General features: G+C 39.9%; 18 protein-coding genes, 1 long non-coding RNA gene and 1 other non-coding gene across 38 annotated transcripts in view; 7 read left to right on the forward strand and 13 right to left on the reverse strand.

The window, feature by feature from the left end:
• Positions 1-37281: 37281 nt before the first annotated feature.
• Positions 37282-56218, reverse strand: LOC126963671 (uncharacterized). Its single transcript, XR_007729178.1, has 4 exons — positions 56056-56218; positions 54953-55036; positions 38339-38528; positions 37282-38146 (listed from the first exon to the last, which is right to left on the reverse strand). It is a non-coding gene; the product is annotated as an uncharacterized LOC126963671 (long non-coding RNA).
• On the forward strand, positions 38394-38530 carry LOC126945350 (small nucleolar RNA SNORA2/SNORA34 family). The gene has a single exon (XR_007722425.1). It is a non-coding gene; the product is annotated as a small nucleolar RNA SNORA2/SNORA34 family (small nucleolar RNA).
• SAMD13 (sterile alpha motif domain containing 13) lies at positions 55276-105538 on the forward strand. Of its 2 annotated transcripts, none has more exons than XM_050806088.1 (4): positions 55276-55471; positions 60083-60167; positions 79920-80031; positions 104374-105538. In XM_050806088.1, the coding sequence occupies exons 1-4, from the start codon at positions 55462-55464 to the stop codon at positions 104515-104517; spliced, it is 351 nt and encodes a 116-aa protein (XP_050662045.1). In that variant the 5' UTR covers positions 55276-55461; the 3' UTR covers positions 104518-105538. The 2 variants fall into 2 exon arrangements, with proteins under 2 accessions (XP_050662045.1, XP_050662056.1); XM_050806099.1 differs by lacking the exon at positions 55276-55471 and adding an exon at positions 58710-59562.
• A 14454-nt stretch (positions 105539-119992) lies between these two features.
• LOC126963640 (uricase) lies at positions 119993-152820 on the reverse strand. 2 transcript variants are annotated; one of them, XM_050806058.1, is made up of 9 exons: positions 152740-152820; positions 143973-144087; positions 139414-139632; positions 136832-136948; positions 136654-136732; positions 126923-127109; positions 124789-124912; positions 122658-122741; positions 119993-120525 (listed from the first exon to the last, which is right to left on the reverse strand). In XM_050806058.1, exons 3-9 carry the CDS (start codon positions 139588-139590, stop codon positions 120451-120453), a joined length of 843 nt encoding a protein of 280 aa, XP_050662015.1. In that variant the 5' UTR covers positions 139591-139632; positions 143973-144087; positions 152740-152820; the 3' UTR covers positions 119993-120450. The 2 variants fall into 2 exon arrangements, with proteins under 2 accessions (XP_050662015.1, XP_050662003.1); XM_050806046.1 differs by lacking the exon at positions 143973-144087 and having other exon boundaries at positions 152740-152814.
• A 495-nt stretch (positions 152821-153315) lies between these two features.
• On the forward strand, positions 153316-170081 carry DNASE2B (deoxyribonuclease 2 beta). 3 transcript variants are annotated; one of them, XM_050805983.1, is made up of 6 exons: positions 153319-153658; positions 157142-157319; positions 163489-163570; positions 165899-166060; positions 167371-167568; positions 169591-170081. In XM_050805983.1, exons 1-6 carry the CDS (start codon positions 153534-153536, stop codon positions 169929-169931), a joined length of 1086 nt encoding a protein of 361 aa, XP_050661940.1. In that variant the 5' UTR covers positions 153319-153533; the 3' UTR covers positions 169932-170081. The 3 variants fall into 3 exon arrangements, with proteins under 3 accessions (XP_050661951.1, XP_050661940.1, XP_050661960.1); XM_050805994.1 differs by lacking the exon at positions 167371-167568 and having other exon boundaries at positions 153316-153658; XM_050806003.1 differs by lacking the exons at positions 153319-153658; positions 157142-157319; positions 163489-163570 and having other exon boundaries at positions 165979-166071.
• A 62216-nt stretch (positions 170082-232297) lies between these two features.
• Positions 232298-250639, forward strand: RPF1 (ribosome production factor 1 homolog). The gene is made up of 9 exons (XM_050806030.1): positions 232298-232576; positions 234014-234070; positions 236290-236370; positions 242628-242723; positions 243301-243454; positions 248381-248463; positions 248884-249065; positions 249246-249372; positions 250386-250639. Exons 1-9 carry the CDS (start codon positions 232349-232351, stop codon positions 250425-250427), a joined length of 1050 nt encoding a protein of 349 aa, XP_050661987.1. The 5' UTR covers positions 232298-232348; the 3' UTR covers positions 250428-250639.
• A 644-nt stretch (positions 250640-251283) lies between these two features.
• On the reverse strand, positions 251284-799042 carry GNG5 (G protein subunit gamma 5). 2 transcript variants are annotated; one of them, XM_050806113.1, is made up of 4 exons: positions 799039-799042; positions 259123-259303; positions 254887-255031; positions 251284-251506 (listed from the first exon to the last, which is right to left on the reverse strand). In XM_050806113.1, the coding sequence occupies exons 2-3, from the start codon at positions 259201-259203 to the stop codon at positions 254906-254908; spliced, it is 207 nt and encodes a 68-aa protein (XP_050662070.1). In that variant the 5' UTR covers positions 259204-259303; positions 799039-799042; the 3' UTR covers positions 251284-251506; positions 254887-254905. The 2 variants fall into 2 exon arrangements, with proteins under 2 accessions (XP_050662070.1, XP_050662079.1); XM_050806122.1 differs by lacking the exon at positions 799039-799042 and adding an exon at positions 338295-338298 and having other exon boundaries at positions 259123-259289.
• SPATA1 (spermatogenesis associated 1) lies at positions 259295-318558 on the forward strand. 3 transcript variants are annotated; one of them, XR_007729172.1, is made up of 15 exons: positions 259295-259529; positions 269556-269726; positions 274040-274146; positions 275946-276063; positions 279288-279341; positions 279437-279668; positions 286797-286911; positions 287648-287705; positions 297804-297906; positions 299186-299311; positions 302420-302598; positions 304078-304176; positions 306666-306754; positions 308956-309025; positions 318460-318547. XR_007729172.1 is itself a non-coding variant. In XM_050805855.1 (14 exons), the coding sequence occupies exons 2-13, from the start codon at positions 269625-269627 to the stop codon at positions 306729-306731; spliced, it is 1359 nt and encodes a 452-aa protein (XP_050661812.1). In that variant the 5' UTR covers positions 259295-259529; positions 269556-269624; the 3' UTR covers positions 306732-306754; positions 318460-318558. The 3 variants fall into 3 exon arrangements, 2 of the variants coding, with proteins under 2 accessions (XP_050661812.1, XP_050661826.1); XM_050805855.1 differs by lacking the exon at positions 308956-309025 and having other exon boundaries at positions 318460-318558; XM_050805869.1 differs by lacking the exon at positions 306666-306754.
• On the reverse strand, positions 307223-327303 carry CTBS (chitobiase). 2 transcript variants are annotated; one of them, XR_007729174.1, is made up of 8 exons: positions 327084-327303; positions 323437-323575; positions 322808-323016; positions 318440-318611; positions 316207-316304; positions 315728-315889; positions 307955-308803; positions 307223-307493 (listed from the first exon to the last, which is right to left on the reverse strand). XR_007729174.1 is itself a non-coding variant. In XM_050805964.1 (7 exons), the coding sequence occupies exons 1-7, from the start codon at positions 327249-327251 to the stop codon at positions 308603-308605; spliced, it is 1149 nt and encodes a 382-aa protein (XP_050661921.1). In that variant the 5' UTR covers positions 327252-327303; the 3' UTR covers positions 307223-308602. The 2 variants fall into 2 exon arrangements, 1 of the variants encoding a protein (XP_050661921.1); XM_050805964.1 differs by having other exon boundaries at positions 307223-308803.
• On the reverse strand, positions 383721-387307 carry LOC126963662 (putative uncharacterized protein encoded by LINC01555). The gene is made up of 2 exons (XM_050806146.1): positions 385761-387307; positions 383721-385038 (listed from the first exon to the last, which is right to left on the reverse strand). Exons 1-2 carry the CDS (start codon positions 385856-385858, stop codon positions 384561-384563), a joined length of 576 nt encoding a protein of 191 aa, XP_050662103.1. The 5' UTR covers positions 385859-387307; the 3' UTR covers positions 383721-384560.
• On the reverse strand, positions 398231-446458 carry SSX2IP (SSX family member 2 interacting protein). Of its 7 annotated transcripts, none has more exons than XR_007729171.1 (15): positions 445944-446097; positions 426961-427092; positions 426422-426591; positions 425453-425665; positions 421911-422021; positions 420218-420353; positions 417936-418011; positions 417679-417856; positions 413742-413892; positions 411435-411571; positions 410918-411091; positions 406763-406877; positions 405251-405416; positions 401703-401941; positions 398231-398773 (listed from the first exon to the last, which is right to left on the reverse strand). XR_007729171.1 is itself a non-coding variant. In XM_050805792.1 (14 exons), exons 2-14 carry the CDS (start codon positions 427001-427003, stop codon positions 401767-401769), a joined length of 1845 nt encoding a protein of 614 aa, XP_050661749.1. In that variant the 5' UTR covers positions 427004-427092; positions 446371-446458; the 3' UTR covers positions 399290-401766. The 7 variants fall into 7 exon arrangements, 5 of the variants coding, with proteins under 5 accessions (XP_050661749.1, XP_050661740.1, XP_050661774.1 ...); XR_007729170.1 differs by lacking the exon at positions 398231-398773 and adding an exon at positions 399290-399523; XM_050805792.1 differs by lacking the exons at positions 398231-398773; positions 445944-446097 and adding an exon at positions 446371-446458 and having other exon boundaries at positions 399290-401941.
• On the reverse strand, positions 568266-651061 carry LPAR3 (lysophosphatidic acid receptor 3). The gene is made up of 3 exons (XM_050806016.1): positions 650803-651061; positions 622339-623095; positions 568266-570788 (listed from the first exon to the last, which is right to left on the reverse strand). Exons 2-3 carry the CDS (start codon positions 623072-623074, stop codon positions 570463-570465), a joined length of 1062 nt encoding a protein of 353 aa, XP_050661973.1. The 5' UTR covers positions 623075-623095; positions 650803-651061; the 3' UTR covers positions 568266-570462.
• On the reverse strand, positions 683055-755764 carry MCOLN2 (mucolipin TRP cation channel 2). Its single transcript, XM_050806133.1, has 14 exons — positions 755448-755764; positions 726538-726697; positions 719820-719993; positions 717406-717559; positions 710003-710087; positions 709802-709898; positions 704322-704421; positions 698319-698431; positions 696994-697143; positions 695423-695524; positions 695193-695315; positions 688817-689023; positions 687030-687151; positions 683055-684199 (listed from the first exon to the last, which is right to left on the reverse strand). The coding sequence occupies exons 1-14, from the start codon at positions 755522-755524 to the stop codon at positions 684163-684165; spliced, it is 1701 nt and encodes a 566-aa protein (XP_050662090.1). The 5' UTR covers positions 755525-755764; the 3' UTR covers positions 683055-684162.
• Positions 755910-898278, forward strand: DNAI3 (dynein axonemal intermediate chain 3). 2 transcript variants are annotated; one of them, XM_050805769.1, is made up of 23 exons: positions 755910-756021; positions 833836-833913; positions 834641-834679; positions 844141-844322; positions 845210-845314; positions 847363-847512; positions 848655-848854; positions 853222-853338; positions 856559-856749; positions 857529-857653; positions 859030-859119; positions 860620-860706; positions 861592-861720; positions 865724-865797; positions 871142-871286; positions 873107-873194; positions 880586-880716; positions 884621-884684; positions 888975-889105; positions 891412-891616; positions 893581-893672; positions 895147-895269; positions 897980-898278. In XM_050805769.1, the coding sequence occupies exons 2-23, from the start codon at positions 833850-833852 to the stop codon at positions 898121-898123; spliced, it is 2676 nt and encodes an 891-aa protein (XP_050661726.1). In that variant the 5' UTR covers positions 755910-756021; positions 833836-833849; the 3' UTR covers positions 898124-898278. The 2 variants fall into 2 exon arrangements, with proteins under 2 accessions (XP_050661726.1, XP_050661725.1); XM_050805768.1 differs by lacking the exon at positions 755910-756021 and adding an exon at positions 823274-823787.
• On the reverse strand, positions 777071-809478 carry MCOLN3 (mucolipin TRP cation channel 3). 2 transcript variants are annotated; one of them, XM_050805830.1, is made up of 13 exons: positions 809183-809478; positions 804872-805101; positions 800357-800524; positions 793140-793293; positions 791937-792021; positions 791761-791857; positions 788496-788595; positions 785153-785265; positions 784920-785069; positions 781272-781373; positions 781043-781165; positions 780048-780254; positions 777071-778233 (listed from the first exon to the last, which is right to left on the reverse strand). In XM_050805830.1, the coding sequence occupies exons 2-13, from the start codon at positions 805097-805099 to the stop codon at positions 778099-778101; spliced, it is 1662 nt and encodes a 553-aa protein (XP_050661787.1). In that variant the 5' UTR covers positions 805100-805101; positions 809183-809478; the 3' UTR covers positions 777071-778098. The 2 variants fall into 2 exon arrangements, with proteins under 2 accessions (XP_050661787.1, XP_050661798.1); XM_050805841.1 differs by lacking the exon at positions 809183-809478 and adding an exon at positions 808125-808300.
• A 24307-nt stretch (positions 898279-922585) lies between the features above and the next one.
• On the reverse strand, positions 922586-963368 carry SYDE2 (synapse defective Rho GTPase homolog 2). The gene is made up of 7 exons (XM_050771360.1): positions 962624-963368; positions 952119-952814; positions 946788-947890; positions 943325-943451; positions 934246-934427; positions 929686-929917; positions 922586-924364 (listed from the first exon to the last, which is right to left on the reverse strand). The coding sequence occupies exons 1-7, from the start codon at positions 963366-963368 to the stop codon at positions 923865-923867; spliced, it is 3585 nt and encodes a 1194-aa protein (XP_050627317.1). The 3' UTR covers positions 922586-923864.
• Positions 963369-1011995: 48627 nt separating this feature from the next.
• On the reverse strand, positions 1011996-1021455 carry C1H1orf52 (chromosome 1 C1orf52 homolog). Its single transcript, XM_050771477.1, has 3 exons — positions 1021112-1021455; positions 1020280-1020478; positions 1011996-1014735 (listed from the first exon to the last, which is right to left on the reverse strand). The coding sequence occupies exons 1-3, from the start codon at positions 1021385-1021387 to the stop codon at positions 1014662-1014664; spliced, it is 549 nt and encodes a 182-aa protein (XP_050627434.1). The 5' UTR covers positions 1021388-1021455; the 3' UTR covers positions 1011996-1014661.
• A 5998-nt stretch (positions 1021456-1027453) lies between these two features.
• Positions 1027454-1038109, reverse strand: BCL10 (BCL10 immune signaling adaptor). Its single transcript, XM_050771824.1, has 3 exons — positions 1038022-1038109; positions 1032294-1032582; positions 1027454-1029647 (listed from the first exon to the last, which is right to left on the reverse strand). The coding sequence occupies exons 1-3, from the start codon at positions 1038076-1038078 to the stop codon at positions 1029292-1029294; spliced, it is 702 nt and encodes a 233-aa protein (XP_050627781.1). The 5' UTR covers positions 1038079-1038109; the 3' UTR covers positions 1027454-1029291.
• LOC126943135 (translation initiation factor IF-2-like) lies at positions 1038090-1039911 on the forward strand. 2 transcript variants are annotated; one of them, XM_050771690.1, is made up of 3 exons: positions 1038090-1038515; positions 1039025-1039157; positions 1039368-1039911. In XM_050771690.1, the coding sequence occupies exons 1-3, from the start codon at positions 1038093-1038095 to the stop codon at positions 1039376-1039378; spliced, it is 567 nt and encodes a 188-aa protein (XP_050627647.1). In that variant the 5' UTR covers positions 1038090-1038092; the 3' UTR covers positions 1039379-1039911. The 2 variants fall into 2 exon arrangements, with proteins under 2 accessions (XP_050627647.1, XP_050627557.1); XM_050771600.1 differs by having other exon boundaries at positions 1039025-1039911.
• Positions 1039912-1080159: 40248 nt separating this feature from the next.
• Positions 1080160-1097950, reverse strand: part of DDAH1 (dimethylarginine dimethylaminohydrolase 1) — a 142768-nt gene continuing 124977 nt past the window's right edge. For both annotated transcript variants that reach the window (XM_050771916.1, XM_050771991.1), the window contains exons 5-6: positions 1086398-1086541; positions 1080160-1083243 (exon numbers count right to left, since the gene is read on the reverse strand). In XM_050771916.1, the coding sequence (XP_050627873.1) occupies positions 1083127-1083243; positions 1086398-1086541 (261 nt within the window). In that variant the 3' untranslated portion in view covers positions 1080160-1083126. The remainder of the gene's footprint in view (positions 1083244-1086397; positions 1086542-1097950) is intronic.

Consider the following 1097950-nt stretch of genomic DNA (forward strand, 5'->3'; position numbering starts at 1 on the left):
TGAACTATTAATTTCTAAATTTTTCTTCAGGAGTGTTTTTGAGCTTCACATTACCTCTTTTCATTTTAGACAGGTTAATTAGTGCGTATTTCCATAGTTGTCTTTTACTTCAAGAAATAATCATTTCTTTAGATAATTATTTTAATGGCTTGCCATTTTGTATGATTGTTCTTGCAAACATTTCTATTTATGCATTTTATAACATGGAGCTTACTATTTTTATGCCAGTGCTTGCTTCATTTTATCATTATCAGGGCTTAATATAAATGCAGTTTTCTCATTTCCTTGTAAAACTAATTACAGAAATCTAGGTATGTCTTTACTGAAGAACTCCCATCATTTGAAATCTATTTAGCTGTAAATTTTCTCTTGTGCACAAATACTGGATATGAAGTTAAGTACTTATTTTCATTTAAGCTTTTCTGAAGATTTTCCGTATGCTTCTTTAACAGCCTTTATGCCTGGTGTAATGGCCTGGATTGTGAACTGTGAACAAAATTCGTATTGAAATTCTAACCACTAGTACCTCAGCATGTGATTGTTTTAGGAGGTGAGGCCTTTAAAGAGGTAATTAAAGTAAAATGAGGTCATATGGGTGGGACTTCATCCGAGATGATTGATGTCCTCATAAGAAGCACACAGACAAAGGGAGGACCACATAAAGACATAGGAAGAAGATGACCATCTATAGGACAAGGACAGAGGCCTCAGAAGCTGACTCTGCCAACATCTTGACTTGGGATTTCTAAATTCCAGAATTGTGAAAAGTAAATTTTTTTTTTTTTTTTTTTTTTTTTTTTTTTTTTTTTTTTGACACGGAGTCTCGCTCTGTCGCCCACGCTGGAGTGCGGTGGCCGGATCTCTGCTCACTGCAAGCTCCGCCTCCCGGGTTTACGTCATTCTCCTGGCTCAGCCTCCCGAGTAGCTGGGACTACAGGCGCCCGCCACCTCGCCCGGCTAGTTTTTTGTACTTTTTAGTAGAGACGGGGTTTCACCGTGTTAGCCAGGATGGTCTCGATCTCCTGACCTCGAGATCCGCCCGTCTCGGCCTTCCAAAGTGCTGGGATTACAGGCTTGAGCCACCGCGCCCAGCCGAAAAATAAATTTCAGTTGTTTAAGCTGCCCAGTCTGTGATACTTCATCATGGCAGCCATAACAAACTGTTAATAATACACCCGCTGAGCTAAGTATTTTCGTGATGAAAGACTTGCATTGATTTCCCTTTGTATGCCTAACACGTGGGCAAAACTGAATTTACCACAGGCAAAAAACAAAAACAAAAAAAAGTCAGTGTGGTCACAAACCTCTGCACCTGCTGTCTTATTTCTATTCTTCCTGGAATATAAGCAGGAAATAGGAAACAGTAGCCACTGAGATACTGAGAGTAAGGGAAAGCATCAGTAACTCAAACCACTACTAACTCCTGGTCAGACTTACCCATGGAAGGATAGCCTTCCTCTTGAAGCCGTGCTAATGTAACATAAAATTAAGCACACCAGATTCATTGAGTTTACAGTCTCTGCTCATCTTTTAGTGGTGATACTAACAAAGAAATGACCAAAAGGAAAGTGGGAGTGCAAATAAATTGTTAATGAGAATACCCCAGCTGGTTCTTCCTCTCCTGATTATTCAGGGGTTAGTAATGCTCACAGCAAATGATGACCTTAATGTATTAGTTTTCTACTGCTGCTCTAAGAAGTCTCCACAAACTTCGTAGCTTAAAACAACATAAATTTCTTTTCTTATAGTTCAGGAGGTCTAACAACCAAAATGAGCCACACTGGGTTAAAATCAGGGTGTTGGTAAGCATGCATTTCTTTCTGGAGGCTCCAGGGAAGAAGCCATTTCCATGTCTCTTCCACCTTTTAGAGGCCACCTGCTTTCCTTGACTCATGATGCCATTCCTCCATCTTCAAAGCCAGAAATATTGAGCCAATTCCTTCTCATGCCTCATCACTATCACTTTCTCTTCTGCCTCCCTGTTTCACTTTAAAGACCCTTGTGATTATATTAGGCCCACCTCAGTAATCCAAGTTAATCTCCCTATTTTATTTATTTATTATTTTTTAAAATTTATTTTTATTTCAATAGGTTTTTGGAGAACAGGTGGTGTTTGGTAACACGAATAAGTTCTTCAGTGGTGATTTCTGAGATTTTGGTGCCCCCATCACCCAAGCAGTGTACACTGTACCCAGTGTGTAATCTTTCATCCCTCACCCCCTTCCCACCTTTTCCCCTGATTCCCCAAAATCTATTGTATCACTCTTATGCCTTTGTGTCCTCATTGCTTAGCTCCCAATTATGAATGAGAACATATGATGTTTGGTTTTCTATTCCTGAGTTACTTCACTTAGAATAATAGTCTCCAATTCCATCCAGGTTGCTGGGAATGCCATTAATTCATTCTTTTTTATGGCTGAGCAGTATTCCATGGTATATATAAACCACATTTTCTTTACTAATTCATCGGTGGGCCTTTGGACTGGTTCTATATTTTTGCGAATTGTGCTGCTATAAACGTGCACGTGCAAGCATCTTTTTCATATGACTTCTTTTCCTCTGGTAGATACCCAGGAATGGGATTGCTGGATCAAATGGTAGATCTACTTTCAGTTCTTTAAGGAATCGCCACACTGTTTTTCATAGTGGTTGTACTAGTTTACATTCCCACTAAGAGTGTAAAAGTGTTCCCCTTTCACCACATCCACGCTAATGTCTGTTTTCGTTTTTGGTTTTTTGTGTTTTTTTGATTATGACCATTCTTGCAGGAGTGAGGTGGTATTGCATTGTGGTTTTCATTTGATTTCCCTGAAAATTAATGATGTTGAGAATTTTTCCATATGCTTGTTGGCCATTTGTACATATTCTTTTGAGAATTGTCTATTCTTGCCCTTAGTCTACTTTTTGGTGGGATTTTGTTTTGTTTTGTTTTGTTTTGTCTTGAGACAGAGTCTTGCTCTGTCTCCCAGGCTAGAATGCAGTGGCATGATCTCGCCTCACTGCAACCTCCACCTTCTAGGTTCAAGTGATTTTTCTGCCTCAGCCTCCCAAGTAGCTGGGATTACAGGCACGCACAAGCATGCCTGGCTAATTTTTGGTAATTTTAGTAGAGACGGGGTTTCACCATATTGGCCAAGCTGGTCTTGAACTCCTGACCTCAAGTGATCCACCCGCCTCAGCCTCCCAGTGCTGGGATTACAGGTGTGAGCCACCATGCCTGGCTGGGATTGTTTGTTTTTCAGTTGCTGATTTGAATTCTTTGTAGATTCTGGATATTAGTCCTTTGTCGGATGTATAGATTGTGAAGATTTTCTCTCACTCTGTGGGTTGCCTGTTAACTCTGCTGATTGTTTCCTTTGCTGCGCAGAAGCTTTTTAGTTTAATTAAGTCCCATCTAATTATCTTCATTTTTGTTACATTTACCTTTGGGTTCTTGGTCATGAAGTCTTTGCCTAAGCCAATGTCTGGAAGAGTTTTACCAATGTAATCTTCTGGAGTCTTTATAGTTTCAAGTCTCAGATTTAAGTCTTTATTCCATCTTGAGTTGATTTTTGTGTAAAGTGAGAGATGAGGATCCAGTTTCATTCTTCTACACGTGGCTTGCCAATTATCCCAGCACCATTTGTTAAATAGGGTGTCCTTTCTTTCACTTTGTTTTTCTTTGCTTTGTCGAAGATCAGTTGGGTGCAAATGCTTGGCTTTATCTCTGGGTTCTCTATTCTCTTCCATTGGTCTATGTGCTTATTTTTATACCATTACCATGTTGGTACTGGTTTTATAAACTTCTTAATAATAATATGACTGGCACTTATTTTTTTATCTGAAGCATATTTGTTTGGCTCTCTATTCATCATTACCTCTGTAACAAAGCTATTCTATTAATACATTTTCTCAGTTGAAATACCAAGAATGGTTTTTATTTTCCTGACTGGACAACGAATTGTCATTTCCATTTTTACCACTCCCTTCTACATTGTACTGAATAATCCTAGGCATCACTCTATGAGAAGGAACAACAATGGTAAAATGAAGACCATTCCAAATAAAAGAGAACATTTTCTACCAATAGATTCTCATTAAGGAATTCCAAAATTCTACTTTAGGAAAACGGAAAATGGTCCCGCAAAGAAGAAACAGCCTCAGGGAAATCTGAAGGAAAGAAATAAAAAGAGAGAAAACCCCCAAATAAACATTATTAGGAATAAGAAGTTAGCTACAGAATAGCTTGTAAAACTTAGAATTCTGGTCAGGTTAAAACTTTAAAGACACAAACCCATCCTTTCCTCCCTCCACTGTCCTTCCCCAAACACGCTAATACAATGACAGAGCAAGTTTTAAAATGTCTTTAATGACATACGTTGCACTCAGAACAAGATAAACCTCTCCAGACACCAGACACAGAATGGAAATGGTGTTAAGTGGTGGCTGAAGTCACAGACACTAATATACAGAAAAGGCTTTTATTATAGTAAGATAATCATAGCAAATGCAAAAGAAAAAGAGATTAAAGAAAATTCAGAGATGGTAATGGATATTGAGAACAAAGATGATCCACAGTTAGTATAAGAAGCTAATAAATAAAATAGAAAAATTATTCCAATATACAGAAAGTTTATCTCCAAAATGAGGGAAGAACTAAACTTACATGCTGAAAGAACACCTGTTTTTCAGGAAAAATTGAAATACAGCTTTCAACACCAAGCCATGTTCTGGTGAAGGTTTTGAATTTTAACAATTAAAATATTATGCATAAAAATCAAGCAACCCCCAAGGCTGGGGGTGGGGTGGGAAGGGAACCAGGCTGGCCTCAGAAGTCTCCACAATAATATTCCATGCCAAAAGATGATTACATAATGGCTATAAAGTTCTAGGGAAAAGAAAGTATGAGCCAAGTGTATTATACCCAGCCAAGTTGCATTTAATTTAAAGGCGCAAAGCAGGCACCTTTAAATATCAAAAAGAAAAATAATAGAAAACCAAATGAAGAACCTAGTAATATAGAAGTAGTGATGTAAAGCTCATGGTAAACACTGAATCTGTCTTAATGTAGTTCTAATTATAAGCAAATATGATGATTACAATCATAGAACTGAATGTTTTAAACCTTGGCAAACTTAGAATAATATAACTAACAAAGTTGGAAGGTAGAGAAAGAAAAAAGTGAGAGAAGATAGGAAACTTCTAACTTCCATACATTTTATAGCAGGATGTCAATTAATGGAATCTAAAATTAGTACATGAAGTTGGTTAAACAAGATAATGATTCTAACCTCTCAATTTTTTCTTTATGGTTTTGTAAATTTTTTGTGAGGAAGGAACATATATAAGCAGTTTTCATTTTCCCTTCAATTTCTTTTTCTTGTGTGAAACATAATTACATTTATTTTCGTTTCAGTTTCTTCTAGTGAATTAGATTTTGTAATATAGGCAAAATTAAACTGAATACTTTATATTAAAAAGTGTAGGTCAGGCGCCAGTGGCTCACGCCCGTAATCCTAGCACTTTGGGAGGCTGAGGCGGGTGGATCACAAGGCCAAGAAATCGAGACCATCCTGGTCAACACTGTGAAACCCGTCTCTACTAAAAATACAAAAATTAGCTGGGCATGGTGGTGTGCACCTGTAGTCCCAGCTACTCAGGAGGCTGAGGCAGGAGAATCACTTGAACCTGGGAGGCGGAGGTTGCAGTGAGCTGAGATCACACCACTGCACTCCAGCTGGGGTGACAGTGTGAGACTCTGTCTCAAAAAAAAAAAAAAAGTATAATACAATTTTATAAAATTAGTGCTATCTAGTTATGTACCTCTCTATCTCTCTACCCTTCTGTCTCAATATGTGCACAGAGAATAGTGTAATAATGTTATCAATGGTATGAGATTTGAGGTTATTTCCTAATTTTTCCCTTATACTTCGTTGAATTGTTTGCATTCTTTGTAATGATAAAGTAACTAATCAAAGATAAAAATAAACATGCCCAATACAGAGCATTGATTTCTTTATTCATTTTTTTAAAATCATCAATCTTGCAAGAGTCCTACTCTTAACAATTAAGCCATTTTCACCAGAGTTCAGTCTTAAGAAACCTTGATTCTTTAATTTGTTTGTTGTTGTTATTTTTGAGACAGAGTCTCGCTCTGTCACCCAGGCTGGAGTGCAGTGGTACAATCTCAGCTCGCTGCAACGTCGTCCTCCTGGGATCAAGTGATTCTCCTGCCTCAGCCTCCCAAGTAGCTGGGATTACAGGCACATGCCACCACACCTGGTTAATTTTTTTTTGTATTTTTAATAGAGATGGGGTTTCACCATGTTGGCCAGGCTGACTTCAAACTCCTGACCTCAGGTGATCCATCCTCCTCAGCCTCCCTAAATGCTAAGATTGCAAGCGTGAGCCACCACACCCAGCGTGATCCTTTAATTTCAGGATGGAAAATGTGATACTATATCATCAATACGCTTTTGTGCAAGCCATCAGATATCACTAAAATGGCTTCTCTAGCATTATTATTGCCATGAAGAAAGCTTTCCTCTTACTCTTCATATCTCAAACTCATGAGAACCCTTTCTTTTAACAGCCAGACCACTGTCATGTGAGGGGGAAAAAAACCCTCTTATCTTCACTGCCAATTTCTTCACCGCAATATGCTAAAAACACATAATCAACACAACCAACTTGTTATTAAAGTTTTTACTATTTTTTAAATAGTGAGTCAAAGTCAGGAAGCACATGGCTGAGTTGGACTGTTTGCTGTCAATAAATCATGTGGTTAATTGAACATCCAAAAAAAAGCCTCTTTTATTCAAGTAGCAATGTCCTTCTTTGTCACTTACTTATCTGTTGATAACCTTATTCCTGTTTATACTGTGGTTCAGAAAATAATCACTAACCAAACAGAAGTTTTCTTCCATGTGATAAAGAAAAAGCTGCTGAGTGTTTTTCCTTCATGTATCACCAACTCCTAAAATCCAATTCAGAATCTACTCATCAGCCATCTTACCCAGGTTTAAGGTAAAAATACATTGCTCTAGATCATATGCCACTGATAAGTTTTTTCTAATTTTGCTTTCCCTCCATAGATATCACTTGTCAGTTATTTGAGACTGGTTTTGCAGATTTCCTAATAATAGTGTGTCTAGTACTAATTTTTGCTAAGGAGATCGGCTTTGAATCTTGCATTTGTACTTCCGGAATTGATAGTGATCAACACCCTCTCCCTAGCAAGTGGCAGACCACACAATGAAAAGTCATTTTTGCAAAAACAGAACAGCAGCTGACTCTCATAACCAGGAAGGCTGAGGGTGGACTTCTGTCCAATAAGATCTAAAAGATCAGAAGATAATAATAAGAACTCTGCCTTTCTCTTTCCACCTCTGGGCCATGCTTTCCTCAGAATTGACTTCATCCTCAATAAGCACTCTCCATGGGGCAGAAAATGAAACCACCAGCCAGCCACTCCAGACTCACACTTTCAGAAGAGTTTTGGTCCCAGTTAAAGGAGAAGGCAAGTCTCCTGCACAGTATCAAGCCCCAAAAGGGACTCTGATTGTCCAGCCCGGGTCGGAGCCTGCTTCTGTGGCTGGAGAAGGAGAAATACATGATTGACAGCCTCATCAGAATTATGTGCACTGGGAGAGGGGTAGTCCTGCAAAGAAAGATGTGCCGGTCAGACAAGAAAATAGCCGATGTTCACTAAAATCTCTTCTTCATCTTTAAAAATAAAACCCAACAATTTTGTATAGAAAATAATTACTTTAAGATAAAATAATTATTTCCTGTTGTTTTGGGAAAACTTTATGGGTTAATAAGAGTGATAGATGTAACATTTCACTGATACCATACCACTTGTTAGAAAATTATCCTAATAAATAACATCATGGATAAGAAGCAAATGATTGCCCAGTCCTACAAAATCTTGCTCTCAAAGATTTGTGGTTTTTTCCTCCTCCTCCCACTTTTATTTTTCTGCCACTTGTGAGAAATCATGAAACTCAATTTGTTTCTCCTAATACATAAATGCAAAATTAATATTCTCAATAGAATCAGCTTCACAATTTAGGATTTAAAAATTATTATGAGTTAAAGTATTAATTTTGTTATATTCATCACCACTTTTATCTTTGAATAAAAATTTTGAAGACTTTTTAACAATAAGACATTTAACAATAACATGTAATTAATGTGAAATGTTATTCAAAACAAACTATACTTTGTTAAGTGAATGTTGTTTTAGGGAAAAATGACTAAACACTTGTGGGACATTATGGCAGTTCTAAACTTGTTTGCAGATTCTTTGACATACCTCCTATTGAGAAGTGGGGACATTCCTCCTATTTTCCCTCCCTTTGAATGTGTGCTTACCTTGTTGACTTACTTCTAACCCATATAGTGCAGGAGAAGCAATAGTGTGTGACTTCTAAAGCTGTGTCATAAAAGAACAATACAGCTTCAACCTTGTTTACTGAGATACTCTAATTCGGAGATCTGAGTCACCATATAAGAAGTTCAACTATCGTGCTTACGTCAGCAGCACATATACTAAAACTGGAAGAAGTTCAACTATCATGAAGTACAATGCTGTGAGAAAGCCCAGGCCAAACACAAAAGCTGTACATAGTATTCACAGCAGTATCTTCATGTGAAATCTGAACCAATAGCCAGCATATGTAAAGATTCCTCCAGATGATACCAGCCCCATCCATTGAGTCACCCCCAGTGGTCAGTGATCCCAGCTGAGGCCTCAGGCATCCTGGGGCAGAGATAAGCCATTTCTGTTGTTACATGTTTAAATGTGTGATCCATTACATTTCTAAACATCAAAAACTGATTGTTTTAAGAGGCCAAATTTTGGAGTAATTTGCTAGGCAGCAATAGATAAATGGAACAGATATACCCAACTGTTAGGCATGTAATGGGTAAAATGACAGTAAAATTCTGTTGTGTACACATCAGCTGGGCAAAAACTGAACAGCTTAATGATATAACTATAGCAAAGATGTGGAGCAATCAAAAAAAGCTCTCATACGCTGCATTGGAAATGTAAATTGGGCAACCATTTTAAAAGGAAAACTTGGCAAAATCTAGTATTAATAACATTGCCTAAGCACATGACCACAGGTTTCACTCATAGGAATATAGCCTAGGAAAACTCATTTGTCTACTAGGAGATATGTATTTAAAATGTTCTTTGCAAAATTATTTGTAGTAGCAAAAAATTGGAAGCAATCTAAGTAGCCATGAAAATGAAAATGAATAAATAACTAGAGGTAAATTTACATGATTGCATTCTATACAGGTTAGAAAACAAATGAATTAGACCTACAAATATCAACATGGATAAACCTCAGAAGTATAATGCTGAGTGGAAAAAAGATAATTGCAGAAAATTTTCTAAATATTATAGTTTGCATAAAGCTTAATTTCTTATAAAATAAGACTATTATTACTTACTATAATATTTAAGGATAAACATTTATGTAGCAGCATAGTGGTTAATTAATTGCAAAGATTATGAAGCCAAACTAACTGGGTTCAAATTGTACACAAACACCAACTGTGTGTCTGTGGAAGAGCTACTTAATCTCTATGGACTGTTCTCACCAGGAAAATGGACCAGCCTGACCAACATGGTGAAACTCCATCTCTACTAAAACTACAAAAATTAGCTGGGGCGGACGCCTGTAATCCCAACTACTCAGGAGGCTGAGACAGGATAATCAGTTGAACCTGGGAGGCGGAGGTTGCAGTAAGCTGAGATCGTGCCATTGCACTCCAGCCTGGGAGATGAGAGTGAACTCCATCTCAAAAAAAAAAAGGAATAATAATAATACCTATCTCATAGAAGATATGAGAATTTAGCATTTTTAAAGCCCTTACAAGAGTGCCTGGAACATTAAAGTGCTCCTTTGGCTAATATTGTAAATTGAAAAATTAAAAGAAGTGCATGGAAATGGTAAACACCCAATGCAGGGTAGTGGTTACCTACAGGGTGGAGAAAAGAAATGGAGATGAAACTCAGGAGCTGGGGGCACAAGAATTACCCTGTGTATTATTCTATCTTATTGTATTATTAGTGTTTCCTTTCTTAACCCAGATGACATCTATATGGATGTTAATTGTATTTGTGTACATTTTCTGTGTGTCTCAAATGTTTCATAATAATTAGCGAAAATAAGGACTATGAGATTTCTGGGAAAATCTTAACCAAATGTACGTATTAAATCTAAAAAATGACACTTCTGGACTGAGACAATGTGGAAATGCTTCTACCAATAACTAAACACACAGAAATCCTGGGCAAAACAGAACAATAGCTCAAATGCTCAGAAATTTTCAAAAGAAAATAAAGAAAATTCCCTGGTGCTGTAAGTGAAAAGGGTGCTCAAAGCCATGGTGCAAGCCAAAGCTGATCCTCTTGTGGTTCATGGAAAGAGTGGGCTAGCTAGAAGCTCTAGGAACTGGCCACTGGAGTTTTATTGCCCACTAGGGTCAAAAGATGTTGCATTAGGCACACACAAAAAGAGTAACGGTAATGAATACTTGTGCATTAAACTTGCAGTCTAAAAACTGAGTATCACTGAAAAGGGTACTAGAAATATCCAACCTGTATCCTCGGCCAATGGCAGGAAAGAAGTTTGTCATTTGGTGGTAAAGGTAGGGAAAAAAAAAAAAGTTTGAGAAATCACATCTCCAAGTCTGGAACTTACACAAATATATGTATTTAATCGCAGAAATTTTTCTAAATATTATACAGTTTATATAAAGTTTAATTTCTTATAAAATAACACTATTATTACTATAATATTTAAGGATATGCATTAATGTATATCCATTTCTTTTCTCCACCTATAGGTAACCGTTACCCTGCATTTGGTGTTTATCATTTCCACGCACTTCTTTTAATCAAATGTACAATGTGAGACTTCAAGCAGAGCAATTGATATAGACACCTGTCTGGCTAGTTAAACCCCTTTGTCAGATACAAATGCAAATTCTTACGATGGTCGTGCTTTGACAACCCAGTGAAAAATAAACCTAAAAACTATGTTAAAAAAATTGCAAATCACATAAAGAAATCAACTCTCATAAAGGAAAGTTGGCAAAAATAACAAAACAGGAAATCAGCACTCCAACAATTTGAGGTAATAAAAAAAAAAAAAAAAGTAATTTATCTTACTAAATTTTTAAAGGATGGAAAGACTGGGAAAAGAACCAAATGGAAATTCTAGAGACAAAACATATAACTATTGGGAGGTAAAACAGAGGACTTGCATAGCTACCTATACACATGAAGACAGATCTTGGAAACTGGAAAGAAATGAATAAACAACTCAAATGCAGCATAGAGAGATTAAAAATGTGTAAAATATAATAGTTTAAGAGACTTGTAGGATAAAATACTTTCTAGACCTGCTGTTATGTTTTCACCTGAATTTCTTGTCCTCAAACTCCTGGTTCAAACCCACTATTTCTTGCATTCTACATCTTTCACATATTTATATTGGTTGTTTTCCTCCAATCTCCAAGAAACTGTGTGAAAAATTACCTCTCTCATTTTTTTACATTGTTTCACCTTCTATTCACTCACCTTTCCTTGATTCAGGTTCCTAATAAGATTTTATTTGCCATTTACATTTTTTCTACTAATGGTTGATGTTCTTTGTTCTAATTTGTGTTTGGGTCATCTTTTGCAAGAGCTATTTTATGTATACTGGAGATTAACTCTTTTAGTACATATTGCAACATTTTTTCCAGAATATTATTTGTTTTTAAAATTTGTTGGTGGAGCATTTTGCTTCATAAATTATAAATTTATGGTTTAAGGCAGGTCTAGTGGTGATGAATTCTTTTAGCTTTTATCTGCAAAAGCCTTTATTTTTCCCTCATTTCTGAAGAACAGTTTGTCAGGTAAAGAATTCTTGGTTGGCAGGGTTTTTACCTCAACATTTTGAATATATCATCTTATTCTCTCCTGGCCTGCAAGATTTCTGCTGAAGAATCCTATGACAGTTGTACTAGGGATCCCTTGTATGTAATATGTTTCTTTTCTCTTGCTGCATTCAGAATTCTTTCTTTGTCTTTGAATTTTGACAGTTTGATTATAACATGTCTTACTGAACTCTTCCTTGAGTTAAATTGATGATATATAAGAAGGATAATTCATTTTTTTCTCAACACTAGAAACATTTTGTTTTGTATTATAAGCAGAATAATGGTTCCTCAAATATGCCCATGTCCTAAATCCTTGAAATCTGTGAATACATTACTTTACATGGCAAAAAGGAATTTGCATATGTGATTAAAGTTAGGAATTTTATTTTATAATTTCAACTTTTATTTTGGATTAGGGAATATGTATGTAGGTTTTTCACATGGCTATATTGTGTAATGTTGAGGTTTAGGGGTGTGAATGATCCCATCACTCAGGTAGTGAGCACAGTACCCAACAGGTAGTTTTTCATCCCTTGCTCTTCTCTTCCTTCTAGTAGTCCCCAGTGTCTATTGTTCCCATATTTATGTCATGTTGACCCAGTGCTTAGCTCCCACTTATAAGTGTGAACATGCCATATTTGGTTTCCTTCTCCTGTCTTAATTCACTTAGGATAATAGCCTGATTATGAAATTTTAGATGGAGAGATTATCCTGGATTTTCCAGGTAGGCCCAATTGAATCCTATGAGTTCTTAATAACAGAGAACCTTTCCAGGCTATGGTCAGAGAGAGATATGATGCTGGAAGAGGATATAGAGAAGTTCGGTGTTTGTTGGTTTTCAAGAAGGAGGAAGGGGACCATAAAACAAAGAGTGCAGGTGGCCTTTAATAGCTTGAAAGGGCAAATAAACGAATTCCTCCCTAGAGCCTCCAAAAAGAACCAGTCCTACTGACACCTTGCTTTTAGCCCAATGAGACCCATAATGAGACCCATGGCAGATTTATGACTTTAAAAACTATAGTAGGCCGGGCGCGGTGGCTCAAGCCTGTAATCCCAGCACTTTGGGAGGCCGAGACGGGCGGATCACGAGGTCAGGAGATCGAAACCATCCTGGCTAACACGGTGAAACCCTGTCTCTATTAAGAAATACAAAAAACTAGCCGGGCGAGGTGGTGGGCGCCTGTAGTCCCAGCTACTCGGGAGGCTGAGGCCGAAGAATGGCGTGAACCCGGGAGGCGGAGCTTGCAGTGAGCTGAGATCCGGCCACTGCGCTCCAGCCTGGGCCACAGAGCGAGACTCCGTCTCAAAAAAAAAAAAAAAAAAAAAAAACTATAGTAGATCTGTGTTGTTTTAGGCCACTAAGTCTGTAGTAGATCTTATAGTAGCAGCTGTGTACTAGCTGAAGTCTGAGAGAAGCAGGAGTCATGATATTGACGTGTAGCCCTAATGTGAAAAAATATTTGTACAAATTGCATAAATTTATTTTTGGTTCTCAACCTTTTAGACTCAACCTACATGTAATGTAAAATAAGACTAAAATATGGTTACAGAACATAAGATAAACATTAATGATCCAAATGACAGAAATTAGAAGGTGGAAGTGGTAGCAGATGGAAGAGTGCCTCTGTCTTACAAAATGAGAGCTCAGCGACATCACTGAACATTAATAGAACAAGAAAGAGATATTTAAGTAGGTATGAAGTTACATAAAGGTATCCATAAAAGATATAAACATATAGGTGTTAACTATTAAAAATAATTAGGATGAAGAAGGAGAGGGGGACATGGGGATATAAGATAATATCTAGAATTTAAAAATCAGCAAATAGCAATATAAATGTAATTGAGTCACAAAGTTTATTTCACATTTCACTCAGGGCAGAGAAAATGTAGCTCCTTTACTTTATCCCTTATCAGTCTGGCTTTTCTCCCAAGCCCCCACCATCTGGCTAAGAGAGGAAATAATTAGTGTTTATACTATTCATTTTCAAGCATAATCCAGTCTGATAAATCAAGCATTTCCTTAGAAAATAGTCTCTCAGAGAGCACCTCTTCCACCTGACTCTTCAACTGAGATGACATGCTTGCAGGTAGGGAGAGGGCAGGGTTTATCTGTGTATTCTCATTGCACTGGGAAAAGGGGGCCTTGCCTTGTGCTGGACTTTGGGAATGACTGGCCAGCATCTGCAGCTCTTTGGCATGAGGCCCATGTATGCCCTGCATTTTTCAGTCCCTTTGTTAAGCTCCTCCACACGCCAGGCACTATGCTGGGCACTGGTCTAAGTCATCACTCTTTCCCATAAGTTATCCCAGTCTGCTTCAGGTCCCTTGAGTTCCCCTTCCTCTCAGCTTACAGCATGTTTTGTCCACACTAGACATTTGGCTGACCCCTGCGGTGATTCTCAGGCACAATGGCTCTGAACACATGAATGTACTGTCATCTATTGTGAGATAGCAGTTGGTATTTGGTTACTAATAACCAAAACACCAAAGATCCTCATTGATTTATTGTGATTTAACATTAGAACAGATTTAAGTAATCACTTTACCAGCATTTTCCTAGTTACTTGCATTCTATTATAACACACTTTCCTGCATGGGCAAAAAAAAGAGTGATAGCTATGGCCCCACAAATACCCAGGGGAGCGCATCACACATGAGATCATCATCATTGTGTGCATGATGGTAGATATGTGTGGAATTGCTGACGTGCTTCTTTAAGACAGCTCCTGTATTATCACACTGCCTTTTCCTTACTGTCTGCATCACACCAGGTAGTGTGAACCTGGCAGGCGGGGGCTGGGTCTTAGGCCTCTTTGGATCAACCTGCAGTTTCTTCACATAATATATGTTGACTGATTGCCCAAATGTTGCCTAAGAATACTCTGAACCCATTGGCCCAATAAGATTATAAGTGAGTGGGTAATATAAGCTGTTGATTCTGGTACACAAACCCCAAAATTTGGTTTTTACAACTATATCAGCTGTGGCAAAAATGGAACAAGCATGGACTTTAAGATAGCATCTCCCTAGAACCATATCTTGGCCCTATCATTTACTGGTTGTGTAAAATTGAGCTAGTGACTTAGCCTCTCTGATCCCCATTCTCCTTATTTGTAAAACGGAGATGAAAAATGCTGATACAATTAAAATACATTTAGAAAGGAAAATCATCTAAAACACGTCTTGGTTCATAGTAGGTATCCAATGGACGTTCATTCTTTTCTGTTTCCCTCAAGGAAGACAGGTAGATAATATGCTCAGGGACACAGGGAAAATAAAACTTCAAACATCAAAAAGGTGGCATCTAGTAACTATGTACATCCAGGAGCTGGTTTTTCTTTTCTGCACCTGGCATCTGCGCTACAGTTAGACAGACTGAGTGACTAGGGGAGCACCCTTGAGGCTGATCTTCAGCCCAGTTCTTCTAGTCAGTCTACAGGCTTTGCTGGCTGGGCTCCCTGTGAAGACAAGTGCCCCTTTGTGCCTGTTCCTTCCATTTTTAGACAGATGACTAATCCTTTCTCTGTCTGAGAGAGTAATGCTGTGTAAATTGTGGTCCTTGCCCGGATCTATGACTGTATTGCAGAATCCTGCAAGGTTCACAGGGTGCTGGCACTTCCTGAGATGGCATCACCATGGGATTAAAACCCTGACCTGGAGTGGCCTTCCCCTGTGCACTCTAAACAGGAGGCTTCATACCTGGACAGGAACACCTGGGAACACTGAGGAAACATGGGGGAAAAAAGCAAAGCCAAATTCCATTCCTGTTAACCCTTTTATCCTTTCTGAAAAATCCCCTTATATGAAACATTAGCCAAGGTTGTTATTTTGTCTGGGTTATGGGGAAAATCATGTTATTCTAGAAAGGAAATGAAGTGGCATTTCTTGGCAGCCAATTTTGAATTCTGCATCTGAAATCATTCAAAGCACTTCTGCAGCTGGTGGAAGATAGCAGCTTGTTCAAAGAGAGGAACGAGAAACTCATCAAAGAATTACACCTCCTTGGGGGTAATTTTGATCATAAACAGGACAGATGCCATCTGTCTAGTATACTTCATTCATTCACTTGTTCATTCAGAAACATTACTAGGCATGTCCATTGTGAGGGCCTTGTGCTAAGTACTCATAATACAAAGATGGGAGACACAAAGATTGGAGACATGCATGTGAACAAAAAATTAAAGTCACATGAGATAAGTGCAATAAAACTGCATAATCAAAACACAATGATAGCCTGAAGAAAGGGCTGTGGAAGTTGCGTCAAGGAAAGAGACGGGGAACAGTTCACAAAGTAAGACCTGGCCTTTGATTTAAGGATGAGTAGGTCTCCATGTGTATCGATGGGGAAGGGCATACCAGTCAGAGAGAACAACAAGTGTTCTCTTATACACTTGAATGGATAGGGAGCTGCAACTAATGTTCTGTAATACTGGAACACCAGATAGCAATGAGAAATAAGAAATTAGGTTGGAGGGTAATGCAGAGTCATATGATAAGAGGTGTGGAATGCCATACTAAGGACTTTGAACTTCATCCTACACGTTGTTGGAAACCACTGAAGGATGTTAAGTAGAGGAGAGGCATGATGTGATCTGAGCTGCCTTTTAGAGATTAGGCTGTGCTGTGAACTGAATTTCTCCCCAGAAATTCATATGTTGAAATTGAATCCCCAAAGTGATGGTATTTGGAGGTGGGTCCTTTGGGAGGTGATCAGGTCATGAGAGTAGAGCCCTCATAAATGGGATCATTGCCCTTATAATAAGGGGCCTGACAGCTAACTGGCTTTCCTTCTGCCATGTGAGAATAGTCATGTCTTCAAGTCTGTAACCTGGAAGAGACCCCTCACCAGAATCTGACAGTGAGGACACTCTGATCTCAGACTTCCAGCCTCTAGAACTGTGAGAAATAAATGTCTTGTTTATAAGCCACCCAGTCTACAGTGTCTTATTATAGCAACTGAAGCTGACTGGCTAAGGCAGGCTGGAATCAGAAAGAAGAATGGATCCTAATAGATGAATCAAAAGAGAGTTTTATAACCCAGTAAAGGGGTAATCAAGGCCCTAGGTAAAGTGCAAAGGAGGGAATGGATTGCAGGACTTGGACCATTGGATTAGCAAGCAAGAGACTCCCAGGTTTTAGGCTTAAGCAGCAGGTTTGTACAGGGAGATAATAAGTCAGTGTGGCTGTCCAGCATGTAGTTGGAGATGTTGTTCTCAGCTTATCATAGAGGTCTGGCTGTACAAGTCATTGTACAGACAACATAATCCTTAGACATAATGTGATCATTTCCAAGGGAAGCATAAAGAGCAGAGGTTACAAATGGACAACCCAAGGCCAAATACAAAGCAGCAGACATGTTTGGTTTGGCTTGCATAATGCCTTGAAATATTTAAATTAATTGCCAACCTTTAAAAGTTGGAGGACATGTTTAAGAGAATCTAAAGTTTTAGCTTTTCCAAAAAAAATCAGATCCGGCAATGCTGGGCCCACATTCTCACATAGCAAAAATGAGCATCCAGTTCAACGCTTGTGTTTCCCTATCCAGCTTCACTTACTTAACACTGCCTATTGGCCCCTGTAGGTCTGAATTTGCAAAGAGAGGGCTAGAGAACAACAATAATAAAGAGGCTTTAGTAATAGAAGGCCCCCCCCCCCCCCACAAAAATGTCCACGGCCAAATCCTCAGAATCTGTGATATGGCAAAGGGAAGAAGGCAGCAGATGAGACTGAGGCTACTCATCAGCTGACCTGAAAACAGGGAGAGTATTCTGGCTTCCCCAGGTAGGCCCAATATCATCACAAAAATCTTTAAGGAGGACTTGGCCCCAATGTTGATGGCTTTGAAGATGGAACAATAGAAGAACCTTAAAGATGAAAGAAGGAGGAAGAAGAGCAGGTAGAGAAAGAGATGTGAGTACGGAGGCACAGTCAGAGCAGTGCGATGCAAGAAAGACTCAGTCAGCCATTATGGGTTTTGAAGATGGAAAGACTCGGCATTACCATGAGCCGAGGACTGTGGGTAGCCTCTAGAAGCCAGAAAAGGGAAGGAAACATTCTCCCCCAGATGTTCTAGAAGGAATGCAGCCCAGTCAACACCTGGATTTTAGCCCAGTCTGCCCTGGGTGAAACTTCTAACCTACCAAATTATAAGATAGCAACTTTGTGTTACTTCAAACCACTAAGTTTGAGGTAGTTTAGCAACCGAATGCATGACTGGTGGGAAAGGAGAAGCCAGGGAAAGAGACTGACAAAAAACCAGAGAGAGAGGAGACAACCAGGAATGCAGTCAGAGAATCAAGACATGGCCCATTTTCAAGAATGAGATATTTCAAATGACACTGAGATGTCAAGTCCAGTTATGAAGGCAAATGATGAACTGTATCAAGATCAAACCTAAGGGCCATCAGAATCACCCGAGGACATTGTCAGAAAGACCAATTCCCAGGTTCCCTGCAGGCTACTGCTCTAGACTCTGATATACAGCCAGTGAGATGGGCTGGTGTTTTATTAGCTAAATGAGCACTTCGTACTGTTGACTTAATGCCCAATGTTAAGGCTCCCTGTGGCCTTTTAACAGAAGAAAACCCATTTAAAATTTAATAGCACATTCTATTAAAGCCATTTATCTGAATTTTTTTTTGTCCTTATGTAGATAATAAATTCCTTGCAGGTTGTAGATGCTTGTTAAATATTTGTTGAATAGATAAATCAATGTAACCATTCGAGAACTCTATTGTTTTCTAAAGCTAGCAGAATGACCAGAGATCATTTCTCTCGTAAGCTCCTATAAATTAAATAATTCAAGTTATTTAATGCACCTTCACTAGTTATATGGGTGAGGTTCTAATTTTCTACTTAAAGACTGCAATCCTCTGCTCCTTACCAGCTCATCACAACCAGCCAGGATTAATTCCCAGAGGAGCTCTTGGACCAGATGACAGAGTACCTCCTTTCACAGTCCCACTGCTGAAATGGTCTTTAATAATAATATGCTAGCCCATACAAAATGAAATCCATCTCTAGCCTAATCCTGGATGTTGCAGAGCATATTCCCAGTTCAACACTTAAAGAGCTAACCTTAGAGACTGGCCTCTGATACTTGCTGAGCTAAAAGAAGCAGTCTTGTGGTCCAGGGGAGAAGGCTGAGGCACAATAGCCATCCTCCTTGGAGGCGTGGCATACTTATAAAGGTTAAAACATGGCATCATTCGGGCCCCGGACATGCTGGATGATGAAAGCCTGATCTACTTTGCCACATGGGACAAGTCGCCAAGGCTAAGGAGAATCTGTGCTGTGCTGCCACAGTCCCGCTGCAAGAGAAGAATTCCAAATAGTCTGTGAATAGAAGGCTAGAATTCCAAGCCACACGTTTACCAAAAGGAAGCCCCATGAACTGAGATCCAGAGGGTACAGTCTGGGAGAATGAGGGACATCCTGCCTTCTATGAGGAAGGGAGTCTCAACGACTGTGTGGATTGAATGAGTGGGTGAAAGGGAGAGCTATGTGCTTTCATTTCAGTGATGTCAGAGAAAACCGTAACAACGGTGAAAGAGTCGGGACAGAAACCAGGTGGCAGTGAGTTAAGAATATGCTTCAGAAAGTCTCAGACAAGATGGGAAAGTAGGTCAGCATGCTAGGAAGAAATGCCATAATGAAGGAAGATCTCTGTTTGTTTGGTTGGTTGAATACTCAGTTTTATTTTTAGGATTAGAGACTTGAGCAAATATATTATCTGAGGAAGGGAGAGTCTTAAAACATAGGAAATAAAACGAAAGCAACAAAGATGAAGGTAAGGTGACGAGATGGGATCAAAACGAGTAACAGATGGGATTAGTCAATAACTAGTTATTGAGCACTTATCGTGTGCCAGACACAGTCCTAAGTCTGGGAATAAACAACACAGACAGACATAGTCGTTTCCTAGTGACATTTACAGTCCAGATAAAGTATATTTCCAGTCCTCTTTAGTTGCAAGTAAAAGAAACTCTACCAACTTAAGAGAAAAAGAGAACTGACCAACCATGTAACTGAAAAAAATTCAGGAAGCGCTGCCTCTGAAGACTCAGCAAAATGTCTTCAGGACGATCTCTTTCCCTCTGTCTCCCTGTCCCTCTCTCTCTTCTCTACATCCTCTCCCTCCTCTTCCTGCTTCTTTCCTCTCTCGCGGCTTCACTTTCCTCTCTACTGACTTTATTCTCAGGCAGTCTGCATCCATGTGGTAGAAGAATGGTGCTATGTCCATCATTATATGGTCCTTAGGGCCCACTGTTTCAGTAAAATAAGTAGCCTGCCTTTCAATGGCTCTGTCAAGACTGGGTGGACTCTGGTTGACCTGGGCTTATGTATGCATCTCTTCTGATCCAAAAACTCTGCCCAGGGCTAAAGAGTATCTTGATTAGCCCTGAATGGTCACACATCCACCTCTGGGGCAGGAGGAGGAGTGGGGTCTATGCCAACTCAACCACATGAGCTGAGAACAGAAGAGGGTGGTTCCAAATGGCAGTTTGGGCTTCTTGGCCAGACAAGGGACACCAGGGAGGCAGAAAGAATATGAGTCTACTACAGAAGGATTGTTCTTGAACTGAAAGAAGTGCCTCTTATCTCCTCAGGCTGGAGGGGAGAAGGGAAGGGCTGGTGCCGGAGTAGACAGCTTTGAAGATGCAGGCATGACAATGAGCCCTAGCACGCTGGGTTTCCCCACAGAAGTGGAGGCCGGTGCATGTGCAGAGAGGGTGGGAGTGGAGGCCAGTTGGGAGACTGGTGGGAAAGGGTTAAGGTTTAGAAAAGCCACAGAGGGAATAGGAGAAGGAGCTGATAGTGACAAAAAGATTGTTAAGAGTTAACTGATTTTGAAAACCATGAATTTGTCATAGCTCTAATCTGCACAATTGTACAATTTTCTCCACAGGCTCAGTCCTGAATGATGATAGCTATGGCCATTTGTGTAGAAAGGGCACAGCGAGGAGCCCAATCTTCCTACCCATTCTGGAGCAATTAGGCTATCAGGCAGATCCCCAGGAGTTGTATTTGTATAAGGGCTCTCAAGCCTCCCAAGAGAAAGGATGAAGAGAAACAGCGGGTGAGCTCTGTGACACAGAGTTGAGGTGACATGACCCACCACATCTCAGGAAACTCCCCACTATAGACAGGAAACTCACTGACTGTCCTCACAGTGCTCAGTGCTGGGACTATTCTGGTCCCTGGCACATTAGAGATGATGATTGTGCAAGCTGCACCTTTGGCTGGCGACTGGCAAATGCTTCAAGGCCCTGTCCCTTGTGCTTTTCTCCCTGCTGTCAACTGTCTTTCGTGATGCTCCTGCTGAATATAGAGCACATTAAATTTGACGTCTCATTTAGCCCTCTCATCACATTGATAAGATGGGTCTTATTAGCCTAATTTTGCAGAAGAGGACATTGAAGCCCACAATGTTGATAAACTTGCCCAAGGTGACACAGCTAGCAAGGAGAGGGGCTGAGGTGTGTGTAAAGACAGGCCTTTGTCTATCACTTGCCCTCCTGTTTCCCATCACTGGAATATCCTAGAACGGTATTCTAGGACGAACAGCATTCCCTAAATTGGGATCCAAATATTCCTGGAGGTCCTCAAAAACATCTTCAAGGTTTGTGAGAATAAGAGCCTGCAGCTGAGTTTCAGAGACCTTAGCCTGGAGGACAGTGTTCGCCTGTGGGGAGATGCCCACGCTCAGCCCTGAGCAGGTATGCACAGGAGTTTCAGGCGTGAGTACTGAGCTTGCTGTGGTGTGGATCACAAAGGACAGGGGCCACCTTGGCTAATGGCAGCATTACCTTTGCCGGGGCGGGCTGGGGAGCGGGGAGAAGCACGCAGACTGCCAAGTGGAGAATGTCAAGGAGAATCATGGTTACGGCAGAAAAAAAAAAAACCATCATTGGCCCTCAAAAGGCAAGATTGAGAGGTCTTAGAATTTCAGTATAATACTCAAGAGGCTCAGACCAAATACCATTACAAGCATTACCCACTCCTCTGCTTGTCCCCAGGACTACGACTACCTGGAAAAATGAGAATTAACGAAGGTTGAGAAAAATATTATGTTGAAAAACAACTTATACTTTTAAAAAATCTCATTTTCTCTTAGCAAAAGCCCCTCTAGAAAGGTATTATTAAGCCTATTTTATGGGGGCAGAAACGGAGCTCAGAGCAGTAAGTTTCCACAGCAATATAGTAGCAGGCACAGAAATCAATCTTAGGACCTCCCCGTTCAGGACGTTATCACTGAGCCCACTCAAAGCACATTTCCCAGCAGAACTGAAGAGATCAGTGTGGCAGTCAGTTGCTGTCTCCTTGAGTTATCTAGTGAATATACTTCCATATCAACGTGCCATTTTCCCCCTCTGTAAACAGAGTGAGTCAACAGATGCCTTACGAAGGAATATCTGCTGGTGAAAAGTTGTCGAGTGGGGCAAATGGCTCAATGTCTCTCATTCAGATGATGGGAAATTTTCTCTGACCGCCCACCACCAGGTGAGGCCCTCCCTTAAGTAAGGCCAAATATGTCATTTGCTTTCATTGCTGAGGTAAACACAGGTCAGGCATATGGACTTTGGCTTTTGTAACAAAGGAGGGAAAATGGGACTTTGGAAAGCACTAAATGTGTTCAGCAGAAGGCCCACAATGCAGGTGCCCATCATTCAGTCCTTCCCACCACGCTTTGTTTTCTGGACAACACTCCTCAGTGCCTCTCTGAGAAAGACGTGGTGAACCAGCAGCCCTTAGGCCAGAGTCATCCGGCTGATATGATTTGTTTGATCTCCGTTGTTGTTGTTGTTGTTCCAACATTTAACACTTGGAAATCTTAATGTCAATATTTAACATCTGGGAAAGATCATTAAAAAATCAGATTTTCTACCCAACATAACAACAAAACAACAACCTGATTTAAAAAATGGGCAAAGAACATGAATAGACATTTCTCCAAAGAAGATATGCCGACAAGCACATGAAAAGATGCTCAACATCACTAATCATTAGGGAAATATTAATCAAAACCACAATGAGATACCACTTTACACCCATGAAAATGGCTACTATATAAAATAAACAAACCAAACAGAAAATAACAAGTATTGCTGAGGACCTGGAGAAACTAGAACCCTTGTACATTGCTGGTGAGAATGTAAAATGGTACAGCCCTTGTGAAAAACAGCATGATATTTCCATCAAAACAATTAAAAATATAATTATATATGAAACAACAATTTCACTTCTGAGTATATACTCAAAATAATTGAAAGCAGAAAATGAAGCAGGTATTTATACACACCGGCTCATAGCAGCATTATTCATAATAGCCAAAAGATGTAAGCAACACAAGTGTCCATTGACGGATAAATGGATAGACAAAATGTGATACAAGCATCCAATGGAATATTATGCAGCCTTAAAAAAGAAGAAAATTCTGATACATGTTACAACATGGATGAACCTTAAAGACATTATACCAAGTGAAATGAGCCAATTATAAGAGGCAAATCTTATGTGATTCGACTTATATGAAGGGAAAATCATAGAGACAGAAAGTGGAATGGTGTTTGCCGTGGGGTAGGAGGGGAGAATGAAGAGTTATTGTTTAGTAGGCATGGAGTTTCAGTTTGGGAAGATGAAAAAGTTCTGGAGGTGGATGGTGGTGATGGTTGCACAATAATGTGAAATGTATACTTAAAAATGGTGAAAATGGTAAATTTTATGTGACATATATTTTATTATAATAAATAAATAATTGAATTTCCTTTTTTTTCTTGAAAAAGATAGAATAGGACTATGCAGTGACATTGGGTTTGACAATGTTGTGCCCATGAAAACGAAAGAGGCATCTGAACAAGGGCTCACATGAGCCCACATCTAAGTAGTAGATTACTGTGTTACCCAAGAATAGATTACAATTCCGTCCACAAGCAGTCAAATCCCAGAAGGATTAAAAGGACCTGTGCAGGCCAGGGACAGTGGCTCATGCCTTTAAAATCCCAGCACTTTGGGAGGCTGAGGTGGGTGGATCACCTGAGCTTAGGAGTTCAACATGGAGAACCCCGTCTCTACTAAAATACAAAAATTAGCTGGGTGTGGTGGCACACGCCTATAATCCCAGCTACTCCGGAGGCTGAGGCAGGAGAATCGCTTGAACCTGGGAGGCGGAGGTTGCCGTAAGCTGAGATCATGCCATTGCACTCCGGCCTGGGTGACAGAGTGAGACTCTGCCAAAAGAGAGAGAGAGAGAGAGAGAGAGGGGGGGGGAAAGAGAGAGAGAGAGAGAGACAGAAAAGAAAAGAAAAGAAAAAAGAAAGGACTTGTGCAGTAAAGAGGGATACACATGACAAAGCTTGAGACTTCAGTGTTATTTCTGGGGATGTGAGCTCCCCACCAAGGCTCAGAGGACTAGTGACTGGCCAGGTGCACATCTGGACCACACCGTATATCCTTGCATCCATGTGGTACATCATAACATCTGGATCACAGGTATAGCACATAGATACAGACAGGTGAGACCTCATATTTTTTGAGCAGGGAACACCCTCCTCCATGGGGGTGCTTTGCTTGGGCCTTGCTGCTCAGGTGGAACTCCACTTATCATACATGTTATGTCTCACTTGGGACCCAGGTCACCTGGAGAGCCAGAAATTCCTCCAACCAGAGCAAGAAACCCAGGAACTGGCTGAGATCTCCCTGAAACACAGGGATGGGCCGCAGAGCAACAGGGCCAGGAGCCCACCCACCGCAGCAGTGCTCCCCGGGGCATATTGCAGGAGTGGACTTGGACTAAGTAGGACACGTCAGTTACCAAGAACGGTGTCTGAAAGAAGCATCAGATAAAAAAAATAGGAGACAAACAGGCATGGAAGAAGGTAAAAGGATAAGGAAGAAGGAGGAAGTCTACTAGTTGGAATAGACTAGTAGACTAAATGGGAAGAGCTAATGAAATGATACATTGGAGGGAGAAGATAAGAGTTAACCTAGAGGAAGTAGAGTCCGAATGAGGTGCTGGGGTTCCTATGGCTGTTTCTATGTGGACCTCAGAGTCACAGAGCACCAGCCTGAGTATCCTGCCATCTGTGGGTGTGGGGTGCTTCCTCTCCCTGGGCCAGAGATGTCCCTAAGAAGGGGGAGAATTCCAGACGCATCACAGATTCCACTCTGAAATACACTTAGGAAATTCAGTTATCTGAAAACCTCTCAGACAATATCCATTTCACTAATATCATAAAATGATTTCTTCACAAGCAAAGTTAAAATTAGTAGAATTAAAAAGACAATTATAGCAAAGTTGGACAAGTTGCGCAAGTAGAAAATTATTCCGAAGGTCTCGTCAAACCGCTATTTGCTAAGGAGCTAATCCTAATGTTCAGTAGGTGAACCTGAAAGGTTTCAGTGATCATGGCAGTGGAAGAATTTGTGAATGTGGCCATTCAGAACCTGAAAGGTTTCAGTGATTATGGCAGTGGAAGAATTTCAAACTGAAGGCTGAATTTGTCCATGAACTGACTTCCTTCTACCCCTGAGCTGATTTCCTCTGGCTGACTAGTAATTAGTAGAATATGTGGTAATAATGTGCTAGCGTGTCACATAAATCTGCATATATTCAGCATTTGACTTTATTATTGTGGGCCTCCTGGGAGGAAGATTAATTTCCAGTTAGAGAGTTTTTCCACAGTCTTTGCTATCCTTAGCCCATTTGCAGGAAGTTATATAATATGTTTTTGTCATGTTACTACCAACAAGTATATTGATAGGCACCTAAGCATCTTATTAATTGTGAGCCTAGACTACAGAAGTTTCATAATTTTCTTTCTTTCATTTAATATGCATTTCACTGAATGGAAAAGTGAAAGAAATAAAAAACATTATGTGTTAAAATTAGCTGAGAAAGAAAACTCAGTTGATGCATTTTTTTAAGTTAACTTTAATGAAGTGCTAATGCCTTGAAACCCAAAGCCAGAACCAGAAATTCTGTTATGGCCCAAAGCCTACATGCAATAGGAAGAGTTGTGTCCGAACAGTTGAATAATGCCTCATCCCAAACTTAGGACTCCCCCCAGTACTGAGCTGCTTCATTTACCTAACCAGTAAATATCTAAGGAAACATTAGATGGTTCCCGGATAAATCAATATAGAAGATATGATTGTATCAGTGAAAGCCAGAAAATGAGTAGTGATTGGGCCAGGTGCGGTGGCTCACACCTATAAAGCAGTTTGGGAGACTGAGGTGGGTGGATCACTCGAGGTCAGGAGTTCGAGACCAGCCTGGCCAACATGGTGAAACCCTGCCTCTACTAAAAATACAAAAGTAGTTGGGCATGGTGGTGCGTGCTTGTAATCCCAGCTACCCAGGAGGAGAACCGCTTGAACCTGGATTCAAGTGAGCCGAGGTCACGCCACTGCACTCCAGCCTGGGCGACAGAGTGAGACTCTGTCTAAAAAAAATAAAAGAAAGAAAGAAAATGAGTACTGATTAGACAGCTAATATGTACAGGGATTCCCAAGGCTCTGAGGATAGTGGGGTGGGGATGAGGAGGAAGGATGGTGGGCAGGAGGAGTGAGTCAGGGTTGGAGCTGACTCCACAATGGACAGAGATGAAGCAAGCAGTTCTCTTGTGTCCAAAGTTATCTGGTGCAGCTAGTGGCTGATCCTACTGTGCTCGTCACTCACGTCCCCACTTCTCTAGTTTTAGGAAGCTCTGTTGCTTGGAAACGCACATAAAATGTGAAGTGGGAGTCTTGCAAACCAACCCACTATGCCCTGTTTTTATTACCTTTACAGCTTTTCAAGGTGAAAGTCTACATTTAGCCTCATCTTTTGCTTTCTCTGGGAAATTCTAGACAACTGCAGAGAAGCTGTGAAGCTGCTCTTGCCTCAGTAGGACCCTGTGCTTTCATACTCTGACCTACAGGAAGTCTGCAGTCCAGAGCCTGCATCTTCTTTAGGACAGTGAATAATCTGGGAGCCATTCATGAAGTGTGCATGACTATTATTCCCTTTATCGCCTCTTAAATTCCACAGTATAACCTCGGATATGGAAACTTTTTTAAGAAATAGAGGGGTGTATATAGATATATATATATATAAAGTAATGACAGGTAGCTATTTCTAGACCAGTCTATCTACTGTTGTGGGAACCTTCCCTAAAAAAAAAAGACAGGATCTGTCTGACATCTTTCATCTCTCCCCTCCCTTTTCTCCCTTCTAATGAAAAATGCTGCTATGGTAAAACTCCATTTGCATCCATCTTAAGCTTCAAAAGCCATGTTGCTAATGCAAGATGCTGGCATTTTTCTGTGACAAGAAAATGAACAATTTGCTATTTTTTTAAGTGAATGAAAGCATTTCCTCACATTTTTTCAGAAATAGCAAAAACAAGAAGAGAGTTTTAGGAAAAAGATTGAAAACATTGCCAATATGTAGACATCTATATTTACCAGGAAGAGGGCATTTGACCCTTTTTTCACACCACTGCATATGTGGATTCATGACCTTGTTCCTGCTTTCTATTTGCTATCTCTCACACATCAGATCATAAACCATCACTCCACCCAAACCATGCTGGAAAGTTTCTCTAATTCTATAAAGCATATGATAGATGTCTGTTCAATTAAAGGAGTAGGGTCTAGGCAGGGGTGTCCAGTCTTTTGACTTCCTTGGGCCACAGTGGAAGAATTGTCTTGGGCCACACATAGAATACACTAACACTAATGATAGCTGATGAACTAAGAAAACAAATTGCAAAAAATATCTCATAACATTTTAAGAAAGTTTACGAATGTGTGTTGGGCCACATTCAAAGCTGTCCTGGGTTGCCTGTGACCCACAGGCTGCAGGTCGGACAAGCTTGGTCTAGAGTAGGAAGATCTAGACCTGAGAGCTGCATACTGATTCCCTGTATAGCCCTGAGCAATGTTATTGACATGAAGTAAGTCTGCTTCCTCATCTGTAAAATGGGGCTAGCAGTAGAACCTTCTTCAGTTTCTTCCCCCGTAAAAAAGAAATAATATTACATGACTCACTGGGTTAGTGGGAAGATGAAATGAAATGAAAGGGCATGCAAGGTGTGAAGCACAGAGTGCGCTATGCAGCAGACAATCAATGGTAGTTACAAGGATGATGAAAACATAAAGATGGTGTCTAGAAAATGCTGTTCAGCTTAGGCTCGGACATCACACTAACACAGTGAGAAGAACTCTTCTCTGGCCCAAGTGCACAGAATCTCTTGACAAATGCTAAGAAGCTCTTGCTGTAGTTAGTCTAAACTAAATTTATTCCACTCAAACTACTCATTAGTTATCTCTACACCTGAATGCCCCATAGGCACAATGTATTCATATGAGGCATCTTAACTTTTGTTCACCTCATGTGGACCTTGCCCTTCTTTCTATATTCATGTAATGTTACCAATCCCTCCTGCAAACGAGCAACTTAAGAGCAGCCCTATGGCTTCCCTAACTCTCCCTCCCGAACCATGAACCATTCCACCTCCTGAATGTGCCCTGAACCCATCATCCTCACCACTCCTTGACCACTACTGCCTTATATCAGGCCTCTTCCTCTCTCTCCTGTGCTATTGCAATAGCTTCTTAGCAGTTCTTTCTCTCTAATCTCTTTGCCTTCTGTGCCACCTCCTTCCATGCACTCTTACTGCAGTGATCATTCTAAAAAGCAACTTGGTCACTCCCGTGACTAAGCCCCTGCAATCCCTCCCTATCAAGAAAATAATTATCTACAAACTCTTGGGCAAGAGTATAGGCTCCACATGCTTTAGCCCTTCCTTCCCATGCCAACCTCACCCCCACCAACCTCACCCCCACCAATCTTTCCAGACTGCCTACATGTCAACAATGGGAAACTGTTTGTAATCCCAAGAATACTGTGGTAGCCAGACTCCAAGATGGCCCTAGTGATCCCTGCTCCCGGAGTTCACCCTTTCTGTGGTCCTCTCCCCTCTCCATATTGCACCAGGGTTGGTCTCTATGACCAACAGCATGGGAGAAGTGAGGATAAGTCAGTTCTGAGATTAGGTTGCAAATAACTGTGGCTTCTGTCTTTGATTCTTTCTCTTCGATTACTCACTCTCTGGGAAGCCAAATGCCATGCTGTGTCCTATAAGCAACTCTATGGAAAGGCCCATGTGGTGAGGCACTGAAGCCTCCTGCAGCAGTCACATGGGCGAGCTTAGATACTGCTTCTTCAGCCCCTTCAGATGACTGCAGCCCCAGCCAACAACTTGGCTACAATCTCATGATTGACCATAGGGCAGGATCAGATAGTTAAGACTGATGACCCTCAGAAATGACCAACTCTTAGACATTTGTTGTTTTAAGCTGCTAAGTTTGGGAGGTAATTTGTGACCCAGCAATAGGTAGTTAATACAAACCTCATCTTCATTTATACTTCATTTTTCTTGTGTATTCCTTTAAGAATGGTACCATTCACTGCACCATGCAAGCCTCAGCTAAGCAGCCACTTGCTCTATAAAACTACCTTGCTTCTCCTCAATGTCTTCTCTGAGCTGTCATTTTTGTTTACATAGCATCTAATATTCACCTCAACTGTAGCGCTTGTCACATTGTCCTGTGATGGAGTAATGCCACCCACCCACCCCTCCACTGAAATGTCCACATCCTCATCCCCACACCTGTGAATGGTAAGTTCCTTTAAGTGACAAAAGGGAATTTGTAGATGTGATTAAGGATCTTGAATTTATTGCACAGCAATGTGGCTATAGTTAATCATCATAAATTGTGTATTTCAAAATTGCTAAAAGAATAGATTTTAAAGTTCTCATTACGCAGTCATCCATACACACAATGTTTCAGCCAACGATGGATGACTGTGGTCCCATAAGATTAGAATACTGTATTTTTACTATACCTTTTCTATGTTTAAATATGTTTAGACATATAAATACCTAGCTTGTGTTACAACTGCCTGCACTATTCAGTACAGTAACCAGCTGAACAGCTTTGTAGCCCAGGAGCAATAGGCCATACCATTTCGCAGAATGTATCCCACTTGTTAAGCAATGCATGATTATGTGTGAAATGATGGATATGTTAATTAGCTTGATACAATCATTCCACAATGTATAAATATATCAAAACATCACATTGTACCTCAGAAATATAGACAATTATTATCTGTCAATTAAAATATATATCATCAAAATATATTAAATATAAATAACTAGAGTAAAATATATATAGCTATATATATTTAAGTCAGAGATCTTGAGTGACCCAGGAGGAGTCAGAGTGAGAGGGGAAGGCCAGTGAGGATGGAAGCAGAGATTGAAGAGATGTCCTTTAATGATGGAGGAAGGGCTGCAAGTCAAGAATACAGGCGGCCTCTAGAAGCTGAAAAGGACAAGGAAACAGATGCTCCCATAATGCTTCCATAAGGGACAGACTCCTGACACCTTGATTCTTAGCTGAATAAGATCCATTTTGGACTTCTAACTTCCAGAACTGTAAGAAAATAAATATGCATTGTTTTAAGCCACTAAGCTTGTGGTAATTTGTCACAGCAACAATAGGAAACTAATGCACCCTGCAATTGTTTGCTTACCCTCCTTCCCCACACATACACACACTAGACTGTTCATTCCTCGGAGACTGGCACATCTCTCTGTTTATTCCCAGCACCTAAAACAATGCCTGGCATATATCAATATGCCAAAGTGCTCAATAAAAATGTGTCTTTTTGTTGAATAAATGAACTATTTAAATCCTCAGGCTGTAGTTTAAATATTTTATTTATTATACAATCAAATGTAATGGCTTCCTTCAAGCAGATTTTTTTCCCTGGTGAAATAATTAGTTTCCTGTGATCCAGACAGACCCAGAATTCCTGCCTAGGGAAAAAAAATGTCAAAAGCATATCCTTGGAGCAAGAAAGAAAGCTGGAGGTCATCCCCTGGGTGTGACTGAGTAGATTATTTCTAGAGTAAGTCTTCCTTAAGTGCAAAGTTTAAAAGAGGCATAAAAAGGTGCACAGAGTCCAGTGAAGAAATTCAAATATAGGTAAAGGGCTGGGTTCTAGATGGTGGCATCTGATCTTACTGAGGGTACATCCACTGTGCCCCTAAACATGCTGTGAGACCCTGGGAAAGCCACTCAGTTCCTTCACCTGTATAATGAAGTGGTTGATTAAGATTCATTCAGTATTTCATTCCACTAAGTTATTGAACATCTACTACATACCAGGTACAGTTCTAGATTTCGGGAGCACGACTTTAAACAAAACTCCCTGCCTGGTGGATTCTACAGGGGAAGTTAGACAATAAATAAAATAAATAAGAAAGATGTACAGTATGTTACATGGTGACAATGCTATGGAGAAAAGTAAGACAGGGAAAGGGATAGTGGATATGAGAGTGGAGGTGGGTGAGGAATCCAGTTTTCAGTAGGCTGTCAGGAAGGTATCATTGAGAAGGTAAAATTTGAATCAAGTCTAGGGAAGATGAAGAAACATCCAGATAACAGGGGGAAGGTTTTCTAGGAGTGGAAATAGCAAGTGCGAAGGCCCTGAGGTAAGAGCGTGTCTCGTGTGCTTGGATGCTCAAGGAATGGCAAGGAGGCCAACGTGGAAAGAACAGAAGTGAGCAGGTGATAAGATCAGAAGAGGTTTTCGGGAGGGATCAGTTACTATAGACCAGCTCCGTCCAATGGAAATATAATTCAAGCCACAAACATGAACCAGATATGTAATTTTTGATTTTCTAGTAGCCATAGTAAAAAAGTAAAAAGAAACAAGTAAAATTGATTTTAATAATATATTTTATTTATCCAATATATCAAAAATGTTATAATATCCATATATAATTACTATGAAAATTATTAATGAGATATTTTACATTCTTACTTATTTTACATTATTTCAAACTAAGTTTTCAAAGTCCAGTGTGTATTTTGCATCACAATTCCAACTGGCCCCATCTCATGTGCTCTATAGCCTCATGTGGCCTGTTGTGACTGCCTTGGACAGCATTACTGTAGAGCTTGATAGGCTTTTGTAAGGCCTTTCAAAGTTTTTACCTTGCAGGAAATACAAAGCAATCAAAGGGTTTTGAGCAGAGGAGCAACACGATCTAACTTGTATTTTAAAAGGACCACGTTGGTTGCTGTGTTGAGATAGACTACAGGGACAAGGGAAGAAGCAAGGAGACAAGATGGGAGGCTCCGGTAGTCATGAAGGCAAGAAGCGGTAGTCGTCCCACCTTCATGGCAACAGTGGAGGTAGGACAACTGGTGGAACCCAGAACACATTTCAAAGGTGGAGCCAACAGGGTCTCCTGACTGATCGAATAGATCATGAGAGGAAGTGGGGTGTTGAGAATGAAGCCAGTGGGAAAAAACATTAAGGAGCGTTTCTCAAGTTTTAATCACTTGGTCACAACACTTAAATTTGCCGAGCCCAAATGTCCTTCCCTGCAAAATACAGACAACAGTGTTTCAGGAAGAGGATTCCCAAGTACAGAAGCCCTGAGGCAAGAACGTGCCAGGTCTGTTCCAGGATGGACAAGGAAGCCAGCATAGTTGCAGAGGAGCAAGCAAGGAGGAAAGTGTTAGGAGATAGGGTCAGAAAGGTGATGGGAAGGTGTTTATAAAGGGATTATGTTGCTCTTTCTACAATTTCAGAGTACACAGGAGATAATGAGTAAACTCACCCACCAATGAAGCCTGTGCCACTGGGCTGTGGTTAAGAACTCAGCCTCAGACTCTTCCGGGGCATGTAAAAGATAAACAAAGTCGGATGTTAGTTAAAACAGTGAAAACTGATTTTGTTCAGTAGCTACTGATAACAAGGGAAAGGGCTGAGCTCCATTCAGATGTGCACAGAGGTGACTGGGTGTTTTTAAAGGAGAATGAGAGAGTAGGAGAGGCGTGAGCGGAGGCTCAGTGGAATCAGGGAAGTGAAAAATTACAAAAGGTTGGTCAATGCAAATGCAATTAAGCCAACTGTGAATGCTTGCTGGCAATTATTGAAGTTAGGCTTCTATCCTCCCACAGAGACTGAGACAGAGGCCCTTTCCTTCCTGAGGATTACATTTCAAAGGAATGGCTTTCAAGTCCTTGAGAAAGACACTCCTGAGTTGCAGGAGATGCATATACATCTGGAAGGGACAGAGGAAAGATTCACAATTGCAAGCCCTTTTTAGTAAAAGCTGTAAGAAAGGGAGGTTAGGGACTGAACTCTTCCAGACAGGAACTCAAAAGGTGTTTGAGTCTTCCCAGAGACAAGGCTCAGGCTGCTAAAAGCCTGGGAATGGCTAAGTCTCTCAAGAGAGGGTGAATAACATGTTTGTGCCCAGAGTTTTTGCAGTTCTCAGCCAAAATGGTCCATTTCTGTGGAGTTTTTTCTCCTTTTTATTTCTAAAAATTCAATTTAACTATATATATTGAAAACGTAGACATTTGTAAAACAGAGTTCTTTTGATTTGCTCCAAAATGAGAAAGTTGTGCAGAGGTAAATCTGCTGTGAAGGTAATGAAGCTTAAGCTTTAGAATTTCTCATTATTACAGACCTCTTCTGAGGGCCTTTGTACTTAGTTTTATATTCATACATTGATTTTTTTTTTTTCTCCTTAAAGAGGCTATGTCCAAGTTACATAAGCCTTAAGACCAACACAACCCCCCACTTAGGAAAAGCTTTCCACCTTAGAGTTAGCCTAGGAATGAGAAAAAACTGACTTGGGTAAAAGTAGGGGAGAGGCTGGGACACACCTGTCTGTTAAGCATTCTTGGCCAGGGCCTGTCATTTACATAGCAGGAAAAGCAGCCAACACCTACCCAGCTGCTGCTCTTTAGAAAGGTGAAGTTAAACAAAGAGGATTATCCAGAAGATTTATATGTTTGCCCTTCCCAACCTGGTTAGTTATAAAATTAGGTGTGCTGCTTTTTTTTTAAAAAAGTAGATTTTATTTTTTTAGAGCAGTTTTAGGTTTGCAACAAAACTGAGCAGAAGGTAGAGATTTCTCATGTATTCCCAGTGCTGACACAGGCATTTTCAACATCCCCCATTTTTAACATCTTCACCATAGTGGTACATTTGTTACAACTGATGAAACTATATTGACATAGTATTATCATTCAAAGTCCATAGTTTGCATCAGGGTTCACTCTGTGTTGTACATTCTTTGAGTTTGAACAAATTCATAATGACCTGTATCCACCATTATAGTATCATATAGAACAGTTTTACTGCTCTAAAAATCTTCTGTGCTCCACCTATTCATCCCCCTTTTCCTCTTAAGCCCTGGCAACCCCTTATCATTTTACTGTCTCAGTAGTTCTACCTTTTTCAGGATCTCAGATAGTTGGAATCCTACAGTATGTAGCCTTTTCAGACTGGCTTCTTTCACTTAATAATATACATGTAAGTTTCCTCCGTGTCTTTTCATCATGTGATAGCTCATTTCTTTTTAGTGCTGAATAATATTCCCTTGTCTGGATGTTCCACAGTTTATTTATCCATTCACCTACCGAAGGACATCTCACTTGCTTCCAAGCGTTGGCAATTTTGAATAAAGCTGCCATAAACATCCATATGCATGTTTATATGTGGACATAATACCAAAAGAGCATGATTGCTGGATTATATAGTAAGAGAATGTTTATTTTGTAAGAAACTACCAAATTGTCTTCCAAAGTGGCTGTATAATTTGCATTCTCACCAGCAATGAATGAGAGTTCCTGTTGCTCCACATCCTCACCACCATTTGGTGGTGTCACTGTTCCAGATTTGGACCGCTCTAATATGTATGTAGTGGTACTTCATTGTTGCTTTAATTTGCATTTCCCTGATGACATATGATATGGAACATCTCTTCATATGCTTATTTGCCATCTGCATATCTTCTTTGGTAAGGTGTCTGTGAAGGTCTTTGGCCCGTTTTGGGTTGTTTGTTTTCTTATTGCTGAGTTTTAAGAGTTTTTTGTTTTTTTTTTTTTAAACAATCCATTATCAGAAGTGTCTTTTACAAATACTTTCTCCCAGTCTTTGGATTATCTTCTCATTATCTTGACACTGTCTTTTGTAAAGCAAAAGGTTTTAATTTTAATGATGTCTGGAAGTCTGGCTTATCAATTATTTCTTTCATGGATATGTCTTTGGTGTTGTATCTAAAGAGTCATCACTATACCCATACTCATCTAGATTTTCTCCTGTGTTATTACATTCTAGGAGTGTTACAGTTTTACATTTTACATTTAGGTCTGTGATCCATTTGGAGTTAATTTCTGTGAAGAAAGTAAGGGTTGTGTCTTACCCCCCCCCTTTTTTTTTTTTTTTTGTATGTGATGTCCAGTTGTTGTGGGATCATTTGTTGAAGACTCTTTGTTCCATTATATTGCCTTTGCTCCTTTGACATACACTATCTGCAGGGTTTATCTCTGAGCTCTCTATTCTGTTCCACTGATCTATTTGTCTATTATTTTACCAATACCACACTGTCTAGATGACTGTAGCTTTATATTAAGTCTTGAAGTCATATAGTGTCAGTTCTCCAACTTTAATCTTCTTCAGTGTTTTGCTGGCGCTTCTGGGTCTTTTGTCTCTGCAGATGAACTTTAGAATCAACCTGTTAATCTCCACAAAGTGGCTTGCTGGGATTTTAATTTTTATTTCATTGAATCTATAGATCAAGTTGGCAAGAGCTGACATCTTGACAATATTGAATCTTCCCATCCATGAATATGTAGTATTTTTCCATTTGTTTGGTGCCTCTTTGACATCTTTCATTAAAGTTTTTCAATGTTTCTCACACGGATCTTGTATATATTTTGGTAGATTTATACCTATTTTATTTTGGGGAAGTACTGGTTTTTTTAATTTTGAATTTCATTTGTTCATTGCTAGTTGTCATGGATTGAATATATCATGGAGAGAAATTTAATCCCCAACGCAACAGTGCTGAGAGGTGGGACCTGTAAGAGGGGATTAGGTCACGAGGGGTTCTGTTCTAATGAATGGATTCAGGCTTATTGTGGGAGAGGGTTCCTAATAAAAGGATGAGTTTGGCTCCCCTCCCCACCTTTTCCCCTCTCCCTTTCCCTCCCCCTCTCTTCTCCTTCCCTACCCCCTGACCTTCCCTTCCTTTTCCTTCTATATACATGCTGTCTTGCTTGCCCTTCTGCCTTCAACCATGGGATGACACAACAGGAAGGACCTCACCAGATGTAAGCCCCTCAACCTTGGACTTCCCAGCCTCCAGAACTGTAAGAAATAAATTTCTGTTCTTTATAAATTACCTAGTCTTCGGTATTCTGTTGTAGAAGCATGAAACAGACTAACACACTTGTGTACTGGAAAACAATTGACTTTTGTATATTCACCTAGTATTCCTCAACCTTCCCATAATTACTTAGCTCCAGGAGACTTTTCTGCCAATTTTTTTCAGATTTTCTTCATAGACAATCACGTCATATGCAAACAAAGACATTATTATTTCCCTCCCAATCTGTGTCTTTTCTTTTTCTTTCTTGCTATATTATCTAGAATTTTTCATCTGCTGTTCAGAAGTAGTGGAGAGAGGAAACATTTTGCTTTGCTCCTGATCTTATGGGAAAGCTTCAAGTTTCTCATCATTAAGTATGATGTTAACTAGGGTGTCTGGGTTTTTTTTTTTTTTTTTTTTTTCAGATATTCTTTATCAAGTCGAGGAAATTTCCCTCTATTCCTAGTTTACTTAGAGTTGGGTGTTTCCCTTCTTCTAGGTCAGTTAGGCATTGGTAAAACCCCTGAAGGTTAGGCTCTGGCTAAGTAGTTCCTCCTAAGGGCAGACCACGTTCAGAAGAACAGAGTGTTCTGGGGTATTTTTAAATAGTTCTTTTCCCCTTCCCCTGGCAGAAGCATGATGAGATTTTTCTCCAATATTCACTGTGGCAGTGTGGTAGAGCTTCTAAAGGTAAAACACAAAAATGTGGGGATCTCCTAATGACTGGGTCTCCCTGGAGTTTTTGACTTGTCCACACTCAGCCTCCAGCAATTCATCAATTACAGTTAAGGTTTTCCTACATGGGTACCGGTTGCTGCAGAGGTTACTACTCATGGTTTCCTGCTCACAGAGTTGTGATTCTCTGTATTCCCCTGTTGGTCTCTTTAATTTGGGGGACAGGAGTTTGCCCTGTAATCTAATCTCTCTTAGAGATCTAAAAAGAGTTGTTGCAGAGTCTTACCCTCTCACCCAGACTGGAGTGCAGTAGCACTATCGTGGCTCACTGTAACTTCCAACTCCTGGCCTCAAGTGATCCTTCCACTTCAGCCTCCCAAGATGCTGCGACTACAGGTGTGTGCCACCATACCAGGCTAATTTTTGTATTTTTTGCAGAGATGGGGTTTCACCATGTTTCCCAGGCGTGTCTTGAACTCCTGGGCTCAAGTGATTGGAACCACCTCAACCTCCCAAAGTGCTGGGACTACAGATGAGAGTCACCACACCTGGCTTATTCAGCTTTTTACTTGTTGTTTGGGCTGAGTGACAACTTCCAAGCTTCTTACATGCCAGACTGGAACTGGAAGTTGGTGTGTTACTTTTTTAAAGTGTAAATTCTGGGCCTTACCCCAGACCTACTGATTTAGTCTCAAGGGGTAGAGCCCAGGATCTTTATCTTAAGAAATCCTCAACAGTGGGCATCCATGTATTATGGCTTCTGAAGCATAATTTTATAAGAATGAAACATAACTCTGGAAACTCCTTTGAGAAGAGTAACCTTGGCCTCAGAAACAAGGTAGAAGGGTTCCTAAGCTGTTCATTATTGAGAGAGACACCCAATCAGGGATTTATAGTTTGGTTAGCTCTTCATCTACTCTCAAAGGTGCACACAATAAAATGAAGGCCTAGCACCAATATCCCAAGACCAGGCACAAGCAAGAGGAGATGGACACCAAGGTGCTGTCCTAGGTTCAAGGATGTGGTTGTTTTCCTCACCCAGGAGGAGGACCTGCATCAGAGCAGTGGCAAACTTTGCTTTCTAGACTTCCAGTTTCCACACCTGGCATGACTCTGGCTGGACCACAAGAAAGAGCTGAAGAGAGAGAGCCCAAGAATACCTGCTTACATGACAGCTGCAGTTTAGAGGAGTGAGGTAATTAGCTCGGGATCATCCAACCAGTAGGTAGGTAGATGTGAGATGATGCAAAAGAAGATACCCGCAGGAGTGACCCTCTGTTCCTACTGCATGAAATAAGTATGCTTTGCTGTAGAAAAGAAGGAAACCAAACAAATCATTAGTACTGATCTGGAAATGGAAAGAAAGGGCATCCCCATGACACCACTGGGTCCCTGAACTGATACCTTCCAAGGCCAACCCCACATCTCTTCCTCCTACTCTTGTGAATCAATAAATTATCTTTTTTGCTTAAAGTAGTATATGAGTTGGGTTGCTATACCTTGAAGGCAGAATGTTCTAGTAAAAAAGTATTCCATAGGTATTAAAAAGAATGGTTGGTCCTGATTCAAGGCCAGCAGTTTGCTGAAGCTGTTGGTTTCAAGCAGGAGACTAAATAATTGTCTTTCTATGGTCTGTTGGCCATCTTATAACTTTGGAAATGTAATGGCGAATTCATTAGAAAGAAACATCTGGAAAAAAAAGAACAATGGACAAATATACTGACATATAGAAAATAATCACAATAATTATTAAATGAAAAAGGTCAAATTACACAATCGTGTTTTTGGTAGTATTCTATTTGTGTATATAATGTGTTTTGTGTGATTTTTATGTTACCTTATTTTATTTCATCTTATTCCATTTTTAGTAAATGACTAGAGAACAACTGGAAGAATACTTAACACACTGTTAGCAGGAGATGGGATTAGGAAATCCCCCAATTCTGAACCATTTACTGATGATGAGCATGTATTACTTTCATAATAAAACACTAAATTGAAAAAAAGAAAAGAGAAGAAAGTTAGTCACTGAATGTACCGATATTTGCCTGCCCCCAACTTCCTGGTTTCCTTGTTAGGGAGAAAATAAAGTTATAGGTAGCAAACAGAATAGGTTCCATGGTTAAGCCAACTAACACTATATTGACTGAGGCAGTAAGTCAGTGAGACATGGACAGACTTAAGTATGTACAACTGAGAGAGTTTGCATCACAGGGAATTAAATGCCCAGAGTCTAACCAATCAATAAAAATACAAAAAGGATTTAAAAAAAAGAGCAGTCATTCATGCTGAACCCTCACTGTCTAGGGGTGGGGGGTCTGGAAGGAGTGCAGAATCCTACTCAAGGTACTGAATGGAGACTTGGGATCAACTGGCTAGAATTTAGAGGGAGGCTTAGCAGGTGCTCAGAACATGCAGCATCACCATTTCTAGTTATGTGGGCTGCAGAAAAGCCCCATTAAACAGTCACTTAAAAGGGAGATATTAAAGGAGAGGAGTGCCTGGAGAGGGAGCAAAGAGGGTGTCAGCAAGTCGACACAAGTCAAGAAGCCTAATCCAGGCCAGGTGCAGTGGCTCACGCCTGTAATCCCAGCACTTTGGGAAGCCAAGGCGGGTGGATCACCTGAGGTCTGGAGTTTGAGACCAGCCTGGCCAACATGGTGAAACCCCATCTCTACTAAAAATACAAAAAATTAGCTGGGTGTGGTGGCAGGTGCTTGTAATCTCAGCTACTTGGGAGGCTGAGGCAGGAGAATCGTTTGAATCCAGGGGGCAGAGGTTGCAGTGAGCCGAAATCATGCCATTGCACTCCAGCCTGGGCAACAAGAGTGAAACTCCATCTCAAAAAAAAAAAAAAAAGAAGGCAGAAGCCCACCCCAAATGGCAATGCAATGGATTCCAAGGGGATGGTTTTGATGAATTCCGTTCTGTTACATTATTTAAAGATTCAGAGTGAAGGATGCCCCAGGACTTTGTAAATCATTAGAGAGGCAACAAGAAAGTGTGTATCTTTCCACTGATTCACATGACACCAACTTTCAGGAATTAATAAAAGAAAGTTTAAATATCTTGGTAATAACTCACAAATTTCACACACAAAAAAAGGCATGTAGCAAACAATCAGAGATCAGTTGATTTTCTTAGACCTAATGTACCAGAGAGAATATGAGGAGAAAGGGACTGAGTCAGAGGCAGAATCAGGTACTATTTTCAGAAAACGGCAGCCTTGGACACAAACCAAAGGGCAGGCAATGTGTATGCAATCAGCACTGAGACCAAGTCCCACATCACACTCTCTGGTAACAGCTGCACACAGATAGCAAATCGTTATCTTGCCATCTAAGGATCTCAGATAAATATTGCATGGCAACATAGCTCTTCCGCAAAGAAAACTTGTACCAACAGGCACCTTGCCTCTGAGTTCAGACTGTCTTTCCATCTTCTCTGTTGATCTGCAGACTGTAGTGCCAAAGTCGTCCCCAACCCAGGCAGCCCGCTTGCCATACTAATCACATCTGGACATGCTCAGCTGTTTGGAAACTCTCCTATCCTAGCAGCTAGAGGTAGAGGCAAAACTTGAGCACGAGTCTTCTTAACCTGACTTCAAATTTGGCCCTTTTTTTTTTTTGTCTTCTAACCTAGGATTTATTTCAACCCAGACCATGCACCCATTCACATCCATCTAACCAGGAAAGTCTCAGGCACTCAGCGTGGTGGTGGAGAGACAGTCAATAAGACATTATAGAACCAGATGCGAGTGTAATGCTGCCATTATAATTATAGGGCCATGGACTTACTGCCTCACTCTCTTAAGCCTCAGTTTCCTCAACTTTAAATTGTAGCTGAAGATAGGTACTTTCGACAGTTGTATTGTGGATTAGAAATAATGTAAGTAAATTCCCTGGAATATTCAATAAGTAACACATTACTATTATGAAAGACTACTAGAAGAGGAGACCTAACTGAAGGTTTTGGTGTAGCGCAATTAGTGCCATGACGTAAGAAAACAAGGAATGTTACAGAAGAAGGGAAGGTTTCTAAATCAATATTGAGGGAAGGTGTAAAATGAAGTTCCAGAATTTGAAGGATGAGTAGGAGTTGGCTAAATGGAGAAGGGAGGAAGAGCATTTCTGGCCAAGAGAAAGCAATGTGTACTAAGGCATGGAGGCATGAAGTGCCATTATATGTGGTTTTGGAAGATCCATACAGATGGAAATAAAGAATGGGTTTAAAGGTTTGGATGGATGTGACACTAGAGGGATGGTGAGAGGCCAGAACATGAAGAGCCTTGTGTGGTAAGCAAATGCCTGTGGCACAGAAGCTTCCTATGTATGCCCCACACCAATCTGTATAGCCTGCCTCCTCGGGCAAGCCACCCTGCTAAATTATGGGTTTGTCCTTCCTTTGCTTTAATTTACATAGTTGCCTAAGAGTTTTTGTTTGTTTGCTTGTTTTAACATGGATAAAAAATAAGTTGTATAGAATAATTTATCTGCAACCATTCATATTAGCATGTGTTTACTCTCTATTAATCTGTAATTTAGTGAATTGTATTCATTTGATTTTCTAAAGTTAGACCATCCTGTGTTCTGAGAGTAAACTCAATTTGTTTATAATACAATAATATAATTATATAATATATAATATTATATATTATATAACATATAATATATAATATAATATATAAGATAATATAAAATATAATATATAATATAATATAAAATATAATATATAATATTTAATATAACTCAATAATAATACATTATTTAAACAAATTGAGTTTGTTTAAATAATACATTATTCAAAATAATAATAATAAATAATACATTATTATAAATAATGTATAAATAATAAAATAATACATTTTATTATAAATAATAAAATAATGATAAAATAATAATAATTAATAATAAAATAAATAATAGTAATAATACATTATTTAATACATTATTTAAATGTATTTAATCATAATATGTTATATTCTGTGCATTGCTGGATTACATTTTTATACTTTTTTGCAGAGTTTTGCTTCTACATCCATGAGTGAAGTTTTTTTTTTCATATTTTATCTCTTGTATCATCCTTATATAGTTTGCTATATAAAATATATATTTTTTCCATGGAATGAGGCCACCAAATTTTTTGGGGGGTGTGTTTTTCCTTGTTTCAAGTTTTTGAAAGTGTGCCTTACACTGGAATTATGTTAGTTAGGTGTTTATTAATATTCACCTATAAAGTCATCTGGGTCAGGTCTTTGTGTAAGATTTTAAAGTTGGTGAACTAATTTCTTTAAGGGCTTTACAATGACTGAATTTCTATTTCTTCCTCAGCTTGTTTTGGTAAGTTCCTTTTTTTTCTAATAATTTGACCATTTTGTCTAAATCTTCAAATGTGACACCAACTTTTTTGTACTAGTTTACTATTTTTTTATATCTCTGAATTTTTTTAATTCCTAACGTTTTTGTTGTCATCTTTCTCTTCTTCTTCCTCATCCTCCTTCCTCTTTCTTCTTTCTTTAGTTCAAACAGGCCAGATCAATTTATCAATTTTAACTCACTTCTTTGAAAACCTTAATTTTGGCATTGCTGATCTTTTTTATTTTATTTGTGTTTTCTATTACATTAATTTCCAGGCTTATTCTTATTATTTTGTTTCTTCTGCTCTCTTTAAATTAATTCTATTTTTAAATAATTTCTCATGATTGCTTAGCTCAGCAATATTCAGCCTTTCTCAGTTTCTAATTTAAGCATTTATGACTTCAAATTCCCTCTAAGCCTCTTTTAACCGTTGTTTTAGTGAAGTTGGTAAAGTGGATTTTATTATTGCTTGATCCTAAACATTTTCTGTTTTGCATTATGATTTTCTCCTTGATTGATGAGTTATTTAAAAGTGTTTCTGGATTTTCTAAATTTTTAAAACATTACCTTTTAGCTAAAGATATCTTTATTAATTGAATTGTGGTCAAAAATATGTGTTTAAGATCAGTTCCTTAAAACTGGTTGAGACTTGATTTATGGGCTAATTCATGATAAATTATTGTAGTGTTTCTTGCATAACCAAAACTAATTTGTATACCTTATTTGGAACGTAGAAATCTATATGTTCAGTAGATCAGCTTTCTGTATTGCTTAAATTAATCATATCGTTAATGCTTTTGGTCCATTTTATCTGTCAATTATTGAGATATATATATTTAACGACTCACAATAGTGGAGAATTCGACAGTGTCTCTTTGTAAGTATGACAAATTCCCCTTTATCTTATTGAAGCTATGTTATCAAGTTTTAAACTTTAGAATTTTTTCCACCCGGGGAGTTAAACCTCTTATCATTATTAAATGATCTCTTTTGTCTATCATAAGGTTTTTTTGCCCTCAAATCTATTTTACATTTTATATAGAGAGATATTCCAACTCTTTTTGCTTAATATTTGCTTAAAATACATTTTTCTATTCTTTTACTTTCAACTATTCTTTCTTAATGTCTTAGGTATGTCTCTTATAAAAAGCACAAACATAGATTTTGTTTCTTTTATCCAATAGATTTTGGTTTTTTAAATCCAATCTCACAACTTCCCTTTCAACTGGGTTTATTTCATTGATATATTTAAATTTACTCCTGTCATCAGTTTTTTAACTTTCTATTTTTTCTGGCTTTTCTGTTTCTTTTTTCTCTTTCTTGCCTCTTTTCAATTGATTAAATTACCTTTTCTTTTCTTTTCTTTTCTTTTTTTTTTTTTTGAGATGGAGTTTCCCTCTTGTCACCTAGGCTAGGGTTCAATGGCATGATCTCAACTCACTGCAACCTCCACCTCCCAGGTTCAAGTGATTCTACTGTTTCAGCCTCCTGAGTAACTGGGACTAGAGGCGCGCCCGCCACCATACCCGGCTAACTGTTTTATATTTTTAGTAGAGATGCAGTTTCACAATGTTGGCCAGGCTGGTCTTGAACTCTTGACCTCAGGTGATCCGCCCGCCTTGGCCTCCCAAAGTGCTGGGACTACAGATGTGAGCCAATCTGCCTGGCGGATTAAATTTCTTAAGTCCCAACTTTCCCCCCTCTAGTTTTGAAGGTATAGGCTTTACTTCTCTTCTGTTGAGTAGTTCCTTTGAAATCAGAACATGAATACTTAAACCTAACAAACTCTACATTTACTATCTTTATAACCTTCCCAAATATGCAAAGAGCTAAGAATGTTTTAACGCCTATCAGCACTTCCACTTTACCAGCTATTATTTTTGAACCCCACAAGTTACACTTCGTTATTTATTTGTATAGTTTTCACCAGCAGTATGTGTTCAGATTTACCCAACAGTTTGTCTTTTACTTTACTGTGTTTTTTGTATCTCAGATTTATTTTTCAGATCACTTTCCTTCTTTTTGAAGACATGCTAAGGAGTTCCATTATTAAGAGTTTTTTGATGTTAAACTTTTTAAGTGTTTATCTAAACAGCCTCTATTTCATCCCCATGTTGAAAAACAGTCGTGGCAGAGAAAGTCAGTGAATATCCATGTGACTCTCTATATTTCCCATTCTCCCTTGCAGTTAGTTTGGGACCTTGTGACTTATTCTGGTCAATGAACTATGACTAGAAGTGATACGTTTCACTACTAGACAAAGGCAGCTGGGACCTGTGCTCCTGCGCATCCCCTTTCCCTTCTGCAGTGATCTCACATGTCCCTATAGCACTGGATGCTGCAGCTACAGAGGGCGGTACTCTCTCAGCCTGTCCCTACTAATGGTGTAAGCAGAGCTCCACACAACCCATACTGGATGTGTAACGTGAGAGGTTTCAGAGTTAATTTTTGACTAACATGAGAGGCCACAGAGGTTTCAGAGTTAATTTTTTACCAAAGCATAATGTAACATATTCTGACCAATAATTTTAATGGGTAAATAATTCTATTTGAGAGTTACCCTCTCAGTACGTTAAAAATATTTTCCCACAATCTTCTGTTTTATGGTTTTTGTTGCTGAGAAGTCAGCTATCTAATTGCCATTCCTTTATTGGTAATTTTATTCTCTCTTCAGCTAATTTTAATGTCATCTCTTTGTCTTTGGCATTCTGAAGTTTTCTAACAATGTGTTTAGGGGTGTGTGAGTGTATGGGGGTGTGTGTGTGTCTCAATTTATCTGTCTTACTAGGGATCTTTCGGGGTTTTGGAATCTGAGGTTATCTTTCATCAGTTCTAAAAATGTCTCATTCATTGTCTCTTCAGTTATTGCCTCATCCTCTCCTCTGTTATCGCCTCTTAAAAACTCTGGTTACAGACGTTGAAGCGTGTCACTCTGTCCTCCAAGTCCCTCAGCCTCTCAGTCATATTTGCCAGCCCATCTCTTCGTGCTGCATTCTTCTGGTCTATAATTCCCACTCGCTAATTCTCTCTTTGGCTGTGGTCTTGTCTACTGTTAATTCTTCCACTGACTTTTTAATTCCAATCTGTTTGTGTTTTTATTTATATAAGTTCTATTTTGTTATTTTTCAGATGTGATAGACATTTTTATGGCCTTTCTCTTCTTCCTTGCATTTATATTTCCATTATATATTTTAGTTTTAAATTTATCCTTGCATTTAAAAGATTTATATATTTTATTACTCATGTTAAGTTCTTTAGAGTAGAAGTCTGCTCTCTATATTTTTACTTGTATTTTTATTATTTCAGATTGTTTATACTTGGGATACAAGGAAAATATCCCTGGGTCCTTCCCTGTCCCTAGATGTCTGATACTGGTTCCCATTAGAATATTCACTATTGTAAGTAAACCAACATCACCTTATATTTGCTGTTTAATATATATTTCTCTTGTCAGTGAGCTTGTCTTCAATTGGTCATCCTTCTACAAAAAACTTCATTATTTTAATTCAGAATGTTTATGATTCTTTCTAATGCTTAGAGACCTATCCCTCTTTCCATATTTCTAGACTGCTACTGTGTTTTGGAGAATGTCCAAAAGTTTGACCTTTGGATAAAGGGATGAGGCTGTGCAAACTTTTGCTTCTTAATGCCATCTGCCTGGGAATAAAAACTTCTAGACAGGAAAAATAAAGGAAGGAAGAAATGAAGACAATTTTTGGAAAAATCTGTAAATGCATCCTTCCCACTAAGAGGACATGAGGGCAGATATCCTGTATTCCAGTAATGACTTTTCAATGACTAGGGGTGGTTTCCACGAAAATTTGGTTTCCTTATCCATACACTGCTATAAATCTTGGCATATCAACTACCTAAAATTATCATGCATTTCTAACTGATTTATAGCTAATAATATATGTCACTCCAATTCTTATAGTAAGTATAGGTATCACCCGTTTTGTAAACTTTCTAGATTAAATCATCTCAGTAATGTTCATTTACTACATATGATAAAACAGATCCCACACTGTGGAAGAAGAAAAGGAAGAATAAGAAGAGGAAGAATAAGAAGAAGAGGAAGAAGGAGAAGAAGGAGGGGGAGGAGGGGGAGGAGAAGAAAGAGGGGAAGGAGGGGAGGGAGAAGAAGGAGAAGAAGAGAAGCAGAAGCAGAAGCAGAAGCAGCAGCAGCAGAAGAACCAATAACCCTGGACTTGTTTTAAAATATGCACTTGGCCCTTCTCCACATCTAGTGTGATGACTAACAGCCTAAGTGTGAACCTCAGGTGTCCCAGTGTTCTCAAGGATGTCAACCTCACCAATATTTGCAGGTTTAAAATTTAAAGCATATGGATCTATCCTCAATATCAGCACATAAACCTACTTCAGTCACTTATCAAACTTTCTACTGTCCAACACATACCAAATCTTGATTGAGAGAGGTAACATTTATAAAACATTGTTGACTGAAATGCAGTTTATCTGTATTAGTTTCGAAAGGCTGCTGTAATAAAGTACCACAAACTGGGTGGCTTAAAACAACAGAAATTTATTCTCTTCCTTAAAAGTAAAATTACATAACATAAATCATAATATTTTGATGACAACAAACTGGAACAAGAATCATATTTGCTCTCCAAACTAAGAGATGGGAAGAGAAAAGAGAGAATTTAAGTAGACTGATTTCATCATTTCATCCTCATTGCATTTCTAAAGTTAATTGAAAAATAAAAATGTAAGCATATTATTTAAAACAGACTTTACAACTCCCCAGTTGCCAGAGTGTGGTAGGTAGCCTTCTTAAATAGCTCCCAATTGGCCCCACTTCCTGGCATTCATGCCCTTGTGTTAGTCTAGACCTAATGACTTGCCCTTACCAAAAAGAATGTGGCAAAAGTGATAGGATTTCCCTTCTGAAGTTGGGCTATAGAAGGCCAGGACTTCTGTCTTGCTTACACTCTTACTCTGACTCTTCCTGCATACCACTTGCTTTGATAAAGTCAGCTGCCATGTTGTGAGCTACCCTGTGGAGAAGCCCATGTGGCAAAAACTGAGACCTTCAGTTGAACAGCCCAGAAGGAACCAAATCCTGCCTCCAACCATATAGGTGAGCCTGAAAGTAGATCCTCCCCAAATCTAGCCTTCAGGAGAGAAGAGCCCTGTCCATTACCTTGACTGCAACCGTGTGAGAGACCCTAAAGCAGAGGATTCAACTAAGCCACACCAGGACTCCTGACCCACAGAAAGTCTGAGATAATAACTGTGTGTTGTTATAAGCTGCTAAGTTTTGGGGTGGTTTGTTACACAGCAATAAATAACTAATGACAAATATTTTCCTTGACCAGACTCTAGCCCTTCTCCTCTAAGCCCTCTTCTTGGTAAGGTATCAATCTTGGCCTATAAAGACTTGTACAAAAACTAATGTACTTTCTAACAATTCAAGGCCACATCCCTAGGTTGACATTAGCTCCTCTTAAAGTGCCTCACTGAGAAAGCTCAAGAATCCCAAAAAATGTACTATCTGTTTGAGCCGACACCTGGCAGTATGCACCTGATCACCCTTTCTTAGACCATTTACTAAAAAGGGCTTGCAATTGTGACTCCTTCCTCTGTCTCTTTGAGATGTACATGTATCTCCTACAACTCAGGAGTGTCTTTCTCATGGACCCAAAAGCCATTTATTTGAAATATAATCATCAAGAAGAATAGGGCCTCTGTCTCCCAGTCTGTAGAAAGATAGAATCCTAATGTTTGTAACTATCACCTACCAGAAACAGCTGGCCCTACCATTTTGTGATGTGCAACCCTTTGTAAAGTTTCACTTCTCTGACTCTCCTGAGCCCTCACTCACTCCCTGTCCTACTCCTATTTTAGTTGGTCATCTCTATATAAATCAGAGTTCAGTTCATGCTGGATGCTTATCTCTATTCTCCAATTACTCTATTGTAGATTGTCTCTATTACTTACTGATTAAAGTCTGTCCTTGCCACTTTAGAGTCCAGCTTTGTTAATCTTTGACACTAAAATATAAAGGAAGATAAAAATAAAACCAAGACAAAACAAAAGCAAAGAAAGCACAGATCGTAAAGCAAAAGAGAAAAAAAGAACAATGTGAATTCAAAAAATAAACACATGATCGAGATAAGGTTAAACATATTTAATTCAAATAATTTCAAGTGGGATAGAAGAAGCTATTAAAAAGCATTACATGGAACAAAGAAAGTCACCTTATAATGGCAAATGACAGAGCTCACAATGAAGAAAATACTAGTATAAATGCCTATGTATCAAACAACACAGCATTAAAATACATAAATCAAAACTTCAAGAAATAAGAGAAAACAACAAGATAAATGTTAGGAGACTTTAACAAATCTCTTTTTATTCTTGAACAATCAAGAAAAATACATATTATATGGAAGATGTGAATAACAATTATCAAAAAGATTGATGCGATAATATCTATTATGTAATAGATGCTCAACAAATTTTTATTTATTATTTAACGTGAGAGCCTGCAAAGAAAAAATACTAATATTTTAGGTACTCACGTGATATGGTTTGGATGTGTTTCCCTGCCCAAATCTCATGTTGAATTGTAATCCTCAATGTTGGAGGTGGGGCCTGGTGAGAGGTAACTGAATCACAGGAGTGGATTTCTCATGAATGGTTTCACATAATCCCACTGTCCTCACAACAGCGAATGAGTCTCGGTGAGATCTGGCTGTTTAAAAGTGTGGCACCCACTCTCTTCTGCTCTGGCCGTGTGAGGTGCCTGCTGCCCCTTCGTCTTCCACTATGATTTTACTTACAGAGGAATCCCCAGATGCCAAGCAGATGCCAGCATCATGCTTTGCTTCCTACAAAGCCTGCAGAACCATGGGCCAATTCAACCTCTTTCCTTCAAAAATTTCTTTACAGCAATGAAAGAATGGATTAATACCTCATGTAACATTTACGAAAAGAAGTCATAAGCACAGGATAAAAATTTAGACAATATATACCATTTAACAGGGATTATTTTAGGAATGGGTTTATTGGGAATTTTCACTTTCTACTTTAAGTTTCTGATTGTTTCAATTTTTTAAATCATACAGTGTATTTTCGCAATAAATTAAAAAATCTTTAAACAACGTTATACCCCCTTTTCTCCTTAGAATTTCCCTCAATATTACTAAATCATTCCATTTGCTTGCTTTCTTTTCTTTTTTTATTTTTTTGAGATGGAGTCTCACTCTCTCACCCAGGCTGGAGTGTAATGGCGCAATCTCAGCTCACTGCAACCTCCACCTCCCTGGTTCAAGTGATTCTCCTGCCTCAGCCTCCTAAGTAGCTAGGATTACAGGTGTCCACCACCACGCCCAGCTAATTTTTATATTTTAGTAGAGACAGGGTTTCAGTATGTTGGCCAGGCTGTTCTCGAACTCCTGGCCTCAAGTAATCTGCCCGCCTCAGTCTCCCAAAGTGCTGAGATTACAGGCATGAGCCACCGCGCCTGGCCTCTTTCTTTTCTTATAGGAAGAAACTGTACCACTTTTCTTCCAAAGATCAAGAATCAATAGTTCCTTCTTCTCTAGGAAAATATTACATCAGTTACACCCTCTGTTCTGAACTTTCACATTTCTGCATCTAGTGGCTTCTTCACTTCAGTGTACAAATATAGTTGTTTCCTATCCCCAATCCTAGAGCATCCTTTCACATTAAGGACCAAACTTTCTCCTGCCCTTCTTTGCCAGAATTCCCCATTTGCCAAATTTCTCAAAATTTCTCCATTTCCAGAATTTTAAATCTACCTCAGTCTATGTTCTAGAATACACTTTATTGAATCATCATTGTTTCTGGGCCTTTGTGCTTAATTACCAGCTCGCCCCAATCCTCAACTGCATCAAAAGGGCTAAGTCCATCAAAAAGGTCAAGAGCAGAGGTAGAGAGGACTGCGCACTCTGAACAAGTCAGCCTACTCCTGGCAGGAGTAATGAATAAGCATTGGCCTGGACTGAGTCCTCCTCTCCCCAGGCCTTCAACATTCCATCAACATGGATCAAGAAACCATAACAAAACAAAAAAAACCCTGCATGATCCAACATGCAACTGCTCAAGCATCCCTAAGCTAAAAGACACAATTAAAGTAGTCAGATAGTTGTTCCACATGCAGAATCACCATGAAAGAGACAGTCACAAAATGAACTGTATTGGTGATACAATTTCCATAAATGATATTGCCATTCAATTTACTTCATTCCAGGAAAATTTGATATAACTTAAAACTGTGTGGAAAACAGTTTATGTTTATGTATAAAATAGATTCTAGGCTCAGATAATTATAAATAGATTTTTCATCTACATAAATGAGCTGAGCAGTGAGACAACTAAGTCACACAGGATGCAGGACAATTCTTTGCTCTGCGTGACTGTCCTAGTGAACGGAGGATGTCTAGAATCTTTGACCCCACCAACTATATTCCAGTAGTGCCCCGCTCCCTCATATGGTTTGGCTCTGTGTCTCCACCCAAATCTCATCTCAAATTATAATCTCCATGTGTCAAGGGAGGCCAGTGATTGGATCATGCAGGCAGTTTCCCCCACGCTGTTCTCATGACAGTGAGTGAGTTCTCACGAGATCTGATGGTTTTATAACTGGAAGTTCCTCCTTCACAGCACTTCTCTCTTTCCTGCAACATTGTGAAGATGGTGCCTACTTCCCCTACCTCCATGACTGTAAGTTTCCTGAGGCCTCCCCAGCCATGTGGAACTGTGAGTCAATTAAATCTTTTTATAAATTACTCAGCCTTGGGTATTTCTTTACAGCAGTGTGAAAATGCACTAATACACTCCCCGATCACTGGGACAAGTAAAATCACTCTGGTAAATTTCCAAAAGAACCCCTGGAAGCAGTTTAATCCCAATAGTTTCTTGATCTATAAATCCAGAGGCCTCTTTTCTGTTGTCATTGGCTACCTCTCTCGAGCATTTGACTTGTTGAGAAGCTGCTCCTCATCTCTCCATCCTCCCTTGCATCCCATGTCACTACACCCCTGAAGCTTTCCTTTCCTCCTTAACCAATTCCTGCCTGCTATTATTATCTGACTTCTCACCTACCCCTGCTCACGCCTGCTGTCCTTTCTTTTTCCTCTCCACATGCTCTTCAACTTTCTCTCCTAAGTAATTGACTCTCAAAGTCTCATTTCTACATGAAAAATCCAAATCCACATTTCCAACTTCCACTTGGCCATTCACTCAGATAAACCCTTAAGTTATGCATGTCCAAAATCAAACTGCAGGCCCCTCAGGAACATTGTGGGCTCAGTTCCAGACCACCACAATAAAACAAATATCACAATAAAGTAAGTCACACACATTTTTTTTTGTTTCCCAGTGCATATAAATGTTATGTTTACACTATATTGTAGTATATTCAGTATGCATTAGCATTAGATCTTCTAAAAAGTGCATATCTTAATTTAAAAATATTTTATTGCTTAAAAATGCTAACGATCTTAAAGTCTTTAGCAAGCTGTAATCTGTTTGCTGGTGGAGGGTCTTGCTTCATTGTTGATGGCTGGTGACTGATCAGGGTAGCCAGTTGCTGATGGTTGGCATGGCTGTGGCAATTTCTTAAGACAACAATAAAGTTTGCCACATCAATTGACTCTTCCCTTAATGAAAGATTTCCCTGTAGCATGTGATGCTATTGAACAGCATTTTAACCACAGTAAAACTTCTTTCAGAATTGAAGTCAATCCTCTAAAACTCTGATGCTGCTTTATCTGCTATGTTTATGAAATATTCTAAATTCTTTGTTGTCATTTGAACAATGTTCATAGCATGTTCACCAGGAATAGTTTCCATCTCAAGAAACCACTTTATTTGCTCAATCATAAGAAGCACCTCCTCATCCATTCAAGTTTGATCACGAGATTGCAGCAATTCAGTCATATCTTCCTGCACCACTTCCAATTCTATTTCTCTTGTTATTTCTATCACATCTGCAGTGACTTCATCCATTGAAGTCTGGAACCCCTCAAAGTTACCCATGAGGCTTGGAATCAGCTTCTTCCAAACTCATGTTAATGTTATATTTTGACCTCCTCTCATGAATCATGAATGTTATTAATGGCATATAAAATGATGAATCCTTTCCAGAAGGCTTTCAATTATGATGCCCAGCTCCATCAGAGGAATCACTATCTGTGGCAGCCATAGCCTTATAAAAAGGATTTCTTAAATAATAAGAATTGAGAGTCAGATTTGCTGCTTGATCCATAGGCTGCAGAAAGGATGTTTTACTAGCTGGCATGAAAACAACATTCATCTTCTTATACATCTCCATCAAAGTTCTTGGCTGAACAGGTGCATTGTCAATGAGCATTAATATTTTGAAAGGAATCTTTTTTTCTGAGTAGTGGTTCTCAACAGTAGGCTTAAAATATTCAGAAGACCATGTTGTAAACAGATATGCTGTCACCCAGGCCTTTTTGTCTCATCTATAAAGCACAAGTAAAGTCAATTTAGCATAATTCTTGAGGGCCCTAGAATTTTTATAATGGTAAATGAAAATTGGCTTCAACTTAAGGTCGCTGGGTGCATTCGCCCCTAATAAGCCTGTCCTTTGAAGCTTTGAAGTCAGGCTTTGCTTTTTCTCTGGCTAGAAAAGTCTTAGATGGCATCTTCCAATAGAAGGCTATTAAGTCTACATTGATAAACTGCTCATTATTGTAGCCACCTCCATCTACCTTAGCTAGATCTTCTGGATAACGTGTTACAGCTTCCCCATCAGCACTCGCTTCTTCATCTTGTACTTCTATGTTATGCTTCTTTTCTTAAACCTCGTTTAAGAAACCAAACTCTGCTAGCTTCAAACTTTTCTACAGTTTCCTTATCTCTCTCAACCTTGAGTTAGGGCCTTGCTCCAGATTAGGCTTTGGCTTAAAGGAATGTTGTGGCTGGTTTGATCCTCTATGCAGACCACTAAAGCTTTCTCCATATCAGGAATAAGACTGTTTCACTTTCTTATCATTCAGGTATGCACTAGAATAGCACTTTTAATTTCCTTCAAGAATTTTTTGTTTGCATTCACAATTTGGCTAACTGTTTGGCACAAGATGCCTAACTTTGGCTTATCTGGATTTCTGACATGCCTTCCTCACTAAGTTTATCATTTCTAGCTTTTGATTTGAAGTGAGAGACATATGACTCTTCCTTTCACTTGAACACATAGAGGCCATTATAAGGATATTAATTGGCCGAATTTCAATATTGTTGTGTCTCAGGGAATAGGGAGGACCAGCAGAGGAAGAGAGGTGGGGAACAGCTGGCAGGTGGAGCACTCAGAATACACACAACATTTATAGATTAATGGGCATGGTCTGTGGCACCCTAAAACAATTACAATTGTAACATCAAAGATCAATGATCACAGATCACCATACCAGGTACAATAAAAATGAAAAAGCTTAAAATATTATGAGAATGCCCAAAACGTGACAGAGACATGAAGTGAGCACATACTGCTGGAAAAATTGCACTAATAGACTTGTTCAACACAGGATTGGCAAAAACCTTCAATTTGTAAAATAAACAAACAAACAAAAAACACATTTTCTGTGAACTGCAATAAAACAAAGCACAATAAAATGAGGAAAGCCAGTGGTCATCTTCCTCCAAAACCCATTTTTCCATCAGTTGTATCTATTTATGAGAATGCCAACATCATCTACTTAATCTAGAAATAACAACCAATTTGATTCTTGTTCTTCCTTCCCCACATCCAGTTGATTGTACTTGCTGTTTTCCCCATCTCATGGCAACATGGATGCCTTTCTGTCAAAGTAGTTCAAGCTATCATTGCCAGTAGCTTAGAGTATTGTCATAGCCACTCCAATTTATTTTTGGTACTTTCACTGGTACTTCCACTCCAATTTATTTTTTGATACTTACACAAAGGGAATTTCTGCAGATAATAATAGTAGACAACATTAATTGCCTATCATATGCCCAGCACTATACTATGTGCTTCCTGTCTCTTTTTAATAGGCACAGCCACATGATAAAGTCAGAACTTTTTTTTTTTTTAATTTTACAGATGAGGCAAAATAGGTTTGGGGAGGTTAAAGAACTTACCTAAGGTCACAGAGATAGCTCAGAAGTGACAACACCAGGAATCCAAGGTTTATCTGGTTTCTAAAAACCTTGTTTGTTTTTTTGCTTTCTTTGCTACTAGCCTGTTTGCAATCTTTAATGTCTATCCCTATCCCATCTGCTTTTCCTTCTCCTTCCCTTCTTCCAACCCATAAGTCCTTCTTTTGGTTTTACTTATTTCCTTAAAGATTTACTTGTTAGTCATTTCAAGGAAGTCTGTCACAGCAGGCTCCTCTTCTTCCACCGTGTCCACACCTGTCCTGAGCCCTCTTTCTCTCCACTCTCTCTTCCCAGCTGCTATGAGAGGCTGGAGAAAGAAATGAATAGACAGGATGACTCCAACCTCTGCAGATGCAGATACACAAAACTCCAAAACTCCCTGCATCAAGCCAAGATCGCGCTACCGCACTCCAGTCTGGGCGACAGAGCAAGACCCCGTCTCAAAAAACCAAACCAAAACAAACAAAACAAAACAAAAAAAACCTCCCTGCATCTTTAGCTTTTCTCTGACTAACTCTCAGGGTTGCTTTACGGTTCTTATATAATGAACCAATCAAGTACACAGTGCTTTGTAAAGAGAGCTATAAAGCACCCTGCACGTGTAAGGTGCAACTAACTACTCACCTTCCTTTTACATGCTCAGGGCTTCAACTGAGATATTCTGTGAGCAAGAATATTCTGTGTGCGTCCAAGCAGAGAATGGCACATCTGTGTTCAAGATAAAGGGAGAATAGAGCCCTAAATAATATGAAGTTGGCCGGGAAAATCTCTACTTAACATTACTGCCAGAGTCCAGCTTAAAACTTCATTGGGGTTGTGATAAGCGAGTAAGACAGGAAGAAAATGGTATTAACCTAAAAAATCCTCACTATAAAAATCTCTCTAGGAGGGTTCCCCTCCCCCTAGGTCCCTGGAAGTTTTAAGTTTTTGCAAACATCCTCCCTTGTCCTGCCCAGGTCTTGTCCCTTCTAGTCCTGGCCTTCCCCATTCCTGGGGGTCCCCGCCCCTCCGACCCCAGCCGACCCGCGGTGGACTACAACTCCCGGCGTGCCGCGCGCGTCCGGCCGGCTGCACCGGGGCTTTGCGCGTGGCGGCCGCCGAGCTCCGCGCGGGGCAAACCTCCCAGCGCGGCCATGCGGGGAGGTAAGTAATCCGCCTGTGCGGCCAGGGCGTGGGAAGGCGACCGCCCTCTACTCTCTCCAGGATGGAAGGAAACGAAGAATGCCGCAATGAAAACCGCTCTGCCCTCCCTCATCTTGGCAGTGTTCGGTGCTCCTGCAGCTCGTTGCACCCACGGACGTGGGCTCTCACCGTGGAGTGGAATGGGGGCAGAACCGTGCCCTGCCCCACGGAGAGCCGGGTCTCGCCTGGGGCTGCTGGCAGTGCTCGGGGAGCGGGATGGGGTGGTGGCACGACTCGGCGGGGTGCCCCGCGAGCGCCACACCTACACCCTCCACTTTCCAAAGACCGGCTTCCCCGGGGAGCCCCCACACTAAACGCCAGCGAACCGTCTCTCCGTGAAAGTCTTAGCCAGAAACTTTCCCCGCTCTGTCCCCAGTGCCACAGAGAGTCGTGTGGCTCAGGGCCGGCGCTGCTGGTCCAAGAGGCAATTGGCGTCTTCTGCCCCTACCGTCCCCTCTCCGGGCCAATTCTCACTTGCCCCTGAGACGCCATTCCCGGCGCGGTGAGGTCTGCCCTGCCCTCGGGCGACTTCAGGCTGGACGCACCTGGGGTCGGATCCCGGGAGGCAGGGCTGGCGGCTCCTTTGGGACCGCGCTGGCTCCCTAGGCGAGTCCTTTCTGCCTGGGGGATGAATGCTGATCTAGAAAAGAAGCCAATCAAAGTCAACAGCTTCCCGCCCTTCCTAACCGCCTCCCCTCTCCCTATCTGAGCCCGTTCCCAAGTGGGTCGAAAGTTCTGTTCCAGAATACTGACACCAAAGTTAATTTCAGCATATAATTTGGAGATTTCAGGATCTCCAAAGTTATTTCAGCATATCCCATAATGTACTGGATCAGAAGGTCTTGTTTGGTTGCCTCTCTCCCTCACCCCCACACACCACATACACACCCACATATGTACCACACCCACACACAAAGTACACCACATAGTACACACATTACACATACATACTTTATGCTACACACTACACACACAACTTTTTATCAGCAGAGGATTGATGTCAAACATTTTGTTGGAGGGAGTGTGTGAGTACTAGTGTGTGTGTATATATATTATATTCACAAGTGTCAGTTTACTACCAAAGTTAGAAACTAGCTGGTAAGTGAAACCTCCTGTTGTCATAATTTAGAGTGTCTTTGTGGCTCACTTTTTATACCACGGGATTAACTTCCTACAACACTTTCTGAAACTTTACTGTTGTGTAACAGGCAAACTTTTGATCACAGCAGGCCAGATGGGAGGGGATGTCCCTTTGTACATGTAGGAAGAGATGCTTGGAAAAACATCACAGAATCCTTTCTCCTGCGGCTGTGTCTAAGGAAGAGCTGGGTGTAACTACAGTCTCTTTGCCTTTTCCCCCTCAAGAGTGGAGAGCTGAACATGCTTTTGTTCTGAGCAGCACTGTCAGGACAACCCCAGCTTCCCAGGACACAGAACTCCCGGTCCAACTCGCTTCCAATTTGGATTTACTGGGAGAATAGTTAAGGAATTTCAGATCAAGTCCAAAAGCATTATGGAATCTGTTAGTGAAAGAGCTCTTTATCTCGGTAAGAGTCCATCATTTTGAGATCAGCACTGGTGAAAGATCCAGATGCCTGACCTGTGCTCAAAAATAGTGCTCAAAAGTATTTAATTGGTTCCTAGATTACTATTGTTTACCTTTTCAAGGGAGCAATGGCAAATATTTGAAATCTTTCTCGGCAGTGATCTTTAAGGAAGTCGAAAATTTCTAATATAATTCCTGGAATAAGTAAAGGACCAATTTTTGACCTTGAAATTCGGGTTCCAAATTTAGATCAAAGTTGATCTTCTAATGTCCTAAAAGATTATTTTTAAAAAGGGAGGCAGGCAACTTTCTCCTCGGATTCTACCTGAATTCTACAGGATATTACAGCAACAGATAACTTTTCCAAGATCTTTCTGGGAAACCTGTGTTCTGTGTCCTGTTTTGAGTGGTTTTGTTGACCATCTTGACCTAAAAGTGTACAAATGTTGATTGATGTTTATTTCAATGAAGAGGCAACCATGCATGTTTTCTGTGTATGTGCAGAACATTTATGGGATGAGATTATTCCCCTGGAAAAGTGGTTTAAGCCAAGCACGGAAACTGTGAGAATGACTAGGGTAATGTAAACAAAAGATCTTGCCCAGCCTCTCTGCTCCACCTCCCAGTTTTCTGATTTGGTATTTAGGATGATGGCGGGAGAGACTATGAATTTTGGGGTGGGCATAATGTCTTTCTACTTATATGCAACTAATACAGTACCGGGTACTCATAGATGGTAAGTGTTGGTTGAATTTCTTGAATTATGCTTTTTGTGCAACTGGGATAAACAGTTAAAATTAAACCTCCCAGAACTAATTGTTTTCATTTTGTAGAATAAGGTTTTGTTTGTTTCAGTCTGAATTTTTGCTGGCTTCATTTGGCAGAATAAATGCCAAAATAAAAGAATGTGGGCGTTTTCAGGAGATCTGGTCATCTATTTTGCATCCTCTCTGAAATATGTTACTTCCTGCATAATGAAGTAAAAGGATTTGCTGCTGGGCAGTGCTTTCCTTATTCTCACAAAGAGATTACTTAAAAGCCAGCCCTGGGAACTTTGTCCACCAATCTCTATTAGGAAAAAAAGAGTAACATGGGACCGCAGCTTCCAAGTGTTCTCTGGTTATAGCCCATAAGCACTGGGTTCTCACTCTTATTTTTCCCTCTGGGGAGAAAACGAAATAGTTTGAAACATGACATTCACGCTCAGAACAACAGCTAAGACCTATCATGCAGCAACAATGAAGGGGAGGGAGAAAATAAGAAGCTATTGAGAGAGCTTGTTTTTCTTTGTACAAGACAGGTGCAGGGAGAATTCTGCAGGTTTTGGACTCCTGGCTCATTCTCTTGCACTAATTGTGCTGAAGATAGTTAGCAAAAGTGAACAGGCACACTGTAGCTTTAAAAAGTCAGCCATGAACCAGAAGGCAGTTGGTGCAGCTTGTGTGTGATTCCTAACGTCATGTTGGCTGAGAGCCAGCCTGGTTTTATTTCACTGTGTCAAATTGTACCTCCTTATTGAATTCCTTTGCCAGCCTACTTTGTGAAAGAAAACATTGGGGTTTCTTTGGCTGTTCTTGATAAGCCTATAAAAAATGATATTTTTTAGTTGCTTATAGGTAGGTTTTCTTTTTACTCTTCCACAAAAAAAGAAAATAATAGTAATAATAATAAGACAATGTAGTGTGATGTTGCAGAGTATCATTGTGAGTGTTTTGTTTTGTTTTGTTTTCTGAGATGCTTAGAAAATGGTGAATGTGTAACAGTTTCCAACTGAAGTGAAATCATATTCTGTTAGCATGGAGCAGCAGCACTATCTTCCTGTCTACTCTATAACGGTGTGTGAATGTATGCTAATATCTATCTATATATTAAATGTTGGATTTCTCTGTCAGTGATCTAAGTGGTTTAGCAACTGGAAGTTTGTGTGTATGTGTGTGTTTCAGGAGTGAAAATTATCCCACACTTACAGTGTTATTTGTTAATCATCTACTTCTCTAACAGTGATAAAATCTTGCGAATATACTAAATGATGCACTTGCCATGTCAGAGTAATCCCTAGAGAAGGAGTGCCGAAGTATAAAGTGATTTGAGTGGAAATGTATTTAATTTATGGCTTCAACTGAATAAGAGCAAACACGTTTCGGGACTGTTGCTTCCGTTTTTTTTTTTTTTTTTTTCTTAAAGCAGTTTTGTTCGTAGCTTTTTCATTTTGCTAATTGCATATTAATTGTGGAAGGCTTTTAATTTTTCACAGCCCTCATCCTACTAAACAAAAAGACAGAATGATGGATGCTACAATATCTCCTTAAATGTTCTGATGATTTTTCATAAATCTAATGAGCTGCCTACTCTTTCTTACACACACACACACACACACACACACACACCCACCCCAGCACCACCTTTCTGTGCTAAGGGCTATCTGGCATTTTTTGTGAGCTTCCTGCTTTACCACAGCATGGCCATCTCACAGACGGGTTTTTGAGGCTTTCGTTGAGAATGTGAGGTAGGGGAATACTTACTGACAAAAGCTTTAAGTGTCCTTCTGCATTGCAATGAAAAAATCTAGGAGCAAGGGGGAGTGGACCAAAAAAAAAAAAAAAAAACAAATGCAATAAGAAAAAACAAATCACAGCCCATAATGGGAGGGGGGAAGGAAAAGGGGGATTGTTTTTCTCTACTTTGACTCATTTATGAGTTGCAGTGTCTTAAGTGAGAGCTAGGCACCCAGGAGAAGCTGTGCCAGTTCACACAGCACTTGTTTTCAACAAGGATTCAATTTCATTTGCAAATGCTTATTGTCAAGGCAGGGAGTGCCAGTACAGATGAAAGCACCCCAATCCGTCTCCTCCAGTTCTTTAGGTTTAATCACATCTCTCCAATCGCCGAGGGAACTGGAGATTTAAACAAACATACGTGAACTGGTGTGAAGCTGTAAAAGGGACCATTATGTTTCCGATTCAGAATATATATTCTTCTCTCACTTTCTAAGAATTAAACACAAGCTTTTCTCCCTTATTGATTAGTTGCTGAAGTAAAGGAACCCTGCAGCCTTCCCATGCTATCTGTTGACATGGAAAACAAGGAAAATGGCTCTGTCGGTGTAAAAAAGTAAGTGAAGCTGGCTTCTGAGTTCTGCTTCTGCAAACAACAGAGGGACTTGGTTTCTATTTTAGTACTTCTTGCTTATCTACTACAATACACAGTTCGGAGGTCGCCTTGGTTTGTCTACATTGGCCAGCAACCTCCCTTCTCCCCCCTACCCCAGTTACCTTTTTCCGTATTCCATTTCTAAGACAGAGATGACTCAGACATCAAAGTATATATGAAAGGTTTGTGTATCAGGCTTTGGAACAAGGATGGTTGAGGATTTCAGCCCTGCATTCTGTATATTGAAACAAAAACTCCAAGCAGAGACTCTTCCGTAGACAACACAGAATGAGGGCAGAAAATTGAGTTCGAATTTTTTTTTTTTTTTTTTTTTTTTTTTTGAGATGCAGTCACCTCTAACTCTGAAAACTAAGAGCTATAGTGCAAGAAGGGAAAAAGCTTCAGTAAGAATATAGAATATAGTTTAACAACTTCTCCGTCCTAATTTTATGAACTGTTTAATGAATGTGAAACATTTCAGTGCATACATGGTGTTTATGTTAATGTCTGTTCTCACATTTGAAACTTGTGTTTCTATGTGTTGTGTAAGAGTTATATACTTGATTCTTTTAAATGGGAACATTCAATTGCATATGTAACATAATATTTTTATATTTATGAGTATATGAAAAAATGTATATTCTCACTTAGGAGTTATAGCAAAGCAATAAGTACTTTGATTACAAGGAGAAAGTAAGTTCCAAGAGCGAGTTATCTGTTTCATTTCTTTCCATATCATTTAGTTTAAAATTGACATCAACTTGAGCTTTGGAGGAAACTAATTAAATATAATCCATAGAAGCTGTGATATCTAAATGAGGAAACTGTGTGCTATATGTTTATGAATAGAAGGTATATTTTGCTCCACAGCAAAGTTACATTAAAACTAACGTAATAAAATCTGTTTTTTAAAGTTCTCGGGTAATTTATATATCAGTGCCATACTGCCTTGCTTATTACCATCCCTAAAGTTTGGGGTAGGTAGGTGGAGGAGAAATGAAAGAAACAGATGCTGTTTTATGTATGAGTTAGATCAGTGTTATCCAACAGTACTTTCAACAATGATGGAAATGTTCTGTATTTGTGCTGAAATGGTAGCCACTAGCCACATGTGGCTACTAAGAACATGAAATGTGACTAGTATAAGAAACTGAACTTTTATTTTTTACTTAATTGTAATTAGTTTTAAAATTAACAGCTTTACTGAAGTATAATCCTTGCATAATAAATTGCATGTATATAAAGTAAGTTTTGATATTTTTATCCCCTCTTGAAACTACTGCCACAATTAAGATAATGAATATTTCCATCACTTCCAAAATTTCCTTATGACCTTTTGTAATCTCTCCCTCCTGTCCTTTTCTGCCCCCATATCCCCTGGCAACCACTGTTACGCTGTCATTATAAATTAGTTTGCTGCTTCTAGAATTTTATATAAATGAATGTGTATACACCCCCCCGCCCACACGCACACATATAGTTTCTGTCACTCAGCATAATTAATTTGGGATTTATCCATGTTATCATGTATATCAATACATCATTACTTTTTAATTACTCAGTAATATTTCATTGTTTGGATCTATAACAATTTGTTTACTACCATCCAAATGATGATAGATGTTTGGTTTGTTTCTATTTCTTAGGTATTATAAATAAAGCTGCTTTGATCATTTGTGTACAGGTCTCTGTGTGGACATATGCTTTCATTTCTCTTTCATAATTACTTAGGAATGGAACTGGCTGGGCTCTGTGGTGGGTGTCTGTTTAACTTTTGAAGAAACTGCCAAACTGTTTTCTAAACTGGTTGTCCCATTTTCATTCTCACCAGCAGTGGGTGTCGTGTTCCAGTTGTTCCACATCCTCGTGAGCTTAGTGTGATCAATCACTTTCATATTAGACATTATATCAGGTGTTTTATGTTTTAATTTTTATTTCCCTAATGACTAATGATGTTGGGCATCTTTTCCTGTGCTTATTTGCCATTCATATAGCTTCCTAGATGAAGTATTGTTCAAATCTTTTGCCCATATTTGTATTGGGCTAGTTTTTTCATATTTATTGTATGGAGAGTTTTTATATATTATGAATGTGTCCTTTATCATATATACTATTTGAAAATATTTTCTTTAAGCATGTGACCTGTCATTTCATTCTCTCCATAGTATCTTTCAAAGTATCAAAGTTTTTAAATTTTAATGAAGTCTAGTTTATCGATTTTTTTCTTTTGTGGATAGTGCTTTTGGTGTCATATTTAAGAATTCTTGGCCTGATGCAAGGTTACAGTTATTTTCTCCTAGGTTTTCTTTTAGAAGTTTCACAATTTTAGGTTTCAGGGTTTAGGACTATGGTTTTTGAGTTAATTTTTGTTTGTGGTGCGAGATAAGGGTTTGAAGTGTTGAAGTGCTTTGTGTGGTGGTGGTAGTGGTGCTATGGATATCCAATCTTCCCACCTCTGTTCAAACACTTCTGCAACTTTGTTGAAAAATTATTGATCATATATGTGCAGGCTTATTTCTGGACTCTGTATTCTATTCCATTGATCTTTTTGCGTATATTTATGCCAATACAACACTGTTTTGATAAATGTAACTTGAAATCAGGTAGTGTTAGCCATCCAACTTTGTTCTTTTTCAAGGGTGTTTTGCCTCTGTACATTTCAATATGAATTTTAGAATTAGCTTGTCAGTTTCCACCAATTTTTTTTTTAATCTGTTGACATTTTGATTGGCATTGCATTGAATTATATATCAATTTGGAGAGAGTTGGTATTTTAACAATATTGTGTCTTCCAACAAATGAACACAGTATTTTTCTCCATTGGCTTAGGTCTTCTTTAATTTCTCTCAGCAATATTGTGTAGATTTCACTGTGAAGATCTTGCACCTTTTTGCCAGATGCATCCCTAACATTTCATGTTTTTGATGCTATTTTAAGTGGTATTGCTTTTCTAATTTGAATTTTCAATTATCTTAACGTATAAAAATACAATTGATTTTTTATATTGATCTTATATGCCACAACCTTACTAAACTCACTTATTACTACTAGTAGCTTTTTAGTAGATTACACCACATTTTGTAACATAGACAATTATGTCTTGTGAATAAAGACAGTTTTACTTCCTCCTTCCCAATCTGAACGCCTTGTATTTCTTTCTCCTACTTTATTACACTGAGTAGAACCTGCAGTGAAAAGCTGAAAAAAGTGGTGAGCTGGGTATGGTGGCTCACACCTGTAATCCCAGTACTTTGGGAGGCCAAAGTGGGCAGATCACACATTCTGAGATGGAAGAGTAAGTGAATCTTATATTTAATTTTATATTCAGGGTCTTCAATAGTAATAACCAATAAATCAGTAAGAAAAGCACAAACAGAAAAATACCAAAGAAAAATGGCCAAAACATGAGCAAACATTTCACAGAAGAGGAAATATATATGGCCAATTAACATATGAAGAAATGTTTAGTATCATTAGTGACCAAAAAATGCAAATTAAGATCATAATGACATACCCATTCACTTGGCGAAAATTTTAAAACGAGGCAATTCTAAACATTAGTGAAGATATGGATAGGATATAATGCTAGTAGGAATATTAACTGATAGGGCAGCTTTGCAGAACAGTTTGGTACTTTTTCTAGTGTTAAACAGTGGAATATTTTATACATTAATAATTCAATTTCTGGATATATGTATCAGTCAGTGCTGTCCAACAGAAATAAAATCTGAGCCCCCATATGTAATTTTCAATTTTCTAGTGGCCATATTTAAATAGGTAAAATACATTTTAATAATATTTTTTATTTAACCCATTATATCACTTTAACATGTAATCAACATGACATTATCAATGAAGTATTTTACATTTTTGCACTAAATTTCCTAAATCTGTTGTGTACTTTACACTTAGAGCAGAGGGGTACAAACTTTTGGCTTCTCTGGGCCACATTGGAAGAAGAATTGTCTTTGGCCACAGGTGAAATACACTACCACTAACAAGAACTGATGAGGACAAAAAAAATCTCATAATGTTTTAAGAAAGTTTGCGAATTTGTGTTGGGCCACTGTCAAAGCCATCCTAGGCCACATGGAACCCGTGGGCCACAGGTTGGACAAGCTTGACTTACAGTGTCTCTCATTTTGGACATAAACATTTCATTGGACATATTTAATCTGCATTTATATTTCCTAAAATTTACAGTTCAAAAGGTAGGATCACATACCCAAATAATTCCAAACATATTTAAAAGTTTTCCAAAAACTGAATTATGAATTATGTGAGAAATTATTTTCTTGCAATATTTACATCCACATTGACACAACTGATTTGTCTTGATTTGACTTTGAAGCAAAAGCATATTGATTTCAAAACTATGTCTGTTCAAGTTAAGTCAATTTATTAACACATGTCAATATTACCAACATCGAATTCAAAGAGGTTTTGCGTAAAATGATAAGCAACAATAATCTTATCAATTTCAATAAATCTGCAGATTTTCTTGAAGTTTATTCATGTTAGAAAATGTACAAAATTATTATTGTATATTGTATTGCACTTTGAAAAGTTGCAATTTTAGCCTAAAATTTTGTTCCTCTTTAGCTAGATCACAAATCAGCTTTTCATTTTCTTGGAACTTCAAATTTAGCTGTTTCATATGCAGTATGATATCAAAGTTACTCAGTCGTTTTTGTCTTTAATTTTTGAATATTTGGCCAGGCGCGGTGGCCCATGCCTGTAATCCCAGCACTTTGGGAGGCCGAGGCAGGCAGATCACTTGAGGTCAGGAGTTCGAGACCAGCCTGGCCAACATGGTGAAGCGCCATCTCTACTAAAAATACAAAAATTAGCCAGGCATGATGGTGGGCATCTGCAATCCCAGCTACTTGGGAGGCTGAGGCAGAATTGCTTGAACCCAGGAGGCGGAGGTTACATTGAGCTGAGATCGTGCCACTGCACTCCAGCCTGGGCAACAGAGCAAGACTGCCTAAAATAATAATAATAATAATAATAATAATAATAATAATTGACAAGCATTCCTTTTGTTTCAGTAAAATCTTGAACAGTAGAGCAAATCTTTGTGAATCTTTTCTATTAGTCAACAAGCATTGGCAAAGAACACAGATTATTACATTCATTGTCTTATGTTTCTTTTAACAGTTCCATTAACTGGCATTGATCCATAGCATTTGCAAATATATGCTGAACAATTCAACAGTAGTATCTGTAACCCTTTTCAAGAGTCTGCTTCAGAAGATGAAACATAGATACCATACAGTGGAATGAAGCAGTAAGAAAACATTGGTCTTTTGTTTTAAAATTACAATAAATTCCAATTTTTAAAATTCAGATTTTTAAAAAAACTAGCATTGCTGAAGCACCATCCATCTGGATAGAATTTAATTTTTGTATATCTAGCTAAAATTCTTTGACAGAGATAAAAGATTCAAAAATATCTAAACCATGAATTTAGTTTTTCAAGTTGTAAATTGACATTTCTTTATAAATTAGGAAGTCTTCTGAGATGCAGCATACCTCAAGTATTAATTAGGCAGTGTCTTTATGTTGTACTTTCATCTAAAACTAAAGTTTTAATGGCTTTTTACATTTTGAATCAGTTGGTCTTAGGTTTTGTTAGAAAGACCTTGTATTCGGAAAATCTTTTACATTTTGTGATATACCTGTTGAGTCTTTTCTGATAATATTCTGGCAAAATTTCTATAACTGAAATAACCATATGTCCATTGAAAAATTGGTTTTTTGTCTATGTAAAGATCCAAGCCATTTATAGCTAAACAAAGTTATAAGCTCAGATTCTGTTTTAAATCATATTATCTTTACTTTTTTTACACAACAAACAGCATTTTCTTTCTCTTGCTATCTTCTAACAAATTGCAATTGCTATTCATCATGAAATTTCCAACATACCTTCTTTCGGTCCCTTTTTTCTTTACTGTATGTTACTAGTTTCTGCATCTCCTCTCAATTCTGCTTTCTTTTTAGATTTTAAAATTTAACTGTGCTTATTTTTAACTAAAAATATTTAATTATATAATAATTAAAATAATAATAAAAATTTCAATTTAATTACCAATCGCAATATAGAAAGGGATCCTCATAACTCCTGCTGTCCATAAGCATTCAGCAAACACATTACAGTGTTACCTGGGTGAATAGGAAAAAATTAATTTGAACTGAATCAATCTCTGACACCAATCAAACGGGGGATGTACTACCAGAGAGGACACATGCACCTGCCATGAGAACTTCAACCATAGTACCCTATAGGATGGAACAGTTCAAATAAAATGTAGGCAAAATGATGGAATTGTGTTTAACATAAACATATTTTGTACCACTTCAAGTTTTTACATTTAAACTAAATTAAATTTAAAACTTAGTTTCTCAATCAAATTTTAAATGCTCAGTAGCCACATGGTACTAGCTGCTACCATATTGAAAAGCACAGGTGTATACCCAAACTAAATTCTTGCATCAGGGGAAAGGTTATATGAACATGAGGTTGAGGGTGATGATTAACTCAGGTGGGGAGAGCATGAATGGGGAGCTCTGAATCATGTAGATAGATATGATTATTATTAAGATTCCAGATTTTATTTTGCCTAGTAGGTCCGTATTTATTTCATTTTTAAAAATAGCTACCTAAATAACTAAGATGGAGCCATCTGAATAGTTGAGATATCCTTTTTGGCAGTTTTTGTACACATACTGTATGTATCCACATGTATACATAATACAAGAATATATACATATATTCCTATGCACTAAGAATGTACACATATATGGCAGCATACACAAAAATGTATACATATATTCAAAACACACATACAAATAGGCTTTTATCGAACAAATGGGATCATCGTATTCTCTATTTGTGGATTTCAGATGCACAGATTAGGGATTAATTATAAACGTTGGTTCATGACACACTCTTATCATTGATCTATGTTTGGCCATGTTAGATTCATGTTAGAATTTTGACTAAAAATTTTTTAATCCATGTATTTAACATGTATGTGCATATCTGTTCAAATCATGAGAATTCAATTTTTTTTCCCATTTGCTTAGTCTTTCTCCCTTTTTCAGATGAAAAATGTCTTTTTCTCCCTTTTTCATTTTATCCTAGGACGGGAGAAGGAATCGATGTTTCCACATGACACATGCATGTAGTAAGTTCCTTTTCAACAGGAAGCAGTTTATTTCCCTACCACCACCGTGCCCCCAAGCCCCTCAGTGGAGAAGACCTGCTGCAGTAGAAAGTTCCCAGTGATGAAGCTTAGCAAGGACTTTCAAAGCAAGCCATTTCTTATTAATGCCACTTCTTTTCTTGCACATGCGTCTTCACCATATTCCTCTGCCTTTGTGTTCAGTGTGTTGTTTCATTTTGAAGCAAAGGCATTTAAAAAAAATTTTGGAACTAACATTCCTGTCATAATTAGTAATATGATGCTTTTTTTTCTTGGTAATGAATGTTGTAAGATTTTGAACTAACTGTGAAATAATTACTTTTGAAATAGCCCTCTCTGAAACCTAACTCTATACCTGTTAAGCTGTGTATTATGTTAAAGAAATAACCATTTTTGCTCATGTGAATTAGAGGATTAGAAAGTGAATGACAGAACTAAAATATTAAGGTAGACTTAGAAACTGCTATGGTATTGCTAGAGTTTCAAAACTCTGACTTCATTGTAGAGTTAAAAGAACTTGTATAAAACATTGTAGAAAAGAGAACTTTTCATATAACAATAATAAAACAACAGCTACTATTAGCGCATTAAAAAAAAGTCCAACCATGCATACATGTACAGCAATCTACAGGTCAGTCAGGTCTGCATCTCCATGGGAAGCAGTCACATCCAGAAACGAATAAAAAACCTCACAGGTCCTTGATTGTTTGCCCGGAAGCCTGGTCTGACTTGTCATGAAAAAAGGAATGGGAAACCCACTGAAGTAGCTATGTGCCTGATCACTGACTTCAGCATTTGTTTATTTACTCCTAAGCCTGTCCTCTTGTAGTATAGAGCATAAATAATTATCAAGCCTCAGATGTATCTTCTTTGAAAGCAGTGAGGGGATTTTATTCAGCTTGCTAGGTAGTTTCTGTGTGATCTCTCCATCAGGCACTTTCGTCTGTTCTGTCCACTCTTCCCAGTCCCCACAACCTCACTGCCCTGACCCTACCTGAATGTGTGATGGTTCCTGGAATGCTCTTCTTCCCAAAAAAACAGCAATGTGGAAAGGGGTGGGGGAGGGGTGGGGGTGCGGCAGTGATCATCATGGTAAGATGTTGTATCCTAAAAGCCAGGGAAAGTATTAACTCCCAAGACATTGTAAGTGGCTAGTTATTAAATATCTCTTAACAGTCTGTCAGAAAATGAAAAGAAAGAAACAAACTGAGCCAATAATTCAAACCTGAAAAGTGACCTTTCTAGCCAGGATCTGATGTTGTAAACCCTTTTCCAGATGCGTATGATAAGATAAGTTAGAGTGTGCTATGGTTCTTCCATCCCTCCCTCCCTCCCTCCCTCCTTCCCTCCCTTCCTTCCTTCCTTCCTTCCATCCTTTCTCTCTCTCTCGCTTTCTTTTTCTTTCCTTCCTTCTTTCTTTTTTTTTCACTTTCTTTTTTAATGTGGTGAGAACATTTACTATGGGGTTCTACACTCTTAACAGATTTTTAAGTGTACAATACAGTATTATTATCTGTAGGCACAATGTTGTACAACAGATCTCTAAAACGTATCCATCTTCCAGGCAGAAGTTTTATACCTGTTGATTATCAACGTCCCCTTTCCCCCTTCCCTGAGCCTCTGCCAATCACCATTCTATTCTTTGCTTCTATGAGTTTATTTTAGATACCTCATATAAGTGAAATCATGCAATATTCTGCCTTCTTTGACTTGGTTATTTCACTTAATGTTCTCAAGGTTCATTCATTTTGTTGAAAATGTAAGGATTTCCTTCTTTTTTAAGGTTAAATAATATGCCATTGTATGTATGTACAGCATTTCTTTTTTGAGGTGGGTCTCCCTATGTTGCTCAGGCTGGTCTCAAATTCCTGATTTAAGGGATCCTCCCATTTCAGCCTCCCAAGTAGTTGGAATTACTGGCATGAGCCACCAAGCCCAACTATTACACTGTGTTTTAAAAATTCATTTATCTGTCAATGGACATTTCAGTTGTTTCCATATCTTGGTGAATAGCGCTGCAGTGAATATGGGAGTGCTAATATCTCTTTGAGTTCCTGATTTCAATTCCTTTGGATAAATACTCTGAAGTGGGTTGCTAGATCACCTAGTAGTTCAATATTTAATTTCTTGAGGAATCTACAGTTCTGTAGCAGCTTCCTCATTCTGCATTTCTACCTTTTCTACCAACAGTATGCAAAGGTTATGATTTATTCACATCCTTGCCAACATTTGTCATTGTTGTTTTGATAATAGTATCCTAAGAGGTGTGAGATGATATCTCATTGTTGCATTGATTTGCATTTCCTTGATGATTGGTGATTTTGAACCTCTTTTCATATATGTACATATTGGCTGTTTGTGTTTCTTCTTTTGAGAGATATCTATTATGACCTTTGACCATTTTTTTAAATTGGGTTATTAGTATTTTTGCTATAAAATTGTAAGAATTCCTTACATATTTTAGAAAGTAACCTCTTATCAGATACATAGTTCGCAAGTATTTTCTCTCATTTCATAGGTTTCCTTTTTACTCTATTATTTCCCTGGCTGTATAGAAGCCTTTTAGTTTTATGTAGCGCTGCTTGTCTATGTTTGCTTTTGTTGCCTATGCTTTTGGTGTCATATCCATGAAACTATTGCCAAAACTAATGTCTTGAAGTTTTCCCCCTGTGTTTTCTTCTAGATATTTTACAGTTTCAAGTCTTACGTTTAAGTCTTTAATCCATCTTGAGTTGATATTTTGTGTATGGTAAAAGATAATCCAATTTTATTCTTTTGCATGTGGATATCCAGTTTCCCCAACACCATTAGTTGAAGAGACTCTTCCTTCCCCATTTTGTATTCTCGGCATTCCAGTCAAAGATCATTTGACCATATATCCATGGATGTATTTCTGGGCTCTCTGTTCTGTTCCATTGATCTATATGTCAGTCTTTACGCCGTTGTCATACTGTTTAAATCACTGTTGCTTTGTAATATATTTTGAAATCAGGAAGTGTGTTGCCTCCAACCTTGTTCTTTTTCAAGATTGTTTTGGCTATTCAAGATCTTTTCTGGTTCAATATGGATGTTAGAATTTTTTTCTATTTCTGTAAAAATATCATTAGGATTTTGATGAGGATTGCATTGAATCTGTGGATTGCTTTGGGTCATACGGAAATTATAATAGTATTAAGTCTTCCATCCATGAACTTGAGATGTCTTTACATTTGTTTATGTCTCCTTTAATTACTTTCATCAATGTCTCATAGTTTTTAGTATGAATGTCTTTCACTTCCTTGGTTAAGAATATTCCTAAGTATGACGTTATTGTAAATGGGATTGTTTTCCTAATTTCCTTTGCAGATAGTTCATTATCATTGTATAGACATGAAACTGATTTTTGTATGTTGATTTTTGTATCCTGCAACTTTGCTGAATTTGTTTATTCATTCTCACAGATTTTTTTTGTGGAGTCTTTAGGGTTTTCTCTATTTAAGATCATATCATCTGTAAATGTAAGGACAGTTTTACTTCTTTCTTTTCAATTTGGTGGCTATTTATTTCTTTGTCTTGCCTAATTGCTCTGGCTAGGATTTCCAGTCCTATGTTGAATAAAAGTGGCAAGAATGGGCAACCTTGCCTAGTTCCTGATCTTAATGGAAAAGTTTTCAGTTTTTCACCTTTGAGTATGATGTTAACTATAGCCTTTTCATAGATAGCCTTTATTAGGTTAAGGTAATCTATCCCTACTTTGTTGAGACTTTTTTTTTATTATGAAAGGATTTTGAATTTTATCAAACACTTTTTTATCTTAAGACGATCGTGTGATTTTTATCCTTCATTCTGTAAATGTGGTATGTCACATTAATTGATTTTCGTATGTTGTGCCATCCTAGGAATAAATCCCACTAGGTCATGGCAAATGATCTTTTTAACGTACTGTTGAATTCTGTTTGCTGGTATTTTGTTGAGGATTTTTACATCTATATTTAATCAGGGATATTGGCCTATAATTTTCTCTTTTTCTGTGTCTTTTTCTGGCTTGGTAGGAAGGTAATACTGGCCTCATAAAAAAAAGTTCAGAAATGTTCCCTCCTCTTCAGTTATTTGGAAAAGTTTGAGAATTGGCATTCATTCTTCCTTAAATATTTACTAAAATTCTCCAATGAAGCCATCTAATCCTGGGCTTTTCTTTTATGGAAGATTTTATACTACTGATTTAATCTCCTTACAGATAGGTCTGCTTGGATTTTCTATTTCTTCATGATTCAGTCTGGTGGGTTGTATGCTTCCAGGGACCTATTTCTTCTAGCTTATCCAGTTTGTAGACCTATAATTGTTTATAGTAGTCTGTATGACCTTTTTCATTTCTGTAGCATCAGTTGTAATGTCTTTTCATTTCTGGTTTTATTTATTTGAGTCTTCACTCTCTTTTCTCTTAGCCTAGCTAAAGGTTTGTCAGTTTTGTTTATCTTTTCAAAAGACCGAGTCTGAGTTGATTTTTTCTTACTGTTTTTCTATTCTCTATTTTACTTCTTTGTCTAATTTCTTTAGGTATAAAGTTAGGTTGTTTGATATCTTTCTTTTTTTAATGTAGGTATTTGTGACTAGAAACTTCCCTCTTAATACTGCTTCTGTTTCATTTCATAAGCTTTGATATGTTGTGTTTTTGTTTTTATTTGTCTCAAGATTATGTTCCAATTTCACTTTTCATTTATTTGACCTATTGGTTATTCAAAAGTGTGTTGTTTAATTTTCATGTATCTGTGAATTTTTCAGTTTTCCTTCTGCCATTGATTTATAGTTTCATTCCATTGCAGTCAAAAAAGATATTTTGTATGATTTCATTAATTATATATTTGTTAAAAATTGTTTTGTAACCTAATATGTGATCTATCCTGGAGAATATTCCGTGTATGCTTGAAAAGAAATGTATATTCTGCAGTTATTGGGTTGAATGTTCTGTATATGTCTGTTAGGGTCACTTGGTCTACAGTGTTGTTCAAATTCACTGTTTCTTTGTTGAATGTTTTCTTGAATATTGATAATATATGGGAATTAATAGTGATACTTGTAAATGGCACTATTTTATTTTTCTTACTGAAGGTAAAATTCATTCCTTGATATGTTATAGTTATCTGTTCATTCTGATATATGGACTCATGATAAATAAGTATTTGATTATTCCCTTCGATTAAATGATAATGGGTTAAGAATTGAGTCTGTTTATTATTTTGAGTTATACTATTTTTTCCATTGTAAATACCTGCCTTGAAGTGTACATTTCAAAAGAGTAAAATGCATAAAACTATAGAGTCAGTTAAGCATATTAAGACATCATATTTTAAATGTGAAAACAAAAGGAGTTTCAATCAATGCCAGCAGAATTCACAGACATTGACTATATGTCTTTTATACATTGTCAGCCCTCAAGGACTGCTATTTTTTATATAGTTTCTGTCTTGCTGCTGAGATCCCTACAGAAGAAAAACCAAGTTTGTCTAAGCAATGAAGCCACACCCAAATCCTTTGGAACAAAGACCATTGTGCTGTGGCTCAGAGCAGGGAGGAAAAGTTCTTCAGGTAGTCTCTAGACTGCTGTGTTTAGTATTAATGATTAGGATATGAAATGTTTATGTTTGTGTTTGGCATGAATTGTATCTGATAGTGAATAAAAATTATTCATTGAGTCTTCTTGAAAGGAGTGTTCTTGGCCAGGTGCAATGGCTCACACCTGTAATCCCAGCACTTTGGGAGGCCAAGGCAGGTGGATCTGAGATCAGGAGATCAAGACCACCCTGGCCAACATGGTGAAACCCTGTCTCTACTAAAAATACAAAAAATTAGCCAGGTGTGGTGGCATGCACCTGTAGTCCCAGCTACTTGGGAGGCTGAGGCAGGAGAATCGCTTGAACCCAGGAGGCAGAGGTTGCAACAAGCTGAGATCCCGCCACTTCACTCCAGCCTGGGTAACAGGGAAAAAAAAAAAAAAAAAAAAAAAAAAAAGGAGTGTTCTTATTTACACTAGGGGATTTTAGTTGTACTAGAATGTACAAATAAAAAGAGGACAAGGAAAAGAGGCTGTTTATAAGATCCTTTGATTTCAGAAAGATGGGTTGGGAAGACATTCCAGGCAGAGGTATGCCAAGGACAGAATGCTGTATGATTTCAGAGGAAAGCCATTAGCCTGAGGGAAGATACCTATACAGAGGAAAGAAATTCTGCAGGAAGATGCTCCATCCATCTGGGGTGCCTGCTCCTAGTCTTACTGGTGACTCAGGGCTCCAAATCCTTTCATCCACACACCTAGCACAGGCTGACTCGCATTGCCATATTTACTATCCATCCTTCTTTCACCCATCTATTTCCCCTGTTCCTTAACCACTTTTTGGAATAGAGCAGGAAACAAACATCATGACCCTCTTCATCCCACAGCTGACCTGAGATTATCCTCTTCATTAGACTATGAGTTTTCAATGCTTATTAAGTGCCTGGCTCATAGTAGGCAGGTTAAAATTAATTAAGGGGAAATTAAACTGGTCTCTTTATAATGAGCAGGACTAATCCCTGGAATTTGAACAGAAAGGGTTTGACTGACATAAGCAAAGCCATGGGTATGGAAAAGTCTAGGATGTTGCCCAGTTAGGTTTGAATCAAGCATCTGAACTCTAAGCTAAAGAATTTGGAATATACAGAAGGTTTGATGAATTATTTGCCTTTTCAATGCTTTCATCGTTTTGACGTGCTGCAGCTAAGTCAGTCAATTCTTATTTATCTGAATATTTAAAAATGAAAAATGTCGGGTCCATAAACTTTCAATCATCCTTTCTCTTTTTGGGCCTGCCATTTAGCCAGATTCCTGCTTGTTAGCATGAAGGGAGAGGGAGAAAGGAATGGAACTAACACTAACGTTCATTTAGTTGCTTCATCCTTAGGTATGTCATAGGCGAAGAGATCAATATTAATTTATTAGAAGCAGAACTAAATTGCTTTTAGCCAGAGGCTGTTTTAAGACATGAGCAAAGAGTAGGTTAATTTCATTTTGAAAATAAGTTATAAATATCTAGGCAGCACAAAGTTAGAGTGCACTGCTGAGTGTAAAAATAAGTAACATTCAGAATCAGCTTTATAAAAAAAGTAATGTGACAAATATATCATCATAATATGTTAACCAGTGTCTAAAGTAACTTGCTCCGAACTTTGAAGTGGAAATACAATTGATGAATATAATGGAGTTGTGATATTACATGTGGATTGCATTTCCCCAGAGTATCCTTTTGGCCTGACCAACTCTCAGCATCCGTAATATCATAAATACCATAAAATGTACATATGCTAGAAAATAGTTTCAACTATTTTCTGCCTGCCTTCTTACAAAGGGAAATGGAGACTTTTGCTGCCAGAACTTAAAATTATGATGTGCCAACATGAAAACCTCATCATAAAGGCTCAATTGATCTGCATATATCTGCCAAATTTGTTATTATTGCATTTCTGTCCCCGTGGTTGTGTCTCTCTAACTCTCATTAAAAACGAGGTGATTGTTTAATTAGGGTATAATCATTTCCTTGTGTGAATTATTCATGCATGATATCATTTTTATCAATACTTGATGGACCTAACCATATGCACAAGGACTAAAAGGTGACTGAGCTAAATGGAAACATTGATAATTTGATTAAGTGCTGAGATTTCTTGCTAATTTTTAATAATAAAGCTGTATATAAAATATATATTTTAAAGATTATGTGCCTGGAAAATACTCATAAATTTATCATATTAACATGTATTATATTCTAAGAAACATTTTGCTATGACGATAGTGAATAATAAATATCAAACGAAAATGGCACTTTTGTATCTGCCATTTCATTTTATCAGCTCAAAATTAGCAGCCACAATGGAACCACCACCTGTCAGGTATTTTAAACAGTGTGACATTTAAATTCCCTCTGGAATTTGACATGCAAAGGTCATAAGAAAAGATGTGGCGAGAATGGACCATTTATAAGGAAACAACTAAAGCTAAGTGTCTCAATTTGGACAAAATATCAGTCCTTGGGGAGACATCTTGTATTCCTAGCAGAGAATGGTGCTGCTTAAATCTATCCTCCAATACCTTCCCACGTCAAATGTTATCTGGTTTTGGCACTCTGGCTCCTGCCCTGCACACCCTTCCACTTGGCCTACCCTTGTTATGTTATTTTTGGATCATCACCAGCTTTCTCCTTAAAACTGTTGCTGAAACCACTGGAAGAGCTCAGTGAAATCACCCATCGTGCATTAACACAAGCAACCTAGAAGTGATGGTGTGTGCCTGCGGAGACATGCCTCTGCAAGCCATCCCCTCTCTGGGGCCCCGCTCAGAGCGTGTTGAGGGCAATAAATGCCTTTTTAAACTGCCATTGAAAATCTTCAAGTGTTCTAGGCAGGCTGAACTAACCAGCCCTCCCTTACATACGTCCTCAACCGCACTTCGTTCACCCCTCGATTCCAGTATTCCTCCGAGCTAGCTGTTTCCACATCTGCTTTCCCTCACCAGATTGCCAGCTCCTTGAGGGCAGGGACTATGCATTCCCTGTCCTTATAACCCTGCATCTAGCACAATACTGAGAAGACAGACTTTCAATAAATATCTGTTGTGTCAATGAATAAGTATAGTGGAAAAAAAGCATAGACTTGGAGTCAAGCACATCTGGAATCCAATCCTAGCTTTATCTACCATGCGATTTGGGGTGCATTTCTTAACCTTTCTGAGCCTTCGTTTCCCAAAAGCAGGTTACAGTAGCCAGTTCACAAAGAGGTGGGAGGCTGATATTGAGTAATGTGTGAAAAACAGATTTTAAATTGTAAGTGCTCTCTGGTTGTTAGTCCATTGTGATATTTTGCTGTGTATCAACTGTGCACCAGTCAGACTGTGCTAGGTGCTGGTGCTACAGAGATGAAGATAGATTTTTCTTCTCAGGATATCAATAGTCTAATGTGATTTTTTTCCACGTTAATTTGGCTTTGGGAGGCTATCAGGCTTTTAAACTTAAGTAGATCAATCATTTGTATTGGTTGGTTTCTAACCCCCTGTTTCTTCTGGGTGAATTCCCTTACCCTCCGAATGAGAGAGTGCCCTGTTCCACGTTGCTTCTATTCATGGTACACTGCCAGCAGTTTTACAACTCTTTCTTCTCTGTGGCATTGTTATACTCAAGAATATTTCAAAATTATGGAAGTCATGATGTTATATCCCAACAGAATAAAAATCAGGAAAGCCTCCCATCTTAAAATTACGATGTAACGTATTTTGTTATTACAATTGAGTATTCTTTTTAAAATGTTTTATTTTAGGTTTGGGGCTACATGTGATGGTCTGATAACTATTTTTGGTGAGGAAAGGCAACTAACTGAAGTCAACCACAGGGAGAGTGAATTCAGATGTTTTCTGGGGGCACTTAAAAGTGTGTTCGATGGCGCTCTGTGTTCACTATCAGAAGTGAGCTAATTAGAAAACTGTAAAGATTTGTTGGAACAATGAACTCCTTTCCAAACATTCTTCAAGGACACCTTAAGAGAGAGGGAAGGAAAATGGTACCTTGAAGAGGGTCCTCAGTGCCAGTTGCTGATTGCTTATGTTGCTAGTGTATGGAAAATTCCAGCACATAGATAATTTTTTAAAAATTTACCATTGATTTAAAAACACATAGTTAATATTTAGCAATGTTAGGATGAAAAATAGTTTTCTTCCTGATGTATATTGCCTGTTAAATGGTAGGAAGATTGTGTGTGTGCATGTGTGCACATGAGTACTTGTGTATACAGGCATGCAGTGGTTATAGATTCACCATCTTTAAGTCCAGGCTGGAGTGCAATGGCCGGATCTCAGCTCACTGCAAGCTCCGCCTCCCGGGTTCACGCCATTCTCCTGCCTCAGCCTCCCGAGTAGCTGGGACTACAGGCGCCCTGGCTTTAAATGTTTTTAAATGAGGTGCTGTTGAGAAATGAACCATCACATGTGCCATTGATCAGTGACTCCCTTTAACTAGTACAGAAGTTGGTTTTGTTTTCTTAAATATTTTAGGTTCCTGCTATGGGCAAAGCATTATGCTGGGGAATGAGGTGGCTGGATCCTTGACTCTTAGACCTTTAAAGATCTTCAGGAATCTCCCTAAATCTAGCCAATTTTGTTTCCATTAAAAGTAACCTGGATCTTTTCAACTTCTACTAAATATTGAACCTCTCAAGCTTAGTTCTAGGCCCAGCTCTCTTCTCCTCCTCTCTCAAGATACCCATTATTGTCTAAATGCCTCTGTCTCCCACAGGTGTATCTAGCCCACTCTTCTGCTTTGCACTCTACACTTATAGCCCACATTAAATCTCCACTTGGATATAGACAGTACCCCAAATTTAGCATGTTCAGCTGGATGGATGTTACCACCATCCATCCAGTTCCATGACACTTCTACTCCCTCCATTCTCTATATCTGGTCTAGCACTAAGTTACACTGATTTTATTCATTAGCTATCTTTTAAATCCACACACTCCTCTCGTTTTTCATAACCATCACCCTAGTCTAAGCATGATCTCTGGCTTGCATGACTGCAATAGACTTCTTGTTGACTGGCTCCTCTCCAGCGTTCTCTTTCTTTTTTTTTTTTTAATTTTTTTAAAATTTTATTTACTTATTTATTTATTTATTTATTATTATTATTATACTTTAAGTTCTAGGGTACATGTGCATAACGTGCAGGTTTGTTACATATGTATACTTGTGCCATGTTGCTGTGCTGCACCCATCAACTCGTCAGCACCCATCAACTCGTCATTTACATCAGGTATAACTCCCAATGCAATCCCTCCCCCCCCTCCCCCCTCCCCATGATAGGCCCCGGTGTGTGATGTTCCCCTTCCCGAGTCCAAGTGATCTCATTGTTCAGTTCCCACCTATGAGTGAGAACATGCGGTGTTTGGTTTTCTGTTCTTGTGATAGTTTGCTAAGAATGATGGTTTCCAGCTGCATCCATGTCCCTACAAAGGACACAAACTCATCCTTTTTTATGGCTGCATAGTATTCCATGGTGTATATGTGCCACATTTTCTTAATCCAGTCTGTCACTGATGGAAATGTGAATCTGATCAGGTCACCCCCTTTACACAGGACCATTCAATTATCCTCATTGCTCTTAACAAATATCCAGAATCCTCAGTGTGGCCTCCAAGACCTGCATGGCTCCCTTGGCTGTATGTGTTTCTGCCACAGGGCCTGGAACATTCTTCATGTGACTTCTTCATACGGTTAATTTCTGACTGCTTTTTAGAGCATACCTGAAAAGAAACTCCCACGGGAAAGCTTCCCCTATTGCTTAAACTATCATAGTACGTGATGCTTGTCCTTCTTAACATTTAGCATAACTTGCAGCTGTATATTTACTTGTATGATTATTGATCAATGTTCACTCCCCACAGGACTGTAAGGCCCATAAGAATAAGGGTGGTGTCTGTTTTGCTCTCTAGTGTATTCCCAGTTGGAGAGGTGAGGAGGGGCTTTGTCCTGAAGGACCTCCAAAGCAAAGTTAGGCTATGTGATTGGATGTACACTCTGGGAAAATCATCTTGGATGAGGTATAGAGAAAGCGAGACAAGTACTCCCAGTGCAGAAATAAGGCAGAGTCCCAGTTAACTGCAGGTCATTACCATTCTTTATTCTACTTCTCCTTTCCCTCCTCTCTAATCCAATGAGGAGCCTTACTCACAGACCCTCTCAGACAAATGCTTGATTGTCATCTGTTTATTTATTTGAACAACATGGATTAAGTTCCTAAGTACACTCTTGATAGTAGGAATAATAAAATGATAAATGGTCTAGGCTCAAATGCATATCTCCAACCTGCATCTCCGACTCTAATGGGAGAGACTGTTCAATAAACAGAGGGTATAATTCAATGTGGAAGGTGCTACAGTGGGAGTTTGAATGAAGTTCTAGAAGTCAAAGGAGGTTATGACTAAAACATGCCCTTGGAAGAGCCAGAAAAATGCCTCAAAGAGGAGGTAGTTTTGTACTGGTAGAAATGGTAGAGTTTTGTCCAATAGAGACAGGTGTGGGGGCATTGTAAGTGGCTGGGACAGAATGTGCAGAGGCTCAGACCTATAAAAGGACTTGGCCTATTGTGGAAGGGCTTTATCCCTAGATGTGTGGGGTTGGGGCTAGGGAAGGTGTTAGGAAGACAGGAAGAGAGAGAGGTATGTTGAGGTCATATTGTAAAAGACCAGGTGTTCTGAACTCAGAAGTATGAATATCATACTCTGGGCTGCCAGTAGTCACCGGACCACTCTCAATGTCTCTGGATTAAAAACCAGAGGAAATAATTTACATTAAATGTCAAATGGTTTATTAGCAGTGACTAAGCCAGTGAGAGTAATCATCATCTGAACCCAAGAAACACGAGAGGCCTGCCCCAGAAGACCCATCTGTGAGCCTGGCTACACCCTTGTGCAGACACTGCCATGACAACTGTCTGGATTTGTGTTTTGCAGTTCCATGGAAAATGGGAGACCACCTGATCCTGCCGACTGGGCCGTGATGGATGTCGTCAATTATTTCAGAACCGTGGGATTTGAGGAGCAAGCTAGTGCTTTTCAGGAACAGGTAACTTGGTCTAGAGAAACACGGGATGAACATGTGATGAACCCATGGTTTCCTCCCTTCCTGACCATAGGCATAAGGGAGTGAGGAGGAAGAGGACCAAACAGCAGGGAGGAATCAGTGAGGCCCTGAGAAACTGAGGGGAAGGCGAATGGATGTTCCAGGTGAATTATCCCTTTGTGCAAGGGGAAAACTCAAAGCCGGAGACAGTGGCAGCTGTGGAGAAGAAGGCTAAAGCTCATTTACATCTGTGTCTTCTGAAAGACTGATCATACTCAGGGATGGAGTGAATCAGCCCTACCTCCAGTGAAAACACACTAGAAAGCAGGAAACAGAAAAGAAAGGAAAAGCAGGGACAAACCTGACCAAGAGACATGCACCACCTTCTACTACTGGCCTCAGCACCCAATGAACTATTAAGCCCTTTGCAATTTGCTTTCTGGGTGCTTAGCAAGGTAGACTGGAAAAAGCATAGGATTGATAGTCGAATCCTGGTTCTTCTATCTCTGTGTGACCCTAGGCACATTACTATGTCTCTCTGAGTCTTGGTTTCACATAACATCAGACTGTCAATAACTCTATAGGGATGTTGTTGTGAGGATTAGCGGCCAATATATGCACAGTGCCTAGGATGGGTTCTGGCATAGTGTTGATGCTCAAAAAATGGGATTTCCTTTCCCTCAGGTCCAGGGTTGCTATCAGAAAGAGGGAGGAAGGGGCAGGAGTCCGTCCCAATTGTCTAGGTGATTCTTAGCTCCATGTTGCAGGCTGCACCAGGTCTGCAGGAGTGGTCCTCAAGGGGCTTTGACCCGAGGAGGCAAGTGGAGGCAACACAGTGTGGTTCACACGAGGCCAGTTCTGTGGGTAAACACAGACTTCCTATTTCTCCATCAATGAAGGCTGCAGTTTTCTAAGCATTACATTTTCTTTTCTAATATAATATTGTAGGGAGAATTAAAAACTGAAAAATCCCTTCAGCCATTGTTTATTCTCTCAAACTGTTAACTGTATGGCCTGAGTTTGGATAAGGTAAACTTTTCTAATATTGCACACTCCAATTTCTAGATTTCCTTCAACCCATATTTACTTGAGACTTGATCTTTGTACATATGTATTTTTTTCCTAATTTGGAAAACTTGCTAAAATAGCAGCTTAAATTACTTCACACCCACCAGAAGAGCTAAAATGAGAAAGGTTGATAACATTAAATGTTCACAAGGATGTGGAGCAACTGGAACTCCTTCATTGTTGGTGACAATGTGAAATAAACATTCAGACATCTATCCCATGATGCAGCAGTTTCACTCCTGGGTATTTACCCAAGGGAAATGAAAACACATGTCTGTAAAAAGATTTGTACAAAATTGTTCTTACTAACTTTATCACAATGGTCAAAAATTTGAAGCCTAGGTGTACATCAATGGGGGAATGAATATACAAACAGTAGTATATTCATATAGTGAAATACTCCACAGTAATAAAAAGGAATGAACTACTGTTATGTACAACCATTTGCCTGAGTCTCAAAAACGTATTACCGATTGAGAGAAACCTTACATAACTGATTTCATACTGAATGGTTCCATTTAGATAAGGTTCCAGAACAGGAACATGAATCAGTAGTAAAAAAACAATCAGAACTGGTTGCCTCTGACTGGGTGGGGATGGAGAATGACTGGGAAGGAGTATGAGGGAACTTTCTGGGTGATGGTAACATTCTGTATCTTGATACAGGCTTGGGTTCAGGTATGCATGGGTCACTGCTTGCTTATACACAGGCATATGCAAATGATTCAGGTTTGTGCATTATAGAACATATAAATTTTACTTCAAAAAGAAAAGAACTATGAAAAACACCTAAACAGTGGTATAAAAACAGAAGTATTTGGGGGAAAGTATACTGATATATACAACTCAATTTAAAATGCATTGAAAATAGGCATTGGCCATTAAATAGAAGGGTGACCATGTGGACATATTTGTGGTAAAGCAAGTACAGAAAATGTTAATTGTAACATCTAGGTGTTCAGAATATGGGTATTTACTATAAAACTCTGATGAGTTTTCTTTATGTTTGAAAAATTTTTATGAATTGTGATGGAAAAATACCACTCAGGTTGGAAAGTGGAAGGCCGCTGATCAGTTGGAACATATTTTATTTTGTTTTTCACTGGTACAATGTCCATTTGTGTCACTGCAATTGAATGGCACTCTTCTAAAATTAAATTTAAGTAGTATTGTAAATGGTTAACAAAAAAAAAATACTTAGCTAAAAGGTCTCTTGGCCAGATTCCCAGCTGACCAAAAGCCCTTTGCACGTTGAGCTTTTGCTCAGACTCCTTGGAGGCAGACATCCCAGACTGGGGGCACACGATGCTCTCTGGACCTTCCAGGTTCTGTGAGGTACCTCAGAAATGGAACTGCCAACTCTGAGCCTGGCCCACGAGCAGGCCCCTTCTCCCATGGATGATCTCATTCTGTCCCCATGGACACTGGGAACCATAACGGGAATAAACTCTTCTAAAGCATTTCATTCAGAAATCCTTCAAGGGAGAAGTGAGCATCGTCTTGCTGCTATGTTCAACCTGCCAACTCGGAAGCCCGAGAAATGAATTCTCAAAGGATCAGAGTTTTGCAAGCATAGTCCAGAAGCTTGAGTTCTCTTCATTCTCATGGAAGGGTGATTGGGTCGGGGAAGAGTCTGCCTTGAATTAGTCTCTGGCAGTGATTCAAATCTCTCATTTCTCCTTTTCCATTAAAGGAGGTGGAGGGCAGGGAGGGAATCACTGGCCAGGCTTAGGCTGGTAAGATAAGTCACTGCTATGATATGCATGAGGACTGAGAATTGGATCCTCTACTATGTTAACCTGCCTCTTTCATCATCACACTACAGAGGCCATCAGCATGGCCTCTGGGGTCTTCCCGGCAATGAACCTAGTCGGTTAGCACCCACTCATCATCCTGATGAGAAGATACAGGCCATCTCCAGCCCAAGCACATGGCCCTTTCAAGACACATGCAGGTACATGCAAGGTCACAGCAGCTGAGAAACAGTTAGAACAGCTGCCTCCTTAAACTCTCCTCAGGAAAGCTTTGCCCTTCCACTTGACAGAAGCAGGGCAGGGATGGAGAGCATCCCCTAAACCACTTTTGAAAAGGGCAGGTCCAGAAAGGGCAGCATGGTTGCCAGTGATGTGGGGAACTTATTGTTTCATGGCTGACTACTATGGGCTGAAAGTTTTATGTCCCCCCAAAACTCTTATGTTGAAAACCTAACCCACAGTGAGGATATTCGGAGGTGGGATCTTTGGGAAGTAATTAGGTTTAGATGAGGTCATGAGGATGGAGCCCCCATGATGAGATCAATGCTCTTATAAGAAGAGGACAAGACACCAGAGAGCTTACTCTTGGGTGTAAGAATACAGCAAGAAGACAGCCTTCTACAAGCCAGGAAGAGAGCCCTCACCAAGAACCCAACCATGTTGGCACCCTGGTCTTGGACCTCCAGCTTCTAGAACTGTGAGAAATATCTGTTGTTTATGCTGCCCAATCTACAGTATTTTGTCCTAGCAGCCTGAACTGACTAAAATACTGATATTGATGGCAAACAAGTCCGCCATCAGATGGCCTGACTTCCAGGAGAGTATCTATCTTTGTGGTATGGTCTCATAGCACAGTATTGGAAACTGTATGGCTGTGGCAACTAGACTCGGATGTGGCTTTCTAGCAGCATGACCTCTTGGAAGATGTAAGACCATTGAGCAAGATTTCTCGGAGGGCAAGATTTGTCCTGTGTTCCTGTGGTATGGAGAAGCAGCTGGATTAAGGTGGTGGTCTTTGCCTAACCTCCTTTTCCCTGTGCAGGCACCCCACTGTCACAGAACAATGATCTCCGTTAAGTTTTCCTCTGCTGCAATTATCTTCATTAAATTTTCTTCTGGCAATCCTCTTTTGAATTTTCTGTGTTAGTCACAATTACAAGTCAAAAGAATCATCAAGAGTTAAGGCCTAAGTCCCTGCCTAGCCCATCATGAATAACCCAGTGTCAACAGCATGTATGTTTTGGACAGCGATGTCGATGTCACTACTCCTTGGGTTGGCATGTGGTCTGTGTCATCAGGGTTGCAGTTGCTCACCATGTAGGGAGTCTGGCCCACTGGACTCATTCAGCTAGCACTCCAAAGGGTTCACTGACCTATGAAAGCAGGAGGCAGTGGGAGCCCTGGAGAAGGCAGTGATTACAGCCTTGTTAGTACCATCTCTCTTTCCCACAGACACTGTGGTATGGTGGCTATTTTCCCAAGTGCCTTCTAGCAGGCAAACATTTTGGGCTGTGGTGAAGGAAATGAATGAAAGTCATGACTTCTGATATGTTTTCTTCCAGTTTACTCATGGTTAGTGGATGGTCCTGGAGAATCTGCCCTTCTAGGACTCAGATTTCTATAAAGTTAATACTGAGTTAAACAAACAGAATACTGTTCAAGCTCCTGCTTTAAGAGTCAAAACATGTAATCTTAAAACTGGTCCTCAAGAAGTGTGCTTTCAGTGCACAACACAGGGCGCAAAACCACTTGAGACACAGTTGAACTTTTGTGAATAGATTTTTTGTTTTTAATGACACTTGTCCATGGGTATGGACTGCTTAGCTTTCCAGAGTCAAAGGCACCTCAAGAATTTTACTTTGATAAGAGCTTTGGTTTTTAAGGGACTATTTTGACTAATCTTGTTCAAAAGCATCCCTCCCTTCCTCACAGAGAACATTTAGGATAAAGTTTGCTTTGTCAAACTCTGAAGGCTAAATTAGCAGTTTTCTCTGTTATAAAGCCAACTATGGGCAGTGCTTTTAGTTGCCATTTAAGGAACTCTGGCAATCTAGTACAGTAACTTCACGACTCAAATTGGACCCTAATGGCAAGTCACAAAGACAGCTCTGCCTGTTGTGGTATAGTCACTTCATTTCTATGTCTTTGTCTGTTTGACTCACATACTTAGAATATATAAGAAGAAGATGGAAGACAGAGATCTGCCAATCAATGTCATACAGTTCATATTTTTCAGATTTCTCAAACTTACAAGCAACATTTGTGATTTTATTTTGAGAACAATATGTATCTCTGAAATAATCATGACAAAGTAATATGCAACTCAAGGTGACAAATTAATTTTACTCTATTATCTCTTCATTTTTCTCAAACCACATGAATAAGAAACTGGTTGCTTAAGTCATTCATTTGAAATGCAAAGATTGACATCTCTTTACAGATGGCTTATTGCTAACTTTTGATACGTTTCTGAAGTTGCTGGCTTAATAAAAAATAAATGAAATTTCTTATGGCTACATATTGCCAAGTAATACTAACTACCTCAAAATGGAATCATAGGGCAGAGAGGCCAATCAGAGCAACCCTGAGCATAGTGTTCTAATCACGGCCAAATTGAATTCAGTTGTAGTGATTCTAGATGGAGATTTCTAATTAGAACAGAGACAAATTCAGGTTTTGTGGAGCCTAAAGTTTATGCAATTCTTTTTTTTTTTTTTTTTTTTTTTTTTTTTTTTTTTTGAGACGGAGTCTTGCTCTGTGCCCCAGGCTGGAGTGCAGTGGCGCGATCTCGGCTCACTGCAAGCTCCGCCTCCCGGGTTCACGCCATTCTCCTGCCTCAGCCTCCCGAGTAGCTGGGACTACAGGCGCCCGCCACCTCGCCCGGCTAATTTTCTTGTATTTTTAGTAGAGACGGGGTTTCACCGTGTTAGCCAGGATGGTCTCGATCTCCTGACCTCGTGATCCGCCCGTCTCGGCCTCCCAAAGTGCTGGGATTACAGGCTTGAGCCACCGCGCCCGGCCAAGTTTATGCAATTCTAACAGCCCTCGGTGAAAAAAAAAAATTACAAAATTGTGGATACAAACTTGTTAAGGTGAAACTTAAACATCATTACCTTTCATAGCAAATCTGGCTTTGAATTAGACCAGTTAAAACCTCACAGATTGAGAATAACTTGATTTACTTCATCAGCATCTAATCATACCAAGTATTGAAAATATTTGAGGTGCTTTGATGCCTGATAATTTTTAACAATTAAAGGCTACTGAAACGCTTAGAATAGTTTATAGCATAATGAACAGGGGAAGTGGCAACTCAATCTCTGCTGATGTGTCCTTTCAGCCCATGAAAATTTAGAAAAGAGGTGAAATCACAAGTAAGTTGGTAATGCTAATAATAAGAAAGTAGCCAAGAAAATTGAAAACTGATAAGGAAAAAACTTGAAGTTTTTAAACTTTTATTTTAGATTCATGGGTACATGTTCAGGTTTGTTATACAGGTAAATTGTGTGTCACAGGGGTTCGGTGTACAGATTATTTCATCACCAAGTAATAACCATAGTATCCAATAGGCAGCTTTTCAGTCTTTACCCTCCTCCCATCCTCCACCCTCAAGTAGGCCCCAGTGTCTATTGTTCCTTTCTTCGTGTCCATATGTGCTTAATGTTTAGCTCCCACTCATGAGAATGTAAGGTATTTGGTTTTCTGTTCCTGCATTAGTTCCTATAGGATAATGACCTCCAGCTCTATCCATGTTGCTGCGCAGCACATGTTCTTATTCTTTTTTAATGGCTATGTAGTATTCCATGGTGTATATGTGCCACATTTTCTTTATCCAGTCTACTGTTGATGGGCACTTAGGTTGGTTTCATATCTTTCCTATTGTAAATAGTGCTGCAGTGAACATACAGGTGCAAGTGTCTTTATGGTAGAACAACTTATATTCTTTTGGGAATATACTCAGTAATGGGATTGCCAGGTTGAATGGTAGTTCTATTTTAAGTTCTTTGAGAAATCGCCAAACTGCTCTCCACAATGTCTGAACTAATTTACATTCCCACCACTACTGCTATATAAGTATTCCCTTTTCTCAGCAACCTCACCAGCATCTGTTTTCATTATTTTTTAATAGTAGCCATTCTGACTAGTGCAAGATGGTGTCTCATTGTTTTGATTTGTATTTCTCTAATGATTAATGATGTTGAGCATTTTTTCATATGCTTATTAGCCATATGTATGACTTCTTTTGAGACATGTCTGTTCATGTCCTTTGCACAATATGTAATGGGTTGTTTTTTTGCTTGTTAATTTGTTTAAGTTTCTTACAGATTCTGGATATTAAACCTTTGTTGGACGCATAGTTTACAAATATTTTCTCCCATTTAGTAGTTTTCTATTTGCCCTGTTGATAGTTCTTTTGCTATGCAGAAACTCTTCAGTTTAATTAGGTCCTATTTGTCAATTTTTGTTTTTGTTGCAATTGCTTTTGGCGTCTATATCATGAAATCTTTGCCAGGGCCTGTGTCCAGAATGGTATTTCCTAGTTTATCTTCCAGGGTTTTTATACTTTTAGGCTTTACATTTAAGTCTGTAAACCATCTTGAATTGATTTTTATATATGGTGTAAGTAATGGGTCCAGTTTCAATCTTCTGCATATGGCTAGCCAGTTATCCCAGCACCATTTGTTGAATAGGAAGTCCTTTCCCCATCGCTTGTTTTTGTCGACTTCATCAAAGCTCAGATGGTTATAGATGTGCAGCTTTATTTCTGTACTCTCTAGTCTGTTACACTGGTCTATGTGTACCATGCTATTTTGGTTACTGTAGCCTTGTAGTACAGTTTGATGTCAGGCAAAGTGATTCCTCCAGATTCTTTTTGCTTAGGATTCCCTTGGCTATTTGGGCTCTTTTTTGGTTCCATATGAATGTTAGAATAGTTTTCTCTGTTCTGTAAAGAATGTCATTGGTGGTTTGATAGAAATAGCATTGAATCTGTAAATTGCTTTGGGCAGTATGGCCATTTTAATGATACTGATCTTTTTATCCAAGAGCATGGAATGTTGTTCCATTTGTTTGTGTCATCTCTGATTTCTTTGAGTAGTGTTTTGTAATTCTCATTATAAAGACCTTTCACCTCCCCAGTTAGCTGTATCTCTAGGTATTTAATTCTTTTTGTGGCAATTGTGAATGGAATTGCATTCCTGATTTGGCTGTCAGTTTAGGTGCTGTTAATGTATGGTTGTTGTTAGGAATGCTACTGATTTTTGCACATTGATTTTGTATACTGAAACTTTGTTGAAGTTGCTTATCAGCTCAAGCAGCTTCTGGTCAGAGACCATGGGGTTTACTAGGTATAGAATCATATCATCTACAAACAAGAATAGTTTGACTTCCTTTCTTCTTATTTGGATGCCTTTTATTTCTTTCTCTTGCCTGATTGTACTGGATAGGACTTCCAGTACAATGTTGGATAGGAGTAGTGAGAGTAGGCATCCTTGTCTTCTTCTGGTTCTCAAGGGGAATGCTTGCAGCTTTTGCCCATTCAGTATAATGCTGACTGTGGGTTTCTCGTGTCAATAATAAGATGGCACTTATTATTTTGAGATATTTACCTTTGATGCCTAGTTTGTTAATGATTTTTAACATGAAGGGACGTTGAATTTTATTGAAAGCCTTCTCTGCATCTATTGAGATGATCTTGTGGTTTGGGGTTTTAGTTCCATTTATGTGATGAATCACATGTATTGATTTGCATATGTTGAATCAACCTTGCTTCCCAGGGATAAAGCCTACTTGATTGTGGTGGATTAGCTTTTTGATATGCTGCTGGATTCATTTGCTAGCATTTTGTTGAGGATGTTTGCACCTATGTTCATCAAGGATATTGGCCTGAAGTTTTCTTTTTTTTGTTGTATCTCTGCCAGCTTCTGGTATCAAAATGATTCTGGCCTCATAGAATGAGTTAAGGAGGAGTCCCTCCTCCTAAATTTTTGGGAATAGTTTCAGTAGGAATGGTACCAACTCTTCTTTATACATCTGGTAGAATTCGGCTATAAATCCATCTGGTACTGTGCTGCTTCTGGTTGGTAGGCTTTTTATTCCTGATTCAATTTCAGAACTCATTATTGGTTTGTTTAGGGCTTCAGTTTCTTCCTTCTTTAATCTTGGGAGGTTGTGTTTCCAGGAATTTATCCATTTCAACTAGATTTTCTAGTTTGTATGCATAAAGGTGTTTGTAATAGTCTCTGAGGGTTTTTTAAAAGATATTTTTATGGGGTTGATAGTAATGTCCTCTTTGTCATTTCTGATCTTATTTATTTGGATATTCATTCCTTTCTTCTTTATTAGTCTAGCTAATGGTCTGTATATGGCATTTATTCTTTCAAAGGACCAACCCCTCGATTTGTTCATCTTTTGTATGGTTTTTCGTGTCTCAATTTCATTCAGTTCAGCTCAGATTTTAGTTATTTCTTGTCTTCTGGTAGCCTTGGGGTTGGTTTACTCTTGTTTTTCTAGTTCCTCTATGTGTACTGTTAGGTTGTTAATTTGAGATCTTTGTAACTTTTTGACATAGGCACTTAGCAGTATAAAATTTCCTCTTAACACTGTTTTAGGTGTGTCCCAGAGATTCCAGTGTGTTGTATTTTTGTTCTCATTAGTTTCAGATAATTTCTTGATTTCTGCTTTAATCTCTTTGTTTAATCAAAACTCATTCAGGAGCAGGTTGTTTAATTTCCTGTACAGTTTTAAGTGACCTTCCTCTTATTGATTTGTATTTTTATTGTGCTGTGGTTTGAGAGTACAGTTGGTATAATTTCCTCTTTTTTGAATTTGCTGAGAATTGTTTTATGGCCAATTGTGTGGTCAGTTTTAGAGTATGTCGCATATGCAGATGAGAAGAATATATATTCTGCCATTTTGGAGGTGGAAAGTTCTGTAGATGTCTTTTAGGTCCATTTAGTCAAGTGTTAAGTTCAAGTCCCGAATATCTTAGTTGTCTGCCTTGATGGTCTGTCTAAACTGGCAGTGGGATGTTGAAGTCTCCCGCTATTATTTTGCAGTCATCCAAGTCTCCTAGGTCTCTAAGAACTCATCTTATGAATCTGGGTGCTCCTGTTTTGGGTGTATATATACTTAGGATAGTTACATCTTCTTGTTGAATTGAGCCCATTACCATCATATAATGCGCTTCTTTGTCATTTTTTTTTAAATCATTGTTGGTTTAAAGTCTATTTTGTCTGAAATTAGAATAGCAACCCCTGCTTTTTTTCTGTTTTTCATTTGTTAGGTAGATTTTTCATCATCCCTTTACTTTGAGCCTGTGTGTGTAATTACGTGTAAGATGGACCTTTTGAAGACAGCATGCAGTTGAGTCTTGCTTCTTTACCCAACTTGCCACTCTGTGCCTTTTAATTGAGACATTTACTCTGTTTCCATTCAAGGTCACTATTGATATGTATGGATTTGATTCTGTTATTGTATTGTTAGCGAGTTATTATGCAGACTTGATTGTGTACTTGATTTATAGTGTCAATGGTCTATGTATTTAAGTGTGTTTTTGTGGCAGTCAGTAATGGTCTTTCCTCTCCTTATTTAGCACTCCCTTAGGGACCTCTTGAAAGGCAGGTCTGGTGGTAACTAATTCCCTTAGCATTTACTTGTCTGAAAATGATCTTATTTCTCCTTCACTTATGAAACTTAGTTTGGCTGTGTATGAAATTCTTAGTTGTAATTTCTTTTCTTTAAGAATGCTGAATGTAGGCCTCCAATATCTTCTGGCTTGTAGGGTTTCTGCTGAAAAGTCTGCTGTTAGCCTGATGGGGTTCCATTTGTATGTGACTTGCCCCTTGTCTTTATCTGCCTTTTACATTTTTAATTTCTTTTCAACCTTGGTGAATCTGATGACTGTGTGTCTAGGGGATGGTCATCTTGTGTAGTATCTCACAAGGGCTCTCTGCATCTCCTGAATTTCACTGTTGCCCTCTCTAACAAGGCTGGGGAAGCTTTCATGGGCAATATCCTCAAATATATTTTCCAAGTTGCTTGCTTTCTCACCCTCTCTTTCAGGGACACCAGTGAGTTGTAGATTTGGTCTCTTTACATAATCCCATATTTCTTAACAGTTTTGTTCATTCTTTTTAAATTTTTTTCTTTATTTTTGTCTGACTGAGTTATTTCAGAGAGCCAGTGTATTAGTCCATTTTCACACTGCTGATAAAGACATATAAATTGCTGAGACTGGGCAGTTTACAAAAGAAAAGGTTTAATTGAACTTACAGTTCCACATGGCTAGGGAGGGAGGCCTCACAATCATGGTGGAAGCCAACCAGGAGCAAGTCACATCTTATGTGGTTGGCAGCAGGCAAAAAGAGAGAGAGCTTGTGAGGGGAACTCCTCTTTTTAAAACCATCAGAACTCCTGCCTCTTTTTAAAACCATCATATCTCCTGAGACTTACTCACTACCATGAGAAAAGCATGAGAAAGACCTGCCCTCATGATTCAATTCCCTCCCACGAGGTGCCTCCAACAACATGTGGGATTTCAAGATGAGATTTGGGTGGGGACACAGCCAAACCATATCACTCCACCCCGGCCCCTCCCAAATCTCACATCCTCACATTTCAAAACCAATCATGCCTTTCCAACAGTCCCCCAAAGTCTTAACTCATTTCAGCATTAACTCAAAAGTCCACAGTCCAAAGTCTCATCTGAGACAAGGCAAGTCTCTTCTACCTATGAGCCTGTAAAATCAAAAGCAGGTTAGATACTTCCTAGATACAGTGGGGGTACAGGCATTAGGTAAATATAGCCATTCCAAATGGGATAAATTGGCCAAAACAAAGGGGCTACAGGCCCCCATGCAAGTTCAAAATCCAGCAGGACAGTCAAATCTTTAAGCTCCACAATGATCTCCTTTGACTCCATGTCTCAAATCCAGGTCATGCTGATGCAAGAGGTGGGTTCCCATGGTCTTGGACAGCTCTGCCCCTGTGGCTATGCAGGGTACAGCCTCCCTCCTGGCTGCTTTCATGGCTAGTATTTTCATGGCTGGTCTGCAGCTTTTCCAGGTGCACAGTGCAAGCTGTCAGTGGATCTACCATTCTGGGGTCTGGAGGATGGTGGCCCTGTTCTCACAGCTCTACTAGGCGGTGCCTCAGTAGGGACTCTGTCTGGGAGCTCCAACCCCACATTTCCCTCCACACTGCCCTAGCAGAGGTTCTCCATGAAAGCCTTGCCCCTGCAGCAAACTTCTGCCTGGACATCCAGGTGTTTCCATACATCTTCTGAAATCTAGGCAGAAATTCCCAAACCTCAATTCTTGACTTCTGTGCATTCGCAGGTTCAACACCACATTGAAGCTGCCAAAGCTTGGAGCTTACACCCTCTGAAGCCATGGCCCAAGCTCTATGTTGGCCCCTTTCAGCCATGGCTGGAGTGGCTGGGACACAGGGCACCAAGTCCCTAGGCTGCACACAGCACGGGGACCCTGGGTCTGGCCTACAAAACCATCCTTTCCTCCTAGGCTCTCCTGTGATGGCAGGAGTTGCCATGAAGACCTCTGACATGCCCTGGAGACATTTCCCCCATTGTCTTAGGGATTAACATTTAGCTGTTCATTACTTATGCAGATTTCTGCAGCTGGCTTGAATCTCTCCTCAGAAAATGGAATTTTCATTTCTATCACATTGTCAGGGTGCAAATTTTCTGAACTTTTTTGCTCTGTTTCCCTTATAAAACTGAATGCCTTTAACAACACCCAAGTCACCTCTTGAATGCTTTGCTACTTAGAAATTTCTTCCACCAGATACCCTAAATCATCTCTCTCAAGTTCAAAGTTCCACAAATCTCTAGGGCAGGGGCAAAATGCCACCAGTCTCTTTGCTAAAATATAACAAGAGTCACCTTTGCTCTAGTTCCCAACAAGTTCCTCATCCCATCTGAGACTACCTCAGCCTGTACCTTATTGTTCATATCACTATCAGCATTTTTGTCAAAGTCATTCAGCAAGTCTCTAGGAAGTTCCAAACTTTCCCACATTTTCCTGTCTTCTTCTGCCCTCCAAACTGTTCCAACCTCTGCCTGTTACCCAGTTCCAAAGTCGCTTCCACATTTTTGTGTATCTTTTCAGCAATGCCCCACTCTACTGGTACCAATTTACTGTATTAGTCCATTTTCACACGGCTGATAAAGACATATCCAAGACTGGGCAATGTACAAAAGAAAGAGGTTTAATTGGACTTACAGTTCCACATGGCTGGGGAGGCCTCACAATTGTGGAGGAAGACAAGGAGGAGCAAATCACATCTTATGTGGATGGGAGCAGGCAAAAAGAGAGAGAGCTTGTGCAGGGGAACTTCTCTTTTTTTTTTTTTTTTTTTTTAAGATGGAGTCTCACTCTATCACCCAGGCTGGAGTGCAATGGCATGATCTCAGCTCACTCCAACCTCTGCCTCCCAGGTTCAAGTGATTCTCCTGCCTCAGCTTCCCAAGTAGCTGGGATTACTTGTGCCTGCCATCACGCCCAACTAATTTTTGTATTCTTAGTAGAGATGGGGTTTCACCATGCTGGCCAGGCTTGTCTCAAACTCCTGACCTCAGGTAATCCACCTGCCTCGGCCTCCCAAAGTGCTGGGATTATAGGCATGAGCCACCATGCCCGGCTGGGAACTCCTCTTTTTAAAACCATTAGATCTCCTGAGATTTATTCACTATCCTGAGAACAGCATGGGAAAGACCTGCCCCCATGATTCAATTACCTCCCACTGGATCCATCCCTCAACATGTGGGAATTCAAGATGAGACTTGGGTGGGAACACAGTCAAACCATATCAGCCAGTCTTCAAGCTCTGAGAATGTTTCCTCAGCTTGATCTATTCTGCTGAGATTGTATTATGAAACCTTGAAGTAAGTTTTTAAGCTCTACCAGATCAGTTTGATTCTTTCTTAAAATGACCATTTCATCTTCAGTTCCCATATATACCGTAGATTCCTTGGACTGTGTTTTAACTTTCTCCTGAAACTTAATGATATTTATGCCTATCTATATTCTGAATTATATGTCTGTCATTTCAGCCATTTCAGTCTGGTTAAGAACAATTATTGGGGAACTAGTACAGTCATTTGGAGGTAAGAAGACACTCTGACTTTTTGAGTTGCCAGAGTTATTGCACTAGGTTTTTTTATATGTTTTGATTTGGTTTTTGTTTTTTGTGTTGTTGTTTTGTTTTGTTTTGTTTCATCTCTATGGGCTCATGCTTCTTCAATCTTTGAAATTGCTGTCCTTTGGATGTGATTTTTTTGCCTTTATTTTCTTTAATGCCCTTAGGGCTTTGATTGTGGTATAAGGTGACTGTCTTCATTTCTGCAAGATGTTAGGGGATAAGGCTCGGCTTGGCACTTCTGGGCTGCATGCTGTAACTCTGGGGGGTTGGTACTGGGTCACAGCTTTATTCTCTGGCCCCTTGTGGTTAGCAACCTCCTTTACTGGAGGGGTCGAGGTATTCTCTGTCTGCTGGCCACAACACTCCGATGGGGGATGCTGGCCACAGAGTTTCAGTGGGCCAGTGGCAATGGGATCTGTGCTTGCTCATGCATGCCAGCAGCCACAGCAGCATGTCAGGGTGCACACATATCAGCTGGGGAGGAACTTTCCTTCCAAGTTGAGGAGTGAGTGGGAGGCAGGCCAGTATGGGAGAAGCAGCAACTAGAGAGTCATGTAGGCAAGAGAGTTCTCTTCTAAGAGAGGAGACATCCAGACTTACTCACATCCAGGAAAGTAGCTAAAAGAATTGGACAGATTAAAATTGAAATAAATTGAGAAAAGTTAAGTGAAGCAAACTCCCTGAGGATATAGAAAGGGATGAGGTCAAAAGAATATGGAGGAGCAAGGATGTGGAGAAATTTCTTTGTACATTGCGGGTAGAACTATAAAATGGTGCATCTGTTCTGGAAAATAATTTGGCAGATACTCGAAAAGTTAAATATAGCTTTACTGTATGACCCAGCAGTTCCACCCAAAAGAATTGAAAAGAGGGAATTAAACAGATACTTGTACTTGTGCAGTGGTTATTACAGCATTGTTGACAATAACCAAAGGTGGAAACATCCCAAGTGTCCATGAACAGATGAACTGATTTTTAAAATGTGCTGTATACATATAATGGAATATTATTCAACCATAAAAAGGAATGAAGTTCTGATATGTGCTACAACATGGATAAACCTTGAAAACATGCTAAACGAAATAAGCCAGACAAATATTGCATAATTCCACTTACATGAAATATCTAAAATAGGCAAATTCATACAGATACAATGTAGATTAGAGGTTACCAGAGGCTGAGGGGAGTAGGGAGTTATTAAGTAATGGGTGGATAATTTCTTTTTGGGATGGAGGAAGTGTTTTTAAAATGGCGGCAATAATTCATAACACTATAAATGTAATCAATGTGACCGTATACTTAAAAATGGTTAAAATGGCATATTTCATGTTATATGAATTTTATCCCAATAAAGTTTTTAAAATGTAATGCCAGTCATAAAATATGTCATGATTCAGTTTGGTCAATAAAATATTCAAGTGTTTTATTTTTAAAAATATTAAGGAATTAGCACCGAGCAAGACAGGGTTCTCTTCCTCTGAGTTGGGGGCATAGGTGAAGTTGTGTACAGATATAAATAAGACTGTCCTTATATGATGGTTAATGTGTCATCTTGATTGGACTAAGAGTTGCCTAAATGGCTGGCAAAACATTATTTCTGGGTGTATCTGTGAGGGTGTTTGTGAAGGAGAGTAGTATTTGAATCAGTAGGCGGGATAAAGAAAATGGCCCTAACTGATGTGGGTGAGCATCACCTAATCCCATCATGGCCCTAATAGAGTAAAAATGTGGAGAAAGGGTAAATCACTCTGTTTGACCTGAGACATCCATCGTCTCCTGCCCTTGGAAATCAGAGCTTCTGGTTCTCAGGCCTTCAGACTCTGACTGGACTTGCATCATCAGCCCCACCTCACCCTCCCATTCTCAGTCCTTCAGACTTGGACTGAATTATACCACTAGCTTTCCTCTTTTCCCAGCATGCAGGTTGGTCATATCTAACCAGTATCTCATTGGTTCTGTTTCTCTGGAGAACCCTGACTAATACACTTTGTCTTCATGGACATTAACAGAGTTCCTTACAGTCTCTATTTCCTTTGCTAAACAAGAGTCAAGCTCCTCTGCTTGGGGTGGATAGGGATTGGTACAAATTTAATAAGGAACTGGAGGAGAGCAGTGAAGGTTAAGAATGGCCACTAAGGGGATGGGAGAGGGAGATGACCAAGGATAACAAAAGAACAGTTGAGGTATTCTACTGGCCAGCTGCAATTGGTACACTGCAAATGTGTGGTGTTTTATCTTCATGGTTTCTTGATTTTTTTCCGCAGCTGCACTAGGTAGAGGAGTTAGAGAAGCTGGATTGCTGGACTCATCCTGGATGGGGGGTTTGTGGGATGGACACTGCAAAAAGCTAATGGCTTAAGAGGGCTATTTTAGAGGGCTAATAAAAGAATGGTTCCCAGGCCAATCATCAGGTTCAGACTTGGTATGAAAAAGGAGTCAGAAAGGGACTGATAACCCTGGAGACAGTGGAGTTGACATGAAAAAGTGGGTTTAATGAGAGTGAGGAGTGAGAGACAGAACAGGATATTGGGCTTTCAACGTTGCAGATATAGGACTCCTTTAGTTGACGACGTGATAAGAAGATGTTGTAAAGGTGAAGGAGAAATTGTAGGAATGTTTGGTGTATTAAAGTAGACCAACAGATATGACAAGTAGTGTATAATGGCTTAATTATAGTAGAATTTTATTTCTTGCTCCTACAAATAGTCCAAGGTAGCTAGTGGGGATTTTCTGCTTCACTGTCATTCAAAGACTCAGGTGAAGGAGGCCTTGTTATCAGTTGAATAGCTTTCAAGATCATCTGGGCATTGACGTAAGTTAGCATAAGGAAAAAGAGCAAGAAGCCTGTGCAGGTAGTTTTATGAGCCTGAAAGAGGCATGCATCATCCCTTCCCATCTCATTGGCCAGAGCTTAGTCACATGGCCACACTAAGTTTCAAAGAAGCCTGGGAAATCTGTAGTTGTGTGTCCTGCAAAAAGAGCAACCAGCAGCTCCCTTTTTAAAAGCATTTGTTGTTTTGATGCTGCTGCTCAGTTTAGTTCTTAAGTCCAGAGATAAATTTTGAAAAGGCTAACAGTGAAAGACCCTTCACAGAATTACAAGAAACTATTTTAAAATTCAGATGGAACAACAATAACAAAAAAGCTCATATAGCCAAGACAATCCTAAGCAAAAAGAACAAAGCTGGAGGCATCATGCTACCAGACTTCAAACTATACTACAAGGCCACAGTAACCAAAACAGCATGATATTGGCATAAAAACAGACACCTAGACCAATGGAACAGAATGGAGAACTCAGAAATAAGACCACACGTCTACAACCATCTGATCTTTGACAAACCTGACAAAAACAAGCAATGGGGAAAGGATTATCTATTTAATAAATGGTGTTGGGAGAACTGGCTAGCCATATGCAGAAAACTGAAACTGGACCCCTTCCTTACACCTTATACAAAATTAACTCAAGATGGATTAAAACCTTAGATGTAAAACCCCAAACTATAAAAACCCTAGAAGAAAATCTAGGCAATACCATTCAGGACATAGGCACGGGCAAAGATTTCATGATGAAAACATCAAAAACAATTGCAACAAAAGCAAAAATTGACAAATGGGATCTAACTAAAGTAAAGAGTTTCTGCACAGCAAAAGAAGCTATCATCAGAGTGAACAGGTAACCTATAGAGTGGGAGAAAATTTTTGAAATCTATCCATCTGACAAAGGTCTAATATTCAGAATCTACAAGGAATTTAAACAAATTTACAAGGGAAAAAAACCATTAAAAAGTGAGCAAAGGACATGAAAAGACACTTCTCAAAAGAAGACATTAGTGCAGTCAACAAACATGAAAAAAGCTCAACGTCACAGATTATTAGAGAAATGCAAATCAAAACCACAGTGAGATACCATCTCACATCAGTCAGAATGGCAATTATTAAAAAGTCAAGAAACAACAGATGCTTACAAGGTTGTGGAGAAGTAGGAATGCTTTTACACTGTTGGTGTGAATGTAAATTAGTTGAACCATTGTGGAAGACAGTGTGGCAATTCCTCAAAGATCTAGAATCAGAAATACTTTGATCCAGCAACCCCATTACTGGGTATATACCCAAAGGAATATAAATCATTCTATCACAAAGATGCATGCACATGTCTGTTCATTGCAGCACTATTCACAATAGCAAATACATGGAATTAACCCAAATGGCCATCAATGATAGACTGGATAAAGAAAATGTGGTACATAGACACCATGGAATGCTGTGAAGCCATGAAAAGGAATGAGATCATGTCGTTTGCAGGGACATGGATGGAGCTGAAAGCCATTATCCTCAGCAAACTAATGCAGGAACAGAAACCAAATACTGCATGTTCTCACTTGTAAGTGGGAGCTGAAGAATGAGAACACATGGACACAGGGAGGGGAACAACACACACTGGGGCCTGTCAGGGGTAGGGTGGGGAGAAGGAGAGCATTAGGAAAAATAGCTAATGCATGCTGGGCTTAATACCTAGGTGATAGTTTGATAGGTGCAACAAACCACCATGGCGCTCATTTACCTATGTAACAAACCTGCACATCCTGCACATGTACTTAAAATAAAATTAAAATTAAAATTAAAAATTTTTTTGATCAGCTGAAGAAGACTTATTTGACAATCTATGGGAGGTTTTCAATTCTAGCTATATTTTGTAAATCTATTATTTTTAAACATCTGCCTAGTTTCATCTCTATGACCCAGTTTTCTCATTTGATAAAATGGGTTTTACTTATTTTCCTTCATCAGAAATGTGTTTAAGGGTTTTTTTGTTTTTTGTTTTTTGTAATACAGACCCTTTATCACTTACTTTGTGCCAGCAGAAAATATTAACTAACACTACGAAATACTCATGAAGTCACTGAAAGCATTAGCCCTTACAGTGAGCCAAAATGGATTTTGTATCCGATTTAAGTGCAAAAGCCATTTTGCTTGTGACTGTTACTTCAACAAATGAAATAAAGACATTTGAGCCACACAAATAGTTTCCCTCTGAATAAGCTGCTCAGTGTTCATTTTTAAATAAGGTGAAACCTCCCCAAAGTGTATATTATCCACTCTAAATTTCCCACCAATAGGAAGGCAAGGCAAGCACAGCCATCAGCTGAGAGTCACTGGCTGGGAATGTTGAGCCCATAGTCACTCCACCCACAAGGAGCTGCTGACAGGGGGTGGGGCGGGGGTGGAGGCATGTGAAAGATCTGTACAACAAAGAGGAACTTCTCTCCAGAAGATACTTTATCCCAAGAGCCATGTGATAGTATTCAGAAGGCCTTGGTGTAAACTTGAATAGTTCACCATCTTCCTTTCCAACCTTATATGGAAATTCTTCCGAAAATAAACCCTGACTTGGTGGGGAAATGCTGTTTAAAGAAACATGGTGAATTACTACAAAGCACTAGGTGTGCCTCAAAATGCTTCCTCCTCTGATATTAAGAAGTCTTATCACCAGTTGGCTCTGCAGGTGCACCCAGACAAGAACCCAGAGAACAAGGAGGCATCTGAGAAGAAATTCAAACAAGTAGCAAGAGGCCTATGAGGTCTTGTCTGATGCCAGGAAATGAGTATGACAAATCCAGAAGGAACCGAACCAAAAGGGAAACAGAGGAGATGGCAGAGACAAAAAACATTTGGAGGAAGAACTATGCATTCTCAGGATTCTCAGGAGATAATTTTTCCATTGGCCTTGTGGGTAAAGCCAGGAGATTCCACTCCTCCATCTTTAATGTGACTCCCATGTTGGACACAGGATTTTCCATTTTCGTATCTCTGGGCTCCAGAGCAAGTACCCCTACCTCTGAGACATTTGAACCCTTTGTAAGCAGCGGAATGAGAAACTTCAGACTGGTCACCACTTGTAGCCAGACAGTAAATGGCAAGAGAGTTGTTACAAAGAAAGTGCTGGAAGATGTGAGGGGAAAGAATGAAGCAGAAAAAGAAAGACTGTTTCATGAGATTCCTCCACATCATTGGTAAGAAGTTGCCACTGTGTTCTTTAACAGGGAGATTTTCATATGAGGCTGGGGTGTTTTGATGCTTATGAAAGACTGAATTGGAATTTGAGAATGTGTTGAACGAGAATGGACAGAGGTCAGCTTAGTTCAAACCTCTCATTTCACAGAGGAGGGGGATAATGTGCCTGATGTTGCATAAGAACCTAGTAAGTAGCGGGGTAGAGCATCCATCCCCGGTCTTCTGATTCTAAATTGAGCCTCCTTTCCCTTATGCACCATCTGGGACAGTAGAGGCCACCACCATAAATATGGCCTTCCCAGTCAGCACAGAGCCCTGCCATCATAAATTCCATTGACTTCTCTTCAACGTTTTTTCCTGCCCTACCTTGTAATTGCCTAGTTGCCTGTATTGATGGCTACTGTTTGTCTCTTCCTAGGCTCTTTTCTCTTTGCTGCTTCTGTTCCTACCTATTCTTTTTTCCTATACATTTCCCATGGACCATATCACAAATAGCTTCAATTCAGTTACCTAGGTATAGATTAATGTTGGCAGAGAGAATGAGTGAAAAGTAAATGGGTTAAGATCTTTATATGCTTTTAAAATTTATACTTTTTTTAATTTTAATTTTTTAGAGATAGGATCTCACTATGTTGCCCAGGCTGGCCTTGAATTCCTGGGCTCAAGCAATCCTCCCACCTCAGCCTCTCAAGTAGCTGGGACTACAGGCATATACCACCAGACCCAGCTTTTATATGCTTTTTTCAATAGCTAACATTTATTGAGTGATCAGTGCATGTCAGGAATTCTACTTCACAAAAGTTATCTCAATAATACTTTCAGCAGTGAAATATGGTAGTTACTTTCCCCCATCACATAGATAAGAAAATGAGGCTTAGAAAAATTCAGTAATGTGCCCTAGGCCCCACTAATAAGCAATAAAGTAGTGTCTTAGTCTAAATCACATGCTTAGCTAGTGAGCTGTAATATCTATGCATCCTACTCATTTATTTTTAAATCTAGATTCTTGCCATCATTGGAAATTTAAACCTATCATCTCTAAACTCTACTTCCATGAATGAGTACTTGCTGGAACTTAATAAGTATGTAAACATTTTTTATTGCCCAACAAAAACCTGAAGGTTACTTTTACATGAAGACACAATCAATGTGAAAGTTTTACTGACACTAACAAATGATTATCAGTTAACACACAATTCCCAAGACATGAAATATCTTTTTGTTTTGGACCTCATCATGATGTACATGCAAAATCTTGGTTTTGTTTTGTTTAGCTGGAGTTGGTCACACTCCAACCCCTTCATTTATGTTAATATACAGACTGGGATCCAGAGGAGTTGTTCCTTATGGAAAGTTAGTGATAGAGTCTGCATTAGAACCTGTCTTCCAGTTTCCAATCCCAAGCTCATTGTAGTACAGCATGCTGTTGGCAGAATTTGGATTTCACTTGCATCCCATGGAAGTTATGTATCAAATTATTAGCTTTCTTAATCAGGGAACTTTCCTGTGTGTACAATTTTTATGAAACGAATGTTTTATGTAGTCTTTGAACTTTTTAATCTCAGTGAATTTTCTGAGCCTAAACAGGAATATGCCTACATCTTTCTGGCAAAGGGGAGCACACTGGCAGAAAGGAAGCAGAAGGTGGATTTGGAATCAGAACACATCCCATTTCTTTCAAAGCCTATCCATTTCCACTTAATAGTCACTGAGAACCTCCTACATGTCAGGCACTGTGGGTGGTGCTTTGCATCCATCATTTCTAATCTCTAAAGTCCTTCATGGGTTTGTTTCCATCTTAAGGTGAGGAAATTGAGGCTCAGGGCAGTTAAGTCCCCTACCCAGGGTCACATAGCAGTTTCTGGAGACAGGATTCAGTTTGCAGCTTGCCTGACCATAAGCTTCACTTTCATTATGCTCTATTCCACTCTCATTCCTTTGAGCTGCTCTAGTCAGGGTTTAAGAGGAATGTTTGGTTGTATGTATGAATTAACTATATTTATTTCAACATTTCTAAAATGAGGATTTCCAGATGGAGCTTTCTTTTACCAACCCTGGTCTGAGGTGAACTGCAGTGTGGCTACTGAACAATGGGAAAATCAGACTGGAGCATGAAACATGATTTTTCCATTTTGTCTTAAGTAAAATCCAAATTTCAGCATTTTTCACAGGCATAGTTGGCTTTTGACAGAAATGCTGAGTTGTCAAAGGACTTTTTGCCAGCAAAGGTTTTTTAAAAATTCACTTTGAGTTAGTCGAGGAAGTTTTCTTGGTGTATAGAAATGAAAGCAGTGTCATCTCTTCCTGATGTCTGTTTAAAACATGTAGTAAGTGAAGTGTGAGCACACGACAGCCGAGGAAAGATAGAGGGCAGGAGGGCTTTGCTGTTCAGTATAACATTCCGAGCCAGTGTGCAAGACACAGCGTGAGCTTTAAGCTCACATCTAATTCGGTCTCTGACCTCACAGTGTCTTCAGCACGGCTACTGTGGTTTCCAGGGGCCAGCGGCTCCTCTGCCAAGTCTCAGACGTGCAGGTTTCACTAATCGGCAATCTCTAGGATTACTACTTGGCTAATAGGAAGAAAAGTACTTTAGGATTATTGAGTCAATTCCTTTGTCCTTAAGGAATTTCCTGCTCTTGTACTATGAATCAGCTGCTTTTTAATGTTACAGTCTCTCACAAATTAATGTGAGACATTTTGTGTTCTGATAGCTGACAGAATAAAGATTTCCCAAACTCAAAACCACCATAGACCAGGGAGAAGTAATTCCTTGTTCTGCTCTGGTTCATATTAGGTGGGTGACAAGTAAAACGAGGATCTGGTCCTGTCGAGAATGATGGAAGGGATAATGACAAGTGATTGTATAACTCATAGCTCAGGGAGCATTTGCAAGAGCAGTTTCTCATAGAATCTTGTCAGAAATCCCACCAAGGAGGAAAGAGAAGAGAAGGGACTTGCCTAAGGTCACAAAGTGGGTGTTTCTTCAGCCGCCTAGCCTGCTGCTATTTCTCCCACACACTCAGGAATTCAAAGCACATCTTCTTCCCAGCCTGGCAAGCAAGGCACATGAGAGTTGGAGGAGCTGCCCTGGGGATGGTGTGGGAGGGAGTCTGTTTTATGTAGTTGCAGCTACACACGGTGTCCCCATGTCTGTCGGTCAGTGGAGGAGGTAGGTACAGAAATATGTGGGTATAACCATGAACAGAAATGTCATGACTCACCGACCGCGCACAGCTGGTTTAACTCTTGAATCCAAGTCACCTAAGAACCAGCTCAGGTTCTTAAGAGACACAAGGTCCCCACAGCAAACAATAACAAAAATAATGTGGCATTCAGCATTCTTCTCAGTGCTTCCTTTCCAAAAGTTTCAAACCACTTTGCATATTTGGGATCCCCATCTCTTTTGTGAGAAGCCTGTTTTTATTTCACCCAAAGTTTTGTAGTCTCTCCAAAATACCTGGAGTGCAGCGTACCTGACTCTGCCTAAGGGTGCAGGGAATGGACTCTGAGCAGAACAGGGAAGGGATTTTCGGCTGGGAGGGCCCGGGCCCTACCCCTCACTGCCTTATTTGGAAGTTTGAGAGGGAGTGTGGTAGAGAAACTCATCTTGGAGAGGTTGATTTTTGGGTTGAGGCAGGATGGTTCCCCCTTTAAAGGGCAGGAAAGTCTCCCAGAGGGTGAGTCATTTTTCTAATGCCCAATGTTGCAATCGTGAAGACTCCAGGAAACCCAAGACTCTAGTCCCCATAGGACCATCTAAAAAACATATATTTAAGTATCAAGAGAAGCAGAGGGGGATTATAAAAAGAACATTGACTTTGGCTGCAGGTATATGAGAGTTCAAATTCTGTGCACCCCTTTCCTAATTTCTTGATCTTAGAGGGTGAACTTCTTGCTTGATCCTTGGCTTGCCTGTAAAATAGATATGATCATCTCTGCCCATTGTAATTTACAGAGTTGTTTTAGAAATTAAGTTCATGGAAAATTCTGCATAAACTTTAATAGATTTTATAAATGGAAAGTGTCATTATTCTTTTCAGAAGCAACATCTTTGATCCTTAAGGGTACATGCAGTAAGCTTGCTATCTGCTTTTTAAGATGTGATGTTTGTGATAGGATCCTGAAAGCAAGATCAGCTATGGATTGTGTTTAATGCCAAAATATAGCTAAAAGATGTAAGATAAAAACAGAGGATTGCATTTTTTCCATTTTGGCACTACTACAAATGTTATATTTTTAGCTTGGGCACAACTGGTACGACTTTTACTTCTGAACTTCCTTTTTTCTTCATTATCCTTGAGCTTTTGGACTCACATGTTGGCTTTACCTTCTGCTTCCGTTATAGGAAATTGATGGAAAATCCCTGCTATTGATGACAAGAAATGATGTGTTGACAGGACTTCAGTTAAAATTGGGGCCTGCTCTGAAAATCTACGAATATCATGTAAAACCTCTGCAGACAAAGCATTTAAAGAACAACTCTTCATAGTACAAATTGGGGTCTTCAACCTCAAAAAATACATAATGACATAAGTTAGTTTCATGTGATGAAACTTTGTAAACAGAATACATACATGTGTATATGTAAAGAATTTCAATCAAATGAAACGTTATCCTATTGGATAGACTAGGCAATTCATCAGCTGACCTGAAATCAGCCAGGAGGAGCAAGGACAAGATGCGCACAGGGTGGTTTTCCTCATGGAGTTTGTCAAATAGAACGATCTTTGACACGATTAGACACTCCTCCCCACAAAGGCTTTGAAATCATAAGGATTTTCCTCATCTCTTTATAGATTGCTTTCCCAAAATCTTTATAAAAGAATTTAATTGAATGACCATCTTTTGGTTACAGATGTAGGATGAGTAAAAACAAGAAAATTGGGCGAGGAGGGAGAAAGACGAAAGGGATTGCTGTCTCCCTTGAATTCCTCTGCTCCTTAGAGCTTGTGTTACTTGGATGGAATTGCCGACACCCTTTTTTATAGAGGGTTCTCCACTTGACCTTATTAAGGTTTTATTGGGATATGCTGCAGTGTTTGAAATGAACATGCATCAGCCCCTTCAGGAGCAGAATCATAGCTCTGAAAAGAGAAGCTCCGTTGTGTACTGAGGATATCCATCCATATTCAGCTAGCTTTCAAATGGGGTAATGATATTTTCTGCATAGATTTTCTTTTAAATTGGTTCTTTGTTTCTGAAGAAAGGATTTTTTTTAACTTCATGGTTTTATTTATAATAATTTGTTTCTGAAGAAGTTTGCTGAGAGTTACAGGTCAAAAAGCCTTGTTACTAGTACAGAATATTTTTTTATATATTCCTTCATGATGGTGTAATTTTTTAAATTGTCCTATGCTTTGTTCAGTTCCTGGGTTAAGTACTTGTTTTTAAGAGCTTGGAAAAAGTGGGCTTGCTACATCTCTGTTCAAAGAGACATTTGTTCAATATCTGTGTGTCAACGCCTTGTTGAATTGGTGCTTTGTGTTTGCAATAAAGCATTGCTTCAGTTTCTTGCCAGTGTATCTTTGATCTTTTCTGTTTGGTTGCTTCTTCAGTTGGGATTAAGGATTAAGGTCTCCTGGAAACCAGGGAAAGAAAATTAAGCATTTTGGGGGGAAAAAACTTTAAGGGTAGAAACTATATAAATCTATGTGTGGATTTATCTTCTTTTTAAAGTGAATCATTCAAGTGGATCTCATTTCTTCTCTCATCCCCAATTTTAGGTATTATTTTAGCCAAAGATTTTTTTTGTTTGCTGTAGGCCAGGGCGGGGTCATGATTTTTTTGAAATTCTAATAAAAGCTACTGACTTTCTCTGCAGACAGAAGCTCACATTTCCACATACAAAACTTGCAGAGAGTTGGTGGACTCATAATTTCCCTCTTCCTCCTCCTCAAGTTAAGAGTTCCTATTTTAGAGAATACCATAATTCAGTCCCCTGTGGAGATAATTTCTTGAAAGAACAGAAAGTCTGAAGATGACAGTGAAAAAAACACAGGAAGTGGTATAGATAGTAGGTGGGTTTAAAAATGCATTCCAAATTAATTCAATTATAGAGCGTACGGAGTATCTGAAATTTAAGTAATGCTTTGTTTTCACTGTAAGTGGGAAAAGTGGTTACAAAAGAGACTTTTTTTTTTATCTCCAAGTTACCACAGTCTACCTAAGACAGAAAACACAAGTAAAAGGCAAAATATATAGTTAAGTGTTGTGAGGAGTGATGGAGACAAAAAGTGAGAACGGCAGCTGCTGGAAACCTGGATAGGAAAGAAGGGATTCCTGGATCAAGCAGAAGGAAGACGGAATGAGGATCTTGATGAAAACCTCTGTGAAGGAGTTTTCTGCAGTAAAATCATGATGATGTTTGACCCGTCTCTACCTCAAAGGGATAGTATGAGGTATTTCTAAGCCTTGCTTTTGTTCACCCACCTGATATGTTCTGTAGTCATTTGGAATAGGTTTGGTTGTGAGTGATGGAAACTGTCTCTCCCACACCCACCAATGAATAAACTAGATAGACACCTACTTCCCTCTCATGTAAATGTCCAGATAGCGGGACCAGAGGTGGTGCGGCCCTACATGATGGTAAGAACACAGTTTCCACCTGTGTTTTTTTTTCCATCATGCATGACATCCATTCCCAGAATCATTTCATAAGTAGATGCTATTTTTGCCATCATCATTTGAATTCCGACCAGTGGGGAGAAGAAAGGGGAAAGGAACAGAACTTCCTTTAAGGATACTTCCAAGAAATTGTACCTACTACTTCCTTTCATATCTTGTGGACTGGAAGTCAATCACATTACTTGAAATATTTCATGTTTTTATTGGAAACCATGAGCCCAGTTAAAATTCAAATTTCCATTATTCTGTAGATAACGGAAAACGGATATTGAAAGACAACTTGCTGTTACCGCTGTCAGTTGACCACTAAACACTCATAGCAAATGACACTAAAAGGGTGTCTTTGGTGGTATTTTTTCTCGAGATTTGAACTTGCGTTCAACTAAGTCAACTAAACCTCAGATTTGGACTCCTCTATGAGTACTTGGGGATGAGGGGAATTGAAAAGCAAACAGAAAAGTATAAAATTATCCTTCAGTCTCTGATGAGAACTTTCAGGCAAAATTAGCAATTTAAAGATAGTCTGCCTTTCCTACACTCAGCATAAAGGCCTAGGAGAGGCAGGCCTGCACACCTTGGCAACAGCTCAAGGTGATTTCATCTCCCTCTATTTAGGGGAGAACCAATGTGATCAAAATAGGCCAAAAAGAGAGGCCGGAAGTACTTGAAATTCAGCAGGTAGGCAGCCTTTCTCTCCAGACAGCTGTAAAAACCAGAGACGTCTGGTTCCTTTTCATATCACACTGGATTTCCGTTCATGTGATCTGGATCTGCAATGAGTAGCAGATACATGTGCTGTGTGGGGAAGCACTTCATGGCTGTGAGTGTGCCCTGATGGCAATATATTTAATGGCAAAGATTTATACGAGAATTGGCAAATGTGGAATTTGATTATTCTCAACCAGAGAAGCAGACAGGATATCAGAATCAGAAGGAATTTGAGAAAGTAATTGCTACTCCCCGCCACCCCCACATTTGAACCTCTGGTTCAGACTCTGCAGAGGAGATTGAATGAATTGATTTAAAGGTGAGGTCACAAACTGGCCACTTTTCAGTGGAATCTAAGCCAACATGTTTTACTTTGGCCAATGTAGTATGTGTGTGTTTTAAAAACCACATTTACCCACTTCTAGTGAGGATGAAAACTCCAATTTGTTACTCTTCCATTCCCTAATATCTTAAAACCAGCAACTTTACACTTACGTTAACGTAACCCCCCGCCAAACACACACCCAACCCGATCTAAACAAAAAAAGCAGAAAAACAGTGAGTTCATTCAGGAATTGAAAATTGCAAGTAGATTCAGCTGAAAAGAAAACAAGCTAGCATATTGCATTGGAATGTGCAGCAGACTTGAGCATCATTTTTTATACCTAGTGGGTATGATGAATATGAGGAAAAAAAGGCCAATTGGTAGCAGTCTTTTCTTTCTGTCCTCAACAAATATCCTACATGAATACAGGGTGGGGTTTTTTGTTGTTGTTGTTGTTGTTGTTGTTTGTTTGTTTGTTTGAGACGGAGTCTCGCTCTGTCGCCTAGGCTGGAGTACACTGGCGTGATCTCAGCTCACTGCAACCTCTGCCTCCCGGGTTCAAGCAATTATCTGAGTCAGCTCCTGAGTAGCTGGGATTACAGGCACCCGCTACCACGCCCGGCTAATTTTTGTATTTTTAGTAGAGACGGGGTTTTACCATCGTGGCTAGGCTGGTCTTGAACTCCTGACCTCGCGATCCACCCGCCTCGGTCTCCCAAAGTGCTGGGATTATAGGTGTGAGCCACCGCACCCGACCGAATACAGGTTTTTGTCTCTCTGAGATTAGCTTCTGCAGTCAGGGGCACACACTGTCCTTCAGTTGCATTAGTGAAATATATCTTTGGGGGAATTTAATTTGCAAAAGTCTAATGACCCACCATTGCCCAGCCACTCCCATATTTGGAAGCCAAATGCAAAAGGAACTTACTGGTGGTGATTCATCTGTCTTTGACAGTCTTTGTAAATGGGATCTGCAGGGGTCAGGTCTGGGCCCAGAGCCACTAAGTGTTTTCTGGAATGATTTGGAAAATGAAGTTAAATGTTCAAAGAGCTGGTTGCTGCAGGACAGATATGCCTCTTAGGAGAAACTTGTTAATTCTGCTTCTAAACCAGGAACAGAAGCCACAGGAAGGAGAGAGCCAGCAATGGATGCATTAATGAACAGCTCGTTAGTTTCATGCTGTAGCTCCGTGGGCAATTAAGGAGTCTGGGTACCATTTCTAGCCAGTCGTGGCAGTACTATAGAGCAAGAAGAAGATTAAAATGATCGCATCCAAGTGATTGGTGAGCGTGGCTGTCTTACGTCTTAGAATCCCTTGGAGGTGGTGAACCCCAAGGAAGAATTGTATCTAGCCTAACACTGGAGCATAATAATGGAGGATCCTGTGGCTAAAGCGAGTTGATATCCCTGCACCTCAGTTAAGTCAGAGTGTTCCTGTCCACAACTGTCTTCAGGGAGAAATCAAGAAAGCTGGGGATGCCAGGCCATTTCCAAATAGAAACTGTGCCCCTCTTCCACAGAGCAAGTACACGAGCCAACCTACCACCTATTTTAAAGAAGTGGGAAAGGGGTAAGTAAAGGTGTAAATAAAACTGAACATACTCGTTACCTGCAGAGGATGCCTGATTCAACCAGATAAAGGGAAATATGCTGCAAAATGGTTGATGCTATTACCCAGGCACCATCCATGGGGCATCTTTGGTCAGAGGGGTTAGAGGCCTTAAGCTTCCAGCAAAGTGAGATAAAGCAACCAAGGAAAGTTTTGCCGTGAGGGCCTCCAGCTCTGTTACTGGATATCTGTGGCAAAGTTTTCCAAATTAAATGTCTTCTTTCTGAATCAAAGGCAGCAGAAGCATTCAGCAAATTGTGTTTCATAGCCTTTTTCAATGATTACATTTTATTTTTATGTGCGGGGGAATATGTGATTTGAGAATAATATGATATATTTCATCAGATTATAAACACATTTTGAGTGCAAGGCAATAAAACTCCAAGCCACCAGCAATTTCTGCCTATAATAATTAGTGTTTGGGATAGTATTCTGTCTGCTATACCTGAACCCAACGACACCAGTTGAGATACACAGTAGGTAGTGGGTGAAGTCACTGAGGTTGCACCAGATAGACCTGAGCTTGAATCCAGTCCTGCCATTTACTTGACGTGGGAACTTGGGTAAGTCATATGGCTCCTCTTAGCCTCAGGAACTTCATCTATTCTCTAGTGCAGATGCGGAAACAGAGCAGAGCAGCACCAGCCTAGCAGTGCCCAATAGAAACAGAATGTGAGCCATTTATATAAATTAAAATTTTCCAGTAATCACATTTGGAAAGGTGACCCAGGAAAAAATAATTTAAATAATATGATTTTAAGCCAATTTATCCAAATATTGTAGTTTTAATATATAGTCAATGTAAAAATTATTGATGATATATTTTGTAAAATCTTTTCATTTGCCTTTGAAATCCAGTGTGTATTTCATGCTTACTGCACATCTCAGTTAGGACAATGTAGCTCAAGTGTATCATTCAGGATTATTTTTAGTTGATAAAAATAACAATGACTTAAGATAGAAATTCTCTATGATGCATATGAGTTGAAGGTAAGCAGTTCAGGGATGGCAGGGCTGCTACATAATGGTTGGGTCTCATTCCTCTTGTGTGGCTCCACCATCCTCAACACATAGTTCCCCATGTAATCCAACGTGGCTGCTTGGGCTTCAGTTATCACAACTGCATTCCAGCCAAGCAAAAGAGGTAAAGAGGGACACCTCGTATGAGAAACTGCGCATAGCACTTTCCCTGACATTCCTTTAACAAGAACTTAGTCATTTGGTGATACCTAGCTGCAGGGGAGGTTGGAACTGTAGTCTTTATTTCAGGAAGCCAAGTATCCAGATAAACAGGGACAGAAGGGTGGATACTTTGGAGAAGCTGGCAATTCTTCTATAGTACCAGTCTCATAAGTTGATGGAGGACTGAAGAGAATACACTGTACAGTTGTTTGTATTACATTAAAAATGCATTAAAAATATGGTTTTATTACTATGATCTCATTCCACTTCAAGCTCAGTACTGTCACAGAATTAATGTATGCTGAACCTAAATACTGCTGATGGGATGCATCCTAATACTGCTAAAATAAAATATTATTATAGGTGGATGAAATGGATATTGGGTGGTTCTAGATGCTTTGTTTTCAAAAGGTCACATAAACAAAAAAAAAAAAAAAAAAGAAACCTTGCATTATTGAAGCTCCTTGAAAAATTGTTATGTCGAGTTAAGGGGAATGTGCTAAGCAAAATGCATATATGTTTTTGTTGGTCCCCAAAGACTTAGAGAAGTTGGTTTGAGGCATTGGTGAATTCCAAATGGATCCTGTACCCAATCCAAAATGAGTGTTCAATGACATTCAAAATGGTTTTGTGAGACTAATGAAAGGGAGGTCTCTGATACTGTTGTGATTTTAATAAAGGTATATGTGGGTCATAAACAAATAGAAAAAAAATTAATAAAATTGAAAAAAATCTGAGTGGAGCTGCATTCATTAATTTGAGCCAATTAGGTTGACACCAGTCTGCTAAATTGCCTATTTGGGCAAATTTCTATTATGAATTTTTAATGCTAAGGTGACTTCTTGCCACCAGAATGTCTGCAAGTTATTGATCAGCCTTCTGTATGGTGCATATACAGAATGCAAAGTAAGTTAACATTGGCCTAATCCACACATGGTTAAAAAGGAAAACTGTGGAGCTATGCATCCATAGTGGTGGATGCAGGGAATCCTGGACTTGGGGTCAGAAGACCTGGGTTCTGGTACCAGATCGGCTGTTAAAATATCCGCAAGACCTTGTACAAGTCTTAACCTCTCTTGCTTCAGTTGCCACTAAAATAAACATGTCCAATTAGAGGTTTATTTCGGCACTCAATTTCTATGATTTTCTAAAAATGCAGTGATCTGAGTTATATGTGTCACTGGCCCCCTCCACCATTCAATTAAAACTCACAGCACTGTCACATTCTACAACGTCATTTCCCTTTCATAAATGTTCTAAAGTTTTGGTCTGATTATGGTTCTTTCTGTGCAGTAAACTGGAACAGCTATTTTATCTTGAGAATTGTCGAGTTGGCTGATTGCATAACCCTATAGCTTTAAGTTTAAATGACTCTCGCTGTGTTCCCTGGTAAAAGTATCCCCCCTAGGAATAGGCCCTCTAGACAATCAGAGCTTAGATTTGAGGGGGTGGGGGAAGCACAGATTTCCCTGGTAGATCACTGGGAGTGATAGCAAGTGGAACCATTCCTATTTCTACGTCTTGGTTACCAGATCCACGTGTTCTACATATTGGGGACATAACACAATATAAGAGCCAAGTATTTAGGGAATGCACTGCATCCTGGAGGGCAGTAGTCCATCATCACAGGGTATTATCTCCAAGCTGACATCTCAGTTGTACCTTTAAGAGATTATTCCATCACTCTCTCAGGCCAGCAGCTTTGGGGTTGTAGAGTATGTGATAGGACTATATGATCACTTACAGCTTGTCACATCTCCTTTACTTTAAAGAGGATCTCTTTGTCCCTTGGTCTGAGTGATGTTATGTTGAATTCTGTAAACCCTTGGATAGTGGTGCTGACTGAGACCCTGTGGGCAGGAAAGACAAAGTCATACCCAAAATATGTATCCATTTTAGTCAGAATTAATCATTGACCTTTTCAAAGTAAAAGGTGCCTAATGTGTTTAACTTGCTGCCAAGTAGGTGCCATATCAAGGTCTCCCTCAATATTGGTCTCTACCGCTGGAAGTTTGGGTGTTTGTTAGCAATAGTTATTATTAGTAATGGAAAGCCAGATCCCTGGCTTTTGGGCCCATTTATGTCCTCTACCCCTGCCACCATGGCTATTCATGAGTTCCTTGTGCCAACGCTGGGATTGCCAATGACAAAGGCCGACTGACATCCACTGGCAAAGTCATTCTGTCTGCTTGATTGTTTAGTGTCTCATCCATGGTTGATGCTCTTCAGTGGACATTAAGATGCAAAGCAAAAATCTTCAGATTTCATGTCCACCCACACAGGCCCATTTACAAGCTTCTTTCCTCTGACCAATCTCCTAATTTTTCTCATTCCAAGTGTCTAACCAACCAACCAAGCCAATTGCCACTGCCCACAAATTTGTATACATTATTACCTAGAAACACATTACACACAAAGTACATGACTCTTTGATGTATTTCCTAAAACTGTATTCATTGGGAGGATTTTCCTTCACCACTGTCATAAGAACCACCCTCTCCTTAATGGCCATAGTGTGAGAGGTGCTGGAGAAACAGCAGTGGGGATCTGGGCCACCTGCTCATGAGCCTTTCTTGTGCCCTCTAGCCCTACCCCTACCTGCTCCTGGATCTCTTATTTCCATCTTGCAATGGATTGCTGCTGGGCCTGCCAGACCCTAATACTTGGTGGGTTTGAGAGAAACCAGCTTATGATGAGCAGCTCTGGCCACAAATTCTGTTGATGTTCCGTGGTCAGACTTCAGTGTTTATAAAACCCAGTAACACACCAGAAGCTATTTTTCAAATGGTGAATGATTCTCTGCTACAGATAGCATAGCCTTGCTCCAGAATCCTGGGAGTTTATGTTGTAATTTTCCCATTGGGTCTTGGCATAGGCCCCTGTGAGAATGTAAAACATATATTTGGTCTTCACTCAATTTCCTGGCATATAACTCCTCAAATCCTTAGAATCTCTAAAGTGATGTATTTTTGTATGCTAATAATTGACTGACAGCAAGCAGTCCCTAGGTAGCTTCAAGATGGGGGCTGGCCACTGGAAAGACCAAAGCTTTATTAGAGGGTTGGGACTTTCAGCCCACTCTCAACCACTGGGAAAGAGAAAGGTACTGAAGGTTAAGATGATCACCAATGGCCAACGATGTAATCAATCAATCCTATGTAATGAGGCCTTCATAAAAACCCAAAAGAGCATGGCTGGAAAAGCTTTCAAATAGCTGAACCCATGGAGGCTCTTAGAGGATGGTGCACCCAGGGGTTGTGGGGAGCATGGAAACTCTGCGCCTCTTCCCCCATACCTAACCATATGCATGTTTTCATCTGAATCCTTTGTAATATCCTTTATAATAGATTGGTGAATGTAAGTAGGTGTTTGCCTGAGTTTCAGGAGCTGCTCTAGCAAATTAATCTAACCCAAGGAGCAGGGTGTGTGTGGGGAGTGTGGGATCCCTGATTTATAGCCAGTTGGTCAGAAGCACAGGTAAAACAACCTGGAGCTTAAGACTGGTGTCGGAAGGCTGCCTGGAGTGGGGCGGTGGTGGCAGTCTTGGGCATTAATTCCTTAAGCTATGGCATCTGATGCTGTCTCCAGGTAGATAGAGTAAGAATAGAACGGAATTAGAGGGCACTCAAAGGGTGCCTGCTGCAGAATTGATTGCTTGCTTGTTGTGGAGAGAAATCCCCAAACATTTGACAGAAGTGTTCTACGTTGATTGTTATTGTTGACTGAGAGAACAAATGCTTGTGTGTTTTAGTTCACTCATGGCCCCACACAGCATCTTCCCCAATCAGAGACATCTCTAATAGCATAGAATTTGCTGATTCACATGGTTCAAGCAGAAGGAATATCTGTACCCCGTTTGGACCTACTCCAGTGCCTTTTACTTCTCTGGGCCCCAAACAAAGCTGGAAGCTTTCCTTGCCACCCAGTAAATGTGTTGGAGAAATATTACCACATGTGGAATATGAGTCTTCCAAAAGAGAATACCAAGCACTGTGATTTCTTCTTAGTGGTATAAAGCTTGAGATGCAATAATGTGTCCTTTATTTTGGAGGGGATGTCCTATAATACCCTCAGCAAACTTTTCCTATAAAGGGTCAAAGGGTAAAAAATTTTAGGCTTCATAGACCAAATAGTCTTTGTTTCAACTATTAACTCTGCCATTATAACATGAAAACAACCATAGGCAATATATAAGCAAATGGGCATGGCTGTGTTCCAATAAAACTTTACTACAAAAACAAGTGGTGGGACAGATTTCACCAATCCTTGTCCTAGACCACCAGACTGCTAAAAACGTCACTAATGTGGTGGGCCTTTGATGGGTTTATCTACCATTCTCCAGAGTATAAGTGTCACTTCTTGGTCATTCAGTCCAATTAACATAGTCTCATGAGTATAATGGACCAATTTGATGTCCTAGGGAATGTCTTGATGATCCTGGTCCCATATACAAAGGCTAGAAAATTTAATGTCATCCTGGGACAACACTATAAACGTATGCAACTGTCCATCCATGTGAATGGAAACTGCTTCTCTTCTTGCTTCTTGATTTGAAAAATGGAGGGGTTTTATCCATCACCCATGTATAATCTTCCAGCTTTTATATCTATTGGCTGGGCCTTTGCCACTCTTTTGGCCTGTGGTCTCCTTCCTTCCTTAGCTAGCCCAGCATGTGTCTAGCTGGTGTACGATGTGACTTATCCTATTTATAGATCTGGTGGTCAGGAGGTGGGGATATATCCCAAGGAGGCATGTGTTTCCTTGTAAGCAGAAGCTTCTGCATTGTCTTCAAGCAAGAGGGGCAGTGCTAGCTTTTAACATGGAGAAATAATCCAGTTCTGCAGGCACAGAGAATTCAGGGAAACCTGACGATTCAAGATTTGAAGTGCATCAATCAGGACTCTGACCTTAGTGTGACAGAGCTGTCAAGGGTGGAGAATTCAATTTTCCTTGGAGCTCTGCTTTTCTAATAATTAAGACCTGGGTCTGATCCTAAGCTTTTTTTGTGCCATCTAGATGTATACTGTCTTCATACATTGCCAAGGAGGCCCTCTTGCTTTCATGGTCTACTTTATATTAGTTATTAATTATCCTCAACTTATCATTGCCTTTCTTAATGTATTAATGGTTCCCAGTGACACCCATTCAAATTCCATAGTGCTTATAATAACCATTTCCCCCACACCTCTCAAGCATTTGAGATTTTGCCCCTGCCAGTCTATTCCTTTCTCCAGTATCTTATCCCAATTCACCTCTGCAGACGGTTTTAACCATTGTGTGATTACAGTATTACAAAGGCTCATTGCTAGTGAGCCAGTGGGTGATCCAGCTCCCAAATCCCATTTTCAAGTCTCCTTCCTGGAACTACTCTTAGTATCACAGGTCAGCTTCCCCATGAAAAATACAGTAAGACCCTGAGATTGTCATGCAGGAGGTACCAGCGCATCTTTAACAGGAGCTTTATCCCCCATTTTGTGGCCATAGAGAAAACATTACCCTATACTGAGGATGGCAGGGCAAAGGGTGGAATGAGCCTGAGTCCTGATGCCATCACTGAATTAGATATTCCATCCTGGGATAGCCTACTTCTTAAACTTCTGAAGCAAGCACGACGTCTCTTCTGTTTAAGACACTCTTAGGTATTCAGTTACTTGCAGCCAAAGGCATTCTAGCTCATGCATGATCTCAGTTAATGCTTGGCTACCCTATGCTGTGAGGTAGGTGTTATTATTGTTCCCATTTCATAAACAAGAGAGCTTAAGCTTAGAGAATACTTGCTCAAGATCACACAGCTAGAAATTGGTGGAGCCCAGTCTAACCTTAGTACTATCTGCATCCAAAGTCCATGCTCTTCACCCTTTTATAAACATCTATGTGACAATTGATCAAATCAGGAGGTGTATGGTACCATCCCCCAGATCTAAAGGGAAGAGTAGCTTGTGTATAGCTAAGATCCACATACACCAGAAGAGCTGCCCTTAAAAAGCTCACTGACCTCTTACTTGGTGTATTGGGTTGAATGGTGGCCCTCAAAATAGAAGACCATGTCTTCATTGTCAGAACCTGCAAACGTGACCTTACGTGGAAAAAAGATCTTTGCAGATGTCATTAAGGATCTTGAGATGAAGAGATCACCCAGGGTTATCCAGGTGGGCCCCAAATCCAGTGACCAGTGTCCTTATAAGAGTCATACAGGGAAGACCTGCCAGACAGAAAGAGGAGGAGGCAATTCAGCCATGGAGGCAGAGACTAGAGTGATGCAGCTGCGAATCGAGGAACCCCCGAAGGCATGAGAGGCTGGAAGAGGCAAAAACAGAATCTCCCCTGGAGTCTTTGGAGTTAGCACACTGCCCACGTCTTGATTTGGGACTCTGGCCTCTAGAACTATGAGGAAATAAATCTCTATTGTTTTACACCACCAAGTTTATGGTAATTTGTTGTGGCAGCCTAAGGAAACTAATACTACGTTTATTTCTTTATTATGTAAAGGTGAGCAGTATACTTTCTAAGTTTGGTTGAATATATTGCTCATGTGGCAGATTTCTATTGGAAGCCTTTACACTTTAAAGATAATGTGTGAACTACTTCCTTAGCAGAGGTAGAGGCACCTGTAGAGACATGAATGAGCGTTTTCCTGGGAAGAAGGTCCATAGCAATCATATTCTCAATAGGGTCTTAATAGGATCCACAAAACTAAGAATTTCTGAGAGGGAGCCTGGGCAAATGGATAAATGACAGGTAGCTAAGCTCTAAGAGAAACAAGTGCTAAGACTGTGAAACATACAGAGAATAAGTTTCAAGTATGTGGAAGCTGGAAGGGTCCTGTGTGTCTGGTTAGAAGGCTTCATCTCTTTGGGCAGAAGCTTTGGCTTCCTCAAGAGTGCAGACAAGAAAGCAGAAGTTGTAAAGGTCTAGCAAAGGCGACTGCAAAGGGCCAACTCCACACACCTCAGAGTCTGGAGGAAAGGAAATGCTCCTTCTGGACAAAGTATAAAGAGGTTAGGAAAAAGTTCAAATTTCTCTAGTTAAAATCTGCAGGTGATTGAAGAAGGTAAATTCTGTTACAATGACAAATCAGTAAAATGCTGTCTCAAAAGACTTATTATGCTTCTATATTGGGGTAGAAAAAAGAGAGGGAAAACATTGGTGTCTAAAAACAAGGAATGGTATGAACTTAAGTCTGACTCTAAAAAGGAAAAGGAAGGATATATATTTTCTGAGTCTGCCACTATGAAAATTATGAGATGAAGTTTAAAGAATATGAAACAAACCTTAGGCAGAATCTTGGCTGCCAAAACCACAAGCCCCACATGACAGCCCGCTCCACTGAATGCCATGGAAACTGCCTCCCCGGCAGCACGTGGGCTTGGAACCACCTGCACGATTCCTCCATGAAAGTACTTAAGATAGGGTTGGGGTGAGCAGAGAGAGAGAGTAAGGAGAGAGGAGAGTGTTGTAAGGGCAACTCTGCTTCCCAGAGAACTGGAACTGAATCCCTGGAGCCTTCCTAGCAAAATCATGAAGTGTTTTTTAAAACAAATTACCTCACAGGTGTTTACAGTTCAGTTCTGCCTGCCCCTCTGCCAAACTGAAAGGAACGGGTGAAACCCAAAGCTGGCTTTCAGCCCCATCGTTCACAGTTCTTTTTTTTTTTTTTTTTTTTTTTTTTGAGACGGAGTCTCGCTCTCTCGCCCAGGCTGGAGTGCAGTGGCCAGATCTCAGCTCACTGCAAGCTCCGCCTCCCGGGTTCATGCCATTCTCCTGCCTCAGCCTCCCGAGTAGCTGGGACCACAGGCGCCGCCACCTCGCCCGGCTAATTTTTTGTGTTTTTAGTAGAGACGGGGTTTCGCCGTGTTAGCCAGGATGGTCTCGATCTCCTGACCTTGTGATCCGCCCGTCTCGGCCTCCCAAAGTGCTGGGATTACAGGCTTGAGCCACCGTGCCCGGCCTCGTTCACAGTTCTAAGAAGGAAACATCTTTCACAAAACAGGAACTTGGTCCTTGAAATTTTCACATACTACAGGCTTTCCTGCCACACACCTGGTATATGACATCCAATAGCTCATTTGCAATCTATCGCAGTAAATGTGCTAAGAGCTCAGGAGAAGCAAAATGCACATATGTATAAATGGGCCACAATTTCTAAGGATTCTGCACTAACATGGGTTTCTTCTGTGAAGCAAATACAGTGTTTCTAAAACTTACAAGAGTAAGGGAACATCAAGTAAGAAAGGCCTAATTAAGTTGAGGGTTTTGTTTTGTTTTGTTTTTTGTTTTTGAAAAGTCATGTTAGACTCTTTCCTCTTGGAACAGAATTAACAAATTAGCAGAGGAATGAAATGTACCAGTCATTTGACCATGTAAGTTACATAATGTAGAAGCACATTTTGTGACATGAGTATTCAATGTAGCACAACCTGTCCTCATCAAATTATCTCATTGTTCTTATCCCACGTTATTTTCCAAACAGGCACTTGCTTGTGAATGGCCTCCAGCATCTTGTAGGGTTTGCTGCTCTCAACACCTCCCATCTGTTGCCTGACCCAGAGGCCAATGATGGCTTTTCTATGTGGGCCTAATAACAAATGAAAAGAAGGCAGGCATTTATTACATTCAACAAACACATATGTAGAAATTTCTGTGTCAGGCCAAATATTACCATAGCACTTTACAAGCATTAACCCATTTAATCCTCAAAAGACCTATGAGGTAGATTCTCTTTTCACCTCCATTTTACAGATGAAGAAACTGGTCTTATACTTACTGAGAGGTGGAGCCAGGATTTAAATGAGTTTGTGCAATTAACCACTATACCATGCAACCTTAAGTAGTAGTATTATAAAGGTGAATGAAGTCTTATTAACATATAATACTAAGGGCTCATATGTACGCAATTCTTAAAAATGAAGATTTGATTTTATCTTTTAAATGAAGATTTTTTTAAATGGAAGAGGTTACCCAGAATGTTCATGTGGACAGGTTTTCATCATGGGTTTCTAAAGTTGTAATTTGTGAAGTTTTATTATATGTATACAATGGTAGTGTTAGTCAATTGATATAATCAGCCTTCAAATCTGTATGCATCTTTAAATCATCAACTATATTTGTTTCTCTGATTATACAAGGAATAATTGTTCATATTTGAAAGATTCAGAAAAGTACATGGTGAAAAATAAAAATCACTCATAATCCCATCATCCAGAAATTGTCATTGCTGATATTTTCACATATATATTCTCTGGTCTTCTTTCTAAATGTACCCATCTGTATATTGTCTTAACATTTATTAAGTGTGACATTTCGTGCATATAACGGATGCATTATTCAAAGAAAAACAATTTATACTCGTTTTCAGTACCCTCATATGTATTAAATATTCTCTAAGGATTGAAAAAGTTTAAAATCAATACCTTAAGATCACAGAAGTACCATCAGAGTGGAAACAAATAATCAATATATATATGCTAGAGCATTCTTAAAATCAAATATTCAGTCAAATGAAGTAACAATGGTGATATTTTTCAATATAATTTTATTTCATTTTCTGCATTACTTAGAAGCATCAGTAAGATGAAAACATTATTTGTTTCTTAAAACTGTGCCCAAATTAATTGATGTGACACACCCATTAATGATTATTTTCTTAATGAATTGATTCTAAAGCTTCTCTAAGATACGAAGGCATAAGACAACCAAAAAGAAATATTGATTTATAACTGTCCTAATACTGCTCAGCATTTTAAAGTAAACTATAGCCATAAAGCATGTTATAATTACTAATAAGGTAATCCACAGAATGCCTTGCTGAGCCAAGTGTAGAAGAAATAAATTGTTTCATATTGGAGGAAAGTGAACACTATAAATCAATATACTAGTGTGAAATTTTACATGGCTACATGCTATCATCTCCAGCATCACAAATGACTGAAGGAATTCCTCAGCTGAGAGTGGACTCCTATGGGTGGCCACAATGTCACAGTCTTGAAGACAACTTCCTCTTGACTGTACCAGTAATTTTTCCATATGGATTGTCTAATGGCAGCAAGACCTGTAGAAAAACCACATGGTAACTTAAGGGACATTAAAATAGCTCTCTCCTCCTTTCTATGACTCAATATTAAAAACAAAAACAACTTACTAAACAGGAAAATGTATATGTCCTCCATTAAAGTTACTTCAAGCATGGTAATGCCTTATTATTCTGGCAATAGTTGAGAGATGAGTCAATTTTCTAGAAAATTTAAAAGCTTTTGAAAAATGTTAATCATTGAGATATAAATGTTTCTAAAAATGCATTCCATATCCCTGCTTTGTAAATGCAGTGTATTGAGCACAATTGACCTTTCCTTGGTGACTCACTTTGACCATGAGTCATTGTCCAATGCTGTAAGATCACCATGCCCTCAGAAATGTCTGAGGTCTGCAGGGTTGTTCACTCAATTCTAAATTATAGAATTCTAAATTCTAAGTGCCTCCAGATAGCAGTGCTTTTAGAGTTCTTCCACCTTCCCACCCTGTCATTTGTCACTTCTCTGCTGGTGTCAATTTGTCCAACTTCCTGTTTCTCATGTGTTATGTTCACTTTGTACATACCTGCTGGGTGAGAGTCCAAGAGTGGCTCCAGCCATCCTCAAAGTTCAGACACAAGGACAGCTTGTTCAGCCACTCAGGTGCCTTTATGTAGAGCCCTGACCCAAAGGAACTCAGGCCTTCCTGACTCCAAGTCCCCAGCTGGGCTCCATGAGGGAGCTGCGAGTCTGACTTCCTAGAGGGAAGAACCCTGTGGGCGCGGCCCCCCAGCAGGCTGGGATTAGTGCAGACCTGAGGTGTCGGGGGACCTCAGGAGGCCTCCTCCCTCTGCCTGGGGTTCTGAGCTAAGCACTGCTCCAGCCATGACACCTGATCCTTTTTTCTATTTAGGGTCCATTTGTTTTGCCTCTGGTGGACTTGGCCAGGATTACTTTCAGGTCCCTCTCCTGCCCTTTAGAAAGCTTTAAAAAGACTTTACATTCTAATGAATGACATTCTGGTAGCCATATCCTTTCCTTCCTCTAAAGTAAATAGTGCTGCCTCTCCTTGTGGCTGGATGTACAACATGTGGGACCAAGGTTGCTCTCCTCAGCAACTCAGAACTCTAGATCACCTATGTGGGCACCTAAGCATGACCTTTGTTTCCAGATGTGACTCCCCCAGCCTCCACCTGCAGCTGATGGTGTTCAAAGCCTGCTAGAGGCCACCCACATTACTCGCAAAACAGAAAGGAGGTACCTGGCCCGAAGGATTGTGAGGCTTCTGGGCCAGCAGGTACAGAATGTGGGACCTTCTGAAGACCCCCTTCATTAGCGCTTATCCACCAAAGGATATAAGTCTACTAGAGCAGAGCCATGCTAATAGATGGCTGCTTCCTTATCTTACTCCCCAACACATACTAAAAGAAGTTACTCAAAATAATGTTTTCTAGATAATAGAAATGTGTGCGAAGCTGCAGCAAATTGAGAAATCTTATTCTGAATGTGGTCCAAGAGGGAAGAATGGTTCTGATCTCCCAAGAACTGACCACACCAGCCCACCAGTCAGGACTTAAGGCTGTCTAATCAGACACACTGAGTGGTTTAACATTCTGCCATGGCTTAAAAAAAAAAGCAGGAGAAATGCTTTTTCCAAGACAAAGGGTTCTTTTCAAAAAATTAATTTCTGCACCTTACCTTCTGTAATTGCAATTAGAAACATAAATACTCTTTCATGTTTTCCTATGTGTATTTTATGCCACTGAACTGACTAGTTAATCAAAAGGTAGGAATGATGGAAGAAAGTGAAAAATAGAATCTTTTTTTCTCCTCATTGCCTCATGATGGAGAATAATGAAGCTGTGTCCTTGTATGGCACTTTTTGGAGAAGCAGATCTCAGAGTTGTTTCCTTGGGCACGCTCTGTTCCTTCTCCGTCTTTCTCTCTTGGACTTCCAACCTTCTATAATTATTCATCCACTTCGAGGGCACTCCAACCTCAGGCATTGAAAGGCCCAGAATTGAAGAGGGCTGTAATCACTGGCAACTATAAATATTCCCCAAAGCAACAGTTGCTAAGAGTTTTATTCGGTGACACTATCATCCCAGGCTTATAAGGAGGCAGAAGGGGATGGGACAGAGATGTGCTTTAAATATATTTAAAGTTCTCTTACCTCTTCCTTGTTGATCAGACCCATTTTGGACATGTCTATATTGAAGTAGTGAATGTTTGGCAGGCTGATTTCCATATCTTCTATCTGGAATCCACAGTGGTATGCATCACATTAGGAGCTGCGAGCCTCCATCTCTGTCACTCCAGCCACCCCCACCTCCCCTACCCTTGCACCCATTAGTCAGGTTCTCTCTCTGACTTGGAGACACCCTCTGATGTACCTCCACTGCCCGACATTGTTCTCTCCTACTAGTTCTGTGATTAGATGGTGGGCCTACTCTTCTGCCCTCAGTGTACCACATCTGTTTCTCTGAAAAGAAGGGGCTCCTCGGGTTAGAAATGTGGGAGACCTCTTCGACATCCAACTGGCCTCCAGGTACTGGCCAGTCAACCTTCTAAATTCCTCCTCATTCCACTCCCACCTTTCAGGCCTGTACCTAACACTTATAGGCCCTGCAGTAAGAGTATAATTGGAGACCCACATACCAAATGTATAAAGATTTTAAAGTTATATTAATCAAGCTAAAATTTTTTGAGTGAAATATGTTCTACTCTTCTAACTTGACAAATATACCCTTCATAACAACCTGGTAGGCCAGGTATTAATTTAAAATTCTCTAACTTCTTGGAGTACCATGCCGGGGCATGGCAGCATGGGAAGAGCCAGCCCCTTGCTCCTGGCCCATCCCACCTTCTCTCTTGGACTCACAGGGGTAGACACTCCAGCTTGCATGTCAAGCACCATCCATACCTCCTGCAAACATCTGCCCCTTTGCCTACTCTCAGGCCTAAGTGTGAACACCAATAGCACGATTCGCCCTCTGGAAGACAGATCTCGAGAAGAGATTTGCCCAGGTTCCAGAAGTAGTCTCACGGCTATTTGGACAGGAAATTCTGGGGAATGCATTGGGCCTCTGCAGGGTATGTTGCTGTGGCCCCACTGATTGTTCACTCAGTGCAGGGAGGCATAGCTAGAGGAAGGCCTTAACGGGGCCTGTAAAATGCTGAGCCATGGCTGGAGTCTCTCTTGTCCAGGTCTAAGGATGGTACTCCTCCTCTCCAGCCCACCATGGCCCAGACTCTCTTTGCAAGATTCTGAAATAGATCCCAACATGTCTCCTTGCCTATGGTCCATCAACCTTTTCATTCATCACACTTCTGTCACAGTGATTTTTCTAGAGTACAAATCTGGCACAAAACATCCTGCTTAAACCCCTTGGTGGCTCCCGGAAGCCTTCAGGATAAGGTACAGACTCTATAAATAAGCCTAAAAAGGCTCTCTTGACTGGCTCCTGTAGTTCCTGCCTCATTTCTATATGGAGTGACTATAATTCATTCATATATATCCATTCACACATGGTAGACCCTCAACAGTAAACAACTGTATCATGCTATTTCTTGTCTCCATACCTACCCTACTCCCTCACCCTTGAGAGTAAACTCAGATAATCTCTAGACTCAAATCAAACACCCTTCCCTCTAGAAAACCTGGCTGAACCCATCTCCTATACCTGAGTTAGCTGCTTTGCTCTGTACTTTCATAATACTCTTTTCTCTATTGAATTGTTAGTTTACTTATTTTGTTTGTTCACTGAATGATGAGCTCTTTGAGGGTAGTGACTATATCTAATTTATCTTTGTATCCTTCATGTGCTGCCAGAGACATAATCACCATTCAATAAATGAATGAATGAATTGGTGGGTGGGGAAGTAGGTAGATGGACAGATGGATGGATGGATGGATGGATGGATGGATGGATGGATGGATGAAATCTCTCTACATCTATCTTTCATTGTCTGGTTTTCCTGAAACACACAACCTTTGTCTAATTTCCCCTCTCCCTCAAGTCATTCAAGTGTCCTGAATATGAGGCTTAAATCAGTGGCAGGCTGAAGGGACTCAAACAATTTTCAACAAAACTCAAGGACTACAACCGTGGCCTGTGTTTTCAGGTTAGACAGATTTTTCCATTTTTGCTCTCTTCTCACTTGCTATAACAAGCTTTTGAACAACAACAGATGTCATTTTTCATGTGTCTTCCACTTTCTTATTTTAACTCTCAACTCTTTCTCAGAGCTGACAGAAGACACACGTTCTCCCAATCCTCAGAATGGCAACTGACAGAACATACCTCAGGAACTCGGCTCAGGGAGAGCACCTGTATATCATAGAGGGTCTTCTGCACAGAGGGCGAGTACTCGCCTTTGTCATAGGGCCCAGCAAATTTCTCCAGGACAAGGTCCCGAATGGTGCCCCTAAAACACAGAGAAGGTCACTGAGGATCCTGAAAGGAATTTTAGGAATGTATTAGGAAGCTAAGAAGCAGTGACCTATCTGTCCCCCAGAAAACAATGTTATTGATGTTTTTAGAAAAGATTAGTATCTTGTAATGCCAAAAACAAAACACCTCACTTCCCATTCCCCTATACACATACACACACACACACACACACACACACACACACACACATCCCATTCAACAAACATATTGAGCATCACTAGACTGTCTTCATAGTTTGGCACCAGGGCCCAGTGGGCATTTTAGGGTAAATTTCCTGTCATGTTCGAAGAACCTAAGAAGAAGACTCCCAAGTATTCTTACCATCTTGCTGCTCTGCTTGGCTGGCTCATTGAATTTTTACATTTGGGGGTTTACTCTGTGCCAGCCTCTGTGTTTTTAGATTAGACAGATTTTTCTGTGCTAAGCATTTTATGTGATGATGTCATTGAATTCTCTCAATATAGCTGAAGTAGGTACTATTATTATCCCCAATTAGAGAAGAAGAACCTGAGCTTAAAAGTTACATGATCTGCTCTAAGTCCCTCTCTTTGGTAGGAGGCCCAGCCTACAGTACTATCCTGCCTCTGGCATGTTCAATTTCATGCTCTTTTCAACATAAATACATCAGGCTGCTGCCCATGGAGAGCACTTGAAGTAAAAAGGAAGGAAGACTGAGGTGACGTTCTCATCATGCATTTAAAAACCTATCACATAATAAAAGAAGCAGAGAAAAACTACACCAGTGGGAGGGAATGCTGTGGGAGTGGGTGATGGGGGAAGGGTATGCATGCGGATTCTAGTTTATGATAGGGTAGAAATTTCTACAGAGCTTTAGCAAAGGAATGAGATACCTAATCAAAAAGCAAGTTCTGAAAGTCGAGAGGTCTAATTACTCCCTGTCAGGGTATAATAATAATCATACCTTTATATTGTGAGTTATCAGAATCAAAATGGAGTCACTTGTGTCAGACGCTAAATAAATAAATAAATAGAGCCAGGAAGCTGAGGGAGGGCCCTCATGCACAGATGCCTGTAAGAACTATTGCAAAGACTCTCTGAAGGGCTCTTATGTACATATGCCTGTAACAAGAATTTTGCCAAGGACTTTTCAAACAGCGGCTCGCGACGTGAGTCACAAGGACAGCTAGCCGGATGTACAAGAACACTTGCCTGACACGGTCTCCACTAATGAGCTGGCGTTAACTCCCATGATAGCCACTGTAACCAGTGTTCTCTTTGTCTCAAAACAAATTACGTACACATTTTCCTTTTGCTTTTAAAAGCTTCCCCTTGCCTCAACCTCTTAGGATACACCTATGTTTCCTGCAGCCAGCCCACAAATTTGCAGATTTCCTGTGTGTTCCTAAATAAATTCATTATCTTTGAGAATCTCTCTCAGTTTGTTATTTCAGTTGACAATATTTTTAAGGCATTTAATGCTTATAAAATGCTTTTGTGAACATCATATCATTTTGAGTTTAGCCTAGATTGACCAATTATCCCAGTTTGCCCAGAACCAAGAGGTTTCCTGAGACATGGGACTTTCCGTGTTAAAACCAGGAAGTCCCTGACAAACTGGAACAAGTGGTCACCCTCGTTTAGCCTTCTCTGCATCACTATGAGGTAGTAAGGCCAGATATTCTCTTCATTTGATGCAGTGTTTCTTCAAGTGTGGTCCCTGGTCCAGTGGCATCTGCATCCCCTGGGAGTTTGCAAGAAATGCATGTTCTTGCACCCCACCTCAGTCCTACAGAATCAGAATCTCTGGGGGTGGGCCCAGCAAGCTTCGTTTTCTGATTCTGTGTGATTCTGATGCACATGCATGTTTAAGAACCACCAATTTAATAAATTGAATAAACAGAAGGGATTTCTGAATAGTGGGAGGTTGAGTTGAATAGCCTCTAAGTTTCTCTTTTACATTCTAAGATTCGATGAAGTCTGGGCCCCTGGGACAAGGGCAGACACGACATGCACATGTTCATACCAGGTAGCCTCGAAGTCCACATCCCTGCACTGGTGGTAGCGCCACTTGCAGTACACTTGGGTGGCAAAGCATCGGTCCTTCACCTCAGGGAGGGTGGTGAATTGGTCCTTGATGAAACCTTCAAATCCAGACTGTGTTGTTTTCAAGACCTTGAGGTCTTTGATTCCAGAATGAATGACGGGGGGTCCTATTTCAAGTAGAAAGTCAGGAGTGGCAGAGGTCATAAACAAACAGTGCCTTGCTGCTGATACCTAGCACAGAGGATCCTGGTCATTAAAACATGACACATTCTGTACAAAAACTACATCACCGCCCATGTTTTCTGTCATCCTACTTCCTCTGAAGTCCCAGTGAAGAGGATAGTGTGCCTTTGCTTCCATCCGGATTCCATGACTCCCTGCCCTGTCTTGCCCTAGAAAATCTGAAGGTCTAAGATTAAACTCCATTGTGTATTGAAGGTCACAGAAATGAATACATTCCTTTCAACTACATGCGGGAGTGTCTTCTTGGCCAACTCACTGCATGTATTTTGAGTTCCATCTCCTCCAACAGGTGATCTTGCTGGAATGTGTTAATAAGGTCCTTAAGAGCCATTCCTCTACCTGCTATTGTGATCCCTTTACTGGGGGTAGTGCTCATGCTGATCAGCTACCGTAGCTGATGATCCCAATCTCCACTAGGCTGTGATGGCATCCCAGTTCCCTTATGGTTATCAGCTCAGCAAAACCAGGCAGCTTCATAAATGGGTAGCAGCGTGGGCCTGGCTGAGCCTAAATAAGACAGGGAAGATGGAGCTGGTGACTCACAAGGGATAGATCTGCCTAAGTTGATATCTATAAAGGCTTTTGTTTTTTCTGCTGAAGGAGAAGGGACAAAGTTGTTTCATGGGTACCTGAGGGAGAGAGGGGGGAGTTGAAAACAATGGAAGGGATGATATGGCTCTCCTTCTGTCTCTACTGCCCCTTCATAAGGTAATGAGGCAGGTGGAAGAGTGACAGGTGTCATCTAAAAAAGAACAGTATTAACATTACTATGACATTATTTGTCTGCACAGGCTGGCAAGAATTGGGGACATTCAGGGAGCACTTGACAAACCCTAATAGCAAAGTGCCATGGCATGATTATTAAAAAAAACCTTTTTTTCAGTCTCTTTGTTAGTTCCGACCAATATCTATTCTTTTTGGTATGTTTAATCTAAAAATCAAGAGCCAAAGGTGTCAGGTATCATTACACACATGGTCTTCGTTGAAGAACAAGAATATAACTCATGATCCTCAATTAAAATCCAAGGAAGTGCTTAAAAATGCAATGTTTTACATCACCTATGTGGTTTCCATTGCTACAGTTAACTCAGGAGCTGTGGAGTTTCAAAAGTAGGTAAATAAAGTCTATATTTCTGTATTTTCCATGCTTCAGTATACACCTATCAGATAAAACATTTAATCAGATATGTCCTGATTAAAGAAGATATTCTGTGCAGAAGGTCCCAGGATAATGCAGTGAAACAGGAAATCATCCTTGTTTAACTTTCTGAAGTACTTACTGGAAGCTACATCTGAAGAAGGAGCAAGAGAAAGATACCAGCAATGCCTTAATGCCTTCAGCTGGCTGAGCTTATCGGATTCTAAATGTATAAAGTCATGATCTCACAAAATCAACATTGTTACATGCAGTGAGTGTGAGCCTCAAACCCAGTAGAACTACAGAAACAATCAATAAGTATCTGTTGAATGAATGAATGAGTTTAGCAAGATTGATTCATGTCAAGGATTAAGTATTGCACAACTTAGTATCTTTCTTTACTAGACAGTTCAGCCCCAGCAAACTTTACCATTTCCCTTCCTGGTCCCCTCCAACTCACACACAGTGTGGCAGGGCGTGAAAGGAAGGGTATTAACCTTGGCTAAGAAACTCCTCTCTGTAGACGTACCTTTGGTTGCTGCAGTTTCAGTCTTTATCTTACTTAGTTCCCAAAACTCTATAAAGCAAGTATTTTAATGTGACTTTTAATCATTTGCCCATAGTCACATGGCTAGAAACTGTCAGAGGTGGAGTTTAAACTCAGCACCACATTATGAGATCCCATGCTTTTCTTCCACTTTTTGGATCACTTCCCATCTATGCAATGGTTCCTCCTTCCTTTGACCCTTTCCCCATTTGTGTTCCATAAGTGGCCTTTCCAGGAGACAAGGTTGCCACCTCCTATCCACAGTGGCTTTAAGGACCTCAGATAGAGCACCCTGCCTGAAAAATACTATCTCCATTGGCCAGAAATTGAGATTGAATAATCACTTTTTAGAGTTGGCTCCTGGGTATCTAAAAACCTTTGTATTCCTTAAACATTTCCTATTGAAATGCAAATAAATATCCCTTAAGGGAGTGACTCATTAAGCCTTTGTAAGGTACTATGATAATCTACTTCCCATGGTAAACCTTTCTAGAAAACAAAATCCTATAGAAATGAAACATGGGTTTGCAGTCAGGAGTGGGGTTAAAATGAAACCCTTGCAGGAGACTAAAAAGAAGGCGAAAAAGAACCAAAGACAACCTTTATCTACATTGTTTTCTTCCTCTTCATCTGGCCTTGACTGCTGGCATCTGTGTGAGCCAGTCAAACTTTGGCTCGTCCAATGGTGTTAACCGTAAAAGGATTCCTGGATGCAATGTTGCATAGTGGTTGAATCGACGGCTTTGAGACTCAGATTCCTAGAACTCAAATCCCAGTGCTCTCCCTGCATCCTCAACCCCCATTTTTATGAGCTCCATGCTCCTGAGGGAATTTTTTTACCCTCTCTCTACCTTGATTTTGTCATCTGTAAAATGGAGACGATAATCATACCTATTTCCTACAGCTGTCACATGTCTAAGAGAATGCACTAAAGTACTTAGTAGAATGGCTGACCTACATAAATGCTCTACAAATGTGATGATGATGATTTTGCCATAATTGACTTTTTCACAGTGACTTCGACAACTTATAAATATTTCCCACGTTTCACAAAGTCTTACTGGGTTCTGAAAACTACTTCTAATGTGCCGTCCTATCCATCTCCAGCCCTAGGATAAGATTTATTGACCTTAAGGGAGTGTCAGTCCTACTAGGCCACTTTGAAATGATCTGCTTTCTCACTGGAATCTAAAAATGGAGAAAGCAGTTGTATTTTTAAAATGTGTTTTGGCATCAGTTTCACACAGAATAAAATGTCTCATGTTCCCCAAGACAATTAACTATTGCCACAGTTTTGGCAGAACACAAACCAGCTACTCTGATGCTCTCATCATTCTATTAACAACAACAACAACAACAAAAATGATTCTCTCTGAATGTTAAAAGAATTTTTCCCTGGCACACATCAGACATGCTGGATGAAATCAGAGAGCTTATTTTATCTTCTCTGTTGGCAGTGCCCCAGCTTGCTGAACATTGGTAAGAACCTGAGGCTTTCAAAATCATGGGCCCATCAACTAAAAATATGATGCCTCACACCCTCTAAAAAAGATTCCCATTTAGACTAACAAGTAGTAATTCAAAAACTGTCCTTTTCTAGGTTACGCCCCATGAAATCACTTAATCAGCTTTTTTGTTTTGTTTTGTTTTTCTGCCATGGTTATGGAGTAATGCAAAAGAAAGATTTTTCACATTTCACTTTGCTAGAACATAATCTTTTCTAGCTTTTAGTGTCCTCCTACACACTTAGCAGATTGTGGCTTATCTCTCAGAGAATCATACATCCTACCCTTTAGCTATCTAAGGGAAAGAAACTCACTGCGAATTAATAGAAAATAAGCCCAATTCCTTACCTACGCATCAGGTGTCACAAAGCACAAAGCTTTATTGAGCCAAGAAAAAGATCTTGTCATAAGAGGATAATTGCTTCCACATTTAACACCTCCAAAAAGGACACAAATAGCTGAAAGGCAGATATTTTAAAACCATATTAAATCATTCTAGTAGAAAATCTCAAACTTGTAAAGTGCTAGAAAAAGTAAAGATCGATTAAATATTTGCCTTGGAGAGTCCATTTACCTCATGCAGGGAGAGTGAAAGCTCCCTCTGTGCAATTCTGGATGGAAAGAGATGACATCATCCAGATGGTAGGAAATTAACTGGGCTTTTGTACAACCAGGTGATGATCAAGAAGATTTTTAAAGACCACAAATCTGCCAAGAATTTTTCTTACAGAGGAACCGAAGAGCACTTTAGTCTTGATATCAGAAGGACATAAACAGACTTCTTGGCAGTAGCCATCTCTGTCCTGGATCGCCCACTTCTCCCATCTCACTTCTTCCATCTGCCCATCTTGTCACCTCTTAAATGTGTTCTCCTCCAGGACGGATTTCATCAGCTGCCTTCCTTACAACCATCCCCCTACCCTCACTACCCTTCATGTCAATAGATATATAGGAAGTATTTTTCACTACCAGAAGACACAGTCTAGTATTTGAGGTCTCTTTTCCATCTTCCATTCCTCTATTTAGGCATGCTTTAGCTGAATTTCATAATTAGCGTCAAATGGGAGAAATTCGGTGCTGAAGAAATTGTGAGTTATAATTCAAATAGTGCAGAGGTTTGGGGGTCAATTTAGTTCAAATTAGTGACTCGATCATACCAATGACTTAAAGCTCCGTTAAGCTTGTAGTTTCTCACTGATAAATGACAGAAAGAGTTCCGAAGATTCGATGCCATATGATACCTAAACCAACAGCTTGCATCATACACCTAGGGCCTAGTTCTCCTCTCAGGGCTTGAGAAGTCACAAACATAACACCAGCCCTCAATCCTCTGGGCAAACAAATTTATTTCTGTCTTCCAGATTCTCCTGTGGAATCAGCAGGCTTTGAAACAACTAAAATACAGCCTAGTGATGGAGCTGTAAAAGATCCACTAGGAAGAAACAGTGTAATGGGAGTTTTAGAGCAATTCCCAGGGCTTAAAGTGGTGCTTGAGGTTCAGTAGGATTTCTAGAAATGTTTGTTCGTTTGCTATGTAAGAATGAATATAGTCCATCGGGAGACACCCAGTCACACCTCCTCCTGGGAAGAGTCCTTTTGGGAGTGGCATGACTGAACATGTGATTAAGCACATGCGTTTGAGGGGGCAGAAGTCTTACCATTCTAGCCAGTCCCCCACCAAAGCACTACTCAGGTGTTTGTAACAACAGCCTTCACCATGTGAATTTGTGAGTGGTGTGTGTATAATATAATTACTATTTTCTTTAGTTAAGCCTTTACAAGGGCATTTCTTAGGATAATGATTGTAACCTTCTCTCACATTACGATTCCTACAGTTTCAGCTCTTGGATAATAAGCAAATAAAGAACTAAACTTTGCTACCAAAAGAGCATACATCCCTACTCTCCGAAGAGGGACAGAGTAGAAATGTCATCTTCATACACACAACACTGAAAGATACACACACCCATATACATGTGTACACACATACCTGTATACACTTAAGGCAACAGATGTCTCTTCCGCTACCCCAATCCCTGCCAGCCCTGCATGAAATCAGAGGGGGAGTTGGGGGCTGGACTCTAGATGAGTCAAGCTGGAGCTTCTGGGAACACTGCCACAATGATCTCAATACCCTGAAGCTTTGTATCTTTCTGCAGAAAGAAAAAGTTTTAACCTGATTATGGTGGCTAGTTTTTCCACTCAGCTACAGCCAGGTGATTAGAATTCAAGCTGATAGCAACTCTTGGTCATTCCTGGAAAGAACAGGATATAAAGAGAAGTCCGTTTTCCTTTTGTGATCAGCAGAGCCCTATACTTGGCCACTTGACTTCCACCTCCACGGCTCTACTAAAAGTATTCTGGGAAGTCACCAGTGACGCCTATTTATTGACAACATAGTTTCTCATCAGTCCTCTCAGAACCCCAACTTCTTAAATCTCCTGTGGCAGAGGCGAAATCTACTTGCTCTTCCTCCTGGCACTCAGCTAGACGACATTTTGCAGTGTCCCTTGCAGTGAGGTGTGACTATGTGACTGAGCTCTCTCCAGTAGAAATGATCCATGCTGTTTCCAGGCCCGGAGCTTATGCTTCAGGGACTTTGCCCCTCCTTTGGCTCCTCCAAGCTCTTTCTTTGGCTGTCTGGTATGGGGGTCTATTCTCAAGATAACATCAAAAAGTAAGGATTAAAAATATAAAGCTGCCACTAACCTGGGTTCCTGAAGAACTTCATGGAGCACAGCATCCACCTGACCCCCTTAACCCCACACACAGACACTGAACTGGACTTCTACAAAAAGAAGTAAACTTCTAGTGCTGAGCCACTGCATATGGGCCTATTTGCTATGCATCTTGGTTCCTCAGTAACTCAGAAATCCCTAATTTCCTGAAATGTCTTTTTCTTCTGCTTCCATGACACTATCATCCCTCATCTTCCTTCTATCTCTCTAAACATTCTTCTGTCTCAGTTTTTAAACTGCCCAACCCTTACAGTGGGGAATTTTTCTCAGGCCATCTCCTCTTTCAAACTCTTCTCACTTTGTATGTTTTTCTGGAACGGTCTCCTTCTTCCCTATGGCTTTACCTACCCCCAATCTGCTGTGGCTTCACCTGCCACCAATCTGCTGATGTGCCCCAAATCTATCTCCATCACATGGTCCCACATTCACCAGCTTCCCACCTGAAAACTTCCCCTGTGTGTAATCTCTTTAGTCAGTTGTCCAGTCCTCCCACATTAGGGTCAATTTTAACTCCTCTTTCTCTCCAATCTTTCATCCCTACTCAACCACTAAGACCAATTGATTACACTTCAAAAATGTCTCACATAATGTTTCCTACAACCTCTCAGTCCCTCCAGCTCTATTTCTACTGCTTTAGTTTAGACCCAATCACTTCATCTTTGCAAGAAGTCTCCAAATGTCTCACTACTGCCTGTTTCTCTAGCCTGTCACCATACCTTGTTCAGAATTTCGGAACAAAAACATGCACATACTAATCTGACCATTAGAGACCTTCTCTGGTTCTCTGTTGTCACTCTGAACAATAACTATAGCTATTATTTAAGGAGATCTTCCGGTGTGCCCAGTACTATGCTAAATGCTTTAATAAAATAAATTTAGCATTTATCTCCTTTGTTTCCCTGGACAGTTGTTGAAGTGGGCACTGGTATCCCTGTTTTACAAATTAAAACCCACCCACCAATGTAGTATAAGTAACCTTGCTCTTAATCACAAAGTTATTAAGTAGTGGAGCTCAAATTCAAATATGATTCATTCTGATCTCAAGGCTTCTTGCTTCACCACTGTGCAAAACTGCCTCCATCTTATACTAAACTTGTGTATAGCACATGAGGCCCTTCAGATTCCAGCCCAAACCACCAACTTATTTATCTTCATCTCCCTTCTTACATTCTAGAAATCAGACCCACTGAACTTGTTACTGTCCCTTAAATGTTTTGCCCTTTCCACAGTTAAATAAATTACTTCCCCTGCATAGTCTTCAGCATGAGGCAAGTGCTCAAAATATTTTACTTCCCCTCTTCCACTCCTCATGGATTATACTCATATGTATCCTGTTTCTTCTGCCTGTAATTCCCTTTCCTCCTTCAATGCGCAGCATATTCTGAATCAGTTTTCAAAAGTCAATTGGAATATTTTTTCCTCCCCTGTCAAGCCTTCCAGACAGACTGCTCTGGAAAGAGTTTCTTCCACGTCTCAGTTCCCATAGCATGCTTTTAATCCCTTCATCATAGTCTTTAGCCTCTCATATTGCAATCAATCTGTCTGACTAGGGTCAAGGAACATCTTATTCCTCTCTTTCTCTACAGCCCTTTGCATACATGATAGGTCCTCAAAGTCTAATTGCTGAATGAATAGTATATGAATGAATGACATAAGCACTTTGCATAAATGCTGTCATTGTTAATTAGCTCTCTTGAGGCCTAATCCTAGCTGCTGTTATGATTTTACATAATTGAAAAATGTAACAAATGTTAAAAAGCATATTCCAAAAGTCACCAAAAAGCAGTTCCAAGCGACGCTGATCTGTACAGTAGCCACTAAGCCACATGTGGCTATTAAGTACTTGAATTATGGCTAGCATAGCTTGAGATAAGCTACAAATATAAAATATAGAATTTTAAAGATAATTTTGTAAAAAGAGTGTAAAGTATTTCATTAGTAATTTTTATACTTATTGCATACTGAAATATTTTTGATGCTATTTAAATAAAATATATTATTAAAATTAATTTCCCTAATTTCTTTTTGCTTTTCTAATGTGGTTATGAAAACAAATTTAAAATTACATATATGGCTTACATTATACTTTAGTTGGGCAGAGCTGATTTCGAGTTTCTAATTTTATGAGGGCAGTTAATGAGGCTTGGGTAGGATAGCACTGAGTCAGGAAACTTCTTTCTCTCTCCTCCAAAGCTGTATATCTAAGACAAGAAGGAAGGAAGAAGAAAAGAAGGAAGAAGGGAGGGAGGAAGAGAAGGGAGAGGGAAAGAAGGAAGGAACCAGAGAGACAGAAAGGAAGGAAGGAAGGGCTAAGGAGAAGAGGGAAGGAAAGAAAGAATTTAGTTCCAATTTAACTTAACAAATAGCTCAGAAAGCTAATATAGCATATGACTACACACCTGGGTGATAAAGATCATCTTTTCCACCAAATACAACAACTATTTAGTCTCTTTTATATAACATTAATTTTATAACTGTTTTTATAACATTAATTTTATAAATATCAAACATTGAGAAGGCCCTAGTTATGTATAGACTTTAATTCAGATAGTGGAAAATATTTAAAAATAGCTAATACACTAGAACTTCCTAAGGAGGGCATTATCCAAAAGAACTCAGAATGAGAAGGGACCTTATATTTTATTAACCTTATAATAAATCTGATACTCATTAGATGCCACTCCAAATTCCTACTTAGGAAGGGAAGAGAACAGCAAAGAAAAAAAAAAGGGAAGAGTAAAGGAAGGGAGGGAAGGAAAATAGAAAAATTTCAGAGTCAACCCTTTCATTTTATAACAACCATTAAAGTTTTTTTTTATTGAGATAAAGACATTATTACCAGCTTTGGCTCCATGGTTCTTAGAGGTCCTCTAATCTAACTCTTAGCCAATTTTTGAACTCTGACAAGCTCAGCAAATCTGTGGAATACAAGCTGTGGAAATTTTAATATTTGCTAAGTTCAATTATCAGTACTAATAATACCTATGTTATAATTGTGTTTCATAATTAATTTTGAAATTTCCTAGCAAATAGAATTATATAATTGCCATTGCTAACTTAAATGAGATGCATTTTATAGGAATTACAGTATTAGTGGTTTTATTACACAAATAAAATTTCAGGAAAACTTGACTATTACTTAGTAAATATTTTCTATGAAGGTTACTATAATTGTGACATGATATGGCACAAAAAATATTGGTCAGAAAATTCAGAGATTTGGGTTCTTTTCAGCCTGGGCCTTTTTAAATTTTGCCTTACCTCAAAATCTGGTAATAAAAATGATCTACCTGACTCAATCCCCAGGGTTGTTGCAAAATGAATTATTTCATTTTTATATTTTAACACAAAAAGTAGATAATTCTTTAATGTAATTCAAAGTCACAATATTCATTTCTATCTCAGATTTAAAAGTCTTAAAAATTCTCTACAGTTTTCCTCCATGTTAATAAACAGCATTGTTTAGAAGGAAGAAAAAAGAAAACAAAACCACCCTGAAGTTGCTACTATAGAATCAAAGCATGAAAAATAGTTTCTTACCACTTCTCAGTTGTTCAACTTCACAGAAGTGTGTTCCAGTGGGAGTGTGAATAAATGCATGGACATGCTTAACTCCATTCTGAAAATTAGGGAAACAAATTATTTCCAGGAAAATTTCAGTACATGCCATAAAGCCAATTTCTTTAATTAAACTGAGAGCACAAATAAGTGAGTTAACCTTTTCAAGACGCTTCCAAGGGATTTCTTCCACGTAGACTTGAGCTCGGATTACATGGTTAAAAGAAGAAAGAAAATACTCACAAATATTCACACCAAAGGCTTCTATGCTTTTGATCTGTAAAAAGAAACAAGATGCTTCAAACCAGAAATAATTGTACCATTTAAAAATAATTTATGAATACTGTTAAATGAAATTATGGGAGGTCATCGCTTTGGACTAAGTTCCTGCATTAGGCCCCAACAGACCAGACCAAAATGGAGTCACTTATGCTAAATGCCACATAATCAAATTGAAGCTTTAAGGAAGCAGATAGATACCAAAACAGACCAGTTTTTCCTGAAAACAGAAGATTCCAGTCTATCTGAGTCAGCATAATAAGGAAGTCCCCTCTGCTTTAACTCTTACCAAAAAAGTAATCTGAAACCTGATGTAAACCAATCAGTTTTTTTTTTCCATTGTTCTGTTTCTTGTTCCCATCTTATAAAACCCAATGTTCTGTTCTTGCCCAGTGAAAGCTCTTACTCTTCTTTGTAGAACAGAAGCTATCCCTAATGGTAAATAGAAACCAATTCAATCTATAACTAAACTTGTTGTAATTTTATCTTTTGATATTGCTCATGATGTTCTGTTTCCTGATGAATTGCGTTTTAGAACTAGACAAGCACAGAATAGAGTCTATCTCAAGAGAAAAAGGTGTTTATCTCAGTTTTTTACCAGAGCTCCCAAATGAAGTTAATAATCACCATCACCAGATGAGACTCTTTTGTTTTTAAAAGAAACCCATTTTGCAGGAGAGGATGTGTCAGCGGATGAGCAAAAAATAACTTAACATTCAGATTCTTCTCACAGTGAGTTCAGTCATCACTTGTACCAACCACAGCACACTATAACACTCTGAACTCTGTGAGCCTTCCCAGTTTCCCAAGGAATGTTATGAAGGGCTACCTCACCTTCCTTACCTTGCATACAGGCCTTCTATTGATCCCAGCTCTCCACCCCCATAATGCAGCTTCCATATTAATCCCTAGTAATATTTTATGGTCTTAGCACAGTCTGCAAATTATTAATGGCTTTGCCTATAATTAAAGTGAAGTATTTGTACAGGCTTCCCCAGTATAGATCTGTTTTATACTTGTAGGCCCAGAATAATTATGAATAGCATCCTATTTTGAGCTCAAAAGTGTCCTGGTTTGGATAAGAGGTTACACAGTCACTCTATCCATAATGAATGACTTTAAGTAGTTTTTAACATTCGGGTCCATTCTTCACTTTTCTGCAAACTCCTACACAATACAGGAAATACAAGAATCTGTTGTACCTTGCCCTTGTCCATATCACAGTACAGGTCTACTTTCAAATGATTTTTTTAAAGAATGCGATTCTTTTTTCCACAGCCCCATCTATGTTTGCTGGGTTATTCTGATCAGCAAGAGAAAGGTTCAGGGTAGAAATAGGAGTTTTAGAAATTACATTGCAATGTTTGTTCATTTAATGAATTATGGGTATGGATTTCATGAAAAAACATGAGAAAAGAAGCTTTCCAGTCTACATTTCTTGTGTTTTTAGACTTCGTGGCAAGTGAAAAAAAAAAAAAAATCACTTTGAATTGCCCAGAAATCTGGGTGACCCAGCACAGCTTCACTCACACTTAAAGAAACCAGAGGTGGGGTCGGGCACTGTGGCTCACACCTGTAATCCCAGCACTTTGGGAGGTCAAGCCAGGCGTATCACGAGGTCAGGAGATGGAGACCATCCTGGCCAATACGGTGAAACCCCGTCTCTACTAAAAATACACATGGGGCATGTGCCTGTAGTCCCAGCTACTTGGGAGGCTGAGGCAGGAGAATCACTTGAACCCGGGAGGTGGAGGTCGCAGTGAACCAAGATCATGCCACTGCACTCTAGCCTAGTGACAGAGTGAGACTCCGTCCCAAAAAAAAAGAAACCAGAGCTGGAAATGCTAAAATATCAGTTCTATCAGATCTAAGTCTCACTTGAAAAGTCCTAATAACCACTGTATATGAATAGTAAGTGGTAATAGAGTTGGGAAAGTTAGAATGGTATTAAAATTTGGAAAACAGATTTCAACAATAAAAATAAATGTATCTCATACTCAAGATATTCTACTGTATTAATAACAAGAAGTGAAATGGTATTTTCTTCTATAAATGCACACCATTCTAAAAAAGAATTAAAAATAAATGGTAAGACTCAAAGAAATGCATGACAAAAATGTGTAAAATTCTATTCTGAAATTCTTTCAGGACCTTGATTTTCCTTTGATTCTAATTAGAGATAACATGTATTTTGTCCAGTAAGATTCTTTGCCTAAAAGATTGCAGTGAGATGAGAGCCAAGGAAACAAAGATATGAGGTTGGTTGGTTTGTTTGTTTTTCAGCAAAGTTTTCTCCAATCCGGAGACATTTATGCTAGAAAACAACCTTTTTTAAAAAAATGGCTTAAATGTAAAAATAGGTTAAAATGCAAAGGGGACTTGAAATAAGCAAGTAACACCTCATGCTGTTTTATAGCAAATTCTGCATCAAGATAGGCAGCATCTAAGAAGAACGACACATACTCCCTTCAACTTTGCCAAGACATGAACTGTGTTCTTGATGGTGTCTGTAGGGATGATATCTGAATTATCTCCATGCAGGTAATCTTTTTTGGAACTCAGAGTAAGTTGCACTGAAGTTGCCACCTCTTTAATGCTGTGATATTTTCCATCTCGCTGAATATGGAGAACTTTTACCATATCCTTCCCATAGCCAGTTCGGACAAACTCCAACTCATCATTCTGCAATGAAAACACAGGCATCTTATTGAAGAAGGCTAAATGAAAGTCAAAAGTTAGGTGAAACTTATTTAAGCCTTCATTTTATCATACAATTGCAAAAGATGAGATTCAGAGTATATATGGAAGCAATATCACATTCTACTTTTGAAGAAGAATGGGAACTTGTATAGAAAAAAGAGAATCCCCAGCAGCAAATGAAAATATATCAGATTGTTCTGAAGACTGACAGGTAGAGGGCTTTTTTGATAATAAATACATTAATAGGACCTCCTGGGTCAAAACTATGCTGTTTTATTTAATCCCCACTAACCTAATCCTTGTAATAGCACCATAAAATCCTTATAATCCCAGTGTAAAATGGGAACTAATATTCCCATTTTATGGAGGGAGAGGGTGAGTTTCAAAGATATTAAGTGATTTGCCCTAATTCATACGGCTAGTAAAGGACAGAGCCAGGATTTGCACTCAAGTCTATTGACCCCTTAAGTTGTAGAATGGCCACTATGCGAACTGCTTTCCTGCTATAAAATGTCTTGACTGTGTTAGCTGGAAATCATTGCATGCCCTTTTTATAGAGAGTGATATTCTGGAGAAAATGCCCTGTGATCAATAGAAACAATTTGAAAATTGCCTTTTCTACTTGCTGCCGGGAAGAAGAGTAATTAGTGACAGGGTCCAGATTACCTTCAGGAGTGCAGAGCCAAGGCTGTCTGGCTGCAGGGAGAGCTATGCTTTTAGTGAAGAGACACTTAATAAAAGCCTGGTGATTGATGCATTGCTACCCTTGTCTGAAGCTGGAGCCTTGGCTAGTGAACACATTCATCTCCACTGGTAGAATCCATAAGATTTGTCCCTGGGCTTTACTGGTGTTTGAGGAAAGAGGCAGGAGGGAGTAGAAGAACAGAAAAATCTTATTTTGTTTAGTACAGAAATTGAACATTAAAATAATGAAAGAAGGTGACAAAAATAAAAGTAAATAGAAAAACAGCATGCAGTAAGAGTCTGGGTAGAGAGACAAAGAAGGAACCTCATCTGCAAATCACACTTAGGATGTTCAGGTGTACCAAGGGCTGCCTAAATATCTATTTGAATAAAAACATCACCAGACTCTCTGAGGGGAATTTAAGAATAATAGCCAAAGTCAGAAAGTACTGCTGTTGTTAAAGTGGGGGGGTGGGAGGCTACCTCCAATCTTGGAGATAGAGCTGGGCAGGGCAGGCTATTGTTGGTCATTGAACATGCCCTCGGGGGTTGAGATGTCTGAATTCAGTTCTTTCTTGTGAGAGGTTAAGGAAAACTCTTGCAGAGGCCTCTGAAAAGCCTCTGGCCCAACATTTGGGGACTCGTGCTGAAGAAAAGGGTCAATAAGAAAACCAAAGGAGCAGACTCAAGGGATCTCAGTAAGAACTACAAGCCTGATGGGGAAAGAGAAACTGTTGTGTGGTAGTGGCTTTGGGATTAAATTAAGTTCAAATTCAACCCTGCCACTTAAAGCTTTGTGGCTTGCAATAAGTAATTTAATGTTTCTGAGCCTCAGTTTCCCCACTTGCACAAATGTAAAGAAGCACCTCTACCTTGTAGGGCTGCTGGTGAATGTCAAAGGCCTGGCTTAGTTCCCAGTAGCTAGTGGTACACTGAGGTTAATCCCAGCAATAAAGGCCGGGTCTGGCTGTGGAAGCAGCAGCAGCAGAAGTAGCAGAGGGGACCTTGATTAAGGGTGCCAGTTTTCAGAGTGGAGATCACTGTGGGCAGTAACAGATGGAAGACTCTGGTGTATCTTGAGCCACAAGGGACTCTACCTGAAGGAGGAAGGCATTTGGCTGGGTCGGGGCCCTTAAATGGTATGGACTGGAGTCTGGAATGAAAGGTCTCCGAGATTATCCATCATCCCCAACACGTACCAGGACTCAACAAATGTTGCACCTTAGCCTCATCCCTGCCCCTATATATTCAAGCAACAGTAGTTTAGTCTATGAAGGCAAGTGGTACCTACGTGGTACATAGAAAGATTAAATGATAGCCGCCCTTCATATCCCCATTCCTGTTCAGCTCACCAGCATAATATCTGGCCACACATCATTGCAAACTCTGCTTTAGCTATGCTGATCTAATCACGGCTGCCCAGGTGTTACATGCTTTTTCTGTCTGTTGGCCCTTCGATTTGCTATTCCTTCTTTCTTGAACACTTTCTCCTCCTTACTACCCAACTACCAACCTCTTTGCCTGCCTAGCTTCTTCTAGACAGCCTTCAGGTCTCAGATGCCACTTCTCCCAGGGTTCACCCCGGCCCTTCAAGTCTGGGGTAGTTGCCCCTTTTAGGTGCTCTCAAAATACTTGTTATTGCCTTATCAGAATATTTATCAAATTGTATTGCAACTGCCTCTTTATGTGTCTGATTCATTCTAAAACAGTAAACTATGAAAGCAGGAACAAGTTTGATCTTGGTCACCATGGCAACCTCAGCACTCAGCACAACGCCTGGAACATAAGTAGGTGCTTAATAAATGTATCATGAACGAATGGATGGTGCCACCACCGCCTCCACTGCTTGTGTGATGACACAGCATAGTTAATGAAAACACACAAAGGATCTCAATACAGGAAGAGCCACTTCAGCTCAGACCCCAATTAGGTAGTCCTTTTCCTGGGAAAGTGGGGCAAGGAATTTATGCCCTCTGATCACCACAGCCTGGAGATCACAGGCACAGCTGGCCAAAGAACAAAAAGCCCAGGAAGGGCAGAATTGATTTTAGAGAGAGTCGGTGAGGCAGCACAAAATGTTCACATTGCTAATAAGACAGCCTTCCAGTGCAGCACAGCCATCCCAGACCAGAGATCATGCAAGACATGTGCAGGACAGGTCAGCACTCCTTAGCAAGACCCTGATTGGGCTAAGCAGAGTTGGCCCTTGAGCAAAGTTTGAGTAATCAAGTTTACTGGCAATGAGTCCGTATGGAGGGAACTAATCACCTGAGCCTGGAGCAGGTGGAAAAAGTCTGGTGTGGGACAACCAAAAGCGTCCCTGCACTCAAAGAGCAGATAATGGCCTGGACCATAACCGAGGCTGTTCTCCCCTAGTTCTCTAATCAGATAAATCAGAAGTAGGTGTCAGAGTCCCATTGTGTAGAACGTAGGGAACGGTGTAGAGATCTCATGCAGGAAAATACAAAGGGTGCTCTCTTCTGGAGAGGGGGCAGGTGGCTGAAAGGACAGGCTTTGGGCTCTGCAGTCAGGCAGCCCAGGCGGAATCCTTGTTCTGCCACGTATTAGCTCTGAATGGAGGCAAATTTCTCCATCTATAAAATGGGAATAATAGTAGTGTCCATCTCTAAGGTTTGATGTGCATGAGAAAAAAATATAAAGGACTTAGAAAAGTGTTTTACCAATAATCAGCACTCAATTAATAAGCACATATTAGCTATAATTATCATTGATAAACAATAATCACTCATCAAATTTTGCATTAAAGGATCTTTCCAGTTATTGACAGAAATAAATACCTAGAGTGCACACCGATGGACAGCTGGAGTGGTCAAATCAAAGGGCTGCTACTATGATAAGGCCTACTTCTGCCTGCCTACCCTCAGGTACATTGGCCTTCTTTAAATGTTCATGATTACTGATACTCATCCCTTTGATTGTCCTTCCTCAGGCTTGTATGGTTTGAGAAGTTATAAAAGTAAATCGATTTCCTAGAATAATACTCTGGAAAAAATATCAGCAGGAATAATTTTTCTTTTTATTTCTTTCCCTTTCTTTCTTTTCTTTCTTTCCCTTTCTTTCTTTCTTTCTTTCTTTTTCTTTCATTCTCTTTCTTTCTTTCTTTCTTTTTTTTTCAGGGTCTTGCTCTATCACCCAAGCCGGAGTGCAGTAGCATAATCACACCTCACTGCAGCCTCAACCTCCTGGATTTGAGTGATCCTCTCACATTAGCCTCCCAAGTAGCTGGAACTACAGGTGTACACCACCATATCTGGCTAACTTTTGTAGTTTTTTTTTTAGAGATGGGATCTCACTATGTTGCTTAGGCTGGTCTCAAACTCCAGGGCTCAAGTGATATTCCCGCCTTGGCCTCCCAAAGTGCTGGAATTATAGGTGTGAGCCACCATGCCCAGCCAGGAATAAATCTTTACCTGGCTCTATACAAGAAAAATCCCCTTTTCTACACATGTCTTAAAATGTAAAGGGATTATTTGTCTGCAAGTAATGTTGGAGACAGCACTCAGGGATTTTAAATGACTCATATATTTTCACTTCTGCAATAAGATAGTAAGTGTTCTATTATTTTCAGGCCATAATGAAAGTGATATAGATGTCACTACAGGTCTAGGGGTTCTTACCTTAGAGTCTTTTAGCTTCTAGAAGCTCAGTGGATGGATTTGGGTTGGAACGGTGTACTCCATGAGGTTGTAACTAAAAGTTTATTTGTTTAGGCGAGGGGAGAGGTGAATCTTTCTGGAAAGAGCATTCGTAGAATTTCATTAGATTCCAAAAGGCCTCATGACTTATAAAAGTTTAAGAACCGTTATTCTGTGTAATTGGTGTCCAAATTATTAGGATCACTTTGATCAAACTGACTTTGCCACGGTCTGACAACTAGTCATGAGGCAGCAGGAGGGAGAAGACTTGGTCATTTTCAGTGTACAACTGCCTGTATGCAATGAAACAGTATTGTAAAGGTGAAGGCTCTAATGTCTGATTGCCTGAGTTTAATTTCTGCCTCCACCACCTGCTAGCTGTATGGCCCTGGGCAAGTTGCTTAATTTTTTTTGTTCCCTCCCCTTTGGATCTGTAAAATAGGGTAATGACAGCAGCTATTTCCTATAATTGTCATGAGGTTGAAAGTGACTAGCACATAGTGTCAGTAAATGTTAGCTATTATTATTATCTGACCTGCCAATTTGACCAAAAAAAAAAAAATATTTCAAATCAGTTCCATCAGTAAGTGATAGGGAGATATCCTTGTTTATCTTTCTTTCTTTTTTTTTTTTTTTTCAGTTTTAAAAACATGATCCCACTATGTTGCCCAGGCTGGAGCATAGTGGTTCTTCACAGGCACGACTCCACCACTGATCAGTACAGGAGTTTCATCTCTTTTTGATAAAGAAGACTGAGGATCCCACACAGGTGCACACTGCTTTGTGCTATAGATGTACAACTAATAAAACAAATCCTTGTCAATACTAATTGTATTTTAAATGAATCCTAGCTGCCTAAACACATTGAGGGCAAATCTTTACATAGAGCTAATATTCTTCTCCACCCATGTGCCATACTTTTTAGCTCTGTGCATATTTATGCATGCTTCCTTTTAATAGTAACACTCAGATATTTGTACTTACATGTACTAGGTACCAAATGAATTTCTCCATTTTCTAGTTAAGCACTGAGGCAGAAAGAAGTACATTTCTCTGGCCACACTACCAAGATTTGACTTCAAGTCTCTGTGATTTTAACCACCAACCAACACTCTTACCCTCAGCCTAGAATGCCCTCTCTCCACAGAGCACAGTTCATCCCACATTGGACCTCCTCCATAAAGCTTTCCCAATGCCCCCACGAGGAAATAACACCTCTGACCTTTGAACTACCGGTGCACTTTAGGCGAAGAGTTCCTAGCAGCTGAGGTCACTCTCTTGGTTATCGTCATGTGTGTACATGTCTTGGTATTCCCAATATCAATGTCTTCAAGGCAAGATCGAATCATTTTTATATTTGCCCATAGCACTTGACAGTGCTTTGAAAATTGTCATCGATTATTTGTCCAAGAAACAAGCTTCCTCATTTTTCAGATTAGTTCAGAAAATTTAGGTCCTTTATATTTTGGCAGAAAAAACATGTGTTTTCAGTTCTAAGTCACTCATCAGTGGAGTTTCAGGTTAATATTTTCAAGTTACAGGATGAGGTAGAGGGATATAAGGAGATTCAGCCTATATCAGGACATATTTTCCTACAAGAACTCTTATAGGGAAAAGAAATAAGGTTGATTTTTGTGGCTTGTGAGCTCAAAATCATTCTCAGAAAATAAAAATCCTTGTGAAACCACCCATGGGCCTCTATATTATTAAATATTAGCAGAAGTAGTAATATTATAACACAGTTTCCAACTACTTAAATTTTTGGCACATACTCGTTTATTTTTTGCACAGAACTGCCTCATTTTAGAAGCTTCTTTTAGCTATAGTCTTATGTTTTTGATTCTAGCATGTCATACTTCAACATCAAATTTCTCTACTCTGCTGGCAAAGACAGATATTTAAGGTTATTGTTGTGTTTAATTTAAGCTTTTTCCAATACTTAAATATGAATTTTTATTTGGTGTATGTGTATGTTCACCAAATGTGTGTTTATGTAAGTAGTTTTAATTAGAGAAAAATGACTGGAAAAATATTAGGAAAGATAAGGGGAAACTTATAAATGTAAATTTTAAAATGACTAGAATTTTCTCTCAAGTCTTAGAAGAGCTTCTAAAGCATCATCTCTCTTCTCCATAATAGAGAGAAATACAAAAATACTAGCTATGTAGGACCCATCACATATAGATAAATAACAATTCAGTTGCAGTGTGCCAGGATAGAAGGAAAAATTAATCATAGCAACAGTCTCTGTTGTCTTTGGAATGTCGTAGAGAAATTCTTTCAATTATTTTCCCAGGTTTCTCCTTTGACTGCTATTTTTTGGGCATTCACGAAAAAAAGACTTCAGAGAAATGCTGAGCTAACATGAGAAAAATGAGCACTCATGTGGACAATCTTAATATCACTTCGGTAGATTTTAACGATACACAATAATGATAAGAACAATAATGGTGGATAATCTTAGTGACAGCTGATTTTTTTTGATTGCCTAGGATCTACTAAATGTTGATGGGAAAATATTGATATCCAGTAGAGAATGGCATGTTGCTTTAACCTGCAGAGTGGCCTATTATTGCTATCATGGGGGAAAACATGTGTTATGTTCAAAGAGTGACTCTAAAGGGATTTGTCAAGCAGATGTTTCAAGAACAGTGTAACAACTCATCTGCATAACTATGGCAGAAACGGTAACCTGTTACCTAATAAAGTCTCCATTTACAGGAGTCTTCTTTTCATTCTTTCACCTATTACCAAGAAAGAGAAACTCATTGCTAATCGCCAGGAGAAACACTAATTTTCTTGCCAACCTTTCAGCACCAACAGGCTTAGGGCAGTGAACCTGTAACAAGGTCCACAGGAGCTTCTAGGATTAGGGGCAGAAGATCCCACAATAAAGAATTGATGGAGACCACCAAAAAGGCAGCTGAAAGAACATTTTGCTGAAATTCACACATTGAAAGATGTCTGTTTCCTAATATATGTCTTGAAAATAAAATAGCAACAACCATTTATTAAGAGTTTCATATGTCAGGAAATTAGCATAGATTATTTCCTCTACTTCTTGACAAGCCCTGTAAAATAGGTATTATTATCCAACTTTGACCAAAAAAGACACTAGGGTTGGGTAATATACTGAGGTTACATAGTTACTAAGTGACAGAGAGAGGATGAGAGCTCAGCCCATGTGCCCCTAGATGACATGCTCTTTCCCACTACATCATAGGCCCTACACCCAAATTGATGGGTGGCCCCTCCATTCATTCGGGAAAGAAAGGAAGCATTTATTCTGATTCCAACAAAGCAGGGAATTGGCCATGCTGCTGTAGAAAGCTGCATTTATACACCACTTTACCATTTTTAAAATTTCCACCCTCTAGGATCCATATTATCTTATCTATTCCTCACAAGCACCTTGTGATTTGGTAGAGAGACTCTATTTAAAAATAAACTAGCCCAGAGAGGCCGGGCGTGGTGGCTCACTCCTGTAATCCCAGCACTTTGGGATGCCAAAGCGGGTGGATCACTTGAGGCCAGGAGACCAGCCTGGCCAAAATGGCAAAACCCCGTCTCTACTAAAAATACAAAAATTAGTCGGGCATGGTGGCACACGCCTGTAGTCCCAGCTACTCGGGAGGCTGAGGCAGGACAATCACTTGAACCCAGGAGCCAGAGGTTGCAGTGGGCCAAGATCGCACCATTGCACTCCAGCCTGGCCACAGAGCGAGACTCTGTCTCAAAAAAATAAATAAATAAAATAAAAGAGAGAAAAATTAGCCAGGTGTGGTGGTACATGCCTGTAATCCCAGCTACTTGGGAGGCTGAGGCAGGAGAATCACTTGAACCCAGGAGGCACATGTCGCAGTGAGCCGAGATAGTGCCATTGCACTCCAGCCTGGCCAACAGAGCGAGGCTCCATCTCCAAAAAAAAGAAAAGAAAAGAAAGAAAGAAACTAGCCCAGAGATATTAAGTGAGCTACCCAAAGTCACACAGAAGACGGGCAGACTGATATAGTGGAAGAAGTCCTGCTGAGCTGGGAAAGACACTGTGCTAGGCAGAACTTACCCCACACCAAGAGCTACCCCTGCACAAACCATCCCTTTTTCTAGCACTTCAGTCATTTTCATTTTTTAATTACAGAGGATTCTGAACTCAGATGAATTCTGTGTTTATGGTGGGAAGGTTTATGCTGTGAAACAGAAGGCAGATCTTAGGGTGGTTGCCCCTTGCGGCAAGATGGAAGTTCAGCTTCACGCTTTCAACAACATGGCACTCGTTTGAGTGGAACACAGACTTTTATCCGATAAACAGCATTGAAAACACAAACAACGTGGGCTTGAGGTCATTTAAAACCTCACCAAAGGACTGATTCCAGTCTATCGGCAAGGAAAAGAAAGTTACTTTGTCATGGAAGAAAAGGACACAAGGTGAGAAGGAACCAGCATGTATGAGAGTCAGCTATGTGACAGGAACTGTGCACACAGCGTCTCACTGAATCCTGAGAGCACCCTATGAAGGCAGAAATCGTAAGCCCCACCCTTAGAAAAGGAAGTTGAAGCTCAGCATAGTTGATCATTTGATGGAAACCACATGGCGAGTGAGAGGCAGAGTCAGCCATGGACCCCAGGTCTGGCTGATTCTTCTTACTATGCTTAGCTGCCTCTCTGACTTATAAACATTATATTAAAATTCTTTCTAATGGGACTCTTACCTACTATATACCCACTTTTATATATTTTCTGATTAAATTCATTCTAAGTTCCATATAACCCCGAAAGAGATGTCTCTGAAAACTTTTTCTTGTTTTTTTCCCCTGACTCAATCACAGCAGGATCTGAAAACTTTTTCATTCAATCTGTATATTCACTTGTATTTATTTAGCTCATTCTAGGTGACAAGCACCGTGATATGTGCTGGAGATGCAACAGTAAACAAGCCAGGCACTGTTCTGCCTTCATAGACTATAACAAACTTCCTCTGTAAAGAATCAAGAAGTTAATTTGTATGCTTTTTAGGCTGTGAGGTCTCTGTTGCAAGTAAACTCTGCCATTGTAGCATAAAAGCATCTATAAGTAATACATAAATGAATGGGTGTGGATGCATTCCAATAAAACTTTACAAAAATAGGCACAGGAGTTTTCTGACCCCTGCTCTCTAGAGGAAGACTCAGAAAGGTAAGCAAGTAATTAGCAACACATCATGATAATTACTCTAATTGATAGTGAGCTCTGAGAATACATTGCAGGGACACCTAAGCCAGATTGGGAGAGATCAAGGATGGCTTCCAGGAAGAATTGGCATCCTCAAAGCAACCTGAAGGATGAGTAGGAATTAGCCAAACATAATATTCTGGTCCTCTTCCACTTATTGTTTTTATGTTTTCCTTTAACTGCATTTCTCAGTAACAAATCTTTTAATCTTTAAATTCTTTAATCTATAAATAATTGAATCATTTGCTTGTCTCATTCCTTTTCATCAAAATAATTCAAGTCCTCTCCCCACCCTCCCACAACAAGTACATCAACTTTTTCCTTCAGTGTGTCAACTTCTAGATTTTACTCAATCCATCGACAGTCTTATAAACATCTGAACACAAATAAGCTGAACTTTAACAGATAAATTTTATAGTGTGTAAATAATACTTCAAAAAGCTATTGGAAATAAATAAATAAAGCCAGCCTCCTGACTCCCATGAGTCCTCAAAGGACAACTGAACTTTGATGAAGCCAGTAGAGACCGGGTTCTTGAGAAACCCAACTTTATCTCAATCCCCAAAAATCCTCACGGAATGTGAACTCATAGCCAAAAATCAAAAGTACACACAATAGCAAGGTATTATAAGAAAGAGCTTCAGAAATAACAAATAGCAAAATCTGATCTGCAAAGACTTCAGGTATTTGAATAAGATACAAAAATATAAAATAATATATTTCATATTTTTACAGAAATAAAAGAGAAGATTAGGTGTATGAGCAAGAAACAAGACCATAAGAAAGACCAAGTGAATTTGAAAAAAAAAATAGAACTTGTAAAAATGCATTAATAAGTGGATTAAGAAGCACATTAAACATAACACAAAAAGAATTAAAATATATATAAGTATAGTTTGTCAATGTACAAATAAAAAAGATTTTTAAAGAAAATATTTTTTAAAAGAATTAGTTATTTGGAAAAGACAGATTAAGTAACAGATTAATGCTGTCAAAGAGAGAATTAGAGAACTGGAAGAGAGGTCTAAATAAATAATCATAAGGATTAATGCAGACATACAAGGAGCTAGAATATATGAACAACACATAAAATGTACTAGAAAGATATAATAAAGAGAATGTGGAAGAGGCACTATTTGAAGAGCTCAAGACTGAGATTTTCCAGAATAATTGGGTGACTACAAAACTTCAATCATGAAATTAAAAGCCCATTACCTAGCAAAGAATTCTTACTTGTACACTGTATAGTACTTGGCCAAGTTACAATGAGGGCATTTTCTACTGTTTTTAGAGGCAATCAGGTTATCAAGGAACTATGGCATTTACATAATATTATACTACTTGGGCTTCAAAAGCAGATAATATTATGAAAAACATTCTGTGCAGTTGGCATTTTCCTCATTCGCCAAATTCATAGGTTTCTTTCCAAATTACTTGGCTGTTTTTAGCAAAAACTGAAACAGACTGGACTCTAGGTTTTAGGTAATGTTGAAATCCCTGGAGATCTTCAATGTCTGGTACAGTGTTAGACACAGTAGTGATTGCGTAAGAAAGGTTGTTGACTGACAACCAGCATGATCAGGTTAGCAACAATGGGAGATAAGGAAGTTTATTGAAAGTGACATCTGAAAGAAACCAACCTAAGAGTGTCTTTCCAGATCTTGAAATAAAATTGGATTTAGTAAATATCATTCTAATACAGACGTCCCCCGACCACCTTACAGGAAAAGCTCAGGTTGTAGTAAGAATAATCTTAGCTAACATTTATGAATCATTTACTATTACCAGGCACTGTGCTAAGTGTGTAATAAGGAGAAGAAAATAGGAATAAGTTTAAATCCTACTCAACAAACTGTCTTTAGCCCTACATAACTGAAAACAATTTGCTTACATTCTCTAAATGCATTAGTGAATCCTACTGGTGCGTATCTGTTATTAGTTGTAATACCAAAAAGACTCACAGATAAATAAATAAGTAAATAAATGAAATTTTTTGGCCAGGTGCAGTGGCTTACACCAGTAATCCCAGCACTTTGGGAAGCTGAGGCGGGTAGATCATCTGCGGTCAGGAATTTGAGACCAGCCTGGCCAATATGGTGAAACCCATCTCTACTAAAAATACAAAAATTAGCCAGGCGTGGTGGTGGGCACCTGTAATCCCAGCTACTGGGGAGGCTGAGGTGGGAGAAATACTTGAACATGGGAGACGGAGGTTGCAGTGAGCTGAGATTGCGCCATTGCACTCCAGCCTGGGCAACGCAGCGAGACTCTGTCTCCTATTTTTACTTTAACAGAGAAGAGAAATCTCTCTCTCTCTGTCTCTCTGTCTCTCTCTCTCTCTCTGTGTCTCTCTCTCTCTCTATATATACACACATACACACACACACACACACACACATATATATATATATATATATTTTTTTTTTTTTTGAGGCAATCTCACTCTGTCTCCCAGGCTGAAGTGCAGTGGTACCATCATGGCTCACTGTAGCCTCAACTTCCTGGGCTCAAGCCATCCTCCCACCTCAGCCTCCTGAGCAGCTGGGACTACAAGCATGTGCCACCATGCTCGGCTAATTTTTGTTTATTGTTTGTAGAGATAAGTTCTTGCTATGTTGCCCAGGTTGGTCTTGAACTTCTGGGCTCAAGCAATCCTCCTGCCTTAACCTCCCAAAGTGTTGGGATTACAGGCATAAGCCACTGCGTCCAGTTGATAATTTAAAAAAGAAATTTTTTTAATTGACAAAAAGGATGGGGTTGTTGAAATCCTTTTTTCTGAACACAGAAAGAAAATATATAAAACGAAATGAGACCGGGCACAGTGGTTCACGCCTGTAATCCCAGCACTTTGGGAGGAAGAGGTGGATGGATTCCAAGGCCAAGGTGGGTACACTCCAGCCTGGGCAACAAGAGCAAAACTTCATCTCAAAATAATAATAATAATAATACCCATGGAGGAATGGGTAAGAAAAATATTTCTTCATTTAGCCAATTTAGTCTGCTCCCTATAGAAAGCTGTGAATCTACCAAATACAGCATAGTCTTGGCCTCAGGACAGTGAGTTTCAAACTTTAGGGTACACCAACTTCACCAATAAGCTGATTAAAAATATAGATTCCTGAGCCCAACTGGAAGAATTCTGATGTAGCAGGTTTGGAATAAGGCCTAGAATTCTGCCTTTTTTTTTGCAGGTACCACAGGCAATTGGGCAGGTGGTACAGTGTCCTCCTCCCAAAACTCTGTCTTACAACAGAGACACAAGCCTTCCCCTTTTCTATGAATCCTGAGAACTGGGAACAGTTCTAGGGCAACCACAGAGGCAATCTGACTTACAAGGGTTCAGTTTGGTCTGGATCCTCTGATCTGGAACTATATAGTTAGCACTGTGATTATCAGAGAGGCAGCAGTATTTCCAGGCATGATGTAAACTGCTATTTATTATAATGGCAGCTTTAATAATTGATGCAAAAGTATGCATTAAAGAAATTATTTTCATATGTCTATCTACTCCTTCCCTGTTTCACAAAGAAATTGCTCTCACCTTTTTATAGTTGTTATGGTAGTCGGCCATTTTCTTCTGGTTTTCTACTTCAGATTCAGCTTTGAGAATGAGAAGGCATAGTTTGGGCAAAATAGATGTTTGTAACATTTTTTATTAACCTGAAGAGTGGGTGATCAATATGTTTACCTATTGCATAGCAGCCAACTGGACACCAAAGCTTCTTTGAAGTGAAGCACCACATTGAGTGGCTAAAACCAGGGAGGTGGGGAGAATATGTAAACATCTTTGGTAAAATACAGTTAAATTTACTGTTACTTTGAAGCAACCCTTTGAAGTACCCCTTAGCAACTGGTTCCTTAAGACAGAGATTATTATAGGTGACAGATCCTAATTATTACGAAGACATAAGGTTTCATCATTTCTGTTTAATGTACGAACCACCTGCATTTGCTCTCATTCATTGAGTCAATCAGGAGGAGAAGACATGAAATATATTTAACATCTACTTATTAAAATGATGTTCCCCTGCCCACTGAATTTTATACAACAATGTTCACTCCAAAGAGTTAACTGTATTTCCCTTTTTTTCTGCAGAACTTTTTGATGACTTTGCAAACCAGTCAACAATTCAGCACAAAGACATCCGGAGTCACGCTGGCATGTTGTGACAGAATCGCACAATTACATGGGATCCATCCCATTCTGAAAATGCCCCGAACAGCAAACAGAACAGGTAAATGGAATCAAACGTCAGAGCCAGCACAGCCTGAGAGCGCCTTGAAACTCAGACTCCACAATCTATGTGGAAAGTGTCCTGCTGTGGCATGAAATAAATGAAACAGAAAATGATGGCAAGACTGCTAAGAACATCCTTTGCTTTGGTCTTCCTTGGCCTCTTTGGGGTGCTGGGGACAGCAACAATTTCATGCAGAAATGAAGAAGGGAAAGCTGTGGACTGGTAGGTAAATGAAATGGAAGGATTGCCGCATGCAAACAGCCTCAGTCTGGGAGTTGGCCTGGCTCGCTGCGAAGTTCCTAAGGGAATATCCATTCTCTTTCCTCCCTTTACAAATAAAGGAAGTTAAAGTGTGCAAATGGGCCACATTCCCAAGCAGGGGTAGGCTTCTGAGTGAGGGAGTTTCCCCCTGAAGAAGAGCTGAGCAGCCCCTCTTGGGCCTGATTCACTGTTCTCAGCAGGGCAAGGCTGGTAGCCACAGAAGTGGGATTGAACTGGCGGCTTCTGGCAGCTGGCAGCTTCTTTTAATTACATCATGGTTTTTCCTAACAGAACATTTCCAACATCCATTTAAAGACTGACAGAGTAAAGAAGCCAGATTATTTTTTTTTCTGAAAATGGAGCATGTGCTTCTCCTTATGAGAAGGAGAAGGGGGATCTGGTCACACACAGCACTCTTTGCCTAACCTCGGTTTGTTTGACAGCAGAGGCAGCTGATGCCATGAGTGGTAGGTAGGTCACCGGCCTGTTGTACAGTGTCAAAGACATTAAATGCTGTTTTATATTATAGTCATGGGTTCTCCTAAAGCTTTAGTTACTTTTTCACTCTTTAATTGGGATATTTAAGTTTGCCATAATGGTTGGTGTCAAGCTTTTTGCGTAAGTTTCAGGCTAGAGAACACAGATATACTCAAGGCAGTAGTCAGTCTTACAGCAGTTACTGAGCTCAACAGAGCTCTGTGTGGAGTGTTGAAACTACAAATATGAACAAAACCTGGTTCCTACCCTCAAGGACCTCACAGTTATGTGGTAAGGGCATAGGTGGAACATAGGGGAACAGAGAGCCCAAAAAGCATCTCTGAGGACGTAGTTTTTGATCTAAGTTTTAAGAACAATTATGAAGTAGCTGGAAAAAGAAGGGATGTGCAAGGGTATCTCAGGCCAATGAAGGAGCAATGAGGAGGTAGAGAAGCAAGAGGCAACATGGAAATTTGGGAGTTGCAAGTAATTTAGTATTGCTGGAACTTCAGGAGAATACAGGAAGATGACCGGAGGTGAGGTTACAGAGGTGGGAACAGCCAGGGGGTCTGTGTGCTGAGCTATAAGGTTTGAACTTGACATTGAAAGGGAGCTACTGGAGGACTTCAAGCAGGGGTATGAACGGTGAGATTTGCACTTCAGGAAGCCCATTGGCAGTACTTTGAGGGCTGGATTGATGGGGAGCAGCCTAGCATCACAGAGACCAGGAGCACTTTTGCAGCATTACCGGTAAGAAGAGGTGTGGACCTGAGTTAAAGAAGTGGTCATGGGACTGGGCGTGGTGGCTTACGCCTGTAATCCCAGCACTTTGGGAGGCCGAGGCGGGTGGATCCCCTGAGGTTGGGAGTTCGAGACCAACCTGACCAACATGGAGAAATCCCACCTCTACTAAAAATACAAAATTAGCTGGGTGTGGTGGCACATGCTTGTGATCCCAGCTACTCGGGAGGCTGAGGAAGGAGAATCGCTTGAACCCCAGAGGCGGAGGTTGTGGTGAGCCGACATTGTGCCATTGCACTCCAGCCTGGGCAACAACAGTGAAACTCTGTCTCAAAAACAAAGAAAAGAAAAAGAAGTGGTCATGGGAATAGAAAGGAGGACATGCTGAGAAGACTTGGTGATGGATGGGCTGCAGCGGGTAGGAGAAAGGGAGATGTTAAGAAACAATTTTAGGTTGGCCAGGCGCGGTGGCTCACGCCTGTAATCCCAGCACCTTGGGAGGCCAAGGCAGGCAGATCACCTGAGGTCAGGAGTTCAAGACCAGCCTGACCAACATGGAGAAACCCCATCTCTATTAAAAATACAAAATTAGCCAGGGGTGGTGGCGCATGCCTGTAATCCCAGCTACTTGGGAAGCTGAGGCTGGAGAATTGCTTGAACCTGGGAGTAGGAGGTTTCAGTGAACCAAGATCATGCCATTGCACTCCAGCCTAGGCAACAAGAGTGGGACTTCATCTCAAAAAATAAATAAATAAATAATTTTAGGTTTCTGCCTCTGTGACTGTGTGGGATGAGCAGATTTGGAGCAAAATATTATAAACTTGGTTTCAAAACTTTGGAGTTGGGGGGTTTCTGGGACATCTTTGTGTTTAGGTTTCTCTGGACCTCAGCAGAAAGGTCTGGGCTAGAAACAGATTGAGGACTCTTGAGTACATAATTAGAAACAGTCACCCAGGAAAAATGTTTAAAAGTACTGGCTCTCAACTGGTGTGCCGCAGCACACTGATAGTTCACAAACCCTTCACTGGTGGGCCACTAAATTGTGATTGATATAGAAAATCATTTTTGCCACAAGTGAATGGACATATTACTTAGCAATGTCTGTTAGAGAGAATATAAGCAACTTGCTGCCAAGCTGCTAACATTTATTGAGACAAGTAAGAAAAGGGACCATCAAGTCAGCACCAAAGAATAATTTCATGTTTCCTGCCACACGTGAGGACCTAACCCTGTAAGAAAGCATAAGCAGGGCAGGAAAGAGTTCACTTAAATAAAGTATAGGACTGAAGGGGACCAAGTGAAGAGTGTGCAGCCTTTATGGGTTTGTGACACTGTTGTATGGTAATAGTGTATATATTATAATGTTTGGTGCACTGTGAGTGTTTAGGGGTTAATGGTGGGGTTCATGCTATTAGAAAGTATTTGGCCAGATCAGTGGCTCTCAACCGAGGGTAATTTTGCCCTCAGAGGACTTTTGATAATGTCTGGAGACAATTTTGATTGTCACAACTTGGCAGTGCTACTGGCATCTAATAGGTAGAGGGCAGGGATCCTACAATGCAGAGGACAGCTCCCACAACAAAGAACGATCTGGCCGAAAACGTGACTAGAGCACATTGAGAAACGCTGAGCTAGGTAATGCAATAATGCCTTAATGCTTCTTGGCTGAGCTACCTCTCCTCCCTGTGAGATATCCAAGGGAGATATACAAATGGAAAACAATAGTAAAGGAAGGAAAGGGCCTACTTAATTGCTTGGTTTTAGCCCTGAATCATCAAGGCAGAGTATTCTGATAAACTGAGCTGAAGAATGCAGTTTAGGACAGGGGCTCAAAGTACCTTCCACCTCTCCTGAAGCCCAAACCCAAATCTCATACCCAGTCAGCCAACTGCATGGTCTGGGCCTTGGCCTTCTCTCCACTGTAGCCACATGGATCACAGAAGCAACAGAAAGGGCCACTCTCAACGTATATGGACTTCCACTTCAGGGACTCCACCCACCAGTATAACCAAGGTCTTAGAACATATCCAATCAGATTTTTATTTTCTTCTCTGGGGAGGAGCAAAGATAAGGGTGAAGAAAGAGACAGAGAGCTGGAGCAAATCCCTTTCCTTAGAGGCCTTCTGTGAAACATAAGCGAGAGATATATTAAAGTGTGTAACACAGTTACTGCCACAGGAAAGCAGTCAATAAATGTTAGTAACTCATAATTATTTTATCTGTTAGGTTTACTTTTTACAAGTTACCTAAAAGACAAAACAAGGAAAGTGGAGAGACTGGGTTAGAGTACCTGTACCTAGACTCTACAACTAGAAGCTGGAGGAAGAGTGAGCAACTAATGAATACCACCAAGAGTGTTTTGGGAAGGACATTACAACAGCTATATGAAGCATATGCCTCTAAGGTATGTTATATAGTTAATTGTTCACTTGAATAATATAAAATGCACAAAACTGAGTCCAAAGCCTTCCAAGAGTTTTCTGTTCACCTACCCAACTCCCAATCCTAGCACCTTGAGGTAAGCTAGCTCAGAACCAGCTCAAGACAACTATCTGAGTCAATCTGACATGAAACATGTCATCGTACTCCACAGCAATGCCAAATTTACATGGCACCATGTCCAGTGGTATCACTAGGCAAGGTGTGAATTGTATACTGAAGTCTTCCTGCTGCCAAAATGTCTGTCAGTTTGCTTATTCATCTAATAGAAATAGGGAGAGGAGCCTCTGCTGCTGCAGGGCAATACAGATCTGTGATTAACATGCTATGAGTTATGGATTGTTTATGTCATGGCGTTATCAGTGGTGGTGAGCTCAGTAAAGGGTTCTACTTGATCTTCCTTTTAATTAATTGTTTTCAAAATGATATGTTGAAAACTAGGACTCTAGTTCAAGGCCCTAGAACTAACTTGCCTGGGTGGAGATTATCCCTGCTGTATCTGGACTTTATCAGGCAATGAGCTAACCAGCCAAAGAGATACAGGTAAATAGACCTGCTGGCTTAATGTGGGCATGCTCCCAATATCCCAGGCACCATCTGTTGCTTAGTTTCAAGATACTACTTTCCAACCCGGGGTGACAAGTAAAATCAAGCCATGATTAACATTCAATTATACTCATGTATGCATTTCCTAACAATAACTTATAGACAAGTAAATACATAACATGACTGTGTTCCTATAATATGCTGGACTGTATGGTGGGCCTTCACATATGTCAAGTAATTTAATGCCCACAATAATACCTTTTTAGCCTCTAGCACTGCACATATGTATCTGAGTATTTACTCAAAATACACAGGGAACTGACATGGTGTGTGGTAATATTCATGTTATTTACCTGCCATTAAGACTAGCCTTCAGAGTCAAGTTACAAAGTTAAAACTTATCTGTAGGCTATTTGAGAACATGTGACGTGCCAAGCACTTTTCTAGATACTTTTCAAAATTATTTTGTCTCAACAACCCTGCTTTGAATAAACAGACGACAGCTGACCCTGAACCATGCTGGGGTAGGGGTGCCGGCCCTCATGTAGTCAACAATTTATGTATAACTTTTGACGTCCTAAAAATTTATCTACTAACAGCTTACTGTTTGACTGGATGCCTTACTGATAACATCAATAGTCGAATAATGTGTATTTTTTATGTTATATATCTTATATACTGTATTCTTAACAATAAAGTAAGCTAGAGAAAGGAAAATGTTATGAAGAAAATCATTAAGGAAGAGAGAATATATTTACTCTTCATTAAGTGGAAATGGATCATCATAAGTGTCTTCATCCTTGTCATCTTCCTGTTGAGTCAGCTAAGCAGAACGAAGAAGGGGAAGGGCTGGTCTTGCTATCTCGGGGGTGGCAGAGACGGAAGAGGTGGGGAAGGTGGAAGGGGAAGCAAGAGAGGCAGGCACACTCAGTGTAACTTTCATATGAAAAAATAAAATGACTTCTATCTATTTGCTTTTTCATTTCTCCAAAAACGTTTCTACGCAGTAGTAATCTTTTTTTCACCGTTTGCTTTAGTTTCAGTGCCTGTATCACAGATGGGTTCATGTTGTAAAAGAAGTTAAAAGCAGTCTTTTTATTTTTTTCTTTTGAGACAGGATCTCCTTTGACCCCCAGGCTGCAGTGCAGTGGCACAGGCTGGTCTCAAATTCCTGGACTCAAGCAATCCACCCACATTGGCCTCCCGAAGTGCTGGGATTATAAGTATGAGACACTGCATCCGGCCTAAAAGTAGTCTTGAATGATCAGAATGCTTCTAACAGATTGTCTAATGTTGATTTGTGTTCTTGCACCACCTCTTCTATGTCTTCTTGCTCATCATCTGGCTCTGGTTCCATTGAGTCATGCTCTGTTAATTTCTCTAGTGTGGTGTCTATTAGCTTTTGAATTTCTCCAAGAATCTTATTTTGAAACCCATCACCCCCAACCTTTCTTGCCATATCCACAATCTCTTTCATGACTTTCTTGATTGACTCTGTCATACATCCTGTGAAGTCATGCACAACATCTGGACACAGTTTTTTCCAGCAGGAATGTATTGGTTTGGGCTTGATGGCTTTCATGGCTTTTCCTATAACAGAAATGGCATCTTCAATGCTGTAATCCTCTCCTATGTTCTGTCATGTGTTCCATAGCACTGACAATCCTTTCCAGAGAGCACCATATGTAATGAGCCTTAAAAGTCCTTATGAACCTGATTTAGAGGCTGAATCAGAGACATTATGTTTGGGGGCAGGTGGACAACTTTGACACCTTTGGTGTTAAACTCATGGGATTTTTAGTGCCCAGTGGCACTATCCAATACCAAAAGAACTTTAAAAGGCAGTTCCTTACTGGCAAGGTACCTTCTGACTTTAGAGACAAAGCATCAATGGAACCAATTCAGTAAAAGGGTTCTTGTTGCCCAGGTCTTCTTCTTGTACAACTGGCAGCTGGTATATATCTTTTCCCTTCAAGGCTCAAGAGTTAGCAGCTTTATAGATAGGTGTAGTCCTGATTATCAACCCAACTGCATTTGCACAAAACAGTAGAGTTAATCTGTCCCTTCCTGCCTTAAATCCTGATGCTTGCTTCTCTTCCTTACCAATAAATGTCCTTTGTGGTACTTTTTTCCAGAAGAAGGAATTTTCATCTGCATTAAAAACCTGCTCAGGAAGAAATTCTTTCTCCTCAATGATGTTATTGATAGCATCTAGGAATTCATCTGCTGCCTCTTGGTCAGTGAAAGCTATTTCTCCTGTTATCTTAATTTTTTTTCAGGCCAAACCTCTTTCTAAAATTGTCAAACCATCCTTTGCTGGCATTAAATTATCCAGCTTTAGATGATCTACCTTCCTCCTGCTTTGTCATATAGTGACTTCACTTTTTCTCAAATCATATTAGAGTCTATGGTATTCCTTTCTTATAGCAATCCTGCACCCATATAAAAGCTGCATTTTAATTTTAAGTATGAGCTATAAAAGTATTTTGTAAAAAGTGCAAGGTTTTCATACCTGCTGGCATAGCTGCAGTGAGGGCTTCACAAATTTCGTTTCCTTTTTTCACAATGGCCCTTATGCTGGATTCACTTATCTTGAAATGGCAGGCAACTGAAGCTGCAGACCTCAATCCGCAGAACTTATCAAGCAATTCAACATATTCTTGTAATGTCATGACTTGTCTTTGCTTTTTAGAAGCATTTCCAGCACCAGTAGTGGCACTCAGTATAGGTCCTATGGTTTTATTCAAGGTTTCTGATATTGTCCCAAACATGATGAAAAATACGCAAGAGCTGTGAGAGATCACTTTTGACTACAGTATGCAATTTACTGGAGAGAACTGCTAGTGTGGAGGTTGTTAGTGTCATGTGGCATTTTCAGCAGATATTCACAAGACTTGAGCTCACCTCAATGGTGACAAGAGGTGGCTATCAAATTATTACAGTAGTACAGTATTACTCCAGTTAATTTAATGCAGTTATGACTTAATACTGCATATTTATGTTTGTTTATATTTCTTGACTGTGAATGGTACCGTGTTTGGTCTGTGTTTGTGTATGTAAATTTTGATAAATTTTAACTTTTTATAATAGATTTGTACATATTTTAGGGCAGCAAATGATAAAATAGACTAGTATCTGCATATATTGTATACATTCATGATGTATCTCCCTGTTTCTTAATTTTTAAAAATATTTCTAGGCTATGTGGTTCATCTGTGAGTTTTTTTTTCAAATTGTCAAAAATCCCCCCTAAATTGTCCAATATATGTTTTTTAAAGCCTACATACAAATAGACCCATGCAGTTCAAACCCAAGGGCCAACCATATTATATAAAATGAAAACTGCCCGCAGCTGCTTCTGCTTTCCAGGTTGGGGATGGGGACCAGGAGCATATCTATTAGTGGGAAAATAATGTCTACATTGTTCCCTTCCCCATCAATGAGACTGCTGCGGGAGGAAGAAGGAAAGAGCAACATTGTAAAGCCTCTGTTATTTGCCTTAGCTGGAGTAGACAGGCCTTCGCTTGGCCAATACAATAATGATCTTTGGAGGTGCAAAGGTAGCCCCACACCCTAGCAGGGAGACACAGTTAAACTGCTCTGCTAAACAAAAAAAGGGATGGAAGGAAGCCAGTGATTAAAAAGCATAAGAAACACGGAGAGAGACTGGGATAAGGCCTTATGGTGATGTAAAACCATTCAATATTTCTTACCCTTAGTAAAACCTGCCACATGCAATGTCTTGAGTGATAGGTTCTGGGGGGAAAATGACAGTAAAGGGACTGATTTCTATGCTTGATTGGCACAGAGCCAAAAGAAGGGAGCAACAGCAGTTTGATATCCAGGTATGACTCAGTGTTCTTTGGAAGCTGGAATTATGTGCCAGAAATGACTGTGAGAATATTACTCCTCCACCCCTTGACCTGGAGTTGAACCTCTGACAGAGCGTGAAATGCAAGATTAGACCAACTGGTTTTAAATCTCAAATGTGAAGGTGACCAAGGCCAATAGCTGGGTTACATTTGGAATTGTTTCCCTTCTCTTGCATTTACAAATAAGAGTCTTCCATGCACCTTCATAAACATTTATCAAACTATATTGCCTATACTTGTCTGACTATATTTTCTGCTAGACAGGGGGCAGAGACTGTACCCCTCTCGTTCAACACTCAATATGACTATTGTTCAAAACAATACAGAACATAGGTGTTAAAGGAATAAAGCTGTTCAAAGGCACACGCCTACATCTACCTACTCTTAAGTCCATGATCTTTTCCCTTTATCAATAGCCTCTCCTCCAACTAAGGCTACAATCCACTTAACTTCAGCTGGTAGTTACACTCAGAATAATAAACTTCATTTATCATAAAGAATAAATTCCTTACTGGATCATCCCAGAATTCCTCCATGTTGTACCCCAAAGGCACACAAATGGCCTCCTTACCACATTCAGTGCAGGCTCATAGAGTAACTAACTCTTCAGAGTTCTCCAGATGATGATATGAATGCCATTCAGTAGCTATGATCAATTATGGAAAATGAAGGTAAGAAAACAGCTTACTTTTCAGGGTATTCCTAAACACAGTAGACAAGAATGCAGCAACAGACTATGTTGTGCATTTTTCAAAAAAAAATTTTTATTACATCAAATAAGCAACTATGAGAGGCTTCTTTATTGACTTCGTTTTCTAAGAAAAAAGCAAGGGCCTTTTTTAAGGACATAGGTTATCCTTTCCTGCTTTTAATTATGTCACTGAGATTTTTTAAAATATTGACATTATTGGCTTCAATAAAAGTCGTATCATCACACAAATTAAATGGAACCACCTAAAACAAATATTAGCAAGTTTCTAAAACATGAAAAATAGATATGATCGAAATAATAGCTTTATTTTGGCTCTAAGATTTGGCTGTTTGAAAATTGACTCATATTTGGCCTTACCAGAGGAAACCCAATATCACACAGTAAATTTCACCACATTTTTAAGCAGGAAAATATCAAGTTGGAAAGGTGAAGTGACACTGAAAAATGGATTGCAGAAAAATCCTCCCATAACAAGAGGAAGGGAGAGCAGATAATGAGGAATCCTGATTAAACACAAAGCTACTACCCAGCAGTGAAGTGAAGCACTAAGTGGGCAGAGGAAATCAGATCCTGACAGCCGGTTCTGCACTGTGCCTATAATATCAATGGAAAAAACCTTAGATGTAATCCTTGGTTGGTTGTTCCTACTTCATTTCCTGAACAAATAATTCAGTACTACTTTATTATACACTGGTTGCTTAATCAGAAATTTGGTTCCAAAACAACCAAGAGAAATAGGAACATTGCCCTCAAACACAGATCACAATGCATAGGGCTCCTGTCACATGAGTAACAATCATGCATAGTTAAAAATGGACTTCCTTTTCCCTGTCTTACATGTCACAGGCTTCATATTGATGGGGAAGCTGCCTATTAGGGGAATAGATGACTTCTCACGTGCATTAATGAAAGCAATGTATTGTAGGCTGGGTAGCTGGTAGAAATGTTGTGAGAGTTTGTAAGTGGAAGATTTACACCATTCTGACCCTAGTATATTCCTGCAGAGTAACAACACAGCCTATCTAATATACAATGATGGAGTCCCTAAATCTGTGAATTACAGCAGGAAGTATGGACACACCAAAGGTATGACAAAGATTCTTGGTTTCTCTTTCCTATTGGAAATCAACATTTTCTTAAATATTTCATCTTGAATATCCTTATATTCATACTAAATAGATAGCTTTTCTTCTTAATAGTTTATTTGAGTTATTGAAATGTATGACTTCTGTATCACTGGTTATAATATAATTATATGATTTGACTTGGCATTCTCATTTTTAGAAATCTCATTTTATTTCTTAATACATTTTAAAATATTTGCTTTGCAGCAGGAATCCAGGCACTGACACTGTGGACACACACACTAGCAATTATATATATATATATATATATATATATGCACATTAATATGTATATATGTATATGTGCATGTAGTATATATGCACAAACACATTTTAGTCAGATTTATTGATATAATTTATATACAGTAAAATGAACTCTTCTTAACATACAGTTCCCTTGGAAATATACATTTTTGAAAAAAGTATTTTAAATAGTTTTTTATATTAATTTTTATCATGTTGTTTACATTATCACATATAGTAATTTTTATTATACTTTTACAATTTTTCTATTTCTAAACTTTGCACACATGTTTGTGAACCACAGAAAAATTCAAAATATAGGTAAACAAAAAAAACTATAATCATAATGCCCATTAGATAAACCATATTTAATCCTTTCTACTTTTTCTAAAATACATATTTTAAAACATTTTTACAAAACTACTGTAATGACTATTTTTCAACCTTTTTTCAATTTAATATCTCATACATAACTTTCTATGGCAACAAGTATTCAGAAGGTTCCAAATTCAAATGCCTTCAGGGAACAGGCAAATGATGTCAGCAAGTGAAAGGAGGAAGTTACCATTCAACTTGCCTGATACGGACACAATTTTCCAGGAGATGTTGAAAATTAATATTTGTGGAAAATCTCCCTAGTTTTTAAATGTTGGCACTAAGTTCAAAGTTTAAAAAATACTCTGCAAGCCCAATAAAATGTATCCATAGGCTGGATTTGGCTCATGGAAGTCAGTTTGCAGCCTCTGATTTAGAATATAGTTTGTAATGCGACAAAGGTCATGAACTTTGAAAGCTTTTTATTTAGCAAAGTAGCTCTCCTGAATGCCCTATTTACTGGGAACCCAACAATTTTCATAACATGCTACATTCTTCAACCTCTCCTCCAACAATCTCCCACACCATTCCTGATCTACCCTGCTAGCTGCCACAAGGGTTTTGTGAAATGGCTGTAAAGGAGTAGGGTGCAACATGAAGTGGAGGGGTTCTCTTAGCCAACAGATACCTTAATATCCTATGGCATTCTGATACTGAGAACACACACACCCACCAGGAGGCTAGGATTCCAGCAAATTGGCACACTCATCTGCACAGAGGAGAACTCTTGAAGGTTATCCAGTTCTGTTACACAACAGAACTTTCAATATTTTCCACCTGGACACAGGTATTGATTCTATTTCCACCCAAAGAACAACAGTACGCTTTCTTAAAATAGGCTCTTTGAAAAGAAAATAACTAGAAGACATTTGGTTTTTAATCTAACAATTAGGCAAACATGAGTGAATCTTATGTTTGCATTGTCATACGCAAACTGGAAAGTCTAGCTATCATACCAAACTTACCCTGATAAATTTCTAAACACAAAAATAGTCAGGCGTCTGTTTTACCAAGTTCATTTTGCCATGTCACAAAGTGATAAAAATCTTTCTATTTTCTTCCTTATTGGCTTTCATGTTATTTATTTTGCTCTAGAGATTTTTACAAACGTAATTAACTAGGATGCTTTAGCACAGCTTCCTTTTTTTCTCTTTGCTTATTTTATTGGGCTTGTAGAAATGGTGACTCTTCTGCTGGGCAGCAGCTTTTTATAACAAATTATTGTGAGTATATTTCTTTATGTGATATTTTCTCTTTCAACTCTGTTTTTCAGTCGGCTTTTGAAAACAGCCTAGCTGCTTAGTAGCGAAGACACTATCTAAATCTTGCTAGGTGACTGTACAGTTTAACAAGGTCAAATTCCAATTTAGCAAATTTGCATTCTGCCAAAACAAATTTTCCATGTGATTTCAACATGAAATTCCTCTTAACTCTTCACAGGATGGCTACCTTGGTTCCCTTTTTGTGGTGGCTTTTTATCAGTAATCAGGCATTGTGGTATGTGCCAGAATTGTATTTGAAATCTTTGAAAAATAAGCATGATCCTTGTGATTATTAGCCTAATAAAACACTACTCTGAAGCATAAATGGGCTTAAATGTTGCCACTGTGAACCCTATTTTAAAAGAAGCTTTGTTTTTCTGATTTATCTTTGTTAAATTTATCTTTGGTAGGTTTACTGCTGTGGAACAGAGTTCAAGGGTTCTGGCTGATTCATTCCATCCCTCAGTTTCCGCCAATTCCAGAAGAAGGCTATGATTATCCACCCACAGGGAGACGAAATGGACAAAGTGGCATCTGCATAACTTTCAAGTACAACCAGTATGAGGCAATAGGTAAAACTAAAGTATGTGAGAAAAAAAAAACAGATAACTATGTTGAAGAAAGGATTTGGAAATATATTCATAAATGTGTCACTTCGTTTATTGATCTATTCATAGACCCTCTGATACCTAGATTCTAATGCTGGCTTTGCCATAGTGAGGTCTTGGGCAGGCTCACTTACTGGGCTTTGGCTCTTAATCTACCAGTGCAGTTGTTGAACTTGATCAGGGCAGTAGTTTCAAATGTATTCAGGGGCCTGGTAGAGAACATATATGAGTGAAACAGACAGATGTTACATGGGAAGTGAGGATAGTGACAAACTGGGGTGCTGACCCTTGTCTAGCTTCCCTTAAAGCCTCAGCTCCATTGTATTGTGGCTCAACAGGAATGCAAGCCTAATGATTACAAATCTTCATATTTCTCATGAAGTACCAGAAACCTAGACGGTGTGTGTGTGTGTGTCAGAGAGAGAGAGAGAAACTGATTTCTAAATATGAGCTCAATCTGAATTTTTTTTTGAAGTTTTCCAGGCCACATGTTCCTTGTAGGCCACCAACATGACACCTCTGAGCCAGATAATCTTCCTTTAAGATTTCAAGCTCAGCCAAAAATACTTAGATTTGGCAAACTGTGGTGGGAAAGGAGAAGTAGGGACAGGTTGGTAGCTAAATAGTAGTGAAAAGCAACTTGCCTATAGATACAGGAAGTTTAGAAAATGTTTCTCATCAAATTTCCATCTTATGGCAAGGATCACTGAGCTCTTCATCCAAGTCAAGCTCTAGTCTTACTAGTTGAAATCATATAATGATGCTGAAAATCACAGAGATTAGGCATGCACACTGAGGAGCTGATTATTCTTAAAGCTGTTTGATTGGTACATGGAATTCTCGACTTTAGTGTATGTATATGTACATTTAGAAGGAAAAATATATGGTCTCCAAGGCCAGATTACCTGGGTTTGAATATCAATTTTATCAATTACAAACTTTATAATCTTGGGCGTGTAATGTAAATTCTCAGTTAATTCATCCATAAAGTAAAGATAATGATAACAACAGAATTTACCTGATAATATGGTTGCTTTGAGGATTAAATGAGTAAACCATGTAAAACTTGTAGGACCATGTCTGGAAACTAGGAAATGCTTAACAGGTGTCAGTTATTTTAACAAAAAGTTATTTGAAGGCTATTGGTTTAAAGAAATAAATGCCTTTGTTTTTGTGTTGTTTTGTTTTTTAATCCACAATAAGATCTATAATATCAGCAAGCATTTCCATTTGTGTCTTAATTCTCAACTTTTCTTTACTGTTTCTTGATTCAGATTCTCAGCTCTTGGTCTGCAACCCAAACATCTATAGCTGTTCCATCCCGGCCACCTTTCACCAGGAGCTCATTCACATGCCCCAGCTGTGCACCAGGGCCAGCTCATCAGAGATTCCTGGCAGGCTCCTCACCACACTTCAGTCAGCCCAGGGACAAAAATTCCTCCATTTTGCAAAGTCTGATTCTTTTCTTGACGGTATGAAAGACCATCATCAAACAACATGCTATATAATTCTGCTGCTAAACTCAGTAGGGATAGCTTAGAGAAATATTCTGAGTATCAGGGAAAGATAGATGAAAAAAGGGAGCAAAGAGAAAAGGAAAAAGGAAAGTCAAGGATCAGTTCAAACAGTAGCCTGCTATACTTGAATAGCCAGGTTGCTGAGTCAACCACAAAAGTATCTCATAGCCATCCAGCCAGGAGCCAGTGAAAACTCAGTCTCCAGCCTCTGCTTGGCATGGGGCCATAGTCATCTCCATTTCTTCTATTCCCTGAGCAGTTATTTTAAGCCTTCCTTACTCTCAAGTCCTTTACACTACTCTGACCCCTCACTCATAGCTTCCTTTTCTCCTTCATCAATAGAACAATGATCGCTAGGGAGAAACCACTTCAATATGGCCCCTCACCCCTCCAACAATCTTATCTGTTCTCCTTCCTTTTTGCAGGGTTTTCCGCCACCCCCAAAGAAGTGATGAACCCCCCATGCTCTGAAACCTATCTCAGCCTCAGCATACCTTGATTTGTCCACCTGATCTGTTCTCTCTGTTCTGTTTCAGCTCTCCCACTCCCCAGGCTCCTTCCTCATAGCATACAAACATGCCTAAAAACCCTCCCTCAATTCTAAAGCATCTATAGGTCTATTTTTCCTTTTCTTTCAGATTTATTTGTTTTAAACTCATCAGGGCCTTCACTTGCTCAATGTTCCTTCACTGCAGTCTTGCTTCTGTCTGTAGACACTCGAATCTTTCCCCAGTCACCAGTGACTGTCTTAGTCTTCCTTGATTAATTGCTCACTGTCTTCCTTGATTAATTGCTTCCTTCTTTTATACATTGAATAAAATGTACTGAAAGACTACTACTAGCCAAGCCCTGTGTTAGGCACTAGAGATCTCAAACTTGACAGGACAGAGATAGTCTCTGCAGAATGTGGCACTGTTGAAATCATTTCCTTTTTGAAACTCTCACCTTCACTGATTTTGGGGAATACGCAGTCCCCTGGTCTTCCTCCCACTTCTAAATTTCTTCTGCTGGGTCCTCTTCCTCTGACTACTCTTTAGGTGACTGGGTTGCCATGTACCCCCCACCCTTCCTTATTTCATTCTACATACCCATGCTGGGCAATTCCAGCAAGCCTGCCAATGATTCTCAAGTCTTGATCTCTACCCCAGACCTCTATACTGTCTGATGTATTTAACAGCAAGTGAGACATTTCTACTTGAAGGTGGTACAGCCACACCAAGTTCAACATGCCAAACTTACTGCATCATCATCCCCTACAAACCTACTTTTTCTTGCATTCTGCACAGTCATCCAGTCACTCCCCATCTCTTCTTCTTCTCACTCCTCTATCAAACTATCAAATTCAGTCAGTTCCAGATCCTTAATAACACTCACATTTATTGTATCTTCCCCAAACTCTTTGCCACTGCCATGGGTCACACCTGTGTTTATTGACACAGTTATTGTGACAGCTTTATGTTTTTCCTTTCTTCTTTCTAACCCGTCCTTCCCAAACCTGCCCATTGCCTCTCAACTGATATTTATGATCATAAACTGATATTTATTATCATAAACCAGTTTCTATTAATTCTTTACTAACATTCCTTTAAAAACTCCCCATTGATTTCAGGAAAATCCAAACATTTTGGCATGATTTACAAAGTTCCCTAGAAACTGGCCCTGATTCCTTCTCTAGTCTAATTTTTTCCAAAGGTTTTTCCAGGACAAAGACATATATTGCTTCATTCGTTTTATAGAACAGAAGATGTTTGCAAACACCAACATCATCATAGTAATGATGATAATAACTTTCATTTACACATCACTTCAGCATTTACAAAATGTTTTCTCATCCACTATCTCAATTATATTGTTATTATTGTGCTTGTGACATCCACATATCAGGGGTGAATGATGATTTCCATTCCAGAGTATATTTTCAGAGACTAATCTAAGTGTAAATACCAACCTCACTATCTTTCTCCTCCTAAACCCTAGACATCTTTGCAGCCTGGATGGCTCAACGGCTGAAGACACACTTGTTAACAGAAACCTGGCAGCGAAAAAGACAAGAGCTTCCCTCAAACTGCTCCCTTCCTTACCATGTCTACAATATCAAAGCAATTAAGTTATCACGACACTCTTATTTCAGTTCTTATCAGGATCATGCCAAGTGGTGTATTTCCCAAAAGGGCACCAAAAATCACTGGACATGTATTGGAGACCTAAATCGGAGTCCACACCAAGCCTTCAGAAGTGGAGGATTCATTTGTACCCAGAACTGGCATATTTACCAAGCATTTCAAGGATTAGTATTATATTATGAAAGCTGTAACTAAACTTGGTGAAAGGACACATGTACTATCATTGAAAACCTTAATAATGGGTCTTCTTCCATTACACCTTCTTTATATTTTAAAAGCCTGTGAATATACTCATAACCTGCATATCACAAAATAAAATACTTTTCTCTCATGTTTACCATTTAATCTTCTATTTCATGGTAATTTATTTACTTTACACTATATATCATAAACTATTATACACAACTGAGAACAGAGGAAATAAAAAGAAAAATATTTTTCCACATTAGTCAACTCCAATTGTTTATAGATTGACTGGCCACCTAGTAGACTAAATTTCATCTCCTTCACAAAGACTTCCCTGACTCTCTTCCCCACCCTTTTTTGAAGAAAAACAAATAACTCTCTCTGCATATTCTTCCATACTATCTGATCATATTGCTCCTAAAGTTCTTTCTCACTGGTTTATGGTTAAGGCTTATTTGTCATTCCTTCAGCTGCTACTTATTAATTGGATGATCTTGAGCCATTCACTTGGATTCTCTGAACTTTGTTTGTTCTCATCTATGAAAGGGAGATAATAGCTAGGTATGTTCAAACATCTAGCCCAGAGCCCGGCACATAGATGACACTTAAAAATACTAGTGGAATTTGAGTTTGCATTCCAGCAAAAAAAAAAAAAAAAAAAAAAAAAAAAAAGACAAAAGAAGTTTCAGAAATGAGTAATATTTTACAAGAAAAATGTTAAAGTCACATTAGGAGAAAAAAACTCCATAGTACAACTCATCAACTTGAGGGAAATAAGGAAGTGTAAAATAATGAAACCAGAATCAAATGCGATAGTCTTTTTTTTTTTTTTTTTTTTAATAATAGAGATAAAGTCTTGCTTTGTTGCCCAGGCTGGTCTTGAACTGGGCTCAAGCAATCCTCCCATGTTGGCTTCCCAAAGTGCTGGGATTACAGGAATCAGCCACTGCACCCAGCCAAATGCAATAATCTTAATTTCAATGTGTTTCTTTTTCTGGCATTCTTATTACTAAATGTAACTAGTATATAAATGGATAATAATAAACTTGTGTTAAGTACTAATTGTTTAATAACATTTGACATATGTGTTGTTCACAATTTCAAGCAGCTTACAACCTAGATAAAGTAATTACAACAATAATTAAAGCTAGCACTTACTGAACACTTACTATGTAATAAGTATTCAACTCATATTAATTCAGGATTAATTACTTTTTTTTATTTTTTCTCTGAGACGGAGTCTCGCTCTGTCGCCCAGGCTGGAGTGCAGTGGCGCGATCTCGGCTCACTGCAAGCTCCACCTCCCGGGTTCATGCCATTCTCCTACCTCAGCCTCCTGAGTAGCTGGGACTACAGGCGCCTGCCACCATGCCCGGCTAGTTTTTTGTATTTTTGGTAGAGACGGGGTTTCACTGTATTAGCCAGGATTCTCTCGATCTCCTGACTTCGTGATCCGCCCGCCTCGGCCTCCCAAAGTGTTGGGATTACAGGCGTAAGCCACCGCACCCGGCCGATTAATTACATTTTTCTTTAATCTTCATAACAATTATATGTAGTAGGAACTGTTATTATCCCCATTTTACTGACAAGGAAACTAAGGCCTACATAGTTTTAGTAACTTGCCTAGTATCATAGAGGTCCATCTTACCTCTGAGGCTATCAATCTTGATATCTCAATACCAATCAAAATTCATGGCACTAGTTCAATGACAAACAGAAAAAACTAACTTTGTTTCCTGTCAGGAGCAAGCATAAACTATGTTGTATGCTATCTAGCTAACTAACATGCTTGCAAATATAAAGAGGCCTGAAAAAAATTATTTGGCCTCTGAGAGAGTATCTGAGGCCAAAAAAGCATAAGTAATCCAAATAACATAAAAGAAAAATTTTAAAGTACAAGATCCTGACTTTAAAAGTAAAGAGGGCCAAAACTCGATCCAATGGTAAAAAGAGAGATTAATGAAAAGGAGAAAAAAAGCAAAAGTGAAGAAATTCTATTGGACTAAAAATACATAATAGGTAGGAGCCTTCTCCCCTGAATCTGAAGGAGAGGAGAAGCAAAATTAGATTCACATAATTAAGAGTGTAGGAATGTAACAAAGAAAAAGAACATGCTGGCCCACTGGAGACACACATTACGGATGTGATTCCTGCTGAAGGGGAAATGGAAAGTGGCCAGACCCTCCTTGAGGAAGAAAAAAATGCTGGAAAGGAATTGAACAGTCCTGGTAGTTCAAGAATACCTAATACTTACCATGGGAGGGGTGTTGGTATATCTTGGTGATGGTAATTCCTTGTTGTAGAACCTAAAGACAACCACAATAAACCAAAGAGGGCTAATCTTTCTCAGGCATATGCCCAGGACTGCTACCCAGTCATGCTGATACTTGCAGGGAGACTGAAGAAGTTATCTTTGGGAATAATATCATTGGAGGGAAACTGATACATTTTAGAAAATAGGGGATAATTTTATTGATTCCCTTTAGGAAAAAGAGGAGAATATGGGAGATATTAATGAATGAAATTTAAGTTCTAAATCATGGTTTTAAATACTGGAATGAAATTAACCAGGCACGGTGGTGAGTGCCTGTAGTCCTAGCTACTCTGGAGGCTGAGGTAGGAGGATCCCTTGAGCCGAGGTGTTTGAGCCTGCAGTGAGCTATGATCACACCACTGCACTCCAGCCTAGGTGACAGAGCAAGACCTTGTCTCATAACAGAAACAAAAACAAACCCCCTCTAAAACTGGAATGACTTATTTCACTTAATGTAATGTCCTCCAGGCTCATACATGCTGTTGCACATGACAGGATCTCATCCCTTTTTATACCTGAATAGTATTCCACTGTGTATATATACCACATTTTCTTTATCCATTCTTCCATTGATGGGCATTTAGGTTGATTCCATATCTTGGCTATTGTGAATAGTACTGCAATCAACACGGGAGTGTAGATGTCTCTTTGACATTCTAATTTCATTTTCTTTGGATGTATACCTAGTAGTGGGATTGCTGAATCATACAGTAGAGCTATTTTTAATTTTTTGTGGAACTTTCATACTGTTTTCCATAATAGCTGTACTGATTTACATTCCCACCAACAGTGTGTAAAAGTTTCCCTTTCTCCACATCCTCACCAGCATTCATTTTGATATAATAATATCCATTTTTTGATAATATCCATTCTAACTGGGGTAAGATGATATCGCCAGGCACGGTGGCTCAAGTCTGTAATCCCAGCACTTTGGGAGGCTGAGGCAGGTAGATCACCTGAGGTCGAGAGTTCGAGACCAGCCTAACCAACATGGAGAAACCCCATCTCTACTAAAAATACAAAATTAGGCAGGCATGGTGGCACACGCCATAATCCTAGCTACTCAGGAGGCTGAGGCAGGAGAATTGCTTGAACCTGGAAGGCAGAGGTTGTGGTGAGCCAAGATTGTGCCATTGCACTCCAGCCTGGGCAACAAGAGCAAAACTCCATCTAAAAAAAAAAAAAAAAAAAAAAAGATGTTATCTCGCTGTGGTTTTGATTTGCATTTTTCTGATGGTTAGTGACTGATACGGTTTGGCTGTGTCCCCACCCAAACCTTAAACTGTAGCTCCCATCATTCCCATGTGTTGTGGGAGGGACCCAGTGGGAGGTAACAGAATCATAAGAATGGGTCTTTCCCATGCTGTTCTCATGATAGTGAATAAGTCTTAAGAGATCTGATGGTTTTATAAATGGGAGTTCCTCTGCACACACTGTCTTGACTGCTGCCAGGTGAGACATGACTTTGCTCTTCCTTTGCCTTCCACCATGATTATGAGGTCTCCCCAGCCAAGTGGAACTGTGAGTCCATTAAACCTCTTTTTCTTTATAAGTTGCCCAGTCTCTGGTATGTCTTTACTAGCAGCATGAGAACAGACTAATACAATGACATTGAGCATTTTTTCATGTACCTCATGGCCCTCTGTATGTCTTCTTTGGAGAAATGTCTACTCAAGTCTTTTGCCCATTTTTAAATCAGATTATGTTTTTACTAATGAGTTGAGTTCCTTACAAATACTGGATATTAATCCCTTGTCAGGTGTATAATTTGCAAATATTTTCTCCTATTCTGCAGGCTGACTGTTCACTTTACTGATTTGTTTCCTTTACTATAAAGAAACTTTTTGGTTTGATGTAGTCCCAATTGTTCATTTTTGCTTTTGTTGCTCACGCTTTTGAGGTCTAGCATAAAAACATCCTTGCCCAGACTGATGTCGTGTAGTGTTTCTCCTGAATTTTCTTCTAGTAGTTTCATAGTTTTGGGTCTTACATTTAAATCTTTATTTTGAGTTGATTTTTGTATAGTAAGAAATGGGGGTCAAATTTCATTCTTTTGCATGTTGATATCCAGTCTTCCAAGTGAAATAAGCTAGGTACATTAAGACAAATACCACACAATCTTACTCATACATGGAATCTAAAAAACTTAATCTCATAGAAGTTAACAGTAGAATAGTAGTTATCAGAGACTGGGGTGAATGTGGGAATGGAGGAGATGGGAAGAAGTTGGTCATTGGGAACAATGTTACAGTTAGGAGGAGTAAGTTCTGGTGTTCTATTTGTGGAGTAGAATGACTATAGCTAATAAAAATGCATTGTATATTTCAAACAACTAGAAGCGAGGATTTTGAATGCTCTCACAGTAAAGAAATGATAAATGTTTAAGGTGATGAATATGCTAATTACCATGATTTGATCATTACACAATGTACACATGTATCAAAACATCACACTGTACCCCATGAATATGTACAATTATTATGTGTCAATTAAATAAATAATTTGATTATATTCACACAAAAAATATATTGTAATGAAAGACATGTCTAAGATGAGAGTGTATCTTACAAAAAAGTATAAGATTGTGTTTGGCTGGAAACTACTTAATGTGATTGTGGAGAAAGTAAAATAAAAACAGAAATAAACAGAGAATGGCAGTTATAATGTGGAAATGCCAAACCATTTCTGCTCTGCCCTCACACCCTTCTTAGAAAAGTAATTTTCCACAGTCTGTTGGTATTCAATGACCCTTTTCTCTCCAGATCCAAATGACTGAATCAACAGTGGGCTTGTGACACCAAAGAAAGTAAGTCATAGGCCAAGCCAAGGCAATCAGATGTGGGAGAGAGTTTAAAGTAGACGTACGAAGACTGAGTTTCTGGGATTGGACACTTGATCTGAAGGTCATGGGCACTAGAGATAAGATGGTTGTTGTCTGCCATATGCATGCCAAAGCAGAAAACGTGGGGCTACAGAAGCTGGAGAATGGTGCAGACACACTGCAAAAAGCCCAGGAGCACAGAAAGAATGAAATCAATCCCCAGCTGTCCAGATGTCAATTGAGTTCCTTGCAGAGCTGAACTAGTCTCTTTGGTTATATAGTCTAAGATACACCCCTGTAGTCTCTCATTAAATGCCCCTATTTTAAGTTCAAGTTAGTCTCAGTAGGTTCCTGTTTTCTGCAAGCAAACAATTCTTGTCTAAGTCATGTAGAAACAAGAATGATATTGTGATTGCAGTTCCAAATCATTTCAATTGAAATAATCATTAAGACACAGGTCATAAACAATTCTCATAGTCTCACAATCTCAGATGTTTTACAGACTGATACAGAACATGAGTTATTAAAAAAAGTAAACTTGCAACTGTAGCATAGGATGGAGAATATACTTTCATAGGAAGCAACAGAAAGAACTTGGTGGGAATGAATAAGAAAGAGCAATGATGGGGCTTCAAATATTCAGACATTTACTAAGGATTTCATTCAGCAAGTATAATTCTTGATTAACTTTTGGCTTCACTGACAATGTCATCTTCCAAAGAGATGAAATAACTAGAGGAACTTTCACTCTGAACTTAAGTCTTACAGACAAGGAGAGGTTTGTTGGTGAAACGAAAATAATGGGTTGGGCACAGTGGCTCACGCCTGTAATTCCAACACTTTGGGAGGCTGAGGCAGGTGGATCATTTGAGCCCAGGAGGTCAAGACCAGCCTGGGAAACACGGCAAAATCTGTGTTTACCAAAAACAAACAAACAAAACAACAAAAATTAGCCAGGCATGGTGGCGTGCACCTGTAGTCCCAGCTACTACAGGGGCTGAGGTGGGAGGATCACCTGAGCCCTGGGAGGTGATCAAGGCTAGAGTGAGCGACACCATTACACTCCAGCCTGAGCAACAGAATGAGACCCTGTTAAAGAAAGAAAGAAAGAAAGAAAGAAAGAAAGAAAGAAAGAAAGAAAGAAAGAAAGAAAGAAAGAAAGAAAGAAAGAGAAAACAAAAAGAAAGAAAAACAAAAAGAAAAAGAAAGAAAGAAAGAAAGAAAAAGAAAGAAAGAAAGAAAGAAAGAAAGAAAGAAAGAAAGAAAGAAAGAAAGAAAGAAAGAAAGAAAGAAAGAAAAAGAAAGAAAGAAAAACAAAAAGAAAGAAAAAATGATGTCCTAGGAGAAAACTGTCCTGGATGATCATCAGGGAAAGGAAAACTGAATACAGTTAAAGTTTTAAAAGTCTGAGATTGAACTACAGAAGAAAATGTGATTTAGTGGCAAAAGACTCTTGAAGGAAATGCAGCTCAAGAGATTAAAATGAAATTCGATGTTATTTCTCCATAAGGAGGAAAGGCAGGAAGAATCTAGAGAAAGCAATGTAACTACATAGCCTACCTTCTCACAAACTCATATATATACAACCTAATAGGTACATATTATGGAAAAAAGAGATCAATGAACAAGGAAAAATAAAAGAAAGGCATCAACTTATACATAGAGTTATATGCAGGCTAACACCTCAATGCTACTGATTGTTTAAAAAAAAAAAAGTACTAAAGTTAAAACAATGGTTTATACTTATGTGTGGATCAGGATTACAATGGAGCTAACAGTAATTTGTGAATACCAAAAAAAAAAAATCTTTGTCTCTTTTATTTCTTTCTTCTCAGTAAAGGTAAATGGTATTTGTCTTGTTTGTGTGTGTGTGTGTGTGTGTGTGTGTGTGTGTGTGTGTGTGTGTGTGTGTGTTGCTATAACAAAATACTTGAGGCTGGATAATTTATAAAGAAAAAAGGTTTGTTTAGCTCATGGTTCTGCAGGCAGGGAAGTTCTAGGGCATAACCCTGGATTCTGGAGATCCAAAGTTAGGAGTGATGATCTAGGGTATCTGGTAGAAGAAATTTCTAAGCAGTAAAGCACTCAAGAAGTGGCAGGGGTATTTTAACAGCTTACATTCAGTTACGGCAGCGAAAGATTGACCTTCAAGTGAAGTTCGTAAGTAAAAGAGAAACAGAGGGTAAAAATTTGGAAAATTTGTTGCCTAGCCATATGTTAGAGAAAGAAAGAGTATTTTCAGGACAGAAGTCTGAGGATGTATCTGAACAACCATTTACTAAAGAGATCAGTATGGCTAAAAGGGAGCTTGTGTTGATCTATTTTCTGCAGATATAACAGAATATCACAGATTGAGTAATTTATGAAGAAAAGATATTTGTTTGGCTCATGATTCTGCAGGCTAGGAAGTCCACAATCTAGGGGCCGCACCGGGTAAGGGCCTTCTTGCCACATCGAAACACGGCAAAAAGCATCACATGATGGGATAGGGCCAGAGAGCACAAGACAGAGAAAAAGAGGGTCAAACTCCTGCAATAACTAAGCTGCTCTTGTGAAAACAACATTAATCCAATTATGAAGGCAGAGCCCTCAGGATGTAATCACCTCTTAAAGGTCCCACTTCTTAATATCATCACAATGACAATTAAATGTCAAGATGAGGTTCGGTGAAGATATTCATACTATAGCAGAGCCCAAGCACTTTTTCCAATTGAATCCATTAAACATACTCTTTACCAGGCATTGTAATGAACAGAAGGAAGAAAGAACGAAACAGTTCCTGCTCTTACAGATCGTATAGTTGACTCTGTCTTCAGCCCTCTTCCAAAAACATTTTAAATGATTTTTGTGTTTGGAAAACACACTTATTAAATTTGTATATGACATGCAGGTAAGAAAAATAACAGATCCAGCAGATGATGAAATTGGCATCCCAAGGGATCTTGAAAGGCTAGCTTATGGATTAAGTCAAATAATATTAAATATAATAAGAATAAATGTTAAGATTCTTCCCTTTAAACAAAACAAAATAAAACAAAACACAATCTTCACCACAGAGATACAGGTTGAAGGGAAGTATAGTTTAGCAACAGACGATGTAGAAAATTATCCAAAGGTTTTGGCAGAAAACTCACCATGACTAAACAGTGTAATTGGCTAAAAAAAGAGAAAAAAATACAATTTTTAATTGTATGAACAAAACATATCCTAGAAAGGGTGAGGAAACAGGCTGACTGTATCCTGTATTCATGGTCTAGGTGCTGCCCTTAGGAGTAATATAGGTGGTGTGTAAAAGAAATTAGCCAGAATGGAGACAGTTCCTGAGATTGCAGAAGGAACAGTAGAAAGAAATGGAATTGTTTATCCCTGAACAGTCTCATTAGGGATAGCATAGTTGTCTTCAAATATATAAGGCTATTCTATGGAAGAGGGTCTATACTAGCTCTATATGATGCCTAGAAGCAGAGCTGAGATAAAGGAATAAAAAATCTAGTGAGCCAGATTCAGCTCAAATTAAGTGCAAACTATATTGTCCAAATCTCTTGCCACGGCCTATGAGCTCCACAGGATCTTCCCTGGGCTCTCTCGTAGCTACATCTCTATTTCTCGCCTACCCACTCGCTACACTTTATCCATTGTCCTTCTTCCTATTCCTCAAACTCACCAAATCCAATCCCACCTCAAAGTCATGCACTTGTTCTCACTGTCTAAAAAACTTTTCTCCCAGATGTGCACAGAGCTGGCCCCTTCTGAGGCCCTCGATATTAAAGAAATTCTTTATGAGAGGACTTTTCTGGTCACCCTATTTAAATTAGCATCTCCAATCACTTTCTAACACAACTCAGTATTTTATTTTATTTTAGCATTTACCACTATATAATATTATCTTTATGAGGGGATATGTATTTTAGAGTCTTGCTCACTATTGCATCTCCAGTCCCTAGTGTAATGCCTGAAACGTAGTTGTTTAGTAAATATTGGTTAAATTAATGAATATAAAAGACAGCAATATCTCCCAAGATGAGTGCAGACTAAAAGCTCATTGGGAGGGTTGCATAGAGGGGATTCATGCATAAATTGAGGACAATCTTAAAGTCCTTTTCAGTACTGAAATCTATAATTAAGTACTAAATTGTGAAACACATAATTATAGTATCAGTTCAGAGAGAGATGATTAATAAAGTCCAGAACAGTCAAATAGTCTTTAATGAAGAGGTGGAAATTGAGGGCTCTTCAAGGATGGGTGGAATTTGGACAGCTGGAATGGGAGGGAAAGGATTTCTAGAAGGAAGGACTGACGTGAGCAAAGTCTCAGAGGCAGACCTAAGTACCATACAAGGAGGAGAAGACTGTAAGGAGCTAGGCTTGACTAAAGGAGAGAATGTGGATTGGAAAATTGAGAAAAATGAGATAGACAGGTAGACTGGGGCTGCAATGCAGGTAGGACCTTAAAACCAAGCAATGAATTAAACTCAGTGAGCTAACTCTGAAAATTCTTGAGGAGATAGATGAACACCATGATTTCATGCCTAAATTAATAATATCTATAGTTATTTCCATAATGAGAACCTAATATATAGTAGGTGCTCAATAAATATTTGCTTATTTACCATAAAATGATCATATTATTGAACATCAGCAGGCTATCTGCAAGCCTGTGTAAGAATGAAAATGAATTTGCATGTACTCTCTCACTCAGATGGCTTTGTCATCAGTGTCCTGCAGGTAACTGGCTCATCGTGGTCAGGTGGAAAAGATGTCCTCTACTGTAAATAGACATCATCTGTGACCTATGACTATGACCCTATTAGAATCACTCTCCATACAGACCAGTTGTTATAACCTGATATATGAGGGAATGCCATATTGAGATTTAAGTGATGTCTTATCCATCTCACCAGCACTTACATAAATGTCATATTTTCCAATTAATCACTTTAAAATTGAATACAGCCAATGAATGTAGTTCTCTGGAATTAATCACTTTAAAAGCCCATACCCTAGTCTCATTTTTTCTGACACTTCTCTTTAGGAAAGGCTTTCAGAAGCCCCATGTTAACCAAACAAGAAAAATGTCTCATCACTCTGTAGACAGTGTGTTGCCATGTAACTCTTGCCATGTAACTCTCTGCCAAACACCCTTTAAAGCATCCACACAACTCCTTGCCTTAAGCAGTGATGGTTAGAGTCCAAGATCCAGGCTTTCCCTAGCCCCACTACACTCTCTCTTCTTTGTTAACTGGTCCCTCTTTTCTTCGCTTTCTACATGCCTGATTTATTTCTAATATTACTTGATTTTTTTCCCATTGTTTCCCCATATTTTCTGCAAAGCTCTTTGAAGGAAATGTTAAATATATTAGTGTTATTTGAATCAATTAAGTATGACATCCCATGAGAACCCAGTTGGATTTGGGTGGTAGCAGAGGACAATATAACAGCTCTGGAATCACACAGCGTGGGTGAAAACCTAGCTTTGTCAACCTTGAGCAATTATGAGCTGTGTGACCTTAAACAAATTACTTAACCTCTCTAAGCCAGTTTCTAAACTGAAAAACAAGAATGTTAATAATAGGCATAAGGCAATCTCTGTAAAACAGTTCAATGCCAGCACATAAAAACTTTACCTTCCATTTTTAACTGGCAGAATAACAACAAATATTAACTATATTAATTAATCATATTAATTCAGAAGTTGAGGGAAAGCAAATGCTCTGTCTGTACCACATTCTAACAACTACTCAATTCCGTGAAGAAATCAGTCTAAGAGATTGGTAGAAATAAAGGAACTGAGAGTGCTATTTATTGGAATTGTTCCCTTTCTCCATGGTGATAGTGTTTTCTCAATAACAGACAAATAGATAAAGACCAATATTTTTCTTACTTTATCTCATACTTGACGAATGAAGAGGAAATAACTAGAAGAAATATTCTCAAGGAAGAGGAAGCTACAAACACAAGCCCAAAAGCCTTATAAACATCCAAGGAGTTCTTTGCAAATGCTGTCAGTGTGAACAAAAGTTCCTGCTATAATATTAACAAGCAGATTAAAGGGTGCTGCTGTAATTATTTACAGAGCAGACATACACGATGCCATGAGAATAGGGTTTTGGAATTTTGAATTACAGTCCTGGCACTTTACAGACTCAGACAATTTTCTTAAATCCTCAAAGCCTTGATTTCCTCACCTGTAAAATGGAGAAAATTAAGAAAAATAATATATATAAGGTTCTTACACAAGATAAACAGGTAGTATATATTGCATCCCTACCCTCTTAGGACAAGGTTCGCTGAATAAAATTGTGTGTTCTGATCAGGGTTTCTGGGCTGCAACATCTGAAGTGTACATGGTGCTTTAGTACAAAGGAAGACTTTGTGTCTGGGTATTAGGCAGTCAAGTGTTCAATAAATATTTGGTCATTTGTTTTGGCTTTAATGGAAGTACTTTGTGTACTCAATAGCTAGTCCAGGATCTTCTTCATTACCTTTGTAGATAGCGAAGCCACCAGTTTGCTAGGTCTGCAGTATCCTAATCTAATCCCAAGATCCTATATCTTCCTTTCACCACTGTTTTTCTTCATTTCCTGTAAGATAAGGAAGTTTCTGGTAGTTTGGCAGGAGAGTTAGCCACAGAAGACAATCTTCTCAATATACTTGGACTGTGTTAAGCTTCCCCTATGTTCGAATTACCACTGTATGGCTGAGAGGTGTTTAAAACAGAATTGAGGGAGGCTGAGGCGGGCGGATCACAAGGTCAGGAGATCGAGACCATCCTGGCTAACACAGTGAAACCCCGTCTCTACTAAAAAATACAAAAAATTAGCCAGACATGGTTGTGGGTGCCTGTAGTCCCAGTTACTCAGAAGGCTGAGGCAGGAGAATGGCGTGAACCCGGGAGGCGGAGTCTGCAGTGAGCCAAGACCGCACCACTGCACTCCAGCCTGGGCAAAAGGGCAAGACTCCATCAAAAAAAAAAAAAACAAAAAAAACAGAATTGAAGGAGAGGTATAATTTAAAATGATTATCCTAAATAATGGATTTATATCAATGCCACATATCTACAACCTTCTGGAAAGGGGACTGCTTCTTTTTGTTTCCATTTTGGGTGAAAAGATTGCTGATTCATGAGCGGGCTGTGAGCTGCTGACTTTGGAGATAGAGCTGGTCTGAGCCACTCTGGATCAGCCAAATGATGAGCGAGAGGTAAGGGGCAAAGGAAGAAAATGGCAATCCCACGCTTTGATGTGTGTGCGAGGGAGGTAGTGCTTCCTCCCAGAGGTGTTAGACAAAGATTTTAACAAGGGGACAATCTGTCTCTGGGGTAGCTGGTTTCTAGAGAGCAGGAAAAGGAGCTATAAAACTCCAGTTACTTTTGCCACAGACAACATAATTTGTCCTCATCATCAGAAAAACAAAAACAAAACACTGGTCAGATTTCATGACTAATTTACTGTAATACCCAGTAGCTCAGGACCATATGCAGATAAGGGTTTAACCAGTCTCCAGATGACTCAGGTCTATCTACACACCTCTGTGAGATGGAGCAGTGTCTGGTGACCAAGGAGAGACTGGTACATGCTGCAAGCCAGTTGTTTCCCTATATCCAAGAAATCAGACTTGCAGCCAACCTCAGCCCATTCCTTGGCCCAGTTGGAGGAATGGAGGCAGGCCAGTCCAACCATCTTTCCATCAGGACTTTGCAAAAAGACCCCCAAGTATCTGAACGAGTTGTCCCTGTGTCTGTGTCTGCACTTTAGGAATGGCTGCAGCCGCTCTTAGGTCCTCACTCAGTAGGTTCATACAGAGTGAAGGCAGCACATAAGAAGCAGGAAGTCTTAGGCCAAGGCGGGAGGATCGTTTGAGCCCAGGAATTCAAGACCAGCCTGGGCAACATAGTGAGACCTTGTCTCCACCAAAAAAAAAAAAAAAAAAAAATTTAAACCAGCTGGGTATGATGGTGCATGCCTATAGTTCCAGTTACTTGGGAGGTTAAGGCAGGACTGAAGTCCAGGTCATTGAGGCTACAGTGAGCCATGATCATGCCACCATACTCCATCTTGGACGACAAAGCACGGTTCTGTCTCAAAAAAAAAAAAAAAAAAAAAAAAAACAGAAAAAGAAAAAGAAGCAGGATGTCTTGGCAAACTGACAAAAGCAGAGAAGTGACAAATGACAGGGTGGAAAGACAGAAGAACTCTAACAGCACAGCTGTCTGGAGCCATTTAGCACTGGGTGAACAGCCCTGTGGACCTTAGTGGCTCCTGAGGGCATGGCAGTATTACAGAATTGAACAATGATTGATGTTCAAAGTGAGTCATCAAGAAAAGGTCAAATTGTGTTCCGAATATTTCATTTAAGAAGGCAAAGTACTACGTAAAACATTTTGGAAAAATCACTTTCTAAAATAAAATTTTAAAATTGGCATTTAAGTTTAGGTTATAATATGTTGACAATTAATAGTACCACTTGATATATTCGATAGACTACATTATTAAAAATCCCCATCCAGAAAGAACTGATTTTTACTTATATGTTCTTATTGATATATAAGTATTTTATACATACATACATACATTCACACATGCGCACATGGTCACACAGTGTGTACTTTTTAATCAAATCTCACCACTGGTTATTTTATTAAATAGATCTCATATCTTCCTACTTCTTCCAGGACTTGACACCATTATTTATATCCTCCCACTTCTTCAGCCACTTGTTCTCTATTAGATCTTTCTCTTTACCATAGAAACATGTTCAAGGCTCTCCCACCTTGTAAACAAAACAAACAAAAAACCTGCCTGGTTTCTATAGCACCACACCGTATCCTAGAACTGACCTATGCCTCTCCTTCCCTTCACAATCAAACTTGTAGGAAAAGCTCTCAATCTTGCGGCTACCTCTCCAATGACTCTTCTCTTGCTAATTTTCAATGCTTTAAAAAAAAAAAAAAAAAAGATTTGTTTATATCCTTTGCCCACTGGCCTGTGCCCCCTTCTTAAGCCACACTCTCTTCCACATCCCTGAGATTCTGCTTTACCTTATTTCATTTCTTCCTCTGACTTACTGGGGTCTCCTTTCAAGTTTCCCTTTCTCTGTCTGAACTCTAAATGTCAATACTTCTCTAGGTTCTATCTTTGTATCTCTTCTCACTTGCAACATCTTCCCTGGGCAATCTTATCCACTATCACTTTGATGGCACCCATATTATATTTCTGACAAAGTTCTCACTTGGGGTGTGTGTGTGTGTGTGTGTGTGTGTGTGTGTCTGCATGCACATGCACGTGGGTGTGAAAAACTGTGTAGTAAACACCTCCACCTGGATGACACTGAAAACATACCATATCTATGACTCCTATCTGCTCATCAGAACACTTCCTCCTTGAGTGTCCCTTTCTGGGAACCATTAATCCAGTAACCCAGCTTTGGAGACATATGGGCTTTTTTTTTTTCCTTCATTCATTCATCTAAACAATCACCACCACCTCTTGATTGTGCCTCGTTAACATTTCAAATCTATTCCCTCCAGCTTGCCTCCTATGTCCTGCTTTATCTGCATTTTATATCAGGAAATGTCTTTAGTCTCCACCTTCATGCATCAGTTCTCTTTGATTCCTGGACGTTTTGCCTCTGCTTCTTTGCTCCTCTTCGGTAGTTGAGACTTGGTTACCCAGCTCTCCCAGTCTGCCTCACCATCCCTCTTCTGGAACTTTAGAAGATTTACTCTCACTCGCAATCTAGGCCACAAGGCTTGGTCCTGGTGTACAGTCCAAGGACTTCTCCATTCTTACCAACTCCCCTCCCTCAATAAGGACAAGAGAAACAGGAAAATTTCTCCCAATTGAGGACAGCCCCCTACAAACCATCGCACAATCATAAATAATTATTATTCTACATTGGAAGTGTTGATTCTTTTGTTGGCCTCTGCCCTATGCTCTAAATTAAAGTTTTTGTCTATTGGCTTTAATATCTAGATCATCTATGAGTCTGCTTCTATTACCTGCCTTTTCTCTTTATTACTGGCCACATTCTATTGCCTTGTCCCATATCTACGAGTTTTTTATTAGGTGTCAGACATGGGGTATAAAAAATGTGAAGATTCCAAATGCTACCTTCTATCAGAGCGGGTTCTCCCTTTCCTCTGTGAGGCAGAGAGGGTAAGGAGTTGGTCATTTTGATCACAGGAGAAGTTGATACAATGAGAAATTGTGCAGAGTGTGAGTGGCATTTTTACTAAGACTTGCTCTACCTCTAATTTGCTCCTGTTCCAGGGTATGTTCCTTCTGGGTTTGTGATTGTGAGCCTTGGAGTCTTCACCTCCTCAGCCCTGAAAGACTGCAGGAGATACAGCTCTGTCCTTCAGAAGTTCCAGCCTAAATCTTTAGCCCTTTGTCCCTCATAGCTTCAATACTTGGCAAGTGTCTTAAGAAAAAAACTGGAGGTGTATATAAGGGAAGGTATCCTGAGGACCTGTTTCCTAAGCCTTACAAGACAATGAGAGATAGATTTCCCTCTTTTAAAAGTTTTTGCCTTAGTTTCATATCCCTCTGTGCAGTACCAGAATTCAGCAAATATGTTATGGGAAAATCAGCCATGTGTTTGAGTTGCCTTCTTCCTATTTGTCACATCATCCCTTTATAACTGTCAAGAATTTTACTGGTTTTTCTTTGTCCCAGCAGCGATTCTCTGTGTAGGCAAATCCTTCAACCCACACTCAGGATCGGCATATATCTGGTGAAAAAATATAAGATAGTGTCAGCTCACTTTGGCAAGGATTCTACTTTATCTGGAATTTTGGTTCATCTAATCCACATGCTTTCACAGAAACTTGATGCCTTTAAAACATAATTTTTTTTTCTTTTTGAGACAGAGTCTCGCTCTGTCGTCCAGGCTGGAGTGCAGTGGTGCGATCTTGGCTCACTGCAAGCTCCACCTCCCGGGTTCACACCATTCTCCTGCCTCAGCTTCCCAAGTAGCTGGGACTACATTTATCCAGGTTACTCTAAGTTGTTGCACTGAGAGTGTTGGTCTTCCATGAACTTCTACATCTTATCCAGAAGTGAAAGTCTCATACTCACACTTTTTAAAAAATCTCTTGTGATTCCTCAATATTTTGTGCATAATACACAATAACTTGTCATGTGAGTTTTTAATTAATGGATAAAGAGATAATTGTAACATTTTACTATGAATTTAATGCTTATTTAATTTAAACAAAATACCTTCAGTTCAAGAAAGAATCTGGGCCGGGCACGGTGGCTCACACCTATAATCCCAGCACTTTGGGAGGCCAAGGTAAGTGGATCACTTGAGGTCAGGAGTTGGCCTGGCCAGCATGGTGAAACCCCGTCTCTACTTAAAATACAAAAAGTGAGCCAGGCGTGGTGGTGCATGCCCGTAATTTCAGCTACTCAGGAGGCTGAGGCAGGAGAATCGCTTGAACCCTGGAGGCAGAGGTTGCAGTGAGCTGAGATCGAGCCACTGCACTCCAGCCTGGATGAGAGGAAGACTCATCTCAAAAAAAATAAAGAAAAAAAAATATGGTCCATATTCAATATTCATTTAATTCTTACAATACCTTTTATGTAGGAGTTTTAATAATGATGAGAAGGCTAGAGATAGCTACTATTTACTAAGTACTTACTATGTGCCAAGCACCATGCTAAGTATATATATAAACTCATTTACATACATTCACATATATTAATTCATTTAAACCCTACAATAAGCTGGGAAATAGGTATTTCTGTCCTCATTTTCATGAGGAAATCAAGGCTGGGAAAGATTAAATGACTTGTCTAAGGGCTCAAAGCTGATAAATGGAAGAGGTGGGATTCAAACACAGTATGTCTAGTTCCCAGTCTAGATATTTTTCACGGTACTTCAGCTTTTTGTCAGGTATGATACCACAGTTGTCCTGTACGATTTAATTAAAATACCTGGAATTCCCCAACTTATACCTTTCCTAACTACTCCAAAAATATAAACTGTAATTATGAAGGAGCTATCCCAAGGTGATACTGAAAACACTTACAAGTGGACAGATGGACTTGGTGGCCTCTTAATGGTAGAAATAGTTTCGCCTTATTTACCTGAAATTACATTGCGTGGTCTCAGATTTGGATAGTGATAATAATTTTTAAGACGGATGATTATTCAGGATTAGGGATATGTCTGTGGCCATAGTATCGAATAACCCTGAACCTCACAGAATTAAACTTATTTCTTTGAATTCATTAGTGCCTCACTCTTAACCTCTGAGTTAACAAGCCACAGATCAAATAGATCAAATTGCACTTTATAATGGAAGAATATATTATTAAAAATGAAAGCTATTCCATTTGTTTATTAAAAATTCATTACTTAAAAAAAGGCTGAACGTCACACGTTAAATTATTTGTTGTCATTTGGAAAAAGAGAAAGATTTACTTAAAAAGAATGAGTCAGCCATTTTAGATACTGAGTGAATAAAATGCATGTTTCTTTGGTCCCAACTAGATTTCCTCTTATTCATCTATTTCTCTTAAAATGCTTGCAGAAATATTTTGATGCAAGGCTTCCATTCAGGGTACAAAGGAGATGAGAGAAAAATACTCTGGCAGAGTATTTAATCAGGTATATTATTAGATAAGGATAGCTTTAGTTAAAGCAGCATCTAGAGATTAGAATTCCTTCTTTATAAAATGTGCGTGGAAAATAAGTGATATAAACTTCTCTTCACCAAATAAGAATTTTAGGAAGTAAAAGATTATCAAATGAGTCCTGGATTCTTTATTATTTCTGCCTGTAAGCTATTATTATTCTGTAAGTGGGGAAATTACTATAAACTGTCATACTTTCAGAAAGAATTGTCTTCACCTAAACACCTCCTTTATGTGTATAATTATAATATCTCTTACATGTGTGTATATATATCTTACATAGATATAAATATATGGATTAAGCTATACACACACGTATATACATATGTACACGTAGGGTATATATGTACTATATATGCCTCTATACCTTATATATGTCTGGATATATATGAGCCAAGCTAGGTCTTTTGTGTAAATTATAATATAGACATTTCTTGATATTTCAAGATGCTTCCAAATCCATTTTGTAATTTCCTCATCATAAAAGTGTGAGATGTTTACAAGAGAAGAAATCATGGTACAAAGAGTTACACGTTCTGTCCAAGATCACCGAGCAGAAGCCAGATGAGAGCCCGGTTGCCCGATGCTTCCTGTTGACGATGCTGCCACCCTCGCTTGATAGGCTTTGCTCCAGCTGAGTCTGAGAAGGACACCATGTCCCCATTTCAATTTCCTTGAATCAATTCACTCAAACAAAAGGTCACTTTAGACAGAAATCCAGTTTGGCTGATTTCTCTCACTGTATTGACTAGTTTAAATAAAATGAGCAAATCAGTGTCTTTATTTCTGTGTCACACAGACATAGCCCAGATACTAACCAGGTGCTGTAACCTCAGCCTCCACAACACATTTAAAACCGTGTCTTCTGGATTAAATACCTTTCTCTCAAATTAGAAAGTGACTAAAAGGCAGGACAGAAAAGATGAAAAGACAGCTGATGACCTCTTCCTAAGCAAACATTTTTCAAATACAAAGGCTAAAAAAAAAGCTGTGTTTAAAAATTGCAACCACCAGGGAGCAAATGTATCGATCGTGTCATTATTTTTTTCCTCCTCGTTGCTAGGATGTGGTCTATATTAAAAGATAGTTGTTGCCTTGGTGAAAATTTTCCCAGAGCAAAGTGATAGTGCTCCCCCTGCTGACCAAGAAGTCCAGGATGTTGTTTTCTTGTTTTGCTTTGTTTTGCTTTTTTTCAGTTTAAAACAAAATGAAAAGGGCAATTAGACATCTTTAGCAAATAACTTTGGGCTTTACCTGCAAAACTGTATTGCAACTATCAGAAACTTACTGAAATGATCCCTGAAACGTTCTTTCCTGCTATATATGAGACAAAAAGCAAAATCTGACCACGTGCCACTGCTTGAGGTTGTCTTTGTTTCTTCTCTCTCTCTTGCTTTTTTTTTTTTTTTTTAGAGTCTCGCTTTGTCGCCCAGGCTGGCATACAGTAGCATGGTAGCATGATCTCAGCTCACTGCAACCTCAATCTCCTAGGTTCAAGCAATTCTCCTGCCTCAGCCTCCCAAGTAGCTGGGACTACAGGTGTGCGCCACCAGGCCCGGCTAATTTTTGTATTTTAGTAGAGGCGAGGTTTCACCACATTGGCCAGACTTGTCTTAAACTCCTCGCCTCAAGTGATCCACCCACCTTAGCCTCCCAAAGTGTTGAGATTACAAGCATGAGCCACCACGCCCCGCCTGTTTCTAACTCAGGGTGGGCCTAGTGACTCAGATCCTTCTCACCTTAATAAAATTATTTTGGGATGCCAATGAATTTTTGTAAAGGCCCAGGACAGGAAATTGCTTATAATATTAACTAGTGACTTTTACTAATCACTAGTCACTTGTAAAGAAGGAAAAGGAAAAAGAGAGAGAATTCCACAGAGGTCTTAAGTGTCTTGCACCACAGGTTTTATTGAATGCGTCTAACATTAAAGGTGAGAAGCGGTAGGAATGGCCTGGTCAGATTGTGGAGGGGCAGGTGAGCCCCAATGAATGTGAGGTGCCTGCAATTTATCCAGTTAGCTATTAGCAGAGGGAGTAGAGTTCAGGAGAAAGATTGGGGCATGGAGTTATCAATTTTAAAATCATCAACCTATATGTTACAGTTGAAATCATGAGTATGGGTGAGATCATTCTAAGAAAGAATGTAGAAAATAAAAAGAGGATTGAGCATGGAAACTTAGGGAACATCACCAAAGTTTAACGAATAGGCAGAAGAGGAACCATTAATGGAAAGTGAAACAGAAAGCTTAGAGATTTTGGAGAAAAACTAAGAGAAATTATTATTGGATTGAAGTCAAAGAAGAAGAAAATTTCAAGAAAGAAGTCAACCGTGTCAAAAACCAAAGACATGCCAAGGATGAGAACTTCACGAAACCATTGGCTTTGTTAAGAGGACCCTGGTGACCCCAAGAGAGTTTCAATACAGTAGTGTGAAAATTGGGTGAAAGCCCAATTTTAGTGGCTGTTTAAATGATAAATGAGAAAGTAAAAGTAATGAGGATAAACAACACAATCAAAAAATTTGGCAATAATCAAGAAAAGCAAGGTAGTACCCTGATGAGAGACTGATTGACTTGAACATGTCTGAAGGTTAATGAGGAAGAGCTGATGAAGAGGGAGAGATAAATAAGAGAAGAAATTATTGGTTCTACCAGGTTCAAGAGAAGCTGGGAAGGAGGAAAGGATCAAGAGCACTAATTGAATTTGGAAAAGAGTAAGAATACATTTTCTTCTTGGACAACTAGGAAGTAGGAAAGGAGGTACACATGACTTTTGAATGATGGAGGATGATTTTAGGAAGACAGCATGGAGATGAGGGCAAAGAGAGGCAGAGATTGCATGCTACAGCAGTTGTTATTGAAGGAAAGGAAGAGCAAACCAACTAAAAATGTGTAAAAGCCTCTCAAGGCAGCATGGAGGGAACAGTAAAACAAGAAATATAAAACCAAAGGAGATGAACATTGGTGTGGTTGAGCAGTGTTCTCCAGCAGCAACAGGTAAGCCAAAGGTGAGAGAAAAAAAAAAAAAACTAGTAACTGGGTGGATTTGGAGTTACAGATTGCCACGGCCAATGGAGCAGACAAAACAGCAGTGTCCTGGTGAGATGGCGGCAGCGAATGTTTGCCTGTGGCATGTAGGAGGAACATGAAAGGAAATAAAGTTGTCACGGAGAGAAAGGATGGGCTGAAGGGGGAAGGGTGGGGTTGACAGTTTTTGACACTGAGATGGGATCCAGAGAACAGAGAGGCTGAAAGGACTGAAATGCTGATTCAATGGGAGAGTGAAAGACAGAGCTGAAGTCTGCAAGGGGTTTTGAGAATTCAGGATGGCTAGGAAGTTTGCTGAAGGGGATGTTCAGGAGCACTCTGAGGCAGAGTGAATTAAGAGCCTGATGCCCTAACCCTTGTAGAATGTGGGGAGATGAACCTAAATATCAGGTTACAATGACTGTAAGAGGGGAATAGGCTTCAACGTTTTTCTTTGTTTGTTTGTTTGTTTGAGACAGAGTCTCGCTCTGTCGCCCAGGCTGAGTGCAGTGGCGCGATCTCTGCTCACTGCAAGCTTCGCCTCCTAGGTTCATGCTATTCTCCTGCCTCAGCTTCCCAAGTAGCTGGGACTACAGGCGCCTACCACCACGCACAGCTAATTTTTTGTATTTTTAGTAGAGACAGGGTTTCACCATGTTATCCAGAATGGTCTCAATCTCCTGACCTTGTGATCCACCCGCCTCTGCCTCCCAAAGTGCTGGGATTACAGGCATGAGCCACCGCGCCCAGCCTAGGCTTCAATTTTTTAAGCCCCTACTATGTACCTGGCATACTGGGGGAGTAATCTGCACATTATCTCATTCAATTCTCATTTATTTGTTGCCCCCATGTGAGAAGTCAGTATTATTCCCATTTTACAGAATATGAAACTGAAGCTCAGAGAGATTAAGTTATTCTTTTCCCAAGGTCACTCAGCTAGTAAATGACAAAGGTAGAATGATAATGTTCCCCAGGCTGTAAGCTCCATACTGTGTAGTTCAGTCTTGTGTCCTTAGCAGCAAACAAGTCCAAGCACATTTAGAAACCTAAAAAAATGTTCAAGAAAGAAAGGAAAGAAGGAAGAAAAATAAATCATAAATTAATGACGAAAAAATGAATAAAGGAAGTAAGGAAGGACTTGACAGCCCACATGCTTTCCTCTATATTCCATTGCCTCCTCAAAATATATGGTCTAACAGGATGGCAAAATTTAATTACCAGCTGTAAAACATGAAGAAGTCCTCCAATTGCTCCCTTCTTCTTCCCCCACCATTCACACAGGATTTTATTTTTAAATCAGAGCCTAAGCTAAATTAAGATTTCTACATCAAGCCTTCCTGGTTATCTTCTATCTGTCCTAAATTGTCATATGGAGCACGTAAATAAAGCAATCTGTTCTTCTCTAACATGGACCTTTCCAGAAACTATCACAACTATCAGTTTCATGCCAATCCTCCCTCCGCTTCCATTAAAGTAATGAAAATGCATCTAGATTCCTCTGAGGACAGAAACAATTGATATGAAAGAAAATTCAGCTGGATTTTGCTGGTCAAAAGCTGAAGTGAGAACAAGAAATGTTTTGTGTCTTTGCAGACTCACAAGGAAGTGCTTACTCACCACAGTCACTGGAAAGGAGAACATTTTCACAAGTCTCTATTTTTGCTAAATATTTTTAAAAGTGTAATGTTATAATAAGAGAAAACTTAGCACTTGTGTACAGGCTCTTGGAATATTTTCAAGGACCCTCATCAATCAAACCCAGCCTCATGACACTCACTGCTGCAAAGTGTTGTTAAGCCTGTGACTACCAAGGAGCTGGTGTGAGACCCTCTAAGTAGGTTGGAGGCAGGCAGACAATAAATAGTCTCCAGTTCATGAGAACAGGGATCAGACCTCCAAGGGGCAGGAGGAAGTACAAAGTGAAACTCTTTGGCAATCTTCATCTAGCAAATCAGGTAGTTTTTGGAGGTCTTCTGTAGAGTAATATGTTGATGGCATGTGGAGGCTGTTCTGGGAATTCAGGGATGAGAAGTTGAAGGACAGTGGGGACCCACTGCCCCTCCATCCAGCACAGCTCTACTCTTACTTGTTTTATAAACTGGACATCCAAATAAGGTTTCTTTTAAGCAAATATCATGCTGATTAAACAACAACAACAACAACAACAACAAACAGATAAGCTCCAAGTTTCTTTCTAGTTCTAAAAATATGCTATGATTATAATTCTATGAAGCAGCTACCCTAAAGGTGGAACGTTGATATTTGCCATGGTTTAAGGAGATCTGTCAGGATCTGTTTGTTCAAAAATCTATCCTGTAAAATTCTAGATGGAGGATTGAAGGAGGAAAGGTGGCTAGGAGAGACCCAGAGTGCTCTTGGGATGAAGGGGGTCTGTCAAGTGATCCTGAGGGAACCTCAAGGAGTCAAAGGGCAGTGTGGGGGCCCTGAGGGCCTGTAAAGGAGAAGGGCCTTGAACAAGACTATGGAGTGCTTAGGAAAATTCCACACTGCAACTAAAAGTGGCCCTAAACCCAGAGTAGGCAAAAAGCTGGGATTCTTTCTATTATCAAGGGAAACATAATTAAGGAAACACAGGTGATAATCCTTCCTAGAACTGACAGAGCTATTCCTCAAGATCTGAATACTGGGTTTGTGTCAAACTAACAAGCTTGGCTAATGAGAGGGAATTAGCATCTATAATAAGACAAGGTGAAATAAATGTTTAAGAACTTTGGAAATGGATGGGAAGTAGAAGGATAAATGAAAATAGATCCTTGTCTATTCTAAGCCTGAGGAAGAGAGAAGATAGTGATACTCAAATCCATGGCCAATAAAGAAAAGGTGATGTTCTACACATATTTATAATATTTTATGTAGCTAGGATTCATTTTTAGTTTATGACTAATAACACCTAAGGACGGTTGCTATTAGCAGAAAAGTATAAATAGGAGGCAATCTATACATTCACTAGGCTATTTCTTTTGACTCTTGAAAATCTTCATCCTCCCACAGCAGCCTACACATAGTAAGCATTCAATAGATGTATGTTGAATGAACAAATAATGAAAGATTTTTGTGAGTATCAAGCCATGGGATAGATCCTCTGGGCAGCGAGTGGTGGGGGAAGGTGGATCCTTGAGAGCTCTCATATCAGTGTTAGTGGAACATCTCCAACACTATTGTAGATTTCAAGACTCAAATTAATGATACCTGTGTGGAAGAGTGCCATAAGGAATCTCTGCAAATTAAAAAAATACGCTAAACCTCTTACTAGCAGTATATATAGAAACCGCAGTCTGCATTCAGGGTCTGGTGTGGGGAGTAATAATGTTAAAGTTTTCCAAGCATTAATTACAAAAAATAAAGTGAATTCAGTATGATAGCAATGCAGTGCAGTCAAGTGCATTTAATGTAATTCTAGGAAAACACAAACAGTACAACACAAATAAAATCTTTTCTGGAAAGTAGGACTGGTGTGAAAGCTGGTGTAAGTTTCACACCAGCTGTGTGACTGGTGTGAGTTTCTATATATAAAAGAAAAGAAAGTATCTCTTAATATTGTTTCTTGTCAGCAGACCTTCCTAGTTGAAATTGTGTGAACCTACATTAATACAGTCAGGAACAAACTGCTCTTTTCCATCTAAATGTCCTAAATTTATTCTACATGTCACAATTTCATAATATGGGATGTTTCTAAAAACACAAAATATTAATTAGAATCATGATTGTATCTCTATTCCCAAATCTGATCACTTGTTTTTTAAATAAAGACCTCCTTGATGACTACTATTCAGCCAGTGGTTCAATGTTCCAGAAAGGATTCCCTACTTTGTGTTCAACTTTTTTATTATATGGTAACTCATTATTAATAACAAACCTTAATCATGACAAATACCCCTGGAAATTAGTAACAAATTCTCAGTTCATGAGGGCATGCATATTCCAGAATAGATGACGGGGTGATTATAAAATCAAAATCCAGGCCAGGCACAGTGGCTCACATTTGTAATCCCAGCACTTTGGGAGGCCAAGGCAGGCAGATTACCTGAGGTCAGGACTTCCAGACTAGCCTGGCCAACATGGGGAAACCCCAGCTCTACTAAAACTACAAAACTTAGCCCCAGGCATAGTGCCAGGCACCTGTAATCCCAGCTACTAAGGAGGCTAAGGCAGGAGAATCACTTGAACCCGGGAGGCAGAGGTTGCAGTGAGCCAAGATTGCGCCACTGCACTCCAGCCTGAGTGACAGAACAAGACTCCATCAAAAAAAAAAAAGAGAAATCAAAATCCAGTCTTCTAGCTATCCACTCTAGTTTCACCCGTGTACTCTTTAGTTCCATTATGAGCACTGCAGACTATTAAAAAAAATCAGAACGTTTCACTTCTTTGCTCAAAACTGCACAATATCTAAAATGCCAAATCCTTATAGAGTCTCTAAGATCCTGTCTGGTCTCATCCTCTATGACTCTACCCCATGTGTACTGCATAGCATAGCTGGAATAGAGTACATATTTTCTACTCAGGATCTTTGCAAGTGCTGTTAACTGCGCATGGAACATTCTTCTTCCATATATCCCCATGGTTTGCTCTCCTACTCCTTAACAATTTCACTCAAATATTTTACCTCTTAGGTAAGGGATTTCCTGCCACCTTATCTAACACAATAGTATTACTCCCCACTGTGGACATTACCTCTCCCCTTTCTCTGTTTTATTTTTTATCCTTAGCACTTATCACCATCTTACATAATAAATATTTTACTTTAGTATCTTTGCCAGTCCTCCCAACTAGAAAATAAGCTGTACGAGGGCAGAGTGTTTCTATTTTGTTCTCCGCAGTAAAAGAGTGCCTGGTACCTAAACAGGTACAAATATTTGTTGAATGAATTGAATGAAGCCAAATAGCACCAACTGCCTGAACCAAAAATAAATAGGAAAAAATGAAAAAATACATAACAAATTCATTAAGCTTTAATACTTTGTACCTGCCTTTTTTTTTTTTTTTTTTTTTTTTTTGACAGGGTCTCTCTCTGTTACCCAGGCAAGAGTGCACTGACACGATCATAGCTCACTGCAGCCTGAATTCCTGGGCTCAAGCGATCCTCTCACTTCAGCCTCCTGAGAAGCTAGGACTACAGGCACATGTCACTGTGCCTTGGTAATATTTTAGTTTTGTAGAGACGAGTTCTCACTATGTTGCCCAGGCTAGTCTCAAACTCCTGGCCTCAAGTGGTCCTCCTGCCTCGGCCTCCCAAAGTGCTAGGAATGCAGGCATGAGCCACCACACGGGGCCAACCAATTGCTTTTGATAAAATTAAAACAATTATATAAATTGCATCCTCTGATTAGTGGATTTTTTCATTTATCCAAAGGTTTCTATCTTCTATCCCACAAAAACTCCCAAAGATGATGTAGTAAATAGCAAAAGTAGTGCTTTGCTTTTCATCCACTGTCTCTATTCCTCACCACAAACTTAAAGGTACAGTAAGAGAGATTAGGAGTAACAGCAAAAAAACATAGATAATATCAAATTGGGCAAACAGTCTCCGGAAAAAAGATGGTTTGTCTTATCAATGGAAATTATCAAGTGTGGGCACCACATGATTTTCTTTAAAGAGACACCCTTCTGGTTTGAGTTGTTGAAGCCACTGAATTACAATAGATATATATATAGATAGATATGTATACATACACACATACACGTATATATACACACTCACGTACTAGACGATAATTCTCATTACACAAGGAGGCAGTGTTGTGCAGAAAAACAAAGGTTCTACTTCCTTAGAGTCAAGACCCATTGGTGTGCTGTATTCAAGAGACCCATCTTATGTGCAAAGACATACGTAGACTCAAAACAAAGGGATGGAGAAATATTAACCAAGCAAATGGAAAGCAAAAAAAAGCAGGGGTTGCAATCCTAGTCTTTGGTAAAAAAGATTTTAAGCCAACAAAGATCAAAAAAGACAAAGAAGGGCATTACATAATGGTAAAGGGATCAACACAACAAGAAGAGCTAAGGATCCTAAATATATAAATATATATATATACACCAAATACAGGAGCACCCATATTCATAAAGCAAGTTCTTAGAGGCCTACAAACAGACTTTGACTCCCACACAATAATAGTGGGAGACTTTAACACTCCACTGTCAATATTAGACAGATCAACAAGGCAGAAAATTAACAAGCGTATTCAGGACTTGAACTCAGCTCTGGACCAAGTGGACTTAATAGACGTCTACAGAACTCTACACTCCAAATCAACAGAATATACATTCTTCTCAGCACTACATCACACATATTCTAAAATTGACCATATAATTAGAAGTAAAACACTCCTCAGCAAATGCAAAAGAATGGAAATCATAACAAACAGTCTCTCACACCACAGTGCAATCAAATTAGCACTCAGGATTCAGAAATTCACTCAAAGCTGCACGACTACATGGAAACTGAACAACGTGCTCCTGAATGACTACTGGGTGAATAACGAAATTAAGGCAGAAATAAATAAGCTTTTTGAAACCAATAGAACAAAGACACAACATACCAGAATCTCTGGGACGCAGCTAAAGTAGTGTTTAGAGGGAAATTTATAGCATTAAATGCCCACAAGAGAAAGCAGGAAAGATCTAAAATCGAAATCCTAACGTCACAATTAAAAGAACTAGAGAAGCAAGAGCAAACAAATTCAAAAGCTAGCAGAAGTCAAGAAATAACTAAGATCAGAACAGAACTGAAGGAGATAGAGACACAAAACCCCTTCAAAGAATCAATGAATCCAGAAGCTGGTTTTTTGAAAAAAGATTAATAAAATAGATAGGCCACTAGCCAGACTAATAAAGAAGAAAAGAGAGAAGAATCAAATAGACACAATAAAAAATGATAAAGGGGAAATCACCACTGATCCCACAGAAATACAAACTACCATCAGAGAATACTATAAACACCTCTATGTAAATAAACCAGAAAATCTAGAAGAAATGGATAAATTCCTGGACACACACACCCTCTCAAGACTAAACCAGGAAGAAGTCAAATCCCTGAATAGACAAACAACAAGTTCTGAAATTGAGGCAGTAATTAATAGCCTACTAACCAAAAAAAGCCCAGGATCAGATGGATTCACAGCCAAATTCTAACAGAGGTAAAAAGAGAAGCTGGTACCATTCCTTCTGAAACTATTCCAAACAACAGAAAAAGATGGAATCCTCCCTAACTCAGTTTATGAGGCTAGCATCATCCTGATACCAAAACCTGGCAGAGACACAACACAAAAAGAAAATTTCAGGCCAATATCCCTGATGAATATCAATGCTAAAATCCTAAATAAAATACGAGCAAACTGAATCCAGCAGCACATCAAAAAGCTTATCCACCATGATCAAGTCAGTTTCATCCCTGGGATACAAGACTGGTTCAACATACACAAATCAATAAACATAATCCATCACATAAACAGAACCAATGACAAAAACCACTTGATTATCTCAATAGTTGCAGAAAAGGTCTTTGATAAAATTCAACACCCCTTCACACTAAAATCTCTCAATAAACTAGGTATTGATTGAACGTATCTCAAAATAATAAGAGCTATTTATGACAAACCCACAGCCAATATCATACCAAATGAGCAAAAGCTGGAAGCAGTCCATTTGAAAACTGGCACGAGACAAGGATGTCCTCTCTCACCACTCCTAGTCAACATAATATTGGAAGTTCTAGCCAGAGCAATCAGGCAAGAGGAAGAAATAGAGGGCATTCAAATAGGAAGAGACAAAGTCAAATTGTCTCTGTTTGCAGATGACATGATTGTATGTTTAGAAAACCCCATTGTCTCAGCCCAAAATCTCCATCAGCTGATAAGCAACTTCACCGAAGTCTCAGATACAAAATCAATGTGCAAAAATCACAAGCATTCCTATACACCAATAATAGACAAACAGAGAGCCAAATCATGAGTGAACTCCCATTCACAATTGCTACAAAGGTAATAAAATACCTAGGAATACAACTCACAAGGGATGTGAAGGACCTTTTCAAGGAGAACTACAAACTACTGCTCAAGCAAATAAGAGAGAACACGAACAAATGGAAAAACATTCCATGCTCATGGATAGGAAGAATCAATATCATGAAAATGGCCATACTGCCCAAAGTAATTTATAGATTCAATGCTATCCTCATCAAGCTACCATTAACTTTCTTCACAGAATTAGAAAAAAAAACTACCTTAAATTTCATATGGAGCCAAAAAAGAGCCCATATAGCAAAAACAATCCTAAGCAAAAAGAACAAAGCTGGAGGCATTACACTACCTGATTTCAAACTATACTACATGTCTACAGTAACCAAAACAGCATGGTACTGGTACCAAAACAGATATATAGACCAATAGAACAGAAGAGAGGCCTCAGAAATAACACCACACATCTACAATCATCTGATCTTTGGCAAACCTGACAAAAACAAGTGATGGGGAAAGGATTCCCTATTTAATAAATGGTGTTGGGAAAACTGGCTAGCCATATGCAGAAAGCTGAAACTGGATCCCTTTCTTACACCTTATACAAAAATTAACTCAATGTGGATTAAAGACTTAAACGTAAGACCTAAAACCATAAAAAGCCTAGAAGAAAACCTAGGCAATACCATTCAGGACACAGGTATGGGCAAAGACTTCATGACTAAAACACCAAAAGCAATGGAAACAAAAGCCAAATTTGACAAATGGGATCTAATTAAACTAAAGAGCTTCTGCACAGCAAAAGAAACAATCATCAGAGCGAACAGGCAACCTACAGAATGGGAGAAAATTTTTGCAATCTATCCATCTGACAAAGGGCTAATATCCAGAATCTACAAAGAACTTAAACACATTTACAAGAAAAAAACAAATAACACCATCAAAAAGTGGGCAAAGGATATGAACAGACACTTCTCAAAAGAAGACATTTATGCATCCAACAAACATGAAAAAAGCTCATCATCACTGGTCATTAGAGAGATGCAAATCAAAGCTGCCATGAGATACCATCTCATGTCAGTTAGAATGGCGGTCATTAAAAAGTCAGGAAACAATAGATGCTGGAGAGGATGTAGAGAAATAGGAACACTTTTACACTGTTGGTGGGAGTGTAAATTAGCTCAACCATTGTGGAAGACAGTGTGGCAATTCCTCAAGGATCTAGAACCAGAAATATTATTTGACCCAGCAATCCCATTACTGGGTATATACCCAAAGGATTATACATTACTATAAAGATGCATGTTTATTGCAGTACTGTTCACGATAGCAAAGACTTGGAACCAACCCAAATACCCACCAATGATAGACTGGATAAAGAAAATGTGGCACATATATACCATTGAATACTATGCAGCCATAAACAAGGATGAGCTCATGTCCTTTGCAGGAACATGGATGAAGCTGGAAACCATCAATCTCAGCAAACACACACAGGAACAGAAAACCAAATACCGCATATTCTCACTCATAAGTGGGAGTTGAACAATGAGAACACATGGACATGGGGAGGGGAACATCACACACCAGGGTCTGTCGGGGGTTGGGGGACTAGGGGAGGGGTAGCATTAGGAGAAATACCTAATGTAGATGACGGGTTGATGGGTGCAGCAAACCACCATGGCACGTGTATACCTTTGTAACAAACCTGCACATTCTGCACATGTATCCCAGAACTTAAAGTAAAACCAAAAAAAGACACATTTACCATATGACCTAGCAGTTTCACTCCTGCCTGTCTACCACAAAGAAATAAAAATGTATGTCTACAAAAACAATCTACAACTTTTGAAATGTTAAACTTGTTTCAGCAGTAATTCAAGTCTTTACTTCATTTAAATGGAATCTCAGGTGTCCAGGGCTTTGCCCATGATGAGTACCATGTATTTTCCTTCTGGAATTCTATCACTATCTGATTAACTCACTCTTAGACATAAAGGTATTGACAAGGTGTGCCAGGGAAATTAGAGTTACAGCTCAACAAACTCAGAAATCAGCTGGAGTAATGAGTTGTGCTTGCAAAATCAACTCTGAATTATTACTATTAGGTATATTTTCTGCATGGAACATTAATAACAAGCTAGCTTTCTTCTGCTATTAGCTTTCTCCCAACGCCATTTACTCTCTTCTCGGGTGGTGGGTGCTCCCCAAAGTAAAGTCATTTTAAATGCCACCTGCCTAAAACAAATCAAAATTAGAAGGGAAAATCTGCTACAGGACAATAATGCAATGCATCCCAAGTCCAAACAAGCTTCTGGTTCAAAGTTTTGAATAATTAGCACCACAGTCCTACTGTTTATGATACCAAAAACTGATTCCTAATAGAATTATATCCTTTTTGAAGATAGATGGTCTCTCTCTTGGTGTACTCCTAAAGCCTAATCCAGGAGCCGGGGTGACCCAGTGAGTTGCATTTTCACAAACTAGTTTCTGGAGAACAGGGGTATGTGCAGAGCTCTCCCCAGACTCTTATAAATATATCCAAAGATCCCTCTTCCAATTGTTACACATCACTTCTTTTTCAATTCTCCCCTCTATATCAAATTAATGTTGACACATATTTGAATTTGATGAAAAGTAGATTGCAGGAAACTTTTCAGATATCAGGGTAACCTGAGCATGCTTTATGATTAAAAGCAGAATTTTTTTAATTGAAAACTCAAGATACTTCAAAATTCATTGAAGTTAGATATAATTTTTTTTCTATTATATGCGAATAAGACAGCTTAACCATATGCTCTTGACTAATGTTGGGGCTCAAAAAAAAAAAAAAAATACCTCAAAGTGAAGGCCTAAGAAGCAGTCTCAGAGCAAAGTCTCTCTCTGACCTTCTCCTGCCCTCCTGTCTCTCACCCCTCCCTCTAGTCAAGCCTAGTCTAGAAACTAGAATCCAGGGCTGGGCATGGTGGCCCATGAGTGTAATCCCAGCACTTCGGGAGGCCGAGGCAGGCGGATCTCTTGATGTCAGGAGTTTGAGACCAGCCTGGCCAACATGGCGAAACCCCATCTCTACTAAAAATACAAAAGTTAGCCAGGCATTGACGGCGGGAGCTTGTAATCCCAGCTATGTGGGAAGCTGAGGAGTAGAATTGTTTGAACCCAGGAGGCCGCGTGTGCAGTGAACCCAGATGGCGCCATTGCTCTCCAGCCTGGGCAACAGAGCAAGACTCCATCTCAAAAAAAAAAAAAAAAAAAAAAAAAAAAAAAAAAAAAACTAGAATCCCTCTCCCCTAAAATGGGTCATAGAAACCAAAGCCAGCCATAAAGTCTAAAACTGTTACTCTAACCTTTCCCACCACCACCTTTCTGTGTAATAGCTGGCCATACAGAAATTAAGACCCTCATTCCAGAGAGGTCCTACCCCATACCCATGAGAACAAATCCTTCGCGGAGAGAGGCCAAGAAAAATCTGAACAGACAGACTTTGCTGAGTTTTCCCACTCAGTCCATTTGCATTAGCTCATGCCCCTTATTCTAATCACAGTTCTACACAGCTGTCCATACTTTGTTGAATCTAAGCACAAAAATGGACAGTTTTTCCTGTATCTTTGGGTTTTCATTCTGAAACCTCTCATGTCGGTAAAATTACGATCAGACACATTTTAAAAGGCAGAGATCCCTTTCTTCAGAATAAATCCCAATTTGAATCCCAATTTTTAAATAGATAGCACAAGGATATCCTGGTTGAAGTGGGAGTGGAGGCTCAGACCCCTTTGACACCCAGCATCACTGCCCCTCAGACCCCAGAAACATCTCTGTCCAACCCTAGAGTTCTGCAGGAACTGGTTTGAACCCACTGCTCAAGACATTCTTAATTTTATTGTGGGATTAAGTCAAACCACCAGAGTGATACACATTTGAATGGTGATTAGGCCCTTGTAGAATTAATTCCCTGAAAGTACTAAATCAAATGTGCTCAAATTGTATTGAGATACCTTATTTTAAAATTAAATGAAACTTAAGAAGTAACCCAAAGACCTGTGCTACCTGGAATCATATGTAGTAAAGTGGCCAAAAGTGCAGACTTCGGAGTTAGGCTGCCTGGGTTTGAATCCCAGCTCTGCCATTTATTAATTGTGTGATCTGATGCAAGTTATTTAACCTGTTGTGCCTTTGCTTCCTTATCTGTAAAAGGGAGATGAAGACAATAATATTACCTACCTCAGAGAATGCTGGGAGAAATTAATGAAATCAAGCGATTACAAGAAAGTTATTTATTATTTATAAAGAGCCATGGAAAATCCTTTCCTTTAGCCCTCAGTGTTAAGAAAATTTGTCGGGCACAGTGGTTCATGCATGTAATCCTAGCATTTTAGGAAGCCAAGGCGGGCAGATTGCTTGAGCTCAGGAGTTCAATACATGGTGAAACCCCGTCTCTACAAAAATACAGAAATTAGCCGGGTGTGGTGGCACGCACGTGTAGTTCCAGCTACTTGAGGGGCTGAGGCAGGAGAATCACTTGAGGAGGTCAAGGCTGCAGTGAACTGGGATTGCACCACTGTACTCCAGCCCGGGTGGGAAAGTGAGACCCTGTCTTAAAAAAACAAACAAACACAAACAAACAAACAAACAAAACAAAGAAAGAAAGAAAAGAAAAGAAAAGAAAATTTATCTATACCCTGAAAACTGAATTATTTTTATTTTGAAAACATTGTAAGTTCTTCTTTTTTGTGGTAAAATGTAAAGATAGGTCTCCACTTCTCTTTCAGGGCCCAACGGAAGCACACTAGTCAATCTTTCCCACTGAAAGCACGCAAAGTCTCAGAATTTTTTGCAACAGATATCTCCAGGTAGTTACTCTTAAGAAATCAAAGTTGGCACATAAGTACAACCTACTATTCTCCCACGGCTAGAAGTACTCCTTCCAGTAATTCACCCTGTATTCTATGTGGGAGAAACAGCAAAACCAAGGAAATAAATACAGAGAAATACCAAGCATATTCATGAAATAGCAGATATTCAAGAAGTCAGTGTAAGTTTTTATTTATCAAACACTAATATTGATAAATATTAATTCTAAACAATTTAAATTTCTTTTAAATTTTAAAACATTTTACTATTCTAAACATTTTAAAATACTATTAATATTAAATAATATGAATTTCACAGTAGCCCTTTGAAGTAGATACTACTATCCTTGTCTTACAGATAAGAAAATGGAGGCAAAGAGAAGTTAAGAAGCTGCTCAAGATCACACAGCTAGTAAATGGTAACCCAGGCAGTCCAACTGCAGAGGCCAACTTTCAACAACCCTGTGACAATGCTTCTCTTTGAGGGTAAGAAAGAGACAATGTCAGAGCCAGACTTTAGGGGCATTAACCTGCTAGGAGGAAGCAGGACGAACTAGGAGGGTGAACAATAATAATTACTATTACGTGTTAAACACTTATTATATGTTAGGCACTGTACTGAGTATTTTACATATGTTCTTTAATTCTCACAATTATTTGAGATCAACACAATTATTATTTCCATTTTAAAGATAAAGTAATTAAGGAACAAAGAGATTAAGCAATGACACCAGATAGTAACTGGCAGAGCTAGGACTCAAACCCAGTTCTACCTGACTCTAAACTCACATTCTTAACTACTCACAAGATATGACTTTAAGTTACATATGTGAAAAATAATAGGAATGAAGAAGTAAAACCAATGCAGGACATATTGTGAAGGAGGAATCCATGAAGTTTAGCAACTGTTTCAGCTGTATCAGAGAAAGGGGAGGAGTCAGAGATTACTAAGGTTTGAAGGGTGAGTAACTTGAAGAAGTGACACTGTTCAAAGAAACAGGGAAGTCAGAAAGAGCCAAGCTTCGGAGAGGAAGATGAGTTCATACTTAGACAACCCTCATTTCTAAGCAGGGAAATACTGTATGGAGAAGAGAGCTACCAATTTCATGTTAGTTTATGCCACTCAGCCATCCAGATTCTCCAAACCCCATACAGAGACTCCTGGTTCTTGTCTGCCTGAACAGATTTTTCTGACCTCCTCTACTATTTGAACAATCAGCCCAATTTTAAAAGTTAAGTCAGAAGGAAAAATTAAAAAGAGTGATTAAAAAAGGGGTCTTTAAAAAAGGGGGGCCTTTTTTCTCCAGGAGTTTCTGGTCTGTGCTTAATTCTAAAGCAACCAACACATGTCTCTGCACAACAGCCAGCAGCATTTTGGCTCAAGATATTCATGGATTATCATAATAGGCAATGCTAACTAACTTAGCAGAAATAAGAATTTAACACTTTTGTGAGAACTACTGCTTACTCTACACCCACCATGATCACCAAAAGTTTTCTCTGAGAAAAAAACTCATGATTTGTGGTTAGAATGTCAGGTTTCTGCCATTAATTAGTTATGTGACCTAAGAAAGTAACTTGATTTTTCTGTGCTCATGTAGTTCCCTCCTCTATTAACTGAGTGGGTTGGCTATATTCAATTTAACTCAGATTTAACTAACATTTACTCAGCCGATGCTAGGATTCTTTCTAACACTTTATATTCCATTTTTCAAAATGGTAGAAAGAGGCAAAAGGTCTTGAGCCTTTGAGAGCTGAAAGCAGTGCTGTAGTTCATTTCATGCAATTCTCTTAGTTTATAAACCAAGAAAGTGAGACCCAGAATCTTGACTTATTGTGGATAAAAAGCTAGTTAGCAACCAAGTCCAATCTAGAACTGAGCCCTGATTTGCCTTCTTGGGCTTTTCCTGCTATACCACAGTGTCCTTTCTACCCTGCTAGTTTAGGAATGTTCGTCTTAGATCAACTCAGAATGAGTTACAAAAGGAAAAAATACAAAGCCTGGCTGATCTGAGACAGATTTATGTGTTGGATTTAAGTTCTTATAAAATAAAATCCCATAACACTTCAACTGCAACATAAAAGTATTAGGCTGTTACATGCTTTTTATAGCACAGTATAATGGCTAAAGCTTAAGGCAGAACTTCTGTTCTTACTGCCATAGACACAGCCTAACTTCCAAAAGTTACTCTGAAGTTGTGAATCCTGAGACAACAAAAGAAAGGTGATGGTGCCCCTACCCACCCCCCGCCAACCTGGGTAGCTCACTTGGCCAAGTCTGCATTTGGTGCCTACTTTTACTTTGCCACTAGAGGAGCAAAGGAGGTAAAAGATGTTCAGAGCCAGGTAGACAGGAAAGAAGGGCAGTGAGGGAGGATGCCAGCCAAGCCCTTCAACAGCATTGCAGATCTCCATCTCTAATTCCCCATCTCTTTACTTCTGGCTCTAAGAAGCATACAAAAATAGGGGAACAACAAACACAAAAGTCAAAAACAGAAATTCTAGTGAGAGTTGGCGTGGCACCTGCCGTAGGCAGAAGTACACACTGCCTACCCCAAGAGCTAGCTCTGCTCACAACTTCCTTGCTGAGCTGTGAGGTTTAATAAGACCACCTGGTCAATGCCTTAGGTTCCTTAGACACAGGCATTAAATGAGCACAGAAAGACTAATAAACAGAACTAATTCATTATTTTTCTAAATAAGAATCTTTCTACCTTATAAACAGGAGTAAAAATGAAAAAGATACATTTAACCACATTCAGCTAGGCACGGTGGCTCACACCTGTAATCCCAGCACTTTGGGAGGCTGAGGTAGGCAGATCACCTGAGGTTGGGAGTTCAAGACCAGCCTAGTTGAAATCTCTCCCTCTTTATTTTCCAAGTGCTTAATTTAATAAATGCTTGTTAGCCCAGGCGCAGTGGCTCATGCCTGTAATCCCAGCACTTTGGGAGGCCGAGGCGGGCAGATCACCTGAGGTTGGGAGTTCGAGACCAACCTGACCAACATGGAGAAACCCTGTCTCTACTAAAAATAAAAAACTAGCTGGGCATGGTGGCATGTGCCTGTAATCCCAGCTACTCGGGAGGCTGACGCAGGAGAATCTCTTGAACCCAGGAGGCGGAGGTTGCGGTAAGCTGAGATCGCGCCACTGCACTCCAGCCTGGGTAACAAGAGTGAAAATCCATCTCAAAAATAAATAAACAAATAAATGCTTGTTGAATGAATAATTAATATTTGGGATAATCTGTGAGAATCAGACAAATTATACATACTGTCTGTGAGCCATATAGAATCTAAGATAAAATGTATGAATTTAATTAATCCTTGAATTTTTACCTCCATTTCCTGTCAAGTCTCTTTTTCACTTCTGCCAGCCTGCTACAAAATAAAATAATTTCCTAGGAAGCTTTCTTCCAAGGCACAGAGTATAAAATATCAACAAGGCCGGTCACAGTGGCTCACGCCTGTAATCCCAGCACTTTGGGAGGCCAAGGCAGGCAGATCACGAGGTCAAGAGTTCAAGACCAGCCTGGCTAACATGGTGAAATCCCGTCTCTACTAAAAACACAAAAATTAGCTGGGCATGATGGTGGGGGCCTGTAATCCCAGTTACTTGGGAGGCTAAGGCAGGAGAATCGTTTGAACCCAGGAAGCAGAGGTTGCAGTGAGCCGAGATCACACCATTGTACTCCAGCCTGGGCAACAGGACAAGACTCCGTCAAAAAAAAAAAAAAAAGAAAAAAGAAAAAGAAAAAAAAAACAACAAAAGAGAAAGAGGCCCTCATAAACAGAAAAGAAGAGGGACGGCCTGGTAGTGATCACCCTCATTCAGTGAAGTCCTACAGTTAGACACCTCGTGCCTCTATGCCAAGCATCAAATGTTTAATGACCCAATGAAGTAGCATTTCAAAAACCAACACTAAACAAATTAATAACCTGGCTGAACACTTACTTCAAGGAGGTTCAGAGTTGGCCCTCTAGAGCATGGCCTTGGGGGTTCCATGTTGGTTTACGTCCATCTGGACCCGGTGCAGTACTGCTGACTTTCAGTCAGTGGCAACTTCATTTTCATAGTGTCCTGGGTGGTACAGCCTGAGGAGGGGCGGGTCAGGCAAACAGGTGTTTCGTAATGCGGTCAGGTACAGAGCAAGTCCTTTGCCTCTGGAAAGTAAAGTTAAAAGGATAAGAGATTATGAGAGAAATCCACTATAGCATCAAGAAATGGTAGCAAATGTGGAAATGTGGACATCAAAGCCTGGGTAATTAGTAAAGCAAATCTCCAAAGAATAAAATGGATGAAGTCATCTTTCACATTCCCCTTCTAAGCTGACTGGATAAAAGAATAAAGGGATTTATTATTTTATCAGGAAATCAAAAAAGAGAGAGGGAAAAAAGAAATATCAGCATGTCACAAGCATTTGCTAGCAAAAATAATGCTAAATTTGTCTCAAGGTAGCTTCCACTTAGAAGGCAAACCTATAATAAAAGGAACGAAATAGGCTTTCTTTGCCATCACTCAAGCAAACTACCATTTATATTACTACCAGCTACATTCATATCCAAAGAAAACAGATGAAGTCAAACACAAGTTTTCAAATACTACCAAGGATACACAGGTAAAAAGAAATCACAGGCCAGGAGCAGTGGCTCGCACCTGTAATCCCAGCACATTGGGAAGCCAAGGTGAGAGGATCGACTTGAATCCAGGAGTTTGAGACCAGCCTGGGTAACACTAGGAAACCTAGTGTTTTAAGGAAAAAAAAATTTAGCCAGGCATGGTGGCATGTGCCTGTAGTCCCATCTACTCAGCAGGACGCTGAGGCAGAAGCATTGCTTGAGCCCAGGGGTCAAGGCTGCAGAAAGCCATTATCAAACTGCTCCACTTCAACCTGGGTGACAGAGTGAGACCTCATCTCAACAAAGAAATCACAGCAAGCAAACTACAAACATGAACAAGAATAGAAAGTGGTTCTGTGGGGTCCAGAACATAAGTTACTTCCATCATGAGGATAGTAGTAAGAGGTGGGTCCAAATCTTGATTCCCATCTTTGGTTATCCTCTCAAGCAGTCCCCTGTAAGAGGGATAACTTCACTATTTAGTAATGACAAAGCAATTTGAAGCAGTTCTCTGTTTAATTAAAGGAATCCAAATACTGTAATAATGAGCAATAGCTCTAAGATGCATATTAAAATAACATTCAAGACCATTGTGACTTTTGTGAAATGGCCTCTAACACAACATGCAGCTGAAACATCATGTATCAGAATGGTTTGGGAACGGGAAATGGATGGGGGAACGGGGGTGCAGGTGTATGAGGAGAGAAGGCATAAGTGCCCCTTTTTTAGTATTTTATTGTCGTTGTTGACTAATTCCAATTGTTTGCTTTTGAATGCTTAAAAATATTTTAAGGGTATTGATTCCACCTTCTCTTTCAAATTTTCAATTCTCTCTCCAACTTCCTTTACTGGCTTTCCCTTCCTTTCAGTGCCTTTATTCTCCCTGTTTGCCTCAATCTTCTCTGTACTGCAAAGTTCCAAGTTTCTGTGGCAGAGAAATAAATTAGGTAAGGAGAGGGAAAGAGAGCGTGATCAGGATTAGAGGAAAACCCATTTTAGCTTCCTTGGTCCCTGATTCTATCAGAACATCTATGTAACCTGGTGAAAATAATTGCAGAGTGTGGCAGTCATGGAAGCTTAGGAAAGAAACTCCACCATTATAAATTCCAGCCAAGAAACATGTTAAAACATTCAGTCATTTATTGCACCCACATACAATCCACCATCTGGATTCACATTACATAAAAGCATACAGAAAGCTTTGCAGGCCAGAAGTTGAAGGTGTGCACGAAAAAGTTGACTAAATCACCCCTAGCCAGTGACTGAAAAGCCAGTGTTGCAGATGAACAGGCTGTGTGATGGGAAGTGTGGCTTCTCATAGCTCTTTCGGATGATTTGAAAAATGCATGAAGATTGTTCATCTTCAGATACAAGCATCATCATTGCTGATATTACAGTGACTAAAAGAGCTACTGTGTACCCAGGAACCCAATACATCAAGTAGTAAATTTATACTCCCCATCTGTGGGTAAAATATAAAACAAAACATAAAAACAAAATGATTATAAAGAATGATAATAAAGATATGTTGAAAGGCACCATCATTTTTATTACTAAGCTACTGAAGTATTGTGAATTGTTAACTTGCTTTACTTTCTTCCTTTGTGCCTTTTCATTTTTGTTCTATCTCCAACCTGCACCTCCCATCCCCCAACATTCAAGCACATAGATAATTATGTGTTTATGGCCTCTGAGTAGCTTTGAGGCAGGATGGGAAGCAGAAGAGGCCTGCAAGTCTTTCTCATTATTCTTCCAAAGTCTTGGGATAACACAGGCGTTTTTGTGAAGGAGATGTTCCTATACTAAACATAAAAAAGTGTCGTGATCAGAAATATAAAGTTAAAAGGACTTTCACAAGTAGAGATTCCTCCTGTTCCAGGTTGGTGACTGAGGGGAGAAGAGAAGGAGAATGAAGAAGGTCTACAGGTTCTGAGAGCAAAGCAAGTGTGAGTCCATTTCTTGCCAGCACACAGGTTCAGCACCAAGGCCCAGAGAGATAAAGTCTGCCTGCTGTGTCTAGGCCGATAGGAGTACAACAACCTTAGTACAAATTTTCCAGCAATTTTCAGCAGATAAAAGTAAGTTGATCATCCTCCCAGGTGATACATAAATTAAGGTTCTTAGCTTAGAAACAAACTGCACCTGACTTGAGCAGAATTTGTTACCTCAAGCAAACATGGAATTTACTGGAACATTATGGGGAAGTTCAGGAAATCAAAGGCAATCTGGGAACACCTAGCTTCAGAAAGTGAAATAACTTCGGTAACCTGGATAACTGAAAGTGCAGCACCATCCCTTTGGGGTGCTGATACCAGATGGATCAAACCTAATCTTGTCCTATCCTTGAGTCACCCCTCACAAAATTTAAATTCCTGAAGGAGTTGGAAGACCCTTGCTTAGATCCCTTGCCCAACCTTCAGCCAAGGAGGGTAAGACACTGTAGGCATTGGGGGTGGGTAAGTCCCCAAAAGAAAATCAGGTGCTATTACAAAAAAAAAAAAAAAAAAAAAAAAGAATGGATGCTGAGTAGGCATAAAAAACATATGCTCACTGCAAATGGCCACTTTAGAGATATAAAAATCTCATATATTTAATTACTTTTTAATACATTGCTTATGTGTGAAAATCAATTGGAAGAAGTTGGAGTTCAATTTGTCTGAACACTAAATTCATTGTGTCATTCCTGCTTCTAACTATTTATTGGCTCACCATTACCTCCAGTAAAGCTCCAAATTCCTTCATATTCTTTTTTTTTTTTTTTTTTTTTTTTTGAGACGGAGTCTCGCTCTGTCGCCCAGGCTGGAGTGCAGTGGCCGGATCTCAGCTCACTGCAAGCTCCACCTCCCGGGTTTACGCCATTCTCCTGCCTCAGCCTCCCGAGCAGCTGGGACTACAGGCGCCCGCCACCTCACCCGGCTAGTTTTTTGTATTCTTTAGTAGAGACGGGGTTTCACCGGGTTGGCCAGGATGGTCTCGATCTCCTGACCTTGTGATCCGCCCATCTCGGCCTCCCAAAGTGCTGGGATTACAGGTTTGAGCCACCGCGCCCAGCCAATTCCTTCATATTCTTCTAGTCTCTCCTACTCAACCCTTCTCAACTTTAATTCTCTTCCTTCCCTGCACCTATGTCCCCATAATATTAAGGGATTTGCATTTCCTTGAACACATTATCCTGTCTCATGTTTATGACTCTTTACACATGCTGCTCTCTCTGTTCAGAATCTCCCTCTCTATTCCTTGTCTTCCTGGAGAACTTACTCAATTCAAACACCTCCTCTTCAGGGAAACTTCTAGGGTACCCTTTTCTCCCTAACACTCTTTCCCCCACCATTTTTTTTTCTTCATCTCAGTTTCCCCACTATATATCTTGCACATGCCTCTAGTTTTTATTTTACTGTGTTATAATCATTTGTTTTTATGTTTGTCTCCCCTACAAGTCTGTGAGCTTTTAGGGACAGGTTCTGAAAAAATGGGTGTTAAATGAGTGAAAGAACTAATGAACTTTCCAATCAGACACTGTCTTAGTCCATTTGAATTACTATAAAGGAATATCTCAGGCTGGCTAATTTATTTTATTTTATTTATTTATTTTTGAGACTGGCCCAGGCTGGAGTGCAGTGGCATGATCTTGGCTCACTGCAACCTCTACCCCCCAGGTTCAAGCCATCTTCCTGCCTCAGCCTCCCGAGTAGCTGGGACTACAGGCACCCACCACCACACTCAGCTAATTTTTGTATTTTTGGTAGAGACAGGGTTTCACCAGTTGGCCAAGCTGGTCTCAAACTCCTGACCTCAAGTCGTCTGCCCACCTCAGCCTCCCAAAGTGTTAGCATTACAGGCATGAGCCATCGCACCTGGCCTGGGTAATTTATTTTAAAAAGAAGTTCATTTGCCTCACGGTTCTGCAGGTTGTACAAGAAGCATGGTGATGGCGTCTCCTTCTGGTGAGGGCTTCAGGCTGTTTCCACTCATAGTAGAAGGTGAAGGGGAGCCAGCTGTGCAGAGATCACATATTGAGAGAAGCAAAAAAGGAAGCAAGAGAGAGGAAAGGGAGAGGCCATGTCCAACAACCAGCTCTCCTGGAAACTAAGAGAGTGAGGACTCATTCATTACCATGAAGATAGCACCAAGCCATTCATAAGGGATCTATCCCCATGACCCAAACACCTCCCAGTAGGCCCCACCTCCAACCCTGAGAATCAAATTTCAACCAGAGGTTTGAAGGAGTCAGATAAACCAAGTTATAGCAGATGCCAACATTCCCCAAGGGCCTGCTTTGCCTGGAATCATGCATAGCAGGTGTAGTAAGGAAGGATGTTTACTAAAGCAGTAGCTCACTACCAGCGGTGTGCAGATCATCAGTGGGGAGGGACACATGGTTTCATTAAAATTTCCAAATATTCACTCTCCTTAATCCCCATGTTCACTTGCAAGCTTAATGTACCAATGTACCATTTTCTGCCTCCCTTATTTGCCCATATTGTTTCTGCAAATTTTTATCTATCTTCATTTCAGATCTGTAGTGGTAAAATCTATACTCCAAAATACTATATGCTTAATTACTAATGAAATACTTGGTTTTATATAATGACTCATTTCATAGCATAGCCCCTAAGAATATGGGCTCAGGAACCAGATGGCCTGGGTGTAGATACTGGCTCTGGTTGCGTGACTCCACAAGACATTTAACCTCTCTGTGCCTCAGATACCTAATCTATAAAAATGAGGCCCCTAATAGTACCCAACCCATTAGACTGGTGAGAGGATTAACTCAGTCACAGATGCAAAGCACACAGAACATTGTTTGATCTTAAAAAGAGCTAAATAAATGCTAGTTGCCATTATTATTCCAATAAAATGTACTCCCTACCATAGTATCACAATGTTTTTAATCACTACAATAATCCAGTAAACGAGAAGTATAATAATAGAATGTACGTAAGCAGGAGTTGTATTTGTTGCCACCATAGTAGGATCCAAGTTCTTTAGTGAAGTAATTTTCAGGACATAAGAAACAATTCAAAACCACTGCAATAGAGAATTACCCTTAAGGAATCAATAAATGAATGAGGGAAATAGGATAAACAGAATACCAACCTACCCAGCAACATTTCAACATACCTTTTCGTGCAAGAGGTTAGTAAGGGGGAAATAATTAAATATGATTCAAAAGAGGTTACCTAATTTGAAGTAGCGAGAGAGGAAGGGAACTGCCCTTTAGGAGGAAAGCAGTAGTTAAAAGAGTCTTGGCTGGGAGCAATGGCTTACGCCTGTCATCCCAGCACGTTGGGACGCTGAGGTGGGCAGCTCTCTTGAACTTGGGAGTTCAAGACCAGCCTGGCCAACACGGCAAAACCCTGTCTCTATGGGGAAAAAAAAATTAGCAGGGCATGGTGGCGTGCACTTGTAGTCCTGTTGTAGTCCTGACTACTCCACTGAGGTGAGAGGATTGCTTGAGCTTGCGAGGTCAAGGCTGCACTGAGCTGAGAACGCACCACTGTACGCCAGCCTGGGCAACAGAGCGAGACTCCATCTTCCCCACCCCCTGAACTTTGTGAAAAACAATTTTGCCCCACCTAGCTTGGGGAATTAGAACTAATTAATGAGTCCACTTACTTCACGAATTAGTATTTACGTTTTCAGTCAGTCTTATTTCTTGGGATCAGAACTACAAGGTTTACTAATCAGATACATGTCAGAGAGTCCCATCTCATTTATAATAGTCCCCCCGCCTTATGCTGGGGATACGTGTCAAGACCCCCAGTGAATGCCTGAAACTGCAGATAGTACCAAACCCTATATATACTGTTTTTTTTAAATTCATACATACCTTTGGTAAAGTTTAATTTATAAATTAGGCACAGTAAGAGATTAACAACAATGACTAATAAAATAGAACAATTATAACAATATACTGTAACAAAAGTAATGAGAATGTGGTCTCCCTCTCTCTCAAAATATCTTATGCTGTATTTACCCATTTTCAGACCATCGTTGACTTCAGGTAAACGAAAGTGCAGAAAGCAAAATCACAGGTAAGAGGAGACTACTGTCCTTAGAAACTGACTTCTGTTAAAGAATATTTAAATAATTTATCCTTTCATCACTAGGTCTGTAAGTCCAGTTGAAATTAGGGCCATACAAAACTGACTGTCCTGATTTTCTAGGCATGCTGGTCACTTTGATGTTTTATAATGAGATATGTTATAGTTGTTCAGGAGTTTCCAACTTTATTTCTATGGGAAGATGCTTAGAAATCCAAACTTTCTTTGTAGTTTTTGCTTATTACAAGTTGACTAAGGACATTGTATTTTATGGCAGTCTTGAAAATAAGCCCTAGCACTAAAGTCTATGGTCAAAGATAAAGTGATCTTAATGAGAACCAAGCCTTTAAACTACTAAGATCACTGAAATCCTTTGCCCTCCTTCCTAACCTCATAGGGTTAGCTTTTGGTCTTGCACTCTCAGCCTCAAGTGATCCTCCTGCCTTGGCCTCCCAAAGTGCTGGAATTGCAGGTGTAAGCCACTGCACCTGGCCTATTTCAGCAAATGTGGAACAATACATGGGGAAAGAGACATGTTACCTTGGAAAATGTCATAGGTAAAATGGAATTTGAAATTTGAAGGCTTTTAAGATGACCATAAAGCAGTAATAGTGAATGCTCTTTGTTAGGATGTGTATTAATGAGTAAACTAATACTCATTAGTTAGGATGTGTATTAATGAGTAAACTAATACTGGCTACAAAAAAAAAACCCTCCTGTTTTAGCACTTAAAATGTTTTAAATCTTCATTTATGTTTAAAACAGGATATTTCTGTGTTGCCCAGGCTGGAGTGCAGTGGTGTGATCATAGCTCACTGCAGCCTCAAACTCAAGCGATCCTCCTGCCTCAATCTCCTGAGTAGCTAGGACTACAGGTGTAAACCACCACACCCAGCTAAAAATTTTTTCTTGGTAGACACAGGGTCTCACTATATTGTGGTAGACACAGCCTCACTTGAGGTTGTGGGCTTTTAAGATGACCATAAAGCAGTAATAGTGAATGCTCTTTGTTTTTAGTATAGCTAAAATCTCTCCCTACAACTTCACCTCTACTATACAAATGGGTCAGAAACTCCCTCAATTTCCACAAACTGAAACCTATACATCTACATAAAATTTTACCAACCCTTTCCTGCTTTCCTTTTTCCCTAAGGCCAGTTTCTCCTGCTGTGCTCCGAATTCCACCCTACCTGCCTTCTCTCTTGCATGTTCAATTCCTGCTCCTCCTGGTCCCCCATACTGGATCCTTCCTATCAGCTTTCAAACATAGTCTGATCCATAAAGATACTCCCTCAACCCCACTTCCTTCTTATGCTATCACCCTATCCCTGTCCTCCCCTCCACAGACAAACATAAAGAATGTGTCTGCTCTCTACACGTTTTTTGTTGTTGTTGTTTTTGTTTCTGTTTTTGTTTTTGTTTTTTGAGACAGCGTCTCGCTCTGTCACCCAGGCTGGAGTGCAGTGGCGCAATCACAGCTCACTGCAATCTCCGCCTTCCAGATTCAAGCAGTTCTCCTGCCTCAGCTTCCTGAGCAGCTGCAATTGCAGGCATGCACCACCACACCCAGCTTATTTTTGTATTTTTAGTAGAGACAGGGTTTCACCATGTTGGCCAGGCTGGTCTCAAACTTCTGACCTCGTGAACCACCCTCCTTGGCCTCCCAAAGTGCTGGGATTACAGGCATGAGCCACCGCGCCTGGCCCACATTTCTTCTTAAACTCACTTTGATCTAACTTACATTTCCACTTGCCCGAACTGACTGTCACTAAGATGCCCACATGGTCTCCAGGTTGTTAAATCCAATGGATATTTAGTCCTCAGCTTACCTGACCCTTTAGCACCCTCCTTGTTTACCTTCTACCATTCTTTCTTAGTTTCTTTTGCCAACTTTTCCTCCTCTATTCAGCCTTTAATTGTTGGAATTCCTTAATACTAGACCTACTGTTCTTCTTACTCTATGCCCTCCTTAGGGAGTTATATACCTATTGATGCCCTTGATTATTATCTATACACCAGTAACTCCCACAGTTATACCTCTAGCTCAGACTTTTTGGAGCTCCAGGCTACATGTCCAAGTGCCTATTTATAATTTTAGTTATATGTTCAAAAAGTACCTCACACTTGAAATGTGCAAAATCAAATTCAGGGCTTCCCTTCTATCCTAACAACTTAATCCTCTTGACTTTTCCCTATCTCACCATCCTTCCATTTTCTCAGTCAGAAATGGGGAATCATCATTGACTCTCTTCTCCCACATTTAATAATTCAGGATGGTAAACTGTTCTTTTCCCGTGTTCTCAGAATTGCCGCCAATGCTCCAAAGCTGAAGACAATAGACATCAAGGAACCCCCATCATTTAAAGAGAATCGGTGAGCTACCGAGAGGCAACAGAACTGGCATTGCTCCTCCAAGCATCAGTCTCCCATCCTTTCCTCCTCCCTACTGCGTTATCTACATATTATGTGTTGTACGTAAACTAGAGGAACATACGGAGTCACTGGGGACAAGTAATGTGGCTCTTCCTCTCCCTCAAAGCCAAGTTAAGGAACCCAGTAAAATTACTTGTAAGGACTAGATATACCCATATGAAGGAGATAAAAGCAACACATTGTTGGGTTGGACATCTATGTAGGCAGTGGAGTTGCTAATCTGCTCTCAGCACTAACCCAAACAGGAGAAAAACAAGTACTGGAGAACAAAAAGAAGTGGCACCAGTTGAGGTGCCACTTGGAATGGAGCAAGATGCTTGGATTTTCCAGAAGACACTGAAGAAGAAAGCCAAGCTTGAAGTTAATTGCTGGTACCTGCCCAAGGGGGCTGTGCACCAAATGATGGGACCCCAACACCAAGAGGCTAGGGAGCACATTGCTAAGGAAGTTATCAGAAGAGGTGGGCCTGTCTCGCATCAGGGAATTGTGCAGAGTCCCTTGTATGGTTTCCTGAAGAATGCCTCATCAGATAGCGGCAGCATGCAGATGCCTTCCAAACCAAGTATATCAACAGCAGCTCACATTAAGTGGGAGACATTTGTGACTTGTCCCCAGTCCTCCACTCAGCTCCACAGGCCAGGGAACAAAGCAAAACCTATAATAGAGAAGAGTAAAAGCACAGACCATCTGCCCACTCCACTTCCAAGGATGTCCCTCAGTCCTTGACACATGATTGGACTGGAAGGACACTGAGGGAAGGGTGAAGGAAAGGTTTAAGTTGGACATATATAACATAGGACTAGATCAGACTGGACTTTTAATAACAGAAAGTAATACAGAAGCTACGATAATCTGCTGAAGATTTTAAGGAATTTGAAGGGAAATATTATCAGCACATTTGAAGACTGTGGTCAGCAACAAAACTAGAATCTTTTTATGTTTAAACTGCACGGAGTTCAGTCCCTTCAATCACTTGGCTACACAACCAATCACAGAGACACCTCTCTAATAGTACTCTTGATCCTCCCCATACTACAGCTAGAGTGCTCTTTCAGACACAGATCTGACCATGTCACGCCCCTACTTAAACCCTTTTAATGGTATACCATTAACATACCTAGGATAAAGATCTCAATCCTTCCACTACCCCAAAGCCCTGCTTACAGACTCATGGATATGCCTCCACTCTCTCTGTACTCCGTCCACATTGGTTTCTCAGGGCCTCGGGCATACCAAATTGAGCCTTCATGTATGCTATTCCACCTGGCAAAACATCCTTCCATACTCCTCCCCTCCTATCCAGTCCATTCGATATCAGCTCATAAATCACTTTCTCAGGAAAGTCTTCCTGAACTAAGCAGGTGTTTCCTTATTATAGACTCTGAAGACAGCACTCTCCTTCATAATACCAATTATAATAATGATATATCTTTATATAATCATTTTTCAGATGTCTGTCATTTCCAGTAGTCTGAAGGAAGACTCCAGGTGTTTTTACCTACCTTTGTATTCCTGGTAAATAGCACAGGAGCCATCATTGAGAATGCATACAAAAAATATTTGATGAATAAATACATAAATGAAATTACATGAGTTTACTCAAAGTTATTGAGTAGGTCTCCAACTGAGGCATCACTGGTCTTCTCTTATCCTGAGTATCAGCAACTAACGAGATAGGGCTTGCCCTCAGCTCAAACATGAGGCAGGTCCACCTTAGTTCTTGTTTTCTTTGGGAAATCTTCTGATTATAATAACAAATACTAACAATTGGAGATATTTAGTGAGAACATATGAGTGCTAGATAGATTATGCTAAGAGCTTTTCCATGCATTTTTTATCTCATCTATTCATCACAACAAACCCATAGGCTAGGTGATTTTATTATCTACTTGTTTACAGAAGAAAGAAACAGGGGCCTAGAGAAGTTAAGGGACTTGCCCAAGATCACACAGCTACCGAGGATGAGCTGGGACTGGAATCCAGATCTGGCTGATTCTAAAACCTGTGTTCTTAACCATTATAAAACACAGCTTCCAAAACACAGGGATCTCTCTTTACTTAAGATCACAGCACTTACTCAGCATTTACTGGTAGAGACTATCTTCTGACACCTACAGCACTGCTCTTTTCCAATGCCATTCAATGCCTGGACTGAGATCTAAGATTTAATGTTTGTATATTTTGGTTCTTCATTAGATGTTAAGTTCTTTGCAGAGAGGGGTCTTTACTGTGCTGTGCATCTTTGGTTTCCTTACAAGGTCCATTTCTGGTTTGAATGCTCAAAAATATTTGTAGTATGAATCAATATATGAGTACCAGAACAATCTCACTTAATAGTTTATATAGATGAAATATGCTATATTCATTAAACACAATTCCAGGTTTAGGGAGATTTCCATTTTTAATGAAGATGCCTGTGGATCAATACCATGACTCCTATTTTAATATGGAATATAATAATACAATGTGCTCCTGGAAAGGATTACACACTATATGTCCTTATCTAGAACAACAAACCTTATGACCTCTTTATGTTAAATGTTGGTTTCACAACAAATGCAGAAATGTTCATGTTAGATTTGAAACAGAATATAAAATAGATGGTACATTTTATCAGATTACATGTAAAGTATGTTAGGTCACATCTTCACTTTGTAGAAGGCTAGAAGACACAGTTTTCTGGCAGTTCAGTGTAATTCAAATCGTAACCTCCTTTTATCAGCTCAAATAGTAAACCTTCCTGTGAATGATTTGAATGTAAAATCTTAAGTATTTGAAAACTATTTTATTCCTGAGAAAGAAACCTGGAAGAAAAATCGATAATTTTTCTGGCCTCTGACCAACAATATCATAATTGTGTCAACCAAATAATTTCCAATGTATTGCTTCCCCACAGGAAATCAAAGATAATTTTCCCACTTTTTATAATTGGAAACCCCTGAGGTAAATCTCCCTAGTTTAATTACAGAAATAGGAAATGATATATCAAATATATAATCTTTTCCTTAAATTCATTTTGCCAAAACTATATCAAGCTCTACTGTCTCTACAATAAAAAATAGAAATCATTAAATGAAAAACAAATATTGCTCTTACATTCACTGCTCCAAACTTCATGCATCTGTCTCTTTTAAAGGATCCATATGGCACAAAGTTCAGCTTTCTTCCTTAATAGAGTTAAGAAAATGAGTTACGTGCACGTGTATGGGTTTGCATTCATTTAATAATTTAAGTAATACAGATCTAAAGATACGCCACATGATTAGTTTAAAAAGTAATAATTAAAAATTACAATTTGTAGTTTAATCTGGGTACTATTTTTAATCTCTTTGAATTTCCATTTTCCCACTGGAAAATGATAATTCCTGCTTTGCATCTGTTTTATAGGAATTTTAGAAAGATTGAGATTATATATTAGAAACATTTTGAGAATCTTTAATGTTAGATGTATCAAATTCTTGGTATCTTTTTTAGTTTTATTTTTCTGTTTTACACAGAACTCAGTCCCAATTCTGGGTATCTTTACGTAGCTTTGGCTTTAGTTCACATAATACTATAGAGGAAGATAAGAGAGATACATGGTCCTTTCTATTACAGCTCTTTGAAGAATTTCTCAAGACATGGCAACAACCACAGCAAGATACATTTATGATTCTTGATTATCATAAAAAACAAAATGAAATAAAATAAAAAGCATGAAAGAAGTAAGACTGGTAACTTTGTGTTCAGCCCAAAATTTATTCTAGAAATGTTAACTTCACCACGAACTATTCACCTTCAGTCTTGAGTGTATTTCACAAGGATGATTTAAATTTTTTATATTCTGGTTTCCACTGACAAACTCTGCATTTTGACAAGTTTTGATGAAGCCTATTCATTCTAGACAATTTATGCACACCTAACTTGAATAGTTGATTTTGACTTTATCCCCTTGAGTTCCTAGACCTGCCCTGATTAAATTTTAAAATATAATTACAGGTAGCACATTGAGTCAGTCAGTTAGTCAGAGAGATCTGAGCTCTGTGAATACCTACTTCCTGCCGCACACTGCATTAAGTGCTCTGGAGGAGGACGGGGGTGGATGGGAACAGTCACCCATAAAATGATTTAAGGATTATTATTAAAACAACATATCACCAAGAACAAAGTATTTGAGTAGAAACTCTATACATGAAAGCATAAGGAATGAAGGGTAAAGAAAGCACCAACCCTGCTTTAATTGCCAGTCCTATATATTTAGCAAATGTGTTCTGTTAATAGGCTTACAAGCACTCCAACAAAACAAATTAAACAACTGTGGGTCTACCTACAAATAGGCAGCCTGAGTTGATGTAAGGCAGTGCTTCAATTTCTTTTACCTGGTAATATGTCAAGGGCTTTGTTAAGTGAAGAATCAGGAAGATACTTTTTTAAATAATTGTTTTATTTTGGAATAATTTTATATTTACAGAAAAGTTGCAAAAATAATACAAAGAGTTCCTATACACTCTTACTCAGTTTCCCCTAATGTTAACATATTATATGGCCAAAGTATATTTTTCAAAACTAAGGATCAACATCAGTACATTACTATTAGATAAACTTTGGACTTTATTCCGATTTCATCCATTTTCTACTGCTGTTTTGTTTTGTTTCTCTCTTCCAGGATTCAATCTAGGATACCACATTGCATTTGGGAGGAAAAGACTCTAATGTCTTATTGCTGAGATTTAAAAATCAGCTATTTCTGGACAATGCAGCTAATCAGTATTAGATATTAATATGAGCAGGAATAAACATGAATAACACGTCCAAGAGCCACCTGGGCAGACCATAGTGTCAGATTTTTAACTAACTTCAGGGAAAAGTAAACATGATTTTGTAATCAGTCATCAATGTCCACTTTATTTAATTAAAGGTGCTGATTATATCAAGCTCTACCACCACTGCTAGAGTAGTGTGAACTAGTGTGAACACCTGGAGTTTCCTACATAAAGACATGAAAAGAGGCTGATTTGGTTATGAAATCTGCCCATTAGGAAAGCTTACCACAGACACCACAGAAACAAAGCCCTAAATGGTCAACTTATGGATATCAGAAGATAATAATGGATCAAGACCATTAAGCATGCATCAAGATCACCTGGAGGCTTTATTAGAATCCAGATTTATAAGTCCCATCCCCAGAGCCTCTGATTCCATAGCGCCCAGGCATCTGCACTTCTAGCAGATTCCCAGGTGATGTGGATGCTAGGGACTACACTTTGAGGATCACTATTCCAGAACTTCCCTAAGTTAATCTTCATGGATAATTGACTGAAAGAAAAGTAAAGCCATTTTTCTGACAAGGTATAATCATAGGTCCCTGAATTGATACATTGCCTACCAGTTAGATAAGGGATCTGTTAAATCTCATTCCAAATCTGTGCAAGGAGTAAATGAGAAAACAAAACAAATATATTAGTTTCTCACAATAGTTTTGCCAGTCTCTCTTCCTTTCAGGTAATGCAATCATATTTTAAATAATAAAATACCATTTTAACAACAATAAAATAACTGTAGTTTAAAATCAATCACAAATGTTTGGACCAAAACAAGGCTTCTGATTGATAAACAGAAATTAGTGGGGATAAGGGATGTAAGACACATCTTCTTCAATAATGCTTCTCAAACTTTAATGTGTTTATGAACCACCTGGGGATCTTTCAGTTGGTCTGGGGGTGAGCCCCAAGATTTTGCATTTCTACTAAAATTCCAGATGATGCCATAACTCTTCCTCCACGGATCATACTTAAAACAGCTCTATAGGGCTTTGGCAAGATTTTAGCAAGTGCAAGATCTTCTAGCACCTAGTGATGTCTGGAACTTTCTACCATGTCTCAGTTATGGGCATTATTTAATGCCTTTGACTAGGGTAGATTTTGGGATATGCTGGTCTCTATCCTGAACTCTAGGCTTTAGAATAAAAAAGGAATAATTTTAGGGAGACTAAATCAACAAAATTTCCCTGGAGTGTATTGGAATATAATAGAAACTTTTAGAACCTAATCACTTACTGAGAAGTCCTTTATATAATCCCTACTTCTTCACTCTAGTGTCAGTCTAGTAACAGTAACATAGGGAAAAAATAGGAAGAGTGTCATCCAATTCTGCATTCTGACAGCATCACTACTGTTAATGCTGATCCCATAAACATCTTTATTTCCTCAGACTGCTCTTCCTCTCCTTACCCTTCCCTTTGCCAAGGAAGCCCTCTTGGCTCTTGTGATGGGAATTCCAAGAAAGCTATTAAATTTCATTATTCCGCCTACATGAAGCTTACCTTTCTTCCAATTTTTTTTGTGGAGTCAAAGATCCACATTGTATAGGACCTTACCACTATTAGAGTATAAAGGGATAAGGGATGAGGAGCCTTTTTTCTTTATTTCATCTGTTTGCCTTACAGGGAAAAAAAAAAAAAACTTCAGAAAAAAATGAAAAAGTTTATTGATTGCCTCAAGGATAAGAGGAGAGTCCTTGAGAAGACATTCTTTTCTACAGTGGGTCAGGAAAAAAGAAAAACCTTGGCCAGAAGCAACAAACGGTATATAAACTTTGACTCTCCCAAGATGCTGCCCTAGGATCCGTCATACGGTGAGATGGTGGCTTCCATCCTGCACAACTGAGTAGAGTGGAAGGACCGCCACAAAGCATCCTCAGATTGCCTCCCTAAACAATCTCCCAGAATATATTAGGCTTTATGTAAGGTTGCTCTTGTTAACTAATGGGTAGTAATGGAAAAGTAAGTATCCCAGTTTTCAGGGATCCACACATGAAAGAAGATAATTGAGAGATGGCCTAGTCTGAAAAATAGCCCTGGAAAGTTTATATCAACAAGAGGCCCTTACCACCCCAAACTCCTCAGTCCCTTAAATTCCTACCTCCACACCCTTGTGCATTGCAGAGAACCACTATTAGTGACCGGGGGCCAAGAAAGCCCTTATTCAAGTGAAAATCTCTAAGCAACCTAGGGATGAAAGTAAGAAAAACTGTATCCATGACTGTGAGCTTGACAATTTACTAGCACTTCCAGACTTCCCCGATAAAATTAGTAGTAATTTTTTTAAATGTGATTTCTTGAAACTATATAATGAATGTGTCAACTTTTAGAAGATATGCAAAACTCTGTGAACAAATATTTTCCAAATAACCAATGAATGCACATTGTTATAAAACTACGCATAGGTAAAAGTCCATTGAAAATGCAAGATAGACCAATAGATTTTAATGTAATAGAACAGGGAAAGCTCGTTGATATTATTTCATATTCCACATTGCAACTAACATCTAAGAAACTTACCACTTCTCACATTTTGATGCAGTATCAAAGAATATTCACAATTATCTGAAAAAGCTTTTAAAAACTCCTCCTTTGTCCTACCACATACTTGTTTGAGGTCAGAGTTTCTTCATATACTTCAACCAAAATGGTATATCACAACAGATCAAATGCAGAGGCAGATATTAATCCAGCTATCTTCTATTAATTATAACATAAAAGAGACTTGAACAGATATTTTTAATGCCATTTTTCTCACTTTTTTATTTTGGAAAATATAGTCATTTTCTTTGTTTACAGAGGGCAGAAAAAAATTGAAAAAGAAAATATAGTAATTTTCACAAAGTATATAAGTTATCATATAACTGTTTTGATTATATTTAAATAAATGCATATTTAATTTTTTCTCAGTTTTAAGTTCTACATGGCAAATATTAACAGATATAACCCACACAAAAAATAGCTCTTTGGGGGTCCTCAATAATTTTTAATAATGTGCAGAGGTTATAAGACAAAAAATTTGAGAACTAATAGACTAAGCTAAGGACTGCGCTTTATTACCTTGTGTTTTAAATATTTGTGTCTCTGGACTGGATGATCTAATCACTATGCATAGGTGAATTTCTATGGAAAATATGTAACTGAACTACCAAAAAGGAACTTACAAATATACCTACTCTGGCTCTTTGAAGAAGGCACTAGAAGGTTGTAATTCCAAATTTGTTCTTGATTATACAACAAGATGGCAGTTAAATAACTTCTTTTTTGCACTTGCTAGTGTACTGGTTCTCTCCTCACTGGAGTTCCTTGGGAGCAGGGAGTGGTGCCTTTTTGACTGCTATAGCCAGAGGACAAGAATGACTGAAATATTTGTTTAATGAATAAATCAATAAAATAAATACTTAGACACCAAAAAGTCATTCCAGACTGATATTTAAATTATATTTATGGTTGCTCTATAGTCCTATAGTCAGAAACACCAGCCAGAGGCACCATATACATTCCAAAGATATAAGTAGAAGCTCCTTTGATGGACTCACACAACCAGAAATTCTTTTAAGAGATGATATTTTAGTGAAACTGCAATTTGATTGTGGCATCGCTCTTTCTCTGATCAGAAATTTGGATCACCTGAGAAGACTTATGTGGGACTATGCACTTTCTGGAAATATTAACAGGCATAAAAATTCACATTTATCTAAATGCCTCACCTTATTGGTAGCAATCAAGCTATCTGGAAAATATTTGGAGGATTCTCCTTGCATCCTTTACCATCATGGCCAAGTTTAGGGTCTCCTGAGAAAAGTAAAACCCCTGAAGGAAATGATTGGAAATTATACCAAAGACATAATCTGAAGACCTGTTGGTTTGCTAATATAATTTTGGTTTCTAAAAAGCCAGCACATGTATTATGTCTGTTTCATAGAATGGAGTATATAGAGATTACTGTATTCAGCATACAATTATTCCCCGGGTTTTCCATATCTGAATAGCACTCCAGTTCAGCTTTGAGTGGGAGGTTGTGTGGCTCTAATGCCTCCTCATAAAATTGTATTAATTCTACTCTTGTTGACTTAACTTTTTTGTTGTTTTTTTTTTCAAGACAGAATCTCACTCTATCAGCCAGGCTGGAGTGCAATGGCACCATCTAGGCTCACTGCAACCTCTGCCTCGTGGGTTCAAGCGATTCTGGTGCCTCAGACTCCTGATTTGCTAATTTTTGTATTTTTAGTAGAGACGGGTTTCACCACGCTGGCCAAGCATGAACTGCCGTGCCCAGTCAACTTCAATTTTTTAAATTGTATATATTGAAGGTTTTATATATACACCTTGATGATTTAATATATATATATATAGTGAAATAACCATCATAATCAAGCTAATTAACATATCCATCACCTCACACAGCTACTTTTTTATCCCCCTACATTAACAATGCTTCTACCTTCTTGGCCAGGCTCAGTGACTCGCGCCTGTAATCCTAGCACTTAGGGAGGCCCAGGTGGGAGGATCAGGTGATGAGGAGTTTGAGACCAGCCTGGCCAACGTGGTGAAACCCCATTTCTACTAAAAAAATACAAAATGAGCCAGACATGGTGGCATATGCCTGTAATCTCAGCTACTAGGGGGGCTGAGGCAGGAGAATCACTTGAACCTGGGAGGCAGAGGTTGTGATGAGCCAAGATCGGGCCATTGCACTCCAGCCTGGGTGACAGAGCGAGACTCCATCTCGGAAAAAAAAAAAAAAAAAAGAGTGCTTCTACCTTCTTAGCCAATTACAAGTTTACAGTACAGCATTTTTAACTATAGTCATCATGCTATAATTAGATCCCTGGAACTTACTCATCTTGTAACGGAGAATCCACATCCTTGCTCAAAATATCCCCATTTTTCTCTCCCCTCAACCTCTACTACTAAACCACCAGTCTACTTTCTGCTCCTATGAGTTTGACTTTTTTAAGTCCACACAGAAGTAAAATCATACAATATTTGTCTTTCTGTATCTGGCTTATTTCACTCAGCATAATGTGCTCCAGGTCCATCCATGTTGTCCCAAAGGGCAGGGTCTCCTTTTTAAGGCTGAATAATGTTCCATTGAATGTATATACCACATTTTGTTTGTCAATTCATTCATTGATGGACACTTAGGTTGTTCTGAAATCTTGGCTATTGTGAATAATGCTGCAATAAATGAGAGTGTGGTTATCTCTTTAAGATCCAGATTTCAATTCCTTTGGATAAATATCCAGAAGTAGAATTACTGGATAATACGGTAGTTTCATTTTTAATTTTCTGAGAAACCTCCATACTGTTTTCCATAATAGCTATACCAGTTTTCATTCCCACCAATGTTCCCTTTTCTTCACATCCTGGCCAATACTTGTTACCTTTTGTTTTAATAATAGCCATCCGTAACAGGTGTAAGGTGATATCTCACTGTGGTTTTGATTGCATTTCCTTAATGATAGTGATGCTGAGCACCTTTTCACGTGCCTGGTGGCCATCTGCATGTCTGTTTGGGGAAAATATCTTTTCAGGTAGTTTACCTGCTTTTTAGTCAGATTATAACAGTCCCCTCTTACCTGAGGGGGATACCTTCCAAGACTTACACTTGATACCTGAAACTGCAGATGGTATTCAATCCTATATACACTATGCCCGTCCATTTAATAACCGAAATGGCTATTTCATCAGGCACGGCAGGATGGCATGATATTTCATCATACAACTCAAAATGGTGCAAATTTTAAAACTTATAAATTGTTTATGGCTGGGCGCAGTGACTCGCGCCTGTAATCCCAGCACTTTGGGAGGCTGAGGTGGGTAGATCACGAAGTCAGGAGTTCAAGACCAGTCTGGCTAACATGGTGAAACCCCACCTCTACTAAATATACAAAAATTAGCCAGGCGTAGTGGCACACACCTGTAATCCCAGCTACTTGGGAGGATGAGGCAGGAGAATCGCTTGAACCTGGGAGGCAGAGGTTGCAGTGAGCTGAGATCATGCCACCGCACTCCAGCCTGGGTAAAAGAGAGAGACTCTGTTTTAAAAAATAAATTGTTTATTTCCAGAATTTCCCATTTAATACTTTTGACTGTAGTTGACTGATGGCAACTTAAGGAAACCGTGGCTAACAGGGGACTACTGTATTTGGTTTTTTGTTATTGAATTATATGAGTTCCTTATATATTTTGGATACGTACCCCTTATCAGATAATATGATTTGCAAATATTTTCTCCCATCCCAGCGGTTGCTTTTTTTGTTGATAGTTTTTCCTTTGCTCTGCAGAAGTTTTTGGTTTGAAATAGTCCCATTTAGTTATTTTTGCTTTTATTACTTGTGCTTTTGGTATCATATCCAGAAAACTATTGTCAAGATCAACGTCAAGGAGCTTTTTCTCTACGTTTTCTTCTGGAGCCTTTATAGTTTCAGGTCTTATGTATTCTGTAATCCATTTTGAGTTCGTTTTTGTTTATTGTGTAAAAAAGGTCCAATTTCATTCTTTTGCATGCGGATTGCCAGTTTTCCCAACACTGTTTATTGAAGAGACTATCTTTTCTCCATTGTGTATTCCTGGCACCCTTGTTGAAGATTAATTGACTCTAGGGTTTCTTTCCGGGCTCTCTGTTCTGTTCTGACAGTCTGTGTGTCTATGTTAAAGGAGAGCTGACATTATGAAAATCTAATTGACACTATGAATCCCTGTAATAACATTTCAACATACTTCCTGGGTCAGTAAACCCTAGGAAACAAACCTTGTTAGTCATTAAGATAACTTAAAAGAATACAATAAACAAAAAAAGAACTCTCAGAACTTATTAGGATAAGTACTTTAAATGCCAACAACAACTCTTGGGTACTAGTGAAGCATCCACAGATGAGAGATTAGTTCTATAATAGTTCTGTTATTCCCACCAGTACAGTGTAGGGCATAATTCAAGTCAGGAAGCTTTAATTTAATTTATGTTTGTCAAAGGGCTATACCACATTGTAAACAAAAAATTTGCCAACCCCCAAACTGGTTATTCCTTATTCTGATGCAATGGATTCATATTTTGCGCCTTTGGAATGGTTTCTGTGATGTAAAGAGGTTAAGTCATATTGTAAAATAATAGGTCAAATTTTCTGAAAAGAATCTTGGTTTGGATCACTGAACTCACCTGGTGCCTAACAGTTGTATTCCAGCATGCCCCAAATGTCAGAATCAAAACAAATAGGCAAAAAATACTTATTAAGTATTAAAAATAAGTGCTTTATTTTAAAATAACATATACTCTATTGAAAGTGGGCCTGGAAAATAATGGGCAATGAAAGAATTGGTGAGAGAAAGCAAATGGTTGAAATGAACCTTGTAAAGCACTCTACAGTGACCTCTATTGTTGTGTTTCATCTTCTAAAATTGTACACTACTTAATGGCAAACATGATATCTTTTTCTTCCACACTAGTTAGAACAGTCTCTGACATCAATAAATGGTAAAAAAAAAAAAAAAAAAAAAAAAAAAAAAAAGGAATGTATCTGGTTATCTGGTTCTTTAATATACATTATCTTTACTCCTCTCTATACTTCCTACGTGGCAGTATAATTAGCCCCAGTTTACAGATAAATTGAGACTCACAGACATTTTATGATTTAACTGAGATTTTATAGCATCTAAGTGATTGAGTCAAGATCTGAACACAACCCACTCCATTTACAGAGCAGCATTTAATACATATTTGTTTAATTAATCAATATTTTTGTGACTTAAGAATAAGGACTTATTCTGATTATAGAAATCCTTTCATTCAACTCATACAATTGTTATTATAAATACGGCATGAAATAAAAAAGGAAGTCTAAGTTAAGGAGTTAATGATCTCATTTGTATGGTGCTTCTAAATAAATTTAACACTGTTATCTAAATCTATTTTGGAATTATTTTGTGTTCTTATGAGAAAAGGAAATATTGTATGTAGGGAGATAAATGTTATGGTTAGAAGAGACTTTCAAAATATATTTTCAGTCTGTGTTTCCAGGATAGAGATTTACTTATCCCCTCCTTCTTCTTCTCCCCTTCCTCTTGCTCTTTTCTTTCTTTATTTTTAAGACAGGGTCCTTCTGTCACCCAGGCTGGAGTGCAGTGATGCAATCACAGCTCACTGCAATCTTGAACTCCTGGGTTTAAGCTATTCTCCCACCTTGGCCCATCAAAGTGTTGGGATTACAGGCATGAACCACAGCCCCAGGCCACCTCTTCCTTTTTGACTGGATTACCTCCCTTTAAGTAAACTGTATATGAAATTTTATGGTTTTGGTTTTTCTCTTTTTTCTTTCTTTTTTTTTTTTTTTTTTTTTTTTTGAGATGGAGTCTCACTCTGTCGCCCAGGCTGGAGTGCAATGGCACCATCTCAACTCACTGCAACCTCCACCTTCCAGGTTCAAGTGATTCTTCTGTCTCAGCCTCCTGAGTAGTTGGGATTACAGGCGCCCACCACCACACCCAGCTAATTTTTGTATTTTTAGTAGAGATGGGTTTTCACCATGTTGGCCAGGCCGGTCTTGAACTCCTGGCCTGAAGTGATCCACCCACCTCAGACTCCCAAAGTGCTGGGATTACAGGCGTGAGCCACCATGTCCAGTGAAATTTTATGATTTACTGCAGCCAAATCTACATGTCAGTGATTTTAAAACTCAACACTATTTTTTTTTTTTGTATTATATAACTTAAATCCAATTTTGGATCTAAACATAATGATTTTAAGTTTTTTAACAACAATTTTCAACTTGTGGTCTAATAGCAGGTTTGGATGGGGCTTGTGTTCTGGAAGACACAGTTTTGATGCTTTTAATAACCTGCTATTGTTAAATAGAATTTGAATGGGTGAAAAATGAAATACAGACAAAAACCTATTGGATTCTCAAAACACTAAATATAGATACTGGTACATAAAATTTGAAATTAAGGCAGATTCTGGAAAACTGACTCTTAGGAGTAAATTGAAAGGGATTTTTTTGTTGCTATTTGGAAAGCATTTCATAAAATTGAAATGAAGAATACAGCAAATTTAACCACTAGGAAAACACTTTCTTCACTTGCCTTCCATGACATTCTACTCTTTTGATTTTCTCTTCTCCTTCTCCTTTGCTGGGTCCTCCTTTTCTTTCCATCTCTTCATGCAGAACTCCTCCAGGGTTCAGTCCTTGATCTTCTTTTTTCAGTTTTCTATCTACACTCATTCTAATGGTTTGAAATACTATCTATGTGCCAGTGACTCCCAAATTTTGATCTTCAACCCACACCTCTCTCTCCTGCTGCAGAATCATAAATTCCAACTAACTAGTTGACAACACCAATCAGATCACTAAAAGGTATCTCAAACTTAACGCTGAGAACTGAAATCTTGATCTTACCTCTCAGATTTGTTCCACCTGAACTTTCCCTCATTTCACCTGATGGTAACTCCACCCTTTGAATCACTCAAGTCAAAAGTCTTGGAGTCACCTTTGACTCTTTCATGTCCTCCATTCAGTTCCATCAGTAAGTTTACCATACAGCAAAATAACTTCTCAACCACCTACACAAGACTTACCCTGGTTCAGGCCACTATCATTTCTTCCCTTCTTCCACACACCCCACCCCTGCATAGGCTCTTCCCAAAAGAAGATTCTGAATGACGCTTTTACTTTACTTTTATTTAGTTTTTTGAGAGGCTCTCGCCCTCTCACCCAGGTTGGAGTGCAGTGGCACCAACACGGCTCGTTGCAACCTAGCCTTCCAGGTTCAATGGCTCCTACTGCCTCAGCCTCCTGAGTAGCCGGGACCACAGATGTACACCATGCCCAAATATATATATATTTGGGGTCTCACAGTGTTGCCCAAGCTGGTCTTGAACTCCTGGGCTCAAGCAATCCTCCTGCCTTGGCCTCCCAAAGTGCTAAAATTACAGGCATGGGCCACTGCAACAGCCTGATTCTTTTAAGATGTTAAGATCATACCATTCTTTACTTCAAAATCCTATAAGAGATCTGCATCTCATATAAAATAAAAGCCAAAGTCCTTAGAAAACTACACCACCTGTCCAATCTCAACCCTTCTTGCCTTTCCTGGCTTGCTACTGACTAGGAGCATTGGAGCTGGCTGTTTGCTTTGCCAGGACAGCTTTTCTCCTTGATAACCAGCTTTTCTCAGATTAACAGCTCTTCCCTCAGATAACTAGTTTATCCCATTACTTCCTTCAAATTTTGGCTCAATATAACATTTTCAACAAAGCCTACTCTGAGAATCCTATTTAAAATTGCAACGTACTTTGGAAGTCCAGGGAGGACCAATCACCTGAAATCAAGAGTACAAGACCAGCCTGGCCAACATGGTGAAACTTCATCTCTGCAAAAACACAAAAATTTGCTGGGCGTGGTGGCACATGTCTGTAGTCCCAGCTACTCAGGAGGAGTTGGCAGTGATCAGAGATCGTGGCCACTGCACTCCAGCCTGGGCGTCAAAGCAAGGCTCCATCGCAAAAAGATGAATGTCTCTTCATCTTCTTTTATCCTGTTCTTTTTTTTTTCCATACCACGTCTTACTCTGTAGCTCACCATAATTTATTTGTGTGCTCATTTTAGGTTTCCCTCACGTAAAACGTAAACTAATCCGGGCATGGTTTTTGTTGTTATCGTTCCATTATTTTGAGGGCTGGGCACATTGATGTGCAAGGAGTGCCCAAACTCATCATCTCACTCTTTATACAGCTGAGCAAACTGCTAAAGTTTCCTCAAGCCTCAGCTTTACTATTTTCTTAAATGGCTAAAACTCACAAAAGCCGTCTACAGTTTTAAATACTTTGCGACCCCGGAAGTAAAAGGTTAAGGAATGGGTTCACAGGAGAACGCTGTTTCCGTTTCCGTACGGAAGCAAAGGAGCCGACACCATGGCGAAAGCCGGAGAAAAGAGCAGCAGCAGCTGGAAGAAAAGTCTGAAACGGAAAGCCGCTGTCGAAGAAATTCAGGAGGCTGCAGGCGCTGGGGATGGGGCGACGGAAAGCGGGGTCCAACCCCCGAAAGCGGCTGCTTTTCCGCCAGGCTTTAGTATTTCGGAGATTAAAAACAAACAGCGGCGACACTTAATGTTCACGCGGTGGAAACAACAGCAGCGGAAGGTACGCGAGGGGCGGGAGCTGCCGGGCGCTTGCGCGATGTTCCTGACGCTTAGGGCGGTCGCGGGGCTCACAGATGTGTATGTCTGCTGGTCTCAAAGTGTACTCTGTGGCTCGGTAGGAAGGATGGTGCCGCGGCCCACGTGTTCTGGTTTCCTCGCCGTGGTTTGGAGACTCTTGGTTCAGCCTTTTGCCTGAGCATCAGGGTGGAAGATTTTCTTGATAGGCTGTTTCCTAGGATGCTGGATTCACAAGGAAAGCTGGAAGGCCTCTTGGCTTAGTAGTGAAAACTACGCCCTCCTGGCCCAGAACGCAAAAGTCTCAGCCCTTTGGCCCTTCTAGGCAGCGTTGGTTAATTTGCAGAATCTGAAATGGAGGCAATACGTAATAAAATCCAAAATATTGCTTCTCTGATTCCTGCAGCAGCTCTTTACCGAAATTAGTACTGTAAAGTTTCTGGTAATTGTATTTGTTCTTTAAGCCTTATCTTTATACGTTTCTGGTAGGTAAACAAACTGAAACGTAAAGGGGTTTAAACGGTTTGCCAAGGTCGCAGTGCCCATTTCTGGTTAAATTGCAGTTGGAAGAAAACGTTTGCTTATTCTTGCACATCATGGAAGTTCACACAATATTCTTATTACGTGTCTGCCTCCTCTTACCGGCCCTTCTGAGGCCCGGGACTGGTTCTTACTCATGTTCAGTGTCAAGGTGCTGTTTGAGTACATACAAGGGGCATTTAACTCATTCTGGTATGCACGTATTGGGGAGGGATGTCCTAGAAGATTTACTGGAGCTATGATTTCTAATCTGAAACCTGGTGGATTGAGGATCAGTAGGTGCTGGAAAAAAAATAATATTTTTTATTTTGTCAACCCTTCTATCTAGAAATCTCCAGGAGAATATATAGATTGACAGTACAAATACAGATAATCCACTTTGCAAGCTCTCACTAAATTTTAAAAGTATATTTTGATGATAAAATATGTAAATAATTGGTGATGGTTTTATGAAAAACAACCTGAAAACTCATCTCCCATTCCTATTTTTAGTGCTTTTCAAGAGAAGCAAGCAGCATAACCGTGGTCGTCTTTAGGATGCAACCAGTTAGGCAAAACACAACGGAGACCACATTTTGTACTTTAATTAATTTGAGACTTTATGGAAAAAGATTAAGCTAGTCAAATTTTAAATGTTCAAACTTGCCAGTTTAGATTTTTTTAAAAGAATCAAGGTCTTTGTTAAAGAAATCTTATTAATTGGCCAGCTCATTTGGCTTACAGTAATTTAGGTAGAAAAATCCATGGCCAGATGCTTATTTCAATAGATTACAAAGATCGCCCAGTTCGAGTATCCATAGCATTAGTAATTTGTAGTTTGAGTATGTGTTTGTGATATAACTGGTTGTTTCTCAATATTGTTCTCTTTTTTTTCACCCTTTAGGAAAAGTTGGCAGCTAAGAAAAAACTTAAAAAAGAAAGAGAGGCTCTTGGTGATAAGGTAAATAAAATTCTTAGCTGTTTGTTTTCTGTCTTATATTAGGGGATCCTTCCTGATATTTAAGTTGAATTACTTTCTTTTAAAATTTATTATTACATATTTCATATGTATGAAGAAATACAAAAGTAATATAATAAACCTCTTTGTATCATTTACCCAGCTTAAGAAATAATGCATTAGCAAAGAATGTTGGAAGCCCCTTGTCGTCGTCTTCATAATTGCTTTTCCCTCCATAGATAACCACTCGTGAAATTTTTGATTATTTTTTCCATGCATTTCTTTTACCTTTACTATGTATGTTTGTGTACCTATACAGTAACACAGTGGTGGTGTTTTGCATGTAACTTTGTGTTTGAGAGGTCAACACAACCTGGGGAAGCTCCTCACGTTAGGCCTGGAGCTTGGCTCTTGTGATGTGAAGCAAAGGTTTTTGGTTAGGCAAGGCTGGGGAAAGGCAGGACAGAGCCTCTTCTGGAGTAGGGTGATAAGGATGTGTTAAGCTTTAGAGCTGGTGCAGAGGATATGAACCTGTGAAAAGTGAGAATGGGGAGTGGGAGGAGGGTGAGGATTATGGCAAAGAAAAGAATGGATAATGCATCAAGAAAGAATTTGGCTATATTTGTGGTACCATAAGAAGTGAAATCTTTATTGAAAAAATTTTTAGACTACTAAATACTCATACATTATTGCATAGCTAAGTTATTTTTATTTTCAGTGTATTTATAATTACTCTAGGTTATGATTTATTTTTGCAAAATTTTGAAAACATTCATGTTTCCCCTCCCATTTCTTAAGATATCAAGTAAGTTACCAAATAAGGGTGTTTGAGAAAGAGAAAAAAATGTAAAGACTGTACACAAACTAAACACTCTACCATTTCATGCATTCTTTGAATAGTATTAGGTTAAACCATAGAAAATTGTCAATAGTAGACTGTTTTGACCTGCAGTATCCTAGTATGTCAAGCATGTTAGTCTCTTTTTAACTCTTTAGTAATCAGTCTATTACAGCAAATTAATGTTATGATCACCATTTGAAAATACCACCATTCTTGCTTTTTGAGATAAAAGATGACTTCTTAAAACTGCTTCCTTTAAAAAAATTATTAAAATGTAATATTTGTTTCTTAGAGTAATAAATGCTAAATAGTTTCAGTTTATGTTTTCTTCATAGCTCTGCTAGTGTATGTATATTTTGAATTAGTTTTAATGTACTCTTACAATTCTGTGCTCTACTTTATAACAGTTCATTTACACCATTTCTTGGTCTAAGCTGAGTATGCATGATTGCTGATCCTAACAGTATTCCATAATGTTGATGTACTATAGTATGTTTAGTCATTACCTTGATGTTGAACATTTGCCCTGTTTGCTGTTTATTTTCATTATAAATAGGGATACTACATATTTTGTATAAATTTTTCCCCCATTTACATTCCTGAACATAAATACCCCAAAATAAAATTACTAGGTCAACGGATAACAACTAGACTTTCATTAAATATTTCTGAGTAGCTTCCCGAAAGTATTGGAACAGTCATGTACAGATGTCATTTGTTATTTTTCTCCCTTTTTTTTTTTTTGTTTGAGGTGGAGTCTTGCGCTGTCGCCCAGGCTGGAGTGCTGGAGTGCAGTGGCATGATCTCGACTCACTGCAAGCTCCGCCTCCCGGGTTCACACCATTCTCCTGCCTCAGCCTCCCGAGTAGCTGGGACCACAGGGGCCCACCCCTACGCCCGGCTAATTTTTTGTATTTTTTAGTAGAGACGGGGTTTCACCGTGTTAGCCAGGATGGTCTCGATCTCCTGACCTCGTGATCCGCCCGCCTCGGCCTCCCAGAAGTGCTGGGATTACAGGCATGAGCCACCATGCCCGGCCTATTTTTTTCTTTTATTTTTCTCCTGTTTGATATGTTTTCCCCTAATAGATAATTATCTCGATCCCTATTTCTTCTCCTTGTTATTTCTGCACAGTTTTAAGCCGTTTCATTTAGTGTTGGCCATTCTTCTAGTATGTGTGTGTCTCTGCCCAGATTGTTAAAAAAAAAAAAAAAAGCCTCTTATTCAATATTGTTATTAGGATTGATGTAACAATAGAAGTGAATTGATCTGAGGAACAGATTGAGTTTGGGATTATTTGTAGCTTTCTGTTGTTTTTCCCCAACTGTAATATAATTAATGTAAAATCCTTCTAAAATGTAATCCTTTCTCTTTTACTTAGGCTCCACCAAAGCCTGTACCCAAGACCATTGACAACCAGCGAGTGTATGATGAAACCACGGTAGACCCTAATGATGAAGAGGTAATGTTAGAAGTCTTAAATTAGTTTGAATGATCACACATAATTGATAAATTATATATTTTTATGTTGATATTTAAAGTGCTGGCTGGCGAAGTTGTGTAATGGACTGGTTCAGCTAAAATGCTGGCATATTATCTTATTATTTGGTGTAGATTTTCTCATAATTGATTTCCCAATAATGCTATAGACAAATTAAGTAAATATTTACTTTCTAGTAATCTATTTTATGTCTAGGTAAACTTTTACATTTGTCATATAATCCCTGACTAGTATTTTGGATGGGTTTTTTTGTTTTTTTATTTTGTTGAGACAGAGTCTTGCTCTGTCACCCACGCTGGAGTGCAGTGGTGTGATCTCGGCTCACTGCACCCTCTGCCTTAACCTCCTGAGTAGATGGGATTACAGGCACCTGCCACCACGCCTGGCTAATTTTTGTATTTTTAGTACAGATGGGGTTTCACCATGTTGGTCAGGCTGGTCTCGAATTCCTGACCACAGGTGATCCGCCCATCTTGACCTCCAAAAGTGCTGGGATTACAGGCGTGAGCCACCGCGCCTGGCGTGGTAGTTTTAAAAGAATTCCTCGTACTATAGACTTCTGCAGTATTTATTAGACATTTTGATACCTAAGAATAACATTTGATGCTATTTTTTGTATTCTCATAAATCTTAGTTTCGAGATAATCTTTAACTTTGCACATTCTCCTTAGATAGTTTGCAACAGTGCAGTAAAAGAAGCAAGATTTTAAAACTGTATTTTTTAAAGTTTCGTAAAGGAAACTTGGTTTGGAATGTCTGTTTGCTTTGCAATAGTGCTGCTATCAACATTCTTTCACATATCTCCTGGTATAGTCATTCACTGATTTCTGTCCTTCTTTCAGCAAATGTTTATGGATTCACCTGCACTGTATTGGGATCTGTTTTAGGGATTTGAGATCCATCAGTACACAGAATACTCACACACACACACACACACACACACACACACAACTTCTACCCACCCAGAGCTTACATTCTAGGAAGGGAGACAAACAGTCAACATAATGAAATAAATAAATTAGACATATGTTAGCCAGTGATAGGTTACTAAAGGAAAACAGGATAAAGAAGATTCAGGACTACCGGAGTAGAGAGGGTTTGCAATTTTATGTAAGTAAGGTGTTTGTGTGTGTATGCATTTTAATTTATTTTGACATTTCAGACTTCATAGAAAAGTAGGAATTTGTACATACCCTTCACCCAGACTTCCTAAATATTCCCTCTTAAATGAGAGTAAGTGGCAGACATGGTGCCCCTTTATTCCTGTGTATCTCATTTTGTTTATTAGCACACTTAGCAAAATCAGACAGTTAACACTGGTATACATTATTATCTGTTCTATAGATCTTACTCAGATGTCACTAGCTGTTCCAATAATGTCCTTTCTAGCAAAAGAAAAGTCCCAGGTCATACGTTCCATTGTAATTACCTTTAATTTCCTTAAATTTAGAACAGTTTCTCAGTCGTTTGCTTTTTTGTGACATTGAGATTTTTTGAATAGTACAGACCAGATATTCTGTAGACTGTACCTTAATGTGAGTTCGCCTGGGGTTTCCTCTGATTATATTCAGTTTATGTACTTTTGACAGAAATACAGGTGGAGTGTCCCTTGCCTGAAATGCTTGGGACCAGAAGTGTTTTTTTATTTTTTTTTCTCCGAGATGGAGATTTCCTCTGTTACCCAGGCTGAAGTGCAGTGGCACGATCTCAGCTCACTGCAACCTCTGTCTCCCAGGTTCAAGCAATTCTCCTGCCTCAGCCTCCCAAATAGCAAGGATTACAGGCACCCAGCTAATTTTTGTATTTTTAGTAGAGACAGGGTTTCACCATATTGGCCAGGCTGGTCTCAAACTCCTAACCTCGTGATCCACCCACCTCAGCCTCCCAAAGTGCTGGGATTACAGGCATGAGCCACCACCCCCGGCCGGACCAGAAGTCTTTTTGGATTTCAGATTTTGGAATATTTGTGATAGATAGTGAGGTATCTTGATGATTGGACCCAAGTCTGAACAGAGCATTTATTTATGTTTTGTATACATCTTATGCACATAGCCTAAAGGTAACTTTTTTTATTTTTGGTGATGGAGTCGCTCTGTTGCCCAGGCTGGAGTGCAGTGGTGCAGTCTCTGCCCACTGCAACCTCTGCCTCCCTAGTTCAAGCAATTCTGCCTCCAGAAAAGCTGGGACTATAGGCTCACGCCACCATGCCCAGCTAATTTTTTGTATTTTAGTAGAGATAGGGTTTCACCATGTTGCCCAGGCTGGTCTTGAACTCCTGAGCTCAGGCGATCCTCCCACCTTGGCCTCCCAAAGTGTTAGGATTACAGGCATGAGCCACCCCGTCCGGCCTAAAGGTAACTTTTATACAATATTTTTAATGATTCTGTGCATGAAACAAACTTTTGACTGTGACCCCATCACATGAGGTCAGGTGTGGAATTCCCCACTTGTGGTGCCATGTTGGTGCTTTATCAAAAAGTTTTGAATTTTGGAATATTTCAGGTTTTGGGTTTTTTAATTAGGGAGGCTCGACCTCTGCCATGAACGTTACGTTAAGTCCTTTTTCAGTACTTCTTATCAAGAGTCACTTGATGATTTTCTCCTACTGATTATGTTTACCTTGATCACTTGGTTAAAGTGGTGCCTGCCAGGTTTCTTCACTCTGAATTTAATGTTTTTCCCTTTGTATGATAATTAATAAGTATTTGGGGAGGAGATACTTGAATGTTACTCCTCAACTTACACTCATTGTAGATCATTTTTTCCAGTTTGATAAGTGAGAAATTGTATATCACTATAGTTTTAATTTGCAGTTCTCATTTTGAATGAGGTTGAACATCTTTTCATATTTTTTCCCCTTTGATCAATTGATTGTGTCTCTTGCCCATTTTTCTACTGTGTAGTGATTTTTTATACAGGATAGTCAGGGTGGGCTTTATTGAGAAATTGACCTTTTAGCAAAGACTTGAAGGATGTGAGGAAATTTAGCCATCCTTGGGCAAAAGGAACCCCAGAGAGAACACCCAGTGCACAAGCTCCAAGGCAGGAGTGTATCGAATATGCTTTTTAAGAATAACAAGAAGGCCATTGTGGCTGAAATTAAGCAAACAAAGGGAGAGGATTGTAGAAGAGGTCCTAGGAAAGTATGATAAAGAGGAAAGACCAGATCAGTGACTTTGTTGGCCAGTATGAGGACTTTGGTTTTATACTTAGTGAAATGAGGAGCCATTGGATGGGTTGAATAGAAGAATGATGTGATCAGACTTAATTTTTAAAAGTAGTTAGCTGCTTTACTGAGAATATAACTGGAGAGGTAAGTAGAATAATTAGGAAGCTACTAAACAAATCCAGGAAAGAAATGATGGGCTTTCATCATGACCTGGGCCAGGGTAGTTACGATGAAAGGGGTGAGAATTGATCTGATTCTAAATATTTTTTCCCCTGGGTATATTTTGAAATCAGAGCTGCTTCAATTTCCTGACAAATTGGATGTGGAATTTCAGAGAAATCGAGGATTCAAAGATGGTATTAAGGTTTTAGACTGAGCAAATTAGAAGGATGAAATGGTCATTGACTAGATGTGGAAGACTGAGTGAAGGAGATTTAAGGGGAAATCAAGAGTTCAGGACTCTTCAGAGTTTTTAGAAGAGATGTCAAGCAGGTAGTTGGGATATGAGCTTGGAATTCAGGGAAGAGGTCTTGACTGGAAATAAATTTGGGGATAACAGGCATATAGAGGGTATGTATACATAAAGGTTTCCCTAGAATATTTACCTACAGTAGGATAATTTTGAGTCATGAGAATGTGTAAATGTTTAACTTTACATGATTATACCAAAATATTTTTCAAAGCAGTGGTTGTACCATTTTATACTTTTGTGGTACAAGAGTAGTAGTGTTCCTGCTCATCCACATTCTAACCAACTCCTGGTATGTTCAGACTAATGATAAAAGGCTGTCTCATTGAGGTTTGAATTTGTATTTCCTTGTTTTCTAATGTTGAGCGTCGTTTAATATAAGTTGTTTTCTTTAGAGATAAAACACGTCTTTTGCCCAGTTTTCTATCATGTAGTGTATTTTGATCATTTGTGGAACTTCTCTATATAATTTGGATACCAATCCTTTATACATATTAAAGGCATCTTCCAATTCATGGATTCTCTTTTTATTTTCTATGGTGTCTTTTGAGGACGAGGACCAGAAGTTCTTGATATAGTTGAATTTTTGAAATTTTTAGCATTTAAAGCTTTTTATGTCATATTTAAGAAACTGTTCTCTTTCCTGTAATCCTAAGTTACTTTTTCTTTCTTTCTAAAACAATTAAAGAGTTGTCTCTCATGTTTATTTACTTAATTGTTAGGAATTGTTTTCTGTTTGGTGTGAGAATGGAAACCAGTTACTTTCCTTCCTGTCTTTCACCCCAGCCTGTCCTTTTGTGCATATATATATATATATATATATATATACACGTATATATATATATATATATATATAGTTTATCCAGTACCATTTTTGGAGTAGTGCAGCCTTTCCACACAATGAATTGTAATGCCAAGTTATATATCAAATATCTATATATGCTTGGTCTTTTTCTGGGCTATTTGCTTGGCCAGTTTGTCACTGCATCATTACTTTCTTAATTAGCTTCATAATAAGTCTTAATATCTGTAAGTGCAAGATGCTTCTTTCACTCCTGCCCGTAAATACCCTCTCTTCAGATATGTTTTGGCTTTTCCTAGGCCTTTGCTCCTCCATATAAATTATAAATGGTACAAAAATCAGATCAATTTAGGGATATATATATCCTCCAAATTGGGGATACATATGTATATATATAATATATATTTCTTAGGTCTTCTTTAAATAGTGAAACGTATTTCATGAATTTCATAGTTCTCTTCATGCAAGTTGACCCATAAATCTTCCTAGAGCTATTCCTGGGTATCTTACGGTTTTTGTTGGTGTAAACTGCATGTCTTTGAAAATTGTTTTGGTTGCCAATTTATAAAAATGCAGTGGATTTTTGAGTAGTGATCTTCTAACCAGTAGCCTACCTAAATTCATTTCTAATTTGTTGGGATATTGTTTTCATTTTTCTGTTTTAGATAATCATTTCTGCAAATGACAGTTTTCTTATTTTGACCTGTTTTTCTCCCACTTTTGTGCCTTCTAGAACTTCTAGCTTAATGTCAAATAAATAGAAAAATCAATAGTGCCATCTTTGCCACATTCCTGATTTTCAAAAGAATATTTCCAATGCATCATCATTAATATTTGTGTCACTAATGATAGATTATTAAGAGTTAAGGGTTAAGTAAATTTTATTCTTAGGCTATTTTTTGTCTTGTTTATCATGAATGAATGTAGAATGTTATTAGATGTTTTCTTTGCAAATATTGAGGTGATTATGTGGCTTTTCTCTTTTATTGCATTAAACATCATAACCAAATTGGGTTTATTCTTTGCTTAGAATTAATTTTATCTGTGTTCATGAGTGAGACTACAATAATGTCCACTTTTCATTCCTCATATTATTTTATTTTGGCTTTTTCTTTTTTAAATCAGTTTTTACCAAGATATCTATTCTCTTAGTCTTTTCTAAGTACTTTCTTCTTGATCCTATTGAATCTTTGTTTTTTGATTCTTTTATATCTCCTTTTATCTTTATTACTTTTTTCTGCTTCCTTTGAGTTGATTCTGTATTTATTTATTTGCTCAATATGTATATTTTCTAATGTGAGCAGGTATAGCCATAAGACTCTTTCAGAGTCTTATACCAAGACCACTTGGGTATATTCCACAAATTTTAAAAGGTACTACTTTCATTATTGTTTAAACCTGAGTGTCTCTTAATGGAAGATTTGTCTTCTCTTAATTTCATTAGTTTTTTTGCTTGGGTTTTTTTTTTTCCTGTGGTTATTATTTTCACCAACCAAGTTGATGACGGAAATGAAAGCAGTTCAAGAGTAAACATATCTCAGTTTCTGCCCTGAAGTGATTTCTGACAGTTTTATTCAGTTTTGTACTTGTATTTTACACAGGAGAAATCCACTCCATCCTCTTCCTGTGTCCATTAATGTCAGTCCTTCCTGGTCTGTCTTTAAATCCCCTATCAGCTAGGTACTCAGTGTTCAGCAGTCCTGCTGAAGCTACTTTTAGAATTCTGGCCCAGTAGAATATTTGTTTGATGTAAAATTATCCTTCTTCTCTGTTCTCAGGTTGCTTATGATGAATCTACAGATGAATTTGCTTCTTACTTCAACAAACAGACTTCTCCCAAGATTCTCATCACAACATCAGATAGACCTCATGGGGTAAACACATTGATTAATTTAGTTCTTGAATTCTTAATTTTCTTATTAGTTCTATTTAAAGTACTCTGTTCAGAAGAGTTAAACCTTTAGTTAACTGCCTTAAAGAATGCCTGTGAATAAGTAAATAAAACGTAGCAGTGGTGATATGATGTAGGTTTACTAAATTTGATTCTTCAGGATAGGATTTCTCAACCTCAGCATTGTTAACATTTTAGCTGGAGAATTCTTTGTTATCGTGAGCCATCCTGTTCATTATAGGATGTTTACCAGCTTCCCTGGCCTCTATGCATTAGGTGCCAGTAGCAACCACACACCACTACCACTACCACCAGTCATAACCATCAAAAATGTCTCCAGATATTGCCAAATGTGTCCCCTGATGGAGCAGAATTGCCCCTAATTGAGAACCACTGCTTTAGGATGATCAGCCTTTGATAAAAGAGGCGACATTATTCCAGTTTCATGCTTTCCTCAGTGTTGCTATTAATCATAATAATTGTTATTTCTTTCCTTATGTATCACATAAGATTTTTATTTTTTCAAAAAGTATTCAAAATTTTGTTATTTTGTTTTGCAGAGAACAGTACGACTCTGTGAACAGCTCTCCACAGTTATACCAAACTCACATGTTTATTACAGAAGAGGACTGGCTCTGAAAAAAATTATTCCTCAGTGCATCGCAAGAGAGTTCACAGACCTGATTGTTATTAATGAAGATCGCAAAACCCCAAGTATCCTTTTTTTTTTAAGGAGGTTTTCCTGTCCTCTCCCTCAACCCCCTTAAAAATATATTTAAAAGAATAAGGAAATATTGCCTATAACTTTCAGAAAATAATTTTTTTATCAGAAAATTATATCTCTTTCCAAGAATCTATAAACTGATTTTTCCTTTGTATTCACCAAACATTTATCAGGCACATGCTATAGCCAAGAGATCATTTTAACCCTTAGTAAAAGATGCAGAGATAAAACGAGACAACCTTCAGGAAATTCATAGGTGGAGTAAATGGATATGTAAACTGACAAAATATAGTGTGGATGGTACAATTAAACAGAGAAATGCAGGAGAGAGTGGGGACCCTGTGATTGGTACAAAGTCTGCCCTGGGAGGAAGGACTTCCTGTAGAAAGAGATGCTGAAGCTGGATCTAGATGGACGAGGGTGAAGCAGGGGAATGAGGCAGAGAAAAGCGCTCAGTGCAGAGGGACAACCATTTGGAAAGAGAGGGAGGAAAGGGCTGACCTAGTTGGGGATCTGCATATGGTTTGTTATGGCTAGATTTTACGTTGCCAGAGGTGGTGTCGCAGGATTCAGTTTTTGAGGTAGAGTCTTGGGCCCATGTTATGTGTTCCAGTCTAAACTTTTCTGTGAGTCTCAGATCTGAGATGAATGTGTCACCTGAACCCAAGGTATTTCTTCCTATTGAGATAAGAGACTTCATAAAGGATATGTAGGTTTGTTGTTATTGTTGCTATTGTTTTATTTACTTATTGAATGATGGCTGTGAGTTCAGTAGCTTTACAGATGACCAATTGAATGAGTCATCTTTATGATTTTTAATTTCATTAAAATTATAAAGAATTTACAAAAAAAAAAAAACAGGGACAAAACTTTCTGTGGTGCCAGAATAACATTTTATTTCTAATATCAGTGAACACTGTTGTTTTTAAATTAGTGGCTTAAAAGGCTGTTTTTTAAAAATCTAACTTTTATGATTTTTATTGTTTTCAATATAACTTACTTTATCCACTTGTTCTAGTAGCTTTCCAGAAACTAAAATAAACTATAACAAGCTTCGTAATGTGTTTTGTTGGCCATATTATAATTTGGTTTATCAGATTAATGTATCAAATATCTGAAATCTCTTGAATACTTAACTACTCCAGAAAAAATTTGTTTTTAAGGTAGTTGCTACCTCTTTTTCTTTTTTTAAACTGCCTCCACAAAGTGGTAAGGTCTGTTTTCCTCTTTTTATTTTTGGCAGTTAAAAAACAACTGTCATCACTTTGAGGCCGCTAGTAACCCTGCTAAGAAGCAGGCATTCATCAGTTCAGTAAATGTTCTATCCTTATTTTATCCAGGGTGTTTTATATGGTCACACAAATTTCACTTATATCATCTATTGCCTTTAAAAAGTTTACATTTTCTGGCTGGGCGTGGTGGCTCACACCTGTAGTCCCAGCACTTTGGGAGGCCTAGGCCAGCAGATTGCTTGAGGTCAGGAGTTTGAGACCAGCCTGGCCAACATGGCAAAATCGCGTCTCTACTAAAAATACGAAAATTAGCTGGGCGTGGTGGCACATGCCTGTAATCCCAGCTACTTGGGAGGCTGAGGCACTAGAATTACTTGAACCCGGGAGGCAAAGGTTGCCATGAGCCAAGGTGGTGCCCACTGCACTCCAGCCTCGGTGACAGGACAAGACTGTCAAAAAAAAAAATAGTGGTGATTCCTGGAGACTTAGCATGGGTTCAGGAATAAAAATCACAACTCCTAATGATGACACATGGCGGAAAAGCTGAAAAAACAGGATTTAGCCTGTGGGAAAGTAGATTCTAGGAACATGGCATCTTTCTAAACACATTGGAGGGGCTACTGTATGAAAGAGTAGTGCTGAATGGTGGAAGTAAAGGGATATACTTTTTTGACTTATTCTAAAATAGAACTTCATCAGCTGTCTAAACTGTAGAAACCTACTAGTGGCTTTGAGTCAGGGCAGCTGTTTTATCAAATACAGATTCCGTTATTTGCTACTTTGGTGATTTTAGTCAAGTTTCTTAGCCACTCAGTTTCCTCATTTTTTAAATGTAGGAAATAATAACTATCTTTAGAGTTCCCACAAGATCACATTAAATGTATTGTTTATAAAGCATAGTGTCTGGTAGTGCCATGTGGTAGTCATTTTAGTAAACGTGGTATAGTGAGAAGCATGTAAGCTTTATCTTTACAGACCTACATCCTGTATTCATTATTTCTACATGGGGAACTACTGGCATTTGAGGTAGGGTAATTATTTGTGCTACACTCTTGGCAGCTTGTAAGATGGTTTGCATTCCTGGCCTTTGGATTCTAAATACCAGTAACACCTCAGTCATCCTGACAAACAAAATGCCTCTGTACATTTCCAAATGTGAGCAGCTGTCAGCCAAGGGCTTAAGCTAGGTGCAGACCCACCCTGGTTGAGATGTGCAGTTGCCTTGGTGTGATTTACTTAGGCTAATTTACTTGACCCTCTTCAGCCTCTTTTCCTCATTACTGAAATAGGCATGATGACTCCTGTTTTGCGTGATTTGTGTTAGGGATTAGCAGTAATGTAAATAAAGCCTCTTGCACAATGCAGGTACACAGGAAAAGAAGTTATTTAGAAACTGGTAAGTTTGGATTTTGTACTTTGCTTTTGACACCACAATTTAGTGGGAATGTTCTAGAAAGGATTTAAGCCTTGATTTGGGGGTTGGAAGAAATGACTTTTATATCTCCTAGACCCCTTAATAAATACTTTTGGCTGTATTTCATGAAGTTTAACCTGTGGTGAATCTTTTAAAATGATAGAATTCAAACGTTTGCTGAAAAATCTGCCTGCAGTCCCAGCACTTCGGGAGGCTAAGGCAGGTGTATCGCTTGAGACCAGCCTGGGCAAGATGGCAAAACCCTGTCTCTACAAAAATTAGCTGGGCATGATGGCATGCCTGTAGTCCCATTTACTCGGGAGGTTGAGGTGGGAAGATTACTCCAGCCCGAGAGGTTGAGGCTGCAGTGACCCATGGTCGTGCCATTGCACTTCAGCCTAGACTGCAGAGTGAGACTGTCTCAAAAAAAAGAAAAAAATTCCCATCCCTACCTAAGTGTTAGCAGATTAGTTGGGAAGAAAGGTGTTTTCCTTACTGTAACTCAAATAAGTGATGAGTGCTGTGGTAGCAGTGAGAACTGAGAAGATTTAGATCTTAATTCTGACTGCATAAAAAGGTGACATTTGAAGTAGACCATAATAGATGAGTAAAATGTTGCAGGTATTCAAATTAGCAGAAGCAAAAAATGCATGCTAGGATTAACATATATAGTACATAAGACTGCGAGTGCCTACCAGTTAGGAAACAGCTTGGTGTGGGCATAAATAGGTTGAAAAGGTAATTTGTGGCCACATTATGAATCTCATACCAATGTCTTCTTTCTGTAGATCAGTCTGTGATGAGAGTAGTATGAGATTAGCTACAGCTGTCAAGACTGTGAAGGTATCTAGTTTGTTTTTCACTTAGCACATGAGAAACTATGGTACAGATATAATGAAACAGCTAAGTCCCATAGCTGGTTACTTATAGAACCAAGGCCTAAGTCCAGACTTGATTTTACAATCTGCATTAGGAGATGTACTTGAGATGGTGAGGAAAAAGGTCAGACCAACCACAATACTACTTTAATAATCTAGGTGGAAAATCTTGAGGACCCCACTACGACAGTAAGGGTAAAGAGGATGCTAAGTGAGGAAATTCTGAAGGTAAAAGCAGTTAAGATTTAGTGGGAGAGGAGAAGTTGAAGATACGATAGCTTCTAATCTGGAGGAATGAGTGTTGATGCCATTGTAAAAAGATGGCAACATCTGCTTTGAAAGATACATATTATATGCAGATAGACTTGAAACCATCTGATTCTGGCCTATTTAAGTTGTTGAATCAGATGAAATGTGTTTGAAAATTTCTTTTAAACTAGAAAAGCATAATACAAAGTGAAAGCCCTGTCCATTGCCATTAATATGTCTGCTTGTAATGCCATTAAGCAATAGCCAAGAATTACTCATGAAAAGTAAAGGTGTTTCAAGTGAAGGTCAGGTTGTGCCACAAAAACTTGAAGAACATTATATAGGTAGCAACCTTAGTTTGCAGCACCCAGGACTTCTAGAGTCCTTGGGCTGCTAGTCCTGCTAGTTGTAGGTAGGTGATCTTACATTTCATTTGTAGTTTAGCGTGTCTACATTTCATTTGTAATGTAGTTGTAGGTAGGTGATCTTACATTTCATTTGTAGTTTAGCGTGTGAGGGCATAATTCTCAATTCTCAATTTATGGGAAATGACAATCAGTGAATGGCTATTAATTGGTTAGTTGATTATAATTTGTGGTACAGTAATCCTAAGTAAGGGCTGATCTCTTGCAAAATACTAATAACCTTAATTTCATAGAGGAAAGTTTAGGAGTCTGGTCTCATGGGATGTTATTCAAAGTTGACAGCATATTCTGACCATACAAATGTGTAAAAGTGACATTTTGGGGTTATACATCTTCAGAACATGGAGGTAAAATACTGTATTTGCAGTGTTACATGATTGTAGAATCCCATCCTATTTTACTCCTAAGAGTAGTGGTCAGTTAAAGAGCTTTTTTTCACCTACTTTAGGGTACCTTAACATACCCTATTGAGGGTGATGATTAACTATTACATTGTAAAAGGAGAAAAAAAGGACTACCCTAGTCTATTTTCTTGGAAGATTTTGACTGATTTTGAGCTTTTGATATGGTAGGAAAATGTCACTTCAGAGGAATATGTACATCTGCCTGTTCACTTGGGTACAGATTTTAGGGACCTTTGGATGTAGAGGACTAGTTATTTAAACAATTAGGTTGAGATTACAGAGTTCAATGTGTTTCTCTTAACTTTTATGAACAGATGGACTTATTTTGAGTCACTTGCCAAATGGCCCAACTGCTCATTTCAAAATGAGCAGTGTTCGTCTTCGTAAAGAAATTAAGGTAAGTTTTATACATTCCTTGATTGGCATTGATCTCTCCACAGTATTTGATTAGTAGATGCTGTATCTTATAGCTCTGAATTTATTTTAATAATGGCATTTTTTCTCCTGATTACAGCAGTTTTTTATCTATCAGTTTTCTTGGGAGACTGTGGTGAAGTTACAGCCAGCAGGCAATAGTCTTCATTACTATGAAGCACATTGATTTTCTAATAAGATTTTTTTGTTGTTGCATTCACTGCATATTAATTTTAGATATGTCTTATTTCATGGGTTTGGTAAGCCATCTGTGATAGTTTGTCACTAAAAAACGATAAATTTTGCAAATTTGTCATGTAAATTTTGATATTTGAAATTGCATTGGGAGGTATTGCCAATTAGCTTAGCTCATGGTGATACTTATTTCTCATTATTTTTCTAGAGAAGAGGCAAGGACCCCACAGAACACATACCTGAAATAATTCTGAATAATTTTACAACACGGCTGGGTCATTCAATTGGACGTATGTTTGCATCTCTCTTCCCTCATAATCCTCAATTTATTGGAAGGCAGGTTGCCACATTCCACAATCAACGGGATTATATATTCTTCAGATTTCACAGGTGAGGAAGGTAAACTTGTTGAACTTTGACTTCAATCATGAAATATATTTTCAACATGAACTAATTTTCCAATATATTGTAGCAAGTATCATACAAGATAAAATGAATTATCTTTTGAACCCTGTCATAATGTTAAACAATAGCTTATTCAGATTAATTTAACTCTTTTTGTCTTTGAAGATACATATTCAGGAGTGAAAAGAAAGTGGGAATTCAGGAACTTGGACCACGTTTTACCTTAAAATTAAGGTCTCTTCAGAAAGGAACCTTTGATTCTAAATATGGAGAGTATGAATGGGTCCATAAGGTATGTGCTTATTGTTTAAAAAAACTAAGTAATTTTTAAAGTATGGGATAAGAGGGTGGGGGAGAGAGCATCAGGAATAGCTAATGGATGCTGGGCTTAATACCTAGGTGATGAAAATGATCTGTGCAGCAAACCACTATGGCACATGTTTACCTGCACATCCTGCACATATACCCCTGAAAAAAAAAAAAACTACAATAACTGTGGTTCATCTGAAGTATAAACATCAGTGGTTCTCAAAGTGGTACCAGCACCATTACCTACGAACCTGTCAGGAATGAAAATTCTTTGGCCTGCAGACCTACTGGATCAGCAACTTAGGGGGTGGGGCCCAGCAGCAATCTGCTTATAAGCCTGTGTTATATGTGACTCTATTACATGTTTCTTGAGAACTACTGAGTTTTCTTAGACGTTTAGAGATCATCATCTTAAATCATAAATGAAAACAATGAAAACTTTCAATGTTTTAAAACCATCCTTTTTTTTTTTTTTGAGATGGAGTCTCAGCTCTGTTGCCCAGGCTGGAGTGCAGGGGTGCCATCTCTGCTCACTGCAACCTCCGCCTCCTGGGTTCAAGCTATTCTCCTGCCTCAGCCTCCCGAGTAGCTGGCATTACAAGCGTGCACCACCACACTGGCTAATTTTTTGTATTTTTAGTAGAGACGGTTTCAGTGTGTTAGCCAGGATGGTCTTGATCTCCTGATCCGCCCGCCTCAGCCTCCCAAAGTGCTGGGATTACAGGTGTAAGCCACCGCACCTGGCCTAAAACATCCTTTTCTATCTAGTATAAGCAGTACTTCACTTAGTAACATTTTATTTTAAAATCACACACACACACAAACTGCCAACATCTTTTATATTAGACTGAAGACTGACTATTCAGGGTCTCACGCAAACCCAGTTTTTCAGTGCGTTACCTATAAACTTCTAGGGACGTTAACTTTTACTATTTTACCTGAATTGTTAATTATATTTTTGTTTTCTTCTTCCACTCCCCTGCTTTCCACTTTCAGCCCCGGGAAATGGATACAAGTAGAAGAAAATTCCATTTATAAAAGTACTGAGAGAATAATATCGGATTTTGCTGAACAGGCCTATCTTGAAGTTGGGTAATTTATTTTTGACAGAATACTCTCTTCAAAATGGCATTTGTTGATTTCATAAGCCTCTCACGTTTGGACAAATTACCAAATGCCATGAATTGCCACTGTGTGTTTATGTAGAAAATACAAATAAAATTTATTTTGATGGCTTAGGTTTTCTTAAATTTAGTTATCTTGTTTTTGCGTAACTGTGAATAATTAAGTTGGAATCAAGATTCAGATTAACTTTCCTATTTGCATAGAACACATGAGAGGAATAAAATGGTTGGTAAATATTGGCTAACCCTTGATTTTTACACCAGATGAATCTTGGATTCCCAGTGTCTGGCACAGTTTTAATAACTTAAATGGAGGCCAGGTTTCTGGATGTTTTAACATTCTCTTAAGCCTTCAGAAGGGTAAAAAATTTAAAGCAAAATGATATACTGGGGTTTAAAGCAAAGTTGCAAATTACTGAAGCTAATCTTTGCTTCCTGATTTTGAGGTTTTTGGTTTTTTGTGGCCAGGTTGAGGGGAGCTCTTTTTTACCTCATTACATGGTGCTATAGTACTCCATTCAGGCACTGAAACAAAGTTAACCCTACAAGTAACTCATGCACGGAAACCTGTAGAACTTAACAGCCTCCTCCTGACCTTACAAGAATAAAGGTGTGCGGTTTACCTTTAATTCCCTAGCAGTCTTGCCAGATGTATGGCATAAAGTCATGTAAGAAGAGCAGGTGGAACAAACTGTACAAACTTAACCCCTTCAGGTGTTCAGAACAGATTAATATACTATGTATTTAATACCAATAATAATGCAAAATATAACTTTCATACTAAGTTTTATTGTATGCTGCCGCCAGTGTATATAAAACAATTACCCTTGTGAAACAGAAATTCATGAAAATTCAGAGAGGTAGATGTTAAGGACTGACAAAAGTAGAAGTTTGTATATTATGGCACATGTGTTACAGGGATAAGCTTTTGTACAGGCTTCAAATGTAGCTCTCTGGAATATTCACTGGATCATAAGGAGTGGTTTGGGAAACCTAAGATAGAAAAAAAAAGGTGAGTTAGGGTAAAGTATCAAAGAATATAGTTTTTAATTTTTTTCATGAATAACCTAAGAGAAACAGGATGGGAAGTGCCTATGGTGCAGTAACCAGTAAAATCTTTCCCTTAATTTTCACAACCACTCTGATGTATAAGTCATTCCTGTTTTATAAACAGACTTACAGATTAACTTGCTAAGATTACTGCCAAAATACATTCTGTATATAATAAAAAAAGGTTAATAAAGCTCTCTTAAATCAAGAAAAATCCAAACATCCTTAGAAAAATGAGCAAAAGTATTTAGCAGGGCAGTTTGGCAGAGTCTAGTGAAGTAGAAGATGCAACCACACTTCTAGTTACCTAGATAAACCCAGACATAGAGAAACATGTACAAGGATATTGACTGTATTAGTATTTTAACCACAAAGAACTGAAACACCTAAGTATAACTCCATAAGAGCATGGATAAACGAAGGTTTCTACATATGATGGAATACAAAGCTATAAGTTATGCCTTATGTTTTCTAACCATAAAATATTTCAGTTAAAAGAGTATCAACTAAAAAATTTTAAAAATGAAAGAATATTAAATTTTAAAAAGTGCACTAAAAAATTAAAACATGAGCATACTAACTTTAGGATTATTGATATGGAAAGGTACAAAAGTGTTAATGAGACATTTTGTAACAAAAATGTTGAAGAGGCATAAACAGAATGCTATGAAAAATGTTTAATCCCACCTAAAATAGTAACAAACAAGACTTAGGGCTCAAGGAAAAAGCATTCTCATGCATTCTCATGTTTCTAGTGGAAGGCCAAAGTATTATATTGGCAGGGGATATCAAGTACAACATTGTAAAAATGTTAAATGTTCACTCCTTGACTAATTTTACTTCTAGAAATTTAATAGAGGTACTAAGTATATATATATATAGTTGTTCACCAAAATCTTCACCTCACTGTAACCTCAAATTTTGGAAACTTAAATATTCAATGAAGTATAATTCAATCACAGTACAACCATTAAAGATCTTGTTTACAAAGAATATTTAATGAAATAAGAAATTCATCATTTAAAAAAGGCAGAATGAAAAACAGCAAATACTGATCCTTAAATTTTTTTAGTTAAAACATTTTCATGGCACCCATAAAATGTTTCATACAAAAACTACCTTAATTTTACATGTGTTTCCTCACTGTCAATAAGCCTGTCGTCTTATCTGCATTTTTTGTGCATGCATGTGCTACTGATTAAGTTTTTAATCCTGTATTATTTCTTCTATTTTGTTGCGTGTAAAGAAGGAAAAATTTTAAAAGCTGGAATCTCAAAAAAAAAAAAAAATTCCTCTTAAAAGGAAATACAGGGCTGGGCACGGTGGCTCACGCCTGTAATCCCAGCATTTTGGGAGGCTGAGGCGGGCGGATCACCTGAGGTCAGGAGTTTGAGACCAGCCTGACCAACATGGAGAAACCTGTCTCTACTAAAAATACAAAAATCAGCTGGGTGTGGTGGTGTGCACCTGTAATCCTAGTTACTCAGGAAGCTGAGGCAGGAGCACTTGAACCCGGGAGGCAGAGGTTGCAGTGAGCTGAGACTGCCCCATTGCACTCCAGCGATAAAACTGTATTTATACACATAACTCCAATGTAGATTCTTTACATTCATGCCACTCAGTGTAGGTCTAGTACTATCAGCATCAGTGTAAGTGGGCAGTTGTAAGAAATGCAAGTTGTAGGGACTCAGTTCAGACCTTCTGAATTCGAATTTGCATTTTAACAAATTGATTTGCATATATTCAAGCTTGAGAAGCAATGCTTTGTTGCCCAATTATTCTTCTCCTAGCCCAAATTGCTTCAGATCTTAATATCCACCAAGCTGTTTTCTTATACTGCTGGGATTAATAGACATTATTTTACCTTCTGGGTTCTTACCCCAGCCATATTTTTAAACTTGAGCCATTCATTTAAACACTTATCTGTAGATTCCTATGAACAAACTAATAAAACTATTAACAGCTGCCCAGTATTTTATTCAAATGAAAATAAACCACTCTGTAAAGTGAATACAAGAACTGAGGTTAAAAGAAATCATTAATAAACCATAAAAATATGAAACTTCCAAAAACTACCATGAAGAATTAAATAGTACAAGAAACAAAGAATATTATAATAAACAGTTAAATATGAAAGTGAATTACTTCTTCATGTGCATTTTTGTGCACATGACACCTGTTTTCAAAGGGCTTTTTTTCCCCCGGTATTTCAAAAAACTTAAAACATCTTAACCAATCACTGTATTTACTGGAAACATGTACTTATACAGACTTCCTGGACACTACCAGGTCTACAAAGCTTAATTAAGGAGGGCACAACTATGTAACAAGGTATTTTAGGAAGCAGCTTCCTGGACTTTGGAGAGTCAGAATGTTAGTAAGGGGTGTGTGCCATATACAAAACCTTTTTTTACAAAGTACTATTAGTTTGCCTCTCATAGGTCAATATTGAGTACATTCCCTAACTAAAGTACTAAGAATTTATAAAATGCAGCACCCTTCAGTTACATTTTAAATGATCCAAAACCTTTTTTGTCACATCTCTTAGACTAACATACATTTGTACACATGGCATTTGATCTGGAAGGCACAAATTAATGTACTGAAGCATGCTTTAATAAAGCCAGCAGGGTCTTTAGTTTTTAATTCTCTGAAATTCAGTCCACTGTCTGTTTGCCACCAAGAACTCATATACTGCATTTCCTTCATGTTTTATCTTTAATCCAACAAATGAGAACAAAACATAAAGCCTGTTCTACCTCAGTCCAAACGCCTTTACCACACTGGCTTACTCAATTACATCTGATTTTCTCTTGCATTTCCAATTCCCAATCTTTGCTATACTGCTCTACAGCTGGGTTTAGTTAGAGCAATAACATCAGAGTTAATCCAAATCAGTTGGTAGTACTTTAAGTTATCCCCATAAACAATGCAGTTTTTTTAAAAACTGTCTATAAATATTTGCTAGGTACACAAAACTAGTACTTGGGGACTCCCAAGATGCATATGCCATTAGGCCAATGCTCTAAAAAGTGACAGATGGCTTGTTACAGCAGTGGGATTTTGTAGTAACTCTCCTATACCCTCTTTATGGTTATTAAATCCTCTATTTAACCTTCTTATAGTAAAATAGAAACGATTAGCCTTCATGACTACTAAGTCAGCAAGTTTCATGAATCCTTACTTTCCTTGCAAAACAGAAAAATACTGGAAATGGAGGGCCAAAGGAAAGGGCATGGGATGATCTTTTAAGTGCTGCAAAGAAAGAGAAGACTAGTTATTCCTACAATGTGGGTTTTTGGTTTTAATTTAAGGAAACTTACCTTTGAAAGATTCATTTTACTACAAAAAGGAACAGACTTTCTGGGGCCTGAAGGGATTTGTACTTGAAGATACTCCAGTCAGCAGAGGGTCATGTTGAGCATTCTGCAGACAGAATTGTTTCAAGTCTGCAGCTGCCTGGGAAACCTATACATAACAAAGAGGGGAGGGAAGCGCCAGATGGTGAGAACATTTTAATGACGGTTTTCTCAATCTTTGGAAATACTGTACTTCCAATAAAACAGTACTTCTCTTCTTCAAAAGAAGATACTATATAATAATTGAAGACTTAAGTCATATAGTGAGCTCTTTTTTTTTTTTTTTTTTTTTTTTTTTTTGAGATGGAGTCTCACTCTGTGGCCAGGCTGGAGTGCAGTGGTGCGATCTTGGCTCACTGCAACCTCCCCCTGCTGGATTCAAGCGATTCTCCTGCCTCAGCCTCCTGAGTAGCTGGGACTACAGGCACCTGCCACCACATCCAGCTAATTTTTGTATTTGTAGTGGAGACGGGGTTTCACCATGTTGGCCAGGATGGTCTCGATCTCTTGACCTTGTGATCTGCCCACATTGGCCTCCCAAAGTGCGAGATTACAGGCGTGAGCCACCGCACCCAGCCTAGTGAGCTCTTAATACTTAAAACCAATGCTTGTAAATAAGACTGATTTAAAGTATGTTTTCTTTTGTTTGGTTACTAGAAGCATCAGATGACTGACTACAAACAGTAGAATTATGTTTATTTTTGCAAAGCACAGCACATCTTATTAATAATAGGCTGTTCAAGTGCAAACCTGAGGGAACTTAACATCTTGTTTCTTAAAAAAAATTAAAGGTTAAACAAAAAGCAATAACATTCTAGCAAACTATTATTTTGTCTTGAAAGCAGTATTACTGGAAAAATGCTACTGTGAATGAACATAATGTGGGATAGCACATAATTTAGAAACGCAAACACTATAAGAATGCATTCAGTATACTGATCCTCAAATTTATCAGACCCTTATACTGTTGCATTTAAACTAAAACAAAAGAGGCATGCATTCTTTCACTTAGACATCTACTATTTCTATATATTCTGCTAAGGTGATGTAGGATATAAACAAAATAACCATAAAGCCATAGAAGTTCCTTAAGTCCTGTTTGGGTGGCTCTGTATATGTATATTAACACTTAAATCATATTTAAGTCAATAGTTTCTTAAAGGCAGGCTGCTCAGAAAAACTGTTAAATTGATGTTTGCTATCAGCCTTTCAGTCACATGACACTGGGCAGAAATCTGTCACTGTCTAGTTTAATAACATTAAAATAGTTGATGGTACACAAATACCAAAACAATGAACTGAACCGTTCAGACGTGGAACATGAATAAAACATGCCCGAAATGCATCTAATATCTGAGGTCTTGAACTGAGATTTAAGAAGTGGGAGAAATACTCATTTATTTTATTCTCAGTTTTTACCGCAAGGAGGCTGGGAGCAGGTGTCCAGTCCATCCAGCTGGATATGTGACCTTAGGGAATTAATAGCATCACAAATGCTCTCTATACCAAGAACCCCTGCAGATTACAGCTGTACCTCCAACCTGATAAAATAATTCATCATCCTAAGATGAATCTAAACGCTTATCGAATCTATTTGTGTGTCTGGCTTATACAACAGTCCAGGGTAATGAGTTCCACAGGTTTAATAGCTCCTATGTAAAAGTATTTTTACAAATGACTAAACCCCCTCATCCCCTCCCTTCCAAAAGAAGTGTAGCTAAAGTAGGGGAACAGTGGTGTCCTTTTTCACCAAATATTGTAACAATGTTTAGTGTTTTCATTCCTATTAACCAGCAGGAAGCATAAAGAGTACCTGTTAATTTTCTATTTAAAGTGTAGGTGGGGTCCAATGTAACTCCCTTTCACAAGTTCCAAGCACCACTATGTGCTGCATATACTTACAGGCACTGAGAATACATAACAGCCAGAGAAAGCCCCGTTGTTAAGGAGCTGACAGTTAAGAGAAAATGACAGACAAGGTGCTCTGTAGTAAAATGAGTAATCGGTTAGATGGTGACTGGGTGCCCACCTAAGGGAAGGTGTCTGAGGTGACATTGAAGCTGAGATCTCAATGACAAGAGATCCAACCAAATAACCATCAGTGAGAAACAGCATTCCAAACAGTGAGGAAAGCTGAGACAAAGACTCTAAAACTGGAACAAGCTGCTAGCCCCCAAGGCACTGTAACAATCACCATCCAGGAGGTTGAAACCCTGTAATCCTGGCCTAATTATTAGTGCCCCTTTTCACTCTCAAAAATGTCCTGACCTACCTATGACACTTTGTCAAGCACTTACGATAAGTTCTATCAACTGTACTCAAACATAAAGGTTAAAAGATTGTACTAGTTTAAAAATCTCACAAAAAATCACGTAGCCCAGTCATTGATAAAACAGATACCCAATGTTAAACCACATTTAGCAACATGTCTAAAGAAAAGCTCATTAAAAAGTCCCAAAGGGGATGCTCCCCTTCTTGCTACAGCCTTAACATCAGGCAGTAACTCCAAAACCAAATCATTTCTGGTGCCTTTAATGATCCCGACCAGAACCAGAAGGCTACTGAAGATTTAGGTAGGATCGGTTTTGGGGGATCAGGGGAGCAGCAGCTAGGGTTTCCAAAGTAAAGTTCTTGGAGTATTTTAGTCTGAAGACCTCATGTCATTTCCTTTGGAGACTAAGTATGTACAATTTATTGCTTTCACTATCCCGCCCCATTTTTTCTTTCTTGGTCCATCCTATCTGTGATAAAGGCATACCTGAATGATATATAATGGTTAATAAATGATTTCGAATTTCAGAGCCAAATCCAGCCAAGACTCACTAGAAACCACTGTGATGAGGTAAGAATTGGGAGAGTAGAGAAATAGATTCCAAACTTCAGTGAGGTCTACAGCACTTCAAGGACTCTAAGTGAGGGGGATCCCACACCAAGACGAATGAGAATTTCTCTTCCCTTCTGAGTTGACCACAACTGAGTAAGCTAGGTCCCTCACATTTCTAGTTAACAAAGCTAAATGGGAGACCCTCTCTCAGGGGGATCCTACAAGAAGACGAATGAGAATTTCCCTTCCCTTTTGAGGTGACCACGACTGAGTAAGCTAGGTCTCTGACATTTCCAGTTAAGAAAGCTTAGAGACCCTACCTCTCTCACTCCACAAAACATTTCAGGAAGTAATAAAGACTAGCCTGGTGAGTATAAAATCAAATCATCTTAGGAACTGGCTGCTTTTAACAGGGCACATGATTTACATTCTTGTTTCTTTTTTTTAACTGCAGAAGTGTTTCACATGTAGCCTGACCTATTGTACCAGAAAGAAGCCAATCCATTCAGGACTGTAAAAATCAGGAAATACTTAGAATAGCACTTGAATGTCAAGTTGTTCTATCAACACAGACAAAACGCTTTTTCTCCCAAAGTACCCCAAGACAAGGCCAATACTAACCAGACGCCAAAATAAGACCAATAATTACCCACAATAATTATTTTCTCGGGCATGCGGACCAGTCGATACCCCCAAGGTCAAATACAAGCAAACTGTGCCATAGGTATGAAATGCACGCTTTGTTCGAGGTTGTACGGGGCACTAACCGGAACTTCACACTCCAGGATCGTGTGGAAAAATGCTTCTTTAATCCATAGTTTAAGTTATGCAATAATTCGCTTAAAAGTATGTGTTCAATGGACAAGAGAAGTTGAAGGTAAGAATTTCATACTAAAGGAAGTAGGTTTGGGAAAGATAAAATGGGGGGAGAAAAGTCGGCTCTGAATCAAAAGTCGGAAAATACCCTGTCCGATGAGAAACAGGAGGCTGGCGAAGTGGGAAAGGAAGGGTGCGGACGGCGCGCGGAGGCGCAGCTGTTGGCGAGACCAGCCGAGAAGGCGGCCAAGGGAGGTAGAGAGGGAGGAGGACCGGAATGTGGGCCACGGTTCAGCCCAGGGGCCAGCCCTCCTCGGAAAGTCCTGGGGCGGAAGGGCGAACTAATCGTCCCCCCAAAACACAGCCTAGACCCACGCGGCGCCTTCTCTAAAGCTGGCCGCTCCCCGATCGCCGCCGCCGAGCGCGCGTCTTCTCCAGGGGAAGCGAGGGCCGGCGCGTGTCCCGCCCGCCCCCGCCAGCTGGGCCGCCGGATCCCACCCGCCGCTGCTGCCGCAGCCGCCGCCGCCTTCCTCCCGCCTCGGCCGCCCGCCCTCGCTCACTTTGACGCGGTTGAGCCCGGCCTCCAGCCGGAGCTGTTGAACCACTTTCTTCATAGCGGCAACGCTGGAGGAGCCAGACATGGTGCACACGACAGCCAGGCCGATTCGTGGGTCGGTGGGTCGTGGGCCGTGGGTCGGAGGGGCCAGACAACTAAGCAGCGCGCGGCGGGGGCGGGGCTCCGAACTTTGTCTCTAAGTTTCCGGTTTTGTGCTCTGCGGCTCCACCCTCGATGCGCATGCGCGCCTTTCCCACCCTCTGTTCCGGCTCCTCACCAGGCCAGGAGCGCGAGCCTGGTGGAGGGGGAGGAGAAGGGGCGGAGCAGTCGGTGGGCGCGTCTGCTCGGGAAGCGAGCGCGATTGGACTCTTAAGTTCCCCTTTCCTCTGCAGAGGGACCGATTAGGGAGAGGTAAGGAGACAGCTCATCGTTAGCCGCTAAGACCTAAGAGGGGGTCTGAAGAGGGCCAGTGAGGGAAGTCAGAGCTGTGGGAGTTTCTAAAAGGTCCGGCGGCGGGTGACCAGGAGGTCTCAGTTTTCCTCCCAGAGTTTGTGGGAGGGGTTGAGGGAAGTGAGGGGAGATGCCCGCCGAAGCGTAGGAGCTACTGTGCACCCGGCGTGAGTCACCCGCACACCCCCGCCCCGTACAGGCGTGTCTCTCTGTGATCCTAGTTTGGCCAACAGGCATTCTCAGTTCCACCCCCAACCCCCAGTCCGGCAGACACGAGGCGGAGGGAAGGCGCGGAGGTCGCTGTCGCCTACCCAGCGGAGCCGGGCGGGCGGGGAACAGGGGCGCTGATTCGCTGGAGAAAGGACCTTCTCGAGGTTTGACTTGACTGGCTTCTTAGCTCTTGAATCGGTTTTTCTGAAGGAGATTGTGAAGAAGCCAAGGTGCTGGCTGAAGATTACACCTGTCTACTCTGTTACCCATTTACTCTGGAGAATTAACACTTATTGTACTTTTTAAAATAAAACGTGTTTTGGTGTTTCCGGAAAGTTTGGTTTTTAGTATTTCCGTTGTAGTTTATTACCTCTTGCTTGAAATTGAGTCCCAAAGGAGTTTTTAGGAGAGAGGGTAGAATCTAACCAAACAAAATAGGCTCAGCCAGCCAGTCAGTACGTCTTTCTTTCATCCATGGAAATGTGTGTGTGATGTCACAGCACTAAGGGCAGATGTTTCCTATTTCTTTTGGGGTAGTCAGTCTCCGAATGCGCTGATGTTTTCCATTAATGTGAATAATTTCATCATTAATAGATTTCAAATTTTTTATTAGAGAAGCATGTGTAATTGTTCTGGTCAACAAAATCTAAATTACTTGCTCAACAGTTTATATCAGTTCGCAAAAATGTACATCGTAAGTTTAGCATCTTTCTTAATTCGTACGGATGTAATTAATGATTGGGGTTAAAACCAGGGTTTGAATTCTGGCTCTGCTACTTATGGTATTCTTGGGCAAGCTACTTAAATTACTGAGGCTTTATTTCCTTATTTCAAAATAAATTATAAAGCTTCGTAGAGTTGTTTTTCAGAATGAAATGACATTATATATAAAAAGAATATGAAAGCTATCAATAAATATTGTCTTTTCCCAAAAGGGATTATAATTATTTTACCTTTGGTGCTTTGTTGATTGTGTAATGCTAAAACGTCATTCACACTTTACAGGTTTGTAAGATTAAACACAAGTATCTTTATTAAAGAATGATCTATTTTACAGTAGTTGTAAAATATATCACTGAACTCTTAGAACCGCGGAATGTTAATGCTGGAAGAGATTTTAGGGAATATATGGTCCAATAATTACTTCTGTGAGGGAGACTGTTGAGGAATAAACAGTATTTTAGGCCGAAACAGTTTCAGAAAAAAAAAAAAATTATTGCTTTTTTATTAACTGCTGCATTGGGAAACCGCAGACTGGACTGCTGTCTCAAACACTAGATATTATTGTTTGTAGCGTGTGTTTAAAGATTCTATTTAGGATACAAAAGAAAAAAAAACCATTGAGGCTGGGTGCGGTGGCTCACGCCTGTAATCCCAGCACTTTAGCAGGCCAAGGCAGGCGGATCACGAGGTGGAGATTGAGACCATCCTGGCCAACGTGGTGAAACCTCGTCTCTACTAAAAACTACTAAAATTAGCCGGGCGTGGTGACACACGCCTGTAGTCCCAGCTACCCAGGAGGCTTGATGCAGGACAATCACTTGAACCTGGGAGGCAGAGGTTGCAGTGAGCTGAGATGGCGCCACTGCACTCCAGCCTGGGGACAGAGCGAGACTCCATCTCAAAAAAAAAAAAAAAAAAAAAAAAAGAAACCGTTGAGATAACTTTAAGTTCCGTTGCATCTGAAGTGATTACCAGTAAATATAGTTTAAGAACTATCTGTATCTCTTAAATTTTTGTTTAGGAAATGTCCTTTGACCTTCCACAATGATCTAAAACATTTCAAACATGTTTCCAACTGTACAGACATAGATGCTCACCCTACAGTTGGTTGAAGACTGGCCTGTTGTAAAAACAATTTGTCACCAAGAGGATTCTTGTAGCAATATATGGCAAGAAAAGACAACCAAGTAATCTGTCACTTTATGTTTTGTCAGCAGAGCACTGTCAATTTAAATTTACCTGAGATCTTCACCTTATTCAATTAATACCCTAAGTTCTTTAGTTCACTAGGTCTAAATTCAGAATTTGAATAAATAAGATTCACATGCCTTACTTTGTAGTTTAACTAAAAACTGAATCTCTTCAAAGGGGGATTTCACAATTCTGACTTCTTTCTCAAAGAATGAGCTTATACTGTTTTTATAATGGCTAAGGAAATTGAAGTTTGGAGAAGAAAATATATACAATAGCTGCAGATAAAATACTTAGGAATTAACCAAGCAAGTTAAAGATCTCTACAATGAAAACCATAAATACTCCGTGTTCATGTATTGGAAGATTCAGTATAGTTAAAATGTCTCTAATACCCAAAGCAATCTGCAGATTCAATGCAATCTCTATCAAAATACCCATGACATTCTTCGCAGAAGTATTTTTAAAAATCCTAAAACTTACACAGAACCATAAAAGACCCAGAGTCACCAAAGTTACCCTGAGCAAAAAATAAAAATGGAGGAATCATGTTACCTGACCTCAAATTATGCAACAGAGCTATAGTAACCAAAACAGCATGGTAACTGGCATAAAAACAGACACACAGACCAGTAGAACAGACTAGAGAACCCAGAAACAAATTCATTCACCTGCAGTGAACTCGTTTTTTACAAAGGTGCCAACATACATTGGAGAAAGGACAGTCCCTTCAATAAATGGTGCTGGGAAAACTGAATATCCATATTAGAAGAATGAAACTGGATCTCTCTCCTCATATACCAAAATCAAATCAAAATGGGTTAAAGACTTAAATCTAAGACCTCAAACTATGAAACTACTATAAGAAAACATTGGGGGTGGGGCATGGTGGCTCACACCTGTAATCCCAGCACTTTGGGAGGCCGAGGCGGGTGGATCACCTGAGGTCAGGAGTTTCAGGCCAGCCTGACCAACATGTAGTGAAACCTTGTCTCTAGTAAGAATACAAAAATTAGCTGGGCATAGTGGCACACACCTGTAGTCGCAGCTACTTGGGAAGCTGAGGCAAGAGAATCACTTGAATCAGGGAGGCAGAGATTGCAGTAAGCTGAGATCATGCCATTGCACTCCAGCCTGGGCAACAGAGTGAGACTCCAGCTCTCAAAAAGGGAAAAGAAAACATTGGAGAAACTTTCCAGTACATTGGATTGGGTAAAGATTTTTTGAATAATGCCCTACAAGCACAGGCAACCAAAGCAAAAATGAACAAATGGGATTACATCAAGTTAAAAACCTGCACAGGACCAGGCATGGTGGCTTACGCTTGTAATCCCAGCACTTTGAGAGGCTGAAACAGGTGGATTGCTTGAACCCAGGAGTTTGATAACAGCCTGGGCAACATGGCAAAGCCAAAACCCCATCTTTACAAAAATACAAAAAGTAGCTGGGCATGGTGGCATGTACCTGTGATCCCAGCTACTTGGTGACCCACAGAGGTCAAGGCTGCAGTGAGCTGTGATCATGCCGCTGCATTCCAGCATGGGCAACAGAGAAGCCCTGTCTCAAAAAAATAAAAAATAAAAATGAAAACCTTCTGCACTACAAAGGAAACAATCAGCAAAGTGAAGAGATAAGTCACAGAATGGGAAGAAATATTTGCAAACTATTCATCTGGTAAAGGATTTATAACAAGAATATATAAGGAGCTCAACTATATAGGAAAAAAAATCTAATAATCCACTTTAAAAATGGGCAAAAATGCTGAATAAACACTTTTTCAAAAGAAGACTTACAAATGGCAAACAGGTATATGAAAAGGTGTTCCAACATCACTGATCATCAGGAGAAATGCAAATCAAAACTACGATGAGATATCATCTCTCCTCAAAGTGGCTTTTAAGCAAAAGATAGACAATAACGAATGCTGGTGAGGATGTGGAGAAAAGGGAACCCTTGTACACTGTTGGTGAGAATGTAAATTAGTACCACCACTATGGAGACCAACTTGAAGGTTTCTCAAAAAAACTAAAAATAGAGCTTCGGTATGTCCCAGGAATCCCACCGCTAACTATAGACCCAAAAGAAAAGAAACCAGTATATCGAGGTATCTGCACTCCCTTGTTTACTGCAGCACTATTCACAATAGCCAAGATTTAAAAGCAGCCTAAGCGTCTATCAACAGATGAATGAGTAAACAAAATGTGGTACAAATAAACAATGGAGTACCATTCTGCCATAAAAAAGAATGAAATTATCTCATTTGCAACCACATGGATAGAACTGGAGGTCATTATGTTAAGTGAAAAAACCAGGTGCAGAAACACAAACTTCACATGTTCTCACTTATTTGGCAGTAAAAAATAAAACAATTGAACTCATGGAGATAGTAGAATGATGGTTACCAGAGGCTGGGAAGAGTAGTAGGGTGGGAACTGGGGATGGTTAATGGGTACAGAAATATTAAGTTAGATAAAGTGAATAAAATCTAGTATTTGATAGCACAAAAGGGTGATTATAGTCAACAATAATTAAACATTTTAAAATAAGAGTATAATTTGATTTTTTGTAGCACAAAGAAAGGATAAATGCTTGAGGTCATGGATACCCTATTTACCCTGATGTGATTTTCACATGTTGTATGCCTGTATCAAAATATTTCATGTACCCATAAATATATACACCTACTACATGCCCACAAAAATTACAAAGTAAAAGAAACCTAACTCTATAATTCCTTTTCCAACATAGATTCTAACCCTATATCATTCTGTTACTCTCTGGGAGACCCTGCCCCACTCTAAAATGTCCTTATATATCCTGAGAAGGTTTCAAATCAAGACAAGTATGCCATTTTGTCTACATTAGGACCTGTCTAGAAAACAAACCTCATTCCTCAGTTGGTTCCACAAGTCTAACTACTATAAATGCTTGTGGATTCTGGAGTGCCCTCAGGCATTTCAGGCTTTTTTTCTTTTTTCTTTTTTTGAGATGGAGTTTTGCTGTTGTTGCCCAGGCTAGAGTGCAATGGCGTGATCTCAGCTCACCGCAACCTCTGCCTCCTGGGTTCAAGCAAGTTTCCTACCTCAGCCTCCCCAGTAGCTGGGATTACAGGCATGCGCCACTATGCCCGACTAATTTTGTGTTTTTACCAGAGACAGAGTTCACCATGTGGGTCAGGCTGGTCTCAAACTCCTGACCTCAGGTGATCCACCCGCGTCAGCCTCCCAAAGTGCTGGGATTATAGGCGTGAGCGACCGCACCCGGCCTCATTTCAGGCATTTTAATCTATTTACCTAAGACAGGTTACCCTTTAAATTGATTAGAATTTTATTTACAGCTTAACCAGGAACCAAATAAAGCAGAACTCCCAGGACATACACATAACCTGAATCTATCCTGATCAGATAGACTTCATGCCTTGGTGATTTAAGAATCAGGTTTTATGTGAAAAAATACTCCCATCATCTGTCATAAAGTTAACTGTATTCTGATTTTTTTATTCCAGAATGTAAGTTTCCCTTTCACTTGTTGCATTCCCTGAGCAATCAAGTAATCAAAACATTTTAGAGCTGCAAAGGATTTTGAAGAGTTCAAGTCACTTACCACTAAGCAACTGACACTTGGACCAGTGAATGGTTTTATAGGTTATAAGGGACCAGAAATCTGCTTTTCTGGCTCCCAATCAATCTGATTACCTTGTGTGAGATTCTACTTTATTGATATATTTAAACATAGCCCATGTCAACATTTAGGATTTTCTAAAGTACATCGAGCAATCTTTGTATGCTGTATTATCAAATCAAACAGGAAATAAAAATTACTAGAATCCTTATTTCTAGAAACTGAATAAGTATCAGAAGTCCTTAAGCTTGATTTTCAGCTCTGCTACTGACACTGAAAATCATTTTGGAAAAGTGCAGAGAAAACATGATGGGTAGATATTTTGAAAGGAGGGACTAGATCAGAGATGGCAGATAGGTTATACATCCACCAAGAGTTACTCCTTCTCAAACCCATAGTTGACTGTGGTAATTCGATTCTGTACTATTTCCTACTGAGATGTAGCCTTGGGATCCTACTTAGTAATTCACTTCTAGATAGTCAGTACCAGTTGATGGGAATTAGCATGCAAGATAAAATTGATTTTCCATTCCTGGCAGTAGAGTTGTAAAGCAAAATTATGCTGTAAATGAAAGATTAGACAGGAACTTAATAGTCACTTTATTTTTGGTTATTGAGATATCAGTCTCATTTGAATTGTTGGCATCGTTTTGTTCATTAGCTAATTAGTAACAGGTAAAAAATGTGAAAATCCCACATATTATATGTTAGGATTTAGTATATGATTTGGTTAGGATCAACTACAAATTCTAAGCATGCCTAAAGTTTTTTTTGTTTTGTTTTTTTGTTACAGAGTTTCGCTCTTGTTGCCCAGGCTAGAGTGCAATGGTGCAATCTCGGCTCACGCAACCTCTGTCTCCCGGGTTCAAGCGATTCTCCTGCCTCAGTTTCTGGAGTAGCTGAGATTACAGACATGCGCCACCACGCTCAGCTAATTTTGTATTTTTAGTAGAGATGGGGTTTCTCCATGTTGGTCAGGCTGGTCTCGAACTCCCGACCACAGGTGATCTGCCTGCCTCGGCCTCCCAAAGTACTGGGATTACAGGCGTGAGCCACCGCGCCAGTCAAGCATGCCTAAAGTTTTAATTAGCCTCTCGTAGTTTCAATAGCAAAGGCTTACTCAAGTTAGCACAAGCAATGAGGAGATTATGGTAAAGATCAACGTAGAGCAGCAGTGGAGGCACATATCCCTTGTAAATCCCAAAACAGAAACTGTCACGCTAATAAGCCAAACTGGAAGTAGATCCAAGGCTAGATACTTCAGCCCTAAGACTTCTTGATTCCTCTCTAGTGCTTAGTTATAAACATGAATCAGCTATGTTACTTCCTCAGTTTGCTTCTCACTACCAGTTAACTTAGTCATTTTTTCTATGCTTTATCTTTTTTTATCTCTTTATAGATAAGTATAGCTTTCCCGTAACATAGGCTTGCCTCATGGCTATGATGCTATGATACTGCCTCATGACTTTTCTGTATTCTTTTTTTTTTTTTTTTTGAGATGGAGTCACTCTGTCCCCCAGGTTAGAGTGCAATAGCACGATCTTGGCTCACTGCAACCTCCCCTGGTTCAAGCAATTCCCCTGCCTCAGCCTCTGGAGTAGGTGGGATTACAGGCGCATGCCACCACACCCAGCTAATTTTTTTTTTTTTTTGTATTTTTAGTAGAGACGGGGTTTCACCATGTTGGCCAGACTGGTCTCAAACTCCTGACCTCAGGCAATCCGCCCCTCTCGGCCTCCCAAAGTGCTGGGATTATAGGCATGAGCCACGGCACCCGGCTCTCTTTTCTATATTCTTGTTAGTAATGTCTACTAACGCTTGAATCTTGAGCTCTTTTCCCAGGTCTAATTCCCAAGGGCTCATCTTTTTACATCAGAACATTTTGTTTGTTTCTGGTCAGCCCAGGATTTGGTCTCTAGCATTGGTCGCATCAGAAATGATAAAGGGAGTTCTTAAAATCCCAAACATGGCTTCTTTGCCGTTACTTTAGAAGGGATACTATAGGTTGAGTATCCCTTATCCAAAACGTTTGGTGTCAGAAATGTTTCAGATTTCAGATTTTTTCAAATTTTGGGGTATTTGCATTATATTGGTTAAACAATCCTAATCCAAAATCCAAAATGCTCCAATGAGCATTTCTTTGGAGCATCATGTCAGCATTCAAAAAGTTTCAGATTTTTGAGCATTCCAGATTTCAGATTTTAAAATTACGGATACTCAACCTGTATAGTGGGGTCCTGTATAGGTTTACCTCAGGACAACAATAAAGCAGGTCTTGACTGATCTATCTTGAGTTTGTTTAATTAAAAATTTGTTCTGGGATGGGCACATTGGTGGCTCATGCCCGTAATCCCAGCACTTCCGGAGGCCGAGACGGGCAGATCACTTGAGGTCAGGAGTTCGAGACCTGCCTGGCCAACATGGTGAAAACCTGTCTCTATTAAAAATACAAAAATTAACTGGAAGTGGTGGCACACGACTGTCATCTCAGCTACTTGGGAGGCTAAGGCAGGAGAATCACTTGAACCTGGGAGGCAGAGGCTGCAGTGAGCCAAGAGTGCACCACTGCACTCCAGCCTGGGTGATAAAGGGAGACTCTGTCTCATAAAAAAAGAAAAAAAAATTGTTCTGAATTAAAATATCAAATTTTAATATGTAACAAATTAAAACTTTTAGCCTACTAACTTGCATACCAATGAATCAATGAATGTCCTTATGCTATAATTATTATAGATTATTAACTAATTATTATCTAATAATGAAGTGACCATATATGTATCTGAGTCATCTTTCACTTAGGTTCATAATAGAGGCTAATATTAATACAGTGGCATACAGAGTTTTTGTACAGATATATAAATACTTTCTTAAAGTACTAATGTGTACTTAAAATAGCGTTTGACATGGTCAAAATGATAAATCACATTCTAAGTTTTAATTATTATAAGAAATATGGAGCCGGGCGCGGTGGCTCAAGCCTGTAATCCCAGCACTTTGGGAGGCCGAGATGGGCGGATCACGAGGTCAGGAGATCGAGACCATCCTGGCTAACACGGTGAAACCCCGTCTCTACTAAAAAATACAAAAAACTAGCCGGGCGAGGTGGCGGGCGCCTGTAGTCCCAGCTACTTGGGAGGCTGAGGCAGGAGAATGGCGTGAACCCGGGAGGCGGAGCTTGCAGTGAGCTGAGATCCGGCCACTGCACTCCAGCCTGGGCGGCAGAGCGAGACTCCGTCTCAAAAAAAAAAAAAAAAAAAAAAAAAAAAAAAAAAAAAAAATTATTATAAGAAATATGGAAAGTAATATGTAAAACTAATTTAAGGAGATGCTATATTTCAGGAGATAATCTTTTAATTTTGATACCATTAAAACAATTAGTGGTACTTGTTAGGGTTTTGTAGAGCTACGATCAGTACCAGATCAGAGGAATTTTAAGTTTTGTTGGAGATAAATCCTTATTTTAACATAAATCGAGGAAGAGCAATGCTTTGAAATCTAGAAAAGCTTCAGCTCTTGTGTTGATATGATTAGTGTATCCTTAAGGATTATCCTGCTTTGATAATTCCTTTTAGAGTAATAATTCAGCTACCTTATTTTTTTTTTTTTCTTATATACATTATATTTTTTTAATTGTATCATATTCTTGTAAACTGCCATAAATCCTGAGGAAAAACACAGGGAATAATACACAAATGAAGCCTGATATATTTAAAGACTGGCATTTTCACCTGGAATGATTGTTCATGTTTTTTATTATATTTTCACCTGGAATGATTGTTCATGTTTTTTATTATTGAGGCATCAAAACCCAGGAAGAAATGTATATGGTAAAACAGTTTTCATCATTCTATAGCCATTTTAACTAGCCCAGAGGCTAATTAAAACTTTAGGCATGCTTAGAATTTGTCATTGATCCTAACCAAGTATCATAAATTCTGTCTTTCTACTTCCAAATGTGTATTTCTACTTCATGTAAAATGCTATCTATTTAACCTTAATTTTTGACCAAGAAAAGATGAATTATTTAGAATCGTAAAGTATGTCCTGGTCACAAGTCCATTATAGTGTAATTTGTCACGTTACTTAGTTGTATAGATTTATACTCATTTCATTGCACAGTCCTATTTACTATTAATATGTCCTTTTGAGTTAGAATAATAAAGATTATATATATTTCTAAGTTTTCATTTTTAGTTTATTTAATGTTTTTGTGTTTTCCTTTTTATTTCTTGAACAAATCAGAGACCAGAAATGAGTGGAATGCTATCTTAAGCCAAAAAACTATTACAATTTTTATTTAATACTACTTAAATGAAGAAAGATAAAAAAAGAAACAAAATTCAAATTGATAATTATCCCATTCAGACGTTAGTAAATATGTCGCTCAATCCAAGTCGACCTTCCTCATCAGAGGTAAGAAAATCTTTTTATACTAAAATATAAGAAAGACCTGCTTATCATTGTTTTTGAAAAGTTTTATAAAAGCAAAAACATAAATTATATAAAGTATTAGATATTGACTCCACCATGATGCCAACTTCATATATCCCATTGCCTGGTTACACTTCTCGTGTCGCTAGCTCACTTCCTCTACCCCAACCATATTGGGATCCCCAATGCATTGATTCTATCACCTTTTTTACTATTTCTCAATTGTATGATTGAAGGTGGTACCCTCCATATCTAGCTTAAGTTCCATAGAGCAGTCATGATCACTCCTTTGCACATACTTTTGACTCCTTGCCCCTCTGTCACTTCATTGTGCTGCTTGGCAAAACAACAAACATGATTAATGCATTTCTCCACCTGTTCTGTACCTACACCTAAGCAGCTGAACATGGCTAGACAAAAAAAATGTATACCATCATAAGTACCATTCTCACTTTAAATTCATGACCATGAATTTCAAATGGAATCTTTTCTGGTGGGCATTCTTGCTGTCTGCGACTCATTAATTCACTCTTTCACTCTTCTGAACAAGTATGTCATACCATCTCAGACCCCCAATACCTTCTCTCTATTTTCTCTTAAACCAAGTGCAATCAAGATTTCATCTCAATTATTCCACCAAAACTGTTCTCATTAAATTCACCCTTTCATTACTAAATCTGTTGGTTAATTCTTATCCTAAACATTCTTGATCTATATGTGCACAATAGCTGACACCATTAATCACTTTCTCTTCCTTGACATAGGCTTCACTAGGCTTCTAGCATACATATTATGTTTGTTTTCTTCTTACCTCCCTGGTTGTTCAATCTCAGTCATCTTTACTGGGTCTTCATCTTCTTCCTGACCTCTTAATTTGTGAATACATCAATACATCAGGGTTCAGCTCTTTTATGTTTGTTTTCTTCTTACCTCCCTGGTTGTTCATTCTCAGTCATCTTTACTGGGCCTTCTTCTTCTTACTGACCTCTTAATTTTGGAATACATCAGGGTTCAGCTCTTTGTTCTCTTCTCTGCCTACACATTCCTTGGTGATCTCATCTAGTCTAATAGATTTAAATACCAATTTTATGCCAAGGATTTCCAAATTTATAGCCTTATCTCAGTCCTCTTTCCCAAATTCCAGATTCACATAGGCCTATATTCAACTGACTAACTGACATCTCCACTTGGATGGCCAATAGATATCTCATCTTAATATGTCTGAAACTGGATTTTTTTTCCCTTCCCTAAAACTTGCACTACCCATGACTTTTGCCATTTCAGATACTGAAAGGTCAAATCTCTCCTTTCAGTATCTGAGGCCAAATGCCTTGGAGTCATACTTGATTCTTCTTGCATACTTGAGTCTTCTACTTGACTCTTCTTTCAAACTCCACTTCCAGTAGATTGACTCTGACTCTTCTACTTGACTCTTAAACTCCACTTCCAATTGATTGACTCTAACTTTTAAATACATACAAAATCTGACTGCTTTTTAATAACCTTTACTGCTAGCACATGAGTCACCATTGTCTCACACTCTAATTATTCCAGTAGCTTCATAACAAGTTCCCTTTTCTTGCCTCTTATAGTCTGTTCTAGCTATGATCCCTATCACTCAACTAATTAAGTAAAGCATTATGTATATCCTGATATAATGCAATATAAAATACAGGACACCACTTATAAAATATTATTGCCCCTGTGTCACTTGAAGGCTGGATAGTTAACTGTTTACAGGAGATAAGAGAGGTTGGAGAAACAAGTTAAATGACACCTTAGAGATAATAAAGTATATTCAGAATGTAGAACATTCTGTAAGACAACTGGCTCAGTATCTTTTAAAAAGTCAATGCCATGTTAAAAATAAAAAGCAAAAAATAGGTTTGGGAGCTCTTCAAGATGAAAGTTTTAAAAGACGTAACAACCAAATGCATTGTGTGATCCTTGTTTGAATTCCAGGTTAAGAAAATATTTCGAGGACAATTGGGAAAATTTAAATATGGACTGGATATTAATTGACATTAAGGAATTTTAATTTTTTAGATGTGAAAATGAAACTGTGATTATGTTACAGAGGTCCTTATTTTTAGAATATGGATACCAAGTAATTTAGGGATACAGTGTCGCGATGTCCGATTTACTTTGAATATTTTATTCGGAGAGAGAGAATTACTCTATTTATATGTATGTTTAAGATCTGACATATATTTTTATTTTATAGGAAAAATTTTAATGTTTCTCTTAAAACCATGCATTAGCTTCCCATTTTATAGGTGAAAATGGCTCAGAAGGCGCTATATGTTTCCCCTCTACCTCCTTATTTTTCTGAACTTATCTTCTACTACTCTCTCCCCTACTCTCTCTGCTTCAATCATACTGATATGCTCTCACCTTAATACCTTTATTTTATCTCTTTCTGAAACTCTTTCCCTCTAGATCTTCACTTGGCTAATTCCTTCTTTTCCCTTAGGTCTTTACTCCGATCTCACCTCTTCCATGAGACCTACCCTGAATATTTAAAACTGAAAACTTCTCCATTCCATATCTTCCCATTCTTCTTTACCCCGCCCTACTTATTTTTCCCTAGTAGCTACCACTTTATAATATCTATATTATCTATTAGTGTTTTGTTTATTGTTTTTTAATTTAAAAAAATTTTTTTTAATTTTACTTCTTAGAAGTCAGTATTTATTGTTTATTGGCTATAGTTCTCACAAAACCAGGACTAGTCTGAGGCAAATGAGGTACTTGCCATAGATGAAAAATTTAAGGGGCTACCAAAAAATTGTTTTAGTAAAATTAATGCAAAAAAATCCATGATGAACAAGATACCAATATTTTAAATAAGAGACAGAATCCAACAGTGCCATCCCTAATCATTTTGAAACCTGGGGCAAAAGAAAAAGTATGTGCCCCCATATATATATGTGTGTATATATATATACCTTGTAATGTATTTTTAAAATAGCTAATGGTTTTAATGAAAATATTATTGATGAGCAGCTTCCATTAAAGCCAGGAAAGTAAGATTATAATAAATCAGGGTGACAGTGTAAATAGAATATTTAACCTTAAAATAATATTGTCAGATTTAATATGTACTTTAAAATTTTTAAATATTTTTTCAACTACTTTATTGTTCTGGAAAAAAACATTAAAATGTATTTTTTAAGAAACATGTATATAAATATTTAGTTCAAGAGAGAGTTTCCCCTGTAAAATATTAATATATTTATATAAAGATAAGTTCATAATTTCTTAAGGTTTTGCAAATATTCAATAGTATAGCGAGGGGATAATCTTTTAAGTGCTCTAGTGTTCAAAATGCAACATACAGAAAACTTCACTATCAGATCTATGCAAACATTTTAAATTTTTAATTAATATTTCATCATCAAAAGCATAGAAGTAATTTTCTTGATTTATAAAAACAACTTGAAGAAAAGCTTATGCTCAAGAACCATTTTTATCTCCTATGAAATTACTAATATTAAGAGTAGGCCATATTCAAACTTTTAAAGGTTTCTCAGATATTTAATATTGCATTCAAGAATATTCATTTAAATGCTTTGACTTTTAATATGCAGGGAGTATCAAACTTCATTTGATTAAGAGATAAGACTATATTTGCAATCGCTCTGTTTCTGTTTTGGTTATATAAATATTTTTCTAAATAGAAGGATTCTAATCAAGGGCATAACAAAACATCAGTGGAAAAGTGGATAGTTACATAGAAGCACAGACACACAGATATGCCTGATGTAAGAACAATCATTCCTTTCTCCTTGGTCAGGAATAGGTTCTTCCTGGAATTCTGGGGAATAAGTACATTCCCCAAACCACAGTATTAAACCTTTTGCAGGTGCTGAGGGCTAGCAATCATCAGAACTGTAATAGGGAGAAAATATACAAAGGATAAAGATTCCACAAGTTCACCCCAGTGGAACTGAGTAGGTGGGGAGTGAGGTGAGGTAAAGGTTGATGTTAAGAAAACTAGTCTTGGTGCCCTAGGATTCTTACTGCAGACCACAGAAAAAACACCATATGCCAAAGATGTTGAGATAATCTCATAGCCACATCTATAACATTGTTGCCAGGGGAAATGTACTCCAAATGCCAAGTGGCCAAATTAAGAACAAATTTTTAGTTCATTTTGTTTTTTGTTTGTTCAGAGGGATGTATGTATTCCATTTTTTTCTGTTGTATTTATTAAACTTAATTCTATAGAACATCAGTTGATTTTTTTTTTACTTTAAAAGTATTTTAACTGATGTTCTTCTCAATTTATTCAGTTGGTGGAACTTCATGTTTTTTATGTCCCTGAAGGATCATGGAACTATAAGCTAAATACCATTTCAACAGAAGTTGTTAACAAATTCATTTCAGCTGGATTTCTAAGGCAAGTGTTGTGTAGTCATGTAACAATATGCCTGAAAGAAGAATCTTTCTTTCTTCAGAGAAAAATGCTTTTTGGAAATTTAAAAAGTATAAGTGAAAAATATTTTGTCCATGTGATAGATCCATTTATCAATATGTAGTGCTATGTAACAATTAAATCAGTTCTGTAAGAATAGCTCACTTGGCCATAATACTACCACCCAGAAAACAGTATATAACCTGTGTATTATTATGGTCATACACAAAGTGAATTAAGAGAGAAGTTATCTAAAATTAAAAATCTGCTAAACTACTCAGGAGGCTAAAGTGGGAGGATTGCTTTGAGGCCCAGAAGTCAAGGCTGCAGTGAGCCATGATTGCACCACTGCACGCCGGTCTGGGCAACAGAGTGAGACTCTGCCAAAACAAAAAAAAAAAAAGAGGGGGGGGAAAGAGAAAGAGGGAAAGAGAAAGAGGAAGGAAGGAAGGAAGGAAGAAAGGAAGGAAGGAAGGAAGGAAGGAAGGAAGGAAGGAAGGAAGGAAGGAAGGAAGGAAGGAAGGAAGGAAGGAAGGAAGGAGGGAGGGAGGGAAGGAGGAGGAGGAAGGAGGAAGGAAGGAAGGAAGGAAGGAAGGAAGGAAGGAAGGAAGGACTGCTGAAGATCTGAGAATAGTAGTTAAAGCAATATATCTACAATGCCTCTTTCTCTGAACTGTTTAAAAATATAAACAAAGAACATGTGTTTATATGTATGTAGATGTGTATTTTCACATTCACAAAAAGACACATAACACTATGTGATCTGACTGCCTGTTGTTACCCCTTTAGCACACCTCTCTTCCTAATCTTCATCATCACTTTCTTCAACCACATCAGCCTCCTTTCTGTTCTGTAACATAGCCCTACCTCAGGACCCTTGTACTTTCTGTTCCTTTTGTCTAGAATGAGTTTTCTGCCCTAACCATATGTTCTCCCATTTCCTTCAGGTCTTTACTCACATATTACCTTTTTGTGTGGATATTCTCTAATCACTATATTTTAAATCATTTGTACAGTCCCTTTCTCCCTTCCCTGCCTTATTTTTCTCTGTAGTACTTAGTAGTGTCTTATGGATTACATTTTTTTACTTATTTACTTCATTAATTTTTCTATCCCACCACTAGATTATAAAGTCCATGAGGGCAGAGATTTTTGTTTTGTTGACTGCCATATTCCCATCCCTTGGAACAATGTCTGACACATAATAGATGCTCAACAAATATATGTTGATTGAATGAATTATCTAATATTTTTCATAAGGTCCTAGAAAAACAAGAGCTCAGATGATAGATAAGTGATGGCTTTAAATTTTAGATATTCAGGAGCAAAGTATCCCTAATAAACAAAGATGTGGAATCTGGCAATGTTAGATTATTTTAAAAAATTTTAAGCACTAGCTACTGCTACCAAACTTCCAAAATAAATATCTGCGGCTAAATCATTCATTAATGTATGTATAAAGGTACATCTATTCCATAGCAAATTTTAACAATAAAATTTGGAAGTAGATTTCTAAGAGACAGTCATTTTCCTTTTCAGTACAAAACATTTATAAACAGTGTTTATTTGCATAATTTTAAAGGCAGACTTCTAATTATTTATTTTAAGAGATATTTATGGAAGACCTACAAAATGCCAGCAGTGTAGAAACATAATATATTAAGCTATATCTGACACATTAAATCAACCTTTGTGTTTGAGATAGCTGACTAAAGTTATTGAATCATTAGTATATCCAAAATCTATTTCATTTTATATTATAAGGCAATTTTATAATATTTCAGAGTATCTCCTCAACTTACTTTACGAGCCCTGAGGGAGCGTCTTGGTGAATTCCTGGGTGAAGATGCTATTGCAGAAAAATTTTTATTTCTGAAATGCATTGGAAATAATTTAGCTGTGGTAAGTTTTCTTTTTTTTTCTTTCTTATTGAGAAAGACCATACCTTCTCAAATTATATTTCTTAAATGCTTATCAACTCAGCTTCTTAAGATATTATTAGATATGTAATGTCAATCAAAACGAAATGGAAATATCATTAAACATACAGATCAACAAAGATAGGTTGCATGGGCATGTTATTGGGCGTGAAAATGATGGGTTTTCTGTGTGTGAATTTCCTTGCAAAGCAGAGAAATACCAGTTTAAAATGTGATCATATAAGTTCTTAAATTTAAATGAAAGTTTTTAAGTGTTTTAAGCAAGTACTTGAGTTCTGGAAAAAAAAAATGGGGTTCTCATTGCTTGCGCCACAACTAGACTCATTTGATGTGAAAATGATATGGCTCCAACATATTTTTTTTGGTGTCAATGGTTTTTTTAATTTATTTTTTATTATTATTATTTTTTTTTAGATGGAGTCTTGCTCTGTTGCCCTGGCTAGAGTGCTGTGGCGCAATCTTGGCTCATTGCAACCTCCACCTCCCAGATTCAAGCAATTCTCCTGCCTCCCGAGTAGCTGGGATTACAGGCATGTGACACCACACCCAGCTAAGTTTTGTATTTTTAGTAGAGACAGAGTTTCACCATGTTGGCCAGGCTGGTCTGGAACTCCTGACTTCAGGTGATCTGCCTGCCTTAGCTTCCCAAAGTGCTGGGATTACAAGTGTGAGCCACCATCCCTGACTAGTGTCAACTATTATTTACTGAACACTCTTATTTGTAGTTTCTATGACGTAGTGGGCAGAATACTCTAAGTAGAAAGTATTCCTACCTTAAGTTTCAAATCTAACAAGCCATCAGATCTCAAAGTTTCTGGTCTCTCATATCTATATAAATTTTATTTCCTTAAGATTTTCTATATTTAAACTCTTTAAAATGCAGCATATTCTTATTTCACTCTCATTAACAGATTATATCATTATTATGTGTTTATGTGAATATTTGCTTAACATCTAACTCTACCATTAGATTATAGTTCCTTGTGGGGAGGGACTTCATTTTATTCACCATTGTATTTATAACCAGTGCCTAACAAGGTGCTTTGCACTAGAGGTGTTTAAATGTTCACTGAACAAATTAAATCATGAATGAGAATGGAAAAAATAGGCATTTTCTTCCAAAGTACTACTATAATTTTCTGTGTGAGATTCTTGGGATCAGTAGCTAAATTTGAAGAGGTTTTGGTCATCAGAATTCTATTTAGTATAACTTTTGGCAAATTAATATTAATTTACTGATCAGTTAGTTAGCCTTCCTCAAACAGGGAAGAAAATTAACAATTCTCATAATTTTTTGTTCTTTTTCATGATATGTATATGTACAAAATATCAATCATAGAATCCCAGATTGGAAGGGACTTTCTAAGTAATTGAGGGTCAATTTCTAAAATCCTTGTACTATTTTATTATTTTAAACAAATATTTATTAATGTTTTTCTATATACAAAACTAGAAAAGAACTAGATATAGATCTTGCCCTCAGAGTGCCCAGTGTAGTGATGAAGATTAAAATACATAAAATAAATAAATAAAATATCATATTTTATATATTCAGAAGAAAAGGAGATTACTTCCAGCAGGGGAAGAGGGGAAGTAGAAAACTTTGAGGAAGAAGCAATATTTCAGTTTGGATCCTAAAAGAAAAATATTTGTTCTTGCAAAGATGAAGGGTGAGAAAAGCTTTCTGAACAGAGAAAACAGGATAAGCACAGAAGTAGAAATGCAGACAACTCAGAAATAATAAATGGTACTGTTTTTAGTGGAGCATTGACTACATGAAAGGAAATAGTGGGATGCAAGTTATAAAGTCATTTGTTGAAGTTCTCAAATGCCAGATTTGTAGTTTGGATTTTTTCTTGAAACCATGGAGTTTTTGACTAAGAGTGACATGATCAGAACCTTCAGGAAAATTAATTGGGCCTCACTGAGAAGGATGGATTGAAGTGAGGAGGCAAGAATTTCAGTAAGAAAGTTGTACAGTGGTTCAGGCAAGAGATAATGAGGGCCTAAGGAACAAGCTGCCTCTCAAATTTCATCTATGACCATTTTCTCCTTGGTTTCATACTTCAGCTATAAAAATCTTCCTTTGGTCCTCAAATATGGCAGACTCATTTCTGATTTTTGGCTCTTGCACTTGCCTAGAAATCATTTCTCCCTGATTTTCAGATAGCTGGCTGTTTCTTTTCATAATTCAGGACTTAGCTCAAGTATTATCTTTTCTGAAAGGCCTTCCCTGACCAACTAGTTTTCAGACATTCTTTCTTCAAGTTACTCTTTATTACATCACTCTATTTTCTTTTCATAAAACACATATCACCATCCTAAATTGGGTTTATTTAGTTATTTAATATCTGCTTTCCGAAGTAGAACATAAGCTCCATGAAAGCAGAAATTTTGCCTTATTTATCATTGTATCCATACCATGTAGAACACTGCCTGACAGATAGTATGCGCTCAATATTTGTGTTTTGTTTTTGAGACAGAGTTTCCCTCTGTTGCCCAGTCTGGAGTGCAGTGGTGCACTCTCAGCTCACTGCAGCCTCCACCTCCCAGGTTCAAGCGATTCTTCTGCCTCAGCTTCCCGAGTAATTGGGGGAGCCAGCACACCTGGCTGATTTTTGTATTTTTAGTAGAGATGGGGTTTCGCCATGTTGTCCAGGCTGGCCTCGAACTCCTGACCTCAAGTGATCTGCCCTCCTTGGCCTCTCAAAGTGCTGGGATTACAGGCGTGAGCCACCACGCCCAGTCCCCCAATATTTGTTAAATAAATAAATAAATAACAAATGAACTCTATGGGTTGAATATGTAGGAAATAAAATAAAGTTTACTAAGTTGGACTCTAGGGTCAGATGACCTGGTTTTGAATCCCAACCTGGAAATTTCCTAGGTATACAATCTTTACTGAGTGTAAAGCACTTAGAATAGTGCCAGGGACATAGTAAGTCCATGTAAGTGATAGGCATAGTTATTATTAATAAATGACATAGAACTTCTATTATGTTTGATACAGTGAATAAAAGTAACATTATATTCTTCATTTCTAGAATCTAGCGGTAGTTACTAGCTTTTAAATTTGATTTTTATATTTGCCACAAATACATGCCTTCTGCAAAAAAAGTAGAGGTAAAAATAATTGGAAAAAAAATGTAGCAACAGTTTTAATTTTTTCTCATTACTTATTTCTAGGTGAAGGAAAAGCAAGAATCAGAACTGAAACTCAAATCATTTGCTCCTCCATATGTATGTAATGTGACATTTTAAACTTATGCTAATTTTTAACTTATAGCACTGCTTTTAATTACAAACTAACTTTTAAAATTTCCTATATGTTTTAGGCTCTTCAACCAGAATTATATTTGCTTCCTATAATGGACCATTTAGGAAATGTTTATTCACCATCATCAACAGTTATTTTAGATGAGCGGCAGACTAATAATGGTGCTAATGAGGCTGATGGAACAATCCACAGACCAATTAGTGTAACTTTGTTCAAGGAGGAACTTGGAAGAGATCCCAGTTTGTTAGAAAACACTTTGAAAGAGCTTCCTAACAAGAATCAGGAAGAAGGTGATTTTAAACTGGAATGGGAAAAAGAAAGAGGCTATTATAGTACATTTTAGCAGTAAGTCTGTAAGCAAACCCTGAGCAAACCTAGCCTTACAAATATAGGCAGTATAAAAAGAAAGCTACAATTCCACTTGGGGATTTCTAAAAAAATAATTTTGCCAGATGGGAGGAAAAGAAAACAATTTAAGTACTATGTTAAAATAAAAACAAAATCAAAATAGTTACAACACTTAAATGAACATTACCACCTTTACTTCTTTTTTAATAAAGTAGTTTTAGATAAAAGTAAAGCTACAGGGAAAGAGAAAGGAAAGATGACTGCATAAAACTTTGATATGACTCAGAGACCAGAAGGGTCAGGAAAACAATATCAAACCAACACAAACAACAACAAAAACAAAACTTTAATGTTGGGGAACATATGTATTTCAAATAATGTTAAAATTTTTATCTTTACACCTATCAATTTACTAATAATTACTAATAATTTGATTCTTCAAAAGTGATAGGGGCCAGGAGTGGTGGCTTATACCTGTAATAAGCACTTTAGGAGGCCAAGGTGGGTGGATCACTTGAGCCCAGGAGTTTGAGACCAGCTTGGGCAACATGGCAAGACCCTGTCTCTATAAAAAAATGCAAAAGTTAGCCAGGTCTGATGGCACATGCCTGTAGTCCCAGTTACTCAGGAGACTGAGGTGGGAGGATTGCTTAAGCCAGGGAGGGGGAGGTTGCAGTGAGCTGAGATCACACTATCAGCCTCCAGCCTGGGTGACAGAAAGAGACCCTGTCTCAAAAAAAAAAAAAAAAAAGGTAATTTAAAATGTTTACATAAAAATTAAACTCAGGCTGGGCGTGGTGGCTCACTCCTGTAATCCCAGCACTTTGGGAGGCCGAGGCGGGCAGATCACGAGGTCAGGAGATCGAGACCATTCTGGGTAACATTGTGAAACCCTGTCTCTACTAAAAATACAAAAAATTTGCCGGGCATGGTGGCAGGTGCCTGTAGTCCCAGCTACTCAGGAGGCTGAGGCAGGAGAATGGCGTGAACCCAGGAGGCGGAGCTTGCAGTGAGCCGAGATAGCGCCACTACACTCTAGCCTGGGCGACAGAGCAAGACTCCATCTCAAAAAAAAAAAAATTAAAATTAAAATTAAACTCACTGAGCATCTAACTGGTGTCAAGTAATAAACAGTAAATATTAAATGCGCCTAAGATGAAAGCAAGTACTAACTTTGGAACATTGTTGGGTTTAGCATAAATTTAGAATACAAGAAATGTAACTGATTAAGAACTACTATATTCTACAGCTTTAATAGATGTCTTTAGTCAACATCTGGGGGATGCATTTCATTTGTAAATGTTTAGTATATCTGCTTTTCCTTCACAGTTTATTTTTTAATGTAATATGGTAAAAAAGTTAAAAGTTAAACTAATTTTTTTCCTATTGATTCTTAGACTATAGTCAACTTTATTTATATGCTTTAAATGAGAGGACAGTGTGTTCAATTTTAAAAGTTCTAGAAACATCAGTAAGTATAAGGAAGAAAATAAGTATAAAGTATACTTTTACTAATAAATGTAAAGAAGAAAATAAAGACTGACAATAATTTTACTACTCAGAGATTACTACTACTTAGAATTCTGATGTATATTCTTCCAGTTATTTTTTAGTTCTTATATATAAATAATATGTTTTTATTTTTCAAAAATGAAGACACATAGACTCTTAAAGCCTCTTTTATTTTAAAATATAAACATTTCATATCAATAAATATAGATCTATGTCATTATAGAATTCCCTATGTCATAATTTACTTCCCCAACCCTTTATTAATGTTTCTGTTATCATGTATAGTGCAATGAGCAACATTTTTTTTTTTCTTTTTGAGATGGAGTCTCGCTCTGTTGCCTAGGCTGGAGTGCAGTGGCACAGTCTCAGCTTGCTGCAACCTCTCACTCCCAGGTTCAAGCAAATCTTCTGCCTTAGCCTCCCTAGTACATGGGACTACAGGTGTGCACCAACATGTCCAGCTAATTTTTGCATTTTTAGTAGAGATGGGGTTTCACCATGTTGGCCAGGGTGGTCTCAAACTCCTGACCTCAGGTAATCCACCCACCTTGGCCTCTCAAAGTGTTAGGATTACAGGCGTGAGCCACCGCTCCAGGCCAGAGCAACACTTTTCTAAATTCAGTTTCGTGCATTTGTCCTATTATTATTTTTAGAAGTTTAACTGCTGTTTCTAAGGTAATGTAGTATTGTTGTCATTGTTCCTAGACCTTCCAACCTTGTTTGTTTTTCTCTGGTCACACTTCTTCCTTCTCCACTAGAGATAACTACTGCTTTGATATTTGTGGTAATCGTTTTCTTGCTTTTCTTTTGCTTTCTGTATTTTGAAGCTCTGTTATTAGGTGCATGCATATTTAGGATTATTATGTCTTCTTGATAAATTGACCCCTATTTCATGTAATGTTTCTCTTTATCTCTGGTGGTAGTACTTATTTTGAATTATTTTCTTAACTTTAATTTGTGGTTTATCTTTTTACACTATGATTCTTTTGATCATAAGAATTCCTTGTAGTTTTACAACTGAGATATATATCCCTTGATAATATAGTTTAGTTATGTCTGTTTTGAATTTTATTTATGTATATCATTTTGAACTTGAGTAAGAGAAACTCAACATTGTAAGAGTCAACCATACCGTCACATGTAACACTATTTCTTTTCATTGTTGTGCTATTCCATTTTATATTCATACAATTTATTTACATTACAATTTATTCATCTATTCTATGGCTGATGGACATTTGGTTTGTTTGCAGCTTGGGACTATTACAAATATCCTGTTATGTACATTTTTGTACACAAGTCCTAAATGTGCATGTGCAAGAGAATTGGCATTGTTTGTTGTTAATGTTCATGTACATGTTCAACTTCACTAAACATCCATGTGTCTTCCAAAGCGATAGTACCCAGCAGCAATGTCTAAAAGTTCCTATTGAACCATAATCTTGCCATTATGTCATATATTTTCTGTCTTCTTGTTTCTCTGCTCCACATTCTGGAAAAAATAAAGAATGAGGGAGTATAGATTTCTTCCAAATGCATTTCCAGTTATCCCAAAATATCATTCATTCCCTCCCCACTGATTTCAAATGGTACCTTTACCACACTATATATATAAATATATATATATATTCATACCTATATTCTTATATATACAAGACCACTTTCAGACTTTATCCATCTTCTGAACTAGTACTGACATTAATATTTTTTATATATCTGGCAGGGTGATTTCCCATTCGATATTATTATTCTTTATTGTGAGGTTCAAAATTGGATATCATATGTAAAACTGCTTTGTATCTGTAAATCGCCACACAAATAAATATAAATAATTTTTTCAATAGTTTTGGTTTGAACTTTTATTTCCTCTGTGGTTTATTTGTCATTTTGTTGGAAAGAAATCCAGTTTTTAAAAATTTTTATAAATATTATAAACTCTTTGAGGACAAGGATTTATTGCTGCTTACTCAGAGTCAAACACAGTGCCTAGACCACAGTCCTGAATAAATATTTGTTGAAAATTAATAACTGTCTTAACATATCAATGAGTAAATATGTAATCAATTACTGTGTTCTTAGACAGTAACTGTAATGGTACAAAAATGATAACAGATGCTATCCCTTCTGAAACATGACATTTTAGAGAAGAAATTTATAATAAATAATAAAGTTTGGGGAGAATGTAGGTAATATGTTTTTGTTTTTGTTTTTGTTTTTGTTTTTAGAGGGAGTCTCGCTCTGTTGCCAAGCTGGAGTGCAGTGGTGCAATCTCAGCTCACTGCAACCTCCGCCTCCCAGGTTCTAGCAATTCTCCTGCCTCAGCCTCCTGATAGCTGGGATTACAGGTGCCTGCCACCACACCCAACTAATTTTTGTATGTTTAGTAGAGACGGGGTTTCTCCATGTTGGCCAGGCTGGTCTCAAACTCCTGACCTCAGGTGATCCGCCCGCCTCGGCCTCCCAAAGTGTTGGGATTACAGGCGTGAGCCACTGCGCCTGACTGAAGCCTAAACTTTTTTTTTTTTTTTTTTTTGGAGATGGAGTCTCGCTCTGTCCCCCCAGCTGGAGTGCAGTGGCACAATCTCACCTCACTGCAACTTCTGCCTCCTGAGTTCAAGCGATTCTCCTGCCTCGGCTTCCTGAGTAGCTGGGACTACAGGCACACGCCACCACGCCCGCCTAATTTTTTTGTATTTTAGTGGAGACGGGGTTTCACCATGTTGACCAGGCCAGTCTTGAACTCCTGAGCTCAGGCAATCCGCTGGCCTGGGACAGGCAGTCCGCCCATCTCGGCCTGCCAAAGTGCTAAGATTACAGGCGTGAGCCACCACGCCTGGCCGAGCCTAACCTGCTTCAGATGGCATAGAGAACTCTTCAAACCCAGGGCTACAGCGTATGGCCATGGAGATTGTTTAGTGCCTATCTCCAGAAGGCCTCCTTCTCATAGATCATGATATGAATGAAGCTTTCAGGATTTACTTAATGTTGGGGTTAGTTCAGTAATTTTTTTCTATTATTATTAGTAGTAATACTACTGTTATAATAGTATGAGATTAGGAAAGGGAGGGAGAGAAGTACTATGAACTGGTACTTCTGGAGAGGTAGGTAGCGACTTGAGCTACAAGAGCCTTGCTTGCAAAGCTAAAGAGTTTAGTAGGTAATGGGAAGCAATCTGAAGTTTTTAACTGAGTGGCATGATTGGATTTTAGTTCTAGAAAAACAACTTAGGTGACAAGATGGAAAATAGACTTAGGGACTAAGAAAATGGCAATGGGATATAAATCAGAACTTAAAGTCAAGAAACTTCTCAGGATTGGACAGTGTGCTAGGTGCTTTACATGCATTATGCCATTTTAGAGATAAGGAAAGAGAAGTTAGAGAAATAACTTACCTAAAGTCATACATGTTATGGCCATGCCAGGGCTTGAGCTCTTGTGTGTCTGACTAAAGCCCATGCTTTATAACACTGTGCTAGAGTCATACTGAACTTTTCATTATGGATAAAAATGCTTCACACATTATTAGTATTCTGCTCCTTGCACATACCGTATTCTTTGCTTAAATTCCTCTTGCTCCCTTCTTTGCCACCAAACAGCTCATAGTTCAAAACTTAGTTTCACAGTTATCACTCCCTTTTCTGTGACTCTATCATATTTTAAACATATATTTGCTGGAGTTCTCAAAACACTGAGGTCTACATTATTGTTTCTTTTTATGGGTGGGTAGGGAGAGTTGTAGTTTACTATTAGCTTTTACACATTTGGTACGTCCATTTTTTATTCATTTTGCATTATATAGATCTTTTCTGTTTTTTTGTTTTGTTTTGTTTTATTTTTTGTTTGAGACAGGGTCTCTTTCCAGCCCAGGCTGGAGAGCAGTGGCACAATCTCAGCTCACTGCAGTGTCTGCTTCCTGGATTCAAGCTATTCTCCTGCCTCCGCCTCCCAAGTAGCTGGGATTACAAGTGCATGCCACCACACCTGGCTAATTTTTGTATTTTTAGTAGAGACAGGGTTTTACCATGTTGGCCAGGCTGATCTTGAACTCCTGACCTCAAGTGATCTACCTACCTCGGCCTCCCAAAGTCCTGGAATTACAGACGTGAGCTGCCACACCCAGCCTCTGTTTGTTGTTCTTAAGTGACAATGTCAATGCCAGGCGGGTAATAAATTGTAGCAGCCAAACAAAAACCAATATGGGCTCCAGGTCGCACAATATTGTGGCAAGTCTTTTTTGTTTGTTTGTTTGTTTTGTTTTTGTTTTTGTTTGAGACAGGATCTTGCTCTGATGCCCAGGTTGGAGAGCAGCGGTGTGATCATGGCTCACTGTAGCCTCAACCTTCCAGGATCAAGACATCCTCCCACCCCAGTCTCCCAAGTAGCTGGGAACACAGGCATGCACCACCATGCCTGGCTAATTTATTTTTGTAGAGGTTTTTAAATTTTTGTAGAGATGTTGCTCAGGCTGGTCTTGAACTACTGGGCTCGAGATACCCTCCTGCCCAGCCTCCCACAGTGCTGGGTTTACAAGCATGAGCCACCATGCCCAGCAACAACCCTTGTAAAATGACTTTCAAATATTAATTTGGCTCACTTATTCTTTTCTGAATTAAAAAAATTGATTTCTCCAAGGGAAAAAAACTGCATTAATACTGCCAGGTTCATGGATCTTTTGTTTATATAGACCATGTAGAACATCAGTGTTAATATTTCAAAGATGGATTGTGTAGTTTTTCTATATTGAGAAATGCTGTTAAAATGAAGGGAGATTTTATCAATGAAAATGTATGTGAAATAAAAATGACATTTTATGTTCTGTATTTATACCAGCATTTTCCAGAGAAGGTTCCTCAAAGCACTGTTTCAAAAACTGCTTTGGCAAATTGTTTGTAAAGACAATTAAGGCCGAACGCAGTGGCTCATGCCTGTAATTTCAGCACTTCGGGAGGCCAAGGTGGGCATATCACCTGAGGTCAGGAGTTCAAGACGAGCCTTGCCAACCTGGTGAAACCCTGTCTATACTAAAAATACAAAAATTCGCTGGGCGTGGTGGCACATGCCTGTAATCCCAGATACTTGGGAGCCTGAGACAGGAGAATCACTCAGACCTGGGAGGCGGAGGCTGCAGTGAACCAAGATTGCACCACTGCACTCCAGCCTGGGTGACAGAGCAAGTCTCTATCTCAAAAAAAAAAAAAAGACAATTAAATTTCAGGAAACCCCCATCTTACCTACTAGCTCTTGCAGACTTAGTTGTACACAGAGACAGACAAACCCTTCAATCGGAGTGAATGTGTGTGTAGGGGATTGTGTTGCTGTTTGATATTGCTTAATTCAACATTTCCCAAGCTGAATTAACCAAATAATTTCCTTTTCACATAAACTAGTATTTCATGAAATTCACTTTGGAAACTGTTGACTTGTATCTATATAGGAAAGTACATGGGGATTCTGAAATCTAGGATAAGATTATAATGTATACATATAAAAACAAAAGTTTATTTTAGTATTTTCTTAACATTCTGAACTTTATTTGCCATGGATGACTATCAACATCAGCTGGGGGAAAAGCCACTGCGGAAAAAAGCCAGATTGCAAAAAATCAAATTAGAAATTCTGAGTTGCCAAGATCATTGGAAGATTCAAATAATGATTGCTTTGGCACCAAAAAAAGGTAATTAGTATAGATGCTGATTCCACATGCCATAATCTAAACAATAAGAAAAAGAGTAACCTATTCAGAGTACTGTTATAAAGACTTTTACTTAAAGATATGAGTGAAATTAGTGATATTTTAATTAAAAGTTCTTGATTCAGATCTTTACTGTTTTTTTGCCAACATTCCTCTCCAAGATAATGAGGGATGATTCATAGCCTAAATTTATTTCTATTGTAATACTTTTATCATTGGGACAACTTGATGACAGAAAAATTTCTTTGTTTCCCTTCATTAGAACTAATTATCCTGCCTCTCCTAAGTTCTTGGTTATATGTAAACTAATCAATATGCTTGATTTTCACACTGGTATCATTTCATTCAAAATTGTAGTAGTTAGACAAGAGTTTTACACAGTCTTTTGAAATTAAGATAAGGGTTTTTATAAAGTTATTCACAAAAGAACAATAAACAAATATGTTTCTAAAATTTCAAGTAATTTTATCTTGCTGTAGATATTGAACTAGAATTTAGTTATAATATAGTAAAATATGATTTTATTACTCATACTAAATTGTAGCTTTACATGGATTACTAATGAATCTGAAAGGACATATGATAATGGTCTCAGGCTGACTTTGAAAATTTTCAACATTTGTGTTTATAGAGCATCAAATAAAATACATAAAATATGAAAAGCTAATATTCATGGGATCATGTTTTAATGACTTTCAAACCTGTCATTTCCTTTAAGTCAGTGTCTTTGGGAAAATGAAGATGATACAGCTATCAGTAGAAGACAGGACAATCAGGTACTATTTTAAATTTTTTGTTTCAATATGGTATTGCAACATTATAATATTTTTACTAAGATTAAACTGAATCTGCAGATTAAAATGTCTAAGTTTTCCAGGAACATACTTCTAATATTATCAATAGTAGTTCAATTTTTCTGTTTTTATAAATAAGGTAACAATATGCCCAAATGAGAAGGGGGAAAAGTTATCCACCAACACCTTTTTGGATTATCTTCTCAAATTTTATTACTAGTTTTAAAGGTACATCAAACTGCACTTAACTAGCAACTTTCATAGCTAATTTGTAATTTAATATATTAATACCTGTACTTGATTAACTTGTCTCTTTAGAACAGAATTATATAGTGTATTAAGAAGCAGTATAGTAGTAAATTGTTTATGTTATAGTTACTAGCTGTGTGATCTTGGGTATGTTACCTAATTTGAATTGCGCTGGGTTAAATGAGTTAATGAACACTATTCACATCACCAGTTTATTCTCAAGAAATGATGGAAAGACTAGGAGAATTTTGCAGATATTTGCAGGATGAATTTAGGACAGTCTTAAGAATAACAATACTAATTTTAATAATAGCTATCAATGAGTATCAACTACCAGGCACTATTCTAAGTATTTTACACATACTGACTCATTTAATCCCCATAAAAGAAACTCCATGAGATAGGTTATAGTTATCATTTCCATTTTGCAGATGAGGAAACTGAGGCACAGAAAGGTTCCGTGGCTTTCCCAGGTCATACATATAGTTAGTAAGTACTAGAGCTGGGCTTAGATCCTAAATAGTGTAGACTGGCTTCAGAGTTCATAGTCTTAACCATTTTAATAATTACCTACCTAAATAATACTACTAATAACATAGCAACAAAAAATTAGATAGCATTTATTGAGCCAATCACTGTTCTAAATGCTTTATGTATGTTAATTCATTTAATTCAACAACTATTTGTGGAGGTACTATTATCCTTATTTTCAGATGAGAAAATTAAAACACAGAAAGTTACATTAATGTTTCCATGGTTATGTCTTTCATACTCATTGGACAAAATTCCAACCATAGTTAATAAACCACAAACTTCAAATGAGTCTTTAATTCTGCCAACAAATATACTACATTTTCTTGGTCCATTACTATTCTTCTAGACACCTCTGTCATACTTTCTCCTCAAACAATCAAGACCTCCTTTCTCTTGAACTCTCAGTGATAATTTTTGTTAAATAGAGGTAATTTGAAGAGAACCACTAATCTCAAAATTTTATATGCAGAATTAGGTTGGGGTTGTGGTTCAGTTGAGATCCTCAGATACCCACTTACTACACCATTTGTTAAGACTTTATTTTTCCTATTGCATTATTCAAAACTCAGTTGACTCTATAAGATCTAGGACAACTTCTAGCCTCCCTTTCTGCTCAATGATTTTTTTTTATCCTTATGCCAATACCACATTATCTTCATTACTGAGGCTTTATAGTAGTTATTGTTATAAGATAGCGTAAGACTTCCAAGTTAATTTTTTTCAAGATCATTTTGGTGATTCTAGATTCTTTGTGTTTTTGTATAAATTTTAGAATCAGCTTGTCAATTTCTTACCACAAGACTACTGGAATTTTGAGTGAAATCACTGTGAATCTGTCAATCAATTTGGGAGGAAAACTTATATCCTAACTATACTGAATCGTCTAATCTATGAACACAGTATATTTCTCTATTTATGTCACTAGTTTCTTTCAGCAGTGTCTGTGGTTTTAGTGTATTGCTCTTAGATCTTTTAATATTACATTTATTTTTAGGTATTTGGTATTTTTGAAGCTTCTATAGAATGGTATTTTACAATTTTTATTTTCTAATTGTTGCTAATTTATAGAAATGTAATTGATTTTTATACATTGAACTTGTCTATTGAGATTTTGCTAAATTCAATTAATTCTATCAGGTTTTTTTTGTAGATTCTTCAGAACTTTCTACATACATATTCATGTCATCTGGAAATAACAACAGTTTTACTCTTTCTTTCTATTTTTGTCATGAATTAAGTGTTTTTTTCCTCCAGCTTTCTGAGTGTGAGAAGCTGTAATGGCAATAACAATGATGGCTTCTTGCTTTCAGCATAGTTCTGGTGATGGCCTCAGCAATGGTAACTTCACTAATGGAAACATCATTTTAGGAGACTACACCTAGAACCTGCTCCTCCAGTGTTTCTGATACACTTGATTTCCTTTATTACATTTCTTCCTACTTAAACCTACACTGAACTGATTCAGTATTTGGTACAGAAAGTGTGATATGGGCCAAAAACTTTTACAAATGAGAATCTCAGACTGATTATTGCAAAAGAACTGCAATATTTTGTTAATCTGTGCTAGCAGAAACTTAGAAAAATATTATTGGGAATAGATTCAGAGCAGGAATGAAAGAATATAACTTTAAATTGGCTCAAGTTTAATAATATGTATACACTTATCAGAGATTCTGGATTTAATGTGCTAGCTCCAGCAACTGTGAGTGGTAAAAAACATTTTGCTAAATTGAGTGAGGCTGACAGAAACCTGGACAATATGGTGGTTCATACTGAGTAAATTTAGAATGCCAGGAATTTCTTGTTAAAAAGTAGAGCAAGAAATCTAAAGACTTTGGGAAATAAAAATGTTAAGAGAAGATTTATATCCACTTACTTCTTTAACCAGACATTGGGGAAATATATTGGAAAGGCAACGCCAGAATTCTTTTAAAAAACCTTATAGTGGCTGTTTTGTGTCACATGGAATGAAGACAGGGCTATACTTGATTTCTTTTGTTTTTGTTTTTGTTTTTGGAGACGGAGTCTCACTCTGTTGCCCAGGCTGGAGTGCAGTGATGCCATCTCAGCTCACTGTAACCTCCGCCACCCAGGTTCAAGAGATTCTCCTGCCTCAGCCTCCCGAGTAGCTGGGATTATAGGCACCTTCTACCGTACCCAGCTAATTTTTGTAGTTTTAGTGGAGGCAGGGTTTCACCATCTTGGCCAGGCTGGTCTTGGACCCCTGACCTCATGATCCACCTGCATCAGCCTCCCAAAGTGCTGAAATTACAGGCATGACCCACCACGCCTGGCCTACTTGATTTCTTTAGAGATGACAGTATCCCTGATAGAAGCCAATTTACAGCATTTTACTATATAAGAGAAAACAGTACCAGAGTGATCATAAGGATGTATGATTAAGAAATCCTTGACAATAGTTAATTGCCAAGGTGTCCCTAAGACTAATCATGATGTCCCTGAGACTGAAGTGGATAAGCGTACCAGTAAGCTATTGGTCTGTATAACCAAAAATTATTTTTAGTCTTCATAAATAGACATCTGCCTTGAATAACCACATGAATATTCACATCCCCTTATTAAATTACTAGACCTTAGCCAGTTTACATACCCAGAACTTATTGAGTGAAGGGGAGGCCAGGTATCCTTGAGGAAAAACCCTGTCACTCAGCCACAACTATGGACTAAATTTCCTTACCTTCCTAAATTTCCTTTACCTTCCTTAAGGAGATGAGAGGTTGTTTACCCAGATGACTACAATGGGGAAAGGGAGGTACCCTTACTTTTCAGGATTCATGGCAATGGCTTTGATGTGATTCTGATCCTTAGGGACCTGAATAACTCTGTGTTCCACCAACAGGGTGGAGGTTTAGAGGGGTCAGATAGTAAGTGAAGTTTTGGCTAAATCAGTATTCTGGTGTGCTGAATGACTTTGCAAATTCTCCCTGTAGTCATTTCCTCAATTCATGAATGCATACTTTGAAGGACTTACTCAGCAAATGTCAGAATCCTCATAATGCCTCCCTGATGCTTGCAGCATGGGCAATAAGGAATGTTATAGTAGAGAGGGCCAAGTGAAATATGATAGAATGGCCTATTCCTTACCAAAATAGTAAACCAAAGCATTACCAACCTCCTGGAGGAACTGTGAGTTTTGTGCCATGATCAAAACTTGAAAATGGCAGAAAAGGTGATTCCTATGATAGCCACATTAAACTCACCTAGTTGGTCTGTGCAGAAGATTAATGGGCCTTAGTGTCAGGTGTAACAATTGTAGCTGCTACTCTTTACATCATCTCTTTATTAGAACAAATTATTACAGACTGATGCGCCTATTATGCCATTCTTAATCTGGAAAATGCGTTTTTCTTCATCCCAATTAGCAGAGAAAACCAAAAGTAACAAATAGGAATAGCAGTAGACCTTCAGTGTTTTGCCTAAGGGCTGTGTCAATTCTGGCTCCTTGTAATAATCTAGTTTATAGGCAACTTGACCATACCATGATCCCCTTGGACCTGATTAACGGGAAATACCAAATAATCTAGATACCTTAGGTAAGACATATGTTTTTTAGGGGGTAGGAGATAAGCTGCAAGAAAATTCAGGAGTCAATCAATTCAGAGAAATTTCTGGGAGCTCTATGATCTGCGACATATTGAGGTATCCCCTTGCCCCAGCTACCATTGAGAATGAGAAAAAGCATTTTATGGACCTTTTTTGGAATTTGTAGAGAGATTTACTGCATTTGGATGTGCCGCTCTATTTTTTTTTTTAAACCAAGAGAATCAGAAGCCTGCCAACTTTTGAGTGGAACCTAAACAAGAGAAGGCTTGTAAGGTGATCCCAGAGGGATTGCAAGCAATGCTGCCACTTGTGGGGTTTTTGGTTTTGGTTTTGTTTTGATACAGGGTCTCATTCTGTCGCCCAGGCTGGAATGCAGTGGAGCGCTCACAGCTCACTGCAGCCTTGACCTCCCAGACTCAATCCATCCTCCCACTTCAGCCTCCTGAGTAGCTGAGACTACAGGCACATGCCACCACACCCAGCTAATTTTTGTATTTTTTGTAGAGTTGGGGTTTCTCCTTATTACCCAGGCTGGTCTCCAACTCCTGGACTCAAGCAATCAGCCCTCCTCAGCCTCCCAAAGTGTTGGGATTACAGGCATGAGCCACTGCACCCAGCCCACTAGTGTTTTAATGTCTGTCCAGATTATCCAATGATGCTTGATATATAGTAGATTGGAATACTGACTGGAGTCTGTACAAGCCCTCGCAAGAGAATCACAGCTCTAAGCCCTTGGATTTGGGAGCAAAGGCATACCATCTTCAGCAAATAATTGTTGTTATATTGTTGCTGGATAATTTTATTGTTTCCAAATTTTACCTATTATAAAGAGCACACACAAACAAGAGAGGAATATATACTTATGTGTAGAATTGCTGGAAAATGCCTATCTGTAACTTAAATAATGCCAAAATATATTCCAAAATGATTATACAAATTTACACTGCCACTAGGAATCCAAGACATTTCCTGTTACTCTACATCCTCAATAATACATACTGTCTTCACATTTTAAAATGTTTTGCACTCTGGTGGATGCTTAATGCTATTTAACTGTGGTTTGAATGTTTTAATTTCCCTGGTTACCCTTACATTTTATGGATCCCATTTTGATAACCATTTTGTGGGGGGGATTACCTGTTTTAAGTATTTCTATTGGGTTGTCTGCCATTTATATCTGGTTAGTAGGAGTTTTTAATATGCTCTGGAAGATAGTCCTTTGATATTTATGTATGTTGCAAATATCTCCCTCTACTTTGTGGCTTGTCTATGATTTACCTTGCTGAATACATTAAGTATTCCATATTCTTAATTTTTTCCACATTCTCTCTGTCTTGGACTGAGAATGGTATGTTAGAATCTCCTTTTATTACTGTGTTACTATTTATGCTTATACCTCCTGTGGTTTCTGCTTTACGTGTTTCTATATGTTATTTGGCACAAAGTTGTTCTTATGTGAATATTATTACTTTTGCATTATGAAGCATCTTTCTTCAGCTCATTTAATGCCTTTTTGGCCTGAATTCTTCCTTACTGCATATCAAAATACTCTGCCTTCTTTTTGTTTGCATTTATTTGATATTCTCCATTCTCGACTCCCCTCGTTTTTATCTGCCTTTCTGAGTCACTTTGTTTTAGATAAATCTCTTATGTACAGCCTAGAGTTGGGTTTTGCTTTGTAAGCTAGTCTGAAAGTCTTTTTTATTTAGTTAGATGAGCTATGTCCATTTATATAATTAATATGACATGTTTAGTCTCAGATTTGTCATTTTATTTTATATTTACTATGTGTCTTCTACTATTTATTTGGGGTTATTTTTTGTCCTCGTATTTAGAAAGATTTGTATTTTTGTTTTAATATTTACCTTTATAGTAATACACTTATGCTAGTATTTTTGGCCCCTCTTTTTTCCTTTTTTAAAAATTGATACTTCTGCTTTTGATTTCGTATCTCTAAAATTATGCTCTGACTCCTCCTTGTTATATTCGAGGCAATCAGAAAACTTGTTCTACTTTCACCTTTTTCCCTCCCTTTTCTTCTCATTTATTTTCAGTTTGTGTTATTTCTACTTTGTCAAGCAATATAACATTTTTGTACTGTTCACTTAGTCCTATCCCCTCACTTTTGTTTTAGTCTCAGAACTATAATTAAATATGTTCAACACTTAACTGCCAATTATTTTGCAGATTTTTCAGTGATTTCTTGGTTGGATGAAACTCAACCTATACTAGGAAAAGACCCTGAGCACAATATTCCCTTAGTTCTTGCACATTTAAAACTTTCTCTAAAGCAAGGATGGGCAAACATGATGGTCTGCATCATGCTTAGTAAGGCCTGTGAGCTAGGAATGTGTTTTATGTTTTTAAAGAGTTGAAAAAAAGAGGAATATATGACAGAAACCATATGTGGCCCACACATATTTATTTCCTCTCTGGCTCTTTACAAAAAAAGTGTGCTAATGCCTGCTCTAGAGCCTTCATACTTTACTACTTGAAGGATAGCTTGAATGGCTATAAAATCCTTGGCTTGTTTCCCTTGAGTTTCTTGTAAATATTGCACTGCTGATGTCTTGCTTTATATGTTACTATTTAGAAGTGTGCCAACTTGATTTTCTTTCTTTGTAAACAGACTTGAGTATTTTTGCCTGGAAGGTCAGAGAATTCCTTTAATGTGTAATAGTTTTAGCAGGCTATATCTCAGTTGAGAATTGTAGGTCAGATTTTTCTAGGTACACAGTGGGCCCTTTCAATATGAAAATCAGAAATCAGACATTGTTTTATTTCAAGGATGTTTTCTAAAATTGTAATTTAAATAGATCTGTTTCATTGTTTTGTTTTGTTTTTCTTTCAGGGGTAACAATTAGTCTTATCTTAGATCTTGTTTACCTTTATATCTGCCACTTTCATTCTGATCCATTTTACTTTTTTCATTATGTTTCACTTTCTTGGCTCCTTTTATTTCTATTCTGTGTTTTTCTTACTATATATTTGGTCATATATGTTCCATCTTGGACACCTGCTAATTTATTCATTTCTGAGACAATTTCTTTTTCTTTATTTCTTGAGTTTGGTCAATTTTCATTTCACACCTTCCTATTGTTTTCCATTTTTATTACAAATTTTAAAATTTCTGTTTTATAGTGTTCATTAATATCTGCAAATGCTTAGTTAATTATTTTTAATCTATGTTGGGAGCATTGTTAAGTTTTTCTCTGCTTCATGGTTGTGTTTGTTTTGATTTACTGCTCAGTTTTGAGGTTTTCTTCATAAGTAACTGCGTGAGTGCTAGATTATTTTACAGATGTTCATGTTTATTTGCATTGGATTTTTCCATTATCAGTAATAACAGGTGTTCTTACAGAGGAACAGGGAGTGAGTGGTGTTTTGGTGGCTTACTGTGTTTCTTAAATCAGGAGCACCCTCTTCTGTTACTGTAGTGAAATGCAGTTATTATTATTTTTTAAATTTTAATTTTAATTTTTTTGAGATGGAGTCTCACTCTCTTGCCCAGGCTAGAGTGCAATGGCACGATCTCAGCTCCCTGCAACCTCTGCCTCCCAGGTTCAAGTGACTCTTCTGCCTCAGCCTCCCGAGTAGCTGGGATTATAGGCACCCACCACCATGCCCGGCTCATTTTTGTATTTTTGTAGAGATAGGGTTTCACCATGTTGGCCAGGCTGGTCTCAAACTCCTGACCTCAGGTGATCCGCCTGCCTTGGCCTCCCTAGAAATGCAGCTATTTGTGTTTCTTTTTTTTTTTTTATGTAAATGGGGCCTTTTGGGGAAATGGGTGTATTTTCTTTGGATTCTTTTCCACTAGCTTAGTTCAGTGGAGCTCTTGTCTTGGCTTTGTCTTGGCTATTTTCTTATTTTTTCTTACCAAACTGGCTCCCAAGGACATATCTCCCTTCCAAAGCATTTTCTTCTCTCCCAGACGCTATGTCTTCCCATGATTACTGCCTCTGACTCCCTGTGTTTTTCAAATCCTTTCTTTTGAATTCCTCATAGAATCTACCAGGTTTTTTTTGTTTTTTGTTTTTTGCTCTATTTTTCCACTTCAGGTAGAGCCCTCTCTTTCCAGACTAATTCGTGATTGGTATTTCCTATTATTTATGTACAGTGCTGACACATAGTCCACATCTGACTCTCTGCTCAGATGTGGGCTCCTGACCACACTCTGATCTAGTAGGCTTTATTTCCTCACTTATATGTAAAGGATTCTGTGCCCAAGTTATGTTGTAGGCATAAATTTGGGTGGTTTTACTTGGCTTCTTTTTATGGTAGTTTGGAAGATTTGTGGAGCAATTCTAATATAGGTGGCTGCCATTATCCTGTGGGATCTCAACTCTATAACATAACAAAATAAATAAGCTAGAAAAATAATGCAGTACTCTGCCCTTTATCTGTCATTCCAAGACCCCCCGTGGATGCCTGAAAACACAGATAGAACTCAACTCTATATATACTATATATACTGTATTTTTCCTTTACATATATACCTATGACAAAGTTTAATTTATAAAGTAGGCCCAGTAAACAGTAACAAAAACAATAACTAATAATAAAATAGAACAATTATAACAATATACTATTATAAAAGTTACGTGACTGTGGTCTCTCTCTCTCTAAAAATATCTTATTGTACTGTACTGTGGGTAACTGAAAGCACAGAAAGTGAAACTACAGATAACAGGGACTAATTGTAAGACAAACAAAATAGAAGTGAGAGCTTGATGAAGATAAAAGTGAAAACTAATGAGGTACAGAAGCATAATTGAAAACAATTCAAGATCAATAAAGTGATAGTGGGACAAACATCAACATGGTAAGGCTTGAGGTAATTTATCAGAAAAGGGTAGATACTGTTCTCGCACTGCTATAAAAAAAAAAACCTGAGACTGGGTAATTTATAAAGAAAAGAGGTCTAATTGGCTCATGGTTCTGCAGGCTATACAGGAAGCATGGCATCATCTGTTTCTGGGGAGGCCTCAGAGAGCTTTCAGTCATGGTGGAAGGCAAAGGGGGAGCAAGGCTGGAGCAGGAGGAAGGGGTGGGGGAGGTGCCACACACTTTGTAAATGATCAGATCTCACGAGAACAAGATCTCACGAGAACAAATTCACTATCAGGAGAACAGTATCAATGGGGAAATCTGCCCCCACGATACAATTACCTACCACCAGGCCCCACTTCCAACAGTTGGGGATTATAATTCAACAGGATATTTGGATGGGTACACAGATCCAAATCATATCAGGTAGAAACACAAAAATTAGGAAAGATGGAGGCAATAGAAACACAAACACAGAGGAGATAAGATATATTAGAATAAAATGTAAAATTATCTGCTAAAATTTGACATGTGACAGAACTACCAATTTTCTAAGCAAATATAATCAAAATTGACTCAAGATGAAAACAGTATCAGTAGCCATCTTAGAAAATATTTAAAGTTATCATAACAGGTAACTGAGACCAGAAATCTTGGAAGGAAATCATGTTTAGAAAGAAAAATAACAGTTTTTTTTTTAATTTTAAGTTTGAAGTACTTGTATGTAATGTCCAAGTAATAGAATACAGAGACTGGAACATGGGAGAGAATCTGTAACTATAAATACAAAATTTGGAGTTCATCACCACTACGTAAAAAGAATGCATTATCAAATACCAATGGGCAAGTGAAAAAAGAATGTGACAGTCTAGCCGATCTTACTCATTTCATGTTTGCTTACAGATAGGTGAAAAAGAGTACATCACCCTACCAGATCACCCTTCACTTCATTGTCAACCTGTTCTTTCTTCAAGAATAATTGATATCTCTTTATTACCAACTGAAAGTAAGTATAGTGCAATCATAAGTACAGATGATTCTGTGAGGTAAAGTAAATAATGTTAATGGGGAGTTATTGTTTAATGGGTATAGAGTTTCAGTTTGAGAAGATAAGTTCTGGAGATGGGGTGGTGGTGGTGATGGTTTCACAACAATGTGAATGTACTTAATGCAGCTGAACTGTAGATTTAAAAATAGTTTAAATGGTAAATTTTGTTATGTAATATGTTCTACTACAATAAAAAAGTTAAATTATAGGAATTTTATTTTTATTTTTATTTTTTTTAGACAGAGTTTGACTGTGTTGCCCAGGCTAGAGTGCAGTGGCGCAATCTTGGCTCACTGCAACTTTCGCCTCCGGGTTCAAGCATTCTCCTGCCTTTGCCTCTGCGGACACTGGGACTACAGGTGCCCACCACCACACCTGGCTAGGCTAATTTTTGTATTTTTAGTAGAGACGGGGTTTCACTATGTTGGCCAGGGTGGTCTCAAACTCCTGGCCTCAAGTGATCCACCGGCCTTGGCCTCCCAAAATGCTGGGATTATAGGCGTGAGCCACAGCACCTGGCCCAGGAATTTTATATTTATTACTACATATGTTTAGTCATTAACATTATTTCATTTTAAAATATATATTCTGGCCGAGCATGGTGGCTCATGCCTATAATCCCAGCACTTTGGGAGGCTGAGATGGGTGGATCACAAGGTCAGGAGTTCGAGACCAGCCTGGCCAACATGGTGAAACCCCATCTCTACTAAAAATATAAAAAAAATTAGGTGTGGTGGCAGGTGCCTGTAGTCCCAGCTACTCAGAAGGCTGAGGCAGGAGAATCGCTTGAACCCAGGAGGTGGAAGTTGGAGTGATATATATATATATATATATATAGATATAGATATAGATATATATATAGATATATATATTTTAAATATACATTTTCTATGTACAATTTAAGTACGATAATTTTGAATCCCGGATACATTTACCAAAAGAGTTAAACCAAAGCATATCAGCATAACTGCTTGAGCTTTACCTGTTTCTACACATATATGAAATGCAGAAAAAAACACACTATTTTATAAATCCCCTTATATATCACTCTCGGAAACTAAAATGACTCCTTTGCATTTTCCACATGGTAAATGCTATACTGTAGCAAGAAAAACAGTTTGGGATAAAATTTATTCTTGCTGCTTTAGACATTTTTAAGTTTTACACTCCATATTTTAGGATATGAGCCATCTTTCAGCTTTGAGACATTGACGAATATGAGTTATAATCTTTTTAGGAGAGAAGATTATCAAACAAATGAAACAAGTAAAGGAAGAAAGAAGGTATCTGGAAAGAAATAGAGAAGAACTAGTAAAAACAGTTGAAAAGCTATTTGAACAAAGCAAATTAAAACGATATCATGGTAAAGTTTATTACATACCTTTTATCACTATAAAGAAAACTTAAGTTTTACAGAATTAATCCTTTTAGAATAAATAAATTTATAATTAATATTTACTGTGTTACTATTTTAGTTTAAGTGGTACATGATTAAGTTCAATATAGAAAACATGAAATTATTATTCAACTCTATACAATAAATGCTTTACATAGGGTTTTAAAATTAAAACATATTTTCATAACTGAAACTCATTTACTTGTTTATTAATTCTTCTATTCATTTATCAAACCCCTGTTGAATCTGGCCACTATTCTAGGGGCTTAGGAAACACTATTAAGACAGACACAATCTTGTCCCTGCCCACATAGATCTTACAGTCCAGTGGGGAAATGATAAGCAAGTTAAGCATTAATGATACATCCTTGCCAGCATAGTGGCTCATGCCTGTAATCCCAGAACTTTGGGAGGCCAAGGCAGGCAGATCATTTGAGGTCAGAAGTTCGAGACCAGCCTGGCCAGCATGGCAAAACTCCGTCTCTACCAAATATACAAAAATTAGCCTAGCCGGGTGTGGTGGTGGGCACCTGTAGTTCCAGTGATTGCAGAGGCTAAAGCAGGAGAATGCTTGAACCCGGAGGCGGAAGTTGCAGTGAGCTGAGATTGTGCCACTGCACTCCAGCCTGGGTGACAGAGCAAGACTCTGCCCCAAAATATATATATATATTTTGTTATGTGATATGTTCTACTACAATAAAAAAGTTAAATTATAGGAATTTTATTTTATTTTATCTGACTCTGTTGTCCAGGCTAGAGTGCAGTGGCGTGATCTCAGCCACTATGATAAAGGAATTACACAGTTCTATGGATAGGAATATAAAGGAAGAACACCTAAATTAGATGGAAGAGATCAAGAGAGTCTTCCAGGAAAAGTGTTGGATATGCTAGGATCTGAAGTATGGTTCTTGGCTCTAGGTCTTTGGGCATGCTTTTCCCTCTGCCATCTACTTCTCCTCTTACCTTGAGGTACCCTCTTCCCAGTTTACCTGCCTATTTCCTATTAGTCATTCAAGAGCACCTTATATATTACTTACTGTAGAAGACTACTTTGAGTCCTTTGCACTCTTCTGTACTTAATTTTTTGACATGTGTATGTGTCTGCCTTGCTTTTAAAAGTCAGTGAATGAGGGAAGTTAAGTAAGTTTTCTTGCAGTACAATTAGAAACAGTGTTGTTAGGACTGGTGGACTGATGAGGCAGGATGAAGACAGTACATGATGGTGGCTTGAGAGTTGCTAAATGATTTGAGAGGCCTCCGTTTTGGGTTGTGTTTGAGGATTGTAAGGATAAAAGGTATCTATGGAATTAAGTGGTTTTAGGATTCTCAATTTACAGCAAAATTGTTTCAACACTAGAACTGACTGAAGGTTATAGACAGTGTCAGGAGATATTTCTCAAGATTCTGCCTTACAATGTGTTATCCTGAAAGTGGTAGCAATGAGTCAGCCTTGTTGTAGTGTTAAACAAGCAATTTTATCAGACAGATTTGAACAATGGACTGAAAATCACAGGACCAGGATTGTAACACCAAATCTGTCTTTTAGACAAGTTATTTCCCCTCTTTGTGCCTCACCTTTTCTGTTTATGAAATGGGAATGGTCCATCACTTCCTATTTCAACAGAAATATTTCAAGATAAAAGGTATGTATTGGCCATAAAATATTTATTGAGCCTACTACATGCCAGGCACTGTTTTAAATGCTGGGGATACAGCAGTGAACAAGACAGACATGGCCATGACCATAAGGAGCTTGCTTCCCTATGGGAAGAGACAGACAATAAACAAATAAGTAAGACAATATTAGCTTTGATCAGAGCTGAGAATTCAATTGAAAAGAGCATAGTAAAGAGTGATGAGGCAGGGAAGAGATGCTTTAGGTAGAATTTTCAGAGAAAGTATCTCTGAGAAGATTAAGATTTGATTAACAGGGAGGCAGGCACAAAGGGAACACTAAATATCAAGGTCAAGAAATAACAATGACCTTGTGGTATATTAAGGGCCTGAAATAAGACCAGTGCTGCTGAAACACTATGTAAGGAGAAATGTAGAGGGGGATGAAATCAGAAAGGTCAGCAAGGAATAGATGGGCCAAATCAAAGATTTTGGATTTTATTGTAAGCAAGGCAGGAAGCCACTAGAGGATTTTGAGCTAGGGATTTATATGATTTTTAAAAACATTTTAGAAAGCTCAGAATGACTGCTGTATAGAATACCCTGTACAGGGGCAAGAATGAAAGCAGACCAGTTAGAAAGAGCATGCAGATTTCTTGGTAAAAGATGATATTGACTAAGGATATAGCATTGAAGAAGGTGGAATGTGCTAGATGCTAGAAGTATTTTGGCAGTAATACTGGTAGAAGTTGCTAAGGGATTGGATAATAGAGCATGAGATAAATAGCCAAAATCTTGAGCTAAAGTTCCATATAGCTATATAATTTTAATTAAATCACCTTATAAAGTAGAATTTTTAAATTTGAAATTTTTGTTTCTATGATAATCTAAAAGAAAGAAACTAAACAGATTCTGGTATACTGGCATATACTTTGTGTTCCTATTAAGTTTGTATTTAGAATCTCATTGGTGTCAATGCAATTTGTTAAACTGATAGTGTTTAATTTCTAATGATTAATTTTGGATTAGTTTTCCATAATCATGGGAAAAAGTAACATATACATATTACTTTTATAGTTATATATGTTATATGTATATATGTTTATATTGTTTTATATATATATATCTGTTGTATATTACTATATATAACAAGTATATATATTGCTTTTATAATATATATTACTATTAAATGTATTACTTTTAGATATATTACTTTTATAGTAATGTATATTACTATTATATATATATATTTTACCATATTTCTACACAAGTTCTCTTATTATCGAAAAAACATTTCTTCCTCAGGTCTAATGACCTCAGTATATAAAGAAAGGAGAAGAGGAGAGAAAGAGAAAAATGGTTTAAATTGACATTAGCTCTAGGGTCCTTTCCAGGATGAAAAGTTGAATCCTTTAATATTCAAATGAAAGCCTTTGCTTTTTTATATATATATATATATAGCCTATGACGGTTGGAAGAAAAAATACTTGGAAACAAAGAAAGTCACAGCATCAGTGGAGGAGGTTTTAACAAAACTTCGAGAAGATTTGGAACTCTACTATAAAAAATTGCTCATGCAACTTGAAGCCAGGGAGATCAAGATGAGACCAAAGAATCTGGCAAACATCACAGACTCCAAGGTATTACTAAATGTGTCCCCCTTCAATTAGAGAAGTTCTGTTCAAAACACATGCTTTATAAGTGCTAGTAATATCACAAGATGCATTGGGCTGACTTTGACTTAAACTTGCTTAAAACAATAAAAAAAAAACTCATGACCTTATGTAATAGGAGGAGGATTGCTGAGGAGATACAGTCAGCAGCTTAATGTTGCCTTTAAGGGGGCCTGATATTTCCTACCTATTATTTTCAGTGTTAATTTCATTGTAAGACTGCTTTTTCCAATGGTAGCAATAGAGTGGTCAATGGCAAGTAGGGCTTTATATCCCCAAACAAGGGAGAAACCTCTCTCTGAATCATGGAATATATAAATCTTTCCCTTTATCCTAGGTAAGGGATCAACTAGGCCTACCCCTGGATGAGAAATAGTTGCCAAGGAATGCTATATGCTTACTGACTTAGACTAATTAGGATTTACCTCTGTATCTGAGACAGGGTTCATTTCCTGACACTATGGGAAAGAGGCGAATACCTGATGAATTAGGGCAGGGGACAAACAGCATCTGCTATAATCCTGTTATTTGGTAGTGGCGGCAGGAGGACTTATAACACACAGGAATTTAAAGAAATTATGAAATTTTGTTCAGTTCTTTTTTTTGAGACAGCCTTGAATCAGAGACATGAAGTTTATTTTATTATTCCACCATATAATTAAACAACAGACAAAAAAATTCAAGAGTGCATTTAACAATTTGATTTGGGTTAGATCAATCCCACTTATCCAAAAGTGATTTTAAAATATGTTAACTATGATTAAAAGTAAGGATTTAACTTTAGACAAGATGAAATATTCAAAGTTTACTATTTTAAATGAATTTAATATAAAATCCAAATAGGCTCAACTAATGGTTTATCCATAGTAGTTGGTACTTTTTTTTAGCATAGCTTATACTTTATCTTACTGTTTTATCAGTTCAATATAAGAATTTTTTCACAAAGCCAGTTTAAAACTCTTAAATAACTTCTTTAGAGAAGACCACTATAACTCATAAACTTTTCTGGACAAAAACCAAAAAGTATTCTTATTATAAATAGGTTTTCTTGTATTAAATGAGTTCTTGCATATAAAATATAGTATCATATTATTAAGTATTTTAAAATAATTCTAATCTGATTCAGCTGATAAAGCATTATGCCAATTTCTAAAGTCTTGCTAATATCTAAGATATTCCTTTCATAGTATTCCTTTCATAGTAATAGTTGTTGGTTTTTATGGTGCTAATTTAATGGTAACTTTAGAGAAAGTGTTCCCTAAAATTCGATAAATCAACAAAAACAAATAGTAATTTCTCCAAAGCAATTTAGTTTACTTTATGGAATAGGTTATTTTCATGATTTACTCTTTTGATATTTATCATTTCATAGTTTATGTTCCCAAGGCAGTTAAAAATAAAAATGTTTATGTGTTATACTAAATAAATGTCTATCTATGCACACAGAATTATCTGATAATCCAGATCACTGAGGTACAGCATGCAATTGACCAACTTAAGAGAAAACTGGATACTGACAAAATGAAACTCACAGTAGAAGTTAAGGTAACTTACATTTTCCTAATCAAATTATTATAACATTTATCTTGAAATAAAATATTTTGGTGTTTTAACTTTGGGTGTCAATAATATAAGGGTAGCAAGGATTGATTGTCTTAAAATCGTTATCTTAACAATAAAGAGCATGGATGAAAAACAATGCAAGAAGTAAAACTAAATCCTGTAAAAAGATGCATGATATAATAAGGCCAAAGTAAAATTTAATAGAATTTTACTAGGAAGAATTAAAGGAAAAAGAACCTGTGAGTCAATATATTCTCAAAAAAAATTTTAAGTAGTTTTCCTGTATTAGAATTATTAAGTCTGATAAACCACTGAGCTCTTCTCTGAACTGACATTTAATTTTTCATGGGTAATCATTTAATTTTTTCTGGTTATTTTCATATGTATTATATTATTTAAATATGAATAATGTGACTTCTACTAGATGTTAAGTTTCCTTCCGGGCAGAAACTATGCCTTAGTTAACTTTGTTTCTCCCATGGGACCTTTTGTGTAACAGATGCTTAGTAGAGGCTTCTGGGCATGCTTTATTTGGTGAGAATTGTGTACAACTAATTACATCATATAAATTATCTGTGAAGTACTGATGTATTAAAAAGCTTTTTGTTGAACAGAAAACAGAAGAAGATTATACATTTTCACACAAGCACCCATAGCAAGGCAGGAAAATAAGAACGATAATTATATGCATGCTCTCATTTCTCTATCAGAAACATCTTTATGACACAGGATAATGACTCTATTCTAGAATTAGCTCTTTTTAAAAAATTTTAAAAGAGAAAAAAGAAAATCAGTACTGTCCTGGGTTTCCAATAAAAATAAAAATAAATAAGATTTAAAAATAAAAAAATAGAATTAGCACTGTCCAATAGCACTTATGTGATGATAGAAATGTGTTCTATGCCTGCACTGTCAGATTGGTAGCCACTAGCCACCTACTGATATTGAGCACTTGAAATGTAGTTTGTGTGACTGAGGAACTGAATTTTAAATTTTATTTACATTTAGTAGTTACATATGGCAACTGGCTTCTACTATACTGGACAGTGCAGTTCTAGATTCTTTTTACAAGCAGCATTCTCGAGGCTAAATAAGCCCTGGTTTGGCACTGAGAAGCTTAAAACTTAAAATAGAAAAGGAAAAGAGCAGAGAATAATTTTTAACAAAATATCAGTTAAATTTGCATTCAAAAAAGTAATTTGTTCAATGAAGGAAAACTGTGTCTATTCCATATATGGAGATAAAGCTAATATGTAAACTTGTACACAAGAATAATTCAGTAGGTAGGAAGGAGTAATAAAATGCCCCCAGAGGCTTGGATTATGACTCCCCTCATGCCATTTTCTTCTGGAAAGCATGTGCATTACTTATAATCTTTGTATATTTTAACATTACAGATGTCACTCATGGTTTGAACCCAAATTAGAATTGTTCATACAAAAACAGTAAAGCCAAGTGGAATAAGAGAAAAAAAAGAGAACAAAGTTTTCAGCTTATAGGCTGGGGGGGAAAATCCTATATTTAACCATAGTGCCTGATTGACACATAGACATCATATAAGAAGTTTTATTGATTTCTGAATGAGCTCCCTAAAACAGCCCTACCTATAAGATTCAGAACTAAGGGACAAAAAAAAAACCTAGCCTGAGTCTCTTGCAACCATATTTATTCAAGATAGTATAGCATAAGTAGTGCTTCTCAAAGTTTAATATGATATCATCTGAAGATCTTGCTTAAAAATGCAGGATCTGACTCAGTAGGTCTGGGTGCAGCCTGAGATTCTTCCTACCTAACAAGCTCCCAACTGATTCTAATGCTGCTGTCCACTGACAACACTTAGAATAGTAAGGGCTCTGGTACCAGGTGGTCTGAGTTTGAATCCTGGCTGTACCCACTTCACTTACTAGTTTTTTATCTTGAGCAAGTTACTTAGCCTCTAAAGGCCTCCATTTCAACTGTAAAATGGGGATAAATACTAATAAGTATCTGATTCTATAAAATTTTTGAAAAAAAAATAGACTAATACACTTAGAATGCGTGCTTGCCACAGAGTAAACAGTATATTTCTTAAATATCTCTTCAGTTCCTAAGGGCTAGAAATTAAGCTTTTTTGTATTTTGTTTTCTTGTTGTTTTCACTATTTTCTTTATACATTGAGAACAACAGGTTTTGAAGTTTAAACAAAACATAAAATTCTTTCTCTATTTTTTAGAACAGTTCAATTGTATTGTCCCTATATATTCATAAACAAGGTTATTTTATAGCATATCTAGTCAGTAGATAGGCATGCTTATTAAACAGCATTCATAATCTACACATTTACTGTAGTAATCCAGTGGAAGTCAAACCACTGAAGCCAAATGAGAGAAGACAGTTAAAGCAGTTACAAAAACCCTATTTACATGACAATTATAATGTACTTTTAGAAGAGTATGATGAAGTTCATTTTTGAAAAGTAATTCTTTTTATAGATGAGAAAACAAGCAGTTTCAGATTTACGAACATTGAAAACTGAACTGGCACAGAAAAAAAAATAATACATCTCTACAATCTCAATTAGGTATGTTAATTTAAAACTTTTATTTATCAAAAAATTTAAATATTTATTTGAACAGATTTGTTTAACCATTATTCTCCTTGGCAATGTTTTATATAAAGCACAAGGTTTCTCTTTCTGCACTTTCCATGTGGGTGTTATAAAATGTTTCAGGAAATATTAGATGCAATATAAAGCGAAATGATGACTGGTTATTTTTAACATTCCAAGTATTTTGCATATTATTTTACAGTGCTAATTTTATAATTTTCATTTTTAATAATCTTAAAAATGTAAAAGCTAATATAACTAAAAATCTATTTGCAAAGAATAAATGTGTATTAATGAATACTAATATATTTGCATGAAAATACAGACTTCATTTAACTTAATTTGTTCACTATATCTTAATTAAAAGAAATCTGGAAATACAAAAGAATAGGGGATATTGAACTTGCATTCTGAGCTATGATAAAGATAAGCATCTAAGAATTTAAATTTTTTAATTCATTTATTTTAGAAATATGAAGACAACAGTGGTCCAACATATAGTATGAAAATGGTTGATTTTACTCTGTCACAAACAATTGTGTAAATAGGAAATGTAATATTCTCATAACAGATGGTTCAATCATCATTTATTCCAATTTACAGGGGGAAAATGTGCAGGGAAGCCAGGATTTATGTAAATCTAGAGTTCAAAGATACAGATTTTTAATCTGTAATTAGGAACTAATAAGGGCAGCACAACGTTGTTAATTCCCTGGAGAAAGAAAACAGACTTTATTACATTTAGAAAAGTTATTTGTATAAAATTGATCTTTTAGAAAGAGAACTAGTTGAGAAGCTAATCATTGTCTTTAGATCATTAAAAATACAATGCAGTTCATGCCTGTAATCCCAGTTCTTTGGGAAGCCAAGGCAGGATGAGTGCTTGAGCCCAGGAGTTGGAGACCCGCCTGGGCAACATAGCAAGACCCTGTCTCTACAAAAAATAAAAATAAAAAAGATACATTGCAGATGTAGAAAGAAAAATTTAACCTTGTAAAGAAAGCTAGCCAAGAAATAAATTATACATGTCCATAAATGAAGGAATATGAATAATTAGAAGTGTGACAGTGAATAGAATCAAGTTCAACTGCAAGTTATTCCTATTATAAAAATTTTACAGATGAACCTCATAAAAATAATGTAGTTGGAAAATATTAGGTAGTTCTAACTTACCAATTCAAAATATTACTGTTATATTCTTGTATTTTGCGAATACATTTAATCTTCTGGATTCTTTTTAATTCTCACTCACTGTCCAAAGGTTTAGTTCAAGTACCTCAGAGAACATAAATACTATATGGAGTCAGGAAGCAGAAAAATTATTTTCATCAGTTTGATGAACCTAAAGAGGAGACACTAAATTGTAGGTTTTAAATTTAAGATTTATTGGAGGGTTGGGGGAAAAGTATAGCACAAACTGCTTTTCAAAGACTAGGTTTTTAAAAACTCTAAGCAAACAATTTCCACTTCAGATTATACATATTTTAAAAATCAGCATTGATTCATAAGCATATATTTTACTATAATGAAGGGAAATATGGCATAATAAAATTCTGAAAGCAATTTTTCCCAATTAAATTATGGTGTTGAAACATCTAATAGAGGAATACTTAACAGGTAAGTTGACTAGTTTCTTGCCTTTATATTCCTGGATACTGATGACATTCGTATGTATTTTTCGAATTCAAACAATCAACATTTCTTTATTCTTTTTTTAGTATACCAATAACAAAAGTATATAGCAACATAACAAAAATGCAAGAAACTAGATCTATTTATACAGATCATTTTTCTAAATCTTAATGGTTTGACAAAAGATGTTCATCTTTGTAACAGCTTTGGCTTTAAGACTTCCCACATTTCTTCAGTTTGCTGTTTGGCTACAGTATCTCCAGAGTAGTCAAGACAGTTTGCATTCCACATGCCGATGCCCCGTAAGCCATAGTTTTGTATATATGTTGCCTTTAAAGAAATACTCTGAGGGTTATCATACCATACTTGATGAAAGTGGCCAGCAGGATCCTATATAAATAAATTAAAATGGAGATTTTAAAGTATTTAATACAATTCAGCACCATAGGAAAGGGAAAAATAAAAGAAGTATACAGTACAATAAGAGGGAAATGCTCTGGTCCTCTACAACCAGCTTATGTGCTTTTTTGTATTCTCTGTAGTTGCTAGAAGTGTGCCTAGCTAGGAGCTCTACAGAAGATTTTGTTTATGATGAATCAGCCAGATCAAAAGGTAATGGAAATGGAGGAGAAAAGTACATCCTTTTCTAGGTCCTAAGGATTCATTCTGAGAGTCTGTTAGGTCTGCCCTTCATCGGTGACTTAACACACACCTGATTATGAGCCATAAATTAGATTCTGGTCTTATGCTCACCTTCCACCCTAAAAAGTCCTGCCCAGAATCAAATACCTATATTTAAGTACTAACACAGTCTCTCTCGGGAGGCACATGAGCTATTGGATAAGAGACAAAGGAAAAGGGAAAGGAGATCTAGGACAAAGTGCAAAGGAAGGTGAAAAAGATAGGAGATAAAAAATAGACCTGTGACTAAAAATAATTTACTTATTTTTATATACATCTAGGAAACTCCTTAAAGACATTTCTGAATTAATGCCAGTAATATTTACAGCATCTCTCCTGGAATTAGAATAGTCTCTTAAGAATATAAAGTATAATAAAAAAAAAAAAAAAAAAGGATGAAAAAGAAGATTACTTTGGGGCCAGGCGCGGTGGCTCACGCCTGTAATACCAGCACTTGGGGAGGCCGAGGCAGGCAGCTCATGAGGTCGAAAGATCGAGACCATCCTGGCCAACATGGTGAAACTCCGTCTCTACTAAAAATACAAAAAAATTAGCCGGGCTTGATGTTGCATGCCTGTAGTCCCAGCTACTCTGGAGGCTGAGGCAGAAGAATTGCTTGAACCCGGGAGACGGAGGTTGCAGTGAGCTGAGAACGTGCCACTGCACTCCAGCCTGGAGACAGAGCAAAAAAAAAAAAAGACCACTTTGAAGGAAAATAATTCACCTAGTAAATGAATACACTGCAGTATATTTAAATATAGTAGACTAACTGTAATCAAGCATATGTCAGTCTATATCTTATATTCCATTCTTTAACATTTTTAGAACTAGACAAAGCCATGCATGCTCTACTAATAGCTGTGATTCATTATTTAAAGGCAACTTGTAGAACTTGTACTTAAATATGACAGATTGTTGAAGATTCAGGGGCAAACACAAAGACATATACCTTTGAATTTTGCCATCATTCTAGCTAGTACTTTGAGACTTTTTGATATTATTAAGAAATTCAAATGTCTCAAAATTGTGAAGGATCAAAGGGCAAAAACTAAGCACATGTAAGACTAATTTATGCATAGTTAAGGCATATTTGCTTTCCAGAATATTGAGTCCAAAATGAGCTGCTATTGCTGAAACAGCCCAATAGAATGATTCTCTTCAAACAAAACAGAAACTTGATTCATCTTGCTATAGAATTTTGCAATTAATAAAAAAGAGAGGCCGGGCGCGGTGGCTCACACCTGTAATCCCAGCCCTTTGGGAGGCCGAGGCGGGCAGATCACGAGGTCAGGAGATCGTGACCATCCTAGCTAACACTGTGAAACCCCATCTCTATTTTAAAAAAAATACAAAAAAATTAGCCGGGCGTGGTGACGGGCTCCTGTAGTCCCAGCTACTTGGGAGGCTGAGGCAGGAGAATGTCGTGAACCTGGGAGGCGGAGCTTGCAGTGAGCCAAGATCAAGCCACAGCACTCCAGTCTGGGCAAGATAGCAAGACTCCATCTCAAAAAAAAAAAAAAAAAAAAAAAAAAGGAAGGAAACAGTTATAACTAGATTTTTTTTCTGAAGTGGCATTAAATGACCTTCAATGCTCACCAAAATGTTTCCTGAATTCTAAGACCTTAAAGAATGTATTTCTTCATGGAAACAGGGTAAAAAGGTGGTACCAGAGGCTGGGGTTGGGAAGAATAGATGTTTCAAAGGACACAAATTTTCAATTAGACAGGAACAATAAATACAAGAGATCTACTGTATCCCATGGTGACTATAGTTAATAACAATGTATTATGTTGAAAATTCCTAAGAGAATGGATTTTAAGTGTTCTCGCCATTTAAAAAATGGTATGTGAGGTAATACAAACGTTAAATAACTTGATTTAGCCATTTCACAATCTATAGATATATCAAAACATCATCTTGTATGCCATAAATATAGATAATTTTTACCTGCCATTTAACTTTTTTTTAATTTAAAAAAAAAAAGAGGCCAAGTGCAGTGGCTCACACCTGTAATCCCAGCATTTTGGGAGGCCAAGTCAGGAGAATCACTTGAGGCCAGGAGTTCAAGACCAGCCTGGGCAATACAAAAAGACCCCGTCTCTACAAAAAGTAAAACAATCAGCCAGGCATGATGGCACATGCCTATGGTCCTAGCTATTTGGTAGGCTGAGGCAGGAGGATTGCTTGAGCCTGGGAAGTCAAGGCTGCAGTGAGCCATGATTGTGCCACTGCACTCCATCCTGGGTGACAGAGCAAAACCTCATCTAAAAAAAAAAAAAGACTGTGTTCCTGCATTTTCACATTCATTAAGGAAAAAACAAGCCACAGATTACTAAGATCAGGATTACAAAGAAACAGTATATAGTAATATATACTGTCCTAAGATTCTATGTTAAATATTTTTAAATTACAGGCATACCTCATTTTATTGTACTTTGTTTTGTTGTGCTTTGCAGATATTAAATTTTTTGCAAATTGAAAGCTTATGGCAACTCTGTTGAACAAGTCTGTTGGTGCCATTTTTCTAACAGCAAGTGCTCATTTTGTGTCTCTGTGTCACATTTTGGCAATTCTTAAAATATTCCAAACTTTTTATTATTATTATATCTGTTATGGTGATCTGCAATCAGTAGTCTTTGATGCTACTATTGTGATTGTTTGTGGGCACCATGAACTGTCCATGTAAGACTTAACAATATTTGGCTGGGCACGATAGCTCACACCTGTAATGCCAACACTTTGGAAGGCCAAGGTGGGAGGAATACTTGAAGTCAGGAGTTTCAGACCAGCCTGGCCAACATGGTGAAACCCCGTCTCTACTAAAAATACAAAAACTTAGCCGGGCCTGGTAGGGCATCCCGATAATCCCAGCTACTTGGGAGGCTGAGGCACAAGAATCGCTTAAACCCGGGAATCAGAGGTTGCAGTGAGCGGAGGTTGCAGTGAGCTGAGATCGTGCCACTGCACTCCAGCCTGGGTGATGGAGCGATACTCCATCTCAAAAAAAGAAAAAAAAAAGAGACTTAATAACGATATTGAAATTAGACTAATAACCTTACAATGGGAATTTTGCAATGAATAAAAAAGAGGAAGAAAACAGTTATAACTAGATTGTTTTCTAAAATGACATTAAATGGCCTTCAAGGCTCACCAAAATGTTTCCTGAATTCTAAGACCTTAAACAATGTGTTAGCCGGGTGCGGTAGCCCATATGTGTAATCCCATGCCTTTGAGAGGTCAAAGCAGGCAGATCACTTGAGGTCAGGAGTTTGAGACCAGCTTGGCCTACATAGTGAAACCCGTCTCTACTAAAAATATAAAAATTAGCCTGGCATGGTGCGGGTACCTGTAATCCCAGCTATGTGGGAAGCTGAGGAGTAGAATTGCTTGAACCCAGGAGGCAGAGGGTGCAGTGAACCCAGATGGTGCCACTGCACTCCAGCCTGGGCGACAAAGCAAGACTCTGTCTCAAAAAAAAAAAACCAAAAAACAAAAAAACAAAAACAAAGAAAAAAAGAAACTAGAATCCCTCTTCCCTAAAATGGGTCAAAGAAACCAGAGCCTCTTTTCCCCAAAGCCAGCCATAAAGTCTAAAACTGTTACTCTAACCTTTCCTACCACCACCTTTCTGTGTACTAGCTGGCCATAAAGAAATTAAGACCCTCATTCCAGAGAGGTCCTACCCCATACCCATGAGAACAAATCCTTCGCAGGGAGAGGCCAAGAAAAATCTGAACAGACAGACCTTGCTGAGTTTTCCCACTCAGTCCATTTGCATTAGCTCATGCCCTTTATTCTGATCACAGTTCTACATAGCTGTCCATACTTCGTTGAACCTACGCACAAAAATGGACAGTTTTTCCTGCATCTTTGGGTTTTCATTCTGAAGACTCTCATGTCATGTAAAATTATGATCAAACACATTTTAAAAGGCAGAGATCTCTTTCTTCAAATAAATCTTATATTGGAAGATGATGATGCCATTTAAGACTTTCCTAGCTAGACAGGGGAAGTCAATACCTGGCTTTAAAGCTCAAAGTACAGGCTGACTCTCTTGTTAGGGACTAATGAGGGTGGTAACTTTAAGTCGAAGCCAGTATTCATTTACCATTCCAAAAATCCTAGGGCATTTAAGAATTATGCTAAATTGACTCTGCCTGTGATCTATGAATGGAATAACACAGCCTGGCTCATAGCACATCTGTTTACTGAATATGCAAGTCTGCTGTTGAGATGTACTACTCAGAAAAAAAAGAGATTTCTTTCAAAATATTACTGCTCATTGACAATGCACTTGGTCACCCAAGAGCTCTGATGGAGAATACAAGATGAATGTTATTTTCATGCCTGCTAACACAACATCCATTCTGCAGCCCATGGAACAAGGAGTAATTTCAACTTTTATTAATTAAGAAATAGATTTTGTAAGACTGTAGCTGCCAAAGACAGTAACTCCTTTCATGGATCTGGCCAAAGTAAACTGAAAGCTTTCTGGAAAGGATTCACCATTCTAGATGCCATTAAGAACATTCATGATTCATGTATGGGAGGAGGTCAAAATATCCATATTAACAGGAGTTTGGAAGAAGTGGGTTATAACCCTCATGGCTGACATTGAGGGGTTCAAGGCTTCAGTGAAGGAAGTAACTGCAGAGGTAATGGAAACAGCAAGAGAGCTAGAATTGGAGGTGAATCCTAAATATGTGACTAAATTACTACAACCTCATGATAAAATTGGAATAGATGAGGAGCTACTTCTTATGAATATGCAAAGAAAGTGGTTTCTTGAGAATAGATTCTATCCTAGTAAAATGCTGTGAACATTGTTCAAATAACAGCAGAGGATTTAGAATATTCCATAAACTTATTAATAAAGCAGCAGCAGGGTTTGATAGGGTTCACTCCAATTTTGAAAGAAGTTCTACTGTGGGTAAAATGCAATCAAATAGCATCACGTTCTACAGAGAAATCTTTCGTGAAAGGAAGAGTCAATTGATATGGCAAACTTCACTGTTGTCTTATTTTAAGAAATTGCCACAGACACCCCAACCTTCAGCAACCACCACCCTGATCAGTCAGCAGCCATCAATGTCAAGGCAAGACGCTCTTCCAGCAAGCAGGTTATAACTTGCTAAAGGCTCAGATGATCATTATCATTTTTTAGCAATAAAGTATTTTTAAATTAAGGTATATATGTTTTTTAGACATAATGCTATTACACGCTTAACAGACTACAGTATAGTGTAAACATAACTTTTACATGCATGGGGAAACTAAACATTCATGTCACTTGCTTTATTGCTATATTTACTTTATTGTGGTGGTCTAGAACTGACCCTGCAGTATCTCTAAGGTATGCCTGTATATGTAATTGGTTACCATAACTTTTAACAAACTATATATCCATGAAACACTGTTTCTAAGAACTGCATGTTTCTAAGAATGCTGTGAAACAAGATTCTACATCAAACAATTAAACTGCCTCATGTATTACAGCACTTCTCAAATCCATTAATATAATGATTGTTATAAATCTCCAAGAGGGGCTTACAGTATATAGTGTTTTTCTAAATATATTTGGCCATGGCACATGTGTGTATATTTTGCACACAGGTGCATCTGTGTGTGTAATATTAACAGTTCCCAGGACAGACTAATATAAATACTGTTTAGGAAAGGTAAGATTACAGTACACTCTAGTTTCACTAATAGGTATATACCTTCAGTTCCAAACTTTAGAAAGCTCTACACTAAAGCTCTCTGTATAGCTGATATACAGGAATACACATGTATGTCAATTATAATTTATGACATGTAGTGTGTTTGCAGTCATTTTTTATAAATGGGTACCAGACCATTAGTTAAGAATATAAATCCTTGCTGAAATTCACTTCTATCATTTTAGTACTCCTTTTAAAGTAACATAATCTGAAATAAATTCAAAGAGGATTTGTACTTAAGATTTTTGAGCCGTGGAAGAGCCTTTATAATGCTAATGGTAAATTATGAAAACTATAACTTTTCTTTGACACTTTGGTATAGCAATTCCTATTAAACACTACTTGACAGAATTGCTAATTATTTGGTGTATTTCTTCAGGTTTCCTTTATGTAATATTTTTGTAATTTTTGACATTGCTTATAATTTAGTTATAAAATAAATTGAAAATGATAGTTTTTCCATTGTAAAGTTGATTATGACACCTCTTCTGTTTTCACTCTCATTCCCCCCTATGTTAAGAGTCTCATCAGAATCTGTAGGCCACTTTGAAATGGAGGCTTTCAGAGATAGTAACCTATTTTGGCCCAAAACCCTTTCAAAATCAACAGTCATCCTAACATAATTGTCAGCTACTACAGAGATCCTGTTTGTGATATGCACATTTTTATGGGATCATCTAAATGACAAGTGGCCCAAGCAGAGTAGATTCACTATTAGCAAAACTCCAGCTGCTCACCAGGGAACTAAAGTTCCTGATTACAGATTCAAAGACAAGTTTACTCATGTAAACAGCAGTCTGCATGTTATACCCTAAAAGAAAACTGACAGATATTCTTGATATCAAACATCTAATTATGAAAATAATTATGAAAACTAACAGAGTAAGTGCTCATAACTTATGAAAAATCTTACTTTATAGTTATAATAAGGAGCCTGCTGATCTTTATCCCATTGGTTTCCAGAAATAGAACTATTTATTTGCTTCATGATCATTTTGTAGGGCACCTGACGTCCTGCAGCATCACTACAAGGAGCCCCCCGGAATGGGACTTTTGCAATGGTACAAACATGATCCTAGAAATGCAAAAGTACTCATGTTACAGATGATCAAGTATGCAATTCTTAAAAGCCAAATCAAAAATATATAAATTATTTAGAAATAAAACATATACCATAAATAAATAACCTGACTATATAGAATAAAGGTTAAAATAAATTCCATTATTAAATGAAAATGTATGATAATCATAAGCTTTCATAGAAGTAAAAATAATTTTTATCTCAAACTATATTTCAGAAATTCTAAAGTTTATATATTTCTAATGAAAACAGAGAGACTCTAAAAAATATAATAGAGAATAAAAATTATGTAACAAATGACCTGTTCCTACCTCAGACAGATTCAGGCAGGTATAATCATAACCATACCAGGGAACACCCATTACAAGTTTCTTAGGATTAATGCTCATCTTGATGTAGTCATTATATCCTAGTCAAGCAGGGAGAGAAAAAGCATATTTGTTTCTCTTCATATGTCAATGTGTTCATACAAGCTATGCAACTTTTCAGAATCTGTTTGTAAAAACAAGCACATTTATAAAAAACACTAATAATGTTTAATATGATGTTATAAAACATCCTTTAACAACCATAAATTGTATATCTTGCTTTCTAAACCATTTCTCTTTGAATAAGAGAAAACATTCAAAACCATTAAGATCATATTGAAATAAAATATTCACAAAATCTAATTCTAGGAATAATGACACATTTCAGGAAAGTATGCTAATTGTATCTATTAATTGCTAAGACATGATATACTTGATACTCTAGATTCTAAAGTTTCAACAAAGTTTTATAAATCTTAACTTTCTAGCAGTGATTGTCTCAGAGTTTCTTAGAAAGTACAAGTGTTCCATGTTTTGCAAATATTCTATAAGTATGAATGATAGCTGGGGATAAGCAATGTGTCATCTATAGTTGGAGGAAACAGAGAAAAATTAACAAATACCTAGAACTATCAGTTCTTTTCTTGCCCAATGCTGCAAAACATGTTTTTTCACCAAGACATGCAAATATTCTATAAGTATGAATGATAGCTGGGGATAAGAAATGTGTCATCTATAGTTGGAGGAAACAAAGAGAAAAATTAACAAATACCTAGAACTATCAGTCCTTTTCTTGCCCAATGCTGCAAAACATGTTTTTTCACCAAGACATATTCACAGATTATCTAGAATGTTGAGGTAAATAACTTTGTTACTTTTTAGAGCCTTTAATGTTATTATATACTATTAAATAACCAAAAATGGGGTGGGGTATGCATCAGTTCCCAAACATATTGGTTTATTTAGTTTGTTCGTTGATTTATTTATGATACAAAGTGATCATAAATGTGATCTTCCTACCTCAGCCTCCCAAGGCTTGAACCTTTTATTGATAGAACATAATTATCATATCTTTCCTGAAACACAGTTTGGGAACCCTCAATTAATAATTACTTCATAATTTTAACAGAATAACTTATTTTTCAACTTTAAATAAATATGTGGCTAGGCACAATGGTTCATGCCTGTAATTGAAGCGCTTTGGGAGGCTGAGGTGGGAGGATCACTTGAGGCCAGCCTGGGCAACAGAGTATGACCCCATCTCCTTAAAAAAATATTTTTTTTAAATTAGCTGGGCATGGTGGTGCATGCCTGTATAGTGAGGCTACTCGGGGGGCTGAGCTTGGGGGGTCACTTGAGCCCAGGAGGTCCAGGTTACAGTGGGCCATCATAGTGCCACTGCACTCCAGCATGGGCAACAAAGTAAGACTCTGTCTCAAAAAAGAGAAAAATGAAAATATTAGCTGGGCATGGTGGCATGCACCCATAGTCCCAGTTACTCAAGAGGCTAAGGCTGAGCTCGGGAGGTTGAGGCTGCAGTGAGCCCTGATCGTGCCACTGCACTCCAGCCTGGGTGATGGAGTGAGACCCTGCGTCAAAAAAATAAAAATAAAAATTAACAAAAGAGCAAGCAATCTTTTATTTAGTTGACTGATGGAATACAAACCAATCCAAACTTTGAAGAGGATAATGCAAAGACTACATCATACGAATGACAGGTCAAAAGTACTCCAATTCTAATAGGAATATAATTTTTAATTTATCACAGATACTAAAAGAAGTTAATGCCTATCCTATTAATCATGAAATGAAGGTACCCAACCATAACTGTCTTTGCTATTATGTAACACTGGTTATTTCAACAAAAATATCCTGTCAAATTCTAGATAAACATGTGATTTCATGACAAGAATATTGGACCAGAAATGAGAATACCTGATTAAGCCCCAACTATATAATACTTAATAGTTATGCAATCATGAGCGGTTAATTCTTTTTATCTCATCTAGAAATATACCTATACCACAAGATTGTTGGAAGAATTAAGTGAAAATCAAAACTTTAAAACTTTTTGTAAACTTTAAAGTTTTCAATTAAGTGATTTTTAAATGTTTGAAGCAAGCTTTACAATTGAAAAACATATACAAATAACTTAGAAATACTGAAAACAACTTAATATTTTAATTTCTAGAATATTACTAATATTATTAATAAATGATCACGTTTAGAGTCTTACCAGTTAATGTCTGATTATAGGGAGCATTGGCTGCTGCAATACATTCTGACCAGATCTGACTTTGTTCATCATAAGACATCACAAAGAGGAAGTCACAAGCATCTGCGATTCCAGTATAATTATAGCATCTTCTGTCTATGTTCTTTGGAGACCAAGCTACATCAAAGGTTACCTGTGGAAAAAAATCTTACTATTTTATGTAACATGATCAAATATGCATATTATGTCAGATTTTTAAACTTATATATATTTTTACCTTATACTACACAAGGAAAAAGCTTACAGTATATGAATGTAGGGTTTGACACACAGAGAACTTGAACCATTCTAAGAAATATTTTTTGCTTACACTTGACTGAGTCAGACATATATTTGGACATACAGGAGCAGGACACTATATAGAAGATGGCCTTCAAACTCAAAATGTCTTCAAACGCGAGGCTGGTACCTCAGCTGATTAAAAGAAGCAGGTATAATGACAACAGGGTATGGTGATGCCCCTGAGCAATTAGAGAGTAAAGGCACACTAAAAGAATTCAAATACAAAAGTTTTTAAAATATTATGCAGGTTAAATATGTCACCTGTTGGCACAACCTGATTGGGTTGCAAGTTTCAGCCTGTGATTCACAATCACCTTATATGGTAGGTTTGGCCCAATATTAGTTAGACAATAATGGTGTCTTATGGCCACAGGTATAGATTAATCAAGTCAAAATGTTGACAAATCATTTAAATTATCTTATTTTATGGAAATATTCAAATAAATGTTGAGTAATATATTATCTTTCTTTTTTTTTCTTTTCTTTTTTGAAATGGAGTCTCGCTGTGTTGCCCAGGGTGGAGTGCAGTGGTGCGATCTCGGCTCACTGCAACCTCTGCCTCCTGGGTTCAAGCAATTCTCCTGCCTCAGCATCCCAAATAGCTGGGATTACAGGCATGTGCCACCACGCCCAGCTGATTTTTTTGTATTTTTAGTAGAGACAGGGTTTTGCCACGTTGCCCAGGCTGGTCTCAAACTCGTGACCTCAGCTGATCTGCCGGCCTCAGTCTCCCAAAGTGCTTACAGGCGTGAGCCACCGCACCCAGCTTTATCTTTCATTTTGAATAGTGAGCCAGCCTTCAACAAGAATATGTCTCTTTATGTTTATTGCCTTAATGAAGTATTAATTAGCCTTATTTTATATGTGTACAAATGTTCTAAAACTTCATTAAAGGTTGTTTTCCCCCCTTAATTAGGCACTCAATAAATACTGATTATTTTAAAATCTGAGATACTTTAGGTAACATTTTTATACTTTGAACAATTTATTCTAGCAAAACTCTTTTTAGGACTTCCTCAAAGTTATCTTTATAATTCCCTGAGTATTAGCACTTTACAATTATAAGCTTTGCTCAATAGTTTTCCAACAAAATAAGTTATGAAGTAAAATTTTTACATATTGGATCCTATTTTATTACTGCCTCCTATTACCAAATGAGAGGTATATTATAGTAATAGAGAAAAATAAATGACTACATCTAAGCAAGTAAATTTCAAATCCATTTTGTAAGAGTATTTTCACCAGCATTTTCTCTCACAGTTAATCTCATATTTTTGAGAAGGTATTATTATTATATTAGACAAGAAAGCAAAAGACTTGGGTGCTAGTGTCAGCTCTGTTATAATTAGGTCTATATCACTGCTAAGTCACTTAAAGCATCTGCATTTTTCCTACCTATAAAAATTTTGGGTATAAAAGAACTCTTCAAGGCATTTATTTCTAGCTCTTTAATTCTGTGACCACAATTCTGTAAACTAAAGTTACTATCTTATCCCCAAAACTAATTCCACCTCTAGATTCTCTAGTCATTTTTTGTTGGTTACCAGTTTAAAAACTCTGGGGCCACTTTCTGATTCTTTCTTCCCTTACTTCCAAAATCTAACCTCATGTCTCCCTTTGGGTGGCCTCTCACAGTTGTTCTGCCCCTTCCTTTCCATTAATTAATTTATTTAATATGTATTTATTGTACACCTGCTGATTTAGGATTATGTCATCATCCAAATCAAACTAAATCCCTTGATATTGTATTGTTCTGTTAGTAGCCCTTACTGGTCTTCCTCCTTCTTCTAGTTTTACATACTCCTACAGAATAATCTTCCCAAACACTATTTTACACACATAACCCATTACACACAGAATAAAATGCACAGTCCTCAGCCTGACATTCTGGATCTTCCACAATCTGGCCTACCTTTGTAACTGTCCCTCCCACTAAGTCACCTAACATGAACTTGACATGTAGCCCAAAATGTTCTCCTCACCTCTCAAGAGATGGAAAGAGATATTCCTACTGCAAGGATTTTGCTCAGTCTCTTCCTCTCTGCTCTTTCACTACAGCTTAATCAGGATTGTCAAATAGGTTGTTTCCCATATATTCCACACATCAATTCTAACCTATTAGTAATGACTATCTAGAGAATGAAGGAAAAGTTTCTGAAGCCAAAATGTGTGAGGAGGAGAAGGGGTATGGTGGCCTGTATGCCAGGCATTTGCTATTCTTAATCTACATTGTACTCTCCTGACAAGTTGAATTCCATACTGACAAATCTTCCCTATTTGCATAAAACCATAGAAATGTCAGTCTTCATATTGCTTATTATTTTACCAGTAATTCTCAAATTATTTTACCTGTAATTCTCAAATTCATGATGACCAACTCTACCAGAATCACCTAGAACACTTTGCAAAAATACAGTTCTCTAAGCTCTATCCCAGACCTACTGAGTCAATCTCAGTGATATGGTTTGGATCTGTGTCCCCGCCCAAACCTCATGTTGAATTGTAATCCCCAGTGTTGGAGTAGGGCCTGGTAGGAGGTGACTGGATTACAGGGGCAGATTTCCCCCTCCAATGCTGTTCACGTGATAGAGTTCTCACAAGATCTGATTGTTTAAAAGTGTGTGGCACCTCCCCACTCTCTCTCTTGCTCCTTCTCTGGCCATTTGAAGTGCTGATCCCACTTTGCCTTCCACCGTGACTGTAACTTTTCCTGAGGCCTCCGAGAAGCCAAGCAGATGTCAGCATTATGCTTCCTGTATAGCCTGCAGAACCGTGAGCCAATTAAACCTACTGTCTTTATAAATTACCCAGTCTCAGGTATTTCTTTTTTTTTTTCTTTTTGAGACGGAGTCTCACTCTGTCACCCAGGCTGGAGTGCAGTGGCGCAATCTCAGCTCACTGCAAACTCTGCCTCCCGGATTCACGCCATTCTCCTGCCTCAGTCTCCCGAGTAGCTGGGACTACAGGTGCCCGCCACCACGCCCAGCTAATTTTTTGTATTTTTTTTTTAGTAGAGACAGGGTTTCACCATGGTCTCGATCTCCTGACCTCGTAATCCGCCCGCCTCGGCCTCCCAAAGTGCTGGGATTAAAGGCGTGAGCCACCGCGCCCAACCTCAGGTATTTCTTTATAGCAATGTGAGAACAAACTAATACACTTAGGATATTTTAAACAAGCACTCTCAGGTAATTCTGAGACAGGAATCACTGGTTTATAATACTCATAATGCTCTATACTGGAACAAATTTTTAAGCATTCTGTTAGATATCAAGGAGCTGCACCCTGTCTTCAAAAAAACTCATTGTCTAGCCTATTACTTCTTAACTATAATCACCAATGAAACTTTTTTAAAACTGTGGACTCTGAGATTACCCAAACCCTTTTGAAAAATCATTTCTGGGAATAAGTTCAAAGTGCGCATGTGTGTGTAAAAGTAAACACGTTTACTTTTTCTTAAGATCTGTGGTTATCTTGATACGTGGCTAGGTTTGAGGATCACTAATGTGGGTTCACATTATCCTCTGTTACCCACCTGTTGTCTGGCAAGATTTCTTGTGTTGTTACCTTCTGGTCTAATCATGTTCATTATGGCAGTGGGGAAGCACACTGCCTATTGTCATAGCTGTCACAGTTCCGTGTAGTTAGTCCTTTAAGCTTTACTGGGCCTTGGGTGCAAGTAATTCAGAGACTGTGGAGCAAGTGATACACTTCTCCAGAATTACCTCTACTCCTGGGTTGTTTCTGTCCTGCACTGGTAAAAGCTGGTTAGGCCCCCCTTGATTTCTGTTCTCCCATTGTCTAACACTTCTAACTGTGTTACAAGGCAAGTAGTGGGGTAATCCCAGTGTTGTATTTTGAGGTAAACAGAGAATAGTGCTTTAAAATTCCTTAAATAAGAACATCAAAGGCTCCAGAAAAATTTTTTAAGAAATAAGTGCTGAAACTCCCATTGCATTACTATAAAACTAAGATTATATTAGTTTTACCCTCATTAGTATATTCTGATATGGAAAAGATGAGATTTCCAAAGAATAAATGAATTTTTACCTGTGATCCCTCAATTTCACGATGGAAAGTGTCTGTAGTTTCTTTGACTAAAGCAGTTAATGCATCATATTCAGGTGATAAACAATTAACTTCTTGCTCTATATCGATATTAATTCCATCCATATATTGTGTTTTGGCCAAATTAACTTTTTGAGCTATCCAGGATGCTCTGGAAGCAGGATCAATGATATCCTTTAAGGATACATCTCCTGTGGAAGAAGTATATATCTTTTGAACATGTATGCAAAAACATTTCATTATTTTGGAAGACTAAGCCCCTAATTGAAGTTTTCCAAATAGAGAAAGAATATACCAAAGTAACAGAAAGCCATTACTCACCAATCTCCAAAATAACCATTATAAATCATTAGTAAAATTGTTCTCAAGTTAGAAGCAGAAATTGTGGTCATCATGCTAATTTGCCAGTTACATTTTGCTCAAAACCATACAGTGGTTTAATTTGTTTTAAAAGATCTGCATTTGTGAAATGAATTACACAGTATCTTAGATTATAGGATCCTAACAAAAACAGATAAACATAAAAGGAAGTTTTTGGAAAGCCGGGACTATAGCAAGTGATACAGATAAATTTCCCAATTGCTGGACACATAGATCTGGTAACAGCGTACCTTTAAGTACTACTCTGGCTCCTTTTGAATGAGCGTAGCACATAAGTTCTGAGTCATATTTTCCAAATGTTGCCACAGTTGTAATCTGTGACCAGTCATAAGATTTCCAAGTTTTCTGTCCAACATCAAACACAAAGACCTGCCAGAACAAGGATAAGCACCATCATTTAAACCAAGAATATTATGCTGACCATCCAAAATACCATTCATCAAACACCACCATACACCAAACACTATGGTGGCAGTGAGAGTACAATTGTGAATAAGACATAAGAGTCCCAATATAATTGGTGGCAGGAGTAATTAGCCAGGCTGGGAAAGAGGGGAAGGATGGGCCAGGAAGGAATAGTGGCAAGCGCCAAGGCCTGGAGGCAGAGACAGCGTGGTGGTTGCGTAACTAAATATTTAGTATGGTCGACGTCTAGAATTTGGGGAGAGAGCATTAGTGAAGGACCAGAGTGGTAGGCACGGGTTAAATCATGAAAGGCTTCATAAGCTCTATTGAGAAGTTAGTACTACCTTGTTTATCCTGAGGTAAAGGGAAAGAATAAAAGCATTTTTAAAAGGAAAAGGTATGCATTTTTGAAAAATATTTTCAGCTGCAGTGGGAAATGGATTAAAGAGAGACCAAAAGTGGAGGCAGAATGTGGAAGCTGTTGGAGGAATCCAAGTAAGAGATGATGGAGACCTCAACTAAAATTGTGGAGCAGTGGAGTTAAGTGAACAGATCTGGAAGATCCTAAGGAGGCAAAATTGACAGGACTTTGTGACTAATCAAATGAGTAATCAAAGGAGAGAAATTTGATAATAGTCAAGTTACTGCGGATGGAGCCATAAATACTACATTTACTGTTTGTTTGGTGAAGCTAGCTTCTTAGAATAGTACTTAGGTCAAATTCTAAGGCAGCTCATGTTGTGTTTCTCTGATATTTTCTTCCCACAATTAATTCAAGAAGCATGAAAGCCTCACGGATTATTTTTATTTTATTCCAAGGTGTGAATTCATTGATTTGACAAGTATTTATTCAATTTCCAATAAGGTACAAGGAGAGTATTTTGCTAGGCTCTAAGGACATAAAGATTAATGAGAGAGACCAGGTCCACTAAGGAGTTAATTACTTAATTACAACGGTATTAAGGACTGTAGAGATTGCAGGGGGCCATGCCAGCATATAAAGGGGACCTGCTAGCCAGATGGAGCAGGAAAACTTTTCTGAGGACTACATGCTTTCGTGGAGGGCTGAAATCAGCAGAATGATGGAAGAGATGTATCTATGGACAAAAGACTGCATTCTCAACTGAGGGAAGAGAAAGCCCAAAGGTCGCCACACCTCAGGAGAATTCTGAGATTCTGGAACTGAAAAAGGTCAGTGTAGGTAGAGCACAGAAATCCTGCAAGTATGGGATACTGGATAAAACCCTTAAGGTCGGTACGGAAAGATTAAGTAGGGCTTCCAAGACCACTGAAGATGTTGTATTTTATCTTGGGATCAGTGGGAATCAATTAGAGTTTTAATTCAGGGGATTTGTATTACAAAAGAGATCACTGGGTCCTTGTGAGGGGAATGAATGAGGGAGAGGCAGTGGGGATAGTAGCTGTAAAAGTTAAACCAGGCATTTCTTAATTTTCTCAACCTCTTTTTTTTTTAAAAACTTTTCAGAATTAACTACACATAACTCATCTTTTCTGCTAAGCAATTTCCCGCTGAAATAATAAAACGTCATAATGTGAAATTAAGTGGCCCATTGTTTTCAGAATCACATTTCTATCAAAACTTCTATTTTAGTTCTGATAACTAGGATTCTATTTGTTTAAAAAATACTAAGAGCCTGTGATATAATAGATATCCTTTAGAAAAAAAAGCTGGGTGAACTAATCGAAAATATAAGGGGAAAATGCCATGTAGTCAAGTTTTTGTGTTTGAAAAACACAGAAAACGCCAGTAAAGACCATTTACCATGAACATACAAATAAGCATAATTTTGCTTCTTTGAATAGTTGGTTTTCAAAGTGCCACAGTTATTGCCTAACCCACTAAGTACTGGGTACTACAATAAATCTTTCAGGTTTTTTTTTTGTTTTTTGTTTTTTTTTTTTGAGACATTATCTTGCTGTCGCCCAGGCTGGAGTGCAGTGGCATGATCTTGGCTCGCTGCAACCTTCCACCTCCTGCTCTGCCTCCCAGGTTCAAACGGATTCTCCTGCTTCAGCCTCCTGAGTAGCTTGGATTACACGTGCCCACCACCACGCCCAGCTAAATTTTGTATTTTTGCTAGAGACGGGGTTTCACCATGTTGGCCAGACTGTTCTCAAATTCCTGACCTCAAGTGATGCACCCACCTTGGCCTCACAAAGTGCTTCTCAATCTCAAAAAGAGATTGAGAAAATTAAGAAAAGTCTGGTTTAACTTTTACAGCTACTGTCCTTACTGCCTCTACCACCGCGCTGGGCCTCAGATTGTTTAAAACATTTTAATTGGGAGGCCATTATGCTGAAACAGCTCCAACTGCCTTGGATTTCCTGCTTAAGCAAACTCCAGCCCAATGTCAATAATGAAAGGAAACTTAAGCTTAACCTATCAGAAACTGCCAACTAACCTCTAACTAGGAATTCTCCACCAAGTCATAGCTAAATAAAGCAAACAGTCATAGCCAACCAAGTAATTATTTTCCTTTGCTTCCCTGTTCAGCCTATAAAAACCCATGCTACTAAAGCAGACCTCTCTGAATCCCTTCTGGTTTAAACCAGATTCATAAGTTGTTCTTCGCTCAAATAAACAAGGTTATCCTACTTTGTCTGAAATCTTTCTTTTAATAAGATGTTAGGTTTCCACACTAGGCAGGTTCTTCGTAAACACTTTCACCATTTTTATTTCTTCTCCTAAGTCATGTCACTTTTTTACTGGCATCTAAGTGTCCCTGCCTCAGGTTAATAGACTAGATTAAGAACTAGGAATCATGCCTACTTCTACAAAAGAATCGTTCTTTGGATTAAACCTTTGGACCTTCCTGATGTCATCCAATTCCTGCTTTCAGTCATCGAAGTGGGCAGTCAGGTGGTTTTAATATTGCTCCAGAAAGTGTTTGATTAAAGTTGCCAGAAGCGTTATAAATTGTTATGCGGATAGAAGGAAAATGTACTGAAAACTATTTTTTACCACTCTTCTTGGGTGGTTTTGCGGTACTTTAAAGGAAAGGGCTAGCAGGTATAGAAAACTAAAGGTAAGCAAAATACTCTGCATTCTAATGTACTGTTGGAGTGCTGAGATTCTTTCAAACGAAATCCTGATTCTCTTGGAAACTGAGAAATGGATTATTCTACCTTGTTTGCTTTTTACAACCAGAGTGCCTCGGCAGAGGCACAGCAGGGGAATGAAAGGAGCTTGCCTTAGGAGACAGAACTGGTTTGAACACTCGCCTGCCTACGCAGGCACTTACAGGCTGTGAGGCCTGTGAGGAGTTACTCAACTTCTCTGAGCCCGAGCTTCCTCATCTATAAATTGAAGGATCCGTAAACAGGAAGGCCCTCATCGAGTGGTCAAAGTTGGTTTCGGCGCCCACGGCACCTCTCCTTAGGGCTCGGTTCTACTCTAACTTCTCTTCGTGCCCTGAGGCCCAGACCTAGAGGAGCAGAAGAAGGCGCTGACCTCGAAATCTGGATGGTGGCGAATCGGACGGCAGAGCTCGGGCTCCGGGCATGGGCAGTCGCTCCCGGCCGCGAGCGACAGCGCCGTCAGCGCCAGCAGCGCTAGACCCCGGATGCCGCGCGGCGGGCTAGAGAGGAGGCGCCAAGGTCGAAGCTGCAGTCGGGACATGGCAGCAGGTCAATGGGGCCGCAGTGTGTTCCTACCGCCTGGGTGGGCGGGGCCTGCTGCGCCTCAGGGCTGGGAGGGGCGGGGAAGGATGGGGAGGGGCGGGGCTCCGGGGCGGGCGTGGGAGGTCGGGCGTCGAGCGTCTCGGGGCGCTGCGGGTGGGTGAAGTTCAGTGGCTGCTGGAGCGTCCCCGGGAACAACCAGTGTCTGCGGCGCCGAGAGGGCTGTTCGTGGACTCAAATGGGTATCAGCCCTACCGTTTATAGTCCTCCCAATAGTCTGCATCTCGTTTTGTCGTGTTGGTCGAGTACTCCTTGTGGAGTCTGAAGGTACAAAGGGATCCCCAAAATGGAGAAGTGGGTGTCTTTTGGAAGGGCCTACTGAGTAACATGGTTGGAGTGGCCAAAAGACTTTTAGTTTTTATTTTGCTACTCAAAAGAAAGCTGGAATACCAAACATTTTTACTTACGGATATCAGGTCTTACTTAAGATAGTGGTTTGAATTCAAGCATCTAATTTTGTCTACTCTCCTGTTAAAAATCAAATAACAACCTAAACACACAAAGACAGAGATAACAGCAACAAAATGTTGGAAGCTGGAGAGCACAAGTATGAGTATGAGAGGTAAATCGGAAAAGGGGGAGATTAGTCGAAGGCTGCTCAAGGACTCTGATCGCTAGATCCTTTTTCCGGCTTCATGTCTCTGGGCAGCTGCCCCTCTTTCCCACCCACGGGCTCCCACCCCGGCTGAATTCCGTGGAGGGGATAAATTATCTGCTGACTGGGTAATCCACCTAAAACAGAGAATAAGTGGCTTTATGCCTACTGAAAACTGAAACCCCTCGCTAGGCTGATCAGAATCTGATTAACCTAAGAGGCTGAGCAAAGATATTGACATCAGGGGGTTTCTGGACAAATCATACACCCAGATCACCCTACAGTGAAATTCAAAGTTAAAAGCACCAGCTATCTACTTGGAGCTTCCTCTCTTTGTACTTTTTAATTTTTACTTTTAATCATGGACAGCAACCAAGAAAATTCAGTAATGTAGAAGAGGAAGGGACCCAAACAACAGACAAAGGAATATGGAGGAAGCAGATGCTGCAGGGAGAATACTTTTAAAAATTCTCATAATAGCCCCAGAAAAATAAGAGAAGATGAAGCCACAACAGGGTGTGATAAAAGGGGTAGGGGATTTTTTTTTAAGTTATTGGAAATAAAAAAGTGAAAAAACTATTGGTAGAAGATAACATTGAAGAACGTAGAGCAAAAACTCTGAAAGATAAGAAAATTGGAAAACACAGTACAGAGGGGATGAAATAAATAATTCTTAAGGGTGCTTGAGAAGCAGCGTAGTACAAATAAGAAGAAATAAGTAATTTGGGCTGGGTGCAGTGGTTCATGCCTGTAATCCCAGCACTTTGGAGGCCAAGGTGGGTGGATCACTTGAGGTCAGGAGTTTGAGACCAGCCTGGCCCACATTGTGAAACCGCGTCTCTACTAAAAATACAAAAATTATCTGGGCATGGTGGCAGGCACCTGTAATCCCAGCTACTTGGGAGGCTGAGGCAGTAGAATCGCTTGAACCTGGGAGGTGAGGGTTGCAGAGATCACACCACTGCACTTTAGCTTTAGCAACAGAGTGAGACTGTCTCAAAAAAAAAAAAAAAAAGAAAAGAAAAAGAAAAGAAAAGAAATAAGTAATTATCAAGGCTCCAGGACTGAAGAACATGCGTTTCAGAATGAAAAGCTGGGCCAGGCACTGTGGCTCACACCTGCAATCGCATAACTTTGGCAGGCCAAGGCAGGAGGATCACTTGAGGGCAGGAGTTTGAGCATGGGGAACATAGACCCCGTCTCTACGAAAAATAAAAAGCAAAAAATTAGCCCTGTGTGCCAGTGTGGTGTAAAAGCTTGTAGTCCCAGCTGCTCGGGAGGCTGAGATGAGAGGATTGCTTGAAGCCAGGAGATTGAGGCTGAAGTGAACTATGATCATGCCACTGCACTCCAACCTGGGTGACAAAACAAGATCCTGTCTCAAAAAAAAAAAAAAAAAAGAGTACAATTGAACCTCCATAACCAGAGGTTCCACATCTATGGTTTTAACCAATGTCAGATAACAATATTTAAAAATAACAAATAATACAGTAATTTAAAAATACAAATAAAAATACAGTAAGAGTACTGTCAACATAGCATTACATCATATTATTATAATTAATCTAGAGATTATTTAAAGTACAGGAGGATGTGCATAGATTATGCCATTTTATGTAAGGGACTTGAGCATCCATGGATTTTGGTATCTGGGAGTCCTGGATCCAGTCCCTTATGATACTGAAATATAACTATGTTTTTAATATGAATGGTTGCACTGAATCAAGTTTTCAAGGAAAACAGCCGCCTTTCTCCCTCATAGAATCAGACTGTATTCTGTGATGCAGAAGGAAACACATATCTACCTGTTGGGGATCCCTAAGATCACCCCCCGGTTCAGTGATGCACTAAAAGAACTCATAGGACTCAGTTGTACTCACAGTTAAGATTTATTACAGCAGAAGAATATGAAGCAAAAGCAGCAGAGGGAAAAGGTGCACAGGAAAAAGACAGGAAGAAGCCAACCACAAGCATCACGTTGTAACAACATTTGTGAAGGGTTGTCTGCCATGGAAGCTCTTTAGAGACTCAGGGAACAGCAGGAACGCTCCCAAATCCACCTACAGGCCAACCTTTAGGAAGCAGGCCTTTCTAAAGATAGCAGTCTTAGGCCTGTTATAGGAACTCTATTCTGCATACTACCCAAATGAGGAATGCCTACATATTTGTATTGAATTCTATATTGGTGCTGTACGTTCGATGGATGTGACAAATGTATAATGATGTATATCCAGCATTATAGTATCATACAGAATAGTTTCACTGCCTTCAAAATTATCTGTGCTCTACCTATTCATTCCTCTCTCCTTGCTAACCACTGGCATCCAGGATTTTTACACTGTCTCCATAGTTTTGCTTTTACCAAAATGTCACATAGTTGGAATCTTACAGTATATAGCTTTTCAGATTGGCTTCCTTCACTTAGTAATATGCATTCATGGTTCCTCCATGTCCCTTCAGGCTTGATCGCTCATTTCTTTTTAGCACTGAATAATACTTTATTGTTTGGGCATACTGCAGTTAATCCATTCCTGCAGCATCTGCTTCCTCCATATTCCTTTGTCTGTTGTCTGGGTCCCTTCCTTCTACATGATGGAATTTTCTTGGTTGCTGTCCATGATTAAAAGTAAAAATTAAAAAGTACAAAGAGAGGAAGCTCCAAGTAGATAGCTGGTGCTTTTAACTTTGAATTTCACTGTAGGGTGATCTGGGCATATGATTTGTCCAGAAAACCCCTGATGTCAACATCCATTCACCTACTGAAGGACATCTTGATTGCTTTCAAGTTTTGATAATTATGAATAAAGCTGCTATAAACATTCATGTGCAAGTTTTGTGTTACCACTTTTTTTTTTCCAGACAGGGTCTCTGTCACCCAGGCTAGAGTGCAGTGACTTGTTCAAGTTCACAGCAGCCTCCATCTCCTGGGGTCCAGCAATACTCACACTTCAGCCTCCTGAGTAGCTAGGACAACAGGCACATGCAACCATGCCTGGCTTTCTTTTCTTTTCTTTTCTGTCCTTTTCTTTTCTTTTCTTTTCTTTCTTTTCTTTTCTTGTAGAGGCGCAGTTTTGCTATGTCGCTCAGGCTGGTCTGGAACTCCTGTGCTCAAGGAGCCCTTCTCTCTTGGCCTCCCAAAGTGCTGAGATTACAGGCATGAGCCACTGTGCCCAACCCTGTGTTATAACATTTTTTTTTTTTTTTTTTTTTTTTTGAGACGGAGTCTCGCTCTGTCGCCCAGGCTGGAGCGCAGTGGCGCAATCTCGGCTCACTGCAAGCTCCGCCTCCCGGGTTCACGCCATTCTCCTGCCTCAGCCTCCCGAGTAGCTGGGCAGAAATGTTTGCTTTTGACAATTTAACCATATCTAATTAAATGTTTTATTAAAACCATTCACGTGGGCTGGACGTGGTGGCTTACGCCTGTAATCCCAGCACTTTGGGAGGCAGAGGTGGGTGGATCACAAAGTCAGGAGTTCGTGACCAGCCTGGCCAATACGGCGAAACCGTCTCTACTAAAAATACAAAAATTAGCTGGGTGTGGTGGTGTATGCCTGTAATCCCAGCTACTCAGGAGGCTGATGCAGGAGAATTGCTTGAACCCGGGAGGTGGAGGTTGCTGTGAGCCGAGATCGTGCCACTGCACTCCAGCCTGGGTGACAAAGCAAGACTCCATCTCAAAAAAAAAAAAAAAAAAAAAATTCACAATTCTAACACTGTATGTCCATCTAGTTGATCCATTGATTCATGGTAGCATGCCATAGAGCAAATAGCAAATTTACAATAGCTACATAAAAGATAAAAAATTTAGGAATAAATATGTGCAAGAATGCAAGACCTGTACATAGAAAAGCATATGTTTTATAAAGTATAAAACATTATTGAAATGTTAGAAGATATAAGCAAATAAAACATGAAATATTTGTTGGAGGAGGAGGGTTGTTGTTTTGTTTTGTTTTTCTTTTTGCTGTTTAGTTTTGGTGGAATTCGACAAGCTGATTCTAAAATTTATAAGAAAATATAAAAATAGTTGTGACACTGCTCAAGAACAAGGTGGGAAGTCTTCTACATGTTCTCAAGACTTAAAAAGATTAAGTAATAAATTCCACTCACTATTCGTGCAAGGATAAACAAATGAACCAATGGCACAGAGTAGAGAACTCACAATAGATCCATGTGTATACATACACTTGATTAGTGACAAAGGAATCACCGCAGAGCAGCAGAAAAAAGATAATGTTGTGACAATTGGATATTAATATGGAAAAAACCTGAAACTTGACCTCTCCCTCTCACCATATACAAACAACTCTAGGTGATTTCTAGACCTAAATGTAAAAGGCAAAGCAACAAAGTTATTAGAAAATAATATAGAGAATATTTTCATGATCTCTAGAGAATAAAACCTTAAATGAAGCCCACAAACTATTAACTACAAAGGGAAAAAAACAATGCATCTGGCTACTCAATATTTAAGAACTATTTATCAAAAAACACGAGAGTAAAAAGCCACAGTAGGGAACAAGGTATTATTTGTAAAATATATAACCAACAATGGACTGGGGTGAAGAATATATAAAGAACTCATATAAATTCAAAGAAAAAGGTAAACAATCTAGAGGAAAATGGCTAGGAAATCAGAACAGACACTTTACAAAAGAGGATATCTGTATGTTCAATAAACATATGAAAAGCTGCTTAATCTTGGTAACCTGGGAAATGTGAACTAAAACCACAATTAGATACCACTACATACTCACTGGAATGGCTAAAATTAAAAAGACTGGTAGTACCAGCTATTGACAAGGATGTGAAACAACAGAAACTTTATACATGGCTGATGGTAGAGTATAAAATAATATAATCATTTTGAAAAATAGTTTGGCATTATTTACTGAACTTCAAGATACACATCCTCTACGAACCAGCAGCTCTGCTTCATGGAAATGAATGAATGTATGTGCTACACATAGAAACATGGTATCCCAAATGCAAAAAAAGCATTAGATAAAATTCAGTATTGGTTCACCAAAAACATTCTTAGTAAATTGGGAATAGAAGGAACAACAGAAAAAGAACTCAAATCATTTTGTAAACATCATACTCAATGGGGATGTCATAATAGCATTCCCCTTAAAATCAAGAACAAGGTGCTCATCATCACCTTGTAATCAGTATTGTACTTACCAGTGAACACAAGTGAAAGAAATAAAAGGCATAAGCATTGAAAAGAAAGAAACAGTTATTATTTCACCAGAGATAAAAATAATTATATAGAAAACCTAAAAGATAAAAGAATCCTTAATAAATTACTAGACATAAGAGTTTAGCAAGGTCACTGTATATTAAGTCAACTTAAATCAATTGCACTACAAACAGAAATAAAATTAATATTAAAAAGATACCATTTATAATAGCTAAATATATATATGGAACTTAGGGACAAATATGACATGTCTATCCGTGCAAATGTTTATGGAGAAAATCCTAAAACTTACTGAAAGACATTAAAGAAGACCTACATATATTTTTAATCATTTATATAATTTTTTAATCTCTTTCTTTTCTGAGAGAAATGGGAAGAAAACCTGTGGAAGGTTTTAAGCAGGGAAGTAGCTTAATCTGATTTACGTTTTTAAAAGATCACTCTGACTGGTGTATGAAAGATGATTATAGAGAGGCTTGTGGAAGAGACCAGATAAGCTATTGGAGTGCAGGTGCAGGGCTAATATTTAGCTGGCAAATACTGGTACTGTTGCCTGGATTCTTTATGGCCAGCATTTGCTGACTGGATGCAGTTGGTTGGCATCATGCTGTGCCATTAGCAGTTGTTAAATATTTTGATTATTTCTCAGTGTTCCCATGAGATTTCAAGGTGGCTCAAACAAGGCTGGCAGCAGTTGTCATCTGGATATGTTGGCTGATAAAGGATATCTTCTGTAGGAACAGCTGGGAAGATTCGCTGATATGGTAGATGTGGGGGTCGGAGGAAAGAATAATCAAGGACAACAATGATGTTGTCTGTCTTCTCCACTAGCCTGTGCACTGCTTGAGAGCAGAGATGATCTCCGTGCAGTTTTATCCCCAGCACCTATCCCTCTACCTGCCACTAAGAGGGTAAGAACATTTCTGCTGAATGAAATTGCTACATGGGGATGTGAGTGCAGAGTGTAGAGGTGTCAGTGTGGTCTAAGAGTGAGCTCTGTAAGATAAGAAAAAACAAGCAAGAATCAAGCCCTTTATATATAGTCTAAATAGTACCAAGATCTCAGATGACCATCCCGGTAGCAGTGGGGTAGAAAGTTAGTGGAATTTTTGTTTTGTTTTGTAGAGGTGGAGGTCTCTATGTTTCCCAGGCTGGTCTCAAATTCCTCCTGGCCTCAAGCAATCCTCCAACCTCATCCTCCCAAAGCACTAGATTGTGAGCCACTGCAACTGGCCAATTAGTGGCATTTGACCAAGGAGAAGTCTAAGGATGAAAAGCACTGGGACCTCAGACAGGAGCTGTGAGAGATTCAGTCCCCTGGGACAGTGGGTTACAGGGGTCAGGAATCCCAACTCCTGAGGAATAATTCAGAAAATTAATTTCAGAAATAACGGCTTAAAGAACGGAAAATAGTACCAGGAATGCTAACAAAGCGGGTCAGAGTGAAAACTGTGGCAATGCTGACCTGATAATGGAGTAGCACCACTGGCTGAATCCTATGCCTAAGTGTTCATGACATCAAGACCTTCTTATGCACGTTGCCTAGGGAAGATTGGTTCCACTGCCTAGGCTAGAACTGAGCATAACACATGAGAGTTAAGGAAGCCCAGCTGCTGGGGTAGAGGCCCAGGGAGTGAGGACAGCCGGGTGGTCTTTTCACCTATCAGCTGTCTCCTCATCCCAGGAGCCTGCAAGAACCCTGACAGTGATTTGTAACCACTTGCTTAGTATCCCCCAGACTCAGCACAGTGCTTGGCACACAATAAGTGCTTAATAAGTTTTTACTTTTTGTAAAATTTAAAGATTTTTGAAATTCAAAATTTATTGGGTTTTGCACATTTAAGGTCATTCTTTTCCAGATCTCAAAATGGGATGTTAAAAAACCATAAAATTGATGGGATGACATTATTTTCACATTACCAAATATCCAGTTAAATATGTTTTGTGATTTTCCAGTAAAAAATAAAATAAATTTAAAGACCAAATAAATTTAAATAAAGACAGCTCAGAGGTCCAAACGCATGAATTACAAATTCATGTGGAGCACTACGTTTTACTTCCGGAACGTGATGTGTGAGCACTGATGTTTCCACCAGATCCTCTGGCTTGTGGATTACTCCATCCATCAACACCAGTGGATCCTAGAAGAAAAGAACATTTTGAAAGTGACTTTATGTCTTTGGGGATGCTCTTATTTAAACATCAGTAGGAATAAACTTTCTCTTTGTGACTATAAAGGAAATTAAACACCACAGACCCCATAAAATAACAATTAAAATACTAATTACAATATGAGTTTACATGTATTTTAATCCCCCTAAACACCAATAAAAATTTAAAATATGTAAATTATCTTCCCAGAACCAATTATCAGAACAAAGATTTCCCTTTAGCTCTCTTAGGAGAAGATAATACTTAAGTTAACTAGAAACAAGAATGAATTAATATATTTCTATTTTTGGTATATTTGAAAAGTGTAGTTTGAAATACAGTTTCTGAGAGAAAACCAGATTTATTTTCCTCATCCTGAAGTCTTCTTTGTGGTTCTTGGTATCACCATTCTTTCATATGCTTAAGCTCAATGCCTAGAGAGGATGGTTTGTTTAACTTTTTCCTCTCCATTACCTGCTATGATGCTAACTCAAATCCTTCTTAGGTGGTAGTAATGGCCATGTAAGACAGGGATGATTCTCAACCCTATTTTGCAGATAATCAAGCTAAGCACATAGGATGACTGCCCAAGAAGCAAGTGACCACAATGGTGAAGCTGGGCCTCCACCCTGCCGTCTGACTGGCTTCAAGGCCTGCACAGGCTCTTATAGCCACATCCTGCTTGCTGCCTTTGCCAAGCTTTCCTGACGGCAGCGTTTTTTCAGTCTCTTTTGATAGAGGAGTTAAGAAGAAATTACTTAGGCAGATAGTGAGGGTATGGAAGTCCTCGGTAAGATTTTCCTTTTAATGAAAAGCAGCCCCAAATCATTTTCCTTTCTAACAAAGAGCAGTCTGTAAAATCAAGCTGCAGACATAGATGCGGGCAGTTGTGCCAGTCATGTTCAGAATGGTAGCTCCCTTCTCCCTTCTCTGCCAGCCATATGGACAGTAAGGAACAGACAAGATGGCAGAGGCCAAGGGGAAAGTTCATTTGCATAATAAGATTAGGGTGGGCCCCACCAGCCTTCCCGTGCACTATGTAAACATCATACCTGATTGAACCTATCTGTGAGCCCTATGTAAATCAGACAATGCCCTCTCAAGCCTGACTATAAAATCCTGCACGTCCACTACCAGCCAGTCTTTCTTCTGGGAAGTCCCCTCTCTCTCACTAGAGAGAGCTGTTTTCCTTTCTCCTTTCTTTTTCTTTTGCATGTTAAACTTCCACTCCTAAACTCCTCATGTGTGTCCCATCCTAAATTTTCTTGGTGCGAAACGATGAACCACAGGTTCTGAATGAAGAATACTCTCAAACCTGAGCATGCATTAGAATCTCCTGAAGGGCTTGCCAAACCCAGATGACTGGGCCCACCCTTACAGTCTCTGATATAGTAGGACCAGAGTGAGGCCACAAAAATTTTCATTTCTAAAAGGTTTCCAGGCAATGCTGATGCAGCTAATCTAGGGACCACCCTTTGAGAACCCCTGCTATAGAACTTAGCATGAAGCTTGCCTCAGTTTAGTTCGAACAGAGTATTTCAGTGGTTTTCCATCCAAAATCTGATTTCTGTTTCAAGGATTGATTATAGACTGCTGGGATGACACCTCATATTTGAATCTAGGTGGAATTCCCACATATTGAAATGGTTTTAGAGGCTGGGTGGTGTAAGTATTCTAATGCAGGTGTCAGCTGGGGGCAGACAGATTAAAAGTACAGTGTAAAATGTGGAGCAGTGGACTCTGTTCCAAATATGTAACATCCTTTTACTGATTTCATTCTCAAAACAACCCATGAGGCAGTTTCCATTATTATCATTTCTAGTTTACAAACGAACAGGCACCAGAGCTTAAATAAAAGAAGATTTCATAGGGGTAGTAAGGTTAAAGCTAGGATTTGAACTGTGGCAATGTAGCACCAAAGTCCATGAATTTGTTTTTGTTTTTTGGTTTTTGGTTTTTTTTTTTGAGACGGAGTTTCACTCTTGTCACCCAGGCTGGAGTGCAATGGCACGATCTTGGCTCACTGCAACCTCTGCATCCCCAGTTCAAGTGATTCTCCTGCCTCAGCCTCCTGAGTAGCTGGGATTACAGGCACCCTCCACCACACCTGGCTAATTTTTGTATTTTTAGTAGAGACAGGGTTTCACTATGTTGGCCAGGCTGGTCTTGAGCTCCTGACCTCAAGTGATCTGCCCACCTTGGCCTCCCACAGTGCTGGGATTACAGGTGTGAGCCATCGCACCCAGCCAAAGTCCATGATCTTAACAGCTGTGCCATACAGTCTCACTTTGCTAGCTGCAAGAGCAAGGCTTAAGCTGCTGAGGTGCCTGGGAGCCCCAGTCCTCCCTGCTTTTGAGCAAGCAACCTGTCTTAGATGGAGGTGCACAGCATCCCAGGGCCATTTTCAGTAACCACAGTAGTTCTCTTTTGGTAGATGGTGATGCAGGATCTTTGCTCCTTAGCTTAGCTAAAACCTGGGTTCTTGTCCCATGACCAGGAAAAATTAGGCATGTGGACACATTAAAAGGTGAGAGAGTGGAATTTATTAAAAGAAAGCTCTCAGCGGCCAGGTGTGGTGGCTCACGCCTATAATCCTAGCACTTTGGAAAGCCGAGGTGGGCAGATCACTTGAGGTCAGGAGTTTGAAACTAGCCTGACCAACATGTTGAAACTCCGTCTCTACTAAAAATACAAAAATTAGTCAGGCATGGTGGCGCACGCCTGTAATCCCAGCTACTCAGGAGGCTGAGGCAGGAGAATCACTTGAACCCAGGAGGCAGAGGTTGCAGTGAGCCGAGATTGTGCCACTGCACTCCAGCCTGAGCAACAGAGTGAGACTCCATCTCAAAAACAAAAAAAAAAAAAAAAAGGAAAGAAAGCTCTCAACAAAAAAGAGGGAGTCCTGCAAACAGGCTCCCACCTCATAGATTGAACACCAGACCACCACACTTGAGCTGAAGAGTCCAGACTCCTCTCCACTGCACAAGGCACACATTCCTGGGAGCTCCACCCCACTCTCCCAGTGCGCAGGTGGGCCCCCAGTCCATTGTGGGCATGCCCAGACAAGGCCCTGGGCAGATTCCCTCATCTGCACAAAAGCATCTGCTATAAACACTTGTGGGGTGGGTTGGAGATTCTCCAGGTACCCTTCCTTAGCTGCCTCCTGCATCTATCAATGGTAATTTAAGTTAGATAACATGCCTATGCCTACAGTCTGTTTTACTAAGATGGAGAAAACAGTTACCATTAGGGTGACTCTGGTAATTACTGCTTCCTCTGAGCTGACATGCCTTAATGCTTTCTGTGCATTAACGTCACCACTCTGACACAGCCTAACACTCTGTCAGCAGCATGAGCCAGGATGGCTTCCAGAATCTCCATGGGCTGTCCTCACCACACCTTTGAATAGCAGCTCTCAAAGTCTCACTTTATATCCACCTTTCCCTCCCTATAAGAAGTACTTTCCAGCTTTTGCTTGGGTCTTCCAGTAAAATAAGCTCACCATGCCACTAAGCAGCCAAGCCTATTTCAAGGGAACTAATAATTACACAAACAGCTTTTTTAACTGGGGCTGGAAATTGTCTACAGTAACTCAAATTGGTCTTGACTCAACCTCTTGGGGACCCCGAGAACAACTATGATCCTCTTTCCACATGGTACTCTTTCTGTATTTGATGATGAACAGCCAATATTGCCTCCTCCTTTGCTTCCCAAATCTTTCCTTTCGCAGGCTACATAAATCAATTTCCATCTGTTGTTCCTGATATAACATACTTTCCTTTTCACCATCCCATCCTCAGCCATCTCACCCACATCCCTTTTAGATGAGTTCTAAGGATCTGGTGCAAAAATAATCTGTACAGTGCAGGTCAGGCATGATCTGGTCAATGCAGCATACAGCAGAATTGCTGCCTCCTATTAGCTGATATGCTTTAATGCTTTCTGTGCATTAATGATTTCTTAGCTTTCTGGGCAGCCATACTCCTGTTGGCTCATTATAAATTCATGATCAATGAAGCCCCTTGCTATGTCTAGTTGACAAGAAATATTGTTCAACCAGATTCATCTTTTACCCATACAGCAAACTTGTTTAAGAAATGACTGTACATCCATCCCTTGAAATTATGTCTTATTTGAACCAGTCCATCCTGAATGCAAAGACTCAGAGACGATGTGTCTTTGTGTACTCCCATTAGAGAAGTTTAGAAAACAAGCTGACAACCTGTAAACATAACACTTCAAAATGGCTTTTGTTGCCATGGATGACCACTGAAAATGTGTCCACTTAGCAGCTGCCAAATAATGGAAACTAACACAGACTGAGACTGCCCTGGCGGCCAGGCCTTCTTGTTGATGCACCAGGATTGGCTGAAGTGAGAAGCCACTGGAAGCCTCTTGATAGGCTATATGTAGCTCATCTTTATGACTTTTTGCCACAGGTCACACACTGGGAGGACAATCACAATATTTCATTTGGTGTCTATATTAGTTTACTAGGACTGCCACAACAAAGTACTACAAACTGGGTGTCTTATAAAACAGAAATGTATTGCCTCACAGTTTTAGAGGCCAGAAATCCAAAATCAAGGTATTGGCAGAGTTGGTTTCTTCTGAGGGCTATGAGAGAGGGATCCATTTCATGCCTCTTCTCTTTGGCTTGTAGGCGGTCATCTTCATGTTCAGTTGGTATCCTCCCTGTATATGTGTCTGTCTCCAAATTTTCCTTCTATAAGGATACCAGTCACATTGGAATAGAGCCCACCCTAATGACTTCATTTTAATTTGATAAAGACCATATCTCCAGCTAGGTGCAGTGGCTCACGCCTGTAATCCCACCACTTTGGGAGGTCAAGGCAGGCGGATCACGAGGTCAGGAGTTCGAGACCAGCCTGGCCAACATGGTGAAATCCTGTCTCTACTAAAAATACAAAAATTAGCTGGGCATGGTGGTGCGTGTCTATAATCCCAGCCACTCAGGAGGCTGATTCAGGAGAATTGCTTGAACCTGGGACGTGGAGGTTGCAGTGAGCCAAGATTACGCCATTGCACTCCAGCCTGGGCAACAAGAGCAAGACTCTATCTCAGAAAAAAAAAAAAAAAAAAAAAAAAGAAGAAAAAGAAGAAAAAAAAAATACTGTATCTCCAAATAAGGTGACATTCTCAGGTACTAGGGGTTAGGACTTCAAGATATGAATTTGGAGGGGAACAGGGGGACCCATAATTCAACCCATAAGAGTATCCATGCACCAGCCACCTTGGAATGAGGTTTTTCTTCCACAGGGCTCAAGACGCTGGGGAGTCAGGAATAGGACTGTCCTGTATTCTGTCATTTTAAAATATTAGAATTGTGCTTTAATTGCCATATAGACTATGATGATAGTGAAGTTGATGGTGATGCTAACTGTGGTGAGGAAAGTCATGGTAGTAGCAATTAAGAACTGCATTTCAGTACTATGCACAAAATAGTATAATGGTGGCCTAAAAGAACTGCCAGGCTTCAATGTGCTCCACATGTTTCCACAGCCAGAAACATACATCCCTATAAGGCAGGGGTTAGGTCAATTAATCAGACTTAATTTTACAGAGAGCTAACATGTCTGCAAATAACATTTCTGGTTCTTACTGTATTGATCTTTATCATCCTACAATTCCATTGGTATTGGTACTGCACTTTCAGTACCTTTAATTTTGGACAGAATCAAAATACTTGAATTATACTCCAGGTCTAAGTCTTTAACAGCTATATGGCCCTAGGAAATTACCTTGCCTCATTGGTTATTGAAAAGAGAAAGATAGAAAGAAGTTGGTGTTCTAGATTATGCATTCATTTCTGGATTCAGTTTGCGTAAGTCAGTCCTTCCAAGGCTCACAACTTGGGGTAACTGAGGAAGTCAACATGATGCAAGGTCAGGTCCAGGGCAGTAGTCATTGCTGTCTTGCCCACTAAGCCCCTACCTGACATTGCACCTAAGTCTCAAGTGGGATTTTTATAGATTGCAAAATCTAAGACAACTTATACACCCATTTCACTACAGGGAGTCCACAGATGTATCTGTTTCCTGTAAACTAGTGGCACACATTCTTCCCTGAACTATTCAGGAGAAATCTTGTCAGCACATGAAATGTGTTTTACAAATTCAGTGATAAACTAGTGAAGGACCCTGCTATATTCATCAAAAGAATGTTGCTGAGGAAAGTTAATTTGCTCTCTTAGCATAAAAGTAGGCATTTGAGATATTGGCAACTCAAGGAACAAGAATCACATTTCCCTTCATATCTGTTGCTATTAATGATATAATAATGATCACAAACAGTATTATTATTAATAATTAAAAATGTCATTTTTTTCATCCATACCAAAGAGATTTTTTGTTATTTGGTTCTCATTAATTAGATATGTAATTTAAATGGGCTCTATTTCCCATCCTCTTTAATCTGTGAATAACCACCATATGGTAAGGTACTTACCTTGCAAGGATGAACAACTGGACTTCATCAAATAAACCTGGGCCAAATGATGCAAATCATGCTGTATATGGTTCCAATACTGGGTTTTGCTCAGTTCCTTTGCTTTCCAAAAGGAGTCTACCTGCCTTCAGAGTTCTTCATGTGATCATTATACTGGAAAAACCCAGGCAGCTGGGGTCTGGAGTGGACCCTCAGCAAAACACAGCAGCCCTACAGAAGTGGCCAGACTGTTAAAAGATAAACAAACAGAAAACAACAACAACAAAACCCCACAAAAACCTCATCCAAAGGTCACCAATCTCAAAGATCGAAGGTAGATAAGCCCACAAAGTTGAGAAAGAATCAATGGAAAAATACTGAAATCTCAAAAAGCCAGAGTGCCCCCTTTCCTCCAAATGACCACAACACCTCTCCAGCAAGGGCTCAGAATTGGGCTGAGGCTGAGATGGAGGAAATGACAGAAGTAAGCTTCAGAAGGTAGGTAATAACAAACTTCACTGAGCTAAAAAGCCATGTAACCCAATGTAAAGAAAGTAAGAATCATGGTAATACATGAGTTGAGAGCCAAAATAGCCAGTTTAGAGAGGAACATAACTGAACTGTTAGAGCTGAAAAAGACTCTAACTTCACAATGCAATCTAATGTATTAATAGCAGAATAGACTAAGCATGTGAAAGAATCTCAGACCTTGAAGCTTATCTTTCTGAAATCAGGCAGACAAGAATAGAGAAAAAAGAATGAAAGGAATGAACAAAACCTTTGAGAAATATGATATTATGTAAAGAGACTGAATTTATGATTGATGGGGGTACCTGAAAGAGATGGGGAGAATAACCAAGTTGGAACACTTAAGGATATTATCCAGAAGAACTTCCTCAACCTACCAAGACAGGCCAACATTCAAGTTCAGGAAATTCAGAGAACCCCAGTAAGATATTCCACAAGAAGATCATCCCCAAGAAAACATAATTACCAGATTCTCCAAGGTCAAAATGAAAGAAAAATATGTTTCAGAGTAGCCAGAGAGAAAGGCTAGGTCACCTACAAACGGAGCCCCATCAGACTAACCATGGACCTCTCAGCAGAAACTCTACAAGCCAGAAGAGATAGGGAACCAATATTCAACATTTTTAAAGAGAAGAATTTCCAACCCAGAATTTCATATCTGGCCAAACTAAGCTTCATAAGCAAAGGAGAATGCTGAGGGAATTTGTTACTACCAGACCTGCCTTGCAAGAGCTCCTGAAGAAAGCAGTAAATATGGAAAGGAAAAACCATTACAACCACCACAAAAACACACTGAAATACACAGACCAGTGACACTATGAAGCAACTACATAAACAAGTCTGCAGAATAGCTAGCATCATGATGACAGAATCAAATCCACACATAGCAATACTGATCTTAAGTGTAAATGGGCTAAATGCCACAATTAAAAGACAGAGTGGCAAGTTGGATAAAGAACCAAGACCCATTGGTATGCTGTCCTCAAGAGACCTATCTCACATGCAAAGACACATATGGGCTCAAAATAAAGAGTTGAAGGGAAATTTACCACGCAAATGGAAATCAGAAGAAGCAGGGGTTGCAATCCTAGTTTCTGACAAAGAGATTTTAAACCAACAAAGATCAAAAAAGACAAAGAAGAGCATCACATAATGGCAAAGAGTTCAATGCAACAAGATGAGCTAATTATCCTAAATATATATGCTTCCTATACAGGAGCATTCAGATTCATAAAGCAGGTTCTTGGAAACCTTCAAAAAGACTTGGATTCCCACACAATAATAGTGGAAAACTTTAACACCCCACTGACAATATTAGACAGACCATTGAGACAGAAAATTAACAAAGACATTCAGGACTTGAACCCAGCTCTGGATCAAGTGGACCTGGTATATATCTACAGCACTCTCCACCCAAAAACAACAGAATATACATTATTCTCATTGCCACACAGCACTTACTCTAAAATTGATCACATAATCAGAAGTAAAACACTCCTCAGCAAATGCAAAAGAATTGAAATCATAATAGTCTCTCTGGTCTGAGAGACTGAGTTCTCACAGTAAAATGAGAACTCAAGATTAAGAAATTCACTCAAAACCACACAACTACATGGAAACTGAACAACCTGCTTCTGAATGACTCTTGGGTAAATAATGAAATTAAGGCAGAAATCAAAACATTCTTTGAAACTAATGAGTACAAAGATACAACATAGCAGAATCTCTGGGATGCAGCTAAAACAGGGTAAAGCAGGAAATTTATTGTACTAAATGCCCATATCAAAAAACTAGACAGATTTCAGCTGAACTCGGTGGCTCACACCTGTAATCTCAGCACTTTGGGAGGCTGAGGCGGACAGATCACAAGGTCAGGAGTTCGAGACCAGCCTGGCCATTATGGTAAAACCCCATCTCTACTAAAAATACAAAAATTAGCCAGGCATGGTGGCAGGTGCCTGTAGTCCCAGCTACTCAGGAGGCTGAGGCAGGAGAATCGCTTGAACCCAGGAGGTGGAGGTTGCAGTGAGCCGAGATTGTGCCACTGCACTCCAGCCTGGGTGACAGAGCAAGACTCTGTCTCAAAAAAAAAACTAGACAGATTTTAAGTTAACAACCTAACATCACAACTAAAAGACCAAAAGCAAACAAACCCCAAAGCTTAACAGAAGACAAGAAATAACAAAGATTAGAGGTGAACTGAAGGAGATAGAGACATGAAAAACCCTTCCAAAACATCCATGAATCCATTAATTTTTGAAAAAAAAATAATGAAATACATAGCTAGACTAGTAAATAAGAAAAAATAGAAGATTCAAATAAACACAATCAGAAATGATAAACGAGATATCACCACTGACCCCACAAAAATACAGCCATCAGAGTTGTTTGTATAAATCCTCTATGCACATAAACTAGAAAATCTAGAAGAAATGAATAAATTGCTGGAGACATACACCCTCCCAAGACTGAATCATGAAGAAATCAAATCCCTGGATAGACCAATAATGAGTTCTGAAATTGAAGCAGTAATAAGTAGCCTATCAGCCCCCAAAAAAGCCCAGGACCAGATGGATTTAAACCTGAATTCTACCAGAGGTACAAAGAAGAGCTGGTGCCATTTCTACTGAAACTATTCCAAAAAAATAGAAAAGAAGGGACTCCTCCCTAACTCATTCTATGAGGCCAGCATCATCCTGATACCAAAATCTGGCAGAGATACAACAAAAAAAGACTTTAGGTCAGTAACCTTGATGAACATCGATGCAATAGTCCTCAATAAAATACTGACAAACCAAATCCAGCAGCACATCAAAAAGCTTAAGCCGGCTGGGTGTGGTGGCTCATCATACCTGTAATCCCAGCACTTTGGGAAGCTGAATCAGGTGGATCATTTGAGGCCAGGAGTTCGAGACCAGCCTGGCCAACACAACAAAACCCTGTCTCTACTAAAACTACAAAAAAAAAAAAAAATAGTTGGGTGTGATGGCATGTGCCTGTAGTCCCAGCTAATCAGAGGGTGAGGCATGAGAATCACTTGCTCCTGGAAGGCAGAGGTAGCAGTGAGCCTAGACTGTGCCACTGCACTCCAGCCTGGGGGATAGAGTGAGACTCTGTCTCAGTGGTGGCATACTCCTGTAATCCCAGCTACTCAGGAGGCTGAGACAGGATAATCATGTGAACCCAGGAGGCAGAGGTTACAGTGAGCCAAGATTGCACCACTGCACTCCAGCCTGGGTGATAGAGTGAGACCCTGTCTTTAAAAAAAAAAAAAAAAAAAAAAAAGCTTAGCCACCACAATCAAGGAGCTTTCATCCTCAGGATGCAAGGTTGGTTCAACATACGCAAATCAATAAATGTGATTTATCAACAGACCTAAAGACAAAACCCACATGATTATCTCAATAGATGCAGAAAAGGCCTTTGATAAAATTCAACATCCCTTCGTGTTAAAAACTCTCAGTAAACTCAGTATTGAAAAAACATACCTCAAAATAATAAGAGCTATAGATGAGAAACCTACAGCCAATATCATACTGAATGGGCAAAAGCTGGAAGTATTCTCCTTGAAAACTGACACAAGACAAGGGTGACCTCTCTTACCACTCTTATTCAACATAGTATTGGAAGTTCTGGCCAGGGCAATCAGGCAAGAGAAAGAAAGAAAGACTATTCAAATAAGGAGAGAGGAAGCCAAACTATCTTTGTTTACAAATGACATGATCCTGTATCTAGAAATCCCCATTTTCTCAGCCCCAAAACTTCTTAAGCTGATAAGCAACTTCAGCAAAGTCTCAGGATGCAAAATCAATGTGCAAAAATTGCTAGCATTCCTATATGCAAACAGCAGGCAAGTGGAGAACCAAATCATCAATGAACTACCATTCACAATTGCCACAAAAAGAATAAAATACCTAGGAATACAGCTAACAAGGAAAGTAAAGGACTCCTTCAAGGAGAAATACAAACCACCGCTCAAAGGAATCAGAGGTAATACAAACCAGTGGGAAAACATTCCATGCTCATGGATAGGAAAAATCAATATTGTGAAAATGCCCATATACTGCCCAAAGCAATTTATATATTCAATGCTAATGGTAGTTTAATTCCCATTAAACATTCTTCACAGAATTAGAAACAACTGTTTTAAAATGTATATGGAACCAAAAAAGAGCCCGAATAGCCAAGACAAGAACAAAGCTGGAGGCATCATACTACGCAACTTCAAACTACACTACAAAGGCTACAGTAGCCAAAAAAGCATGGCACTGGTACAAAAACAGACACAGAGGCCAGTGGAACAGAATAAAGAATCCAGAAATAAGACCACACACCTATAACCATCTGATTTTCAACAAACTTGACAAAAACAAGCAATGGGGAAAGGATTCCCCATTTAATAAATGGTGCTGAAAGAACTGGGTAGCCATATGCAGAAAATTGAAACTAGACTTCTTCTTTACGCCATACACAAAAATCAACTCAAGATGGATTAAAGACTTAAATATAAAACTCCAAACTATAAAAACCTTAGAACAACCCTAGAACAAAATCTAGGCAATACCATTCAGGACATAGGCATGGGCAAAGATTTCATCATGAAGACTCCACAAGCGATTGCAACAAAAGCAAAAATTGACAAATGGGATCCAATTAAACTAAAGAGCTTCTGCACAGCAAAAGAAACTATCATCAAAGTGAACAGACAGCCTACAGAATGAGGGAAAATTTTTGCAATCTATCCATCTGACAAAGGTATACAAGGAACTTAAATTAACAACAACAACAAAAAAAAACATTAAAAAGTGGGCAAGGGACATGAACAGATGCTTCTCAAAAGAAGACATACATGTGCCCAGCAAACATATGAAAAAAAGCTCAACATCACTGATCATTGGAGAAATGCAAATCCAAACCACAATGAGATACCATTTCATACCAGTCAGAATGGCTATTATTAAAAAGTGAAAAAACAACAGATGTTGGCGAGGTTGTGGAAAAAAAGGAATGCTTTTACACTGTTGGTGGGAGTGTAAATTAGTTCAACCATTGTAGGAGACAGTGTGGCGATTCCTCAAAGACCTAGAGGCAGAAATAACATTTGACCCAGCAATCCCATTACTGGGTATATACCCAAAGGAATATCAATCATTCTATTATAAAGACACATGCATGCATATGTTCATTGCAGCACTATTCACAACAGCAGACATGGAATCAACCTGAATGCCCATCAATGATAGACTAGATAAAGAAAATATGGTACATATACACAATGGAGTACTATGCAGCCATAAAAAATGAGATTATGTCCTTTGCAGGGACATGGATAGAGCTGGAAGCCATTATCCTCAGCAAACTAATGCAGGGACAGAAAGCCAAATACCACATGTTCTTACTTATAAGTAAGAGCTGAAGGATGAGAACACATGGACACATTGTGGGAAACACACACTGGGGCCTGTCGGAGGGTGGAGAAGATAAAAGGGAGAATATCAGAAGGAATAGTTAATGAATGCTCGACTTGATACCTAGGTGATCGGATGATCTGTGCAGCAAACCACCATGGCACACGTTTACCTATGTAACAAACCTGCACATGCTGCACATGTACCCCTGAATTTAAAATTAAAAAGAAAAGAAAAAACTCTCCCAAAGATTTGACCTTATATCAAGTAAAACCCAATTATTTTTGAGGAGTGTGTCTTCCTTCAAAATAAGAGATTATACTCTCAAAGCTTTAAAAATAAAACACCCACACTCATACACACAAACTGTCAGAGAAACATTTCCAGACTGTTAGTGGCACTTCTATAAATTCTGTGAAAAGATTTTGTGTCCTATTATATTCTTGAAAATTATTTTGGTTTTTTAGGATTCAAAAAATGAAAGGTTTCAAAAGCAAAGACAGCAGCAAAAGCAGCAGCAGGTCAGTGACACCTCGAGCTCTGACACAGCAGCAGCAGCCACAATAGCAGCCTCCACGGCCACGAACTTGTGTTATGTGAAACATAATTTTCCATATAAAATTATATTTAATTAGAGACATGATAGGGAATATTAGAATCCAATTTTTCTACTTGAATTTTTCTTTTTCATTATAGAGCCCCATGTTCTGGTTGAGCATGAGAAAAATGGTTTCATATTAACAGCCCCTGATTACAGCATTGAACTTTATGATGAAAAACCATGCAAGGTCCTCCTTCCTGTACTACTTTACTCCAAATAACTATCACCTCTCTTTGGGCTGGCTGTAATAGCCCCCTATTTGAACCTCTTATTCCCTCAAAGCAGCCAGAAGTATCTTTCAAAAGCATAAATCAAATCTTACCACTTTCCAGGTGGGTGTGGTTGTGCACCCCTGTAGTCTCAGCTACTGAGGAGTCTGAGGCAGGAGAATCATTTGAACCTTGGAGTTCCAGTCCAGCCTAGGCAACGTAGAGAGACCTCATCTCAAAAAACTGAAACAAATAACAAAAACAAAAAAAAAGAAAAAAAAATCTTACCACTTTCCATCACATTCCAAATTAAATACAAAGTCCTTGCCATGGCCTCTAATGCTCTTGAACTCTGGCAGGTCTGGTGTCTGGTGAGGGTCCAGTTTCTGCTCCCAAATGGCACCTTTGTGCCACATCCTCACATGGCAGAAGACTGAAGGGCAAAGAGGGTTCAAACCATGTGTGAAGGCTCTTCTTTAAGAGCTTTAATCCCATCCATGAGGGAGGAGTCCTCACGACTGGATCACCTCCTAAAGGCCCCACCTCTTAATAGGATTGCATTGGAAATTAAGTTTCAACATGAATCTTGGAGAGGACACTTTCCAGTCATAATGATGAGGAACAACGAATACTTCAGCAACAGTTTCTTTGGGCACAAATCAACCGATTTGACCACGTTTTTCCAATGAAATGACTGATGACCTTAAATTGATCATTTGTGATGTCAGGTAGACTTTTTGGGATATTTATTTCTTGCAATAACCTTTTGATGGAGTTATTATGACTCCCATTTTACAAACAATACAACTGAGGCCTAAAGAGGCAAAATGAGTTGTTCATAGTCACACAGCTAATAGCAGTAGAGCTGAGAATGAAAACCTCCTGATCCTTGATGTTCTACCATCCTGGGTCCTACTTTAATTGGGAAATGGCAACCTCATTCAGCTCATTGAACGCTGGGTCACTTGCTGGGTTACAACTTCAGTGATCAGGGCACTTCAGTGGCTCTTCAGAGTTCATTCATATATAAGTGAAGCTCTCTCTTTTGTAGACTTCTCTCTGTGTAAGTACAAACCAACCAGAGGCATGGCTATTGCTTTCCTATCACTTAGGAATGAAATTAACGACTCCTTTACGTCCCATGCCAGGGAATCATCTCAATAGTTTCTGCAAGCTTAGCTTATCCACACAATATCATATCCACACAATATCAAACAGGCAATCACAGTTCCCACATGATGCCAGGCAAAACCGAACTTTGTTTCTCCTACACAAAAGAGCTCAAAATCACAGGTTTAGAAACCTCTCACGCTCAGTTTCATCTCACTATTATTGTGTTAAACAAGCTTAATGGAAAATCTGGGCTGAGTTCTTTTCTGTTTTCCCACATGAAAGTCACAGGAATGGAAACTCAGTTCCAAATGTTTCCATGTGGAAATTAAGTTGAGAGAAAGCAGTCTCATAAGTATGTGTTAAGTGCCTATGGAAGCAGCACCTCATGTTAGATGCCGTGATTTTCAGGAACAAATCAAAACACATATTCTTGGCCTCCTGAGCTATCATTGTTGTTTGAAGAATGGAGCATTTACCATCTAATAAAAAAGTGAAAGCCTAACATACAAAATCAATTTTAAGACAAAGACTAGGACTTCTCAATTTAGAAGAGGAGATACTTGAATTTGTCTCACACATCATCCGTCACCAGGGCTCCTAAGTAGAACATCTCAGACAATGTAGGACATAGTTTGAAAACTACTGATCAAATCAGTACACCACTGATTAAAGAGTAGGCATTGAGTGCCATGCCCACTGGGTGTTGATCCAGGGAAGAAGCTGGGAGCCCTAGACTGGGAACCCACCTGAGGATAGCCTAGAATGTACATAGTTTCAACCTTCTTTTTTTTTCAAGAGCTGAGGTCCCTGGTCTTGTTCACAATCATCCTGCTGTACTTTTGGTCTTCTTGGATGGCATATCTGGTGGGAAAACTCCAAAACTGCCAACTGCAAACAAGGAGAGAGAACAATCCCTCTGTCATCTGACCATCCTACCCTGTAGCTGAGGGGAGTGTCAGCAAACCTGGAGCACCTCCTACAGTTCACAGACTAGTTATGTTTTCTTGATGGTCACATGCAGCATGTGGAGGATACTACAGAATATGTTGATGATGGTTTTCAACATCTTTTCAGAAGCATAAAGTTTCCAACCTTCCGTGGTACGTTTAAATTTCACAGAGTCAGAGAGGTGGGCGCCACCATAGCGGTTTGGGGGCCAGAAACATTTATATTCATCAATTTGAGGAGATCAAATCTAGAAGCAAGATTTTGGGAAATGCTGACATTTTTCAAACAAAAGCGTTTGAAAGAAAACATGAGAAAACATCCTTAGTGTTTAAGAATTGTATATTTTTAGTTTACTCTAGCAGTCCATTTATTCTTTTATCCTATAAATATGTAGCAAGTATCTGCTTTGTGTTAAGTCCTGTAATGTGCTAAACCTTGGGATCACTTTCAAAGAGCTGGATGAGGTTTCCATGATGTCACACCAACCTGAAGATTTTCCAGACCATTTAAGGCCTTAACTTACTGTAATTTCTCCCCAATTTCCCTCCACTCCATTTCTGAAAAAAATACAAGCCTTTGGGAAATCCACCAGACCTGGGCAGAGGCGTAATTACCCTTTTGGAGACTCCCCAGTGGCTCCAATGGTCCTCATTGTTTTGATCTCAGCCTCCTGACCTGGTTTAAAAGCAAATCTGGTGTTGCGTGGGGTAGCATTCTACCATCTGCAGGTAGAGATCTGGCTAGTTCCTTGCACATGAGAAAAAGAGAACTGAGAGAGCCAATTTCAAATTGAGTTGGCAGAAACCAGTGTGCAGGAAGAACTATTCTGGCAGTTTTTAAATGACTTCCAAAGTATTTTGCATTTGAGAGAGCAACTAAACTGGTAAAATAAACACTTGGATTTTACGGAATTGACTCAAGTGTAAAATAATGTGGCTAATTTTCTCTTTTGATTTGGGATGATTGATGGAGTTGTGTGGAGGAGTGTGAGCAGAGAGACAGCCTCTTCCTCTCCTTTCCCTGCCCTCCCCCAAGTTCCACCTTACCAGACCTCTCTGGGCTCCCTTTAGGAATGCTATACAGGCCTAGCTCTCCCTGCATACTTGGGGGTGAGTTTCCCCCTGTGTTAACTCTGAAAAATTCAAGAGGAGAGCATGAGCATTTAAGACCATAGGCTTTCTGATCTGTGACTCAGATCTGTGTTTAAAAGAGGATTTACTCATTTTAAATAGAAGTCCATAACCCTAGAAGATTCTGATCATGATGGAAGAAGAATTTGTGCTATTCTCACTGATTAGACATGGAAAATCATTAGTTTTGCTTCTAGGGAAGAATTTAAACAATTGAGAAAGCTATGGATTTTGCAGTCACAGCAGGGAGAAAGTGGAGGAAAAACATTTAAACAAGCAAAATTATTGATAAGAAATGGGCCCCTGTCTGGTTTCTGTAATTTAGTTCTTCTGACTCATAGATGTTATAAAAAGCACCCTGCCTGAGTCAGAAATTTATTTTGGAGATATTACAGCTGCTTCTTTACTGTTGAAAGGCACTTGTGAAAAAAACTGTATATGACTAAAGACTTATAGCAGCATTAGAAATGGTCGAGGCCAGGTGTACCCGTTATACCAGCGCTTTGGGAGACCAAGGTGGATCACTTGAGGCCAGGAGTTCAAGACCAGCCTGGGCAACATGGCAAAACCTCATCTCTACAAACACACACCCCCAAAAAGAAAAATTAGCCAGGCATGGTAGCACACACCTGTAGTCTCAGCTGCTCAAGAGTCTGAGGTGAGAAATTCACTTGAGCCCAGGAGGTCAAGGCTGCAGTGAGCCATGATTGTGCCACTGAGTAACAGAGTAAGACCCTGTCTCAAAAAAAAAAAAAAAAAGAAAGAAAGAAAAAGAAAAAGAAAACAAGAAAGAAAGAAATGGTCCAGAAGAAAGGTGAAAGTACAAACAGAAGTGTGGGCCCTCTGGTTATTACTAATACTCAGAAAACGGCCTATTCGAGAATTAGGCCAATTCCTGTTATATATCCAAGAGCTTGAACTATAGTCAATGAATGTTCTATATTTATTTAGAATGATTGGTTGAGTGAGGAATTCTTTAAGAATAAGATTTGTTTATGCTCCCAGGGCTTGACAAGCCCCATTTTTATCTCAGGTCTCTCAAAAAATTTTAAATGTAGACACAAGCAATGGACAATTCATTATAGTATGCTCCATTATAGTACTTGATACGAAGGTAGATAAATCCTGTTTCTAAGGAGCAGACAAACAGACCAGGAAAGTTAAAACATACAGCTCTAGGAATTATACTTTACTTAAGCCTCATTTTAGACAAATTAGACTATGTTAGTTAAGTTAGGAACAATAATATATTCTCGTCACATGTGAGTCTTCTGTAAGCTGTTTTGAAATAGAAGGTTAATAAAAGCTTGGAGGCCTAAACATTCAATTCTGTTCTGATATTTTCAACATTTATTAACTATTTTTACTGGAGCCCTTCATATGGAGTTTTCTTAAGACATTTTGGTGGTAGTAGGGGTGGTGAAATTAAGGTAAAAAAGAAAAACAAGTTGCTATTTCATTATAGGGTTGGTGACAGAATGAGACTGAAGGGGTAGGAACCAAGGGTAAGGAAATGGGGCAGGCAATTGACCACTCATTGAGAAGATTTTGGTTAAAAAAATACCAATAATAGCACACAAATGGAGTAGCTGGGTAGTGTGACTCGTGGAACTCTGTGTGTGTTGAAGGTTTGACTTAAAACTATGCCCTTGGGAGGCTGAGACGGGCAGATCACGAGGTCAGGAGATCGAGACCATCCTGGCTAACACGGTGAAACCCCATCTCTACTAAAAAAATACAAAAAATTAGCCAGGTGTGATGGTGGGCGCCTGTAATCCCAGCTACTCAGGAGGCTGAGGCAGGAGAATGACGTAAACCTGGGAGGCAGAGCTTGCAGTGAACGGAGACAGCGCCACTGCACTCCAGCCAGGGTGACAGAGTGAGACTCTGTCTAAAAAAAAAAAAAAAAAAAAAAAAAAAAACTATGCCTAACAGAAAGAGCATGGGGCTGGGGCAGGGTTGGGGTGTGGGAGGCAGAGGCGTTGTTGGGAAACGCTGAAGGCTGAAGATGTCTGGAAGAGGGTGAGACCCGAGGAAATGAAGTCATGAGATGCAGGGCATGGGTGGAAGCTTTAATCCTGTGATCAGGAAAAAGGAGCAGCTTAGGGGGAAAGGCTTGGTCTTAGAGGCTGGGAACTCAGCACAAGCCTGCACTCTGTGCCCAACAGACCACCCAAAACTCACTTGGACTCAACTCAAGTGTCTTCCCTTCTGAAGCTCTGTGCCCTTAGAATTCAGTTTGGACCAGGTATGGCAGCTCACACCTATAATCCTAACACTTTGGTAGGCAGAGACAAGTAGACTGCTTGAGGCCTGGAGTTCAAGACCAGCCTTGGCAATATGAGGAAACCCCATCTCTACAAAAACTACCAAAAATTAGCCAGGTGTGCTGGCATGTAGTCCCAGCCACTCAGGAGGCTGAGGTGGGAGGATCACCTGAGTCTGGGGCAGTTAAGGCAGCAGTGAGCCATGATCATGCCACTGCACTTCAGCCTGGGTGACAGAGCAAGACCCTATCTCAAAAAACAGTCAATTTATGCCACATAGATCTGATCATATGCTTTTCTCCTTAAATACTTCATTGCTGTTTTTTTTGTTTGTTTGTTTATTTAAGACGGAATCTCACTCTGTCGCCAGGCTGGAGTGCAGTGGCATAATCTCAGCTCACTGCAGCCTCCACCTCCCGGGTTCAAGCAATTCTCCTGCCTCAGCCTCCCAAGTAACTGGGACTAGAGGCGCATGTCACCACATCCAGCTAATTTTTGTATTTTTAGTAGAGACGGGGTTTCACCATGTTAGCCAGGATGGTCTCGATCTGCTGACCTCATGATCCACCCGCCTTGGCCTCCCAAAGTGCTGGGATTATAGGCGTGAGCCACAGTCCCCAGCCCATTGTTTTTAAATTATAAAGTCTAAACCTGTGAGCTAGCATGTGAAGCCCAGTTCTGTTTCTCACCACTTTCCTCTAACCAATTCCACTCACTATGCTCTGGCCTTCCAGTGGTTTCAGAGTGTGGTCCCCGGACCAGCAACATGAGTATCACCTGAGAACTTGTTTAAAATGCAAAGTTTCAGGCCCTACCTTAGATTTAATGAATCAGACACTCTGGAGGAGGGATCCAGCAATCTGCTTCTTAACAAGGCTTCCAGGGCCTTCAGGTGCAGGCTCAAGTTTGAGAACCACTGGGCAGGTTCTGCTGAACCACTGACTCTTCCCTCCACCCCACTGTTTGACATCTCCCTGCCTTTGCGCATGCTGTTCTCTCTGACTAAAAGTCTTTTCTCCCTTCCACTCCTTTTTTTAAAAGTTAAATCAAGGATTATTCCCTCTATACTTCATTTCCTGTTCAGCTCTTTCTTTCCTGATTATGGTGACTGCCACTGTCACCCTTGCATCCATGGAAACCAGTGAAAATGTCTATCATTCATGTGCCATGCTTTGTTGTCCTCATGGTTTATGTGTCTGCCTCCTCAAAAGACAGCAAGCTCCCCAAGGTAGTGACCATATTTGTCCTGGCACAGTGCTGGGACTCAGAAAATGTTCATTGAGTTGACATGTTACTAAAAAGCAAAGTGCAGAGAGGGGAAGGAAGAAAAGGGAAAGTGAAGAGTGTGCAAATGATCAACAACTACCACAATTAGAAAAGCTGTCACTGATTGAGTTCTATCTGTGTGCTGGGTTCTGTGCTAATGCTTCGCAGGGACTGTGTCATTTAATCTTCCCAACAATTCTGTAGGTTTGATTATCCTCAATTAACAAGAGATGGAAATTAAGGCATCGAGAAGTTACAGAATGCACCCAAGTTGCCCCTGGGTGTACATAGTACAGCCAAGATTCACACACATAGTTTTTTCCTCCAGGGTCTATGTTTTTTTGTTGTTGTTGTTGTTTTGTTTTTTGAGGCAGGGTCTCACTCTGTAGCCCAGGCTAGAGCGCACTGGCATGATCATGGTTCACTGCAGCCTTGACCTCCTGAGCTCAAGTGATGCTCTTGCCTCAGTTTCCCAAGCAGGTAGGACCACAGGTGCCACCACGCCTGGCTAATCTTCAAATTATTTGCAGAGATGGGGTCTCACTTTGTTTCTCAGGCTGATCTCAAACTCCTGGCCTCAAGCGATTCTCCTGCCTCTGTCTCCCAAAGTGGCGGTGTTATATGAGATAGAAAGAAATTATTTAGGTAGACAGTTAGGGTAAAGTGAGTCCCAGCAGAAAACTTTCCTTCTAACAAAAAGCAGCTCAGAAATAGCTCCCTTTCTAACCTCATGCAATTCAAAGAAATCACTTCTCTTCTAACAAAGAACAGCTTGAAAGATCAGGCTGTATAAACACAGATAAACAACTCAGGCACAGAAGGAGGTGGGGAGTCTCCTAGGTAATCACCAAACTTCACACTTATAAAATGGACCCCAGTAAAAACAGTGGGCCTTAGTAAGCACATTCCTTTCCTTTTAGGCACACTAAGATAGGGAAACTAAAAGCGGATTATGGGGCGATGCCTGCAGCTGCAGGAAGATGTCTGGGAACAGACACAGAAATTCTCCCTCCCAGATAAGCAAAACAAAGCAGCACAAAGCAGCACAGACTGAGAGTCTGCCTACATGATCGAGGAGTGAGGTGAGAGCTGATAGAAAACTGCTCTGTGCACATAGCACACCTGGTCCCAACCAAATCTTTGGGCCTCAGTAAGATAAGACACCCCCTCCTCACTAGCCCAATTATAAAAACTCTGACATTTTTACTGCAACTTGGCAACCCGCTCAGGATTCCTCTCTGTGAAAGAGCTGTTCTTTCCTTTTGCCTATTAAACTCCTGCTCCAATCCCACTCTGTGTGTGTGTGTCCGCGACTTCAATTTCCTTGGCCATGAGACCAAGAACCTTGGTATTTACCCCAGACAATCAGGCTGCTTCATTTTGGGGGCCCGTCCAGGATTTGAAGGTGAATTTATTGGAACGGTGAGTAAAGGAGTGGACTCTCTACTTTCATTTCCAAGGCTTCTCATCCCCAGTTGTTATTCTCTCAAAGAACTATAAAAAAATGAGGCATCTGTTGGCTAACTAATGAGTCACAAGGGCTAGCTGCCAGTGTTAAAGACTCAGATGTGAAGCTTGCTGGGGAGGACTTAGTCAATCCCCCAGTGCCCTCAGGGTGCTGGGAATGTTGGCTCTGTCCAAACCAGTTTCCTTTCACGGAGAATTTTGCCATCACATGGGGCTGGAATAGGTCCTGGGACAACTGAGGATTTCTGGCCAGGGCTACACCCTGGTGTTGCCCAAAGGCTCCTGGACTGACACCAGCCTCCGACTGCCCGACTGAGTGTCAGCCACAAGATTGCCAAGCTTTCCTATTGCAAATCTCATTTTCCTCCTTTCCTTTCGAGGTCACCATGTCTCCCATCCCCTCTCTGTATGCAATGCTGCGGGAATTTTACAGCCCAGAGAAATAATTCAGTTAGGCAGGCTTAGCAACCACCTTAGCAACCAGAAATGCAGGTCAAGGGATTGCTGTTTTTGTGACTTTGTACTGACAGGGGGATTTCATGATCCAGATCTGAAAGGCTAACTCCTAATGATAGCACTTCCTGGGGTTGGGTAGAAGGTTATCTCCCCACCAGTGAACATCCCTCTCTCCACCTAGGCTGTTTGTTCTCCCATGTGAGGAGCCAGCACTACCCAACTGGACTGGATAGTCCCTCTATGAGGCGAATTAACTTTCTCCTGCTAGGAGGCATGCCATAGGGATAACCTGCCACATGTCAGACTTTCCCTCTCCGTCCCTATGAAGGCCAAGTTACTGCCGGGTATGTCAAAGCTTGCAGCGCCACCTAGTGGAACAGGAATCCTCTCCATTGGCAACCTAGTCTGCCCTTTGCCAAAAGCCTCTAGCTTTCCACTTTTTCTCCCTTTTACATCCCTCTAATAGAGATCAAACCTTATGTCCCTCTGACAGCGGGAGAACTCTGCTTTCAGCAGTGAGGAGAAAAATGTCCTCCAAAACCAAATTTTAGTCTCAATACTCTCTCCATTAGCACGACGGCTGCCATTTGACCCTCATATTCTCTTGAGACACCTATTCTGCTTGCAACTAGTATTTCATCTAAATAGAAAGGGGATTTTCTGTTTGGAACCTAACTGGAACCACCACCTAAAAATAAATTCTCTAGTCCGTTCCATAACAGCAGAGTATAAAGCTCAGTACAGTACACTCCCATTAAGGGGCCTTGCTTAAATGCAACTGTTACATAATCTCTCCCGATACCCATCCATCAAGGAGCCACACAGATCACACAAGTCTGAGAGGTCAAAGGGCAATTATCAGGCAGAGGACTAAGGTCACATGGGTAAGTGTGACTATCCCCATTACTTAGCTACTCTGGGACCATGGTTTGAGGGTCACGCCGGCAACCATGAGGAGGCACACACTGTGCTGGGACCCAGGGACCAAAGAGAGAGAACAGTCAGGGAGACACTTCCACTGTCGTCCCCTCCACCCTGGGTCACACCAAAAAGAACCAGGAGACTGAGGGATGCCTCTCCTCTTGTCTCTTTTCTAGGATGGGTAGCAAGCCATTTTGACTTGCACTCTGCTGGAGTACATTTTGAACTCCTTTGACGCCCAAACTCTGAAGAAAAAGCAACTCATTTTCTTTTGCACAAGGGTGTGGCCTTTTTACCCTCTCAGGAATGAACACACCTGGCCAGCTGAAGGGAACCTTCACTTTAATTTTATCCAGCAATTAGATCTCTTCTGTAGACGGAAGGGCAAATGGTCCAAGGTTCTCTATGTGCAGGCTTCCTTTGCCTTGCAAGACAACCCAGACCTTTGCAAGCATTGCACAACCGAGTCAGCCCTCTTAGCAATCATATCAGACAGGTCTGTGGAGAGTAGTTCCCCTAAGTCAGAAGAGCAAGTTTTGGAGGAGCTATTGGAGGCAGCTTATAAGTGCCCCAGTCCTTCCAGTTCCCTTTATCCAGGGCCCCTTCCAACTGCACCATCAGCTCCTCTAGCTCCACCATCTCCAAAGCTCCCCACTGCCCCAGCTTCACTCCTACCCCTGCAAGAAATGCCAGATGGAAGGGGCACCATTAAGGTACTTGTTCCCTTCTCGTTGCGGGACCTTAGGCAAATAAATGGGCTGATTTCTTGACAACCCTAATAGATATATAGAGGTCTTCCAAAATTTAACTCAAGTGTTTGACCTCACATGGAGGGATGTTATGCTGTTTCTCAGCCAAACCCTCACTGCAGCTGAAAAGCAGACAGCTCTGCAAGCAGGAAAAAAGTCTGGAGATGAACAACATGTTCCCTATAGTAGACCAAAAAGGAAAAGGGGAGATAAGGAAGGTAAGGAAATAACAGAAAAACCATTCTCAATAGGGAGAGACTATACCTCTTGACAATCCTGACTGGAATCCCTGTGACCCCACAGATGAATGGAAAGGGAAACACTTTTAATGTGCATATCAGAAGGCCTAAGAAGGACTAGGACCAAATCTCTTAATTACTCTAAACTGTCCTTGTTGAATCAGAAACCAGATAAAAATCTCCCTACCTTTTTGGAAAGGCTGACAGAAGCTATAATAAAACACACCTCCGTGTCTTCCAATTCAATAAAAAACAGGTTCATTACTCAGGCAGCCTTGATATCAAAAGGAAGTTGCTGAAACAGGCCATGTCTAAAAATCTTTCTAGTTTTCTCACTCTCAAGTTGAAACTTTGCAGTATGTAAATGACACTCTCCTCTGTGCCCCAATCAAGGAAGTCTCAGGAAGGCACTAAGACTCTCCTCAATTTCTTAGCTAAAAGGGAATATAGAATCTAAAAATCTAAAGCTCAGCTCTGTCAAACTTCAGTAAAGTACCTAGGCCTAATCTTATCAGAAGTGTGGGGGATCAGCCAGAGTGGTGACAAAAACTATAGGGAAAGGACACAAACCTTCTGAAAGGTCAGAAGTTTCTGCAGAGAACCAGAGGAGAATGGCTGAAGCCAGCTGTTCTATAACCCAGAGGCAGAGGGCAAGGAGTAGGTACAAGGGAGTGTGGGGGAATTTATCTTAAACAGCTTTGTTTACTTAGGTTGACCAGGAACTGACCTTGGATCATCCCCGCATGTGACATTCTCTGGAAGGGGAACAATAAATGTTAATTACCTGCAGGTTGTGTTGGCTCCAGGTTTTCGGCGTTGTGCCTGCACCGAATAAAAGCAAGCAGCTTCAGCTTCTCAGGGCTGCTGTCTGGCCACTAGAGCCAGGCAGTCACCTAGCTGCTCTTAAATTGCATACCTGTGTCTGAGTACTCATTTCATCCATTGTCCAGGGTCTGTGGGACAGACACGGCACTGAAGGAACCAGAGTACCAGGTGAGGAAAAGATTAACCCCGTTTCCTTTAACAGTTAAGAAAATTCTTGGGCATTACTGAATTTTGCAAAATGTGGGCACCTGGGTATGGCGAACTAGCTCATCCTTTATACCAACTCATAAACTCAAGCAGCTCCCTAACTTGGGATCCTAAAACACAAACACCTTAGACCAGCTAAATCAAGCTTGCTTAAAGCACCAGTTCTCAGTCTTCCTGTAGGGAAAGTATTTAGTCTTTACATATATCAGAAAGGAAGAAAATAGCCCTGGGAGTTTTGACTAAGACTGGAGGTCCAGCTCTACAGCCAATGGGTTAACAATGGGGAATAACTAAAGTGTTTAACTCCACACAATATAACAGGACTACTGTACTCTAAGGAAAGTCTCTGGCTAACAGACAATTGCCTCCTCAAATATCAAGCTTTGCTGCTAAAGGGATCCTGCAGTCCAGTTGAAAACCTGCCCCTGCCTGAGCCCAGCCACTTTCTCCCAGAGAAAACTGGAGAACCTACACATGATTGTGAAAAAGTAGTGGTGCAAACTGGGGGGAAAATGGTAAGAATCACTGTTTATCTTCTCTATAAAGTTTTATTTATGATAAAGGATTTTCCTAAAGAGCGCTCAGCTTAATCGAAAGTAGATATCAAACCTATGGGTATATTTAAAAGGTCTTTATGTTTTTCTCTTTATAGATCTTGTTTTCCTGGAAAAGGGAATTTTTTCTCAGTCAACTGAATTCTTTTTTTCACTGTGTCTTACCACTCTTGGTGCATGCATGAAAGACCCTGGAATGACTTCTGGTGGCCTGGTACTCCTTGGGAAAACAGAAAAGGTGCCACAAATCCCATTTTGGGAAAAATCTGTTTTCCTCATGGAACCCCTAGAATTCAAGGTGAATAAGTAGTTCTCAAAATCTATCTTTGTCTTCCAGCTTTGCTTGTTTATTAGGCCCTGGAAACTGTATTCCTAGCTCTGTTCTTAAAGGGTCTCACCAGGAGGCCAATAATCCATTGGGAAATTAGCAAATGAAAAATTTTATAACCACTGGATCTTTTTCTGTTTGTGTGGTTATATATGTGTTATGTGTGTAATGTCTATTTGAAAAGAGCTATAATTAATTGGCCTAAGAAAAATAATCACTTAAATAAAATATTTTTAAAGAAAAAGTAAAAGCTGTGGTACCTTTCAGTTCACACAATTTTAATCATCAAAAATAAAAACAGTCTTAGAAACTGTTGGTAAAATACAAATGTCTTCAGGGTGTAAAACTGTGATCTAAATTATGCAGGTCAGATACTAGGTTTGATAAATGTTTTAAGGTTGTAACTGCCTTTTTAGCCTTTAAAAATTGCCAACTTGCCTGCTTCACAACTGGTAAGGCCTGGGAACATATGGAAGTAACCATGCCCCTAACTATGCTGAAAGCAGTCAAACTTTATCTTCATCTAGCACATAATTAAAACAACCTACCAGGTTTTACATCAAAGTTAAAAATTGCTAAGAGTTACCATTATGACATGTAATTGAGACTACTGAACATGGATTTGCATGCAAAGTGTGTGAAAAAATAGTAAAAGCTGTTTTTAATTAAAGATAAGAAGGCATGGAAATATACATTTTGCCTAGAAATAAAGGATTATCTTAAATAAAACAAAGCAGAAGGTTTAAGCAAATTGTAAAAAGATTGTGAAAATTAATCTTGCAAAGGAAACTCTGTGTATGAACATATTAACTAATTTCAAAGGGGTATTATATAGTTTTATAAATTAAGGATTAAAATACAAGCACAAGGTTTTCTTAAAATGCTAATCTTTAGCAAAATTTGTAGAGGGTCATAAAAGGTTTGTGTAAATCTCACCTCATGGTCAAACTGATTAAGATTGAATAGGATTGTCTATAAAGTTTCATTTAAAATCAGGGTTAACATTAATAGCAAACGAATGCAAGGGTGAAATTTAACATTCTCTCTTGGATAGAATTTTCACGTAATAGAAAGGGCTGATGAATGGTTTTTGCTTTTTCAAATTTTTGACTCATCATTTTGGCAAAACAAAAAACTTATGGTAATCGAAAATTCTATTTCATAATATCAAGTGTTTTAAATGTTGAACATATTTAACAGGCTTCCCAAAAATCAAACTTTAGTTTCAAGGTTGTCTTTCCTAATCCCTAGGTTCTGGTTCTGCACAGGGCCCCTGGAACATCCGGAAGAGAGGTAAATAGGATTAGTTAACTTGTTTAGGTTCATCGAATTGCCAAAATGATGTCTAATACTCTTCAGGTTATATTTTAGGAAATAATATTAACATATGTTCCAAAACTCTATGGGATGTCTAAGGTTCTAGTGTCTGAATAATACATGCTGTTAATCACAATTAAGGTTGTTATGTTAGGTTATTGTAAGCCACAGAAATAACCAAATTTATCAATCATGTTCTTGACTATAACCACCCTGGACATTTTGTCATTTACAAACAATTGTTGTCTTGTTTGAATCTTCTTCTTAAAAAAAATAGTTTGTAATCGGCTATGGAACTTTAATAGGTGCTCTTAAATGCAGGTTTTTGATAAAAGAAAATGTATAGGACTCATACAAAGCTGAAATGTTTATGAATAACAACCAGACCAAGAGTTAATGGAATGGACTGAACTAATAGAAAACTAAAGCAATATTCTTGATTTATGCTTGTAACACTGGTGATCCTTATTTTGTTTTTCAGAGTCAAAGAAACTTTCTTAAAAGCCTTTAAGAACTAAGTAAACTATACTCCTGTAAACAAGGTTTGGAGCATGTTTGTTTCTCTCTGCCTAGTTCCTCTAAAATTTGGAAATTAGTCATAAGTATTCTTGAATTACAACGATACGGTTATTTGCATCAGTGCAACAAGAATCCATTTTCTTTTGCAACAAAACACAATTGGAAAAACTGGTTGTTTTACCAAGGCTTTCACTGCATAGCTTTGACTTGCAGAGCCAATGAAAGCCTCTTGGGAAAACTGGCTTCATACCTTGTCTACACAGTCTCTGTACAGGATTCCTGACCTGTGGTGAGTAAAGAATGTCACTTCCTAACAGGCCTGGAAACCCCATGCTCCTGGAGCCTCAAGAAGAAAGAAGTTTATCCAATTCACGGGTATTTGAGTGTACAAACCCATGGCTGGGCTTGGCTTCAAAAGGTCCTATCCAAGATTCCTTGTGGAACAGAGTTCTATCAAAGCCAATCAAAAAGGCCTACACAGAGGTAATTATTCTCGCTGCACTTTTTGCAAATAATCAGGCCACGTATAAAACTAAAGTTTATTTTGCAGCCATCTCAGTCCTATCATAAGTTGTTTTTAATAAAAATGAGAACTGGAGAGAGAGAAATTATGTTCCAAACTTATTGTACATCTGTGATATGGTTTGGCTCTGTGTCCCCACCCAAATCTCATCTTGAATTGTACTCCCAGAATTGTGGGAAGGACCCAGTGGAAGGTAATTGAATCATGGGGGCAGTTTCTCCCATACTGTTCTCATGGTAGTAAATAAGTCTCATGAGATCTGATGGTTTGATAAAGGGAAACCTGTTTTGCTTGGCTCTCATTTCTCTCTTGCCACCAACATGTAAGACATGCCTTTTGCGTTCCACCATGATTTTGAGGCCTTCCTAGCCACGTGGAACTGTAAGTCCATTAAACCTCCTTCTTTTGTAAATCGCCCAGTCTCAGGTATGTCTTTATCGGCAGCGTGAAAATGGACTAATACAATCTGTCATTGACTTCTAGTCTCATTTGTTGTTTTTAAATTCTTGTCAATATTTTAAACTAATCATGCTTATTCCTGTAAACCAACCATCAGTCTCCAGCTGTGGCTCAGAGGAGACAGAAAGGAATGGGTAATATAAAAATCTGGAACAGTGTTCTAGTTCTGGGCACTTATCCTACAAATCCCGCTAGGTAACCTATAACCCTGAGGTTTCCTTTTGCGGGGGATGGGGGGGAGTAAGACCAAGGAAACTAAACAAAGGCAAGCCCCAGACACCCACTTAAAACAGCACAACTCATCTAAATGGCTCACAGGTATCAAACAAACTCTGTTGTCATGGTTATGGCCTATAGTGCCTCACTAATAATGGTAGTCTTACATGTATTTGGACCCCATATTCTAAACCTCCTTGTAAAGTCTCTCTTCTCACCTAGAAACCATCAAGCTTCAGATGGTGCTGAAAATGGAGCTGCAAATGGAGCCAAAAATGAAACCACCCTTCTACCAGGGACCATTAGATCAACCCCTATGGTCGGAGCCCTAGCTGCTGTTCCCATACCACGTCCCTCTCCAGCGGGAAGTAGCCAGAAGAAGCTGTTGCCCAATTCGCCCTAACAGCAGCTAGGGATTCCATTCCTGAGGGGGAAATATGTTATATGAGACAGACAGAATGTATTTAGGTAGACAGGGTAAAGCGAGTCCCCAGCAGAAACTTTTCGTCTAACAAAAAGCAGCTCAGAAATAGCTCCCTTTCTAACCTCATGCCGTTCAAAGAAATCACTTCTAACAAAGAACAGCCTGAAAGATAACGCTGTAAAAACAGATAAACAACTTGGGCACAGGAGGAGAGGGGGAGTCCCTGGGTAATCACCAAACTTCACACACCTACAATGGACCCCAGTAAAAACAGTGGGCCTTAATAAGCACATTCCTTCCCCTTTAGGCACACTAAGATAGGGAAACTAAAAGCGGATTATGGGGCGATGCCTGCAGCTGCAGGAAGATGTCTGGGAACAGACACAGAAACTCTCCCTCCCAGATAAGCAAAACAAAGCAGCACAAAGCAGCACAGACTGACTCTGCCTGTGTGATCAAGGAGTGAGGTGAGAGCTGATAGAAAACTCTGCTCTATGCACATAGCACACCTGGTCCCAACTAAATCTTCGGGCCTCAATAAGGTAAGACACCCCTCCTCACTAGCCCATTTATAAAAACCCTAACTTTTGTTTTTTTTAGACAGAGTCTTACTCTGTCGCCAGGCTGGAGCGCAGTGGTGCGATCTTGGCTCACTGCAACCTCTGCCTCCCAGGTTCAAGCAGTTCTCCTGCCTCCACCTTCTGAGTAGCTGGGACTACAGGCGCGTGCCACCGTACCCAGCTAATTTTTGTATTTTTAGTAGACACAGGGTTTCACCATGTTGGCCAGGATGGTCTCAATCTCTTGACCTCGTGATCCACCTGCCTCGGCCTCCCAAAGTGCTAAGATTACAGGTGTGAGCCACTGTGCCCAGCCAGCCCTGACATTTTTACTACAACTTGGCAACCCACTCTTGGACCCCTCTCTGTGACAGAGAGCTGTTCTTTCCTTTTGCCTATTAAACTCCTGCTCCAATCTCACTCTGTGTGTGTGTGTCTGTGACCTCGATTTCCTTGACCGTGAGACCAAGAACCTTGGTATTTACCCCAGACAACAAGGCTCTTTCAGTGAGATTAGAGGCATGAGCCACCACATGGCCAGAGTCTATATACTCTTAACCCTTTGATCTAAGAAAGGAGGCAGCTTTGGAGCCATTATCAATATTCATGAGTTCGACAAACATTGCCTCAGCAACTCCACCTTGCCAGACTGAGAATACAAATAGAAATGCAGAAAGGATCGGATGCAATGACAGCTGCTTATATTCCTGCTCTCAAGGAGGGTACATTTTATCAGGAAAGAGAGATATCAATAAATATGATTCCTCTAAGAATGTTAACCAAAGATTGTTCAAAGTGCTACTCAGAGCCAGCAGCAACCAGGGTGGATTTGCTTTGCTAGGGATGATGTTGGATTTGGATATTGAGAGAGTAGCATAAGCTCACAAAGCAGAGAAAGGAGGGAGGGAGGAAGATAAGATTCAGGGCAGTAGGAAATGCAGAAATGACTTAAAGGAAGCCTTACCATCTTAGGAAGTCTGGCAAAGAATGACTTGTCTCATGAGGCTGGATTGAGGGATGTTTGCCAGACACTCTGGATCGACTCACTCAACATCTGTTCCCAGTGTTTTGCCTGTTCTGCAGATCTAGAAATAAAGCTACATTTCCAGAATTCCTTGAAGCTGTGGTTCTGGATGTGATTCTGCCAAACAGATATACTTTGCAAGGCCTACCAGTCTGTGGTACGCAGTGACAGAACAGTTATTTAAATCATCACTTGCAGACCAGGCATGGTGATTCATGCCTGTAATCCCAGCACTTTGGGAGGCCAAGGAGGGTGGATCACCTGAGGTCAGGAGTTTGAGACCAGCCTAGCCAACATGCCGAAACCCCGTCTCTACTAAAAATACAAAAATTAGTCAGGAGTGGTGGCAGGTGCCTGTAATCCCAGCTATTCAGGAGGCTGAGGCAGGAGAATCGCTTGAACCCAGGAGGCAAAAGTTGCAGTGAGCCAAGATCGCACCATTGCACTCCAGCCTGGGCAAGAAGAGTGAAACTCCATCTCGAAAATAAATAAATTATCACTTGTAGTCACCTGGGAGAAAAAGTATCCATGGAAATCAAAACGTTGGAAGGTCAAGTGGCTATGGTAATAAATCTTCATGGCAAGAGTGAAGAATTCAAAGATTGTGGGGTTGGCTAGCTTCTTGAATTCTTATGAACATAAAGAAAGAAAAAGGTAAGCATGGAGTGACCTGTAGCATCCCAGATCTGATACCAAATTCTTTGTCAATTAGGATTAGGCACAGCAGCAAGGGACAGATACTCAGAATAACAGTGGCCTGACCAAGTTAGAGGTCTTTTTCTTTTATGGAAACACCAGGGGTTCAGTCTAGGTCCTGCCGCACAGAAAGCCAATCACTGAGACAATAAGTATTGCCAAGGAAGAAGGCTTTAATCACATGCTGCAGCCAAGGTATGAGAGCTCAGTCTCAAATCCATCTCCCTGACTGACTAAACCTAGAGGCTTACATAGCAGGGAAGATATGTAACAATGTTTAAGAAAACAGGAACTAGGGAGGGACAAGGAGGCATCTGGTGAGTGTCAGTTCTCTGATACTTTTTTGAGAGGACTGAAGGTCCTTTCCTGAGAAGGGAACTCAGATAAAACAAATGCAAATTTCAAGCTTTAACAGCAGAAGGGGCCATTTCTATGTTTATCCAAAAACAACAGTTTATGGGACTGTTGGGCCCATTTCATTTCTCACAGAAAGTTCCAGAGGTAGGTAGTCAGGCTGTGGCAGTTCTGCTCCATAGCACCTTCCAGCTTGCTGCTTCTCCTTCCCTTGGGTGTGATCCTCATGTTCATAGTCCACGATGGTAGCCATCATGTCTGTATTCCAGGCTATAGGATGGATAAGGGAGCAAACAAAAAGGTAGGGCAAGGACATGTGTCTGCTCCCTCCTGAAAAAGTTCTTGGAAACTCTCACATGATACTTCTGTTTACATTCCACTGTCCAGAACTTTGTCACCTGGCCACATCTAATGGCAAAACAGAGTAGGACATGTACTCAACAATTGTTATTATTTTAATCAGGAAGATGAAGAGAATGTAAAATTGGGGGGCAATCATAGGATGCGTGGTAGAGAGTGTCAGAGGAGGTAGCTGGGATGATGGGCACCAGATGGGGAAGGACTTGACATGACAAGCTAAGGTGTTTGGACTTTATCCTGCTGGCAATGAAGAATCATCAGATAAGTTTAAACAACAGAGAGATATAAACTGAGCTGTTTTACTGCCATCTCTGACAGCTATATGAAAGGGTTCTGGTGCAGTAATACCAAGCCCCAGAGACCCGTTAGAAAGCAGTTACCCCAAAATGACTGTTTCTTCAATAAATGGTGCCGGGGAAGCTGGACATCTACATGCAGAAGAATGAAACTAGACCCCTATTTCTCACCATATACAAAAATCAACCAAAATGGATTGAAGATGTAAATGGAAGACCTAAAACTATAAAACTACTAGAGTAAAACATAGGGGAAATGCTTCATGACATTGATCTGGGCAAGAATTTTTTGGATAGAACCTCTAAAGCACAGGCAACAAAAGCAAAAATAGACAAATGGGATTACATTAAACTGTAAAGCTTCTGCACAGGAAAGGAAACCATCAACAAAGAGGCAACCTACAGAACTGGAAAAAAAAATGTCTGCAAACTATGCACTGGTTTAATGGGTTAATATTCAGAATATGTAAGAAATTCATTCCTAGCACTTTGGGAGGCTGAGGCAGGCAGATCACGAGATCAGGAGTTCGAGACTAGCCTGGCCAACGTGGTGAAACCCCCTCTCTACTAAAAATGCAAAAATTAGCTGGGTGTGGTGGCAGGCACCTGTAATCCCAGCTATTCGGGAGGCTGAGGTAGAAGAATTGCTTGAACCCAGGAGACGGAGGTTGCAGTGAGCTGAGATCGCACCACTGCACTCCAGCCTGGGTGACAAGAGCGAGACTCCATCTCAAAAAAAAAAGAAAAGAAAGAACCAGAATATGTAAGAAACTCAAACAAAAAAAAAAGGCCCATATAATCCAATCAAAAATGGGAATAAGACCTGAATAAACATTTCTCAAAAGAAGACATAGAAATATATATATATATGAAAAAATACTCAACATCAGTAATCATCAGGGAAATGCAAAGGAAAACCACAATGAGATATCACTGCACCCCAGTTAGAATGGCAAAAAAAAAAAGAAAAAGAAAAAATAACAATTACTGTTGAGGATGTGAAGAAAGGAGAACTCATATGCTATTGGTGGGACTGTAAATTAACATAGCCACTGTGGAAAACAATATGGAAGTTCCTTAAAAAGTGAAAAATAGGACTGTCATATGATTCAGCAATTCCACTACCGGATATATATCCAAAGGAATTGAAATCAATAAGTCAAAAGAGATATCGGTACTCCCATGTTCACTGCAGCACTATAGTAAGGGCTTAGCACAATAGCCAAGAGATGAAATCAAGCTAAGTATCAGTGCATGAATGGATAAAGAAAATGTGAGATATATATCGATCGATAGATAGATAGATAGATAGATAGATAGATAGATAGATAGATGGATGCAATACTATTCAGTCATAAAAAAGGACAAAATCCTGTCATTTTCAACAGCGTGGATGAACCTGGAGGACATCATGTTAAGTGAAATAAGCCAAGCACAGAAAGACAAATGATCTCACTCACATGTGGAATCTATAAAAGCTGATCTCATAGAAGCAGAGGGTAGAACAACAGTGACCAAAGGTTCCGGAGGGGATGGGAGTGGGAGGGCAGGGTTAATGGGTACAAAGTTACAGTTAGATAGGAAAACTAATTTGTGGAGTTCTGCTATATAGTAGAGTGACTATAGCTAATTAACAATGCATTGCACATTTCAAGATAGCTAGGAAAGAAGACCTTGAAAGTTATCACAAAAAATGATAAAGGTTTGAGGTGATGGACAACTATTCTGATTTGACCATTACATTATATATATATATATATGTATTGAAACATTACACTGTACCCCACATACATGTATACTTATTATCAATTATAAATAAAAATTTTTAATGGAAAAAAAAAAGCAGTTGCCCCAGTCCAGATGAGAAGTGATGAGAGCCTGAAATAGGGCAGTGACAATGGGATGGAAGCAAGAGAATGGAAGGGTGAGATATGCTAGGGTAGGAGGGGACAGACTTTGCTGACCGTTAGACAATGGAGGTGAAAGAAGAGTGTGGAGTTTAGGCTGACACCAGCGCTTTTGGCTTGAGCAGTTTGGTAAATGACACTGCTACTAACCAAAATAAAGGAATAAGAGAGTGAAGAAGGCTGCCGATAGTGAGCAGAATGTGATTAGTTTGATTTGGAATATGTTGAGTTTAAAGTGCCTGTTGTGTGGAAGATGTTTGGCAAGCAGAAAAATACACGTGTCTGGAGCACTGAAGAGATGTCAGAGCTGGAGGTACCAATTTAGGAGGTGTGCGGCTCTAAGTGACAGCTGCAGCCACAAGTCTGAGATGGCCTGACCTAGAAAAGAATGAGGGAACAAAGTCAAGGATGAAGCCTACGGAAGCACCAATGTCGTGTGAGTCTTCTGCAAAGTCCTTTCTGATGGTAGCTTCTTTGAGAATCGCAGTTCAAGAAATCTGAGGCTGCAAATGCACGCTGTTCCCAGACATCCAGGACCTGGATCAAAGATTTCCATTTCAAGACAATATAAAACTGCTAAAGGGTTTTTCTTTCCCTGGTTGAAATACTTTAACACCAACTAATTTCAAGTTTGGAAAGAAAGTCATATTTAAGGTTGAGGTTGTTATTTCTACTCTGTAATACAGTAGAGCCTGTGCCCAGAAAACCTCCTGCCTGTCTCATCCTCCACGGAGCTTCCTTGTATTTATTCTACCAGGCTTGCGTGCGGGGACAATGTCAGCAGGTTGAGATATGAGCTACGCGTTGCAGGCATTGACAAATCAGGAGAGCTCTCCTACAGACTACATGCCCTTTTTATTGTTTTTAAGGCATGAGAAGATGAATGTTGTCCTAGTATCTGCTTCAGTTCTAGAAAAGGTTAAAAAAATTGTTTGTATATAGTACACCTTTCGTTTCAATTGATTCTTACTGTGCTTCGCCTCAACTCATTTAAGTTGTTGGCTAGTACAACCCACCTTCAAAGCATTGCTTGCTTGAAATTCAATGATTATAATTCGAAAGAGACTTTAGGCCAAAGAATATGATATCAAAATTCTCTGTTCGTTGGGTGGTCACTAGCAGAGCGCCTTCAACAGACAAGAATCCAAGTAAAAAGACCTTCAATTATAATACCTAGAAAGTACTGTACAACTCAACGGAAACAAAAACAATCTCATCTAAATTAAAGTAGTATACTTATCTAAATTCAAAAGTGTGGTTGCAGGATTCGTATAAGATCCCGGAATTAGTATGAAGTCAGTCAAATATCTAACATTTCTCACCTCAATGTTCTTGATACTGTTCAATGATACTCAGTATCATGGCCCTAAAATGTTAAAGACTAGGTCCCATCAAATAAAGATTCAATGATAATCACTGGGCTATAGTGACGAAGTCAGGCAAATGGGCAAAATGCAAGTTGGTAACAACATTTTCATTTTGGAAAAATGGAAAATATGGCAAAATATTCTATAAGGTGAATTTTTCTTTTAAGAGACAGTCCTTTATTCTGAGATCATGTCCATTTCTTGTGGTCAACATGTCTTTCTTTTGTAAAAAGAGTAGTGCCAGTAGATGGCAGGTTCCTAACAATTTCATTTGACAAACTAAAAGCTGGCATTCCATGGCCAATTCCTAAAGTTGTTTTGCAATTTTACTTGTTGGTGAAATGTTAAAGTCTGAGAATGTCCCTGGAGTAATGGCTCCCTGCTGCTGATCATACTGGCTGGTGAAGTAGATACTCTACAGGAACTTACTAGAAATGGTTGATCCACAGGGAATGAAAGGCTTACACAGGGCTCTTGTTTGTTTCCTCCCTCTGTTACCAAAATGTTAAGCATTTAATTTACCTTTAAAATTGTGATTAAAAAATACATGTATTTAAAATAAGTCACTTACGTGTACAAGGTCAAACCAGAACACCCCTGCCCAGCAGCACACCCAACAGGGTAGTCTCTCAGGCTTTGCACACATGCTTCTCACCAACACCCCACTGCAGGCTTTGGTTTAGGGTTCCATGTGCTAAGAATACAGCATCAAAGGCTTTTCTGCTGGGAAGGAAAGGAAGAGACTTGTAATGTCTATATAGCTCCCAAAGACAAAAAGACTCTAGGTTGATTAGAACAAGCTTCAAATCCGAATTTGGGTTTTCTGCCTTCAAAAATCAAAGAAAATTTTCAAAATTTCTTTTGAAGACTCAAAAAGAAACAACGTGGCTGGGCACAGTGGCGCATGCCTGCAATTCCGGCACTTTGGGAGGCTGAGGCGGGCAGATTACTTGAGGTCAGGAGTTTGAGACCAGCCTGTCTAACAGGGCGAAACCCTGTCTCTACTAAAAATACAAACATTAGCTGGGCGTGGTGGTGGGCGCCTGTAGCCCCAGCTGCTTCAGAGGCTGAGGCAGGAGAATCGCTTGAACCCAGGAGGCAGAGTTTTCACCCAGCCCAGATCACAGATCATGCTCCTGCACTGCTGCCTGGGCAACAAAGCAAGACTCCGTCTCAAAAAAACAAAAACAAAAAAACCAAAACAGAAAAAAAAACACAAAAAAACAAAAAACAAGACAAAAAGAAAGAACGCCCCTTTGTAAAGGTTTTTTAATCCACAGAGACTTGATAGCGTCATCATTGTGTTTGTTATTTCCCAGAAGCCAGCAGGGAACGTTCTCTGATTAATCTGCTCCTGGAGGTGGTAAAAATACAGGAAGTAGCCAAGGGCATTATAATCATTAGTCACTGAGATACAAACCTTCAGTTCTGTTACCAGGGGACCTAAAGTGCTGCTTGGTGTGGGTGGGAGATGATGAATCTCTCCATGCACGATAAAAAGACTCTGAGCTGCCACCGTGAGTTAGTCTGTTTATGTAGAATGAGGACAGCCCCAAGAGTAGATGGGATTTAAAAATAGTAACAATTCTTCCCCAACCCCAAATACACCATTTCTGAATGTTGTAGAACATTCAGGAAACAAGAATCATTCATAATTCTACCCCTAGAAGTTACCAATGTTAACATTTTGATTAATACTGTAAACAGAAAAATCAGTCTGTAAAATATCTGAAAGAGAGGTTTAGTCAAGCCAGTATGAGTAACCTCCGCCCCCGGAAAACACAACCCAAGAAGCCTTGAGTAAGTGGTCCCGAGGCAGCCGCATGTGTTTGATTTTATACATTTCAGGAGGGCAGGAGTTACAGGCGAAGATGGAAATCAATACAGGGAAGGTATACATTAGTTCAGCAGAAAAGGCAGGCGATCTTGAAGCAGGGGGCTTAAAGATGGAAGCAGGGGTTTTATAGATTACAGGCAGATTCAGAGATTTTTAAAATTTGCATTAGAGGAGTAAGGCTCTAAAACTTGGAGTCAGCAGAAAGGACTTATTTTTTGTTTTTATTTATTTATTTGAGACGGAGTCTCTGTTGCTAGGCTGGAGTGCAGTGGCGCAATCTCGGCTCACTCCAACCTCCACCTCCCGGGTTCAAGCAATTCTCCTGCCTCAGCCTCCCAAATAGCTGTGACTGCAGGCGCCCACTACCACGCCCAGCTCATTTTTGTGTTTTCAGTACAGACAGGGTTTCGCCATGTTGGCCAGGATGGTCTCGCTCTCTTGACCTCGTGATCCGTCCGCCTCGGCCTCCCAAAGTGCTGGGATTACAGGCGTGAGCCACCGCTCCTGGCCGAAAGGACTGATTTTTTAAATATACACACGTTATTTGGATTTTTCACAACTACATACTATTACGTATTATCTCCCTCCCTCCCTTCCTCCCTCCCTTCCTTCCTTCCTTCCTTCCGTCCTTCCTTCCTTTTTTGCAAAACCAGCGCAGTCACTCTTGGGGTTTTGGGGGCAATGGGATCTTGTCAGGCTTAGCCGCTCCCCTGGGCGCGCGCTGGGTGAACAAGCCGCCTGCGGGCGAGAGTGAAGCTCCAGCGGGGAGGCTCTGAGCGCAGGAGGCTGGCCAAGAGGGGTCCGCGGCAGCCCGGGCCTGCTCCGCGGGCTGTCCTGGGCTACTGGTATCCCACCCCGCGCTCGACGAGGCTGGCCCGCGGCGCCCTCTGCAGGGAAGCAGGTGGCGCACGCCCGCTGGGCGAGCCAGTATTTGTGACGGGGTGCCCTTCTGGTTAGGGTAACAACTGCATCCCCGCTTCACGGCGTACAAGGTGCCTTCCCCTCTGCGCTGGCTCTCCCACGACCCTGGGAGGGCTCATGTCCTCCACTGGAGAGGACGCTGAGAATCGCCCTTCCTGCCGAAGGGCGAGAACGCACCGGCGCCCGGCTCCGTAGCGCCCTCTGCCGGGGCCGAGGTGCGGGGCTCGCGGGCGACCCAGTGAGCCGGCAGGGTGGGCCTCAGATCCGCCTATCCCCGCGGGAGGAGCTGACAACCGGGTCATCCACGCGTGGCTTCCTGAGACTGGATTATGGCTATTTCCCACCTCCTCACCACTCCCTCATTTCCGTCCACCTGTGTGTGTGTGTTTCTAAACCAAAACCAATTATTTTTTTCTATTCTCCAAAGTAATGCTTATTCATTATAAAAATTTTGGGTGGGAAGAAAACACAGAAAGCATAAAAAAGAAAATCAAATACCTTTAATCTCATCATTCAGAGATAAACACATGTTTAGGTATTTTCTCCTAGTGTCTTTTTCTATACACAATTATATATGATGATAAGTATATGTTTAAACCAACTAGGCAATGCTGTTGAGGAGTCAGGCCCGGTGTCAAACTGGCTCCGTTGAAGAGAACACAGAACGTCCAAATGGCAGGGAGTAGGGGCTCCCCGGCCTTAAAAACGGGGCCTTGCTGCTTCTTGGTTTGATAAACTGCTCTGGTTCCCAAGGAAGCTTGTTTTTTCCTCCTCAGCTGGGGTCTCCTAAGCTGCGGTTACCCGTTGGCTGGGGGTAAGTAGGTGGCGGTGGTCAATGGGGCCCAGGAGGAAGAAAACTTGGTCTCAAAGTTCACTTTCATAACTAGAAGGCTCGGGCCGGATGCGGTGGTTCACGCCTGTAATCTCAGCACTTTGGGAAGCCGAGATGGTCGGATCACTGGAGGTCAGTAGTTCAAGACCAGCCTGGCCAACATGGTGAAACCCCGTCTCTACTAAAAATACAAAAAATTAGCTGAACATAATGGCGGGCACCTGTAATCCCAGCTACTCAGGAGGCTGAGGCAGGAGAATCGCTTGAACACAGGAGGCGAAGGTTGCAGTGAGCCGAGATGGTTCCATTGTACTCCAGCCTGGGCAACAAGAGCGAAACAACGTCTCAAAATAAAAATATAAAAAACTAGAAGGCTCAGAGAGAGTATTTCATCATATGATGGAACTTCAGCCCCCATCCCAACCCCTGGAGCCATGCTTCTTCCTGCCGAGTTTCACTGACCATGTGCCTGCCTTCCTAGGCTGTGAGTTCCTGACTGCGGGAACACTCTGGGCCTTTGCACCTTTTTCCTTCACCGGGCAGAGTGCTGAAGCCTCTTTGGTCACTGTCTTTGTCTTTTTTTTCCTCCACACAAACACTCTTTCATATAGTCGTGTTTCTGATTTGCCAATGTCACCCCAGATAAGCACACAAGCTAAATGGAAATGATGTGTTTGCTTTGCACATGCTGTGTCAAAACAAAGCATCCCCATCCCTTCCAGCTAGACTGGGACCCCTAAGTGACACTCTTCCTTATGGAAATTCTGAACCTGCCCCTCTCTGCGGGATGTGGTTAGAGTTTGGATTACAGTCGTTGATTTGGGAGTGGTGTATCTACTTCACTGTTTACATGTAGCATCCTAGGCTCTGCTTCTCTCTGTCTTTCTCTCTCTCTCTCCTTCCTTCCTCCCTCTGTCTGGTCGTCTGCAGCCTGGTGGAGGCTGAGGCAGAGAGAAGAGCCTGTAGGAAAAAACCCATCTGTGGTGGTGATGATGATGTGGTGTGTGGAAGTACAAAGTCAAATTCTCCAATCTTTCTGTCCCCATGAAATGAAGTCTCTAGTGAGATCAACATTGCTCAGCAATGCTTAGTAGAGTATATTTTCCTGTGTGGAAGCATGAGGAAGGGGTACATTCCCCTTCTGCTTGGTAAAAATAAAGGCTTCAGGAAGTATTGGGTTGGTGCAAACGTAATTGCAGTTTTTGTCATTAAAAGTAGTGGCCAAAACCGCAATTAATTTTACACCAACCTAATACAAGCCAGCACCTGGGTGACTCTGGTAAGACTGGTGGACCATGCCTGGTCTGGCCAGTTTGCCTTTTTTATAGAGTCAGCGAGTAGGGTAGAAAGTCTGCAGCATTTGGTTAAAGGCCCAGGTTCTTCTTAGGCTACTTACTAGCTATGTGCTTCTGAGTAAATAACCTAACCTTGCTTAAGCTTAGTTTGCTCATCCCAAAAGGATGTAAAAATATTACCTGACAGTTATGTTTCCTGATTGCTGTGGGATTCAAATGAGCTAGAAGGAGGGAAGTTGTTGTCTTGAAGCTGCATTTGTATATTTTCTAAACTTGATAGCATTACACCTCCTTACATTTGATTCTCCCAAGCCTCCTGGGTAGCTTGATGGAGGAGACGTGACAGAGCCTGACTGCACATAATGGCAGTGACTCACATTTGCCCAGATTTTGAGCTAGAATCGTCCTTATTGCAGTTGAAAAACTAAGCTTAGAGAGTTTGAACAACTTGCCCAAAGGATCACAGCTTGGCCATGAAAGGGCCAGTACCAGAATGTAGCACATTTTAGATGGTTCTTCCAACATCTCCAATAGAATATGGGAAAGGAGTGTTCCTTGAGATTACCCAGGGCATGACCATCCCCTTGCAAGGGACACAGAGAAACGGATGGATGATGTCAGACTCTAAGTGTTCACTAGTGGAGAGGGTGAGCCCATTATTCTCTATGCCCTTAGAATCTTTTTCTCTTTAATAATGTTCTTCACATGCCATAACAAAGCTGAATATGCATTTAGAAGCCTTTTGAAAATTTTGTAGAGTGAAATTTCAAAATAGACAACTTAATAGGCTGCTTTTATGTTAAATGAGTCACTTAAGATACAAGTTCTCTCTACATTTCTCAGAACTGGTGGGATGATTATCTCTCTCAGGGACTGTTTAGACAGAGATACTCTGACCTGAACCTCTGTAACTATTAATTGACCAGTTTGATGCTCAACACTTTCTGGTGCAGCTTTATTTACCAGTTTCGAAGCCTAAATCCTGAGCTGAGTGGGGACACAGAAGCAGTTTTTAAGACGTGGGTACTTATATTTGACCCCATAGAAGATGCTCATCTAATTCTGACCTGGCTGAGCAACCAGTATGAATTTTTCCGTTAAGTCACATAGTTTACATCTTGCCTTATTCTTTTTGTTTGTTTGTTTGTTTGTTTGTTTTTTGAGACAGTTTCCCTCTTGTTGCCCAGGCTGGAGCGCAATGGCACGATCTCGGCTCACCACAACCTCCGCCTCCCAGGTTCAAGCAATTCTCCTGCCTCAGCCTCTTGAGTGGCTGGGATTACAGGCACTCACCACCACACCTGGCTAATTTTTTATTTTTTATTTTATTTTTTTTTTTTTTTGAGACGGAGTCTCGCGCTGTCACCCAGGCTGGAGTGCAGTGGCCGGATCTCAGCTCACTGCAAGCTCCGCCGCCCGGGTTCACGCCATTCTCCTGCCTCCGCCTCCCGAGTAGCTGGGACTACAGGCGTCCGCCACTTCGGCCGGCTAGTTTTTTGTATTTTTTAGTAGAGACGGGGTTTCACCGTGTTAACCAGGATGGTCTCGATCTCCTGACCTCGTGATCCGCCCGTCTCCTGACCTCGTGATCCGCCCGTCTCGGCCTCCCAAAGTGCTGGGATTACAGGCTTGAGCCACCGCGCCCGGCCCTAATTTTTTATTTTTAGTAGAGACAGGGTTTCTCCATGTTGGTCAGGCTGGTCTCACACTCCCAACCTCAGGTGATCTGCTTGCCTCGGCCTCCCAAAGAGCTGGGATTATAGCCGTGAGCCACCGTGCCCGGCCACATCTTGCCTTATTCTTATTTGTGCATTTTTTGGCTGTTTAAAAAGTATACACTCAACCATAGGAGAACTGCATCCCTCCTGTTACCCTAATTTGGCATATTATCCTAAAGGGCGAGGGCAGACTCACCCTTTCTAGGATCAAACTGGATTGCAAGGACACCTATCCTCTGGCCCCGCTACACCCAAGTTTCTCTTGGGATACATATGAGTGAAGAAAGATAGGCCGTCTAAGCTTGAAAATAAGAAGCAGGAACATTTAGAGATGACTTTTGAGGACAGGATAAGGTGAAATAGCTCACCTAAAGTCAGAACTTTCACATTAGGATTTATTCTTCTCTTTCCCCAGGTGCAGAGGATGATAAACAGCTTTCTCACTGCCCGTGCTAAGTGTTCATTGTGTTCAGAGGTGAGTCTTGCAGGCTGTGGCTCCTGTGACTATGAGCACAGATCAAGGACCAGTTTGGACACCCAGCCACCAGGAATAGAGCTCAAGCCACCATGCAGTTAATTGCTGTAGCTGAATCAATGTGTCCAGACAAAATGAACTATCTAAGATGACATTCATGTGCACACATGCTGGCCCTGAGGGATAGCCCTTTTGCTCTAGACTACTTCGAGAACCCCTTTTCCGAGCTCCCTTTCTCACTGCAGTTGGTGACAGTGGGGGAATAAACTTTGTGGGGCACAAGGACATCGTGCGCGTGATTCTGTCCTCAGGGAGAGAAGAAAATGAGGCTCCCAGAACAAGCCTCGCCAAACTGAGCCAATGCTAGCTCCATTTACCCAGATATTAAGTTAAGCCAAATATATGATACAATAATTCATCTTCTGAAAATTCACTCTCAGCCTTGGGGAGCTGCGAATAGGATTTCTGCGAAGGTTATTGTTTAAGGAGAGAGCCTTCCTCTCTCCAGTACATATGAGCAGAGCAAAAGGAAGGTAGGGCCTGGAGGCAGCATTTTCAGAGCTTCTACTATCTCTCCTGCCGTCAGCACTACTGCCCCCATTCCCCTCACTTTCCTTTGTAGTTTATTAGGGAAAAAAGGGGTTTCTCAGAAGGTGGACGTACATGCACAGGCAGCTTCCAGAAAGTAAATACTCAATACAACTCTAGTATCCTGATTTGGGGCACCTCATTTCTGACCACCCTCCCCCAGCCAGGGTCAGGCAGCAATGGGTTTAAGTTAACTATTTTCTGCAGGAATTCCAGGAGGAAAGCTTTAGACAACTCCTTCCAAACCTCAATGAGAAGAATACCCTGTGACTTCAGTGTGGAAGTGATCAACTTCAACCTGCAGGTAAAAAGCTGCTATGGTTTGAATGTGTCCCCTAAAAGTTGTGTGTTGGAAACCTAATCCCTCTGTTCTCATAAATCGATTAATGGTGGCTCCGCTCTCATGAATGAATGGATGTCACCATCATGGGAGTGGTTCATTATTGTGGGAGTGGCTTCGTTGTGAAAGCAAGCTCTCTGTGGCTTTCTTGCCCTCTTGCCATGTCATGCCATCTGCTGTGTTATGATGCAGCAGGAAGGTCCTTACAGATGCCAGCACCATATTCTTGGACTTCCCAGTTTCCAGAACTGTAAGCCAAATACACTTTTTTTTCTTCATAAATTACCCAGTCTGTGGTGTTCTGTTATAGCAACAGAAAATGGACTAAAACGAGAGTCATCCAGTTCTGGAGAAAACCAACACCAGCAATCCATCAGTAGCCTGTGATCCAGGGACATGTGGGATGTAGAGTTACTTCATTGCCATTACCATGGTCTCTGAGGTGGTGAGCTCTGGGCTCCTACAGGACTACTGCGGTGGGTCATTTCTGTTTTTGTTTTGTTTTTATTTAGCGGGTCATTTCTTGATAGCAGTCTTGCATCTCAGGTGAGTAGTTTTTTCCTCCAGTCCTCACCTGGTGATGTTTATGTGCACAGCACACATCCTGCATACTAATAGTTAGACCATACCTGACTCTCTCAAAAAAAAAAAAAAAAAAAAAAAAAAAAAAAAGAATAAACTGTGATTGTGTAGGAACAACAGTAAGGATATGCTTGAATTGGGCCTAAATCATATTAGAAAAATAATTCATTCACAAACATTAATACTGTATTATAGTTAATTTCCTGCCACATAGCTGTGGGTGAGAACCACTGGCCTGGCCCATGGGATTGGGTTTCTGCTCAGATGCTGTGAGGACTAGAACCTGCACATCGCCTGAAGTCCTGACCACTTCCATTGCCAACTCCATCTTCTGGTGGAATGAACCCCTCGCCTTGTATTTCCAAATGCGGGTTGGCATCCTGTACTGTAGATTGGTTGGGCCACATTGCTAATGCACTTTCAGTGATTTGTGACAGACCTCAAAGCAAATGCAATGAAAATTTCATATTTCAAAGTCCATTTAAATTACAATTAAAGAGCTTCACCTAATCTCCACTTGGAAGTGATTAATTTGGAATGTAATAACATACTAAATGACAAATATTAAGCCAAGAACCGAATTCTATAAGCACTTTCCAAACAATAAATATGTTCAATTAAAATGATATGTTCATGGAAAGATGTTGGTATTAGGCAGAACCTATCTGTGTGAAAGGACATTTTTAAGGACAAAATATGTAAAATCTCATTGCAAGTTAACATTAACCAATGAAGATTTGCAATTAATTTTGAAGGTAGAGAAAACTAACTTTAAAACTGAATACTGTTATTTGGTTATGAATTTCATCAATAAGAAAATTGTGGAAATTTGTTTTCTCTCTTATTATGTAAGTAACTACATTAATATTCTCGATTTTACCTCTCGGTTAGCGAAGCTTAAAATATTTATTATCTGGCCCTTGAGAGAAAAAACCTGCTAACCCAACTGTAGTCTAACGTATCCTATGTACCTAGAACTGTGTCTAACATATAGTAGACACTCTGTAAAGATTTATTGATGACTCTGTTCTGAAATAAATAATAAAAGAGACTAAACATTAGGAATAAGAATGCCAGAATGCTTCTTTAACAAATTTAAGCAAATGTTTTTTTGTTTGTTTGTTTGTTTTTTTTTTTTTTTTTTTTTTTTTTGAGACGGAGTCTCGCTCTGTCGCCCAGGCTGGAGTGCAGTGGCTGGATCTCAGCTCACTGCAAGCTCCGCCTCCCGGGTTTACGCCATTCTCCTGCCTCAGCCTCCCCAGTAGCTGGGACTACAGGCGCCCGCCACCTCGCCCAACTAGTTTTTTTGTTTTTTTTTAGTAAAGACGGGGTTTCACCGTGTTAGCCAGGATGGTCTCGATCTCCTGACCTCATGATCCGCCCGTCTCGGCCTCCCAAAGTGCTGAGATTACAGGCTTGAGCCACCGCGCCCGGCCAGCAAATGATATTCTTATTGTAACAATTTTTCAAGAGGTCTAGAGTTGTCAGTGGTACTAGTGTTCATTTTATATCTTTTATTATTATTATTATTACTATTTTCTCACTCTGTCACCCAGGCTGGAGTGCAGTGGCTTGATCTCTGCTCACTGCAAGCTCCGCCCCCCAGATTTGCGCCATTCTGCCTCAGCCTCCCGAGTAGCTGGGACCACAGGCGCCCACCACCACACCCGGCTAAGTTTTTGTATTTTTAGTAGAGATGGGGTTTCACCATGTTAGCCAAGATGGTCTCGATTCCTGACCTTGTGATCAACCCACCTCAGCCTCCCAAAGTGCTGGGATTACAGGTGTGAGCCACCACACCCAGCCTATATATTTTATTATTTTAAGACGTAATCAGCTGGACCTAAATAATAAATAACAGCTTTTCAGAAAAAGAAGCCAAGTATATTTAATGTATACACTGAGCATAAAACATACCCCAGTTCATAAACTTTAAAATGTTAAAATAGTCACACACTTATAAATATATACAGATAAATATTAGTGTGGGTGTGCGTTTATACGTATGTATGCATATACATGAACAAAAAATTAGGAAGTCACATCATATTCTACATGTTCCATGCAGTTTGGGAATAACCTTTAAGTCCAGGTCAAATAACTATCCCGGAGTCATCTAAGGACAGGAGCTGCAGTGCCAGGAGAATAAGAGCTTGTCTTGTCTCTTATCTAAGCCAAGGAAGAGGCTGTATATTCGATGTGATCAGAGTCCCCTCCACTTCCCAGAACTTGGCTGGGGAGGAAGTACTTATTAGTAAATAAGTATATTATATATTATGTTAGAAATGATTATTACAATAGGAAAAAAGATAAAGCAGAGCAAGGTAAAGGGATGTCAGGAATGTCAGGGGTCAAGGGGTTTGTTTGCAATTTGAAGTAGGGTGGTCAGGGAGGCCTCATTGAAAAGTAGTAAAGACTTGAAGGATAAAAAATATAAATGGCTAATGAAAATGGGGAAAAAATTCAAGTTCAGTAGTAAAAGGAAAAAAAAACAAGAAGAACAAGAGAATATTTTATTTATAAAACCAGCAAAGGTAACAACATAAAAAATACCAAATAGTTCTATCCTGTAGTGCTAGTGGAAGTGTGAATTGATAACATTCTTTCTGAGGATCATTTGACAAAACATAACAAAAGCCTTAAAAATATGCATATTTCTTGGTTTAACAATTCCAATTTCAGGAATTTATCTTAATCAAATAAATTAGCAAATACGCAAAGATATATTCTTTAAAAATCTTTATTGTCTAACTAGGAAAAATTAAACAATTACTAACCATTCATGCAGTAGACCACCAAGCAACAACTAATAATGATGTAGATCTATATGTATTGACCTAAAAGATCCCCACTAAACGTGTGTGTGTGTGTGTGTGTGTGTGTGTGTGTGTGTGTGTGTGTGTGTGAAACCCCCTGGAAACTCTCTGGATACTTGCAGGGTGATTCGTCTATATTTTTAGTTTTCTTCATGGAATATGGAAATACCATGGGTTGAAAGCAAATGCTATTTGGGAATAAGACTGTCATGGAAAGGACCTTGGACTTCCTGCAGGAGAGAAGAGGGTCATTGCTAGGAGGCTCCCCTCATGGTGTCCATGAACATGGAGCCCTGACACCATGTAGTTTCTGAGGAATGAGCCAAAGTTGACATGGTCATGGCCCACTGGGTGTTGTTTCACTCTGTTGATAACTTTTAGAAATTACTATAGGTAAATGCCGTGCTTTACAGTTGGTCTTTAATTTTAAACACAAGCTGCCATTGGTTTGCTTTGATTATTCCACAATTTCAATCACTCTCCCAAAAATTCGGCTTCCTTAATTTTCCTGTATGAACCAGATGAAGGTGTTCACAGAGGGAAACTCAGAAGAGTGTATCAACAACAGCTCTCTCTGCAAGTTGGCCATTAGACACATTTATAAGGGATCCTGATGATCCAGGAAATGATCCTGTGCTAACTGATGGGTGCCAAGGGTTCTGGTTTTCACTCTGTCTTCCCGGCCTCTCAGGTTCACAAGTGCTCACAGAACAAATCCTTCAAAAGCCAATCCTTCAAGATGAATCCCAAGTACCTAACTGGGCCAAAATTGTAAAGAGAGCCAAGTGGCCAGGCCATTTGCTGACTAGAGCTCACATACTCGGAGTTTCCCTGGAAACCCCAACCTTAAGTTTAACTGGGGCTTTCGGAGCTCACCTAAAGCAGCCAATCAGAGCTCATCTGAAAGAACCAATTAGGACTCAGTTCTATCTACTAGTCAGAATGCAGCTGCATCAACCAATCAGAACTAAGCAAATTTAAAGCCTTCATTTGCATAAAATGGACCTGATTGGGAACCTGAGCGTGAACTTTTACTATAAAACCAGGACCCTCCCTTTGTTCTCTGGAAAGTAACTGGTTTACACAGAAAGCTTGTGAACTGTTCCTGAATGAAGTCTTTCTTCCAAATTTCTTTTCAGAGAACTTTTGTTCACAGATCCATGCCAGGGCAGCTATGCCTTTTTTTTTTTTTTTTTTTTTTTTTTTTTTTTTTTTTTTTTTTTTTTTGAGACACAGTCTGGCTCTGTCGCCCAGGCTGGAGTGCAATGGCACGATCTCAGCTCACTGTAAGCTCCGCCTCCCGGGTTCACGCCATTCTCCTGCCTCACCCTCCCGAGTAGCTGGGACTATAGGCGCCCGCCACCACGTCCGGCTAATTTTTTGTATTTTTAGTAGAGACGGAGTTTCACCGTGTTAGTCAGGATGGTCTCGATCTCCTGACCTCGTGATCTGCCCGCCTCGGCTTCCCAAAGTGCTGGGATTTACAGGCATGAGCCATCACGCCCGGCCCAGGGCAGCTATGCTTTTATTTGATTCACCCAATGGGGCACACGCCATCTAAATTAGGCCCCTCCCCCGAAATCTAGCCCAAGAGAATGAAATGTGGAGATTAATTTAAAATTAATTATGCAGGGGGCAGGCGTGGTGGCTCACACCTGTAATCTCAGCACTTTGTGGAATCCCAAAGGAGTACGAAGCAAGCGGATCACTTGAGCCCAGGAATTTGAGACCAGCTTGAACAACATAGTGAAACCCCCTCTCTACAAAGAATTTTTAAAAATTAGCTGGGCATGGTGGTTTGCGCCAGTGGTCCCACTGGGGTGGTCCCAGGAAGCTGAGGTGGGAGGATCTCTTGAACCTGGGCTGGTTGAGCTTGCAGTGAGCCGAGATCGCACCACTGCACTACAGCCTGAGTAACAGAATGAGACCATGTCTCAAAAATAAAAATAAAATTAATTATGGGGGTAAAGATATCATCATATCAAAGAGTAAACTCCGTGAAAAGACTGAAATCAACCTGCTACCCTGGCAAACGTCTAAATGACAGGCAGGAATAGTGGTGCGGTTTATATTTTGTGAGCTCTGTCCTTTCTACTTCAAAGAGGATTTCCAATGACAACAGATATGACTTAAAATATCAAAAGGATCAATATTCTAGAAAGCTGGCACATGAAATAGCGAAGGCTGACTTAAGAGGGCTGATTCTCACTCCCTAACTACTCCACACCCTTTGAGTGGGCCAAAAGAATACAGCAAAGGTGATGGAGTGGACGTGGTTACGTATGTGATGGACATGTCCGTGATTGCCTGCACAGGATTGCATACATAAGATGATAGAATGTGTCTTGCTGGAGTCTTTCGTTGCTGGCTTTGGCAAAGCAAGCTGAAATGCGTGGGCCGCCCCTGTGCAGCATAGACAAGTGGCAAGGAATTGTGGGTGACCTCTAGGATCTGAGGGCAGCTCCCTCACCCCGCCCCACCGCATAGCTAGAAATAAACTGAAGCCCTCCATTCTACAGCTGCGAAGAACCAAATTTTGCAAACAACTTAGGTGAGCTTGGAAGCAGGGTCTTTCCCTTGGAGCCTCAGTGGAGACCACAGCCTGGGCTGACATCTTGATTGAAGCCTTGTGAGATCCTCCCGAGCAGTGGACCCAGGTAAGCTGTGTCCAGGCTGCTGACCCACAGGAACTGTGAAATAATAATGTGTTATTTTAAGCCTCCAAGTTTGTGGTAACTTGTTAATGCTGCACTAGAAAAGGAATATAGTGAGCTGTGGGGAAATGAAAGCTCCAGAAAAGGTATAGGTGCATTGAGATAAACAGATGGTTAATTAAGTCAACATCACTATGCTATAGGGAAATGCAGTTTTAATTTTATCTTGGGGTCTTTGATTTTCTTCTCTGTGTTCACATAGCGTTTTTTAACGTGCTACATCTCACATGGTAACTATTGTAGTCTCTGTTTCACCAAATTAAGTTTCTTAATAATAGCAACCTTATCGTGGAAAAGAGGATGGAATTTAATGACAACAAAAAAGGTATTCCTATAAGTACTGCTAGAAAATAAGTTGTTTTTGCTTAATGGAAATAGAGTGTTTTCCCTTTAAATATTCTTTCTGGGTCCACTCGTAGAGCTGTGAAGTCCAATACGAAAGCCTAAGTACCTGCGGTTATTGAGGCCTTGAAAGGTGGCTGGTCTGAACTGAGATGTGCTGTAAGTATAAAATATACACTGGATTTCAAAGATTGAGTATGAAAAAAATGTAAAATCAGTTGGCAATTTTACATTGATTATAGTTTCAAATGATAATAGTTTAGATATATTGGGTTAGATAAAACCTATTACTAAAATGATTTCCACCTGTTTAATTTTACCTTTTTTAACATGGCTCATAAAAAATGGAAACTTACCTATGTTGACAGTGTTGCATGTCTGACAACAGGTGACCTAAATGCTCAGGTCCTGGCTGAACCACAGCTACAGTCACTTGGGCGTTGGGACCCAGCATTTTCCATGGCAGGTCACCATCGTGCCAGAAGAGCTGTTTCTGAAGCAAAGAAGCATCAGTTCAATACAAATCCAGCAACAGCTGTCCATTCAACATCCCAACTTAAGTTTTTCTCTCCCAGCGTTACATATGCTCTACCATGGTTTAGGTGGATACCAGAGTCCTGACCTTTCAGGTGTACTTCTGATCTTAAATATCAGTTTTGCCCTATCAGTCTGATGAAATACACATGTCTGATGAAATTTTTGAATAAGAACATATATGCTTACTTTTCTATGTCATAGAGCATGTTGGGTTTTTAATAATCCATAGATGAGTAAATTCTATTTTTTCTCTCTTTTTAGCTCCAGGCATTTTTTTAAAGTTTTAATTTTAAAAAGGCACAGAGAAACCTAGATTTTGGAGGCCCAATTTATACTGCATTTCTTGCAGAAAGCCTTTTTAGGCTAGTATAACCAGGAGTTATTACACTCAAAGCTGCTATGAACAGTTAACTTCTTGGTGGGTTACACACGACCATTATCACCGTCCTCTAAGAACCAAAATGTCAAAGCCAACAGTGGACTTCGGCTGCCAGCAGAAACTTGTTCTAGATATGACAGGTGCCCAGCACTACTGATTATGAGATGTACCAATCAGAGCGTGGTTACTAAACAACTGGGTACTGCTGGTGATCTCTCCCCAAGCTCTCCAGGGAGCACTACAGGACTTCCCCACAGGCCCACATTCACCTAACATGGCTGTGAGCTGCCGAGGGACACCACCAATGATAGCAGTACAGACTCATCATTAGGAGTTTGCCAGGGGTCGGGTTTTAGTTCTTCTTCCTAGGATAATTCACCCATTATCTAGAACTAATCTGATTAAAATAATGCTAGTGCCTCTGTCCATTTTCTTGATATTAATAACGGTAGGGATGAATAAACCTTCATGTCAATTAAATGTAGAAAACAGAAATGATTTCTTTCTGAGGTCCAGCTTAGTCATGTGTATGACAGTAAAAGATTTGCCTTCTAATAAGGGCAATATATTGAGTCCTACAATGTATCTCAAATCTGAAACTAATTTTCAATGAGGATATACTTTCCACTTTCCTGAAAAGCATGCATATGTCAGAAAGGTTCCCAGTATAAAAGTGTATTTTCCCAGATGGCTCATGATGGACCACATGCTCAGCTTGGAGAGAAAGAGGAAATTTATAAAAGCATAAAACATGGTTCTGTTTTTCTCAGGGACCTTAGTTAAGGCAGAAAAATAAACTCATATAGGAACTGCAAATGAAAGAACTTCATACCCACACACCCAAACACCAGGACTGGTGCATTGGTCTCCTAAGAGCCCTTCTTGCCCCCTGATCTGTTTCCCTTAGGTCATTCTCAGAACTGCCAAGTGAATTATTATTTAAAGTGTGAGTCATCTTTTTACTCCTCTGTATTACATCCTTCAGTGTTTCCAGGAAATGCCTTCAGGATAATGCCCAAGCTTCCCTTGAGGGATCAGATTCCAGACTTTCTTGCTGGCCTGGTGTCTGGTCCCCTGCTTTGCCCTTTATGCTACCCAAAACCCCACTGTGAGTGGTGCCCTGGACATATCCCTCCTGGTTCACTCCTACTTATCCTTTAAGATACAGCTCAGGACATACAACCATCCTCCCACTCTCGCGAGGGACTGAGGAGTTCCCCACCGCTGCACTCTCTCCAGGGAGATACCCACTCAAGATAAAATAAATTACCTGGGAGTCTCCTTTTATACTGAGTTCATGAGGGCTCAGGACACAGCAGGTGCTCAATAAATATTGGTTACATTAGCTTAGGAAATGCAGAGGAACTCTCCTTAAAGTTACTAATGACCACAATACTACCAGTGTTTTTGTATATATTGTTTTCTTTATAACATTTGAACTTCCTTGGAATTCTCTCCTTCGTAAGGGTGCCTTTTTTTTTTTTTTTTTTTTTTTTTTTGAGACAGGGTCTTGCTCTGTCACCCACGTTGGAGTGCAGTGGTGCTATCACGACTCACTGCAGCCTCAACCTGACCTCCTGGGCTCAAGTGATGCCCGCTTCAGCCTTCTGAGTAACTGGGACTACAAGCACACCACCATGCCTAGCTAATTTTTGTATTTTTTATAGAGGGAGGGTTTCACTATGTTGCCCAGGCTTGTCTCAAACTCCTGGGCTCAAGCAATCCGCCTGCCTCAGCCTCCCAAAGTGCTGGGATTACAGACAAGAACCACCATGCCTGGCCTAGATATATTCTTGATATTGACTCTCAACCTTCTGTCTCTTCACTCCATAAAAGGAGCCTTTGCTTCCATATTTGCCTTTTTTCTTTTTCTTTTCTTTTCCTTTCTCTTCTTTCTTTCTCAAGTATAGACAGGGTGTCACTCTGTTGGCCAGGCTGGAGTGCAGTGGTGTGATAATAGTTCACTGCTGAACTCCTGGGCTCAAGCAAACTTTCTGCCACAGTTTCCCAAGTAGCTGGGACTATAGGCACATGCCACCATGCCTGCACATTTGATTTTTGAATGCCAGTGATATCCAAGTCTCCACTTTCTGCTTCTCATTCTACCATCTATCTCTTTTTTGTGACCTCATGTATGCCCCTAGCTTCAATAGCCACTTATGTATTGGCTCTCAGATCTCAATATCTATTCCAGACCTCTCTGTTGAGCTCCAAACTTATATATCCAAATGCCAACAGTCGCAGTCACATGGGTAGGCACTGCTTACCTACCTGATGACCCCTAATAAAAACCCGAGTTCATCCACATGAACTTGAATGGCTCAGAGACCCTTAAATTCAACATGTCCAGAACAATTCATTATCCCTATGTCAGGGGTCCCTAAGATCACCCTTAAGCTTGATGAACTCACATGAACTAGAAGGACTCACAGGACTCAGAAAAGCTGTTATACTTGTGGTCATGATTTATTACTGCAAAAGGATACAGATTAAAATCAGCAAAGGGGCAGGCACCTGAGCAAAGTCTTGGAGAAAGCAAGCACAAACTTTCAGGTATCTTCTCCCAGTGGAGTCACAGCAATATGTGACAATACATGTGAAGTGTTGCCACAGAAGTTCACCAAGACTTGGTGCTCAGGGTTTTTTGTTGTTTTTATCGGGGGTCATCACATAGGTATGCAGTGCCTACCCAAGTGACTGATCTCAGCTACTCAGACTCCAGCCCACAGGCGAAAAAGGCATTCACCATAAATCACATTGTTAGGATAAACTTATCTAGTCACACTGGTACAGCTTGGCCCAAGGCCTCAGGAATGCAAAAGCACTCTTAGTAGGCAGAATGTGTAAGACTTAGAGGTCATTTTCCAGTCTTGAAGACAGACCTTTGCTGGGGTTAACACACAGGCAACCCAGGTCTGCTGACTAGACTATTTTCTGCTCAATCCCTTAAAGCTGTTCTTTGTAAGCCCTTTCATCCACTGCTATCTGAGCCGGAAATCAACCTAGATTATTTTACTTAACCCCGACATCCAATCAGAGTCTACCTGTAGGACCATGCCTTCCTCTCAGTCACTTCTTGCTTGGATTACTGCAACCTGGTCTCATCTCCATTTTGCTTTCTCTTCAGCAATACTCCATTTGGAAATTAGAATTGTGATAAATGCTATGACAGAAGGATATGCAGTTAAGGCATTTGTAATAAATGCTTTAATAGAGGGATACGCACAATGCTGTGACAAGAGAGAGAGGGAACACTCTGGGTCACAGTTGTGCTTGACCAAGCACATCACTAAGCCTTCAGGGTAAATTCAAAACTCCTTGAATCTGAGACCCTTTTAACCCGGCTCCTCTCTACCCCTCCCACTGGTCTCCCACACCCTTCACTTTGTTCATACAGAGCCATTTGTAATTTCCCTGAAGGTCACATGGTTCCACACCTCTGACCTTGTATGTTCTGTTCCCTCTATCTGTACTGTTCACTCTTCAATACTCACCTCAAGCATCCTCTCTGACCTCCTATTCCGCAGGCTAAACATGCTTCTCCCCTTCTTCCCTGCCTCAGAGCCCTCCAAAACTTTTATTGAGCACTTATTCAACTGCTCTAAGTGGCCCATTGGCTTATTTCCTCCAGTAGTTTGTTAGTTTCTGAGGACAATGGCCAAGACACCTTCCATGTTAGAATCCCAGCACCTAGCATAGCAATCCTAATAAGTACTCAATAAACATTTGCCAAATGAATAAAAGAAAGTTCAGTTCTGAGAGCAGAGTTGTGACTGCCTCCCTACAGAGTCAGGAAAAGCTTTACAGTTCTAAGAACCATTTAAGCTGATATTAAAGGAAAATAAAATTTCATCAATTTTTTATTTGTCCGTAACCAAAACTTTATTGAAAAACACCAAAATAGGAGATCACTGCCGTATACCTTACAAAATCAAACACACTTATCTTGGTAGATTAACCAGAATTACTGAATTTATGATAAGGCTTTCTGGGACATAACACAAATTCAGGATGTTGTGTGGATCATTAGTGTTGCTTTCTTCTAAGTGAACACTCTTCTGTGAGCTTAGTGTTTTGTCCTGTAGGCCGGCACAACACTGTTGAATAACCTACACAAAGATCCACTGTCTTGAGTGTAACTGCCAAATTGGTTCATTTTGCCCACTGCCTATATAGAACCAATTTATCAAGACAGAAGCATTGCAACAGAGAAAGAGTTTAATTCACACAGAGCCAGCTGAACAGGATACTGGAGTCTTACTCAAATAGGCATCCCTGAAAATTTGGAGGCTAGGGTTTTTCAAGGATGGTTTGGCAGGCAAGGGAATGGGTACTGCTGATTGGTTGGGGGTGCAATCATAGAGGTGTGCAGAGTTTGCTTCTTGGTGGGGCCACAGGACTGGTTGGCAGGTCCAAGTGGAGCCATGGTAGTCAGAAATATAAAAGTCAGAAAAGACATCTCAAAAGACCAATCTTAAGTTCTACGATAGTAATGTTATCTGCAGGAGTAATTGGGGGAAGTTGCAAATCTTGTGACCTCCAGAAAAATGGCTAGTAATTGTTTAGGTCTACACCTTAGCAGAGTTCATGCTCCTGTCATCCACCTAACCTGGTGGTCTTTCATTTGCTTTACAAAGGTGGTTTAGTTTTGGGGAAGGGCTGTTATCATTTAAACTATAAATTTCTCCCAGAGTTAGCTTGGCCCAAACCCAGGAATGACTAAAGCAGACTGGAGGTTCAAGGCAAGATGGGAGTTGGTTAGATCAGATAGATCCCTTTCACTGTCATTGTTTTTTCATTGTTATTTTTGCAAAGATGATTTCATGGACATGGCTGAAAAACATCATAATCTTGTGGCAACTAGGACAAGTTATATCCACAAAGTAAGAATTTGAACTTTTCACTGGCCATTTCTTTTCCTTTTCCAAGGATGGATGCAGTAAGTCTCTAGCCAAAGGCATGTTGATCCTTTCTCAAGCTCAGCCCATCCAGACCTCTCAGGCAACACCCCTAGTGAGCAGCGTGCAATCAGGCACTTGCTAGTTCATCAGATTCAGTAGAAAATGTGCTATAAAATGATTCCTGGTGTTCACATGCCTTCTTCACCACGTATTAGCTGTGTGGCGCTGGGCAATTTTACCTTTCTTTGCATTAGTTTTCTCATCTATAAAGTGAGTGTAACAATAGCTTCTGCATAGAGAGTTGTTAGGAAAAGTCAAATAAATGGCTTACTAAGGCTTAGTATTGTGCCTGGCACAGCAAGGGCTTGATATATTTTTGATGGTTGTTTTCAATTTTTAAAGTTTCTGTCCCTCAAATAATACTTTGTTACAGATGTGTAGAATCAGGAAAGCTGGCATGGAATTTTGAAAGACTGTCAGCAGTCAGCATATGGTAAGTGGAGGGACAAAAGGCGCTCTTTTTTATCAACTCTACTTTAATACAACACATATGTCCCAAAAAATCATGTTTTGCAGAATTATAGTAAAAATAACAGGACCTATGGGGAAAATGGAGTTAGGTGCACAGCAGTAAAAAATTTCATCAGGGCCGGGCTGGTGGCTCACGCCTGTAATCCCAGCACTCTAGGAGGCCGAGGCGGGTGGATCATGAGGTCAGGAGATCAAGACCATCCTGGCTAACACGGTGAAACCCTGTCTCTACTAAAAATACAAAAAAATAGTCGGGTATGGTGGTGGGAACCTGTAGTCCCAGCTACTCGGGAGGCTGAGGCAGGAGAATGGCATGAACCCAGGAGGCGGAGCTTGCAGTGAGCCAAGATGGTGCCACTGCACTCCAGCCTGAGGGACAGAGCAAGACTGCATCTCAAAAAATAATAATAATAATTCATCACTGACTCATTAAAAAATATGATCCTAATAAAAAATGGTAGCAGAGTTTTATACATGTTAAGTGGTTAAGAAATGCAAAAACAATACCACAAACATGATACTCTACCTTGAAAAAGACTGGAAGTTAGCTTGTGGAAGTAGGGGCTGGAAGGGTTGCAGCTTGTATGTTATGAAGTGGTAGAAGGAGAGTTGTCTAAAATCCCAGGGGAAAATTGTAATGTCAGATAGGCATGAGTATTGTTTTTAATGTACATGGGAAACTGAGATAGATGGTGGTGTTAGTGGTGGTGAATATCCAAATTACTGATGGGCCTGCGGCAACCTAAATTCTTGCTTCCTCAGAAGAAAGAACTCGACAGAGGGGCTTAAGGCAGAAAAAGAGACTGAGGCAAGTTTCAGAGCAGGAGTGGAAGTTTATTAAAAAGCTTTAGAGCAGGAAAGAAAGGAAAGTACGCATGGAAGAGACACAAGCAGGTGACTTGAAGGATAAGTGCGACATCTGACCTTTTGACTTGGGGTTGAACATACTGGCATACTTCCAGGGTCTTGTGTCCCTTTTCCCATAATTCTTCCCTTAGGGTAGGCGCTCGCACGCACAGTGCCCTCCTTGTGCTCGGGAGGTGAGCATGCACAGTGTGTTTAGGAAGTTGTATGCATGCTCACCTGAGGCTTTCTTCCCTCTTCTAGTGAAATGCCCCTGGGAGGCCATACTCTGCCATTTTGTCTCTTAATGCATATGTTAAAGCTCACTCACCTAATTCCTGAGATTTTACTGGAAGCTGATTACCAATTTCAAGTGTTTTTAATCTGGGAAATTGCCTCTCCCTGGTGCCTGCAATCAATTATCACGTTAGTGTGACAATCATGAACCATCAGGAAACTGCCTCTCCTAGGCCTGGCTGCCAATGATCATTTTTGACACAGGCAGTGTGGTAACTGCCATACCATCATCTGATGGTCGCCTGACCTCCTGGTGGGTGGTGGGGGAGCCCTCTCCTGCCCTGCTCATGCCTGACTACCTATCTACTGTAACAGTAGACATTTGAGATGTATATTTGTTTTATGTGTTACTGTTTAGTTTGGATCAGCTGGGCAGTTTTCTGCATTCACTTAGTGTTTCTCACTAACAGAATCACATATAAGCTAAAACAAATTTTGCATTATGCTCAAATTGTTTCCTAATATGTCAACTGCATTGAGACAAACTTGTGCTTTTTTACATGGTGTTTATGAGTGTTATAGGAGAGCTGACTATATATTAGGTTAGACCACAACTTGATTCCATCTTTTAGAAACTATACCTGAGGCATGAATTAAAGGAAGTACCTTTGTAGGGATTAGGGTTTGTGAACCCAAAAATATCTGAGATAGGTCTCAATTTAGAAAGTTTATTTTGCCAAAGGAGAGGCCCATGACATAGCTTCAGGAGGTCCTGGTGACATGTGCCCAAAGTGGTCTGGGTGTGACTTGCTTATACACTTTTTAAGAAGATGTAATATATCAATCAATACCTGTGAGATGTACATTGGTTAAATCTGGAAAGGTGGGAAAACTTGAAGCAGTGGCTTCCAGGTTACAGGTAGATTAAAAATTTTTCTGATTGGCAATTTGTTGAATGAGTTACATTATGTTGTGTTGTTATGTTATGTTATGTTATTTTTCAGATGGAGTCTCCCTCTGTCACCCAGGCTAGAGTGCAATGGAGCGATCTTGGCTCACTGCCTCCTGGGTTCAAGCGATTCTCCTGCCTCAGCCTCGTGAGTAGCTGAGATTATAGGCATGCACCACCACGCCCAGCTAATTTTTGCATTTTTTTTAAGTAGAGATGGGGTTTCACCATGGGTCAGGCTGGTCTCAAACTCCTGATATCATGATCCACCCGCCTCAGCCTCCCAAAGTGCTGGGATTACAGGTGTGAGCAACCCTGCCACCTGAATGAGTTATTATCTAAAGACTTAGAATCAATACAAAGGAATGTATGGGTTATGATGATAAGGGGTTGTGGAAACCAACGTTTTATCATACAGCCTCCAGGTAACAGCCTTCAGGGAGCATAGATTGTAAATGTCTCTTGTAAGACTTAAAGTCTGTGTTGATATTAATGCTGGTTAGCTTTTCCTGAATTCCAAGAGGAAGGAGGGTATAATCAGGCATGTCTGACCCTTCCTTCCCACCATGGCCTGAACTAGTTTTTCAGGTTAACTTTGGAATGCCCTTGGCTGAGAGAAGGGGCCCATTCAAATAGTTGGGGGGGCTTAGGATTTTATTTTTGGTTTACAGGTTCAACAATCAAAACTCAAGTTAGAGTTCTGCTTACTTAGACAGGGCTTCCACTATACACAGGCTGACCATTTGTGCCAGTTTCCACTGTGGTACAGGCCTAATCATGAATAGCTCCCCATTTCAATATCAAAAGTTTCTCATTTAGATAACAATTTATAGTCACTCAAGCTATAATTAGTGAATCCCAGTTGTACAGTACTTGGGGGTCTGCAAAACAGAAGGCCACCAAGTCCAGAGAAAGATTGTTGAGTCAACAGGAATGTGCACCTCCAGATTTTGGGAAACCACACCACAAGCAACTGTGTCTCCGACGTACACCCCCTTCTGGCCCTCACTGCCAAGGCCAGAATTTGCCTCTGAGATTTACCATAGTCTTTTCGTTCCTTGTCAAAGAATTTCAATTAAAAGCATTTATGAGGCCGGGTGCGGCGGCTCATGCCTGTAATCCCAGCACTTTGGGAGGCTGAAGCAGGCACATCACTTGAGGTCAGGACCACTCTGAGACCAGCCTCACCAACATGGAGAAACCCTGTCTCTACTAAAAATACAAAAATTAGCTGGGCATGGTGGTGCATGCATGAAATCCCAGTTACTTGGGAGGCTGAGGCAGAGAATTGCTTGAACACGGGAGGCAGAAGTTGCAGTGAGCTGAGATCACACCACTGCACTCCAGCCTGGGCAACAGAGTGAGACTCTGCCTCAACAACAACGAAAAGCATTTATGAGTTGTTTCCTCAGATCTTTGCCCTTGATAAAAATGAAGACGAGTGCTTTGGAAATAAAAGGGCAATATGATTTTTAAAACTCCAGTTAAAATTTTTCATGGTTTAAGATCAAAACAGTTTCTTTAGAACATATGTGCCAAGGCTTTATGTGTGGCTAGTTGTTGGATTTCTAGTTTTCTTTGGGGCATTAACACAGAATCTCAAAAATTATTTGTTTGGAAAAGTTGAATTTCACTGATATCTAATTTACAGAGATTTTCCTTATTTATTTATTTATTTATTTATTTTTGAGATGAAGTCTCGCTCTTGTCCCCCAGGCTGGAGTGCAATGGCACGATCTCAGCTCACTGCAACCTCCCCCTCCCAGGTTCAAGCAATTCTCCTGCCTCAGTCTCCCGAGTAGCTGTGATTACAGGCACCTGCCACCATGCCCGGCTAATTTTTGTATTTTCAGTAGAGATGGGGTTTCACCATGTTGGCCAGGCTGGTCTCGAACTCCTGACCTTAGGTGATCCACCTGCCTCGGCCTCCCAAAGTGCTGGGATTACCACCGTGAGCCACCGCACTCAGTCTTCCTTATTATTTAATACCTCTTTGCTTAAAAGGAATAACATTACAAAATCAAATCAACTAGTTATCAAGGTAAAAGATTTTCAAGATAAAAGAAACTAAAAGTGGTTAGAAATTAAATTGATATTCCACAAAAGCTTTACACTCTTTTTGAAAATTGCATTTCATTGAGCCTCTTCACTAATTAAAAATGCAAAATACAAGTTTAGTTTGAAATAATTCTGGGCTGAGAATTACAGAAGAAAAAAATCTCAAGGTAGGGTAAATAAATTACAGCATGTTATAGTCAAGTAAAAACTATACTTAGAGGTTAACAAAACCAGCCATAGTCGTCATGGCTAAGCACTAGCAGAGTCTAAACCTAGGGAACTCAGTTGTCTGACCCTATGCCTGGCTGGGATAAACAACTCACCACCTCGGTTTAGACATCATATATAATAGAAAATTGGATCCAAAAAGCCAGAATGGAGGGTTCTTGTTATCAGTTTTAGGGTTCTAGGGAATATGCAAACGTTTACTTTTTTCTAATGAGTACACTGGGCAGGGGTATGCTTTAACAGAGCACTGTCAACAGGAATTAAACTGTCATGACAGACCAGAAACAAGAAAATCGATCTAAATGCAGATGCAACAGGGAAACTAGAAAATATCCAGCTGCCCTACATCAGCTGTATTCCTTCTAAAACTGAGTAAAAATACTCACGTTCTTTAATTCTACTACTATATTTTTCATGAAAAAATGTCTGCAAAAGGTGACTGAACCTTTTGGACAAAATGAGATATTTCTGGTCACTGTGACTGTAGCCACAGTGGGACACGGCACACAAACTGCCAAGAGTGAACAAAATGGCAGGGCAGAAAAATACAGGCTGGCCAGAGGTGGTGGCTCACGTCTGTAATCCCAACCCTTTGGGAGGCCAAGGGGGGCGTGGATCACTTGAGTCTGGGAGTTCAAGGCCAGCCTGTTCAACATGGTGAGACCCCATCTCTATAAAAAAAACATAAAAAACTTGCCAGGCACCACTGGTGGCACACACTTGTAGTCCCAGTTTTGTAGTCCCAGTTACTTGGGAGCCTGTGGTGGGAGGACTGCTTGAGCCCGGCAGAGCAAGGCTGCAGTGAGGCAAGATTGCACCACTGCACTCCAGCCTGGGTGACACTGTCACACACACACACAAATTGCAGGCAATCTAGATGTATCTTCAGATTACTCAATGGCCTTTTGAGTAACATAAACTACTAAAATAGCTATTTCAATGAAATCCTTAATACCTTAATTACAAAAAGGTAGTGGTCCAACCCTGAATAGATTTGCCATGGTAACCAACCACAAAAAAATGAGGCCAAGTCTTGCACATGCACCAAATGATCACTACTTTTGATGTAGATTATAGGTGGCAGCTAATGGGTGAAGAATTTCACTTAGAAAGCCCTCCAAGCAGGCACTGCAGCAGTGTGGGAAAAGGTGGAAATTTAGCAAACCTAAGATATGGGTTAAAGTCTGGTCTTATCACTTAATAGCAGTTATGTGACCTTGGGTTCATTATTTAACACTTGAGTCTGTTATCAACTCTAAAAATAGGAAGGTTAAGATTCCCTGACAGTTGAAAAATAAAAGTGTTCTGCGCACTGTAAGATATTTTAATAACTAAATGAGGAAAACTACCATTTGAACGTTGAGAAACTTGTATTATAAAAAGGCTAGAATGTGTGAGAAGCTTTAAAATACATTCCTTCCAAAAATTAAAAATACTTGCTTTAATAATCAGCACTAAACCCCTTGCAGAGCAATGTGCATGGATGAAATATCTAGCATCAACTACATTCGGTAGCAGACTGTAAGTGCTCACCAAATAGCTACATGTTCTATCTATACCTCCAGTTTCGCTTGCAGTGAGGCTGTAGGTGGAAGGCATGTCTCTTTCAGGTCTGGCCCTTAAAAATATCCTACACCATCTGCTAGTCTGCTTGCTGTCTGATTTGGCAATGTTGGAGACCATGTGTTCCAGATGGCATAGCTAAAAATGGAGGATTGCCCAGTCCACACTGGACATTTCATGAGCATAAATTAAATTTATTAAGCCACACTGACTTAATGTTTAATTGTAGCATAACCTACTCTATCATGATACTCTATATGCAAGGAATTGAGATAGGGTTGGAAATACACATGCATAAGGATTCATGACAAGGTTCCTACCCTCTTGAGAAAGAAGAGTTTTAGGAATATAACCCCAAATTCATAGTCCATTCACTCCAGTAAAGAAATGTGTTGTTTCATCAGTATTTCATATTTCTCATCAATAAATATTCTGTGCTGTTAAGCATTATATACTAGGTACATGTATTTCTGAAGCTCAAAGATATGAATGAGGTGGATCTTTATCAGGAGCTTCATGTTACTGACATTACAGTACTTCCTAAGCTCTCAGCAATCCATTATTTGTAAATGTTCAAAAAAACCTCAATCATTTGATTTTATATAAATCAAATAATTTAATCAATATTCACCCACTCTAATTTATATCCAGCTTGAAAAACACTGTATATTTAGAGAAAGGATTAGAGTGACCAGTTTCATTATCCTTATCTGCATGGGCCAAATCTTTGGGAATGCTTTTTCTACTAGATAATACATGTTCTTGAGGACAGAAAATCCTACGCTGCTTTGCAGGTCAACATTTTGATGGTAGAAAACAAAATCTAGCAAACAATCATCTATTACATAGTACTTCACAAAGGAAATACTGCTAAGACTTATAAATGGAAGCCTAGCCACGTTACTGTTAGGAAACGAATGTGGCCCTGGAGCAGACCCATCAGTCCATGTTTTATGAACAGATTGAATGTGTCATTAGCATCTACCGTTGTTTATTACAATGTAGGTTTAATAGTTGGTCTTCCACTCAGCTCAGATTCTCAATAGCAGGCAGCATGCTTATCTGTCTTCGTATCTCCAAGGACTGGAAAGTAGTTGTAACCCTTGACATACAGTAGGTACTTCATAAATGCTTATCAAAAGACTGAAAAAGGACAAACATAGAGAAAAGTATATTTACTAGACTTCCATAATCCATACTTACTTAAAATCCAATCTAGAAATAACATGACTTATATTAGGCAATATACTTTGAAGACCTGTACAACAGCGTAATCACAGCAGGGTCTTGCTAACTCACAAGTGTGTTCCAGGCATACATGCTGCAAAAACCTCTCTCCTGGGGTCCCAGGGGCTTTCAAATGTTCCACCAGGGGCAGTCAAGACTAGATTAACGGTGCTCTCTTCATCATGCGCACGAAATGTTTTCCCATAACACCATATTATCACAAGTCTATGAACAATTCTAGTTTGCTAAGGTAAGCAATATAGAACTCTTTCCAAATAATAGTATTTCAATTATGCCACGTAAGTAAACAATTTGCTGTGAACTGTCCTGTGTTCTAATCATTTAATACATTGCTTCTATAAGAAAATACTATTTGTTAAATTTTAGTCGTAATTTAATATCATTCTCATTATAGATTGCAGATGCAAATACTTAATAGTGAACAAAATGTTTATCTCAATTTTTCTTTCACATTTTTATGCTTTGAAAATTCAGAATGGATAAAAACAAATGAAGTACAAAATATTTCAGATTTACATAGTGATAAACAAGAAAGCGCTTAAGATTATCAGGAGGACTTACAAATGGAAGTATACTCTAGAACCATCATCTATCATGGCTAAATGTGAGATTAGCACAGCTGTATTATTTGTACATTGCAAACACCTAGAAAGAGATGGGAAACAAAATCTTAGCAGTTTTGCATGTGGAGTCCTGGGTTTTCCAACAGACATCATTCCAACATTCTGAGATTAAAGTGACTGGGGATCGTTTTGGAGTTGGAATGTTTAACAAAAGTGATGTTGTTAGGTAAAATGTCCAACTTCTGGATCTATGCAGACATCAAAGGTGCAATGAGTCTGGCTTTCACTCTGTTTCTTTCACACTTTAGATTTTAAAGTAAGTCTCAAGGAATTTTTCTTTCCAATTTGAGAACTCACTTTAAAATGGAAACACGCAACGAAAAACAGATGCTGCTTTCCAGAACTCCACTGTCATAAAATACAATATTTGCTAAAGAGATTTAAAAATTAGAATGCTTATTTCTTGCAAAGTACACCATGGAAAACCCTGGGGGGGGAAATTCTTGACAAATGTATCCATTAACTGCATTTAAAACTTCTGATTGCCTTTTTTGACCATGTTATTGCTAAACAGCAAAACAAACAAAAAAACAAAAACAAAAACAAAAGCAAAAACAAAAAAAGCCTACATCCCAGCTAGATTTCTTCCTTTAGAATATGGTAGTGTCTTCGATATTTTGTACCATGTGTAGTAGTTTAAATAGTAAAGAAGTGACCATGCATCAAGCTGAAGGTACTGAGTGACTAATGCTCAAGAGCTAGCTCTTTAAAACTATAAATATGGTTACTGTATTATGAGTATATCCACTAATGTCTCATAAGATACTCTTAATGATATCCTATCAGCCCTGAAAAAAATGGCTGCTGCTATGCAACTCCAAAGAGTTACATAGTTATGTATAGTGAATGGATAACACAAATAAGTGGCTTTTTTTGTTTTTGTTTTTGTTTTTAATAATATGAATTTACAATAGCCACAAAGAGGGTGAGTGCATGTAAGTGGCTGAACTGCCAGTACAGGGGAAGGTAAATGGGCCTAAACTACGATACCTAGCAAGGATTGGATCTGTGCAGGCTTCTATGTACAGAGACAAGCAGGGTTAGGCACTTAAAGCTTTTTGATGAAAATCCTGGGAAAGAGCTGAGCCTACATTTATTATTATTACTATCAAAACAACAACATACTTTTCATGAAACATGCAATCAGAAACATTACAGAGACTGAAGAGAGCCTAAGAGTTTTCTGAAAATGAAATGACACATTTTTCCACAGTATCATAATATCTCAATTATAAAATTTGATGGTTTTACATTATCATATTTCTTTAGTGGCAAATACCTCATTAAAAAATTATTAAAAAATTATTAACAATACAAAGCCCTAGTTAGTATACAGATATTACTATACTGGTACCCATCTCGTAAGGAAAATATCACCATCTAGATATCTTAAATATCTTCTATCATCCAATATCTTAAACCAATTTCTTAAATTGTTTTATTCAAAGGTACTTTTGTTGTCTTGCCCCTATTCCTCTATCAATAGTCCTTTTAAAAATTATATCTTACATATACAAAATAAAAATCTAATGTCATAAAAATCTCAAAAATGTACTGTTAGTAGTGTTAATTATCTAAAGAACTCAGCTTCATGGAATAGCTTTCAATCTTTATTGCCCAGATGTATTAAAAAGAATTCTTAAATGTAATGCATCAATGGTCCTAATACATCTGTAAACAGAATACCACTAAAAAAATTTTACTGGCATGAAATACTATACTTATGGTTGTGTGAAACTTTTAAATCTTAAAGCCTCTTAACATAATCATGTATATCTATGTACAAAACATACATAAATTTCACTTTATTTAAAACATATGAAAGAGGTAATTTCAAATCACACTAAACATAATAAATATAGAACTTGCTTTGTTAAAAATCTACAGTATACATTCAAGTAAAGGCTAAACTTCCAATGCCAACTATATTTGAGACAAAATTAAACATTTACAATAATCAGTTTCCTAAAAGTGCTATTTTTAATACCTATAAGAGGAAACTCATTCTAGTGCTTTTGTTTCCATCCAAACATCTATACATTCCTTTATTCACAGAACCAGATGCTTCTGTTACTAAAAATACATATCCAAAGCTTTTATATCCTTTTAAATAGATTTAAGATTTCAATTCTTTGGGGGAAGTCCAAACAAACAACTTAGACCATCTTAAGTTATTAGAGATAATTGACTTTATGACACACCCTGTTTCAACTTAGATGTGAAATTTGATGAACATGTTAATGAAAACAATTCCAGTCCACATGTCTAAGGTAAGTCATCTTTTTCTACATGAGAATTTGTGTAGGTCAAGGAGCATCCACTATAGCAACCTTCCTGTGATCCAGGTCTTGACGCCACACTCCATTTTTGATTTGTACATTCTCCTCCAACCTGATTTGGTTTAATTTCTTCAGGAGTCATATTCAGTACATTGATTGAACTGTTGGGAAAAGAAAGGCAGATCTTAGTGACTACCCTCTCCTTCTTTTATACTGTACACATGCCTGGATGTCTAAGGTCTCATTGCTTCCATGTCTTGTGCTAATTTACGTACATTTGGAGGACACATGATCAAAAACAGTAAAAAGAAGTGTTTCAAAATGGCGTAATTTATCACTTTTATCTTATCTATTTATTTTATTTATCCCTTTAGTCTACTTTGATGCATGCTACCAAGTGAAGTTTAAGGTAGAGAAGCTTAAAGTAGAGCTTAAGGGTTTTGAAAGCTAATATTCCAAATGTCCCCGTTTTTCTGCCACTATTACTTATCTCTTTATATCTTCTTTCTTTACATGTCCACTTGTTAAAGTATGCTTTCATCTATCCATTCAGACAGATACTTAATGAGTGCCTACAGAAGTGGCTAAAAGACCAGACTCTATAGCAAGATGGTTTTGGTTCAGTCAGCCTCAAAACAATAAATCTGGTTAAACAGTAACTTTAAAATCTATGCAGTTCAGCTAATGAATACTTTTTTATCAACTGAACATGTAATTTTTTTCACAAAAACTTTTCTAAATGTACATTTCTTGTGACTTTTAATAATTCAACCTCATAATGTGGCAATCTTAAAAAAAAATTAAGTTCAATTCTAAAAATCTAAGCCAAACATCTAATTTAAAATTTTACTTGGAAAAAAAAAAGAAGGCTGCGAGCAGTGGCTCACACCTATAATCCTAGCACTTTAGGAGGCTGAGGCAGCCAAATTGCTTGAGCCCAGGAATTCAGGACTAGCCTGAGTAACATGGTGAAACCCTGTCTCTACAAAAACTTAGCTAGTAGTGGTGGTGCATGCCTAGTTTAATCATTTGTACAAGGGATTCTGATGACCAAATTACTATAAATTTATTTACCAACAATTACAGTAATTCGGTCATCAGAATCCCTTGCACAAATGATCAAACTAAGTTTTGTAAGTAACTTACGCACAAGTCTCCTTGCCTGGAATCTAAGGCACAGCCTTTATGTAAAATTCCATTCTACAGTGAAAGAACAATGAGGATGTTGTAGAAATTAGCTACAAATACTCCTAATTATTTTGTTGTAATATTAATATAAACCGAGATCCAAAATGCTTCAGGAGCAAGAGAACCAAGTTTAACAAAAATTTAAAATGTGAAGAACCATGTCAGGCTGCACAGCTTCTCTATTAGTCATAAAACTTTTTTCTGTTTGTTTTACTCTTAGAGGCTAGTTAACAATGAATAGTTTAATTCCTTTAAGCTCCAAAATTATTTCTATGCCACTAATGTTGTTCAGTGGAGCACTCAGAAACAAAAAAAGCATGTTTATATTTGTGTACATGTATTTTTATTTTTATGCTCACTAAATGTTTACAATGAACTAGGTACTGCTTTTAAGTACTTTACATATACTAACACTTAACTTGCAACACCCTATGATTTAGGTACTAAATGCTGAACTTTATTAAACATAAAACAAGGTCTTCAAGAGATATTTGTCAAGTATTTCACAACTAAAAACAATGATATAAAAAGCTAAATATGTAAAATATATAAAAACAACTGAGACAACTATGTTATGCTATCTCTTAGATATAAACTGCATTACTTGTCAATGGTGGCTAGAATTTGCATCTGTGTCTATACAGATAGTTCTGATTGGTCAAATTTGGAAGTTTGATTAACATTCTATGTAAGAAAATACTATGAGCTTACACATTATCTTTTGATTGTAAAATAAACAAACTTTCACTTCCCATATTCAATTCATCTACTGGTCTAACTTCAAAATAGGTCCCAAATTCAAGCATTTCTACCTTCACATTATGACCCTAGTCCAAATTACCATTGTCTTTTCGTTCCCACTCCAATAGTGCCTCCTAACTGGATTTCCTGGTTTCTATTAGACTCCTACAATCTGTTTTCGACATTATAAAACAGTACTCTTTTTCACTCTCTTAAAACTAATGTTTTTTCTATTCCCCTTAGAACAACATTTGACCTACAAATGCACACTAAAACATTCTGTAAATAAAATCCCAGATGTGTTGGGGGTGGGGTGGAGAGCGAGCAGAGTGGGATTATGTATAAACAATATTGATCATGAGTTAATAATTGTTGAACCTGCGTCATAGGTACACATGGGTTCATGATTTTATCCTCTCTGTATTTGTGCATATTTGAACTTTTACATCTCTCCATCCTCATCTCACACCTCTAGGTCTTGGTCAGCACTGCAAATGTATGAGGTGTGTCCCACCTCAGGGTCTCTACACTTGCCTAGAGTGCTCTTACCTAGCTCTTTTTCATCCCCTCTAACATTTACTTGGAGTCCTAATCCCCGCACCTCTTAAAAGTCAACTACAACTTATAGTGTGTCCTCCTCTTCCTTTTAAAAGCTTCCCTTCTTGTTTTAAACTCCATCTATTTCATAATTCTTGGCCCAAGGGCCAGCTGGCTTCTTCAACCCTTAGTTCCACTCCAGTCTCTTAACACAGGCCGAGTTTGCTTCAAGCTCTGACTGTTTTCCAAGGCCATTGTCTCCTCCTTTTAATTAAGAGCAAAGAGATTGCCACCATACTTTCTAACTTACCCCTCTGACCTTTTCTATTCCTCTCTATCTTACTAGGAATGGTCTACATGCTTTCTCTGCTTCGTTTAAAATTAATCTTGGAATTGGCGCTGAAGCAGAGTATTGGTATTATTTTAGAAAATGATATAGTAACTTGAGATAGAGGAAAATACCAAAATGTAGTAATTAAGAGCAAAATATGGGTTTCCCAGGGTGGAGAGCCACGTTTTTTTACACTGTCATCCTTGGGCACAGATTTTATCACTCAATATGAACAGGCATTTCTCAGTTCTTTGCCCTTCAACAACAATAAAATGGGCATGCCAGAAAAAAATGTTAAGATATGTACTCTACAAAAACTGTCAAAACAATATCCATCTATTTAATACAATTAAAGTACTTAAAATATTAATTCCTATAATTAAGATTATGTTCTAAATTATATCTTAAATGTGAAATAAAAAGACACACATCACATGATTTACCTCCAAGAGGACAAGGAACAGATCTACCTGTTCACCGTTGTATTCCCAGCATCTAGCACAGTGTCTTTATATACTGGACACTCAATATTTGTAGAATGAATAAATCATCTACTAAATTCCTCTCCAAAATCTCTATTGTTCCTAATACTACAGACACGCCACCTTCTCCTCAGCAGTGCAACTTTACCAATTTTTAGAAATATGTGAAAAGATCACCTATAGACAAATACCTATGTTCAGATACGCAGGAACGTGTCTGGCAAAAGTCTGAAGTGGAAGGTGAAGCAGGAAGAGATTTAGTAAGTTTAGACATGCAAACTGGAGACCCATTAGATACATTGTGAGGCTTCTTTTGCGGCTGCCTTGAGTGCACTATAAGATTGTCCCGATCAGAACCTGTTGTAAAACAAGGAAGGGAAAAAGGCAGTACATACAGTGAGGCATTAAATATAGTGAAGGTAAATCATCAGGATGATTCATCTGCAGTTCTGAGTGAGGTAAGAGATGGAACAAATTCAAATTAATATCATTAATCTTGCTATCTTTGTTGCATAGTCCACATGTTTCAAAGGATTTTTTTTTTTTGAGATGGAGTCTTGCTCTGTCACCCAGGCTGGAGTGCAGTGGTGCGATCTTGCCTCACCACAAGCTCCACCTCCCGGGTTCACGCCATTCTCCTGCCTCAGTCTGTAGCTGGGACTACAGGTGCCCGCCACCATACCAGGCTAATTTTTCTGTATTTTTAGTAGAGACGGGGTTTCACTGTGTTAGCCAGGATGGTCTCGATCTCCTGACTTCGTGATCTGCCCGCCTCGGCTTCCCAAAGTGCTGGGATTACAGGCGTGAGCCACCACACCTAGCCAAAAGGATCTAGTTTTAAAAATATTTCTAGGCTGGGTGGGGTGGCTCACACTTGTAATCCTAGCACTTTGGGAAGCTGAGGTGGAATGACTGCTTAAGCCAGGAGTTCGAGATCAGCCTGGGAAGTATAGTGAAAGTTTGTCTCTACAAAAACTTTTTAAAAATTACCTGAGTACGGTGGTGTGTGCTTATAGTCTCAGCTACTCAGGAGGCTGAGGCAAGGAGGATTGCCTAAGCCCAGGACGTTGAGGCTGCAGTGAGCCGAGATGCACTCTAGCCTGGGTGACAGAGCAAGACTCCATTTTGAAAAAAAAATTCTAGATGTAAATTTTCAAAATCTTCACATTATTACAAACTCACAACAAAAGTCACTTTGGGTATGCACAGTCCCCCTCTCATCCTCACTTTGACTCCAGTAAATAAAATATTAAAGTTGATTTTTAGGCCAGGTGCAGTGGCTCATGCCTATAATCCCAGCACTTTGGAAGGCTGAGATGGGTGGATCACCTGAGGTCAGGAGGTCAAAACCAGCTTGGCCAATACGGTGAAAACCCATTTCTACTAAAAATACAAAAATTAGCCGAGCGTGGTGGGCACACACCTGTAATCCCAGCTACTCAGGAGGCTGAGACAGGATAATTGCATGAACCCGGAAGGCAGAGGTTGCAGTGAGCTGAGGTCACGCCACTGCACTCCAACAGAGCAAGACTCCATCTCAAAAAATAAATAAATAAATAAAATAAAGTTGACTTTTAGTTATAATTAGAGAGCTCTAATTGGTGATTTCCAAAGTTCTGTATTAATAGTACATAATATTTTGTAATATGTAAATAACTTTATTTATATGCAAGTTCAAATTAAAGAGTTTATAAAGTACTCACTTCCTGAGAAGGCACTGAAAAGTTTCACATTTTCTGAGTTCTGGTGGTCAAAGGTAGTCATATTTAAAAACTGCTGCTTTAACCAACTGGCTCTTTCTTCTTCAAATGCCTTTCTCTACCATAACAAACCAAAGGAATAATGATCAATATTTCAACGTCCACACAGTTGCCATTTCACACGATTGCTCTAGCTATCTGTGTTTGCTCTCTGGCTATCTATACATACTTCTTAAGTCAAATGAGTTAACCAAAAAAACTAAGAATAATTTTGGCTCTCGTCTGTAATCCTAGTATTTTGGGAGGCTGAGGGTTGGTGGAGCACTTGAGCTGAGGAGTTCCAGACCAGCCTGGGCAACACGGCAAAACCCTGTCTCTACACAAAATACAAACATTAGCTGGGCATGGGGCACAGGACTACAGTCTCAGCTACTTGGGAGGCTGAGGAGGGAGGATGGCTAGAGCCAGGGAAGTTGAAGCTGCAGTGAGCCAAGATAGCGCCACTGCACTCCAGCCAGGGTGACACAGCAAGACCCTATCTCAAACAAACAAACAAACAAAAAGCCGGGCGCAGTGGCTCATGCCTGTAATCCCAGCACTTTGGGGGGACAAGATGGGCGAATCACAAGGTCAGGAGTTCGAGACCAGCCTGACCAACATGGTGAAATCCCATCTCTACTAAAAATACAAAATTTAGCCAGGCATGGTGGCGCACACCTGTAATCCTAGCTACTCAGGAGGCTGAGGCAGGAGAATCACTTGAATCCAGGAGGCAGAGGTTGCAGTGAGCTGAGATCGCGCCCCTGCACTCCAGCCTGGGCGACACAGCAAGGCTCTGTCTCAAAAAGCAAAACAAAGCTGGGCATGGTGGCTCACGCCTGTAATCCCAGCACTTTGGGAGGCTGAGGTGGGTGGATCACAAGGTCAGGAGATGGAGACCATCCTGGCTAACACGGTAAAACCCCATCTCTACTAAAAATACATAAAAAAAAAAAAAATTAGCTGGACGTGATGGCGGGCGCCTGTAGTCCCAGCTACTCCGGAGGCTGAGGCAGGAGAATGGCGTGAACCCAGGAGACGGAGCTCACAGTGAGCCGAGATCACGCCACTGCACAATCCATCACAAAGCAAGACTCCATCACAAAAAAAAAAGCAAAACAAAACAAAAAAAAACTAAGAAAAATTTCACTTAAGAAAAAATTACATTTAAAAAATAGAAATTCATGTTTCACCTACTAAACCAACCATCACTGTCTTCATATCAATTTTAAGTTCACACGAACAACGCAAAAAATGGAATAGAATATTAGCCTAACTTTTGAACATACAAAACATTACGAAGTTACAAACAAAAGAAAAACATTCTATACTGTAAATTAGTCACTTGAAAAAAAGGACCTACGACTTCATCAAGCATTTCTCTCATCCTCCAGCCATCTACCAGTACTGGTAGCCACCACCACTAAACCACAAGAGGGCATATGCAAATTATGTCAAACCTCCCCCTTCTGAACAGCTGATGAATCCTAAACTAAATTCTCCATCAGCCCTCAGGTCTTGCATGCCTCCCTCCTATCCCTCACTATGCACACCATCCCAGTGACCAGACGGAGAAAGATTCTCATGCAGGGAAAGGCACCTGGCAACTGGGAGCAATATGCAAAGCATCAAGAGTATCTGTTGGAGTACTGTGGGGGATATGGGCTCGGAAACAGGTAGGACACAATGCTGGTGCAAATGCTGTTCCCTGAAGATAGCTACTGATGAAACAGACATTTAGACTGGAACTGAGGAAATCCATGTCAGCTACTTAAAACAAGCAACACACAATCTTTCATTCATAAATATTGATACAGAATTATGCATCACCAAACATTTGAGAAAACTAGTAATAGAAAAAAGGTCAAGATAAATAGAAAACTGACCATGGATAACAGATAATTCAAGAGATGAAAGAAATCTTTAAAAAAAATGTAACACATATTATCAGATTAATAAACATCTGTAAAATATCATCACGCTATATAAAGAAAAGCAAAAATTAGGGACATTAGAAAATTTTAAAGATAAATTCTGAAACAAAAACTTAGTGGCTAAAGCAAATAATAAAACTGACCCTGAAAGGCCAGTTTCGTGATCTCTAAGATAAAGGTAAGAGAATATTCCAGAATTGAGAACAAAAGTCAACCTGTAGATATATATTCAGAAGGCCAAATGCGTTTAACAAAAGTTTCAGAACACAGAGAAGTCAAAGAAGGAAAAAATAAAGATGAAAATTTCCCTAAATTAAAGAAATACAGAATCTTTAGGCTGAAAGGAACTCTCCAGACATATCCCGGTAAAATGTCTAAACTTTAAAAAAATACCCAAGCTTCCACAGAGGGAAACAGAAAACAAAACACAGATATCTACAAAGTAACACAGGTATATTACAATCAGGCTTCTCATCAGTAAAACTAAACACTAGGAGAAAGGGAATAATTCAAAGTTTTGAGGGAAAAAAATGTAATCTAAATTCTACACCCAGTCAAACCAATCATGTATGAATATATTTTTGAATATTCCAGAATTCAGAATGTGTATAGCTCATGCACTATTTATAAAAAAAAAATTACTCAAGAAGGTAATACAGCAAATTGAATAGAAACCCAAGAAAGACAGTAACATGAGATATAAGAAACATGGCAGCCGAATCTGATTCAGGAAATCACAAAGGAAGCTACAGAGAAAGTCAAAGAATTCACTAGATAGTGATATATCTCTCTGGGTGGCAAAGTCTTAACAATACAGAGTATTTTCTGTGTCAAAACATATTTGGTTATAGAATTATATTTACATAATTGTAATGTTATCAATTTTCTTTCCTGGTTTTCCAACTTTGAAGTCTCAAGTTTAGACAAAGTACTTATACCTGGATTGTACTGAAGGACAAACTATAAATGTGATAACAATGAAAAATAGTATCACAATCAAAAACTGCAAAGTAGGGGAGCAAGAGAGGTAGAACAAGAGTAACTACAAGAATGTCCTCAGCTTTCACTGCAGGGATGAACTGACACTGACTGAAGTTGAACAAACATAAAATGAAATGGAAGCTTCACATTATTTCCTTAAAGCAAAAAAAAAAAAGGCAATCAGAAGAACAAAAGGAACAACATTATGAAGACATGAGATGTGAATAAGGAAGGGTGTAGGCAGGAGATACAATAAGGACACAGAATTCCTTATCTTTCATAGCAGAGAATCAATAAACTGATAAAGAAGAAAACTTGAAATACATTAAAAGTTAAAATAGTACTTCCTACAAGAATTTCCAACAGATACTTTTAACAAAAGTTACCTCTAAGGACTGAAACTGGGGATGGGAAAGGAGGAGACTTTCTCACTTTGTAGCTTTTTTTATGAGTTTTGTTGATTTCTTTTAACTATAGTCAGACATTACTGCTACAATTTTTGAGGGGGGAATATGTTAGAAGACACATTGCTAAGTAAAAAAAGCAAGCTACATGGAGAAACCCTGTCTCTACTAAACATACAAAATAGGCCGGGTGTGGTGGCGCACGCCTGTAATCCCAGCTACTCAGGAAGGCTGAGGCAGGAGAATCGCTTGAACCCGGGAGGCAGAGGTTGCGGTGAGCCGAGATCGCGCTATTGCACTCCGGCCTGGGCAACAAGAGCAAAACTCCGTCACCAAAAAAAAAAAAAAAAAAAAAAAGCAAGCTGTAGAGCATATATATAACAATAGTGGACTGGGGGAGAAGAGAACTTAATTTTTTTATTATACTTCCTTTTTAAACAGCAACGCAGTCTTGGTTGCACTGTCTGCTGACACCACACCTACTGACAGTGGATGAATGATGGATACCAAAAGAGATTTCTTGTGGAAATCTCTCAGCAGGAGAAAGCCAATCTGAAAGGAGTAATAAATGCTTATAGCCTTTTTTTTTTTTTTTTTAGTTCAGTTCTCAAATCTGGTAAGGGGAAATAATCCCATTCTATATGCTCAGCCTCTCTTTCATTTCAAATTATTTATGAGATCACCAGTAAATATTTTAGAAAATAAGTAAATAGCAAGAAACCAAAGTAGACCTTAGAAGCATTCTACTAAGGCCCACCCACCCCCAGTATTTTCAAAAGCACTACCATTATTTAAAATACCTCCAATCCCAGGCGAATAGCGGCTTCTGTAAAGCTTCGTCTTTCTCTCTCAAAATTCTTTTTCTGCTCTTTAAAAAGCGACCATTCTTCTTTGAGGCGTTCCTTTTCTTCCAACAAATAACAGTCTCGTAATAGTGAAGTGGTATCATCATCACATGCAGTAGCAAGCTGCTGCTATTAAAATTTAAAACATAGTAAGTTCCTGAGGGGCCCTGCAACACTCCAACAACTTGAAATGAAAGCAAAGGAAGGCGGGTCAAACTTCAGGGCAGGAATATAAATTATTAAGAATCCAAAAGTCAAACGAGAATTCCCATTTCCCAAAAGCTACGACCCCAACTAGCAAAGTATGGACTATTTAAGGAATGGTACACAACGTATCTGTTAGCAGGAAACGTAGACTAGAAAACTGTCAAATACCAGGGCCTTATGAAATAAAGGAATACAAATCTGCTAAGGTTCAGCACAATTCTGGCTTCTCATGGAGAACAAGTTTTACAAGGTAATTCATATTCACCTGCAAAAGCTGTTGCTGAGTTTTAATCATTTCTTTACACTGCTGAATTTCTAACTCAAGTTTTTCAGTTTCTTGTTCGTGGTCTTGTCGTGAGATAACATCTTCATCATTAAAACCTTCCAGGTGTACCTTTGAAACTAAGACAAAATCAGTAAGTTGACATAGGTTTTATAGCCACCATTTAGTTTACAGTGTTTCTACACATATCGTTAAAATAAGGGCTCTCAGAACTTTTATCTTTCTGGAATTTTATAGGTTTTCTAAAAAGTAGTTATGTCCTTTGGCTTTTTAAAATTTCATAAGCTATAACAAAATTACATTTATATTATTTTAACATTATAAAAAATTTTTAAGCAGCACAGCAACTACAGGAGTTCATGACAATTATATATTTGTACAATTTTAAGACTAAATTATATGCTTACAAATGGAGCTCTATTGCCAAGATTTAATTTGTAAACCATATTTATTCAAGATTATGTCCTAATTAAAAACAGACAAAATGGCCATATTCAGAGAAGAGAAAAATAAAATCATTATGTTTTTGTTGACACTGCTTCAAAGATCAATGATGTGTCACAAATCTTGCTCTCAAATATTAAATTCAACAAACACGAAGTCCAAACACACTTGCTATTTGCTAGTAGACAGCACTGACTCAAATGAACAAAATCTCGAGTATATTCATTTTGGTGTTGTAATAATAATTTTGCCGATTGCTCTTTACTACTTAACATAATGGCATTGAGTTCATATTTTGACAATTTAAATTTTTTCTTTAAATAGGCTTCATTTACTGAGCAGAAATCTTCATTTTCCTAATTTAAAAGCAAACTTTACCAAGTAGAAAATATTAAGAATATATTCATCAATGTAGAGCTATGTATAAGGAAAAAGAATAATGTCTGAAATAATAAAGTGAAAAAAGCACACTAAACAAAAATATAGGTGATATTCAATTTTTAAAAAATTTTTAAAAATAAGTATCTTGCAAATCCATAGAGGAAAGTCTAGAAAAATATACACCCAACTGTTAAGTGTTATATGTATGGAATGGAGACCTGGATATTCTACTTTATATACTTCCAAATTAATATTTTGCATTAAACATCTATTATTTTAAAAATAATTTTAAGCCGGGCGCGGTGGCTCAAGCCTGTAATCCCAGCACTTTGGGAGGCCGAGACGGGCGGAGCACGAGGTCAGGAGATCGAGACCATCCTGGCTAACGCGGTGAAACCCCGTCTCTACTAAAAAATACAAAAAACTAGCCGGGCGAGGTGGCGGGCGCCTGTAGTCCCAGCTACTTGGGAGGCTGAGGCAGGAGAATGGTCTAAACCCGGGAGGCGGAGCTTGCAGTGAGCTGAGATCTGGCCACTGCACCCCAGCCTGGGCGACAGAGCAAGACTCTGTCTCAAAAAAAAAAAAAAAAAAAAAAAAAAATAATTTTAAGTGAATTACTAGGAACACAGTAATCTGCAAGCATCTAGAAATAAGCAAAAAGTTCCTATCTATACTATGATAAATATTTCTTGATTTTTTGAGAGTCAGTAAAAGAGACTCAGTTTTCTCTCTTTTTTGGGGGGGAACAGGTGGTGTGTGGTTACATGAATAAGATCTTTGGTGGTGATTTCTGAGATTTTGGTGCACCCATCACCCAAGCAGTATACACTATATCCAATGTGTAGTCTTTTATCCCGGCTCAGTTATCTTTATTCGATTGTATACTGCATCCAGAGCAGATGGATCCATGATGTCCTCTTTTCAAACATTCACCCTGAGACCAAAGTGTATTTTTCTCAGTGAGGTTCAAACCTCACATCTAAATGTATGTAAAATCTTGGCTGTGCACTGTGGCTCACACCTGTAATCTGGACACTTTGGAGAGGCCAAGGCAGGTGAATCACTTGAGGCCAGGAGTTCAAGATGAGCCTGGCCAACACAGCGAAACCCCATCTCCACTAAAAACACAACAAAAAATTAGCTGGCTGTGATGCGCGCCTATAGTCCTAGCTGCTCAGGAGGCTGAGGCAGGAGAAATCACTTGAACCTGGGAGGCGGAGGTTACAGTGAGCCGAGATCGCACCACTACACTCCAGCCTGGGTGACAGAGCAAGGTTCTGTGTCAGAAAGTAAAATAAAATAAAATGAAAAAATAAATGTATGCAAAATCTTGCTTTCAAACCACCAAACTGAAGTATATAGTACTTTAGCTCTGAGCCTACAGATATAGCTTTCTAAGTGACTGAAAATCAACACCTTACCAAATGTCACAACTCACTTTACATGCAGAGAAGCAGTGGTTACCTTGGTTATCAAGTTTTTCTACATGACTTTTCAAAATTCTCCACTGTTTTCTGATGCTGTTTGTAAGCTGCTCTCTCACAGTTTCACAGGAAAGGTCCCACATGCTCTCTCTGCTCAGTTCCCCGGCATCTTCTTCAACATCAGAAATAACCTACAAGTGGAGAGAGATGAAGAGGAAAGGCTACCACCTTACAATGGCTTTAGATGCTCAGGCAAGTAGTCTTCAGTTTGATTTCCAGAGGGAGCTGCATCCGAAGCATTTCTGTGCTGTGTCTTATGCACATATGACCCAGTATTTAACATAAATGTCTTGGAAAAAAAAAAAAGAAAAAGACAGAGACTCCTAAATTCAGCTCGCTCTAAACCTGAATTTGAATCCAAATACAGTTAATGACAAGAGTCATGAAGCTGTCTGAGGAGATATCAATAGCTGTCTAATGTGTTGGATGTTTTCACATGTTATTTAACCCTCAGCTCATTACAATGTAGGAAAACTGAGGCTTAGAGAAGCAGCATTACAACTAAGAGGCAGAACTGATATTTGACATTAGATCAACTTGTTTCTAACCCTAGGCTGCTTAAAGAAACACATTTGTGAAATAATCTCTGAAGTACTTAATAGAAGCAACTGTTAATTCTATTTTCCTCATGTACTTTTGTATACAACTGGAGATATTTTTCTTTGTATTCTGCCAAAACATGAAATCATAAAGAAGTAGCAAACTTTACTGATACATGATCATACAGAATCAAAGCAGGATAAAGAACATGGGGAAACAATACTAAAATGGATATATGTCATAATAACCCACATCTACATAAAGTAGTTCTAATTTGTCATTAATATTCAGGAAGGTAGAAAGATACGCTTCACTAATTTGAACAATAAAAATCTTGCTGGGGTAAAAAGGAAGACAAAAGCTGAAAAGAAAGAAGGGCTGATTCGACTGCTCTCACATAGAGATCAGCAGGATGAGGGAGCAACTGAGTCTGAAGAACTCTATCAGTAGTTGAGGTCAGCAACGGCTAGTAGAGGTCAGGGATTCAGAGGCAGAGCAGGCAGGGGAATGGCCCAGGATCTGGCTCATGGTGATTCTAGCCCCTTCCAATCCTCAAAAGCTACTTGCCAGTAACTGTTTCAAGGAAGCACAACTTGTCTTCTGAACATTTTAAAGCCTATTAGAATACTACGAATCTGTTTTTATTGGCCAGGCGCAGTGGCTCACACCTGTATGTAATCCCAGCACTTTGGGAGGCCGAGGCGGGCAGATCACAAGATCAAGAGATCGAGACCATCCTGGCCAACATGGTGAAACCCTGTCTCTACTAAAAATACAAAAATTAGCTGGGCGTGGTGTTACATGCCTGTAGTCCCAGCTACTCAGGAGGCTGAGGCAGGAGAATCGCTTGAACCCGGGAGGTGGAGGATGCAGTGAGCCAAGATGGCACCACTGCACTCCAGCCTGTAAACAGAGCGAGACTCTGTCTCAAAAAAAGAAAAATGAGTAATTATTGCACATTTCTCAGATTGAACAGAACTCTGTAACCACAAAATGAAAATAAAAAATTTGGCTGGGCACAGTGGCTCACACCTGTAATCCCAATACTTTGTTAAGGCCAAAGTGGGATGACTGTTTAAGCCCAGGAGTTCAAGACCAGCCTGGGCAACAAGACCCTGCCTCTAAAAAACCAAAAAACCAAACAACAAACTCATTTTACCTGAATTTTTGGTATATGTTTTAGCTACAAGTAAGTAGGTCAAATAAAAAATGAAACCTGGATGCTACCTAGGCATTCCAACATTACATCTTATTTCTCTTGCTATAATGCTTCAAAAATCTTTCCCTACAAAAATGAAAGAGAAAAGGGAGCTAGAAAAATGGATCTTTTAAAACTAGAAAATATATTCAAGAGATCGTTGTTAGTCCACTTAAACATCTGAATTATGAAGAATTATACAGGATACTACCCACTGGCTGAGTAATGGGGGTGAGGAAGGTTTAATCACTGGAGAAAGATCTCCCTGATTTGCCACATACTTTTGCTGACTGAAATCTGGTGATGAGACGTTAAGGTTGGACCAAAAACTGAAGACGCTGCAGGAGTAACGGACACTATGCTAACCTTTAAGAAGTATTAGTGAATGTTAAGAACTGATTAGAAGTGACAGAGTTTGAGATAAAAAGGTTAACTACATATAAGAGGTCAAGCAGGCCTCAAAATGGAGAATGTAAAAGATATTTGGGAACTCAAGACCAACCTGACCAACATGGAGAAATCCCATCTCTACTAAAAATACAAAATTGGCTGGGTGTGGTGGTGCATGCCTGTAATCCCAGCTACTCCGGAGGCTGCGGCAGGAGAATCACTTGAACCCGGGAGGTGGAGATTGCAGTGAGCTCAGATGGTGCCACTGCACTCCAGCCTGGGCAACAAGAGCAAAACTCCGTCTCAAAAAGGCCTGGCGTGGTGGCTCACGCCTGTAATCCTAGGACTTTAGGAGGCCGAGGAGGGCGGATCACGAGGTCAGGAGATTGAGACCATCCTGGCCAATATGGTGAAACCCCGTCTCTACTAACACATACACACACACACACACGCACGCACACACAAATTAGCCAGGCGTGGTGGCGGGTGCCTGTAGTCCCAGCTACTCGGGAGGCTGATGCAGGGGAATCACTTGAACCCGGGAGGCAGAGCTTGCAGTGAGCCAAGATTGTGCCACCGCACTCCAGCCTGGTGACAGAGCAAGACTTTGTCTCTTAAAAAAAAATATATATATATATATATATATATATATATATATATATATTCAAGTAATATTTTTTTAAAAAAACGTTAAGGAATAAAAAAGAAAAGGTAAGTGCTGGGATGGGTTTATCAGCTGGACTGATGCGTGATACCACAAAATAAATAATCCTCAAATACAGGTTTAAAAAGTAAGTTCTGGTACCTTGCTGTTTGTTAACTAGCATTTTCCATCAACATTATTTTCAGATTTTAATTACTAATGTGAACTTGCTGAAACCTAAGATTTTAACTTATATGTAAAGCAATTAAGTAAAATGAACTTTTCACCATTATGTTATTTTTTTTTTTTCAGACCTCTGCATGTATTACTCCCGTTCTCTGGAATGCTTTCTCTATGTTTGTTTGTTTTTTTTTAACCTCAAAAATACTTATTTTCTAAGAAGCAGTGAAAATGTCACTTTCTCTGTGATGCCTTGATTGCCATAACTGTTCTGCACACTGCACCACCTTATTACAGCACCTAATAATGTAATAATCACGTCTCCACATCTGTCTCTCCCAAAAAGAGCTTCTTGAGGGAAAAAGTCAAAATCTTTTTAGCCTTTCCTTTCCAGAGACTAGAACATAAAGAACACTCAATAAATTTATGAACTGATTATTTGGTTCCCAAAGTTAACGAAAGTTTCACTCTGTGAAAAGTAGAGTACTTAATACTAAAACAACTGAAAGGATATTTGACATAGTGGTTATGATCGTGAGCTTTGGAGCAAGGCAAACTTGGATTCAAACCCTAGCACTCTCACGTGTGATACTGGGCTACTAAGTATTATGCCTTAGTTTCCTTATCTATAAAATGGGGATATTTATAGTATCTAAATCATCAAATTATACGAAATATTCTCATATGTTACAAGGAATATTATAAAATGAGACAATGCTCATAAAGCACTTCTTACAGTGCTTGACATGTATTAATTTCCTGAAAAATCATCTGCAGCATTTTTCAGGGAATGTCTGAAAACATATAGGAACAGGCTTTTTGGTTGTCACGGTAACTGAAAGTAGCATAGCAGTGAGTGTCCTATTCAAAATACCAATAGTGTCCCCATTGGGAATGCCTATCACATGTTTTAATTATTCTTATTAGCAATCTGAAGACTATATTAGAGAGGAAAGAGCCACTTACAGTTCCTGTACTATCATCTACTCTTTCTCTAGGTTTCTTCTTTTGGGGAGAAAGAAGGGAAATCATTTCCTTTTTCATCTGTTGAAGAACCTTCTTAAGTTCGGCATTTTCCATTAGGATTTGTTTCTGACGATATTCATAATCATTCAAGAGAATTTTATACATTTCATCTTCATTCCTGAGAAAGAAACTGTCAGTATGAAAATGCAGGATAGAAGGAAGTCTGATTACATTTATCAATTTAAACTGGACTTTACCTGGCTTCAGTTTTACCAGTCCTCCAGGAGCCTCTTTTTCCATCAGCTCTCCCAACATAATTCAAAATGTCCATAGCTACAAACATGAACACAGAAAATTAATTCTTACCATACATGCTTAAGCGTCTAAAACTCTAATGCACTCTATACACATAAATGGTGAAAGTGAACCTGGTATATAGGTTAGGATTTAGGCTTAAACAGCCTAATTTTCGAGTTTCTAGTTCTACACTTGGAAGCAATGAGATCTCGGCACATTATTTAACTGCTAAGCCTGTTTCTTCTTGGACACTGGGAATAACAAAAGTATCTACCAAAGAGTTGTGAAGACAAAGAAATAACTGTTAAAGCACCCAACACTGTAGAGTGAACACAGTATCTGGCGCACGGTAAGTACATAATAAATGTTACTTTATCATTATTAATTTCATTATCAGGGTCGGCTGATAATCGCCCACAGGCTGGCTGCCTGATTTTGTAAATAAAGCTTTATGGGAACACAGCCACATCTACTTGTTTACATACTGCCTATGGCTACTTTTCCTGTTATAATGGCAGAGATAAGTAGGTGCAACAATTAAGTTGTAGATCCCATAAAACTGAAAATGTTTACTATATGCATCTATACAGAAAAACTTTGCCATGCCCCGTTAACATTAACATCTTCAACTTCATCAAAGGAGTCAAAGCCCCTGGTAGTAGTAATATCTTCTGCCGCAGGTGGACATGGAAACATTTGGCATAAGAAGGAAATAAGAGTAAATTATTGTAATCTTAGAGTTAATAAAATCATTATGAAACTGTCACTTCTGATTGGACCAGGAAACAGTTAGGCCCCTATAATGGAAGAGCTCTATTTCCAGAACTAAATCCTTAATAAACTTCTCCGTGTTACATTTTATACTTTCAGCATTTCGGCTGGGCGCGGTGGCTCACGCCTGTAATTCCAGCACTTTGGGAGGCCGAGGCAGGTGGATCACGAGGTCAAGAGATCGAGACCAAGGTGAAACCCATCTCTACTAAAAACAGAAAAAATTAGCCAGGCGCGGTGGCGGGCGCCTGTAGTCCCAGCTACTGGAGGCTGAGGCAGGAGAATGGCGTGAACCCGGGGTGCGGAGCTTGTAGTGAGCTGAGATCACGCCACTGCACTCCAGCCTGGGCGACAGAGCAAGACTCCGTCTCAAAAAATAATAATAATAATAATAAAATAAAATAAATTTAAAACAATACTTTCAGCATTTCATCCTGCTTTTTAATTGTTTTTCCTTCATGAATGAACAAGAGGCTAACTAACCTTAAAAACCAATGATTCTCCAAATGAGTAAGATTAACTCAGGATACCTAAAGCTTTCCAATCTTAATTGCATACTACTGAATCTTCATTTCTATTTTTCAATAATTTAAAAAATAAAGTATTCGGCTACCTCCAACAGCTCTGCTGTAGAATGACAGCGATGTAGTCAACACTAAACTGCTTGCTGACAGCAGGCAGAGTGTACCACATGACAGCCTGAAACGTATGCTCATCGTGTTTTTCAAATCTAAGGTAAGACAGTTTAGGGGTGTCATGGTATAATGTATGTTAGAGGACTACCTATGGTCACTTGGAAACCACTCTTCAATAAATAAATACACACTTCTTGTGTCTCGTATTTATACCAGGCCAGCAAAACTGTATTGTAAAGATCTACTTTCATATTTCTTTGCTTTTTAATTTACACTATCTACTTGAAATTATCCACATATTTGGATGAAATGGTTTAATGTTTTGAAAAAGCCTACTATTAGCAAAAAAGTATACTTTAGACACACACACATGCCTAACTTTCAAAGTCCATCCTTTTGACTAGTTTCTCCAAAAATGCACAGCTAAACTTATTTAAAGGAACTCAAACTGACATGAACGATTTGGTCTGATGATAAATTTTATGAGGTTTACTCTATTTTGACACTCAGAAACTGACCCTGATTTTTAATATTATCAGTTCTTTGATATGGAAAATTAGAATGTCCTCTGGCTTAGTTTTTCTCTATGGATTAATTCTACACTGGTCATGTTAAAAAACACATGTAATTAAATAAAGCAAGGCAAAATGACTTATTTTCCACTAACCAGCTGTCTAAATTTTTTATATAAACCACCACCACCGAAAAGCAATTGTATAAAGCATGAAAATAACATTTCACGAGTTACTGTGTTCAATCCTTTTACAATTATTTCTAAGCATAGTATTAGCTGATTTATTCCCTTAGCTGATCTTTGCCAGCTGCCAGCTGTTTACCTATTTTCTTATCTTTCTTGTTCATAACAAGTTGATGTAGACGTTCCTTCAGTTTATTATATTCACGCTCTTTTCTCTTCATATCATGATTATACTGAGTAGCTCGACTTGCAATGATATTTTGTAATTTTTGTACCTGAAAAAGGCATTTGCTATTATAAGCCCAGTTACAATTCACAAATTCAAAAGAGAAAAATCCTAAAATTCATCTCCCCATATAGGTTTTAAAATCCTAGGATGATTCTTCCTTATTTGTAACCAGTAGAAACCACTTTTTAAAATATTATATGAATCATATAAAGCTTAATTCTGAAATTTCTAGAAGTGCTAATTTTCTGAATTATCTCCTGTACCTTTTACCTTACATATAGACTCTGAACATTTAAAAACCAGATATTCTTATGGAAGTATTAAAATGATTAAAGCTTCATCTGAGATAAACTGAATTCATCTGATCATTTTAAGTGAACTCCTTGTATTACTGACTTAAAAATCACTTATACTTTTTGTTAATCTGTGACAAAGTGAATTAAGCCTGTGGCACATGGCAGCAGGTAAGCAGGCTCATTTTTCTAATTAAAAACAATTCTCAAATAAGAGTAAGTCCAAACAGCAGAATAATCCAGTCCAAATATTTGCTGAGTATGTATTACGTGCCAGACACTGCTGTTCAAAGTTCAGATCAATTACAGTTTCTCAGGCAGCCCCTGATAGAGTATGTCCTATTCTTTTATAAAGCCATTCCCAATCCCTGCTAGGGATTAACATGATTAACTTAATCCCTACTGAAGATGAACTGTATTCAAACCGTTTAAATGTAATCAACAGATCTAGTCAGAATTGTCTGTGAACTCAAGGAAACATGTATAAGCAACCTTACAGTTTAAATACTAATTACCTACTTATTAAATATACTACTAAATAAACAAATATGGTAAAACAAATCTATCTAAACCACTCCAGGGTTCTTTAAAGAAATACACTCCTCAGAAGTCTTTAATTATAGTTCAAACAACATAAAACACTGAAACTATTATATTTTTATAGTTATTAAATGGTCAGAGGTCATACTTTAGAGCAATAAAAACATAATGGTTTCTTCCTACAAAAATGAAAAAAGAATATTTTGAAATGCATTCGTGCTATAGGTCCAAGTAACCACTAAAGTAGAAATTAGAATTCTGCTAAGTAACCACTAAAGCAGAAATTAGAATTGTATCTTTTGTGTTAGAAATTAGATTTTTAATGTGAACTGCTTCTGTGCCCATTTAATGAAGAAACTGCTTGACTAGATGAACAATGTCAGTATTTAAGACAGTGCATGCAAGAAGGGGCACCTCAGCTATCACGTACAGGTACAGCAGAGAATAAAAGATCTGCATTTAAAGCACTCTTGTGCCTCAGAAAAAGTGACAGTGAACATGAGTCCAGGAAGGGCAGTCCAGGACACTGGCTGTTACCAGCTATGAACTAATATCTAAGCCAAATGGATCCACTGGTGGCGGGGGCTGTGGTGGAGAGGGTTCCTGACCTTCCAGTTAAATACTATACACAAAGGTCTACCATACCAATTCGGGGAAAGATGAATAAATCGTTCTTTCTTTTTTCAAGTAAAGTGGCTCTTATGGTCATCTCATACTACAAAGAAAACAAAAATTCACTTAAACTTCATCAGCAGTAACTGACAACTCACCTCATCTTTCTCATTCTTTAGTAGCTGATGCAAATTCCTGTTCTTACATTGTAACTGTCTATCTCTTTCCTGAAGCCCAATCATTTCCCTCCTGGAAGTTTCCAGTTGTTCCTAAAACATTTACATGCAATTCTGATTAAAATTAACAAAGGATTTAGAATAACTGAATCCTTAAAAGATCAGTAACAAGAAGTTACACATCCTACTGTTTATTAGTCAAAATCAAATGTTAGTGGCACGTGAAATGTTTATTTAAAGGAATTATTACAAAGCACACTATAAAATTATAACATTTAAATTTACACATCAAATTTTAATTTACATATCAAATTTTGTACACATATAAAAAAGTGCTTCAAAATGGATCCCTGGAAAGAGCATCACTCCCATGATGCTGCCCCTGAATATTTTTAAAGTTTATTTTTAATACTTTTTAACACTTCTATACCACATTTTTTAAGATCTCCTCAAGTACAGCAATGTCATCATCCTTCGAGAGTGTACTTGGCTTTGAAAAAGAAGCAAAAGTGATTTGTAGCTACGTCTGAAGAAAAAGATGGGTGACCAAGCAAAGTGGCAACACGTCGAGTCACAGAAATGGGACTTCTGTGTGACACCACTTCTCCCTGCAGGTGGTAAAGTCTCTGAAGGTACTTCCCAGAGAGGAATGGCAGCAAATCCAGAATTAGTATGAGACAAGATGCTCCTTTTCAACTTACTGCATTTCCTGAGGAACTGTGCCAACTTCTGCATGAGGCCACCCATACGGAATATTTTTTAAATTGTACTAATATTTTTATAAAATTCAAAAGCCAATCAAGTTATGTCATAACCGACCATAAATAATAACTTGCACAATTTCTGTAAGAACAGATCTCAAGAAGATACAGAAAATGTAGGAGTATAACCTGGATAACTAAGGTTGTCAATTTTTGGCACCCTTTTTTTGAATGTGTAAAACTTACTATTACTGCTAGGACAGATTAGTTGGCATGATATAACTTACAGGCACTAGGCCAGGTGATATGTAGCATATACATCAAATCAGAAATTCGCTCCGCGTGATGATCAACACTTTACCTGAACTCAGCATCACCCCTGAACATCCGCATGCACCCCTCCTTCCTTTCTTAGTGAACCACATCACCATCCTCAGTAACTCAAGGCAGAGACCTGAATGGGGTCTTGAATTCATGACTCCTATTCTCCAAATTCAATTTTTCATAAAATCCTACCCATTCTACTTCCTAAGTGTTCATCAGATCTCAATCTTACTATCCCCATTAGCACTACCTTAGTTCAAGTCCAAGACCTCAGCAAAGGGTCACTAACAGGCATCCTTATCACTAGGGCTTTCTGAGCCCCCTAACTCCATCCCAAATACAAGTCTGCAATTCCCCTATAATTTCTCCACCCCACTGCCAGAATATTTACACATTATCTTCCTCCTGTTTACAACTCCTCAGTGCTTCACTGTTTTCGTACAATTCCTTTTATACCATCTGGAGACAAGGCTCCAGTCTTACCTCATATCACTCTTCATACCCATCACATACCCATTGCAGCCCCAACAGAGATATTTGTGGTTCCTCTAAAGTGCAGTGATCTCATGCTGCTACACATTTATACAAGTCATATACTCTGCCTAGAATGACATTTCCAAACACTAGCAAATTTCTACTCATTCTTCCAATCTCAGATCAGGTGTTACCTCTCCGTGAAGCCTTCCCTTGCTTCCTACCCCAAGAACAATTAATGAAGCAAACAGTTATGTTTCAACATGTCTCCTTTCCCTGGACTGCAATCTCCTCGTGAACTAAGACTGGGGTTTCACTCAGCTTTGAAACTCAGTGCCTAGCACGTACGCAATACATTTTTGTTCAACAAGTTGAATTAATCATATGCTAGATCTAGAAACTTTTCCAGATAGATTAGCAACTTTCCCCACTGAATACACATTTCTGTCCACAGTTGACTCAAAATAACAAGATTCTGGCCTAGATCAAATCCCATATTAGAAGACATCCTGAAGAAACAGTCTCTGCTCTGGGTAGTCCTAATAAATGGGACCACTCCTTGAAGGAAAGGCTCAATAGCCTCAGATCACCAACATATCATAATGATTTACTAGCTACTTATAAGACACATGGCCAAGGGTTACAACCTCTGGATCAGCCCAATCCTTAATAAGACCTTCCATAGGTCTCTCTGATCTGGATTAAAGTAGCATCCATAACTCACAACCTTTTCACAAGCCTGGGGGGCACCAACTACCCTTTCCAATCTACCACAGTTTCCCCAAGAGACATAGCTGGATCATCTCTACCCCTTAGGAATATAGGATGTACGAAAGCCTAAAAACATTACTGCGAGAAAACACTTTTATCATTGTGTATGAACCAAGAAGACAACATAAGACAGCATTATCAATGACAGGCTGGTAGGCACAGGTGCTCGTAAAGAGCAAAGATGTCTCTAAACCAATCCCCAAGTGTTTCTAGTGTTCCCATGTAGGCCAACTCTATGCCACATCATCACGGCACATTTCCTGCTACGGGATTTTTAAATATTCTATAGAGAGGTCCTATTATTCCCTCACAGAGCTCAAAGATTCAAGATCCTGAGTGGGTTTTTTGATTGTTTTCTTAGACAGCGTGCAGTGGGGGAGGATGTACACAAAGAAAAACAAGGAAAAGTAAAGGGGCATGGACCAACAGATGAAAAACTAAAAGGAAGCTGATCATCTGACAGTATACAAATGCAAAGGCTTTGATTTTCACAAATAACAAAACCCAATATAGAATAGTATATTTATGAAAAAATTTGACTTGATTTATATTACATCCTTAATAATATACAACTATAAGTCCCGACCACACCATGATTTTGAACACCTTGTTGTTCCCTTCTCCCTGGATAAACATTTTAAAAATACAAATGAAAACATAAAAGGAAGAAAAAGAAAGAAATCAAAACAGAAACCAGTATCAAATATTCTACATTTTAAAGTTAGTAGGTTCAATGGTCCTGTGAAAAATACTTCCTTTCTTTTTTAAGAGAAAAGCAAGTTTACTAAGGATTTTTCTATAGTCTTTTCCAGAGACCCAAGGCTTCTAAGAGAAGTTATCTAGTCTGCTTTAACTATTGAGCCTTAGCTCATGTGGCATCATAGATGCCTCAATAATATTTTTCTTGGAATTAACTTGTGCAGCCTCTTACAATAAGACTTTTAAATGAAGCATATACTTTCTTAACCAAGATTGGATGACAGAATCGTTATTTTATTTTCCCAGAGCACAGAATATTTCCTAACTTTTTACAGATTCAGCAAGTCATTAAACAGCTCAAAAAATTAATGCCATCAATATACTGTAGGTATTAGGAAGCAGATGTGTGCAAATTATAAGTTGACCTTTATTTACCTGTTTAAAAAGAAAACCCTAAAGCTTAAGAAAACCCTGAAATATTTAATAAAGTCAGTAAAAATTTATAGTATTCAATTATATAATTATGGCATCAAAATACAGATACGCAATTTCTACCTTAAGTTTTGAGTAGCAGCTCTGTAGATGGTCCATATCACTTCCCAGCTTCAAATTCTGTGTCTCTACATTTTCCTGAGCTAGAAGGTTCTTCCGCTGAAGCACAAGCAGCTCATTCATACAATTTAAAACAGCCACTATATTTAACTCTCTCTTTGTCTCTTTACCTTTGGATTCTTCATATAATGAAGGAAAACCAAAAGTAGTCAATTCCTGGTAGGAGAAAATGTTTTCTTAAAGTTGGTTACAGTTGAGGAGATACAGGTCAGAGGATATCTAACTTTCAGTTAGACAGGAAGAGTAAGTTCAATAGATCTATTGCATGACACGGTGACCTCAGCTAATAACTACGTACTATATTCCCGAAATTGCTGAGAGTAAATTCTACCACAAAAAAAATGATATAAGTATCTGAGGTATGCGCACTGCGCCATTTCACAATGTGTATTCTGAAACATCATGTTGTACATGACAAATATATATAAGTTTTTTCAATTAAAAATTAAAAATATATGTGAATTATTTTAAAGGGTTGGTTACTGGACAACTTAGTTTAAAAAAAATCAAAAGATAGAAATCTTTTCTGAGAAAAATAGAAAACTATCTTGAAATAGTTAAGAAAATGGTCAATATCCCAAAGGACAAAGAGATAAAAGGACGGGGCTCTTTTAGCCTCTGCTATAAATCTGTGACATGGAGCAAGGCACTTGGGTTTCTGCATCCATAAAGTGATGGCTAGACTCTCAGTGGAGGAGCCCCTGGGACAATGAGGAGGCCAGCCTGCTCCAGATAAAAAAGTTAGACTTGCTATCTCTAGATGAGATAATCACCAAGGTTCTCTGAAAATCTAAGTCTCAGGGGCACTATATAAACAAAAAACTTGTGTTTGACAAATGTTTTTCTCGTAACTTTGATACATTCTATTATATAACATGATTTATGCTACTGTTTTTTACAAAAACATGTTACCTGATCAAGATATGAAATACTCTGTTCAATATTATCCTCTGTGCAGAAGGCACTGAAAAAACTGTGCACATTTTTTGATAAAGGTATTGAAGAACATAGCACTTGCTGTGAGTATAAACTTGATGGAGACATCTTTATTTCTGAGGTATATTGAGAGATAGTTTTGCTTTCTGAAAGAATAAAAGGCACTTATATAAATAATTTAGAAAAACGTATGTAAAGCTAGCATAATCTCCATTACTAAAGACTTGAATTACATATATACACATAAACATAGATATAATTATACTATATACATATATATTTTAAGGTATTTTCAAATTAGGGCAAAGCCTCTTTTTTATGAAAACTATATATTTTTTTTTCCAAAAAGATACAAATAAAGTGGTGTTCTCAGCAGGCATGAAAATAAGTATTTTATAACCATTTATCTCTCTTTAGTCACATCTTCAACATCTGCAGTAATTATTTTATATTTTCATTGAAAAATTCACCTTTACAGTTTCTGCTTTAGTTTACAATTATTTAGACTTAGTTACCTGAAGACAGACCTCGATCTGTAACAGTCATCCAATCTCCCATAGCAATCTCTAGAGCCAGGATACCTGAGGAACTAGTTCAGCAGTTAAACATTCAGTCCAGCTGCTGTCACTCTTCTATGTAGGCATCTCCTTAAAAAGCAGATTATAGAATAATAGCATCTAATTTAAAATATGAAAGCCAATATAAACCCAATGCTTAAGAATTAGTTGTATGTGCTTCAAAACAAAGGATTTTGCAATATTTATTCCCATGCACAGAGACAGAACATGGTGTGTGTGTATATACACAGAAATATAAATAATATGTAAGGATCAAGGTTAAAGGCTTCCCAAGTTCTACTGAGGTATTCATATTACTTTATACACAAGATACATGGTACATGATTTGACTCAACATACATCTAAGGTATAGTATTGTACTAAGTAATATTTCCATATTATATCCTTTAAAATAAAATACAATTACTTATGTAGATGAGAAGATGAAAAACTTCTTGGCCAGCATTTCCATTTTTTTTTTGTTTTTACCAACTATATTGGCAAAACTTGTAAATTACAATTCCCAGTGTTGGCAAAGATGTAGAGAAATGAACACTTCCATATACTCTCTCCAGATTATAGCGATTTATACTACTACCAAGAAAGCTGACAATATGTATCAAGTCTTAAAAATGAAAATATATTTTGATCCAGAAAATCTACTTCTAAAATATTATCCTAATAAAATGATGTGTACAAAGATTAATCTAAAATTTGTTATTCACAATATCAAAAAAACAAAAATCACACGTGCTTATGTTTCCATAGAATGGCTAAAAAAACCAATATATTTATACAGCATTTAAACGTAACTGTTGTGTAGAATTAGATGGCTAACAAACAAACAGCCAAAACTACAAATGGTATGGACTAAGTATAAGACACCCTTTCTGTTTCCATTTATGTTTTCACTTTTTTATAGAGACAATGGAAGAGATAAATATTTCTCCATCATAAGAAAAGCAATTCAAACGAAACTGTAAGTGGCAACTGGCAATTGATTTCAAGGTCAGAGGGAAGAGGAGGAAGGGTGAAGACTGTATGCAACCTGGGGAACACATGTCAATACTGTGGACAGCTGCTTCTTGGCTACAATAAATTGTGGTCAAGGGGAAAGCAGTTGTGTTGATCTTAGATGTTTTTATGAGATACTGGAACTCCGGATTTTTATGTGAAGTCTCCCAATTTTAAAATGTTAGTAGCTAATTTTAAAAAAACCTCTATGTATTAAGTTATCCTGTGGGAAAGAGGAGTGCCTAGAGAGGGAAATGAGTGAGGCTTCTGGGGTGCCAAGACTTTCTACATCTTGATCTGAGATGTGGTTACACCGGTATACACACGTTCAGTTCATCGAGTTGTACACTTTTTAAGATCTGTGCACTTGACTGTAAGTTAGTTATACCTCAAACAACAGCACTATGTAATAAGCCAAGTAAAATGTGTCTTTAGGCCAAATCTGGACTGTGGATCAAGAGCTCACAACCATTGTTCTGAATATTTAAGACTGTGGTAAAATATTCAAAATATAGCGTTAAATGAAAATTCAGGCCGGCTGCAGTGGCTCACACCTGTAATCACAGCACTTTGGGCGGCTGAGGCGAGTAGATCACTTGAGGTTAGGAGTTTGAGACCACTCTGACCCACGTGGTGAAACCCCCATCTCTACTAAAAATACAAAAATTAGCCAGTGTAGTGGCGGGCATCTGTAATCCCAGCTACTCAAGAGGCTGAGGCAGAAGAACCCCTTGAACCTGGGAGGCAGAGGTTGCATTGAGCTGAGATCGTGCCACTGCACTCCAGCCTGGGCGACAGAGTGAGACTCTATCTCAAAAAGAAAAAAGAAATTTACATTTTTCCAATAAATACTAATTGAGCTCCTACTATGTGCTACTACATTTTTCTAGGCACAGGGGAGGCCATATGCTCTCAAGAGGTGAAGTTCATATTCTGAAGGAGGTAGAAATAAACACCAAACAAGTGAACAACAACTTAACAGAGTGATAACTAAAAGAAAATAAAACATGGTAATACAAGAGAGTATTAAGGTAGGGAGCATCTGGATCAGTGAGAGAACCTCCACTGAAACGGTGACATCTGAAGTGAAACCTAAATGATACAGAGTCAGCCACAAGAAAATCAATGACCAGAGCAGTCCAGGTAAAGGAAACAGCAGATACAAACACGTAAGATGGATATTAACGTGTTATGGATGAAAAACAGAGAGAAGGCCAGTATATTTGAAGCACAGTAAGCAAGGCTACAGCGTAGGACGTCGGATTTCCTCTGAACTGCAATGAAAATCTATTGATGTGTTTCTTGTAGATAGGAAAGTAACATGTTCTCTTTTATGCTTTAAGAAAGATTACTGTGGCTACTCTGTGAGTAGACTATAGGTAGGCAATTGTAAAAGCTGGAAGAAATCAGGAGGCTACTACAATAGTTCAGGCAAGACAACCAGTGTTAAACTACAGTTTTAACAGTGGAAGCAGAAACAGGCAGATGAATTAGGGATGTGTTTTGGAGACAGAACCTTCAGGACTCAAAGATGGATTGAAATGTGGGCAAAAAAGAAATCAAGGATGATTTCTAAATTGTAGAGCAGCATACAATGTATACTGAGACAGATGATGTTATGTGTCTACTACATGTTATGATGTTACACACACACATATAACACAGGAAGTAATTCAGTCTGGCAATGGTCTTTTGCCACTTTTCTACTCGTGTGCTTGGTAAGGAAGGGCACCTTGAACTATTTTGTTCTTCCTACTGTCCTTAAATGGGTGTTAGCAACAGGATGAGAAGGATAAAGACTGAGTCTGTACCAACTAAGAAAGACACTGATTTTACTTTTGGCTTTCTCAGATAATCACTATAAGTAAAACAGAATCCAAGGGACAATAAACCCTTCTACTCTAATATAACTCAGCTTTGGGTAAATTCCTTAACCTCTCTGAGCCATAGTTTCTTCACAGGTAAATTACCATAACAATGAAGAATACCTCCTAAGTTTCCCAAGAGAAAAGTCATAAAGTATTTAGCACACTGCTTGGCACAGAAGACACACATAAGCTAATATTAATCATCATCATCATCATCATCATCTAGACACAGGGCTATTTGGTATAAACGACAGGCTTCTAAAACCTGTAACAAAATGCACCACTGCTCTTAATAAAGGTTGAACACAAATTATTGAACGATGTAGAGACAGATATCTTTATAAAGACGCAGTACGCAGTGAGCTAATTTCATAATCAACTGGTTGGGGGAAGAAACAAGGTCAGAAGAAAACAGTAATAGGCACCTTTCCAATTTCTCTGTGTTCTTGTTAAGGTATCTGTAAGACAATAGTGCTTTAAGAGTCTTTTCTCCTCATACAGAAAGAACACCAAAATGTGTCTATTATATACCCATTCTTTAAAATTGTAAATTAAGTCAGTTACTCTTTCTCTGTGAATTTAGCTCTCCTGTGCCTACAGGCTAGACAGTGAATTGTTCCTTGCCCTACTGATACAAACTTTGCAAAATGTTTGCAACGAAAACCAAAACCCCATTTTGAAGACCTATGAAACAAAAAACTTAACTAACAGTAATGATTTCACACAATCTAAAAGTTTCCATGAATCCTCTTCTTTTCAATGATGTAACAATTACATGCTAGGAGACTTGTGATAAAAGAAAAGTTACCCGACCAGTTTTTCCAAGGGGACTTACGACTCTTTATCAATACATAGCCTAAAACTAAGCAGTAAATTTAAGCATATTATTGTATTTCAGCTCAAATACAGCTAAAATTGCATTGCTGAAGGTTGCAAAGCATTTTTTATGAAGATGTTAAACTAAGTCAATGTTAATTTCAAAAGAAAAAAAAGGTAACAGAACCATATCTGTTTTGCATAAATATAATACCATCACAAGCCCATTTCAATTTGAAAGTGTCAAATGCAACCAAGAAGGACTCCATTACAAAGTCAGTGCAGGAAAGTACGTTCATAATATAGATTAATCAAATAATAGTAAGCCATTATATAGTGGACATGATTATTCCTCAGAATTGGAGTAAGAGCAAACTTAGTTATTCTAGCACTGTTACCATAGTTACTTTAGGAGAAAAAAGTAGTGATTCATGTTTTAGTTCAAGTAACCTGTAACCTGAAATTCTCTCTACTAATATGATTTGTTAGAGTATATGAAAGGAAAATACGTCTTGGGACCCCAAAATCACTAAGCCAAAGGGAAAAGTCAAGCTGGGAACGGCATCAGGCAAACCTGCCTCCCATTTTACTCCTCAATAAAATAGCTACAAAGATTAAAAAGCTACATTTGTCCAAAGTACCTTGTGGGCCTCAAGATTTTCACCCTAAAACAGTTCTGTTGGATTTCAATCTTGCAGTGTAAATTGATAGCTTATTTTCCAAGGTGCGGGACAAAGGACAGAACTCAAAGTTTTCCCTCTGCTTACCTGAGACAAATGCACATCTGATAGATTCCTATGCCCTATTATTTACATAAAAATGTAGATTCAATGAATCAGACTAAGGCATAAGTGGCTATTCCTCTACTTCCCTCTCACATGCAAACTGTGTATTCAGTGAAAGGCTGATCAAAGACCCAAAAGAAAGCAATCTTTCATCTCATCTACCTGTCCTAGAAGCCCCCGCCCCCTTTTCCGTTCCACTTCAAGTTGTCCGGCCTTTCCAGACTGAACCAATGAATGTACATCTTACACATACTGACGGATGTCTCATGTCTCCCTAAAATGTATAAAACCAAGCTGTGCCCCAACCACCTTGGACATACGTCGTCAGGTCCTTCTGAGGCTGTGTCACAGATGTGTCCTTAACCTTGGCAAAATAAACCTTCTAAATTGAGACCTGTCTCAGATACAGCTACCCAAATTCCAACATGGATCAAATTCATGAGTGAATTTTATGAGCAAAACTTGAAGATTAAAGAATTTAAATATCTTGTAAAAGGCATTTCATTCATTTAAGATTGTCACAGAACAATCTTGAAATACATCAAACTAAGAAAAATGTATAAAGTAATCCATAAATAGGAGATACAGTTTTGTTCATTAGTGGTACAAAACAAGTATATAGCCATCTAATAAACTTCCTTGTTCAAAGTACTTCTCAACATAGATTCCAATCAATGTCTTTATACTGTAATAGAAAATCTTACAATAATTTTGGTAAAAGTGTTACCTTACTACTTTTGAAGTAGTAAGTACTTTTTAAGTACTCTGTCTTCCCTATATGTTGCTATGGGTTGCAAAGTACCAATGCCATATACTTTAGGTATGAAATAAGAAAGGGAACTCTGGTCTTTTCTGGGTAAAATCATGCAGAGCTTAAATTTATCATTCTTCATATCCAAATGTTTTCTCTTTTGCTTTCTGTTATACAGATAGGAACTAGGGCTCAGAGAGATCAACAGGTTGGCCCAAGGTCGCATTTCTAATTGGTTGTGAAGCCAGGAAACAAATCTGATTTCAAAACTCTGTGCTCTTTTCCTTTATTGAAACAGTCTCACTCTGTCACCCACGCTGGAGTACAGAGGCACAATCTCAGCTCACTGCTACTTCTGCCTCCCAGAGTCAAGCGATTCTCCTGCCTTAGCCTTCTGAGTAGCTGGGATTACAGGCGGGTGCCTAGCTAATTTTTGTATTTTTAGTAGAGATGGAGGTTTCACCATGTTGGCCAGGCTGGTCTAGAACTACTGACTTCAAGTCATCTGCCCGCCTCGGCCTTCCAATGTGCTGGGATCATAGGCGTGAGCCACCATGCCCGGTCAACTCTGTGCTCTTTTCATTCTATCACTATTCAACCTTTCAACTTTGTACACGTAAATCTCTATCATGCATGCACATCGAACTGAAAATAGAATATAATCAAAATGATTTCCACTGTTTCTTTAGAAGACTGTGTTCTTATAATCCACTTTAAATGAGTCCATTCAGAGCACACAGTTCTCACTGGAACTTATATACTACTTAAATTGAGGCACAACTATAAAATTGGTCTCTGCTTGGCCACAAAACAATAGCTTTGTTCTTGTTTATACTTCTCTATCGTAGAGTAAATATTAACATAACATTGAAACTAACTTTACAGACCTTTAGCAAAAACATCTTGTAGTTCTGGTTAATCACACCTGTTTTTTTTCCATCAGAAAAGTTCCTTGGCTAGTTATCTTTTTCCTTCTAACCCAAAGATGAAGAGGTTCTCAATACACAACAATACCTTGTAGAACTTTGGGTAAGCAGTCTCAAAGATGGCTCTCAGTTATTTCTGCCTCCTGATGGACACGCCCTTGGGTTATTCTGTTCCTTGAGTATGGGCTAGATTTACTAACTAGCTTCCAACAAATAGAATATAGCAGAAGTGAAGGGATTTCGCTTCCAAAATTAGGTTATAAAAAGGCTGTGGCTTCCATCTGAGGTTGTTTTTTATTCCTTGCCCTCTTAGATACCTCTTCCTGGGGAAAACAAGCCATCACGTTGTAAGCAACTCTATGAGAGGTCCGTGTGGCAAGGAACTGATGTCTGAGGTTGACAGGACCTGAGGCCTGCCAAGAGCCATACAGGTGAGTTTAGAACTAGATTTTACCTCAGTCAAACCTTGCGATCATTGCAGCCCTGTCCAACACCTTGACAGCCTAGTGAGACACCCTGAGCCACAGCACCCAGCTAAGCTGTGCTCAGATTCCTGATTCATCTGTTGTAAGCTGGCTGTTTAAGCTGCTAAATTTCAGAGTAATTTGTTATGAAGCAATAAATAACTCATACAAGTTTTTAAGTATATATGTTAAATATATATAAATTTATTGAGAAATTCCTGAGTCCCTTCTAAAACTTACACCATAATTTACTGAAACATAACTAAAAATGATGCCAATGCCGCTGATCAGGTTTTTAACAATGATATCAACCAGTATTACAATTAATCATTCCATACTATTACGGTTAGATGCTTTCCCCACTAGTTTATGAACTTCTAGAGGGCAGAGAACGTATGCGTCTTTGTAGCCAACAGTACCTGAAACACAGCAGGTGCTCGGTAAATGTTCACAATATGAACTGAGTCCCACGTACGGCACACTCACTCAGCCTCTGTGCCTCCACCTGTGCTTTCTTCTCGCACCTATCTCAAAACTAATGCTTTTACAAAACAGTGCACAACCACCGTCCCCATCACATAACCTCCTCCAACTACTCCAGCCCACCAAGTTCAATCTCTAAGCCCTCCACATACTTGGTTTGTCTCATCTTTCCCAGCCACACTCTCCAGTACCACACATTTTACATTTCTGTATCCCCTCCACTAAACTTAAAGGATGGCATAATCAATGAATATTCAAAAACTGGTAACCAATTAACATGTTCATTCTGGCAGGCAGAAGTGGATAAAGGAACAGAGCAATGGAAAAGTAGCAAAAGAAGAGTCAATCCTTTAGAGAAAAGAATTACTCTCAATTCCCATTTGTCTTTTCGTCTTCACCGCCAAATCTCTGCAGCCACAAACTGAAAGAGAGCTCCGCAGAAACACGGTATCCTGATTACAAGATTTCCCTCACAAAGTACACTACTTTTAAGTGTTCTTTTCAAACTCACTTGAAATTCAAACTTGAGAAGGTGCAAATGCCTACCTACTCAGAATTCTAAAACAATTGCAGTTGACAGAAAATAATAGCTTTCCATTACACAGGGACATGGTAACTTAACACCATCTGGGCTTCTAAGTATTGCACAGAATTTTTCACAAATAGAGCTAACTAAAGTCTTTGCTAAAATCTCACAATGTTAGAGTTACCAGACTGTTAGGTTAAGAAGATAAAACTAAGTCTTGCAACATTAGTCCTATCTTACAAATTCAGTCCTAAAATTTAAGAATTTAGTTATCAGTATTGACTCTTAAAAACTAGACATATTACAATTATTTAAAACTGTAATATCACTTTCAACTATGATTTTGTTATAAAGGAGACTGTAGCTTTGAATTCCATTAGAAATATCTCTGCACCTGAAAATTGTTCAGATGCGTACATCAGTACAGAAACATTAAGTCCAACCTCTCAGAAAATCTACTCTTTACGAATTTAAAATCTAAATTATTTCTTCTGAGTGGTATAATTTCATAGATATTTTCCATAGAAAAACACTCTTCCTCAAAAATCTAAATATACATGAATGGTACGAACTCAAAAATTGATATTAATAATGTGCCTTCCTGATGTTCTGTGGCCAATAGAGGATTTATAGTTGCAAAGTACAGTGCAAACAATGCAAGCCTCAGAGGCCCGGGTCAACAGACTGGGTCATATCTTGACGAAAACATTTATTTCCAAGACTCTCTCTCCAAGATGGTTTCCTCACCTGTAAAACAGGGTGATGATAATCGGCTTGTTAAGGTTGTGGGTATTTAATGGAGTAAGAGGTGGAAAACTAAGTACACTATAACTAGGACATAGGATACTGGTTTAATAACACATGTGCCAGGAGCTATTCTAAATGCTTTACGTATATAATTAAGTCAATCCTCACAACAACTTTGTTATTTTTTCCCTTTTACAGATAAGGAAATTGTGGCAGAGAGGTTAATTTGCCCAAGATCACAGAGCTAGCAAGTGGCAGAGGCAGGATTCCAACCCCCAACCCCACACTGGACTGCAGAGCCCATTCTCTTAACCATCACACATTGTTGCTTCAGTGGGTGAGGGGCTCAAGAAGCAGCATCTCCTACCACCACTCCTTTAAGAACCAATAAAGACAGAACTCAATCTATCTCCCAGTTGGGCTCAGACTGCATAAAATAGTGTGAACACACAAATTATGGTACAATAATTCATGTGTATCTCTGGGTTGAAGGATATAATCTCAATGAAGCTCCTGGCCAAAATCTGCCATTACACAGCTATCCTCAGCTTAGAAAGCCAGGAGCTACATGCTGTTCTTTAAATTCCTTATATGTCTTTGAACTGATCATTGCTGTAGTATGAGAAACAGTACAGTAAAAGAGTTAAAATCCGAAGTCAAACCATCTGGTTCCAAACCCCGGCTTCTACACTTACAGACTAAGTGGTCCTAAACATAAATCTTCTCTGGGCCTCACTTTCCTCATCTGCAAAAGGAGAGTAAAAGCAGTTTACCTCAAAAAATTATGTGGTTACATAGTAAATTTATCAAATTTCTTTAATAATTTTATTAAATAAGGTTATGCATGTAGAGGGCTTAAAAAAGGGTCATAGGTACACAGTAAGTGCTCAATAAATGCTAGCTATTATTAGCTATTTTACTCTTGGAAAGGCTTCCATGATATTTTGTTAAGTAATGTAAAAAAGTTACAAAACCATATCTAACATGAGCTTATTTAGTCCTTAGAAAAAAACAAAACAAAACAAGTGTCAGTAGATATGTACAGGTACAAATTCTGCTCTATAAACACTAAAGTTTTTATAAGGACAGAAAAAATTGCAAGGAAAAACCAACTTAAAAAATAGGGAAAAGGCAAGGGCAGGACTTTCATTCCTTTATGAATTTTCATGCACAAAAATGTAATTTTTACTTTACTGTCTTCCCAATTTTCTATAAATGAATGTTTTTTTCATACAAAGAAAAAATCTATGTTTTTAAAAGGCAATTGTGGTGATAAGCAGAGGAAAACGGGGATAAATGGCACCATTCTCAAACGCCAAAACTAATGGTAGAATGGCATGAGTGATAAAAAATTCATAAAATAAAACGGCAAGCAGCCCTGTTAGGCAAAAACTGGTTAGAAAATTATACAAATGTCCTAGAGTTTTTTAAGATAATCAATTATGTAAGGGAAATAGCTCTTTACCAGAGATCAGTAGTTTGTTGTTTTAGAGGGCAATTCCAACAATTAACAAATATTTGAAATGTGTAAATCTTCCCACTAATCAATTATACTTCTAAGCATATAAGAGAGCAAGCATAATATATATTGAGGACATTGTTGAATTGCAGTTTTATTTGAAATGGCAAAAACTAGAGACAATCTTAATATCCATCATGGACAAACCATTAAAAACCAACGCATATGGTACAGCCAGTCTATTCTGGGATTATTAAAGATTAAAGCAAATCTGCATGTATAGCACAAAAAAAGAAGTTACAGGTTAATTAGAACAGTATGATCGCCATTTTTTGTTAAATCAAACTACCTTTATATATTTACGGGAAAGTTCTGGAAAAGTTACAAACTGTTACAAATGACATTCCTGGGGATGGAATGATTGGGTATAGGGAGGGGTGGAAGGCCAGGGCTTTCACCTCTTCCACAGCATATCTTTATACAGCTTGAATATTTTAGGAGCATGTATTATTCTGTAAAATTTTTAGCGGCAGAGTATTCAAGCACAATTAAATGAGATAATGTGTGAAAGCACTCTTAGCTCAATCCCTGCCCTTGAGTGGAAATCTCAACTAAGACCAATCCCACCACCAATCAAGTACACTTCTAGCACCTATTCTACATATGCACACATACCCATGAGCAAGGGTAATGCAGTCTTTACTTCAGTGGGAATGTCTGTGGGAACCCGGCCCATCGGGAAGACAGGAAACAGAAATGCAGAGGCCAGACTTTCCCCCAAGTATCGTCAAGGGCAAAGCCCTTGGAGTACTGGCAGACCTGGCAAACGTGGACTCTCCCCCTGGCTTAATGAACAATCCAACCTTGGTAGGAGGAAAGAGGGAAATTTTAACTATTAACACTCTCTTCAAAAACAAATGCTCTTAATCTTTCAACCTTCGATGAATATAACTAAGAAGGTGCATTTCCGCTTCAAGAGAGCAGCTCACAAAGTTAAAGACAGTAGGGACTTAATCTATGTATACCATTTGATATTCCATTACACACTGACTTTTTATTGCTAATGTTTTCATCTGTTTTGGAGTTGGCTGCCAATTAAACTGTTCGTTTTCCAGGGTGCTGTCACTTCAGGGAAGCTGCACAGGGTACTGAGAGAGCACTGGACTGAGCAGCATCAGAGGCCACGGTTCTCAGCAACATTTCTATTATGTACTGAGCAACCTTGAACCGGTCATTTCTTTGAGTTTCAGTTTCCACATCTGTAAAATTATGAAGGCAAGCTAGATGACCTTTAAAGAATTTCCAGTTCTATTATCTTTTGATTTTTACATTTCTCATGGGACCCAATATGGAATTGACTACAGCTATGTATATTAAAATTATTTTTTCTTCACTTTTTTTTTTTTTTTTTTGAGACGGAGTCTCGCTCTGTCACCCAGGCTGGAGTGTGGTGGTGTGATCTGGCTCACTGCAACCTCTGCCTCCTGGGTTCGAGCTATTCTCCTGCCTCGACCTCCCGAGTAGCTGGGACTACAGGCACATGCCACCGTACCTGCTAATTTTTGTATTTTTAGTAGAGACAGGATTTCACCATGTTGGCCAGACTGGTCTTAAATTCCTGACCTCATGATCCGCCCACCTCAGCCTCCAAAGTGCTAGGATTAGGCGTGAGCCATCACTTCCTGCCTTTTCTTCACATTTTTATAACAATGTGCACACATTGTCTTTATAACCCAATGTTTAGCAAATGAGATTCTACCTAATTTTAATAACAATAATTTATTAAGCACGCGGCACTTACTTGGAACACTTTTAAGCATTTTATGTGTACGAACTTATTCAATCTTACAATGATCCAAATACTTTCCCCCATTACAGATAAGGAAACTGAAGCCTGGAGTTTTCTTGACCTAGGACACAGAGCTAGAACCTGACAAAGCCAAAATTCAAACCCTGGTAGTCTAGCACATTTCACATTACACCCTACTATCTTTCGTACAGGAGAGGGGGGAGTATACAATATTCAAGCTGCTTTTTCTTAAGTTCTGGGATACATGTGCAGAACGTGCAGGTTTGTTACATAGGTATACACGTGCCATGGTGGTTTGCTGCATCTATCAACCCGTCATCTAGGTTTTAAGCCCCGCATGCATTAGGTATTTGTCCTAATGCTCTTCCTCCCCTCAAGCTGCTTTTTCAAACTGAACAAGTATTCTCTTCTTGACCACCTCACCTGAAACTAAATTACAATCAGATAATTATGCCAACTGAATAACTAGAATGGGAACTATACAAAAGCAGACAAAATATTAAATTCTGTACGTAACAATTCAAAAAAATTTTTGAAAAATCTAGCAAATATATTGCCAGGCTTTCCCTGCACTGCCATCCCTTCTCTTTGTGCTTCTAGAACACTTAATATGAACTCTACTACAGCACAGATCTAACAGGAATACAATTTCTCTCCCACCACCTCAACTGAGTTCTTGGTTGGCAAGCTTGTCAGCATATTCTTTGTACTCCATTTCGGTATTAGGCATCATCACTCATTCAAGGTTGGAGCCCAGTCGAGACTGCCGAACAAATGTCCAAGTCCAAGGACATATTAGTGTAAGGTTTGCTGCTGTCTTAATATGATAGACAAGTCAACACTTTGGCCATGCTGCAATTTAGAAGGGCTTACAATCTAATCTTGATTGGTAACAGCTCAGAGAAGGAGCAAGGTGATTCAGGGTATGAATCAAGAGCATGGCAATTTAGAAACTGTGTATCAGTTTCAAATTCTTCCAATGTACACACAGCAATAGCAGCAATCATAATCTTAGAAGAAGATTATTAAGAAAAAAGAAAAAAAGAGTCACTTTTTAGAAGTCTATCAACTTTTAAGGTTTAATGTCAGCTAAGAAGTCCAAATCAAATTCTTAAATTACTATTTATTGGTATTTCACTCCTCAAATAATGAAATAGTAATAACATCTACTAAAGGCATTGGAAATAACAAAGAAACCAAACATAATTAATAAATCTACTCATCATTTTTTTCAATGATTTAGCCCAAATTCAATCATTGGTTATAGTTCTCAATGTATGACCCTGGGACCAGCAGCATCAATATCACCTGGGAACTTGTTAAAAATGCAAATTATCAAGTTCTGCTCCAGACCTACAGTTCAGAAGCTTTAGTGGAAGGACCGAAAAATCAGTGTTTTAGCAGAACCTCCACGTAATTCTGACACGAAGTTTGAGAATCACTGCTGTGTTCTATAGAATGTTGTTCAATATAAATTAGCATTCTATTTATATGCACTTTCAATTAGAGAAAATCGAAAAGGAATTCTTATCTATGGGTCCCACAAAATGAGTTCCAAGAATGATATAAAAGTGTTCTAAAGCAGTAAATGGAGGTTGAGAATAACAGGCCTAGGGAATGCCTGGCTAAGCAGCTTATTAAACCTTGGAAGATGGGGGAAACTCTGAAAAACAAATAGTTCATCAGCTGAACATTCATTTATCCTATTAACATACTCTACAACCCAGCAAGTCCACTCCTAGTGAAACCCAAGAGAAACTCTTGCCTATGTGTGCCAGGAGGTGTGCACATAAACAGCAGCATTCTTCACAATAGCGAGCAGCACAAGAGTATCACCCTGGAAACAACCCATATACCACCAACAGGAGAATGGATAAATTATGCCATATTCACAAAATGGAATATTATGCAGTAATCAGAAAACTTCAGTGACACATAATAAAAATGTTCAGAAGACAGGGCATGTAACATATACAGTTTTAAATTATGTGATGCAATAAAACTATAATTTAAAAGACACCAAGGGAATGATGACTATAGGATTCAGTAAATAGTTGCCTCAGGTGAGGGAAAGAGGAAAAAGAAATGGAGGGGCCCATAGGGTTATGCAGAGGGTTAAGTGGTGCTTATTGTATTATTAAAACTATAAATGCACCAGTTAAACAAATGTGTCATGAGCCAAGGAATATAAACTAATTCTTTACACCTGAAGTCCTTTAAAATGCTTTAAATATATATATAATGTTCCTCAAATATTTCAAACAATTCTAAATTCTACCCAGTTTGACTGTGGAGGCACCAAGAGCCCTGGGTCCTTGGCCTTACTGTCAACTCAGGGGTTAAAATGTTTTGGGCCCCAAAACCCAAAGCCAATGACCCTCTTCCTTTAAAAGTACAAGAACAGGCAATTTGGGCTCGAGTTTCAGAGGATCTATGAAGCCATCCATTTGCAAAGGATCCACGGGTGGCAGGTTAATAACTCCTGTACTAGCTAATTATGTGAAACTGGTAGGAGAGAAGCTAATGATGAATTCAAGAGCACCTAATGCATGCCAGATGGGGCTCCATCAGCTGCACCACTTAACCCTCACACTAGCCCAAGGAAGAAGTAAAGATAGCACTGGTTTATTGATGGAAGAAACTGAGGCAACAGATTAGGTAACTTACAGTTACAAACCTGGAAGACAGAAATAAAATCCAGCTATTCAACCTGGAAAGACTAAAAACTAGCTATTTATGATTCCAAAGCCTCACAGGCCTGGTTTCCTCCTGACACTCAACAAATATGCTGAGCAAATGATATCAATTCTCTGAGCCTATCGCCTCATTACAAAACAACATGGCTAATGATGGGTTGTACTTACAGATTATTTCTATGATGATGGCTTGCTTTTATAGTCTAGATCCTATGCAGGGAGATATTCCTAAAATTTGGCTATAGAATAGAGAATCAAATCGAAGGAGACATCTTTCAGACAGGAAACCACAACCAGACTACAATTAACAGGCAAATGAAAAGTATATGCAGTGGCTGGAACCCATCTTGAATTTTAAGTATCTACTGGACACTATTTAGGCTCTATATACGATTTTAAAATCGTATTTAGTCCTACAATTCTTTTAGAACAATATTTCTCTACAAATCTCCTCCAAACTTAATGCCTGCAAAATAAGTTATATTTTTTAGCACCGTGGCACAAAAATACATTCTCAGTGCTCACTGTATGCCAAGAACTATACATAATTTAAATATTTTTTTGCTTTTTATCTTTTTTTTTTTTTTTTTTACAAAAAGCATACAATACTTTTATAATCTGAAGAAAAATCTTTGAGACAGATATTATAGTAAACTGGGCAATTAATGGTCAGGAACCAGATGGCTGACTCAGTCAGTGACTGAGGATAGCGAAGAACAGGTAAGAAATGATTCAGAAGTTGGACTGACAGGACATGGTGACAAGTATACAAAAGGGAGGCATTTACTCTCCCATGTAAAAAACCTGTCTTTGGCTCCTGACAGATAATAGTGTCATTTAGATAAAGGGAACAGAGGAGTAAGGTTAGTAAAACTGGGTTTGGGCAAATGTGTGGAGAGAATGAGCTTTATGCAGCTTACTGGGTTTGGAGATGCCCTCATGAGACATTCACAGGGGGCTAAACTCTAGGCCTAGAACTCACAAGACATCAGAGCACGTTTAGATAGACGAAATTCATAAAGAAAAAAGGGGCAGAAGAACGAACTCCGAAGAACATCAACATGAGTAAGTGAAGGAGACCTGGACGCAAGAGATACAAAGAGATGGGGGAACGGACTTCAGGAAAGCCAAGGGAGAAGAGATTTAAAGAGGAAGGGTGATACACAGCAGCAAATGCCATAGAATGGGCAGGTTTTGAATTTAAAAAACGTGTTGGATTTGGTGATTAGTGACTTAATGACAAAGCTGAAGGCTAAAAATGAAAATCAGACTTCAGAAAGATGATCACCAAATAAAAGGAAAATCACTTGTTCAAGAATCTGAGTTTAAAAGAATGTTAGTTTCTCTGAATGTACAGGTTTTATTAGATGCTCATGGATAGATTTAACATGACAAAAAATAATCCTGCCTTTAAAGTCAGTTCTTATTCAATTACAGCATTTTTATATCAAGTAGAAATATTAAGTGCTCAATAAGTATGAGCTATTTGTCTAGGCATTGTTCTGGATACTAACCTATTTTTCTAATCACACCCCTCCGAAGTAGGTATTGTTATCATCCTTCACAAATGCGACAACCAGGGCACAAGATCACATAGCTAGTAGTATGGTAGATCAAACACAAGATCACATAGCTAGTAGTATGGTAGATCAAATGTGACTCAAGAGAATATGAGAAAAGGGTATGTGTGAAGCAAGAGTTAAAAGACGAGAACTGTAGTTACGATTGCTCTGGATGTTTAACTGCTTGTAGTTTAATTTCTATTTAAAAACTTATTTTTGCTAATTTGAAAGACTATTTCTTCTCTCATCTCAGAATCCTACATTGCTAGAATCTGACATTTTTATGTCTGACACCCAGATTCTGTACTGCATAATTGTGTGATTTCTCCTACTGAATGCAGGTTGCTTGAAAATGGGGAAGTATCTTATTTAATTTGTATCCCTATTCTTCCAGTCTTAAAAGTAGAAGATACTCAAGAAAGGTCTGTTGTATAATTATTTCTGCTTTTCTACAGTTTCTGAGGGTTTCAGCAAAATATACCTCAAGTCTAATTGCTGTGTGAGACCCCTGTCTTTCAGATATTATTTGGATTATGCTCAATACATTTTGGATCACTCAAAATGCTGGTTTTGGTGGAAATATCCTTCTAAAGTAAAAATCAAATATAATTCCCCTTCATAAAACCCTCTGAAGGTTCCCTGTAACCTACTGGTCAATGTTCACAGCACTGTTCTACAGCCTTATTAATATGGCAACCCCACCCTGGTCCAACTCTACCAAGCCACCTGTAACTCCTTAACTGTACACTGCCGCAGAATGCACCAGCTGCTTGATGAACTCCACTTCCTCTGCCAGACACAGCTGAAATTCTTTCTTTTCGAAAGCCTTCCTATATTTGCTTTTTGTGAGGTTTTTTTGCTCTCTCCTTCACTATGCTGATAATTTCCAAAATACAAATTCCTCAAGGCAACACTCATCTTTTTAACCTCAGGTCAGGCAAGTAGCCACTTAGTAAGCATTTAATGAATGTTTATTGAAAGAATTATTAAAGCGTAATTTAGTAAATCTGTTGGTTCTACATATAACATTGGCCCACAATCAAAAGGCACGATTCTAGGATGTTTTTCATTACTAATAATGAATGGTGCGTTTCTCTATTCTGTCTCATCCCATAAACTCATGAATTCAAGATAACTTGTACCTTCACTACTAGCTAACCATATCGCCATTACCAAAGCCACAAAACAAACCCACATCGTATCAAAACTTGTGTCATGAGCAAATGGGGAAACCAATAAGGCATGTTCACAGCTATTGTAAAAGACATGGAAAAAAAACTTTAAAATCTTTGAAATCGATCCAACTTAAGCATGTGAAATGAATTAAAATCACACAATTTTGGGGCGGTGTCTTTTCATGCACCTAATTTCTCTAGGTGCATATTACACAGAAGGCACTCAAACGCCTACTTTATGAAACCGGTGTCACGGCCTGCTTTGGCCAAAGAGCAGACTGTCAAGTACTAGGAGATCCCAAGTATATAAGCGGACATTGTGCCAGACTTAAGGTCTTTAGCAAACAATTTCAGCATAACATTTAGTTTTCTCATATATCTGCCTCATTATGTTTAGAACATAATGTGCTTTAACAAGTCTTGTCACAAGGCACAATGTGTTATGAGGAGATCTCCACATTTCATCCTAGAATAACTAAGTCTTCACAGTTATCTTCAAGCTGTCTCACCCACGTTACGTAATCCATGAGCTTTATTATCTTCCCTGTACAGCTGGGGAACGAGAAGGGAAGGAAAGGTACAAAATGACTTGGTCTAAGAGGCTCAGCCAGTCACTAAAAGAGCTTTCGTTTTAACTATCAGTTCCTAACCCTCTTCTCAAAGAACCGTTTTGTTTGAGAAACTTTCATTGACAGCAGGCAGAACAGTGTTAAATTAGCTATTAGCTTTCCTTACTTGTTTAGTGTGAATGAATAACCTAAGCTTCCTAGGCCTGTAGGTTGATAGTTTTAGGAAAAGAGATTTGATGGATCAAGTTTTGCCGACTGGATCCAAATTCATAAATCTACCTCTAACCTCTAAATTTCAAGATAGCTTGACGCAAACTTTAAAGGCATTTTTCTCTCCAAATTTCTAATTCTTTACAAATTTTATTCAGTCTCCTAAATGAGTGAACTCATACCAACCTTTCTAGTTCAGGATCAAACTGTAGGAGTACCAGAATTTTCTTCTACCCCACAGTAAGCCAAACCCCCATGAACCATGAAAGGCTCCATGACATCCATCACCCACAGCCAACTCTACACCTTGACTATAATCTGAATTGTTAGGGAGCCCAGGAAGTTCAAGAAGCCTCCACCCTTACACTTCTAAATCACCCTCTTTTCTAATCATCAACCTATTACAGCGTCCAGAAAAGAGAAATCTCAATTCTCTCAGATTCAAGAACTTTATCAGTGTTGCTAGAAATGGCAGTTTGGCATTTACAACGATAGGTCCTGAAACTGGGAAATAATCTAAAGATTCCCTTATTATACGTGCAGACATCAAATTATTTAATACATTCTATGTCCTGGGCCCAAGCGATTTGCCTAACTGGGCAATTAACATATAACATAGGCTCAAAAAATGTGCAGGGAGCTCACAATTCAGTTTACTGTCGTTAACTACAAAATTCTGAACCAAAGTATTTTCATGATAAAATTCTAAACCAAAGTATTTTCACACATGCCTGCCTCTTGGATGATGTAAATTCTTCCCCTCGACTTTTTACTGGACCACTATCGGGGCTCTCCTCCACTGCAGCGGCCACCGGCCACCCAACAACTGGTTTTGAAGACTGCCTCTTGCGGCTGCACTAGCAAATCGCCAAACCCCGCATGCTCCACGGCCGCTGCTGAGACTCTGCAGCCCCAAATCGGCCATCCCCTCCTCCCCGACGTCTCCGCGCTGCTCGTCGCCCGACGCCGGGCGCCACCCTCGCTCCATCCCAGGCAGGGTTTGGGGCTCCCCGGGTCAGAGCACTCCGCGGGCGCAGCTCCGCGAACGCCAGCGAGAGCGGTCCCGGGTCCAGCACCTACCTCCCACTACCTCCTCCAGGCGCGGCCCGGGTCGACGCTCGCCCGCACCCTGCAACGGCCCCAACAGCCGCGCGGAGCCTCGCGCCCAGCAGCAGGGCTCTGAGCCAGGTGCAGGCTCTCACCTCGGGCGCCCGCCCCTGGCCGGAGCCCACCCCCGCCCGCCCCTCCCTGGCGGGGCGCGTCACAATCCCCGCCGCGAGGCACGGCCGCTCACCGTCACGGCCCCCGGGAGCGGCGGGGAGTCACCGCTCGGCGTCCTAGCCCGGCTCCCGCAGCCCCGAGGGCCAGCAGCGCCTCCAGCCGGCGGCCCCTCCTCTGCCGCGGGCTCCCGCCTTCCCCGCCCCTTGCAGCCGCCTCCCGGCCTCCGCAGGTTCCCGAGGTTCCCACCCCGCCCCCGCGCGCCGGCGCCGCAGGCCCCGCCGCCTACCATTGGCTCCGCCAGTTGCTAGGCGATGAACAACCGCGGCCTGCATTGGTCGGGTGGGGGCCTCGGGAGTCTCCTCCTCACCTCCAAAAAAACCCGGAGAAAAAGAAGACCTTATCCCTGGAGTCCGCGCGCGCTGCTGGCGCAGCTGCGGCTGCGGCACCTGTTACGCCCTGTGATTCACCCGGCCGTTCCCTACTCCCCGCCCCCTCCTGACGCCTGCAGCGTCCGGGGCGGGGGCTCTGCGGGGACAGGGGTCGTGGCTACTTTAGAGCACGTTTTCCGAGCCCCACTGAACCCCAACACCCAGCCTAGCAGCAAAAGTGAAGCTTCCAGAAGAGCCATGTGCGTTTGCCAAAGTGGAGAAATAAACAGCCGGCACCTAGAATTAGGTCAGGCCCAAGGGACGGGAGGTTCAAGCGTTGGGAGTCGTGGATGCAAACAATCCAGCCGGGAGAAAGTTACTTGTAAAATTAGGGCAAAGAAATGGATCTGGGCAGAAGACCGCGGGCAAAGGAAAGACTAAGAAATGGCATTCGTGAACTCCCAGTTTATGCAAAAATGTCTTACACCCACTCGACAAAATATGTGCAATGAAAATGTATGCCTGCTGCACCCGTGGTCAGGGTCAGGCCGTCTCCTCCCTGGTTTCATGGCAGCCTAAAATTCACTGGGGAAGAAAAGAGGCCAGAGAAAGGAAGGAGATCAGATGGAGAAATCACAGGCGTATGGGTTACCCACAAAGATGTACTTTGATTTTTGTTTTGTTTAGTTTTGGTGAAGCCAGGGATTTATTCAAAAGGCGAAAAACAGGTTTGATATTTTAAGGAGGCTCCTGAGAGCACTTTGAAACCAAAACAGTATGAGTGAAGAAGATACTAACACTGAAAAACAAGAGCGGGAGGAATGTCCGCCTGCCAGTTTGCATGCACGTATCCCCAATCCTGGATGAAAGATCAAGGCCAGAAAAAGCAGAAGAAGCACGCCACGGTGACAACTTCAGGGCCCAACGAAATCCTCCTCTTTTCCTTTGGCCTAAGCAATCAGAGGCCCGACTACCTGCTGTTGAGCCCAGGTGGCCTTACCATTAACAGTTATATTTTTAAAAGGTTTGAGCCAAGCTTAGTTGAGCTCCGGAAAGTTTAGCTCCGACTTCAGCAACCCCAGGGAGGAATAAGATATGCCTGAATAAACCAGTGGTCTCAATCTTTTGGTCCCAAGACCGCTTTCCACTTGTAAAATTATTGAGGCCCCAAGAACTTTTGTTTATGTGGGCTGCAGCTATTGATATTAAAACAAATTTTTAAAAAGTTATTTTTAAAAATAAAAATGTCAAATAGCACATTTTCATTAAAAAAACGATATTTTCAAAAAATTAGTAAAAAGAATGGTGTCACTTTAAAATTTTGCCCATATCTTTAATGTCTTGCTTAATAGAAGGCATTTGGATTTTCATATCTGTTTGTGCATTCAATCTGTTGTGCTATTTCAGGTAGCCTCTGGAAAACTCGACTGTGCACTCATAATGAGAGTGAAAAAGGCAAATAATGTCTTAGTATTATAATAAAAATAGTTTTGACTCTGCAGACTCCATGGAAGGTTCTTAAACTTGCCTCCCCAAGGTTCAGCAGACCTTTAAGAACCACTTGTCTAAACCTCTTGGTACTCTGTCCCTCTTTGTCAACCAATAACTGGTTGAGGGGCTAAAAATATGACCTAATTCTGTTCAGTCCATAAAGGGGAGTGGGGGATGAGGAGCTTCAGGGGAAGGATTTTATCCTGACAACCTAAGGACAAGTTTTTTCCTTACTTCTTGCCTTGGACATCCTCCAGTGAGCCAGACATGTTTGGAGCTATGGCAACGTATTCTGCAACCACAAGAGAAAAGCAAGAAAAATACATGCGTACCTTGTTTTATACTTCAATTTATTGCACTTCACAGGTACTGTGTTTTTTTTTAATAAATTAAAGGTTTGTTTCTCAACCCTGCATTGAGCAAGTTTAGTGGCACCATTTTGTCTAAGAGCGTGTGCTCACTTGGTGTCTCTGTCACATTTTGGTAATTTTTGAAATATTTCAGACTTTTCCGTTACATATGCTATGGTGATCTATGATGTCACTATTGTATCATTTTGGGGTGCCACAAACTGTACCCTTATAAGACAGCCAATTCAATGTGTGTGTTGACTGCTCCACTGACTGGCTGATCATCTCTCTCTCTCTCTCCTTGGGCCTCCCTATTCCCTAAGACACAGCAATATTAAAATTAGGCCAATAAATAACCCTACAATGATCTCTAAGTATTCAAGTGAAGGGAAGAGTCACATATCTCTTACTTTAAACCAAAGGCTAGAAATGATTGAGCTTAGTGAGGAAGACATCTTGAAAGCTGAGATAAGCAGAAAGCTAGACCTATCGTTCCAGTTAGCCAAGTTGTAAATGCACAGGAAAAGTTCTTGAAGGAAATTAAAAGTCCTCCTCCCTTGAACACAGGCATGAAAAGAAAGTGAAACTGCCTTATTGCTGATAGGTAGAAAGTTTAAGTGGTCTGGATAAAAGATCAAACCAGCCACAGCATTCCTTTAAGCAAAAGCCTATCCAGAGCAAGGCCCTAATTCTTCAATTCGTGAAGGCCGAGAGAAATGAGGAAGCTTCATTTAAAAAGTTTGAGGCTAGCAGAGTTTGGTTCATGAGGTTTAAGGAAAGAAGCCATCTCCGTCACATGAAAGTGCAAAGTGAAGCAGCAAGTGCCGATGTAGAAGCTGCAGCAAGTTATCTAGAAGATCTCAGATAATTGATGAAGGTGGCTACCCTAAACAGATTTTCAGTGTAGACCAAAAGAAAGCCTTCTATTAGAAGAGTATGCCACATAGAACTTTTCTAGCTAAGGAGGAGAAGTCCATGCCTGGCTTCAAAGGACAGGCTGACTGACTCTCTTGTTAGGGGCTAATGCAACTGCTGACTTTTTATTTTTATTTTTAATTTTTTGACAAAGGGTCTCACTGTGTCACCCAGGCTGGAGTGCAGTGGTGCGATCATGGCTCGCTGCGGCCTTGAGTGATCCTCAAGCAATCCTCCCACCTTAGCCTCCCGAGTAGCTGGAACTACAGGCACACACCACCGTGCCCAGCTAATTTCTGTATTTTTTGTAGAGACAGGGTTTTACCATGTTGCCCAAGCTAGTCTCAAATTCCTGAGCTCAAATGCTCCACCTGCCTCAGCCTCCCAAAGTGCTCTAAGCCACTGTGCCCGGCCCTGGCTGCTGACTTTAAGTTGGAGGTAATGCTCATTTGCCATTCCAAAAATCTTAGGGCCCTTAAGAACTATCTAAATTGACTTTGCCTGTGTTCTGTGAATGGAACAACAAACTCTGACTGACAGCACATCTGTTCACAGCATGGTTAGTGAATATTTTAAGTCCACTGTTGAGACCTATGGCTCAGAAAAAAAGATTACTTTCAAAATCTCACTGCTCGTTGATAATGCACCTGGTTACCCAAGAGCTTTGCCTGCTAACACAAGATCCATTCTGCAGCCCATGGATCAATGAGTAATTTGGGCTTTCAAGTCTTAATTTGAGAAATACATTTCATAAGACTGTAGCTTCCATAGATACTGATTCCTCTGATGGAACTGGGCAAAGTAAATTGAAAACCTGGAAAGGATTCACCATTCTAGATGCCATTAAGAACATTCATGGGCATTGAAGGAGGTCAAAATATATCAACATTAAGAGGAGTTTGGAAGAAGCTGATTAAAACCATCATATATGACTTTGAGGAGTTCAAGACTTCAGTGGAAGAAATAACCAGAGATGTGGTAGAAATAGCAGGAAAACTAGAACTAGAAGTGGAGCCTGAAGATGTGACTGAATTGCTTCAATCTCATGATAAAACTTGAACAGATGAGGAGTTATTTCTTATGGATGAACAAAGAAAGTGGTATCTTGAGAGGGAATCGACTCCTGGTGAAGACGCTGTGAACGTTGTTCAAATGACAACAAAGGATTTAGAATATTCTATAAACTTAAACTGATCAAGAAGCAGCAGGGTTTAAAAGGATTGACTCCAATTTTGAAAGAAGCTCTACTGTGGGTAAAATGCTATCAGACAACATTGCATGATACAAAAATATTTTGTGAAAGAGTCAATCCATGTGGCAAACATCATTGCATTATTTTAAGAACTTGCCACAGCCACCCCAACCCTTAGCAACTACCATCCTGATCAGTCAGCAGCCGTCAGCATCAAGGCAAAACCCTCCACCAGCAAAAAGATAATAACTTGCTGAAAGCTTCAGATTTTTTTAGATTGTTAGCATTTTTTAGCAATGAAGTATTTTTCAATTAAAATATGTACATCGTTTTTAAAGACATAATGCTATTACATACTAATATATAATAATATAGTATAAACATAACTTTTATATGGACTAGGAAGCCAAATATTGTGTGACACACTTTATTGTGGTATTTGCTTCATTGCTGTGGTCTCGAACCGAACCTGCACTACCTCTAAGGTGTGCCCGTACAGAAAAGGCAACCCCAAGCCCAGATGTTACTGAGTGACTACATTAGTCTACCTTGGCTCTGTGTATCTCTATACTGAATATCATGTAAGATAGTAAATGGCCTATTGCTTAAGCCACTGTAGGCTTAAGCCTAAGAACATTTTTAGCCCAGGGCTAAAAGAAATTGGGCTTGATAGAACTTTACTGTGGTAAGTGTATTAGGCCATTCTTGCATTGCTGTAAAGAAATACCTGAGACTGGGTAGTTTATGAAAGAAAGAAGTTGAATTGGCTCACAGTTCTGCAGGCTGTGCAGGGAGCATGACACTGGCATTTGCTTCTTGGGAGGCCTCAGGAATCTTTAGTCATGGCGGAAGATGAAGTGGGAGCAGGCACATCATATGGCAAAAGTAGAAGCAAGAAAGAGAGACAGCAAGATGCCACACACTTTTAAGCAGCCAGATCTCATGAAGAGTCACTATTCTCGTGGAGGACAGCACTAAAGGGATGATGTTAAACCATTCATAAGAAACCACCCCCATGATTCAGTCACCTCCCACCAGGCCCTACCTCCAATACTGGGAATTACAATTCAACATAATACTTGGGCAAGGACACATATCCGAACTATATCAGAAGGAAAGATAAGATCTGAAAATTTTATTTTAAAAATGCTTACTTTGGCTGCTTTCCACTTTTTTTTAGCAAAATTAAGAGGATGTGACTATGAAATGCTGCTGTTGTTGTTTTCCAAAACATATCAAAACTTCTACCCTTGCTCCTCTATAGTCTGTTTATATCACGGTGGGCAGAGTAATTCCCTTAAAACGTGAGATCCTGTCACGTCTCTTCTTTGGCTCCCCTAACTCAGTGTTAAAGCTGAAGTGCTAACCATGGCTGCAAAGCCCTTACAACCTCATCTTCACCACCTTACCTCTCTGACTCCATGTCCTACAATCTGTCAACCATTCAACTAAGCACTCAACCAACCACTAGCCACCTCACTGTTCCTCAGCTTTGCCAAGCACATTCCTGCCTCAGGGTCTCTGTTTGAATATTCATCCCCTTAGCATCTGTATTACTTACGTCTTCCCTTTAGAGTCTGCTCAAATGTCGCCATCTTGGTAAGGCCCAACCTGACAACATTGTTTAAAATTGGAACTCCCTTCCAGCTTTCCAAATTTATCTGACTTTGTTCCTAAACAATCTTAAACCATAATAGATCATTTACTTATTTTGATTGCTCATTTGGTCTGTCTCCCTCCACTAGAATATAAACTCAGCAGGAAAAGAAATTTTCTCTACTTGTTTCATTAACGTATCCCCAGTGCCTGAAACAGTGCCTGATGCTTTGTGGCTGGTACTCAATAATTATTTGGTAAATTATTTTTTTGTTGTTTTTTTTCAATTTATAAAAATTGAATTTTTATAAATTCAAATAAATGTTTTTCATTTCAAAGTAAGCTCTTTAGCAGGCTGTATACACATTCCAGTGTATACATATTCAAAAAGTATCACATCAGTATTTACTGTAATTTGTTGAAAATAATTATTCCCTTTGAGCTGGAGTTGCAAGGTAAAAAAAAAAAGAAAATAATTATTTTTTAAGAATAAATCTGATTTCTGGGACAATCCAAAAGTCATTCAAGAGCCAAATCTGATGAACACATTCTGGAGCAAAATGTTAAAATCCCAAACCTGTTTTCCTACTAAGTTACTGCATTTGAGTGGGTAAGGAAAGGTCAAAAAACAAAATGTGTGTGATTTTTCTAAGATGCAGCAAACTGATTTTGAGCATAATTTCAAAGAGTTCTAAAAATGTACACCAATAACTAGTTGCAAAATAAGTACTATATATCACCATTTTTGTTTTTAAAAATAGAAATATTTATTTCTGTATGTCTGCGTGTATGTGTGAATGAATTTCTTGCAACCTGTCTGAAGACTTCATTTTTGCCCCCATTACATTAGAGGCATCTTTCAAAAGTGAAAATCAAATTCTGATTCCCCTTCCCATTTAAGAACCTTCAATGGCCTCTCGTTGTATTTAGTAACTTCCCACCTAGCCCTCCCTGGTATGACCTGGTCCCTGTTCCCCATTCTCCTTTCAGAACTCTCACGTTGGCCACAAAGTGCCAACCATAGAGGCTACCTTTTCAGTTCCCTTGGCTCTTTGTACTTGCCATTCAGTCTGCCTAGAAGGCTCTTCCCATAAAGATTCAAGACTGATTCTTTTTTTAATCATTCAGATCCCACCTCCATATGTAAAGAAACCTTCTGAGGCTGGGTTTTATTTGTTTTATTTATTTTCTTGCTGTGATCTTTCTCCTTCACCTAAAACATAAGCCCTCTGAAGGGAGGGTCCTTGTTGGTCATGTTCACCTCTGAAGCCCCAGCTCCTCAGTGCCCGAGATAGTGATGAGATTGAGGGCCAAAAAGATGAAGAGCTGACACCTCATCAGAAACCATGGAGGCCAGAGCCTGTGGAATGACATATTCAAGATGCTGAAAAAAAAAAAGTTAACCAAGACCTTCTAGCAAAACCATACCTCAAGAACAAAGTAGATATTAACACATCCCCAGATAAATGAAAACAGAATTTGTTGGTAACAGACCTGCCCTACAAGAACACCCTACAAGATGTTCTAATGGGAGTCAATCAGGCTGAAATGAAAGGACAGTAAGCAGTAACTTAAACCCATACAAAGAAATAAAGCTCACAGGTAAAGATAACTACACAGGTAAATATAAAAAAGTCTGGGCATGACAGCTCATGCCTGTAATCCAAGCACTTTGAGAGGCTGAGGCAGGAGGCTTGCTTGAGCCCAGGAGTTTGAGGCTACAGTGAGCTATGATTTTGCACTGCATTCCAGCGTGGGCAACAGAGCAAGGCCCTGTATCAAAATAACAACAACAATAATAATAGTGAGATTGGGAGGAAGGCAGAAAGGAGCAAAGGAACATTTGCCTTACATTTTATTAACTTGTTATATGAATTTTTATAAGTATGTAGTATTGTGATCTTAAAATATTTTAATTTCGCTGTAAAAAAATAGGCTCTAATTTTAATATGCATTAAGCTAATGACCCACCCTTTATTCTACTCATATGTTTTCCTCAGGAACAAGTGTTTCAAATACCCCAGCCAGCATTCAGGCCACAGTGCTTCTACTAACATGCATATTCAGATTTGGATAATAATGGGCCAACTTATAAAGGCTTTCTTCTGTAATGCATACCATCTGGGTTATTTCAATAGGAGCAACAATTTCTGGATCTGGTAGAGAACATTTCCTGTTAGGGCCTTGTGCTGTAGCACATGAGAATATGGGCTGAGTCACCTCTGCTTAACGGCCGCGTTTTCATTAATTCTGTGTTCTGGCCAGGACTACTTTTCCAGAAATAACAGAATGGATAAATAAAGTCTTGCTGAATACTGTGCTAGGCACTTTCATAACCATGGCTTCATTTTATTAGCAAGACCAACTTAAGGCTGTTTGTAATTTACTGCAAAACAGTACGGGGCAGAGTCCAAGGGCCAAGAGACTTCAGAGTCTTCTCAGTGTGCTAGAATTATCAGGGAGTACTCCATGGAAGAGAAAAATCTAGGCCAGGGCCTTGGGGCAATCTTGACTCTGCAAGCTTCACAATAGTTCTGTGAGTTAAAAAAACTTCGAGACCAGACTGCCAGCTCTGCTTTCTGACTTCTAAAACATGGCCTTACACTTAGCTGGGATTGACTCCTCTGACTATCTTAGTGAATTTCTGCATCATGCTGCATTTCCAAAGATGATTCATTTCTAGCTAATCCCTTTGGATTTTGGCCAGTAGTAGTAGTAGTTGCAATGACAGTATGTGCTACTTACAAAGTGCTGACTGAGTTTGCAGGAAAAACAGACCACTGCTATTCACTCTTCCTCCCACCTCCAGCCAGGTGAAAATCTCCAGAAAAGGAAACTGTCCCTCCTCCGTCCTGCCATTTCCCCACCCCACTGCCAACCAACCCTGTCATACACACACACACAGATCAGCAGACAAATGCCTAGGTGTTCCATTCTGCTGGCTGTTCCATTCTTAGTACTTTAGATTTTTGTCTGATCTGCTGAGTGTTTTGCCTTATGATTTCTTCTGAAAGGACTCTTTCTGAGTAAGAACACCTAATGAATTTTATCAAGCGCTAACACATTGGTTCCCAACTCTCCAAGTGTCCCAAAAGTGATTTACTAGTTTTAAATATGACATGTGAAACTTGATTATGCATAAATTAAAGAGTTGATAAGGTATTATCATAGAAAGGTGGTCAGGTACCAAAGAGAGTAGTTTTCAAACTATATTTCCAAGAGAGAAATATATCACCTTTAGTAAATGCAGTGTGCACATATGCAAAACGTGGGTGCGCGCACACACACACACACACACACACACATACACATGCACGCACACATAATAGGTAATCGTTTTAAGGATTTAGGTGGACTGTCCTAAATTCTGATAACATTTCAGCCATGTTAACGCAAGTCCTTGACACAAACTCATCTTCATCAGTATCCAACAATACCAAGTATCATATAACTTTCATAGACTTACTGGAAACTTGTGGGGTCTCATCACACAACCTATTAACATTTCACTTTTTAAAAAATCACCAGCAAACATATCACTTCTCGGGTCTCTCCTCCAACTATTTTGTTTTTGCTCAATTCCCTCTTCCTTTCCAGTACACACACACACACACACACACAGAGCTAACCTTGCTGACTCCAGAGTCAGCCTCTAAACCTTTCTCACGCAGAGCAATTTAGCGCAGTGTACTCTTCTAAAGTTGCAAATTTAAACCCAGGGTCATTCAGTCAACAAAGCTTCAAGAAAAACGTGGGGGACTATAAGTGACCCAAAATGTCTTCCGTTTATACTGAAATCTCTTTAAAAACTGCAGAACACAAAGATCCAGCATTAATTTGAATAATCTTAATTGATTTAGTTCTGTACCTAAGCACCTTTTTATTTCACATAGTTCTAGTTTCCCTCTTCCTGTTTAAAATTGATCTCACTGGTTTAATGAATATTTATTGATTACTGTGTGTCAAGCACTGAGGAATATAAGGAAAGAAAGATCTCTGCCCAAAACAGGAACTCAGTCTCCTAGGACAGAGTATTGAAAATGTAAGTATTGCAGAGAAGTAGAGTGTGCCATGTGCACGTAAGTCAGACTGCCTAGACTGAAATCAGCTCAGCCACCTGGGTCCATGTTGATAGCACTGAGCTCCCAAACCAACCTGGGACCACCTTCCTCTGGGCATTCGGTTTAGTGAACAATAAACGCTTTGAGTTCTCAAACACTACTGGGTTTTTGTTACTTGCAGCCAAAAACATCCCTGATAGTACACTGAAAAAAGGACATTCATGAAGTGACCTGAGGCTATGATATTTCATTTCATTGGTAAAAATATGCTTAAGTGTCACAGATGGAAACAGTCAAGTGAGCAAAAAAAGTGAGAAATGAAGTATACAAGTTATTACAGAGCGCTGCATGAATGGAAAAATTAAATAAGAAACAGGAAATATGTGGGGCTCTTTATGCTTTATATTATCAGCATATATCTAAGATATGAACATTTTTCTGAATAATATTTTCTTTCTTTACTAATTTAATTAGGCCAGACAAATTAAAATATATTGATAAAAACAACTTTTCACAAAATGATTTTTTTCTTTCTGAACTTTTCAGGCCACAGCACTATGTTTTCTTGCTAGTACTTTCTTTATGTAATAGATATTTTCCAGGAAAAGTCATGTGTAAATAATGTACTTACAAATCAAATCATATTCTAAATGTACTAGCGAAGCTAGATGTTTAAAAGAAAACTATGGTAAGTCTTTTTGCATGATGAATAACACCTTTGTAGAACACATAGTCTCTTTATCATTTATCTATTCTATAAGATCATATTTTAATATGCTGAATTTCCTTTCTTTCCTTACCTATTACTTCAAATCAGACTTTTGTGCAATTATTTTAATACAGAGTTTTCCGTAATGTGAATCACACTACAGAAGGCTAAGATGTTGCAAACGGTTCATATGTTTTTATTCTGTAATTCTCAATTTAATTTTTATCTTATTTACAAATTCCCATTTGCTTTCATTATTCACTAGGCAAAGTTTCTTTTTCTGCATTCTCAGTGAAGAAGAAATCTGGAGGCTTGATTCCTGATGGATTACACTTTCTGCTTTGTAAACCTTTATCAATAATGTTATCAAATAATTGCTCAAATTGAGGTATAGTGGAATAGAATTCTCTATGTACTGAGTAAAACACCCCCATAAAATTTTAGATTTGAAAAACTTTGATGTCAATTGTGTTTTGAATAACAGCTTAAGACTTAAATCATATATGAATCTGCCTGTCCCTTTAAGAAACGAAATCACATCCTGCTTGCTGGGCTCTCTTGGATTTATTTTATCTTAGCAGCTGTTCCCGAAGTCGATGTTATTCAGATGTGGGTTTTTAAGCTCTTTGTTGTGTTTTTCAACTTACTGTATACGCTATCAAACATAAAACCCAGATTTAAATGAGGTGAGGAGGGGGACAGCTAGAAATACTGGAAAAATAAAATAATACTGGGAAAAGGACCTCTCATTTTTATTTAATAAAACTGTTGATCATGATCTGCTTGAAGCCCCAGTAAAAGCTGCAAGGCAAAACCCCTGAACTTCTAAGCACCAAAAGTTGGATGATATATTTAGTAATAAGTGTGTGCGTGGTGGGGGGCGGGTTGGAGAGAAGTATCTGGAATGAAATAATGGAAATTTCTGTGGTTATAAAAGGTAAGGAAAGAACACTTTTGCTACTCTGGAAATAAGCATACTATAAATTTTGCTTAACATATGCTACTTTGATCTAGAAAGAATAATTTTACAACGTATATGCCTCTTATATCTTTTATTTTTGTTTCATTTATTTTTCAAGAGGCAGGATAACACAGTCCTTAACAGTGGAAACTCTGGGTAAGAATATTGGCTCTGCCACATGCTTACGGTGGAACCTTATACCTTTTTGTTTAGTTTACAAATTAAAGCAGTTAGCTTAGGTAACAGCAAAGTACATATCAAACTTATGTGGGGGTTATTGTCCTAATTTTTATGTCATATATAGTCATTTCCTTGTACGAATGTGATGATTTATTGCATGACTACTACTTGTCAAGCACTGCTCTAAGTGCTTTACATATTAGCTCATTTAATCCTCGCAACAACCTTATGAGGTAGGTATCATTATTGCCTTGATTTCTGGATGAGGAATTTAAAAGGTTAAATAATTTGCACAAGATTACATATATATAGTTAGTTAATTTCAGAGCTAGGATTTACAGAGCTCTCCTCTTACCCACCATGTCATTACCAATCTGTTTAGGACTGCTTAATCTCTTTTGCTCTCTGTCATTTTTATTCAAAAGATGATGATTAATAAATGGACATCTTCGGTCGGGCATGGTGGCTTACGCCTGTAATCCCAGCACTTTGGGAGGCCAAGGCAGGCAGATCACGAGGGCAGGAGATTGAGACCATCCTGGCTAACAGGGTGAAACCTGTCTCTACTAAAAATACAAAAAAATTGGCTGAGCATGGTGGCGGGTGCCCGTAGTCCCAGCTACTCAGGAGGCTGAGGCAGGAGAATGGCCAGAACACGGGAGGTGGAGCTTGCAGTGAGCCGAGATGGCGCCAGTGCACTCCAGCCTGGATGACAGAGTGAGACTCTGTCTCAAAAAAAAAAAAAAAAAAAAGAAATGGACATCTTTAAACTGGGATAAACCTGCACTTCCCTGCAGCTCCCAACCCCAAGTACCTCCCCCAGGATACATGAAGACTCTCCTCCAGTGGTGCAGAGCAGGATAGTTTCAAGAGAATCAATTCTATGTCCTTGATCCTTTCCTACGTTTTCCTAAAACCCATCCGCCTGAGAACGTGTGTGTGGCCTCCATTCCATTCCCCTTTCACAATGTCCATATCCCACTTGGCAAAAAGTCATTCTTCTCACACATCCCATATCTTACTATGGTGTATTGTCCCAGGTGCACACAATATGGCAAAGTAGAAGCCTGTGCAGGCATTGAGAAAGAGAATGCCTATGATAACTGGGGAGCAAAATTGTCACCTGATAGAGCATTAGAAAGAATGTAAATAATCTATCATTGCATGATATTTGGCATATCATTGAAAGGAATTCACAGAATTGAGCAACACTGCTACAACACATTTCTCCCATTCCCATCTACTTAATTTCTGTGAACAAAGTACCTTAGCATTTATATCTACAAAGACAGAGTCAAACACATGAATACAATTCGGGAGGAGTTCTGTTTCCTTCTAGCTATAAATAATATTCATCCATCACTACCTTAGAAAAGAAAAAGTTCCTTCCATATAATCAATGCATACACTTTTATTTTTTGTTTAAATATACTTATTATTTATAATATAGTTGCTGTTTGATCAATTGCATATTACTAATAATTATTAGGATAACTCCACCCAGAGATTTTTTAACACCTTAGTCTTTAGAGTCACAAGAAAGTAAAATTATATAAATATGTAGTTATAATGCCCGTTGTAAAGAATGACATACTGATCAATAGAAGTTTTTCAAGCATGAAAATATGCAACATGATAACATTCTGTGGGGAAAATGCAGTGAAAATATGAGTTCAAGAAGAAAAGGGAACAATGCAAATTTTCTGACTGTGAAAGAAGAGCTGGTTCATGTATATTTAAAATGAATAATGTTGGGTAACAAATCACCGTGGGATTTAGATTCTTCAGGATAAATTTAAAAGAGTGAGCTAACAGCTTTATTTTAAAATATCATGAATTGCAATATGCTGGAAATAACACCCTTTGCAAACTTGTGATGAAAAGTTATAGTGTAGGTGGCAACAAAAAATGTGGAAGGGATGCAAGGTTTTCCAAGGTTTCTCAGAGCAGCATGTGGGCAAAAATGTTTGAAGACCACTGATCTTGAAGACCACAGAAGATCTCCACAGGATGCTTAAAATCTAGTCCAAGTAATTGTTAACACAAACATTTTACACAGAAAAACATAGATCCCACGTGAAATAAAATGCCATTGGTTTCTGCTTTGAATGCCCGAGGAATTCAGCCAAATGCTTACAAATGAGGACTGGGCTTTGAGTCGTGGCAATCACTTTTTCCTGTGCTATCCTTTTATCTCTAGGGTCACCGTGTATAGCTATGTCTGCCACATTGTGTGTTTCAAGAACACGATAACACAAACACAGCCTTTAAGATAAAGAAAAGTGCCACAAGATTTCCATGTGAATTCCCTGTCAGTATAAGCCTGGCCTATAAGCTATTTGAGATACATGTTTTCCTAACTCCAATTTAGGACCCAAGACCTGATACATGAAATTGTTCCTTGGAGGTTAAACTGGCAGTTGACTGGAATTGGAAATTTCCTGACAATCCAGAGCCCTGGGACAAAATAAGTAGATATAATAAGCATCATGTCTACTATCTTAGAGTGACCATCTTATAACTTACCCTAGTACCAAAATTGGACTCTGGAAAGTTTGGGTTCTCATTTAATGCTGCTGACTAGTTGTGAAATCATTAGTAAATAACTTTTCTGGGCTTCATTTTCTTTTTCTGTGAAATAAATGTGAATGCTTACATTTCTTTTGCTTTTCTTCTGCACAGAAACTCTATTTGTTCACAAATTCAACAAATCTCTATGAGCCCTTCCTCTGTATTGGCACCGTGCAAGGGGCTGGAGATACCAAATTGAGTTAGACAAAGTCTCTTACCTCAGGGAGCCTCTGGGCTGTGAGGATGGTAAGACTGCTTGCTTGTTTGCAGATACTTAACAATCTAATGTGGTAAACACTGCCACGGAGCTGTGTGGAGGGCACGGTGGTAGTTCAGTGGAGATGAGCATCAAGGTAGAGACTTTCAGAGGAGGAAACACTTGACTCTATCTTTCTGGGGGTCTATTTAATGCTTAAAATTTTTTTTCAATTCCATTGCTTAAAAAATGAAGTAATACATTCATAGAATACAAAATTCAAAATGTACAAAAGAACATGCTGTGAGAAGCTTCTCTTCTACCTCTCACCAAGCCGCCCAGTTTCTCTTCTCAGGAACAACCAGGAGTGTCTGTTTCTTGTATATTCTTTCAGAGACTTGAATTATTTCTTAAAAGAATGTATACAAGGTACTCAAAAAAGAGGAAGCTAAGCATTGCAGACAAAGAGAACAGCATGAGACTGTTGGGAAGTGGGACCCATGAGGCTGAAGGCAGTGAAAGAGTCCTTTCCAGGAGGGGCCTTACCATGCTAAGGAATTTGGGTCTGATCCTGAAGCATTAGGAAAGCCATTAGTGGATTTAGGGCAGAGGAGCTGCCTGATGAAATTAATGATTTACAAAGAACACTCTGGCAGAAATGTGGAGAATGGATTGGAGACAGGCATGATCAGTGAGAGAGACCAGTTAGGAGGCAATTGTAACAGTCCAAGGAAGAACTAATGAGGACCTAAATCAAGACAGAATCAGTGTGGACTGGAAGGAGGGCCAACTCCAGTTGTTAAGGAAGAAGGATGAACAGCATTTTTGGATCAATTGGCTTCCAATGAATTTAATTCCTGTTCTCTCCTTATCTAAGAATTGCCTGAGAGTCACGTGCCAAGAATAATCAGAATTAATTGCCCTCTCCCTTTAAGCAGCCACCAAGGCATCCAGTCTTGTCTTAAATATTTATCTCAGTGACCTTAAGATGTCTAAGCCTCCCAGGTCAAATTTCATCACTCAAATCTCTATTCCCCTCTGTCATCAGAAAAACTCTTCCAACCACACTCCTCTCTGAACAGTCCCTTCACCTTGCAGCTTGAAAGGAAACTTTCCCCTGAGCACTCGGAATTCCCTACAGTGGTGGCCAGTTTTCTCTCACCTGTCACTTCCCACTGGGCCAGAGGTGATGCAGATGTCCTCCCTACTCTTCACTGTCACTTCTAAACTGCTGTCCCTTCCTTGCCCTCCCCCATTGGGTCCTTTGACACTCATGCCATCAGCCTGCTGCTCCCTACAGGCCTCCTTGGCTGTAGCCCTCCCCTGTCCTCCTGGTCACTACCACACATTTCTTGGAGATGTCAACACCAGGTTTATTGTCTTTCTTGCGTTCTTTTGTTGTTATTCCTGGTGATTTCAGTATCTACACAGATGATCCAATCCCACGGCTTCTCCATTCCTCTATCTCTTTATTCCAGTGTATCTGGCCTTCTACCATTCCCCTTCAGCCACCATCCTCCATGGTTAGCTGCAGACCTTGTCATTTACAACAATTGCATTCCCTCACTTATATTAGTTTCAAACATCTCATTTGTGTATTTTCAGCTCATGCTTGTACCCCAGCTCAAAAAATTCTTTTACTCCACTAGATACCTTGTTCATGTGACTCCTGACCCTGATGGAGATAGGGGTTTAAGTGATGAAATTTGACCTGGAGGCTTAGATATCTTAAAGTCACTGAGATAAACATTTAAGACAAGACTGGGTGCCCTGGTGGCTGCTTAAAGGGAAGGGAACAATTAATTCTGATTATTCTTGGCACTTGTTTCTTAGGCAATTCTTAGGTAAGGAGAGAACAGAAATTAAATTCATTGGAATCCAACTGATTCAAAAATGATTTTCATTGTTTATCTTCATCCCTCAAAACCCATTCCCTCCATGGCTGGCTTAGATTCCATGGTCCTTTATGTAATCACTCCTTTAAATATGCTCTTACCTTTCTTGGCCCTGTAATATCCCATTATATTATTCTGAAAAGAGTCCCAACTCTGGTAAGAGTCCCATCTCTACCTTCTGTGTTCCTTCTCCTGAGAATCTAAATGTGTCTCAGGAGAAACATGGTTACACTGACCTCAAACATTAAGTTGGCCCTCAATGCTGCTTGGTGATCCTTCAGCATTTTCCTAGTCAATTTATTCTTTGACTCTCCCAGACTATTTCATTCCTCCTCCAAATTCCATCACCCTCCTCCTCATCAATCATGAATCTTATTTCTCTCAGAAATATATAAGCAACAGAAGAGGCTCTTAGCAACACATCTATCCTTTCTTTCCTCTCTTCCTGTGTGCACACTCTGCTTTTCCTTCTGTTGCAATGGATGATCTGCTCACCTTTCTGCCTAAAACCATCAACTTCACTTGTGCACAGGATGCCACCTCTTTATCTCACTCCCATTGTCACCCATTGCTTTCCTATATTATATGTGCAAATTTTTCTCTCTCAGTTGAATCAGTTCCACTAGCAAATGAACATCATTTAAAAAAAACCTCCTACCTTAACTCCATAACTCCTTCAACTACCACATCATTTTTCTACTTCTCTTTATAGGAAAACTCCTTAAAAGAGTTGTCAATGCTCAGTGACTCCAGTTCTTTACTAATTAGGCTTACATTCCACCATGGAAACCTCTTTTGTCAAGTTCATGTTCCCAAATCCAATGGTCAGTCATAGGTCCTCATCTTCTCATCTTACTCAGTAAGTGACACCATTGAAACAATTTTTTCACTTGATTTACATACGCCATCAATCTCCTGTTTTCCTCTTTTCTCAGTGGCTATTCTTCTATTTCTCTTGCTCATTCTTCTTCTTTGACTACTAAAGTTTGGAGTATACAGTAGACACACTCTAAGGTGAGTCTCAATGAATCATGTCTTGTATAATACACACCCCTTGAGTGTAAGTAGAACTTGTGTCTTGCTTCTAGCCAATAAAATATGGCAACAGGGGAAGGGCTTTGCAGATATAATTAAGGTCCCAAATCAGTTGAATTTGAGTTGACTAGAAGGAGATTATCCTGAGTGGGGCTTGACCGTAATTCTTTTCTAAGAATGGTAGCCTAAATTCTTTTTAGGCATAAGCTCAGGGGTCATTTTTATGGTGGGATGGGAGATGGGTGAGGGTAAGCTGGGATAAAGAGTTTGAAGAAGTGATAAGGGTTTAGAATAGCTGTTGTAAAGAATGAGTTTCACAAGAATGCCAAGTTCTTATAGCAGTGGTCTACGTGGAATATCTGGCATCCTCTAAATAGTTAAAATTCCTAGTCTTTTACTGAATAAAGGATATACAGTAAAGAAAGTAATAAACGGTGGCTTAATTAAATACATGTTATCAAATTCCTCATCTTGAACCATTTTAAAGGTTGTAGGTTATGTCCTTTAACTTGGCAAATAAACTAAACCCTTATATACAATTTATTTTTATAACATAAACCTTTCTATTGCAGTTTATTTTTCACTGTGATCCTTCTAGCCCTGATGGCATCCAAACTACCTATCCTTCAAGCTTGGGCTTGAAGGCAAACAAGGCTTGGATACTGAAGGCAGAGGAAAAAGGAACTCGGAACAGTGAGAGGAGAATGAATAAAGGCTAGTAGCGACAGCTCTGCTTGCATTAGTCAGAATTCCTTCTGTTGCAGGTGTCAGGAATTCAACTTAAACCAACTTAAGCAAAAATTGAAAATGGATTTCAAAACTGGGAGTACTAGAGATGGATCTGGCCTTAGGCATGATTTTATCTAGGATTTCAAACAGTGTCACTGGGACTCCCTGCAGTAGGACTGCCCTTACACTCTGGCAAGTAAGGCCCCTCTGCTGGGCCCTGAGCCTCAGGAAGTCCTGTCATTTGGACCTCCTTTGACATTTTCAAGTCTTCCTTTGAACTAGCAGTGCCAATTGGGCAGAGTACCCCGGGCTAGGACCAGATACCACATGCATCTCAGCTGCTGGGAGCATCTTCATCAAAATATTTTAAGTCCTCTCTGTGACTGGGATTGACCAGGGCCAGTAGAGTTACCTGAACCTGGATCAGAACCCAAGAGGGCCCCTTTCCCTGTTTTGTGCTTTTGGGGTGGTCTCAAACCTGCTATCCTGTGTGTGGAGTCAAACAGATGCCCCAAGAAGCTCCAGGACTCATACTCCTAGGGTCATCCTCAGGTTCTGAGGCTGGGCCCCAGTTCCAGGAAGGCAGCCTGATAAGAACCATTCCCACTGGCCAGAGTGTTAATTCTTTTGTGGGACTGTGTGAGATTGGGCTGCCAGAATGATGCTGACACACTGATTTTGGATGACACTCAGCCACTTCAGACAAGATGAATTCAGGTCTTTGGGGGTACTAATAACTCAAGTTAACCCTTAGCTTGAACTGCACATGTGGGCCCTTACCTATTGTCCATCCAAGTTTCAGCCACAGTGCTGCTTTCAGGTTATAGTACTTGAGGGTGGCTTGGTGATGGCAGACATCCTTTACCTTGTGCCCCCACCACTGGCACCCAGGGCAGTCATCCCACCCTCTCTGTTGACTCCATACTTTGGGTATCCTCTGGGGTGGCCATGCCTCTTCTCTGAGTACTTTTGAGATCATTACCATGCAAAGCCATTGGATCATTCGGATCAATGTCCACACTTGCCCCAAGTTGATAAGGGCTGTGCTCTTCTAACTCAGTCCTAAGCTGTGCTAGACTAAGGACATGCATTCCTTGTGAAAATGAGGCCACACTTATCTTCTACCTCATGAGTTCATTGCCTATCCCCTGTTGTCAGAAGTATATGGAGGACATGGGTGTGGTCAAGATAGAAAGAGGTCACATTCTACAAATGGAGTGATTATGGCCAAAAGAACTCAAGAGAAAATGTAGTTGAAATATGTGCTGTTATGTTTATGCTTTAAAGTTACAAATGGTAAGTTTAACATGAGAAGAAAAACAAGTGATCATTCATATTTTCCTGCATCCACTGGATAAGACTTGTGTTTGTGGCCATGATGCATGAAGCAGAGTAATCACCTCTGAAAGAATCATTGGAAGTCACTCTTTATTTGTGGCACCATGGATGATGCAGCTTAATGAGCAATAATGCAATTAGCTTTAAGTAAATTGTATTGGGAAACTTGCAGGGGCCAGAATATCTATATTCTTCCAGTACGAATGAGGTTCTAAAGAGCCATGACAGCGTGAGTAATGAGAGCACTGTCACCTTTTTCTCATGGTAGAAGATGTACTATTAGTGAGAAACAGTGCATTCAGCAATAACAAAAATGAAGCCAGGATTCCTGAACCTGAGCAGAAAAGATGGTATCTGGACGCTACAAAGACTCTTCATGTAAACAGATTGGACCATAAACAAATACAAAAGTACCTCTTCTCTACCCAGTATTCTAGATCTTCAGCAATAAACTTCTATACCTTACATGGGCCCAAGAATTTTGTAAAACATGTTGAGATTCAGTTATTTATATAAACAGGGGTCCTGCAAAAATTCTTTGCCTGAATTCTCTGTCTCCATCTCTTACATGTGCCTCGTTTGGTACATTTGGCCTCATTCTATCCTGCAGACAAGATTTCTCCATAAGGCAGGGAGTGTGGATGCAAGTGTGGCTCTTGGGTTATATCTTAACGAGAGATAAGAATGATATCTATTCCAGAAAATTCTGGAAGACACTGTTTCAGTGCGGGGGATGTGCTCACTCCTTGAATCAAGTATTGGGTCCAGAGGAATGTGGTCAAAACTAACCTAGCTTGGATCACCGACTAAAATCCTCTGCCAGAGGCAGCATTAACATACTTGACAGTCCCACCAGAACCACATGGAGTAAAGGAGGAGCAGTTGAAGGACTAGTGCTGTGTCCGAAGTAAAAGGGATGCAGGACAAAGGAAAACAGCAGATGCACCTACTAAAGTTCCTAACGTGGAATAGGAACCTGGAAAAGTGAGTGGCAGACGAATCCCAGAAGACATGATTGTAGTACATTTAGATTACAATGTATTTCATAACCAAAGTGGAGTTGGTGAAATAAATTAAAATGCCCTGTCCAATCACCTATAAAGTTCATAAAATAGTATTAAGCAAAGGCTCTATAAAGTAAAACTTAGGAAATGATCAAAGGAGTCTTAAGTTTTATGTTCCAAATCGGCAACACATGAGACACCTACCCAAATCAGAACAATATGATTAATACTCTTCGCTTTTCGTTTTTATAAGAAATATACCTTTAAATTCACCTTCACTTTCCTGAAAACCTAGTTTAGAAAATCAAACACACAAATGAGTTCAAAGTTATTCAAACAAGCATGGCCTTTAGAAGCAAAAGTAAGTATTTGAAGTTTTGATTTATACAGAAAGTTTTGCTATATCATTTATTTAGTGTAAGACTAATTGTTGATAATAAATGTCTTTTTTTAAAACTATGCAAAAAAGCAAAACAAACAAAATAAATAAAACAGGAAACTCTATAAACCCTGCTGAAGGTTTTGAGAAGCTAAGTTTTCAGAACTGCTGTTTGCATTTCTAAAATATGATGAACTATTTATAATCCCAACATTTCCAGAATTCAGCATATTTAAATGCTGCTAACTGACTTTACAAGCCAAGGGATTTAAGCTAGAATTGCAAGCAACATGGATAGAATAGTCAAACCCAGACCAGATGGCTCTTTAATGCAAGTGAAGTAGGCTGGTGGTAATGAAGTGTTATCTAAGGATTGGGGAAAAAAAACGCACACTTCAAAAATATCTCTCTTATTCAAGAGTCTTGGTGCCTGAAACTCCACCTTTAGCAAATGGGAAGGCAAAGGACATATGTTGCTTTTTGCCTGCCCAGCATCTATTCCTCCTACTGGTAACAAATCCAGTTTTGTTTTTCCTTAGGAAAACTCCTTTCTCCAGCTCTTCTCTCTCTCTCTCTCTCTCTCTCTCTCTCTCTCTCTCTCTCTCTCTCTTTTTTAAGAAACTATGTTGCCTAGGCTGGTCTTAAACTCCTGGCCTCAAAGCATTCTCTCACCTTGGTCTCCCAAACTGCTGGGATTACAGGCCTAAGTCACTGCATTTGGCCCTTCCAGCTTTTCTTGAAACAATTAAGTGTAGTTAATTCTGATGCTAAATTTGGAGGTGGGCATCATGAGAGGTAGTCTTGACCAATCAGAGAACTGCATCTTTCTGGCCTCAGCAAATGGTTAATGGACAGTCACATAACCTGATGAGCTCCTGCTGTGGGATTATCGACGGAGGGACTGAGAAAGAGATAGTACTCCTTCCCTGGGAAAGCTAGCAGCAAGAGTGATATAAGCTTGGTTTGCCCGGGCTGTTCTCCCTTCTCCCCAGCCACTCACTTAGATGAACCACTGTGGTGATCGGATTAGGGAATGCCTCTGTAGGCTTCTGCCTAGGCCTTAGAGTCAACCATCATGGCTCCCCAGTGACATTTTTCTAGCCCTCTTAGATAACTTAGGATGATTCATTGACGTCTATAAAGTACTAACTTCCATGTTTTCCAAACAAATCCTAAAATACATGTTTCAGGAGAACCATGTTACCCTATGTAAATGTGTGGTATTAATATTGCTGCTAATCCTCACACAAGAGGGAAAAAGAGATATCCATTTGTAAGGAATCACTGGAATTTCCTTATTTGTATCAGTCGTCTTGGAAAGAAGCTAAATGGACATTCATATTTTCCCATTATGAAAGTAGAATATAAATATTGAATTTACTGTATATACAGTAAAGAAGTTCTGTATATTGTAAAGGTCTCAGAGTATTGTAGTCAACAAGGACCTTTGAAACAAATCCATTTTGTTCCACTCTTGGAAATCTTCCGTGGTGACTGACAAAGCCAACAGTGGGAAGAAAGGCATGGTAAGATTATTTCTCTGAATATGTGTCTCTTCTCCCTCATTTCCAAATCCGGCAAGGTTCTAGAAGAAATCATCTACGGTGTGAGGGGAGGTGGCTTAACAGTGGGCCCATCTTATAAATGTTCAGGAGTAGAATGACATGAGTTTGTACATATGTTTTGCTACTTCCGTTCCTACCTTCCTCCAAATCACTTACTGTACACCTCCATTGAGATAGAGGATACTGTGTGACAGATAGTTTCCTAGGCATCATGGATATAGCAATAAAAAAGACAGATAAAATTCTTCTCTGGTGGAACTTATACTTTCTGTTGAATGCTACAGGGAGAAAACAAATAAATCAACCAACAAGGCAACTTCAGGTGGTGATCGTAGTATGAAGAAAGTAAAATAAGGCATGTGATAAAGAATGATGACCATGTGTGATACTTCAGGTAGGGTGGTCGTTATACAATTTCAGGGCAGAGCACTCCAGGCAGAGGGAACAGCAAGTACAAAGGCCCAGAAGCCGGAACAAACTTGGTGTGTTCAGGGCATGGGAGAAGATCAGTGAGGGAGGATGTAGTGGTTTCCCATTGCTACTCAAATCATCAGAAACTTAGTAGCTTAAGATAACACACATTTGGGCAGGGCATGGTGGCTCACACCTGTAATCCCAGCACTTTGGGAAGCCGAGGTGGGTGGGTCATGAGGTCAGGAGTTCAAGACCAGCCTGGTCAACATGGTGAAACCCCGTCTCTACTAAAAATACAAAAATTAGCTGGGCGTGGTGGAGGGTGCCTGTAATCCCAGCTATTCAGGAGGCTGAGGCAGAGAATTGCTTGAACCCAGGAGGCAGAGGTTGCAGTGAGCTGAGATCGTGACACTGCACTCCAGCCTGGGCGACAGAGTGACACTCCATCTCAAAAAAAAAACTGGGGATTTTTTGCAGTGTTGCAGCTTCAAATTTCTGTTACTGCCCCCTCTCTGCCTTCTTCTTTTCCTCAGAAGGACCCCTGTGGCTACATTGGGCCCATCCAGATAATCCAGGATAATCTTCCCACCTCAAGTTCCTTAATTTAAACAAATCTGTCCCTTTTGCCATGTAAAGTAACAGGTTCTGGGGATTAGAATGTGGACATTTTGGGGAGGCTATTATTCTAACTACCACAGAGTATGAAGGAGAAAAAGTGGTGGGCAGTTTGAGCTTTAGTCGGCTAAGTGAGAGGGGAAGCCATTAGGATATGCTATACATTTTTAACACGATCGTTCTGAATGTCGTGTGGATAATGGAAGTAGTGATGCCAATGAGGGAGCAAGGAGACCAATTAGGAGATTCTTGCTGTGGTTCAAGGGAGAGATGATGGGGGCCTACCCTTTGGGAGATCTGCTTGGCTTCTCTGTGGCTCAGAAGTCTTATCATAAAATAAGTTAATATTGCAGGGCAGTATTGAGTTAGCAACAATCCATGTAAAAGATTCAGAGTAGTACTTAATTCCAAATAGTGCTTAAGAAATGATAGCTATTATTTTTATTATGCTTTAAAAGTTAAGTTCTAATAAAGAATTTGAGCATTTCAGAAGTAGAAGAAATCTTCAGAATTAAGAAAATGTAACCCAGTGAGGAAAAGCAACTTGCCTAAGGATACCTCGTAGTTAGCAGACAGCTATCAAACAGAGCATCACAGAAGACAAGTAAGTTACTGTCCTTACAGTAACCAGGAAAAGAAATTCAGAGCTCAGCAGGTAGGGACTTGGGGAGGCTGATACCATGTGGCCATTAAGCAAAAGGCTTGTGGTAGGGAGAGATGTACAGATGGCACCCAAAGACCTAGTTTTAAATCCTATTACTTATTGGATATGTGATTTGGAACAAGTCATTTAATCGCCCTTTACCTCATTAATTTCTCTTAAAAATGGGCACGACAGCACACTCCCCAGGTTGTCATGAAGTTAAAATGAGAAAATGTAAGATAGAGCATTTCGTAAACTGCCAAGGCTATGAAGTTTATTATGCCTCTCCTCCCAGTAGCCTACTTTCCATTCCCTCAAACCTTTAAAGGCATGGGGACATGCTTCTTTTTTCAGTTGTGTAGCAAATCTCCTTTTTTCACAGGATTTTTTCCTGAGTAACAGCCTTCTGATGCTCCTGTCTAGATAATGGTTCCAGCTGCGCTCACCAGTTTCTACTTCTGAGTACATCATTATTTCCCCTCAAAAGTTGACATCCAAATGCAAAATACGCTTTCTCCAGTAATATGGTTCTGGGTTTTCATTTCTCCAAGGTTTTTTTTTTTTTTTTTTTTTTTGCTTGCAAATTCATTTATTATAATGGAACTCAGAGGCAATAAAAATAACTGTACTCTTCCAAAAGATAGAATAGATTTGAAGCTATATGCAACTGGGAATTATTTATAGCAAAGTCAGTTTAAGGATGTATTTAGCTAACTAGCATATCTATGTCTTACACAATACAGTTTGGAGAGCATTAAAGATGACAGAGTTTTCAGGCCAAATAAATGGATATAAGCCAGTGCTGCTGTCACCCGAAAGGCCAAAGCTAAAATAGTAATATTGCCTTTCACTGTTCACACACATGAGCTACAATAATGCCAGCTTGTGGATGGCTGATCTGATTAGTAAACTGCAACTACCTGCTCTGAATACAACATGGCACTCTCCCTCCTCCACCTGTTTGTTTTCAAGAGTTCACAGTTGTGAGTATATCAAATGCTGTCTAGGATTAGGCCCACCTTGTTTCTCCCAGGGGAGGGTCCACTGGTCTGTCTTCTCTATGGAGGCCTGAATGGAACTAAGTCAGCCATTCAATACATCTAATCAGATGAAAGTCTATTCCCTGAGGGATGACCTCAATCCCACAGTGAATGAAGAACGGATCAGCATATCATGGATCCCAGGGCACCAGGCATTGTCTGGTAAACAAAAAGAAATTAGAAACAGAGGGGTAGGACACAAAAGCCAAGACAAATTAATGCTTTATGTATGTTAATGTTTATCTTTGTTTAGATGAAAGTTTTTGAGACAAATGGTGAGTACCTGTGAATAAACGTCTGGTTAGACTACAGTGTGGGATGGAAGAGGAGAATGCTTGCTCAACAGAACCTGTGAAATTTAGATTTCATAGGTGAAAGCTCTAGAATCATTAAAAATAAAGCAGACTTCCTCCTACCACCAAACCTGTGCTGTACAACTGGCCTTGTTTTTAGGCAGGGCTCCATTATATTGCAGGCATATGTACAGCTGAAAGGATGAAGAAAACAGACAAAAAAAAAAAAAAGAGACTAAAGATTAGCAGTAACTACAGGAATCAACAGTGGCCAGGGGAGGATGCTAAATGATATATGATCAACAAAACTCAAAATGTAGACAATTTTGCAGAACAGATGACCTACATTTTTCAATAAATAAAATGCAAGAAAAATTAAAAGAGGAAAGGAAACCTATAGAATAAGAGACATATCAATCAAATGCAGTATGTGGACCAAGTCTGGATCCTGACTTGAAAAAACAAGTGTTAAAAAATCCATGAGACAACTCAAATGAATTAAAGATTTAGAAATGTAAGGCCTGAATTATAAAACTCCTAGAAAAAAAATAGGGAAAAACTGCTTGATATTAGTCTGAGCAATGATTTTTTGGATATGATACCAAAAGTACAGGCAACAAAAACAAAAATAAACAAGAGTAACTACATCAAACTAAAAAGCTTCTGCACAGCAAAAGAAACAATAAACAAAATGAAAAAGCAACCTACAGAATGGGATAAAATATTTGTAAACTCTATACCTGACAAGTGGTTAATATTGAAAACATAAGGAATGTGTACAACTCAATGGCAAAAAAACAAATAGACCAATTAAAAAATGGGCAAAAGATGGCGGGCCGCAGTGGCTCATGCCTGTAATCCCAGCACTTTGGGAGGCAGAGCAGGGAAGATCACGAGGTCAGGAGATGGAGACCACAGTGAAACCCGTCTCTAATAAAAATACGAAAAATTAGCCAAGTGTGGTTGCAGGCGCCTGTAGTCCCAGCTACTCAGGAGGCTGAGGCAGGGGAGAATGGCGTGAACCCGGGAGGCGGAGCTTGCACTGAGCCGAGATAGCGCCACTGCACTCCAGCCTGGGCGACAGAGGGAGACTCCGTCTCAAAAAAAAAAAAAAAAAGAAAGAAAATAGGTCTGCAATGTTTTTACTATTCCTCCTATTCCCCACAAAATGGTAACTATGTGAGATGATGGATGTGTTAATTAAATCAACTGTAGTAATCACCTCATGATACATACATATATCAAATCATCACATTATACACCTTAATATATCCAATGTTTGTAAATTATACTCTAATAAATCTGGGGAAATAAATTCATGAGACCTTTGGGAAGATTTGAACACTGGATATTTGATAAAATTAAGCCATATTTCTTAGAGACATATATTGAATATTTATAGATACAGTGATATAATGTTCAGGATTTGGTTTAAAATATGAAACATTATTGTCCATAGTTGATCATTATTAAGGCTGGGAGATGGATACATGGGGATTCTTTATATTACCCTCCTTACATTTGTATATGGTTACAATTATACATAATAAATTTTTTTAAATGAGCAGTCTTTGAATAATAAAACAGAAATTAGAAATACTTTACAGTATTTTTAAGTATTTTTGTATAAGGATACTACGAAGGTCAAATCAAAGTTTATGAACAGAGAAGCTCTTTTCTAAATGAGTTAATACACATAGAGCACTTAAGATGCTGGGTACACTACATGCTGAGTGCTCAGGAAGGTTAACCATTGTTATTATTTTCTTCAATGTAATGCGTCTAAACCTTGATCTACAAACACAAATATATAAGAAACGGAGCTTTATTTTTCTACAGTTGGACATAATCCCTTTTTCAATCCCACTTTGTCCTAGGGTGATAGAAAAAAACCTCAGTCAAATTCCAGGATTTTCCTGAACTTTTACCTGTAATTGTATCTAAATTGCAAAAGGCTTCTAGCTTCTAAAGCTCCACTTGGACTTGGAGGTATGCGGGGAAGTCTATCTGATCCTCAAAGTCTTCTGTTCGCATTTGCCATCTGCTGAGACATCCGTTGTCCCATATGACTCACTCACCTGCGTGTTCTCCCTTTCCCATATCTTTGGGTTGGATGGGTCTCTAATCTACTTCTAGGCCAATCTCTGGTCCTGGGGAGTCTTCTGCTCCTGTCAGTGATGTTTCCATGAGACACTCCAAGGTCATTTCTTCTCTGCGTTTTCCCCACTCTCTGAGGCTCCATCTGGGAGACAACACACTGATTTGTTCTTCTTTTGAACCTCATAAACATAGGCTAGATTTTGCACTTTCATTTCCCTCCCCTGCTTCCAGTCCAGGCTGAGCTCAGAGAACTGGAGCAGGGCCTCCTTTCTTTCAGACCCACCAACAATGATTTCTCACGAGCCTTCCATTTCCCCTCAACACTACCTTCTCTTCCAACCTGGGAAGCCCTTGTTCTTATTCAGCTGTTTTCCCTCACCTATTTTTCTCAGCCCTTTAAAAACCCAAACACCAGGAAAAAGGTGCCTTTTTCTCTACTTTCTCTTATCACATCCCTTCTTCAAGGCAATGATTAGAAAAAGAGTAGCTGACTACAAAGGGAAAGGAAATGATGGGGGAGTATGTCCTTAAAATATTTCAGTTATTCCTCCTTCCATTCCAACAATGCATGAGTGGAAAAAAGTACACAGCTGAGTTACTTAACCTTATTCAAACTCCCATAATTAGTTTAGACAGCCTGGCTATGTTTCAGAACGTCCGGAATGAAGAGCATATTGAATATCTCCCCTCACTCAGCCCCTGAAAGAACAGATAAAATCTCCATTGTAGGTTTACAGCTACAAAGATTTCTACTTCAAATTTTTCCAAAAACACACAAATTCGATTCCAGTAGAACTAATAAAAGGTAGCAAGCTCAGATCAAGAAAAATGTAGCCAGATAACATTCACCAGTTGCTGCACTTTGAGTTTTAGTTTAAGTGTTCGAGTTTTCAGGAAAGTCCCCCATCCCTCCATTCGTGCCTTTTTAAAACACGAAATAGAAGCTAGTGAAAGTAAATTTTAATGCGTTTAGTTCTGGATTGTCCCATCCTGCTGCACATTTGGATCTCATGCCATGCTAGCAGTTGCATTCATTTTTCCATTCATGCATTCAGTAAATATTTAGTGAGTATGTGTTAGGACTGTGCTGAGAACTCATAGTCACAACTGAGCATGCAGCAGTTTGGTTCTTCTTAAATATATTTTGGGCTTGTTTCCCAATCCAACTTGACCAGTCTATGGAAACGAATTTGAAAAACCATTAAACTATTAAACATTCTGGCCAGAAACATTAGTTATTATGGGCTAAGAAATGTGTCATCAGAAAACATGTGATTAAGAAAAAAAAGCATTAATAGTGGCTTTCAGCTGAACAGGCAGAGAGTGGAATGAAAAGGCCTTTTATTAATGTGTAACTGTGCAAATGAAGCACGGTGGTGAGAGTGCTTTGTGCCATCTGAGTATCAGGTTAAATGCCACTGCATTATTACTGGTCTAATGAATTTTAAAAGTATCATTCTAACGCAAATCTAGTGAGCAACAAAGATAAGGAAATTCTGCTGCCACAGCTGAAAACATTGCCACCACCAAGGCACTTTCTAAACTAGCATATGCTCAGAATGGATTATACTTTACACCCATTGGAAACTCCCTCCTCAAAACAAACATCTCTTTGAACTTGCAGTTCTTAACCCAAGTTAAAGACTAAAAAAAAAGCACTAATTGTAATCTAACAGTTCGGGACCAAAAGGCCAGGTGTTCTCCTTAGTTCACAGTGTCATGCATATCCACAATTTCTAGTTCACTGAAAGTAACTATTTGATGTTACATTTTTTTCCCTCACATATCCTGTATTTTTTCATCCAAAATCAAAAGCTGAAACTCTCTTTGTTAAATTTTTATTAATTAGTAATAATTACAGGGCCCACTGCCAGCTGAATCAGATCATTGGCTAAAAAGAAAGGTTCACTTACAGAAGTTGCTGGGTTGTTTTCTGTTCTTTTCCTATGGCATAATTTTATTATTTACAGAACAGTTAAGGGGTCAAAGCTATTTCCATATGAAATCTAAATAAAGTGGGTATTCAGATGAGCTCCCATGTGGAGATTGGTGACTTTAAAAAAGGTATATATAAAAGAGAAATAAGAAGAAATACCCTTTCTCAAATACTTAACCAGAAGTTACAGTATAAGGATGAACCCTATTTTACACACTACACTTCTATTTAAACCACATTTTTGTGATAAAAGCTATGTCTGTGCAAATCTACATGAGAAGTGGTAAAAATGAAGAAAGAAACAATTTCTTCAACTACGAGCCACAAAATACCTCACTGTGGTATTTGTAAGTCATCAGGAACCATGATTCAGTCTGCACCAATAGAAACCAGACTTTCTGATAGAAGAGAGGTTTGCTGACTCAGAGTCTTCTTGTCTCCCTCAAATCAGGCCCTCTGCCTCAAAGTCCCAGGGCCTCATCTACAGATCAAACTCAGTAATTCTTAGGTAACACTGTACAAAGGGTTAATAATAAAAGGTGAGCTAATTATAGCCTCAAATCCAATGCACGTTATTTGACAAAGGATATTGAAGGATAGTAGGTAGTGCAGAGGGTCAGTAGTGGAGGCTATCCTTGTAGAGTCAGAAACAAAGCTCAAACCACACGATAGGGGCTACTCTGGAGAAGACCCCATAGCTCATACTAACAGGGATAGGACTGGATGCCAAGAGCTCTGCCATGACTGCTCTTTAAACATGGGATGTTTCCAACCCTACCTTCACCAATAGATCCTTTCTTCGCTGTACCTAGATTTCATTTTATTCACTTCTAAATAAGAGGTGTGCACAATGTGAACCCCAAATATCTGAGATAAGTCTCGGTCAATGTTAGGAAGTTTATTTACCAAGGTTCAGAATGCACCCATGACACAGCCCCAGGAGATCCTGACAACATGTGCCCAAGGTCAGGGCACAGCTTGGTTTTATACATTTCGGGGAGACATGAGACATCAATCAACATATGTAGGATGTACATTGGTTCAGACCAGAAAGGTGGGAAAACTCGAAGTGGGGAGGGGGCTTCCAGGTCATAGGTAGATGAGAGACAAATGGTTGCATTCTTCTGAGTTTCTGATTAGCTTCTCCAAAGGAAGCAATCAGATATGTATTTATCTCAGTGAGCAGAAGGGATGACTTTGAGTTCTGTCTGTCTTTTGTCAACAAGGAAGTTCCTTGTGGACGAATTGTGAGGGAGGTCTGTAGCTTTTTTATCTTAGTAGCTATCTTTATTAGGGATAGAATGGAAGGCAGGTTTGCCCTAAGTAGCTCCAGCTTCACTGTTCCCTTTGGCTTAGTGATTTTGGGGTACCAAGATTTATTTTCCTTTCATAGCAGATAGGGCTGAATCAGGGTCACATGCCTACACCTTAGCTGCAAGGAAGAATAATTTGAGGAAGAGGAAATCAGTATGGAAATTCTACGAACAGTGGGTGAAAGGATGCTAGGTGATCACAAACCCAAATAATGCTGACTTTAGTCTACCCCTTGACTGTTCAAAGGTAATATTCAGCTCTCCTTCTGTACCAGCATTTCCAAACTCTTCATTTTAAGAGCCAAGAACATGGTCCTCTTCTTCATGTCATACCCTTTTCCTAACAAGAGTCAGGATTTGATCACAACTACTTCCCCCAATTCATACTCAATTATCCCCTCTTCTTTTGCCACCATTAAATAACCACATGGCTCTCTGTTTTTGTGGGGTTGATAATTCCTCATTGAAATAGTGGTTATTTATCGTTTTGATTGTTACTATATTAAGCTTTGGGAGGGATGGGGTGTGATGGTTAATTTTATCAACTTGGATAAGATATGGTGGCCAATTTTCTGGTCAAATACCAATCTAGATGTTGTTATGAAAGTATTTTTTTTAGATGTGGTTAACATTTAAACCAGTAGACTTTGAGTAAAGCAGCTTACTCCATAATGTGGTGAGCCTCATCCAATCACTTGAAGGCTTTGAAGAGAAATGGCAGAAGTCCGAGGAAGAAGGAATTCTGCTTCCAGATTGCCTTCGGACTCAAGCTTGCAGCATCAACTCTTCCCTGGGTCTTCATCCTACTGACATACAGGATGAAATCTGTATGGCCTACATCCTATAGATTTCAGACTAGCCAACTCCCACGATTGTGTGAGGCAATTCCTTAAAATAAATGTCTCTCTCTTTTCAGCCCATTGGTTCTGTTTCTCTGGAGAACCCTAATATAAGGGAGAAGGGAGGTTGACGGAGATATTAATAAGTTCCTGGCATGGAAGTATAATTTAAAAATATATATTTTAAGTGTCCTTTTGTATGTTTTCACCTTAGCCATTCCATTGTCCCAGGTTTTCTTTAAAAGTTTGGCTAAAAAGTTTGATTTATCTCTTTCCCCATGCATACCCTTTGTTGGAGAGAAGGGCTGGGTTGTAATTCAAGATTGTAACCACTGGCTTGAATCTCTCCCAAAGTTTCTTGGGCTCTAGGCTTCCTCTGGGTTTAGTGACCTAGTAGAAAATTATTCTCTCTCTCAGGAAATAGATCTAACAGTCTCCACTTTTCTCCTTATGTCGAGGGTGACTCACTAGAATGTAAGAGAGGACCAGATACATTATCATTCGTTTATTCTTTTTGTTCCTTCATTTCTTACTGTGTAAGAAACGTAAAGAAGAAATGTAAGAAGTGTAAGGCTTGTAAACCCAGAGGTTAATATGGCTCAGTATCCTAACAGCCGCGTGTTCAAGAAGCACAGCCAGGGGGAATTCCACTGTTTTTGGAATTTCTCTGAGAACCTTAAATGAACCCTAACAGACATTAACACCTCTTCAAGCCACTTCTCACTACCCCCACCCCACTATGGCTCCAGTGGCTCTCTCCTCAAACTAACCCTTAAAATGCCTCTATCCTGTAGCACAATATTATCTCTATGCTTTTAAGCTCTTACTGCAGCACTCATTATTTATTACTATGCAAATATATGACAAGAGGTGGGGCAACTCCCAAAGAGATCTAGGCTTGGCCAAGGAATCAACATTGAGCTCCCAGAGGATGCTGATGGGGAGGCGGGGAAGGTCCATGAAGAGCGAAGGGAATTGCACTTAAGACAAGTACCAGTGAAGTACCAATAAATCAAATTCCCTCCCCTTCTCACCCACTAGCTAATCTTTCAATTCCATCCCTCTCTTCCTATTTTCCACCACAAAAGTCCAAAGAACAAGTTCATCAACAACAGAAATTCCCTCAGTGGGTGGAGAGAGCGGAGAAAGAAAAGGCAGAAATCAAATTCACTATAGCAGGAAGAAGAGAAGTTAAGCATGCAAAAACCTGGGGTATGGGCTAGTAGATAGTGCGAAAATTCAAATAGTAAGCAATTTTGTCTGGTCCCAATTCATTCATTTGTTCATTCTTTTTGCTTTCTTAAAAAAAAAAAAATTAAGATGCTGTCGTGTTGCAAGGCAGTGGCCTAGGTATTGGGAATTCAGGAATAAATTAAGAGCACAGTCCACACCCTCATTAACCTCCCTGTGGGTTCCCTTCCACCCAGCCTGGCTGCACCTACTGCGCTTGGAGTATTTAGCTCAGACTGGCAGAATTGCGCCCTCTGGCTGTTCCCTTTTGCAACAGCGGACACTGGGAGCAGACGACGCTCCCAGCAGCGCTCTGTTAATGGTAGCAGCTTCCCAAACCCCTTGTCCCAGGGCCTGTTCCTGTCAGCAGTTCTCTTAAGGCACCTGTTGACTCTGCACTTTGACAAATCGATTACTCTTTAGGGTCAGGGCTGGGAGTTTCAGCATCACCTCCTAGGACACTGCTCACAGTATGTGCTGCCAAAAGGCAACAGCAACGCAGATCAGACCCTTTCCAAAGGTCCTTGCTCAAAGACACTGGAGCAGGTTGCTCAACTTCAGTACGGTGCATCCCCTACAATCCCCAGGAGCGTGCCTGCAAACTCCAAGAGAGAAATATTTAACCCCTAAATCAGTTAAAGTATGCATCAAGTAGCTATTATGGGAAAAGAGAAGTTTTATTTACATACAGTACATAAAATAATTTCCTTTTACATTACTATTAAAATGAAGATGGAAAAAAATGTGGAGAATTCAGGGGTCACCCAGAATATACCCATGGCCCCAAGATTGACCCTGTATTCGAGGAGGTGAACCTCACTCCACCCCACAGCATTTGACTCCCAGCCATCTCCTGCTGGGCACTCCTGAAGCAAGAGGTGGAGAACTCATACAACCATGGTTTAGAGCAAGCTTGTCCAACTCACTGCCCGTGAGCCGCAGGAGGCCCAGGACGGCTTTGAATGTGGCCCAACACAAATCATAAACTTTCTAAAAACATTATGAAACTTTTTTTGTGACTTTAAAAAAGCTAATCAGCTATTGTTAGTGTTATTTTATGTGTTCTACAAATGTAGAACAGGGAAGCCAAAAAACATTATGAAACTTTTTTTGTGACTTTAAAAAAGCTAATCAGCTATTGTTAGTGTTATTTTATGTATTCTACAAATGTAGAACAGGGAAGCCAAAAAACTGGACACCTCTGGTTTAGAGTGAACTTTCATACCCCAAAGGAGTCCTCTCAGGACTGATGTGTGCAAAGGTAGGTAACCAGAGAATTGGCAAAAGTGGAGCTTTTCTTTTTGCTAATTCCCTTCCCCTATCCTCAGAGGGCACAAAGACACCAGACAAATCAAGTCCAAGAAACTATCTCATCGTTCTCCAGCTTATGAGTGGCAGACACTGCTAGCAGCCTACCTAGTAGTATCTATTCTTCATTACTAAGAGATTCTCCATTTTGTTCAAGATAACAATGTACTCAACTATATTTCCCTCGTAGCTAACGCTGACTATAGTACAGGGTTTTAGCCTTAGTCTAGGGTTACAAGCAGTGCTGCTTGTAATCATCATTTATTACAAGCTTTATTGTGATCAGGGCTTCTGGAAAGCTCTTTAAAGGGCTTAGGTTTAGGAAGTTTTTGCCCTTCGCCCTACACCTTCTTTGGCATGTGAAGGCCATATGATATGGTTTGGATTTATGTCCCTGCCCAAATCTCACATTGAATTGTAATTCCCAATGTTGGAGGCGGGGCCTGGTGGCAGGTGATTGGATCATGGGGGTGGACTTCCCCCTTGCTGTTCTTGTGATAGTGAGTGAGTTCTCATGAGATCTGGTTGTGTAAAAGTGTGTAGCACGTTCACCTTTCCCTTCTGTCTCTCTTCCTCCTTCTCCAGCCATGTAGGCCGTGCCTGCTTCCCCTTCACCTTCTGCCATGATTGTAAGTTTCCTGAGGCCTCCTCAGTCGCGCTTCCTGTACAATCTGCATAACTGTAAGTCAATTAAACTTATTTTCTTTATAAATGGCCCAGTCTCAGGTAGTTCTTTATAGCAATGCGAAAACTGCCTAATAACACTATGGTAGAAGTGGAACTGCTGTCACTTACCAGGGTGTGGCTGTGAGCCTGAAAGCCACATGCTGAGGCTGGTAGGGCACTGAGCCCGAGTCCCTGATGGCTATATGGATCCTTTGTTCTGGCCCCAGTTGGAATAAGCTATTTCAACAAAACTTGCATGTTATCCTCACAGTGGTATTTCAAGTAATATTTCTGTGAGATGATTCTGAAGCATGTTGAGTTTTCCCTCCTTTGAGACTTACAAGTATTTGGGGCAAATTTGTTATTTTTCTTCTCTATCAAAATGAAAAACAGATCCATATTTCCTGTATCTCACAGTTTTGTTGACATAAAGTAGAATTGATAGTCTAATATATCTAAAGTGGATCATACTGCTTTGTTTTTGTTTATGGGTTTGGATTAGTCAGGATTCTCCAGAGAAACAGAACAAATAGAACATGGATATATATAGGAGATTTATTATAAAGAATTGGCTCATGCAATCATGGAGTCTGGCAAGTCTAAAATCTACACTGTGGGCCAGCAAGGTGGAGACCCAGAAGAGCCAATGTTGCAGTTCCAGGAACCTTGAGAATTTCCTCTTGGTTGGGGTGGCTGGTCTTTTTATTCTACTCAGGCCCTCATCTGACCAGATGAGGCCCACCCACATATGGAGGGTGCTCTGCTTATTCAAAGTTCACTGATTTAAATGTTAATCTTCTCCAAAAACACCTTCTGAGCTGACACATAAAATGAACTATCTTTGTTTATTTTTTAGGGCAGACTGACTCAGGGACAAATGGAATGTACATTTGCAGCCTTGCCAAATCCCTGGAATTATTCATTTTCTCTCCTTAAGAATGAAAACAATATCTAAAACTCATAGCTACCTCTTAATAATAATTATGTCACTCCTCACTTTAAGGAAAGTTAACAGAGATTCCTGAAAGTGCCAGTAAAAACTGCATTTATTGAAATTCCCTGCTCACCTCAAACCTTGCCAAAATTTCCCTAAAATTCCAGAAAGACCAGAGTTTTAAATTGTTACAAACTAAGAGTAAGAATATTCACTATGCAATACAGCAGGGTGCTCCAAGATTTAATTCTGTGCCAGAGGCCTGACATTCTAATTGAGAAATTCAGTACCACACCTCCATTTTCCCTGTCAAAATAATACCTTAAATTATCATACAGTTTTCTGCATCTGAGCTCTCAAGTATCCTGGGAGTTTTTGTCATTAGTATATGATCTGGCTAGTTTACCCAAAGAAGCATAATCATGTATTCAAACATCTTTCAAATCCCACCTATTCTACAAAGGATTTGGGACATCTTACAAAAATATTTATGATATGAAAAAAAATTTAAATAGGACACTCTTTTTTTTCAAACTTCTGTTTTGGTTCGGGGTACACATGCAGATTTATTATATAGGTAAATTGTGCGTCGCAGGGGTTTGGTGTGTAGACTATTTCGTCAACCAGGTAATAAGCATGATACATAATAGGTAATTTTCCAATCCTCATCCTCCTTCCACTCTTCACTCTCAAGTAGGCCCCAGTGTCTATTATTCCCTTCTTTGTGTACATAGATACTTGATGTTTAGCTCCCACTTATAAGTAAGAACATGTGGTATTTGGTTTTCTGTTTCTGTGTTAGTTTGCTTAGGATAATAGCCTCCAGCTTCATCCATGTTGCTACAAAGATGATCTCATTCTTTTTTGTGGCGATGAAGTATTCCATAATGTATTTGGACCACATTTTCTTTATCCAGTCTACTGTTGATGGGCATTTAGGCTGATTCCATGTCTTTGCTATTGTGAATAGTGCTACAATGAACATTGGTTTACATGTGTCTTTATGGTAGAATTATTTATATTCTTTTATGTATATATTCAATAATGGGATTGCTGGGTCAAATAGTAACTCTGTTTTAAGTTCTGTTCTGACAGAAATCACCAAACTGTTTTCCACAATGGCTGAACGAATTTACATTCCCACCAGCAGTGTATAAGCACCCACTTTTCTCCACAACCTTGCCAGCATCCATTATTTTTTGACTTTTTAATAGCAGCCATTCTTATTGGTGTGAGATGGCATCTCCTTGTGGTTTTGATTTGCATTTCTCTAATGGTTAGTGATGGTGAGCATTTTTTTCATATGCTTGCTGGCTGCATGTATGTTTTCTTTTGAAAAGTGTCTGTTTGTGTCCTTTGTCCACTTTTAATGGGGTCTTGTTTTTCTTGTAAATTTAAGTTTGCAACATAGTTTGTAAACATTATCTCTCATTCTGTAGGTTGTCTGTTTACTTTGCTGATAATTTCTTTTACTGTCCAGAAACTCTTACTTTTAATTGGGCCCCATTTGTCAATTTTTGCTTTTGTTGCAGTTGCTTTTGGCATCTTCATTGTGAAATCTTTGCCCGTTTCTATGACCAGAATGATATTGCCTGGGCTGCTTTCCAGGGTCTTTACAGTTTGGGGTTTCATATTTAAGTCTTTAATCCATCTTGAGTTAATTTTTGTATATGGTGTAAGGAACAGGTCCAGTTTCAATCTTCTGCATATGGCTAGCCAGTTTTCCCAGAACCGTTTATTGAATAGGAAGTCCTTTCCTTATTGTTTGTTTTTATCAGCTTTGCTGAAGATTAGATGGTTGGAGGTGTGCAGCATTATTTCTGTGCTTTCATGTTCAATTGGCCTATGCATCTGTTTTTGTACCAGTACCACACTGTTTGGGTTACTAGCCTTGTAGTATAGTTTTAGGTCAGGTAATGTGATGCCTCCAGCTCTGTTCTTTTTGCTTAGCATTGCCCCATCTATTCCGGCTCTTTTTTTTGGTTCCATACAGAGTTTAAAATAGTTTTTTCTAATTCTGTGAAGAATGCCATTGGTAGTTTGATAGGAATAGCATTGAATCTATAAGTTGCTTTTGGCAGTATTGATTTTAACAATATTATTCAGGAGCATGGAATGTTTTTTCATTTGTTTTGTATCTCTTGTTTCTTTGAGCAGTATTTTGTAATTCTCACTGTAGAGGTCTTTTACCTACCTGGTTAGCTGTATTCCTAGGTATTTTATTCTTTTTGTGGCTATTGTGAATGAGATTGCTTTCTTTATTTGGTTCTCAGCTTGGATGTTGTTGTATAGGAGTGCTATGATTTTTGTACATTGATTTTATATCTTGAAATTTTGCTGAAGTTGTTTATCAGATCAAGGAGCTTTGGGGCAGAGACTATGGGGTTTTGTAGGTATGGAATCGTATCATCTGCAAACAGGAATAGTTTGATTTACTCTCTTCCTATTCAAATGGCTTTTATTCTTTCTCTCACCTGAATTCTCTGGCCAGGACTTCCAGTACTATACTGAATAGGACTGGTGAGAGAGGGCATCCTTGTCTTGTTTTGGCTTTCAAGGGGAATGCTTCCAGCTTTTGCCCATTCAATATGATGTTGACTATAGGTTTGTCACACATGGTTATTATTTTGAGGTATGCTCCTTCAATGCCTAGCTTGTTGAGCATTTTTAACATGAAGGGATGATGAATTTTCTCAAAAGTCTTTTCTGCATGTATTGAGATAATCATGTAATTTTTGTTTTTAGTTCTATTTATGTGATGCTTCACATTTATTTATTTGTATATGTTGAACCAACCTTGCATTGCAGGGATAAAGCCTACTTGATTGCAGTGGATTAGCTTTTTAGTGTGCTTCTGGAGTCAGTGTTTGCAACCTCTGTCCCCTGGGTTCAAGCAATTCTCCTGCCTCAGCCTCCCGAGTAGCTGGGATTATAGACACCTGCCACCACACCCAGCTAATTTTTGTATTTTTAGTAGAGACACGGTTTGCCGTGTTGGCCAGGCTGGTCTCAACCTCCTGACCTCAGCTGATCCACCTGCCTCAGCCTCCCAAAGTGCTAGGATTACAGGCATGAGCCACCCACTCCCTGCCTGGATTTGGTTTTCTAGTATTTTGTTTTATTGTGTCTCTGCCAGGTTTTGGTATCAGGATGATGCTGGCCTCATGAAATTAGTTAGGGAGGAGTCTTCTTTTTCAATTTTTTAAAATAGTTTCAGTAGGATTGGTACCAGCTCTTCTTTATACATCTGGTAGTGTTTGGTTGTGAATCTGTCTGGTCCTGTGCTTTCTTTGGTTGGCAGGCTTTGTATTACTGATTCAATTTTGGAACCCATTATTGATCTGTTGAGGGATTCAATTTCTTCCTGGTTCAGTCTTGGGAGGTTTTATGTGTCCAGGAATTTATTCATTTCTTCTAGGTTTTCTAGCTTGTGTGCACAGAAGTGTCCATAGTAGTCTCTGAAGGTTTTTTGTATTTCCGTTGGGTCAGTGGTAACATCGTCTTTGTCGTTGCTGATTGTTTTTATTTGGATTGTCTCTCCTTTTTTTCTTTATTAGTCTAGCTGGTAGTCTATATATTTTATTAAATTTAAAAAAAAACCTCCCGGATTTGTTGATGTTTTGAATGTTTTTTCACATCTCAATTTCTTTTAGTTCAGCTTTGATTTTGGTTATTTCTTTTCTTCTTCTAGCTTTGGGTTGGTTTGTTCTTGTTTCTTTAGTTCCTCTAGTCCTCTCTAGTTCATGTAGTGATATTAGGCTGTTAATTTGACATATTTGTATCTTTTTGATGTGGGCATTTGTGCTACAGACTTCCCTCTTAACACTGCCTTAGCTGTGTCCCAGAGATTCTGGTATGTTGTATCTTTGTACTCATTAGTTTCAAAGAATTTCTTGATTCCTGCCTTAATTTCATTATTTACCCAAAAGCCATTCAGGAGCAGGTTGTTTAATTTCCATGGAATATGGTTTTGAGTGGTTTTCTTAGTATTGATTTCCATTTTTATTGAATGATGGTCTGAGATTGTGGTTGGTGTGATTTTATTTTGTTTTGTTTTGTTTTAATTTGCTGAGGATTGTTTTATGTCTGATTGTGTGGTCAATTTTAGAGCATGTGCCATGTGCAGATAAGAAGAATGTATATTCTGTTGTCTTTAGGTGGAGTGTTCTGTAGATATGCATTAGGTCCATTTGGTCATGTGTCAAGTTCAGATCCTGAATATCTTTGTTAGTTTTCTATCTTGATGATCTGTCAGTGGGGTATTAGAGTCTCCCACTATTATTGTGTGGTTATCTAAGTCTCTTTGTAGGTCTCTAAGAACTTGCTTTATGAATCTGGGTGCTCCTGTGTTGGGTGCATGTATATTTAGGGTAGTTAGTTCTTCTTGTTGAAGTGAGTCCTTTACCATTATGTAATGCTCTTCTTTGTCTTTTTTTTTTATCTTTGTTGGTTTAAAGTATGTTCTGTCTAAAATTAGAATAACAACTCCTACTTTTTCCTGTTTTTCATTTGCTTGGTAAGTGTTTCTCCATCCCTTTACTTCAAGCCTATCTCACTGCAAGTGAGATGGGTCTCTTAAAGACAGCATAACATTTGGTCTTGCTTCTTTATCCAACCTGCTTCTCTGTGCCTCTTATTTGGGGATATTTAGCCCATTTACATGTGAGGTTGGTATTGATATGTGTGGATTTGTTCTTGTCATATGTTGCTAGCTGATTATTATGAAGACATGTTTGTGTGGTTGCTTTATAGTCCATTGGTCTATGTACTTATATGTGTTTTTGTAGTGGCTGGTATTTAGCATTCCCTTTAGGACCTCCTGTAAGGCAAGTCTAGTGGTAACACAATCTTCTAGCATTTGCTTGTCTGAAAAGGATCTTATTTCTCTTTTATAATGAAGCTTAGTTTAGCTGGATATGAAATCTTTGCTGAAATTCTTTTTTTTTTTTTTTTCCTTTTTTGAGACAGAGTCTTGCTCTGTCGCCCAGGCTGGAGTGCAGTGGCATGATCTCAGCTCACTGCAAGCTCCACTTGCTGGGTTCACACCATTCTCCTGCCTCAGCCTCCCGAGTAGGTGGGACTACAGGTGCCCACCATCACGCCTGGCTAATTTTCTTGTATTTTTAGTAGAGACGGGGTTTTACCATGTTAGCCAGGATTGTCTTGATCTTCTGACCTCAGGATCCTCCCGCCTCAGCCTCCCAAAGTGCTGGGATTACAGGCATGAGCCACCGCACCCAGCTGGAAATTCTTTTTTTTTTTAAGAATGCCGAATATTTTTCCCCAATCTCTTCTGGATTATTAGGTTTCTGCTGAAATATCTGCTGTTAGCCTAATGGGGTTCCCTTTGTAGGTAACTTACTCCTCCTCTCTAGCTGCCTTTAACATTTTTCTTTCATTTCAACCTTAGAGAATCTGATAACTATGTGTCTTGGGGATGGTCTTTTTGTATAGTATTTCACAGGGGTTCCCTACAAAAAAATAGGACACTCTTAAGGGTAGGGGGAAAATAAAATCAGAGGTAAGATTAGCAAACAAAATGAAACCCACATATTTTTATACATTTGCTAGAGGTGACCACAATTTTGGCTCCAGTATTTCTGCTTGTTTTTTGTTTTGGCTTTGGTTCCAATATTTCTAGTGGTCAAAGGAAAGTGAGAAACCCAATCAGTTACAGGATTCAGAATTTTCCATAAGATTAAGTAAAAGGGAAAAGAAGTGTTCTATAGAAGAACAGTTTTACTTGATTTTGAGTTTCCTAAAGATATGAAATGTTATGGATAATATACGTCATAATATTCCTACTGAAATATGCACATTCATGATTTTCACACCACTGCTTATGATAGGGTATCTTAAAGTGGGTCAATTCTGCAGAAAAATATTCTTCAAGGCAGCAAAATGTATATTACTCTCTAAAGCTTAATCTAGGGGCAAAATTTGACTCTAGAATTGTTTTTCTTTTAAAATTGTACATCTTAGAGACTCTTGAATTTCAGAGGATGCTTCTAGGGCTGCCCTGGTTTTGGGAGCAAGGCTCAGCCTGAAGAATCTAGGCTGTTGTTATCATCTGTTATCTCATTAATACATTTCTAGATTCAATTTGCTAATATTTTTTGTTGAGGATTTTTTTCATCTATACTTATCAGGGATTTTTTTTTTTTTTTTTTTTTTTTGATGGAGTCTCACTCTGTTGCCCAGGCTGGCGTGCAGTGGCACAATCTTAGCTCACTGCAACCTCCACCTCCTGGGTTCAAGAGATTCTCCCACCTCAGCCTCCCAAGGAGCTGGGAGTACAGGCATGGACCACTACACCTGGATGATTTTTGTATTTTTAGTACAGATAGGGTTTTGCCATGTTGGCCAGGCTAGTCTCAAACTGGTGGACTCAAGTGATCAGCCCACCTCGGCCTCCCAAAGTGCTAGGATTACAGGTATGAGCCACCACACCTGGCCTTATCAGGGATATTGGTCCATGGTGTCTTTGGAATGTCTTTGCCTGGATGATGCTGACTTTATACAATGAGTTGGGAAATGTTCCTTCCTCTTGCATTTTCTGGACAAGATTGTGTGAAGTGAATATTATTTCTTCCTTAAATATTTGATAGAATGCCTCATATTTCTCCCTTTTACATCCAAGTCTCACCTGGATAGTGTTGCCAGATAAAATAAAGAATTTCCAGTTAAAATTGAATTTTAGATAAGCAACAAATACTTTAAAATATAATTGTCCTATGCAGTAGTTTAGACATACTAATAAGTACATCTTGTTATTAATATTATGAATGAAATATTATTCATTGTTTATCTGAAATTAAAATTTAACTTACCCACGAGAATAAAAAGCACGTGTTCACACAAAAACTTGTACATGAGTGTTCATAGTAGTGTTAAGCATAATAGCCAAAAGGTGGAAACAATCCAAATGTCTGTCAACTGATGAATGGATAAGCAAAATGTGTTCTACTCATATATATTAATCAGGGTTTTCCAGAACAACAGAACCAATAGACATAAAATGTATATGCATATGCAGACTTATTATGAAGAATAATTGACTCATGCAATTAAGGAGGTTGCAAGATCCCATGATCTGCCATCTGCAAGCTGGAGCCCAGGAAAGCTGGGCATACAATTCAGTCCAAGTCCAAAGGCCTGAAAACTAGGGGAGCCAGTCATGTATCTTTTAGTCCAAGGGCAGGAGAAGTTGAGATGAGATGTCCCAGCTCAAGCAATAAGGCAGAAAAAAGGAGGAAATTCTCCTTCCTCCACCTTTTTGTTCTATTCAGGCCTCAAGGGATTAGATGATGACCACTCACACTGGGGAGGGCCATCTCCTTTACTGAGTCCACTGACCCAAATGCTAAACTCATTTGGAAAATCCCCACAGACATACCCAGAAATATCTGGCCACTCTCTAATCTAGTCACATTGACATATAAAAATTGTCTTATGATAAAATGGAATATTATCAGCCATAGGAAATAATGAAGTACTGATTCATACGGTAACATGAGTGAAACTTAAAAACGTTATACTAAGTGAAATAAGCCAGACCTAAAAGGTCACATATAGAATGATTTCATTTATATGAAATGTCCAGAATAGGCAAATTCATGAAGACAGAAAACATCTTAGTGTGGTCAGGGGCTGGAGGAAGGAGAGAATGAGGTATAGAGTGTAGGGGTATAGGGTTTCTTTTTGGGGTGATAAAGTATTCTGGCATTAGATAATGGTGATGGCTGCACAACTTTGTAAGTATACTGAAAACCACTGCATGGTACACTTTAAATTGGTGAATTTTATAGTATGTGAATTATATATTAATTAAAAATATGTATGAATAAAACATTTTTCTTCCTGTGTTATTATTGAAACCTGGATGCATCTGATTGGTGAAAGTCATTACATATCTCCACATTCTAGCTGCAAGGGACTCTGGGAAATGTTGCTGCTGGAATCCCAGTGTGGTAAAATTTTGAAATGTGGAGAGACTGTATAAAATGCGTTCAGCCTGTAATCCCAGCACTTTGGGAGGCTGAGGTGGATCACTTGAAGCCAAGAGTTCAAGACCAGTCTGGGCAACAAAGTGAGACCCCATCTCTACAAAAAACAAACAAAAATTAGCTGGGTGTGGTGGTATGTGTCTGTAGACCTAATTACCAGGGAGCACGAAGCAGGAGAATCACTTGTGCCCAGGAGTTGGAAGCTGCAGTGAGCTATGGTGGTGTCACTGCATTCCAACCTGTGCCACAGAATAAGACCTTGACTCTGAAAATAAATAAATAAATAAATAAATAAATAAATAAATAAATAAAATGTGTTGAACATCCTCAAATGGTGGATATTTACTCCAGATTCTGAAGTTGAATGCCTAGATTTGAATGCTGTCTCCATCACTTACCAGTTGGGTGGCTAGAGAAGGTGATTTAACCATCTGCCTCAGTTCTCTCATGTATACGATCTATCAGTACCAATACTACAATTGTTTCCTAACCCATCTCCCTGTTTCCTTCTGTCTTCTCTCCTGCATTCTTTGCTCAACAGGGAGGCCAGAGTGATCCTTTTAAGGCATAAGTTAGATTGTATCACTTCTTTGCTTAAAACTCTTCAGTGGTTTCTCAGATTACTCAGAGTAAATGGACAGGGACTCATACTGAGGAGAAATTGTGGGGAGTGGAATCAAAGTGGAGCAAGACAGGAACAACACAGATAAAGGAAAGTTAGCTACAAATGAAAGCAGTGGCAGGAAACAGAGCTAAGAAATCTCAAGAAGCAATCCATCATGTTTTCTAAACTCTACATGAAAAAATGAACGCACAAACAGAAGAAGCATCTCTGTGTTAGAAAAGCTCTCTTTAACTTATTTCAAATAAAAATGAGCAATAGAAAAGAATCAAGATCAAACACCATACAAAGTTATTATAAATACAAAGACAGTAAGTAACAGAATTACACCTGCAGTAAATAAAGCAGACAAGAAAGACAGTGCCTTTAAAATAAATCAAAGCCGTTATTTCAAAACAAGCTAAAATACATTAAGAAAATAATATAAGACATGAGAGAACAGGATAAATCAGAATTAGCAAAACACAGAAATGAGATGACAGCACTCAAGAAATCAATACAAGGAATGCAAGAAAAAAATATTTTAGATATGAAGTTTATAGGAAGGACATCAGCAAATAAACACAATAAATAATGTCTTAAAAGAAGCAGAAGGTGAGAAAGAGAAAAATGTTAAAAATCAAAAGCTATAAAGGAAAGTACAAATACTACTGATGAGAAGCAGAAACAGGTCTGTACATATAATGGGGGCCACTGAAGAAGAGAACCAATGCAAGAGAAGAGAACAATTAACAAAAACTGTAATTCAAGAAAAAAAATCTTGAAATAAGAAATGATTTAAAAGTATATAATGAAAAAGCACACCATTTACCTGAGAATATCAATCCAAGATGACCAGCATGGCATGCCCCAGTAAAATTACTGGATTTTAAAGTAAAAGAAAAAATCCTTTGGACATCCAAGCAAAAAAGAGGAAGTGCCTTATAAAGTAAAGGAAATTTGATTATTTGCAGACCTTTCAATATCAACATTTCATGCCATAAGAAAATTGAGTAACATATTTAAGGTAAAAAAAGAAAGACATGTAAGTCAAGAATTTAATATTCAGCAAAACAAATTTCAGTATAAAAGGCACAAGCTGTTACGAACATACAAAAATCCCACAGAATACTGTTCCCCTGAGCTCTTACTGAGGAATTAACTCGATGTGTGTTAGACAGCCTAAATGATCTGAGAAGTATCAACACATGACTTGTGGTGAGCACTGAAGGTGTAGAATTAAGACTAAAGGAGAGCTAAGAGGGAGAGAGCATCATATATCATGGCTGTATTCTCTGATAGTGTAGATACAGAACAACTTTATATAATATAAAGAAAGAAAGAAGAATAGGGATAACAGATATAAAAAAAGTTTAACTGTTTTCAGTAATCATAATGAGTAGTGATAGTGTTAGTACTGTCATTCTGAGGCTGCTGTGTATGTAATGTGGGATAAAGCAAATGAATAAGCATGGCATTTTCTAATTCTATCATGTTTGAGAACCACATATCTTGCCAGGGAAGAAAGGAGGTTTGAAATCTGTAGTCTTGATATTTGAATGTAAAATATCAGTATGAATACTAAAGTATTTTATTTTTAAGAAACAAATGTGTGTGTGTATCTAAACACTGAAAAGTTTCAGGCACAATGAACTACCGAAGTACCCACGAACACCCCTAATGCCCAGATTGTGATCTTGAAATATTATTACCTATTTAAAAAAAACCTAGGGCTTCTTGTTTTTGTAGAACTGGATTTTCAGGTATGGAGCAGGAAATGTCCAAAATGAGCCTGAAACATGTCATGATTGCAGATGGCAAGAAAGCTGTCAAAGCCTGTAGGACCATGTCAGAAAGACTCGGAGCCAACTTGCAAAGGTTCCCACTAGTCAAAAACAAAGATAGTGTGACCTTTAGTGATGATGATAACTGCAATGGGAGAAGAAGGAAGTTCTTACTATTTTTAAGTCACAGCATGTGGAGGGATTTCTAGAGTGGTTGACAAAGTTCTTTTCCCTACATCTGGGTGGTGATTACAAGGGTGTTTGGCTGATAATACTTCACTAACCTATATAGTTATTTTATGTGGTCTTCGGTGTTTTTGTTTTATTTCACAATAAAAAGTTATTAAAAGTTACTGTTGATGGAATGACATGATTGAAACCTTCTGGGCCTTCGTTTCTTTGCGTGGGCCATGAAGAAATAGCTTCTCATGTTCACTCTGGAACTTTACTTTACAATTCAAATAATGTTGTTCATCTAGTAGTGATTTGTCCTGGTTATGGGAAATGACTGCGTGCATTTCAGTTCTCCAGGCCAGTGCTTAAATCGTGTTTAGGGAGTGGAGGCAATAGAGAGGACAGGCTTAATTTTGACAATAATTGCCTCTATGCTTTCCTTTTATCTTTACAACTGTCTAAGAAACACACTCTCTCACCAGAAGCCCATCAAGAAAGAGGTGGAAGGTATAAAGGCAGGCTTCTCTGAGGCCGCAAAACATCCTTGCTCCACCTCTTCCTTTCTCCCAGGAGGATGTATGTTTACAATCACTAATCACACTATCCTGCTTAAGGCTGAAATCGTCACACAACCAAAATCTGCTGAGAACTCTCATGGGATTCAAGGTTGGACAATACTTTCAACCCAAATAAAGGAGTGCTGTGGCGAGGAGGCTTGAGTGATGCTACATGGCAAGGTCCAGGCCCACTGATGGCAGAGCCATTGTGGATGCGGGAAGCTCAGCAGAAGGGCCAGGGCAGCACAGGAGGCTGGAGAGCCATAGTAGACTGGCTTGGCCTTGGCTGATGATAGTCCACTGTGCCCCTAGGTTGTAGGTTAGAATATGGACAAAAGAAATTACAAAGGGAATTATGAGGGAGCTTGAAACCACTCACTTGGTTTTGGAACATTTATATCCCTTATTTCTCTTTCTTCTTCTTTTAAATACATACTCATTCCTCTCATATATAAAATTTTAGTCTCTTTATTATTTATTATAATATTTTATGGCTTTCTTAACCATAATATTTTAATACATTAAAATATATTTTAAATTATATTTTATTTTAATTTTTTATTTTTAATATATTAAAATCTACTCTTAATATATTAAAATATATTTAATATATTTTTAAAATATATTTATTTTTAATATGTTAAAATATGTTTAAGATATATGTTTAAGATAATATGTTAAAATATGTTTAAGATATATTCATGTTTAAAGGAGGAAAGAAATTTTAAATTTAATTTTTATTTTAATTTTTATTGTATTTTACATACATATCAGTCAGTGACTGAAATTCTTAAAACAAAAAAATAAAAAACAAGTGTTTATTGAAGATAGTTTGAGAAGCACTGAACTAGACTACATTAAAATTAAAAGATTGTATTCATTAAAAGTCACCTTAAAGAATGAAAAAGGAAGCCACAAAATGGGAGAAAATATTTGCAACACAAAGACTGGTACATAAAATACATGAAGAATTCAATCAAATTAATTTAAAAATGGCAAAAAATACCTCGAATGGTCACTGCACATAAGAGAAGTCCCAATGGTCAATGAGCACTTGAAAGAGTTTAATTCAAGGGAGTAAAAATTAAAACCCCAGTGAAAAACCTCACTCATCAGATTAGCAAAAATTTAAGCCTACCAATTCCGAATGTTGGTTGAGGGCACAGAAGCTCTCATACATTGCTCCTAATAGTTTTTAAATCAGTGAAAAAAATCACTTTAGAAAACTCTCTGACATATGCATCTACGAAAGCTGAATATACCGATGCCTTATGAGCCATCTACTCCACTCCAGGACATGCCACAGGTATTTGACATGGTAAGCCAAATGGCAGGTGCACAAATTCTCAGAGCAGCATTATTTTTAAGAGCTCCAGATTGAAACAATTCAAATGTACTATCACCTGAAGAATGAATGAACTGTAGTATGTTCACAACATGGAACACTAAACAAGAGTGAAAACGAACAGCTTTGCATGACAACACAGATGAACCTCCCACGCATACTCAGTTGTCATAGGAATTCATCATGGTTCTACCAGAGAAGCAGCAGGATGTTTCAGTGCACAGACTGGTTTATAAATTCAGATATATCTTGCTGCTGGAATGTTCCTGTTCAGAGACTCAGCTTCATCTTGGAGCTGAGGTGTTATGAAGAGGAGGTGCATGGTGAAGTCACCGATGAAGTCCGGGGCCGGGGGGATATTTCAGATTCTGACTTAGAGTGTATGGCATGAAAATCAGAGGTTAAGACCAGAACTAAAACCACCAGACCCCTCTGCTGGAGTTCTTGCACTGACACTGATAGGACTGGGAGTGGATGAGACAAAAAGTCTTCCTGCTGTTAGAATTCTCAAGGGGCTACGCAGAGTGGAGCTGCAGGAACCTAAGGCCCTGGGACAATAGGATTGGCAGAAGCAGATCATGTGCCCAACATCACTTCCCAAAGGTGCCATGTCCTAATGCCAGTGCACTGGGGATTAGGGTGCAGCATGTGAATCTGGGCAACATAAATACTCAGTCTATAGCAGTATGAGACTAATTTGTAAAGTTGGGAAATTTACCCGTGTTTCACCCTTCTCTATCAGCACAAATAATGAAGAGTTAGCTAAGCTAGCTCAGAAATGAAAGCTTTTGTCATTCACACAGTTACTGCTTTCCTGCTCTCAGAATCACTACATATCTTACTGTAAGAGGCATAGAACTCACATTCCCACCGAAAGCCTCTCCTGCTGGGACCCACTATAGAAGGAAAAGCTTCAAATTTTGCTTAAAAACTGTATGTGGGAAGAAGATTCTATTTGGCAACTATATGAAATAAAATGCAAAATGTTATATTTAATTACAAAAGTGAGAATTAACTTTCAGTTGTCTCCTCTGTGTTTCTCTGAGGGTTGCAGATTGCTGCTTTTTGTAGCTCATGTCTATGTGTGATTCACTATTGGGAATAAGCATCTCTCTAACTCAGAAACAGAATGAATAGTCTGCTGTAAATCCTTTTGGCTCACAGTTTGAAAGCTTGTTTTGTGCAGATGTTAATACTAATTTGTGGCTTTAAAACACTTCCTCCACCACACCAATGTTCCAGTCCAATATCCCCCAGGGAGGGCATTGTCCATTATATTACTCACCCCCTTAATACAAAGCCTTACCTGACAGCAAGAAACACAGTCCACCTTTGAATGTGCTAGAATGCAAGAAGAAAGCAGTCTCTCTTCTGAGTTAGAAAAAGAAGGCTACACTTGTGAAGGGGAAAATGTATATGTATCTATATTTATAAATAATTGATTTTTACACTATTTTTTTTTGGAGACGAAGTCTCACTCTGTCACTCAGGCTGGAATGCAGTGGTGTCATAGTGACTCACTGCAGTCTCAACCTCCTGGGCTCAAGTGATCCTCCTGCCTCAGCCTCCCACATAGCTGGGACCACAGGTGTGCAATAGCGCAACCTGCTAATCTTTTGATTTTTTGTGGAAACGGGATCTTACTTTGTTGCCCAGGCTGGTCTTGAACTCTTGAACTCCTGGTCTCAAGTGATTCTCCCCCCTCAGGCTCCCAAAGTGCTGGGATTATAGGTGTGAGCCATCATGCCTGGCCTACACTGTATTTATTAATTTTATCAATCAAAATGAATTAAGAATCTGTTTAGTATAGATACCATGCTAGGGTGTTGGAGACATGAACAAAATGTGGTCCCCAACTTCAAAGTTCTACATTTTCTGGTGAGGGTGAGTACTTGACCACTGTGAAGTGATGCAATATACTTTTTACTGATCTTTTCAAATTCCACATTTGTATCTAGACCCATCACTCATGTGAGCATCAGTCTCTTCTTTAAGATTATGAGAAGTGAAAGCATGAACTTAAATTTCCATCCTCTTGCTCCAGCCAGCTATATCCATGAAACATTTTCCTGAGCTATGTTTGTCTGAAAAAGAGCAAATGCAGAAACGTGGCACCCACTCGGTAGTGGCCCCACGTTCGTGGGCAAGTCTGCATGTGGCCATTTGACAATGAAGGAAAGCATTGTGATTTACAGCCATAATCACTTTCTAAGGAGGATGGTACTTGTTACGTGAAAAGTCTTTGCAGCAGAGCTCTTTCCTGGGAGCTGAGTTTAGACACAGGAACTGCAGTAAGCTTAATTAATCTGCATAACAGACTGAGAAGAATTAGGAATTCTCTGTGCAAAATTGTGGGGGATGAGACGAAGAGGCAAGTAGAGAGGCCAAGGCGGAAGGAGTTGGAGGATAGAGAAGAGAAGTAAAAAGAGGCTCGGATGCTACACAGGGTGAAATGGCCAGGAAACCACCCTCAGTGGTGGAATGGCCAAAAGGTTGCTGTCTGAGAGTCTGCTTGAAGTAGCTGTGTGGTGCAAAGAAGCACCCCTCCTTCCCGAAATCTTCCCCGCCCTGCAGTAAAGTCTGCTACTCATACCCATGACTTGGGTGAATGGGTATTGGAGTGTGTGGTAGACAGAATGATAGCTCCCAAATTTGTCCTAAGCCCTGGAACCGGTGATTATGTTAGATGGCTTTACAGGTGTGATTAAATTAAGGCTCTTGAAGTGGAGAGATTACCCTGGATTACCTGGGTGGGCCCCATGTCATCATAAGGGTCCCTGAAAGTGGAAGGGGAAGCCGAAAAAAAGCATTTGAGGGAGATGTGACTTCAGAAGAAAGGCACAGAGAGATGCAACATTGCTGGCTTTGGGGATGGAGGAAGGGGGGGCCAACTTCAGCCCTAGAAAAGGCAAGGAAACAGATTCTCCCATGGACCCCGCAGAAGGGAAACCAGCCCTGTGACACCTAAATTTTAGCCCTGAGAGGCTCCCGTTGGACTTTTGACCTCCAGAACTGTAACTAATAAATCTGTGTTTAAAAGCCATTACGTTTATGGTAATTTGTTACAGCAGCAGTGGAAAACGAATACAGGGTGTAAATCAGGGAGAGAAGAGCTGAGTCCAAAGACAGGAAAATCTAAGTATGATTTAGGGACAGTCATTAGGCCAGAGGGTTGCTGCGGCAGGCATAATGGAATTTAAAGTCGGGAAGATCAGTTTGAGTCAGACTGTGGGGAGCCTTACATGAGAGATGAATGAGTTGAATCGCTATCTTTGAGCCATGGAAAGCCACTGAAAGGTTCAAGGGTGGAGTCACATAAGAAACAGAATTTCAGAAAGGAAGACCAGGGGCGCTCTCTGTAAGGATGCCTATGGCTGCCTGGGGAGACAGAGTAATGGCCCCCAAAGTTGTCCTAAGCCCTGAAATCTGTGATTGTGTTAGATGACTTTGCAGACATGATTGAATTAAGGATGTTGAAGTGAGGAGATTAGCTTGGGTTACCTGAGTGGGACTGATGTCATCATAAGGGTCCTTAAAAGTGAAAGAGGGGGTCAAAAAAAGCATTTGAGGGAGATGTGACCACAGAAGAAAGGCACAGAGAGATGCAACATTCTGGCTTTGAAGACGGAGAAAGGGGGCCAACTCCAGCTCTGGAAAAAGCAAGGAAACACATTCTCCCATGGACCCCGCAGATGTGGCTGAGTCAGGGCAAGTGAACAGGCCCTGGGACTCTCATCCTCACTTCCCCAGGACCCCGGCCTTGTTACCTGTTTCGTGTTCTGGGCTTCCACTTCAGGTTTCATTTGAATAAGGTATTTTGTATTTAAGATAAAATGAAAACAACAAATGAGCACAACTCGGTGCACAGAGAAGTTCAGTGTCTTGTTCCAGCTCACCCAGCTATAAGGTGAGAGGACAGGGACTTATTCCCTAGGAATCCTGACTCCCAGTCCTGGACTCTTCTGGTGGAGGGCCAGGGGGACTGGAAGGGGGAATAAATCAGGCCATCTGTTAGATGATCAGGTATTAATTCCTGGACTATGGAATCTTTGAGCAGGAAAGGAAGGGCCTACATAGGAAGGACAAGTCCCATGAATCAACATGCCTGGGAGAGCCAGTGGACCCAAGAGCACCAGTGCTTCATCCTGAGGCCAGCAGGTACTGATGAGAAACACTACACTGACCCCTTCTCAAGTCCAGTGATCTATAGATGGAAGGAACTTGACACTTTAGAGCTCTAGCATGAAGGAGAATCATATTAGCAGATCCCAAAGAGGACACACTACAAGATGCAGGGAATGCTTTCGAGGGAGGGTCCAGTCTTGGGTTAACAAAGCAAGAAAATGAATGAAATGATAGAGCAGGAAGCAGAGACCTGGACTCAGGCTTCTGCCAATGATCCCAGAAGAAACACATACAGCCCAATATATTAACTTCCTCCTGACCTCACTTCCAGGAAACTGGGAGAACCACAAACTGACAAGCTCTGTGAGGGCTCGAAATGAATGTTTAGGGCCTGGTGGTTCTCTAAGCACACCTTTCAATGGTCAGGGTATTATTAATTAAACAGGAGCACTATAATTACTCGTGCATCATTACAATACACAAAGTGATTTCAGCGGTAAAAAGGGCTTTGATGAATTAGTAGTTCTTTTCATTTCTATAGTTTCGTGGCTCATGTTCAAAGACATCTCTTAAAAGTATTCAGATTCATGGGAAAGCTGTAATATCTGTTACCCATCCTTTTTTTTTCCTGACTCCAAATCTGCATATGTTACTGCTTTCCGGACACTCAACCCACGAGCCCCATCCCACCCTCCTACGTGACTTGTTCAAAATCGAAACTCAGCCCCTTTCATTCCCAGCTTGCTCTTCCTCCTCTATTTTGTACCTGGGTAAATTGCCCTTCCACCCATTCAGCAAAATTTGGGGAGTCAGCCTCATTCTTTTCTTTCTTGTCCTGTCTCCTACCATCATTCTTTACATCTATGTAACATCCATCGCCATGACAATGAATAATAGTGGCAACCCTTTTTTGAGTACCTATTACATTCTAAGCGTCTTAGATATATTATTGCAAACCCTTACAAATCCTGCAAAATTTGTACTATTATCCTCATGTTATAAGTCAAAGAGCCTGAGGTTCAGAGATATTATTTCCTCAAGGTTCACCTGCAGGTAGGTGGCAGTTGGGGTCAGGACGCAAACCCACATTTCTCTGGTTCTAAAGCATATGCATTTTATATCACATGGGGCTGCATCCAATAGAGCACCAACAGTTCTGCCAAATTTGCCTAAGTCTTGGCTGAAATCCACCTACTTCCTTCCCTCCATAGGCCATTTGCTACCTTAGTGTACGCTGTCATTAATTCTCACCTGGACTGATGGCATAAGCTTTCTCACTTGTCTCTCTACCTCCAGCCTTGCTGTATTCTCTAGTGGTATGTCTGTTAGCTGACTGATCATAAGCAAGTTCCTGTGTGCTCACCCTGAACCTACTAAATCACAATCCCCAAGCCTTCATGTCAGTCTTAGTAATAAGCACCTCCTATTGATTCTTATGAGGAGCCAGTATAGCCAAAGGCAGTTCGAAAAAGAAAACTCTAGGCTCAAAACCTTCAGTGGCTCCTGTTCACCTATATGATAAATTGAATACTCTTTAATCTGACATTTAAGGGCCTTTTATGATCTGGCTACAACTCGTCCTTTCTAATCATGCTGGCACAAAGAAATCACTCAGCAGACTGACTCGTAGTATGGCAGGCAGAATAATGGGCCCCCAAGATGTCTGTGTCCTAATCCCTGGAACCAGAGAATATGTTACCTCACATGGCAAAATAGACTGCAGATGTGATTGAGTGATGGACTCAGAGAAAGGGAGATTATCCTGGGTTATTCAGGTGGTACCAATCTAATCACATGAGTCATTAAAAGCAGAAAACCATTTCTGGTTGTGATCAGTGAGAGATAACATCATGAGAGAAGGGTTAGAGAGACAGAATGTAGAAGAATTTGACCTTCATAGCTGATTTTGATAATGGAGGAAGGGGACCACGAGCCAAGGATGTGGTGGTCTCTAGAAGCTGAAAAAGGCAAAGAAATATATTCTTCCCTAGAGTTTCTAGAAAGTAGTGCAGCCCTGCCAATACCCTGATTTTAGCTCATGTTGGGCTTTTGACCTCAAGAGCTGTAAGATAATAAATTTGTATTATTTTATGGTATTAAATTTATGGTAATTTTCTATAGCAGCAATAGAAAACAAATTCACACAGTTGTTTTTTTTTTTTTTAATGGTGACTTGCTTTATCTACATTTTCTACATGTATCATTTTCTCTGCCTGGAGTGCTCTGTTTGGTTCACTTGGAAAACTCCTATTCATCCCTCAAAACCCAGTTCAAAATGGCTGATTCAGACAGCAATTTATACATAGTCCTTCAACTCCAATAGCACCCAATATTTATTCATGATAAATGTTAATATTATTTTGCTTTGTATTTACTTATAAACTTACCTACCTCTCCCACCTCCTTAGAGAGTTTGTCTTGCTCATTTTATACTCTTATCCTGGCATAGTGTCCATAGTATCTAGCATATGGTCAGTGCTTAAAAAATATCTGCTGGGTAATAACTATAGAGATATTGAAAGAATTGTATTATAGAAGCACCTCATGTAAGCCAATCAATGTTGGATGATATGAATTCTTATCATCAGAATACAATGGTTTCAAATATCAAAAGTAATGATTGAAAAAAGGTAATAAATCCAAAAATGAGTCTCTTTGAGATTGACAGTTAATGTTTATCACTTATACTTACTTTTTTTTTTAGGCGGAGTCTCACGCTGTCCCCCAGGATGGAGTGCAGTGGCATGATCTCAGCTCACTGCAAGCTCCGCCTCCCGGGTTCACGCTATTCTCCTGCCTCAGCCTCCCGAGTAGCTGGGACTACAGGCGCCTGCCACCATGCCCGGCTAATTTTTTGTATTTTTTAGTAGAGACGGGATTTCACCGTGTTAGCCAGGATGGTCTCGATCTCCTGACCTCGTGATCGTCCCGCCTCCGCCTCCCAAAGTGCTGGGATTACAGGCATGAGCCAGGGCGCCCGGCCGGTTACTTTCTTTTAAGATCAAATTGTTTTTCTTTTCCTTATATGAAAACCATTTATTTCTACTTTACTCCAGGCAGGAAAGGCAGAAGAAAAAAATTATGTCAATTAAAAGTAAATCCTGGGCAGGGAGAGATAGTTCACGCATGTAATCCTAGCACTTTGGGAGGCCGAGATGGGAAGATGGCTTGAGGCCAGGAGTCAGACCAGCCGGGGCTACATAGTGAGACCTCATCTCTACAAAAAAAATTAAAAATTAAAAAAAAATTAGCAGGCCATGGTGGTTCACGCCTGTGGTCCCAGCTACTCTGGAGGCTGAGGTGGGAGGACTGCTTGAGCCCAGGATGTCAAGGCTGCAGCCAGCTACAACTGTGCCACGGAACTCCAGCCTAGATGATAGCACGAGACCTTGTTTCTCTCTCTCTCTAAAAAAAAGTAAATTCTGTATCCCAATATCATTATCTAGGCTGAGTTTACACATCTTCCCAGGTCCTTAATGCTCACTGGTGCCCTCGCTCTACAGGCATATGAAGTTAAGAGTCTTGTCAAGTTTCCTCTCCTCACATGTAAGAAAGCCCACAGGAGCTGGGAAAGTCCTAGCCAGACCAAGTAAGAAGTGAGACAAAGGAATCTTATGGTTATATCCTATAATCCCTGGTTTGGCTTCACTTAACATCCAAAAGGAGCGTAGGGCCTGCCTCAGGGCACAGGAGACGTCCTAGCACAAGACCTTAAGATGCCACACAGACTTATTCACTAAGGGACCTGGAAAACTGTTATTAAGTTTGTTTTAATGAGTCGCTTAGTTCTCAGCCATGGCTGCAAATTAGAATCACCTGGAGGAGAGCTATTATATTCAAATGTGACTAAAGGAATTTTTTTTTTTGGATGGAGTCTCATTCCTGTCACTCATGCCAGAGTACAATGGCGTGATCTCAGCTCACTGCAACCTCCACCTCCTGGTTTCAAGCGATTCCCCTGCCTCAGCCTCCATGCCCACCACCACGCCCAGCTAATTTTTGTATTTTTAGTAGAGATGGAGTTTCATCATGTTGGCTAGGCTGGTTTCGAACTCCTGACCTCAGGTGATTCACCAGCCTCGGCCTCCCAAAGTTCTGGGATTACAGGCATCAGCCACCATGCCCAGCCCCAGGAATTGGTCTGTGAGAGGTGTTTTCAAAGTTCCCCAAATGATTCAGATGTGCACTCAGGGTTGCTGTTCGCACCAGGCAATGTTGTTGAAATGTCTTTTGGAATAAGAATCACTGCGGGTGAACATTAGGCACCAGAAGGCAGGCACCCGCTGGCCCCGCCCTTGAACTGCCCCTTTCTCCAGATTCCAGTCAGCAAGTCTGAAGTGGAATCTGGAATCTGCTGGTCTGATGTGCAACTCTAGTGAGTCCGATTCAGGTAGGTGGTACCCCCTGTCGCCCCCTGCAGCCTGCTCTAGGGAGCACTGATACCGTCAGTAGCTGCTATCTGTAGGCACCCGGACCTATGGGGAAGGACCCTTGACTACGGCCTCTGAAACAAAGGCTGCAGATCCTCTGTCTATACAGTGCTGACAACGTGAAGAGGAGAGAAAAAGATGAGAGTGTGCTCACAGCGCTTATACAGAAAACACCTGTCTTTTCACACCCGGTGGTAAAAGCTAAGCAAGCCTTCGGGAAGTGCCCTAACTACCACCAATGTCTGAAATCTCAGTGCTGCCCTCGCCCTACCCTTTCCCAGAGCCACTCGGTCCTTTGATAACATATTAACATCTTAAATTCCAATGATAGATTTTAAAGGCTGAATTTCAAAGAAGAGTTAAAGTGAACACCCACATGTTAACTCCCACCACACACTGCAAAATCCAGGTTTTCATCAGCTTAAATTTTGTAACAAAAATGTTTGGACTTTGCTGAGAGTAAAGTTGGACATTATACTTTCCATAAGTGTAATGGAAATTTTGTGAGTTGGTCACAGTCATGGATAAGGCTGTTGTCAGGCAGATCGGCTCTACTTGGTAATCTGTAGTTTCACTCTGGAATATTTACATTGGCAATCCTCCTCATTACAGACAAGCAAGTCTTTACTTACATGAGGCAGGAGAACGCAGACTTCATCACCTCTCACAATCACCTTTCCTATCCTATTGGTTCAATGCAGTATGGTGTCAGGTCGCCTTATCTTCTGGGAACAGTGGGCTTCTAATACACCCCATGGATACGCATCTGAACTGATCCCGACAGAGACTTAAGGCAGTGACACCAGAGTGGGTCATCTCCAGGTCGGCTCTGCTCCTGAGAACTCTGGGGACAGTGAGCAGTTGGATCAGAGATTTTTTTTTATGACCAAGCTCAGTGATGCCAGCATTTGCTAAGATCCCAGTGTTTAAAATAAACTGTTCTTTGAATCTTCCACAGAAAGATTCAGGGGTCTTGGAACAGAGGAAGCCTTGGTTGATGATGGGGTCACAGTCTTCAAGATAGGTTGACACAGGCTGGCATCTATGGATCTTCCCAGCCCTCAAGCCCTGGACATGACCACATCCTTGTGGGCCACTCCCTCTAGCTACATGAGTTCACACTCTCCCCTTCTCCAGGGAAGGCTGTCAAACAGGAACTATAACATTAGAAAATTATCACTGGTATATCTGGAATCAGCAAAATTTCTTTCTTTTTTTTGAGATGGAGTCTTGCTCTGTCCCCAGGCTGGAGTGCAGTGACGCGATCTCAGTTCACTGCAAGCTCCGCCACCCGGGTTCACACCGTTCTTCTGCCTCAGCCTCCCGAGTAGCTGGGACTACAGACGCCCGCCACCACGCCTGGCTAATTTTTTTTTTTTTTTTTTTTTTTTGTATTTTTTAGTAGAGACAGGGTTTTGCCATGTTAGCCAGAATGATCTTGACCTCCTGACCTCGTGATCCGCCTGCTTCAGCCTCTCAAAGTGCTGGGATTACAGGTGGGAGCCATCGCACCTGGCCGGAATCAGCAAAATTTCTAAGAAATGTGAAAATGTGAAGAAGTGAGTGATTGTTAACCTGAATGCACTTAACAACTTGTTAGTTGCCACTTTATGACAGCTGATACTGAAAGCATCAAGATGAATGTTGACTCCTTCCCTTTAGAATCTTACTGGCCGCAGGTTGCCTGGATTTGTGTGAACAACATGAGAAACTATAGGGAGAAGAGGGACTTGAAGCCATTTCTGCATACGCTTGCCTGAGCCTCACCTGCATTCCAAGTTCTCCTAACATGTTCAGACAGCATATGTGTGCTTTTGCTTAATTCTTGAGATTGGTTTGGATCTTGTGTAAAGGAGGGTAACGACCTTATAACAGCCACAGATCACCTGCACTGCTGCTGTGATACAATCATTAAAATGTCTTCATTTGTTTAGAAAGGGTTGAGGTTCATTCCTTTTTCCCCAAATATATTATTCTCCATAATTCCATCCCCAAAAGCAAAAATGTCACAATGACTTGCTGAATGCTCAGTGCAATTTGAACTTACTGACAGCAGAGACTATGCTTGTCTATCATTGCATCCCCAGCAGCTACCAACATTCTTTGCACTTACTGGGTGCTTGTAAATGTTTATTGAATGAAAGAATTAATCAACAAATGACAACTGGGCATTACTCGGTTCTATCAAATTTAATCATGCTTCCACGGTTTCACAATCTACCTTTGGAAGTGAAAATCTGAGGCATGCCTTACATTCCATCAATAATGTAAAGGCTTCTATGAGACACTAGGGAAGTAGAAAACAGTGGTTTATTGAATCAAACTAAAATCTGTTAGTGGCAGAAGTACATATTTGCAAACAACCCTAACAAAATGACCTGGAGGGACTTTAAAAGGCTCCACAGCTTTGTGAGGCTCTGGGTGACTCCCTGGCACAAACATTCCGTGGCACTTTGACTTGTATTTTCCTGTCTGATGAGACATATTATTCAGAGTGTTGACATAAACTTCCTTTGGCCAGTCGTGGGAGGACGTGTGCGCACACGCATAATGGGATGGAGAATAGAGAATGTGTTAGTGCCACTCCAAAAAAGACATCTGCTTTCAAAAAATGTTTATGTTTAGCACAAAAATGTATTCCACGGAATCATATTCATGGACCTTAGAGGATATCCAAGTTTAAATTAAGAGCTTTCTCTTCAATTCTATCAAAGCTCGGAATTGCCATGGGAGTATGGCACCAATACTCTGGCAAGGAAGCTTGTCCTCTGAAGCCTCTCAGAGAAGGATCACCCAGCAGGGCTGCCACTATTGCACACATAATGCTTAACCTATAAAAGCTTTCCCTTACTATGCAATGCATCTTAATTGTTTCCATTCTCTTCTAGTCCATTTTTCAAAAATGCTGGTCTCATTCACTATATTGATTACCTGACCCACTAATGGACTGTGATCTGTAGTTGGAAAAACACTGCAGTAGAAAAATGAAGAGTGGCCGGGCGCGGTGGCTCACGCCTGTAATCCCAGCACTTTGGGAGGCCCAGGCGGGCAGATCACAAGGTCAGGAGATGGAGACCATCCTGGCTAACACGGTGAAACCCCGTCTCTACTAAAAATACAAAAAATTAGCCGGGCGTGTGGTTGCAGGCGCCTGTAGTCCCAGCTACTCGGGAGGCTGAGGCAGGAGAATGGTGTGAACCCGGGAGGCGGAGCTTGCAGTGACCCGAGATTGCGCCACTGCACTCCAGCCTGGGAGACAGAGTGAAACTCCGCTCAAAAAAAAAAAAAAAAAAAAAAAAAGAGTGACCCTAAACTAAAGACTCTAACAGGAAGCCACAAAGACTGCTTGGAAGGTTTGGGAATGTTGTGGTCAAATTCACACCCAGAATGTGCTCATCAGGGGTGGCCTGCAGCTCCTGATCTGGGATGCAGGGCTGTCTGGATGCACTATGGCGGCTCACAAAATGAGGAGAAGGGATGGGAGATGGCTTTGAATCCCTTCTCCTTTAGCGTGGTGTTCAGGAACAAGCCACCTCTCTTAGCTTGGAGGGGAGGCTCATAGAGCTCTGTCATCCAGGAGGAAATCTCTCATCCTTCGAGAGAAAATGCAAATGTCACCATCACTTTCCTTGATGGGTCCTGTAAGGGTCTACTTTCCTTGACCCTTACAGTTGAAAGTCCTCTTTCTTCTTAACCCCTAGAGCATATAATTTATTACTTACCTTGAGTACATAACACTTTCTAAACTATGCTTTCAGCTTTTTTCCTTTATTGCCTGTTAGTAGCATCAGGACTGTGAGGATGTCCTACTCATTTTTGTATCCCTGTGTCTAGCACATGCCTTGCACATATGAGGTGCTCAATCAACATTTAGGACATACACAAAGAGGCTAGAGAAACGCTTTGTCTTATTACATTATCCCTCTGTATCAATGGAGAATTGGTTCCAGGAACCACCCTCCTCCCCATCACCACCTTGCAGACACCCAAATCCTCAGATGCTCAAGTCCCTTATATAAAATGGTCAGTAAAATAATGTGTGCACGTGGATACAGAGAGGGGAATATTAGATATTGAAGACTTAGAGGGGTGGGAGGGTGGGAGTACATGAAGGATGAGGATTTACTTAATGGGTACAATGTCGCTAAAAACCCAGACTTCAGCACTACACAACGTATTCATGTAACAAAATGGCATTTATAACCCCTCAATATATAAAAACAAAATAAAATGGTGTCATATTTGCATCTAACCTGTGCCTATCCTTCCATATACTTTAAATCATCTCTAGATTACTGTATACCACATATAATGTAAAGGCTATATCAATAGTGGTTATACTGTATGGGTTTTTTATTTGTATTATTTTTTATTGTTGTATAGTTTTTATTTCATTCTTAAAAATATTTTTTGACCCGAGGTTGATTAAATTCATGGATGTGGAGCCCATGGATATGAAGGGCCACCTGTTCTCGGAACTTGAGAATGATTTGTCTTTGAGATGCTGTCACTAGGATTCTGCAGGAGGCTCACTTATCAGCATTGGTATTTCCACATATCTTACCTTCTTCTTACCCTTCTCCTTCTCCCTCCTTCTTCTTTTTTTCGAGAAGAGTCTATGTTGTCCAGGCTGGTCTCAAACTCCTGGCCTCAAGTGACCCTCCCACCTCAGCCTCCCAAAGTGCTGGGATTACAAGCATAAGCCACCTCTTACCCTGTGCCTGCCCCTTTTCCCATGCATCCATCCTCCCATCCAGCACTTATTGAGAACCTACTGTGTTCCTATGCTAATCGTGGTGGTTACTAAGGTGGGTAGGGCAGTCCCTGCCTCTAGATCCCAAGTCTAGTGAGGCAGAAGACAAGAGAGGGGGTAATGACCACAGTGTGAGAAGCACTGTAAGGGGGGCTGTGACCTGTGTCTCCCAACTCATGTCACAGTCCAGTGCTCTCTCATCGTATGCTTTTTGTCTGCTCCTCTCAGATTTTTCTTTCTTTTTTTTTTTAAGACAGAGTCTTGCCCTGTTGCCCAGGCTGGAGCACAGTGGCGTGATCTCGGCTCACTGCAACCTCTGACTCCCAGGTTCAAGTAACTCTCTGCCTCAGCCTCCCGAGTAGCTGGGATTACAGGTGCCCGCCAACACGCCTGGCTAATTTTTGTATTTTTAGTAGAGACGATGGGGTTTCATCATGCTGGCCAGGCTGGTCTTGAACTCCTGACCTCATGATCCACCCGCCTTGGCCTCCCAAAGTGCTGGGATTACAGGCGTGAGCCAGCGAGCCCGGCCTCTCAGACTTCTTAAGCTCTGCCCCACCAGCAAAGATTTTGTTAAGCTTTGTATCCTATAGTTTGTATTAGGAAAACAATAGCTGTGTTAAAAAATTAAATTGTTATAATATTGAATATGCATTTTCTAAGTGTTCACATAGGTCTAAAGCAACAGGTGACACAGTGGGAATCACAATACGGTGTGAAAAGGAAATTATTTAAATAAATAATAATAATAGAATCATCTTCAAGACCCTTCCTTTGGCCAGGAATAACATCTTAACAGAAGCGTGACCCTGGCCTAAAGGTTTCTGCATGACGCGGTCCCTACCTGCTCATCCCTGGCCACAGCCTCTTCCCTCACTGTGCAGCAGCCCTGGTGGGCTTCCCTGTCTCTCTTCTTGGTACACTCTTCACCTATCCCTTCCAGGTCCACGGCCCTTCTTATTCTTCAGGTCTCAGCCTAATAAATCGTCATAAAGGTCTTCCCTGACGACTTTGCAAAAAAGCTGTTGCCACCTTAAGTCTCCATCCTAGGAGTCTGATCTTTTCTTTCATAGACCTAATCACAACGTGTAATTACTTCATTTGTTTGGCTGTCTCTCTTGCTAGACTGTGAACTCCACAAACTGTTCACCAGCCTATCCCCAGAGACTCGCATGGTTTCTGGCACATGGCAGACACTATAAATACATTTTGAATAAATGCATGTTAGGGCGGCTCACAGAAAGCATCTGCTTGAAAGGGAGGACATCTCACCAGCGAGGGACAGAGCTGCAGAACCCAGCAGCGGAACAACAGCGACACCAAGTGGTCAGTCTGCATTACCCACAGCAGCTGTTCCTTGTCAGAAATCTCAGGCTGATTCTTGAATTTTAAGGGGGATACTAATCCACTAAGCTTGTTTATTCATTTCCTTAATTAAAAAAAAAATCTAGAAACTGCCCTCAAATATCTCCCACTATAGAGCAGGACACTTGAAAACATGTGGCCACTAGCTAGGCAGACTTTAGGAGTTGCTATGGTAACTTTTCCCTTTTTTGGCTAACCATTTGGAAACCTTACATTTTTCAAATCTGCCTGCTTTGAAAAGGCCTGCTTGCTTCTACGTTGTTTTTCAAGCTTTACTTTGATTTACTGTATTTAATTTGCTTCACCTTCTAATTTGTTAAATGACATGTTATTAAAATTCCCCAGGGGGCCAGCAGGAATCTGTGCCACTGAGAGACAGCATGCATTCTGGAAGTCGGTGACTCACATCTGAGCACCCCTGAGGAGGTTTTGGAAACCCATTAGGTTAGTACTGCAGAGCCGCTGTGGACTGAATCAGCGTTGGCGGGGGCGCTGCATTTGACAACTCAAGTCTTTAGGTGATGCTCAAAAGCCTGCCCTAGCTTCTCATTTCCTGGGTCCCCCAGCGAATCGTTTTCTGCTGCTGCTGTCCTCGGTGTGAAAAGGTGACCCCCCACTGCCCATCGCACCTGCTTGCTTTCTCACGTCAGTCACCCTTACAAGACCGGAAAACAGGTCTAAAAAAGCCAGAGCGTTCCGCGCTCAATTGCAATGACGCTAAAATGCATCCCGAGGCCTGTCCATCGCGGATTTGAGAAGAGCCGCAGCAGCAGAACACGCCATTAGGCGATAATGGCCAGGGCCTGCTTCAGTCTCAGGGCCGGGGAAATGAGGGTGATTTAGTGACGCCGCCAATGCCCGACACCATCGCCGTGGTAGGCAAATGGCAGCAAATGGAGGTGTTAAGTAAAGGAAGTGCAGACAAACAATGGTTGCAGAAAGGCTCCTAATATTTATAGAGCTAACCCAGGAGGAAAGCTAGGGCAAAATATCTTTACATTGCAAGAAAAAATAGATCCCAGCACTCTCCTAAACATTATTATTTGCTTTAGGGTCCATCTGGTTCTTCATATAAAAATGGAGGCAATTTCTCCCAGCGAAGACAGAAGCCCCGGTGCCCATTCTGCCAGCGGCATGTGCTTCCACTCCACTCCCCACCCCGCTCATCCTATTTTTAAAAAATAGTAAATATGTGTTCGCTGTTTTATCTGATGCATGTCCCTTATGTAAGAAAAAAGGTCATATGACAGGGAACTGTGAAAGTGTGAAAGTGAAAGTTTTGTGTGTGTATGTGTGAGATACACATACACATTTATAAATATATATGTGTACATATACATCTGTACACGTACATGTATTCAATTTAGGCGTAAAATTCCACTTAACGATGTAATTATCTTGTGCTGTTTCTAGAGTGCAGTCTTGACTGTTCTTTCCACTTTGGTCCAGTTTGAGTCTCAGGCACACGACTTTTTGGTCAGTGCTGCTTTGGCCCGTCCCAGAATCTGACGTCCTCCCACTCTCCAGCACCTTCCACTGACCTCCCTACACCCTATCCCTTGGGCCCTGCCTGTTGGATCTGTGCATCACGAATGGACAGTCTGGATTTTCTTCATGTTCTTGCCGCTCTTCGGTTTTCTGGAAAAACACAGCTTTGACAGTGACCCCAAGCTCCCAAAATCATTTCACCCGAGGAAAATCCACCCATTCCTTTACCCCACCCAGTGTCACAAGTCTCCAGCAGCTTCCATGATGTCTCCTTATCTTTGGATGGGACACAAAATTCCTAGTGTGTCTTCTACCCGCAAACTCTTTTGGCCAAGCTTCTTGTCATCTTGCTGCCTTAACACCTGGGCTTGGCTCTTTCAGCCCCAGGGTTTCCCAAATTTGGGTAAGTCGAGAGCACATTCATGTGTATATGTGCAATCTATCTGGTTGGCATTTTGTGTTTATTACACGATGATGGCCATTTTGCTCAAGAATAAGAAAGAAATGGATCATCGTTGCAAAGCTTGCACAGTAGCTTCACAATGAAATTATTTTGCCATTTGCTTCTAAGTAGAATTGTAATGTTGGCTTCCAGGTGCACCTCCCACTTCCTCCCCCTACAATGTATCTTTTCACACCCTTCATTTTTACCTATAATTTCTTTAGCATCCATTGAGAAAGTCTTTATTCAGGGCATAACCCTGTGATAGGCACTGTGAGAGATATGAAAAAAGCCATGAGGCCAACTCTTTTAAAAAGGTGTTAATTGGATTTTTCCCATATAAAACCCCCCATAGCATTTTATTTCCTAACTCTGCTTCTCACAGTCAACTTCATTTGCCCATTTAATGCAATTTGCTTCTCATGATAAGATTCTATTAAGTGATTATTAAGACATTCTGAGTTACTTCAGCCAAGTACATCTATAATCATTACCTACCTCCTGGGGGTGATTTGAGGTGTAATTAGTTAAAGCTCACTGTTACCTCCCAACATCTGAACAACAAACAGAGACCACTTCTACACAGCCAATCTGTGAGCCCGGTGCAGCCTGTTCACATTTACATAAACCCCACAGATCCAGGTTTCACGAGAGCACATGTTGGGTCTATAGAAATAGAGTGCATACTGGAAATTGCCTACCTCTATTTATATCAAATTATACCCCTGAGGGTTAATTTCTTTTGGTTTCTAAGCGATATTATTTAATAGCCCTAAGGTTAGTGTTAATAAAACAAACACAATAAACCTCCACTAAAAATTGAGATATGCTGAGACAAATCAACCTAGCACGACCCTCAAACCTCTTATTCCTTCTGTCTTTCAGAACCATTTATTGAACTTCTACTGTACGTGAAGCACTGGACTAGGATCTAAGGCTGTGAAGTTCAGAAAGAAAGTCACTTGTCCTCGAGGAATTTATAGTCAGCAAACTTCACAGATGGTAATAATGACTTTTAGAAAACTTTCACATTTCCTCAAAAGCCTATCTAGTATTGAGGGGGTGAGAAAAAGAGAGAGAGAGAGAGAGAGAGAGAGCGAGCAGGAGCCTCCAGGTGGTTTAAATACTGTATTGATGAAAGTTCTCAAGTCAAATACCAAAGGCCCCAGGGCTCCTGGGATCTTTTCCTGTGGAGAACTACTTTTAGCCCAGGGAAGATTAGAAACATTTAATTCGGAGGAGTTTCAGTAACTGTTTCAGTAGGCACACAGACAACAAGAAGAGACACGATAACATCCCTGTAATAAGTAATCAGGTAGAAAAATGAAAGGAAGGAAGGAAGGAAGGAAGGAAGGAAGGAAGGAAGGAAGGAAGGAAGGAAGGAAGGAAGGAAGGAAGGAAGGAAGGAAGGAAGGAAGGAAGGGAGGGAGGGAGGGAGGGAGGGAGGGAGGGAGGGAGGGAAGGAAGGAGAGGGAGGGAGGGAAGGAAGGAAAAGAGAAGAGAGAGAAAGAAAAAGAGAAAGAGAGAGAAAGAAAGAAAGAAAGAAAGAAAGAAAGAAAGAAAAGAAAGAGAAGAGAGAGAAAGAAAGAAAGAAAAAAAGAAAGAAAGAAAGAAAGAAAGAAAGAAAGAAAGAAAGAAAGAAAGAAAGAAAGAAAGGAGGGAGGGAGGGAGGGGGGCAGGGAGGGAGGGAGGGAGGGAGGGAAGGAAGGTAGGAAGGAAAGAAAAGAATTCCTGGAGCATTGCAGTGTGGAGACATTTAGTACAAAGGCAAATAGCTTTGTAAACCCCAATGGTCTCGAGGGCTTCTTTGCATTACAGCACAGCACAATAATTTATTTTCATAATGACTGCAACGCACGAAGACAACTTTACAACGTGGCTGCTAGGCAGGATAATAGGGAATAGAGAATGTTTTCCATCAATAACTATTTCTAGTAATTTGAATCAGTTCTTAAAATGATTTAAATCAGTTCTTAAAGTAATTCTTCAGTTATAAGATGCAGTAGGCAAATTCTAATTCAATATAAAAAAGTGTTTTCTAGCCATTTTAGCCTCCTTTAAAGCAGATTTAGTGACCTTGGGAGGTGGTGAGCTTTCTGTGGCTTAGAGGAATGTAAGCTAAGTACAGACAGCTACCTATGAGAACACTGCAGAGGGACTTTGGATGTCCAACTGCCGGTCAAATCCAGACCGCCGCAAATTTTGTACAGCCTGAGAGCTAAGAATAGTTTTTACATTTGAAACTGAAATTGTAAAATTTAAAAAAGCCTTTCAGTGAGAATAGTTGCTCAATTTTGCCTCCACCCACAAAGCCTAAAATGTCAACTATGTGCTCCTTTACAGAAAAACTTTGCCAACCCCTGCTCTAAGGAGTTGCTGTTTCCCAGCTCTGAGGTTCTGGGAGCTGAAGCACACTTCATTTTCTCATGAAGACTTAATGAAAATGACTCGATATTAAAACTGCTTTACTGTGGCCAGGGTACAGCCTCCTAGATACTGACAGTCTCTGGAAATCGTCCTTGATCTAGTGTTAGGTAATGCTTGCTGGGATATACAAATATCGGATTTCGTACTTCTCAGTCTTACAAATTAAATTTTATACTTTCAGATTTTATTCACTGGCTAGGGAGAACGACAACTCCATGCGCTTCACTACGTAAATAGCAGAAACAGGGCACATTTCGAAGGCACCCAGACCTCCCCTTAGGTCAATGCCACAAACAAGGCCCAGTGAGCTCTGGGCCATTCTTACGGGTTCCACCAGGGAAGATGGTAGAGGTGAGGCCATCGTCTCTTGAGGGTAGTGGCACAGGCCAGGGACCATTATGTTATTTTTACCCTAAAAGAGAAATGCCCTTGGAAACAAAAGTGTTCATAGTTTTCTCAATTTTTTTCTCCTACGTTTTTCCCTCTAAGTCTGGGGGGGGAATATCCTTAGCTTAGAGAAATGCCATCTCCACCTGTTCTGCCTTTGCTGAGGGATTAGCAACCCTTGAAAGACTTTGGTCTCCAGGCATGCTGGGGGCAAGAAGAAAATGACTGGTCTTGTGATTCTCCCAGGTGTGAGGTGATGGTTTCAGTAATGTCAGTGTGATTCCTGGGTCTTAGAAAGAAAAATAAAACAGAAGAAAACCCTGGCATAACCCAGTTAATGGTAGCTTAATGTCATAAATTCCACGGCTCAAGTCAGAACAACAGTCTTTGGAGGATTTCATTCTCCCCAAGGACAAATATGTGTTTCCAGTTGGTTTTATAAATGTGTATCTATATGTGTTTGCATCTTTCCTGCGGCAGGGTGCCTAGACACGGGCAAGTCATCTGTGGATAACAGCATGCAGTATGTGACATGAAGAATCACATATGGTATGTTTAATTGCTTCAAGGCATTACACACACACACACACACCCACACACACACACACACACACACCCCCCAGCTCAGTGCTGTGTGACTTCTGCCACTGCCTCCTACCCTATTTGTCAGATTACAGGGACACAGAGCAAAGTTTACTGCACACAAAAAAGCCAAACTAATGCTACAAGCCATGCCTGGATTCTCCCTGTCTTCCATTTAGAAACTCCCGAGTAAAAAAGGATTATGGTCATATCACATTTTACTAAACATTCATTCTGTGACCCAAATAGCTCCTGAAGACACAGTTATCACCCACTGTGGGTGCTTTCTTTGTGACTGTTTTCACAGGCATCTGCAAGAGAGGCTAGAAATATCAAAATATCATTTTGAGATAAACTGTGGTCAGGACCTATAAATAGCTTCCCTTTAGTGTCTCCGCCCCCTGTTCTCTGGTTCCCCTCTTCGCTCCATACCTCTGCCCTTCACCTTCTTTTTTCTCACACACAGGATCTCACGCTCCTCCTGGGGAATGGACTTGGACCATGCGCATAAGAAATGACAATCTGGACAGGCACATTTCCTCTGTCACAGAACTGTGTCTTGTATCCCAGCACCCTCCCCACCTCCTTCCCGTGGCCCTGTTTCACAATTAGAATGCAGCTCGGAGTGGAAGGAACTGGCCCCCAGCAGATGGCTGCAGGCAGTACCTTCACGCAGCCCCAACGCCCACTCCTCGGCAGCAAGAACCGGGGAGCGCCATATGTCAGAGCTGCCGACGCTGCCAACAGAATGGAGGCTTTGTTCTTTTGATGGGTTTGTTTTGAAAGGGGAACATAAATAATACACACCCACTACTCCTTCCCCAGCAATCTGGGCACAGCTTGCCGGCAGTCCTTGTGGCTCAAAGTGCCCCAATTGTTCCCTGAACATGGCTGAGTACAAGGGCTGGTCTTGGCCACCAGATGGATTAAGTCTGATTAATTGTCAACCATAAATAATGCTTTTTCTCATATTTAATCAGTGAATACTTAATCAGCTTTTCCCTGAAAAAAAAAAATCATGTTTCCCTAGAAAATTAAGGTATTTGTTTTCATACAATCCAAAAAGCTTCTTGCAAAGTCTATTGGAGCAATGGATGGCCCACCCCCTTGACCAATGTGTACATGTGCAGGCGTGGAAGGGAGGGCTGAGGCCGGAGTGTGTGCAGAAGGGAGAGGAGCAGGGTCAGAATGAAATAAAATCCTTTACAGATAAGCATAAAATGCTTAGTAAATGGATTTTAAAAGACAACAGACTTTCAAGACCCATCAGTCTGCTGTATTCAGGAGACCCATTCACAAGAGACATAGGGCTCTGCAACCAAGTCTTGATAAAAAGTCTTTAAAAACAAAGATCAAAAGAAAAAAAAGGTAAAGGGGCTAACTATACTAAATTATATGCTTCGTGGCTCTTGAGGAAAACAGTCCAGTGAAGGAGCCTCCAGGTCTGTCCTGGAGGTGAGGTTTGTTTTTCTTCTGGAAATCCTGCACGTTCTCAAAGTCACTCACTTGAAGCTGTGAAGAGCACCCCTAAGCCCCAAAAAGGCAGCACAGCCTTGCTCACCACTTATTCAGGCCAGGCGGTGCTGGGCACATCATAAATTCTTGGTAATTTCTGTTGGATAAGTGAATTGGTGGTTAAATGAATGACTGTTTTCTGGGTTAAATTCTTGATAGCTTAAAATCTGTTTTGGGAACACATGAATACTATAAACACCTCTACGCAAATAAACTGGAAAATCTAGAAGAAATGGATAACCCCAAGTGTGTGTACCAACCAAAAAAACTGTGTGTGTGCATATAAGTATATAAAAAGGAGCTAAAATTGTCTATAGAATGTACAGCACCAAGAGTGAACTGCAATGTAGGCTATAGACTCTGGGTGATAATGATGTCTCAATGTGGGTTCACTGATTGTAACACATGCACCCTTCTGGGGAGGATGTTGATAATGGGGAGGCTGTGCATGCGTGGTGCCAGGGGTATTTGGGAATTTTCTGTATCTTCTGCTTTAATTTTGCTGTGAACCTAAAACTGCTCTAAAAATAAGTTATATTAATTTAATAAAATAATCTATTCAAGGTATTAATCATGTTTAATATTATTTATTGCTAGTCTCTATTTTTTGTTTTTAGTGTATTGCTTTTATTATTAGAAAAAAATTAGCTTCATTTGGAAAAGGAAGCAAACATGTAACATTTGTCTTACGAGTCTCATAGGGCAAGAATGAAGGATCTCGAATCTAGAACTAGATGTACCATATGACCCATCCATCCCATTACTGGGTATATACCCAAAGATTATAAATTATGCTGCTATAAAGACACATGCACACGTAATATGTTTATTGCAGCACTATTCACAATAGCAAAGACTTGGAATCAACCCAAATGTCCATCAGTGACAGATTAGATTAAGAAAATATGTGACACATATACACCAAGGAATACAATGCAGCCATCAAAAGGATGAGTTTTGAGTCCCTTTGTAGGGACTTGCAGCTCTGGAATCCATCATACTTAAGTCACAAGAACAGAAAACCAAACGGCCGCATGTTCTCACTCATAGGGGGAACTGGAATCACTCGGAGTATGCTAGTAAGAAGGAAAAAAACAAACAACCCCATCAAAAAGTGGGCAAAGGACATGAACAGACATTTGTCTTACGAGTCTCCTCAGAGAAAGTATGCTAGTAAGAAGGAAAAATAAACCAAAGCAATATCAATCATCATCATCACAGTAGTGGCATTTTATAAAGAAACTAGAGTGGATGCCCTGTGGAAGGCACTGTTCTGAGTATTGTATATGCATGAAGTCATGTAATCCTTATGACCACACTATGAAATAGTAATTGTTATTAACCCTTTCCACAGAAAGGAAACCCATTAATGCAAACAATTTATGCTTTTAAACAGTGTGCATAATGCAAAGATGAATAAATAAACACAAAATACAATTTTGCAACACTAGCATGTAACTGACAACCAGGCTCTGAAGTACTAGCAGCATCAGGAAGTCCACCTGAGGGACAACACCTGCCTTGTTGGTTTCGAGAGGAATAAATAACATATAGAAGTTTCAGGCACTGTCCCTGGCTTTGAGCTGGGACTTAATGAATGGTGGCTGTTTCCTAAAACCATTGGTCCAGCCCTTCCCACAGTTTCTCTGGGATTTTCTAGGGGATTAATTGGTAACATCTTAGGCTTCAGCTGCAGCATCTGGAAATACCACCACCAACAGTAAGAACAACAAAATGACCATTTTTGAGACTTAAGTGTGGGCCAACCCTGTGGTAGGTTTTATTTTATTTTATTTTATTTTATTTTATTTTATTTTATTTTTGAGACAGAGTCTCACTTTGTCGCCCAGGTTGGAGTGCAGTGGTGCAATCTCGGCTCACTGCAAGCTCTGTCTCCCAGGTTCACACCATTCTCCCGACTCAGCCTCCCGAGTAGCTGGGACTACAGGTCCCCGCCACCATGCCCAGCTAATTTTTTGTATTTTTAGTAGAGACAGGGTTTCACCGTGTTACCCAGGATGGTCTCGATCTCCTGACCTTGTGATCCACCCGCCTCGGCCTCCCAAAGTGCTGGGATTACAGGCGTGAGTCACCGCGCCCGGCCCTGTGGTAGGTTTTACAGCTGTTACCTCAGTCAGTTCTGTCTACTAACTGTGCTGGTCCAGCAGCAACCTGTATTAATTCCATTTGCCAGATACAGTGATATCAACTGGGCTTTCTGTAAACACCATGAGATTGCCAGATGCCTTCTGAAGAACCACCACTCCCTAAAATTCATGTTCTATGCCATTGTAGTGTAAAATTGATTTTCTTTGAAAAATGTTACTTCTTTCAAAGTCAGTAATCTATACAGAGTTGCCACCTCCATTAATTCAACTATTTGCTGAAAGTTCACAGATCATGCACTCAACGAATAGAATGGGCAGCTGTGAGCTTTTGTAGAGGGTGAAGGGCACTCAAGTTCAGAAGACCCAGTATTAATTCTGACTCTGCTGCTCACAAGATGGGTAACATAGGGCTTCAGTTTTCCCGACCATCCATTTGCTTCCAGCTAGGACACTTCATGAGTCTGAGCTAACAGAGCCTTTAGGGGAAAATTAGGCAGCAAACCTTTTCTCTAAGACAGGGTCATTATAATGAGTGCACAGTAGGCCCAAACCCCATAGGTTCATGAAGCCTGTGCTCTGGCATGACGGTTTGGTCTGCCTGTCATCAGAAACCCTACGCTTATTAGCTCAACAAACTTCTGTGGGTGCCTGCTGTGTGGCAGGCATGGGCTGGTACTAGAATGACAGAAGATCTGGTCCCTGCCCTCAGGGAGCTTGCAATCTAGTGCTCAGTCTCGAGTGGGCCAGGTCACTGGAGGGCTCAACATCCCCTGACTTTTGGGAAGCGGAAGCAGAAGAGGGATTCTTACAACTCAGAAAAGGCACCTCAAACAATTTAGATTACCAGCCCAGAAATGAACTGACCAAGCAGCTCTGCAATGTCAGCAGGAGGAAGGGAGATGAAGGAATTACATCTTCCTTTCTCGAGGCCCCTTTGTGCAAACCCCCCTGCAAGCTGCTGACAGAGTTCTGTTCTAAAACGTGGATAGCTTTGGGTTGCTCTTCAACAACAAATCACTGGCTCTTCATTCGCCATAGGCAAGTCCCAGCACAGCATTCAGGGCACCTCACACAGCGACTTCAGCCTATCTTTCTAGCCTCATGCCCCATCTCATCCTTTTGTATCCCAGAATATCTCAGAAGTGTAGTGGGGTTTTTTTTTGTTTGTTGTTTTCTTGAGACAGAGGCTTGCTCTGTTGCCCAGGCTGGAGTGCAGTGGCATGATCGGGGCTCACTGTAACTTCTGCCTCCCGGGTTCAAGCTATTCTCCTGGCTCAGCCTCTCAAGTAGCTGGGCTTACAGATACGTGCCACCACGCCCAGCTAATTTTTTTGTATTTTTAGTAGAGACGGGGTTTCACCATGTTGGCCAGGCTGATCTCAAACACAGGATCTCAAGTGATCCGCCCGCCTCAGCCTCCCAAAGTTCTGGGATTACAGGCGAGAGCCCCAAAAGTGTACTTTCATCCTGTTGACTGTTTCTCATGATCTTGCCCATTTCCTGAAGGGCTGTACTCCCTCTTCTTCTTCTTATAGGTCCAACTCAAATATTATCTTTCTTGATAAGATTACCCCTAACTTACACTCACATTTGTTCCACTTAGCTCAACAAAACATCCATTGTGTTCCTTTTCTTCCAGGACCTAGCGCATTGTCTTAGACATGCAGGCATCCTCGTGAGGCAAATCCCTAGATCATGAAGTGATTTTGAATGAAATTGCTAATAGATGACTCTAATTTGCAGACCAGAGTTTTATCTTGTATGCCAAACCCTGTCAATTGATAACAGCTAGCTGGAGCACAGTGCAAAGTAGGATTTTAATGCAACATTTTGGTATACCAGGAAAAGCATGGTGATTGATTCATGATGTCTATTGCAGTCAGAGGGGGGAATGACAACATGCATGCCATTTTCCATCCTTTCACTGGATACTTCCAAAGGACACATATTTTTTGTGGTTGTTAATATAATCTAATTGTCTATTTTATTTTGGTTCATTTTATTTTTTAGAGACAGAGTTTTTGCTGTCACCCAGGCTGGAGTACAGTGGTAAGATCATAGCTCACTGCAGCCTTGAACTCCTGGGCTCAAGCAATCTTTCCACTTCAGCCTCCTGAGTAGCTAGGACCACAGGTGCACACCACAGTGCCCGGCTAATTTTTTAAAAAATTTTTTGTAGGGACAGGGTCTTACTACGTTGCCAAGGCTGGTCTTGAACTCCTGGCCTCAAGCAATCTTCTTCCCTTGGCCTCCCAAAACACTGGATTACACATGTGAACCACTGCGCCCAGCTTGTTTATGATTTTTTTTCTGTCAGTATAATATGCTGTTGGTTGCTACAGTTATTCATCTGTGTGTTGCCCTCATTGACTTCATCCACATTTGGCCTATATATGCTTGCAGGCTTGCACTTGTATAAAAGTTCCTATCATGCATAGCTCTGGTAAATAATAAGCAAAGATAAAATCTTTTAAAAAGCAGCTGTATTAATACCTTCCATTGATATTTGGAATGATTAAGGTTTAATTATTTGGAAATTTGTTTTCAATGCTCTGAGCCCAGAATGCTGCTGATTGTCTGCATAACTAATCCTGCCTAATGCTGTCTCCACATTCCATTAATAACATGTTCTGGATGCTTAACAATGAAGCACGGTCTGATTTTCATACAGCTATTTGGAGAGCAAAATGCTCTTGCAAAAGACTAAATATACCTCTTCCCATCCTTATTTGGGTGCCCACAACAGAGAAATTCGTGCCTGAAGCTCAAGCCAGGTCTCTTAACTCTGTACAGGCAACTCCTAATGAGGTTTCTTTCTAATGCAAGTCAGGCGGCCACGCAGTGTCCTGTGATCAAAGTCAACTCAGGTAAAAGAAGGAAACCTCCTTCTTTTTAGTTTGAGGCTAAAAGCAGGTTTTATTCCCTTTGGGTTTTTTTTTTTTTTTTTTTTTTTTTTTTTTTTTTTTTTTTTCCACTTTCTCCATAGGCTCTGAAAGTGATTATCTTCCCAATCAGGGAACAACCACTGCAAAGGAATGCAATCCTTGTAAAGCCCAGGGGCACACAGGTTTCTCTAACCAGCAACATGCCTCTCAATGTGAGGGGCTGCCTGGGATATCTCCACTGCCAAGGGACAAGGGAGGGAACAGAACAGAGCTTGGATGCCAATGCTCTGCTGGAGGGGAGGCAGCTGCCATTTGAATTGATGCTTTTTAAAATCTCCTGCTGGGGAGAAATGGGGAAGTGCTAATGGACGTAATGAACCAAGCCTCCCAGGGAAGCGAGAGAAAGCAGTCCCATCAGCCGGATCATTTAAAACTAGAGCAAGGAAAGCACTTCGGAACAATGTAGTATGGGCAGGAACACAACATAGGCAGGAACTCTGAAACTGAGGAACCGGCCGTCAGCCCTTTGGCCCTGAAACAAGTTATGTAGTGTATTTCCAGCACAGAGACTGCTGGCAGGTGATTAGTTGCAAACAGGGGTCTCCATGTACCTTGGGAAGGCGTACAGGGAGGTGAGGAGAGTTTGCAACTCTAGCCTGCAGCACAGGGGGATGAGGGAGGGTGCAGGGCAGCTGGGGCTGTGTTCTCACCCAGACACCCCCCCTCCCTGTGTGCATGTCCCCTGACCATCTCAGCCTTGTCTGTGGGCATCAACGGGGCACCTGCCTCCCCCTTGGCCCCTTGAATTAGTTTCCTATGCTGCTGTAACAAACTTCCATACACTGAGTGGCTTAAAACAAAGCACAATTATTCTCTCACAGTTCTGGAGGTCAGAAGTCCAAAATGGGTCTCATTTGGCTAAAATCAAGGTTGTTGGCAGGGTTTCGTCCATTCGGGAGGCTCTAAGAGACAACTCATTACCTTGACTTTTCCAGCTCCTAGACACCGCCGACATTCCTTGGCTCATGGCTCCTTCCTCCATCTTCAAAGTCAGTCATGTAGCATCTTCAAACCTCTCTCTGACCTTCCTGCCTCCCTTTTGCTTTTATAAAGACCCCTGTGATTACACTGAGCCCACCGGGACAATTTCTGTATCTTAAAATCTCAATCGCATCAGTAAAGCCCCTTCTGTCACGTAAGGTAACATATTCACCGGATCCAGGGTTTAGGACATGGACGTCTTTGGGGGCCATGATTCTGCCCACCACACATCTTCCTACAGTCTCAGCAGCCAGGGTGTCAGAAGCATTAGGCTGTCCCAGGGCTGGAGCTCCACAGCCACAGTGAAGGTGAGTCAGATGGGACCAGGGATGGCATGGCTGGCATTTCTTTACCAGATGGATGGTGTGGCTGGCATTTACTTGAGCTTGCCACTTCCTCCACTGATCCCGTCTGCCTCAAATACTGCAACTCCTGAGACAGCCTCACACTTCTGCCACCTTCTAGATGGACAGTGGAGTGTAGACCCCTCTGCACATACCCATGAGTTAGGGCCCCCAAGGCATAACACTTCCCGGCTGTGCCTCAAGTTGGCCTTCTCCCTAGGGCTTGGCAGATGTAGAGAGTTAATAAACTATTTCCCCTGTCCTCTCTTCCTCATCCACTTGCTAGAAGCAGTCCTTGAATCACTGTGACACAAGGCGTGCTTGAGTCCTGGCATACCCTGTCAGAAATTAAAATACACTTTCCAGCAAAAACAGCATTAATAATCACAAAGAGAAATCACTAAAATTGTACTGTGCTCAAGGTCCATTATATGCTAGGTTTGTTGGGTGGCTGAGACATACCCTTCACCTTCACCTTCATTTCTGCAGCAAAAGTGGTGCTGAACAGCAGACATGCATCAGCTGGCCTTGTCTGAATGGTGGTTTTCCAGTGACTGTGATGAACTTACTATTTCACTGCATCGCCTGGCCCACATTCATCCCTCTATTATTGCTCTGCTAAATCATTCCCTTCCTAGGGATTTTATTATTTCAATGGTCGCTTCAGTTACCTCACTATGCTATAGAGACATGGAATGTGCCTCTTTGCCTTATAGAAAGAATTTACAACATTGGGACCTCAATCTAAGGTTAATGGAAAGAGCAGAGAAGTACAATTAATGGGCAAGCTGTTAAACTTGATGTAGCCTTGTACAGCAGATGAGAAAAGTTTATGGTGGTGATTGAATCTGGGCTCAAGTCAGACTTCCACGAAGGGTAATCCTAATTCTGCCATTTTCAAGTATGTGACTTGGGGAAATAGAAATAGAAACTCTCCATGTCTCAGCCTCCTTGTCTGTAAAAGGGAGATAACAATATAAACGCAGCAGAAGGCGAGTGGTTGCCTACCCAGCAGCTGTGCCCAAAGCCTCTTCCTTGCCTTGAATGCAGCAGACACACACTCTTTGGTGTGTCTTCTCCCTTGCAGCTAGGAGTAGCCATGCCACCCAGTTCTACCAATGGGCTGAAAGTGGACATCTGCTGGGGACCCTGGGGAAACATTTTCCTCCATAATCAGAGGCATAGGAGGAGATTCCTCTTTCTGTTACTTTTCTCTCTCCCACTTTGGAGGGTGTCAAGAGAGAATGTGATATTTGGGGCTTCCATAACCATGTCACCATGAAGACAAAGCCAAGAGAATGTAGAGATGCCCAACTCGTGTCCTGGCTGCTAAACTACCCTGGAACTGCTCACCTCTTTGTTAGGGGAGAAGATTAAATGACTCTACGATTTAGGTCACTATTGCCTGAGTGTTCAGATTCTTGAGTCTTAATGCATTCTAACCAATACAAATTCTGATATCAGGAGAAAGAAGAACTCAGATCGTGCATATCAAGTGCCTGGTACAAAGGTATTATTTCAATAAACAATAACCTATAATTCTTATTATTAATACCTGGGGAAAATTAAGATACTGTTATTTGCTTTTTTTCTTTTGAGATAGGTCTTGTTCTGTCACCCAAGTTGGAGTGCAGTGGCACAATATAGTTCACTGAAGCCTTGACCTCCCAGGCTCATAATTGTCTATTTTGTTTTATTTTACCTTTTTTGTAGTTTTTGTTTTTTGTTTTTTGTTTTTAAACAGAGTCTCACTCCGTCACCTAGGCTGGAGTGCAGTGGTGCGATCTCCTCTCACTGTAACCTCTGCCTCCCAGGTTCAAGCAATTCTCTGCCTCAGCCTCCCTAGTAGCTGGGATTACAGGCGCCAGCCACCACGTCCGGCTATTTTTTTGTATTTTTAGTAGAGACGGGATTTCAGCATCTTGGCAAGGTTGGTCTTGAACTCCTGACCTCGTGATCCACCCACCTCAGCCTCCCAAAGTGTTGGGATTACAGGCTTGAGCCACTGCGCCTGGCCTATTTTATTTTTTAGAGACAGGGTTTTTGCTCTGTCACCCCAGCTGGAGTATAGTAGTAAGATCAAAGCTCACTACGGCCTTGAACTCTTGGGCTCAAGTGATCCTCCCTCCTCAATCTCCTGAGTAGCTGGGACCACAGGCATGCTTCACCACACCTGCCTATTGTATTTTTTTGTAGAGGTGGAGTCTCACTATGTTGCTCAGGCTGGTCTTGAACTCCTGGGCTCAAGTGATTCTCCTGTCTCAGCCTACCAAAGTGCTGGGATTATAGTATTATTTGCTGGTTAACGTCCTACTTTTCAACCCCACTAGCTCATCAATTTATGCTTGTGCTGAAAAATGAGGTGAAGTCTCATAGGTTCAACTGCACTTGCTGAATAGTCATATCCTTGTTTGGGTTTACAGAACAGGAATTTCTCAAGACCAGACGCTGAGTCTTATGCATCAATGAACTCTGTGCCTAGCTCATAGAGTGCCCTCCGTTGGTGTTCTGGGGATGATTGGGTGAATGGATGAATGGGTGGGACAGACAGACAAGTGAACTAACCCCAGAGCCACTGCAGAATCCCTTCTTACCTAGCGTCAGGCCTGGTAGCCTCTTGCTCTATATAACACACACACATGATGAAAAGCAAAGTCAGACTTTTATGGGAATCTGGTACTTCTGACCTTGAAACCCTAACCGATGATGTTTTATAGGCTATCCAGGGAGATTCCTATCTGGGCAAAGAATACAATCCAGTGTTCTCCCAGCCCAGCATGAGCCAGTTGTCTATTATTTTGATGAAATGTCTAAATATGCTGTAAGTCTTTTATATAATGTGACTTTCTTTTTCCAAGAGGAAGCAGATGACTTGCACAGAGGAGCTTTAAGAAAATTGCTTACTGCAAAGAAAAAGTGATGATGTTTTCATTATACTATCAGGGCCACACACACACAAAATTGTTGCCAATAACCAACTTCTGTTGAGGTTTCTGCTGGACGAGATAATCCAATTTCCAAGTGACTATAGTTATTCTCTCATTTGCAAAAGAAGTTGCTAAATTCGGAGATAGATGTTGAATCAAGGATTAAGGATCAACGCAAATACTCATAACATGCTTTCAAGCTATTGATCAATTAGCTCAGGCAATAGCACTTGTTTTTTTCCTGTGTAGCCTGATATCCCTCATCTTTGCAAATGAGCCATGGTGTGTGTGTGTGTGTGCATATGTGGGTATATGTGTGTGTCTGTGTGTGTGTATGCATGTATGTGTGTGCATGTGTGTGTATATTTGTGTGTGTATGTGTATGTGTGGGTGTGGGTGTGTGTATGTGTATGTGTATGTGTATGTGTATGTGTGCATGTGTGTATGTTTTCAGTCCATTCTTACCTCCAAAGTTTCTTTCTTCCTTATGCATAGAAATTTTGCAGTTCAAGATAAAGAGATTTACACTGTGATGATCAGGGTCAGTCATCAATTCACTCTGTCATATCTTTCCATACTCCTGTATCAGTTAGGAATTTCTATTGGCTGCTAATAACAGATTGAAAAAATGTGTAGTAAGTGTATAGCGTGGAGGTAGATAGCGAAGGTTTGGCAGTTCTGCAGTGTCATCAGGAACTCAAGTGCTTCGATCTCTCTCTTTTAGCATATGATTTCCATTCTCAAGCCAGCCTCATGTCTCAAATACGGCTACAATAACTCCAGTCATTAAACCTACCTTACACATACGGAGCAAAAAAACAGGGGGAGGGGAAGGAAGAGAAAAAGATCATATTTTAACTATTTTTCCCTCTTTAAAGAGCCTTCCTGGAAGTCCCACTCAACAACATCCATTTACATTTCATTGGCCCAAATTTAGTCTATAAGAACTATATGCAAGGGAAGGTAGGAGACGTAGTATCTCTGCTGGGTGTGGCGTCACCATACATAACTGTAGCTCATTACTAAGGAAGCCGGGGAGAATAAATATTACATAGAAACAACAGGCATATGCTTACCCCATCTTTACTCTGCTTGCCCTGTTTCACCACCAAGACCCATCTAAGTTGTGACTTTTGATCTGTTTGGGTTTGAGTTCTTCCTTAAATCAGTGTTTTGCTTTTAATGTTTATTATTTATTCTCTGCATGGATTGGCCATTTGTGGCATTGTTAGTGATGCTCTTCAACCAGACAGACTGAACAACTCCACCCAATGAGGCTGTACTCTTAACTTAAACAGAAGTCTAACGCCTCCAGGGTCACCTGCTGTTAATTTGCCAACACCATCAAAGATGCTAACAAGAAAGAGGCAAACAACCTGTTAACTGAGCCTTTATTGTGCCTTGTTTAATCCTTCCAACCAACATCTCTATGAGGTGCCGTTATTAATCCCCTTTTTATAGGTGAGGAAACCAAAGATCAGAGAGGTTAAGTAAGTTGCCCAAGATCATAGCTGAGAGTGAAACTTAAACTTTGGTATGTTTTATTCTAGGGTTTTCTCTATTATCCTGTATTTAAACCATCTCTGAAAAATTGGAGCCCACAAGATGGGAGCTATGCCCAGAACATACCAGCTGTGGCCTGGTTGGAGTCACTAATTTCAGAGGCTACTCTTGGCCCTTTGCCAATCTGCAAGATGGAAGCAGGAGGGGGAGTGGATAGTTTTCTGTCATCTGGTTCTCAGCTTTGGTGCTGTTCAACTTCTTTCCCATTGTGGCATATGTTAAAAGTGATAATATTCATGCAGCATGGGGGTAGCGGAGGCTGGCTGATCTGGGCTCCCTCCTGGCAGAGGCTGAAGGGTCCATATCCTGACTCCATGGTCTTTTTCTCTTGCTATCCCCTCCTCCAGAAAAATGAATGTCTTTTTCTCCCCCAAGGTCTACTCCAGGATCCCACACTGCATTTTCTTGTCATATCTCCTGTCTTCTCCAATCTGTGACATCCTCAATCTTTCCTAGTCTTTTATGACATTGATACTTTTGAAGAGTACTGTTCAGGTATTTTTGTAGAATGTCTCTCAAATTGGGTTTGTCTGATGTTTTCTCATGATTAGATTGAGATCATGCATTTTTGGCAGGAATGCCATGAAAGTGATGCACTCTTATCAGCTCATCGTGGCAGGGGTACATGAGGGCAATATGTCTTATTACGGTGATGTTGACCCTGAGCAGTGGGTCAGCAGCAGACCCAGTCTGCTGGTTTTCCCACTGCAAAGTCATTACTTTTTCCCTTTGTAATTAGTAAGGGTCTTAGGGGAGATACTTTGAGGCTATTCAAATATTCTATTTCCCTTCAAACTTCTGCCCACTAATATTAGCATCCATCTGTGGATCTTGCTTTTGGTATTCTAAAGGTGATTTTATATGTTTCTCATTGCTTGTTTTTTAATTGCAATTCTTCAGAAAGCAAGATTTGTCTTTCCTCTGCTGTTTATTTTATTCTATTATTTATTTATATAATTATTGATTCATAGATATTAATTTTACTCTATAAATTATAATCCAATGCTATAGTTATTTATTTTGCTGCATGAATTGTTCCTGTTCTGGCCACTTGAAGCTCTTTCAGGTAAGTTCCCATGCTCGTCCGAGATGTCATCATCCTTTTTGGGGTACTTCCTTACTTTCTGGTATCACCACAGTCTCCAGGCTCATCTTGGATATTTTCTGTCTCAGTGCTTATCCAAAGGAGCCCTGGTTTCTTCTATTGAAGAATATATTAGAAAATAAGATCTGGGTACTATGTGGCATTATTTATCATTACAAGATAATTTGGAATCAAAATATATTTCAGTTTTAGGATGAAAATTGTGGAGATTAGTGAGGGTACCCTACTGCCCAACATTACACAACTCAGAACTGACAGACAAAAAGCTCAAACCAGGGCAGATTCAAACCAGGGCAGATTCTGTACTCTTAACCTCTCCACTAGTGTAAATGCCTCATTTATTATAAATATGAATTACTATTTGGCAGAAAATGTGCAAATGTGCCGGATAAATGTGATTTCTGGTTGATGGAGTGTCCGATAAAGTAGACTTGTCTATGAAAACAAACTTGGCATCCAATAAATATTTTTAGATAGATTTTGTTGAGAGAATCATCATTATCCTTAGACATTTCTTGGTCTTTATGAAATTTCTGTAGAGTCCAGTTGTACTTAATTCCTTTATGGAACATGGTAGAACATATATAAAATAATAACAAATATAGAAAAATGAAATAGAACAAAAATAACTGCAGGTTCACTTTTTGGATCCCCATGGCCTTTGGCTGGAACTTGATGGTGGGGTTCACCCTCTCTTTGCCTGTTGCTTTAGTAAACCAAAGAACCAAGGCTTAGGGACATGAGCAACTTGCATTTGGCCAGTGGTGGGCAGAGTGGAGCTGGAATCAAGATTTCCTGGCCGGATCCCCAACCTTTTTTGACCCTCATGATCTGACCAAGTAAATCTCAGGGTAGGACAACAGCATCCCCAGAGACTAAGCCCAGATGGACAGGGCCACAGGAGGATTCTCTGTACCTTGTGGCCCATGCCTGTGTGTCATCTGAGAGGCCCTGTCCACACTGCTGGGAAGTAGTCCTGGCAACTTTGCTCCCTTTCTGCGTTTAATTCGCAACACCAAACCCAACTCCTGCTTCAGTTGCAGTTAAGAATCCAAGACAAATATGCCTCAAGAGGGGAAAACCTGGTGGCTTGATGGAATGAGATTGGAAGGAGGAGACTGGTTTCTAGTCTTGGCTAAAGTACTAGAGTTTTGCACTTAACCAGTTGTTTACACCAGGCAAGATCTTTCATCTCTCTGAGCTCTACCTTCCTGACTTTAAAATGATAGGGTTGGACTAGATGACCTCTAAGGCCCTATGCTGCTTTGAAATCCTTGGAAGCTTCAAATTCCTTTGCAGAATTTCCGAGGGCCTTGGACCAGCCAGTCTCACCGGTAGAGCTCTTGCGCCATCTAGTGGTGAACTCAGAGGCCCTTTTTCTCCCTTTTGAGTTCCGGTCCCACCTCAGCTGGAGCAAGAGAACAAAGCCGTTTCAGCCCTTTGCAGGACTGTGGCAAACTGCCAGACCTGGGAGGAACACATGTTTAATTCATGTCCTAGAAAGATATGCTATGTGAACACACTGCCATTCCTTATGGCAAAGGCCTTAGTGCGGTGGGCATGTGGTTACAAAGCCAGGTTCCTGATGTCAAGAACACCCAGCAAGGTGCCCTGATAAATGCCACCCAGAAGAGATGTGTTTGGCTTACTCTCTGTATGCTGATCTGTTGCACACTGATCCTTAATGCTTTCAGCTGCTCCCTGGTTAACAGTCATTAGGCACGCATGCAGCACTTTCATCCTGGGCCTCAGCCCTGCTGTCAGAACCCTCCTCCAGATATCTGAAGCGAAAAGAGGCAGGGGACCCCTCAGGTATCCTGCTGATCTGAAGAAATCCTTCATCCGATGGAAGGTCTTTCTAGGTTCCTCCCCTGACACTCCTATCTAAATAAAAACCACTTCTGAAGCCTGCATGACCCTCAGAGTTGGAATCATCTGGGCTGTGGAGCACTTACCCCACATATGCTGGAATTTGTCAAAAGTTGCCAGTGATCCCGGAATTGCAGCTAACTACCTAATAGTGGATATCACGTCACTCCGCTCATGGGAAGACTACTGTTAATCTGGATATGGAAGTTCCACGTCATTTGCTTTTGGTTTCTATGTCCTGGTGAGGCAAGCACAGGCAGCATGGTTGATGCCCATTGTACAGGCAAGAAAACCAAGGTTCGAAAACAGGTTCAGTGACTCTCCAGATAACCAAAGGGAGTGGTGGAGTTACAATAACATGAGGGAACTCTGACTCTCTCGTTCAATCACGCAGTGTTTGGGCATTTGTTTTTATGGTCTCAGTGAGGGACCTTTGGTTCATAGTTCATTAATTTTCATCACAAACACTATTGAAAACCATTAATTGCCTGTACTTTAAATAGCAGTATGGAGTTTTTTCCTTGCCTAGCAAGACAATGGGTGTCAGTGGGTGGAAGGAGCACTGGGCTGGGGACCAAAAACCCTGAGCTCTTGTTTGACGAGGTCACCACCAAACTGAGGGGCCTGGGAAGTCACAACCACTGAGGCCTCCCCCCTCCTCATCTAGGAAGTGATGGGGGTAGGAGTAAGGTACGTTTCCTCCCAGAACTCCATATGTGAAAGAAAGGGCATTTCTGATTTAGGGTGTGTTTCACTTTCTCTAACCTTGAATCTGTCCAAGTAAAATGATTAAGCAATGATATCTGTCTTTGCCAAAGTATGACTTACCTGTTCAGTCCAGATTGTTCAGGTGGGCTTATTGCTTTCTTGATTTGTAACCTTTTGTTTTCCAGTGACCTGGACTGTTTTTGGTATAGAATTTCATTCCCAGGTGATAAATTCCTTTAGGGAAGTGATAGCAAATAGGTTTAATCTTGAGGATCTTGAGGGCCCTTCAAATCAGTGAGCAGTGGCTGTTGGGAGCTCTGTGTTAATGTCTCTGAGGCCATGCTTTAAGGCATCATGGGAACATGATTGATTAGCCATGTCTGCCGTGGGCAGAGGCTGGGGAATGCAGAGGGCAAGGGCTGTATCTGGGATAACACTGTGGAATTGGAGCAAGGAAAGCCATGCCAAATGAAAAGGCACAGATCTGCTTAGCAGCAGAGCAGGGATAGGAATCCACACCTCCTCCTTTCAAGTTCAGCGGCCTCCCACTCAAGTCTTCCTCTTTATTTGGTGTGATGGGCAATCAGGTGCTTTGAAGATGCTTTCTGATGATGAGGATGAAACTGATGGGCTGGCAGCAGCTTTCTGCCTGCTCTCGCGGCAACGTGTATACCCACACGTGTGTTTCTCCCTTTCTGAGACACAGAAAGGCTCAACCTTTGACAAGAGATTGACCAGGAAACATCAGTAAACACATCAGACGCCTACATACCCATTAAAACATGCCTATCTTCTTCTGGGCAGTTCCAAGAGAGACTTCTAAGAGGTCTGCCTTGCACAACTGACAGGTAGCAGCAGGAGGAGAGGTGCACCCCAGGCTGTGGGTGGGAGGTCGGAGGGAATGGAGAGGCAGGAACAATGGACCAGCCTCCTTGGCCTCACAGGGGGCGTCTGAATGAACGATGATGGCTCTTGACCTTCCAAACAGCAAAGGCACATTCCCAGAGAGGCCGGCTGTGGAGGGCTCCTGCCCAGATGGACTCGCTGTACTGTGAAGGAACATTCTGTGTTCTCTGACTGGCAGCGGCTGCCCAGCCCATCAGCTTCCCCTGACTGCACACCAAGGGCCCTGACGGCTTTCTCATGGGGCACCCTGGGGCTTCTGCCCTGAGCAGATGCTGGGCTTTACGTTCCCACAGAAAAGGCTTGCCCGCAGCAGTCCATCCATCTTCCTCTCCATCTGAGAGGCAGTGTGGCCTGCCCTGAGGGTCTGCAGGGAGCGTTCTCACCAGGCCTGGGAGGATGCTGCCAGGGAGCAGACGGCCCTGGAGCCTGAATGCCTCTTTTGTTTACAATGAAATAAAATCTGCCCTTTTAAAAAGCATCGACACTGCCAAAATCCCAGGTAAAGGGGGTGCGGTTGACTTGCTGCTAGGGAGGAATTCCTTAAGCTCTGCAGGCAGGCCATAAACCCTCCACAGGAAAGGCCCGGGCCTGGCTCTTGGTGATGATGGTATTTCTCCATCAACACATGCACCTCCCCTGCCTGGCAGGCAACTCAGGAGTGAGGAATGACCTAAGCCAAGTTTCATAGCAGTGGAGGAGCATGTGGTTCACCTTCCAGTCAGTGCCTCAGGGCAAGCCCTTTCCATCCTCTCCATAGCGCCACCTCTCAGCGGGAGAAATGCTTGGTTCACACAAGGGTCCACCCTGCTCCCGTCTGGCTCTTTGAGTTAACGAAGTATCACCCTTTACAGGTCCTGGTTCTGATGCACCGAGATGTCTGATAATAAAAAGAACCCAGTGGTTACACTCCAAGTTGCCTGGGCTTTCTTCTGGGAGGTTGCTCCTTTCTTTGCTGCCATCACCACACATTCCTTTAGTAAGGAAACCCCAAGAGGCCGGACGTCTGCAGCACATGAGCTGTGTGTATTTCCACACCATGATTATTGCCAAGAGGTTAGAAACTGAACATGATTTGGGTCCTGAGGGGCCTTAAATCACTGTCAAATGGGAACTTGCTATAAACCAGCTGAGACCAGGGACTAAGTTTCTGTTTCCAAGGACTCCATGAAGAACCCTGCAAGAGAAGAAAGCACATTCCATTGTTTAGGCTAAGCTGAATCCCAGCTACTCAAGGCATCCTGGCCTTTGGGATTGGATAAGGTAATTTTTGTAAGGATTCCTGACGCAAGCTGTTATGTCAAGCTTCTTTACCCATCTGGCCACATTTCATGTTCAGATCCATCATGCAGTTCTCTGCATTTTATTGACAAGGCAGAGGCTGTTTCCTGTGCATAACTCCTTACCACCCTCAAGAGGAAGGTCCTCAGACAAATACATGAATGTTCATTCATTCAACAAGCATTTATTCAGTATCTACTATACTCCCGGCACTGTGCGAGACTCAGTGTCTCCTGTGGATCCTCAAGGGGCCTTCAGATATGAAAAGAAAAGTACAAAATGATGCAGGTGCTATGGTAGGCTTAAGTATTAGGCTCCATGAGAGCAGAGTAGGAAGAAGTCATTTCCTACACGGGCAGAGAGTTGAACTGAGGGTGATGGGGCCAGGGAAGCCGCCCAACACCTAACATCTGGAGTTGTTTTGGGGGTAAAAGTTAACACGCAGTTCTTACGTGTACTCTTAGATCTGCGTGCCAGGCATTGTGTTGTCTGCCTGCCCATCTGGTTGGACCAGCATCTGGGGGGTGGGCCAAGTTATCCAAGCTCCCAGGAGATGGGTAGGACAAGAGATTGTCAGTACCTTACTTGTCCACAATGGGAGCTATATTTGTGCATGGGAGGGTATAACCGCCTGGACAGAGGCCACTCCTTCTGGGGCACAACCCTGCCCAGGAAACCCCAAATAGAGGTTTGCTTCAATAAGAGCTATGTTTATCTAGGAAACTCTCTAAGTTGGGGAGAAAAAAGGAGAATAAAAGAAAAGGAAGAAACCATCCATCCACAGCCAGAGACCTGAATATTGCCCAGGAAATCTTGCTAGGTTTGTCTAGTGAGACCACAGACGTGTGATTTTACGTGGGATGGCTAAGGGAAAACGCTTTTACTGCACATTGGCAGGCCTACCCCGCCACGCCATCATGGCAATTGTGGTTCTTTCTACGCCCAAATGCATGATTCAGGTTTTATAGCTCTTAATAATTGCATCCTTTCATGAGCCTTTTCCAGCAGAGTTACTGCCAGAGTTACCTTTTATATATCTCATATATTAACATGGAAATGACACGGCATTGCTGCCTAGGATTCCTACAGCATAGATACTAATTGACAGCCGAGGACCAAAGGCAGTTCAGCTTGCCTTGCTGATTTCATTGCTCGTGGTAGATATAGAGAAACAAACTTCTAACTTGAATTATGGCAATTGCTGGGCCATGCCAGAGGTCATAGAACATGTTTTCTTTCCTTTCTGCTATTTGTTATTTTATTTTATGTATTTTTATCTCTTGCTCAATTTCTCTGATCTGTGAGGGCTTTGGGAAGCCACACATGTGCCTATTGCAACCTCTGAAAGTACTTGCAATATCCAAGGCTTCCATTTTGGAGAAACTCCATGCCCTTCAGAAGGGCCTGTAAATCCATCTCCACTGGTGGCACTCAGGTGCTTATGCTGCAGCTCAAATCAAACTCTTTATTTTCTTCGCCCTTGATCTGGATCTTAATGGAGTGTGTGAGACCAGGAGCTTTGGCAGGGCAGTGCCAGGGTGTTTAGCACTCACTGACCCTCAGTTACTCTGGCCTTCACCAGGCAGCAGCAGTAGAGAGGCAGCTGTTTGTTCACGGAGCTGCCTCGTCTCCATCTACTAGGTGCCGTCCATGGGGCTGTGACATGTGAGCACAGGCTGGTGCGCCTCCACGATGGCAGCCAGGTAGGGCCAGGGGCAAATCTCACTTTTGCTTTGTCTTATTGAAAATCATAAGATAAGCTAGGTGGTGCATTTAAAAATAATTTCCAAAGCCAGGTGTGGTGGCCCACAACTGTAACCCCAGCACTTTGGGAGGCTGAGGCGGGTAGATCACTTGAGGTCAGGAGTTTAAGACCAGCCTGGCCAACATGGTGAAACCCTGTATCTACTAAAAATATAAATTAAAAAAAATTAGTTGGGTGTGGTAGTGGGCGCCTGTAATCCCAGCTACTTGGGAGGCTAAGACAGGAGAATCGCTTGAACCCAGGAGGCAGAGGTTGCAGTGAGCCAAGATTGCGCCACTGCGTCTAGCCTGGGTGACAGAGTGAATCTCCATCTCAAATAATAATAATAATAATAATAATAACAACCAAGTTTAAAAGTTGTAAACTATCCGCTGTCACAGGTTAGTTTTAAGACCTGCTTTTTGTCCTTGAGAAAGGGGCATTACCTAATAAGGAATCTTGGAGGGAGGGTGAAGAGGCAAAGTCTGGGAAGCACACAGGGTGGGGAGCGCCTGCGTGTAGTCACTTCAGGCTATAACTTTCCTAACAAAGAAAACTGCTGAGCCATTTCAGACCCCCTCCAGCCTGATGCAGTGATTGCTTTGCCCTTCAGGGCTGTAGGGCTTATGGAGCACAGCTCAGCACCAAGTGACCAAGCCACCTTGGTCACTACGCTGGTGGCTCTGAAGCCCAAGGCCTTCCCAGATCTGCAAGAGCTTCTGTAACTGATGAACAGTTTTACACTGTGCCATTGTAGGGACTCACAATCTATATAGGAGGGATGCCAAGTATTCACATGTGTTCAATAACGATTTACTTGGCTCTCCTAGGCCAGACACTTGTCTTAGTCACCAAGGATCCAGTAGTGAACACAACACAGTTGCTATCATTATGGGGCTAATGTTCTAGGGCAGGGATCCCTGACCCCTGGGCCATGGACCATTGCTGGCCCATGGCCTGTTAGGAACCAGGCCACATAGCAGGAGGTGAGTGGTGGGTGAGCAAGCAAACCTTCATGTGTGTTTATAGCTGTTCCTCATTGCTCGCGTTACCACCTGAGCTCCATCTCCTGTCAGATCAGTGATAGCATTAGATTCTCATAGAAGCGCAAACCTTATTGTGATCTGCGCCTGCGAGCAATCTAGGTTGTGCACTCTTTATGAGAATCTAATGCCTGATGATCTGTCACTGTCTCCCAACACCCCCACATGGAACCATCTAGTTGCAGGAATAAAAACTCAGGGGTCCCACTGATTCTACATTATGGTGAGTTGTATAATTATTTCATTATATATTACAATGTAATAATAATAGAAATAAAGTGCACGATAAGTGTAATTTGTTTGAATCATCCTCAAACCATCCCTCCCCAACCCCACTGGGTCCATAGAAAAATTGTCTGCCACAAAACCAGTCACTGGTGCCAAAAAGAATGGTGACTGCTGTTCTAGGGGAAGGAGATAGACAATAAACAAACACAGTAATCTACAGCACAGCTTCCCATAGTGAGAGACGCCAACATGCAGAGTGGGGTAGAAGGATGGGAGCTGCTCTGGGTCAGGCGGTCAGGGTCAGTCTCTGGAGAGCCAACCTTTGAGCAGAGAGTCCTGACTTTAGAGGGTGCAAGCCTTGGGGCTGCCTGGGGCAGAGCATCTCAGAGGAAGCTGCTGGGCCAGTGCTTAGCAGAAAGAAGAATCTGGCAGGGAGCACTGTGAGGTCTAAAAAAGCAGCTGCTATCTATTAAGTGCTTACTATGTATTAAGCACTTTGCACGCCTCTTATGCTCCATACAAACATGGTCTCATTTAACTATTACAACAGTCCTGTGACATAAATCCAACAGTTCCCATTTTATAGATGATGAAACAGAGGCTGAAAGATAACCTAGTCTGCCTCAGAGCAAGTTTGTCTAACTAGCAGCCCAGGACGATTTTGAATGCAGCCCAACACAAATTCGTAAATTTTAAGACATTATGAGATTATTTTGCGATTTTGTTTTTTTAACTCATCAGCTATCGTTAGTATATGTTATGTGTGGCCCTAAATAATTCTTCTTCTTCCAAGGTGGCCCAGGGAAGCCAAAAGATTGGACACCCCTGTCACAGAGTTAGGAAATGGCGGAGCTGAGACTTGAGCCTGCATCTAGTCTGTGTCCAAAACCCCCTGTTCCCAACCTCCTCCAAGACCTGCTGCTCCCCTGTGCTGTAGTGGGAGAGTGCTCACAGGCCCACAGCACTTCGTGTGGAGGAAAGGATACTTTTAAGACCTAGTTTGCCTGGAAGAAGCTTTGCTCATCATGAAAACCCACTTTCTTTTGTGACTGTGTTCTCTCTCTTGCTTGGAAACATTGTCCAGCCAAAGCTGCTCCTCTGGGTGGCTTCCTGAGTCTTTGTGGCTTCATTGTTTTATGTGGTGAATGCTGTTGCCACCAGGATGCCCACAAAGTCTGCTTGGGTCCCCAGCTTTATTTCAGGGCTTCCTGGGGCTGCCAAAAAGTTGTGCAATTCTTTCAAGGCCCTGGCACTGGGAACCCACACTTGTAAGGCTGCTTCATTCTTATGTCAGCTCTGAGACCAGAAAGGACTCTCCAAGGGTAGCCACCTCGGTGCCTGCTTCATCCCCAGAACCACATGGGCACAGTGTGGTGCAGAAGAAAGAACAGCAGTTTGGAATCAGTCAGTTTACACATTTGCAGAGTCCGGTAAAAAACAAAACAAAAACAAGAAGACAAAGTAACCAAACTGCACAATCCTGAGCAAATAAGTCAGCAGTCCGCCAAGCCTCAGGGTCCTCATTGTAACAATAGGAGCAGTCTTGCTAACCTCCGTCCACTGTTTACAGTGGCGATGACACCCCCCATGAGAATATGCTTCTTGCAAAGGAGCATATTCTCCCTAGAAGAGAGGAGGAAACAAGATGAACTGCATCGTGCAAAGCCCAGTGCCTATCTGCTGGATGTGAAATGCCTGCATGCTGTAAAATCACTCTGGGATTTACCCATGCTCTAACAGTGGTTGTGTATGTTGACTATTCTCTGTCCTCAGCCAGCCTACCGGAAGCAAAGTACAGTGATTGGAGGGCATCTCTGCAGGCAGAAGCAGCACTGAAGGCATGTGGAATGAAGATGAGTGGGAAACATCTCAGTAAACACAGCACTATTCATGATAGCGAAGATGTGGAAACAACCTAAGTGCCCATTGATGAATGAATGGATAAATAAATTGTGATATATATATATATGTACATATGTATGTATTACAATACACCTACAATGGAATACTATTCAGCCTTTAAAAAGGACATTCTGCTATTTGCTACAACATGAATGAACCTGGAGTACTTTACACTAAAAAGTAAGCCAGATACAGAAAGAAAATAACTGCACGATCTCACTTGTATGTGGAATCTAACAAAAAGTCTAATACATAGAAACAGAGGAGAACAGTGGTTACCAAGGATGGGGAGGGGAAAGAAATGGGGAGTTTGTCAAAAGGTACAAAGCTATGTGGGAAGGATAAATCTAAAAATCCAACATACAGCAGGAGGACTATAATTAATAATACTATGTTGTATATTGAAAAGTTGTGGAGAGACTAGAATTTAGGTGCTCTTACTAAAAATGGGGGGAAGATGATGAATATGTTAATTTGCTTACCTGTAATAATCATTTCACTATGTATATCAAAATATCATGTTGTATACCTTAAATATATACAATAGAAAATAAATAATAAAATAAACACAGATTAAAAAATAAAAACAACTCAAGATACAAATGTACATATGGGTAGCTGTAGATGTAAATCACTGGCTAAGGCATGGATTCTGAGCCAATCCCTTTGAGTTCAGATCGTGGCTCTGCCACTTTCTCACTGTATGATCTTTAGTGACAGCATCTTTTTTCATGGCTTAGGAATTTTTTAAAGTCCCAAATTAGGTAGTTTTAGCTGGTAGATCCTCGGATATGTCTTGTTCCTCTTCTTCACTCTTTGTAACCTGGGGATAATAATACCACCTACCCCAGGGTTATTGTGAGATTTAATAATATAGACACACAGAGAGAGGGAAAGAGAGAGCAGTTGGAACAGTCCGTGACAAGCAACATTAAAGTGTTGACTATTATTATTATTAGGGAAGGGCCAGGTAAATGCTAGTGCTTGACACTTGCTTCCTTTAAAAAGAGAAAAGAAAAGAAACAAGACATACCCAACATCTCCCAGCTTAAACCACCTAATTTAGGGTAAAAAAATTCCAGACGATGAAAAAGATGCTGCCACTTAATTATTCAGGGAATGGCTTTTCTCTAGGCAAGGCAATCTGAAATGTGTCCTGGCAAATCTACTCCTTGGCTAAAGACACATAGTGGCTCTTGGTTGGGCGTGAATTAAACTGCAGCTCCTCCCGCTCTCCAAACTCAGAAAGGAGGAGGAATGTTAAGTGTGGCTGCATTGTCATTAATTAATTTCTCAAGGGTTGCAGTAATCAGGAAGCTCATTAATGTGTTTTAGCTTGCCTTTCATTTAGAGAATGAGTAGGAAATGTAAATGGAGTGCACTTAGAAACCTCAAAAATCGTTCAGTGCTGTAGTGGGAGGGGAGAAACCATGGTATGTCTCTAAGAAAAAGAAAAAACCCACAAGGGCTTCTTTAATCACATGAAAGAGAAGCAATTCTAACTGAACAGCAGCAGAGGCTCCCTGTGGCGTTTCAAAATATTATCATTTGGACTTGGTTGTTCCTGTACTCTTGTGCCATGTTTAAAGATGCCATGCTCCATCCATATTTATACTTCTCCCAGCAGGGAGCATAATCCTGAATGGCAAATTCCAGGGGCGACGGCTCGGCGGGGCCATTCCACAGGGGCCTGCCGGGAGCTCCCTGGAGTATACAGGAGCAAAGGCCGCATAGAGGAAATCAGATCTCCACGGCTCCCCCTAGCGGAGGCTCTGCTGTTGGGCCAGGTTGGGGGCGGGGCACCAGCGACTTCTCTAATTCTTTAAGGCCAACCTAGGGCCATACCTGTTCTCCTTCATTCTGCTCTTGACCGCCCCCAGGAGGTGCCTGAAATTGAGCTCATTCCTTCTCCTCTGTGAAGTCAGCATGTTTCAGAGGCCTCCTTTCATAGACGTGGACCAATTTTTCCCTTGCAATTCCTGTTAAATGTATACATAAAGCACTTAGAACAGGAGGCAGTGTTCTATCATTCTCATTGTGATTGTTAGTGCTAGCTACTGGCAGATAGTGGGCCATCCGGTTTTGGGGGGTGTTTACCCCTCCATTTTTCACACGGAGCTTCCTGACAATGATCACTAACCAATTCGTCACACGACCAGCCATAGCATCTTGGGTTGTGACTCAAACTTCCCTCTGTCCTATGTCCACATCCTTATCTTTGGTAGACACAGGTCTCACTTTTACTCTCCCCTCGATGTGGGAGGGAGGGGCTGGGCCTGAGTCCACATACACCCTCTCCAGAAGGACATGTCTCTGGTGGGCATGGACATGAGCCCACAGGAAGCCAAGTTTCTTCTGACCAGAAAAGGGAAGCCAGGTAATCTGTGTCTCTCCCTCCTCCCCAGGGAACAAACACTTAAGTCACTTAACACTTATCCTGCCCCATCTTACCCCACCCCCACCTCTCCCAGGGGACCTTGCATACATGACCCTCTCCTATGACCCCAACCAAATTTTCCTCTTCAGCTCAGTTCAACAAACGTCTATTGAACACCTACTATGTGCCAAGCCCTATGCCAGGTGCTGGGGATCCAAAATGAAAAAGACATGTTTCCACTCTTAAGGAGCAGACTAGGGAGTAAGTCACACCCAGAGGCATTATTCCAACAAATGGAAGTACAGAGGGGGCTGGAACTCAGCCTAGGCTTCCTGGAAAGGAAGGAAGCCTGAGGTTGGCCTTGGCAGACATGTGGCAGGTTCCCCAGGACTGGAGAGTGGTGGGCATGGGACACCGTGGCACAAGCTTCCAAGGTGAGCACAGTGCTTGGCGCACAGTAGGTGGTCAGCACACACACTGAACTGATGGATGGAGCAGGTAGCCAGCAGTCAGTGCTACTAGTGCGCAAACGCTGGCCTGTGGGGGTTGATGGCACTGAAGAGGGTCTGAAGCCCGAAGCTGAGGAGGGCCTTGAGTGCCAGGCTCTTAATTTATAAGACCTTACCCTACAAGAGTTTGAAGCAAAAGAGTGACATAGTCAGCTTCACATCTTCTTTGCTCATTATTCCACTACCCTAAGGAAGCCTCCTGAGAACTCTGAAGAGTTGCCCTCTAAGATCACAGTCTCATACCAGCCATATTATAACCATGGTGCTCCTTCAGCCAACAAACGGGCTAACTAGACAGCTAATCTTGAGATACTTGGTTGACAGTTTACAGGGTGAAATGTTCAGTCTCTACCTTAGTTCCTAATCTGTAAACAGACCTTTTGAATTCTATTGAAAAGCTTTCTCCACAAACCTTGCCTACAAACAAGAGTTTATTCCCACCTCCTGCCCTTAACTGCTACAGTGCACTCTTACCATCATGAACACACCTCTGCACATCCCAGTACCCAGTCCTATTTGTACACTTATGGACCAGTATCATAATATGACATCCTGGATCAACTTCTGAAATGCAGTAAGCAACATGTTACAGCACAGGAAAGAATCAACTTCAGGCTTGGGCACAAGGTAGGCCAAGGCTGACATTCAAAAGAGGGGTGTCTATTGTAATGTCTAGTTTTAAACCTGGATCATGCCTCACTCTTTGAGATTTCTGCTACATTTTAATTTTTCTGAAGATTGAATAAAATAATGAGTAAAGTGCTTAAAAGTGCCCTACCTGTATAGTAAGTTCTCAATAATATTGTCTATGTTCATTATGATTAACAGGATAGTTCTGCCAAAGATTCAGGTTATTTATACCTCTGAGGATAGAAAGAAATTTATCTACTGTGAGAAATGAATTTGGCAGTTTTTAATGTTAATTACTTTGGTATTATTCTTTCATGTTTTGCGTTTATATCTTGGCCCCCTAATTAGACTGTTAGGACTTTGAAGGCAGGGATCTTGTTAGATTTGTATGTTTATATCCTTCAAAGAATCCAGCACTATTTCTAGTATGTCATAGATATTCAATAAATAGATCTAGATTGACTCAATGTTAGAAGGGCTCTATAAGTATTAAAGTGTTAATCACCACAATACTCGGCAAGTGATAATCTGCCCCACAGTCCTCGTCTTTGCCACCACATCAGGAAAACGGGCAAGACATAGGTTCATGAGGTGGGTAATGAGCCCAAAGGACTGTAGACTATGCTGTCTGACTGGTTCACACACCCCAGCTAATCACTGGATCTGTGCTTCCCGCTATACACTGGCCCAGGAAACCTCATGAACTTCTCTGACCTCCAGGCTCCAGGGTTCCAGATGCAGCACCGGTTCCCCCGGCATTTATTGTGCTAAGGTGCATATGACTCTTCCAAAGGTCAGGAGAGGCCCTGGAAAGCCGGCCCCCTTCTTGGGTATCACTTGCAACAAGTTGGGGCAGACTACATTGGCTTCTTCCCCGCGGTCAAATAATAGGCCATTCAGTCTTGGGGAGAGAAATGAATCAGCAACCCCAGGGCCATTCCAGTGGCCCTGAAAGCTGCCAGCTGGACAGCCCATTTCAAACAACCAATTAGTATGAGCACCACAAGTTGATTCGAGCAAATCCAGGCACCTCTCTTCAAGTACGAGACGGGCCTGCATGTCTGCATGGAAAATGAAGTTGTTTCACCTTCCATGGCATTGTTCCACTCCAAGGAACAAGCTTTATTTATCTCAAAACTTGGCTTCTGTTGACTTGCCAGATGAAAAATGATGTGAAGTTACTGAGATCATCTGCTAAGGGAAATGAATCCAAGCACGGCGAAAGATGTTTTGCTGCTTTTTCAAAGCACATCAGTCAGCTTGTCTTACAAGCAAAATAGAATTTTGCTACCAGGTAAAGACAATAATTATTTCAATTAGCAACTGAATTAGATGTAGAAAGTAATGAGGAATAAAGATGCTGAACTAAGTTCAATAACTCACCACATATGCTTCTCTTTCTTGTTCTAGCTAAAGTAGCAGTAAACAGAGTGAATTCAGCTGTGGGATGATAAGAGCCTTTCCCCGCCGGTGGACTGAGTCTCAATTCATCATTCACTGCCTGATGAAGAGGCAGCATAGCAAACATGAGATGCCAACCGTATTCAGCCTATGCTTAGTTCAGCACCACCATTGGTGCACAGTGACCCTTGTGGAAAATGGGAAATTATGAAGTTTTATGGTAATTAGTGAAACAATAATTTAAAGATATTTTCAGCCCCACTGCTGAAATAAAATAAGGAAATTCCAAGGATCTAGAGTATTTTTATTCAGCATCTTCTGAGACCATTCTTTTGATTTCACTCATATGCGTTTCTGGAACGGGAAGAAGGAAAAGAGAAGGGGAGAGAGTGCAAGGACTGGGGCTTCCTTATTCTGGGAAGACTTTGACCAAATTAGGCTAATGCGGCAGAAAGAAACTGACACAGCTGATGGTCTTGTTGCACGTTTAGCACACCTGAAGTTTCTGCTTTGATTAGCGCCCCTCCATGTTATCTGAAAAGTCTATCACTAAGCAAAAGCTGACAGTACTTCAAGTAGTAATTGACAAATTTGTGATCAGAGTGGGAGCTTTAACTTGTCTTTCTTAGTAATTGATAGATCGAACAGCCAAAAAATTCAGTAAAGTTATAAAGATTTGAACAAGATTATTAACAAGTTTGATATAAAAGACTTATGTAGAGCACTGCACTCAACCACTGAGGAATAAACATTCTTTTGAAAATCATATTACCTTTACAAAAACTAATTGTGAATTAGGGCATAAAGCAAATATCAAATCTCAACAAATTCACAGAATAAGTATCATGAGACCACAACACAATTAAGTTAGAAACAAGTTAAAATTATAATTAAAAATCTTCTTATATTTAGAAATTTAAAACACATCACTTAAAAATCCATATAGACAGAAAGCAGACTGGTGGTTACAAGGGGCTGGGAGGAGAGGGGAATTACTGCTTAATGAGTAGAGGGTTTTCTTTTGGCGTGATGAAAATGTGTTAGAACTAGATAGAGGTGGTAGTTACATAACATTGTGAATGTACTAAATGCCACTAAAGTATGAATTATATATTCTAATACGATTAACTTTATGCTATGTACTATGATACTGGATTTCTCCCTTATACCATTTATAAAATAAAGTCCAGGTAAAATGAAGACTTAAATGTAAATTTCACCTGAACAAAAACAAAAGCGCTCATATCTCTGTGTTTAAACTCCTTTTTTTTTTTTTTTTTTTTTTTTTTTTTTTTACATGGAGTCTCTCTCTATCACCCAGGCTGGAGTACAGTAGCATGATCTCAGCTCACTGCAACCACCGCCTCCTGGGTTCAAGCGATTCTCCTGCCTCAGCCTCCTGAGTAGCTGGGATTACAAGTGTGCACCACCATGTCCGGCTAACTTTTGTATTTTTAGTAGGGACGGGGTTCATCATGTTAGCCAGGCTGGTCTTCAACTTCTGACTTTGTGATCCACCCACCTCGGTCTCCCAAAGTGCTGGGATTACAGGCATGAGCCACCGTGCCCGACCTCTGTGTTTAAATTCTAATGTGTGAATACACAGGTATGTATAGTTTATAAAAGTTTTTCAAACTATTCACTTATAACACGTACACTTTTCTGTATTAAATGTGTGTATTTACATTTTCTATATTATGCTTCAAATAGAGGGTTTTAAAATTAAAAGAAAACATATTACTTAACTCACGGGTCAAAAAGAAGTTGTGCAGCAAAATATAAAAAACTAAGAATTGTATGACAACTACACTAAAAATGTGCAGTTTACAGTGCATTTATTCAGACCAAGGGATGCAGGTGAGAAATCAGCTGTGGTAGAGGACAGCAATGGGTTCTCCTAAGTATGTATAAATACAAATGTATAGGTTTGAATGTTTATTTGGGGAAAAATGCTACTTTAAACTTAAAATTAATAAGCTAAGCATCAAACCTAAGAAAGTAGAACTAAAACAGAAAATTCCCAAAGAAAATAAAAAGAAGGAAATAACCTTAAATTAGATAACAGATACAATAAGGACAATCAACAAAGCCAAAAATTAACACTTTGAAGAGACTAACTTCTGGAAAGACTATAAGGAAACTAAAAATATATGTAAAGAGATAAGGCACAAATAATATTAGCAGGGAAAGTAGAATACAAATGATCAAAAAGATAATAGAAATATAAAATGAAAAACCTTATCTAATAAGTTTGAAAATGTTCATTAAATGGACAAATTCCTAGAAAAATATAATTTGCCAAAACTGACCAAAAAAGAAATAGAAAGCCTGCATAATCAGTGGTAAAAATCTTCCTACAAAATAAATCCTAAGCTTAGAGAGTTTTATTTGCGAGTTTTACAAGGCATTTCAATTACTGAAGATTATACCAGTATGTTAAAGAAGCAGGATTCATGGGATATAATCCAGAAAGTTATTAGTTTTGTCTCTATGGCCCCTTGAAATCTTCTCATTGAAGGCAATCCTTCCCCTGCCATTGGATGAAAACTCAGACAAGCCCTATATAAAATAACTATAAAATATTCACTTTTATAGTTGTTATTGAGTAATGGAAATGCCTTTATTCACTTTCAGACACAAACCCAGACTTAAATTAGTAACTTGACATACAAAGACAGGCTTTCTTTCTCTCTCTCTCTTTTTTTTGTTTAATTATACTTTAAGTTCTGGGATACATGTGCAGAACGTGCAGCTGGTTTGCTGCACCCATCAACCTGTCATCTGCATTAGGTATTTCTCCTAAGGCAATCCCTCCCCTAGCCCCCCACCCCCTAACAGGCCCCAGTGTGTGATGTTCCCCTTCCTGTGTCCATGTGTTCTCATTGTTCAACTCCCAAAAAGCCAGGCTTTCAATTTAAAAGTTAAGACTTCTCTTCACGCTACCTTCTTTTCCCCCAGCTAAGGGCTGTGGTAGGGAGGCCACCTGTTTGGCGGAAAGACATAAAATACATGTCTTCCATTTTTCTCTCTCACCTTGTCAATCACCCTCCCCTATACTAGTCAGGGGACAGAAAACACACCAGTTATTTGAGAAAAAATTTAATATAAAGAATTATTAACTAGATGTAAAGCTACTAAACAGGTAATACAAGAGAGAAGAAGAGAATGCTAAGGTGTCATAAGCAATCATTTGAGGAAATGACTATCCTTCCCAGGGTTGAAGAAAAAAAAGGAAGAGATTGGAATTCTTGAAATCTAAAAGCTGAGACAAAGGATCCTGGTGAGCTGAAACCCTGACCCTGAGGAAGGGGTGATGATTGACTGTCTCAACTCAGAAGAGCAGCCTGGGGAGGCTGGGGCCGGGACTCTGAAGAGGAGGCACCGTCCAGCACATAGTCATGTCTCAGGTTAAAGGGGTGAATGTGACAAGTCTGGTCCTGCAAGTTTGGTAGAAACGGCAAACTGGATCAGCTGCTGCTATGGAAGGAACTACCACCAATGCAGTGAAGGTGCAGTGCTGGAGTGACACTCACAAGAACTATGAGCAGAAAGGAAGTCCACAGGAAGCAACCAGGAGGAGCACATTCCTTCTGCTCCTCCAGCCTTTGAGTTTCCCTCTAGCACCCCAATTGGCAGAGACCAACAGAGAATAGCTGGCAAAGCAGAAAAATGATTTCCAGGGTTCCTGCCTGAGCACCAAAAAGCAGGGAATAAAAGGGTGGATGAGCTGAAAGACAATTAATAACTCATACATCCCCATCCATTTACTGCTGTTTCTGATCCTCTTCAGGTTTGGGAGATGGGGAAGGAAGAGAGGCAGAAAGTCCTCACTTAACTGATACTGGTATAAGAGTGCCTTGCTCTCTCTGGATCAGCAAGGTATTTGAAGCTGATTCTTTCTCTCATGGAATGCTTTCATGTGTACTTTGGATAACCTATTTTCTTACCCTATCACTGCTGATTTTCTTTGATCTGAATGAATGCAGTGTGTTCTGGAAGTTGCTTACTTACTACCCCTTACTGCCAAGGAAAGCAGTATCCAGCTCTAGCTCATGCTGTAATGAAATCCGTTCAGCTCTCCAACTGACCTGACTCTGAGTTCATCTATGATGACCCAATTCCCGGCTTTTTGTGCATATCTAGCCACATATGAGCCAAGGAAACCATCATACTGCTTTGTCCAGGCAAATTTGGGGATTACAAGCTGATTCAAGCCCAGCAGCATCTTTCTTTCAATCCATCACCAAACCAACTAGCCCATCCTTTTCTTGCCTTCTGTGTTCTAGATGGGAGCTGGACACAAGTCCGCTGACCTGCCTAGGTGGAGAGGACACATGTGGAGCTTTCCGTGGGGAAAAATTGAATCCCTTCTTAGTTGGCTCAGTTAATACTAGCAATGCTTTTCAAAGAAATCCTCTTCAAATCTCCATTAAACTCAACTTTATAGACATTAATTTGCTTGAGAGGGCAAGAAGTTGTTAGTGTGAAGGAATGATTCCTGGATATTTCCTTTGGAAAGGCAATCTTGGTCTAACATTTCACTTTAGAAGTTTATATTTTTTGAATCTTGGTGCTTCGATTGAAACTTAATTTAACATCCTTTTACATCATTCTTAAATTCTTCCTTTTCATCCTGAGATCAGTATAACATTATCCTAAAATCAAATTAAATAGTACTAGAAAGGAAAATTATTGGCCAATCTTATTCATAGGCAAAGTTGCCAAAATTCTAAGCAAACTATTATCAACCAAATACAGAAGGGTATGAAAAAAAAAATCCATCACACTAAGTTGGGTTTATCCCAGGAATGCAAAGCTGGGTTAACATTATAAAATTAATTAATGCAATTCCTTATATTAACAGATTAGAGAAGGAAGACAATTTTATCATTTCTTTCTTTTTTTTTTTTTTAGACAGCCTGTCTCTGTTACCCAGGCTGGAGTGCAGTCACATGATCTCTGCTCACTGCAACCTCTGCGTCCTGGGCTCAAGTGATTCTCCTGCGTCAGCCTCCTGAGTAGCTGGGATTACAGAGGTGCACCATCACATCAAGCTAATTTTTGTATTTTTAGTAGAGATGGGATTTCACCATGTTGACCAGGCTTGTCTCAGATTCCTGACCTCAGGTGATCTGCCAGCCTCAGCCTCCCAAAATGCTGGGATTACAGGTGTGAACCACCACACCCAGCTGACAATTTTATCATTTTAATATATGGCAAAAAGCATTTGAGAAAAAGCAACCTAATTTGTGATACAAACACTGAAAATTATAATTAAGAAGGTAACTCCTTCAACAGGATAAAGGTCAAAACCAAAAATTTATGGCAGACAGTCATTCTTAATAATAACACCTACAACGATTTCCTTTAAAATCAGAAACAAGTTGAGAATGCTCAATATTATCATTCTATTTAACATTATTCTACTGATTCTCATCAGTAAAATTTTGAAAAGGAAAATAAAAAGGTATACAAATTGGAAAGAAAAAATAAAATAATCATTATTAGTAGATAATACGATTGCCCGTGGAGTATATTTTTTAAAATCTATAGTTAAATTATTAGAGTTAAAAAGAGAATTTAAGTGTCGCAAGGTTGCTGGGTATACAAAAACCAATTGCACTTCCATAAGGCAGCCATAAAAATTGTAGTAATATAATTTTTAAAAATACCATTACAATAGAAACAAAACTATAGTAAAATAAAAGCAAGACCTTTATGGAGAAAAATGTTATTGAAAAACATTAAAGAAGACCTAAACTAATGGAGAGATATACTGTTCCTAGGTAGAGAGATCCAATTTCATAAATATGCCAATTCTCCCTAAATACAATGCAATTCCATTCAATATCTCAATTGTTTATCATGAACCTTATTATCTGATTCTGAAATTTACATGGAAGAGTAAAAGCCTACAAATAGTCAAGATGCTTTTGAGGAATAACAACAAGGTATGTGTGTGTGCGTGTGTGTGTGTGTGTGTGTGTGTGTGAGAGAGAGAGAGAGAGAGAGAGAGATGGGGTAGAGGTAGGGGTTGACCTGCAATTTGTGGCAAATCTATGTAATTCATGTGAGTCATGATAAATATATGTAAATAAGATAATGTGGTATTGGAAGAGGGATAAAAAAATAGACCAGAGGAAAGAATAGTGACCCCCAAAATGAATCCATGAATATATGAAGACTTATCTAGAGGCATTGCATAGTGGCTGAGGTGTGGGACTGGGGTAGAAAGCGTGAAGTAGGGGAAAAAGAGTTTATCCATATTGGAAAAAATGATACTGGATTTCTCCCTTATACCATTTATAAAATGAAGTCCAGGTAAAATGAAGACTTAAATGTAAAAGGAAAAACTTTAACATGTTTAAATGTCAATATAGGAGAATATTTTTGTGACTTTGGCTAAGAGAGTATTTTCTAAACAACACTCAGAAAATACAAACCATAAAAGAAAATATTGATAAATTAAAGAAATTCAAATAAAAGATTTCTAATTTTTATCTAAAGGCACCATAAAGAAAGCAAAAGACCAGCCAAAAATCTAGATGGCATATTTTCCATGCATATAATTAATGAAAGATTAGTATTGAGAATCCATAAAGAATTCGTAAAAATTAGCAAGAAAAAAATACAAACAACCCAGTAGAAAATGGCCAATAGGAATGAAAAGATTTTTCACAGCGAAGAAAACATAAATGGCAAATCAATATACAAAATGTATCTTAATTTCATAAGTAACCAAGAAAAAGAAAAATGAAACCACAGTGAGAGATAGTTTTATGCCCACCAGATTGGTACAAATTAAAAACCTGACAGTTTTAAGTGTTGGCAAGTTTGTGGTACAACAAGGGCTCCTAAACAGTGATAATGGGTGAAGAAATCACTTTGCAAAACAATTTGACATGAGCTAGTATAGCTGAGACTGCATGTCTCCTATGACTCCTAGGCATACGCCCTAGGAAAACTCTTGCACATGAGTCCCAGGTAACAAGTTGGAGGCAGCACCATATTAACAATAAACTGAACACAACCCAAGTGTTCACCAACTAGAGAATGGACAAATCAATGTGATTCTTCATAAAACAGCTATAGCAGTGAAAATAAATGAATCAGCAGTGAAATGGAATGTCAGATATAAAATGTTGAGAGGAAAATTCATGAAATATGATATTTTAATAAGCTTGGAAAACAAGTAAGGAATACAATATTTTGTTTATTGACACATATAAATGTGTAAGACTATCAACAACAGCAAAGGAATGGTAAAGCCAACTTTAGGGTAACGGTTGTCTGTCAGGAAGGAACCACTGGGCTGTGACTCGTGAGGGTCTCACAGGTAATGTTGCCTGATAATATACAGGAGGCCCAGGTAAACTTTGAATTTAAACAATGAATACATTTTTTAGTATAAGTATGTCCCAGATATTGCATGGAGCATACTTATACTAAACAATTATGCATTGTTTATCTGAAATTCAAAGTTAGTTGGGCATCTTTTCCCACTGTTGTTGTTTGTTTTTGGCTAAATCTGGCAACCCAACTCAGAGAGAGCTTCAGTGATATTTATAATATTCTATTTCTTATGTTGGGTGGTAGGTTCATGGCTGCTCATTGTATTATTTTATTTAAAAAAAAAAACATTAAAGCAAATCTCATAGTTTATAATTCCACTTGGTGGATCCAAAGCTTTTGCTGAAAAAGTAAGCAGTAGCTGTAGATTAGACTGGAGTGTCAGTAGCTGATCATCCCTGGCCATGTGGGGATATGTCAAATGGTTTGTAGCTGGGCTTTCTTCTATCTCTCTGTGCTGTGTTGGCAATCAGCTCACTCCACTCTAATACTCAGGAGCTGCTGATGGAATACGCTCGGTCAGATACCCACCATCTACCTTTCACAGTGTCTGCAAGTGGGGGGTGTTATTCATTGTGGGATCCAGTTTAAGCTCGCATTCCAAGCCATAAAAGACCTTTTAACCACAAAAGTCCCTCCTACCTGCCCAGCTCACATCCCTCAGAGAAAACATCAGAAAAGAAAACATGAACACCCAGGTGAAAGAGGCAATTAGTTGCAAAATCACTTGCCAGCCCCATGGGAAGGAGCTCCCTGGAGGGAGAAAAGCCTTTCTCAAAATGTACTTGATGTCAATGCTCAAGACCTAAAGAATCTTTTCGAAGCAAGTACACAAGCAAAGGATAAAGACTTTGCCAAGGATATAGGGACCCAGCAACAACAGCAAGACATTCCAGCAGAGCACAAACAGCTAGCAGGGAGGGTATGGTCTGCTCAGTACATGCAGAAGAGGTTCAGACCAGGTCTGTCTTTAAGCAAGCCCGAGGAGAGTGAACAGGCCTGTTGAGCTCACTGCGGTATTCCAGGTCTTAACCCAGTGACTGGCATAGGATTGTCCTCAATAAATCTTTGTGGGTAGAATGTATGAAGCCATAGTGAATGAGAGAAAGAGCAAATGCAGCATTGAATGTTATTATCATTATCTGATCCTTCAAACGATGGAACCAAAAAGTCATATCAGGATCTGCCGATTATTGAATATTTTTCATTGTCTATAGGTATGTACATTGTTTATTGTTCTTAACACAAGGTATGGGTTTATAAAGCCCCGGATTTAAGGAACCCTGGGTGAAATCCACATAACTTTTTTTCTTTTTTTTCTTTTCTTTTCTTTTCTTTTCTTTTTCTTTTGAGATGGAGTCTTGCTCTGTTGCCCAGGCTGGAGTGCAATGGGGTGATCTCATCTCACTGCAATCTCTTCCCTCCAGGTTCAAGTGAGCCTCCTGAGCGGCTGGGATTACAGGCATGCACCATCACGCCCAGCTAATTTTTGTATTTTGAGTAGAGACAGGGTTTCACCATGTCGGCCAGGCTGGTTGCGAACTCCTGACCTCAAGTGATCTGCCCATCTCGGCCTCCCAAAGTGCTGGGATTACAGGTGTGAGCCACTGCACTTGGCCAAAATCCGCATATCTATTATCTATTCCAGTCAAGTATCTGGTGCCCAGAGTGGGCAGAACCAAGAAGCAGCCTCTAGCAGACACACCCTTAAAGAGGCCAGCTTCTGCCTGGGTTTGCTCTGTCATCCTGGAAGGTCTGTTTTCTACATGTTTGGTAGACCTTGAGGGATGATAACTTTGGACACTTTTTCTTTTGACATGAGGTGTTGATGTACTGGCCTTCTGCATCAATCCTTGCATTTAATCATTTATCCAATTAATATTTATAAAGTATGTGCCAGGTACTGTGCGAAGTCCTGGAGATTTAAAGGTAGCATTTAATGAGCACTTACTTACTAAATGTCAGGCACAGTGTTAAGCTCATGACTTAAAGTGTCTAATTTGTAGCCCTAAGCAGTAGGCACTATTATTATCCTATTTTGCAGATGAGAAAACTCAGAGATGAATAAGACATGGTCAGTGGCTTCAAAGTCTCTCCTAATGAAGAGGGCTTCATTTGCAGTGCTATAGCTGTTTTATGAAGAATCACAATTGATTTGTCCATTCTCCAGTTGGTGAACACTTGGGCTGTGTTCAGTTTGTTGTTAATAAAATGCTGCCTCCAATTTGTTACCTGGTACCATGTGCAAGAGTTTTCCTAGGGCATATTTCTAGGAGTCACAGGAGACGAGCAGTCTCACCTGTACTAGCTCTTGTCAAATTGTTTTGCAAAGTGATAGCATCACCCATTATCAGTGTTTAGGAGACTCCATTGTACCACAGCATTGCCATTTGCAACACATAGTTCTGAGGGTTTTCCAAGGTACCTTAGGAACATAGTGTATGTTGCCAAAATATTAATACTTATTAATTAGATAATTAAGTATTAATTATCTGTTGCTGCATAACAACTTAATCAGCAGCTTAAAAGAATATGCATTTATTTCCTCACAGTTTCAGTGGGTTAGGAGTCCAGGTATGTTTAGCTGGGTCCTGTGTGTCAGGGTCTCACCAGCAAGCTGCAATCAAGTGCCAGTCATGGCTGGGTTCTCATTCCTCAGCTTGCCTGGGGAAGAATATGCTTCCAAGCTCATGTGGTTGTTGACAGCATTCAGCACCTTGTGGCCTCAGATTCTTCCTGGCTGTCAGCTGTTGGCTACTCTCAATTCCTTGCCAACTTTCCTCTCTGTGCTCACAATATGGCACGGGGTCTCCCAGCAAGGTGAACATTTAAGTTCTGTAAGCTTCTGTCTTGGGTAATACAACCCAGAACGGACATCCTATCACGTTTGGCGTATTGTATTAGTTGAAATTAAAGTCACAGACTGGCCACATACAAGGGAGAATCGACCAATCAATCGACCAACTTGGGAGCAAATGGAGATTTTAGGACCAGCAACCACACAGAAGGAAACCAAGGATACAGACAGCAATAAATGGGAACTAAAGTACTAAAGCCAGAAATGGCTACCATTTCAAAATAATCATTCTGTGGTTATCTCTGTAGGAACAGAGTTGGTTCCTCAACTGAACAGAAGAAACAGAAAATCAGATGTTTGCCTGGATGCCACACTCACCATACTATCTTCGGGAGGAGAGGCAGGGATGAGCAGAAGTCAAGCTTTGATGGAATTCACGTTATCTGTTCAGTCACTACAAGCCTTTGGACCTGATGTTCCTTCATGTGCCAAGGAACATTTGACTCAAAACAAAGGCATTCACCACAAAGTTCATGGCCTTCTGCTGTTCTGACCACAGCATAGATCACCTTCACACTGTCCGGACAGTGCTTCATTTCTCCCGACCACCTCCCTTGGCCCTGTTCCTGAAGGATGGAATAATTAGAAAGTTTCTTTTATGTTGCTTCTATTCAATATGAGCTTTTTTGGTGCCCTTGAGTGGTTTTGAGGGCAGAAAATACCATTCAGAGGTTAATGTTGCTTTTTAAAAGTTAATATTAAATTTATTAAAGTTACAGATTAAGAAGCCCTATTTTTCCTAAAGCTTTTATGTTCTGCATAAAATCTTATTGTTTCTTGTATATTGTATATGGTCTGTCACATTTTCAAGAACTGTGTTAAGGGCCTTTGAATAATATGTGATCCTATTTATAAGCTTAGCTAATTTAACATCCTCAAGCATTTTAAACTGAATTTATAAATCAATATATTCCATTTCTTTTAAAATTACTTCAATTTTCTGATTAAACTAACATAATCTTTCTGAGTACTTAACAGAGAATACCTATCCATCAAACTCATGAATAGGGTTAACTTTAAGTTCCTTTAAATATTTTCAATGATCTATATAAACTTAGTAAAATTATAACTTTAAATCTAAATCAATTATTCACACATTATAAATTGGAATCTAAAATCTGTTCATTTTAATATTAGGCCAAATATCTTAAACATTGCGTGCATGTGAGATACCAAATATGTGCTTCTACCTCACATAAAGTATTAATATACAACAGGTTAATTTTAAGGAAATTACACATCCATACTTGAACTGAAATCAGCCTAGGGTTGAGTGATACTTACCCACTGTAGTGTATTAGTTTCTCTGGGCTGCTGTAACAAATCATCATAAACCAGGTGGCTTCAAACAACAGAAATTTATTTGCTCACCGTTTTGGAGGCTGGGAGTCCGAAATCAAGGTGTCAGCAGGGCCATGACCCTCAGGAGTCTCTAGAGGGGAATCCCTCCCTGCCTCTTCCAGCTTTTGGTGGCTGTTGGCATTCCCGGGCTTCCTTGGCTTGTGGCCACATCACTGCTATCTCTAGCTTCATGTTCACAGCACCTTTGCCTCCACGAGTCTCTGCTTTTCTTATAAGGACAGTTGTCATTGGATTTAGGGCCCAGTCAGGTATTCCAGGATAATCTTATATTAAGATTCTTAACTTCATTACATCTGCAAAGATCAATTTTCCAAATAAAGTAACATGCACAAGTTCCAGGGATTTGGAGGTAAATTTTTTAGGGGCCACCATTCAACCCACTGCACCCACAAAAGAGCTAACTGTCATTCCCATGAGTCATGGTAACGCCCAGAGGTGGTGTCTGGGATGCTGACTGCCTTCCTGCCAGCAATGCTGCTGGAACATGCTTAGTTCTATTTATAGCGGCGCTATCAATGCCCTTCAGATGATGTGTCTCACAGTCCATGTCCCCAAGTTCACATTCTACTTTACCGAGTTTCTTCATCTCTTCACAGAAGCCTGCAGCACCCCCACCCCACTCCCCTGGACTGCATACTTCACCCAATTAGGTTTTGCAGATAGATAGATAGATAGATAGATAGATAGATAGATAGATAGATAGATGTATATTTGTGTATATAGGTATACATATATATATGCGTGTGTATATATATATGTATATTTTTTTCTGGTTCTCTCCAAAGACATTTGAACTTGATAGATAGAATCCTGCATTCTTTGAATCTGTTAGGATAATTAATTGTTAGGCTTATTAAAATGATATCCAGTTGAATTCTGGCAGCTCTCTTATGGCTTTGCCTGACTCGTTGGTCACACTTCTGAGGTCTTTCCACTGTTTCAAACAGCTGGGTAAGAATTCTTTTAGGTCTTTGGGCAACTGTTGGAAAAGGAATACCAAAGAACCAATCCTGACAATAGGTCTTTACTTAAAGGAGGCAGAATTGTAGAGTGATAAAGAAACTCAATCACAGCACTTCGAGAGGCCAAGACAAGAGGTTCGCTTAAGATTAGAAGTTTGAGACCAGCCTGAATAACACAGCAAGACCCCCATTTCTAAAAAATAAAAAAAGATTAGTCATGGTGGCCCACGCCTATAGTCCTACCTCCTCAGGAGGCTAAGGCAGGAGGATGGCTTAAGCCCAAGAGTTCAAGGCTGCAGTGAGCTATGATCACACCACTGCACTCCAGCCTGGGTGATACAGTGAGACAGAAAGAAAGGGAGGGAGGGAGGGAGGGAGGGAGGGAGGAAGAAGGAAGGAAGGAAATAGCAAGACTCCCATTTAAAAAAAAAAAAAAAAAAAAGGTTAGTCAGGCATGGTGGCCCGCATCTGTAGTCCTACCTTCTCAGGAGGCTAAGGCAGGAAGATGACTGGAGCCCAAGAGTTCGAATGAGCTATGATCATGCCACTGCACTGCAACCTGGGTGATACAGTGAGACCCTGGAAAGAAAGGAAAGGACAGGACAGGACAGGACAGGACAGGACAGGAAAGGAAGAGGGAGGGAACAGGAGGGAGGGAGGCAGGGGAGAGAGAGAGAGAGAGAGAAAGAAAGAAAGAGAGAAAGAAATTTATATATACATATATATGCTGTGTGGTTTGGGGAAATCACTTAAACTTTCTGATCTGGTGTACTGGTGTACTCCTGTCTATACAATGGAAGTAACATCACTCCAAGTTACTTCATTGGGTTGTGAGAATTTAAAGAAATGGTGCATGCAGACTGCTTCCCACAGTGCTCAACGTATAAGCACACAATAAGTGTTAGTGATTAGAATACTTGAATTTGGCCAGCTGTGGTGGCTCATGCTGGGAGGCTGAGGCAGGTGGATCACCCAAGTTCAAGAGTTCAAGACCAGCCTGGCCAACAGGTGAAACCCCGTCTCAACTAAAAATACAAAAAAAAAAAAAAAACAAAACAAAACCAAAACTAGCCGGGCAAGGTGGCAGGTGCCTGTAATCCAGCTACTCAGGAGGGCTAGGCAGGAGAATCTGGGAGGCAGAGGTTGCAGTGAGCCGACATGGCACCAGTACACTCCAGCCTAGGTGACAGAGCGAGACTCCATCTCAAAAAACAAAAAACAAAACAAACCAAAACCAAAGAATACTTGGACTTGAACTTGTGTGCCTAGAGTAGTTGTTCAGAAGAGTGTTCCCATGCTCTCTTAGGGACTATATGAACACAAATTCAATGGAAAGAAACAATACAGTATTGCACACTTTAAAATATGTTAAGAGGATAGATCTCATGTTAAGTGTTCTTACCACACACACATGCACACACAGAGACAGACAAAGAACACCAGGAAATCTTTGGAGGTTATGGATATGTTTAGTAATTTGATTGTGATGATGGTATTACAGGTGTATGCATATGTCCAAACTCATCAAATATATGCATTAAACATGTGCAATTGTTTGTGTCAATTATACCTTAGCAAAGCTTAAAAAACAAACTCAGCAGATGGAAATTTCCTTAAAAGGAGGTTTCCTCCTGCATATTATACATTCATTCATTATTATTTATATCCAAATATTTACAGAACACCTACTATCTGCCAGGCTGTACTAAGTGCTTGAGATAGATCACTGAACATAAGAGGCAATAATTCCTGCCTCATGGAGCTTAGGTTCTAGTAGGGGGAGCATTTTCGAAGATGATAAGTACTATGAAAAAAATGGAGCAGAGGAAGGGGGAAGGTCACAACCAGGAGTGGGGTGGGTTACAATTTAGATACGATGGTTGGGGAAAGTCTCATGTAGAAGGAGACATTTGGATACAGACTTGAAGGAGCTGAGGAAGTAAGCCATGTGCAGATATATGGGAGAGGAACCAACAGCACAAGGGCCCTGAGGCAGTAGCATCCCTGGCATGTTCAAGGACAAGCAAGAGGATGATATAATGGGAATGGTGTGAGTGAGGGGGAGAGTAGAAGGAGGAGAGGTAAAGAGGTGACAGGGGTAAATCATGAAGGTCGCTGACATCACTTTAATAAGATGGGAAGCCATTGCAAAGTTCAGAACAGGGAAGTGACATGACTTGACTCGATTTGTAAAAGGATCATTCTGGCTGCAGTGTGGAGAATAGATGTAGAAGAAGAAGGGTAGGGGCTGGAAGACCAATGAGAGGGTATGCAGGAATCCAGGCAAGAGATCAAGGTAGCACAGTCCAAGAAATAGCACAGGGGGTGGCGAGAAGTGGTCAGATTCTGGTTTTACATTAAAAAGAAACAAGGCAGTTTGTTGACATATTGGACGAAGAGTGTGAGAAAAAGAGAAGTGAAAGAGGAGTCTAAGATTTTTGACCGGAGCAATCTAAAGAATCGTGTTACCATCAACTGGGATGGGAAGGACTGTGGGTAGAGTTGTTTGGGGGCAGAAGGGAATGTATGCGAGCTGTTTAGGTGAAATTTTCTACATGAGTTTGGAGTTTGAGAGGGAGAGGTCTTGGCCATAGATAGAAATTTGGGAGTTGTCCACAGATAGATGTTATTATGTTATTTAGAGCCATATGATTGGATCAGATCATGAAGAGAGTGAGGGTAGATAGAAAAAAGAACTGGACAAGTGGCAGTGCCCTCCAGCATTTACAAGCCAGGGAGAAGAGTAAAAACCAGTAAAAGAGACTTGGAAGGGGCAACCAAGAGAATATGGTGTCCTGGAAGCCAATGAGCTGTGTCCTCTTTGGTGCAAGAGTCTGCATTTAACTCTGGGAATTTCCTCCATGGGATGACAATGGAGTCAACCCCTTAGCAGTTCAGGTGACACCAGTCCTAGCACTCCCAGTTACCCTTCACACTTCCTCTCTAGCTAAACGTATTTTGCCTTTCTGCATTCTTCTGCAAGGGAACCAAATGGATTTTAATAATTAAAAAATAATAATGGAAACAAAAATAATGGAATATGCTTCAGGGTAGCAATAATAATTTTTAAAGTATGTCTGTAATTCATTTATATAATCTACAGAACATGTGTATCTCATACACAAATGTCCTTGAAGTCATTGGTTCTTTGGAAAATTCTAGTTGGTTCCATAGCAATGAGTTTTATATCATATGCTGCAACATGTATAAAGGCAATCCAAATGGCACTTTTTGATAGTCATAAATCTGGTGAGAGATAGCATAGGCAATCAGTGAGTATGTTGCTCCTTTCTTGCTTCACAGTATTTTTTTTTTCTTTTTTTTTTGAGACAGAGTCTCACTCCGTCGCCCAGGCTGGAGCGCAGTGGCACAATCTTGGCTCACTGCAACCTCTGCCCGCTGGGTTCAAGCTATTCTCCTGCCTCGGCCTCCCGAGTAGCTGGGACTACAGGCGCATGGCGCTAAGCCCAGCTAATTTTTTGTATTTTAGTAGAGACAGGGTTTCACCGCGTTGCCCAGGCTGGCGGCGAACTCCTGAGCTCAGGCAATCTGCCCACCTCGGCCTCCCAAAGTGCTGGGATTACAGGTGTGAGTCACCACGCCCGGCCTGTTGCTTCACAGTATTTACTGGAAGAGCCTTAGTCATTAATGTAAGTGCTTTTTGAGCTCAGGGTCCATTTTATTTCTCTCACTATCTTTCTTGGTTCCCAGCACACTGTTTAGCCCATGATAGATACTTCATACAAGTTTGCTCTGTGAATGGCTGAATAGTGCAAACTGCATCAATGAGTGACTTAAACTAAAAAGACTTTCTTGGGACAGAAACTGAAACTCAGACAAGCATAACAATTATTCTTAGAAGTTGCCTTTTATGTTAAATTTATTGCATACTTTCTGGTTGGGTCATTCGTAGTCCTTCTTTCTATAACAACAACAACGAAAACAAAAAAACTCAAAAGTGAATGCTTTCTGGCCAAGGACAGGCAAGATATTTGAACCACATATATTTCCCAAAGGAATACCTAGGCAAAGAAAGGAGAAATGCAGCTTTCTAATCAGCAGTGCTGATGAGGACAGATGCTACTTTATTTTTCATACACCATTTTTTTTTTGCCATGATTTTATATCAACTGTGACCACACAGATTTTATTTCTCATGCTCTAATTCAGGAATTACGATTTTCCATATTATCAAAGCAAAAAATATCTCTGTGAGAAGGCAAGCAAACCAATGTTGTCACTGAGCACATCACACAGGTGCAGATGAGAAGCTGTATCCACAGGCCGAAGGGGCATAAAATAGAGTTACTCTGCAAACCAATCAAAAGGACCATTTCCATAAGCACCCAGCTTATTAGATGTATCATCAACAGTCTACCTAGGGCCTCTTTCTGTGGGAGAAGTGGAGAAGATAAAGGTTCATTTTGTCGGTATATTGTAGTTTTTCTTATGATTCTTAGCTGTCTCTAGAATTTTTTTTCAGCATTCAGACAGACAGCTATAAAACTGATTGGCCTGAAAGCCAAATAAAATAAAACACAGTAGCCTACTTTATCATTTAATACTAGCTATTTATTATGAGCAGTGCTGTGTTGGGATATCGACCCTGAGATTAAAGCTGGGGAAATAGGATTCTGAGATTCTGTGGACACATAAAGCTCCCAAGCCATGGTGACAGATGATAATGAGCTCATACTCAGGGGCCATCTTTGATCTCAGTGGAGTCCAACAGCTATCATTTTTAAAAAAATAATGAATTGTATAAACAATGCAGGGAACATTCACTTAGCTATTCTGCAATGCAACTTCCCTGGGCCCTGAGTACACTGTCAGCCGCCCAGCCAACTGGCCATTGAGGACAGACACTCTCCTAATTCATTTATTCCTTGGTTGGTTGGTTAGATCATTCGTTCTTTCATTTATTTCAACCCATTTGGCCCTGGGAGGCATCCTTCTCCCTGAATATTCCCTGAATTCCTCATGTTCTTTTTTGCCTCCAGACTTTTTTTTTTTTTTTTTTTTTTTTTTTTTTACCTCTAGCTAGGAAACCCTCTTACATCTCCAAAATAAAAATTCTACTGCTCCTTTAACACACAACTGAAGTCACACATCTTCCACAAAATCTTAAGCAATAATCTTAGAGTAAATTGCTTCTGGATTCAAATCCTGGCTTTACTCCTTATTAGTTGTGGACCTGTGGGTAACTCACATCCTCATTCTCAGTCTCAGCATATTTACTCTAAAGTAGAGGTTAAAATTCTTATCTCCAACAGTTGTTTCAAGACTAAGCATATACAGTGTTTAACACAATTCCTAACCCATTGTAGGTACTCAGTCAATGTTGGTTCCTCCTCCTTGACTCCTGTTCTCTGAATTACAATAGCAGTTAAATTTATAGCTCATGCTTACGTAATTAAACATATACTGAATTTTTCACAGCTGTATTTCCTGGAGCTCAGGCTCTTCACTGTACCTCCCCTTCACCCTCTTGCTTTAATCCATGGTTCTCAACCCTGGCTGCACATGACAATCACTTTGGGTGTATCTATGGCTGGGTCCAAGCCCCAGAGATTTTGATTCAATTAGTGGAGCCCAGACATTGCCTGAAAAAATAATTCAACTCTGTCTACAGCATAACTACAGCCAGGCAGCTAGATGGGCTGCAAAGGACACATGGCCGTTCTGAATGGTAGCACCTTAAATCTGTGCCCCCTAGCCTCACTGAGGGGGCCTTGGTCTAGCTGCCCTACTAAGTCTCCTGGTCCACTCACTGCCCTATTCCTCAGGAGCGTGATTTCTTACCTTCTCCTCTCCTCAAACCTCCTCCTTTACCATTACCCTCTGCTAATGATCTGGGGCACTCACTGATACGACAGGAGAAAAAAAAAGTGAATGCTCTCACCCTGTCTTCTAACTCCCTGCATTCATACCCTGTCTTCCTCTTCTTACTATGGATGGAATGTCCCTGTTCAGGTCGAATACCAGACTCCTCCACCTATATCCTAAAGCCCACTCCTTCCATCAATTGTCACCGCTCACCTGAGTTATCACTTATTCCACCTGTATATGTCCTACACTGGGTTATTCTCACCAAGAGCTAATAAGCTATAATAATTCCCACCTTAAACCCCTCCCTTGACCTCATATGCCCCTTTAGCTATTGCCCCATATCTCTGGTCCCTTGTCAGGGAAAAACAAACAAAAACCTCAAAAGTAGCCTGTCCTCACTGTCTCCAGTCCTCTCCTTTCATTCTCCCTTGAACTCCTTCCTGTTAGGCTTTCACCCTTTTCACTCCACCGTAACAGTTTTGTCAGGGTCACCAATAACCTCCAAGGCCAAATGGACAGTCATTTCTCAAGCCTTGACTTGCAGTATCTGACATGGTTGTTCTCTCCTGGGTCTCCACTGACTTCTAGCTCTCTTCCTATACCACTGGCTTCTCCTTCTCAGTCTCCTTACCGACTCCTCATTTATCTGACTTCAAACACTGGAAACCCTCAGACCTGTTGTAATCTCTATCAACACTCACTGTTCAAGCGATTTTGCCTAACCTCATGACCTTAAACAGCATCCATATACTGGTGATTGATATCTCCTGTGTGGACCTCTTCCCTGAGCTTTATATTTATCTGGTGGCCTTCTTGACATGTCCACCTGGTTGTGTCTCGGTGACATTCAATGTCACACATCTGAAATGGAATTCCTGATTCCCACCCACTCCCAAATCTGCTGCTCCTAGCATTTTCTCTATCTTAGGAAAAAGCAATTCCACTTTTGTGGTTGTTTGGACCAAAATGTTTGAAGTCATCCTTAAAACACATCTCTTGATACCGTAGCCAATCCATCAACAAATTCTACATTATATGTGTTTTTCAATATTATTAGATTATTCACACCTATAACTTTAAATTGCTATATAGAATCCATCAATAACAATAACTGCAAATACACAGTGCCCAGCACTATTCTAAGTGCTTTACATAAAACGTAATCTCCACAAAAACTCTGTGAGATAGGTAAGACTGCTATTCCCATTTTACAATACAAACTGAGGCACAGAGGAACTTGCCCAAAGACACAAAGCTAGTCAGTAAAAGAGTTAAGATGAAAATCTAAGCAATTTGGTTCCAGAGTCCACGTACTTGACTACAGTGCTTCATATTTACCCTGTACTAGATTGTTTAGAAGTTTCCAGTTGCTATAAATCATGTCATTTTAGCCACCTTTGTGTACAAAGCCTTTTCCTAATTTAGAACAATTTCTTCAACATACATTCTCGGGAGCTGAATTACTCAAAAAGCACAAACATTCTTAATCCCTAAAATAGGCTAATTCTTAGTAAACATTGGCTCTTTGAAATCTGAATTTATATCCAGTTATTCAGAAACTAGGTTGTTTTTTTTTTTCCTGAATAGAGAAGACCTAAAGTAGAGCTTAGAGAGCAAAGTTTGATCCTTGATTTGATCACTATGTACCCTACTCATTCAATCTTCCAGTCTTTTATTTTCTTCATCTGCAAAATCAAGATAATCCCTAAATCACAACTTCCCCCAAGATGCATTAATCAGACTCTTATTTCTATGTTAAAAAGTTTGTCTTATTTCCCACAAACCCTGAAACTTCAATCTGTTATTGTTCCACCCTAAGAAGGTTTTGATCCATTGCATCTTTTAAGATCATAGGAACGCTGAGTCTGACTTTTAAAGTGACTTTGCATATCCATATTTTACACCTCCCTTTGCTCATTCATTATTGTTTCAAGACCCTATTCTACTCACCATCTGGAAAGCTGAAGGAAAGACTACGTATTGATGTATTTGCCATGGTTTTATATCAACTATGACCACACACATTTTATTTCTCATGCTCTAAACTCAACTTCGATATCACAGATTTGGATATCGAATAGCTAATGATAAGTGAACTATGATTTTTTTTTTTTGAGGTGGAGTCTCACTCTGTTGTCAGGTTGGAGTACAGTAGCGACATCTCAGCTCACTGCAACCTCTGCCTCCCTGGTTCAAGCGAGTCTCCTGCCTCAGCCTCCTGAGTAGCTGGGATTACAGGCATGCACCACCACGCCCTGATAATTTTTGTATTTTCAGTAGAGATGAGGTTTCACCATGTTGGCCAGGACGGTGTCCATCTCCTGGCCTCATAATCTGCCTGCCTTAGCCTCCCAAAGTGCTGGAATTATAGGTGTGAGTCACTGCGCCTGGCCTGATGTTATATTCTTTTTAGGCTTTTTTCCGTTCAGTCTTTGGATGATCCCTATACTACAATGTGGAACTCCTATGTTATATGCACCAATATATTATTTTTTTTTAATTTATTTTTATTTTTTTGAGATGGAGTTTCACCCTGTCGCCCAGGCTGGAGTGCAATGGCACGATCTCAACTCACTGCAACCTCCGCCTCCCAGGTTCAAACGATTCTCCTGCCTCAGCCTCCTGAATAGCTGAGATTACAGGCATCTGCTACCATGCCCAGCTAACTTTTGTATTTTTAGTAGCGATGGGGTTTCACCATGTTGGCCAGGCTGGTCTTGTACTCCTGACCTTGTGATCCGCCCACCTTGGCCTCTCAAAGTGCTGGGATTATAGGTGTGAGCCACCACGCCTGGCCCCAGCATTTTATTTTTAAGAAAATTTTCACCTTACTCTAAAACTGTTATATTATCTTCTTCCCTCAGTCATAAAAAACGAATACAGTTGTTCTTAGAAAGGAGAAAGTTGCAGGATCCAAGAAGACCCCTCTCCCCTTCATTTGTTTCCTTCTCTGTATGCTGGCTTGTCTGCTGACAGTCAATTTTATTGCTGTTCCTTTCTACGCTGTCCCCTGTATCAGAAAGGCTGGAAGCCTGGGAACTATATTTCCCAGAATACACACCCAGTAAATATCTCAGTTTAGATTCCACCAGCACCAGACAATTACAAGAGATGAAGAGGGCAGAGGGAAGCAGAAGCCATATTCTTCTACTAGTGGCAGATCTGAGAGTTTGGAGTGGCCTGTGGTGTCCTTCCACAAGTCACAGCCTCAGGGGCCACTTTCCAGAAGTTTCTGACCTGTGTGGCAATAATTCCCTAAAAGTTAGCTGCAAACCTGAGAGCTAACTATGGGCTTCCTTTGCCTTTGTTCCCTCTAGCCTTTCCAACTGTTTTATAAGCATCTGTCTGTTTTCAATACCTTCCTGCTTCAAATACCCAGAATGGTTTCTGTTTTTCTGACTGAATACTGACTGATATGTCCCATCTTTAAGACTTATATAAACCTGTGGTCAGACATCCACCTAAGCAAGATAAAACAGAACAAACAAATAAGTCTAGTTTACATGATCAGTATCAGATCTCCAAATCATAAACTGTAAAATGTCTTTAACTCAAAAAGAAGCCTATTTAGTGGGGTACAGTGGCTCACACCTGTAATCCCAGCACTTTGGGAGGCCGAGGTGAATGGGTGCATTGCTTGAGCTCAGGAGCTCACGACCAGCTTGGGCAAGATGGCAAAACTCCATCTCCACAAAACCCACAAAAGTTAGCCAGGCATGATGGCAGACACTTGTAGTCCCAGCTACTCAGGGGGCTGAGATAGGAGGCTTGCTAAGCTTGGGAGGCAGAGGTTGAAGTGAGCTGAGATTGTGTCACTGTACTCCAGCCTGGGTGACAGAGTGAGACTCTGCCTCAAAAAACAAAACAAAAACAAAAAAACAAAAAAAAAGAAAAAAGAAAAAAAGAAGCCTGCTTATATGATTTTATTCCTCTAGGTCTCAGATAATTCTATATCACATTACAGAGGCCCAATCTAAAAACCTCAATGCCAACAGCCAATATCACCAGTGTTCCAGTGTAATGCCTTGAGGATGGCTAAAGCAATAGAAACATGTCCATCCTTCATATTTTCACCTCCCTTTCACTTTAGTTCTCTTATTTCTGTATTTGTGCATATGCTTGATTTATGATTTTTGTTTATTCTTTTAAGAGCAGGTTTTTTTGGGAATGGGTCTCCATCACCTAGGAAATGTTCTAAAAATGTTGGTTAAATTAAATGTAAAATAAATATGTGGTTTTCTATTTGGCTTGATGGAGTAAACAGCAGCGCACACATATCAAATTAAGTTCGCTCAGGAAACATAAGGAAATCATCAAGCTCTTTGGTTTTCCATATGGGATAGCAGTTCCATTGTATTTTGAAAATCCTTTTTCCCCTGCTGATGAATTTATGATGACGTATCTCGCACCTGCCTAAAGCGCATAGATTTTAGGTTGTCTCCCTAGGTAATTCTGTTGCACACTAAAGCTTGAGAACCACTGCAGTAAATGAAAACAGAGCTCCTTTTCTTTGAAATCTCTATGCCAAGAGTGAAATGCACAGAATCCAAAGACTTGGGTCTCTTTTCTAGGATTCGCATTTGGGAGATGATGCACAGAAAGTGAATTTTGGAGCTGAAAAGGTCCTTATAAATCATTTAATTTAAGCCTCTCATTTAGAAGATCAGCAATTATATCTAGAGTTTCTTTGGCAGTTTAGGGCAGAACAGAAATCAGAACACAGGTATTCTGAATTTCAGTCCAATGTGTTATCTCCACGTGTCAGCAGTACTGTGGACAGGCACATGTATTAGCAGAGTTTTCTGGCTGGTAGCAGTAAAGTCTTTCCAACAGATGCAAGCGTCTTGAAGAAGAGCTATCATTTTTCTAATATGCAAAAAGATGTAACATGGGCTTGTGGCAGGCAGCCCTCCCTTTTTCTTTCAGGTATCTTATTAATATACAGTGTGGAGGCTCTAATCTCAATAAGAAAATACAATACAGATGCATTTTAAGAAAATTTGAATTATACAAAGTTGAAATTGCTGATACAGAAAAATATTACAAAGCTTTGCTGCATAAAATTGCAACTTTCTAAACAGCTGCCAAGAACTGCAAATTCTAAAATGGGCTAGTGCAGTGAATTGCAAACCATGTTCATGGAGTGTCATGCAGAGGCGCTGCATTACATTAGTAGGATGTGACCCACACTTTTGTTGATGTACCCTGGAACCTACCTGCATGTGATTCCAGTGACCGTTTGCTATTATTTGCACAATAAACTTGTACTTAATTTAATTAATTTATTTTTGAGACAAAGTCTCACTCTGTCACCCAGGCTGGAGTGTGGCAGGACAATCTCAGCTCACTGCAACCTCCACCTCCTGGGTTCAAGTGATTCTTCTGCCTCAGCCTGCCGAGTAGCTGGGATTACAGGTGTGCACCATCACGCCCGGCTAATCTTTGTATTTTTAGTAGAGACAGGGTGGGTTTCTCCATGTTGGCTAGGCTGGTCTTGAACTCCTGAGCTCAAGTGATCTGCCTGCCTCAGGCTCCCAAAGTGCTGGGATTACAGGCATGAGCCACCATGCTCAGCCTGCACTATCAACCTTGAACTCAGAAGTTATAGATAACATAACATTCTGAACCTCTAACAACTGCCATTAGTAGCTTACCATCTGTTAATTTAGGAGCGAGCACACCAGAAGGCACTGAAGAGAAGGGTGTAAAGATAAAATACGGCATTAGGGCCAAAAAAAGAAAATAACCCACACCAACAGCATCGCCCATCGAATATCTATGTATCTGTGAAAACTAGCCTTAAATTGTGAATATGTTAAACCATGTGATGTGTTCAGGAGGGCATCCCTCACAAAAAAACGCAGCTTCCCTGACTTGAAACACTCTTCCTGTCTTTACTCCCATGCCTGAAAGACAATGTGTAAAACTGGAGGGAGCCCTAGGGGTTTCCAATTTACCACCACATTTCGTGGTCCAGAAAGGGATATAATTCTCTGGTAAGTCTCCTAGAAGTCAGATCTGCTTTTGCATGTTTTTAATTCCTTTTAGCACACAGTGAGATGCATCATCACGTGTTTTTACTCCAGGCGCTAACAGGGCCGGAGTTTGTCACTAAGTCACCTTCACGGGCATCTTCACAGGCCTCACCTTCATTATGTCTGCTCAACCAACTAAAAAAGAGAGCCAAGTAATCTTATTAACCCCCTTCCCAGAATGATTAGAGGATTAATGAGCTAAACAAAACACTCTCAAGCTCAGGAGAAACACTAGTCTACAAACACGGAGCATGGCAGGCTCTGTGGTCTGCGAGGGGTGACATCTGCAGATGAAGAGAACCGCACCCCCTGCAGCGCCTGATGCCGCCGCGGCCAACTCCATCGGGTCCTTGGTCTTGGTCCATCCAACCGGGGCCGAGCGCGTGCTCCGCGTGCCGATGAAGCTGAGGCACCAGAATTTCTAAATTTTAATTAGTATTTATAAAAAGCATCAAGATGCTGAGTGTGAGGAAAATTAGAACTTTGTTGGAGGCTTACATTTATTTCAAGGTTTGGTATTGTTTTTATTTGGAATTACATGAATGGGGGCAGGGTAGTGCGATCATCATTTCCGTGCTGAGGGCTTCTCAAGGTCACAAACTGGTTCCAGGTTTACTATTCACTTCAAAAAAATTCACCACAAAATTCAACAATTTATTTCCAAAGGATTACTTCTTTCCAAGCAAGCTGTCTTCATGAAGTACTAAATTCTTTCACCAGTACAGATTTATCAGAACACCTTGGACAGTGCTACAAATCTAAGAAGAAAATTAAGTATCCTTTAGCTAGGGAGTAGCCTCTGCCTTGAGTCAAGGGCTGGTCTGACTAGGTCTAGATGAAATTTTCAGGACCACCATCTTGATGGCTTGCAGATAAGCTTGGATCCTAGAATCTGAGGACACACAAACACACAGAAAGGGCCAGGGTCTGTCAAGGGTCCTTGGTGAGCTCTGTGACCCGTGCTGCTCCTCATTTCTAAATATTCCCGACTTCCCTACTCTTGTGCCCTTGCTGAGACGTGTGTGCGTACAAACAAAAGCTATATATTTCTACCCTGAGTTTCCACACTTTGGACCCCCTCCAGACACCATTCTGAATATGACACTCTGCTGCAGGGTACTAAAAATGGTTCTTTCCTCAAAATAAAACCTTTAAAGATCCCTTAGTAGCTATTTGGGGACTGGAATTCAATTTCAATTCTCTACCCTTTGGCCAGCTATAGATTCAAAATGCTTACATAAAACATTGAGAGTATGTACTTCATGGCAAATTTGATTTTTCTTCTGCAATAGAAATTTGTGCTGTAGTTACCACAAACTATATTTTTACTTAGAAAATACACAAAGCAATAATGCACCTCAACAAGAGAGAACAGATCTTTCAAAATTTTATTTTATAGGTAGCTTTGATAAAAGCTTCAGATAGACCCACATACTATACAGAGTTTGTGAAATCTACACTTTCAAATCATAATATTCTCTATTTTAGGCTATTATATTTAGAAGCATGACTTCTCGAATCCTGTTGTTACAAGTAGTTCTTGCACATAAATGTTATATCACAATAGCAAAAAAAATGTAAACTTCTTTTGCAAACTACATAAATACTATAATATCTGTCTTGAAGTTATTCTCATTTTAAATCAGAATACACTCTAAATATTTTACATAGAAAACTCTGGTTGGTAGCCTATGTGTATGAAACATTATTTTTTCTTTCTTACTGACTTGTCTTTCATGTTGCCTACTTACGTCTCTAAAGGAGAAAAATTCAAAATAGAACCCAGATCAAAATTTAGTTCACATGTAAGCCAGATACCAGAAGGATGCCGTTAACCTTGGGAAAAATAAGAGATATAAAATTATTCTACATGCTCAATCCAACATGCCACCAGTTTGTATGGAGGTAACTGAAGATAAGGACTGGAGTCAAGCTCATATTTCATTCTATGTGGAAGGGATTCAGCCTGCTTATCAATACAGCTTTTACTCTGATGTATAGAAACATCTGTTTTCAAATGAACACCTCTTTCTCTTTTCTGGTACAGCACAACAGATCATTGCTACAGCTCTAGTCCTAGAGTGGAAAGTCTAGGTGGCCTGGGAATTGATTTTGCCTTCGCTGTCCTTTGAGTCTTTAAATGCAAAGTGAAGTTGTTTAAATACACACATGCACTCCCTGACATTCTCTTTTTTTTTTTTTTTTGAGACAGAGTCTCGCTCTGTCACCCAGACTAGAGTGCAGAGATGCGATCTTGGCTCACTCTGCAACCTCCACCTCCCGAGTTCAAGTGATTCTTGTGCCTCAGCTTCCCAAGTAGCTGGTACTACAGGCATGTGCCACCATGCCTGGCTAGTTTTTTGTATTTTTTAGTAAAGATGTGGTTTCACCACGTTGCCCAGGCTGGCCTCAAGTGATCCACCTGCCTCAGCCTCCCAAAGTGCTGGGATTACAGGCATGAGCCAGCGTGCCTGACCTCTCTCCTTGATTCTTCACACTGTTCTTTGGTCCTCTTATTCCTCTGCCCCTTTGCTGGGTTTTCTCTACCTGCTCCTTAAACATTGGTGTTCTCTTGGCTTCTTTTTCTCTTACGGCAGGAGTATCAGCTGGATGTTTCATAGGCACTTCAAACTTCACATTCTCTTCTCCTTGTTTTCTGCATTAAACCCTTTACTAGCTCTCCACTGTTTTTCACCATCATGAGGGAAAACGAGAAATAATGTGGGCTGGTGGGAGGCAGTCTGGGGCGGTAACCCTGTATCTGAAATACTCCAGGGATCCATGTTTCTTTCAATAGTCAGACTAAGCATTCCCCAATCCCATCCCCAGATATCTTTGAGTAAAATCAATAAAAATCAGTAAAAACAGGAAATATATATATATATACACACACACACATGCATATATACACACATGCACGGAGGACCATACCAAGGTCTTTTTCAGGTCAAAAAGGGTTTTCACATTGACCTTTTTTGTTACTTTTAAGTAAGTATTTTTCCTCAGAATGTTCCTTTAGTTAAAAATCAGGTTTAATCTGGAGCTCTTACGTAGATTTTTCTTTGATTCCTACTGAACACCTACCTACTGGCCATGGTTTCTTTGAGGAAAAAAATACCATTGCTGAAGCATTTCTAAACATTGTTAATGCATGCAGAAAGGACTACATGGACTTTCCAAGCAGCTATATAAGGCGGCTCAAGTAACATTATTATTTATTTTGGTCTAAGCCCTTTCATAACATCCTTTTAAAATACAAAGAGAATGGCTACGAAATGGTGCCAGAACCCAGAAGGCCCAGCCGGACTGACAGGAGCTCTGAGCAGTTCACAGGACAAGTAGGGACCTGCCGTACCTCTCCCGTTTCTGTGCTTTCTCTAAATGCACCAGGTCCTCTCTTTACTGCCCATGCTTTTAAACTATAAAAAACAAATTTTAAAAGAAATCTAGCAGTGATTAATGGAGACCTCAAATAACACTGTACATGGGCTTTGTTAAGAGACAGGTAACCATTCTTAACAGCTCTTTTCCCAGAGGAGGCCTGGGTGGGCAGAGAGGCGTCCAGAGTTTAGGAGCTGCTTTTATTGCAGACTGTGCCTTGGCTAATACTATCCTCTATGTACTGGCTGCCTGTGTCACTCCTGCTGAGGACCGTGGAGGGGACGCGAGAGGGACGCCTCTCTGGGTTCTCCTGAGAGAAGCAGCAGATCATCTTCTTCATGGTGCCGTACATGTCCTCGTCCTTGTAGGAGTAGATGATGGGGTTCATGACGGAGTTGAGCAGCGCCAGCAGCAGGAACCACCTTTTCACGTGCTGCACACCACACTGCCTGCAATTCAGGCCATCGAGGAGCAGAACCACCAGGCCTGGGGTCCAGCACACCACGAATGCCCCTGCAAGGAGAGAAGAGGAAGCAACAGACGCTCAGACCTTAGGGTGCTTATTCAGGTTTTCTTCTCTCCCAGCCTTCAGTCAGTGGCATCAAGGGGCCCTCATGATTTGTTCTGACAACTGCAAGGCAAACTTCCACCTACCATCTGAGCATTTGAGACCTGGGCTTGGTACAGGCAAATAGCTGGGAACCTCCTTGACTATCAGTCACATTTCATTTCACTTTCTTTTCTGCTTACCCAGGTCTTGTGATTATGAGAGGCTCACATTTACATTCTGCTTAGGAGGCACTGCACATGCATGATCTCTGTTAGTTCTCTGAACCACACTGGGAGGCTGTTGCACTCATTACCCACATTGGACAGACAAGAAAAGCAAGGCCCAATTCTAGGGGGAGATGAGGGGAGAACTCTCTGACTCCAGGGCTCCCACACTTCACCCTACATTCTGCTGTTCTAGAAATCAGATTTTCTAAATGTGCTCTTGAAAATAAGACACAATGAGTCTATGGCATCCTCCTAGTGGTTTAACTAAGTCACCTACTCATAAATTTCATTCTTCATAAATTCATGTGGATGCTTAGTAAGCACTATATTCTTTTTGATATATTCATGGGCCATCTGCATAATCGTCTGCTCTACATTTAGATTTTTTGGTCAGAAATAAATCTTTCATGATGAGATAGTTAAAAATCTACTTTTCAGACTCTATAATTGAACATGAACAGTAGTCTGTTCTGAGTCTCTAGCCATAGGATCATACTTACCTTACGTCTAAATTTCATGATGTTTTTCTCCTATAAGACATGGATCTACTGTTTCCCTACTATTATCATAACCTCAGATAGCAATAATGACTAATCTTTATACAGCACTTACTATAAGTGAGGCACTGGGGCAAATGCTTTCGTTGATTAACTCACAGGACCACACTATGACATTGGCATTATTATTATCCCAAGGAAACTGAGGCACAAGGGAAATTAAGTGACTTGTCTATGATCAAATAACTCTTAAGAGACACGATTTTGAACAGCGGCCATCTTTCTCCATGGGCTGTGCTCTGGGCCACTATATGACCCGCCTCTATAGTATGATGTGGTTGCTTTTGTCGAACGTCCTTGTCATCTAAATGCACTTGCTTGTCCATTCATAAATATTCATCTGAAGCTTACAATGTGCCAGAAGCTGTACTAGACAGTGAGTGAGGTGAAGGCCATGCACTCAGGGAGCTAAAATACTAACAGAGGAGATGACAAACAAGCAAGTCTATAGATGATATCACCAACTACTCTCCTGGTTAGAATTAGTTCTGCACAGCATTTCTCTTGTTGCTTTATCTTCCTTCTAAGAGATATAATACTAAGCAGGGTAAGTCAAGGATTATAGAGAGGCAGTGTAAGGGAGGGAAGAGGCACGAGCTTTGGGGTCAGACACATATGCACAGCTCAACCTATGAGCGACCCGAATTATGGGAATTACTTCACTTTTCTCAGCCTCCATTCCCTCCTTTATATAATAAAGCTAATAAACCCAACTATGTGAGGTAGTGGTTGTGAGGATCAGAGGTCACGGAAAGTGGTACCCAACACTGTGGTGGGTTCACTAAGCAGCAGTTATCATGAGGTGCTTTGTTTCCACAAAAAATATCTATAGGTTTAGTAGCTAGCAGGGGGGTTGAATTCCTTATTTCATAATTACAGTTCAGCAGTGGTTCCCTTTTTTCTCCACCCTGTATTATTATTTTTGGTCTGGCTGATATATGTGAATAAAGAACTGGACATGGAGATAAGAGATCAGAGATTTGGGTTCTAATTCTTCACTTACTGTACAACTCTAGGAGACCCATGTCATCGCCCTGGGCTCGACTTCCTCAGCTGTAAACTAAGGACTGACTTTAGGCTAGGTGTGAGTTTTTCTAGTGGTGGGGCAGAACTCGTTAGTGGGTGTGCAGTCAATGTGACAGGTTCAGACTGGTGTTTTGTTTTATTCAGACTGGTTTGAAACAAATGAAAGAATTGGATGGGAAGCCAAGTTTGGAACTACCAGCTTGAGAATTCATTTTAGTAAGTTTTTAGCCATACCACCTGATAATTGTGTCTGAGAAACAAGTCAAATTTGTTTGAGTTTTATGGAGAGTTAAAAGCCATAGTTTCACAGAATTCAGCAGTTTCCTACTTGGAAAAGAGTTCGGAAGCGGCTTAGCCCTATCTTTCATTCATAGGAAAAAGGCCTTCCCTTCATACATCTCAGGACAATCCAGGCAAAGGAAATGCCCTGGTCAAGGGAGGCTCTTCACCTGCTGAACAATGGTTGCTTCTCTTAAATGCCTTCATTTAGGCCGGGCGCGGTGGCTCACACTTATAATTCCAGCACTTCGGGAGGCTGAGGTGGGTGGATCACCCAGGTCAGGTGTTTGAGAACAGCCTGGCCAACATGGTGAAATTGTGTCTCTACTAAAATGCAAAAATTAGACGGGTATGGTGGCAGGTGCCTGTAGTCCCAGCTGCCTGGAAGGCTGAGGCAGGAGGATTATTTGAACCCAGCAGGCGGAAGTTGCAGTGAGCCGAGATCATGCCACTGCACTCCAGCCTGGGCAATACAGCAAGACTCCATCTCCAAAAAAGTATAAACGAAAAAAATATATAAATACCTTCATTTACTTGAAAAGAAGGATTGCATCCAAACTCTGCCTGTTATACTCTTCCATTTGTTTTGTGTGATCTTCTGCAATAGCCCAGGAAAAGTCTGTGCTTTCTCTATGTGATGCCCTTCAGGTTTTTGAAGACAGTTAATGCTTCGTGTCTTTCTTTAGCCTTTTCTCCAGGAGACACACACATAATTTTATCTACTGGTTCCCAGATGGATACCTCTGGACTCATTCATATTTGTTAATGCCGAGATTTTTTTTTTTTTTTAAAGTAATCTGGGCTTCACACAAACTCTTCTTTGAACCCTGCTGGTTCCCAGCAGTCATAGTCTGAGCATTGAGACTAAATACTCAAAAGACATTCCTTTTAGTTTTTTCTTATGGAATTTGTGCAGATTGGTAGGCAACTGACTGATACATATTTTCCAGGATTTATCACACACACACACACACACACACACACACACACACACACACACACACGCTCTCCCCTCACTTTTAAGCATTAGTCCAGTTACCTGTTTGAACGTTCCTGACATCTCCACATTCTCTATGAATTCTCCAAGACTACAGAGCTCAGGGTGTGGGGGTGTGTGGGGAGGTCTTATATTTAACTGCTGACATAGAGCAAACCCCCCCAAAGAATGAACTGTTGGATAAACTGTGCATCTCTTCCGAGATGTGTTTGGAGAGAGATCTTGGCCTCCAGGTGGAGGAGGCTTGGAACAACTGTGTTTCCCAGGGTCACTGCCGGGGAGCATCAGCTCAAGGCAACATCTCTGAAGCACCTGTTCCCTAGTTTAGCTATCTAGTATGTTCGGGCTGTTCTGTCAAAGAAGATTTGCCTTTTGTTGTTCACTGGAAACAGTATAAACATAAGATCGGCAAGTTTTTATTTCTCTTCTGATACCACGGCCAGCTGATCAGCCAATATTTTTTTTGCTGGATTCCTTCCCTCCTTCCTCCTCCATCCCTCCCTCCCTTTCTTCCTTTCCTTGCCAAAAAAAAAAAAAAAAAAAAAAAAATCTTTCCTTTAACAAACCAAAGAATGATGTAATTATGATATATGCAGCTTCATGGTCAGACACGACATACTACGGAGGGGCCCTTAAGTCCAGAGGTACCCTCCCACCTCTCCTTCCCTCTCTTTAGTAATAAGATGCTTTATGGCCCACAGTCGAGCAGCCTAGCATAAAGACAGGAACATGGCTCTGGTGTCAGGCTGCCTGGGTTCAAATCCTGGCTCTTCCACTGATCAGTTGTGTGCCTTTGACCACGTCACCTAACTTATCTGTGCTGTAGTTACCTCAGGTTTAAAATGAGGGCAGTATTAGTACCATTCCCAAGGGATTTATAAAAATCAAATGGATTGATTCATATACAATGATTAAAACAGCACCTGACACAAAATCATTGCTCAATAAAAAGTTTATAAGGTTTTAACTGAATGAATTATTTTATGCAATTCAATGAAAAGGGAAAATATGTAGAATTACCATACAACAAACAGCATCAATGTGAAGACTTATTTGGAGTGTTGGGTCACGTGATTAATTCAAAACGGAGTTTTGTGCTGGGGAGAAAACTTTCATGATAAAAAAATCACATCATTAAAAAATTTAAAAATCACATTAAAAAAATTCACAACTAATAATATGAGCGTGGGGTTTTAGGAAAACATTGGCAATGTATTTTTATCCTTTTTTGAGTGTGCGTGTGTGCGATGCACACTTGCAAGGGGGGTGTACTCTATTATTCAAACAAAACTACAAAAAAATTGTGAACTTTAAAAAACAATGCTTAAAAGAATAAAAAATAAGAATACCTGTTTATTTACCACCCAAGTTAAAGAACTTAAAGAAACTTAAAAGAACACTATTGTATCTTTAGAGCCTCCTGGGTGCCCACCCCAGTAGCCCTCTCTCCTGCTGAGATAAACATATCATACATTTTGGGCTAATCATCTTCTTGCTTTTTCTCATGGTTTTCCAATATATGGATGTAATGTTAGACATCATATTGTTTAGATTGATCTGTTTTTCAACTGTACCATGATTTACATTGATTTTGGTTATCAATGCATTGGAATTCACTTCTAACATCTTATTTTGTTATTTGTTTCATTTTTTCTATGTTTCATTTTTTTCCCCCTCTTTTTTTTGTATTGAGATATTTTTTTTTCATTTCCTTTGGTTTCATTTGCCCCCTTCCATTGGTTTGGAAGTTATAGACTCTATTACATTTTGACTTACATGTTTAACAAAGTATAAAGTTGGCCAGTGTTTGTCCTTCCTTCCCGTCAACATAAGGACCTTGGAACACTGCCACCTGGATTTTTTGGAATTATACAATTTCATATAGAAAGGACTCTTCACATCAAAGTTGGTAGTCATAGCTTTTGATGTCTGGCTTGTTTAGTTTTTCTCTCTTGACAACACAGTAACCCTCTCTTGGGAATAGCAGAGAGAATAAAAGTGTTACTCTGTTATGGGAAATACAGATCACTGCAGCTGGATGGGGCCTTAAAGATTACTAGTGTTTTTCAAACTTTTGACCAAGCCAAATGGAAAAGGAAGGAACTTTTAAAATAATGCATATTCCCTGGTCCCACATCAGACCCAATAGTCAGAATCTCTGGGGTGGGACACAGAAATCTGCAGGACTAAAAAGTTCCCTGGGTGATCATGATGCACAGCCAGTTTTGTAACCTGTTTCCCCATGCCGACCCACAATGGTTTAATCAAGCTGACTCCATAAGCAAAACCGTAGATGCCATATAGACTTAGCAAAAAGCCATGGAAAAGAGAGAGGGAGCAGAGTTTTTTCAAACGAGAAAATAAGCATCTCTAGAGATGAATAGCTTCAACTTGCACTTGGGAAAATGTTTGAGCACATATGCAAAAATAAATACACAAAGAGTGGCAGCAAAAGTAGTCTATAGGCAAGGCATCCACAGTCCTACTGTGATGCTCTTTGGCTCGCCGTGCCAGGAATGCCTTCTCACTTCCTAATCTGAGGCCTGCTTTTCTTTCTAAGCTTAGTGCATACTCTGCCTTCTCCACTGGAGCTCTCCCATCTCTCCCACCACAGTGTCCATTTCCTCCTCTCAACTCCTGTAGCACTTTCTACCTATAGCATTCACATGGCACCGGGCACATTACCTGCTTAATTCCTCTCTAGCATTTCCTGAGAGCTCTGGGTCAGGCGGGGTGCTCAGGGCTTTACATGCACTTCCCCTGTAAAACTCACAGTCCTACAAAGTTGCTACTTTTATTATTATCCTAGACTAACATACAATAAATCTGAAATTTAGAGTAGCTCAACAATTTGTCCTAGGTGCACAAGCCAAAAAATAGAAGTTATCATTTGAACTCAGGCCTGATTTCCACATGCAAACTCTTGAGCACTGAACTATACTAGAGGTAGTTTTTAATACATATGTCTTGTGTCTCAGGTGTGTTCTAAGCTCCCTAAGCATGTACGCTGTACCTCATGTGTTTGTATTCTTAGAACTAAGTATCGAGCCCCACACTCAGTAGCACAGGAGATGAGCCAGGTGAATGTGACTGAAATTTATTCATCCCTTCAGGGATTGACAGGGATGGAACCTGGACCTGACGACTCTAACTCCTGTTAATGAGGGTCTCAGTCGAAGTGACACTCAGTTGAGCTGGTGCTGAAGGGCAAGAATGACTGTGCACTGGTGAGAAACAACGTGATGCATCTGGGCAATTCCAAGTGGTTCAGGATGGTTTTAACCCAGGAAGATGATTGAGGAGTAAGATAAAGTCTGAGAGGTGAACACAGGGCTAGATTCAGAAGGGCCCTGTGTGTAATAATCAAGAGTTTGGATTTATTACAGATCAGACAGTAATAAGCCTTTTTCAACCAGGATTTCATGCGAAAATAAAGTCTGAATGCCCTTAGGCACCCATTGTATGTAATGAACTAACTTCTAAACATCTAGAATGGTGTGAGTTATGTACCATCCTTGAAAAGATTAAAAAAATATTTCTATGTTCCACGGTTCATAAAGGAACCCCATTGAGAAAGTCTAGATCAAAGTTTTTCCAGACAAAGTAGCAATTCAGTGGGTTGTGAAGTCAATTTAGTGAGTTGCAACCAGCAATTTTTTAAAAAAATGAAATAGAAACAGAAAACATCAGAGTGCATCAAGTATAGTAAGGGCATGTTTCATAAAACTTGTTTCAATTACACAGAAAAATAAGTGTGTGAACTGGGCTGTGATACAAAATGTACACTATTTCTTCCTGTGGGTCCTGAATATTTTTTTTTTTAAAGTTTGAAATCCACTTCAATACATCAGTGGTTTTCAAACCACTTTTTTTTTTTTTTTAAGTAGAAGACTACTTTTCCTAAAGGAAATATCTCGTTAAACTTCAAAATCAGAGCTGCTCTGACTAAAGAAGGAGATGGAGGAGGGGGTGTTGACTAAAGCCCTATGTATCAGAATGGGCTCTCATCTTCATACTCCAAACAGCCTCTCCCCATACACGTCCGCACACCGAGGCCCCTCTGAGGGACTCTTGGCAATTCTACTGACCACTACTTTAAAAACACTGTTATAGAATGGTAGTTCTTTGAAGATTTTGAATCAGGGATGTGAACAAATACTGTATTTTAGAGTAAACCTTTATCTGAGTGCTCGGGACAGACTAGAGGTATTTGTGGAATTAGAAGTCAGTTCCAATCTGCATCAGAATCATCTGAGCTGCCTGCTTAAAATTCCGATTTCTTAAAACCTAGTCCTGCCAAATGAGAAAGTGAGGAAGGTGTGATCTAGGCACCTCCATGTTAGCCATCTCCCTGGGGAATGCTTTTGCATAGTAAAGTTTGAGTACTGCTGGCCTACGAAGGGAGAGTCATTTGAAGACTAGCTAAAATCCAGGTGAAACTATCAGGATAACCCAAATGTCCATCAGTGACAGACTGGATTAAGAAAATGTGGCACATATACACCATGGAATACTATGCAGCCATGAAAAGGGATGAGTTTGTGTCCTTTGTAGGGACATGGATGCAGCTGGAAACCATCATTCTCAGCAAACTATCACAAGAACAGAAAACCAAACACCGCATGTTCTCACTCATAGGTGGGAACTGAACAATGAGATCACTTGGACTCGGGAAGGGGAACATCACACACCAGGGCCTATAATGGGGAGGGGGGCGAGGGGAGGGATTGCAATGGGAGTTATACCTGATGTAAAGGAGGAGTTGATGGGTGCTGACGAGTTGATGGGTGCAGCACACCAACATGGCACAAGTATACATATGTAACAAACCTGCACATTATGCACATGCACCCTAGAACTTAAAGTATAATAATAAAAAAAAAATTTAAAAAAAAAAAAAAAAAAAAATAAATCCACCAAGAAAAAAAAAAAAAAAAGAAAAAGCAATGGTTGTGGAGATGGTCAGAGAAGTTGTAAGGGGGAAGGAAATGTGAGACCTGATGAATATTTGGATCTAGGAAGTGAGGGGAGGAAAGACTCCAGGGTGAGTGGGTAGCATGTGGCTATGATAACTAAGCAGGGAGACAGGAGGGACAGGTTTAAGAGGAGGAGACAGTGTTCAGTTTTAGGCGTCGGGCACTTAGAACGTCTGTGGCTTCTCCGGTTGGAGATGTGTAGAAGGCAGCCAGGAGCGTGGGTCAGAACTCTGAGAGCTCCAAACTGAAATGCTGATTTGGGAGTCATCAGCAGTAGGTGGTAACTGAGGCAAATGTCCTTCTATTAATAAATATTTACTAAGCAATTACCTACCATGTGCCAGTGAATGCCTTTATGATGACTAAGTTTGTATAACAAACCTATTTCCTTCTGTGGCCAAGTGACAGGTCAGTTATATTGATAAGAAGCAATTTTTTTTTAAATTTTAATGATGCTCTACATTCCTTCAGTACCCGTTTAAGAGACTCACTAATAGTTCGATTAGACTATAAATAAGCTTTCCTCTAGTAATTAAATAAACTAGTTTGAGAGCTGTACTCAAAAATCAATAACATGAGTTCAATGCTAAAGTTTAGTGAATAGTATGCTAGAATATTCAATTACAGCACTGAGATGATATCTTAATGACTGCAATTTAAGGTAATCAGAAACATCAAATTAAGGAATGTCTAACACTTTGGAAGGTATAATTATATTGGTGACAAGCGAAGTAAAAGATCTTGCAAAGTCCCTAGTCAACATTATTGTTTAGATACTCGATAACAACCCCCGCACCTAAATTTGGAAGTTCACAAAACACCTCAAACAGTACCTTGGTTAATACCTCATCGCCACGTTATAGGAAATAAGAAGGGAGAGCACCCTCCCGTCGGAGAAGCACCCTCCACTGGAACGTATTTCAGACAGTTCAGCATTCCTGGGGTTTTGGTGATGGACAAGGTCTCAGTTTACACAAGGCCTGTTCAACACTCAAACTTTTCTATTCCTTCTGTTTAGACTTGCAGCCATATTTCTATCTGTTTAAAAATTCACACAGGCAATTAATCAAAGAATGTTGACATATGAGTGGCACACAAATAAAACATCCATAATGATACAAACAATCACGCAGAATACTCTCACTTTGCCACATGGACTACTAATTTCATCAAAAGGGAGGATATATTTTAAATCTGTTCACTCTCTTATTCTTTGTTTTTAGTCTAGGAAAAAGCAGCAGGGCACAAGCAATAATACTAACCTAGTAAGCCGCAGGGCCATCTGATTTACTAAAATAGAAAATTATAACTCTACATAAAAGTCAGGTTTGTGGACCTCATCCTAGGGAGGCATTCTTCTTATTTGAAAAGGAATTGTTAAAGTAGAATTTCAAAGTAAGCATCTACTTTTGGTTAGAAGCATTATAATGTATAAGTCACATATTAACAGAATATTCAAGTGAAAATGCTCTTACGACATTAAAGAATTTGATTAACAATTTAAAAATAACACTTTCAGATGTGGTATGCAGTCCAATTCACATTCATTTACCTACAGCATTTCAGAAGTCCAATAACTCAGAAAATAGATTGCCACATATATGAAAGGAATGAAAATATATACCTTTAGTAAATCTGACTTACATTTTTATTGTAGAAAAAAGGACACTAAGATGCTTCAAATCGATGATGAGCAGTTAAACATTCCATAAATGATTCATTTAACACTATTGTTACTACTGTTGGATATTTTGACTCTAACAACTGGTTTTAGATACTTGTTTTAAACTTGTGGCCAGTTTTCCAGCTTTGAAAACTGAAAATCTTGATACCAAGGGCAATAAAAGATAAAATTTAAAGCAGAGGCATACCAGCTAGAATCACTGCCTAGACCTAATTCTAGTGTTTAACTACAGGCAACAGCTGGAAGTCATAAACCGTGTAAGAAAACACCATCTCCACCTCCAGATTCCACTTTAAGTGTTATGTGTTCTAAACAGCAATGCCTCAGTACTTCACTAGCTATTATATCAAGGGCTCTGTGGCAGCTAAAAACGGTGAGGTCAGCTGTGTGTACTGACAGAGCAGCAGCTATTTGCCTGCTATAATCTTAAAGAATGACAGATCCCAACTAACCTTCCCAAGGATTGGACATTCTTCCTGCTGAAGTCACTCCTTTGGATTCAGAAGTTCTCTGTGGCAACTCACCTAGAAATGCTAACATATTAGGCTATGGGCATGTAATATTTAATCACATAAACTGTCATTAGTACAGAACAGGGCCCTGGGGGAATGTATAAGAGATATCTCTGATGGGGTTGAAACATTGTGAAAGGACTACAGCATTGGACATTGCACAAGAACCTTGACCTACCTAGGACACAAGATTCTGGACATAACAGATGGCACAAAAATCATTCGGAGTTCAGAGGAAAGGAGTATGAATGAAGTGGCAGGCACTGGGGGAGTGGTTGAAACCATGCTGCCTTACAGAGAGATGGGCCTGGAAGAACTATAGCTCAGGAATGACATGGTCCTGACACAGGCTACCACTTTCCATCCTCCACTCATGGTTGATAAACCATGACACTATTTGTTTCCGGGCTCAGATATGACCTAGAATCTCTTGCAGCACAATGCTCCAAGCAGTCTCTGGCAATCAAATAGAATCAGCCTTGAAATGAAACCTCCTTATCCCCATTAGAGTAAAATGAGCATAGGGTTGAAATTAAGCAGACCCTGAGTTGAAATCCTGGTTAGGATTAAGGGCAAATCAGCTCACCTTCCTGGGCCTCCATTTCTTAACTATGGAATGAGCATGATGATATGACCCAATAGGATTTTTGTGAAAATTTAACGAGATAATATGTGGAAAGTGTCCAACACAGAAAGCACTCAGAAAATATTAGTTCTGACTACCCAGATAGTGTTGGTTACTTCCTCTGCTGTTCTTCTTAGGCAACTTATAAGCAGATCTGGGAGAGTGTTTCAGTTGCTGCTGTGTGCCCACACGTGTGTGCACACACAATTTCTCACACTCTGCCCTGTTTCTGTATCCATCTGGCTGTCCTGCTAGACTGAGACCCTCGGGGGAGATCTCTTTTGTGTCTTATTCAACTTAGATTACCCAGTGCTTCGCCAAATGCCACACACCTAGTGGTGCTTAGTAAATGTTTGCTGAATGAAGGAGTAAGGAGTTTTGATTCAAGTCCAGATCCTGGACTACAGTGTGAGTTTTAAAAGGCCATTCTATTTCTCTGCTCCCAGTATCTCCATCTGTATGTTACTGGGATTGGACGAGAATGCCCTGTAAGGGTCCTGTCTGCTGTTACATTTGATGGTTGTGGGATTCTCTCATAGCGTCCTTTAGTCACAGCCAACACGCAGTGCTAGGAACTAAGGAGAAAGGCAAACATGGATGCTCTGCATTGTACAATGTGAGAGAATCTTGTGGTGAAACTTAAGACACCTGTCACCTGACTCCAGCAAAAACTGAGATCTTGATGGAATACAGGAATGCTCTCAGATATTCAATATCTAACACGCAATGGGCATTTGTTAAGTGTCAGGCACTGTGCTCATCGCTGGGAATAGCAAGATAAGAGACAGAGGAATAAATGATTCCAGGCAAGATATACCCAAGATGATGTAAGGGCACACTGCCTAACTGTCTTCACAAGGGCTGAATTTAATGTTCTCTGCAAGCCACCATGTTCTGTGTTTTTAAATGGACAGGAATGTTAAGAATCCCTCTGGTTGGGCATTATGGATAAAGGTGATGCAAAGGGGCTCACTGAACATCCGCTCTTTCTCCAGGTCTCCAGGACTGTACTTTATCTCTCTGCTCTTCTATTCTAGTCACAAATCTATGAGTGCTACACCATGTTTCTAAGCTCCCTCTGTTTAAAAATGCACCATTAAACAAAATGTTGCCAGGTTTGATGATGATGGTAAGAGGTTCCTAACTCAAACAGAGAAAGGCCCAGGAGGCAGGGCCTACTAGCCTGTCTTGGTCACCAATACGGTGGGCAAACCCTGAGGATCTCAGTCCCCGCTTACTGTGGGTACTCAGAAAATCTGACAATGAACAGAAGAACAAATGTATAAACAATATTCCAAAGTTACAGAGCAATCACACTAAGTACTAATGAACCCTTCAGGCTATATAAATGATGTGAAAACCAGTATAAAAGCACCATATGGACATGACTTTCCTGAGTGTAAGGTCTTGCTGGGTGTGCACTAGAAAATATAATGATAACGGTGCCTTGTGGAGTTGTGCAGTGTGAAGAAACGTCACTACTCTAGAGTTCAAGAGTTATGGCCGGGCGCGGTGGCTCAAGCCTGTAATCCCAGCACTTTGGGAGGCCGAGGCGGGTGGATCACGAGGTCAGGAGATCGAGACTATCCTGGCTAACATGGTGAAACCCCGTCTCTACTAAAAATACAAAAAACTAGCCGGGCGTGGTGGCGGGCGCCTGTAGTCTCAGCTACTTGGGAGGCTGAGGCGGGAGAATGGCGTGAACCCGGGAGGCGGAGCTTGCAGTGAGCCGAGATCACGCCACTGCACTCCAGCCTGGGAGACACAGCGAGACTCCGTCTCAAAAAAAAAAAAAAAAAAAAAAAAAAAAAAAAAAAAAAAAAAGAGTTATTTTACATATATTTTTGAATTATATAAAATAGCAACATATAATATGTATTATAGGTCAGTAGCGCTCAACAGCTATATCTTAAATAAAGGATAGATGTGATTTGTATAGACAGTCTGAAGAATTTCAGTCATTTCATCATGCTAGTATTTGTCATTTTGATGAAATCATATCAGAAAAATTCAAAAAGAACTTTAAGTTTTGAGGTCACAGATACTCTGGAAATACTATAGGTTTTCAAGATTATGTTTCCTTTCTAGCTGACATTTTCTCTGAATGGTTGCCAGGGCTTTTTTTTTAAAATCTTAAATTTAGTAAACTGTAAAATCTTTAGGTCTTTACATTTCATAAACTCAGCTACATTTAGGAATTTTATAATGCAGCTAACAACCCTGAAAATCATGATTCATCCAAACAGTGGCATACTATGCAGCTATTGAAAATAATAATATCGATATGAAAGATGTTTATTATATATCGTTTTTAACCAAAAAAAGGTTCCAAAACACTACGCATAGTATGATTCTGTTCTGACTAGATTAATTAATTCATTAAATAAACTTATGGATAAATTAACCAGGCATTTGTGCATGTGTGTGCTTAAAAAAAATCCTGAAACAGATACCCCAAAATCCTAGCACATATAATCTTTAGGCAACATGATCCAAATTATTTTTACCTCTTCCTTACATCTTTCATTATTGTCTTAATTTTTTGCCATGAGCATGTCTTTCTTTTAAGTAATACATCCTCACTAAAAGTACGCCTGTTTCCATTTTGGGAACAAATACATTTGCATGCACTAGATTTCTACGGCAAGAAACACTATAAGATTGATATAAGTTAAGAAACTCAGAAGTCATGACTGACTTTCCCAATTAATCTTTTAATGGCAGTTTCACTTAATTTTATCTACAATTTACTAAACAGAAAAATGCACCGCAATGCATTTTATATGAGGGAGTCATTCAATGGTAAAACCACAACATAATCCTTGAAGTGGAACCAATAAAAATCAATTGCATACAATGTGTGCTTTGTTATTGCAGTACTAATTTAAAATTTGTTCTATTAGTTGTACATTAAGTCACAAAAAGCACAGGGAAACATACTGTACTGTACACTGAGCCAAAAGTCACAAATGATCGTTTTCCCCTTCTCTCGAAGAGCACACCTCTGGCTGGTCCCCATCAGAAAACAGGGGCTGGGGGAGATGGAAGTCACTACAGATTATGTATTATGGGGGTAGGGGTTGTTAAATTCTTTCATTTATTATCAGAGGACGAAGGTCGACAACTCCATCTTCCAGATAACCAAAGCTTAAAAACCTTTAAAATAGAAGCATACCCTCCCCTCCTTGAGAAGTGGAGCCTACTGATCACACCTCTGTCTTTTCTTGACAAACTGTCATCACCATGAGCATGTCACCCTCAGAGTGGGCGATATGACTGTAGAGTTGCCCTTCACTTGTGCCCTCACAATAGAGCCATACCCGTGTTCCCTGTGCCCCTAACAGGCACTGCTGACCATTCAGTTTGCTAATTTACGGTCGACTTAGAATGCAGATAACCACATCTGGTAAGAACTGCAACTAAATAAAGTCAACAGAGCTCTGAAGAATGGCATCATGCATAAAGCACTTTGAAAGGCTTTGAGACAACTATTTGTGTTCAGAAGACATTTTCTACCATGGGTGTAGGTACCAGAAGATTGTTTTATAGATTAAATAAGTCCAGGGACACCAAGAACACACAATTCATATCCACATGGGCTAATTTTAAGAGTTCATTCTTTCTCATGAAAGATGGACAACACTCCACCATTGTGATTACTGAAAATCCAAACAAACAAAAAACAGCTAAACCAAAAGAAGAAGAGGAGGGGGTGGAGGGGTAAAAAGACGAAGAAATAATTATTTAGCAAGTATTTATAGCTTAGTTACCAAGTTTCATCTGAGACCTGGACACTGGCACTAGGACCCAGGAAAACACATTCATCTCTCTCTGTCTCTCTCTTTTTTTTTTTTTTTCCTCTATTCCAGGCCCTCACTAAAAGCAGGATAAGTGAGCCTTGGACACACACACAGATGTAGAGATATGCTATTGTGAGTGTACACCGATAATTCTTAAATACTCAGCTTCTCCAATAATGTATTTTGCTTTTTTATGCTTTTTGCTGCCAGGAGGGGAAAAAAATTCAAATGGCAATCATTTATAGTTTTAAATTGGCAGGGGTCTGATTCAGAGCAACATTCAAATTCTATCGAAATACCTTCCACTTGCAACTTCTGATCATATCTAACTTTTCCTTAAGCTTGTTAGAATTGGTATTTACTTTAATTTTCTTCAAAGGGATGTAATATAACACCATTTTTGTTTTCTAAAGGCTTTTTAAAAGTTTACTTTGTAATATACAAAGCAACGTTAGTAAGAATCCCAAGAATATGGCACTAATTACTGATTACCCTTTGAACTGGCAGGTCATAAGGCCACAGGTGGAACATGGACTTGTTTTCTTCCTCTCCTTGTTTCTTAGCTCCTTGGCTGTCCCATGGTCCTCCAGGCCTCTTGTCTCACATGTTCTCCTTTACACACTTTTCTTCATTTTCTCTTTTTCCTCGGGAATTCTGCTTCTTGCAGAATTTCCTCAGATATTCTGTAAATATTCTATTTGTGATAGCAACCTCTCTTAATTTAGTAACCCCTTCGAACTTCAAGAGCACTCCATTGATTCCATTGTTCAGATTATGGGTACGACATTGCTGTCCAAGGACTTTATGCATCATCCAACAAGTATTTATTAAGCCCCCACCAGGAGCCAACGTTAGTGCTAATACTCAGGACACAGGTAAACAAGATGGACATGAGCTCTTCCCTAGCTCCTGACTTCCTCGGCTCCTTCTCATAGTTCAGGTCTCAGCTCCAAGGGGATATCTTTGGAGAGGTTTTTCTTTGTGCCATATAAATTAATACCCAGCCCAGCCATTCCCTAAAATATTATTCTGTTTGACTTCCTTGTATCCCTCTCTGCGTTTTTTTTTTGTTTTGTTTTTTTGTTTGTTTTTTTTTTTTTTGCTTATTGGTTGATTGGTGGATAGATTGATTTGCTTGTTGTCATTACCCTAGTTGGAAAGTAAACTTGACAGTGGGAACTTTGCCCATTTAATTCATCTGCAGGTACCTTCCATGTATAAGGTGCTGTCTAGTTCCCCTCTAGAGATTCCAATTCCATGAATCTGGAATGGGGCCCAAGAATTTGAATGTCTACCAAATTGCCCCAAGGGATTTCCATGCTCAGCTGTAAGTGGGAGGTGCTGGAGTTTATACAAACCCAGATCTCTAACTCATCTGCCAATCCGAAAGTTTGATGACCACATCTGCTTCCATCCCATTGGGGGATCCTTCTCCTGGAAAGATACATTCTGGAGGCTCCTGGGAAATGTCACTTGGTAATAATGAACGGCATGGGCCTATAGGAACTTATAAAAGATCAGGTCAGTCAGGCTCGTGCTCAAGAAAAAAATTAATGGTAAGGCACAATTTGGTTAATAATGTACTATAATGATGAAAATATGCATCCAGAAAAAAGAAAAAGAAACATTCTTTGGAAATGTTTTCTTAGTTTGTACTGAGCAAACTTTCAAAGTTTAATAGAAGGAATATGAGGGAATGGGAGTAGAGTAAGGAGCAAAGCAGAAAGCGGCCAAGTAAGGCAGAGGACATAAATAGAATATGCGTAAGAGACAGCAAGGGAAGGAAAGCAAGCGACAGACAGGGCAAGTGGTACAGGGCGATGCCATTAAGGTATCCCATAAAAACCTGAAGAGAGAAGAAAGGCTGCTCTTTGAGTTAAGCCCTAAACCAAAGTCACCATGCAGAGATATTGTAGTACCACACCTGTAAAACCTTTACTGAAATCTGACTGAAGGCAATGACATCTCAGAAGAAAGAATGTCACCAGAACCAGGGTTGTCTAGAAGGACCCTATGCAATTCCCAGAGAGAAAACTTCTTGGTCAAGATCAGCCTGTTCTCATAGCTAGTTCTGCTAGTTCTCTCTTGTTCTGATTCTCTTCAAAAGGCAACCTGTTTGTAACTGGACTTGCCAAGTATTGAGTATCTGAACTCCTTGGTAATTATATTTCCTCTGTCCAAATAAACATGTCCCCATTCTAGTTAATTAGATACATAAACAGACTATCCAGAGACAGGGCAAGCCAAAGGGAGGAAACAGGCAAATTAGCTGGGACCTCCATCCCTCATTCATGTTCTTCCCCCTGCCACTGTTAGTGCCTGGTGACCGCCTCCTCATTCTTTGAAAGCCAGTTCACTTTGTCACCTGTGTGGGAATCTTTCTCCAGTCACTCTCCTCTAGGTTGAGTCCAACGTTCCCCATTCCACAGCACACTCTACACACTTATTGTCAAATCAGACACCATCAGTGGATTATCCATCTGGTCAGCTAGACTGAGAGCACCTTCAAGGGCAGAAACACTGCCATTTTCAGCTTGGATTTTCCACACCTGATCAGACCAGATGCTTAGTAGGTGTTCAACTTTCAGAGAGGCAGCAAAGGAAAGCTGAAATGTCAGAGAGGAAACACAGAGGGAATGCAATGGAAAATTAAATGTGCTCCCTGCCAGGATTTCATGTAGAATGACTCATTCCATTCTACTGTTTTCAGACGGAACGTTTCTCAAGCAATCGACCCTAATCACTTTTACCTTATCCCCGGGTAAGTGCGAGGCTACAGCACCACAGGAGACCCACCTTACGGATTTACTCAATAGCCAATTCTGTTCCCAAGCTTTGCAAGTTGGTTGTTTGGAATTTAAAAGATACTGTCATGAGCACACTGACACACGTGGCTCATAGGTCACTCAAGAAAGCCTATTTCCCCTATATATAGTTGATTACTTTATAGGCAATTCCAGACTTACAGCAATTTAATTTGTAGTTTTTTTTTTTTTTTTAAATTCTTGGCCAGTTAACCCTTTTTTTACCCTTGCTAATATTCAGAAGCAGTTTCAACAGTCTCCTCTCAAACAGTGAACCTCACCTTGTGTGAGACCCTGCCAGTTCCTGCAAGGAGTAGAATTGGTCTGTCTCTGTTTTTTTGGTTATTTCTCCAAGACCCCTCAGTCCTTCCCACCATTCCTGATATTTCTCACATCTCTGTATTTGAAAATAAGCTGGCCTGGTGCAGTGGCTCACACCTGTAGTTCTAGCTACTCCGGAGGCTGAGGTGAGAGGATGGTTTGAGCCCAGGAGTATGAAGCTGTAGGGAGCTATGATTGTGCCACTGCATTCCCACATGGGTGACAGAGCAGGACTCCATCTCTAAAAAAAAAAAAAAATAAGCTAAATTACAACTTAAAACATATAACTGATTACCCTCTTTACACTGTATGATATATATATATATATACACACACACACACACACACACACGCACATACACACACATACTTCAAAGATACAGGTTTGCTTTATGTTATACATAGGTAATTCAGAGTCAATAAAATAGAGTATTGATAAAAACTCCCATTAGAGAAATACTGAACATTCCAGGCTCTTGGGTGGAAACCCAGTTCCCTATTAAGACATTGCTCCTACTGAAAATTTGACTGAAGTGAGTTTCTATCATTTTGTTCTGGAAAGCATGCAGCAAGCTCAAATACAAGGACCACCCGCATGAACAGTGCTATACTGCCGATCCACCACGATCCCCCCGAAAGGACAGTCACAGCTACAATCTGTATTGTGAGCCATAAACAGGCCCCCTCCCCATCTAGGAGCACTGATACAAAATTCTAATGTGCCTTTTCTTGTTTCTTCCTACAATCATCAACTCACTTATAAATCTCTGTAATAAGTGTTGGGAAGTCGAGATGGTTTGAAAGACAATACCTTTCCTCCAACTGTTTGCCCCCAGTAAGTCAAAATGTGCACACACATAGAAATAACTGTCACAGGCAGTAAATGACACATATTATATAAATGGAATAGGTGAATGAGTTAGGAACTTAGAGAAGATATCACAGGTTGAGGTAACTGAAGACGACGTGATGCAGAAGATAGGGTTTAGGGGCAGGGTCACAAAGGAGTTGCAGGAATTGAATTACTAGGGAAAAGGAGTACTCTCAATTTGTCCCTCTACCCCTCTGGCCAAATATGTAACATATAAATACACCAAACGCCTTCGTGATCAGGTACCATCCCTTGGTGCTGTAATAACAACAAGCTGGGTCACCTTCCAGGGCACGTTTCGCCCAAAGAAACTGTTATCACAGGTGGCTGGGCAGCTAGGGGTTCTCCTTTAATTTTGAATGGTTTATTATAACCTAGAACAGAAGAGTGTGAGGCTCTTCTTACAGGCCATGAGCTTCCACATTCGGGTAAATCAAATATACTGAAACCACATTATGTCATAGTTTGAAAGAATCCTCTATTTAAAAAGTTACTTTTACTATCCTAGTAATCAAATGAGATGAGTAAGTCAAAATGTGTAAACAACAATAAATATTTTGTAAATTGTTAATCATTGAAGAAACTTCTAAACCACATAAATATAGAGGCTGAGAACGATTAAAGTTTAAATGGTTCTTTCTTTGAATTAGAGATTGTCTGCTTTGGTTCAGGATACGGGAGAAATCAAACACCCTAAGTTCAGTAACAGGAATGTGGTATACCATCTCTCTTAAACTGTGGAACTAAAGACACCATGACCCTCAAATAACAAAAAGCTCGTATTCATGTCCTTTAGGCTTTTCCGCTGCCCCCTAGGAAAAACATTAGAACTTCCTGTTTCAACATATTCCTTTTTATTTTCCTGAAACAAATGTGTTTATTATTGTAAACAATGACTCATTTGGCATTTTTACCAATGATATAGATACATTGAAACATTTACTAGTTAGGTAAACTTGGGTAATACTCCCTAAGCCTTGTTTCCTCATCTGTAAAACAGAGACAATAAATCCCCCTCCTGGGATTGGTAAGGACTGAGTGAGAGAACGGATATAAGCCATCTAATATTGGGTCGTCATCATGATCATTAGCTTGCTTTATTACTCCAGGAAAGGCCTCGTGGGGTCTGATATTTGAAAACTTAGAACGGCATTGGTCAGAGGGGCAACATGGCACAGTGTTTTAGCAGCATGGTTTCTAGAGCCAGACTGCTGGATTCAAATCCCAAATCTATCACTTCCTTATGGGTAACCTTAGGCAAGGTGTATTTAACCTGTTAGCCCATCTGTACCTCATTACCTTATCTGTCACACGGGGATAAGAACACCCAGCTGCAGGGGTGGCTGTAAGGGCTAAATGACTTATGATACCTAAAGTGCCCACAACAGTGCTTGGCGCGGAGTAAGGCTCTATGTGTCAGCCATTCTTGCTGTTGACACTGCTCTCCAGCTTTAAAGATGGTCAGACTCAAACTCAAGAATCTGGGAAGAGCTGGAAAAATGCTTAGAAACCAGAGCTAAGTGAGATACAGAAACTAGCTATTCTTTTCTAAGTAATTCCAGAGGGGTGTTGACTTTTCAAAAATAAATTTAGTCATTTAGAACAAAGCTGCCCAGATGGAGCTAAGTGAAAAAGTCCCGAGTGGTAGAAGTAGTGTGCCAAGACTGAGCCATTAACCATGCCTCTATTAAAGCCTAGCCATGCTGCAAATTTTTTTTTAAAAAAGTTCATGTCCACTTTCTCAACTAGATCATATAGATATCAGGGATTGGGACTATATATTGGTACCATTTACTTTCATATTTCCAGTGTGTAGCACGGTGCCTGTCATAAGGCAGGCATTTAATCAATATTTACTAATGAGCAAATGATCAAATGAGCGCATAAATGAATAATCTGAAGATACAGGTAGCTATTTGCCAAAGTGCAAGAAGATCTTTGCATACTAATAAGAGTAGAATTTGACCCTTATATAACCAGGTTGGAGCCGACAGCAAATGAGAAGATAGATGAACAGAAGTGATGTTACCATACCCTGGAAAATCAATTTTACAGTTCCTATGGGTCCATTTTACTGAACAGAGGTTTAATTATGAATCATCTTGTTTGCTTGGCAATTCCAGTTAGTCCAGCCAGAGCAAATGTGTTTCATGGGGCCTTTGGCAAGACTGCTTGTTTCCTTTTCTTTGTATGTGTGTGTACGATGATTCATAACACATACCCATGCAATTGAAGTATTTAACATTTGTGCCTAGTTAAAATGAGATCAGGTCATCAGCCCATTCTTATATAAAGTCTCAGCAATAAATCTTTTTTTTTTTTTTTTTTTGGTAGAATCACAGACTCTGAGACTTGCAAGAATTCTTACAGAGTGTCTATCTATCCTCCCACTCTATGAAGGAATCTCCTAAACAGCACTACACACAAGGGTCATCAACATCCGCCTAACACTTCCCACAGGCCTTCACCTCACTGCACCAAGCTGCCAGCTCCACTGGAGAGGAGCTCTGATTTTTAGAAAAGTCTTCTGACAATGAGTTAAAATACTCTTCCTGTAACTTCTACTTGGTCCTAGTTTTAACTTCCAGACCTCTGAACTAAAATTCTTTTTTCAGGTAACAATTCTTAAAATGTTTTAAGAGAATTGCTATGTCATTTCTTCTTTTTTTGGTGACATTCCCCCAACTCCTTCATCTGTTCTGGATCCTTCAAAACTCCAGGTATCTTCCTACAGGTGCTTACTACGCTGACTAAATTCCTCTTAAAATGTGATGGCCAGATTTGGCCTTAAGATGCACCATGGACTGACTTGTGTCCAAAGAAAGCAAAACAATTTGTTCTCCAACTCTGGATTCTACAACTTTGATTAATGTGCCTGCAACTGCATGTCCCTTTTTGGAGAACCAGGTGGGCATGACGTCATCTACCCCACAGCATATCTGGTTCATAGAAACCCTTGTCTTTCGCTTTCCTTGAACATGCATTGTTATCAAGACGGTCTTACTCATCTTTGCATATTTGCGATTTGCAAATGTGTGTTTGTGTGTGTACATGTGTGTGTTTTATCTAAACAATGAGCATATCTAGTCTCTTAAAATGCTGTTCTTACTTGTTTTGGCATAACATTCTACTCTGTTGATGGCTATGTAGATCTGGAACCTCCTACTTAACATATTAGCTATTCTTCCAACACATTTTGCCACTTACATGCAATTTTTAAAATATCTTCTACTAGTCCAATATTACTATTTTGCTCAAGAAATACAGACCAAGTGCAGATTTCTCTAGCACTTCTTGAGATTCTTGCTAGATTGACATCAATCTTATCTTAATCACCAAATTTCAGGTGTAACTGTTCAGTTATTGATGAATCTCCTAACTGTTCTAGCACCCTGCCCACACTTCTTGGTCAACAGAATATTGCGTCCAATTATCAAAGGCCTTCTGGATATCCATATACTACATACTTTCTAGAGCATTTTCTTTATTTAACTAGCAACCTTATCACAAAATGTAAATTGAGTTGTTTAATTTACCTGATGTGGTATGAATGCCACTTTTTTTTTTTTTTTCAACTTAGAAACTCATTCTACATGGCTGGGTATGGTGGCTCACACCTGTAATCCCAGCACTTTGGGAGGCCAAGGCAGGCAGATTGCTTGAACCCAGGAGTTCAAGACCAGCCTGGGCAACATGGCAAAACTCTGTCCCTACAAAAAAATACAAAAATTGGCTGGGCATGGTGGCACACGCCTGGAGTTCCAGCCACTCAGGAGGCTAAGCTGGGAGGATTGCTTGAGCCCAGGATGTCAGGGCCTCAGTGAGTCATCATTGCAACAATGCACTCCAACCTGGGTGATACAATGAGACCCTGTCTTTAAAAAAACAAAAACAAAAACAAACCCATTCTGCAATTTTGCTGAGCATATGCAATTTGTCATCAACCATTAAAATAGTTAACCAATATAAATTCATGTCTAATATAAAACCACTCATTTATAAAATATTTCCAATCTTCTGAACGTGGTTAGAAAATGAAATTTAAAGTTCTACTCTTTAAAACTGACATGTTCCTTTTTTCTCAAATATACACCATGTCCTGGGGAAGAATAACTTATTTCATTTTCAATCAATTATAATAACTTATTTGGAATTTAATTTAGAAAATTAGAACAAAATCTTAAAATCATAGTTCTCTCTGAAGCTGAAATGGCCTTTTAGGAAAATCAAAACAAAACGAAACCACAGTTCTCAAATTTAACAGTTATTTCTGTCCTTTCTAATTGCCTCATTTTATAGATGAGAAGACTGAGGCTAAGTAAATATTAGCAAATAATATAATGAAAGCCAATCTTATCCTGCAAATTAAAAGCTCTATATTATTTATGTTTGTTTTAAATAGATACATTGTAATTGTACATATTTACGGTTTACAGTTGGATGTTTTGATACATATATACATTGTATAATGATCCAATCAGTGTAGTTAATATATCCAAAAGCCTTATATTCTTAAGAAAAAAATAATTCTATCACTAAAGGAAAAAACCTTACTTTATCACTTTAATTTGTTTTTGTTTTTGTTTTTTATTGAGACAGAGTCTCGCTGTCACCCAGGCTGGAGTGCAATGGCGCAACGGCTCACTGCAACCTCTGCATCCCACATTCAAGTGATTTTCCTGCCTCAGCCTCCTGAGCAGCTGGGACTACAGGCACGTGCCACCACACCCAGCTAATTTTTTGTATTTTTAGTAGAGACGGGGTTTCACCATGTTAGCCAGGATGGTCTTGATCTCCCGACCTCGTGATCCACCCGCCTCGGCCTCCCAAAGTGCTGGGATTACAGGCATGAGCCACCGCTCCAGGCCACTTTGATTTTTAAAAACCACACTTGATATAAATATCACGGTTTAATTATTTAAAGAAAGAAAATTCCCCTAGGCTGATCCCACATAGTCAGCAGGTATGCTTCCCTGCAGGTTCTAAGCCAGTCTGGGGCCAGCAAGAATTTGGAGTCTTTTCCCACTATGGAAACAAAAGAAGACAACATCACCTCTGATGCAGTCAACAGAGGAGTGTATACACTGCCAAACTTAGGCAGAAGTTTCTCATTATAAAACATGGAAACACAGTGCATTAGCAAAGTCTTTATTACATATGTTATTACACACCCACACAGAAATAATATTCATAAGTTTCTCATTATAAAACATGGAAATACAGTGCATAAGCAAAGTCTTTATTACATGTTATTACACACCCACACACAAATAATATTCATAAGTTTGTTGACACTGAAAAGAGAGTCTGAAATGCTAACGATGGTAATGAGATAAAGAAACAGAAGGGTGGTAAGGCTAGAAGAGTTTGTGCAGGTTGTAATCAAACTTCACTTTCTTTTATATACCACTTCTTTTCTGGACCATTGCAAAATCAAAGGGTATATGGTTTCCATCTCTGAAAAAAAATGTATGTTCCTATTTGCACAAAACCAGGGTATCTGCTATTTGGAGCTAGAAGAAAAATGATACAATTCAGAAATGGTATCCTTAGATTATACATAATTCATTTCTAGGACACCTACTTGTGAAATATCCTGGGGATGTTTAACTAGATGACTCCTATGGTTCCTACTGGTATAATGTGATGTGATTAAAACATCTCCTTAGAACACTAGAGCTCTGCAAAACACAGTTCTAGCATGTATTGGGGCACAAAGAGCACAGGCCAGCTCCTGGAGATACAAGCTGTACTCACCTCCCACAAACGCAGTCCTTGGGAGCTGGGGACAAGTAGGGGATCCTTGGGGCAAAAGGTATCTGAGGGTGAGGATCGCTGTTGCCAACAGCCCTGTGTCAATACTCTAGCCATTAGTCTCTCGGCATGAATGCTAAGACATCTGTGCCAGCCAGCATTGACACGGGGATCCATGGTGGATTCTTTCACAGATCACCCTCTTGCATGGCATACTCCACCATCTCTTCATATGGGCTACATACCTTGAGTTACAGTGAACAGTATCACTGTGCACCCAGTTGTCCAGGATAGAAACTTGTGTGTCATCCTTGACTTCCCTCTCCCCACCCCAACATGTGAACAATCAGTAAGTATCACTGACTCTGCCTCCTCAGTTATCTCCCTAATCCATCCATTTCTTTCTAACTATCCTATCCCTCTGATGGTGGTTACATCAGACCACTATCATCTCAAGTCTGAATTACTTTAATAGCCAAATGGCTTTCTTGCCTCTAGTCTCAGCCTCTCTAATTCATTCTCCATAGTGTGGTCAATGGTCTTCAATATTAAATATAAGGTAAGTTATCTCCTTGCTTCAAAGTCTTCCAGATAAGGGCCAAAGGACACAGCCAGACAGGCAAGGGTTTATGAATTCTCCCCAACTGACCCATCCACCTCCCTGCTCTTCTGACTAACCTCTCTTTTAATCCCTTGTTCCTGTCTTGGAATTTGCAGTGCCCCGGACTGGTCATGCCATCTTTCATTTCTGGGCTTTGTCCCTGCAGCTACCTTTGCCTTCAACATGCCTTACAGGTCCACAATCCAGGTCCTCACACACCACCACAGGTTTCAGTGCTCTGTTTCATGAAAATGGTAGCTTACACTTACTGGGCAGGGTTCCATTCAAACCATTTTTATACATTCTGCCATTTAATCCTCATATCAACCCTTTGAGATAGGTATTATCATGGTCTCTTTTCATAGATTAAGAAACTGGCACCATTTAGATAGCATTTGGTGTGGAAACCAAGTGAATGATGTTCAAGCCTGGATCACATGCATCTTCTATGTGTTCCCGAGCTCCCACGGTTTATTATAAAAATGAGAATTATGTGTTTTCATAATGATATGTTTTTCCAATTTCTTGCACCACAGACTGTAGGTTCTTAAGGGAAAAGACATGTCTGATTTTTTATGGTCTCCTAGATTAAGCTCAATAAGTGTTTGCTGAGTTAATAAACGTGGACTAGGTACGAGAGCTCATTCTTGTAATCCCAGCACTTTGGGAGGCCAAAGGTGGAGGATCTCTTGAGGCCAGGGGTTCAAGACCAGCCTGGGCAACATAATGAGAACTGTCTCTGCAAAAAGTAGAAAAAATTAGCTGGGCATGGTGCACATCTGTAGTCCTAGCTACTTGAGAAGTTGAGGTAGGAGGATCACTTGAGCCCAGGAATTCAAGGTTACAGTGAGCTATGATCACTGTACTCCAGCCTGGATGACAGAGCAAGACTCCGTCTCTAAATAAATAAATACATAAAACAAAATAAAATAAAATATAATAATAAAATAAAATAAATGATGACAACACGATGCAATATGATGTAAGGGTTAGGTACACATCCTAGGACCAAAGTGCACTCAAATCTTAGCTCTTCCAATTACTGTGTGACCTTGGGCAAGTTATTTAATTTCTCTGCTTAGAACAGGAATGGTGACAATACATACTTCATATAAGAATTAAAATAAGTAAATATTCATAGAGTGCTTAAGTTCCTGGCAAATACAACTATGTAAGTGTTTGCTTTCATTTTTCAAACAGGGTGCCACTTTGTCGCCCAGGCTGAAACACAGTGGCAAAATCACAGCTCACTGCAGCGTTGAACTCCTGGTTCAAGCACTCCTCCCACCTCAGTCTCCCAAGTAGTGGGGACCACAGGTGTGTGCCACCATGCCTGGCTTACTTATTTATTTATTTGTAGAGATGGGGGGGTCTCACTGTGTTGCCCAGCTAGTTTCAAACTCCTGGGCTCAGGCAGTTGTCCTGCGTTGGCCTCCCAAAGTGCTGGAATTACATGTATGAGCCGCCATGCCTGACCAGTGCTTGCCTTTATTAGCATTAGTGAAAATGAAGAAACCAAAAGCACTTGTAAAACTAAATGAATATCATTAGCACAATTTCACAGGCAAGAGGAACTGACAAAGATAAGCTGACAATTGTCAGATATGTGCTGGTCCTAGAATTCAGTATCATCATCCCATTACAAAGCGTCAAATATCTAGATTAAGAATTCCTTCAAAAAATCTTACAGAAGACTTTTAATAATAACAAAAACCAACAAAAGCAGATGAATGAGTAGGCTCCTTGCAAACCCTAAAGAGGAAACAATCCAGAAGTATCATTCAGAGCCCACTTACTCATACAAACAATAAACTTTTATGCATAAGGACCAAATTTATAATAAAGTTACAAGGAAATGTTTCCTCAGATTTTGAGAATGTTTAGGACCAAAGAAACGCCATTTTATGAGGAAATCTTTCTGAACAATTTGGTAACCAACACTGAAAAAAAATTGCATCCTCAGACTTTGATGGGATTAAGTTGTGTATTCTTCAAAGTGAAGCAGATGTCTCTTTAAAACAATAATTGTGTTTAAGAAAAGATACAATCAAAGGAGTCAACATTGTGCCAGGATTTTATAGTGTAATTAAATATTGCATCCCTTGTCAGGGACACAGTCTTTTGCTCAAAGATTACTGGAATGGAAACCCCATTTCCTGAAAACAGTGGCTGGTTTTTACCAAAGAAGATACAGAAATACAGAAAAATTTTATTCATTGTAGACCTTCTTCTGAGCAAGCCAAAGTCTTGATCCTCATGTCTACAACATACTGAAATGCTCACTGGAATTTCCTTGTGAAACAGTTACCAGAACTTTTACCTCAAATGGTAACCAGTCCTTCAGTTTTCAAGTTATCCAGGCTTTGGGAATGAAAATAATATATATTCATTGAGGGATCCTCTCTAGATCACAGATCAAAAATGAGTTCCTGAAACTCCATTTCCCATTTTTGTGATACATATTAAATCCTACTTTAAAAACACAGCATAATCATGAACATTTTTACTTACTTAAGAGGTCCTTACAAGGACAACCAATGGCCCCTTTTGACAAGTAAGGTTTGCTTTACTCATTATTAAAAACATTTTGAAACAAAAAACCCATTACAACGAAAAATCTGGAGAGTCCCTGGATTTCGCTGTGGAGTTTGTCCTTTGGAGGAAAAGAAAAATGAATGAAACCCCCACGACAGCCTAGGAAATTCAGTGGTTCCTGTCAGTCTCCAAGCTTTTACGTCTATACTTTCAGGTCATTTAATGTTACAACTTCATGTTTTGAGATTAAAATTGACACCTTCTATTCAATGTTATACCAGAAAAACTAAATAAGTAAATAAATAAAATAGACACCTACAAGTCAAAGATTCCCTCTTCTATGGTAACTGCTTCTACCTGCACACTCCTCTCAATCAAACTCTCTGGTGTGCGGCTACACAACCACATATCCTCCATTCATATGGTTACACAGGTGAGGCTCCTGACAAACCTGATTTCACTCCTGACCAAAATTGTTAGCTTCAAAGCACCTGAGGCAGACTGGACTGATCATAAGTCCCTCCCTGGACCCCAGCTCTGGCCAGACTTGAATGATCTAAGGGTTGGCATCTGATTCCAGGCTGGAGCAGTGGAGTCCGTTCCCAGAAAATTTGCAAATGAGAGAAAGAGAGAGACCTCGATTTATAGACTTAGGAGCTACTGGCTGCCATGTTTGGTACAACATAAGCAGAAGAAGCAGGACAGAAAAAAGAAAAGTTTGTAGAGGAAGAATAAAATTAGCTCAAGGAAAGACACTCAGATGAGAAGTGAATAGAAAGAATTTCCTGAGTAACACAGAGCTTTCCAACATCTGGTTCCAGGCTGTTCCTTAGGCATGGTAATCTCCACACCCGTGGGTTATAGAGACACTAGTGTTCTCTCTATTTTCACTTAAGCTGACATGAGTTGGTTCCTGTTTTTGCAATCAAAAGTATAGTTAATACATTGAATGGAATTCTACGTTTAAGTACGGGGCAAGAAATTGAAACACACAGTTCCTTCCAGATAAGTCATAACCACCATTATCGGATCAATCATTTGCTATAATTCTAGAGTCCCAAACAAAAGAAATTCAGTCACTGGTCAAAAGCCAAAAAGTTCCCAGGGTTTGAAACAAACCTATAATGTATGGTTATGCAAGGTGAATTTTAATCACGCAAATGAATGAGCAGAAATCATTTTCCTTACATTTCCTTTAGCTCCATAAGTTATAGGTTTGAAAATATGTTTTAAAAGAAATGCACTTAAGTAGATTAGTTTTCATTTTGATAAAATAAAAAGTATTAGTGCAAATTATAAACTTCACCAGTCTGCTTATTCATAGCACTCTTAAAAATGGTCTTCTGAAAAAATTTATCTGCTAAAGTACTTACGAGTAAGCACATTTTTTTCTTTATGTAGGTAAATGAGGGTAGACTCGGGAGTTCTTTTCAGAAGTAGAAGATAATCATAACAGTCCTATGTTTGAACTTCAAGTTCAAGATCACATTTGGCATGGATTTCAAAGTCTTCCAGGGGTGCTGTTTTGTTCACAAGGAGGTTTTTCTTGTTTGAGCTCTCTTGCATAAGACTGTTGCAGGAGAGCAAAGAAGAAGAAAAAAAAAAAGATTCCCTACATGTTGAGACATGGAAGAATTAGAGTGCAGGAAATGAAAGCCACCCAATAAGCAGTGCTTCAGTCTCTGGAAGCATTCTGTCAAGGCAATTTCAATCCTCCCCTTAAAAGATGAGGCTGAAAGGAGGAGGACCAAGTACTGAAGAGAAAGTGAGCTCCCGCCTTGGTCTTCATGCTGCTTAAAAGTCCATCAAGCCTGGGGTGGGGACAGGGCTGAGCCACAAGTGCAATGCCTGTGGAGGCTCTGGCCTGCAGAAACTCTAACTCCCGTCTTCACCTTCACATTTAAAACTCCCTTTCTTCTTTTACCCTGTCCTCTTTTGCCCTCCACAAAGCTACGCCTCATCACCTGCTCTCAGCCAATACTGGAATTCCGAGTAGGGGGTGGTGTACTATTTTTAGACACCCAAGAAACTTCCCAGGCTTGGTAAGTGGAAGTTTCTCTTTGTGACCACCTTCCAACAAACCTCTTTTTTCAACTGTGATTTCTTCTCTCCCAATGGTATTAAAACACATTTAATGAACTGGGTTCTTACGAGGCAAGGCAGCGGATGAAGGATCTGTCAGTCATGAAAGTGTGTTGGTCTAGACTTTTCCAAGCTGCAGACTTTTCCAAGGTGCAGTGGGTCTATTCTGCACTGGTATAGGTTTCAACAGGGACAGTCTTGAGCTAGGGAGAGGGGCTGTGTGAAACGCCATACCTGCTGGGTATTGGCAGAGACTTGCTGATGGATTTTAGCGGTTAAAATCCTACCCTATGCTAATAACATCACTTTTCTAAAGAGATCTAAGTGCTTCACAAGTTCATTTGCCCAAAGATGGCAGTCTATAAAGAAAGTAAGTAGCCCGATTATCCTCTCCGGTAAATCGAAAGTCAGTGCAGCTTTGGGGCTATGCCTGGAACCCACCAAGCTGGCTCCTTTCTCAGGCCTTTTGCATCTGCTGTTGCCAGCTCTGCCTGGATGGGCTCTCCCAGGTCGCCAGTGGGCTCAGTCTACCCTGCATTTAGGTTTCTATTTAAGAAGTCCATGACCACCCAGTCTAAAGCAGCCTCCCTACCTGCGTCCTACCACCCTTATCCCTCTCCCCACTTTGTTATCAGAGGTCTTAACAATTCTTGACATTCTGTTCTAATTTATTTGCTGATGGTTCACCTGCACTACAATGCAAGTTCATGAAGCCAGGGACTTTGTCTTGCTCATCACTCTGTTCCCAGAACCTAAAGAGGGCTTGGCCCACTGCAGACCTCAGCAAATGTTATATGAATGAATGAATAAGAATGGTGGCCAAATACCTCAATTTCTAGCTTAACATGTGCTCACTGCCCTGTCAGCTTTAATTTACTCTTCCATGCTTCCTGCCCTTGGTTTGCTGACAGGCACTGACAGACAGATAGATAGTTCTGGTCTTTTCAAATGTCTTGTGCTGCAGCAGAAATGTTTCATTTAAAGGTGTTTGAATTATAAAAACCTGATGTTGATTGGAAGCTTAAGGAGAAAGATTTATTGCACTGTTTGTGGGAGTGGAGATTGATGCAATCTGTTGGAGGACAATTGTGGAGATAGCTTAACAAAATTTTAAACATGCATTTTCTTGACCTACTTGAATAAATACAATTCACAAAAATAGACCCAGGAATGCCTGGAGATGTATATAAAAGGACCCTCATTGCAGGGACATTTTAATGGCAAAAAATTGGAAATAGCTCATAAAATATCATCAATCAGTATGTAATACAATGTAGCCTTATATAGCCACTGAAGAGAATTAGACATATGTTTATAGAGACATGAAAAAATATTCGTATGTTGTCAAGTGAAAAAAAGATGGAGAACTATTATGACTATTAAGAACACATTTCTATACAAAAAATCATTACTCTGAGAGTACTGTACACACACATACCCCCGACCCCTGCCACAGTCTTTTATTATTTGCAGGGAAAGTGTCTGCAAGCCAGCATATTAACCTGTTAACAGTGGTTCTAAAATCTCTAAAGAGAGAACTAAGGGGGACTTCCACTTTCTAAATCATATATTCTACAATGTGTACATTTTAGAAACAAGCAAATTACATTCACAATAACAAAAACAATTAAGATTTTTAAACTTCATTTAAATTCTGGTGCCAAAGTATGTCAATATTTATAAAACTATTTAAATTCTGAGCTCTGGGCCCAATGTTCACATTAACAAATCTGGTAACTTCTCCAGGCTTTATTTATTCCTGATCCATAAAATGAGGCTCAAAATGCTTTTCCTTCTACTGCTTAGGGTTATTGGATGGCTAAATCAAATCAACGGGAAGAACATTGAAAAGCATTTTTAAATCACTAAATTAATTCCAAGTGGCCATTATATACATTGTTTAAGCTTCTTGTTAGCATTCTACCTGTATTTCATTGACTCACAATATACTCTAGGAGGGATTTGTGTTATGACTTTTACAGATGAGGAAACTGAGGTGTAGAGAAATTGAATTTCTTATTTGGAAAGCAGAACTACAATCAAACACTCAAACTTTATCCCACACTTCATTTCACTTCCATCTCCCACACTACTCAGAGAGCAGGTAGGTATACAGGCCCTGTAAACTATAAATCTGTCAAACATGAAAGGGACTAGGATTATAGTCAGGAGCAGTAATAAGCACCTTTTGAACTAGAAAAGAAAATAAAAGTACAGTGAAAAAACTGTATGTTTCTTATCCTGCACTGTGTTGGTCCATCATTACCAAAACCAATTAATCTTTTTAATTATGCTCAAACCTTTTTATGCACTCCAAACTAGAAATCAGAACAGTTTAGGAAAACCTCTCCAGAATATGGTTTTATAAAAAGAAAAGAAAATTTAGGCTTTGATAAACTCAACATGTGTTTACTTGAGGAAAAATGAGATTTTTAGAAAAAAGTAGGGGCAAGTGAATTCACCAAGCTGTGAAAAGGATACTTTATCCACTGGGAGGTTTCTGTGAGTTTGCTTGTTACAGGAATACTAGCAATATATACAAACAAGGTATATAAACACAGCGACAGGACACATTCTACCAATTCCACATGGCCACAATCCGAAGTCATTACTCTTACCAAAGCTTCATATAAGAGGGCTCATTTCTAAATAAGGTGGGTAGGCACCAATTCCCTCAGCTTCAAGTAAGCAAATTTTGGTCTGATATTACAAAACATAATCAATTTCCCAGTACCACAGGTCCAGTAAGAAAACAAACAAATTCAAGATTGTAAGTTTATTGATCATAAAATATGTCAAAAAGACTTTCCAGGCAAATTCTCATGTTAAAAAAGCCATTTTAAAGATGTTTCAGCTACATAAAGGGATAGTAGAGAAGTACGAATCACACTGCTCCAATTAAAGTTGGAAATGCTTAATTTGTGTTTCCTTGAAAGTTCTAGCCTTATTAGAGAGTCTTAAAACACAATAATACAATTTTTTATTTTCATGATGCTACAGTGATAGGCTCCTGTGCCCAATTCAGATTGGTGACATTCTGCTTGAAACTAGTAAACCTTGTCATCAGGCTAATTTTACAAGTCCCTTCTCCCCTCTCATTTATAGCTGCTTATATTTATCTGCTTTTCTTTATGACTTTCCACATGAAGCATTCTCTAAAATATTTTTGGCAAAACTTCATTCTATGCTTCCTCAAGAGTGCAGTAATACTGGAAGCAGAGTTTGCAGGTCACTGTAAGAGGTCAGTGGGAAGTCTCCTGGTGTTAATAGCTTGAGTAATATTGTTTTCTCCTTCAGACCACACCATTAAATTGTTTTCATTACCCACAAAGGGGTTATTTGTGTCAGAGCAAATGAGATCTCATCCAAATTCAAACTGGCTAATTTCAACCTAATAAAATAGTTTATTTCTAATAACTAGAAGAACAAGACAATGACAAAAAAATTGTAAAGTCTTTTTATGACATACAAGCAGAAGAGAAGAAATGTATTTTTTAAATAGGTCCTACAAGAGTTTTAATGTGCTATCTGTAAATTTTGGAGGGGGCTACTCTGTAGTTTATTCTCCTAGAAATGGGAGGGTATGAGGTATTTTCCAAAGGTTTTACAAAAAATTATATCTTATGTTCCCTGGCAATATCAGAGATTCCACTTTAGACTTCTCTATTTCACTGAGTTTCCTCCATTTCTAACCCATCTTCTTTGTTCTTTTAGTCATTCAAATTTAAAGCTCTGAAGCTGGATTCATCCTTTTGCTACTCCCCTCAGCCTCAATGTGTCACCACCTCCTGAAGCTTCTATCATTTTAATGTATTTTAAATCCATTCTTCCTTTTGTTTTCTCACTGCTTTCACAGTAACTTGCTTCTGAAAGGTTTGTGCCTGGGGTAAGGGCCTTCAGAATACCTCAGTAGTTTCTTCAAAACAGGGATGTCAGGGCTGTACTAGTGGATCACTGGATGAGAAACCAGCGTGTGTGTGGGAGTGGAGGGAGAGCTCATGCATATGCTGGGCACGTTGCCCTGGTGATGCTGATACAAAGCACCACGCCACCTCCTGAAACCCACATTTCTATGAAGAATTGTCTGGGCCAGCCCTGTTTTGGCAAACTTCCAAACCCAAGTGCCTGGAGCCAGTTGGAGTCCATCAACAGGCCCAGGAAGCAAGTCCATTTCCTATCAGGGAATCTGAAGACCCCCAGTCCTTAGCTATGCCTGCTAATTGGGACCTGGGCGTCTGCTTTATATCCTAGCTCTACTACTTGGGGTCTCCAGGGTAGCCTGACTGCTACTCTAGCTCTGCTGATGCCAGGGTCTTCCTCAACTCCTGTCAGTCTTTCAGAGACGTATCATCACTCCAGCGGATGCATCTACCCTTCCTGATTCCCAACCTGGCCCACATCCATGGCCAGGCCTCATTAACTGCTGCCAGGTTTCTCTGACCCTGACTTCCAACTACAGAGCCCAAAGTGGATTTAAGCACCTGATTGTTAAAGGAAGTAGCATCTGTGGTCCCCGAATCTCCTGCCGAGGTCCCACCCCTTCCTTGGTGGCTCCTGGGCACTATTCTAGGGCCCATGTTTCTGTGGGAACTACAGTTTTGGCCTGTCATCTAGGAGCTGCCACTTAACACTGGTCTGTCTGCAGCACTCCCTTAACACCACATGGAACAGCAGGCATGGGCCTTTGCGAGTCTACTCAGATCTAGCCAGTTTCTTCCCTCTACTGAATTGTCCAACAAGCCTGGCCATAGTCTGCCAGTCACCTGAGCCTTCCACCCACTGCAGAGCTCAGACAGTGGCTACTGGAAGGGACTAGTGTTGTCCATCTGGATGTGGCCAGCCACCATCTTATATGGCTTTCTTTGCCTTAAATGCAGGTCCCGCCAAGAAAGCCTTCGACTTAAGAACCCCAGAATGCCCCTGCTGGGCCCTGAGGCTGCCCACTTTCCCTCCCAAATGACAAAAGTACAGAATCCGCGGCTGGTTCTTGGCACTGTCCCTGTGGACCACATTTAGAGAGCCTCCCTGAGTCAGGAAGCCCTGTGTGATCCCTGTCATGCAGAGGCCAAGAGTCGAGAAGCCAAAATATTCTCCAGGCTCACCCAAAAGCTACCCTCCCTGAGCTGCAAGTTGCCTTAGACCAGAGACACAATATTTCCTTTCCAAGTTGGAACAAATGAAGAAGGGTCCAGTTATCACCCCAAAAATGAGCATTAACCTCTTGTAAGACAATCTCTATGTCCTTCTGAGAGTTCACTCCATGCAACTGAGAACATATGATTTTAGTTTCTAAGCTGCATGCAGATTCAGGTAGAGCCTCCAGAACAACCTGGGTTTGCTGTGTCACCTTAGCATCTTCACTAGTTCTCCCAGTCCCAGCAGAAAGCACAGAGCTCCACTCTGACACAGCATTCGTAAGTTTGCCACATGTCAGGAGTCACAGAGGGATGTCTAAGCAGTCATGCAGATCCTAGGAACTCTGATACATGTTTTGCAACATATGGACCCTCAGAAGTATACTCAGTATGATGTCTCTGGAGCATCCTTCAACAGAACAGTACAATGTCTAGAGAACCCTCAATGGAACATCAGGCCTAATTGTAAGACGCCCTAGAATCCAAGAAGCTTGGAACATATCCTGGGGAGGAAAACACTGACCTTCCAAGGGAAGAGTTATTTAATTGGTATGAAAAGTTCTGGCTGGGCACGGTGGCTCCCAGCATTTTGGGAGGCCGAGGCGGGCGGATCACAAGGTCAGGAGATCAAGACCAACCTGGCCAAAATGGTGAAACCCCGCCTCTACTAAAAATCCAAAAATTAGCTGGGCGTGGTGGCATGCACCTGTAGTCCCAGCTACTTGGGAGGCTGAGGCAGGAGAATCGCTTGAACCTGGGAGGCAGAGGTTGCAGTGAGCCGAGATTGTGCCACTGCACTCTAGCCTGGTGACAGAGGGAGACTTATCTCAAAAAAAAAAAAAAAAAAAAAAAGGAAAGAAAGAAAAGTCCTTTGGTCTGGGGCTCATTTATAGGATTCTGAGGCTGTAAACTGAGTCACGAGGAAGACTGTTCTGGACACAACACTTATATCATAAGCCTTGTCAAGGGCCCAGATAGGCAGACTCAGCACAGATAGACAGCAGGAACACTGTCTCCCTGACTCATTGGTGAGTCCAGTTCTGAAAGCGCAGTAATGTAGAAACTCTAAGGGAAGTCCCTAAGACTCACCAGTTGCTAAGATAACTGGAAGAAGGTCTCTGCCGCATGGCACCAGTGTCCCTTCTGCCAGTGCTTGAGGCTGGTGATAAGGAGTCTCACCCTGGGGAAAGATACCAGCCCTAGAAAAGACAAAGAGGCCTCAAGGCAAATACTTCTCAACACCAAGGAGGCTGATCAGAGGCAAGGTACACAGCTAATCCTCTAACCCTCATGATCCCAGGAGAGCTAATTTAATGACACCTAAGTCTCCTGAAGCTCCCTGGATCACAGTAGGGTTGGTCCTAGGCTAGTTAAGGCCAAGCATTCCAGGGCCAGCCTCTCGGATGGGCAGCCCTGTGTGATCACGCAGGTCTGTGCTCAGAAGAGCCTGCACTTGGTTGACAGCTCTGCTGTCACGCTCTTGAAATCTTCAACAATTTTCTCTCTGAACTTGTATTTTGTAAGGGAGCCAGAGGAGCATGAGGGTGAGCAGAGGAGACAGGCGGAAGAAGAGAGAGAGCTTTATATTTTAGTACCTTCAGTGGCACATCTCCCCTGTCTTTTGAACAAAAGACCCACAAATTATGTAGCAGGCTGTCAGCAGTCCTGATGGAACCCCCTCCCATGTAACCGGCCACCATGCAAAGGAGAGAGTTAAAGACTAACAAACAAGCCGGACGCGGTGGCACGCCTGTATCCCAGCACTTTGGGAGGCTGACGCAGGAAAATCGCTTGAGACCAGGAGACTGAGACCAGCCCGGACAACATGGTGAAACCCTGTCTCTACAAAAAAAAAAAAAACATAGCTGGACATGGTGGCGTGCGCCTGTACTCCCATCTGCTCAGGAGGCTGAGGTGGGAGGATCGTTTGAACCTGGTGGATGCAAAGGTTGCAGTGATCCAAGATCGTGCTACTGCACTCCAGCCTGGGTGACAGAGCCAGATGTTGCCTTGAAAGGGAAAAAAGAAACAAAACTAACAATCACCAGGGACTCTGGAGATCCCCCAACCTCTAGTCCCAACCCTAACCAAAGAAATCTTTCATGCCTTTGGATCACTCACAAAAGTCAATTCCAGACCCAGGCTAACTCAGTATCACAGATTCCCCCAGCTCAGGTCAAGATAACCACTGGAGAGAACCAGGACACAGGAGTCCTCCATTCCAGGAAACAATTCTTGGCTGATGCACAGTTAGTAAGAGGGGTCCCAGGCGACGCAGAACCAGTCCCTGTAGTTATGATCAGCACAAGGACCCAGGTTGAGTCAGTCTGGGTGGACCGGCGCAGAACCACTGTCACCGAGGCTGCCTCTCCCACCCGCTGTGGGCTGCAGAGATGGTGGCTCCCAGCACTGTGAGGAGGGTATGCCCTGGGGCAGGGGGAGCCTTCACCGAACCTTGATATATGACCTGGGGCAGGTTTCCATCTCTCTGAGCCTCCATTTCCTCATATTTAAAATAATGGCAGCAACACCTTCCAAGAGGATTAAACAGAGTATATATAAATGCCCGGCACAAACTGGTGATCAATTTTTTTAAATCCCTTTTTTTCATAGGGCTGTTATTACAAACGAGCTGTTATTAGAAATGAGACAATTATACATAAAAATGCCTGGCAATTCAAAGTGCTTCATAAATGTCGATTCTCTTCCACATTCTCCTTCCCAGTCCCTCTTAACCTTTGTTCTTGTGACCAGACTCCTCCACTAACTGCCAGTTCCCACGCCAGCTCCCACCCAATAAGCATGTTTGTTGGCTCATTATATAAACATTTACTGAGTGCCTACTGTGTGCCAGGCACTGCACAAGTGAAAACACACATGCACACAGTCCTGTCCCTGAGAAGCTCACAGTCTGGTAAGAGAGGCACTTAGCAAATACATTTTAATAGAGTGGGTTACTTTTATGAGTTAATTCTTTTAATATATAAATAGTATACTACAGAAGCACTGGATAATTAACTGCCTTGGGGAGTCAGAGAAAATATCATAGAGAAGGCCGACTCTTGAGTTGGATCTTGAAAGATGGACAAGAGTTTGCCATGCTACAGAAAACTTTGAGGAGACTGAGGCAGTCACTGCACATGTGCAGGACAGTGAGAAGCTTGGCATGACAGAAGCAGGGGCTGTGTGGGGGGAGTGTATGGAAAAGGAGGCTGGGAACAGGACTGGGAAAGCAGCCTTGTAATCCCAACTAATTTGGGCTTTATCCAGTTTGCAAGAATAGACAAGAAAAGATCAGAGCTAACTGTGCTTTTTAGGAAAATGCCTCACCTGGTGGTAGGGGAAGGCCTGGAGCAAGAAAATGCTGGAGGAGGGAATCCAGACGGAGATGATCTTGCAACACACAGCAAGTCTTGGTCTAAAGGCATGTAGTAGGATCTGAGACACCACTGAGGTAAATTTGGTGACTAATTTTTTTTTTTTTGAGATGGAGTCTTACTTTGTCACCAGGCTGGAGTGCAGTGGCGCGATCCCAGCTCACTGCAACCTCTGCCTCCCAGGCCCAAGAGATTCTCCTTGCCTCAGCCTCCCGAGTAGTTGGGACTACAAGCATGCACCACCACATCCAGGTAATTTTTGTATTTTTAGTAGAGACGGGGTTTCACCATATTGGTCAGGATGGACTCGATCTGTTGATCTCATGATCTGCCCGCCTCAGCCTCCCAAAGTGCTAGGATTACAGGCATGAGCCACCATGCCCGGCCGATTTGGTGACTAATTTTAGATTTGGTGATTAATTGGTTATAGGTGGTGAGAGAGATGGTCCTACCAAGCTTTCCAGCTTGGAAGGCAAGGCAGATGGAACCCATTGCAGAGATCCTATATAACAGGTAGAGCAGGTCTGCAGGGCAGCTGAAGCTTGTGGTGCCTCCAGGACATCCAGGTGTGCACCTGAAAGCAGCTGGAAACAGAGATTGGGATCTCCTGAGAGGCTGAGGATGGAGAGGCTGCTTTGAGAGACATTCACATGGAGGGGCTGATTCAAGCTGCAGGAGTAAAATCACCTGGAAAGAACTTGGGGCCCCAAAGGAGAAGGAACAAAGGGCATTTCAGAGATGGTCAGAAATGGGAGAGACTACACAAGCAGCAGAGAAAGAACAGGAGGAGGAAGATACCATCAAAGCGAGCATGAAGCAAGCAGGCGCGTAACAGGAAGGTCGAGGTAGATCATTAAATTTGGCAACTAGGAAGACAATGGTGGATTAATCAAACACAGTTGTATTAGAATATTATAGGAAGAAGCTAGCTTACTATGGTTTGAAGTATTAAGAAAAGAGAATAAATAAGAGTAAAAAAATCGGCTGGGCACATTGGCTTGTGCCTATCATCCCAGTACTTTGGGAGACTGAGGCGGAAGAATCGCTTGAGCCCAGGAGTTTGAGACCAGCCTGGGCAACATAGGGAGACCCCATCTCTAAATAAGAAAAGAAAAAAAAAAAAAAAAGACAAGAACAAAAGTCTGGTAATGAAGGGAAGGAGAGACAGGGCAGTAGTTAGAAGGGGAGTTAAGGTCAGGGCTTACGTTTTTGAATGATCAAGCTCATAGGAAAGCAAGAAGAAGGACAAGAGTAGGCTCGTGGCTCCCCCAGCTCCTGGCTGGAAGGAACAGGCCCTAGTGAAAAGCCAGGACGGTAAGGATGTGACCTGTGCAGGTGGACTGAGATATGAAGGGAGGGAAATTAAGGGAGTTCATGTCAGATGAAGAAAACAAAGATCGGGAGGTCAACTGGAGAATGAGAGAGGGCAAAGCTCAAAGACCTTGGGGAAAGTGGCAAGGCTTGATTAGGTCTTGCTCTTGCCTGACCCTGCCTCTGAATTTTAGTTCCCATGATGGATCCCTCTTCCTTCTTCTTCTATCTCTGCCTCCTGCCAGATTTCCATAAGCTCACACTCCACTGGCCTGCTTCTCTTTTCCTCCCCTGCAGCCCCTGATGAGCCTTCTAGCTACTGCTGACAAACGTGCCTTCCTACAGCATCTACCACGATGGACCAGCTCCGCCTCTCTCCAGCATCTGAGCTACCTCCCATCCCCAGATCCTGGGGACCCTCCTATTGTCTCCTAAGTGATCTCTCCCTCTCCAACCCACCTCTCATCTTTCTAAAACCCTGCTTTGCATTTCGCAACTCCCACCTTCTCAACCCTCAAGATCCTACATGGGCTCTTTCTTGCCAGATGAGGTAGTTCAGCTGTGGGCTGAAGACTGGCCATAGGCCTATTTAATTTGTCCTGCATGGTCTTTTAACAAAAAAATGAAACTGATTGTCTTTACACAGGGCATGATCTGTCTAGTTAGCCACAGGCACCACCCCTCCCTATTTCCTTATATCCACTCCAGACCCAACTCACATACCCATGTTATCTGCCTGGTCTCTGTTAGATATTTGACAATGAAGTCCACAGAACCCTAGGATCCAAGGCCTTCCATTCTCTGGCTCCAGTATGTCTCTCAAACTAGAATGGCATTACTATACAAACTCCTTATTCCAGAAATCAGTCTGCCCAGTCTCTCCTTTCTACCCACGACCCTGGCATGGCCTCCCTAGACATATGTATACCTGTCTCCCACCCTGCCTTTTCTCCTATCTGCAATGCCTTGCCCTTTCCTCTCCACCTGTTACATTGAAATCAGGCTTACATTGTACCTCCTCGAAGAGGCCTCCATGGACCATCCAAGCCCACAGCATTTTCCAGCCTGGGCCCCCTCATTTGGCCCTTGTGTATATTTCTTTGTGCCTTCAGTTATCTTTTTTGAGTAAGTTTCTCATTTCCTCAAATAAGCCTGGAAATAGGGTTCTCTATTAGTCATACACAGGAAAAGCCATACAGAACAGGTCTACCTCCACGTCATCTATCTCTCATGTGACACAACCATTGACTCATAAATCTTGGTCATTTCCTGACAACCATAAAACACTAGAGTAAGCACAGATTCACAGTGCCTTTGGGGTAGAGGCCCTGTTTCATACACTGCCTGAAACCTAGGAAGGTAGTCAATAAACGTTTACGATGACAAAATATAAAATGCAGAAAAAACATAAAGAATAAAATAGGTTCACCACGGAGCAGTAAATTCTCTGACTTGATGAAAACAAACAACCCCTGTTGTGGTTCACTGTCACTCAGGCATCCGAGGACAGATATAGTTTGCCAAGGCAAGAAGTTGGGACCCACTAGGAGAAGCAGGAACTAGAAGGTCCAGAGCTGCAGCCACAATGCTGCAGGAACTTACAAGGTGAACTTGGTCAAATCTCTCAGCAGATATTGATTCTTTGCGGTAATGGGATCTTTCCACCACATACTCTGCAGAGTTAACAACAATCTGGTGGTGAGGGAGAGCAGGTGGCTGGGCTGGAGGGACACCTGTCAGTGCAGGAGGGAAGATGACTCCTGCCAATAACTCTTGGTTCCCTTACCCCTTATCCCAGCTTCTGTGTTGATCCCTAGGTCCATGACAGGGCATAATTCCAGCAAACACCCTTTACTCCCAATTCCCACCCAACATGTTTGCCATAGCTACACACTGAACATAGTAGTCCCCAGCTGAAATTTTCAAAGTACAAACAATGTTAACATGGAATTTGATAAAATTCTACCATTGGCCAGCACACACCATACTATTCCAGATGTTAAATTAGCCTGGTGATGTGACGCCTGAGTCACAGACGATGACCACATTTCTCCTTTGGCAGAAATCAAAGCCCTAAGAGAGGGCGTTCCTGAGTTCTGGAGGCTGGGTGTTGGCAGAAGGGTTGGATGTAGCTGGGTACTGGAACTTCTCCCCAAACCTTCTTTTCAAAGAGGTCAAATTTGAGAAATGTTTCTGTAGCTTGCACTCAGAAAATATTCAATAATTGTTTGTTTCAGCTTAAGAGGAAGGTTTCAGGTTTTTAAAAAGAAGAAAAGCCAGACAGAAGTTCTGAAGAAGGGGGCATGAGAGTGGAATAAAAGAAGCCAAGTGCATCTGGTGTAACAGAACTGAAGGGGTCTGGACTGGAGGAAGTGGAAGAAGTAAGAGGGCAGGGCAGCGGTTACATTGGAAACAAGAACACTGATTGAGAAAAGCACTTCTGAACTGACTGCAAAGGGAGGTGTCTGAAACAGTGGCATGGGCGGAAAAGAAAGAACTAAGCCAGACTTGAGGAAACAAATGGCTACGTATGGCAGAGACAGAAGAAAGAAGACAGACTCCTAGAAATGTGGTGTTGGAAGAGGTGTCAAGATGGCATTTGAACAAGTGGGATGGAGCGCCATATGAGGGATTTTCTTTTTTCATTTGAAGCTGTCTTCCTTCTAGCATCAGACATTGAGGTCGTCTCAGTCCCCACATTCCCCCTCAGAACAAGAGGGGATGTGTCAAACAGCAGCGTAGGGGCAGCAACTGAGTGGCAACTGCATTTTTGCACCCACCGACTGACAGCCTGCCCTGAGAGCAAATGCTTCCCTCCAATAGGCCTCTGTAGCAATGCCATGACGCACACAGGAAAATCATCTGTGACAAAGGTGCTCCTGGGACTCGCCATTTCAAGACAAAAGTATGAACACCCCGGACTCAATGAACTGAGTACTGGTGCCTGGATACTCTGAAAAGAACCATTCTCCGTCTGATATGACTCTCTGCACAGCAACAAGAGAGCTCCTGTGTGCCAACAATCTGTTCATTTCACTCAGCATTTCTTAAGGCAAAGCTTTAACTGTTTTTTTTTTTTTTTTTTAACAGATATTTGATTACTAAGGCATGCAGGCAGTAAACATTGAAAGCAGGCTTCTGTGTTGCAGAAGCAACTACAAGGCCACAGAAGCTGAAAACAAATGTTTCAGAATTCCTCACGAAATTAGGCAAATGTACTGTTTTCTTTCTCTCTCTCTCTCTTTTAATGGAGTAAGGACAGTTCATTGATGCAGCTTATGAACAGTATAAAAAGGCCTGTGTTTTGGTCCCAAGTCTTTTCAGTCACAGGGCAAACTTTCCAGTCCTAGCAAAGGTGACAATAGCAGCTGATGAACTAGCTACTCTAGAAGGATTTGTCAGCAAGAGGGGGACAGTTTCTTATGAGGACCATCCTATAATAGAGCTCTATACACAAGATGTTGGTGCTGTATCACAGGACTCTTGTCAAGCTAATGCTTGGTGGCCAGGGTCTCATTTATAATGTTTTATTCATAAATGTCGCAAAAGTGAAATGAATTATTAATGGAAAGATCATCTGTCAGAGGCAGGAATCATTAACAGAATTTCATGGGGGAGAGGGTGGTTTATAGGGACTAGCAATGCAAGCACAGAGCTTTTCAGTTCTGTGGTGACCATGTGTTCAGACTGTCCTGGGTTTCCAGTAACAGAGCTGGTACCATTTGCCATCTGTCAAGGCAGCCTCTGCAAAGCACACCCAGTCAGCTTCCTCCTGGCTACTTGTCCATTTTATAAAATCTTCCATCATGATGGCACCAACAGTAGGCTTCTAGTCCCTGTGTCCAAGTTACTTGCTGATAGAACTGGACATAAAAGGGCATTCTGCTTGAATACAGGGTATGGCTCTTTAGAGTCAAACTGAGGTCGAAGAATAGCTAATACTTATTCAGTACTTACTATGTACCAAACATTATGCTAGGTGCTTTATGTGCATTATCTCATTGAATCCCCAAAACCTCACCATGCCAAAGATACTATTATCCCTTTCTTACAGATGAAAAAACTAAGGCACAGACAGGTTAGATGAATTGCTCAAGGTCACACAACTTGGAATTGACAAAGCTAGGATTTAAATCCAGTTCCCCCCGACTCCAAAGCCCCTACTCTTACCAAGGATTTTAATAAGCATAAAGTTTGAAGAGTATAGAGCTGTCATTTTCCAGGAGATGTTTTCATAGCTGTCAATAGCATGCTGCAAAACATTTGGATCAAGGGCGAGCTAAATGTTGACAGAGCATGTGACTTTATAGAAATAAACTTTATAGAAACAAAGGGAGATACAAGTTATAAACCTCATGACTTGGGTCCACATCGTTCCAGTCCCTCACTTCCAAGAGGCTATTAACTGACTCTGAAGAGTAGAGTATGGAGCCAATCTCCTGGGGTTGGAATCTCAGCTCTGCTACTAACCTCAACCAAGACATTGAACCTTTTCGGGCCTCAGTTTCCTCATCTGGTAATAACAGAACTTCCCTCAGGGTTGTCATGAATACTAAATGAAATAAAACATATAAATATTAGTACACCCCACAACGAATATTAACTATTAATAATTTTATCAATATGTGTCTGTGGGCAAGAGGCTAAGTCCACTTGAATTTCCTTGTCTTAAAAACAGATCTGCATAGAGTTGTTATGAGGGTTAAGTGAAATAAAATCCTAAAAGCATGGAACACGCTGACCTCATCATAAGCATTCAAAAAATGCTCATTTATTTCCTCCTTCTCAAGATAATACTATCACTTAACCTTCAGAGACCTCAGTTTCTCATATTACAAAATTATAAAATAAAACAAGGGCCGGCCATGGTGGTTCATGCCTGCAATCCCAGCACTTTGGGAGGCCGAGGTGGGCAGATCACTTGAGGCCAGGAGTTTGAGACCAGCCTGGGCAACATGGTGAAACCCTATCTCTACTAAAAACATAAGAAAAGTAGCTGGGCATGGTGCCACATGCCTATAATCCCAACTATTCAGGAGGCTGAGGCACAAGAATCACTTGAACGCAGGAGGTGGAGGTTGCAGTGAGCTGAGATCACACCCCTGAAACTCCAGCCTGGGCGACAGGGTGAGACCGTCTCAGAAAAAAAAACAAAGAACATGATTCTCGCCTATTCCCCTGCCCTTGTCTACCTCACAGGCATGTCTCAGCCAGAGCCCATCTAAGGCGAAGATGGAAGTGAGGAAACCTGGGTTCTGCTTTTAGCTCCAGCATTTGAAAAGCCACTTACTTTCCCCTCAGCCTCAATTTCCTCATTTATTCATTGTAGTACCTCTCAACAAGTGTGTGCCAGATAGGGTGCTAGCTGAGAGTACTCGCTGTTAGATATGTAAAGACAGATAAATAAGGTACAGTCCCTGACTTCAAAGGGTGTATACTCTAGTGCAAAATAAAGGCATGTAAACAATTAAGTACATTGATTGTTGTATGGACAAGACTGACAGGCGGCCCAAGGGAGGCAGTAATCAGATTTACTCCAACAGGGCAAAGGGAGATTCAAAGAAGATAGACCTTTGAGTTAGGTCTTTCAAGATGAATGGGAGTTTCCCAGGCAGAACTAGGGGAAAGGTATCTCAACATCTGCAAAGGTTTAGAGTCAAAATGGGGGAAGCACAAATAATTCATTATAGCTTGAGTATAGGATACATCCAGGGGAGTTGCAGGAAAATCAGATAATAATACCTTAACCACTTGCTTGGCAGGATTTCCACGAGATCAAAGAGAACAGTGTATTAAAACTGAAAAAGACACAGTACTGCAGAAACATCATGTGTGATTATTATTAGCACTCTACCAAGGCTCTTTATGGTACTTAATTTTCACCTATTTTCTCCTAGCATGAGAACTTGAGCTATTGTTTCTTTGCTTACTGCTACTTTGCCTTCTTCCTCTCTCCCCTAAGAGAAGAAGAGGAAGATTTAGCATCATTCTAAGTGGAGAGGAGGGAGGAAGAAGTGAGAAGAAAAACAACCAGCTCCCTGTTTTAATTACCCCAAGCCCTAAGTCCCTGTTCTAAGTCCCCTAACAATGATAATGTTTCATATTTTAAAAGAGTTCAGTGATTTCTGGCAGAAAAAGAAACCTTCACCCTCATGGTTTTCCAAACGTTCTTGACAATAACTCATGATAGGAAATACATTTTATATCACAACCCAGCACACACACAGGCACACAAAGAAAGGTTATAAAACAACACTGACACCTGTTAAAAGCAACACACTCTGACATTTTCTCTTCTTTTTATGTCATTTTAAAAAATGTTGCTTACGATCTCATCAGTGCATCAAAACTTACAGTTTGAAAACCATCACTAAAAGACAGGAAGGTTCATGGAAGCCTTCAAAAGAATGGTTTGCAAATCCCTTCACTCTTTCTTTTCTCTTGTATTTTAAGACACTGCAAAATAGAGGAAAGTCCAGCCCATTTTCTGGAAACAACAACACATTTCTGTGAGCACAGTTCACATGGTGTGTTGTTTGACAATAAATGAGACGTTTCCATATGGGGTTTCTTGTGTGTTTAGTTGCCGTAGCTGATTAGGCTTGTTGACAAGTAAGATTTCAAAACCCTTTCTTAGGCAGGGCCTTGGCGCTCTTTGGAAAGCAGGATCATATGTCTCCAATGTCTTTTCAACGAGAACATTCAATAAGCAACTTTTTTCACATAAAGGGCCCCATCACACACTCTAACCTAGAAGTGAGCAAGCATTTTGCCTCAGGGCTGCTGAAAGGAGAACATGATGCCTAGATGCCTTTCCAATCATGCACACACAGATTGAAAACTCACATCACCATCATTACTACCACCACTACGCTCAAGGAAAGAGTCTGAATCCCCATGCTGTTAGCTTCTGTGTTCAACCAAAATCCTAAAGCTGGAAAGGAACACAAAGGTCATCTGATCTATTCTCCTTCCAAAGAAGATAACCAACTAAACTTCGCTGGTTCACAGGTGAGCTATTTTCCACTGCGCCACCGCAAAGTATTTGTGCTCTGTGGGAACTTCCTCATGTTAATGCACAAGCTTTAAATGTTTCTACCATCACACTTCCGAGTATACCATTTCTCCCTCTTAGAATGTCTCTTCCTCCAGCCCATGCAAATCCCTTCTATCCTTCCAGATTGCATCTGAGCCCGCTAAGAAGCCATCTCCACATTCAACAGCCCCCGTCCATCCTTTCCTCTTCTGAAATAAGATTAAGCTCACTGAATTCACGCAACCATGTGCCTCTTAGATACTGTTTAACAGACAGTTAAAATGTACTTAGATACTGACTTTCTAATATGTAAAAGAAGAGTGTTTGGAAGAAATTTTGGGATTATTTATTTATTTATTTATTTATTTTGATACAGAGTCTCACTCTGCCACCCAGGCTGGTGGGGCAGGGCGCCATCTCGGCTCACTGCAACCTCTGCCTCCTGGGTTCAACCAATTCTCCTGCCTCAGCTTCCTGAGTAGCTAACCAATACACCCAGCTAATTTTTGTACTTTTAGTTGAGATGGGGCTTCATCATTTTGGCCAGGATGGTCTCAAACTCCTGACCTCAAGTGACCTCAAGTGATCCACCCGCCTTGGCCTCCCAAACTGCTGAGATTACAGGCGTGAGCCACCACACCCGGACGGATTTAATCTTAAATGAACCTTTCCTACAAAATATGTATCCAGGAGTAAATGGAAAGGTTTAACATTTTATCATAAAGACATTTAATCCTGCAATTATTAAAGACATGAGTATTAAGCTATTCATCTCCACATAATCAGAACCAGTGATTATATGATGGTTAATGCCAGCACTGTTGATTTTTCTAATATACTAACTATCATTTGGGAGATGCTTGTTTTAGGCAATTGAATTCTTACATGTAGTAGATAGGGAACTGGGGGCTTTCTCCCTAGAAAGATACTGTGGTAGGTGCTGCTGTCAAGGAAAGAGGCTCTGTGCTTGGATCCACAGAACTGTGTTTGCTGTTGCCCCACAAGATTCATATTCTCTCTCTCAATCTCTCCCTCTCTCTCCCTCTGCTCTTCCTTTTCATTCCCACCTTTGGTTACTAACTGTTATAAAGGATAACTGAACTTCGTAACTTGTAAAGAACTTCAAGATGGTCTATGCCACCTGATGAGGGAATGTAACCAAGAAAAGATGAGCCGATGTGCTGCAGATCATCCTTGTAGAAAATGAAAGAATTGGGGCTAAAACCCAAATCTTTCTGTTATCCAGAGAAATCAGGAGCTAGAAGGCTTAAGCCTTACACCACCTAGCTCTTGAGTTTCATTTCCCTTGTCCCTGAACTTCCTGTCTTCCACCAGGTTCCTCCGTCTTACCATTAAGGAACTTCTGAGGTCCTTGACACCAAACTGTCTTCCTTCCATTAACCAATTCTCCAATGTTGTCTTATCTCAATCGCACGACTTCTCTTATCCTACCTGGAAATTTCATTGTTGATTCTGGTTTTTCTCTTAGCCAATACCACACCTGCCAAAACCTCCCAGCTCCTTTCTTTTAACCCCTTCCATGTCTGTTGCAGACAAAATTACATACAAAACTGGAGCCAGTAACCACGACTATCTCACAAAGGGTCCTGTTCTCTTCACCTAGGGTTTTGGAATCCTTGTCTCTGTCATGCTGTGTACTATATTATAATATGATGAGAAAAGAAAGTTTTCTCTTTAAGCAGGCAGGTAATTTCTCAAGACACATAGCCAAGCAAATGATTATGCCTACAAGTTAAGCAAGAACAGCAGCACAGTTCATTGACACTATCTGTAAATACCAAAGTCCATTCTTTATCAAAAACATCAGTATCTTCTCCAGCTCGAGTGGAAATGCCGAATAATGTGAACCCTCTCTTTCTTGGTCTTGTCCATTTTCTTACCAAAGTGTCAACGGTGTTAAAGCAGAAAACAGGACAAAAAGATGAGCAGTAAGAAGTCCAAATAAACCAAAAGTAGCCACAGAGCATGGTGGTAAACATGTGAACTCTGGAAGCCAGCTGCACAGTGAGTTGGTTAACAGCTGAGAGACCGGACACACTGCTTAAACTCTCAGTTTTTCCATCTGGTAAACGGGTATAATAGTAGCACCTATCTCACAGGGTTTCCATGAGAATTAAATAAGTTAATGTTTGTAAAACCACTTAGGACAATGCATGGCACATATTAAGCACTATATAAATATTTGTTAAATAAATCCTCAGTTTGAAATTATTTTAACAATCACACTCTGTGTCTGCTGACCTCCAAATCTTACCAGCAGTTTCAGGACCTAGAGGCACCGTGAAGGTTTATATACTACGCCACACACACTCTGTATCCTCCACTATGAACTGCCACCTGATAATTCGTTTTATAATTCCTTCTTATAAGGAGCAGAGACAGAAATGTACTCCCGAACCTCTCTCAGCAACAGTCCCCATGGCTGCAGCCACACACACAGTGAGAAATGCCCTCTATGCCTTACAAGACAAGGTCTGTGAAACCACAGAAGTTCTCGCTTGCCCGCGCATTACAAATTCTACCTGTAACCCAGAATCAGAACTGGGGAGGTGGGGCAATAGCCCCCTACTTCAGAAAAAATAAAACAAAGGGAAAATTCTACGAAACCACATGTCTTCTTGGTACAGGGCTCACAGCCTTTCTCTCCTCCTTTTTTTTTTCTTTTCTTTTTTTGGTTTTGTTTTTGTTTGTCTTAAAGACAGGCTGTTGCTCTGTTGTTCAGGTTGGAGTGCAATGGTGCGATTACAGCTCATTCAACCTCAGCCTCCCGGGTTCAAGCGATTCTCCCACCTCAGCTCCCCAAGTAGCTGGGACTACAGGCACGCACCACCATGGCCAGCTAATTTTAGTATTTTTTGTAGAGATAGGGTTTCACCATGTTGCCCAGGCTCTTTCTTTCTTAATTTTACTCCAATCAGGCTCTTGGCTATACCAAATTTGATGATCTCAAGATCAGCACAAGTCCACCACTTTAGTAAGGCCAGCAACACCTGGTCTTACGCCACCTCTCAGAGGTACACTCAGTGTCAGTACACTGCTAATGCTTCCTCTCCTCAATTGCCTTCTTCTCTTGCTTCTAGTTCCCCACAGTCTCCTGGGGTTTCCACCTCTTCTAGGGCTCCTTTGCTGGCTGCCCCTTACCTCCTGACCTCCTTACACTGGAGGGCCTGCCCTATGGCTCCATCCTTGGTCCTCCTCTCCTTCATATCCACATTCACATTCACGGTGAGCTCATGCAATCCTGTGATTTAAAATACCACTTTCCCCCCAGGACTCTCAAATGTACGTCTCCAGCCCAGACCTAAATCTTGAATTCCTGAGTCATACATCCAACTGTCCACTCAATAAAATTGCCACACCCCTTGGATGTCTAATAGGTTCCTAAATTTAGCTTGTCCAAAACCAAACTCCTGATCTTCCCCCAAAACCTCCTCCTCTTCAGTCTTCCTCATCTTGGTTAATGCCATTCCTCATCTTCTCCTCCACCTCTCATCTTCCCTTCTACCTTACCCATCAGTAAATCCTTTAAAAAATATCCAGAATCTGGCCAGGTGCGGTGGCTCACACCTGTAATCCCAGCACTGTGGGAGGCTGAGGCAGGCGGATGGCTTGAGCTCAGGAGTTCGACACTAGCCTAGGCAACATGGTGAAACCCTGTCTCTACAAAAATTACAAAAATTAGCCGGGCCTGGTGGCACAGGCCTGTAATCCCAGCTACTTGGGAGGCTGAGGTAGAAGGATCACTTGAGGCCAGGAAGCAGAGGTTGCAGGGAGTTGAGATCGTGCCACCGCACTATAGCCTGGATGACAGAGCCAGGCCCTGTCTCAAACAAAAAACAAAAAAACAGAATCTGACCATCACCTTCAACTACCATCTGGCAATGGTGATCTCTTCCAGTACTGAAATCCTCTATTAACCCATTTATGCCAGAGGTTGCAAATTTTTTTGTGTGAAAAATCAGAACTTGGCAATGACTTTGAGCAGTAGGATATAAATAACTCCCACAAGCTTAGCATTCCAATAATGGAACACCAGGCATAAGTAGGTTAAACAGTTTTCCTGTTTTTGCTATTGCCTCACTATAGCAGTTTCTTAAAACAGTAGCCAGGGAGATACCATTAAAATATAAGTCAGATCATGTCACTCCCTCGTTTAAAACCTTCCCATAGCTTCTCATCTCACTTGAGACCAGCCCGGCCAACATGGAGAAACCCCATCTCTACTAAAAATACAAAATTTAGCCGGGCATGATGGTGCGCTGCCTGTAATCCCAGCTACTTGGGAGGCTGAGGCAGGAGAATCGCTTGAACCCGGAAGGTGGAGGTTGCAGTGAGCTGAGATGGCGCCACTGCACTCCAGCCTGGGTGACAGAGTGAGTAAGGCTCTGGCAAAAAAAAGAAAAAAGAAAAAAAATGAAAAGCTTAAGTCCTTATAACCACGTGACCCTACATTATCTGAGTAGTCCACCCCCTACCTCACCAGCTCCCTGATCTCATCTTCTCCTACTCCCCCTGCTTGATCCATGCAGCCACAGTGGCTTCCTTGCTGGTCAGGGCTCCTGTGCCTACTGCTTCTCCCACCTGGAACACTCTTCCCCAGACACCAGTATGGTTCACCCCCTGACTGCCTTCACACCTCTGCTCAAAAGCCATCTTCCAGGCATCACTCACCACACTTTTTTAAAGTGCAAATGATACCTGCTTAGCTTAGCACTCCTCAGCTCCCTTCCCTGCTTTAGTTTTCCTTCCTTCCCTGATTCATTTTTCCATAGGAGACTCATCTTATTTTACTTATTTTGTTTACCCCCATTAGAATACTTATTTTGTCTTTCCTTATTAGAGTGTAAGCTCCAGGTGGGTGGCGATTTATGTCCGCTCTTGTTCACTGCTGCATTCTTACTGCCTAGTAAGTGCCTGGTACACCGTAGATGCTCAGTAAAGATTTGCTGAATGAATGGGAATGATGGCTTTTTCTTACCCACCTAAGACAGTCATCACCGTCTTCATTAGCTTCACCGGTGTCCTCCGGCGGCTGATGGACCCACTTGTATGTGGAGACAAGACATTGGTTTTCCTCTTGACATACATGTAGATCCGCAGGTATACCACAACCATGATGAAGAAGGCCATGAGGTTGGACACTGTCCAGAAAACAAGGTAACTCCTGCTGTAAATGGGGGCCAGGGAAGAGCAGGCAGAGATGTTGCAGAGGCAATTCCAGCCCAGTGTGGGGACCGACCCCATAAAAATGGCGATGGCCCAGACAAGCAAAATGAGCAGCGTCACCCTCTTTTTGGTCAGGTTGCTATGGACCCGCATCCTCATGATCGACACGTGCCTCTCCACGGCAATAACCAGCAAGTTGGTCAAGGAAGCAGTCAAGCTAGTGTCCAGAAGCCCCTGGCGGAGAAACCAGCGGTTGACAGTCAAAGTTTTTGAAACTGGGCCTGTGTTAAACATCAGGAATACATAGGCAATTCCAGCGAAGAAATCTGCAGCAGCTAAATTAGCCAACAGGTAGTAGAAGGGGAAATGAAACTTTCTGTTTTTGATCACTGCCGCAATGACCAGAGAATTAGAAAAAAAAATAAACAGGCAGAAAAACGACCCCACACACAAAACAATCACAAGCTTTGTTCCTGTCCAGTCATCGACAGTATCAGTGTTGCTCCTATTATAAAAAAAGTCCATGTGCTTATCATAGTGACACTCATTCATTGTGGAGAAGAAGTGAACATCCTAGAAAGAAATTTAAAGAAGAAACAAATATCATTTGTAAAATCAGTCACTAAACCATCAATTGCTATTTCTAAGCCCCTTCTGGCTAACTCCCATCAAGGGAGTTGAAGACCTGAAGTGTCAGGTCTCAGTGCAAATGTCCTTTGCTCCAGGACATAGCCCCTGACCTCCTACCACAGCATTTAGCTCACATTTTAATTGTTTGTTTTCCAGACTAGGCAGTTCAGGTTAGGATGGCATATCTCTATTTTGTTCACCATTATAACCCTAGGATTCAGTTGCTTTGTCTGCCTCATGGCGGGTAATTATTGATGGGTTGGCTGGCTGGCTGAATGAATGAATGAACGAATGATCATGGAGGCATCAACAGGGCAAATGTGCTAAGCCCTGTAATATCCACTCTGCACTGGTAACAATGACAACACATTACATTAATGCCTTCTCCTGGCTCCCAGTTCATTAGTTATTTATGGATATGTTCATTAATCAATGGCAGATTGGTAATTCCAGGTACATTCTTCCCAAGATAATAGGAGTTGAATTACCATTCACATAACCAAATAGATTCCCCAAAAGACCAATTTTCTACAACTTCTGACTCCACTCCTGATCCTCCTTTTGCCATCTTTCAGTTTCAAGAAACAACTCTGATATTCACGTATTAGCTATATGATGCAGGGATGGAGACTTTGGTCCCAGTACCCCCCTTCCTTACCTTTTGTTCACTTCTTCCTTATAGTCTCCTAACCCAAACTGTACCAATGTGAACTTGCTCACTGGATTTTCCAGTATTCCTCAACACGGCAGGTGGTGGAGGATCAGGCTTCCACAGGCAAGACTGAGATTTGGAATTGGGGCAGATCTCCAACTCAATGTGGATGTGAGAACATAATCCATTAAGTGAGGACATGTCCTTGGGACACTTGTCTGAATGAAGACCCCAATCTGGGACATCAGGCAGATAGGGAAGACACTAATCCTCTCAGTAAAAGATCTCTTGAATCCCAAAAGTGAGGGATCCTGGCCAAGGAAGGACTGGGTGGAGGCCCCACGGATGCCCATCTGTCTACACGTGGTGGGGAAAACCACGTGTTCTGCCTCACAGTGGTCTGGTCACAGCCATAAACGGTCCTACGGAAGAAGACTGGGCTTCGTCAGGGTTCTAGCTTCTGGGAAGAATGACCATCTGCTCCCTCACTGAGAATGAGGCTGCAGCTTACTCCCTGGAGAACCAGAGATTTAGTCGGCAGAGGGACTGAGCAGCCCTCTGGGAGCTGTGACAGTAAAAGCTTAGTAGAAGTCCCCAGATTTTAAAGTTCCTGAAAATTCTGAAACCTGATACCACAACCAGAATCAAGAAGACCAGATAACAATATTAAGTAGTACAAAATAGAAATGTATCTCAGTCTTCTTTTAAACTTATATTTTAATGGTATAATGATACTTTTACATAAAAATTAGATATTGCTTTTCGGCCATAGCAAATGGGAGGCAAATATCATTTTATATGCTTAAAAAAAAAAAACTGGGAGTAGTCTCAAGAGACAAATGGTTCCAGTATCTTTCAATTACAAGAAAGGAAGACTCAATTTTCATAATGATGAAATAAAAATTACTCTCTTTGGCAGACAGTCACCAATATTTAACTGTAAATATCAAATAAATTCATATAGCACATATTTATACTATATCATAATTTTCCCAAATTAAAAATACAGACAGTACAATTTTAATAGCTTCAAAATATTCTATTATGTGAATAGGCCACACCTTATTTAACTAATCCTAAATACTGGACATTAGGGTTGCTTCCTGTATTTCACTTTTATAAGCAAGGCTGCATTCTTATGCATTAATCTTTATATACCTAGACAACTGTTTCTTTAGGAATAACCCATAGATTTCAAATTGAAGTAAAGGATATAAATCTATTTAAGGGCTTCTGATATATCTTGTCAAACTGCACTTCAGAGAGATAGTATTTTTTTTTTTCCAAGACGGAGTCTCGCTCTGTTACCCAGGCTGGAGTGCAGTGGTATAATCTCAGCTCACTGCAACCTCTGCCTCCCGGGTTCAAGCAATTCTCCTGCCTCAGCCTCCTGAGGAGCTGGGACTACAAGTGTGTGCCAATGTGCCCGGCTAATTTTTGTGTTTTTAGTAGAGATGGGGTTTCACCATGTTAGCCAGGCTAGTCTCGAACTCCTGATCTCAGGTGATCCGCCCACCTCGGCCTCCCAAAGTGCTGAGATTATGAGCATAAGCCACCACACCCAGCCTGAGAGATTGTATTTTTAATTTTACCAGCAGCATATGAGCGTTAAATACAAGGTGTTAATCTAGTGAAATACAATTTAAATATTTAAAGAGAAATACAGCTTTCAACCATGTTGAAAGTATACAGAAATTCAAGACAATCCGAGAACCACTTGCTATGGTCTGAATGTTTGTGTGCCTCCAAAATTCATGTTGATACCTAACCCCAACTGCAGTGACATTAATAGTTATTAGGTATTAATAGATATATAGTATAATAAATATAACATTATGTTATATAATTATAATTATATATTATATAATAATATATAGTAATTAATTATAATATATAATGATATAATGATGTATTATATTATATATTATATATTATCATATATAACAATTATACAATTACATATTATATTGTATATTATATAATCATATATAATAATTATAATATATAATGATATATTGTATATTACATAAAATCATATATAATAATAGTTATAATATATAATTATATGTCATATATTATATAATCTATAATTAATAGTTATGATATATAATATAATTAGTTATTAATAGATAGTAATTGGGAAGTGAATGAGATTAGTGCCCTTATTAGAGGCCTGAGGGAACTCGTGAGACCCTTTTTGCCACACTACCATTCAAGGACACAGCATTTGCCTCCTTCTGGAATGAGAGACCAGGCCCTCACCAGACACCAAATCTGCTGATGCTTTGATCTTGGACCTCCTATCTTCCAGAATACTGAGCAATAAATCTCTGTTATTTATTAATTACCTAAAGTATTTTTATTGCAACAGGAATAGACTAAGACACCACATGCGAAATTTTAATAATACAATTATTATGTGTCTTTTCTAATTAAAAGTAATGTATGTTTTTACTTTGCTACATGTTACTATGTTACATACATATTTCTAATTTAAAAGTTATATTATCTTTGACTAATTTATTAGAAATATAAAGATGAATATGTCACAAAGACAGTGGAATTAAGACACTACAAAAATACTGCTCAAATTTTCCTAATTTTATTTTGAAGGATCTTACAATTTTAGTTTTATTTCTTACATGTGGTCAAATTTTTAATTATATCAACCACTAAAACCTCAATGATTTTCACTTCAAAAATCTTCAAATTCAACTGTCCCTTGTCAAAACCAAAACAGTTTAAGACATGTTTTTAGTGAAAATTGCCCTGAGACTGCAAAGCAATTTTGTCTTACAAAGCTGAGATATCACAGAAAAACTATGATTAGCCAGAACTCCCACTAAGGAGCACTGTACCCTGGCTCCAGATCCTACTTTTGAGAGAAACAGGCAATGAGACAAAAAAACTTCATATAGGAAATTGGTGAAAAAGATTCCACAGGATGGAATACTATACAGTCCACGAAAACATACCCATTATGAAGTTGTGGTAATACAAGAAAAAGCCCATGCCATTACTTTACTACACAATACACGTAACAAAAATGTATGTGTGTTGACTATATAGAAAAAGATAATGAAAAAATCTCGAAATGTAAATAGTTAAGAATGGTGGAACTGCAAGTCATTTTAAAAAAATTCTTACCACATTTTCTGTAATAAGTAAATCAAGACTTTTAATTAGGAGCATATATTCTACTTAATGTATTCTATCTTCCTTCTACAATTATAGCTTTGAAAAATGAAAATTAGGCCGGGCGCGGTGGCTCACGCCTGTAATCCCAGCACTTTGGGAGGCCGAGGCGGGCGGATCACAAGGTCAGGAGATCGAGACCACGGTGAAACCCCGTCTCTACTAAAAATACAAAAAATTAGCCGGGCGCGGTTGTGGGCGCCTGTAGTCCCAGCTACTCGGGAGGCTGAGGCAGGAGAATGGCATGAACCCGGGGGGCGGAGCTTGCAGTGAGCCGAGATCGCGCCACTGCACTCCAGCCTGGGCGACAGAGCGAGACTCCGTCTCAAAAAAAAAAAAAAGAAAGAAAAATGAAAATTAATGTTCAAAGGAAAAGCCTCAAAGATTTGCATATGTTCAGTTTATTCTTACGAGCCCAGAACACTTTAGGGTTTTTCACTGACAACAAAAATAAAATAGTTTTCTACTTAATCTTCACATAACCAAATCTTGACTTGCTAAACCCTGACCATACCAGGATGTAGCTTTCACCAATTCTCCTATAAAATATTTCCTAATGCCATCACCACAGATCTCCCCAGCACATATCATCTACAGATTACCATCTTGTCTTAGCTAGAAATTACCAAAAACTTTTAGCAAGCTTATAACAAATGACTGATTTATTATTATCTCTTGGCCTCCCTTAACCTTTAAAACATGATTCTGTGATTTTCAACAAATTAATCAGTTACTTCAGTCCTAGCCTAAATGTCCCCTCCGCAAAGATACTTTTCTGACCAATTCAAGATAGCTCCATAGCTCTCATTCTCAGAGCGCCCTTGTTTACCTCCATCAGAGCTACCCAGTTGCTTGTGACCCAGTATTTTCTTTTGTGTTTAAGAATTTATTGTCCATCTCCCACCCCTAGACCGTTCCACTCCAGCAGAGCAGGGAACCTGCCTATTATGCTCATATCTACGAGATCAGTATTTATTGAATGAATGAATGAATCTCTGTCCTACACTATCTTTTTCCACGTCTAAAATGAAAAGGTTCTGTGAAATGCCTTTGCTGACCTATACATCAATCACTAAATATGACAATTAGCGAGCTCTGTTGCCTATTAACTAAGTGTTTTCAGGTACATAATATCTCTACTTTATTATTACTATTTTTCATTATTAATATTTGAGTGCTTATCGGTGGCAGGTGCTGAACTAAGCATTTTACATGGATTATCTCATGGTATCCTTCTAACAAAGATGTAGATACTATTATTACACCCATTATGTGTTTGAGAAAACTGAAGCACCCTTGCTTAAGGTCACACAACTAGGAGTGGGAGACCCTGGATTCCATTCAGGCAGCCTCATTCTACAGCCTTCATTCTTATCTGCAACACTATACTTTCTCTCCACAGGCATGTGAAACGCTAGACAGAACCAAGGACTATATTTATACTTACAAGAGTTATAGAATTACCAAAATAGAATGATCTGATCAAATCACATTAAAAGACTGCCCCATACTATAAAAAACAGAGGGCATTCTAAATAGCCTTTGGCCTTTTCTTTTTTTTTTCTTAAATAACCCTAAGAAGGGTAGAAAAGACACTTTTCTGAAAATATGTTTTCAACTTTTATGGTAAGTAGGATACAATATGGTCAATTTCAGGATGAGGTTAGCATTGCTCAACTTTACTTCTGTCAAATCCCAAGCTGTTTTTTGTTTGTTTGTTTTTATACTAAAGGTTTAGAGGGTTTGATAGTTCTAACCTAGAAACAAAAGATGCTAAACTTTGGAGCAATTACCACAACTTCAAACTTCAGTAATTTAAGACTTCATAAAATGATGGTTTAGAAAGTCTATATGTGGAATCCAAATGAAAACTTCATGAGCAAAGCTTTCATTTAGACTCCTCCAAACTTGCTTCCCTGAAAAAATGTCCAGCCAGCCCAGAATGTGGAAACAATTATGAAAATTAAGACATTTGAAAACCACTCAAGCAGCTTTTATTTCTAGCTACATCTTACCAGACAAGAAGAGATAACAATCTCTTCTTCCTCCTAGGAAGAAGTATGCTACATCAAAGACATGGTCAGTCAATACTGTGCATATCTTCTTTCTCTATGGTTCACAAATGCAGACCAGTCCTCTCCTCTTGGGAAACCCTATCCAGATGGGAGTTGGATGTTAGGTTAGTTGGTACTCTAGCAACCAATCCTCGGTAAGCAATCACATCTGTTCACTGAATTCCTTTTAATAATTCATGTTAACGGCAAAATCAGGATAGCATGGAAGATTTAAATCCACATGAAATCCTGGAGGTTCATTTTAGCCATTAGTTTCAAGGCCTTTGCACTTGCCATTCCCTCTGCCCAGAAGCCATTTCCCCAAGCTACCCAGGGGGCTCATTTCTCTACCTCATTCCTGCTCAGATTCATTTCCTCAGAGATCCCTTCCCTGCCACTCTCTAAAGACCACCCCATGCCTCCACCTGCTGCTGCCCTTAAGCCATTTACCCTGCTTTATTTTTCTCCACAGCATTTCTCCCTACCTCAACTATCTACTTGGGTTACAGTCTATCTCCCCCAACTTCTATTTAGTCATTATGTCTCCTTAGGCTCCTCTTGGGTGTGACAGGTTTTCAGATTTTCCTTGTTTCTGATGAAGGTATGCTTAGGAAGGCAGACAATGTATGTTGTTATGGTGCCTGCAACAATGCCCAGCACACATTAGGCACTCAGTAAATACTTCTTAAATGTAGAATTAAATGAAGTATGCTTGTGCACTCATGCCTATATGCCCCCTAACCTTTACCCAAATTGAGTATTATTACTTTATGCTTCTGTATATTCTCCAGTTTGGGTTTCACAACCCATTCATTCCTCTGGGTATACTTGGCTCCAAGTCCTGCAAGCTGAGAGGTATAAGGAGTGGGTTCCCTACCTCCAGAAAAGCAGCTCACCTAAGCAGACCAGTCAGGGTCATTCTGAAGGACAGTCTCACAACAGAGACCTCTCCCTATTAGTATGAACACCAGAAACAAAGACTCCTCTTTGAATAATACTTCAAAAAAGGAATCCAATGGCCAAAGCTAGAACAATCCAAGCAACAAAATAAAGTAGTATCAGATTATAACCCCAAGTATAAATAAACATCCATGAGTCCACACTGACATAAATAAATGATTGAATAAAATAATAAATGGAAAGATGAGACAAATCTCCCAGGCAGAAGAATACCAAATAAATAATATAGATATTCCACTGTAAAGGAGGGGGAGCATAGCTCCTTTATATGTAGGCTGTACATAGGGACCTCCTTCCAAAGAGCACAATATGGAAACGGGGCAGGGGATAGCGGGGTTAGTGACGTCTCAGCAGAGAAACTTGACAAACACTACTTCAGCCAGATGATCAAGGTCAACATCAACAGTGCTAAGTCATGTTGCTAGTCTGTAATCTTGATAAGATGTGTTACTTCATGATGAAGATGAGAGAGTAAATCACAGTTTACTGTGATCTTCCTCTCAAAAACCCATAACCCCAGGCTAATCATGAGAAAAACATCAGATAAATCGCAGTTGGGGAACATTCTACAACATTTCTGACCAGTACTCCTCAAAACTACCAAGATCATTAAAAACAAGGAAAATCTGAAAAATCGTCACAGCCAAGAGGAGCCTAAGGAGACATAACGATTAAATAGAATATGTATCCTGGGTGGGATCCTGGAACACCGAAAGGACAGGGGTAAGAACTAAGGAAATCTAAAGTACAGATTTTAGTTAACAGTAACATATCCCTATCAGTTCATTAATTGTAACAAATATACCACAGTAATGTAAGATTTAATAATAAGGGACACTGTGTGTGGGAGGGGGTATAATAAAGGAACTCTCTGTACTATCTGTTCAATTTTTCCATATACAGAAGACTGCTCTGTAAATAAACAAATATTAAAAATAATTTTTAAAGAGGAGGCATGTGGTTGACTCTACAACACTAATTTTAAAATAAATAAAGCCCCTATGTTTCATGAGCAGTTACTTTACTCTTTGATATGGTAAAATAAACAGAGGAGTGGCAATTTGTTCAAGATTAAATTTAAACAGATATTGTCTGTAACTGAGAATGAGATGCCTCTGATATTCTTGGATAAAGCGAATATGTTTATTTTAGGGGTGCTTGTTGAGGGTAGGGTTACAACTCAGTTTATGTATCTTTATTCTCTAGATCATTTCTCTTGAGAAAGCTAATCCCTTAGCGTTGCTAAAGTTTGGTTACTCTGTTTCTTTTGAACATTTTTTTTTTTTTTTTTGAGACAAGTCTCTGCTCTGTCACCCAGCTGGAGTGCAGCGGCAGGATCTCTGCTCACTGCAGCCTCCACCTCCGGGGTTCAAGTGATTCTCCTGCTTCAGCCTCTGGAGTAGCTGGGATTACAGGCGCCTGCCACCACGCTCAGCTAATTCTTGTATTTTTAGTAGAGACGGGGTTTCACCATGTTGGCCAGATTGGTCTAGAACTCCTGACCTCAAGTGATCTGCCCGCCTCAGCCTCCCAAAGTGCTGGCATTACAGGCATGAGCCATGGCGCCAGGCCTCTTTAGAACAAATCTTAAACTCGGACGCCTAAAGTTGCTCTGATCTAGATCCTGTTTCATGTAGCAACAAAGTCTCCATAGTCAGCAGAGGTTCCAAGAGGAGAAGCCACAAAGAGGCAAGCATACAATGGGTGTGCTTGGAAAAATACTTAATACAAATGCAAAGCTTAAGCATCTCAGGTCATCTTCAGTTTAGAGACGGTGACACGCAGGGAAAACTGCAGCCTGAGCTTAGTAGAATAAGCAGGTTCTTGTGTCAGTGCAAGTTTCGGAGCCCTTTAGGCAGGGAGGACAGTTTGTGGCACGTCAGGGGGCTCACCTCCTGTTCTCTCCCAATCAAGTGGGGTTTACAGAAGGCCTTGGTATATATACACAGCTTCTACTCTAGGACTTGTTTAATAAACAACTAGAATCAAAGATATTGTTCCCCTGATGTTCCTGATGGCTGAAGACTGTCTTAAGCATCTTCATTAAACAGGAAAGGAAACATGAAAACATACAGAATTGAACTAAATAAAAGAGGTGACAGATGAATTTTATGTGATCAGCAAATTCCTTGACTTAGTTTATCCAAACGTAACACAAATATTTACTTGTGTTTGCTTTATATATTATAAAATTTTAATATTTGTCTAACTCATTAGGCTAGAAAGGTGACCAATACATTTTGTCCCTTGACTCATAAAAGGACAGGAAAAGTAAAATATGCTAATCAAAATGCTTAAAATTAATATTATTTATACATAATATAACTGGACATGGTCTGTTATACAGCAAATAATCCTTAGACCATTGTATAATCACATTTCAGTAGCTTTATTGTTTGAAGGGGTTGAGAATATCAATTTTTGTTGTTGTTGTTGTTGTTGTTGTTGTTGTTGTTGTTAAGATGGAGTCTTACTCTGTCACCCAGGCTGGAGTGCAGTGGTGCAATATCGGCTCACTGCAACCTCCGCCTCCCGGGTTCAAGCTATTCTCCTGCCTCAGCCTCCTAAGTGGCTGGGACTACAGGCACCCGCCACCACGCCTGGCTAGGTTTTGTATTTTTAGCAGAGATGGGGTTTCATATGTTGGCCAGATTGGTCTCAAACTCCTGATCTCAGATGATCTACCTGTCTTGGCCTCCCAAAGTGCTGGGATTACAGACGTGAGCCATCATGCTTGGCCGAGAATGTCAGATTTTAAAGTGTGAACATTCATAGCTGAAAGAGATATTCTTCTTATACAAAGGACCTTGTCATACGCAAAAACATATTTTGAGACATCTCAAAGTGCTTGTTTATACCAATGACTTCCACTATGGTATAAATATGTCCCCCAGAGTTCATGTGCTGGAAACTTAATCCCCAGTGCAGCAGTGTTGAGAGGTAGGACTTTTAAGAGGCGGATTAATGGATTAACACTGTTACTGTGAGAGTGGATTTGTTATCACAGGAGTGGGCTCCTGATTAAAAAGAATGAGTTTGGCCAGATTTCCTCTCTGTCTCGCATGCTCACTTTTCCCTTCCACCCTTCCACCATGGGATGGCCCTTGCCAGATGCCAGTGCCAGGCTCTTAGACTTCCCTGTCTCCAGACTCTGAGAAATACATTACTTTTCTTTATAAATTACCCAGTCTTTGGTATTCTGTTTTATAGCATCAGAAAATGAACTAAAGCAAATTCTCATGAAAAGGAAATTCTATTTCTTTACATTGTAAAATTCACAACAGACAAAATTTTGGTTTAAATTGTCTGTCCTAATCCAACTGTGGTACCGTATTCCCTTTCTCACTCCATTTCATGACCTGTCTCCCATCTCCTGTCCTAAGAAGGATACTCAGGAGTCTCTTGCTCCACATGGTTTGTTCCAAATAATCCTGTTGCCAGCAACAGGTTCACAGTGACCTACAGCAACTCCTTCTTGCTTCTGGAGATCATACACACCCAGGTTAGTGCCTGTCTGAATCCTCAAACTCTACATAGGAAGGAAAATAATATTTTTAAAGCTTACAGCTGTAGTGGGAAACAGTTCTTCTAATCAAAGCTTCAAAGATACTACAGAAGAGCACTGTTACTGCTAAACAAACAAGCCAGAGGGGCTCCTTGAGAATGCTATGCCTTGGTCAGGAAGCAGCATCCATCACTGGAGAGGAAGGCTCATACCTCATACTCCTCCTCTCCTGCCTGCCTCCCTCTCCTACCCCATGTCTGTCTGGTAGTAAAGGTAGCCAGGTCATGTAAATGAATATAATGCACATTTGAATGCGGTGCCTAATCTCAACACATGCATCCTCCAGCTCCCTTCCCTACCCTGTATCCTACAGGGCTGGCCCTTAGAGACTGCTTCCTTGCTTTCCAGCTTCTGCCAATGACAGGCACAGCAAGAGATTGGAAGGTGGGAGGAGAGTGAGGTTGATTTTTCCTGCCTCCTCCCCTCCAGGTTGCTGTAGGTTGGCTGGGTTAACCACTGTCAAGCATCCCTCTATAGAAGGGTAGACTCCCCTTCTCCCTCCTCTAGCTTTCAGGTTGAGAGGTGTTAACTACTCCTTGCTGTTTCCAGCTTGGGGACACTGTACCATCTCTTGTTGGTTTCTACGATCTCTGCCCTCACTCTGTAAATAGTATCCCCTCCCCGTCACTCCAGTTACCAGGTTGACTATATCACTGCTTTTCTGCAGAACTCTACAGTTGTCTTTTAAAGTACATTGTAGTAACAATGAAAACTGCCATTTGAAAAGTCATACATGTTACGGATTTACTTAAATGTTTTAGAATGATGTAGTACATATTTCCTAATTACAAATAAAACAACTCTCAGAGAAAGAAAGGCGAATACATCCCATTCCCAAGGGCATGGACCAGTAGCACAATTCTTTTGATGTCCTCAATGTCCCTCACAAATACCAAAACCCTAGTACATTTCTCTGCAGATAGTAAGCGATTCAATAAATGAGTGATCTACCCATGGTTTACTGCATACTGGAGTCTCCCTCACAAATGTCCTTCAGTGTCAATCAGAATCAGTTCCAACTCTAACTGTATTCCGGCCTTGTGCACCATGGAAATTTCATACATGCTTTTACATTTTAATTTTTTACGTTTTAACTCTAAGGATTAGCCACATTTGAATTTAGACACTACAGAGAAGGAAGCAATAGACTTTTCTTATGATGTCTGGCAAGGGGTAAGGTAAAGACAACCTGAGCCCAAGAGGACGCTGCAGCCAGATGCAAGGCAAAAGCAATGCAAATGTAGCTACAGAGCTGCACTTGGGTGTGCACGATGGTTCATCCTACACAGTGGTGTTTCCGGTGACTGGCCAGCCATGGGGGATGCTGGGTAAGTGTTGCTCTCAGAAAAGCTCTGTTGCCTGCAGCCTTAGAGGAACTACTATCACAGCAGATGATCTTTAGACCCTGGGGACATAAGTCAGACATAGTCCCTAAGTAGACAAAGCAGCTTGGGGTCTCAGAGCACAGAGAAGGGGGCTCAGGAATAAGCTCTTCCATATTCCACAGCCTCATCTCATTGTAGCATTCTTAACCTCTGCTCCTTCACCTGCTCCTCCCAATCTGAATACAAACATGCTTGGGGACGATCAGAGGCAATCTTCAACTTTGGAACCTCTCTAATCTTCACAACTGGAATTTTTACACATTACACTGATGCTCCTAAAGCGGATTTTTATTTACTAGATTCAGACTCTCAGCCATGGGGTGGGGTGGGGAGTCCCCTGATGTTGCACTGTATACACATTCTCTGCCTGCGTGTCAGCCTTTATCACCAGACCATGAGCTTCTTAAGGAAAAGAACAGTTTCTTACTCACGATTGTGCCCCTCATGTCCAGTACAGTGGCATGCAGTAAGTAGATGCACAACAAATCTCTAGTCCATGTGTTAGTTAGTTGGTTACTTTCAGTTAGTTGGTTATAAGGGGATTTGGAAACCTGATGACAATTGTGTTGAACAATGTTAGGATGATATAGAAAAAGTAAGCCAAGTATAGGGTATTCTTGAAAAAAAAAAAAAAGGCTGAGAAATACTTATGACCTCACATGACATTCAACATATTTTATTAAATATTTGACTTAACTCACTTCTAAACTTGTTAGGAACAGGGCTGGTATCCTTCTGTCTCTCTGATTTTTGAACCACAAACAGAATCTGACATAAAATTTTTTTTAAATATTCAATTTGATTGAATAATTCCTAAATCTTCTGTTTACAGCCTTTTTTTCTTTGGTTTCACTGTGGAAGTTGACAACAGTTATTCCCTTCTTCAAACTCCCCTCCTGCTGCCTCAGTGACTTGCCTCTCTTGGTTTTTCCCAATGTCCTCAGTATTCCTGTCTCCTGTTCTTCCACCAGACTTGAATAGTAGACACTTCTAGACTTAGTTCTCAGCCCTCTCTTCTTTTCCCTTTAAATTCTCTTCTACCAAAAATATTAATGCTTAAATTATTTCCTCTATATGGATGACCCCAAATAACCACCACAAGCCCTGACACCTCTCACGCCCTCTCTTTCATGCTAAGCTACCACTTGCATGTCAGGAACCCAGTGTGCCTTGGAGCTAAAACAAGAAGAAAGGCACCATGAGGGCGGCATGTATGCACTCTCAAATGAATTTTCAACCTACCTCAGCTCAGCTGTTGGAAGATAGTGGGGCCACCATAAGGAAAAAAGTTTCAACTTTAAACACCAGGATTTTAACATAGAGGATAAAATCATGGTGACTTCAGGACCCCGGGGTTGTTTGTAATAAAGCATTGGCAAGTTGGCAGGATGGTTTGGAACTGGAAAGCCTCCGTCCAACCTACACTGGTTAGGACCCTTCGCTCTCCCTCTCTCTGGTGTTTCTCTTGGGCTCAGGGTAGACTGCTGAAGCCACTTTCCCTAAGGCCCCATTTAAGTCCTGACTACTATAGCATTCCCAGCCTTTGAATCTGCTCCTGACCAATCACTCTGGACATAGCTTTGTGAATTCAAACTCGGCTCTAAACCTAGGTATTTGGTTTCTGAACTTTCCCACTGAGAATGGTTCTTAGCCTCTTCTCACTTGAACTTTGCATGGTTAACCTCTGGCCTCAACCCTCGGGCTACATTAAAGAAGCTGCAGGACCTCAGGCTCCATTTCTAAGAAGTTCCTGCAATGGATGGTATGACACTAAACTCACAGCTGTTCTAACTCATTTGCCCATAATTGCATATTGCCCTGTGACTTCTTTTGTAATTACTTTTGAAATAATAATATGTATTATTATTTCACTTTATATTCTGCAGGATACACTGCTAAATCACATTTTCTTTTTCTTCTTTTTCTTTTTTTTTTGTGAGATGGAGTCTTGCTCTGTCACGCAGGCTGCAGTGCAGTGGCGTGATCATGGCTCACTGCAAGCTCCGCCTCCTGGGTTCATGCCATTCTCCTGCCTCAGTCTCCCGAGTAGCTGGGACTACAGGCACCCGCCACCACACCCGGCTAATTTTTTGTATTTTTCATAGAGACGGGGTTTCACCGTGTTAGCCAGGATGGTCTCAAACTCCTGGCCTTGTGATCCACCCGCATCAGCCTCCCAAAATGCTGGGATTACAGGTGTGAGCCACTGCGCCCAGCCCACGTTTTCCTTTTCTTACAGAGTAATGGGTTTTATAAGCTGGGCACCAGGATGCCCAACTGGACACTCGGTTTTCCAGCCTCCTTGCAGCTAGGGTTCCTGTGTGACTAGGTTCTTGCCACTGGAACGTGAGCATAAATGAAGTATGCTGCTGCCAGGTCGGCCCCAAAACGATGAAGGTGCCCTCCTCTGTACTCCTTTCCCTACCTGCAAGTTGGAACATAAACAGGCCTGTGATCCACTTTGAACACTCAGCAGGGAAAAGCCTTTGGGCAGCCTAAATTCACGTAGTCCATGGACTAGTTTCCATCAACAAGAAAATAAGTATGGAAATTCAGAATAAACACTCAGAAATGTTTATAGCAATTTAATTACTCTGATCTGATCAATCTGATCACTATATAATACACGTATCAAAACATCACCATGGGCTGGGCGCGGTGGCTCATGCCTGTAATCCCAGCACTTTGGGAGGCCAAGGCGGGAGGACTGTCTGAGGTCGGGAGTTCGAGACCAGCCTGACCAACACGGAGAAACCCCATCTTCCAAAATTAGCTGGGCGTGGTGGCACATGCCTGTAATGTCAGCTACTTGGTACGCTGAGGCAGGAGAATTGCTTGAACAGAAACAGAACATGAGCTTGTCCTGGCTGCTCCTTGCAGCTTTTAGCAAGCTAGACAAGAAAGAGATGAGCTCAGGCAAGACTTGTTTGCAAGTATGTAAGCAAAGGTGGAAAGGAATGGACAGTGTCCAGAAACGGAGGGCCTTGGAGAATCAGAAAAGTCAATTGCACGTGTAGGTCCAAAGAGCAGAAAATAGTATTACCACTCTCAGCCTAACTCAAAGGCCTCTCAGTAAACTGTTGCAAGGGACAATGCCAGGCAGGTCTGTAGTAATGATCAGAGTATTGGTGCATCTTCCCACCCAAGTCCATCCTTCAGAGGACCTCAGAATACACACTACTGAAGAGAGGCAGAGAGATGAGCCAAGCACAGAAGCTGGAAAATAAGTCATGCTTAAGAGCTTGACCCAGAGTGGGATTTGGATGCGGTAACTGACCTGTGGAACTGACTAGAAGTCTATCAAGTTTATAAGGAATTGTAGTGCCAGGGAAGCCACAGTTTGGCCCGGAAAGGCCCACGTTCATTCTCCCCCAAGGAGTACACACTTTCCACACCCTTCAGATGTGGCTAGAGAGGGTACAGAACAAGGAAGGACTTCCCAGGGGACAAAGACAAAGTCAGGGCTTCTGGGAGGCCCCGCCCAGAGAGCGGAAGCATGGACCAGCCACGAAACTGACTCCACTGCCAGGACAGGGAGGTCTTAATCATTCCTGCCCAGCAGGGTTTCATCATTTTTAGGCCCCTGTTACATGTCTTCAATTCTTCTGAATGGGAGGTTTTATTGTGGTTTTCTTGTTTCTACTCGTCCACTGTATAGTGGATGTTTGTCAGAACAAAGAACAGAAAGGACATTTTAGAGTGAGTATTTAAAACGGAGGTTAGAGAAGGGACAGCCAGACCTGTGGAGTTCTGGGGTCACCTGAGCGCTAAAGGAAAGCATGGCAGGCTGGGAGGCACAGCGGGGGCAGGACGGTGAGGGGAGGGAAGGGAAAGCTTCAGCATCAGCTGGACCTGGGTCAGATGCAGGCACATCACTTTTAGCAGTGGTTCTCACCTGGCACACTGCCGATCTGGCCAGAACCTTTTACTTTGCTAAACCTGGCATAATCATGATGACAACTGTATAGGATTGCTGGATGGACTAAATTAAAGCAATTATTTCTAGAGCGCTTAAGGAAATGCTTAGTACATAGGACGCACTCAATAAACGGCAGATAGCACTTCCCAAGGTTAGATAACTCAAAATTTCTAAAAAATTCAGTGAAACATACAACTGGCATTCTGGGAGATTAACTGTTCATGCCTAACACCTCAATTTAACAAGAAATGGTGACAAAGTCATCCTGTAACTACACTAAAATAACTATAGTCCAAGAAAGAATATCCCCCTGCCTGAATACGGGCTCATTGCTGCAGCGACTAAGCTTAAGACAACGCCATGTTCACTCTGCTATTGCTGGAAACAAAGCAGGGAGGCAGGAGTGGAAAGGGGGAAGGGGAGGGCGAGGAGAGGAGAGCAATGCAGTGCAGCAGAACACAGGATTTAGGTCCAAACACTAGTAGATAAGCAGGTGAGCGGAGTATTTAAAGAGCATGGCCCCCATAGCTAACAATATACTCAACAGTGAAAACCTGAAAGCTTTTGCTCCAAGATGAGGAACAAGGCAAGGATGCCCACTCTTACCACTTCTATTTGACACAATATTGGAAGTCCCAGCCAGAGCAATTCGGCAAGAAAAATAAATAGAAGTCATACAGATTGGAAAGGAAGAAGTAAAATTATCTCTGTTCATCGACAACATGATCTTATATGAAGAAATCACCAAAGACTCTACCAAAACATCCACTAGATCTAATAAACTAATTCAGTAAAGTTGCAGGACATAAAATGCACATACAAAAATCAGTTGCATTTATTTCTATGCGCTAACAACAAACAATCCAAAAAAGGAAATTATGAAAACAATCCAATTCACAATAGCATTAAAAAGAATAAAACTCTGAGAAATAAACTTATTCAGAAGGGCAAAAGACTTATACACTGAAAACTATAAAACACTGATAAGGAAATTTTTAAAGACACAAATAAAGGTAAATACATTTCATGTTCATGAATTAGAAGACTCAATAATGTGAAAATGTCCATACTACCCAAAGCATTCTATAGATTCAATGCAATCCCTATAAAAATCAGAATGACATTTTTTACAGAAATATAAAAAAAAATCCTAAAATTCATCTGGAACCACAAAGGTCCCTGAATAGCTAAAACAATCATAAGAAAGAAGAACAAAGCTGGAGGCCTCACACTTCCTGATTTTAAAGCATACTACAAAGCTATGTACGGTAGTATGGTACTGGCATAAAGTCTGACATATAGACCAATGGAAAAGACTACAGAGCCCAAAAATAAACCCACACATGCATAATCAACCGATCTTCGACAAGAGCGCCAAGAATTTACAATGGAGAAAAGATAGTCTCTTCGACAAATGGTGCTATGCATATATAACAAACCTGCACGTTGTGCACATGTCCCCTAGAACTTAAAGTATAATAATAATAAAAAAAAATAGTGCTAGAGAAAAGTGGATATTCACATGCAAAAGGGCATGGCCCTGGAGCTAGCCAGCCTGACTTTAAAGCCTTGCTTACCAATAAGTTAGTTATCTTCTCTATCTTAATTTCCTCATCTACAAAACGGGGATAATAAGGGTAACTTCTTCCTAAGGCTGTTAGGAGATTTAAAGAAGGTGCTTGGAATAGCCCCTAACAAACAGTTCTAATTTAATTATTGTTATTATCAGTGGGACCTGAAAAATGGAGCCTCAATTTCCTTTTTTGTAAAAGAAAGACAAGATCTAACTTGTCAGATTATTAGGACAAAGTGAATGACATAGCAAATGTAAAGCCCCAGTCCACTCCAAGGTCTAGAGGAGTCAGAGAAAGTCCACTGAGCTCCAGGGTGAGCTTATTCCCAAAAGGTTGGGGAAAAGGGACCCCAAGAGAGAATACTGGGAAGGGGAGATCACAGGAAGAATCCTTTCCGTCACAATGGGTGGGTCACCACAATAACACCCCAAAGCCAAAGTCTTCTCTCCTCTACCACAGAGTCACTAGCTGGTGTTTTTCACTACCTTTTAGTCCCAGAGTCCCAGATGAATATGTACAATCAGGAAAGTGGGGTTTAGCCAGCTGGGTTGAAAACCTAATGTTTAACATTCTTACTATATTACCACACTTCCTCTCAACCACTCCATCAGGATCTTGGAGTAATCCATCAAAACACATTCACTGATATACCAGTGAACGCATTCTCCATTTAACAGAGAAGAAATCTAGAAATCGGCGACTGATTCACCCTGACCAGCTCTCATCCTTCTGGCCCAGGGCTTTTTTTTTTTTTTTTTTTTTTTAAACAATACTGACCATTGGAGCCTCTTTTTGGAAGCAAAGCCTCTGTCACCTGACCCCCAGAGAAACGAGAGATGTAGATTTGTTCTCCATAACAACATTAATGCCTTTTGCAAACATTTACTGAAACTAGAAGAAATACAATTGCGGAAAGTATAAAGTTTCCTTTCAAAGTTTCCCTTCTTGTTAAAGAATAAATCATAAATGTTAGAAATAATAGTTTCTTTTAAAAACTTTCTTCAAGCCTCCTTGCTTTGTGTTAATAACTCTTTGTTAAGCCCTGTCCTATGTAGCTGTTGGACATGCTCACAGGCATGTTCCAGCTCACAGCCTATGCCCCTTTCTTATTTGGAAATGTTATTACTTCTTTAAATCTTTCGTAAGCAACTTCCTCTTTTCCTTTGCTCTCCCTTGCCTTTACCTATTTAAAAAAGTTTTAGGTTGTTAGCAAATCGGGTATCGGCTTAGACTGTGAGGTTCAGCTCTAGCCAATGGATGCAGGCAGGACACAGCAGTGAGGACAACCCAAATGTGTAAGGAATAAATATGTCTGCTTTTCCTTTGTTCGGTGTACTCTTATGGCAAGACTGCTGGTGAGTGTACCCTTTCTGCAGAAAGTAAAAATTGCCTTGCTAAGAGAATTAAATTTATGTTCAAGTGCTATTTCTTTGTGGCACTGGGGAACGAGCATTTTGCATTTCTAACATAATGACTGTGGTAAATGTCAATAAAAATCTTGAAGCACATCTCTCCTTAGAATTTTTGATAAGCGTTTATGGAGGAAATTCCATATAATCAAATGAAAATATCAGAGTAAAACTCTAAATACATCACAGAAATTAGCAACCATTAGTCAGTTTGCCTGCTTCAGAGAAAGCTCTAAAGAAACTCAGTTTACCTCTACAACGTTAAATGACGTTAATTAACACCTTCTCCTAAAGCATTCTACTTTCCCCCTCAGCAAAATAGAGTACATCAGCTGAAATAGGCCACAGACCTCATTGTCTATACGAAACAGGGGCGAAAATGAACTCAGAAAGACAAGTAATCACCTGATAGCAATCCATGGAAAGTTAACCTTGCTGACATTCCTCTTCACTTCCCTCTGTTGGATGTTCCTGGAATTTGCATTTGTGGAGAGTTGCATACTTGCAATGAACAAGTTCCACTGGTCCTGTTGTAGTGGATTCTACCTAACCTTTTATTCCCCTCATCCCTGTCCAGCTAACGTTCCCTCACTGCTCACCATATGTAAGTCAAAGACAGAGGTGCATGAAGACATGTATAAAGATGCAGAATTCCCCCAGGAAACTCATTATCTAGAGCAGCCAGGGCCAATCCTCTCAACCTCCCAGGGATTCCTGGCAATATCTGGAGACATCTGCATTAGTTATGACTTTGGGGGGTGGGTACTATTGGCATCTACTAGGCAGAGGCCAGGAATGCTGCTGCACATGCTACAATGCACAGGCCAGCTCTCCATAATAGAGACATATCCAGTCCAAAATGTCAGTAGTTCTAAGGTTGAGAAATCCTGACCTAGAGGGTGAGATGAGACATATAATACAGGGTTAAGTGTGGCAGAGCTGTAACAGAGCTAAAAGTGGAGTGCTATCAGATTGACAACATTTAAACAAGTGGCTATTACTCAGTATTGGCAAGAATGTGGGGAAAATAGTACCCTCATAACATGTTGGTGAGAATGTAAACCAATAGAACTTTGGGGGAAGGCAATTTGGCAATGTATAATAAAAGAGTTTAAAATATATACACTATTCCTATCTTTGCTTTCCTTCCATTCCTATCTTCTCTCTTCTTTTCCCTTCTCTTTTCTTCCTTCCCCAGAACTGAGCAATCAGCATGTAGCTGGGAATGCAACGTGAGGCCGGGGACTTTGGTGAGGTACACAGAGGCATGAGCTATGGCTGGGAAGCCACACAGAGCTGTGAGCTAGAGGGACTGGCGACTGACGATTAAGCTACATAGAGACACAGGCTAGCAGGCCTGGCAGCCAAGGACAAGAGGCAGTGGCAAAGGTGGTGGGCACAGAGGAGGCAGGATGACCTTCACATTTGGAAGACTGGTTACTTTAAGCAAATAAGCAAAAATATTGAAGATAATGAGAGTCAGGTTTTCTAACTGCCAGAGAAGATATGTACAAATATATAAAGGGTGAAGAACAGAAAGCTCTTTGGGTGTTAGATTGAAATTGTAGGTATAAGTATGAATCATGATTTTATAATACACAGCCTAATACAGAAAAATTTATAAATGTGTGTACACATATACACATATATTTCCTAGCTCTGTCCTCTGAAAGATCTAGAAGCAATAATACCCCAGTAACAATGGGCACATCAACCTTCCATGTATTGGTATCTAAATACAATTCTCATATTGTATATTAGATCTCAAGACTTATTCATCCTACATAACTGCAACTTTGTACCTTTTAATCTACATCTTCCCTTTTTCCCTGCTTCCACTAATGTAAAACACAAGGACTACAGTTACTAATACTGTATTGAGGCCGAGTGTGGTAGCTCACACCTGTAATCCCAGCACTTGGGATGCCAAGGCAGGAGGATGATTTGAGGCTGGAGTTGAAGGCCAGCCTGGGCAACACAGCAAGATCCCTTCTCTAAAAAACATTTTTAAATTAGCTGGGAATGGTGGTGAGCACCTGGAGTCCTAGCTACTTGGGAGGCTGAGGCAGGAGGACTGCTCGAGCCGAGGCAACAGAGAGCTATGATCACGCCACTGCACTCCAGCCTGTAGGACAGAGCAAGACTCTGTCTATAAAAAAATTAAAATTACAAATGTTGTATTCAGCTAATTTGCCAAGAGAGTAGATTTTAAGTACTCTTATCACAAACACAAGAAAGGTAACTATATGAGATGATGGGCATGTCAATTTGCTTAACTGTAGTAATCACTTCATTATATCTATGTTTATCAAGATAAATACATGAAAATATCATGTTGTATGCCTTAAATATATAAAATATAAATAAGACAAAAGTACCATTCTCTACTAAAAGGGAGGCCTAACTAGGTCAAGGAAAGTACAGGATGAGCCCAGGTCATCTGGTGGAGCCAGAAAATAATGAAATGCTCAATGAATGACAGGGATGTGTTAAAAGGACACAGGAGCCGGCTCCAAGGGGTCCCCACTGGCCAAACTGAGCACAACTTGAGCATTAAAATAAAAAACAATCGGGAGACTTCAGCTTATTGAATACATAAGGAATCCATGAACACTTCTTAATAAAAACATGACAGAAAAAGGAAGTTCTTCCTTATAGTAGAATGCCAACTCACAAACGTAGAAAGAGTGATGGCAATAAAGAATCGCCATTTGAGGCTGAGAGTGGGGGCTCTCACTCTCTCCCAGCACTTTGGGAGGCCAAGGCAGGCAGACTACTTGAGCTCAGGAGTTCGAGACCAGCTTGGGAACTATGGTGAACCCCATCTCTACAAAAAATACCAAAAAAAAAAAAAGCCAGGTGTGGTGGTGTGCACCTGTAGTTCCATCAACTTGGGGGGCTGAGGCAGGAGGATCACTAGAGCCCAGGAGGTTGAGGCTGCAGTGAGCTAAGATCATGCCACTGCACCCCAGCCTAGGCAACAGAGTGAGACCTTGTCTTAAAAAAAAAAAAAAAAAAGAATCACCATTTGGCAACATTCATAGAAGTGGCTGATTCAGGCAGATGTCATCAATATATGGTAAGTCTGTAGGTAGAGGTTTAACGAGGAACAGACTATTTGCATAACCTTAGAATACTTCCCCACAAATACCAATACATTTCAAAGGAAAAATTTAAGGTGGAGAAATCTGGCAGACACCAACATAACCAGGTGATTGAGGTCAATATCCCAGTGGTGGGATGGGTTGGCACCATGTGCCTTCTGTTGTGAGAAGCTAAGAAGAGCCGAGTTTCATTTCTGAAGGATTCCTGCCAAGAACACATGGCCTCAGTCAGGTTGTGAAGAAATACCCAATACACCCAGGTTGGGAGTCATCCTACAGCATGTAGGATCTATACAACTACAAGCACTTTAGGAACAGGGAAAGTCTGAGGAACCATTCCAGAAGAGACATGGTAACTACATGTAACATGAATTCTAGATCAGACAGGTAGAAGAAACATTTGGGGAATAACTGATGAGATAGGAATGGGCTCTGTGGATTGGATGCTAGTGTTTTGTACCAATGTCCACTTTCTGATTTGATGGGTGTATGCTGGTTATATAGGAGGACAGAGTGCTTGCTCTTTTTTCTTTTTTTTTTTTAATGCTGGAGTGTGTTTTTTGTTTTTTTGTTTTTTTGTTTTTGAGACGGAGTCTTGCTTTGTCGCCCAGGCTGGAATGCAGTGGCACGATCTCGGCTCACTGCAAGCTCCACCTCCCGGGTTCACGCCATTCTCCTGCCTCAGCCTCCCAAGTAGCTGGGACTACAGGCGCCCACCACCATGCCCGGCTAATTTTTTTATATTTTTAGTAGAGACGGGGTTTCACCGTGTTAGCCATGATGGTCTCGATCTCCTGACCTCGTGATCCACCCGCTTCGGCCTCCCAAAGTGCTGGGATTACAGGCGTGAGCCACCGCACCCAGCCTATGCTGGAGTGTTTTTAAGAGTGATGGAGAATAACGTCTATGACTTCCTCTCAGAATAAAGACTGATGTATATTACATATATAATATAATATATATAATGTATATATAATACACATATATACATATGTATACACATATATACGTCTATATATGTGTATATATAGAGAGAGAGAGGCAGAGACAGAGAGAAGGAGGGAGGGAGAGAGAGGGAGAGATTGAGACTTCAATCCTAATGCCATGGAGATATAGAAGAAGATTATACTACTTATTTTCTCTTCACCAGACCCATGTGATAGTTTTGGTCCAGAGAAAGGCCTTCCATACCCCCATTCAAAGAAATGACTTATTAAAAATCAAGCAGGGCAGGAGGTAAATGATTCACTGATGTGTTCCCAATAAACTCTATATCTGATCCCTTGCTTTGGTGTTCTATAACTAGTCACTGCCAATGGCTCTGAGCCTTAACTCTGGCTTTCTACCTCCTTGGGGAGTGAATGCTGCTGACAGACTCCACTGCCCATCTTTGAATTACATGGTCTGAGTCTGTCTGGGGGCAGCTCCAGAATTTCTACAGAGGATGTGCTTCGGCACAGCTTGGCTTAAAAGAGGAGACCAGGGGCTTGCCTTAAAGCTGCATTTATAAAGCAAGTACACTGCTTTTATTTAGACTGCATGTTTGCTTGGAAGGCCTTTGGACAAACTAGTGTGCTTCTGGAGGGGCTAATGTGCCCTCCAACCCAGCCCTGCCACCTGCCAAGCCATCCCTTGATAACATCCTGGTCAATCTGCATATAGGTTAGTCAAGGCCAGGGCTAGTAGAAGCTCCAGCTTAATGTCCCAGGGAACAATGCAGACACAGGACGAGCTGATGAGTAATTAGGGGGGCTGATGAACATCCTCAGGAAGGGGTGGGGCAGGCTGCGCTGGGCAGGTTGCTTTCCAGAGTGACACCCAGTCTGGCCCAGTCTGAGGTATACAAATGATTCACATCTGAAAAGGGATGACAGGATCATGAGAGTAGGGCAGTATCAGGGGTCATAGGCAAGGGAGGAGTTCAACGCTGTAGACAGACAGGACAAGAGGCAAGCCAAGGAAGAGGAATAAAGAGGAGGACAAGACTGGGGGTGATGAAGAGGGGCTTGGGTACAACCCAGGATGTCAGAACCTTCCTCTCAATGGGTACTAACCCCCTCCGTCCCCCCACCGGCTTGCCTGGACAGGTAGAGAGCAACAAATATATTTCAGACTGAATTAAATCATTAGCTTAATTTGGGGGTGGGGGGCACTGCCTTGGGTCAGTTTAGAACTTTGCAGAGTAAACAAGACACCCAAGTCAGCCTGAAGGCACAGGCGAGTGAGGATGGTATAGGTGGACCCTGTACATTGTCCAACATTGCCATCAGCACTCTCTTCCCGACCTGTGGGGTAGGTGGCCAGCTGTTTGTGTTTGTCCACTAAAAACTGAGATGCGCAGACAGTATAGGTAATTCCAACATGAAATTAAAGTTTCTTTGGAACTTTTCCTATGCCTTCGATCATGTAGTATTGGGTAACCTCAGCTCTGAAATTTATCTTCCTGTCATATTCCCCACAGAGCAGTTTCTCAACCTTTGATGCTATTTCCTCCTCAAAGTCCAGTATGATGTCAGAGGACAGGAGAGAGAAATATGGAGGAACTGCAGCAGTGCCTCCTTAGCACTCAAAACACGCCCGTGGAGATACTGCCAACCCCAATAGCCAGAGCTGAGTGGGCCTGCCTGGGGCGGCCCACATCTGAATGCTCTGCCTCTTTATTTCCAACATTTATATGCTCTTCACAGGGTACAAAGCTCTTTCACATACATAAGTTAATGGAACCCAACAACAACCCATGCAGACAGGTAGAAAAGTAATTATTATCCCCATTATATAAATGAAAAAAACTTATTCAAAGATGACAATCTATTCAGGGTCACAAGAACTCACAAAAGTGAGACCAGGATTCAAACACAGAACCCTGGACTCCAAGTACCTCTAGTCCACCGTTTGTAAAGGCACAAAGTCTCTGCACTTATGCAGACAGCTCCCCAGCCCCACCACCACCTCTGCCATCCATAGCAGGACTGAGTTCCGGGTGACTCCTCCACAAATACAGAATCCAGGATGAGGAACAAAGGATCATCAAGGCCGGAAAGGGGGAGGCTCTCAGTACCTGCAGGAGGAATGACAAAGGGAGGAGCAAAAGGACCATGGCCAGGAAAAGAGAAAGCAAGCAAGAAAAGTGTGTATAACATCTCTAAGTCACCTAAGGCTTAGAAATCTATCTTTGCACTTTTACCAGAATATACATTTGCACACATGTTTACACAAGCGTCAATACTTAAATTTTTATCTAGGACGAAAAGAGGGCAACCAGCATTTAAGGAGTACTTCCTGTATATGAGAGACCATGCTCAGTGCTTTCTCTTTTAATCTTGGGAGATGGATATAATCTTCATTTTTACAGATGAGGAAATTAAGGCTTAGAGAGGTGAAACTATGTGCCCAAGGTCACAAAGCCTGGACTGGAACAAAAGCTGGTCTGACTGCAAAGCCTTGGTCTTCCCTTTACACCACATTAACAATGCCTTGGGCTTGGTCTCTGTCATTTAGAAGCTTGCAATCAGACTTAACCACTCTGTTGGGTATAATCACAGGCCAGAAAGCATTTGAACTAATGTATACTCCAAGGAGAATGGCTAATGGATAATCTGAGTTATAGTAATTCCCATTTGAGTTACAGTGATTCCCCTTGTCCCAGCCCAAAGAAATAAGAGGCTGGTCTTAAGTTATTGTGCGCTGCTGCTCCTCAGCAGCAGGCTGAGAAACTTGGAGGAGAAGCAGTCAGCCTTAGGCATGTGTGTACAAGTGATGTTGACAGTGTGTGTCTGGGTGCTGCCTGGCTACAATGCTGTGTGTGCATTTTTTCCACTGTGCACGTGTGTTTTTGAAAAATGAGATGGACAGCTAACATGTTGTAGTTTCTCAAATAGATTCCAGCGAACACACATGAAAAATAATCTCATACTTAAATGTTTCAATTCAGTCTCCATTCACAGAAAACATATGCAGTCCTGTTCTAACAAATATCTGGCAGAACAGCAAGATATCTAAAATAGATCTGATCTGATAAAAAAAAAATAGTAGTTGATAAATGCATTTGAAATGTTTAGACAAGAGGAGTGTCATATATAATTAAATCAAAACCTCAAAATTTTGAATTCTAAAGAGAAAAAATTTTTGCCAAAGTGATCTATTTTCCTAGTTATATGGTAGTGACAATCAATATAAATGTTGTCCAAATGGCTAGATGTCCAGATCTCCACAGGATAACTAGGTCCTTGCCGTCTCAAGGCACAGGCACAAAAGACAACTCTGGAAGCTTATCTCAAGTACACAACTCTCACTGGCAGGGTTTGCTTGCTAGTCTTTTTAAAACAGTCCAGTTTGTTTAGACAAGCCTGGGATTAACAGAGCCAAGGTGTGTGTTTCTAACTGTATCGCTTCTGTCCCCAAAAGAGGAAAACTCTGTTTACTGGACTCAGACCACTAAACAATATCGGATCCACTGTCCATGGGAAGCAGGGTTAGCAACTGTTGATGGATCGCTGGAAAACCCAACAACTCTTCTTAGCAATACAAAAGTCCATGCATTAATGAAACGTTGTGCGGTACATGAAATTTGTAAAGAGGAGACTGTCTGTAATTGACATTTACTTTATTCTCTGATACAGACTAAGTCGGAACCGTGAGAAGGCCCTTTATTTCTAAATGACATCTCAAGACCAGGTAATGCTACTTTTGGAGGAAAAGCAGGAGGAAGAAAAGCGTTGTAATGACAGTAACAAATTACGGGGAAAACATTTTATGGAAATAACTCAGTTTAAAAAAAATGACGTGGCCGGGCGCGGTGGCTCACGCCTGTAATCCCAACACTTTGGGAGGCCGAGGCGGGTGGATCACGAGGTCAAGCATTCGAGATCAGCCTGGTAAACACAGTGAAACTCCATCTCTACTAAAAATACAAAAAGTTAGCTTGGCGTGGTGGTGGGTGCCTGCAATTCCAGCTACTCGGGAGGCTAAGGAAGAAGAATCGCTCGAACCTGGGAGGTGGAGGTTGCAGTAGGCCGAGATCGCGCCACTGCACTCCAGCCGAGAAGATAGTGCGAGACTGTTTCAAAAATAAATAAATAAACAAATGAATACTGACCTACAAATGCTTTTCAGGGCTATTTTAATGATTACCTTAATAAGACTAAATTGTTTCCAATATTCACAGTCACTCCTCAAATTACACGCGTTAGGAATTTCTAAGCAATTTTGTGTAGCTGCAACTTGTTGACGGAAAGCAATAAAGTAACTCTGCTACAGAACAAAAGCACTTTTGTCTCATGGTGGTGAGGGGGCATACCCACCCCGACAGTGTTGCTAGTTACTAGTTCCCGAATCTTTAGAAACCTGCACATGGTTCAAGCTGTTCCCCAACTGACACACCACAGTACCAGATGTAACTGGAGGCTGAGAAATGTTATATCCCTAGGCTTCACGAGAGAACCTCAGCTTCCTAATTACCATCGACAGCAGTGAGACTGGGTTTAGAAAGAACCACACGTGCAAAGGCAGAGGCAACCTGTGCCGTGCTCTCCCCGCCGCTGCGCCCAGCCCGCCAGCCCTCAGCAGCGGACGCAACGCCGGTTTTGCATCTAGATTGCTTTTTGCTCCTAGCGGGGAAAAAGGTGGGAAAAAAGCGAGTTGTGCCATACACCCGCCGGGACAGTCCTGTCCCAGAGGTTTGTAGTGGGTCTGGAGCCCAGGCTTGCAAGCCAGGCAACCCCGAAAAGCCGCCGACTGGGGCCCCGCGGGCGGCCCTGCGCCCCGGCCTCCCCACGACGCGCGCCCGGATGACAGCGGCTCAGGGTACCCTTCCCGCTCCCTGACCCTCACTCACCGCTCACGTTCACCCGCGCCGCCGAGCCAGGGAGCGGGGGCTCCTGCAGCTGCCGCATGCCCTCGGGGCCGAGCGCGACGGGGCGACCGGGCGCCGGGCTCCAGCTAGGTGCGGACAAGCAGCGAAGGACGCGGCGGGCGGGTGGGCGACGGAACCCCTCCTCTCCAGCTACCGCAGTGGCGCGCCCAGAGCCGTAGGCAAGTTTGGCAGTGCGAGGGAGGGACCGAGGGGTAGCGGCCCCGCCCTGCCCCGCCCTGTCCTGGCCCGCCCTGTCCTGGCCCGCCCTGTCCTGGCCCGCCTTGTCCTGGCCCGCCCATTGAGTCCGACGTTCCCACGGGAGAGCGCCCCCAACCGGCAAGGCCGCGAGCTGCGCGCAAAGGGCAGCGCTCTTGCAGATGCGTACCTGCCTGGGATAGTCCCCAGGTGGGTGGTCGGCCCCGATGGGGAAAGGCGCCCACTAAAGGACCGCTAGTACCCACAAGCCTCACGGAGCCATACCTCGGAGCTCTGTATTAGAACGCAGTCCCTCTGTCCCTCTGGCCTCAGAGATCTGTTTGAAGTGGTTGCGGGAAGTGCAGCCCACACCCACCACCCGTGGGAGGCAGGCTCTACTCCAAACCCGACCTAACGCTGGAAAACTCAACCCCAAAGCTACCCGAGGGTGCGGACAGCCCCCAGAAGCAACCAAAAATATTTAAGGTTCTTGTAAGAGGCTTCTTGGCCTCCTGGGGCAAATAGTTGTGGATACTTTGTTTTTCAAAGCTGAGATATAAAACCACTGACCTACCTTTAGTAAAGAAAGATGCAAAGTAAAACAAATGTCTTGAAGGCGTTGTTCTCTCTGAATTCTGCAAAGCAATAACGAAGTCACAGAAAAGTTGTGCTTTCCTGGTGACCTTACAAAAAGGAAATACTGTGTGAGGTGAAGTCCTTCCCACTCAGGCTTCAAGCCCTTGTGAAGCAATGAGAGTTGTGTGCCCACATGTCTTCCTGTGACCCTTTGCCCTCCATCCATCCGTTCATTCATTCATCTTGCATTCAACATTAATACTGGGCCGTTCTGTGTGCCAGCTAGGAACCTCATCCTTGCAAACAACCTGTTAGATAATCTGCCCCCTACCATCAAAGAGATTCTGTTCTCTCTGCAGAGGATGTTTTAATAAGGTGACATCCCTTACTCAGTGGGTCTCATCCTGTAGACCATAATAGCCTAGTGTGCCTCAAACCTCCCCAGGGCTACGGCTAAATTTTCATCAGTATGTGAAAAGTATTATTTCATCTGAGTGTTCAGAAAATTATTGCGGTGTCTTGCAGTTGAACTGTGTAGAGAGAAGTACAACTTGTGAAGCTAGGGCTAAGGAAAGATCATGTGTTTATCAGAACAAGCAGAAGCCTTGCACACAATAAAAATAGCTCAGTAGCAAACATGGTGAAAACCCGTCTCTACTAAAAATACAAAAAGTTAGCCGGGCGTGGTGGCACACGCCTGTAATCCCAGCTACTGTGGAGGCTGAGGCAGGAGAATCTCTTGAACCTGGGAGGCGGAGGTTGCAGTGAGCCAAGACCGTGCCACTGCACTCCAGCCTGGGCGACAGAGCAAGACTCCATCTCAAAAAAAAAAAAAAAGAAAGAGCTCGGTCAAGGGAGTAAACAGCTCAGCTCAAACATAATAGTGCTGAAGGGCAACCTGGAAAACACCGAAATACTCAACAACCAGCATTTAGTGAATACTTGATGCAACAAATGTGTAGTATGTTGAGTAAGATGTTGTAGGCTAGACTGTAAACACCACTAAGAGCCTTCTTGTGCTGGGAAAATCTGTTCTGAATCCAAACAACTTACTAACAAAGGCACTTTGGAAACACATTATGTTGCATTATGTTGTACCTTGGGAACTTCCTGAACTTGAGGTAATTGCAAAGCAGAACAGCAATCCCACAGAGTTCAATCTGAATCCTTAAAAAAGGAGGAAAGTGAAGAGGGCATGGGGAGCTGTGTTGCAAAAGGAAAGAGACTTTCCAGCTAGATGGTTTTAAACAAATGTGGGTCAGATGTGAGGGGAAGACCAGAAGGTGACACAGAGAAACAGATTCAGAGAGGAAAAGCAGTGATTAAAATTTAAAAAAAATAAATAAATAAAAATAAAAAGATACCTATGGGCAGAAGCAGGAAAGAAAAGACAAGAGGCAAAGGACAACTAAAAAGAAAGATGTGGCCCCCAAATCCTACTTTTTAGAAGGTAGCCCAGGGACTATCCAGCAGAACCTCCTACAAATCCTTGTTTGGCCTGTGGTGTCTCACTTCTCTACCAAAATGTTTTTATTAGCAAAGCCAAATTAAAATTAACATCAAAATGGCAAGCATGAAGGCTGAGGGTATATTTTGTCTTAGAGATCACTGACTGGAAAGTAATTCAAAACTTTCAACACACATTTGCTGGTCAGCTTCATGTATATAAGTGTTGTGCTTTGTGTTCCTGGAAACACAAAAAGTTATAACATTGTTTCTATAAGGAGGTAAAAGGGTCATTCCACAGTGCTTGATAGAATGAAATTGTGATGGCTGAAAGAACAATTGGGGGTGGATGTGGTGGCTCACGCCTGTAATCCCAGGTCTTTGGGAGGCCAAGTTTGGTGGACCACTTTAAGGCCAGGAGTTCAAGAGTAGCCTGGCCAACATGGTGAAACCCCATCTCTACTAAAAATACAAAAAATTAGCTGGGCGTGCACCTGTAATCCCAGCCACTCAGGAGGCTGAGGCAGGAGAATCGCTCGAACCCGGAAGGCAGAGGTTGCAGTGAGCTGAGATTGCACCACTGATCTCCAGCCTGGGTGACAAAGTGAGACTCTGTCCCAAAAAACAAAACAAATTTTTAAAAAACACACAAAACTGCCTGCCTCCTGCCACAGTGAGAAGCAATGTAGGACTCAGGCAAGGCTTCTTCCTCTCTGGATTTATGGAAAGAGGCCATGTTCCTCTGTCCCCAATTCACCTTGGGGCTTCAATCATATGGGCAGGAATTCACAGATGTGTTGTTCTTAACTTTGGAAAGTATCTGAACTGAATCTCTGCTGAATTTTGCTCATCTATACTAATTAGCCTACAGCAGGTGAATGGTGTGGGAAAGTGGAATGGGAGCTATAAAGTGAGAGATGACAGTGGTACCTGAAATAACAGTTCTGAGAAAAGACTGAGCAAACAGTTAACTCCATAGAAACCACTGGCAAAGAGAGTACAAGAACAGTAGGTGGCCCTGTGGAATATCTCTCAGTAGCATATCAGTAACTTCAATTGAAAATCATGGAAATAGTCCACAAATAAAAGAAATCAAAACTAAAAATCAACATATGTTGAAAAAACAGAATCTAAGGTAAGCTCCCTGTTTTACTCAGTTTCTGTTCATTGTAATTTCATGTACGTTCACTTGAGTATTACTTTAGCATACCTGTGAGCTTGGCTAGTGCGATACTGTAGGCAAATACTGTAATTCTCAAAGGGAAGTTTCAAGCAGAAAATAGGAAGCTAGCATTGTAAATCTTTTACGGATCCTTTATAAAAAGCATTGGAGATTATGGGATGGAAAATGATTATCCACCACTACTACAGTAAGCATGCTTTAGAACGGTCACTCAGGACAACAACGCCCTAAAGCTCCCATCCAAGCAGCCTTTATTTTCACAACTACTTTACCTACCTTTCAGTTTTGAGGAAATTCTATCTGGAGACAATAATTGAGGTTTTCTTTTACTACTATTCCTTGTTGCCCTCATGACTCCTCAGCACTGAGTCAAGGGAATCTGTTTTTCTGAGAGCACTTATCAAGGGTGGACACAAAAACAACAAAACAACCACACACACAAAAAAAACCCAACAAATTTTTAAAAGAAAAAACAGAAAGCACACCTGACATGTCTGTAACCTCAGCATTTTGGGAGGCCAAGGTGGGTAGATCACTTGACCCCAGGAGTTCAAGACCAACCTGGGCAACATGGCAAAACCCCATCTCTACAAAAACTACAAAAATTAGCCATGCATGGTGATGTGCACCTGTGGTCCCAGCTACTCAGGAGGCTGAGGTGGGAGGATTGCTTGAGCTCAGGAGGTAGAGGCTTCAAGGAGCCATGATTATACTACTGTACTCCAGCCTGGGTGACAGAGCAAGACCCTGTCTCCAAAAAAAAAAAAAAGTAAGAAAATAAAAATAATAAAAGAAATCAATTCTCAGCTTGTAAATAGGTCTTCTTAAAATCATAGCAGAAAAATCTTAAACACCAGCGTTTATGATTTTGCAAAAAGATGGGTTCTCTGGAGTTTCAAAGGGCTAAGTGCAGAAAGAAGTGAAACATGAATGTTTTGTCCATAAACAGTCAATTAGAATAGAGCAGATTAAGAAACAGACCACCCTCCCTGGAGGTTAGATAGGGTTTCCTGACCTGGAAGGAGAATTTCAACTGAAAAAGAGATAGCGCTGAAAGCCATGAGCATGGTGTTTGTGACCCCTCACCACTCCTCAGGCTAAGTTATTAGGGACACTAAGGTCTCCCCTTAAGTTTAGGGACCCAGGAATAAAGTGGTAGATTGCATTATTATTTTAAAATATAAGCTGCCCCTGGCCAGGCACGGTGGCTTGCGCCTGTAATCCCAGCACTTTGGGAGGCCAAGGCAAGTGGATCATGAGGTCAGGAGATTGAGACCATCCTGGCTAACATGGTGAAACCCCGTCTCTACTAAAAATACAAAAAAAAAAAAAAAAAAAAAAAAAAAAAAAGCTGGGTGTGGTGGCGGGTGCCTGTACTTCCAGCTATTTGGGAGGCTGAGGCAGGAGAATGGTGTGAACCCGGGAGGCAGAGCTTGCACTGAGCCGAGATTGCGCCACTGCACTCTAGCCTGGATGACAGAACGAGACTCTGTCTCTAAATAAATAAATAAATAAATAAATAAAAGCTGCCCCTTTCTAGAGGAGAATTCAACTTCTCTGCCTTATTGATGTCAAGCTTATCCATTTGACTTGCTTCGGCTGATAAAGTGTGAGCTTTTCTAGCCAGCACAAGGTTCATTTGATTCTCTTTTTCCTCTACCCTAGTAACAGCAATATCAGCTCCACCAGCCTAGATCTAGGAGAGAACAAGGCAGGGAGAAATACCATGGCTGACCCAGGAAGGCCAGGTGAGTGAAAAATAAACCTTAGTCTTTCTAAGCCACTGAGATTTGGGGAGCATTTGTTACCACAGCATAACGCAGACTACCCTGACTGATACAAATAGAGAAGAGGTCCCCAACCTTTTTGGCACCAGGGACCGGTTTTGTGGAAGACAATTTTTCCATAGACAGGGGAGAGGGGATGGTTTGGGGATGATTCAAGCACATTGCATTCATTGTGCACTTTATTTCTATTATTATTACCATATAATATATAATGAAATAATTATACATCTTACCATAATGTAGAATCAGTGGGAACCCTGAGCTTCTTTTCCTGCAACTAGACGGTCTCCTATGGGGGTGATGAGAGACAGTGACACATCATCAGGCGTTAGATCCTCATAAGGAGCCTGCAACCTAGATCCCTCACATGTGCAGTTCACAATAGGGTTTGTGCTCCTATGAGAATCTATAATAATGTCACTGCTAATCTCACAGGAGGCGGAGCTCAGGCAGTAATTCGAGTGATGGGGAGTGGCTGTTAATACAGATGGCACTTTACTCACTGGCCCACTGCTCACCTCCTGCTGTGTGGTCCTGTACCTAACAGGCCAAGGACTGGTACTGGTCTGTGGTCCTGGGGTCAGGGACCCCTGAAATATTGTACTGTGACCTGCTTTCCATCTGAGACTTGGATAGAAAATATTAATGGAAGTGCTTCATACCAACCTGATATGGGGAGCAGCAGTACTGAAGTGGTGACATGGCAGAAATAGACACGGGAGGGACTGAATCCACAGTTTCCTGTGAGCCCCAGAGTGATGGAGAATAGCACCCAAGTCAGTTCTTTGCTGCTAAATACCTAAAAGGAAACCTGGGTGATGAATGCAGCAGGGACAGAGGCCAGCATACAAATATTAGGAGGGAGAATCACCCCTAAAAGGAATGTAGTGTGCCAGGTGTTTATCACACAGCCACTCTACCCCAACACCAAAACACCTTAAAGTTTCTTCAGAACCTAGATGCCACATAGGGAGAAAATGAAAGGGGCAGAAGCCTAAATATAAACTTAAAATGACTGAGATAGCTGCATTTGCCTGAGTTTACCTAGAAAGTCATAAGACTAAATTCTTCAGTCAGTGATAGAAATAGGGGGTTCAGCCAGGCATGGTGGCTCACGCCTGTAATCCCAGCACTTTGGGAGGCCAAGGCGGGCAGATCACAAGATCAAGAGGTCAAGAGAACGAGACCATCCTGGCCAACATGGTGAAACCCTGTCTCTACTAAAAATACAAAAATTAGCTGGACATGGTGGCAGGCACCTGTAGTCCCAGCTACTCAGGAGGCTGAGGCAGGAGAATCGCTTGAAGCTGGGAGGCAGAGGTTGCAGTGAGCCAAGGTCGCACCACTGGACTCCAGCCTGGCGACAGAATGAGACTCAGTCTCGGACAAAAAAAGAAAAAAAGAAAAAGAAAGAAAAAGAAAGAAATAGGGAGTTCAAAATAGAATTCAGATCCACTTTTACAAAAATAGTTGTATGTTTGTCTGCCTAAGTTTGCAGCCTGAGATATGTATACACACTTCACCAAGATACTTTAAGAGAACATTACGGAGACTCCATGCGTTCAACAACTGTGGAATGCTGAGGGTCCACCCAGGCAAAGATGAAGTCATGTGTGGACAATGATAGCAGTTTGTATAATAGGCTACCTTCTCACAAGCCTGATGTCCATGCTATGCCTAGATATTGGCTTTGCCTAAGGCAGCCATCAAGGACCTGCTTCTAGCAACACATTCAGCTGCACAAATATTTATTCTAGTAAACTTAAAAAAGAAAAAGGAAATAGTTGTAAATAAATCCTGCCAGAATTTTCTGCATTCTATGCACTAAACTTTTTTCCTTGTTTTGCAAAAGAAAGCTGTAACATGACACTAACATTCTCATCTCCGGGATTGATTTTTTTTTCAATTGGATTTGAGGGGCACTGGCCAGATTAATATTTAATGTTTTTGTGTAATTTGAATACTAACACAGTAGACTAAGATAATGTGAATGCACTATAAAAAAATCAGAGCTTTAACCTTTAGTTCCTCTAAAACAGAGGGTTGATGCCTTTAAAATGGAAGATCAAGGGCCAAGAAGTTTTCAGCCTTTAATGTCATACAGTTTGAAATAAAAAATATATAAGATTTAATAGCATTCTATAATATTACGAAAGAAACATATTAAAACAAGCAAATCACATAATTTTATACTTCACTTTGAAAGAATTTAGTTATTACTTACCAGCAAGAAAATATGTCATGATAAATGATCTTGCTATAATAGAAGACTTTCTAGGAGGTTCAATATTAGGTTTTTTAATTACTTGGACATGGCTTACTTTCATTATGCCATATTGTGATAGAACTAGTACAGTAAAGGCAAATAACAATGACGGGTACAAAGTATAAATATGAGTGAGGAAAATAATGACCAATGTGTGTAGAAAGCATGTAAGTAAAAAGTTGTGAGAAACAAAAGCATAAAACTAAAACATGTTATAGGACTTAATTAAAATGCCCATGACTTTTAAGACTCACTGTCAGGTTTGAAAACTTTTTTTTTTGAGACGGAGACTCGCTCTGTCACCAGGCTGGAGTCCAATGGTGCAATCTCGGCTCACTGCAACCTCTGCCTCCTGGCTTCAAGCCGGGATTCTCCTGCCTCAGTCTCCTGAGTAGCTGGGACTACAGGCGTGCATCACCACACCCAGCTAATTTTTGTATTTTTAGTAGAGACAGGGTTTGACCATGTTGGCCAGGATGGTCTCAATCTCTTGATCTCGTGATCTGCCCACCTCGTCCTCCCAAAGTGCTGGGATTGCAGGCCTGAGCCACCGCACCCAGCCTTCAAGTTTGAAAACTTTTATGCATTCTACCGTATTTACTAGTTATACAACTTTGGCCAATTTCACTCAGTCTCTACAATTATAAATGGAATAATACTACCTACCTCCAAATGCAGTGGAAATTAAAAAGATACAATATACTGTAGTAATTTTTTAAATGAGCTTATTACCTGAAAAAAAAAACAATTATTTCATGATGATAAAATGGTCAACTCATCAAATAATGAATCTTCAAAGTATATGAAATAAAAATTATCAGAGCTAAAGGGAGAAATAGACAAATCTCTAATTATAGTTGGAGATTTTAACACTTCTCAGTAGTTGATAGGACAGGTAGACAAAAAAATAAGGTTACAGAAGATTTGAACAACACCGTCAACTAACTTACCTGATTGGTGTTTATAAACATTACACCCATCAACTACAAAATACATGTTTTCAAGTACACACGTAATATTCCCCAAGGTAGACCATATTTTTTAAAATTTTTTCTTTCCATAGGTTTTTGGGGAACAGGTGGTATTCGGTTACATGAGTAAGTCATTTAGTGGTGATTTTTGAGATTTTGGTGCACCTTTCTCTTGAGCAGTATACATTGAATCCAATTTGTAGTCTTTTATCCCTCACCCCCTTCCTACCCTTTCCCTCTGAGTCCCCGAACTCCACTGTGAAGATAGACCATATTTTGAATCATAAAACAAGTTTCAATAAATCTAAAATAATTGAAATTATTCTCTGGCCAAAATGATGGTAAATTAGATGCCAACAACAAAAAGATATCTTTAAAATCCCCAAATATTTGGAAATCAGGTGACACAAATATAAATAACCCATGGATCAAAGAAGGAATCACAGGAGAATTTAGAAATTTAAAACAGAATAATAATGAAAACATTACATATCAAAATTTATGTGCTGCAGCCAAAGCAGTACTTAAAAGAATGTTTATAGTTTTAATTGGTTATACAGATGTTTCTCTACTTATGATGAGGTTATGTCCAGATAGACCAATTTTAAAGTAAAAAAAGTAAGTCAAGCCATAGGTGCCACCTGTATTAGAAAAAAATAAAGTGAAAAATTAATGATCTAAACATCTGCCTTAAAAAGCTAGAAAAAAAGAAGGGCAAAATCAACCCAAAGAAAGTAGAAAACAAAAATAAAAAAACAAGAAGGGAAAGCAATGAAAGAGAAAACAAATGGTAGGGAAAACCAAGGAAACCAAGAGTTGTTCTGTTGAAGAGATTGATAGAACTGATATTCTCATAGTAGATTGGTCAAGATAAGGAAGAAAACCCCACAAATTGTCAAACCAGTAACGAAAGGGGGACATCACTATTGTTCTTACACACATCAAAAAGTTAAAAAATAATATTAGATAAATTTGACAAGTTGATGAAAAGGACAAATTCCTTTAAAAACATTGAGAGGTGAAGCCAGTTGAGCTTCTGGGTCCGGTGGGGACTTGGAGAACTTTTGTGTCTAGCTAAAATATTGTAAACGCACCAATCAGCACTCTGTAAAAATGCACCAATCAGTGCTCTGTGTCTAGCTAACGGATTGTAAACACACCAATCAGCACTCTGTAAAAATGCAACCATCAGCACTCTGTAAAAATGGACTAATCAGCACTCTGTAAAATGGACCAATCAGTGCTCTGTAAAATGGACCAATCAGCAGGATGTGGGCGGGGTCAAATAAGGGACTGAAAGCTGGCCACCCCAGCCAGCAGCCCCAACGGTGCTCTGGTCCCAGTCCATGCTGTGGAAGCTTAGTTGTTTTGCTCTTCACAATACATCTTGCTGCTGCTCACTCTTCGGGTCTGCACTACCTTTATGAGCTGTAACACTCACTGCAAGGGTCTGCGGCTTCATTCCTGAAGTCAGCGAGACCACAAACCAACCAGAAGGAACAAACAACTCCGGACTCGCCACCTTTAAGAACTATAACAGTCACTGGGAAGGTCTGAGGCTTCACTCCTGAAGTCAGCGAGACCACAAACCCACGGGAAGGAAGAAACTCTGGACACATCTGAAGGAACAAACTCCGGACACACCATCTATAAGAGCTGTAACACTCACCGCGAGGGTCTGCGCCTTTATTCTTGAAGACAGCAAGACCAAGAACCCAACGGAAGGAATACCTTCCAGACACAACATGACTTACCAAAACTGATAGAAAAAGCAGTAAGATGTCTGACTAGCATGATGCTTATCAAAGAAATTGAATATGTAATGAAAAACCTCATGAACAGAACTCTAGGTCCAGATGGCTTCACTCATGAATTCTATCAAATATTTAAGAAGAAAATAATATTTATCTTATAAAAACTCTCTGAGAAAATATAGGAAGGAAAATTTCTCTACCTATTTCATGAGGCTCAGATAGCTTTAACATGAAAACCTGACAAGAAGATTATAAAAGAGGAAAATTATAGAGTAATATCATTTATGAACATATAAAACAGATTCTCCAAAAAATTAGCAAATAAAATGTAGCAACGTATGCAGATAATATAGCTTGACTGAGATTTAACTCATTAATGTATGGTTGTTTCAACATTTGAAAAATCAAAGTTCAGTAATTCACCAGATTAATGAAATAAGAATAAAAATTATATCATAATTTCAATTTACGCAGAAAATACAGTTGGCAAAAGCTAGCACCTGTGGGTTTTTTTTGGTTTTGTTTTGTTTTGTTTTTTGAGACTGAGTCTCACTCTGTCACCCAGGATGGAGCGCAGTAGCAGATCTTGGCTCACTGCAACCTCCACCTCCCAGATTCAAGTGATTCTCCTGCCTCAGCCTCCCAAGTAGCTGGGATGACAGGCACCCACCACCATGCCTGGCTGATTTTTGTATTTTTAGTAGAGACGGGGTTTCACCATGTTGACCAGATTGGTCTTGAACTCCTGACCTCAGGTGATCCACCTGCCTCAGCCTCCCAAAGTGTTAGGATCACAGGCATGAGCCACCACACCTGGCTCCATTTTTGATTAAAAAAAAAAAAAAGCCAGCTGAACACAGTGGCTTACAGTTACCTATAATCCCAACACTTTGGGAGGCTGAGGCGGTGAATTGCTTGAGTCCAGATGTTCAAGACCAGTCTGGGCAATGTGGCAAGACCCCATCTCTACAAAACATACAGAAAATTAGCCAGGTGTGGTGTGGTGGCACATGCCTATAGTCCCAGCTACTCAGGAGGGTAAGGTGGGAGGATCACTTGGGTTCAGGAGGTAGAGGTTGCGGTGAGCCAAGATCATGCTACTGCATTCCAGCTTGGGCAACAGAGCAAGACCTTGTCTCAAAAAAGTAAAAAATGAAACTTAGCAAATTAGAAGTAGAAGGAAATTTGCTCAATTTGATAAAGGGCATCTATAAAAGACCTGCCACTAACAGCATAGCTAATGGCAAAATATTGAACGCTTTATATGTAAGATTAGGAACAAATCCAGGATGTTTATTTTTACTCCTTCTATTTGACATTCTACAGGAAATTTTACCTGTGTAAAAAAGCAGTCAAATGAAATAAAAAGTCATCCAGATTGGCAATACATAAAGAGCTATACCATGTTGATGGGTTAAGATTTTAATTCTCCCCAATTCAATCTGTAGAATCAATGCTATCCAATCACAACTCCACCAGGCCTTTTTGTAGAAATTGACAAACTGATTCTAATTTTATATAAGAAAGCAAAGGACCCTATGCAGGGGCATGGATGAAGCTAGAAACCATCATCCTCAGCAAACTAACACAGGAACAGAAAACCAAACACCTTGTGTTCTCACTCATAAGTGGGAGTTGAACAATGAGAACACATGGACACAGGGAGGGGAACATCACACAGAGGGGCCTGTTGGGAGGTTGGGGGCAAGAGGAGGGAGAGCATTAGGACAAATGCCTAATGCATGTGGGGCTTAAAACGTAGATGACAGGTTGGTAGGTGCAGCAAACCACCATGGCACATGTAATCCTATGTAACAAACCTGTACATTCAGCACATTTATCCCAGAACTTAAAGTAAAATTTTAAAATGATAATAATAAGTTTAATAAAATAAAATAAAAATTTTAAAAAGCTTCTTTATTCCATGCTTTTTTCTCGAAAAAGCAAAATACTTTTTCGAGAGAGAGAGAGAGAGAAGGAAGGAAGGAAGAAAGAAAGAAAAAAAGAGAAAGAGATAGAAAGAGAGAAAGAAACTAAGAAAGCAAGCAAAGGATCTAAAATGATCAAAAAATTTTTGAAAAAGAAATCAAAGTTGGAGGATTTCTACTACTTGATTTCAAGGCCATAAAATTACAGTAATCAAGACAGTGTGATATTGAGGCAGGGTTAGTTAAGTAGATTGATGGGACAGAATAGAGTCCAGTAATAGGCTTCCACATATACAGTCAATTGATTTTCAACAAAGGAGCCAAGTTAATTCAATAGAGAAAGCATAGTCTTTCAACAAATGGTACCAAAACAACTAGGTATCTATATGGAAAAATTACATGAACCTCCACCTCAATTTCATACCAAAATTATTTAGAGACAAATCATAGACCTATGCATAAAATGTAAAATTATAAAGTTTCCAGAAGAAAGGTTATAGGAGACTATAATGAGATAGGCAAAAAATTATGAGACAAGAAACAACACTAAAATAAAAAAAAATTAATAAATCAAAATTATAAACGTCTGGTCTTCAAAAGATACCATCAAAAAATGAAAATGCAATTCATAGATTGGGAAAAAATATTTGTTCTACATGTGTTTGATAAAGGATTTGTATCTGGAATACACAGAGATCTCCTAAAAATTAGTAATAAAAAGATAACCCAATTTAAAAGTGAGCAAAATACTTGAACTGGCACTTTGCAGAAAGAATGTAAATGAATGGCTAATAGACCCACGAAAAGATTATCAAAAGGCACCAGGGAAATACAAATTAAAACTTCCAAGAGATATCACTTCACATATACTGTAATGACTAAAATTGAAAAGATTAAGCATGTCAAATGTTGGTGAAAAGTAAACCAACTAGGAGTCTCATACATTATCAACGGGGGTAAAAAATGGTACAACCATTTTGAAAACCTATTTGGCAGTTTCTTACAAATGTAACCATAGTCCTACTCTATGACTTAGTAACTCTACTCATAATTGTTTACTCAAGGGAAATGAAAACACATGTTCATAAAAAGACTTGTGTAGTAACAATTCATAGCAGCTCTATTTGTAATAGGTAAAACCTGGAAACAACACAAATGTCCATCAACAGGGGAATGGATAAATAAATTGTACATCTACACAATGCAATGCTACTCTATTAAAAAAGAAGTAATGAACTATGGATATCACAATAGTTGGGACAAGTATCAAAAGCATTAGGATGAATGAAAGAAGACAGACATAAAAGAGTGCATAGAGTGTTATTCTATTATATGAAGTTCTAGAACAAACAAAACTAAAGTATAATGAGAGAAATCAGAGTGACAGGGATTCACTGAAAAGAGTCACAATACAACTTCTGGGGGTGATGAAAATGTTCTATATTATTATTTTTTTCAAAATCATTGATCTTCCCACTAAAAATTGGTATTTATTATGATTCTCTCTACTTTGGGGTATATTTTTCATTTCTGTAATAAAATTTTGTGAAAATTATAAAATATAAAATAATTCTAATTAGTTATTTTAATGGCTTTTTTCCATTTCAGTTGTGGATGAAGTCCCAAAGGCCTAGAATAAAATAGATAGCAGGACTCTGTATTCTTAAATGACCTGCTAGACCCCACTTGCACCAGTGTGATAAATAAATGACCTGCTAGATGACCTGTAGACCCCACTTGCACAAGTGTGATAAAACTGTTTCTTTCAGCACTGGCAATCTCTCCCTCCCGTCTATTAAAAAAATGCAAGTGGAAGAGGTCAAGCAAGGGGATTTCTCTGAAAAATATAAATGAAATAGGTGCTTTATCTCCCCCACGCCCAAGCAGAAGAGAAGGGTGCTTCCCCTAGATCTCAAGCAAATGAGAACAACATAACATTCGATAAACCTGACGTCTATCCCCCAGAGCCTTGCTACTCAAAGTGTGGTGCATGGAGCAGCAGCATAGGCATCACCTAGTTGCTTGTTAGAAATGCAGAATCTCAGTCCCCAACCTAGACTTGCTGAATCAGAATCTGCATTTTAACAGTATTCCCCAGGTGACTGGTATGGGCATTAAAGTTTGGGAGGCACTGCCCTAGAGTTTAGGTGAGCATAAGGATCAGAATGAGGAGCTGTGCCAAGTTGCCCTGAGATGGCCGAGCAGAGAGGAGAAAAAGGCCACACTGGGAGCACGCTGCTCTTTCATTCATGGCAGCACAGGGCTGTTCGTGTTTTCATGAGCCAAAAAATCACATAGCGTGCCATCAGCCTGAGGCTGGATTTAAGGGGACTTTGCTGCAGAGGCCTCCTTGAGAGCAACGTGATTCATAGGGGGAAAATACAAGAGACTAGGGTCAAGACTGGAGAAGTGTGGAAATAACTACAAGGAAGGCATTGCTGACTCATGGGAATTTATTCCACTTGTCGGGGGAGGGAAGGAGTGTTATCTCTGAGAAACCCAGAAAAGCATCCTGTGAGAAAAAGAGACAGCAATTGAGTCCCTGTACTGACAGACAGTATCAGCCTTATACGAATATGCCCTTTCTCCTGTTCCTCTAACCTCCTGGGTTAGACCATGGAGAGATTAGAAACTAAGGCTACTGACTACAGGGACACGGACAAGGAGAAGAAAATGAAAGACAACCAGACTCCCCTCTTCCATTTCAGTTTCCTGACTTGAAAAACTCAAACTTTGGAAGGAGAGAAGGTTTAACTTTGAAGGAAATTCAGAAATTTAATTGTTATGCCAGGTAGGTCATTATAGTTACTGAAACAACACTGTTCTTTGTCTAAAAATCATCACAAGATGCCTAGTTATCTAATAACAATTAGAATATTTATGAGAGCTGTCCAAGATTTCACCCAAAAGGTAGGTAAAAGGCCAGACTATATATTAGGTTTAAATGGGTAGTTTGGGAAATATTGTATTTATATCTTCTGTTCACATGTGAGTTCATCTTGTTAAAAAAAAAAAAAAAACTAAAAATATAGGAAGGCACTTTAAAAATAAAATAGGTCAGTATAAAAACAGAACTCCTATTCAGTAAATGGTGCTGGGAAAACTGGCTAGCCATATGCAGAAAACTGAAACTGGACCCCTTCCTTACACCTTATACAAAAATTAACTCAAGATGGATTAAAGACTGAAGTGTAAAACCCAAAACTGTAAAAACCCTAGAAGAAAACCTAGGCAGTACCATCCAGGATATAGGCATGGGCAGAGACTTCATGACAAAAACACCAAAAGCAACTGCAACAGAAGCCAAAATTGACAAATGGGATCTAGTTAAGCTAAAGAGCTTCTGCACAGCAAAAGAAACTATCATCAGAGTGAACAGGCAATCTACAGAACGGGAGAAAATTTTTTCAATCTACCCACCTGACAAAGGTCTAATATCCAGAATTTACAAGGAACTGAAACACATTTACAAGAAAAATACAAACAACCCTATCAAGAAGTGGGGAAAGAATATGAACAGACACTTCTCAAAAGAAGACATTTACGCAGCCAACAAACATATTTTAAAAAGCTCAACATCACTTATCATCAGAGAAATGCAAATCAAAACCACAATGAAATACCACCTCATGCCAGTCAGAAAGGCAATTATTAAAAAGTCAAGAAACAATAATTTCTGGCGAGGCTGCAAAGAAATAGGAACGCTCTGATACTCTTGGGAGGAATGTAAATTAGTTCAACCACTGTGGAAGACAGTATGGTGATTCCTCAAGGATCTAGAGTCAGAAATACAATTTGTCCCAGCAATCCCATTACTGGGTATATATCCAAAGGTATATAAATCATTCTACTATAAAGACACATGCACATGTATGTTTATTGCAAGACTGTTTACAATAGCAAAGACATAGAACCAACCCAAATGCCCGTCAATGATGGACTGGATAAAGAAAATGTGGTACATATATACCATGGAATACTATGCAGCCATAAAAAGGAATGAGATCATGTTCTTTACAGGATATGGATGAAGCTGGAAGCCATCATCCTCAGCAAACTAACACAGAAAAAGAAAACCAGACACCGCATATTCTCACTCATAAGTGGTAGTTGAACATTAATAACACATGGACACAGAGAGGGGAACAACACACACCAGGGTCTGTCGGGGGGTGGGGGGGTGAGGGGAGGGAACTTAGAGGACAGGTCAATAGGTGCAGCAAACCACCATGGCACACATATACCTGTGTAACAAACCTGCACGTTCTGCATATGTATCACATTTTTTTTAGAAGAAATAAAACGAAACAAAAAGAACTTCTAGAAATAAAAAATTGAGTAACTGAAATTTAAAAAAAAACCACTTAAAAGTTTAAAAACAGCCAAAACAGAGAGTTAACGAATTGAAATATAAATCTAAAGAAATTCATGAGAATGGAGAGAAAAGGGGATGAAAAATATGAAGGAGCGATGAAGAGATACGGAAAAGATAAAGAGAAGGTCAACATGTTTCAGAAAGGGAGACAAGAGAGAATGGGCCGAAATAAATAATATTTTCCAGAAATAAATGACTCGGTATTTTTCCAAATTGAAGAAAGACATGAATGTTTAGATTCAGGAAGCACAACTACAGTATCTCAAACGATTAAATTTAACACACACATATACTGAAGTATAAGTAAGTCTTCAAAGCAACCAGTAAGAAAAGACAAATTACTTAGACTGATAACAGACTTCTCAAAAGAGACCAGGTAGAATATGGAATATAATTACCAAAGAGTTGAAGGAAAATATTGGGCAACCTAGAACTGAATTTTCAGCTAAAGAATTACTGAAAACTGAAGGTTAAGGAAGGATTTTAAGATGAAGACTAAGCCTCAGAGAGCTACTAAAGAAAGAATAACATCAAACCTAAAAAGAAATAGTGTGTGCAAAAAGCATTTTCCTATTGTAAATGGTACCAACATGAATAAATTAGGGTTTTAAAATTTTCACTTTTATAAGCTATAAAAGATAGGTAAATTTGAATAAACATTGTCTATACCAGACAATAAGTAAAAATAACGATCAGGGAAAGAGATGAAAAAAGGAACTAAAATACTAGGCAAGAAAAACATATAAGAGAGCGCGAACGGAGATTGGAGATGGCCTAAGGCATAAAGTCTAAAGTTCCTATATTATTGAAGAGTAGCAAAGAGACTTTTTATTAATTTTGGATTTTTCTAAGGTAAAAAATAAAGAGGTTAAGAGTAAATACTAAATAAAAGGAATAGAAGGAAATAAACTCCATTAATCCAATAGAAGGAAAGGATGGGGGCAAATAAATAAGAAAAAAAGCATGCTTTATGCAAAACACAAATTAGGTTTATAGAAATAAATCCAAATATATCAGTAATCACAATAAATGTAAGCAAAATAAATAATTGGGTTCAAATAGAGATATTGCAATTAAACCAACAAATTCAGCTACATGCTACTTGAATGAAGTACATTTAAATTATCATAATAAAAAATATATACTAAACAAATACTAATTAGAAGAAAGCCTGTGTAACTCTACTAGTATCCATCAAAAGAGGCCTTAAGACAAAACATGTTATTTGGGACAAAGAGGGTCACCACAAATAGAATAAATTCTTCAAAAAGTTACTTTGCTAAAAAGCAAGATTTTGTCTATAAAACCATTATCACACAACTTTCACTGCAACCTTTAGAGAAGTATTATTACTAGGGAAAAAAATAACAACACCTTCTTATCCCACCTCCCAAGTAAATCACATCTAAAATTCCTAAGTTTTGTTCTCATCTTTCTTTTTTAATTAACCCCATAGCAATCTAAAAGCAGCTTAAAATGTTCAGTAATATCAAAGGAAAAGGATTCATGTTCAGTACTTGTGTTATTTTATTTATTAAATACTGATTGCAAAGAGCAGCAAAAGGAATTACAGATTTAAGTGAGGGTTCTCTGCAGGTTGAGAACACTGATTCTCGTGTATTAGCAATTACATTAAATATTATAAAAGAAAAATTTCCAGGCTTAAGGGTAGGTAGTTTCAGAAACAGAGTAGGTGTTTCTTATGCCAGATTTCAAATACATATTTTATAATCCACGGGCATTTCAATTAGCTTTCTTTCTTTACTTTTTCTGTTTTTGAAATAATATGATTGTCCCATAGATAAAGTAGGGATAACAATACCTGCTCTACCTAGCTCAGGGCTATTGTGAGGATAAAACTAAATAATACATGTGAAAGCCCTTCACAAACCTTTTAGTACTGTGTAAATGTATGGTGTTATTCTTATTTTGAACCCATGCTCCTATGATGGATTGTTAGTATTAAAAGCTTTACCCACCACTTCTTAAACATGCCTGTAATATTTCACTTATCTGTTATTGTACACTTTGTCTAACTAGTGTAACTACCATCATTTATACATTTACATAAGTAAATAGTAATGGTAAAAGAGTTCTCACCATTCACCTTTCTAGCACTGAACATGCCACATATATATCCAAAATGAAGAAAACCCAGTATAAGTGTTCAGTGTAAAAAATGTTTTTTCTTAGTAATGGGTTTTGGAGCTCCTGCAAGCATGAGACCAGAATGTCTTGCCATGCCTTGCTATGGTTTTAGACAGAGTCTCATTCTGTTGCCCAGCCTGGAGTGCAGTGGCGTGATCTCAGCTCACTGCAGCCTCTACTTCCCCTGCTCCAGCCATCCTAGCACCTCAGCCCCCAAGGAGCTAGGACTACAGGCATGCACCACCACAGCTGGCTAATTTATGTACTTTTGGTAGAGATGGGGTTTTGCCTGTTGCCCGGGCTAGTCTAAAACTCCTGAGCTCAAGCAATCCTCCCACCTCAGCCTCCCAAATTTCTGAGATTATAGGCATGAGCCACTGCACAGGGCCTTATTCTGAATTCTTGAGGTGGCTGACATGAGTTAGAAAATATAAAACAAAATAAAAGAAAGTAATTGGGACACTAATAGAGCCATTGGCCAGAAGTCAGTGGGAAGCATGGTCCCCATGCAGAAGGAGTCTGAGTGCATCAGCCAGGACATCGCATCAATTACGCTCCTCATAACAGGAGATCAGGGCAGTGCCTTTCTATAACCACAACAGCAATGGAGAAGCCAGACAACACCATGACTGGGATGAAAATAAATGTCACTAATGAGGGGCAGACCAATGCGTGGATCTCTGGATATAATATGACACCACACTGCTTCTGTGATATTCCCGCCGAAAATGCATATCCTGAATCTAATCACGAGGAAACACCAATCCAGATTAAGGGGCTATCCATAAAATAATGACCAGTATTCTTCAAAAATCTCATTGTCGTGAAAGACAAAGAAAGGCTGAGAGACTCTTCCAGATGAAAGGAAACAAAAGAGGTGCGACAACTAAATTCAATAGTGACCTGGATTGGATCCTGTGTGAGCAGGGAAAGAATACTATAAAGAGAATTGTTGGGACAATTGATGAGCTGGATTATGGGCTGCAGATTTGATGAAAGCATTGCATCAATATTAAATTTCCTGAATTGGAACATTGTGTTGTGATTACATAAGAGATTATTCTTGTTCTTAGGAAATATGTACCGAAGTTGCATATTTATGCAACTTTTATGCCCTTTATGCCTTATAATATTTGTATTATACCCCTTTCGTAGTAGTAGTATATGCAACCTTCTCTTGAATAGTTTAATAAAATAAATTCTCTAAATTAGAGAGATAATATGAAGGGCATCTTCTGAAAAGTACGGTAATTGAGATGCATGTCCAACTGCTGACTTCATCAATGATCAAATACTGCATCGAGACATGAAAAGTACATGAGTGTTATTAAGACACGTTATTAACACGGACTCTCTTCGTTTCTAGCCAGTGAAATGAAAAAGGTGCTGAGTCCAGATTTTGAGATAACTATCTTTTAAAAATCACGATTTGGTGATTCATTATTGCACATGCCAGAAAGGCCACCCCAGTGGATGCAATTATCTTTTTTTTTTTTTTTTTTTTTTTTTTTTTTTTTTTGAGACGGAGTCTTGCTCTGTCGCCCAGGCTGGAGTGCAGTGGCCGGATCTCAGCTCACTGCAAGCTCCTCCTCTCGGGTTCACGCCATTCTCCTGCCTCAGCCTCCCGAGTAGCTGGGACTACAGGCACCCGCCACTTCGCCCGGCTAGTTTTTTGTATTTTTTAGTAGAGACAGGGTTTCACCGTATTAGCCAGGATGGTCTCGATCTCCTGACCTCATGATCCGCCCGTCTCGGCCTCCCAAAGTGCTGGGATTACAGGCTTGAGCCACCGCGCCCGGCCTATCTTTTTTTTAAAAAAGCTAGTTAGATAAGATTATAATTGTGGGCAAGCTGACTTGGATTCCTTAATCAGTACTGCCACACTGGTTTACGGTAAAGGGGGCAGAAAGGAGGGGATAATCAGCTACTAGTATATATTTTCAGCTATAGAAATTTAAAAATAGATAGTAGGTCAAGAAGAACACACCCAGATATTTGAAATGTTCATATCAAACTAATTTTCATAATTCTTGCACAAAAAACAGGCTTATTACTTTAAGTTTTCTCTCCATTCACCCAATGGGTCCAGTTAATCCTTTTCAAAGCTTGTTCACATTCATTTACTCATAGATATTACACCAACCTTGTGAACTACGCAGCTGTAAAGACAAGCTGTCCACTCAGGCGGTTACTACTATGTAACCTTGGACAAATTACATAACCTTTCTGCACTCTCAATTTTATTATCCCTGTATTACAGATAAGGATTCTGAGACTTGGAGCAGCTTAACAACTTGTCTAAATCTCTAAGCAATTTAGTGTTAGAGCTGGGAGCTTCTATGGGTTTTCGACTCCCCCACCAAGGTAAAAATTATTTTCCATTGAACACCAGCATTATTTGAGTTCAAGGAATGTTGCTTAACAAGGTGTTGTTTGAAAATAGAAGTCACATTTCTCATTAAGTAGGCTAAACATTTTTTTCTGCCATTCAGTTCTATTCAATAAGCATTCATTTAGAAGGCAGGCAGCAGAAAGGGAAAAATGGAGAAGGCTTTGGAGTCAGAAGCTTTGGATTTGAATCCAGTTTCTCTACTTACTCTGTGCTCAGTTTTCTCTTTGGTAAAATGGAGATCCTGTTAATGTAATCTGTATGTTTGCTAAGATGAGTGGCAACAATAGATGGATATAGTGTACATTCAACCAAATATAGCTTTTTAAAAATATGTTATTTGTTGATTGCCTACTATTCACCAGGAACCTTGCTAGGCACATGAATCACAGAGACAGAAAACAGTCCTTGCGGAGGGGGCTCCAGGAATTACTAATGGTTCTTTTTTTTTTTTTTTTTCTCAAGACAGATTCTTGCTGTGTCACCCAGGCTGGAGTGCAGCGGCACTATCTCGGCTCACTGCAACCTCTGCCTCCCAGGTGTAAGCAATTCTCCTGCCTCAGCCTCCCAAGTAGCTGAGATTACAGGCACCCACCACCACACCCAGCTAATTGTTGTATTTTTAGTAGAGAAGGGTTTTCACCATGTTGGCCAGGCTGGTCTCAAACTCCTGACCTCATGATCTGCCCGCCTTGGCCTCCCAAAATGCTGGGATTACAGGCGTGAGCCACCATGCTCGGCCTAGTAATACAGTTAGCATACTAAGCCAGCCATATATGCTACAGTGGTTTTTTCCTTGGTGTGCTTTTTGGCTTTAGGCATGTATTTATTTTAAGAGACAAGATCTCACTCTGTCAGCCAGGCTGGAGTTCAGTGACACGGTCACAGCTCTCAGTAGCTGGGATTACAGGTGTGGGCCACCATGCCCGGCTAATTTCTATTTTATTTTTTTGTAGAGAAGGGGGGTCTCACCATCTTGCCCAGGGTGGTCTTGAACTCATGAGTTCAAGCGATCCTCCTGCCTCGGCCTCCCAAAGTGCTAGGATTATAGGCATGAAATACTACACCCAGCCTCTCAGTGTGCTTTTTAAATTGTGTTTACATTCTTACTTTTCTAAAATGTTTTGCTTTCATATAATAAAATGTATTTGGTTATTTTATGGTTTTGTGCAGCTTTTTTTTTTCTTTTTCGGAGATGGAATCTCACCCATCCCTCAGGCTGGAGTGCAGTGGAGCCATCTCGGCTCCATGCAACTTCTGCCTCCCGGGTTCATGCGATTTTCCTGTCTCACTGTCCCAAGTATCTGGGATTATAGGCTCCTGCCATCATGCCGGGCTAATTGTTTTGTATTTTTAGTAGAGATGGGGTTTCGCCATGTTGGCCAGGCTGGTCTCTAACTCTTGACCTCAGATGATGCACCCGCCTCAGCCTCCCAAAGTGCTGGGATTACAGGCATGAGCCACCAGGTCCAGCCTGTGCAGCTTTAAACTCAGAAAGCCATTCTTGACTTCTGAGATCAGATCAATATTTATCTGCATTTTTTTTCTAGTCCTTTTATAGGCTTAATTTTTCACATTTAAATCTGTAATCTATCGGAATTTGTCTGGCTACATGGCCATAAGGTGCTGAATAGTTATGTGGATGACACCGGTTGATGATACTGTTTCAGTTGGCTTTCACCCATTTTTGTCCCAGTAACTTGACCTTCTAAGCTGCCTGCTATGAAAATTGATTGCCGTTTTTGAAAAGGCCAATGGGGAAGAAATATATATCTGCGGGTTTCATCCCATTTAGTTGCTTCGGTTTTAATGTAGGATAATAAATGTTGGCTCTTTTGTCTCAATCACATAAATGGAAACTTTGACAAGAGTATTTTGCATAAAGGCTAAAGGTCAGAACCTCCCTCATTCTGGAGAAAAGAGGGAGGGGGGTGCAGTCACGTCATTGCCGGTCAACTCCCCACCCTAAACTTATCTGCCCATCACCTAGGTTAAACCCCTATCTGCCTGTCATCTTTTCTCCTTACGCTTACCTTTTCCAGGTGGACCATGGAGCCATTTATGCAAGGGAGATAAAAGTCTAGTAAAAGGATCATCACTGATCCACTCACCCCTTCCTCCAACTGTTACTACGGTTCCTTAAAAGCTGTTCAAGAAACTTGGCTGTCAAGAGATAAAATACAGGAAGCAGTCTCTGTGTTATTCTGGCTTGAGGCTGCAATGCATTTTCCCCAGAGATCAAACCAGGACTTGGTGGCTCATTGTTCAGAAATGACTTTGGACAATGATGATTTCCCCTCACAGTGCCTCACTGGTCATGCAGGGTCACTGTGCTGGAGTGGATCACCTTAAGGCTGTGGCTTAGCCCTCTGAGCACGCTGTTGAGAGTGGAACCTTACAGGGTCTATGCTGGGCTGCCCTCTGTGCCCCTCAGGGCTGGAGATGGGTGTCCTGCTTCATAGTAACTCTCTCACAGGGCGGCGAGAGTTCTCCCTCAACACCAACGTCCAGCCTGGCTCCCCTGACCTGGCTTGAGGAAATGAGGAAATTCCTGATGGATGTTTTTCTGTTCTTGCACTCCATATGGTCCATACATTAAACTTATTTATGCCTAGTGTTCCACTATTGGAACACTAAGCATGTGGGAGTTATTTATATCCTACTGCTCAAGGTCATTGCCAAGGTCTGATTTTTCACTCATGCAAAAATTCAAAAAATTGCAACCTCCAGCATAAATGGGTTTTAATTAAGGAAATGTTATTAGCTTACCACCTCTAATCCTCATGGGGTGCAGTCGCTGGAGCTGGTAGAGTCGGAAGGAGCATCACTGAGATTGGTTTCAACACAAACTGCTGACCATCTCTGCAGGGTCTAGATGGAAGGAGGCAGATCATCAGCACCACAGGCACTCAGGCATTTATACAACTCCATTTTTTCTTCTTGTGAGATGGGGGCCATGCCAATCTCCTTGCCCTGTTCCCCCAGTCTCGGTCTATCTTGGCCCAGAAACATTCCTCCAACATGACTGTATTTACTACTACTTTCCAAATGAAGGCAGTTGTAGGAGTGGGCACAAAGCAATCCCATCTCAGTGCTCCTCCCATCAGTTCACTCTCCCTTCCCCTCCCCTTCAGTCTCCTCATGCCCACCCCCACACACCGCCCTGGCCTAAGGGAAGCAGAGGCAAAGCACCTCCTGGCATTTACTTGCAACGCCCTGCTTTCCCAGGCAGCCTCATAAGACTTTGTGATCCCACTCCCAAATCTTGACTGTGGTCAGGTGGGAGGCTGAGGGTAGGATGGAGTCCTTATAAAGTCCCTATGCAGTTTGTAGGCATCAGAATACAGAATACAGATTTTGTTAGTGGTGACACCAAGTCTTGACACCTTAATAGACACAAAGCTGCTGCTGGCCAAGGTCAGAGCGTGTCAGAGTGTGTGGGTATAGGGGTAATGGGGAAGGGATGATGCAGAAACAAAGGCTTGGATAGCTTCTTTTCTTAAAATTGTGAGAAGCAGCAATATGCATGTGATGGAAATATGCATTTAACCCATTCATCCTAACAAATATATATTTCCCAATAATAGAAGCTACGAAGGGAGACCCTCCCCTCCAAATGCATAGTTCAAAACCATGAACCCTTAAGAAAATGACAGGGTAATTAGCAGAAAGTCTTGTGAGAAACAAAAATATACAGTTGATCCTCCAGATCCATGGGTTCCATATCTGTGAATTCACCCACCAGAAAAAAATGCATGGTTGCATCTGTACCAAACAGGTAGAGAATTTTTTTCCTTGTCATTATTGCCTGAATACAGTATAACAACTATTCACTTAGCATTTACATTGTATTAGGTATTATAAGTCATCTAGAGATGGTTTAAAGTATATGAGAAAATATGTGTAGGTTAGGTGCAAATATTTTATATTAGGGACTTAAATATTCTTGGATTTTAGTTTCCACAGGGCTCCTGGAATCAATCCTCCATGGATACCAGGGGATAACAGTATATACAGATAGATAAAACATATGTATACACACACACATATACATATGCATATACAGTACATACACATATGATGTATAATACATTATATATATATATGCACACACACACACACACCCCCCAATCTGGTGTATTTCTGAGAGATAATTTTAAGGCAAATTTCTCGTGTTTGTGATTGTGTTTAATTACAGCGTAATGGCATTTCTCTCTCTCTCTCTTTAATCTGGATGATTGCAGCAGCTTTGTGACTGATTTCCCTGCTTGCCTCCCTCCACCTCAACCCATCCTCCACAGTTCTGCCCTCTTTGGTCATGCAGTTCTCAAGTCTGAAGCCCTCCCTCCCAAGGCATACATACTCCTGTGGCCTTGCCTCATCCCTTCTCTAGTCCTGTCTTCTATCATTTTCCCCTGTATACAGCCTGTATGCTGACCACGCCAAAGCATCGTTTTCCTAACTGACCAGGTTCTCTGATGTCCAGGACTTTGCCATTGTTACCCTCATCCAGAAAGTCCTTCCTCCATCCCACACCATGGCCATCTGGTCAAATACAACGTATTCTTCAAATCTAAGCTCTAGCATTGTCTAGTCTCCTCAACAGGCAGGCAGAAGCTATCTTCATTCTGCTCTCATATAGTAGAATGACCTTGGGCTGACCTTGTATTATCTTTGTTTTTTTCTGTGATTCTCTCTCCCACTAGACATCAAACTTGGTGACGGCAGGGATCTTCTCATTCATTCCCTGCATCCTTAGTACTTATCACAGTAGTGCAAATCAACAAAAATGTGCTGAATTAATGGTCTTTGATAGCACCATCATTTTCCTTCTACGTATCATGTAGTTATCTAGTGTTTCCCAAAACTAGTGATGCTTATCACTTCCCTTGTTTAACTTGTCACCTAGGAAACTTCCATGCTTATTAGCTAAGTCTGTCTTTCAAACCATGCCTCCCTTCCCCCCAACCAGCCAGAGGAGATTAATTATTGATAGCAGCACTCTGATTTTCCCTCAAAGGCAAACCAAGAGCTAAGACTCAACCCACTGTCCTGCTATCATAAATAACACATGTTGGAGGGCACAAACACAGTGCTATGTCCGAAAGGCATGATTAATTCCTGCTCCCTCTGTAGACCTAGCATGGCGGGCTCACAAGTGAGGATGTAAATTCACTGTTTTAGAGCAAACATTCCTCTTGGGGGACATCTGCTCAACTTCGAGGAGAGAGTAATGACCACAGCCCATAGGCCGTGGGGGATGAGTAATTTACTGCTGCTAGGCAATTAGTGGTGCTAGAAAAAAATTGCTTTCATTTAAAATTCTCTTTAAGCCATATGTATTACGGCTCATGGGATAATTTATGTATCATTAGAAACTAAGAAACATACATCACCCTAATAAATTCTCTCCCCCATTCACCATAGCCAATAGCTCCCGGAGGTCTTTAAGAAGTCAAAGTTTTGCTGTCCTTGTTATGTAAGTTGGTGTGGAAATGATTGTCTGTAACTCGTTTAGCTTCATGTTCGCTCCCCGGTTCTCTGGCAGAGACAGATGGCAAGAGAAACGTTTGCCATCTTTTTCATGCACTGGTTTGCAGTAGCACTTGCTGTAAATAAGCCCGTAATAAAACAATCATGAGTTGTAGTTTTTCCTAACAAGGCTGGGGGTCATATGGCAACTGGGCAAACATGCTTGAGTTTAGAATGTGAACCACTCTAAACCAAGTCTCCATTAAGGGGAAAACATTAAATGGAAAGCCAGAAAATGAGGGTTTTCACTGGTGGAGGGTGGGGCATGGGACAAAGGAGAATAGCTCAGCACCCAGCCTGCAGGCACAATGTGGGAACCTTGATCAATATCACCAAACACAGAAGTTTAATCTCCATCTTTGTAAGGCAGGAAGTGGCTCCACAGCCACTTATTTGTGAGGACAGAGGAAAACGGTGCACCCAAATGCCTGTTAAAAAGCAAATCCATGAAAAGATGTGGCAGAAACTTAAATGTATATCACTAAGTGAAAGAAGGCTCTCTGGAGAGGTGACATACTATAGGATTTCAACTATATGACATTCTGGAAAAGGAAAAACTGCAGGGACAGTAAAAAGACCAGTGGTTGCCAGGAGTTCAGGTGTGGGGTGGTGGTGAGGGAGGAATGGCTAGGCAGAGGAGAGGATTTGTAGAGCAGTGGAGTGACTCTGTATGATACTATAATGGTGGATACATGTTATACATGTGTCCAAATCCAGAGTGTACAACACCAAGAATGACCGTAATGTAAACTATGGACTTTGGGTGGTAATGATGTGCCAGTGCAGTTTCATTGGTTGGATTGTAGCTAATATACCACTCTGGTGTGGGATGATGATAATGGCAGAGGCTGTGCACATGTGTGGGCAGGAGGGGTATGAGAACTCTCTGTACCTGCCTCTCAATTTTGCTGTAAACCAAAAATTGCTCTTAAAAAAGTCCGTTTTTTCAAAAAGCAATTCCAATTCAGGTTCATGCTTTTCTTTTATTAAATTTATTAAATTTAAAAGTACATTCCTGGGTTCCTAGCCTTTTTTTAAAAAAACCATGCTTTAATCATTGAGTTATATAATCCTATCATCAAGATTAGCTACATAACTTGTGCGGCCTACTGAAAACTGAAAACGTGGGGTCCCTTGTTCAAGAAATATTAAGAATTTCAAGACTGACGGAGGACCATTAAGCCAAGCACAAGGTTCTTTGAGAATGTATGGATTACACAGCCACAAAGCTGGCTCTGCATGTCAGCAGTATCCAGAGCCTGGAACATCTCAAGTGTAGGAAGGAAAAGTAGAGGTGCTCAGTCAACACCTGCATCAAGACACAGGACCAGCGGTTTCTTGTTCCTGTACCTCTTGTCCTTCCTCAAGTGCCTGATACCAGAATGCTGTGCTTAGGGTTTAGCCTGTGAGGTCCTCATCACTCCTCATGCAAGAGCTACTTCATGCATGCTTTACGAACTGTGTGAAATTCTAGCTATTTGGTAGAGAAAGACTCAACCTCATTGCAATATAGTAGGCTACCCTTATCCACTTTCTGTGGTTTCAGTTACTAGAGATCAACCACGGTCTGAAAATATTGAATGGAAAATTCCAGAAATAAATACTTGATAAACTTTAAATTGCTTGCCATTCGGAGTGGTGTCATGAAATCTCGTGTGTCCCATCCCATCCATCCTGGCACGTGCATCCTCCCTTTGCCCAGTGTGTCCATGCTGAGATGCTCCTCATCCATTAGTCATCAACATTGTCTGCTCCTGACATCTAACCGTTGACATCACCATGGCTCAGTGATCTGGGACCCCCTTCTGACGTATCATCGGAAGGTCAGTAGTGGCCTAACGTTACATCACAATGCTTGTATCACTCACCTCACTTCATCACTTACACGTTTTATCATTTCATATCATAAGAAGGGTGAATAAGTATAGTAAGACATTCTGTGAGACCGCATTCTTATAACTTATTACAGTGTAGTGTTGTTATAATTGTTCTATTTTATTAATACAGTATATTATTATAATTGTTCTATTTTATCATCATTGTTAATACAGTATATTATTATAATTGTTCTATTTTATTGTTATTGTTGTTAACCTCTTACTGTGCCTAATTTATAAATTACACTTTATCATAGGTATGTACGTATAGGAAAAAACATAATATAAAAAGGTTGAGTATCCCTTATCCAAAATGCTTGGGACCAGAAGTGTTCCAGCTTTTGGATTTTTCAGCTTTTGGAATATTAACATATACATAATAAGATATCTTGGGGGTGGGATCCAAGTCTAAACATGAAATTCATTTATGTTTCATATATACCTTATATACATAGCTTAAAGGTAATTTCATACAATATTTTAAATAATTTCGTGTATGAAACAAAGTTTTGACCGCAACCCATCACATGATGTCAGCTGTGAAGCTTTCCACTTGTGGAGTCATGTCAGCAAAAGTTTCAGATTTTGGAGCATTTCAGCTTTTGGATTTTCGAATTAGGGATGCTCAACCTGTATGGGATTCAGTACTGTTTGGGGTTTTGCACCTCTGCTGGGGGTCCTGAAACATATTCTCTGTGAACGAGGAGGGACTACATGGTTAAAATGTTCAAACTTCAAGTGAAGCAAAGCAAAATAAAATTTGTCCAAATTACAAGAAAATAAAGATGGAACTGATTAGCAGTAAAATGAGGTCTATTCATCTAATGTTACTGCAATATGTGGCTGTCACAAGTGAATTGTTCAGGTATCTGGAATCATACCTGTAAGCATCACAGCTCTTGATATTGTCAGGAAACAACTCTGTGCCAAGACCACGGTGGTAGTTTACTGAATATACCTTCCCAATGACTTTAGAAAGGCCCCTGAACATCAATACCGTGCTGGACTATTTTTACATGAAGGTCCACAGGGACAAGAGGGTGACTGGCTACTCCTAGATTAAAAGACTGGGCTGTTGTGCTTTTTGTAAACCCAAGATTCCAAGCCTGGGCTTCCACTGGATCAGTGTACCCTTCTTACAATTGTTGGAGTGTAGGTCCTCAGCAGGAGTAGGGGACAGTGCTTCGAATCATATGAAGAGCTTTTCCTAACTACTCTCTCTCACTCTTTTGCATTCACCACTTTGAATCTTCAATGGGATGAGAAGCAAGTGGGCCTGAATTTCATACATTCTGACAAGTTTGGTTAAGGGGGTAGTCCTAGTAGATGACTGAGGGTCTCACCGGGGTGAAGGACTGAGGCTTTGTGACAGCTTGTGCACCTCCTGGACCTTTTCTCTTCCATCAGGACTGACAGCTGTGCCCCAGCCATTTAGGCTGCTTCTCCTTGCTGCTCCTGTATAGCTAGGTGTGAGCGTCTTAGAACTGAACTGATCATTGCTTCCAGGACAGAGCTGGATGGGGGACTTTTGCACACTTAAACTTCTAACTAGAACAAAGTCCACCAGAAGTGTGTGGTGAGCTCATTATAAAATAAAAATCTTCCTGGCTGGCCCAGATGAATAGATTTGTACATTTGTAGACCATGTTAGTAAGACTTTTTTTTTTTTTTAAGAGCTAATAGTCACTGAGCATTTAGGAGTCACGCCCTAGTCTATGTACTTTACATTTGACTCACTTAATCCTCATAATCCCCCCATTTTATGGATGAGGAAATCGATGCATGGTGTGACCTATCCAAGGAGACTCGGGTAGCAGTAGGAAGAGGACAGCTGAGGCAGACAGGTTGCAGAAGCAAAGTTGTGTCTGCATTATTCCATGGTCCCATGGAAACTATTGCAAACATGGTAGAGAATCAAAGGGAAATAGCAGCTCAGGAATGAATTCAATACCAGGTTCTGCATAAATTATGCGACTTAAGTGCTAGTCTTGGTTGAGGTTAATCATCACTTAGAGGAAGAAAGTAACTTGTTCAGGGTCTTAAAGTTAGGTTAACCTGGAATTTTAACTCAAGTCTGTCTAGATGGCTCTTATGCCCACACTCTCTACTCCCAGCCCAAGTGAAAAAGCTTTAAAATGTTGCATATGGTTTTGACTGTGTCACCACAAGCCAAGCAGTTAAATTCAAGGGTTGGAGATCCCGGAATGAAACCAGTAGGCGGAAAGAATGTGTCTCCTAACTTTCACAGGGAACTCTCTAAGTGGAGGCCTGTGATAAGAGAGAAAATGATTTATCCCAGATGCATCTATTAGCAGAATTATGAGACAACATTGTTCAATAAAATCCAAATAGACAATACAGTTGGTAAAGTGACACTTGTTTAACATTATTAAAAAGGGAGAAAACCATGTTTCTATAGATGTGAACTAACCCTGAAAAACATTTTTCTTTCTATAACTATTTTGTCCAGCTGGAGGGAAAAGAAATAAAAGAAAACATGAAAGCCAATAGAAGAAGAATATGAGCATGAAAACCCATCATTAATCTTCTATTCAAACAGCAGTCACAGCTGTAGAATAAGTGAAAGGCTTTTTTTCTTTTTTCCTGAGACGGAGTCTTGCTTTGTCACCCAGACTAGAGTGCAGTGGCGGGATCTTGGCTCACTGCAACCTCTGCCTCCCAGATTCAAGCGATTTTCCTGCCTTAGCCTCCCGAGTATCTGGGAATACAAGCGCCTGCCACCACACCCAGCTAATTTTTGTATTTTTAGTAGAGATGGGGTTTCACCATGTTAATGGCAATTCTTGGGCCGGGCGCGGTGGCTCACATCTGTAATCCCAACACTTTGGCAGGCCACGGCAGGTGGATCACGAGGTCAAGAGATCAAGACCATCTGGGCCAGTATGGTGAAACCCCATCTCTACTAAAAAAAAATACAAAAATTAGCCGGATGTGGTGGCACGTGCCTGTAGTCCCAGCTACTCGGGAGGCTGAGGCAGGGGAATTACTTGAACCTGGGAGGTAAAGGATGCAGTGAGCCAAGATCGTGCTACTGCACTCCAGTGTGGCAACAGGGCAAGAATCTGTCTAAAAAAATAAATAAATAAAAAGAAAAAAATAGCAATTCTTTTCAGAGACAAAACTAAGTATATGACAATATACTCAGAAGTTAACAAGTGGTCAAATTACATTTCTGATTCAGCAAATGACCCCAGAACCACCACTTTAATGGTGTCTTAGTTTAAAAATCAAACATAACTCTTCACATATTTTGTAAAAAAGAAAGTTTAAAATGATAATTTTAGCAAAGTATCCTGTGTGTAGACATGAGTCATCTACTCTCTTAATAACTTTAATAGTATTAACTGCATGATTTTCCCTGCCTAGATTTGGTGCAGGCATATGAAGATGGAGTCAGAGCAAGGAGGGAGAAGGTGACATGAGAAGGAAAATTGGGTAGGGGATTGTGGGGAGGGCAACCGAGGCCAAGGAAAAAGAGGAAGAGCCCTGGAAGGAGGGTGGGTCCTGCTTAATTCAAATTCTCCTCTTCACCAGTAACTTTAAAATAGTTGACCACTAAGATAGCTCAAGTATGAAATAAGTCTATGCCTGAAGTGATCTTCATCTCTCAAGCTATCATCATAAATATTTATTGAATAACTTCTGTATCCTAGCCCCTGTGTGTCCTTCACTGCTTTTAAGCAATTGGGAAATCCCTTTTGGAGACCAAGTGCTTAAGAGAGATGTGATCTGAATGTTTCACTAGGTAGTTGTTTAGAGACAATGCATAAAATAGTAAGTGCCATATGGAATGATAAAAATAAATTTATTTAGAGAAAATATACCATATTTCTTTGCTAGACAAAGGTAAACGACTAACACAGCAGAGTTCAATTGTTAAAATGAGTGACCACAGATACAGGTCACTTCCACACGTCCTGTGTGTACAACCAACCATTAGCACAAGTGATGAGGCAGACAAATGATTCCATTTCTTATTCATCCCACTGGCTATGCCAACAGTTGCTTCATATCATGCTGAAGAAAAACCCACAGGAAAACAGGCCAAGAAATGTCCACTGCATGAGCATGAGGTCTTTTTGTTGATTTAAGGGTGATTTTTTTTTTTTTTTGAGACAGGGTCTGTCTGTTACCCAGGCTGGAGTGTAATGGCACGATCACGGCTCATGGCATCCTCTGCCTCCAGGGCTCAGGTGATCCTCCCATTTCAGTTTCCCAAGTAGCTGGGACTACAGATGCCTGCCATCATGCCCAGCTAATTTTTATATTTTTTGTAGAGATGAGTTTTTGCCATGTTGCGCAGGCTGGTCTCAAGTTCCTGAGCGCAAGTGGTCTGCCTGCCTAGGCCTCCCAAAGTGCTGGGATTACAGGTGTGAGTCACTGTGCCAGGCCAAGGGTGATCTTTAAACAGCTTAGTAGTTCGCCAGCTTGGACTCTCTAGATTGGTACTGCAACCAACTTCATTTCTATACAGACCATGAATTAACGAATGTCTTCAAACCAAGAATCACCTTTAAAACAAACCCTTATTTGACAATAAACACACATATTTAAATACATGGCTTTAAAGACTATTTTGCACACTCTGAAATGTGATTTTTTTCCATTCTGAGATCATGTCATAAATTAACAGACTAATAGAGAATTTTATTATCACTGTTCAATTGCACTAATGCCCAGCAGTAGCCTGTGATCTATTCTTTATCATTCAAGTTTATAAAAAGTAAAGCTGGAATTTCAGTCATGGTCAGCTGGCTAACCGTTAGTCCTCTTTCCCACTCCACAAGTAAATAAGAGAGTCATTTTGGAACTGCTGGTCCAAGTCATTTGGGGTTCCTCTGTCCAGCTGCTGGATAAGGATGCCTGAACTTTAATCATCTTTAGCAGAAGAACTTTAGTTAATAGGTATCAAGTGATCATCACTTCTTTTCCTATAACAGAAAGGGAAAGAAGAAAAGAGAAAAGACACAATAATTTAAAATCTTTGAGGAGCAGTAGGAATACTCTATATTCCAGGACCACATAGATTATGGACATGTTGAGTGAAACATGTAAGAGGAAGAAAAATTAAGACAGGCAAGGTGTTCTGATTATTTACCAACGTTCAGAATAAAAAGTAAACAAATAAAGAAGGGCAATGTCCACTGTTCGAAGTTTGAGCAGATGCTTTTGGAAACACTGTGAGGAGTCACCTGTCTCTTAAGAACTTCCATGCCCTCAGGGAGGGGAACATCGCACACTGGGACTTGTTGGGGGGTGGGGGGAAAGGGGAGGGAGAGCATTAGGACAAATACCTAATGTATGCAGAGCTGAAAACCTAGATGATGGGTTGATAGGTGCAGCAAACCACCATGGCGCATGTATACCTATGTAACCTGCACATTCAGCACATGTATCCCAGAACGTTAAGTAAAATTTTAAAAAAGAAAAATATATGTCACATTTATGTTTTACTCAATAAATATATTAGTTTGCTTCTGGGAAGAAAAAAAAAAAAGAACCTCTGTGTCCCTTCGCTAACAAGGCCTTATCAATTACTAGAACAGTCAATTTTCCTCCTTCACTGCAATAGAGGAAGGTAAAGGTTAACTCTGTGTCTCTTCAACCAAGCATCTCTCTCCAAAGAACCACATCACTTTAGAACTGGAAGAGGTTTCAGAGGTCATCTGATCCATCCAAGAGGTTTAGGAGAGGTCACAGGACACACTTGGTTAATGGCAGTGTCCAAAAAGAAAACCCAGGTGTTCTGATGCTCAGGCTAGAGGCTCTGTCAAAAACTCAAAGGAGAATCAAATGTGTGCTGGTTGTTGGACTGCTTTGTTGAAGAGTGACCACAGCCATGCTCTGCAGGAAGCAGCATTGGGATAGCAGGTGTCACCTGTCATGGTCACCAGACAGAAACCAATCTTTGCAGAGCTGAATCTTTATGTTCATCTTTAGCCTCCATTCACAGCCTTCCTCAATTTTAGTCCATTCTCCTGTTCCTAGCTTTTATTTTATTTTTTAAGAGTCAGGGTCTCACTACATTGCCCATGCTGGTCTCAAAATCCTGGGTTCAAGAGATCCTTCTGCCCTGGCCTCCCAAAGTGCCGGCATTACAGGCATGAGCCACCGTAACCAGCTCCATTCCTAGCTTTTAAACACACCAAGCTATACTTAATTTTAGATGGAGTCAAAGCCATCACTTGTTCTTAAGGCCCCATTACAATCCATTTCCTTCCATCAGGGCCTAGGCCCTTCATTCACTCTGCAGGGTCCATACGAGCACCCTGGGATCTAGGCTTTGGTCTGATGATTCCACTGAAATTGCCATAGCTGACTTCACTCGGGACCATCGTTTGGCCAAACATAGTTACAGCTACCTGTCTTTATTTTTTGATATCCTCTTTTTCAAAACTTTCATCATCCTAGTTCTTTAGTTGATCTCCTTGGTGGATTCTCTTGTTCCCTCGAATTCTTTCACTCTTCATGAGGGGCAGACCCTCCGTCTCACCATGCATCTTCTCAACAACCCTCAGCATACCTTAGGGCAAACAGTCTGCTGCTGTTGCTCCTTGCGTCTCACCACTCACACCCAATCTTACCCAAACATCTTGGGGTCCACGCCTTAAATCTTTCACTTGTTCCATAGGGCTGCATGACAAAACATTTAACAACCTCCCAGGACTTTGTGTGGCACAAACCAAGGTCCAAACACCAAAGACCTATCATTTACTTTTTAGAATTCATGACTACATTTTCCAATGAAGTTTTTCCCCCTTATAGTAAAAAAGAGATTTTGAGAGACTTTCCTTATACATGGTGCCTCTTAGGAGGCAGCTGCCTATTAAGAAAATTAATTTCCTTTATCCCAGCTTTCATAGCGACAATTTAATGCTCTGAGAAAAAAAGGTGTGATTCTGAAAACAACTCTTCTCAGATCTCATTTTCTATTTACCAGACATTCTCTGGATCTGCTCAATCATATCATTGTAAGTCCCAAGATACTGTATGAATTGATTAACAGAAAAATGCATCCTGTGGTTTTAAATAGCAATTATGTTCTCCTAGCTTTCTTCAGGAATTTGGGTTAGAGAGTCCTTCTAAAAAGAAAAAACATGTATAGAGTATACTTTTAGTTACAAACTGGCACCCCTGACTTCAGATGAAAGCAAACACAGGCACATTAAAAAAAATTTGTCTTCACATGACCCCATTCTAGTCCACAAATCACTATGTAATATGCTTTGTCCACTGAAGTCTAGACCGTTTCCCTACATGTCCTGACGAACAGCAGGCAAAGCACAGCGGGGCAAGGAGGAGCTACTGGTGTTTTACTGCTAAGCAAGCACTTGGACAGCCTCCTCGCAGAGAGGTTTCCTGCTCTGATCAAGAAAGGTTGCTTGTACCACATACTGTGAAAAGGGAAAATGACTCTGACATTCCCAGAGTTCCACCTCTAAAAATAAGAGCTTTGACCTCTTACTTGGTCCACTTAAGAGTTCAGCCTCTTGACTTTAAGGACATAATTTATGCCTTCTCTTAAGAGTTTCATAGTATTCATAAGATATTCTAATCACGTCATGTAGCTTTCTACATAACCCTGTTTTAGAAGAAATAATTCATTTCTAAAGCCAATTTCAGTGGGAGGAAAGAAAAGAAAGGTGAATTATTTCCCACGATAAGCTGATCTCTGAATGTAATGGTAATCTTGGAGGGGCTCTTCCTTAAGGCAACAGAGCAACCCATCTCAGGAACATGGCGAATAAACATGATACTGACCTCCTCCGACAGCAGATGCAGGACAGGAAGGCTGAGGACTCTTTCTGATACTCTTCTTTGCTACTGCATTCCTTCAGGAATTCCTGCAAATCCGTTTCAGGAAACCCATTCTGTTGGAATTTCTTTAGAAAGTATACAATGTTGTTACCTTATTTATAAAGCATGAGAAATTGCTCTTTTGTCAACAAACCAAGTCCACCTTTGCTAAAATAAAGCTCTCCCACATTGCTAGCTCAGATCCAAGAACTGATGTTAACAATGATGAATCAATCTGTCAGTCCCAGAACACCAAGCCAGGGCCACTGTGGGAACAGAGAACAATCCAAAGAAAAACTTCAGAAAGAAAGCAGAGGAGAGCCAGGGAGAGGTTTGTCAAAAAAAAAAAAAAAAAAATGGTAATGAAGGAAATAATCAAAAGTCAAATGTTTAGTCTGGGTACGATGGCTCATGCCTGTAATCCCAGCACTTTGGGAGACCAAGGAGGATCACTTGAGACCAGGAGTTTGAGACCAGCCTGGCCAAGATGGTGAGACCCCATCTCTACAAAAAATACAAAAATTATCTGGCCATGGTGGTGTGCACCTGTAGTCCCAGCTACTCTGGAGGCTGAGGCAGGAGGATCGACTGAGCCCAGGACTTGGAGGCTATAATGAGGTAGGATCATACCACTGTCCTCTAGCCTGGGCAACAGAGCAAGACCCTCTCTCTTTAAAAAAAAAAAAGTCTAAATCTTTAATGCTAACAGTAAGACTAGATAAGATCTCCCACTCCACACACACATTGGCAATGTAGACTCTGCTTGGGAAGTAATCATTATTTCCTCTACTTTTATGGAAGTTGGTCACCTAGTGGAACAGAAGACAGATTTTTTCCAAGCAGACACAAAGACTCCCTCCCTTCATGCTTAATGAGACAACTCACTTTAACACTGAGGCTTGGCCCCCACCATGCAGGGACACTGCCACATCAAAGACATGAACCTCTGTGGCAGGAGTGTGCACCTCTTCCTTCTCCATGCAAGCCCTGATGTGAGAGCCAACTACCATTCCCACCTGAACACTTACTTATCTCCCCACATGCTCAAAAGGTAATGGACTGGCTTTCTTCTGCGTTATTCTGAGAAAGCAGTTAAGCAGAAAACAGCCCTGACAAAGGCACTGGCATGGCACCCCTGGCTTTTCAGTCACTGACCCTGAAGCAGGATTTTCTAAGCATGACCATCTGCTGTGAAGAAGGAAGTGAACTTCCTTCAAGTCACAAATCAGTTAAATGGGCCCAGTTTGAAAGGATACAGAATCCATCAGGTTGCTTAAGAAAGTAGGAAGCTAAACAGTCACAAAAGCCTTAGTTTTCATAATTTAAAGGAAGACTGCACCATGCCAGTAGCTGTATTATCCAGTGTGAGTTGTAGCAATATCTGAGAGTTGTCAGGATGCCGGTCACCTCTCATCCCTGAAACTTATCACTCAATCCTAAATTCCAGGCAGCCACACTGGCAGGTGTAATCTGTCAGGGCTAAGACCAGCAGCCCGACTACCTGACTTACCCCATTCAACCCATCCTGACCCCATTTCCCTTTCCTTTCCCACCACCTCTCCAAACCGATCCACCCTGCTGTGGGTAACAGGGACAATGTCCTAAAACTCATCTCCAGTGTCTAAAAAGTTTGTCCACAAAACCTCAAAATCTGAACTGCAATATTTTAAGTTTTTAAAATGTGGTATTTTCCTATAATCTATACAGAATTTGCAGTGATTTTTTGGCTGCAAATATTGATAATTACTTACCTTAATGGTGTCATAAGAATCTGTAATAAGTGCAATAAAAAGGCTGAGAATCATATATATGAAAAGGCTGATGAAGGAATATAAATACAGACGACTGAACAGCCACACCAAGATGCTCTTCTGCTGGATTTGGGCAAAGGTTGCAAACATGTCATCACCGTTGACCAGAGAAAACAGACACTCAGCAACTGTGTTCAGATTTTCAAACTGTAGGGGGGAATAAAAATTAGTTTCTGAAATAGAGTACTCTAAAAAGCAGAGGGTATCTAGTTAGCTTGTTTTGTTAACATTGTTTTTGTCATTAGTAATAGTGGTAACTTACTTATATTAAGATGCTAGAACACCATGAGAAGTAGGAAAACATTATTCAAAAACCCCCTCTGGGCCAGGTACAGTGGTTCATGCTTATAATCCCAGCACTTTGGGAGGCCAAGGTTGGAGGATCACTTGAGCCCAGGAGTTTGCGACCAATCTGGGAAAGATTACAAGACCCCATCTCTACAAAAAATACAGAAATTATCTGGGCATGGTGGTGCGCCTATAGTCCCAGCTATTCAGGAGGCTGGGGTGGGAGAATCTCTTGAGTCCGGGAGGTTCAGGGTGCAGTGAGCCACGGTTCTGCCACTGCACTGCAGCCTGGGGGACAGAGCAAGACCATGTATCTTTAAAACACACACACACACACACACACACACACACACACACACACACACCCCTCTATACTCTCAAAGTTAATCTCTTAACAATTCCCACAGTTTCTCCCTATGTAGTTTTTACATATCTAAAACCAGGATCTAACAAGTTTAGATCCTGGTTTTTCTCCTGATTAACATAAGCATCTTCTTATGTTTTCTACACTTAGAGAGCATTTGTAGGTTTTGTTTGTTTGTTTGTTTGTGACAGAGTCTTACTCTGCCACCCGGGCTGGAAGGCAGTTGCAATCCCAGTTCACTGCAACCTCTGCCTCCAGTGTTCAAGCAATTCTCATGCCTCAGCCTCCCAAATAGATGAGATTACAGGTGCCTGCCACCAAGCCTGGCTAATTTTTTTATTTTTTGTAGAGATGGTGTTTCACCATGTTGGCCAGGCTGGTCTCGAACTCCTCAGGTGATCCGCCCACCTCAGCCTCCCAAAGTGCTTGGATTACAGGCATGAGCCACTGTGCCCAGCTGGCATTTGTTATATAACAGACCATTCCTTGAAAATGCCAACAAAACAAAACTTTCTACCACCCTAACCAGAAAAAATGAGCTTTTTTTCTAAATTGCCCTATTTCTGTCAGTGATTCCAATCTCCTGCCAAAGAAACATTTACTCTGAAATAATTAAGTCCTTAAAACTCTGTGTTGAACTGATTACTCTTCCCCATTTTCAGTCTTCTAAGGCCTGTCTGTTCCTATCACGTTTGTCCGATTCACCCTTTCTACTCTACTGTGATGTCAACACGAATTTCTGAATTATTACAGAAACTTCCAAGGAAGTCTCTTTTACTCCAATCTCTTCACCCTCCCCAGTCAAAGCTGCAATAAAACCTATACTTTAAGAAGAAGGCTTTCAGGTCATTTCTCCCTTGTGAGATTATACAAAGTTTGAATGCAAAATAAAAATCTAAACCAAGAAGGTTGTGATAAGTTCCTCCTTCATGTGGTCTCATTACATCTCCTCCTTGACAGTATTAACATGCTGTGCTTATCTTCTCCTCCAACACCAGGCCCATCCCTACATTTTTCCCTCATGGAATTTATTCTCCTCACCTGCTATATTCTTCTTTCTCTTCTCTGCGTCCAATTAAACCAACGTTCAAGGGTTATTTCAGAGTGTACTTCAAGACCGAGTGCCCTGGCAGCTCTAGTCCTTTCTCTGCACTCCATATCGGTAAGAATCACAGAATGAACTATGGTCTTCTAATTGTTTTTACACACACGCTCCAACTAGATACAAACACCATGCCTTACTTTCCAGCCACATGGCTGGACCAGGCAAGGTAAAGTTGGTGGCCAAGGGGGAAGGTCTACAAATGCACCCCAAACAAGGATCCCACCCATGGCTTTGCTGCATCAGCAAAAACTCTGATGAACTAAAGTCCTTCTCCAAAAAGACCTAGAAGAAATATCCAAATGAACAGATCACTTAACAATATGTAGATTATTTAACAGTAAAACAGGCGGTTGCCAGAGTAAATATTTTCTAAACCCAACACTAGCCTTAAAACATTGAAGTTAAAGCTGAAAACACTGACATTAAAGTTGGTTTCTATAGATGTCAATTACAACTCTGACAGCACCATTAATAATTCATATTTCTCAGTTTCTTTTGGAATCCAGTGAATTCCTTTCTCTAGTTTCAAGAACCTCTAAGTCCAAGCACAACTGTCCACGCTTCAGGTTTCAACTGCAAATAGCTAGTTGATCAGTACATGTCACATTCGTTTCTTAATTTTCTGTTTAGTCACTTATCAGGCTACATACAATATCTGTCTCAACATTAACATTATTTTACCACCCCCCTCCTCTTGTGAACATGAGAATTATTTTAACACACCAAAGAGTTAAAACAGAGACCCAGTCAATTTTAGGTGTTTGGTAACACCCTGCCATTTTGTACAAGAAGTGGCTGTGAACCAGAGTCTGTTTCAGTGGCCAAATTCATAGTAAAAGTGAGCTTAAAAATACTCAAGGTCCTAATGTGCTTCCAGTCTAGAAGGACCACATTTGTAGGGCATTCCTTTGGATCTTGAGCAATCATAAGCCCCTGGAAAGCAGGTACTACTCTCTCTCTGCTTCTTGTTCGTTCAACAAACTTTCTGGGCACCTACCATGGTCTATGTGCTGTGCTGGACACTGGGAATGTAAAGAGGAACAAACCATAGTTCCTCCCCTCCAAGAACTTGGTCTGTAAGAACCTAGCAATGTTGGGTGCACAGTAGACATTTAATACATATTAAATGGGTATTTCCATAAAGAGTCCCCATAGGTTCTCTGGCCCCACAGTGAGAACCCAACCATTCATTTCACAAATGATAAGTTTGCAGTTGGGCCAGAAACCTTTCATTTCAATGAAACCATAACCTGCAATGGCTTATGTCAGAGAACAACATAAATATTTGCTTTAAGAGCTGGTGCCAAGAATCTCATGCAAACTTTAGGCAAAATGTTTTAGCTGAGAGGTACGTGGCTAAAACCAGAGGCCTTGGGAGGAGGAAAATGTAATGCAGAGTCTGCTGAACTTTGACCCATGAATCAGCGAAGTCCAATAACTTTTCAAGCCTTGGTCTTCTCATTTGTAAAACGGGGACATCGCAAGGCTATGATTTATTCCTCACAGAAAAAAAAAAAGTCCTCTGGAAATGTAAAAGCCACATTAGAGTAATGTTTAATAATTCAAGATGAGGTTTGGAAGAACATCAACAGTCTCTCGCCCTCTGTGCCCAGGCATTTTGAAAGGGCATTGCGCCAAAGTCCATTAGTGCCGGGAACACACATCAGCAGGATCCTTTTTGCATCTTGACTCCCTTTCCATTGAGCCCCTGAAATCAGATGCCTAACAGGAAGACAGGAAGCTGAAGTGTTATGGGACCCCAGTTATCAGTCAAATGGTTTTCCTGATGTCTCCTTTTCAGTTGTTTTGTTTTAAAGAAAGAATTAGCTTTCACAATCAAGGTTGCTGTGATTCTAAAAATCCTACAAAAATGCCCTCTTTGAATGCTTAGCTTTTCAAGGCTTCGGGTAACCTGAAAGTCCTCTGATTCAGATACTGGCAGAACCTGAACTTGCTGACAGCTTGGATTAATTTAGGGGAAAGGATGCAAGGGGCAATAAAATATTCTAACTTCAGATTCAAAGAGGTAGCAATATGGGGAAGAAAAGGACAAAATTCCAAAACCAGACTGATGTTCTCTTCCCCAACTGACTTGTACAATTCAGTGAATTAACTCAGCTGTGCATTTCCCCAATATATCAGCCTGGTGAGAGATGCCATAACCTGCGAGCAACCCTATAGACATCCCTTATCCCTCCCCTCCTCCAGGGGTATAAAGGGAAAGCTGATATTAAGTGAAAGACATAAGTCTAGAGCTGCAGTGTCCATAATGGTAGTCACCAGGAATGTGTGAATAGCCAGCATCCAACAGGTAGCTAGTCCAAATTGAGATGTGCTGTGTGGACAAAATATCCACCACATCAAAAAGACTAGTATGAAGGAATGTAAAATATTTCAATATTTTATACTAAATACATGCTGAAATAATATTTTGGGTATATTAGGCTTAAAATACGTAATTAAAATTAATTTCATCTGGTTTGTATTTCTTAATGTGGCTACTAGAAAATTTTACAGTATAGGCAAGGTTCTCAATTGTAGCCCAAATTGTATTTCTCTTGGACAGTGCAGGCTCAGAGCATCCCAGTTTCACCTGGATCCTTTGAAAGGACAAATTGAACATATGGAAATGCAGTCAGGCTCACAAAACAAATAACCTCATTTTCCATGAGGTAACCTTGACACCATTGAGAGAATGAGACCAATTACATGGCTGTCCTCTCACGGTTGATCTCCAAGTACAAGACTGTTTCTTGTCAGACTATATGCTCTCTTGCAATGATCTGTTTTAGATAACACCAAGAAAAGCCCTACAGGGTATGGGTCAAAGCACAGGTACCGCAGTCAGGCTGACCTGGGTTTGAATCCTATCTCTGCCACTTTCTAGCTGGGTAATCTCAGGAATATTATTTAATATATGAAGCCTATTCTCTGTAAAAGGACAATTGGATTTCTTCACAGAGAAGGGGAGGGAAGGGTTAACACAGCAAGGGAGATAAAGAATCTTGGGCACCATGCCTAGCAGACAGCAGTTGAGAATGGTAGCCATCTAGTAAAATTCAAGCAACCTTATCTGAGCACCTTCCAGAATAATGATGAGGTAGGGGAGACGGGGGTGGGGTGCAAAAGAGATGGGACCACTTGTCCAGTGACCTTGGGGTCAGTGAATTAAAGCTGAATCCTCAGGCACAGTATTTATTCCACACAGTGCAACACTGCCCTCTAGTGACAGAGATGTGGAAAAGCTTTCAGAGCATAAAGCAAGGAAGAAAAATACATTTTTCCAGGCTCTAAGACAGTAAGTTCTCCAAATCAGAGAGATCATAACAAAGAATAATTTTTTCTTATGAGTCACCTTTAAAGCAGTGACAGAAAATTTGAAGAGCAATATTATCAAGATTTACTACCAACCCAGAGGTTGTCACTTTGTTAATTATATATTATCTCAAATAGGAAAAACAGTAATTCTCTCTAGACATATTAAATGTGACACCTAAAAAGGAGAAAGTCTGAGTGTGCCAAGTTACTCGGTGTTATTCTGGTAGGACAGCACAGAGGTTTAAGATTCATGTATAACAGTTTGTAAACCAGATTTGATCACATTTTTTGGTTAATGCAACTAACAAGGTCAAAACTTAAGGCTGAACTGGTATACAAACTTGGAAGGAATGCCTACCATTTTTAACTTCTTTTCTCCTTGCAGAGCACCTAAGTGAGGCTAACAGTACCCTGGGTTGTTGTGGGGAGTAAATAAGAAAGAGCACCGAAATACCCAGCAGAGTGTCTAACACACAAGCAGTAAGTGTTAGCTGCTGCTATTTTTGTTGTTTCTGTTGTTCCAACTGCCACAGGCCCAATGGAGGAAAAGCCATAAGATAAAATAACTCCTTTTACTTTTCTGGGTTAAAAACAAGGCTTACCTAGTTTCATTTCCTGATGCATCTACTAATCAAATGCATGATTTTATAACAAAAACATCCTAGCACAACTTTGATGTCCCTGAGATCATAATGCTAACTGAAGTTTGGTAATAGTTTAGAATTCAGATACTGATCTTTAATAAGGCACAAAGATGATGCTATAATCAAAACCATCTGTAGAGATAAGACGTGTCACCATTTCTATCATAAACCTATTATGGTCATTTTAGGCAGTCTCTGCCCATCTTCATTCTTCTCAATTAACTTGGACGAAAAACATAATACTTTAAATTGGAAATTTTTTATAATAATTTTCCTAATTTTCATTTTTAATATAGTGATCTCATGTCCAAACATTTCCCATTTGATGATCACCGGGTAACCATGTGACCCCTTAAGCCAGTCCCAGACAACTATAATACATGCTTTCTAGTCTTGTACAGTTCTTGTTTCAATATCCTGTAGTCACTTCTATATCCTGAAAAGGAAAAAAGGAAAAAGAAAATGGATACAAAGATACATGCTTACTGATGTCAAGGGTACGTGCTAGAGAAGACCAGGAAGCAAGTAAATGCTAGAAATCCATGTTCACGGGTCCCACGTGCCCCATGTGCAGAAGGAGGAATGTGTGCTACACACCTTGTCATGGTATGGTCCTAAGACAATCCAGCCACAGAATGTGTAACCCAGATAAATCATACCAGCACAAGCACAAAACCGAAGAACTTTTGGCAGTGAGGCCTGCATTGTTAAAATCAGCACCTGAAAAAAAGAATGAACAGAATGGGTGAAATGAAAACGTAGCTATTAGAACCCAAAGAATAAATGAGTCTCAACTGCAGTGGCACTACCCAGTGCCACATCCTTACATTATATGCCTGGAAATAACCCAGGTATCTGATGACTCCAACCCAAACCAAGAGCGTAGAGGTCCCAAGCAAAATGCTGCACAGATCATAGTTTGTGAGATTCTAAGGAATGAAAAAAGAGACAGAGAGAAATGAGTAAAATATTTGACTCCACTTAGCTTATTAACCTTACATTAAACCAATTAATAAAAAAAGAACTATCTGCCTTCCTATAGGTGATAGTGAGAGGTTTTTTTTAAAGAAAAAAAGAAAACAGATATAATTCCAAATATGTTTCTTGTTTTCTTTTAGTATTTCAACTGGTTGAACTAATTTTTTTTCCAAATAATACACTCAAATAGAAATTACATTTAGGTTGAACTCAATTTTTTTCCAAATAATACTCTCAAATAGAAATTGCATTTATCACTGACCTAGGCATTCGAGGATATAAATTAATGGTGTTTGTTAAGTACCAAACAATACAATTCAGCCACTTTTGAAAGAAAACTCCCACATGATTTGCTAACACAGCTCCAGCTCTCAGGAAATTCTAGGGCTAGTTGAAAAGACAAACACACAAACATGATTCTCATACAATATGCTAAATGCAGTGAAAGACACAATGCCTAGCTCATCACAGAGGGACACCACAGACACGACCCCAGAGCAAAGACGGGCCTGCAGGACAGGCTGGGAGGAAGCGCCACAGATAAGTGGACAAAGGCTGAACAAAGGTACAAAGCTGACAAGACATCCTACAGGGGCAGGGTCAGAGCAGGGGCAGGAGCAAGAGGCAGAGCTGGATGATGATGACCCCAGAGGCCATGCTGCCAAGGGAAGCTGCTTCATCCCAAAGTAGGCCCCAAGAGGTAGAAAGGATGGTAACAGCCGGATAGACACTTTCAGAAAAGTCCCTCTGACAGCTGTGTGAATGGATCTCAGAGGTATGAAGCAGAAGATGGGAAAGCTGGTGAGGAGACTGCTGCCACAGTTGACCAGAGAAGAAAAAGCCTGAAGAAAGCCAGAGGGAGCCAGGATAGGGGAGGAGTAGGCGTGTCAGGGTTAGGAGGTATGGCTGGTGGGACCTCTGACCAACAGCAGAGAGTGGACAGGAGAACAGTGTGGTGAAGGAGGAGTTGAGGCTTAGGTAGGAGATCAAATCAACTAAGTTATACAAAGGGTCAGGCTTTAGCAGGCAGTCTGACATTCCTGCCCTCACCCCATCTGTCAGAGCACCCAATGGTCACAGATCCTCCCCACAAGCTCTTGACATGCAGGTTCAGGGAAAGGACTGGTTTATGGATAAGCTGCTCCTTTTGCAACTTAAAAAGAAAAATGAGGCCCAAATAATCAATCTTCTCAAGCTTTGTCATTATTCTGGAGCTGTTGCCAAGTTTCGTTCCATGGAACATCGGCTTCCTTACTTTTCCTTCACGAGGAACCAAGTCAGGGGAGGCCTCACTTGTGCCAGTGTGAGAAAAGGGAAGACACGAGAATCAAAGTTGTCTCCAAAGGATCATATGTCTTAAGATGCTTGTGGCCGTCCAGGAGAAGATGAAGAACAGAGACTTTAAATGGGCTTCCCTCACCTTTGCTTTGATTTCCATTTTTAATATGGAGCCAATGATTGTCATTAGGTCGCTGATAATCACCAGGACATACCAGCCGTTGATGAACTTCCACTGGTCAGTGTCACACACAGGCCGCTTGTACTTCTCCAGGAAGAAATTTAGAAATCTCTAAGGCAAACATTTAAAGAAGTGTTTCTTATAAACCACACTGCCTTCTGGAAGGAGAAGGCAAGTGCAAAACAGTGCTCTCACCTGTAAAAGGACATGTCATTGCCTTTCCAACTTGCCAGATCCACCTCGAAAGTGGAGGTTATAGCACACACTTTCGCCCATAATCTGAGTAAGCATTCAATTGTCTGTGAAGTTACCTCAAATATGAAATATGTACACGGTAACTCCAGCAGGCTCTTGTCATAGCTAACATACAGTATGTTCCAAATACTTTTCATATTACCAACACATCCATTCTGATGACAACCCAATGAACCAGGTACTAGCAGATCTATCACCCAGAGAAGGGAACTGAGGCACTGAGAGGCTAAGCCAGGATCCATGTCCAGGCAGGCCGGCTCCAGAGTGCGTGCTCAAATATGAGCCCCATCACCTTGGCAGGGACAGGACCTTAACTTTGCATTCATAATATCAAGGAGATCGGGGAGCATGCAAGAGAGGTGGATATTTACAAAGGACATTGACAAAGGTCAGGATTAGGCAAAATCAAATGCAGACTACATCCCTGCTCCACAAATGGTACTCTGTGGACTTCCGATTTCCCCGCCCCCAGTGTGCATTTGTACACATGCCACAGTCAGAATAAGATATGTGGGGAGCAGAAGTATATATTCATAAGAGCCCTGAGGGTAAAAAGGCAAAATGAAACTCAAGGGAGAATTTTAAAACTATTTGAAAAACAGAATAAAGTATTTTATGCTTCATTATAATCCATTTACCATGCCTCCCTGTCAAAATGAACTCTGATTTGAAGACAAAAGATGAAACCCACACATGCTATTACTCTGTTCTTCAGATCACTCCTGAATTGAAGAGGGCCTCGTTATTCTGGAAACATTCAAAAGCCTGAGAGTTCACCACTGTGCGTCTGTACATATCAGCTCAGTTTTAAGCAGGATAATTATCTGATGCCACCTGACATACTCAGAGCCTTTACTCACTTCCTACACCTCAGGCTGATGAATGCCTCACAGGGGGCAACTACTCAGAGGAATCTAATTTAGTCAAAAGTCTCCAGAAAAGGCAGGTGGCACAACATCGGTGGTCCACTGCTTGAGCAAACTGAGGGTGCAGGCCAAGAGGGCAGGAAGAGAATGTGAACACGCTCTTACCTTCCGTAACCTTAGAGCAAGAACAATGGATCTTGTACACAGAATAAGAGATGCCAAGCAAATCACAATGACAAACGCATCAAACACCAGGACATACTGAGTGTTTTTCTGAGCTGAGGAATAAAAACAGAATTCAAATGTTAAACACGCCTTACCAGAGAATAATTTCCAAACAAAATGGCAGTGTGAAAAGAAGTTCAAACAATAAATGTTTTGTCTATTGTTAAAACAAAATGGTAAATATCAGAAACAAATCACACTGCATTCATTCAGAAGTACATATATAAGGCAAAACATTCCCTGATATAAAGCTATACATTTAAAAACATGTGAGCTGGGCCAGGCGCGGTGGCTCACGCCTGTAATCCCAGCACTTTGGGAGGCCGAGGTGGGTGGATCATGAGGTCAGGAGATCGAGACCATCCTGGCTAACACAGTGAAACCCCGTCTCTACTAAAAATACAAAAAAAATTAGCCGGGCATGGTGGTGGGTGCCTGTAGTCCCAGCTACTCAAGAGGCCAAGGCAGGAGAATGGCGTGAACCTGGGAGTCAGAGTTTGCAGTGAGCTGAGATCGTACCACTACACTCCAGCCCGGGTGACAGAGCGAGACTCCGTCTCAAAAAAAAAAAAAAAAAAAAAAAAAAAAGTGAGCTGCTAATAAATGCACTCAAATTGATATACAAATATTTACTGTAGAATAGAATTCAACAGAAAGTGATCCATTTGGGCTCCATTCAAAAAAAGGCAAAACTGCTGACATACTCTGAGTTCTTTCACATAAAAGCAGAGACATCCAGTTCACCATTAATAAGAGATCAAACAAATTAAACCACCACCACTGAGAATCCCCACTTCTGCTTCTCAACCTCACTGTGCACTTTCCCAGGACATAGTGCCAATCTTATAAGCCTTCTCCATACAGAGAGAAAATTGCTTCTTGGAACAGAAGCAAGGAGGGGAGTGGTAATCAGATTTTTGGTTTGGAGCACACAGCAGCAAGAAGAATGTACGGGAAGGAGATGAATCCAACCTTAGTTTCTCTCAGACTTCACAGTAGTGTCTCCGATCCCAGCCCGGCTCTCTCCTGCCTGCCCCCCGCCTTCTCCACCCTGCAGTCACACTGGTCTTCCTTCTCTCCTGCTCTCGCCTCAGGGACTTTGCACATGCTGATCCATCTGCCTGGAACAGCACTTCTCCACACACACAGCTCAGCTTATTTATTTTCAGGCTCAAGTTCCAAATGAAAAATCTCCCACCTCAGAAAATAATTCCTTAAATTCTCATCTCTATTAGCCCCCTCCTATATACTTTCATGGTTTTTGGTTACTACACATACCCAGAGCTCCTTTACTTTCCTCTGCACAACAAACACTGACCTTTCATTACATCTGCAAAGGCAGCACAGCACAGAGCACAGAGACAGTGTAGAATGGGCAAGAACATTATGAAAATTGGGAAAGAAAACGTGAAAATTATGCAAGTTCATATACAAAGAGCCCATGAAACAGCCAAGGAAAATAACAATAGCAAACACTCACAGCAGTTACTTATTTTATGATTCAGTGTCCATCTTCCCCATCAAGTGACAGGCTCTGTAAAGCAGGGCCCACAGGTAGTTGCTATGGTTTGAATTATCTGTCTCCTCCAAAACTCGTGTTGAAATTTAATCCCCAATATGACAGGATTGAGAGGGTGGGCCTTTAAGAGGTGATTGGGTCATGAGGTCTCTGCCCTCATAAATGGATTAATCCACTCATAGATTAATGGGTTATCAAGGGAATGGCTCTGGTGGCTTCATAAGAAGAGGAAGAGAGACTTGAGCTAGTATGCTCCCCCTCCTCACCATGTGATGCCCTGCACTGCCTTGGGACTCCACTGAGACTCCCAACCAGTAAGAAGGTCCTCACCAGAAGTGGTCCTCCGACTTTAGACTTCTCAGGTTCCAGAACTGAAAGAATGCATTTCTTTTCTTTATAAATTAGCCAGTTTCAGGCATTCTGTTATAAGTAACAGAAAACAGACTAAGACAGTAGTGTTGAATACAGCACCTGTGGCTAGTATAATGCTTCAGTATACTTACAAATAAATGAAGAGAATTGAGCAGAACATAAGACCACTGAATAATCTAAGTTAGAACTTATGATGGTCTGAGCTAAGTTGGGGCAGAGCAAAAGAGGGCACAGAATCGTAAGAGATGGAGAGAGTCATGGCCTGGTCTCTAACTGAAGTTGGGGAATAAGGAAGAAGGACAACCAAGAATGATTCCTGGTTCCCTGTCTTGGGTAAACCAAGTTTACTCTGGATATTCATGACAAGAGAGGACTATTCAGTGGCAGTTAAAGCCATGGGAGTGATGGCCCCTCAGAGAGACCACTGGGAAGGACAGCGGTCAGGGATGGGGAGCGACGTTTGAGAATTAGAAAAGGAGATGAGCTCAGGAATGGGATGGAGCAGAAAGGCCAGAGGAGAAGCAAATAAAACCAGGGACAGGTGACCTTCAGAGGAGAGACTGCGGTCAGAGTCCTCCACGGAAACCTCTGCAGAGACAGCGTTGAAGAGAAATGCCAGACTGTCTATGGACTTAATAATGCAAAGATGTGAGTGATACTGGCATGAGTGTCTGAGGGCAAAGCAGCTCCTACAGTGGGTGGTGAGCAGACAGCCAGCGTGGTAAATGCAACTCTCTGAGCAAATGATTTCATCTTACTAAGCTTCAGATGTGCCACCTACAAAATGGGGAGGGCAAGTGTACCCGTTCCTGAGGCTGTCATGAGAACCAGGTAGAACTGTCTATGTGAAGGGCTTGTTAGAATAGTGCCCAGTGCCTAGCACTTACATTTACCTTTAGCCATTTACAGTCAAGAAAGTTATCTTGAGGTATCATCTAATGGGTAGGTAAGAAAACAACTTAGCTCTAGCATAATGCAAGATTTTTCTTTCCCTTGGATCCATGGAATGGAGCAGAGGAAACATAGGCAGCTCTTGGGAAGATAAAACTGAAAATCTTATGAAATGCAAGGACAGCATCTAGTACTTTCCTTTCTGACATATAACTAGAACACAAATCTCCAAGGCAGCTTGTATTGGACCTTGTTTATAGATGGGAAAACAAGCAGGCTTAGAAACAGAAACCAGTCCTCCTAACAGAATCCAGTATAGGATTCTGTTTTTCTTTGAATTACTGAGAAGACTGGTTTGGTATGCTAAAAATATGTATTTTATGAACATCTTGGCCAGGCGTGGTGGCTCACGCCTGTAATCCCAGCGCTTTGGGAGGCCGAGGTGGGCGGGTCACAAGGTCAGGAGTTCGAGACCAGCCTGGCCAATATGATAAAACTCCATCTCTACTAAAAATACAAAAAATAGTCAGGTGTGGTGGTGTGTGCTTGTAGTCCCAGCTACTTGGGAGTCTGAGGCAGAAGAATCGCTTGAACCCAGGAGGTGGAGGTTGCAGTGAGACGAGATTGTGCCACTGCACTCCAGCCTGGGTGACAGAGCAAGACTCCATCTCAAAAAAAACCACAATCTGTATCACCCATCATTGGGGAATCCCGCCAAAGAGGAATCCCGCTAATTCCTCCCCAAGCTCCTCATCTCCAAATTCCTGTGTTTATGAAACCAAGTTAAATGAAGACATGGCACATTTAGAAAGGGGACTTGGGAGTCACAAAAGGCAGCACGAGGTTTGTATGTGAAAAAGGACATTCACCTGCATTTGCTTCAACATGGGTAATGACAAAGGAGAGAGGAGCCTGGGGGTTAGCGTGTGGGTGTGAATGAGCCTCTGAACTTTTAGAAATAGTGTAAGTGTCCCACCAGATGTCACCCTTGTCCTTGTCCACTTCCCCCAAAGCCAAGGCAATCTCAATCCACCAGACAGCTTCATATAGGGTTGAAAAAGTCCATTTCCTAAGATGGTTTCCAAACATAATTTTTTCAACGCTTTCACATCACATCATCTTATTTTAAATTCACATTCTCCTAGTGATAGAACCTGGTTTCTTAAGACACAGCTCTAGAAGAATATGTAAATCTTAAAGAGCTTTTACCCAATCGTCTAGGAGGCTTGTGTTTCTCCCCATTGGCCACAGGAGGGGGCTAGAGATACTCTCTTCTGAGCACAATCTAGGAAAACCCCTAATGTTGCAAGGAGGGCTGTAGGCAGAAGTGAAAAACTCACTGTTCTGGAAATGCATTTGACTGCCTAGTTTGGAAATTTCCATCATTTTGATCTTTATAATGATGTTCCAAATCATATATTTGACAAAGGTTAGTTTCTTTTCACAGAAAACTGCAACCTATACTTGGACCTAATTAGAAAATATGCCCTTGATCTCTGCGTGTCTGTAAGAGAGTGGTGTATGCTGGGGAATAGTAACCACTTTTTAATAGAAACCAAAACTATAATCGGAGGCTTAAGTCAGTCGGTGAAATTATTGAAACCAAAACTTCAAATCATCAGGACATATCATACATCTGAAAAGCAGCAGGCGACAGATCAAATATAACTTAAAACAACTCTAAAACAGGAGCCACAGGTATTTTACATTTTCTTTCATTCTGATAACCTGGTCAAAAGGAAAGTCATTTAAACAAAATTTGCAAAATAAAAAGTACTGAGCATCCATCATTAACATCATCCCAATTCTTTACTGAGCAAACGGAACAGGTTCCATAGGTAGCCCATTATATTTTATTTTATTTTAATTTTTTAAATTTATTTTACTTATTTTTGAGACAAAGTCTCACTCTGTTGCCCAGGCTGGAGTGCAGTGGTGTGATCTCGGCTCACTGCAGCCTCTGCCTCTCAGGTTCAAACAATTCTCCTGCCTTAGCCTCCCAAGTAGCTAGGATTACAGGTGCGTGTGCCACCATGCCCGGCTAATTTCTGTAATTTTAGTAGAGACAGGGTTTTGTCATGTTGACCAGGCTGATCTTGAACTCCTGGCATCAAGTGATCCATCTGCCTAGGCCTCCCAAAGTGCTGGGATTACAGGTGTGAGCCCCCATGCTCAGCAGTAGCCCATTTTAAACATGTGGATTAAGTGATATTTTCCCAGCGATGACTGAGTAAATGACTCAGCATTTGCAGCGGTTGCTCTCTGGGCTCTGGAGGCCCTGATCCTTCCCCACTGTCCAAGGCTCAGATCAAAGCATATCTTCTCCAAGAATCATTTCTTTTCCCACTCTGCCCCACTCAAACTTAACCTTTGTTTTTTTTCTCCTCATGCTTTTTGTATGTATACCCTTATTTCTCTCCATAACACATCACAGATTTTATTAGCATGTCAGTCTCCCTCACTCAGGCATTTTCTTCCTTTTCCCATAATGCCTAGCAATTAATATGTGCCAACTCTTGTGTTCAGTACTTTGCTTTATATACTAATTCATTTAATATTCAATATCCTGAAAGGTAAGTTTAGGCTGAGTATGCCTTATCCAGAATGATTTGGGACCAAAAATATCTCAGATTTCTTTTGATTTTGGAATACTCGCCTCATACTTACAGGTTGAGCATCCCAAATCCAAAAATTCAGAATCCAAAATGCTCCAATAAGCATTTCCTTTGAGCTTGGGTCATGTCAGTGCTCAAATGTCTCAAATTTCAGAGGATTGTGATTTCAGATTTTTCCGATTTGGGATGCTCAACCTATACTATTACTCTCATTTTACACAGAAAGATACTGAGACAGACAGGTTAAGTAATTTGTCCAAGATCACAGGCACAGTAAATAGAACTGGAACTGAAACCCAGGCAATCTGGCTCCAGAGCTAAGCTCCTAACCACTCAGTCATGCTACCTCTTCTAAGAGGTGTATAGTAAACATTTGCTGAATTAAACAAAAATACAAGGCTTTGGGATATTTTTTACAGAATCTAATGCTTAAGACGTGGTTTTCTTCCTATTACCACGCAAACAAACCATTTAAATACCCAAGCCCCAAAATAAAGTGTTAAAAATCATCTATAATCCCCATGGGCAAGTATATAGCATACTTACTAGATCCAAATATGTTCAAGTCTTTACATTCTTCAATTTTGGCATCACTGTCAAAATAGATTTTGATTTTGCCACTGTGAGCTTTATTGTCAAAGATAATCTGGAGACACAAATGTATAGAAAGATTACAACATAGAAGAAAGTATAACATGTTAGATCAACTCTGCTTAAAAAAAAAAAATCACTGGCATCCAAATAGTGTGCTGATCCAAGGAGAATTACACAGGCCAGCAAAATGGCTGACTAGAATTACTTGACATTCATTTCCTGCACCCCACCCCCATCACACACACACACACACACACACACACACACACACAGGGACCAAGATAATGAATAAACAACTATATTTTGACTGAAATCACTGAAGAAGTACACTGGAGAGCACCAGGGTAGCAGCAAAATCCTGTGGAGCATGAAAGCCCAGGACAGCAACACAGGAAGGGGAGCAAGGCACCTGGCCTCTGCCACACTGTCTCCCCAGCCAGGATCAGCTTAGAGCCAGGGGGATCTCTTTGGACAGGAAAACGTTAGGCTAGAGACTCCAGTGGTCCTCATTACGGCCACAGAATGCCAGCAGTCATTGCTGCAGGAGAGCCCTCCAGTCCTCACAGGCTTTGAATCCGGTTTGGAGAGGTGCTGGGAGTTCATGCAGCCATGTTGCCCCAGAGTGGAAGCACACATTGTGCGCACTCTTCACTTCTGTGACCTAAGCTGCTATGGCATGACGCCATTTAGAGACCAGATCGCAAACAGAGTGTGTTCTGCCCTGGGGGCCAGTACTCATTGTCTCTCTCCATTCCTGAAGTCCTGCCATTATTCCACCATGTTTACACGGGTGCATGCAACACCATGACCCTGGCTGCCCAGAGCCTAGACCTGATGGAACATCTGAGACCCTGACATCTGAATCCATGCAGCACCCATTCCTGCCCCTGACCCTGGAAACAGGCAGAACTGCACAGCAGGAAGCTACCAAACAGCTGGCTGGTGTGCTGTGCTTGTGCACACTTGGGCCACACAGTTGGCTATCTCTCCACACCCCACACAGGCCTGACAGCCAGTTCAGCAGTGACCTCACATCTCTAAAGAGCCTGCCTCACAGCCTACTGGCCCACCACAACCATGCACACCTGACCTGACAGCCAGCTGGGCAGCAATTGCCCCTACCCAGTTGAAGAGCCTGCCACACAGCCTGCTGCTTATTATGTATGCACATGTGCAGCCCAACAACCAATCTGGCATCCCTGCCTCCAGCAAAACTGTGCCATTGCTATTAAAAACTCCCTCAGCCTAGGCCACTGAGCCAATCACAGACATCACTGACAAGGAGCACAACTGAACAAACTGCATGGACACCACACTACTGAGTATGCCCAGAACCAAAGCCAATGCACTATAGTCAACCAACACTCTAGGGCCCATCTACAGGAAAAAGTCTATCCCTAGGAAAGCTATTCCATAAAATTGGAAAAAGCAACTATTTCACTAGATGCATAGATAACAATGTAGGGACACAAGAAACATGAAAAGGCAAGAAAACAGGACACCCAAAGGAATATAATAATTCTCAAGTAGCAGGACCCAAAGAAAATGCCTGAAAAATTCAAAATAATGATCTTAAGAAAGCTGAGTGAGATATAAGAGAATACAAGCAATTCAATAAAACCAGGAAAATAATTTATGATTTGATTGAGAAATTCAACAGAGAGACATAGCATAAAAAAGAACCAAACAGAAATCTTGGAGCTGAATAACTCAATGAGTGAAATAAAAAAATTACAATTGAGAACTTCAACAACAGACTACATCGAGCAAAGAAAAATGAATTTCTGACCGGGTACAGTGGCCAAGCCTGTAATCTCAGCACTTTGGAAGGCCAAGGCAGGTGGATCATTTGAGGTCAGGAGTTTGAGACCAGCCTGGCCAACATGGTGAAACAGCACCTCTAATAGAAAATACAAAATTAGCTGGGTGCGGTTCCAGGTGCCTGTAATCCCAGCTACTGGGGAGGCTGAGGCATGAGAATCACTTGAATCTAGGAGGTGGAGGTTGCAGTGAGCTGAGCTCACACCACTGCACTTCAGCCTGGGCAATAGATTGAGACTCTGTCTCAAAACAAATAAATAAATAAAATAAAAAGAATTTCTGAAATTGATGACGGGTCTTTTCAAATAACCCAGCTGAAAACTTCTCAAGTCTTGGGAGAGATATGAACATCCAGATCTAGGAAGCTCAAAGATCCCCAATTAGATTCACCCCAAAAAGATTCTCTCCAAGGCCCATTATAATCAATCTGTCAAAAGTCAAAGACAGAGATAATTCTAAAAGCTGCAAGTAGGCTGGGCGCAGTGGCTGATGCCTGTAATTCCAGCACTTTGGGAGGCCGAGGCAGGAAGATCACAAGGTCAGGAGATGGAGGCCATCCTGGCCAACATGGTGAAACCTCATCTCTACTAAAAATACAAAAAAATTAGCCGGGCATGGTGGCGGGTGCCTGTAGTCCCAGCTACTCGGGAGGCTGAGGCAGGAGAATGGCGTGAACCTAGGAGGCAGAGTTTGCAGTGAGCAGAGATGGTGCCACTGTACTCCAGCCTGGATGGCAGATGGAGACTCTGTCTCAAAAAAAAAAAAAAAAAAAAAAGCTGCAAGAGAAAAACATCAGGCCAGGAGAGAATGAGATGATATATTCAAAGGGTTTAAAGAAAAAAAAAAAAAAAAAAACCTGTCGTCAAGAATACTATATCCAGCAAAGCCATCCTTCAGAAATGAAGAAGAAATAAAGCCCTCCCCAAACAAGCAAAAGCTGAGGGAATTTTCACCACTAGACTAGCCTTTCAAGAAATGCTTGAGGGAGCACTAAAACTGGAAACAAACAATAATTGTGATCATGAAAACATGTGAAAGCATAAAACTCAACAGTACAGGTAAGTTTATAATCAAATTCAGAATACCCCAGTATTGGAATGGTGCTATATAAATCTCTCAGTCCTCTAGTATGAAGGTTTTAAGTCAAAATTGTAAAAAACAAACACAAGTACAATTAGAGGCTAAGGAACTCACAATAAAGACATAAATTAAGGCAACAAAGAGAATTATACCAATGAAAATGTTCACATCACAGGATTTCTTCACAACTTTCTGTTATTAATGAAACAAATATGATTAAAAGGGCTAATATGTGAAGTTTGACTAAATACAGGATATCAGATATCTGGTTCAGAGAACTCCTAGAGCAAAACAGACAAACAGTCCTAGGAATAAAAACCAAAATTAACTAATCTTTGAAAGAACACAATGATCTCATTTATTATTCTGAATTGAATTTAAAAACATTTCCTTCAATTTAGTTCTTTGGGTATGAAATTCTAGTTTTTGTTAGGCTAGAAATTATTTTTCTATTTGTTTCAAGAGCTACATATAATGCTTTCAGAAAGAACAAAGATTGCTCCAAGACTGCAGGCTGAACTTAAGATGTCCAAATGCCCTCAATCTTCTACCTTATGAAATTTAAATCAATCATTTAAATCATTTACAGTTTATAAGTGATATATGCCAAGTACTTATTAGGGTGAACACGTTAAGAAAACCAAAAAGTTCACTGGCAGAGCTTGGAGAGCGGATATGTAGATGATCAAATCCACATGCACCTGCCTGTCTCTGAACACAAGCCAAGTCTGCCCAAGAAGATCACACACTCAAACCAGAGGTTTGAGAATTAAACCATACCATCTTCATTTCTATACCTGTAAGTTATAACTAAACCTTCACTAGCACTGGCACTCAAGGTCTCTGTTTCCTCCAGGAGGGCCCCTAAAATGCTTTTCTCAAAGCAGATAGAAGTCCAAAGAACAAAATAAAAATGAAAAGCCAATATTTTTAAACCCACACTTCTGACCATATCATGACAAAGTCATCAATGACCTCATCCTTGCAGACCAAACTCCATGCTCCTCTCCTGCCCTTCCCTCATCCCTGCAGATGCTCCCAGTGCTCCTCTGGCCCACCCACCCCAGAGAGCTTGCAGCTGGAGACATTCTTCCTTATCACATATCACAATCAGTAGTTACTTTTATTTCATTTACTTGTTTTTCTGTTTCCCCCACTAGGCTGTAAGCTTTCCTGAGGGCCACTGTGCCTCTAGGGCATAGCAAAATGCCTGGTGCATAGTAAGGACTCATTAAGTATTTATTGATAGTTGAATGAAACACTCTTCTGAATTGCTAAAGGACAGTATATACAACTTTCAGCTAGGCATTCAGTTTAGTCCCTTAAGGAACAGGAAAGGGAGGGAGGGAGAAAAAGAAGGAAGGAGAGAAGGACAAAGAAAGAAAGTCTATGAAAATGAGAAGGCAGCTTACTTCCCCATAAAAGTGCACCATCTCTTCTACTATACATACATGCCCCCTCCCAAAATAAAAAGAGAAACAACTGCTACTTTGCAGACTGGTCTTCCCATCAGTGGAGCAGTTTATGCCTCGAGGTTTGAAAACATTTGCTACAACACTTGCAAAGACCTTCCTCTAAAGCTGGGAAGAGTACTATAGACATTTAAAACACCTTCATAAACAATTTTTTTTTTTTTTTTTTTTTTTTTTGAGACGGAATCTTGCTCTGTCGCCCAGGCTGGAATGCAGTGGCGCGATCTTGGCTCACTGCAAGTTCTGCCTCCCGGGATAACGCCATTCTCCCGCCTCAGCCTCCCTAGTAGCTGGGACTACAGGCGCCCACCACCACGCCCAGCTAATTTTTTTGTATTTTTAGTAGAGACGGGATTTCACCGTGTTAGCCAGGCTGGTCTCCATCTCCTGACCTCGTGATCCGCCTCTCGGCCTCCCAAAGTGCTGGGATTACAGGCATGACCCACTGCACCCGGCATAAACAATTTTAAAAATGTATTAGGACAGTAGAAAGTCAAAGCCAATTGTTTAAGCTCGTCTTTTCAATGTAGAAACTTAGTTTTTAAAAGTTGAAAAGGGCTTGCTTCATCTTCAGAAGTAATGGTCTCTGGATCAACAATACCATAATGAGGCTGGGCATGATGGCTCATGCCTGTAATCCCAGCACTTTGGGAGGCCTAGGTGGGCAGATCACTTGAGGCCAGAAGTTCGAGACCAGCCTGGCCAATGTGGCAAAACTCTGTCCTGTCTTTACTATTAATACAAATACAAAAAAGTTAGCCAGGTGTGGTGGCACATGCCTGTAATCCCACCTATTCGGGAGGCTGAGGCATGAAAACTGTTTGAATCTGGAAGGCAGAGATTGTAGTGAGCTGAGATCTCGCCACTGCACTCCAGCCTGTGTGACAGAGCGAGACTATGTCTCTGGAAAAAAAAAAAAAGTACCATATTGTATCACTACATCTGTTTTAAACACGACTGCATTTAACACATCTGTAGGCTGCTGCGTTTCATACCCTGCATCAACAAAAAGTGTAGGGAAAAATAAAAGGAAGTGGATAGTAAAACAAAGATACTTGCCGTATTCTGAAAGACATAACAGTCTGGTAACTCACGGGAATGAATTGTTTGTAGGTCAATGCCTTTAAGACGAAAGGAGATTTCAACCTGTAAGAGCCTGAATAAAATATATTGAAAGGTATAAATTGTCATAATCTTACTATACTATTATCCTTCTCCCACCCTCATTTCTTGGGGAATAACGCTTTAAAATGTATTTACCGATAAAATTCCAGTCTGAAGAATGATGAGTTCTTCCAGTCCGGAGGGTCCTTGGAAAGGTCCTGAAGGTCTAAGTGAACACAATCTAGGGCAATGAAAGAACAAGAAATGGTTGTTTCAGGCAGGAATTGGGTGCTAAAACTAGTGGGCAAAAGTGTGACAAGAAGCAGATTACTTAGGGAGTTTCAAAGTATCTCCCTAGAAAATACTTACCAATTATTCAGGAAAAATGAGAGTAACCTCACAGTGGAGAACCTGGCAGGCACCACAACTTTGATCACCAAGTGATCAAAGTTACATCACAATAATGAGATAAACAGACATGTACCTCCTGATACAATGAACTGAGAAGCATGACATCACTTGTGTGGTATTCCTGCCAAAAAATGTATAACCCCAATCTAGTCATGAAGAAACAGAAAAACCCAATGTGAGAGACGTTCTACTCTTTAAATGTATCAATATCATAAAAGTTAAACAAACAAAATCCAAGAAACTTTAGACTAAAAAGACTCGACATGACAACTAAATGCCAGATGTTATCCTGAATAGGATCCTGGAGTTGAGTGCAGTTTGCATTTTATGATAAAGAACATTAGGAAAATTTATGAAATGTGAATAGGGTTTATAGATTATAGTATTGTACTAATGTTAACTCATTATTTTGAGGACTGTATAGTGGTTGTGCAGGAGAATGTTCTCTTTTTGGGGAAATGCACACTGAAGTATTTAGGGGCAAAGGAACAGCATGTCTGCACCTCCAGGAGAAATGTTTATGCATAGAAAGAATGATCAAGCAAATGTGATAAAACGTTAGTACTGGCTAGGTGCGGTGGCTCACGCCTATAATCCCAGCTCTTTGGGAGGCCAGGGTGGGCAAATCATGAGGTTAGGAGTTCGAGACTAGTCTGACCAACATGGTGAAACCCTGTCTCTCTAAACATACAGAAATTAGCTGGGCATGGTGGTGGGCGCCTGTAATCCCAGCTACTCAAGAGGCTGAGGCAGGAGAATTGCTTGAACCTGGGAGGCGGAGGTTACAGTGAGCCGAGATCACACCACTGCACTCCAGCCTGGGTGACAAGAGCAAAACTCCATCTCCAAAAAAAAAAAAAAAAAAGTTAGTATTGGGGAAATCTGGATGAAGGGTACACAGGCAATTTTTGTGCTATTTTGTAACTTTTCTGGTAAGTCTGGCACTTTTTCAAAGTAAAAAAAATAAAGAGAAAGAAAAAGAACACAGGTTGTATTCAAGTAAAAACAAATTATGAGCTGTAACTGATAGAAGAATGAGTCCAAGAACCTCACATAAAAATTAGTCTCATTATTGTGTAGGCTAACACCCTCGTTTTACAAAGCAGGAAACAAGGAGCTCTAAAGACAAGCACCTTTCAAGGCCACAGAAACCTAGTGACAGAATTGGTATGAAACCAGCATGGGTGACCCTCGCCCAGGCTGTTGCTGCCCCTTCCATGCTGACTTTGAAATGGAAAAGTCGGGGCCTTGTGCAGTTGGGGCCTTGTGCAGTGCCTGGCACCTAGTAGGTGTCCATGAATCTTGGAAAACTCACTGGCTGATTCTTTAAAAGCGTTATTCCATAACTGCAACTCTTCATTTGCCTATTTATCCTTCCAACTAGAGTATAAGGTCTTTGAGATCAAGAGCACAACTTTGTTGCACCTTGCTAAACACCCACTGCCTAGCATCTAGCTGGCACTCAAAATATGTCCTGATACACGGGATACACTTATGTTTACTGAAAATTAGATGTCCTGAGCCAAAAACAGGGCCCAGAGCTGAACAGACAACTCAATAGAGATAATATTTTTAAAAGACATTTGCAGACAGTATGTCTCCCTGTGTTTGGCAGATGGAGTATTAGTGTCAGAAAACAATTCAATGTTGGTTTTCCTGATTAGACCTTAATGAGTACAGTGAGGGCAGTTGGTCAAAAGAAACTTGTTTTTAGGGAGGAAAAGACTGATGATAGAAATAGCGAAAACATATTGGGCACTTAACTCCATACCAGACACTGTGTTGGACTTTATATATTATCTCAATTAATGCATCATCCTATTTAATCTTCAAAGCAATCTTGTGTGATAGGCACTATTACTGTTATTTCACAAATGAACAAACCAAGGTCCAGAGAGGCCAAGAAACTTCCTCAAGGTCATACAGGTAGCTACTCGCTATCCAAAAGTTAAATCTACTTGTGCTTGGTTCTAGAGCCTGAGCTCTACCAGTGCACTGAGGAGGTTGACCTCTGAGCACATATTTTAGAAGAATATCAAAGACCCAGGCTCCGTACTCAACTCATTCATTTATTCGGTAAATATTTGCTGAAAGCCAGGCACTGTGCTAGGCACTGAAGCTAAAGCAATGAACAAGACAGACACGGTCACCATCTTCATGGAGCTCACATTCTAGTGGGGGAAATAACAATAAGCAAAAATATATACAAGATAATTTCACAGTGTGAGAAGTACTTTGAAGATAAAGTGAACAAGAATAACTAAAAGGGTGATATGGATTGGCTGTGTCCCCATCCAAATCTCGTCTTGAATTGTAGTTTCCATAATCCCCACATGTCGTGGGAGGGACCCAGTAGGAGGTAATTGAATCATGGGGGCAGTTACCCCCATGCTGCTATTCTTGTGATAATGGGTGAGTTCTCATGAGATCTGATGGTTTTATAAGAGGCTTTCCTCACTTTGCTCTGCACTTCTCCCTCCTGCCACCATGTGAAGAAGGATGTGTTTGCTTCCCCTTCCACCATGACTGTGAGTTTCCTGAGGCCTCCCCAGCCCTGCAGAACTGTGAGTCAATTAAACCTCTTTCCTTTATAAATTACCCAGTCTTGGGTATGTCTTTATTAGCAGCATGAGAACAGACTAATACAGAGGGAGAGTCCACCTTAGGAAAGATAGTTAGGGAATGACTTTAAAGGTGCAAAAGATGTTTGAACTGAAACCTTTTTCCTAAAAGGAAAAAGAACCAGCTATGCATAGATCCAAATAGGAAAAAAAAAAAAAAAAAAAAAAAAAAAAAATCAAGCACTAAGGCCTCCAAGCAAGAAAGAGCCTGGCTTGCTCAACAAATAGAAAGGATGCTACAACAGAAATGTGAGGACAGGGGTCTGGAGAGGCAGGCAGGAGGTTAGTTTCTAAAAGGACTTGTGGATTTTATTCTAAATGGGATGGGAAGCCACTAATGATTTTTAAGCCTGGAAGAGGTATGACCTGATTTACCACTGCAGTTTCTGCAGGGCAGGGAAAAGGCTGGTGGAGGCAAGACCAGAAGCAGGGAGACCATCTAAGCAAGTAGTGGCTTGGATGACAATGGTGGCAGTGAAAATGGGGAAACTGACAACTTCAAGTACAGGGCTTGAATAACCAAGGTTATTACAGTATGATATGAAAATGTTGGTATCACTTTCAAAATCGGGAAGTCTAAGAAAGAAACAGCTTGGGCCACAGGGTAGGTAGGGAGATGGGGGAGGCTAAAAGTGTTCTGTTTTAGACACAGCAGTTTTGAAATTCCTATTAGGCAACACAGCGGAGTTGTCAGATAGTCAGTTGGATATATGAGGAGCGTGGAGCTCAGGGAAGTTTGGATTTGAGATGCAAATTTGGGTACACCTTTCTAGAGAAAGGGCACAACTCCCCAGAAACTGAAAGGAGTGTGTCCCGCTGCTCTGGTGAGGGTTTTAACTGTGGCCTCACCTCTGTACTCCTTTGTAACACAAGGGTGAAAAGAAGTGGAAGGAAGTTATGCAAGAAGCTTTGAAGACATGATGGCAAGAAGATGAGGGTGTTCTTTCTATCTGGCACACTTCTCCAGTAAGCATCAGCTGGACACAGGGATGGAAGAGGCTGGGGACTAATGGTGATTGAGTGGACCCAGTTGAGAAGGGAGAAGAGGCAAGCATTCTGACAGATTTGTAATGTGATATTGAGGCACAAAGATTTTGAAGTAGGATCCAGAAGGCACTGAAGGCAGGAGATGGTGATGGACAGTGAAGAATTGGATGAAGTCAGTAAAAAAGATGTCTATGTGAAGTCAAAGATCTTTAGTTGGAGATCACTGAACCAGTGCTTCAAACATTTAACGTGTGTGAACCACTTGGGGAGCTTGCTGCTAAGAAGCACTTTTGGATTCAGAGACTCTAGGGCATGGCCTGAGATTCTGCATTTCTCATAAACTCCCAGCTGATGCCCATGTTGCTGGGTTTTCAGTAGGAAAGGCCTACTGTCACTAAATCATTACATGACTTAGTTGCTTACCTTGACTGAGCATCAGTTTCCTCAACTGTAAAGGTCAAAATGATGATATTTAAGGTCCTCCTACCTCTAACATTCTTATTCTAAGGTGAAGTTAAAAAAAAAAAAAGTTAAACTGATCTGAATAAACAACTATATTCTGAAAGAAGAAACATGTTCAAGCTCTCTGTGCCACACACTGTTGTAGGCCTTTTTCTCCTGTATTTCATTTATTCTAAGATGCAACTTTTTTTGCTTTTAAGCATCTCTAAAGCAGATGAGTCTTTCAAAAAAATGGCATCTTAGATTCACAGAAATTGAACAGAATTCTGTTAGTTAATTTTACACTATTCGTAAAATTTGCCTTATAAAAGTCTGTTTGGTTGTTCAAATTTTGTGTGATTTTGTAATTATAGGGTTACACTTTGTTTAAATATTCATTCAGAACTCTCTGAAGTCTGGCTGACTTTCCACTTATAGCCATTGCTGCCGAGGCCGCCAAGCACATGGTAGCAACAAAACTGAGTTTGTTCGTTTTGTGTTGTTTTTTCAAGATAGCAAAAGCCCTAAGTAAAACATCAAACTTCAAGCAGAATAAACTGATATCTACAGTAACAGCCTCATAACTCAAATGAATATGAATCTCACAGAATACTCCAGCCAAAGAAATAATCCTTTCAGGGGGAGGGTAGATTCCTGCTGTTCCTAAAACAGCAGGAAAAATGATGAAATGGTCATAATGTCTCATGCTAAGAACATGTGGAAAAGAATATAAGACACTCAAAAATTGTATTACAGAAAATGAAACACTATATTAAAATGTTAGTTACTCAAATGTTATTTTTTTTTTTTCGAGAAGGAATTTCGCTCTTGTTGCCCAGGCTGGAGTGCGATGGATGGTGCAATCTTGGCTCACCGCAGCCTCTGCCTCCTGGGTTCAAGCAATTCTCCTGCCTCAGCCTCCCGAGTAGCTGGGATTACAGGCATGTGCCACCACGCCTGGATAATTTTGTAATTTTAGTAGAGATGGGGTGCCTCCATGTTGGTCAGGCTGGTCTCGAACTCCCAACCTCAGGTAATCCGCCCGCCTTGGCCTCCCAAAGTGCTGGGATTAAGGGCGTGAGCCACTGCGCCCAGCCAAACATTTTTTTGACAGGATTCATAACAGTCCTCCCAATGAGGCTGACCTGGAAAGCTGTAGTTCTCGAGGCAGAACCAGGAGGGATATATCCATTAGCATAAATTAAGGGAAACACTAATCTTGATCTACACAATCAGCTGTGCAGCTAAATATAAGCCTGCCAGGAAAGCTGGGCGTGTAGGCAAATATCTGTGTTTAGAACACTGAAGGATGATTCCCATAATAGTAAAGATAGTGCAAAATTCATAAGTAGTTAATCTGGAACAGCTTCTGCTAATTCACCTACATCAACTACAGTGCCAAATGAATGAAGTCAAACTCAATCTTATTTGTATCTGCAGGCTTCCTTCAACATATCCAAGGAAAGAAGGCCTAAAATCTAGTATCACATATTTGAAGAATCTTCATTATACCTTTTGGGTATGTCAGAAGATTCTCTTTGACAAGTTATATTTAATAAGTCAAAGAATACAATTAACATATTTAAGCAATTTCTGTTAAAATAAACTCATTAATAACCAACCTCTGTCCATTTAGTTAAACATAGTCCATATTCTGAGCGCAATGAAATGAACAAGGGAAAGACTGCCCAATGGGCAGGAAATAAATCCTGCTTTCCAGCATTGCCAGTGCTATCTAGCCACTGGTATGACTTTGGTCACATTTCTTTAATCAATTTTCCAAGAAAAATCAATTGAGAAAAACAGTATATGAATCACTGGGAAACCACTGTATGGTACATCCAATTAGAGTCACATATTTGTAAAAGGACAAGGGACAGATGGCTTACTTGAAACAGAGGGTAACAGGACAAGTCCTCCTGTCACAGTTACTGGAATCATCTACAGGGAAGAGCATAGCTGACCACCCAGGTAAAAGATTAAAACAGGATTAGCCCCTGTAGGTGGACTACCAAATAGATCTCAAGTTAGCAGAAGCTTCCAGGGAGATAAGACAAGTGACAAGTGACATTTCAATGTTGCCAGCTACAGAACCAGGTAACTCTCCTCTAGATGGTCTCTGAAAGCACCGTGGGAGCCAGATACCACATGTGCTGGCTTATGGGCTGGTTCTTTCAGAGTCAAGAGCACATGACACATTTACTCACGAAGAGATTCTGAGTGGGCAGCCTATAGAAACATTAAAACCTCTGTCTCATAGGGTATTCTCCTGTTGTGTCATCAAGGCACCTTAAGATCAGATTATAGGAAGTACGATCAAATGAACTCAACAATGTGAAACTCTAATTTTAATAAAAGTATTCTAAATTTAAACTGCTGTTAGAATCCCTACTCCTGAACTGTTAGTACTTGAGGAGCCACAACTGATTAATCTTTGCAACCCCAGCACATAAAACTGAGTGCTGGACATGATGACTACACACCAGAGGTTTGTTGAGTGAATAACAAAACAATAAAATAATAAAACAATATTAAAAAAAAAACACAAAAAGTCTTAAGCCAAACACCTCGCATTTACATACAGTATGCTCTTAAATGCTTAACAAAATAGCACAAAACAATTCGACTTGATTAGCCATTAACTTGTTGCCAAGGGATCTCCTAAGAGAGAAAATGAGTTATTAATCACAATTCACCTTTGAAGAGCATTTCTGTATTTTACAAATAATAAAAACAAGTGTGCAAAGCATCTTTACATATATTATTTCATTTAACACATACAGACCATTTTTTCAAAAAGCCTAATCATCCCCTCCTAGGGGAAAAAACCCCAAAAACAGGACCTGTGAATATACCCCAAAACCAACTATCTTTTGAGTTGCTCCAAATAGATCCACAAATGCTGTCCCTGTCCCATCGCCACAACCCCACAGTTTCCTGAGCCAAAGCCCCTCTGCAGGCCAATGTTGGAGTGTCAGCCCCTGACAGGTTAGCTGTCACTAAAGCAATGTTGTTCCATGTGGGTTGCTAGCACATGAGGGCATTTTTGCTCTTACCACAAGACGATAAAGGCACATCATGAAATTATCACTGCATTACCGAGCTCAATGTCGTTGTCAATATTCAGTGTCTCATTAGAAGGAAACATGGTCCCTTTCTTGTAATGCTGCTTACAGACTTTTAAGCCAATTCTATTGTCTTCATTTTCTCCATAACCAAGGGTCCCCAGGGTAATGTCCTTTAGCTGATGATACTATTAAAAAATAGTCAAATAAAAACCACATATGACCTTTTAAAACTTTGATCAGAGGTTATAGCATATAGAATGTACTTTTAGTTACTTTGTATTGCTTACATCATGTCCCTCAATAGAACTTCCCGATTTAAAATACTACAAAGAAATCTTCTCAGGTTGTTCAGCAAGACACTGCCTCACAGAACTCGAAACTAAACATGGTGATGGACGGCTCCCACCTCACTCAAGCAAAGCCAAGGTCCTGCCTTATCTCTAGGACCTCATCTCCTACTCCAGTTCCTTGGCTCCCCCGCCCCGCCGCAAAGCTGCACTGGCCTCCAGGCACTTCCTGGAGCTCACATGCCTATTTTTGCCTCTGGCCTTTGCTGTTCCCTCTGCCTGGAGACCCATGTACATAGCCACTGGGTTTACTCACTCCTTCAGCTCTCAATTCCACACCTCAATGAGGCCTTCCCTCCCTAAGCCAAGGAAAATTGCAAACATACATCAAAACATCACATTGTACCCCATAACTATAAACTGGGTACAATTATGCCCTGTCAAAGAAAAATAAAATAAATGCAGTAAAAAATAAATAAAGAAAGAAAATCACAAACATCTATCACCACACCCAGGCACTTCACATCTCCTTCCCTGCTTTACTCCTTAGCAGTTATTACTTTCTAACATCTACTGAGGACATGAGCCATCCATACTCCACAGCTTACATCAATGACTAACATGAACCAACATTAGCTTACCTGAGCTTACGTTAACATGGCTTTACTGTTGGCTATCTGCACTAATAGGGCTTTACTAGTTCTGTCTTCATTAATATGATTTTACTATTGCTGAAAATTTTTGCCCTGGACCATAAAAGTCCCTGTATTATTTCAGGAACATCCAAAAAAACTCATTGAAATAGGTATCAATTGGAAGATTTTGTCTGAAAACAACTCCAAGATTGTTTGAAACTGCCTCCCCAATCCTCACCTTGCCATGTTCATCAGTCCTAAATTATTATATCATCATCCTTACCTAATTCTAATCAAGCTCCCCTCACATTAAAGAACTCCCTCCTTACCAAAGGCAATATGGCATCTGATCAATACAGCATCTCCCTTACCACTCTAAGTAATAAGCTCAGCTTTGCTCATCAACATGTTTTTTGTGTGGTGTTCTCAGGGAGCCAGCATTTGATACTATACATTTCACTTCTTTTTGTCTAACTCTTCCTTCTAGAATCAAGCTCTATAAAGGAAGGTGTTTTGTCTGTGTTATTCACTGCTGCATCCTCAATGTCTGGAATAACACCTGCTACATATTAGATACTTCAATATTTTTTGAATGAACGGAAAAGAACAGGAACAGTTTCTCTTTCCTAAATTATTTCTTCAAGTCTACAAATCTGCTTTCTCAGACCTGTCTACATACAACTATTTTATGTTCCATATTCTTGAGATTCAGCTAGGGTTATTAATGCTAAAACATCACAATTAAGGCCACAGAATCCCTGATTGTTTATTTATTTATTTTATTATTTATTTATGTATTTATTTCTGTAGAGATGGGGTTTCACAATGTTGTCTAGACTGGTCTCAAACTCCTGGACTCAAAGGATCAACCCACTTTAGCCTCCCAGAGTGCTGGGATTACAGGCATGAGTCACCACGCCAGGCTGGAATCTTTGATTTTATTACTAAGCTTTCATCAAGCCTTCTGAGATTAAAAATCTACTCTTGCTATTTGATCTGGGGTAATTTTCCAAAAGCAGTAGGTATGAAGTGATAAATTAAAAAGATAAATCTTTTTTTAAAAGTCAAAATAGGAAACTCTTTTGTGTAGAAATGTAGCTTCAGAGGCCTGTAATCCCAGCACTTTGGGAGGCCAAGGTGGGCGGATCATGAGGTCAGGAAATCAAGACCATCCTGGCTAACACAGTGAAACCCCGTCTCTACTAAATACACAAAAAATTAGCTGGGCATGGTGGCGGGCGCCTGTAGTCCCAGCTACTCGGGAGGCTGAGGCAGGAGAATGACGTGAACCCTGGAGGCGGAGCTTGCAGTGCACTCCAGCCTCGGCAACAGAGGGAGACTCTGTCTCAAAAAAAAAAAAAAAAAGAAATGTAGCTTCAGAAATAGCAATAAACATTTTTTGGCAGACTGCAAAACTTACATTAGAATATTTTAACATATGTATAATTTTTGTTTGTTTGCTAAGACAAGGCCACGTATCAATACATTGTTAAAGTATAGGTCATTCACAACAAAACACTTGCCTGATTAATAGCAAAAAAGATGCTCTCATAGGCATCCTCCTGAGTATATACACTGCAGCTGTAGTCATCTTCATCTGTACCAGAATATCCTTTCAAAAACAAGTGCTTAAAAGCAACAGTGTTATCTTCTTTGAAAGCAACCACCAGCTGGTTACTTAAACCAAAACGAACAAGCTAAAAAATAAAATAAAATAGAAATACATGAAATATACCATTTATCAGGGGAGGCAAATGTCTTCTCACTATCATCAACAATTACCTATAAACATCAGAAAAGAATATCAATTTTTTTGGTTTATACTAATAGCATCAATGTCAAAACACAAGTCCCACAGAAGAATAACCTCATCAAGCTACACCAGCAATTCAAAGTAGCATAAAATTAGAAGAGATTACTGCTCCCAATGACTAGTGACCCTACTGGCCTTTAATTAAGAAAGAAAGAATCCAAATCAGCTAAGTCTCAATCCATTTTTCTCATACTTGCATTTCAAGTTAATTGTTTTCAAAATCGATTACTTAGTAAAGCAGTAACTCATCGTATTGATTTGAGATTTAGAAATTGGCTGGGTGCGGTGGCTCAAGCCTGTAATCCCAGCACTTTGGGAGGCCGAGGCAGGCGGATCACGAGGTCAGGTGATCAACACCATCCTGGCTAACATGGTGAAACCCTGTCTCTACTAAAAAATACAAAAAACTAGCTGGGCGAGGTGGCGGGCACCTGTAGTCCCAGCTACTCAGGAGGCTGAGCCAGGAGAATGGCTTAAACTCGGGAGGTGGAGCTTGCAGTGAGCTGAGATCCGGCCACTGCACTCCAGCCGGGGCGACAGAGCGAGACTCCGTCTCAAAAAAAAAAAAAAAAGATTTAGAAATTGTAGTATTTTTTAAAATCACAGCTATGTTTTACATATGTCTTTTAAAAGTGTTTTTTGAAAAGTAGCCTACATAAATACTTACTTCAGCTAGGAGGTAATAGTTGTCAAAAGAATTCAATTAATTCAGCTCTGTAAGAATTCTTGTATAAAATTTACACCTGAGAGTTTCCCTCACCAAATTCTACAGTAATCAAAGCACATGAAAGAATAACAGAGCATGCTTTACTTGTATGATGTCAAACCCATTCACTGTCACCAAGCATCCACCTACTCCTGAAAAATGCCCACTTATTCTCCCTTTCATTGTCATTGTATTCTGGCAGAATTTAGGCACCCAAGGGTTCTCTTCACCAGAAGTGAAAGTTTTCTTCTTGGAACCCAAAAATGGAGGAAATTAACACCAAAAGTTTACAAAAAACCTAGGAAACTACACACACAGCTACACAAATACCCCATCATGCACGCACTCCCACATGCACAAGCGTACATTCACATTCTCTCACATGCATGCACTCTTATTCGTGTCTTCTCTGTCTCTCTTACATACACACACAGGCAGTGCTGGTAGTCAAATCTCTATAAGCCCTGTCCCACACACCTCTCCCCACCTCCCTAAGTGATCTCTTCAGCTGCCTTATAAAACAATGAGACTAGAAGGTTTGCCCCAAGTCCTCACTCAACTAAGCCACCAAATTTTGGGACTGTTTTCTTCATATGTAAAATTAGCAAGTGTAACTAGATGACACTGACAGTTCTGTTATTTGTTGTCATTCCATGGTTCAATATGATACATCTAAACAATAATATACAAGACACAATTCTGAACAATTCAGATAAAACTAATGTTAATTTAGCAGGGTGAGGTGGTCTGTGGCTGTAGTCCCAGCTGCTTGGGAGGCCGAGGTGGGAGGATCACTTAAGCCCAGGAGTTCAAGGCTAGCCTTGGCAATATAGCAAGACCTGTCTCTAAAAAAATAAAGTAAAATAGCTAATACTAATTTGCATATGCAAACAACATATAGGCATAAGGTTTTTTTCATGGTTTACATTTTTTAGCTTTTATATTTTGTCGTTTTAAAAAATACTAAACAATTAGGAAAAATAGTCACCATTTTCAGCAATTATTATATGCCAGGTACTGTGCTAACCGCTTTACATGCAGTGTCTCCTTTACTCCAAGTGGTCTATGAAATGTTACTACTGTTATTCCATTTTACGTATGTGGAACCTGAGATTTAGCTTCATTAAATTGCCTAAGTCACCTAACCAGAATGGAAGCCAAGTCTAATTCCAACATCATCTGTGTTATGCTACAAAAACAACTTCCTTCTGCTGAAACAGTTTTTTGGGATGCTTCTTCTAACAAATTTAAGTGCTAGCTTTTCAAAATTAGGAAAGGCAACTATCACTTGAGAATGTACACAGATGCTACTGTTCAGCATTTGAGACTCACCATGTCACATTCCTCAAATGCCATGTCAAAGGACTGTGCAACTGCTAAAACTCAGCTATTCTAAGGAAAACATCAGATAAGAAGTCCCACATCATCTAACTTGTGCTGAAAATTAAGCAACAGAAGGTTATAAGTTCTTCTAAGCATGTGATTTCTGTCAATGGTGCCTGTAGGAGAAGCCAGAAAAGGTCATGTTGCTCTTGAAAGGTAAAATGTAAACCAGGGAAACAACACACACGATTGCTTCGAAGTTTTATTAAAACTACTGACACATATGAAAAAACTGGTATACACACCACACATGAATGAAGTTCTTCAATCAAAGTTTGCTGAGTGCTTACTCTGAGCCAAGCTGGGATACAATGTGGAAAAGAACAACACTGCATGGTACTGAATAACAACTCCTATCTGTTGAGAACCAGGCATTGTGCTAAAATTTATTATTTTTCATTTAATTCTCAATACCCTATGAGTGAGCTATTGCACTGTGCTCTGCAAGGACAGGAATGTTTTTCCTTTTCCCCTACTATCATATACTCAGGAAATGAAATAATGCCCATCACAACGTCAAACACTGAATCAGCTGATGAATATAATCCCATTTGATACATCTGAAGTCAAGTAATTTATCCAGGTTGGAATATCCAGAAAATGTTAGAGTAAGGATCTGGACCCAGGTCTGTTTGATTCTAGAGTCTGTTTGTTCTCTCAACCTCTTGGCCCCACAACCTCTTAAACTGAAATGCTGCCAATTTAACTCTAGAGGCAGGGATACTCGACCCATTCCTCCCACATTAATAGTGAAGCTAAAGAATCAACAACAAAAAAATGTGAACTAGGGAATGAACAAATTGACCATGAAAGTGGTATACAGTTTGCTGATATTTGAAGCCACAACCTTAAACTCAAAGCTCATCAAAACTCAGCTTTGGGGATGAGAGGACTCTGTTGTAATCTCTGCTTGGAACCTAACCTATCTGGCATCAGGAGCAAGAAATTTCCTCCATTCTATTCATAGAACAAGCCAAGATCAAAATGCATGGCCCAGCACTGGGGAAGGTTGGGATTTTCAAATCATCTCTTAAAGGAGACAAATCCTGGGAAGGAAACTGCGAAGTCCCTTTCTTGTTATGACAGAACCAAACACTCACTGCAGAGTAAGAGTAAGGGAAGATGGTATCGTCCAAATGACTGGGTTTTTTTTTTTAAAAGGCGTTGACAGCAAAATGCATCCTAGTCCCACTAATTAGACATTAAGATTTGCTGAGAGTATGATACAAGACAGAAAAATAATTACTTATAAGTGTAGTCTGGCAAAGATTGTGAATTTAAGGCCTCATTATGAAATCAATGTAGGATAAAATATTCTGTACCAGGTAAAAACAAGATACTGCTCTAATTATGTGCAAAAGAAATGGGAGAGAAAGAGTAGAACTAGCAAAAGAATGTAGACACCTCCCTCAAGATTATAAATTACTGCAGAATTCAGAGTAAGAATTTTAAAAAGTTTTTTCTTTCTCATCAGCCCTCATACCCATCCCATTAGACTTGAGGATGGAGCACAAAAAAAAAAAAAAAAAAAAAAAAAAAAAAGAAAAAAAGAAAAACAGAAAAAGAGAGGGAGGGAAAAGTGAGATATTATGCAAGGAATGGTAAACAAGAAATCTGCTCCAATTAGATATCACCCAAATAGCAAAATTTGTTAGAATGATCCTATATGGAAACAAAAGTTTAATCCTTCCCAATTTTATTAGGGGAAACAGGGTATGCCCATATGAAAAGTAAAGTATAGTTCCCAGAAATATTTTGTTATTTAAAGTAAAATTAGTAGGCCGGGCACAGTGGCTCATGCCTGTAATCCCAGCTCATTGGGAGGCCAAGGCGAGAGGACTATTTGAAACCACAAGTTCAAATACAGTCTGGGCAACAAAGCAAGACCCCATCTCTACAAAAATAAAATAAAAAGCCAGGTGCAGTGGCATGTGCCTTTAGTCAGCTGTTTAAAAGGCTGAGGTGGGAAGATCTCTTGAGCCCAGGAGTTCGAGGTTGCAGTAAGCTATGATTGTGCCACTGCACTCCAGCCTGGGTGACACAGAGAGACCCCACCTTGAAAAAATAATAAAAAATAAAATCAGTCATGTAGACAGGAAGAAGTACTAAAGAAAACCATGTGCTGGATGGTCAGGCAAGGCCCAGTGGGGGAGATGGGACTTCAAATAGTACCTGAAAGGTGAGGGAGAAAAAGTCACCCTGGATTTGGAGGAACAAACAGGATGTGGAAGAGAATCATTGGGTTGGCCTGTCTGACTGGGACTTGGGTAGGAAACAGCAGATGAAAACTTGTTGGAAAGACAAGTTGAAGGAGACTGGAACTCTTTGAATTCCAGGCTAGAGAGGTGAAATTTTCTTCTTGGGAAGTAGGGGTTTTTGTTTTGTTTTGTTTTGTTTTTTGTTTTTTTGAGACGAGTCTCACTCTGTCGCCCAGGCTGGAGTGCAGTGGCCGGATCTCAGCTCACTGCAAGCTCCGCCTCCCAGGTTCACGCCATTCTCCTGCCTCAGCCTCCCCAGTAGCTGGGATTACAGGTGCCTGCCACCACGCCCAGCTAATTTTTTGTATTTGTAGTAGAAACGGGGTTTCACCGTGTTAGCCAGGATGGTCTCAATCTCCTGACCTCGTGATCCGCCCACCTCGGCCTCCCAAAATGCTGGGATTACAGGAAGTAGGGTTTTGAACAGGAGAGTGACACAATAAAGGCTATTCTACGAAAAATTAAGGTGATACTAGCATTGAATGTATATGGATAAGAAAGGTAGGCATAAGACAAAGCCAGAACTAGCCTAATTAACTGATCTATATTCCTACACTGCAAATTCTGAGGACAGGACCAGAATAGATATATTATTGGTTGCCAAGACTAAAACTTCAAAACCAAGAATGAGAATGAAAATAAGCTAACAATACGCATACACATTTAACAATGTCTTTGCATCTCAACCTTGTTGTTTTTTTGGAAGTAATTTGCTTTCCCTAAACTTGAGCTGGTACATATGGCATATCATACACTGAAAAGCCTCTTTATGAACACAGAATAAAGAAGTAACTCTAGTTATGGCAGGGACCTTCTCCCATTTCTAAAACTACATAAAGGTATTTTTAAGTATTTATTTTTATGTCCCAGAAATAACATCTTTACACACCTCTACACTGATAACAGAATGATTATTTGCCAATAGAGCCACATATCTCTAATCAGTTTAAAAGGGCACGTGTTTCAAATATAGTTAACTACGGCAATGATTCCCAACCTTGTTGGCACCAGGGACTGGTTTTGCGGAAGACAATTTTTCCAGGGACTGGAGCGGGTGGGGGTGGGGGTGGGTGGGTAGTGGTTTCAGGATGATTCCAATGCATTACATTAGTTGTGCATTTTATTTCTATTATTACTACATTGTAATATATAATGAAACAATTATACAACTCACCATAATGTAGAATCAGTGGGGGCCCTGAGCTTGTTTTCCTGCAAGTAGAAGGTCCCATCCAGGGTGGTGGGAAACAGTGACAGATCATCAGGCATTCGATTCTTATAAGGAGTGTGCAACCTAGATCCTTTGAATGTGCAGTTAACAACTGGGTTTGCGCTCCTATGAGAATCTAATGCCACCACTGATCTGACAGGAGGCAGAGCTCAGGCAGTCTGCAAGCCATGGGGAGCAGCTATAAAAACAGATAAAGCTTTACTCCCTTGCCTACCACTCACCTCCTGCTGTGCAGCCTGGTTCCTAACAGGTCCATGGCCCAGGGATTGGGGACCCTTGACCTATAGAGAAGCCTCCCCAATACTGGTTCAGCAATACAGGCCCCAAAACTAGAGGAAAACTCTGATGGCTGTTTTGATACCGGTAATAAAGAGCTCAACAATATGAACTTGAACAAAAGGTCTAAATGCAGCTTTTGTATAATCCTGATAGTGCCTGGGATCAGTGTTTACTTAGATAGAGCACATTGATATGATACAAGGAAAACTTAGGATTCTGTAAGTCTGAAGACAAAAAAATGCAGATTTTGAAAGTATATTTGAATAAGCTGTGTTTAATAAAGAGAGTTCCAGAACACAAATGTGTGTCACTCAGACATAGAAACCCCTCACCACAGATCGACATTGATTCAGCATTTACAGAACCTGTACAGAGAGGACCTCAGGATCTCTTACTAAGATTGTCTTCTAAACAGAACTTCAACCTACCCTCTGCTCTCCAGAGTCAACATAATTTTCGTTTTAGGAACTTGAGTCTGGGCTTTTCAGAACAAAAGTCAAGTACAGAACACATGAAAAGAGTTTTGTCTTGGGGTAAGGGAAAAATCAAATGAAATAATAATGTAAGTTACCTGTGTGGTGACCATGACTATCTTCAAAATCTGCAAACCCAGTTTCCACGGAATCTGGCATCTGGCTCGGTATTTTTCACAAGGGCTCATGAAGTAAAACTTCAGGTCTTCCCTTAGACATTCTTCTTTCATCTCAGAATCATGACGTGCCATTGCATTTCTGCCACAGAAGATTAATTTTAAATACCCAGGAAAGCCTCTCCTTCAGCTCCTTTAGAAGTAACTTGCTTTCCCTAAACTTGAGCTGGTACATATGGCATGTCATACACTGAAAAGCCTCTTTATGAACACAGAATAAAAAAGAACTCTAGTTATGGCAGGGACCGTCTCCCATTTCTAAAACTACATGAAAAATTATTCCAGACCCTCTACCTCCTACTTTTCCACACAGCCACCAATCTTGTTCAAAATGGCCAATCTCAGCCAGGCATGGCGGCTCACACCTGTAATCCCAGCACTTTAGGAGACTGAGGCGGGCAGATCATTTGAGGTCAGGAGTTTGAGACCAGCCTAACCAACATGGTGAAACCCCATCTCTACTAAAAATACAAAAATTAGCTGGGTGTGGTGGCGGGCCCCTGTAATCTCAGTTACTAGGGAGGTGGAGACAGAAGAATTGCTTGAACTTAGGAGGTGGAGGTTGCAGTGAGCCAAGATCACGCCACTGTACTCCAGCCTGGGTGACAGAGTGAGACTCTCTCTCAAAAAATTAAAAATTAAAAACAAAATTAAAAAAACAGCCAATCTCAAGAATTATAAAAATTGGATTTTACTTACAAGACTCATCAATTCCTACTTCTTAACATAGAGCGTTCACCTGTCACTAGAGAAAGTATGTGTGTTTATGTTTGTGTGAGTGTGTATGTACGAATTGTATGTGAGTGGGTATATGAACAAAAACCAGACAGGACATTTTCATGATACTCCAGGTATGACATTACAGAAATTTAGTATAAACGAATGGAATTAGATTGTTATGGAAGAAGAGAATCTTTGTTCTGTAACTCTGTACTGAGAGAAGGACTATGACCCTTTTTTTGGATAAAGTATCAGTGATTCCAGAATATAAATAGCTTCACAAAGATAAATAGCATCTCTCAATTTAAGCCTAGTCAGATATTTGTCACTTTACATTAATAAAAATTTGCTTTTACTATTTCAAGGACTCTGGACTCAGGAATGGGCACATGACTCAGGGTAGGCCAAAAAGAACCAATGAGAGATGGTTCACAGGACTGTTATTGTAGTCCCCAAAGTGGAGTGCAGAAAACAATCCATTGGGAGTATAAAAAATATTAGTATTTTTATTTTATTATTTACATTAAAAACTAAAAATTGAACTCCATAATTAGTATAACATAGAATATACATACAACACAGCAATATAACTTACAGCATATGTATACCATAACAAAGAATATACATTATATAACACACAAAAGTAGTATCTAGTAGCATATCATATATAAAGAAATACATACATGTTGGGACTATTCTGCTCAACTTTTACTGTTAGGTACATAATCAACAAAGTTTGGAGATCATTGACTTCAAGCACAGACTGTGAGTCCGGAGTTCCTAAAATCTATCTCACCACCAAAGGAGAGCTTACCAGAGACTGCAGCTAACACAGAAGATCAGGCAGACAGACACTATGCCTAATAACAATACTTGAATTCCTGGATCTAGCTGTTCCTGAAGTAATCCATCCCAAGTCTTTCCATCTGAGTCAACAAATACCCTTTATAGCTTAAGCCAGTTTGAGTTTGACTTCTTGCCTTAGGAAGTATATTGATGGTAAGTGTAAAGAATAAATTCTAGTAAGTTATGCTAATTATTAGAGTTACTCATTTCTTGGAAAGGTTTTATAATTGTGGGTCATTTTTAAGGATCTTTTTACTGGAAATATGTAAGTGACATATTTTTATACTGACTGATGATCTATGTTATCTGCCTTGACTGACAAATCTAAAATAATCCTAAAAGGGGATGCCCATTTTAAGGCTTATTGTCAGTTGTTAATAATTTACTATTTCTAAATAGATTTTTAAATATCTTGTTTCTAGGATTAGAGGGCTAAGTTATTCAGAATTATCCTGCTGGAAAGCAAGGAAAAGAGGAAAGAAAGAGAGAAAGCAAGGAAAGAAGGAGAGAGGAAGTGAAGGGAAGGAAGGAGGGAAGGAAGGAGAGAAGGAGAGAGGGAGGGAGGGAGGGAGGGAAGGGAAGGGAAGTAAGGAGAAAAAGGAGAGAGGGAGGGAGGAGAGAGAAAGTAGCGGGAGGGGGAAGGAAGAAGGGAGAGAGGGAGGGAGGGAAAGTGGGAGGGAGGGAGGGAAGGAAGGAAAAAGAGAAAGAGGGAGGGAAGGAGGAGAGAGAAAGTAAGGGAGGGAGGAGAGAGAAAGGAAGGGAGGGAGGAGAGAGAAAGTAGGGGATGGAGGGAAGGAAGAAGGGAGAGAAGGAGAGAGGGAGGGAGGGAAGGAAGGAAAAGAAAAATCCTAGATACAATACATACTTCTTGAGGAGGGTAAAGAAGTACCTTTAAAAGACTGAAGAGTTAAGGAGAGCAAAAACTGGGTCAATCTTGGCGGATACCTACATGAGTAACAGCCAATTGCCACCATTCAAGTACACTCAGCTTCCGTTCTGTGGCCTCAGGAAAGGGGAACAAGAGAGCCAAGATTCTAGGCCCAAAGGCATCAAAACTGCCTGTCCTCAAATTTATAGGACTACAGAGAAGGCCAGAGTGGTTCCAAATCAAAGAAAAGAAAAGGGACAAAGAGGTTGTTTTCTCAAAACAGTGGCGCAAAACAAGGCATTTAATCAAATACTTAAAGAATACTGGCCAGGCATGGTGGCTTATGCCTGTAATCCCAGTATTTGGGAGAGCAAGGTGGGTGGATCACTAGAGTCCAGGAGTTTAAGATCAGCCTGGACAATGTGGTGAAACCCCATCTCTACTAAAAATAAAAAAAATTAAAAAAAAATTATAGGCCTGTGTGGTGGCACATGCCTGCAATACCAACTACTCAGGTAGCTGAGGCATGAGAATAGCTTGAACTCAGGAGGTAGAGGTTGCAGTGAGCTAAGACTGCACCACTGCACTTCAGCCTGGGTGACAGAGCAAGACGCAGTGTCATAAATATATATATAATAAACATATATTATTTATATAATAAATATATAATAAATATAAATAAAAGAATACCTTGTGGGTCATGCTCTACTGGAGACATTTTCCTGCCTTCCAGGAGCAAATGTGAATAGATAAAAGTATGATACCATGAGTTAAGGGTTATATTGGAAATATTATCTGAGTGTCCTGCAAAGAGAGAGTGCTTGATGCAGCCCAATTGCTTCAAGAGGCTTCAAATAATTCTTCTGACTGCTGGGTTCCTTTGACTGAGCGGCCACTAAGTGTTCAAGAAATGGTAACTGTAAATGATGAGTTGATGGGTGCTGACAAGTTGATGGGTGCAGCACACCAACATGGCACAAGTATACATATGTAACAAACCTGCACGTTATGCATATGTACCCTAGAACTTAAAGTACAATTAAAAAAAAAGAAAAGAAAAGAAATGATAACTGATGTGAGCATTGCCCTTAGAAACTTTATTAAGAAGTCTCAGGCAAAAAGAAAAGAAAAAGGTCAAACTAGCAGATAATGACTATGAGATCACTCATTGTATTACACTATTTATGCTATCTATCCTTCCATAATTGTTTCATCTGGGTATTTACAGAGCAGTTGTAATACTTTTAGCAACATGAAAGATGAAAAATGAAAAAAGTAGCAGGAAAAACATTTCCCTCAAAAGTACATGAGCCAACTGGTGAAATATAGGCTAGTATTAGTCAACTGATGATAAAATGATAGACATGTAGCAGAAAAAGTTGATAATGAATAATAAAGGTGCATGATGAGATAGCTGTTTTTTAATAAACCTAACTTAAGTTTTAAAATAATATGTACATTTGGGAGGAAAAGATATTGAAATTTTAATTTAAAAATTCTGATATTTCAAGGAAAATATAAATGTATAAACTTTCTAAAGTTTACTTTTCTGAGGGCTCTTTATTGCCTCCCTCTTCCCCATTTGTAGGTTTGTCCTGGTAGATGAAGGGTATTAAACACACACACACACAACACGATATCTTATTGCTATAACAAAAATTAAATGGTATAAAAATGGTGCAAAGTGAAGAGAGAAAAAAATTTTAAAACAGAGAAAGAGAGAGACGAGACAACACAGTATCATAGGAATAAAACATTATTTTATTTAACACATATTTACCCTACATACCTTGCGATGCTGAACACCTGGCTGGGTGTCTTACAGGAAGCTTAAACTACAACCACAGCTTCATAACCAAGAATTGGGTCAGCAGAGGCCAGGCGCGGTGGCTTATGCCTGTAATCCCAGCACTTTCGGAGGCCAAGGCAGGCAGATCACTTGAGGACAGGAGTTCAAGACCAGCCTGGCCAACGTGGTGAAACCCCGTCTTTACCAAAAATACAAAATTAGCTGGGCATGGTAGCACAAACCTGTAATCCCAGCTACTTAGGAGGCTGAGGCACAAGAATCACTTGGAACCCAGGAGGCAGAGGTTGCAGTGAGCTGAGAATATGCCACTGGACTCCAGCCTGGGGGACAAAAACAAACAACAACAACAACAACAAACAAACAAAAAAACTAAGTCAGCAGACAGGAGAAATACTGCAACTTCCATCACAAATGAAAATCACCAACAATTTAAGAAAAGCATGGAGCTACTAACTTGTGGTAATGTAAGTCAGGAGAAGTGAAAGTAACTGTACCATAAAACCGCTTAAGGAACCAAAATCAATGAAGATCTAAATTACACTGACCCATCAGCTACAGGGCTGTCATGCAATTGAAATTGCATGAAATAAATAAGAGCAATCACAGCTCTTATGAATTATTTATATTTCATTAAACCATAGGAAATGCATGATCTGGATTTTTACAAGCTTAATACTGGCATCACTAAAGACCAAAATATCAAAGAAAAAAAGCATAGTATTTGAAGGCATAAAAATAAGATTTGGAATAGAATAGAAAGCCACCCACACAGTGGGCTAAATAAAACCCAGAGATGCTGGAATAGAAAATGAAAGAAAAGAAGGCTGAGACTGGTACTGTGATAAGAAAACAGGAGGAAGGCACAACAAAGCTACTGTCAGGTATTAAGAAAACCAACTCTCTCCACAGATAATCAGGACTATGAGGTTGGCATTAAGAAAACCTACTCTCTCCAGAGATAATCAGGACTGTGTGACACTGGCTAAGTTTAAGGCTATGATATGATCAAGGGCAATTTCAGCTTTATCAAAACAATGACAAAGAGTCTATGGAAGCCTGAAGTTTTGAAACAAAACAAAACCGGATACCAGTGATTCTTAACCTTATTGGAGTTATAAACCCCTATGAGAACACAACAAGGCTCTTGACCTTTGCCTCAGGAAAATGCACACGCCAGTTTCAGTGATGATACTTTGTCAGCAAATAAGCTAACCAGCCCAGACTGCTATTGCCTTTGGCTTATGTGATCCTTACGCTACTTGACAAGGGGCATGAAAGTTGTTTTTATCCCCTGCTGCAGTGGTCTCCAAAGTGGGGTCCTCACACACAAGGACGTATGCAAGACCATTCACTGGTATGTGAGAAGAAAGTGTTAGGGCTTCTAATTGTGTTAACTTAGAAAATAGAGAAGTTAAGAATTCCCAAGAGTTAATATATGAATTGTTACCTATCACACCTAAGGTGCCCTCACTTGGTCAGTAACATCTGATGGCACTGGCACAGTGGCTCACGTCTGTAATCTCAACACTTTGGGAGACTGAGGCAGGAGGATCACTTGAGGCCAAGAGTTCAAGACCAGCCTGGATAATATAGTGAGACTCTGTCTCTACAAAGACTTTTAAAAATCAGCCCAGTGTGGTGGTGCATGCCTACAGTCCCAGCTACTTGGGAGGCAGAGGCACTAGATTCGCTTAAGCATAGGAGTTCAAGGCTGCAGTGAGGTATGATTTTGCCGCAGCACTCCAGCCTGGACAACAGAACGAGATCCTGTCTCAAGTAAATAAAACAAAACAAAACATCAGTTGCCTGTGTTTCACCTAGGTATGTGAGGCATCTTGGGGAAACTGTCCAAGTTTCCCAAATTAAGGGGTTCATGGTGGTGCCCCCATTGATTTTTAGCATATTCCCACCAGTTATGGTTTATGTGGACCTATTTAAGCATTTTTAGAATGTATCATTTAGTTTTCGTGGAAATAACCCTTGCGAAATAGGCAAAGGACATAAAGGTTCTTGCAAAAGCCCAGGAGGTAGAGCAAGATGGCAGAAGAGAAGCCTCCACTGATCATCCCCTCACAAGAGGACATCAATTTAACAACTAGCTATGTAAGGAAAGCACTTTCATAAGAACCAAAAATCAGGTGAACACTCGTACTACCTGCTTTTAACTCTGTATTGCTAAAAGAGGCACTGAAGAGGTAGAAAAAACAGTCCTGAATCACTGACACCACCCTTCCCCCAGCCCCAGCAGCGGCCACCTGGAGCGGAGAGTGCCTCTGCTTGCTGGGGGAGGGAAAGCACAACAATTGTGAGGCAGTAAACTTGGTGCTGTCCAGTTAGAGCAGAAAGGAAAATTGGACCAAATTCAGCTGATGCCAACCCACAGAGGGAACATTTAAACCATTCCTAGCCAGAGAGGAATCACAGGTCCTTGTGATTGGAATTTGAGTTCCCACAAACTTCATCACTGCAGGCTAAAGTGCTCTGGGTCTCTAAGTGAATTTGAAAGGCAATTTAGGCCACAAGGACTGCAACTGTTAGGCAAGTCCTAGTGCTGAACTGGGCCCAGAGACAGTGGACTGGAGGGGCATGCAATCTACTAAACTACCAGGACGGCTAAAGGAGTGGTGATGTCACCTCTCCCCTAACCCCAGGCTGCACAACTAGTGGCTCCGAAAAGACCCCTTGCTTCTGCTTGAGGAGAGGAGAAAGAAGAGTGGGGAGGACTTTGTCTTGCATCTTGGATACTGGCTCAGCCACAGCATGATAGGGCATGGGTCAGAGTCATAAGGCCTCTGTTCCAGGCCCTAGCTCCTGGGCAACACTTCTAGGCACACCCTGGGCCAGAAGGGAATCCACTACCTTGAAGGGAAGAACCCAGTCCTGGCAGCATTCATCACCTGCAAACTGAAGAGCCCTTGGGCACTGAATAATCAGCAGTGAAACCCAGGTACTACATCTAGGGCCTTGGGTGAGCCTCTGAGACTTGTTGGCTTCAGGTTTATCTTGGCTATGGGGGGTGGAGCAACAAGTGGGCTCCTGGAGTCCCCAATTCTAAGAGCTGACTCTTGGATGGCATTTCTGGACCTCCCCTGGACCAGACGGGAGCCCACTGCCCTGAAGGATGAGTCCCAGGCCAGACAACCTTCATGACAAGCTGACTTAAGAGACCTTGGGTCTTATGAGAACATCAGTGGTAGTCTGGCAGTACTGTCCATGGGCCTCTGGTGGTGATGACCATGGGGAAGGGCTCCTCTGCTTTTGAAGGAGGGGAGGGAACAACGGGAAGAACTGCATCTTATAATTTGAGTGCCAGCTCAGGCGCGACACAACAGAACACTAGGTAGACTTCTAAAGTGTTTTATTCTAGTCCCTGACTCCTGGACAGTACCTCTGGACCCAGCAGAGTGCTGGGGGCACTCAACCATCCTGGAGGGAAGAACACAGGCCTGGTTGGCTTTGCTGCCTGCTAACTAGAGAGCCCCAGAGCCTTGAGTGGACATAGGAAGTAGCCAGGGAGTAGTTATAGCTGGCCTTAGGCAAGACCCAGTGCTGTGCTGACTTCAGGCCTGACCCAGTGTAGTCACAGAGGTAGTAGCCGCAGGGGTGCTTGTGTCACTCCATCCCTAGCTTTAGATGGCTCAGGACTGAGAGAGAGACACCATGTGTTAGGGAGATAAAAAGGGTAGAGAACAAGAGTCTCTGCCTGGTAATCCAGAGAATTCTCCTAGATCTTGTTCAAAGTGGTAACTCCATGAGTCTATAAGAACCACACCGGGAGGCGGAGCTTGCAGTGAGCCGAGATCGCGCCACTGCACTCCAGCCTGGGTGACAGAGCGAGACTCCGTCTCAAAAAAAAAAAAAAAAAAAAAAAAAAAAAAGAACCACAGCATTACTAGGCTTGGGGTGCCCTCCAAAGCAGATGCAACTTAGATCACAATGCCCAAGTCCTTTCAAATATCTGGAAAGCCTTCTCAAGAAGGACAGATAATAAAAGCCCAGACAGTGAAGATGACAATAAATTCCTAACTTTTCAATGCCCAGACACAGATGAACATCTACAAGTATCAAGATAATCCAGGAAAACATGGCCTCACCAAATAAATTAATAAGGCACTAAGGACATAATCTTGGAGAAACAGAGACAGGTGACCTTTCAGACAGATAATTCAGAATAGCTCTTTTGAGGAAACTCAAAGAAATTCAAGATAAGACAGAAAATTCAAAATTCTATCAGATAAATTTAACAAAGAGATTGACATAATTAAAAAGAATCAAAAAGAAATTCTGGAGCTGAAAAAATGCAATTGGCATACTGAAGAATGTATCAGAGTCTCTTAATGAAGAAATGATCAAGCAGAAGAAAGAATTAGTGAGCTCAAAGACAGGCTATTTAAAAATACACAGTCAGAGGAGACAAAACAATAAAGAATAAAAAACAGTGAAGCATGCCTACAGGATCCAAGAAATAGCCTCAAAATGGCAAATTTGGAGGTAGAGAAAGATACAGGAGTAGAAAGTTATTCAAAGGGATAATAACAAAGAACTTCCCAAGTTTAGAGAAAGATATCAATATCCAAATACAAGAAGGTTATGGAACACCAAGCAGATTTAATCCAAAGAAGACTACTGCAAGGCATTTAATAATCAAACTCCTAAAGATCAAGGTTAAATAATGGATCCTAAAAGCAGCAAGAGAAAAGAAACAACATACAATGAAGCATCAATACATCTGGCAGTAGACTTTTCAGTGGAAACCTTAAAGGCCAGGAGAGAGGGGCATGACATATTGAAAGTGCTGAAGGAGAAGAACTTTTACTCTAGAATAGTATGTCTGGTGAAAATATTCTTTAAACATGAAGGAGAAATAAAGATTTTCCCAGAGAAGGCCTGGCACGGTGGCTCACACCTGTAATCCCAGCACTTTGGGAGGCCAAGGCGGGCAGGTCACTATGTCAGGAGTTCGAGACAAGCCTGACCAACATGGCGAAACCCTGTCTCTACTAAAAATACAAAAATTAGCCAGGCATGGTGGCGCATGCCTGTAATCCCAGCTGCTGGGGAGGCTGAGGCAGGAGAATCGCTTGAACTCAGGAGGCGGAGGTTGCAGTGAGCCGAGATCGTGCCATTGCACTCCAGCCTGGGTGATAGACTGAGACTCCATCTCAAAAAAAAAAAAAAAAAAAAAGATTTTACTCACTGGTATTAGAAAGTACACAGAAAAACAAAAAAATTATAACCCTGTAACTGCCTTGTGTAAACTACTCTCATCCTAAGTAGAAAGACTAAATTGGCAAACCAATAAAAAATAATAACTACAACAACTTTTCAAGACACAGACAGTACAATAAGATATAAACAATAAAAAGCTTAAAAGTTGGGGAGACGACATTAAGGCATATAGTTTTTGTTAGGTTTTTGTTTTGTTTTGTTTTGTTTTTGCTTGTTTGCTTATACAAATAGGGTTAGGTTGTTATCAACTCAAAATAATGGTTTATAAGATAGTATGTGCAAGCCTCATGGTAATCTCAGACCAAAAAACAGACAACAGATACACAAAGAGTAAAGAGCAAGAAACTAAATCATTTCACCAGAGAAAATCACCGTCATTAAAGGAAGACAAGAAAGAAGGAGAGAAAGAAGACCATAAAACAAAACAATCAGAAAATAAATAACCAAGTGGCAGGAGTAGGTCCTTAATTATCAATAACATTGAATGTAAATGGACTAAACTCTCCAATCAAAAGACACAGACTGGCTAAATGGATGAAAAAAAAAACCCACTAATCTGTTGCCTACAAAAAATACACTTCACCTATAAAGACACACATAGACTGAAAATAAAGGGATGGAGAAAGAAACCAAAAAAGAGCAGGAGTAGCTATGCTTATATCAGACAAAACAGATTTTAAGACAAAAACTATACGAAGAGACAAAAAAGTTCACTATATAATGAAAAGGGGTCAATTCAGCAAGAGAATATAACAATTTTAAATATATATGCACCCAACATTGGAGCACCCAGATATATAAAGAAAATATTATTAGAGCTAATGAGAGAGATAGGCGCCAATAAAATAACAGCTGGAGACTTAAAACACCCCACTTTCAGCATTAGATAGATCTTCCAAATAGAAAATCAACAAAGAAACACTGGACTTAATCTGCACTGTAGACCAAATGGATCTAATACATATTTACAGGACATTTCATCCAATGGCTACAGAATACACAGTTTTTTTCTCAGCACATGGATCATTCTCAAAGACAGACCATATATTAAGTCACAAGACAAGTCTTAAAACATTAAAAAAAAAAAAAACTGAAATAATTTCAAGTATTTTTTCTGACCACAACAGCATAAAATTAGAAATAACAAAAGGAATTTTGGAAACTATACAAATGTATGGAAATTGAATAAAATGCTCCTGAATGACCAGTGGGTCAATAAAGAAATTAAGACAGAAATTTAAAAATTTATTGAAACAAATGATAATGGAAACACAACCTACCAAAATCTATGGGATACAGCAAAAGCAGTACTAAAACGGTATTTTATAGCTTTAGGTGCCTACATCAAAAAAAAAAAAAAAAGGAAAAACTTCAAATAAACAATCTAATGATACATCTTAAAGAACTACAAAAGCAAGAGCAAACTAAATCCAAAATTAGTAGAAACATAAATAAAGATCAGAGCAGAAATAAATGAAATTGAAATAAAATAATACAAAAGATCAATGGAAAAAAAGTTGGTTTTTCAAAAAGCTAAAAAAAAAAAAATTGACAAAACTGTAGCCAGACTAAAAAAGAGAGAAGATCCAATAAATAAAATCAGAAATGAAAAAGGGAGACATTACAACTGATACTACAGAAATTCACATCATTATTGGATACTAAGCAACTATATACCAATAAATTGGAAAATATAGAAAAAATGGACACACACAACCTACCAAGATTGAACCAGGATGAAATCCAAAACCTGAAGAGACCAATAACAAGTAATGAGATTGAAGCTGTAATAGGAAGTCTCCCAGCAAAGAAAAACCCAGGACCTGATGGTTTCGGTATTACTCAGGTTCTCTAGAGGGACAGAACTAATGGAATGTATATGTGTGTGTATATATACACACACACACATATATTTTTTTTATATATATATATTTATTAAGTATTAACTCACACAATCACAAGGTCCTACAATAAGCCATCTGCAGGTTGAGGAGCAAGGAGAGCCAATCCGAGTACTAAAACTGAAGAACTTGGAGTCCGATGTTTGAGGGCAGGAAGCATCCAGCATGGGAGAAAGACATAGGCTGGGAGACTAGGCCAGTCTCTCTTTTCACATTTTCTGCCTGCTTATATTCTAGCCATGCTGGCAGCTGATTAGATTGTGTCCGCCCAGAATAAGGGTGGGTGTGCCTTTCCCAGACCACTGACTCAAATGTTAATCTCCTTAACATCCTCACAGACACACCCAGGATCAATACTTTGTATCCTTCAATCCAATCAAGTTGACACTCATATTAACCATCACAGCTTCACTGTTGAATTCTACCAAACATTTAAAGAAGAACTAATACCAATCCTACTTAAACTTTTCTGAAAAAATACTTCCAAACTCATCCTATGAGGCCAGTATTACCCTGATACTAAAACCATAAGACACATAAAAAAAATTACAGGCCAATATCTCTAATGAATATTAATACAAAGCTCCTCAACCAAAATACTAGCAAACCAAATTCAACCATACATTAGAAAGATCATTCATCATGAGCAAGTGGGGTTTATCCCTGGGATGCAAGGATGGTTCAACACATGCAAATCAATCAATGTGATGCATCATATTAACAGAATGAAAAATAAAAACAATATGATCATTTCAAGTGATACTGAAAAAGCATTTGATAAAACTCAACATTGCTTCATGATAAAAACCCTTAATAAACTGGATATAGAAGGAATATACCTCAACATAATAAATACCATATACAACATACCCACAGCTAGTATCATACTGAATGGGGAAAAACTGAAAGGCTTTCCTCTCAGATCTGGAACACAACAAGGATGCCCACTTTCACCACTGTTATTCAACATACTACTGGAAGTTCTAGCTATAGCAATCAGAAAAGAGAAAGATATAAAGCATATCCAAACTGGAAATGAAGAAGTCATATTATCCTTGTTTGTAGATGAGATGATCTTATATTTGGAAAAAAACTAGAGACTCCACTAAAAAACAATTAGAACTGATAAACAATTTTAGTAAAGTTGCAGGATACAGTATCAACATACAAAAATCAGTAGCATTTCTATGTGCAAGAGTGAACAATCTGAAAAAGAAAATTAAAAAGTAATCCCATTTACAATAGCCACAAATAAAATACCTAGAAATTAACTCATCCAAAGAAGTGAAATATCTCTATAATGAAAACTATAAAACACTGATGAAAGAAATTGAAGAGGACACCATAAATGGAGATATTTCATGTTCATCAATTGGAATAATCAATATTGTTAAAATGTCCACACTCCAAAGCAATCTACAGACTCATTGCAATCCCTATCAAAATATCTATGACATTCTTCATAGAAATAGAAAAAAAAATCCTAAAATTGATATGGAACCACAAAGAACCCAGAATAGTCAAAGTTATCCTCAGCAAAAAGAACACAACTGGAGGAATCACATTATCTGACTTCAAATTATACTACATAGCTATACTAACCAAAACAGCATGGTATTACACAGATACAAAACACAAAAACCGATACACAGACCAATGAAACAGAATAGAGAACCCAGAAACAAATCCACACACCTACAGTGAACTCATTTTCGACAAAGGTGACAAGAACATAAACTTGGGAAAAGACCGTCTCTTCAATAAATGGTATTGGGGAAACTGGATATCCACATGCAAAAGAATGAAACTAAGCCCCTATCTATCACCATATACAAAAATCAAATCAAAATGGATTAAAGACTTTAAGACCTCAAACTATGAAACTACTACAAGAAAACACTGGGGAAAATCTCCAGGACAAAAATTATTGAGCAATACCCCACAAGCACAGGCAACCAAAGCAAACATGAATAAATGGGATCAAATCAAGTTTAAAAGCTTCTGCACAGCAAAGGAAACAATCAATAAAGTGAAAAGACAACCCATAGAAAGGGAGAAAATATTTGCAAACTGGGGATTAATAGCCAGAACATATAAGGAGTTCAAACAATTCTATAAAAAATAACCTAATAATCTGATCAAAAAATGGGCAAAAGACTTGAATAGACTTTGTATGTCTCAAAAGAAGACATACAAATCACAAAAAGGGATATGAAAAGGTGCTCAACATCACTGATCATTAGAGAAATGCAAATCAAAACTACAATGAGATATCATCTCACCCCAGTTAAAATGGCTTGTATCCAAAAGACAAGCAATAACAAATGCTGGTGAGGACGTTGAGAAAGGGGAACTCTCGTACACTGTTGGTGGGGCTGTAAATCAGTACAATCACTATGGAGAACAGTTTGGAGGTTCCTCAAAAGACTAAAAATAGAGCTACCATATGATCTAGCAATCCCACTGCTGGGTATATGCCCAAAAGAAAAGAAATCAGTAATATCAAAGAGATATCTGCGCTCTCATGTTTGTTGCAGACCAGATCACAATAGCTAAGATTTGGAAGCAATCTATATGTCCATTAGCAGATGAATGGATAAAGAAAATGTGGTATAAACACACAATGGAGTATTATTCAGCCATAAAAAATGAGATCCTGTCATTTGCAACAACATGGATGGAACTGGCGATCATTATGTTAAGTGAAATAAGTCAGGCACAGAAAGACAAATATTGTATGTTCTCACTTATTTGTGGGATCTAAAAATCAAAACAATTAAATTCATGGACAGAGAGAGTAGAAGGATGGTTACCAGAGGCTGGGAAGAACAGTGTGACAGAGAGATCGGGGGTGAAGGGGCAGTAGGGATGGGTTAATAGGTACAAACAAAAAGGAAGAATGAATAAGACCCAGTATTTGATAGCACACCAAGGTGACTCTAGTCAATAATAATTGTATATTTTAAAATAATTAAAGAGTGTCATTGGACTGTCTGTAATACAAAGGATAAATGCTTGGGGGAATGAATACCCCCTTCTCCATGATGTGATTATAATGCATTGCATGCCTGTATCAAAACATCTGATGTATCCCATAAATATTATACCTACAATGTACCCACAAAATTAAAAATAAAAGATAAAAAATTCTTGCAAAAAATTAGGTTCATTGTAAAACTAATGTAAGCCTAAATTAATATAAAAAAAATAGGAGAGCTAACACTCTAAATGTTGTAAGCCATGGGTTTATAAAAAAAGATGAAAAGCATATCTGATCTGAAAAGAAGCTGGGGTGGGGGGAAGCAGATTTATCAAGAAAACTATTTAAAATATTGGGTAAATCTACTATTGCTAAATGAGGTGCATGGCTTTAAATATATAGTACCATAATATATTTGCTAATGACACTATGAAGTCATAACATAAAGTTGCTGCAGTTGGCAATTCATTTTTTTTTTCTATTTTAATTTTTTAAAATAAAAAAATAGAGATGGGGTCTCACTATGTTGGCCAGGGTGGTCTTGAACTCCTGGCCTCAAGCAAGCCTCCAGCCTTGGCCTCCCAAAGCACTAGGATTACAGGCAACGAGCCACCGTGTCCAGCCTGGCAATTCATTTTTAATATCCTCATCTATCCCATCCCTTAAAATGTTAATTTTATCTATTTCATAATATACATATGGTTTGGCATATGCTATGTAAATGAATACATATTTAGAGAGGGTAGATGTTCTTTTAACTGTTGGAAACAAGTTATAAAAAATATATGGAACTACTTCCTTATTGTTTCAGAGCCCCAACCACACCTTAGCTGTGGTTGTTCTTTGTTGTCCCAACTGCTATTATAAACTTGTTAGCTTTGAAGAAATTGATGTTTGTTCCCCTGGCCCCAACAAACAAACAGAAAATACAGAAAATAATCCTAATAGGCATCATGTTTCTTACCAGATCTGTTTAGGTATCATATATTGGTATAGCAGTACACAACATTTTTTTTTTTTTTTTGAGATGGAGCCTCTTTCTGTCACCTAGGCTGGAGTGCAGTGGTGCAATCTTGACTCACTGCAACCTCCACCTCACGGGTTCCAGCAATTATCCTGCCTCAGCCTCCAGAGTAGCTGGGACTACAGGTGCCTGCTACCATGCGCAGCTAATTTTTTTATTACTATTTTTTATTTTTAGTAGTGACAGGGTTTCACTATATTGGCCAGGTTGGTCTCGAACTCCTGACTTCAGGTGATCCACCCACCCTGGCCTCTCAAAGTGTTGGGATTACAGGCATGAGCCACTGAGCCCCGACAGAATTTTTTTTTTTTTTAAATTCACAAGTATATCTTACCAGTCTCAGGGGATGGAGCGGGGTAGGCAGGGCAAATCACTTCCCAAATCTATCCTTCATTTTTATACTCATCACAGTGAGGGGTAAAATCACCCTCCTCGGTCCCCACACCAGCAACCCAAATCTGTGTGGTTCTGCATGATCTGGCCTCACCTAACTCCCCACCACCTTTATTTCCCCAAAATTTAATAATGATATAACTGTATTTTTCTTTTCTTTTCTTTTCTTTTTGTTTTTTTCTTTTTTTGAGATAGGATCTCACTCTGTCACCCAGGCTGGAGTGCAGTGATGCAATCATGGCTCATTGCAGCCTTAACTTCCTGAGCTCAAGCAATCCTTTTGCCTCAGCTTCCAGAGTAGCTAGGACCATAGGTATGTACTGCCATGCTCAGCTTATTTTTCAATTTTTTGTAGAGACGGGGGCTTGCCACATTGCCCAGGCTGGTCTCAAACTCCTGGATGCAGATGATCCTTCCCCCTGGCCTCCCAAAGTGCTGGGATTACAGGTGTGAGACACTGCCCCTGGCCTGTACATGATTTTAAATGAATTATTAATAAACCACACCTCTGATTTCTGTTCCTTAGGTGCAACTGCTTTTATCAGTCTTTTTAAAAGTCATTTACTTTTAATTTTTTTTTTTTTTTTTTTTTTTGAGACAGAGTCTCGCCCTGTTGCCCAGGCTGGAGTGCAATGGCACGATCTTGGCTCACTGCAACCTCTGCCTCACGGGTTCAAGTGATTCTCCTGCCTCAGCCTCCTGAGTAGCTGGGATTACAGGCGCACCTCCACGCTCAGCTAATTTTTGTATTTTTAGTAGAGACGGGGTTTCACCATGTTGGTCAGGCTGGTCTCGATCTCCTGAACTCGTGATCCACCCGCCTCGGCCTCCCAAAGTGCTGGGATTACAAGCGTGAGCCACCGTGCCTGGCCCTACTTTAAAATTTCTAAATAATACTTATGCCACTATTTTTTCATTTTAGATATTATCAATTTGAATCCTCCCTTGGAAAATACGGATTTAGCTCTTATATCTTCTCCCCAACATACATTTCACCTCCCTACTCATCTTCCCAACCAAGTTTTAATGCAAATTTTGGATAAATTAACATCTGATTTTATGAAGTGACTATGTAAAAACTCTTCAGAGTTGAGCTATTAACATACTGTAATGTTATATTCTTCCTCACTCGAACTATTTTCCTGGAGTTAATTGCCCTTTTCCCCATTTGTCTAGTTTTCTGTATACCAATTATAACTTTATCACTAAACTCTGGCTGAATCTGACACCACCCTTAAATACACACAAGCCAGGTACCCTGTCAATTTCTTTCTTCCATGGAGAGACACCAATGCCTACAGCCCTCATCCTTTTGCTCAAATCTACCTGGTTGCTTTCTAATCACTTTTCAAGGCCATAACTTTAGGAACTCCTTCACCACCTTCCTAAATTGGAACCCCCATCTCTTGGATCCCATGTCTGCTTCTTTCTTTACTCTCTCATTTTGTGGAGAATATCCTTCAATCCCTTCCTGGGAAAGGAAGCCTGAAAAGTAAATTGTTAGACTTCCTGTGACAGACACTACTAGTTGCCTGCCCAGTATCCATTCCTCTCTTCTTCCTGTTTTGTTGAAAGCAAGCAATATATTAATACCAAAGGATAAAATAACTCAATATGGCCAAGTGTGGTGGTTCATGCCTGTAATCTCAGCACTTTGGGAGACCGCGGTGGTGGATCACTTGAGCTCAGGAGTTCGAGAACAGCCTGGGCAACATGGCAAAACCCGTCTGTACTAAAAATACAAAAAGTTCGCTGGGCATGCTGGCTTGTGCCTGTAGTCCCAGCTACTTGGGAGGCTAAGGTGGGAGGATTGCTTGAGCCCAGGGAGGTCGAGGCTGCAGTGAGCCATGATCATACCAGTATACTCCAGTCTGCAACAGAGAAAGACCCTGTCTCAAAAAGAAAAATTGAAATAAAATAAAAAATGTGTGACATTTTGGCAAATAGCCATCCTAGTCCATACATTCAAGAAACTTCTACATGGTCATATTATCAAAATGAGAAAAAAAAAAGTAAAGCCATCTAATGGAATGAACCCAGCACTTACCTCCTCAAGCTGACTTTGTGGTACAGATTCTCTAGAACAAACACTGGGTTCCCATTTCTATTACTTCATTAAAATGCTCAGGGTAAACCATCTCTTGCTATAGATTCTAACAAACACTTTTCAGGCTTATTGGCTCTGCAGCATTTGATACAGCTGACCACTACCTCCTTGGGACAACCTCTTCTGTCAGTTTCCAGGACAACCCCCTCCTCTTGATGCCAGAGTGCCTTGAGGCACAGTATGGATTCTTCTAGTCTCTATCCTCTATTCTAAAACAGCTTGTCCAATCCTATGACTTTAAATACTCTCTACATGATGTGGGTTTCCATATTTGCATCTCCAGCAAATCTCTCTCTTGAGCAGACTTCCTTATCCAACCTTTTTTATGAAACTTCACCCACAGGTCTAATTGGTCTCTCAAACCCACCCTCCACCTGCTCCTCCACCCATCTGCTCAAAGCAGCGATCTGTACACATTCATTCAAATGCTTCAGCTGCTGACCAAGCTGAGAATCAAATAAAGAACTCAACCCCTTTCACAACAGTTGCAAAAACAAAAACAAAAACACCACAAAATTTAAAATTAGGAATATACTTAACCAAGGAGGTGAAAGACCTCTACAAGGAAAACTACAAAATACTGCTAAAAGAAATCATATATGACACAAACAAATGGAAACACATTCCATGCTCATGGATGGGTAGAATCAATATTGTGAAAATGACCATACTGCCAAAAGCAATCTGCAAATCCAATGCAATTCCCATCAAAATACCACCATCATTCTTCACAGAACTAGGCAAAAAATCCTAAAATTCATATGGAACCAAAAAAAGAGCCTGCATAGCCAAAGCAAGACTAAGCAAAAAGAACAAATCTGGAGGCATCACATTACCTGACTTCAAACTATACTCTAAGGCCACAGTCACCAAAACAGCCTGGTACTGATATAAAAATAGGCATATAAACCAATGGAACAGAACAGAGAACCCAGAAATAAAGCCAAATACTTACAGCCAACTAATGTTCAACAAAGCAAACAAAACCATAAAGTGGGGAAAGGATACCCTATTAAACAAATGGTGCTGGAATAATTGGCAGGCCACATGTAGAAGAATAAAACTGGGCCAGGAGTGGTGGTTCACACCTATAATCCCATCACTTTGGGAGACCGAGGTGGGTGGATCACCTGAGGTCGGGAGATCGAGACCAGCCTGACCAACATGCAGAAACCCCGTCTCTACTAAACATACAAAATTAGCCGGGCATGTTGGTGGTGCATGCCTGTAATCCCAGCTACTCAGGAGGCTGAGGCAGGAGAATTACTTGAACCCAGGAGGTGGAGGTTGCAGAGAGCCAAGATAGCACCATTGCACTCCAGCCTGGGTAACAAGATCAAAACTCCATCTCAAAAAAAAAAAAAGCTTCTGCACAGCAAAAGAAACAATCAGCAGAATAAACAGACAACCCAATGAGTGAGAGAAAATCTTCACAATCTATACATCTCACAAAGGACTAATATCCAGAATCTACAAGGAACTCAAATCAGCAAGGAAAAAAAATAATCCCATCAAAACATGGGCTAAAGACATGAATAGACAATTCTCAAAAGAAGATATACAAATGGCAAACAAACATATGAAAAACTGCTCAACATCACTAATGATGAGGGAAATGCAGATCAAAACCACAATGTGATACCACCTCACTCTTGCAAGAATAGCCATAATCAAAAAATCAAAAAATAGATGTTGGTGTGGATGGGGTGAAAAGACAACACTTTTAAACTGCTGGTGGGAATGTAAACTCTTACAACCACTATGGAAAACAGTGTGGAGATTCCTCAAAGGACTAAAAGTAGAACTACTATTTGATCCACCAATCCCACTACTGGGTATCTACCCAGAGGAAAATAAGTCATTATATGAAAAAGATACTTGTACATGCATGTTTATAGCAGCACAATTTGTAACTGCAAAAATATAAAACCAGCCCAGATGCCCATCAATAAATGAGTGGATAAAGAAAAGGTGATATGTGTGTGTGTGTGTGTGTGTGTGTGTGTGTGTGTGTTTGTATACACCATTGAATGCTACTCAGCTATAAAAAGGAACAAAATAATGGCATTCACAGCAACCTGGATGGATCTGAAGACCATTATTCTAAGTGAAGTAACTCAGGAATGGAAAACCAAACATCATATATTCTCACTTACCGGTGTAAGCTGACCTATGAGGATGCAAAGACATAAGAATCATACTATGGACTTTGGCAACTCAGGGGAAAGGGTTGGAATGGGGTAAAAGATAAAAGAATACACATTGGGTACAGTGAACACTGCTTGGGGGATAGGTGCACAAAAATCTCCGAGATCACCACTAAAGAACTTTTTCATGTAACCAAACGCCACCTGTTCCCCAAAAACTACTGAAATAGTTTTTAAAAAATAAATGCATTGCTATTAGCATTTAAAAAAAAATGCTTCAGTTGGAATCCTTAGTGTATTCAGTGGCCTAGCTGCAATCCTTAGTCCATTCTCCATCTTGGGTGCAGAGCAGAATCATCTGAGGATTTTTTTAATTTTAATTTTTGCTTTTTAAAATGGAGACAGGTTTTGCTATGTTGCCCAGGCTGGTCTTGAACTCTTGGACTCAAGTGATCCTCCCACCTCAGCCTCCCAAAGTGCTGGGATTACAGGTGTTAGCCACAGTGTCCAGCCCACCTGAGGATTTTTAAAAGATTTCAGCGCTTGTCTCTCAGTCCCAAGACATTCTGATTTAATTAGTAGGAGGAGTGAACTGGGCATCAGGATTTTTAAAGTTACTCTGGTGATTCTAATGTGTAGCAAAGTATGGGAACCACTGCTCTAAAGTATGCTTTGAGTTCCCTTTGTATTCAATTCTCACATTCAATTTATCAAGTCTTCCTTCAAAACACATCAAGGAATGGTCTCCATCTCTCTGTATGCACTGCAGCCTCCCTGGTCCAAGCACTGTCATCTCTTACCCAACTGCAATAGCCTCTCAATTCTCCACATGGTAGCCAAAGGGGTAATTTTAAAAGCATAAGTCAGACATCACTTCTTTGCTTTAGGGGCTTTCTTTAGGGGCTTTCTCCCTCTCTCAGAGTAAAATCGAAACCTCCTACCACTGCTAAAAGACTCCTGCCCACTCCTCCCATACCCTCTTCCCCTTCCTCACTACACAATGGCTTCTTTCCTGGCTGTGGACAGTCCCCCCTCTGCACATTTCACTCACCATTTCATCCACCCTACTGCTGTTCCCCCAGTTCTTTGTGCGTCTGGTTTCTTCCTGTCACCCTTCATCTCTCAGCACAAATGACACCTCGGTAGAGAGGGCTCTCTGGCCACTCTATTAATGTGGCCTTCCCCACTGCCTCTATCATCACTTTATTTCCTTCATAATTGCAATCACAATCTTTATTGGTTTCCCCTACAATGGACTTCATGAAGGGTGGGTCTTGCTTATTACCATATAGCCCAGCATACAGCATAGTATCTAATACATAATAAGTGTTCAATGAAAATCTGTTGGAAAAAAGTAATGAATCAATAATGAGACATCAACCTTGACTACACGAACTTTTCCTTAGTTAATACCTTTTGTGATCAAATAATAATAACAACAATATTAATAACATTAAAATAATAGAAAGTCTAAAATATTAATATTAAAAAGTGAATTAAAAATATATTTAAAAGTAAGTCTTGCTTAGTCAAGATACATTAGCAAGTTGTAGGTAATTTAGTTGCCTGGTTTGCTGATGATAGAAACCTTACTTTGTTTTACTCATTATTCTTAGTCTTTCCAAAGAATAAATTATTCAATGAGTTGTTATAATAATAATTTGCTATCCATTTTGGAAAGAGAAAGTTAGAGTACTCTCTCAAACTGAATGCAAAAATAAAATTTAGACACATTTTAAAAATAAAATTGATAGTAGTATAAGATCAGGATTTTTAAAACAATTTAACATGCCTTTTTAAGTACAAAAAAATTTAGAAGATGTAAAAATGACTGACAGATCTTAACATAAAAATGTAAGACTTCAAAAAGTTAAAATACAAAGAGATTTGGAGAAAAATGTGCAATATATTTACACAGGAAAAGTTAACCATCTATTATGACCTGTAAAGAACTCCAGACTATTAATAAGAAAAAGAGAATCCAATATAACAGGCAATGGATCTGAACAAGCCAGTGAACATTTAACAATAAAAACTTACTAACAATCAGGTTGGTAAAAACCTATCTTAATTTTTATTTATGAAGAATGATTTTAAAACTATTAAAAGAAATGTAAATTTTGATTGGCACTTGGGCAATATCTATAAAAGTGACTTAAGAATCAAACTTCTGGGCTGGGCACGGTGGCTCACACCTGTAATCCCAGCACGTTGGGAGGCCGACGCAGGCAGATCACAAGGTCAGGAGTTTGAGACCAATCTGGACAACATAGTGAAACCTCGTCTCTACTAAAAATAAAAAAAAAATTAGCCAGACGTGGTGGTGTGCACCTGTAATCCCAGCTACTTGGGAGGCTGAGGCAGGAGAATCATGTAAACCTGCGAGGCAGAGGTTGCAGTGAGCCGATCATGCCATTGCACTCCAGCTTGGGCAACAGAACGAGACTCCATCTCAAAAAAAAAAAAAAAAAATCAAACTTCTATGGATTTATAATGCAAACTTTAAAACAATAAGTTAGTTACAAAAATGTTAATTGCAGCCCTATTTGTAACTTTGCACTGACTTGAAGATGTCTATGACATATTGTAATTTTCTTAAAGTTACAGAATAGATATATTGAGATCTCATTTTTCAAAAAACGTCAGCATAAACTGGGCATGGTGGCTTAGGCCTGTAATCCCAGAGCTTTGGGAAGCTGAGGCAGGAGGATCCCTTGGGCGCAGGAGTTTGAGACCAGCTTGGGCAACATAGGGAGACCCCCATCTCTAGAAATAATAATAATTAATAATAATAAGCTAGCCAGGAGTGGTGGCAGGCACCTGTAGTCCCAGCTACTTGGGGGGCTGAGGCAGGAGGATCACTTGAGACTTGAAGTTTGAGGCTGCAGTAAGCTGTCATTATGCCACTGCACCCCAGCCTGGGTGACAGAACAAGACCCAGGCTGGAAAAAAAAAGCCAGCATTTATATGTGCATATAGAGATTTTAAAGTCTAGAAGCACATGAACTAGCCAAAAAAGCCTCCATATTTTTATAATCTCTGTGAAGTAGTATTATAGGTAATTTTAATTTTCTTCATTAAGTTTTCCTTTTTTGTTCATTTTTGGTGATTAACGTGTGAATTCCTGAATCATTATTATGAGTTAAAATGCGCTATTTCAAAAAGAAAGAGTCTGATATGTATCAGATAGTCAAGTATTTCCCTGCTTAGTTTGTGTGTGATTGGTTTGGGGTAGAGGGTGGAAGGAGTGGTAGATACGGAGACTAAAATTCAATGTTTCTACAGTAATGACTGTGTTGGCCCCAGGATGATATCGGGGGCAGTCCAACAGATGAAATACTTTAGACCATTCCTAACAACTTGCACGTCATTTTTTCACTCCAATTCCTACGATGAACACATTTTCTCATGATCTGCTAGTCTTGCAAAAGAGGAAGAAAGAAAAATGTCTAGCCAACTGAGGTTTTGAGGTAGCTGGGTAGGGTAGGTCGGTGTCAATTAAATGAAGTTGAGAGGAAAAAAGGCAAAGAAGAAAACTTTGGTTCCCTTCTCAACACAGTTCTCAGAACATAAATGACATGGTCATTCTAACCCTAAGAAGCACCCTGAAGGAAGGCCGGAGGGGCTTTTCATTTTCCATTAGAACCACTCATGAAAGATGAACATGCTAACCTTTCAGGAGTTTCCCTACAGACAACCGTGCCACCAAATTCCCAAAAATCACCTCCGATCCCCACTTTGCTGCCTCTGAACACCAGGAAAGCAGAACTAGGGCTGCATATTTTTAATGTGCTTTTTCTAAACAAGCCACACTCCTTTGGAAACTTGAAGAAACAGTTCTCTGAGGAAGAGATAAAGAAAGGGAAATTCATTTCTCAGCAATAAAGGATTCCACATGCAGTTAAAACTGAGGGAGATGACTGGAATTATGACATTTCCTAACATTTTTCTTTCTCCAATATTTTCAGTAAGAGCCCAACTTAACAGAGTCATGCTGATGACTCTCCCTAAAGAAAAGAAGTTATAAAGAAATAATCATTTTTTCCTCAAAGCATTGAGGTTACCTTAATTTTGGACAAGCCCACCTCAGTGTCATGTTGGTGAATCCCTACATTCTATGTATCTCTAGCATATTCCTGTAGTTGGCATAAGTAGTATGATTTTTTTTTTTTTTTTTTTTTTGAGACAGAGTCTTGCTCTCTCACCCAGGCTGGAGTGCAGTGGCATGATCTCCACTCACTGCAAGCTCTGCCTCCCAGGTTCAAGTGATTCTCCTACCTCAGCCTCCCAAGTAGCTGGGACAACAGGCGAGTGCCACCATGCTTGGCTAATTTTTTTTTTTTTTTTTTTTTTCTGTATTTTCAGTAGAGACAGGATTTCACCGTGTTAGCCAGGACGGTCTCGATCTCCTGACCTCGTGATCCGCCCGCCTCGGTCTCCCAAAGTGCTGGGATTACAGGCGTGAGCCACTGCGCCTGGCCATAGTATGATATTTTTTTAAGGCCACCATTTAAACTATGGGTCTTCTAGAAATACACCAAAGACTATTTTCAAGAATCTTCTGCCTCATGAGTTATCAATTATTGCCTGGCAGATGTTTTAGGCTGAAACTACAGAGATGTATTCAAGGGGAGAAAACAAAACACAACCCTCAAAAGAGAAGGAAGGAAACAGTCCACCCAGCTGAGGGAAAAGGAATATGGACAACATTCCCTGGACACAGTCTCTCATACCAGGAAAAAAGGGGCTGAGGACCAAGCTCAAAACAGAGTAGAAAACTCAGCTATAGGCAGGCAGAGAAGAGTGGGAAGAAAAAAAAATTCAGATGATTGCCAAAGCAAACAAATAAACAAACCAAAAACATGACTTTAAACATTTAATACTGAACAGAACATTGCAGTTTGATAAAATGAAGTCTGGAAATAAAATTACAGGCATACCTCAGAGATATTGAAAGTCTGGTTCCAGATCACCACAATAAAGCAAATACTGCAGTAAAGCAAGTCATACAATTTTTTTTGGTTGTTTCCCAGTGCATATAAAAGTTATGTTTACACTATACTATAGTCTATGAAGTCTGTAACAGCATTATGTCTAAAAACACACCTTAATTTAAAAGTACTTCATTACTAAAAAATGCTAACAATCATCTGAACCTTCAGCAAGCTGTACTCTTTTTGCTGGTGGAGGGTACTCTTGCCTCCTTGTTGATGGCTGCTGACTGATCAGGGTGGTGGTTGCTGAAGGCTGGGGTGTTTGGGGCAATTTCTTAAAAGAAGACAACAACGAAGTCTGATCTATCAATTAACTCTTCCTGTCACAAAACATTTCTCTGTTGCATGCAATGCTGTTTGATTGCATTTTACCCACAGTAGAACTTCTTTCAAAATTGGAGTCAGTCCTCTCAAACCTTCCTGCTGTTTTATCAACTATGTTTACGGAATATGCTAAATTATGTGTTGTCATTTCAACAATGTTCATAGCATCTTCACTAGGAGCAGATTCTATCTCAAGAAACTACTTTCTTTGCTCAGCCATAACAAACAACTCCTCATCCATTCTAGTTTGATCATGAGATTGCAGTAATTCAGTCACATCTTCAGGCTTCTCTTCTAGTTCTCTGAGTATTTCCACCATATCTGTGATTAGCAGATTGGTGTAAAAGTAATTATGGTTTTTTTGCCATTAAAAGTAACGGCAAAACCCACAATTACTTTTGCACTGACCTAATACTTCCTCTACTGAAGTCTGGACCCCTTGAAAGTCATCCATGAGGCTTAAAATCAACTTCTTCCAAACTTCCTGTTAATGTTAATATTTTGACCTCTTCCCATAAATCATGAATGTTCTTAATGCATCCAGAATGATGAATCCTTTCCAGAAGGGTTTACTTTGTCCAGATTCATCAGAGGAATGATTTTCTATGGCAACATATAACCTTACAAAATGTAGTTCTTAAATAATAAGTCTTGAAAGTTGAAATTACTCCTTGATCCATGGGCTGCAGAATGGATGTTGTGTTAACATATATGAAAACAACATTTATCTCCTTGTACAACTCCATCAGAACTTTTCAGTGACCAGAGATATTATCAATGAGCAGTAATATTTTGAAAGAAATCTTTTTTTCCGAGCAGTAGGTCTCAACCATGAGCTTAAAATATTCAGTGAATCATGCTGTAAACAAATGTACTGTCATCTAGGCTTTGTTGTTCCATTTACAAAGCAGAGGCAGAGTAGATTAACATAATTCTTAAGTGCCCTAGGATTTTTGGAATGGTAAATGAGCACTGGCTTCAACTTAAAAGTCACCAGCTGTACTAGTTCCTAACTAGAGAGCCATCCTGTCCTTTGCACCTTTGAAATCAGACACTGACTTGTCCTCTCTACCTAGGAAAGTCCGAGATGGCATCTCCTTCCAATAGAAGGCTGTTTTGTCTACATTGAAAATCTGTTGTTTAGAGTAGCCTCCTTCATCAATGATCTTAGTTAGATCTTCCAACTAACTTGCTGCAGCTTCTATATCAGCACTTTCTGCTTCACCTTGCACTTACGTGTTAGAGAGATGGCTTCCTTTCTTAAAGCTTATGAACCAACCTCTGCTAGCTTGAAACTTTTCTTCTGCAGCTTCATCACCTCTCTCAGCCTTCACAGAATTGAAGAGAGTTTGGGCCTTGCTCTAGATTATGCTTTAGCTTTAGCAAATGTTGGGGCTGGTTTGATCTTCTATCCAGACCACAAAAACTTTCTCCATAACAGCAATAAGCCTGTTTTGCTTCCTAATCATTTGTGTTTTCACTGGAGTGGTACTTATAATTTCCTTCAAGAATATCTCATATGCATTCAAAACTTGGCCAAATGGCACAAAATGCCTAGCTTTTGGTCTGTCTCAGCTTTCAACATACCTTCCTTACTAAGCTTAATCATTTCTACCTTTAAAGTGAGAGACCTGTGATTGTCCCTTGCACTCAAACACTTAGAGACCACTGTAGGGTTATTAATTGGGCTAATTTCAATATTGTGGTATCTCAGGGAATAGAGAGGTTGGGGAGAGGAAAAGAGATAGAAGAAAGGCTGGTTGGTGGAGTAGTCAGAACACATACAACATTTGTTAATTGAGTTCCCTGTCTTATATGGGCACAGTTCATGGCACCCCAAGACAATTACAGTAGTAACATCAAAGATTATTGGTCACAGATCACCATAACAGATATAATAATAATGATGAAAAAGTTTGAAATATTGAGAGAATTGCCAAAATGTGACACAGAGACACAAAGTGAGCACCCGCTGTTGGAAAAATGGCACCAATAGACTTGCTGGACAAAAGGTTACCACAAACCTTCAATTTGTAAAAAAAAAAAAAAAAAAAAAAAGCAGTATCTGCAAAGTGCAATAAAGCAAAGCACAGTAAAACAAGGTATGCCTGCACTTTTTTCTATGAACCCCTTAACATGTGACACAAGAGCTCACTAAAGAGTGATTTAATTCTTCAGAACTGACATATGGAACTTAGACTTTAGGCCTTAAAGAAAACAGTCCAGCTTCGGGAAAGTCCACTTTTAATTTTACGGCCAGAAGAGTTTTCTTTGGCCACTATTTTTACTTTGAAAGCTACAGTCACAAGAAGCCATCTCTTTTTCCGCCGGTTTTCAAATTGTCTTGTTCTAGGTTTCACTTCACTGACAGAGATCTAGACAAAGAGATCAGCTTGTGAATATGATCATTCTTGACTTTCAGTTCTGTATTTTGTGCCCCTCTGCTCAAACTACGCCTCTCAGTTCTTCTCACTTGCTTCATTAAAATATTTTACATTTATTACTCTATTTAAAAAAAAAAAACACTTTTGTTATGTTCCTCCTTCACAGAAAAGAATGTGGCTACCTCAAACACTTTAATAGGATTCACTCATTTTTTATTACAGGAGGTTTAATAAAATTGGTATTATGATGGCCTCTGTATGGAAAATGTGTCGTTTTTAGAGTTCTGGCCACAGAAACTGACCTATAAAGGGCTTTCTAAAGGAGAAGGGTATGCCTGTGGAAAGTTCACAGCAAAGGGAGTTTGACTCTTCTTAAGGTATGAAGAGGAAGACAGGCTAAAGTCTCAAGAAACTTTGACTCAATAGGGGAAAGCTATCAAATTTCCCCAAACTTGTGCGATTTTGGTTAGCACATCACAGAGGTGATGAGCCGCTCCTGAGTGTGAAACCCACATCCCATTTCTGGGGAGAACTACGTAGTTGGTTCCTTCTACATAAAATATCAGAGTCTACATCCTGACACCCATAAGAAACCTCTCCCACCTCTCTCTTACTAACCTTTTCTTCCATTCTCAATTTACAATGACACACAATTTTGTTTCCCACAAGTACTGTACAACCAGAGACACACACACACACACTCACACATACATATATATTTCAGATACATACATATATATCTGTTTGGAGAGCAGGGAACGGGGGAGCCAAGGCCTGTTTGTATTCACACCCTCGGTTCAAATGTGCTGGGGTGGCTGGAGCTTTGACCACGCAGGAGGGGCCCGCTGGCAGCGCCAAGCGGCTGAACTGTGCGCCTTTTCATAAAGGCAGAGAACTGGGGTTAGCCACACTACAACCCTCCCACCTGAGGGAAAGGCCTGTTTGTTCTGGAAGGCACAGCCCAGCCTTATTTAACTAACTGCAAGCAGTTAATATAAGCATTCCCAAGGCAGTAGGCAAGCTCTAGTCTACGGAAGTAAAGCCATCGACTTCAGGAAGATTTCTCTAGTCTAGCATCCTGAAAGATGCAGCCCAGACTCCTCACCTGACGGTTAACCTGAAAACACCTGATCCTCTCTCTGGAATCCTTGCCTGGGGAAAACGATAAGGCTGACGGGCCATGCCTCCTCCTTCAAAACTTTGCAGGGCTCTCGGGATTCATAACAGGAAAAATTGTTCACGGCAGACTCAGTGCGCCGTCGCCGGAACGCGTCCGCTGAAGTTGGAGCCCTGCTAAGCGGGGTCCCCTTCTCTTACGCTTCCTGCCGGCCGCGCGGTGCGCGCAGACCCCGGCCCTAGGGCAAGCGCGAAGGTCGCTGGGTGCGGCTGGCCCTGCTCGGGCGGCTGAAAGGCTGCTCTGTGCTGTCGCCGCAGGATGCGGCGCGTGGCCAGGCGCTCCCGCCCCGCCCCCAAGGGACTGCCCCGCCCCGTCCCGCTCCGCCCCACCCCACCGCCTCCCACCAGGGACCGGAGCTTCCCCACTTGAGGTCCTGGGGCACTTATTCCACGCGTCAGCGGACCAGCCTCCTCGCGCTCCCGGAGAAGGGGGTCGGCGACGCGGAGGCGGGGTGGGGGCCGTAGGGGATGGAGCCAAGGCGCGCGCGAGAAGAACCGAGGAAGTAAGTAGTCCCGAAAGGGGGCGGCGGTGGGGCCCCCAGGGAGGCGTGGAGCGCGCCGAGGGGCGCCTGGGGGCACTGACCTGTGGTGCGGCCCCCAGGACAGGCCCGAGAAGCGGTTCCACAGCGGCAGGTCCAGCACCTCCATGCCTGGAGGCATGGCGCCGTCCGGGAGCGGCAGGACGCCGAGCATGGGACGGCTACACCTGTCTGGGCGCGGGCCCGCGGCCCCCACGCTCTCCACCCAAGTGCCCAGCGCTGCAGTGCGGCCCGCTTTGGCTCGGGGTGTCTGCCTGAGAAGCGCCTCACAGAGGGACCCGGGCGGTGGTCGCTGAGGCAAAGTGGCCCACGCACCCCCCACACCGCCCCCGGGCGGCCGCACCTGGCACTCCTGGCCCTGTGGGGCTCCTGCCTTTTTTGGGGGGAGGGGGGAAAGGGTGGGGAGACCGGGTCTCACTTGTCGCCTGAGCTGCGATCACGGCTCACTGCAACCTTGAACTCCTGGACTCAAGTGATCCTCCTGCCTTGGCCTGCCAAAGTGCTAGGATTACAGGTTAAGCCACTATGCCTGGCCCCCTCTTTTCTTCACTCTTTTATGCATTCTTTTCTTGTTTCCACATGCATTCATTTGTCCGTTGCTTTGGTTGTTCCTGTTTTGATGCTTAGGGAAACACTGAGCGCCAAGCCGACCGTCGGGTACTGTGGTGTCTGGGATGACAAAGACATGGCCCTTTCCCTCTAAGATGTCACATTAAACTGACAAGTTCATTCATTCTGGCTTTTCTTTAAAGTGCGCGATCACGAAAGTCTGTGACAAGGGCCATGTTTCTGAGATGTTAGAAAGTGCGATGGGTGCGCAAGGAAGAGGAGAAGCGAGTCGCCCTGCGCCCGCGTCGGGATGAAAGGGAGGGAGCCCGGAGGGAGCGTCAGAGTGGCCCGGCGGGCGCCGAGGGAGGGTGCACGGCCCCAAGGCTGGACTCGCAACCCCAGGGCCCTGCCGCAGCCACCGCTGCTCTTCCCTCTTTGTGCATGAAAGGAAGTCGCCTGTGGGAAACCGAACAGACAATCGGTCGCGGTTCGTGAATCTTAGAGATGAGAGTCGGCAGTACATGACCGAAAGCCGTGTTCGGCTTCTAGTGATGTTGGCTTGATAGTTTGGACGTGGCCGACAGCCTCCTAGAGCTGGTACCCCTTCTTTTCACGAGGTAGCAGCAGCAAAGTCCGCAGTGCCAGGCTCTGTGAGTCTGCAAGCGTTTAAAAGATCTCCGGGTTTAGCTCAGGCAAATAATATTCTGCCAGGTATTAATTTTAATATGCTTGTCCAGGTAGAAGCAATTGGACAGACTATGTACATAAAAGCATACATAATTGACCCTCTTTTAAGTCACTTTCAAGGGGTTATTAGGCAAAAATGCCTTGGTTTTGAGCCGCTTTCATCGGAGGTGTGCAATCATCCAGCCTGTGAATAGCAACTGCACTCCAGCCTGGGCAACATAGTAAGACCCCAACCTTTTGGCACCAGGGACTGGTGATTTTTTTCCACGGAAGGTAGGGGGTTGAGGGGAGGATGTTTTCGGGATGAAACTGTTGCACCTCAGATCAATAGGCATTAGAGTCTTACAAGGAGCACACAACCTGCAACTTAGATCCCTCACATGCGCAGTTCACAGTAGGGCTTCTGCCCCTTTGTGCCCCTTTGAGAATCTAATGGAAACCGCTGTTCTCTTGCTCAATGCTCACCTCCTGCAGTGCGGCTTGGTTATTAGAGGGCCACAGACCTGTACCAGTCTGGAGCCCGGGTTTCGGGGACCCCTGTAGAGGGAGAAATAGTTTCAAAAAGGAGATCTGGGGATCTCAAACATTAATGTGCACATGAATCACGAGAGCTTTTATTGAAGCAGATTGATTTAGTAGGACCTGAGGTTTTGTACTTCTAGCAAGAAGATGCTACTGCTGTGCTCCCACTCTGTAAGTAGCCAGGTTCTCAGAAATATTTAATCTGAGTGTGTGCAGGAATTGAGGGGGAGAAGACTGAGTGGAAAATTACTGGAGTCAGATGACTGAAGGATTTATTATAAATATAACACATACTGAAGTTTTCAGCCATCGAATCTAATCGTTCTCAATTAGTAAATTTAATTCTCAGTAGGCATTAAGTTTTTAACTTTCAAAAAGTCACTTGTTTGTGGTAAAGATCGTGGCTCATTTTTCAGTAGGTAGTAATAGACATTGTTTTGTGCTGTGTTAATTCTTTCAGGCATCTGTGTTCTGTTCTGAATATCATAGCACAAAAAGTTTTGTGCCCTGACTCAAATTTGTAATGACCAGTAACCAAATAACACAAGAATCTTTTGCTCAGCAGTGTTTTATAATATGACATTTTAATTTTACAACCTAAAGGTCTTAAATTTCTCTAGCAGTTTGTCTTCATGTGGACGTTTCACTGATTTAGTGTTAAAAAGGAAATTTTTAAAAAGTAGTCTAAAGAAGTGTGAGCTAGGCCGGACACAGTGGCTCGCACCTGTAATACCAGCACTTTGGGAGGCCAAGGAAGGTGGATTGCTGGAGCCCAGGAGTGCAAGACTAGAGTGGGCAACACAGCGAAACCCTGTCTCTACTAAAAATACAAAAATTAGCTCGGCATAGTGGCCCACGCCTGTGGTTCCAGCTGCTTGGGAGGCTTGCCTGAGCCTGGGAGGTCGAGGTTGCAGTGAGCCAAGATTGCGCCACTGCACTCCAGCCTGGGCAACAGAGACCCAGTCTCAGAAAGGAAAAGAAAAAAAGAAAAGAAAAGGAAATGTGAGACAGGCTAGTAGAAATGCAACAATTTTAATTTTCTAGGATGGGCAGACAAAAAAAAAAAAAAAATATATATATATATATATATTTTTTTTTTTTTTTTTTTTTTTTGAGACGGAGTCTCGCTCTGTCGCCCAGCCCAGGCTGGAGTGCAGTGGCGCGATCTCGGCTCACTGCAAGCTCCGCCTCCCGGGTTCACGCCATTCTCCTGCCTCAGCCTCCCGAGTAGCTGGGACTACAGGCGCCCACAACCGCGCCCGGCTAATTTTTTGTATTTTTAGTAGAGACGGGGTTTCACCGTGGTCTCGATCTCCTGACCTTGTGATCCGCCCGCCTCGGCCTCCCAAAGTGCTGGGATTACAGGCGTGAGCCACCGCGCCCGGCGACAAAAAATATTTATTGTGAAGAATATGGGGAAGGAGAATATGATAAAATAAGAGAAAAATGATGCTTTTTTTTTTTTTTTTACCTACTTTCATACTTTCCAAAATGTTGCAAGTAGTGTTCTGTATGTTGTAGATATTAATTCCTTGCCAGTTTTAAACATTATAAATATTTTCTTCCAGTTGTCATCTATCTTTTTGTCCATGTGTTCTTCCTTGGATGAAAGTCCTTAATTTTGGTATAGGAAATCAAAATTAAGGATATTAATCCTTATAGCTTGTGCTTTTATGATCTTTTTAAAGAAGTTGTTCTCTACTCTTAATTCATCATTCTTCTGTATTTTCTGTAATAGTTTTATCCTTCATATCAAATTCCATTGTACTTCAACTTTGCATGTGGTGGGAGATATTAATGCACCTCGATTTTTCAACATCAAGTAAGCCAGTTTTCAGCAAGCTATCTTATAATTCAGGGTTGGCTATTTTTTTTTCTGTAAAGGTCAGATATAAATATGTAGGGTTCGTGGATTGTACTTTCTCCTTTACAACTATTTAACTATCTAGTGTAAACATAATCATACACAGTATGTAAAGAAGAGAGTGGCTGTGTTCCATGTATTATGAAATATTTATTCTTCTTTTAATTTTTTTTAAATAGACTATTTTTAGATCAGTTTTAGGCTTATTGCAAAATTTTACAGAAAGTACAAAGTTCCTATATATTCCCTGCTTCCACATACGCATAGCCTCTCCCACACTATTAAAATCCTACACCAGAGTAGTACATTTGTTATAATTGACGAATATGCATTGACAAATCATCACTCAAAGTCCATACTTTAGGGTTCACTCTTGTGTGCAGGCTGTAAGTTTTGACAAATGTATAATGACACATATCTACCACCAGAGTATCATACAGAATAGTTTCACTGCCTGCTGTGGGCTGAATGTTTGTCCCCACTTTACCAATCCCCCTCCCCCACCAAAATGTATATGTTGCAACCTAAATCCCTAATGTGATGATATTTGGGGATGGGGCGTTTAGGAGGTAATTAGGTCTTGAGGGTCGAGTCCTCATGAATGCAATTAGCGCCCTAGCACCCATATAAGAAAAGACAGGAGAGAGATGATCTCTCTCTCTCCACCATATGAGGATATAACGAGAAGATGGCTGTCTGCAAACCAGGAAGAGCACCCTCACCAGACACGAGGTGTGCTAGCGCCTTGATCTTGGATTCTGTGGCCTCTAGAACTATGAGAAATCAATTTCTGTTGTTTAAGCCGCCCTGGCTGTAGTATTCTGTAATAGCAGCCCAAACTGATGAAAACACTACCTAATCCTTTGTGCTCCATCTATCCATCCCTCCCTCCAACCCCTGGCAACCACTCATCTTTTAACTTTCACAATAGTTTTTCCTTTTCAGATAATTGGAATCATACAGTATATAGCCTTTTCATATTGGCTTTTTTTTTCATTTAAGCATTTGGCATTTTTGCATTTAAGCTTCTTCTTTGTCTTCATGTGGCTTGATAGGTCAATTCTTTTTAGCACTGAATAATGTTCCATTGAATGAATATATCACAGTGTATTTGTTCATTCACCTACGAAAGGACATTTGGTTTTTTCCAAGTTTTGGCAATTATAAATAAAGCTGTTTTCAACATCTGTGTGCACGTTTTTGTGTACCTTTTTTTAAATACCACGGAGTACAATAGCTGGATTGTCTGGTAAAAGTATAGCTTTGTAAGAAACTGCCTATCTTCCACAGTGGCTGTATTATTTTACATTTGCACCAGCAATGAATGAGAGTTCCTATTGCTCCACATACTTGCCAGTATTCGGAATTTTCAGTGTTACAAGTTTTGGCCATTCTAATAGGTGTGTAGTGGTATCTTGTTTTAATTTGCAATTCCCTAATGACATATGATGTTGAGTATGTTTTCATATACTTGTTTTTCATCTGTACGTCTTCTTTACTGAGGTATCTCTTCAGGTCTTTTGCTTATTTTTTAATGGGGCTGTTTATTTTCTTATTGTTGAGTTTTAAGGGTTCTTTAGGCTGGGCCTGGTGGCTCATGCCGGTAATCTCAACACCTTGGGAGGTTGAGATGGGAGGATCGCTTGAGGCCAGGAGTTCAACACCAGCCTGAGCAACAAAGAGAGATCCTGTCTCTATGAAAGAAATTTTCTTTTAATTATCTGGGTTTGGTGGTACGCACCTGTGGTCCTAGCTACTCGGGAGGCTGAGGCGGGAGGATTGCTTGAACCTAGGAGTTCAAGGCTGCAGTCCTGTGTGAGCAATAGAACAAAACCTCATCTCAACAAGAAAGATATATGAGTTCTTTATATATTTTGAATAACAATCCTTTTTTTAGCTATGTCTTTTGCAAGTATTTTTCTCCTTGTCTGCAGCTTGTCTTCTCTTTCTCTTGATGATATCTTTTACAGAGTAGAAGTTTTTAATTATAATGAAGACCAATTTATCAATTATTTATTTCATGAATCATGCTTTCAGTGTTGTGTTTAAAAAGTCAGGCTCCAGGAAAAAAAAATGGCAGATAGGAGGCAGGACTAACTTGCAGCTCCCACTCAGATGAACAGAACAGCATGTGGAGACTGACATCATGAGCTTTTGCTTCAAGAACTACCACAGGAACATATCAGGAACACTGAAAGGATTCACAGACCCTTTGAAAAAGTGGCTTGTGGCTGCAAACTCTGTGAGACAGCTGAAAAATGGTGAGTGCCCAAAGTGTGAATGGGGAAAGTCTACCTCCGAACACACATCCTCACTGGTGAACCTGAAAATCCAGATCATAGGAGAAGGATTTAACCTTACCTAGAACTAAAATGAATTTAGACAGCTGAGCAAAATATAAAAGTAGAAGCCGCGGTGGGAAGAGCCCTCTAGGTGCTCCCAGTCACCAGGGAAGCCATTTCTGACTTTATCTCACTGGGGTCCTTGGGGAGGGCTGCCAATGGAATTGGGGAAGGACCACAGGGAGAAGGAAACTTCCAGTTGAGCTTTGTAATAATTTTGACCAAGTGTGAATTTTCCTGGGCAGAATCCAGGGGAGGGAGATGGACAGAAAGTACAGATAGGACCACAGAAGCAGTGGCAGGCTGTGAGGGGTGGGGCCTGAAAGCCCTGCTGGCTTTCTCAGTGGGGAGGCTTGTAGCCTGGGGCAATTAGTGCCCTAGCACCCATATAAGAAAAGACTGGAGAAAGCATTTGAGAAAACCAGTGCACTAAACAAAACTACAACCAAGGACCCTCACAGAGTCCGCTTCACTCATATACTACCTCTACTGGAGCAGGTGCTGGTATCCATGGCTGAGAGACCTGACGACAGATCACATCACAGGACTCTGCAGACACTCCCCAGTACCAGCCCGGAACCCAAGCTCCATTAGGTGGCTAGACCCACAACAGCAAAAACAATCACTGTCCAGCTCTCAGGAAGCCCCATCCCTAGAGGAAGGGGGAGAGTACTACATCAAGGGATCACCCCATGGGACAAAATAATCTGAACAGCAGCCCTTGAGCCCCAGATCTTTCTTCTGACATAGTCTACCCAAATGAGAAGGAACCAGAAAAACAATTCTGGTAATATGACAAAGCAAGGTTCTTCAACACTCTCAAAATATCACACTAGCTCACCAGCAATGGATCCAAACCAAGAAGAAATCTCTGAATTTCCAGAGAAAAAATTCAGAAGGTCAGTTGTTAAGCTACTCAAGGAAGCACCAGAAAAAGGTGAAAACCAACTTAAAGAAATTTAAACAATCATACAGAGTATGGACAAAAAAATCTCCAGAAAAAATAACACAAATAAAAAACAATTACAACTTCTGGAAATGAAAGACAGACTTAGAGAAATGCAAGCTACACTGGAAAGTTTCAACAATAGAATCAAATACGTAGAAGAAGGAACTCCAGAGGTTGAAAACAAGGCTTTCAAATTCACCCAATCTGACAAAGACAAAGAAAAGAGAAATAAAAAATGAACAAAGCCTCCAAGAAGTTTGGGATTGTGTTAAACAACCAAACCTAAGAATAATTGGTGTTCCTGAGAAAGAAGAGAAATCTAAAAGTTTGGAAAACTTATTTGAGGCAGTAATTAAGGGAAACCTTCCTGGCCTTGCTAGAGATCTAGACATCCAAACACAAGAAGCTCAAAGAACACCCGAGAAATTCATCACAAAAAGATCATCAACTAGGCACATAGTCATCAGGTTATTGAAAGCCAGGATGAAGGAAAGAATCTTAAGAGCTGTGAGACAAAAGCATCAAGTAACTTATAAAGGAAAACCTATTAGATTAACCCCAGATTTCTCAGCAGAAACCCTACAAGTTAGAAGGGATTGGGGTCCTATCTTTAGCCTCCTCAAACAAAACAATTATCAGCCAAGAATTTTGTATCCAGCAAAACTAAGCTTCATAAATGAAGGAAACATAAAGTATTTATCAGACAAACAAATGCTAAGAGAATTAACCACTACCAAGACAGCACTACAAGAACTGCTAAAAGAAGTTCTAAATCTTAAAACAAAACCTCAGAATACACCAAAATAGAATCTCCTTAAAGCATAAATCTCAAAAGACATATAAAACAATAACAATGAAAAAAAGGTATATGGGCAACAACTAGCACGATGAATAGAATAGTACCTCACATTTCAATAATGTTGAATGTAAACGGCCTAACTGCTCCACTTAAAAGATACAGAATGGCTGATAGATAAGAATTCACCAACCAAGTATCTGCTGTCATCAAGAGATTCACCTAACACATAAGGACTCATGTAAACTTAAGATAAAGGGGTAGAAAGATATATCATGCAAATGGACACCAAAAGTAAGCAGGACTAGGTATTCTTATATCAGACAAAACAGACTTTAAAGCAACAACACTTAAAAAAGAGTGACATTATATAATGATAAAAAGTCTAGTCCAACAGGAAAATATCACAATCCTAAATATGTATGTACCTAACGCTGGAGCTCCCAAATTTATGAAACAATTACTATTGGACCTAAGAAATGAGATAGACAGCAACACAATAATAGTGTGGGACTTCAATATTCCACTGACAGCACTAGACAGGTCATTAAGACAGAAAGCCAACAAAGAAACAATGGATGTAAACTATACCCTAGAACAAATGGACTTAACAGATATTACAAAACATTCTACCCAACAATTGCAGAATATACATTTTCATCAGCATATAGAATATTCTCCAAGATAGATCATATGATAGACCACAAAACAAGTCTCAGTAAATTTAAGAAAATAAAAATTATATCAAGTACCTTCTCAGACCACATTGGAATAAAATTGGAAATCAACTTCAAAAGGAACTCACAAAACCATGCAAATACATGGAAATTAAATAATCTGTGCCTGCATGATTGTTGGGTTGAAATCAAGATGGAAATTAAAAAAATATTTGAACTGAGCAATAATAGTAACACAACCTATCAAAACCTCTGGGATACAGCAAAAGCAGTGCTAAGAGGAAAGTTCATAGCATTAAATGCGTACATTAAGAAGTCTGAAAAAGCACAAATAGACAATCTAAGGTCTCACCTCAAGGAAGTAGAGAAACAAGAACAAACCAAACCCAAACCCACCAGAGGAAAGGAAATAGCAAAGCTCAGAGCAGAACTAAATGAAATTGAAACAAAAAAAATACAAAAGGTAAATGAAACAAAAAGCTGATTCTTTCAAAAGATAAAATTGATAGACCATTAATGAGATTAACCAAGAAAAGAAGAGAGAAGATTCAAATAAGCTCAATTAGAAATGAAATGGAAGATATTACAACTGATACCACAGAAATACAAAAGATCATTCAAGGCTACTATGAACACATTTATGTGCACAAACTAGAAAACCTAGAGGAGATGGATCAATTCCTGGAAATATACAACCCTCCTAGAAGGGCCAGGCACAGTGGCTCATGCCTGTAATCCCAGCACTTTGAGAGGCCAATGTGGGTGGATCACTTGAGGTCAGGAGTTCAAGACAAGCCTGACCAACATGGTGAAATCTCATCTCTACTAAAAATACAAAAATTAGCTGGGCATCATGGTGTGCACCTGTAATCCTAGCTACTCAGGAGACTGAGGCAGGAGAACCACTTGAACCCAGGAGGCAGAGGTTGCCGTGAGCCGAGATCGCGCCACTGCACTCCAGCCTGGGCAACAGAGTGAGACTCTGTCTCAAAAAAAAAAAAATATATATATATATATATAAAAAATATATATATGTGTGTATGTGTATATATATGCACACGCATGTGTATTATACAGATATACATATACATATGCATACATATATGTATATATACATATATACGTGTGTGTGTATATACGTATACATATACACACACATATACACACACAAAACCATCCTAGATTAAACCAGGAAGAAATAGAAACTCCGAAAAGACCAATAACAGACAGCAAGATTGAAATGGTAAATTTAAAATTGCCAACAAAAAAAAGTCAAGGACCAGATGGATTCACCGCTGAATTCTATCAGATATTCAAAGAATTGGTATCAATCTTATTTAAACTATTTCAAAAAATACAGAGAGGAAATCCTCTCTAATTATTCTATGAAGCCAGTATCATCCTAATACCAAAACCAAGAGAGGACATACCAAGAAAAGGAAACTACAGACCAGTATCCCTGATGAACATAGATGCAAAAATTCTCAAAATACTAACTAACTGAATACAGCAGTGTATTAGTCCATTTTCACACTGCTGATAAAGACATAACCGAGCTGGGAAATTTACAAAAGCATAAGGTTTAATGCGCTTACAATTCCATGTGGCTGGGGAAGCCTCACAATCATGGCAGAAGGCAAGGAGGAGCAAGTCATATCTTACATGGATGGCAGCAGGAAAAGAGAGAGCTTCTGTAGGGAAACTCTCCATTATAAAACCATCAGATCTAGTGAGACTTATTCACTATCATGAGAAGAGCATGGGAAAGGCCTGCCCCATGATTCAACTATCCCCCACCAGGACCCTCCCACAACACCTGGGAATTCAAGATGAGATTTGGGTGGGGACACAGCCAAACCATATCATTCCACCCATGGTCCCTCGCAAATCTCATGTCCTCACATTTCAAAACCAGTCATGCCTTCCCAACAGTCCCCTAAAGTCTTAACTCATTTCAGCATTTATTCAAAAGTCCAAAGTTCGAAGTCTCATCTGAGACAAGGCAAGTCCTTTTCGCCTATAAGCCTGTAAAATCAAAGGCAAAGTAGATACTTCCTAGATATGGTGGGGTTACAGGCATTGGGTAAATACAGCTATTCCAAATGGGAGAAATTGGCCAAAACAAAGGGGCTACAGGCCCCATGCAAGTCCAGGGGGCAGTCAAATCTTAAAGCTCCAAAATGATCTGCTCTGACTCCATGTCTCACATCCAGGTTATACTGATGCAAGAGATGGGTTCCCATGGTCTTGGGCAGCTCTGCCTCTGTGGCTTTGCAGGGTACAGCCTCCCTCCCAGCTTCTTTCACAAGCTGACATCGAGTGTCTGTGGCTTTTCCAGGTACATGGTGCAAGCTGTCAGTGGATCTAGCATTCTGGAGTCTGGAGGATGATGGTCCTCTTCTCACAGCTCCATTAGGAGGTGCCCCAGTAGGGATTCTGTGTGGGGGCTCGGATGCCACACTTCCCTTCCACACTGCCCTCACGGAGATTCTCCATGAGGGCCCCACCCTGGCAGCAAACTTCTACCTGGGCATCCAGGCATTTCCATACATCCTCTAAAATCTAGACGGAGGTTCCCAAGCCTCAGTTCTTAACGTCTGTGCACCTGCAGGCTGAATATCATGTGGAAGCCGCCAAGACTTGCGGCTTCCACCCTCTGAAGCAACAGCCCGAGCTCTATGTTGGCCCCTTTAAGCCACACTAGAGCAGCTGGGATATAGGACACCAAGTCCCTAGACTGCACACAGCAGAGGAACCCTGGGCCCAGCCCACGAAACCACTTTTTCCTCCTAGATCTCTGGGCCTGTAATGGGAGGGGCTGCCTCAAAGGCCTCTGACTTGCCCTGGAGACATTTTCCCCATTGTCCTGGGGATTGACATTTGACTCCTTGTTACTTATTCAAATTTCTGAAGCCAGCTTGAATTTCTTCTCAGAAAATGGGACTTTCTTCTCTATCGCATTGTCAGGCTGCACATTTTCCAAACTTTTATGCTCTGTTTCCCTATAAAAACTGAATGCCTTTAACAGCACCCAGGTCACTCTTGAATGTTTTGCTGCTTAGAAATTCCTTCTACTGGATACCCTACATAATCTCTCTCAAGTTCAAAGTTTCACAAACCTCTAGTGCAGGGGCAAAATGCCACCGGTTTCTTTGCTAAAACATAACAAGAGTCACCTTTACTCCAGTTCCCAACAAGTTCGTCATCTCCCTCTGAGATCACCTCAGCCAGGATTTCATTGTCCATATTTATCAGCATTTTGGTCAAAACCATTCAACAAGTCTCTAGGAAGTTCCAAACTGTCCCATATTTTCCTGTCTTCTTCTCAGCCCCCCAAACTCTTCCAGCCTCTGCCAGTTATCCAGTTCCAAAGTTGCTTCCACATTTTCTGGTATCTGTTCATCGGTGTCCCACTCTACTGGTACCAATTTACTGTATTAGTCTGTTTTCATGCTGCTGACAAAGACGTAACTAAGACTGGGCAATTTACAAAAGGAAGAGGTTTAATGGGCCAGGCATGGTGGCTCATGCCTGTAATTCCAACACTTTTGTAGGCCAAGGCAGGCAGATCACCTGAGGTTAGGAGTTTTAGACCAGCCTGGCCAACATGGTGAAACCCCGTCTTTACTAAAAAGAAAAAATACAAAAAATTAGCCAGGCATAGTGGTGGGTGCCTGTAACCCCAGCTACTTGGGAGGCTGAAGCAGGAGAATCACTTGAACCCGGGAGGCAGAGGTTGTGGTGAGCCAAGATCACTGCATTCCAGACTGGGTGACAAGAGTGAAACTCTGTCTCAAAAAAAAAAAAAAAGAGGTTTAACGGACTTACAGTTCCATGTGGCTGGGGAAGCTTCACAATCACGGCAGAAGGCAAGGAGGAGGAAGTCCCATCTTACATGGATGGCAGCAGGCACAGAGACAGCTTGTGCAGGGAAACTTCCCCTTATAAAGCTATCAGATCTCATGAGACTTACTCACTATAACCAGAACAGCATGGAAAAGACCTGCCCCCATGATTCAACTACCCCCAACCAGGTCCCTTCCACAACACGTGGGAATTCAAGATGAGATTTGGTTGGGGACACAGCTAAACCATATCAAATAGCATATCAAAAAGTAATCCACCATAATCAAGTGGGTTTCATACCAGGGATGCAGAGATGGTTTAACATAAGCAAGTCAATAAATGTGATACACCACATAAACAGAATTAAAAACAAAAATCAAATGATCATCTCAATAGATAAAGAAAAAGCATTTGACAAAATCCAGCATCCCTTTAGGATTAAAACCCTCAGCAGAATCAGCATAGAAGGGACAAACCTTAAGGTAATAAAAGCCATGTATGACAAATCCACAGCCAACATTATACTGAATGGGGAAAGTTGACAGAACTGGAGCAAGACAAGGATGCCCACTTTCAACACTTCTATTCAACATAGTTCTGGAATTCCTAGCCAGAGCAATCAGACAAGAGAAAGAAATAAAAGGGCATCCAAATTGGCAAAGAGGAAGTCAAACTGTCACTGTTCACTGATGATATGATCATATACTTAGAAAACCCTAAAGACTCATCAAAAAAGCTCCTAGATCTAATAAATGAATTCATTAAAATTTCAGGATACAAAATCAATGTGCACAAATCAATAACACTGCTATACAACAGTGACCAAGCTGAGAATCAAATAAAGAACTCAACCCCTTTTACAATAGCTGCAAAAAATTTTTAAAAGTTAGGAATATACTTAACCAAGGAGGTGAAAGACCTCTACAAGGAAAACTACAAAACACTGCTAAAAGAAATCATAGATGACACAAACAAATGGAAACACATCCCATGCTCATGGATGGGTAGAATCAATATTGTGAAAATGACCATACTGCCAAAAGCAATCTAAAGATTCAATGTTATTCCTGTCAAAATACCACCATTATTCTTTACAGAACTAGAAAAAAATCCTAAAATTAATATGGAACCAAAAAAGATCCTACATAGCCAAAGCAAGACTAAGCAAAAAGAACAAATCTGGAAGCATCTTATTACCCAACTTCAAACTCTACTCTAAGGCTACAGTCATCTAAACTACATGATACTGATATAAAAATAGGTACATAGACTGATGGAACAGAATAGAAAACCCAGAAATAAAGCCAAATAGTTATAGCCAGCTGATCTTCAATAAAGGAAACAAAACCAGAAAGTGAGGAAAGGATACTCTGTTCAACAAATGGTGCTGGGATAATTGGCAAGCCACATGTAGAAGAATGAAACTGGATTCTCTTCTCTCACCTTATATAAAAATCAACTCAAGGTGGGTCAAAGGCTTAAATCTAAGACTTGAAACCATAAAAATTATAGAAGATAACATTGGAAAAATGCTTCTAGACATTGGCTTAGGCAAAGACTTCATGACCAAGAACCCAAAACAAAAGCAACAGAAACAAAGATAAATGGATGGGACTTAAGTAAACTAAAAAGCTTCTACACAGTGAAAGAAACAATCAGCAGAGCAAACAGACAACCCACAGAGTGGGAGAAAATCTTTGCAAGCTGTGCATCTGACAAAGGACTAATACCCAGACTCTACAAGAAACTCAGACAGATCAGTAAGAAAACAAATAATCCTATCAAAAATTGAGCTGAGGACATGACTAGACAATTCTCAAAAGAATTGAGAACAAATGGCCAACAAACATATGAAAAAATGCTCAACATCACAAATTATTAGGGAAATACAAATCAAAACCACAATGCGATACCAACTTACTCCTGCAAAAATGGCCATAATCAAAAAATAATAGATGTTGACGTGGATTTGGTGAAAAGGGAACACTTTTACACTGCTGGTGGGAATGTAAACTAGTACAACCACTATGGGAAAACAGTATGGGAATTCCTTTTTTTTTTTCTTTTCTTTTCTGAGACAGGATTTTGCTTTGTCACCCAGGCTGCAGTGTAGTAGAGTGATCTCAGCTCACTGCAACCTCTGCCTCACGGTTTCAAGCTATTCCTCCACCTCAGCCTCCCAGGTAGCTGGAATTACAGGCACATGCCACCACGTCCGGCTAATTTTTTTTTGTTTTGTATTTTTAGTAGAGATGGGGTTTCCGCCATTTTGACAAGGCTGGTCTTGAACTCCTGACCTCAAGTGATCCACCCACCTCAGCTTCCCAAAGTGTGTGAGCCACCACGCCCAGTCCGAATTCCTTAAAGAACTAAAAGCAGATCTACCATTTGATTCAGCAATCCCATTACTGGGTATCTAACCAGAGGAAAAGTCATTATACGAAAAAGGCACTTGTACATGGATGTTTATAGCAGAACAATTCACAATTGCAAAAATATGGAACCAGCTGAAATGCCCATCAATCAATGAGTGAATAAAAAAATGTGATCTATATACAATAGAATACTACTCGGCCATAAAAAGGAAAGAAATAATGGCATTTACAGCCACCTGGATGGCGTTGGAGACCATTATTCTAAATGAAGTAACTCAGGAATGGAAAACAAAATGTCATATGTTCTCTCTAATAAGTGGGAGCTAAGCTGTGAGGGCACAAAGGCATAAGAATGATACAATGGATTTGGGGACTCAGGAAGATGGGTGGGAGGTGGTGAGGGATGAAAGACTACACATTGGGTAGAGTGCACACTGCTCGAGTGGTGGGTGCACCCAATCTCAGAAATCACCACTAAAGAAATTATCCATGTAACCAAACACTATCTGTTCCCCAGAAAGCTATTGAAATATTAAAAGGTGGAAAAAAAAGAAATATTCAAATAGTGGCTTGAATAAACTCTTTTTAAGAACAACAAAAAAAAAAGATGGCTGGCACGGTGGCTCACGCCTGTAATCCTAGCACTTTGGGAGGCTGAGGCGGGCGGATCACGAGGTCAGGAGATCGAGACCATCCTGACTAACACGGTGAAACCCCGTCTCTATTAAAAATACAAAAAATTAGCCGGACGTGGTGGCGGGCGCCTGTAGTCCCAGCTACTCGGGAGGCTGAGGAAGGAGAATGGTGTGAACCCTGGAGGTGGAGCTTGCAGTGAGCCGAGATCGCGCCACTGCACTCCAGCCTGGGTGACAGAGCAAGACTCTGTCCCCCACCCCCCCCAAAAAAAAGAAAAGAAAAAGAAAAAAAAACATAATTGCCAAACCCAAGGTCATATAGATTTCCTCCTGTGTTATTATCTAGGAGTTTTTACTTTTCCCCTTTCATTTACATCTATGATTTATTTTGACCTAATATTTGTAAAGGGTGAAAGGTCTGTGTCTAGGTTCGTGATTTTTTACATGTGGATGTCCAGTTATTAACATACCATTTGTTAAAGAGACTATCTTCTCCATTTTATTATCTTTACTCCTTTGTCAAAGATCAGGTGACTATATTAATGTGGATATATTTCTGGGCTCTCTATTCTTTTTTTAAAAACAGGTTCTCACTCTGATGCCCAGGCTGGAGGCTGGAGTGCAGTGGCATGACCTCGACTCACTGCAGCCTGGAACTCCTGGGCTCAAGCAACCTTCCCATGTCAGCCTCTCAAGTAGCTGGGACTACAGGCACACACCACCACACCCAGCTAATTTTTGTATTTTTTATAGAGACAAGGTTTCGCCATGTAGCCCAGACTGTTCTCAAACTCCTGGGCTCAAAGCAATCCACCCACCTTGGCATCCCAAAGTGTTAGGATTACAGGCGTGGGCCACCACCCTGGCCCCTGGGCTCTCTATTCTGTTGCATTTATCTTATCTATTCTTTCACCAGTACCTTGATTATTGTAGTTTTTTGGTTTTTGTTTTTAATTTTTTATTTATTTTTTTTTTGAGACGGAGTTTCGCTCTTGTCACCTAAACTGGAGAGCAATGGCATGATCTCAGCTCACTGCAACCTCTACCTCCCAGGTTCAAGTGATTCTCCTGCCTCACCCTCCCAAGTAGCTGGGATTACAAGCACCTGCCACCATGCCCAGTTAATTTTTTTCTATTTTTAGTAGAGACAGGGTTTCACCATGTTGGCCAGGTTGGTTTCAAACTCCTGACCTCAGGTGATCCACCCGCCTTGGCCTCCCAAAGTGCTGGGATTACAGGCGTGAGCCATTGTGCTCAGCCGATTACTGTAGTTTACTAGTAAGTCTTCCCATCAGGCAGTGTTTTTGTTTGTTTGTTTTGTTTTGTTCCTCTCCTTCAAAATTGTGTTGTCTATTCTGGGTCTTTTGACTCTCCATATAAACTTTAAAATCAGTTGTTTGATATTCACAAAATAACTCCCTTGCATCTTAATTGGGGTCGTGTTGATTTATAGATCAAGTTAGGAAGAACTGACATCTTGACAATATTGAGCCTTCTTATTCATAAACATGAAATATCTCTCCACCTATTTAGTTCTTTGATTTCTTTCATCAGAGTTTTACAATTTTCTTCATATAGAACTTCTACATAATGTTAGATTTATAGCCAAGTGTTTCATTTTGGGGGATACTTCTACAAATGGTATTGTGTTTTTAATTTAAAATTCTAATTGTTCATTGCTGATATATAAGAAAGTGATTGACTTTTGTATATTAACCTTGTATCCTACAATCTTGTTATAATTACTTATTAGTTCCAGGAGATTTTTTTAATTCTCTCAGATTTCCTACATAGATAATCATGTCATCTCAAAGACAGTTTTATTTCTTCTTTCCCAATGTGAATACCTTTTATTTCCTTTTCGTATTTTATTGCATTAGCTAGAACTTCTAGTATGATGTTGAAAAAGAGTGTTAAGAGGGGACATCCTTGCCTTGTCGCTGGTCTTAGCATGAAAACTTCTTAAGTTTCTCACTATTAAGTGTGATGTTAACCCTAGTTATTTTTTGTAGATGTTCTTTATGAAGTTGAAGATGTTCCCCCTTTTTCCTAGTTTGCTGAGGGCTTTGTCATGAATGGATGTTCGATTTTTTAAAAATGCTTTTTGTGTATGTGTTGACATGATCATGATATATTTTCTTCAGCCTGTTGATGTGATGGATTACATTAATTGAGGTTTGAATGTTGAATCAGCCTGGCTACCTAGAATAAATCCCACTTGCTTATAGTATATAATTTTTTCATACATTGTTGAATTTGATTTGCTAATATTTTTGTTGAGGATTTTTGCATCTATGTTCATAAGAGATGTTGTTCTTTAGTTTTCTTTTCTTATAATATCTCTCTGGTTTTGATATTATGTTAATGCTGGTCTCACAGAATGAATTAGGATGTATTCTAATTCTGTCTTCTGGAAGAAATGATACAGAATTGGTATAATTTGTTCCTTAAATGTTTAGTAGAATTCACCAGTAAAACCATCTGGGCCCAGTGCTTTCTGTTTTGGAGGGTTATTCATTATTGATTCCATTTCTTTACTAGAGTCTTATTCATATTGTTTGTTTATTCTTGTGTTAGTTTTGTCAGTTGACAATTGTGTCTTTGAAGGAATTGGTCCATATCATCCACGTTTTCAAATTTGCAGGCATAGATTTGTTCATAATATTCTTTTATTATCCATTGAATGGCCCATGGGATAGGTAGTGATGCTCCCTCTTTCATGTCTAGTATTAGTCATTTGCATCTTCCCTGTTTTTTCTTAGTTAGCTTGGCTATAGGCTTACTGATTTTATCTGTCTTTTCAAAGAACCAGCTTTTGGTTTTGTTGATTTTCTCCACTGATTTCCTGTTTTCAACTTCATTAATTTCTGCTATAATTTTTATTTTTTTCTACTTCCTTTGGATTTAACTTGCTCTTTGTCCATTTTCTAAGGTAGAAGCTTAGGAGATTGATTTTTACATCTTTCCTCTTTTCTAATATATGCATTCAATGCTATAAATTTTCCTCTAGGCACTGCTTTTACTGTTTTCCACAATTCTTTACCATTTTTGTTTGAGTTTGTATTTCGTTCAAAATAATTTGTAATTTCTCAAGATTTCTTTCTTTTTTTTGAGACAAGGTCTCACTCTGTTGCCCAGGCTGGAGTGCAGTGGCACAATCGTGGCTTACTGCAGCCTCGACTTCCTGGGCTCAAGTGATCCTCCTGCCTCAGCCTCTGGATATTTCTTCTTTGACCCATGTGTTATTTAGATTCTATTAGACTTTCTATGTAGATCATAATATCTGCAAATAATGAGTTTTACCTTTTTTGTTCTAATCCATACACCTATTTGTATGTATTAATTTGAAAATAGTGTGGTGGGATAAAAAAGTTAAAACTCAATATGTATTAGATAATTTAAAACTTTATTGAGTGAAAAAAGAAAATGGCACCTGAATTGTTTAAAAAAATGTAGTATCAGGAAAATCAATGTCTGCACAAAACTGATTTTTACAGACACAAATACTAAAATATCCACATGATATCTATAAACCCATTTTCTTGGGGTTTCTTTCTTGACTACTGTGGTTTCTCTCTTGAGTGATAGAAGACCATTCTGAATCCTGAGACTTATAAACAACTTCTTATTTGTAGCCCCAACAAAGGGATTTATCTGTTCCTGGTCAAGCTCTGGACCCTGCAGCCACCACAAACCACTTGTATCGGAATCACTTTGTGTGCCGGCTAAAAATGGCAGATTCCTGGCCTCCCCCAGGACATGATGAATAAGAATTTATGCTTAGGCTTTGATAAAAAGAAAGAGAAAGAAAAGAGAGAAAGAAAGAAAGAGGGGAGAGAGCGAGAGAGAGAACGAATATCTCTGCTGGTATTACCTGTACATTCATAATTTTAACAACATCCCCCAGTGGGCTGGGCGCGGTGGCTCACACCTATAATTCCAGCACTTTGGGAGGCTGATGCGGGCAGATCACTTGAGGACAGGAGTTCAAGACCAGCCTGGCCAACATAGCGAAACCCTGTCTGTACTAAAAATACAAAACAAAATAGCCACGTGTGGTGGTGTGTGCTTGTAGTTTCAGCGACTCTGGAGGCTAAGGCACAAGAATCGCTTGAACCTGGGAGGCACAGGTTGAAGTGAGGTGAGATTGCTCCACTATACTCCAGCCTCTAGCTTGGGAAACAGAGCAACACTCTATCTCAAAAAAAAAAAAAAAAAAAAAAAAAAAAAAAAAAAAAAAAATCCCCTTATGCTTACAACCCTGAAAATCATTATGGCAGGAGGAGGGGACAGAGAATCTGACTTCCTGAAAAAGGGGGTATCATCGACAAAAATCCAGCCCTGATTTCCTGGGCTAAGGAGACTAGAAGCCTGGAAGAAAAACATGACTTCAATTCTATGTTCTTTCTTACAACTGCCTTGGCATTCTCTATGGTACATATATACATGTAAGGATAACTCTAAAATGACTGGCCCATAATTTATCTGCCTACCGAGATCAAGCCATTGTACTGGTTTGAGGACAGTTCAAAAAAGTCAGTCAGTGCTATTTCTTTCAGTAGACAGAAGAGCTATTCTCTCATGGACATCATTACTAAAAATTAAGCCTTGGAATTTATCAGGGATTCCTACCACAATAAGAGAGCCTGGAGAATCAGGAGAGAGATGTGAAGGCACCAAGTCACTGGCTGTGATTCTACAGAAGAAACATAATGACTTCAGAGCAAAGCAAAACTCCAGGCTGAACACTGGGTCAGTGGTTTCATGTTTCCATTGAAGTACTGTTAGTCTAAAAATCTCACAAGGTGTAAAGAAAAGGATTTATCACATAATAAACATTATTTCAAAACTCACATAGAATTCTAGTAATTTCTAAAAATGATAGTATTATAAATATTAGAACTGTCCCCAAAACAGTCACTTAGATATTTAGATTTTTTTGTTTTTTAAAGCCTCAGGTACTTCAGAAACAACTTACACCTGTTATAAAACCTCCCATTTCAACACCTGGAGTCATTATTATGACTGTCATTATGATTAAATAATAAAATCTCAGTAAAACAAAGTTAGAAATTTAAAAATCAGTGTTTTTTTAAAAAAGTTTGCTTTGAGATCTTTGCTGCATATAATTGAATTCACTTCTACTTGAATAAACAGTAAACACAATAAATATTCATGTGTTGAAAATCCATGCAGTTCTCAATTAGCAGTCTATAAGGCAGTCTATAACGAGACTATTTCTATGTCTTTTTACAGCACACATTTCTCTTATTTTAAAATTTTAAGCATAATTGTTTTCACGTATATGTGTGTGTATACATATTTGAGACAGAGTCTCACTCTGTCACCCAGGCTGGAGTGCAGTGGCATGATCACAGCTCACTGCAGTCGACTTCCTGGGCTCAAGCAATCCTCCTGCCTTAGCCTCCCAAGTAGCTGGGACTACAGGCATGCACCACCATGCCAGCTAGTTTTTTCTATTTTTTGTAGAGATGAGTCTCACTATGTTGCCTAGGCTGGTCTTGAACTCCTGGGCTCTAGCAATCCTCCTGCCTTGGCCTCTCAAAGTGCAGGGATTACAGGCATGAACCACTGTGCCCAGCCCTGAAATATTTGTAATGTGAGTTATAGAACCTTGCCCCATGAAACCACAGCCTCTCACCCCAAAACACTTTGCTGTGAGACATAATGTGCCTATGAAAGGTATAGTACATCACTAGTTTTAACAGGCTGCTCAAGTACTAATAAAATAATCACTACTTGATCAAAAATGCATTTGGTATATGCTTTAATTTCATGCATATATAAGATACTCTTTTTACTTTCTACTTTAACACTCAAGGAGGATAGAAAACTTGTAAATGAGTATTTAAAAACCTGACCCTCTTAAGAACTAAAAGCAGAATCAAATAACAGTTGCCTTTCATAACCAAATGCAGTCATATGCTGGATAACAATGTTTTGGTCAACGATGTACCGCATGTACAATGGTGGTCCCAGAAGATTATAAAGCCATATTTTTACCGTCCCTTTTCTATGTGTAGATACTTACCATTGTGTTACAATTGCCTACTGTATTCAATACAGTAACATGTTGTACAGATTTGTACCCTAGGACCAACAGGCTATACCAAATAGCCTAGTGTGTAGTAAGCTGTACCATCTAGTTTTATGGAAGTACCTGCTATGATGTTTAATGACAAAATCACCTAACAACACATTTCTCAGACTGTATCTCTATCCTAAGTGACACATGGCTGTATCACATTGTTAGCTGGCACATTCTCATTCTGGTGCACTCTTATTCTTCCTTTTAATAGAAGATTTTAAAATGCAATGATTACTGTATATATGGTAATGACCCCCAGTCTCTCAAGGATGGACTCCTGAGAGTGGTCCAAGCCAGGGTTACTGAGTTGTCCAAAGTCACAGTCAGACCAGGGATTGTTTTCCACTGATTATACAGTCCACACAGTCAGAATAGCGGGAAGCAAGAGTTTCAGAGCAAAAGAGAGGCACAGAGAATACATTCTAAAGCCATGGCAAAATAAACAAGAAATAATAATAATCCAATAGCTTTCCTCATTGAAGTTATTTTTAAAAACAAGCCCAGCATAAAACTGCAAAGACATTAAATATTGCTTTTTAAAAATATAAACAGTTATTGGTAAATTATAGATCTCAATTAGCTCAAAATAACAGTCTTCAAACATACTACATCTGATCTCAGAATATCCATATAGTCTTCCAACTCTGCTACACATTATGTTTTCCTCTAAAGTACAGATAAACCTGATAGCTACTTTTTACAACAGCAGAATAAAGATACTGGAGGGTCATCTTCTAATCTGTATTTTCCGGAGTTGGGTAGATCTTTGCACTCTGATATAAATGTACGAAGTTCAGTCTCTGGGAAACCATCTTGTTGGTAATGCTAAACAGAAGAATGTTAAAAGCTTTCATTAATAAGCCCCTTGAAAACAGCTTCATTCCAAATTCAAAATGGATCATTTGGCAAGGGAGGGGGTTTTCTACAGAGAGAGTATAGTTACTTCCGAGTACCTGCAAGGAGATGTAGCCTCTAGAGTCACTCAGGTTTGGCGGAGGTAAAGTGGGCCTGGGATTCTGCAGCTGCCTACCTGAGCTCTCTTTCTGGGTCCACTGAAACCCAAATGGGCACACTGAGTCTAAGTCTTAGTTGTCCTTCCAGGGAGAATTGAGTCAGCCCCATCCCAAGTCGGAGAACCTCTGTCACTACTCTGCCCTGTAGGCCTGTGACTTCTAGACCAGTGTGATGCAGGCATTTTCGAAGGAATATGGTTCAGGCCACAAGAAGCCCAGTGGATCTAAATTAACAAGGTTTTCTAGCAGGCTAAGAGATGGAAATCCCTGACCTCACCCAGAAGACCTCATCACAGTCTTGGACTCTCCTGAGCTGGCCCAGGTGTCTGGACAAAGGTCCGAATGCTGTAAGGGAACTTTCCAATCTGCACACCCTTTTGGAGTCAGTCTTCCAGGCAGACAAGTTTGTTTAAGGGCCTCATATTTATATCAGTTTGGGACCTAAAATTTCTAGGACATGCCATGATTAGAAAGGATCAAAAGTAACTTAGCTTGCCCATTTGGCAAGGGCCCTGAGCCCACAGAGAGAGGTTAGCATCTAAAATATGAGTTTCAGGCTTATGTCATCAAAGGTGAAAACTCATGTTACCCTTAGAGCTCTCAGATGTCACCCTCGAATAACACATAGTTCTCTGCATGCAGAGTTGGAGGCAGTGAACTTTTAGAGCACCATTTGGAAGGATCTGAAGTTACAACTACATTCTTTCCCAGTTGCCTTGGTGATCCGAAGGACACATCTGCTGAGCAGATGAGAGAGCAAGGAGGACATTTGGTCCCTGAAATCTTGTTCAGTAAGGATGAAGTCACAGCCCTGGCTTCATGAGCAAAGTATTCATCATTATCAGCTCCAAACCAAGGCATTCTCTTTATCCCTAGGGCCAATCACATGGCTTCATGTTTCTTTATCCCTCTCATACCCAGAAAGAAAAGTCCCCAAGTGGAAGTGTCTATGCCACAAATACACCTAACAATATAAGGTTATCGGAAATGTAAACATATGTGGATAATTATTCTGCCTTTCCATATTTCAATGGGCTCAAATTGATTTTTAAAAGATCTTACATGAATGACAATAGTTTTTCAGTTCAGGTATCTGACTGTATAAAGCTACATGCTAGTACTGGACCCATTAATCCTTTTGCTATTCTGGAGGCTGGACCCTGGGCTTGTGCCCTGCAGGGCCTTGCAAAGAGCAATGGGCATAGTTACAGTACAGTCCAAACAAAGGGGTCAATTTTTCTTTATGAAAATTGGATTTTTTGTGTTCCCCACAATATTTTGGCTTGCTGAAATGCCATATGTTTTATTCACTCAATATCTACTAACCCTTTTCATTCTTTATTTAGTTTTTCACTCTTTACCCCCCAGACTTCTAACGACCCTTATAATTCTAATAAAAGGTTAGAAAGCTTGTATGAGAAAGCATAACTACTTAGAGACTAAGACTTTCAACATTCAATTTTTCCTCTATTTCTGTTTATCAGTCTCTAAAAATAAGGTCTTTTTTTGCTATCCTGAAGAAAGTAACATTCCATCAACTTTTCTTCTGCCATTAGGTACTGAATTTTACTGCTACTCTACAAGTTATAGGACAATGCTACTACTTAAGGCTCTTGATAAACCTACCTTAATTGTTTCATATGTATCAGTGATCAGTGCAATGAAAAGACTTAAAATCATATATATGAAGAGGCTGATGAATGAATAGAGGTAAATTCTACTAAACAGCCAGACCAAGTAACTTTTTTGCTGCATTTTTGCAAACGTGGCAAACATATCGTCTCCATTTATCAGAGAGAAAAGGCACTCAGAGACCATGTTCAGAGAACGAAACTGGAAAAAGAAAAGAGAAAAGTTCACTTTATTCCATGTTCCTTCCCATTGGAGACCTTTGTTCATGACATCATATTAAAGATAATGGGACCAGATAACCCAAGTTACCATTTTCAAACAAATAACCTGAGGTAACCACACACATTTGCTTTGTGATGCATATAACATATATAAGCCTACTATTTTTTTCCTGGGACAAGCAGCTTTCTCTTGGAGTAGCCTGAATCAAATGCAGGAGCTGGTCTGCACCCTCAGTGCTCTTCTGAATCAAGCCTTGCATCTGCCCTTTACCTTAAAGAGACCTTGAAATGCCTGTGCAGAGATACCCAGGTCCCAACCATGCATGCTCATACATTTCATTTTAAAGTTTATTTCACTTAAGGGCATAATATTCCAAACTATAGCTGTGGTAACAAAATTTTCAAATATTTCTACAAGTTTCCCCCTATGCTACTTTTTAAATAAAGTCACATTTTGAGAAGGCATATCTGAATAGACTGCTCTTGGATATATCGATGAATCAAACTGACTAAATTTGACTTCAATGGTGGTAAACGGAACTTAATTACCTGATATATTGCAAGAAAGAATTTGAGACAGTTGAGTACATCAAATATTCTCTCAAGCTGGTCACACCCTATCACTTTATAAATATGGCACTAGATATACTACCTTCAACATTTTAAGCTGAATCACAAAATAAAAGGAGTTCATTGAAAAAGGATAACAAGCCACTGGCACTATGCTAACGGCTTAACAGTAATAGGAAAAAAGTTGTTTATCAGTACCTTGTCATGGTAAGGCCCCAGCACGATCCATCCACAGAAGCAGTAGCCTAAGTAAATCATAGCTGCACAGCAGCAGAACCTGATGACATTGGGCAGTGCTGCCTGAAGGGTCAAAATGAGGAGCTGGGAAAGTAAGAGAGGCCATTAGAATCGCTTTGTCCTTTAGCCAAAGCAGTGCAATAACTTTGAGAGAAGTACCAACAGCATGGAGATCCGTGGAATTCCTTACATTGTACTTTGCAAAGAAACCGAGGTATCGGATGACTCCAAGCCACACAAGCATGGTAGAAGTCCCAAGAAGTATGCTACAGACATCATAACTAGTTAGACTCTAAGACAAAGTGGAAAAATGTAATCAGATTATAAAGCAGAAATTCATTTGGCAATAAATATTGAGGTAACTATGAGTCAGGCACTGTTCTAGGTGCTAAGGATAAAGCAGTGAACAAACAAAATTCTCTGCTGTCATAAAGCTTACATTCTAGTGGAGGGAAGAGAGAGACAATAGAAATAAGTTAATAGAAACTTTGGGACATTTGCTGCTGATAATTGCTGAAGAGAAAATTCAGAGGAGGGGATAAGGAATGGGTATGGGTTTGTCATTTTAAATACAGTGACCAGAGAAGGTCTCACTAAAAAGGAGGCATTTGAGCAAAGATCTGAAGGGAGGGAGGGAGCAAATCAGGGGAAAATCTAGGGGAGAAGACTTCCAGGCACAGAGACTGGCAAGTGCAAAGGCCCTGAGACAGGAGGGTGCTTGGCAAGATAGTGCATCTGGCTGGAGTGAGCAATAGAAAAAGTATACAGTTACAGAGATAAGGTGGCACTCACCAAGTTTGTCTTTTCCTCTAACTCAACTGGGGAGATTTGAGAACCACAAACAGAGGTGACATGATCAGATGTTGGCTGCTGTGGTTGAGAGCAGGTTGTTGGAGGAGTGAGGAAACTATTGCAATAATATAAATGAGAGATGGTAGCTTCGACCAGGCTGGTAATAGTGGAATTGATGAGGTGATTTTTTTTTTTTGACACAGGGGTCTCACTGTGTCACCCAGGCTGGAGTGCAGTGTCACAACCATGGCTCAATGCAGCCTTGACTTCCCGGGCTCAAGAAAGCCTCCCACCTCAGCCTCCCAAGTAGCTTGGATTACAGACACATGCCACCTTGACAGCTAATGTTTTTTATTTTTCATAGAGATGGGGTCTCACTGTGTTTCCCAGGCTGGTCTGGAACTCCTGTGCTCAAGCCATTCTCCCGCCTCAGCCTCTCAAAAGTGCTGGAATTATATGAGCCACAGTGCCTGGCCAATGAAGGTAGAACAATAGGATTTCCTCTTGGATTAGATATGGCAAAGAGGAGATTAGTGAAAGAGAGAAGTCTGTGATGAATCCATGATTTTTGGCTTGAGTAACTGATGAGAGTTACCATTAACTGAAATTAGAAAGGCTATGGGAGAAGCAGGTTTTGACTGCAGAGGTGGGGGCTTTAGATGTTCTGTTTTAGGTGTGTTAAATTTGAAAGGAAAAGCAGACATCCAAGTGGAGATATAGACTAGATGGTGGATATGCAAATCTGGAGTTCAGGGAAGAATTCTAAGTGGGGGTATAGATTTGGGAATCATTGGCAGATAGATACTAAGCTATGGGACATGATGAGATTACCAAGACAGTGGTAGAAAGAGAAGATGTCCAAGCACTATGCCTTGAAGCATTATCACCTTAATAGGTTGGTGAGATGAGAGGGAACCAGCAAAGGCAAGTCAGAAGACCAACCAGTGACTCAGGAGGAAAACCAGGTGATAGTCCAGTGAAAGCCTGTGCTCGGCAGTGTTCGAAGCTGCTGCTAGGTCAGGATGAGGGTACATAGTTGGTTATTGGACTTATCAGCATGAGAGGATGCTGAAAAGAACACTTTCCTTGGAGTGGCAGGGGAGCCTGATTGGAACAGACATAGAAAGAATGAGATTTTGGGGGGCTGTGAGGTGGGAGGATTGCTTGAGCCCAGGAGTTTGAGGCTGCAGTGAGCTATAATCGCGCCGCTGCACTCTAGCCTGCGCAATAGAGTGAAACCCCATCTCTTTAAAAAAACGGGTGGGGGAGGGGAGAAGCAGAATTAGAAACAAGATTAACTACTTTTTTTTTAGATATTTTGCCAAATAAATGAGTGTAGTAAGTTAGGGGGAGGAATTAGGGTTGAGATATTATCTCTTAAGAAAAGGGGCAAAAACATGCTAATGGGAATGACCTCATAGAGAGAGGGAAACTGATGATCCCCAAGAGAAGGAAAACTAGCTGGAGCTGTGCCCGTGAATAAACAAGTGGTGATGGCCTCTAGTAGGCAGGTGGGAGGGGCTGGCCCTGAATAGTGGCCTAAATAATATATCCACAGAAAAAAAGCACAGGATATGGGCACTGATGGCAGGAGGCAGATAAATTAGGTGGGGGTTTGTGGAAATTCTGTTTTTTTCTATTATTTTTGTGAAATAGGAAGTAAGGTCAGCAGCTTAGAATGAGGATAGAACAAGGGTATTTGAGGTTTCAGAAGAGAAGAAAACATGATATGATCATCTGTGAGGCAGAGACAGTGAATAGTCTAGAAAAATATAGAAAGATATTTTGTTGGACACCATTCAGGGTTCACTGAAATTAATGATAATTTAGGTTGGTAAAAAATAAAGATTTGCTGCACATCTCTCCCCTTACTCCTCTTTTTTGTTGTTTTGGTTTTTTCTTTATTTGTCCCTAAAGTTAAACATCTATTCCAATAATGCATACTATAGCCACATATAGTGGCAGCTGCTAAGTGTCGACCTAAACCCATTCTCCCCTTCCTAGGCACATGCCTGAGGGGCTGTGTTCCCTGGCTCCCTCTGCAGTTAGGATTGACTAAATTATATCCAGTGGGATATGTACAGAAATAAAGTTGGCCACTCTTGAGCCAAGCCATCGCTTTATGGGAGAGCTTCCACCATACCGTGTTTTTGCTTCTCATAAGCTGCAACCTGTTTGAGGCAACACAGCAGTAATCATGCAGTCAGGGCAAGTCCTTAAGGGGTGGCAGAGAAACAAAATGGGAGGAGCGTGGGCGCCTCAATGACTGTGAGACGTTGAGCTACTCACCAATCTGTAAAACCCATCCTGACTATTACATAAGAGAGAAATAAGCTCCTATCTTCTCTAAGCCATTGCATTTGGGGTCTCTGCCTGGGTTTATAACCAACTCCCCAGGTGACTCAATCAGTTGCATCAAGATTAGGGAAACATAAGTTTGAGCAAGATTAGTTAGAACACTATTAGTTTTTTAATTTGACTTTTATTTTGTGGGACAGTTGATTTTTAGGCTAAGTTAGTCTTAAAATGGATAAGCTTGTAGCACATCAATGGGAAAGTAAGAAAATGGGAGCATTCTCACCTTGAATGGACGGAGGAAACAAACGCAAGCATGCACACCATAGTGCCTTGACCTCACTTTCCCCTACAGCCCCACTCATTTTTGTTAAAGATTCGAGCATTTCTTGTAAGATTTTTTTTTTTTAAAAAACTCTTACTTTAGTTACTTTGGTTGTGTATGAATTTTGGTGTGTGTAAGAATTCACAGGCCCCGCCGAAGAGTCTGAACTCAGTAGGTCTAACATGGTACATTTTTACCAGCCACCCAATGATTCTGATGCAATGGTTTGTGGATCACACTTTGAAAAACTCTGCCTAAGAGACCTTCTGACTAGATTTAAGAAAATTACCATTATCAATTTCAAGTCTACTTGATACACAGTTTGGAAAAAACAATTCATTCTGAAAATTCTCATATTTTGGAAAAATATATTACCATTAATGCAAATCTGACACTAACAATAGCATGATTAGGAAAAAAAATTACCTTAGCTTGGATTTCCATTTTTAGAATTGATCCAATGATTGTTAATATGTCACTAATAATAATCATAATGTACCATCCATTGACAAATTCCATTTGATCAGAAACAGAAACTTCCTTCTTATAATGGAGGAGGAAAAAATTGACAAACTCCTTTAGGGAAAAGAGGGGAGGCACAGTGAATGTCTCTGTCAGTGAAAATGTCAGTAGCATTCCTAGAAAGCAACATTCCCTACCTGCTGAAGCTGAAGTCCTCTAATCACAGATCTAAGGCAGAGGATTAACGAAACCAAGCAAGTCAGAATAACAAAGGCATCAAAGATCATCATGTAATGAGTGTTCTTCTGCACTGAAAGCAAAGAGGATTACACATAATGCTTATGTGGTGGGACATTAATAAGGTGACATCTTCTTTTTAGAATCATTTAAATAATTCAAGCATTCTTTCTGGTAAGACAACAAAGAAGCCCTGATAAATGTTCTTCCAATTAGTATTTAAAGAAAGGTAAAAGTCCTTCTTTTAAAAAATTACCACAACTGGGGCCGGGCGCGGTGGCTCACACCTGTAATCCTAGCACTTTGGGAGGCCGAGGTGGGAGGATCACAAGGTCAGGAGATCAAGACCATCCTGGCCAACAAAGTGAAACCCCGTCTCTACTAACAATACAAAAAAATTAGTCGGGCGTGGTGGCGGGCGCCTGTAGTCCCAGCTACTTGAGAGGCTGAGGCAGGAGAATGGCGTGAACCCGGGAGGCAGAGCTTGCAATGAGCCAAGAACGTGCCACTGCACTCCAGTCTGGGCGACAGAGTAAGACTCTGTCTCAAAAAAAAAAAAAAATCACCACACAATTAAAGATCATTCCAAGATCTTTAATTATAAGCCTGTGGTCTTTTGTTCTTGATACAATTACTTCCCTGCATTTTTTTTTTTTTTCCTGAGATCGGGTTTCACTCTGTTGCCCAGGCTGGAATGCAGTAGCACAATCAAGCTCACTGCAGCCTCAGCCTCCCAGGTGAGGGCAATCCTCCCACCTAAGCCTCCCTCATAGCTGGAACTATAGGTATGTGCCACCATACTGGGCTAATTTTTAAGTTTTTTTGTAGAGACAAGGTTTCACTTTGTTGCCATGGCTGGTCACGAACTCCTGGTCTCAAGTGATCCTCTTACCTCAGCCACCCAAGTGCTGAGATTACAGACATGAGCCACCATGCCCAGGCGCACCTCCCTGCATATTCTATTCTATTCATACTTATCTAGGTATAAAACATTTATTATGCATTCACTATGTGCCAGACATTTTTCTAGATGTTAGGATACAGTGGTGAACAAGATAGACAAGGTCCTTGATCTTCTGGAACTTCTATTCTACTACAAAGAAGTAAACAAACACATAATGAAATACTTTCAAATAGAAGTAAGTAATAGAAAGAAGATAAATCACAATAGCTTACATGTATTGAGCACATTTCTTGCCAAACATAGCTCTAAACACTTTATATGTGTTAACCTGTTTGATCTTCACAGCAACTCCAATGAGATAAGCATGATTATCCCCACTTTGCAGGTGAGAAACCTGAAGCACAGAGAGGTCACATGATTTCCCCACAGTTGCAGGGCTAGTCAGTGGAAGAGTTGGGGGAAAATCTGTGCAGTTTGTTTCCAGTGTCCATCACTCTATGTCAGTGGTTCTTAGCATTTTTTGGGAGCTTGTTAGAGATGCACATTCTCAGGTCCTACTCCAGACCCACTGAATCAGAAACTGGGTTTCTGCAAGCCCTCCAGGTGATGCTAAAGTTTGAGAATTACTGCTCTATATGAGGGAGGTTAGTGTGGGGCAATGTGGAAGCAGAGAGGTTGATTTATATTGCGTAGTAAAGGAAGGCCTCACTGAGGGAGCAGGGGGTTTTAGCTGAAACCTGAGTGGTAAGAAAGAGCCACCCTTATAGAGATTTTGGAGAATCGAAAGTGTGAAGTCCTGGCCAGCATGCGTGGAGCCAATGGAGAGAGGTGGGTAGAGGTGTCAGCCATTGTACACACTCTGCCACAGAGCTTGTCTCTATTTAACAAGTTAGACTGCTCTCTGCTGACAACAAAAGAAAGTACTTAAGACTAGTTCTGTGATGAAGCATCCCATTAATATCTGCCAAGGAGCATAATTACTACATAAATGTCTAAATTGATTTTAGAGAAACTTAAAAATTAAGAAACAAACATTTGAGAGAATGCCTAGGTACCAGACACTTGTGTATGCTCTCATTTTCCTTATTCTGGTGTTTGTAGAGAAGCATTACAAAGTATACAGATGACAAAACAGGCTTGTGTTTCAAATGTGACTCAAGAGCCTCATATATTTGAAGTCACCTATTAGTGAAAAAAATACTATGATGGCAACATTTCATTTTATGTACTGTATCTCATTATTACGTCTGAACTTGGCAAATCAATTAGTAAGAAACTTTAGAACTGTGATTATCCAAGTATAGCCTGAATAAGGCCCATTTATACATTTCTAGACCCCAGACCTACTGGCTTGCATACAGCTGGGGAAACTGCATCATAGCAGGTACCCAGGATGATTCTTCTGCTGATTAGAATCTGAGAACTCCTCATCTAGTGACCATTAAGTCCAGTACAATGTACCATTATGTTACTTATGAGGGACTAGAAAATTAGATAAATTCTTTTCAGGCAATTTCTCCAGTTCAGCTCCAAAATTCTTGACAGTATTTGGTCTATACCTGAATTCTTGTCCATATTTCTAAGAATAGATCCTTTCCTCTTTTAGTATACTTTTTTTTTTTTTTTTTTTTTTTTTTTGAGATGGAGTCTTGCTCTGTCACCCAGGCTGGAGTGCAGTGGCCGGATCTCAGCTCACTGCAAGTTCTGCCTCCCGGGTTCAGGCCATTCTCCTGCCTCAGCCTCCCGAGTAGCTGGGACTACAGGCGCCAGCCACCTCGCCTGGCTACTTTTTTTGTATTTTTTCTTTTTAGTAGAGACGGGGTTTCACCATGTTAGCCAGGATGTTCTTGATCTCCCGACCTCATGATCCGCCCGTCTCGGCCTCCCAAAGTGCTGGGATTACAGGCTTGAGCCACCGCGCCTGGCCTAGTATACTTTTAAATGGACTGAAGACAATCGTAATATGTGGGATGCTTCAGGGTCACATCCTACCTGACTTGCCCCTGGCTTCTGAGCCTTAGTTTCTTCATCTGTAAAAATAAGGATTCTGCCTATCTTAAGGGCATTTTAAAATATTAAAATGAAGAAAATTAAGGTGTAAGTAGGTATACAGCATGCACTCAGTAAGTGTTGGTCTGGGAAGGTGTATGTAGGGTTTTGGTGGCATGGGACTGTGAGTACATTCTTGGTCAGGAGTGGGCAAGTGAGGGCACAAGGAGAGGAAGGCCATTTCAGTTATTAATGACTCACATATTGCCTGAAACATCAGTAGAGGTTTAGGGACTTGAAAATGGTCTAATCTTCTATTTGCTGTTCTACATATCCAGAGGGTGGTGTTTTAATAACCATTTTCCATTATTTAATAACCATTCTGAAAACTAGTAATGCTCATCACTTACTTGATCCAGATACATGCCAGTCTTTACATTCTCTGATGGAAATGTCATTATCTAAACTTATTTTAATTCTTCCACTATGGGCCTTGTTGTCAAATGTTATCTGTGAAGACAGGAAAACAGTCAAAAACATACTTAAAGTTTTTGAAACCAAGAAACATCTACACGTTATTTAGGAAACAATTCTTTCAAGGGGACAGGAGACCCAGATTCTCATCTCCAATCTGTTGCTAACTCCGTTCAACCATGGGAAGTTCCTTTCATTTCTCTGTGAAATGAGAAGGATGAACTAGATCATCTACAGAGACTCTGTAGTCTCTAAAACGTTATATGTCTAGGACAGCATTTCCACTCCAAAGAACTTATATAACAAGGGCACTTCCTCTTGCTCTCAACTCTAAGTACCTCTAGATACCTTCTTCATATGAGCAAGAGCTGGTACAACTGTGCTTTCTCCCAAATTCCGGCAGGACCTCAGCTGGGGGTAGATTTTCAGTGCTGCTATAATTTTTTCTAATACAAGGGCTCATTATTTCGCTTTGAGACATTTCAAGTGGAGCTTTTTTGATTTTTATTCTGGGTCTAGATTTCTTAGTCACGTTGGCACCACACGTATTATAAACGGTTTGGTGACAGGGAGTCAGCAGTCACATCTTGCTTCAAGAATAACCACTTCAGGACACCAGGGGCCAAGGAGGACAAAGCTAGGCCAGAACACCTTCCATAGTTCTACTGTCCTCCTTATGCAAGGACAGGGAAGGCAAGGCAAGAAAATCATTCCGTTTCATTTCTGCCTCTTCTCTTTCTCTCAAGTCCTGAAGAAAAAAAGTTCTTTGAAAACTCTGTCATTTAAATAAATTGTACTGAAGCTTCTCCATATGGGGTAATCAGAAACACTTCAAATACAAGATTTCAAATGACTTTTAAAAGTTCAATCACTGTATTTCTCCTCACGAGGGATTGTAAACTTCTTTCTTTGACAAGCAACTGAGGGCATAGTCAGTGTCTGCCCATATCCCTAATGGCTGCAAGACCCAGCCTATGGCCTCATGCAAGGAGGACGCTCAGTGTTATTTGATTGAGTCAGAAATCCTTGCCACAGAGAAGCCATGCTTTTCCTACACAAAGGGCCTCTGGCTTGTACAAATAATAGGTGCTCACTAAATATCTATTGAGTAAAAAACTGGGGCTTAATGTCAATCACATCTCAGTAAGCTGAATCCCAAACAAAGAAGAAAAATAATGGATGGGATTAGAAAAGATTAGATAGCACAGAAGGAAAAATAGTGAGTTTGAAAATACAGCAACAGAAACTATCAAAAATGAAACACACTGAAAAAAACTGAAACATAAAACAAACAGATCGTTAGTGAGCTATAGGACAACTCCAAGTAATCATATACAGATGTATTTGTCTCTGAATCTCTGAAAAGGTGGGGGCGAGTGACAAAAATATTTCAAGAAATAATGCTGAATATAAAATATAATGACAACTATAAACCTACAGATCCAAGATGCTCAGTGAAACCTAAACACAGGAAACATTAAGAAAACAACACCAAAGCATTTCACAATCAAATTGTTTAAAATCAGAGATAAAGGAAAAATTTAAAAGCCAACAGATGGGAAAAAATATTCCATAGAGAAGAACAAGGATAAAGATGACAGCAGATTTCTCATCAGAAACAATGCAAGCTAGAAGAACAACATCTTTAAAGTGCTGAAGAAAAAAACAGTCAACCTAGATAGAATTCTATAGCCAGGGGCACTACCTTTAGCAAAGGAAGGCTTGGAATAGAATAATGATTACCAGAGGCTAGAAAGGGCACTGGGGAGGCGTGAGGGATAAATAAGGGTTAGTTAATGGGTACAAAGACACAGTGAGGGCCAGGCGTGGTGGCTTATGCCTGTAATTCCAGCACTTTGGGAGGCCGAGGCAGGTGGATCACGAGGTCAAGAGATCGAGACCATCCTGGCCAACATGGTGAAACCCCGTCTCTACTAAAAATACAAAAACTAGCTGGGTGTGGTGGTGCGTGCCTGTAGTCTCAGGTATTTGGGAGGCTGAGGCAGGAGAATCGCTTGAACCTGGGAGGCAGAGGTTACAGTGAGCCGAGATCATGCCACTGCACTCCAGCCTGGCAACAGAGTGAGAATCCATCTCAAAAAAAAAAAAAAAAAAAAGATACAGTGAGATAGAAGAAATAAGATCTAGTGTTTAGTAGCACAATATGGCAACTATAGTTAATAATTTATTTTATATTTCAATATAAATAAAGGAGTAGATTTGGAATATTCCCAACATAAAGAAGTGATAAATATTTGAGGTGGTGAATGTTGTCCCAATTACCCTTATTTCATCATTACACACTGAATGCTTGCATCAAAATATCACCTGTACCCCATAAATACATATTCGTAAAAGTTTTATTTAAAAGATGCTAATAAGAACTTTAAAAAGGAAGGCAAAATACTTTTTTAAACATACAAAAGCTGAAAGTGCAGACCTGCACTGTAAGAAATGTTACAGGAAGCCCTTCAGGCAGAAGGAAAATAATACCAGATGCAAACTGGGAGCTACACAGAATGAAGCACACTGGAAATGGTAGCTACATGGACAAATATAAAGATGTTTTTATTATTATTTAAATCACTTTTTAATTGACTGTTTAAAGAAAAAATAATAACATATATTGTGGGTTTATAACACATGTAGAAATACATTATATGGCCACAATAGCACAAGGGCCAAGATGGGAGAAATGGAAGTACATTGTCATAAGGTTCTTACACTGTATGCAGTGGTATAACTTGAAGGTAGACTGTAATAAGTTAAAGGTGTATACTACAAACCCCAAACATGGAAACATCCATGGTGAGAAAACTAAGTAACAAGAACCCTTGGCAGTAACCTTTAGCTGACAGCCAGCCATAGACTGCTGAGAGCCAACCACACAGAACCTAAAAACACCTATTCCTTTTGTGTTTGAAAATCTATACGAGGCACTGTTCATGGTACTGGAAATAGTACAGTGAAAACAAGGTGTCTGCTCTCCCAGAACTTATACAGAGATGCAGGAGACATAATTAACAAGTAAACTTATTATTATAGCAAAATAGAGCTAGATGTATCAATGTTTCCCTTATGCACATTCAAGTGAAAACATCCTATATTTTTTATCACAGCATAATCCAAGGATATGAAACATAATCAGATAAAACAATTTTTCTCCAGATTGGAACCAAATTCAGCCTGGCCCACACTTACAGTCAGAGTAAAGTCATAACAGTCAGGGAGTTCTTGATGACGAACTGTCTGCAGATTAATGGCTTTCAGTTTAAACTGAAGCTCCACTGTTAGGAGTCTAGAAAACAGAGGCAATTTTAGTTCTGTGGCAATATATACATACAAACATAAGTTACACTCCTATCTGCTCCCCTCACCTGTGGAAGTCCAGTGTTAAGTTCAGTTTATTTTCTGCTGGTGTCCCAGTGTGGAAAGCTTCATCTGGCTCTACAAAGAAACACTCTGCCATAGAAAGGAACAAAAACATGATACAGTACTTAAAATAATAAATAAGACTGCATTTCGAAAGGCTTACATTTAAGACCAGTTATTCAGATTCTATTATTTTTCTGAATTAAAATTTTAAAAGCTAAATAAACATTGATAACACATGACTCATTTGTTTTTAAGACCTACATGGCTACAACATTTCTGGAGTGGATGGAGGCTAGACAAAGATCTGAACTCTATATTGTTAATGTTATATAAATGCTGTCTTCATTTTTAAGCCTAAACTTTGAGTCCCTCCCCATTTTTGTTTCCTAAGCATAGAATTTGAAGCACTTGCAGTAATTACAGTAATATTTTCTAAGCAGTTTGAAGGATCTATTTTTAAAACATTATGTGCTAACAAGGTTCCTTTAATACACACCCCCCACACACACACCAAAAAGGGAAGACAGCATTTTAGAAAGTTTTCACTAGTCGGTACTATTATCAATATTACCTCTCGAAAAAAAGAATCCTAGTGGCTGTTGTTAAAAGTATTTGAATACTTATTTTTTAACTCAATGACCTAAGCTAATATTTTAGGTATAATTGCAAATAGAACTTTGCTAAGAAGAATAAGCCATGCTATTCCATGTTCTGATTCTCATTCCTCCCCTTCAATCTGCCCCAAAAGATGCATGATAGTGAAGCGGTGTTGGGGCAAGATTTATACATCAAGAGTTTGCAAGCATAATGTTTTACAAGCATAATATCTATCTATTAATACTTCACTGGCATGTCCTGCACAAGAGATGGTGTAATACGGTAGCTAAGAGCACAAACAGCCTGGGCCAAATTTCAGCACTGCCTCTTCTAGCTCGATCTTGGGTAGACCATTTAACTCTCTGAGCCATACTTTAGCCTTCTATAAAAGGGGATAATAATAATCCTTGACTTGCTGGGTTTTCTTGAGGATTCTTGAGTTACAGTAAAGGGCTCAGAACAGTACATGACACATAATAACTCCTATATCATTCTTACTATGTCCTAATAGCACAGACCAAATCAATGTTTTCAAAGATGAAATTACTAATTTTAAATATAAATTGAGGCATTAAAAATTGAAGTTCTACGTTATAGAAGAACATCACCAGTTTCAATTTCTGGATCGATGTCAAAGGTATCATTTCCAGGGTAGATGTGTCCTCGCTTGTAGAAGTGCTGACAGATTGCCATAGCAGACTGCTCGATACCTTTGTTCTCATAAGCATGATTCCCAACGGAGACATTGTATAGCTGCAAGTACTTCAACCAAAACGAGAAACAGAAAATGGGAATGCCAGCCAGGGCAGAAGTGAAGCCATAACTCGTCTCCCTCCCCACCTCTGATACTGGCAGGTTCCCACCTCCCCCTTGAGATAGAGACATTCACCTTGACAAACAGGGTAAGTGACTTGCTGCTGTGCACTAGGAAGGCAAAGGGCTATCACAAATTAGAGTTAGTCTAGATTCAAGCCTCATTTCTGTGACAAACTTTCTGACCTTCTAGTTCCTTATCTGCAAAATTAAAGTCTGAAGCCACTTAATCTTTGCGTTTCTTTCCTCCCTTAAAGAATTATGTTTAGGAACTGACTCTGACATTCAATGTAAATACATATTTTATTTATCTTTAAATTATATCCTGTAAGGTCACAGTTCTACTTTAACACTGTAGTATAAGAAGTGGGGTACAATTATTATAGGCTAGCCAGCAGAACTTTTTTTTAAGAAAGTATTGGTTTAACCTTTATCTTTGCAAGATTATAATTTAATCACCTTTATAGCAATATTGCCTATCCTAGCAGGTCCTCTACATTTAAAAAAAAATTACTTTTACAAGTAAGAATCTTATGGTGCCTTGGAATAACTGTCATCTTAAATTCTTAATGGATATCTGCAGACATGTTTCCAAAACGAAGTGTTTTTGGAGCAATATGTCTGGTACAATTGGTCATTCTGTCATTCTTGAAATTAACAACTTTGTGTGATCGACACATCGAAAATAATTCTGCTAAAAGATATGTGTGAAGCATACTATAACAAATGAAGACAATAATTTCTAATATGGGATAGATTTTGAGTTGGACCTTGTCAAGGTCACTAATGAGCAGCATATTACCAAATCTGATGCCTAGTTCTCAGTCCTCCTGTAACTTAATATCTCCATAGTATCTGATGCAGTTGAATGCTCCTCCTACATGGAATACTTTCTTTACTTGACTTCTGGGACACTGATTGTTTGTTCTTGGTCTCCGTTGCTGAATCCTCCCACTGCTGACCTCTATATTTTGGCGTATCTTTGGATTCAGGCCATGACCTCTATCCACATTCTCTCCACAACTGACTTCAACCAGTCCCATGTTTCAAATACCACTTCTATGCTGACAGCTTCCAAATTTGCATCTCCAGCTCTGACTTTTCCACTGAATACCACACATGGATGGCAATCTGCCTACATGATGCCTATGATGTCTAAGAGGAATCTCTAGTAAATGTGCACACAGAAACACCTCCTTCTTCCACAGTAATTCCCTTCTCAATAAATTATTCTGTAAGTCAGTCAGTTGTTCAGGCCAAAACTTAGGAAAGATCCTTTTGTCAATTCCTCTTATACTGTACTTCCAGTCCATCTGAAAGTCATACATGACTTTCAAATTATCTCCGCACAAGAATCACTTAAAAATCTGAGCCTCCTCACCACAAATAGGACTATCTCTCATCACCTTCACTGATACGGCCTTAGTCCAAACCACCATCCTCTCTCCCCTGGACAAATTAAGCCTCTGCCTCTCCAATCTTCCCTCTCACCTTAGTCTAGTCTCCATCTAGAACTCATAGGATTGCTATAAGGAATGAATGAATTCATGCATGTACAGCCCTTAGAACAGTGATATCCAAAATACACCTGCTCAAGACTCTTGTTTTTGCTATTCTTCCTATCTGAAAGGTTCTTCCTTGAGATAGACACAGGCTGCATGCCCTCTCTTTAGTCTGCTGTCTGTTTACATGTCACCTTGTCGAAGAGACCTTCTCCAACCACCTCCAGCTATTCACTTTGCTGGCTTTATTTTATATTTCACAATACTTATTACAAACTGACAGAAGATGCTCTTACATAGTTATTTATTGCCTGGCTCTTCCAATGAGAATATTACCTCCTTGACTTTATTTGTTCACTGCAGTACCCCTGCACACAAAAAAAGTGCCTGATACATAATAGATACTATTTTTTGTTTGTTTTTGTTTTTGAGACGGAGTCTCACTCTGTCACCCAGGCTGGAGTGCAGTGGCATAATCTCAGCTCACTGCAATCTCTGCCTCCCAGGTTCGACCGATTCTCCTGCCTCAACCTCCTGAGTAGCTGGGGTTACAGGTGCGTGCTACCAAGCCCGGCTAATTTTTTTGTACTTTTTAGTAGAGACAGGGTTTTACCGTGTTAGTCAGGATGGTCTCGATTTCCTGGCCTCGTGATCTACCCACCTCGACCTCCCAAAGTGCTGGGATTACAGACGTGAGCCACTGTGCCCAGCCAATAGATACTATCTAATAAATATTTGAGTGAATACATGTTAGATTTTGCTTATGTATGTTATCATTGTCTCTCCCCTATCAAAAGCCCTTCCATGGCTTCCTGTCTCTCAGAATAAAATTCAGAGCTCCTTTACATGTCCTGAGAGACCTGGCCCCCAGCTCCTCTGGCCCTAACTCTGCCCCCTCATACTTGCCTCCCTTGCATTTTCTCAAACATACCAAACGCTTTCCAGCTTCAGGGCCTTTGCTGTTGCCACACGTTCAGCTTGAAATATTCTCCCCAAGATTTCAAGTCTTCAGAAAGGCCTTTTCTGACCACTCTGAGACTACTGTTATTGCCTTATGCTGGTTTATTTTTCTTCATAGCACTCATCATTACCCTAAACCAAAAGATTTTAGTTAAACTTGTTTAAAATCTATCTCCCCCATTAGAATGCAAGTTCCACAGGACAGGGAATTTATCAATCCACTGCTCTAACACCAGCCCTGCAGGCACACAGTAGGTGCTCAAATATTTGTCAAGTGAATGGTGAGGTGAAAAATTACAATAATGCGATGGAGCTCTTCATTACTAGGGCTAATCTGTGCACAGTGAGTTGGTAAACAGGATAAGATAGATGATTATGGCACCAAGCTTTCTGGTAGCATTAGGATTGGGAAAGTGAGCCAGAATCTACAGTAATAGAAGCAAGCTTCCTAAGCTAGTAAACAACATCACGTTTGGCATATGGGGTAAAGTAGAATAATGCTAGAGATACTCAGTTTTGAGATTTTTGTTTTCCATTTAAGGTACCCAGTAGACCAGTGTGCCTAGAACATATGATGTGTAATGGGAGGTAAATCGGGAAAGGCAAGCAGGGGTCACGAAGCGCAGTCATAGCTGCGATGGGGCCCTACAACGCTCCCAGAGTCCAGGTGTAATTGTGGGGCAGTCCCCACAGGAATCCCCTAAATGGCTGAAACTCCTGACCACAGAATCTTATGTCTTAAACCTTTCAAGGTCTTGAACTGTGAAAGGTCTGAGGCCCATGGCTGCAGGTACCTGTTAACATTATACCTATATACACCACAGTTACATTATATAATATATACATTAACTACATATGCTATAGCCAGACTTCCTTGAGCTCTTCATATGGCTCTTTGTGTAGGTCTGAGTATCTGGCAAGAACTGGGTAATCCAGGGAAGCAGCAGGGCTGTGTCCAGCTAGAGGGCAGCTCTAGAGCCCAAGACAGAGGGTTATGGGACAGAAATGTAGTATGAGATGATGGTTGGAACTAACGATGGTGAGACAGCACAGAGCAGCCAAGTGCCTGAGGTCTTGGTGGAGCTTTAACTAGACTGGGCATCCGTCCCTCCTGGTCTCTGCAGTTCTGCCTTGAGAGAAGAAGTTTTCAGTCAGATCCATGGTTCCCAGGTCAGCCTTTGGGGGATAATATAAAAACACGTTCAATGTCCTTAGCTAAATGCTGTGGCACCAAAAGCAAGAGGTGGTAGGGCAGGGGGGTAGGAAAGAAAGGAAGCCATCCAGAAACAGGAAGTTATAAACTATGTTTGAGCTGCAAGAATAAACGATTCCAGGAAGACCCTGAGGCCTTTCAACCTAAGCCAGAAGACCAGAAAGGAGAAACAGCCTAGGGAGTGGGTGGGAGGAGACTGTGATGGGCAGTTCTGAAGTGCTTGTGGGGTAGGTGTCTGGCAGTGTGGGCAACTACTTGGGAGTCCCTTCATCATAGTGATGGCTGAGGCTGGGTAGTGGAGGTCGTTTCTGCAGGAAAAGGACCAAGCTTTGAGGACTGCTCAAATTTAAGAGGCAGATGAAAGAAAAAGAACCAATAAAGCTGACCCCAAAATTATTGAAGAAATAAGAGGAAAGCCAGGAGACAGCCTAAAAAGAAAATAAGTAGGTCTCTCACATTCAAATATAGAAGCGTATATAATAAACAGCAGTGCTGTTATAATCACAGTATTGGATCAGAATGAGCCCTGGAGATTATCCAGTAGGATGACATCTTGGGAATAAACCCTTGGGGATAGCTAATAGTTATGGATATGCTTCTAAGAATTGAGATGCCACTGCCCTATTTGTCAGTTCCTCTCAGTAACAATCACCTCAACTATTACGGAAACTCTTTCTTTACAGAAAACAAAGATCCTTCCCGTTTTAAAAATAATTTATATTTTGGCCAGGTGCGGTGGCTCATGCCTGTAATCCCTGCACTTTGGGAGGCCAAGGCGGGCAGATCACTTGAGATCAGGAGTTCGAGACCAGCCCGGCCAACATGGTGAAACCTTGCCTCTACTAAAAATACAAAAAAAATTAGCTGGGCATGGTGATGGGAGCCTGTAATCCCAGCTACTCATGAGGCTGAGGTGGGAGAATCGCTTGAGCCCAGGAGGCAGAGGTTGCAGTGAGCCGAGATTGCGCCACTGCACTCCAGCCTGGGTGACAGAGTGAGACCCTGTCTCAAAAATTAAAAATAAAATAAAAAATAGAAAATATTCACATTTTTTTCTATTCATTTCTCAGAAGCATGAATGAGAACTGTACTCACACTCAAAACCCTACTTATTCATAAAAATGTTGATCAAGACACTTTTTATCTTCAGTTAAAAGTACATACTGCTGCTTAGAAAAACAGTAAGTCACCTTAGAAAACAGTAGGGAATCAATAGTAGGGAGTCATACATGGAATGTATGTGTCCCTCCAAAGTTCTTATGTTGGAAATTAAACCCCAATATGATAGTCTTAAGAGGTGAAGTATTTAGGAGGCCCACAATGATGAATAGGACTACTGGCCTTATAAAAGGCTGGGAGAAATTAGCCAGGCCCTTTTGTCCTTCTGCGTTCCACCATGTAAGAACACAGCAAGAAGGTGCAAGCCCTTACCAGACACCAAACCTGCCAGCAGCTTGATCTTGGACTTCCCCGGCTCCAGAATTATTAGGTAGAAATTTCTGTTGTTTGTCTGTTATCTAGTCTCAGGTATTTTGTTGTAGCAGAAGGAACAGACCAAGACAACTAGAATAAAGCAGGTACATGCATTTCCAGAAGGAATGTGGAAATCTGAAAAGCAGAATGGCCTAAGTGCCAAATACTACATTTTGAAGACTGAGTCTAGGTTTACAAATAAAGGTTAAGATGATTTATAAGGAATTTAATGTACTTTGGGAGGCTGAGGTGGGAGGATCACTTGAGGCCAGGAGTTTGAGCAACCTGGGCAACATAGGGAGACCCTGTCTCTACAAAAAAAAAAAAAAAAAATTTTTTTTTTTTTTAATTAGCTAGGTATAGTGGTGCATGCCTGTGGCCTCAAGCTGCTTGAGAGGCTAAGGTGGGAAGATCACTTGTGCCCAGGAGGTTGAATCTGCAGAGAGCTGTGACTGCACCACTGCACTGCAGCCTGGGTGACAGAGTGAGATCCTGTCTCAATAAAAAAAATTTAATGAACTGTTTACCTCTTGCCTCTATCCTGCTCCCCGCCACCCCCTCCAAAAACACCAAACTACCAGTTTAGATCAGACTAGCTTTAGAGAAACTTAATATACTTAAAATTCTAAAAACTGAGTATCTCCATCATTATGCCTTTTCCCCCCTATAAGTTGTAGGACATAGGCCGGGCGCGGTGGCTCAAGCCTGTAATCCCAGCACTTTGGGAGGCCGAGACGGGCGGATCACGAGGTCAGGAGATCGAGACCATCCTGGCTAACACGGTGAAACCCCGTCTCTACTAAAAAATACAAAAAACTAGCCGGGCGCGGTGGCGGGCGCCTGTAGTCCCAGCTACTCGGGAGGCTGAGGCAGGAGAATGGCGTGAACCCGGGAGGCGGAGCTTGCAGTGAGCTGAGATCCGGCCACTGCACTCCAGCCTGGGCGGCAGAGCGAGACTCCGTCTCAAAAAAAAAAAAAAAGTTGTAGGACATAGTTCTGTTTAACAGTTTATGTAACTTATTTCTATTACTTTAGATTTCTGGCTCATTTTCCCAACCCCAGTGCTAACAGAAAGACTTCATGCTATAAATATGTATTTTATCCTAGCAGTTTACATCTTACTGTGCATAGATTGTCTCTAGAAAATGAATAGCCATGATTACACTATAATAATTTTCTGAAGAATTGTAATAATTTTGAAATGTGTTCTGCAAACTAACCCAGTCTGGGAATGCTGACTTCAAGGATGCTTTCAATGACACCTAAAAATTTAAAAATTTGGGGTCTTGAAAAGTATTATTTATGGCAAAAATATATATTACAAACTCAGAATAAAATACAGTATTCATCTACATGATAAACAAGCTTGTTTTTTGTTTGGCAGTTAGTCAATGTCACAATAAAATCATTGTCATGTATGACATAAAGGCCTTACTTACTTTCAAGTGAATTTTTAGGTCTTGGTTGCTGTACAAACTCTGAAAAGTTAATATTCTCATTATTTGTTAAGGAGCCCTGAAAGTATACTTTCAGCTCTGAGGACTTAATGACTACTTACACCCAGGGTCATAGTTACTAATTTTAATCTTTGAGACTCCCATGCCAAGCCCTAACTCTGATTCTTTTAATTAAATCTTTAAAGTTTCTGCCTTTCTGTTACTAAACAAAAGCTTTTCTCAACTTCTGGTTTTATAAAAATTTGTTGACAGTATTTTTTAAAAATTAAAAATAATTTTGTATGTGTCATTTCTAAGCAGAAATGTTCACCCTTCTCCACTTGAATGTCAGTTTCTATTACATACATTGCCACCATTTTTCCAGTCTGTTCTTTTTCCCAAGTAAATAAGGCACACACTTGATTTACCTGGTTCACTGCGAAGATTATCTGATCATACACGTCACTTTGTGTGTACACTGCATATGTGTCATCCATTCGGTCCATATATCCTTTTAGGAAAAGGTGTTTGAATGCTATAGTATTCTCTTCCTTGAAAGCTACCACCATCTGGTTACTTAGCCCAAATAAGACCAGCTTAAAAGAAAAAAAAGAAAAGGTAAGAGGGTGGCAAATATGGGCAGAAAAAGCAGAGCAGAAGGTACAGGGGCTTGAACAACAAATAGAAGAGTTTAAAATGAATTCTCTGGGACATCAAGAAGGTTTTGCAGCAGGTGGATAATAATTTAAGAAAGTACAAGTCCTATGACCACACTATATTCCTAGGTCTAATCACCAAAACCATGACAGTAAGACCAAAAATAGAAAATACCTTTTCAACTCATGTTTAAAGTATATTAACATAATGTGTCCTTAATAGTCATGCAGGATTGACCTAAGTGTTTTAAATGAAACTCAGTTGTTCACACACACAAAAAGTTTCACTGCACTGTTGACATGTTAACCTAAGGCCTTTCAATTATACCTAAAAGCTTACAATATAGCCGGGCGCAGTGGCTCATACCTGTAATCCAAACACTTTGGGAGGCAGAGGCAGGTGGATTACTTGAGGTCAGGAGTTCAAGACCAGCCTGACCAACATGGTGAAACCCCATCTCTACTACAAATAAAAACAGTTAGCCGGGCATGGTGGCACATGCCTGTAATCCCAGCTACTCAGGAGGCTGAGGCAGAAGAATCGCTTGAACCCGGAAGGCAGAGGTTGCTATGAGCTGAGATTGCGCCATTGCACTCCAGCCTAGGCAGCAAGAGTGAAACTACGTGTCAAAAAAAAAAAAAAAAAAGCTTACCATACTCTAAGTCTCTCTTTCGTCTTCTCTTCCCTCTCACCCAAACCTCTATCTCTCTCTCTCTCTTACACACTTCCACACACAGGCACACACATGCACACACACCCCCCACATGCTATACATGCTGTAAATTGAGAAACTACACTCTTACTTAAATCCCAGAGTGAGGCAGAGTATATTTTATATGGAAGGCAGGAACAGTGTTGACCACCTATGTGCCATACACTATTCCGGGAACTTTCCTCATACTAATCCTGCCTTATATTCCTAATACACCAATTTTAGAGGTGAGGCCTAGAGAAGTTACATCATTTTTTCAAGTCACATAACTAGCCAGTTGATACAGTCAAAATTGAAACCCATGTCTGACAGACTAAATCTAGGTTCTATCCACCCTGTCATGCTACACAAAGTAATTCAGGGTTTCATCAGAAAAAAACAGAGCAGACAATCTTTTCCCCTCTCCCTTCCACATATGATATATGGTCTGCACCCCACACATATCATCACTCTGCACCTAACTCTCATTTCTGCAGAGCTTCTTTAATTATCCTCAATAAGACTATATCTTGATATTCTGGGGATTTTGCACCTGTTGAAGCTGATGACCAAACAGCCCCAAAGAATGCTCAAAGATATTCTTACCAGTCATTCAAATACAATTATGGCAAAAATACAAATACAATTATGGCAAAAATATATATTACAAACTCAGAAAAAATACAGTATTCACCTATATGAAAAACAAGCTTGTTTTTTGTTTGGCAGTTAGTCAATGTCACAGTAAAATCATTGTCATGTATGACATAAAGGCCTTACTTTCAAGTGAATTTTTAGGTCTTGGTTGCTGCACAAACTCTGAAAAGTTAATATTCTCATTATTTGTTAAGGAGCCCTGAAAGTATACTTTCAGCTCTGAGGACTTAATGACTACTTACACCCAGGGTCGTAGTTATTAATTTTAATCTTTCATCATAGTGATGGCTGAGGCTGGGTAATGGAGCCACCACACCTGACTCTCATGTGTCAGCAGTGAGCTAGCGACTGAGGATACAATGAGAAGACATTGGTCCCTGCCCTCAAAGGTTTAGTGGCAGACAGGAATAACAATGGCTGAGAGAAAACTGCTGTCATTCAGAGTAAGCCAGGCAGTGGGAAAAGAGAAATAGGATGTCCACCATTGTAAACATCTTTCTTTTGCTGCTGCAGACACAAAATCTCAAATTTAACCGAAGGACCACCTCCTTTTCCCTGAGAGAATCTGTCACCATTTGCTCACCTCATTTGCCCAATTACAAAGCTGTCTTTATCTACTATTTGTTTGATTGCTCTGATATAAATTAAGGAAACATCACAATTAAGAAACCCTCAGTTCCTTTTAAAAACTTACCTAAACCTTTTACATGCTTATTACTAGCAGCTTTAGTATCTTAAACCATTGGCCAGTTTTCCTTTGATCACCCTAGTAAACATAGGAAGGTTAGATGAGCTCCCTAAGAATTAAAAATTAAGAATTAAGAATTACGAACATAAATCTTAGAGAAAATCTTAGAGAAAATAAATCTTAGAGAAAATAAATCTGAGTTTGAATATCAGTTCTACTCTTCTAGTTTCCTGACTATGACAGGGTCCTTTTCCTTACCAAGCCCCTCATCGTTCTCCTCTGTGAAATGAGGATACCACTACCTACCCTCCAACTTGTTTTAAGAATTGAGTATGGGCCGGGCACAGTGGCTCACCCTGTAATCCCAGCACTTTGGGAGGCCTAGGTGGATGGATCACCTGAGGTCAGGAGTTCAAGAGCAGCCTGGCCAACATGGTGAAACCCCATCTCTACTAAAAATACAAAAGTTAGCCAGGCGTGGTGGCATGCGCCTGTAATCCCAGCTATTCAAGAGGTTGAGGCAGGAGAATCACTTGAACCCAGGAGGCAGAGGTTGCAGTGAGCTGAGATGGTGCCACTGTACTCTAGCCTGGGCCACACAGTGGGACTCCATCTCAGAAAAAAAGAATTGAACATGATGACACCTATAAAATATTTAGCCTGGTACACAGCAAACACTCAAGTGGTACCTATTATTATTCTAAGTAGAAAATATTCATGTTCAATTGTTACAGGCTTTTCCCTTTTATAAGAAACAATAGACATAAACTTTTCACTATTGTGTTGTGACACACCATATTATCACTCAGAAGTTAAGAATTTCAATTTCAACTTGCCAAATATTTGGCTGAGGATTGAACATCCATTTTCAGTGTGTATAATAGAGAGAATGCCTTCAAAGTCTTGACATTGCCACTGACGAGCCATGTGATTTTTTTTTTTTTTTTTTTTTTTTTTTTTTTTTGAGACAGGGTCTCACTCTGTCACCCAGGCTGGAGCACAGTGGTGTGATCACTACACCTGGCTAATTTTTCTATTTTTTGTAGAAACGGGTTTTCACCACGTTACCCAGGCTGGTCTGGAACTCCTTAGCTTAAGCAATCCACCCACCTCAGCATCCCACAGTGCTGCAATCATAGGCATGAGCCACCCTGCCTGGCCAAGCCATGTGACTTTAAAAGAGCTCTATGAATGTCAGCTTCTTCTTCTGTAAAATGAGCCAGTAGGAGTGTTAGAATTAAATGAAATAATGTACTGGAACAGGGTAGTCACCAAATGTTTGTTTCCCTTGATACAACATCTAGCATTAGAAACAAGCAAGAATTCTACCAACTTCATATGATTGTAGAAATTGCTTTGGTTCCCTAACAATCATAAGCATTTGTTCTCAATAAGCAGTTAAAATTAGTAATGTCCTGTTTTTTTAATCTCTCCTTCAATACCAATTGTTTATTTACTTAAGCATTTTTCACCAACTTAGGAAGAGTAAGTAATAATAAAAATAAACCTATCACATCGATTTTTCTCATTAAAATCTGCTTTTATTTTGCCCTTTGCTTTTAGCAAGAGATAATTACTCTCACCAACGGGAAAACATATTTTCGTAAGAGTAAATCACAACCAGTATATATTAAGAATCACAAAATATGGTTCCTCCTTCCCCCATAAAAATATTAAAAGAAGCCAAGGAAATAAGATTTAAAAGCTCCCTTTGAACTAAAAAGAGGTCCTGTGTTTCTCTAGCTCCTGCCACTCCTCTTCTCTTAGTTAACTTCACATTCTTCCATTGCACGGGTCTCATGATCACAGGGTTGTGAGAACCTAAGAATTTGCCTGTAGCAAGAGCCCTTTAAGTTTCTGAAGAGAGAAATTCCCAGGAAACTAACTAGGAAGGAAAAGAAAGTCCTAATATTGGACAACACTAGTTTCCATGGCTTATTTAGAAACCAGCTGAACCTCTTCATTGGAAGCCAAATATTAGTTTTCCTTTGCTGAAAACTAATTAGATTATGTGACTAAAATTATAACCAAGGGAAAGATGAGAAGAAAAAAACTAAGAAAAAAGAAGCCAAACTCTTTCACAAATGTTGAAGACAGAAGGGTCTAAGATTGTGTGTTTTCTTATCTGTTACTGTTCTACATTATGCATGTAGTTAAAAGTTATATATATTAAAAAAACAAAAACACTGTCCATAGTTCTCTTTGTTATTAAAAGAGGCTTTCACCAAACCCATGATCTGAGATACTTACCTGGATAGTCACCATTGCAATTTTTAGAATTTGTATGGCAAGTTTCCATGGTTTTCTACCTCGAGCCCAGAACTTCTCACAGGGATTCATGAAAAAAAATTTGAGTTTTCGCCTCATCTGGTCTTCTAATAGAAGCTCCTCAGATGGAGATGTATGCTGGTTAAAATTGCAGCGATTTTCCTCTTCATGAGAGCTGCAGCTACTTATAACTACCTCAGGATTTGCCATCTCTAGAGGAAAAAAAAAACAACAACCAACATTTCCATTTAGTGAGTAAAGACACAAGTCCATATTCTTTTTTTTTTTTTTTTTGAGACGGAGTCTCGCTCTGTCGCCCAGGCTGGAGTGCAGTGGCCGGGTCTCAGCTCACTGCAAGCTCCGCCTCCCGGGTTCACGCCATTCTCCTGCCTCAGCCTCCGGAGTAGCTGGGACTACAGGCGCCCGCCACCTCGCCCGGCTAGTTTTTTGTATTTTTAGTAGAGACGGGGTTTCACCATGTTAGCCAGGATGGTCTCGATCTCCTGACCTTGTGATCCGCCCGTCTCGGCCTCCCAAAGTGCTGGGATTACAGGCTTGAGCCACCGCGCCCGGCACAAGTCCATATTCTTTGATACTGCAGGAAGAAGCCCAAATAGAAGTTCTGGTTTCAAATAAGCACCACTGCTCTAAACTGCATTTTAGATGTTTACAGAATCAGTTCTAATGTAAGACATCACTTTTTTATTTGTTTTAATTACAAAGTGAATTTTCACATAGTTCAAAGTTACCAAATTCAAGGGCTGCTCCCAACAGTAAAAGATTATATGTACATATATATAGGATGTATATGTTTTCTGCCTCACTCAGTATAGTTAGAGCAGGATCAGAGACCTGAGGACCACGGGGAAGGACTTCAGAGGGTATGTGGGCCTTGAAGTTATATGAAAACTTTCATATATGTGGCTGTGGACACTTTTTCCTGGGAAGTAACTAAAACTTTCACAGATTATCAAAAAATGTTTAAAACCACTGAGTTAAAGATAGCAGGGTGTAGTGTAAAGAACCAAGATTCAGTTTGGTTTCTAATCCTGGTTCTATAACTTGACATTTCTGCAATCTCAAGGAAATCATTTAGCCCTTCTGAGCCTCAGTTTCCTCTCCAGCAAAATGGGAATAACACCACCTACCCTTCTACGATTGTAGCCAGAATTAAATAGTTATGATTGTAGTGACCATTATATAAAACAGCAAAGCCTTTGCATAGGGTCTAGCGCTAAGCAGACTCACCTGCCTAACACCCACAGCAGACAGAGCGGCTTCCTAGAAAGGTTCTTTAAGGGGCAGTATGTGCCTCAGGAAACATAACTGTTGTACAAAGGGGAAAGTAGGCCCTCAATGTAAGCCTAATTCCCAGTCTGTGGCATCACTTGTAAGGACTTTTTAATTGAAGGCCTTATATTTATAGCATATTTTCAAAGTACTTCATATCTATTTGGGGAGGCCGGTGCGTTTGAAAAGGGCTGGGTTGGGCTGGTTTTATTGTCTTCAGAATCAGCTTTTTCAAAGTGACGGAGAAGTCACTCTAGAGACTGGGATGGATCTTGGATTTTCCCTCAGACTAAGACTGATATTATACTATGGAAACCTGTTCAAAGTAAAATACCCCAAACCATGAGTAGGGTTCTTCCATACAGAAAAGAAAGGCAGGCTTTATTTGACATTTTAATAATAACTTGTACTCAGCAATGAAGGAGGAAAATTGCAACCTGCATTCATACAATTTCTTACAAGTCACTGGTTAGATACCATGCTGCTTTCCAAGTCTAGAACCCCACTTTTGATTCCAATTCAAGCATTCTTAGCAAGCCCAACATCTCCGAACAATAGATACTGGCTATAAAGAATAGCCATGAGGAAGGTTTTTAAACTCTCGATTAATGAAGAGATTAATAAGGATACTGCTGGATGAATAAACCATAAAACATATTTACTGTATGGCATATGCAGTACCTTCAAAATGAAATAATTATGATATAACTCATTAAAGTGTGGCTTGTGTGTGTGTGTTAAAATGCCCATCAAAGCATAAATGCAGTAATTCTTAGGTAAAGGCATAAAGGAAAGAAAATTATTAATAAATTAGGATTTTCACTCAACAGTTTTACTTCCTTCAAAAAGGCAGGTTTTTTTGGGTTTTTTTAATACTTTAAGTTCTAGGGTACATGTGCACAACGTGCAGGTTTTTTACATATGTATACATGTGCCATGTTAGTGTGCTGCACCCATTAACTCGTCATTTACATTAGGTATATCTCCTAATGCTATCCCTCCCCGCTCCCCACAATAGGTCCCGGTGTGTGATGTTCCCCTTCCTGTGTCCAAGTGATCTCATTGTTCAATTTCCACCTATGAGTGAGAACATGCAGTGTTTGGTTTTCTGTTCTTGCAATAGTTTGCTGAGAATGATGGTTTCCAGCTGCATCCCTGTCCCTACAAAGGGCATGAACTCATCCTTTTTTATGGCTGCATAGAATTTCATGGTGTATATGTGCCACATTTTCTTAATCCAGTCTGTCACTGATGGACATTTGGGCTGATTCCAAGTCTTTGCTATTGTGAATAGTGCTGCAATAAACGTATGTGTGCATGTGTCTTTATAGCAGCATGACTTATAATCTTTTGGGTATATCCCCAGTAATGGGATGGCTGGGTCAAATGGTATTTCTAGTTCTAGATCCTTGAGGAATCCCCACACTGTTTTCCACAATGGTTGAACTAGTTTACAGTCCCACCAACAGTGTAAAAGAGTCCCTATTTCTCCACATCCTCTCCAGCACCTGTTGTGTCCTGACTTTTTAATGATTGCCATTCTAACTGGTGTGAGATGGTATCTCATTGTGGTTTTGATTTGCATTTCTCTGATGGCGAGTAATGATAAGCATTTTTTTGTGAAGGCAGGATATTTTAACCAGCATTTAAGGAGACTTTATCTATAGGACTTAAAACACAGATGATTTCATGTTCACCAAAGCTCGCATATGAACACCAACATAATGATGAAGCTGTTAATAATCAAGCATGTTGGTGAATTGTATATTGACACTAAGCCCTTTCCACTTTGATACAGGGAAAATTAAATTTTAAACAAACTAGCCACACACCATGTAACAGTAACCCACAGGAACAAAGAGAAAACAAGCCAACCAGCATCTATTCAGCACATCACAAGGAGTTGTCCTGGAAGACATTTCATTCACCAGGACCGGCTGCTGACCTTGGAAACGGTAGCTTTACCCAGTCTGAAAAGCACTTCCGAGGGTGCACTTTTAAAAACTGCAAACTGTCGGAAACCCCAGCAGCTGAAGGAGATATTCGCAGCCAGCCACCTTTGACATTCACCCGGAGCACCGGCACGGGAGGCAAGGTGGGCGAAGGGCCCCAGCAGGAGAGGCCACCGAAGTATCTATCAGGCATGCTCTTAGAAGGAGCAAACGGACACGCACAGGTTACCTATTCCTGGCGGTCAGAGGGTTGATTGGAGTAAGCTGTAGAAAATTGGAGAAAGCCCGGGACTGTATAAATAGGAAAGGCCTCGCAGTTGGCGACAAAGTTACGCAACCTCGTTTTTTCAGAAGCGCTTTCCCACTTCATCAGACACAAAACTTTGGTCTCACCAGTCTTTCTCTTTTTTTCTTTTTTTAAACAAACAAACAAGGGTTGACACTTATGTCGGGTAATCTGTGCGAGAAAGAGCCGGAGGGTTGCAGCGATGTCCCAGAGCGGTCGCTGCCATCCCCGGGCACTGCCCTTGAGCTCAGACGGCCGCAGTCCGGCTGGCGGCTGCTTTCAGCCAGCGCAGCGACCTGGGCTTGAGCCCCCACTTCCAGCCGCCCCCACCTCTAACAGGGGGACAGTCCGCCTTGAGAGGGGCCGGCCGAGCCGCCTCAAGGCCATCTGGAGTCCCGGCCGGTATCAAAGCCTTCCAGCGCAGGGGCTCCGGGCAGAGGTGGCTTCCAGCCTTCTGAGCCCTGGCCACAGGTGGGCGGCGGCCTGGAGGGGGACTGAAGAGCAGAGCACCCCCACCCGCCCAGCCCCGGGCAGGCCTGGCAGGCACGCACCTCCACTGACCTGAGGGCGGTGTGGGGGCGGCGCGGAACAGCTGCATCTCGCGCCCAGCTCCAGCCCGCCTGCCCTCCATGGCGCCGACTGCCCGGCCCTCCCGCGGCGTCCCCGACGGCTTGCTGCCTCCCGGCCTCCCGGGCCCCTCCCTGTGCGCTGCGGGCGCCGTTCCTGCGACACTCGACGCCCCAGGGCGGCGCCCGGCGGGCTCACCTGGGGTACAGCGGGGAGCGGCCGCAGCTCCGGTGTCCGCGGCAAGAGCGTAGGGAGAGTCAGCGAGCGGCTCCAGCAACCTCGAGCCCCGCTCCGCCCAGGGTCAGAAGGGAGGAGAGCGCCCAGTCCGCCGCCCGGGCATCCTCCCGCCCCCGCCGCTTTAACTCGTGACCCTACTCCCGGCTCCGGTTCCCGCCGCGCCCTGTCGCGGGGGCCGCCTTTCAAGAGCACAGGTGGGACGCAGGAGGCCGTCCGGAGGAAGCCGGCGTTGTGCCCGTTCTCTGCCACCCCCACCCTATCACTCCCTTGATTTTCTCCCTGAGCAACCCGTTCCGCCCTGCTCAGGTTTGCCCGCTTTGCTCAGGAGCTGCCGGGGGGGGCCACCCGCTCCCGGCCGAGGCCCCTCAGGTGGTTGCCCGGCTCCGCAGGTGCGGGATCTATAGCTCCTAGCGCCGGTGAGTATGAGGCACCGCTGCAGCCTCCCATTGTGATGTTTGCATACAAAGTGAAATCTTGAATGTCTTAGAGTTTCAAGCCTGAACCTTGTTCCCTCCCTGGGTCTTCTAGTTTCAGACAAGTGCCGTGAAATGAGTGGACAGTCGACTAGACTACTCTGTAGATTGGGGGCTGGGGCAGAAAGAGCCCTGGGAAGCTTTTCCAAGAAATGTAAATAGAAATACCTAAAGTGGACTTTGAACCGTAATCTTTTTCTTCATAAATTATCCTTAAATATTAAACCTAATACCCCTTATCAGGATTGGATCAGAAACTTTGGTTAATTTTAATTATAATTACTTTGGATTCGTTCTGATTTTTAATTTTTACTTATTTATTTTTTTGGCCACGGGTAAGTTGGTAAAGGTCACTGAATTTCCCTACTAGGGTATTCCTGAAATTAGGTCGATACCTGGCAAACCTTTTATAAAACCTGTTTTCAAATCCTAAACCAGTATGCATGAATTACTAATAAATTTTTGCAACAGGGTACAAGAATGTTATGCTGTTGATTAACCTGGATCCCACATACCGTGAACAAGGTAGATCCCGCATACCGTGAACAAGAACAGAAAGGATATAATTGGCACAATTCTCAAGTGCAATTTGGGAAATACAATGTAATCTTTAATCCCCATATGCCTACACACGATGTAACGCTATCTCCTTACTTGACGGTAAGAGTTTGAAATGCTTGATTGTTCAGGAACAATCTGAACTTTGTAGAGGTTCACAGTCATAAATGATGGCCCTTGCTTAACCCTCGTTTTAGCTGAGTTATAAGGACCGGTGAATAGAAAAAGCCAGGGTTTGAACTCAGGCAGATGAGGGCCCAAATAATCTTCTGTGCCACTTATTGGTCTCTAGGGAGTTACTTACCTTCTCTCAACCCCTTTTCCTTTTATGTGCAATCTGTAAGGTTAGCCGAGAGAAAGAACGAGAGAGAGAGTGAGAGTGAGTAAGAGAGAGAGAGAGAGAGAGACAGAGAGAGACAGACAAGTTCAGGCAAGCCTTTATTCAACCTCCCGGCTGCTCCATTACAGAGAGAGGCAGCCCTGAGCTTACAAAATGAGGGGTTTATATGGGGGAGAGAGACCCTGAGACTGTTTGTTGGTTTACTCTGCCACATATCACCTCGTGACGTTTATGGTACCGGATGGTGTAGGTAAAATTTGTTTGTGCTTCCCACGACCTCCCACTGTGCGGTCCAGATGGTTTGTAATTGGGTTTGTTTTAGAGCAGCAAGGCCTGATAGGTAAAAGTCTGCTGGCTTCACCGCGGTGCCTAGATAAGGGCTTAGAAATGTAAAAAGGTTTGGGGGAAGGGGAGGGGTGACACGGAGAGGTTTGAGGGGGTGGGGGTGGGGGTGTTGGCAGTACCAAGAAGCTTTTTTGGGGCAGCTTGTCCCTAACACAATCTAGCTAATAAAAGGAATGGTGATTTTCAATTAATATGATACATGTAAAGCACCCATTACTGTATCAAGCATATGTGATGTGCTTATAAATGCTGACTCCCCCTTTTTATTGGAAGACTTAATGAAAATATCAACCATGTTCATAAATTACAAGAATCAATATTATTAAAATGTCAGTTTTCACCAAGTTCATTTATAGATTCAACCCAATCTCAATGAAAATTCTAGCAAACTGTTTTGTAGAAATTGACAACTTGATTCTAAAATTCTTATGGAAGCAAATGCAAAGAATCAAGAATAAACAAAGCAATTTTTTAAAAGAAAGATAAAACTGGAGGATTTATCCTACCTATATCTATAAAGCTATTTAAGCTAGACAACTTGGTACTGATGAAGAGAGACATATAGACTACACATAGGCAATGGAACAAAATAGAATCTGGAAATAGATTCACACATATATGGTCAATTGATTTCTGACAAAGATGTTAAAACAATGTAAAGGAGAATATTAAACGTTAACAATCAACATAATGATTTTACTGGCTTAAAGGAATATATTGACACCAAGTCAAAAGAAAGACAGGAAAGCTGACATGAAAGGTTTACATAAACATTCCTGGAAAGCAGGAGAGGAGTGCATAAAAGAGAAGCAGTTAAGGTCTTATCAGTCAATCTTGCTTTTAACTTTTGCAATGTTGTGTGTGTTTCTGGACTTGTCAGTGAGTCATTCTTGTAGATAAACATCAATACATTTATACTCATAGAATATATTGTGTTAATCCAATTAATGGTATTGCAAGAAATAAGTGTTGGAAGCAAACAAGTTCCTACATTGCTAATTTCAACATATGATTTTTTTTTTTTTTTTTTTTTTTTTTTTGAAACAAGGTCTAGCTGTGTTGCCCAGGCTGGAGTGCAGTTGCTCGATCTCAGCTCACTGCAACCTCTGCCTCCTGGGCTCAAGTGATTCTCCTGCCTCAGCCTCCCGAGTAGCTGGGATTTCAGGCATATGCCACCACGCTCAGCTAATTTTTGTATTTTTAGTAGAGATGCGGTTTCACCATGTTGGCCAGGCTGATCTTGAACTCATGACCTCAGGTGATCTGCCCACCTTAGCCTCCCAAAGTGCTGGGATTATAGGCATGAACCACCGCACCTGGCCTCAACATATGATTCTATGTGATGCTCTTGATGTTGCTAGAATATCCAAATGGTATATTACTATTATAACACATTTTGGTGGACAACCGACTACACCTCTTGTGAGAGGTACACAACACCTCTCATAAGATTATAGCAGAGTTGAAAAATTCCTGTCGCCTAGTGATGTGGTAATGTCACCACAATAACGTTGTAGAGCAATGCGTTATCTACCTATTCGTGGGGATGCTGGTGTAAATAAACTCCTACTGCACTGCCAGTCTATAAGAGTGTAGCACATATAGTTGTGTGCAGTACATAATACTTGACAATGATAATAAACAACCATGTGATTGGCTTACATATTTACTATACTGTTATCATTATTTTAGAGTATACTTCTACTTGAAAAAAAAAAAAAAAAGCCAGCTGTCAAATAGCCTCAGGATGTATTCCAGAAGAAGATGGTGTTATCGTAGATGACAGTTCCATGCCTGTTATTACCCCGGACATCTTCCAGTGAGATAAGATGCAGAGGTAGAAGACAGTGATATTGTTAATCCTGACCTTGTGTAAGCCTATGCTAATGTGTGTGTTTTTGTCTTATTTTTTAACAAAAAAAATAGTTTTGAAAAATAGAAAAAAGCTAGTAGAATAAGGATATAAATATTTTTGTATAGCTGTACAATGTGTTCGTGTTTTAAGCTGTGTTATTACAAAGGAGAGTTTAATCATTTTAAAAGTTTGACCGGGCACTGTGGCTTACGCCTGTAATCTCAGCACTTTGGGAGGCCAAGGTGGGTGGATCACAAGGTCAGGAGTTTGAGACCAGTCTGGCCAATATGGTGAAACCCTGTCTCTACTAAAAATACAAAAATTAGCCGGGCTTGGTGGCGGGCGCCTGTAGACCCAGCTACTCAGGAGGCTGAGGCAGGAGAATCACTTGAACCCGGGAGGCGGAGGTTGCAGTGAGCTGAGATTACACCACTGTACTCCAGCCCGGGTGACAGAGGGAGATCCCTCTCAAAAAAAAAAAAAGTAAAATAAATAAATAAAAGTTCATACCATTTCCATTGTGCAATGAAAAATAAATAAATGAATAAATAATTTAAATTTTTAGGCCAGGAGAGGTGGCTCATGCCTGTTTATCCCAGCACTTGAGAGGCCAAGGCGGGAGGCCTGCTTGAGTCCAGGAGATTGAGACCAGCCTGAGCAACACTGGGAGACCTCATCTCTACAAAAATTTTTAAAAATTAGCCAGGGATAATGGCATGTTCCTGTAGTCCCAGCTACTCCAGAGACTGAGATGGGAGAATCACTGAGTCCAGGAGGTGGAGGCTGCAGTGAGCCGTGATTATGCCACTGCACTCTAGCCTGGGCAACAGAGCAAGACCCTGTCTCAAAAATAAATAAAAGTTTATAAAATAAAAAACTTACAGTAAGCTAACATTAACTTATTATTAAAGGAAGAAAAATGTTTGAAATAAATTTAGTGTGGTCTATGTGTTTATAATTTAAGGTAGTGTACAATAATGACCTAGGCCCTCACATTCACTCACTGCTTACCTACCGACTTACCCAGAGCAACTTCCACTTCTGCAAGTTTCATTCATGGTAAGTCCCCTATACAGGTGTACCATTTTTAATCTTTTTTTTTTTTTTTTTTTTTTTTTTTGAGATGGAGTCTCGTTCTGTTGCCCAGGCTGGTGTGCAGTGGTGTGATCTCGGCTCACTGCACACCCCGCCTCCCAGGTTCATGCCATTATCCTGCCTCAGCCTCCCGAGTACCTGAGACTACAGGCGCCCACCACCAAGCCTGGCTCACTGCACGCACCGCCTCCCGGGTTCATGTCATTCTCCTGCCTCAGCCTCCCAAGTAGCTAGGACTACAGGCGCCGGCCACCAAGACTGACTAATTTTTTGTATTTTTAGTAGAGACGGCGTTTCACCATGTTAACCAGGATGGTTTCGATCTCCTGACTTTGCAATCCGCCTGCCTTGGCCTCCCAAAGTGCTGGGATTACAGGCATGAGCCACTGCGCCCAGCCCCCATTTTTAATCTTTTATATCATATTTTGACTGCATGTTTTATTTTTTTCTATGTTTAGATATGCTAACATGCTAACATACACAAATACTAAACACTGTGTTCCAGATGCCTACAGTATTCAGTAAAGTAGCATGCTGTTCAGGTTTGTAGCCTGGGAATAATAGGCTACGCTACATAGCCTAGGTATATAGAAAGCTATCCCATCTAGGTTTGTGTAAGTACACTCTATGATGTTCATACAATGACAAAATTACCTAACAATGCATTTGTTAGGATGTATCCCTATCATTAAGCTCTGCGTGACTGTATTTGAATACCCAATCTCGTTTTCTGCATTTTCCAGAGTTTGAATATTCACTAAAGGGTATCGTTCTCTGTAAAACAAAATATTTTTATTGTTAAAAAAGTAAATGAGCTTATATAAAGCAACAGATACTCCAATGTCCAATCTGATAATACTTTGGAAGCACGTTTAACAAGTGAACTGACATCAAGTGCAAAATGAGAGAAATTTTCTCTCATCTGGAATATCTGTCACAAAGCAAAGATGAAATATATCAGATAAGGAAATTGTTTTATATGTTTTAAATTGTCATTTGAAGAATTATTTTTAATTAAAATTTAGAATTTTTTATTTGGAATTTATTTTGCATTAATGCTTCCTTCTTTTAATGATTTTTACTATGAAATATCTATGACAGGTAGTGATCATTATCATATATAATCAAATACATACTCTTCTTCAGTATGTTGGCTGATAATAATAATAAATCATGCTTTTATTATCTTTTTTAAACCAAAAGAAACCTCTGAAACTTTTAGTATAATCCAAGTACAGAAAAGATTCAGTTTATTATTATGGTTACTCATTATGTTTTTAAAACATGTAAAGTGTTATGAAAACTACAAAGTGAGTTATGATTTCAAGAATTCCAATTTTTTGCTCCTGAATCTCAAGCCAGTAGATCCCTATGACATTCTTCATATCTGCTGGATGAAAGGGAGCTTTTTTCATATCCTTATCTTCGTATTCAAAATTCCTATCTGTTTTAGAGTAAGGTGGCTCAGCTGAAAGTGTCAGGAGGCGTGGGTATTAAATCACACATTTGTAAACCCAAAATAGTTTTCACCTTTCTGTCTTCTTACATCTGTACCATTTATCTTTCTCCCCTTAATTTCTTCTTTTTTTCTCAATAAAATTTTTATTTATTTAACACATACATATTCAGCAAGTATTTATTGAGGACTCCTATTTTCCAGTAATGGTATTAGATACTGTCAATGAAAATATTAATAAAATATAGTTGCTGTTCTTAAGGATCTTACAGTCTAGAAGATGATTTTTTTTAATTTTGAGAAAATTTTAAATACAGAAAAGTACAAAAATAACAATACATTAATGCTATTCAGTACCCACAACCCCCCAAATTGAACACATTTTACATTTTCTTTTGTTTTTGGCCTTCCTAATTTATGAGGAATAAAGCATTATAAAGTTAACCAACTGATATGGTTTGACTGTGTCTCCACCCAAATCTCATCTTGAATTGTACTCCCCATAATCCCCACCTGTAGACAGAGAGACCCTGTGGGAGGTGATTGGACCATGTGGGCGGTTTCCCCTAGGCTGTTCTCATGATAGTGAGTTCTCAGGAGATCCGATGGTTTTATAAGTATTTGACAGCTCCTCCTTCACACACTCACACTCTCTCCTGCCGCCTTGTGAAGATGATGCTTCTTCTTCTGCCATGATTATAAGTTTCCTGAGGCCTCCCCAGCTATGTGAAACTGTGAGTCAATTAAACTTCCTTTGTTTATAAATTACGCAGTCTCAGGTAGTGTTTTTATAGCAGTGTGAGACTGGACTAATACACCAACCCTCCCCAAGTGTAACCTTCTATCATGAATTGGTGTGAATCATTTCAGTCCATTTGTAATACTTTTCTTGAATATGTGTTCCCATTATATATAGGAATCATTCATGCATGTGTTTGTTTACAAAGATAGCATTGCTCTGTACCTAATCGTTAATACTACACTTACCATTTTGTCTTAAGCTATATTCATTCAAGTTTATTTTAGCAGCTGTATGCTATTTTATTGATTATACCATATCATTCTATGCATTTCACTACTGATGGACATTTAGGTTGCTGCCATCTTTTGCCATTACAAAAAACAAAAAAATTCAGCAGTGAACATCCATGAATCATTTTCTTATGCACGTCTGTAAAATTTTCTCTAGGGTAAATATCCAGAAGTAGAATTGCTAGATTATAGGAGGTATTTATTTTTAGTTAATATAAACTGTCAAATTACTCTCCAAGGTGTTTGTTCCAAATGCTTTAATGAACATTTGTGGCATACCTTGTGTATGCCAACATAGACTTAGACACTGGGACAGGAGAAGTAAGCATGGCAAAAATCCCTGCCCTTGTAGAGTTTACATTTTAGTGGACAAAAACAGTCAAACATAAGTACACAGTGTGTTAGAAAGTGATAAATAGTATGAGTAAAAATAAAGCGGAGAAAGGAGAACGAGGAGTGCTGAGAAGTTGGCATTTTAAAAAGAGTGGAGAGTAGGCCTCACTGAGAAGTTAACATTTTAGCAAAAACTTGAAGGATATCTTGTTTAAGTTCTCTAGGCAGAGGGAACAGCCAATGCGAAAGAGGAGATGCCTACCAATGCGAAAGAGGAGATGTGTTTGAGTAACCTTAAGGACACCAGTATGTCTGCAGTGGTGTGAGCTGCAGGGAGTAATGGTAGGAAATGAAGCAAATAACAGGAGCCAGGTTATGCTGGACCTTGGCCATTGTGAGGACCTTAGCTTTTAAATGGAGTGAAATTGGAGCTGTTGGAGGGTAGTGAGCAGAAGACTGATATGATATGACTTGTTTTAAAAGTGCATCCCTCTGACTGCAATGTTGAAAATATATCCTAAAAGTGTGAAGGATGGAAGAAAAGGTGTGAAGGATGACTCTTAAGTTTGTGCAGTGACCCTGAAGATGAAATTGCCATCAGCTAAGATGAAGAAGAGGGCAGGAAGAGCAGGTATCTGGGGAGAACCAGCAGTTCAGTTTTTAATGTGTTTTTGAGATGTCTATAAAGTGCTTCTCAGACTATCTGTTAAAGGGTTAGTTGACTTGGTTTTGTTTTCATTTCTTTCACAGACTAATAATTCTGTAAAATTACAACATAAATAAATTGCTAAAAGAATGAAATAAGGACGTTTGAAATACAAACCTCAATTTTGTTCATACGTAACATGAAGTTACTGTGTCAATTTGCTAAAAAGTTTTTAAACTCCCAATTTCAGTACTACTTTTACTGCAGATGGGTAACAATTATTTCATAAACTAGTGGTCTAGTAGCAAATATTTCCTGGCTGGCATTGAAGGAAAGGCCAGGCTTTAGATAACTATGTATTAAACATCCAAGTGGAAATGTCTTGTAGACAGTTGGATATTCAAATCTACTTTTAATAGTCACTAAAGGACAGAGGTAATGTCTATACATTCATTTGGAACAGAATTTTGATTAATTCTGGTTCCACAACTATTCATTGAGAATATACCACATTTGAGGCACTGTCTGGTTTTTCATGGCAATGCTATGAGGAAGGGACAGATTAAAATCTGTGGGCAATCTGGACAGGCTAGTAATTTGGCATCCATTCATACTAATACCCCTTAAAAATGTGTTCACTGTTTTTCTAGTGGAAATAGGGAAAAATTGATTTCTGTTAATAAACATATATATCCTTTCTTTACATTTGAAATAACTTATTAAAAACACACTTTTCCAAACTAGACAACTTTTGGGGAGAGTGCCAAACTATTCAAAATATAGGTATCAGGCCGGGCGCAGTGGCTCATGCCCATAATCCCATCACTTTGGGAAGCCAAGGCAGGCAGATCACTTGAGGTCAGGAGTTCAAGACCAGGCTGGCCAAAATGGTGAAACCCCATCTCTACTAAAAATACAAAAAAATTAGCTGAATGTGGTGGCACACACCTGTAATCCCAGCTACTCAGGAGGCTGAGGCACAAGAATCATTTGAACCTGGGAGGCTGAGGTTGCAGTGAGCCAAGGTCATGCCACTGCTCTCCAGCCTGGGTGACAAAGCAAGACTCCATCTTGAAAAAATTAAAAATTAAATCAAAATGTAGGTATCAAAGCAGGCTGAACTCAGAAATGGGAGTATTGCCTTTTGGTTGACCCTCATGATTGGTACCTTTAATGGCAAAATTTTTCAACATAGATTTTATTTCAAATCTGAAGCTATTTGGTTGAGAGAAGAATACATTTATGTCTCTCCTGGCTTGTAAAAATTTCCCTTTGGAAACCCAAACTAACTGACAACCTATTCGCAATTCACTATAGGGAAGTTTGGTATCTTTTGAAGAATGCCCCTTAGGGCAGCATTGGTTGCCCTCACCCTTGGTTACTCAATGTGGTTGCTCTTGCCCTTTATCTGGCCTGGCTCTGATGAAAGCATTATCATCCCAAATTTTGCAGATGAGATTTAGAGAGTTTAATAACTTGTTTAATGCCACCTATGCAGAAAGTGACAAATTTAGGCTTCAACATAATTTCCTTATTTAAATACAATAGTTGAGTGACTTCACTTTAAACAATATTTAAGTGTTCTAATGACAATAAAAATTGTACATGTAAAACTGATATTCACTGACTTTTAATGCTTTATGATATTGTAGGTCTATCACTACCATACAATGACTCTCCCACCACCAACTATTTCTAGGTGTAGGGAGTTAAGTCTCAGCCATATTGACAAGTAAGTTCACTCTGCTACCACGTGGCCCTGTTTTTTACCTCCATAGCTCTCTCTTTGGCCCTTCTGGAGATACCTGCTGCCTGCAGACTGCAGATGAGTGCTGGAGCCCTGCCTTCTCTTATGGGAAGGGCCAGCAATTCTGGAGCCACGTGGGGCCTGTGTCCTCCTTAGTCTCCAGTAGACTCAAGCCATTCTGTGCAGTTAAGAATGCCTTTCTCCTGACTTTAATGTTGAATAGATCCTAATTTCTCATTAATGTTCTAGTCCATTTTTTTCTAGAATTGCAAAAATTGGCCCTTTCTTCCAACAACTAAATCTTCGTCCCAGGGTCAGGCTTTTTTGTCTCTTTCTCCTTTCTGAAGCTGAGTACTCTTCAAATGCTTCTCGCTTCCTCATGCAATAGGTTGTGGTAGTTTCCCCAAGCGCTTGGAAAATATGTAGTAATCCCAGCAGTTTAGGGCTCAAACAAGGAAACTTCTCCCTTCCAGGCATAAAATAGGGTCCTCCACGCCTAGTTACTGAGCTAACTCTTTAAAAAATAATCCACAAAAAGGATGAGTCACTCACCAAAATAGTAAGTAGTAAAAATCTACCTCATGTCAATTTATCAGATGATCCTTTTGTAAACCCAATCTGAAACTTATCAAGATGTCCTTAAAGAATCAGGGAAATATTTTCAATTATGACTTCTTGACTCTTTAGATGTTCGCTCAATCAATAAAGCTAAAATTAATTTTTACATATCTTCAAGTTTCAGGGAAATTCAGTTCAACCTCCCCTGGAAGAGCATGGACATATTCACTAGCTACCATGATGATATTTCATTTCTGACCACTCCCATGAAAGAATAGGTAGTCAATCAATCATGAATTTATAACATGAAGAAATTTCTAAACATTTCCAATTTAACTTTTAACTTTCTTGGTATTGTGACTTATGACTCATTCCATCAAATGGACATCCCCTTGGCATGTCTCTAAAGAAAAGATGACAGAAGGGCTTGTCTCAGCCAGATCACAAGGTTATAATTCTTCCTTAAATCTGACCGTGAAGGATTATGATTTTTTTTTATGGAGAGCAAATTATTTAGAAAAATACAAAGAAGCTTCTGTTAGAGAACTTCTTTTAGATTTACTTCCAAGAATAGTAAATCAATTACATAATTAAATATATGCTTCATTAAATAGCTATGTCCAGTCGGCCATGGCGGCTCACACCTATAATCCCAGTACTTTGGGACAACAAGGCTTGGGCCCAGAAGTTCAAAACCAGTCTGGGCAACATAGTGAGATCCCCTCTCTAAACAACAACAACAAACCAAAATCTATGTTTGACACTATATCACAATGTGATATAAAGGATGTAAAGGAAATATAAAGTAATGAGACACCATCCCTGCCTTAAAGTCTAGAGGGGGAGACATCTATGTAAACAAGCTATTGCAACACAATGTAATACTTGCTATAATGGAAAAACAGAGGAAAGAGTGTCTAATTCTACTGAGTGCCTGTATGGCTGGACAGAGAAGGTGACATTTGAGTTGGGTCTTGAAAAATAAATAGTCATTTACCAAGTAATGAGGATGAAGAAAGGCATTGCAGATGGAGGTAGAGGCAGAAATGGAGGCAGCAGGATAAGCAGACACACAGTTGTAACCCAGCACAGCACAGGGGACCAGTCGGGAGCTGTGTAACCAGAGCTCTGACTCTCAACCTGAGACCCACACACTCCTGGACCTGCACAGCAGTATGTCAGGGGCTGTGCAAAGGATGAGCATGTCACAGTTGCCTAAGGTTTCTTTGTGTTTATTCAATTTTCTGTCAATTTTAGTTAATAGCAGCTTTAGACATTTTCTAAAAAATGGAAACAAACATGAATTCGTCACAGAGCCAAGTGCAAAAACTTCATAAATTCTTTATATGAAACAAATATATCTCAGTTGCAGGAGTCTATGTCATGTTATAGACCTTCTTTCCATCAACCTACTACTCACTCCTGGTTCCTGTGATTTCCTGCTCCTTGGCTGTTACGGGTCTTCAATTAAGAAGCAGTGGACTAAAATGTGGGTTGGGCTGGGGATGGAAGCAGGAAATGAGGTTAGAAAAATAACTAATTACCTTTCAGATTTATTTCCAGTGTCTTGCAGAACCCTGTTTATACAGAGTTTCATATGCCAGCTTGAGCATATTTAAGCAGGGTGATGTCAGAATTCAAACTATGATTTGGAAAATTCTGTGGCAACTTGGCATATAAATTAGAGGGAAAGAGAACAAGTCAAAAGACTATTGCTGCCGTCTAGGTGAGAGACAAGGCATATCTGAAATAAGGCAGAGGCAGAGGATGGCTAAGAGAAAATAGATTATTTGAGAGACAGTTAAGAAAGAAAAATGACAGGACTTAATGATATTTTGACTGTGGGTAGTAAAAGAGGAGTCAAGGATGACTTTCAGATTTCGTTTTGCAACTGATGGACAATGACGCTATTACCTAGGGTAGGAAATAAAGAAGGAAAAACAGTTTCCTGAAAGAAGATGAGTTGACTTTGGCTCTGCTAAGTTGTGGTGCTATGGCAATTCATTCATTCACTACATTTAATCTTTTTTTTTTTTTTTTTTTTTTGAGGCGGAGTCTCGCTCTGTAGCCCGGGCTGGAGTGCAGTGGCCGGATCTCAGCTCACTGCAAGCTCCGCCTCCCAGGTTTACGCCATTCTCCTGCCTCAGCCTCCCGAGTAGCTGGGACTACAGGCGCCCGCCACCTCGCCCGGCTAGTTTTTTGTATTTTTTAGTAGAGACGGGGTTTCACGGTGTTCGCCAGGATGGTCTCGATCTCCTGACCTCGTGATCCACCCGTCTCGGCCTCCCAAAGTGCTGGGATTACAGGCTTGAGCCACCGCGCCCGGCCCATTTAATCTTTATTTAGCATCTATTAAACAACATGAACTGAACTAGAGAGGTAGTTGGAAATGTCCAGTAGCTAGAGGAAATTCAGGTCTGGAATTTAAGAGATATGTTAGGCTGAGAATGTAGAAATGAAAGTCTGGCGTGTTTAGTGGTGATGGCTGAAGCTAAGGGGAATATATGATGCTGATGCCACCAGGAGAGTGCGATGATTAAAAAAAGAAGACTCAAGACTGAGCCCAGGGGAAAACAAATCTTCCAGTGCCTGGGAGTGGACAAGCTGGAAAAAAGTCGTCAGAATGTTTAGATAATACCTCTTTTTCCGTTTTTTTTTCTTCATAATTTGTATTGTAAAATTTGGTTGAATTTTGTGAACACAAATTTTTCAGAAATTTGAAAGAATCTATATGATCTTTCTGCACATTATGTAAAAATCTTCATTCAGGATCCTTAAAGTCTCATATGTTATAAATGATCAGCCTTTTCCCAATTAAAGATTTATTTAAATTGGGTGTAAAAATTAATTTAGACCAATTACAGCAGTCAATTACATTGCTTTATTAAATTCTGCCAGTTTACAAATTAGGAAGTTATTATTATTATTTCTTTATTTATTTTAAGACGGATCTTGGCTCATTGCAACCGCCACCTCCCGAGTTCAAGCAATTCTCCTGCCTCAGCCTCCGGAGTAGCTGGGACTGACAGGCGCGCACCACCATGCCCACCTAATTTTTTGTATTTTTAGTAGAGACGGGGTTTCACTGTGTTAATCAGGATGGTCTTGATTTCCTGATATCGTGATCTGCCCACTTCGGCCTCCCAAAGTGCTGGGATTACAGGCGTGAGCCACCGCACCAGCCCCCAAAGTCTCATATGTTATAAATGATCAGCCTCTTCTCAATTAAATATTTTATTTAAATTGAGTGTAAAAATTAATTTAGACCAATTACAGCAGCCAATTAAATTACTTTATTAAATTCTGCCACTGTACAAATTAGGCAGTTATAAGTTTTTTTAAGGGAAAGGAGGAGAACAGTGTTCAGAGAGTTAAGCTTCACTGTATGAATCCCACAGGACTTCTAATCACAGTTAAAATGAACCTTGGGTTACTCACGGATTCAAGTTTCTTCCCCGGAGACTCATACTTAAGCTTGAATCAAATTATAAACAAAAGTTATTCTGACAAGAGGGAAATGTAATCCATCAGGGTTCTGGGGCGCCCACGACACTCAGTGGAGCGCAGCTTCCTCTCCACTCCCTAGGAGGGCCCAGCTCCAGGATGGGCAGGAAAGCTGCCCGAAAGGATTCTGAGTGGGCAGACTTCTTAACATCTCCTCTCCTGGTTCCTAGGGTCCACACCCCAAAAATATTCTTCTCTGGGTGAGATTGCGGTGGGTGTGAGGCATGGACCGAGACCGTCAGACCTGGGGTCGGACCGGGCCACTGTCATCAATATACCTAAGCCACAGAACTCTTTCCTTAGTAGTGGAAAGCTGCTGGCCTCACCCGTTAGCGTTAAGTGACGTCACATCGTGCCATCCAATCACAAGCCTGCTTTGAAAGAGACTGTTAGGAAGAGGACACTGTATTGGTAGAGGTTCTCTGTCAATCTCGCAGAAGAATCGCCTCTTTTCTCTTAGCGACGGATGCGTCCTAGCAACAGTCGGCAGAGTTGCTGCGGTTTGTGCCCTTGCGATTTGTTATTCTGAGAGAGGAGAGTCAAACTCCCACCTCCAGCTCTCGAAGGAGCTTTTCCCGAGGGCACTGCATAGAGGCTCCTTTTCCTTCAGATCAGCAGTATCAGGTAAGGGAAGCTCTGAATGGGAAAGGCGGCGTGGAAAAGAAGTATTTTACTCACTCTTTCAAGGGTATTTGAACACTCGCTGTGTCAGCAATGTGCTAGGTTAGTGGCAGTGAAGACTGCAAAAAATACAAGTCTTTCCTTGCTTTCAAAGAGCTTCCAGCCTAGAGAGGGAGACAAAAATAGCAACGAGAGAGCGGTTAACGACACTCTAAGAACTTTGAGGGCATTACTGTCTTGTTCCCATGTTACATATACCCAGTAACTATCATATTGCCTAGCACATAGTAGGAGCTCAATAAACCATGATTGAGTGAGTGAATGAATGAATGAATGCCAAAATAGCCTGATTCTGATTATCCGTCTAGGGGCGGGGGTCAAAGAATAAAAGATTAATGTGGGCTGAAATAGATTACTTCAGGACTATTTAGAAAGGGCTGGAGTAGATAAACAGTGAGGAAGATGAACAGGGAACACAAACTCTTTGAAAGTAAGGACATTGTCTTATTCCCCTAGTGTCTAGTTTACCTAGTACCTAAATTGCTGCTCAATACTTTCTCCTTCTTCTTGTGTATGGTGAATGCTAAACGAATTCACAGCAATCTTTTAGGAAGCTCTGAGTTTGAAGCCCCCTGCCTTTGCAGAGACCTGACATAATTACACATAGTATGATTGGAAAGTGTCAGGGAGAACAAGATTGTTTCAGCCTGAGTGACGAAGTCAGGGAGAATTCAGGCTTTGGGGAAAACCTTCCTATTGACCTTGAATGATGAGTAAGATTGAAGCAAGCAGAGAGATGCCTGTATGGTGTGGACAAGAAGCAGCAGGAGGGGTGGGAGGGAAGACCATTCTCCAGAGAGGGAGGTGGGAAAGTCCTGAACTGTTTGGGAATGAATGGAAACCGTACGAGGCTGGAATAGAACTGGAAGGGTTGACATGGTGAGGCAGACTGTGAAGGTATCGAAGGCCATACTTACATGAGTTCGGACTCTATTTTGTTTTGCAAAGTCTGGTGTGTAGACCACCAGTGCAAGACTGTCTCACAGTGCTTTTAAAAATACAGAGTCCCAGGCTCACCCCAGACCTCCAAAATCAAAGGAGGTCCAGGAATGCATTTCAAATGAGCTCCATTTCTACAAACTGGAAGAGAATGCTACTGTGAATGGTAGGGACCCACAAAAGTCATTATACAGGGAAGAGACTTGATAAGAGATGCATTTTTGGAGTGCTCTGAGGTTGGCCTCTTGAGTAGTTGTTCTGGTCAGAACAGAGGCAGAGAGGCCAGTTAAGTGTCCATGATCTAGGGCAGGGGATCCAGGGAGGAGAATCTGTGGATTTTTAAAATTACATATTTAGGGGGCCGGGCGCGGTGGCTCAAGCCTGTAATCCCAGCACTTTGGGAGGCCGAGACGGGCGGATCACAAGGTCAGGAGATCGAGACCAGCCTGGCTAATACGGTGAAACCCCGTCTCTACTAAAAAATACAAAAAAAAAACTAGCCGGGTGAGGTGGCGGGCGCCTGTAGTCCCAGCTACTCGGGAGGCTGAGGCAGGAGAATGGCAATGGCGTAGACCCGGGAGGCGGAGCTTGCAGTGAGCTGAGATGCGGCCACTGCACTCCAGCCTGGGCGACAGAGCGAGACTCTGTCTCAAAAAAAATAAATAAATAAATAAAATAAAATAAAATAAAATTACATATTTATTTTCACTAACCACCGATTGAAATGTATGCAATTGGTAACAAACCACAGTAGTATTCACAGGCCTGTGATTTTGCCGCCAACTCTTTTCATATTACATTATAGAGATTGTAAATATATTATTTATCCTCATCATTACTTCACAATTAAGGTAGTTATTAGAACCACTGCTAGATTTTGTTATTTAATGTGTTAATAAAGAAGTACAAATTATTATATCATGATTTTTTAAATATTTTAATACCTATATTTCCATATAATCTGTCTTCTTTGTAATTCCATGTTTTTATTTGATGCATGGGCTTCACCAGGCTGCCAAAGGTTCATGGCACAAAACAGGGTTGGAGCTCCAGTTTTGGAGGATGTGTTAAAGACCTGAACCAGAGGAGGCTGTGGGAGAGGAGGGCTTGGAATTCGGGACATATTTGGAAGGGAGAAGTAATAGGATAGGATCTACTCAAATAAGTGAGTATTCAATCTTGGAAAGTAGTGGAAATAGTTATGGAGGGAAAGAAATGAGAGAATAGACTAATAGACATTGCAGGAATAGTTGTCTCTAGGGGTGGATGTTGTATACTTGCCAAAATATGGCTGAAGGGCCCAGGAGAATCTTTAAGCTTAACCAGGGTCTTAGTGAAGATTTACTGAGAATCAGTAGTTCTTGGAGACACATTTACCAGAGACCCAAGATGTTAGTCTTGGGTTTTATTCTAAATCTTTGTTTGTTTGTTTGTTTTAAAAGATATCGCTGGAGAGGTACCTCACACCTATAATTCCAGCATTTTGGGAGGCCAAGGCAGGAGGATTGCTTGAGGCTAAGAGTTCTAGACCAGCCTGGGCAATGAAGCCAGACCTCATCTCTTAAAAATAAAATAAAAGATAGGGTGCAGTGGCTCATGCCTATAATCCCAGCACTTTGGGAGGCCAAGGCAGGCAGATCACCTGAGATCAGGAGTTCAAGACCAGCCTGACCAAGATGGTGAAACCCCGTCTCTACTAAAAAATAAAACACTGGGTGGACGCAGTGGCTCACGCCTGTAATCCCAGCACTTTGGGAGGCCGAGGCGGGCAGATCACAAGGTCAGGAGATCGAGACCATCCTGACTAACACGGTGAAACCCCGTCTGTACTAAAAATACAAAAAATTAGCCGGGCGTGGTGGCAGGCGCCTGTACTCCCAGCTACTCGGGAGGCTGAGGCAGGAGAATGGCGTGAACCCGGGAGGAGGAGCTTGCAGGGAGCCGAGATCGCTCCACTGCACTCCAGCCTGGGCGACAGAGCGAGACTTTGTCTCATTAAATAAATAAATAAATAAATAAATGAATAAATACTAAAAAAAATAGATTTAAAAAATGGGCATGGTGGTGGGTGCTTGTAATCCCAACTACTTGGGAGGCTGAGGCAGGAGAATCACTTGAACCCAGGAGGCGGAGGTTACAGTGAGCCAAGATTACGCCATTACACTCCAGCCTGGGTAACAAAGCGAGACTCCATCTCAATTAAAATAAATAAATAAATACATGAATAAATATAGAAAAATGGAAGGCCAGCATGATGAGCTTGTAAATTATTTGGGAAGAGGAAAGAGGATGATGACCACCTAGATGAGGTCAGCTAATTGAAGAAGATCTGAGAAGATAAGACTTTTTAAGGAAGACCCCAGTTAAAGAGAAGGTGCCAGTGCTACAAGGCCTTTCATAATCAAGATCTCTTGGCTGGGAATAAGCCACACATACACACAGGCAACAAATGAGAGTATGTAAACAGGTGTGTGCTGTCAACCTAGATAGCAAACAGAGAGGGGGACTCTCTAAAATAAAATGTTTATTTGGGAATATGCATTACAATGGGAAGACACATGCAGTGGTAAACTATATGCATATTCAGGGAGATAAAAGAAGACAAAGGTTTTTAAAGGAAAAATGAGGAGGATTATATCATTGTCTTCAGATAGTTATCCTTGGCTACAGAATCAGTGACAAGGGTGGCACCAGTCTGAGGTTGGACAGGCAGTTCCTGGGCAGATATCCTAGCAGTAGTATTTTGTGTGTGTGTGTAGAGTGGCAATGACCTTTATGCAAGGTTGTGGTTTTGTATAGTCTTTTGTGATAGTTCTTGTTATCTAGCATTTGTGACATACACTCCCTTCATGGCCTTCCCTAGCTCTGTTTGTCAGGGTTTTTAACACAAGTGGCTCCATGCTGATTCTGACAACTTTCACAATGCATTACATGAATAAAGTGAAGAGAGGCAATTAATAGCTGTTTAAATCACTGTATTATGACAATTTAATTTATGTTACTTATGCCTTCATCTATAGTAGTTAACCTCCTGAATAATAGAAGCATCATAAGAGGATACAGTCATGGGCAAGTTGGAGAGTTAGTTTGGAAGCAGATTGTAGACAGCTGTGAATGCAGTGGTCCTCGTAATCAAGTGGTGCACCATCACAGGTTTTGATCTGTTATGCAGGGGACTTACCAAATATACACTTTTGTCAACCTCTAATGTCTCTTTCTGTTAACATAGAATCTAGAAAATGTGACCTTTGTGCATTGATGGCAAAAGGTGTTCTGAAATGCGTAAATTAATTTACAAAGAAAATAAGTAGTTTTAATATCAAAAATATTTTTAATAAAAATGCTTAAACATTTCTAAGTGTTACCTTCCAAAATTTCTATTTTGAAATCCACTCAGCTCTAGTGGTTTGAAAACCAGTCAAAACACAAGCCACTGGGTTAGGCACAACCTTTATTTTAGGAGTAGATGAAATATATATATATATATTTTTTGAATTGGAATCTCACTCTGTCACCCAGGCTGGAGTGCAGTGGCGTGATCTTGGCTCACCGCAAGCTCCATCCACCTCCTGGGTTCACACCATTCTCCTGTTTCAGCCTTCTAGTAGCTGAGACTATAGGCGCCCACCACCATGACTGGATAATTTTTTTTTTTTGTATTTTTAAAAGAGACGGGGGTTTCACTGTGTTAGCCAGGATGGTCTTGATCTCCTGACCTCATGATCCGCCCGCCTCAGCCTCCCAAAGTGCTGGGATTACAGGCATGAACCACCACGCCTCTCCTCTTCTGCTGCTCTTAATAATTACAAATTGATTTCAGCTGGGAACAGAAAAAATGTTATGCACATTTCAAAGTAATCTTAGTAAAGTAGGATTGGGTATTGAAAATTTTTTCATAATCTTTTAATAAGCAACTCAATAGAAAAAGGTTTGTTAAATGTAACACATTCATGAAATTTTCAATTAATTTTATGAAAAAAACTTCAGTAAGTCCTGCTATAATTTGAAAGTAATATCTTTTATTGGGAATTTGTTTTTAAAAAGAAAGATCTACATAAAAAATAAACCTTGAATAAATGTGTTTATTGAAGTTATAGAGTATATTATTCATTTGGTTTCGATACCCCCAATTGAAAGTGATTTATTTTCCATACATAATGTTGGTAGGATTTTTATTATTTACAATTACTAAAATAAACTGCAAAATTTTGCCTGAAACTGAAATACAATATAAGGTGGCTACTCCCAAAGTAACCATTTTCCTTTCAGTTCAGACTATATTCACCTGGCTCACTTCCGCTTATGAATGCTTCTGTCTGTGGTGCCTAGAAATGGAGATATTATGCTTTTTAATGAAGAAGAATTAAGACCCCTAAAAGCCTTTAGAACAACCTGGTCACTAGTACCTGGTCACCAGTCACTAGGTCACTTTGCCCTTAGTCACCAGTCAGTAATTTAGACAGTAATCAATTAACGTTTGTGAAAGTAGTAAATGAGCAGTTCAGGTAAGGCAGCACGCGTTAATGCACGTTCCAATTTTGGTGCCTAATTTGTTGCCGAAAATTTGACTTTGGTTTTCCCTGAAAACTGGAAACTCAAATTATCTACAGAGCGTTTAATAGCAGTGTTTGAAAAGAACAGGACACTTGTTTACTTTGATTATTTGGGGGATGATTGTAAACTGATACCTATATTCAAGTTTAATTCTAAGGCAGTGCTTCCTAATTCCTGGAACCTGTGAATATGTTACCATACATGGCAAAGAAGTAAAGTCACAGATGAAATTAAGATCGTGGACCTTAACATAGGGAGATTATCCTGGATTATCTAGGTAGGCCCAATGTAGTCACAAGGGTCCTTAAAAGTGAAAAAGAAATGAGAGGTCAGAGTATGCTATGTAAGAAGGACTTAACTCTCCCTTCTGACTCTGAAGTTGGAAGATGGAGCCACAAACCAAGAAATGCTGGTGGGCTCTAGAGATTGGAAAAGGCAGAAAAGCAGATTCTCTCTTAGAGGCTCTGGAAAGAAAGGAATGCAGCCCTGCTGACTCCCTGGTTTAAGCCAGTGAGACCTGTGTCAGACATCTGAACTACAAAGCTGTAAGATAGTAGATTTGTGTAGTTTTAAGTCACAAAATTTGTGGTAATTTGTTACAGCATTAAGAGAAAAGTAATACAGCATGCATACAGATTATTCCACAGACCATTAGGCAGAAGCCTTTCATTTAGACTGGAAATTCTATAAATCTAAGGGGTTTTTTTTGGGTTTTTTTTTTTGGTTTTTTTTTTTTAGTATGTTCACTGTGCTAGTTACAGGGGTTACAAAAATTGGAAAGAAAATATAATCCCCATGCTAACAGAGTTTATAGTCTAGTTTGCAATCTAACTTCATATACCTTCAATTGAACTTCTGAACTTCTCTTTCAAATCTGCTCTTTCCATGGGATCTCCATCTCAATAAATAGCAACTCCATGCTTTCAATTTCTTAGGCAAAATTCATTGATGTTATCCTTCTCATAAGTGATATGTTCAAGTCACCAGTGAATCTTATTGGGTCTACTTAACAAAACATACCCAGAATCCGATCACTTTTCCCATCTCACTTTCACCTCTCTGATCTAAGCACTCTCATCTCTTCCATGGATTTTTAAATGTCTCTCAACTGGATTTCCTGCTTCAGCCTTTTCCTTGTTGCAGTCTTTTTTCAACACAGCAGCCATATTGATCCTTAAATTGTGGGACAGATGGAGTAAAGTAACTTCTCAGCTCAAAGCCATCCAGTACCTCTCCACCTCATTCAGAGTGAAAGCCAAGGTCCTAATACATGACCTAGACCTTGGTGGCATATTATATAGTTGTTTCCAATTATATCCTTCCCAGCCATTACCTCCCGTACCTGTAAGAGGATCATACATTCCCACCTACTGCCAATCAGGCAGAGAATCCCTCCCCCATTATCAGGATTGACTTACTTGCTTGGGCCAATAGAATGTCAGCAGGAGGCACAATATGTCAGTGCCAAGGAGAAAGTTAGGAAGCATTATGTAGTTCCGTTAGCTCTCCTGCTTTTTTCTCTGCTGTGAAAGTGGTACATATGAAATAGGGCCTGCTTCTTCAGCCTGGGTCCCGGAATAAGAAGACTTGCAGCAGCTCATCCACACTACAGTGCATAGCATGAGAAGAAATAAATTTTTGTTATTGTATGTCACTGAGATGTAGGGGTCATTTGTTAGTGCAGCAAAGCTGACTAATATATCCCTATCACCTTTCTGACCAGCTTTGCCTGTAGTCTTTCCCTGACTCTGCTCCAGCCATCATGACCTTCTTGCTGTTTTCTTAAATATGCCAGGCATGATCCTGCCGCAGAACCCTTAGACATACTGTTCCCTCCACCTGAAAATACTCTTGCTCTCCCAGATATCTGTGTTTCTTGCTTTCTCCTTTCTCAAGTCTTTGCTCCAATGTCCAATTCCTTTTTTTACCTTATTTTTCTCCTTAGTAGTTCTCACCACTTAAAATACTAATTATATTTTCCTCCTTTATTTGTTCATCTTTCTTCCCCTAGATTGTAAGCTTGCGCAAGGGTTTTTGCCTATTTTGTTCACTGCTGTATCCCTAACACCTAGGATAGCATCTGGTGCAGCATAGTCACTCAATGTATATATGTGGAATAAATAGTGGTGGTGGTGATGGTGTGTGCGTAGGGTGAGGCTAAGTGGTGTTAAGAGTTTTTCACCATGTTGACCAGGCTGATCTCAAACTCCTGACCTTGTGATCCACCCACCTCGGCCTCCCAAAGTGCTGGGATTACAACTGTGAGTGCACCACAGCACTCCAGCCTGGGCGACAGAGTAGGCGTCTTGGGGGAGAAAAAAAAGAAAGTTTTTTCCAGTATTTTACATCAAACTAAAACGCAGCTGGGATAGCATATGGAGAAGGAGTACATTGATAAGGAATCTTCTGAAAAAAGGAATAGATGAAAGATTTGAAATATACTAAGACTGGGAAGTGATATGGAGGACATTTGATAGCCTAAAGAGTTAAATCAGATCCATTCATTGCAGAATATCTTAAAAATAGAAATTGTCAGAATCATAAAATATTGATTAGATAATAAAATCCTGCGTTTTAGCTGGGCGCAGTGGCTCGTGCCTGTAATCCCAGCACTTTGGGAGGCCGAGGCTGGTGGATCACCAGGTCAGGATTTCGAGACCAGCCTGGCCAATATGGTGAAGCCCCATCTCTACTAAAAATACAAAAATTAGCCGGGCATGCTGGCACGCGCCTTTAGTCCCAGCTACTTGGGAGGCTGAGGCAGGAGAATTGCTTGAACCCAGGAAGCAGAGGTTGCAGTGAGCTGAGTCCGCCCCGCTGCACTCCAGCCTGGGCGACAGAGTGAGACTCTGTCTCAAAAAAAAAAAAAATCCTGCCTTCCTGGGTAAAGACAATGATTTAAAATAGTTTCATTTGCAATGAAGCAGAGCAGTTAGTTATCATTGAAATCCAAGGGATCATCTAGTACAGAGGGTAAGAATGTGGCTATTAGAGCCAGGCTGCTTGGGCTCACAGCCTGACACCAGTGCCCATTGAGCTCTGTGTCCCTTCAGGAGAGTCACCTGAACCTCTTGGGGCCCCGTTTTCTCATTATAAAATGGAGACGAAGATAATAGTAATAATAAAATGTGGTTATCTAGTATTTAGTAGTACAGTAGGAAATAATTCATTGCATATTTCAAAATTGCTAGAAGAATTGTAATGTTCCGAACACAAAGATAAATGTTTCAGATGATGGATAATCCCAGTTATGCCGATTTGACCATTATACATTGTATACATGTATCAAAATATCACATGTACCCCCAAATATGTACAACTATTATATGTCAATAAAAATGTTTTAATGTGGTTAAGATTAAATTAAAAATACATATAAAGTACTTGGAACTGTGCTTGGCACATAGTAAGCACTTCACGAATGTGAGCTATTATTTTTATTATTTAAAAAATACATATGAGAAAATCTAAAGCAAAGATGTTTACACAAAAACACAGACACACTCACATCCACACTTTGGACAAGATTTTGTGATTGAGTATCTAGGAATAAAATAAAACTTTGATATTTTGACCATAGGCTGTGAAATAATAGTCTGTGTTGATTTGTTAAAGTGATACAAACAGTCAGAGATGATTGAGTTGACTGATGACACTTCATTTCATTAAGTCTTCACAGTCACCTTGTGGGGTGGATTTTATTATTATTGCCATTAAATAGATGAATAAACTGAGACTTAGAGAAGGTAAGTAATTTGCCCATGGTCACTCAGCTGGAAAAAGTAGAGCCTGTTTAAAAACTCTGCTGACCAGGCTCCTGCAGTCACACTCCTAACCATTTAAACAGAACGGGACAAAGGTGAGCATGGCGGAGATGACAAGGATTTGATGTCATGGTGGTGACCTTGGCCAGTGTTGTATCCTGTCAAAATTGATGAGCAGTTCCATGGAAAACTTTTGGAGGCATTCTCTCTGATAGCCCAAATAAGGCCTTAGTGGTTATGTGTTCACATCCTAAGACAAAAGTATGATCTCAATTACGTTAATTTAAAAATTAGATATGCATATGCATGTTGTGGGCCTATCACTCCCAGTGGCCTATCTTGTCTTTGTAGCTGGACTACCTGTTGGAAAGCCCAGCAAAAGGTAGCACAGAGCAGCTACCTGGGATGGGAATTTCAGTGAGATGCAGGGAAGCCAAGTCCTCTGTTGTGCTTCCATGGCAGGACCTGTGGCTGAGACTTTGTTCTGGCAGGTCACCACAGTGTGCTTCAGCTGAATGGCTCCACCGGAACAGTAAGATCTCATCAGTAAGATTGTTGTTGCAATAAACCTTTGTCACAGATCACCCGTTCTAGGAAGATACAGGTTGATTTAGCCCAGGGTAAAACTTAGAAAACATATTCTTATGTTTATTAAATGATAATGTTTAGTATTTGAAATTGTAAGTTGTTTGCAAACTGTAATAATTTACTAATAATATCATCTCTTTATGCAGCCCAAGCCAGAACCATGGCTCCAAAACGAAAGAAAAAGTCATCACGTCGCAAAAAAAGCCCAAAACCAATATTAGCTGGTAGGATTATTTCTTCATTGAATGGGATTTTTTTGTGGAGTATTTGTATATATATTAGAAGCAAAATGATTATGGTTTTACATATCAAATTAAATAAAATATTCCTGTGTCATAAAGTCAAATGAATGAGGAATAAGATATATGGAGATTCATTCTTACGGATTAGTCTTTTGACTAATTTCATTATGATACCAATTAAATGCCATATAATGAATGCTGTAGTAAACATATCACTAAGAGATAACAGTGTGAAAGACAATTATTCAGATTTTCTCTAATTATTCACAAGATAGTTTAACTCTTCATTGAATATTTGCACTTATATTTTGTGTTTTGAGGTTTGGTAAAGATTATAATAAACTGGCCGGGCACAGTGGTTCACGCCTGTAATCCCAGCACTTTGGGAGGCTGAGGCGGGTGGATCATGAGGTCAGGAGTTCGAGACCAACCTGACCAACATGGTGAAACCCCGTCTCTATTAAAAAAACAAAAATTAGCCAGGCGTGGTGGTGCACACCCGTAATCCCAGCTACTCAGGAGGCTGAGGCAGGAGAATCACTTGAACCCCAGAGGCAGAGGTTGCAGTGAGCCGAGATCGTGCCACTGCACGTCAGCCTGGGCGACAGAGCAAGAGTCCATCTCAAAAGAAAAAGAAAACAAGACTATAATAAACTGAGATGTATTTGATTCAAAAATGTAAATTTAACTTCCTTTTATTATATTCTAGCTAGTGAAGACATGGAACCAGTAAATATGGAGAGCATGGGTAAGTGGAAATATAATTTGCAACTTACGTCCTCAATTTTATAATATTTTAATTATGTAGTAAGCAAGCAGGAATACTACAAACTGAAGTGATCAATCAAAATGTACATGGGCTAAAATGATACTATTCTAATTAAAATATAAAATGAAAAATTTTTTAAAGAAAAAATAAGAGTAGAGAATTTCAAACTGAGAAACAAACTTGGACCAAGCAGTTCATTAAAAATTCATTATATGATTATTGAAAGGCCTTTTATAACTATAAAGTGTTATAAGTCTGCAACTTAAGACTTTTATCAGGTAAGTATTTTTTCAAACTTTTGCTCATAGGTAGTTATCTGTATTTCACGCTAAGATGCCACTATTTCAAGGAAAGAGGCTGGTTTTTAAGCAAATAACTAGAACTTAGACAACTAACCTAATGTTGTTCCTACATGTAAAGGCTAAGTAATCTTATTACAACAAGACTTCTTTTGGTGGGATGGAGGGGGAACCTCTCTCTTCGAGTTGACTTAGATGACACACTTCATTTTTAAAAAAGAAAGGAGACAATGAGGGGGGCAAGGAGGAAGACTTAAAAGCTCTGTAGGCCACTGTAAAGATTTTGTCTTTTAATCATATGGGATGAGGAAATATTGGTAGTATTTAATCAACGAGTGACTCCATCTGACATGTTTTTAAAGGGTCAGGTCGTCCTGGCTACTGTGAAGCAAACTGCAGGAGCAAGGACTGAAGCAGAGAGACTAGTTAGGAAGTTTTTCCAACAATCCAGGGAAAAGATGGTGATGACCTGGGTCAGGGCGGTAGAGAGGGGCAGAGGTGTGGAGTGTGGAGGCAGGGAAAAAGTGAGAGAATGTCAGCTAATGTCAGTGGCTCTGTTATCAGCACCCACCACAGTGCCTGTGGCAGAATATGCTGCCCAATAAGTATTTATTGAGTTAGTGAAACATGGGAGTCGTCTTTAATTTCTTTCCCTCTCTCCCTCCACACCTCCCTACCCCTTCCAAACCACCCCAACTTCTGTGAATTCCACCTCTTTTAAAATATATCTCAAACCCATGTGCTTCGCATTATCTTCCCATCTGCAACCTTAGTCCAAACCTCCGCACTCCTCACATCGGTTAGTTCCCGAGGTTTCTAATTGATATCACTGCTTCCACTCAGTCTCCTTCAGTCCACTGGGCACACAGCAGCCTGACCATGCTTAAACTCGTGTTTCTTGCTTAAACTCCCCCATGGTCTTTCTTTGCCATTGGACACACCTTACAGTGGTCCTGACTCCTGTGCTCAAGTGGTCCTGACCTTGTTTCCTCCTCCTCTTTGCCAACCTACAGCCCATCAGCCCTGCTTAGCACAGAATGTTCCAAATTTATTCCAGCCTCAAGGCCATTGCTTTTGCTGCCCCTGATGCCTAGCTAGATCTTCCCCTTATGCAATTTTCTCTTTCTTATCGTTGAGATCTAGACCACTATCTCACTTCCTGAAGAGATGTTCCTTGACCTCTGTGTCACCTATTACCTTGTTTAATTGCTTTCATAGCACTTAAAATTCTGAAGTTAAAGTACAGTCAATTCTTGTTCCTGGAATCTATACAGTCCCTTTGAATACTGAATTAGCCAATACTGAACTATTACCCCTAGGGGAAACACAGGGTTAGGTTCCTGTGAGCCTCTGGTCACATTTTCATTAACTAGTCAATACATAACCTTGTCTTATGTGTATTTCTGTTTAAATACTCCTTATTTAATGTATACTGTTGATCCCTAACACTGAACTCATGGCCAAATCATGGCAAACAGCACTATAACTCATTACTGAATAAATGAATGAGTGAATGAATTGTGTTGTCTCTTGTTCCTGTCTAAATAGACCACCACAGCTACCCTTCTTAGTTCCATCTCTCACCCTGTTTTCTCCCAAATAGCACTTATCACAATTTGTTTTTATTTATATTTGTTTTTTATTTTTTTTTCTTCTTTTTCCATAGAGATGGGTTCTCATTATGTTGCCCAGGCTGTCTTGAACTCCTGGGCTCAAGGGGATCCTCTTGCCTTGGCCTCCCAAAGTGCTGGGATTACAGGTGTGAGCTACCATGCCCAGCCCACAATTTGTATCTATGAGTGTACTTTATTATTTAATATCTGTCTCTCTGTCTAGACTGGATACCCTGGCAGTAGCACCATGCTCTTCACATAGTGGGTGCTCAGTAAATATTTCTTGACTAAATGCATTGACTGGTAAGAAAATCTATGAACCTGATAAAGGGGCACGGTTTGAGATGTATTCATTGAAAGTAAATGAACTGAAAAATAGGAATATGTTTGCTTAAGGGAAAGAAAAAACTAACCTCAGAACTTTGTGGTGAGACAAGTGTAGGTTTTGAGTTAGCATCCCCTTCTCCTCAAGCCTGTCTGTACTCCCAGACTCCCCTCAGGTAGCGTCAGGACCCCTCTGACTTCCTCATGGTGGGGCCCTGACTTTGCCAACTGTTACTCAGGGCTGATGGCTGTCATGCTCCAAGAAACTGAGATCTCTTTTTCTAAGAAGGAACCAAAGTATCAATAAGCTAATTAAAAAACTGTCAGTCCTAAGGGCCTAACAGGGCAATGCCCAGAGGTTTCTGGAGAATAAATATAATTTTTACACATAGCTAATATTTGTGGAGCAATGACTTTGTGCCAGGCCCACTCTTCTCATTGCCTTAGCTCTATAAAGTAGGCATTATCGTGGCCATTACAGACATGAAGGTGCTCTGTGACTCCCAAATATTAAATAATCTGTCCAAATTATAATACGACTTAGTGGTATACGAGTTGCCTATTGCTGCTGTAACAAATTGCCACAAACTTAGTGGCTTAAACAATATAAATTTATTATTTAACAGTTCTGGAAATCAAGAGTCCGAAATTACTTTCACTGGGCTAATGTCAAGGTGTCAGCAGGGCTGATTATCTCTGGAGGCCCTGAGGGGTGAATATGTTTCCTTGTCTTTTTCAGCTTCTAGAGGCCACTGTATTTATTGACTCCTGGCCCCTTCCTTCCTCTTCAAAACCAGCAGCATAGCATCTTTGAATCATTCTCTATGACGTCTGTTTCCCTTGTCACATCTCCTTCCTTGACTTTGATCCTCCTGTCGCCCTCTTATAAGGCCCCCTGGGATTACACTGGGCCAATCTCAAAGGCCCAATCATCTCCCCACCTCAAAATCCTTAACCTTCAACATCTGGGATAAATGTTTAAAAAAATGAAAAATAAATAAATAAAAAGAACATAAAAACAAAAACAACACAAAGTAAAGATCCTTAACATAATTATATCTACAAGTCCCTTTTCTTATGTAAGGTAACAATACAGAAGTGTATTAGTCTGTTCTCATGCTTCTAATAAAGACATATCTGAGACTGGGTAATTTATTTGAAAAAAGAGGTTTAATTGACTCACAGTTCTACATGGCTGGGGAGGCTTCACAATCATCGTGGAAGGTGAATGAGGAGCAAAGTCACATCTTACATGGCAGCAGGCAAGACAGCATGTATAGGAAAACTTCCCTTTATAAAACCATCAGGTCTCGTGAGACTTATTCACTATCATGAGAACAGCACAGGAAAGTCCTGCCCCCATGATTCAATTACCTCCCACTGGGCCCCTCCCACTGCACATGGGAATTATTCAAGATGAGATTTGGGTGGGGACATACAAAACCATATTAACAAGTTTCAGGAATTAGACATGAAAATATTAGGGGGACATTATTCTGTTTGCCACAAGTGGTTAATAGCACAGGCTTTGAAATTAGACAGACCTGGTTTAAGTCATAAACTTATTACTTAAAGTCATTTAGTGACTCTATGACTTCACCTCCCTGAGCCTCTGCTTCTTCATCTGAAAAGCAAGATGGACTATCTACCTCAAAAGATTGATGTGGAAATTAAATTACTAGTACATGCACATTTCCTTACATAGGACTGTCACAAAGTATGTTTATGTTAACTCTTTTTACTATAAAAAGATACTATAAAGACAGATGAATAGATTAATCCATGAGAATAGAGTCCAAAAATAGATCACATGTTCATGGTCAGTTGATTTTCATCAAAGATGCAAAGGTAATTCAGTGGAGAAGGGATAGTCTTTCCAACAAATGATGCTAGAACAGTTAGATAGTTATAAGTAAGAAAGTGAACTCAATCCATACATCACACCATATACAAAAATTAACTCAAAATGAATCATAGACCTAAAAGTAAAACCAAATATTCTAAAACTTCTAGAAGAAAACATAGGAGAAAATCTTTGTGACCTTGGAGTTGGCAAAGATTTCCCAGATATGACACCCACAGCCAAAATCCCAAGAAATCTTAAAGCTTTCTTAAGATTTTCTTTTTTAAAATCTTAAAGATTTTTTTCTTTTATGGAATACTTGCCAGCAATGGAATGAACCATTGCTACATTCAACAATACGAATGAATCTCAAAAATAATTATGCTAAGTGAAAGAAGATAAACAAAAAGAGTACATTTATAAATATTCCAGAAAAAAGCAAACTAATCTATAGTGACAAGAAAACAGCTTAGTGGTTACTTGGGGTTACTTGGGGGTGAAGGAGGTGTATTGGAAGGCAGGGGCAGGAGGAAACATTTGGGTCTTATGGATATGTTCTTTATCTTGATTGTGGTAATGGCTTCATGGGGTATGTGCAGATATTTATCAAATTGTACATATTGTATGCAGTTTATCATTTGTCAATTATAACTCAGCAAAGCTGTTTTTAAAAAAAACTAGATAGCAACCAAGATGTTTAAAAAAAAAGAATGCATAGTTGAAATGCATGAAGGTTATTTTAAATAACATTCATTATGTAGGACAATATATGTGTAACCTATGATTTATATTGCATAATCTTCTATTGTGTGCACACAATAAGATTCTGAGGCATGAATTGTGTAGAGCTTGAGTCTGCCTTTGGTTCCTGCTAGGTGAATAACTGCCATACACTGGATCCTATGGAACGTCATCTCTGTTCCCTCCTTGTCTATGTGTGGAGAAGCAGGACCCTCTCCATGGCTCTTTTGTGTCCACATAGAGAGAAAGCATAACATAGTAGAGTTCAGGGACCTTGGTTTTGATCCCAGTACCACCACTTTCAACTCCCAGAGGCTGACCTCGGTCATGTTATTGAACTCTGTGGCCCTCAGTTTTCTTGGCTAAAAAAAATGGAGACAATTATAGTAACCACCTCTGAATGTTGTTGTGAAGACTAAATGAGTTAATAATACACATAAAGTGCTTAAAACTGTGCCTGGCAGCAGTAGGTGCACCATAGAAGTGCCCTTGCAGACATTGTCCTTGTGATTGGCACTCCTGGCCTCAGTCAGCTTCAGAAGGCCCTGAAGGGGCCTTCTCTGCACCAACACTTGTCTCACACTCCTTGGAGCAACCAGCCTCCCACTCTTCTCAAGCCTCCAGTGAGCCCATCTCCTTGCTGATCACAGTAGCCTCATTGCTGTAGCCTATGGTGCTGTCCTCAGTGTGTGCCTCAAAGCCTACCCAATAGCAGTTGTTTTATAGTATTTGGCTGGTGACCCTGTGGGATGGCCAGAAGCATCAGGCCTTGCCCTGGTTGGGTTCTCATGGTGATGGAGCGTTATGGTATTGGACTATAGAAGTTTTGTGTGATCTGTTGGCTGCCAGTTATCTGCAGTTATCACTGATTGCCAACTTGAACCAGAAACAGTCCACTAGTTTTACTGACTTCTAGATAAAGGAATGTTAGATCCTATAGTAGACTTGCCTTGAAAAAGTCCAATTAGTGTGAAAGGATCATTTTTTGTGTGTGTGAAATATATCAAGCCAGGAGAATTTGAAGTGTGTGTTTAGTAGGGGCAGATAACACAGAAAACAATCTTTGGTGCTGTCTTTCCAGTGTCGTGGATGGTAGAAAGCTTTCTGGTCTTCCTGAATGCCTCTGTTTATGAGGGACAGCTGCCTTCTTTTCTACACTAGCACAGTGTGAGTCTCACAGTCCCACCTTGTGGTTTTCTCAGGCAGAACTATAGAACTTTTATTACACATTCGACACACAAATGCAGTCTGTTTGCAGAGAAGCACTTGATTTGAATCAAGTCAACAGTTACTTACTGAGCATCTTATAGGTGCCAGGTGTTATGGTTAGTCTTTTGAGAGAGATAAAAGTGTATAATTTGTCCTTCATTCATGAACAACTTGAATTCCCAATGTCAGGCGAACTGACTGCAGTTAGAAATATACTTTCACATATAATCAGTGTTATGCATACAGTTATTTAAAACCTCCAAATTACCTGAATTATTGTACCATAGAGCCCCTGGGGTGGTGGAAAATATTTCTATTTGAAAATAAGCTCAAAATTCCAACATGAGAGGCCACATACACTTTTCCCCTTGCTGGAACATCTGTTGAGCAGTTGGAGGGAGGATGGCCTGACATCCAGGGGCGTGGGTGCTGGAGGAGATGGGAGTGGATCCTGGGAGCTGGGGAGAGAGTCCTGGGGGCAGATGCAGCGCTGAGACTGTGTGGCTGATGATAGTGATACGAAAGGTAAGAAAACAGGAAGAAGGCTTGAGAAAGGGAAGGGCAGCAGGCAAAATGCTCCTTTGTCCTCTAGTGTCCACCCTCCTGGGGCATGCTGCTGCTGAGGACTGGCCTGGGGTGCGAAGAAAGCATGGGAAGACCAGGGATGGAAGCCTCTTGAACCTCTCCTCTCTCCTCTTCTGAGAGCAATACTGGGACTGGCAGCCAGATGGGAGGAAAGGGATTCCCTGCCCACTTTCCTGTGTCCAAGGGTTTATTAATACAACCGAGAAGTCACTATTTGAAAAATGTGAGGAATTGAGTAACAGTAAGTTTGACTGTGAAAAAGAGAAGCCCTAAAGAACAGAGATCCCTATATAGGCTCAAGGCTCAAGGGAAGGTTTCTTTTCCCTTCCCTCCCCTCCCTCCCCTCCCCTCCTCTCCCCTCCCCTTCCCTTCCCTTCTCTTTTCGACAGAGTCTCGCTCTATCACCCAGGCTGGAGTGCAGTGGTGTGATCTCGGCTCACTGCAACCTCCGCCTCCCAGGTTCACGCCATTCTCCTGCCTCAGCCTCCCGAGTAGCTGGACTACAGGCACATGCCACCATGCCTGGCTAATATTTTTTATTTTTAGTAGAGATGGGGTTTCACTGTGTTAGCCAGGATGGTCTCGAGCTCCTGACCTCGTGATCCACCTGCCTTGATCAGCCCTAAGGGAAGGTTTCTTCAAAATGAGAGACCATTGAGCAAATCTGCATGCTGAGGGAAAGTGGCATGGAAGTAAGAAAAGCTGAAAGGAAAGGAATAGATTATAGGACCCTGGCGGCTGAGGAGGGCAGGTCCTCTGAGTGCATAAGGGCAGAAAGGTGGTGCCCATTTTAATTAGCAGGTGGGCAGGGCTGCAGGACCTGGCAGGATTCAGTGCTATTCAGACCCTGTTTTCTCTGTGAAATAGAAAGCCAGTCACCTGGTAAGAGAGAGCAGCAGGGGAGAGGGTGAGGTTGGGGTGTTTTAGGAAAGCAATACAGGCTAAAAGCCTAAACAAGTGGTCATACCTTCCAACCAATAATTTCACTTTTTAAATCTATCCCAAGAAAATAATTTGAAATGCAATAAAAATTTATAAACTAGATATTTGTTTGTAGAATTATTTACAATAATTCTATTGTAAATTAGAAAAGAAATTAGAATTCTTACCAACACGAGAATGGTTTAAAATTATGCTATAGAACTCAATTCATCTAAAATAATGTTTTAGACAGATTACTTAATGTCATTGTAAAATACTTGTGACATAATGGTAAATATTAAAAGCAGTATTTAGAAGTTCATATGAGGTATATATGGAGTGACTAGAAGAAAATAAAGCAAAAAATATATATATTTTTTATTATACTTTAAGTTCTAGGGTACATGTGCACAACGTGCAGGTTTGTTACATAGGTATACTTGTGCCGTGTTGGTGTGCTGCACCCATCAACTTGTCAGCACCCATCAACTTGTCATTTACATCAGGTGTAACTCCCAATGCCATCCCTCCACCCTCCCCCTCCCCATAATAGGCCCTGGTGTGTGATGTTCCCCTTCCAGAGTCCAAGTGATCTCATTGTTCAATTCCCGCTAATGAATGAGAACATGCAGTGTTTGGTTTTCTGTTCTTGTGATAGTTTGCTGAGAATGATGGTTTCCAGCTGCATCCATGTCCCTACAAAGGACATGAACTCATCCTTTTTCATGGCTGCATAGTATTCCATGGTGTATATGTGCCACATTTTCTTAATCCAGTCTGTCACTGATGGACATTTGGGTTGATTCCAAGTCTTTGCTATTGTGAATAGTGCCACAATAAACATACATGTGCGTGTGTCTTTATAGCAGCATGATTTATAATCCTTTGGGTATATCCCCAGTAATGGGATGGCTGGGTCATATAGTATTTCTAGTTCTAGATCCTTGAGGAATCGCCATACTGTTTTCCACAATGGTTGAACCAGTTTACAATCCCACCAACAGTGTAAAAGTGTTCCTATTTCTCCACATCCTCTCCAGCACCTGTTGTTTCCTGACTTTTTAATGATTGCCATTCTAACTGGTGTGAGATGGTATCTCATTGTGGTTTGATTTGCATTTCTCTGATGGCGAGTGATTATGAGCATTTTTTCATGTGTCTGTTGGCTGTATGCATGTCTTCTTTTGAGAAATGTCTGTTCATATCCTTTGCCCACTTTTTGATGGGGTTGTTTTTTTCTCATAAATTTGTTTGAGTTCTTTGTAGGTTTTGGATATTAGCCCTTTGTCAGATGAGTAGATTGCAAAAATTTTCTCCCATTCTGTAGGTTGCCTGTTCACTCTGATGGTAATTTCTTTTGCTGTGCAGAAGCTCTTTAGTTTAATTAGATCCCATTTGTCAATTTTGGCTTTTGTTGCCATTGCTTTTGGTGTTTTAGACATGAAGTCCCTGCCCATGCCTATGTCCTGAATGGTATTACCTAGGTTTTCTTCTAGGGTTTTTATGGTTTTAGGTCTAACATTTAAGTGTCTAATCCATTTTGAATTAATTTTTGTATAAGGAGTAAGAAAAGGATCCAGTTTCAGCTTTCTACTTATGGCTAGCCAATTAGAAAAGAATTTTCAACCCAGAATTTCATATCCAGCCAAACGAAGCAAAATATTAATAGAGGTTTTGCTTCTTGAGAGGTAGTATTATGGGCCATTGTTATTTTCTTATTTTTTAAAAAATGTTTTTGGCATTTAAAAAATAATGGATATATTTACTTTAAATACAAGAATAATAATTTTAAAGTCTTAAAATTTTAACCAAGATCATTATTAAAACCAAGCAATTGCATGTTTTCTAATGCTAATATTTTAAGTGGTCATATTTAATGTTCACATTCCACTTTGTCTTTCCTAGGTCATCCAGAAATTTATCCTTTAGTATTAACCACCAAGACCCAGGAAATATTTAACTGCCGAATAGATGAAGATATCACAGATGAACAACCTTATAAGCTTATCAATAAAGAGGATATTTTTGAGGACCTGCGCAACAGAGCTGCAGTATCTGATTTCCACCCAGTCAAAAAAATTGTCCAGGTAAGCACAACATCCCTCTTCATTTTCAGTCCTACCTCAAGAAGTTCCTGGTACATAATAACAAAAGTTGGAGAGGTTATTGGTTCAAATCTGACCCCGTTGCTTTGGGCAAGTGCTACCTTGCCCACCCCTGCGTGGGAATCCTGTTTGATGATCCTCTGTGAAAAGCAAAATTCCATCAATGACTTGTTATCTAATCCCACACCCAGAAAAAGTCATCCTTGCCCAGTTTTTGTTTTGTTTTGTTTTGGTTTTTGAGACAGGGTTTCACCCCTGTCTCCCAGGCTAAAGACGCAATCATGGTTCACTGCAACCTCCGCCTCCCAGGCTCAAGCAATCCTCACATCTCAGCCTCCTGAGTAACTGGGACCACAGGCACAGGCCACCATGCCCGACTAATTGTTGTTTTTGTCGAGACAGGGTTTTGCCTCGTTGCCCAGGCTGGTGTTGAACTCCTGAGCTCAAGTGATCTGCCCGCCTTGGCCTTCCAAAATGCTGGGATTGCAGGCATGAGCCACCATGCTCCGCCTTTGCCCAGTTTTAACTAGAATATGAATCTATCCTTATTTTCCGCTTTAATTAATTCATAATTTTGGTTCTGATTTATCTCTAAGCATGCTACAGAGCACAATACCAAACAAAAACTGCTTTTTTTTTTTTCCTGTTAGAAGTAAAAGTGCATGTAAATTTCCCTGGATGCATTATATTTTTAAGAGCTTTTTAAAGTTAATAAAATAATTTTGCAATTTGATGTTATCAGCCATAGATTAGCACAACAGTTATCTTCTATAATTGGTTGATTAGAGAAATATGAATTTTGTGTTAGTGTCAAAATAAACCAAGTGACCACTGAACATTAACTTCCTCTCTCAATTATATTTTTGTAGGAATATCCTGGAAATGAGCTTCTGCTTGTTTATGACAAAGACTTCAAATATGGACTTAACTTTTATCTTATTGGAACTGAAGAGGGCAAAGAAAACTATTTAAATGTGAGCAAACCCCAAGGCCTTGTAATTTGTTTGTTTTTGTTGTGGTTGTGTTTGTTTTTGATACAGGCTCTTGCTCTGTCACCCAGGCTGGAGTGCAGTGGCACAATCATGGTCACTGCAACGTGAACCTCCCAGGCCCAAGCGATCCTCCCACCTCAGCCCCCCAAGTAGCTGGGACTACAGGCGTGCACCACCACGTCCAGCTAATTTTGTTTATTTTTTGTAGAGATGAGGTCTCACTATGTTGCCCAGGCTGGGCAATTTGTTGATTAGCAGAAGGAAGCGGAAGCGGTACCTCTGAAGGATCCCTAAATATAGTGATTATTATTCTTGTTTAGTTTGGTTTCTTTGGGACCCAGATCAGGTTCTGGCACCTAGAATAAGTAAGTAGTAAATGGGGGATGAACTAAATCAAGTATCTCAGGGTAACAGATTTGCCCTTCATTGACATCGTGAGAGAGGAAACAGTGAATCTGGAGTACCGCTTTCCTAGTTCTCTTCTTGCCATCTCCACAACTTTGAGTAAGTTACTGAGCCTCTCATCTGTAAAATGGTGACACCATTATTGTACATTTCCTGGGCTTTCATGAGGATTCATATAGGTAAAGCCCTTTGTTCAAGGTGTGCAAGAAAGGTAACAGATGTATGAGACTCTCTTTCTGATCTTCCATCCCTGTTTGGTCAAATTGAAGGAAGCAATTTGGGAGGTTTGGTTAAATTGTTTGAGAATGACAGAGAGGTTTGTGTGGCTGTCCAATAAGCAATAAGAATAAAGGGAAACCATATAATTAAAAAATATCTAGGCTGGGCACAGTGGCTCATGCCTGTAATCCTAGCACTTTGGGAGGCTGAGGCGGGATCACTTGAGACCTGGAGTTCCAGATGAGCCTGAGTAACAAAGCAAGATCCTACCACCACAAAATATAAAAATATTAGCCAGGCATGGTAGCTTGTGCCTGTAGTCCCAGCTACTTGGGAAGCTGAGATGGGTGGATCACTTGGGCCAGAAAGGTGGAGGTTGCAGTGAGCCATGATCATGCCTCTGCACTCCAGCCTGGGTGACAGAGCGAGACCCTGTCTCAAAAAGAAAAAAATAAATAAAAACTAACGGTTTACAATTAAAAATCATCTTTCATTTAGCCTTAACATTTTCAATTTTATTTTTATGATTGCTGTTCTGTTTTTAATTTCTTATTGTTATGAAATATTTTAAATGTATAGAAAAAAACTAGAGAGTAGTATAACAAATATCTACACTTCATTATCCAGAATTTTAAAACATTAATTTTTATTATATTTACTTTGAAACTTTTTAACAAAATAAATAAAAATTACAGACAATATTCCACTCCCTCTCGTATCCTCCCTAATTCCGTTTTCTTCACTCCTCCCTATGAGGAACCATTATTCTAAATTGTTACATACTGTTCTTGTCTGTGGTTTTATACTTTTACCATATATTTATGTTCCACAAATAATGGATTTTATAGTCTTATTAACTTAACATTCACATAAAAATTGTGTCATTTTTATACTCAGTCTGCAACTTCATTTTTCACCAAATTATAAAATTCTAGGATCTATAAGTATCAGTACATTTAGATACCATATATATGTAGATAAAATTTGTTCATTATAACTGCTCTATGGAATTTTATTTTATGGTTTTACCACAGTGTCATCAATCCATTCCTCTATTGATATTCATTTGGTTGATTTTTTTTTTACTATTACAAATAAAGCAGCAGTGTGTGTGTGTATGTATATATATACACATCTATATATAGAGATGTGTGTGTGTATATATATATATATCTTCTTGTCTACTGTCTTTTTCTTCTTTCTATATTCTTGAGATCTCTTTCTTTTTTCTTTTTCCTTTCTTTTGCTTTGTTTCCTTTTCGTAATTCAAAAGTATGAGTTGACAAAAAAAAGTAAGAAAGTGCTTAATGAATTTATATTAAAGTAAAGTTTGTTGCAAAATATGTACATATAGCTATAACCTAAACTTGGGCATATATTGTAGAATGCTATTTATTTTACTTTAGCCCCCAGAAGTATCAGAAGAACAAGAGGAATATAAAGAATATATTCCTGAAGATGTGTATATTTATAAACCACCTGTCTCTAAACCATGGGTTTCTTTGGGCAGTGAAAAAGAAATTGAGGAAGAATCAGTTACGGAATCTACAAAGCAGGTTAGAGGGTTAAATATGATCTGTAATCATTACCTCCCTGTAGCTGAACAACCCTTATTCCTGAGAAATTCATAAGGTTTACTGTGTTTGCTGTGGAGGCATAGTTTTTGGTGTGCTGTTTTGGTTTGCTTTTATAGAAGAATGGTCATTGTCTTAAGTGGGTGTTATGGGTTGAATTTTGTCTCCAAAAAATGGTATATTGAACTTCTAACCTCCAGCACCTCAGAATGTGATTCCATCTGGAAATAGGGTCATTGCAGGTATAACTATTTAAGATGAGGTCATACTAGAGTAGGGTAGACCCCAATCCAGTACGACTGGTGTCCTTGTGATAAGATGGCCAGGGGAATGACAAAGAGGGAGAATGGCATGTAAAGAGGCAGGCAGAGGCTCGAAAGATGGATACACAAATCAAGGAACACAAGGATTGCTGGCTGTCACCAGAAGCCAGGAGAGAAACAGGGAACAGATTCTTCCTCAGAGCCTTCAGAAGGAAACAACCCTCAAACACTTCAATTTCAAACTTCTAGCCTCCACAACTGTAAGAGAGTAAGTTTCTGTTGTTTTAGGCCACCCTATTTGTAGTACTTGGTTATGGCAGCTGTAGGAAGCCAATATAGTGGCATTCCCTCTCAAAGGAACTCCTGTGAGGGGGAATTGTGTGTGAGTGGTTTATTAGGAAAGTGCTCCAGAAGAGAACACGACAAGCAGCTGAACAGGGATATGGAGGAAACCCTGCCAGGCTGCACTCTCAGGCAAAAGTCTGCAGAGGGAACGCTTCAGCCAAACCCGGAGAAGAACTCTGGAGTGTAAATTACACCTCAGAGTTGTTCCAAACAGAAGGCAAGGAGAGGGGTTTATGTATCCCTCCTGCCAGTCTACCATTAGTCAAGATGAAACTACTAGTTACTTCCTGTTCTTTGCACCTGCTGGCAAAGTGGTCCTAATAGCCCTAGAGCAGCCCTCCAAAGAGGAGGAGCAGGTGCTGCTTGTGCGAATGGAAAGCACACAGAGCTGGAGGCGCTCACAGAAAGTACCCAAAGGGCTCTGAGCAGATCTGGGCAGAGTACTAACATTGCCTACACGTCAATTTTTCTTCAGGGACTTCATTGTGTTACCTTTACTGTTTACATGTGTTACAGATTACATATATGATTTCTCGAAAACGAAGTGAATTTGGTGCACCAATTAAGTTTAGTGACCAGAATGCTTCCAGTGTAAAAGATGCCTATATTGAATGTACAGCCTACCCAGATAAAAATTTTACCCTTAAACAACTTGAAAAAGATGTTGGCATGCAAGTAATCCCCCAAATAAAGGACATAAGCACTCAGACAAAATGGTAAGTATGTGATGGGTGTATGTAATTTTATAGCCAGTTACAGTAAAATCTGATAACTTCCATTATTATTTTGAGAGCTCTTTATAATAAATAGAAATGGATTAATGATGATGACACATAGATCTCCACAGAGTAATTCAATTCAGGAAGATCTAATTATATTCAATAATGCCTTTAAAAATCGTAACAGGAAAATGAGATACAAGTATAGAAGATTGTAAAGACTGGAGTAGGAAAATGAGTGATGCTGTTAATCATGACAGTGCTGGTCATCTGTCATCTGGCATATTACAGTTGTCCCTCATTGCTCTGTTCTACCTCCTAAGTCATCATTCTTAAACATCAAATCAGATGGTGTTACTTCGTTGTCTAGGTTTCTTCTCTGGCTTCCATCACTTAAAAAATACATCCATCCAGAGCCCTTAGGATGGCATATGAGGTTCTCCTTCCTCCATGACGAGACACTGTCTGCCTCTCCAGCCCCATCATCCCTTGTTCCTAAACAAGCTCTTTGTGTGCCAGCCCTATGAGGGTTTCCAATTCCCAGAATACCTGCGGTTCCACCTCTTCCTGCCTTTGCCCATGCTGAATCTTCCTCCTCTCTGTAAATGGTAATGATATTCTTCTAATTACTCAGACCAAAACTTTGGATTTTGTTGGGTCTATCTTCAAAATTTACCCACTGCTATTACCTTAGACCATTCATCATCATCTCCTGCTTGGATTACTGTAATTCCTTCTAAGTGGACTTCCTCTATCCATCCTTTCTCTCCTGCATTCTGTTTTCCATAGAGAAGCCCTGGTAATCCTATTAAAATGCAAGTCAGATCATGTCATTGATCAAAACCTTCCAATGACCTGTCATCCCAAAGGAACCTACGAGGCTTCATATGATCTAGATCCCTTTACTCCTCTGTCCTAATTTCCCACAGTTCTCCCTGCTCATCCATCCAACCACACTGACTTCTTCATTCCTTGATTTACCATGCATACTCATACATGATGTGTTTACGCTTACAAGTCCTTTACATAGAATGCTCTTCCCTTGTGTTTATTCCCTCCTTCATTCAGATCTCTGCTCAAATGAGGCATTCCCTGACACTCCTATATAAAAGCAACAACTCAGCTGGGCGCCGTGGCTCACGCCTGTAATCCCAACACTTTAGGAGGCTGAGGTGGGCGGATCATGAGGTCAAGAGATCGAGACCATCCTGACCAACATGGTGAAACCCCGTCTCTACTAAAAATACAAAAATTAGCCAGGTGTGGTGGCATGTGCCTGTAATCCCAGCTACTTGGGAGGCTGAGGCAGGAGAATTGCTTGAACCCGCGAGGCAGAGGTTGCAGTGAACCGAGATCGTGCCACTACACTCTAGCCTGGCAACAGAGCGAGACTCCATCTCAAAAAAAAAAAAAAAAAAAAAAAAGTAACAACTCCATTACCATCTATCCCCTTACTCTATTTTTCTCCATTGTGCTATAATCACTTGATTTGTGTTTTTTATTGTCTCTCTTCTCCTCACTCTGCCCTTGGAATTTAAGCTCTGTGAGATAAAAACTTTGAATATTTTGTTTACTGCTATGTTCCCAACTCCTAGGACAGTTCCTGGCATATATTTATTAAATGGTGGGGAAAAAGGAATGGAGGAGGGAAAACAGGAAGAAAAGGATATAGGTAAGGAAGAATGTACAGAATGATGACAGACTTGAACTCACTGTTAAGTGAAGAGCTATGAAATATACAATGGGACAGGTCATGACGAGGAGAAGCAGGGCTCAGCAACATGGAATGCAATACAGAAGATACTTTTCAGATCTGTGTGAACTAACAGGTTAAAAACCATGAAAATGCAGTGTTAAAGTCAGGGCACATATATACGGACTCCAAAGGTTGGGCCAAGAAATGAGTCAGAAACAAGAGAAGAAGATGAACAGACAGGCCAAAACAAGAGGAGGTAAAGAGAAAGGCAAGAATTGGTAGTCAAGTCCTGGCAGGGAAGGAGGACATCAGACATCCATAAATATCAAGAAGTGAGTGCAAGAGAGGAAGGAGAGAGGTGATATATTAGTACCAAAGGAACTTGAATTTTGAGACAAATTTCTAAGTCAAGCCAGCCAGAGATTTATTTTATGTTCCTACTAGGGTACAGACAAGTCCCAAGAATGAGTCAGCCAGGGTAGACTCAGTAGGTAGACTCAGAATACAGATGGATAATAATAATAGTGGCAGTGTTCCTACGTAGAAGGAGTAAACAGATGAGAAATAACGGAGGTCTTGACCCACAAAATGAAAAAAAATTTTTTCGAAGAATTAAAAGGAACTCAAATGGTTTAAACCTAGATGACTGGGAGAAGGCTGGTACTTCAAGCAGGAAATTAGGAAGGGTAGCTGGTATGAGGTGGAGAAGGTAGGATATGTGATTATATTGGAGGGAGTCAAGAAAAATCAAAGATGAAGTTCGAAGAATAATGACAGTGAAAGCAAATGCCTAGTGTTCCCACCACATACCAGGCATTCTTCTAAGTGCTTTACACACATCAACTCAATCCTCACAACTGCTGTCTGAGGTAGGCACTATCCCCATTTTACAAATAGAGAAAGTGAAGCAAAAAGAGGTTAAAAATGAAAGCCCAATGTTTTGGGCATGATTTAAACCTGAAGCAATAATGAATAGTTTAGCTGAAAAACAACAAAACAAATCATATTTTGAAAATAAGAGTGACTCTTAGGCATGTTGCTACTTTGATAAAACCACCAAAAAAATATCTTTTTTTTTTTTTTTTGAGACAGAGTCTCACTCTGTTGCCCAGGTTGGAGTGCAGTGGCGCGATCTTGGCTCACTGCAAGCCCCGCCTCCCAGGTTCATGCCATTCTCCTGCCTCAGCCTCCCGAGTAACTGAGACTACAGGCGCCCACCACCATGCCTGGCTAATTTTTTGTATTTTTTATTAGAGACGGGGTTTCACCATGTTAGCCAGGATGGTCTGGATCTCCTGACCTCGTGATCCGCCCATCTCGGCCTCCCAAAGTGCTGGGATTACAGGCGTGAGCCACCGCACCTGGCTTTGTTTTTTTTTTTTTTAGTTAACCCTGTCTAGAGAGTAGAAATTAAAAGGTGAAGCTGAGATTTGAACCCAGGTCTCTCTGGTTCCAATACTAATATTATTTCTTTCTACCACTCTTCCTTCTGCTATGGATACTGACCTAAACAAGGGGAAAAAAATGAATTATTCTAGTAAACATACTCAAAACTCCCTTTACCGCTTTGTCTGATTACTCTCCATTTGATATATTACCTCTCACAGAGACATTCTGCGTTGTACTGACATTTGTTCAACAAACACAAATACTACATAGTATTTTGTTGAGCACTTAAAATGTGGTAGGCACTGTTTTTAAAGTTTTGCATGTATCAACACATTCAATCCTTACAATGACACTAAGAACTAGCTACTTTAAGAATTTCATTTATAGATGAGAAAACAGGTACAGAAGGTTAGATAATTAGCTCGGGGTCACATAGCTAGTAAATGATAGAACCAGGCTTCAAAGCCAGGCAGCCAATCACCAGAGTCCACACTCTTAATGATTGTGCCATGTGACTTTTCCAAGTTCCACATGCCGAGATCAAGGGCTCACCCAGTCTAGTACTTGAGACTGACAATAAAGCCCAGAGATACAATGCCATATGACGTGTTCACATACAGAGGCCACTAAGAGCATACTAGATGGAGCAAGCCTTCCTGCCACCATCACTGCTGAAATGTATCTTATTCCTGGTTTTGTATGTTTAGAGCAGAGTTTCTCAACCTCAACACAATTGACATTTGGGGCTGGATAATTCTCTTTGAGGGAAGGCTGTCTTGTGCTTTCTATGGTGTTTAACAGCATTCCTGGGCTCTATGCACTAGACACCAGTAACATGTCTAGGTTGTGACAACCAAAAGTGTTTCTCGACATTGCCAAATGTCCCACGAGGGGGTGAGGTGGACACTGACTTAATGAAGAGATAGAGAGAACGATAAAGATAGCAAAACATTAATAATTGATGAATCTGGGTAAAGGGTGTATGGGAATTCTTTATACCCTTCTTACAACTTTTCTGTAAGTTTGAAATGATTTCTAAATAAAAATTTTACAAAAATAAGATCTTTTTGATTATGTTGGAGAAAAATTCATGCAGACTTTGAATAGTGGTCAATATCAGTTGTCTAGGATAAAGATAATTCAATGTACATAATTTAAATATAAAATAAGATAATATCCTAACATCATTGTCACAAAGACACACTTTTGACCTGTTGTGGCCCATATTTGCTCTTCTTTGACCTAATCTTTGGTATTGAATTTTCTTTTAATATATTAGGACATATCCTAAAAATGCTACTACACAATATTATCCAAGAGAATTCTCAGAAGAGGAAAAAGAGACACTCAAACAATCGAAGCCTTTGGTTGATTTTCTTAACAATGCATCCATAAGGTAAAAAATTGCGTATTATAAATTTTAAAAATAAAACATAAAATTTATATGTTTACATAGAATAACAGGTTTAAATAAACAAGCTCATATATGGTATCTAGATAAAAAGTATGAAGACAGTTGTCAGGTATGACACATTCTACAGATTCTCGGTATTTCTTTCCTTTCTATTGCTATGCAACATCTTAGCCCTCTCAAGCTAAGGCCACATCAAACAGTGTGAAGAGTTAAGTGTGTGAGGATGTTTTCCTAATTGCAAATTAACAATTACTTGTATTTACCATGGTTACTTTTATGTAAGTCGTTTTCTCCACTCCTAACTCCTCTTCTTCATTAACTTTTTGTAGGATGAGGAGAATGCTGTGGATGTTATGATGATGATAAGTATTTGCAAAAGTATCTTTGTAGATGAGAACCTGAATTTAATTCAAATGTCTTTTGGACATTTCCCTCTTATCACCAATTCCTATGTTCCTGCACTCTTACTGGCTTTGAAAGAGAAGCATCTTCAAAATGTACCCTAAGCTGTTAGTAGGACCCTGGGTAGAGTTCTGGGGCTTCTAAACCAGAGAAACAACTTGACAAGTTCTCATCAAGCTGATACTAGAGTTTAGAGAAGTGGATCCAATGGAGGACAAGTCTGTCTGTTATATTCGATAGGCTGGTTTCTGTTTCTTTCCAAAATGAAAAACTTGGTAGTCAAGTTCATATATAGCCCAAGTTAAGCTTTTTTATTTTTAAGAAATGTCATTGGTTCTTTCAGACTGCATTAAATATCCTGAAAATTCCAACAACTTTCAAAGTTGTTACCTATACCGAGGGAGACTCTGGCTCAAAAATTCAGTTAATGATTCAGAGAGAACATTATTTGCCACTCATTCACAGGAAGGATGCTATAATTTTTCCTATATGGGCAATGAGGTAGAAATAAGAAAACCTGAGTTTCCCCCTCCCCTTATCAAAATTTAGTAGTCATTACAATTTTTCCTGTAAGAATAATAAAAATGAGAAGTTTGTTTACATATAATCAATATCCAGAGAAAACTAGATATTGAGGTAATAAAAAAATGTTCAAAATAAATCCACACTGTATATTATCTTTAGACCTGGACTTTTATTCTTCCCTCTGAATTGCCATGCTTATAAAGAAAAGAATAGTGGACAGCTTTATGATTCCCTCCCTGAGATGTGGGAAGGAGAAGCCAGATCTATAAGAAGAAAGAGGAAAATTGGCACAGGAATTATAATAGTACTGGCCAAGAGTAAATAAGAAACCCATGTTTACATCACTGCAAATGTAACTTCCAGCTTTAAAACTGCTTAAGGTTTATTCAGTAGTTTTTAATTAAGGTAAGCCTGATTTTGTTCTGGAAGAAAGCCCTTTTAGAAATGGGAAATTTCTTTCTCATAGAATTTTATCTAAAACAAACTTAAGGGAAGCATTATTTGCAAAAGAAGACAATGATATGAAATGAGAGAGAGGAACTTCAGGGGGATTCACAAAACAACTAAGAAACCTTCCTTTCAGAGTTAAAATTCCTAGACAACAGTTTTACCAGCCTCCAATTTGTTACTCTCAGGAGCCACATGGTTCCAGGAAAGCAAGAAACCGGAAACCAGAAGAAAGATGTGTTTTCACTTCTTCTGTTTGAATTACTTCCCCATTCTGGCTGAGGAGGTAGAATCAGGAAACCAGAGCGAAAGCCACGTCTTTAACTTTTCTCATGAGAATTCCTTTCTCATTTAGGCTTAACCAGAAAGAAATATGATTTGGAAAATGCTTACTAATGCTTCTACTGGAAACTGTTTAAGTCTCGATAGTCCTCTACACAGGGTTATTCAGTGTTCAATGTGCTTATGAATCATCTGAGGACTCTTGTTAAAATGCAGGCTCTGACTCAGTAAGTCTGGGGTGGAGCCTGTGACTCTGCATTTCTAACAGCCCCAGGTCATGTTGGTGGTCACTGGACCACACTTTAAGTGGCCAGGTCTTAGGAAAGGGGTCTATTTTGAAAGATGAAGTACAAGAAGAATTTAACCAAGAGAGGACTCAATTAGGCAATGATCAGTGTAATGATCAATGACAGGGGTATCAAATGGTGCCCTTTTTTATATTTTAGGAGTATCTATTTTTACTGTTTATATTGAATTATCTAAAAGGTTTTTTTCTTATTTTAAGAAATTCATAATTGAGAATCACTTTTTCAGCTTACCACACCTATATAAAACCAAGAAGTTTACAATTTTGATCATTAGGGCAAAACCTTGGGTGGCATTCTAATTGTGGGAGGCTCTTAGCAACTTTGGGAGAATGCAGAGCTTTCAGACCTAAGCATAAAGAGGGACAATCATTATCATAGGAACTATTTTAAGGCAGGAGCCTGTCAAACCAAGATCCTTAACTATTAGCAAATGATCCTAGCACTCAGATGGTATCTTAAAGGAACAATATTAGTATTTTTAGCAGGATAATTTTTCATTTTGGGGACTGTCTCATGCATTGCAGGAGGTTTGGTAATGGAATTAAACACAGTAGCACCTCCCAGGCATTGTGACAACTAAAACTACAAACACACACACACACAGACACACATGCACACACTTCTAAACTCCAATTCTTCCCTTGTTCGGAATCTCTTATTTGTTGTTTTGAATTATGTATGTATTGGGGCTATCCTGTTTAGGATAAGTGATCATTTAGTACAGAATATGCCTAAGAAAATTGCCATTTGTGACAGTTGGGGCTTTCCAGGAAGCAAATGACATCAAGTTAGAGGCAGAAGTTTACTGAGGATTACACTGTGAAAAATAGAGGAGTAGGAGACAGGACCAGGAAGGTAGAGCATCAGACAAATTCTCAGCCTACCCAGCAGGAGCTCCAGAGCAAAGACGCCTGCTGTGGGAGTGCTGCACAAGGAGGACTGGCCAGGCCCAGCCATCCCTGCAGCTGCATGCTCAGGCATTGACCTGGAGAGAGTACAGCCTTGGCTTGGAAACTGAGGCAGATCATGAAGTTGCTCGAAGTTCTGAGTAACATGCCACCATGATTTTTTTTCTCTTAAGTCATTTATTTCAAATAAGGTTAATCATTATTGCCAAGTATAACTGAGAATTATTATTTTTTGTTCAGTATAAATGAAGGAGGAGGAGTTGCTAAGATAGTCACATTATTGGATACTAAAATCCAATATCTTAATTGCTTTTTATTTTTACAAATTAGTGTTGAAATAGCCCTGCAGCAAAATGAAATCACGAACACATTTATTGATGACTGGAAACACCTCGCAGAAGAAGAAGGCACCTTTGGGGACAAGACTGATACCCACCTGAAAGAGTACCAGTCCTTTACCGACCTTCATAGCCCAACGGAGAAAATGATTACCTGTGTCTCGTGGCATCCAACTATCTATGGTGAGATGGAAATGATGGGGATCCCCTTTTGTGATAACACTGAAATTGTCTGTTGCTTTCATATGTAAAATTGCAAACTAGCTCAATGTCAATAAGACACCTTCCATTTGCTCTGTGCTCACTAGGTACCTGCCACGTGCTTTCCACACCTTCACTGCCAGGTGTCCTCCCAACAACCCTGTAGGACACACACCTGTCATCATCTCTGTTTCACAACAAAAGGACCCAAGCTCAACTCAGGGAAGTGACTTGCCCAGGTCACCCAGGTGGCATATGCAGAGTCTGGGTTTGGCTTGGGCCTGTTGCTCTCCCAAAGCTAAATTTCTTCCTCCTAACACTGCCTTTCTGACGACTAGACAAGAGAGGAAATGTGCCTCCTTTAAAGAGCTCAGCAGCCAAGGGAGGTAGGTAGGGTTGTGCAAAGGTGGAAACATGGAAAGAGAGATATTTGTCCTCTTTCTTCCTCCTTTCACCCTCCACTGGCCCTTTCCTCACAAAAAAGAAACAAAACAAGATTTTCTTTTCTTCCAAAATCTTCTGAGTCCCCTGTATATCTTATACTAACAGTACATGTCAGTTTGGACCAGCCAGATTTCAAGTGCTAAATAAGTGACATGTAACTAGTGGCAACCACATTAGCCAACAGAGCTCTAAGAAAACTCTTGGTCTCCTATGGACAAAGTGAAAATGAAGAGTGGCTGTGTAGAAAAGCAAAAGCTAGAGACATCTCTCCATATATAGTTGTTGCCAACTTTAATTTCTACCTGTGTTTCAATCAGGGCTAATAGCTGTGTCGGTGGCCGTGCGACTTTCTTTTGAAGACAGAGTTCACTTTTCTGGTAAATTATTGCTGCAGCCATCACTGATTCTTTTCTGGAGCTTCTCTGATCCTATACATCCTCAGGTAATTAGGAAGAGTTGCCCATATAGCCTAAATTTTCAAATACTACTTTCATGTATACCTTTAGCAGTTTTTATTGCAAAGTACTTTATAATCATGTAATGTTGTAAACATTTATAAAGTTAGGCTTTCTTCAATGCAGAACTTGTCATCATTCAGTTTGAGCAAAACTAAAGTTTACAATTTGTTTATTGAACAAATCAACATGCTATTTTTTTCAAAGGTTGTAAGAAGAATGTTTAAACTATTTTTAAAACAAACTCTTTTATGGACTTTACTTAAATACCAGTTGGTCAAATGCAAATAGATTTTAGTTTCACATGAGTTTCCTCAATTCCAAGGATCACTGGATAATAAATAAAAGTGAGTGTGTGGGAGAGCACTGGGGAGTGGTATGGACTGCGGCCTTGGAGAGTGCATTACCTGTCTTTAGGCTGGCTGCCCTCTTGTTGCCAGGTGATCCCATTGTTAAGAGAATTGAGAAATTTGGAATTTTGTATGAAATCGCCCAATTTTAAATAGCTCAACTAAAACCAAACCAAAACACACAGAAACCCCACTCAAACCAACCAAAACACATAGCAATTCAAATAAAATGAGGCTGAAGGCTGGGTTTGCTACACAGGGTTCTAGTTTTCATGGTCTGCTCAATAAGACATCTGCTTAGTGGGTGGGTGGTATATAGTGTTAGATTAAGTTATTTCAATGTTTTAAATATAGTAATATTTTGTTTCTAAAAAGTATTGCATAATCAAGACTTTCCCTAATAAACCCTGGCCTCCCCTTCTTCCTTTTTCCCAATTCATTTGAATTAAGGTAGTTTTACTGTAATAGATTCTAAATACTTTAATTATTATAGACCCAGAGATCAAAATAAAAGATCTCTAGCCCTTTCTTATCAGCCACAAAAACAGTGCCACTCTCTCACTAGAGTTTTCTAACCTTTCTACCCTGTAGATCTCCTCTCCACTCCAGGAGTGCCTGGCTCACTATTCAGCAAGCAACAAAACAGACACAGATCCTGTCCTCACAGAGCTTCCTTTCCATGGTTTTCAGGAACACGAATTTCATAGTCTTTTTGTTTATAAACATTGTAACATGCTCCCAAAATAACTACAGTTTGTTTCTAGAGGGGTGGGTTGGGGGATACCTGGGTCCCCTTGAGAACATACTCACCGTCCCTCATATGGCCAATGTGCACAATAAAATTCAGCAAAAGCAGCTTTTAGTTCAGAGGCAGAACTCTGAGAATAGACTCTCTACATACCTTGCTTATAGATAGCTATAAAATTAGACTTTTAACTGTCTTAATATTATTTTCTAGCCATGATCTTAATCTGTTTTCTCATTATTTCATGAATTTGCTGGGTTTACTTTAGTTAATGCTGGAGAGCCCAGATGACATCTTCTGCTTCAAGTTCTGTCCGAGTGATCCTAATATCATTGCTGGAGGCTGTATCAATGGGCAGGTACTTAAATGGAATTTTTTCAGCTATGTATTAATGTAGACAAACTTTGGTAATAAGTTTTGATTTGGCAGTTCCTTGGACTTAAGGATTCAATTCAGCAGAAGGAAGGCATGCCAATTGTGTGCCAGACACCACACCAGGAAGCAGGGTATAGAGACGTGTTACACATGGTATCAACTCCTGAGGTGTTCACGGGGTAACTCAGCTTCAAAACTGAAACAGAACTGGGTGAAATCTATTTGTGTTTCTGGGACCGAACCACATATTGTATAAGATTCCATGGAAGAACAAAAGCTACAAGCATTACTACCTCTTGGAAAAAAAGGCCTGTTCTGAAATTTCCTTGGGAGTAGGAGTTAGGGGGTGATCCAGAACTTAAACAGAAATTCACTAGAAAGCATACATACATCACTGAATTTATAGATAGATAGATAGATAGATAGATAGATAGATAGATAGATAGATAGATTATATGTAGATAGATAGATACTATTTGCTTTTATCTTCTTTTTAAGTTATCTAATATCAAATTTAGATCCTATCCTCCAATATCCTGTTTCTCTAGTGAAGCAAAACAATCGTAAAGCTGTTTTATGGTCAAAGTTTAAATTCATTGTGACTGAGTGGGTTTGACCATTAAAAGGGTATATGATTTTTGTGTGTGTGGCTTGAAAAACTTCCTTGCGGTTAAAATGTAAATGCCTGCAGCTTCCATGTCCATTTATCCAGAACCAAAATAACCAGGAAAACAATTTTTTCTCCCTCAGTTTTGTTCAACAATAACTGAGGGTCATAATGACTCAGAGCCCATCCTCCAAGCCCTGCAAATCCTGAAATGCCTTTTTCACTCATTACAAAGGTAACGTGACTTTATTTTAGAATATTCAGAAAAGCACATGATGAAAATAAAATCACTTACAATTCTGTACTCCTAACATTTTGTTAAAACTTTAGTGTACTGAAATACCTTTTAGTCATTGGAAACCTAATTTAGTGTTACATTTCTACCTTATCCTGACTTTTTTTAAAAAAATGGCCATCTAGATACATAAGAATTCAGAGTTGGCCATTCAATTAAATCGAAATCATCACTTCCAAGTCTTCTTTGGACAGTCGGGTGTTTGTACTCAATTCTGGAGTATGGGCTGTTTTTTCCTGGGTCCAAAGCAACGGTCCTTACAATCACAGCACATTTCCAAAAACAGAGGAAGAACTTTTCCCAAAGCAAAGGGAATTGCATGACATTTATTTTGGATTTTTAAAAAATACTGGCATTTATTAATGTGAGCACAAAAATGAAAATGCTAAAGATACTTTTACAGAGAAGAAAACATTTTTATACTAGCTTTAAAAATTGCTGACTTACTTAAGATACAAGCTAAATTTGATTATCCCCTACGGTGATTGACTTATCAGGCTACAAACCAATAGTTAAAAGAAAATTAAGACTCAATTAGATATTTTCTGAAAAGGTTATGATAACATTTATTTCTGTTTTAGATTGTCATGTGGGATATCACCGCACATGCAGATCGCATAGAAAACATTAAGGGAGGTGGTAGTAGAAGTAAAAAAGCCACACTGAAGGTAAGCTTTTTAGAACATTTCATTTGCAAGTTTTTCCATTTAAGAGTTTATGGAAAAGTATATAATATAGTTGCCAAGGCTAATAAAAACTCAAGAGAAAAAAGGAAAAAATAAAAGAATGTTATTTCCCAAGCCTTCACCTGTGCTTGTGAACACGCTCTGAATCACTTTTATGTGGGCCCTTGATTAAAACACAATGAATCGAGTTGCACCATCTACCCAAGGATATGAAGTTCTGTCTGGTTGTTATTGTTAAACGAAATGAAGGGACCATGTGACTTGCCTAAAGTGAAGTGATTGAAAGAGCACTGGACAGAAGAGCAGATACCCAGGCTGTGGACCGTAGTCCTATGAGTTTGGACGTGCCACCTCACCTCAGCAGGATAGCTTTTCTCATGTATAAAATGAAGGGGTTACATCATATTTGATGATAATACACCATGGTTTTGTGGGGCTATGGATTCTGTTAAGAGGGTTGAGAAGATTCCTCAGCTCCCAACTCCATACCTACCAACCATATTACACATCTACTCCAGCTCAATTCTTCAGCCTTAACATCAACAAGTCTCTTACCAAAGAATGGTGAGATGCGGCCTTCTATAGGCACAAAGAAATACTCCCTCTAGAATGAGATGTCTCATTGATTCTTTATGGAGTAGGTCAATAATACTTGCTAAGTTTAGAGATACAGTCTTAGACCAAACTGAAGGGGAAAGTAGATAATCCTATTCCCTAAATATATGATATATAGAAACACTAATTTATGATTTTCCTTGAACTAGTATATCTCTAAATTGTTAATTTTAATTGGGATGATGAGTAAAGTATGAGTTCATTCATCAGCCCTCTGAAATTAGCACTTAACTTTCTTTTAATATTTTTCAGCCTATGTTTCTCCTTGAACCGGAGAGTAATAAAGAAGCAATGTATATCAGACACTGTGCAGTCTCTTCAATAGAAAATGGACATAAGAGAGTAATTACAGATATACACTGGCTGTCTGACACATTTGAGGTGAGACTTGATGGCCTTATACCTTTCTCCTGCTGAATTATACATTTTCAGATTTTATACAAAGAAGATGTTTCAAGTCAACAATTCATTTACACTTAAATTGTGAAATAACCAGGAACTAAGCATCAAAAAATTGGGTTACTGTTGCCAGACCGGTATCTGAGCTGGAGTAAGAATAAGGCCAATCTTTCAACTCAATTGGCTTCTAACTAAAAAATGTGGATGGTGTCAACACTGAAAAAGACAATGGTGGAGAAAATGAGGGCTTGATGTGTAGAAATGAACTGCAAATATTTTACACCCTTAGCATGTATGAATTTAAGATTTATGATCTCAGATATTTGGGGGAAGGGAACCCTAAAGATCTGTGACATACCATGTAATTTTGCTGGGCACAATCTGGAATTGAGTGTGCGGAGAGGCTGGTGGGTGAAAACTAGTTGTGCAGTCCATGAGCCCAGCTGACTGCCCAGCTTCTGCATTGGCGTTTGTCTTTATGGTTGTATACTTACTTGACTATAACCTCACAAAGCATGGGGTCTATAAATTTGGAAACTGGCAAGTTCCCCAAATGTTTCCCTCAAGGGCATTAAAGATCTACTATGTACTTTGAAGAATTAACAGGTGAAATATCAAGAATATTCTGAGAAATTAGAGTTGTAAGAGGTGATTATCATTATACCAGTTGTAAGAGGTATTCAAATGGATGATGCAAAGCAATGATACTTTTAAAAGTCATAATGAACCAAAATAAATAGCCCACATATAGTTTCTGTGATATATTAAAAGTTTACATGTAATAATGGGAGTTGTAATACAAGTAAAGGAACTTCATATCACTTCCGTTTCAATGCACACCATGCATGCAATTTCATTGAGATGATTTTAAATTTAAATGAAAATAACAGGCCGGGCACAGTGGCTCATGCCTGCAATCCCAGCGCTTTGGGAGTCGGAGGTGGGGGGATCACGAGGTCAGGTGATCAAGACCATCCTGGCTAACACGATGAAACCCCGTTTCTACTAAAAATACAAAAATAAAATTAGCCGGGCGTGGTGGCGGACTTCTGTAGTCCCAGCGACTCGGGAGGCTGAGGCGGGAGAATGGCGTGAACCCAGGAGGTGGAGCTTGCAGTGAGCCAAGATTGCATCACTGCACTCCAGCCTGGGCAGCGGAGGCAGACTCCAGACTCCGTCTCAAAAAAAAAAAAGAAAAAAAGAAAACAAAAAAAAAGAAAACAAAAGAAAATAACAAATCATATAAAAATACAGTAAATCAAAATAGAATATCAGACTCTGGAATGAAGATAGTTTTCAAAGATAATTAATGTTGAAAGAAATCAGAAAGGAATGATTGACAGATTCAAAATATACAAATATAAATTTCTAAGTTAAAAAATAATGAGAGGCCGGGCATGGTGGCTCATCCACGCCTATAATCCCAACACTGGGAGGCTGAGGCAGGAGGATGACTTGGAGTTTAAGACCAGCCTGGGCAACATGGCTAAACCCCATCTCTAAGTAAAAAAAAAAAAAAAAAAATTAAATAATGAGAGGGATAAAGAGAGGTTAATTAATGGGTGTACAAATATACAGTTAGATAGAAGAAATAAGACCCAGTGTTTGATAGATTAGTAGGGTGACCATAATTAACAATAATCTATTATACATTACAAAATAGCTAGAAGAGAATAATTTGATTGTTCCTAGTATAAAGAAAAAAAAATATTAATATTTAAGGTAATGGATAGGCCAAATACCCTGATTTCATCTTTAAACATTTTATGAATGTATCAGTATATCATATATACCCCCAAAATATGTCCATCTGCTATACATCAATAAAAAATAAAAAGTAAAGAACAAATAACAAAATGGAGGAAAATATTTGTACCAAATATGGTAAATATAAAAATTTTTGATAAATAAGCAAAAGACTTAAAAAATAAAACAATAAATCAACATGAAAATCATTCAGCCATTCTAATATCAAAGAAATTAATAGTAAGGCAACAATAATGTGCCATTTTGGATTTATTTAATTTTTAAATGAAAAATTTGATTAATATATTAAAAAAGAATAAAGTGGTGAAACCAGAACACATTGCTGATTTCAACATAAAACTTTTGGAATGCAGTTAGTCAAGGTGGTTCTTAAGTCATCCAGATTTTCAAATTGTTTGACCAGTAATTCCAGTTTTAGAGAATTCATACTAAGAAATGATCCAATTTGTATATCTAGATACAAAATTATATGCATACCTTGAAAAATCATGTCAAAGCGTTTCCATGAAAGAAGACTGGAAGAGATTGTAAGGCAGAATTATATATGATTCTAAAATATTCTGTTTTCCAAACTTCTATAATACTGTTATGTTTTTGGAGTTTTAGTCATTAAAACATAAAACCCCAGAGCAAGCACATCTCTGGGGTCTCTGACTTCATTATAGCAGAAAAGCCTCAGTAGAGAGAGAGGTAACACCATGCAGGTTCTGGAATGAGTGGAAGTTGGTAGTTCAGGCCACAGAGATGTCCATCAGGTTTGTGGTTGCCTGGCTTCTGGATGCCTGCAGACATGACCTGGGCACCACCTATACCTTCCCCACCCCTGTTTTTACCTAACTTCATTTGCTGCTAGAAGCCCCACCTCTGTTTATTATTTTGCTCATCAGCTTTATCAGGAGGTTAGAGCACTGGGGAAAGTCATGTGTTTCCCTCTCAATTCCAGAGTGGCATCTTCACAGGTTGTCTCAAAGCCTGCTGCCTTCTTTGAGAGCTAGTGGGTTGGAATTTTGGACCTTCTAGGACCTGAGGAACCATAAACCCTCCTGTGAATCCTCTGTGTGCATGCAGTTATGCCCGTAATTACAAAAAAGTCAGGTCTTACAACAGTCATGGCACACTTTTATTTGGTGTCTCATTTAACATTTAGCCTCTTTCCCATTGATCTTACCTGCTTAGCAACCTCATAAAAGCACCTATGTTCTACTGTACGATTCAGTGAAAAATTGTCAGAGCCTACATTTCTAATAATAATGGATAATGAAATGGTGGTATATCATCCGTATATTATAAAAGGATTAGAATAATTTATGAGGCTGGGCGCATGGCTCATGCCTGTAATCCCAGCACTTTCAGAGGCTGAGGTGGGTGGATCATTTGAGGCCAGGAGTTCCAAACCAGCCTGGCCAACATGGCGAAACCCTGTCTCTACTAAAAATACAAAAATTGGCTGGGCGTGGTGGGCACATGCTGGTAATCCCAGCTACTCAGGAGGCTGACGCAGGAGAATCACTTGAACCTGGGAGGTTGAGGTTGCAGTGAGCTGAGATTGTGCCACTGCACTCCAGCCTGGGGCACAGAGTGAGATGCTTTCTGAAAATAATACTGTATAGTTAGATATATATATATATATATATAATTTATGAATATACAGGTAAATGTTCAAATTATGTGGAGTGAAAAATCTCAGTATAAAAATTTATATGCATTCTAATTACAACTATGTAAAAATGTTTCTGTGACAAAAGACTAGACGAGAATATATTGCAGAACAGTATTTAATTTTAAAAACTATTTCCCAAACTTCTGAGATAGTGGTATGTTCTTTTTTTTTTTTGATACAGAGTCTCGCTCTGTTGCCCAGGCTGGAGTGCAGTGGCGCGATCTCGGCTTACTACAAGCTCTGCCTCCCTGGTTCACGCCATTCTCCTGCCTCAGCCTCCTAAGTAGCTGGGACTCCAGGCACCTGCCACCACAGCCGGCTAATTTTTTGCGGTTTTAGTAGAAACGGGTTTCACCATGTTAGCCAGGATGGTCTCGATCTCCTGACCTCGTGATCCACCCCGCCTCAGCCTCCCAGAATACTGGGATTACAGGCATGAGCCGCCAAGCCCGGCCAGTATGTTCTTTTATTAACATTTAAACCAAAAAAGAGAAGAATTTAAAAGGTAAATAGCTATGAGAAAAACAATTTTATTTCTCTTTCATGTTTGAAAAATAGATTAACAGAATGGGCTCCGTCTTTGAGAATCGAAGTGGAATATGCTGTCAACTTGTTACATGTTCAGCAGATTGGTAAGTCTTGTTTCAAACATTTTTTTTTTTTTTTTTTTTTTTTTTTTTTGAGACAGAGTCTCTCTGTCTCCCAGGCTGGAGTGCAGTGGCCGGATCTCAGCTCACTGCAAGCTCCGCCTCCCGGGTTTACAACATTCTCCTGCCTCAGCCTCCCGAGTAACTGAGACTACAGGCGCCCGCCACCTCGCCTGGCTAGTTTTTTGTATTTTTTAGTAGAGACGGGGTTTCACCGTGTTAGCCAGGATGGTCTCGATCTCCTGACCTCGTGATCCGCCCGTTTCGGCCACTCAAAGTGCTGGGATTACAGGCTTGAGCCACCACGCCCGGCCCAAACATTTCCTAATGTGTTTTCATACATGTTGTTTTTTCTTAGGTGCTCCTAAAATCAGTGTCGTCTTCTCCTTAATATTTATTGTAGCAATTAAATCTAATATAACAAAATGAAAGAATGTTATGGATTGTTGCTGGCTTAAAAATTGTTTTATAGAGGTAAATATGTTATGTAAAGAAGAATTAACTAAGCTTTGTGGTTGATAATGTTGTATAGTATTATCCATAGTTCTCCTTCTTCACATTCTCATATTTGTAATATATGTTATTTATATTCAATTTTATCTAGGAATTTTGAAGATTACAACATTTAATTGGGAAAGCTTCTTTTTAAAAGTAGAAAAGTTTTTACATTTTTATTGTATATTTATAAAAAGTGTTCTTACAAACAACTCGGTAGCTACGTTGAAGAAGATTTACTTAAATAAAATTACATCTCCCAGTTTATAGAACTAAGAATTCAAAATGAAACAGGAAATATGAAGAATAATATCATTTATCTAGCATCCAAATACTGGACAAACTTTCCCATTCCAAACAGCTTTGACTCCAGTGGAAACAACGACATCATACGCCACAGAAGAAGTTGTGGAGTGACGGGAGAAGGAACAAGTGATGTTAGCAGCAGCCACGGGCCAGGGATGAGGGAGACGTGATTAATCCTGTGAGCACGTATTGGGGAAGATTCTGTGACAACAGGCAATGAGAACTTACTGTGGCTAACTTAAGGGAAAGAAATAAGTTTATTGGAAATAAATGTATTGGATATTTATGCCAATACTCTACTGGGTGCTTTAATAGGTTAACTATCTTTATATTTGCAACAACCCTGAAAAATATTTACAGATAGAAAACATGAGGAGTGATATTGCGCCATTGCACTCCAGCCTGGGCAACAAGAGCAAAACTCTGTCTCAAAAAAAGAAAAAGGAAAAGAAAACATGAGGCTCTGAAGGCAAATTCATATTCCACCTATAGCTGACTAAATATAGAGTGAGTTATACATAGCACTACTGAATGTCCTATATTGTAGCTAGTTAAGTACTGACGTTCCTGAATCAAAAGAAGAACTGGCTTGGACCTTGAAAATAGCCCCAGAGATCTGGGTAGCAGGAACAAATGGCCAGCCCCTTTTCTCTGAATGAATCAGTGCCAATCGTTGTGTCCCGCTGCTCAAGATTCAAATTAACTGGAAGGGATCTGCCTGGCTCCCACTGTATCATGAACCCACCCCTTTAGCCAGGGAAGAAATGACAGAGCACCTTGAGTGACGATCCCAACCTGACTACATGTAATGGAGAACAGGGTGGTTCCCCAAAGAACCACTAGAATGCACCGTCTCTACTAAAAATACAAAAAATTAGCTGGGCGTGGTGGTACATGCCTGTATTCCCAGCTACTCGGGAGGCTGAGGCAGGAGAATCATTTGAACCCAGGAGGCGGAGGTTTCAGTGAGCCGAGATCAAGCCACTGCACTCCAGCCTGGGCGACAGAGCGAGATTCTGTCTCAAAAAAAAAAAAAAAGAAAGAAAGAAAAGAAAAGGGGGAAGTTGTCCCCGAGGCAAAGACAATACATCACCTATAGGGCCATATGAAATATCATGGAACAATTAAATTATATTATATTATGATTTCATAGGGAAACACTTGTGCTATAATGTTGATTGTAAACAACAGAATGTAAAGCTATACTAGGAGAACATTTAAAAGCATATTGACATAGGTCCTGAGTTGTTTCTTTATAATGATGGCTCTTGAGTTTGGAAGGAAGGAAGAAGGCTGGTTGGTTAAATTGTTATTTATATGATTATTTATATAAATATGGGGATATTCTGGAAACATTTCCTTCAAAAATTATTAAAGTAAAAAAATAAAGTTTGTGCTTTTAGAAAAGCTTTCAGTTACCTGGAAAACTCCATTAGTCCTAACCTTTATACTTCAGCCATGCTAAGAGTCTTATAACACAGAATATAACAAAATAAATTTCCATTAATGAAGAATGTGTAACTAATTTATATAGAAAGTTGAACTGATGCTGTCTGTATTTAGTAAAGCCATTTTATGAATGATGCTAATTAATGCTATAAGATTTAAGAAGTGCTATATCATTTTGAAGAACAATTTAAAACCAACTATAAGCATGTTTAAAAAGAGATCTTTTTTAAAAATATTTTTTAAATTTTTTTTTTTTTTTTTTTTTTTGGTCAGAGTCTCGCTCTGTCGCCAGGCTGGAGCACAGTGGGGTGATCTCAGCTCACTGCAACCTCCACCTTCTGGGTTCAAGCCATTCTCCTCCCTCAACCTCCCAAGTAGCTGGGACTACAGGTGCACGTCACCATGTCCAGCTAAGTTTTGTATTTTTAGTAGAGACAGGGTTTCATCATGTTGGCCAGGATGGTTTCGATCTCTTGACCTCGTAATCCGCCCGCCTCGGCCTCCCAAAGTGCTGGGATTACAGGCATGAACCACTGCCCGGCCAAAAACAGATCTTAATGTGTCACTTGTGGTGTTTTCTCAAGAATTCAATTTGACAATATAAAAATGATTAATATTTTTATTAATTTTAACCATTTATCCATTATTTAAATGAATAAATTATATTGATTAAATTATATTTAAAAATTTGTTAGTCTTCCTTGAGTTGCTATTTAATACTTTAACTTACACATCTAAGTTATTTAATAGATCTTAAATTTATTAATCAGATTATATATAACTTCAGTGATAGAAATTATAGAGCTAATATGGTATATTTTTAGCCATTTTCATTATATGTTTTCACATAAATGATACAAAGAATATAATTAATTTCACAGACTAGTATAATTAATATTAAATATACTTAATTAATACAAGTATCACTATAATGTCTTATAGTTTCATTATCAGAAACATATTCCTCACAGGTTGGTTATGAAAATCAAATGAGATAGTGTATGTGAACATTCTTTATAAAATTTCACACATATACAGAGTATTATTTTTAGTGCACTCTGTATATGTGTGGAACTTCTAAAAAAATTTTTAAAATATATTATCTCGTTTGACTTTTATAGTTAACCTGTGAGGAAGAAGGAATAAGGATAAATAACACTTGGCTTGTTGTGTGCCTACTGTGTACAAAGCACATTATATCCAACTCTGTGTATGTTATTTTCACTACATCACTTTTAAGATTATGTGACTTTGATGAAACACCAAAAGTGCAAGCAACAAAAGAAAAAAATAGATAAATTGTACTTCATCAAAATTAAAACTTTTTGAGCTTCCAAAGTTACTACCAATAAATTGAAAAGACAACCACAGAATAGGAAAAAATATTTACAAATCATATATCTGATAAAAGACTTGTACCAGAATATATGAAAGAACTCTTACCATGCAACAATAAAAACCCAAATGACCCAATTAAAAAGTGAACAAAGGTTCTCAGTAGATATTTCCCCAAAGAAGATACACGAATGGTCAATAAGCACATAAAAACATGCTCAATATCATTAGTTATCAGGGGAATGCAAATAGTGAGACCTAGAATAGCCAAAACAATCTTGTCAAGGAAGAAAAAAGTTGGAGGACTCACACTTCAAATTTCTAAACTTTCTACAAAGCTATAGTAATAGAGACGGATGTACTAGAACTAGCATAAGGATAGATACATAGATCAATGAAAAAGACCTGAGAGTCCAGAAATGAACCCATACATCTTTGGCCAACTGATTTTCAACAAGGACGCCAAGACAATTCAATGCATAAAGAATAATCTTTTCAACAAATGATGCTGGGACCACTGGATATCCACGTGCAAAATATAAAGTTGGATTCCTATCTCATCCCATATACAAATGTATAAAATGGAATAATGATCTAAACGTAAGAGCTAAAACTAGAAAACTCTTAGAAGAAAACATAGTCACATATCTTCGTGACTTTGAATTGAGGGGTGATTTCTTAGATATTACAACAAAAGCACAAAAAGAACCCAAACTACCTTTGATGAAATACAATTTTATACCCACTACAATGACTATAATCAAAAGACAAAAAGCAACAAGTGTTGGTGAACCTGCGGAGATGTGGATAAATTGGAGTGATTACGCATTGCTGATAGAATGTAAAAATGGTGCAGTTGCTTTGGAAAACAATCTGGCAGTTCCTCAAAAGATTAAACACAGAGTTATCATTTAACCCAGCAATTCCAGTCTTAGATACACCCAAGAGAAATGCAAACATACACAAATGTTCACTGGCAACATTTATAATAGACAAAAAGCTGTGGTGGGGGTGTGTGGAATTCAAATTTATTTATCAAATGTACTGATGAATGGATACATAAAATGTAGTATATCCATACAATGGAATATTCATCAGTAAGGAGGAATGAAGTCCTGATAGCTGCCAGCCACAACACGAATGAGCCTTAAAAACATGCTCAGGGAAAAATGGCAGTCACAAAAGACTGTATATGATTCAATGTATGAAATGTCCAGCATAGTAAAATCTATAGAGCTAAGAAGCAGATCAGTGGTTGTATAGGACTGGTGGGATGGCTTGGTAAAAACTGCTAATAGGAAGTGACTGCTAATCTGCGTGAGGTTTTTTGGTGAGGTGGGAGAGCCTGACGAAAATCTTCTAAAATTGATTGTGGTGATGGCTTCCCAATTCTGTGAATATATTGAAAACCATTGAATTATACACTTTAATTGGATGAATGTTGTAGTATATGATTTATATCTAAATAAAACTTGTATTTTTAAAAGATTGCGTCAATTTCAAACTCAATTCTTATGTATGTTATTAGTCCCAAGATGAGGGAGGCTGTTAAACAAACCAACAAACAGTTTAATTCTCTAAAATATGAAGTACAAAGCTGTCTCAGTTCATAAAAATCTTAGTTTCAGATACATTAAAATATAGCCATGGTCACAATGCTAATATATAGCAGCATTAATGGTAGTCCTGAGGCTGCACCTCTTGTTTATACTTAATAAAAATATATATATAAACTTTTTTTTAGCACAATATGTTTTTGGGATATTAGACCACACAAACCTTTAACCCCCCAAACAACAGAGAAAAAGAAGGAAGAAAGTATTGAAATTCCTTTTGATGTGCCATCTACTTTTTTGCATCTAGATCTCTCCTGGAAACCTCTCACTAAGGTAAGTAATGTGGGGTTTAGTCCATCCTGTTTGCGTAATACGCTATTTACTTTGCATTCATAGACATACATACACACACACACTCTCTGAAAGTAGAGCAGCTCAAATTAACACAAGACTGTACAATTTGTGTTTATTCAACCAGTAAATTCCTTGATTGAGAGAACTTTTAGTTTTACTTTATTTTTAATTGATACATGTTATTGTATATATTGCATAATGATTTACATAGATTTACTTCGAAAAGTTGACAGTGAAGAAGTATATGGTTGCGGGCGTAGCTGATGTTTGCGATATACAGAAAAAGGGAACAGAAAAACATTTCAGTCATTCTAACTGTGCCAATAACAATGATAGGTTTCAGAGTTCCTGGGAAAACTTCAAGCTCTCATTATTTTTTAATTATTATTTTTGGATTCAGGGGGTACACATGCAGGTTTGTCCCATGGTCATATTGTATAATGCTGGGTTTTGGGCTTCTGTTGAACCCATCACCCAAGTAATGAACATAGTACCCAATAGGTAGTTTTTCAACCCTTGTCCCCCTTTTTTCCCTCCCCCCAACAAGTTATTTTGATGTCTCTTTAGATCCAGGCAGAAATCAAAATCATCATGAACTCAAGATCGATATTTCATATATAAACAAGCCACAATTTCCAAATGGTTTGTGTAATAATTATTCAATTGCATGTCAATTGCCTGAAACTTGGTTGGTACTCAAGTTAGCTCAGAAAAGCTAGTTTTTCTCCCCACTGTAGCCAAAATTCTGCATATTTTGCCTATCAATAGAAGGAACTGGTATTGTTCCTTCTGTATGTTTTTGGGATATTAGACCACAGAAAGCTTGATAATACCTATGACCAAACAAAACTGAAAATTAACTGAATGAGAAGTTGTTTGTATTTATCTCACATGGCAGAGCTTTAAGAAAAGCTGTTTTAATTTGAGAAAAATATGGCTATGGACAAGATGTGTGTGGAAAATATAAACAGACTTCAAACTTAATGGCTCTCTTTCTTTAGAATGTCTAGTTTTAATTTTAAACTTAATACTTTTCTTCTGATTTATAAATATCACAAGAATTATATTATTTTGTATTTGCTCCCAATGGAAGAGAGAACATGGAGGAATAAGAATATTGCTGAGATAATTGGGAAAGAATTGGAAAGAGAAGATTATAAATTTGGGGGAATGGGGGTAGGATCTACTGAGCTATGAATCGTTCAAACAAACAACCCCAAACTCATCTAAGAATAATTGCATAGCATGTGGACAAACATCCTGAAGCAAAAGAGGCTGAGGGAGCTGTGAGGGAAAACTGTGAAGTGTGACAGTTGCTCTTTCCAGCCACCAGGATGCAGTGCAGGCCCAGGGCCTTCTGGAACTCCAGTGCATGTGTGCTTGGGAGGACTTGGAGGTGGCCAAGCAGATGCCAGGTCCCTGCACAACTTTCTGGAGTCTCATTTAACTGAAAGATTTAGGGAACAGGGTAACAAGTTATTATTTTATAGTAAGACTACTAAGGATGTATTATGGAATACAATACAAGACATTTTTCAGAAAGAAAATGACACATGAGAATTTGGGATGTGGAAATGTGTCCTCAGACCAGCTCCTTTCTGTAGCTGGGTTTAGAAGTGTGGTTTAGGTGCATTCCATGGAGAAAAGAAACTAGAAACTTGAGGGAGGAAAGGGAAGGAAGAAAAAAAAGGCGGTGGGTTTCCTTCAATATGGGAGCAGAAGGGAAAGGCAAGAATAAATTACCCAAGGATAATTTCAGGATATGTGGAAATAATCTTTGCTATATGTTCTCCCAAAAGTTAAGGCTGTCCAAGGGTGAAACAAGTTTAGACCACTGTCCAACCAAGATAAGCCTGAATGAAGACCATCTTCTTTGCAAAACACAAGGTAACTGCTTTTGCTTATTTAAAAAAACAAAAACAATTACTAGTTTGAGTGTTAGTAGCTGATTATGACTAACGTGAGTTACTCGCTAGGATAGTCTAATTTGTAAAAAGAATACAGAAAATCAAACCCTCAAATGTGGAACTTTATAATGGCAATAATAGCTATTGCCAACACATTAAAATCGCCTATACACAAAAAAGATTCAGTTCATTTCAGCTTCTCAAATATTTATTGAGCACATTTATGTGTCTTCAGAAACTCATTACATTAAAAGAAAATGAAGCTTACTTAATGAATATGTTATATGCTCAAAGAATAATGCTATAAGATGGAACACATCTGAAATCTAACAAAGTAAGTTATGAAGTATCAAGAAACAAATTACCATTCTCAATTAGAATATAATTTTTAAAAATAATATTTATACGGCACCAAGGTAAAACTGAATAAAGAAAGAAAACTGACTTTTAAATCTATCTCAACTCAACCCACACATCTTTGTTGAAGTAATTGAAGGGCGCACATATAAGCTGTCAAAACTATTAAGATAAAGGTATGCATGAATATCGTACCTGGAGAGCAATGCATAATGAAAATGTTCGAGAATAACTAGCAATTGAAATATTTCCCAAACATTTGCCTTATCAAAAGGATTTCCATTTATAAATTTTTCAATGTTCCGTTAAATGATAGGATATCTAAGAAAAACATGTTACACATACCTAATGCCCAGCTTGAGCAAAATTTCACTTTGAAGTCATGTGTTTTATTGATATAACCCAAAACCTCATGCTAAAAAAAAATTGAATCACTAAACTTTTATAGACATTTTCAAAGCATTATTAAAACATTGAATGCTGTTTCTCTATTAGGGCCTGCTTCATTCTTGAGGGAATCTAATGGGAGTTTTCTCCTTCTCCGCCTCTCCTCCTCTTCCTTCTTTTCCTACTCTTTTGTATTCAATCATTGGTTTTAATGTATTGCATTCCAGCCATGGTTCAGGTACCATGCTACTATTGCACATGCTTTCATTCATTTAACAGATATTTATGAATTGCTTACTTTGTGCTAGGCCCCAGGGGTATGATGGTGAGCAAAAACAGATGCTAATGATCACAACAATCTACAAGCTGGGAATTTTCATTATCATTTTATAATTAAGAAAACCAAGGCTGAGAGAGGTTAATGTAACTTGTAAAAAGATAACTTTATTAAGTGTCCTAGTATTATTTTTTAACCTAATGAAAACAGGTGGCCCAGAGGATGTGACTACCTTTATCCAGTTTATAAGAAGGATATCATTACCTCTTTTAAAGTGTGAGGGGTTTTTATTCATTTTTAACAACCACACTGAGGTATAATTGACATACAATGAACTGCATGTTGTCAAAGTGTTCAATTTGATATGTTTTGACATATGTACACACATGTGAAACCATCAACATAATCAAGATAATGAACATATTCACCATTCCCAAAAGTTTTTTCACAGAGGAATTCCCTTTGGGATGCTTCCCTCCAGCACCTCCCTCACTCCCAGGCCACAACGGATCTACTTTCTGTCACTATACATTAGTTTTCATTATCTAGAATTTTATGTAAATCATATAGTATATCCTCTTTTTTTTTTTAAGAGATGGAGGCTCACTCTGTCACCCAGGCTGGCGTGCAGGGCCATAATCATAGTTCACTGCAGCCTCTAACTCCTGGGCTCAAGCAATCCTCCTGTCTTAGCCTCCTGAGTAGCCAGGACTACAAGCATGCACCACCATATGCAGCAATCTGGCTTCTTTTAATTAGCATGATTATTTTAGAATTAATTCATGTTGTCTGAATGAATCCTTTTTATTACAGAGTGGCATTTCATTGTATGGATCACAACAGTTGTTTATCCATTCATATGTTGATGAACATTTGAATTTTTAGTTTAGGCCTATTACAAATAAAGCTTCTACAAACATTCACATACAAGTCTTTGTATAGACATATGCCTTCATACTTTCCTGGGTACATCCCTAGGAATAGAATGGTTGTATTATATGGCAGGTATATGTTTTACTTTTTCAGAAACTGCCAAAGCATTTTCCAGTTTTACCAGTTTACATTCCCACTAGCAATGTATGGAGAGTTCCATTTTCTCCACATCCTTGCCAACAGTTGATATGGTTAATCCTTTTAACCATTCTAAAATATACATAGTCAGATCTCATTTACACTTAACTAATGACTTAAGTTGTCAAGCAGATTTTCACATGTTTTTTTGCCACCCGCATATCTTCCCTGGTTAAGTGTCTGTTCAAATATTTTGCCCATTTATCAGTTAGGTTGTTTGTTTAATTTTTATTTTTGAGACAGAGTCTTTCTCTGCCGCCCAGGCTGGAGTGCAGTGGCACGATCTCGGCACACTGCAACCTCTGCCTCCGGGTTCAAGTGATTCTCATGCCTCAGCCAATTGAGCACCTGGGATTATAGGCATGTGCCACCATGCCCGGCTAATTTTTATATTTTTAGTAGAGACAGGGTTTTGCTATGTTGGCCAGGCTGGTCTCGAACTCCTGTCCTCAAGCAATCTGCCCAAATCGGCCTCCCAAAGTGCTGGGATTATGAACGTGAGCCACGACATCTGGCCTGTTTGTTTTCTTATTATTGAAGTCTGAGAATTCTTAATATATTTTATATACTAGTTCTTTCTCAGGACCAGTGATATGTGATTTTTAAATATTTTCTGCAAGTCTGTGATTTGTTGTCTCATCTCTTAGCAGTCTTTTGAAAATCAGAAGTTTTTAATTTTGAGGAAGTCCAGTTTATCAATTTATTCTTTTATGGATCATGATTTTGGTGTTGAATATAAGAAATGTTTGCCTATCCCACAGCTGACAATGTTTCTTCCCAATTTTTCTAGAAGTTTTGTGGTTTTATAGTTAGGACTATGATTTCTTTTGAGTTAATTTTTGTAATTGGTATATGTTATGGATCAAAGTTCATTTTTTTTGTATATGGTATTCCCACACTATTTGTTGAATACATCATCCTCTTTCTACTGAACTGCTTTGCACCTTTGTCAAAAAACACTTGTCCATATATATGTGAGTCTATTTCTAAACTCTATTCTGTTCCATTGACCTATCTTTAGAGCAATACCACACTGTTTTGATTATGCTAGCTTTATAATTTGTCTTGAAATTAGATAGTGTTAATTTTCCAACCTTTTTTTTTCAAAGTAGTTTTTGACTGTTGTAAGTTTTTTGCTTTTCCGTGTGAATTTTAGGAACAGCTTATTATGCATAAGAAGCTAGCTGTGATTTTAACTGGATTATATTGAATCTGTAGGTCAATATTATGAGAATTAGCATCTAACAAAATGCTAACCCATAAACACAGTATATCTTTTAACCCATAAACACAGTATATCTCTTCATTTATTTAGGTCATTAATTTCTCAGAGATGTTTTATACTTTACAGTGTACAGGTCTTTCACCTCTTTTGACAGGTTTATTTCTATATTCTTCATATTTTTTGGTGCTCTTGTTAATGGTACTTAAAATTTTTTAATTTCCGATTGTTCATTGCCAGTGTATAAAATTACAATTTGTATCTTTTTTTTTTTTTTTTTTTTTTTTGAGATGGAGTCTTGCTATATCACCTGGGCTAGAATGCAGTAGTGTGATCTCGACTCACTGCACCTCCACCTCCTGAGTTCAGGCGATTCTCCTGCCTCAGCCTCCCGAGTAGCTGGGACCATAGGCATGCGCCACCACACCAGGCTAATTTTTGTATTTTTAGTAGAGATTGGGTTTCACCATGTTGGCCAGGCTGGTCTTGAACTCCTGACCTCAGGTGATCCACCTGCCTTGGCCTCCCAAAGTGCTGGGATTACAGGTGTGAGCCACCACGCCTGGCCTATAATTTATCTTTGAATATTAATTTTGTATCCTGAAATGTTGCTAAAATCTCTTACTAGTTATAGTGGCTTCTTTTAGACATACCGAGTTTTCTATATAAATAATAATGTCATCGCAAATAAAGACAGTTTTACTTCTTTTCCAATCTGGATGGTTATTTTTTTCTTACCTGATTGCACTGTGTAGAGCCTCCAGAATGTTAAATGAAGTGTGAGAGTGGACATCCCTGTTTTGTTCCTGATCTTAGGGGGAAGGTCATTTTATGGCCATGATCTGCCTCCTGTGTAAATTGTCAGCTTTCAAGACTTTGAGATCAATTATGGTATTTTGAATTTCCTTTGATCACACTGCCAACTATCCACCCATTCTGGCCAGACTTGGCACTCTTAACTAGAATATACTCATAAGGTTCTTGATCACATTTTGATTCTTGATCCTGTACTGGTTTCTCCTTTGACTGTGTATCACAAGTCCTCACTATCCCATTTTCTCTTGAGGCCTGTTGAGACTTAATGTCAGTGTCTGGTACCCTGTCACTATCTAGTGGCCAGGGACCACCCACCCTTTATCTACCATTATAGGTCCATGACAACCCATGCTCGTCTAAGTGGTCACTTTAAGAAATTCTGTATTTATTCTGATAAGGAAACCCTTGCTCTAAATGCTTTTGGAATTCCTCTGTTGGAATAGCCTTTAGAGCCTGACATATATTCTTTTTTTTTTTTTTTTTTTTTTTTTTTTGAGACGGAGTCTCGCTCTGTCGCCCAGGCTGGAGTGCAGTGGCCAGATCTCAGCTCACTGCAGCCTGACATATATTCTTCTAAGCAATGTGGCATAGCAGCCACATTGGAGTTGATGGTCTGGGTTTAAATCCCAAACCCACAATATATTATTTGACCAAGTCAAATTACCTTACCTCTCTGTACCTTAGTTGTTTTTTTTGCTTTTAAATCCATGTGAAAATAGAGTGAGGAAGATTAGGGGAGTAAATAGTAAAGAGAACTACCTCATAGGGTATTGTGAAGATGAAGTGAGTTATACATGAAGCTCTCAGAATAGCACATAGTCAACACACAGCAAATGTTAGCTACCATGTGTGAGACCTTGCTTAATCACTTAATCTCTCTGAGCCTCAGTTTACTCATCCTTGGAGGAGGATCAATGCATAACCACCTTGGAAGTGCTTGTGAGGATTGAATGAAATGGTTCCTATAAAGCACACACTTTAGTGCCTGGCATGTAGTGAGCATTCAATAAATGTCAGTTGCTGTTGTTATTACTATCTCAAAGGATGGGAAATCCATGATCTATGAGGATGATTTTGAATCTAAGTATCCAAAGTTATTCCTGTCAACTCTGAATAAACGTAGTTAATAACATTTTTCCCTGGCCTCACCTTCTTTGACTCTACCACAGCCATCCCCAGCCTTTTTGGCACTAGGGACCAGTTTTGTGGAAGACAATTTTTCCACTGGGTGGTAGGGGGAGGTGGGGGTGCAGGCATTAGATTCTCATAAGGAGCATGCAACCTAGATCCCTTGCATGTGCAGTTCACAATAAGGTTCGCGCTTCTGTGAGAATGTAATACTGCTGCTGTCTGACAGGACATACTGCTCAGGCAGTAATGCTCTCTCGCCTGCCTGCTGCTCATTTCCTGCTGTGCTGACCAGTTCATACCAGGTCATGGACCAGTATCTGTGGCCCAGGGGCTGCAGACCCCTGCTCTACACATTAAATGCTATTAACTCAGCCTGTTTTCTTGGAGCTCACACTTCTCTTAGCATTTGTGATTTTCCTATCCTGCTACTTCTGTTTTTCCTCCTCTATCTCCTTTCCTGGCTCTATTTCACCTTGCTGCCATCTACTCATGAATATACCTTGAACTTTAACTTCAGCTGTGTGCTTTCCTCATTGGTAACACAGTCTACCTGCACGGGTCTAACTTTTATCTCTGCCGAGAATTCTCCATCTGACACTTACTGTCTCCTGGGTTTGAACCCAGTCTACCCTATCCAAGTCAATGTGTCCAGAACAGGATTGATAACTTGAGTCATTCCTGATTCTCTCTTCAGGCCTCCACTTCCAGTCTCTCACTCAAGATAATCATGTTTTCCTTTACATTTATCTCACCTTTGCCTCTTCCTTTTCATTATCAGTTGTAACCCTATAGGTCAGGGTCTTGTCTCCCCTTGTGAGACCAGAAGGCTCCACACTTCTAATCTTATACCCCCTCATTTAACATTTTTAAGTACGGATTCTCAATGTATGTATATGTATTTATAAATGATATATATATTCTACTTCTCTAATATATTTGTGTACATGATTTAAAAAGAGAGGAACAGATACCGAATGAGAGTGAAGAATTTGAAATAAATATTTTAATGATTTTAATTGTATATATTAAATGGGTACAAAATGCCTTTTTGCTCTTCCTACATGTATTATAAATAATATCTTTTAATGAGAATACTGTGATTGAATATGCCCAGTCATGTTTGAAATTTTGGTTTACACTTTGTAGTACAGCTATTCAAAGATCTAGTTCGATGTTTGGCTCATTTTGATACTCGTTTTTGATGTCTGTCTTAGTGGGAAAAGATACCTCTCAAAACATGTAGATCCCAAACAAAGAAAGTATTGGTTGACTATACCAACTAAATCATTTTTTAGTTTTGTCCAGAATTATGCTAAAGTTTTTTTTAATGTAATATGTCTTTTTAGTACAGCTGAAGTTTTATTCTCCTGTTTTAGTTTTCACTTGCCTGTTTGTTGGTTGCTTTCATGATTTTTTGTTTCCTCTTGGGTAATATAACTCAGAAGACATATTGAAGAAGTGTGATGAGAGGAGGGTTTTATGAGCATATATTTCTCTACCATCTTTTCCAGGAATTGAATATCATATTTTTGAAAAACCAGTAAGTTACCTGGAAAAATGTTTAGGACATAGCTTTAAGAGAACAGAAAAGCAGTACGTAAAACTGAAATAGTATATGATCCAATTTTCTTTTTTTAAAGTGGATTCACAAGAAAAGTCACAATACTTTAATATTATCTCTGGGAGACATAATAATGGATGATTTTGTTCTTTTACTCACGCCTTTCTCTGTTCTCCAAAGCTTAAATAAATAACATTTATTAATTTTAGATTACAAAAAGACTTTTAAAACAGAGTAGTATCAAATACTTTTAAAAAGAAATAGGTTGCTGATGATGTTTGGTTTCAGCCCCTGAATTAGCGATGCTCTTACACTATGTGCGTGTATAGCTAGAGCTATAATACGGTACAGTCATTGATGTTTGGTTTGGAACAAAAAAGGGTTCTTTTGCTAAATTAGAAATTTAAAAATGCTTGGACTTATGCCTACTACATTGGGAAAGGAATAGGGCAAATGTAGGTGGCAAGGGGCAGAAAATGTAAACTGTCTACATTTTAAAAGATGTTTCACTATAAGTATGTACTCCTTCTACCCACACTCCTCTGAAAGACAAAATGTTAGCACAGAGCAAAACAGCGAAGGCAGAAGAAATGAACCCATACCATAATCTGGAAAGTGGGGTGGCCAATCTTCTCAAGCCAATAGATGACTTCTGCACAAAGTTCTTCGTGGGAACAGAGGTAAATTTGGATTATCTGCTTTTAAAATTAATACTTATTTATACTGAAATATATTATAACAATATCTGTTGTACATTTTTGCTATGTAAAGACATAACAGTTATACTATTTTCATATTTTAATATGCTTGTTTGCATTAAATATTTTTAAGTTTGATACCTCATAAATTCACCTTTAAAATGTTCCTGAACACATGTGGAAAAATCTGTAAAATTGCATACTTTTAAACTAATAATATATTGTTCTATCTATAAATATTCATCAAATACCTTTATCATTTGGAAGAAACCATACTAAGTGTTAGAGATTTACTAAGAAACTATACTGCTTTGTTGGGCTAACACAATCTACGGAGATTGTGTTTACTGTCTTTTTACAAAGACAGTAAAAAACTCACTCAATTCAAAAGATAAATAACAATTGGATATGATAATGATAATGGCTACCATTTTCTAAGGACATACTGTAATAATAACCAAAGTGAGCTCACGTTTACTGGACATTTTCTATGTATCAGTGTCTGTGCCAAGTTATTTTCCAAATTATATCCCATTTAATCCCAGTAATCCTGTAAGGTTGATATTATTATTGCCATTTTATAAATGAAGAAATGAGTCTCAGAACTTTATCTACAGTCACACAGAGGCAGAGATGCTCTTTTCACTCATGACTCTCATTCCCTGAAACACAGAGTATTTTTCCCAGGTCAAGTCACCATGGGAAGAGGTCATAGCTCAGTCTCACCAGAATGCAATCTACGTCCACCCTTTGGTATGAAGAGGAAAGTAATCAATTCCACAAGCTCCGGAGAACATGATTGCGTCTCAGGCATAGCACTGGGTGCGGGGATCAGAAGTGAATAGCATAGTCCCTCTCTCCTCAAGGCACTTTCTGCCTAGTCAAGGAGCAGACACATGTTAAACACCAACACCAGTCCAGAGGCCATTCCGATAGGAAGAAGGAAGTTGGGGAAGGTGACTCACAGGCTGGTTGGACGTTGGAGGTTGAGAAGGAATCTCAAAGATCGGGTTGAGAGTAGAATTTCAAGCAGAAATAACAGCCTGAACAATATTTTGGAGTTATGAAAGTCCAGGATTTGTCTGGAGATAGTGAAATAGTTTGGTGTGAAAGATAAAGGTATGTCTAGAATGCTTGGTTGGAATCCAATACTGAAGGGCCTTTCCTGCTGTGTTAGGTAATTTGAGTTTCATTTAGTAAGCAATGGGATACTACCAAATAAGTATGTGCTTTATAACTTGGGTTTCACAGCAAAGTTTAAAAAATTGTTTTAATTGTGGTAAAATATATGTAACATAAAATTAATCATCTTAACCATTTTTAAATGTACAATTCAGTGGTATTAAGAAACTCCTTTCCCAAAGGTCAATAATCTGTTGGAAAAGTACATTCGTATTGTACAGCCATCACCACCATCCATGTCCAGAGCTTTTCCTCATCCCAAACTGGGCCTCTGTACACACTAAACAATAATTCCCCCTTGCTTTCTTTCCCCACCCACTGGTAACCACTATCTACCTTCTGTATCTACAAATGTGACTATTCTAGATACCTCATGTAAGTGGAATTATACAATATTTGTCTTTTTGTGCACCAAAGTTTTTAAAGCAGGGGAATGACACCATCAGATCAGATTTAGAAAGATCAATGACTGCAAGATCTTAAAGCAGAAATTAAAGCATGATACCCCCTGCTCAAACTCTTCAGTGACAACTCAGTACAACATGAATAAAATCCAGACTCTTCACACCATGGCCTATAAGATTTGTCCGCTGCCTATCTCTCTACCTCATCTGCACCAACCTCCCTCTCACTCACTGTGGCAGCTCTGCTTTTTACTTTTTTCTTTTTTTTTGAGATGGCATCTCACTCTGTCACCCAGGCCAGAGTGCTGTGGCACTATCTCGGCTCATTGCAACCTCCACCTCCCAGGTTCAAGCAATTCTCCTCCCTCAGTCTCCCAAGCAGCTGGAATTACAGGTGTGTGCCACCACGGCCAGCTAATTTGTTCTGTATTTTTAGTAGAGACAGTGTTTCACCATGTTAGCCAGGCTGGTCTTGAACTCCTGACCTCAGATGATCCACTCGCCTTGGCCTCCCAAAGTGCTGGGATTGATTACAGGTGCAAGCCACCATGCCCAGCCTTTTTTCTCATTCCCCTAATACAAACTCTTGCCTGCCTTTGGAGGCCTTGCCCTAATTGGAATTTCTTTACTCATCACTCGACAGATACTCACTATGCATTTAATATATGCCAGGCATTGTTTTTGACCCTGGGGATATAGCAGTGAACAAACAGACAAAATTCCCTGGCCTCGTGGGGTTGGCATTCCAGTGGAAGGTTCTACCAACTTGTGATGCAGCTGATCCATCTACTTTGGATAGAGATCTTCAGGGAAGCCTCTCTAGGGTCTCAACTGGCTGGCATGGGGCGAGGGAAGGGAGTGGAACCCTGGAGGGAGAGAAGCCAGGCAGGTGGTGATTTCAGGTGGGCCAGCCCAGAAATGAAAAGGGCCTGAGCAGTGGGGCCAAGAATGTCAACACAGGGGTTGGGGAAGTGGAGTTGGGTAACAGAATTACAGAAGTGGCTAGAGAAGGATGTAAAGGTTTCCAGCTAGGTTACTTCAACACATATTTATTAAATTGATTCCAGCTAGTCCTCGTTGACTTGGTTCAATTTCATTGTTTCATGTACTGGCTATGAGACCCAGGAGATATGAGTAACTCTCTTACAGGATTCTGGTGAGGGCTGAGGGTCACATCCATCAAGCTCCTAAGAACGCTGGCAAGCACTGAGTGCTCAAGAAGTGGTATCCCTGAGGGTGATGTGCAACATGGCCATGAATTAGCAAAACATGTACCCATCTGTCTGCTTCCTTAGACTGTGAGGACCGTTAGTGGAGAAAGGGCTTGTCCTTGGATTTGGAATTTCCAACACCAAATACAGTCCTTGTTTGTTAAATGAATTAGCATAGATGAATAAAAGCTCAGATGGGTGAATGAGTGACCTTGTCCCCAGTGAGTTTATCCTTCGCTTTGCATAAATCAAATGTGCTGTCATCTCCCCTTCCTTGCTACAGATCCCAATCCATCCCCCATTTTATACAAACTCCTGTGTTTTTCTCTTCTCATCCAGTGAAGAAACAATAGAATTAGGAGACTGCATGGGGTGACCTAGAGCAAGTCATTTAACCTCTCCAAGTCTCAGTTTCCTCATCCATCCGATAACAGCGAGGGACTAATTATTTTCTATAAACTTCTCCCACCTCTGTAATTCATCGGTGCTCTCTGTCTTTCCCCCTTGCATGACTGTTTCTTCCTCTTCTTAACATCAGGTCCATTTGCCTTCCCCTCTCCTTAAAACAGCCATGAGGCAGAACAAGAATACATATCACTTGCTATTTTATTTAGATTGAACTTTGTGTTTCCTGTTCTCAACCTGAAAAGTAGTAATTACTACCATGTATGCATTCATAGTCCCACTTTCTCGCTTATTCCACAAATATTTATTAACAATTGAGTTTCTAATGGGCTGAAAAGTAATCACTGAATAACATGGGCTGATCCCTCCCTTTATGGATCAACAACAAAAACTTTGGATGCCCGGTGGTTTGGACTCTTGTCCCAGATGGAGTATCTGCAGAACTATCATGTTCTCCACATCATTATATGTGGACAAAGACACAACAAACTCATTCTTTCTTCAATATAAAATTGAGTACTTATTTTGAGGCTTTCCTTCTCCCCCACTGGATCAAATTACTTGATTAAATTGACTTGTTGTTTTGCAGTTGTTTTGGTTAACAGTCAATCTTAGCACATGAGTGTGAGGTCTTTTGTCTCTTAAGTTGTCATTGTACTGATCAGGAACCTGTAATATTTTTAGGAAGGCGAAGTGATATACACAGATTGGAAAATGGAAAGAGACCCTGAAACTGGCCGATTTATGCGTAAGTTTTGTGATTGCCCTGTTATTAATAAGATGTTCCTTTTAATTTAAACTACCGAAAGGAATCTTTTGCAGTACAGAGTCAGCCTGGTCTTGCTAATGGGAGGGAGGGCTCCTAAGGTACTGACTAATAAGGTGAAGGCCTTGAATAAGCCCCATAGTCATCACCTGTGAACTTCTGAAAACACACATACAAATCTTAGATCCTACCCCAGGCCTACTGAATCGGAATCTGGATTTTAATAACATTTTCCAGGGTGTTTGTTTTCATGCCAAAATTTGAGGAGCACTGACCTATATGTTGCTTAAATGACTGAGAAACTTGAGTGATTTAATTTAAAAATAAAATCCTGTTTCAATAATTCAATAACTTGATAGTTCATCTATGTGGAAAATCTGAGTCAGTTAGATTACAAGCAAAATGTATGATAATCTAGAAGACCCCAGCAGAGTACAGGAAAAGGGACTGCAGGACCCTCCTTTGAGGCTACGACAGGTTGTGTCTTTATGTCTGCTGCTCCCAGGACCTGGGCCTCTGAAAAGCTGAGCAGAAGCATGTGGGTCACATTCAGGTGTGAGAAGGAATTGCAGTCAGGAATACAGGCACCCCAATAAGCAAAGCTCCCTATCTCTAGCAAGCTCAGAGCCTTGGGGTTCACTACAATTATAACTACTCATTTTAAAGCTTTGAATTTTGTCATAGCATTAAAACATATTTTAATGCATTTCACAGTTTGGGATAACCATAAGCAAAGGAAGAGGTAGCTCCTGGGACTGCTAGGCAGACAAAGGCTGGCAAGAAGGCTTCAGAACACCGTGAGGGAGCAGTGTGGTAGAGCAGCTGGATTCTTTGCAGAAGGGTATCTGGTCAATCATGTGAGTGGAAGTGTGAGTAACTGACAGGGGCCAGAGGTCAGAGCCACAGCCTATAGGGGACAGTTATTAGAGCTCAGGTCTTCACCTGTAACCTCCTGGCCTCACTCCTACTGAGTGTGGTACCAGAAATCAGAGTCTGTCATAAGATCTGAGAAGACTATCAGCCATGCCTTCAGGGTAGCCATTTAATCTTGCAGCCAAAATACTCCCACTTTCTTCCCTGACTGGAACCTCAAATGTGTGTTGTTGACAACAGTAGGGCATTGAGAGAGGATTAGATGGATCCTAGGGAGGGCCAAGTGCACACACAACAGAGACTGATTTTCCACTTTCCATTCAATCCCAATTTCATGATTTAAAGCTGAACTCAAAATTAGATATTGGATATAATGAATTACATTCAACTTCTTTTATGCTTACTCATGTATCTATTTATTCAACAATTAATGAGTGTACATTGTACACATACTGCAAGCTAGGCATTATAGAACATGACAGCAGTCTTACCGTGCCCCTGGGACACAAGCTGAGGACCTGATGCCATGACTTGGTTGTGCACAGGGGACACTGATTCCTTCTGGCCTCAGAGATTTTCTTGGGGCACCACTTCATCCTACAGCCAACTTCTAAACTGCTTTGGAGGGGGCCCATGACAAACAGGTTTTTAAGAAGAAACTTCTAAGAGACAGATTACCTTAACTGAGACGTGTGTGATAAGGAAGCCCAAACAAACTTTCCAGATGTTCTAAGTGACAAGCCAAGATAAATGCAGGCTGAATGATGGCAGTTGACATAATCATGTCATATACTGTTCTCACAAATCGGCACATGTCATGTGCTAGGCACTTTCTATGGATAACCTGTGTAGTCCTCACAGCAGCCCTGTGGGTAGCTACTGTAGGTGGCATTACCAGAATTTGAACACAGCTAGTTTGCTCTATGTTGCCTCTAGCATTAGATAATGGCTTTGAAAAATAGCTTTTTCGTTTTTTAATAATAACCTGGCTTGGAGGCTCTGGCAGTCCATTTAATAATTTAAGGACAGCTCCATTCATTGCTGAATGACACTAAGGTCTTTCAAAGGACAAAAGAAAGAAAAAGTTTTTATGGGCTGAGAGCATCTAACGTTATTTTAAAGTGCAGACATTAACGATTGTCAACATCGCTATCATTGGTAATTATTTCAGTTCTTAGAGGGCTCTGCTCCCTGGAGTGAGGTGGTGTCTAAGGAAGCCTCACTAACGCAGAGGGCAAACCCAGGCTCTGAGAAACAGAAGCAGCAGCAAGAAGAAAGCTGCTGGTTTCCAAGGGTCTTGAGCCTTACCAGGAATCTTCTAGATCACTTCAAGATGGCCTCAGAAGTATGTCTTCTGTGCTCTCTTCAAGCAAGGGGTTTGGTTGGAGGAAAATTAGCCTTTTTTTTTAATCCAGAAAAGCTACAATTTTTATTTATTTTTACTTAAAAAAAATTTTAACTGTGGTAAAATAAACATAAGCATAAAACTTACCATCTCAACCAATTTCGAAAGTATGGTTCAGTGGTGTTAAGTACATTAACGTTGCTATGCACTCAATCTCCAGAATTCTTTTCTTCTTGCAAAATGGAAACTCCATACCTATTAAATACTAACTCCTCATTTGTCCCTGGTCCCCCAGCCCTTGGCAAACACCATTCTACTTTCCGTTTCTGTGAATTTGACTACCCTAGAATCATGTAGTATTTGTCTTCTTGTGACTGGCTTATTTCATTTAGCATAATGTCCTCAAGCTTTATCCATGTTGTAGAATGGATCAGAATTTCCTTCTCTTTCAAGGTTGAATACTATTCCATCGTATGCATATACTATATTTTGTTTATCCATTCATCCCTCAAGGGACACTTGGATTCCTTCCACATTTTGGCTATTGCTAATAATGCTACTGTGAACTTGAGTGGAAAAATACCTGTTTGAAACCCTACTTTACAAGCTTCTTACAAGATTTAGTACATCTTTTTCTGCTTAATGTGCCATGAGTGTTCTGCAGGAAAAACCCCATCTCTCACATAGCAATTAATATGACAAAATTCAGAAAACATTAGTATAAAGTGGCTGGACATTGTGGTGTGGCCTTGACAGCCATATGTTTTTATGGTCATGCCTGGGGCATAGGGTTGTGGGTAACAAGAAATTAGGAGGATTCAGTTCTGCAGCCAACTCTCAGGGAGAGGAAATCCAAGCAGAATCCTCCTGTTATCTGAGTAAAGAGACCAGAGAAGCAGGAAGACCCTGGGACCTGGGGCAGAGGCTAAAGTGAACTCTTGATCTTAACGTTTGAACCTGTAAGGCTTCCCACTTGCAACAAATGGAAGGGCTGTGGCTCTTGTCAGAAACGTGGCTGTTATTCTCAGCATTTCATCTCTGTCTTCCTATTCATGCTGTCTCCAAGTCCTGTCAATTCTAGCTCACAAATATTTCTTGATTATCCCTTCTTCTCCCTTGCATCTTAGTCCACACCACCATCCTCTCTCACCAGAACTGCCACTGCAGCCTCCTCTGCTTTTACCTGACTCTAATCCATTCTCCCCACAACAGCCAGAGGCTCTTTCAGAAATGTCATTCAAATTGTCTCACTTGGAGACCTAAAGGACTCATTACAACACTTAGAGTGTAATCTGAATTCCTGTCTTACAAGGCCCAGCATGGCCTGGACCCTCCTGGTCCCCGTTTGTTTCATGTCTCACTCTAAGATGACCAGATTGCAGTCGGGGTGCCTTCCTCAAGTGTATAAAAGCACTAAACACTTCTCTCCTCAGGACTTTGGTGTATGTTGTTTCCACTGTCTGGAACGTTCCTTCACACCAAAATCTTCCCATGTTCAACTGCTATTCAGGCCTACATGACGCATCTTCACAGAAGCCTTTTCTGACCCTTCAGTCTAAATTACAAATCCCCTTGTTATTCTTACTTGTAATATTTTTTCCTTCACAACACTTCTCACAATTTTTACATTGTATACTTTCAGATGTGTGTATTGAAATTCTATCTTTCCCACTGGACTGCAAGCTCCTTGGGGGCAAAATCATGTTTATTTACTAACTGTTGTCTACCCAGCCAGCTACAGTACCTGCTATTACATATAGGCAATCTATAAATATTTATTGACTAATTGAGTGAATTAATGAATGAGTAAATGAATAACACAAAGTATTCATTTGAGCTTGAAAACTGGCCTTGATGGGATGTTCCCTGGACATTCCATAATAACAGAAGGAGCCATCCCCTGACAGATCTATTCATCCCAGCTGGTCTCTGGTTCTCCACTCCCAGACCCCATTCATGGGGCCCTGTCTGTCCATTGGAGGTCTGTCCATTCTTCACTGCAGGAATGCAAATAGTGTTATTAAAGATGAGATGGCCTTCTTTCACTCCAACAGCAAAGAAGCCAGTGAACCTCCACACCATTCATGACGGAATTGTCCACACTATTCAGAGATCACCTTTCTACGATGACATTATTCTCACGGTTGGGGGTTGGAACGTGGCCATATGGAAAGAAAGTGTTATGGTAAGTTGCCTGCAAAATGGAGGTGTGGGTGTGTGATCCTTTGTTATTGAGAAAGACAAGAGCAACTGTTATGTTCTGACATAATAGTGCCTTTGGGACACTTTTTGGAGAAATTAGAACAGATGGCGGGGACACCAGCTTGTCAGCAGAGCCACTGTAATCCTTTTGAAAACACAATCATTTGTTTTTCCTTCCTGAGGGGAGAAAACAGTTTATAAGTTCCTTGTTCTCTGAAACTTAACAGTCTTGGAATATCTACTGTGGGCAGTTGACTTCTCTGGCATTTTTGGGGGGGTGGGGGCCAGGGTCTCACTTTGTGGCCCAGGCTGGAATGCAGTGGCGTGATCTCTGTTCACTGCAGCCTCGACTTCCCAGGCTCAGGTGACTCTCCCATCTTAGCCTCCTGAGTAGCTGGGACCACAGGTGCACGCCACCAAGCCCAGCTATTTTTTTGCGTTTTTTATAGAAACAGGGATTTCACCATGTTGCCCAAGCTGGTCTCAAACTTCTGGGCTCAAGTGATTCACCTGCCTCGGCCTCCCAAAGTGCTGGGATTACAGGTGTGAGCCACCACACCTAGACTTGACTTGCATTTTTTCCTCCCTGGAAAATACAAGATGCGATGCCTAATTCTGATTGAAGTGCAAGGAGAAACACTGGGTTTGTCATCTTTCCCTCTGCACCAGGAATATGTTAGCAGGTTCAGAAAGTGGGAGTGAGTAAGCTGAGGGTATGTCAGCAGGCAGAGCCTCGCCTGTCCAGGGACAAACAGTGGTTAAAGGGAGGCAGCAAGAGTGTGCTCAGGATTAGGAGAGGGGCTGGATCTAGGCAGATAGGAGCTAAACTGCCAAAACCTAGAATGATTGATAAAATCCGGTGAAGCAAGGGTGTGGGGAAATCAGTACTTTTGGTGGGATTGTAAGTTGACATGTCTCTTTGGTGAGCCATTTGAGATTATCAAAGCCTGAAACTATATATATATGTTTATATGCATATAATTTCATTATATCCATATTATATATGTATATGTGCATATATGTATACCAACTTTGACATATATGTGTGTATGTATATAGGCATATAATGTGGATATATATACACACATATATATGTTTCAAAGTTGGTATACATATATATGTAGAAGTAGAACTGTTAGGTTAAATATATATACATATTAAATAAATATACATATATATTTAACCTAACAGTTCTACTTCTAAAACTCTAACATATAAAAATACTCAAAAACTGTATATTTATCATTGAAAAGGATTTAGAAACTACTTAAATGGCCATCAACGGAAGAACTTCTGCTTTATGCCAATGTACTTCTGTATGTTTGATTTTTTTTTTTCTACAATTAGTAAGTTTTGTAGTTAAAGAAAAAGGAAATTCAGGCATGATTGTCCAAAGACTATGCCAGGTCAGGAGTTTGGTTATAGAAACTCAAGTTGCTGGGAGAAGTAGACAAGAAGAACAAGTTTGAAATGTCACCTCCACAGAGTCCATGAATCTGTGACATTGTTTCTTCACAGGAAAGTCTCTTATGTATATATTGGAGGGTGGGAGACAGCTCCATGATTTAGTGTAGTCCCTGCAGATATAAGTAGGCAAAGGAGCACCCCTGGTCAGTAGATGAAGCCTGAAGTGGGTAGAAAGCACATTCTGTTCTTACTTTTGAAAACCTCCCAAAGAAGACAGATTACCCCATGGTAGAGAAAAGAGAGGATGATTGCATGATGCTTAGATGGTCTAAAATCTCTTCCTAGTGTATTTATAGGCTATCAACTGCTTCCATCTGAAGTCACTTTATATGAGAATTTGCTAATTCTGCTGTCGATTTTCAACATGCAGTACACAGCTGGAACTGGCAGACTTTTCATTTGTTTTACTCTCTACTGTTTACTGAGCTGTTTCCATGGGAAGCAGATATCTGACAGCAAAATAAAGGCATAAGCAGAATGTCCTTATAATCTTTACTTGTCTAATGTCCACCAATTTCCACAGAAATAGTCGTAAGGTTAGAAGCAGTAGTGGGTTTAGAAGCGGGACTATTAGAAACTTCAACAACTTAATTGGAATGTTTAAACTTTTCTGAAAAGCAACTAAAAATGGCTTATGAAAACAGGGAAGAAAAGCTGGTGTTATATAAAAACCCTACAACAAAGAGAAGTAAGACTTCCTGTGGGCATAATTTTGTTGTTATATGATCATAGCTAGCTTGAGTTGTGCTTAACGAACATCATAGTGAATTTCCCTCAGATAATAACAAAATCTTCTTTGTCTTTTTAAAAATTTGTTTAAAGACTGGACCTCTCCTTCAGTCATGCTGTGCACCAAAAAGGTACACCTCAGGCCACTGGTCCCTGACTCGGCCCGGAGTTTTCTATATCGGCCGAGAAGATGGATATATTGATATCTGGGACCTTCTGGAGAAAACCCATGAACCGGCCCAGTCTCAAAACATTTGCATAACTATGATCACCTGCATCAAACCCTGGATCTTTTCTCGTATGTTAATTCTAACTAAATAAACTAAGTCATTTTTGGGTAACTCGGGAACATCTTGACATTCATCTGAAAAGCCTCCAATGCTTATTTCTTAGTTTTTTGTTTTTCTTCTTGCTCATCCCTTCTTATCCCTTCCCTTCTCTTCCTTTCCTTTTCGTTCTCCTCTCTTCCCTTTCCTTCCCATCTTTCCTCTTCCTTCTCCTTCTCTCTTGCTCTCAAACCTTGGACACAACCTGAGCTCTTCTCACTGTTGCCTCATCAAGAATGATTTCTGAGACATGTGTCAGGCAGAGGCTGGTTTTGAACCACACAATGGAAAACATCCTTCTCCTCTTCTCCGGGTCAGACAGGGTGAGCCCTAGGTCTTTGTGATCTTTTGCTGTTTTTTCTTCCCAGATGGAATAAATTTTGTTTCTTTAATTTTCATTACAAATCATATTTTTAATATTATATCACTTTTGTGGTTCTCCCCTGGCTAACATCAAGCAATTCTCTTCATAAGATAAAATTATTATCTGGGGTTATATATGTATGTATTAAGCTTTAACCTTTGAACCAACTGTGAGGAAAAAGTACTATATAACAAAACAAGCATAAATTCAAGGATGTGTCTATAGAAATGTGATGTATGTCTTTTGTCTCCATTTTTTTTTCTGTTTCACCCAAGTAGTAATTTCTATGTAAATCCAGTATGTTTGCCTCTTTTTATTTTATTTTAATTTTTTGCAATGACATCTTGCTGTGTTGCCTGGGCTGAAGTTCAGTGGTGTGATCAATCCTCCTGCCTCAGCCTCCCAAAATTCTCGGATTATAGGGGTGAATCACTGTAACCCACCTGCCTTTTTTAAAAGAAGTTTTCCATTGTTTGCAAAGGTATACAGCATGAAATTCTCTTGCCATCCATTTCTCAGAAATGTTAGATTTGGAAACTCAGTCTTCAGCATCTTGAGTGTCACATTCAGACTACTGCTTAGCCATATGTACCACCCAAGTATCTTTTCCCACTTTGGTGTAAAACATTGCTTTGTACACCTACAGGGATTATGAATCCAGGATTTTGCAATTTGAAGCAGACTTACTAAAAAGGAAAAGAACACACACACAGTGAGGTAGAAAATTAAAATTCTCAGGCCGGGCATGGTGGCTCACACCTCTAATCCCAGCACTTTGGGAGGCTGAGTGAGGTGGGAAGATCACTGAGTCCAGGAGTTCAAGGCCAGCCTGAGCAACATGGCAAGACCCTGTCTCTACAAAAAATATAAAACAAACATTAGCCGGGCATGGTGCTATGAGCCTGTAGTCCCAGCTACCCAGGAAGCTGAGGTGGGATGATTGATTAAGCCTAGGAGGTTGGGCCACAGGGGGAGACCCTGTCTCCAAAAAAAAAAAAAAAAAAAAAAGGTAGAAGAAGGAAGAAGGAGAAGAAGAAGATTAAAAATCTCAAACACTTTGCATATTATACCCATTTTAAATGTTCAAAGGAAACTACTTGTTTTTACAATAAGACCTGTGGTTCTGGCTACATCTTTGAAATTCTTCCGGATAATGGTACCCTTTAGCCCTTTCTGTGTTCGGTGAAAATGAACTTCATGACTTTTCTTTGAAAATCTTTCTATGTGTTCTCCTTGCTTTCTTCTCAAGTATGCCCAGTGGGTCCAGTCACAGAGATAGTCAACTTCAGCCAGGAGCCATATTCCTTATACAGTCACCAGAAATACAAGTTTTGAGGTAGCAGGGGGGGGCCAACAAAGGCTCAGTCTTAGCTTTCATTTCATCAGCTGGAAAAAATGACTTGTACATGTTTACATGGTCCAGCCATGAACATCTGATGAAAATGCCAAGATCATTGGAATCACAGTAGGTCCTCTGGGAGAACACAAAACAAAAACATATTTCATGTTTAACTGCTTAAGATGGTTTTCTGTTTGCTGATTTTTTCCTCCCATTTATTTTAAATCTTTCAGCTAAACAGCAATTTATAGCCATAGCTGATTATTATGGAACACTGCATATATTAGAAATTCCTTGGACATTAAGTCGCCCTTCCGCCAATGAGGTTAGTAACATGACTTTGAGAATTAATGTGACCAGATATTGCCGAGATGTGTCTTTTAAAAAATGTTAGAAATGACAGCATTGGCCGCGCGCGGTGGCTCAAGCCTGTAATCCCAGCACTTTGGGAGGCCGAAACGGGCGGATCACGAGGTCAGGAGATTGAGACCATCCTGGCTAACACGGTGAAACCCCGTCTCTACTAAAAAAAATACAAAAAACTAGCCGGGCGAGGTGGCGGGCGCCTGTAGTCCCAGCTACTCGGGAGGCTGAGGCAGGAGAATGGCGTAAACCCGGGAGGCGGAGCTTGCAGTGAGCTGAGATCCGGCCACTGCACTCCAGCCTGGGCAACAGAGCGAGGCTCCGTCTCAAAAAAAAAAAAAAAAAATGACAGCATTTTTCCTCTGTAAGGGAACAAAAGACTCATACAGTAAATAAGAGGATGTATTTCTGTTGTATGAGTTAATAGTTTGAAGCTTTAAAAAAAGCCCCAAACATGACATCAGAAGGAAACCAAGTAAATGAAGTCCAGACTCTGAGAGAATAATGACTTGGGGATTCATAATCAGAAAATGTCACTTTTCCTATTGTAACCGAAGTGTGGGATGCGGATTTCAGTTTCAGTGATACCCTTCCCTGAGGGGCCAGTTGACATGTTCATGCATCTCTCCATCACCCATCCCCACCGGTTCCCAACCCAAGTTGGAATATAGCAGGCAGCACAGCTGAACTGGCAGTGTTCTACACCCCCCACCCTGTACCCACCACCCAAGTGTTTCAAACAATGTTAACAATGAGGCTTTAAAAAGATCAATGAATAGAAATATATAAATGTATATACAATGAACATTAAACTTACAGATTTCAGCCTGCTGCAAGTCCAAACATCGGCCTAGTTACCGGCAGGCAAAAGGCTGTCTCTCCCCTGGTTGCCTTCCCCGAGGTCTCTGCTGACTTTCCTGCTTCTATTCTATGCCAACACGTGAAGCCCTCCAGGGACCAGGAGCTCAGCTCTGCTTCCAGTCCCTCTAGGATCTACATTGAGATCCTCATCTGGGTTTTCTAAGTTTGATTGATGATATGAAACTTCCCTCAGATTTAGAAGGAAGAAGGAAGAAATGGGGGGAAAAGCAACCCCTGAATTGCAGCTCTCTCCTTCCAGCCCTACTTTGGAAACCTCCAAGTCACAGAGCCCTAAACGTTAGCACAGTAGCCCCTGAATTGTGCCAGCTCCTCAGGTAGTAGACCTGTGAGTACAATTTCCAAATTATATTCACCTAAGAGATTTAAAGTATCACAAAATAGATATCTACATAATAATTAGGTAGATGATCATTAGATAATGATCAAGTAGATTAGGGAGGTAAATTAGGTAGGTTGTCTACCTAATTACAAGCAGCAGAAATTCTAACAGAGCCTTGTAAAGGTCATGGGGGCTTCCTGCATGTCACCCTCTCACAGGCATCTGTTTCTAACAGATGACAAGTATTAACCACTACTTTGAAAGAGAAGTCAAGCATCTGGAATATGTAGAACAGCGCAAAAAAATTCGTGAGCAAGAAAAGAAAGAAATGGAACAAGAAATGGCGAAGAAAAAAGTTGTAAGTTAAATTTCAGAAATGAAAGATGTTTTCCTTGAACACCAGTGGAAATATATTTGTTTGGCTTAATCCACAGTTTCCGTAGAAAAGTTATACTTTTTCACATTCTTCTCTTGTTCTCATGAGAGTCAAGTGCATTACTTTGATTTCCTACCTCACTGCCAGTTAGACAACTAGTGAGATTCTGTCCAATTTAAGTTTCTGAAATTTTCTATAATTTCAAAGTCCTTTAGTACAGGTACATCAATGCAAAATTCGAATGCTTTCATTATAGAATTTTAATATCTGGTGAATAATGCATTAAAGAAGGTGGTGCAAAAGGAGTTGAATATGGAATCAAGACACGTGGGCTCAAATCCCAACTCTGCCACTTACTAGCTGTGAGATTTAGAGCAAGGCTGTCACCTTTGCTGAGCTTCAGGTCTCTTATCTTGAAAATGGGAATACTAGTAACTAAGATTACTGTAAGGCTGTCAGTTAAAGAATGTGACAAATAGACTTTCAGTAAATAGAGCTATTATAATAATAATAAATAGATAGATAGATAGATAGATAGATAGATAGATAGATAGATAGATAGATAGATAGATATGAGGGGGTGGAGAGAGAGGTGAATTTTACTGTATATAATATGCTGAAGCTATGAAACTTGAAATAGAGGAGATTGGTACAGGGTACATCCATCCTAAACTCTGTCAAAAAAGAACCTAAGCTCTAAAGCACCCTGTGCCCCTCTTTCTCAGCTTCTCCCTGTTTGATAGGAAATCTGTGACTCTGCTGGTCTTCCCTTGCCCACTGGATTTTGGGCTTTTAAACATTCTGTGAATTAGGCTTTTCTGTCTTTCTCACTTGAGATCACCTCAGTCTCAATTTCTGTTTCCCTCTTGCTCTTTCTCTCCTTTGCTCTTTTGTTACCAACATTTCATCATTGATCCCATCTGTAGGTTCCGTATAGCCAAATACATACATCCTCAAACGCAGTTACTCACATGAGGCCCTCAGTCTCAAAAGCATTAGCATGTGGTGCCGGGCACAGTGGCTCACGCCTGTAATCCCAGCACTTTGGGAGGCTGAGGTGGGTGGATCACCTGAGGTCAGGAGTTCGAGACCAGCCTGGCCCACATGGAGAAACCCTGTCTCTACTAAAAATACAAAATAAGCCTGGCATGGTGGCGCATATCTGTAATCCCAGCTACTCGGGAGGCTGAGGCAGGAGAGTCTCTTGAACCGGGAGGCGAGGTTGCAGTAAGCCGAGATTTTGCCATTACACTCCATCCTGGGCAACAAGAGCGAAACTCTGTCTCAAAAGAAAAGAAAAGAAAAGCATTAGCATGTGGAAATATTGTAATGTGCTGCATTAGCAAATAGATTACCATTATCACTTATTGATAGATACTAATTAGTGCAATAAAAGCAGAGGATCTCATTTCAAAAACATGTTTGGAGACAAAGTGTAAAAGAATGCCAATTTATTAACCTTTCTTTCCATTCCACTGCTACAAATTGATCTTAGTTTTGTTCTTTTGCACACTTAACAAATGTTAGTTTGTTGAGATTCTATTATTGGAGATAATCTGCCACCCTTCCCCTTCTCCAGCAATTATCCATGACTATTATGAGTGTTTAAATACCATAGCAACAGCTCCTAATTATCTACATCAATGGGAGCAAGTAGAATTGTGGATAATCCAAAAATAATTTGCATGTGAAATACTTTTTAAACACCTGAATATTATAATAATAATCCCTTAAATTGTATTATACTTTTCAATTTCCAAAACATTCCCAACTTCTTGTTAACTTCATTTCCATTTGATATGGTGCCCTCTTTTAAGTAAAGCCACCACTTCTCAAATTTTCGCTGGAACTATTAATAGATTGTAGATATGTGAATGAATTTGAAAAGGTTCCTCTGTTACATTTAGAACAAGAAAAAAGTCACTAAGTAAAAACAACTAATGTTAGTCAGAAATGTCTCCTTCTAAGCAATGGCTGATAAAGGGGAAAATGGAAACAGTAACAACCTCAGAAGATTGCAATGGGGATTAAATGAGTTAAAATATTTACAGCACTTAGCCAATGACTGGCACATAGAAAGTGTTCGCATGTTCATCCAGCAAGGCTGGCCTGTATGAGTGCTCAGCAGGTGCCAGGATGAGGCTGTACAGTTCAACACAGATTTCAGGAAAATCATACATCCATCTCTTTGTAAACATATAATCTGGATACAGCTCCCTCCTCAAAGGATAATAATAATCACTGCTCTAATCGCATATGAAATGGGAATTTTCCTAACTGGAATTTCAGCTGGAGACTCAGCCTGGGAAGAGTAGTCATTGCCGTGTGATCCACAAGCTATGCCCTTCATATGGGGCTCAGAAGAGGGGGATCTCAAAAGAATTCTGCAACCTCTAGGCTATTAGTCACCCTCCAGTCTACATAAGGGAAACAAGGGAAGAAGGCTGGAAAAAGGGATTTGTTTTTGAGAGAGAGAGAGAGTGGTTGGGGACCATGTTTCCCTCCACTCCCTCCTTTCCCAGCACATCTGACTGCCTCCTACCCACCTGCCCTCCTGCCTTCCTGCCCTCCATCCAATCCTTTCCAGAAAACAGCAGCCAGGTCAACTATTCACAAACAGCCCCTTCTCATCCTTTGGTATTTTTAGATATCAGTGTTTTATAGGGATGTCTTGTTTTTCTTCCCCCCCTAGAAAATATATCAGAAGTCAAAAGAACAAATGGAGGCTGAATTAAAAATGGACTATGAGAGTTATCTGGAACTGGAAAAGACCGTTCTTATCAACCTTGGCCTAATCAAAGTCACAGAGAAGGGGTCATACTTGGATGTGATGTAAAAAAGCTTCCTGAAGGGGTGTTTTGGGGACTTTTTCTCTCTATTTGTTTTTTTATGTCAGGTGAACTGGCAAGCTGAACATATATATATGTGTGTGTGTGTGTGTGTGTGTGTGTGTGTATAGAGAGAGAGAGGCTTATTTATATACTTTTATTTCCCTGCTATTAAAATTTTTGAATTTTAACAATGAGATCTATTTCAGTTTTTGTACCAAATATGTGCCGAATTTTGTACTGAATATGAAAGTGTTCTTTTTTTAATGAATGTTTTCAATAACAAAATTTTTATTTTCCTATAATAATAGAGAACTTTAGATGTCCCCTCCATCCCAATCCTTGCCATCCACGCAGAGGTCCTCATCCCAGGCAGAAGGGGAAATCAAACTGCTCCTACTTATCAGCTTGCTTTTGGCCACCTTTCCAAAACAAGTGCTTCCCCTGGGTCACTGCACAAACTGTAGGGCCGTGTGCTAAACAAAATATTAGCAAATCAAATCCAGAAAAAAAAAATATATATATATATATATATATATTTTAAAGAGGTTAACACATGAAGACCAAGTTGAGTTTATCCAAGGAAGGTAAGGTTAATTTAAGAGTAGAAAATAAATCAGTGATTAATCAAAGGAGAGAAATTATGATGCCAAGCTGATGCAGAAAAACATTTTATAAAAGTTGACATCCATTCATGATAATAACAATACATTCTTAGCATCTACAGAAAGAATTCCTGTAATCTGATGAAGGGTGTGTAAAACAATACTACACCAAACATCATACTTCATGGTGACAAGCAGAAAGCTTTCCTCTGAGTTGTGGAACAAGACACAGGGCACACCATCAGGTGCCTAACATCATGTACTGCAGTTGCCTTTTTCTGCCTATGCTGGTCAAGCCTAGCATAGGCACCAAAAAGCAAAAACAGTATGTGAAACTGAGACACAGAAGAGCTTGGAGCCAGATTGTGAAGACTCCTGTTTACCAAGCTAAGGAGCTGGATTAGAATTTATGAGGAATGAATAGAAGGACTAAACAGGAAGTTGACCCGAACAGCTTTATTTTTAGGAAACAAGGAATGAACTAGAGCGGGGAAGAGTCTCATGGCAAGAAATCCTATTATAATGGAGGCAGGATGAATTGTTCAGGGCAAAGGATTAGGATGCCCTGTTCTAAAGCTTAATGTGAAAGTAGAAATGAAAGGCTGGTTGGATGGGGAAGGGAAGACAAAGGATAATACCAAGGTTTATCAGTTAGATTGCTAGAGGAAAGAAAACTTTGTCGGGTAGGTTTTAGCTCTTAACCACCTGTGTGCCATTGAACAGATGACCCAGCTCTGTGAAACAGATTCCCCTTCCATCAAGTCAGGTTGAGAGAACTTACCTTGCAGCATTTACGTAAGGGGCAAATGAGCACCTGCAGATAAGGGGCCTGTGCCTGGCACATATTATTGTCATCATGATTGAAGTTTCCCGGGGCTTATCCTTACACTTGAACTTCTTTTATTCTTTCTTTTTTCTGCACTCACTTTCTAGGTGCATTCATCCACTCTCAAGGCTTTAAATACTACCTCTGCGACCTGACCTTCTGTCTAAAATCAAGAGATGTGTATCTGTTTGACCTTTTGTATCTCCACTTGGATGTTTAATAGGCATCTCAAACTTAAACATGTCCAAAATTGAGTGTTTGATGTTTCCCTCCAAAAGCCATTCCTCTAGCACTCCTCCCAGCCATGATGCTGCTTGGGGCAAAAGCCTTAAGGTCATCCTTCATCTCCTTTCTTTCACAATCCACATCCAATCTGTCCGCAAGTCCTGTTGACTACACGTTCAGTATGCATGCGAAACCTGATCACTTCTCTTCTCCCTCACTGCTACCACCATGGTCTAAGCTGCATCATCACCAACTTGGATTTTGCAGCAGCCTCCTGTTCTCCCTGCTTCTGTGTTGTCATTTTCAGTCTCTTTCAGCCACAACCAGATGGTAATTTTAAATTGATGCTGTCAGATGCTGTCATCCTTCTGCACAGAGTCCTTCCTCAGCCTCATAGTATGATCACTCAGAGTATGATCCCAGTGCCTCTCTGTGCCCTGCAAACCCTTGTGCAGGCAGACCCTCCATTGTCACCTGGTCCCATCCCTCCTTCCTCTCCCCTCCATCACCCCATCCCAGTCATGCTGGCCTCCTGTTCACCAAACATGCCAGGCATCTTCCTCTCCCTGGGCATCTGTGCTTGCTGTTCAGTACCTTCTCCAGAGATTTTTCTAATTTTATTTTCATGAGTTCACTCTAAAAAATGGTTGGTTTGTCTTTAGAGACAGGGTCTCACTCAGTTGCACAGGCTGGAGTACAGTGGTGCAATCATAGCTCACTGCAGCCTCAAGCTGTTGGGCTTAAGCAATCCTCTTGCCTTAGCCTCCTGAGTAGCTAGGACTACAGACACACGCCACCACACCTGACTTTAAAAAAATATATTGAGTGCCTTCTATGTGCCAGGGCCTATCATTTTAAACAGGATGGTAAGGGAAGGTGACACTTGAGCAAAGTCCTGAAAGGCATGAGGGGTTTCACCTGTAGTCTTCTAGAAGTGTGTTCCATAACCCAGTCTCCCTCCCTTCCTGAAAAGAAGCTGGGACTACAGAGAACAGGAGGGTCATGACTGAGTGTCATAAACCATGACCAGAGGCTGAGCACATTGTTGTCTCAAATAAAAGCAGGGTGTTGTTAGAGTAAAGGACTGGAGTAATGGATATTGAATAAGTGTCTGCCTTAGGGTTAGCAAATAAAAAGCTTAGTATAGTGGCTACCATATGGCAAGCAGCAAATATGTTTTGCCTAATTTACAAATACAAAATGGTTGTAACATTCTTGCTATAGAAACTAAACATGGGGCTCCTTATGGTTATGATAGCAGTTGTTATCCGTTCAGTGTGATTTTTTTTTCTTTTTTTCTTTTTTTTTGAGATGGAGTCTTGCTCCGTCACCCAGGCTGGAGTGCAATGGCGCGATGTCGGCTCACTGCAACCTCCACCTCCCAGGTGATTCTCCTGCCACAGCCTCCTGAGTAGCTGGTATTACAGGCATGTGCCACTATGCCCAGCTAATTTTTGTATTTTTAGTAGAGACAGGGTTTCACATGTTGGCCAGGCAGATCTTGAACTCCTGACCTCAAGTGATCCACCTGCCTTGGCTTCCCAAAGTGCTGGGATTACAGGCTTGAGCTACCACACCCAGACCTGGTGTGGTATTTTCATTGTGTGTTTATAACCTCGGTTTTCCTGAGTCTCATCACCTGTGTCCACCATGCAGTCACATAAGCAGCCATAGCCCAGGTTTCATGGGACCTTGCCCCACTTGCTTCTCAGGTAGCCTAGCCTTCTGCAGAGTGCCCCCAAGTGTGTCCAGTGGCCCCTGGGATGAAGGTGGAGTCATACATGTTCAAGACCACAACCACCAGGCACTCAGGGCTCCATTCTCTCAAAAATGCTAGAGCTGCCTAATGACCTGTAACATGGGGGAAGGTGCTGGGACAGTGCTTCTGGGTTAGTTCAAGTTCAGCAAGAAGCAAACACCAAGGCAGAAGCAGAGGTGCAAGAAGCAAGGGAGAGCCTTCAGAGCTCATGCAGGTCTGGTACCTATGGAAGGAAAGAGGAAAGGACAGAAGATGATAGGATTCATCTCAGACCACTCAGCATGATTTAATTATTCATGATACCTCTCTTTGACACTAAGACTTTGAAACAGACAAAATCATAGTGATGTCTCTTCCTTCTCTGGGATGAGTTCTCTCCGAGGCTCCTCAACCCCTTAAGCTAAGGTCCTTTTGTTTGGCCCAGACCTTCCATTTGGCAGACAAGGCCAGGCATGCTGAATCCCAGTAAAGAACACAGCTGAGGCTCAAGTGAAGATGCTAACCACCTGCACTGAAGATGTAGGAATATCAGGTGTGAATGAAAGTGGAGTTAACCGGTGTGCCTGCTTCCAATCCCCACAGCTCCAACCCTTTCCCCTACCACCCACTGTGAGCCAATCTGATCTTCTTCGGACCTTAAGTCATTTGGTCTGGCCTACAGTGTAGTGAAAAGACAGGGGTCTTCAGGTCCTGGCAGACCCGAATCCAAATCCCAGCTTCATCACCTTGGGCAAACTGCACTATCCCATAAGTCTCAGATGCCTTGTCTGTAAGTGGGGATAATAATAATACCTAGCACAAAGACAATGTATTTAAAGCACCTGGAATATAGTTGGCTTAATGAATGTTGTTGCCTTTTCTTGCTTGGTCACAGGTGCACACACACACACGCGCGCGCGCGCACACACACACACACACACCAGAGAAACTATAGTGTTTCCTCTTTGTTCTATGTAGTAATCTCTGATTTTAACTTTTTGTTGCTACTATTAATAACAGGAATGTTTCCCAGACTCAAATGCAACTTAAGCAGTGACTGTCCATGCCTGGTTTAATATTAGCCTTTGATCATTTTAATATGAGACCACAAGTGTTGGACATAGTATTTAACATAAATTTTAAATAAATTTGAACAGCTTTCTTTTTTTTGCAGAACTGATAATGCTACTCAGAAAATTGATCATTCTAATATTTGATTAATTTATATTAAATTTAATGATCATTCAGCTTTACAAATTGCTTTTTATCCGCCAAGAAACAGGTAATTAAACCAGCATATTTTCAGGTCCTCAGATAAGCATATTGTGTGTGTGCACTTCAGATGAAAAGGCAATTAACTCCAGTGGATGGTGGCCTAGGTGCTCTTCACAGCTTCACTAATCCAGCACTGTAAATAATTAACGTCTCCCTGCACCCTTCTACCTCGGAGCACTGCCCAGGGTCGGTTCCGCTCCACCGGGTTGCTAGGTTGCCATTGCCAGGACAGATCTGTGCAACTGAGCAAGGTCCTCACAACGGAAATTAAATATGTTAGTGAAGGGCCAATGAACCCCTGTGCGGTGAATTTCCTCCTGCCATGGCTGATGAGCTCTCTGAGGGCCACGGGCTAATGTGAAACAGCGCACACTGTCAGAGCAGAACCCTGCACACCAGCAAAACCAGCCTTGGGAGCTTATTGGGAAACGATGGATTTTTAAAAGTTGTGTAATTGCTTTTGAATGCTTTCTTGTTAACAAATATGACATAAAAAACATAGACGGTGAATATGACAGATAATATAGGTTGTGTTTTTCTACAATGCCAATGCTCCAAACTTAAAGACAGAAAATAAGCTTTCCCAAACTCATCTGTATATGTGAAATTCTGAGATGTTTTTATTCTTTTTTTCTTAAAAAGGAAAAGGAATATGTAAAATAGAAGATTTCACATTCTTCCCTGTTAACTAGAGATGCATTTTCCAGTACTTCTTAGGAACCATATTTTTAAGAATAATAATTCCCTTTAGAGAAAAAAAAAAAAAACTCTAGAAAATAATGCTAAGTAAAATCTAAAATACAGAAAGTGTCTGCTTTGGCCGGGAACGGTGTCTCACAGCTATAATCCCAGCACTTTGGGAAGCCGAGGCAGGTGGATCACCTGAGGTCAGGAGTTCAAGACCAGCTGCCCAACATGGTGAATCCCTGTCTCTACTAAAAATACAGAAAATTAGCTGGGCCTGGTGATGGGCGCCTGTAATCCCAGCTACTTAGGAAGCTGAGGCAGGAGAATCGCTTGAACCAGGGAGGCGGAGGTTGGAGTGAGCCGAGATTGTGCCGCTGCACTCCAGCCTAGGCCATGAGAGCAAAACTCTGTCTAAAAAAAAAAAAAAAAAGAAAGAAAAAAGAAAGAAAAGAAAGTGTCTACTTTATTTCAGCCTTAGTAAAAAAGCTAAATTAACAATTAAATTGGTACTAGTTGTTCATTTATAATGAAGTTTGTATGGATCTAAATATAACAAATAAAAAACAGAGGCCAGTCATGGTGGCTCACCCCAGTAACCCCAAGACCAGCCCAGGCAACTTGGCAAAACTCCATCTCTACTAAAAATACAAAAACATTAGCCAGGCATGGTGGTGTGTGCCGGTAATCCCATCTACTCAGGAGGCTGAGGCACAAGAGTCGTTTGAACCAGAGAGGCAGAGGTTGCAGTGAGCTGAGATTGTGCCACTGCACTCCAGCTTGGAGGACAGAATGAGACTGTCTCAAAAACAAAACAAAACAGAATAAACTCCCAATTATCCAGAATCCTAACAACCAATAGCTAGAAATTCATTATTTTTTAGTTCTGTAATGAACACTTATGACAACAAAAGACAAGCAACTTTTTATTAAGGAATTATCATCAGGTATATAACCAAATTCAAGGTCCATCCATGTCAGAATTCTGCCAGATTGTCATGTCTGCAGGACTGACAATAATTACTGATGGTCATCAGTATAAAGACAGCTCGTCTCAAGCTTTGTAATGTTGGGTTTCTGATTCATTTCTTCAACAAATGGGGATAATAAATCCCACTGCATGGAATTATAAGGATTAAATAAGATATAAACATATGGAAGTACTTTGTAAAGTCTAAGTGCTTAAAAATATGTAAAATACATATTAAAATATTTTACATAGATGTTGAACTGCTTTGGGATTCTGAGGTGACTTTTGAATTATCAAAGGAAGTTTAATTATATTTATTGTAGTATATTTTTATTACATTGTAATTCCTGATAGTGTTTAATTAACAGTCAGCTTGGCCTGGCTTGGTGGCTGAAGCCTGTAATCCCAGCACTTTGGGTGGTCAAGGCAGGCAGATCACCTGAAGTCAGGAGTTCAACACTAGCCTGGCCAACATGGTGAAACTTTGTACCTACTAAAAAATCAGCTAACCAAGATATCCATTCTCTTACCCTACTAGATAAATAATTTACATGTATTAGTAGCTAATTAATTTAGTTTAATAATTATGTGGGTCCCTTCAGCAGATGAGAGTAGAAAAAAATAAAAAATAAAAACAATGTTATGGATCTTAAAGTCTGAGACTTAGAACTAAGGGAAAAACATTAGACATGGTCATATAAAAGACATCCACCTGTTGAAAAGGCAGGATGACACTTTGTATGTTCCTTTCAACCCATCCATGTCAAGCAGGGAACCATGTAGCCATTACTCAATCATACACTTTATTTTTTAAGACTGTTGGAATTTTGTCTGCATTTCTCTAACAGGCACCTTAGCATCAGGAGAGGGCAAACTCCAGAAAAACACCTGGGCTGTAAGTAGGGAGTACTGGAGAGGCGTCTAGTCCTCAGAAATGATACGCTGTAGACAGAATTTGAAACAAAAAAACTGCATCCGTTCACTATGAGAATCTCAATTTTAATTGATTGAGAGTAACAGAAAATCTGGATGAGGAGGAAGATGGCAGAAACCACTTGTGCTGGTCAAATATCCCCCGTGCACCTCTGCATTTGCCAGCCTCCTTGCAGTCAGATTGGAGCCTGAATTCTAGCCAATAGGATGTGGGTGGAAGTGACAGAAGCCACTCCAGGCCTGACTTTAACTCATCTCATGGAACCTTCCAGCTTTATCTCCCCCTGCTATGTGTTCCAGAGGCCATAATTTACAAAGTAGAGAATAGTTTCTCATTCTGTATCAGACTTTTCACAAGCAGGTGATAACCCTTTATCATATTAAACCACTGAGACTTCAGGTTTTATTTGTTATGCCATTAGCTAAGCCCCTCCCGATGAACTTGGGCAGATTAGAGAGCACTCTGTCTTACTAGAACAGATGTGCCCAACTCTCAGTTGGAACCCAGGATTTGAACTTAAATCTGTGCACTGTTAATAAGATGCCAGGAAAATTAAAAAGCCAAAGATATCAAAAGAAAAGAAAAACCTTTCCTGAATTGAAAATCACCTGCGTCTACAAAGTGAAAGAGCATAAAATATTCTAAACAAATTCAAATTATGCAGTAAGTGGGTGAATTGAGATTTACATATCACTCCAAATCCTATGCTTTTAAATTCTCAACACTGAAGCCGAAGTGGTCATTTAAAAATCAGAGGCCAGGCGCGGTGGCTCACGCTTGTAATCCCAGCACTTTGGGAGGCTAAGGCGGGTGGATTACGAGGTCAGGAGTTTGAGAGCAGCCTGGCCAACATCATCAAACCCTGTCTCTACTAAAAATTCAAAAATTAACCAGGCTTGGTATCGTGCGCCTGTAATCCCAGCTACTTGGGAGGCTGAGGCAGGAGAATCGCTTGAACCGGGGAGGCAGAGATTGCAGTGAGCCGAGATCCAGCTATTGCACTCCAGCCTGGGCAACAAGAGTGAAACTGTCTCAAAAACGCACACACACGAATCAGGCCTGAACTCCATCACTTCCCTGCTTACAACGTTTCAATGGCTCCTCCTTGCCTCGGGGATTGGGTCTAAGCTCTTTGCCTTCCTGTGGCATGGCCCTGCTTGCTTGTAAACTCATCTCTTACAGCCTTGCTCTCCCCTACTTCTGCTCTAGCCATTTCACTCCATGCTGTTTTCCACACATGCTATACCCTCTCACCTCTTCTTCCTTGAAAATGCTATTCCCTTTCCCTGGATAAAAAACTACCAAAAATTCAAAAATGCTCTATGAATTAGTATGTTATGCAGCACAACAGTATCTATACACATTTGAAAAATAATTCATATATAGTCCTCCTATGGAAAAATGAACAGCGCTCCAGGCAACCAAAGTAAATATAGACTAAATGGGATTACATCAAGCTAAAAAGCTTTGCGCAGCAAAGAAAACAGTCAGCAAAGTGAAGAGACAACCCACAGAATGGGAGAAAATATTTGCAAATTACCAATCTGACAAAAGATTAATAACCAGAATATATAAGGAGCTCAAACTACTGAACAGCAAAACAACAATCGGATTAAAAAATGGGCAAAATATCTGAATAGGCATTTCTCAAAAGAAGACAAATCCAACAGGTATATGAAAAAATGCTCAACATCACTAATCATCAGAATAATACAAATCAAAACCACAATGAAATATCATTTCACCCCAGTTAGAGTGACTTTTATCAAAAAGACAGGCAATAATGAATGCTGACAAAGAGGTAGAGAAAGACGAACTCTTATACGCTGCTGGTGGGAATGTAAGTTAGTACAACCACTATGGAGAACAGTTTGGAGGTTCCTCAAAAGACCAAAAATAGAACCACTATATGATCTAGCAATCCCACTGCTGGGTATACACTCAAAAGGAAGGAAATCAATATATCAAAGAGACATCTGCACTCCCATGTTTATTGCAGCACTGTTCACAACAGCCAAAACATGGAATCAACCAAAGTGCCTATTGACAGATGACTGGATAAAGAAAATGTGGTACACACAGTGGAATATTATTTAGCCATAAAAGAGAATGAAATCTTGCCACTTACATCAACTTGGATGGAACTTGAGGTTATGTTAAATGAAATAAAACAAGCACAGAAAAACATCACATGTTCTAGTTCATCTGTGGGGGCTAAAAATGTGGATCTCATGAAGATAGAGAATCGATTGGTTGTTACCAGAGTCCAGGAAGGTGAGGGGGTGGTATGGGTGAAGAAAAGTTGATTGATGGGTACAAATATATGGTTTGATACAAAAAATAAGACCTAGTGTTCAATAGATTAGTGGGGTGACTATAGTCAATAATAATCTATTGTAGATTTCAAAATAGCTAGAAGAGAATAATGTTTCGGGCATAAAGACAAATATTTAAGGTGATGGATATTCCACATGCACTGATTAATCTTTACAAATTATGTAAATGTATTAAATGATCATATGTACCCTGAAACTATGTACATCTATGTGCATCAATAAAAATTTTTGTTTAAAAATAATAAAGAGTGCATATAAGAATTCGTTTAGAGTTTATAAAAGGAATTGATCATGTGATATTAACAGTTTTAAAAGTCACATAGTAAGAGAAATATCTGAATCATAGTCTGGGCTTTGCAGTCAGAATGTTGAGCACTCAGCCACGTACAAGCTTTAATCATTTAACCATGACAAGCTTCTGCTGCAGCAGAAGGAATTCTCAAAAGTGGAGCAACATTTCCCATTCCACAGGTTCTTGCCACATCCCATCAAGAGACAGACTCCATTTCCCCTCCTCTAGAAATTGGGTGGCACTTTGTGATTGCCTCAAAGAACAAAATGCCGTGGAAATGACGCTGCATCTCACCTGAAGCCAGGTCATCAAGGGTGAGACAGCTTCCACCTGGCGCTCTCTCACTGGGCACTCACCCTGGGAACCCAGCCACCATTGTGAGGCAGCTCATGGAGACAGAGAATGGAGGTGTTCCAGTCAACAGCTCCAAATAAGGTTTCGGCCCATGGCCAGTGTCAGCCACCAGGCATGTCAGTGAATGAAACTTCAGCTGATTCCAACCCTGAGCCTTCGAGCTACCCCAGCTGACGCTGAGCGGAGCAGAGATGAGTTTTCCCTGCCTCGACCTGTCCAAACACAGATTGGTGAGCAAAGCAAATGCTGTCATTTATTCTTGTTGTTGTTATTATTATTATTATTATTATTATAATCGAGATGGAGCCTTGCTCCGTCAACCAGGCTGGAGTGCAGTGGTGTGATCTCGGCTCATTGCTGCCTCTGCCTCCTGCGTTCAAGTGATTTTCCTGCCTCAGCCTTCTGAGGAGCTGGGATTACAGGCGCCCGCCACCACACCTGGCTGTTTTTTTTTTTTTTTTAAGGAGAGACGGGTTTTCACCATGTTGGGCAGGTTGATATTGAACTCCTGACCTCAGGTGATCTGCCCACCTCAGCCTCCCAAAGTGCTGGGATTATAGGTGTGAGCCACCGCCCCCGGCCAATGCTATCATTATTTTAAGTCACCAGGTTTTGGGACAATTTACTATGTAGCAATGGATAACTGGAAAACCACTTCACATGGCTCTTGTGAGGATAAACTGAGACAGAATATATAAAATGCATAGTACAGTGTCTGAAACATAGATCCTCAGTAAATATTAGTTATTATACCTATAATGTGTCAATAACTCCTTCCACCTGCACACTGCCTTTTCCTCTTCTATAGTCAAATCTCCCTTTGCCTCCCTTTCAGCAGAATCCTTGTGACTAAATTTAGGGCTCATCTAGATAATCCGGGACAATCTGCCCCTCTCCATATCCTTAGCTTAATTAAATCTATCAAATCCTTTTTGCTCTTTAAGGTAACATTCACAGGTTCCAGGGATTAGGGCATGAATCTCTTTGGGGCCATTATTTGGGAAATTACCTCCCAAATAGTTTATTTCTTTCTACTTTGTTCCAGGAAAGATGATAAGGAAGTATAGTGTATAGTAAATCCCTGCCTTTAATACAATCCAGCAGACACAATAAGCTGTGTACTCAAATACCTAGAACAGAAAACAGGAAATAAGTGCTACATGTCTTGAAAACTGATAAAGGTGAAAAAGAAAAAAAAAACTCTAAATAGCAGAAACCACCTCTAGTGAGTGGGACTGCAGATTCAGGACCGTATCAAAGCAAAGCCCTAGGAGTTTGGTGCAGCTAGAGTGCCAGTGGGGAAGGCAAAAACAGGTGAGGTGAGGAGTTAAACAAGCCCCTACTTATATTATGAAAGGCTATTATAAACTCATTGTTTATCACCAGTTTTAAATATATAACTTTGTTTTGAGGTCTGCAAACTACTGGGAAGAAAATCAATTAACAAGAACAATAACAAGCAACAAATTGAAAAAAAAAAAAAAAAGCAAAATTAAGTGAATAGAGTTCTATATTCATTTCCTAACAGACTACCATGAACTCTGTACCTTAAAACAACAGAAATTTGTTCTCTCACAGTTCTAGAGACCAGAAGTCCGAAACCAGCAGGGCTAGTTCCTTCTGGAGGCTCCAGTGGAGAGAGAGAACCCATTCCTTGCCTTCTCCAGCTTCCCGGGGCTGTGGGCATTTGTTGGCTCGTAGCCGCATCACTCTAATCTCTGCTTCCACCTGCACACTGCCTTCTCCTCTTCTTTAGTCAAATCTCCCTTTGCCTCCCTTTCAGAAGAACTCCTGTGACCACATTTAGGCTCCATCTAGATAATACAGGAAAATCTCCCCATCTCAAAATCCTTAACTTAATTAAATCTGTCAACTCCTTTTTGCCGCATAAGGTAACATTCACAGGTTCCAGGGATGAGGGCACAGATGGCTTTGGGACCATTATTCAGGCTCCTACAACCTCATAAAAAGATTCCAAAGTTGGAGAGAAATTCTAATAAAGATTTTATTAGTTTACTACTTTATATGGAAAATAAAAGACAAAACATTAATAAAGGGACACATAAAGGTCTGCCTCCAAGGAAATTGTGTGACTTAGTAAACAGAAAAGAAAAAATGTTGAGTTTGTGAATTAAAAAGCAAACTTGAAAGTGTGTCTCCTTCACTTTCTGCTGGCAAAGAAAAAGAAAAGAAAGAACAAGAAAAAAATAATGTTTTAAAGAAAATAATTTTTAAAAAAGAATATAAAAAATACTTGACATACTTTCTCAGGAAAGCAAAAGCAGCCTGCACTGTGACTTAAATGTGACAGTAGTAGAAATTCACTTGGCTATTTCTCTCTCTCTTTTTTGGCCTGTAAAGGTCGGGCTCATAGAATAAGGAATTCATTGGTCTTCAGAGCATTCAAGGAAGCAGTGGGTGGGGAGTGCTAACCTAGAAGCTGACAAAAGGGTTGACTTCTAGTACTAAAGAGAGAAAATAGATAAAGGAAAAATGAAGCAGGTGATAAAAAAAGAAATAGAAAAAAGAGAGAGAAAATATTAACCAGAACAAAATTGTAATGTGTGGAAGGGATCTACATGCCCATTACTAGGAAAATGGCAAAATATGTTCATCAGACAAGTAAGTACCTACTCTTCAGCTGTGATAAGGAACATTCTTCATTCCAACAAGAAAGGAGGTTTACAAATTATCAAGGGAAAAATCAAGTTGCAAAACAATATATCAAATATGACCCCACTTGTGTAAAACTGTGTATGGGTATTTGTACCAACATTCACATTTCTCTGTATGTATAGAAAAGTCTGGAAGTGTAGCCATCAATGTGTTCATTATGTTTACTTCTGAGGGATGGAATGGGAGAAGGGAGAAGTGTGAAAGGCAAAGAGGGGATTTTACCAGCCCCAGCATTTATAAAGATCAGTACATGGCTAATCTTTAATCTATACTCCTCACTCCAGATTATTTTGAAGCAAAGATAAAACTTTTAATAGATCTCTGTTGCTTGAATATTTTTATAACAGATCTTTATTATTTGACAATGGTTCTGTTTACTGGTGGAAACTGTTAATAGATGCCACACTCCTAATAGTAATAGCTATCATTTCTTATTGCAGTGTCAGGCACTGTTCTTTTTTTTTTTTTAATTCATGTCTTACTTATATTTTGTAGGTATGTTTAATAAATTTAATACCCATTAAATTTAAATGGATGCATCTAGATAATATACTTTCTTTTTCTTTTTTGTTATACTTTGAGTCCTGGGATACATGTGCAGAACATGCAGGTTTGTTACATAGGTATACGCGTGTCATGGTGGTTTGCTGCACCCATCAACCCATCATCTACATTAGGTATTTCTCCTAATGCTATCCCTCCCCTACCCCCCCTAGCCCCCCGGCCCCCTGGTGTGTGATGCTCCCTTCCCTGTGTCCATGTGTTCTCATTGTTCAACTCCCACTTATGAGTGAGAATATGCGGTGTTTGGTTTTCTGTTCTTGTGTTAGTTTTCTGAGAATGATGGTTTCCAGTTTCATTCATCTCCTTGCAAAGACATGAACTCATCCTTTTTTATGGCTGCACAGTATTCCATGGTGTATATGTGCCACATTTTCTTTGTGCTGTCTATCATTGATGGGCATTTGGGTTGGTTCCAAGTCTTTACTATTGTGAATAGTGCTGCAATAAACATACACGTGCATGTATCTTTATAGTAGAATGATTTATAATCCTTTGGGTATATACCCAGTAATGGGATGGCTGGGTCAAATGGTATTTCTGGTTCTAGATCCTTGAGGAATTGCTACACTGTCTTCCACAATGGTTGAACTAATTTACATTCCCACCAACAGTGTAAAAGTGTTCCTATTTCTCCACATCCTCTCCAGCATCTGTTGTTTCCTGACTTTTTAATGATCACTATTCCAACTGGTGTGAGATGGTATCTCATTGTGGTTTTGATTTGCGTTTCTCTGACGATCAGTGATGATGATGAGCTTTTTTTCATATGTTTGTCGGCTGCATAAATGTCTTCTTTTGAGAAGTGTCTGTTCGTATCCTTTGCCTACTTTTTGATGGTTTTTTTTTCTTGTAAATCTGTTTAAATTCCTTGTAGATTCTGGATATTAGACCTTTGTCAAATGAGTATCTTGCTACTACAAATTAGTCTGCTATGATAATTTCTGTACAAGTTTTCCTTACATACATATGCATTCATTTCTTTTGGATAAATATCTAGGAATGGAATGTCTGGATCCTGTGGTATGTATATTTTTAACTTTTTAAGACATTGCTAAATATTTTCCAAAGTGGTTGTGTCATTTTACGTTCCCACCTGCAGTATATGAGAGTCTCATTTCCTCCACATTCTTCCCGTAGGGTCGCTCTTTTAAAATTCAGCCATTCTAATTGCTCTGCGGTGTTATCTTTTTGTAGTTTTAATTTGCATTTCCTAATGACTAATGATAGTTGTTAATTTTCATGTCTTTATTTGCTATTCATATACACTCTTTCATGAAGTGTTTGTTCATGTATTTTGCTCATTGCAGGGAGCACGGGGAGTGTTTTTTAAATTATTATTGAGGTTTTGGAATTTTTTTATACACCCTGGATGTCAGCCATTATCAGATATATGCAAATGTATACTCCCAATCTGTGGTTTATCTTCTCATTCTCTCAACAGGGTCTTTCAAAGGGCAGACGTTTGTAAATTTGATGAAGTTCAGTTTATCAAAAAATTTTTTTTATGTGTCATGTCTTTGGTGAGAAATCTGTGCATAATCCAAGGTTTTCTTCTAGAAGTTTTATACTTTTAGGCTTTACATTTAGGTCTATGATGTATTTTGAGTTCATTTTCACATATGGTATGAGATGTGGATTAAAGCATTTTTTTCATGGAAATATTCTACTGTTGTGGCATTTGTTGAAAAGACTATTCTTTCTTCACTGAATTGTCTCATCAAAAATCAGTTGTCTATATATGTATGAATCTATTTCTGAACTATTATTCTATTGATTTGTCTATTTTGATGCCATTACTATACCATCTTGATTACTGTCACTTTATAAGTCACCTTTAAATTGGATAATGTTGGTCCTCCAACTTTGTTCTCTTTCAAAGTTGTTTTGGTTAGTCCTTCGTATGCATATGTATATTTAAAAAATTTACATATGCAGTTCTGACTTTCATAGAATTTCCACTAGGTGATTTGTCAGAAGCCCAACAACCCCCTTGTGACCTAGGCCCTGTTTAAATGCATTAAGGATATGGCTGATAATGGCTTAAGTACTGTTCCCTACTGGCTGAGGATGAAAGTAGACCTGAGAAGTTGAGATGGCTAATACAAAAGCCAACAGTCTTTCAGAGGTGAACATAACATGGAACTGTAGCAGGAGCATCAAGGGACCCCACAGTTAGCAAAAAGAACCAGGAGAACCTAAAGAGTACCCCCAGCACTTTCTTAGGCATAGTTTAATATGCTTCCGTTTTAAAATAAAGTACAAATAAACCCTATCCATCATTAACACGTTAGTATTTGAATCAGGTGATAAGACCACATTCTTCCAGGCAAGATTATAAAACCAAATGGAAGGCAAGATTTCCCTGGAGGTAGAGAAGGAGGAGACAGTTTCTGTTGGGCACAGGAAGGAAAGGCAAGACTGATTGGGATATCTGAGGCCCAAGGCAGCCAGAGGTGGCACATGGCCATGGGGGCCTGAGGGGAAAGGATTTACCAAGAGAGGTGAGAATATGCTGTTTGGGCCACTTTGCAAATTAACTGGGTGCCCCATGGCAGCAATTGCCTAGTGATTACCTGGAAAATCTTTATGAGTTTTTTTTTTTTTTTTTTTTTTTTGACTGCCTATGTGCAGTTCAGCATTTCCACTTCCTACTCCATTTACAGAAGGGTCCCAAAGTTTATCTTGTGACAATTTGGTCCTTTATTAAGAGGAAACAATAGGAGGTCATTTTTAGAGGATAACATCCTGTACTTTTACCATTTCCATAAAAGAGAGGGGATTTCGCTGCTTCTCAAGGTAAAAGAGCATGAGAGAACCACTTCCAGCTTCTCTTTAAACCCCTCATTTACTGTTCCCCAAGTCACAAAGAATGACTCATCTGAGTAGTGAATTGAGAAGAACTTGAGCATACTTGGCTAGGGGCCTTCTGCATTCTTTCACCACACACCAGCCTGCTGGTCATACATACTTTTATGGTGCTGACAGGCTCTGCCCATGCCAGGAGAGGCCTTTTTTCATTAACTCCACCAGTTACTAGGTCAGATCACAGAGGATGTGTGAAGAAGCCCACTTGGCCATAGACTCAGGCCATATTCTCCAGCTTATCTTTATCAAAAGTAAATTTGGTATTTTGATCTCTATGTCTGGCTCCTATGCCCTGGTTCTAATCTTAGGAAGGAAAGATAAGTTTTTGTTGATTTCCTACCAACCCTATGTTGGTAGTTCAGGGGAAAATATGCTGGTAGGAGAGGGTTAACAGTGTGAGAGGAAACAAAATGAGAAAAAAAAATGTGGTCAGGGAAACAGCACTGAGAAGTCCTCAAGGCAGAAATGCAGGCTGTAAGAATTGGGCTTTGGCTCTGTTCCTGCCAGTGTGGCACCTACAGGGTTCATGAAGAATGGGACCCATTTGGGACACAATCTCAGACTGCAGACAGACCCTCCCCAACCCTGCGTTAGGAGACCTTTCACTCTCGCCATCGCCAGCTCCAGATGGGAGCTAGTCCAGTGTCTTACCTGGACAAGGTGCTTTTGTCCCTTAAAAAGAAAACAGACTGGTGTTATCTGTGTGTTCAACTTTCAATGCAGCTTTGACTTTTCTTGTGCCCAACATTTGTGATACAAAAGATGGAGATTATCTTAGTTAATTTTGTGTTGCTACAAAGGAATACCTGAGGCTAAGTAATTTATAAAGGAAAAAGGTTTATTTGACTCATGATTCTGGTGGCCAGAAAGTTCAAGATTGGGTGAGCGCTGCTGGCTGCTTCCATTCATGGGAGAAGGTGAAGGAGATACAGCATATGCACAGGTCACATGGCGAGAAAGGGGTGGTGGTGGAGGGAGAGTGTGCAAAGAGGTGCTAGGCTATTTTTAACAACTGGCTCTATTGGAACTAATACAGTGAGAACTCCTCACTCCACCTCCCAGGGAGGGTATTAATCTATTCATGAGGAATCTGCCCTGTTACCCAAACAACTTTCACCTCCCAAAACACCACACTGAGGAGTAAATTTTGACAAGAGATTCGCTGGGGACAAACCAACCATATCCACACCATAGCAGAGATTATAACTCAGTATTTCCCGAAGTGTGATATGCATGTTAAGGTGTACATAACAGTACATAGAGCTCACACCTTAATTATCTTAATAGTTATGAATTCATTTTAGTGTATAGAAAAAACTGTTTAACTCGTTAATAACAATTGATACTGGTTTTCCACATATGGCAGCAGTGTGAAGTTTTACATTTCAATTTTTTTCAATTGAAAAAATAATTTTAAATAAAATAAGAAAGTAATATTACACATGGTATTTAAATATGGTAGAAATTGTGCAGGTTGTCTGTGAATGATGGAAGTCTAGGATAGCTAAAAGTAATGTGGTAAGAATTACAAGATATACCTAAGGTCAGGAGTTCAAGACCAGTCTGGCCGACATGGTGAAACTCCAGCTCTACTAAAAATACAAAAATTAGCCAGGTGTGGTGGCACACGCCTGTAATCCCAACTACTCGGGAGGCTGAGACAGGAGAATTGCTTGAACCCGGGAAGCAGAGGTTGCAGTGAGCCAAGATCACACCACTACACTCCAGCCTGGGTGACACAACAGGACTCAAAATAATAATAATAATAATAATAATAATAATTACAAGATACTCAAAATATCCATTACTTTTTAGAGGCTATTAATAGCAATGTTGGTTCTTTCTAACAGTGATGAATTCTAAGATTTGTGATGAATTAATACCACAGATCTTTTAGAGGTTAATTATAATCACACAAAGTTCACCAACAATGAATCTTTTTTTTGGCTTCCAAAATGATACTTACTGTGAAATGTCCTGATACCTGCAACTTAATTTGAAATGCACAAAAAAGTATGACAAATAATGGATAGATATGTGATTAAGCAAATTAACAAAAAGCTTATATAGAATCTGGATGCTAGATATATGGGTATTCACCATAAAATTTTCAACTTTTCTATGTAGTTGAAAGTGTTCATAAATGTTGAGGGAAGAGACACTGTATGCCTTCTTTTATGTATATTTCCTTGGCTTTATAGGTGAGTTTGATATAGAGTACAGATCAAATGTAGATTTATAACCTTGGACAGATGGCACTTTATGCTCTGACATTTCTTATCTACCAACCGAGACAAGTAGTTTTCACTTACCTAAGGTTTCAAACTTGCTCTTAGGTTAAAGAGTGGGTTTTACAACGGCCACAGGGGGAAAAAAGGCAAGAACAGACGCAAACAGGCTGGCAACCTGCATCTCGTTTCTTGAACAAAAGTCAAGAACAAGGGGTCACTGTTCAATGTGTGAAAAAAATGTGAGCTGCAAGCATGCTGTTTCTTAACTTTCACACACAAAAAGTCTTGAATGTGAGGGGCTTTCCTGTTTCTTCATTTAATGTGGATTGCACTTTTCTGAAGCTGAAATTTTAAACTCTCTTTGGAAAATTATTTTGAAGAGTGGAATTTCCAAAGTATATAGAAAATAGAGGGCAACACCAAGTTTCTACCACATCTATACCTCCATTAAGCAAAAAGGCAAGATTAACCCAGATAACTTAAAAGCATGTCAAGTGGCCTTATGAAACAAATAAGAATGAAGTTAACCCAACCCAAGGCCAATGTTTACGCATTTTCTCACTTGCTTAAAACAAACACTTGGCATTGAGGAAAATAAAAACGTTAAATGTAGTGCCTGTCCCTCAAAGTGGTTTCTCTGCTATTTTTTCTAATAAGGAAGAGTTCTACTTACAGGGTTCATTCAAGTTTTATGAAAATATTTTAACAAAATGAAAAATAGTTTTTTCCAGTTCCAGAGAAAGTGTATATGAAGTAAATCAGGTCAAAACTAAGAGGATATATTTTGCTCTTTATGATTTCTATAAAGAAATGATGCATTTTAACAAAATATTTCTTAAAGATGTTCCTTTGTTATGGTGAGATGTGCATTTTCATATACATATCACAGAAATGTTTAGACTGCATTCTGCAGCAAAGAAATACTACAAAAAATCATCCCAAATTTACCCACCCACCTACTTGTAGTCACTAATTTTCCCAAGACCATTTTAACTACAAAAAAAAGACAAGTCGTTTTTTAAAAAGAAATAACATTGCTCTCTTAACCACAAATAATTTATTACTCAGGAGCAAATATTTTTAAAATTATGTAGACATTGTGATTATAATACTTAGTCTTTTCCTAACAAAAAGACAACCATTCTCAAGTCTTGTTACAGTCATTCGCTGGTTAACAATTAATTGAACAGCTTCTATGTTATAGTCCCTAGGCATATGGCAATGAACGAGATATACAAAGTCTCTGCTGCCATGGAGATTACATTCTAGAAGAGTGGACGTAGACAATAAATGAATAAACAAATAAATGAGATAATTTCAGATAATGATAAAGCCTTGATGAAAATAAGCCCAGGTGATACGACAAAAAGTGACAATGGATGTGGGTGTAGTTCTTCAAATATTTTTCTTAAATTTGGTTTAAATGTAAACATTTACCAAAGTGATAAATATCTGCAGTTTAGTCAGATAGTACCATAAGTGTTTATTAATAGCATTTGTTACAAGAAACAGAAATCTCCATCTGCTTCTTCCCCTTATTCTCAGAGCAGGCTGTTCAGAAGCAGGCTCTTTGAAGTGACATTTGAGCAGAGAAGCGAATGACAAAAAGGAGCTACCTAACTAACATCTGGATAAAGAGCTTTCCAGGCAGGGTCAATGGCAAGAGCAGAGAGCCTCAGACAGGAATGAGGGTCCCCAGTGTTGCTAGAGCTGGGCAACAAGGGAGAAGGCCTAGGAAATGATGCAGTTTATCTTTTTCACATTAGCTTCTATGAAGAGACTGGATCGTGGGTGTGGAGAGCGGAGAGTGATAGCAGAGAGGAACTAGGAGATTGAGGGATGATGGTGGCTTGGACTAGTGTGTTAGCAGTGACAAACTCCAATACAGTTTCAGACACACAACACTCAGACCTGTTGATGGCTGGGATATACTGGGGGGACGGGGTAAGAAAGACTCCAATTTTGGAGCAACAGGGTTCAGATGGAAGTGTTGTGTGTGTCACTCTTTTGCCAGCTCAGCATCCAAATCTCCTTCTGCAGTCATAGAATTACTTACTATGTAAGTTCTAAGAAAGGATGCAAGCTAATTCCTCTCTGCCTCCTGGAAGCTGGAGTACAAACTCATGCTTCTGTCCGGAACTCTCAGTCAGGAATAATGCAGAGTGAGGATGTTTTCTAACTCACTCCAGTGGGGAGAACGTGGGGCTGCTTAGTGACAGTGACAGCAACAGCGGCGTTGTAACCAGGCACAGCCTTGATTGCTGTCATTCTGACAACCTAGCCCCTCTTAGTTTCTGTTTATTTTCCAAGTCTATTTCTCAAGCTTTCCCTTTAAAAAAATAGAGGGATGACATATAAAGGGCACAAATCTTAAGGATGCAACCTGATATGTAAACACCTATGAAACCACCACCTGGACGAAAATATAAAAGACTTTCAGCACCCAAAAGTCTTCCTTCTGATACACTATTTTCTCAATAATTCAATTTCTGCCTGAGTTAACAAGTCCATTTCTGGCTGAGGCAGAATGCAATCAAGAAATGTGACTTGTGGCATTTCAGTGTTTATCAAATGTGGCCCTTATTGCATTCAAAATGAAAATTGGTCAGGAAAAAGAGCAAAAGAGCATTTTTGTACCAAAGTCCTCAGGTGAGTAAGCCTCGAATCAAGACTTGCTATTATTAATCATAATACAACTTTATCATGCCAAAGTACCTAAAAATTGATGTATTTATAAAATCCTAACCATCAAAGTCAATCTGTGGTCTGGAAACTAAATTCTTTTCAGGGACCCCCTAACATATAAAGCTACATAATCTGGAATTTTCTAGACAGTTATTATGTGGGACTTTACTTAGATAAATACGAAGTCTTCTGGCCTTCTTATTCTAGTAGTAACTCTATGAGCACCATCACCAAGTACAGAAGCATTAGTACTAATTGTTAACAGGACATTATAAGACATTTTAATAACTACTGTATTAACAATACCAACATCCAACAGAAGGAACTCACTGAAAAAACATGGAGTCATTTCAATCTCATTTGAAGGAGCTCCATCATTCAGCTGCTCAGGCCCTACTCCTTTCATAGTCCACTGGCAGATTCCTTTAGCTCTTGCTTCAAAATATATTAAGAATCCAACCATATCTCACCATCTCTATTGTTTCTATCCTGGTCTGAATCTTTCTAGCCTGGATTACTGCAAAACTGGATGCTTGAAGGTAATAGTGAAATGCCCTCAAAATTCTCAAGAAATTAATGAGTTTGAACCTAGAGCTGCAGGCCCAATAAAAATAAAGTGTGAGGAAAAAATAAAGGCCTTGTCAGACACACAAGGACTCCTAGTTTATCTCCCATGCATCCTTTCTAGGGGAAAAAAAGGTACCTGTAAATATACTTTAGCAAACAGAAAAGACAAATTCAAGAAAGAGTGCGGCAAAACAACAACAAAAAAAGGAGTACAAAGGAAATACATCCCGAGATGACAGCTAAAAATCACTTTGTCCAAATTTGATGAAGCTGATTAAGAAGCATAAAATGATCTCGGGGTTAGAGTGAAGAACATGTTTTTTTTCTTCCTGTCAATTCTGTCAAAGAAAAATAAATAAAGACGAGAATATAGTTCTGGAATCTCATGATGAGAGCTAAAATCACTCTGAACAAATTTGGTAATTCAATAGTTGATTAAAAGAAGCTACAGTAAAGCAAGCATTTTTCTTCTGTCAAGAAATAAAATCAGGCTGGATGCAGTGGCTCACACTGTAATCCCAGCACTTTGGGAGGCCGAGGCGGAAAGGATCGCTTGAGCCTACAAGTTTGAGACCAGTCCTGGCAACAAAACAATATCCCGTCTCTATTTGAAGATTTAAAAAAAAAAAAGAAAGAAAGAAAAGCAATTACGTACTCCAGGAACCATGAAAATCTGCAGAAGCCATGATCCAATTATGTAGCAAATGACACATGGCATGATTTGGGGAAGTTGACGGCTTGCTATGAAAGAATCCATTTGGCGTTTATGTGTGAAAACATTCTGCTTAAATCAGCACAGACTCAAGGATATAAGATAGATACATAGAAGGAGATAAATCACAGGTTTACCTGTGCATACTCTTGCATAGTGTGACTGCTAGTTACTGATTTGCAGTTTTTAGAATAAATATACAGTATACGGTATATACAAGATACAAATAAATATACAATATAAAGGGAAAACATTATACATCTATTAAAACTTATTATATAAACTAATCGTATAACTTAAGAGAAGATAGGCAGTAAAAGGACAGTAATGAGTTGGAAGGGAAGTACAAGGTTGGTCATTTCCTCAATGTTAGGGAAATATATTTAAAATCAATGGATCAAAAAAATTATTAACTGAAGTTATAAAGGAGAACTAATGAAGAACTAAAACCAAAAATGGTGAGAAGGAATGAAGTGAGATAAATTGCTTATCATTCATAAAACAACAAATTTGGCTTAAATTATAAGAAATAGCAGCAAGAAACGTGCTGTTACCTCTAAGAGGTGAAATTGGTGTGGATGGCAGGCAGAAACACTTGTACTTTTATTTTCTATCCATCTGAATTGTTTAGAATTTTTATTCAGGTACATGCTCTAAAATTAAAATTGTTTTTAATCCTAAAAAACATTAGAAGCTGGGCATAGTGGCTCACACCTGTAATCCTTGCACTTTGGGAGGCTGAGGTGGGTGGATCGCTTGAGCCCAGGAATTTGAGACCAGCCTTGGCAATATACAGAGACCTTGTCTCTATTTAAAAAAGAAGAAGAAGAAGAAGAAGAAGAAAGAAAAAGAAAAGAAAAATTAAAGCTGGCAGGCTCAGAAAGGAACAACATTTGACACTACAGAAAGATCCTAGGAAATAATAAAAAGCAGGTATAAAAACTCTCAAAAAATATTTGAAGTAAAATGCCATTTAAAGTAAAGACATCTAAACTTATACAACACTTCTGGGACAGCAGAGTCATAAAAGCAGTTTATAGCTATAACTCAGTGTAGACAACAAAAAACTGATTAGAATTCTCTAAGATCACAGAGATCAACTTTAAAACTATTCTCACCCAAAATAATATAGTAATACAGTAATACGAGCATGGCCCTTAGAGTATTTCAGATTCTGGAAAATTTTGGACAAATAAATGTTATTACATATATTGATAGATAATACATGATGGTCCAAAACTTTAACACCTTTGTTTAAAAGGAATATTAACATAAGTGATCCTTAAAACCATTATAATTAATAGCATAACACGAAGATTATAATATTTTAATAAAATTTTTACATTTCTGGAACAATTTATTCAATTCATACATGATATAGCAACAAAAGGAAGGAAACTGAGACAGCTTTCCTATTAAATATTCAAGAGTACTTTCCTTTGATTGTTTACTCAGCATATATGTTCTCTTGGTATTCTCTTCTGAATTGTTAACACAAAGTTTTAAAAAATGAAAATTTCATATAAAAATATTTATTTTTTAACAATGGGTTTTCAAATTAAATAAGATTGTTTATCAATATTTATTGCATAGAAACAGTTTAAGTACTTTAATATTCAGAAAAACATCAGGAAGTCAGTTTTTCAATGACTGGCATATCTTAAAAGTTGGTAACTTAAAGTCTAATTATAATTTTAAAATTACATATTTTGTAGATATAAAAGTTTAAAAAAATACATTTTTATTTAATACAAAAGCCTTCTAAATTTACATTTTCAAACATTACTGTGATTGCTATAACACTGTATATATACTTAGCCAAAATAAGTTAATTTTTAAAAATCAAAAACATGTAATAAGCTAGCAAGACAATTTATTTAGAAACAAATGGGGTAATTATAAAGTCAATGTTATAAATGTACTACTACAAATAAATAATTAAAACAAAGCGGAATATAAAAATGCATAGAACAGGAGCAGATTTATTAAATCTAAGTCACCAGTGCAGAAATCTGGGCACTTAATCCCTTAAGGAGTTAGAGGATTTCAAATGTAAAAGATGACTTTTCACAGGGGACATCATGACTTTCTGTGAATAAAGAAAAGAAAGTCTATTATTTCTATTCAGATGCTTCTAGAATATTTTTGTTCAGGTGTTTTTATGTAATTCCTCCTTTAATTCAAATGTTCTCTCCCTGAAAAAAATATTTTAAGATAATAATTTTGGTCTCATGACATATATACTTTAAAAATACATGCGCTTCTACAGTAACCCCTCCCCCATCCTGATATCTATACATATATGCATTTATAAATATATACATAGTTTCAGGATTATAAAAATATTTAATTTTTATAAGCTTAAATTACTGACTGTTAATACAGAATACATTAATACTTGTATAATTTCACTTTTATTTATAAAAAGATTTTCTTATAGCAGCATTTGCATTACAAATGTGACCAAAGGATGTAGCAGTGTACCAGGACCCGTACTGCAAATCAGACTGAGCAGCTGTGATGTTCCTCTAAAAGAACATCTAAAGGCCGGGTGTGGTGGTTCACGCCTGTAATCCCAGCACTTCGGGAGGCCAAGGTGGGCGGATCGCCTGAGGTCAGGAGTTTGAGACTAGCCTGGCCAACATGGTGAAACCCCGTCTTTACTAAAAATACAATAATTAGCTGGGCATGGTGGTGGGCACCTGTCATCACAGCTACTCGGGAGGCTGTGGCAGGAGAATCACTTGAACTGGGGAGGTGGAGGTTGCAGTGAGCTGAGATCGCACGAGTGTACTCCATCCTGGGTGACAGAGTGAGACTCCGTCTCAAAAAACAACAAAAAAAGAACATCTGTCTCAGCTACAGAAGAGTGGTTCCCATAAAGCAGAAAAACCTTGAGGGGATAATAACTTATGTGAACCTTCTTAAGTGCATTTGAAAGTTATCTCCATAGACTTGGCAAGATTTAGTAAAATAGCCCAAGATGTCCAAGTTTTATTGATCCCCAGAAAAGTTTTCTAGGGAGATAAGTAAAAATTATATTAATGAATAGTGTTTTTAATTGAATCAGATAAACTTATTAGAAATTAAAGATTTCAAGAGTAATAAAATGAAAACATCACTGTGGGTGGTATAAGAAAAGAAAGCAAAGAAAAACAGATTTGAAACTTTAAGACATTACAAAAAAAAAAAACAGAAAAACCCTCAATCTCAAAAACTCATATTAAGCTTGTTTTTGCTGAGTTCACGTTCCAGATTTCCAATCAAAGTATCAATACTTTCTTGTAGATCTTTGAGATTGTTTTTTCGATCCACTGTAGACTCAATTGTCTGCATTGTCAAATATGTCTGAAATGTACACTCTTTGGACATGGGAATTGGCTGTTCAATCATTACTTCTGGCCCATCCATTTTGCTATAATTTTCTCCAATTTCTCTCTCTTCTGAAGGGACATCATCATAATCCACATCATTTAAATTTTCTTTTGTATTTAAAAAGTAGTTTTCCCCACAGCTGCTCCAGTCTCCCGCATAACGATTGCTAAGTGGACTGTCTAATCGGTTTTGCCTTGGCCTAAGTACTCCTGATGAATCAGTACCACTCAAATTTAACATATGAGGTCGTTCTTTCTTCTGCCTCAAATAATTCAGAGAAGACTTCTGCTCTGGGAATAAACTGTCTGTTGATTTTTTGACAGTTAAACGCTGCACTAGAAACAAACAACAATTTTGCTTTAGTGACAGTAATCCAACTGAACTTAAAAAAAAAACAGAGTTAAAGATAAGCCATTTAATCAACAACTACAAACATGCATTGAAACACAAACATGCACTCTATCAAAAGAAAGCATTCCATAATTATTTTTGTATTACCAGACATAATGTAGATTAAGGATAGAAGCAGTATAACGTTCCATGGTGCTAATTCATGCTACATCATAACGTCCCCAAACAAATCACATTTCCAATGTCAATTAATTTTCTGTGCAAGTTTATTATTATCTAGCTATAATTCAAACAATAGCTAAGCTGCTAGCTTCTCCTAAATTAAAAGCTACAGCAAAAAGCAGGCAAGGCATGTTGGTGTACAAACAAAATATAACAAGAAGTTCCTTTATCTGCAAACATCTAAATGAGGCAAAGGCATCTAAAGTGATCAGCCTAGTAAGTTCTGACCCTTGTGGGCTTTTCTGCAATTCTATTAGCAGCAGAGTCATAGTTTACTAAGCAGACCAAATTTCACTTTGATAAAATGTGCAAATACTAGATTTGACCACTTGTTACCTGAGTTTGATTATACAGCATTATCTACTATCTTCATTTATTGCCTGGAAATAGTACAGATATTTTATTTTCTCATTCTGATTAGGTATTTAACAATCCCAAATAACATTTTCCATATTAAGACTAGTTTCTTCTGAGAGTATGCATTGTGCTAGCCATATAGACGATTACCATAGAGACACACATTACTTCATTACAAACTAAGGTTTACTCTTGTGTGTTGAACAAAATATTTATCTAAGGTTATTCTGTATATAAAATAGACAATTTAAAATGCTGACACATAGCTATTAAAGACTACCCATAATATCTTTCTCTTTCTGCTTGTTTATTCTCCATTAATAAGTGCCCCTTCATCTCTATTTCCCTTCACTAAGACAAAGCAACATAAATCAGTGATAACACACCAACTTTATACTCTCCAACATATAATGAATGCTTGTTTGTTGTTGTATAAAATAAAACAACTAAAAAACTATAAAAGCATATATATGGTTCTAGTTTTCCACACTTAAAGTGATATTCATAACATTTTTCAGAGATCCCATACTTTTTTAAATTTAGATTTTATTGAAATATTTGATAACTGTACATAGGTATGTTTTTAACATTTCTATTGCATTTTAAGATGGTTATTATGTATCACTATAGATAGCTAAAATTTCTTGATCTAAAATTTTCTAGAAAACAAAGGTTATTTACTTTAAATTGATCTTTAATGTTAGTATTAATATAGAATGGTCCATACCATCAACGGATATAAGTGCAGAATGGATATCTGAATTTTCCACTGTGTAATTATTCATATTTTTCCTCCTCTAGCTACTTATCACCACTATCTCCTTACTTTTTCCCCCTCATTCTTTGTGCTATTCCTGTTCTTTTTAGTGCTTAACTGTCATGCCTGTTGTTTTCACCAACCAATTACAATATTCTGCTAGCCTTGAGGTTATCTGGTCTGATCTAACCATGTATTTTTGCTTTATGTCTTAAAACTTGTCCTATTGTGCCTGCATTTTCAGACATTTGCCTACAAAATCCAGATTCATTTTGTTGCCAGTTGCTTACAGTTACTTACCTAAGACCATATTGAAACATTATTTCTGTATATTATCTTGGAAAACATTAAGAAACCAATTAAACTGATATTTTATATCTTTTAGACTAAAAATTTCAATTTCTGAAAAACCAACATCACTGACTTTTTAGACTACTGATGTCGGAGTGGTTTACAACTAAATATATGGTGAAAATGGCTAATTTTAACCTCAAAAGTTCTGGTTTTCCCATCACTGTTGACTACCCACCTTCAAGAGAATAAAATTAAAAATGCAGTCTATAAGGTTGCTGAAAAAGAATTCAAAATATAATAAGTACTAAGAAACTTAATTTTTCCTTATCTTGTTTTCTACCAGTAGATTTGTTTCTAATTACTACTTTATTATACTTTTATCTATAATTACCTTATTTAACAAAAATATACTGACTGACTAGTTAGTGCCAAATACTCTGCTAGGACCTGGGAATATAAAGTTAAAAATAATCCTCGACCTCACCAAACTTACAATCTAGTAAGAAAGATGAAATAAAAAGAAATAAGAGAAAAATTGATACCTTTTCCAAAACACTTGCCCCAAATATATTTGTCATAGAAAATGTGGTATAGCGGCCAGGTGTTGTGGCTCATGCCTGTAATCCCAGCACTTTGGGAGGCCGAGGCAGGCAGATCACTTGAAGTCAGGAGTTTGAGATCAGCCTGGCCAATATGGTGAAACCCCATCTCTACTAAAAATACAAAAATTAGCCAGGTGCAGTGGTACATGCCTGTAATCCCAGCCACTCAGGAGGCTAAGGTAGGAGAACTGCTTGAACCTAAGAGGCAGAGGTTGCAGTGAGTCAAGATTGCGCCAGTGCACTCCAACCTAGGCGACAGAGTGAGACTCCACCCCTCCCCCCCCAAAAAAAAAACCACAAAGGAAAGAAAATGTGGTATAGCAAGGATCTAGGAATTATACTCTAAATTGATTTCTCCATCTTTAAAGTGATAGGGGGACCAGCAGTAATTTTCAGTATTCTTAAAACAGAAAATGAATATCTAAAATAAATATTTTAGTAAAAACTCAATAATAAAACAGATTAAAAAAAGGCTGTTCTGGTCAACAGGGAAGTGTGTTTCCATTTTGTTCCCCCACCCCTTGCTGATCTGGCTTCTAAGCTGCTTCCAGAGAACCTGAGGGTTCAGTAGAAGACAATCTAAAAGACTATTGGCAGGATGATTTTTACCTTCTAATGCTGATATGCTAGAGTTCTAACTAACTACTTTGAAGATAGGACTTTTCAAATATAAATCTCAAAGCAAATTATCTTCTTGCCCAAAATTAATAAACAAAAAATAACATGAAACAAAACAAAAAGTTTAGAAAATAAATAGGAAGGGAGTAACTCTTTTTAACTCTGGAGTTGGAGAATTTCCAAATGGAAAAATAAGATATGCATAGCAAGGAAAGCTAAAACCTTCTATTGAATGCATGGAGATAGGATAGACATTCGCTGAGTTAATATGCTATCGCCTACTAGTCTTTGCCACATTCTCTATGTCACCATCAACTTTCTCAGGCCCAGTAAGTGCACCTCATCTACTTGATTTCTGCCTTTTCTTGAATTCAACAGCAGGTGATTGACAGGGTAAAACTTTTGTTTCTTCTCATCTTTCTGCCCTGCTCTTTGTCTGAGGAACTACAACTAAAGAAAAATAACAGGTTATAGAAAAAGGAGCAGTTATTTTTAAAACCAACAACACAAATCTTTGGAATAAGGTGCTGTACACTAGGAACAGCTGTTTAAGGTTGTCTTTAGAATACAGTGAAGTTGAAATCCGAACCTGCTTTTTCTATAACACAAGATATACATTAAGTTTTTTCTCCCAAACCCAAAACTAAGGTGGCTACTATTATAAAATAATATAATGACCTTAACCTCTAGCACAGAATAATTAATAATTAATAATAATGAACTCAGACACTGACAGTAAACTTAATGGTATCTCCAGGAAAGCAAGTTTTCATTTGTGGTAATGACAAGATGGCTTTCTCCCAAATTCTTGGTGTTTATTAGAATTAAAGCTGTTCTAGAAAAAGGAGACACAGTTGACACTCTGAAAGATCCCTTACATTGGGCATCAAATGCTGAAATCAGTTCAATTACCCAGATAATCTTGATTCAGGGTTTTAAAATAGTTAAAATAACATTCTAATTCAGTTAAAACATAAATTAGAATAATTTTTAAGCCTGCATTTAAAAGAAAGTAAAAGCTTTAACTTTCCAACTTTTAACATTGATTTTTTTTTTTTTTTTTTTTTTTTTGAGACGGAGTCTCACTCTGTCTGTCATCCAGGCTAGAGTGCAGTGTTGCGATCTCGGCTCACCGCAACCTCTGCCTCCTGGGTTCAAGCGATTCTCTTGCCTCAGCCTCCCAAGTAGTTGGGACTACAGGTGCCTGCCACCATGCCCCGCTAATTTTTTTGTATTTTTAGTGGAGGCAGGGTTTCACTATGTTGGCCAGGCTGGTCTCAAACTCCTGACCTTGTGATCCACCTGCCTCAGCCTCCCAAAATGCTGGAAAATTTTTATTAACTTAATTTTTAATTCACTTTAACTGATGAACTCAAGCATTCCCTTGTACTTTAATCTTTCTGTCTATATAAATACAACAAAAGAGTAACCGAAGACATTGACTGAGTGCTCACTTTGTGCTAAACATTTTGCTCACTGCCTTAGATGCTTTATCTCAATCTTTACAACAACCCTGAGACAGGCATTATTTAGAGAGAAGCAAAATGGGAGTTGAAGAGGTTAAAGTTTTTGCCATAGCCCACCCTGCCGGCAAGTGTCACCATCCAGATCTGAACCCAAGCCTGACCCCAGGGCCAGGCATGGTTACTAGTGTGCTCTACACGAAGCACCAAAGTACTTCACACTTGGTCCCATGCAGTGTGGGGCGAGAGTAGCAGGGGTTACTAAAAGCTAAGAAAATTTTGGAATTTAAATGCAGGGTCCTTTACAGAATGTCTAATTAAATACGTATTTCTTTTAGCTCTGAAACTATATCAGAGATAATTAGGAAAACAACTGTCAGTCTTTAGTTATTGATTGGAATAAGGATTGGATAAGATGGAAAGGTCAAAGATAATTCCCAATTCAAGCTGAGATAATTTGACTAATGACCATGAATGCAGTTAAAGACGTAAAGAAGAACTGATTTAAGGAGAAAAATGAATTCTGCTTTATACCAGTTGAACTAAAAATGAGAAAAGTAAATAAATTAGTGTTTATTGAGTCTCTATTATGTGTCAAGAGCTATGCTGAGCACTTTACATATACAATTTTTTAAAATCCTAATATAAAATCTATAAACATATTATTAAATCCATATGACAAAAGATGATACAAGGCTCTGAGATGTTAAGAAACCAGCCCAAGGTCAGATTGCTAATAAGTGGTACAACCAGGATTTAAATCTAGATCTACCAAATCTAAAATGTGCACATTAATCTACATGCCTACGATGTCATCAGCAAAGGCAGAAAATATTTAAATGAAAAAAAATCTAAAGGGCAGGTATCAAATCACATTTTGAAAAAGCAAAATCTAGAAGAGTTTCTTCAATCATATATGAACATATTTAATGATTAGTTAATTCAAATGCCCTATCATTGAAAGTGAAAAATATTTCCATAGAATCATTTACCTGGCCAGAGTTGGAGTAAGTAATGAAGAACTTCAATGTGTTTTTTAAAATCCAAAGCACTTGCAAGTTCTTCTGAATCAGTAAAGACTCTGTTGTTATGTGATGAAGGCTCTTGCTTCTGACTTAATAACACTGGTCCAAAGCACACAGCCAAATTCTGGCATGTCATCTTATTCACTTCATGATAGGAAGCCACCAATTTCAAATGATCCAACAACATCTTTAGGGTTGCCTAAATTAAATTAAATTTCAATTAATATAGTCCTAAAGGGGCAAATTCAAGGACACAATTTATAGCAGAAAATACAGATGAACATCTTGTCACTTTTAAGAAGATTTTTTTCAAAGATTTGCTTATAAATTGGATGTTTGGAACCTACAACATAGTTTCTAATAGAAACATTATATGGGACCTAAATTATGTTCCAGCCGGGTGCAGTGGCTCATGCCTGTAATCCCAGCACTTTGGTGGGCCGAGGCAGGAGGATCACCTGAGGTCAGGAGTTCAAGACCAGCCTGGCCAACATGGTGAAACCCCATCTCTATGAAAATACAAAAATTAGCCGGGCATGATGGTGGTTGCCTATGATCCCAGCTACTCGGGAGGCTGAGATGGGAGAATCACTTGAACCCGGGAGATGGTGGTTGCAGTGAGCCAAGACTATACCCCTGCACTCCAGCCTGGGTGGCCGAACGAGACTGTCAAAAAAAAAAAAATTATGTTCCAACAACACAATCCACTAAATGGTTAAAATATACATTCTTTATAAAATACTTATGAATGCACTCCAGATTTCAGCTGGAATCCCTGGGAAAATACATCCATTAACTCTGTCTCTTCTAACATGGCAACAGCAAAGGCTCTGATGCAAAGGGGATTAGGGTAAGAATGTTCATTTTTAAGTACAGGTAAGTCCTGTAGTTGTAACTTGTAATCACTATCATGTTTAAATCTAGGAAGCTAACCATTCCAGAACATGGCCAGGTTCTATAATGATTTGGATTATGAAAGACATTTTTAAAAGGCCAATATGCTTCTTAACTAATATATATATATATTTTTTTTTTCAGTAAATAAACCTTAAGAATAGTAGAGTTAGAAATGAAAGAAAAAAAATTGCTGAAAATATTTTTTAATCCTTAAAGAAACTAGTAAGGGTAATTGGCTCAAAAAGTAGAATGGTTATTTAGGTTTCAACAATTATGGAAAGAAATGATGTTTTTTGAGGTAGTGGCATATGATCAATCATTTAACAAAATAAATAATTTTTTCTTCAAAATTGTATTGAAGACATCGATGCCAATTTAAAACTTTAGTTTTTTTTTTTTTTTTTTTTTTTTTTTTTTTTGAGACAGGGTCCCACTCTGTTGCCCAGGCTGGAGTACAGTGGCATGATCACAGCTCACTGCAGCACCAACCTTCCCTGCTCAAGCAATCTTCCCACCTCAGCCTCCCAAGTAGCTCAGGCTACAGGCATGTGACACCATACCCATTAATTTTTTAAAAATTTTTGTAGGTCAGGCATGTGGCTCACGCCTGTAATCCCAGCACTTTGGGAGGCCGAGGCGGGTGAATCATCTGAGGTCAGAAGTTCGAGACCAGCCTGGTCAACATGATGAAACCCCGACTGTACTGAAAATACAAAAAAAATAGGTGGGTGTGGTGGCACACGCCTGTAATCCCAGCTACTCACGAAGCTGAGGCAGGAGGATCACTTGTTCCGGGAGGCAGAGGTTTCAGTGAGCCAAGATTATGCCACTGCACTGCAGCCCGGACGACAGAGCGAGACTCTGTCTCCAAAAAAAACATTTTTTTTTTTTTTTTGTAGACAGGGTCTTACTTTGTTGTCTAAGCTGGTAAAAAATCTTATTTAAAGAAAAATCAAAATAACATTATTTCTGGAGCCAAAAGTGACAAATGGATTTGCTGGTCAGAAGGTCATTTAGTAGCTGTGGCAAGAACAAGTCCAGAGAGATGAGGTAGGAAGCCATATTACAATGTTCTGAGTAGTAAAACGAGTGGTGATGAAGCGATAACAGCCAGAATAAACAGCCTTTCAATGTTTGGCTGTGAAGGGAAGGAATGAAGAGAGAATGAAAGCTAGAGAAGAATATGGCATTTTAAATCAAAACAAGTTAAATATATGAATATTTCTTTTTTTAATTCATAATTATTTCCTAACACAACTCCATATACATTGGCCTCTTAAGGGTATTTCCAGCAATAATTGTGATCATACACACACACAGACACAAACAACACACTACACCTGGTTAAATATATGTTCAATCTCAGTAGCAAGCAAAGGAATGCAAATTTTTTTTGTCTACTAAATAAGATGGACCAAAAAATGTAATTGTCATGTTCCTTTTGAAAACTAGTCTGGCTGGGCATGGTGGCTCATGCCTATAATCCCAGTACTTTGGGAGGTCAAGGCAGGTGGACTGCTTGAGCTCAAGAGTTCGAGACTAGCCTGGGCAACACGATGAAACCCAGTCTCTACAAAACATACAAAAAAAATTAGTTGAGGGTGACGGCACACGCCCGTAGTCCCAGCTACTTGGGGGGCTGAGGCAGGAGGATCACATGAGCAGGGAAGGTTGAGGCTGCAGTGAGCTGCGTTTGTACCACCGCACTCCAGTCTGAGAGACAAAGTGAGACCCTGTCTCAAAAACAAACAAAAAAAAAAAACAGAAAAAAAAAAAAGACGAAGAAAGAAAATCAGTATGAAAACATATAAGGGCCTTAAAATGTTCATATTACTTAAATAAGCAATTCCACTTCTGAGATTCTATTCTAAATAATTCTAAACTAAAAATAAATCTGTGTACAAATATTTACAAATCACTCAAAATCTAAATATATAAAAGAGAATACTGATAAAGTATGTTGTCACATCCACTCAATGGTATATCATACAGTTATTGACTGATTGACTGATTGATTGATTGAGATAAGGTCTGGCTCTATCGCCCAGGCTGGAGTACAGTGGCATGATCTTGGCTTACTGTAGCCCTCCCTGAACTCAAGCCATCCTTCCACCTCAGCCTCCCAAGTAGCTAGGACCATAGGCACGTGCCACTGTGCCCAGCTAATTTTTGTAATTTTTGTAGAGACAGGGTTTCACCATACAGCCCAGGCTTACTCAGTCTTTTTAGAAAGGATGGTAATAGCATGGGCCTTAGGGTCAGAAAGACTTGAATTCATGTGATAGACTATAATATTCACAAAAGCTATGTAACTTTCAGCAAGTGATTTAAATTCTCTAACACTCATTTCTTCACTTAGAAGTGGCACTTATAATTTTACCTAGTGCTGGGCATGGTGGCTCATGCCTGTAATCCCAGCATTTTGAGAGACCAAGGCGGGCAGATCACCTGAGGTCAGGAGTTTGAGACCAGCCTGGCCAATATGGCGAAACCCCATCTCTACTAAAAATACAAATATAAGTCGGGCATGGTGGTGCCCACCTGTAGTCCCAGCTACTCAGGAGGCTGAGGTAGGAGAATCGCTTGAACCTGTAAAGGTGGAGGTTGCAGTGAGCCAAGATCACACCACTTCACTCCAGCCTAGGTGACAGAGTGAGACTCCATCTTCAAAAAAAAATTTTTTTTTTTTTTTTTTTTTTACCTAGTGTTAGGAAACCAGTATCTCTACTTTTTCCACCCACCCCCTTAAACTTCACCCCACCCTTCTGCTTCTGCACTCTTTAGCTGTTCCCTTCCCCTAATCCAAAGGAGGAGTAATTGTTAATTCAACTGGACAGAGCATAGGACATTCAGGGGACCACAGTAAACTTGCAAATAAAGTTACTGGACTTACAATTTCTACCTACTAATTCTTGCTCTTTCTGCCCCAACATGATTAAAAAAAAAAAAAAAAAAAAAAAAGTAGGCAAATTTGGCCTCATCTAGATAAGCCCAGTCATATCTTTCTCCTATTTTCTCTTATATTCTAAGGAACAACAGGTAAAGTTAGGCTAAGGCTGGTTCTGAAGACCTACCTATCCTTCTCTATCTCTCCTACAGGCATACCTGAGGATGCTGGTCTGAAGATTTTGGAGAGGGGGGCAAATGGAAAGGATAAGGAGGAAAAAAACGGGGTGCGGGGGGTGTTGTTTGTCTTAAAGTTAAGCCATATATACCAAAACAGTTATCATATCTAAAAAAATACTAAAAGGAGACACACCAAAATGTTAATTATAGCTGCCTCTGGATATTGATGATTGCAATTTTACATTCTTCTTTTCTGTATCTTTTCAATATTACTATAATGAACAAATATTGTAATAATATTTTAACAATACAATTAAAAAAACTTTAGTGAGTATTTATTCATGCTTAGGCTAAAATCACATACAGAAAAGATAAAATTGTTTTCTAGATTTATTCTGTTTAAGAAGCTTTTACGGACTTAGGCTGTTTAAAGGCAGTAATGGCAGAGCTTTTAAATACATGAGTGCCACAAATGTTAAATATCTAAAATTATCTGTAGCTCTGGAGCTAGGTATATAGTTCATTAACTGGCTTTCAGGAAAAATGTATACCTATAATGCTTACCTTCTCAATCTCAGGCAGACAATCCAGCAGGTCAACAGTGTACTTAGAGTCACTTGGGTCATTCTCACAACCATTTGATGACATTTTCAAAGGACTTTTTGCCATTGCACCTAATACAGCCTCATAAAGTTGCTTTGTTATCAGAGGAGAAGGGAGTTCTCTTAAATAATCCTTAAGAACACCTTTAGAAAACAAACAAACCGCAGACAGTTGGTGATTGGACTGTAGAGTGAAATAAAGAACTATGGTCAATTTTTAAAATTTAAGTATTATAACCAACTTTCAATATTTTGAAAACAATAAAAGCAATTACATAAAAAGAATTATAATAAAATACTAGCATTTTATATTCTTTTAAGTTGCCTTGGTAATTGACTTGTTTTGAAAGAATGCTAAAAATGTACACACATAATTTTCAGTTACCATACATGTTAGGTTTGTTAATCATAAAGTAAGCTATTCTTGATACATATACCCTTATTGATTCTGCCCCCTATAAAAAGCTTCTCTAAATGCATGTGAAACAGAAATTAAGAAAGCAAGGCATATTTATGTTAATTATAAATTATTCCAATTATGCAAATTTTGAGTTTCTAGACTTTAAATTGATAATAAAAGAGTACCAATTGTCTAAAACCCTTGAAAATAAATACATTTCCTCTTTAACAGTGGAGGAGTGTCTTAAACAGATATACTGGATAGCTGGATAATCTCTAATGCTACACTATCAAATGGAAGAAAAAATCATTCCTAAAACCAAACAAATAAAACCAAAAGCTAAGAACAGAAAACATCAGACTTGTCAGTATAATGGAAATGAGGAAAGTCAATTGCAAACATTCCACATGTAGTTTCGAACTAAGAGATATTACTTACAGTAGAGGAAACTGGAAAGAATAGTGGTTGTTATATATAAGCAAGGTACGTAAGATACTAACTAAAGGCTGGCATGTGATCACAAGGGAAAACAGGAGATCTTCCTAACACCAAAAACCTAAATATATACAACATTGATTCAGAACATGCTCTCAGCCTAGCTTAGTTTGAACTTAAACATGATTCTATAGGAAGCTTCGCATCTGATTTTTTTTTTTTTAATTGTTACAGGGTCTCACTCAATCACCCAGGCTGGAGTACACTGGTAACCTCAAACTCCTAGGCTCAAGCAATCCTCCCACCTCAGCCTCTTAAGTAGCTAGGACTACAGGTAGTTGCCACCACACCTGGCTAATTTTCTTATTTTTTGTAGATCAGGGTCTCACTATACTTCCCAGGTTAGTCTTGAATTGCTGACCTCAAGTGATCTTCCCACCTTATTCTCCCAGAGTACTTGGCATGAGCCACTGTGCCTGGCCCTAAGTTTTAAATATTTAATAGTAACATGATTCATTAGTTTCTTATGCATCCTTCTAATGTTTATGCAAATATACATATGATTTGTCTCCCTCATTGAGGGTTGAGTATCCTTAGTTTAAAAATCCAAAATGCCCTCAAATCCAAAACTTTTAAAATGCCAACATGATGCTCAAAGGAATGCTCATTAGAGCATTCTGGATTTTTGATTTTTGGATTAGGGATGCTAAACTGGTAAGTATAATGCAAATATTCCAAAACCCAAAGAAATCAGAAATAAGAAACCTGTATATGCTATTTTGTTTCTTGCTTTTTCATTTAACATGATATCCTTGAGATTTTTTCAGGCCATAGAGAGCTTCCTTAATCATTTTTATAGCCACATTACAGTAGTTCAATGTAAGGATGTCCCATAGTCTTATCTATTCAGTCTCTTACAGATGGACACTAGAATTGTTTCTTATCCTTTGTTTTTCCAAAACATGCTACAATTAATAACCTTGCACATAGTCGCTCTGTATATATGCAGGTATGTCTGTAGGATACATTATTAAAACAGGACTGCTAAGCAAAAAATGCATTTGCAATTCTGAAGAAAAAGGAGGAATAAGAGTGTTTCTTTCCTAGGCTTGGAACTTGAGCATCTAGGTGGATACTAGCGACATTACTTCAAATAGAGAACACAAGAGGAAAATCATGTTTTAGGGGGTAAAGAGAAGAGTTTCATTTTGAACATATGGAACTTAAGCTGTCTATGGGACATTCAAGGCTGCTGGATATAAAAATCAGAGATGAAAGAGATGACTTTAGACACAGATTTAAGAATGATCAACTTAAAGATAATTGGATTTTGGGAATGATTATCAGGGAGGCATACAGAGTGATTAAGAGAAGGTTTAGAAAATAACCTGAAGAACATTAACTTTCCAGGGGTCATCAGGAAAGAGGATCTTCCAATGGTGACTAAGGAAGAATGGCAAAAGATGTATGTATGGTGAGAGGAGGTGGGGATGGGGCGAGAGGAGAGTGGCAAAAGTGATGCCAAGGAAGTCGAGGAAAAATGTTTCAAGAAAGAGTCTATGATATCTAATGATACCCAAAGAACAGTTAGGTAAGAATAGTGTTAAATATTGCAGAGAACAGTGTTTTTCAAAATTGGCTGCACACTGAGGCTTTTTAAAAAAATCAGATTCTGGAGCCCCATGCCAGCCCTACTAAATCATAATCCACAGAGGTCAGAGCTCCCGTCCCTGTATTTTTAACAAATTCCTCTCATGTTTAGGCAATGGGGTTTTGTAACCAGGCATAGAAAATAATGATCCAGAGACAATTTAAGAACCCAAAAATGTTCACCAGAAAAGGAAGTCAGCAACCTTGGCAAGCACAGTTTCAGGAAAATAAAGGACACTGAAGTCAGTTGCAGCTGGTTAGGAAGTAAATGGCATTAAAGAAATAGACAAAGAAATACACACAACCTGTTCAAGAAATCTGGCTTTGAGAAAAGATGATAACCATAGAGGAGAGGGGAGGGCAGGGGAGAAACAAGATCAAAGTGGAGATTTTTCTTTAAAGACAGGAGACACTTAAACATTTCAATGCTAAAGTAAAGGAGATAGTAAAAAGGTTTTCAAGGTTCAGGAGAGAGGAAATATAATCGATTGAGCAAAGTCCCTAAGAAGAAAGAAGAAACTTCTGAGAACACATAAAGGAATTAGAATTTGTCCAAGATGTAAGGAAGGTCATTGCTCTATTATTACAGAAAAGAAGTGGAAAGAATGTATGCCAAAGAAGGCACATTGATAGGCTAGGTCACAAGAAGTAGAGCAAGTTCCCATCTGATGGCTTCTGTTTTTCTGTGAAGTTAGGAGGCAGGGTCGTCTGCTAAGACTGATATGGGTGAAATGAGGTTTGAGGGGAGTGAGAAGATATTAAATAGACACTCCAGAGAATGAGACAGAGAGCTGATAAGAAAACATACAATTATTATTAGGCACCATTCAGAGCCTTCTAATGACTTTGAAGTACATGGATTAATACTGGTACCAAACAATATTGATTTTTTTTTTCTCGTTGCAATCAGTAACCCACATACAGAGTAGAAAGGCAGACCAGTGTTTCTACGCAAGATGGAGCAATAGGGACTAGATTTACCTTCCTGCTTGCAACAACTGAAAATGCCAGACAAAATATATGACAAAACTATGTCCAAGACATTGGACATCAAGCAAAGAACAAAGATCCCTGAGAGATGGGAACCAAATGAAGTGTGCCCACAACAACCACAGCTTACTACTTGGAGAGACTTTCCAGGTCACAGTAAGGAAATGAAAACCCAGGTAAAGCTCGACAGTTGAAGGGGAGTTAGAAATTCAAGGAGGCTAAAGCTGCTAGACCTTGCAGGACAGAGCACTTGAGAGTAGAGGGCTGCCTAGAGACGACTCTGGAAATCCCACGTGTTCATCTGAGTACTAATCAGCACAGGCAGGTGGGGCAATTCCCCAAGGCTGGAGAAAGAACCAGCCAAACAGATTAGAAAGAACAATTCTAGGAGTTTTCATGGTGCAGGCAATCACTCTTGTTCCAAGCAGCCAGAGCGGAAAACTTCGTAATTCATGGGATTTGGGTACAGCACTATGTTGAATTGTGGCCCCCACCCCTGACCAAAAAAAAAACATGTTGGAGTCTGAACTCCTAGTGCCTAAGAATATGACCTTATTTGGAAAGAGTCTTTGCAGAGGTAATCAAGTTAAACGAGGTCATTAGGGTGGGCCTTACTCCAATATGACATGTCCTTATAAAATGAGGGACACAGAAAAAGACACACAGAGAGAGCAGATGATATGAAGAAACATAGGGAAAATGCCATGTGAAGATGGAGTATTGGAGTCATGCATCTACAGGCAAAGAAAGGGCTGTCAAAGTTGCCAGCAAACCACCAGAACTAGGAAGATGCAAGGAAGGATTCCCCTGCAGGTATCAAGGGGAGCAGGGCCCTGCTAATGCTTTGATTCTGAACTTCCAGCCTCTAGAACTGTGAGAAAAGACATTTCTGTTGTTTCAGCCACCAAGTTGGTGGTACTTTGTTATGGCAGCCATAGAAAACTAATATAAGTACACATATATAGAAGAGTTTTGCTTCAGTAGAAAATCAAAGAGATAGACAAAGAAGAGCCTTATTTAAAAGCAGTTGACATTCTGCCTAATAAAGCTTAAAAGACTAAAAACTCTGCAAGTAACGTACTTGCATACCAAACCACAGCTATAAATACAGAAATGCAGAAATATCCAGCACCCAAGAAGGTAAAATTTACATTTGATGTCCAGTAAAATATTACGAGGCATATAAAGGAGGAGGCAAATATAACCTATGAGGAGTCAAATCAATTTAAACCAACTCAGAAAAGACATACACAATAGAATCAGTAGAAGAGGACACGAAAACACTTACTATAACTGTATTTCATATGTTCAAGAAGCTAGAATAAAGACTGAACATATTAAGTAGAGACATGGAAAATACTGAAAAAACAAACCCATATCAAACTTATAGTAGTGAAAACTAGGTTGTCTGAAACTAAAAATGCAATGAATGAAATTAATATCAGAAGACAAGGCTAATATAACTTGAAGATAGAGCAATAGAAACAATGTAAAATGAAACAAAGTGGGGGAAAAGCTGGAAAAAAAAAATACATTATCAGTGAGCTGTAACATAACGTAAAGTGGCCTAATACATGCTTAATTGTAATCTTCAAAGGCAAAGTAGTGGCATTGGGTAGGTGGGGTGGAAACAAAAACAGTTTGAAGAAAAAATAGAGAAAAACCACAATTATAGTTGAAGATTTCAATACTCCCCTCAGCGAGTAGAAAGAAAACAAAGATGTAGAAGACTGGGACATTATTAATTAACTTGACTTTATTGATAGTTACAGCACAGTCCGTCCAAAAACACCAGAATACACATTCTTTTCAAGAGCTCAAATGGAACATTTACCACCAAAAACCATATTCTGGGCTTCAGAATAAGCCTAAATAAATACAAAAGCATTTAGGACCTATGAACCAGAAGACCGAATATGCACGTATACAAACATAAGAATCATTCTCTCACATATAAAACTTATACAGATAGTAAAGATACAGTTAATTAGGTAGATTTGAATGTTGAATCACTGACATTTCCTGAAGGTAGAGCTACAAATTACTTTTTTAAATCCACTAACCTACCCCGCACCTTACCTCACTTACTCTTTCTGGCCTTATCACCTACTTTAGTCATACCCTATACATGTTACTCAGACCAAATGGCTCTCATAAACAATCTCAGTATATGTGGGTTGCTAAGTCTATGACCATTCCTCAACATTTAGCATTCCTTGGTGCTTGCACAGTTTTGACATCTATATGCAATCTAGGTAAAGGAAAATGGAAACAATTTGTAAGTTAATGTTCCAAAGGTCAGACAACATATAACACGTATGGTAGAAAAATGTATAGTATGTACAAAAAAGAAAAATATTAATGTTTTCAAGATCATTTAGTTATATTCTGATAAAGTTTTCCCTAAACGGCAAATAGGATAAAAATGACTATGGTAGGATTAAAATCAGAAAAAGGCATGGTCAAATGAACTTTCAGGCACTGAACCTAGATACTGATTGTGTAGCACTGACAAGAAGTCTATTTCACGGTAGCTAGACACATGTAATCTTCCTCAGAAGACTTATTTTTAATAATCACTAAATGATAAATATTTGACTTTTAAAAAGTCTTCTGTCCCTTGTTAATAAGTCCTCTAAAGAATTAGGAATAGGCCGGGAGCAGTGGCTTATGCCTGTAATCCCAGCACTTTGGGAGGCTGAGATGGGAGGATCTCCTGAGTTCAGGAGTTCAAGACCACCCTGGGCAACATGGTGAAACCCTGTTTCTACTAAAATACAAAAAACGGGGTGTAGTGGCGTGTGCCTGTAGTCCCAGCTATTCAGGAGGCTGAGGCACAAGAATTGCTTGAGCCCCAGAGGCGGAGGTTGCACCACTGCACTCCAGCTTGGGCTACAGCGTGAGACTCTCTCAAAAAGCAAACAAAAAAGAATTATGAATGGACTTTATACCTAAAATGTTCTACTTGATTTTTAAAAAACTGGTTTGTCTGGAGTATTTCATGCCATGCTCCAGATAAACCAACTACTAAAAACACATTAAACTGTGAACAAAATCTGTCACTCACTTCATTAATTTCTCATTTTTTAGACCTACCGAACTACTAACTATTTTTCAAAGTTTACTCAGAAATGTGAGTTCATGAGGAACAAACACATGAAGCAACACTGTCACTGGCCAACTCCTCAAATCAACAATCAACCCTTTATTTTTAGCCACGAAAACCTTGTGTCATGCAATTATTTTGCAGACAAATCTTAAATCATTTCATTGCCTTTTTATCAAGAAAAAAATAGCTCTAAATTCTTCTGAAAAACAGCTTTACACAAATGGAATAGTACAAAGAATACAGCCAAGAAATATCCAATTTACAAATTACAGAAACTCTCAATTTTAGGAAAGAATGCTGTAAATCCAATATTCATTGACCTATTGTTCATATCTTCTGCATATGCTGCCAATTTCCAAAACTAGGAACTCTTCCTTCATTTCATCTTATAAAATTATACATGTTTAACATAATTTTTATTTATAAGACAAAGTTTCACCAAGACAAAATCTATTTATAGACTGTACTTGCTGGAAATTTGTATTTATAAAACTTTCTCTTTCATGGATTCATAAAATGAGTCTTTGGCTGATTTTGTTAATTACACATTAACAAGGAAAGAACATTTCATTTTTTTTCAGGCATCTCAATTTTTTGTAGAAATATGCCTCTTCCTATATAAAAATTAAAAGGAACCATTATTTCTGATTTGCTAAAATATATAAGAAAAAAGTGAGTTTGTTTTATCTTAGCATTAAAATGCTTGGAATCAAAGTTTTGATTATCTAAGAGTTACATATTAAATACTTGAAGAAAATACAGTCATTCAGCACTCAAAGGGTAGGAACCTCAATTATTCAGAAAGTCTCAATCCTAAAAGTAAGGATTTTCACCAACAAAATTCTCTTAAATATGTACAAGATGAACTTTCCTCAAATTTTCACCCAGACAGTTAGTTGTGAGTAAAAATAAGAAAGCAAGTTATAAGAGAAAAGTAAACCCATTACAGCAAGAAAAAAATGGTGGTTGTCAGTAGAGAGGAGAAAGAACTACCAAAATACACGGAAGATCTAGAGATACACACTGAAGCATCTATAAATTAAAGGATATGTCTGAGATTTTCTCAAAATAATCAAGGGCTGAGAAAAAGCAAATGGGAGGATGAATGAGACAAGTCTGTTCATGTGTTGATATTATGGAAGCCAGGTGATAAACAGGATTTTTCATAGTATTCTCTATACTTTCGCATACTTGAAAACTTCGATAATTAAAAAAGTAAAACAACAAAAACAAACATGGAATTATTATAAACCAGTAGCTCCTGAAGGTTACCAGTAAGGTTATGAGCCATTTCTTAATGGCCAAATTCAAAGGCCCTTTTCTTTTGTCATATAACCTCTCCATAGAATGACTGTATCACACTTTTGCTTAATTTCTGTTGTCTCTTATTTCCCAAACTTTCTGACTCCTTTCCTCTCAATCTCTTTAGGTGTTTCTTCTTTCTTTGCCTGCCTCCAAAGTTGGGAGACCTCCAAAGTTCTTGTCTTTTCAAACTTTATGGACAATTGCAACGCTTTAACTACACATATATGCAATGACTCTCTTTCCACTCTCATTTTTCAGGGGTAATAGAAGTATATTTCCATTGCCATACACTGAATTATAATCACCACTTGGGTAAGTAAGAGATCCCTCAAATTCTACTGCATCCTCTTCTTAGCTGCAGATGAGCAGTTTCAACTTTGCTTGATCTACCCATTTAGATCTCCTACTAGCACTTCAAATTCTATATATCCAAAGCCCAATTCATAATCTTTCTCAACACTTCCCCACAAAAAGCAGTAGCTCTCCCTGAAGCTATCTTATTTCTGCTAATGGTACCCAATCAACCAGGTCTCAAAGTCACATCTGTCTGGGCTCCCTCTTTCTCCACCTCCTTTCAATTCTACTTCTTCCTATTTCTACTGCTACAAGCCCCTTCAGCTCTTACTACCTCTTTGCTTGGACTATTGCCAAGGCTTTCTAATTGGTTTTCCTTCCTCTGGTCTCTTCTAATTTCAATTCATCACATACAGTTGCCAGATTAATATTCCTGAAAACAATTTCTAATGATATCACTCCCCTACTCAAAAAATTCTAATGGATCCCCTCTGGCTAGTAAATAAATTTAAATTCTCTAACCAGAGAGTCAATACCCTCTATATCACCTAAGTACCAGTCAAACTCAACTCCCAAGGCATTTTATTTATCCCTCTATGAAGGTACCTTTTTCTTTCTGCTAGCTACTATAGCTAATTGAAAGTAGGTCTTACTTCCCTTCATCATGTCAGCTGTTGGCGGGCAAGGGACCATAGCTTAATACCTTCCCATAGAAAATAACACAGTAAGTAATGTTTGTGAAGGAAGAAAAGACTTCAGAAAAACAAATTAAATTTCAGCTACAAACGTATTTCAGTTATCTTTCTTGCAGATGTAATCTTTCCAGAAAGAGTACATAAAATAAAATCTATGTATTACCTGTTATTACATTTATATCTGGGTACAGGTTTTCACACAGACCAACAGCTTTGCTATCTCTCTCAAAAGCCTCTCGCAGTTCTTTCTTGACTGCTGCCGAACCACATAATCGATACAGGCCTACTACCTAGGAATAAAATTATGGCCACATTATGGTAAATTTGATAAAGGGAAAATATAATTACATTATAGATCACATGAACTTTGCAATCAAATATGTTCCGATGTAATTTAATTTAAAATACCTCAAATATAGCTTTTGAAATCTCATTATATACTATGTTGATTAGTTTAATAAAAATATCCTATTCTTTCATTTAAATTCAAACAATACACTGTCAGTTCGGTAATGCTGGCTACCTATCTTAAGCAAAACGCAATCCCTTCTTTTCAGTTTTATATGCTCAATCAAGATCTCCATGCCCCAGGAATGTGCGCCCTTTCACAACTTTTGTTCCAGACTGAAGTAGTACAACGCAGACAGTGAACAAGGATTTTAGAGTCATAATGCCCCACTCCTTGCTTCATGAATTTGGGCAAGTTATTTAATCTCTTTAAAACTCAGTTTCTTTTATCCTTAAGATAACAATATAGTTGAAATAAGGTTCTAGTATATAAAGCTTTTTAAGAAAAAAGATTCTCAGGAAGACACAGAAGCAAACCTAGGGTTTTTTGTTGTTGTCAAATTAATTGATTATAAAGTGATGGAGGAAATTTAAAATAATATATTAAAGGTAAAATAAAACCTCTACTTCAAAATTTATATAAGATGGACAGACACTACCCATCCCACCAACCTACATTGAAAAGATTTGTCTTTAAACACTGTTATACAGGTTCTAAATATTGAGTCTTAAGTTATTCACTATAAATTTACCGAGAAGAAATAAACATGATCTCTGTGAAGACAAAACACGCCCAATTAAGCTATCAAAGGTCTTTGAAAGAATAAACCTTCAAAAAAAACTTAAGGAGAATAAGTGGTTGTCAGCCATACTTCCACATCTAAGATTATTTAGAAAGTTCAGTCACTTTGAATTGAAGGAAGAATTATGGAGAAAGAAACTATTTAAAGAGAGAAAGTAAAAGTAATCTTCCAGGATTTGAACTAGGAATCACTGTAAAATGCAATAAATGATCTAGAGGAAGAAGTATACAAATGAAATTTCCAGGTTTACTTATGACACTAATCTCTTCTGACTCATTAAAAAACTGATAGAATACATTATAAGGTGGGTCTCAATATGAGAAAGTGTCAAAACAGATACAGGGAAATATTATCTAAAATATTTGAGATGATAAGCTATATGTATTAATTGAAAGATAGTAAAGAACCTAAAACTATTTCCAAGACATGATAATGCAAGGTGCTGCTACATTCGAAAAGATCAAGATAATATGGGAAACCAAGAAATACACTAGGAAAAAAATTCAAATTTCCTACTCTTACCCACATTCATGATGCATCCACATTGAGAATAGCATGAGTTACACTGGTCACATCATCTCAAGAAAGACACAGTAGAAATGCAGACAGTCCAGAAAATGAAACTAAAATACTAAACAGGATCAAAGGAAATGCTACCACAATAGAAAAAACAAACTTGATCATAGCCCTGCTGCTGTGAGCACATGTAAGTGTCATAAAGTACCATAAAAACGATGTATCCCTTAAACTTGAGAAGAAGATGAGCCTACAACAACTTAAAGGAAGTACTACTTAACTAGTACACAATAAATTAATGGGATATTTTACCCCCAAAAGTTGAAATCACAAATATAGTTTTTTAAAAGATGAACAAAGAAAGAAAGATCTAATACAGGTACTTCAAGGAAAAGATATTTTAGGATATATCCCTACTTTCAGATGCTGAGATCCTGAATCAAATCCTTGAAGTACATGCTCGATGCCTCTATGAAAGGCAGACCATGAGTATGATCTCCATAGCAATTTTTCCCATTTTAAGCAGGAGATGGGTGGGAGTAGCATTCAAAGCATTTGGAAGATGCAAAGACCCATGCCACAAACTCTTTGCATATGACTATCAAAGCCTATTTTCATGTTTACAATAAAAACCCAACAAAAGAAGAATAATTCCTGACTAAAAGGGTAAACAAAATTTAAGCAGTATGCCAGTCTTTATACATGCACGATAAGCCTCTCTCTACTGGGGGCGGGGGACAGGGGAGGGCAAGTGGAGGAGAAAGAAGCAGGTGAGACAAAACAAAAACGTCTTTAAAAAGTACAGTTCTAGGCCGGGAGCCATGGCTCCCACCTGTAATCCCAGCACTTTGGGAAGCCGAGGCAGGCAGATCACAAGGTCAGGAGTTTCAGACCAGCCTGGCTAACATGGTGAAACCCCGTCTCTACTAAAAAAAAATACAAAAATTAGCCAGGCATGATGGCGTGCACCTGTAATCCCAGCTAACTGGGAGGCTTATGCAGAACTGCTTGAACCCGGGAGGTGGAGGTCGCAGTAAGCTGAGATTGCACCACTGCACTCCAGTGTGGGCGACACAGCAAGACTCCATCTCAAAAAAAAAAAAGTACAGTTCTAAATAAAAATGAAAAGTACTGCTAAAAATGTTTTCTTGGCACTTAAAGTGGTTCAAACGATTCTCCTGCATCAGCCTCCCAAGTAGCTGGGATTACAGGCATGTGCCACCATACCAAACTAATTTCTGTATTTTTAGTAGAGACAGTTTTCACCATGTTGGCCAGGCTGGTCTTGAACTCCTGACCTCAGGTGATCCATCCACCTCAGCCTCCCAAAGTGCTGGGATTACAGGCGTTAGCCACCATGCCCGACCACTCCATCTATTTTTATAGATACAAGCAAGTAAGACCCACAGAGATTAAGTGACTTGCCCAACATGACACAGCTAAGTAATAATGGAGAAGAAACCAGAATCCAGGTGTTCTGCATCTTAATGCAAAATTCCATTAACTTATGTTGTTTCTTGAGTTTCCATGTTAAGCTTAATTTTATTAAATATTTCAGATTTTATAATATTTACTCATTGTCTTTTAACTTACCTTTTTAACCAATATTATAAATTTGGATAGTACTAAAGCAGAAATAATGTAATGATTTTTAGTCTTAATATGTATCACAAAAATTAGTATAAACAATTACTTATACCTGATATTAATATCCTTTGCCTATGTTTATCAGCTCTGACTTTTCCTTTTAATGCCATTTTGAAGCAATCCTGATTTCTAATTATAAGACCCATGAGGCTCTGTGTTGCAATATAAATTTGTGGACTCATCTAGCATGCTCTCAATAATGGACAACATGAGTCAACTTAAAAATTATACCCTAAACAGTAATGGAATAAAGAATAGGAATTGTAAAATATCTAAATTTGATTTTTTTACATTACCTTGAATTCCTTCCCCCAAGACTTACAATTAATCAATCAATAAAGGAAGTAGTAGAGAACCATAGTAAGATAATACCTGACAGCCTCTCTTTTCAATTTCCATAATACATTTCTGTATCAGAAGGGGTACCATCAGTCCTATATTTTCTTTCTCTACAACTTTTTGAATATCAACTCCAAATATTATTGGTTCTTGGTTTATGTCTAGTCCATGAAGAGAATTCTCCCACTGTTCCATAAGAGTCACTTTCACATAAATAAGACCTCTAGGTTCAAGTTTGACAGCCAATTGATGAGTCTTTGTCACTCTAAATAAGGCGGGAAGAACAACAGTTCCATGACAACAAACTCGATTTTTTCTTGGAGTGGGTTCCCAACTGAATACTACTAGTTTCAAATGTTGTGCATTTTCAATTTCTATGTTGAAAGTGTGATCCATGTCTAAAAATGTTGTTCGACATGTGAGCAAAGCTGTTCTTGCTTTGTTTACTGAATCTACCTGAATTGCACAAAAGACATCTTTTGAATCTATCCGAGGTGGTTTTAAATCCTCAGCACCATAGAAATGTACACTCATGAGCCCAGATATGTACTGTGAACACTTAGGTTGATCAGAAAAGCTATAATGCCTAAAAGCATCAATGTCTATTTCATTCTTGCTACAACTATTTGAAATTATTTCTTTTCCTCTTCCAAATTTGTTTTCAGATCCATGTTTGCTAGCTTTAGTTATAAGTTCAGGTGAGTCTCCATCACTAAGGTAACCACCTTTGCAGGAATACTTAGAACTCATAGAGTTTTTCTTCTGGTAGTTGTGCTGGGAGGATACACTGGTATCAAGATGGTATCGGCTTATAACATTTCTCTTAGCAGCTGTGGTTGTGTTCCCAGAGGGCAGAACATCAGTATGATGAATTTCTCGGCAGTTATATTTAGACAAAGAAGGAGTGTTATCTGGACTGTTTATATAATTCAATGTTCCCTTAACACTTAGCTTTCGGCTAAATTCTGGCAACTTTTTCATTTTCATGGAAAGTTTCCTCACAGTTCTTGGAGATTTTATTTTATCTGGCAAAGACCAATTAATTGAACTGCCTTTTTTCACAGGGCTCGGATTTGGAGAAGATGGTTCTATAATTCCCAATTCAGTACTATTTGTAGCAGCCAGGATCCCTGAACCTTGAAAAAAAAAGAAAGAAAGAAAAATATATTATAAAGCAGTATGTTTTGATTTCTACTTTTATTCTTATTTTATAAACCATCAACTAAACAAGCTCCCACATAGGCAGAAATTCTTCTCTTATTCATCTTAATGGGGAGATTTCATTAGAAGTTCAGCTCAACTTCCATCGTGATACTCAAGCAGAATACTGCATTATCCCAATTATTTAAAATTGAAGTTAATTTTTCATACTTTGTCTATTCCTTATAGAGAAAGATCTAATAACCTCACATCAAAAACTAATGTATGTAACACAATATTTCACAATTAAAATGAGAAAAAGTATTTATTCATTTTAAAAATCAACAAATGATCTTTCTTTAAAAATTACTAATATTCTCCCTCCACCCCTATGTGTCCCAATGACAAATAAGTAGTTTCTTTATAGAGAAAAACCTATTTTAAGTATGCCTACAGGGCTTTTCTAGTAAGAAGATAATAGAAAATGGAGTGTTTGATAAACTGGATAAAGCATCCCCTTGTACTAAAATTATAGTACAATTCTACTGGCTTAATAGTCTGAAACATTCTAGAGTTAATCAGGGTCCTGCTTTAGTCTATAAACATCAATCTGTCTATTTTATCACAGCCTAGAAAAGCTATCCAATATATTAAATTGCTTTAGATTAAATACATTATCACATTAAAAAATTTGACTCTTTTTAACATATTGTAAGTAATTTCTACTGAAGTCCTTAACTAATTATTAAAATGAAATACTATACATGATAGCAACTTCTACTGCAGATAAGACTGAATTTATTAAAACCAAATGCTTTGTTTTTATAAACCCCAAGAGCCAAAATATTACCAAATTCCACAGTCGCTTAAAATTAAACTACAACTATACTAATCAAATCACATACTATCTTTAAAAAGAAGGTACAAAGTAAAAATCTTTAAATATAAATTTATGAACTAGGCTAGAGTCGAGTGAAACTGGCATACTCCTTCAGCACCTAGAACAGTAACTGGTACATAGCAGGAACTCAATATTTAGTGAATAAATGAATAACCAATTGTTAGTTGCCTTGTAAACTGGCAAACTTTGTAGAAAATGCAATATAGAAATTAACAATAATAATTACCAGCCATAAACACCAAGTAATGATCCTGGTAATTGTTCTGAATGAAGTAAAAAATATTATTATGAAGATCACTGCAACAGCACCGGAAACAATCTATCAACACCTAACATTAAGGAAACAGTCAAATAGATTAGGGCACATCAACCCAGCTAAATACTGTACTACAATGCTTGAGAAACAATACTACTCTACATGTAACAATGCAAGATGAAGATACCAAGTAAAAATAGCAAAAATAAAAAATAAAGTCCACTATGATTGCAACTACATAAAAGATACATATATGTCATGGTGGCTCACTGTTATCCCATTACTTTGGGAGGCTGAGGCAGATGGGAGTTCAAGACCAGCCTGGACAACATGGCAAAACCCCATGTCTCCAAAGATACAAAAAAATTAGCAGGTGTGGTGGTGAGCTATAGTCCCAGCTACTAGGGAAGCCAAGGTGGGAAGACTGGTTGAGCCGGGAAGGTCCAGTGTTTCCCAGGCTGGGAGGCTAGCAAGCCGTGATTGTGCCATTGTGCTCCACCCTGCAAAACACGGCAAAACCCTGTCTTTAAAAAAAAAAATAAATAAATACATATATATCTGGAAGTTAATCAGGAAAAAACAAGTCATAATTGTATTAGGATGAATTAGCTTTCCAATTCTCTGATCAAAAATTATTTTGAAATTCAACCATTTTCTTTGCCAATTTCTCAAGAGCTTTCTGCCAATATTGCTAAGAAACAGATCACTTTAGGTAATGGTTTTTCCACCAAAATAAAACAACAAAAAAAGACAACTTATAAATAAACTGTCTATATATTTCCTTTGGTCAATTTAGGATTTTTGACCAAAAAATATTTTAATTATATATTATAATCATATATTTTACAATATTAAATGAAATATTTAATATTTATAATATTTATTTTATAATTATAAATATATTTTAATTATATATATATGAGAAGAATGACAGTAAAAAAGGAGATAGTAAAAAAAGCAGATATACCATACTTTTAAGTTATATTTTTTTTAAAAAATGTTAGTCTTTCCGGGTTCACAATTTGCCACAAACATTAAAAAAAAAAAAGTTTAAGGATAGTCACTTAAATCAAGGTGTGTGTCACTTCATGAACACCAACTTTCTATCTTTGCTCTTATCCTTATACTCTCTTGTCTTCTCTGAACTATTCCATATCCATCGCTATCTGTAATACTATAGCCTTCCCTATCACTCTACCCTGATCACAATCTGCATTCCAAATTACTATTTTATATAGTATTTATTTCTCTCCCCGTCCAGATTACAAAAGAAGCACACATTCACTCTGGAGAATTATCCTATAATTAGAAATGCACAAACAAAAAATTTAATTACCTTCAATCTCAATACCCAGAAAAAAATAAAAACAAATAAACAAAAAAACACTTAACATTTCCAGGATAGCTTTCAGCTTTTCTTTCAAAATTGCCATCACATAGTACACATTGTTTCAGAACTTGCTTTTTCTTTTAATATACATTTACTCCACCTTTCTATGTCCCTGAGAAAACGTTTCAAATGTAAGTAGTTTATTTGCAAAGTACAGAAACAACAGCGAGGGAGTTGAGAAAATTCAGCGGAAAATTCAAGCTGAATTATTAAGCCTGCTATCACTATGGGCAACTGGAGCTTGACCTCATGAGAAAACTCTGGGAAACTACATAGAATATGAACTCAGAATTATTCTGCCCAAGGGTTGAGGGAGCTGAGGTGGTTCTATACCAGCTCTTGTCAGGCACTGGTTGAGAGGCACACCCAGGCTGCCCTGCAGAGAGATTCTCTAAGACTTCAGAGAAAGTCCTTAAACAGAGATGAAGATGTTGGTGGCTGGAAATAAGCTTCTCCCATTTAAAAAGTAAGTAATAAAACCCAAGGGATATAAGACAAAGCACTGACAGCATCTCCTATACCCCACATCTTTAAATATTCTGCATCATTTGAAATTCTGTAAATTAAAATCACTTGATATAAAACAGAACTGCTTTCTATTCTACACTTGATATTTGCAAGCAAATGTGCCTTACGTTCTGTTTCCTGCGTACCGTGTCGGGGACTAAAAGAAGCATATCAGAAAACTAAAGGCAATTTTTGCAGATCAAAAACTTTTGAATATCCGCAATTTCAAATGGGTTAACCTAATATACATAAAACTTCAATTATTTCATTTTTCAGTTCCATAACTACTGTAGCACTTATTTTCACATGGGTCAACTTAATCTACATAAAACTTCAACTACTTCATTTTTCAGTTCCATAACTACTGTAGCACCTATTTGCAAAGGCCTTACTTCTACGTCTCATTTCTTTCTCTCTTCTCTCTTTCTTTTGCTCATGAGGAAACTTAGGCATAACAAACACAAACTAATGACCACTGATAACACTAAAAATAAAACTTTTCAGCTGCAGCCAGGCCAAGTGTGAATGAATGAATGAATGAATGAATGAATGAAGCAAAATAAGACTTACTTTTTCTTCAACTCCCTATGATTTCTTGCTTCCAACTAATAGACAAGCAATTACTGTCTCAAATGATTGGCATATTAAAGCACACCGGACTATAAAGTCAAGTCTGTGGCCAGGCACAATGGCTCACACTTACAATCCCAGCACTTTGGGAGGCCAAGGTGGGTGGATGGCTTGAGGTCAGGAGTTCTAGACCAGCCTGGTCAACAAAGCAAAACCCTGTCTCTACAAAAGAATACAAAAATTGTCTGGGCATGGTGGCAGGTACCTATAGTCCTAGCTACTCAGGAGGCTACGGTGGGAGGATCACCTAAGCCTGGACGTCAAGGCTGCGGTGTGCCATGATTGTGCCACTGCACTCTAGCCTGGGTGACAGAGTGAGACCCTTTCTTAAAAAATAAAACAAAACAAAGATCAAGTCTGTGATAGTAATAATTAAACCAGCATGTACGTTAAAATGTTTATAAACCTTTTTGAGTTTTATTTTCATGAAAATATATTCACAAGAAAAAGTATAACAAACATCTATATTTAGTTTTAGCTACTATCAAATAATTGAAAAATGGAAGAAGAAAGAAAAGACAGATATATGATCATTTTTACCTGCAAAAGGAGATTTCAACATAGGACTGTCCTCTACCATTATACCTTCTTGTGTCTTGTGTCCTAGCCTTTGCTTGTACTGCTGTACAAATTCTGTGGAACGGGCAGGATCCATAGGATTCATTCCATTTGACCATGTGGTCTGAATATCACCTGTATGTTCAGAAGAGCACAGCGAGTCTTCAGTATGCTGCTCTGCTTTCATCAGGTCACTGCCAGACAACATGCTTAAATTGACAGCAGGGAGCTTCCGAACAGCAGAGTCAACCTCACCAAAACTCAAGGCACTTGATATACCAAGGTCATCATCCTCAGGAATGGGGTTGTACCATATTTCTCCTTCATCATCTGCATCATTTTCCTCATTAAAATCTAAAGCACAGTTTCTCGATAATGAAGAGTTTGTAGCGTTACATACCACATATGTACAGTACTCTTTAGATGATTTGAGGAAAGACTGTGATAGCTGATGTTTAGGTAGAGACACAGGTGAGATAGATAAATGATTTCTATCTTGGCATTTCTTATTTTCTTCTTCCAGATTAAGAGATCTCAGAGTACTCTGATATAGCCAATTGCGTTTCTTTGAAACAGTGATGCTGTTAAGTGGCTTATGACCTCTGAATTCAATATTATCCTTCAGATCTTCAAGTTCTCTTCTCTTCATTGAAGACCCATAGGCATTTTCAAATAAATCTGTTGCAAAGATAGAATAGAAGGTAAAATATAATGGCTGGTATATCAGAAAGACATGTCACTTCAGACCAGTTATTTAAAAAAATTTTTTTAAACAAAAAGTAACAACAATCACATTTAGAGACTAAAATTGAACTAGAAAAAAATTGAATTTTACATATAAATATGATTTATATTATTTAGAAATCAAACTGCTAGTATAAGTGTCAAAGAATTCTAAGAAAAAGGATATACAAACTCGAAGACTGCCTTTATAAAAACTACAGTGCTAACAAAGCCTTATCCGAAGTAAAACATACCTTATAAAAAGTTTATATAGAATACTTTATACATAGTATACCTCTAATCAATATTTGAATAAGTTTCAATTCATTATTACACGGACCAGAAGTCCTTAAAAATATAATATTCCTCCTACCTTTTCACACAAAGATTAACTTTCAAACCTAACAAGTATGCCTTACTGACATTAAAATGTCAACATAACATTGGCTTCCTATCCATATAACACAATAGCACTTTATGTAGGGTTTAAGTTCTAAATATCTAGGGAAGAACAAAAAACAAAAATTCCTTCAGAAAGCCCCAGATTAGAAGCAGGTATGCTGTCTCACAGCATGCACTACACAGCTATTATTTTTTTTGGCCAGGCACAAACTTAAGCAGCAGGGAAATAAGAATGAACAAAACAATCCCTTCCCTTAAGAAATTCACAGTCCAAGCCCTGCGCGATGGCTCATGCCTGTAATCCCAGCACTTTGGGAGGCCCAGGCGGGTGGATCACGAGGTCAGGAGTTTGAGACCAGCCTGACCAACATAGTGAAACCCCGTTTCTATTAAAAATACAAAAATTAGCCGGTCATGGTGACATGCGCCTGTAGTCCCAGCTACTCAGGAAGCTGAGGCAGGAGAATAGCTTGAACCCAGGAGGCGGAGGTTATGGTGAGCTGAGATCCCACCACTGCACTCCAGCCTGGGCAACAGAGTGAGACTCTGTCTCAAAAAAAAAAAAAAAGAAATTCATAGTCCAATGGGAGACCTCAAATGCTTAGATATATGCATATCTTAATATAAGTAAGACTCTACAAATGTATACATAACATTAATTTCATATAAAGAGGAAAACATTTTGTGTTTCCAGAGTTGTAAAGCAGGCTTCAATGACAATCCATAAGCTAAGTATATAACTATCATCAGAATAATAATTCACCATACATAATTAAAACCACATTTGTAAAAATCTAAGATCATCTCAGGTTTCTAAATTATGGGATTATACGGTCAACTCATCTTATTGGCACAGCAAGTAAAATATAATGGTCTAGGCCGGTCGCGGTGGCTCACGCCTACAATCCCAGTATTTTGGGAGGCCGAGGTGGGCGGATCACGAAGTCAGGAGATCGAGACCATCCTGGCTAACACGGTGAAACCCCATTTCTACTTTAAAAATATAAAAATTAGCCAGGCGTGGTGACGGGCACCTGTAGTCCCAGCTACTTGGGAGGCTGAGGCAGGAGAATGGCGTGAACCCGGGAGGCCGAGCTTGCAGAGAGTTGAGATCGCGCCACTGCACTCTAGCCTGGGCGACAGAGCGAGACTCCGTCTCTTAAAAAAAAATAAAAATAAAAATAATAATGGTCTAAAAATAGAGTGATAAAACACACTAAGCTACAAGGAGCTTAATAACAACCAAAAAATCAGATTTAGGTGTAAGTAAGGTTTTCAACAACCTCCCTTCTAAAGAAATCTAAATGTCCAGCCTGGGCAACATGGCAAAATCTAAAAGGCCAGCCTGGGCAACATGGTAAGACCCTATCTCTACAACAAATTTAAAAATTAGCCAGGTGTGGTGGCACACACCTGTCATCCTAGCTACTTTGTAGGCTAAGTTGGGAAGATTGCCTGAGCCCAGGAATGTGAGGCTGCAGTGAGCTATGATTATGCCACTGTGCTCTAGCCTGGGCAACAGAGTGAGACCCTGTCTCTTAAAAAAAAAAAAAATTAATTAATTTTTCTTTCAAAAAACTCCTAAACATGTACCCAAACAAGCAGATTTGTAATGAATAAATAAATAAATAGCCGGGCGCAGTGGCTCATGCTTGTAATCCCAGCACTTTGGGAGGCCGAAGCGGGCGGATCACGAGGTCAGGAGATCGAGACCATCCTGGCTAACACGGTGAAACCCCGTCTCTACTAAAAATACAAAAAATTAGCCTGGCGTGATGGCGGGCGTCTGTAGACCCAGCTACTCAGGAGGCTGAGGCAGGAGAATGGCGTGAACTCCGGAGGCGGAGCTTGCAGTGAGCTGAGATTGCACCACTGCACTCCAGCCTGGACAACAAAGCGAGACTCCGTCTCAAAAATAATAATAATAAAATAAATAAATAAATAAATAAATAAATCTTAAACACAAATTGCAAGTCACATTCAATTCCAGATGCAGGAATTAGACTAGAAATCAGAAGGGAAAGAAGCTCCCATGAATACCTACTATGCCAGGCATTGATTTACTCCACAAATGAGTGACTATTATGTGGCAGGCATGAGAGATAAAGCAGTAAGGAGGCCCCCAACCTCATTTAACCTCTAGAACAATCCTATGAAACGGTATGATTACCATCATGAGCCTCAAAGAATATGAGAAATATGGTCAAGTCGCTAGCCCAGGATTCAAATTTAAGCCTATCTAACCTTAAAACCCATGCTCCACTCACCATGCTACCCACAAACCACACCATGCTACCCATACCAGCTACCCACAAACAATACAGAAGCAGGCAACCCTCTCTGAACATGGGGATATTCATCTCAATTTATCTTATAAATTAAAGTGGTTGCTGGTAAGGACTAAGTGAAATAATGTTCAAAATACTTGAAAAACTATAAAGTTCTACTCAAAAACGTCAAGTAACTTGTTCAAGAGCACCTTGTTGGTAAATGGAAAAGGCAGCACTCAAACTCATTCTGACTCCAAAGTTTGTGGTGATATACCTAGCCTACTATAAGGGAAATTCAAGACTCTTTCTTTGGTTCTATCTCCATTACACTTAAAATTAACAACTGAAAAATCAAAACATACTCAGCAATCACTGGGCTTTCTGGGTTTTCAGTGATCACATGATTTTGCCAGGTGCACTGAAATCTAAATCTATTTCACATTTAAGTTCAAATCCAGTATTACTTAACAGTATTTCAGACCATCACAGGATATTATAGTTTGACCCAATTTAAATTTGAAGCAAACAGTATAAAATTACATTACTCATAATGGCTATGAGCCACATCTTATTTTATCTTTTTTTCAGACATCTCTTAGAAATTCCAAATTTTTATACAGCTAGACACATTCATTATTTTAAATCTTAGTGTAGTTTTCTGACATACACTATAAATGAGTCTTTAAACGTGCTTCTACTACATTGCAAGGAACTGCAATGAGAAAAATAAAGCTACCAGTATCCCATATTTAAGCAAGTCGATACTTCCATTGATATAATCATTTAATGAAAGTATAATATTAAAAGGATTTTTTTTTTACTAGATGTGGTCTCACTCTGTCACCCACGCTGGAGCACAGTGGCACTGTTATGGCTTGCGGCAACCTCAACCTCCCAGGCTCAAGTGATCCTCCCACCTCAGCCTCCCCAGAAGCTAGGACTACAGGCTTGCACCACCACAACTGACTAATTCTTTTTCTTTTGGTAGAGACAGGGTCTCACTATGTTGCCTAGGCTGGTCTGGAACTCCCAGGCTCACGTGATCCTACTGCTTCCCCCCCGTCCAAAGTGCTGGAATTATGATGTAAGCCACCATGTCTAGCCACTATTTTCAATGAAATTACAAACCACAAAAGCTTGAATCCATTCACTCTGCTATTGCCAAATATTTTAAAATAAATGATGCTGAACTTTAAACTTATAGATAAATGGCACGTTATTACAATTTATATTATGTATTATAAATATATAATATTACAAAGGCCAAATAAATTTATTAAACTGAATTAATCAACACATTATTCAAGATAATAAACTTTACTTGACCAATTATTTATAAATTATTTAAAACATTTTTATCTCACTTAAATTAAATGGATCCATATGAATGTAAATTCATAGATATGGAAAGCTATTTGCAATCTTCCCTCCCATTTAATGCAACAATTAATGTTTAACCATACTAGCATAAATTTAGGAGTTTTAGCTTCATATATATGTAAAATATATATTATTTACAAATTATAAATTTTTTTGAAGAGACAGGGTCTCACTGTTGCCTATATATTATATATAAAATATATACAATATGTAATAAAATATATTTTATATATAAAAATATAACATATACATTATATATACACACACGCACACACAGACACACATTGAAAGAAGGTCCAAGTAAAAATATAAAAATAAGTATGCAAAGTTACAAGGCAAAAAAGTCCTTAGTCTCTTGCAACTATGCATGTTATGAGATAATTTTCAGATTCTAATTAAAGTAATTTTACTTTGAATCTGTAAGAGAAGACAGAAGTGGCAATTAAAAGTTTTTCACTCAGAAAAATATTCCACACAGTGGTGAACTACCCAAGTCAAATCTGTTTTCTCAACTATTATTTCATAATAAATCTAGATTACTTACTATTACTGAACATTTAACTAGTGCACCCAGCTCAAATGCATCAGCAAATTTTCCAATAAATTATATATTTCAACCCTCACTGAAAATGTGTAGTACTGGCCAGGCGCGGTGGCTCACGCCTGCAATCCCAGCACTTTGGGAGGCCGAGGCGGGCGGATCACGAGGTCAGGAGATCGAGACCATCCTGGCTAACACCGTGAAACCCTGTCTCTACTAAAAATACAAAAAATTAGCCAAGCATGGTGATGGGCGCCTGTAGTCCCAGCCACTCGGGAGGCTGAGGCAGGAGAATGGTGTGAACCCGAGAGGGGGAGCTTGCAGTGAGCCAAGGTCACACCACTGCATGCCAGCCTGGGTGACAGAGCTACACTCCATCTAAAAAAAAAAAAAAAAAAAAAAAATGTGTAGTACCTACAGAGACATCTTTCATCATTTTAAAAATTCTGCAGAAATAAACTCCTGCTTTTCCTTACCTCTCTTTAAAAATCCCAAATAAAAGTATCTTATGAACACTGTATTAGATGTTTTAATCTATGTTTTAAAAGCATTAAACATTTTAATATTTATTAAAATCCTGTTTCTAAAAGAGTACAAGTATCCCCTGCTTACAAACTTGGCAGTCCAAATGAAATTACTAGAATAAACTTAAGTTTCTGTGTGTGTTTATGTGTGTGTGTATCTTTATCTTTCCTAGACAAATCTAAAAGGGGGAGAGGGATAGAATGAAAAGGAAAGAAACACCTTTTTTCTTTTATTTTTCTTCCCTTGTGACTAGCAATAAAAACCCTAAAGAAAAAAAAAAAGCTGTATGTTAGCTTTTGAGAGGGGAAAGTAGAGAAGAAAACTCTGAGACTGTTTTCAGTTCCACAAAAGTAACAGGGAGCAGCAAGAGAAAGAAGCACAAAAGATGAGCAGAATAAATAAATACCCCAAAAAGGTGTCCTCTAGCTCAATTCCCAGTGCTCCTAAGGCAGTACTCCTCAACTTCGATCTTTTCACTCTCCATCTAGAATCCTAACGATCTGAGGCAAAGCAGCATTCTCACAAAGCCTGGTTGCCTTCCCCTTGATAATAAGTAAGTACCAGGTACAGTACCAAATGGATTATCTTTTTTCATCCTCACAGCAACCTCAGGACTGAGGCGACACAGGGTTGAGTAACTTATCCAAGGTCACAAGCCTGGTAAGTGGTAGAGTCTGACCAGAAATCCAGAATCTCTATTCTGTTAACCATTGTACTATATGGCCTCCTCTCTTGCAGATTCCAAAATCTCACTAATATTTGTTAGTGCAAGATGAGACCAATATGGAGGGAAATGCTCAAATGTGTAATATATAAGTAGTAAGTACATTAATTCATATACATAAAACTGAAGCAAAAAGAGCCCAACTGCTTTGCTCTAATAGAGGTAGTTTAAGTACCAAGTATCAGAATAAGGTAGAATTTTTTTAAAAAAAACTTCAGGGATGTGAGAGCTCTAGAAGCTTACTATTCAAAAGTATGGTCCACCAGAAAGCAGCATCTACACTGGAAGCAGAATCTCGGCCACCCTATACCTATAGAATCTGCATTTCAACAAAATTTCCAGGGAATTCATATGGACATTAAGTTTGAAAAGCACTGCTCTAAAACAGTGAACCACATTTTGAGTGGCAAAGGTCTAGCAAACAGCCTTCTTAAAAAATAAACACAACATTTCTTGGGAGCCACTGGTCTAGAAATGTAGGACTTTCAAATCAACACACCACTATTTTCTGCTGAATTTGTAATTCTCAAAGTTTTCCAGCCACCAGCAACTCCAATGTTCCATGGCACTCTTCCAGAAAAAAGGAAAGAAAAAAAAAAAAAAAAAAAAAAAGCAACTGCACTTGCTTCCTAGCACCACAACAGCAGAATCTCTCAGGCAGAGATTTAAAACTAGAAGACTGAAAAAAACTATATACCTATTGCTACCCATCTTGAAGTGGGCCAACACAGAAAAAAGTTGTTGGAAAAACTCATAAAGATTATGTAATTCATAAAGATAAAAAAATCAGAGTTTACAAATACTTGAGAAAAGTAGGTGGGAATCAAGTCATAGTGTCAACTTCACTTTAAGATGGTTAAAGATCATACCAAACTAATTAATACTACCTTAAAATAATTGTCTAAAAATTTTAGACAAAATACTAAGTTATACAGTCAAGTTTTTTCTTTCACAGACCATGTAGCAGGAAAAGTGGAGTCAAAGTAGGCTAATTATTTTTTAAAGCAATAAAAGGTGCTTTTGAATTTGTTTCTGAAAACGATATGCTAATTAAAACTTATTTATAAAGATTTATAATGATGTATAGTTGGCAAACACATTAAGATTCCTTTGTAATTTTAAGGCTTGCAGAAACTTGACAATTTTTACTATGTGTAATGACTTTAGATTTCTTAAATCATCATCTCAATTAAGAACAAATCGGCCAATCTGTGAACACTACATACTTAACTGCATCAAATCATTTGGCATTATAATACTATCAAAAGTTCTTAGTAGGAGCCAGAAATCAAAATAGAAAATCATTTGTGTTTCCATTTGTCATATAGTCTCAAAAATTTTCACAATACCTATATAGATTAAGTATCTCCATTTCACTGAATAATTATTCGGTATTACAAATTCCAAATATAATTTTATTTTGACAGAAAATATCCTATGAATAATATTGTACAGAAAAATGTGCTATAAACCATTTCGGATATTTAACATCTTTACATAAACAAGAATGTACTGGTTCATCTAGACCGCTCCAAGTAAGTTTTGCAGAAAACGTGATTTAAAAGTAGAAGTCAAGTAACATCAATTTGAAATAAGTAAATATTTAAAGGTAAAAGTTTAAAATGGATACAGCAATTACTTTTTAAAATATCCTTAAACCTAGCCTAAGAGTCTCCCATCTTCTTTGCAACTTTGAGGAAGTTACTTACCCCTTATGCCTTGTTGAAATTCACCCATATCCTCAATCCAAGCAATTTAATAGAATTAATTGGATCAGACCTTTAAAGAACTCTCGAGTCTCTGAACTTATATAAATAGGGGCTTTTTTCAAACTCATGACACCTCGAGTTTGAATCCACATAGTAGTCTGAATCCATATACAGGTACCAATTGAGTGATCTTGGGCAAACTGCTTAATCTCTCTGTTCTTTTTCTTCTTGTTGTTATTAAATGACAGCATATCTCCATTTTGGGGCTATAAAAATTATATGAGAACCACCTAATGTATCCAGAATGGTCTTAGTAAGACCAACTACACTTTATGAAAAATAATTTTTTAAAAAGCTCTCCAAATCTATACTAGAGATGTAAACACTGCACAAATTATTTTCATCTCTCCTGAAAGATGAATTAGTGATTTAAAAGGAAGGAACATCTGAGAGTTGTTTAAACCAGAGATTATGGTAGCTTTGGCTTAGATTTCTCATAAAATACCTAAAATACTATCATATAATTCTGTTTCATTTTAATTTCTAAGCAGTTTCATTTAGTTGCTTAATGCAAAAATCAAATTCATTCTTAAAGGAACTATATTTATTACTTTAAAAATCCTTGAATGTTTACTACTGAGGGCATTAAAAGCCATCACATGGTAAATGTTTTAGCACTGCAACAAAAGGGTGAAAAATATTTGACTCTTTTTTGTTATGGATGAAATTCAACTATGGTACCAAGAGTTAAAACTAAGCCAAAGTCGAGGAGGTAAAAATATTGTGGCAATAAAATATAATAAATGATTACAAATTACTTTACTCCTGGAAATGCATGTTGAATATGAACTTAGTATAAAGTACACCTCTCTTAAAGAATTTATATTCTACTATCCTTTTGTTCAAGTGAAATGGAATATTTAACCTTGAGAATAAAATTTGACAGGTATGTATTAGCGCTGTATAGACAGGAAAAAACTTTGCAAGTTGGCACACACTTTGAATGAATCATTTGATTTGTCTTCATTGTTTGATAAGAAGTTTTGTGAACTTTGTTTCTCCCCACTGTTGTGTGTTTATTGGTTAAACAAAGTTAATGTGTATAAATCCAGTCCTGTATGATTTGTAATTACTAACAGAGAAACAGCCAAGTACTGTGAATACCTTTTACATTTCAGGATTTAAGGTTTTCAAAATTATTCCTGACTTATAAGTCTTTATGCTCACTAAAAATTTTTATATGTAAGAGTATTCAAAAGACCATGTTGTTTTGGCTCACTTTGAAGATATTATACTCCTTTCAGGAAAGATATTTTGATATTTACAACATAATTCACAAGTTTCTAGCATTGATAACCTAAACCTTCAGTGATAGTTAAAAATCATGCACATACAAAATAGGGAGCATAATCCTATTATAAGGATCAATATACTTTTTAAAAAACTAATTTACTTCTCATATAAATAGATTTTAAGTTTGCAAATGACTGCTTTTAAAACAAAAAAAAAGTACCTGAGGGACATTTTTCTTTTGATTAAAATGTTAGTGTCCTTGATTTTTCACAATAAAAAGATTACTTACTTTGTTGGGGTTTCTTTGGTGAAGGTAGGCAGGTGGAGAGATGGTGTATGTGAAATACTACCTGACTAAAAAATTCTACTTATGGTAGGGTTTTTTTGTTTGATTTGTTTGGGGTTTTGGTTGTGTGTATGTATGCATGTGTGTGCGTGCCTGGGACAGACAAAAAAAAAGTTGTAATGAGTAAAATGACAGTTTATGAAGCCTATAAAATCTACCTTGAATCAAATTCAAATTCACAAACTCCACAAAAGTCTATGGATTTGCCTAGAGCTACAAAGAATAAAAAATCAAGACAGTACCGCCCATCTGTAAACCTACTAAAAGTGTGTTAAACTTAACCTTTACTCATTCACGTAATACTTAGGGAATAGGCACACTGGTTTTTCGAGAAGAAACACAACCCCAATTCTTCATGCCACTGTCTGATTAAAAAACAAAACAAAAAGCAAAACGAGTAAATGCATTATATTAAGTAACCTCGAAATTAAGCTGCCACTTACATGACACTTACTTTGGCCCGGTAACGTACCTGTCTGCAAAAACATACCTTTTTCTTGGCTTTTAAGACAGAAGCCCAGTCGATAAACAGTAAAGCTCGCGGTGCTAGCTATTTGATCGCAAAGTATCCTACCTGTCAGCCTAATTCTTTGGTCTGGGGGCACCGACAGGGCACTGTTTTCACGCACTTTCAAAGCGCCCACATTTGGGGAGGCTGCCTGCGTTCCTGTGACTTTGGGGGCCGTCCCACGGGCACGACCCTTCATTCCCAGGGACAGCAGACGCCCTCTGTACATCCACTTCTGCAGCTTCTTGACTGTCACTGCAGGCGGCTTGAGGAAGGAGGGGCCTTCCCGGCGGTCTCCTTTGCCGCTGCGTATCACAGAGGACCCCGCTGGATCCCTGAAAGGGCTTCCCGAGGAGCAGCCGTGGTCCTTGGAGCCTGGAGGCTGGAGGCCGGTGGGTGCAGCCGCCCGGGCGCGGTCCCCACTCCAGCCGTCCATCCTGCCTCCACGTGGCGGGGGCTCGTCCCAGTCCCCGTGCGCGCCGCACCTGATCCAGCTGTCGCTCGGCCACCGCTGGAAGGGAAGCGGCTTGGCACCCACCCGGAGGCTCTCGAGGCTTCTGCTGCAGGACAGCCGCATCCGAGGATTCCGCAGCTGGCCTCCCCCCGACTCCCTCTGAGGCGACCGGGGCGGGGACACCTGCTGCCGAGGCCGTCCGCCGCCTCGCCTCTCCCCGTCTCGGGGACAGGCTCGGCGGTCCGCAGCGCCGCGGGAAGGCGGCTGGCCCGGAGCCCGGGCTCCCGCGGGGAAGCCGTGATCCGCCAAGCCCCCGCCGCCCCGCCGCGCGCCCGAGTCAGGGGGCAGGTCGTGCATGGCCTGGATCAGCAGATAATAGGCCTCTCGCAACTGGGTCCGCAGCCTGCCTGTCTCCAGGCGGCCGCCCTCCGCCCCCAGGGAGGAGCCCGCCGCTGGGGGAGGCGGGGGACGCCGTTCCGCCTCCGCCCCCTCAGGCTCGGGCGCAGGCTGCGAGCCGCCGGGCAGGTTTTCGTAGTAGTCGGCGTCGTAGTCGTCTTCGTCCTCGTCCACTTCCTCCTCTCCGCTGCCCTCGGAGCCCTCGGGGGCGTGCAGAGAGGCATGGCTCCAGCGGGCGGCCTCCTGCCCGCAGCGCGGCCGAGGCCCGAGGGCCCCCGACTGCTCCGGGTGCCCTCCGGGGACCCGCGCGCCGGGACCCCACGCCGCAGGTGACGGCGGGGGCTGCTGTAGGCTCGGCCCGGCTCCCCCGGCGTGCTCACGTTGGGGGGTGTCTGCGGCACCCCAGGCGTCTCCTGCGGCTGCCGAAGAGGCCGCCACCGCAGCTGCCGCTGCTGCCCGGAGCCCTAGCCCCCCGGCGCCGCGGGGACCCCGCCTTCCCCGGAGCCTGGACAGCGTCCTCCTCAGAGGGTCCGCCATCTCCTCTGCCTTAGCCGCGAGGCTCACCCCAGCCGTGGGGAGAGGTCGGAGACCCGCTGCGGAGAAAACCGCGGAGGCGGAGGCGGCGGCGGCTCCCCATGACCGGCGCTGGCCCTCGCCGGCTCCTCACATACTTGGCATAACTCTGCCGCGGGAAGGCGTGGGGGAGGGCTGTGGAGCCGCAACGCGCATGCCCCGGAGCCCCGGGCCGCGACGGGACGCGCGGGCCGGGGGCCGCAGATGTGGGTTCCCGGGGTGGGCGAGTGGTGCAGGTGGAGGCTGAGGTCGCAGGCCGGGAGGTGGGTAGTAGGTCGGCTGAAGCTGACCGACGGAAGCAGGGGTGGGCGCACAGAGCGCGAAGGGTGCGGAGAGAGTTGAGGCAGAGGAAAGAAGAACGAGCGGGAACATGAGTCTGGGCTGGTGCCTGCAAAGTTTTGGTTAGGGAGCCGGAGAAAGGGAAAGTGCCCTCCTGGCTGTCACCCCAGCACCTTCACCGCCACCCCTGCACGAGGTGTGTCTTAGGCATAGCAAGTCCTAGCTTGAGAGAAAACAAAGATTGTTTTGACGGACAAAGTATGAGTGCAGGTGTATCTCGGTGTGTGTGTTCTAGAAATGTATCAATCATTTTAATTGCCCAGAGAGCTAGCTATTTAAAAGAAATTTGCAGCGATTCCTTTTCTATAAGAGTCCTTTTATTAAAAACAAAGCAAAACCCACCCACCGATGTCGCTTTTAAATCTGTTTTTCCTTATTTCTTTCAATTAATGCATACTAACAAAATTAATTCTTACATCAGCCAAAACTTGTAAAATGAAGCCACGAACATAATGTCCCCCATCACCCTACCTACAAGACTATCAGGTTTGCAGCTTTCTGATATAAAAAAGCTAACACTTCGTTTTAATTTAAATAGTGAGTTGAGAAGCAATTGAATTGAAATTGAGACACAGTGTAATCTGGAAATACCAGCCATCTCCCAAAAACATTAAATTCCAGGTTCTGGGTAGCAGTTGCAAACTAAAGTACCCCTCATTGCCAGAGATTAATTGATTCAGTGATTGACAAGAATCAGTCGTGCTATCATCCCTGATTTGAGTTACTTTTTTTTAGTGTTTACATAGTAGAAAGGGCCTTTTTCTGAGTTACAAATGTACTAACACCTAGCACAGTACCTGCACTTAGTAGATACTCAAATACTTAAGAAAAATTTGTTGAAGAAATAAATGCTTGCATTACTAAATAAAATGAAGTAATTTTGCCTTAATTTACCTTATTTCCAGCTGCAGTATATTTTCCTATGTCAGTTTTGTTGTCCAATGGCTCCAATCTCTGAATGTGCTTTGACTATACTACTTTTATTAGTACCTAGTCTCCGCTTCCTGGAATAATTGTATCTGCATCTGAGATTTGCAGATAAGAGAGAAGATTTGCAGAAATCTTACCCACTCTATAAAACTCTGCTCTAGGCCAGATGGGGTGGCTCATGCCTGTAATCTTAGCACTTTGAGAGGCCGAGATGGGCAGATTGCTTGAGCCCAGGAGTTCAAGACCAGTCTGGACAACATGGCACAACCTGGTCTCTATGAGAAACGAAAACAAAAACAAAACAAACAAAAAAAAGGGCCAGATGTGGTGGTGTGCACCTCTGGTCCTAGCTACTCTAGAGGCCGCGGTGGGAGGATCGCTTGAACCTGTGAGGTTGAAGCTGTAGTGAACCGAGATCACGCCCCTTCATTCCAGCCTGGATGACTGAGGGAGACTCTGTCTCAAAAAAATAAAAATAAAATAATAAAACTTGGCTCAACCACATTCTTTATGAAGTCATCTCGGATCTCCAGACAGGAACTCAAGTTCTTCTAAACTTCAATAGTACTTTACTCCCACCCACTCATAGTATAGTTACTGTTTTTTGTTTTATACAATTTGTATACATGCTCTTTCTCCTTCACAAGAAAATTCATAAACTCCCTAAGGGCGGAAACTGTTTATAATTGACTTTTATATTCTTTACAGGAGTATAAATTTAGCATCTTATATATTGTACATGATGAATAAACATTTTTGAATTAGTATCAATTTTAATTTAGAACAAGTGGCTTTAGTTCCAGTCTATTGCCTAACTCTCCACTAGACCATGCTATATTAGTGTTGTTTTAAAATTCTTTCTGCGATGAGTAAGAGACACAGTTTGTTAAATAATCTTAATTCGTATCTAAGAAAATGCAATGAAATGTGATGAAATGTTACACTATAATTTGCATATATTGATATTTATAGTTCTACAATATTTTCATTCCATGGGCCCCAGGCTATTTAATGAATAGTCAGAGCATAAAACTATGTCCCAGTGAAATATTCCCACAGGAAATGACCGATAGCAAAGTTGCCAATAATGGTTCTCTAAACACAATTTGATCTCTATCTCAGAAATTGTTTCCATTCCAACTCTGTTGCAAAATCTTTTTATTCTTTGTAGTTAACATAGTTGTTAAGAACACTATTCGCTGCATATATATCTATATGCAGATAGATATATATGAGTAGAAAAATATAACCTTGAAGATCTAGATTGAACTTCATACTGAATTCAGTTTATCCACTTGTTCAGGAGTTATAAAACATTGGTTATTGGCCAATATAAAATACTGTGCATTGTTCTAGGCGTTACTCAGAACTAAGTTTGATGCAGCATACCACAACTGAACTTAATGCTACTTTAAAGTTGAGAATGTTCTAACACATGAATTCACAATTTTAATCATATTTTGCGTCACAACAGAAATTAATAAGGCAGTCATGGCCATGTGACACTATTTAAAGACCTTAATAATGTAAATTCCACTTTTCTGTATGTGCATTACACATCAATAAAAAGTTGGTAAAAATGTAATTCTAAAGAGACAGTGCCCACAAAACTTATATTATGCCTAATATAATTAAGGTAATGACAAGATATGAACATAAACTATACTTTGTAAAATCTTTTTTAACAATTTGTATACTGTTCCCCTACTTATCTCAATTTTCATATCTTTCTAATTCATAGATTCCCATGAAAATTAGGGGATGGGAATCATTTTTCAGTGTTTATGTTTGTTTCTTAGTGACTTGGAAATCATTTTGATGCCCCATGAATTAACAACTATGTGTTGGCACTGTCACAAAAGATACAACAACTATGAGATAACAGGGCTCCAGTAAGGCAGGGATCTAAACTAAGGATGTAGTAGCACTGACTCAATCTGGGAGAAGGGGGAAAAAAGCAGGGCAAGTTGAGGCAGAGGGCTAGATTTAACAGTAATGGAAGGGAAGTGTTTAGTTCTGTTATGGTTGTTTTCTAGTCAATTTAGAGTGCATATCTGTCTCACTGATGTTCAGTCTTCCATTATACTCTTAGCAGAACCAAAGGCAAATTTAGCTCTACCATTTGTCTAGTACTCTCTCCCTAAACTGCCTTAAAGGGATGCCCTGGAGTAGACCTTCCTGGTCTGCCATGCAACTCCATTAGTATGAAGTAAAATGTACTTCAGCCTAAAGCTGACCACACTAACACTGCACTGAGAATCAAGGATGACATGTTCTCAGTACAGCAATTTTTACTGTTTCATAATTAATAATATCTGGCAGTTTGCAATATTGCTTAACCCATCCCCACCCCAACCAAAGTAATAAAAAAGATAGGCTGAGTCTGGTGACTCATGCCTGTAATCCCAGCTCTTTGGGAGGCTAAGGTGGGTGGATCACTTGAAGCTGGGAGTTCGAGACCAGCCTGGCCAGCATAGAAACTGTATCTCTACTAAAATTACAAAAATTAGCTGGGCGTGATGGCTCACACCTGTAACCCCAGCTACTTAGGAGGGCGAGTCACGAGATTCACTTGAGCCCAGGAGGTAGAGGTTGCAGTGAGCCAAGATGGTGCCACTGCACTGCAGCCTGGGTGACAGAACAACACTCTGCCTCAAAATGCAAAGAAAAACAAAGTTGTAAAAAAGAGACTTTTGCTTTTGCTAAATGCACATGTATTTCTGATGTTTTAGAAATGTATGCTTTAGAATAGTCACTGATATTTCAGAATCTCTTATTATATTAATATATTTGGGATTATAGAGTAACTTGCCCAGGCTCACCATAGCAAGTAAAGAAGAATTCAAATCCCATCTGTCTGATTCCATAGACACTACACTCCTGTGTTATTTCTTTGAATAGAAAAAGAGACTAGACAGTTGATGTAATAATCCTTGCACTGGCTTGAACCTTTGTTTTTATAAATTATTTAGTTGGTCACCTTTCAGAAAAGAGTTTATAGTTTATGAGCTTTTGTGAAATGCATCTGAACATTGGGAAGCTGCTTGTTAAACATTTGAATGCTTCTCAGTACAGTCCAACTCAAGGGTGTTAGAACTAAATCCTTTATTTCCATTTAATGATAAATCTATTCATATTACACCACAGTGCAAAAGTGCATTCTGAAATGTACTTTGGTTTTAAACATAGGACAAGCTTTAAATACATTAAAGACAAAATATGCACTCAGATAAGTCTGTTTCCAAAGTAAATAGGCAGTGAGAAAAGGGAAAGTGTAGGCTGCCTTTCCTAAATCACATCATTGGACTTCAGGGTAACAAATTAGTTCATGAAGGGAACTTGCTCTGTTTCAAAGTTGTCAATCTAATAAATGAAGAAAAATTGATACAAGTTTGCCATTTTGAAATAATGGATCTAGGCAAAAATCACCAGTGGCTTCTAACATCACAGAGACAGACAACCTGACCTGTAGCCTCTGATCAAGTATACACCACCACCTATGATTTTATTCATGTTAGAGTTCTTAGAAAAATAAAACCTGTGTCTGACCAGTCTCAAGATTTGATTACCAATTTCCAGGAATTATAGAAAACAAAGAAGCATGTTAAATAACACCATGGGGATGCAATCAACAAAACCCAGACTGTGGGAAGCTATAGGACAAAGGCCGCAGTTTCTTCAACATATTAACCAATTGTAGTGAATGGACTTTATTTGGAGTCTGATCTGAACAAACATCTGTTTTAAAAAAAAACAGGAAGATTTGAACTCGATATTTGATGATATTGAAGAATTATTGTAATTTTAGATGCGATTTTTTGTCAAATAGCACTTTATCTTTTAGAGGTAAATATTGAAATATGGATGACAAGATATAAAGCCAGGGATTTTTTTCAAAGTAATTGCAGAGGAAGGAGACTGAGGATGTGGAAGAATGAGGGTGAGTTTTGGGCTGGTAAGTATTGAAATTGGGTGATGGCTACATGGGGGATTGTTTCTGTACATGTTTGAAATTTTCCAGAATATATTTTTAAAATCTTAACATGAATCAGACTTTTATAATAGATCCTGGCAACTGTTTAAAGCAACACAACTTTGAGGGCAGCCAAATGCAGAGATGGTAAGAGAATGTTGAAATCTAGGTCCAAGAACTATAATTCCAATCCAGACCTGAGGTGGTATAATGGAAATGACTGGAAATCAGACAGAACTAGTTTAAATCCTAACTTTATCAGTCATATACACCAAAACCACTGATCAGGGAAATGAACTCTTGCTCATCTTTGCTAATTCCAGACCATTATTCCCCCTTTCTAAAAGTCTGCAGCTCTTTTGAAATACATGACATTAAACGATACTACTGCTTTTTGCTATTTATAGTCATCTGCTTTTTGTAGTTATCCACGAACTTCCCTCCATTCATTCTAGTGTCTCCCTCATTATTTCCTTTTCTTCACCATTTTTCTTGTCATCCTCTTGGTGATTTCATTATTCACAAAAGGGTCCATCCAGTACCCTGGTCTCTTATTTTCTTAAGTTTCTCTTCTCTAATAATCTTAACCTCCACCCACCTCAGCCACACGGTCCTAGAGTCTTACTTTAGACTTTGTCATAACCAATAACTACAAACTCTCAAAATATCACTTCCTATTTTCCAGCTCCCTCCCTCTGGCAGTCAGACTCCATTAACTCCATCCCACTAACCTACAGTCTTTATCATTCCCCTTCTGTCCTTTCCTCCCTGCTTTCTCTGTTGAGATTGCATGGTCCTTGTGGAATCACTCCCTTGCATATATCACCATGCTCTGTTGTCCCTCTTGATAGAAGTCTTCGTTTTGTCTTTTTTGTAGAGATGGGGTCTCACTATATATCCCAGGTTGGTCTCGAACTTCTGTCCTCAAGTGATCCTCCCTCTTCTGCCTCCCAAAGTGCCGGAATTACAGGCGTGAGCCACTGCACCCAGCCTGTTGTCTCTCCCATTGTCCTACTCACTTGGCACAACCTCAGCCCTGGTTGAAACTGATTTTCCTTCATACTCTGCATTGGCACTTGGAAGGCTTAAATGTGGCTGAAGAAAATCACATCACAAAGAGTCCCCAGGTGTTGCTAGATAGCTTCACCAAATATCCCTGGTCCATTCACTCTCTTCTCAAGTTTCTGACACCACCACCCTCTCCTCACTCTCAGTTATCACTCTTCTTCTTGTTACACTGAGATAGACACTCAGGAGAGAGTTTCCTTATCCTTCCACCACCAGCTCTACCAGCATGTTTTATCTGTACTCTGATACTCTGCCATGTGCCTGCTGCCCTGTTACAATAGGGCTGCCCCTGCCCCTAACCGAGGCCAAATCTCTGGCTGCTTCTACCTCTCTCCTCACCCCTCTCCTCTCACTGCCATCCATTCACACTGGCTTCCTCATTGCTCACTAAATGCACTCCTGCCTCAAGACCTTTGCATCTGCTGTTTCCTCTGCCTGAAATGATTTCTTCATGACCTACTACCTCCTTCCATTCAGGTCTCATTTCAAATGTTATCTCCTCAGAGAGACCTTCCCTGACTCCCCCACCATCTAAAATAATACCCTCTGCATTTCCTATCCACCTCATTTTGCTTTATTTTTCTTTATTATACTTATTACTATTTAACATTATATTGGATGTCCATTTATTTGTGGTATTGCCACCTTCTAAATGCCAGAACCTCACTTTGCAGAATATTTCTGTCAGGCATAGGTGCCCCATACATGTTTGTTGAATGAAAGTGTGATTGTTGTGCCCAAGAACAAGTAAATATATGTTTCCATTTCCTTCATGGTAAAATTGGTTTGCCATTGTTTCACATGGTGTTGTTAAGAGAATTAAAAGAGGTAACAGTCAAGGTAGATGAACCTTGAAAACATTATGTTCCAGCCAAGCCTGGTGGCTCACGCCTGTAATCCCAGCATTTTTCGAGGCCAAGGCAAGTGAAGTTCGAGACCAACCTTGGCAACATAGTGGGATTCTGTCTCTATAAAAAATACAAAGAATTAGCTAGAGATATGGCCTGTGCCTGTAGTCCCAGCTACTCGGGAGGCTGAGGTGGGAGGATCACCTGAGTCTCGGTGGTTGAGGCTTCAGTGAGGCTAGATTGTGCCACTGCCCTCCAGCCTGGATGACAGAGCAAGACCCTGTCTCAAAAAAATAAAAAACAAAAACATTACACTAAGTGAAAGAGGCCAGACACAAAAGATCACATAGTATGATTCCATTTATATGAACTGTCCAGATAGGCACATCCGTAGAGGCAGAAAGTAGATTAGTAGCTGCTCAAGGCTGGGGGAAGAAGGAAATAATGAATGATTTCTAAAGGACATGGGGTTTCTTCCTAGCGTGATGAAAATGCTCTGGAATTAGATTGTGATAATTATTGCACAAACTTGTCAATATGCTAGACTTTAACATGGTGAATTTTATAGTATGCAAATTTTATCTCAATTTTTAAAAAGAGGACTATTTTCTTGCATCATTATTATTATTATTATTAGTAGTAGTAGTAGTAGTAGTAGTAGTAGTAGTAGTAGTAGTAGCAGTAGTATTTTGAGATGGAGTCTCGCTCTCCTACCCAGGCTGGAGTGCAGTGGCACGATGTCGGCTCACTGCAACTTCTGCCTCCAGGGTTCAAGCAATTCTCCTGCTTCAACCTCTTGAGTAGCTAGGACTACAGGCGCCTGCCACCACACCCAGCCGATTTTTGTATTTTTCTAGTAGAGACAGGGTTTCACCACATTGGCCAGGCTGGCGAAACTCCCTGCCTTTTTGTCGTTAGCTCTCCTCCCAACTAATATTCATGGAAAATCTTAACAAAAAAGAAAATGTTTTATTGGAACTTTTAAGAGAATATTGGAGATACAAGTAGCTTGAAAGATACTTCATTGGGTAATTGTTGTCAGAAATACTGTCACATTTCCAAATGCTGGTTTTTCATAAAACCTTTGATTCTATAGAGTTTTCGTTCAGTATCCTGGGTGGATTGGTTCTAGAATCCCACTCAGATACCAAAATTCACAGATGCTCAAATCCCTTATATAAAATGGCATAGCATTTTCATGTAACCTAGGCACATCCTTCTGTCTACTGTAAATCATCTCCAGATTACTTATAGTACCTAATACAATGCCTACGTATCACTTCATTCAAGTGGATTCAACATAGTACTCAGTGGATGGCAAATTCGAGTTTTGGTTTTTGGAACTTTGTGGAAATTTTTTTGAAAATATTTTAGGCCGGGCGCGGTGGCTCAAGCCTGTAATCCCAGCACTTTGGGAGGCCGAGACGGGCGGATCACGAGGTCAGGAGATCGAGACCATCCTGGCTAACACGGTGAAACCCCGTCTCTACTAAAAAATACAAAAAACTAGCCGGGCGAGGTGGTGGGCGCCTGTAGTCCCAGCTACTCGGGAGGCTGAGGCAGGAGAATGGTCTAAACCCGGGAGGCGGAGCTTGCAGTGAGCTGAGATCCGGCCACTGCACCCCAGCCTGGGCGACAGAGCAAGACTCTGTCTCAAAAAAAAAAAAAAAAAAAAAAAAAAAAAAAGAAAATATTTTAAATCTGAGGTTGGTTGAATTCATGGATGCAGAACCCACAGATATGGAGGACCAATTATCTACTCAACAAATGAATACAAATGACTTCTTAAAGTTCACTTTTCTCTATCAACTACCAAAGAATTCATATACAGACTTACAAAATTAAACAAGACTTCTGGCCCCCTCAATCTCTCACTTCCACCAAGAAAACAAAAACTTTTTCAGCATTTAGAAATAACAGCCTACTTTCATTTCCTGCTGGAAACTCATGTTTCTTTCATGTAAACAAAACCAAAGAACATTACCCTTATAAGCAAAAAATTACCTGGAAAAACCATAATTACACTGAAAAATATAGGTAAGTAAACACATCTTTAGCCTTTTGTATTCTTTACTGGACAATTTTCCCTAAGGTAGAGGGTAAGGAGCTATATATTATGTAACATTTTAGAAATAGCAGAAAACCAATTAAGGGGAAAAACACAAACCAAAACTACCCGTTAACTTCTTTCCTGATTAAAATTATCTTCCAACAATTCAATTATATGTAAAGAGGGAACTGTAGGTACACACATATTTATTAACTGTTTTTGGTGGTCCAGAGGAAGCTGGATTATTTTTACCATGAAAAATCAGTTATTTTCCTACCAGCCTCATTTTCATAAGAGCACATACAATTATTAATGACTCTATAATTTTACTGTAGAAACACCTCAATTTTATCCCAGTTGCTGTTTTTTGGTGTTTTTGTTTTTGTTTTTGTTTTGAGATGGAGTTTCACTCTGTTGCCCAGGCTGGTGTGCAGTGGCGCGATCTCGGCTCACTGCAAGCTGGTTCACGCCATTCTCCTGCCTCAGCCTCTCGAGTAGCTAGGACTACAGGCACCTGCCACCACGCCTGGCTAATTTTTTGTATTTTTAGTAGAGATGGGGTTTCACCATGTTAGCCAGAATGGTCTCAACCTCCTGACCTCATGATCCGCCCGCCTCGGCCTCCCAAAGTGCTGGGATTACAGGTGTGAGCCACCATGCCCGGCCCTCAGTTGCTGTTTTAAAGTGTAGTGCATGCACGCAATTATGGCACACACACAAGAAAGTGAGACATAGTGTATACAAGGCCAGATAAGTCCATTCAGTGTAGAAACGATACATTCCAAGAAACATATTTCAAGTGAATTCTTAGGTCAGGAGTTCAAGACAGTCCTGGCTAACCTGGTGAAACCCCGTCTCTATTAAAAATTTAAAAAAAAAATAGCTGGGCATGGTGGCAGGCGCCTGTAATCCCAGCTACTCGGGAGGCTGAGGCAGGAGAATCACTTGAACCCAGGAGGCAGAGGTTTCAGTGAACCAAAATTGTGTTATTGCACTCCAGCCTGGGCAACAGAGCGAGACTCTGTCTCAAAAAAAAAGAAAGTGTATTCTTTCAAAACAAGCAACTTTTAAGGTAACATGTTTTTAAAAGGTTATCAAAGCAGTGATAGATTTCGCTTTTTTGTATATTTGAGATAAATACTGATAAATCACATCAGGAATTTAGGATAGTTTCTTTGCTCTGAAGAGTTCTCCCTCCAATTACTCATCACAAGACAAGACAGTAATTGTCAAATTCTTTTCTGCATTAGTATACTTTCCTTGAAGGCTGACATCATGTGTTATTCGTTGAATCCATTGGGCCCAGCCACTGCATGCCTCTTCCTATCTTTTAAAGTCTGGACATCAGTCTCAAGTCACGTTCCTGTCACCTTCTTAGCATTTTTACTAAACAAGTCATCCAAGAGTTAACGAAGTTATTTCACACACTAACACTGAATTCAAGATGACGAATAGAACTATCTATTTTGTCATCAGAGTAGACAAAATCACCATCTCTGACTCATTTGAGATGAAGCATAGGCCAGGTGCAGTGGCTCATGCCTGTAATCCCACCACTTTGGGAGGCCAAGGCAGGACAGCTTGAGCCCAGGAGTTCAAGACCAGCCTAGCAAACGTAGCGAGACTCTGTCCCTACACAACATAAAACAAACAAACAAACACATTAGCATTTTGGTGTGCACCTGCAGTCCCAGCTACTTGGGAGGCTGTGGCTGGGGGAATCACTAGTTGAGCCCGGGTGTTCTTGGATGCACTGGCACCACTGCACTCCAGCCTGGGCAATGGAGCAAGACTCTGTCTCAAGAAAAAAAAAAAAAAAAGAAAGAAACATGACAATTTTCCAAGAGAAGAGCAGCTTGAAAGCTATGTTTCATTGCATAATCACTGTCAGAAATGCTTTCACTTGCTATATTCTAGTTTTTTAATAGAGTCCTCAAGTCTACATATTAAACAAATAAATACAGTGGCTTCTTAATTAAGAGACAAGAGGAGCCTGTAGAGTCATCAGCAACACTGTGATGGTCACTGGAGAGGTCAGTACCCTATAGAAGCTCAGTAATTGCTCTGAAAAGAAAAATCTAATGTAGAATTCATGCAAAGACAACTTGATTTTACACATCTACAACAGGGTTCCAAACTCAGTGCCTGCTGGGGCCAGGTAGGTCCTGTCAATGAGTGTTCAAATCTAGACATAACCAGAGGACTTAGTAAAAAAGAGTAAGTACTTTCTCAGCTGAAAGAATGGAGAACTACAAAGAATCATTCCCTCACCCTTTTCCTGTGTTCCTTTCTTCCCCACTTTGGCTAAGGAAGTGAGTTTCACATTTTAAAATATACTACATAGGCTAACTCTGGGTGGGTCAACCAAACACATGTGCTGGTTGCCAGCTTTCGACCTCTGATCTTCAGGGAACAACACACAAAAAATGTTTCCAGAAGAAAGGAATGCATAATATCATAATTTTAAATAATCTACCATTAGCCTAATTACGAAAAGGGTTAAGGTCTATGGTAATGATAAAACTTCCCTCTTGCCTTATTTTGCATCATTATAATCTCAGTATCAGCAGGAACCTCATATTTGCACAGAATTTTATGAGTAGTAAACTGTTTTTACTTTACCTCTTAGTCTGATTCTTACCTAAAACCTTTGGAAATAAATAAGCAGAATAGAGATGATCGTAACCACATTCAGATGAGATAGCTGAGACCCAGAAGGGACAAGCCATTTTAGTCATGTTTATTCAGGTTTGAGGAGGATGCAACCCTAGTTGTCCAAGCTTCTAGTACAAGTATCCTCATTTGTAAAGCATGTTTTTTCTGATGAAAGTGATGCTTTCTTTTTAAAAAAAGATAACTTAAAAACATAGAAAAGCAAAGATAAACAAGAAGAAAAATCTCATGTAACCACTCCCACAGCCACAATTATTAAAATGGAATTGTTTTCAACTTCATGTGAAGAGTAGTTGCTGGAAACCATGTTTTTCAATATTTCAACTTGATAAGTAGTACTAAAATAATATTCTGGTAATACACAACAATTATCTTAGAGTGTGATATTTTATTGTAAACAGCATTGGTACTTGCTAGTATATTGGATGTAACATGTGAGGAAGAAGAAAGTTAAAAACTTATTTTACAATGAAAACATCAAATGACCCAGTAGGAATGTCATTTCTACCAGGATCTCTGTGAAATTACATTGGTGGTAAATGTTTTTCTTTAAATGTAGAATAGGCTCACTAACCTGAAAACTTTTTTTTCACCATGCACGCCAGTCAGCAACCTCATAATTAAGTGCCTGAAGATTGTTCAAATAAAAAGGGAACAAAGCTTGTAACAGAGTTCAATGCCTGAGTCAAGACTGCCCCGAGGCATGAGAAGTTTTATGTCTCTGTTTACCCTAGAAGTAAATTAAATAAATGCGTATTTAATACATGAATCACAGTTATATTTGGTTCACATATTATAGACAAGGAGAAACAAGAGAATTCTTTTTCAGATAAAATTTCTTAATAAAAAGTGAACATACACCCACAAGTCTGGATACTTCTCCCCAGAATGCAGTCATAACAAATACAATATAAAATAACCCCAAAGCCAAAAAGCAAACCAAGGTTTTGGGTGTTCTGGTTCTGGGTTTTGAGTGTTACATTTCTAATTATAAAATGTGGACATAATGCATGCAGCACCACACCTATTTGAAGACTCTGAAAGTGAATAGTAGCAGGTGGATTGTGGAAGATTAGAAGTCAATGGATGACCAAAATGATGATAAGTTTACTTCTTTTTTTCTTTTTCTTCCAGTATCTCTTGACCTGAATGCAATGCAACCTTAAACCTGGAAGTGGGCACTGGGGCCCAAAAAGGGAGAGCTCCAGGAGAAACCCTCTAGGTTTCTGTTACAGAGCTGGATAGGAACTCCTAATGCTCAGAGAAAGTACAGAAGTCCTCGGGGTTTTTTCTTCTCTCTGCTGTCTTGGGTTCCAATTCTCAAGCAGTCTTGTAGGGGTGATGGTGGGGACCACAATAGGAGCCTGCAGGAACCAACACTCTAAGAGAAGGGAACCTTTGTCTCTGAATGGTGGAACTGTGGCCCCAAGAGAGTGGAGCAGACCCCCATTGCCTTTTTTTCTCTCTCTTCATCCTTCTGCTACTTGGCCCTGTATGCAAGCACAGTTATAGGAGGGTGCAGCAGAGATGGGTAACTAAAGCCTCAGCTTGGTAGCCAAAAAACAAAAACAGGGAGCACCAGGGGACTGGAAAGAACTATAGAAACTGGGGAGATGGATTATGAATTCCTGAACTCATCAGCGAGCTCTGCAAACATGAATCTGATTCTAATGAGCACACCAAAGACTTTGAAAACCAAACTAACAAACGTGCCACCATCCAGGGCCCAAAATGGCCACCAGATAACCTATATGTGGGACAGATCTGAATAGCACAACAGAGGCTTAAAAAGCTGAGCTGACATTAGAACCACAGCTCACAGAAAGTGGGTTGAAACTTGCAGCCTTAACCTAACCAGGTTAATTGTCTGCGGAAAAAACAAACCAAAAAAATCAACATTCACTATAGAATGTAAATAAGACCCAGAGATTCAGAATATGGTATTCAATATGTCCAAGAGACAATCCAAAATTACTTGGAGGTAGTCAGGCATGATGGCTCATACCTGTAATCCCAGCACTTTGGAAGACTTAAGTGGAAGGTCACTTGAGGTTAGGAGTTCAAGACCAGCCTGGGCACCATAGCAAGACCTCATCTCTACAAATAATAATAATTTAAAAATTACTTGGAGTACAAGGAACCAGGAAAATCTTAACTTGCCTGGGAAATGATAATAGACACCAATACAAACATAACATAGATGTTGGAATTATCTGACAGACTTTAAAACAGCTGTTATATAAATGCTTTACCAAACACTTGTGAACACTCTTAAAACAAATGGAAAAATAGAAAGCCTCAGAAAAAAAGAAGATATAAAGAAGAACCAAATGAAAATATTAGAATTGAAAAGTACAATGGCCAAAAAAAACAACAACAACAAAACAAAACAAAAAAAAAACCTTTACTCAATAGGCTCAAAAAAAAAAAAAAAAAAAAAAAAGATGGAAATGACAGAGGAAAGAATCAATGAACTTAAAGATATGTCAATATAAATTTTCCCATCTGGGCCGGGCACAGTGACTCACATCTGTAATTCCAGCACTTTGGAAGGCTGAAGTGGGAGGCTCATTTAAGCTCAGGAGCTTGTGACCATCCTGGGCAACATAATGAGACCTTTGTCCAAAAAAAACAAAAAGAGAGAAAAAGAAAGAAAAAGAAAAGAAAAGAGAAAGAAAGAGAGAGAGAAAGAAAGAGAGAAAGAAAGAAAAGGAAGGAAGGAAGGAGAGAGAAAGAAAATAAAGAAAAAAAGAAAATAAAGAAAGAAAGAAATAAAGAAAAAAAAGAAAAAAAGAAAGAAAGAAAGAAAGAAAAAGAAAGGAAAGAAAGAAGAGAAAGAAAGAGAAAGAAAGAAAGAAAAAAGAGAGAGAGAAAGCTTTTAATCTGAACAACAGAGAAAAAAATACCTTTTAAAAAATGAATGCAGCCTTAGGGACCTGTGGGTTACTAAAAAAAAAGTCTAACTTTCCCAGCCTGAGCAACATGGAAAACCTCATCTCTAGAAAAAATACAAATATTTGCTGGATATGGTGGTGTGTGCCTGTAGTCCCAGCTGCTCAGGAGGCAGGAGGATCACTTGAGCCTTGGAGGTTGAGGCTGCAGTGAGCTGTGATTGTACCACTGCACTCCAGCCTGAGTGACAGAGTGAGACCCTGTCTCAAACAGCAACAACAACAACAACAAAACAAAAAACAAAGGCTAACGTATGTAATTAGAGTTCCAAAAGGAAAAAGAGTATGGTGCTGAAAAAATATTTGAAGACATAATGACTGAAAACTTCACAAGTTTAGCAGAAGGCATAAACATAGAGATTTTTAAAAATTCAGTGAACTCTGAACAAGATAAAGCCAAAGAAATCCATGCCCAGAAATTATAATCAACTTACTAAAAACTAAAGACGAAGAAAAATAATCTTAAAAGCAGCTAGAAAAAAATGATGCATTCCTATAAGAGGGACAGTGATTTCAATGACTGCAGATTTGAGTCTTGGAGATTGGAAGGAAATGTTGAAAGAAAAAAGCTGGAAACTCAGAATTATATACCGTCCTAGCTCTCTTTCGGGAATAAAGTGAAATAAAAATATTCTCAGAGGAAGGAAAACTAAGATAATTCATTGCCAGTAGACCAGCTCTAAAAGAACTTTAAATAAAGTTCTTCAGCTAAAAGAGAAATGACACTAGAAATAAATTTGATTGGAGTGTACAATCCGCTCAAATGTAGTAAAATTATTGATATGTTTCATCCAGGGGTGGTGGCTCACGCCTGTAATCCCAACACTTTGGGAGGCAGAGGCAGGTGGATCACTTGAGCCCAGGAGTTTGAGACCAGTGTGGGCAACATGGTGAAACTCTGTCTCTACAAAAAATACAAAACTTAGCTGGGCATTGTGGCTTATGCCTGTTGCCCCCGTTACTCAGGAGGCTGAGGTGGGAGGATCAGTTGAGCCCGGGAGGCAGAGACTGCAGTGAGCTGTGATCACACCACTTCACTCCAGCCTGGGCAGCAGAGGAAGATTCTGTCTCAAAAAAAAAAAAAAAAAAAAAAAAAAAAAAGAAAATTATTGATATGTTTGGATTTAGGTCTACCCTTTTATTATTTGTTTTCTGTGTGTTCTCTCTCTGTTATTGTTTCCCGTTTTCTCTATTCTTTGGGGTTTTTGAATAATTTTTCATACTCCATTTTGATTTATGGCAACTTGGACTCTATCTCTTTGTATAGTTTTTTTTTTAATTAGTTTGGGGAATAATATACATACTTAACTTTCCACAGTCCACTTAAAATCAGTATTTTACCACTTCAAGTAGAATATAGAAACCTCCCAACATACCGGTCCTCTTACCCTCCTGGCTTTATAATAGTCTTATCTTATATCTATGTATATTGAAACCCTGTCAGAGAATGTTAAAATTTTGCTTTTTTTTTTTTTTTTTTTTTTTTTTTTTTTTTTGAGGTGGAGTTTCTCTCTTGCCACCCAGGCTGGAGTGCAATGGCACAATCTCAGCTCACTGCAACCTCCGCCTCCTGGGTTCAAGTGATTCTCCTGCCTCAGCCTCCCAAGTACCTGGGATTACAGGCACCCACCATCACGCCCGGCTAATTTTTGTACTTTTAGTAGAGATAGCGTTTCACCATGTTGTCCAGGCAGGTCTCAAACTCCTGACTTCAGGTGATCCGCCCACCTCGGCCTCCCAAAGTGCTGGGATTACAGGCATGAGCCACCGCGCCCAGCCTCAGAAGTTTTCCTTTCAGCCAACATATTTTGAGGAACTTAAAAGGTAAATACTAGTTTACTATGTTTACCTAAATATTTACCATTGCTCCTCCTTCATTTCTTCAATGAAAGTATTTGGTAGAATGAAGTGCATGTTTTTCTTCTTAACAAGACTGACCTGGTTAACAACTGCTGAGAGTCTAATCTGCCATCAGCCTAGTCCATAGACTATAGTCCATAGTCCATAGACTGAGACTATAGAACAGCTGCCTTCATATGGAGGAGCCTAGCACCTTGGTAGCAGGTTGATGGTTCTGGATCCCTTCCAACATGGAGGGAATTTGTTCTCCCTGGACTAGAAACATATTCATAATATAAATTTGCTTTTCCTTCCTACAGCACATCCGCCAGTACCATCATCTGTGGACTTTACAGAATGCCTTATTCTCTGTCATAACTTTGATTCTGTTCAAGGAATTCAATAAAAGACAGATAGCATAGGATATGTGCTCAGATTTCATGGTCTTAATACTTATCCCATTACCCAGAAGCAGATAACCTGATAGAAACAGTGAAAAGTAGCTGGGTGCAGTGGTGTGCGCCTGTGGGCCCAGCTACTCGGGAGGCTGAGGAGGAAAGGATTGCTTACGCCTGGGAGGCAGAGGCTGCAGTGAGCCAAGATCGTGCCACTGCACTCCAGCCTGGGTAACAGCACGAGACCTTGTCTCAAAAGGAAAAAAAAGTAAGAAATGGTTGAATGACCTCCTGAAGGCTTAGTTATGGTGCCAACTGGGAGACAACCTCCTGTGAAAGGATAATGTTCTATTTTACAAAATGTAGTATGTGCTTTGTATCAGCAACCGATATGGGATCACAGTAGCAACAATATAGGAGTCCCAGAATCAAAGTGTAGCATTAGGGGGTAGAGGTTTCTTCTCATTATCATGTCTCAACTCTCTCACGGAATTTGTGCTTCCTGTCCCTGAAACTTTGTGCTCTGTTGGCTTAGAGGCCTTAATCCCCATGAAAAGAATGCATCCATCAAGGAACACAAAAATATCTCATTGAATTGGAATTTGAAACTATCACCTGGTAATTTTGGGCTCCTCATGCCATTGAAATAACAGATAAGAAGAAAGGTAAATTAGTCAGCTATTGGTGCAATAATAACTGTATAATAAAAGCAACCACAAAATATAAGGGGCATACAACAATGAATATGTACTTTTTGCTAATGGGTCTGCAGATCAGTTGGGGCAGCTCTGCTATCAGACTACAGGTCAGCTTGGCTACACATGCCTCACTCTGCTGCCTGGCTGAAGGAGCAGTGGCTACCTGTGACATGCCTCTAAAGGCTTAGGCTTGGAACTGGCATGTCATTTCTGCTGCATTCCATTGACCAATGAAAGCCACAAGACCAAGGCCAAGGATACATATATTCAACTTTTCTAATTCCTGTGCTTTGAATTTCTAACTAGTTCCTATGGGCTGACTTCAGTCTTTCTCAAACCTACTATATATACTTGATACTAACTGGCATTCCATTTCTTTGGATAGCTGCTGACTGGGGCAGAGCTCCCTGATCCCTCCCTGATCTCTTCCCGTATAGAATCTAGTGATGCAAAACTAACATTTCTGGAGATCCAAACCCGTGCCAAGCACTAAATCATATATCATCTCATTTATCCTCATAACTCTGAGAAATAGGACTTGCTATCTCAACTTCACAGGCTCAGGGAGGGAAAGTAAGTCATCCAGGATCACAGAAGTGGTAACTGACTTTTAGAATTCACATGAAAAAAAAAATCTGATTTGAAAACTAAAAGTTTCCTTCTGTATCTTACTCATTCCCCAAATACCTAGTTCTTTTATGCCCCACTCTAGCCACAGGCTTATCCCTTTGTTTACTGAATCTTGAGTTCTAGCTGTTGTCTTTGGAAAATCTGATCAGGTCATTTCATAGTCTTAGGCAAAATTCTCATTGAGAAGTCAAACAAAGACTTTTGATTAAAGGTTTCCAAAAAGATTCGGTGAAGGAGGCAGGAGCCAAATGTTGGCTGGTAGAGATGAGTGGGAAGGCATCCACCCTTGTGGAACAGCATGAACAAAGGCAGAGAGGTGGGAAAGTACACTGTGTTCTTGGGAATAGCAAGGGATCTGCTTCAATAAGAACATGGGATCAACTCCTAGGTAAGACTTGGAACAGGGAGAAGAGGTTTAACATTCCATTCAGGGAAATGACTGCGGTGAGGTCGTGTGTGAAAGAGGAATGAGTGCTTTTTCCCCAAAAGGAAATCACAGTGAAGTAGCAGTTACTGCCAAGGCCTGTCAAGGCTGAAGGAAAGCAAGGATTTCATTCCATAGCATTATGTTAACAAACGAATAAGCCAAACTATAAACTAATTCTCCGTGTAAACATTCCAGAACTACTGCTGGAGAAACACAGAGTATTTGGTATGCTAAAGAAATGCGTGAATGAGGTCAATTACAGGCCAAGATGGAAAGGCAAAGAGGGATCAGAAAGATTAGTTATAACTGGAAAGCTTACCAATGGAAGAGCCTGCCAGAAATCTCCCTTTGGGAAGACATGGAAAAGATAGCCATCAACATAAGCAAGAAATGCAAAGGCTGAAATTGAATTCATAATTTAATGAAAGGTTTTTTTTAGAAATTCATAATGGAGTTCTGCCCAAACACAAACATCCTATGAATATAAAATTCCATCCTGTTAATGTAATTCTTATTCATGGAAATAGACACTTCCTTTTTTTTTTTTTTTTTTTTTTTGAGACGGAGTCTCGTCTCGCTCTGTCGCCCAGGCTGGAGTGCAGTGGCTGGATCTCAGCTCACTGCAAGCTCCACTTCCCGGGTTTAGGTCATTCTCCTGCCTCAGCCTCCCGAGTAGCTAGGACTACAGGCGCCCGCCACCTCGCCTGGCTAGTTTTTTGTATTTTTTAGTAGAGACGGGGTTTCACTGTGTTAGCCAGGATGGTCTCAATCTCCTGACCTCATGATCCGCCCGTCTCGGCCTCCCAAAGTGCTGGGATTACAGGCTTGAGCCACCGTGCCCGGCCAGAAATAGACACTTTCACCATAAATTATTTCCCTGCACCCTTTAGAAAGGCAGTGATTTCTGAACCAATAAAAATAAGAATCACCAACGATTTCTGATTACCTATGGCCAGAGAAAAGGAAGGAGGAAATGATACTGTTCTGTGTCCTTTGAAAGACCAGCAATGGATCAAAGTTGCTCATTTAGTTCATTTAATGTGTCCTCAGAGCATGATAAATCCATTTAGAAAACATGCTTAATTTCATTGGCATAGTGAAATGTTCTAAAGCTTTGGACTTTAGGGGCTGTCATTTAACTTTTGACTACTGACAAAATTTTAGTGCAGAAAATTGCTCAAGTTATTTATCATATCTATTTCCATTCAAAATTGTAAACGAGGAACTCTTTCCTAAATTTTAAGAATTTCACCATAGTTTTTATTTCCTTCTCTTTTTAGAGATAGGATCTTGCTCTGTCACCCAGGCTGGAGTGCAGTGGTGTGATCTTGACTCACTTCAGCCTTAACCTTGGGCTGAAGCAATACTCCTGCCTCAGCCTCATAAGTAGCTGAGACTACAGGTGTGTGCCACCATGTGTGGCTGATTTTTTTCCTATTTTTTGTAACAATGAGGTCTCACTATATTGCCCAGGCTGGTCTCAAACTTCTGGGCTCAAGCAATCCTCCTGCCTTGGTCTTCCAAAGTGCTGGGATTACAGGTGTGAGCCACCATTCCCAGCCACACTTTTTCATATCTCCACATTTTTGCATGTGACACACTTGATCCTGAACACTGCTCCCCTTCACATCCCCAACTCTCAGCTGCTTAAGCCCTTCAGGGCCTTATTGCTTATAGAATACATTCCAAACCCCCTTCCTCAGCCTACAAGGGCCTGCATGATGTGACTTCTACCTGCCTTTATATCTTCACTGTCTTAGTCTGTTCCAGCTGCTACAACAAAATACCATAAACTAGTGGCATATAAACAACAGAAATGTATTTATTACAGTTCTGGAGGCTGGGCAGTCCAACATCAAGGTGGTAGTAGATTTGGTGTCTGGTGAAGGCCCACTTTCTGGTTCATAGATAGCACCTTCTCACTGTGTCCTCACATAGTAAATGGGGCAAGAGACCTCTCTTGGGCCTCCTTTATAAGGGCACTAATCCCATTCAAAGGTCTGATCTCTTAATACTACCACTTTGGGAGTTAGCATTTCAACATATGGCGGGTTGGCAGTGGACACAAATATTCAAATCATAGCATTCACTTCATACCACTCTCCCCCTCACCCTCCCACTATGCTGATCACCTTTTTGTTTCCCAAACCTGCCAAAGATTTCCTGCTCAGGGACTTTGCACAATAGTTCCTTTTTGCAGAGAATTCCTGGCTCTTGTTCAGCCTTCTGGTCTAAGCTTAAATGTCCTTGTAACAAAGAGTTTCTGGTCATAACCTATATCATGAACTGTAATTATCTTCTTTGTTGATATATTTTACTTATTTACTGTCTGTCTCTCCCACTAGGATGTAAACTCCATGAGGGCAGGGAAGAAGCACAGGTACAACCCAACTTATCCTTCAAGTGTCAGCTCAAATATTGTTCTTCATATATGCAGGGCCTGGCATATAGTCAGTAGTTGATGGATGGATGAATGGATAAATGAATGAATGAATGGAAAAGGAGTGAGGCAAAAGGCAGCGGCCTTAAAGCAGACGTGTAAATCAGACTGAGGTTGTGCAAAAAAAGTATTTCTGAAACTGAGATACTCCACAAAATCCTTGGTGTCAATAATATAGTATCATTTATAGACCCTGTAATTATTTGCTTTAGGTTAAATAAACAGGGTGTCAATTTGATATTGGCGGGATAGGTGAGGTCCTGAACGCTGATGGGACCTCAACCCTGGCTAGTGTGCCGGTTCTTGACAACATGGTAAGAAGGAATTCAATGATGAGTCAGAAAGTAGTGAAAGTACGAAGATTTACTGCAAGCAAAAAATTCACACTCAAGAAAGGGGAGTGCAGGCATACATAAGAGAGAGTCATGTGCATGGGGGTTTGAGGTGACTACCTTTAGGGTTTTCTTTAACTAAGGGGTAGAATATTCATGAAGATTCCTAGAAAAAGATAGAGATTTCTCAGAACTGTTGTGTCAACCATTACATATGGGTGTCCCTGGAACTGTCATGGCACTGGTGGGTGATTTAGCATGTTTATGAGTATATAATAAGGTCCTAGGTGAAACTTAGGTCAAATCTAGCACCATATTGGGTCCAGTGGGGTCTTAGCCAGTTGGATCTACATTCTAGTTTTGGGGATCTTATAAGCCCCTAGCTTCTGCAGGTATTTCAACAGTTTCCTTTTGCTAGTCGTGTGAAACTGCTGCCTGGAATTCTCTATTCTCCTGCAGCCGCCCTGTATTATTTCTGCCTCACATTAGTTCAGGTTGTTAGAAAATAAATTGCCTCAAAGTTGTTCATTAAAATTGTGGCAATATTTTAAATCAGAAAACCTGGCAATTCTTGCCACCTTCATATCACAGAGCTAATTATGGGAGCAAATAAAGTTGAAAAGTTCTTCAGACTTGAATATATGCTACAAAATGATATCTTCAAAATGACTATCCTAACAAAAAAAGGAAGGGTAAAATAAGTCATTGTTTAACATCGGCTACTTAACTGTTGTCTGCCACCACGGAGCCAGTTCTATTAAAGTATATCACTTAAGAAAAGAGTACCTTGCCATATATATTAAATGCTAAATATGCTTTAAATAACCAGTAGTTATGAATATGATTTAAATAATTGTATATATAACTTCTGTTTTGCTTTATAGAATACTAACATTGAAAAGTTAATTAATGAAATGCGCATTAAGAAAGATAATGTTTTAATAGGCTACATCATTCCCAATAACAAGCTTTGACTTGCTACAGTAGAACAGAATGACCAGTTGTTATTCTTCCCCGCTTCAAAAGAAGAATGCTATTCTGATAAGGATTTTTGTTATTATTAAGTGCTAACTGCCTGAGATATTTTAAATATTTACATTATTTGGTGAGTGGAAGTCCTAATCTCTCTTCTAATTACATTTTTCTCCAAGCATCCTGCCAAACAGCCTTCAAAATAACTTACATTTAACTAGCTGTTTGCATTTTTTACCCAATCTGTCCTGATTTTTAGGAATAAAACAGCAAATCTTAGCTAGGAATTTACTTTTCAACTGTGAATGTCAAAGATTACAACAATTTTAAGGAGGTTTTTTTTTTTTTAACTTTTACAGATTGAAAACAGTTCTCTGAACTATCAAGAAAAAACTAAAAATTGAAATCTGTTTTTTAATGGAAAATTAAGATCATAAATCATGGCAGGCAGAGGGGAAAAGTCATCTCAAAAGGGTAAAACACAATCCCCCAAGAACAGAACACTTGAGCTCAGCCTAAAGGGCATATCTTCAAAGTGCACATGTTGGTTTGTTATTTTAGAACTGCTCTTGAGAGCTGGGGTTATAGGAAAGGCCTTGTTTCCATTGGCTGCTATAAATAAAATGTGAACCATTATATCATCTCTTAAGAGAGTTTTATAGAAACACCAGGCATAGCTTCAAGTGTAGCAATTTATACAAGTACTTCTCTAAATATATGTCCTGGAATTGTTGCTAAACCAGGTAATAAGGGACATTACCACTTTTGCTAAGGCATATTTGTGTGACAGATTAGACCCTGTTTAGGCACCTATTTACAGGTCAAAGCCTGCAGGCCTTGAAAAGAGAAAGCAGGGAGTTCACCCAGCCTGGCCTCCAGCTCCAAGGCAGCTGTGTAATCCCACTGAACCTGTTTGGCAGCTCATGCAGTAACTGCTGCTGCTTGCAGATAAGACCCTCTTGGAAAGCCTGATAGCCCTTGTCAATAATGAAGCCTCAAGAGCAACTGGAATTTTCTAAAACATCAAAACACATTATCTGATTTGTGCTGATACCCAGTCATTACAGAGAGCCAGTTGAGTAAGATTTTTGTTAAGGAAAGATAGATGACAGTTCTTTACATATGACACAATAGGTGTCATATGTAAATCTCGAATCTTACCTTGATCATAAGCAACCATTGTTTGCTCACCTATTGCATCACTGAAGCAAAGTAAGTCATACTAGCTATAAAAACAAGACTAACATTGGATTTCCACAGCTCTTTCAGCAGTGGGTTGGAAAGAGCTATTAAAACATGGCTGTTTCATAATTTCCCTATTGGTTAGGTATTGCAAGATCACATTTTTTACATTAGCATGAATTTTATTGCCTCTAGAAAAGCAGAACTGGTCTAGGTCAAGGGGCAAATGAGTGCCCTACCTACAACCCATAACAAAGTGAGGCTTTTAGCCAGAGGAGGAATGAAGCTGTTTAGCACTCTGGAGCCGGGGCTACATACGAAGGTGACTCACTCAGGGAATATGGAATGTTCTTGAAATTCTGCTGGGTCTATCCTTTTTGCTTTTCAAAAACCTGGTTACTGAAGAGAGAATACATTTATTAAAACTAGATACCAGTAAGCCTCTCATTGTGAAATAAAAGAAAAGTTACTGGAACACAATACTCAAAAAGACCATGAAGATGTTTCAGTCAGAGAAAGAAGAAAAAGACTGCGTGGGTAGACAGTGACAAGAGGGCTAGAATGTAGAAGCCCAGGGGAGTCAGAAAAGAGAAAAATGTGTTTATGTGTCTGACGAAGCTGTTTGAAACAGTGCCCTATCTCTCTGTGTCTAGCCAGTCACAGTTTATGCTGTTAGAGCTTTCACTGCTGTCTTTTCCCTTTAATACCACTTCATAGTGTAAGAGGTAGAGTTCCTTCCACAGTTATGACTTAGCTCTTCTTTTGTAAACAGCTTTTCACTTGTTTAAAAGAAGTTGCACATACATATGAATGGACTCACAAGGAAATAACAAAAAACACTATAAATTCTGTGTTGAGGCTGTAGAGAACCAAAGTGTTCTAATAATAAGTTTGTTATAGTAAGTTGATAACCACAAAGTTCTATCAGATTTAAAGAAACAGAGTGAGGGAATAAACCATGAAATAGCATGTCTCAGAATATGAGGTTGTGGGCCATTGAAGAAAAAAATTAAAGGAGTTCATAAAAAATATCAAAAGAATATAAACCTTTTAACAAATTTTGTTCTTTTCGAATCACAGTGAAAAGTTTCTCTCTCAATAACAAAATCTTAGTCAGATGTAACTGAGGTTTGCTAAATTTTATTACTTAAAGTAGCAAACTGGAAAGAAACACTTAAAAGTGCTTAAATATTTTTATTGTTTTAAATCAAGTTTAAATAAATGAAGAGACAATTCATTATTGCCTAAGTATTTTCATGACATTTCAAGTTTCTTCCTAAATTAATATCTAATTTAACAAGAAGTTTATTGGGGATTTTAATTCACTTATTTATTTCCCCAGTAATGTAAACAGCTTTGTGCTTTTCTGACTACATAAGTAATGAGTTTTTAAAACATTCAAAAACAAGTTATAGATAGAAAGAAAGTAAAAATGTCCTGAAACCTCATCACCTGTGATAACCACTGTTAACATTTTGGCAACCATCCTTTCATACATCATACATCTCCGTATACACATTTATATAAAGAGAGTAACATGCACGCTATTCTTATTATGGCGCTTAATTTTTAAAATATTGCTTGGTTGGTTGTTTTCTTCATCTTTGGGAATCAATATCAAAATATGGTATAAGTATGTTCTTTTCCTACCCCATGCTTACGAAATCATACATATATTTCCTGTGTGTCTGTGCGTAATAGGGATTCTAGGCATTTCGCCTCTCTCATCTAAACTGTCATGGATTCCCCTCCAAAAACCTTGGATAGTTCTAAATCATTCTTTTTAATAGTTGCATAATTTTTCTATTGCATGCATGAACCATAACCTATTTAATCGTTTTTCAACCTAACACTTTTTAACTTTTTTTTTTCCCAATGGCACACCAGGATGCAGTAAACATCTTTCTATGTATAGCTTTTCTTACTGATGCTTTTACATAAGCAGGAAAATTCTTCCTATGAATAGATTGTTGAGCAAAAGAGTATATATCTTTTCAATTTTAATTTTGCTTTCCAAAATACTATAACAATTCACATTTCCATTAGCAATGTGTGAGAATAGCCTTTTCCACATATTCCTGAAAGCAGTAGCTGTTATCCCTTTTTCATTTTTGCCAATGTGATGTCTGTAGAGGGATAACTCACTTGTTTCTTTAATTTGCAGTTCCCTGACTCCTCATGAGATTAATCGTTTTGGCATCTTTTTCTATGTTTAGAGGCCATCTTGGACTTGCTCTCACGTGAATTGCCCGTTTACGTCCTTCGACCGTTTTTTAGTTATGTGACCTTCTTAGCCTTTTGTACAGTAAAACTCTTAACCCTTTATTTTTCACATGCACTGCAAATATTTTTCCTAATTTGTTATTTGTCTTTTTTAATTCGTCTGTGGTATTTTTTTCCACACAATAATATTTTTTATATTTGAGTAGTTCTCTCGTTTTACTTTTACAGCTTCTGGGTTTCCTGCCCTCCAACATTGGCCGGGCATGGTGGTTCACGCCTGTAATCCCAGCACTTTGGGAGGCTGAGGCAGGTGGATCACTTGAGGTCAGCAGTTCGAGACCAGCCTGGCCAACATGGTGAAACACTGTCTCTACTAAAAATATAAAAGCCGAGTGTGGTGGTGGATGCCTGTAATCTCAGCTACTCAGGAGGCTGAGGCAGGAGAATCACTTGAACCTGGGAGGTGGAGGTTGCAGTGAGCCGAGATCGCACCATTGCACACCAGCTGGGTGACAAGAGTGAAACTCCATCTTAAAAAAAACCCCTCCAACATCTAGGGCAAATTTTCTTTTTTATATTTTCTTATACTGACAAATAAAAATGGCATATATTTATCACATATGACATGATGTTTTGAAATATGTATACATTGTGGAATGGCTCAATTGAGCTAATTAACATATACATTATCTCACATATTTTTTATTTTTTGTGATCAGAATACTTAAAATCTACTCTCTTAGTGATTCTCAAGAATATAATGCAGTTATTTACTATAGTCACCATGTTGTACAATAGATTTATTGAACTTATTCCTGCTATCTAACTGAAATTTTGTGGGGCTAAATTTTCATTGTTACTTTTTTTTTTTTAAAGAGACAGAGTCTTGTTCTGCCACCCAGGAATGCAGTGGTGGGATCGTAGCTCACTGTAGACTCGAGCTCCTGGGCTCCAATAATCTTCTCATCTCAGCCTCCTGAGTAGCTGGGACTATAGTTATGCACCACCACACCCAGCTAATTTTTAAATTATATTTTTGTAGAAACAGGATCTCACTATGTTGCCCAGGCTGGTCTCAAATTCCTGTCTCAAATTCAAGCAGTCCTCCCACTTCAGCCTCCCAAAGTGCTGGGATTACAGGTGTGAGCCACCACACCCGGCCCCATTGTTACATTTTTAACATTTATAACTCAAGTCCGTCTGAAATTTGTTTATATAGTATGAGGTAAGAGTCTCACTTTTTAGTCTAACCTATAGAGAGAGGCATTTATCAGCTAAATATGTGAAGCAAATAATTCTTAACCACTGAATCGAAGTATGACATTTTGCATTTACTAAGTTACCATATGTCCTGGGACCAGGGGTACCTCCAAAATATAAACAATTAAAACAGTATGGGCACAGACCAGTCAGAACAGACGCTGTCTGTAAACCACTGCAACAGGGATATCGTGCAAACTAAGAGGATAGCAGTCCTGCCTTGAATCTATTTCTGGGTTCTCTATTCTGTTTCAATGACATACTTGTCTATTCCTATGCCACGATCATATTTTTCTAATTTCAGTCATTTTTGAAGTATTTTAACGTCTGAGCAAGCATGTCCCACATATTATTTTTTTTCACAACTTATCTGGCTGTTCTTGGACATTTGTTTGTACACGTGAATTATAAGTTCTGTTTATCCAGCTCCCAAAATAAACTATTCTTGTGTAAATAAACTGTGATAACATTATATCAGTTTTGGAAGATGTTACAGAAACTACAATTTCTCTTTACTATTCTCCTCTTCTTCCTTCCCAGTAAATGTTTTGGCCAGTTGCAGTGGCTCACGCCTGTAATCTCAACACTTTGGGAGACTGAGGCAGAAGATCACTTGAGACCAGGAGTTTGAGGCCAGACTGGGTAACACAGTGAGTTTGAAACAAAGGTTTCAAAAATAGCTGGGCATGGTGGTGCATGCCTCTAGCACAAGCTTTTTGAGAGGCTGAGGCAGAAAGATTGCTTGAGCCCAGGAGGAGTTCAAGGCTGCAATGAGCTATAATTGCACCACTGAACTCCAGTCTGGATGACAGAGTGGAGTCAAAAACAAAGTTTAGGCAAGGCATATAATCCACTAGAATAAAGGCTCCATTTCCTAGCCTTCTTTTCAGGTACCAGTATGCATGTGACTAAGTTCTAGCCAATGAGATGTTAGCAGAATTAATATATGTAACTTTCAGGAAGTGCTTTATAGTAATACTTTAGAGCAGGGCCACACAGCAGGAGGCGAGCAGTGAGCAAACAAAGCTTCATTTGTTTTTACAGCCCCTCCCCATCACTCACATTGCCACCTGAGCTCCACCTCCTGTCAGATCAGCAGTGGCATTAGATTCTCATAGGAGCACGAACCCTATTGTGAACTGTGCATGTGAGGGATCTAGGTGTGGCTCCTCATGAGAATCTAATGCCTGATGATCTGTCACTGTCTCCCATCACCCCCAGATGCAGCCGTCTAGTTGCAAAAAAACAAGCTCAGGGCTCCCTCTGATTCTACATTATGGTGGTTTGTATAATTATTTCATTATATATTACAATGTAATAATAATAGAAATAAAGTGCACAATAAATGTAACGTAGTTGAATTATTCCAAAACCATACCCCCTGCCTTGGTTCATGGAAAAACCGAGGTGCTTTTGGCACCAGTGACTGGTTTCTTCCACGAAACCAGTCCCTGATGTCAAAAAGGTTGGGGAGTGCTGCTTTAGGGCACTGCGCAGACACTACTTCATAGCTGCTGAACTCATTCCCTCAGCTGTTGGCTCTCAGCTGCATCCTGCTTCAAGAACTGCCATCAGCTGTAGGGAGCCACCTCGCCTAACATTGCTTCCTCTTCCCAGGGCTGCCCATCAACCCACCTCCAATGACTGGTCAGTCCAGTCCCCTTGCTTTAAGGGAAATCAGTGCTAAAGAGCTACCACACTTCTAGAACTCCTCAAGGAATTGGCTGAGGCCTTTGCTGCAAATTTTGTTGTAACTCTTTGCCCAATAACTCTTCCCCCAGATATTGATCCCAGGATCACTTTGCAGTAAACTTCCTGCTGTCAATCTCTGGCTCAGAGTCTATTCCCCTGGAACCCACCTTAGATGTATCCTTAAAGGGAAAGGGCATGGTCTCTCCTCCTGCTGGCTGGGTGAAGACATGGCAAAGCATCAAGGGAAAAGAAGCCTGAGGCTCTGGCATTCAGAGCACCTTACCAGCTCTTGAAGGGCCTACCCAGACTTTTACATAGGGAAAAATAAGCTTCTAGGTTGTTTAAACCACTGTTAGTATGAATATGCCCTAATATACAATAATTAACCTTTTTGTGATATTAAATTATCCCATCCTGGAACACGTTGAGATCTTTTTTTGTATCTCTCAAAAAAATCTTATCATTTTCTTCATATGGGTCTCATACTGTTCACGTTAAATTTATTTAGAAATAATTTATAATTATTTCACTACTGCAAATAAAATATTTTCCCATTTCCATTTCTTAGTGATTATTTTTACTTTTTAGTTTTGTTTTTATTTTCTTAAGACAGGCTCTTGCCCTGTCACCCAAGCTGAGTGCAGTGGCATGATCATAGCTCCTGGTTATTTTCACTATAGCGAAAAGAAATTATAGTGGTTTATTTGTTTTTATTTTTGTTTCAGTTTTTATTTTAGATACAGGGAGTACATGTGGAAATGTGTTACATGGGTATATTGCACTCAGGTAGTGAGCATACTACCCAACTGGTAGTTTTTTAACTCAGACCCCTATCTTTTGTTCCCATGTTTATGTCCATGGATGCTCGATGTTTAGCTCCTACTTATAAGAGAGAACATGCAGTATTTGGTTTTCTGTTTCTGTGTTAATTCACTTAGGATTATGGCCACCAGCTCCATCCATGCTGCTGCAAAGGACATGATTTCATTCTTTCTTATGACTGCATAGTATTCCGTGGTGTATATGTACCACATTTTCTTTATCCAGTCCCTCATTGATGGGCACCTACATTGATTCCATGTCTTTGATATTTTGAATGTGCAACAATGAACATATGAGTGTATGTGTCTTTTTGGTAAAATGATCTATTTTCCTTTGGGTATATACCCGGTAATGGGATTGCTGGGTCAAATGGATCTCTGTTTAAAGTTGTTTGAGAAATCTCCAAACTGCTTTTCACACTGGCTGAACTAATTTACATCCCTACCAACAGTGTTAAGCATTCCCTTTTCTCTGCAGCCTTGCCAGTATCCATTGTTTTTTGTTTTTGTTTGTTTGTTTTGAGACGGAGTCTCACTCTGTTGCCCAGGTTGGAGTGCAGTGGCACGATCTTGGCTCACTGCAACCTCCATCTCCAGGGTTCAAACTATTCTCCTGCCTCAGCCTCCTGAGTAGCTGAGACTACAAGCATGTGCCAACATGCCCAGCTAATTTTTTTTGTATTTTTAGTAAAGATGGGGTTTCACCATGTTGGTCAGGCTGTTCTCAAACTCCTGACCTTAAATGATCTGCCCACCTTGGCCTCCCAAAGTGCTGGGATTACAGGCATGAGCCACTGCGCCCGACCTGTTTTTTCTGACTTTTTAATAATAGCCATTCTGAGTGGTGTGAAATTCACTGTGGCTTTGATTTGCATTTCTCTGTTGATTAATGATGATGGATATTTATTCATATGCTTGTTGACCGCATGTATATCTTCTATTGAGAAGTGTCTGTTCATATCCTTTGCCTATTTGTTAATAGGGCTGTTTTTGGCTTGTTGATTTAAGTTCCTTATAGATTCTGGATGTTGGACCTTTATCACATGCATAGTTTGCAAATATTTTCTCTCATTCTGTAGATTGTCTGTTTACTTAATTGTTAGTTTCTTTTGCTTTGCATAAGCTCTTTAGTTTCATTAGTTCCCACTGTCAATTTCTGATTTTGTCTCAATTGCCTCTGGAGACTTTGCCAAAAATTCTTTGCCCAGGCTGATGTCAAGAAGGGTATTTCCTAGGTTTTCTTTTAGGGATTTTATAGTTTAATGTCTTACATTTAAATCTTTAATCCATCTTGAATTAATTTTTGTATATGGTGAAAGATAAGGGTCCAGTTTCATTCTGCATATGGCTAGCCAGTTAGCCCAGTGCTATTTATTAAATAGAGTGTCCTTTCCCCATTGCTTGTTTTTGTAGACATTGTCAAAGATCAGATGGTTGTAGGTGTGCAGCTTTATTTCTGGGCTCTCTATTCTGTTCCATTGGTCTACGTGTCTGTTTTTGTACCAGTACAATGCTGTTTAGTTACTATATCCTTGTAGTATAGTTTGAAGTCAGGTAGTGTGATGCCTCTGGCTTTGTTCTTTTTGCTTAGGATTCCTTTGGCTATTCAGGCTCTGTTTTTTCAAAGTGAATTTTAGAGTAGGTTTTTCTAATTCAGTGAAGAATGACGTTGGTAGTTTGATAAGAGTAGCATTGAATCTGTAAATTGCTTTGGGCAGTATGGTCATTTTAATGATACTGATTCTTCCAATACATGAGCATGGAATGTTTTTCCATTTATTTGTGTCATCTCTGATTTCTTTCAGAAGCGTTTTGTAGTTCTTGTAGATAACATGTTTTACCTCCTAGGTTAGCTGTGTTCCCAGGTATTTCATTTTCTTTGTGGCTATTGTAAATGGGAGTGTGTTTTTTATTTGACTCTCAGCCTGGACATTATTGGTGTATAGAAATGCTACTGATTTTTCCATATTGATTTTGTATCCTAAAACCTTACTAAAATCATTTATCAGTTCTAGTAGCCTTTTGGTGGAGTGCTTAAGGTTTTCTAGGTAAGGAATCATATCATCAGCAAAGAGAGATAGTTTGACTTCTTTTCCTACGTGGATGCCTTTTATTTCTTTCTCTTGCTTGACTGCTCTTGCTAGGACTTCCAGTACTATGTTGAATAGGAATGGTGAGAATGGGCATTTTTGTCTTGTTCCAGTTCTCACAGGGAAGGGTTCCAGCTTTTGCCCATTTTGTACAATGCTGGCTGTGGGCTTGTCAACAATGGCTCTTATTATTTTGAGGTATGTTCCTCTGAGGCCTAGTTTGCTGATGGTTTTTATCATGAGAGATGTAGAATTTTATTGAAAGCTTTTTCTGCATCTATTGAGATGACTGTATGGTTTTTGTTTTTAATTTTATGTGATGAATCACATTTATTGATTCACATATGTTTATTGATTCACATATGTTGAACCAGCCTTGCATTCCAGAAATAAAGCCTATTTGATTGTCACGTATTAACATTTCTTTTTTTTCTGAGACAGGATCTTGCTCTGTAGTGCAGGGGTGCAATTTCAACTCACTACAACCTCCACTTCCCAGGCTCAAGTGATTCTCTCACCTAAGCATCCAAGTAGCTGGGACTACAGGCACATGCCACCATGCTTGGCTAATTTTTAAATCTATTGTAGAGATGAGGTCTTATTATATTGCCCAGACTGGTCTTGAACTCCTGGATTCAAGCAATCCTCCCAAAGTCTGGAATTACTGGCTTGAGCCACCACTTCTGACCTGTATTAACTTTTTGATGGGCTGCTGGATTTGGTTTGCTAGTATTTTGTTAAGGATTTTTGCATTTGTGTTCAGCCTGAAGTTTCCTTTAGAAATTATAGTTCTTTACAGAGTGTACTGAGATTATTTGTTTTTGTTTTTTTTTTTTCTTTTTTTTAAGAGACAGAGTCTCCTTATGTTGCCCAGGCTGCAGTGCAGTGGCTATTCACAGCCAGGATCATAGCACACTGCAGCCTTGAGCTCCTGGGCTCAAACAACCCTCGCACCTCAGCCTCCTGAGTAGCTGGGACTACAGGCATGTGCCACTGTGCCTGACAAGATGACTTTTTTTTTTTTTGAGATGGAGTCTCACTCTGTCACCCCAGGCTGGAGTGCAGTGGTGTGATCTTGGCTCACTGCAGCCTCCACTTCCTGGATTCAAGCAGTTCTCCTGCCTTGGCCTCCCAAGTAGCTGGGGTTAGAGGTGTGCGCCACCATGCCCAGCTAATTTTTGTATTTTTAGTAGAGACACAGTTTTGCCATGTTGGTCAGGCTGGTCTTGACTCCTGCCCTCAAGTGATCCACCCGTCTCAGCCTTCCAAAGTGCTGGGATTACAGGCATGAGCCACCACACCCAGCCAATTTTTAAATTCATATTTATTGCATAGTGGTTAAAGAGTACTCTAACTGACTCCACAGTCCGACTACCTGGGTTTGAATCCTGACTTAACTTCTTACTTTGGGTGAGTTTCTTAATTTCTCTGGCCCTCAGTTTCCTCATTTGCAAAATGGTTTGATACACCTCACTTATAGAGTTGTCATGAGGTGTTAAAAAGATAAACTTAGATACATTAAAAATATAAAGCACTTGTTTGAGCAGTCAATGATTGGGCAGCACCAGACCACAAGCAGTTTAGCACTCCACTGGGTGGGGGTTGGTGAGAAAGGAGACTTTTATAAGGTGTTCATGGAAGCAAAACAAAATGTATTTTGGGCTGGGCACAGTGGCTTACACTTGTAATCCCAGTACTTTGGGAGGCTGAGGTGGGAGGATTGTTTAAGCCCAGGAGCCCAAGAGCAGCCTGGGCAACATAAAGAGACCTCATCTCTACAACAACAACAACAATAACAACAACAACAACAAATATATATATATACACATACATAAAAATAGGCATATATGTATATATGTATGTGTATATATGCATTCGGCTAAAATAGAATGTCTCTGGTTAGAGGCTAGAGGTTTCTGATTAGTCAAGCTTAGGTTTTTTTTGTTTTTTTGCTTTTTGTTTTAGAGATGGAGTCTCACTCTGTCACCAAGGCTGGTATGCAGTGGCACGATCTCAGCTCGCTCCAACCTCTGCCTCCCGGTTTCAAGTGATTCTCCTGCCTCGGCCTTGGGAGCAGCTGGGATTACAGGCATGAGCCACCACGCCCAGCTAATTTTTGCATTTTTAGTAGAGATGGGTTTTCACCATGTTGGCCAGGCTAATCTCGAACTCCTGACCTCAAGTAATCCACCTGCCTCAAAGCTTAGGTTTTTTGTACTGTTTGCATGGGCTTTGGTTTGCTTATATAGCAACCCAGGGTACTGGAGCTATCTCAACCTAATGGCCTCCCAATTAAATTTATTTTTAAAAAAGGATTAAGTGAATTTATACATATAAAGCTCTTAGAACATACTTGACACATAGTAAGTCCTATTAAGCATTAGCTATTATTATTATGATTTTTGTCATGAAAATTTCCAGCAAGGGCCCATCATAACAGACAGATAGTGAGTACTTTGTCCTTCAAGTCAATTCAAAGGCTTACATATTCTGAATATTATGGTAACTTGGTCATTACTCATTGTATTAGAAAAGGACAGATAATGTCATTGTATATTGAATGTCAATACAACAAAGGTTTATTTCTCATTCCACATGTCCAGTTTGAATTAGTGGGGGTTGAGAGGTGCACCTGCTCCAGTTAGTCATTCAAGGACCCAGGTGAATGGGGGTTCCTAGTGGCTTCAAGAGGAGAAAAATCAGGGAGATTCACATCCAATCTGAAATGCTTTGCACCAGATGTTGTCTACATTTCTTTGACTTACTGTCCCTTGATGAGAACTAGCCATGCGGCCTTGGCTTATTGCAAAGGGGCTGGGAAATATGGTCTTCCTGTATTCCCAGGAAAGAGAGGAGAACCAGATATATGCAAGAAGTGATATATCTGTCACATCTATTCAACTCATTCTTCAAGGTGATTTCAATCTGTTGTGATGTTTTTTATCCAGTCATTCTCTAAAATGATGATATAAAGCATATAATCAGAATTGGACAAAAGTTGTCCATACAAAGAGTATTACAGTTGGGGATTATATTTTTGACAAAGGTCGTATCAATAATAACAATGACAGTGACAAAAAAATCACTATAATTTATTGAGAACTAATTATTAGTCAAAGACTTTTCCTGGATTATCTCATGCTGAGAAATTATTCCTAGTATTATCTGAATGTTATGGATAAGAAAATGAGGTTCAGATAGCTTAAGCAATTGGCCCAAGGTCACAGGTAGTAAGGAACAGGGGCAGGAATTGAATTCAAGAGGGCTGAACCCAAGATCCAGGTCTTACCCACTATGGCACAGAGTAGCAAATGTATCACAGCTGTGACCAGTGACATGCTCTATAAACAAAGCTATGATTTGAAGCCTCTCTATCCCTTTACAGTGACAATATCATGCTTTGATTCACATAAGTTGGTACTAGAAAGCTTCTTAGAGATCATGTAGTACAACTCTTTCTATTTTCTTCAAAAGAAACTATGTTAGGATGAAGTTAAGCCATGCCACCTGGAAAAGAAGTTTTTTTTTCCTCTATATCTCAGTTTTAGTGTGAATGGTCTAGGTCTTCAGGGTAGATTTGCTCCTCATGACCACTCAAGGACTGAGATTCCTTTTAGGAAATTGCTGTGCCCTCTCATAGGGCTTTGTCATCAAAGCGAGGCCACCATGGCAAGTTCCAGCCAGCAAGAAGCAGGAAGAGAGCTTGCACGAGGTACATCTAGGCTCAGGCTTCCAAAACCTTAATGAAAACGGAAGGGGGAAGGAGAAAGAAGCCCCAAAGGGCAGGAATAAATGGTGAAAAGAGAACATGACATTCCTTTGTTTTTGTGGTAGAAGGTGATATTATGGGCTGAAAGTAGAGAATTTAATCAGCCAGGGGTTAAAAAATGTACACCACAGAACAAACTGCTTCATGTCTTTTCCCTCTTTTTTCTTTCTGTCTGCCTCCTGTTATTACAAGTGTACGTACGAGGAAGGGAAAGGCTGGTGCATGTCAGTGAGCCAGCACTTCATCCCTCCATAGAAAAGGAGCACTGAAAAGTGGGATGTGCTTTTATCCTGACAAGGTTAACCGGGATGCTGGGACTGAGGTTTTCTGGTTAATGGAACTTTCAATAAAGCCATTAATCAGAAAATTATTTTGCTTGTTTTGTATTTTTAAGTAAATTTTTAAAAGTAGACGATGCAGTCACATAGTTTAATTTCACATAGAAATTAAAATGATATTAAAAGATAAACACAGAGATGTGTATCGGGGAACACACCCTTGTTCCCAATCCTGTTGTGAAAATGCACTGGTCAATTAAGGAGATGATTTTATTCTGGCTACTGTAATAGTGAGAATGTGTATCAATAAGGAATGTTTCTAAGAGAAGGCAAGGGGCAGATAAGCAAGGGCATCACCATACATGGGGCTCATGAGAGTCCCGAGAGGGACAGAATTGGATCTCACCTCAGACAGCAGGTGCTCTTCGCTGGTTCCTGGCACACAAAGAATGGGGGATTTCCTTTTTTTAATTATTATGTTAGATGGAGTTTCTCTCTGTCACCCAAGCTGGAGTGTAGTGGTGTGATCTCGGCTCACTGCAACCTCCATCTCCCGGGTTCAAGCAGTTCTCCTGTCTCAGCCTCCCGAGTAGCTGAAACTACAGGTGCCCACCACTACACCTGGCTAACTTTTGTATTTTTAGTAGAGACAGGGTTTCACCATGTTGGCCAGGCTGGTCTTGAACTTCTGACCTCAGGTGATCCGCCTGCCTCAGCCTCCCAAAGTGCTGGGATTACAGGTGTAAACCACTGCGCCTAGTGGGTTGGGAATTTCTTAACCTTCATTGTTTTCTGGAAGCACAGGGCTTAAAGTTTGATATTGTCAGTGTCTACCCCAAACTCCTCCTGCCCTCTATACGTGAATATTTTTATTGGTTTCTTTCATGGTGACAGTATTTCCTAATACAAATGCAAGTATGAATATATATTCTTATCTTCCCCTTTCTTCTACAAAGAGTAGTATAAGTAAATATATCTTCTCCAACTTCCTCAGTTCGTTTTATTGTATATACTGGATATCTTTCCACAATCATATGGAGACTTTTTTATTTTCCTCATTTTCCCCACTGTGTAGTGTTCCATTGTACCATAGTTATTTAACCAGTCCCCTATAACACTTGAATTTCTTCCAGTATTTTGCTATTATAAACAATGTTTCAGTTAACAACCTGGTACCTATATCCTACACGGACAGGCATAGCTCCAGGATACATTCCCAGAAGTGAGATTGGTGGATCAAAGAGTCAATATATTTGTAATTTCTATAGATATTGTCAAATTGCTCTCTTTATGGGTTGGACTATTTTGTCTTCCTACCCACATTGTAAGGGCATGCTGTGTTCCCGTAGCCTTACCAACAGAGTGTGTTGCTAAGTGGAATTTTTCTCATCCCCAGTTGATAAGAAATACCATTTATAAGTAGTTTTAATTTGTACTTCTCATAAAAATATATATTTGATTCAACTATTGTGAAAACTAATTTAGAAAATAGCCAGGTGCAGTGGCTCATGCCTGTAAGAGATCCTTCAGGGGATCCTCCTGCCTTGGCTTCCCAGAGTACCAAGACAGGAGGATCTCTTGAGGCCAGGAGTTCAAGACCAGCCTGGGCAACATAGCAAGACTCTGTTAGTACAAAAAAAAAAAAAAAAAATTAGGCAGGTGTAGTGGTGCACCTGTAGTCCCAGCTACTCTGGAGACTGAGGTAGTAGGATCACTGGAGCCCAGAAATTCAAGGCTGTAGTGAGCCATGACCATGCCACTGAACTCCAGACTGGGTGACAGAGCGACAGAGTAACACATCGTCTCTAAAAAAAGAGAGAAAGAAAGAAAGAAAATACACTCTACAGAAGACACTAACCCTTTGAATAATCAATGGTCAGTTTCTCATCCCCACCTGTGTAAGCCCAAGTGAGCATTGCCATTCCACAGGAAAGAGTATTATCATTGGTGGACAGTAGCATGTCTCAGAGTTTGTTCTGCAAATTTTACGAAGTTCGAGACACTGGGACACTTTGCCAAGAAGTTAAAGAGGCTTCTTTATTCAATGACTCCTCAAAGCTTTTAAAACTTTTCTTTTTTTTAAAAATGGATCGCTAGGAGGGGAGAATTTTGGACTTTAATGGACCCTTTTCTCAGAGACTCTTCCATTTTTTCCCTGGAACACATTTTGGGAAACATTGATTGAGAAGGTTTGGGAGGTTGGGTTGAATTTATACCCAGTTAAAGGCCAAGCCTGCGGAGTCATTTTATTTAAGATAAAATCCCTATTGTTTTCTCATAACTTTTTTTTTTTTTTTTTCCTAATAATAGAGAAAAGGGGAGGATCTTGGTTAATGGAAGGTTTTTATTAGTTGGATTACCTGAGGTACAGGAGTCAGAATCCAGCCTTGATTAGCGTCGCTCAGGGCCAGCCCAAGGAAATCAAGACATGGGCAAAACTGCTGTGTCTTAGGCCTCTTTTCTTCTTGGCTGGTTTGCTTAGTGCCCCTATCACAAACAAGCTGGCAGGAAAAGACCTGAAAACTCATTTGCTCTAAGATGGTGTTTGTTCATTTGCTCAATTGAACAAATTGTTACTTATTGAACAATTTCTAACTTTACTGCTTTGTGCTGGGTCCCTGAGGTAGTCCCAGAAGAAATATAAGGCTCCAGTGCACTCTCCAGCAGCCCCTGATCTCCTTAGGAGGGTAAAATATGCCCAGCAGTGAGCTAACAATGTAAGTGTGATTAAGTAGCAAGATGAGACTTAGAATAATGTTACTTCTCCCCAGTAGCTCATCTCTTGAGAGTCTGCTTTTTAACCCTCTGGTTAATGCTTTATTGGGAACTCCAGTTGTGGAATTTCCTCAATTCTACAAGCAAAGATAAGGAGGAATTTTCCTTCTTTTCTTTTTTGGGTGAGCAGGTGTTCCCTTATAGTTGGCTCTGGGTGACTGCCACAGTGAGGCCAGCCAGCTACTTTGGGGCATCAGAGAGGGCTGCCTGCCGGGCCACCATGTGTAATGCTTCAGTAGCCTTTAGCTCCACCTAAGGTGTATCTCTGCTAATTGCAATAATCTTGTCGATAATATATAAATGAGGGAGAAAAGGCCCAGTCTGCTTTATTTTTTTGTCCCAGTCCTCTTTTCACCTCCAAATTTGTCTTTAGTGCATTGTGGCCACAAATTCCTTTTGCAGAAGGCAAAATAAGTAGGTTCTCAATTTGAGCACTGATGAGTAGTTTCTTGGAGCAGTCTAAAAAGAAATGTGGTTTTTGACAGCAGCTAAAAAGAGGACATATTAGAAATGCCAAATTGCTGTTATAAAGAGCTGGCTTCTGGCAAGGGACTGAACAATTCGGACTTCAAGGATATGTAGAAATGTTTTGAAAGTTCTTGTTTAAATATGATCTCAAGAAGTTAGAAGCAGGTCAAGCCAACTAGATAAACTTTAAATGCACACGACTTCATCTTGAAATCTTACTCACAAAAAGTAGTTTTATAATCAAATACTACATCCAAATGCTTATTTACAAAGATGTTTGTCTCAACATTATTTATAGTGGTGAAAAATTTGAAAACCATTTTAATGTCCAGTGGATAAATTGTTGATTAAATAAAGTCAAACAGGCATAAAAATTATGAAAGACAAAGTCTCATTCTGTCACTGATATAGTTTGGATATTTGTCCCCCCAAATCTCATATTGAAATATAATCCCCTGTGTTGGAGGTGGGGCCTGATGGGAGGTGATTGGATCATGAAGGATAATATTTCATGAATCGTTTAGCACCATCTCCTTGGTGCTGTCCTCATGATAATGAAGGAGTTATTGTGAGATCTGGTTGTTTAAAAGTGTGTGGCACTTTACCTCCCTCCTCTCTCTTGCTCCTGCTCTTGCCATGTGACATGCCTGCTCCCACTTTGTCTTCTGCCATGATTATGGGCTTCCCGAGGCCTCCCCAAAAGCCATGCAGATGCCAGCACCATGCTCCCCGTAGAGCTTAAAGAACCGTGAACCAATTAAACTCTTCTTTATAAATTACCCAATCTCAGGTATTTCTTTATAGCAACAAAACAAGGCCTAACACAGTCACCCAACTGGAGTGCAATGGTACAGTCATAGCTCACTGTACCCTCGAAGTCCTAGGCACAAGTGATTCTCTCACATCGGCCTCCTAAGTAGCTGGGATTACAGGCAAGCACTATAACACCTGACTAATTGTTTTGTGTGTGTGTGTGTGTGTGTGTGTGTGTGTGTGTGTGTGTGATAGTCTCTTGCTCTGTCGCCAGGCTGGAGTGTAGTGGCATGATCTCGGCTCACTGCAACCTCTGACTCCCTGATTCAAGCTACTGTCCTGCCTCAGCCTCCCGAGTAGCTGGGATTACAGGCACGTGCCACCACGCCCAGCTAATTTTTTGTATTTTCAGTAGAGACGGGGTTTCACCACGTTGGCCAACACCTGGCTAATTTTTTCTTTTTTTTTTTTTTTGTAGAAATGAGCTCTCACTACGTTGCCCAGGCTGGTCTTGAACTCCTGGCCTCAAGGGATCTTCTTGCCTTAACCTCCCAAGCACTAGGATTACAGGTGTGAGCCATCGTGCCAGGCCAAAAATTGGGTTTTTAAAGAATTCTTTTTTTTTTTTTTTTTTGAGGTGGAGTCTCACTCACCCCCGACCAGGCTGCAGTGAAATGGCACGAACTCAGCTCACTGCGACCGCCGTCTCCCAGGTTCAAGTGATTCTTCCGCCTCAGCCTCTCGCATAGCTGGGATTACAGTCACCTGCCATCATGCCCGGCTGATTTCTATACTTTTGTAGAGATGGGGTTTCACCATGTTGGCCAGGCTGGTCTCGAACTCCTGACCTGAGGTGATCCGCCCACCTCGGCCTCCTAAAGTGCTGGGATTACAGACATGAGACGCCATACCCGGCCAATAATTTTTTTTTTTTTTTTTTTTTTTTGAGACGGAGTCTCACTCTGTCACCAGGCTGGAGTGCAGTGGTGCAATCTTGGCTCACTGCAATCTTCACCCCTGGGTTCAAGCGATTCCCCTGCCTCAGCCCCCCGAGTAGGTAGGACTACAAGCGGGCACCACCACGCCCGGCTAATTTTTTGTATTTTTAGTAGAGACGGAGTTTCGCCACGTTGGCCAGGATGGTCTCGATCTCCTGACCTCGTGATCCACCTGCTTCGGCCTCCCAAAGTGCTGGGATTACAGGCGTGAGCCACTGCGCCCCGCCTTTGATTCTTATCTATATTGTTTAGAATATGTATACATGTGCATAGAAAAAAACACTATAAGAAAATACTATTAACATGTTAACAGTGGATTTCTCTACTAATAATGATTTCTATTTTTAAATTTTTCTGTCAGAACTTCTATAGTAAGAATGTATCTTATCTTCATCATCAGAAAAAAATTTAATGAGTATTACTTTTACAAATAACTTATATGTAACTATATAACACTGATGTTATGAGAATTAAAACAATGTGACTTAAGTAGAATGAATTGTTACTGTGTTTTTGTTGTAAACATTGATCCTGTCCTTGAAAAGGCTAAGTATATTTGTAGTAATAAAAGCATGTAGAGTTTTTTTTTTTTTTTTTTTCTGTGCTTCTATGACATATGGCTTACCGTTGGCATTTCTGTGAGGCAATTGAAAAGCTGTTCTCCATCACTGTTTACCAAATTTTCACAAATCCCACTTGGAAAAACTAGTTGAAATCATGGTAATGCTAAGAAACCCTAATCCTCCTTCACCTACTCTCCTGGGCTTAAAAAAAAACATTCAATGCTGGGCTGCATGATCTAAAATAAACCTCCAGGGCAAAAGATTAAATTAGGGACTGGTTTGCTGCCCAGCAAGACTGACAGGATAGTCTTCTTACTGTTGCAATGGAAACAAAAGTGGAAAAAGAATAGAAAAACCTAAGTAGTTCATAATTAGCCAGAGCAATTGGATGAATTCAGCAACTTCTAAGTAAGTTAGAAACACAGAAGACATTGTCCTATTATCTAGAAAAAGCCACTTTACTGTCTAAGATTTTAAGTAAACATTTCCAAGTTGATGCCAGAGGCATTAAAGAAATGGCAATCCTGTTTCTTTAGAACAGCATCAAATTTTTTTTACGTATTGAGCAGCAGCAAAGCTGGAGGGGCCGCTTTCATGTAGAGCAGGAAATTCCAGTGCTTCATTCAGAATTAAATCATTTACCTCAGGGTTCCAGACAGTCTGGAACCCCAAAGTAAGCCCTTTTCCCGCGTGGCAGCTTGGTGTAGAGAATAGAGAGTTTGAAAACTCAAAAGCACCCGACAAATATAAGGGCTTATTATCTTCCTTCACCAACTATGGAGCAGTCAAGAAAAATTAACCCTCTCATTTGTTAACCTCAATAACAGGGTTTAACTGATCTGTAGCCACGGATGGCTCAGATAATTGCCCTAATTAGTTTGGTATGAAAAGAGGCTGGAGTAGGGGATTTGGAGCTCAAATAATTAAGCCAAAATAAAAAGAAAAGAAAAAAGAGCTTATGCCTTACAGATTTGACATATGGATTCCAGATGTTATGGAAGAAATTTTACTGCTAAGGCTTTTAGGCCACTTTTTGTAGTTAAGGATAGGGTTGGAAGGAAGGCCTCAAGGCAAAACAGGCTAAAAAATGAGGGAAATATCCTATTGATGGTTACCGAACACTTCAGGGTGTATGTATGTGTACCGGTATATATCTCCAAACTGAAAACTAGCAGCAGGGTCTTAAAACGCCCCTAGGCTGGGGGTGTCGGGGGAAGGCCTTGGAGGAGTGATTTCTGAGTTGGCTTGTTTGGAGATTTTCTGGCAGATAAGTCACCTCCTCAGTTGGAAGTGATTGCTCTGTTAATTCACTGCAGTTTCCCTGAGGAATTCTAAATTTAAAATGTGAATGCAAACTTCCTAGCATGTTATGCGAGGGAAGGTTGCTAGGATCTGGGTCCCATTTAGGAACAGAGACAGGTAATTATACCAGGAAAAGGGCTACACTTTTACTTCAATGCCATGCACCAAATCCTCTGTTTCTCCCTTTCAGAAAATGGTAAACAAGGGAAAGAAAGAGGAGTTCCAGACCCTGCATACCAAAATATTACAGACACACAGGAAATGACTCTTCAAATCCAGGCTGTAAACCTGTCATTTTGTGGGCTTGTCTGTGGCTCTAGAAAAGCGAGACAAAGATCACACTGAAGACTTTCCTGTTTGGGGCTGGCTGTACTGGAGGACCTCTGGAGGCCTTTCCATGCCAGGTGCTATGACCCTAAACTCGAGCCATAAAATGAAATGTTAGAGGATAGTCAATGGAATTTGAGGCAAAATTTGTAGCTTAAAACTCATTTTGCTTTAAAAAATGTAGACGTTGAAAAACTGTTCTTTATAAGCAGCAAAAATTTTTAAAAGAAACTGAAAAGGTAAAAAATATATTTTGGGGGAAAGAAGTAATATTCTCAGACCTATTACTATCTTTTAAGGCTTTCAATTATAGATACTCCAAATATGTAATAAGTTACTAAGTCCTTAAAATATGTATTGATCGTCCTAAAACATTTGCATATTGACTTTAATCCACGTAAAAGATGTTTCTGGTGTATTCAACCAATGCTGCTCCTCTGATTAGTGAAATGGTTTTGGATTCATTAATTCTCCAAATATTTGTATTCTGAGTGCGTTCTAAGGGTAAGACATTCTTTGAAACAAACACACACAAAGAACTAAGCCAATCTATTGGTTAATGCAGCCATTCCTCCCTCCTCCAGCTTAGTGTACTGGCCCTGGAGTCAGAATGCCTGGGTTTCCCAGCTCCGGTGCCTTGAACAAATTACTTAACCTCTCTGTACCAGTTCTCTCCCCTGAGAAGTAGGGTTAGTAATAGCACCTACCTCATCAAACTAAATGAGTCAATACATGTAAAGCACCTAGAAAAATGCCAGGCACATAGCAAGCATTCAATAAACGTTGGCTATTCATTTAGTGCCGAGTATGAGGGAAAGCAATGTAGAAGTGGATATGGAGATAAAACAAAGTGCATTAAAGACGGAATATTCGAACTGGTTCTTGGAGAAAACATGGAGTTCACGTGGAAGACAAAAAAGGGCCAGGTCAAGCAAATGATGTGAGTGAAGGCACAGAGCTACGAAACTAAATAGCATATCTGGGGAATTGTAAATGATTCGTTAGAGCTAGATTAAGAGGCATGTGACATATGCTGCTGCCATTCAAAAGCAAAGATTTTAAAAAAGAGAGAGAAAAAATAGAGGCACATGGGAATGAGGGAGTAGAAACCACAGGATTTACTGACTAAACCTATGTGATGGGAAGTGAGGTAGGGCAGGTTTCTGGGTTTATGGTGATGCCATCAATCAGAAACAAAATATGGTACATGGTGTGACCTTTGACACAATGTGTTTGGACATACAGTATGGTAGGGACCTTTAAGACCCAAGTGGAGATGTACAATTGGATACACAAATCTAGCCTTTATAAGAGCACTTTGGCAAGCCATACAGTGTAAGGGATCACCAAAGTGTTACTGATTGTGGTAGCCATGAACTTGACTGAAATCTTCAAGAATAAGGGTAGAGAATGAGAAGAATAACAATGTAGACTACACTGGCAACCAGGGGCAGTTGGAAGAGAAGGAAGCAGAGAAAATAGAACCAGAATAGCATGGAGCCCCGGAAGAAACCAAAGGAATAAAATCAGTTTTGCACTAATTGATGGTTTTAGTGGAAAATGACAGAAAACCCAATTCAAACTTGTTTACATTGTTAATAAGACATATTGGCCCATATAACTGAAAACATAAGCCTCTGGATGGGGGGATAGCATTATACCAAGACAAATGACATGAGGAATTCAGCTTACCTGCAACATTTAGCAGTCATATTGAGTGCCTACTATGTGCCAGGCATTGTTCTAGTCAATGAAAAAAACAGGCAAAAAGTCCCTCGTCTGTGGACAGAACACATAAGTGCCTCTTGGTGTCTCCCCACTCTCTTTTCATTGAAATGCAATGCTTCAAAAAATTTGGAAAATTATCTGTGTGGAGGAAGATGAAGAGAGAAAACTTTAGAATGTAATGAAAATTCCAAAACATTTGATGGGAATTTTAACACGATTTTGTAGGAATATGTGAAACTTCTGTACTATTATGAAATGGAGGGGTGACATAGGGAAGCAGTTCAGTGTGGTAAAAATTCTAAAAATCCAAAATACCACCCATCATATGTTTTCAAGTCCAGTTATGAATTCAGATTAGTCAGTTTTTGACTTAATCAAACTGAGTTGTGGAGTTTATTCAGATTATATAGACCTGTAAAAATACTTAGAGGTTTCAAATGTCTCTGGTAGAGCTTTGTACCTAACTTGTGTGACATATTTTATATGTAGATTATGTTCAAACCTGTATTAATCTGTTCATGTTTTAAATTTAAAAATATAATTTGCAATGAAAGCCTCATGCTCAGCCATTATATCCAACTAAGCACTACCAGTTTCTCCATCCCTCTCTTCTCTGAAGCTAACACACTGTACATCCATGGGTAAACTGTGTCAGCTCACTGGGCCTATTTTCCATTTCACAATTTGAAAATGATGAAACCTACCTAATTGGATTTTTGGAAACTAAAATATTATGTGACTAAACTTTGTGAATTCAAAAGCACTACACAGCATTAAATTTTAAGATTAGAAAGTTGCAAGTTTACAACTGAGTCCAGAATCTTACTGTTTTAATGGTGAAAATGCATTGCCAATTTTCTCAGTAATTTTTTTTGGCCAAAGCAGTTGACTCAGTAATATTTTTCTGATTCCAGTTGGAATGTTTCCCATAAAACTCTATGAAGCTATTTGCACTTCAAATTTTAAAACATGGCCCCCATATGCTTAGTTCTTTTCTCAAATTACCCTGTACAAAAAGCCATTCATGCCTGATATAGTTTATTTCTTTTTTTTAGAGACTGGATCTTGCTCTGTCACCCATGCCAGGGTACAGTGGTGCATCATAGCTCACTGCACCCTTTAACTCCTGGGCTCAAGCGATCCTCCTGCTTCAGCCTTTCCCAGTAGCTAGTGCACCACCATGCCTGGCTAATTTTTTAAATTTTTTTGTAGAGATGAGTTCTGTATTAGTCCATTTTCATGCTGCTGATAAAGACATACCCAAAACTGGGCAATTAACAAAAGAAAGAGGTTGAATTGGCCATATAGTTCCATGTGGCTGGGGAAACCTCACAATCATAGCATAAGGCAAGAAGGAGCAAGTCACATCTTATGTGGATGGCAGCAGACAAAAAGAGCTTGTGCAGGGCAACCCCCATTTTTAAAACCATCAGGTCTCGTGAGACTCATTCACTATAATGAGAACAGCACAGGAAAGATCTGCCCTCATAATTCAGTCACCTCCCAATGGGTTCCTCCCATGACACATGGGAATTGTGGGAGTTACAATTCAAGATGAAATTTGGGTGGGGACACAGCCAAACCATATCATTCCACCCCTGGCCCCTCCCAAATCTCATGTCCTCACGTTTCAAAACCAGTCATGTCTTCCCAACAGTCTCCCAAAGTCTTAACTCACTTCAGCATTAACCCAAAAGTCCAGTCCCATGTCTTATCTGAGACAAGGCAAGTCCCTTCCATCTATGAGCCTGGAGAATCAAAAGCAAGTTATTTACTTCCTAGATACAATGGGGGTACGGGTATTGGGTAAATACAGCCATTCCAAATGGGAGATTTGACCAAAACAAAGGGGCTACAGGCCCCATGCAGGTCTGTAATCCAGCAAGGCAGTCAAATCTTAAAGCTCCAAAATGATCTCCTTTGACTCCATGTCTCTCATTTGGGTCACGCTAATGCAAGAGGTGGGTTCCCATGGTCTTGGGCAGCTCTGCCCCTGTGGCCTTGCAGGGTACAGCCTCCCTCCCCGCTGCCTTAATAGGCTGGTGTTGTCAGTGACTTTTCCAGGCGCATGATGCAAGCTGCCAGTAGATCTACCATTCTGGGGTCTGGAGGATGGTGGCCTTTTTCTTAACAGCTCCACTAGGTGGTGCCACAGCAGGGACTCTATGTGGGGGTTTCAACTCCACATTTCCCTTCTGCACTGCTCTATCAGAGGTTCTCCATGAGGGCCCCATCCCTGCAACAAACTTCTGCCTGGGAATCCAGTTGTTTCTATACATCTTTTGAAATCTAGGCAAGGTTCCCAAAGCCCAATTCTTGACTTCTGTGTACCTGCAGGCTCAACACCATGTGGAAGCTGCCAAGGCTTGGGGCTTGCACACTCTGAAGCCATGGCCTGGGTGCTACGTTGGCCCCTTTCAGCCATGGCTGGAGTGGCTGGGACACAGGGCACCAAGTCCCTGGGCTGCACACAGCACAGGAATCCTGGGTCCAGCCCACAAAACCACTTTTTCCTCCTAGACCTCTGGGCCTGTAATGGGAGGGGCTGCTGTGAAGACCTCTAACCTGTCCTGGAGACATTTTCCCCATTGTCTTGGGGATTAACATTTGACTTTTCATTACTTAAGCAAATTTCTGCAGCCAGGTTAAATTTCTTCTCAGAAAATGGGATTTTCTTTTCTATCACATTGTCAGGCTGCAAATTTTCTGAACTTTCATGCTCTGCTTCCCTTATAAAACTGAATGCCTTTAACTGCATGCAAATTACTTCTTCAATGCTTTGCTGCTTAAAAATTTCCTCCACCAAATACCCTAAATTATCTCTCTCAAGTTCAAAGTTCCACAAATCTCTAGGGCAGGGGCAAAATGCCACTAGTCTCTTTGCTAAAACATAACAAGAGTCACCTTTGCTCTAGTTCTCAACAAGTTCCTCATCTCCATCTGAGACCACCTCAGCCTGGATTTCATTGTCCATATCATTATCAGCATTTTTGTCAAACCCATTCAACAATTCTCTAGGGAGTTCCAAACTGTCCCACATTTTCCTGTCTTCTTCTGAGCCCTCCAAACGTTCCAACCTCTGCCTGTTACTCAATTCTAAAGTCACTTCCACATTTTTGGGTATCTTTTCAGCAGCACCCCACTCTACTGGTAACAATTAACTGTATTAGTCCATTTTCATGCTGCTGATAAAGACATACCAGAGACTGGGCACTTTGCAAAAGAAACAGGTTTAATTGGACTTACGGTTCCATGTGGCTGGGGAAGTCTCACAATCATGGCAGAAGGCAAGGAGGTGCAAGACACATCTTACGTGAAGGGCAGCAGGCAAAGAGAGCTTGCGCAGGGTCACTCCCGGCACTGATGGTTTTTAAAACCATCAGATCTCATAAGACTCATTCACTATCATGAGAACAGCACAGGAAAGACCCACTCCCATAATTCAGTCACCACCCATGACACATGGGAATTGGGGGAATTAAAATTCAAGATGAGATTTGGGTGGGGACACAGCCAAACCAGATCAGGATCACAACATGTTGCCCAGGCTTAACTTCCTTAAACAGGAGGAAACAATCAGAAATAGCAACTGACTCGATTCTCTAAAATGAAAGATACTTGGATGGATGATTTTTCTTATGTATATGGATTTTTAAGACTTTTCCCCACTAGGTTTCCACTAGCTCAACCAAACTTTACCTCAGTACCCACAGGGACGCTTGTGCAAACACGCTCCCAGGACATCTCTAAAGGGGAAAATAATCTATTCTCTAATGTGATGATGAACGTAGAGTGATATGAAAGTCCATTTTCCAACCAGGAGATACAAATGGCTGCATCAGACTTGCTCCAAAATATTTAGCCTCTTCCCTCCTAAGTCCTGTCTTCCCCCTCATAAAACATACTCTGCACGTCTTCCAGGAAAGAGAGAAGTTTGCTTTCATGCTAACTTAAGAACCTTGCAATGTTTTCAGTTAACTTCTGAGATATTTCTCCACCAACACATGCATCCAAATTTTAGATTTCTCCAGAGCCTGGGAATTACAACTTCACAAATATAACTTGGTTTGGTGTCATGTCATACTAGGGTCTTGCTTTATCACTTGATGCCACTCCCTAGTGTATGATACCACAAATTTCCAAATTCATTACGAAGACTACAATCTTAAAAAAACATACTCTTGCTTTAGCAATTACTTCAATTTTGCGATTCATGTATTTGCAAACCTGGAGGATGGGCAGCTATAGAATTGGTTTTTCTAAACTCAACATGTACTGGAAGCCATCATACTGTTACGGACCTTCTTCATTCCACAAAGCACCATGACTGCTGCAATCACTCTTAATGACTTTTATAAATTTTAATCTACTTGATACACATGCCTAAGTAAACAAATCTTGCACAATTGTTCAAATTTTGTCTTGCACAATGGGGAAAAACAGTTTAAAAAAATACTCAGATTATGTATTTTTCTTTTTCTAAATTTTCATTTTTTGTAGAGATGGGGTCTTGTCATGTTGTCCAGGCTGGTCTCAAACTCTTGGCCTCAAGCTATCCTCCCACCTTGCCCTCCCAAAGTGCTGGGATTACAAGCATAAGCCACCGTGCTTGGCTGTCTTGTTCTTATACACTGAATGTGCAGTGTTCTGTAATTCTTATCTCTTAAGGGCTTGAGATACATGGAAAGATTGATGCAGTGTGTAACCTTTTTATTGTTCAAAATGCTACAGATAACTGCATTTTGGAACTCAAAAGATTACACCTTCCCAACTACTCCTTGTTCATTTTATTATTACTATACGCAAAGCATTAAAATAGAAGAAGCTGGGTAGAGAAAACATGCAGAAGTAGGGTTACCAAATAAAAGATGTTCAGTGAAATTTGAATTTCAGATAAACCCATTTTTTGTATATGTCCTGAATACTAAACACACTAAAACATTATTTATCTGAAATTCAAATTTAACTGAATGTCCTGTAAACTTACAATTTAATAAAGAAATTAATGAATAACCATAAAGCACAGATGACAAGTACAGTCATACAATCAGGAGAGGAAAAGACCTCCACTAACAGATCTCCAGGTACAACAGAAAGGTACCTGGAAGAGATGATAACTGATGTCATTCTTGAAAGATGACTACATTTTGACTGATGGACAGGTGGTTTAATGTGAGGATTTTGGAGGTCAAGTGTCCCAAGTTAAATTCCAAATGAATCACTCACTAGCTGTGTAACATTAGACAAGCTACTCAAGCACTCTTTATTAAAAAATGAGAATACTAATAATACCTTGCTAGGTTTAAGGATCAGAGAAAACATATGCACAAAGCACCTGGAACACGGGAGGCACTCTTTAAATGGTAATACTTATTACAACTTAAAATGTCACATAACAAATAGGGTACTTGTCACAGACAAACATTCAAATGTTAATGTTATGCAGTAATAGTAATATTGAATAAGTAATTTTATTTCCATGATCTATTTACACTGTACAAAGACTGTTGAAAAGCACCCTACAAGTTCACAGTACATTACAATATATTTACTTTAAAAAGATATTCCTTTATAAAAGGTTTATAGAACATTGGCATGTCAACATGTGACAAAACTCTCAAAAGCATGTCACCAATTCTGTGAGAGCAAGAATGCATCCAAGTGTTATCAATTTCACAATCACAAGTCACCATTTGAGTTTTAAATACATACATGTTTTAAATTAAAAAAGAATTCTACAGTGGAAAGTTCTTGAGGCAATACTTATTAGTTCATTAACGTATGCACTTTCATGGAGATGTGGCATAATAACCCACAATATCAACTTAATCTGTCCAAAGAAACATTTCAACAAGTTTAGCAGTCCAGAAATTCTGGTCATTTGTTTCTACTTTTTCTTCTTTGCTGGTTCTCCTGGCTCTACTTTGCGCTTTTTAGAAGTATGCTCATCTTTTTCATCATCTTTAAATAGAAAAGGAAGAGTTTCGATCAGTAATTTTAAAAAACCCAACATGTTAAGCATTAAAATTTCACTGGCTTTATACCAAAATTATTACCCTCATCAACTAATGTTTCTCTCAGAGTTTCCCAATAAAAAACAAGAATTAACTTTTAGAGCTCTGATTTTTAAATGCAAATGAAAGTGAGCAATTTTTTTTTTCAATTGCAGCCATACAAAATTCACAAAGTGACTCTTTAGCACTATATTAAGGTAGCTTAAAATAAGTGACTTGACTTCCCCCAAATCAGACTTTTGAAAAAGGCTCCCAAATACTCAGCAAGCTTGTCCAACCTGCCTTATTTGTTGTTGTTGTTGTTGTTGTGCTGTTTTGTTTTAGGCTTTTAGCAGCCTGCAGCCATGGTTTTTAGTTTCTGTCTCTAGTGATAAGCAGAAAAGGAGGATGATGAAGGGGCTTTATTGGCCAAACCAAAAACAGAAACTAAGAACTCATGACTGTATTCTCTCCCTTGGATACCACTACATAATAGTATTTACATTGTGTATATTCAAATACAATCAATGCTTTGTAATAATGGAACATATTGTTTTCTTTTTACAAAAAATAGGTATCAATCTAACCATGACATTATTTAAGTGGCTATCAGCTGTCCTTCTCCTTTCAATCTGCTTTCTCTCCTCCAAAAACAACTTTTTTCCCCATCACCTTCTCCACCCACCCCAAATCCTTATTTTGAGGTTAAAAAGCACTCACAAACAGGTTTCTCCAAATCTCTATTTGGAATTTTATCACGTACTAAGTTCTAATTTCCGCCCCCCTCCCCCTCCCATTCCTAGGACAGCCAGAACATTCTAACAGCAACAGAAAAATATGTATCTTCCTACTTCATATTATGGAGAATTTGGAGAGGGGAGGGAGGTTAGAGAAGAGCCTTACATTAAAACAATGTCCTTTACACCTTTCCAAAATCTTATTAGTATTTTAAAACGAATATTTAAAACTAGTATTTAAAAAATTAAAATAGAATAAAAAATTTTTTTTAATCCAATGTTTTAAAATATCCAACTACATGGTTAAAAAAAAATACAGGGTAGCACAGACTAGTTGCTAATTCCATCTCCCTAAACAAATGTGTGGTATTAAGAACTCCAAATAGACAGAGTAACATGGAAAAGATGTCATGATTTATAAAATACAAATTTATTTTGAGCACATTACTAATTAATTGCTTTTGACTTTATTTTCTTGATCAACAGATACTCAAAAAGTTCAACAGGTCCTCAAGTGGAGATTTATAAAATATTTTGATATTGAAAGGGGCCTTCTTTTAAAAAATGTGGGGAACTACTGACATCAAATCACACATTCCTTGAAGGAAATATAAAGTCTTAAGCCTTTAATTCCCTTCTGCTAACTGTACCATAATCAGAATATCTCATTTATTGACACAGATAACAATCAGTACCATTCATCTTCACTCTTCTTCAAGCACAGCATGGTGATGTTATTCATATGCTTCACAGAGCACTATGGATTTACATAGGCAGTGTAATAAAATAATAAAATACAATTCAGATCAACAATGCACCCCAGGAATTTACAAATCAAAGTTTTAATCAGTAGTTTATCATGTTCACACAAAAGCACTGGCTCTACAAACCAAATAACATAGTATACCACTAAAACAAGCCAAACCTTTTACTTTTTTTTTTTGAGACGCAGTCTCGCTCTGTTGCCCAGGCTGGAGGGCAGTGGCGCAATCTCGGCTCACTGCAAGCTCCGCCTCCCAGCTTCACGCCATTCTCCTGCCTCAGCCTCTCAAGTAGCTGGGACTACAGGTACCTGCCATCACGCCCAGTTAATTTTTTGTATTTGTAGTAGAGACGGGGTTTCACCGTGTTAGCCAGGATGGTCTCAATCTCCTGACCTCGTGATCCACCCGCCCTGGCCTCCCAAAGTGCTGGATTACAGGCGTGAGCCACCGCACCCAGCACCTTTTGCTTTTTAACTGGAGTGAATTATCACTAAGCTCGTCCTTTGAGATTTTCAGTAGTGATAATATAGAAATGGAAAGTATTAAGTTTACAATATTCACTATGCATTAACATACATTTAGAAGATACTGAGATATTTTTGCTTTTAATTTGCCACTTATTACAAATAAATTAACTGAATAACAAAACCACAAACTACTGAAGTTGAAAAATAACTGGCTATCAGTGATTTGAGCAGAAGTGCTATGCCATCTAGTGTCATGACAAGGCATTGCTTTATAAACTAGAGTAGGGGGAAAAAATCTGAGCAATGTTCATTTATCAACTTTACTGAGCTTTTTTACTCCGTCTCATATAGTATAGATATACTGGTGAGGAAACAGTTTTTTTTATTATGGAACTCAAATCACTCAAGTAAGTTTAACTCATCAATAAACAAACTTTCTAAATTCTAAAAACGTAAACTAAAAATCACTGTATTAATTATGCTTTTACAATTAATTATACATATCAACAAAGCTACAACTAATAACTAAGCTTTGCTTACTTACGTTTTACAACCACTAAAACCAGAAGTGCTGATAAGCAGCAAGACTCAGTGATGAGTTCTGAACCTTTCCCAGCTCTTCCTCTAACGTAACTGGAAGACAGATGTTAACCAGCAATAAAAGGCCAAAGGGCAGAATGGGGAAGCAAAATAAAAAAGTAACTTGATAATCTAAAATTTGGATTAGAGTGTAGAGTTTCTGATACATATTTTATGAATGAAAAAAAAACAGGCTAAAAAATTATGACATAAATTGATTTTACAGTGGGTTTATGATATAGGAATCTGAAAGGCAAAAATCACTTCTAAAAGTGGGTCTTTTTGTCATTTGATGTTGCCTGTATTTGTTTTCTGACAAAGGACCATCACATCATCATGTGATCAAAAAGACAGAAATTATCTATGTAAATAGCAGTGTTACTTATCATATATTTAGAACTCCTTCTAACTTAAAAGCTAAGCTGGAAGAAAGATAATTCTTGCTTGCTTGCCCTGGTGTATAATCCTGGTTTTTTCCACATAATGACAAAAATGTGAGAGCACCAGCCTATGGAAATCTAGTTTTGAGTATCAACCCTAGTATCTTTACTGCCATTCTCCCTACAGAAGAATATCTGTATCTCAAACACTGTTGAGAAATAGCTATTCATCAGGAGACCAAATACCAGTTTAATAAGGCATAATTTATATTTAAAGGTCTGGATTTGAATGCCTACTACTCTGCCTCTTTTTTAGCTGTGTGAATGAATTTGGGAAAATTCTCTAATTTGAGATTGTTCTATCATCTGTAAAATAGTAATAATGAGTCATGTAGCACTTCTGTATCAGGTTGCTGGGAGTAATAAGAAAACTGTGAGAAAGTGTGTATTTTAGAACTTGGCATTTTCTAGTTTTGTGACCTTGGACAAGTGATGTAAGCTATCATTTCCACATATCTCTTATTTCACAAGGTGTTGTAATAATTACAGATTACTTAAGCAAATATATTTTTACTAATTATGAAAAAGATTGGCTGGGCACAGTGGCTCACATCTGTAATCCCAGCACTTTGATAGGCCAAGGCGGGCAGATCATGAGGTCAGGAGATGGAGACCACCCTGGCTAACATGGTGAAACCCCGTCTCCACTAAAAATACAAAAAAATTAGCCGGGCGTGGTGGTGGGCGCCTGTAGTCCTAGCAACTTGGGAGGCTGAGGCGGGAGAACGGTGTGAACCCAGAAGGCGGAGCTTGCAGTGAGCCAAGATGGAGTGCCACTGCACTCCAGCCTGGGCGACCAAGCGAGACTCCTCTCAAAAAAAAAAAAAAAAAAAGAAAAGAAAAAGATTGTACAATGTGAGGTATTATAAATGTTCACATCATTTTAGGTCTGCAAAAAGATGCCACTTACTGAAGAGGCTCCTTCATTGTTGACTTCTAATACATATTGAAAGTCAGCAAAAGTAATGGAAAAGTTAGGTAGAATCAAAATTAAAGAAAGAACTCCCGCTAGTCAGTTCTCCTTTCTCTTAAAACATCACTCCCTGCATGACTGTAAAAAGGGGCTAAGTAGCCCCTGTATTGTTAGAAGATCAGAAATCTGTTTAACAAAAATGGCATACTCTTTCTTAAAAATAATGGTCCAAAACATTAGTTCGATTCAACAATTATCTACTGAATACTTACAATGTACTTGATACAAACATAAACACTTCAAATCCTGCTGTTTGAGGAACTCATCATAAAGCAGACAGACTTTTAAAAAACCACATACAAGTGATGAGGGCAATCAACAGCATTAGCATAAACAAGGTACAGAGGAGCAAATAATTATTAAAGGTGATACCTGAGATTTCTTCTTTTGAGTTGGATTTTGAAAGATGAATGAGTTTACTAGCCAGAGATAAGAAAGAACACTCCAGAATAAGGTGCAATATATACTGAAAGGCAGGGAACCATAAAATTCAGTTCTGGATTTCAAGATCTTCAAGTGCTAGAAAGGGGCCATTAAAAATGACTGTGGACAGGGAGAAAGGGCCTATCAATAGAAGGCCTTGACTCTATCCCATTGAAGGGTTTTAAGCAGGCAAGTTATATAATCAGATATGACTTTTAGAAACTCAACACTAGCTGCAGTGTGAAGGATGGAACAGATTGGATAAGAGTGTGTAGGCAAAGATTACTGTGACAGTCCAAGTAAGAGATAAAATTATGCTGTTACGAACTAAAGTAAAACAACTAAGTCATTATCTTCCTATTACTATGTAGTAATGCTCAGTTAAATTCATTTTGTCATAATAATTTTAGCTCTGAAGCACAACTGCTTTAATAGAAAATGAAGCTTTCGGCCGGGCGCGGTGGCTCACGCCTGTAATCCCAACACTTTAGGAGGCCGAGGCAGATGGATCACATGAAGTCAGGAATTCAAGACCAGCCTGACCAACATGGTAAAACCCCATCTCTAACCCCCCCACCCAAAAAAAAAAAAAAAAAAAGCCAGGAATGGTGGCAGGCGCCTGTAATCCTAGCTGCTTGGAGGCTGAGGCAGAAGAATCACTTGAACTTGGGAGGTGGAGAGTGCAGTGAGCCGAGATCGCGACACTGCACTCCAGCCTGGGCAACAAGAGCGAAACGCTGACGCAAAAAAAAAAAAAAAAAAAAAAAAAAAAAAAGAAAATTAAGCCTTCGGCACTTTGCAGCCAGTCACAAGAATCCATGAATTGATTTGTGTTCTAATAATAAGGCCTCATAAAACACAGACTACTGGATGAGATACCAGATATTTCACTTTAAAGCCTGAACATTATGATCTTTCATTAATAACACAGCAACTATTAGCTATCAGAGACTTCATGTTAAAGCCAAATATATATGATCTTTCTCAAAAGCAGAGCAAGAAGTATCCAAAGACCATCAAATTAGTTTGCTAATTTGCTAGATTTAATTTTCATTCATTAAATATCTCATTTTTTAAAGCCCATCACGGGGATCAAAATAGATTACCACGGGATTCTGACTTTCCTTACCTGATTCCAACGTCTCCTCCCCTTCCGGTAGAAGCCTAGCTTTCTTAGCATTCTGTGGGGCATCATCACCATTGTCCTCATATATGTTAGACCATTTTATTGCCATGTCAAGCTCTGGAGGAGGAGGCTTCTTCTCAGTGGTGTAGGTCTCAGGAGGTGGTACATAATTTGACTTCCATATTTTGAATTCCTTTGGAGGCTGTTAAGCAAGCACATTAAGAAGCACTGTGACGAACCGAGGTTCCTATGATGGACGTGGGCACATGCAACTCCCTGCCGTTCGCTTATCGTTCAGGCTTTTTTTTTTCTTTAAGGTTGAAAGACACATTTTTCCATCAAAATCACAATACTGTTAAGTGAAAAGCCAAAGGGTTCCCTATATGAATAAAGCTAATAACTTTTAGTTACCAAAGAAGAATCCAGTCTCAGAGATACTACGCCAAGGCTGACCCCTTCAGGAGGCTGCAGCAGACACTGTCTTGGAGGCAGCACCGCAGGCACTTCGGCGTCAAAGGGAAGGGGTCTCAGGGAGAAGCTGCAGCGGGGGGGGCGGGGGAGTCACCACCGTTAGTCCTCGCCGCGCGGGGTCGGGGCACCGAGCGCGGAGGTTTGGGTCTCCTCACAAGGGGGCGGGGCTGCGGGTCCGGTCTGACACCCACCAGGCTGGGGGAGGGGGCCAGGTTTCCCAGGGCTTGAGGTGGAAGGGGGTGGTGCGGCATCCCGCGGGGGTGACTGCGTGTGGGGGAACGGACAGCAGGTCCCCAGCAGAGGGCTCAGGAGGAAGGGGGCGCAGGCCGGGGCCGAGACCGGGAAACGGGGTCGGGGACCTCACCTCCTCAGGCGCCTTGACGACGTGCCTCTCCCAGTCTATCTGCTTGTTGAGCGGATTGTAGAGAAAGGCCGGGCGAGTCACGCTCCTAAACAGCTCGTCGGGTCCCGGGAGCCGCTTCTCCGCCTTGTTCCTACAGCCGCCCGCCGACTTCGCCAGATCCGGGGTTCTGCGACTCGTCTCCTCCGGCTCGATGTTATCCTCCTCGTCCGAGGAGTCTGAGCTGCTGCTCCCGTATGCCGCGAAATAGCTCAGAGGGTCCTTCTCCTCCGCTGCCATGACGGCTGCCAGCGACGACCCAGCACTCCGCCGGAAGCCGGAAACCGGAAGTCAAGCCAGGGCCCGCCCAGCGCGTGGCCCCGCCCCAAGTCTTACAAATAAGCCTGCTCTCTGCGCCCCCTGGCGGCTGCGCCTCGCTCCTGTTTCCTAGCGAAGGGGCTGAGGCTGGAGGCGGGCCCGGCACGTTGCCAAGCAGGGGCGGGGGCTGCTTTTGCGCATTTCTGAAGAGCTCTGAGAAGAGACGAAGTATGCTCATGAGCCAGGGATCCCAGCCAAACTTCCCGCATTCGATAGCATTTACTAAAGGCATAGAAAAGCTAAGAATTTTGTCTTTTCGCTGTCACTCCACTTTAGCCCTTGCCCAGAGAGGGTAGGATTTTTTCCTGATCCACTGCATCTCGTCTTCCAAATAAAAATTACTCTCAGTGTGATTCCTTAGGTTGTCATGGAAGACCTCTAGGGGTGGTGGACTTCCCCAAGCCAAGAACTAAATCCTTTCCTGCTTGACCTCATTCAAGTGAGCTCTGAACAGCTTTGATAAAACTCTTGGATCATAGCCCACCACTTGGGTCATCCAAACTCTCTGGCTTCTCATTGTCAGCCTCTTCTCCGCCTGCTTTGCTCCATATGGCCCTTAAATGTTGGTGTTTCCCAACATATTGTACTATCTTTCGGTGATGCTTCTAACATTTTAAAGGGCGTTACAAAGTTGCAACTCAGCCCATCCCTTTCCACCGCATTAACTATGCTATGATTCCCAAATCTGAGTGTTCAACCCCAATCTTTCCACCCAAATTCTAGACCCGACCACCATGTGGATCTTAAATTTTCCATATGGTATCTTTCTGGGGCCTCAAACAACCACTTACTGGAACCGTAACCTGTCTTTTCATATAATTTTTCTCTGCATTTTTGTTCCTTCTTTTGGTAAATCGTGTAACCATATGACTAGTATTCAGGGAAACTAGAACTCTTTGACTCCTTCTGGTGAACTAAATAGGAATGATACCCAAATGAAGTTATCAGTGTAAAAATTTAGATTTCACTTAAGGATGCCTGCCCGTTTAGATACTCACACGTACACATAACTTGCCATTCCTCCCTGGAAGTAGGCTCCAGGGCAGAGTTATATAACTATCTTGTTCACTCCCTCTTTCCTGTGGTACAATGTCTATGAGCTCCTTGAGGGGAGAAGCTGGACCGTGCTTTGCTCATTTTTAGATTCCTAGTACGCAGCGCAGTGCTTGTCACAGAGCAGGTGGTTAATAAATATTTTTTGATTATAATAATTTATGATGGTGTGGGTCTAGATAAGTGTTTCTCAAGTTTTCTCATCCAGGTTCCTATGTTGGCAGAGGAAAATGATGGTCTCAAAGTGCAAAGTTTGGGAGTCCCCAAAACCATCCTCACTCCTGACACCAATTTCAGGTTTTGCAAACTTCAGACTACCCTCAGGTTTGGTAATTTACTAGAAGGACTCACAGAACTCACTGCAAGCCATTATACTCATGGTTACAGTTTATTACAGCAGGGGGGGAACCAAACAGCCAAGGGAAGAGGCATATAGTGCAGAGTTCCACATTCAAAGCTTCCAGTTGTCCTCTCCTAGTGGAATTGTGAACAGTATGCACTTCTCCTGGCAGAGACACGTGATGGTATGCATGGAATACTGCCATCCAGAGAAACTCACCGGAGCTTTGTTGTCCAGAGTTTTTATTGGGGCTTGGCCATATAGACACAGTTAATTGCCCAAGAGTGACCTGGGTCTCCAGTTCCTCCAGAAACTGAGCTGATACTTGTGGCCCAAAGTCCCATGGGCATATGTATTTTTTTTTAATACAAGATCTTGAAAATGTATGGAAATTTTGCATGGTTGTGTTTAATAAAGCTTTCTTTTAATAGACAAAAATATTTAGAATTACTTATTACTGAGTAAAACTGACACTCTGAGTGACTTTTAAAACGGACTCACCGTTGAATGCCTCGGAGACTGAGGTACTCAGTTTGAGCAACATGAGTCCTTGTTATCAAACCATCGGTGGTCTCTGTGAGACTTGGTCCAAAGACCACTTCTTACTTGACCTTTCAACAAGATACTTGCCTTCTTGAAATGCTTTTCTCTTGCCTTTCACTAGATCATACACTTTAGTTCTCTTCCTATTTCACAGGGCCCTTTTCAGTTTTCTCTGTTGTCTTCTCTGTATCACCTCTAGATGCAGAAGCATCTCAGGCTCACTTCTGAGCCTTCCTCTTTTTTGTCTACCCTCCATTTCAAGGCAAACTCACCAAGTTCCAAGGTTTTAAATACTAGTTTATGCTAATAACTCCCACATTTACATAACTGGTCCAAAAGTCTTCCTGAACACCAAACTCCTATATGCAGTTTCCTACTTCAATGTCTCATAAGCTCCTTAAACTTAGCATTTTTGTAGCAGATTATCTACAAAGATAGCTGCCAACAATTCCTCTTGTCTCATGTTTCCTAATGATTTGAGTCAGGTTATGAATCTTTGGCAAGAATATTATGAAAGTGGTATTATGGTCTTCTCACTGCCTTCTACCAGAAGGCACATGATTTCAGTTTGTCCTGGCACTGATGACTTTACCTTTGATTTGTTTAAGGTTGTATCTCCCAGGCTTCTCCACTGTAGTTACTTTTTTCCTCCTTTGTATTTTTGTAGTGAGGTATTTAGAGACTTTGTCAACATCACATTCTCCTCCAAATTATTTGTCTATTTATTCATTTTGCTTGAGACAGAGTGTCACTCCATCACTCAGCTGGAGTGCAGTATCACAATCTCAGCTCACTGCAACCTCCACCTCCCAGGTTCAAATGATTCTTGTGCCTCAGCCTCTTGAGTAGCTGAGATTAAGGCACCTGCCACCACGCCTGGCTAATTTTTGTATTTTTAGTAGAGACAGGGTTTCCCCATGTTGGCCAAGCTGGTCTCGAACTCCTGGGCTCAAGTGATCTGCCCACCTCAGCCTCCCAAAGCGTTGGGATTACATGCATGAGCCACTATGCCCAGTCTGTTCATTTATTTATATTAGCATTAACTAATGGTTTCTTATCAAATGAGTTATAATCCATTATTATTTATTTTGATGTTGAAATTCTCTCTGATTTGGCCAGTGGGAGCCCCTTCAAGCAGGCTTCTGCATTCTTTGGACATGTCCTCCCCAAGATTCTTTGATCACTTGGTCTGCTTTCTGAAACAAGATGTTTCAGGCTCATCTTATACTTTGCACTGAAATTAGCCATTTCCAAGGAACTTTGATTCCTTTTAATGGAGAATGGTATTTAGAAGCCAAGGTCTGGGTGCTAGGTGAGCTCATTGCTAATAAGATGTTAATGTTTCCAGGTTCTCTCAACTAATTCATTCCTACCTCAGGGCTTCTGACCTCAATGTTACTTCTGCCTGGAACTCTTCCCTTTAGAACTTCCCATGGCTGGCTCCTTTTTATGAGTTAGGTCTCTGCTCAAAGCCTCACCTGCTCTGAGAAGCCTTCTACAATATTATTATCAAGTATCTTCCAAGTTACTTTTTAACTCATGCCTTATTTTGTCTCCATGGTAACTAGAATTATCTTCATTTTCTTTATTTTTGGACTCTCCCACATGTGTTGTGTAAGAACACAGGCTTAAGAGTCAAACAGCCCTGGATTTTAATCCTAAAGAGCTGTGTGATTTTAAATCATTGACTTTATCTTGAGTATCTCATCTGTAAAAAAAAAAAAAAAAAAAAAAAAAAAAAAAAAAGACAATAAAACCTTCCTTGCAGGTTGTTATTAGGATTAAAAAACAAGAAACAAGATCACACATGTGGAAACACTAAACTCATTATTTGGCATCTAGTAAGGCTGTGGATTCCAAACTTTGTTGCCTGCTGAAAATCACCCGGAAATCTGATGCCTGGCTTCCACAACCAAACATTGTGATTTATTGGGTATGGCTGGAGATTGGGATCTTTAAGTGCTCCTCAGTTGATTCTAAAATGGACAACAAAATTTGGGAGCCATTGCAATAAAGAACTATTTCTGGTAATTAAATAGTATGGTAAATTCAGTATGAAGATTTTAGCCGCAGCACTCAAGTTTTTTGCATATTATCTGTCCTTAAATTCAGTTCTCCTTTCAGAAAGCCCTCATAAGATTACATTTAAAAACTGTAGATGAGTTTGCTTCTTGGTTTGCTTTTTCTCCAAAGTCAACAGTGGATATATTTATCCAGTGATACAATATAATACTAGAGTGTGAAACTTCCACCTCCTTTTTACATTGCTTAGGTAAAAAGATGGTAGCTGTTAAGACTTGACTTCTACCTCATACCATACACAAAAATTACTTTGAAATGGATTATAGCGCTAAATGAGGAACTAAAACAACTTCCAAAAGAAAGCGTAGAATATTATCAGGATGTTGAGATGGCAAAAATTTCTTAAACAAGAAACAAAAATCACTAGCCATGAGAAAAAAATGTGATAAATTGGATTTAAAATAAAAAACTATCTATGAAAACAAATAAACAAAAAACTGCCATTATCTTGGCCTGCCCGTATTTTACCAGTGTTTGACATTGCACACAATGAGTGATATGCTGACTAAAGACAAATCACCTCTTCAAAAGTGAACTCTCCCTCCCCTGAAAGTAGTGAATTATCTCAATTGATTGTTCAGTCACAGGCAGTCACAGTCCTTGCTCTACTCTTTCTCCCCCTCTCACCAGTGAACTTGGCAAGTTTTTAAAAGTAAACAAACAAAGTGAACTCATCATGAAAAGACCTGGAAGAATTCTGATGCACATTGATAAGACAAAGAAGCCAGTCTGAAAAAAGCTACATACTTTGATTCCAACTGTATAACATTCTGGGAAAGATGAAACTACAGAGACAATAAAAAGATCAGTGGTTGCCAGGGTTGGGAGTGAGACGAGAGGGAGGAAGGTATGAATATGCAGAGCACATGAGCTTTTGAAGGCAGTGAAATTATTCTGCATAATGGCAGATACATGATATTACACATTTGTCAAAACCCACAGGACTGTATAACACAAAGAGTGAACCCTAATATGAACAATGGACTTTGGGTTAACAATAGTATCAAGATTCACTCATCAGGCTGGGCGTGGTGGCACACACCTGTAATCCTAGCAGTTTGGGAGGCTGAGGCGGGTGGATCACCTGAGGTCAGGAGTTCAAGACCAGCCTGGCCAACATGGTGAAACCCTGTCTCCACTAAAAATACAAAAATTACCCAGGCGTGGGAGCACACGCCTATAATCCCAGCTACTTTGGAGGCTAAGGCAGGAGAATCCCTTGAACCTGGGAAGTGGAGGTTGCAGTGAGCTGACATTGCACCACTGCACTCCAGCCTGGGTGACAGCCAGACTCCATCTCAAAAAAAAAAAAAAAAAAAAAAAAAGATTGGTGGCTCATGCCTGTAATCCCAGCACTTTGGGAGGCCGAGGTGGGTGGATCATGACATCAGGAGATCGAGACCATCCTGGCTAACACAGTGAAACCCTGTCTCCACTAAAAATACAAAAAATTAGCCGGGCATGGTGGCGGGTGCCTGTAGTCCTAGCTACTTGGGAGGCTGAGGCAGGAGAATGGCATGAACCTGGGAGATGGAGCTTGCAGTGAGCCGAGATCACGCCACTGCACTCCAGCCTGGGTGACAGAGTGAGACTCCGTCTCCAAAACAAACAAACAAACAAACAAAAAGACTGACTCATCAATTATAACAAATGTGCCACATCAGTGCAAGATAATATGGGAAACTGACGGAGAAAGGGGTATTTGGAAACACTCTGTATTTTCTGCTTTTTTATAAACCTACAACCGCTCCAAAAATAAAGTATTAATAATATATACATATACATAACATTTTTGTATTATGATAAATATGGTATCCCTGAAAAGTAACTTTTTCACTGCTGCATTAATGAACTTAGTTAACAAATTGCATCCCGTCAGTTATCCTAAATTACACACTTTTGGCAATGGCTAGTTTTCAGGGCTAAAAGGAAAAAAGATTTTGTAGAAGTCAAAAACCCACAAACCTAGCTTTATGCCAACCTTAATCTTATTGTCTATGTAGTTAGAAAACAGTCTGAAAGAAAACTCAGTGTTAAAACTAATCTATATATAGGTGTTATTGTATATCTAAATTATAATCTTTGATTCAATTTTTAAAAAGGTGTCCAGGAATTGAATTTTAAAGTCTGCTTCTGCTTTTTAAATCACCTTCCTTAAATGTAACCTATTTTCTTTCTAACACCACTATTTTTGCTATGCATTGGAGGTGAAACATTTCTCTATAATCCTTAGAAAATGCTTACACTAAAAAAACCCAATCTTTAAAAAATTTTAAAGCTAATATGCCAATCTTCTTCATGATGGATAAATTCATCAGTCCATCCAGAAATAGAACTCGATCTCACAATCTTAAGTAATGTTTTCTATAAATATTGGCACATATTAAAAAAACTTTTAGATACTTCCTATTGAAAATTTGTAACTCCAAAATAGCACTACTTTAAAAAAATTTTATTGTTAATAGGAAAATTTCAATTTCTACATTTTTGCAATTAATAATGGAAATATATAGGAGACAGATGCCAGGAAACAGATAAATTGTAATTTAAATAAAAACAGTGAGAACATAAGATTTATAAATGTGTAAAATTAGTCAAATTTTGTTATATAACAAAAAGACAAATCTGGCTAATGGCCCACTTATAGCATTAAAAACAGAATTGTCACACACACCAAAAATAATTTATTCTAGTTATTTCAACTGTACATTGGTCCTCATTAAAAGAGAATGAAAAGTACAGAGAAAATATTTTTTTAAAAATCTCATCAGGCTAGGCGAGGTGGCTCAAGTCTGTAATCCCAGGACTTTGGGAGGCCAAGCTGGGTAGATTTCTTGAGCCCAGGAGTTCAAGACCAGCCTGGACAACATGGCAAAACCCCATCTCTATAAAAAAACACAAAAATTAGTAAGGCATGGTGGCACGCACTTGTAGTCCCAGCTATATTACTTGAGAGGCTGAGGAGGGAGGATCACGTGAGCATGGGAGGCAGAAGTTGAAGTGAGCCCAGGTTGAGCCACTGCACTCCAGCCTGGGCGATAGGGCAAGACTCTGTCTCAAAAAAAAAAAAAAAAAAAGAGAGAGAAAAATACCTCATCAAATTACATCTAATAACTGAGGTTTAGGCCAAGATATTTGTCTTTAAGAATGAAAATGATTAAACCAAGAATGTGAAAATCCTAACAAAGTAGTATAATTAGTAATGTTAATTAGAAATGAATGTTGGCAAACTGAGATCTGAGGTGGCTCATACTCCATCAAGTGTTCCTCCAGTCTCAAAAAAAGGCTGTTTAAGTGCCTATAAGACAATGGAGTGGAAAAGAGATTTTTTATTTTTATTTTTCTATATTGGCAGTTTTCCCATCAGTGATTGGTTTTATTACTGAACAGGAACAGCTTAATGCTGAAAATTTGCTGCTGAATGACTGGCAAAGACTATTAGACTGAAAATTTCAGGCACAAATGCACTGAGGAAAAAATGTTCTTCCCAGTAAGAGTCTATTCTCAAATAGAGATATATTCCCTATTAAAATCAGTCTTAAAATAGAAAATATTTTAAAAAATAGTGAAAGACCTTAAAAAGGAAAAAAAGAAATTACTAAAAAGTACATGATCAACATGATTTACAATTAGCTATCTTAAAAGCATGCTTTTTTAATTCTAAAAATCCTATTTACAAAGTATGCTTACATCGCATTTTAAAAGACATGTATCAAATGTAAACAAATCATTACAGCCATTTTATAAAAAGATTCATATTTTTTAAAACATTTTTTGTCATCATTAAAAATTAAAAGGCAATAAAGTGTCATTGTCGTGAAACAGTACGTGATCTTAAGGGAAGAAACATCTCACTAGAGTTTCCACAAGTTCCTTCTTCTTCTAACTGCAGGTCTGGCGGCAAAGGAGGAGCCCCTGGGTCCCCAGGTCTGGGAAGTGTAGTTGAAGAGAAGATGGTATTTTCAGTTCTGCCTACTTCTAGAACAGGCAAATTCAGAGAAGAATTAGTGGAAAAAAAGGGTGTCGTGCTGGATTCTCCTTCTGGATGGTACATGACAGTGGATGCCCTCAGTTTTTCAGAGAAATTACTCTCATTTGAATTTGATCTGGAGAGGTTGTTCGTGGCTCCATCTGGAAAAGGTTCACAGCTGCTACATTTTAGTCCTACAATAAAATTATTCATATGTAAATGAAAAAGTAACTAAAAAAAATGGAGTCACTGTCCATCTTGTGACTTGTTAAAGATTACAAGCTAGTTACCCCACAATCAAAATTTAAATAGCAATTTATAATTTCTGTCATAATCTATTTCAAATCTAATTTGCTTTTCTCAACAACCATGAAGTATACTATTATTTGCATTTTCTAGATAAGAAAATAGTCTCATGGAAGTTAAACGACATGTTATAATTCTTATTTAAGGTACAGTGTACATATAAACTTAACCATCTAAAATTTTTTATAAAATAAGAAATAGCTTTCACAATAAATATTCTTTAGTATTCTGGTACAAAAAATATTAGCCAATAAAAACAAAATGTAAACAGGGCAGATGCTAAAATTCTATCTGTTGATCAATGGCAATGGCTAGTCCTTGAATAATAGGATATTAGAACTAAAAGGAATTTCAGAGGTCACCTAGGATAGTCTCTTATTATTAAAAATGAGAAAAAAGGGCGGAGCATGGTGGCTCACAGTTGTAATCCCAGCACTTTGGGAGGCCGAGGTGGGCGGAACATGAGGTCAGGAGTTCGAGATCAGCGTGGCCAACACGGCGAAACCCCGTCTCTACTAAAAATACAAAAATTAGCCAGGCGTGTTGGCAGGTGCCTGTAATCCCAGCTACTCTGGAGGCTGAAACAGGAGAATCGCTTGAACCTGGGAGGTGGAGGTTGCAGTGAGCCTAGATCGTGCCATTGCACTCCAGCCTGGGCAACAAGAGCAAGATGGTCTTTAAAAAAAAAAAAAATAGAAAAAAAAAAGGCACAGGACAGTTAAGTCATGTCCAACATTCCAGGACTACTTTGTGGGAAATTGAGAACTACAATTCAATAGATAATGTCCTGTTTCTCAACCTCATAGTTTACTCAAATGACAGTGGTTGTTCCCAACAGCTATGGTATGAATGTATCTGCCAAAATTTCACATGTTGGAAACTTGGTTGCCACTGCAGCAGTGTTAGGAGCTGAGGCCTTTGGGAGGCAACAGGGTCATGAGGGCTCTGCCCTGGACTAATGCCATTATCATGGGAATGGGTTACTTATTTTGGGAGTTCGACTCCTTTTTCTTCCCTTTCACACTCTTGCCCTCCCTCACTCTTCCATCTTCTGCCCTTCCACCATGGATGACCCTTGCCAGATGCTGGCACCATGGACTTGGACTTAACCAGCCTCCAGAACTGTAAGAAATGAATACATTTCTTTTCTTTATGAGTTACCCAGTCTCAGGTATTGCTACAGCAGAAAACAACTTAGATACCATCAAAGAATTTTATCACATCCAAGGGGTATAGTTAACCATTATCCACAGGATTGAAAGAATAAACACAAATACAATTTACCCTTCTGTTAGGCTTAGCAAATATTCAACCTACAGGCACAGAAACCCTGAGTTGACAATTTTTAGGTAAAACCTGCATAGTCTATAAAGGACACTTACATGTCACTTCTTCCACTAGTTTTTCAACCTTACAGTCAGCATGTCTATTCCATGCTATAGAAACTACTTTCTTAGATATGGCTCAAAAGGGAAAACTTGTAATGTGTCCCAGCAAGGGGACACTTACAGACTATGAGTTCCTTAAGGGCAGAACCCTAAATTATTCTTTTCTGTATCCCTAATGCCTAGAACAGCTGTAGAACGTCACATGCACATTTATGTGTTCTGGAGAGAGAGAGAGAGACAGCAAGGAACAGAGAAAGGAGGGGGTTGGGGATTTAAATTGTGTAGGCAATTCCACACAATATTCCAATCAATGAGTGTATATTCTGGAGTGAGAGTCAAATGGGACAGGTGAATTTGCTATTCTCTTAATGTTTCCATGCTTTCACATCCTGCCAGACTAGTTTCAAGTCACGAATATTTTATGCAACGTGATTCCTATAAACAAGTGCCAATTACTTCATCTTGTGATCGATCAACTGGTGATCACAAGAAAAACTAGCAGAGTTGGACTTTTAAAATACTTTGCCTAAATACTGTTCTTTATGTGCGATGTACAGTATTTTCAGAGGTTACTCTTGAATAATTTTATATTCTGCTGACTTTAGAAACAAATCCTTATGTATACAGGGATTTCATAATAGTTACGTTTTCCATAAATGGTATTAAATGAATACAAATGCAGTATATTGACAGATATTCCACTTTTTCAATGTAGTAAGGTCATATAAGGTAAAATAAATGCAAATTGAATATAATTTTGAAGTTTAAACTCTTTGAAAGCCAAATGATCATTTCTGTTTTTTTTTGTTTTGCTTTTTTGAGACAGGGTCTTGCTCTGTTGCCCAGACTGGAGTGCAGTAGCACAATCATGGCTCACTATAGCCTCAATGTCCCAGACTCAAGTGATCCTCCCACCTCAGCCTCCTGAGTAGCTGGAAACACAGGTATGCACCACCATGCCTGGCAAATTTTTTTTATTTTTTGTACAGACAAGGTCTCGCTATGTTGCCCAGGCTGGTCTCAAACTCCTGACCTCAAGCAATCCTCCCGCCTTGGCCTCCTAAAATGTAGGCACCTGGCCTGCTCTGCATTTTTAAAAAGCATTGTTACATTTAAATTAACTCTTAGATAAGTAAGATATCTTACCTTTCAGATGTTCTAGTTTTATATTTCTAAGTTTCAGCACTTCATCTGTAATCTTCTGTATCAGGAAGTTCTGTGTTTTTTCTCGCCGAATAGATTCAACAAGGGTGTCTAGACCTTTTGGGTTTTCCTGTAAGTAGTCTAACAATTTTCCAGCCCTTTTTCTACTTGATGTTCGACAAGAAATTTCTTCAGTGTCTTCTCTACTGAGTATTTTTTTTGCACGTAGATGATCAAAATGTCTCTCAGCTATGATTTTCTCACACAAGTATACACGTAAATTTTCTAAGGCCTAAAAGACATAAAATATGGTTCAATGTTATTTTATAACATCTAAGAAAATCACATAGGTGACTATTAGTTGGCAATCTTAACTGGTGTGAGATAATGTTCTAAAGTCAGGCGGCTCAGGCCTTCTAAAATGCATGCTAATTAAGATGAAGGTCCAAGTAGACACAAGTAGGTCCTAGACATTCCTCACTGCTTTGATCTCACCTTCAAACCTAAAAACCAAGACCAGGCTGTTGTGAGGAGGGACCGACTGAATCTAGAGGGCCTGGGTCCTTGGAAACAGGGAGGTCTGTTGAGGGCCATCTTCGGGAGTAAAGATGAGGGCAACGACTACTGTACATTTTAGCTATCAGTTAGCAACGAGTCCAGAATTAGTCAGGACCAGTAACTTAGTGAGAGGTCTCACAGTCTGTAACTTTCTCATGTTTGTTATTAATTACTCCATTTCCTTAGAGTAAAACTATTAAAAACAAAAAACAAAACCCTAAACTGAAAGAGCCCATATGTATCTGTCTTTGGAGTCCGCTGGAAAGACTACACTCTAACTCAGTGAACCGGCCTTGGTGGAAGGGAGATGGAAAGATGTGTGGGGAATAGTGAGTGTTGGAAAAATGAAAGAAATAAAGAAAAAGGACACCACAAAAAAGCAAACCTAGACTTGAGAAGTGCCTGAGAGCTTAATTAGCAGAAAACCCATGTTTATCTCAATAAATGGCATTAATAACTTGATATCGGTGACTGTATTTGAGCTCCTCGATTGACTAGATATACGATCTTGGGCAGGTAATTAACTCCTCTGTGCTTGTTTCCTCCGCTGACTGTTATATGAGGAATAAAGATAGGCAAAGTGCTTAGAAAAGTGCTTGGTACACAGTAAGTGATCAATATATGTTAGTAATGATGACAAAGGTAATGGAAGGCCAAGTACCCTAGTACATGATGTCAGGAAAGTAGGCTAGGTGAAGGGTTCCTGTGGTTCTTGGTCTACTGAAGTTCAACATTTACTTGTTTGTTCACATGACAAACATTTTACATATCTTAATTCCTAATATGCCGAGTGTTGAGCACTGAGTATACAAAGATGAACAAGATTTGAATCCTACATGCAAAGGGTTCATGGTCTAGGTGGGAAAACGATAAATATCACAGGCAATAATTATAAAACAACGAGATAGGGCCCAGAAAAAAAAGATTGTAGGTCAAATACTGGAAAAGCACAGAGTAAGCAAATAACTATGTCCAGGACCTGGTCCTTATCATATCTGGCATGGATTATTAACAATAGAAACCTAGCTGCACTTACTACCTCCTTCCCCCTCCTCAACATTTCTCCTTCAAGAGAAAATGGAAATCTGGAATATTATATGAATTTTACTAAATTTGTTTTAAGGATCTCACTCTGTCACCTAGGCTGGAGAGCAGTGGCTTGATCATAGCTCACTGCAGCCTGGAATCCCTAGACTCAAGTGATCCCCATCTCAGCCTCTTGAGTAGCTAGGACTAAAGGTGTGAGCTACCATGCCCAGCTAATTTTTATTTTTATTTTTTTGTAGAGGAGGGATCTTTGCTACATTACCTAGGCTGGTCTTGAACTCCTGGCCTTAAGTGATCCTCCCACCTTATCCTCCTGAGTTGTTGGGATTACACGGGTGGGCCACTGTGCCCAGCAAATTCTAATATTGAAATTTTGTTAATTTAAAAACAATTTTAAAAACAATGTTCTGCCCTGTCTTAAAGGATAAAGTTCCTTTACGTGGCAGAATAGTAGAGAAGTTAAGAGCATGGCTCTAAAGTTGGACCAACCTCAGTTCAAATCTTGAATCTAGTACTCACCCTTGTGAGAGCTGGCCCAAGTTACTTCACCACTCCAAGCTTCAGGTATGTTATTGATAAAATAAGAATTAAAAACTTAACTCACAGGACATCAAGGAGGACTAAATGCAAATACTATATATGAAGGTCACGCATAGTCTCTGTACACAGTAAGTAATAATAACTAATTAGTGAAGACAAGGTTCATTGATAATATGGCTCCTGCCTACCTCTCCAACTTAATCTATCATTACCTTTGTCTTGAAAATTTATGCTCTACCTAAAACTATCTGTCTCTCTACATTTCCTTAGGTATTTTTTGTCTTCTTTTCTTTTATCAGACCCTAAAGCCCCTATTCATCCTTTAAGATTTAGGTCAGTGGTCATCTTCTTTGGAAAGGTTTACCTAACTTCCCAGAATGAGTTAGGCACCCCCTCCTCTGTCCTTGTAGCACCTTGTGTATACATTTCACCTTTCTATACACCAGGACTCCACTTATTTCACCTTATCTCAAAATTCATTTCCAGATACTTCTATCCTGCCCCAGTATTATTCTTGAAGTCACCAATGACCCCCTTATTGACAAATCTTTTCCATCTGCATTTTATTTTTCAGCTGCATAAACACAGTTGACTACTCCCTCCCTGAAACAATAAAATTGTTACATGAATACCACACTCTCCTGGTTTTCTTCCCATCTCTGTGGACACAAGTTTTCAATCACTTTCTCTTCTTCTTTTTTGTTACCCTACTTTCAAGCTAACAATTCACTTTTTTAAACTCTTTTCTTTAAAGGTTTTTAAATCATTTTTCTCTTCTAGCTCTCAGCTTTCTAGGTAAAATCATTCCATCCCACACTTACATTTCTAGCTCAGATCTCTCTTCTGATCTTTAACTTTGCAGATGTAATTGCTGATAGGACATTTCCATGTACTAATCTAATTATACCCTCTTCCTCAACTCCCACGTTCAATCCATCACCAGGTCCTATCCTTTCTAGTTCAGAAATTGCATCTGGAATTCTCCTGCTCTATCCATCTCCACTACCTTCACCCTGATCCAAATCATCATCATCTTTCATCTCTATAGATTCCAAAAGCCTGCTCACTGGCTTCCCTGTTCTTATTCTTGTTCTCCTCAGTCCATGAAACAGGCAGAGGGATCTTTAAACAACATAATTCTTCAACATGTCTCTACATTACTTGGCGGGGGGGGGGGGGGAACGCCAAATACTTTATTTACTAAAAGGCTCTTCATGAAAATGGCTCTAGCCCACCTTCCTAACTTCACTTCAGATTACCCTCTGCCTTCCTCCGATTTCCCCAAGTCACCAAGGTCTTGTATGTCTTAGGTCCTTGACAAATTCTATTCTGCCTAGAATGCTCTTCCCTCAGTTCTGTCAAATCTTTCAGGAATCAGTTTAAATGTAACCTCTCCTGACCATCCCATCTCAAGTCGATTTCCCCTACTATTGTCTTAGCACTGTTTGATTCCTTCATAGTAATTGCCATAATAAAAACAAATATATTTATTTGTTTTAAACTCTAACATCTCTGTTTGAAGCAGACAGCTACGAGGTATGTTTTAGCCAACACTGTATATTCCGTACTTACCAGAGCACCAAGCGGTTAATGTTTCAGATGAATGTAAAACTCACTGCACTTATTTTGTGATTTAAAACGATTCCCCTCAAGAAACTGAGCTCTTTTCAAGTTAGGATTGTGTCTTCATTTTTAATTTTTGAACTGTTAGAACCAACCACAGTATCAGCTTCACAGTAGCATGTAATCCATATTTATTAAACTGAACTAAATCCAACCAACACAATGAGACAAATAACTAGATAGAAGGGGGAGACACTAAAGAAGTGGGAGGTCCCAAGGCGAAGGGTGGTAGCACACCATTCATCAGGAAAGGCAATGCAGCAGCAATAGCAAGCAACTTTGGGAAAAGGATAATAAAAAACTCAATTTTTTGACAAGGTGAGCAATCTGTAGGATGTAAAAGTAGATTTCCGGTAGACATTTGGAAATAAGGACCTAGAGTGGAGAGAGAGAGAAGTCCAAATATGTGGATAATTTTAAAACTAAGATCAGAAAACATTTTGAAAATATCATGAAAAAAATCTCAAAGAAAAAAGCATGCACGTAGTTTTTTTTTATAGACCTTTTGAAACCCATCCATGGTTTCCTCAAGGTTACGCATTTCTAATATAGGCGTAAAATGAAATCCTGAAGACAGATAACATCAATGAACTGACAGAGAAAAACAAAGACCTGGAAGCCCCTCTTCACATCTGTACTTATATACAGATCTTATTTCCTTCCACTTGTAATTTCTCAGTTCCTGTTTTATTAGCTGTAAAATGGGAATGGCAATTATCTTCTTTAGAGGTTTTTGTGAAGGTTAAGTGGGAACATTGTAAACTGTGTGACACAGCATCTGGAACATAGGAGGACTAGCTCTTGGAAGTTCAAGGTTCTACTGGCACTCACCATGAATAAGACAACATTTATTCTACAGTAGTTATTTATGTTCCATTCTTATCTCTACTAGAATGTAAAGTAGGAAACTGATCTTCATTTTTCTGTATCCTTCCAGACCCAAGGCCAGTGCTTTCCATATAGTAAGTGCTCCATAAATCTCTGTTGAATAAGGAAACTAAGCACAACTCCCAGTCACATCCAGTTTCCTTCTGCTGGTGAGTCACACCAATTGTGAGTACAGTGTAATAAAGCTTACAGGGAAGAGGAAGGGATTTGAAGTGGATGAACATTTAAAAAGTTGCCATCCTGCCCAGTTCACCAAAATGACTTTGTGAAAGTACTGCAGTGTTCAGTAAGAACACGTTTCATGTTGAGTTTCTGTTTTTAATTTGAATTCACATAAAGTATTTTAGTGATACTCATACAGGTCTCATCTGGTAAAACAAGTAAACGCAAAGGAAAAAGAATGTCCTATCTCAACAAAGCCATTCGTTACAAATAATTATGAAGGTTTATGTAGTTCTGCACCATCCGAGAAGAGTATAATTTAGCTACTGAGTATTTTCGACGTTTACCTGTACATTAATTCTCAGCTACGTGTATTCACTCCCCCAACCCCAATTTAAATATGTGGGCGTCTGCTTACTAGGGGAATTCCAGGTTGTGCTTTCAGCTGTTGAGCTTCCTCAAGCCCCCTATGCAAAAGAGCTTCACATTTTTGGTCCACTGCTTGGGATCCTTCACCTGGTACAGCCTTCGCTCCAGGCTGAGAGAGCAGCCTAGGCAGCCTGACTCAAGGATGAATCTGAGCCACCGGTCCATGACGAAGCAGCTCCAAGAACACAGTGTGGGGAAAAGCAGGAGGGGATGGGTGAGGAGTGGGCAAGAATCAAAACTCCACTGGGCAACAAAGCCCAAGCTCTGCGTTTAGCGACGTAAAACCTGGATTGACAGGTCACTGGAGGACCACTGCCACCAAGGTCCCTCGGATACAGGGCTCGCCACAGTCTTCCTGTGCTAGGACTTTCCGCTCCTCGGACCTGGAGGATCCTCTTTGTCCTCGGACTCCAGGCTTCCGCTTCCCTCGCCCGCTGGGCTGCAGCCCGCACCCGCCCACCCTGGGCACAGTTGCGTTACTCACGTCCTTCTTCACTTCAGTGAGGTCCTCCTCGGTGAGGGACGGCGCGGTGGGCTCCATGGTGGAGGCGGGAGATGCCGCTTCTTCCGGGTCCGGGAGCTCGAGCTGCGCCGCCCCGCCCTGGCTGGGGGCTTCGGTCTCCCGGTAATGGGGGAAAAGAGGAGGCAGAGCGGGTCGGGAGAAAGACGGCAGCCCCTTCGGGAACAGAGGGACTCGGGGGGTCAAAACGTAGCGCTTCCGGCCCCGCCCCTGGGGTCGACGGCGCCGCAAACCTACGCGTCGCGACGCGGAGCTCGGAGGAGTGTTCCTTCCCTCTCTTAGAGCCTCAGGCGCAGGACCGCCCCGCAGCGCGTCCCTTGGCAGAGCCCGCCCTGTCTCTGCGGCAGCCTATTGGCGCCAGCCCGCGGGCCGATCCTGTTCCCGCCCCCGATCGGAGCCTTTCGGGTGGCTCCACCCACAATGGGCGTTTCCTCAAGCCACGCCTGCGCAGGTCGTCGGTAAGTGGCCCAGGTTAGCTTCCTCATAAGGCATCGTTTCCGTGGGTGGGGTCCGTGAGTGCCCAGGCAGCTGGCACTTTCAGCCTTTGCTGCCTGCTCACTTCGGGGGAGTCTGGTCTGGGCTTGTCAGTACCTTCGGGTTCCTCCCCTTTTCCCAGACCCTGCCCTACAATGTCCTGTTGCTATGTTTGCCGGTTACTGTTTCGGTCACACACGAACGCACTCATATACACATACACGTGCATACACACAAACAGCCTAACTACTAAAGAAATTTTTGAAAGAAAAAAAGAAAGCACCTACAATCCCACCACTTTAACACCTAGTTTATGTTTGCATACTTTTTGGTCACTGTTCATTGTAAACGTAATTTTTCCTCATTAGTTAATCTGTGTAATGGAGATAGATATGCTTACATTTTAGGGCTGCTGGGATCATATATAAAGTTCTTAAAGGTAGTTGGCACACAGTATGCACTCAACTGATTATTTATTTATTTATGGAGACAGGATCTCACTCTGTTGCCCAGCCTGGAGTGTAGTGGTGCGATCTCGGCTCACTCCGCTTCCACAGCTCAAGCGATCCTTCCACCTCAGCCACCAAGTAGCAGGGACTCCAGGCGTGCACCACCAACCAGCCCAGGTAATTTTTTTGTATTTTTTATAGAGATGGAGTTTCGCCATGTTGCCCAGGCTGGTCTCAAACTCCTGGGCTTAAGCCATCCACCCGCCTTGGCTTCCCAAAGTGCAGGGACTATAGGCATAAGCCACCCGGCTCATCCTACTCAAACATTTATTGAGTCCTCACTAATATGTTCTAGGCAACTTATACTATGAGTCCTCCATTTTATAGGGGGAGACTGATGAAGACACGACTATCCCCAGACCATATTCTAACTACTATGGTGCTGTGTAAAAAGCAACCTGAGAAGTGTGGATGACAAGCTACAGGTAGGGCCCTGGGCCCAAGATGGTCGCTTGGACAACATGCTAAATAAACTATAAATAAACTCGATGGTATTTGAAGCCACAAGAGTAGATAAAAATGACATGAGGACCAAGGACAAACTTGGGAAAGCCAATGTTTAAGGAAAGGGAAAGCAAACACACACACACACACACACACACACACAATGTAACCAGAGCCACAAAAACTGGAATCTCAGCACAGGGATTCTGATGTTTACGTTATGTCCTGTTTCCATGTTGACACATTATACAAGGACAGTATTTTTTCTGATTGCTTAATTGTTCATCATCTTCCATCTGATTTGCTTAACCATTCATCCTTTCATTTAACAAATGTTTTTTGAATGTCCACTATGTGCCAGACACTGTTCTAGGTGCTAGGAAAACAGCTGTGAACAAAACCAATAAAAATCCCTTTCCTCATGGAATTTATATTCTAGCGTATGTGTGTTTGGGGCAGAAGAGGTAGGCACTTGAAAAATTTTATCTAAGTTTATTTATTTATTTATTTGGAGACAGAATCTCACTCTGTCACACAGGCTGGAGTGCAGTGGCACAATCTCGGCTCACTGCAACCTCTGCCTCCCAGGTTCAAGTGATTCTCCTGCCTCAGCCTCCCGAGTAGCTGGGATTACAGGCATGTGCCACCACGCCCGGCTATATCTAAGTTATTTTAAAAAATTAATTTATTTATTTTTTTGAGACGGAGCCTCACTCTGTTGCCCAGGCTGGAGTGCAATGGCACCATCTCGGCTTACTGCAACCTCTGCCTCCCGGGTTCAAGCAATTCTCCTGCTTCAGCCTCTTGAGTAGCTGGGACTACAGGCGCATGCCACCACATCCGGCTAATTGTTGTACTTTTAGTAGAGATGAGGTTTCATCATGTTGGCCAAGTTTGTTTTAAACTCCTGACCTCAGGTGATCTGCCCACCTCAGCCTCCCAAAGTGCTGGGATTACAGGCGTGATCCCCCATGCTTGCCTATATGTAAGTTATTTAATTTATTAGAAGATGATAAATGCTAAGAGGAAAAAATAAAACAGGGAAGCAGGATGAGACTGTATGGATTGGTTAAAATTTAAACTAGAGTGGTCATGACCTCACTGCTCACTTTGGGAGAGTCTGCTCTCGGCTTGTCAATACCAAGATAAGGGATTTCATTTATGCTTAAAGGAAGTGAGGGAGTAAGCTGTGTGGATATAAGGAGAGAGCATTATGAGTACAGCCGGCAACCAACAAAAATGCTCAGTGTAACTGGAAGGAGATGAACTCCTTGTGTGCTGAGTCATGAGTGTGCTGAGTCAGACGGGAAGCCACTGGAAGGTTCTGAGCAGAGTGACATGATCTGATTTGTGATTTGAAAGGAAGCACTTTTACTTTTGTGCTAAGGGGAAAGAAGATGGAAGAGGGAAAACCATTTAGGGAGTTATTGCTTTATCCAGGCCCCAGAGGTTGTGGTTCAGACCAGGGTGGAGCAGTGAGGGTGGTGGGAGCATTTTGAAATGAAGCAAGGAAGCAATTTGATTTCATTTTGAAAGGATCACCCTGGCTGCTAAGTGGAGAGTAGATGGCAGGGGCAAGGGCAGAACCAGAGACTGGGTGGAGGCTACCACAATGTCAGGTTCATGACTGCACCAAATGTCACGCTTGGGGTCAGGTTCCAGCCCATGCTGAGGTCTAAGGGGAGTGGGTGGATGAGCAGAAAGAACACTCAGGGGACTATAGGCAGGTGAAAGATGATTTTACTCAGCAGCAGCTCTCGTCAACAGCTTTCTTACACTAGCTCTCTACACTGTCCACCTTGTCTCAGCTGCTTAGTCTGGCGGCTCCCCTACACAGCTGCGTGGCTGACTCTCCCTTGCCTTCAGGGTCAGCAGCTTAACTCTTTCTCCCTCTGGGCACAAGCAAGCCGAGCTGTGTCCTGGCTCCCCACTGTCAGTCTCCAAGATGGACAGCTCTGGCTCTCTCTCTCTCTCTGGGTGCCAGCACGTCTGCACAGTGTCAATGGGCAATTATACCTTTTACAGACAATAGTGGCTTAGAGCCAAGGGATGGCCTTCCCATGTAATGACTGCATAGCTCTGATAACAAGTGGAGTTATACGCCTGCGCTGTAAACTCGCTGAGTCCCTGTGGATGTTTACCTTGGCCTGTCCTTGACCAAACCACAGCCATGTTCCTTACACACAGCCATCCAGGCACAGCTTAGGGTGGCGTGACCGGGGTTGGGGCAGTGGTGAGCACTCCCCACTGACACCTTAAATTGTTCCCAAGTGTTCATTGTTACTAAAAAATTGTCATAGAATTTACATATTTTCATCAGTTTTCCTTTCAAATTATCATTGCCTTTGCATAAGTTCCCAGAACCAGGAGTACAAAGCCCAAGGAAATGAATATTTTATGGCTTTTCGTATATATTTTTGCAGGTGCTCTCCAAAAGGGTTGTATTGGTCTATCTGTGTGTGGGAATGAACTGTTTTTACCACAGTCAGATCAGTTCTGCTGATGAAGAGAGGATTCACTCATCAAAGCAAGTGAATTGAATGCTGCCAGTTTAATGCACTCATTTTGAGGTTGCTACTGCACTGTTGTTCTTTTTCAAAGGAAACATTTTAAGCCCACCAAACTATAAAGAATATTACAAACACCCTACGCTCACTGCCAAGATTGAACAGATATTGATATATTGCCACATTTGCTTGTTATGGCTTTTGATTATCAAATGTTAGTGGCAGACATCTTTGATTCATGAACATTCTTCCATGCCCTTACTATACATCTGAGTCTTTCTCTTTCCTTGACCATCATTTCATTTCTGACACCTCCAACCCTTTTCTATTCTCAGTATTCATTCCTTTATTTATTTAGTCAACTAAAAAGTTAAGTGTCTGCTCTGTGTAAGAATTGGGAGTTACAGAATGAGGATCAGGGATTGGGTGGGACTGAATGAGGATTACAGGAGTTTTTTATAGCTGAAAGAGTAATATTTTGCTTTTCAGACTATGTGTCAATGTTCCCAAGATGGATTGCCTAGCTTAAAAAGCCACATCTGAATACCACGTGCTTAATCACAGAGCTCGTTTGTGGCAGGCTTTGCAACTCCCCATCCTTCTTGCTTTCTAATGCATCACAATTCTTTCATTAGTAAACTAATTTTCCTCTTTCTGCTAAATCACAGGGTCTGTCTAACAATGAAGTTTGGGCATAGTTTCAAGAAAACAGCCCTGCCCATCCACTACCTTGCAATAATCCTACTTCTTCCTCATCCCTTAACACAGCCTCCATACCACCTCAACTTCTAGGTACTCCGTCTGCCTGCTACTGTGAAATAGAAGGCACCTGAGAAACGTGCTATGAGGGATACGGTTTAGGTGCTACAAGCATAAGGCTGCATAACATCGTGGTACAGATGAGATATCATTAAGAATGAGGATGTCTGATCCCTGACAGACAGTGTATTAGTTTCCTAGGGCCATCATACCAAATTACCAAAAACAAGGTGGCTTAACAGATATTTATTCCCTCACAGTTCTGGAGGCTGGAAGTCCAAAATTGGCAGTGCCATGCTCTCTCTGAAGCCACGAGGGAGGATTCTTTCCTTGCCTCTTCCTCACTTCTGGTGGCTTCTGGAAATCCTTGGCATTCCTCAGCTTGTGGTGGCATCACTCCCACCCCAGCCTCCATCTTCACATGACCTTCCTCTCTGTGTCTCCTCCTGTGTTTCTGTGTCCACGTTTCCTTCTTTTTAAAACGCCAGTCACTGGATTTAGGGCCCACCCTAATTCAGTATGACCTTACCTTAACTTGATTACATCTGTAAAGACACATTTTTTTATTCTTTTGAGACGGTCTTTCTCTGTCACCCAGACTGGAGTACAATGGCACAGTCATGGCTCATGGCAGCCTCAAATTTCTGGGCTCAAGCAGTCCTCCTCCTTAGCCTCCCAAGTAGCTGAGAATACAGACATGTGCCACCATGCTCAGCTATTTTTTTTTAATTTTTACTTTTGTAGAGACAGTGTCTTGTTATGTTGGCCAGGCTGGTTTCCAATTCCTGGGCTCAAATGATCCTCCTGCCTCAGCCTCCCAAATTGCTGGGATTATAGGCATAAGCCACCATGCCAGCCAAAGACTATTTTGAAATAAGTTCACATTCCAGGTTCCAGTAGATGTGAATTTTGGGGAGATGCTATTCAAGTCAGTACAGCTGAATTCTACATTTGCCGATTATTAGCTGTAGGATCTTGGATCAATTAGTAAGTATGCAATAAAGATAGTGATAATAAGAATTCAGAGGTAGGGAAGAGGAAACCATTCTGACTGATAAAACAACATGAAAGAGGAGTTCACCCAGTATTTAAGCTGGGTGGGAGGATTTTAACACGTGGAGCTTTAACTGCTTGTTGATTATTTATTCCATACTTCCTGTCAGATGTCAGATGCTGTATTGAGCAACAAATTCTATTCCAGGTGGTTGTGGAATTGTAAATTATGGATTATCCATTTTCTGTAAATGGTTGGAAGAAAAAAGTGGCCAATTCCGAGACAGACACTCTTAGGTTTTAATGGCAAGATACTATGTGGTGAAATTCAGATGTTCAGCACAGGGACTTTGTGAAGACTCCTGGGGGTCCTGTCTCTAGGAATGGCTCTCGGCTTAGGAAGGAAAGACCAGGAAAGTGTAGGGTGGTGGGCGTGGACCTGAGAAAATGCTCTGACAATATTTGCTAGTGCACCCCAACACTGGGACATTGCTGGGGCTGATGAGGGAACCAGAGATAAGTGATCATTCCCTTTGCCTTCCCCCTAGAAGACTAGTTTGAAGAGTGCAGGCAGGCACCTGCTATGAATCCTGAATGTTTGGAGGTTGTATACCAATATACCAGCAGGGGGATATTGGAGGAGGGGCTAGATCTCCCAGTCTTACAACTCCCTGGGAAGAAATAATCACTAGCAGTTTATTTCACATTCACTCTGAGCCAAGCGCTTTACATCTGTGGTGGGAATTTAATGCCTATAACAGTCCTTACAGGTAGGCTTTATTATCCTCACTTTAGAGATGAGAAATCTGAAGCTTAGAAACAAGATTTGCCCAAGTTCCTTCTCCCACCAAGTAGCAGAACTGGGATTCCAGTTCAGCCTTGATAATAAGGCCAGTGTTCTTAATTATTAGCTGTAGACTGAGCTAAGTGCTTCAGGACATAATGATTCAGAAGAAGCTAGGATGCTTGAGCATTCTCTGAATCATTATATCCTGAGCCTCACAAATGGGTGTATCTGCTCCAGCTTAGGATTCATGAAGGGCAATGTGCAACAATGAGAGTAGCTGAAGACCGGCAATGTTAACTAATGCAAGTCTCAGAAAGAGGAAGATGATATTTGCAAACTCCAGGTGGGGTTTGATGGCAAGCATAATTCCAGAAAATAACTTTTTTTTTTTTTTGAGACAGGGTCTTGCTCTGTTGCCCAGGCTGGAGTGCAGTGTTGCAATCTTAGTGATGGCATGGGTGGCCCATCTGGAGTGACTGCTGTCATGACACTGGCTGCAGTGGCTGGGGTGGGGAGGGGCGTGGCCAGGGCTGCGAGCTTGACAGAGCTGGGAGGAGCCGGGAACTGTGGAAGCCCTGCCCACTTCTGAGCTGGCAGGGTGGGAGCCTTTTGCTCCCCCAGTGCAGCTTCAGCTGCCCAGGCACAGCTCCAAACCTGGACATCCCTGTGCTCTTGGGGGCCAGAATCAGGCAGGTCCCCTGCCCTCCCAGGCACAGCTGCAGCCATCCAGCCACGGCTGTGGACCCAGGCATCTCTTGGGGGATGACTTCTGACCCTGCCCCTGCAGGCTCAGAAGTGCCTGCTCCTGCTGCCTGGCTTCTCCCCAACTCCCGGTGCCCACTCTGATTTTAGAGCAAAGTTGAGGCCAAGCCCAGGCCCTGTTGCAACCCAGCTGGGTGTACGCATGCTCAGAGCAGCACTGAGATGCCAGCCCCCTGCCGCCTTGCCTCCCCTCCAGGCTTTGGGCACTGATGAGCATAGGAGGGAGACTGAGGGAGCACTGAGGGTGGCTCAGCGTGGGCCTGCAGGCACCCCTCAGCACAAATAGCTTGGGCAGTGGCAGGAGGCAAACAGGCTCCTGGGCAGAAAGGGGCAGGTCCCTGGTGAAGCCTCACCTTCAAGCCAGGGATGGCCTAAAGCCTGGTGGTGGGGCTGATGGGCCAGAATGGGAACTTAGGGTGCTGTTTTCAGGCCCGCCCATGGCCACCCATGAACCAATCAGCATGTACTTCCTCCCCTCTGAAGCCCATAAAAATCCCTAGATTCAGCCAGACTCCGATGACCAGATGACCTACCTTTGGAGAGGAGCTATGTGCTCCAGGATTTCCTCTCTGCTGAGAGCTGGGCATAAGTTGGGACTACCAGCTGCAGAGAGGAGCTGCCCACTCTAGGGTCTCCTCTGCTGAGAGCTGAACACTGTTGGGACAATCTGCCTGTGGAGAGGAGCTACCCACTGTGGTTTCCTCTAAGCTGTTCTGTCACTCAGTAAAGCTCCTCTTTGACTTGCTCACCCTCCACCTGTCTGTGTACCTCATTCTTCCTAGACACAGGACAAGAACTTGGGACATGCTGAATGCCTGGGCTAAAAAAGCTGTAACACAAATGGGTCTGAAATACGCCCCTTGCTCACCATGTTGTGGGCAACAAGAAGGAGAGAAGAGCTGCAGCCCTTCTGGGAGCCCAGACCTAGGAGCTCCCCAAGCCAGGGCTGTGACACCCTCTATGGGACTCTGTGGTTCCTGGCATCTCCAGGCTTCCGGGTGCCACTGCATTCCTCAGTGCCAGCCATGGAAGCTGCCTGCAGTACACCTGGTCCCATCACAGCCTCACAGGGAGCTGGCACCTGTGCTGGTGCTTGGAGCTGCCTGCCCCACCGCAGCCAGTGTGCCTGGCTGTGCTCAGTGGCTGGGCCCCATACTTGCTCACTCACACACCCCTCGCTGCTCTGTGCCTGCCTGGCTGCCCCTTGGCAGGCATGAGATTCAGGCCAGTAGTGCAGGCTGTGCACAGCCTGCCAGGCTGATTGGGTGGGACAAGCCCAGCAGGCCCGAGTAAAAGCTCAGACAAAAGCCCCACTGGCCACACAGGTTTCTGGCTGGTGAAGTGACACCCACCCCATGACATCAGCTCACTGCAGCTTCAACCTCCTGGGCTCAAGTGATCCTCCTGCCTCAGCCTCCCAAGGTGCTGGGACTACAGGCATGCACCACCATGCCCAAATTTTTGTATTTTTTGTAGAGATGGGGTTTCACCATATTGCCCAGGCTAGTCTTGAACTCTTGGGCTCAAGTGATCCATCTGCCTTGGTCCCTCAAAGTGCTGGGATTACAGGCATGAGCCACCGTGCCCAGCCTCAGAAAAGAATATTGAAGGAGCAGCTCTTGAAAGCCTAGAGTGGGAGCGTCTAGGCTTTCAGGAGCTACTTACTCCTTTAATATTCTTTGCAGGTGACATCCCTCAAAATCAGTCATTTCCCTTCCCATTCCCATGACTGGAGTCAGTGGTCCTCAGTCTAGGCTATTTAATAGAATCACTTGGGAATGGACATCCAAGTCCCACCTAGAGCAATTAAAACAATTCTTTGGAAAAATCCAAAGTGAATGGGAGGAGTACTGAGCTGTTATTTCCACCATCATCTCTATTGCTTTCCAGAGTCCATCCCTCTCACTAGGGAGAAGCCATGATTTTAGTGTATGTGCTAGAGAATTTCCTCTATTTAAAGGAGGTATTTACTGCCAAGGGGACACTGTATATAGAAAGACCAAGAATGGAATATGAATATGAATAAGAAAAGGTGCCTCCACTCTCAAAGATCACAGAAGCAAACAGAGCTGTGTCTTGGAAATATGAAGGAAAGGCCTATATTCCAGACTAGCCCCAAGGGTGTGGGGTCAGAGAAAATTTCTTCAAGCAGTTCTGAAGGCTGGAAGTCCAAGATCAAAGCACCAGCATTTGGTGTCTGATGAGGGCTGCGCTCTGCTTCTAAGATGATGCCTTATTGCCAGCATTCTTCAGAGAGGAGAAATGCTAAGTTTTCATATGGTGGAAGGTAGAAGAGCAAGAGGAATGAATTCCTTACATGAAGCCATTCTATAAAAGCACCAGTTCTATTGCTAAGTGAGGAGCCCTCATGGCCTAATCACCTTTTAAAAGCCCCACCTCTTAATACTGTCATATTGGCAACACCTGAATTTTGAAGGCTACCTATTCAAACCATAACACTTGTTTTATATATATTTAAATTGTTCTTTAATAAAATACTTTACCTAACAAAAATTCTGTGGATGCCAAAGCAGTGGTAGTTACTATCTTTGTGGTAACAGTTTTATTGAGGTATAATATACATACCATACAATTTAAGTATATGTTTATACATATACAATTTAAAGTATACAATTCAGTGGTTTTAAGTATATTCACAGTTCTACAACCATCACCACAATCAATTTCAGAATATTTAATCACTCCAAAAGGATAGTTGTATCTGTAGCCACCCCTAATCCTCTCATCTTTCTTAGCCCTAGACAACCATTAGTCTACTTTTTATTGCTATAGATTTGCCATACTGAACATTTAATATAAATGGAATGATACAATATGTGGCCTTTTGTGTCTGGCTTCTTTCACTTAACAATGTTTTCAAGGTTCATCCATGCTATAGCACAAATCAGTACTTCATTTCTTTTTATGACTGAATAATATTCCATTGTATAAATATGTCACATTTTATTTATGCAATCATCATTTGAGAGACATTTGGATTATTTCCACATATTTTGGCCGTTATGAATAATGCTATTCGTATGGCTATATGGCTGTTATGAATAATATTATAAAAATTCATTTGCAAATTGGGACATCTAATCCCTCCCCCAGTATTCACCAGCTGGTATATAGGGATGTGGCCTTCAGACATTTGAACTTGGGTTTTCATTTTTCTTGGGTATATATCTAGGAGTGAAATGGCTGGGTTGCGTGGTAACGATATTTAATTTCTTGAGGAGCAGTGGTAGTTTTAAAACTTCCCAGTTGATTCTAATGCAGAGCCAGGGCTGAAAAGCAATGATCCCGATGAATGATGAAACTTAAGAGGGCACACTCTGACAGCTTCAGGGAGACATTTACAGGGTCTTTCATAAGCCTTGGGGGTCCATGTGGAACAATGAGATTGATTCGCACCTGGCTTTCCTGCCATACCCAAGACACAGTGATTGCCATCCGCATGCAGGGAAATGTATCTTAATGCTCTGCTCTCAACTCTATTCGATTCAACATTTATAATAGTGACTTGTGGGATGAATATCTGGAACAGGGGTTTTCAAATGTTTTTCTAACTATGCAACCCTTTCTTCCAATAAAATTCTCTGTGGAAACTAAACTCAAGGCCCTGTCTACTGGGTCGGTAGAAGTTTTCTCTCTTGCCCACCCACCTTGCCCCAGTACTTCTGAGCAACTTCCTCAAAGCACCAAGGGCTTTACAGAGCATTGTTTGAAAGCCACTTATCCAGAAAGCATTTTTATTAATTTGTGGATAACCCCAAACTGAAAATATAAAATGATTTTTTAAAAATTAATTTTATTTTAAGTTCCAGGATACATGTGCCAAATGTGTAGGTTTGTTACATAGGTAAACATGTGCCATGGTGGTTTGCTGCACCTGTTGACCTATCACCTAAGTTATAAAAAAATTTAATGTCAGAGTCAGTATAAGGTTAACAAAACCAAACCAAACCTAAACTTCTCTAGAGTGAGCTGCATTGGGAAGTAATGTTTCTTTCCTGCAAGGTATTCAAGCAAGCATAACCCAAACTCTATATATATGTGTGTGGGTATGTGTGTGTGTATGTATATATATGTGTGTGTGTGTGTGTGTGTGTGTATTTTTTTTTTTTTTTTTTTTTGGTGAGGGAGTCATAGAAGGTAATTAAAAAATGAGAAGTTGGCTGGGCATAGTGGCTCATGCCTGTAATCCCAGTGCTTTGGGAGGCCAAGGCAGGAGAATCACTTGAGGCCAGGAGTTTGAGACCAGCCTTGGCAACATAATGAGACCCTATCTGCACCTGTAGTCCTAGCTACTTGGCAGGCTGAAGCGGGAAGGTTCCTTGAGCCTAGGAGTTAAAGGCTACCGTGATTATGATTGTGCCACTGCACTCCCACCTGGGCTACAGGGCAAGACTCTGTCTCTTAAAAAACCCCCCCAAAACCAGAAGGTGATGTGATTGGCCTAGTGATTTTTATTTTTCTTTGAGACAAGGTCTCACTCTGTCACCCAGGCTGGAGTGCAGTGGTGTGAATAAGGCTCACTGCAGCCTCGACCTCCTGGCTCCAGCGATTCTCCTGCCTCAACCTCCCATGTAGCTGGGACCACAGGTGCACACCACCATGCCCAGGTAATTTTTTAATTTTTTTAGAGATGGGGGTCTCACTTTGTTGCCTTGGCTGGTCTTGAACTCCTGGGCTCAAGCAATCCTTCTGCCTTGGCCTTCCAAAGTGCTGGGATTATAGGCATGAGCCATGGTGCTTGGCTTGGCCTAGTGATTTTGAGTGTGCCCAACTCTAAGCCGCTATTCACACTGCCAGAGCCACTTGTATCTTGGGCATCTCTGCTAGATGAGGAAGAGCTTGGCCTGAAGGGTCAGAAGTTGTTATTTTTCTCCTTTATTCTTCCTCTAATTTGCTAATCTGGTTTTACTGGGGTTTTGACTTGGAAAGGGCTGGCTATGACAACAGGGCATATGCAATCTATTATTTTTAGTGTTTCATATTTAATCTATTATTATTCAACTAGGGTGTAACTCCAGTGAGGCCAGTATTTTATTTACTTTTTCAATGCTGCTCCTAGAACAGAGCCTGACATATGCTAGGTGTTCTGTAAACACATGTTGAATGAGTGACTGAGAGGTCATTCTTTTTTTTTTTTTTTGAGCTGGAGTTTTGCTCTTTTCACCCAGGCTGGAGTGCAATGGTGTGATCTTGGCTCACTGCAACATCTGTCTCATGGGTTCAAGCGATCCTCCTGCTTCAGCCTCCGAAATAGCTGGGATTACAGGCACCCATCATCATGCCCAGCTAATTTTTTTGTATTTTTGGTAGAGATGGGGTTTTGCCACATCAGCCAGACTGGTCTCGAACTCCTGACTTCAGGTGATCCGCCCCTCTTGGCCTCCCAAAGTCCCAGGATTATAGGCGTGAGCCACCGCACCTGGCCTCAATTGGAGGTTATTCTTAACCCCTTTTATGTCAGCATACTTTTTTCATTACTTTCGTGGTTCCTCTCAACAGCCATTCTTACTTCTGGGATACACCAGGAAACAGCCAAAGGAAAATTCAGTGTTCTGTAGTTCCTCCTGGCCTTGGTTCTAACCTGCTTGCACCAACCCATTCCTTGCCCCATTCTCCATCCTGACCTCCGTCTTTATCATTTCTGACTCACGCCTCATTCACTGGTTTTCAGACTTACTTTACTTAGGGTTGAGTCACTCCTTGTAGTCCTGTTACTCACTGTTCGGGTTCAGGCAAGTTACCTGAATGCTCCATGCCCCAGGTTCCTCATCCACCTAGGAAAAAGCTTAAATAGGAGAAGAGGGGTAAAGGTGGAGTATTGGGAAACACTGACATTTAAAGAAAAAGAAATAGCAACATCTTATCTCGTTGATTCATGTAAAGGTTAGAGAGTGCTTAGTTTCTGCATATACCATGCAGGCAGGAGATGGGAGTAATGATCAGGATTTCACTATTCTTGAGACTTAGTATCATTATTAATTCATCCTTTAGATCTGAAACTTGTCAGCACCATCTTCTTGATGATAACCTTGATTTATTTCAGCTACACTGCAGTTTCTTCCTTCAACCATGCTTCCTTGAGGAAACTCAGCCCCAGACTGCCTCCCTGGGTGAGTTTCCTCTGGGCAATGCCTGTACACTACTGACCTACCTTCAGAGCAGAAACATAACTCGCTATTGCTAAGTGAGTTGATTCTGTGTTTCTGATCGGACAATCGTGTACCTAGTTTGCTTTCACCCATATCAAGATGCTAAATTTAGGGATTAATCTGCAGCTCCTCAACTTCCAGGCAGTGAGCTTGCTTCCTGTGCTTTAAACTGCTTGGTGACACCTCTAAAGCCCCCAAAACAACCACTCGTGATTATCTGGATTGCTGTTGAAATTAGTTTACCTCTGTCAATGACCTGCAGTTCCTTAGAATCTTTGCTGTTGATTTCAATTACGGGTAGTTCCTAAAGCAATGAAAAGCATGTCAACCCTCTTTAATAGGAGTAGCATTTTGTTCTAGTTTCATGAGAAAAATGGATTCCATTGTGCTTTTTCTAGGTATGCTTCTTTCAGCAGATGAGCGTGTGTCTCTCAGTATTATCAGGGGCTCTTTGGAAAGCATATTGCCAATTTAGGATGTCCACTTCAGGAAAAAGCTAGTGCCAGGATTTGATTTGTATTTTAGGGGACAATCAGTCCACCAGGCAGCACTATGGGGAGTGAAGTGGATGATAGTAAGACTGGGGCTCCAGAAAGGACTGCAACTTGAAGGCTAAGGCGGTCATCCAGGCAGAACTCAGGACCCGAACTCAATGCAGTGGCAGGAGTGAGAGAGCCCGGAGAGGTGGATTTGAGGGAATCCATAGAACTTGCCAGAGCCAGCCGGGAAGCAACACCCCAACTCTGTTTTCTATAAGAGATCTAGTCACATTGGCATTTTGTGATGCTTAGGAAGTCACAGACTGTTTGGGAATATTTTTGCAGAAAATCTCATGTCACCCCACAGCTTTCTGTTATCTCCAGTCTCTGAATCATGCTTTCCTGCCTTCAAAGCTCAAGACCTTCCTTGCTACACCACAGGGCAGTTTGGTCTCCACCTTCTAACATTATCGTTTCCTTAGGGTTATGGTTTATGATGTCTTCTTATGCCACAATGTAAGCTCCAGAAGGGAAGAGGTCTTTGTTTTATTTTCTAATATACTGAAGATGTTTACAACAGTGCTTGGCTTATAGTAGGTACTAATAAATATTTATTGCAATGGAGTGAACAAAGAAAAGATTGTTCAATATGTTGCATGCTGCAGAAAATTCAAGTAGGAAGATAACTGAGAGCAGACCCCTGGTATTAGGATAGGGAATTGCTGGTGACTTTAGAGAGAGTAATTTCAGTAGAGTGTGTTGTGGAAGCCAAAATGAAATGTTAGTATTGTTATTTTAAATTCACTTTTTGGAAAAGATGATGAGGCATATGGTTTTGGAAGGTAAGGAAATAAGGCCACAAGGTTAGACTCATCTTCTGTATAATGTTTTGTCCATTTATTATGTTGGCTGATGGAGGTTGAAATATACTGGCCTTTATTTGGTGAGATGATGGCTCCAGTGAAAATGTGCCTGGCAATAATCATCTAGATTCTCAAAAGGTATTCCATTTTGCATAAGAGAAATGGAGACAAAGTGCAAATGAGCAGGAAGGAAATTTCCAGTTTCATTGGATAAATAAATCACAGAATATTTTGTTAATATATGTAGATGTAGCATTTTGGGGTCAGGTTTCTTCTAGAAATATTTTAGTGCTTGCTGACGTGAAACTGCTCTTTCGTCTTTGCTCCACACCCCCTCAGGGCTGTGTTATTTGTCAGGTGTTGTTTGGCATCATTATAAGTCAGGTTCCCACTCCTTGGAAAGCACTTCTTCTAGGAGAATTTATGAACAGTGCCAGAGCTGATCTGCATCTCAACTGGTTATTGTTTTTCTTTGTTGTTCTCAGAGGCATGGACAGAGGATTCTTTGAAGTCATCCTGACTGAAACAGCAGATTGAGAATTAATTCACTTGTGGCTGGGCGGGGCGGCTCACGCCTGTAATCCCAACACTTTGGGAGGTTGAGGCGGGTGGATGGATCGCTTGAGGCCAGGAGTTCGAGACCAACCTGGCCAACATGGTGAAACTCTGTCTCAACAAAAAAATTAGCCAGGTGTGGTGGTGTGCACCTGTAGTCCCAGCTACTCAGGAGGCTGAGGCACGAGACTCTCTTGAACCTAGGATGCAAAGATTGCAGTGAGTGGAGAGTGCACCACTGCATTCCAGCCTGGGCAACAGAGCAAGACTCCGTCTCAAAAAACAAAACAAAACAAAACAAAACAAAAAAGAGAATTAATTCACTTGTGACTGGGTGTCCTGACCTTACCATGTATACCTACAAAATTTTAAATTTCCTTTTAATTATAAAATTGTGGTAGCCAGTACTTCCTTCCCTTGGTCTGGTGATTGGAAACTGTCCTCTGGCCTATCTGAGGGTCCCCAGGGCCATCTTATGTGAAAGCAAGATGAGTCCTTTGTGTTCTGCTGCCCCAGTCTCCTTGTTGCCCAGGCACATTGCTGTTGGTGACACTCGAGAGGTCACCCCCCTGCTAAGCACAGCTGTCTCCTTGGGCACTGCTACTGCTCCCACCACTTTGGCCTGAGGGAAGGGGACATTGTTCTCTTCTTTGCTATTCAGGCTCCAGAATGGGCAGACCTTTCCGCTAGGTTGTCATAACACAGAATACACCCTGCTGTAACCTTTAGCAAGTATTTACTCCATGTAAAAGTAATAGAAAGTTCAACAATGAGAAGAAGTTAATTAACAGAAGATGTGGCTATCCTTAGTGCTTATGGGCTTAGAACAATCATATCTTAGGTTGGATTTCCCAGAAGCTGACTTTGAGGGAAGGAGTTGACAGCAAGTAGTTCATTTGATGGATGGATGATCCCAGGAAGCATTGGCAGGGGAATGGAGGCCTTAGGGGAAGGAAAGGAAATCTAGAAAGGGGACATCAATCAGAAGATTACCACTGTGGGCAACTGGGGCTCAATCCCACTGGGAACCTGTGAGAAAGAGTATAGAGCTTCCCTGACCTATAATATGGTAGCCACTAGCCACTTGTGACTCCTGAGCATTTGAAATGTAGCTAGTAAGAATTGAGTTGCGCTCCAAATGTAAAATACACATTGGATTTATAACAGTATATATATATATATATAAAATGTAAAACGTATTATTTTTTATATTGATTACCACATTGACATAGTATTTTAGGTAGACAAGGTTCAATAAATATATTAATATTAAAATTAATTTCATCTGTTTCATTTTGCTTTTTCAAACTGTGGCTACTAGAAAATGTGAAATTACATATGTGACTCTCAGTATATTCCTATCAGACAGAGCTGGTATAGAACATGCCTCAGAATTGTCTCACCCTGGTACATGTCCCAAGATCCAGGTTCCCCACTCAACTCTACAGGAGGACATCCACAGTTCAGCCCAGACTCTGCTGAACTAAGCCAGTCCAGCTACTTTTTCTGCTTTCTCCTCCATGTGAGGTCCACATGTCTGTCCTGTAGCCCTGCAAGAAACCGTGTGAACGAGAACATACAACTCCACAATAACAAGGCTTATATACAGGCGCAATGCCTGATCCTATGTATGAAGTGGGTTAATGTTTTAAATAATTCACTCTGTGTTCTTACCCACCCTCCCCCCCGCACACGTCTTCCAGCTTTGTGTTCTCTGATTTTCTTCACTTGCACTCTGATGATCTTCCTCCCAGGCCAGACGAGATATGAGTTATCATTGCTTTAGGGGAAGGATGTTGCTTTTGAAGCAGAGAATTAGCCAAATTTGTAGCGTTTCAGTTCAAAAGTCACCAGTGCAGGTAGAAGACAGAAACAGCATGCTGCATAACTGCAAAACTGCAAAGAGAGCTTTGCTCTCCAGACTGAGGATTCCACAGGCTGGGGATAGGGAGATGGTAAGGACCCCAAGGGCAGAAGGAGAGATAGTTGTCCTCTACTGAAACATGGACTGTGGCCCATCAGCTCCCCACTCCTGGAGACCCCCACTGGTCCTCAGGACCTAGATTAGATGTCCATGTGCTTGTGGTGAACGTTGCTCATGGCCTGCAGTCACAGTGATTACTAGCAAGGCCCAGAGACAACCCTGTGCCCTAGGGCTTTGTCCAGCCCTCTGCCCCTCGCACACCATGTGAAAAGTCCCTGCTCCCAGCGGTCCAGGGCACTTAGAAGCCCCAGGATTGAAGACTTGGTCTCCTAGAGGGTCTTCATGGAATAGTACCCGGGCAAGAAGGGACCAGACAGAACTGGCCCCAGACCTCTCAATAAATCAAGGCAGTGATGGACACACTGGGTTACATATTCTTATATTCTTTGGGTAGGAATATGCCTCCAAAGGAGACATCATCTTTGGAAATGTGTCTCTGTCCATAGTTAAACCAATTTCTTACTTTACTGTGCAGAGCTGCATCTGTCTTTGAAGCCACATTATTTTATGCCCCTCTTCCTCCCGTCTCTCTTCCAGTCTATCAACAGGATTCCCTCAACAGAGGAACAGTTTTTTTTTTTTTTTTTTTTTTTTTTTGAGACGGAGTCTTGCTCTGTTGCCCAGGCTGGAGTGCAGTGGCTCAATCTCGGCTCACAGCAAGCTCTGCCTCCCAGGTTCACGCCATTCTCCTGCCTCAGCCTCCGGAGTAGCTGGGACTACAGGCGGCCTCCATCACGCCCAGCTAATTTTTTGTATTTTTAGTAGAGATGGGGTTTCGCCGTGTTAGCCGGGATGGTCTCGATCTCCTGACCTCATGATCTGCCTGCCTCGGCCTTCCAAGGGAACGGTTTCTTAAACATAAATTCGGTTGAAAATTACCAAGTATTAAAAACAAACAAACAAAAAAAGGGTATGATCTCACCTAGTGTCATCTTATAACACATGCAACTGGGCTGTAAAGCCAGAAAAACCAATGGAATGAGTCAGAAATAGTCATCGCAGGAGGCATAAGGCTGCGTGAGCTGGTTTCATAATTACCCACAGAGAGGTGTGTTTGCGTTGCATTCAGAATATACTCTATCTTGTTTTGTTGAAATGGTTGGACTCAAGTGGATACATTCCAAGAGTTGTTTTCTCAGGCCCTGACATTGATGAAAGAGGAAGATGGAAAGCTGCCCACAGGATTTCTGCAGCATTTGGCTTCCTCAGGCCAATGTAGACATTAAAACATTTCTCTGTCATTGACCCACGACCTCTGTTTTAGCTTCCCTAACACTGGAAACAAGTGTTTAATGCCCTTAGTGACCCAGAAAATATTTCAGAGGGCAGCCTCTTATATTTTATGCTTCCACTGCCAGGTGATTGTTGGCTAATGACAGGAAAGACAAATGGAAAACATCTGGACATTTAAAGGGCAATGACCATAAACTGCTTCTCAGATATTGGAGACTGTGCACACCATCTGTTGACTAAGGTAAAGATGTTTTTGGGGTGATCCCCAACTACATACCCCTTTTTGTGAACCCTGTACCAGCTGCCACACCCATACAGTGTGACCCTCTTCCCTTCATAGTTGAGTGGACAAGATGTAAACACTGGACCCAAGCTGGACTCACCAGATTTTCCCCTGTGGAATTGCGAAATGGGCCTCCGAGGTTCTTGAGCAGCGTGTTTGGCTCCTGTGCACAGGTCTGCAGTGAGAGAGCAGGAAATGGATGCCCAGAGGAGAGATGAGGACAGTGCAGCTGGCAGAGCAGCAGCGCGGCAGCCCCTGGCCCCTGGCTGGCCAAGTCTGGCTCTCCCCTGAGGTCTTGTAGTGCCACATGTTCCCACGTGCCATGACATATCAACAGTAGCCCTCACCTCTGCTTAAATACCTGTGGGTGTCTGTGAAACCTGTGTTCCCTCCCAAGGGAACAGTTTCAGATGCTCAGTCTGTATGGTGAACACAGGTGGTGTGGCTGGAACCATTTCCAGAAGGGCTCTGCACCCGAGCACCACCACATTCCTGACGGTGTTCTTTTGCATCTTGAACTGTTCTCCCAATAAAGATGCCTTCTGGGCCCTGCGGTCCATGTTAAAGAGCCGGGTGGACATGTCAGCAAAGGACAGAAGAACAGCTTCTTTTTGTCTCTGGTGGTCTATATTTTAAGGTGTCAATTCAAGTGGGCAAAAGGAGAGGAGAGCCTGCCTGCCTTTCTCTCTTTCTCTGTTTATTCATTCAAGTGACTTTTTTTTTTTTTGAGATGGAGTTTCGCTCTTGTTGCCCAAGCTGGAGGGCAATGGTATGATCTCAGCTCATTGCAAACTCCACCTCCTGGGTTCAAGCTATTCTCTGGCCTCAGCCTTCCGAGTAGCTGGGATTACAGGCATGCACCACCATGCCCAGCTAATTTTGTATTTTTAGTAGAGACGGGGTTTCTCCATGTTGGTGAGGCTGGTTTTGAACTCCCGACCTCAGGTGATCCACCCGCCTCGGCCTCCCAAAGTGCTGGGATTACAGGCGTAAGCCACCGTGCCTGGTCTTTTTTTTTTTTTTTTTTTTTTTTTTTTTTTGAGACTGAGTTTCACTCTTGTTGCCCAGGCTGCAGTGCAATGGCATGACCTTGGCTCACTGCAACCTCCGCCTCCTGGATTCAAGCGATTCTCCCGCCTCAGCCTCCCAAGTAGCTGGGATTACAGGCACCTGACACCACACTTGGCTAATTTTGTATTTTTAGTAGAGATGGGGTTTCACCATGTTGGTTAGGCTCGTCTCGAACTCCTATCCTCAGGTGATCCACTGGCCTCGGTCTCCCAAATTGCTGGGATTACAGAAGTAAGCCACTGTGCCCAGCCTTAATTGACTCTTGTTAGGCACTTATGTGCTAGGCACTGTTTAAGATCCTAAAGTTATTGTACCTCATGGAGCTTACATCAGAGTGGAGCGAGTCAGGTAATAAATAAACATACAGTTAAATAATTTCAGATCACAAACAGCTGTGAAGTAGATATAACAGGAAAGTAACACAGAGAGTGACTGTGTGGTGGCTCCTTTAAGAAGGATGTCAGGAAAGGACATTCTGAGGGGGTGATGCTGAATGGACATAGGAATGACAGAGAGAGAAGGAGCCGGCCACAGGGAAACATGTAGGAGCAGCTTTCTAGAGGGAGTGCCAGCATATTCAAGGGCGCTGGGACCTCTTTCCCTTCTGGCCTCCCTTGCTTCTTTCTTTTCCTTTACCTTTTCTCAAATATTAACTGAGCTGGCACTAAGAGTCAGGAGCTAACTGAAATGGATCAAAAGAAGAATAGAACACAGGACTTTTTTTCTCTTCTTTTTTTGAGATGAAGGCCCCACTATGTTGCCGAGGCTGGTTTTGAATTCTTGGCCTCAAGTGATTGGCCTCTTGAGTAGCTCAGATCATAGGCGCGAGCCATCATAACTGGCTAGGACAGAGTTTTTGCCTTGGAGAAATTCACAGAGCAGGGAAGGAGAAAGAGAAGTCATTAAAATATAGTGGTTGTACTTAGTAGAAGGAAGCATAAAATGTTATTAGGAAGACCATGAAGCATAGACTGCCTGCCGGGTTCTCCTAAACATCTGACCAGCAACTGGGTCCTCACAGGAGAAGGCTGAGTCTCTGAAGAATCAGAAAGTTCCATTTCTTTCCAATATAATGCTCTCTACCTTAGGAGCCTTCGAAAATTCTGCAGAGTGGGGAGCTTCTTTGACCAATCCAGCAAAGCACACATACCAAACACTAATGGGAAAATGGGAAAGTGGAATTGATTCAAGTTGCTGAGAAAATAGGAAAGGTGACTTTTATTTGCAGGACCAGGATGCGGACATAAAATACACATGCGCTTGTGCACACGCGCGCACACACACACACACACACACGCACACACACTCAGAGGACAGAAGGCAAAAGGAGGAGTTGGCAGTCATCCCTGGAAATGTGTAATCCAAGAACGAAAGTTTACAGAAAAGGAAGAAGCCTTACACAGGGTCACAGTGAACCCCTGGGGATTTATGTAAGTGCCTTAGGGTTTAAAGCGAAACTGTGTGTTGACTTAATGGTATGACTCATTTAAATGGAACGGACTTTTAAAAACACACACACGAGGATTAGGTTTTCCATTTATTGTTGTTGTGGGGCCATGTGATGCTTAATGACACTGAGGTCCAAAGATGTGGAAGCTGCCAACAGAATGTGTCTGTGTAAGAACAAAAGAGAAGCAGGTTGCATCCCTTAAACAGTTGGAAATGCTAGGCTCAAGCCACGATACCCTGTGGGGCCTCAGACTAGAGCGGGTGGTGAGTGGGTGCTGGATGCTAGGTAAATGGAAGAAGAGACTGCGGTGGTGGGAGGTGTGAATGCCAGCACATAGCTTTGGTTTGTGGTAAACACCAGACAGGGCATGGAAGAGCATGTTTTAGTTATTCTGTCAGAATAGCATAGATTCAAGGGTGACCAGATGTTCCTCTTGAGGGAACTTGTCACTCTATAAACATTTTTCCCTGAGAAGACTTTGTGGGAGAGAAACGGTTCTTGGCTAGCACTGGTCCCAGTCAGAGTTCCTTCTGTAACTGGTGAATTTGGGAGGGAAAAACTGGGAATGTGGCTCGAAACCTTATGTCCTCTTCCTGGGAGCACTCGTCTGCTGTGAGCATAGGCTCTGCTCAGCTCCTCCAGGCAGGCTCTGGCCAGGGTGGAAGCTTTCCCTGGCCCAGCACTCCCATGAAAGGGTCACACCTAAAACTGAGGTTCCATTTGCCAAGAGATACGAGCTAGGCCTTCCAACCTAAACTTTATCAATGGTGAATGTGATATTTTGGCCTCTAACCACTTGGTCTTTTATCTTACTTCTCAATAGGTTCAGAAATCAGGGTGGGAAGTGAAACCCTATTACTAAGACTCCAACAGGGTCCTGGGGAGCACCTTAGAGGGCCTTCCAGAGTTGTTGAAATTGAGGTTCAGCCAGAGGCCTGTGTACCTGCCAATCTGGAGAGACAAGTCTTGTATGTCAGGACAAAGGAAACACATATGGTTTCTGATACAATCCCCACGCCAGAAATTACAAGGGCAGACACACTGAGTGCCAGGTGTTAATTTGTAGTTGAGCCACTTCTCACCTGTGTGGATCTAGGTAGCATGCTCCAGGAGGAGGGTCACCGCTTGGGAGAGTCATGTCTCTATCCCAGTCATGTAGGGATGCCAGCTAGGTTCTCAAAATACCACCGATTGCCTTAGGGACTGGAATGCGCACAGCAACCAGAACCAAAACCCCCCAAATAAACCAACCCAGCACTTTAACTGATGGTATCTAACACATATATAATAGTTCTTGTCCTGAAAAATAAAACAATAAAGCATAACTTTCTATATAGCATTTTAGAGTTAAAGCACTTTTAGACACATCTACTTTGACTTACGTTACAACCTCAGAGTGTTACTATGATTTCCATTTACATGAAAGAATGAAAAGAGGAAGAAGGATGGGAAGGAATAGAAGGGGATAGAGAGAGGAAGGCAGGAAGCGAGTTACATCTGTTGGGGCAGATGTCTGGGATGACTATGTGTAACTGTGTATCACAAGTATATGTACTGCACAATCATCTACGGTGGTCTCAGAGATATCTGCCAGGTCAGAAAGAGCATAGAATTGTCAGATTATTGTGTTTTATATCTCTAACTACATCAAATTCCAAAACAACTTAGGCTACCGAGTAAGGCAACAATTCTGCCACTCAGCAAAGTCACATTATTCAGGTTTCATGCCCAGGTTTTGGGTTCTAAGTGTCTTGCTGTGCCAGGACTGGGTCTCTCCTAGGGTTTTTTGGGGCAGGCATAACCGCAGTGGAAGGAAAGTTCCATTTCTTGAGCACCCGCAATGTACCACACCTGCACAGAATAGGAGCACATGTGTTATCCTCTCAGTTCTCTTCATGACCCGTGTGGTAGGTCTATGCTAGCTTCATTTTATAAATAAAGAAGTTGAGCCTCAAAGAGGCTAACAATCCAACTCTGGGGTTAAATGGGCTCTAAAATCTCTAGAAGGAACAGGACAAGCATTAAGATGAATTAAAGGAGTTGGTGGATGGTCGCAGTGGCTCACGCCTGCAATCCCAGCAATTTGGGAGACTGAGGTGAGAGGATTCCTTGAGGCCAGGAGTTTGAGACCAGCCTGGGCAACGTAGGAGGATACTGTCTATACAGAAAAAAAAGTCACTGGGTGTGGTGGCACGTGCCTCTAGTCTCAGCTACACAGAAGGCTGAGGTGGGAAGATCACTTGAGCCCAGGAGATTGAGACTGCAGGGAGCTGTAATCGCGCCACTGTACTCCAGCCTGGGTGACAGAGCAAGACCTTACTTCTCTATAAAAATAGAAAAAAGTAAAAAAGAAAGGAGTTAGCAGCAAGAAAGATGAATACTTACTGAAGACAAGGATGAAAGAGTGCCCCTGAGAAAAAGCCACCAAGAGGGCAGTGTCATCTGGGCTGGGAACCCAAAGCAAGCAACCACCCAGATCCTGAGAATAGGATCATTTTTTGCTTTTGTTGTAGTATGGGAAGTGTCCAGTTTTCACAGAATGCAGAATAAAATTACACTAATATATGAGTGTGGTATTTTCTGAGGCAGATTAACTGAGACAAATCACTTTTTAATGTATCTAAACCTTTACTTTTTACTTTGGGAATTAAAACAATATATAAAACTAGAAAAATATAATGGAATTCCATGTGCCAAATATTTTTTATTTTTATTTTTTTGAGGTGGAGTCTCGCTCTGTCACCCAGGCCGCAGTGCAGTGGTGCGATCTCAGCTCACTGCAAGCTCTGCCTCCTGGTTCACGCCATTCTCCTGCCTCAGCCTCCCGAGTAGCTGGGACTACAGGCGCCCGGTACTACGCCCGGCTAATTTTTTTGTATTTTTAGTAGAGACGGGGTTTCACTGTGTTAGCCAGGATGGTCTTGATCTCCTGACCTCGTGATCTGCCCATCTCGGCCTCCCAAAGTGCTGGGATTACAGGCTTGAGCCACCGCGCCCAGCCCCATGTGCCAATTATTTGCCTCAATAACGATCGGCATTTGCCACTCTCACGTCACGTGTCTCTCCACATGTTTTTTTCCTGGATTATTTTAAACCCCTGTTATCACATCACTTTTACTATCAATACTTCACTATATATTTCTATGAGAAAAAGATGTTTTTAATATAATCATAATGCCATGATCACACTAACGCAAATAACAATAATTTCTTAGTATCATTCAATATCCTATCTATATTAAAATTTGCTATAAATGTCTTTTTATAATTGGTTTGTTTGAATCAAGATCCAGACAAGGCTTGCACATTGCATTTGATGGTTATGTCTCATGTGGAACTTTCCACCTATACCCATTGAATATTTATTGGGCATTGATAAAACCATTGACCTCAAGACAATCTGGGGTCAAGGGGCTGTGACCTACTCAAGCTAACCAGACTACTACCCTGGAGAATCAGACACCTGCAGAGGTTAAAAGGGATGATCAATAGAAAATGATGGATTTTTAAAAATCTAAATATTGCACCCAAACTACTTACCAACTACAGATGGAAAGATAGTTAGGTTTACAGTGGAGAACTCAGCAGACACCAGCTTAACCAAGTGATGAATGTAAACATTTCCAGTAATGACACATCATTATGAACACTTTGATGTGATGAGAGGAACACAATATCAATTTTGTGGTATTCTTGCCAAAAATGCATAACATGATTCCAATCATAAGAAAACATTCTACAAAATGAAGAGACATTCTACAAAAGAATTGACCAGTACTCTTTGAGAGTGTCAAGTTCATGAAAGACTGAGGAACTGTTCCAGACTGGAGTGGATGAGAAGACATGACAACTAAATGTAATGTGGGGTCCTGGTTAGGATTCTGGAACAAAATAACGACATTAGCAGAAAAAGTGGTGGAATTCAAATAAGGCCTGTGGTGTAGTCAATAATACCATATCAATGTTAGCTTCTTGTTCTTAATCATTATCCTATGGTCATGTAAGATGTTATCATTAGTGGAACATGATGAGGGATATAGAGAACTCTTTGTACTATTTTTGAAACTCTTCTGCAAGTCTCAGACAAGTTCAAAATAATTTTTTTTTTTTTTTTTTTTTTTTTTTTACAAAAGCCTGACGTGTTCTTTTAATATGTGTCCTGGTTTTTGCAAATATAAAGTCAACCACAAATAAGCAGCTCCTCCAGCAAGAACTAAATCCATATTTTTTTAAACAACCAGTGAGGGTTTTAGTTCATCTTTCCTAATTGCTGGCTATCCTGAGGGATGGATCATGATCATTTTCTCCTGATACCACACATGGCCCCACATCCTGCTGGTGGTCACCATCATCATCGTCATATACACTGGTTTTCTGATAAAAAGTTTTCAGACCCAATTCCCTAATAGGCAGGGTTTCCTAGGTATTCTACTTCCCATTCCTACCCCTTCTGTCACTCCTCTCCCAACTCCCAGGCACAGGGCTAGTTCCCCCTGCCCTCCAGTCTTTCCCCTTCCTGGGTCCCCAGATCACTCACTGCCCAGTTCCAATCTGCCCAAGATCAAGAAGGGTTTGAGAGACAACCACTACACTCCAAATGGCAGTGGGTAGTATGAGCACCTGTGTCCAGGCTCCTACCAGGAAAGCCTTCTGATCTGATCTCTGTATCCACTTTCCAGCCAGCAGCATGTGCAGGGGTTTGCAGCAGCCTGGACTCTGAATTGTGCCACCTCAGATTAAGGGCAGCCCCACTCATCCTTCAGCAGATGGGAAGGAGGGGAGTGGAGGCCTAAGGGGCAAGGTTGGTTTGTAGCTGAGGACAGTTCTGGCAGGGGGAAATCCATTTTCATTCTATCCCTGGATGGTGGTATTACTGTGTCTCTGCTTCCATCTTCAAGTAGCTCCTAGCTGTTGCATCCTGGCTGTGCTCCCCATGGCCCACCCACTCTTTGAGGTGGAGGCTAGGAGGTAGGCAGAGGCTGTGATTGTGAGAAAAGCCCGGGACAGTACATAAGCTCGTTCAGGATGGGGAGAGAGTTGTAAACTATAATCTTTTCTTTAACACCAGAGCTTGGTTGGGTGCTGGCATATAGTACATCCTCAATAAAGTTTTGTTGAGTGAATGAATGAGTGGTGAAAGAAGGCAGTTCCATTTAGTCAGTCTTTCTAAATCAGTTTTTCCAAAGCCACAGACTTTTTGAAGTACTCAAACTCCCTGTTTGCTACAGTTTGGGAAGTGGCCCAGGGATTCCCAGAGAGAGAGAGAGAGAGGTCTGTTTTTTAAAGAGCCTTTGTGGTCCCTTGGTTTTCAGAGGGATGTTCCATGAAGAAACTGGCCAAGCAGAGCCAACCCTTGTCTTTCCTTTAGAGTGTCTAACTCTTGGTGTTTGCTGCCAGAACTGTTCTTGTTTTGAAGAGCTCAAAATGTACAATTCTTATTATTCATTCAGTCAATATTCAAATCAATATTTATTGAGCTCCTTCTGTGTGCCAGGCCACATGATGGTGAGCAAGCCAGGATACAATGGTGAGAAAGCTGGGTCTTGCTTTTTCCAGGAATGAGCTGTCCCATGGTTGCCACACTGGATCTTCAGCCGGATCACGTACAGGCCAATCCTCTGCATTGGCCTGAACTTGATCCCAGCAATCTGGGGAGGGATGAGGGAGGGTCTCTCTGCCCTTTCTCATGGGAGTGGCTAACCTCCCCTTGCACCTCAGCCCAGAAATTGCATCTGAGCCTCAGAATTTTATGTTTTTTCCCTGAAACCCTGAAAACCAGTCCCATGTCCCCTCAGAGAAGCCCTCAAGATTTCTCTGGATTTGGTAACATGCTGACTGGGATTCTAGCCAGAGTATTCTCATTCTTGAAACTGGACGTTAGACTCATTTTGGACAATTGGCAAATGAGCATGTGTTATGCTGCTTTAATGCAAGAACAAACAATGTCGATGTTTATAAAATCCTAAAGGAAAAAACTCCAAGATATGTGAGCATCCCAAGGTGAGGGGAACTAGGAAGCCTGATTCCTTATGGTTTCGCCAACCCCATGGGATTGCCTTTGTCTTCCTGGCGGAAGCTGCTTTACCAGGACCAGGTCTGGGTTTCTGCATATTGGAAGGTTGGAAAGGAGAAGAAGGGCATGTGGCTTCTGTTTTAAGGATGTGTCCTATAAACTGTTCATGTCATTTCCATTCACATCTCATTGGCTAGAACTTACTGCTGTAACTATAAATTAGCTTTAAGGGAGGCTGGGAAATGTAGTATTCAGCTGAGTGGCCAAGTGCACGGTAAAATTTCAAGAACCTATTACTAAAAGGAAGAAGGGGAGAATGGATATAGCTGGACAATGACCAGTTTCGATCACACACTCCTTTAGTCCCTTTTCGCATGACTCAGACTGTTGTGTCCTTACATTATTGGGCTTCAGACCTAATACCTCATTCCCATGTTCCCTGACCTGGTGGCTCTCTCTGGAGTCCTAGACCTGGGCTACTTTGGATTGTTCCTTTTTTTCCCTCTCCCTCTAACTCCTTGTAAGTAACTTGCTTAGGGAGGGGCCCTTCCGAGGGGAGGGGGTGTCACCAAGAGAGAAATAAGATGTTGACAGCCAAGGCCAGGGACATCAAGGCCAGACCCACTTACTCTATAGATCTGTGCAGGCCCCCTCTTTACTTCAGCTGAGTGTGGACGAATAAAACCATGCATGGTGACACTGCTGAGACATTTCAGGTCTCATGGTCAGGAGGGACAGCATCTGTGGATGAGCACTTGAGGGAGGGGGAGGGTCTAAGTATAAGCTGGCATCTCTGCCCACCGGGAAGCATGATTTCATCTTCCTCATCTTCCTCTTCCTGCTTCACTTCCTCACCTGCAACCTCTCCAACATCATTGTAATCATTACAACTGTTAGAACTGTACCATTGATTGAGCACCACCAGGGCCAGATATCCCACATGCATCTTCTGTTTCTAGCCCCCACTCCAATCCCAGGAAGTAGGTATTATTGTCTCTATCTTTTGAGAAACTGAGGCACAGAATGGTAAGGACCTACTTCATACTGTTGTTGTAAGGATTACATGGGATAATTCACGTAAAAAACATCTGGGTCAGTGCCCAGCAAACAGAAAGTACTCAATAACTGTATTAGCCTTTATTGTTGTAACAGAGAAGAAAACCAAGGTTTAGAGAGGAATGGAGATTTGCCAGTGTTGGCTCCAGAATTCACATAGAGGAGGGGTTTATGGTGGTGATGGGGTGGTGGGGGCACTGCTCAGGGAACTGCCTTGCTGCTGTGTTTGCATAAAAAGCACACATATTAACTTAGATTGTGATAAAAAATACCAAAAAATTCTCATGTGGTTATATTTATACTTTATATAAGCGTGAGAACTGTCCATCACAATGATGATGGTTATCATCACTTGGGACAGCTTGGGAACTCATGGAGGTCACAGCTGTCTAACATCCCTCAAGCTTCCCTTTGGTGCTACCACAGTAATGGGCCAAGCAAGTAAATGATAGAGCCAGGATTTGACAGCAGCTCTGATGGAGAGCAGTTCTGATCCTAGGTCCCACATCTTCATCGCTACCCACTATGGTCTCTGTGAGCTGGCAGAAGACTTGGCTAACCACAGGTTTGCTTTTCCCTCCGACCTGAGGAGCTGGGGGTTGCTGTGCTCCCCAAACTTCTGTGAAAGCTCTGTACCTACCTAACAGCTTCTTTTCACTCACCTGTGACTCTCCCTGGGGCCATCGTTAATGTTTGTTTGTTTGTTTGTTTTGGGACGGAGTCTCACTCTGTCGCACAGGCTGGAGTGCAGTGGCGTGATCTTGGCTCACTGCAACCTCCGCCTCCTGGGTTCAAGTGATTCCTCTGCCTCAGCCTCCCGAGTAGCTGGGACTACAGGTGCCCGCCACCACGCCTGGCTAATTTTTGTATTTTAGTAGAGACGGGGTTTCACCATGCTGGCCAGGATGGTCTTGATCTTCTGACCTCATGATCTGCCCGCCTTGGCCTCCCAAAGTGCTGGGATTACAGGCATGAGTTACCGCACCTGGCCCATCGTTAACATTTTTACAAGCAAAATGGAGGCACAGAAACCCAAAAGGTGGATTTCTCTTTCTTGCATTTTCTGAGCAGCAGAGACTTTTTAGCAGGTAAGTACAATGAAGCCGAGCCGGATCTCTTCACTCTCTTCCAGATTGTTCTGGAAACCTGCCTCCCAGCATTAGGGCAGCTCTCCAGTCAGAAGAGTAGGCTTGCTAGGTGTGACAGAGTCTACCTAATCAGAACTTTTTTTTTCTTCCTGTTTTTATCCCCAGTAGGAAGAAATCAGAACTTTCATCCTCCCCTGGAAGGGCCCAAGGTGCTGTCATAGTCTCCTGACAGACAGCAGTAATTGTACAACCTTCCTGGCTTTCCTCCAAGGAGTCCTGTTGGTTTTGACAGTTTCTGGATAACTGTGGTGACAGGAAGCAAGGTTGGAATTTTACAAAGGTTTCTCAAGTCAGTTTGAAGAGAATATCAGGATAACAGTTTGTAAAAGCCTGTCTCTGATCCTGACCACAGGTAAGAGTGATTCTCAGTTCCAAATGAGAATCTGAGCCTGCTTCATCTCTGGGGAGATGGCCGGCTGGCTTCATTCTCTCCCTCATTGACTAGTCTGTTCATCCCTGGGTGACCAAATATTTACTGAGCACCAACTATGTGTCAGACATCATGCTTAGCACTGGGGATGCAGTGACCTACTCGGCCCCTAACTCAAGGAGCTCTCTGTCCTCTATAAAGGACATAGGTGTATAATGAGACAACTACTCTATGGCATGGCACGATCTTGGCTCACTGCAGCCTCCGCCTCCTGGGTTCAAGTGATCCTCCTGCCTTAGCCTCCCAAGTAACTAAGATTACAAGCATGCACCATGATGCCCATATTTTTTGTATTTTTAGTAGAGACAGGGTTTCACCATGTTGGCCAGGCTGGTCTTGAACCCCTGACCTCAAGTGATCTGCTTACCTTGGCCTCCCAAAGTGCTGGGATTACAGGCATGAGCCACTGTGCCTGGCCTATGTTTTCTTTATATTGGACCCAGGTATGTGCATTTGTTCATTTCTCCATTTTTGCACTTTTAAAATATCCTGAGCACTTACCATTTCCTGTGTTAGTTCTTGTGCTAGATCCCGGGATCTTGTGCTAGAAGAGGCTGTTTCTGTCCTCAGCCTCTACTCTCTAGTAGGAGAGCAGCCTGGCACAAGCAACCAGAAGGCAGCGTGGCCGACAGGTGCTGCCATTGCCAAATGGGAGGGTAATTGCACGTGTGCACTTGATTGGACCACGGGGTGCCCAGATACTTGATTAAGGTGATTTCTGTGTGTGTCTGTGAGGGTGTTTCTGGTTAAGATCACCTGTGAATGAGTGGACTGAGGAAAACAGAGCCCTCCCACTCCCAGTGTGAGTGGACTTCATCATCTGTTGAAGGCCTGAATAGACTGAGAGGCTGAGTAAGGATGGATTTTCTTTCTCTGCCTGGCTGCCTTTGGGTTGAGACATTGGTCTTCCTCTGCATTCGGATTTGAACTGGAACTTACACCATCATCTCTCCTGGATTCGCAGTGTGTTGATGGCAGATCTGGGACTTGTCAGCCTCCACAATCCCGTGAGTCAATTCCTTATAGTAAGTCATATATATAGCATATATAGTAATTCATATATATATGATATATATTTTTTCTGTTGGTTCTGGTTCTGTTTCTCTGGAGAACTCAGAGTAATACACTAAGCAATGGTGGGAGTCCATGGGAGCCCTGAAATGTCTTGTGAATTGAACAAGAGTGCACTTGCAAATTCTTTATGCATTTGAAGCCTGGACTAGGGCAATGAAGACTGAGTCAGACTGCAGAAGGGTCTAGCTGGCCTCCTCCCCACCTCTTTCCTCTCTCCTCCTCTGTCCTCTGCTTCCCTCCCTTCCTTTCTCCTTCCCTCCTCTCCCCTCCCTTCCCCTCACTTCCCTTCCGTTGTCCTCCCCTCCCCATTGCCCTTCCTCCCTTTCTTCTCCCTTTCTCTCCCCTTGCCTTCCACGCCTATTGCGGGCTCTCATTATTCTTAGGATCTTTCTTTTTCCCAGAAACACCTGCTACCAGGTAAGGGTCAGATGAACGTATTTCACACGAAGATATAAATAGAGTGTTGCTATCCATACCCCAACCCTAGGGCTTGGTGATTTTTTTTTTTCCAAAACGGGAACAATCCCTTAGCTAATAAGCCGCTGCTCCAGGGGAGGAAACGTAGGCTTGGGCCCAGAGATAGGTGGCAGCAGGGGTTTCTGGCCACGAAGCCTTCAGGCCCTTCCAGGTCCCAGCGTGTGTGGATCTTAAAACACCCCCTACTAAGGGCTTTGATTCCAATTTTGGTTTCAGCTGAGGTGGGAGAGGCCACGCCTCAGGATCGCCCCAGGCCAGGGCTGGGAATGGGTCTCCGAGGTGACTCCGCAGGCCCACGGGTCCTGGAAGACGCACTTTACTCAGTGAGGAGGTCCCAGGCGTCCCAAGCCCACCAGGGGGCAGCAGTGGCATTCTTAGCCCCACTTCGCGCTCTAAGGCAGACTGAGAAAACTCGAGTGACCACCTGAGGGCGCTGTTACTCCACAATTTTTCTGCAAAAACTAAGGTCGGCAAACATGGATATTCGGATTTCCTTTGTTTTTGTGGCTAAATCAAAGGATGCCTCTGGGGAAAAGGGGCAACACGCACTGTCAGATCGGCATTCGTATGGAAAAGCAGAGGTAGGAAACATTTTACGCATTTTGAAAATACTTTGATGTGCAGTAATTTTGAAACTTTCGCAGGGCACCTGTTTTTCAATGGGCAGTAGAGAGTAATGCTGCAATCAGAGTTTGAGCCCCAGTACCACACCCACTAGCGGTGTGACTTTTCCTGGTGACTGAGTCTCTCTGGGCCTCAGTTTTGTATAGGGGACTTGTTCTGCCCCTCCTTGTCCTATGTGTAAGTACCGCGTTGGTGTTGCGCTCATAGGCTCACCTGGCCAAGGACCAGCTTCTGTCTACACTACTCTCAAACTTGCCACTTGCAGCATATTTCGTTCTCATACCCTTTGGCTTCGCACTGCTACTCACACCAGCTCAGAAGGGCAGAGCAATGGCCAAAATGTAAGGCTGGGGTTGGGACTGTGAAAGGAAAGGAACAATTACCAGTTAGCAAATTACTATAATGGCCACGTGGGCTCCAGGGCTCACATAATGAGGAGCTTGGTATGTGTGGTAATTACACACACTTGAGCTGAGTCTTAGGCAAACATATAAAAGAAACGTTATTTTCTTTATTTCTAAAGGCTATGAAGGTAAGAAGCATTCCATAAGCAATTATTATGCAGCACTATTTCAAGGGTTGGGCTCTGTCAATGAGTTTTAACCGCTAAAGAAAAGGAATTCTAATTGGGGGCGAAGGTAGTTTTAGGAATGGCAGCTTCCGAGTTTTGTACTGACAGGTGCTGGTGAAAAGCTGATTAATCCCATTCAATACTATAATAGGCTACATTTGTATCGCACTGCATAGGGTGCCAAGTACTTTTATATAAATCCTCTCATTTGATGTTCCCAACCACCCTTTGAGATATGAAGAGGACAAGGAGAATTATTGCTGTCATTTTAAAAACCAGTTTTATTGAGATATAATTCATATACCAAACACATCACCCATTTAAAATGTGCAATTCAATGATTTCATGCTTGTTCACAGATATATGCAACCATCATCACGTCAGTTTTCATCACCACAAAAAGAACCCCCTACCCTTTAGGTATCACTCCCTTATCCTCCCTCTCCTCCCTTCTTGCACTCTCCCCTCCAAAGCAATCACTATTCTATTTTCTGTCTCTACAGATTTACTTACCCTGGATATTTCACATAAATGGAATTGTATAATATGTAGTCTTTTGCGACTGGCTTCTTTCACTTAGCATAATGTTTTCAAGGTTTATTCATGTCATGTTCAGTACTTCCTTCCTTTTTACACCTGAATAATATCCCGTTGTATGGATATTTTTGTTCATGTGTTCATCAGTTGGTATCCATTTCATTTATCCATTCATTCATTGGTATACATGAGTTGTTTGCATCCTTTGGCTATTTTAAATAATTGCTGTAAACATTCATGTGCAAGCGTTTGTGGGGGCATATGCTTTCATTTCTCTTAGGTGTATTCCAGGGACTGGGATTGCTGGATCATATGGTAACTCAATGTGTAGGTGTCTGAGGAACTGTCAGAGTGTTTCCCACAGTGGCTGCATTTGACATTCTCATCAGGAGGGTATGAAGGTTCTGATTTCCCCACCTCCTTACCAGTGTTTGCTGTTACCTGACTTTGATTGTAGCCATTCTAGTGGGTATGACGTGATCTTTTTCATGTGGCTTTTGGCCATTTGTATATGTTCTTTGGAGAAATGTCTCTTGATCCTTTGCCTATGTTCAAACTGTCTTTTCTATTATCAAGCTGTAAGAGCTTTACGTATTTTAGATAGAAGTCCCTTATCAGATATATAATTTGCAAATGTTTTCTCTGGTTCGGTGGGTTATCTTTTCAGTTTTTTTGTTTTTTTAAGAGATGGGGTCTCACTTTGTCACCCAGGCTGGAGTGCAATGGTGAGATCATAGCTCACTGCAGCCTCGAACTCCTGGGCTCAAGGGATCCTCCTGCCTCACCCTCCGGGGAAGCTGAGACTACAGGTGTGTGCTACCGTGCCTGTCTTTCACTTTCTTGATAGTGTCTTTCGAAGCACAAGTTTTAAAATTTGATGTTGTTCAATTTAGTTTTTCTTTTGTTGCTTGTGCTTTTGGTGTCATATCTAAGTGTCAATTCTGAGGTTATGAAAATTTATCACTAAGTTTTCTTCTGAGTTTTATATTTTAGCTCTTATATTTAGGTCTTTGATTCATTTTCAGTTACTTTTTGTATATGGTGTGAAGAAAGGATCCAACTTCATTCATTCTTTTGCTGGATATGTGGGTATCCAGTTGTCCCAGCAGCAGTTGAGAACACTGTCCTTTCCCCTCTGAATAGTGGTGGTACTCTTGTTGAAATCAGTTGACCTTAGAGACACGGACTTATTTCTGGACTTTCAATTCTATTCCATTCATCTATCTGTTTATCTTTACACCAGTACTGCATTGTCTTGATTACTGTTGCTTTTAAAGTTTTGAAATTGGGATGTGTGAGTCCTCCAAGCTTATTCTTCTTTTCAATATTGTTTTGGCTATTTGAGGCCCCTTGTAATTCCATGTGAAATGTAGAATCTCAGTTTCTAAATGTAGAAGCCTGTCAGCTTCTACAAAGAAGCCAGCTGGGATTCTAATAGGGCTTGCATTTAATGTTTATCAAGTTGAGGAGTGTTGTCATCCTAACAATATTAAGTCTTCTAATACATGAACATAAGCAGGTTTTCCATCTATTTAGATATTAAACTTCTTTCAACAATGTTTTGTAATTATCAGAGAATAAGTTTTGGACTTTTACTAAATTTATTGCTAAGTGTTTTATTCTTTCTGATGCTATTATAAATGGAACTGTTTTCTTAATCTTATTTTTGGATTTGTTTACTGCAAATGTATAGAAACACAATTTTTAATATATTGATTGATCTTTTATCCTAAAATCTTGCTGAAATCTTTTTTTTTTTTTTTTGAGATGTGGTCTCACTCTGTCACCCAGATTGGAGTGCAGTGGTGTGATCTTGGCTCACTGCAACCTCTGCCTCCTGGGCTCAAGCCATCCTCCCACCTCAGCCCCCCAAATAGCTTGGACCACAGGCATGCGCCATCATGCCAGGCTAATTTTTTGTATTTTTAGTAGAGACAGGGTTTCGTCATGTTGCCCAGGCTGGTCTCAAAACCTGAGCTCAGATGATCTGCTCACCTCGGCCTCCCAAAGTGCTGGGATTACAGGCGTGAGCCACCGCGCCCAGCCTCATTTATTAATATATTTTTAGTGGATTTCTTAGGATTTTCCATATAGACGAGCATGTCAAATATAGTTTTATCTCTTCCTCTCTGATCTGGACGCCTCCAATTTAGCCTTTATCTCCAAAGAATCTACCAATTTCCTCTCAACTGCCTTTCACCACAACCACCACTGTTTTTGAGAGCACACTTAGACTTGAACTTCACACTCTGTTGCAAATGAAGTCAGTTCTCTAGGGAGGGATTCAGCGCTCTTCCTTCCACAGCCTGATTGTCCCCTGGGGAAAATCTCTGAGCCATCATCTAGGGGGTTGGGGGCAGGGAAATGTGGCTCACTTCTCTCTGAATGACACCCTTGTTTTTGTTTCTCAGTGCTAGGTAGAGAGAAGGCAACAGACTCAGGTCTTTTTGGTTTGCTTCTCTGGGTTAGAACTCGTGCCCCATGAGCCAAGGCAAGGACATTCAGGCTCCCTGTATCATATTGGTACCATGCTCTCAGAGTGGAGCCTCTGTCCCAAGAGTTGGGGCTTGCAGGAATAAAGGAGACCATCCTGGCAACCCTCACCCAGAACTTAGTCTCAGCATTAGGTCACGAGTGGGAAGGGCAGGATAAGCAACGCTGACATCCTGTCTCTCCCCAGGAAGACTGACTTAGGATCTGTGGGGAAAAGAGGCCTTGCGTTCTTAGCTCTACCCTACATGTGCAGAATGTGCAGGCTTGTTAAATAGGTATACCTGTGCCAGGGTGGTTTGCTGCACTCATCAACCAGTCATCTACATTAGGTCTTTCTCCTAATGCTGTCCCTCCCCCCACCTAACAGGCCCTGGTGTGTGATGTTCCCCTCCCTGTATCCATGTGTTCTCATTGTTCAACTCACACTTGTGTGTGAGAACACGCAATGGTTGGTTTTCTGTTTCTGTGTTAGTTTGCTGAGAATGATGGTTTCCAGCTTCATCCATGTCCCTGCAAAGGACATGAATTCATCCTGTTTCATGGCTGCATAGTATTCCATGGTGTGTATGTGGCACATTTTCTTTATCCAGTCTATCACTGATGGACATTTGGGTTGATTCCAAGTCTTTGCTATTGTGAATAGTGCCGCAATAAACATATGTGTGCGTGTGTCTTTATAGTAGAATGATTTATAATTCTTTGGGTATATACCCAGTAATGGAATTGCTGGGTCAAACGGTATTTCTAGTTCTAGATCCTTGAGGAATTGCCAGTTTCACTTGGGAGTGACTCCATAGAGCTCCTCATGCTACCATATTGAAGTTGTAACCCTTACTACTGTCATTTAATAGATGCTATGATTTGAATGTGTTCTCCAAAGGTTCAAGCACTGGAAACTTAATTGTTAAAACAACAGTGTTGGGAAGTGAGGCCTAAGAAGAAGTGATTGGGTCATGAGGGTGGTGCCTTCACAAATGCATTAATGTCATTGTCATAGGAGTGGGTAAGTTATCATGGGAGTGGGTAGTTATTAAGGTGAGCCCGATCCCTAGTGCCTCTGTCTTGTGCACTAGTTTCTGCCTTCCACCATGGGATGACCCTTGTTAGATGCTGGTGCCATGCACTAGGACTTCCCAGCTCCAGAACCGTGAGCCAAATAAATTTCTATTGTTTACAATTTACCCAGTGTGTGGTATTCTGTTATAGCCACAGAAAATGAACTAAAACACTAGATGAGGGCAATGTTCATCTATTTGGGAGACTAGGGGTGGCAGAGGGGAAACTAAAGTCACGCAGAATCAGAATATAGTACAAAGGCCTACTAAAAGATTCCAGGGTGGGAAAGGAATACCTTGGTATGGATGTTAAGTATATCAGATGTTACTGGATAGAACAACCACTCCTGCACATGGTCCTTCAAACGCTACTTGAACACCCCAGGAAAGGGGAATTCACTACTATTAGTTTAGACTGATTATTATCCCCATAAGCAATATGACCAAGTAAAACCAAAACAGCTGTGCCTGCCAAGATGAGCAGGATGTAAAAACAAAAGGGAAACAGAAAAGAGGTACTTCAGGATCCTAAACAACTTCATGTTACCAGAAGGTCATGGGCATGCTACAAAAAGGCAGCTAGCTGTTTTGGGATACCAGGTGCCCAAGAGACTGCTCTAATTTTAGAAATAACACAGTGCTTACTAAAGAGGTCCAGGACTCATGGGTCTGGAATGCAACGTTCTTTCACCCTCAGGCCGTGCATACTCATATTCTGTTGTTGATTCTGCTCCAATTATTTTCTGATATTGAGGGAGGGAGGACCAGACCACAGAACTGGTATGTGCCTAAGGAATCTGCCAAGAATTATTAAATGATAACTTAAATAATACATTATTTAAATTTACAGAGAGTTGTAAATTTACAGAGTTGGTGATGGCCACTGTCTGATAGGCTGAGTTCATTTTCACAGTGGCCTTGTGCTGATATCCTCTGACTCTCCAGATCCATCCTCTGCCCTTCCCTGCCAGTCCTTTGCCCTAGGAGGCTGACCTCCTAGGCTGGAGGCATCCCCTGAGCCGCCAATTGCATCTTGCGGTTGTGTTCAGCCAACGGGGAGCACCAGCAGATCAGAGTGAAGAGAGAAAGGTTAAGGTACTTCTTCTCTGTGCTCTGTCTGAGTCTGTGGCCCTGCCTTCTCTGTTCTATATTTTGCAGCACAATTTTCTGTCCTTGTCCTGTTGGGCCTAGGAGTGCTGCTGACATCTGCTTTCCGGGTGTCTTACCACCCCTTGTTTTTACCCTTAACACTCGTACTTCTGAAACAGACCTTCATTAAGGTCATCTCTTTATTTGAACCAAGTGGGAATGACTTCTATTTCCTAACAGACTCCTTGTTACTATTATATCTTGCCCTGCTAACAACATTCCTTCTGTCTCTCCCAATTATTATCAAGCCTGGAAAGAAGCAAACCCCATGTTACTATCTTAGCATTAGGGGACCTGATACCCTCATCTGGGTCCCCTGTAAACAAAAAACAATTCCCTGGAATTTTAAGCCTCTGTGAATCAGTATTTATTCCATTAGCTCCTTTTATAAGCTAGACTGTTGCTTGGAATCAGAACTTGTTTGGTTCCTGAGCTTTTCCTGCATCAATGTGAAATATGCAGTCTTTGTGACCTGGTGGGATAGGGGCACATTCAACCTATAGCATATAGGATCCTAGTTTAATTTTGAACAGTGGTCCTCTGAGTTCTTACCTCAAAGCCCTAGCTAATAAATAAGCTTTCTTGTCCATGAGCAGGAACTTAAAAGATTGCTTTTAAAGTGAGAAATGGGGAGATGCCAAAGGGTGGAAAGTTTCAGTTTTCAAGACGGATAAATGCTGGAGATCAAATGTATTGCAATGTGACTATAGTTAACAATACTCTATTGCATACTTGAAATTTGCTAAAAGGAACGATTTTAAGTATTTGTTATCACCAAAAAAAAGAAAAAAAAGAAAAAAAAGAAAGTGATAACTATGTTAGGTGATGGCTATGTTAATTGACTTGATTGTGGTGATTATTTCACAATGTCTATCTAAGCATCAAGTATATACCTTAAATATATACCATTTTTATTTGTCAATTAGACTTCAATAAAGTTGGGGCAGCAAGCTACCTCCTTAGGCCTGTGTTAATTCACTCAAGCTCTTTCTCAGTATTCATAGCCAAATGACTACACTTTCCATTTATAAATAGAGGGAGCCTCCCAAGACCTAGAGACCCATCATTGCTTTTAGGCATTCATGTGACACGTCAGCTCAGGCAATATTTTACCAAGTTCATACTGTTTGAATCTTTTATTTATTTATAGTGACAGTAATACATTTGGCACTTACCCATCCTCCTAAAAGCCTGATAACCCCAGTTATCTTGTGCTATAAGTGGCCTAGCTTTCACTAACTTAGAAATGAGGGTTTGGAGGGGGCAGGGAGATGGGGAACATTCCGATTAGCCAACAGTTTCCTAATGCAAGTAGGTCTGTGGCACAGCCATGTCAGCTACCAGGAAAACCTGTGAATTCACCACAGAAGCTGTCAGGCCAGCTTAGAGGCATCCGTGATGAAAATCCCAAGTTATTTCTGGAGTAGGTGATTGATGTTTCAAATAGAAGATGACATTTTGATGGGATCTAAGCTTGCTGTGATCAGAGTTAATAAGGATAATGATGATGATAATGATATTTACATTATCTCTTTCATCCAAAGAACTCTTCAGTTCTTTTATCGCATTTGCCTTGAAAATGTCCCTCCGGAGTTGGGAGGGGAAGGTGTTATTAATCTGTTCTTCAGGAAAGAAAATATAAAGAGACTTAATTGCCAGGCTTTCAGGCTCCATTTTGGTGGTAAGAAGAGATATTTAAATAACAAATTAAACTTGGAGAAATTAAGCTTGGCGAAACACCAGTCTTTCTCAGTTCCCAGTCATCCTATATAATGCTGCCAGATCAAGATCCAATAATATCACTTCTTGACCGAAAAGTCTTCAGGGGATCCTGGCAGACTGCCAAATTCAGTCCAAATATCCTAACTCAGCAGGCAAGGCCCTCAACGTTCCAACCAATGTTGTCTCACCATGCTCTTATATTTACCCTGCGTTTCAGCCAAATAAATCCGCTTGCTCGCCCCTACAGCCTGCTCTAAGCACCCCATTCTCCTTCAATAATGTTCATTCCCCTTGCCCTAACTTGTTCAATGTCTGTCTTCCCTGTTGCATGTACATTCCAGGAGGGTAGGGACAGTCACCACTGTATCCTCAGGGCCTAGCAGAGTTAACTGGCACTTAACAGGGGCTCAAACACTTGCTTCTGAAGTGAACATGATGCTCACCCACCTCCATGCCTTTGCTTCTGCGGCTCCCTCAGCCTAGACAGCCTGTAGTCCCATCTCAACCTATTGAAGCCAGAGCTGTCCTTCCAAGCCCAGAATAAACCCCAATTCCTATGTCTGGTCTCCCTGACTTGGGAACAGATGTGGCATTGTTCTTTTGTAGTTTGTACCTTCTGCTGTATCATAATCATTTGTGTAATTGTGTAGTCATCCTTCCCTGCCCTTCCAAACCATCAGCTCTTGAAAGAGAGGAGCTGTACTCCAGAGCCTGGCAGGGTGTGGGCACTTGTTAAATATGTGCTCACTTGTCTAAAATCATTGATGACCAGCATTCTTCAGTCAGCAAAATTCCCACTTCCAGAATCTGTAGCTTGTCATGAAAGGGCATTTTTCTGTTTCCTCTCCCCTTATTCTTTCAGAGGTGTGGAGGAAGGTCAGTCAGGAAACCCCTGCCAAATCTTTCTTAAAGAAGTATCTCCCTTTCTCCTCTGGGAGGAGCAGTATATCTGGCACTGAGGTGGAGGGCTCCATTTCTGACTGGGACCCACAGCAGGTTTGCAAGGTTACATTTGGCATTTTTTAGCTTCACTGCCAGCATCAATCTAAATAACGCAGAAATAATCAATGCAACATCAACTGAGAAGGTGTGAGTAAATCAATGGCCTCCCCAAGGAATTTTAGAATTGGTCTTCACATCTGATGAGCATTCGCACAGACCATTCAGTTATTATAAAAATACACCACATGAACTAGCTCTGGGGCTGGGTGAAAGCTTAGAAGCGACACATTTTTAATAGACTGAAGACCCTTGGCTAATAGCAATGCGGGCATATTGACTATCTGTGATGAAACACTACGTATAATTTAGAAAGAGCTGCTTGAATAACCATGTTGTAGAATATTCAGGGCTGTTAAAACTGATGATGGAGATCTACATTTGTTGAGATGGAAAGATGCCTACAATATTGCTAAGTCGAAGGAAGCAGACTACAGAACAGCATGATTATGTAAAATTATTGCATATTTATACTGATATCTATTTACAGATCTGTGAATATTCTCTGAAATGTTAATAATAGTTATCTCTGGGTGATAAAACCGTGGGGTAGTTTTTTCTTTACTTTTATAGTTTTTTGTGTTGCTTGAATTTTAACAGTAAGCAGTTATTTTTACAATTATTGAAAGAAAACAATACAGATTGAAAAAATTTGTTGAAAATAAAAAAGCCTCATTTAAAAAACCTTCAAATTTCCTAAAAGATGCTTACTATAAAACAAAAACAGGGGCCGGGCGTGATGGCTCACGCCTATAATCCCAGCACTTTGGGAGGCCGAGGCGGGCGGATCACGAGGTCAGACTGAGACCATCCTGGCTAACACAGTGAAACCCCATCTCTACTAAAAATACAAAAAATTAGCCGGGCGTGGTGTTGGGCGCCTGTAGTCCCAGCTTCTTGGGAGGCTGAGGCAGGAGAATGGCGTGAACCCAGGAGGTGGAGCTTGTAGTAAGCTGAGATCGTGCCACTGGACTACAGCCTGGGTGACAGAGCAAGACTCCATCTCAAAAAAAAAAAAAAAAACAAAAAACAAACAAACAACAATAACAACAAAAACAACTCTTGTATGAGCAAATTAAAAAACCTTTCACCTGCCTGCATAACTGAACCACGTAACTGACTATGTGCTGAATATGGTTAGCAGTGAAAGGGAAGAAAGGGACACCATTTGAGGAGAGGCACAGGAGAACTCAAGCTTTCCTGACCTAGTGTGCATAATATGCACACTTTTTAAGTGCCTGAAGTATGAAGTATCACTTCAAATATTATTTTAACCCAAGCTTTGATGGTCATTTATTTACAGGTACATTATTTTTCTAAGTTCATAGCCCAAAGCACAAAAGAAAATATCCCATGACTGATAGCAAAGAAATGATGACTTCATTCCCCATGGCAGTTTCTGTTGCAAAGAAAAGAGACATACGCTGTTGATCACAGTACAACTCACATTTTATTCCATTGTGATTGGTATACATGTAAGATTGAGACAGCAAGAGACTAAAAATCAGTGCAGAACTTCTCTGAACTAAAGGGCCATGAAAGGCATGATTGGTTTTGGCACACAGAGTGGATAACCATACATTGACTGGAATGAGGTGGTCAGGAAAATAAAATGCACAAATCTAACACCATGTTGAAATCATGTCTGAATTCTGGAGAATGTTAAAGTAAATAATTATAAAGACTTACATGCAACTCTTTACCTTACATTATTCATCTACAGACTATTTTTCTCCCTTAGAGATGAGGAGATGGCCTTAGTAATCTGTTCACAGTAGCTGCAAAGACCAATCAATACACATTAGAAAGATCTGCCTGATTTCTATAGCAATTCATTATAGCTGAAGAAATAATGCTAAATAATGTATTTTCTCTTTATCATCCTTTAACTAAATTGAATCACATCACCCAAGTAATTCTGACTTAACTTTTACTTAGTTAAATATAATTTCTCATGTCTTTTAATGTCAAAAAGCAGTTTCTGTTAGTTTATCCATTGGTGTATATCACAATGGATGTGAGGAAAACTTATGTGATAGTATCTTTCCTTTTCAAAAATAACATTATGCTAATGAGAACATCAAAGAAGTAACACTATGTTGCAAGTAATTTAGGTTTTCACATCATCAATCACATAGGGAGTCCAAAGAAGCCAGCCTAGCGGGTAATGTAGCAGAGCAGAATGCAATGCAGAAGAGGCACACAGAGTCTAAGTGATTTCTCCAGACAGAGAGAAGGAAAGACAGACAGAAGCAAAAGAAAGGAAAAGTGAAAAACAGTCTTCTGCAGAACAAATTGTTACAAAGAAAAATCCATTTGCTTGCAATTGATTAAACATAATAGAGTTCTTTGATTTGGGATGGCAGAAGTAAAGATATTAAAAATTATATGCTGGTAAGCCTAAACTGGCTGACTGGGCCATTTTTCCTGTGGTTGTGTTTGAGATGTTGAGCTCTCACAGGGAGAATTTTTGCTTTTGCCAAGGAAGGGCCAGATTTAACCCAAAAGGGCAACCTCGACTGCTGAGAACATTTTTTCTTTGTTAACTTGGGCATGTGGCTAACATTCATTCTCTCCCTGGTAAAAAGATATTATTCATCTCTCATGAGATGGTTCAAAACATGACAGTGACCAAGACGTGGTTTATTCACAGGATGCGCATAATTGGCTATCTGCATATGGCATGAATTAAAAAGTTAAGCAACAAGGAAGAGAAGGAGGAGAAAAAACTTTTACAAATTTCTGGCATAAAATCATCAAATAAAAGAGAAAGATAGTGGTTAAGGATGTTTTCATTTTCTCAGAGGTTTCTCACTTCCATCTTCTACAGGGGAAATGAAATGAATGAAAGTAATTCTCTTTAGGTCACCAACATAAGGAATCTTTGACTGCAAACATAGAGGTGAGCAGAGCAAGACTTGAAGTGACATTTCTTAATCTCTTTGACTCTTAATCTTAAACAACAAGCCACAGGCAATACAGGAAAGGTGGAGATGACTAGGAAGTGTGATAACGTGCCTGGATCAGTTACCATTCCTTGGAAAGTACCGTTTCCCCTTCCTGTTAATAGGCTGATTCCTGCAGGTTTGAGTAAAGGAATCATCTCTTCCTTCAGTGCTGCATTGTTCTTCATAAGAGACCTGTGTCAGTTGAAAGTTGTGTAATTTAAAGGCTAGAGAAGAAATTTAAATTGGATTCCACAGTAAATAGTCACGGATATTTCAAAGTAGAATTGTCCACTGTCTGGGGTTGGTTTCAAGCATCAAGGTGATCGCTTCCTGAACATGTTCATTGACCATGAGGAGCTGTTTACTCTGGCTCATATTGGACTACCAGTAATCATTTTCAGACATGATGTCTCTTTTGAAAGAAATGACTTTGCTGGACCAGGATAACTGCAAGGGGTAGAAGACTGGAAACAGGGTGAGTCAGGGTAGGTGGAAACGGAAATGAGTTGAAGGGGGGGAAAAAAAAAGAGTTCCTTCAAGGTCATATATGGTCAGTAATGAAGCAAAAATTCAGAGTATGTGACTTGAAGACTTTCTAAGACATTGTTCCCATGGGATGTTTCTAAGCTTCTTGATCTTTAATCTCTTAGCAACTTTCTGATACTGGAATTACCTTCCTAGGTGTGGTGCCCTACTTCTGGAATTTAGATCTCAGGGGCAAACCCTGCCAGGATGTGTCTCTGTGTAGTTAACACTGCCCCAGACAGCAGCGCTGATTTCAGTCACAGTTCTGCTGAGGAGCCTGTCTGCCCCTGGCAGGGGTGAGGGGAGGGTTGTTGGTGGCAGATGTAGTCAGAGGCAGAGGAGAACAATGGCAGACAGGGTGGACCTGCAGGAAGGTAGCCAGAAGGAAAGACCTTGGGTTTTACCCAAGGTCAAGGTGGCTGTGATAGAAGAGCGAAAGGCAAAAGTAACTAACTGAAATTCAGAAGTAAAAGAGAAAGGAGGAGGATCCCTGGACCAGGGAATTTCACAGGAACCAAACATGATTCATGATATAGAGGGAAAAAAAAAACAAAACAAACAAGCTTATCTGACTGATCAAGAAGACATTCTTCAGAATATACTGACAACTAAATAATTTTCACACCAATAATACAAACACTAAATGAGTGTTTCCTTACTATGATTAATCACATTTTGATAATTCATTAGCTCTATATCTTCTAGGTTGCTTAATTCATGTAGCAAATCCACAGCTTAGGTACCACCGTGAGGGGAGGGAGGGTGGGGGTGCTGAATGAAGCAATTCAACTTAGAATCAAATTTTGTAAACAAGAGTTAGTAGCACAGTGGCACAGTAGATTGTCAAGAAAAACAACAGGAGTGGGCACAGAGTCATTGGCCTTGCCTGTGCGGTCTTGCCGCCTACCAGGGAGGACTCTGAAGCTCAGGAGTCTACCTTCTTGTTAATTAAAACTGAGCAGCAGGTGAGCAGCCCGTCCACCTTTTCCAGTTCAGACATGCTCACGGGGATCAGCATATGGTCCTTCAGTTTCTCATAAACCTACAGTGGGAATCAAGGAAAAGGAAGAAAAAGAAGGATTATGTTTCTGCCTGTTTTACCATCCTCAGAAGTGGAGAATCAACTTGATTTGTGCATCTAGGCTTTTCATTCATTTAATCCCAAGACACACATGCAGTCTCAACCACACACATGCCCACAGTCATCCCCACAGAGCTGGTGGGAACTGGTTAACCACTAGCTCTGTGCTTTAACCTCAAGGCCAAAGATGTGTCAGAAATGTGGTTTTGCTAGAGATGCCTTTACTCTGCCATTGTCATTGCTAGATTAAGTGGTACGTGGAAGTTGGTGGCCATGTGTCAGTCTGAATATTACTCTTTCCTCACACTTTATTTTTATTTATTTACATATTTTTGGAGACAGGGTCTTGCTCTGTCATCCAGGTTGGTGTATAGTGGCATGACCATGGCTCACTGCAGCCTCAACTTCCCAGACTCAAATGATCCTCCCCCTCAGCCTCCAAAGTACCTGGGACAAACAACAGACACACACCACTACGCCTGGCTAATTTTTATTTTTTATTTTCTGTGGAGACAGGGTCTCACTATATTGCCAGGGCTGGTCTTGACTTCCTGGGTTCAAGTGATCATCCTGCCTTGGCCTCCCAAAGTGCTGGTATTACAGGCATAAGCCACCACGCTAGGCCTTCTCTTCACACTTTAAAACCCTCTCAACTATACTTTTGGTTTATTTTCTTACCAACACCACTGGAGAAATTTGACAAGATATAACTTAAGTATTTCAGGTTAAATTGCTTTTAAATTACAGGTGTAAATTTTATTAGCATCTTTTGACACTAATAGAAAGCATAAGTCAGAACTTCAATTAACAGTTAATAGATTTTTCTGTGATGATCAAATAAAGCATATTTTTAAAAACAAAGTGACTTGAAAGTGTACTGCCTAATAACAGTCTACTGTGCTTCTTTAGGAAGCACTGTGTTTCTTAAAATTCAGCACAGTGGTTAATTAAGAGTGTTGGAGCCAGAGTAGGGTACCAAACCCAGTTCCATTAACCTACTACTTAAAGAATTATTTCAGTGAAGTGACATTCCCTCTGAGCCTGGTTTACTTCTCTGTAATACTCGAATAGTAATGTTGCCCCATAGGGCTGTTACAAGGACTGAATAAGATAATACACCTGGGATGCCTGGCACCCTGCCTGGCACCGGGGAAGCCCTCAGTAAACAGGGATATTATTAATACTATTGTCATTTTTGAGAGACACACGGCTGAATCAGGGGGACAGTGAATAATCATCTGGTAGGTCAGATGATCAGTGTGGCTAAAGAGGGATGAATGATTCAGACCTGTATTTCTCAAAGTGAGTTCTGTGACTGGGTGCTTGTTGATATTGCAGATTCTAGGGTTGGGGTCCAGGAACTTGCAATTTTAGCAACCCTGATGTGCCTTAAAGTATGAGATCCATTACTCTTGTAAGAGCTGGGTAAGCCCCAGTCCTGGGTCAGGAGTTCTCTATTTTCCTCAGGGTCACATTTTCAGCCATGGAAATAGAAAAAAGTATCTATGTATTCCCCCCACCCTTTTCTTTTTATCTGCTCAGAAAGAGGCTGTGATTAGAGAGTGAGTCTAGTAATTATATAGTATTGCATATTTAAAAGGTAGTATAAAATATTTTCTAATATTTGCAAAGCTTAAGACCAAAAAAAGATCAATGATTACTAAAAGCTCTTCTGAAATGCATAGTATAAATATCTTGTTCTTCTGGGCAGAGATGAGATGCTGAGTGCCTAGAAGATATGGATACTTGAAGAATCTATGGACGAGCACTGTTATGTTTGCTTGGTAGGGTAAAATCGAAATTACTAAAGTATATAGATGAGACTGTCAGAGTATGCTGAAAAACAAGGGAGATTTTCTTAGACCAGGAAAAGCATTTCAGATCCAGAGACAGCTCCCTTATTGGAACACAAACGCAGAGACTCCTGGAGGGACCAGGTGGCTGATTTCAAGTGTACCATATTTCTTCCTGCTCTATCTTTTCAATGAAGAGCTTTTTGCTGCCTAACATGGGCAGTTTTTTCTTTCTGTAGCCCTGACAATGAACACCCACCACTCTGGGTCATTCATACTCCTCTACCTAAAGAAACAAATGGCCAGGCATGGTGGCTCATGCCTGTGCACTTTGGGAGGCTGAGGTGGGAGGATCCTTTGAGCCCAGGAGTTCGAGACTAGCTCAGGCAACACAGGGAGACCCCGTCTCTACAAAAAATAAAATTAGCCAGGTGTAATGGCGCATGCTTGTAGTCCCAGGTACTTGGGAGGCTGAGTTAGGAGGATTGCTTCAGCCCAGGAATTTGAGGCTGCAGTGAGCCATGATTATGCCACTGCACTCTAGCCTGGGCAACAGATCAAGATCCCATCTCAAAAAAAAAAAAAAAGACTGGGCATGGTGGCTCATGCCTGTCAGCCTATCATCCCAGCACTTTGGGAGGCCGAGGCAGGCAGACTGCTTGAGCTCACGAATTTGATACCAGCCTGGGCAATATAACGAAACCCCATCTCTATTAAAAATACAAAAATTAGCCAGGTGTGGTGGTGTATGCATGTAGTCCCAGCTACTCAGGAGGCTGAGGTGGGAGGATCTCTTGAGCCTGGGAGGTGGGGTTGCAGAGAGCCAAGATCGTGCTACGCACTCCAGCCTGGGTAACAGAGTGAGACCCTATCTCCAAAACAAAAAAAAAAAAAGAAAAAGAAAAGAAACAAATGGCCCTTTTCTGAGGGGCAGCTCAGCAGCTCTGTCAGAAAACAATGATACCGCTGACCATCTAATTGTAGGTCTTTATGCTTAATAAGTATCTGAGGGTGGGAAAGTACATTTAATCAGAGCTGAGGCATAGACTTGGGTGAGTACTTATTTGAAAATCTGAGTATTATTTGAAAAGCTTTGACTATCCAGCATGATCATCTCAATTACTATGCATACATTAGTGAGCAATGGCATGAATGAGAAAAGTGAAACACATTTTCCTTGTGCCCTAAATTGTATTATCCTTCCTTTTCTTAATGGTTTGGTATGTATAGAGGAAAAGGAGGCTCCTATTGGTCACTCCATTATGAAAAAGTCCCCAGGGAGGCCGACCCAGCTGCAGTGGCCAGAAGGGATATTTTTTTACCTTTGCACTTTCTGGATACTCTTCCGGGGTTCGGTGCAGCAATACGTGCCCTTTGTTGGGGATATTTAGATATATACAGTTTGCTGCTATGTCATCAGGCACAGTGAGTTTGTCGTAGCGGTGGTCACTCATCTGTTGCATGATCTATAAAGAGAAACAAAGCAGGCCTAAGCAGAGTATCTCCCCACACTTTCAAACAGAAGGAAGGCAGTGTGGTAGGATACAAGCTTGTAACTGACACTTTAGGCTGTTCCTCTGTTCAAATTCCCATCTATTACCTCCAGTCACTTAGAACCAGACAAGGAAAACTTGATTAAGCTATGAGTCTTTGGAAGAATTGCAAGGGTTTTTGTTGTTCTTTAAAAGTATGTGTTTGTCTCTCTTTTCTTTTAAGGTTTTAAAACTGTCTATTATTTTTCTAGTCTTTGTTCAGAAGACCTATCAGTAAGATAAAAATGGCACATGTAAGGCCCAGCAGGGGTTTTGCTATCTTTGGCTGAGTAAGCAGGGCTGCCTCCTCTATAGGAAAGAAGGGCCATACCAGTAATCAGAATAGTCGATAATGTGAATCTGATTTAGCAGTAACACCACATGTGTGCGCACGCACGTACACACACACACACACACACACACACGCTTTGCTCTTCATATATTTTTAAACTGAATTCACCTGTTCATTGGCAAGTGATGGCCTTAATACAGTGAGCATAAAAGCCACCTGGGGAGAATGAGAAAATCATATTTCCAGGCCTCACCCTTAGGGAATGCTGGTTTGGCAGATTTTGGGTGAGGCATAGGAATTTTGCATTTTGAAAGCCCTACAGATAATTTTGAGGCAGAGGGTCCCTGGACCACAACTGGAAAGAAAAAAAAAAAAAAAAAAAAAAAACCTTCTTGGCAGGTCCGTTCTTCAAATGATGAACTTATTAGTATCTTAACATAAAATAACTTTAAAAACAACACAAAAATGAACTCTGCACAAAATTTAAAATATTGATACCTCATCCTTACCTCCTCAACATAATCAAAACTCTCAAAAAACAACACTCCTCCCCCTAACAACAAGAATATCCAAATTTTAAAAACCCACAAAAACAAATATTATTTTGGGTTTAGTCATGTAGACTCTTTCTACTCTTTATCAATATCCATACAGTTTTAAAGAATCTGCTGAAATGTCATGCTAGGAAGGTATAACATGATCTTTTCCACAATCTGGTTCTAATCTACCTTTATGGTCCCATCTACTTTTACTTTTCAGTGTTTGTATGGAAATGTGCTTCATATTACTAGGTAGACATGCCCACTCAGTCATGGGTGCACTGGATAGTAAGATTTATGGTATGAAGAGCAGAAGAGAGACAGCATACTTCCTGCAGAAAATTCATTCCTAAGAGAGGCACACAGTAAGCCCTTCCTGACTCACCAGTCAGGTAAATCATTCACTTCTAGTGTGGAATATGTCAAGGATGGAGAAAGGCCAAGAGCAATCCCATAATGGAATACCCTTCACATGGAAGGTGACATCAAGAATGGGGATGAGCTCAAGCACTGTATGAAAGGCTGAGACATACAAATGAACAGGACCCAGACCCAGTTTTCCAAGAGATTACAGTTTAGTGGAGGAAACTGACAGAAAAATAGATAATTATATAACAATAAGAACTAGCAGGGCACCACGCCAAACATTTTACATTTATTATCTAATCTCAAAATTCTCATTTTACAGATGAAGAAACTGCACTGAGAGAGGTCAAATAACTTGCTCAAGGTCATACAGGTAGATTCAAACCCAGATCTGTGCAACTCAAAACGTTTCTTAATCATCTCACTTTGCTCTTTCTCAACTTCTGTAGCAGCAAACTATCTCCTACAAACTACATAACATCTACGTTTTCACGTTCACTTGGTACTTATTATTTACTCTCTGGCAGTACCATTAATTCTTTTCTTATATGTAATCCCATTATGACTTGCTACAGTCTGGTATAGGTAAAGGAGTTAACTGGACACCTCTCTTGCACTTTTGAATTTAAATTGTTCTTGAAGGGATAGGCCCATAGAGGGGATCACCTATGGAGTGGGTCTTTCTTTACAGCCCTGATTAGAAACCTTAGATCTAATCCAACATGTGGGCAATTAAGAAGTTAAAGACACTCCTAAAGATTAACTTTTCTAAGAAAATTAACAACATATTCAATTTAGCCCTCTTTATAAAATAGATATGCCCAGAAATAATATGAAGAAGCTTGAGAGAGAGAGAGAAAAAAAAAAAAAAACAAAACCAGACCCAAGTAGCTCCTTTGTTATGAATTGTAATTTAGTTCTTCTTATGCAGATTTTCTTTTTGGTTGCTTCCAAAACACAGCAATAGCAGCTTCCATTTATTATTGTGTGCAAGGGAACAGATGAAGACCGCCTGAGCCCAGGAGTTTGAGACCAGCCTGGGCAACATGGCGAAACCCTGTCTCTACAAAAAAATTAGCTGTGTGTAGTGGCACACACCTGTAGTCCCACCTCCTCAGGAGGCTGAGGTGGGAAGATCATAGAGGTGGCAATAAGCCGAGTTAGTGCCACTGCACTCCAGCCTGAGCCACAGATAATCTGTCTTGGAGTCTAATCCTTAGTCTTAAAAACCACACAAGATTAGACCCACCATATTCGCACAATTACTTCTTCAGCTTCCTTCTTTCTAAGGCCTATGTTAACACACAATCTAGTAGTGTTGCAGGCTTAGCATCCTTTCTACCTAGATCCCCTAGAGAGAGAATTGCTATAAAGTTCCCAAACTTTTCGGAATAAGGACAAATTTTACTGTGAGTTTTTGTGCAGTTTCTCTCTCTTCAACCAGACTGCTACCTCCTTGAATGCAGGTCCAGGCATAATAAGGTGGACAGAGCATGGGCTTTAGAGTCAGAAAGGTCTGGGTCTGAAGGCTTGCTCAGCCGCACACTAATTGTGTGACTTTGGGAAAGTCACATATGCCCTGTGAGCCTCAATTCTCTCAGCAGTAAAATGGGATGGGAATGCTATACCTATCCTCCACAGGGTAACCCTGAGGATTATTAAAAAAAAAAAATCCAAAACAGATAATGTACATAAAATGCTTAGCACAAGCTTCTAGCAGAAATTAAATGTGTAATAAAAGTCAGTTCACTTCCCTCTTTGTTTCTTGCAAGTCACTTGACATATAGCAGGTGACCAAAATATGTTTGCACTAACTGGTTCATTTCTTCATTCCTTTCACCTTTTTAAAAGCTATGGAGAACCTCAGGAGGGCACTGTGATGAACTATGTGGTCAATCACATGGGTAAACAATTGAATTCCCTCAGAGAAACAAGGTATGGTCTATGTCCAGAAATAGAAATACAATTCATTATTTTTAATGTGAAAAAACATGGCTAAAATCAATGAGGCCAAGGTTTGTCTGTTTTTCAAAGCGAAAAAACATGGCTAAAATCAATGAGGCCAAGGTTTGTCTGTTTTTCAAAGCCATACAGAAGGGCACTATACTCTGTGGTCCTAACTAAAATGACTCTGGATGACAAAGTAAGACAACAGAGGGGTGGACCTGGAATTACCTACAGAGTATGTGGCACCTAAGGGCATTCACAGAAAGAAATAAAATAAAAACTTTTGTGTATATCAAACTGAACACACAGGCCTCTGTCAGGCTGTGACCCCAATTGAGTAAAATAGTCCAGAAACCCAATGGGCAGACTGACTTCTTCACAGTAGAGTAGGGCTGCCTCGATATGCAAGGTGGCAGTTAGGATTTGTAAGACTTCTAGACAATAGCTTTTGGTCAGTCTCACAAACATGCTTTTTTCCAGTTGCAGGGAATGGGGTTCCACTATGTCTAAATGTCTGCTTATTATGTGCTGTTGAGGGTGGACCAAGATGGCCAGTCTGCTGATGTTTGCAGTCAGAACAGGACAGTCATCCTGTCACACAAATTGGACCTAGTTTACCCGAGAAGTTCAGAATTTCTTCCAGACCACTGGGGAGGCAGTTCTCTGAGCCAGAGGTTTACTAAGTAGGACCCCAGTGGTTTGAGGACCTCAGAGAGATCCTTACAACATGTATGCACAACCACTGCTACCTGGTCAACCTAGACACAAACAAAACAAAATCTAGAAAATCTGTTATTCCCATTGACTTACTTTTCTAAGCAAATGGGAGAACTGTGTGTAGCATATTGTGGCCCACACACACCATTCATAATCACCAGATAACTGCCGGTTGGTTTTCCATTTTAATTCATGGTCTGCGATGCTTCATTGTACTCTTTATCTACAGATAAATAAATCACCCATGTCTCTTAGTACCAGATGAGTTGAAAGAGAAAGCAGCACGGCAAGACTACATCTCCTAGGCCTGACTTTATTCACTGGATCTAGCGGTCTGGGCAAATCCCCCCACCTCTCAGCATGACTCATGCATGTCCGGTGGTGACTACAAAGCAGAAGTATGGAATGTCATACATTCCAGAGGAAGTGTTCTCAGGGATTGTTATCAGTGCTGACTTCTTGTTTACCAGTGAGGAAACAAACTAAAATCTCCAAGGTTGTGCCCATCTCAGAAAGTACCACGTGTCACTGGAGCGACAGGGCCTGTCCAGTTGACTTCAGCTGTTTCCATGCTCTGCCCTATCCCCCAAGCTCACCTCCTTGAGTGAACAATCCTCTCCCCTACTTGGTTCCTATTTGAATTGTTCTTCAGTTACTGGCATGTATTTGAAATTCTAATCACTGTTTTGTTTCACTCTGTAATGCTTCTTCCTTTTCTGAGCCTTATTTTTATCATTTAAAGGTTCTGGTGGGGACATTCCTATACTTACTAACATAAAGGCCAGTACCTACTTTAGAATTATTTGGGACAGTTTCAATTTTTCATTACTGGGAGAAAAGGAATTATAATATCTTTAGTGGGGAAATAATTTAATGCTGAGAATATATGAAGTAATTTGCTGATAAATTCCACTGAGAGTTACTCTTAAAATAAATGTCTTAACAAAACCAACAAAGCCACCTTAGGAGAAGCTTTTCTATTAATTTATCAAGACTCCACGGTTATCATTTTAAGACAGATTTAAGAATATGCCCAAAAAATGACTTTTAATAATGAACAGGCCCCATTTGGAGCAGTGAGTGGTTCTGCTTAACTGAAAACAATTACAAAAGGTATGTCAGGCATAGCCTTTCTAAATGAAAGGGATTTATGAAGTGGTAACAGTAGATAACAAGAAATATGCTTTTCCCCCTTGAAAAAGCTAAAGGTGCTTATTATAAATACAAAGAGATTTTGTCTTTTGGGACAACGAAAAGGTTTCTCCTTTCCTGTTGGAGTAATTATTTTCCTTTCTCTTGTATGTTGTTATTGTCTGAATAAGCTTACCATTTATTTGTAGCTGGATTCAGGAGACACATGTATGTACACAAGGCAGGGTGCTGGCCATTCAGCAGGGAACATGCAGAGAAAGATGCAGGAAGGCTGTGTTGCCTTCGAACATCTTTCCCTTCTTACACCCTAATGGGCACCGTGAGGATGCATTTACGCATCCCGCCTGGTAGGGCATCACCTCAAAGAGCTCGGGCTCCTGAGGACTGAGCAACAGTGAGGCCGAGGAACAGGTTCTGTTTGCCCTTTGTGGATGCACAGAGGCTTTGTTAAAAGATGAGCACCATTTCAACTATCCCGAGAATGCAGCTGTTGAGCTGTTTAGTTCTGTGTTCCAACATTTTTTCCTAAAAAAGCATGAAGGAGGTGGTACTGCTCCAGTGCTGTATGTAGTGTTTTTCCAACCCCAGGGACTGTACTTCCTGCTTCTCACTGTGCCTCAAGCCCGAATGGAAAGGAGACACACCTAAACCCTTCACACATCAGTCACCACAAATTCCTTTCCCTAAGAGCAGATTACTCGATATCCTGAGAGGCCCCAGACTCAACTCTGAATGATACAAATGAGTTCTACAGGATTTGGGGAAAGATCTCAGAAGTCAAGTTGCTGTTCCAAATGCCCTTTCTGAATTTTGCCAAAGGAATGATTCCACTTTATGTAAACTAGTGTGAGCGATTATTATTGGGATTGGCTCAATTAGTGGTCAGCTCTGTTCAACAATCTTTTATGGTACGCCCTCTTCGGGCTCGGCACAATGGCAGTGTGAGGTGGGAAAGGGAAAGAGATGCCTTCAGGAGATGAAAATCTATCATTTAAGGCTGGACAAGCACATGAAGAGTATGCTAGCAGTAAAAAGAGAGTCAACCTCACTTTTATCATCGGCAACTCCTTAATGAAGAAGGCACACAGCTGTAGAGAGGAAATGGCTCTAAGAATCATCGTGGCCACGCTGTCATGGTCTGTTACACAGCTGCTGGTTGGAGGAATTGGCCTTGCTCCCCAGGGTGGAGCTGTCACAAAATAGAGTGGGAACTGTCTGGCTTTCAGCCCAAGAGAATCTGCATGGCAAGTTGCATTAACAACCAGGCATTTCCGGCAGTTCCCAACATTTCTGGGAATTTTCTCATCCAAAGGACTGAAAGCCCACTCCATTCTCTTGCTTCTTACTCATGCTTTCTTTGTATTACGGTAATTATGTTTTAAAAAATCCTGGGCTATGTTGTTTCGTGGAACAATTTAGAACTTATTGGTCAAACTCTGAAGCAAAGGTATATAAAAGGTAGTTAGAGATGTTTAGGGAATATTCAAAGCACAGTTTTGGGTCACTCACAATTGATCTTTCATATATATATATATATATATATATATATATATATAAAAAATACATAATGTACCCATCTTAACATATCAAAGCTAAACCAATATTAAAAACAACTGACTATAGACTCTATTGATACAATATATGATGCCCAAGTACACTTTTTATTGCTACTGCATATCTAAAATCATTCATTTATTTATCCATCCATCAAGAGTGTATTGAGAGCCTGACAACATACCAGCATCAAGCCCTGGAGGTCTTTTTAAGGCTGAGCCAATATAGCTATGGATACCATTCTAAAACTGATAGCATATTTTCATGTTTTATAGTCTTTCCACAGACTAGTTCAAAATGAACACTGCCTGAGAAGGGCTTTAAGATGACTGACTAGAGGCACTGGACACCTGTTTCCCCAGCAAAGAAGAGCCAAAATAGCAAGTAGATAATCATACTTTGAATAGACATCTGAGAGAGAATGCTGGAATTCAGCAGAGAAGTGACGGAAAACACCTGAGATACTGAAAGAGAGGGAGGCAAGGTAGACAGCCTGGCTGGAATCAGCTGGAAGTCCAGAGAGGGTCCCTAGTGAGAGGAAAGGGTAAGTGAGAGATTCCCAGTGGTCTATGTTCCCACACTGACTCCCAAAATCCTTGTCATGAGAGTCTCTCAAACCCCAAGGACCCTGAAACTGGTATTCCCGGGGTCCGTGTGGCAGCATTGCTCCAGAGAGGGAGCCCACTTGGGTCCCATGTACCCACTTAGTCCTGGACAGATAGCCAGCTAGTTAGAGAGCCCATTTCCCACCAGACTGCATTGTGTCCTGGGACCCAGCAACCCTTGTATCTTCACATCCCCGGAGCCCCACTGACAGAGGGCTGCAGGGTGCAATGCAGGTTGGACCCAGTAGAGGGGCAGGGTCTCTAGCACTCTAGCCCACACATTGTCCTGCACACTGGGGACACGGATCCTGGGACAAAGGGAGCTGAAGCACGTTTTTCAGAGCATGAAACCTGACTTCCTGGGGCCACTGTTACTGACAGAAAACCCTGCTCCCATAGTAGAAGGGCTACCTCACACTAGCATGTGTCCTGAGGACAGGCTGCCACCATTGCCATAGCCACCTGAGCATACCATCTGGGGCTTGGGAATTGCTCTGCCTTGTTCACCACAGCCTGGGCCCATGGGCCCCACGGGGGGCCTGAGAAAAGGCTTGCCTAGCCTGGCACCACCCCTGTCCTCCCCCAGTGCCCATGCACATTGCCTGGGGGCCTAGGGATTGCCCCTCCCCATTGGTTGATCCAGGTGCACATGCATGCTATCAGAGGGCCTAACAACAGGTCCAGAAAACCTGCTGCTGAAACCCAAGCATGCTGTCTGGAGCCTGGGGGATTGCCTCACCCTGTCTACCACTGCTGGCATCTGGGCAATCCTCCCAGGACCTGAAGGTCTGCCCAACCTGCCACCACCACCCACTGCTGGCAATCTTCTGCATGTACTACCTGGAGGATTGGGGACTGGGCTGCCAAGCCCATTGCAGCCACTGCAATTATAAGTGAGTGCCCATGGGGAGCCTGGGTACTCATCCAGTTGTTGGCACACTGCTGCCATAACCAGCACCCAAGCTGCCTGGAGGCCCACAAATCAGCCCGTCTGGACTTGCTAAAACTGGCGCCCACATATGCCACCCTGGGACCCAAGAACAGGCATGCTTGGTCTGCCGCTGCCAACAGCAGGGCCTGAGGACTGGCCCACCTGACATCCTATCCCCAGGAAAACCTCAGCATAACCTCCACTAACAACTGCAGCCTGCACCACTGAGGAAATCACAGACACCACTGATGGTGTATAGCCAAAGAAATCCTGTGGAGACTACACCACTATATATGCCCAGAATAAAAGCGAAAGTGCCCCAACCAACCAACACCATAGATGTACCTACAGGAAAATGTCTTCTCCTATGAAAGCCAATCTAAAAAATTGGAGGAAGTGACTGTTACACCTGATGCACAGATATCAATGAAAGGACACAGAAATACAAAAAAGCAAGGAAATATGACACTTCCAAAGGAACATAATAATTCTCCAGAAACAGATTCCAATAAAAATTAAATTTATGAAGTGCCTGATAAAGAATTCAAAATAACAACATTAAGGAAGTTCCATGATATACAAGAGAACACAGATAAACAATAAAAAGAAATTTAAAAAACAACTCAGGATATGAATGAGAAATTCACCAAGGAGATAGACATATAAAAAAGAACCAGAGAAATCCTGAAACTGAAGAATTCAATGAATGAAATAAAAAATACAATGAGAACTTCAGCAGGATACTAAATCAAGAAGAAGAATTTCAGTACTTTAAAAAGAAAAAAAAGAAGAAAGTCAATGTGACCTATGGGATATCATAAAGCAACAAGATATTTGAATTTTGGGTGTTCAAAGGGTGAGAGAAGTTTAATGGCATAGAAAAACAATTTAACAAAATAATATCTTTAAACTTCCTAAGTCTAGAAAGAGTTTTAGAAACAGGAAGTTCAAAGATTCCCAAATAGATACAACCCCAAAAGATCTTTCCCCAGCACATTATAGTGAAACTGTCTGATATAGTTAGTCTTTGTGTCCCCACCCAATTCTCATCGTGAATTATAATCCCCATAATCCCCAGGTGTCAAGGGAGAGACCAGGTGGAAGTAATTGGATCATGGGGATGGTTCCCCCCATGCTGTTCTCATGATGGTGAGTTCTCATGAGATCTGATGGTTTGATAAGTGTTTGGTAGTTCCTCCTGCATTCATTCTCCTTCCTGCTGCCTTGTGAAGAAGGTGCTGTGCTTCGCCTCTGCCTTCCACCGTGATTCTAAGTTTCCTGAGGCCTCCCTACCCTTGCAGAACTGTGAGTCAACTAAATCTCTTTCCTTTATAAATTACCCAGTCTTAGAGAGTTCTTTAAAGCAGTATGAAAACGGACTAATACAGTGCCAAAAGTCAAAGACAAGTAATTCTAAAAACAGCAAGAGAAAAACATCTGATATGGTTTGGCTCTGTATCCCCACACAAATCTCATGTTGAATTATAATTCCCAATGTTGGGGGAGGGACCTGGAGGGAGATGATTGGTCATGGGGGCAGATTTCTCCCTTACTGTTCTCATGATAGTGATTTCTCACAAGATCTGATGGTTTAAAAGTGTGTGGCATTCCCCCCTTCACTCTCTTTTCCTCTTCCTCCACCATGTGAAGAAGGTGCTTCCTTACCCTTCCACCATGATTGTAAGTTTCCTGAGGCCTCCCAGCCATGCCTCTTGTATAACCGGCAGAATTGTGAGTCAATTAAACCTCTTTTATTTATAAACTACCTACTCTCAGGTAGGTCTTTATTGCAATGTGAGAATGGCTTACTATAGCATCTAGACACAAAGAAATCCCCATCAGACTAATAGCACATTTCTAATCTGAAACTTTACAGTCCAGAAGAAAATGGGATGATATATTCAAAGTGCTGAAAGAAAAAACCTGTCAATTAAGGGTACTATGTCTAGTAAAATTATCCTTCATAAATGAAGGACAAATTAAGAGTTTCCCAAACAACCAAAAACTGAGGGAATTCATCACCAAGAGACCAGCCCTCCAAGAAATGCTTGAGGAAGTCCTATTCCTGGAAGTGAAAGAACAATACCTTCCATCATGAAAGCACACAAAAGTATAAAACTTATTGGCAGAGCAAACACAGGAATGAGGAAGAGAAAGGATTCAGATGTTACCGCTACAGAAAACCACCAAACCACAATGATAAATAGTAAGAGAGAAAGAAAAGAACAGAGGATATACAAAACATCCAGAAAGCCATTAAATAACAGGAATAAGTCCTCACCTATCAATAATAACCTTGAATGTAAATGGCTTAAATTTTTAACTTAAAGATATAGAATGGCTGAGTGGATTAAAAAACCTGTGACCTATCCAAAGTAATGAGGGTTATTACAATTTTTTTTTTTTAAACCCATGACCTAACTATATGCTGCCTAGTGAAACTCACTTCACCTATAAAAAGACAAATATGGGCTGAAAGTAAAGGGACAGAAAAAAATACTCCACACAAACAAACCAAAAGCAAGCAGGAGTAGATATATTTATATCAGATAAGACAGATTTTTAATGAAAAACAATAAAAAGACACAAAGAAGGTTAGTATGTAATGATAAATGGATCAATTCAGCAAGAGGATATAACAGTTCTAAATATATATGCACCTAACACTGAAGCACCGAGATATAAAAAGCAAATGTTGGCTGGGCATGGTGGCTCACATCTGTAATTTCAGCCAGCACCTCAGCCAGGCTGAGGTGGGTGGATCACTTGAGTTCAGTAGTTCAAGACCAGCCTAGGCAACATGGTGAAACCCTGTTTATACAAAAAAATGCAAAAATTAGCTGGGCATGGTGGCGCATGCCTGTAGTCTCAGTTGCTTGGAAAGCTGAGGTGGGAAGATGGCTTAAGCCTGGGAGGCAGAGGTTGCAGTGAGCCAAGATTGTATCACTGTACTGTAGCCTGGGTGATAAAGCGAGACCCTGTCTAAAAAATAACATAACACAACACAACACAACACAACACAACACAATACAATACAATGTCATTAGATCTAAAGGGAGAGAGAGACAGACTCCAATACAATAATAGCTTTGGGACTTCAACACTCCACTCTCAGCAAAAGACAGAAAGTGAACAAAGAAACGTTAGATTTAAACTGCACTTTAGACCAAATGTACCAAACATCTGTGAAACATTTCATCCAACAGCTGCAGAATACACATTCTTCTTATCAGCACATGA

Source organism: Macaca thibetana, chromosome 1 (genome assembly GCF_024542745.1).
Source record: "Macaca thibetana thibetana isolate TM-01 chromosome 1, ASM2454274v1, whole genome shotgun sequence".
Taxonomy (NCBI): Eukaryota; Metazoa; Chordata; class Mammalia; order Primates; family Cercopithecidae; genus Macaca; species Macaca thibetana.

Bases quoted from the DNA above. Each gene is read 5' to 3' on its own strand.
- SAMD13 (XM_050806088.1), top strand. The intron at 60,168-79,919 runs GTAAGTGAAGCT...TGTGTTTTGCAG, and splicing joins GGCTCTGTCGGTGTAAAAAA to TTCCATGGAAAATGGGAGAC. The intron at 80,032-104,373 runs GTAACTTGGTCT...CTTCCGTTATAG, and splicing joins CTAGTGCTTTTCAGGAACAG to GAAATTGATGGAAAATCCCT.
- LOC126963640 (XM_050806046.1), bottom strand. From the start codon at position 152,769: ATGGCCGACTACCATAACAACTATAAAAAG. The intron at 136,949-139,413 runs GTATGTGTCGTT...TTCTTTTTACAG, and splicing joins TCTTGGCAAAGTTGAAGGGA to ATCAAAAGCATAGAAGCCTT. The intron at 127,110-136,653 runs GTAAGAAACTAT...TACTTGAAATAG, and splicing joins AGTTGAACAACTGAGAAGTG to GACCCCCCGTCATTCATTCT.
- DNASE2B (XM_050805983.1), top strand. From the start codon at position 153,534: ATGAAACAGAAAATGATGGCAAGACTGCTAAGAACATCCTTTGCTTTG. The intron at 166,061-167,370 runs GTAAAACTAAAG...TTCTTGATTCAG, and splicing joins CAACCAGTATGAGGCAATAG to ATTCTCAGCTCTTGGTCTGC. The intron at 167,569-169,590 runs GTATGAAAGACC...CCTAAACCCTAG, and splicing joins GTCTGATTCTTTTCTTGACG to ACATCTTTGCAGCCTGGATG.
- RPF1 (XM_050806030.1), top strand. From the start codon at position 232,349: ATGGCGAAAGCCGGAGAAAAGAGCAGCAGCAGCTGGAAGAAAAGTCTG. The intron at 242,724-243,300 runs GTAAACACATTG...TTTGTTTTGCAG, and splicing joins CATCAGATAGACCTCATGGG to AGAACAGTACGACTCTGTGA. The intron at 243,455-248,380 runs GTATCCTTTTTT...TTTTATGAACAG, and splicing joins TGAAGATCGCAAAACCCCAA to ATGGACTTATTTTGAGTCAC.
- GNG5 (XM_050806113.1), bottom strand. From the start codon at position 259,203: ATGTCTGGCTCCTCCAGCGTTGCCGCTATGAAGAAAGTGGTTCAACAG. The intron at 255,032-259,122 runs GTGAGCGAGGGC...TGTTATGTATAG, and splicing joins CCGGGCTCAACCGCGTCAAA to GTTTCCCAGGCAGCTGCAGA.
- SPATA1 (XM_050805869.1), top strand. From the start codon at position 269,625: ATGAAGAAAGATAAAAAAAGAAACAAAATTCAAATTGATAATTATCCC. The intron at 287,706-297,803 runs GTACTATTTTAA...GTTTGCTTACAG, and splicing joins GTAGAAGACAGGACAATCAG to ATAGGTGAAAAAGAGTACAT. The intron at 304,177-308,955 runs GTAACTTACATT...TATTCTCTGTAG, and splicing joins AACTCACAGTAGAAGTTAAG to TTGCTAGAAGTGTGCCTAGC.
- CTBS (XM_050805964.1), bottom strand. From the start codon at position 327,251: ATGTCCCGACTGCAGCTTCGACCTTGGCGCCTCCTCTCTAGCCCGCCG. The intron at 323,576-327,083 runs GTCAGCGCCTTC...TTGTTCTGGCAG, and splicing joins GCCACCATCCAGATTTCGAG to GTCTTTGTGTTTGATGTTGG. The intron at 323,017-323,436 runs GTACGCTGTTAC...CTTCTTCCACAG, and splicing joins AGCCAGAGTAGTACTTAAAG to GAGATGTATCCTTAAAGGAT.
- LOC126963662 (XM_050806146.1), bottom strand. From the start codon at position 385,858: ATGCTGGGTCCCAACGCCCAAGTGACTGTAGCTGTGGTTCAGCCAGGA. The intron at 385,039-385,760 runs GTAAGTTTCCAT...ATTATTTCACAG, and splicing joins ATGCAACACTGTCAACATAG to TTCCTGTGGGTCAGCAGCCT.
- SSX2IP (XM_050805792.1), bottom strand. From the start codon at position 427,003: ATGGGAGATTGGATGACTGTTACAGATCGAGGTCTGTCTTCAG. The intron at 411,092-411,434 runs GTGAATATGAAT...AAATTTTAATAG, and splicing joins CTCAGCAACAGCTTTTGCAG to CAGCAGCTTGCTACTGCATG. The intron at 401,942-405,250 runs GTATTTGTCTAT...TTTTCCCAACAG, and splicing joins TCCTGCGTATCTGAACATAG to TTCAATCAATGTACTGAATA.
- LPAR3 (XM_050806016.1), bottom strand. From the start codon at position 623,074: ATGAATGAGTGTCACTATGATAAGCACATGGACTTTTTTTATAATAGG. The intron at 570,789-622,338 runs GTGGGTAAGAAA...CTCTCCTTGCAG, and splicing joins GACGGTGATGACTGTCTTAG to GGGCATTCGTGGTGTGCTGG.
- MCOLN2 (XM_050806133.1), bottom strand. From the start codon at position 755,524: ATGGCCCGTCAGCCTTATCGTTTTCCCCAGGCAAGGATTCCAGAGAGA. The intron at 704,422-709,801 runs GCAAGTATCTTT...TTGTGTCTCCAG, and splicing joins GTTATGTCTTTCAGAATACG to ATTATCTTTGACAATAAAGC. The intron at 697,144-698,318 runs GTAAGAGCGTGT...TGTTTGCCTTAG, and splicing joins TTGCTCTAAGGTTACGGAAG to AGATTTCTAAATTTCTTCCT.
- MCOLN3 (XM_050805830.1), bottom strand. From the start codon at position 805,099: ATGGCAAATCCTGAGGTAGTTATAAGTAGCTGCAGCTCTCATGAAGAG. The intron at 800,525-804,871 runs GTAAGTATCTCA...TTTTCTTTTAAG, and splicing joins TTGCAATGGTGACTATCCAG to CTGGTCTTATTTGGGCTAAG. The intron at 778,234-780,047 runs GTAGGTTTATCA...TCTTCTGTTTAG, and splicing joins ATACATATGAAACAATTAAG to CATTACCAACAAGATGGTTT.
- DNAI3 (XM_050805769.1), top strand. From the start codon at position 833,850: ATGGCTCCAAAACGAAAGAAAAAGTCATCACGTCGCAAAAAAAGCCCA. The intron at 860,707-861,591 runs GTAAGCTTTTTA...AATATTTTTCAG, and splicing joins GTAAAAAAGCCACACTGAAG to CCTATGTTTCTCCTTGAACC. The intron at 884,685-888,974 runs GTAAGTTTTGTG...TCACTCCAACAG, and splicing joins TGAAACTGGCCGATTTATGC to CAAAGAAGCCAGTGAACCTC.
- SYDE2 (XM_050771360.1), bottom strand. From the start codon at position 963,368: ATGCACGACCTGCCCCCTGACTCGGGCGCGCGGCGGGGCGGCGGGGGC. The intron at 947,891-952,118 runs GTAAAAATGATC...TTTTTTTTCAAG, and splicing joins GTTGAAATCTCCTTTTGCAG to GTTCAGGGATCCTGGCTGCT. The intron at 924,365-929,685 runs GTAAATGATTCT...GTTTGTTTCTAG, and splicing joins CTTACTCCAACTCTGGCCAG to TGCAGCGTTTAACTGTCAAA.
- C1H1orf52 (XM_050771477.1), bottom strand. From the start codon at position 1,021,387: ATGGCAGCGGAGGAGAAGGACCCTCTGAGCTATTTCGCGGCATACGGG. The intron at 1,020,479-1,021,111 runs GTGAGGTCCCCG...CTTGCTTAACAG, and splicing joins TCGTCAAGGCGCCTGAGGAG to CCTCCAAAGGAATTCAAAAT. The intron at 1,014,736-1,020,279 runs GTAAGGAAAGTC...TTCTATTTAAAG, and splicing joins GGAGGAGACGTTGGAATCAG to ATGATGAAAAAGATGAGCAT.
- BCL10 (XM_050771824.1), bottom strand. From the start codon at position 1,038,078: ATGGAGCCCACCGCGCCGTCCCTCACCGAGGAGGACCTCACTGAAGTG. The intron at 1,032,583-1,038,021 runs GTGAGTAACGCA...TATGTCTTTTAG, and splicing joins TCACTGAAGTGAAGAAGGAC to GCCTTAGAAAATTTACGTGT. The intron at 1,029,648-1,032,293 runs GTAAGATATCTT...ATTTTATTGTAG, and splicing joins AAAACTAGAACATCTGAAAG to GACTAAAATGTAGCAGCTGT.
- LOC126943135 (XM_050771600.1), top strand. From the start codon at position 1,038,093: ATGCCGCTTCTTCCGGGTCCGGGAGCTCGAGCTGCGCCGCCCCGCCCT. The intron at 1,038,516-1,039,024 runs GTAAGTGGCCCA...TTATGGAGACAG, and splicing joins CACGCCTGCGCAGGTCGTCG to GATCTCACTCTGTTGCCCAG.